Consider the following 1,147,495-nt stretch of genomic DNA (forward strand, 5'->3'; position numbering starts at 1 on the left):
TTCCCGGACTAGGGCTCAAACCACTGTCCCCTGCATTGGCAGGCAGATTCTTAACAACTGCACCACTAGGGAAGCCTGGAAGTACTGTAAGATGGTGCAGGTGCTATGGAAAACGGTTCCTCAAAAAATTAAAAGTTAAACTATAACATGATTCAGCAATCCCACTTCTGGATGTATATCCAAAAGAATTGAAATCAGGATCTCAAAAAGATGTATGTTCATTGTGGCATTATTCACAATGGCCAAGATATGGAAGCAACCCAAATGTCCATAAAGAAATAAACTGATAAAGAAAATGTGGTATGTACACACAATGGAATATTATTCTGCCTTAAAAAAAACAAAAACAGGGAAATTATACTATATGTGACAACATGGATGAACCTGGAGGACAGTATGCTAAGTTAAATAAGCCAGTCCCAAAGAGCAAATACTGCATGATTCTACTTATAGGAGGTATCTAAAATATACAAACTCAGAGAAATAAAGAGTGGAATGATGGTTGCCAGGGGCTGGGCATGGGAGAAATGGGGAATTTTTCACTTAAAAATTTGTGAAGAACATAAATCACATGTTAAGTTTTCTTTCTAGAAGAAAAAAATAGATAAAATTGGATGCCTCTGACTGCTTAACTGCTAAAGTCTGACTTTGTAACATATATTAATAATCAATCATAGAGAAAATTTTGGTAAACTGGAGATGTGGGGTACTAATCTAGTACCAAGAAACTTCACCTCTCACCATGTTTAAATAGTGTAAATATTCTTAAATACTGTTAATTACCATAGATTTATTCTCACAGTAGCTTCTTTACTTTTTTCTCCTTAGAAATTCATGGTGAATTACTATTTAATCTGTAAAGTATAGTATGTGGGGGATGTGACATATGAAAACTACCAAACTGACTGATTCAAGTAAATGTGCTTTACTGTGTGATGAAAAGTACAATGGTACCACAATGTCTGAGGTATGAGCCCAGTGTTCACTGTTTTTTAATAGTCAGGAAACACAAAAGTATTGTTTACTCAGAATGAAATTAAAAGAAAGATGGTAATATTTCTATCAATATGATCCTTGTAGATAGATCAGCTAGATATATCAGAGCCCAAAATGAGGTGTAATTTTAAATTAAAATTGCCTTGATCCAGTGTAATTTAAATTAGCAAAACAGTTTACAACTCTATCATTTAATGTGTAATGTGCAGCCCTGATCCTAGATACCTACTTTTACATGTTACTGAAATAATAGAATATTTTGCTTTGGGGTAAAAGGCAAAATAGTAGCTTGAGTAGAAAAAGTATATCATTAATCCTACTAATTGGGGTACTTCTCTTGTCAACTGTAGTTTTCTCTTTGAACTAAGTTACTTAAATTCTTACAGTTAATATATTTCAAAAATAAATTTTCATTTAATAAATATGAATTTCCTAAGTATATGACAAATAAAGATTTTTGCCTTTGAAGCAATGACAGTCTCTCTCAATATTTTATCATAATGAAAACTTTCAGGTGCTTAAGCTGGAAGAGTTTTATTGTTCTCAATAGTTTCAAATCAGTCTATGATGTCATACTTTTATGCTGATTTTTTAAACTTTTTACTTCATATTGGAGCATAGCTGATTAATAATGTTGTGATAGTTTCAAATGCACAGCAAAGTGACTCAGCCATACATATACATGTATCAATTCTCCCTCAAACTTCCCTCCCATCCAGGCTGCCACATAACATTGAGCAGAGTTCCCTGTGCTATACAGTAGGTCCTTGTTAGTTATCCATTTTAAATATAGCAGTGTGTACATGTCGATCCCAAACTGCCTGACTATACCTTCCTCCCATCCTTCCCCCTAGTAACCATAAGTTTGTTCTCTAAGTCTGTGAGTCTGTTTATGTTTTGTAAATAAGTTAATTTGTATCATTTCTTTTTAGATTCCGCATATATGTGATATCATACAATATCTCTCTTTCTCTGTCTGACTTACTTCACTCAGTATGACAATCTCGAGGTCCATCCATGTGGCTGCAAATGGTATTATTCATTCTTTTCAATGGCTGAGTAATATTCCATTGTATGTATGTACCACATCTTCTTTATCCATTCCTCTGTTAATGGACATTTAGGTTGCTTCCATGTCTTGGTTATTGTAAACAGTGCTGCAATGAATATTGGGGTGCATGTATATTTTAGGATCATATTTTTCTAAAGATATATGCCCAGGAGTGGGATTGCAGAGTTATATGGTAGCTCCAATTTTAGTTTTTTAAGGAAACTCCATACTGTTCTCCATAGTGGCTGTACCAATTTACATTCCCACCAACAGTGTAGGAGGGTTCCCTTCTCTCCACACCCTCTCCAGCATTTATTGTTTGTGGACTTTTTGATGAGAGCCATATTGACTGGTGTGAGGTGATATCTCATTGTAGTTTTGATTTGCATTTCCCTAATAATTAGTGATGTTGAACACCTTTTCATGTGCCTATTGGCCATCTGCATGTCTTTGGAGAAATGTCTATTTAGGTCTTCTGCCCATTTTTTGATTGGGTTATTTGTTTTGATGATATTAAGCTGCATGAGCTGTTTATAAATTTTGGAGACTAATCCCTTGCCAGTCATATCATTTGCAAATATTTTCTCCCAATCTGTGGGATGTCTTTTTGTTTTGTCTGTGGTTTCCTTTGCCATGCAAAAGCTTTTGAGTTTAATTAGGTCTCATTTGTGTGTGTGTTTTTTTATTTCCATTACTCTGGGAGATGGATCGAAAAAGATATTGCTACGATTTATGTCAGAAAATGTTCTGCCTGTTTTCCTCTAGGAGTTTTATAGTGTCCAGTCTCACATTTATGTCTTTAATCCATTTTGAGGTTATTTTTGTGTACGGTGTTAAAGAATGATCTAATTTCATTTTTTTTACATGCAGCTGTCCAGTTTTCCCAACACAATTCGTTGAAGACATGGTCTTTCCACCATTCTATAGTCTTGCCTCCTTTGTCATAGATTAATTGAACATAGGTGAGTGGGTTTATTTCTGGGCTTTCAATCCTGTTCCATCGATCTATATTTCTATTTTTGTGCCAGTACCATACTCTTTTGATGACTATAGCTTTGTAGTATAGTCTGAAGTCAGGGAGCCTAATTCTTCCAGCTCCATTTTTCTTTCTCAAGATCGCTTTGGCTATTCAGGGTTTTCTGGGTTACCTTACAAATTTTAAGATTTTTGTTCTGGTTCTGTGAAAAATGCCATTGGTACTTTAATAGGGATTGCATAGAATCTGTAGATTGCCTTGGGTAGTATAGTCATTTTGACAATATTGATTCTTCCAATCCCAGAACATGGTATATCTTTCCATCTGTTTGTGTCATCTTTGATTTCTTTCATCAGCGTCTTATAGTTTTCAGAGTACAGGTCTTTTGTCTCCTTAGATATGTTTATTCCTAGGTATTTTACTCTTTTTGAAGTGATGGTAAATGGGATTGTTCTTGAATTTCTCTTTCTGACCTTTCATTGTTAGTGTATAGAAATGCAACAGATTTCTGTGCACTAATTTCGTAACCTGCAACTTTACCAAATTCATTGATGAGCTGTAGTAGTTTTCTGGTAGTGTCTTCAGGATTTTTCTATGTACAGTATCATGTCTGCTCCCAACAGTGACAGTTAAACTTCTTCTTTTCCAATTTGGATTCCTTTTATTTCTTTTCCTTCTCTGATTATCTCAGCTAGGACTTCCAATACTATGTTGAATAAAAGTGGCGAGAGTGGACATCCTTGTCTTGTTCCTGATCTTAGAGGAAATGCTTTCAGCTTTTCACCATTGAGTATGATGTTAGCTATAGGTTTGTCATATACAGCTTTTATTATGTGAGGTATCTTGCCTCTATGCCCACTTTCTGGAGAGTTTTATCATAAATGGGTGCTGAATTGTCAAAACTTTCCTGCATCTATTGAGATTGTTGTATGGTTTTTATTCTTCAGTTGGTTGATGTGGCGTATCACACTGATTGATCTGTGGATATTGAAAAGTCCTTGGATCCCTGGGATAAATCCCACTTGATCATGGTGTATGATCCTTTTAAAGTATTGTTGGATTCAAACTGCTAGTATTTTGTTGAGGATTTTTACATCTATGTTCATAAGTGATATTGGTGTGTAATTTTCTTTTTTTGTGGTACCTCTGTCAGGTTTTGGTATCAGGGTGATGGTGGCATAATAGAATGATTTTGGGAGTTTTCCTTCCTCTGATATTTCTTGGAATAGTTTCAGAAGTATAGGTGTTAGCTCACCTCTAAATCTTTGATAGAATTCACCTGTGAAGCCATGAGGTCCTGGACTTTTGTTTGTTGGGAGATTTTTAATCACAGTTTCAATTTCAGTGCTTGTAATTGGTCTGTTTATATTTTCTATTTCTTCCTGGTTCAGTCTTGGGAGATTGGACCTTTCTAAGAATTTGTCCATTTCTTCCAGGTCATCCACTTTATTGGCATATAATTGTTTGTAGTAGTCTCTTAGGATCCTTTGTACTTCTGTGGTGTCTGCTGTGACTTCTCTTTTTTCATTTCCAATTTTATTAATTGGAGTCTTCTCCGTTTTTTTCTTGATGAGTCTGGTTCAAGGTTTTTCAATTTTGTTTACCTTTTCAAAGAACCAGGCTTTAGTTTCATTGATCTTTGCTACTGTTTGTCTGTATTTCATTTATTTCTGCTCTGATCTTTATTATTTCTTTCCTTCTACTAACTTCAGATTTTGTTTGCTCTTTTTTCTCTAGTTGCTTTAGGTGTAAGCTTAGCTTGTTTATTTGAGATCTTTCTTGTTTCCTGAGGCAAGATTGTATTGCTATAAACTTCCCTCTTAGAACTGCTTTTACTGCATCCCATAGGTTTTGGATCATTGTGCTTACATTTTCATTTGTCTCTAGGTATTTTTTATTTCCTCTTTGATTTCTTCAGTTGGTTGTTTAGTAGCATATTGTTTAGCCTCCATGTGTTTGTGTTTTTTATATGTTTTCCTTGTAAATTATTTCTAATCTCATAGCATTGTCATCAGAAAAAATGCTTAATGTAGTGTCAATTTTCTTAAATTTACTGAGGCTTGCTTTGTGGCCCAGCATGTGGTCAATCCTGGAGAATGTTCTGTGCGCACCTGAGATGAATGTATATTCTGTTTTTGGATAGAATGCTCTATAAATATCAATTAAGTCCATCTGATCTAATGTGTCATTCTAAGCCTGTGTTTCCTTATTGATTTTTCTGTCTGATCTGTCCATTAATGAAAGTGGGGTGTTAAAGTCCCCCACAATTATTGTGTTACTGTCGGTTTCTCCCTTTATGGCTGTTAGTATTTGCCTTATATATTGAGGTGCTCCTATATTGGGTGCATATATATTTACAATTGTTATATCTTCTTCTTGGATTGATCCCTTGATCATTATGTAGTATCCTTCTTTGTCTCGTAACAGTCTTTATTTTAAAGTCTATTTTGTCTGATATGAATATTGCTACTTCAGCTTTCTTTTGATTTCTATTTGTATGGTATACCTTCTTCCATCCCCTCACTTTCAGTCTGTATGTGTCCCTAGGTCTGAGGTGGGTCTCTCATAGACACCATATATATGGGTCTTGTTTTTGTATCCACTCAGCCAATCTATGTCTTTGGTTGGAACATTTAATCCATTTACATTTAAGGTAATTATCAATATGTGTGTTCCTGTTGCTATTTTCTTAATTGTTTTGCATTTGTTTTGGTATGTCTTTTTTCTTTTCTTCCTCTTTTTTTCTCTTGTGGTTTGATGACCATCTTTAGCGGTGTTTGCTTTTTCTTTTTTGTGTGTGCATCTATTCTAGTTTTGGGGCTTCTGTTCCCATGAGCTTTTGATATAGCAGTCTATATATGTACAAGGTTTTAAGCTGCTAGTCTCTTTCCTGCCTAGAGGAGTTCCTTTAGCATTTGTTGCAAAGTTGGTCTGGTGCTGTTGAATTCTCTTAGCTTTTGCTTGTCTGTAAAGCTTTTGATTTCTCCATCAAATCTAAATGAGAGCCTTACTGTGTAGAGTATTCTTGTGTGGAGTTTCTTCCCTTTCATCACTTTAAATATATTATGCCACTCCCTTCTGGCTTGCAGTTTCTGCTGAGAAATGAGCTGATAACCTTATGGGAGTTCCCTTGTATATTATTTGTCATTTTCCCCTTGTTGCTTTTAATATTTTTTCTTTGTCTTTAATTTTTGCCAATTTGATTACTATGTGTCTTGGCCTGTTCCTCCTTGGGTTTATCCTGCCTGGGATTCTCTGTGCTTTCTGAACTTGGGTGACTGTTTCCTTTCCCATGCTAGGGAAGTTTTCAGCTATTATCTCGTCAAATATTTTCTCAGGTCCTTTCTATCTCTCTTCTCCTTCTGGGAGCGCTAAAATGTGAATGTTGGTGTGTTTAATGTTGTCCCAGAGGTCTCTTAGACTGTATTCATTTCTTTTCCTTCTTTTTTCTTTATGCTGTTCTGTGGCAGTGCACTATTCTGTCTTCCAGGTCCCTTATCCATCCTCCTGCCTCAGTTATTCTGCTACTGATTCCTTCTAGTGTATCTTTTACTTCAGTTATTGTATTGTTCATCTCTGTTTGTTCATTAGTTCTTTTAGGTGTTTGTTAAACATTTCTTGCATCTTCTCGATCCTTGCCTCCATTTTTTTCTGAGATCCTGGATCATCATCACTATCATTATTCTGAATTCTTTTCCCAGAAGGTTGCCTATCTCTACTTCATTTAGTTGTTTTTCTGGGGATTTATCTTGTTCCTTCATCTGGGGCATAATCCTCTGCCTTTTCATTTTGTCTAACTTTCTGTGATTGTGGTTTTTGTTCCATAGGTTGCAGGATTGTACTTCGTCTTGCTTCTGCTATCTGCCCTCTGGTGGATGAGGCTATGTAAGAGGCTTGTGCATGTTTCCTGATGGGAGGGACTGGTGGTGGGTAGAGCTGGGTCTTGTCATTGCTCTGGTGGGCAGGGCCTGCTCAGTAAAACTTTAATCCATTTGCCTGCTGATGGTTGGGGTTTTGTTCCCTCCCTGTTGGTTGTTTGGCCTGAGGCGACCCAGCACTGGAGCCTACAGGCTGTTTGGTGGGGCTAATGGTGGTCTCTGGGAGGGTTCATGCCAATGAGTACTTCCAGAACTGCTGCTGCCAGTGTCCTTGTCCCCACAGTGAGCCACAGCTGCCCCCTGCCTTTGTTGGAGACCCTCCAACACTAGCAGGTAGGTCTGGTACAGTCTCCTATGGGGTCACTCTCCTTCCCCCTGGGTCCTGGTGCACACAAGCCTTTGTGTGTGCCCTCCAAGAGTGGAGCCTCTGTTTCCCCCAGTCCTGTGGAAGTCCTGCAATCAAATCCTGTTGTCCTACAAAGTCAGATTCTCTGGGGATTTCTCCCATTGCTGGAACCCCAGGCTGGGAAGCCTGACGTGGGGATCAGAACCTTCACTCCAGTGGGAGAACTTCTGTGGTATAATTCTTCTCCAGTTTGTGGGTTGCCCACCTGATGAGTATATGATTTGATTTTATCGTGATTGGAACCCTCCCACCATCTCATTGCGGCCCCTCCTTTGTCTTTGGATGTAGGGTATCTTTTTTGGTAGGTTCCAGCATCTTCCTGGGGATGGTTGTTTAGCAGTTACCTGTGATTCTGGTGCTCTTGCAAGAAGGGGTGTGCACACGTCCTTCTACTCCACCATCTTGAACCAATCTCCTCAGTGTCATACATTTTTAATTGACAATTTTGATCTTTATAGTTTCAACATATATTACATTTTAGTATGACTATAATTACTAAAATATTAGGCAGCCATTGTACAACAAGAATTAATATATTGATAAATTTTCCCACAGTTTTTCCAAGGCTGTGCTAAATGACATAATTCATTTAAATAATTTTTCCTGCCTTGATTAGTGTCTGTTCCCATATTACAAATATGTTGTAACCTGTCAGCATAAAACATGTCTAAAATAACATTTATAGACATTTATTAGATATCACACACTATGCTACATCTTGAATGCCCTCATGAAATCTTCATAACAACTCTGAGAGACGTCTATTGATAGTATTTTATCTTACAAATAAAAGAGTTTGTACACGGTTCTTGGTTGCAAACAACAGAAATCACTTTTGACTGACTTAAATTTAAAATTAACTTATTGGGAAAATGTAAGTCCATAAATAAACTTAAAAGGGGGAAGACAGAGAAAACCAAAACATACTCAAGAAACTACAAAAGGAAAAATCTGCTTAGGATTCTGTTAATAGAACCATTTCCACTGGATACTCACTCCTACCACTTACTTGACTGTCTTTGGAACCCCAGTGAGTTGCCAGTGGACTCTCCATTCAACCACAACCAATATGAATGATCTGTATATTTGTATCAAAATTCCACTCCCTATATATTCCTTAATATTTTTGTCTATTCCACCACATTTGCTTCAAAGCCCTACTTTCCATTAAGAGTGTAGTCTGACCTTATAAAAATTAAGCCATATAGGAGGAAATCAGAGTAAATGACCCCTATGAGAAATCTGATTGCAAAGTGGGTGTGGAGCATAGAAAACAGGAGTGGAAAGGGAGAAAGGAATTGAATCAAGCATGCTCAGCTTATTTTTAGCAAAAATTTCATTCATTTCCATATTAGCTCCTCTCCTGGGGAGGAGAAAGTGAATGTCCTGGAGTGTTATGATAATGGGCGGAATCCCCAGGATATATGGATGGAGCCATCAGGAATCTGGAAGAAGTTTCCCATCCCAGACAGCACATGTCTTTCTCTATCCCCTGAATTGAAAACTCTTTAAGAGCTGTATTAGTCAGTGTTCTCCATGATGAATTGTCTCACATGGTTATGGAAGCTGAGAAGTCCCATATAACCGCCATCAGCAAGCTGGAGACCCAAGAAAACCCACAGTGTAATTCATTTTGAATTTGAAGACATGTGCACCAGAGGAACTAATGGTGTAAAACCCAGTCTACAGACAGGAAAAGATGAGATGAGATGTCCAAGCTCAACAGTGGGACAGCAAAAAAGGCAAATTCTTTTTTCCTTTGCCTTTTGTTCTATTCAGGACTTTAATGGATTGAATGATGAGCACCCACATTGACAAAGGTAATCTACTTTACTGAGTCTACCAAATCAAATGCTTATCTCACCTGGAAATACACTCATAGAAACACCCAGAAGTAATGTTTAATATGGTGACCCTATGGCCAGTCAAGTTGACACATAAAAATAACCATCACAAGTCCACCCCTTTTCAACTTGGTACCTGTACATATCTCCTTAAACCATACTTAGTCCTCAAATAAAGACAATAACAAGGTCATAATCTAACTGAACATGATAAAACTATCCTGTGTACAACTGAAAATACACTGACCCCTTCCCCAGAAGAGAAGGTAAAGTCCTTAAGTAATGTTTACTCTTCTCCTTGATAGTCCATAACTTAAATACTATGAAATTAGTAATACATACTATGATATAAAATCATTACATCTTATGTTACATAATAATGGAATAAGATTAAAATATATGTAAATATAAGTAAATTAATAAAATGTACATACCTGCAAATACATTTATAACAAAATAAATAGGAAATACTCATGACAATTACAATCCTCATTTCTGTAACTGGTCACATGGGTGTAGCTGATGTTTATAACTACTTTCTTCCACGTCCCATTCTGTTCCCTTTGCCTTCAGCAAGCACCTCACCTCAGCTGGTTGTGGTTCTTTATATGGTGGGTGACTCAAACTAATTCTTGAAGGGTCTGGATCATTACTATACCTGCATAGATTGGGTTGTTGTAGTTTTCCACTAATCTTAACCACAGGACACAGTAATATTAAAAGACACCCTAAGGGATCCCCTTTATTCTGAACATACTCTTCCTTACCTCCATTGTGGAGTAGTAATCCAACTTCCCCTTGATACTCAGGATCGATCTCCCCAGGCAACAATGTAACATCCTTCTTTACCTGTTGATTCAGAGACACAAGGATGACAAAGTGGCTGAGTGGCAGTTTTAGCTGAACAAAAAGCCAACTAGTTCACCAGAGAAAACCAGGAAAGAGCCAGTTAGAAACAGTTTCCCTGGGGTTAGAACAAAGCTCAAAGACTGGTTTAAAAAGTTACCCATTCCTGAAGTTAATTGGATGAGACTGTAGAGCATCGTATGCCCTAGAGAATTATTGAAAAAAAAAAGGGTAAATCAATGAAGCCTAGCAGCTGGATTTGATATCAAATGAGTCAGATAGATTAACAGAGAGATAAAGGAAAAACACTGTCAAAAATAAGCTCTGCTCAGCCACTAGTAACCATAGAGTGTGCACATACCCAAGGCTGAGCCCCCTGAGGAGCAATACCAAGTATGTTCAATTAACTGAAGAAAACCATGGTTAAAAAGGTAAAGTTAGCTATAATGTCAATACCTTATCAAATGGATCATATCAATGAAGAAACAGAAATTATAACAAAGAACCAAATTGGAATTCTGAAGTTGAAAAGGACAATAACCAAACTGAAAAAAATTCACTGAGGGGGCTCAAGAGTTGACTTGAGCTAGCAGAAGAGACAGTAAACATTTAGATAAATCAGTAGAGATATGTAGTATGAGGAACAGTAAAAAAGAGAAAACATAAACAAAGTCTCAGAGAAATATAGTACACTTTTAAGTGAACCAACTTGTACATAATTGGGAGTGCCAAAATGAGAAGAGAGGAAGAATGGAGTAGGAAAAAAAATATTCAAAGAAATAATGGCTGAAAACTTGCCACATTTCCTGAAAAATATTTATCTATACATCCAAGAAGACAAATTAATTCTACCCTGGTTAAACCCAAAGAGATTGAGATCCACACTCAGACACCATCATAGAGAAAATACTGAAAGCCAAAGAGAAAAGGAGGAAAGGAGGAAAAGAAAATGATTTAATGTATACAAAAAAACCTCAATTAGAAATAAACAGATGCCAGATGACAGTGGGGTGACACAGTCAAAGGCAAGAAAAGGGAGAAAAAAACTGTCAACCAAGAAACTTTTATCCAGCAAAACCATCTTTCAAATAGTAAGGTGAGATATGACATTCCAAGATAAGCAAAAACAGTATTCTTTGCTAGTGGACATGCCTTAAAAGAAATCCTAATGGAAATTCTTCAGTCTGAAATCAAGTAATCCCAGATGGTAATTCAAATCCACATAACAAAATAAAGAGCATGAGCAAAATAATTATGTAATTAGAAATTATAGAATTAATGTATATGTATTCCCCTTTCTTCTCCTGACTGATTAAAAAGCAATTATATGAAACTGTGTGTGTGTGTGTCTGGGCCTATAACATATAGACTGTAATATATTTGACAATAACACAGAAGATGTGAGAGCTAAGTTGTACTGAAGTAAAGAAGTGACACCAAATGGTAACTTGAACCCATAGTAACCCATAATGTGAACTAAAATTGATAAGAGGTAAATATAACAAACTCTCTAAATACAAACTTGATTCCATTTATTCACTTAGCTTCTTTAATACATACAGAATTTTATAAAGTAATCATAAAAATGTAATTTGGGGTGTTACAAGTACATACATGCAATGTATATAATGATAACACAAGAGAGGGGGTAAAATACTATATGAGTAACATTTCTAAATCTCAATGAAATTAGGTTAGTATGAATCTGAAGTAGATTCTGATACATTAAGATGTATATGTGGTAAATCCTAGAGGAAACACTGAGAAATTATCTCTAAAAAAATTTAGTAAGATAATCATTGATTAAACAAAAGTATGACAAAATAAAACATTGCCTTGATGCAAGAAGAAGCACTAAAACAAGAGTAGAGGAACAAAAATGTATTAAAACATAAAAAAACAAAAGTTAAAATGACACATAAATCCAGCTACGTCAACAGATTAAACAAGAATTGATTAAAAATTCAATCCAATTACAGACATTATTGGTGGATTAAAAAAACATTCCAGGGCTTCCCTGGTGGCGCAGTGGTTGAGAGTGTGCCTGCGGATGCAGGGGATGCTGGTTCGTGCCCCAGTCTGGGAAGATCCCACATGCCGCGGAGCAGCTAGGCCTGTGAGCCATGGCCGCTGGGCCTGCGCGTCTGGAGCCTGTGCTCCGCAACGGGATAGGCCACAACAGTGAGAGGCCCACATACCACAAAAAAAAAAAAAAAAGAAGATTCCAAATGTATGCTATCTACAGGAGATACACTTTATCCTCAAATATACAAATACTTTAAAAGTAAAAAGGTAAAAAGTATATTATGCAAACGGCATCATAAGATAGTTGGAAGGGGCTATTATCAAAATAATAGTGTATGAAACATGTTACTAGACATAAAGATGGACATTATACAACAGTAAAAGTGTAAATATATTAGAAAGATATAAAAAATAAAAGCACAAATATACACTTAACAACAGTGCCTAAAAAGACATGAAATAAAAACTGACAGAATTAAAGGGAGAAAGAAATAATCCAACAATAACAGAGACTTGAATACACCAGTTTTAATAATGAATACAACAAATAGGCAAAAGATTGATGAGGAAATAAAAGATTTGAACAACATTGTACAATAACTAAACCAAATGAACATCTATAGGCTATTCAACCAAGGAACAACAAAGTACAAATTTTTCTCAAGTGCACATAAATTGCTGTCCAGGATAGACCTTATGCTAGGTCATAAAATAATTGTCAATAAATTTAAAATTATTAAAAACCATTACACACAGTATAATACATTCTCTGTTGAAAATGGAATAAAAAATTGGAAATTAAAATCTTAACAAAATTTGGAAAATTCAAAATTATGTGGAAATAAAACAAAGTTCCTAAATAATTAATTGGTGAAAGAAGAAGTAAGAGTAATTAGAAAATATATTGAGATGAATGAAAATAAAGACACAACATACCAGAATTGATGGGATGCAGCAGAAGCAGTTGTTAGAAGGAAATTTAAAGTTGTAACTGCCTTTCACTCATATGTGAAATATAATATTTATTATTGTCCTTCCTTCTACTAAATTTGGGCTTTGTTAGTTCTTCTTTCCCTAGCTTCTTTGATGTGTAAAGTTAGATTGCTTATTTGAGGTTTTTTCTTTTTTTTTTTTTTGAGGTAGGCCTGTTTTGCTATGAACTTCCCTCTTAAAACTGCTTTTTGTGCGTCCCATAAATATTGAGTGAAAATACATGAAAGATAGAATAAAAAACAATAGAAAAGATGAATACAACTTAGAGCTGGCTCTTAGCAAAGAGAAACAAAATCGACACACTTTTAGTAAGACTCACCAAGAGAAAGACAGAGGGATCAATAAATAAAATAAAAAATGAAAGAGGAGGGACTTCCCTCATGGCACAGTGGTTAAGAATCCACCATTTTAAAGCAATTATACTCCAATAAAGATGTTAAAAAAAATAATAAACTGGTTATCATACGGGAGAGAGAAGGGGGAGGGGCAATGGGATTAAGAGATACAAACTACTGTGTATGAAATAGATAAGCAACAAGGATATATTGTATAGCACAGGGAATTATAGCCATTATCTTGTAATAACTTTTAATGGAATACAGTCTGTAAAAATACTGAATCACTATGCTATACACCTGAAACTAATATAATATTGTAATTCAACTGCACTTCAATTAGAATAAATATCTTTACTAAAAAGAAATCATACACCATGACCAAGTGGGATTTATTTCAGGGATGCAAGGGTGGTGTAACTTCTGCAAATTGATCAATGTGATACACCACATTAAAATATAAAGGATAAAAATCATATAATCATATAATCATCTCAATAGCTGCAGAAAAAGTTTCTGACAAAATTCAAAATCCATTTATGATAAAAACTCACCAAAGTGGGGAAAAAAGGGAATGCACCTCAAGATAATAAAGGCTATATATTAAAAATTTCCACAGCTAAGATTATGCTCAATGGAGAAAAGCTTAAAGCTATCCCTCTAAGATGAGGAACAAAACAAAGATACCCACTCTCCCCAGTTTTATTCAATATAAGATTAGAAGTCTTAGCAAGAGCAATTAGGCAAGAAAAAGAAATGAAAGGCAGTCAAGTTGGAAAGGAAGAAGAAGTAATGTCACTATTTTCAGATGATATAATACCTTATGTTTTTTAATATAAGGTATTTTTAAGGGCTTTGAGCCCTAAAAACTCCACCAAAAATCTGTTAGAATCAATAAATGAATTCAGTAAAGTTGCAGAATACAAAATCAATATATAGAATTTCTTGAATTTCTATACACTAATAATGAACTATCAGAAAGAGAAATTAAGAAAGCAATCCCAATTAAATTGAATCAAAAAGAATAAAATAACTAGGAATAAATTTAACCAAGGAGGTGAAAAACATGTAGACTGAAAATTGTAAGACAATGATGAAAGAAATCAAAGAAGATACAAATAAATGAAAAGATATCTCTTGCTCATGGATTGGAATAATTAATATTGTTAAAATGTCCATACTAGTCAAAGCAATCTATAGATTCAATTCAATCCATATCAAAATTCCAATGGCATTTTTCACAGAAGAAGAACAAATAATCCTAAAATTTGTATGGACTCAAAAAAGGTCTCAAATTGTCAAAGCAATCTTGAGAAAGAAGAGGTATCACACTCTCTAATTTCAAACTAAAGTACAAAGCTATACTAGTCAAAACAGTATGGTAATGGCATTAAAAACAGACACACATCAATGGAAGTGAATACAGAGCCCAGAAATATACCCATGTATATATCGTCAACTAATTTCCAACAAAGGAGGAAAGAATATACAATGGGGAATGGACACTCTCTTCAATAAATTGTGTTGGGAATACTGGTCAGCCACATTCAGAAGAATGAAACTAGACCACTATCTTACACCATATGTAATCTTGAAGTCGTAAAACTCCTAGAAGAAAATATAGCTGGTAAAAGCTCCTTAACATTGATTTGACATTGAACTTTTGGGTTTGGCTCCAAAAGTAAAGGCAAGGAAAGCAAAAATATACAAGTGAAAGTATATCAAACTATAAAGCTTCTGCATAGCTAAGGAAACCACCAACAAAATGAAAAGGTAACCTACTTAATGGGAGAAAATATTTACAAATTATATATCCATTAAGGGTTTAATATCGGAAAAATATAAAGAACTCAAAAAACTCAAGAGGAAAAAAGACCCAAATAAAAAATGGACAGCAGCTCTTAATAGAGGGTTTTCCAAATAAGACATATAAGTGGCCAACATTCACATAAAAATATTTTCAACAAAGCTAATTATTAGGGTACTGCAAATCAAAATCACAATGAGAGATCACCTCAGACCTATTAGAATGGCTATTATCATATGGATATGTGAAAAGGGAACCTTCATACACTGTTAGTGGGAATGTAAATTGGTGCAGCCACTATGGAAACAATATGGAGATTCATCAAAAAATTAAAGTAAAACTACCATATGATCTAGCTATTCCACTTCTGCATATTTATTTTAAAAATAAAAAACCACTAATTCGAAAAGATGTATGCACCTCAACATTCACTGCAGCATTATTTACAATAGCCAACATATAGAAACAACCTAAGTCCATCAATAGATGAATGGATAAAAATGTTGTGATATATATATAACATATATACACATATATAATGGAATACTACATAGCTGTATAAAAGAAAGAAATCTTACCATTTGCAACAATATGGATGGACCTTGAGGGTATTATACTAAGTGAAATAAGTCAGATAGAGAAAGACAAATACCTTATGATTTCACTTACATGTGGAATCTAGAAAACAAAACAAATTAGCAAATAAAACATTACTCATCGATATACAGGACACATTGGTGATTACTAGAGGAGAAGAGAGTTGGGGGATTGCCAAAATGGGTGAGGAGAGTTAATTGTAAGATGACAGACTGTAGCTAGTTTTACTGTGATCACTTTGCCGCATATACAAATATCAAATGATTATGTTGTATACTTGAAACTAACACAATGTTATAAACCAGTTTCACTTCAACTAAAAAAAAGAGATACTGCCTGATACCTATAAGAATGGCAATAATTAAAAGACAGATAATAACAAATATTGGCAAGGATGTGGAGAAATTGCTGGCAGGAATATAATTAATGCAGCCACTTTGGAAACACATCTGGAAGTTTCCTAAAAAATTACACAGATTCCACATATACGTGTTAATATATGATATTTGTTACAGACGTAAAGAACAAATGTATGGCTATCAAGGGGGGAGGCGGGGTGGGTGGGATGGATTGGGAGGTTGGGGTTGACATATATACATTACTATGCATAAAATAGATAACTAATGAGAACAGACTGTATAGCACAGGGAACTCTACTCAGTGCTCTGTGGTGACCCAAATGGGAAGGAAATCCAAGGAAGAGGGGATATATGTATACGTGTGACTGATTCACTTTGCTGTACAGCAGAAACTAACACAACATTGTAAAGCAACTATACTCCAATTAAAAAAATTACACAAAACTTCCACGTGACCCAGCCATTCCATTCCTAAGTATATACCAAGAGAAATGAGACCATAAACTCACACAAAAACTTATTCAATGTATGTCCACTCAGCATTATTATTAATAGCCAAAAGGTGGAAATAATCCAAGTGTTTATTAACTGATAAATGGATAAAAGTTGTATATCCATACAATGGGGTATTATATATCCATTCAAAGGGATGAATTACTGATACATGCTACAACATGGATGAACCTCAAAATATGCTAAGTGAAATAAGTCAGTCACAAAAAAATCACATAGTGTATGGTTCCACATCTGAAATGATCAAAGCATGCAACTTTATAGAGAAAGAAAGTATGTAAGTATTTTCCTAGAGCTTGGGAGAATGGGTTCTTGGAGTTGACAGGTAAAGGTTGTAGGGTTTCTTCTTAGGGTGACAAAAATGTTCTAAAATCCATTTTGGTGATGGTTGATGGTAGCTCAACTCTGTGAATATACTAAAATCCATTGAATTGTATACTTTAAATGGATGGATTGTATGGTATATGAACTATATCTCAATGGTTTTTTTAAAAAAAAAATCTGTGCTCTAAAAATGTCTTATGGTTCTTGCCATCAACTTCTTATCCTAAGAGTGCTTTTCTCTTTCTCTACTACAAATCATCGGGGAGAAGCCAAGTTGATTATAGTGAATGAGAATAAATAGAGAATAAATAAATCAAGATTTGGCAGCTTTCTGAGTAATATGGATATTCACATTAACTTCCATGGAGCAAAACACAATACCATTTTTTTGTGAGGTCTGCAGCCAAGTCATTCTCCTACGAATCAAGCTTCTTATGTTTGTTGGCCTCAATTTTTTGGTTTTTGAAAAAGAATTTAACTACATCTCCATATTTTCATATCTTAATCATATGTGTTTTTAGCTGTGTGTCTCTTTCCCTTTCTCAATCTAACCAGCATAATGTCTTTCCTGAAGAATTAGTTATCGCTGAGTTATAATTTTTGTTACATTTTAATATGTTCAGTAGTTATGAATTCTGAATTCATCCTGAACTGACACACAGATTCCTATAAAGATCCCAGCACACCTTACTATTTTTAAAGCAAAATCGTAGGTGACAGTTGATTTTTTACGGGATTACTTTTAGATACGTCTGTGAAGGATCTTAAAACCAGAACTGTTACATTTGTTATTGATATGTAGGATACTAAGTAGATTCCATTTTCCTTGATTTTCAAAAAAAGGAAAAGTACAATGAAAAGGCATTTATAAATGACTTTCAGAATTGTAACTCTAATAAAAATCTTTTTAACCAATATCACATTGATGTTTTCTTGATCCATCTCCTATGGAGAATTTTCTCTATTATCAAATTATATTTACTACCTGGAGTTCTCTACGGATATAACACCAGACCCAAACCTTTATCTAACCCTATATCTTTAATGAATGAAACTGTTACATAAATCCTGCCAGTAAGTCACAAGCAAAGACTAATAAAGCTTTGTGTTTATCTGAACATAAAAGATAAAACACTTACTTCCATTTTAAAAATATTCTGCAAGAATAAAGGACACCAGGGATTCACATTAGAAGATGTTTGATGGTATAGTCACCAAAGTAATCAGAGTAGAAGAGTCGAGAAACATAATACACTTACAGAGCTTCTGCCTTCTATTCATGGTTACTATTCATAAGCAGAAAGTTTATTCTTATAAGGATAAATTCAACAACAAAAACAAAAAAACAACTTCAAAGAGTCCAATTCAAACCAAGCTACCCTGAAGGAATTACTCAGATGTGTTATTGTCCATCTTATGAAGATTTGTTGGCTTAGCTTCCAAAAATTTCAAAGTACCGCATAATATGATCACTAGCTATAATGGTATAAAGGCCTTGTAATCATGGAGTTAACATGATGCCAGTTCCCTAGACACTCCACCATACTGGTTGTTCAGGTAATGTTGAGGTCTTTGAATAAAGAAAGGGAGGGATATAGTGGAGGATTTAAGGCATAATGGGAAACAATTTCTGAACAACACTTGCAACATTCAGCAAATACATTATAAAATATTTTGTCAGAGTAGACTCTAACATCATGATGTATTTCTTACTGTAAAGATTATAGTCAGTAAAAAAATAAATAATCCTTTAACTGAATATAGATATGTTAGAATTTTTGACAGGAAAAGCTACTGAAACAATAGAAGCAAATAATAGCCTATTTTGTTTACACTGATTAATCTAGGTTTCTGAATTAGTTCCATGGGCCCATTATATTATATAGAAATCTCCTGCTGATAAGAAAATGACCAGATATAATCCTTTTGAAATACTGTGAGATTAATTTAGATATTAAGTTATATATGTGTGTTCCGCTAGTACATGTGGAATTATCCCAATCAATAAAATGAACAAATCTGTTTTAAAATTTTATTTGCACCTATTTGTATATTTTGTATCTAATGAATTTAATATGTGCTAATCATAATAATTTATTTTTAATTTAAAAAAATCTCTGTTTCAACTGTATTTTCTGACAATTTACACTTTTTTGTATTTTTTTGATCAATAGAGACTCTTGAGGGAGTTGACTGACATTAACAAAAATGATAAGACAAAAGAATAAAAAATATTAAAATGTATCTGTGATTTGTTTAATAGTTTGAAAGACATTATTAGTCAATATATTTTCAACTATACAAATTATTTACTTTTAAAGCCCCTTTTAACTAAATTTTATACATGGACAAAATTATAGATCCATGTGATAATGCTAAGTGAAATGTAGAACTCCTTACTCCTAATAAGTACAATAATATTAAAAGTAGTATAACATATTTTTTTCCTTTTGTCCCTTACAGCAAGACTATATATTTTTTTCTGAGAAGGAAAATACTAGATGAGTTTTCTCCTTTTTTCAAAAGCTTTCAAAATAGCTGATTTGTAAGCTGAAAACCAACCACATATAAAAAAATCAAAGTGCTATCCTAATGCATAAACATTCATGATATAATTGGCAAATGTTGGCATCAAACAAACCTCCTGGTGACTTATTAAGGAGCTTGCAATGTCCACAAATTGAAGGAACATTCGTTTGTATGTATAATGCCTTTAGGTACTGACATTAAAAAAATGGAAAAAAAAAAGATTTGTTTCTAGAATCTTAGAGGACAGGATTTACCAGGATTTGTGGTTTACAGACCCCTGCATTACCATCAAGGAAGAAGAATATTTGGGAAGGGAAAGAAAGTTAGACTTACCTACAGAAGTCAGAGGCAGGATGATAGTAGAGGGTAGTATAAAAGAATGAATAGGGTATAAGTTAGATTGAAAATTGGGTAAAGAGTTAAAAGATTAGATTTGGACTTTTTTTTCAGGATTCCCTTTCTATGATATCTTTTGTTAAATATATCTTTATTGGAGAATAATTGCTTTACAATGTTGTGTTAGTTTCTCTACCATATACCCATGCTGAGATCCTAATCAAGTGATTTAATTTTCACCTTCCTTTCTAGTCTGTAATATGTGATTAATAATGTTTCCCCTACTTGTCATCACAATATGATGATAGAAATTACTAACTGACGATTCTATTAAGGTATGTTTTCATCATCTAAAAATAATATGCCAGTTAAATGATTAAAATAGTCATGGAATTATTAAGATATTAATTTGTTGACATTCAGATAGTCAGTTACAAGTATTTATTGAGTGCCTAAAATGTGCCAGGTGCAATATTAGGTACTAGAGATACAAAGGTGAAGATGATGAATAAGCAGGGTCTTGATTTTCAAGGAACTTATCATTTAGTGAGGCATTTTAATCCTGAATAAAGAGTGAATGAAAAGAATGGTAACAACACATATAAAAGACCAGAGAGAGGAGAGAACATGGCAAATGTTAAGTAACAGAAATAATTTCTATATGGCTGGAGCTTATACAATGTAGATGAAAGGGAAAATTAAGTATTTTCACTATTCATGTCAGTTTTCAATTTCTGATATATTGATTGAATGACTTTAGTGTCTATGTTTAGCAATTGCGATTTACATTTTTTCTGCAAATGATATATTGTGAAGAGTTGAATTGGAGAATTAGGTAGACTATTCAGTAATATAATCAGTCCATCAAAGTGCATTATTTACAAAAACCTAGAAATGTTAGATTAGGTGAATAATGAAAGTATTCTTACCAAATGTACCAAGATTTTATATACATCAAGGTGACTTAAAAGTTAATACATCTTGCTATAATATCTTTCATCTTTGAAAAAAATATACTCTTTATCCCCTTTTGGCAACCCCTTTATTTCTCTATTTTTTCCAGCAAAAGTTTCAAAATATATGTTTAGAATCACTATCCACTTTGCCCATCTTCTCTGAATCCACTCCAAACAGGCTTGTCTGATAAGTAAGTTTTTATTAGTATAAATAATTTTTCCAAAAAGTTAATGCATCTTGATGCATATTAATACAGTTATTTATTTTTCCTGAAATTGAGTGTTTTTGTAATTTATCCCGAAATACTGTCTAAAAAGAATATTACACTGTTCAGTGGGCTTTCTAACCTGAAAAATCTTCACGAAACTGGTTTTGTAAACCATAGATAAATCTGAGGACTACTGCCATAAAAAGTGAAACCACGAGTATAATGCCATTACTTATTTGTTGTTAAAGTGTTTTTTAAGCAAAAAAGTCTTTGTACCTTTATCTATACTCACAGGATAACCATCCCATTGGAAACAAAGGAAATTGTATGCCAGTAACGTATTTTTAGAGTCAGAATGGATGACTGAAGATAACAAGTGTCTTTAAAAGACCTTTCAAACAACTGAACAAGATTGGTCTCTGCTTAAATGAAGAAAGTAGCCACCTAAATGAAAAACTGAAAGTTACATTTTCAGGTTTATTTTGCAATCTGAAACTGTCAGCATTAGAATTACATTTTTTAGACTCAGCTACTGCCTCCAGAAAGCACCTGCTAATGCATACAGCTACCAGGGATGTAAAGTTTATTAATTCTGAAAATTAGCAATCAGATTGTCTAACTTTCACTAGCAAACAGCAAGACAGGCCAATGCATTTCCTAAAAAAAAAAAAAAAAAACTCAAAGAATGTGATTAAATCCGGTATGGAAAGGGCAGAAGTGACACTATTTCACAAAAAAGACAATAATTGTAGTTAGAGCTTGGTCTAGCTTTTGAGCTGTGTAAATTTGCTTATTTTTCATAAACCTTTTCATCTATATGACGTTATGATCACAAAATTTCAGTCTCATCTAAACTTTATTGTCTTTTCTCCCACCGTGAACTTACAAATAAACTAACTTGTCCATTTAAAGTCTATGATTTATGTTCCTTGATTTGGTCAGGCGTAGTATTTGAAAACAAAAAATACAGCCAGATAGGGAGCTATTTGCTTGACCTTAAAAACAATTTAGAAGTAATTAGGAATCGTTTTGTGAAAAATGAATGGCATATAGCAAGTATATGCACAATTAGTTGTTTGTGGTTTCATTTCTTGTTCATAGAATGAATGACAGTTAGTCAAAGCCTGCTCCATACTTTCACCATTTAGTATGCCACATAGTACAAAAGAATAAAAACATTGTTTACTTTTTAGTGTAAAACCAATGAATAAACAAAGTTTTCCATAAATAGTATTTTTTAAGAATTCACATAAATTAGCCCTGTAGACCACAGGTCAAAAACTAAAAGTGGGAATTGAGAAGAACAGTCACTTATTTCCAAAGTGAAAATTACCTGGGTGCGCCTTCCAGTAAAAAATGGCAATGGTAATGTTTCCAGCTCTGAACTGTTTTATTTTTTGTTCTTTCTTCCATGTGAATAGAATTACACTGAGGTACCTATGACTAAGATTTCGAAGTGGCAAAGCTGTGTGTGTGTGTGTGTGTGTGTGTGTGTGTGTGTGTGTGTGTGTGTGTGTGTGTGTGTGTGTGTGTTTTATTATGTAGGCATCTGTTAAAGCTGATGGTAGAAGAGGCAAATGGATTTAAAAAAATCAGATAAACTGACAGCTATTGCCAGTAAGGATATCTATTGGGAATGTATTTTCATCTATAAAAGTTTAGGATATCAGGAACTCTCTTGAATTTTTGCAATAAAAAATGCCAGTTATTCTTGCATTAATCAACATGAATTATCTACATTTACTAAAAAGGAACATAAACGCTAAGGAAAAAGTTTTTAACACGATGTCTTGGAATACATTTGGACCATTTGGACAGCTTGAACAATCCAGTCTCTATGAACTTTTGAAACTGAACCACTAGGTTTCCCTTTTTAAACAGAGCCCCACATTGAGGGAAAATCCCTGGGGGTAAATTCAAAATCGAGGATGCTAGAGATAAGAAAAATGGAAGAGAGAGTCCAGATAAAAGTGGGTTGGATGGAATAAAATCAGTCAATCTCACTTTATTTGAGAATTATCAAGGACAAAGGAGGAAAGTTTGTCTTAAGTTAAAAATCAAAAATACTTTGATCTTTCTCCTTCTAAAAGTTCAAGAAATTAAATTTCACAAATATCTGAGCTACTAAAACTATCAAAATCAAATCCCTAGAAAAGGTTGTTATCAGAAACAAAAAGGGGAATCAGAATAAAATTCTTACAAGCAATAAAACATATCAAAAAGGCATGCCCACAGAAGAGATAGTCATTTTAACCATCAATTTAAAGATGACCTAAAACTCATTAGGGTAATGATATAAGACATGAAAGAAAAACATAACTTAGAAGTATAAAACCTGAGTTATGAGATGATAAAAATCAAAAAGCCAATTATAAATAAATGAAAAAAAAACTATTTCCGAAGTGAAATCTATATGAGAAGGATCAAAAGCATTTTATTTTAAATGCTTTAATGTAAAAGAAAGGCAAAAGAGGAATATTTACAAAATTTTTACAATAGCAAAAGATAAAAATAGTTCAAGAGAAAGTGAAAAATAATGATTTTTGGTACAGAAGATCCAACATGTATAAGATTCCCTGAAGCAGGAGGTAGAACAAATTTTAAGACCCTAATTTAAAAAAAAATCAGATTTGGAGTTACATATTGAAAGAGAACACACACTTGAGAAAATTCAAATCAATGATGAACAACACCACAACATATTCTATTGAAATTACTGGACTCTAAGTAAAGAAAAATAAAATAATTGAGTTCCTAGGTAAAAAAACAAGTTATTTATAATGAAAGAAAATTAGGTTGTCCTCAGACTTTTCAAAAGGATTTTTTATGGCAGCTGTAAATGGAGTGGTATATTTAATATAATCAAAGGAATAAAATATTAGTCAAGGATTTAAAATCTAGTAAAATTATTTTTCAAGTATAAAGGAAACAAATAACATTCAACATGAGAGAATGCAGGCAATGTTAGTCCCTTAAGTAAAATATAAGAATAAGCTTTAGATAACCAAAATATCTAGAGATACTGACATAAGACATACTGGTGAGCATTAAACATATAAATTACTTATAGAACTAAGACTAAATGAGGTTTAAAAGAGAGAGAATGGTATGTAATGAATATATGTGCAGATGGTGTAAATATAAATACAAAAAATGTTGTGGGTAGGGAGTATATACATAAAATATTTTAAATATTCTTAATATTATATTGATGGTTATAGCATATTTGTTTAAAGACTGTTGTTTATATAATATGGGATAGATATTTGAATGTGGAGGTTAGGGGTACTGACACCTGTGCAGTCCAAAATTCACCTATAACTTTACAGTTGGTCCTCCATGTCTGCAGTTCCACCTCTGCAGATTCAGCCAACTGCAGAGCATGAGATCGTGTAGTACTGCAGTATATATGCATTGAAAAAACCCATGTATAAGTGGACCCATGGAGTTCAAACCCATGTTGGGCAAGTGTCACTGTACCAGCACTACAAAAACAGTGATAATTGTAACTTTATCACTACAATTATTACCTTAGCACTATGGGTATATTTTACTATAACTATAGCACAACATTGTAGCCTTAGTGCAGTAAGAATAAAATAAGTATAGCTCTATAACTCTAATTCAGTAAGAATCACTATAACACTATAACAATAACTAGCGGTATAACTGTAATTATGAACTATAACTGACACCATGACACTTTAACTCTTAACGTTGGTTCTATAACTGTAACTATGTCTCTATATCTATAGTTATAACAGTATTACTATGTGCAAAACACTAAAGCTACACCATTACTTCTATCAGTATAGCATAATACTACTGCTAATATAATAACACTATCACTCTCACTATGTTGTTAATAACAAAACTATAATAGTGTAACTAGTATGCCTCCATTATAACTACAGCAATATAATAAATACTATAATACAATATCTATGACTATCAGTATACCATAATTACAACTATAACACTGAACTTTATTACACTAACACTGTGTATCATTAGCACCATATCCATATCTATATCTGTATGACTATTACCATATCACTATAACTAGCATTATAGAATTATCACTGCTAGTATAAAATATACCTATAACTTTATAAATGTAATTATTACTCTGATCCAAAATATAACATTATCAGTATAACACTATCATTATTTGAATAATATTCTATCACTTTAACATTAACACATAGTTTTAGTGTTATTGTTAGAATTATAGTTCTCTACTTATAGTGCTAAATTTACAGTATACTGCTATACTTAAAGCTAACATGATAACTATAACACTATCACTATAACTATAGTATAACCGTAACAACAGCTCTATATCAATAACTATAAAATGGCCCTATAACATGAACAATTATACTTTTAACATGGCAAAAATAACCAGAGTACTATAAATATAATGCTATCACTATAATAATAATTATAGCATTATAAAATTATAGCATTACAACTATAACAGCATATATTTATATCTATATCATGGTATCTATATGATAGCACTATAGCTGTGATTTAGTACTCTAAATGTAACTATAGCCCTATAACTATTTATAACACAATAACTAACACCATAATTTTGTAATTATAACTAAATTTTTATAACATTCTTACTACAACCCTATAAGACTAAAACATAACACTAATAGTATAACTATAACAATATAAATATAACCATATCAAAACTATAACAAAACCACAATCACTACATTGTTAAGACTATAACTGAATACATATAATTATAACTGTAACAGTATTACTATATCATTATAATTATAATCATGTACCATTATAACTAAAACATTACAAATAAAACCATGACTGTATAATTAAATTTTATAATAATGAAACTATAACTATAGCCCTATGGCTATAATATTAAAGTATACAACACTAACAAAATGACTATAACCATATAACTATAGCCATAACGTTGTAACTATAATCAAACTACCATTACAACAATCCAAATACCACTATAACCATAAAATATAATTATAACTATAGCATTATAATGACAACTATAACACTCTACCGACAATACTATCACTATAACACTAACATTATGACTATATGAATAACACTGTAACTACATCTATAGCATTATAACTATAACACTAGTACTACTCTTAGAACTATATAATGCTAACTATGAATATAAGCATATGCTTATAACTGTAATATTAAACTTTGTAACTATAACAATAAATCTTAAATAATAACCACTATTCTAAAACTAAAAGTACAAACTTTTACCAAAAACTGACTCTGTAACTTTTACTATATAAGTGTAACTAGATTCTATAACTATATCACAAAAGGTATGAGTACAACAATAACTACAATAATTTAATTCTGACCGTAACACCATATCTATAGCATAATAACACTACAATTGTAACTGTAACACTACCACTATAACAGGTCCATGAAAACTATAAGAATAACACTATTAATGCTAATACTATAGCTATAACCTTGACACAATATCTATATTATTAGCACAATAACTATAATTATAAGTTTATATCTATAACACTATCACTGTAATTACTAATAACATAAATATAAGACTAACATTGTAATCATAATTTTATCACTGTAAATATAATTTTAGCACTATACTGTAATCTTAGTACCATAATAGTGCTATAACTTTTTACCTATAAAACTAAAATTATTATTATCAATATAATTAAAGGCAGTAATTACAAAATATAATAGTAAACTGGTAACTCTACAATTATAAAACTATGACTATTATTGTAACACTGTAACTAAAATATAACACTATAACTACAACAGTATAACTATTACTGTAACACTATAACAGTATTACCATAATACTGTAAATGTAACTCCATAATCCACCTATATTGTAACAATGTAACTCAGTGCTATAACTATATAACTATAACATTATCACTATGACTCTATAAATATAACTTTATTACTGTATTATTCTAATACTATATACATACATATAATAGTTACAGTGCACATATAACACACAGTATTTATTATATATAGGTACACACACATATATATATACACACACATACATATATACACTCACACATTGAGCATCCTTGGCTCACAAATAATTATAACTTTAAAATATATTTTTCTACTAAAATAAACAAGGGCCAGGGACTCTTAGAAAAATGGCTTATTCTAGTTTTAGAGCAAGTAATATTCAACATAAGCCTGGAAGGTATTTTCATACCAAATATGATAATATCAAACGCTATTTGAATCTAATCAAGCCTTAGCACATATACATAATTTATAGAAAACATGAAGCATAGGTCCACAAGTTAAATAACATGATAAAAAAGTAAACAGATTTCCAAAATGTTGAGCAATCTACAGAATAACTGCTCTTTCTTTAACTAGGCAATGGTATTAAAGCAAAAATAAGCGGAGCTTGCTTTAGATTAAGCGAGACATAAAACACGCCATTATGGAGCTAATTTGAATATAATTTAAACACGACAAATTCAAAGGTACTATTTTAAGAATATTGTGGATATTTGATTATGACCAGGGTGTTAGATAAAACCAAGGAAAATTTTTTAATTGTTAGCTGTTATGATGGACACAAAAGGCCATAAAAATAAAATTCTACATTTTTAGAGATGTTCAGCAAAATACGTAGGGATGAAATGATGTCAGAAATTTTTCTTGAAATTCGTCATCAATGAAAAAAAGAAAAGAAAAATATGGTCAGTGAGTTGGCAAAAATCCTGCTAATCTTAGAACATGGGTAATGGCAGTATGGGGTTCATCATATTGTTTTACACATTTGTATAAGTTTGATATGCTTTATTTTTAATTTTTTGAAAGCAACATGAAGGTATTATGAATAACAATGAGAATATATCTGAAATTTTCATGGAATGAGTAATGTCTAAAAAATAAACTTAGAGGCTGGGTAACAAGTCAAGGATGCCTGCTGTGACCAATTGTCTTCAACATTGTACATGAGGTCCTAAATAGTGACAGTGCACTAAAGCAAGGAAAGCAGAAAAAGTATAAGCATTAGAAAGGGAGAAATAAATCTACATTTAAAAGTAAATAAATTTTTTCATAGGAAAATCCAAAATGATATATATAACACTCTCAGAAATAACAAGAAAAATTAGAAAATTTGTTAGATATAAAATCAATATAAAAAGAAACTACATATTAACATATCATCGGTAAGCAATTAAAACATTCTCCAATAATACAATTTTAATATTATCATAATATATCAATACCAATTTTAAAGTTATCATTATTAGGACAAAGAGGTATTTTATCAGAGGTAAGCAATTTAACCAAAAAATTCTAAATAACATGCAGTAAAAATTTTCAGATTTGAATAATGTTTAGAAAGTATCTCTGATACAGTCAAAATTTTAAAAAAATACATTTCTGTATGAACAAATAGTTGTAAATGCAACTTTACACAGATATGTTATAATAGCATTAAAAATATTAAATACTATTGTGGCCTGAATCTTTTAAATCCATTGATGCCCTAACCCCCAATGTAATGTTATTTAGAGGTGGGATTTTAGATGGTAATTAGAATTAAATTAGACCATGAAGGTAGGGCCCTCATTATGGGGATTAGTGGCTGTATGAGAAGATCTTTCTCTCTCTGTACCATGTGAGGACACAGCAAGAAAACAGCCATCTGCAAGCCAGGAAGAGAGTTCTTACCAGAACCCAAATATGCTGGCACCTTGACCACAGGTTTCGAGCATCCAAAACTGTGAGAGAATAAATTTCTGTTGCTTAAGCCACCCAGAATATGGTACATTTGTATGGCAGCCCAAACATACTAATACAAATAGCTAGGCTAAAATTACAATTTTTTAAAGACACTAGAGATAATCTAAATAAGTGGAGAAATGTACTATGTTCATGGAAGATTAGGTATCGTAAAGTTGTCAATTTTCCCAAAATTAATCTTCAGACAATGCATTCCTAACTGAACTCCAACATGAGTTTTCATTCAATTTTTCATAGAAAAATTGAAAAATCAATTATAATGCCTGTATGAAAAGCAAGAGTCAGTGATAAACAAAAGGCACAAGAAAAAAAAAAACACAAGGAGAATTTGCTTCTGATACGTTTTGTAACATTATACCAATTGAGACACTATGATACCATTTAAGGGATATTCATTCATCATGAAAATGTAGTGGAGAGCCAAAACCAGACTTATTCATATAAAAGATTAATGTGTGACAAGGCCAACATTGCAGATGATTTTTTTGAAGCTTGACTGTATCAGTGGCAGACACAATTAGCTTATCAAGAAAGCCATTTATCCTTTTCAATTGGCACACAGTAGATTATATTTCTCAGGATCCTCTGAAGTTAGAAGTAGCAATATGATTGAATTATAACCAATAAAAAATAAATGTAACTCAGTTGTGCCACTTCTAAGCCTAATCCACAACACTTTCTTTGCCTCAATGTTGTTTCTCTCCTATCAAGCACATCAAATTGGAAGACACGTGCTAAAGATCATATTGATGAAACTGAGAACAACAATGCTGTTCTGCATATGAAAAATACATTTTACTATATAAAGTGTGATAAATGGAATATTGCCTGCCATGTCAGTAAACAAAGGATGTCACAGTCATCAGTGATTTGAGCCCTCCAACGAGCCAGTGAGCCCTGAGAAAACTCAGGAAGGAATGGCTGCCATTTGGCAGCCATCTGACTGCAGCCATTCCCTATGGTGAGCCCTGAGGAAACTAAGGATGTGAAAACACAGGATACTGGCCCCAGATAGCTGAGGTGCATAACGAAGGAATGATTTCAGTGAGCCTAGACTCTTGCATCTTCCCATACATAGAAAAGCACTAAATTCCTTAACTTGGGATATCTGGTTTTCTTTAATTAACAATAATCTTTTCACGTTCAGACTACCTGCCCTTTGTTGCTAAACTTCCGTATATACTGGCTCCCCACCCTTGCCTCCTCGGAGCAGTTCTCTCAGGGTTACTTAAGATGCTGCCTCCCGGGCCTTAAGTCCTAAAATTCCTGCCAAATAAAATACAACTCTCGACTTTTAGGTTCTGAATATTTTTTTTAGTCGACAAGTCAATGATCATTTTTGGTTTGTTTGTTAAAGCAATTTGTGTAAGAAATAAAAGCATACCCATACCTAGTATCATTCATAAAATGTAATTTCAGATAGACTAAAGAAATAAAGGCAAATAGTAAAACTATAAAATATTCATGAATAAATATGAGAACAACACTATGGAATCAAGAAAAGAATGAAAAAAATTTTCAACAGGATATTTAAAGGACAAATTGTAAATGAAAATAAATAAAAAAAACAAGAACTTCTGTCCATCAAAAAACACCATAGGTAATTCCATTCTAGACAAGATGGTCATAGACCCACTTTTACCTGTCCTTCCCTACAGAGCACAACTATAAACCCTGGATATGGTACAAGAGACAACCAAAATAAACTCTAAAAAATGTTAATTAAAAGGCAATATTGCTTAGAATCCCATGACTAAAGAAACAGCACAGAAGTGGGAGAATCAAAGAAAGGGACCAAGCCACAGCAATTGGCCAAGACTGAGAAGACTTTTTTCCTGAAGGAAATCAAGACTCTTCTCCCAGATGTTGGAAACCACAGTATACAGGTAAAAATGGAAAAATTATACAGCCACAGAAAAATGCCCGGTCTTGGAAGCCTCTTTGTTTCCATAGGTTTGAGACTCTTCTTTCCCTCTCAGATATACCTGGATGGCAGTCAGAACATGAATATGAGACCCATCCACAGCAAGGAGCCCATCTGAAGAAGCCTGTTTGTCCCAAAGGACCCAAGTCTCTCCTCTCCCACCCAGAAGAACCAGGCCAACAGGAGGGCACTGACAGGGGGATTTCACCATACCCCATACCCAATGAGAGACACTGAGCAACAGGTCTAGGGAAACCCACCTCTAGTCCTTTCAGGCACACCAGGAGGCCTAGAAGAACCAGATAAACCAAGCAGACAAAAATAACACCGCAAAGGCTCTGAAAATTAAACTGCTATACGAGCCCGTAAAAGTAGAAAAAGACCTGTATGCTGTACCCAATCAGGGTGACTATCTACTGAAGTAAAAGATTTAAATAGGACTTAGAGTTTCCAAATATGATTGGCATAGGTCTATGATATAATTAAAAATAATTTATCATATTAAGAACCAGGAAAATCACAATTTTAATGAGAATGGATAATCGACTGATGCTAATAGGAGGAAGAATCGGATGTTATAATTTTCTGACAAGAATTTAAAAGCAAACCTCATAAAATTCTTCAACAATTACAAATTATCTTACAATAATGAAAAAGTAGAACATCTAAGCAAATAAATTATAACAAAAGATACAAAAGGAAATTAGAGAACTGAAAAATGCAGTAACTGAAATAAAAGATCTGTCAGGTGGGGTCAATAGTAGAGTGGAAATAGAATAGAATCATTGAATTTGAAGACAAAAACTGAATTGACCCTATCTAAAAAACAGAGAGAATATTGACTGGAAAAAAATAAACAGAGCCCTAGACTTGAGGAACAATAACAAAAGATATAATATTCATTCCATCAGAGTTCCAGATGTGTAGGAGAAAGAGAATGAAGTTTAAAGACTATGTAAAGAAAAAATGAATGAAAACTTCCCAAACATGGAGAATGAACTTACCTATTGATCCAAAAGAAGAGTAAATTCCAACTAGGATGAGTCCAAAAAAATCTACAATAAAAAAAAATCACAACTAAACTTTAGAAAAGACAAAAAAATCTTGAAAGCAGCCAGAGAGAAATGAGGCATTAATAATATGGAGACACCAATTTGAATGACTGCACATGTCTCCCCTGTAACCATGGAGGCCAGAGGAAGTGGCACAACGATTACCAACGGCTGAAAGTAAAGGATTGTCAACTGTGAGTTTGACATCTGGTTAAATCATCCTTTAGGAATGAGAGAAAATAAAGACATTCTGAAACTAAGTAAAACTAAAAATGCGTAGCTAGCAAGGCTATCCTTAAATATTGGCTAAAGGAAATTCTTCAAAACTAAAGAATTCTTCAAAACTATTTCTTATAAAAGAAATCTGGGAGAATCAGGAAGGAAGAAACAAGGGAAGGATCTGAAATATGGGTACAAACATAAACTTTTAATTTCCTCCTTAATTTTCTCAATAACATTTGATGATTGAAGCACACATTACAAGATTAACCAATACTCATGACAATGATATTTAAAAGTGAGGACAGTACAGAGACTTAAATGGAAGTAAGGTTTCCAAATTTTATTCTAAGTGGTAAAACATTATTATGAATAGACGGCGATGAATAACATAAGTATATGGCAATACCTACAGCAGCCACTAACAAAAATGTACAGAAAGCTCCAAAAATAATTCAAGTTAGAATCCTAAAAAAATATTCAAATGATCCCCAGGAAGGCAAGAATTAAGAAACAGAAGAATGAGAACCTAAGGGAACAAAGAAAGGAAAACAATGAACAATAGTAATTTAAAAAAAATTACTTCAAAATAAAATCTAGCCAGATTGAAAGTAAAATGATTGAAAAACATACAGCATGCAGAAATTAATCAATCAAAGATGAGTGGCCATATCAATATTAGATAAAGTAAACATCAGAACAAAGAAAACTAGTAGAGACAAAAAGGGACATTACATAATGATAAAAGAATCAATTGACCAGGAAGATATAATAATCCTAAATGTGTGCAAATCAAACAACAGAGCCTCAAATAATTGATACAAAAACAGGTGGAGCTGAAAAAAGAAATAGACAAATTCACAGCTTATAGTTGGGGATTAAAAAACTCCGATCAGCAACTGATAGAACTGTCAGACAGAAAATGCAAAATGTTATAGAAAATCTGAACTAAATCATCAATCAACAGGATCTAATTGACATACATAGAGCACACCAGAAAGCAACAATAGATGTGTATTTCTCTAACTACCAAAGGAACATTCACACAGATAGACCATATTCTGGTCCATGAAGTCAATTTCAACAGAATTTAAAATACTGAAACCACTCATAGCATGTTAACCAATTATAACATAATCAAGCTAGAAATCAATAACAGAAAAACAAGGAAATATCAAAGAAACTAAATAAAACAACACAAATCTAAATACTCCATGAGTCTAAGAGGAAGTCTCAAAGTAAATTTTAAAAATGCATACAACTGAATGAAAAGGAAAATAACTAATATCTAAATATTTGGGAGGCATATAAAGTAGTGCTGAGTGGGAAATTTAGAGAACTAAAAATATATATGACAAAACAGGAAAGGGACAAGAAAAGAAGGACCAATATCAAGACTAGAAAAAGGAATATAACTACAAAGCCTGCAGCCATTAAAAAAATAAGCGGATATTAAAAATTTATGCTCATATTGTGAAAAACTTAAAGGTAATGAACAAATTCCTTAAAAACCACAAACTATCAAAACTCAACCAAGATTTAATACATAATTTTAATAGCACTATAACCAATAAATAAACATATTTCTTAATTTAAAAGGTCATAATGGTATTAGTACCCTTATAATAAGAGATACCACAGGGCTTCCTCCCTCTGACACAATGCATGTACAAAGAAGAGGTCATGTGAACTCAGAGAGAGAAGGTGGCCATCTCCAAACCAGGAAGAGAGCTCTCACCAAAACCAGACTATTCTGGCATCCTGAATTTGGATTTCCAGCCACCAGAACTGTGAGAAGATAAATTTATATTGTTTAAGCCACCCAGTCTATGGTATTTTATTATGACAGTCCAAGTTGAACATGACAGGAGGGAACACTTCCTAACTGCTTCCAAAAGGCCAGCAGTACTATCATACCAAAGCCAGATATAAACATCACAAGAAAATAAAACAATAGACAAATATACCTTATAACCTCAGATACAAAGATCCTCCACAAAATAGCAGCAAACTGAAACTAGCATAATATTAAGAGGATTATATGTCAGAACCAAAAGGGATTTATCCCAAGAATTTAAGGAAGTATCAACATATAAGAATCAATCAATATAATAAATCACATTAATAGAAAGAAGAAAATATATAATTTTCATTTCATGCATATGCATAAAAAACATTTGACAAAATCCAATACTATTTCATGATAAAATGATTTCATAAAAAAGGAATAAAAAGGAACTTCTTCAACTTGATGTAGGGAGTTCATGTAAAGTCCACAGCTAACATTAACATCTATGGTGAAAGACTGATAGCTACCTTCTAAGATCAGGAAGAACACAAGGATGCCCACTATCAGCACTTATATTTAACTGTTATACTGGAAGTTCTAGTCAGAGCAATTAGGCAAGAAATATAAATAAAAGGAATTCAAATTGGAAAGGAAGCATGAAAACTATTTCTTTTGCTGATGGCATAATTTTATATATAGAAAATCCTAAAAAATCCATGAAAAAACTATTATAGCTAGTAAAAATAATTCAGCAAACTTGCAGAGCAAAGGTCAACACACATATTAAGCTATATTTCTATACACTAATAATGAACAGTATAAAAATAAAATTAAGCAAAAATGTCATATACAGTAACAAAAATAAAATACTTAGGAACACATTTAACTAAGAAAGTACAGGACTTTTACATTGAAAACTAAAAACATTGCTAAAAGAAATTAAAGAGGAGCTGAATAAATGGAAAGTCATCCCATGTTCATGAACTAGATGATTTTAATATTGCTATCCAAAGCAATCCATAGATTTAATGCAATTCCCTACCAAAATGATAGTGGCCAATTTTGCAGAAGTGAAAAAGTTGATCCTAAATTTCATATAAAATAGCCAAACAATCTAGCATTAAAAGAAAAGTTGTAGGACTCATACTTTCTGATTTCAAAACGACTTACAAAGTTATAGTAATCAAAATAGTGTGCTACTGGAATAAGGACAGATATATAACTGGATGGAATATAACTGAGAGTCCAGAAATAAACCCATACATCTGCCATCAATTGATTTTTGACAAAGGTACCAAGACCATTCAATGGAAAGAACAGTCTCGTGGTACAACTTGATATCCACATGTTAAATAATGAAGCTGGGCTGCCATCTCACACCGTAACAAAACAATTAACTGAAAATGGATCAAAGACCTAAATATAAGAGCTAAAAGTATAAAACTCTTAAAAGACACACAGGGGTAAATCTGCATGACCACAGATTAGCAATGGATTTCTAGATATGACATCAAAAGCAAAAAGAAAGAAAAAATCAATACTAAAAAATTTTAAGCATCAAAGGAAACTATCAGTAAAATGAATATATCTCACAGAAGGGAGAAAATGTTTTCAAATCATACATCTGACAAAGGTCTAGTTTCCAAAATATATAAATCTCTCACGATTCAATAACAAACAGCCCAAGTAAACATGGGCAAAGGTTTTGAATAGTCATTTCTCCAAAGAAGATATACAAATAGTGAACATATGAAAAGATGCTCAACATTATCAGTCATTATGGAAATACAAATCAAAACCACAAAGAGGTACCACTTCACACCCTATAGGATGGCTCTAATTAAAAAAGAAAAAATGTATCAACTGTTGGTAAGAATGTGAAGGAACTAAAATCCCTGTACTTTGTCCATGAGAATGGACAACTGTTGAGCTGCTATAGAAAACAGTTTGGTGGTTCTTGAAAAAGTTAAACATAAATATATTATTCAACAACTCCACCTCTAAAGAGATAATATGTTATAACATGGATGAACCTCAAAAATATCATGACAAGCAAAAGATGCCAAACACAAAAGATCAGATATTGTATGATTCCACTGGTATGAAGCCTTTGAAATATGCATATCTATAGAGACAGAAAGTTGATTAGTAGTTGTTAAGGGTTAGTGGGAGAGGGGAATTTGGAGTGATTGCTTAATGAGTATGGGGTTTTATTTTTGGGGAGATGAAAATGTTTTGGGACTAGGTAGAGGGAGTGGCTGCATTGTTAATGTACTAAATGGCACTATATTGCACACTTCAAAATAGTTAATTTTATGTTACGTGAATTTTAGCTCAATAAATTTTACCACCGAAACAGTTACAAACATTAACAATCCAATTTGAAATGGGCAAAAGACATGGACAGACATTTTACTGAAGAGGATAAACAGATGGAAAATAAGCACATGACAAGATGTTCAACATCATTAACCATCAGGAGAATTAAAAATAGAACAATTAGCAATCAATACACACTTATAATGCCTTAAAATATAATGACAGTATAAATGCTGGAGAGGATAAAGAAAAAGTGGATTGCTCATACGTTGTCGGTGGGAATGTAATGTGGTACAGCACAGACTGGAAAATAATTTTGTATTCAATAGTTTCTCAGAAAAGAAACATATAACTGTCATCCAACCCAGTAACTGAACTCCTGAGAATTTATCCCAGAAAAATGAAGCCTTATATTCACAAAAGAATCTGTACAGAAATGTTCATAGGAATTCTATCTTTAATATCCAAAACCTGAAATCAGTCCAAATGTCCTTCAAAAAGTGAATGGTTAAACAAACTGTAGTACATTCATACCACAGACTACTGCTCACTAATGAAAAAGGAACACACTACCTAAACACACAATATCTTGGATTAATTCCCCAGGAAATTACACTTAGTGAAATAAGTCAATCTCAAAATGTTATACATTATATGATTCCATCTATATTGCATCTTTTGAGTAAAATTACAAAAATACCCACCATTGTGGGAAAATCTTACTGACAGTGTGATGGTGTGTCTTCGTGTAGGAAAGATAGCTGTAGGCAATATGGAAAAACTCCCCTTGAAGGTTAAGTACAGCTCTGAGAAACTATGACATTCCTTTCTGGGTACTGGTTTCTGGGGACCATTAGTAAGTAAACTAGAAATTTGCAAGAAATGATTGAACTGATGGTTGGAATTGTGCTTGGAAAAATTATCACTTTTTTTCAGCTCTCTTCTCAAATGTAATGTTACTAGCAAGGGCTTCCCTGACCAATGTATACTCAAAAACAAATCCTCAACTGTCACTTTCTGTCCTCTTTATTCTATGTTTTCTGCATAGCACATTTCACCATCTGGCATACTATATGTTTACTTTGTTTTGTTTTTGTCTCTCTCCATTGCACTTGGATATAAACTCCACGAGAGAAGCTTTCTTCTTCCACTGTTATAATCCTAGCATCTAGAAAGTTATCGGAACAGTGTACATGCTCAATAATTATTTGTTAAATGAATATATGAATGAAACTTTTGATTATAAGAGAACTCTATATCTTTTGGATGATTATAACTGCCTCTTGAGCTTTTATCCAAAGCGTTTGCTGACAAGAATGATTCAGATGCTAGAAATATTTAAATCATACTAGTTTTATAACCATGTATCTGAAATATGTTTAATTCCCTTTTTAACCCAAAGTTGATTATATCGCATTCAGCAATAAGTTGTCTGGTTAACACCTGTAATCAGTATTAGTGAAAGATCTCAACTCATTGAGGTATATATATTGATATAAGGTGGTTTTATTTTTTCCAAGAACTATCAACTGTCTTCAATTCTACTCTTGCTTTCTTCCTAGGCATTAGTGTTCCTTAACATCTCAGTTAATATCCATAATTTCCATAATGTTTAGATGTTTAGATTCCATAATGTTTAGATCTCCATAATGTTTAGATGAAAGCAGTCTCATTTGTGTTAGCTGTTGTACTATTCATATTAAATTTTAATCCCTTATTAATTTCCAAGCTCTCCTCCTTCCTGCCCACTACCACCCTCCTCTCACTCAGAGATAATTGATAATGCCAGATGACTTCTTATCTCTTCTGAACACACTTCTTTTCCTAAGAATGCACTTCTGTTATTGGGGTGGAGAATAGGGAGAGGATTTCAAAAATGTAGTCCCCTGAGGTGCCTGCTCTGAAAGGTTGCAGTCATATCCTTAATCAAAATGCCACTCTGGCTTGTTGCCTAGAGTTTAGGGTTTGATGTGGCCAGGAATTGGCATCTGGCACTGAGAATTATTCTCTTGTGAGATTTAGCTACATCTAGGAGCATTTGTGGTATGTTTCTATGGTATATGTGCCTTTGCTTCATACTGCAATAGTTGCGCCAAGCCTACAGTCTCCAAACTCACCTTACCCTGTGTGACACTTAACACAGAGATAGCATCAAGTTTAAATTTCTCCTTCCATAGTTTTCAGGAATGAGGAATTTGAGGGTGGTGTCCTCTGATATTTTCCCACATGACTTTCCCCCGTGCCATATCTCTAATCAAGCCTAGAAGCTGTGGACACATTCAACTAGGGGTTTAAATGCTGGTATTCACTTCTAATAAACACTTGCATTTTATAAGTGATTTTCTCTCCCCTAGCTTCTGGGGGAAAAAAAGACAAGGGCTGACTCCGTATTGGCTACTATGCATTCTTTTGCCTCAACAAGTGTTATTTTATGGATTTTCATGGTAGGTGTAACAGGTGACTAAGTTGGAGTCAAACAAAACACTTTTCTATAAATTTAAACTTTAGTTCAGCAAAGCCAACAGTTAAAATGGTCTAGTCAGAAGATAGATACACAAACAAGGGGACCCCCGTCAAGTGCTTAGAAAGCTGTTACCAAATTTGACAGAACACAACAATCTTCTCTTAGAAAGACATTTTTTTAAACATTTTAGAATTCAACATGTTTTAAAGGTCCTCTATCTCACTCCATTACATATCTTGCTTACTGTTTAGCGGTCTCTCTTCCATGGCAAACTCTAAACTCCTTAAAGGAAAAGAATGTGATTTCTATTTCTGTATATTCATCTACAAGCTCAGGGTTAAAATACATGTAGTTTTTAGGAAACAACTGTTAAATAAATATTTTTGAATTCCATACTAAAGCCTCAATAATAGGGGTAATCTTTATGATTTTCTTTTTCTCTTTAGTCATGATGTTCTATGTATATAGGGATTGACTCTTAGGCTAGGAGTTAGGATATTTGAAACATAAAATGCTTCTTCATATAAAAATGAAAGCATAACTTAATGTTATAATTAGTATTTATAGATAGTTATTAAGTAGTGAGCACTGTTAACCAGTAATTCCAGGAAGACCAGCAGATTAAAGTTGCAGTCAGATAGTACTGGAACAGCTACCTTAGTTACAAAATTATTTTTGTAAGTATGTTTTTCATCCTACAAAAATAAGCAATACAGAGCAAGTACTTAAACAAATTTTACTATTTTATTTAGTTAAGACTTCAGCATAATGTAGCATCTATTTTTGGATTTTAGTCTAATAAACCTTTAATTGTATTACCGCAGCAGTTTTTTCCTAAGCCCCTATACATTCTCCTGGTTTATTTTTAAATATGAATATTGATTTAAATTTTTTATCATGCATATTTATTTATAAACAACCTGGCATATCAGTCTTTCAATTATCCTGATTCCCAGAGGACTATAGTTTCCAAAATGGCTGAGAAGGTACATGTCTCAATGAGTAATGAACCACGGTTACATATGAAGTTAAGTAACTTTCCCTGAAGTGGTGTCATAAGATCCCTTCCAAACATACTGTAAGCAATATTAACAATACCTTAGGTTAACTCAAATAGAAGAGGTCAGATAAGATCACTAATGGAACCATTATGATGCTGGCTTCTGTCATATGAGACAGCGGTCCTTTCCAATTATCAATGGCCCAATATTAAAAAATATTAAGGCATCAAATTACATAAAGAGAAAATATAAAGAATAACCTTTTCTTTTCTTTAACATTCTACCAGGAGTATTATTAATGTAATGATACTTGTCATTGAGTTGTACTTATACCTTTTACAAAGTGCTTTGACCTATTCCCAGCTTCCTTATAACAACCTCAAGCAGTCTAATGCAGACTTATCCCATAATCAATCACTAAGAACTTAACGAGTTTGTGCTGTGCACCCCACATTGTGTTAGGTGCTCTGGGTGTTATAAAAAAGTATAAATATAATACTAAAATCCATACTTATAGGAGACAGTCGTTTAAGTGATGTAATCCATACTAATAAGAGACAATCATTTAAGTGATGTTTTGTAACCAACAGACCATTTTCTATTATACCTTGTTTTAATTATGACTCAATCAGGCCCACTTTTGATTCTGGACTAACAAGAGAAAAACCATCTTTCATGGAAGTTTATTACCTGTATATTTTTCAGGATAAAACTATAATTACACTTTTAGAGTAACTCAATATATTTCTACAAATATACACACACACCTAGTAGACAGAAAAATAGCATATAAAAATAAGAGATTATAATGGTTCAATGCCAGCTTATTATATTTTTGTAATAAATATCTAGACAATAAAGTTATCTTTTTTCTGGAATTAAATAAACTTACCTAAAAGGACATTAAAAGGTACATAATTAAAGTACAAAATTTGTTAGATTCTGTAGTTAATATACTCAAGTTTCAATATTTTAGAAATTTACTATATATCATTTCTCAAAAAACTACCACCAAAACTTAATGATTTCTAAAAGATCTTAAATTTTTAAAAAACCTTAGAGGAAAAAACAGATTCCTTTAACAACTAATGCTTCCTTCACAAACTCATTTAAAATGAGCATAGCTTTACCCAGTTAAATATTACTAATTACAGAAGAAGAGTATCTTCCAGGTCTATCATTATAATGATGTGTCAGAGTGGACAATATTTTACTATAGACTACAACAAACCATCCATGAAATACAGAGTTAATATACACATTGCAGCAGAATTGTAACTACAGTCAAGAAAAAGACATAATTTTACCTTAAAATTTTGCAAACACTAATTTTTTTGTATTGTGATGACTGCTGACAAGATATGTATCTTCATTTGCTCCATAAATTCCCATTAGTGCTTCTACCATCTTCAAGAGTATGCATTAGTCAAAGAATTAATTGTTGCAATTCAATGCCAACATTCCTTTTTGTGCAAATGGCAACTTAAGTAATTATGCAATAGGCCATAACTAACTGAAATATGAATATTGCCTGTTTGTACCACTGCTCTTCAGGTCTGCTACATGATTGTTAATGTTCACAACAGTGCAGTAATTGAATTACAGAACATTAGCTACATGATTATTATGACCATAAACTGCCGTGTAATGGAAGTTCATGAAATAAAATCGCAAACTCAGAGTTTATAAAGCAAAATTATACCACTTATCTTGTTCTCTTATCCATGCCCTTTACTTCAAAAAGCCTACAACAATGATGTCCACATTGTACCAAAAAAATGCTCATAAAACTATTTTTTTAATTTCATGGAGGTTTTCAAATATTGCTGTTAATGAAATCATTCCTAGACCCATTTCCCTCTACCTCTTACCTATGTCACCTCCTCAAACCAAATCCTCTCATGTGCATATCCCTTACAACTCAAATCTTAGCCTTAATCATATCATAACTTGAAGTAACTCTGACTTCCTACTCCCTCCTGTGGTGGCTTAGTTTAGAGTACTGCGTGTCTATGCGTACGCTCTGCATCATTTTGCCATAGTATGGTTCATTGCTTCTCAAGTCACAAACTACCAACTCTTCAAAATGAGCCACCACATCTCAAATTACTAGAGGGAAGACAGGCTTTTCAACAAATAGTGCAGAGACAAGTGAGACCGTATCTTACAATACATACAAGAATAAATTCCAAATGTAGTAGGTATCTAAATGTAAAAATATTAAAACAAACAAGTGCTAGGAGAAAATATGGGTGAGCTGTCCTTTAACTTTTATGTGGGGAAAGACTTTCTAACTATGATGAAAAATCTATGAACTAATATGGAATGATTTTCAGGACATAATGTGAAGTGAAAAAATCCAAACTCAAAAGTGTATCTTACTCTTTGTAGAAGAAATAGGAAATATAAATATGAACATATATCTGCTCATTTGTGTAAAGGATATACAAGAAATGTACTAGAAACTGAATAGATTGGTTACCTACACATGGCAGGTGAGAAATAAATGGCAAGAAGGGAGGGACTGGAATTGTGTAGCAGAGATTTGGAGAAATGGCACTTTTTAGAAAGTCTAAATCTTGGAACCATATTAATGCTTCAAATACACCTCATATGCTAAGCATATAAAAATAATTAAAACCAACCAGGATTGAGAGGAGGGACTCAAATGGAATTCAAACACTCACAAATGAATCTAAATTATTATTTATAAATTATACAATCACACTTAAGGAACTGGGGTAGAAAGTAAGTGATGTAACTATAATACGCAAATAGATAGAGAGCATAGGTAATGGAATCCCTGTAACTATGAGTATAACTAGCACCCAGACCTTGGTCTATAAACACCATTCTCCAATACAAGACATCGGATCCAGGTCTAAGGCAGGAAATGCAAGGTGGGCATTAAATAACTTGTGTTTCCTAGAAAGTAAGAAAATGCTCAAAAGATGGGGCCTGTCAAATGAATACAGGAGAGACTTCTGGTCTTGCTACGTGGGATGGATTCATTTCTCTCTGTTCCCTCCACTAAGCACAACTATAAACCTTGTAAGTATCACTACAGTTAACCAAAGGATAATCCTGAAAAGTTGAAAGAAAAAGGTAGAATGTCTAAGGACGCAAGGACCGGAGAAAGAACAGAGCGGCAGTGAGTCTTAGGATGTCTGGTCCAAGAGCAGATGGTGGTCTAGACACAGAAACTCCTGATAGCCAACAAAGCAATAGAACATAGCAATGAGCTCGGGTATGATCATTCTTATCCAGGATGTAATGGAAGTTTTGCCAAGAACACCAGGGAAACCCAAGAACGCTGGTAAGAGAGATCCATCACTAGTCAACTGAAAATAAGTGGCCAGGAGAACTACTCTCCTTCCCTTGAAGATATGAAATCCCACTTTCCCCTACCTAAAGGCACTGGCCAGGCAGCTGGCAGTAGCAGCACTTTCAAGGGGGATCGTGCCACAACAAGTAACCAACTCCAGAAGCCTAATCATCTCCACAAGTCTGAGACTCCATTCCCCTATCTAAAGACACCAGGAGGCCAGATGGTTCAGGCAAGAGGGATACCACCATTACAAGTCTCCAGACCTAGACACATTCTGTGTCCTGACAGGTCTGAGAAGCCCTTTCATCAAATAGAGACACCAACCAAGGATTTCCTGACAAAACGTATGTCTGGGCCAAGAATTACTCTTCATTCCTACAGGCTGGAGAAACCCTTACCTGACCCAGAAAAACCAAATGCCAATGTAGCTGGGTGTTATTGGCAGAGGAATTCAGCCTAAGAAAGTTTCTGGCTTGGGAAAGCATTATTTATATCCATAGGGAAAGAGAATCCCTTAACCTACCTAGAGACAAAGCAGCAAAACAGCACTAAAAGAGGGTATTTGCTGCAACAAACACCTAGCCCTGGAAGTATTCTTTGTCCCCATGAGCTGAAGACTCCCTTCACTCACCTGGAGGCACTAGGTGGCTATACCTGAAGAAGCTCCTTCTACACTCTCAGGCTACACCAGCAGGGACCAGTGAGAGGCTCAAAAGAATCAGACAAATCAAAACAAACCAGAACTACAAAGACCCCAAAGATTAAACTGTCACTAGAACCACAGCTCACAAAATAGATCATAACCTATGTGCTAAACCTAAACTGCCTGGTAAAATAAAGATTTAAATAAGGCCCAGAAAGCCCCCTCATATAATCGATGAAAAGTCCAGAATACAATACAAAGAAAATTACTAGAGTTAGTTAGATACATTACGTAATGATAAAAGTTTTGATCCACCAGGAAGCTATAATTATCATGCTGTGTATGCACCAGGCAATAGAACCTCAAAATAAATGAAGCAAAAGCTAATAGAACTGAAAGAAATAGATAGATACACAATTGTAGTTGGGAACTTCAAAATACAGTCAAAGAAAGTGAAAGAACTACTAGTTAGAAAATCAGCAAAGTGTTATATAAATGGACCTGAGTTGTCGTCTGTGTACTGGCTCAAAATGGACACCATGCTGCTTACCTCTATACATCAGGCTAAGACAGTTAGCACAAAGCCCACCGATACCAGACTCAAATTTGTACACACCCAATTGCTTTAAATATATCTAAATAAACATATTTTTAGTCATTTAGAGCTTACCTACTTTATAATCCTGTGGAATTACACACAATATCTGCTAACCATAGATAAGACAAACACTACATCTGTAAAAGAACCCAAACCACTGCTGCCCTTTGGAGCTCTCTGGCGCAGAGATGCTCTGTCTTAACTGCTGAGTGACATCAACTAAAATAAGCCCCCATCCCAATCTTCTGTTCTCTCCTGAGAAATCTTTTGCACTATCCCCCTTCTGTGTGGTGGCCTTGCACCACTGTCTTTGTAGGGTTTCTTGTTCAACCTTGTCCAAGTATTGCCTAACACAGCTTGTTATGTGTTACTGCTGCTCGTGGTTCTGTCTCCTCCTTGATCTACTCTGAAATTCTCTAACTTACCATACAAGACTATAGAAGATATGAACAGTGGCATCAACCAACAGGATGTAACTGAAATACAGAGCACTCCACCCAATAAGAACAGAATACTAAAATTTTTCAAGTGCCCATGGAACATTCACAAAGATAGACCATATCATATTGTATGTGTGTGTGTATATATATATATATATATATACACACATACAATATATACACAAAATATACACATATATATACACAAAATATACACACAATATATACACAAAATATATATGTATATATTTAAATAATACAAAATATTCTCTGACATAATGAAATCCAATAGGAAATCAATACCAGAAAGGCAGTGGAAAATCACTAAACACTTGGAAATTAACACATTTATAAATAATTTATAGGTCAAAAAGGAGATATCAAATGAAATTAAAAATAAATATACAGAACTAAATGCATATGAAAATACAAATTCTTAAAATATGTGGGATACAGCTAAAGCAGTGGTGAGAGGGAATTTTTTTTAGCACTAAAGGCTTACAATAAAAGAGGAAGGTCCTCAAATCAGTAATCTTCCTCAAAACATTAGAAGAAAAAGGGCAAAATAAACCCAATACAATCAAAAGGAAGAAAATAAAGATTAGAGTAAAAATCAATGGCATTTAAATTAGAAAAATAATAGGGGAAATCAATAAAACAAAAAGAATGCTCCAAAAATTAATACAAGGAATAAACCTGCAGCAAAACTGGAAAAAATAATTTCACAAAAAAGACAAAAAACATCAATACCAAAAATTAAATAGAAGATATCACAATAGATCTTGCAGCCATTAAAAGGATAAGTGAATATTGTGAACAACAATGTGCTAATAAATTCAACAACTTAGAAGAAATAAACCAATTATCCCAACATTACAAACTGCCAAAATACAACCAAGATGAATTAGATAATATGAATAGTCCTATTATCATTCGTAAGTTTGAATTAATAACTAAAAACATCATATAAATGAAATCTAGAGACCCGGACAGTTTCTATGGAGAATTCTACTAAATATCTGAAAAAAAATTAGCAGCAATTTTACATAATCTCTCCCAGAACACAGAAGAGAAGAACACTTACCAGCTCATTTTATGAAACCAGTATTACTCTAATACCAAAATGAGACAGTACAAAAAATAAACTACAGACCAATATCAATCATAACCCTGATTCCAAAAATCTTCAAAAAATATTAGTAAATTGATTCTTCAATGGATAAAAGAATTATATACCATCACTACTTCCCTGGTGACGTAGTGGTTAAGAATCCACCTGCCAGTACAGGGGACATGGGTTCAAGCCCTGATCCAGGAAGATCCCACATGCCTTGGAGTAACTAAACCCATGCAACACAACTACTGAGCCTGTACTGTAGAGCCTGAGAGCCACAACTACTGAGCCCTTGTGCCACAACTACTGAAGCCCATGTGCCTAGAGCCTGTGCTCCACAACAAGAGAAGCCATTGCAATGAGAAGCACACACACTGCAAAGAAGAATAGCCCCTGCTCGCCGCAACTAGAGAAAGCCCACATGCAGCAACGAAGACCCAATACAGCCAAAAATAAATAAAAATAAATAAATAAATATATATTAAAAAAAGAATTATATACCATGATCAAGTGGTATTTATTCCAGGTATGCAAGGCTTCTTCAACAGTGAAAATGAATCAGCATGATAAAACATGTCCATTAGGCTAAATACTTGAAATTCTAATGCTCATCTCAATAGATACAGAAAAAGCATTTGAAAAAATCCAAGAAGCATTGACAATAAATTCTCAGAAATTTAAGAATAAACAGAACTACCTCAATTTGAAAAACTGTATCTATAAAAATATCTGTGGAACTAATTTTGTATCCTGCTACTTTACCAAATGCATTGATTAGCTCTAGTAGTTTTCTGGTAGCATCTTTAGGATTCTCTATGTATAGTATCAGGTCATCTGCAAACAGTGAGAGATTTACTTCTTCTCCGATTTGGATTCCTTTTATTTCTTTTTCTTCTCTGATTGCTGGGGCTAAAACTTTCAAAACTATGTTGAATAAGAGTGGTGAGAGTGGACAACCCTGTCTTGTTCCTGATCTTAGAGGAAACGGTTTCAGTTTTGCACCATTGAGAACGATGTTGGCTGTGGGTTTGTCATATATGGCCTTTATTATGTTGAGGAAAGTTCCCTCTATGCCGACTTTCTGGAGGGTTTTTATCATAAACGGGTGTTGAATTTTGTCAAAAGCTTTCTCTGCATCTTTTGAGATGATCATATGGTTTCCTCCTTCAATTTGTTAATATGGTTTATCACATTGATTGTTTTGTGTATACTGAAGGATCCTTGCATTCCTGGGATAAACCCCACTTGATCATGGTGTATGATCCTTTTAATGTGCTGTTGGATTCTGTTTGCTAGTATTTTGTTGAGGATTTTTGCATCTATGTTCATCAGTGATATTGGCCTGTAGTTTTCTTTCTTTGTGACATCGTTTTCCGGTTTGGTATCAGGGTGACGGTGGCCTCTTTGGGAGTGTTCCTCCCTCGGTTATATTTTGGAAAAGTTTGAGAAGGACAGGTGTTAGCTCTTCTCTAAATGTTTGATACAATTCGCCTGGGAAGCCATCTGGTCCTGGGCTTTTGTTTGTTGGAAGAGTTTTAATCACAGTCTCAATTTCAGTGCTTGTGATTGGTCTGCTTATATTTTCTATTTCTTCCTGGTTCAGTGTTGGAAAGTTGTGCTTTTCTAAGAATTTGTCCATTTCTTCCAGGTTGTCCATTTTATTGGCATAGAGTTGCTTATAGTAATCTCTCATGATCCTTTGTATTTCTGCAGTGTCAGTTGTTACTCTCCTTTTTCATTTCTAATTCTATTGATTTGAGTCTTCTCCCTTTTTTTCTTAATGAGACTGGCTAATGGTTTTCAATTTTGGTTATCTTCTCAAAGAACCAGCTTTTAGTTTTACTGATCTTTGCTACTGTTTCCTTCATTTCTTTTTCACTTATTTCTGATCTGATCTTTATGATTTCTTTCCTTCTGCTAAGTTTGGGGGTTTTTTGCTCTTCTTTCTCTAATTGCCTTAGGTGTAAGGTTAGGTTGTTTATTTGAGATGTTTCTTGTTTCTTGAGGTAGGATTGTATTGGCAGAACACTCTATGACATAAATCAAAGCAAGGTATTTTTTGACCCACCTCCTAGAGAAAGGGAAATAAAAACAAACAAATGGGACCTAATGAAACTTGAAAGGCTTCTGCACAGCAAAGGAAAACATAAACAAGACCAAAAGACAACCCTCAGAATGGGAGAAAATATTTGCAAATGAAGCAACTGACAAAGGATTAATCTCCAAAATTTATAAGCAGCTCATGCAGCTCAATAACAAAAAAACAAACAACCCAATCCAAAAATGGGCAGAAGACCTAAATAGACATTTCTCCAAAGAAGATATACAGACTGCCAACAAACACATGAAAGAATGCTCAACATCATTAATCATTAGAGAAATACAAATCAAAACTACAATGAGGTATCACCTCACACCAGTCAGAATGGCCATCATCAAAAACTCTACAAACAATAAATGCTGGAGAGGGTGTGGAGAAAACGGAACCCTCTTGCACTGTTGGCGGGAATGTAAATTGGTACAGCCACTATGGAGAACAGTATGGAGGTTCCTTAAAAAACTACAAATAGAACTACCATATGACCCAGCAATCCCACTACTGGGCATATACCCTGAGAAAACCATAATTCAAAAAGAGTCATGTACCACAATGTTCACTGCAGCTCTATTTACAATAGCCAGGACACGGGAGCAACCTAAGTGTCCATCATCAGATGAATGGATAAAGTAGATGTGGCACATATATACAATGGAATATTACTCAGCCATGAAAATAAACGAAATTGAGATATTTGTAGTGAGGTGGATGGACCTAGAGTCTGTCATACAGAGTGAAGTCAGAAAGAGAAAAACAAGAACCGTATGCTAACACATATATATGGAATCTAAAAAAAAAATGGTTTTGAAGAACCTAGGGGCAGGACAAGAATAAAGACGCAGACGTAGAGAATGGACTTGAGGACACGGGGAGGGGGAAGGGTAATCTGGGAAGAAGTGAGGGAGTGGCATGGACATATATACACTACCAAATGTAAAATAGATAGCTAGTGGGAAGCAGCCGCATAACACAGGAAGATCAGCTCAGTGCTTTGTGACCACCTAGAGGGGTGGGATAGGGAGGGTGGGAGGGAGATGCAAGAGGGAGGAGGTATGGGGATATATGTATATGTAGAGCTGATTCACTTTTTTATAAAGCAGAAACTAACACACCATTGTAAAGCAATTATACTCCAATAAAGATGTTAAAAAAAAATACCTATGGCAAACCTTGCACTTAATGGTAAAGGACTGATTGCTTTCTCCCTAAGGTCTAAAAGAAAGCAAGGATACCAATTTTTCTTTTTTTATTTTGTAAAGTTTAAAAATTTCACTTTTTGCTTTTCCTTTCTTTTTTCTAGGTTTATTGAAGTATAATTGACATATATCATTGTGTAAGTTTGAGGTATACAATGTGATGATTTTACATACATATATATGGTGAAATGATTACCACAATAAGGTTACTTAACATATCCATCACCTCACATACCTACCTTTTCTTTTTGGTGAGAACTTTCTTCTTTTGTAGCGACTTTCATTTATACAATAGAGTATTATTAAATATAGTCACCACGTTATATATTAGCTCCCCAAACTTATTCATCTTATAACTGTAAGCTTATTCCCTTTGACCATCACACCCATTTCCCCCCACCTCCCTCTTCCCCAGATACCACTGATCTACTCTGTTTCTAAGATTCAGCTTTTTTAGATTCCACGTATCAGTGAGATTATACAGTATTTGTCTCTGTCTTATTTTATTTCGCATAATGCCCTTAAAGTTCATCCATGCTGCTGTAAACGTCCGGATTTCCTTCTCTTTTATGGGTGAATACTATTCTATTGATAAATATACCACATTTTCTTTCACCACTGATCAGTATATGGACATTTACATTGTTTCCATGTCTTGATATTGTAAATATTGTTGCAGTGAACATGGAGATGTAGATATCTTTTCAAGATAGTGATTTCATTTTCTTTGTATATATACACAGAAGTGGAATTGCTGGATCATATAGTAGTTCTGTTTTTCATTTTTAAAGGAATCTGTATACTCTTTTCCATACTGGCTACACCAATTTACATTTCCACCAACAGTGCACAAGCCTTCCCTTTCCTCCACATCCTTGTCAGCAATTGTTACCTCTTGTCTTTTTGATAACAGCCATTCTAACATGTGCGAGGTGATATCTCATAGTGGTTTAGATACACATTTCCCTGATGATTAGTGATGTCGAACACCTTTTCATGTACCTGTTGGTCATTTCTTTGCCTTATTTGGGAAAATGTCTATTCAGGTCCTTTGCCCATTTTTAAATTGGATTATTTGTTTTTATACTATTGAGCTGCATGCCTTCCTTATATATTTTGAATATTAACCCCTTGTCAGATATATGATTTGTAAATACTTTCTCACATTTCATAGGTTGCCTTTTCATTTTGTTGATCTTTTTCTTCTGTGCAGAAGATTTTAGTTTGATGTAGTCCCTCTTGTTTATTTTTAATTTTATTCCTTATGCATTTGGAGTCATATCCAAAATATCATTGCCAAGACCAGTTTTAAGGAGGTTTTTCCCTATGTTGTCTTCTAGGAGTTTTATGGTTTTAAGTCTTATGTTTAAGTCTTTAATCCATTTTGAATTAATTTTTGTGAGTGGTGTATCTATAGAGGTCCAATTTTATGCTTTTGCATGTGAATGTCCTGTTTCTCAAACCCTGTTTATTAAAGATACTATTTTTCTCTACTGTGTATTCCTGGATCCCTTGCCAAATATTAACTGACCATATGTACATTAATTTATTACTGGGCTCTTGATTCTGTTCCATTGGTCTATGTATCCGTTTTTATATCACTACCATACTGTTTTGATTACTACAGCTTTATGCTGTAGTTTGAAATCAGAACCTGTGATGCCTTCAGATTTTTTTATCCTTTATCAAAATTGCTTTGTGTATTCAGGGTCTTTTGTGGTTCCATATGAATTTTAGGATTGTTGCTTCTCTTTCTGGAAAAAATTGCCATAGAAATTTTGATAGAGGTTGCCTTGAACATACAAATGGTCTGAGTTTTAAGGATATTTTAATAATATGAATTTTTGTGATCCATGAACACGTGATTTTTTCCATTTACTTGTGTCTTCAGTTTCTTTTATACAAGTCTTATAGTTCTCAGTGTATAAATCTTTCACCTCCTTGGTTAATTTTATTTCACATTATTTCTTTGTTTTGGATGTTATTATGAATGAATTATTTTTTCTTTTTCAGAAAGTTCATTGTTAGTGTATAGAAATGACACTGATTTTTATCCTGCAATTTTATTGAATTTGTTGATTAGTTTAAATAGTTTTTGGTGGTATCTTTAGAATTTTCTGCATATAGTATCACATCTTTTTTTTTCTTACTTTATAAAAAATTTATTCAAAATGGATAGTGTACTTAAATTATAAAATTATAACAGTTAAAGTGCTATTACCAAAAGACAGGATAATGATTGTTGAGGAACCTTAAAGAAAGTGTCCTCAGCTAGTGAGTGATTTGTAAGTATCTTTCCCAGTCAGAAGTATCAATGCTGTCTGGCATTCATGTGTTCATTCATTCATTTATGTCACTCTGCTTGGAGAAGTTCAAAACACCAGAAAATGAAGTGTTTGTTCTTCTCCAGCCACTGCATCTGCTGATCTGTCATCACGTTAATATTGCAGAGGAGGTTAACACAAAACCTCGGATGGGGTACCCTTGTGGTGCACTAAGCACACTGCATTGGTTGAATTATGGCAAGAAAGTAGGGAGACGGCTATGACTAGCTCCCCAGATACTTCTTTTGCACTGAGTTTCACAGCTAGGATTCCTTTGAATTTTTAAATTTTTATTTTCATTAAAATTCATTTTTTCATTTAAATTCATTTTTTTCATTAAGGTGTAGGGTTTTTTTGTTTTTAGAATTTTTGAATTTTATTTATTTATTTATACAACAGATTTTTTATTAGTTATCCATTTTATACATATTAGTGTATATGTGTCAATCCCAATTCATCACACCACCATCTTTAGAATTTTCTGCCTATGGTATCACATCATCTGCAAAGAGAGACAATTTTACTTCTTACTTTCCAATTTAGATGCCTTATATTGATATTTGTTTTTCTTGTCTGATTACTCTGGGTAGGAATTACAGTATATGTTAAATAGAAGTGGTAAGAGTGGGCACCCTTATCTTATTCCTGATCTTTGAGGAAAAGCTGTCGACCTTTTACCATTGAGTATGATGTTAGCTGTAGCCTTGTCATACATGGTCTTTATGATTTTGAGGTAGTTCATTCTATACCCATTTTTTAAAGAAATTTTATCATGAAAGGATGCTTAATTTTGTGCAATTTTTCTTCTGAACATATTGTGATGATCAAATGATTTTTATTTTTCATTCTATTAACGTAATGTATCATATTTTTGATCTGCATATGTTGAAACATGCATCCCAGGTTTGGATCCCAGTTGATCAAGGCATATGATCTTTTCAATATACTGTTGAACTTGGTTTGCTAGTATTTTGTTGAGGATTTTGCAACTATGTTCATTAGGGATATTAGTATATAGTAGTTTTTTTGTTTTTGTAGTGTCCTTATCTGGCTTCTGTATCAGGGTAATGCTGGCCTAATAAAATTAGTCTGAAGTGTTTCCTCCTGTGCAGTTTTTTGGAAGCGTTTGAGAAGCATTGGTATTAATTCTTTTTAAAGGCTTGGTAGAAATCACCAGTGAAACCTCTTGCTCCTGGACTTTTCATTGTTGGGAGATTTTTAACTTTTGATTCACTCTACTTACTCATTATTGATCTCTTCACATTTTCTGTTTCTTCATGGTTTAGTCTTGGTAGGCTGTATTTTTAGGAATTTATCAATTTCTTCTAGTTCATCCAATTTGTTTGTATATAGTTATTCATAGCAGGCTCTTATGGTCCCTCATATGTATGTGATATATGCTGTGTTAAAGTTTGTCAGTTTTGTTTATCTTTTCAAAGAACTAACTCTTTATTTTCTTAATCTTTCCTATCATTTTCCTATTCTATATTTCATTTATTTCTTTATTATTTCCTCATTCCTACTAACATTGGGCTTAGTTTGTTATTCTGTTTCTAGTTCTTTGAGCTGTATTGCTCGGTTATTTATTTGAGATTTTCCTTTTTTTGAAGTATGCATTTAGAGCTATAAATTTTCCTCTTAAAATTGCTTTTGAGTCATATCATTAGTTTTGGTATTTTGTGTTTCCATTTTCATTTGTCCCAAGATGTTACTTCTCTTTTGATTTCTTCTTTGACTCACTGGTTGTTTAGCAGTGTATTGCTTAATTCCACATATCTGTTTATTTTCCAGCTTTCCTCATGTTATTGTTTTCTATTTTCATAGTTTGTGGTCAGAAATGATATTTGATATAATTTCTACCTTTTTGAATTTGTTTAGACTTGTTTTGTAACCTAACACATAACCTATCCTAGAATGTTTTCTGTGTGTGCTTGAGAAAAATGTATATTTTGTTGCTGTTGGATGGAATGTTCTGTATATTTATATTATGGCTATTTGATCTATACTGTTGCTCAAATCTCCTGTTTCCTTACTGATTCTGTCTGGATGATCTAGCCATTATTGAGAATGGGATAATAAAGTTCCCCAACTATTATTATATTGTTTATTTTTCCTTTTTGTTCTCTTAGTATTGGCTTTATATATTTAGGTGCTTTGCTGTTGGGTGCATAAATATTTACAATGGTCATATCTTCTGGATGAATCAACCCCTACATTATTATATAATGGCCACCATGGTCTCTTGTGATGATTTTTAGCTTAAAGACTATTTTGTCTGATATAAGCATAGCAACCTCTCCTTTCTTTTAGCTACCATTTCCTTGGAATATCTTTTTTTCTTCCTTTCATTCTCAGCCTATGTGTGTCCTTAAAGCTAAAGTGAGTCTCCCCTGGGCACCGTATCACTGGAGCTTATGTTTTTATCCATTTATCCATTCTATGTGTTTTGATGTGAGAGTTTAATCTACTTACATTTAAGGTAATTAGTGATAGGTAAGGACTACTGTTGTCATTTGATTGTTTTCTAACTGTTCTGTAGATCCTATGTTCCTTTCTTCCTCTCTTCCTATATTCTTTTTGGAAAATTGATGACTTTTTTGGCAGAATGCTTTGACTCTTTATCATAACCTTTTGTGTATCTACTACAGGTTTTTCCTTTGTGGTTACCATGAGGCTTACGTAAAATATAATATCCTGTTTTAAGATAATAAGAACTTAACCTCAATAGCATACAGAAACTTTATACTTTTACTCCTACACTCCTCAGATTTTATGTTATTGATGTTATAATTTACATCTTATTTTATAGTGTGTCCAATAACAAATTATTGTAGTTATGGTTATTTCAAATACATTTGTTTGTAACTGTTATGCTATTGTTGTGATTTATGCACCACCACTACAATATTAGAGAATCTAACTTTGACTGTATATTTACCTTTACCAGTACATTTTACCCATTAATATATTCTTATGATATTCATTAGCATCCTTTCAATTCAGCTGTAAGAACTCCTGTTAATATTTCTTGTAAGGCAGGTCTAGTGTTAATGAACTCCCTCAGCTTTTCTTTCTTTGGGAAGGCCTTTATTTCTCCATTTCTGAAGGAGAGCTTTTCTGTGTATAGCGTTCTTGGTTGACAGTATTTTTTTCTTTCAATATTTTGAATAAATTTTCCCACTCTTTTCTGGCCTGCAAAGTTTCTGATGAGAAGTCTACATATAGTCTTATGGTAGCTCCTTTGTATGTGATAAGTTGCTTTTTTTCTGCTGTTTTCAAAATTCTCTTCATCTTGAATTTTGACAACTTAATTACAATGTGTCCTGTTGTAGCCCTTTTCAGATTCAACATATTTCAGATTCAACATATTTCAGATTCTTTGAGCTTCATGAATCTGGATGTCCATGTCGCTCACTAATTTTGGAAGATTTTTCAGTGATTATTCCCTTAAATATTCTTTCTTTTTCTCGTCTTCATCTGGAATTTTCAAAATGTTATTTCTTTTGATGATGTCCCATACATCCCATAGACCTTCTTAATTTCTTTCCTTCTTTTAAATGTTTTTCTCCTCTAATGGAATAATTTCAAAGGATCTTATTCAAGGTCATTGAGTCTTTCTTCTGCTTGTTTGAGTCTGCTCTTGAAGCTCTCTATTGAATTTTTCAGTTCAGTCATTGTATTTGTCAGCTGTAGGATTTTTGTTTGTTATTTGACTTTTTTTTTCTTTGTTGAACTTCTCATTTTGTTCATGCATGTTTTCCCACATTCATTTAGTTGTTTTTCTTTCTTCCTGTCATTCAATGAACTCCTTCAAGAGGATTATTCTGAACTGTTCTTCAGACATTTCACTGATCTCCACTTCTTTAGGTTCTGTAGTTGAAACTATTAGTTTCGTTTACTTACATCATGTTTACTTGATTACTTGTATCTTTACACTGGTATCTATACATTTAAGTAAGCATTCTTCTTTTCCAGAATTTACATGTTTGCAATGAACAGGACTGCTGGATGTGCTCCACAATCCAATCAGGTGTGGCCACTAGCAGGTCTCTGCAAGTACCTCTTATCAGGCGGGATTACAGTCTGTTTTCTGGCATGGTGGTGCCAGTGATTGGACTGTGTGATTGGGCAGGACTGTGGGCTGGGCTCCTCAATTGTTCCTGGTTGAGTGAGCACTCAGGCGGTTCTCCCTAAACGATGGTGCAACTGGCTGGACTCCACATTTAGGCAGGACTGCAGGCTGGGTTTTTTGTCATGTGGGGCCTTAGGCTGTGCTTTGTGATAAGGTGGGGACACAGGCTGTTCCCCAAATTTGGGTAGGGTCACAGGCTGTGCTTTAGGATTAGATAGGTCAGTGGCTATGCTCTGCTGAAGGATAAGGTCACTGGCCAGAATTTCTGGTCAGTCAGGGCCTCCAGCTGTATCCTGACGTTGGGTAGGGCTTGAGATTGAGTGCAGTGTTCAGGCATCATCTCTGTCCAGGGTATGTTTAATAATCAGGCAGGGCTGTAGTTTGGGTTTTGCTGATGGGCAAGGTTGTAGGTTGGGCTCTGTGGCTAAGTGGAACTGTAGGCTGAGCTCCAAAGTTGTTCAGGGTCACTGACTGTTCAGTGTAAAACTATGTTTAATAATTGGGTGGGGCTGCTGGCTTGCCTGCTTTCCCAAGTGAGGCAATAGAATGGACTCCACAGTTTTCCTGGTTCTCTGACTGGCTTTCTGGTCAGGACACACTGGAGGCTATGCTCTGCAGTTGAGAATGACTTCAAACTTGGTTCTCTGCTTGGGCAGGATCACAGAATGGGCTCCACAGACAGTACTCTCTGAAACTAGGGAACCAAACCAGGTACAATGGCTAACCGTGCTCCCTTGCCAGATGGGATCACCACCTCAGCTCTGAACATGGGCAGAGTCACTGGCTAGGATCTCTGATCGGCCACTGCTTCCACTGGGAATGCCATCCAGTGAGATCTGAGCCCTGCTTGCTGCAAATCTTTCTTCCTTCTCAGTTTCTCTCTGATTCCCCATTGTCAAACTCTACAGATTCCCTCAGTGATCCCCATAAGGGAAGACCTGCTTGAGCCTCCTAGGAAGCATTCAACAATGCTAGGGAAGCTGTATTTCCATCTTGGGACCTCTTTTCCTACTGGATATATCATAGCCCTAGATAGGCCCTTTTAATGAGCCTCTGTGCCAACCTAGGTGAAACGGCTCCTTTTACTTTCTAATGTGGTTCACCTTGGTCTCTGTTGTCCACAGGGGGTGTTTCAGCTTTACCTCCTGGTTCTGGGATTTTCACAATGGTGTGTTATCTATGGATAGTTGCTAGTTGGTATTCATGTGAGGAGGACTAATGTCAGGATTAATCTATATCACAATATTGATGACTTCAACTTAGTCAATGTTTTTATTATTTATTACAGACTTTTCAACCTATAAATGATGTACTTTCATCGAGTTGTCTAAGCTTAGCAGTTGTGTATCATTTGCAAATTTGTTTCAACTTTCTCAGTCTTCACTGTAGTCACTGATCAACAAGGATTGCTTGTTTCCTCTAGTCCATTGCTATTGCATGAAGAATGTATAAACCACTGATATGGAGTCTGTATCTTTATTTATTTTCTTAGCAGCAACTACAGGTTTAAATAGAACTCCTAATGTTCTTTTTCTTTTCCTCAAGACTTGATGTATATCTGGAGGAAACAGCTGTGCCACCACTGCCAGTGAGGCCCTTTCACCACTTTTATTCAACATAGTATTGGAAGTTGTAGCCACAATAATACAGCAAGAAAAATAAATAAAAGGCATACAGATTGCAAAGGAAGACACAAAACTGTTATTGTTTGTATATGACATGATTATCTATGTAGAAAATCTCAAATAAATTATGCAAAGTTCTTAGAACTAATAAGTGAATACAGCAAGGTAGCAAGATACAATATCAGCAAGCAAAAATCAACTGCATTTCTATGTACCCACAGTTAATGTATAGAAATAGAAGTTTAAAATACAATACTATTTACAACCCCTCCAGGGAAAATTAAATACTTACATATAAACAACACAAAACATGTGCAGAATATATATGGTAAAAATTGCAAATTGATAATAAAGAAACCAAAGAATATTTGAAACAATATGACTAACATACCACATTATTGGATTGGAACATGTGAATTCTCTCCAAATTGACCTATAGGTTTAATGAAGTAACTATCAAATTTTAGCAAGGCTTTTATAGATATGGAAAAACTAATCTTAAAATTTATATAGAAAACTAGAATAGCTGAAATAATCTTGACAGAGAAGAATAATATGGGAGGAATCACTCTACTCAATATTAAGGCTTACTGTATAGCTACAGTAATGAAAACAGTGTGATATTATAGAGGGATAAAACACAGATAAATGAAACATAGTAAATAAAACCCAGAAATTTACCCACCAAAGTATGTCCAACGCATTTTGGACAAAAAGGAAAATGCATTAAATGAATAAAGGATTAACTTTTTAACAAAATGATTATGGACATCCATTGGCAAACAAACAAACAAACAACAGAAAAAAACCCCAAAAAAACTCAACCTAAATTGAGACATCTTATACAAAAAGTAAACTAAAATAGATCATGAACTTTAATGATAAATATAAAACTATAAAACTTTTAGTAAAAAGCATAGGAGAAAAATTTTAGGGATCTAGAGTTTTGTGAAGAATTCTTAGACTTGACAACAAAAATATTATCTATAAAAGGGAAAAAATGATAGTTTTGAATTCATCAAGATGAAATATTTTTTCTCTGTGAAAGAATCTGTACAGAAGATGAAAAGACAAGCTGAATACTGGGAGAAATTACTTTCAAATCACATATTCAGTAAGGGAATTATACGCAGAATATATAAAGAACTGTCTAATATTAGCAGTAAGCAAACAATCTAATTAGAATATGGGCAAAGGGCACGAACGTATTTTCTACCAGACAAGATGGCATATAAGCACATGAAAAGATTTTCAGTATCACTGGTACCAGAAAATGCAAATTAAAACCAGAATTAGACCCCACTAAACAGTTATGAGAGGCTCAAATTAAAAGAATAGTAACAAAACCAAAAATGGTGGTGAGGACAGAGAGAAAGTAGATTGCTCATATGTTGCTCTTGGGAATGCAAAATGGTACAATGACTGTGGAAAATAGTTTTGTAGTTTCTTTTAAAACAAAACACGCAATTGCCAAACAACCCAGCGATTCAACTTCATTTCTCAGAAAAATGAAAACACAAATTTATTTAAAAAAACAAAACACCCGTACACAAATGTTCCTATAACTTTTAACAGTCAAAAACTGGAATCAGCCCAGATGTCTTTCAACAGGTTGAATGGTTAAACGACATGTGGTACGCCCACTCCATTTTTGATGGTTAATTTTTATGTGTCAAATTGACTAGGCCAGAGGGGGTCCAGACATTTGGTCAAACATTATTCTGAGTTTTAATGTGAAGATGGTTGTGAATGAGATTAACATTTGAATTAACAGATTAATTAATAGATTGATTAATAGATTAATTAATTAATCTAATGTGGGTGGACCCATCCAATCAGTTGAAAACCTGAATAAAACAAGAAGGCTAATTTTCCCACACGTAAGAGGCAATTCTCCCTGCCTGACTGTCTTTGAGCTGTGATACAGATTTTTCCCTGCCTTTGGAATTAAACAGAAACATTGACTCTTCCTGGGTCTCCAGCATATAGGCCTTTGGACTGGAACTACATCAGTGAGTTTATGGTCCTTCAAACTTGGAGTAGACCTACACCATCCAGCTTGTGGACTGCAGATTTTGGGACTTTTTAACTACTATACCTGCATTAGTCAATCCCTTATAATAAGTAAGTATGTAATAAGCAAGTATATCCTATTGTTTTTGTTTCTCTGGTGAACCTTGACTAATACAGATTTTGGTACAAAGACTGGTTCTAGAGGAACTGAAGCTCCAGAATGAGTTTTCTGAAGTAGTTCTGAGGTTTCTGGAATTGGCACTCTAATTTCATTAGATTTAAAGATGTTAATGACAATTTCCAGTAGTAAAGAAAATACTGACAGTGAAAGATGTAATCTGGCAATGGAGGCATGCAAAATATCATCATTGGATACTCCTAGTCAATCACTTATAAGTTACACAAGGATCTGTGTAACTGTGTATATGATACTTTTGGACATTTTTCTCAAACTAACGAATATGACGAGATTGGCTGTTTTCTCCTAATGCTGCTAGACAAAGTGGGGAAAGAAAAAGATGAGCTAGGGATTTAAATTCCTAGCTTAAGTGCTGTCAAACTATTTGAAATCTTCTGTATGTGCCCTAAAGAAGACACATATCTCCTACAGCTACAGGTCTGAGATTGCTGAAAAATCAAATGCAGAACTTGGTCCTGTGACGGGCTCAGTTAAAATGCAAATTGAACTCCCTGCCTCATAGGTTGTCTGCTGTTAAAGTGAAGACATTGGCTTGGGAGGAGTAGGATCCTTAAAGTTGGGATATGGATTTACGGAAAGTCTGTGATGAAGCTGGGGACATTGAACCTCTATATTCTAAGTCTTCTTTGCCAGTGGAAAAGGCCTCTCTTTCCCCAGTGGAAGCATCCTTTCCACCCCCTTCTGATAGGATTAACCCTGAATTGCCTGAAGAAACTTTAATGGCTTTCTGAAGGCAGTTAGCATGCAAGACACTGCTGTGTCTCCTTAGGACCTACCTCCAACATTCTTCTTTGCTTCTAGACTTATAACTAGACTCAAGTCCCAGCAGACCTCTAAAGGTGAGGTATAAAGTGTGACCCATGAGGAAGTGCACTACACTCCAAAAGAAATAGTTGAGTTTTCTAATTTCTACAGGCAGAAATCTGGGGAACATGCATAGGAATAGATACTAACAGTGTGAGATAACGGTGGAAAGAACATAAAGTTGAATCAGGCTGAATGTAACAATATAAGTTCACTGAGAACCCTGATTAATATACCATAGAACACTTCTCAGCAAAAAAGGGGCAGGAACTACTGATGCATATAACAACTTAGATGAATATCCATGAAATTACAGTGAGATAAATAAGTCAATCTTAAAAGTTCCCATACTGTTTGATTCCATTTATTTAACATCCTTGAAATGATAGAATTATAGAAATGGACAACAGAGTAGTGGTAGATCAGGGTTACAGAGAGAGGATGTTTGGATGTGGAGGAGAGATTTTAAAAGGGCAACAGTATGGAAACATGATTATGTAACTGTCCTGTATTCTGACTCTGAATACAAAAACCTGCACATGTGAGAAAATGTCACAGAATTAAGTACAAACATATAAACACATAATAATTGAAATGAGAACAAGTAAATCTAAATAAATATGAATAAATCTGAATAAAATCAATGTCAATATCCTGCTTGTAATATTGTAATATATTTTTCCAAGATGTTACCATTGGGGTTAACTGGGTAAAGGGTACATGGGATTCCTCTATATTATTTCATAAAATTGCATGTGAATGAACCTATAACTTTCCCAAAATAAACATTTTAATTTTAAAAAATGAAAAGGAGCACAAAACAAAACACAAACATCAACCAGAAGAAGTTAATGGCTAAAGCTAGAAAAATTTCAGGAACAAAATAATTACAGTACTGAATTTTAAACTATAGAATAAATTAAGTACCCATAAGTCCACACTAATATAAATACATATATACATGCTGGAGAAGAGAGTGCTCTTCCTTACAATAGATATCAAGTTAATAAATGTAAAGAAAAGAGGGAGATAGAGAATCAACATTAGGCAAACACCACAGTAATAGACTCTGCAGATGTGAACCTCCAATGGTTGCTAAAATTAGTGGGTACGAGTTTGAGGAGAAATAGAATTTTCAAAGTCTCAAAATATCACCCTCAAAATACTTATCAACTATAATGGAAAAGTTAGTCACTTTACATTGGAAAAACTTAAATAGATACCAACTTAATCAAGTGAGCACGGTAAACATCACCAGTAATAAGATATGTGGACATCATGAACCCCTTGATATAGTGCACTAAGAAAGATATAATGTCATTTATGTAGTACTCTTACCAAAAATAAATAACCTGTCTCCAATCATTAGAAAAATCTAAATTGAGAGATATTCTACAAAATAACAGACTGTTGTCCTTCAAAAGTGATAAAAGTCATGAAAGACATGGGTAAATCAAAGAACTGCTACAAGTTGAAGGAGACTAAGGAGAAATAACAACCAAAAGCAATCTGGGATCCTGGATAGAATCCTGGTACAAATATGAAGAATAGGAGGAAATTTGGTGAAACTAGCATGTCTACAGTTGAGAGTTGATAATGTTTCAGTTAATAATTAAATATATACATAGAATTAATAATAATAATAGTAATACCATTAATAATACTGTACTAGTGTCATTTATTTGTTCTTGGTAACTATACAATAATTGTGTAAGAGGTTAGCATTAGGGGAAGGAGGATAAAGGATAAAAGAACACTTTGTACTATTTTTTACTGTTCTATATGTATAAAATTAGTTAAAAATTTAAAAAATGAGCCACCACATTTTTACTTTTGCTCCAATTGAGAAATAATTATTTTATGGTTTTCTGTCAGAACATTAGGCTGAGGGATTGTAACATTTCTGTCTCCCTTTTCCTCATAAAGCAGCTATTCACATCCCTTTCTCTAACTCGATCCCCAAATATAAAGCTTCCCCTCCAAATAGTTCATATTCTTCAGGGATTGGTATCTAATTGATTTGAATCAATCAATACATTTAATCCCTTGACCTCAGTGGTCAATTCAGGGATGTATATCTAAGCCAATGTGAAAGAATAAGACACAAGAAGGTATTTCTGGAGGCTTCTTGGTCCCATTAATATGCTGGATGCTACAGTTTAAAGAGGTAATATGTGGTACTATTATAGCCATTTCTGATAACACGAAGGGAACTTCACTGAAAAAGAGGCTGACATACTGGGTAGGACAGATGCAAGATAATTGCAAAGAATCTGAAAAGGAGCCCTGATCATGTTGCAGTGCCTAAAACTAGATATAGCTTCAGAGCATAGAGCCATTCATTCACATAATCTGATGAATTTCCTTTTTTATTAAGCATAGTTTGGGATGGACTTTGTGACTCGTAATATAAAAGCTCCTAAATGACAGTTCACATTATACATTATTACTATTCCTTATGAACCCCTGCACAGTGTTAGAATCTTTATTCACCCAGTGCAACTATAAATTAATTAGAGTTGGCATATAAAATGCAACCTATTTCTTATCCCTGACCTTAGTATGTGTCAGACACTGTACCAGATGGTATTAAGGATACATAGATGAATGTGAGAGAGTTCCTGCTCTCCAGGAATAGCTGGTTAACCACAAAAGTTAACATATTTACACAAAAACTATAAGGTAGAAAATTTTACAGTCATAAGAAACTACAAATTAAATGCTATAAACTTTCAGAAAACTATAGGATTACTTATGGCTCAGTAGATCAGGAAAGACTAAATGGGAGAGGTAGCATTTGAGTGTGGCCTTGAGGAGTGAGGGAAGCTTAGACATATGGATATGGAGGAAGGCAGTCAAATAATAGAGAAAAACATTAGCAAAATCTTACAGGCTTCCTTCAACAAGAGTATTTCGAATATTTTTTTTCTTTTTTAATATGTATAATAGGTTTGTGTAAGATTTTAAATAAAGTTGGGGTTTCTACACAATTTTTAAAAAGTAGGATATCAGTGATGCAATTCAAACTTTTATTTTCACATAAGAAAATAAAGGCCTGGAAGTGGGAGAGTAACTTAGACAAGGTCACTGAGTTAATGGCAGAACCACTGTTAGTATGTGAGAATCAAAGGATAGAGTGAACAATGGCCAAGTTTTGTTTTGAATCCTACCAACGTCATTTACTAGATGTTTGGTCTTGAACTATTTGCTAAAATTGTGGAGAGCCTCATTTTTGTCTTATCTATAAAAAGGGAATAATATCTATCTTACAGGGTTATTGAAATAATGTTAATGTATACATAAATTCTTTAGTGTTCTATCTGGAATATATTCTCTTCGCAATAAATGTGAGTGCATCTCCATAAAAATTCTCAATTGTCCATAAAATACACTTCTCTATATTAAGAAAAAGTTGTTCCGGGCTTCCCTGGTGACGCAGTGGTTGAGAGTCCGCCTGCCGATGCAGGGGACACGGGTTCGTGCCCCGGTCTGGGAAGATCCCACATGCCACGGAGCGGCTGGGCCCGTGAGCCATGGCCGTTGAGCCTGCGCGTCCAGAGCCTGTGCTCCGCAATGGAAGAGGCCGCAACAGTGAGAGGCCCGGGTATCGCAAAAAGAAAAGAAAAGAAAAGAAAACGTTCCGACAGGATCCTTCCTGCATAATATGCTCTTACTCATACAATATACTACTTAAGAAAAGCTAAATTTGCAAAGCTGAATGCAGCTGATTGGTCTAGGTAATGGTCCACAAACAGAAAGCACCCATATATGATCTGGGCAAAAGGACAGCCAATCATTTCTGAGGTGGTTTGGCATTAAGTTTCCCACAGTAAGTGGTAATAAACCAACCCAATCAAAACATCTCTTGGGAAGTATAAATGCTAAAATGAATAAAAGGAAGGTGCACTACTCAGCTCAGGTTGCTGTTCCAAGTAATAATGAATAATGCTTCCTATTTTCTGTGAAGACCAGGACGCATCCCAATGTTAGAAATTCTGAGATCTGTGTTGACAGTGTGGCAAATGAAATTATTTCTTCCATGCCCTTGCATTAATAACTATCACTAAAGGTAATCTGTAATTTTACTTTCCTTAAAACGCAAAGAATTACAGCTTAACCCACGTGTTCTCCCTAAACGGCACAAACAGTAGTAGTAGTATGCAAGTAGGCAGCAGAAGGAATGCAGGAGACAGAAGAATCAAGGTAATGTAAAGTAAAATTACATACAAAGAATCATTATGTCCCAGAAAAATGCATATGCTATCATTAATCTTCACAGCTATCCAGTGAGATAGGACTCACTTTTCAGATGAAGAAACTGAAGTGTAGGTAGTAAACTTTCTTCAAATCATATAACTTAGAAGTAGAGTCATTTTCTTTCCACCATATCTTCAACATAAGACAAGTAAGTATTTATCTACTTTTAGCTTTGTATGAAATTCAACTACACCAAACCTGGTCTTTATCCTCCCTTGCTTTCAAGAGTATTGTCCTGTTACCCCAAACTAATGTTTACCCTTATCACTTGCTTTCAAAGGCTATCATCCTGTATTAAGCTTCAGATCATTTGTGGTGAACCAAAGCCTAACAGATTACTCATTGCTAATTAAATAGCCTGATTCTGTCCCCTGAAGCTAATGCATTAAAGTATTTAATGTTTGTTTGGTAAACTGCTTTACTAAATGCTCCTTTGACTTTTATTGGTAATAAACATTAAGCATTTATGGCCTGTGAAAGCAGCTTCTCATCCACTTTATGCTGTTACTATTTACAATTTGTTAATGAAATAACATTAACTTCCTTCAAGTCAAAAGTTGTTTTTGTTCTCCTCTTTAACTTTTATCGTATGGCATTAAGAATAACTCACTAATATTTGGATGAACTATGCTTTTACTAGTAGTTTTTCGATAAAGGAAATGATACTTTACTAAACTCAGCACACTTCAGGATTCAGTGACATTGCTCCAAACCAGACATAGGCCTAATTCCCTTTCTTTAGCTCACACTGTCTTCCAGCTGCATTGTGATCTCCTTTGGGTACCTATAGGTTTCAGCAATAATAACAAACCCAAAGAATTCTGACTTCCTCACTTTCACTGTGATTTGACTTCTTAATATGAATCTTTCATTTAAACTTTCTGATATGGATTTCTTAGAATCTGTTAACTTTTTTCAGGCAGAGCTCCTCCAGAAGAAAAGAACGTAAGAAGAGTTTGGGACATGTGAACAGTGTCTTGAGTCTCTCTGAAGACTAAATCTGAGTGTCGGAGCATACTCACTTAAAGGATGCATACTTTGTTCATTGATGAGTGCATTTAATGCAGTTTAAAAACTATAATATAGAAGAGAAACATTTAAGTCTAAGTTTCCCAACTTCTCATTTTGATTTCCTGACTCATTTTGATCTTTCTGCTTCTTGGTTAAAAAATGTTGATCCTCGGGGCTTCCCTGGTGGCGCAGCAGTTGGGAGTCTGCCTGCCGATGCGGGGGACGCGGGTTCGTGCCCGGTCCGGGAGGATCCCACATGCCGCATAGCGGCTGGGCTCGTGGGCCATGGCCGCTGGGCCTGCACGCCCGGAGCCAGTGCTCCGCGGCGGGAGAGGCCACAGCAGTGAGAGAGGCCTGTGTACCGCAAAAAAAAAAAAAAAAAAAAAAAAAAAAAAAAAGTTGATCCTCTAATTATTGCTGAGCATACTCAAAATGAGGAAAGAATGCTAATTGCCAAAATGGCTGATTAATTCATTCTCTGAGGTTAGCTGTGCTCCTAGTCACCCAATAGCAAGTAGCATCTGGGGATGTTCTGACCTTTCAAGGAAGCTACCTATAACATAAACTACAGATGAAAGGAAAGTACAGTCCCTAATGTGCCATGTCAATGCTCAAAGAGAATGTTAAAAAACCTATGAAACCTGAATTGTAGAGCAAGGCATTTGGTTAATTCAACAATTTTGCGTAGACAGTACACATTTGAAAAGCTCGTTTTACCTGTGTTTACATTATGTATCTCTGAAGGATAATTTATGTAATGGAAATATGTTAGTCCAAGTTTCACATGTGACCATAGGAAAGAACTGCAGTAAATGCAAACATTGATTGATACTGAGAAAGAATGATTTATACTGAAAACAGAGAAGGGACAATTTATCCTAAGAATATCAATTAAATGTCTGGGTATTTGCAAATTGTCTCTGTCATGTGCAGTCATTAGGTACTCAAAATGAAACAAAGACACTTAGGTGTGAAAAAGATATATTTTCTTTTTGAATGCAATTTTGTTTTGTGAGAAAGCTGTCCTTGCTTTGTGTTGGTCTTAAGGAAAAACTTCCTCTAGGCATCTGACAGAAATTATAGGTGTAGCGGGTGTTTTGTTTGTTCTTATTATTTTAAATGCAAGCTGGTAACTTAGAAAAATATTCATTTTCTATACCTAGAAATTTATATAATAAATTGTTTTTAGATAATCATTTATAGATTTTCATCATTCTAAAATGAAAGAGTTACACTTATCAATAATTACTTTAAATGTCAATGAACTAACCGGTCCAATCAAAAGACACAGGTTGGCTGACTGGATAAGAAAAATAAGACCCATCTAAATGTTAACTACAAGAGATTAATTTCAGACCTAAACACACTCACAGACTGAAAGTGAGGGGATGGTAAAAGATATTTCTCACGGAAACAGAAATGACAAGAAAGTGAGGGTAGACATACTCTTATGAGACAAAATAGACTTTAAAACAAAGGCTATAAAAAAGACAAAGAGGGCATTATATAATGAAAGGGATCAGTACAAGAAGAGGATATTACACTTGTTAAAGTATATGCACCCTAATACAGAACCACTCTCATCGAAGTTGATATAGAGGGAACATATCTCAACGTAATAAAGGCCATTTATGACAAACCCATAACTAACATCATACTCAACATCTAAAAGCTGAAAGCCTTTCCTCTAAATTCAGGAACAAGACAAGGATGCCCACTCTCACTACTTCTATTTAACATAGAATAGGGGGTCTTATCCACAGCAATCAGACAAGAAAAAGAAATAAAAAGCATCCAAATTGGAAGGAAAGAAGTAAAACTGTCACTGTTTGCAGATGACATGACACTATATATAAAAAATGCTAAAGTGTTCACTAAAGAAAATAATTTGAACTAATAAATGAACTCAGTAAAGTAGCAAGATATAAGATTAAGAGAAATCTGTTCCTTTTCTATACACTAATAATGAACTATCAGAAAGAGAGGGCAAAAAAATCCTGTTTAAAATTACATCAAATAAAATAAAATTATATCAAAGGAAAAAAATAACTAGGAATAAACTTAACCAAGGAGGTAAAAGACCTATATTCAGAAAACTATAAATAACTGATGAAGGAAATTGAAGATGATACAAAGAAATGGATAGACATCCCATTCTCTAGCAATGAAAGAATTAACATTGCTAAAGTAGCCATACTACCAAAAGCAATCTACAGATTTAATGTGATCCCCGAGCAAAATACCAATGACATTTTTCACAGAACCAGAACAAATAATCATAAAATTTATATGAAACCAAAGAAGACCCTGAATTGCAAAAGAAATCTTGAGAAAAAAGAACAAAGCTCAAGGTATCACCCTCCCTTACTTTGGGATATACTACAAAGCTACAGTAATCAAAATAGCATGGTACTGACACAAAAAACAGACAAATAGTTCAATAGAACAGAATAGAGAACACAGAAGGAAACCCACAAACCTAAAGTCAATTGATCTATAACAAAGGAGTCAAGAACATACAATGGAGAAAATACAGTTTCTTTTTTAAAAAAATTTTTTTGGCTGCACTGCACGGCATGTGGGATCTTCCCCGACCAGGGATCAAACCTGCACCCCCTGCATTGGAAGTGCAGAGTCTTAACCACTGGACTGCCAGGGAAGTCAAAAAAACAATCTCTTTAATAAGTTATGCTGGGAAAGCTGGGCAGCTACATGTAAAACAATGAGATTGAACACTTCCTCACATCATATACAAAAATAAAATCAAAATGGATTAAACACCTAAATGTAAGACCTGAAACCATACAAATTTTAGAAGAGGACATTGGCAGAGCACTCTTTGACATAAATAGTAAAAAATATTTTGGATCTATCTCTAATGCAAAAGAAATAAAAGTAAAAATAAACAAGTGGGACCTAATCAAACTTAAAAGCTTTTGCACAGCAAAGAAAGCCACTGACGAAATGAAAAGACCACTTGCAGAATGGGAGAAAATATTGGCAAACAATATGACTGACAAGAGATTAATACACAGAATATGTAAACAGTGCATATAACTCAATATTTTAAAAAAAAAACAGGGCTTCCCTGGTGGTGCAGTGGATAAGAATCTGCCTGCCAATGCAGGGGACACAGGTTCGAACCCTGGTCCAGGAAGATCCCACGTGCTGTGGAGCAACTAGGCCTGTGCACCACAACTACTGAGTCTGTGCTCTAGAGCCTGCATGCCACAACTACTGAAGCCCGAGCATCTAGAGCCTGTGCTCCGCAACAAGAGAAGCCACTGCAATGAGAAGCCTGCGCACCACAACAAAGAGTATCCCCCACTCGCCGCAACTAGAGAAACCCGTGCAAAGCAATGAAGACCCAATGCAGCTAAAAATAAATAAATAAATAGATGTAATCTCTCATCATTTATTAAAAAACAACAACAGACAACCCAATCAAAAAATAGAAGACCTAATTAGACAATTTTCCAAAGAGAACATACAGTTAGCTAACAGGCACATGAAAAGACTCTCAACATTGCTAATTATGAGAGAAATGCAAATCAAAACAACAATGAGATATCACCTCACACCTGTCAAAATGGCTAAAATTTGCAATGTTGGCAAGGATGTGGAAAAAAAAAGGAACACTTGCATTCTGTTGGTGGGACTGTAAATGGATGCAGTCACTATGGAGAACAGTATGGAGGTTCCTCAAAAAACGAGAAGTAGAACTAACTTGTGATCCAGCAATTCCACTCGTGGGTATATATCCAGAAAAAAAATGAAAACACTAATTCTAAAAGACACATGCTCCCCAATGTTCATAGCAGCACTATTTATAATAGCCAAGATATAGAAGCAACCCAATTGTCCATTAACAGAGGAATGGATAAAGAAGCAGTGAGCTATCTATATCTATCTATCTATCTATCTATCTATCTATCTATCTACCTACCTATATCTTTATATAATGGAATATCACTCATCCATAAAGAACAATGAAATTGCCACTTTGGCAATGTGTATGGACCTAGAGAATATTATGCTTAGTGAAATATGTCAGAGAAATACAAATATTGTTTAATATCACATTTATATGTTGAATCTAAAGAAAAAAACTAAATGAATGTATATAGGAAAACAGAAACAGACTCACAGACATAGAAAACAAACCAGTGGTTGTTACAAGTGGGAAGAGAGGGGTGAGGACAGGCAAGATAGGTGTACGGTATTAAAAATTACAGACAACTATGTATAAAATAGATACACAACAATGATATATTATAGAGCACAGGGAATTATAGCCATTGTTTTGTAACAACTTTTAATGGATACTGAATCACAATGCTGTACACCTGAAATTAATATAATATTGTAAATCAGCCATATTTCAATTAAAAAAAAGATATACAAAGCCATGTTTTATAAAATAAAACAAAACAAAGTATAATATTTATAGATGAATAGTAGACCGAACTGGATGAAGAGCCCAGAAATATACCACGTATAGATGGCAGTGTGAAATAATAGAAGTGGCAGCACCAATCTGTGAGGACATGATAGAAAAGTTAGTAAATTATTTAGTAGAGATATGGGAAAAATGAATCATTTCATGGAGGAATATATTATTTTCTCCATTGGAGAAATTTTTTTAACTTTTTCTTTTGAAATAATTTTATAATTACAGAAAGTTTCAAAAAGTGTACAGAGTTCTCTTATACCTTTCAGCCAGCTTCACATAATGATAACATCTGGTATAACCATTGTACAATGTTCAAAATCAAGAAATTAACATGTGATCCCTTTCAAATTACCCATGACATTTTTTACAGAACTACAACAAATAATCCTAAAATTTAGGTGGAACAATAAAAGACTTAGAATTGCCAAAGCAATCCTAAGGAAAAAGGCAAAGCTGGAGGCATAAGGCTCCCAGATTTCAGACTATGCTACAAAGCTACAAAGCTAAAGTAATCAAAACAGCATGATACTGGCAGAAAACCAGACATATGGATCAATGGAACAGAATAGAGAGACAAGAAATAAACCCACACATCTATGGTCAATTAATCTTCAACAAAGGAGTCAAGAATATACAATGGAGAAAAGACAGTCTCTTCAGCGAGTGGCACTGGGAAAGCTGGACAGCCACATGTAAGTCAAGGAAGTTAGAACACTCCCTCACAGCCTACACAAAAGTAAACTCAAAATGGCTTAAAGACTTAAATATGCCACCATAAAACTCCTAGAAGGGCTCACAGCCAAAGCATTCTCTTACATAAATTGTAGCAATGTTATCTTAGGTCAGTCACCCAAGGCAACAGAAATACAAGCAAAAATAAACAAATGGGAGCTAATCAAACTTATAAGCTATTGCACAGCAGAGAAAACCATAAACAAAACAAAAAGACAACCCTCAGAATGTGAGAAAAAAATTGCAAATGAAGCAAGCAACAAGAGATTAGTCTCCAAAATATATAAACAGCTCATATAACTCAATAACAAAAACACAAACAACCCAATCAAAAAACTGACAGAAGACCTAAATAGACATTTCTCCAAAGAAAACATACAGATGGCTAATAGGCACGTGAAAAGATGATCAACTTCGCTAATTGTCAGAGAAATGCAAATCAAAAATACAATGAGGTATCACCTCACACTGGTCAGAATGGCCATCATTTTAAAGTCTACAAATAATAAATGCTGGAGAGGGTGTGGAGAAAAGGGAACCCTCCCACACTGTTGGTGGAAATGTAAATTGGTCCAGCCACTATGGAAAACAGGATAGAGGTTCCTTAAAAAACTAAAAAAGAAATGCCATATGATCCAGCAACCCTACTTCTGGGCATATATCCAGAAAAAACTCTAATTTGAAAAGATATATGCACCCCAATTTTCACTGCAGCACTATTTACAATAACCAAGACATGGAAGCAACCTAAATGTCCATCAACAGATGAATGGATAAAGAAGATGTGGTACATATATATATATACAATGGAATATTACTCAACCATAAAAAAGTATGAAGTATTGCCATTTGCAGCAACAAGGATGGACCCAGAGATTACCAAACTAAGTGAAGTATGTCAGACAAAGACAAGCATACAAATCACTTATATGTGGAATCCAAAAAAAAATGATACAAATGAACCTATATACAAAAGAGAAACAGGGGCTTCCCTGGTGGTCTAGGAGTTAAGAATCCATGCTTCCAATGCAGGGGGCCCAGGTTCGATCCCTGGTCAGGGAAATGGATCCTGCATGGTGCAACAAAGATCCCACACATGGCAAGAAAGATCCTGCATGCTGCAGCTAAGACCTGGCGCAGCCAAATAAATAAATAAATATTTTTTTTTAAAAAAAGTGAAAACCTATATAATTCATTCTTTCAAAAAAAAATTTTTGAAAACCTCAAAAATATGGTAAATAACAAAAAAGAAGTTAAATAGTTCACTTGAAAATATTTAACACTATAGAAGATAGTAAAAAGTAACAGAGGAATAAGAAAGACATGAAACACAAATATATTTTATGTATTTATATACAAATAAGTATATACAAACAATAACAAAATGATGCAATTCCAATGATATCAAGAATTATAACAAATTTAAATTGGTTGAATATTATAATTAAAAGGCAGAAATTTTCATATGGGATAAAGAACAAGATTCATCTATATGATACCTGTAAGACATGTTAGATTCAAAGACATAAATAGGTTGAAAATCAAAGAACAGAAAAATATATTCCATACAAACAGAAACTAAAAGTGTGATTGTTTATGAACATCAGACAAAATAATACTAAAGACAAAGAGGGATATTTTATAATGAAAGTAGGTTTCATTTATAAGAAAAATATAAGTAATATAAACATATATGTAGCTAAAAATAGAGAAAATACATAAAGCAAAAACTGACATGAAGGGAGAGACAATTCAAAAATAAAAGTTGAGGGCTTCAAGACCTCAATCTCAGCAATAGATAGATAAAATGAATTCACAGAAAATTAGCACAGATATAAAAAACTTGACCAACACTGTCCAATTTTTATCTATAGAACATTTTGCCTAATAATAGGATAATACACAATTTTTACAAACATAAATGGATCATTCAATGGATAGAACACAAGGTGAGTCTTTTTTTAAATACTAAATTAATTTAAAATTATTGAAATAACACACAGTACATTCTCCAACAACACCACATTTAAATGATAAATCATCAGTAGAAAGAAATTTGGAATAGTCACAAGAGTTTGGACATTAAGCAGAATAGTTCTAAATAAACCAAGGGTGAAGAAGAAACTATAATGGAAATTAGAAAATAATTTAATTTTATGAAACATATCAAAAATTATGGGATGCATCTAAAGCAGTGTTTAGACAGAAATTTATAGATTTAAGTGTTTATATTTGAAAAGAAGATTTTGAATAAATTGGTGCAGTCACTATGGAAAACAGTATGGAGGGTCCTCAAAAAATTAAAAATAGAACTATCATTCCATCCAGCAATTCAACTCCTAGGTATTTATCTGAAGAAAACAGCAATACCAATTAGAAAGATATATGCACCCCTATGTTCACTGCAGCATTATTTACCCTAGCCAAGATGTGGAAGCAATGTAAGTGCCCACCAATAGATGAATTGATAAAGATGTGGTATATATATACAATGTAACGTTAGCCATAAAAAAGAATGAAATATGCCATTTGTGACATGAATGGACCTATAGGGTATTTTACGACATGAAATAAGTCACACAGAGAAAGACAAATACTGTATGATCACTTATATGTGGCATCTAAAAAAACAAATGAGCAAATGTAACAAAACAGAAACAGTTTCAGATACAGAGAAAAAACAGGTGGTTGCCAGAGGGGTGGTATGAAGAGAGTAATAGGTGAGGGAGATTAAGAGGTACAAACTTCTAGTTACACAATAGTCAAACATATGAAATGTACATCATGGGGAATATAGTCAATAACTATGTCATAACTTTGTATGATGACAGATGGTTACTAGACTTATCGTAGTGATCATTTGAAATGTATATATCAAATCACTCTGCTGTGCACCGAGACCTAACATAGTATATTAATTATACTTCAAAACAAACAAACTCATAGAAAAATAGATCAGGTTAATCGTTGCCAGAGGAGGGGTGTGGAAGGAGGGGGCATTGAATGAAGGAAGTCAAAAGTTACAAACTTCATTTATAAGATAAATTAAGTACTACAGATATAATGTACAACACGATAAATAAAATTAACACTGCTGTACACAATAGATGAAAGTTATAAAGAGAGTAAGTACTAAGAGTTCTCATTACAAGGAAAAATATTTTTTCTATTTCTTTAATTTTATATCTGTATGAGATGATGTATGTTCACTAAACTTATTGTGGTAATCTCTTCATGACACACGTAAGTCAAATCATTATGCTGTGCACCTAAAACTTATATACTGCTGTGTGTCAGTTATATCTCAATAAAACTGGAAGAAAATAAAGAAAAGGAAAAAAAGAAATAAATATGTTTGGTTTAAAACTCTTCTTTACTTATAGGTTACGTGGTTAACTCTAGAATAACCATCTCATAATTGAATATTGATATGTGACACGAAGGAAATGTACATAGCCACCGTGGAAATAAAGCATATTTCCTGTCCAGTTTATAAACTGTACCTTTCTTAAAGCAAACCATTATTTAAAAAATAAAATACAAAATAAAAGAAAAGAAACATCAAGTGAGACTGTTATACAATTTTCTTTGAAATTGTCCATCATAAAATACAAGAAGATGTTGTAATGGTGTTTGCAATTTAACTGCATTTCCATTTGGTTTCCTTGACTTGTTGAGTAATCTGCTCCATAACGTGTTTTTATAATTGAGGGAGATGAAAAGTGAAATTGATAAAGATGCATAATTAGTTTCTCTTTTTATTGAGTGCTTCTGTTCAGATTTTTATGTTGTCTTCCCGCAGAATGTTAAAATTCAAAGAAGATTTTGCAGATGGTATTTAAATTGTTTTTTTTCTCTAATCTGTTTCAGTCCACAGTATTATGTTCTATGTCTTACAAGAAATAACTAGTCTTAAGAAGCAAGATGATCTTGAGATATGTTGGAATTTTTTTTTCTAGCTTGAATAAATGGAACATAAATGGACATTATAGAAGTAATTTATATACCTCCAGTTATAACCAAATACTTTATTCATTCCTGAGAAATGTGGATGAAATCCCTCACAAGTATTTTTGAACCACAACAAAATGGTTCCTCAAATAGCAAACAGCTTGGTTTCAGGCATTTCCAAGAGGGAAATCTAGGCATTAAATATTAATTCAGGTTAGCTATATCACGCAATATTTTGACACCTAGCTTGAAGATATCTGGGCTGATATACTAAATCAAAGAAACACTTATAATTTGATTATGTTCTCTTCTATAATTATTGACTCATAAAATGTAAATAATTGCATAAATAGTCAGCCAAATTAAACAGGTAATTAAGTATAAATTAGAGATACATTAACCTGATCTTGTAACCCATACATCCTGGACCTGGAATATGTCAAAATACTCAAAAGAAGTAATTTCAACAGATGATAGATAGATAGATAGATAGATAGACAGATAGATGAAGGAAGGAAGGAAGGAAGGAAGGAAGGGAGAGCTAGATTGGATGGATGGATGCATGCATGCATACTTAGATATTAAGAGAAAATATTGCCATGAAAAATAAAAGCTATAGAGTACTATAGCTCTCTACAGAAGTCTTGTGAGGAACCTGACTAAATAATTCAGACTCAATTGCTTCAGACATGATTCAATTCAATTACGTGACAAGAATAACATTGTGGCTTCTGGATGTAATAGGAAAACTTCCTAGCACAGGTAAATCAAGATCATTCAGTGATTCCTTATGTCAACAATATATACTTAGTTCCTACTGTGAGCTCAGAGACAAAGTGAGTGCTTTGGTTGGAACATAATATAAGCAAAAGCCTTATTCTGTTCCCTAAAGCACTTTTATTAGTTAGAGAGACAACGCCAGACACACATATACACAAACACAAACATATACTTTAAACTCAGCTAGACCAAGTTTATTAACCAATCTATGTAGAAATGTGAGAAAACATGATGACCTTACAATATTCCCATCAACTGAAATATTTATTTTTCTTTTCAAAGGAAGTACAAGCAATATTTTGAAGTAAGTAGAAATAACAGACGTATGGAGGAAAATGTTGATTTTCTAGATTTTATAGTGTTGGAAATTGCATTTTTTGTATTATTCTTTTATTGTGCCCTTTTCTCCTGTAATGAACTTGTCACTATAAAATTGATTTCAAACATTAATATCTATTTACTTGGCCAAAGCTTATTATATATTCTTGGCTTTGATTTTAATTATTACAAAGTAGCACTTGATGATCTTTTGGTGGAAAAAAACCTACTCTGAGTATGACTGATTATTAGGTTATTATGCCGAGTAAGGTGGTTTAAAATATTTGCGGTGGTTTAAAATATTTGTAAGTGCTTTCTGATGAATAACTGGTAAATACAGTTTTGAGAATACTGATTTTTAAACCCAGTCATGCTGTTTAAAACAAAAAAGAGGAAGAAGCAAAGGAGTAAGCTAATTGTAAGACGTGGCTAAAAGAAGCTAATCTATTCTTAACCTTACTTCATAAGTGACAGTAAAATTAAATGGAGACAATCATGAATCACAGGAGGATGAGAGTTGGGTAACTAATTGGCCTATTTTCTGTGCTGTCAGAATCCTCTCAAGAAATTTTCTTCAATTATAACTGCAAATCAGCATGCTATTTCTTCCACGTGAACCATCCATTGCCTGAGGACTAACTAGGTATCCTGGGATAACTCATGATGAATTGTTAGAGACCATTTTCCACTAGTGAATCATTACAGGGAGTTCACAGTGAAATACCAGCATTAAAACTCTCTAAAAGTTCAGGGTGAAAAAATCCACAAAAAAAATGCATTATGTGCAAAAGGCTGACTGCCTTGGTCATCAACAAGAATTAGATCTTTCTATTATCAAACTCCGTGAAACAACAACAAACAGCCAAACAGAAGTCAAAATATTGCCCCCATATGCTGGCCTCTCTGCTTGATATGCTTGGTCCCCTAGTACCAAATAAACGCTATGCTAGCCAGAGACCACTGGTATCTTCAGTTTGGATTGTGCCTTTGTTCTGTAATTTTAATACAATCAACTCTGCTACTCAGAGTCACTTATACCCTCTCTTATTTTACCTGGTTATATGATTTCCTACGACATATAACCTCGTCTTCCACATATCAACATCCCTATCTTGTTCTGCTAGAAATTAAAAAAAGAAAGCACAATACTTTCAGGATGTCACTTAAAAAAAACACACACACATATTAATTAGCCAAATGCTCTTTTTCCAAAATTCACATTCCTTTTATGCCAATACAGTAGCTATCTGACAGGTAGACTTCAAGAACTACCAGGGAAGTGACCCTATCTTCTATGGACATATCCAGTTGTAAAACAAGAAAATAAAATATTCTGGGAGGGCTTCCTTGGTGGTGCAGTGGTTGAGAGTCCACCTGCCAATGTAGGGGACACGGGTTCGCACCCTGGTCCGGGAAGATCCCACATGCCGCGGAGCGGCTAGGCCTGTGAGCCATGGCCACTGAGCCTGTGCGTCCGGAGCCTGTGCTCCGCAACGGCAGGGACCACACAACAGTGAGAGGCCCGCGTACCGCAAAAAAAAAAAAAAAAAAAAAAAAAAGTTCTGGGAGAACTTCTAAAGTATAGGCTATTTTGTACTTTTATAATTGACTTTTTGGGTTTAGGAGTCTAAAGTGTCATCCAATATATTACAATCTATGTAATAAGGAGACATTACTATATCATATATATTTTAATATGCCATCATGAAATTTAATTGGAAATTGTTAACAGTTACTGTAATGGTATTTAAGTGTATTTTTAGCTCTTCACTGAAGCATATATTAGGGGATTTTGTACAGTGTTTATTTAGTAAATGTTGCAGAAAGAGATTTTTAAAGCACAGATCTATTAGGTATAATACAGAGATTTACAAATAAAGGGGGGAATGTACATGATGAATGTAAACCCTTGGCATTTATATGACTGCTCTTAGGAAATTACATTGACTTAAATGTCAATAGCTATTTAGACACCTGAGGCCAGGCTTTGAGAAGAAAAGAACACATCTTTAGCCTGTAAAGAATCTTGTAGATATCCAAAAATACAACTTGAAATACGTAAACACATCATATACTATTAAAATAAAGTAGATTGAACTCTCTTTAAAACTATACAAGACCTCAAACAAAGCCATATTTATTCCTTAGTTTATTTTGGTTTTGTTCTGAGATTGGTTTGATGGTTACCAAGGAAATCTGCACAACAAAGTATGTGTTTAATGGTGACAGATTTCATTTCCTTTTGGCTTTTTAGTGTTTTATATTAAGAATTCTTTCAGTGGTTGGACACCATGCTCAAAAGAACTTAATCTACCCGGAATAGCAAAAGCTGACATTTTTAAAACAATAAAGCAAAATTTTTTGTTGTGAGTCAGTGAAAATCAAACCACGTATACAATAACTGCTTCTAGGTGGGAGACTGAGAATACTGATTATTTCTGGAATTGCAGTTATACTAAAATTGTATGATCTAATACCAATGCATCCTTCCTGCATTTTAAACTTTGAGAAGGCAGAGTTCTTGCTTGATATTTTTTTCTCAAACACTAGTTCTAAGACAGTACCTACGAACATAATGGTTTCTCAATAATTATGTATTAAATGAATGCTTGATGGGTCATTAAAATCAAGACAAAATGCTAAGATAAAACTACTTCATGGGAGTGATGTCAGTATCATGGCAGAAGAAGATGCTCCCTTTCGCTCTCCTCTTCAGTCTACAAGTAGTAAAACATCCATAACTCAACAAAGGTTCCACTGTCCAACATACCAGGATGCCAGAGAGATCCACACATCTGTACATCTGAAGGTGGGTTGACTGGAAGACACAGTGGTGGTGGAACAAGGGAAACAGTGGAGGCAGTGCTCACAATTTAGAGCTACCACCTGCAGTGGCTGAGTGCACAGCCAGAGAACCTGGTAACAGCAGTAAAGATGGTGCATATGATTCCAGCTTCCCAGCCACAGCAGCACCCAAGATCATAGGGAACATGGCACCTACAGCAGCAGGGCCCATGATCTAGGTCCCTCCAGGTGTGGTGACACCTGCAACTTTGGCCCCCTGTCCACAGCAGTGGCACCTGTGACCTGACAACCCTGGATGCAAAGAAGTACGACCCAGAACCCCCTACCATTATTCTCCCCCTGCCACATCGGTGGTGCCCACAACTTAGGCAATCCTGGACACAGCAGAGGTGCCCACCATCATCCCAGTACCTCCAAGAATGATGGCAATGATAGCAGTAACATTGGCAGCAGCAAGTCGCCCACAACCCAGGAGGCATGAGCAGTGATGACAAGAGCATTGGTGACACCTCTGGCAGAGGCAGAAGAGGGTGGAAAGTGCCTATTCTCAAAACTGAAGGCAGTTCAGGTAAAAGAAACCAAAAATTTGTGCAACAGCACCACAAAATTTAAAAAAATAAAAAGGACTCTAATTACCAATTTATTGAATTGTTAGAATTAAAGTAAACAAAGATTTAACTAAATAAGAAACGTGTTTGCTACTTCAAATGTAGCAGCAGAGGAACAACATATAAAGCACCATCAAAAACCATAGTAACACAGGGATCAGAAAAAGAAAATGACAACTCTCCAGGAATCTAACTCAAAGTCCTGGAAGACTGTGATCTGACTGACAGAGAATTCAAAATAGCTATCATAAAGAAACTCAACAAGCTACAAGAAAACTCAAAAGGGCAGTTCAGTGATCTCAGGGATAAAATTAATGAACAGAAGGAATACTTTATCAAAGATATTAAAACTCTAAAAAACAAACAGAAATTATGCAGCTGAAACACTCAATAAATGAGATAAAGAATGCATCAGAAAGCATTAGAAATAGAGCAGGCCATATGAAAGAGAGAATTAGTGACTTTGAAGACAGAAATCCAGAAATGAATACAGCAGAAGAGGAGAGAGTAATAAGAGTTTTTTAAATGAATAAATACAACAAGAATTATCCAACTCCATTAGAAAGAGCTACACAAGGGATGGTAAAGATATCCCAGAAAGAAAAGAGAGGGAAATGGGAGCAGAGAGTTTATTTCAAGAAAACTAGCTGGGAACTCCCCAAACCTGGGGAAGGAAATGGATATAGACGTTTACGTCTTACCAAGGTAAGAAAATGCCTAATTAACTCAGCACAAAAGACCTTCTCCAAACACATTAGGGTAAAACCATCAAAAGTCAATGACAAATTTTTAAAGGCAGACAGGGAAAAAAGAAAGTGAACTACAAAGTCATCCCCATTAGGCTATCAGCAGATTTCTCAGTAGAAACTTTCCAATCCAAGAGAGAGTGGAATGACATGCTCAAAGTATTTAAAGATAAAAACTGTCAGCCAAGAAGACTCTATCCATAAAAGTTATCATTCAGTTATGAAGGAGAAATAAAGGCTTTCCAAGACAAACAAAAGCTGAGGGAATTCATCACCACTAGGCTTGTTTTACAAGAAATGTTGAAAGGAGCTCTTCTATCTGAAATGAAAAGTCAAAAAAGTACACAAAACATTGAGTAAGGTGACAAATAGAAGCAGAAAACTGCAACTCTGTATTAAAATAGGCAGTTAAATAATCACAGCATAAAGGCTAAGTGTAAAAAGCATTAAAGCTAACTATAGCTACTTCAATTCGGTAACAAACTCACAACATAAAAAGGAATAATTTGTGACAAAAAAAACACAAAAGGGGAAGAGAAAAGGGACAGAACCTGTATAGGCAATGGAAATAAGATGCTAGCAGTAGAAAAAAAGACTATTGTATCCATGAGATGTTTTATACAAACCTCACAGAGAACAAATAATGCAAATCTAGAGCAAAGACGAGGAACATAAAAAAACAAGAAGAAACAGAAAAACATCATAGAAAACCACCAAACGGAAGTGGCAAACAGAAACACAAGGAAAAAAAAGAAACACAAGGAAAAAGAAACAATGGAGATAACAGAGCAAGCAGAAAACAAAAGATAAAATCGCAATACTAAGTCTTCATTTATCACCAATCATCCTAAATGGAAATTGATTGAATTCACCAATCAAAAGACACAGAGTGGCTGGACTGACTTTTAAAAAGACCCAAGTACGCTGCCTCCAGGAAACACATCTCAGTTCAAAAGGAAAACATAGGCTCAAAATGAAAGGAAGACAGATGATACACCAAGCAAATGGCAAGCAAAAGAAAGCAGAGGTAGTCATACTCATAAAAGACAAAATAGACTTCAAGTCAAAAAAGGTAACGAGAAAAAGATGAATGTTATATGATAAAGAAGGCAAGTTACATCAAGAAGGCATAACTTTATATACATACACACACACACACACACACACACACACACACATACACACACATATACACACACAACCTACCACAAGAGCACCAAAATATATAAAGCAATTATTAACAGACCTAAAGGCAGAATTTGACAGCAACACTATAACACTAAGGAAGTATAACACCAAATGTACATCAATGGATAGATCATCCAAACAGAAAGTCAAAAAGGAAACAGCAATCTTGAAGGAAACTTAGATCAGAGAAACTTAATAGATACATACAAACACTTCACCTAGAAGGAGCGGAATATACATTCTGCCCAACTGCATATACAACATTCTCAAGAATAGACCATATACTGGGAGACAAAACAAGTCTCAATAAATTTAAGGAGACTGAAATAATTCCAAACATCTTTTCTTACCAAAATGCTATGAGACTAGAAATCAACTGCAAGAAGAAATCTGGAAAATCACAAATATGTGGAGAATAAACAGCATGCCACTGAAAAAATTACTGGGTCAAAAAGAAATCAAAGGAGAAATTCTGAAATATCTGATGGACAATGAAAATAAGACATGCCCAAATCTATGGGATTCAACAAAGCTGGTACTAAAAAGGAAGTTTACAGCAATACAGGCCTATCTCAAGAAGCAAGAAAAGTCTCAAATAACAATGTAATCTTACACCTGAAGGGATAAGAAGAACAAACAAATCCCGATATCAGTAGAAGAAAAAGAATAATAAAAATCTGAGAGAAATAAGTAAAACAGACACCTAAAAGGCAATAGAATAGATCAATGAAACTGAAAGCTCATTCTTTCAAAAGATAAACAAAAATGCCAAATCATTAGCTAGACTCACTAAGAAAAAAAAAAGAGAGAAAGCTCAAATAAAATCAGAAACAAAATAGAATAAGTTACAGCAAATACCACAGAAATATAAACGATTATGACACTACTATGAACAGCTATATTCAAACAAATTGGACAACCTAGAAAAAATAAATTCTTAGAATCATACAAACTTTCAAGATTGAATCATGAAGAAATAAAAAATTGGAATAGAATGATCACTAATAAGGAGACTGAAATAGTAATCAAAAACGTCCCAAAAAATAAAAGTCTGGGACCATATGGCATAACTGGTGAATGCTATCAAACATTCAAAGACTATTTAATGCATACTCTTTTCAAAAAAAAGTCAAGAAAAAGGAATGCCTCCAAGTTAATTTACAAGGCTAATATTACTGTGATAGCAAAAAAGGACAGAATCAAGACAAAAAAGAAAATTATAGGCCAATATCTATGGTGAATATAGATGGAAACATCCTCAAAAAGGTATTAGCAAAACAAATACAACAATACATTAAAATGGCCATACACCATAACCAAAAGGGATTTACTCTAGGGATGGCAAGGATGGTTCAACATCTGCACATCAATCAACATAATACACCACATTAGGAAAACAAAGGATAAAAATCATATGATCACCTCAACAGATGTGGAAAAAGCATTTCACAAGATTCAAAACCCATTATGATAAAAAAACTCTACATAAAATGAGCACAGGGCTTCCCTGGTGGTGCAGTGGTTGAGAGTCCGCCTGCCGATGCAGGGGACGTGGGTTCGTGCACCGGTCCGGGAAGATCCCGCATGCCGCGGAGCAGCTGGGCACGTGAGCCATGGCCGCTGAGCCTGCGCGTCTGGGGCTGGTGCTCCACAACGGGAGAGGCTACAACAGCGAGAGGCCTGCGTGCCACAAAAAAAAAAAGAAAAAAGAAAAAAGAGCATAGAAGGAACGTACCTCAACTTAATAAAGGCCATAAATGACAAAACCACATCAAAAATCACAGTGAACAGTGAACAACTGAAAGCTATCCTTCTAAGATAAGAAACAAAACAAGGATGCACATTCTCGCCACTCTTATTCAACACAGTATTGGAAGTCCTACCAAGGAAAAGAAATAAAAGGTATCCAAACTGGAAACGAAAAAGTAAAACTATCACTATTTGAAGATGATATGATTTTATATGTAGAACACCCTAAAGACTCCACCAAAAAACTACTGGAAATAAAAAATGAATAGAGTAAAGTTTCAAGGTACAAAATCAATATACAAAATCTGTTGTATTTCATACATTAAAAACAAACTAGCAAGAGGGCAGACAGCAGAAGCAAGAAGAACTACAATCTTGCAGCCTGTAAAACAAAAATCATATTCACAGAAAGATAGACAAGATGAAAAGGCAGAGGGCTATGTACCAGATGAAGAAACAAGATAAAAACACAAAAAAGCAACTAAATGAAGTGAAGATAGGCAACCTTCCAGAAAAAGAATTCAGAATAATGATAGTGAAGATGATCCAGGCCCTCGGAAAAAGAATAGAGGCAAAGATCGAGAAGATGCAAGAAATGTTTAACAAACACCTAGAAGAATTAAAGAACAAACAAACAGAGATGAACAATACAATAATTGAAATGAAAACTACACTAGAAGGAATCAATAGCAGAATAACTGAGGCAGAAGAACGGATAAGTGACCGGGAAGACAGAATGGTGGAATTCACTGCTGTGGAACAGAATAAAGAAAACTGAATGAAAAGAAATGAAGACAGCCTAAGAGACCTCTGGGACAACATTAAAATCAACAACATTCGCATTATACGGGTACCAGAAGGAGAAGAGAGAGAAAAAGGACCAGAGAAAATATTTGAAGAGATTATAGTCGAAAACTTCCCTAACATGGGAAAGGAAATACCCACCCAAGTCCAGGAAGCACAGTGAGTCCCATACAGGATAAACCCAAGGAGAAACACGCTGAGACACATAGTAATCAAATTGGCAAAACTTAAAGACAAAGAAAAATTATTGAAAGCAGCAAGGGAAAAACGACAAATAACATACAACGGAACTCCCATGAGGTTAACAGCTGATTTCTCAGCAGAAACTCTACAAGCCAGAAGGGAGTGGCATGATATATGTAAGTGATGAAAGGGAAGAACTTACAAACAAGATTACTCTACCTGGCAAGGATCTCATTCATATTCAATGGAGAAATCAAAAGCTTTACAGAGAAGCAAAAGCTAAGAGAATTCAGCACCACCAAACCAGCTCTACAACAAATGCTAAAGGAACTTCTGTAAGTGGAAAACACAAGAGAAGAAAAGGATCTACAAAAACAAACCCAAAACAATTAAGAAAATGGTCAGAGGAACATACATATCGTTAATTACCTTAAACGTGAATGGATTAAATGCTCCAACCAAAAGACACAGGCTTGCTGAATGGATACAAAAACAAGACCCCTATATATGCTGTCTACAAGAGACCCACTTCAGACCTAGGGACACATACAGACTGAAAGTGAGGGGATGGAAAAAGATATTCCATGTAAATGGATATCAGAAACCTGGAGTATCTATACACATTATCAGATAAAACACTTTAAAATAAAGAATGTTACAAGAGACAAGGAAGGATACTACATAATGATCAAGGAATCAATCCAAGAAGAAGATATAACAATTATAAATATATATGCACCCAGCACAGGAGCACCTCAATACATAAGGCAACTGCTAAGAGCTATAAAAGAGGAAATTGACAGTAACATAATAATAATGGGGGACTTGAACACCTCACGTACACCAATGGACAGACCATCCAAAATGAAAATAAATAAGGAAACAGAAGCTTTAAATGACACAAAAGACCAGACGGATTTAATTGATATTTATAGGACATTCCATCCAAAAACAGCAGATTACACTTTCTTCTCAAGTGCACATGGAACATTCTAGAGGATAGATCACATCTTGGGTAACAAATCATGCCTCAGTAAATTTAAGAAAACTGAAATCATATCAAGCATCTTTTCTGACCACAAAGCTATGTGATTAGAAATGAATTACAGGGAAAAAAACGTAAAAAACACAAACACATGGAGGCTAAACAATGCGTTACTAAACAACCAAGAGATCACTGAAGAAATCAAAGAGGAAACCAAAAAATATCTAGAGACAAATGACAATGAAAACACGACGATCCAAAACCTATCTGATGCAGCAAAAGCAGTTCTAAGACGGAAGTTTATAGTTATAGAAGCCTACCTCAAGAAATAAGAAAAATCTCAAGTAAACAAGCTAACCTTACACTTAAAGGAACTAGAGAAAGAAAAACAAACAAAACCCAAAGTTAGCAGAAGGAAAGAAATCATAAAGATCAGAGCAAAAATAAATGAAATAGAAACAAAGAAAACAATAGCAAAGATCAATAAAACTAAAAGCTGGTTCTTTGAGAAGATAAACAAAATTGACAAACCATTAGCCAGACTCATCAAGAAAAAGAGGGAGAGGACTCAAATCAATAAAATTAGAAATGAAAAAGGAGAAGTTACAACAGACACTGCAGAAATACAAAGCATCCTAAGAGACTACTACAAGCAACTCTATACCAATAAAATGGACACCTGGAAGAAATGGACAAATTCTTAGAAAGGTATAACCTTCCAAGACTGAACCAGGAAGAAACAGAAAATATGAACAGACCAATCACAAGTAATGAAATTGAAACTGTGATTAAAAATCTTCCAACAGGTCTTCCCTGGTGGCTCAGTGGTTGAGAGTCCGCCTGATGATGCAGGGGACATGGGTTCGTGCCCCGATCCAGGAAGATGCCACATGCCGTGGAGCGGCTAGGCCTGTGAGCCATGGCTGCTGAGCCTGCGCGTCCAGAGCCTGTGCTCCGCAACGGAAGAAGCCACAACAGTTAGAGGCCCACGTAACGCAGAAAAAGAAAAATCTTCCAACAAACAAGAGTCCAGGACCATATGGCTTCACAGGTGAATTCTATCAAACATTTAGAGAAGAGCTAACACCCACCCTTCTCAAACTCTTCCAAAAAACTGCAGAGGAAGGAATACTCCCAAATTCATTCTATGAGGCCACCATCACCCTGATACCAAAACGAGACAAAGATACTACAATAAAAGAAAATTACAGACCAACATCACTGATGAATACAGATGCAAAAATTCTCAACAAAACACTAGCAAACAGAATCCAACAACACATTAAAAGGATCATACACCATGATCAAGTGGGATTTCTCCCAGGGATCCAAGTTTCCTTCAGTACACGCAAATCAAACAATGTGATACACCATATTAACAAATTGAAGAAGAAAAACCATATGATCATCTCAATAGATGCAGAAAAAGCTTTTGACAAAATTCAACACCAATTTATGATAAAAACTCTCCAGAAAGTGGGCATAGAGGGCACTACCTCAACATAATAAAGGCCACATACGACAAACCCACAGCAAACATCATTCTCAATGGTGAAAAACTGAAAGCATTTCCTCTAAGATCAGGAACGAGACAAGGATGTCCACTCTCATCACTATTATTCAACATAGTTTTGGAAGTCCTAGCCACGGCAATCAGAGAAGAAAAAAAAAATAAAAGGAATACAAGTTGGAAAAGAAGAAGTAAAACTGTCACTGCTTGCAGATGACATGATACCATACATAGAGAATCCTAAAAATGCCACCAGAAAACGACTAGAGCTAATCAATGAATTTGGTAAAGTTGCAGGATACAAAATTAATGCACAGAAATCTCTTGCATTCCTATACACTAATGATGAAAAATCTGAAAGAGAAATTATGGAAACACTCTCATTTGCCATTGCAACAAAAAGAATAAAATACCTAGGAATAAACCTACCTAGGAAGACAAAAGACCTGTATGCAGAAAACTGTAAGACACTGATGAAAGAAATTAAAGATGATACCAACAGATGGAGAGATATACCATGTTCTTGGATTGGAAGAATCAATATTGTGAAAATGACTCTACTACCCAAAGCAATCTACAGATTCAATGCAATCCCTATCAAATTACCAATGGCATTTTTTACAGAACTAGAACAAATCATCTTAGAATTTGTATGGAGATGCAAAAGACCCCGAATAGCCAAAGCAGTATTGAGGGAAAAAAACGGAGCTGGAGGAATCAGACTCCCTGACTTCAGGCTATACTACAAAGCTACAGTAATCAAGACAATATGTTACTGGCACAAAACCAGAAACATAGATCAATGGCACAAGACAGAAAGCTCAGAGATAAACCCATGCACCTATGGTCAACTAATCTACGACAAAGGAGGCAGAGATATACAATACAGAAAAGACAGTCTCTTCAATAAGTGATGCTAGGAAAACTGGACAGCTACATGTAAAAGAAAGAAGTTAGAACACTTCCTAACACCATACACAAAAATAAACTCAAAATGGATTTGAGACCTAAATGTAAGCCCAGACACTATAAAACTCTTAAAGGAAAACATAGGAAGAACACTCTTTGACAAAAATCACAGCAAGATCTTTTTTGATCCACCTCCTAGAGTAATGGAAATAAAAACAAAAATAAACAAATGGGACCTAAGGAAACTTCAAAGCTTTTGCACAGCAAAGGAAACCATAAACAAGACGAAAAGACAACCCTCAGAATGGGAGAAAATATTTGCGGACGAACCAACGGACAAAGGATTAATCTCCAAAGTATATAAACAGCTCATGCAATTCAATATTAAAGAAACAAACAACCCAATCCAAAAATGGGCAGAAATAGACACACACCTAAATAGACACATCTCCAAAGAGGACATACAGATGGCCAAGAAGCACATGAAAAGCTGCTCAACATCACTAATTATTAGAGAAATGCAAATCAAAACTACAATGAGGTACCACCTCACACCAGTTAGAATGGGCATCATCAGAAAATCTACAAACAACAAATGCTGGAGAGGGTGTGGAGAAAAGGGAACACTCTTGCACTGTTGGTGGGAATGTAAATTGATACCGCCACTATGGAGAACAGTATGGAGGTTCCTTAAAAAGCTAAAAATAGAATTACCATATGATCCAGCAATCCCACTACTGGGCATATACCCAGAGAAAACCATAATTCAAAAAGACACATGCACCCCAGTGTTCATTGCAGCACTATTTACAATAGCCAGGTCTTGGAAGCAACCTAAATGACCATCGACAGACGAATGCATAAAGAAGTTGTGGTACATATATACAATGGAATATTACTCAGCCATAAAAAGGAAAGAAATCGAGTCATTTGTTGAGACGCGGATGGACCTAGGGACTGTCATACAGAGTGACGTAAGTGAGAAAGAGAAAAACAAATATCGTATATTAACGCATGTATGTGGAACCTAGAAAAATGATACAGATGAACCGGTTTGCAGGGCAGAAGTTGAGACACAGATGTAGAGAACAAACGTATGGACACCAAGGGGGGAAAACCGTGGTGGGGTGGGGATGGTGGTGTGCTGAACTGGGTAAATCGGATTGACATGTATACACTGATGAGTATAAAATTGATGACTAATAAGAATCTGCAGTAGAAAAAAACAAACAAAAACAACTAATACTAAACTTTCTTTGGGCTATTTGTATGGAAATATGTTTATAAATGTTTCAGACATTACATGAAATTTCTAAAAATCCTATATGTTCTGGTATAATGTTATAAGTCATAATTCTAGTTATTAGTTTAAAATGTATATCTCAGAAGTAACTAAATTTCCTTGTCAATTGCATTATTATGAACTTTCATCAAATCTTTAACCATGGTCATTTTTAAATGTTTTTTCATTTAGAGACAGTTCTGGGTGTACTCTGATGCTTTTGCAAAAATGTTCCTATAAAAGGGTTTCATCTTCAAGGAATTCATGGAAAAGACTCTGACAAGTACAGGTTTCTGGTAACTGACTATACTGCCGAACTGAATGAATAAGCATTTTCAGAACTCTAATGGACAACTGATGAATTCATAAAAGTGCTACCAAAGATCAAGATGAAAACAAAATTAATTACATGGGACTGAGTGAAGTGATGAGGATGATTATAGTTTTTGTGACTTTGTGTGAATAAAAAAAAATCCCACAAGGAGTCAGAGGCAAAAAATATAGAAATCAATTTTCACTGCAAAGTAAAGGAGCTGTTACAGTGGAGGATTACTGGACTGAATGTCAATATTATGACATAGTATGAATGTGTTTCCTGTTTGGTAACTGCAATCATTGTTGCTTTTGTTGTGGTCATCCACTTACAGTGCTTGGTGTCAGTTTATCTTTTGTAAAAATAAAATACAGTGTGTGTGTTTTGTGAAAAAAAAAGTCAGGGGCAGGGAGAAAAACAAACAAACAAAAAAACAAACTAGAAGAAAGAGAAATTAAGAAAACAATCCCATCTACAGTTGCAATGAGAAGAATAAAATGCCTCAGAATAAGGAGTTAAAAGACCTGTACACTAGATGAACCAGTTTGCAGGGCAGAAATTGAGACACGGATGTAGAGAGCAAACCTATGGACACCAAGTGGGGAAAGCCACGGGGGTGTGGGGGTGGTGGTGTGATGAATGGGGCGATTGGGATTGACATGTATACACTGATGTGTATAAAATTGATGACTAATAAGAACCTGCTGTATAAAACAATAAATAAAATAAAATTCAAAAATTAAAGAAAAAAGACCTGTACACTGAAAACTATGACATTGATGAAAGAACTGAAGAAGACACAGGAAATGGAAAGAAATTCCACGCTCATGGACTAGAAGAATTAACATTGTTTAAATGTCTATATTTCCTAAAGCTATCTACAGATTCAATAAAATCTCTATCCAAAATCCCAAAAATATTTTCCACAAAAATAGGACAAAAAATCCTAAAATTTGTATGGAACCACAAAAGACCAGGAACATACAAAGCAATCCTGAGAAAAGGAACAAAGCTGTAGGTATCACATGCCCTGATTTCAAATTATGCTACAAAACTACAGTATTCAAAACAGCGTATTATTTGTAGAAAAACAGAAACACAGATCAACAGAATAGAATTGAGGGTCCAGGAATAAACACATATACATATATATGCATATCTATGTGTGTGTGTGTGTGTGTATAATTTACAACAAAGAGGCCAAGAACATACATTAATAAATGGTGCTGGGAAAACACAACAGCCACATGCAAAATAATGAAACAGGACTACTTTCTTATATCATATATAAAGCGAAATCAAAATTGAATAAAGACTTAAATGTGAGACCTGATACTATAGAAATCCTAGAAGAAAACAGAGACATACACACTTTGATACTGGGCTTAGCAACATCTTTTCGGATATGTCTCCTCAGGCAAAGGAAACAAAAGCAAAAATAAACAAATACGAAGCTATCACAATAAAAAGCTTTTGCACAGCAATGGAAACTACCAACAAAGTGCAAAGACAATGTACTGACAGGGAGGACCTTCAAAATGGGGAAGGAGTAAGATGTGGAGATCAGCTTCCTCCCCACAAATACATCAAAAATACAACTACATATGGAACTCCTACAGAACAGCTACTGAATGCTGGCAGAAGAACTGAGACTTCCCAAAAGGCAAGAAGCACCCCACATACCTGGGTAGGGCAAAAGAAAAAAAGAAAAGACAGAGATAAACGAATAGGGACGGGACCTGCACCTCTGGGAGGGAGCTGTGAAGGAGAAAAAGTTTCCACACACTAGGAAGCCCCTTCGCAGGTGGAGACTATGGGTGGCAGAGGGGGGAAGCTTCGGAGCCATGGAGGAGAGCGCAGCAACAGGGGTGCAGAGGGCAAAGTGGAGAGGTTCCCGCACAGAGGATTGGTGCCGACCAGCATTCACCAGCCCCAGAGGCTTGTCTGCTCACATGCCGGGGCGGGCAGGGCTGGGAGCTGAGGCTCGGGCTTCGGAGGTAGGATCCCAGGGAGAGGACTGGGGTTGGCTGTGTGAAGACAGCCTGAAGGGGGCTAGTGCGCCACAGCTACCAGGAGGGAGTCCAGGAAAAAGTCTGGACCTGCCTAAGAGGCAAGACACCATTGTTCCAGGGTGCGCAAGGAGAGGAGATTCAGAGCACCGCCTAAACGAGCTTCAGAGATGGGCACGAGCCGTGGCTATCAGCACAGACACCAGAGACAGGAATGAAACACTAAGGCTGCTGCTGCCGCCACCAAGAAGCCTGTGTGCAAGCGCAGGTTACTATCCACACCTCCCCTCCTGGGAGCCTGTGCAGCCCACCACTGCCAGGGTCCCGTGATTCAGGGACAACTTCCCCGGGAGAACACATGGCATGCCTCAGGCTGGTGCAACATCACGCCGGCCTCTGCCGCCACAGGCTCGCCCCAAATTCCATACCATTCCCTCTCCCCAGTCCGAGTGAGCCAGAGCCCCCTAATCAGCTGCTCCTTTAACCCCGTCCTGTCTGAGCAAAAACCAAACGCCCTCCAGCAACCTACATGCAGAGGCGGGGCCAAATCCAAAGCAGAGCCCCAGGAGCTGTGAGAACAAAGAAGAGAAAGGGAAATCTCTCCCAGCAGCCTCATGAGCAGCAGATTAAATCTCCACATTCAACTTGATGTTCCCTGCACCTGTGGAATACCTGAATAGACAACGAATCATCCCAAAGTTGAGGCTGTGGACGCTGGGAGCAAATGTAGACCTTGGGTTTGCTGTCTGTGACAGACTAGTTTCTGATTTTTATGTTTACCTTAGTATAGTCTTTAGCACTAGTTATCACTGGTGGGTCTGTTTATTGATTTGGATGCTCTCTCTCTTTTTTTAATACTTTTTTGTATTTTATTTTAATAATTTTTTTCATTTTAGTAACATTTATTTATTTATGTTTCCTTTGTTTTCTCCCTTTTCTTCTGAGCCATGTGGCTCACAGGGTCTTGGTGCTCTGGCCAGGTGTCAGGCCTGAGCCTCTGAGATGGCAGAGCCAAACTGAGGACACTGGACCACCAGAGACCTCCTGGCCCCATGTAACATCAATCAGTAGAGCTGTCCCAGAGATCTCCACCTCAGTGCCGAGACCCAGCTCCACCCAATGGCCAGCAAGCTCAAGTGTTGGATGTCCCACACCAAACAACTAGGAAGACAGGAACACAACCCACCCATTAGCAGTGAAGCTGCCTAGAATCATACTAAGATCACAGACACCACAAAACACACCACCAGATGCGGCCCTGCCCACCGGAAAGACAAGATCCAGCCTCACCCACTAGAACACAGGCACCAGTCCCCTCCACCAGGAAGCCTACACAACCCACTGAACCAACCTAACCCACTGGGGGCAGACACCACAAACAATGCGAACTATGAACGTCTAGCCTGCAAAAAGGTGAACCCACACACAGTAAGTTAAGCAAAATGAGAAGACACAGAAACATGCAGCAGATGAAAGAGCAAGGTAAAAAACCCACCAGACCAAACAAATGAAGAGGAAATAGGCAGTCTACCAGAAAAAGAAAGAATTCACAGTAATGACAGTAAAGACAATCCAAAATCTTGGAAATAGAACGGAGAAGATACAAGAAGCATTTAACAAGGACCTAGAAGAACTAAAGAGAAAACAAACAGTGATGAACGAAACAACAAATGAAATTAAAACTTTTCTAGAAGGAATCAATAGCAGAATAACTGAGGCAGAAGAACGGATAAGTGACCTGGAAGATAAAACAGTGCTAATAACTACTGCAGAGCAAAATAAAGAAAAAACAATGAAAAGAATTCAGGACAATCTCAGAGACCTCTAGGACAATATTAAATGCACCAACATTCGAATTATAGGGATCCCAGAAGAAGAAGAGAAAAAGAAAGGGACTGAGAAAGAATTTGAAGAGATTATAGTCGAAAATTTCCCTAATATAGGAAAGGAAATAGTTAATCAAGACAAGGAAGCACAGAGAGTCCCATACGGGATAAATCCAAGGAGAAACACCCCAAGACACATACTAATCAAACTATCAAAAATTAAATGCAAACAAAAGATAGTAAAAGCAGCAAGGGAAAAGAAACAAATAACATATAAGGGAATCCCCATAAGCTCAACGGCTGATCTTTCAGGAGAAACTCTGCAAGCCAGAAGGGAGTGGCAGGACATATTTAAAGTGATGAAAGGGAAAAACCCACAATCAAGATTACTCTGTGAAGCAATGATCTCATTTAGATTTGACGGAGAAATTAAAACGTTTACAGACAAGCAAAAGCAAGATAATTCAGCAACACCAAATCAGCTTTACAACAAATGCTAAAGGAACTTCTCTGGGCAGGAAACACAAGAGAAGGAAAAGACTTACAATAACAAACCCAAAACAATTAAGAAAATGGGAATAGGAACAGACATATCGATAATTACCTTAAATGTATTAAATGCTCCAACCGGAAGGCATAGACTGGTTGAATGGACACAAAAACAGGACCATATATATGCTGTCTACAAGAGATGCACTTCAGACCTAGGGACACATACAGACTGAAAGTGAAGGGATGGAAAAAGATATTCCAGGCAAATGAAAATCAAAAGAAAGCTGGAGTAGCAATTCTCATGTCAGACAAAATGGACTTTAAAGACTAACACAAGAGACAAAGAAAGACACTACATAATGATCAAGGGATCAATCCAAGAAGAAGATACAACAATTGTAAATATTTATGCACCCAACATAGGAGCACCTCAATACATTAAGGCAAACGCTAACAGCAATAAAAGGGGAAATTGACAGTAACAATCATCGTAGGGGACTTTAACCCTAATTTCACCAATGGACAGATCATCCAAATTGAAAATAAATAAGGAAACAGAAGATTTAAATGACACCTTAGGCAAGTTGGACTTAACTGATATAGGACATTCCATCAAAAAAAAAAAGGATACACTTTCTTCTCAAGTGCTCATGGAACATTCTCCAGAATAGATCATATCTTGGGTCACGAATCATGCCTTGGTTAATTTAAGAAATTGAAATCATATCAAGTATCTTTTCCAACCACAATGCTATGAAACTAGATATCAATTACAGGAAAAAAAACTGTAAAAACTACAAACACACAGAGGCTAAACAATACACTACTAAATAATCAAGAGATCCCTGAAGAGATCAAAGAGGAAATCAGAAAATACCTAGAAACAAATGACAATGAAAACACAACGACCAAAAACCTATGGGATGCAGAAAAGCAGTTCTAAGAGGGAAGTTTATAGCAATACAATCCTACCTTAAGAAACAGAAACACCTCAAATAAACAACCTAACTTTACACCTAAAGCAATTAGAGAAAGAAGAAAAAAAACCCAAAGTTAGCACACGGAAAAGAAAATCATAAAAATCAGATCAGAAATAAATGAAAAAGAAATGAAGGGCACAATAACAAAGATCAATAAAACTAAAAGCTGGTTCTTTGAGAAGATAAACAAAATTGAAAAACCATTAGTCAGACTCATCAAGAAAATAAGTGGAAAGACTCAAATTAACAGAATTAGAAATGAAAAAGGAGAAGTAACAACTGACACTGCAGAAATACAAAGGATCATGAGAGATTACTACAAGCAACTATATGCCAATACAGTGGACAACCTGGAAGAAATGGACAAATTCTTAGAAAAGCACAACCTTCCAAGACTGAACCCGGAAGAAATAGAAAATATAAACAGACCAATCACAAGCACTGAAATTGAGACTCTGATTAAAAATCTTCCAACAAACAAAAGTCCAGGACCACATGGCTTCACAGGCAAAATCTATCAAACATTTAGAGAAGAGCGAACATCCTTCGCAAACTCTTCCAAAATACAGCAGAGGGAGGAACACTCCCAAACTCATTCTGCGAGGCCACCATCACCCTGATACCAAAACCAGACAAAGATGTCATAAAAAAAGAAAACGACAGGCCAATATCACTTATGAACGTAGATGCAAAAATCCTCAACAAAATCCTAGCAAACAGAATCCAGAAGCACGTTAAAAGGATCAGACACCATGATCAAGTGGGATTTATCCCAGGAATGCAAGGATTCTTCAATATATGCAAATCAATCAATGTGATAAACCATATTAACAAACTGAAGAATAAAAACCATATGATCATCTCAATAGATGCAGAAAAAGTTTTTGACAAAATTCAACAGCCATTTATGATAAAAACTCCCTAGAAAGTAGGCATAGAGGGAACTTATCTCAACATAATAAAGGCCATATATGACAAGCCAACATCGTTGTCAATGGTGAAACACTGAAACCATTTCCACTAAGGTCAGGAACAAGACAAGGTTGCCCACTCTCACTATTATTATTCAACACAGTTTTCAACACAGAGAAGAAAAAGAAATAAAAGGAATCCAAATTGGAAAAGAAGAGGTTAAACTGTCACTGTTTGCAGATCACATGATACTATACATAGAGAATCCTAAAAATGCCACCAGAAAACTACTAGAGCTAATCAATGAATTTGGTAAAGTAGCAGAATACAAAATTAAAGCACAGAAATCTCTTGCATTCCTATACACTTATGACGAAAAATCTGAAAGTGACATCAAGGAAACACTCCCATTTACCACTGCAACAAAAAGAATAAAATACCTAGGAATAAGCCTACCTAAGGAGACAAAAGACCTGTATGCAGAAAATGATAAGACACTGATGAAAGAAATTAAAGATGGTACAAACAGATGGAGAAATATACCATGTTTCTGGATTGGAAAAATCAACATTGTGAAAATGACTATACTACCCAGAGCAATCTTCAGATTCAATGCCATCCCTATCAAACTGCCAATGGCATTTTCCACAAAACTAAATTTCACAATTTGTGTGGAAACACAAAAGTCCCCGAATAGCCAAAGCAATCTTGAGAAGGAAAAATGGAGCTGGAGGCAACAGGCTCCCAGACGTCAGACTATACTAGCAAGTTACAGTAATCAAGACAGTATGGTACTGGCACAAAAACGGAAATATCGATCAATGGAGCAGGGTAGAAAGCCCAGAGATAAACCCACGGACATATGGTCACCTTATCTTTGATAAAGGAGGCAAGAATATACAACGGAGAATAGACAGCCTTTTCAGTAAATGGTGCTGGGAAAACTGGACAGCTACATGTAAAAGAATGAAATTAGAACACTCCCTAACACCATACACAAAAATGAAATCAAAATGGATTAAAGACCTAACTGTAAGGCCGGACACTATAAAACTCTCAGAGGAAAACATAGGCAGAACAGTCTATGACATAAATCACAGCAAGATCCTTTTTGACCCACCTCCTAGAGAAAGGGCAATATAAAGAAGAATAAACAAATGGGACCAAATGAAATTTCAAAGTTTTTGCACATCAAAGGAAACCATAAACAAGATGAAAAGACAACCCTCAGAATGGGAGAAAATATTTGCAAACGAGTCAACGGACAAAGGATCAATCTCCAAAATACAGAAGCAGCTCATGCAGCTCAATATCAAAAAAACAAACAACCTAATCCAAAAATGGGCAGAAGACCTAAACAGACATTTCTCCAAAGAAGATACACAGATGGCCAAGAGGCACATGAAAAGCTGCTCAACATCACTAATCATTAGAGAAATGCAAATCAAACCTTCAGTGAGGTATCACGTCACACCAGTCAGAATGGCCATCATCAAAAAATCTACAAACAATAAATGCTGGAGAGGGTGTGGAGAAAAGGGAACCCTCTTGCACTGTTGGTGGGAATGTAAATTGATACAGCCACTATGGAGAACGGTATGGAGGTTCCTTAAAAAATGAAAACTAGAACTAACATACGCCCAGAAATCCCACTACTGGGCCTATACCCTGAGAAAACCATAACTCAAAAAGAGTCATGTACCAAAATGTTCATTGCAGCTCTATTTACAATAGCCAGGATATGGAAGCAACCTAAGTGTCCATCGACAGATGAATGGATAAAGAAGATGTGGAATGCTACTCAGCCATAAAAAGAAACAAAATTGGGTTATTTGTGGTGAGGTGGGTGGACCTAGAGTCTGTCATACGGAGTGAGGCTAAGTCAGGAAGAGAAAAACAAATACCGTATGCTAACACACATATATAGAATCTAAAAAAAAAAAAAGGTTCTGAGGAACCTAGGGGCAGGACAAGGAAAAAGACACAGACCTACTAGATAATGGACTTGAGGATATGGGGAGGGGGAAGGGTAAGCTGGGACGAAGTGAGAGAGTGGCATGGACATATATACACTACTAAATGTAAAATAGATAGCTAGTGGGAAGCAGCTGCATAGCACAGGGAGATCAGCTCGGTGGTTTGTGACCACCTAGAGGTATGGGATAGGGAGGGTGGGTGGGAGATGCAAGAGAGAGGGCATATGGGGCTATATGTATACATATAGCTGGTTCACTTTGTTATACAGCAGAAACTAACACAACATTGTAAAGCAATTATATTCCAATAAAGATGTTAAAAATATATATATATAAAATTAAAATATATTAAAAAAGAAACACCAGTACAATCACTGAGTTCTGAGTAGAATAGGAAGTGAAATTCCTGTGGGTGTGAGGGCCCAGGAATCAGACTTGCCTGGGTGTAAATCTTGTTCACTCTCTCATTCACTCTGTGATCCTGAGGCAGGAGATAGATGGACCTGAAACTGAGCAGCTGGAGCTTGTCCCCTCTGGACAGATACTCCAAGATGAAGACAATAGCTGGAGGGAGGAGAAGCTGAGCCCTGCCCAGATAAAAGATAAAGAGACCACATATGCCTTATTCTCAAGGTCAAGGAGACCTTTCCAAGTACATATGTGCAGAAAGACTCCTTGGAGCTCAAAAGGGAAGGGGCGTCACCCCACAGTAGGTGATGTCAACCTACCCATAGGCCTCTTTGATAGAATCTATCTTGGCTAAGAGATGTGCACACACACAGGAGGACCCTGAGGTAAACCAAATATGGACTCAGAGCCAGACACAGCAATATGAGTGGCCAGAGGAAACTTGGAAGAAATGCCCCATATAAGTGATTCAAACTAGCATGAGGGCGAGACTCTTTCTCTGAGCCCGCCTGTGCGGGTCTATTTGCACGTACCATTTTTCCTCCTAATAAACATATTACTTGTTTCACTAAAAAAAAAAAAGAAAAACTAAAGACAATGTAGTGAGTGGGAAAACATATTTGCAAATCATATATTCAATAAGGGGTTAATATACAAAATGTATAAAGAACTCATGCAAGTCAACAACAACAAAAACTCAATCAGATTATAAAAAGGGCAGAGGACCCAAACAGGCATTTTTGCAAAGAAGACAGACAGATGGCCAGTAGGCACATGAAAAATTCTCAATATCACTAATTATTAGGGAAATGTAAATTAAAACCACAATGAGATATCACCAACCCCCTTAAAAATGGCTATTGTCAAAAAGACAAGAAATAACAAGTGGTGGTGAGAATGTGGAGAAAAATGAACCCTTATACACTGTTGATGGGAATGTAAATTGGTGCAGTCACTATGGAAAACAGTATGGAGATTCCTCAAAAAATTCAGAATAGAACTACCATATTATCCAGTTATATAACTTCTGGGTAATTATCCAAAGAATATGAAAATGCTAATTTCAAAAAGATATATGTACCCCTATGCTCTTCACAGCATTATTTACAATACCCAAGATATGGAAACAACTTAAGTGCCTGTTGATAGATGAATGGATAAATAAAATGTGGTGTGTGTATAAATATATATATATATATACACACACACACGTGTGTGTATATATACATATGTATGTATATATATAAACACACATACACGTACACAATGGACTACTACTCAGCCACAAAAAAGATGAAATCTCGCCACTTGCAAGAACATTGACGGAACTTGAGGATATTATGCTAAGTGAAATAAGTCAGGGAAAAACAAATACTGTATGATTTCATTCATGCGGAATATTTTTTAAAAACCCAAAACAATCAAAGAAATAAAACACCACCACATAGATACAGAGAACAGATTTGTGGTACCAGAAGGGCAGGGTGTAGGGGAGTGTAAAATAGGTAAAATGGGTCAATTTAAGGGTGGTGGATGGAAAGTATACTTTTGGTGGTGTAGTGTATACAGAATTCAAATTGTAATGCTGTACACGTGAAACGTACATAAACTTATAAACCAATGTTACCTCAATTAAAAAAACAGCTTCTTTAAAATGCAAAAAGTCATGTTAATTTTCTTTTTTTTAATATTTATTTATTCATTTAGTTGCGGCATGTGAACTCTTAGTTGTGGCATGTAGGATCTAGTTCCCTGATCAGGGATCGAACCCGGGCCCCCTGCATTGGGAGCACAGAGTCTTAGCCACTGGACCACCAGGGAAGTACCTCATGCTAGTTTTCAAACTTGAAACTTCTCTGTGAACCATAGTAGGATAACTTAAGAAATATTAATTGTGAGAAAAACTTGTTCCATTTGTAATAGTGATACAAGTAACTTGTATTTAATTTTACACATACAGACGTTCACACATACTTAATGTTACATTGTAGGAAATTTGCGTATTTTATTACCTCTATTTGGAAACGTGCATTATAAACACCCTTTATGGTTAGACTATTTCTTTGAATTTAACTAAATAAAAAAGACATAGTTACTGGCATATTCAGGTAATAACATTTAATTTTTCTTAACAGGACAAGGCAAGATTTTAAGGTTCAGGAATATAAAAACATTTTCCATGTGTAACTTGTTTGATTTTTGTGACTAATAAACTTCAAAATTTATATTGTTATTATTGTTTTTCTTGTTTTTGATCTTTTTCATGAAAGACTGTGTGTATATATCAATACCAAAATGTCACGACTAATAGTCCCACTTATTCTTCCACTATTACAACTAAAGTACATTTCATTAATCTCACAAGACTGACTGACATGTACACCTGGCACTTAATTTCGGTAACCACATAACATTTTAAAATATTTGAAGTTTGCATTTATAAGCCAAGGTGGATATGAATAACAAAGCTGCCAACTTGAAGGGGATTGTAAAAAATGTAACACTTAGCTCAGCCTAAGATGCATCTTGAAATATTTGTTATCACGTTAAGAAGCATGAGATAAGTGACAACTCTCCAAGAGATGATAATTCTTCTATTATTGCTAAAAAAAAACCCGTGTCAGATCTTCTACTCAAACTCTGTTTTTTCCAAGAGGACAGTTATTTTTACAAATCCCAGTTTGTTCTAGATTGACTTCTGGAAGTTCACTTACCAATTATCACTGACTGTGCCTCAATAAGTTAGCTATTAAGAAGCAGTTGGAGTGGTTAAATTCAAAGCATTAAGTCCAAGTCAAAATGTGTATCTAATATTGTGATTAATAATTCAATAAAATATAAACATAACAAAAGAAAATAGTAATCACTATTCATCATTAATGTATTTCTATTTCTAATAGCTTACCTTTTGCGTGTTTACTAGGTGCCAGGTTCCATGCACATTGCATGTGCAATCTCATGTTAAAATCATAATAATACCATTTTACAGATCAGGAGATTGTCTGACATTGCAGCATTCCAGTTGATATACAAAGAAATTATGAAAAAGCATACAGTTGAAGTAGTAACTAAACTTATTTTAAAAGAGGCATTTTTCTTTGGTGGGACAAAATTATAAAGCCTTCATTATAGTAATAGATTGCTAATAGATTATGCTTAAATATTCTTTAACTAATGGGTTAAAAAGATCAGCACAAACTATTTGTTTAAAGAGCATTTTAATTGGCAATATTTTATAATTATGAGCTATTAGATCATGTTAAATGTACCAGTTATCAGCTATTACTAGATTCAATGGAGATGCGAATCCATATTTATGGAGTGATGACCCAGAAAGGGAATGACTGAGAATTAGAGACTAGGAAATTAGAAGGTAATGTGGAACAACAGATTAAGGAAGTCTAGACAAATAGGAACATAGGAAATTTATATCTGAAAGGTCCAAGGGAGTCTAGAAACAAACACAACAAATTAGGGCATTTTTCCAAGGAGTTAAATGTTAAACATTTTTCAGGTATGTAGGTTCTTGTCCTAGAACTCTGACAATAGGTAGTGGCTCCACAAATATTAAGACCACGGTACAGAGTAAAAATTTGCAGAAAATTGGAAGGACCAAGAAGCAAGATAGAACCCAAGTTGCTGGAGAACATGGATATCAAGGCTAGAATTCAGGCATGAGGAACAAAACAGATGTACAATTAAGGGAACTAAAGAAGAAGGTGGTTGTTTGATCACAAGAAAGAATACAAGAGCCAAATTTGGGGAACAGAGCATCAGTTCAAAATTGGACAAGCAGGAAGTTGGCTTGGTGGTAAGTAAGCGGATGATCTAGGAATCACTGGACTTTTTATTTCTCCTACCCTAGGGTCAGATTGTTTCAGAACCTGTGAAGGTTAGAGTTTGGATATAATGGAAACCAGTCGTGACGTCTGGAGATTCCAGGAACGAGAATCAAACTCAACACTATAGCATGAACTATTGGAAACATAAAAATCAGGAAATGTTTGTTTGTTTGTTTGTTTACAATCACTTTTTCTCCTAAAAAATAAACATGAGTTTTCTGTGGTATAAGTTTATCTACACATTTTTTAAATGTGACTAAGAAGGCAGTACATTAATGCTATTTTTCTGAGCATTTTCCAATTGATGAAAGTGATACCAGATTTTTTTGAAACTCTATAATAATTTTTAGTCAGAGACTATATCTACAGGATAGCTCTAAAATGGTTTAAAATAAAAAGTTAATAATTTACGCTTTAAAAAATATAAAAGTTTAGGGCTTCCCTGGTGGCGCAGTGGTTGAGAGTCCGCCTGCCGATGCAGGGGACACGGGTTCGTGCCCCAGTCCGGGAAGATCCCACATGCCGCGGAGCAGCTGGGCGGGTGAGCCATGGTCGCTGAGCCTGCGCGTCCGGAGCCTGTGCTCCACAACGGGAGAGGCCACAACAGTGAGAGGCCCGCGTACCGCAAAAAAACAAAACAAAACAAAACAAAACAAAACAAAAAAATATATATATATATAAGTTTAAAACAAGATGATTTCACTAACCAACTTTTAAAAATAAACCTGAACTGAGCAAATCTAGACCTTTCAATCATGTTAATATGGGCAAACAAACTTTCTTTTACTGTTTTTAGTTTAGGCTCCCACACTAGGCACGGGATTATAAAGAGACTAGAACTGATGGGCAAGAGTGACAATTCCAATGTTAAACTAACCTGGCCAAGTCATTACAAAGAAAATTGATTTGTAAATATATTCTACCTACAAGAGATGCTGGACTGTAGCAAATATATTGCTACTATGGCACTGTAACCTCAATGTTTATGTCTATTTTGACTTCTACATTAATTTGTTTTGGGGGTGAATTTTGCATACTTTAGGAATATGGTTTATTTTAGAATATGGTTTATTGCATAATATAGTTCCTGGATATAATAATTTCTGTCCCGGAAATTTCAACCTGAATTAAACATATACATATATACAATAACTGAAATTATCTATCTCCAGACTATACAACATATTCAGAATCCAGGAAGGGATCATTAAACAAGATATGCTCAGAGTATAACAAGATCTACCCCTGCAAATGTTTACCCCGGAAATATTTTGTTTTTATTATCACCATGTAAATTTAAAAAATAATTTTGTGCCAAAATATTTGCTTCTGTGGCTCAAGAACTCACAGAGGGCCAACATTGATTGAGCACTGATTCATCATTAGGAACTTCTAAGATTCAGAGAAATATAATATTTAAAGTTGGAGGACTCCCCTGTGACATTGAGGTTGGGATGCTATTTCTATCAGATCAAGGATACACTATACATGTGCATAATGGTAGCTACACACAGTAGCAATTCCATTTTTTTTAAAATCTATAAATGGGATCACCTTTACTACTCTTTTGACTTGAAGTGAACGTGAAGTAGACTTGACATTTATATCTATTCAGGTCAGACAGACTTAACTCTACATGGTGCAATTCCAAGAGTCCCTCAGGAAAGACTGCTCAGTCTTAATGAATGCATAGGCTTGCTTTATGTTTTCCCAAAGCCAAGCAAGGCTCAGTTTGAGCTTGGCTAATATCCAGGTTCGGAGAGCAGAGAAACATGAGATGACTGTGAATATATTAATAAAAAATGCAGAGCACTGGTAGTTTTAAGAAAAGAAGAAAAGAGATAGTAGGTTGCCACTTCAAAAAGTGTCATGGGCATCGAATATGTAGCATATAGACCTAGCTAATGCTTAGGTCCTGATAGTTCGTAAGGACCCATAAATGAAGGCTCAAATGTGAGAAAACTTCTGGGAATACAATTTACCCAGGGATCAGGAATATAAATGTACCTCACTTACATCCTACTTTATTAAGTCAAGACCTGGATTTTGAGTAATTTGAGAAATCAAATTTGAAGAAGGCACAGTAGACTCAGTTAAGTAGCAATGACAAAATTTACAAAATACAGTGATTTGCTATTATTTAGATCAAGCCTTTTATTCTAATCCTGTGAAGCTTAACTGACATGTAGAAGTTTAGGCAAGGCACAGTAGGCAAAACTGCTAGAGATGCCATATAGCTTGAGAGGAACTGGCATAGTGACAACTAATGAGGATTTTTTAGTCTGGAAAACTTCCTTCAAATTGTATCAGATCACCAGCAGTGGTTTGGTAACAATGTGAGATCATATTGAGTTTGTTATTAAGATAGCAGTAGTTAAATTAATCAATTTTAATTAAAAAAATCTTTAACCCAATATTTAATCTCTCACAAAAGCAAGGAGCATGTATTATAGAATTAAATAAAATGTACTATATATACAGGGTGCTGTAGGAAATACAAAATAAATAAAGCATAATATTTTATCTCAAGAAGTTTAAAGTTATTAAAGAAGGTAAACATGTTCACCAGTGCACTACTAACTAATGAAGAAAAGAGTTAGTGCTAAGTCGAAATATATGCTATGATAAAACAGCCTACTATCCAATTTGTTGATTATTTATAAAGAAAACCTTCCTTAAAGGAAGTTCAGAGGTTTTGGTTCTTGTAGGGTTTTCTTCTTCATTTCCCATAATAGTTTTTCCAAACATTGAGGAAAAAAAGTTTATTTTATAGTCAGAGAAATATTGCTATTTTTTTGGCTTCACAGTGGGGAATCTCGCTACAATCCTAAAAGAGAAACAGAAGATATCAAAAAGAGAGAAGCACACAACATCCCTAGCATTTCTGCAGTTAGACTTGTTACTTATGTAGTGTATTGGCTGAGGCTTTTTTGTTTGTTTTTTGTTTTCTAATTTAGTTGTTAAATGCTTACATAGTTCTTACTCTGTTTCAGGCACTACTGCTATAGCACTGATCTCTTTCTTTGCCTTTCAAATGAACAGTGCTTTCAAGTTGCTTACCTGCTTACTGGTATATTACTTTGTCCCACCCTTCCCTGTTCAACCACTCTAAGAACTCTAGGCCTTTTCTCTGCTTCCCTTAATAAAATACATCTATTTAAAGGATTTGCCAGGTGATGGTATGCAAATACGTGATAACCTAATGATGAGGTAGCAAATGTGTTTAATGGTGTATTTACTAACTCTGATCTACTGGCTGCCCTTCTTAGAGGCACTAGGTTAGAGTTCAGGCATTTTGTTAGTTACTCTCTCTCTCTGTTATCCCATTTAATACCCACTACAACACTCAGAGAGACATTGTATTCTCATTTTACATATGTGGAAACTGAGACTCAAAGGTTCGGATAACATGACTAAGGATTGGTATTTGAACCAAGGCATCTCGGACTCCAAAGCCTGTGCTTTTTCCACTCTTGAAGACATTCTGTCCTAATCCTGAGATGGAGAATACCTGGTATGTATGCTTTCACACTTCTGTTCCACGTTCTTAGTGGTCAATGGTGAATAGTCACAATCTATTTCAGCCCAGTACTCTAGCCGCCACTACAAAGCTGACTGAAACTGACATGAGAAATGAGATAGTTTCATCACCCTGGCCATAATCCAAATGTGAAACTTTTCTCATTTTGTATGTTTAATGCCTTTAAATACTTATTTTAAATGATATGAAATCTATCCACAGTTGTCTGCAGGTAACACTCGACTCAGACTGACGAAAGACAAAAAGAAGACAGAAAAGGGATCAAAGTTCAGTTTTAGCACCATGGCAGTTTTCCAAAAAAGGAAATTTATAGGGTTAAAAATAAGCTAAAACAAGTGTTTTTCCTACATCTAGATCAGCAATATTCTTTGCTGAACCAAGTTGAAAGACAATTTTAATCTTAGGGTGATGACGCATAATTAAACACATAAATGTCAAATTCAGAAACAACCTTGAATTCAACCATGAAATGTATATTTTATTTATTTATTTTTTTGTGGTACAAGGGCCTCTCACCGTTGTGGCCTCTCCCATTGCGGAGCACAGGCTCCGGACGCGCAGGCTCAGCGGCCATGGCTCAGGGGCCCAGCCGCTCCGCGGCACGTGGGATCTTCCCGGACCGGGGCACGAACCCGCGTCCCCCGCATTGGCAGGCGGACTCTCAACCACTGCGCCACCAGGGAAGCCCATGTATGTTTTAGAATAATTATCTCAGTGCTAAGACATATAAGGATATAAGGAAGATGTGAGAGCTACCTGTTCATTTCTTTCCCAAGCTAAACAGCAAATGCCTTTCAGTCAAATCCATGTATTCATTTAAATGAACCCAGAAGCTCTTGTGCACTATGGGTAGCTGGTTTGCTGCTTTTTTGCATTAAATGCATTTCTAGGACTCTATTTCATAAAACAGGCATATATGTGGAATTATTTTTTATTATTTATTTATATTATATTTTTACTAGTTAAGTTTTAATTTGTAACAATTAAATCAGTGGGGAATATAGCAATTTAAGGTTATTGGGGATTAGTATATATTATACTGAAAAATATACATATTTTTTCCATTGTAAGATGTAGCAATAGGGTGATAGCATATGCATTTTTTCTTTGCCGTATCCTTGCTAAAACTGCCACAAGAATATTCCAGTAATTTAATTTAGAACATTTTATTGCAGACGTGTATTAGTAAAAACAGCCTTCTCAACCAACATTTATGTCGGAGTGGTATAGAAACCAAACTGACATCACTGACAAGCAATAAAAATGGTAACAATTACAAAAATAACAGTGACTTCTAATACCTATATACTACTTTTTTGTTTATAAAGCACTCCACATACACTTTGCTCATTTAATCTTCATAATAACCACTAGATTGCTTATAGTGTAGGTCAGTGGTTTTTCACTTCCAGAAATATGATTCAGCAGATCTGGGTGGACCTGAATCTTACGTATTCATCTGCAGGTAATTCTAAAGGAATATTGGTACCCAGAATTCTGATTCACTCAGACCAGCAAAGTAAGCAGCACCTGGGAGCTTGTAAGAAATGCAGAAACTCAGGCCCCACTCCAGACCTACTGAATAGGAATTTGCCTCTTGTCAAGATTCCCCAGGTGATTCATATGTCCGTTAAAGTTTGAGAAGCAGTGCTCTAACCACACTTTGTAGGCAGGTATGGTTATCCTCACTTTGAAGCTTAGTGACCTCATCTGCAGATGAGCAAGCTTTCAGTCAAAGGTCTCTGCTAGCAGTCATTCATTTATAGGATGGTGAATAAGACATATACAGTTCCTGTCTTTATGGAGTTCATAGTCTACTGCAGGGTTTACAGTCATCATCATCATCATCATGGTCATCATCATTGTTATTGGTAGTCTTATTAAAGCCAGATACTACAAGGATAATAGAAGTAGACTGAGAAGAGGAGGATCGAATGCTTTTAATCGGCAGTGTAGTACAAGAAAAGGCAAGGAAAAGTTAGCATATTAGTTGGGCTTCATAGAGAGAGCAGTCATGGCAAAAGGTACCTATGGCTGAAGAAGGGTATAGGAGGGAAATAGGAGAAGGACGAGAAAACAATACTTGTCCCGAAGTGTATAAGTCATTTTCACAAAGTCATAGTGAGTTCATTTTGATAGGTAAAACATTTTGTGTTAGATATAATAGACAATAGGGAAAACAACACATGTGAATGCTCTCTAGCTCCTGCCTCAACATTTTCGTAGTTCTGGCCTCCCTGGGGTTGTGTGCCCAGGGCTTACTCACCTCTTCTGAAGGTTTTAGAAACAAGCTCTATCCTGCTGTTGTTATAAGAGGACTGATTCCACATGAATCACCCATCACTTCTCAGGACCTAAGTCTCTCTCACGTGAATGTACGAATGGCAGACACACGCAGACACACACACACACACACAACTGCTTGACCTAATGCTTCAGGGGTGAAAAGTAAGGCATTCTTAGATTGAATTTCTGCTTGTCCCAGAGTACACACCAGGAACCCATTGCTTGTATTGATAAATCTCTTAATTAGATGATGGGATTCACTCTCAATTAGAGAGACAGACTGAGGTGTTTCCTTTAAAGATAAAGCTATTGCAAAGTGTGTGGAGCAGTTTGGTAGTGAAAAGGGCAACTAGGCACATCACCTGGAGCCTCCTTGCATTTGCAGGTGTGAATACACAAACAAAACAATTACTCCAGTCAAGAGGTACTTCACCAAAGCTCAGAGAGAGAAGGGGAAGAATCAGTGCTGATGAGTATTTAACAAGTGTCCTCTGAAATTAATTCCCACCAAAAAAGATAATCACCCCCAGCTACACTGCTTTAGTATACTTTTCCTGAAAGCCCACTGAATTTCTGGAAAAGAAGATGAAGATCATACTTAGAATGCAAGCAGAAACAAGCACTTTTCTATGAATTTACTGCATCTAAAAGTATCTACTGTTTTACTCAGGTAGTCAGCTGTATTTTGTGCCATTTCTTTCATCCATCCATCCATCCATTCATTCAATGAGTAGCACCTATATTGTACCCAACTCTATACTAACCACATAATCACATTCAAATGTGTGAAAGAATAAGTCACTGTCCTCCAGAAGTTCATTAGAAAGACATTTGGCAAGACATTCCATCAGATAGTTAGAGAAAAAATTAAGTCCATGTGTTAGAAAATGTGTAATGGAGAGCTGTGTGTGTGTGTGTGTGTGTGTGTGTGTGCGCGCGCGCGCGCACGCGCACACATGTGAGCATATGCAGGAAGAAGTCTAAGAAAAATTAGAACATGCAGGATGCTTACTAGTATGTTGGAGATGAATCATAATTTAGGTCTTGAAAAGAGTGCAGACTTCGCATTAGGCTGCTTTTAAAAGATAACGAAAGAACCTGTCAAAAAGCTGAGAATCCAATTACTAATTAGACCTTTTTTGGCTATAGGATGTCAATTGTACAGCTTGATATTTTCATTAAATTTGATTGGTTATCCTAGTGTATAGACCATCCCACTTTTTTTTTTTTACTTCATCCAATAGGTTACTAATACATATTTTCATCCATAAGTTACTCATTATATAGGAAATACTTGTATGTAGGCAAAATATGCCCTCAAGAGCTCTACAAAGATCTGCTGTCCAGAATAAATAATTCTTCAACTGTTTTTTTGCTGATATTACAAGAGAAAAAGATCTTTTACTGCAAAGGAAGAAATAAGGCTTAAAATTGAAATCCAAAAGGAAAGAGAATGCAGAAATTTAAATACATTTTTATGTGCAAATGAGGCCAACCCTAGAACCAGGAGATTTACCAATGACCCATCTCAATGGTGATGATTTCCACAGTGAGTGGCCTGGGGCTTCTTTTGACTTAGTAAACCTAAGGAAAGTGATACAAATTCCAGGGGCCAGCAACAAACCACAAGATTTTCCTCTGTTCATCAGGCATAACTAAAATATTTTCAAGGGAGTTTCAATTAAACAATAGGTCAAATATATGTTTGAATTTAAATGTTTATTGTTTAGGCATTATATTGATAGATAGGCACCTATGAGAGAATGAATCAATGTCCTAGATATTTAAGCATATTGCAGACATGAAGAGAGAGTCAACTCATTTGACAGTTTGTTGACTTTTTGGGATACATACTAGAATTTTAAAATAAAATATAAATGTCAGAGAAGTTTCTGCACATATTTTACTATGATCAACAAACAGCTGTCAAAAAGTACCAGACAACCAAGAAAGTTTACTTTTACTTTGCACTTCCTTTTAATGTAGGCAACACAACTAATACTTTTGTGTTGAAAATATACCCTGTTGATACTTACAAGATGCCTTGCTATTAAAAAATCAGTTCTCCCTATTTCATGATTGCAATCTCAGAACTCAAGAGATTCCCTCGGTAGATACTTATTAACATCAGATTTACAACTTACTCTCCAATCAAAAGAAAAAGTTCAACATTTTTTCCTCCCAGGGAAACCACTAACTAACAGTTTTGTGAACTCATGCCATCAATATGTATTCCTTCTTTTGCAACTTTGATTCAGCTGAAGATGTATAAGACATCAATTTCAATAGCACAGAAACAATATTTACACTGCTTTAGGCTTTATTTTCCTCAGATGATTTGAGCTGTTATAATCTGAACTCTAAGCATAGCAATCTGACTCTGAGGCTCTAGATTTTGCACAATGTGCTCACCCCAGAGGTACTGTTGTCACAAAACATGTTGGTAATAAATTATGGGGAGTTCAACGCAAGCCCATCCTCATTATAGGAAGACCAATACAAAGAGTTTCTTTCTGATAATGTGTCCAGGACAAAATCTTGGGCCCAAGCAAGAGAAAATAATTGTCTACTTTTTCAGTCTCATTTTTTATTCTTTATACTTTCTGCTCCAACACTACCAATTCCCCTGTGTCTCCTCTGTTTGGTAGTTATTCCTTTTTTAAATTTATTGAAGTATAGTTGATTTGCAATGTTGTGTTGGTTTCTGGTGTACAGCAAAGTGACTCAGCTATTTCCCTGTGTCTCCTTGTACACACCACAATGATGCTTGAGTTGAACTCTGCTTAGCACTGTCCTCTCTGAAAATTCGTTCTTCAAACTCTCCACCCACTCAGCCATTAACACACAACTCTTACCTTAGCTCTTTCAGAAAAGCCTTTTTTTCCGCCTTCAATCACTTCCTCACCTCCACCCAGGCTGATTTAATTCTCATCTCTCTGGTTCTCTTAGCTCTAGCTATGCATATATCATTTTTATAGTGTTTCACCTTAGGTATATAAGGCTAAAATAATGGAGAGTCAAGAAGAACATTTGAAAAACACCCTCCTTAGAAGGATGTTCCATTGAAAACAGACATACAACATCCCAGAGGCCACCCACAAACTACCAGATTTTTCTTTGTTCATCAAGCATGACTAAAATATTTCTCAAGGGCTATTTCAGTAATACAACTTGCCAAATGCATGATTTGCTTGAATTGAAATTTTCATTCTATTGTTTAGTAATAGAGACAGGCATTTAGAAACCAAGGTGTACTTAACTCTCTGAGATTACTCATCGCTAAGGTTGAGTGAAGAGAAGAAAGGGCTGATGCTTACAATGGCTTCCATAAGTAGATCTGGGGGGAAAGGAGGGGTGAGTGATATCAGACAGCAAAACAACTGTGTTGTTGTCTTCTGGGAGCCTAACAAACCACACTGGTAGTTGGGAGAAGGGTGATAGTGACAGTAAATGGTATAGAAATCTCTGGAAAGGAGACAGTTCTCACTGATATCCCAACCCAAAGCCCCCCTCACATAGCCAAGCCAGTGTTCTTATCTCCAGGTACCTAGAGGTCTAGGTGGTATTCATACATAAGTTCCTGTGTCTCAACCCCTCTGGAGATCCTGAAGTCCTCATGGTCTCAGTCTTCTGCCTTTGCTACTAGTGATGACATTTATGAAGCGACTAGGATGGAGAATGCGGTAAAGAAATATTTGCTTTTTCATCCTCTTCTCTCTCTCAATGTATTTTAGGGTATACTTTGTCTTCAAGGACCAATCACACTTCGGCGTGGCTTGCCCCATACGGTAGAGGATAATAATTCACAACAGAGTGAAACCACAGATTTCTGAAGGATGTTTCCCTCTCCTCCCCTCACCTCTCTTTTCCTCCTGTGGTCTTTTGGAGACCTGAACTTTTCTACTGCATTGACTTTATAGAAAAACAAAGTATTTCATGGGTGCTCCAAATCTAAAACCTCTCATTTTATTCCATATAGCCATAAGACAGTAAGGATGTTGGTGTGGAACTCCATTTAATCATTTTTACTTCAAAGTAGATTTTAAATGTAAACAGTATTTTATATGACTCACAAGAAGAAGATGGAATTTTTTAAAGTGCATCTCAGTATATTATACATAGTTGTCATTCCTTTTTTGTTTTGTTTTGTAACAGTTTCAATGAAAAAGTACAAAATAAAGGCCCATTTTCTTGGGTAAATAATGCTGTTTTGAGACCTCTTTAAGTACTGGCAAAGAGTAATGCTACTTTATATTAACCTTTTTTTTTTTTTTTTTTGTGGTACCCGGGCCCCTCACTGTCGCGGCCCCTCCCGTTGCGGAGCACAGGCTCCGGACGCGCAGGCCCAGCGGCCATGGCCCACGGGCCCAGCCACTCCGCGGCATGCGGGATCCTCCCGGACCGGAGAACGAACCCGCGTCCCCTGCATCGGCAGGCGGACTCCCAACAACTGCGCCACCAGGGAAGCCCTATATGAACCTTTGACAATGTTTTGACTCACTCTAACTGATATATACGAATTTAACACTTGATGTTAATTGTTAATTGTCAATACTAAATGACAACCCCCACCCCCCAATTCCCAGCATATACCTTCTATCCTTATTAACACCATAGAAAATGTATTTATTGAAAGTTCACTGACTGGTAGCCTTGCCTTTGTGCAAGGTGGTAAATTTAGGATATCATTATGCATATTCAGATGAGGCAAATGAAGCACAGAATGTTTAAAAATCTCGGAGGAAAGAACAAAACTAACTGGCATTTCAAGCCCTGCAGAAGGCCTGATATCAGTTGGGAAATAGTACCAGAGCTACCCAAGAAGCAAAGTCATCTAAACCTGATGATGTATTGTTTCTGCTTTTCCAGGACTGAATTAGCAGCTTCCATTGGGATCTTTAAATCACTATCCCTTAAAATTAGATAATAAGGGTTTAGGGTGCAAGCTGGCACCTGGCATTTGTATCCATACTATGCAAAAGTCGGCATTCAAAAAATACACTAAACATGTGAGATATTTGCACGCTTGTTATCCAGCAAGCAATATCACAGAACTCTATTCATGTAGAGCATCACTGTTAAGGCAGCACTGAAATTCTGCCAAAGAACATGGCATGCTCTTCCTTGTATAAGTTGCATGTCTGATATCAGCCAAAACCTACTAGGCAAATCAGTCATATGGCCCACCTGTATTCATCACCCTTCTTGGAAAGGCACTGGAAACCTTAAGATAAGATTTGACATTGTAAAAAAAAATTAACAAACAGAAGCCTTAATTAAATAAAGTTGGGAGACCAGAAGGAGGAGCTCTCGTGCCCCGTGATGATAGCAGAGCCCAACAAGAAGAGGAAAGACGCTTCTTTTTAACCGGCAAGGACTCAGTCAGTGAAAAGCCATGGACTCTTGGTTTACTCTAGCCCTCCCAACTTCCCTTTCCTCTCTGTAAAAGAGTCCTTCTCTTGCCATTTAGGGAACTTGCACGTGGTTCGCCATGGTTTTAGACCCCAAATTGCAATTCTCTGCTGATCTCAAATAAACCCATCTTTGCGGGAGAAATAGCCGGCAGTCTGTTTGTTTCAGGTCAACATTTTAGTGGCCAGAGAAGATTCCTGATGGCTCCAGGGCTGGCGAGCAAACACATGCAGTACCCACGGTGGAGCCCACTGCTACTCATTGCTTTTCATTCCAACCCTGGAGTTTGAAAGCACGTCTTTCTCCTGGATTCAAGCTCACACACTCTTTGTGTTTGATGCTCTCCAGGCTTACTGAGTATCTATGTAAAGGTTTTGCCTTTCTGGTTAAGGCCTTATTCTGTATGCAAGTACTTGTTTGGCACTCCGGCCTGACTTTGAGAAGCTGAAGCTATTTCACTGAAGCTGGCTAGTCTTCAACCTATTCCCTTTGGAACAGAGGCTGCTTCTCCTGGAGCTGGCTAGCCTTCAGCCCATTCCTGTGGGAACAGTGATTATTTCTCTGAAATGGTGCCGGGTTTTTCAGTCTTTGGCCTATTTCTTTGGAAAGGCTATCTTCTGGAGATTGGCTGTAAAAAAAAAAAGCCTGCAGCCTGGCTCCTCCAGGACAGAGCTGTCTCCTTAAGACTGGCTGGGATTGGCTTGCGAAATGTTTGAACTGAGCCGTTTGTGCTGTACGCTGTTTGAAAACTGTTCTTTAGATGAAAAACCTCTAGGAAATGGAATCCCAGTTATCTAAGTGTTTTAAGTGTGCCCCCCGCCACCAGGGACTACAGCCAATTTTATGTTTAAAAACTGTGGTCTTTCCCATATGCATTTCTAACTAAAAGGATTGACCTGACCCAAGGCAATTTAGAAATATCAATGGCCATTATGGGGAACTTCTGAAATCCCCAAACTTAATTTCCTTAAAACCAAATTAGATTACAATAGCTCAAAAGACTTCCAGAACTGAGTGGTATGCCCTATTTTGATTGGCATGTTGAGAGTCCCCAATGTTATCAGGAGTCTAAAATTGCCTCTCTGCAAAATAAGATGTTAAGATTAACTGCAGCAAACCAACAAGTAAAGAAAGACAAAGTGGCTCCTCCTCTGGCGCCATCTTGTCTCTCCTCCTGCACCATCTTCTTCCTTCCCTTCTGTGCTGCTTATGCCCTCGATTCCTCCATACGGATTCTCCCGCCAACCTTCTCCCTTTCTCTGAAACTCTTCCCACTGCTATTTCCTCTGAACTGGTTAGAACACATCACTTTAAAGACGAAGCCTTCTGAGGATCCAAAGGCTAAACCCTTAATTTCTTATACTCCCTGGAATAAAGCTGAACTGTGAGCCTGAGTCAAAGATTTTCCCAAAGTAACCAAAGGTCCTCACAGACTTGCTGAAGAATTTTATACTGTCATCCAAACTTATCAACCTTGTTTCTCTGACTTACATCAGCTAGTTCATATGCTTATCTGTAAAGGCCAGGCCTGGCATTGGATGAAAACCACTAATTGGGAAAATCCTGACTCTCAGATTACAACTCAGATTACAACTGGGAGTCCAGCTCACTGATTTATTATGATTAGGTTCCAGCCATCACTAGGTGACTTCATCAAGCAACTCCTAGAGCTTTTCCAAAGGCTGTTGATTAGAACAAAATTCAGCCTTGAACACAAAAATCTGAAGAACTGGTTCATGAATATTATAATCCACTTCAGATTGTTTTTATAGAAAATTCTGGTCTTCCTTCAGGTGTTGATTCTACCCAGGTACGTTTTAACTCCACATTTATTAATGGGCTGTACTGGGACCTTTCCCTTCTAGTAAAAAGGACCAGGGAGTAATAGGAAACTATGTCCACTCCAGATTTACTTACTCTGGCAAACTTGTTCTCTTGTCCTCTAGATGACTCATTCACAAGGAGGACCGCAAAAATTCTTCAACTCCAGCAAAGGAAGGCTCCTAAGCGATAGCAAAATCCTCCTAGTTTCTGCTATTATTGCAAAAAGCCAAGCCATTGGAAAAGAGATTGTTACAAATTTAAGCATCTTATGTGCCTTCAGCCTTCTACCCAGCCTTTACAATGTCCTCCCAATTCTCAATGGCAGGGCTCTTCCTAACAATCCTCCCTCTTAATCAGCTTGGAGAAACATTTCTCCAAACTGGAGATGAATCTCTCCAGTCCTACCTGACTCCAGGTAGGCTGAGACTTCTTAGAGAAGTATCATGCCAGAATTTCTTTCTCCAAAAAGGGAAGAAATAATTCTAAAATATGATAGTAGTCATCAAGGTAACCAACCAGGTGAATTAAATGACGCTTTGACAACTTTATTTGTTCCACCTCTGCTGGTACCAGAGCAGATTCTGGAAACATCAATCATTTGTCCAAATTGAATCAGCTACCACTTTCCTTATGGGCAAAATCTCCAACTGATGTTGGCAAAAGTCACAGCACACCTCCCATCAGGATTCAAGTAGACACATAAAAACCTCTTCCCAGAATTAATCAATACCCTATAAGTAAAGAAGCCCTTCAAGTCATAAAGCCCACAATAGAAGATTACAGGCTCAGGGTCTCATTATCCCTTGGGCTAGCCCCTGTAACTCTCCCATCTTACTGGTGAGAAAACCTAAGGGCTGAGGATGGAGGTTTACCTAGGATCTCCAAGCAAATAAACAACGTTGCTATCCCTCAACACTCTGTTGTTTTTAACCCTCATACATTAAGAACATCCATTCCCACCAGAAATAAATTCTTTACTGTAATTGATTTATCTAGCACATTCTTCGGTATTCCAGTTGATGAAGCTAGCCAGTATCTTTTGCCTTTACTTGGGAAGAAAAACAATTCACCTGGACATTGATGCCTCAGAGTTATACTGAGAGTTCTTATTTCTTGCAAATCCTGAAGGCTGATCTGGATGACATAAAGTTCCCTAGAGGTTCTACTTTGTTGCAATATGTAGATGATTTGCTTCTTTGCTCTCCTCAAGCCTCTTCACAGGAATACAGTATCCATTTGTTAAAGCTTTTAGCCTTAAAGGGACATAAGGTCACAAAAGAAAAATTGCAGTTTGCCCAAGTCTAGGCTCGATATTTTGGGCATGTGATATCACAACAAGGGATACACCTAAATCCAGGTAGACTTCATTGTGTTCTAAATTTCCCAAAATCTAAAACTAAGCACGAGCTGTGAGGTTTTCTCAGCCCAACTGGTTATCGCCAAAATTGGATTCCAAATTTCTCTCTTATAGCCAAACCGCTATATGTTCTACTCAACAATAATAACCCCAACTCCTTACAGGAAGAATCAGAAAACAAAGCCTCTAAGGCTTTAGAGGAGAGTTGGATGAAGCCACCTGCCTTTGGGTGGTTATTATTATCAGATCTCCCTTTTCTTTTCTGCATACGAAAAGCAAGGGAATGCCGTTGCATTATTCAAGCAAAATCAACAGAGACCACCATCTATCCATGATGTGTTATAGCTAGCAACTGGACCCTGTGGCATGGGGATACCACACTTGTCTTACAGCCACTACAGCCACTGCTTTTTTGATGAAGGCCACCAATAACTCATTGTAGGATCCCCTCTAACCATTTTTTGTACCCAGTGCAGTAGAAGTTCTCCTGAATCCTCATCACACTGGACATTTCTCAGCCTCACCTCCTATGAAGTTCTTTTGTTACCTACATCTCACCTAACTCTTTTACATTGTAACCTTAACCTGGCTAATCTCCTCCACTCCGTCAACAATGAAGTCCCTCACAATGGCTTAACACTGAAGGATCACTTCCTGATTCCTCATAACAATCTATAGGAAATTTCACTGGGTAATGCTGACTTCTCATTGTTCACAATGATTCTTATTTAAAAGGTGACAATGGCAAATATTGTGCTGAGTGCACTATTACAACTCCTTTTGATGTTATTGAGGCAGCATCTTTATGTATGGCTACTTCAGTCCAACTGGTTGAATGATACACCCTTACATGGGGATGTATTTTAGCCAAGGACAAAACTATCAATACTTAGACTGATAGTAGATATGCTTTGGGAGTAGCTCATGATTTTGGAATGTTGTGGAAGCAATGTAGCCTCCTTGCTCCTGATGGAAATAAAATTTTAAATGGCCTCTATGTTCAGGAATTATTTAATGCAATATATTTATCTGCCACTTTAGCTATTATTAACATTCTGGTGCATTCTAAACTTGACTCTCTGGAAGCTAAAGGAAATCACCTTGCTGATATTTCTGCAAGGAATGCTGCCCTTAAAGCAACCAACAGCAGCCAAGCCTGTGTCATGGTCCAAAGGGATATTTTCCTAAATGATAATTCAGAAAAACTGGCTACAGAGGCCCAACAATTGGCCTCAGAAAAGGAAAAACAAGGTTAGAAATTCAACAATTGCTGGTTTTATTTAAAAAGGGAAGCTCTATTTTGGACCAAATTAAGAACCCAGTCCTACCGGAGACTCTAAAAGTCCCACACTTCACCACTGTACATACATTAAACCATTGATCTACTGACAAAAACAATAGCCTTCATGAATCAATATTGGTGGGGAAAGATTAACAAGGCCACAAAAAGTGCCTGCCTCACTAGTCCCACTTGTCCAAAGTACAACCCAGGGAAGCCTGTTTGTATTGCTCCCAGACATTTTTAAACTACCTAATGGACCATTCAAGGTCTGGCAAATGGATTTCATATAACTTTCTCCATTTCATAGATATAAATATGTTTTAGTCATAGTCTGTATGTTTTCACACTGGACTGAAGCCTTCCCTTACAGACAGGCTACTGCCTCCTCTGTGGCTAAAGTCCTTTTGAAAATGATTATCCCTACCTGGGGAACTTCTCTCAAACTTCATAGTGATCAAGGAAGCCATTTACCTGGCCAGGCGCTTCGACAAATCTGTGCTGTTTGGCCAGTTTTACAACACTTTCACTGCACTCACCACCCTCAATCCTCTGGTTTAGTCAAACACACTAACAGCATTATTAAGACTCAATTGGCAAAATTTGTAAAGCCTCTCCAAATACCTTAGCCACAGGTATTGCCACGATCCTTCTAAACCTCACATCCACCCCTTTCGGAATTCATAAACTCTCTCCCTTTGAGATAGTCACAGGATGCCAAACGCACTAGGCTACTGCTTCTTTTGACCCACAACTGATAAAAGGAGAGATACTCCAATATTACAAAGGCCTAATTCTTTTCACTAAAAATAACCATAATTTGGTAGAGCAATCTTTTCACAGTGTGCCCTTGGGAGATAAACACCTTAAACATCATACCTTGCGACCTGGAAATTTCATCTATTGGAAAACAAATCCTCCAGAAGGACTCTATTCTGTTGGAAGTTTGTCACCAAACCTTTGATGATGACATACACTTCAGATGATCTCCAATGTCTATGATTTTACTAACATATGAACTTTAGATAAAAAGTACCTGAGGGTTCTCCCTCCTATTCCTCCTTGTTTCATAGGTTTCCAATCTGTGCACTTTCCCTCTTACACGAGACACTACATCCAGGAAAGGTCCTTCGAGACATTGAAGAAAAAAATGCCTCTGAAACTAGAAAACCTGACTCTTGATCAGCAATGCTTTCAGAGGAAGATCTTGATCAAAAGGCAGAAATGTAAAAAAATTAATAAACAGAAACCCCAATTAAACAGAATGGGGAACTCTCATATTCTGCAACAATACTGGTGCCCACAAGAAGAAGAAAGACTCCTCTTCTTTCTTGTCAAGGACTCAGCCAATGAAAAGCCATGGACTCTCTGTTTACTATAGCCTTCCCAACTTCCTTTTTACCTCTATAAAAGTGTTCTTCACGTGCCTTGCAGGGACTTGCACAAGGCTCGCCATGGTTGCAGACCCTGAATTGCAATTTTCCACTGATCCCAAACAAACCCATCTTGGCTGGAGAAATATCTGGCAGTCTATTTTTTTCTGGTCAACAACATAAATGTCACTACTTCTCCAGGGACGTTGGCAGATGATTTATGTACAGATGTCTCACAGTATCCGCAAGGGACTGGTTGCAGGACGCCCCACAGATAGCAAAACCTGTGGAGGCTCAAGTCCGTTATATAAAATGGTGTAGTATTTGCATATAACCTATGCACACCCTCCGGAATACTTTAAATCATCTCTAGATAACTTATAATACCTCATACAATGTAAATGCTATGTAAATAGTTGTACATACAATGTAAATGCTGTATAAATAGTTGCCAGCATTTGGAAATTTGAGTTTTGCTTTTGGGAACTTCCTGAATTAATTTTTTAATAGTTTCAAGCTGCAGATGGTTGAATCTGCAGATGTTGAACCCGTGGAAACAGAGGACTGATTGTACTGACTCTGACAGTGACAGAGACTAAGTGCTTGCCAAATCAAAACAGACTCCTTCCATGACATCTTTACCAGTTTACTCCATACTACTAAAATTTCAGAAATATCATAGAAATTTCAACCTATTTTTTACGAGTCCAATTAGGAGTTTTGTGAATAAACACTGACAAAAGATGCTACCAGTAGGCTACTCCCAAAGAATAAGAGAATTAAAAGGGATATACACTATACCTCTCCAACAATTGGCTAAAAATTAAATAATTCAGGTAGGAAATTCGATGATTTACAGATAAGTAACTTGACTAATTATTTTTACACTTCCAAGTCAGCAAAATTTTATTTAGCCAAAGCCAATAACCTGTGGCCATGCAAGTGGCAAGAACTGGGATGAAAGATAAGAAGGAAGCATAATATGTCACCCTTGATCTAGAAGAGTTTCTAATCTCATTTGGGAGATAACACTGAGACATATGAAAAAATTAGAAAACAAAAGACGATAGTATGGACGCAAGTGCCAGATTGAGTGGTACAAGTAACTGACTATTTGACACTACCAGGCCCCATAAAATCATTTATCTATAGTTGATCTTTAAATTGTCCAAGCCAAAGATTTCTCCTTAAATAATCTAGCTAGATCTTTATTGGTTTCTCATATCGAATAAGGATGCTAAATTAACACTGTCCCCCAAATCATACTTGGAGTAACTCATCAAAAGACACTTTAAAACAATCAAACCAAAATTATACCAAGGAAGGAATTTGTCTTACATATAAAACAATGTCAGATACATTAATGGAGAGTAGGCAGTGGCATAATCTAGTTACACCCAAGTCTCCAGATGTCTATCACCATGTCAACAAAGCCTGGTTCCTATTTTCTTTGCCACTCAGAAAACATTTCTAAATCTTAACCATAAATAACTCTACTAGTTTGGTGTGATCAGTAATTGACACCTTTCTTTCCCCACTAATGAGCTGGAAACCAACTGAGGCCTAAACAAGGAGTAAGGCAGCTTTAGAACTAAATGTCAGCATTATTACTGATGGAGCTATTGAAGAACTTGCATTAGGTGTGTGTCAAAGGTGGAATTCTTAATGCTGAACCCCAGTAACAGACGCTGTGGGGTAAAACGCTAGCCTCTCCCTGCAGGGAAATAGCTAGGCCTTGAAAGACTTAAGGCACAAAGTAGCTGAGTAAAATGAATGTTCTCTGCAGAGAGACTGAGATTAAAGAGAAAGGGAGAGAGTGCTGAGTTCTGCATGCCCAGTTCTCTCTCTTGAGTCCACCAATTGGATAATTAAGTCTTCTTCCTCTGAGAGAGGGATTCAATAAGGGAAAGCACAGAGAAGCCTAACTGATGTTCCTATACAGAGACATTCAGGACAAAAGAGATGTTTTAGATGTTTCCTGCTCTTCTGCACCCCTCGTAACATATACTTTCAAGCACACCTTATTCCATGAAAAGGTAATAGTGATACAATATATAGGCAGTATGAGTAGTGCTAAAGAACTCAGGCTCTGGAATGAGACACAGGAAGATACGAGTTCCAGCTCTATGACTTACTAGCTGTATGACATGAGGCAAGTTAATCTTAGAGTTTCCATTTCCACATCTGTAAATAACAGTACAATCATAATACCTAATCTATAGAGTTATTTTGTGAGGATTATATTAGTTAATCCATGTAACGTGCCTAGTAGACAGACATGTGATGAAATACTCAGCGATTTTAGCTTCAAAGACTAAAATGATTTTAGTTTACAAATGAGTCTGTGTAGTAGGATTAGAAAGATGCTTGAAAGCTTCACCTGTCTAAGTAATCTGTCCCGATATTCTTCCATATTTCCCTAAAATTATTACTATAAAAAAGTAACTTTTTGTTACTAAATTTAGGTTGTGGGTCTCCAGAAGAGAGATCATTTTCAAATGATTAACGCTTCAGAAAGATAACCCAGAAGTACATGGCATCACACGATCACAGTAGTTTGGTTTCATTGATTAGTTTGCTAGTAGAGAGTAGGGTTCTAATAGGGTAGGGCATGAATACATCAGATTTTTACAAGAAAGAGGCTTAGGAAAGTTTGGATGGCAAGCTTGGTTGTAAATAGTCTAAGAGCAGGGATCAGGAAGATGTAAAATACACAATTTTACTTTTTTCATCATTATGTCTTGGGCAATTCTAAAATACATGAGAGACACATTTGTATCTAATACAACTGGCTCTCCGTGGAGTACTATAATTTGGGAAGGTAATGGTATCTGTGCCACTAGAAGTATTTCTTAACAACCTATTGGAGACCAGGCACTAACTATGCCTTCAGATACAATTTACCATGGTTTTCTTACATTATCTTGTATATGACTACCAAATTCTCAAAAATTTATAAAATCCCTTTCCTGTAACATAACTGCACTCAGCTAACTGTGATTCTAAACACATTTACCTGACTTCCACTGATACTCTTCCACTTGGCTTAGCTGTTTAGGAACAGACTGAGTTTGATTATATAGAAGTAAAAAAAAGAGCTCACGTAAAAGACAAGCGAATCCATCCTAGAAGTTTCCTATTCCCTAATGTACATTCTTTTCTTATTTAATTACTAGCTCCTGGCTGTTCACTTTTTCATCTAGTTTCCATTAGCTCCAACTTGTCCAAATAGCTCGTAGAAAAGAAATGCACTGTTATTGTTAAATACAGATTTGAGAAAGCACGTATTTAATAGTCATTTTTAATTATAGTTTCTTCAATTTACTAGCCAATCCATTTTGTTTCTGATCTCTCTGTGATATAATCATAAAGGCTTCCCATTATCTGTGCCCCTTTATAATCTCTGACTGCTTTTGTGGGCATGAATTCATTTCACTTTCCTGCTGCCTTTATCTCTTTCCTAAAATTCTTGACTGATGCAACAGACTTTTATTTTATTCCATTTTCCTTTTCTCCTCCTGCTTCCAGAACAGATTTTTCTTTACCTAGAGATCTTTGAACAGTCCTTTGGGAGGCTGCACTGAATTCGTCTTGCTCTTTACGATTCCTCCAAAAAAGAAAAATACAATCTGTTGTGCTTTAATTATAATTTCCCTTAGGATATGCTATTCTTCCATAGTCAGGAAGTTTAACACTTCTTCCTAGCAAACCATATTCACTAGATTGCTTAGTTCCTCCAAATCTTAAAGCATGTTGTAGTCTGAAATTCCATTTCTAACCCAATTTAAGTGGTCCTGGTCACTGGTTTCCTGCCAACTGAGTTTCCCCCATTTCCAATCGATTTCCCAGGTTAAAATTGGTTTTCTTCACAGCCAAGAATTGACTAAGATCCATTAGGTTGGGTGCATTTGTTACTCATATATCTAGATATATTCTGCTTCTTCAAATTCAAATGACTTGGATGGAGGTAAGTCTATATTAGTAAAGTCTGGATAAAAGAACAGCTTAAACACAGTGGTTTCACTTTAACTTATGTTAAAGGGAACACATCTGTAAAATAATTCTTAAGAAATTTACTAAAGATATTTTGTCAAACAAAAGCCATTTGAACTGCTTTAAAGGAATAGAGTAAGAATGATAAACACTTTTTATGTTAAATAAACAAAAATAAATAATACAAAAGTGCTAAAAATTTATATTTTCTTAAAGCAGATAGATGTTATCTCTCCAAAATATATAGCATGTATTTTATATAATACTCAATACACATATATTTGATATATAGATATAGACACATACACATAAGACCTTTAAACCTTAAAACCCTGGTTGAATTTTAAAATTCCTATTTATTCTTCAGGTCTCAGAAAAAAAATTACCTCTTTTATTTCAACCTCACTATGCAAGCAGTTAGTCGTTCTCTCCTCTGCGTTCCCTTGGCACTAATAAATACCTGTGAAATAGCACTTATGATATTATAGTGGAATTATTTAGTCACAGTTGGCTGTAATCTCCTTAAGGGCAAAGAATAGATCACGTACATTTCTGTGACCATTACATCTCTAGCGTCTGGCAATAGTAACTGACATTTAGTAGATGTTTAGTATAAATCAAAACAAAATCTCCACATTCATTGCTTGAATTATAAGTGTAAATTGGTAACGTCAGAAAGGAATAAGTAACTTTAGATGTCCAAAAAGAGCAAAACCACAGCAGCTATCCCAGACAAAGTACTTGATCCAACACAGGCTGTCTATTGTTGTGGGAAACGACGAAAAGTAGATTTGAGCGCTTTCATTGTCCTTGCCATGACTCTCATGATGCATCTTTATGAACCTATCAACTTAAAGTTTGGGGTCAATACAGTATAACAGATGAAAAGGAAGACATTGCAGGAGAAACTGTAAGGTTTTGTGGAAAACATTTGCCCAGGTTTCCTTATATCATAGGTATTTTCTATCCTATATCCTAGTATTTGGAGACTGTTAATGGCACAGGCGCAGATACTTCCTAGACTGATCTTATGAACAACAGACTGAGTCTCTGGGTTACGCATTTCCTTCAGTAAGGCAGGAACAAAGAAACGGTTTCACAGAAACTTAGGTAAAATCTCTCATCGCGACCCCCAATCTGGGTTTTTAGTTAAACATAGGCTGAGTATGAGCCAGGAACTTAATGAAGCTTCAGAAAATTAGGTTGTTTCAATAAACGTAAAGCATTCTATCTAAGGAGGTCTAATTCCCACACGTAACTGGTAATCAGGCTAGACTGACACAGTATTAGAAAATCACTGACAAACTAAAGTATAATCAAAGGAGGACATCCAGGATGTTGAGGGCTCTGGGCAAAAAAATGTCAAATGAAGAACATTTGAGAAAAGCCATGACAGGAAAAGACAAAAAGTGGAAGTGGGGTTTATGTTACCTGTTTAACTATAAAATCTTACAGGCAACCAAGTGAAAGAAAGATTTAATTTTCCATTGATACTCAAAGAGCAAACAGGAACAATGACTCAAATCATAACAAGCAACTTTTTGAGTGCCTATTATGTGCCAGGCATATCACATATATCATCTCATTTAATACTCATAGCAAATCTATGAGTTATGTACTAAGATTATCCCCATTTTCTTTATATATATATAAAATATGTTTTAATTAATTAATTAATTTTTGGCTGCTTTGGGTCTGCGCTGTTGCACGCAGGCTTTCTCTAGTTGCAGTGAGCGGGGGCTACTCTTTGTTGCAGTGTGGGGGCTTCTCATTGCGGTGGCTTCTCTTGTTGCAGAGCATGGGCTCTAGGTGCGTGGGCTTCAGTAGTTCCAGCATGTGGGCTCAGTAGTTGTGGCTCACAGGCCCTAGAGCACAGGCTCAGTAGTTGTGGCGCACAGGCCCAGTTACCCTGCCGCATGTGGGATCTTCCCAGACCAGGGCTCGAACCTGTGTCCCCTGCACTGGCAGGTGGATTCCCAACCACTGCACCACCAGGGAAGCCCCTATCCCCATTTTCAACATGAGTAAATGAAGAATCAGAAAAGTTAAGTCACCTACCTGCAGGCATACATCTAAGAGGTAATAGAGATAGGATTCTAGATATGTCAGAGTCAAGGACACCTTCTCCTCCTATTACATCCTGTTTTCTCTTGGATCAATGGTACTTAGAACTGTATGATAACTTTCTAAAGTAATGAACTCACCGCTGCTGAACGTGTTAAGGTCAAATGTCTGTAGCTGACATAGATACTCTAGAAGGGGCTCTTGGAATGGATGGGGGTTATATTGGGGTAAAGCATTTAAATGTATGCTCTGGAAAACCATAAGAATTCTATGAATCCTCATGGAGGCTGCCATGCTCTAAGCTAAGTGAGAGAAGGACTCTGAAATGTCCATACCCTCCCTTCTCTCAATCAGAGCCATTACACTTTCATCTGAAGCCTAGGATTACTGAGTAATGACTATACACTAGGCACTGTTTTTAAAACTTTACATGTATTAATCCCTTTAATATTTACAATTACACTTTAAGATAGGTACCATTATTTTCCCCATTTTACAGATGGTAAAAAAAAAAAAAAAACATAAAAACAAACAAACCAAAAACTGAAGTCATGGAGAAGTGAAGGTACTTAAACAAGTTGAGTATGTGGTAGAGCTAGGATTTGAGCCCAGGCTGTCTGGTATGAGAGTCTTCACTCCTTACAAAATATGCCAATCAGTCTCCCAATTTCATTATAAATATTACATTTCCTTGAAAGAACTTAATGAACAAAAAGTGATATAAATTAAAAATCTGTTGAAAATTACTATAATTACATCCTCTGGAGTTTTCCTTAGAATTCTAAAAGTCTGTGATTTCAAATTTCATTGGTTCAATAACACTCCTCTAGGATGGGCTAGGAACACCCTATGACTTTTTGTACCCAGCTAAGACCTTGGCCACAATCTTTGACTGCAGACTTGAATGGTGCCCTTGGCTTTGCTAAGCCATGACTTTCTGGGTTTGACCCTGGTTGTACCTGCACACTTGCAAGTTACCACAGCCTGACTTGGTCTCCTGGTTCCAGAATTTACTCCCTGGCAGGTGTCTTCTTTACCTAAGTTCTGAGCCATTTGAGGAAAGAAGGCCAACCACTGAAAACCAAAGACATCTTTGTAACTAAAAAGTTTAAGTGGGAAGATATAACTTCGGGTGAAAGCCAAAATGAGCTTGAAAAATCTTTCCCCTGCTCCAGTCTAAAACTTGTAACAATCTACCTGAGGGGACATTTGAGTTTATTATATACATAATTGTATGTATAGGCTGCTGCCTCCTACTGGTCTTGGAGAAGAACACATCTCCCACCCTCAAAATTTTGTGTTCACCAGCTCATTATTCTGTTGCAAAGTGGAATATAACATAAAAAAAAAGGACCAGGCTTCCCTGGTGGCGCAGTGGTTGAGAGTCCGCCTGCCGATGCAGGGGACACGGGTTTGTGCCCCGGTCCGGGAAGATCCCACATGCTGCAGAGCGGCTGGGCCCATGAGCCATGGCCACTGAGCCTGTGTGTCTGGAGCCTGTGCTCCGCAACGGGAGAGGCCACAACAGTGAGAGGTCCGTGTACCGCAAAAAAAAAAAAAAAAAAAAAAAGGACAAACAGGTTTTTTACAGCATACTGTGGCACCTAGTGCCTCAATTTTGCTAGAACATGAATTACCCAACCTCGGGAGTCCACTGAAGTAACAAAGCACCTAAAATTGTATTTCCTCGCTCAGAGAGCCATGTAAGTGACTGACATAAAAAAAAAAGCAAGGGTAAGTAAAATTTGATTAGCATTGCTTCTTCTTTCCAGAGGCTATAGAGATTTGGGGAAATGCAGGTAACTAAGTGTGCCTAATACTTAAATTATTAACTATATTATCAAAGCTGATGTTTCAATTTACACTAAGCGTCACCAGTTAGACTCATTTGTTTGTACCTGCAGATTTATGAAAAGGTATGCATCTTAAGGACAGAGAATATGCCATGTCTTTCAAACTTGAGATACTAGGACAACTTCTAGTCACACATAAGTAATAAGATCTTAAAAAGAATGAATAAAAAACATTGCTAACAGTGGTAGCATTTGTTATAATGTTCCAACCAATGAACTACTCAGTGACAGACTAGTCATTTCCTCTCAACCATATTGAAACAAACAATAATTTATTTTAAACTGGTTAAGTTCAGTCTTGCAGTCATATCCTCTATGTCCTCCCTTCAAATGTTGAACTTATCACTGGTATTACTATGCATACTGATTCTTTAACCTCCTGCAATTTTACACTTATAAAATAAAACAAGAAGATCCAAGAAAGAAAAACACAGACTTGCCAGTTTAAACAAGCAGCCAAATGAAAGACATGTAACTCTGGGGAGCATAGGATAATTACTGCCTAAGATCAGAGATTCTTGATAAATTGACTTTTTGAATGTGCAGCAGCATAAACTGAATGAACATTGCCTTGAAAATTGAAGACTAAAATTGGACTAAAAGTTTTTCCTAGGAGCTTACACCCAGAGAAGATGCAATCATCAAGAAGTAGTAAATACCTGTCTCTCATACTTTCAGGGACTTCAATAACTTTCCTCCAATAGCTGCAATACCGTCAGGGGTATCTTTACTCGTGAATGCAAAATTTGTTTAAACAGAATATAAAATCATCATTAAAAATGAAATGGAAATGTTGAAACTATACAGTAAACTGAAGAGACAAATTATTATGTAACAATTGAGAAATTATTATTTGTACTTGACTAAATAGTGTATGGGGGTATACAATTTATCCCAGTAAATTTAGATTTTTCAAGAAACACAGTATAATATTCAGAAAAAAGTTTACTTATGTTAATGCAAGAAAGATTATTTTTTAAATTTATTTATTTTTGGCTGTCTTGGGTCTTCATTGCTGCGTGCGGGCTTTCTCTAGTTGCGGCGAGCGGGGGCTACTCTTTGCGGTGGCTTCTCTTGTTGCGGAGCATGGGCTCTAGGCACACGGGCTTCAGTAGTTGTGGCGCACGGGCTCAGCTGTTGTGGCTCGTGGGCTCTAGAGTGCAGTCTCAGTAGTTGTGGCGCATGGGCTTAGTTGCTCTGTGGAATGTGGGATCTTCCCAGACCAGGGCTCGAACCCGTGTCCCCTGCATTGGCAGGAGGATTCTTAACTGCTGCACCACCAGGGAAGCCCGAGAAAGATTTTAAACACATGGAAGAGTTTCTTCTATCAGATTTTAGAAAATCTCAAGGCAAAAATAGCTTTTAAAAATCAAGTCCAAGGGGCAATTAGACAAGATAGATCAAGAGCATCAAATGTATTGATACTCTTAACCAAGCTGTACAGAAAACCCTTCCTATGAATTAATTCTAATCATATAAATTTGTAAACAATGGTTTATGTAAAATACTGTTCAAAGACATGGAGGACACAATTTCTAGAGGAATAGGAAAGATTTTGTGTATATTTGAAGTTTTACATTAAGTTTATAAGGAAGCGACTTCCCTGTTGGCCCAGTGGTTAAGAATCCACCTTCAATGCAGGGGATGTGGGTTTGATCCCTGGTCAGGGAACTAAGATCCCACATGCCGCAGGGCAACTAAGCCCACACACCTCAACTACTGAGCTTGCGCACTCTACAGCCCATGTGCCACAACTATAGAGCCCATGCGCCGCAACTACTGAGCCCACGTGCCACAACTAGAGAGAAGCCTGTGTGCCACAACTAGAGAAGCCTGCGCACTGCAATGAAGAGCCCACCCACTGCAAGAAAGATCCCGCATGCTGCAATTAAGATCCTGTGTGCCATAACTAAGACTCGATGCAGACAAATAAATAAATAAATAGTTTTAAAAAGTTTATAAGGAAAATAACCAGTAAAATCTGAGTCACAGTGGTTTAGGTGAACCCATTAGTACCCATGGGCTACTGAGGCCTAGGAAACCTTGGAACTGGAAAGAGAATACTGTGAAAACTTAAATTCCCATATTTTCGAAGGATATTTAAGGATATGGGAAAGTTTTCATAATATATTTTTATGCAACAAGGTAAGTATCAACATGTTAATAATGATCACCTCTGAATAGTAAGAATATCTATATGTGTGTGTGTGTGTGTGTGTGTGTGTGTGTGTGTGTATATATATATATATATATATATATATATATATATATATATATATATATATCTCCAGCATTTCAGTACTCAAAATTAACCGAAGGCTTGCAGGAATCTGGGGAGTTTTTAATCAAGAAAAATGACTGAATAGCAGCTAGAACAGCAAGATTTATAGTGTTTTAAATTGCCTTATTCCTATAACCCCCTCCCAATCTCATGGTAGCATTGAAAGCAGGCACAATCATGGTGAAAAGCAACAGTCTGGTAACAACCAGAGGAACTAGAAAGGCTAGATTCTCCTTCAAAGATAAATTCTGCTGATTCACTTTGTTATAAAGCAGAAACTAACACACCATTGTAAAGCAATTATACTCCAATAAAGATGTTTAAAAAAAGGGAGGTAGAAAAAAAAGATAAATTCCCAGATAATTGTCATTATTTGATTTGGAGGGTGGTTCCCTAGAAGACACCACTCACAAGTCAGCCTTTATTTGACCAGATTTGGAGCTTGCCCAGTGTGAACAGCCTTTTTCCTGGGGGAGTTTAATAGAGTAAATCGTCAGAGGCAATTCTTGAATATCTCAGCTGTCTGAGGTAGTAAATAAGAGATGGAGCAAACACTAGGCTAATCCAAAACTTAAAAGGAATGAGATGTGCATAGGCGTTTTTTAAAGCTCATACATATTCCTGGGCACCTAGAAAGCTGCACACATGCCTAGGGCTGTGCATATGTGTAAGGCTGTGTACATTTCCAAGAAAGACTTAAGAAGGTTGTAAGCTTTCACTTCTGACCTTGAGACTCTCCGCAATCAGGAAGTGAAGGCTAAGGCAGAGTTATAAACTGCCTGGCTAACAGTTTTAAGAGTATGTTCCAACATACACAGAGATGCTTGGCAAAGACTGGGAGCCTTCCTGGTTCGGGGCTTTTAGGGAAATCTCAGTCCAGTTATCAGCTGACCACTAAGCAAACTGTGTAGAGACTTCAGTGGCCACAGACAACAAACAATAAATACTTTACAGCATTAGTTTAGAAAAGACTCTAAATGAAAATATTCCTCAAAGTAATATGAGGATCAATTCAGGTTTCCCTCTTCACAATATATCTTTCTTGAATCATGAAAAAAATCAGTTTAACTTCTTGATGTCTATATGAAGTAGGGGTGCTAGGGTTGAAAGAAGAATGTATAATTTCTTCCCCCAAGCACTGATCCCAGTGGCTAAATTGTGCATGAATAGAAATGATAGCTAATTCTCCCAGCAACACACACCCAGAACAATTTGCACTCGATATATCATCCTGTACACATTTGCATAAATTATCTTTATTCACAGCATAACAATTATAAGCACACATAGTTTATAATGAAAAAAACATGCATATAGTATTACTATAAATTTATCTGTGATATGGAATTTCATTTGAGATATCTAAAATAAAATATTGGCAAATGCCATTCACTCTTTTTATTTTTATTTTTTGGCTGCGTTGGGTCTTTGTTGCTGTGCATGGGCTTTCTCTAGTTGCAGCACGTGGGCTTCTCATTGCGGTGGCTTCTCTTGCTGTAGAGCATGGACTCTAGGCATGCGGGCTTCACTATTTGCAGCATGTGAGCTCAGTAGTTGCGGCACGCGGGCTCAGTAGTTGTGGCTTGTGGGCTCTAGAGCGCAGGCTCAGTAGTTGTGGTGCATGGGCTTAGTTGCTCTGTGGCATGTGGATCTTCCTGGACCAGGGATCGAACCCGTTTCTGCTGCATTGGCAGGCAGATCCTTAACCACTGTGCCACCAGGGAAGTCCCACTGCTTTTTAAGTGTTAGTTTTTCCACCCATTTCTAAGATTCTATTTAAAAGGACCACGGCTTGAACTTCATTTTTAATTTTGCTTCTCCCATAGCACTTAGTACATTACTAATGTGTAACATTAAATAAAAATTAGTTGGTAATTAATTATATAATCTTACTCAAAGATCAGAATTACAATCACAGTAGAATAAGTCAAGACAGGTTTATTTTATGGATATAACAGATAATCTTATAGATATCCAAGGACTGAACCCAAGATAGTATTGGGCCACGTGGGACAGAACCTAGAAAGTCAGAAGCTGAAACTACTTTTCCTATCTCTCGTGGGTCATAAGTTCTCCAGTCTCTATCTGTGTATATACTTAATTCTCCTATTCTTCTTTGCAGGTTTACTTTTTCTCTGTATTCATGGATCTTTGATCCTCTATACTTCCAGTCTCAACTTGGCTTAGACTTGTTCTGGAGTTAACTCTGGCCAAAATTTCACATGGTCATTTCCTTTAAGAACCCTTTGCTTAACTGTCCTATTCTCTCAGTGCCTTAACTCCAATGCCAAGGGAAAGTACTCATTATCTGATAGGTCTACTTTGGGCCAGGTGTCTATCTCTAATCCAACCAGCTAATGGTCATTTAAAGGTAGATCAAGTACTTGCAGAAAGGTTTTGTTTAATATATTAATAGATTTGTTATATCTAAAATATTATATACACACAAATCCTGGCGAAGTCAGGTAAGTGTCACAGAATCATTGCATTTTAGCATCAAAAGATATCTTCCTAATTTTTTAAATTAGAAAAACAAGGACTAGTGATGTTATATGACTTGCTGAAGTTCATGTAATTGTCAATGGGCAAAGGTATGACTAGAACCCAGGTTACCTGACTCTTGATCAAGTATATTTTTTAATGTAGCTCACTGTAGCAAAATAAACTTGAATGGCTGTCTGAATTAATAAAATATTTTGAGAGAAAGGCAGCACCATTATTTCAAATAAACACAATAATACTAATAAGCCTATATGAGTACCATATAGCCAGTTCCTAGGGAACCCACTTCAATGTACAGATAAAAATTTTATCATGAAAAGTACACCAAATTTTGATTGCAAGTAAGTACTTCAAATTTTTTTTAGAGAAACATTTTAGTAAGCAGTACAAATAGTTCCTTTCTGATCTTTTTTACTATATTCATTTGCCTAGAAAACACTTTTATTTCCCCAATTACGAAGAGAAGGTAACACAATCTCTGCACAATCTCTGTATAAAGGGTTGCAAATGCTAGGATCCAAGTTAATGAATTTTAACTGTTTATCTGATAAGATATTGTGGCACAATGCAGTTCTAAAAATGTGAAAAGCAAACGGATTGATATGCTGCAAACACAGGCTGTTAGCTGTGTAGAAGCAATAAAATAATAATGTACCAGGGAGCAACATGCAGTTAAAGTAAGCATAAAACAGATGTGCAATAAGTACGTATCAATGGCATTAAGACTATAATATTGATATATTTACATTTCCAATAAATTATGCCCACAAACACCCAGTTGTTTTGCATGTGACCAGCATGCTTTGCAAATAGAAAATAGGACTTTCTTTTGTTTTGATACCTTCTTTCCTTCTGCAGCGATCATGCTAATAGTGTCAGGAATCTTCCTAATAACATAGCTTGACTGTAAAGTTTATTTCCAGACAATTGACTACTTTATTCATACCAAGATTCTGACCTGTGACCTAACAATATAACCACAATGAAATGACAAGGAATTTCTCATAAAGCCTATTGCCATTTCCCTTGCTTCATCATTGGAAGCAATGTTTGAGGAACAGAACTCAAAGTCAGCTTAATGAGGAGCCTATAGGAGTCTTTTTCTTCTATAATCAATCATCTCACACCACAGTAGGTCAAGTAGCTCTTTTGTCATCAAGAATAAAATGACAGAAAACAAGATGCTCCCCCATCCACCACCCCATGGCACCATAAGATGACCCCATCTTGAATTTATTAACATTATGAAAATACTGTTTATGAATGAGGATTATTGTGTATGAAAATTATAAAATGGGATATTCTTGAAGTAAGGACATAGGCATTTGTTAACAACTAACATGAGAAGAAAGGACATTAGATTTATCAATGTTATGAAGCTGAAACATAAGTTGGAGGGTGGTTGGAGATAGTACCCAGAGGAAAGTTATTTGAACTGTAAAATAGAGCTAGCATCTATAAAGGCTGGAGACCCAGACATCACAGGACGTGGATAGGGAATATAGGATCCTCCTTTATATTACAGATTCCCAACTGAGAGAAAGAGTGGAAGTATCAATAACCTATTTCATTGCTTTATACATAATAATGCCTTTGAACAAGCTATTCCAAAATGAGAGAGTTCCATGGACTACCATTCTACAAGAATTATACCTAGTTTTTACTTTTCTGCCAATAGTGCCAAGAGTTGTCCAGAAATGTTCTGCACAGGACACCACCAGTGCCAAGCAACCCAGCAACAATAATTAATTTATCTCTCTCTGGACCTCCCCATCTCTGTTTTTACTCTCCTTCATGGTTCTTTTGTTTTATTTTGTTTTGTTTTGTTTTTGACATGGACCTAGGGCAGGGGAACAAAAAAGCCACTTGGAGATTAGAGAAATTCAACTCAAAGTCCGTGACTACTCTTTAATCTTGGTTTTGTTCCTTACTACTCTCAGAGTAAAATAATCTATCCCAGGCTACTTAAGAAATCTTAATATTCTGATATTCTACTCCAAAGCAATAAATTTAGAGACTGTTACAGATTCTTTGATAGTAGAATAGAAACAACATAGTACTTAGAGCTGACAGTTCACAGTCTAATATGGGGATAAAAATTGAACAATATTTGAAAAGCCTAAGGAGTACTAACAAATGCAAACAAATACAGCTGAAAGGAAATACAAATAGAAGGGCTTGAGTGTCCAGAATACAAAGAATGGAAGCTGGTGGCAGTGGGGAATAAAGAGTAGAGCAGCAAGAGTTCAGTGTTAATCTGGTGATATTCAGAGAGGAGTTGAGTCCAGATCTGGACTTGCAAGGGAGAGTTTGTCATTATTCAGAGACAGAGATGAGCAAACCTGGAGGATTTTATTTGTTTTACTTTTGATTGAATTAACCAGGTTATTCAGGATATATAAGCTTTTTGCTAAAATTCTCTGGCCACCTGCCTCTCTCCAGTTTTTCTCTGAAGCTTTGGTCTGGGTATATTACAATTAACTGAGTCTAACAGTCCCTGTGTCCCTTTCTTACTGATGAGAGCTGTTTTTCAATCTGACCCCTAAAGAATTCCAGAAGGATGGAGTCAAATGAGAATGCCATCTTCTTCTTGATGCCATTTTCCTGTACTTTACTTACAGTAATGGCCCTGCAGTAGGTCAATGAACAGTACAATTCTCACTCCTTGGGCTTTTCTTTGTTTAGCCTTCCCTCCAATCCTCACCCACCCCCTTCCTTGACATACACACTTTTCTCCTAGAAACCAAGGCAGATCACTGATTTCTAACTCTTTAAAATAAATATTCTCTTCCTGTTTTAAATCAGAGAGAGAGAGAGAAAGAGAAAGAGAGAGAGAACAAAGCACTAAAAGATCTGTGATATTTAGCACATTCTTGGACAAAGAAAAAAACAAAAAACCCTCTATCTAATCCTTACGTTCAGCTTTCTCAAAGGCTTTAATTAAGGATACGAAAGGCAAAGCAGAATTTTTTTTCTTACTTCCTGTAAGAACCTGAGCTTTGATCTTCCTCTGACAGGCCAGCCCTGAAGGCATTAACTCGACAAATGTCAGAAAAGAGACTAGGGTCAGAAATAAAACACCTACTGGGACTCATCTCTCCTTTCTGTGTAAGCTTTTTGCTTCACAGAGTTATTACTCAGCTCAGCTACAGAGAAAGTTTTTGTTGCAAACTGACCTAAGCCAATTTGATCATGCACAGCTCTTAGGTTCTTTTTTGTAGATAAGGGCTGTCACTACAGAAGTTTGAGATGAGTGAGGTTTAGCTACTTTCCCCAAGCCTCACTTCCAAGTTATAATGAAAGCAAATATAAGACCAAATTCTGCCACACATACATTAATCAAAAGCTCCTTAGCAAGCAGGCAGAAACTGTTTATAAATCTGTTCTGTAAGCTCTATAAAGACTTAGCTCTCTGTCATTTTAGGGGTTCCTACCACTACGTTGCATGAAAGAGAACTCAAGGCAGGTACAACACTATTCTAGAGGCATAATTTTTTGTCTATAGTTGATATCAGGCAGCTAAAAATCCTCTAGAACCTAGACAGTGGCTGCTCAAACCGTTTCAGACCAACTTTACACTAATGCCTCACTGGATTCTAAAACGCTTTCATCGAATATAGAGAGAAACTCTAAAATACTTAAGCCAATACTCATAAGTGTATCTTGAATAACTTTCATTTCTCCAGCAAGAGCCCATTTCTAACAATCCATCATATTAATTAACAAGTAATGAATTTCACCAACAAAAGCCTACTTCGGACTTTCTGGATGATAATTAGCAAAAGCCTCAGGTGTTGACAGAAGTAGAATAACAGAAGCACGTGGAAAAATCTGGCTCTGGAGTCTAGACTTTCTGAGAGAAGCTAGTTGACAACCTATGGAATGTGGATTAGCCCTGTCCTAATCTGATCATTGTGGAGTTTTAATTTGAACAACCAGCTGCCCCCCCCAAAATTGATGTTTAAGCTGAGTAATATATACGTAACATCTATCTATGTTGAGGTATTTTAATACATACTATCTACGTTGAGGTGTTTTAATATGAGTTATGAAAATCATGGCATTTAGCTGTCACAGGAATAGCAGACTAGGTTAAAAAGTGGCATGTTACCCCTTTGATAAAGGAAAAGAAATTCTTGATTGCTCAGAGGATGATCTGAGGATTCAACATGAGTGGGGTTTGGGCTAGTGAACCTTGGAATCCGTTCAACCCTACAATTCAAGCGTAAAATCACTGCCCTGTAACTTCATTTAGAATTATGTTGTCAGAAAACTTTCAGTGTCTCTGAAGGGATATGCTCACAAATATTTTCTCAGAGATAGCCCTCCAGCTCCACTTTCAGTAAGGTGAGTTTGAGTTTTCATTCTAGTGGCAGGCACAGGTATGCATTCATTGTGCAAAAGATTTTGGGTTCTGGCTGTTGTTGCTGTTTTGTCGTCTTCGGCATTTGAGAGGTCTCCATGTTATCAGTGAGTTTAGAACTACAAATTCAGCCACAATTTGTCTTACGAACAATGCCCAGGATTTCGCTGGTGGCGCAGTGGTTAAGAATCCGCCTGCCAACGCAGGGGACAAGGGTTTGATCCCTGGTCAGGGAACTAAGATCCTACATGCCACAGAGTAACTAAGCCCGTGTGCCACAACTACTGAGCCTGTGCTCTAGAGCCCGCAAGCCACAACGACTGAGCCTACGCGCTGCAACTACTGAACGCACGCGCCACAACCACTAAAGCCCATGCACCTAGAGCCTGTGCTCCACGACAAGAGAAGCCACCGCAATGAGAAGCCCATGCACCGCAACGAAGAGTAGCCCCTGCTCACTGCAATTAGAGAAAGCCCGCACGCAGCAACAAAGACCCAATGCAGCCAAAAAAAAAAAAAAATTAAAACAAACAAACAAAAAACAATGCCCAAAAGCCATTGGAGACACCATATGCCTCTTCCTCATTCACCCTGCAGGTCAGTGGTAAGTGTAGTCCTTATTGTGTTCATAGAACATTACTTAGTGTTTCTTTCAGGATCTAGTACATACATTACAGTGACAGCACAACTCCTTACCAGGTTCCTCCCTTTGTTGTCCCTTTCCCCCCTGACCACTACCACCATCACCAACAGAACACACTTATGCAATTTGATTTGGTACCGCACTGCAGTTAAGGCTCAAAAACCTAATCAAGGTTTCTTAGCTGAAGTTTATGGCAGACAACTTCACCTTTAAGCTAGTAATAGTAATACGCCACAAAAGTGGAAGTGTGTGACTCAACTAGACAAGTGCTTTATTGTCGTCCCTCCCTCTTTTCCATCTATCTAACCCAGAGAATCACAGACAGATAGAAAGAGAGACCCCTATGATTATTTGATCAACTCTCTACTGGCTCACTTAATGTGGGTGATAAAAGGTGTCATCTACAGAGAGCAGATGTCCAAGCAGCTCTCGAGATATGGAGGCAAGTAGAACACCACAGCAAAAGCCGTCCTTGAAGCTATTCCACCTAAGTGGTTTCCTGGAAATTTGCATCTACTCAATTAGTTACACACATAGGCAGGATCTGGACTATTTCCCAACTGTCACACTCTCTGTCCAGGGAAAGGCCCTTACTTCCCTATTTGACCCTGGAGATAACCTACCCAGCTTCTCGATATTCTGAGTCCCTGCCTTGGCATATGTTTCTTAGTATCTCTGATAAGTTCCCTTAGGAACTGTCTCAGTCCTTAATACAAATGTAGCATTTTTTTGCTAACATCTTTTATTAGCAAATTAGTTATCTATATATGATTTTATATATATATTTATATATATACATATATATTACATATATATAATAGAAATAACTTTCTAATTTGTAGTCCTCTCATACAGCAATACACACCTAGTAAGAGTATTTTTACATCATTCTTAAATGAAGGTGGAGTCTTTTTTTTTTTTTTTTTTTTTGCGGTACGCGGGCCTCTCACTGTCGTGGCCTCTCCCGTTGCGGAGTACAGTCTCCGGACGCGCAGGCTCAGCGGCCATGGCTCACGGGCCTAGCCGCTCCGTGGCATGTGGGATCTTCCAGGACCGGGGCACGTACCCGTGTCCCTGGCATCGGCAGGCAGACTCTCAACCACTGCGCCACCAGGGAAGCCCAAGGTAGAGTCTTTTTAATGTTAAACATGATAAAGAATGACGTCTTCAATGAATAAGGTTGTCCCTCAAATCTCTTTCTAATTAATAAAGTATGTCCCAGAGTCAGTAATTATTTTAAAAGTCTTTAAAATAATTACTGACTCTGGGACATACTTTATTCTTAGGGAAGAAAATAAAATTTAAGATACTTTCGCTTGCCCTACTGTTAGGGCAAGTTAACACTCACTGTTCTATTCACCTCAGGTATTTTTCACTTATTTCTTTCCCTATCATTCCTTTCCTCCTATCTTCCCCTGGAATGAGAGTGTCAGACTGCCAGTTCTTCATTATAATTATGATCTTATGAGAGAAATGGTAGCAGAAAACTGGGGCTACAGTAATTCCTCGGAAAATTCCCCAAAATTCAGGACTTGTTTTGCTTTTGAGGCATATTTTGAAAGGAATGAAAATTCTAAATCAGTAACTCCTTTTATAATCACTTGTAACCCTCATTTAAAAAAAAACTGTCATGTAGGATTTATTATCTCCATTATATACATGGGTAGACTAAGGACTCAAAGAGGTTATATAATATAGGTCTGTCTCATTTCAAAACCAGTTGTGTTCTTTCTGCTGTACTGCTTCTAACCCCCTTTCATAGCACTCCGTGTTTCCCTTTTTTCGTAAGACAAGCTGCCAGAAGCTCAGCCTGCTGCCTCTGAGCTCCCATAGCAATGCCTTACGCACCTTCTACAAGAGAAGTCACCACTCTCTATTTCATTGTTTTTCTTACCTCACAATGTCCGCAATTATACTGTGAACTCCTCAAGACCAGCAACCATGAGTCATCTCTTTGTATCTAGATTTCACATAGTTGCCAGCACATACCATGAGGTACTTAATAAATGCTTTTTCGAATTAATGAATAAGCACTGGGGAAATTCAAGAGAAAGAAATTCTTAGAGAACTAGAAATCAATTTACTTAGCCATTAATGGCTGCATAACTCAACAATTTTTATTTAAATAAATGAGGACTTCCAAATATAGTTGGCCAAAGGTAATGTCCAACAGAAAAATAAATCATCTTGTCAATGTCTATTTTGTGGGTAAAAAGAGAAAATCATGAAAATAACCACAGTAATCAGTACTATTTAACAGTGTTATGGAAGGAAAGCTCCTTTTCCTTTTTTTGAATTTTATTTTATTTTTTTATACAGCAGGTTATTATTAATTATCTATTTTATACATATTAGTGTATACATGTCAATCCCAATCTCCCAATTCATCCCACCACCACCACCACTACTCCTCCTTTCTCCCCTTGCTGTCCATACGTGTGTCCTCTACATCTGTGTCTCTATTTCTGCCTTGCAAACTGGTTCATCTATAACATTTTTCTAGATTCCACATGTATGCGTTATTATACGATATTTGTTTTTCTCTTTCTGACTGACTTCACTCTGTATGACAGACTCTAGGTCATTTGTAGAGATACGGAAGGAAAGCTCTTAAGAAGACTTTCTCCTGAACTTCTCAGCTTCTTGACTGCTTCATGGAATTGCGCCGAGCTAAGTCAGTCTTATATGTAGGTAAATTAGGCAATGTCTAGATGGCGTGATCTGAAGAATGCCAGTAAAGACATCCCTGATTAAAAACCTCTCACCATCTCACTTCTCCTAGTACTTGAAATCTGAAATGTTCACAGTAATCATTACCTTGAGTTAAGACTCTGAAAGCCCCAGCTCAAATGCACACGTGCTATGTAGGAAAGTAAACACACAAAGCCTGGTCAGGCATTGACATTTGGACCACCTTTAGTTTCTCAGGAAGCTATCACTCAGTAAATCAGAGGCAAGACCCAGGTGAACGGGGCTCTGATGAATATAGTGGAGTTGGACTGAGGATAAGTGAAGGGAAAGGCAGATTCTACAGTGGTGACATCAGTGTGAACTCTGAGTATCATTAGAGGGGGGTGCGTCAAAGGAGAGAAAGGGAAACAAAAAGAAGAAATAGGGGTTCATCTAACTTGGCAACTTGAACATTTTACCAAGAAGCAGTCTTGTGGCTAAGAACACAATATGTGTTACCCACTGGAGGATAATTAAGTCTGTATAATGCATGAGGCTTGGTCCTTTTTAACATTTGCAATAAAAGCTTCCTGATGGTTAAGATAGTAGAGAGTATGCAGAAAGCCTGGAAAAAACTGGAACTGCTGTTCTCTTTCTTTTTCAATGTGAACAGACTACTAATTAAGGTGTCCATGCTAATTACAGACTCAATTCTCTGTGAATGTTATTTCTTTAGAGTGACCATAAGATGTGAAATAAGCTTTGGTATAGAATTTATGTTTAAAATCTCCATGCATCTTCCTAATGTGTCAGCTGACATTTGTTATTACTTGTCTGTTAGACTGGCTTTGAATATCTTATGAAATATTTATGACAGCAAGGGATGTGGGAATCATATGAACAAAGCATACACAAGCAACTAAAGATTAGTGATAATAACTGACAGGGCAAAATCAGTAATCAGCCTTCATTTTCCATTTGTTCATTTTTAAGTGTGCTTGATTCATGTCTTTCACTCCCCAGTTACACTCTGTTTAATGACATTTGCTTACTATTCATGGAATGGCAAGTTCAAATAAACTCTGGAGTTTATTAGAAATTTTGTAAATTAACTATCTTGAACCAGAGAAGCCTATGCAATTTGGTCCCAAGAAATAATTTGGTGTTTCCCCTTTGTGATTGACAGCAGATGTCAAAATGTGGGAGAAATGAATCTCAGGCTGGAAACTGGCACACAGGCCTGACGAGAGGTAAAATGCAATATGGAATATAACTAAGACTCCAGAATCAGGATATGGGCATTCTGCCTTGAAAACACTAAATGTAGGGTGCACCCCAAGGCACCAGCAGGGCTAAGCACTATTTCAAACCTCCAAAATCACCTTGACGGTGATGTAAGATTACATGCCAGCATGTGGCAAAACTGGGAGTTAACCCTAGTTCCTCAGATGCTAGGATCTGTGCATCTGGGCTTTTTTTAAAAAAATTATTATGCTATGGCTGTTAGGTCATATGATGACTACTTTCACCAAGGTGATGATAGAAGATCCTAGGTAAAAATGGTAAAGCCTTCCTTTGTGCCCCTTTTTCATGCCTTAAAGCCTTCTACGATAGCACCTACAATACTTTCTTGGTCTGCTGGCTCTAAGTTTGTGTCATCTGTAAGTAAAAGAAACTGAACTCACCTGCTTAAAAAAAGGGGGCTTTTTTTTTTTTCATAAAACAAAAGGTCTGGGGGTATGCTGTTACAAGTACAAGTGACTGACACTAGTTCAATAGTTCGGTGATGTCAAGGACACTGTTCCTGAAATTTTATTGGTGTTTCTCTCAGGACCACAGGATGGTTGCTTTATTGATAAAGGTTCTCTAGAGGCAAACCCACTTCCCGGTTCACCAGACAATCCAGAGTCATAATAAGGGCATGGGGAACTAAAAGCAGTTGGAGAAAACTGTTATACAGGGCAACTCAAGGGTCCTGGAGCCAAACCTCATCTTTCTGCAATTTTACAAAGATTCAGGTTTGCTACTAAAGTACTGATGGAATTAGAAATCTAAAGCTAGTGTAAGTACCTTGATTTGCCTTTCAGGGGTACATTAAAAAGTAGAGTCTAGAAAAGATTTCATGTTGCCCTGGAGAGGCACTAGAAAGGTGCAAGAAGCAGGGCTATTTACTTGCTGAATTTGAGTGATAAAAATCACATACTGTTTAAAAAAAATTTTTATGATAAGAACACTTAACAGAAAATCTACCCTCTTAGCAAACTGTTTACATACAGTATTATTACCTGTAGGCTCTCTGCTGTACAGGAGAGCTCTAGGACATACTCACCTTGTACAACTGAAACTCTGTGCCCTTTCACTAATACCTCCTCGTTTTCCCTTCCCCCAACCCCTCCCATGCTACTCATGCTTCCATGAGTTTGACTATTTTTTTTAACATCTTTATTGGAGTATAATTGCTGTACAGTGGTGTGTTAGTTTCTGCTGTATAAGAAAGTGAATCAGCCATACATGCACATATATCCCCATATCTCCTCCCTCTTGCGTCTCCCTCCCACCCTCCCTATACCACCCCCCCATACCACCCCTTTAGGTAGACACAAAGCACCCAGCTGATCTCCCTCTGCTATGCGGCTGCTTCCACTAGCTATCTATTTTACATTTGGTAGTGTATGTATGTCCATGCCACTCTCTCACTTCGTCCCAGCTTACCCTCCCCCCTCCCCGTGTCCTGAAGTCCATGCTCTACGTCTGCGTCTTTATTCCCGTCCTGCCCCTAGGTTCTTCAGAACCATTTTTTTTTTTAGATTCCATATATATGTGTTAGCATACGGTATTTGTTTCACTCTTTCTGACTTACTTCACCCTGCATGACAGACTGTAGGTCCATCCACCTCACTACAAATAACTCAATTTCGTTTCTTTTTATGGCTCAGTAATATTCCATTGATATATGTGCCACATCTTCTATATCCATTCATCTGTCAATGGACACTTAGGTTGCTTCCATAAATCACATACTTTTGACAGACAAATGGCCAAAAGCTTCTCTCAAATCTCAACAGCAACTCTCATCGATTCTGAGAAAGTGTACTTTCTGCCTTTAAATACACTGGTAAGGCAAGAAAGCTGAATTTCACAAATTTCCACTAGGCTCGTTTAGAAATAAGGACTTGTCAAATGTACTTTACCACATCGGGTGTGGTATTAACTAAAAAACAGTTAAACAGAGCAGAGAGCAGCAGGTGAATGTAGGAATGGGATCTTAAAAATTAACATCCACATCCACACACACAAACACACACACACAATCATATTCAGGAGATGCCTTGTCACCAGTGGATTATAGAGTCATACAGTGCAAGTATACACAGGATGATTTCTAGATTTAATAATTAAGATCTAGCAAAACAGGGAACTTCATTAATCAGAACTGTCTTTATGTTGAGGAAAACAAATAAGATAGAATGATTGGAATCAAACCAATCATTGCCACCTTCTATATGTTTTTGTATATTAACAGGATATACTGAGTATGCTGCTAGGTGCTGAGGATTCAGACATGAAAGACAGGGTCTGCCTTCAGGCAGCTCACAGCCTAGTGGACTGGGGATCTCCCTCTTTTCATTTCCTTCATCAACTCTGACAAATGTGTCTGTAGCCCCTAGATGCTTCTTGTCATTGAAATAGGTTTGAAAGTATAGGACACAGTCTGATATTCTTGTCATTAGTTTTTACAAGGCACTTATTGTCCCCAGAGTTGTCAGCTAGCTCAAACTTCTACACCTGAGTATAACTTTTATTGTTTAAAACAATAGAGCTCTTGATTGAAGAAAGCCATAGCTTTGGTTATTTTTATCTATGACAGAGCAAGTTATCCTCTAGTTAAAAAATTTTTAAATTCTGTAATGGCCTATATGGGAAAAGAATCTAAAAAGAGTGGATATATGTATATGTATAACTGATTCACTTTGGTGTATACCTGAAACGAACAGAACATTGAAAATCAACTATACTGCAATAAAAATGTTTTAAAAATTTTAGAGACCTTATCTAATTGTCCCCCATTATTTACAAAATAAAGTCCAATCTCCTTAGTATGTCATTAAACACCTTCCACAGTGTTTTTTTGCGGTACGAGGGCCTCTCACTGTTGTGGCCTCTCCCGTTGTGGAGACGCGCAGGCTCAGCGGCCATGGCTCACGGGCCCAGCCGCTCCGCGGCATGTGGGATCTTCCCGGACCGGGGCACGAACCCGTGTCCCCTGCATCGGCAGGCGGACTCTCAACCACTGAGCCACCAGGGAAGCCCTCCACAATGTATTTTCACTCTTACTTTACTAATTATTCTCTCAAGGACCTTATGCTCCAACCAAACTGAATAAATGCAAAACCCTGTGATAATATGCCCTGTAATAAAGCAAGCGTGGGTCTAACTTGACTGACCACTGGTTCCCATCTTCTGTGAAAGCCCAGTTGCAAATGCAGTGAGGTTAAAGTTTTTACCTTGGGCCAGGGAGCTAAGTGGCAAGATGTGAAAGAGACCAGGAGCCTCGTTGGAGAATAAGTAATCAATCCAATTTGGGGAAGCAGAGAGACTCAGGTCATTTTCCACGTCACTAGCTTTATCCAATCTCCCTGGCTCTGTCCAGTGAAATGTGTGCCAAGTATTGGGATATTCTTATCGTGACTACTCCTGTCCTAGAAGAACTTTGACAGTCACCAGTCAGGTGTTGCCAAACTGTAGCCAGGACCTAGACAAATCTGAATAGTTCAACCGGGTCCCTGGCAGGTTAGCTGAATAGGCCAGTCCTGGTCCTTCTATTAATCTGTCAAAAATGTAACCCCAGAATTTATAAAATTAAGGTTTTTTGGGACACCACTCATTGTGCATTACAAATTTTACTGTAATTTCCTTTCCATGAACAAACACACCCAGAGTTTTCTCACATCACTGCCTTTACTCAGACTATCTCCTACTTATAATGCCCTTGTTAGAATTCTTTCAGGCCAGTCTCAAATGTCTTTCTTCTTTTGGAAAAGGCCAGATATTAAATCTCAGGCTTTGTGGGCCATATGGTCTCTGTCATAACTACTCAACTCTGCTGTCATAGCATGAAAGTTACCACAGACAATCCCTAAGTGAATGAGCACGGCTGTGTTCCAATAAAAGCTTATTTACCAAAAGAAAAAAGCACTGGGCCATATTTGGCCCCCAGTACCACAGTTTGTGCACCCTTAGTCTTAGCTGTTTCCTTCCCTAATGCTCTAGCCAGAATTAATATGTCTCCTTTGGAATGCACAGAACTTTACTTAGGCCTTTCTGACAATGTTTATCGCATTCTGCCTTGTAGTTTTGTTTTATTTTGTTTTTTCTGTTTTTCCTCCCCTCTGGATCGAAAATTGCTTTATCCATTTTAGGTGCTAAGTAAGCTATTAGTGAATCCAACAAAGAAATAATGAAGAATACTCTCATTTGTATTTTATAATTTGTAGTAGAAATGAAAAAACTTCTCTCAACCCAGTGTATTAGTGTTAGAGACAGTGGCTACTCCTAGTTTGTTGAGTTTTTGTTTTATTACTGTTATATAACTACTGATTTTTAGCTGGAAATGTGGCTGCCTGGAATGATGACTATAATTTTCAGTTTCCCTTTAAGTTAGATGTGGCTATGTGACCATGTTCCCGCTACAAGGATACAAAAGCAAATGTCATGCGCAACTTCTAAGAAGTGTCCATAAAGGAAGTGGGCTTATCTTTCTTATCCCATTGAGTTAGACAGCCATCTTGGATCAGGTGTTATAAAACTCACATTAAGGACAGCAGAACAAAAGACAGAATGAGCCCGTCTTTCATAAACATGGAGCTGATATACCAACCCTGGACCTTCAGATTTCTCTACAAAGAAAAGAAGTGAATTCTATTTTATTTAAGCCACTTAACATTTGGAATATCCATAGCTAAACCCAGTCCTTACTGGCATGACTAATAGCTCTCTACTCAGTGAAATCAAAGTTATGGCCTGATTTTGAGTCTCTTTCCAGGGTCAGAGGCCTTGCTGGGCTGGTCTCATTGATTGCGCAATTCTTTACAATGACAGGACAGCAAGAACAAGGAACCCTACCACTTTGACATACTTCTTCCTCACTTCAGTTATATCCAGCATTGACATTGCCCTGCTGATGAAAGGCCATGCTGTGCTTTCCTCTCTAGCTTTGCACCAGCACAAAGCTTGGTGTCACTCAATGCAGCCTGGCTCCAATTGAGCCATTGTTGACTTGCTATTTCCTGTTCATCTCTCACTAAACAGTTCCACCAGGTAAGTATAAGGCATCTAGCTGCTAGTTTTCTATACTCCTATTCTTTGAGCGTTCCTCCCCCAAGTCATAAACTATATATATATGTGTAATATGGAAAAAGATTAGGCTACCCCTCCACACCTCCCTCTCTTCTTTAACGACCACAGTCCCTGACAGCTACCTTGTTTTCAGAAGGGGTATGGTTACCTGGATGACTAAATTACCAGCTTGGTTAGCTTCTATTCTCCCTCTGCCTTCCCACTCCTCTCAACTCTCTTTCCTCCCTCTTTTCTAATGAATAACTAATTAACTCTGAAAGGATTAAGCTAACTGCATTTCCCAACCGCTTTCCTTCCCAGAATTTTCTAAGCTACTTCTTGCCTGAGATTAGGGGCCTGAACTCTTCTGTTTCTTCAGAACAACACTTAGCACGTTTTCAAACATAAGAAAGCTGAAGGGCTTTAACACGGTGTTTCTTCACAGAATGTGTGAGAAAGTCACTCCCCCTCATGTATTTTTTTTGTATTTTTTTTCCTTCTCCTTCCCTGAGCACTTAAAACACTTAGAACACATTTGGGAGGTCCCCTAAATAGAGAAACCCAATTTTTAAAAAAATAAACTGAAGCATCTTTTCAGTATTGTGATCAACACAAGTTTCTCCATTTCATCAGCTGGATTTCATCTTATTGGTTCTAAATTTCCACGTACATTGTTCTTGGTTTCTTTTCTTTGTCTCTTTCTTTCCGTGTTTTCAGTTATAGGAAGCAAAATATGCAGCTTCAGAGTTCCATGTTTCAAAATTCCTCTCCATCGATCTGAGTTTTTTGTAGGAAATCCAGAAAAGATTAGCAACCCAAGAAATAAACAAGGATTTTATGTGGCTAATGATACCAAGTAGACAAAGGGCTCATGAATTCAAAGGGTATGCATATGTGCACATAAAATCTAATCAAACTTTAACTATCTGGAGGTGATTAATTATATATGTATTATAGCTGAAATCATCCAAAAACAGAAAACTATCTACCTGCTTTGGATTCTAACTGAATATTCAATACTGTTTACTGGAAGGGAAAGATAATCATTAACAGACTGATGTGTCTTCAACAGGTAAATGGCCACTTAAAGAAGCCAGTTTCCTTACCGGATAAGGACAATGTTTTAGAAAGTTGAAGGTTTCATTTGCAACAGTGTCTAAAAACAACAATCACTGCTTCCTACAGTATGCCCATACTAATTTGGATAAAACCAGAGAATCTAATAATCCCTAGAATGTCAGGAAATTTTATAGTCCTATAGTATAACATGTTCAATAATGGTTATTTGGTATTATTATTATCATTAGCATTACAATTATTATTTATGGTCGTAATAGTATTTTTCTAGCTTCTGGATGAAATTGAGAACATGAGTATGTTTGGAAAATAAACAACAATTTGCAAAGGCCTTTCACAATCACTGCCTCAAACAAAAATCCTACAACCTAACTCAGGCAAATACCTTCATCCCACTTTGAGTCTTATGTCTACTTTCTGCTTCCTGGTTGACCAGTGACTCCAGATAGGACATTTCACCCACAATTCTACCATCAGTTTATGTGATAATCTTGGCCCAGACACAGATCTTTTTAAAAATCTCCTCAGGTGATTTTAATGTGCAGCCTGTATTGAAAATCACTAAATCCATGTCAATTTGTTGATGATTATGCAACTCAAATAACAACTGAGTACCAACACGTGCTTTTGGAAAAATGCTTCCCTCACATCCTCCAATGCATAAGAATCACCTAGAGAGCATGTCAAAAGACAGTTTCTTAGACTCCATTTTCAGTGATTCTAACATAGTGAGTCAGAGTGAAGTCCCTGAAGCTGCATTTCTAACAAGCTCATAGATGATATCAAAGAACCACACTTAGAGAACCACGGATTTGTACCAAAGGGCTGAGCCTTGTGGTATGAGATTTTAGATTTTCTATCTAGTCAACAGTGGATATTTGGTAGAGAGGGTTAAATTAGAACCTACAGAGGTCTCTTAATTAATTCTATGACAGGAAATATGTGTTCTGCATTTTCATCTAGATTAGGTTTAGCTGCCTCTACAGAAAACCTGAAACAACAGTAATTTAAATATACAAGGGTTAATTCTTTCACATAAAAAAGCCCAATAGGCAGTCTAAAGCTAGTGTGGCGGTGGTACCATGAGGCAATCAATGACCTAGGATCCTTGTATATTTCTGCTTCACCAATCTTCATGCATTATCTCTGAATCCACTTTATGTTCTAATATGGCTGTTGGAGGTCCAGACGTTACATCCGCATTCAAAGGGGTAGGAAGTATTTTTTAAATCAAGGGGAGCAGTACTTTACCTACCTATTTGACCCTTGTTTCAGGAGCCGTCCCAGAAATTTCCCCCAATAAATTTTATGTCCATATCACTTTTCCAAACTTTATCACATGGCTATGTCAATCCACAAAAATGTCTGAATAGATCAAGCTATTGCATTAAACAGATGCAAAAGGAAGGACTCAAACATCAATAGAAGTGTACGCTCACCACCTAACTGTCTAAGGCAGAGGTTGCTGATTTGCGGGCACCTCTCTTCCACATGGGAATTCTAGAATCCAGGCTCCTTCCATCTTGTAGCACGGTCATTCCCAAAAGCCTCATTGCTAATCTTGCATCTGGCATGTGGAAAGGGATAAAGAATGTGGGTGGAGACATCATTTGATTAAAAGCCTTGACCCAGGGCTTCCCTGGTGGCACAGTGGTGGAGAATCTGCCTGCCAATGCAGGGGACACGGGTTCAAGCCCTGGTCTGGGAAGATCTCACATGCCGCGGAGCAACTAGGTCCATGAGCCACAACTACTGAGCCTGCGCGTCTGGAGCCTGTGCTCCGCCACAAGAGAGGCCGCGATAGTGAGAGGCCTGTGCACCGCGATGAAGAGTGGCTCCCGCTCGCTGCAACTAGAGAAAGCCCTCGCACAGAAACGAAGACCCAGCACAGCCAAAAATAAATAAATTAATTTAAAAAAAAAACCTTCAATGTTTAAAAAAAACAAAACAAAAACCTTGACCCAGAACTGGCAGGCATTCTCTACTCACACTCCCTCGGCTATCACTCAGTCAACATGATCAAAGCTAGTAACACGGGAAGCTGGAACATTAGTCCAGCTGTGTGCCTAGGAACAGAAGGAAGTAGAGTTTTGATGAACCATCTTTTACACACTAGGAATTATAATCTTATAGCTGAATATATGATCACACCTAATAATTTAAGAGTTTTATTGGTAAAGAAGATGGGAAGAATGGATATAGGCTAGGTCTCTACCATCTTACCTTATATATTGTTTTTATTTCCAGAATATAGACTTGCTAGTTCATCTTAAAATTGTAAGAAAAGATGTGAACCAGAAGTGAGATGACCCAGATTCTCATCTAGAGTATTTTAGTATTGAAGTGTGTGATCAGGAAAACATCACTTAAACATTGTACTTTCCTTATCTGTAAACTAGGAGTAGCTGCCTCTACTTGACCTATATCTGAGAAGTGTTGTGGTAATCCAATGAGAATATGGATGTCCAAATGTCTAAAAAGACAAAGCGAGCATATGACTACCAGAAAATATGTTTTCCTTTTTAGACTCTTTAATATAAAGTGGAACATATCTCAGAGTCTGTAAGTCAAGATAGAATTCAGGGAAGGAGAATAAAAAACTATGAAAACTGACCCAAGCTTCGAGCCAGAAAAAAGGCCAACAAGGTAGCTTGTCATTGGAGAGCTGTGACTTAGAATAAAAGAACCAATCTGCCTCTTAATTTCACGACAACATATTGGTTTCTGACAGTCATGGTTGTCTTTGTAGCATAAAATGGATGGCCATGAACACCGGTAAAAGATGGCAAAATGCAGAGTGGCAACTAACGTGACAAGACAAAATTACCCCAAAAGGCTAAAATGCCTTAGCCTCAGGCCACAGTTGAAAGGGCATAGACATTATATTTGGGCAAGATAAGCAAGAGAACCAGTGTTCATCGCCCCCTGCAAAGTGCAATTACACTTTTGGAGCGACAAGGAGTTGTGTTTCTTGGCCTGATAAGGAATCAGTATCCTAGGGAGAGCAATTTACACCTCTTTGGGGGAAGGTAAGAGGCAGTATCTTTACTAGAGTGAAACAAATGACAGGGAGAGGAGGGAAAGAAATGAGGTTGCCTAACTTGAAAAGTCAACCCATTCCTCTCAGAGTAAATTATTTACAGAGTTTTGATGGTGTCCACTGCCCAGAGTGCCAGCTGTATATTGAGGAGATAGATGGAGAAGTATTTGGCATAAGGAGAATTAGCTAAGGGAGCTATGGAAAGGGTCATATTGAGCTTCCATCCCTTGGTCCACCAGGCTCACCACCCACCTCCCCAAACCCAAGATCCAGCTCTATGAAAAGGACAGTTTATCTTCTTGGTCTCTGCAGGCAAAATATATCTTCTCAGGAGCAGAGAAAAGATTCTCTTATACAAGACCTATGTTTTATGCTTCTTTTCCATACCTACTCCCAAGTGCAGAGAATTCTAGCTCAGTGATATGTAAAAGACAGGTATTTACTGAATGCCTTTTTATTTAACTCTGAAATGCACCAGGCTCTTCTAGGGATCAAAGGCCTCATTACAATCATGCTCTAATCCATGACTTCCCCAAAACTAGTAGTCTGATGGGCACCTGGCTGTGCAGACTCCCGTGACCACCATGAGATCTACTAAACAAGAATCGGAGGGTGGGGAAAGGACTTGATTTCTATATTTTCCGTCCCTTTGGTAATCCCGATGTATCCTAAAGTTCATAAGACAGTGGTTGTTAATCTGGGGTGCAGAGAAGAACCATCTGAAGAGCTTTAAATTTTTTTAATAAAAATATTCTTGCCATAGTCATTCTTATTCAGCAGGTCTCAGATAAAATTTGGTGATTGTAACATCTCCTGAAGTAATTCTGTTACCCATCCCTGGTTAAGGAAAGTTGCTCTAGAGAACACTTACTGGCCCTTGAAACAGAAACTTATTCTCAACACCCCTGTGGTCGCTCTCCCGCTGCATTCTCTACTTCCTTCAGATAGAATCCAAAATCTTCCCTTCATAATTTTATCACTAACCAGCCTCCACAAGGCCTCAGGTTCCCCAGGCATCATCCCTACATCTGCAACCCCCGGGGAAAAAAATCAGGCTCACTGATGCATGATTTGATGATCTACATTGTTTAAAATTTACAACTGTTTTGGTCATCCCACAAGGAGGTGGGAGGAGGGGGTTTGCTTCGGGCTCCTTGTAATATATTTGTTGATCAAACAACAGCCCAGGCATATTCACTCTGACAGTTTGCTTGAAGTTTATGCATCTCCTGATGCAAATATGTAATTTGTGCCACAGGTGATGGGAACTGCAGCCTTCCAAAGAGGGGGGGCAAGATCCCCAAGATTCTTGTAATGATGGCTCAGGAGAGTATATTGACAACATAAGTGTTAGCACAATTATGTATAGTCTCCATCTGCTTCCTAGCCTGATGTGTTTAGGTATGCCATTTATATAACAAGTGCATCTGTATTCACATACTTGGGGAGGCTGTTACAGAAGTGGACGTTCTATCAGGTCTCTTTAACTGGGAGCACAGCAAGTTTGGCCTTTATTAGATAGTAGAGCACTGTACTCAAAGCTCTGTTTTCCTGTTAATGTTTCTAAGGCTGGTCACGGGTGACACAAGGACGCAAAGTTCGTAATGTGCCATCAGCATAGAATTTCTACTTTTCTCCCCCACTCCACTCCACTGAAATTGGTCATGTGGACACAAACTAGATAGTTAATAATAGAAGGCACTGAGCACTTACCACATACCATGCATTTTGAGGTGTTTTATGTACACTTTCGTTTTCACTTCATACTCACAATGTTATAAAATAGTTATAATATTACCATTATCTTCACCATTCACATTTTACAGGTGAGGAAACTGAAGCACAGAGTTTCATTTTCTCACACTCAGCCAATCAATGACACACTAGACTTCAACCCAGGCAGTCTAGATTCAGAGCCAGAGCTCTTGAAACCTGTTATAGTGGAAATAGAATGTGCTCTGGAATCAGGCTGGAACCAACTCTCATCACTTCAAAGTTGGGTGATCTTGGGCAAGTTTACCTAACCTCTTGGAGTCTCAATTTTCTCATCTATAAAATAAGGGTAATAAGATTATAGTAGAGTTACATTATATTTGTGCATTTAACTTAGAAGCTAACTTTAATAACTTAACATCTCAATCACCCCGAGGTACAATTATACTATCTCGTGTAATCCTCATACCAAACAAATTTGATAATACATATTAAAGTCGTGGAGACCTAATATTAAACTAGTGTAAAATAAAATATGCATACAGTCAGCCACACTCGAGAATTCTCTACTCATCTTCCATCCTTTTCTAGGGATTTGGTAGCTATTTCAAAGGCAGTATGGCTTGAATATTTTTGGTACCAGCATGTAATGTTTCCTTTTGTTTTTGTTTCCTTCCCTGAGTTTAGCTCAGGGACTCTCAAATTAGCTTGCATAAGAATTATCGTACAGTGGTACACACACAAAACCATGAATACTTTTCTTTATGAGCAATTTAAGAGGTTTTGATAATTTTAACTCTGTACAATCTTTATATATTTGTGCAACGTATAAATACCCAAGTACCCAATTCCTCTGTCCCTATTTCAGAGATGTTTTGGAGACTAACTGATTAAAAACATTAACGGGTAAATAACATAGTACCTGGAATATAGCAGACTTTAAAAATATCTAAAATGTATGTGAGTATGAGTAGAGCACAGAATAAATTCATCATAGATAGCATCATGGTATACTGGTTAAAGACAAGAGGTTTTTGGACAAACTCCCTGGGTTTACTTAGTCTCCCTGTGACTAGTTACCTTCTGCATAAAAACTAAGAATAACAACAGTCATAAGATTATTGAAGGATTAAGTGAGCTAATATATGGAAATATTTAGAATAGGACTTAGCACAGAGTTAATGCTAATTACTATCACTATTTATACAAGAAGGTAACTTCTACACTAGCTATTGAAGAAAGTTATGGCAAGAGATTGTTGGAAGAAAAGAGGAAGAGGCCATTTTCGTGTCATGGTAGGCACAGAGGCCAGAGGAATTAAGGTGGGGATAACCTGAATGGCTAGAGTCAGGGACACCTTTCAGTGTAAGGATGGGAAGTCATTCACTGCATTTTCAGGTTGTTTAGAGACAAATCCCTTTGGATGTGTCAGAATTGCTTGTAGCTCAGAGCAGACCTATTTGTAGCAGCTTGCTAGGTACTCAAGATTTCCGGTTTCAATTAGCTTAGTGATATTGCATCTTGCAGTCAATAGCTCTAATAGCACCTGTTTTCTTTCTAACTAGGATATAAAAAAAATAATTTTCTATCTTGCATGTTTATTGGAACCTCTCTGGTGTGCGACACATAACTGTCATAAAGCCTCTGAGATTGAAGATTGCCTTCCTTTTTCTTATGCACCCTTAAATGGGAAAAAAAAACCCAGATGTTCCAAGTTTAGCTTTAGATATAATATGCAATATAGCTATTTAATAGTCTGAATTTAAATATATTTACAGGAGCTATTTTTGTTGCTTGAATAATCTTTGTTAAGTTCAAAATATGAAGTACTAACACTAAACACTGTTAGTGTTCTAGGTATCTCCTTTCTGAAGCCCGTTTTAAGCACTAAAAACTCAGGGTCATTTCTATGATGACAAAAGGAGCAAAACACAATGTCTTCACATTTTGCCATGGAAAAGTAGGAACATCAGACCATATACAAATTAAGAGGAAAACAGGTGCTATTAGAGTCACTGACTGCAAGATGCAATATCACTAAGCTATTTGGGCCCAGAGTGTCAACTGCATGGCCAGCTTTTACATCAAAAGTATAAATTATCTGACAGCTCCACCATCTAAGAGTTCACTGTCTGCTTGATGAGATATCACATTTAAGCACTAAAATCACAATGTGGGATAGTATATATTCAAGTACCAGGTGGTGTAGTAGGGATGCAGCAGTGCTATGGAAATTCAGAGAAGTGAAAGATCGTTTAGAGTTGGGATAGTTAAGGAAAGGCCCATGGCACAGGGTACTGAAGGGTTAGTATTTTGTGTGATAATTTATTAATTTTATAGTTTAATGAGCAAATCTCTTGGTGCATTTTATCACCGCTGAATAAAGAAAAGAGTTTTAGAGAGCTAGGGTCTCTTTAATTCCAGAGGAGGAATAAATGAGATTTTATATTTTAGAGCAAGTGAGAAATTGACTTCCTGAAGATAAACTTGTTTGGGTGAGGAAGCCCCATAGAGGGAATGACAAGTTATTGACTGTTATGGGCTAACTTGTGCTCCCCCTGCAAAAAAAAATTCATATGCTAAAATCCTAATGGCCAGTACCTCAGCATATGACTGTACTTGGAGATAAGGTCTTTAAAAAGGTAATTAAGTTAAAATGAGGTCTTTAGGATGTACCCTAATCCAATATGACTGGTGTCCTTATAAGAAGAGGAGATTAGGACACAGACATGTACAGAATGAAAACCATGTGAAGACACTGGGAGAAGACAGACATGTATAAGCCAAGGAGAGAAGCCTCAGAAGAAACAACCCTCCTGACACCTTGATTGCAGACTTCTAGGCTCAAGAACTGTGAGAAAACAAATTTCTGTGGTTTAAGCCACTCGTTCTGTGGTACTTTGTTAAGGCAGCCCCAGCAAATAATACAGCGAATAAAAACAAGAGCTATTACGTAGCTCACGTTTCTTCAAGGCACTTCTTTTGTGCTCGCTTGGCTCAGCTAGTCTTGATCGTCCTTGCTCGTATGTCTGCGGTTGCTCATCAGGAGGAAGCTGGATGAATTAAGAGGACCTCACTCACTTCTCTGGAGGTCTACAGTCTTTTGGCTATGATACCTTACTTCCCCTCCATGTGGCCTCCTAATTCTCCAGAAGGCTTACCTGGGCTTACTTTACGTGGTGAAGTGCTTGGTGCCAAGAGCAGCAAGAAAGAGCAAGCGCCAAAGTTCAAGTACTTTTCAGGCCTCTTGCTTCTGTCACATTTGCTAAGATCACATTAACTGATGCAGATTACATGACCAAGCCCAGATTTAAGCGGCAGAGACAATTACAACCTCTTGATGAAAACAACATCAAAGTTACTGTGCCAGGGGGAATGGGTAGAAAGATGAAAATAATTTGTGGCCAATTTTGTGATTTACCACAGAGAGAACAGTAGTTTGGTGGCTCAAAGGTTTAAGGGAAACAGGTTTATCACCTTATCCACACAGATCACTAGAGACTGGTATAAGGACTGTGCCAAAAGTAGGGGCGATCTGGGCCTTCCAGTTAATTGAATGTGACAATAACTTGAATTTGAGAATGACTGAATGAGTACCTGCAAAAAGCACTAAACACCTATACCTTGTGAATCTTGATGGTTTCTTATTGACTAAGTTTGGCAGAACTGAGTAAAATTACCATCAGAGTTTCTAGCCTTCAAGGCATCGAGAGCAAGGTTGAACAAGGCATGAAGCCTGGAAATTAAGAAATATTTTAGGGACGGGACTTCCCTGGTGGTCCAGTGGGTAAGACTCTGTGCTCCCAATGCAGGGGGCCTGGGTTCGATCCCTGGTCGGAGAACTAGATCCTGCATACGTGCCGTAACTAAGAGTCTGCATGCTTCAGCGAAGATCCCGCGTGCCGCAACTAAGACCTGGAGCAGCCTAAATAAATAAATAAATTTTTTTTTTTTTTTTAAAAAAAAAGAAATACTTTAGGGAGCCAGAGCATAGGCTAGACAGGGGAGAACCAGAGTCGAAGCAGCATCAGGTGACTATAAGGGGAAACAATAGGCAATGACGATTCTTAGGGGATATTCAAAAGCCCCTTAAATGCTACTACAACCACAGTAAGGGAGAAGGCACTCCCGTAAAAACTCCCAGATGACTGACTTTGAACTTTTCATTGGTTGATGAGTGGTTGCTCAAACTGGATTTAATTTTACTTCAACAATGTAAATAAATAAATGTGGATTTTATTGCATCCCAACTGTTGTGGCTTAAAAAAATTGATACCTACAAGTAGAATTCCATATGAAAGAGAAAGGCATTCCAAGCAGAGTTAATGGCATATGACTATGAGGAAAGTGAACTGTGTGTGCGAGTGCGTGTATCGGGAAGAGGCAATAGTTGTAGTAAGAGAGCGCCGAAGTTCTGGAGCAGAAGAGATGGTGCTGGCATACTACCGATCACCTTCAATAGAGGACCAAGAGGTTTAGATTTGATCTGGTAAGCCAATGGGCAACTAACAAGAGAAATGTAGAATAAAATAAAGCATTATTTTAGGAAGATGGAAAATCCCCAAGAATCTGGGTATTCTCAGGAGTGTCATAAAATTCTCATTAAAAGATCAAAAAGAAAATTTATTTTAATTCTCCTTCACTTAAAACAATAACACCTGCCATTTGGCACCCTCAGGCAGGTGTGGGAGACATGGCATGAATTCAGATGCAGGATAATAGAGCTTTGCTCGCTCAGAATTCTTCCCCAGCAGCAATGCATTCAGTCTCAGTTGTAATCATTACTTGAGGGTCATTTATTCAGTGCCCACTCCGTGCCTAGGAGTGTGTTATTCAATCATGCAGCATAATTTAGAGGAAAAGGGTGAGCTCGAAGTCACACAGGAGTGGTCTCTACTCCTGTCTCTGAGGCTTACTAGTTATGACACTTGTTTACTGTTTTTGATCTTTTTATGCTTCAGATTCCTCATATGAAAAGTGAAGGCGAGATTATAACTGTATATATATCAGAGGCTGTTGTAATTAATAAGTAAGAATGTGTATATTAAGCACTTAGCATGGGCACTCCTGGTAGGTACTTATTAAGTGTTAAAGTTAGACACAGAGTAGGACAGTGTCCCTCCCTGCACTTATCACTCTCCTTACCTGGGCCCAGGCTTACATGAGTCCTCACATTACCGATAATTGCAGGAATTCAGACCAAGCAAAGTGCTCAAATGGAAAGTGACAACTTAGATTTTATTTTTGTTCATTTTCCACAGAGAAAGCAGACAGTTAAGAAAGCAGTTGCTTGCGAATATGTTTCTTCTCCAAAAGATGAGGTTTCTGAGACCCTTTTTCAAAAACAGTTCAGTCTGTGTCCTTGAGACAGTTAATGAGATATACTAATTTGGGATAAATAGGGCTGCTATGAATTCTTGATAAGAAAACATCTGCTTGGCTCATTTTCCTTGCTTTCTAGGGAGGAAGTCAAGGTTTGAAAACAATAAGATATGATACGGTATGAGACACTGCCTCGAGAAAACAATTTAAAATAACTAATTGTTTTTCAAGGCAAGCTCTAGGAGAAATAATGATTAGATCACACCAAGCAAAGAAAGATGACTTCCTGATATCCAGTGAATGAGACCCAGGAAATGTAGTAGACAAAGACGCTAAAATGCTATGACAACAAATAGTTAATTGGAGTCGGAAAACATTCTGCTTGCCTGAACTGAACCACTGTATTCCAAGGGAGGGGGCCTGTTTGTAACCATGGCTCATGGCCCCAAATTAATCTCATCCTTGGGAAATATGTCAAAGAACCATGAGATGAGGTTTTAGTTTTCTCTTTCTTCCTCTCTCTCTCTCTCCCTCTCTCTCTTTCTCTCCTTCTCTCCTTCTCCCCACCCTCCACTTACACACACACACACACACACACACACACACACACACACACACGTTCTTTTTCTCTGGAGAACCCTGATTAATACACTACCTTACTTTCTTTTAGCTCTTATTTGTTTAGCATGTATTTTCCATAATTTTATTTTCAACTTTATTATTTTATGTGTGTCTCTTGTAGACAATATATTATTGGCTTTTTAAAAATCAGGTGAAGAATGTGTCTTTGCATTGGTGAGTTTCTACGTTTAGCATACTTATATTTATTGTAAATACTATTATAGTAGAACTTTTTCTCCATTTATTTCCTGTTTTCCTTTTACAGTGTTATATTTTCCTTTATTTCTACTGTGTTCTTTCTTTTAACTATTAATATTTTGATTCCACATATTTGTTTAATGATTTTCATGTTTCTGCTTCATAATATTAACATTATCATTTATTGCTTTGAGGATAATTTATTATTCTTATTTTAAACTCTTGGTCCCTTTATTGCAATAATTCTTTGTGTGATATGTTTTGTTCACTCATTTGTCTTCCTTTTATGGTTCTTTTACTCCTCAGGTGTCTAGTTATATTGGCCTTTGAGTTCTTGGTCCCATTGAGATATAATCTACCCTGTCTTGTTATATGTATTGGGGAAGGGCCAAATTCCAAGTCAGTTTGTATCCCATCTATTGCATTGGATGGCAGGGGATATGGCCCAAGAGATAGTGCCTGCCCTAGGTACCACAGAACCACTATTAAACATATCTATTTGCTGTCAGTCACTTCATTGCACAACCACACTGGTTTGGGGAAGAAGCAGCGCTAAAAGTGGCAGTTTCCTTAGTCTATGAACCATGAGCTCTGAAGTTTGATGGGGAATAGGGTGAAGGAATGAATGCCCAAGACTGGCTGGCCAAGTCTGCACCTGTCCATACCAGCTTCTTAAATACGAATCGGTCTTTACAGTATCCTGACATTCATCCATCAGCACCAGAAGAATCTGGGCTGTTACTGCCAATTTCTTTGGCAACAGATAGGCAGTGTAGAGAAGAGGTAAGAGGATACAAAAGTTCTCACTCAAACCATTCCCCTACTGTTGTACCTGGCTGAACCATAAACCAGGCTGAAATAATTTACACACACACACACACACACACACACACACACACACACACAGAGTTCTTGACAACCACCTTTGGCTTCCCCAAGTTTCCTATATCTTTTGTGTTAATAGCTCCAATCCATGCTTCCTTCTGTTTCTGTGGTTTCTCTAAAAAGGAATTAATTTGTGTTATTCTCTTTTATTATTTTTCATAGATGTTAAAATACCACACGTACAAAGTACTATATAACATGACTTTGTACGCTATAAATAATAATGATAAAATACATGTATATTTATCTATTACCCAGATTAAGAAATAAAATATTACCAATGCTTTAGAAGGGCACCATGTGTCCCTTTCTATTTTAGCACGATAGTTAGGAATGAAGGCTCATACCTCAGACTGCCTGGGTTCAATTTCCAAGGTCTACTACTTGGCTACCTTCATGAACACAGGAATATTACAAATCTGTCCTGTGCTTCATTTTCAAACATACAAAATGGGGATAATAATAATAGCACTTGCCACATAGGTTTTATTCACTACTAAATGTTAGTACATAGAAAGTATCTAGACAACTACCTGGCACATAGTGTTAGTGGCTATTATTATTACGAATATTACTATTCCCAATCTTATTCTTATTCTTCTGCAATGGTAACCAATATTCTGATATTTGTGTTAATAATATGTTCTTTTTTTAGAGTTTACCACCTATATGTATGTCCCTAAATAATACTGTTTTGCATGTTATTGAACTTCTAAAAATGGAGTCATACTATTTATATTCTTCTGCGTCTTGCTTTGTTTCCTAAATGTTGTGCATTTTCAGATTCGTGCATTTTCATGTAGATAATGATTCCTTTAGTTTTATTTCTGTCTAGTTTCTTACTCAACTGCTCATAGATACCTGACTTATTTTCTGTTTCCTTCTATTATGGGCAATGTTGTTATTCTTATACAATATTCTTCTGCAATACTCTTGTACATGTTTCCTGGTGAACAGTTCAAGAGTTTCTCTGGAGTATCTATATAAGAGTGGAATTTCTGAGTCATAGGGTATAGGATAGTCAGAGGAGTCTAGATTCTGTTGTAATAAAGATAGATCAAAATCTTAGTGGCTCAAGTGCTTATTTTTCACTCTCACAGTCAGAACTTTTCTGCAAGTCAGAAACATCCCTCTATTTATAGAATCAACGACCAAAATTGCTTCCATTTTGTGGTGTCACCACTGCAACACACAGTTTCCCAGTCACTGAAGCAGGCAACAAGCAACAGGAAAAGGTATACATATGTTTAAATGCCTCAACCCAGAAGTGACCTGTCGCTTCTACTCACATCCCGTTATTCAAAACTAGTTTCATGGTACCATGTAACAGAAAGTTATCTGGGGACTGTGGGAGAACACTTGTTTGTCTGAACAACAACAAATGTCTCAGGTGTGTTTTACTAGTTTACTAGGAAATGAAAAACTGTTTTCCAAATTTGCTCTACCATTTTACCCCACAAGCAGTAAATTAGTGTTTCCATTGTCCTTCTCCTGGTTAACACTTAGAACTGCCTGCCTTTTAAATTGTTGTCAATATAGAGGGTGTGAAATGGTATCTCAGGTTTAATTTGCAGTTTTATGATGACCAAAGAAGTTGACAGTCTTTTCGTATGTTTAGGGGTCATGTGTGCTTCCTTTTCTGAAATGCCTATGCATTTTACTCAATTAAGAAGGACTTGTCTTTTTTTTTTTTTTTTTACAGTTTACTGAGAAATAATCGATATACATCACTATATAAGTTTAAGGCATACAGAATGATGCTTTCATTTACATGTATTGTAAAATGCTTACCACAATAGGTTCAGTTAACATTGATCATCTCATATAGATATAAAAAAATAAAATGAAGAAATAAAAAATTTTTTCTCCTTCTGATGAGAACTCAGGATTTACTCTCTTACCAAGTTTCCTATATACACATTTCCTTAATAATTTTTGGAATTTACTGTCTACTCCCAGATATCAATCATTTTTCATTTGTATCTATTAAAAATTTATCTCCCCAGATTCTTTTTTTTTTAACATTATCAGTGCTTTATTTTTTTTAATTTTTTTTTTTTTTTTTTTTTTGCGGTACGCGGGCCTCTCACTGTTGTGGCCTCTCCCATTGCGGAGCACAGGCTCCGGACGCGCAGGCTCAGCGGCCATGGCTCACGGGCCCAGCCGCTCCGCAGCATGTGGGATCTTCCCGGACCGGGGCACGAACCCGTGTCCCCTGCATCGGCAGGCGGACTCTCAACCACTGCGCCACCAGGGAAGCCCTGTGCTTTATTTTGATAAAAACAGGTTCCTCTTGATTTTATTGTAGTCAAATTTATCTGTGTTTTTCTCTATGGACTGAGCTTTTTATGTCTTAAGAAGTTCCTTTAATGAGGTCTTCAAATTATTCTCCTCTCTTCAAAATATTTTTAGTTTTGCCTTTCATATTTAATTTGTGTGTGCAGTGTAATCCTAGAGGTTAATATTGGTTTTCATATTTTCCCACCACATGGATAATCAAAACTCTTTCATTTATCCACTGATCTGCAGCGTCACCTTTATCTTAAATCATATGTATTCTGTTCCACTGGTTTGTCTATCAGAGAAAATACCACCTTGTTTGTATGATGATGTTTTATAATATGTTTCGATATTTTATGGTTTAAGTCCCTTCCATGTTTTTCTTCTTTAGGAATGTCTTGGTTATTCTTGGCCTCTTGTTCTTACATATATGTTTTAGAATCTGTTTGTCAGTATGTTGACTGGGATGTCATTGAATCTATAAATGTTGGGAACCTGACATGTTTACAATATGGAGTCTTCCTGTCCAAGAATGTGGTATATTTATCCATTTATTTTCACCATCAAGGTGACTGAATATTTTGGTATGAACACATCGATCACCCTTTTAATTATTTAGTCTATGATTTTACCCAGATTTCATATCAAACTACTGGTCTTTAGTGTACAGAATTTACCTTCATTTAATTTTGAAACTTAAAGTTCTGTTTGTACGCCTTACACCTCTACCCTAAAAAAAATTAATCAAAGACAATTAGTAAAAGATGAACATTAATATATGCCAATGCTTTATATTTTAATGGAATTATTTAAAGCAGTCAGGTGCTTTCTTTAAACTCACCTGAAATTGAATTATCTCTTAACCTGTGCCTACTACTCATGCTGGTATGAGGCCCACTCTCAGAGACAGAGAAGGCAGAAGCACAATAGGAACAAAGCAGTCATTTCTACTTTTTTTTTTTTCCTGTCAACTTCAAGCATCAGACCCTTCTTGCTCCTCTCTTATTGGAAATACACCTTTTAAAGCCCTTTCATGAATCTTAGCCCTTTGTGTAAGCCCACATTCACTCTGAATCTTGGTCTTTCGGCTCCTATTCTTATATCTCATGCCACTCATATGATAATTATCAGTTATTTATCCTTTTCTTCTTCCTTTGAATAATTTCTTATCTTCATAATTACACCTTTGAGTGTTTCTTCTATTAAGTCTCTCCCTTCTTTGGTTGCAGGAAATGGAGTCAGCTATATTTTTTCCTTGAACTTTTTGACTGTACTTTTCTATATTTAGGGTTCATATCAAACCATCCTGCATAGGTAGCACATGTTCAGCATGGAATTTGAGTGGAGCGTTCTGAAGGATTGTCTCAAGGAGAGAGTAGTCAGAATCGGAGTTGCAGGCCAGAGACTGTGGACCCAGGACAGTGATGTACCTGGGATTGAAAGAAGTTGATCACATAGAAAAAGCTACCTTTATTCTCAATTTTGCTTCAGGCTGACCTGATGGGAAAATCTCCTACTAAAACTGAGCCCTAACTAAATAGTGCATCCAGTTACCTGGGTTTAAACTATATCATGGGAAACTGTCATGTCAGACTATTTTCCTAAGTAGAGCTACATGCTTCAATTCAAATTGTTGAGGAAGCTCTGTAGTCTAATGCTGTCAGACATTAGCCTCTGGCTATGCTGACAATCTGGAGAGTAGACTCATATCCACATTCAGAAAAGAAGTTCAAAAATGCATTCTAATTCTCTTAGCTATCTAAAGTGCTATTTCAGGTAGATGAGAAGCTGTGCTTGCCATATTCTAGTGTTGGTTCCTCAGTATCCTTTTTTTCCCTCTTCAAACATAAGTGCTGCTTATTTTTACCTAATCTGATTTGCTGTATTCCAGAAATATTTCTATTAGTAAGATTCATCCATGGAAAGAGATGCCAGAAAATAAAAGGGAATTGCACTATTTTTCTTTTCATGAGGACTCATCTCATTTCACTTTCTCCGAGTGTGAAACTCAATTCACTATAACTTCTACCCTTCTTTCTACATTTTGCCTTATCTTGTCTCCTTCATTAGCTTTCCCGTGATTGTAGACTGGAGATAGAATATAAGCAAGTAGGATAGTGGAGGCAAAAAAAACAGTAGAAGCAAGAAGATGCTGTAAGATTCAGAGTAACTGAGGAAGACTAGAACTGTCCAGTGGCTAACTGTTACATCTCAGTTTTTATAGTGACCTGCAGCAGTGATTTTCAAGCTTTGTTCCAAATATATCCTAACCCCTAGGGAGAGTCTCAGACTTCCAAGTAATACCTAAAAAAATACCTGAGTTACAAGTAATAGCTCTGTGGGGTTTTTTAAACTGGAGTATAATTGCTTTATGATGTTATGTTGGTTTCTGCTGTACAATGAAGTGAATCAGCTATACGTATACATATATCCTCTCCCTCTTGGACCTCCCTCCCACCCCACCCCCATCCCACCCATCTAGGTAATCGCAGAGCACCGAGCTGAGCTTCCTGTGCTTTACAGCAGGTTCCCACTAGCTATCTATTTTATTCATGGTAGTATATTCATGTCAATCCTAATCTCCCAATTCATTCCACCCTCCCCTTAATTTTTAAAATAACATAACATTTGTTTATTTGTTCAATAACAATATATTGCATACCTATTATGCACCAGGCATAATTGTGGAGACAATGTTAAGACCAACAAGGACCTGGTTCATTGATCCATGGTAATTATTCCAACCTGATTAAAATACTGCTAATGTATGCTGAGTCCTGAAAAAAGGATACCCTCTTTCACCCAAATCATATATAAACTGAGGGCACATTCCTGCTATGAGGATTGGATAACTAAATGTCTGCTTCACAGGCCTGGAAGTAGGCCAACTATCTCCCTATACCTTGGGCTAGAACTCACATATATTTGCTTTCAGGTCAAACAGACTCTGGTTCTCTAATTTCTACTTAACCCTAATTGATGCTACTGAAATTTTCATCTTCATAGTGCAAGACCAATATAGTTGGGCCCCTTTATCAGGCTGGCATCTGGAAACAGTGTGAAAATCTGCCTTACAAGCTATTCGCATTCATAATTTTACCTTTGGACAGATATGATTTAACCTACTTAAGTATTAGTGAGTGATTTTTTTTTACTAATGGCATTCTAAATGTTAAAAGACCAATTTTGGAAATTAAATAATCCTCTTTTTTTTTTTTGCGGTACGCGGGCCTCTCACTGTTGTGGCCTCTCCCGTTGCGGAGCACAGGCTCCGGACGCACAGGCTCAGCGGCCATGGCTCACGGGCCCAGCCGCTCCGCAGCATGTGGGATCTTCCCGGACCGGGGCGATCCCGGACCGGGGCGATCCCGGACCGGGGCACGAACCTACGAACCTGCGTCCCCTGCATCGGCAGGCGGACTCTCAACCACTGCGCCACCAGGGAAGCCCAATAATCCTCTTTTTTATTGAAGTACAGTTGATTTACAATACTATACTAGTTTCAGGTGTATAACATAGTGATTCAATATTTTTATAGATCATACTTCATTTAAAATTATTATAAAATATTGGCTATATTTCCTGTGCTGTAGCCCCATTTTAAATATCTAAATATATATTCGAAAACTTGATGGGATGTTTGGCACCAAGAAATTTAGTGAATAATTCAAAGCATCTATCATGTCATGATATCGGTGACATGGAGAGATGATCTTTCACTTCTACTTTTAAAAAGTAACCTGAGGATATATATTTGTCCCCTCTGCTATATCAGTCAATCAGAGAACTGGTATCTTTCCATATGCAGAAATAATACATTGCCATTGTTGTAGCTGAAAATATTAAAATTTAAATTACATTCCACCCTGCTGTCAAGATTGTATTAACCAAACTTAAATGTACAAAAAATGACAGTACAATAAAATATGGAGTATGATAAATCACTAAGCTTCTCTATTTCATATATGTGGAGAAAGGGTTGAATTAAATGCTTGAATCTCCCTGCTCAAACTTGTCTGAATGTCCCAACATTTGTAGAGAAGTGGGGGAAAAGAATTTAAATTAGCACCCAATTCTACCCTTAGAATACATTTCTGGCTGAGAAAGAAGTTATCTTCACAGTAGCACTAAAATCAATTTAAAATTTACACTCACCATAGGCCAAGTGGTGGTGGGAATGGGATGTGTACTGAAGAATTTAATTGAACAGCTATTCTAAGAGCAGAATATCTAAGAGTCACACTGATTAAGGGACTCGAATTAGATCTAGATGTTAAGATGTGTCACTTTTTAAAAAATTAATTAATAAATTTATTTTTGGCTGCTTTGGGTCTTCATTGTTGCACGCAAGCTTTCTCTAGTTGCGGTGAGCGGGGGCTACTCTCCGTTGCGGTGTGCGGGCTTCTCATTGCAGTGGCTTCTCTTGTTGCAGAGCACGGGCTCTTGCACGCGGGCTTCAGTAGTTGTGGCACATGGGCTCAGTAGTTGTGGCTCGTGGGCTCTAGAGCGCAGGCTCAGTAGTTGTGACACATGGGCTTAGCTGCTCCGTTGCATGTGGGATCTTCCCGGACCAGGGATCGAACCTGTGTCCCCTGCATTGGCAGGCAGATTCTTAACCACTGAGCCACCAGGGAAGTCCTAAGACGTGTCACTCTTTTATCCAATATCAGAAATACAGCAGCAAAGGCTAACTTACTTCCCTTCTACTCATAATCATAATGGGGAATTTCATAGTACGTCATGGCAGATAAGTAACTTCTATGAAACTTGGTAAACTGGTACTGTCCCTCAACAGCCAAATAAAATATCACTTTCATGGCTAATAAGGTATAACACTTTCTGTAATATATTCAAAATATATTTATGGAACACCTACTAAGTTAGTGGTACTGATCTATTTGCCACGAAAACAGATATGAATAATACTGTTAGTAAGTACCAACATCACAACAGTTAGCAACTCATGTAATGCCTACTATGGGCAGTCTGATAGGTGGTTTATATATAATCTTTCAGTTAATCCTCACAGCAGGCTTATGAAATAGGGACAATTATTACTACAATTTTAACAATGAGGCATGGGAGCTGGCTTCAGTGAGTGACTTTCTCACAAGCACAAATGCAGTAAGCAGTAAAGCTGAGATTTAAACCCAAGGCAGTCAGCTTCAGCCTGCAGTCTCACAGAATTGATAGTTTAGTTGGAGGAGACAGACAATAAAACATAAATAAATACATTAATCAACAAGAGAGTTTCAGCTAACAATAATTGTTACAAAGAAAATAAAACAGGACAATGAATTAAAGAGTGGCTGGGGGAAGTAATATTAGATAGGCTGGGGAGAGAAGGTACACACTGCATTCAACAAATATTCACTGAGCATGCACAATGTACCAAATGCTACCCCAAGCCTTAGGCAACCATGGTGAAGAAACAGACATAGCTCCTGTGCCCATGGAGTTTAGATCATGGTAGAAGAGACCATTAAAAAATAATCCCCGAAATAACCATACACTTATAAATCATATTCACAATTTTATGTTGTGTTACAAAGGCAATATAAAGGAGTAGAATGAGGGATGATAACAAGAAGAGTTGATTTAGATTGAGAGGAAGTGGTCAGGCACAGCTTCTCTGAAGAAGTTCCACTTAAGAGAATGTCCTAAAGAATTAATGGAAGTTAACCAGATCAGGAGGCAAAGACTGCTCCACAGTACGGGAAAAGTATATGTGAAGTCACTAAGGTATGATAGAACTTGATGCTTTCAAGGAACTTAAAGAAAGCCATTATGATTAGATCACAGAAATTAAGGAAGGAATGGTGAGAGGTATCAAAAAATCACGAGGCTGCTGTGTGGATAAACAATTAGAAAGAGCAAGTTTAGAAGAAGGAGACCCAGTTAGGAAAATGTGCCTGGAATTTCCAGCTTGGAATTTCTCTTGCTCTCATTTAAATCCAGTTGTAGGTTGGGCCTTAGTCACCCCATATCACAGAATTTGGAAGAGGTTCAGAAATGGGGAACTCTAGTAATTCTGAGCATAGAAGAGAAAGACAAAGGTTAAAGGTCACAGAATATTTTATTAACTACTATAATCCCAGTGCTTGGAACACAGTAGATACTCAGTGATAGTTTGGAGAAGTGAACTAAAGCGAACACGCCTAGAGAATGTGAATACACAATTATTCACCAGACTAAAATATAAGGCCTGGAGAGATTCCCCACCCTACACTGAATCTTCAAAGAAGTTGGTCCAGCTACATGATTCCCAACCTTTCAGTGCATAAAGAATTGCCTGGGGAATCTTGTTATAAATGCATATTTCCATTTAATAGTTTGGAGAAGAGGACCTTTGATTTTGCATTTCTAACAAGTTCCCAAGCGATGTTGATGTTGTTAATCCCCTGACCCCTGACCGACTACACTTTGAGTAGCATTTAACTACTACCCAAGTGATTCGTATGCACATTAAAGTTTGAGAATCGCTGGCCTCAAAGACCTCTAATTAGGTTCCTTTTCAACCCTTGGATTTGATAATTCTAGCAAGTACTTTTAGGACAAGTGAAAAAGATTGGGATTATTAAATTATTTTTCCCAAAAGAAAAGTGGCCGAAAACATAAATTAATCCAAGATGAATTTGGAAAATTCAAAGACTGACAGATTCACACATAATGGGCTGTTAAGAGAAGCTGGAGACACTCTACAGCTACCTTACCTCTCTGTTTTGGGTAGAAATAATTGCCTATGGCATGGACATAGCACAGCTCTAAGTCAACGGTGAAATAATTGTTCTGTATACTGTTCACCTACATTGATTCTCTTAAGTGCACGACACGGCTTTCTGTCCTCTGCCTATCAGGTGCTTAGCCAGACTTCCCTGTGGACCCAATTCTGTTGCAGTCACTGGTTGCTGGCTTATGACCCAAGGGGGCAGCCAGACAAGGACAGAGATGCCTTTTCCGGCTGTCACTCATCTGCATAAAATCAGGCATAGGTGTCTGGGACCAAGGCAGACATTTATCTTCCACCTCTGGGAATAAGCAAAGTCTACCATCTTCTGCTCTACAGCATGGCCTTCTCTAGAGGAGCTTGTCCTTTGGCTCCCTTTATTTCCCTTCAACACTGCCTTAATGTTAACCTAAAATTGGTCTCTCCATCAATAAAGCTGATATTAGAAAATACTCTTCCTAGCTTAAAATAGCACTTTTCTGTGCTTATTTGTGTCAAGTGGGAGGTGCAGGCAGGGAGTTGGAGTGCTTTCCAGAATATATAGTGTGGTCCAAAGTAGTCTCTACCTATGACCCAACCTGATCTGTTACCGACATTAGCTATTAGTCAGTTCATATCTACCACTGCCCTTCCAGGGAAAGTCCACAGTCCAGTACATAAGCCAGCTTCTCCTGACTGGCCTGTTTTGCAAGCACTTAACATAACCAGCTTTTTAACGACCATTTCTTAGAGGGAAATCTCCAGAACAGTGATTCTCCAACTTTGTAGTACATTAGAATCACAGCAAGAGTTTTTCAACATCCCAATACCCCAGATCACACTCCAAACATCATCATCTCTGGGAGCAGTAGCACCCAGACAACAGTATATTGTAAAGATCTCCTAGTGACCCCAGTGTGTATGCTGACAAGGCTGAGGATCATTGGTGTGTGTAGTATTCCTTTCCTAAGAAATGCCTGTACTTTTTAACTGTGGATATTTAGAAACAAAGCTCTCAGATGAATTTTTAAAAATGGTATCTTTGGTAATTGTAACGGGAAAGAAACAGGGGAAAGGAGATAGCCTTAGACCAGTGGTTCTCAACTGGGGTTCATTTTGTGCTCCAGGTATACATGGCAACATCTGGAGATACTTTTGTTTGCTAAAACTGGGGAGGTGAGTGGTGCTACTGGCATCTAATGGATTGAGTTCAGGACACTGCTAAATATCAACCCAAAATGTCAATAGTGTCGGAGTTTAGAAACCCTGCCTTAGACGGACACAGCCTAGTGGCATCCCACACATCCCACCTCATGGACATTTTCCAACGTGATATAAAATTAGTGTCTGTCATGATCAAAATGAACAAATCCCATCCAAATGCACCCCACTGGCTTGACTTTAGGGGTATCTCTAATGTTCATTATATATTTATCACAATCCATCTCGTGTGTGTGTGTGTGTGTGTGTGTGTGTGTGTGTGTGTGTGAGAGAGAGAGAGAGAGAGAGAGAGAGAGAGAGAGAGAGGGAGAGAGAGAGAGAGGGAGAGAGAGAGAGGGAGAGAGGGAGAGAGGGAGAGAGGGAGAGAGAGGGAGAGAGAGGGAGAGAGAGAATGAGATTATTAGTGATTTAGATAAAACAGCATAACAGTGTACTTGGAACGGGCAGGAGAATCTGCCAGTGATTTGGGATCTCATTTCTATTAACAAAATAGAATTTGTGGGAAGATGAGTGGTGCACCTCTCTGTTAATTCCATCTCGTTTCTTTGTTGAAATTTTAGTGGCAGCTTATATAACTCCCACCAGGCTGCAAATAAGCTACACTCAAAAAAGTGATGGATATGAGCACGTGAGCTGTCAGGTAATAAAGACAAAGATTTCTTCCTCTGAAAATATATAGCTTCATGGAGAGACACAGTCTGCCTGAACTCGTGCAATTATAATGAACATTCTGTAAGTGATGAAAAAAAAAACAGGCCTGTAATCAGCTTTATAAATGAGTGCCAGGCAGTTCCTAATAACTGATGCACACTGCATGCAGGAAAAGTCTCCTGAGGCATGGTTCCTGGAATCAGATATTCAGTATTAATTACTAGGGAAATTTTCTTAAGTGGGAAATGGAAAATTACAGATTCAAAGATCAAAAAATACGAGCACTGTATATACATGGCTAGCTTCGATGGAGCCATGGTCACTGCAGTATTGTGCGGCCATTGAGCTCCCAGCAAAAACCCTCTGTCCTCACGTCAGTACCTCCCACCTGGATGTGGCCGGTGAAGAGGGAGTAGCCATAGCGAAAAATAACAAGATGGAGGAGCACAGAAAGAGGAAAAGGGAAGTGCCAAACTCTAACTTTTCTTATCACAGTTTTGCCAAGGGCTGGCCCTGAATATAGCTTACAGTTTACAGTTAACATTAATTGACTTATTTCTATGTGCTATTAACTGTGTGAAGCACTTGGCACGCACTATCTCACAATGACTTCGTGAGAAATGTATTATTAGGCCCGTTTTACCAACAAAGAAAACAGAAGTTTAGGGAGGCCAAAGGACGTGCCCAAAATTATATACCTATAGAACGAGAGAAGTGTTCCTTTAACCTAAGTCTACCTGACTCCAAACTCCATGTGCATAAGAACTGTGCTATACTGGTACTATAAAATCATTAACAAATGTTTGGGAATCACAGACTTCTAAAACTGGAAGGAACCTTAGAGATAAAATATTTTAGTCTCCTTTATTTAATAGTAAGGAATAGTGTCCAGAGGGAGATGCTGATTTGACTAATGACAAACAACTCCTACACAATTATTTCTTCTACTATACTACCCTCAATTAAGTGTATATTCCTTAGAATGATTCAGTATCTGGCCCCCACCGCAGATAATCCTGCAGCCTGAACTAGGTACTCAAAGAGACAGAGAAAACAAAGATCATATCATTTCCAGCGTCAAGGAGCTTTCAATAGAATCTGAACAAAGAAATCCCTCCTCATGTTTTGGTCGTTTTATAATAGTCCTAAATAAGGCAAGTCCATATAACATAGCTGTGTTTATAAGCACAGAAAGAAAATGGAGGAATACTGTGATGGGAACCAAGGGAGAGGAAAGAATGCTTCCTGGAAGAGGCAGATGTATTTTCTTCACTTGAAGCCTCTAGGTAATAACAGGAAAGAATTCATCACGTTCAAAATCACCTCCAGCTATGTGAGGTTAGGCATAAAGAGGTTGGTGAGACATGGAGGGTCACACTTATCCATTAACAGGCTATACATTCTAGGACAAATCATTTTACATCCAGGTCTTGGTTTCTTTGTAGCGCATATCAAGTTTATCATACTTAAGGGACCTTACAAGGGCACTGCCAGGATTACAAGTAAACGTGTGCAAGGTACTTGGAACAGCACAAAGCAAAGTTGCATTCAACATACAAAACACTATAATTACATAGGGGTAACTGCTTTTTGAAAAATTTTTATTAAACCACTTTTTAAATTCTAAACTATCACTGCAGGACATTGATGCTATACTTTTCTCAACTGAAAAGTTTAATAAAATGTATTTATTGATTTTCTAGTACAAAGAGTTTACATAGTTCTCACTAAAAATAAACCTTATACGTGACAGAGCTTTGGATTAACCACAGAGTTTTGATGAATTTATAACTCCAGATTCTATGCATGAATTTTTCCATGTTATCCTGCTTTCACCATGCAAACTACAATTGTTCCTCAGTAGCCCCAAGTTCCAGGACCTGTGCAGACACCAAAATCCATGCATACTTAAGTCCCATAGTCAGCCCTCCATATTCATGAATTTTGCATTTGCAAATTCGACCAACCACAGATCATAAACATAATAGTATATATATATTTTAAAATCTTCATATAAATGGACCCACTCAGTTCAAACCCATGTTATTCAAGGGTCAAATGTGTGTGTGTATATAAATATATATATATAGTGGAGTTGAAAGGAAATAAAAGATTTGAAAATGACTTTGTTAGGAAAGCAGATATTTGAGTACAGGTCACAGATTGTGTATTTTAGACACAACCATTTTGAGCCTTTCCCTGAAGTTTTAAAGACAGTAATTTTTAGCCTGAAAACATGAAAGGAATTCAGAAGAATCTATTATTTTCCAGGGTTGTAGGGTTTATCTTCCTAGTGGTATTCTATGTGGAAGCCATTCCTTCTTTTCTCAAACCATGGGAAAAGGACATCCCACCCCTTAGTATACTTCTATCAGGTTGAGAGCAGAGGACAGAGTGACAACTGACATGAGACGGTCTAGGGAGACCAGGAGGTTCCGCTATGATTATACTGTCAGAAAAGACCACAGAGGTGAAATGGTCAAGTTGAATCTACTACTATATTGGGAGTATGTGATTACGGTCAGTGAAATTAGAAAAAGAATGGTCAGTTACTCCAATTAGTAGTCCAGAGTAGGGTTCCTTGGGAGTCCAGGAAGCCTAAAGTCATCCTTACAATCAGGTAATAAAAAGAAAAGATAGCTTTTATGCACAGATAAAAAGAAAAGTATGAGAAGGGGGCATAGTATAGTGTAGATAAGTAGTTCCATCACAGCATGAGGAGACTAAGAAGAGTGAACCAAGGCTAAATTACAACAGGAAGAGGAGTCATGGTTTCCCTGCCTCTATAAGAAACGCATGTCTCCACTGAGCAATACAAGACTACACAAATGCAGACAGAGATACAGGAAAAATAAAAGTATAAGCACAGCAGCAGCTACAATAATAGCAATAGCTATAGTTAAGGCAGAATTCTCCATACATTTCAAACTGGATTAAAGTAAACACAAAGGGAGCCTGAGAGGCCGCCTACAGTGAACAGACTTCTAGAGCCATTATTTTTCAGAAGCTAGACTCACCTTTAAGATCAATAGAGACACATCCGGTTTAGTAGAGAATTAACTTTAAAAGAAGCCCCACTGAGCAAAGGTTTATTCAATAAAAGGTGCTGACACCATTGGTTGACTATTTGTTGGAAATTATGAAGTCACTTCTCTACCACAAATCTCACAGTAAAATTGTTTCCAGATGGACTTAAAAGTGAATCATAAATCATAAATATTAATCCATAAAAGGACTAGAAGAAAACATGAGTAAATAATTATCTGTGCTTTGTTTGTTTGTTTTTTTTTTTGGTGGAGAAAATCTTGCTAAGCATAAAAGCAAAGGCAAAAAAGAAAAGGAAAATTATAATATATTGAAATGCATAAAGCTTTAGAACAGGCTGGGAGGCATTTCCAAAATAGATTACAAAATAGATAACAAGGGGCTTCCAACTAAAAACTGCCACTTGCCATCTGCCTCTACAAGGATTAAGTCACTAGCCCTGCAGTCACTGACCTTCGACATATCTGGAAAGTTCAGGGTGGAGATCAGGAATGAGGCACTCTGTGCTCTGGCAAAAACTGGATAGATATTCTCAGGAGATTTTATGAGCCCCAATTTTTCCATGTTCTCATATCTAGAAAGGCACTAAAATCGTTAATAGAGACATCTGCTCCTCATGACTAGTAGTAACCTTCATGAGACTAGCAGCAACCCTCTGCCAAAATGTATGCATGACCGCAGGTACCCCCTGCACTAAAATCACATATAACACTGAGCTTCCCCCCCATCTTCAGAGCAGTTCCTCAGAGCTACCTGAGATACCGTCTCCCGGGCTATAGTTCTCATTTTGCCCTAAATAAAACACACAACCATCACGTTGTGCATTTGTTTTGCAGTCAACAGGCCTAACTATTCTTAATATATGCAAAACTTTAAAAAAAATCAGTAAGAAAGTAATAAATACCTCCAGTAGCACAATGAACTAAATCAGGAATTGGCAAACTATGGCCCATGAGCCAAATCTGGCCCACTGCCTATTTTTGTAAGTAAAATTTTACTGGAACCCAGTCATACCTATTCATTTATGCATTGTGTAATGGCTACTTTTGCATTACAATGGCAGAGTTAAGTATTTCTGACAAAGACCCAGAGACCATAAGGCCACAAAGAATAAAACGTTAACTATCCGGCCCTTTGCAACAAAAGTTTGCAAATTCCCGGGAGAAGAAAGGCAAGTGGCCAATGTATTTATAAATATACAATATTTGATCTACTAGTCATCAAAAAAATGCAGCTCACCTATTAAACTGGTAGTATTGGTAAGGTTCAGGGAAAGGTGTGCTATCAACTACGCTTGGCTGGAATATAAATAGGTAAATTCTTTCTTGGGGATATTGTGACAATATGTAACAAAGGCTTTGCAAATGATCATAACCCTTGGACGCTGTAATTCCACTGCTAGGATTTTGTCTTGAGGAAATAAAAGAGATCCACAAATATCGATGCATAAGGATATTCCTGTAAACATTAATAACAGTACAAAAGTGAAAACAATTATACTTTAGAAGAATAGTTTAATGACATGGGATAATAATCACAATATAATTTTAAGTGGAAGAAAAAAAGTCTGGGGTGGGGGAACCCAGTTTGATCTCAAACCTGTGATCTGCTGCAATTCACACATATCTAGTCTCATCTGACAACTAGTGGGGTAAAGCCACCAGAAGTACATTACATGGGAGAATGAAGAACCTCCTTAAACAGAACTCATCTGAAGGGAAGAGGAGCTTACACAGAACAAATTCGGTCAAGAATGACAACATGATCTAAAACAAGACCTTTGTCATGGGGAGTCTGCATCCCTCTGTGAGTCTCTATCCCTCCAACATAAAATGGGAACAATGACACCCTCCTTGCCTCACTCACCAGTTTATGAGTTTCAGTTAATATGGTATATACTGAAATGCTTTGAAAACTGCCAACTATTATCTAAATATGTTGGTCTTATTAGTTTAGGTGATCAGAGGCAATTCCTCAGAAACTTTGCTCATGAGATGGATTTGTTTATCATTAACTCCTGGTGTTTTCTTCAACCGTGGCAAATACTAGTGCAATTAATTTGACTGAGATGAAGGCTTTTGATACTGTTTCAGGTGGAATAGGTTTTCCTCACAAGGGGCTTAGTTTTTAATTTCCAGTAAGGTTGAAAAGCAAGCATCTAAGAGAAGTAGGGCTTCTGATGTAGCCCAGTTAATGCTGCAATGTTTTATTACCTCCATTTGCTATAATACTGCTTTTATTAATATACTCATCTCCTTGACTCATGCTATCATACCAGCCACATGTGCATGTGTTTAAAATTAACTTCTACAATCCTTTTGTTTTCACAGGAGCCTTGAATCTTTTTTTCTTTAATGTTTAATTGGACTACACACATCCCACTGCCACCACCCCCTCCCGCTTACCTCAATGCAGAAAGCAAATATCTTGATGCTTTGCTTTAACTATTAGGATAGAGGGGAGGCAGTAATTAAAATAACTGAGCACTCACTGTTAAGTTATTTTTGTGTATCCAGAATGTGCCTGTCAAAAGTTATCTAACTTCACATTGATACAAAAAACATAAAGATGATTCCTTCTCTCCTTTTTTCTATGTCACCACTATTCTTTCTCTAAGCAATGCTTCAAACATGGGGAATATATTCAACTCTAAAATTCTCTATTATCCTCTCCAAGTCATATTATTTTTCTCCTTGCCTCTCATCTTCCATTGCTATCACTTTAGTCCAGTGGTTCTAAAAATTTTAGCAGGCATCAGAATCCCCTGGAGGGATGGTTAAAATACATATAACTAGGCCCCATGTCCAGAGTTTCTGATTCCGTAGGTCTGGGATGAGGCCCAATAATATGCATGTTAAAGAAATTCCAGATGGTGTTGATGTTGCAGTCTGGGGACCACACTTTGAGAACATTGTTCTAATCTACTCCTAAATTACTATAATAGTCTTCTAACATTTATTCCCCCTTCATCTGCTGTGCATGACTACTCCATACAGAAGAGACTAGTGGTCACAAAACAAGCTCTGGAGTCAGACTGAACTTGGGTGGAACCTTTATTTACTATGTCACCTTGGACAAATTACCTAATATCCCTGAAGCTTAATTTCCTTATCTAACATGTTGGCTAATGATAGTATATATTTCATAATATCATTGTGAAGATGAACTGAGATAATTAATTCAAAGCACTCAGCACAATTCTTGCTACATTGTAAGGGCTCAGTAAATCATAGCTATTATCATTATCTACCAAAGAAGTAGTCTTAAAACATCTCTATATTAATAATAGCTCTACAATAGTCAAGAGCTGAAGCTGGTTTTGATCAAGTAAAGCTATGGAACACATATGCTAATGAAATAATAAAAGACATGAACAAAGACGTTTCTGTAAAGATGTGTATTGTGGAGTTTGGTATAATAGTATAGACTGGAAATACGTGACAAATAATATTCAACTTGTCAAATAAATTATGGAACATTAGTAACAGAGAAATGCTATGCAGCCATTAACAAAGAGAAGTAGTGTAGCAGAGTGGCTAAGTGTGCAAGCAAGTTTCTGAAGCAAAGCTGTCTGGACTCAAAATGCCAGCTGCCTACTTATAAGTTCTGTGACCCTGGATAAGTTCAAGTGTACTCAAGTTCATTGGCTGGTCGTTTCGTCTTGACTTCACACTCTCTTGGAGTACTTGGTATTCAATTTTGTTCCTGAGACCAAATCAAATAGACATTTTTTTTCTGAAGAAGACATACAGAAGGCCAAGAGGCACAAAAAAGATGCTCAACATCGCTAATCACCAGAGAAATGTAAATCAAAACTACAATGAGATATCACCTCACACCAGTCAGAATGGCCATCATCAAAAAGTCTACAAATAATAAATACTAGAGAGGGTGTGGAGAAAAGGGAACCCTCCTACACTGTTAGGGGAAATGTAAACTGGTGCAGCCACTGTGGAGAACAGGATGTAGGCTCCTTCAAAAACTAAAAATAGAGCTAACATATGATCCAGCAATCCCACTACCGGGCATACATCCAAAGAAAACCATACTTTGAAAAGATACACGTACTCCAATGTCTATTGCAGCACTGTTTACAATAGCCAGGACATGGAAGCAACCTAAATGTACACTGACAGATGAATGGACAATGGAATATTATTCAGACATAAAAAAGAATGGAATAATGCCATTTGCAGCAACATGGGTGGACCTAGAGATTATCATGCTAAGTGAAGTAAGTCAGACAGAGAAAGACAAATATCATATGATATCACTCATATGTGAAATCTAAAAACTGATACAAATGGACTCATTTACAAAACAGAAATAGATTCAGAGACATAGGAAACAAATTTATGGTTACCAAGAGGAGAAGGAGGGCGGGATAAATTAGGAGTTTGGGATTAACATATACACATTACTACATATAAAATAAACAACAAGGACCTACTGTATAGCACAGGGAACTCTACTCAGTACTCTGTAATAACCTAAATGGGAAAAGAATCTGAAAAACAGATTCTCACTGTTGTGGCCTCTCCCATTGTGGAGCACAGGCTCCGGACACACAGGCTCAGTAGTCATGGCTCACGGGCCCAGCCACTCCGTGGCATGTGGGATCTTCCCGGACCAGGGCACGAACCTGTGTCCCCTGCATCGGCAGGCGGACTCTCAATCACTGCGCCACGAGGGAAGCCCAATAGATATATTTTTATGTATAACTGAATCACTTTGCTGTACAGCAGAAACTGAAACAACATTGTAAATCAACCATACTCCAATAAAAATTTAAAAAATAAAATAAATATTTTAAAAAACAAACTAACAACAATGTAAATTTGACATCATTCTCTGACTTAGAATTCTCCAGTAGTTTTCATTCACATTACAATAAAAGACAGACTGCTTCCCTTGGCCTACATGGCTGTACATGACATTATCTTCCTTCTTACCTTCTTATTTAGCATAATACAGCCACACTGATTTCTTTGATTCCTTAAGTATGCCTATTTCTTTCCCATATCAGAGTGTCTTGCTGTTTGCTCTAAGTCCCACTTTCCAGCAGGGCTGGCTTATTCTTACCACACATCACCTTATCAGAGAGGCCTTGACCATCCAGTATAAACGGGGACCTTCCATTCTGTCTCACCAGCCTGTTTACTTTCATCAAAGCTCTTTTCACAATCTGTAATAATCTTATTTGTTTAACTTTTTACTGTATGATTCCCCCCACGACAATGTAAGGTCCATGAGAATAGAGTCTTCATTCACCTTGTTCTCTGTCCTACCCTCAACAATTAAAAGTGCCTCATACAATTTTTAAAGGTGTCAACTAAAATATGTTGAATAAATATATGAAAAAACTAAATGAAAATAAATATGAGAGGGCTGAGATGGAGTTAAGAACATCAGCTGGGTACATCTTCTGTAAATTGCATTGTCAGCACAGATATCCAAAATTGCTCAGTTATTCCTTTTTATTTTTTCAAATTCATGGATGTTGTGCAATTTCTACACTACTATGGAAGAAAGAACACTATAACATGTGTCACAATTTACATACTTGGTACCATGCAATATGTTCATGACAGGTAAAAACATATTCTTCACCTCTTTGGGAAGTTGGGGAAGCTTCCACTCTCTTGTGTTTTTCATCACCTTAACAGGTGTATGGTAAGTGAAAGGGGCAGGTGGCAGGGGCTATTATGGTGAAGACCATTAGGGTCAGTTGGGCCTTTTGCAAATTGTTTTTAAACTGCATCATGTAGGTGCTTATGACTATAATCTAGTATGCAGTACAGTCCTACGCTATAATCATGGGGCCCCATCCTCCTCTTGAGAGCTATTAATTTTATAACTAATAATTAGCCAACCTGCTTGGGAAAAGAGTCCCTTGCGACTATTCTTTCAATCAAATTCATTCAGCACGTGTAGGAACACCTTCCTAAATAAATTTACCCCAGTGAAAATTAAGGAACAGGAGACAACAAGGAGGAAGAGATTGACAACACATTTCTTATATTTTAAGACCCATCATTCACATTTGAAGATAAATAAAACCATCACCAGAAGAAATGTAGGTAGCAGGGATTTCAGCATTTATTATATTGATATAGATTTATTTCTCATTTACATATTTATAACTCATTTTTTTCTGAACAATCCCACAGGATGAACAATATTATTTACTATTTGCAGAGGAGGAAACAGAGTCAGAACTGTTAATTGTTTTTCCAAGACTTCACTCAAAGCTACAAATTTTCATGGTCATGTTTCTAATCTGTCTGTTTTGCTTCAGAGTCTGTGCTCCTTCAACCTTATTATATAAACCTCAACAAGGGGTAGCATAACATCTCTTAAGGCAGAAGAATACATGATTAAAAGGAAAAAAGGGCTTCCGGGAAGATGGCGGAAGAGTAAGACGCGGAGATCACCTTCCGCCCCACTGATACACCAGAAATACCTCTACACGTGGAACAACTCCTACAGAACACCGACTGAACACTGGCAGAAGACCTCAGACCTCCCAAAAGGCAAGAAACCCCCCACGTACCTGGGTAGGGCAAAAGAATAAACAGAGACAAAACGATAGGGACGGGACCCGCACCAGTGGGAGGGAGCTGTGAAGGAGGAAAGGTTTCCACACACTAGGAAGCCCCTTCGCGGGCGGAGACTGCGGATGGCGGAGGGGGGAAGCTTCGGAGCCGCGGAGGAGAGCACAGCAACAGGGGTGCAGAGAGCAAAGCAGAGAGATTCCCGCACAGAGGATCACGGCCGACCAGCACTCACCAGTCCGAGAGGCTTCTCTGCTCACCCACCGGGGCGGGCAGGGCCTGGAGGTGAGGCTCAGGCTTCGGTCAGAGCGCTGGGACAGGACTGGGGTTGGCGGCGTGAACACAGCCTGCAGGGGGTTAGTGCGCCACGGCTAGGCGGGAGGGAGTCCGGGGAAAAGTCTGGACCTGCCGAAGAGGCAAGAGACTTTTTCTTCCCTCTTTGTTTCCTGGTGCACAAGGAGAGGGGATTAAGAGCGCTGCTTAAAGGAGCTCCAGAGACGGGTACGAGCCGCAGGTATCAGTGTGGACCCCAGAGACAGGCATGAGACGCTAAGGCTGCTGCTGCCACCACGAAGAAGCCTGTGTGCGACCACAGGTCACTATCCACACCTGCCCTCCCGGGAGCCTGTGCAGCCCGCCACTGCCAGGTTCCCGGGATCCAGGGACAACTTCCCCGGGAGAACGCACAGCGCTCCTCACGCTGGTGCAACATCACGCCGGCCTCTGCCGCCGCAGGCCCGCCCCTCACTCCGTGCCCCTCCCTTCCCCCCGGGCTGAGTAAGCCAGAGCCCCCCAATCAGCGGTTCCTTTAACTCCGTCCTGTCTAAGCCAAGAACAGACGCCCTCCAGCGACCTACATGCAGAGGCGGGACCAAATCCAAAGCTGAGCCCCTGGAGCTGTGCGAACAAAGAAGAGAACGTGAAATCTCTCCCAGCAGCCTCAGGAGCAGCGGATTAAAGCTCCACAATCAACTTAATGTACCCTGCATCTGTGGAATACATGAATAGACAATGAATCATCCCAAATTAAGGAGGTGGACTTTGAGAGCAAGATTTATGATTTTTCCCATTTTCCTCTTTTTGTGAGTGTGTATGTGTATGGTTCTGTGTGAGATTTTGTCTGTATAGCTTTGCTTCCACCATTTGTCCTAGGGTTCTATCTGTCCGTTTTGTTTTGTTTTGTTTTTAATTTTTTCTTAATAATTATTTTTTATTTTAATAACTTTATTTTATTTTACTTTATCTTCTTTCTCTCTTTTTGTCCTTCCTTCCCTCCTTCCTCCCGCCCTCCCTCCCTCCATTCTTTCTTTCTTTCTACTTCTACTAATTCTTTCTTTCTACTCTTTCTCCCTTTTATTCTGAGCCGTGTGGATGAAAGGCTCTTGGTGCTGCAGCCAGGAGTCAGTGCTGTGCCTCTGAGGTGGGAGAGCAAACTTCAGTACACTGGTCCAAAAGAGACCTCCCAGCTCCACATAATATCAAATGGCGAAAATCTCCCAGAGATCTCCATCTCAACACCAGCACCCAGCTTCACTCAACGACTAGCAAGCTACAGTGCTGGAAAGCCTATGCCAAACAACTAGCAAGACAGGAACACAACCCCACCCATTAGCAGAGAGGCTGCCTAAAATCATAATAAGGCCACAGACACCCCAAAACACACCACCAGACGTGGACCTGCCCACCACAAAGACAAGATCCAGTCTCATCCACCAGAACACAGTCACTAGTCCCCTCCACCAGGAAGCCTACACAAACCACTGAACCAATCTTAGCCACTGGGGACAGACACCAAAAACAACGGGAACTACGAACCTGCAGCCTGCAAAAAGGAGAACCCAAACACAGTAAGATAAGCAAAATGAGAAGACAGAAAAACACACGGCAGATGAAGGAGCAAGATAAAAACCCACCAGACCTAACAAATGAAGAGGAAATAGGCAGTCTACCTTAAAAAGAATTCAGAATAATGATAGTAAAGATGATCCAAAATCTTGGAAACAGAATAGACAAAATGGAAGAAACGTTTAACAAGGACTTAGAAGAACTAAAGATGAAACAAGCAACGATGAACAACACAATAAATGAAATGAAAAAGACTCTAGATGGGATCAATAGCAGAATAACTGAGGCAGAAGAATGGATAAGTGACCTGGAAGATAAAATAGTGGAAATAACTACTGCAGAGCAGAAGAAAGAAAAAAGAAAGAAAAAAACTGAGGACAGTGTCAGAGACATATGGGACAACATTAAACACACAGACATTCGAATTATAGGGGTTCCAGAAGAAGAAGAGAAAAAGAAAGGGACTGGGAAAATATTTGAAGAGATTATAGTTGAAAACTTCCCTAATATGGGAAAGGAAATAGTTAATCAAGTCCAGGAAGCACAGAGAGTCCCATACAGGATAAATCCAAGGAGAAATACGCCAAGACACCGATTAATCAAACTGTCAAAAATTAAATACAAAGAAAGCATATTAAAAGCAGCAAGGGAAAAACAACAAATAACACACAAGGGAATCCCCATAAGGTTAACAGCTGATCTTTCAGCAGAAACTCTGCAAGCCAGAAGGGAGTGGCAGGACATATTTAAAGTGATGAAGGAGAAAAACCTGCAACCAAGATTATTCTACCCAGCAAGGTTCTCATTCAGATTGGATGGAGAAATTAAAACCTTTACAGACAAGCAAAAGCTGAGAGAGTTCAGCACCACCAAACCAGCTTTACAACAAATGCTAAAGGAACTTCTCTAGGCAAGAAACACAAGAGGACGAAAAGACCTACAATAACAAACCCAAAACAATTAAGAAAATGGGAATAGGAACATACATATCGATACTTATCTTAAATGTAAATGGACTGAATGCTCCCACCAAAAGATACAGATTGGCTGAATGGATAGAAAAAGAAGACCCATATATTTGCTGTCTGCAAGAGACCCACTTCGGGCCTAGAGACACATACAGACTGAAAGTAAGGGGAAGGAAAAAGATATTTCATGCAAATGGCAACCAAAAGAAAGCTGGAGTAGCAATTCTCATATGAGACGACACAGACTTAAAAATAAAGACTACTAGAAGAGACAAAGAAGGACATTACATAATGATCAAGCGATCGATCCAAGAAGAAGATATAACAATTGTAAATATTTATGTACCCAACATAGGAGCACCTCAATAAATAAGCAAAATACTAACAGCCATAAAAGGGAAAATCGACAGTAACACATTCATAGTAGGGGACTTTAACACCCCACTTTCACCAATGGACAGATCATCCAAAATGAAAATAAATAAGGTAACACAAGCTTTAAATGATACATTAAACAAGATGGACTTAATTGATATTTATAGGACATTCCATCCAAAAACAACAGAATACACATTTTTCTCAAGTGCTCATGGCACATTCTGCAGGATAGATCATATCTTGGGTCACAAATCAAGCCTTGGTAAATTTACAAAAATTGAAATTGTATCAAGTATCTTTTCCGACCACACTGCTATGAGACTAGATATCAATTACAGGAAAAGATCTGTAAAAATTACAAACACATGGAGGCTAAACAATACACTACTTAATAACGAAGTGATCACTGAAGAAATCAAAAACGAAACCAAAAAATACCTAGAAACAAATGCCAATGGAGGGCTTCCCTGGTGGTGCAGTGGTTGAGAGTCCGCCTGCCGATGCAGGGGACACGGGTTCGTGCCCCGGTCCGGGAAGATCCCACATGCGGAGCAGCTGGGCCCCTGAGCCATGGCCACTGAGCCTGTGCGTCCGGAGCCTGTGCTCCGTAACGGGAGAGGCCACAACAGTGAGAGGCCCGCGTACCTCAGCAAAAAAAAAAAAAAAAAAAAAAAAAAATGCCAATGGAGACACGACAACCCAAAATCTATGGGATGCAGCAAAAGCAGTTCTAAGAGGGAAGTTTATAGCAATACAATCCTACCTTAAGAAACAGGAAACATCTCGAATAAACAACCTAGCCTTGCACCTAAAGCAATTAGAGAAAGAAGAAAAAAAAACCCGAAGTTAGCAGGAGGAAAGAAATCATAAAAATCAGATCAGAAATAAATGAAAAAGAAATGAAGGAAATGATAGCAAAGATCAATAAAACTAAAACCAAGTTCTTTGAGAAGATAAACAAAATTGATAAACCATTAGCCAGACTTATCAAGAAAAAAAGGGAGAAGACTCAAATCAACAGAATTAGAAATGAAAAGGAGAAGTAACAACTGACACTGCAGAAATACAAAAGATCATGAGAGATTACTACAAGCAACTGTATGCCAATAAAATGGACAACCTGGAAGAAATGGACAAATTCTTAGAAATGCACCACATGCCAAGACTGAATCAGGAAGAAATAGAAAATATGAACAGACCAATCACAAGCACTGTAATTGAGACTGTGATTAAAAATCTTCCAACAAACCAAAGCCCAGGACCAGATGGCTTCACAGGTGAATTCTATCAAACATTTAGAGAAGAGCTAACACCTATCCTTCTCAAACTCTTCCAAAATATAGCAGAGGGAGGAACACTCACAAACTCATTCTACGAGGCCACCATCAACCTGATACCAAAACCAGACAAGGATGTCACAGAGAAAGAAAACTACAGGCCAATATCACTGATGAACATAGATGCAAAAATCCTCAACAAAATACTAGCAAACAGAGTCCAAAAGCACATTAAACAGATCATACACCATGATCAAGTGGGGTTTATTCCAGGAATGCAAGGATTCTTCAATATATGCAAATCAATCAATGTGATACACCATATTAACAAACTGAAGGAGAAAAACCATACGATCATCTCAATAGATGCAGAGAAAGCTTCTGACAAAATTCAACACCCATTTATGATAAAAACCCTACAGAAAGTAGGCATAGAGGGAACTTTCCTCAACATAATAAAGGCCATATATGACAAACCCACAGGCAACATCGTCCTCAATGGTGAAGAACTGAAAGCATTTCCACTAAGATCAGGAACAAGACAAGGTTGCCCACTCTCACCACTCTTATTCAACATAGTTTTGGAAGTTTTAGCCACAGCAATCAGAGAAGAAAAGGAAATAAAACGAATCCAAATTGGAAAAGAAGAAGTAAAGCTGTCACTGTTTGCAGATGACATGATACTGTACATAAGAGAATCCTAAAGATGCTACCAGAAAACTGCTAGAGCTAATCAATGAATTTGGTAAAGTAGCAGGATACAAAATTAATGCACAGAAATCTCTTGCATTCCTATACACTAATGATGAAAAACCTGAAAGTGAAATCAAGAAAACACTCCCATTTATCACTGCAACAACAACAAAAAATATCTAGGAATAAACCTACCTAAGGAGACAAAAGACCTGTATGCAGAAAATTATAAGACACTGATGAAAGAAATTAAAGACGATACAAATAGATGGAGAGATATACCATGTCTTTGGATTGGAAGAATCAACATTGTGAAAATGACTCTACTACCCAAAGCAATCTACTGATTCAAGGCAATCCCTATCAAACTACCACTGGCACTTTTCACAGAACTGGAACAAAAAATTTCACAATTTCTATGGAAACACAAAAGACCCCGAATAGCCAAAGCAATCTTGAGAATGAAAAACGGAGCTGGAGGAATCAGACTGCCTGACTTCAGACTATACTACAAAGCTATAGTAATCAAGACAGTACGGTACTGGCACAAAAACAGAAAGATAGATCAATGGAACAGGATAGAAAGCCCAGAGATAAACCCACGCACATATGGTCACCTTATCTTTGATAAAGGAGGCAGGAATGCACAGTGGAGAAAGGACAGCCTCTTCAATAAGTGGTGCTGGGAAAACTGGACAGGTACATGTAAAAGTATGAGATTAGATCACTCTCTAACACCATACACAAAAATAAGCTCAAAATGGATTAAAGACCTAAGTGTAAGGCCAGAAACTAGCAAACTCTTAGAGGAAAACATAGGCAGAACACTCTATGACATAAATCACAGCAAGATCCTTTTTGACCCACCTCCTAGAGAAATGGAAATAAAAACAAAAATAAACAAATGGGACCTAATGAAACTTCAAAGCTTTTGCACAGCAATGGAAACCATAAACAAGATCAAAAGACAACCCTAAGAATGGGAGAAAATAATTCCAAATGAAGGAACTGACAAAGGATTAATCTCCAAAATTTACAAGCAGCTCAGGCAGCTCAATAACAAAAAAACAAACAATCCAATCTAAAAATGGGCAGAAGATCTAAATAGACACTTCTCCAAAGAAGATATACAGACTGCCAACAAACACGTGAACGAATGCTCAACATCAGTAATCATTAGAGAAGTGCAAATCAAAACTACAATGAGATATCATCTCATACCAGTCAGAATGGCCATCATCAAAAAATCTAGAAACAGTAAATGCTGGAGAGGGTGTGGAGAAAAGGGAACACTCTTGCACTGCTGGTAGGAATGTGAATTGGTACAGCCACTATGGAGAACAGTATGGCAGTTCCTTGAAAAACTACAAATAGAACTACCATATGACCCAGCAATCCCACTACTGGGCATATACGCTGAGAAAACCATAATTCAAAAAGAGTCATGTCCAAAATGTTCATTGCAGCTCTATTTACGATAGCCCAGAGATGGAAACAACCTAAGTGTCCATCATCGGATCAATGGATAAAGAAGTTGTGGCACATATATACAATGGAATATTACTCATCCATAAAAAGAAATGAAACTGAGCTATTTGTAATGAGGTGGATGGACCTAGAGTGTGTCATACAGAGTGAAGTAAGTCAGAAGGAAAGAGAAAGACAAATACCGTATGCTAACACATATATATAGAATTTAAGGGAAAAAAAATGTCATGAAGAACCTAATACAGGAATAAAGACACAGACCTACTAGAGAATGGACTTGAGTATATGGGGAGGGGGAAGGGTAAGCTGTGCCAAAGCGAGAGAGAGGCATGGACATGTATACACTACCAAATATAAGGTAGATAGCTAGTGGGAAGCAGCCGCATAGCACAGCGAGATCAGCTCGGTGCTTTGTGACAACCTGGAGGGGTGGGATAGGGAGGGTGGGAGTGAGGGAGACGCAAGAGGGAAAAAAAAGAAAGGAAAAAAGGATTTTAACTTTCTAAGACAAATCCTGCCTTTCTTCAGGATTTCCCAGAAAAGAGACATAGGCCATCACGTGTATATCCTGACACAGTTCTCCCATTGATTGGCTCCAAACTTGTCAAACCTCCTCCACAAAATATGTTTACCATAACTAGTTTTTTTCCTGATCCCACTTTGAATGTCCAGGGTTTAGGACAGTCAAGTAAGTCAGACGTCTTTCTAATGCAGTGTGAGAACAATACAGAACTCCACATAAAAATAGACTGTTTCAGACCCATCCAGAAGAATTTAGTTGCTGAAGTAGCACAAAGACCTTGCTTTGGTTTTCTTTCCTATAAGAATAGCATTTCCCCAAGGACTAGGTTTGAGTGAGATTCTGGAGGGTACTGTAATTTCATTAAAAAAAAATGTTTTATAGTCATACCTTTCCAACATTCACAAAGAAAAGTTCATTTCTAGCTGAAACTTGATGTCATTCTTTTCTGGCTGGGATGTGAAGATTTGGGGAATGGGTGAAAGAAATTTATTGAGTTGTTAAAAATATATGATGCAGGTCTTGTCTAGTTTTCACCTCCCTGGCACATAAACACAGTTGCTCTCTTTCATGCTTCACTTCTGTCAATCACTGTGACAGGCAGAGTGGAATTCCCTTCCTCTGCCTTCTCAAACAAAAGCAAAAATAAACAACATAATATTTTGATGCAGAACCTCAGCATTTCAGTGAAGGTGAAACTACTTTCCACTTCCAATCCACCTTGAGATCTGTTCTCGGGTTGGGGGGAGCGTGGACCGCAACGGTATTCAGCAGGGTCAGTGGTGAGGGTCGGCATTAGTCTGAGCCCACCCTCAGTGAGCCAGTGGCAAAGGGGAAAGAGCAAAGACATCACGCAGTATGCAGGGTAGAATTGCGTCCAGTCAGCGTGCTTGGCTCTTCATTCCACATGTGAATTCAGAAAACTATTTGAGAAGCAACTTGGCAGAAATGTTTATGCTTGGAGTATAGGTTCTCGAAAACTGAAGGAGTCGAAGGTGACCCATCTTAAAGACCTATCAGGCATAGCGTTATGATTCAGTACTATCAAGTCTTATCTATCAAGTACTATTGGTTTGAATTTTGGAGGGCAAAAAGTAAGAAACTCTTATTACTCATGAATATAAACCTTGCTGGAAAGACCCCATGAGCAAACAAAAGGGAAGATAGAGGCTGGTAGAAAAGTATTTGTACCTCTGCAGAATGTGTGCTCACTGTAGGAGATCTACCTTGGACAGTCTGCTATAAAATCCTGCCCTGTCCAGATCAAAGTGTATAAATTATACCTTGTTGGCATATATTCAGCTGGTAGATTACTATACTCCTCGACTCATTGGTACGTAAGAGCCTAATCAAAGCAGTCAGCTGAGTATTCAATAATTCCTATCATAATTTCATAGACAGTGAAAAAGTCCTATTTTCATAAATACATAAGCTCTTCCCTGATCCTGGGATCAACACTCCCAGCGGATTTCCTCAGAACTTACATAATATATAACAAAAATAAACTAGAGGTCAAAGGAAACAAAAGAAAGAGGCATCAAGGACACAAGTTTAACCACATATAGATACACCTGGAAGTCAACTGAGGGTCTGCAAATAAACAAGTGTAAACCAAGGCACAATGAATAGTGTTTAAAAACTGGCAACAAGTTGTCTGGGTTCAGATCTTGGTTCTGCTATGTACTAGTTATATGACCTTGAACAAGTTACTTTACCTCTCTGTGTCTTGATTTCCTCATCTGTAAAGCCTTATAGAGTTATAAATTAATAGTTGCTAAATGGCTAGAACAGTTCCTGACATATAGCAAGTGTTACATGTATGTATGTATGTGTGTGTGTGTGTGTGTGTGTGTTTGCTCTTATTTGAAGCTACAGTTCTAAATCTAATGGGCACAGAGAGAATATGGGTAGATGAGCGTATACTTTAACATAGATTATTGCCGTAATTTGCATTCAAACAAAAAAAAATGACAGGCCAGCCCCTTTATCCAGCTGGTCTCCTCTCTCTCAGAGAATATTATATGTCTTCCCCTCTTCTCTGTTCATCTCCTTTCCTTCTAGTAATTTAAAAGATTTAACTGAAAGTGCATTTCTTAAGGAAATGAAAAGTGTCCACTCAACCTCTAACACATGAAAGCATAGTACAGTCTCTCAAGGCCCAGCTAGGACACCCCATCGTCTGGAGAATCTTTTCTTGATTTTCCTGGTGGCCTCAGCCCACACTGATCTCTACTTTTCTTGAGCCTACGTAAACAGTGCATTTTGTACCACATCCCTAGCACTCAAACTTGGGAAAATTATCTCAGGATTTTGACTGTGAGGCTTGCTTTGTTCCCCAATAGGATCGTAAGGTTTTGTCAGGTCTTAGAATATAGTTCTATTTTGTCATGCCTTTAATGACTGACTGATTGATCAATCATTAGATTTTCCCCAATTCACTCAATAAACAATCTAACCTTAGCCTATTTCATCCTATTTGAGGCCAAAATTTGAAATTCAGGAGAAAAAAAAATATCAGCACATTCTCACCGTTGCAGAAAAACCTAATGTGTCAACCATCTCAAGTTTTCTTCCCTTCCTTTCATAGCCAAACCATTAGATTATTGAAACAAAATTCCCAGAGAACTGTACTATTTCCTTCATCAGCAATAGGCATAAAGGTTTTGACAGAAATATTACAAACCACAGAGATGCTGTTTTGTACATGGGAAAATACTGGAATCAGGCATTATTTTAGCCAAACTAGGGATTCGAGGAAAGCTGAGTATTATGAGTAAAAAGAAAGCAGAGGCTGCCTCTTTAATGCAGTCAGATAACCAAATAAAGATCCATTCATTTTGCCCCCTGCTCCTTCCTGGTACCTTGTCACCTGCCTGGCCTGCTTGATTCCTCCTTTTCATCATTTCCATCATTTTCATCATTTTCATCATTTCATCATTTCTATTCAAGGGCTATGGTTAGAATCTCAAATAGCCAGAGACAGATACGGGCAGCTAACAGCAAATGGAAAGGTAATAGTATTTCTTTTCAAACACCATATCCAACATTTTGAATAAATAACACCTTCATAAGGGGGGAGGGTAAGGCTTTTAAGTGCATGTATCTGAAAAATGCATTTTAAAATAACTAATGTAAATAAATCATATTCTAGATATTTTCATTCCTACTGTGCAAAACTGCTGGACGTTTTCAAATGATTTCTTTTCATCTCTTTAAAGATCAACAAATAGATTCTTGGTTTTTGTTTTCTTTATGGAATTAAGGTTGAACACTTGCCAGAATTTCGAATGACAGCGATAGAATCACAAAGAAAAGATGTAATTTGTAAGGATACTATCAAAAGCAAATTAGAAGTGTTCTTGGTCTTTTAGTTTGAGACACAATGGCATCTACTCACCTTTCTACCTTGTCAGACTGTCTTCTGTTCAGAATTTCCAAGCTGCTATAATTCTGAGTCATTCTCATCTCTGCTCTTCTGCAATCATTCTGAAAATCTAGAACAAGAATCACAGCAAAAATCGCAGTAAACATACAGGAAAATAATAAATTATCATATTTATTCATTCAACAAATATTTATTGAGAACCTACTACCTGCTAAGCACTGTTATAAATAAAATGATGAACAAGAAAGACATATTCCTTATTCAAAGAGAGCTCAAACTTCGGTAAGAGAGACGAGACACTTTTTACTTTTTAATTCTTTTCAATTAAAACAATTTTTAAAAAATTTTTTTTCTTTTTCTTTTTTTTTTTTTGGCTGCATTGGTTCTTCGTTGCTGTGCATGGGCTTCCTCTAGTTTTGGCGAGCAGGGGCTACTCTTCATTGTGGTGCACGGGCTTCTCATTGCAGTGGCCTCTCTTGTTGCGGAGCATAGGCCCCAGAGCGCGCAGGCTTCAGTAGTTGTGGTGTGGGGGCTCAGTAGTTGCGGCACGTGGGCTCAGTAGCTGTGGCTCGCAGGCGCTAGAACACAGGCTCAGTAGTTGTCGCGCGCGGGCTTAGTTGCTCTGCGGCACGTGGGATCCTCCCGGAGCAGGGATCAAACCCATGTCCCCTGCATTGGCAGGCGGATTCTTAACCACTGCACCACCAGGGAAATCCTGAGACAAGACACTTAACAGATATTTTCTATACAGTAGTGTGAATGTAGGGATGGGAAAAATGCAGGGTGCTCTGAGATCACACAGGAGAGACGTCCAACACACAACCTAAATGAGGGAAAGTGCATGGGCAGGGATCAAGAACGCCTTCCTCCAAAAATAACATCTGTAGAGAAGAACTGAGGCATGTGTAGTCATTTATCAAATTAGAGTGGGAGTAGGTTCAAGGGGGAATGTTCCAGACAGAGGAAATAGAATGTGAAAGGGACCAAAGGGAAGAGAGAGTAATCCATTCAGGAATCTGAAATACGTTTAATAAATTTGTCCAGTACAAGGCTGGTGAAACAGTGAGGTTAAGGGATGAAACTGGAGAGTTAAACATTGAACTCTCAAATCCTACCATGGCTAGTTTGTTTCCAGGGTCTGAGGGCCTTAGCACCAATTCTTTCCATTGTCTTGCAGCATCAGTACTTGGACCACAAAAGTCTAGTGCACCCTTCAACAGCATCTTGCCTAGGTTTATTAATTTCTTATCTTGCAGAATTCCTCCATGCAATGGGCAAAATCTCACAATGCACCATCTAGGAATACCCTTGGACATCTTGATTAATTGAAAGGAGAGAGCTTCACAGCCTTTACCAGTTAGAATTATCCCCCTCAGTTCATGTATCTGACCCGAAATAGATGCCCCTTTCTCAAGAGGTTGGACACAAGGACGACTTCATATTTCAAGAAAGGCTTTGCCACGAAACACATGGGTGTGTGGCTTTATTCTGGTTAGGCACATCAATATATGCACCATTCAAGGCAACCCAATCCACCAAAATAGTTATACACAGAAAGCAACAAAGAAATCATGACCTCACAACCAGTATTTGATTAAGCTAAAGAGTTGAATAAGAGCAATGGAGAGATACCATGAAAATGACCCCTGTTAATAAAATCATAGGAAATATAAAAATACCAATTGTTCCAGCCCTCAGCTCTTAGAAAGATGTCTAAATGTCTCTGAATAGGTACTTGTTTTCCTTAAAAAATCGAGAAATATTTTATTCTTCTCACGGATAAAAACGCTCAGAGCAGATTTATATGTCAGGTCAGTTGGATGGAAATGTTACTATAATATACTGAGCAACTGTGATATGTGAAGCTCTTTAGGAAAAACAGGTCGTGGTCTCTATAGTTTCCACTCTAATGATACTGTGACTACAGCCATATTCAGCATCAATTTATCTTGGATTCTTTTAGTTTTCTCCTGAAGTGTAATTATGGAAGAAAAAGGATTGATGTGGTTAGTAGGAGAAATGGGACGATTACTTTCCATTTTCCAAATTAGTGTTCCAGGAGAGGTTTAATAGGTGTTAGATTTAAAAAGAAAGAAAAGCCAAGTGTAACAAACTTGAACAAATTTCCTTTTCACAGAATTTCTCAAAACATTTTATCTCCTAATACACACTGTGAGTATCCAAAAAAGGGATATCATATTCAATTTTCCCCAAAGGTATTTGTCCTTGTTTTTTATGGAACTCCCTCCAAATAGAGTCTATAAAACACCATGCTAATAAAATACCAGAAGTTATTTATTTTCAGAAACTATGGGTTTCAGGAGGTTAAAAATAAGGTAAAGTACCATGTTCTTAGTGTTCTCTATTATAAATAAACGCCATACTTCAAGCATCCCACCTCAGAAATGAAATCTTCTTTCCTTGAGGCCTTTGGCCCAAATTAATCTTTCGAATCTCTTAGGTGTCATAGCTTTGTTTAGCTATAAGACAACTTAGTATACGCAGCATTCGGTGGTGGAGAGATCACTATCAGTGGATACAGAATGCCGGAGTTTAGTCGGAACTTGGAAATATTGGCAAGTAACAATCAACCTGAACTTCAATGTCTTCAACTATTAAATATAGAGAATAATAGTAGCTAAAATGAATTGACTTATATGTGAATTGTAAAATGTTACATAGTTATACTCTTAGTATAAATTATGCTATTTATATATATATATATACACATATGGGAATCACAGTTTGACTCAACATAATTCTGGTTATACTTCTGTTGTTTAAAATATTTTTGATGATAACACCAATATGTTTTTAAAGTATTTAAAGTAGCACAATTATACCCAGAAGAGTTATTACACAACATTAATATTTTTGTATGCCTTACAGTGATTTTGTACGTAAGATTTCTTCTCTTCCTCCCTTCCTACTCTACCATGCTCAATCAATCTGCTGGAACCATGCTGGAAACAAGAGCACTTAAGTGTTTCAACTTTGTTTTTTAGTTTGCTGGCTATACAAATGAAAAGTAGTATATATCAAGTCCATCCCAATGTTTCATTTCAACAATTTGAAGAATCCTGCATCTATAGCAATTCTTTGCATATACGTACCCTGAAAGAGTCATACACAGCAAGTCGGTAATCCAAATTTCTTCCTCAGGATTACAGCAAGTAAGATTTGATTTTTAGAAGCCAAGACTCAGACATGATGCAAGTCACTCAAGGTGACCCAGCAGGCTAGAACTGGGGACAAAACTCAGAACACTAATTTCCTATCCTGGTTCTCTCCAATTGTCCAGGCACCCTCCTTAACACAATCAGGTTTAACCTACAAGAATACTGGTTAATATCTCCTGGTGCTAAAATGGAATTGGAGGCTTGAAAATGGAAATTGGTTACTTAATTCACTCTAAATCAATGTCTCTGTTGATAATGCATCTGTCAATGTAAGTAGCAGGGATCCAGCTGGGTACTGGTGCATAGCTCCTCAGTCATTGTCTCAGAATGTCTTTGTGACATTAGGGAAAAGATGAGATTTTCAATCAGGGTTCAGCTGTGCTGCCCTTTTTTCAGCACACATTAAAATGCACTTACAGAGACCTCCCTCGAAGGGACAAAGAGGCAAAAGCATTCTTGAAAGAGTAGTGAGAGAGGTTCAGGGACCATTCAGAAGAATAAATTTGAATAGTAAGTACTGAATGCTTATAATAGGCTCACAGAATGTTTAGACATTCAGTATGGGCTTTGAAAAACATCTTGAAACATATGGGTGGTGTGTATACATTGTTGAGTATGTACGTTTGCTGAGAAGGAAAAATCTGTGCATGAAAATACTCCATAGGTTCCTAAAATGAATCATGGACTACATGCAATTAGGCTGTGAGAGAATTCTGTGAGGAGAGGAGCCATGTCTTACATCTCTGAATCACTATCATTTAGCATGGTACCTGGCAGAGAGTAAGTACTTGTTAGCTGTTCACTGGATGAATGAATAATGAATGAATGCACAAATGAACGAATCACAAACATACATATACATATAACACACCATTGTTAATAAGACAGAACACTGAAGACCCTTCACAATTTATCCTCCTCCTCCCTTTATTTCAACTTGCCATGCATACTCTGCTTTGGCCACAGCAAATTACTGAATGTCTAAACATTCTGTGAGCCTATTATAAGCATTCAGTACTTACTATTCAAATTTATTCTTCTGAATGGTCCCTGAACCTCTCAATACTTTGGCCACAGCAAATTACATACCATGTATTTGGATACATCTTTCTGACCTTTTGTTCATAATATTCCCCCTGGATGGAACTTCCTTCTTACTGTTCCTTGCTTAGCATCATTCCTGGCATCATCAGGTTCAATTTGAGTATCACTACCAGTCAGTGCTCTGAAATCTCTCTGTCCAAACTGACAGTATGGTCCTTATCACAATGTAGTATAAATATAACGTATACTATTTATTTTTATATCTCTAGGAAATAATATTACACATAGAATACATATTGCTAAGCTGGAAAACCCAGAAATCTTTCTTTGATGACTCAAAAGGCACTTTAGTATCTTTCAGTGTTTCATAATTACAGGGCAATGTAAAAACTCATATTCTGGGACAGGACCATCGTTGTTAAAACCTCATGTTCTAAAGCCACAGAAAGCTGAGCTGAAAATCCCAGCTCCATCAATTAGTAGCAAATATCTTGGGAAATTCACTCTAGTTTACCACCTTGCCATCCGTAAAATGGGGATTCAATAAAAGTTCCACTATAAATGGCTGTTGTGAAGATCCAAGAAAATAATCTCTGTAGTGTTTGGCACGTAATGGGTGCCGAATAGATATTAGTGAGTATTATTATTAAGCTCCAAATGCTGACAAGTGCTCATCAGTTGAGAAGCTGTGTTATCAAATATCTGATCAATGAAAGTTTACACTGCAGATTTAGCTACGCTGGGAAAAAAACACAGGTCAAGGGCACACGCTCTCATTTTGAGTCTGAGCTAAAATTCTGTCCATATGCAGAGGCCTGTAAGAGGTCACCAGGAGCTGGTACTGAGGGAATGCCAGTAGGAGTTCAGAAAAATTCCTATCAGGAACTCAGTCTCTCCATGACGGTCATAAATTCAGATGAGATTACTATTGGAATGAATATCAGCTAGGTCACCATTAGAAATAAGTAACAGTCTGCAGTCTTGACTTCTAACTCAGCCCAATGGGGCTGGAAGGCACAAGCTCCCACGTACTGTTTGGACCACACATATAGGAAATTAAAGAGCAATTTTATAAGCTGCTTCAATAAATTCATGGCTGAGAAATTTTGGGTTGAGCCAGCTGCTTGAGAGCTTACCAGAAAGAGTTAACTGGACTGTCATCAAATTAGTAAGTCAGTGAGCTATTTACAGAAAGCAATCCATTTGTAAATGGGCCAGTTGACCAGAAAATGTAAAAGTAATACTAATTTTGGGAGGATGTTGAGAAAAGGGAACTCTTGTACTCTATTGGTGGGAATGTAAATTGGTACAACCCCTATGGAAAACAGAAAACGGTAGAGAGTTTCCTTGAAAAACTAAAAATAGAACTACCATAAGATCCAGCAATTCCACTCCTGGTTATTCTGGAAAAAATGAAAACCCTAATTTGAAAAGATACATACAACTCAATGTTCACAGTAGCATTATTTACAATAGCCAAGATATGGAAGCAACCCAAGTGTCCATCAACAGAAACATATATAAAGAAGATGTGGTATGTACACACACATACACACACACACACGCACACACGATGGAATACTACTCGGCCATGAAAAAGAAGAAAATTTTGCCATTTGCAGCAACATGGATGGACTTAGAGAATATTGTGCTTAGTGAAATAAGTCACACAGAGAAAGACAAATACTGTATGGCATCACTTATATGTGGAATCTAAAAAACAAAACAAATGAATGTATATGCAAAGCAGAGACAGATTCAGATATAGAAAACATTTCTATTTTCTACCTTCTTCCAGAGTCATAAATCAACGTTACAATTTTTCATTTATGCGAGTAACTTGTTAATTTTCTGTTTCTTCCACCACACTGTAAGCTCCAAGAGGGCCAATGACCATGTATATTTTGTTTACTGCTCTATCCTTAGAACTTATCTCAAATTCTGGCACACAGTAGGTAGTCATAAATATTTGGTGAATGCAATGATCCATTAATATCCCAGCTGGCAGATTTAGACATGACTTTACGGCCTCTTGCTAATCTTGATGTTCACACTGAGGTTCACTTGCACAAACTTTACATCAGCTTAGGAATCACAATCTTAAATGTTTGCAAGCAAGTTGTAGAAATGAGTGAAGTGGCCCTGGTGTAAAATCAACTGAGAGTAGTTGGGATTATAGACAAATAGTGAATGCAGTGTCTAAAGACATTAAAAAATACTGTACTGGTCAAATGAAACATAATCAGTAGGTTAACAGTTTGTCAGCACTCTTCTGCCTCAATGAGGACATGCTGTCACCCAATACTAGAAAATTTCTATCATCTCCTGAAATCAACTGTCACGTGGAAATAGACAATTAGCCAAGGAGAACTATTTGCTACAAGGAATTCTTAGCTATATCTGTCAAAGTGTACTCATTTATACCATCACCAGAGAACGAATGTAAGTGATGATCTTTGAGTGGGGTCTAATAACCGGGGAGAATAAACTTGAACGAAATAGCAACAGGATGTCTGCCAAAAGTTGATCAATTTTTACCCGAGTAATTTTCCTCTAGAATTGTAATGATCTATGAAATTGAGTCACTTAACAGTAAAAAAACCAGAAACAAACAAATAAAAACAGGAGAAAATGTTAGAAAAATCTGTAACATATAATTGTGTATTTTCAATGAGAATATATAGTATATTGTATTTGTAAAATATATTTTAACTGGCAGGGAGTGACGAAAAGGCAACAAAATAAAATCAGAGAAGATTTCATGGAGATGAAAAACATACTCACTTAATGTAAAACTGTGATGAAGGAAAATAATTAAAAGTATCTAATTTCATTGAGTGCTTGTTATATGCCAGAAGCTGTTCGAAATATGTAACATGTTATATAGCTCATTTACTCCTCTCAGGGCTGTGAAGTAGATATTATTATTACTTTATTGTTTAAAAAATGGGGGAATAGTAAATTTGTATAATTTTTCCAAAGTCACATAGCTAGTAAAGAGAAGAGCTGGGGGCTTCCCTGGTGGCGCAGCGGTTGAGAGTCCTCCTGCTGATGCAGGGGACACGGGTTCGTGCCCCGGTCTGGGAAGATCCCACATGCCGCGGAGTGGAGCGGCTGGGCTCATGAGCCATGGCTGCTGAACCTGCGTATATGGAGCCTGTGCTCCACAACGGGAGAGGCCACAGCAGTGAGAGGCCCGCGTACCACAAAAAAAAAAAAAAGAAAAGAGCTGGGACTCAAAGACAGGTTTTCTTGACTCAAAGCCCTAAAGCTAAATCAAGTAATTCTACTATATTTTAATAACCAACCTAATATGTTCATATACATACATACTTCATAAATATGTATACACATACATGCACACATATATATGGAATTCCACAAAAATATATAGCAGATTTAGGAGAAATAATGAAAAAAAAACAAACTTTGTAGAAAAGAAGGATTTTACAGAGTACATCTATATCTATGCATGACTTTTTACTGTCAAGGAGAGAGGAAAACTCCTATTAGTATCCATAGCAACAAACCAACAAGAAAACAAGCAAATTGAAAACAGCTTACCTGAAAAGAAAACCAAATATAACTTTTATTTGTCATATCTTCCATAACATTAAAGCTGGGAAAAAACTGAACAATGACTACGGAGTTTTGAGAAAAAATAAAATAGCAACAAAATTCTATACCCAGCCAAGCTATTATACACCTATGAAGGCAGCAGAAATACACATATTCAGATATTCAAGGATGAGAAAATATATACCCTAATTATTCTACATATAAAAGAATAACTTTAATAAATCGATATATCAGATAAAACAATTAATTTGAGAATTGGGGGAATGCTATAAAATAAATAATAATGATTAAAGAACTGAGGAAATGTGGAGCATAAGTAACTGTTAAGAAAGCTATGAAATGTTTAATTTTTTTAACATCTTTATTAGAGTATAATTGCTTTACAATGGTGTGTCAGTTTCTGCTTTATAACAAAGTGAATCAGTTATACATATACATATGTCCCCATATCTCTTTCCTCTTGCATCTCCCTCCCTCCCACCCTCCCTATCCCATACCTCTAGGTAGTTACAAACCACCGAGCTGATCTCCCTGTGCTATGTGGCTGCTTCCCACTAGCTATCTATTTTACGTTTGGTAGTGTAGATATGTCCATGCCACTCTCTCCCTTTGTCCCAGCTTACCCCTCCCCCTCCCTGTATCCTCAAGTCCATTCTCTAGTAGGTCTTCATCTTTATTCCCGTCTTGCCCCCTAGGTTCTTCTGACCATTTTTGAGGCAGATTTACACTGAAGCTCATGAAACTAGAGCTTTAAGTCCCCAAGTCCCCTCATACACTCAGACCCCTCCCAGGACCCTGGAAGGAAGGGCCCTAGCAAGGTGTTTACAAAGTCCAATGTTTAAAAAAAAAAAGCAAAAATAAACTATTTTACCTATGATTAGTTTCTACTTAAATATCATTTTTGTTAAACTTCCCCTTGGTCAAAGAGTATCTGGCTAAAACATAACATAAAAAAGTAGATTATAGACATATGCAAGGCAAAGGGTATGCACATTTATACTGTCGGATATTGTTAAATCTTCTTTCAAAGATTATACACGCCTACCAATTGTGAATGACACACTATTTACATTTTTTAATCTTCACCAAACTTATAAACCAAAATATCTAATTTTAAATATTCATATTAAGACTATATTATAATATATACATTAGCCATTTATTGCTTTCACCTGTGAATTATTGGTTCACCTATCCATTTTTATTTTGTTCCATTAAGCTATCACAATGAAGGTAGAATATATAAATTTAAATCCTTAAATGTAAAGCAACCAAGGAAAAGATCAGATTATCAAATAAAAGAATAACAAAGAAACAAAAAATCAGATGGTATTAAAAGAGAGAAGTCAAATATAACAGTAAAATAATCCCTTATTAAAATATATTGACTTTTATATGTTATAAAAATAAAATCAAAACTTTTTTCTTTATAGAAAACATTTACAACAAAATTTCATAAAGTCATATCAATGAAAAGATGGAATCTGACAAAGTTATTCAGGAATAATTTGACAAAGTTATTCAGGAAGGAATATTTGAGGAAGATAGCCATGGGATTTTAGACAAAGGAAGAATAATGCAATGAAATAACAATTTAATACGATGGAACTAAGATCATTTAAAATCCAGTGGCAAAAAATTGTTCTGACGAACCTAGGGGCAAGACAGGAATAAAGACGCAGACAACATAGAGAATGGACTTGAGGACACGGGGAGGGGAAGGGTAAGCTGGGATGAAGTGAGACAGTGGCATGGACATATATATACTACCAAATGTAAAACAGATAGCTAGTGGGAAGCAGCTACATAGCACAGGGAGATCAGCTCCGTGCTTTGTGACCACCTAGAGGGGTGGGATACGGAAGGTGGGAGGGATATGCAAGAGGGAGGGGATATGGGGATATATGTATATGTATAGCTGATTCACTTTGTTATACAGCAGAAACTAACACAACATTGCAAAGCAATTATACTCTAATAAAGATATTAAAAAAAAGACCCAATGCTGCCAAAAATAAGTAAATTTTAAAATCCAGGGGCAGTAGATGGAACAAAACACAGAGTGTGTATCTATACATATATATATATATATATATATAAATTTGGAAATTTCTCTATGATAAAGGTGGCAATTATAATCAGTGGGACAAGAAGATATCTGCATTTCTCAATGGGGCTTTTTTTAATATTTTGGACAGGACATTTATTCTTTATGCAGCATTATACCACATACTGAGGGACATTTAGCATCCTTGGTCTCTATATTCTAAATGTCGGTAATACCTCCTAGTCACTGTGACATACATAAAAGTCTATACACACTTAAAAATTCATCTTAGAGGGGAGATATTGCTTATAATTAAGTAGCCGTGGTATAAGTGGTATGGGAAAAACTGGCCACCCATCTGTAAAAACAATACTAAAAATAAAATTAGATCATATATCAAAAATAATTTTTTATGGATTAAAGATTTAAAAAGTGAAACCTTACTAAGAAAGTATTGGTAATAATTATGGACCTTAAGCTTTGGGATCATGACCACAAAGAGTCTAATTATAAAGAAAACAACTGGTAGATCTTTATTTGATGTTAACACTAAAAAATATCCTAAACAAATGTCATAGGTAAACAACAAACTGGGGAAGAATTTTCAAGATGACCCAAAATGAACACCTGATATCTTTAAATTACAAAAAGTTTTCTTTAAATGACTTAAAAGTATGATAGTATTTTTTTAAAAAAATGGTTCGAGACTGCAAACAGTGAGCATAAGAAAACTATTCATGTGAAAATGACTCTACTACCCAAAGCAATCTACTGATTCAAGGCAATCCCTATCAAACTACCACTGGCAGTTTTCACAGAACTAGAACAAAAATTTTCACAATTTCTATGGAAACACAAAAGGCCCCAAATAGCCAAAGCAATATTGAGAACGAAAATTGGAGCAGGAGGAATCAGGCTCCCTGACTTCAGACTATACTACAAGGCTACGGTAATCAAGACAGTATGGTACTGGCACAAAAACAGAAATATAGATCAACGGAACAGGATAGAAACCCCAGAGATAAACCCACGCACCTATGGTCACCTTATCTTGCATAAAGGAGGCAAGAATATACAGTGGAGAAAACACAGCCTCTTCAATAAGTGGAGCTGGGAAAACTGGACAGATACAAGTAAAACTATGAGATTAGAACACTCCCTAACACCATATACAAAAATAAGCTCAAAATGGATTAAAGACCTAAAAGTAAGGCCAGAAACTATCAAACTCTTAGAGGAAAACACAGGCAGAACACTCTATGACATAAATCACAGCAAGATCCTTTCTGACCCACCTCCTAGAGAAATGGAAATAAAAACAAAAATAAACAAATGGGCCCTAATGAAACTTCAAAGCTTTTGCACAGCAATGGAAACCATAAACGTGACCAAAAGAAAACCCTCAGAATGGGAGAAAATATTTGCAAATGAAGCAACTGACAAAGGATTAATCTCCAAAATTTACAAGCAGCTCATGCAGTTCAATAACAAAAAAACAAATAACCCAATCCAAAAATGGGCAGAAGACCTAAATAGACATTTCTCCAAAGAAGATATACAGATTGCCAACGAACACATGAAAGAATGCTCAGCATCATTAATCATTAGAGAAATGCAAATCAAAACTACAATGAGATATCATCTCACACCGGTCAGAATGGCCATCATCATAAAATCTAGAAACAATAAATGCTGGAGAGGGTGTGGAGAAAAGGGAATACTCTTGCACTGCTGGTGAGAATGTGAATTCATATAGCCACTACGGAGAACAGTATGGAGGTTCCTTAAAAAACTACAAATAGAACTACCATACGACCCAGCAATCCCACTACTGGACATATACCCTGAGAAAACCATAATTCAAAAAGAGTCATGTACCAAAATGTTCATTGCAGCTCTATTTACAATAGCCAGGACATGGAAGCAAGCTAAGTGTCCATCATCGGATGAATGGATAAAGAAGATGTGGCACATATATACAATGGAACATTACTCAGCCATAAAAAGAAATGAAATTGAGTTATTTGTAGTAAGGTGGATGGACCTAGAGTCTGTCATACAGAGTGAAGTTAAGTCAGAAAGAGAAAAACAAATACCGTATGCTAACGCATATATATGGAATCTAAGAAAAGAAAAAAAAAAGGTCAGGAAGACCCTAGGGGTAAGATGGGAATAAAGACACAGACCTACTAGAGAATGGACTTGAGGATATGGGGAAGGGGAAGGGTAAACTGTGACAAAGTGAGAGAGTGGCATGGACATATATACACTACCAAATGTAAAACAGATAGCTAGTGGGAAGCAGCCGCATAGCGCAGGGAGATCAGCTCGGTACTTTGTGACCACTTAGAGAGGTGGGATAGGGAGGGTGGGAGGGAGGGAGACGCAAGAGGGAAGAGATATGGGAACATATGTATAACTGATTCACTTTGTTATAAAGCAGAAACTAACACACCATTGTAAAGCAATTATACTCCAATAAAGATGTTAAAAAAAAAAGTATTCCACCAGTCAAGTAAATGCAAATTAAAATATCAATTGACAAAGATAAAAACAAAAATAACAATACCAAGAGCCAGTGTGGGCACAGGAAAATTAGCAGTCTCATGCACTGTTGATGAATTATTTAGAAATATGTTACTAATACCTCAAATACGTATGATACTTAAGTAAGAATTTTTACGCCTAGGAACTTATCCACAGAAATAATCAGAATTTCACAGATACAATGTGATCCTCATAGCATTGCCTATACAGGGATTTAGGTTATAACTTATAAAACAAAGAGACCCCTGCATATATGGCATGAATAAAACAGACATTTGAGACATTTGGGTTTTTCTTATGGAAGCAGTTCAGGGCTGGTTAAGCAGCACTTCTAATCTCACAGTTTTGATCTCTGGAACTAGGGCTACTGCTCCAGTTCTCATCATCTTCTCGTGAAGAGCAAACTAGGAAAGGCCAGGGCATTAATTCATTTTTAGGGACAGACCTAGGAAGTGGGACATAGTACTGCTACTCATATAGCACTGGCCAGAATATAATTACATGCCCAAAGTTGCAAAGGAGTGTAGGAAATGTAGCTGTAAGTTGCACAGCCATAGATCCAGCTAAATTTTTGAGCTCAGTTAAAAAGTAAGAGGAGAACAGAGATTGATGTACAAGTATCAGTCTCTGCCAGGGTGAAACATTACAAACAGCCAAATTGTCCAAGATTTTGATTAAACAGACAGATAGATGTGCATTAATATGATGGAATAGTCTATAACCATTAAAATGAACGCTGTGGAAGAATACTTAATTACCTAGGTAAAAGGTCCTTGCTAAATTCCTGTGCTAGTTGCCTTATAACACTGCAGACAAGGAATCTGACAACAAGAGCCAAGTGCCATTAATATTCCATGTCCACATTTGACAGTTGTGTTGAGGACTTAAAGTGGAGTCAGGCTTCAGCAGACACATGGGCTTTATTTATCTGAATGACTTGTCTAACCTCTGCTACATTTTTACGTACTCCTGTTTGTGGATAATCCAAATCAGTGCCTCCATCACAGTGCTCGATACAACAATTACTACTTTTGATTACTTACAGAGGACCATTCACGATGCTAAGCATTTTCCCTTCATTAAGTCCTTTGTTCCTCAAACACACCCGAGTGGTAAGTACTAGAATTATCCACACTTTTGCTCACAGATTAGAAAACTGAAGCTCAGGAAAGTAAAACTTACCCAAAGGCAAGAGCTAATAAGTGGCAAACCAAGGTGAAAACATAGACCTCCCTCCTAAGCCTCTTCTCTACACCACTGTAGTATTTTGTGCCTGAGTGGATCCTCCTCCACCAAGAATTTTTATATAATCATACAATATAAAGTCAATTTATTATCTACACAGTTAGGTGTTTTTAGGAAGAAAAATACATTGGAGACAAGGAAGAAAACCTCACATGATGCATTTCAAAGCCAAACAAAGTGATCTAGGTTTTCCCCAGATGGCTGCTCCCTTCCACTAATGCTGATGATTGAAGTTTGGCACTAATTATTTAACAAGGAGAGGGCAAAGGGAATTTCTACCTCTTATTTCATTTGCACAGAGTATTATACCCCAGCAAAAAGATAATTACTTAGCATAAGAAAAGGGAAAACATGTCTTTAAGAAAAATTATAACTGGAAATACTTCAAAATACAAATGCCTCATGTATCATCACCGTCTCACTATCTTGACTATAATAGAATGAAAGAAAGTTACATAAAGACTCCAACATCACATGGCAGCACTGCCCAAGTCTGGAGAAAAGAAAATTGTACTTGTCTTATACACATTGCCCTCCCCACCCTCACCACAATCGCCAATCCAAAGCAACGTATAAGAAAAGAAGTTAACCACCAACACAGTTCCATATTTTATCTATTGTGATAAGTGTGATTCTATCTGAGTGGAATGATTTCTCCATCTCTGACTGACTGAAAAATCAATGCAATCTGTAAGAATGAAAAATGAAATGTGACTATATAATGGAACATCCATGGAAGAAAATTTTGTTTTAAGACCCATAAATACAGGCTAACTTCACAATGAAATATGAACATAAGGTAAGAATCCAGCTTGCCCTGTGAAGCTCTAACGTTGGCAAACTTCAGCAACCACCTGTCCTCATGGGGCTCGATTACCCCCAAACAAACCCTCCTTGGACGATAAATGAACCCACCATCATCACCACCAACTATTTTTTTGTACTTCTGTGTCCCATTTGTCCAGGACTGTGTTTTCTGTGAGTGAATGTTAATGAGTTCATGGGTTATTGCATCCCAAATAACCTATTTGCCTTTAAGCAGTGGACTCCCGGAGAGGGTGATTTATCCCACTGCAAGAGAATCTCATAGGAATTTCAGGCCTCATGGCAGACTGGTGAACTCCATCATGTCAAATACAAAAGCTGAAGAAAGGTTCAGCCTGTTCTCCCCTTCTCTTTCTTCTTTTACATAGCATGCATCGGTTTATATGAATAAAAATTCAATTTGTGTTCAGTGTAGAAAACTTGGAAAATTGTAAAAAAGCTAAAGAAGAAATTAAAACTAATACAATCATCTTATTATTTGCTATATGGAATATATACCTGGCCTTTTGTTCCAAACATGTGTGTATACTTAAATATGTTTATATAAAATGACAACTATTAACTACATATTGTTTTATAAACTGATTTTTTTTTCAATTAACAGTATACAGGGATGTTTTTCTAGATGATTAAAAGTTTTCCTAAGTGACTGGAAAAGGGAAAAGTCATTTGGATTAATGTATTCATTAATTCAATAAACATTCGTTTTTGAGAAAAAAAAAGTTTTCCTACAGAATAAATTTTAATAGCTTTACTCTTTATTTTTCCCCCCTCTCCAAATCAATCAGCTTAATTGAACATGTGAGCTACCACACCTAAAAGGTGCATTGGTATGTCTCCATCCTGTTTATATTGTTTGACCTTGTGGCTTTTCTTTTTTTTTAATATTTATTTATTTATTTGGCTGTATTGGGTCTTAGTTGCCGCACGCAGGATCTTTGTTGCCACATGTGGGATCTAGTTCCCTGACCAGGGATCGAACCCGGGCCCCTTGTATTGGGAGCACGGAATCTTAGCCACTGGCCCACCAGGGAAGTCCCGACCTTGTGGCTTTTCAACTGTCACTTTTTAGAGATTTTCTTACTGTGTTTATTCTTAGAATTCCCATATGGCACAGTAGTAAAGAGGCTTGTGCTGTCATCAAACCTTTACAGAACCATAATACAGACCAACTGAAAACTAATTTTTTATCTTTAAATTCAGCTCTAGCATGCTCCTCATTTTCTACATTCATAAGAACAGAGACACAGAGTATCAGTGCTATAGTTATATAGCACTTATATATTTTACAATACAACTTGGAAAATTTTACATGTCTGAATTGGATTGTAAACCAATCAAACCTCCATAAAGTATACTATCTTTCCCAAAATCATACAGCATGTTAGGATCAGAGCTGACACTTGAACCCAGTATTTCTGACTCCCTAAAATTTAGTGCTCTTCCAACATATTCCATATGATATATTGTAACCATAGGCTCTGGGTTTTAGTTTAAAGAAAAAGGAGCACTGAACTGTCTTTCCATTGGTCTAGTCTATGAGGATGCAGAAAAAAATGACCTACTTCAATGTCCTACCTCTCTCATGGGCAATGAGAACCAAACCCATTCACCCTCACATCAGCCTGGCACTGTGTACATTAAAATGGCTTTGTGACATTACAACTGATATCACAGAGACACAAAGTATCATACTAGACTACTATGAACAATTATACACCCACGAATTTGACAACCTAGAAGAAATGGATAAATTCCTAGAAACATACAACCTAGCAAGACTAAATCTTGAAGAAACAAAAAACCTGAATAGACCAATTACTAGTAAGGAGAGTGAATCAGTAATCAAAAACCTCACAACAAAGGGAAGTCCAGGAACAGATGGCTTCACTGGTAAATTCTATAAAACATTTAAAGAAGAATTGATGCCAATTCTTCCCAAACTCCTCCCTAAAATAGAAGAGGAAGGAGTACTTCTAAACTCATTTTATGAGGGAGGCCAAAATTACCCTGATACCAAACCATACAAGGACACTACAATAAAAGAAAATGATAGGTTAATGTCCCTGATGGTCAAAGATGCAAACATCCTTAACAAAATATTAGCAAAACTAATTCAACAACATTAAAAGGATCATATACCATGATCAAGTTGGATTTATTCCAGGGATGCAAGAATGATTCAACATCTGCAAATCTATCAATGTGATACTCCATATAAACCAAATGAAGGATAAAAAATCATATGGTCATCTTAATAGATGCAGAAAAAGCATTTTACAACATTCAATATCCATTTATGATAAAAACTCTCAGTAAAATGGGCCTAGAAGGAACATACCTCACCATAATAAAGGCCATATAGGATAAACCCACAGCTAACATTATGCTCAACTATCTAAAAACTGAAAGCTATCACTCTAAGATAAGGAAGAAGCTTTTCCTCTAAGATCAGGAACAAGACAAGGATGCCCACTCTTGCCAGTCTTACTGAACACATTATTGGAAGTCTTAGAGCACTTAGGCAAGAAAAAGAAATAAAAGTCATCCAAATCAGAGAGGAAGAAGTAAAACTGTATTTGCAGATGATATGATATTTTATACAGAAAACCCTAAAGACTCCACCAAAAAACTGGTAGAATAAATGAAATCAGTAAGGTTGCAAATATAAAATTTACATACAAAAATTGTGTTTCTATATACTAATAACAAACTATCAGAAAGAGAAACTAAAAAAAAAAACCATTTATAATGGAATAAAAAATACCTAGGAATAACTTTAACCAGGGAGGTGAAAGACCTGTACATTGAAAATTATAAGATACATATGAAAGACATTTTAAAAGACACAAATAAATGGAAAGATTCTGTGTTGATGGGTTGGAAAAGTTAATATGGTCAAAATGTCCATACTACCCAAAGCAATGTACAGAATCAATGCAATCCCTATCACAATTCCAATGACATTTTTCACAGAAATAAAACAAACCATCCTAAAATTTATATGGAACCATGAAAGACCCCAAATAGCCAGAGCATTCTTGATAAAGAACAAAGGTGGAAGCATCACATTTCCCGATTTCAAACTATAATACAAAGCTTTAGTAATCAAAACAGTATGGTACTGGCATAAAAGCAAACATAGAGGTCAATGGAACAGAAGAGAGAGCCCAGAAATAAACCCATGCATATACAACAAATTAAATCATGATGAAGGAGCCAAGAAGGTATAATGGAGAAAAGACAGTCTCTTCGACAAATGGTGTTGGAAAAATTGGACAGGCACATGCAAAAGAGTGAAACTGGACCACTATCTTACACCATACACAAAAATTGACTCAAAATGGAGTAGACCTGCATGTAAAACCTGAAACCATAAAATTCATAGAAGAAAATATAGGGGATAAGCTACATGACATCAGTCTTGACCATCATTTTTTTTATTTGACACCAAAAGCAAAGGCAACAACAGGAGTAAAAAATAAACAAGTGCAAGTATATAAAACTAAAAAGCTTCCACACAAGAAAGGAAATAATCAACAAAATGTAAAGGTAAACAGTGCTGCAATGAACATTTCAGTGCATTTGTCTTTTTTTTTTAACATCTTTATTGGAGTATAATTGCTGTACAATGGTGTGTTAGTTTCTGCTTTATAACAAAGTGAATCAGCCATACATATACGTATATCCCCATATCCCCTCCCTCTTGCACCTCCCTCCCACCCTCCCTATCCTACCCCTCTAGGTGGTCACAAAGCACCGAGCTGATCTCCCTGTGCTATGTGGCTGCTTCCCACCAGCTATACATTTTACACTTGGTAGTATATATAAGTCCATGCCACTCTCTCACTTCGTCCCAGCTTAACCTTCCCCCTCCCCATGTCCTCAAGTCCATTCTCTACGTCTGCGTCTTCACTCCTGCCCTGCCCCTAGGTTCCTCATAATCACTTTTTTTTTTTTTTTAGATTCCATATATATGTGTTAGCATACGTTATACGTTTTTCTCTTTCTGACTTACTTCACTCTGTATGACAGACTCTAGGTCCATCCACCTCACTACAAATAATTCAATTTCATTTCTTTTTATGGCTGAGTAATATTCCATTGTATATATGTGCCACATCTTCTGTATCCATTCATCCATTTCTGATCTGATCTTTATGATTTCTTTCCTTCTGCTAACTTTGAGGGTGTTTTGTTCTTCCTTCTCTAACTGCTTTAGGTGTAAGGTTAGGTTGTTTATTTGAGATGTTTCTTGAGGTAGGATTGTATTGCTATAAACTTCCCTCTTAGAACTGCTTTTGCTGCATCCCATAGGTTTTGCGTTGTTGTGTTTTCATTGTCATTTGTTTCTAGGTGTTTTTTGATTTCCTCTTTGATTTCTTCAGTGATCTCTTGGTTAGTAAGTAGTGTATTGTTCAGCCTCCATGTGTTTGTATTTTTTACTCCACACCCTCTCCAGCATTTATTGTTTGTAGATTTTCTGATGATGCCCATTCTAACAGGTGTGAGGTGATACCTCATTGTTGTTTTGATTTGCATTTCTCTAATAATTAGTGATGTTGAGCATCATTTCATGTGCCTCTTGGCCATCTGTATGTCTTCTTTGCAGAAATGTCTATTTAGGTCTTCCACCCACTTTTTGATTGGGTTGTTTGTTTTTTTGATATTTAGCTGCATATATGTGGAATCTAGAAAAATGGCATACATTAACCGGTTTGCAAGGCATAAACAGAGACACAGATGTAGAAAACAAACATATGGACACCAAGGGGGAAAAGTCGGGGGGTGGGATGAATTGGGAGATTGCGATTGACATATATACACTAAGATGTGTAAAACAGATAACTAATGAGAACCTGCTGTACAGCCCAGGGAACTCTACTTCACTTTGCTGTACAGTAGAAACTAACACAACATTGTAAAACAACTATATCCCAATAAAAATAATAAAATTAAAAAATAATAATAAAATAAAATACAAATAAACTATAAAGAAAATAGCCATTAAAAAAATGAAAATGGGGTTTCCCTGGTGGCACAGTGGTTGAGAGTCCACCTGCCGATTCAGGGGACACGGGTTCGTGCCCCAGTCCGGGAAGATCCCACATGCCGTGGAGCAGCTAGGCCCGTGAGCCATGGCCACTGAGCCTGTGCGTCCGGAGCCTGTGCTCCGCAACAGGAGAGGCCACAATAGTGAGAGGCCCGCGTACCGCAAAAAAAAAAAAAAAAAAAAATGAAAATATAACCTACAGAATGGGAGAAGGTATTTGCAAATTATATGTCTGATATAGGGTTAATCCAAAATATATAAAGAACTCCTACAACACGATAGCAAAACAAACAAATAATCTGATTTTTAAAAAAGGCAGAGAAACTGAATAGACATTTTTTCAAAGAAGACATACGAATGGCTAACAGATAAATGAAAAGGTTCCCAACAACACTAATCATCAGGGAAATGTAAATCAAAATCACAACGAGTTATCACCTCACACCTGTTAGTATGACTATTATCTAAAAGAGAAGAAATAACAAGTATTGGTGAAGATGTAAAGAAAAGGGAACCCTTGTGCACTGTTGGTGGGAATGTAAATTGGTGCAGCCACCATGGAAAACAATATTGAGGTTCCTGAACAAATAACAAAGAATACTAGCATATGATCCAACAATCCCACTTCTGGGTATTTTCTGAAGGAAACAAAAATCACTATCTTGAAAAGATATGTGTACCCCCATGTTCCTTGCAGCACTATTTACAACAGCTCAAAGGATGAGTGGATAATGAAAATGTGGTGTGTGTGTGTGTGTGTACACACACACACACACACACACACATATACACACAATGGAACATTATTCATCCATAAAAATGAAGAAAATCCTGGCATTTCCAACAATATGGATGGACCTTTAAGACATTATGATAAGTGAAATAAGTCAGACAGAGGAAGACATACTGTATGATATCACTTAGATGTGGAATCTGAAAAAAATCAAACTCATAGATACAGACTTCAGACTGCTATTTGCCAGAGGTTGGGGTGGGGGGTATAAATGGGTGAAGGTAGTCAAAGGGTACAAACTTCCAGTTACAAGACAACTCTATAGCTACGATAGACTGACATTAAACTAAAAACAAAACAAAGAGAAAAACCTTAGGCATCTAAAGGAACAAAAAAGAAATAACTATGTAACATACAAAATAAATAGCAAAGTAAGTTCCCATAGTCTTTCTGAAGTCACTAAAAAAAATTATTTTGGTATTCCACTGTCTTCATTAACATTTCCTTACACTTCTGGGAATGTCCTGCCCAAGCAAATGGTTATATTGTTTACTACAGGAACTTCCTAAAAGATCTATCAACTCTTCAGTGGAAAACACCCTAAGATTGTTTGAATTCCTCATCTTAAAATCCTCAACTTTCTGTTTCCACCCATCTTGGACAGTTGTATCATGATGCTTACCCACTAATCAAGTTCCCCCATTGAAAGACCCAGCTTCAGTCAAACTTCTCAATAAATTCTGACCTTTCCTTCAGGACATCTGAGACACTGCTGAAGTGTTGTGGAGGTGGTGCTCACCCTTGATGTGGGAAGTGACAAAATCAGCTATGTCTTCTCAACAGGTTAGGTTGGTGATTTGGGGGAGCCAGCTCTGGATAGCAACTTTAGAGCTACAGAGAGGACGTGAGGACATCTTTTCGAGAAGGGTCATTTCTGTAAAGCTCTTACTGTCACCGCAAAGCCTTTGCGTGGGAATTTGGGGGAAGTACGCTAATGCAGCAGCATTGCCTTAAGGATTTCAGGGAACACTTCCTGAACAGAGCTCTTGTTCTGGCTTCTATGGAATGGGACATCTTCTAAAGGATGAAGAATTGTACTTCAACTTGCCCAGAATGGCAATGCCAGGGGAAAATGCCAATCTTGTACTGAGCAATAGACTTAAAGCTATAAAGAACTGGAAAAGGACCAAATAAACGCTTATCTCTGTGGCAGCCAGTGCCAGGGAATGTTCATTCTCAGCACCTCCCATCTGTGGGACCACACCTGAGGCAAAGCATTGAGGCCATTTTATAGTCCTTGAGTCTTCCGGAGACACAGGAAGCAGATGCACTATTCTGGTCTGGGCTGCTGTTACCTGTATACTGAGTTATTACCTGTCCCCAGGATATTGGGCATATTTTAGCATATTCTAAAACCAGAAATTTTGCTCTTGATTGAACAGCAAAACCCATGAAAGCACTGATAGGCTGCAAAAGTAGGGATAAGGGTGAATGAGTTGAGTCTTAATGGTGAAGACGGATAAGGAAGAATTTTGGGGGCAAAACAATCAGCTATCCTGGAACCTGCTGTGGAAAAAAGTTGCTGAAAACAATCTATTCAGGTAGTATTTTTTCCTTCTTTCTCCATCCACCCCCCAATGAAGGAATTCCTACGGAGGTAGGGGGAATGAGACGGTGTGAATGAATGAATCTGAATTAGTGGTCCCTAGGTGGTAGATAGCTGTTAGCTCCCAAGCTTCATCACCTAGAGGATAACCTAAGTTGGTATTTCATTCCCCTTATCCTCGCCCAACACACACACACACACATACATACACACAAACACACAGAAACACACAAACTGAAAATAAAGACTAGATGGCTTTACCAATCTTATACACACATTTTCTATCACCAGTCTTAGAAGACAATTTGAGGATCTGAACATCTTATTGGGCCCAAATGCTGCTGCCTCCGTTTCTTCAACTGGAAATTGGTGCAATATGTTTGGGGTGAAGATTACATAAGACAACATATGCAAGTCCCATAACACACAGACACAAAATGGGTGCTTTACAAATAGTAGTCCTATCTCATTTACCCACTGTCAGGACTGGGGGCATTAAACTATTTTCACAAAATGATTAAAAGCACTATTTATGCATTCTAGCTTGAGCATAATCATACTTTTCACCAGAGTATAGAAACTGTTGTTTGGAACAAATACACCTACTCCTGGCAAAATAGATGGAATCCTGAAAGAATTTGCAACTCGAGTCATTCCAATGACATCTGACTCTATCCCATGGGGATGAGCATTGAATTTGTCATTTTGGAAAGAAGTGGAGCTCACCCATAATATTCCCTGAATCATGAGGAGAAAAAAATTCTCTCCACAGTATCAAGAATAAAATCTTAAAAAAGCTACTCAAATCTCACCATACTTTTCCCTTACTAACTTCTTTCTCTATTGCATGACAAATTGTGGCTAGGCATCACCAAGGACTCTTACCTCCCTTCCTCCAAAAAAAAAAAAAATCCCTAATATTATTATTATTATTTTACTTTTTTAACATCTTTATTGGAGTATAATTGCTTTACAATGGTGTGTTAGTTTCTGCTTTATAACAAAGTGAATCAGTTATACATATATATATATATCCCCGTATCTCCTCCCTCTTGTGTCTCCCTCCCACCTCCCTATGCCACCCCTCTAGGGGGTCACAAACCACCTAGCTGATCTCCCTGTGCTATGCGGCTACTTCCCACTAGTTATCTATTTTACGTTTGGTGGCATGGACATATATATACTACCTAATATTATTTTTAAAACAGATGTCTTTAAACCAAAAATAACTCTGAATCAGAAGTAAGGACATATATTCTCACCTCTAAATTAACAACACTTTGACAGATTTTGATTACCTGGGTTTAGAGAAAGCAGCAACATTTTCAAAAGCATCTGTCCTCTGATGTTTGGTGCCAAGCTTAAGCCTTATGGGATTTGAAACAGCTGAACTAGTAAACCTAGGGTAAACACTGTTGATGATGGAAACAATGGCAGACCCTTTTACCCTAACACTACCCACAGGACTGAGCTCTAGGAGTGTGAAAATAGCAGGAGGTACAGGAAGGGCTAAGACATCTAAGTCTGTGCCTTGTTGAGGGATGGGGGTGGGGAGGTGTGCACAGTGTTTTCAATTGCATTAATCCCGTGAGGGAATGTTTTTGAAATGAGAAAGCTGCTGGGAAACGTTTTTTTTCAAGTGTTACAGGAGGAGTGGGTGCCACACACCACCATTCTCTATCTTCCTTCTCTCTCATTCTAATTTCCTAAGCATCTCTTTTGCCTTCCCTACTCCTCATCTCCTGCAGTCCTCTGAGAGAATCCAGCAAGCCAGGGGTCTAATATATTTTTATTTTTAAAATTTTTTTTATTTTATACTGGAGCATATTTGACAAATAGTGTTGTGTTACAGTGAGTACCATTACATACCTATTATAATAAGTGAAGAACTCTGAGCATACCAGGTTTTCATGAGGATGTCAAGGAACTAGAACTCAAACTACTGCTGGAAATGAAAAATGCTACAACTACTTTGGTAAACCATTTGGAAGGTCTTAAAAATTAAACACACTCTTATCATATGACCCAAGCTTTCCACTCCTAGGAATTTACCCAAGAGAAATGAAAACATACGTTCATGACAAGACTTGGATGTAAATGTTCATAGTAACTATACTTTTAATAGCCCCAAACTGTAAACAACCCAAATGTCCATCAACAAGTGGATGGATAAACAAATTGTGGCATACTCATACAAAGCAACACTACTCAGAAATGCAAAGGAAAGCTCTGTCAGTGCATGCAACAACATGGATGAATCTCAGTCTTACTGAGTGAAAGAAGCCTGACCAAAAGAAAAGCCCATATTGTATGATTCAGTTTATAAAATTCTAGAAAAAGAAAGCTAAACTATAAAGACAGAAGGATCAGTGGTGCCTGGGGATGAAGGCAGGGGTAGGGAAAGGCAAGAGGGTGGTATCAAATTGAAGGCTTTAAGTATGTGCAATTTATTGCATGTAATTTTTATACCTCAAGCTATTTTAGAAAATACTGCAAAGATAAAATAATGAAAAGTTGGGCACCAGCGAAAAACAATAAAGCATAGCTCAACATTCTAAAAATAAACAAAAAACAAATAAAACCACCAATGTGTTAGTTTCAGGTGTACAGTGAAGTGATTCAGTTATACATAAACATGTAACTTTACGTTTTCAAATTCTTTTCCCATTTAGATTATTACAGAATACTGAGCAGAGTTCCTAAGGGTGCGATGATAAGCATGATTAAGTCCCTTGGTTTCCCCTTCCTCCTCTCTGCTTCCTCATTTTATATAGTCTTCCTAATAATAATTAGATCATTTGAGAATTGAATCGTCCAATTCCTACCCAAGGTCTTTTCTCATAGCAAATCCCCAAGAGAAAGGAAAGGTTTTTCTCTTCTGTGTGATTTTTGAACAATCCCTGATTAGTCAGCCTTGACAGCTATTAGAAAATCTTGGTGTAGCCTGAACATTCCTATTGATTAGCTGATACATGGCCTGAGAGTTGGCTGGGCTGATTGCTTTCTCACTAAAGCATTCAAGAAGTTCAGATTAGTTAGGCATCCTTGATAAATGTTAGGCATTTATCCAGAACTCAAACCCCCAGAAAGTTCAAAGCGTCAGAATTATTTCCAGGTGTTGTGCAAAAGAAGTATCAGCAAGGCAGGAGTGAAGAGTGCCTTGTGGATCACCTATACCTCCCTCCCGTTTCTTCCTCATTTTCTTACAACAGGCGTTTACTGCGTGTTTACTCTGTCTCTGAACACTGGACTGGGTTCTGGGGATAGAAAGATCCATAAGACATGGTCCCTGTCCTTGAGGACCCTGCAGTCTAATGAGGAGGCTGACATGCAAAAAGGCAACTATAATACAATGAATTAAGTGCAGTGATAAAAAGGTGGCATTACAAAGGAGATGGCATCCTTTTGCCCAAGTGAACTCTTAAAGATGTTTGACTGAATTCCAATCCTTGGCAAATAGGTGATCAACGTATCCTAGGAGAATGAACACTGGTGTGGGAGCCGACTGTCTGGATTCACAGTCTCATTCTAATATGGATGAGCCGCATAAACCTGGCTGTCACTCACCATTTCTAAAAGTCACTCACTGGTTCTGAGCTTTGCTTTCTTTTTCTTTAAAATGAAACTTGGAGTACTTACCACATATGCATTGTCTGTTTGGTTTCTCATAAAGGCAGTGGTAGTTACGTCTATTTTACAAAAGAAGAAATCACAGTCCAAAAAAATTGAGCAACTAGCCTAAGGACATCCAGCTTGTTCATGGCAGGTTCGCTGACGCCAACTCCACTGCTCTTTCCCTGCCTTTTTTCATCTAACACATAAAGGTCACTAAACTACACTTATTATGAAGGAAACAGGCATCGTTTTTAGTAAGACTTTCAATCCGGAGAGGTGAATCAAATGAGATTTGTCAGTTTTTGAGAGGATCTCATTAAATAGAATCCCTTCATCAATCAAACCCTTTCCCACCACACACACAATCCCAGATTCTTTCCGTTAATTGAAGTGGTGATATATTTAGCATGATCTTTATGATTTTGAAGCAGAACTTTCAGTTCTATCTCGGGTCTGTAAGTCCAGACAGTGCACAAAGCCTGTTAGCCAGTGGTTTTGGCAGGCAATTGCTCCAGCCATGCATTGTTCTCTTTCTCTATGCTGGCAGGAAGTGAAATGGGAGACACCCGGGGTTTCTTTGATCCCCTTGTCTCCTAATGTCTACTTCACACATATGCACGCCCTGGCTAAAGTTAGCAGCTGAGTGTCTACTTGTAAAGTCAACAGTCAGGGGGGAAAAAAAAAAACTACCCTAATAATTTTTCTGAACTGTACTTCCTAAACTTAAAAAAAAAAAGTAAAAAAAAAAAAAAAAACTGTTGAAAATGTGCTTATATCAGAAGCCAGGCAGTATCTTCATACTGGTAAAATGATGGCAATAATTTTAGGTTAGTGAACTGGAGTGAGGAACACCTGCCTTGCCTCTGATGCTCCTGGTATTTGGGAGTACTGATAAATGACTGGAGGTTATTAGACGTGTCCTGCAAAATGGGGCTGGTGAGTTGGAACCTGAAGTTTGTCATTTGCGAAAGGGAACTGACTTCCCCAATTGGACCTAATTATGACAGCCGTGATAAATAACCTTTCCGTGTTGGCATGTTTATTTCTCAGGAACCTGAACAGGGAAATTGGTTTTACGCATTTATGTGGGTGGTAAGAATTACAATTTTTATCATTCCTTATAACAAATATGTCACCTGATAATCTGGAGGTATGATCAAATTGCAAAAGCAGATGACTTCCACAGTCTCCAAAGCATTTGGTGTCTGCTCAGCAAGAAGAATACTAATCAGAAAGTGAAAGGGAAGTTTCTCTTTCTTTATATTCAGAATCATCCTTTGCTACGCAAACCTCTCTCCAGCAGTGAAATCTCTGCCTTATACTTGACAACTACATATTTGCCAATAGGGTTCTTCAGGACACATAGGGAAGGAAGAACGAGTGGAAAAGTGTTGTTTTTTAATCACTTTTTCTCCATTTGGTTAAAGAAATATGCTAGCTCATTTCTCAGTGCATTCAGGCTTTCCATTCCTACTCACTGAGGGGGAAAATGAAATTCTTGGAGATCTCTGCTAAACACAGCAACAAATTGTCTTACACTCTAGTCTTTGCTAGGGTGCACAGCATGACGATAATAGTTACATAGATGGATAAATACCATTTAATCCTTATTAGACAGACCAAATACTATGCTAAGACCTTGGCTCAAGGTCTACTCCTGTGGGGTAGGTCTAATCTCCATTTGAAAGAGTAGAAAAGAGAGGCTAGGAAGGGTTACTGTTTCGGCAACACATATTTTAGTTTCATCAGATTTTCAATATTCTGTACATGTATTACTTTGATTTTTTGAAATTATTTTTTAAATACCCGGGATCAGGTCTGAAGACTGATTTTAGTATACCCTCACTGACATAAGGATATTTGAGGTTGGGCCGAGTTTTATGGTTTTGCTGTTTTACAGTATTTGGTCTATAATTATCCAAGTCCCAAGGTTATACACACCAAGAATAACATGACTAGTGAATCTTAGTTGTTTAAACAGTATATTCTGACATATCTGGGATGGAAATCTCTGTGTCACAGAAATGTTCCTACACCAAGATCCAGCAGGAGGTTGGATCCACAAAGGATAGGATCTGGCACTGTACCTGCCCACGAGGATAAGACAGGTATATGGAGAAGGCCAAGATGACAGTAGAAATTTAGACTGTGAATCAAAACATGTTACTTCAAAGGTAAGGGATTTTCAATTATGATACAAAAAAAGAGAACTATGTGGCGTTCCAAAAAGAGTGAAATTTCCAGGTGGTCTTCTTTGCTGATGGTGAGTAAACAGGCATTGGGTACCTTGGTGTCCTTGTTAGAGACGCAGATTCTAGATGGCAGTTTTCATGTGCAATGTTTTCATCAAGTCTCATTTAGTGTAAAGGAACAGGAAGCCATGAAAACTAACCTAAGTATAAACCAGACTTTGGAAGTCGAATAAAGGAATTGCCTTATAAGAACAAGGGTATGGGGCTTCCCTGGTGGCACAGTGGTTGAGAATCTGCCTGCCAATGCAGGGGACACGGGTTCGAGCCCTGGTCTGGGAAGATCCCACATGCCGCGGAGCAGCTGGGCCCGTGAGCCACAACTACTGAGCCTGCGCGTCTGGAGCCTGTGCTCCACAACAACAGAGGCCGCGATAGTGAGAGGCCCGCGCACCGCGATGAAGAGCGGCCCCCGCTTGCCACAACTAGAGAAAGCCCTCGCACAGAAACGAAGACCCAACACAGCCAAAAATAAATAAATAAATAAATAAATTTAAAAAACAAACAAACAAAAACAATGAAAAACACTGGACTGTCACATAGTAGGCACTACATATATATATATATATATATATATATATATATATATAAAAAAGACAAGGGTATGTAGTGAGGGTAGGTGGTGAGAGAAGCAGTAAGAATTAACTCAGGGAACTACATGAGGACCCACTGGTCGAAACTAGGAGGAAGCCTGTGAAAGTCTGTAAGTATGTATTACCGACATAGACGTACACTTAACTCTCCTCTCATCAGGAGTGGAGTTTGGGATTGCTAAAGTTAGGGATAGCAAATATATAGCACATGTGTTCTCTCCTCCCACGCCCATTACAGCCAACAGTAATTGATCACAGCACCTGTTCCTGGATACCACCACATAAGCCTTCTCAAAAGTGTTCCAAGAAGTTACTGCCCATAGTTCAGTGTTGGAATGGGATGAAAATAATTTCCCATTACTGGCTTTAGTCCTTCCTATATTGGATCTTGGAAGTGGGTCAGAGACAATACTATAGGTGGAGAGATTAGTGAACCCAGCTCTTCCTGACAAGCTGATGCATGAAAAGGGCAGTGCAAAGGAAGTGAGCAGGTTAAGACAGAGAAGAAAACATCATATATACGTTAGGCTATGTCTCTCTGTGCTCTTTTGACTCATACCCACCACAGAAATCAACATGGCATGTAATGGAACCCGCACACATTTTGGAATCAAGCAAATGTAGATATAAATCCAGATACCACAATTCACAAGCCTTAGGCAAGTTATTTAAATGTCCAAGTGTCAGAAATTCATCTGTAAAATGAGTATATTCAGAACCACAGCACGGCATTGACATGATGATTAAATTATGCAATATATGTGAAAGCATGGTACCTGGCACATGGTAGGTTCTTGATAAATGCTACATAAGAAAGAAGTGCAGAGTAAAATGATTTGAAAACTGTCAGGCAAAACCAAAATGTTAATGATCATCATTCTTTCTCTGAATTCTTATGAGTGTCAAGGAGATGATTTAAAAACAAACAAAAAGCAGCATGAAGCCCAGAAAAGGCATATCACAGGGCGATTTGATCTTGCCCCAAGTCCAGTTCTAAATCTAGGCAAAAGCCAGGCGGTCTGAATTCCACTTCACATTTACAGGTGGTGCCTGTTATCCCTGGGTTTAACTCTGGCCTGACCTGGAAACGGACTCGCCCTTGCCTCTGGGATTTCCTGGAAAGAGATTATTTTAGAATGTCAGGGTTCTCCAACTGATCCTGGGGTCATACTACTGATAGTAGCAGCCTTCACTAATGGAGCAGAGAAAGAAATGCTGCAGGTCTCCACCCTGCTTCCACTGGAAGAAACAAAACTCAGATCAAATTCCACACTTTGCTTCAACTAGGTGGCACCCAGAGGCTCACTGTTGTACAATCACTTTCATACCTTGAATATAACATAAAACTGTGCTTTCCCAGACAGGTTTCTCAGGCCTCTCACAGAACCACAAGGTCAAAACTACTTTTTTTTCCCCTAAAGATACCGAGGAAGTCTTATTTTGCTGTGTGTCCAAGAGGAAAAATAAAGAGCCTCCTAGTATACAGCTGTAATAATTGGGAACCCTTCAGTGCTCTTCAGAGGCTAATCTGAGAGCATACCTTGTTTGCATCAAAAGCATCACATTAGTCAAAGCCTCAGCGATTTGCAGCACAATGCTTTCTTCTTTATCTGAATAGGCCCATCTTGCATGGCAAACAACCCTTGATTTTTCCTGGTATTGGAGGAGAGTCACAAAAACTCTAAAAGAGGAAATTATATAAATTCATTCATATCTGGCTTTGGGATGTAGGATGTTTGTACAGATATTTGTTTTCTTTGCTGCAGCTTTACCTTCCGGGATTCTGTTTGGATTAATAATAAAATTAGTACATTTGCTAATGAGAATCATGGGGCTCTGAGACTCAGAATGCTGGACTTGGGGCATTCTAAATTGGCAGCAGCTAATCCATAAAGTGAACAATACACATGGAAGCAGTTGAGAGGTAACATTATTCACAAGAGGAGGTGTGGAAGATAATAAATAAGCCTTCCATCTACTGCAAGTAATTTTCTATCCCTCACTTTGGGGTTCTCGGAAAGACTCTTCATTTGGATACCATTAATTTTTCAGAATGATTCTTGCCCTCTTTCTGGCCCTGCCCTATGGGGAACCAGGGAGCATTTACTAAGGCTTTCTGCTCTTTTCTGAAAGCTTCTGCCTGCCTTACTCTATCCTCTTAACAGCTCAGTTCAACTGGCTCTTCCAAGTGAGACAAATGACCTCAGAAAATGTTCTGTGCTTCGTTGAGAGAGCTGCCGAATAATATAGGACACTGAAGACCTGAAGCCATATGAAGTGAGGACTTACTGGCTAAGCTTCATACAATGGCTGCACTCCAGCCAGCCAGAGAAACAGCCTCTTGGTTGAGACTTCTACAAAGAGCAGGTTTTAATCCCTTTCTCATTCTAATCTGCTACAAGAATGCCTTCCAAATCCACTCACCACATCCCTAAGCACCTCCCTCACAGTACCCAGAGCAAAGACAGAACATCTGATCTTACCCAGGCCATTGCTTTTCACCCCAGGAACTCCTTCAACTAAGTACAATTCAACTTCACCAAATGCTTGCCTTAAAGCACAGCTTAAATGGACCATGCAATTTCCTTCCTTAGGTACCATATCCCACCTCTCTAGCCCCCAGCCCCCAGCCCCTTTTTCTTCTCAAACCATATGGGCTGCTGGGGTTCTCTCTCTCTCTCTCTCTCTAAAAACAAAACAAAACAAAAGCAAACAAAAACCCCCACATAAATAGCCTAATAAAAGGTCTATTCTTCCAACATGAATGTGAGGAGTGTGGGGAGAGTGCCTCTGTAGTGTATGTCATTGGCGCTAAGGATGGGCCCTCACTTTGACCAACTGTTGGGCAACTCCTCACCCAACCTCAACGGAAAATGTTAAATTAGAAACAGGCTTTTCTCTTTTATAAACTGCCTCCATTTTAGTCCCATAGATTAGACACAGGAATTTTTCATGTTTCATATACTATTTGTATCTCATCACTAGCTTATTAACAAGACTTGAAATTTGTATTTAGGTTAGAGCAGAAGAAATTGGAGCTCACAGCTTGAAAACACAAGTAGTGAAGGAATACACAGAGCCAGACTGGGCAGGTATGAGGAGGAAATTGTGCTAGGTTCCTTTCCATTGTCCTTTTCTCATCCTCTTCTGACTTTCCTCACGCTACTGCCTGCTGCTTCTATCTGTTTTCCTCACACAGATGCAGGGTTTCCTGCAGTGCTGCCCTTGTGCCCTTGGTTGCATCTCCTTATTTTCCATGCTGCTGCTTAGCGCCCTTTCCCAGCTACTTTCAAGTTTGGGGACAGCTTTAATTTCAGAGCTGTGCAGGCCTAGATCACAGGTCAACAACTGGGAAACTGGTTAAAGTTCATCGACTCACAGATAATCGTAGTCCATCAGGGTCACACTTGGCCACTTCCTATTTTTTTAACCTGTATACGTGTTAAGTGTACGCATGTTGGTATGTCTGAGTCTATCCTATATCCTCAACTGGGAGAAGCTTAGTACAGTTAGTGGTTAAAAACATGAGCTTTGGAATCAGAGAGACATGGATTTGTGTTCTGGATCTAGAATTTTCTAGCCATATAACAATGGGCAAGTACCTTAAACTCCCCTCTGAAAATGGAGAAAATAATAGTGTCAGTCTTATACAGCTGTTTTGAGGATTAAATTCGATAGTGCGTGTAAGGGGTCTAAGAATCATACTTTATATATAGTAGTAGCTGAGCTAAGCTATTCAAAGGTAAAAATCTGATTGATTATAGCAGATTTCTTCCCAAGCTCAATTCCACATATGCTGTAATAAAGAATAGTCATGATAGGTTCCAGAAGATTGAACTGGAAAGGGCCTTAGAGATCGTATGGTCTGATCCTCTCATTTTCTTCTTAGGAACCTGAGATGCAGAGATAGAAACAGACTTGCCTGAGGTCATTTTTGAAGAATGTGGCATATCCAGAGCGAAAACTTATGACTCATTATTTCCCTCTTTCTTTTATTCCATTTTGTCCCTGTGATTAATTTCATGAATGGCTTTTCTGTATTATCCAACACAGTCTGGTGGGAAAAGGGAGTTATATAGAAAGCTCTGTGTTACAGAGACCAAAAGCACAGGGGGACTTCAAAAAAAAGGAAAACAGCCAGATGCTCTGCCATGTTAGAAGCCTGCACTTTAAATGGAGAGCAAAGACATACATATATGTGCACATCACACACATGCCATCACAGACATGCACACTCAACAGAAGAACAATGGCAAGGCAAAGGAACAGAAGATGCAAAGTTGTAGCACAATGAGTTCATGAGGACTGAGTGGACTGATTAAAAAACAAAACAAAAAACACTTTAGAGCTAAGAAGTCTTAACAGAGGATGACCTCCTGGAAAGAAATGGAGACTAAACTGTCACATTAACTCTGCTAAAATATCTTTCCAAACATTTAAGAACAAGAAGAGCAGCAGAGGACAACTACCTTTTGTATCCCACTGGAATCTGTTTTAGCTCCCAGAGAGCCATTTACAGGGAAGTCCAAACATGGATCTAAATCTTGGTGGCCGTGTTCCAGGAAGACAAGCTTTCCACATCTGTTTGGATTTCATGCCGCTTCCTCAGCCATCGTCCCACACATTTTCCGTTACCACAGAAGGTTTTGACAGAAGCCATTTAGTTAAAGTGCACTTTCAGCTGCCAAAAATACAATGCAAACTACCCTGGCCAACTTCACACTCCTGAGGATGAGCCCCCTCCCCCTGGCTTTCCCATAGTGAGGTGTCAGACTGACCCTTGCTTCAGCGGGCTGAATGGAGAACAGACAGCAGATTTCAGTAATGGATCAGTTCCTCTCCTCACCATGCCCGATCTATAATGAAAATGAATTACTGTGTTTTAGTTCACTCAGAATAACCAAGTATGGATTAGTCTTTGATTCTGACTTTGCAGATGCACGAATCCTACTGTCTAAGGCCTTAGCAGGACACTGTAATGTTTCAGGTCTGGATGTGTGAAAGGAAGGTGTGTATAGATTAGCCAAATGTCCATTTATTCACCGACACGGCAGCATTCAAATAATAGATCTTCAAAAACAATGTGCCCTAGTCACTCTCCTTCTCGGACACGGATGGCGCTTCACGGGTACTAGAAAAGCGTTCTTAGCAATGCAGAGCTGCAAAATAAGCAAAGTTTCTCTGCAAGTTCCCTGCAGGTTCCCTGCATCCCTCTTGTTAGTGCCCTGCCACCATGCCACAGCACTCAACGTGCTTCTGATGTCCTGCTGCTGTGTTCCACTTAGACACCAGGGAATGCCTGGAGCCCCGCACTCCTCCCATCTCATGCCACAGCCCAATATCTTTTACTTTTTAATTAATTCAACCAACATGTATTGAGTGGCTACTCTGGGGAAACTCAAGTGTTACCCATTATTTGCCCTTCTAGGGAGAAAGCATATTTTAGCATCGTAGACAAGATCTGCAACTAGAAAGACAGGCGGAGTCCAGACTGTGAAGAGTCTTGTATACTACTATGCGAAGGTGCTTAGACTTTTAGTGGGTATCTATTGGAGGTTCTAATATAGGAAACTCACTGTCAGGTTTAAAATAATTGCACTCAAGACAATGTAGAGGACAAGACTGACATTAAGTATAATCATTGCAAAGGGTGTAGTCAAGGACCAAAGCCAGAGTTCCTGGAGAAGTTGAGTCAATGTTCAAACTCAAGCCAAATCAAAGGTCAAGAACATGGGTTGGAAAATGTAGAAACTATCATAAAATCAAGCCCAAAATATGTCACTCACTGACCTAAAGTGAGCTTCTCTGACCCTACATTCTAGGGAGGGCAGTTCTAGCCAACAGGTCAGCCCTTTGGGTGTGGGTGGGTCATGCATCCTGAACGACCTGATGAAGGCTTCCTGCCTACTCATGAGATGAAGAAACAAGAAAAAAAAAGAAATGAGAAGAAAAAATGAGAAAGCTGGAAGCAGTTTGACAGAGACTAAAATATTTGAGGACACCTTTACTCATGTAAGCATCCCAACCACTCTTGCAGCCTTGACCGACAAAGAGGCACTTTGGTGGTATTGTCCAGTGGGCCACGCCTGGAAAAGTGACTTCAGATTCTAGAACTGTCCCATTTCAGTTCTTTCCCAATCACTCTAACTTTCTTTCTATGAAAGTGACAGAGGGCAATAGGCCTGAGTAAGGCTATCATAAGCAAATCTCTATACCTACTCACTTCCACAAATAAGGAACATATGAAACTACTCAAAATTCACCATCATGATTTATGATGTATTCCAGAGGACAGAGTTTTAGTCATAGATCTTTGCACTGATCTTGTATTACTCTCTTTATGTGTATATGTCAGAGCCAGTCATGAATGTGAGAAGTTTAGGTAACTATTATTTTGCTGAGCTTCCATGACAGAATATCACAAACTGGGTGGCTTCAACAACAGAAATTTTTAATCTTCCAGTTCTGGAGGTTAGAAGTCTGAGATCAAGGTGTCGGCAGAGCTGTTTCCTTCTGAGGGATGTAAGGAAGTATCTGTTCCATTCCTTCCTCCTAGTTTCTGATGGTTTTATGGCCATATTTGGTGTTTCTTGGCTTGTTCATGAGTTACCCCAATCTTTCTTCATGGTCACATGGCATTCTCCCTGTGTACACGTCTGTCTCTGTATCCAAATATTCTTTTTCTTTTTTCATGTAAACACAGTTGCATTGGATTAGGGTGCACTCTAATGATGTCATATTAACTCGATCATCTGCAAAGACCCTATTTCCAAGGTCACATCTACAGGTACTGAGAGTTAGAGCTTCAGCATTTTTAGGGGGACACAATTCAACCCATAACAGTAACTGTCCACATATTTTCATTAATTTAATCCTTCGAAGGTGCTACTTACTATGTTACATGCTCTGCATATATTCTCACATTTAATCCCCACCGCAACCCTAAGAAGTTGAAGGGTAGGCCTGAGTGTTGGTTGACCCACTGGGTCAGATGAGGGAATGGCAACTACACACAAGAACAAGGCAAGTGTTGTTTATTCTACAATCAAGCATATAATGATTTTCAGAATGAATGAAAAATATGAAATAGGTCCACAATTTGAAAACTGATCCATGTAGGAAAGACAAGGGCAATCCAAGTGCCATTAGTAAGAAATTCAAAAACATTCTCACTCCAAGATCCAAATGTGTCTTCATGCTTGGGACCAGTGGAAGTACAAGCAGCAATGAGTCAGAAGTGAAATGCAGAAGCACAGATAAGAGATTATAGGAAAACTGGCATTTGGAGAGCAACAGCCTCAGCAAATGGAGAGACGTGGATCTAACCTATTAAACTTGATGTGATCCTGAAATGGAGGCTGTCTTGGATATTCATTTCAGATTCACTCTACACACACACACACACACACACACACACACACACACACACACACACACACGTCAATCAATAGATCAATCAGTAGGTAAATAGACAGACGATACATGTATATTACATACGTATTGGGGATAGAATTGCGTAGAGGTTTACTGCAAGGGCTCTGGAACCAGACTGTCTGGGTTTCTATCCAGGCTATAACACATCCTTGTGGTGTGACATTAGACAAGTCACTTAACATCCCTGTGCCTTGTTTTCCTTATCTGTAAAGTGGGGACCTTTCTCACTGAGTTTTAATGAGGATTAAGAGACTTAATACATGTAAAGTACTTATAAAATTCACAATACATAGAAAGCATTCAGTAAGTACTATTATTGCACATAAATATGTAAAATATGAAGATTCAAGTCAATACACATATAGTGGATAGGAGAGCCCTGATATTCCCAAGATATATATATCCAGAGACTCTCACATATTCCAACTTTGTGAACTTACATTATATAACTTTCCTTTTAAAATGTTACAAATTAAAATGTCAGACACTTTATGATTCCATAACGCCAGGGCAACAATCATTTATAAAGCTGTGAAAGTAAATCTGGTCGCTGACATAAGCTCTATTATTTTGTAGTGTTAAATGAGAACTGAACTGAACCTGCAAGTCCGAACCAAAAGTGGTGAGGAAGATCAGCATATACAGTCATCTGACACTCCTGAGCAGTACAGGAAACGCAAATACATGCCCATCTTTCCCATCCCACCGGAAGCAGATCTCTCACTTGAAACTAAGGAGCAAAACACACTTCATTCTTCCATCACAGTCTTTTCCATGATTCAGCAAAGCAAGGGCTAACCACCCAGTACATACATATACCTTTTGGAAGCAACCAGAGTGATTTTCTCTCCATCCTCATACCCTTACTATTTTGCTGTCTATATCCAGAGACATAAACTCCCAGAAAACACTTGGTCAGTACCCACAAGTAAATGTTATAGGCAAGCATGAAAACAAGACAAGAGAAAAATTACAGATACAGAGAATAGAAATCCAACTCAAGAATTATGGAGGTTACTGAGGAAGATATCAGAAGCAATAATCAAAGACATGATTGAAGAACTTTTTCTGGGTTTTTAAAAAAAGGCAATGAAAAGAGACCTGCACTTAGACACATCGTGACCAAAACAAATTAAAAGAAAAATTCTTACAAATATTCACGGAGAAAAATAAACAGGTTATCTATAAAGCTACAAAATTTAAGATAGCTATAAACATCTCAGACATAGAGTATGTTCCAAAAGGCAATGAATGAAGCAAAATCAACATGATTTTGATGGGAAATATTGTGAACTAAGAATTATATACTAAGCCTAATTGTCTTTCATGTACAGAGGAACACACAGCCTTAGGTAGTCAAAGGCTCATAGGACAGTACAAAGACTTAATTATACTATCATATATAAATACTTATAACAAATATGTGGACTATACGACCATTGCCCAAACCATGAATGAATATTTATGATTCACAAACAGGGAAGTAATGATATAAGAAGACTCATGCCTTGGCTACCACAGTCAAAGACCCAGGAGCCTAACATTAACATTAGCAATGCAGCAAAGTGTGGTAAGAACATAGGACTAGTTGGAAAAAGACCTGTGTTGGAATTGAACCTATATCAACTATTATTTGGCTGCAAGGGTCAGTAATCTGGTTCAAACAATATTCACTTTCATAAACATATCCATATTTATATTACACTAGCTTAAGCTAGTTTGAGCTGGATTACTGTTCCTGCAATTTCTCTGAGCCTTCGTTTCTCCTTTTATAAAGTAAAGATAACAACAATGACATCTATATCATAGGTTTTCAGGGAGGAAACTAAATAAAGTAAGCATATGGGCACCATACAATTCTAAGAAAGTGCCGTAATTCAACTAGAGCACTTGATCTCAAATTCTCTAGCAAAAGCAACACCATACTTTGCGTTGTATCCTTTTGGAAGGGTCTTACTAATGTCATTTGGTTTCCTCTTTATCCACAATTCTTAGTTAAAACGTGACATATAAGATGACATAGTCCTCTTTATGCCTCTTAAACCAATCAGTCCTAGATTAATCCAGATGTTTACATGCACCTCATTACTCTACAGAAATAGAAACCTTTTTTCTGATTTACAAGATCTTCCAAAATCAAACACTTTATATATCGACTCTCTTTTTTAAATATTTATTTATTTATTTGGCTGCACGAGGTCTTAGTTGCAGCACACGGGATCTTCGTTGTGGCATGCTAGATCTTTAGTTGCGGCATGTGGACTTCTTAGTTGTAGAATGCGAACTCTTAGTTGCGGCATGTGGGATCTAGTTCCCTGACCAGGGATCAAACCTGGGTCCCCTGCATTGGGAGCACAGAGTCTTAGCCACTGGACCGCCAGGGAAGTCCCTATACTATATATCTACACTTATTTCTGACCACCCTTTAAAAAATCTTCATCCTAGTCCTTGTTCCTTATACATAGATCATGCCTCAACTGGATCAGCATACATATTAAATGCAATTCTCTTGGTCTAGACTGTCTAATCCCTTCCTTGCTCCTAAGCTATACTCTATTCTCCTATAAGTTCTACCTTTGCTATGACAAATTTCCTGATTTTCTAAACTTTCAGAAAATCAGATTTGATTTTAAATTGGTATTTTTAATTGATATTTTAAATAAAGCAATCATATTAGTTTCAGCATAGTCATAGTCTCAAGTTAATTGTATTACCTAAGTTTTTTTTTTTTACTATACTATTCATTGTTTCATGTGTATTTGTATTACATCCCCAAATAAAGTGTCATTTCCTTGGGAAGAAAAACATGTTCTTCATGAAAAGTTGTTAATGAGGTGGGAAAATGCCTATTATTTGGTGTTGAATGAAAAAAAGGATAAAAATCGTATATACAGCGTGATCTCTACTACATAAAAATTGATAGAAAGAAGAATAAAAGCAAATGTGCTAAAAAAATGATAATGTTTTCCTCTGGGTGGTGGAATTATAGGTGACTGTTGTTTTTTGTCTTGAACTTGCCTATTTTAATTTTTTCATGTGAGTGTGTACTTTTATACTTGGGAAAAATGCTTAATGGAACACACATTTTAATTATTCATCCAAATTTTACTCATGGTGAAAAACTGTTCACGCAGACACTTTAGTGTTTCCTCTAACAGTTGCATCCTAAACACTTCTGAACGATTCCCTGGCTTTCTCTCAAATCACGTTTGTATGGAGAATCACATGTTTCTTATGCCTATACTCAAACCTCAAAGTAACCACATATTATTGGGTAGGATGCTTGTGATTTCTGGTGAGAAATAAAACTGAATAAAAGTTTCTCAACAAAATAGGATATTGATTGGCTCAGAGAATAGAAATATCCAAAGTATGGCTGACTTTAGGCATAGTTTGATCCAGAAATTCAAGACATCATCAGAGTTCCAGTTCTGTTGTCATATAAATCTCTGTCTTCCTCTGCCCTCAAAATTTGTCCTCAGGCTGTCTCTCCTCATGGTATCAAAGACAGCTGCAGTAATTCCAAACCATGCATTCTCAGAGTATTAGACCCAGTAGAAAAGAGAAAATCCTTGACCTGGCATTCTCAACAAACCTCCTGAGGTTCATTATGATTGGACTGGATCACATCATGCACTTACTCAAGACCCACTTATTAGGTGAATGCCATACACTGATTAGTTTAGGCCGATCCACACCCACTTGAAGCTGGATGTAGAATCAATTCCATGTAAATCACTTAGCTGAGAAGATGGGAGAGCTAAGGAGAGGGTGAATTCTAGACGAAGTTCAGAGTACAGTTGATCCTTGAACAATGTGGGGGTCAGGGGCACCAACCCTCAGCACAGTCAAAATTTCATGCAAAGCTTGTAGTTGGCCTTCCATATACGCGGTTCCCCCATATTGGCGTTTCTGCATCCAACCACGGTGTAGTACCGTAGTATTTACTATTGAAAAAATCAACATATAAGTGGACCTATGAGGTTCAAAACCTTATTGTTCAAGGGTCAACTGTACTGTTATATGAAAGAGGAGAGAATCAATGCTGAAGAGCAAAACCAAGCTAGCAACACTAAGCCAATTAATTTTTTTTAAGCACTCATTAATTTATCTCTCTCTCTTGATGAACATTTTTGCACTTGTTTTAGCACTGGCGGAAACAATTTCAGGAGTGAAATCTTCTTAGTTCCACATAGTGCATATAGAGTGAATTATTCAAACCATATACTGAACTATCATAGATCTGATGCTTTATTCTTTACCAACTAAATCTATTGCCCAACTAAGAACCATCACTTACTTCACTTTTTTCCATATACCTCTAGCAATAGCTCGAAGAAATGTGGGGGTTTTTTCACTTAAAACAATTTTTTTAATAAAGATAATTAAAACTGGGGACTATGCAATTCATTAGTTAAGGACTCCCTCACATATACTTGCCTTGTAGTACATGCAATTTAAATTTTGCCTTAGTAAGATTTTAAAAATCACTAAAAGTAATGATTTTTTGGATTACTCATGAGTAATATCCAAAACTGTGAATGTCTTAATCATCTACAGTATGTTGGATTAAACCATATGGAATTGCCAATATTTGACTACTTTTGACCTACAACGTAGGTAATTTCATATGGCTCAGCATAAAATACACACACATTTACACATGCATCCTGGTAATTAAGAGCAAAGTAATATAGTCTAGAAAACTATAAATGCCTATTTGATCATTTGATTACTTCATATTTTATGCTATGACTGATGAGAAAGGCAAAAAGAATATGTGTTTATGGGTATACAGATGAATGATACAATACAATCCTTTTTATGAAAAAGCACTTGATACACAAACTTTACTGTTTTTCTGCTTGGTGTTATCTTCCTCTAAATTCAAATCTGTCAAAGCACTTCTCGTGGTTTCTTTTCAATACACTCACTGAGTGATCCTAAATAACTTCTACTAACACCCTCAATTTCCTTCCCTGTCAAAGCAGATAGGCAGTCAGCAGCTGATGACTGGGTGACTCTATGACCCCAACAGCAGAATGACAAATCTGGTTTTCTGAGAATGGGTAAGCTGACAGAAACGAATCATTCACATCTGTCCACTAGAAACAAACAGAAACTACCAACACATATCTGAAAATGATTCAGCTACTAATGAGCTAAACGGAATTTGACCTGAATGAGAAAGACGTATCCCACCAGCTATTTTTTAATATATTTTGTCTGAGAAAATATTACAGCAGAAATCTTTATTGACTCTTTATCTGGTTTTTCGTCATGGTGATCTAGTTTCTCCCAGCCCTTATTTTCCTTTAAAATAGAGGCTAAGTAGCAGTAAACAGGGACAAAAGAATTACCTTGCAAAACTGTTTCACAAGTACAGCAATCAAATGATGTAGGCAAAAACTAGGGTTTCCCTTACTTTTTGAAGATCTCAAACAGCCACAAACTTTAGTTAGCTGCCTTCTTTCACAGCAGTCCAAAAGAACAAGACCTTCTCCAAATTGTTACCGTGATGAGGCCTCCTCTCAGAGTAGCTGTGATTTCAGAGTAGTATTGTAGTGAGGACAGATTCCAACTAGGATATATTGTCCTGGGAAACATTACTGACCACATGATGCCTGCTAGCATTGTAGGAATAGGTAGTGGAGAATTTCACATCCTATTCAAAGAATAAATGTCCACAGGTGATTATGTAGGCTGTTCCCCTTTGCCACACTGAAAGTATTTCATACGCCTCTTCCAGTTCCTCATCCTCCCTGCTATTACCCAAATAATCTAAATAGCATATTTAGCAGCCTAGACATTATCTAGAGAGATGAGAGTAGACACCATGAATGCAACACTCATTCAATTTAAGTGATATTTGAACCAAGGCAGAGCTGAGTCTGATATGCTGATATAACCATCATGAAATATTCACAGGGAGAGTGTAAAGAGCTGATTACTATTCTCTTCTGTTTTCCTGGTGTAAAACCACAGAAAATTTATGACCAAAATTATGTTTAATTATAATTAAGGGATGTTTGAAAATTACTTCCTCTGATTAGAGACTTTTTAAGAAACTGTTTATTGTCTAAATTAGATTTTTACAACTCCAAGTATTATATGCAGGTTTAAAAGTTGATTGATGCAAAGACCATTATGTGATTTTCAACATCCATAAGATACAAGTAAAGATGTAAACGCATGAAGAAAATTTGACAGGAAGGATTTTATTCTATTTCACCAAAACAAACAGGAAAACTTCTGATTGAGAAGACAGTAAGTATCCCAGCTGTAACGGGATAGTAAAGCTAAATCACAGAATCTCTCTCCCTAAATGAACAAATAAATGAGGAAAAGAAATTCCATAGCTGCACCATATAAATAACATAATAGAAACTTATATTATTAACTTTGAAAAGTGGTAGCCAAAGAAAGAAACAAAATATTATGGTGTGGTTCTGTGGGGTTCCTATAAATTCCATTCTGAGTAAAGGCAGTAAGTAGATCAACAGATCTCGAGTATTTTCATGAGTAAACTCCAAATCTGGACAAAAGTAGATGGACAGATTCCAGAGAAAAGTTGTAAAATCTTCAAGAGTAGGAGTCCATACTTAACATCAGCAAGAATTCAACAGAGGCAAGAAAACCCTGACATTTTTCAGGGTTCCATAACAAACTGTAGGATTGATCTAAAGTTCAAGCGCATTCTGATAGAGGAATATGATATATTCTCCAAGTTGGTGGACTGAGTCCAGATATAGGACCTCTTATACAATCTTTGAAGGAACAGCAGAATCCACGTCATCCACACAGTTATACCCGTGAGCAGTGCAGCTCTTCCCTTCCACCTACCCCAACTTTCTGTACTCCATTTCTCAAAATATACCTGGGAGATAAAGAACAAGAGGACTCAAATACAATATGAAGGAAATAAAGGAAATTTCATCTACCTTAGATAAGAATAAATGAAATATCTGAACAGCAGTTACACATGGTAAGCATGACCAATAGGCGATATGAGAAGGAGTTGCATGGCAACTATAAAACCTATTCAAATAATCCATGAAAGTAATACAGCGAGTATAGGAGACAGTGTTCCCACTTCTCCTAGATCACCACAAATCCTTTCATACACGTTTGTGTGTGTGTGTGTTTCCTTTGCTTTGATGTGAATTTGTTTCTAACAACCTGCATCTAAGGCACTTTTTCAGAGGTCTGCCCTTCAGGCTACTAGAGTCTACTTTGCCTATAGTCTGGCAGAAATGGAAGCTCCCAAAAATGTACTGATCTCTCTCCCTCTACCCCAATCAATTTGGCGTTAGCCAATGGCAGATGGGTGAAAAGAGTATGAAAGTTCTTCTTGAGTTGGTTTGAGGGAACTCTGAGTTGTAACGTACATTCTAGAATCTCTCTACATAAACAAGCTGAATCTACCATTTATAAGGCTTTGCCTAGGACACATCTTTGCATGGCTTTTCACTGTCCCTCTCTCGGTTCTCCTGGGATTTCCCTGGGCAGTACTTCCTGCTTCAATAAATTACTCACCCAGGAATCTTCCCTCTCAGGGGCTGCTTCTGGAGAACCCAATTTAAGACATGGAAAGAGGATTGAATAATCCAATATGAAAACAAAAGGCATATGCCAATGAAAGGAAGAAAATACCCTGTGTGTACTTCATGCTATGGAAGAGTTTAATAAGAATGTGATTTCGGTAAAATAAGGTCCCAGAGATGAGAAAATTAAAACACCACATTGAGATGACAAGTGAGATTACTGAGATGATAAAGCAAACCAAGGATCAAAACAATACCATTACAGAACTAATAAACATTGATACTCACAAAACAGATGAAATATGGAGCAAAACCTAATTACTGAAAAAGAGAAAGTACCTGAAATAATCACACGGAATCCAGGGGAAAAAAAGATAAATAATAAAGCAGTTAGAGATAAGATTTGGGGTATGTGTATGTGTGTGTGCATTAGGCAAAGACAATCCAATCAGGGATCCTAATGTGTGTGTTTAATAATATATTATATATATATATTCATAATATATATGTGAAACCTTACAAGAATATTTCTCTGAAGAAAGAACTGACTCTGCAGAAGAAGATAGCACATCATGCTCCACAAAAAAAATCGATACAGAAATTGATAGACTCAAATCAACGCACAGTCTGGTTGAGTCACTGAGTTTCAATGTTAATAAAAGAAATATTAATGCATTTAGGCATTAAACAGACTATGTATAAGAGGGAAGATTTGGTTGATATCAGAAGTCTCCACAGCAACATTCAATACCAGAAGACAGTAAAACAATATCTACCAAGTTCTATGTGAAGTAAAGAGTGACCCAAATATATGATACCTAGGCAGGTGGTCCTGCAGAACAAAGGCTACAGGATATCTGAAGCAAGCAAGAACCTCAGAGAGTACAGCAACTATAGTTATTCTTGAAAAAATTACCTGATGATAAAATCTGGTTAAATAAAGATGAATAAGATAAATTATCTCAGGAATGTAGACATTGTGGTAAAAGGACTGATGATGAAAATTAAATAAAGTAAAACATAGAACTGAGACAAAAACACTAAGGGAATTATAGTAAATAAATTAAAATTTTAAGGATATTTGAGTTTAGAAAACTTGGTTGAATCATATAGTCACAAAAATCAAGGTACCAAACTTCTCTGAGAGCAGGGTATGGACAAAATTCCTTTCATAACGACTGATGTTGAAAACTTTAAAATCACAACAGTAATATTACGGTGCCCTCACTTTTATATAGTCAGCAAGGAATCATTTTGCAAATATTTACTCCTTCTTTAATTCATTGAACGCCACAGGTGAGTTTTTTGTCTAGTACAGGGAATGGATAGGAATTCAAAAAAAGAAACCTACATAATTTATGCTACCTGGGCCCTTATTTCCAACTGATCATGTGGAATTTCAATAAATATTGGTTTATTCTCCCTCCATCACTTCCTCCCCCACTTCCTCAAATAATTTTAATAGTTATATTTTGCAGGACTCTTTTTTATATATCACCTCCTTTAATATTCACAGTAATCCTACAATTTACAGATAAAATAGAGGCTCAGAGAGTTTAAGTGAGGAAGAGCCAGGAAGCTAGATTTAAATCCAATTCTTTCTATGATGAAACATTCCGTCCTCTGAAGCTCTTGGTATTAAGCTCTGAAAATGAAGAACCTATTGCAAGTACTTTAACTACGTGTCTTCTATCAATTCCCCAGTGCCCCCAACAATTAAACTCTCTAAATTCAGAGTATTTTGTCCACATTAAGTGACCTTGCGCACTGCCCAAGTGTACCAGAGATGTCAACGGAGCTATGCGGAAGCACAAAAATGGAGGCAGACAGAGAAGGCCACAGAAACTCCAGAGTTGTTATACGAAGTCAACTAAACACCTTTGCCCTCTCCTTCTGACTCCAACTTTAGATTCTGTGATGGGAAAATTGACAAAATAGGAAAGTCAGGTCCTATGCGTGTGCTTGTGGAGTTTGTGTGTGTGTGTGTGTGTGTGTGTGTGTGTGTGTGTGTGTGTGTGTGTGTGTGTGTGATGTATGTGTTTTGCAGGCAGAGAATGATTTAATGTATTTTTCCATATGGCTGTATTTTTTTTTTATTCAAGTTGCCTTAATAATCACTGAGTGGGCGGTGTTCTGATTAAATGGGCTATTCTTGTCAAGTATATGTCACAAATACCAAAACCCAGGTAATTTCTCAGGATTACTGCTAATGTGGCCATGAAACCTATCATACAGGAAGCAGCCATGACCTGTTTTTTTCTCGCCCTGAAAGTTCAGAATTGAGAAAAGGTGATACTGAAAGAGAAATGGAGATGTACTTAAGCTGAAGCCAGGGAAGAGAAAAAGTCATTCTGCTCTAATTAACTCTTCCTCACCCCATCAGGACTGAGAATAGTATTGTCTCAGCCTTTATGTCTAACTGAGGTGTGAGAAGGTGACACAAGACTTTTCACTGCCTCTGGAGAAGAAAGAGCCAAGATGAGAATATTACAGCCCAATATCGTAACCCAGGAAACAGACCATAGCCTGCAGTTAAGAGCCCAGAGGAGACTCGTGTTTGAAATTCAATCTGTTGAGTCAGAAACATTTCCTGTCATATTGTCTCCACCTTCCAATTTGTCACAAGCATGGTGTAAGTCAGCAGAAAACCCCTCAACCTCACTTTTGCAAAGTCTCATGGCAGAGTAAGTGAGTATCTATATAGTGTTCCATTCTGGGGAACAACACTGATTTGCTCTAAAATCTCTCTTCTGCCACACCCCTGCCCCAACGTGCCTTGATTCTTGCAATGAACACCATCCAAAGCAATAATAGCCTTTAGAGTCAAGCCCATGTCATCCAGGTTAAGACATTCCGTTACCTGAGATGAGTGACAACCTATTTAGCTAACTTAGCTGTAGAAAATAACTTATCACATGGCAGAGAGTAGAATCCCAGGAGACTATCTGGTCTGTGAGAAAATTAGCCTAAGCGAATGTCCAAATTATGGAACCCTGTCTAGGCCTAGTGGGACACCACAAGGAGATCCCTGGAGTTCAGGAATCAGTATGAGAGCCTTGAGCTCCTAGTAGGATTAAGGGGTAGAAGGAAAAGCCCTGCTAGCAATTAAGAGGGCACTGAAGAGAAGGGTATCTGTATGCCTCATCTGTGAGAAGTACAGTAAGAAAGGGACACAAGGATTGGAAACATGTAGAACTTGTTCGTGTATGGTAAGTGTGGAGAAGATAAAGAAGTCAGAAGGTGCTAGGACAATTTTAACAGTTTTTTTCAGATTTAACCTACAGTGAGTACGTTAAACGAATATGCTCCCCAGGAGCTCTATGCTCCTGGAGTCATTGTAAATCCATCTAAAAAGGCATAACTTACAAGTGAATCCCATATGAATATGCACATATTGGGAGGAGATTAAATCCTAAGTAAGATCTAGAGCCTATAATGAGCAGCAGTAGGTTGATATAAATGACTCTGATTAATTCAATTGTGAAGGATAGAATATGTATTTATAATTGCTAAACTACTCTTATTATCCTTTGAGAAATGGTCAGCAATGAGGAAGTTATCTGAAGACTAAATATGAGTAAGTGGCTTAATTTTCAAAACCAGAAAATTGTTGGATTCTGGAACAAAAATTGAGAGAGAGAGATGTTTATTTCCAGAAAACGTCAAGAATGGGTTAATAAGCAGATGACTGCTAGGCATTTCTGAAAGCAGCCAGTGTGGGTTTTCTAAAATTTCATGTTCATTTCTTTTTTTTTCTGTAGTGTTACTTAGCTGGCAGATTTGCTAGCAGATTTGCTGAACATTACAATTAGAGCCCATGTAGATTTCAGAAAAGAACGTAATAACGCTGGCAACTACACAGAACGATGCTGAGTGGACTCAGTTAAGTAGATACTTATGAAGCTGGATGACCACAGCCAGAGTATGCACCCCGAAGAATAAATCAGGGGCAATCTGGATGAACAGGTTCCTGTCACAGGCCTTATTCACATTCTCAATAACTCAGAGTAATCCCTCAAAGTTCACTGATTGACCACAGTTATAAATTAATCAAAGCAGAAACAGATAGTTAATATAAAAGAATCATGATTCAAAGACATTTCAATAGACTGGAATGATAAATCAAATAACATAATTTAATAAAGAATAGTTCTGTACTTAGGAAGAAGAACACCTTCCCCAATGAGGGGACGAGTTTAATAGGCTCTCTCCTCTATTCTGGGTCAAGCCAACCCAGAATAAGATATCCCTCACATTTTCAGAGGGATACCAGCAGTCAGGAGAAAATCCAAAGGATAGGGCTAAGTAGTTCTAAAACCATAACATACAGAGAATATGTGAAACCCTGACAACGTCTAGATGGCAAAAACAAAGAAATGGAGGCACAAGTTGAGCAAGGACGGCACTTACCTATCTCAAGAGCTATCATGTGGAAGAAGGTACAGCCTTATTCCGTGTAGCTCCCCGAGGAGAATTAGAAGCATGAGAAGTTAAAAGGAGGTATGTTTCAATTCAGTGTAAGGAGGTCAATAGAACAGAATGGATTGCCTTGTACAATACCAAGCACCTTTCTTGAAATGTTTAACCAGACTAAATGCCTTCCAAGGATATAATAGTGTAGGTTTCTATATTCAGTGGAAACGAGAAATTTGGACCAGATGACCTCTAAGGTCCCTTCCTACTCCAAGATGCTACAACTCTGTGATCCTATTTTTAGAAAATATTTTACCACAAAATTTCTTTAAATAGCAGATTCCCTTGGGGGTTAGGGATCTGCTTACTGTGAAATTGCTAGTATTAGTTTCCAACTGAATAGTTCACAGATATTTAAATCAAGCACCTTTAGAATAATGATGATAATTGGTAGTTGGTAAGCAAGTCATGGACATATACACACTAACAAACGTAAGGTAGATAGCTAGTGGGAAGCAGCCACATAGCACAGGGAGATCGGCTTGGTGCTTTGTGACCGCCTGGAGGGGTGGGATAGGGAGGGTGGGAGGGAGGGAGACGCCAGAGATATGGGAACATATGTATATCTATAACTGATTCACTTTGTTATAAAGCAGAAACTAACACACATTGTAAAGCAATTATACCCCAATAAAGATGCTAAAAAAATAGAATATGAACTATAGATATTTGATTTAAAGATGTTAGGATGTATGAAGAGTACTCATGTGGAAAATTGTTCACTTCTGGTTGTTACAGAGAGGAAACGTGGGCGGGGTGGCCCTGCTTATTATTTAACTCCTCTTCATTCAGAGAGTTAGCAAGCATATACAGATGACTTGTCCCACAGTCCTTTGCGATATGCTGGTTATTATTCAGATGGTACCTGTTTCCTCAAGGAGCACACAGTCCAATGCGAGTGGTGGACATAGGAGTTAGGAGAGTGTTTTGCTTCAGGACCGCATGCACCGCCTCCTGGGCTCGCAGCTTTAGGTCTGAGTAGATGCAGCACTTGGAAGACACTGATGAGCTCCAGACAGGAGCACTATTGCCTCAGTGCCTATCAGTACTAGTACTAAAATCACCCCTTAATTCCGTAACACCTGAGCATGTGGGGTTTTTTTGTTTTGGTTTGTTTTACTTCTGAGATCCTGACAACTCATTACCACCTAGATGACAATCCAACCATGATAGAGAGAGATACCAAAGGAAAGTTTTGAAGGGGAGGGTATGCATTACACACTGTGGAAGAAGGTAAAAGCACTGCAGACCAGAGGCGAGAATGGCTACTGAAGAATAAGGACATGACCAGTGTCTAACTCACGTCTCAGTACATGACTGGCACTCAATATACATAAGATGGAGGAATGAGCGAGTGAATAAATGAATGGGCAGAGAAAACGGAAGACTGTGTGCCTCTGTTTCTAACATGATGTCTACGTGTAATGACACTCCCATTCATCAATACCCCAACAGGTGTTTAAGTCGTCAAAAAGATATAAATTTTCAAATGTTAGTTTTAGTATTAACTGAAATTCATTATCAGTGATTTTCAGTATTCAATTCAGTTAATTTCAGTATTAGCTGTTCCTGCAAATTTAACCAAGAAAGTTTTTCCTGATTTTTTTCTTCATTTCCATTTTCTTCAGTTAGAATACTTTTCCAAAGCTCTTTCTCCACCCTGAGGCAAGGTGTCTTGCTAGCTGCACCTCATGAGCACTACTAGACAGAAAATATCAAAATAGCAGAATCAGAATAGCATTTGATCCACTTCACTTTCTATGTAGGTTCCTAGTTTCCATCAAGTAACTTTTTGTCATCATGCATTTATGTGCTACGGGTGATTATCTCTAATTGTCTATTGACTGTAAACACATGTAATCATACAATTACAATGTGCCGTTACGTAATTATGATGTATTATAATTAAGTAAAGATCACCAGAATGGTGTTGTAAAGATCTCAGAGAACTGTTGGAAGGAGGCATGATTTAGTCTCTGGCAGCTCTGAATACTCAGTTCCAAGGTGCATGTTTATACGCATGTACCCATGTGTGTGGGCACACACACACTCGTGTGTATATGTGCTAATTTGGGGTGGGGATTGCAGAGGATCATAAAGTTCAGTATTATCAGTCTAGACTGGAGAATAGAATAAGGGCAAACAGTAATGGCTGTTTCTGAGGGGTTTTCCACTCTGGTTCCAAATCTGCATCTTCTTAGATCATTTCAAATATGTAGATGGCTAGCACAAAGCCGGTCTTAACATATAGGAAGGATTGTATCCCTGGCATGTATATGGGCGATTCAGAAAATAATTAAACCCTTTTCAAAATTAATTACTCAGTAATTGTGCCTATATGAGCACACAGCCAAACTAATTTATAAAAACATCTATCCCAATTATTTTTATAATCTTACAAATGCTCAATATTTATTCTTTACCACACAGACCCACGTTCAGTCCTATAGTAATTTATCCCAGACTCTCATGGTAGGAACAGCAGCCAGATTGTGTTCTTTGATTTTCTCAAGCCTTCAAGAAAGAAGTGGTACAAACCACGGAGTTCTGAACATACCTCTACAAGGGAAAAGATTTGCACAGTGTAATAAGATTTGCACTGGGGATCTGGGTGGCAAACAGTTTCCAGGTACGTCAAAGTTTGTACACTATACCCAGTCTAATGTCATGTTAGATGTTTATTAGGGGACCTCCAGACTTGTTATGGAAATAAAACAGAGACTCATCCTTCTGGAAGTGAAGTTGAAGGAGATACCCTTTTAACAGAGGAGAAAAATCACACTCCATCCGATATGGGATTACTGTCAATGTCTGTACACAAAAAAAGTCGACCAAAGTCCCATGTGCAAGAGATAGAACAAAAGATGTTAACTTTTGACAGCATTTTTACATGTGTCACGTTGGTTTCCATCGTCTCATTAAGTGGAAATTATGGTGCTTCACTTTTTCACTTCAGTAAAATGTAGCCTCTTCACTGAATATGAAGTAACATGTGAAATTCATTTCCATTTGACTGAAAACTGCAGAAGTTATATCATTTTGCATGATGTGCCTCCATTAAGGTCTTCATCAGGTGCAAGGGGCCTAATTTCATCTTCAGCAGTTTATAGAAAATGTACCAGACCAATGGCTAACAGATGCCTGGTTAACTGCTAACTTTTCCTGGGACTTTGCTGATGGTGACACCAATGTGACTGACGACTACCTTAGACACACTAGACCACTCGGTGCTAATGCCCTTTACAGGTGCATGTTTTTTTTACCCCATCTCTTTGGAGCACCAGTAAACATCGTTAGGACCTATAGAGGTTTGTTGTATAGTCCAAAAAACGACCTTTGCACTACACTCACAAAATCAACTTCAGCAAGCTCTAACCCACATAATTGGCAAATGTAAGTATATCTCTATAATTTGGTACATACATGTTAATATATAATCTAGTGACTAAGAAATGAGTCTGTGAAGTTGTCAACTCTTTATGAATCACCCTGTATTTTTTTAAAGTTCCACAGATTATTCTGTTGAGTAGACTAGGCTTTAGACGCAGCCTTATAAGCAGCTCTGTCCATACATCTAAAGTTTGTAAGTGAATTCAGTTTTCACAGAAAATTCACTTTATTTGCTCTCATCTGCCAGGATATTTCCACAGATATTCACTTGGTAAGAGCCTTTCTGGAGATTTATATATTGTAGGTAGATTAAGCAGTCTTTTATTCAAGAGAGGTAACACATAAACTAGTTTATATACCCTTTCACCCAATTACCCTATCAATAGTCATTTTCTCCTAAGGACCACTGAACCCTGAGGGGATAACATGAAGCTTAGATGGGTTTGATTGTCCTTAACCATTATTTATGGAGGAACTCCACATGTTCTGTGTCAAATGCTGGGCTTGTGGAGGAAAAAACCTAAGTTTAATCAACATGGCCTTTGCTCACAAAGGAGCTCACAATCTAATGTGGGACGCCTACTTGCCCGAAAAACTGTTTTGATGGGTAGAGAGAGAAAGGAGAATTTCTGGAACCAGAAGCACAGCTGGCAGGTTCATTGCCAATTTCCCTCAATGAACCATGAGAGAAGATTGTCCTAGGGGTCTAATAGAGACCCCTGCTAGACCCAACAAAAATGAAGCATCTGTTTCTGAGTTGAAGACACATTATTTTCAAAGCACTTCAGCATGCTCTCCCCCAGATTACCTAACAGAGACAGGTATATTTCATCCCTTACCCACGTTCCTTGAAAAATATTCAACTGAAGAAGACAGATACGACAACTTCATGACACTGATAGGAACTGAAGGTTCTTAGCATGGAAGAAAACTTGACATGACCATTTGTGGTGCTCTAGTCACTTCTCTAATTGTTCATGGCTCACATAATTAGACACAGCAATTTGCTGATTTCATAGCTGCACTAGATCCAACTAAAGTTTCTTCTTGTCACTGCTCTGTTAATAAGATATTTGCTGAACAATCAAAGGCTCAAAGAAGAAAACAACAAGGAATTTTTAAAGTATCTTGAGAAAAGAGTGACATCATCAAGATGGCAGAGTAGGAGACCTCAGACTCTGTTCCCCCACAAAGATGAACAATTAGGTAGCTATCCATGAACAAAAATAGTTCTGGGAGAGCTCTGGAGCCTACTTAAGAAACTTCAGCAACACAGTGGAACAAACAACCTGAGAATAACTGCACAAAACAGGTAGGAAAAACACCTTCATTGTGCCTGCATCATCCCATCCCCAAAGCCACCACTGATCAGCTCTAAGCGGGACCTCCTCAGCTATAGAGTTCCCCTCACCAGGAAAGGGAGAACGGGGTGAGAGACCAGCTTCCCCAGACTTTTGGGGCAACACAAGAGGGACCTGCTTTGGTTCACTCCACCCAGAGACCAGCAAAGCTGAGATGTAAGAGACATTTAGCAATGAGGAAGGAAAGCGGGGCTACAAGTATCAGCTACACAGTGGGAGCAAACACGGTAGCCAGTGACCTGCCCTGCAGAAAGCCTCAGGAGTTTTCACCAGTGGCCCACAAAGCCACCACAGGCCCCCTGCAGATTTCACTAGGTTTTGCCCCACATGTTTTCACGTTTGCTGACGCCAGCTGCCTGAGTCCCTCACTGCTCCTTACCTCCACGTCACCCCCACCAGAGCCCAGGCATCTGCAGCTATGTGACCCCAAGATGCCAGAATTCCATAGCTGACTCCCACCATCATATACACACTTGGGGGTAGCCCCACCCCTGTGCACTTCCATGCTGCTGGCCTAACACCTGTCACCGGCCTCTACTGCCTTGTGTGCACCCATGGCAAGATCCTACAGCTACAGAAGTGCATGTCAGTAGCCAAGGCCCCCAAGCAGCTTGTGGGCCCAGATTTGGCCCCATCTCCTGTTACTGGCCTGCGCCTCTAGGCTCATCTGCAACTACCCCTGAGATGTCCACCTACATGCAGCAAATCCAACCCGCATCACAGGCTTCCACTGCTGTATGAACACACATACGGATACCCTGTAGCCACAGGAGTGAACTGACAGCCAGGCCTCCCACAGCTGCTTGTGGGCCTGGATCTGGACCTGTCTTCTGTCACTGGCCTGCACCACTGGGCTCATCTGTTGCTAGCCCCTCCATCTGTGCACCTGCACACTCCTGGCCTGACCCTTATTACCAGCCTCCACTGCCGTGTGTGTGCCCATGGAGAGACTGTGCAGCCACAGGAGTGTGTGCAAACAGCCAGGGCCCCTGCAGCCATGTGTGGGCCCAGATCCAGCCCTATCTCCTGTCACTGGTCTACATCGCTGGGTTCACCTGCTGCTAGCCTTTCCAACTGGGTACCTGCATTTCCCCAATCTGACTCCCAACACTGGCTTCCACTACCATGTGCCCATAGTGAGAACTAGAAGCCCCTGTATCTACCAGTATCTGCAGTTGGCCCTGACCCCTGTTGCTTTCCTGGGACCCCACCACTGTATGCGTGTTTGCAACTATCACTGACACTACACAGGGACCAGCAGCTGGCCCTCACAGCCAAGCATGTGCACACCACTCAATCGAGCTACCACCAATGCATGCCCTGGTCCCTAGCAACTGGACCTGAAGTCACTGCTGAAGAACTACACTGCCCCTGTAGCCTCTGTGGGCCCTCTGCAGTGCTTGCCAAGGACCACACAACTGTAGATGTTATGCAACTCAGTAGCATAAGCCAACAAGTAACCATGCCCCCTGTACCTCGAGCCACCATACGCCACCCATAGTTGGTGCCCTGTATCACTAGACACATGGTCCCAGCTTGCTCAAGCATGCCCCCATTCACAGGTGAAGGTCTTTTCTCACCAACTTTAATCCACAATGTCTGGAAGAGTTGATGCCTTCTTCAAATGCTCAGTCACCTACATAAGCCTACAGGGATCATAAAGAACCAGGAAAATATGGCTGCAACAAAGGAATACAATAAACCTCTAGTTACTGACCCCAAATAAATGAAAATACAGGAACTTCCAGACAAAGAATTCGAAACAATTGTTCTAGGGATACTCAGAGAGATACAAAAGAATGCAGATGAACAATTTAATGAAATCAGGAAAAGAACATAAGAACAAAATGAGAAGTTCAATAAAGATGGAGAAAACATTTTTTAAAAAACCCACACAAACAGAAATTTTGGTGATGAAGAATACAATTACTGATCTGAAGAATTCAATAGAGAGCTTCCAGAGCAGACTGGACCAGGCAGAAGAAAGAATCTGTGATCTCAAAGACAAGTCATTTGAAATTATTCCCCAGTCTAAGGAGAAAAAAAAAGAAAGAATGAAAAAGGAATAAAAGAACTGTATGGGATTTAAGGGGCACTATAAAGAGAAACATTCTATTCATAATTCATAAGTCCCAGAAGGAAAGAGAGAGAGAAAGGGGCAGAAAGCTTGTTTAAAGAAATAATGGCTGAACAATTCCCAAACCTGGGGAGAGATTTGGACATCCAAGTTCATAAAGCTGACAGACTATCTGAAAATTTCAATCTAAAACAATCTTCTCAAGACATATTATAATAAAACTGATTAAAATCAGAAACAAACAGAGAATTTTAAAAGCAGCAAGAGAAAAAAAGTTCTCATACAAGAGAACCCCCATGAGTTTATAAGTGAATTTCTCAGCAGAAACTTTGCAGGCGATTATGGAGGGGGATGATACATTCAAAGTGCTGAAAGAAAAAAACTGCCAAGAATACTTTACCCAGAAAAATTTTCCTGCAGAAATGAAGGTGAAATAAAGATTTTTCTGTAATAAACAAATGCTGAGGGAGTTCATCAACACCAGATCTGCCTTACAGGAAATTTTAAAAGTTCTTCAAGATGAAACAAAAAGATACTAACTAGCAACAAGAAATACATGAAAATATGAAACACACAGGTAAAAGTAATGGTCAGATTCAGAATACTCTAATACTATTGAGCTGCATGAGCTGCTTATAAATTTTGGAGATTAATCCTTTGTCAGTTGCTTCATTTGCAAGTGTTTTCTCCCATTCTCAGGGTTGTCTTTTGGTCTTGTTTATGGTTTCCTTTGCTGTGCAAAAGCTTTGAAGTTTCCAATCCAAAAATGGGCAGAAGATCTAAATAGACATTTCTCCAAAGAAGATATACAGACTGCCAACAAACACATGAAAGAATGCTCAACATCTTTAATCATTAGAGAAATGCAAGTCAAAACTACAATGAGATATCATCTCACACTAGTCAGAATGGCCACCATCAAAAAATCTAGAAACAATAAATGCTGGAGAGGGTGTGGAGAAAAGGGAACCCTCTTGCACTGCTGGTGGGAATGTGAATTGGTACACCCACTATGGAGAACAGTATGGAGGTTCCTTAAAAAACTACAAATAGAACTACCAGAACATACAAAATAAAAAGAAGAGAATCAAAGTATACCACTATGTAAAACCATCAGTTCACAAAGGAAGACAGCAAGAGATGAAGAAAGGATCAAAGGAATTACAAAACAGCCACCAAAAAATTGACAACATGTCCATAGTAAGACTTTACCTATCAATAATTCCTTTAGATTTATTGGATTAATTATCTGATCAAAACTCACAGAGTGGTTGAATGGGTAAAGAAACAAGACCTAACTACATTCTGCCTATAGGACACAGCTGCAAGGACACACATAGGCTCAAAGTAAAGGGATGGAAAAGACGTTCTACACAAATGGAAACCAAAAGAGAGCAGAGGTATCTACACTTACATCAGACAAGATAGACATTAAGTCAAAAACAATGACAAGAGACAAAGGAGGTCGTTATATAGTTGACTTTTGAACAATGTGGGAGTTAGTTTACATATAACTTACAGTCATCCCTCCATATCCACGGTTCCTTCACATCCAGGGATTCGACCAACCACAGACTATGCAGTATGCTGTATTTACTACTGAAAAATATCCATATGTAAATAGACCTATGCAGTTAAAACCCACGTTGCTCAAGGGTCATCTGTATAATGATAAAGGGATCAATTCCTCAAGAGTTTATAACAATTTTATTATATGCACCCAGCATCAGAGCACATAAATGTATTAAGCAAATATCAACAGATCTGAAGCAAGAAATAGACAACAATACAATAATAGTATTGGACTTCAATAGCTCACTTTCAACGATGGATAGATCATCAGGAAAGAAAATCAATAAGGAAACATTAGATTTAAATTATACTTTAGACAAAATAAGCCTAACAGACATACACAGCACATTCCATCCAAGAGCCTCACAATACACATTCTTCTCAGGTACACATGGGACGTTCTCCAGGATGGATCAATACTTAGGCCATGAAACAAATGTCTGCAAATTTTAAAAGATTTAAATCAAACCATGTAACTTTTCCAACCACGATGGTATGAAACTAGAAATCAGTAACAGAAGGAACACTGAAAAGTTCACAGATATTTGGAAATTAAAAACACAATCTTGAAACCAATGTGTCAAAGGTGAAATCAAAAGGGAAAGCAAAAAATATCTTGAAACAAAAATGGAAACACAACATACCAAAACTTACAGAATGCAGCAAAAGCAGTGCACAGAAGGAATATTATAGCAGTAAATGCCTACATTAAGAAAGATATCAAATAAACTGCTTACCATACGATCCAGCAATCCTACCTATGGGTATATATTCAAAGGAAATGAAATCAGGATCTTAAGAGATATCTACACTCCATGTTCATTACAAATTAATCACTTAAGTTAATTAACATATCTATCACCTCATTTAGTTACCATTTCCTTTATTTCTTTTTTTCTTTGCTTGGGATGAGGACAGTTAAAAGCTACCATCTCAGCAAATATCAAGAGTACAATACAGTATTGTTAACTAGAGTCACTTTGCTATACATTAGATCTCTAGAACTTATGCATCCTGAAACTTTGTACCCCTTGAGCAACATCTCCACATTTCTCATTCCCCCCAACAGCTGGAAACCACTATTCTATTCTCTGTTTCTATGAGTTTGACCATTTTAGATACCATATATAAGTGAGATTTTGCAGTATTTGTCTTTCTACGTTTGGCTAATTGCACATATAATATCTCCCAGGTCCATCCAGGTCGTCTAAATGGCAGGCTTTCCTCATTTTAAGGCTGAATAATATTTCATTATATATATAGATATATATAAGATGTAGATATGATACAGTCTTTATCCATTGATCTGTAGATGGATATTTGGGTTGTTTCCATATTTTGATTACTGTGAATAATGCTGCAATAAACATGGGGGTGCAGATATCTCTTGGAGATCATGATTTCACTTCCTTTAGATATATATCCAGTGGGAATGGTGGATCATATGGTATCTCAATTTTTTGAGCTATCTTGATACTGTTTCCCATAATTGCTTTGCAAGTTTACATTCCCATCAACAATGCACCAGGATTTCCTTTTCTCCACATCATTGCCAATGCTACTTACGTTTCATCTTTTTGATAAAAGCCATTATAAAAGGTGTGAAGTGATATCTCATTGAGGTTTTGATTTGCATTTCCCCAATGATTAATTAGTTATGCTGGCCATTTGTCAGCCTTCTTTGGAAAAATTGCTAATCAGGTCCTTTGTCCAATTTTAATCCAGTTATAGGTTTTCTTGTTATTGAGTTTGATGAGGTATTTGTATATTTTGGATATTAGCTCCTTATCAGATATCTGTTTAGCAAATGTTTTCTCCCATTTCATAGGCTGCCTTTTCACTCTGTTGATTGTTTCCTTTCCTTTGATGTGCAAAAGTTCTTGCTCCACGGTACACTTCCACACTGGGGTGAGGGCTGCAGTGGCAGAGGGGAGTTCCTGGCTGGGAGGGATAGAGCCAGTTTAAACCATGAATGGTATCTAAATGGGGAGAGGGTGGCCATTTCTGACGCCTATGGAGGAGGTGCATCCGGAGTAGCCCAGGAGTGACTGGAACTGGGACCTCCACATACTGCTCCCTAAACCACACCAAGTGCCTGGTCTAGCCCCTCTTAATCCAGCACTGTTCTCCTCTGGGCCAAAAATTCAAGATCTGAGAGAGGGGAGAGAAGACACTTAGAGGGAAGGGAGCCAGCTTGGACCCAAACCTCAGGGCTTCTGCTCCAGCAACTTGGGACTTGCCCACACACACATTAGGAGGGTGCTGGCCACTGAGCAGAGGAGAAGCTATAGCTCACACATGGCTCTGATCTAGCATCTCCATCTACAGTGCCACCTTCTACCAAGGTGATAGCTGTCAACACACCATGGAGGAAGACATGAATGATGATCACATCAGATCTACCACCCCCACCAAAGCCAATGGGTACAAACAGGCTGTACAGGGATTCTCTCACACAAGGACACCCGCTCTAAACTGGAATAGGTAACTGTTTCACCTAATTTCAAAGAGACAGAGAAAGTTAAGCAAAATGAGAAAAGAGGGCAATTTATTTCAAATGAAAGAACAAGAGAACAACAAATGAAACAAAGCTAAATCGTTTACCAGAGAGAGAGTTCAAAGCACAGGTAATAAAAATGCCAACTAAATTAGGATGAAAATAAATGAACATGGTGAAAATTTTAACAAGCAACTAGAAAATAAAAGAAAAACCAATCAGAATTGAAGAATACAATACCTAAACTGAAAAGCACACCAGAAGAAATTAACAGCACACTAGGTGATACAGAAGAATGCATACGTGATCTGGAAAATGGACTAATTAGAAACTATCCATTCAGAAGAGCAAAAAGAAAAACAGAGTTTTTACAATTAGAACAGTTTAAGGGACATCTGGGAAAACATAAAGTACAACATCATTTGCATTATAGGGGTCCCAGAAGAAGAGGAGAGAGAGAAAGGGTCAAAAATGTATGTGATGAAATTATGGCTGAAAACTTCTTAACCTGAAAAAGGAAATAAATATCTGGGTAAAGAAGCACAGAGAGTCCCAAACAAGATGAAGCAAAAGAGACCCACGTTAATTTTGGTATTTTGACATTTCAAAATTAAAATAGCAAAAGTTAAATATAAAGAGAGAATTCAAAGGCAGAAAGAGAAAAAACAAAAAGTCACATACAAAGAAAGCCCCATGAGGTTATCACCTGATATTCCTCCAGAAACTTTGCAGGGTGAAAGAGAGTGGCATGATATATTTAAACTGCTGAAAGGAAAAAACACCTACGACACAGGATACTATACCCAGCAAGATTACCATTTAGAATTGAGGGAGAGAGAAAGAACTTCTCAGACAAGCAAAAACTAAAAGAGTTCATTAACACTTAACCAACCTTAAAAGAAATGTTAAAGGTTCTTCTTTAAGGGAAGGGAAAAACAAACAAACAAAAACACCTACAACAAGAAGTAGGAATCTATAGAAAAGGAAAATTCCCACAAATAAAGGCAAATATATGATAAAGGCAGTGGATTAACCATTAAAATAAGCTACTAGGAAAATAAAAGGACAAAAAAAACAACAGTAAGTATTAGAAACAGTGAAGGGATAAACATGGAGACAGAAAATATGACTTGGAAACACAAACTGTGGGAGAGGGAAGTAAAAAAGTGTAGATCTTTCAGAAAGTGTTTGAGCTTAAATGACTACCATTTTAAACAAGTAGATATAGGTCAACATATTGAATATGTGAACCCTATGGTAACCACAAATCGAAAACCTACAATAGTTACACGAAAAAGAGAAAGGAACACAAGCATACACTAATAAAAACCATCAAACCACAAGCGAAGAAACGAACACAAGAAGAAAAGCACGAGAACTAAAAGAAAAAAAAGCAAAAACAAACAAGAAAAACCCCATAAAACAAGTAACAAAATGGCAATAAGTATGTACCTATCAATAATCACTTTAAATGTCAATGAACTAAATGTTCCAATTAAAAGACATAGGGTTGCTGATTGGATGAAAAAAATCAAGACTCATCTATATGCTGCTTTCAAGAGACACTTCATACCAAAAGACACAAACAGACTGAAACTGAGGATATGGAAAAATATTTTATGGAAATGGAAATGATAAGAAAATGGAGGTAGCAATACTCAGGCATAAAAGACTGTAAAACAAAGTCTATAACAAAAGACAAAGAAGAGCATTATATAATGTAAAGCGATCAATACAAGAAGAGAATACACCACTTGTTAATATACATGCACCTAATACAGGCATACCTAAATATATAAAGCAAATATTAACTGACATAAAGGGGAAAATTGACAGTAACACAATACGATTAGGGGACTTTAACATCCCGTTTACATCAATGGACAGGTCATCCAGAGAGAAAATCAATAAGAAAACAGTGGACTTAAAGGACACATTAGACCAGTGAACTGAAAATATATCTATAGGATATTCCATACAAAAATAGAAGAATATACATTCTTTTCAAGTGCACATGTATGTTCTCCAGGATACATCACATGCTAGGTCCCAAAACATGTCTTAACAAATTTAAGAGGATAAAAATTGTATCAATACTTATTCTAACCACAATGATATGAAACTAGAAATCACTTAAAGAAAAAAACAGGAAAAACACAAACACATGGAGACTAAACAAGATGCTACAAAAAAACCAATGGATCAATGAATACATCAAACATAAGATAAAAAAATACCTCGAAACAAATGAAAATCTATGGGATTCAGCAAAAGCAATTCTATGAGGTAAGTTTAGAGTGACACAGGTCCTCCTTAAGAAACAAGAAAACCCCCAAATATTCAACCAAACTTACCACCTGAAAGAATTAGAAAAAGAACGACAAGAAAAGCCCAAAGTCAGCAGAAGGAAAGGAATAATAAAAATCAGAGAGGAAATAAGTAAAATAGACACACACAAAAAGAAAATCTAAATTAGAGGTACCGTATAATCCAGCAATTCCACTCCTGGGTAAATACTAAAGAAAATGAAAACAATAATTCCAAAAGATACACACACTCCAATGTTCATAGTAGCATTATTTATAATAGCCAAGATATGGAAGCCACCTAAGTGTCTATCAACAGATGAATGGATAAAGAAGTTGTGGTATATTTATTGGAATACTACTCAGCCATAAAAAGAATGAAATTTAGCCATATGGAACAACATGGATGGCCTTAGAAGATATTATGCATAATGATATGTCAGACAGAGAAAGACAAATATTCCGTGTTATCACTTATATGTGCTACTAAAAAATAAAGCAAACAAATGAATATAACAAAACAGAAACAGGCTTGCAGATATAGAGAATATACTAGTGGTTATGAGTCAGGTGTAGGAAGGGGAGAGGGGCAAGATGGGGCTAGGGGATTAAGAGGTAAAAACTACTAAGTATAAAATACATAATCTACAAGGATATATTGTACAGCACACAGAACACAGCCAATACTTTATAATATTAAATGGAACATAATCTATAAAAATTTTAATCACTAAGTTGTACACCTGAAAATAAAAATATTATAAATCAACCATACTTCAATAATGAAATTATAATAAATGGCCTAACTATTTTTCAAAGTGATTGTACCATTTTATATTATCACCAGCAAAGTATGAGAGTTCTAGTTGCTATTTATCCTCTGGAAAGTTGAACTGGCCAGGACTTGTTTGTTTATTTTGGCCATTTAAATAGTCTGTTAGTTTTTTTGTGGTTTAATTTGCTATTTCTCTAATGAGTAGTAATCGTAAGCACCTTTTTGTGTGTTCATTGCCATCTCTACATGTTCGTTTTTCCCCCAAATAAACTGCCTGACAGCCCTTTTCCGAGATTTTGTTTTTCCAAATACCTTTCTATTTGTTTCTAATTCATCTAGGCTCAGATAATGTACTTTGCGTGATTTGAAAATATTTATTGGGCTGGCCAAAAAGTTTGTTCACGTTTTTCGTAACACCTTATGGAAAAACCCAAACGAACTTTTGGCCCAATCCAATACATTTGTTTAGATATGTTTTATAGGCCAGAATATGATTTATGTTAATGTTTCCTGTGCACTAGAAAAGAACTATATTCCACTGCTGCTTTGTCAATTTTTTGAAATCTAAATGTCAATTAACACAAGTTGGTTGATACCATTGCAACAGTATTCTACATTTTGCTGATTTTAAGCCTAAAAGTTCTATCAAATGTGGATTTTTCTATTTACATGGTATATCTTTTTCTACCCTTTTCCTTTATAACTATTTATGTCTTTATATTTAAGGTAGATTTCTTATAAACAACATAATCTAATCATCTATGCCTTTTAATTTGTGTATGCTTAGACCATCTGTATTTGATATAACTATTTATATGGTTGGAGTATGATCTACTATCTCTTCCTTCTGTTCTTTGTTTTTTTCTATTTTTCTCTCATTTTTTGGATTTACTGAGTATTTTCTATAAATCCTTTTTTTTCCCCAACACCACTGAGGGAGGCCTTTTCATATTACCAACTCTGTTTCTCATGAGAACTCATGGAATAAAGCTTACGAGGTTATGCAAACTGTGTTTGTGTTCAGGATCCTAAGGTTTCTATACTTTCACAGTACCCCATATCAGCTCTTAGAATTCTCTTAAACATTTTACCTGATATTTTATTTACTTGTATGGCACCTGGCCTCTTTGTCCAGTGGTCTTTCACATGTGATCCAATATTTGCATCTTATCTCCCCTTGGAAGATTCTATATTTCCTCAAATTTCAGGCTATTTGGTTGTCCTTCAACCTCAATTCTCAGATGGATTCAAGCAAATTTATGATTTTGTAACTACTTTAACTTTATTTTGTGTTTACGTTGGGACCAAAGCTCTTTCTAGCTTTCTACATCCTGAACATAAGCAACATTATTCATAGTCCATACTTTAAGTAACACAGTTCTAGAAAACTTCTCACTCCTTGAAGTAAAATATTCCTAAAAAAAAAAACCAAACATGAGAATATCTTCATTGCTAGTAAGAGCTCTTAACAACTCCCTTTGCTTTACTTCTATATTCATTAAGCAAGATGTCTTTTCCTAACAAGATTCTACCCAGATATATGATTTTTATGCCATATCAGTATTTCTCTTAGTTTCCTGCTACAAATCAATGTAAAATAAATTTTGAAGGCATGCTTACTCTTTTGATAAAAAATACGGTAATTATGAGAAATGAAGGATATGTTAATTAGTTTGATTGTGGTAATTATTTCACAATGTATGCATATATCAAAACATCACATTGTATATTTTAAATATAAGCAAATTCATTTCTCAAATATATATATTATATATATAATATATAATTTTTTTTTCAAGAAGCTAGCAGAACTAGCTATTCACCATGGGTAATTGTGACTCTTGCTTGTATGAATGGATATAAAACATAGCCCAGAACACACAGTAACCTAACCAAAATGAACTCCCATCCTTAGTTCAGGCTAACCTATCCCATTACTACATAACACCTTAACACTACACTTGTCTGAGTTACCAGGACAGAGGCAATGTATATGGCTTCGATGATGAACTGTATGTACTGTACTGGAGACTGACGAGTGCAGCTCAGACATGGCTACTCTGAATTTTTAAGATTGATTATAGCTCTGAACTGGCCCGATACAAGGAAATCCTTTTAAATGCCCCTCCATCTAACATTCGTGGTAGACATTCCATAAAAATAAAACAGTTAAATGTTCCTCAGTCCTTTGAAGGTTAAAAATAAAAGAAGCTCTGCTATTGAAACTTTTTTGAGCTTCACTAACATTCAGCGCTTTGTTCATGCTCTTTCAGTTAGAACAACACAGTAAGGCTCCACTTCTGAATTTATAACTGGGCCTAGGGATGAAAGTACAGAGAGAATGACCTACTTTGTACATTAAAAAAGAAAATTAGTGACCTCTTCATGTGCTGTAGAATACCTCTTCCTCCCAAAACTCCCTTTACGTTTCTCCAAATCGGAGAGCATTTCAAAAGAAAGATTAAATGACTGTCTTAATTGCTTAGGAAGTAAAACTTCAGTACAAATAATAATAGGAACTCCCGGACTGCAATAGAGAAAGTTATCATTTGGTCAACCTGCCAATTTCATGCAAACTAACCAAATTCAAGAATTATTCACGGGAGACTTCTGGAAAGATGGCGGAAGAATAAGACGCGGAGATCACCTTCCTCCCCACAGATACACCAGAAATACATCTACACGTGAAACAACTCCTACAGAACACCTACTGAACGCTGGAAGAAGACCTCAGACCTCTCAAAAGGCAAGAAACCCCCCACGTACCTGGGTAGGGAAAAAGAAAAAACAGAGACAAAAGAATATGGACGGGACCTGCACCAGTGGGAGGGAGCTGTGAAGGAGCAAATGTTTCCACACACTAAGAAGCCCCTTCGCGGGCAGAGACTGCGGGTGGCAGAGGGGGAAAGCTTTGGAGCTGCAGAGGAGAGCACAGCAACAGGGGTGCGGGGCGGGGAGCAAAGCGGGGTGACTCCCGCACAGAGTATCAGGGCCGACCGGCACTCACCAGTCCGAGAGGCTTGTCTGCTCACCCGCCGGGGCCGGCGGGGCTGGGAGCTGAGGCTCGGGCTTCAGTCGGAGGCAGGAAGAGGACTGCAGTTGGCGGCGTGAACACAGCTTGCAGGGGGTTAGTGCACCAGGGCTAGCCGAGAAGGAGTCCGGGGAAAAGTCTGGAGCTGCCGAACAGGCAAGAGACTTTTTCTTCCCTCTTTTGTTGCCTGGTGCACTAAGAGAGGGGATTAAGGGCGCTGCTTAAAGGAGCTCCAGGAGACGGGCGCGAGCCGCGGCTAAAAGCGCGGACCCCAGAGACAGGCAGGGGACGCTAAGGCTGCTGCTGCCGCCACCAAGCAGCCTGTGTGCGAGCACAGGTCACTATCCACACCCCCCTTCCGGGGAGGCTGTGCAGCCCGCCACTGCCAGGTTCCCGGGATCCAGGGACAACTTCCCCGGGAGGACGCACGGCGCGCCTCACGCTGGTGCAACGTCACTCCGGCTTCTGCCGCCTCAGGCCCGCCCCGCACTCCATGCCCCTCCCTCCCCCCCCCCCCCCGCCGCACTCCATGCCCCTCCCTCCCCCCCCTCCCCCGGCCTGAGTGAGCCAGAGCACCCGAATCAGCGGCTCCTTTAACCCCGTCCTGTCTGAGCAAAAACCAAACGCCCTCCAGCAACCTACATGCAGAGGCGGGGCCAAATCCAAAGCAGAGCCCCAGGAGCTGTGAGAACAAAGAAGAGAAAGGGAAATCTCTCCCAGCAGCCTCAGGAGCAGCGGATTAAAGCTCCACAATCAACTTGATATACCCTGCATCTGTGGAATACATGAATAGACAACACATCATCCCAAATTAAGGAGGTGGACTTTGAGAGCAAGATTTATGATTTTTTCCCCTTTTCCTCTTTTTGTGAGTGTGCATGTGTATGCTTCTGTGTGAGATTTTGTCTGTATAGCTTTACTTCCACCATTTGTCCCAGGTCTCTATCCGTCCGTTTTTTTTTCTGTTAATAATTATTTTTTAATAACTTTATTATATTTTATCTCACTTTATGTTACTTTATCTTCTTTCTTTCTTTGTTTCCTTCCTTCCCTCCCGCCCTCCCTCCTTTCTTTCTTTCTTTCCTTCTTTCTACTTCTACTAATTCTTTCTTTCTACTTTTTCTCCCTTTTCTTCTGAGCCGTGTGGATGAAAGGCTCTTGGTGCTCCAGCCAGGAGTTAGTGCTGTGCCTCTGAGGTGGGAGAGCCAACTTCAGGACACTGGTCCACAAGAGACCTCACAGCTCCACATAATATCTAACGGCGAAAATCTCCCAGAGATCTCCATCTCAACACCAGCACCCAGATTCACTCAACGAGCAGCAAGCTACGGTGCTGGACACCCTATGCCAAACAACTAGCAAGACAGGAACACAACCCCACCCATTAGCAGAGAGGCTGCCCAAAATCATAATAAGGCCACAGACACCCCAAAACACACCACCAGACGTGGACCTGCCCACCAGAAAGACAAGATCCAGCCTCATCCACCAGAACACAGGCACTAGTCCCCTCCACCAGGAAGCCTACACAACCCATTGAACCAACCTTAGCCACTAGGGACAGACACCGAAAACAACAGGAACTACGAACCTGCAGCCTGCAAAAAGGAGACCCCAAACACAGTAAGATAAGCAAAATGAGAAGACAGAAAAACACACAGCAGATGAAGGAGCAAGATAAAAACCCACCAGACCTAACAAATGAAGAGGAAATAGGCAGTCTACCTTAAAAAGAATTCAGAATAATGATAGTAAAGATGCTCCAAAATCTTGGAAATAGAATAGACAAAATGCAAGAAACAGTTAACAAGGACCTAGAAGAACTAAATATGAAACAAGCAATGATGAACAACACAATAAATGAAATGAAAAATACTCTAGATGGGATCAATAGCAGAATAACTGAGGCAGAAGATGGATAAGTGACCTGGAAGATAAAATAGTGGAAATAACTACTGCAGAGCAGAATAAAGAAAAAAGAATGAAAAGAACTGAGGACAGTCTCAGAGACCTCTGGGACAACATTAAACGCACCAACATTCGAATTATAGGGGTTCCAGAAGAAGAAGAGAAAAAGAAAGGGACTGAGAAAATATATGAAGAGATTATAGTTGAAAACTTCCCTAATATGGGAAAGGAAATAGTTAATCAAGTCCAGTAAGCACAGAGAGTCCCATACAGGATAAATCCAAGGAGAAATACGCCAAGACACATATTAATCAAACTGTCAAAAATTAAATACAAAGAAAACATATTAAAAGCAGCAAGGGAAAAACAACAAATAACACACAAGGGAATCCCCATAAGGTTAACAGCTGATCTTTCAGCAGGAACCCTGCAAGCCAGAAGGGACTGGCAGGACATATTTAAAGTGATGAAGGAGAAAAGCCTGCAACCAACATTACTCCACCCAGCAAGGATCCCATTCAGATTGGATGGAGAAATTAAAAGCTTTACAGACAAGCAAAAGCTGAGAGAGTTCAGCACCACCAAACCAGCTTTACAACAAATGCTAAAGGAACTTCTCTAGGCAAGAAACACAAGAGAAGGAAAGACCTAAAATAACAAACCCAAAACAATTAAGAAAATGGGAATAGGAACATACATATCGATAATTACCTTAAATGTAAAAGGACTAAATGCTCCCACCAAAAGACACAGATTGGCTGAATGGATACAAAAACAAGACCCTTATATTTTCTGTCTACAAGACACCCACTTCAGACCTAGAGACACATACAGACTGAAAGTAAGGGGAAGGAAAAAGATATTTCATGCAAATGGCAACCAAAAGAAAGCTGGAGTAGCAATTCTCATATCAGACAAAATAGACTTTAAAATAAAGACTATTAGAAGGAACAAAGAAGGACACTACATAACGATCAAGGGATCGATCCAAGAAGAAGATATAACAATTGTAAATATTTATGCACCCAACACAGGAGCACCTCAATACATAAGGCAAATATTAAGAGCCATAAAAGGGGAAATCGACAGTAACACATTCATAGTAGGGGACCTTAACACCCCACTTTCACCAATGGACAGATCATCCAAAATGAAAATAAGTAAGGAAACACAAGCTTTAAATGATACATTAAACAAGATGGACTTAATTGATATTTATAGGACACTCCATCCAAAAACAACAGAATACACATTTTTCTCTAGTGCTCATGGAACATTCTCCAGGATAGATCATATCTTGGGTCACAAATCAAGCCTTCGTAAATTTAAGAAAACTGAAATTGTATCAAGTATCTTTTGTGACAACAATGCTATGAGACTAGATATCAATTACAGGAAAAGATCTGTAAAAAATACAAACACATGGAGGCTACACAATACAATACTTAATAACGAAGGGATCACTGAAGAAATCAAAGAGGAAATAAAAAAATACCTAGAAACAAATGACAATGGAGACATGACGACCCAAAATTTATGGGATGCAGCAAAAGCAGTTCTAAGAGGGAAGTTTATAGCAATACAATCCTACCTTAAGAAACAGGAAATATCTCAAATAAAAAACCTAACCTTGCACCTAAAGCAGTTAGAGAAAGAAAAACAAAAAAAGGTAGCAGAAGGAAAGAAATCATAAAAAAGGTAGCAGAAAAAAGGTAGCAGAAGGAAAGAAATCATAAAAATAAGATCAGAAATAAATGAAAAAGAAATGAAGGAAATGATAGCAAAGATCAATAAAACTAAAAGCTGGCTCTTTGAGAAGATAAACAAAGTTGATAAACCATTAGCCAGACTCATCAAGAAAAAAAGGGAGAAGACTCAAATCAATAGAATTAGAAATGAAAAAGGAGAAGTAACAAGTGACACTGCAGAAATAAAAAGGATCATGAGAGAATACTACAAGCAACTGTATGCCAATAAAATGGACAACCTGGAAGAAATGGACAAATTCTTAGAAAGGCACAACCTCCCAAGAGTGAATCAGGAAGAAATAGAAAATATGAACAGACCAATCACAAGCACTGAAATTGAAACTGTGATTAAAAATCTTATAACAAACAAAACCCCAGGACCAGATGGCTTCACAGGCGAATTCTATCAAACATTTAGAGAAGAGCTAACACCTATCCTTCTCAAACTCTTCCAAAATATAGCAGAGGGAGGAACACTCACAAACTCATTCCACGAGGCCACCAGCACCCTGATACCAAAACCAGACAAAGATGTCACAAAGAAAGAAAATTTCAGCCCAATATCACTGATGAACATAGATGCAAAAATCCTCAACAAAATGCTAGCAAACAGAATCCAACAGCACATTAAAAGGATCATACACCATGATCAAGTGGGGTTTATTCCAGGAATGCAAGGATTCTTCAATATACGCAAATCAATCAACGTGATACACCATATTAAGAAGTTGAAGGAGAAAAACCATATGATCATCTCGATAGATGCAGAGAAAGCTTTTGACAAAATTCCACACCCATTTATGATAAAAACCCTGCAGAAAGTAGGCATAGAGGGAACTTTCCTCAACATAATAAAGGCCATAGATGAAAAACCCACAGCCAACATCGTCCTCAATGGAGAAAAACTAAAAGCATTATTAAAAAATGCTTATTTAAAAAATGCTCATTAAAAAAAAGAATTATTCACTAACCTCTTTGTGCTCAAAACTTTCCTAATTGCTAAGATCAGGAACAAGACAAGGCTGCCCACTCTCCCCACTCTTATTCAATATAGTTTTGGAAGTTTAGCCACAGCAATCAGAGAAGAAAAGGAATCCAAATTGGAAAAGAAGTAAAGCTGTCACTATTTGCAGATGACATGATACTATACATAGAGAATCCTAAAGATGCTACCAGAAAACTACTAGAGCTATTCAGTGAATTTGGTAAAGTAGCAGGATACAAAATTAATGCACAAAAATCTCTGGCATTCCTATACACTAATGATGAAAAATCTGAAAGTGAAATCAAGAAAACACTCCCATTTACCACTGCAACAAAAAGATAAAAATATCTAGGAATAAACCTACCTAAGGAGACAAAAGACCTGTATGCAGAAAATTATAAGACACTGATGAAAGAAATTAAAGATGATACAAATAGATGGAGAGATATACCATGTTCTTGGATTGGAAGAATCAACATTGTGAAAATGACTCTACTACCCAAAGCAATCTACAGATTCAATGCAATCCCTATCAAACTCCACTGGCATTTTTCACAGAACTAGAACAAAAAATTTCACAATTTGTATGGAAACACAAAAGACCCCGAATAGCCAAAGCAGTCTTGAGAATGAAAAACGGAGCTGGAGGAATCAAGCTCCCTGACTTCAGACTATACTCCAAAGCTACAGTAATCAAGACAGTATGGTACTGGCACAAAAACAGAAAGACAGATCAGTGGAACAGGATAGAAAGCCCAGAGATAAACCCATGCACATATGGTCACCTTATCTTTGATAAAGGAGGCAGGAATGTACAGTGGAGAAAGGACATCCTCTTCAATAAGTGGTGCTGGGAAAACTGGACACGTATATGTATAAGTATGAGATTACATCACTCCCTAACACCATACACAAATATAAGCTCAAAATGGATTAAAGACCTAAATGTAAGGCCAGAAACTATCAAACTCTTAGAGCAAAACATAGGCAGGACATTCTGTGACATAAATCACAGCAAGATCCTTTTTGACCCACCTCCTAGAGAAATGGAAATTTAAAAACAAAAATAAACAAATGGGACCTAATGAAACTTCAAAGCTTTTGCACAGCAAAGGAAACCATAAACAAGACCAAAAGACAACCCTAAGAATGGGAGAAAATATATGCAAATGAAGCAACTGACAAAGGATTAATCTCCAAAATTTATAAGCAGCTCATGCAGCTTAATAACAAAAAAACAAACAACCCAATCTAAAAATGGGCAGAAGACCTAAATAGACATTTCTCCAAAGAAGATATACAGACTGCCAACAAACATATGAAAGAATGCTCAACATCACTAATCATTAGAGAAATGCAAATCAAAAGTACAATGAGATATCATCTCACACCAGTCAGAATGGCCATCATCAAAAAATCTAGAAACAATAAATGCTGGAGAGGGTGTGGAGAAAAGGGAACCCTCTTGCACTGCTGGTGGGAATGTGAATTGGTACAGCCACTTGGAGAACAGTATGGCGGTTCCTTAAAAAACTACAAATAGAACTACCATATGACCCAGCAATCCCACTACTGGGCATATACCCTGAGAAAACCATAATTCAAAAAGAGTCATGTCCAAAATGTTCATTGCAGCTCTATTTACAATAGCCCGGAGATGGAAACAACCTAAGTGTCCATCATCGGATGAATGGATAAAGAAGATGTGGCACATATATACAATGGAATATTACTCAGCCATAAAAAGAAACAAAATTGAGCTATTTGTAATGAGGTGGATAGACCTAGAGTCTGTCATACAGAGTGAAGTGAGTCAGAAAGAGAAAGACAAATGCCGTATGCTAACACATATATATGGAATTTAAGAAAAATAATGTCATGAAGAACCTAGGGGTAAAACAGGAATAAAAACACAGACCTACTAGAGAATGGACTTGAGGATATGGGGAGGGGGAAGGGTAAGCTGTCACAAAGTGAGAGAGAGGCATGGACATATATACACTACCAAACTCATGGTAGATAGCTAGTGGGAAGCAGCCGCATAGCACAGGGAGATCAGCTCGGTGCTTTTTGACCGCCTGGAGGGGTGGGATAGGGAGGGTGGGAGGGAGGGAGACGCAAGCGGGAAGAGATATGGGAACATATGTATATATATAACTGATTCATTTTGTTGTAAAGCAGAAGCTAACACACCATTGTAAAGCAATTATACTCCAGTAAAGATGTTAAAAAAAAAAAGAATTATTCACTAACCTCTTTGTGCTCAAAACTTTCCTAATTGCTAAGGGAATATATAAATAAGACAGAGACTAGAACATACCCTGTAGTAGCTTACCCAACTGTGAAAAAACAAGACACACACAGAGGAAAACAAGAGAAAATATACTCTAATGAAGGTTGTTTTTTAGAGATAGTGGATACTATGAGGATTCAAAAAGAAAGAGAACATTCTAAGGACTAATCAGATACTATAGCAGCTGACTGGCAATTTGAAAGTTAGATCTATTTTGTTTAGGCAGAAGAGTGTCATTTTTGTTTTAGTTTTAGTTTTGTTTTGTTTGGTTGTTTTCAACCTTTTTTATATTTAAAACAAGTTCTAAGACATAAAAATTTTAATGGTACTAAAGTTAATTCCGACAAATGTTCATCTAGATTCACCAAATGGTAAAATTTCATCTCACTGGCCTATGCTCACATGTATTTACTCTTTCCCACTAGAGCATCTATCTCCCAAGGAAAAGGATATTCTTTTACCCCAAAATATGAAATTATCAAATTTAGACAATTTAACTTGATACATTATTATCATTTAATATAATCCATATACTCAAGTATTTCCAATATTTTCCTTTATGTCAATTTTTTAAAATCAAGTATCCAATCTAAAATGATGGATTAGATTTAGTTGTCATGCCTCTTTGGTCTACTTTAAACTGGAATAGTTCCTCAGTTTTTCATTGCCTTTCATGACACTTAAACATTTAAAGTGTTCACACCATTTTGTTTTTAATGGATTTGGGTGTCTTTAGTTTCAGTTTGCCACAGATCTCCATAATGACTGGAGTCTATATGAATGGTACCGCATGAATTAAGCTTGGAGAATCCGACTTTTGAAGTACCTTTCTGGCCAATAGAAATATTCAAGTTTAAGACACAGATATGGAAGTCTCCTTAGTTGAAATGTGAAGATTAGGAGAAATGAGTGAGTATATCCAAGGTATGGAAAGATGTGTCACTGTACATGAACAGAGCATACACATGAGGTACTCAGAAGAACTGTGCATCTGTGCTAGATTAGTCCAAAGGAATAAGTTTCCTATAGTTATGATTTGGAAATTTTATTTTCGTTGTTCAAATCAATACTGTAATAGCATTATCTTTACAGTTAACCTGACGAAACCTCAGAAGGAGAATTGCTGGTAATTATACCAATTAATTCAGATACAAACACAACAGTATGCAGCAAACTACTGATATTAAGTGACTTCTACTTTGGCTATATTGTAGTAAAAACGACCACGCTTACCTTTCCAACATAAATAATTAGAAAACTGGACCAAGTATATCCACACATTGGGCAATGACTAGCACTGAAGTGGGATCCGTGAGTGAAGGGAAACAGAAAAGGTAAGCCCCACAAGAGCTACAGCTTTCAATCTGTAGGCAATTTCCACAATGAGTGTGTAAATACAGAGAATACAAACAGTGCTCAGTGGCCTTGTTGAGTTGAAGAGATGAAGTTGAGTTCAGAGATACTGGACAGGTTGGAAATAGTAAGGCAGATTCTGGATAAGCAAGAGCTATGCAGAAGAAAAGCTCCAGTTATCTATATAGCCATCATTTTCAAATGCATATGCAAAACCCTATATGGCTGCACTCGAAACCACTAGACAGATGCAAGCTAAGCACTACCTAGAGCTCATATAAGTGATGAAAAATTTAAGTTCCAACCAGCTAGATCAGAGACACATTGCTGATACCAGACACATTCAGTGGAAACCCCAGAGGAATCTCTCCTGTGTGGGAGAGTTGAACTATTCCATGGAGTAAATTTTCACTTAGAATTCCCTTAGACAATATTAAAAACCGGCTTTGAGGCATCAAATTGATCTGCAACTTATTTATCTTTTCTGAAAACAAAATCCAATATCATTCAAAGAGGATGAAAAAAATTCAGACATTCAACAATGTAACACTTACAAAACCCAGTAACCCAATAATAAAACAACTTGATATGTCAAGACGTAAGAAAACATGACCCATATAGTCAAGATGTCAAATTTCCACAAATTGACCTATATACTTAATGCATTTTTTAATAATATTTTTTAAATTTATTTATTTATTTTTGGCTGCATTGGGTCTTTGTTGCTGTGCATGGGCTTTCTCTAGTTGCAGTGAGTGGAAGCTACTCTTCGTTGCACTGTGCAGGGTTCTCATGGCAGTGGCTTCTCCTGTTATGGAGCACAGGCTCTAGGTGCATGGGCTTCAGTAGTTGTGGCATGTGGGCTCAGTAGTTATGGCTCATGGGCTCTAGAGCGCAGGCTGAGTAGTTGTGGTCTACGGGCTTAGCTGCTCCGCGGCATGTGGGATCTTCCTGGACCAGGGCTTGAACCTGTGTCCCCTGCAATGGCAGGCGGATTCCCAACCACTGTGCCAGCAGGAAAGCCCACATAATGCATTTTTAATGAAAATCCTAGAAAGATTTCTGGAGATGAAGAAAAGCTAACTTGAAAAGTTATTTGTAAAACAGAGGAATATGAATAGCAAAAGAAATTTTGAAAAAGACGAATATAGTTGGAGGACTCACCCTATTCTGATATTAAGATGTAAAAAAATGCATTATAATAATCAAGACAGTATGGCCCTGGCGAGGAATATACACACTGATAAATGGAATAGAACAGAGACCCACAGAAATATAGCCAACTGATTTCTTTACTGAGGTAAAACTGGCTTATCACATATAAAATTCACGTATAGAGTATTATATTTCTACTTCTGCATACACTAAAGTGTGCTACCCTATAAAAATTTACTTTCCATTCATCAACATATACTTGAGTCCCTTTACCCATTTCACTCTCCTCCCACATTCCTTCCCCTATGGTAACCACTATATTATCCTCTGTATCTAAGTATTCACTATGGTCTTGTTTGATTTTTATATTCCACATATGAGTGAAATTATACAGTATTTGTCTTTCTTCACCTAACTTTTTTCACTTAGTGTAATACCATCAAGGTCCATACATGTTGTCACAAATGGCAAAATTTTATTTTATTTTTCATTTCTGAGTAGTATTCCTGTGTGTGTGTGTATGTGTGTGTGTGTCCCTATCTGTTTGTCGGTCTGGTTCTGTGTGTACAACATCTTATTCGTTCATCCATTCACTGGGCACTTAGGTTGCTCCCATATCTTGGCTATTCTAAATACTACTGCAATTCACATAAGGGTGTATGTGTCTATTTGAATTCGTGTTTTGGTATTCTTCAGATAAATATCCAGAAGTGGAAAAGCTAAATAATATGATAGTTCCATTCTTAATTTTTTGAGGACTCTTCATACTGTTTACCATAGTGGCTGTACCAATTTACATACCCAACAACAGTGTACAAGGATTCCCTTTTCTCCACATCCTCACCAACACTTGTTTTTCGTGGACTTTTTGATAACAGGCATTCTGACAGGTATGAGATATCTCACTGTGGCCTTGGTTTTGATTTGCATTTCACTAAAAATTACTGATGTTGAATATCTTTTCATGTACCTGTTGGTCATCTGTATTTCTTCTTTAGCAAAATCTCTCTTCAGGTCCTCTGCCGTTTTTTAAACAGGTTTTCTAGTTTTCTGATGTAGAGTTGTATGAGTTCTTTATATATTTCAGATATTAATGCCTTATTGGGTATATGATTACAAATATATTCTCCTATTTGGATGGTTATTTTTTATTTTATTGATGATTTCCTTTGCTGTGCAGAAGCTTTTGAGTTTGATGTAGTCCCATTGATTTATTTCTGGTTTTTGTTCCACTTATCTCAGGAGACATATCCAGAAAAACACTGCTAAGACAAGAGGGCAAAAATTCTACTGTCAGTGATTTCTTCTAGGAGTTTTATGGTTTTAGATCTTACATTCAAGTCTTTAATCCATTTTGATTTAATTTTTGTGTATGGTGTAAGAGTGGTTTAGTTTCATTCTTGTTCATGTGACTTTCCAGTTTTCCCAACACCATTTATTGAAGAGACTACCCTTTCTCCATTGAATATTCTTTGCTGATTTGTTATAAATTAATTTTTCATATATATGTGAGTTTATTTCTGGGCTCTCAGTTGTGCTCCATTGATCTGTATGTCTTTTTCTGCCAGTACCATGCTGCTTAATTACTATAGCCATGTGTTATAATTTGAAATCAAGGGGTGTGATAACTCCAGCTTTGTTGTTGTTGTTCTTGTTGTTGTGGTTTGACTCACTACTTCTATGGCTACTCAGGATCTTCTGTGGTTCTACATATATTTTAGAGTTTTTTGTTCTCTTTCTGTGAAAAATGTCACTGGGATTTTGATAGGGATTTGATCGAATGTGCAGACTGCTTTACGAAATATCAACATTTTAACAATGTTAATTCATGCTATCCATGAGCAAGAAATGTCTTTCAATTTCTTTGTGTTATCTTTAATTACTTACAAAAATGTCTTATAGTTTGGGGGAGGAGTAAGATGGTGAAAGAGGAGGATGCGGAATTCGTCACTCTGCACAAGTACATCAAAAATACAGCAACAGGGAAAACTGGACAGCTACGTGTAAAAGGATGAAATTAGAACAGTCCCGAACACCACAAACAAAAATAAAATCAAAATGGATTAAAGACCTAAATGTAAGATCAGACACTATAAAACTCTTAGAGAACAACATAGGCAGAACACTCCATGACATAAATCACAGCAAGATCCTTTCTGACCCACCTCCTAGATAAATGGAAAGAAAAACAAAAATAAACAAATGGGACCTAATGAAACTTCAAAGCTTTTGCACAGCAAAGGAAACCATAAACAAGACGAAAACACAACCCTCTAAATGGGAGAAAATATTTGCAAACGAAACAACTGACAAAGGATTAATCTCCAAAATATACAAGCAGCTCATGCAGCTCCGTATCAAAAAACAAACAACGCAATGCAAAAATGGGCAGAAGACCTAAATAGGCGTTTCTCCAAAGAAGATATACAGATTGCCAGGAAACACATGAAAGGATGCTCAACATCACTAATCATTAGAGAAATGCAAATCAAAACTACAATGAGGTATCACCTCACACCAGTCAGAATGGCCATCATCAAAAAACCTACAAACAATCAATGCTGGAGAGGGTGTGGAGAAAAGGGAACCCTCTTGCACTGTTGATGGGAATGTGAATTGATACAGCCACTGTGGAGAACAGTATGGAGGTTCCTTAAAAAACTACAAATAGAACTACCATATGACCCAGCAATCCCACTACTGGGCATATACCCTGAGAAAACCATAATTCAAAAAGAGTCGTGTACCACAATGTTCATGGCAGCTCTATTTACAATAGCCAGGACACAGAATCAACCTAAGTGTCCATCGACAGATGAATGGATAACGAAGATGTGGCACATATATACAATGGAATATTACTCAGCTATAAAAAGAAACGAAATTGAGTTATTTGTAGTGAGGTGGATGGACTAAGAGACTGTCATACAGAGTGAAGTAAGTCAGAAAGAGAAAAACAAATACCGTATGCTAACACATATATATGGAATCTTAAAAAAAAAAAAGGTTCTGAAGAACCTAGGGGCAGGACAGGAATTAAGATGCACACAAAGAGAATGGACTTGAGGACATGTGGAAGGGGAACAGTAAGCTGGGGCGAAGTGAGAGAGTGGCATGGACATATATACACTACCAAATGTAAAATAGATAGTGAGTGGGAAGCAGCCACATAGCACAGGGAGATCAGCTCGGTGCTTTGTGTCCACCTAAAGGGGTGGGATAGGGAGGGTGGGATAGGGAGGGTGGGAGGGAGAGGCAAGAGGGAGGGGATATGGGGATATATGTTTATGTATAGCTGATTTACTTTGTTATACAGCAGAATCTAACACACCATTGCAAAGCATTTATACTCCAATAAAGATGTTAAAAAAAAGAAGAATACGGCCACATATGAAAGAATTCTCACAGAGCACATGCTGAACATCAGCAGAAGACTTCGGACACCTAAAAGGACAAGAAAAATCCCCACACAACCGGGTAGGATGAAAGAAAGAAGAAAAAAAGAAAAGAGGAATCAAAAAAGGGACCAGCAACCCTGGTGGGAAGCTGAAGTTGAGAGGAAGTCCCCACACTCAGAAAAACTCTCTCACGGTGGGGAAAACAGCTGGGACACAAAGAGACCTTCAGAAGATCAATGGATAATGCCACAGGTGGTCTGTGGAGGGTAGGACAAATTATCCAACTCAACACCAAGACCCCGATCCACCCAACTGCCTTCAGGCTCCAGTGCTGGACACCGTGCACCAAACAACAAGCAAGACAGGAAAACAACCCCACTCATCAGCAGACAGGATGCCTAAAGTTGTACTAAGCTCACAGACACCCCAAAACTCACCACCTGACACAGCCATGCCCATCAGAGAGCAGGCAGCAATCAGTCCAAACAGAAAGCCTACATAAGCACCTGGACCAAACTCACTCACCAGGGGGCAAAAAACAGAAGCAAGAGGAACTACAGCCCTACAGCCTGCGGAAAGTAGACCATAAACCCAGTAGTTAGAAAAAATGAGACGACAGAGATATATGTTGCAGAAGAGGGAACATGGTAAAATCCCACAAGACCAAGTAAATGAAGACAAAACAGGCAATCTACCTGAAAAAGAATTCAGAGTAATGATAGTAAAGTTGATCCAAGATCTCAGAAACTGAATGGAGGCACAGATCGAGAAGACACAAAACTGATTAACAAGGACCTACAAGAAATAAAGAACAAACAATAAGTAATAAACAAAACAATAACTGAAATGAAAAATACACTAGGAGGAATCAATAGCACAATAACTGAGGCAGAAGAACGGATAAGTGACCTGGAAGATAAAATAGTGGAAATAACTGCCAAGGAACAGAAGAAAGAAAAAAGAATGAAAAGAATCGAGGACAGTCTCAGAGACCTCTGGGACAACATTAAATGCACCAACATATGAATTATAGGGGTCCCAAAATAAGAAGAGAAAGAGAAAGGGTCTGAGAAAATATTTGAAGAGATTATAGTTGAAAATTTCCCTAGCATGGGAAAGGAAATAGTCAAGTCCAGGAAATGCAGAGAGTCCCACACAGGATAAACCCAAGGAGAAACACACCGATACACATATTAATCAAACTAACAAGAATTAAATACAAAGAAAAAATATTAAAAGCATCAAGGGAAAAGCAACAAATAACCTACAAGAGAATCCCCAAAAGGTTATCAGCTGATTTTTCAGCAGAAACTCTGCAGGCCAAAAGTGAGTGGCAGGACATATTTAAAATGATGAAAGGGAAAAACCTACAACCAAGATTACACAGCGAAGATCACATTCAGATTTGATAGAGAAATCAAAAGCTTTGCAGACAAGCAAAAGCTAACAGAATTTAGTACCACCAAACCAGCTTTACAACAAATGCTAAAGGAACTTCTCTAGGTGGGTAACACAACAGAAGAAAAAGACCTACAAAAACAAACCCCAAACAATTAAGAATGTGGTAATAGGAACACACATATCAATAATTACCTTAAATGTAAATGGATTACATTCTCCAACCAAACGACAGACTGACTGAATGGATATAAGACCCATATATATGCTGTCTACAATAGACCCACTTCAGACCTAGGGACACATATAGACTCAAAGTGAGGGGATGGAAAATGAAATTCCACGCAAATGGAAATCAAAAGAAAGCTGGAATAGCAATTCTCAGACAAAATAGAATTTAAAATATAGACTGTCATAAGAGACAAGGAAGGTCACTACATAAAGATCAAGGGATCGATCCAAGAAGAAGATATAACAATTGTAAATGTTTATGCACCCACTATAGGAGCACATCAGTACATAAGGAAAATGGTAATGGACATAAAGGTGAAATCGACAGTAACACAATAATCTGGGGGACTTTAATACTCCACTTACCCCAATGGATAGCTCATCGAGACAGAAAATTAATAAGGAAACACAGCCTTAAATGACACATTAGACCAGACAGACTTAATTAATATTTATAGGACATTCCATCCGAAAGCACAAGAATACCCTTTCTTCTCTAGTGCACACGGAAAATTTTCCAGGACAGATCACACCTTGGCTAACAAATCAAGTCTAGGTAAATTTAAGAGAACTGAAATCATATCAAGCATCTGTTCTGATCACAACACTATGAGATTAGAAATCAATTACAGGAAAAATACTGTAAGAAACAGAAACACATGGAGGCTAAACAATACGCTACTAAATAATCAAGAGATCACTGAAGAAATCAAAGAGGAAATTAAAAAATACCAAGAAACAAATGACAATAAAAACACAATGCCCCAAAACCTATGGGACGCAGCAAAAGCAGTTCTAAGAGTGAAGTTTATAACAATATAATCCTACCTAACAAAATACGAAAAATCTCAAATAAACAACCTAAACTTACCCATAAACCAACCAGAGAAAGAAGAACAAACAAAAGCCAAATCTAGTAGAAGGAAAGAAATCACAAAAATCACAGCAGAAGTAAATGAAAGTGAAACGAAGAAAACAATAGCAAAGATCAATAAAACTAAAAGCTGGTTCTTTGAGAAGATAAACAAAATTGATAAACCTTTAGCCACACTGATCAAGAAAGAAAGGGAGAGGACTCAAATCAGTAAAAGTAGAAATGAAAACAGAGAAGTTACAACTGACACTGCAGAAATACAACGGATCATAGGAGACTACTACAAGCAACTCTATGCCAGTAAAACGAACAACCTGGAAGAAATGGACAAATTCTTAGAAAAGTACAACCATCCAAGACTGAACCAGTAAGAAATAGAAAACATGAACAGACCAATCACAAGTAATGAACTTGAAACCATGATTAAAAATCTTCCAACAAACAAAAGTCCCAGACCTGATGCCTTCACAGGGGAATACTGTCAAACAATTAGAGAACAGCTAACATCTATCCTTATCAAATTCTTCAAAAAAACTGCAGAGGGGGCTTCCCTGGTGACGCAGTGGTTGAGAGTCCGCCTGCCGATGCAGGGGACACAGGTTCGTGCCTGGGTCTGGGAAGATCCCACATGCCGCGGAGCGGCTGGGCCCGTGAGCCATGGCTGCTGAGCCTGCGCGTCCGGAGCCTGTGCTCCGCAACAGGAGAGGCCACAACAGTGAGAGGCCCACATACCACCAAAAAACAAACAAACAAACAAAAAAAAACTGCAGAGGGAGGAGCACTCCAAACTCATTCTATGAGGCCACCATCACCCTGATACCAAAACCAGAAAAAGGTATCACAAAAAAATTATAGGGTGATATCACTGATGAACAAAGATGCAAAAATCCTCAAAAGAAACCACTAGCAAACCGAATCCATCAACATATTAAAACGATCATACACCATGATCAAGTGGGATTTATCCAAGGATGCATGGATTCTTCATTATACACAAATCAATCAATGTGATATACCATATTAACAAATTCAAGAATAAAAACCATATGATCATCTCAATAGATGCAGAAAAAGCTTTGGGCAAAATTCAACACCCATTTATGATAAAAACTCTCCAGAAAGTGGGCACAGAGGGAACCTACCTCAACATAATAAAGGCCATATATGACAAACCCACAGCAAAAATTATTTTCAGTGGTGAAAAACTGAAAGCATTTCCTCTAAGATCAGGAACAAGACAAGGGTGTCCACTCTTGCCACTATTATTCAACATAGTTTTGGAAGTCCTAGCCAAGGCATTCAGAGAAGAAAAAGAAAAAAAGGAATCCAAATTGGAAAAGAAGTAAAAACGTCACTGTTTGCAGATGACATGATCCTACACATAGAAAATCTTAAAGATGCCACAAGAAAACTACTAGAGCTAATCGATGAATTTAATAAAGTTGCAGGATACAAAATTAATACACAGAAATCCCTTTCATTGTTATACACTAATGATGAAAGACCAGAAAGAGAAATTAAGGAAACACTCCCATTTACCACTGCAACAAAGACAATAAAATACCTAGGAATAAACCTAGCTAAGGAGGCAAAAGACCTGTATGCAGAAAACTATAAGATACTGATGAAATAAATCAAAGATGACACAAACGGATGGAGAGATACACCATGTTATTAGATTGGAAGAGTCAACATTGGGAAAATGACTATACTACCCAAAGCAATCTACAGACTTAATACAATCCCTATCAAATTACCAGTGGTATTTTTCACAGAACTAGAACAAAAAATTTTACAATTTCTATGAAAACACAAAAGACCCCTAATAGCCAAAGCAATCTTGAGAAGGAAAAACGGTGCTGGAGGAATCAGGCTCCCTGACTTCAGACTATACTACAAAACTACAGTAATCAAGACAATATGGTACTGGCACAAAAACAGAAATATAGATCAATGGAACAGGATAGAAAGCCCAGAGATAAACCCACGTACCTATGGACACCTAATCTATGACAAAGGGGGCAAAAATATACAATGAAGAAAAGACAGTCTCTTCAATAAGTGGTACTGGGAAAACTGGCCAGCCACATGTAAAAGAATGAAATTAGAACACTTCTGAACACCATACCCAAAAATAAACTCAGAATTGATTAAAGACCTAAATGTAAGGTCAGACACTTTAAAACTCTTAGAGGAAAACATAGGCAGAACACTCTATGACATAAATCATAGCAAGATCTTTTTTGACCCACCTCCTAGAGTAATGAGAATAAAAACAAAAATAAACAAATGGGATGTAATTAAATTTAAAAGCATTTGCACAGCAAAGGAAACCATAAACAAGACAAAAAGACAACCCTCAGAATGGGAGAAAGTATTTGCAAGTGAAGCAACGGACAAAGGGTTAATCTCCAAAATATACAAACAACTCATGCAGCTCAATATCAAAAAAACAAAGAACCCAATCCAGAAATGGGCCAAAGACCTAAGTAGACATTTCTCCAAGGAAGACAGACAGACGGCCTACAAGCAGATGAAAAGGTACTCAACATCACTAATTTTTAGAGAAATGCAAATCAAAACTACAATGAGATATCACCTCACACCAGTCAGAATGGCCATCGTCACAAAATCTACAAACAATAAATGTTGGAGAGGGTGTGGGGAAAAGGGAACCCTCTTGTACTGTCTGTGGGAATGTAAACTGATACAGCCTCTATGGAGAACAGTATGGACTTTCTTCAGAGAGCTAAAAATAGAACTACCATATGACCCAGCAATCCCATTACTGGGCATATACCCAGAGAAAACCATAATTCAAAAAGACACATGCAACTGCAATGTGCATTGCAGCACTATTTACTATACCCAGGACTTGGAATCAACCTAAATGCCCATCAACAGAGGAATGGATAAAGAAGATGTGGTGTATATATACAATGGAATATTACTCAGCCATAAAAAGGAACAAAATTGGATCATTTGTAGAGACATGGATGGACATAGTGACTGTCATACAGAGTCAAGTAAGTCAGAAAAAGAAATATCATATATTAACACATATATGTGGAATCTAGAAAAATGGTATAGATGATTTTATTTGCAAAGCAGATTTAAAGACACAGATGTAGAGAACAAATGTATGGGTACCAAGGAGGAAGGGGGGATGGGAGGAACTGGGAGACTGGGATTGACATATATACACTATTGATACTATGTCCAAAATATATAACTAATGAGAACCTATTGTATAGCACAGGGAACTCTGCTCGATGCTCTGTGGTGACCCAAAAGGGGAGGAAATCCAAATAAGAAGATATATATATATATAGATAGATAGATAGATAGATAGATAGATAGATAGATAGATAGATAGATATAGATATATACACATGTAGCTGATTCATTTTGCTATACAGTAGAAACTAATACAACATGGTAAACTATACTCGAATAAAATTTAATTTTAAAAATGTCTTATAGTTTTCGGTATATAGGTCTTTCACCTCCTCAGTTAATTTTATTCATAGGTATTTTATTCTTTTTGTTGGAATTGTAAACAGGTTTAATTTCTTAATGCCCCCTTCTGTTAGTTTGTTGATAGTGCATAGAGTGCAACAGAATTTTGTACATTGATTTTGTAACCTGGAAATTCACTATATTAACTATGCCTAATAGTTTTTTGGTGGCATTCTTAGGGTTTTCTACGTATAAAATCACGTCATCCATAAATAGTGACAGTTTTACTTCCTTTCCAATTTGGATGCTTTCTATTTCTTTTTCTTGCATAATTTCTCTGGCTAGGACTTCCAATAGTATGTTGAATAAGAGTGGCAAGGGTGTATATCCTTGTTTGTTCCTGATCTCAGAGAAAGATCTTTCACTTTTTCACCACTGAGTATGATGTTAGCTGTGGGTTTCTCATTTAAGGCCTTTGTTATATTGAATTACATTCCTCCTAACACGTTTCATTGAGAGTGTTCGTCATAAGTAGGTGTTGAATTTTGCCAAATCTTTTCTGCATCATTTGAGATAGTCATATAATTTTTATCTTTCATTTTGTTAGTGTGGTATATAACATTTTTGATTTGTGAATGTTGAAGCATTCTTACACCTCTGGAATAAATTCCACATTATCATGGTGTCTGATCCTTATAATGTATTGTATTTGCACTGCTAGCATTTTGTTGAGAATTTTTACATCTATGTTTATCAGGGATATTGGCTTCTAATTCTTTTTCTTCTTACCTTGCCTCATTTTGGTATAAAGGTAACGTTGGCCTTGAAAAATGAGTTAGGAAATGTTTCCTCCTCTTCATTTTTTTTGAAAGAATTTGACAATAGGCATTAAATCTTCTGTGCTTGCTTCATAGAATACAACATTAATGCCATCCAGTCATGGACTTCTGTATTTTTGGAGGTTTTTGATTACTATTTCAACCTCCTTACTCATGATCTATCTATTCAGGTTTGATATTTCTTCATGATTCAGTCTTGGAAGACTGTATAATTATTAGAACTTATCAATTTATTATAGTTTGTCGAATTTGTTGGTGTATAGCTATTTATATTATTTTCTCATAATCCTTTGTATTTCCAGTATATCCATGGTAATTTCTATTTCATTTCTGATTTTATATATTTGAGCCTTTTTTTTGTTAGTGAGTTTAGCTAATTGTTTGACAACTTTATCTTTTCAAAAAACTAGCTTTTGGTTTTATTGATACTTTTTATTGTCTTTTATGTCTCTTTTGTTTATTTCCACTCTGATTTTTATTTTTTTCTTCTACTGACATTGGGCTTTGTTCTTCTTTCTCTCATTTCTTTAATGTTAGATTGAGATTTTTCTTGTTTCTCGAGGTAGACCTGTATTGCTATAAACATCCCTCTAGTAATCCTTTTGATGTATCCAATATTTTTGTATGTCACACTTTCATTTTCAATTGTACTCAGGTATTTTTTGATTTCTACTTTAATTTCTTCATTGACTCAATAGTTGTTCAATAGTGTGTTTTTGGCTTCCCACACACTTGTGGTTTTCCAGTTTCTTGTTATTGTTGATTTCTAGTTTCATATCATTGTGGTTAGAAAAGATGCTTCATATAATTTCATTCTTCTTAAATTCATAATGACCTGTGTTGTGTCCCAACATACAGTCTATGTTGAGAATATTCCATGTACACTTGAGAAGAATTTACATTATGCTACATTTGGATAGAATGTTCTGTATACATCTATTAAATCCATATGATCTAATATTCCTTCAAGTTTGCTGCTTCCTTGTTGACTTCCTAACTGGATGATCTATCCACTGATGTAAGCAGGGTGTTAAAGTTTCCTTCTATTGTTTTGTTGCTGTCATTTTATCCCTTTAGTTCTTGTGATAATTCCTTTATATATATTTTTGTGCTCCTATGTTAGGTGTGTATATATATGTATGTATATGTGTGTGTGTGTGTGTGTGTGTGTGTGTGTGTGTGTGTGTGTGTGTATAGCTTCTGTATTCTTGTTATTATGTAATGTTCATCATATAATGTCCACCTTTGTCTCTTGTTATATTTTTTGTCCTGAAGTCTATTTTGTCAGATATGAGTATGGCTAAAACTGCAGTTTTTGGTTGTCATTTGCTTGGAGTATCATATTCTATCCCTACTTTTGAGTCTATGTTTAATCTTTACAGCAGAGAGGAAGTTCCTGGAGGTAGCATATAGTTCAGTCTTATTTTTAAACCATTCAGCCACTCTGTGTCTTTTGATTGGTAAATTCAGTCCATTTATATTTAGGGTGATTACTAATAAGTAACGACTTTGTACTGCCATTTTATGTTTTGTTTTCTGGTTGCTCTATAACTCCATTCTTTTTTTTTTATTACTTGTGCTTTTGTTTGCCACTTTAATTTGCTGGTTTTCTATGATATTTTTCTCAGTTTCCTCATTTTTGTCTTTCATGTCTCTGCTCTAGATTTATGTGTTGTGGTTACCATGAGGTTTATATAAAACATCTCATAGATAAAATAGTCCTTTTTCTGCTGATAGCATCTTATCTTCTTTTGCCTATTTGGGTTCTGTCCTTTTTGCCTTTTATGTTTTTGTTGTCTCAAATGATCCTCTTTATGTTGTGAGTTCATTACCAAATTGAAGTAGCTATAGTTATTTTAATACTTTTTCCCTTTAACCTTTATACTATAATTGTTTAAGAACCTATTCTGGTATAGAATTGCAATTTTCTGACTCTATTTTTCACTTTACTCAAAGTTTTATGTATTTTCGCTATTTTGTTTCAAATATAACTTCTTCCAACATTTCTCGTAAGGCAGGTTGAGTGGTGATAAACTCCCTCAGTTTTGTTTGACTTGGAAAGTCTTTATTTCCCCTTCATATCTGAATGATCACTTTCCTGAATAGAGTCTTCTTGCCTGACAGTTTTTATCATTTAATACTTTGAATATGTCATTCCACTGTCTCCTGGCCTGTAGTTTCTGATGAGAAATCTGCTGATTGCCTAATGGGAGTTCCTTTGTAGGTTACTGTCTTTTTTTTTCCCCCTGGCTGCCTTTAAAATCCTCTGTCATTGAATTTTCACAGTTTTAAAATAATATGTCTTGGAGCAGGTCTTTTGCATTGAGATAATTAGGTATTCCTTTAGCTTCATGGACTTGTATATTATGTTCATTTCCCAGATTTTGGACATTCTAGGCTATTATTTCTTTAACTAAACTCTCTGCTCCCTTTTACCACTCTTCTCCTCTGGGATACCCATTATCCTTATGATGCCCTTCCTAATGGCATCAAATAATTCCTGTAAAGTTTGTTCATTTTTTAACATCTTAGTTTTCTCCCTTCCTCTACCTGTATTATTTCTGGATTTCTATTTTGAAGCTTGGTAATTCTCCATATGTTCTGTTCTGTTTCCAATGCTTTTTAATGCATTCTTCATCTCATTTTTGAGTTCTTCAGCTCCAGAATCTGTTTGGTTCTCTTTTAGAATTTTAATATCTCTTTGGTAAAAATATTCCTTCTGTTCATCAATTTCATTCCTGAGCTCATTGAACTGCCTTTCTGAGTTTTCTTGTAGCTTGTTGACTTTCTTCATGACAAAAGAAAGTCATGAATTCTCTTTTGAATTCTCCATCAGCTAGGTCATAATACTCCACGACTTTAAGTTTGGTTTCTGGAGAACTGTCACTTTCTTTTTGTGATATCATGTTACCATGGTTTTTCATGGTGCCTGATGAGTTGTTCCTCTGCCAATGCATTTCAAGTAGTGAACAACTTTCTTCTTTAGGTAAAGCTTTTAAAACTGGATTCTAGCAATTCAACAGGTTAGTAATTAGAGGACTTTCTTTGTTTTTCAATAGGTGGTGGTATATCACAAGTTTTCTGTTTCTCTTACCTGAGCTGCCTCTGGCTACACTGGACAATCAGCACTTTCCACCCTCTACCACCTCTTCCAGAGGTATTGCCTGGAGTCCTCCATGGTGCTGCATGTGCCTCCTGGATCACTTGTCCCTTGCCTCCTGTCTTGCTGCTATTGCTGGCATCACTGCCTGGGACACTGGGATAATGGGTGACTCTGCCACATCTGGGGTTGCCTTGCTTACAGGCTCAGCCAATTTGGGGTTGGAGCTGGAGTCATAGGTGCTTCTGCCATGTCCAGGATTGTCAGGATTGTGGGTTCCATCACTGTGGTTGGGACAGTCTGCTCTTATGGGTGTCTCTGCAGCTGGAGGGACAGGGTCACTGGCCCCACTGCTTTACTGTTGCCTGGTTCCCTGTGGCCACAGGCACCACTGAAGCCAGGAGGCTGGATTTGTGTGTGCCACCTCCTCTGCTACTCCCAGATTCTCTTGGGGCTGTGGGCTCAGCCACCATAGCCAGGGGGCAGGGATCATAGGCACTGCCTCCACTGTTCCTCTGGTTCCACCTCCTCTGTGTTCCAGTCCACCCAACTTTAGATGTACAGATATATGGAACTCTTCAGCATTCTGTTATGTTGGGCAGAAGAACATTTGTTGAGTAATGGATGTTTTACTGGTTGTAGATTGAAGGGGAGAGACAAAGGTACTGTCTCATCCCACTATGATGCTGATGCTAATCCTTGGTCAACTGATTTTTGACAAATGTGCAAAACCAAGTCAATGAAGAAGATACTGTATTTAAAAACAATGGTATTGGAAGAGTTTGACATTTCTTTGGCAAAAAAATGAACCTCAACATGTATACCTATATACATTTGAAGAACAATGATGTATTAGTATCTTAGTCATGCCCTTTCTTCAATCTATAACAAATAGTTTAGGCACAAATGCATTCATGCACACTTTGCAATCACCCTGAATAGCCTGAGATTTGCAGTCACTGAGCATAAAGCACATCAAATCCAACAGTAGCAAGTAAGTGTGAGACATGCTATTTCTTCAATCTACAGGCACTTCTGATAATACATATACTTCCTACTGAAAAATTCATGCTAATGTACTACCAGGGACCAAGACTAGTAGAAAGTAGATGGCTGACTCAGAGAAGACACACTCTCAATTCTAAAAAATAAAGAGCAAAAAGTTAATATAATTATTTTAATTTAAGCTTTAATACAAAAGGCAGAAAGCATTATTGAGTGTCTGCTATTTGCTAGTGTTTCATAGCATAATTATTAGAAAGTAGGCACAGATAACTGTCAAGTTTGCATGGGTCTCACACCAAATTTTTTCTAATTGGACCTCATTTAGGTCCTGTTTACCTGAACACTTCCTACATAACTTCTAAAATGAAGGAACACTGGTTGAATATAGCATTACTGTGAAGTAAGGCAAAGTTCATACTAAGTATAATGACGAGTTTTTATTTTATCACCATTACTCCCAGAGTTTTAAGTGGTTAATGACCATACAAAGCATCCCATTCCATTGTTAAACAATTCAGATACCTATCAAGTCTCTACCGTTACCTATGTTTGAAATTTTTCTTCCACTGTCTACTTGGGACGAAATTATGACCAACAGCTACCTATGAATTGAATGCTTCTCCAATTTCGCCAGGGTGTATGAGAACAATGCAGTCAGAAAATATAGTGGAATTAAAGAAGGAAAAAAAACAAGATAAAGTGGTACGTTAAATACTCGGTACAGAAGGGAATTAAGAAGTAAATATTTAGTCAAGTTAAATATTTGACATAATGAAAATTAAACTCCCAAGAATGGCATTTAGGATACTCAAAGATCTTAAATCCATCTCTGTCCCATTCTGTCCTCAAATTCTCTACTATACACATTTCACTCAAACTACTCTACTACCCATTCACATTCATCTTTCCACTCATGTGGTTTTGTTAACATGATTTCCTCTGCCTGATATGTCTTTCTCTCATTCTGCATATCTAAATTCAACTTACTCTCCAAGGCCTAATTTAAATGCTTCCTTCACCATGGAAGTTTTCAGATTAACCATCAAGAAGTATTCTCACATTTCTCTGAAATTTTCCTCACATTCCTTTGTATGTATCTCCTCCACGGTGTACAGAGCATTTTATGGCATATTACAGATGCATATGTACATGTTTTGTCTTTCCTGTCAGAAGTTTTTAGCATGAACACCATTTCTTTCCCCCTCTGGTTTGAACCACAACTAAAATGAAATCCTCATTTGAAGGCAAACTATCATTATCAGTTCGGGTTTCGTATCAAATTTACATTTTCACACCACACAGTGCCTTGTCTACGGTCTTGCCTACGATATATATTCAAAAATGTTCTTTGAATGAAAGAATAAAATAAGTGAGTGATTGAACTACATAGGCTTGATTACCCTAACCATGTAACTTTTGGGATTTATCACACATTTTCAAAACTTTTTTGTGACTTTTTCTTCAGAATGGAGCAGACTACATTCTGATAGACATATCTTCCTGTCAAGAGCAACTAGAAGAGAAAGAAAAGTAAAAAAATATATTTAAATGGAGTGGAAAATTACTATGACAATAAAAGTTTGAATAACTAAGATTCTGGGGATAAAGGAAGAACAAAGAGTTTCCCTCTGAGGTACTTGCCATTTTTTAAAAGCATCAGAGAAACTAGTAAATGAAAGAAAAATCAGTGATTCGTAGGTTGCAGAGATAAACACCTTTCAGCTATCTCACGTAATAAAAGAGCTAAAAATTAGTGTTCCTGCCCGGTCAAGGAAGAACTGCCCTAAAATCATGCCAGTCATAGAGTTGAGACCCCTGAAACACTATTCTCTGGTAATAAGGAGAAATCAGAAGAAGTCTACTGCTCACAAGGAATGAAACACAGTTTAAAAAGATGCTCAAGGACTTCCCTGGTGGCGCAGTGGTTGAGAGTCCGTCCACCTGCCGATGCAGGGGACATGGGTTCGTGCCCCAGTCTGGGAAGATCCCACATGCCACGGAGCGGCTGGGCCTGTGAGCCATGGCCACTGAGCCTGCACGTCCGGAACCTGTGCTCCGCAGTGGGAGAGGCCACAACAGTGAGAGGCCCGGATACCGAAAAAAAAAAAAAGATGCTCAATTCTACACTTGATTAAGGTGATCTTTCCCTTCCTTAATTGTCCATTACAAGTAAAAGTAAATGCTCTCTGAAGGAAGAAAGCATTCGCCATACTCTTAAATGATGACAATTTTAATACGAAAATTATTGCATTAAATACAAACTACTAGGCATACTGGGAAAATGATAAAATGAGCAAAAACAAGGGATAAAAAAAGACAATAGAAAGCAACAGAGAGATATAATTATTAGACTTATCAATGCATACTTTAAAATACAAATGTTAAAGTTTCTAAAAAGTTTAACAGAAAACTGTAGTCAATAAAGAATTAAAAGTAAAATATAAAACTGAGAAAATAAAAACAAAAATTAAGAATCCCATAAATGGGTCTGGTCTCACAGCAGATTAGAAACAACAAGAAGGATGAGTAGTGAGCTTAGAAATAACTCAGCAGATATGATCCCATATATTAGAATCATAGAAAAAGATTAAAAATATAGAAGAGAACATAATGTGTGTAAAAGGCACAGTGAAAAGAGCTAACAAGTATACTCAGAGTCCAGAAGTAGAGAGAGAGAACAGGGCACAATAAATAGTTCAAGATACACCAGTGTAGAACTGTGCCAGTTTTTTAAATAAATCATGAGTACAAAAAAAAATAATAAAAACAATACCTAGAGGCTTCCCTGGTGGTGCAGTGGTTGAGAGTCTGCCTACCAGTGCAGGAGACGCGGGTTCGAGCCCTGGTCTGGGAGGATCCCACATGCTGCGGAGTGACTGGGCCCGTGAGCCATGGCTACTGAGCCTGTGCCTCTGGAGCCTGTGCTCTGCAACAAGAGAGCCCGCGATGGTGAGGGGCCCGTGCACCTCAGTGAGGAGTGGCCCCTGCTCGCTGCAACTGGAGAGGGCCCTCGCGCAGAGATGGGGACCCGACACAGTCAAAAATAAATGAATAAATAAATAAATATTATTTTAAAAAGACTCCTTCCTTTATAAAAACAAATAACAATATCTAATTGACATATATACACTAATATGTGTAAAATAGATAACTAACAAGAACCTGCTGTATAGCACAGGGAACTCCACTTCGCTATACAGTAAAAACTAACACAACATTGTAAAACAACTATACCCCAATAAAAAAAATTTAAAAACCCATACATCATAGACTAAATAAGCACATCATAGACTAAATACAATGAGAACAATCTTAAAATAGAGATAAAATCCACATATCTTTTAAAGGAGCAACAATGAGACATAACTGGCTTCTCAAAGGAAATGAGGTAAAGGAGAAGATGATGCAATGAAACTTCAAATCTAGGGGTCTATACCTAGTCAAAATATTTTTTTGAAATGAAAGTAAAATAAAGAAAATTCCTGAATACAAAAACTGAGAGAATTTTTCAGATAATTTGTAGGCCATACTAAAAGAAATGTTGAAAATATAGACATTTTATCATCATAAAGAGCCCTAGGCATAAAAAAGATGCAACAATCCCCAAATTTTACCACTTATTTCTTTATGTAAACTAAAAAAGGTCAGATCAACAAAAAATAAAGAAATAAATTCCCAATCAGAGAGCAAAATTTTAACCTTTCTCAATGATTAATAAAACAAGCACACACAAAAGAGTAACGATGTAGGGACTTCCCTGGTGGCGCAGTGGTTGGGAATCCACCTGCTAATGCAGGGGACATGGGTTTGATCCCTGGTCCGGGAGGATCACACATGCTGCGGAGCAACTTAGCCCGTGTGCAATGGCTGCTGAGCCTGTGCTCTGGAGCCTGGGACCCACAAGTACTGAACCCCACATGCCTAGAGTCCGTGCTCTGCAACAGGAGAAGCCACCGCAATGGTGGGCCCATGCACTGTGGTGAGGAGTGGTCCCTGCTTACCGCAACTAGACAGGGCCTGCATGCAGAAACAAACACCCAATGCAGACAAAAATAAAAATAAATAAATTTAAGAAAAAAGAGTAATGATGTATAAGATGTTGAGACATATCAGAGAACCCTAAATACAAGGAGGAATATACCATAGTCATAGACTAGAAGCTTCAATATTTTAAACATGAAAATTCTCTACAAAGTTATAATTTAAATGAAATCCAAATCAAAGCCTACCGAGTGTTCAGTTGTACAAGTTGGCAAGTTGATTCTAACAGTTTGTATAAATGCAAAGGAACATATGTATATGTATAACTGATTCACTTTGTTATAAAGCAGAAACTGACACACCATTGTAAAGCAATTATACTCCAATAAAGATGTAAAAAAAAAGATGTTAAAAAAAAAGAATGAGATAATCTTTAAAAGATAAACAAAATTGGAAGACTTATAAGATATTAAGAACTACTAAACTACCATATTTATGAAAAATTATTTTCTATAAAGGTAAGCAAAAAGAAAAATCACAATAAGAGTCCCAGAAACAGATCCACATAAAGGAATTTGATTTATATCAAAGGCAAGATGAAACACATTAAACTGGATAAATGACAGTCTATGCAAACAAGTGGAAAGGATCAATTGGTCATATATATGAAAACAGGGAATACTGACATTTATCTCATACTATAAAAAATTAATTCTAGATAGATTATGCATATAGGTCTGAAAGGTAAAATAACAAAGCCTTGAGGGTATAACATAGTACAGTATCTACATGAGTTTAAGTATGAAATATATTCTCAACACAAAGCATAGGGAGAAGAGATCAAGACAGTGGAATAGAAGGAATGGAGCTCACCTCCTCCCACAAATACATGAAAAATTCATCTACAAACAGACCAATTCTTACAGAATATATACTGAATGTTGGCAAAAGATCTCATACAACCAAAGTTACAAGAAATATCACCATGTAACAGGATGGGATGAAAGTTAAAAAAAAAAAAAAGGAAGTGGCATAGGACCTGAGCCCTTGGGAGGGAGCTGTGAAAGAGGAAACGTTCCCTCACACTGGGAACACCCTTCACTAGCTGGGAGATCAGCCAGGCCAGAAAGGGAGCTTCAGAGACTCAGAGGAGAGTACAGCAGACAGATTGCAGCAGACAGAGATCAGTACAGATGGTCCTGGCCACCTCCCTACACTCCCCAGCCTGAGATGCTCATCTGTTGATGTGCATGGTGCTGGGTGCTTAAACACGGACTACAGGAGGCAGACCTGGGGAGAGACTGGGGTTGGCTGTGTGGCAACAGCCTGAAGGGGCTGGACTGTGCTCTGAGCCTCAACTGGGGGTGTAAACAGGAGAGAGCCTGGGTGCTCCACAGAAGCCCCCGTGAGCAAAGTGAGGGGCAGTGCCCTGCCTTAGCAGCCTCATTCTTGGTGGGCTCACAGTGGGCACAGCTCTGCCTCTGCAAACTCTGGGAGTTCATAAGAACCACTGGGTTGCTCACACGTGGAGCAGGGTTGAAATCTGAGCCGATCCCCAGGGGCCACAGGACTTCGTAACTTCAGAAGCAGAGCTGAAGTCTGAGCAGTATGCTAGTGGCTGTGAGAGCCACAGATCCACACCACCTCAGGCAACTGTGTAAATGCAGCGCCTACTGGACATCTGAGCTGATTAATGGCATTCCCGTGACTGGGGCAGGTCTGGAGTTAGCAGCTGTGGGATTTGCTGCATGAGCACATGTAGGCAGGCCCCAGGTCTGGGTTGATGCTGGAGCTCCCACAGTGGGTCCAGATGTGTGACTATGATGATCCCAGTGCTGCACTTCAGCAGATCTGCAATAACGAATCTGCACTGGTGGCTCTGTGAGCAACGCACCTGAGGGAAACAGAGACCAACCAAATGCCCGCATTCCCATGGTTGAGGCAGGTCCAAGGGCAGTGCCAACAACAGCGTACTCTGTGAACCTGCACAACGGGTGACAGGAAACAGCACAGAGCGTATTTCCTCGTGGAGAGCTCCAGCAGAGGAATATTAGTGGCTCCTCTGCCAGGGTGAGCACATCAGTCCCTCCTGTATCATACAAAAGCTCAGAAACAGATCTGGGGGTTTCTACTCCAAAACTAGCAAGAAGATCACATTACAGGCAGGGCTATGACAACCACAGAGCAAAGAGGAGACCCCACTCAACATCCAGTGCAGGCTGTGGTAACCACAACAATTACACCCCGTATCAAGGGGATAATGGCCAGCACACACTGAGGAAAGACATTTCAGGCATCCACGCTAAAAATGCCTTTCACAGCAAAAATATTAGACTCACGCAGGCAACACAGGGATGTTCTCACATAAAAGCAGCCCTCCGAGAGAACAGTACATAACTGTTTCTACTAAACGCATAGAGTCAGAGAAATCTAAGTAAAATGAAGAAGCAGAGGAACCACTCCAAATGAAAAGATCAAAAGAATTCCCCTGAAAGAACAAACAACGAAACAGATCTGACCAGTCTATTGCACCCTGAGTACAAAAAGGAGGTAATAAAAATACTGAAAGAATTAAGAAAGCCTATCGATAGAAATGCACATTCCTGTAAAAAGGAACTAGAAAGTATAAGGAGGAGCCAATTAAAGTTAGAAAACTCATTTGCTGAGATGAAAGCTGAGCTAAAGGCAACAAATAGCAAATTAAATAATGCAGAAGAACGAATAAGTGTTCTGGAAGACAGAATAATGGAAATCACCCAATCAGAACAACAGACAGAAACACATATCAAAAAAAAATGAAAGCAGCATACAACACCTACAGGATAATATAATGTGTGGCAATCTATGCATAATAGGGATCCCAGAAGAAGAAGGAAGAAAAAAGGGGATCAAACATGTATTTTAAGATATTATGGCTGAAAACTTCCCAATCCTAAAGAAGGAAACAGATATTCAAGTACAGGAAACACAGAGGGTTCCAAACAAGATGAACCTAGACCTACATTAAGACATGTTATAATTAAGATACCAAAAATTAAAGATGAAGAGAGGATTCTAAAGGCAGCAAGAGTAAAACAAAGAGTTAATTACAAGAGAACCCCCATAATGCTATCAGCTGATTTGTGTACAGAAATGTTGCAAGACAGAAGGGACTGGCAAGATGTATTTAAAGTACTGAAAGGGAAAAACAGCACTGAGGATACTCTATGCAGCAAGATTATCATTTAGAATAGAAAAAAAAAAAGACAAAGAATTTCTCAGACAAGCAAAAACCAAAACAATACAGCAATACTACACCTAACCTAAAAGAAATATTGACAGGTATTCTCTAAATAGAAAAGAAGCAAGAATCTGTAAAAGAGAGAAAACCACAATTGGAAAGTCAATCACTTAAATAAAGGCAGCCCATACATTTTTTAAAATTGAAAAAAAATTTTGTGAAAGCGATGATAACTACAATGAACAATAAAAGGATAAACAAGAAGATGCAAAGGAGGACATCAAACTCATAAAGCTTGAAGGAGAGAAGTAAAAAAAAAGTGAAGGGTTTTTTTAAAAAATGTGTTTGAGCCTATATGACTACCAGTCTAAAGCAAGGGGATATAGTAATGGGTTAAAAGGTTAAAAAATCAGGACAGCTACAAAACAAAAACATAAAATAGATTCTCAAAAACCAAAAAGAACCCAAGCAAAATAAAAAAGCAAATCATCAAACCACAAAAGGAAAAACAAAAAGAAAACGAAAGGAACAAAGAAAAAATCAACTGGAAGAAAAGGTCTAAAGTGGCAATAAATACATATCTATCAACAGTTACCTTAAATGTAAATGGACTAAATGCTCCAATCAAAAGACACAGAGTGGCAGATTGGAGGGGGAAAAAAAGAAAAACAAGAGCCTATAACATGCTGCCTACAAGACACCCACTTGAGAGCAAAGGACACATGCAGAATGAAAGTGAGGGGACGGAAAGCGATATTTCATGCAAATAGAAATAATAAGACAACCATGGTAGCAATACTCATATCAGACAAAATAACTTCAAAACAAATGCCGTAAGGAAAGATAAAGAACACTATAAAGGGGGAAACTTCAAGATCACGGAGGAGTAAGACGTGGAGATCCTCCCCACAAATACATCAAAAATACATCTACATGTGTAACACCTCCAAGAGAACACCTGCTGAACGCTGGCAGAAGACCTCAGACTTCTCAAAAGCCAAGAAAAAACCCACATACCTGGGTAGGGCAAAAGAAAAAGGAAAAACAGAGACAAAAGAATAGAGGTGGGACCTGCACTTCTGGGAGGGAGCTGCAAAGGAGGAAAAGTTTCCACACACTAGGAAGCCCCTTCACTGGTGAAGACAGGGGGTGGGCAGGGGGGAAGCTTCAGAGCAATGGAAGAGAATGCAGCAACAGGGATGTAGAGGGCAAAGTGGAGAGATTCCCACACAGAGGATCAGTGCTGACCAACACTCACCAGACTGAGAGGCTTGCCTGCTCACCCACCAGGGTAGGTGGGGGCTGAGAGCTGTGGCTCAAGCTTTGGAGATCAGACCTCAGGGATACGACTGGGGTTAGCTGCGTGAACACAGCCTGAAGCGGGCTACTGCACCACAGCTAGCTGAGAGGGAGTCCGGGAAAAAGTATGGACCTGCTGAAGAGGCAAGAGACCATTGTTTCGGGGTGTGCGAGGAGAGAGGATTCCTTCCCAGTGTGCCCACAGAAGGCAGAGCACCGCCTCAGCAAGCTCCAGAGGTGGGCGTGAGCTGCAGCTATCAGCTCGGACCCCAGAGACGAGCATGAAACGCTAACGCTGCTGCTGCTGCCACCAAGAATCCTGTGTGCACGAACAGGTCACTATCCACATACCACCCCTTGGGAGCCTATGCAGCCTGCCACAGCCAGGGTCACGTGATCCAGGACAACTTCCCCAGGAGAACACACGGTGCACCTCAGGCTGTTGCAACACCATGCCGGACTCTGCTGCCATAGGCTCAACCCGCTTTCCAATTATGACTACCATACCCCTCCCTCCCATGGCCTGAGTGAGCAAGAGCACCCTATTCAGCTGCTACTTTAACCCCCTCCTGTCCGGGTGGGAACAGATGCCTGAGGGTGACCTACATGCAGAGGTGAGGTCAAAACCAAAGCTGGACCCCAGGAGCTGTGCGAACAAAGAAGAGAAAGGGAAATTTCTCTGTACAGCCTCAGGAGCAGTGGATTAAATCCTCACAAGCAACCAGATGTACCCTGCATCTCTGGAATACCTGAATAGACAACAAATCATCCCCAAATTGAGGCGGTGGACTTTGGGAGGAAGTGTGGACTTGGGGTTTGCTGTATGTGACTGATTTGTTTCTGATGTTTATGTTTATCTTAGTTTAGAAAAAAGGGAAAATAATCAAATCAACAGAATTAGAAACGAAAAGGACAAGTAACAACTGACATTGCAGAAATACAAAGGATCATGAGAGGTTAATATAAGTAACAATATGCCAATAAAATGGACAACCTGGAAGAAATGGACAAATTCTTAGAGGAGCACAACATTCCGAGGCTGAACCAGGAGGAAATAGAAAATATAAACAGACCGATCACAAGCACTGAAATTGAAACTGTGATTAAAAATCTTCTAACAAACAAAAGCCCAGGACCAGATGGCTTCACAGGAGAACTCTATCAAACATTTACACAACAGCTAACACCGATCCTTTTCAAGCTCTTCCAAAATACAGCACAGAGACGAACACTCCCAAACTGATTCTACAAGGCCACCATCACCCTGATACCAAAACCAGACAAAGATGTCACAAAAAAGAAAATTTCAGCCCAATAGCACTGATGAACACAGATGCAAAAATCCTCAGCAAAATACTAGCAAACAGAATCCAACAGCGCATTAAAAGGATCACACACCATGATCAAGTGGGGTTTATCCCAGGAATGCAAGGATTCTTCAATATACGCAAATCAATCAATGTGGTACACCATATTAACAAACTGAAGGATAAAAACCATATAATAATCTCTATAGATGCAGAAAAAGCTTTTGACAAAATTGAACACCCACTTATGATAAAAACTCTCCAGAATGTAGCCATAGAGGGAACCTACCTCAAAATAATAAAACATTATAGGACAAGCTCACAGCCAACATCATTCTCAATGGTGAAAAACTGAAACCATTTCCCCTAATATAAGGAATAAGACAAGGTTGCCCACTGTCACCACTATTACTCAACACAGTTTTGGAACTTTTAGCCACAGCAATCAGAGAAGAAAAAGAAATAAAGGGAATCCAAATGGGAAAAGAAGAAGTAAAACTGTCACTGTTTGCAGATGACATGATACTATACATAGAGAATCCTATAAATGCCACCAGAAAACTACTAGAGCTAATCAATGAATCTGGCAAAGTAGCAGGATACAAAATTAATGCACAGAAATCTCTTGCATTCCTATGCACTAATGATGAAAAATCTAAAAGAGAAATTAAGGAAACACTCCCATTTATCATTGCAACAAAAAAGAATAAAATGCCTATGAATAAACCTACCTAAGGAGACAAAAGACCTGTATTCAGAAAACTATGAGACACTGAAGAAAGAAATTAAAGATGATACAAACAGATGGAGAGATATACCATGTTCTTGGATTGGAAGAAACAACATTATGAAAATGACTATACTACCCAAACCAAACTTCAGATACAATTCAATTCCTATCAAATGACCAATGGCATTTTTCACAGAACTAGAACAAAAATTTTCACAATTTGTATGGAAACACAAAAGACCCCGAATAGCCAAAGCAATCTTGAGAACGAAAAATGGAGCTGGAGGAATCAGGATCCCTGACTTCAGAATATACTACAAAGCTACAGTAATCAAGACAGTATGGTACTGGTACAGAAACAGGAATATAGATCAATGGAACAGGATAGAAAGCCCAGAGATAAACCCACGCACATATGGTCACCTTATCTTTGATAAAGGAGGCAAGAATATACAATGGAGAAAGGACAACATCTTCAATAAGTGGTGCTGGGAAAACTGGACAGCTACATGTAAAAGAATGAAATTAGAACACTTCCTAACACTGTACACAAAAATAAACTCAAAATGGATTAAAGATCTAAATGTAAGGCCATACACTATAAAAGTCTTAGAGGAAATTGAAACTTAAAGAACTAAAAGTAGAACTACCATATGACCCAGCAGTCCCACTACTGGTCATATACCCTGAGAAAACCATAATTCTCAAAGAGTCATGTACCACAATATTCATTGCAGCTCTATTTACAATATCCAGGATGTAGAAGCAACCTAACTGTCCATTGACAGATGAATGGATAAAGAAGATGTGGTACATATATACAATGGAATATTACTCAGCCATAAAAAGAAAAGAAATTGAACTATTTGTAGTGAGGTGGATGGACTTAGAGTCTATCAAATAGAGTGAAGTAAGTCAGAAAGATAAAAACAAATACCATATGCTAACACATATATATGGAATCTAAAAAAAAAGATGGTTCTGATGAACATAGAGGCAGGACAGGAATAAAGACACAGATGTAGAGAATGGACTTGAGGACACTGGGATGGGGAAGTGTAAGCTGAGACAAAGTGAGAGAGTAGCACTGACATATATACACTACCAAATGTAAAAAAGATAGCTAGTGGGAAGCTGGCACATAGCACATGGAGAGCAGCTTGGTGCTTTGTGACCACCTAGAGGGGTGGGATAGGAGGCTGAGAGGGAGATGCAAGAGGGAGGGAATATGGAGATATACGTATACATATAGCTGATTCACTTTGTTATACAGCAGAAACTAACACAATATTGTAAAGTAATTATACTCCAATAAAGATGTTAAAAAAAATTTTAATGAAAAATAATAATTTTAAAAGTAAAAATAAATTAAAAAATTTTTAGAAAGATAAACAATGAGGACCTACTGTGTAGCACAGGGAACTATATTTAATATCTTGTAATAAACCATAATGGAAAAAATATGTAAAAGAATATATACATATGCATGTATAAATGAATCACTTTGCTATACTCCAGAAACTAACACAACATTGTAAAGCAACTGTACATCAAAAAAATAAATAAATAATTAAAAGAAAGAAGACCAGTATATAATGATAAAAGGATCAATAAAAGAAGAGGATATTACACTCATTAATGTATATGCAACCAATATAGGAGTACCTAAATACAGAAAACTAATACTAAACTGACATAAAGGGAGAAATTGATGGGAATCTAGTAATAGTAGGAGACATTAACACCCAACTGACATCGATGGACAGGCCTTCCAGACAGAAAAACAATAAGGCAACAGAGATCTTAAATGATACAACAGAACCATTAGATTTAATTGATAAATTTTCAGAACAATTACATCCAAAAAAATAACCCCACAAAATACACATTCTTTTCAAGTGTACAAGAAACATTCTCTAGGACAGATCACATACTAGAGCACAAAACAATCCTCAACAAATTTAAGAAGATAAAAATTATTTCCAGCATCTTTTACGACCACAATGGCATGAGACTGGAAACCAACCACAGAAAGAGAAACGAGAAAAAAACGGAGACTAAATAACATGCTACAAAAACATCTATGAGTCAATGAAGAAATCAAAGTGAATATTTAAAAGAATACCTTGAGAAAAATGACAATGAAAACAAAACCATACAAAATCTATGGAATGCAGCAAAAGAAGTCCTCAGAGGGAAGTTCATAGCCATACAGGACTTCCTCAAACAACAAGAAAACTTTCAAACAACCTAACATACGACCTAAAATAATTAGGAAAAGAAGAACAAACAAAACCTAAAGTCAGCAAAAGGAAGGAAACAATAAAGTTCAGAGAGGAAATAGATAGAGATTAAAAAATAGAATAAGTTAATAAACCCAAGAGCTGCTATTTCAAAGGGTAAACAAAATTGACAAACCTCTGGCCAGACTCACCAAGAAGAAAAAGAGGACACAAATAAATGAAGTAAGAAATGAAAGAGGAGAAATAACACCCGATACTGCAGAAATGTAAAAACCCATAAGAGAATACAATGAATAATTATATGCTAACCAATTACACAACCTAGAAGAAATGCAAAGTTTCTAGAAATATTCAGCCCACCAAAACTGAATCAAGAAGATATAGATAATCTGAACAGACCCATCACTAGAAATGAAATGTAATATAAAAAGAAAAAAACTGCCTACAAACAAAATTCCAGGACCAGATGGCTTCACGGGAAAATTCTACCAAACATACAAAGAAGAAATTCTACTGATCCTTCTCAAAGTCTTCCAAAACACTGAAGAGGAGGGAACACTCCCAAAGTCATTCTATAAAGCCACCATCAACCTGATACCAAAACAAGAAACAAGACAAAGATAAGACCATACAAGAAAATTGCAGGCCAATATCTTTGATGAATATAGATACAAAAATTCTCAACAAAATATTAGCAAACTGAATCCAACAACACATTAAAAAAAGATTATACATCATGATCAAGTTGGATTCATCCCAAGGTCACAAGGATGGTTCAACATATGCAAATCAATCAATGTGACAGAGTACATCATAAACAGAAAAGAGAAAAAACACAAGATTATCTCAATAGATGCAGAAAAATCATGTGATAAAATTCAACATGAATTCATGATTTAAAAGTCTTACCAATGTGGGTATAGAAGGAACTTACCTCAACATAACCAAAGCTATTTATGACAAACCCACAGCAAACATAATACTCAACAAGGAAAAGCTGAAAGCCTCCCTGCTAAAATCTGGAACAACACAACGATGCTCACTCTCACCACTTCTATTCAAAATAGAATTGGAAATCCTAGCTACAGCAATCAGACAATAAAAAGAAATAACATGTATCCAAATTGTAAGGGAAGAGGTAAAATTGTCCTTATATGCAGATGACATGGTACTATATATAGAAAACCCTAGAGCCTCCACACAAAACCTACTAGAACGGATAAATGAATTCAGCAAGCTAGCAGGATAAAAAAATTTACAGAAATTTGTTGCATTTCTTTACACTAACAATGACATATCAGAAAGAGAAAGTTAAAAAAAACCCTTTTAAAATTGTATCAAAAAAATAAAACATTTAGGAATAAATCTGACCTAGGACATGAAAGACATATTCTGAGAGCTAAAAAAACACTGATAAAGGAAATTGAAGATGGTACAAAGAAATGGAAATAAATCCCATTTTCTTGCATTAGAAGAATTAATATTGTTAAAATGACCATATCACCCATAGCAATATATAGATTTAATGTGAGCCCTAACAAACCACCCATGACATTGTTCACAGAACTAGAACAAATAATCCTGAAATTTATATGGAACCATAAAAGACCCATAATTGCTAAAGCAATCCTGAAGAAAAAGAACAAAGCTGGAGGCATAACCCTCCCTGACTTCAGAAAATACTGCAAAGCTACAGTAATCAAAACATCATGGTATTGGCACAAAAACAGACATATGGAGCAACGGGACAGAATAAACCTACACACCTACGGCCAATTAATCTTTGACAAAGGAGGCAGGAATATACAATGGAGAAAAGCCAGTCTCTTCAGCAAGTGGTGCTGGGAAAGCTGGGACAGCCATATGTAAATCAATGACATTAGAACACTCCCTCACACACTACACAAAAATAAACTCAAAATGGCTTAAATACTTAAATATAAGACAGGACACCATAAAAGTCCTAAAAGAGAAGAGAGGCAAAACATTCTCTGACATAGATCATACCAGTATTTTCTTCGGTCAGTTTCCCAAGGCAACAGAAATAAAAGCAAAAGTAAACAAGTGGGACCTAATCAAACTTATAATCTTTTGCACAGCAAAGGAGACCATAAACAAAACAAAAAGACAACCTTCAGACTGGTAGAAAATTTTGCAAATGATGTGACAGAAAAAGGCTTAATTTTCAAAATATACAAATAGCTCATACAAATCAATAACAACAAAAAAAGATAACCCAATCAAAAAATAGGCAGAAGATCTAAATAGACATTTCTCCAAAGAAGATATATAGATGGCCAATAGGCAAAAGAAAAGATGCTCAACGTCACTAATTATTAGAGAAATACAAACCACAATGAGGTACAACATCACACCACTTAGAATGGCCATCATTAACTAGTCTACAAATAACAAATGCTGGAGAGGGTGTGGAGAAAAGGGAAGCCCCTCCTACACTGTTGATGGGAATGTGAATTGGTGCAGCCACTAGGGAAAACAGTATGGAGGTTCCTTTAAAAACTAAAAGTAGAGTTGCCATATGATCCACAATCACACTCCTGCGTATATTCCAGAAGAAACTATAATTCGAACACATACATGCATTCCAGTGTTCAAAGTAGCACTATTTACAATAGCCAAGACATGGAAGCAAGCTAAATTTCCATCGACAGATGAATGAAAAAGTTGTTGTGTGTGCGTATATATGTATGTGCGTATATATATATATATATATACACGCACACACACACAGAGAATATTACTCAGCCATAAAAAAGAATGAAATTATGCCATCTGCAGCAATATGGATGGACCTAGAGATTATCATAATAAGTGAAGTAAGTCAGAAAGAGAAAGACAAATACCATATGATATCACTTATATATGGAATCTACAATATGATACAAGTGAACTTATCAACAAAAGAGAAACAGACTCACAGACAGAAAACAAACTTACAGTTACCAAAGGGCAAAGGGGGTGAGTGAGGGATGAATTAGGTGTTTGGATTTAACATATACCACTTTAAAATGGTGTATACCACCATTTTATACACCACTGTATATAAAATAGACAACCAACAAAGACCTACTTTATAGCACAGGAAACTATACTCAAAATTTTGTAATAACCTATAAGGGAAAAGAATCTGAAAAAGAATACATATATATATTTATTTTTATATATATGTAAAAATAAATCACTTTGCTGTACAACAGAACTACCACAACATTGTAAATCAACTATACTTCAATATAAAAATTTAAAAAAAGACAGAAAGCATAAATTTTAGGGCCAGGCAAAAAGGAAATATTGATAATCTGGACTATATTAACACTAAAAACAATTTATTCATATAAAACACCATTAAGAGGGTGAAAATGCAACCCACCGTGTGTGAAGAGAGATTTGCAATTCTTTAATCATATTAAAGACTCATATGCAAAATATATAAAAAACTCCTATAAAGTAGTATGAAAAAGACAGACAACCCAATAGAAAAGTGAACATACATATGGCTAGTAAACAGATGAAAACACTCGAATTCATTAGTAAGGAATGAAATGCAAATTAGAACTCCAAAGGGATACCATTACACACATATACCATAGTGGCTGTAGCTAAAAAACTGTTATGGTGGTATCTCAAATAATATAAAACAGAATTACCATATGATCCAGCAATTCTACTTCTAGGTATATACCCAAAGAATTGAAGGCAGGAATTCAAATCCATGTTCATAGCAGCATTATTCACAAAGGCCATAAGATAGAAACAACCCAAATGTCCACTGATGGATGAATGGATAGACAAATTGTGGTATATACATACAATGGAATATTAAAAAGGAATGAACCCCTATAAAGGAATGAAATTCTGATAAATACTACAATATGGATGGATATTTAAATCATTATGCTTAGTGAATTAAGCCAGACACAAAAGGACAAATATTATATGATTCCACTTATCTGAAATATCTAGAACAATCAAATTTATACAGATAGAAAGTAGGATAGCAGTTACCCGAAGCTAGCACAAGAGGGAACTGTGGAGTTATAGTTTGACTGGTACAGAGTTTCAGTTTGGGATGATGAAAATATTCTGGATATAGATAGTACTGATGGTTGCAAAACAATGTGGATATACATAATGCCACTGATTTGTACATTTAAGTTTTTTAAATGGTGAAATTATGTTATATATATATATATATTATATCAAATTTAAAAAGTAATTGTGCTTGTGGAAATATAAATTGGCTGTTCAGAATGGCCATCATCAAAAAAATCTACAAATAAATGCTGGAGAGGGTGTGGAGAAAAGGGAACCCTCTTGCACTGTTGGTGGGAATGTAAATTGATACAGTCCCTATGGAGGTTCCTTAAAAAACGAAAAATAGAACTACCATACGACCCAGCAATCCCACTACTGGGCATATACCCTGAGAAAACCATAATTCAGAAAGAGTCGTGTACCACAGTGTTCACTGCAGCTCTATTTACAATAGCCAGGACATGGAAGCAACCTAAGTGTCCATCGACAGATGAATGGATAAAGAAGATGTGGTACATATATACAATGGAATATTACTCAGCCATAAAAAGAAATGAAATTGAACTATTTGTAGTGAGGTGGATGGACTTAGAGTCTGTCATACAGAGTGAAGTAAGTCAGAAAGAGAAAAACAAATACTGTATGCTAACACATATATATGGAGTCTAAAAAAAGAGTTTCTGATGAATCTAGGGGCAGGACAGGAATAAAGACACAGATGTAGAGAATGGACTTGAGGACAAGGGGAGGGGGAAGGGTAAGCTGGGATGAAGTGAGAGAATAACACTAACATACATATACTGCCAAATGTAAAATAGACAGCTGGTGGGAAGCAGCCGCATAGCACAGGGAGATCAGCTGGGTGCTTTGTGTCAACCTAGAGGGGTGGGATAGGGAGGGTGGGAGGGAGATGCAAGACGGAGGGGATATGGGGATATATGTATACATATAGCTGATTCACTTTCTTATACAGCAGAAACTAACGCAACATTGCAAAGCAATTATACTCCAATAAAGATGTTAAAAATAAATAAATAAATAAATAACCTAGACTATTCTCGCTAAAAGAAAAACAAAATTGGTACAATCACTTCGGAAAGTTTTTGGCAATATTTGTGAAAGCTGAACACAGGCATTCTCTACGACCCAGAAATTCTACAATTAGGTCCGTACACAACATTTAAAAAGTACTGCTATCCATTGGAAGATGGATGCATCTCACATACAGTGTTGAACAAAACAGTATATATTGCATTTGTTCCATTTATTTAAAGTTAAAAAATAAGCAAAAATTATCTATAGCATTAGAAGTCAAGAAGTCAAACTAGTGGCTAACTTGAGGTAGAGGGGGAGGAATGAGTGGGGGCATGAGTGGTCTTTTGTGGTGCTGGAAATACTCTTTCTTAATTTAAGTGCTGGTTACTTTCAGAAAATTCGTGGAGCTCTATACTTATGCCTTCTGTACATTTCTGTTTATATGCTGTACTTCAATAAAATTGTTTCTTAAAAATCAATCATCTGGCATTCTGAACATCCCAAAATGTAATCTGAACATTTCCTTTCATCTACCCAATCATGTAACAGAACAAAGGAGGGTTTCTAGAATTCTTTCCTCAATGGAAATGGTTGAAATAGGCCAAAGCAAAATCACTTGAAAACCAATCTATTTTCTAACTTTGGAAAGTAAGTAGCAGATTTTACATGCCTGTGCGCTTAGCCACGCAGACTTGACCCTAAGCAATATCACAAGGGCATCTTATCTCAGTTGGCAATAAACTATCAAATCTGTATGCGATCCATTTGTGATGGAACTTCAGTCTGTCAAAAGTAAATCTGATGCACACATATGTGTGTTTGTGTGTGTGTGTGCGCGTGCACGCATGCTGGAATATGGGGAATGATAATCAGGAACAAGGAAGCTAAACCACTTTAAGCCTCCAAGTTTACATAAAGGTTTATAAAACTTGTAAGGGTAAAAACTGTGGGCATTTATTTTGTAAACATCAAGTGACAGAAATTTTGTGTGATAGAAGTTATTCAACCCCAACCCAATTTAATAGTTTTTGCTTTTCTACAAATTTTTGTTCAGAAAATTACACAAGTATTTCTGTAAAATTCATGGCTATGTATTTCAGAGCTATCCTCATCTGAAATTAAATGATCACAGGGCCTTCTTCCTAACCTAAACTCTCTTAAGTAATCAAGAAATACTAAAGCAAAAATGGAGTGAAAAAAATTTTTAAAGGTGGGAAGGAGAATAATTGCGAAGAAAAGTGGGAAATGAAGACAACGAAAATGAACAAAGGGGTCAAGAGGAAGAGAAGAGAAATAAGGAGAACTGAGAGAAAAGATATAAGAGAGATGAAATAAAGAGTAACAATCAAAGAAGTGGGAAAAGAAAAAAATAGAGGAGAGACCAGTGGAAAGTAAATGGCCAGAAATCTGGATGTCAGATAAGGGAAACACAAAATAAACTGCAAGGTAAAACTCCAAATCACCAACAAAATTTTTCACACTTTATAAAAGAACTGTCCTAAAAAAATAAGCACTGCCAACACCTCCAGCCCCACCACAGAATACTATACTCACTGCACTTTTCAACCTACGGTAATGCTTTAAACTGAGGAAGGCTTCAGATCCCACAAATCAAGAAACTAGTAAGGCAATCAAGAGTCAGACACAGGTAACTCTCATAATCTGAGCTCACCATATATTCTTTGGGTACCAAGGATACAAAAACAATTCATAAACATTATCTGCCTTCTGAAACAAACACATCCACATATCTACATAAGAGTAATGGTAAAAGAGATAATCACAAAAAACACATTACAGGTAGGTTTCCTATAAAAGTGCTTCAACTTATGAAAGGAAAGAAAAAGAAAGCGCGAGTTGTAACTTTCTGCCTTTCATTGGAGCTAACTTCCACTATCTCATTTTGTATGAAGAAAATTCAATTTAGGATTCGAAGACTCAAACCCTGAACAAAGGTAAATAAACAAATCATTATTGGCTTTACGAAAGTGATCTTTTTCCTTTACAAAAGCATTCATATGAAACTTCTTTAAACTGTGCATTTAAGTGTTAGTTTACAGATTATTAACTCCTTTGGAGACAGGCTGAATGCTAAAACTTAACAGTCACTATCCTCTGAAGACCAATTTAAAAAGAGGATAAATAACTAGAAATAACAATGAAAATCAATAGAAAAAAAACAGAATTAAATTTATTGCTATATGGCAAATGTCCATTCAAAAACTTGGGAATGAAATAATGAGGGAAGTTGTTACGACTAATCACTAAGGAAGAATAGTAGAAAAGAGGGAAGGGAGAGCATGACAAGGCAAAGGAGAGAGAGACCAAGTTAGAGAGAAGTTTTAGAGAAACGGAATACTATAGATTGCTACAGACATCTATCAGCTTCTCATTTTTTCCCTCTCACGGTTTACCTTATTTGTAACTGCGTGAAAAGATCTTAACCAGTACTACAGATACACTTATTAGGTAGCTGAACTTCAGTGCTTGGGGAAATAATCCAGTAAAGTGAAACTGCAAAATAGAATTGGTCTGTACTAACATATTAGACATTTCATATACACCATTTCAGGAGTTTTAGCCATTTGTTACAGCCCAAGGTACCATCAGGACAAACTATTCCAGGTAGCGTCTGACCCACTCCATATGGGCAAACCTGATAGCACCTATCCTGTTTTTCTGGAGCTTCACGATTTTTGCCAGGGTACGAGAAACCAGGGAACTTTTCAGAACATAACTCCAAAGTGCAGGGGGAATTAAAACCCCATGGGCTTAACTTTGACCAGTGGAAAATCGGAGCCGGGGAATAAATTATTACCCTTTATGTCCCTATATCTACTGTCAAGAGAAGTAGCTGTTTATACAGCTTCTCAGAAGACAGTACCCCAAACTCGGGCAAACTCTTGATGCCAAGTGGTGACAAGTTCCATCACCGTACTGGCTCTCTGTGCTTCCTTGTCTCACCCTTTCCCTCACCCCTTCTCCCTGAAATTGTAACCCCCAATAAAGAATTTGCCGCAGGAGCTGCTTTCTGAAGAACACAGCCTAAGACAGCCCTCAAAAATGCTAAACTCTTTGGGATTCAATGTTTATATATTTAGAAAGCACAAAAAATGGTACAAAATGAGGAAAACAAAAAAGCCCCAGAATCCCTGTCAAACTACCAATGGCATTTTTCACCAAGCTAGAAAAAAAATTTCACAATTTGTATGGAAACACAAAAGACCCCGAATAGCCAAAGCAATCTTGAGAAAGAAAAACAGAGCAGGAGGAATCAGGCTCCCTGACTTCAGACTATACTACAAAGCTACAGTAATCAAGACAGTATGGTACTGGCACAAAAACAGAAATATAGATCAATGGAACAGGATAGAAAGCCCAGAGATAAACCCACGCACATATGGTCACCTTATCTTTGATAAAGGAGGCAAGAATATACAGTGGAGAAAAGACAGCCTCTTCAATAAGTGGTGCTGGGAAAACTGGACAGCTACATGTAAAAGTATGAAATTAGAACACTCCCTAACACCATACACAAAAAAAAAACTCAAAATGGATTAAAGCCCTAAATGTAAGGCCAGACACTATCAAACTCTTAGAGGAAAACATAGGCAGAACCCTCTATGACATAAATCACAGCAAGATCCTTTTGACACACCTCCTAGGGAAATGGAAAGAAAAACAAAAATAAACAAATGGGACCTAATGAAACTTAAAAGTTTTTGCACAGCAAAGGAAACCATAAATAAGACGAAAAGGCAACCCTCAGAATAGGAGAAAATATTTGCGAATGAATCAACGGACAAAGGACTAATCTCCAAAATGTATAAACAGCTCATGCAGCTCAATATCAAAAACTAAAATAACAACCTAATCCAGAAATGGGCAGAAGACCTAAATAGATATTTCTCCAAAGAAGATATACAGATTGCCAACAAACACATGAAAGGATGCTCAACATCACTAATCATTAGAGAAATGCAAATCAAAACTACAATTGAGGTATCACCTCACACTGGTCAGAATGGCCATCATCAAAATATCTACAAACAATCAATGCTGGAGAGGGTGTGGAGAAAAGGGAACCCTCTTGCACTGTTGGTGGGAATATAAATTGATACAGCCACTATGGGGAACAGTATGGAGGTTCCTTAAAAAATGAAAAATAGAACTACCATATGACCCAGAAATCCCACTACTGGGCACATACCCTGAGAAAACCATAATTCTAAAAGAGTCATGTACCACAATGTTCACTGAAGCTCTACTTACAATAGCCAGGACATGGAAGCAACCTAAGTGTCCATCAACAGATGAATGGATAAAGAAGATGTGGCATATATATATACAATGGAATATTACTCAGCCATAAAAAGAAATGAAATTGAGTTATCTGTAGTGAGGTGGATGGACCTAAAGACTGTCATACAGAGTGAAGTTAAGTCAGAAAGAGAAAAACAAATACCATATGAGAACACATATATATGGAATCTAAAAAAAAAAAAAAGGTTCTGAAGAACCTAGGGGCAGGACAGGAATAAAGACGCAGACATAGAGAATGGACTTGAGGACACGGGGAGGGGGAAGGGTAAGCTGGGATGAAGTGAGAGAGTGGCATGGACATATATACACTACCAAATGTAAAACAGATAGCTAGTGGGAAGCAGCCCCATAGCACAGGGAGATCAGCTCGGTGCTCTGTGTCTACCTAAAGGGGTGGGATAGGGAGGGTGGGAGGGAGACGCAAGAGGGAGGAGATACGGGGATATATGTATACATATAGCTGGTTCACTTTGTTATACAGCATCAACTAACACAACATTGTAAAGCATTTATACTCCAATAAAGATGTTAAAAAAAAAAAAACCCAGACCAGGCCAGCAATGAAGTCAACACAGGAGTCCCTTCTCCCCGATGTCAAATGCTGCTTTAAAAAAAGTTTGACTTGTACCACCCACTGAGGGAATTAATCCATAGTTTAATCCCCACTGTATAAAATAGCTACTGAACTAAGCGACTGAAAGTTGGTAATAAACCTGAAACATGCAAAGCATCTCCTTTCATTTTTTTCAGTTATGCTCTCCCACCCCCGCCACACTCCTACCTTATTCCTAGTGGCTTTATCTCCATTTTAGTAGTTTTAGCAACCTTAGCCTAGGCCCTTGCTTTACATTTGTCTGTCCTTAGAAAAGGAAAGTCTTTCTTGGAGCTCTAAACTATTGTCTGGGTCCCTGCTGCCAGATTTCCTGATGCCTTCTTGCCTGGGGAAATCTCTGAATATCAAGTACTTTGAGTTTCTTGGACATGATGCTTCACCCACTTTCCAGGATGTCTCCATTACTTCATGTTAGAGCTTACCTGTGATTGTGATCTGCTATCCACTCATCAGTAACATTTTTTGTCTGTCAGAGTGGCTAATTTCAGCTCAGCAGAGTATGTCGCCAAATTCCTGCTTCATCTCAGTGCATGGGCACTCACTTACTTTCTCACCCTCGTTGAATTGAGCCAGTCAGTCAGTTTTAGCTCTTCCTTCTCTGGTATACTTCCAGCTGGAATCATTGATATTGTATGTTTACATCTCATATCTGCCCATGTTTTAAACCAGTCCTGAACAATGTAAACAATATATGAGCTGTCAGAAACATGGAATCCAACGTGTAAGTAGTCAGCCCTGAATGCCCATCTATTCTCAAAATTTTGGTTTTCCCTCAGAGTTATTTCAGGCCGTACAACTAAATTTCTACCTAAGTTTTACTACCTAACTCTAAAGTCTTCATGAGTATAGGCTGTGTCACGCTACCTGGGATTGCTGGTAATGTACTGATTACTAGGAACCATGAAAGCATTACTGATCTCTCTCAGTGTATCACTTGCTTCCTGGATTCTATATGCAGTGTCCTAACCACCCGGTTGAAATACCTTGAAGACCAATATCTTTTAAAAACAAGCCCTTATTCTCCACACCTCTTTGAATACTGCATTATACTCCCCAGTTTCCCTTGCACTGATCAGCCTCTAGAGACATTTTTCCCCAGCCTCTTTTTCCTCCTAGTCACAGCTTACTCAGTCTTTAGTAGTGTATCCCAGCATGAATCTTCAATCTGCCTGAATTGTGACAGATGATGCTAAATCATACCTCAAATTATGGCACAAGCTACTATAGGTTCTCAAGAACTTGGTCTCTAGGAACTAAGGACAAATTTTGTGTTCACCTTCTCTACCACATTTGTGATATTATTTACTCGTAGCCTATAATTCCTCAGCTTTATGTTTTGAAAGTGAGGAAACTACTTCTTTTTAGGACGCCCATCTATAGAAGTCCCCAATTTCTGGTTTTTTTTTTACATCTTTATTGGAGTGTAATTGCTTTACAATTGTGTGTTAGTTTCTGCTTTATAACAAAGTGAATCAGTTATACATATACATATGTTCCCATATCTCTTCCCTCTTGCGTCTCCCTCCCTCCCACCCTCCCTATCCCACCCCTCTAGGTGGTCAGAAAGCACCGAGCTGATCTCCCTGTGCTATGCTGCTGCTTCCCACTAGCTATCTATTTTACGTTTGGTAGTGTATATACGGGGAGGGGGAAGGGTAAGCTGTGACAAAGTGAGAGAAGTCCCCAATTTTTTATCTTCACATTTCCTTTCTCTGGATATTATGTTTTCCTTAACTAACGAAAGCAAACAAACTGTGATAGATAATCAAGGGAGAGATTTGATGGAGTAAGCTATAGTATGAGGATGCTACTGTGAAGATAAATGAGATGCTAGTAGCTAGGACTCCAATAGAGACTAGTGGCATACTTCAATGATACATACTAGGAACAACTGTGTATAGCAGTCAGAGTTGAACTATAAGGGTAAAGAAATAAAAGCTTCGCAAATTCATAGATGAAGGCCAGTCTATGTGGGGCTAACATAGTTCCTTCTTTATTGTTTTGTATCCTTGTAGATTACATCAGTACAATGGATGTCAAACTGATTAGCCTGGATTAAGAGGTAACTCCAGTGTTACAGTCCCATACATCAGCAGCATGAAGCTGAACAGCAAGCTTCAAACAAGCTTTACCAGAAAGACTTCATGACGTTCTTCTTATATGACTCTTTACTGCAAATATCTGAAAATGATTTCATGTTGTTAAAGCAGAAAATGGCTTGATTTTGTGTGATTCTTCTACCCTGATTCTTCTGTATTCTTTTTGAAAACTGACAAACTAGACAAAACAGATATGGAAAGAGGAAGGTGAAGAAGAATCAGAAATGTTCTGAGGAAATATGGTGAAATAAAGAATGTTCCATAAAGTAAAAGGCAGACTTTTTAAAGAGATAAGCCCACATTTGCCCATACCAACAAAAGTCAATTTTGAGACAATTAAAAGCAATCTTGACTCAACAAAAATACAAGACATAGACTTGTAAAAGCAAATAACATGTACAATGAAAGCATGCCTGCTCATCAGCCAATAAGAGGAATAGAAACAATAACGATGACAGATGATGATGTACACTTTTGTAGGTTTGTTTCTATCGACATGCAGTGCAGCTCCACAGCAGTGTCTAACCACGCTCTCCAACCCTTGGTGATGAACTTTGCTCTGAATATCCCCAAAAGACCATCCACTAGCCCATCAAACAGGCCCATTTCACTTTGATTTCCTTTAAGATCTTTATTCCTGGTAAGGCTAATTAGAAAATACAGCCAATCCGCAATAGTTAAAGCAATAATGATCAGTAAACTTTCAAGTAACAGAATTTCATGTGCAATAGGCCATGAAATAAAGTGTAAATTTCTTAGCATGAAATTCAAAGCTATGGGTCCCATATATACTGCCCCTAACTAGCCACTCCAGTTTGATCTTCCAGTTGGTATCTTTGTTTGATCCTCATTCAGGGTATACTGCCTGCTTCTCCTCAAGCCGACCTCTCTCATTCCTACCTCTAGGATTTTGTTCATGATAATTCCACCTCTTATGTCCTCCTCCTACAGCTTCCTATCAAAATCATATCTGTCCTTCAAAGTTCAGTTCAAATGCTATCTCTTCCATAAAGAATTCCATAATCATTCTAGCTTGAAGAGTTCTTGACAATTTATGAACTCTGAGAGCACTTTGAATGTATCATTCATAAGTAGGCTGAGTATATCCTCATTTTCCTAGGTCAGTGATTCCTATTTTACCAGTATATTTATCAATAGTTCTCCTTTTATTCTCAAAAGCATTCCAGTTTAGACAATATATTACATGACCAACATACCTATATGACTATGGTATTCGTTACATCCTGTTTCATTTTTTTATATTTCTATATACATGTTTATTCCCTATACAGTAAGTCTCCTACATACGAACGAGTTCCTGTCTGAGAGCATGATCTTAAGTCCAATTTGTTCCTGAGTCCAAAGAAGTTACCTAGGTACCCAACTAACACCATCGGCTATATAGTACTGTACTGTAATAGGTTTATAATACTTTTCACACAAATAATACATAAAAAACAAACACAAAAAATAAAGAAAGCATTTTTAATCTTACAATACCTTAAAAAGTACAGTAGTACAGTACAACAGCTGGCATACAGGGGCTGGCATCAAGTGCACAGGCAAGAAGAGTTACTGACTGGATGAGGGAGACGAGGTGGGAGATGGTAGAGCTGAAGGATCGTCATCAGTAGGAGATACCAGCTACATTACCGGCTGCTACATCTTAGCAGTACCAGCTACATCACCACTGCTTTTATGCCTGCTTCTGGACATCCTGGGCTTGAAGTAAAGATACTGTACTACTTTACTCTATACAGTACTGTACAGTAAAGTACACAAAAGCACAGCCACTTGTAGAGGATGCACACATGTGACGATGTACGCCAGACACGCGAACTAACTTATGTGATTGGACATGCGAATGCACGTTCACGTCTTTGAAAGTTCACCACTTGAATGTCTGTATGTAGGTTACTTACTTTACTACACTGTAAACCTCTTTGTAAACAGAAACCATAGGCATTTAAGAACTGTGACTTTCATATGGTTCAATATGCATTTATTGAGTTAATTAATGGAAGAGTTGCTGATTTTTTCATTAACAGGATTCCAAGTTGTAAAATACTGAAAGACTTATCTCTTGAAGGCCAAAGACTATGCATTATTAAAATGATGCTAATAATGAAAGACTCAGACCCTAAATTACGGCCAACCAATCAGAGATCCAAGATAATCTATCCATTGCTTGAAGGTTGCATTAGAGTGTTAAGTGGGTCACTTTGAGTTCTTATACATGATGATCAAGGCAAGAAGATCTGGAATAATATATCTTCTTCAGGCTCTAATGTAGCATCACACCTTCAGCTAACTCAGATGATGAACCTGGAATAACCCTATGTATTTCTTCTAGAAACAGAATTATACCAGGAAGAAGCCCAGAACTCCTCCTGCCCAATACATGGTATATTTAGGAAGTAATGGAATGGTTTTCTTAAGAAATGAAAAGTTAACATCTAGTTTTTAATTTTCTTCCAAATCATATTCAATTCTCCCAATAAACCAATAAGTCAGATAAAGTTAATACGGTCTACCCTGTTAAAATGAATTAACCAGAATAAAAGCTTATTGGCGTAGACAGAAAAAATGTACCCAGACAAGTGTCACCACCCTTTCCAGTTTTGGAAAAGCAGATATTAACTCAGATTCCAGCAGTAATGCTCATAGAAGTCTAAATTACTGAGGAAATACTAAACACACCCAGTTCTTAAAGTGGAGCTTGGTAATAAACAGTCCAAATGAATCTTCAGATCTCTACTGCTGCCATTTTCAAGTTGTTATATGAAGACCAGAAGGGAAAAGGATAAAGGGCAAGTTGTCTTACATCATTTACCAAGCCCATGTTTGGTTTCCTTTCACCCCCTTTTTTTAAAATATAGCAATCTCTATAGCAAGTAGAGATCATGAAGCCCTACTTTTCTCTGCCCTCGTCCTTTATCTCGCTTTTCTTTTCAGGAATTCAGTGAGGCAGTGTTTGTTTGGTAATAGTGTCAAATTAGTAAAAAACCTGAGGTCTACCAATCTGACAATGATATGCCTGTCACAATGGGTCTACTTTCAGCATGTACCAGGCATAATTAGAATCAAATATCAACCTCTTAGCATTTCTCATGGGTTCATCCAACTTGGAAAGCTCTCAGGTCATTAAGGCATATCAATTAGTAATATGATTTTCTCCCAGCCCCCAGCAGCTAGTGAAGCATACATTAAAGATGACATCTGTAGTCAAAATTTGAATGTGCACAATTTGGAAATGTCTGAAAAACTCATTTGCTTAAAGTATTACGTTGCAGCCATTAAAAAATATTTTATCCTTTTGGATGAATGTCCTATGAACATTTTCATACCTATTAAATAATATTAATTATATGAAGGTTTGGAAAACATACGAATCATTAAAAGTAGAAATAGGATGCACAATAGCCTGCAAGAACTAATGTTATCACTTTTGTGGCCAGCTTAACACATTCTTATTATAATCATTTTTAACTGAGTCATCATGACCCACGGGGAAGATACTTCCTTTGGGAATACACAGGTGGGGGCAGAGGAGACAGGAAGGAGATATCACAGTCTCAACATACTTTAAATAGTCACATAAGATACTAGTCAAGATTTCATCAACTCAGTTAAATAGACTCTAATAGATACTGTTTGTAAAAGCAATTCTTTACAGATTTCACTGTGTGATACTCCTGTTGTTTCCTGGCTAAAGTACAGCATGAAAAATGAGTTGGTTTCTATTTAGACCAAAACAAAAATAAAAAAGAAAGAAAGAGAGAGAGAGGGAGGGAGGGATGGAGGGAAGAGAAAGAGAGAACTTTACTAATGCTGAGATTCTATGGTCTTAAGTACAGATTGTCTTAAACACAAAGATGCTATATGATATTATTCTGTGCCATAATTTAGAGGTATGTTCAATGTCTAAAAAAAATTGGTTAGTAGTATTAGTGGTCAACAGGGATAGCCCCACTCATACGAAAGCCTATTGGCAAGGTGTTAGGGCAAAAAAGAATCTTCCTCACTGTACTGCTTCAGTATCTGAAATTACCCATAAATTTAATGTCTCAAAATGATTAATTTAGAGGCCCAAATTATGGTATAAATATTGCATATGATGAGAGGTGTGCTTAGCTCAGGTAAACAATCTGATTAGTTGGGTAAAATCATTACCAAAGTTGGGTAAGAAAAAATGTGAATAAAGTCTGATAATGGGTATAGGTAAGGAAAGCTAGAGTACTGACTTTATTTAGTTTCTTATATTTTGCAAAAGCCTTAAACGAGGCTATGTTTGGGAAACTGGACTTGAGAAGTATGATGATGGGAGGCGACTTGTGATATTTCTCCCCAGGAGCCCCCTGTGTTAGTCAGGATTCCCAGAGAAACACAACCAATAGGCTGTATATATACGGAAAGAGATTTATTATAAGAAACTGGCTCACGTGATTGTGAAGGCTGGCAAGTCCCAAGGTCTACAGGGTGATTCCTGGCAAGCCAGTAAGAGATGACGGTTTAGTCCTGACCTTATTCTGTAGGTCTGAGAACCAGGAAAGCCAATGGTATAGTTCTAGTCTCAAAGCCGGCAGGCTCCAAACCCAGAAAAAACTGATGTTTCAGTTCCAGTACAAAGGCAGGAAAAAGCCAGTGTTACAGTTTGAGGTCCATCAGGCGGGAAGAGTTCTCACTTACTTAGGGGAAGGTCAGTCTTTTTGTTGTAGTCAGGCCTTCACCGGATGGGATGAGGACAATCTGTTTTACTCACTCTACCAATTTAAATGTTAATCTCATCTATAAATAGCCTCATAGAAATATCTAGAATAATGTTTAAGTATCTGGACACCCCGTAGCTGAATCTAGTTGACCCATAAAATTAACGTCACACGCCTCTTTTCCTATAGACTTAACTTATGTTAACAAAGCAAATAGTTACTGAGAAAATGGAAGGGCACTGATGCTGGGTGGCTACAAATGCATGGTTGAGAAATGATTTTTAAAAAAGCACTTTTATGTAAAAAAGTTTTTAACAGGGTTTCATGCCTGGGTAGGGGGAATAGGAAAGAGTAGACCATAAGCTCTAGGATAGCTGGAGTTTTATCTGTGTGATCACAATAGTGTCAGTGCCTAATAATATATACCACACCATTAAATAATTCTTCATTGACTTACTAAATAGATGAATGAAGGTTCAAAAGATATAGAGAAGCTAGAAAAATAAGACAAAACGTTAACATCAGAGAATGTGATGGGTTGAGGTCAGAAACTCAGATAAAGATAGAGATATAAAAATTCAGTCTGGTAAAAATTAAATGTCCAGAGAATTTGGGACAGTGCCTCTACTGAGGACAAACATTGCTGTACAAACAGTAGTACTCATAAATACTTAACTGAAAATTAATGAATTAATAATGACTCTAGGACAGAAACTATTTGCTCTCCATTTCTGTTGTTGATGTTGTTATTATTTTTTTTTATTTTTTCCCCCATCTAGATTACCTCCTCTAATACTGATGGTCTTCCTAGAGTGCTACTCACTACCTTTTATCATACTGTCAGAATACTCAGCTAAAGTTCATTCTGTTATAGAAAACTGGATTTATCCTTAAACACCTAGTCTAGCCATATGGAGATGTCTGGTTGCCAGACATAACTTTCCATTCTGGTGTATTTCACTGCCATCCAGACTCAAGCCATCCTTCTCTATGTATCTTGAGCTGCTGACTTGTAAGATTTTATGGAGGTTACAAGGTTCAGAAGGTGCTTTTTAAGGAATAAAGTAAGAGTCTCAGTGATAAAAGCTAAAAATATACATTTCTTTGTTATAAATAAGGATTGCATCCATCCATCCATCCATCCATTCATTCAAAAAATACTGAGAACCTATCATATGCCAGGTAGTCATTTGGGCACTAGGGTTACAGTAGTTAGTCACATACATGATACCTGCTCCAGTGAATCTTATATTCCAATAATAGTTCAATCTAGAAACAAAATGAAAGTTACTTCTAGGCCACAGGGCTGGATTGTGTTCATTCGCCAACTACAGAGAGCACAATGATCTAGCAGACCTAGTGAAAACAGTCAACAACACTTAATAGCTTTATTCCCATTCCAGTGTTCTAAATGCCTTTCCCATTTGTTCTTATAAATGATGGTTTATCATTTATCCTTTCTAATCTATATGTGACCACAACTACCAGCAAACAAAATGTGGGCTGCCCACGCCAATGCATAAATTCCTAACTGGAACAAAAATTGATTCCACCCTGTCCTTTTCAAATGCTCTTGACCCCAACCATTCTAAAGAGGCCATATTTCTATATTAAGTAACAAAATACAGAAGGAAAAAAATAGAGATAGATTTAAAAAGACAAAAGCCAAAGAAAATAAGTGGTTTAAAGAAAATATGTGATGATGGTGTGGGGTGCTATAAAGCTTTTATTGCCACTTACTTGGGAAGACCAGCATAACTTATGGCCAGTGCTGACACTTATAAGTAATGTGGTCACAACAAACTCACTGCGGTAAAAACTTCAAACATCTCCACCACCACATATTATACACTTACACATACACCCGTAATTTAGTAACTCTTCCAGCTGCCTTCCTCTGTGATACTTTATTTCTTGATGCCCCTTCTTAATGGCACAAATTCATTTTTAGCACAGCATGTGGCTCATTAAACACAGAGCTCTGATCATTTTTTTAAAAAGCCTGCAACAGTTAATGCACCACACCTGACACTGTGTCTGCCACAATAAATACTTTGGATCAATCTTCCCTGTGTCAGGCACTGCTAAATAAGTCGACGGTTTCTCTCATCCTGGTGAATAAAGATAAGGTTCACCTTTATTGAGTCATTTGGACCTATTGCCGCAACACTGCTAACTACACAAATCATGGAAGATCAGAGTGACGAGGGACCTTAGATCCTAACTAGTGAGTTTTAAACTATGTTCCAATGAGCCTAAGAGCTGATACCATGGTTGACACCATCAAACCATGGTTCAGAATGGTTTGATGAAACTGAGGTAGCTTCAAGCAGAATAGCTCTATCTTAATCTGTTCTATGTATGGGAGTTCTACACAAGATTTTATTTGAAGCAACATTTATGGTGAGAAAATGCACGCACAAATAAAAACTTATCAACAAACTACCAGAAAATCACTAACCTGGACAAATATTCCCACTCCCCACCTGAGAGATGAGAAAACAGATCTCTACAAAGGCCAAGTGATAAATATATATTCACACAGCCCCTTGGAGGCACAACTGAGACCAGCTCAGTTAGTTCCCCTAAATCCCAGTCTGTTGTTCACCCTATGAGACCACAATGAATTATATGCCTGTAATTAATACTATTTATGACCTAAACAGTGTTGGAGTGGGGCCCAGTACCATATGTGAGACAAACTATATTAGACATAATATAGTTTCAGACACAATATACTTTGCTAGTGCAAACACATTTTGTTTTTTCTTTTTCCTGGGTAAAGGGAAGGGTACATGCTAATAAAAAAATCTTCCAACTTATAACTTTCAGGAAATCATGGCATCGCTGAGAGTGAAAGAATGAATATAAAATACTGGCGGGAGTATGGCTGAGTAAGAGGACATGGAGCTCACCTACCCCCGTGAACACATGAAAAATACATCTACATGTAGAACAATTTTCATGGAAAACAAACTTGAAACTGGCAAAAGGACTCCTGTACAGCCAAGGCTGTGAGAAAGATATACATGTAATTGGGTAGGATGAGAGAAAAGCATCAGGGTGGGACCTGTGCCCCTGGGAGGGGACTCAGAGGAAAGGGGAGATCACAAAGGTAGACACTCACTCTGGGAAGTGGACAGGTTAAGCCACAGACCGGGCGTCCTGGAGAAGCCCCCTTGGCTGCTTAGAGAATTGCTGTGAAAGAAAAGCTGTAAAAGCCTAGACTCTACTCATGACGAGTGCACAGGTGCTGGCTTGCCCCCAGGCAGGGCAGAGAGAGGTCTGCCCTAGCAGCTGCTCCCTCACCGCACTCCCCAGTCCGAGCCAAGCAAACGCCCCCACCCCATTCACTCCATGTCCCAGCATAGCACTGGATCTAGGGTGGCCAGGACCTGGGAAAAGACTTCATCTAGGGACTCAGGGGTGACCTGGGGATCTGAGGCAAAGCCCAGGTAGGGTGGTGCTTACTCAACCCGCTGCCCAGAAATAGCCAACATTTCGGAGGGCAGCACAGCTGCTGGAATTCCTGCAACAACCTAGCTGCATGCCCCAGCTGAAGACAAGTGAACACTCCAGCCCCACTCACTCAGTACCACAGGCTAGCACTAGAACTGGAGCAGCCATGACAGGGGAAAAATGTGACTGTGGCTTGCATCTGAGCAGAGTCACAGACACCTACACAAGCAGAGCATTAGAACTCTGTAAGTGCCCAAGTCCCACTTATTTCAGCACTTCCCTCCTTCGGGGAAAAGGCCCCAGTGAGTTGAGAAGGAAAAACTCACACTTAAAGAGAACAGAGCTAGCTCAAGCCTGACCCTCAGGGTTTCTACTCCAGCAACTTGGGAGCAGACCCCACCCCTGACAGGACAGCAATGGTCACTGAGAAGAGAGGAAGTCCTGCTTTGTATCCTGCCTAGGCTCTAATTCCTCCATCACAACCACATTCCCTACCAAGGTGATATCTAACAGCACACCCTGAGGAAAGATGTGACTGGTGTCCACATCAAATCCAGCACTCCCACCAAAGGCACTGGGCACATGCAGTCTACACAGACACACTCCCACATAAGAATACCCCTTCAGAAACAAGATAGGCAACTATTTCACTTAAATTCACAGAGACAGAGAAAGTTAAACAAAATGGAAAGGCACAGGAACTGTTCTCAATTGAAAGAAAAAGAGAAAACTTCTGAAAATTAAATAATGAAACAGAAATGAATGATATGCTGGACAACGAATTCAAAACATTATTAATAAAAATGTTAACAGAATTACATCAATGCTAACTGATGTAAAAACAGATCATTTTAACAAGGAACTAGAAAATATAAAGAAGACCCAATCAAAGAAAGATAATTTAATATCTGAGATAAAAAGCACTCTAGAAACAATGAACAGCAGACTAAATGACACGGAAGAACGCATAAGTGATCTGGAAGATAGAATAATGGAAATCACCCAATCAGAAGAAGAGACAGAAAGACAAATTAAAAAAAAAAAACAAACAGTTCCACATGAAGAGATCTCAGAGATAACATCAAATGTGCCAACATGTGCATTATAGGGTTCCAGAAGAAGACAGAGAGAAGGGTATCAAAAATGTATTTGAGGGGCTTCCCTGGTGGCACAGTGGTTGGAATTCCGCCTGCCAATGCAGGGGATGCGGGTTCGTGCCCCGGTCTGGGAAGATCCCACATGCCGTGGAGCGGCTAGGCCCGTGAGCCATGGCCGCTGAGCCTGCACGTCTGGAGCCTGTGCTCTGCAACGGGAGAGGCCACAACAGAGTGAGAGGCCCATGTACTGCGAAAAAAAAAATGTATTTGAAGAAATTATGCCTGAAAACTTCCCAAACCTACAGAGGGAAACATATCCAACCACAGGATGCACAGAGGGTCCCAAACAAGATGAACCCACAAAAACCCCCACACCAAGACATATCATAATTAAAATATCAAGAGTTAAATATAAAGAAAGAATTCTACAGACAGAAAGATAAAACAGAGAGTCATATACAAGGGAATCCCAATAAGGCTATCAGCTGATTTCTCTGCAGAAACTTTGCAGGTCAGAAGGGAGTGGCATGATATACTCAAAGTGCTGAGAGGGAAAATCCTGCAACCTACGATACTCTAACCAGCAAGAATGTCACTTAGAATACAAGGAGAGATAAGAACTTCTCAGACAAGCAAAAACCATAAAAATTCAGCAATACTAAACCTACCCTAAAAGAAATGTTGTAGAGTCTTATCTAAATGGAAAAGAAGTAAGAATCTACAGGGAAGGGAAAATCCCAATAGAAAAGGCAAATATATAGTAAGGATTGAAGGTCACTTAAATAGGTTAGTACGAAGATTAAAAGACAAAAAAATTGTAAAAAAAATTGTACAATAAAAAGAAAAGGGATAAGCACAAATATGTAAAATATAACATCAAAAAACCAAAATGTGGGGGAGAGGAATTTAAAAAATGTAAATCTTTTAGAATGTGCTTGAGCTTAAGTGACTACCAGTTAAAATCAAGTTAATATAATTATGGGTCAATATATATGAAATCCATGGTAACCATAAATCAAAAACCAAAGATACCAAAAAACCAAAAGAAAAATAACCAAGCATACTACTAAAAAAACTCATCACATAACATTGGGAGAAACAAAAAGAAGAAATGAACAGGCAAGATCTACAAAAACAACTGGAAAACAAATAATAAAATCCCAATAGGTACGTATCTATCAATAATTACTTTAAATGTCAATGGAATAAATGCTCCAATCAAAAGAAACAGGGTAGCTGACTGGATAAGAAAACAAGTCCCTCTACTATGCTACCTGCAAGAGACTCACGTCAGAACTAAAGACACAAACAGACTGAAAGTGAGGAGAAGGAAAAAGACATTCTATGCAAATGGATATGACAAGAAAGCAGGGGTAGCAATACTAATATCAGACAAAATAGACTTTAAAAGAAAGGCTGAAACAAAAGACAAAGAAGGGCATTATATAATCATAAAGGGATCAATAAAAGAAGAGGATATTACACTTGTTAACATACACAAACCCAATACAGGAGCACCTAAATATATAAAGCAAATACTACCAGACATAAAAGAAAAAATAGACAATAATATAATAATAGTAGGGGACTTTAACAAACCACAGATATCATTGGACAAATTATCCAGATAGAAACTCAATAACGCACCAGTGATCTTAAATTACACAACAGAACAATTGGAGTTAATAGATTTTTACATGAAATTCCATCCAAAAACAGCAGATTACACATTCTTTTCAAGTGCACATGGAACATTCTCTAGGGTGGACAACATACTAGTTCAAAAAACAGGCCTCAACAAATGTTAAGAGGACAGAAATTATATCAAGCATGTTTTCCCACCACAACAGTATGAAATTAGAAATCAACTAGAAAAACAAGAAAAGAACAAAGATGTAGAGAGTAAAGAACATGCTACTAAAAAACCAAGGGGTCAATGATGAAATCAAAGAGGAAAGCAGAATATACCTCGAGACAAATGAAAATGGAAACACAACTTTCCAAAATCTATGGAATGCAGCAAAAGCAGTTCTAAGGGGGTAGTTTATAGCAATACAGCCCCTTCTCAAGAAACAGAAAAAGCTTCAAACATTTTAACTTACCATCTAAAAGAATTAGGCAAAAGAAATAAATGCAAAAATAAACAAATAGGACCTAATTAAACTTAAAAGCTTTTGCACAGAAAAGAAACCATCAGAAAAATGGAAAGACAACTTATGGATATGCAGAAAATGTTTCAAATAAGGCAACCAACAAGGGATTAATATCTAAAATATACATACAGGGCTTCTCTGGTGGCTCAGCGGTTGAGAGTCCGCCTGCCGATGCAGGGGACACGGGTTCGTGCCCCGGTCCGGGAAGATGCCACATGCCGCGGAGCAGCTGGACCCGTGAGCCATGGCCGCTGAGCCTGCGCATCTGGAGCCTATGCTCCGCAACGGGAGAGGCCACAGCAGTGAGAAGCCCGCGTACTGAAAAAAAAAAAAATATATATATATATATATATATACATACAGCTAATACAACTCAATACCAAATAAACAAACAACCCAATCAAAAAATGGGCAGAAGACCTAAATAGACATATTTCCAAAGAAGACATAACAGATGGCCAACAGGCACATGAAAAGATGCTCAATACCACTAATTATGAGAGAAATGCAAATCAAAATCACAGTAAGGTATTACCTCACACCTATTAGAATGGCTATCAACAAAAAGCCTACAAATAACAAATGTTGGAGAGGATACGGAGAAAAGAGAAGCCTTGTACACTGTCGTTGGAAATGTTAATTGGTGCAGCAACTATGGAAAACATTATAACGCTTCCTTAGAAAACTAAAAATATTACTACCGCAAGATTCAGCATTTCCAGTACTAGGTATATATCTGGGAGAAATGAAAACAATAATTCAAAAAGATACGTGCACCCCAGTGTTCATAACAGCACGGTTTACAATAGCCAAAACACAGAAACAACCAAGCATCCATCAACAGATGACTGGATTAAGACATGCTGTACACACACACTGTAAACATACACACACACACACACATACACGATGGAATATTTCTCAGCCATAAAAAAGACTGAAATACTGTTGTTTGCAGCAACATGGATGGACCTTGAGAATATTATGCTTAGTAAAATAAGTCAGACAGAGAAAGTCAAATACTGTATGAAGTCACTTATATGTGGAATCCAAAAAAATAATACAAATGAATGTACAAGCAAAAGAGAAACAAACTCAAAGATATAGAATACAAATTTGTGGTTACCAAAGCGGAGTGAAAAGGAGAGAGGGGCAAATTAGGTATATGCGATTAACAGATACAATCTATTATGTATAAAATACATAAGCAACATGGATACACAGTATAGCACAGGGAGTTACAGCCATGATCTTGTAATAACCTATAATGGAGTGTAATCTGCAAAAATACAGAATCACTAAGCTGTACACCTGAAACTACCATAATATTGTAAATCAACTAGACTTCAATAAAAAAAGAATAAATGTAAAGAATGATCTTATTTAAATATGTTATTGCCCAATCCCTCCAATTTCCTAACCACGCCCTGGCTTGGAGAAAAGCCCCTTCATAGATCCCTAAATCCAACATGTGCCACTTGTCAAGAGAAAAACCTATCTTTTGCACATTCACCTTTCTCTTTTATTGGATTGTTGAACCCCAAATTAATTAAGACTACAGAACCTGCTTCATCTCACTTGAACATGTATACTCAGAAAAATCATTGTATGTGGTCAGAGAAGAGATAATAGTTCTATACCTCACAGAAACCATTTCACTGCTAAAAGAGTCGACTATGAAGTGGAATTTTACTCTTAAAAATGCATTTTTATAAAAAGATACTTAGTTTGATATTAGCTATCAGGATTATACTATCTCATTGTGGGAAAACACCTACGTCTTTTTATATATAAAGTGAGATGCAGTATATGAAAGCGCCTTAATACGAGAATTTAGAAATATATCTGAACACAGCCTGTATTCAACGATGGTCACATTTTAGTTGGTTTCTCAAATAAACACCTAGTCATTTGTGTAAATAAGGTCAACAGATGCCAGAGCACAGAGCCCAGGCCGGGCCTTCTATAAGAATCTCCATGTTATTATTCAATAGCTTATGAGAATTATTTTCAACCTATATGATTTGCTACCCTAGCTTCATAGGTTGTATTCATTGTTGCTGTGTCTGACTTTGACACTTGATTACCCCTATCTCCCTGGTGATACTGCCCGAGTGCACAAACATCTGCCCCAACCAAAATGTGCACTCTGCCTGCATTCTTTTTCTCTTCATCTCTTTTACTTCTATCCCTAGGATGAACTGAGCCCTAGCCTATATGCTTCGTGAATAAAATTCCCCAATACCTTTTACTCAGTAACTGCAAAGGGTAATCTAGATTTTTTTTTTTTGATTTTTTTTTTTTTTTATGGTATGCGGGCCTCTCACTGTTGTGGCCTCTCCTATTGCGGAGCACAGGCTCTGGACGCGCAGGTTCAGCGGCCATGTCTCACGGGCCCAGCCGCTCTGCGGCATGTGGGATCTTCCCGGATCGGGGCACGAACCTGTATCCCCTGCATCGGCAGGTGGACTCTCAACCACTGCGCCACCAGGGAAGCCCAGGTAAACTAGATTTTGATTAACTATTTGGTTCAACTGTCCACACTGATCAAAATCATAGCTAACTGGCAGATTTCTACCTGAATTGAGTCTAAAAGTTCAAGAAGGAGCTGCTTAGAGGTCCTCCTTGTAAATAAAGCTACTTGTTCAGTCCCCAAAATAACTAGATGCTTTTTCTAAGTTTATACAAAAGGAAAAGAACATATGGTGCACATTAAAAACATAAAGGATTGAAGAAGCCTTTGAAAAACTCCTGAACAGTAGAACTATGGGTCGCTGAAGGGGGGTTGAGATGATTAGAGGGATAGCCAGCTGCGTGATAAAGGGGAACAACCATTCTGCTCGACTGTGAAGCCGTCCCTGCCTATTTCAATCAGAAGTATCAATATATCCTGAACTTAACAGGAAGGAGGGCACCTGGGCAGGTCTCATTTTGTTTGTTTGTTTGGGGTAGACAGAACCCTGAAAGGATTTCTACCTTAATATTTTGCTAAAACCACATCAACTGAAAGAACTTTTTTCTTTGAACATCTAAGACATCTAAGGGTTAGCAAGATTCACGAATGTAGTCACAATGCTAAAGACTATTCCAAATGGATCAAATGGACCAAAATTTTATTCTCATCAGTGTTCTGGGTTGGCAATATGAAATTCACCCAACTAACTGAAAACATTTGGCCTGTATCAGTGACTGCGTGAATGGAGACCTTGGCTCTGAAAGCCTATGGTTCAATCTACAAGTTGGAAAAAAGTGTGCACACAAGACACTTCATTACCCACACAATAGGCTGTAAATTATTTGCATGACGTTTTCTTTGCATTACAAGCCATGGGCCTGTAACAGGTTAGTGTAATATAGACCATTTAGGTGACAATAATCATAAGTTACAGATGGAAGCTCTATTTTGACCAGCCATTGTGCCTCCGTTTTGCCCAATTATCAATATGAAAAATCACTGCTGAATTTCAAAAATGGCTTCTTGGAACATCAGCTCTGATATACGGGATTTGTCATATTGGAGCTCATCGGTTTCAAAAGCACTTCATTCATTTGTCCCATATTACCAAGACTGAGATTTCACTGAATAATTGATAAAAGTGAAAACTATGAACTACCTTATACTCAGTCATTATGGTGTTGATACTACCTTTGTGAAAACTAACTACAGTATTAGCCAATAAGCACACAACCTAAATGATATGAGGCTATTTATCAAAAGTTTATATCTCCACTGATGTTTAAGGATCAAGGTATTGACCTTTCAGCTCTGGTCATTTCAGCAGCTTTTGTTTTTAACATCTTTATTGGAGTATAATTGCCTTACAATGTTGTGTTAGTTGCTGCTGTATAACAAAGTGAATCAGCTATATGTATACATATATCCCCATATGTCCTCCCTCTTGCGTCTCCCTCCCACCCTCCCTATCCCACCCCTTTAGGTAGACACAAAGCACCGAGCTGATCTCCCTGTGCTATGCAGCTGCTTCCCACTAGCTATCTATTTTACATTTGGTAGTGTATATATGTCCATGCCACTCTCTCACTTCGTCCCAGTTTACCCTTCCCCCTCCCCATGTCCTCAAGTCCATTCTCTACATCTGCATCACAGCTCTATTTACAACAGCCAGGACATGGAAGCAACCTAAGTGACCATAGACAGATGAATGGATAAAGAATATGTGGCACATATATACAATGGAATATTATTCAGCCATAAAAAGAAACGAAATTGAGTTATTTGTAGTGAGGTGGATGGACCTAGAGACTGTCAAACAGAGTGAAGTCAGTCAGAAAGAGAAAAACAAATACGGTATGCTACCACATATATACGCAATCTAAAAAAAAGAAAAAATGGTTCTTCAGAACCTGGGGGCAGGAGAGGAATAAAGACTCAGCAGCTTTTAGTTATACAAATGTGGGAAAGGGAATAGATCTTCAAAGTAGTACGTAAGTTCGTGTGTGTGTGTGTGTGTGTGTGTGTGTGTGTGTGTGTATGATTATCATCAGAGTAATTTACAATGTTTCTGATCTTAGGCAAGAACAGATAAAGGATTTAGAAAAAAATACAAAAACTAAAATAGCATTTATCATGTGCTTATTGTCATGTGGTAAGCCCTGTATATAGAGTTACTCTTAATAGTCTTACCAATTGTATAAAGTAAATATTATAATCACAGTAGCCGCCCCTCCACCAATCTACATTGGTAATTCCCAAACTGGTATTTAATCTTGCTGTACATGGATAAACTCAAGATGTGCAATTGACAATTTCAGCTTCTGTTACTTAAGGTATAGGTGACGAAAATATGTGGCTGGTCAGGAGGTACCAGCACTGTATTTTCCATCAAGTAAGTGGGAGATCCATAGATCTAGGGAGGCAAGGAATGGGTTATGGTCAGAGAGATTGACTGAGGTGGAGAGCATCAGGCAGGTCATAAATGGCTAGGGAATGAGACAAAATTCAGAGTCTAGAAAGTTAAAGGGGTCAAAAAATCAACATTAATAAGCAGATTTGAACTTTAACCGTAGCCAGAGATGATTTGTTCTCTGCCCTATCTTATACTTCCTAATGGATATTAAGAGCCTTGAGCCCATAACTGGTAATCATCTCCAGAAAGAAGCCAAATCGGTATAGTTGAACTCTGCCCCAGATAAAAAGTGAGGCAGATGTGGTAAAAATACCTCACAGCTTCAAGTAAATGTACTTTTTAACACCACCTCCCCGCCATCCCCAATCCTGCTTTGGCTGGCACATTGTGATTCAGCAGTAAATTCCTCCCTCTCTCTTCCTTTTTTAATCTTACTAAGGCATTCAGGAAAAGCAGAAAATGTTTCCTCTAAATTCAAGGACTTTAAAATCTAAATGAAGAGAAAAAGTATGGGCAAATAAAGCCAGTTAAAAAAATACTAAGAAACATACACATTGCCATGTACAATAAATGTACATAGGCACTGATGTACAAAAGGAGTGATCAGAGACAGCTGCTGAACACCTTATCATACTAAAGGACATGGTTTGAATATCATGAATTTCTGAATTGCTGAAACAAATTTAATAACTAGTTTTTTCTTTGTCAGCAGGTGTTAATATATGTAGTATTACTTACACACATTATACTGTTAAAACAAACAAATAATCCTTCTAACCATGAGCTCTTGGTGAGTCAATATTTTTCTGCAATAATCCGTGAGGTTCCCCAAAATATATCTGGGGCAGGGAAAAATATGTGGGGTATTAAGAGATAAGGATAAAGTACCTAAATGCAACTTATGGAATGAGAGAAAATATCTGCAAATCATATATCTGATAAAGTATTAATATCCAAAATATATTTAAAAACTTGTACAGCTCAAAGTAAAATAATAATAATAATCTAATTAAAAATGGGCAAAAGAGCTGAACAGACATTTTACCAAAGAAGATATTCAAACTGCCAAAGGTACATGAAAGATGCTCAACATCACCAATCAGTAGGAAAATGCAAATCAAAACCACAATGGGACATCACCTCATGCCTGTTAGAATGGCTATCATCACAAGAGATAACAAATACTGGCAACGACATGGAGAAAAGGGAGGCCTTGTGCACTGTCGATGGGAATGTAACTTGGCACAGTAACAATGTGAAGGTTTCATAAAAAATTAAAAGTAGAACTACCATATGATCCAGCAATTCTACTTCTGGGTATATATCTGAAGAAAACAAAATCACTCTCTCGAAGAGATATCTGCATGCCCATGTTCATTGTATCACCATTCACAGTAGCGAAGACATGGAAACTAACTGTCCATCGACAGATGAATGGATAAAGAAGTGTGAGATAGATACAGACGTAGATATATAGATATAGATACACACATACCTATACACAATGGAATACTATTCAGCCATAAAAAGAAGGAAATCCTGCCATTTGCAAAAATGGATGGACCTAGAGGGTATTATGCTAAGTGAAATAAGTCAGACAGAGAAAGACAAATACTGTATGATCTCAATTATATGTAGAATCTTTAAGAAACTCTCACAGATGAAGAGATTAGATTTATGGTTATCAGAGACGGAGGTAGGGGGTGGGGGAATTGGAGGAAGGTGGGCAAAATGTACAAACTTCTGATTATAAAGTAAGTAAAGGGATGCAATGTACATCATGATGACAATAGTTAACAACGCTACATGATATATTTGAAAGCTTCTAAGACACTAAATCCTAAAAGTTTTTAGCACAAGAAAAAAATTTGTAATTATATGAGGTGACAGATGTTACATAAGCTTATGGTAATCATTTCGCAATACATAGGTCAAGTCATTATGCTATACACCTTAAACTCAGACAGTGTTGTATGTCAATTATATCTCAATAGAACTTGAAAAAAATAAAATACATTGTCCTGCAGAAATGTTAAAGAAGAGATTGTGAGAACACCCACTTACTAGAAATAGTCTCTACACTTGGCAGTATACATGGTCAATATTATTTTTGCCCCATGGTATACTTGGTGGACTTCCATCTATCATCACAAAGTCATGACAGCCTAATTAATTCAATATAGGTTCACTTTCACTCTTGGTTGCCTGGTGGTTGAGGTCTGCTACTGTGATGATCCATACTGGATTGTCACCATCACTTTTTCAGTGACAGGGATGAGCTTCGCCTTGAGTTGATTGACCTGCAAATACTGAGGCCCTCCAACAGGAGAGGCACATCGCAGAACTACATCAGGCTGATAAACAGATACAAACGTTTTCACATTGATTTCAATAATCATACGTTTTGCCAAAGTTGAATTATACCCTATTTTTCCCACTGAAATCCAAATTAGCTACATGGTTCTATCAGATGAACTGAAGGCATTCATTTTTATTTTTAGGTGTTTTTTTTTCTCTCAGAGGCAATCAGACTTAGCTGCTTCAGAATACAATTATGAACATACTTGTCTAATTTTTAGTCACACTCAAAATTTTGCATCCAGTTATTATTTATAGACACTGAATTGAACAGGTTTAGCAATTTTATATATAGTACATGTTTCTGTGTTATACACATATATGCACATATATGTGTCTATTTATGTGTGCATATAATTTTTCCCAGCCATAATTACAAGTTTTTCACAATCTTACCTGTGCAAGAAAACAAGAATTTCTAAGCCACTGTTAAGGTACTCTTCTATGACAAATGAAAAATATGATTTTAGAAACGAGATGTACAAATACGTCTTCTAAGTGTTTCTATTACAAAAGTACAAAATAAAATTATATATGCTACTTAAAAGAGAAAATTATTTCCCTAGAAATTTTTATCTTTTGGAGTATATATCTAATATGTACACCCGAGGCAAGTTTTCATCCAATCAATTTTGACCTTCAGTTCAGGCCTAAACATTTCCATTCCTTTGATCTCATCTGAAAAATGCCGAGAAAAAAGGAAGTCCTCAGGGAAGAGGAAGACAATGTACCTGCAAAGAACTATCTCTTTGTAGGTGTGCAAGGAAAAGTGTCCATGTAACAAACTGCTACTGTTCAATCCCATCAATTCAAAACAAGGATTTTGAACTTGCCAAGATGACTCAAGTGACCCATATGGCTGGATACATGGAGAAAGAAAAAAAGGTAACTTCAAACACATTAGTGTTGCAGCCTGCTTGTATTGACATGGGCTCTGTCCTTTCCTAATGGTTGGAATTAAGCTACTTCTCTTTTTAAAAAATGCTTCTTTGCTCACAGTTTTATCGCCCCTTCCTGAGGGCTTCGGCAGAGGGAAGAAAGCAAGTCAGATTATTGTAGGGAAATTCACAAAACACTCCAGTTGCTTAGGAAGTAGATTTTATGTGACCGTTTTATCTTGACAAAAAATACACTTCTGAATCCTGAGACTGTTCTGCTTTCCTGAGGATCTTTAATTTGACCAAAACCAAAGTATGAACTCTTGGCTTGGCTAGTGTTGCCTTGACTAGTTGGGTCACTTAATAAATTAAGGCTCTGGAAAGTGATGTTATGCACCGGAGAGTTTGTAAAGGATTAACTGCTCTGAATCCCATAATGACCAACAATTCAATTTGTCACTGGGTGGGTAAAGGGTACGAAACTAGGGTAGCTATGTGACTACCCACTCTTCTTTGGAGATAGCACATTTCAGGTCAGAATAAAATAAAATAATAAATAGACTGGGAAAAATTGGTCACGCCTCTCTGTGATGTCACAGACAAGGAGCGAGGGCTGTGTACACAAGTAAGGTGGATGAATATGTTTAAACAGAACAATAATGAGCCATTGCTGGTGAAGCTGAAGTTGCCCAGGGTACATGTTGCATAGACCTAGTCGACAACTTCCTACCAATAAAAAATCTACATCTTGCATCCATCTATATTTGAAGTTGTTTGGAATGCTGCATCAAGCAATAAAACGATGCTTTCTTAGGATACTTGCATTTTCTCATGCACTGCATCGCCAACTAAGGAGCCAACCAGGAAAACTGTATTTTTCCAATGAAATTCAACCAAAGTAATTAAGTTAATCTTGCCTCACCGTAACTGTGTTTCCAATATTATGTAGGTGCTAACAGGAAGAAGTCATGGTTTCTGCCCCATAATATCTTAAAGAATGATTAAGACTGTAAGCTCCTTGAGAACAGAGACCAAGTTTTTCTCATATCTTTGTCCTCAGTGCCTAAATAGTGGACTGAAGCAAAGTAGGTGCTTAATAAATGGATGTTGAATAAACGAGGGAAGAAGATGTAGGTATGACCTAATATGAACAAGAGACCATTGATATTTAGGTACTAGAATGGACAAGATAGGAAAAAGGGTAAGCAATATGAACCTATTTATTAAGGTTAAAGATGGTTGTATCAACACATGGCTCGAAGTTTAGTCATCGGTACATTCCTAGAACTTATCAGACTGAGTTGCTAACTTCATCTGGAATCCCCACTGAACTCAAAAAACAGCCTCAGGCTATGATTTTCACTTTCTCGCTAAAGCAGTGTGAACTGATCAAATGTGCCCAGAAAAAGAAAAAACATTTCCTTTCTTTCCTCTCATTTCCTTCTTTCCTTTCAGTGTAGGATCAAGAAGGGACACAGGGACAGGAAAAGAGAGATCACTGACACTGACTCATCGCGAGAGCATGTCTGGAGTTTATTTGATTACCCCCAACCCCATAAAACCAACTCTGTTTCCACTGTACTTCAGAAAAAGAATAGAATTTGGGGACTTGGGTATTTTGTTTTTCCCTGGCCTCTTCCCAACACCTTTCTAAACAACTGTCAACCTCACAGCAAGTCATAAGCTTAGCCAGCACAGAGTACCTGATCTCCCATGACAAGCTTCCAAGAGTCACTGGCTTGGCCAGCCCGTTTAGCTTACCCACTTACTGGTAAGCTATACTATCTTCTGGAATTACTCATTTTGAATTTAAAGCGTCCTATAAAAAACTGAACAAATTTGTACAAAATCAGGTGTAGGAGAAAGTCATTCCTGGACACTCCTTCTTTCCTCTCTACTGTGGCCTCAGCAGCTCCCTCAAGGTTTCTATCCAGACCAGAGATGCAGCTCCTTTGTTTCTAGGCAGGCTTAAAAGAATCAGGCACTAGACAAGTGCTTGGCTACCGCCGTAAACAAATAGACTTAATTGCTTCCCGTCATCACTGTGATCACCCAAAGCACTGATATACAGCCTTTCCTCCATAGCAATAAAAAGGCGAGGAAAAAGCCAAGGTCATGGGTTGGTCTTCTACAGGCCAGACTGCGTTTTCTTCTAAATCTTAGCTGCAAGCTAAGCTCTTCCCAGACCCTGACTATATGTCTCACATTTATGTGATGCTAAGTTCAAATAGTCTTAGGCCCAGGGTGGCCCATTCTCACTACGACAGAAAAAGCACATCTCGATAAATGAAGAATGGTACACCTTTACCTCCAAAGGAGCTACCGACGAAAGGAGATAGAGACTAACATTAACTGAGTACGTGCTTTGTACCAGGCTGTCCTAGACGCTTTTGTCTCTTAATTCCTCCCCCAAAACCTGTATGTTACATATTTTGTTATCTCTATTTTACAAGAAAATTGAAGGTTAGAGAGGTTATAGGGAGTTATAAATGAGTAAGTTCCATTCAAGAAGGTACTGAAGAAGTCAGAAGAAATTTCCAAACTTTGAGTAAGACTGGGTCCTTATCATTTTTAACTGAAGGATTATGAATATTCAAGCGAAAATAGTAGCTATGCTTTGTGAGTACTACAAAAGAGAAGACACCTCTCATCCTGTGTCTTTATGGCATAGACATACACAGAAACCTATTTGAAGGGGAAGTGGGAGGTTGAATTCAGACAAACTGGTTACCGTCATTCAAAAAACTGTAACAGAACCTACTATGCACACCGCAAATAATAGAAAGGTATGGTTCCTGCCCTGTAAGGAATTAATAGTCTATTTCTTAATGATGAGGGACAATGAATCAAAATGCAAATAAATGCAGGAGGCCAATGAGTGGCAGCATTTGTAACTGTGGACCAAGGCTGCTTGAATAAAGAGACAGGATATAAACAGAAACTTGAATGCAGAGAAAATCTTGGTTGTGAGTTATAATGTAGGATGGAGGAAACAGGCTTTGGAACTAGACTGAGCAAAGTTTAAATTCCAATCATTATTACTTCCTAGTTGTATATATTTGAGAACATCTCTTACTTTCTTGCTGTGTGGGTTAAATGACATACTATATTTGTTCTCAACAAATATTACTCCTCTTCTCCTTGTTAGGCAATTGTTGGAATTTATCCAAGTGTTTTTTTTCTTGTTTTTTTCCAGAACTGGCCTATGGGTATGAACACAGCCATTGTATATGAAGAAGTCATAATCATAATAACAGGAAATCAACGACTATTACTAATTATTGAGCAATTACTGTGTGCCAGGCCATGTGCTAAATACTATTTCCATGAATCCTCATGGTAACCTTATGAGTAAGCAGTATTCTTATCCCCATTTTATAGATATGGAAACTGGAGCTCAGAATAGGAACGTGAGTTGTTCAAGGTCGCATAGCTGCTAAATGAGTCTGAGTCAAGTGTGCAGCCAGGCCTGACTTACTCCAAAGTCACTTACTCTTAATCCAATGTATATTCTGTTCTCCCCAAAGGTTCCTACTGAACCAGCTTTGGGTCAGGTAACCAAAAGAGCAGGTTTGACAGAAACGTTCTAGCTGCTGCTCTAATGCTTCAGCCATGGTTAATCCTGCTATTTTCAATCCACTGTTTAAAAAAGTGTCTCTGCCCTTCTCTCTACAAATTCTCTTCCTTTTCTAAGGCAGAGGGCATCTGGATCTGCCTCATTACCTGGGCTGTAACGATAAGCAAAAGTCAAGCCTGTGTCCATTTGTACCCATTTCTACTTGGCACTTTAGATAAATTTCTTTACTTTCGTCTCAGAAAGTAGAGTGACATTACTCGCTTTACTTCAGCTGCTGGAAAGGATGAAAACTCTCCCAGTAAAGATGTGCCTTTGAGCTAGTGAAAAGTGAATGATTGATCTAGGGTATAAATCTTCATTCTTCTGAGACAGATTTGTCTTTGAAACAGGGACAGAGACAGAAACAGAGAGAGAGGAGAAGAAGAAGGAGGAAAAAGGAAGGAAGGAGGGAGGGAGTGGGGAGGAAAGGAGAGAAAGAGGGCAAGAAGGGTTGAGGTCTCTTTCAGAAGTGAAAGCTATTTTATAAACACAAAAGAGATCCTTCTTGTCAAATTTCCTGCCAATGTGACCAGTAGGAAAAGGACAAGCCCCTAGGGATGATGGAGAGTTGGGTCTTTTCAGGCTACTCAGTACTAGTTTGTCAGCACAGCAACCTCTACAGGGTACCACATTTATCACACACATACACACACGCAAAGTATAAAAATATAAATTGCTACCGCACACACTGGGTTCATTCATTCACTCATTGAGTGACTACTATGTGCCAGGCATTTTAGGTGGGATAAACAGTCATTTCAACGTTTCATCAAATAGGAGACTTTTCTTGTGAATTTAACCGTATCTGACCAGCTTAAAATCCTTCAATGGCTTGGCTCTAAATATTGCTTCACAATAAATTGTGTCAAAATTATGCCAAATTTTTCTGGCTTAAAACAACAACCATCATGTCACATCTCGTGATATTGTGGGTCAGGAACTCAGGCAGGGCTAGGATGGGTGATTCCTCTGACCCAAATAAGTGGTGTCAACTAAGGTCATTCAGTGGTAGTCATCAGATGGATAGATTTTGCACGATGTGAAATAGCTTCCTCAACAGATCCGGTGCCTTGGTATGAATATTTGGAAGGTTGAAATCACCTGGGACTATTCACTGACGCACCTACACGTGGACTCTCCAGCATGGAACTCAAAGTAGTTAGACCTTAAGCATTGTGGCTCAAGGTCTCCAGAGAGTGTTCAAAGAGACAAGAAGTGGAAGCTGCCAGTGTTGCCTGGTCTAAGCTTGGAAACTGGCACACCATAATTTTTTCCATACTCTTCTCGTTAAGACAGTCATAGAACTGGTTGCGATTCAAGAGAAGAAGGCATTGACTTGACCTCTCAGTGGGAGGAGCGTCAAATAATTGGTGAATATCTTTAACCCATCATAGGTTCTTCATGGCTTTCAGGTTAAATGGATGCAATAGAGTGTATCGGTAAAGAGCAAGAGCTCTAGAATCAACTAATTGTATTTGAATCCCAGATCTGTTCACTTAATGATCTGGGGCAGTTATGTATTCTCTCTCTGAGCTTCAGTTTCTACATCTGTAAAATAGCTATAATAATATTGTGTTGTGTGGTTGTGAGGATTAAGTTACATAACACATATAAAGTGAATATGACTATATAAAGGTAACGTGTATGTAACCGTAACTTACTAGTCATACTAAGCTTAAATAAATACTATCATTGATAAAATCCAAACTTCTTGGCTTGGCAGATAAAACCATTCACTGTCTGGCTTCTGCTTTCCTCTCAAGCCTCATATTCTGTTATACTGCACAGGCAGCCTTAACCCCACCCAGCCATATTCAACTACTAGCTGTTCTGTGAACAGGTCAAGTTCTTATGCCTTCATGCCATTGCACGTGGAGCCATGTCTGTCTAGAAGAATAATTTCCTCTCCCCCCTCCTTGTTTACCTGGCTAACTCCTACTGCTCTTTTAAAACCCAGCTTGTAAATTACCACCTCCATGTAGCTCTCTCGGAACCTCCAGTCTAGATTAGCGCATTCCTCCTCTGTGTTCCCATACTACCCTGTGCATATCTTTTAAAAAGGATGGAACACCATACAATATGTGCCCATTTATTATTCCATGCACTAGACTAGACTGTATATTTCCTACAGGCAAACACTGTGTCTTACCTTTCTTTGCATCTTGGGCTTTTAGCAAAGTACTTATCACTTAGTAGGAAATCAGTAACTGTTTTTTTTGAAATACAGAAAGACGGTGAAAATAAGAATTGATTTATAAATAAGATAAAAGCCTTTTCCCATAACCCAGCATTTAGCAACACAACGGTTACAGAAAATCAAGTACACCTGAGAGGAGAATTAGACTTCACCGACTTTTGTCACCAGAATTCAACAGCCTTGAAGATACATTGAGTAGGTAACTGGATGCAGAATACTGACCTAAAGCCGAGCGGGGAAAGGCAGAACTGCATTTCTCAGAAATATCAGTCTACTTCATTTTAATTATTCTCCCAAGTGTAATGAAGAAGTGAATCTTCATTCTGGATTAACTACTTATCAAATTTCCATCAGGTCTAATGGTCCCCTCATTAAAGGTTCTGCCATCCGCAGTCCAAGAAGAGGAACAGACAAAAATAGAAAGCAACGCGGGTCTGGCAAAACATCATGTAAGCCAACGGGTATCTCTGTGTCTCTCTTACAATGAACATTTCCTGCTTTCTGGAAACAAATTCACCTTTTACATCAATGTGAGCAATATTCGTCATTTTGTGTGCATTATTTCCTGGTAGGGTTTTTTGTTTTTTTTTTTTTACTTTTTAGTGTCATAAGTACCCTGGTCAATTAAATGACCTCTCTCTCTGACACCCCACATCTAGTTCACTGACAAATCCTCTCCTCTTTGTCTTGGAAATAATAAAATATGACCTTGTATCACCTCCACCTCTACCATGCCAGCCAAGCCATCATAATCTCTCCCCTGGATTAGTGCAGCAGTCTTCTAACAGCTCTCCCTGCTTCCACCCTTGCCCTGTAACAGTCTACCTATCATTTTATTCCATCTTCAAACAATTTTGTTAGGCTAGGGATCATTTCCTTCCTTTACCAAAGAAAAGACAAACATACAGAGCTAAGAACGAGTCCTAGGCCACCCATACATTAGTACAGAGCCATAGCTGAAAGGCAGATCTGACAGCTAATTCTATCTTCTTTCCCTTCCAACATTAAATTGGCTAGTAAAGCCACAGCCAAATCATATTTTCCACTTTATAAAATATACTTTTTCATTTGGATAGGCCCACTAGGAAATTTGGAATTTAATCAGGGAATACTCACATAAGTATTCAAATATCCCAAAGATACCTACCTAAATATTTCATCACGGGAGGAAATTTCATTCTTATAAATTGCCCCAATTAAGGTCTTTACCTTGTGAAATACTTGAGATCAGTGTTTTAGTTTTTGTTTGTTTGCATTTTTAGAAACCAAACCCGATTATCTTTCTAATCAAATCTTATACAGGACCCCATTATAGTAAACATATATAAAGAGAGCATATTTTTTAAAAGAATGAAGGAGGTATTGTCTAGAGTTTCATGCCTTTGGTTATCCATTCAGCCCTCTGAGTTAGTCCCTGAGGCATCTACCTAGACTCTTAGACTCCGTGGGAATCCAGATTGTAAACACCTCCTATAGAAAGAAGACTTATGCAGCATCTGCATCGCTTGGGAGCTTGTTAGAAATGCAAAATCTCAGGACCCAGCCCAGAATGGGCCAAAATCTGCATTTTAACGAGATTCTCTCTGGTGATTCGAAGTGCGTTCAAGTTTGAGAAGAGCTGCTATCTAGATCGTTTTTTGCAAACGTCTTCTAGTTAAGATTTAAATGTGCTTGTACAAATATAAGGTCAACCTCAAGAAACTGAGCATAGTACAATACACATCCAGACACCTAACCAGATACTTAATGTTCCTTCTGTGTGTTTGCTATATGGTAAACATAGCCTATGCCTGGATTCATACTTACCCGAGGCAGGCTAGGCAGTCACCTCTGTGGGATGAGTTAATTGGGTACTGCAAAGACCTCCTGACCTCAAGTTTCTCTCCTGTTATTTATTTCACGATGACTAGAACTCACAGTGACCTGACTCACTCCCATGAGTGAAAGACACTGTAAATGTAGTTTTTAGAAAGTTTATCACATTAGTGATTGTAAGTCATCAACAACTTTAGCTCAAATACATTCAGGAAGAAGCAGGTCCTAGAGCGATGAGTTGCAAAGGCAGATGTCAAAACGGTCACAGTACGACCAAATGAAATACTGCTGGATATTCAGGAAGGGACTGGCAAGAGTAAAACAAGGGAAAGAGGAACACAGCACTCAGAGCACACCTGACCAACTTAATCACGCTGCCTGCAACAGGCTCTGCCTGTGTCTTATACTCCTACTTAAGTCAGTTCATTGCAACTTACAAAATGAGGAAAGAAGCAAATCATTCCATGCCTAGTGATAGTAAGTGAGAGTAAGGCTGGAAAAATCCGTGCCCTTCATTCCTACCCAGAGAAAAGAATGATTTTGCTTCCACTAGTCATTTTCTGTGAATCCATCATGATTATTAAATGTCTCTTTTTCATTTTCCAAGGAAATGGTAATGCATTTCACCAATTCCAACATGGCACTACAAGGAAGCTTGATAAAGCGACGTGTGCCAAGGCCCATGAGCACTTTCTCCATCATGCCTGTGAGAGGCACAATACTTGCTGGACTCAAAGCCTTAAGGGCTCCGTTGTCAGAGAGAAATGTTAAACTGAGGATATATCCAAATACTTCAAGCCAAAATAAGCTTTCACCTGAAAGGTTCAGGAAATGGAAGCAACTGAAATGTACTGACTTGGGTAGTCCAGATAATTAACCCAGTTCATCACCTTCAGTTTGCTAGTGTAGACCCGGTCTGATTAATCCAGCAGCCGTAAAAAGACAAATAATCCAGATTAAGTCTATAATCTTTCAATAGACTTTTGTAGTATTTGTATCAAAATGCCTCATGGAACACAGTCCAGGATGATTTAAGTGGACATATTCTTGACATCCGTGTCTAAGTATTCCAGAAATGCTTACCTAAATGTTTTACTGGAAGAGGAACTTTTATTCCTATAGACCGGTCCAACTGAATGACCTTCATCCTAAGAAATACTTGAGATAGTGGGTCTTGTAATTCAGGACAGACTTGGAAAAGAGGCAAATGCTTCTTAGCCTAATAACGGCAGACTCTTTTTTCTTTTTAAGAGCCAGGAAAAAGCTGTGCTAAGAAAAATATCATTTTTAGGTATGATAGATTAAATTGTCTATAATGCTTAATTCCCAGGGCATCTAGTGAGGAAATAAGCCCCAGTTCTCCCTGTTAAGAAGATTGAACTGGAGTCTGAGAGATAGGACTAGACTAGAAGCAGTGCCTCACACCCTCTGAAGCAGAAGAGAAACTCATTGATCATTTGGCCAAAATGTGAAAGTTTCAGGTTTGCAAAGTACAATAAGGAACTGTAGGATAAAACTCTGTCCTCCTGTGAAGAAGGTAGGGTCTTGTGAGGGAGAGGGGCAGGACACAAATCTAAGGGATGAGAAAGAAGGTACTGTGTGGTATGGAAAGGAAGGTGACTAGAGAGATCCTTCTCTTTGAAGACCCAAACCTAGGTAGAACTACCCTTGTTTGGCACAAGAAACTCCTATTAAGAGACTTTGACTATATTGTTTGTAACTCAACACATTTGGTCTCGGGGAGATTGGTAGAGCAAGAAGTACTCAGGGAGGGATATAACCATTGAGCAATAATCTTTCAGGGGCTCTTCAATGAGGGCTCAGGTAGCATCAAAGCCCATGTCGATTACCGAGCATGGTACCAATGTTTATTCACATCTATGGATAGGTCACTAGCCAGCAGTGGAGAGGAGCCCCCCACACTGCCCCACAGGAATGAAAGAATAAGACTGAACTTCTCATTAACAAAACAAACAAACAAACCAAACACCCTCTTCCAAAATAAAAAAGGACGGGTCCTGCTTCTTCTGGATATTCTGCCTATAATACAAAAATCACCAAGTTTTATTTACACAGGAAGTTAAGAGGAAGTTTCCTGTCACAGAAAGAGTAGTGACTTAGATGTCAGATCTGTATTCTAGTAACTAATTAGCTCTGTGACCTTGGGAAAGTCACTTTACCTGGGCTTCAGTAACCACATCTTTAAGTCCCATAGGTGATGATAATAATAACAGTCAAAATTTATTGAGCCCTTATTATGTGAAAGCATTGTTTGTTCTAATTGTTTTTAAACATTAATTCTTCTTATTATGGCGACAGTTCTACGACCATGCACCATTTATGATCTGTTCTGTAGAGATGAGAGGATAAGTGATTTACCCAAAATGTCACTCAGACAAAAAGTACTGGAGTTGAGATTTAAAGACAGATGTCTATGGTGCCAAAGGGTATTGGTGTTATACGCCAAGATGATGCGTGCTACTTCATCTTGGTCTAAGAATGGTGCTTCCATAATTCTTTCCCCTACTCTTCTTCTAGACCTCCTCTTCTACTGAACTTGCTCTTCAAACTCAGCATTATGTACGGTCTGATGCCAACTCACCTTCCTAACCATCATGTCAGGGCTTCTTTTTTCAAAGCCATCCATGTTACAAATGATAAAGCCAGGCCTCAAACCAGGGCATTATGGCTCCTAGGCCAGGGCTATTTAGTCTGTCGACTTTACTTTCTGAGCAGGTAAAACCACAGTATTTCCTTTTGATCAGGCTATGACATGACTTACGTAATCACAGAAAGAATAATAGGTGACACTTAAAGAGATCTTATTGTAAGTCTGGCACTATTCTAACTGCTTTACAAGTATTAACTCAATCTTCATGAAAATCTTATAAGGTAGGTACTATTATACCAATTTTTATTGTAGATACTGTTATACCAGTTTTATTGATATGGAAACAAAGTCATACACAGGTTAAAATAAACTCACACAGCTTACACTTAAGATTTGAACTAAGGCATTCTAGTTCCATAGTTCTCTGACCCTAACCACTAAACTAAGCTGCCTCACAAACCAGATATCAAATTTCTATCTTTTCACATGCATACCTACTTTCCATAGCTCAGCATCATGGGAATATACAGATGCACCCAGGAGAAATACCCTACATCAGGGGTCCCCAACCCCTGGGCCTCGGATGGGTACCGGTCCTTACAGCAGGAGGTGAGCGAGCGAAGCTTCATCTGCCACTCTCCATCACCCACATTACCGCCTGAACCATACCCCCCCACCCCACTGTCCATGGAAAAATTGTCTTCCACGAAACTGGTCCCTGGTGCCAAAAAGGTTGGGGACCGCTGCTCTACAAAATAACCAGCAAACCCAGAGGGTTCAAGTTCTGTACTGGACAATAGGAGAACCAACTACAAGCAATGACTCCTCTATATAAAGAAAGGCTCACCCTAACCCTACAACTCCACAATGGAGCTGGACATCTCTTTCCCAAGGGACCACTTCCGACTATCAGATGCTCACAAGCTGTGCCACAGAATCACAGAATTGACTATGACTGTGCCCTGGGAACAGTTCCAACCCTTAGAGCTCACACTGACAAGTATAGACCAATCTTCCACTAGGGAAGTCAGCTCTTTCATGAATCTGCATGCCCTAGGGTGATGTCTTCAGGTCTTCATAAGGCAACTGGATTTGGGATGAAAGAGAGGGATCAAATGAGAAAGAGGTTAGGATTAAATATAAAAATTTTTGCATCATTTGGTAGTATATATAAGTCCATGCCACTCTCTCACTTGGTCCCAGTTTACCCTTCCTCCCTCTGTGTCCTCAAGTCCATTCTCTACGTATGCGTCTTTATTCCTGTCCTTACCCTAGGTTCTTCAGAACCTTTTTTTTCTTTTAGATTCCATATATATGTGTTAGCATATGGTATTTGTTTTTCTCTTTCTGACTTACTTCACTCTGTATGACAGACTCTAGATCCATCCACCTCACGACAAATAACTCAATTTCGTTTCTTTTTATGGCTGAGTAATATTCCATTGGATATATGTGCCACATCTTATCTATTCACCTGTCTAGTGGAAAGCAGCCGCATAGCACAGGGAGATCAGCTGGGTGCTTTGTGACCACCTAGAGGGGTGGGATAGGGAGGGTGGGAGGGAGACGCAAGAGGGAGGAGATATGGGGATATATGTATATGTATAGCTGATTCGCTTTGTTATAAAGCAGAAATTAACACACCATTGTAAAGCAATTATACTCCAATAAAGATGTTAAAAAACAATTGTTGCACCAGCCAGACAAAGCTTATGCCTCTACACACCACACATGTGCGCACATGTGAGCATGCGTGCACACAGGGTCACAATTTAGAAGGGGATGGACTTTAACAACCAACTGAACACTGCTACCTATTACTCCAATTTTCTGTTCACTTTAAATTAGTCTATCTCCAAACCGCCTATATTTTGTATGTGCTTCTAGTAGTGGGACACTGCCCTGTACTGGACCTGACACAGTACTCCTGGGAGATATCAAGATCTCCAGGCAATACACAAGTTATTTGAATCACATTTCTACCAGATATCATCTGTGTGACCTTGGACAAGTCATTTAACCTCCATAAATTTCATTGTATTCACCTGAAAAACAGGGGATTGATACAAAAGACTCAAGGAGATCATATGTATCAAATGGTTCAATTAGTGCCTGGCACACTGTGGGTTCTCAAAAAATATTTATTGAATGAATAAGCAAATGAATGAACAAACAAGTTCTAAAAGATAATTTTAATCATAGAAGAAAATAACTTGATCCTATTTGTTTTCCTGTGTACCCACAAAAATACCTTGATCATAGCTCCTAACATGGGCATTCCATGCAAAACCAAATCTTCCACTAACAGAGAACTGAGCCTGCTTACCCAAGATCCACAATAATACAGTTTCAGCTGTCTACAGTGTTTTTTCTCAAAAGAAGAGCCTTCATACCCTGATCCATCAGCTCCAGTTGCAGGGCCTGTGATGGACATACTGCTGGAAAAGATATCCAGAACCCTGTAGCATCTGATTATCTAATTCATACCCGTTATTTTACCTGCTTCTATTATGAAAATGGTATTGCCAATGTCATCTCCTGAAATAAGACTTTGATTAGGTTATTTAGAAAGCACCTATACGTCATCCAATGATTTCCACCTTCACTTTGAGACGAGACGTGGTGGTTTTGGTTTCATTTTATGGGAAGGGGTAGAAGGCATGAGAGGTGAGAAGCGATGAAAAGATTACAGTAAAAATACATTTACTATATCCCAGGGGATTGCAAACCGTGACCCATGGGCCAAATTTGGCCTGCAATCTACGTATGGTCTGCAAGCTAAGAATGTTTTTTATATTATCAAATGGTTGAAAAAATAAATAATGGATATTTCATGACATGCAAAAATTACATGTGCTAGCTAGCACTGCTTTCATGCTGTAATGGCAGAATTGAGTAGTTATGGCAGAGGCCGTATGGCTCACAAAGCCTAATACTTAGTATCTGACCCTTTACAGAAAAAGTTTGCTGACCCTTGATCTATTCTCTCGAGAGGACTTTTTCAGAAGTTATTGTTTCAAAGTCCATTACCGACAGGAGTCTGTAAATTTGTTTCTGGTAGACCAGAAGCCTTCTATCAAAAGAGATGTTGTGCCTGCTATCTCTGAGTTGAAGAACAAGATCAAGCATGACAAAGAATGTACCAGGCTCCTCTCTTCCAATATGAAGTAGGCCGTGGGCAACTTTCAGTGCTCTTTTTCACTTTCTTCTAATTGCAGCAGAGCTTGGATCATTTCACATTTGACTCACAAACAACTATTACCAGCTTCAGAGAGGATCAGTACCCCTGAACATCCATGAAGAGCTCACGATCCGCAGTGTTGTGAAACATCCCACCTCTCTGCCTACCTGCTTCCTATCTGGCCTCAACGTCACTGACTAAAGCTCCCATCCACAGCAAAGCACTGCTCCCTAGAAAGGTAGAAGTAAGTATAAGGTGTGTAAGCCCTAGAGTTTGCCACAGTGGGTAACTATAGAGAATTTGAAAATTTCTCCCCCTTTGAAGTAGATATATGTACCAAAACTTGCCTGCAAGGCACAATTCTATATAGAGGATCTTGTTTTCTTCACTGATTTTCATTGTAAAATTAATTATGTGCTTCTTCGGAAGACAATTTGGTTTCAGACATAAGCAAATTACTCTTTTAAAAAACAACAGATTTTTGATGACACAATAATAGAAGGTAAAAATATTTCTAATGAACTATTAATAATAAAATTTACACAAAATGTCTAATACAAAGAAATACATAACAAACAGGTTGTTTATGGTTTTATTTCAATGGCTTAAAGTAAAAACCACAATGATTAAACAAAAATAACAAGTAGACTGAAAATTTTTTCAGCTTCAAGCATACTTTCCTAAACATTTACAACAAAATATATAGGACTTCCCTTTTCCCAAGGAGCAACTTGATAGAGGCTTCCAGAATTTAGGACTGATCAAGTTAATCTGAGCTGAAGACAAGACGACACACTAAATCCTCTACAGAAGCAATGATTCCAATAATAGCCTCAAGGAAGCAATGGTGGTAAATGAAATAATTGTATAGCTACTTATGAAACACATGGAAGAAAGCCTTCAGGTAGATTTTAGGTCTCTGAGGTAGAGAATTTGGAAAACCATAAACTTTGGCATGTTGGCATTCTATATAAAATTGTATCCATTTATTATTTCAAGGAAATTGTGTCTGAAACTTGATTGGGAAGCAGGTTAGAACAGTGTTAAGAGTCTGAAGCCAGACTACCTGTTTTTACATCCCAGCTCCTCCACATGCTATCTATGTGACCTTGGTCAACTTACAAAGCATATTTGTGCTTAAGTCTCCTCATCTGTAAAATGCTGATTATAAAAATTACCACCACCTCACAGGGCATTATATGCAAGACATATAACAGCACTGAACACATCACAGGCATTCCTCTTCCTCTCACTCTTCCTTCTACTACAATCCATCAGCATCACCATCGTTATCAACATAAAGTTCCTGCAATATCTGTGTCTTAGCGTGGATTGTTTTGGGTGCGTTGCCTAACAGACCTTTTTAATGTGGTATACCCGGGTTTGGATTTGCTATAAAACACATGATGGGGTTTCCCTGGTGGCGCAGTGGTTGCGAGTCCGCCTGCTGATGCAGGGGACATGGGTTCGTGCCCCGGTCCGGGAAGATCCCACATGCCGCGGAGCGACTAGGCCCGTGAGCCATGGCCGCTGAGCCTGCGCGTCCGGAGCCTGTGCTCCGCAACGGGAGAGGCCACAACAGTGAGAGGCCCGCGTACCACAAAACAAAACAAAACAAAACACATGATGCCCCAGAACACACGTAAAATCCAAGGGATTGGTTACTTAAGAGACAACAGTCATTCCATTTCTTATTCATACACGTAGTCTCATAAATCACTGGAGTTGTATACCTCTGAATTCAAAAAGCCCCCGTCCACAAGTCCAAATCCATAGCTCTCAACACGGCTTCTGAAACTACTGCACAGAGGACTACTATAACAGCTTGGTAGCCACTGAAGTTTCAGGAGCTCTAACATATGTCCCCTAAGGCATGATGACCAGTTGGCATAGCAACCTACTGCTACTAAATATCCTGCAATGACTTATTTTTTTTCATTATATATATAATTAATCCCATTACAAAGTTTCATTTTTCCCACAAATGAGATATAATCTTGTAAATAATTGTTTAAAATGTACTCAGTTGCGGGCTTCCCTGGTGGCGCAGTGGTTGAGAGTCCGCCTGCCGATGCAGGGGACACGGGTTTGTGCCGCGGTCCGGGAAGATCCCACATGCCGCGGAGCGGCCGGAGCCTGTGCTCCGCAACGGGAGAAGCCACAACAGTGAGAGGCCCACGTACCGCAAAAAAAATAAAATAAAAATAAAAAAATAAAAAAATAAATAAAATGTACTCAGTTGCTGATTTTCTTCAAACAGATTTGTACTTGATTCATTCTTCTATCGGGTACCATACACTATACTAAGTGTTGAGGGTACAGGAGTGAAAAGAAACAAGATATAATTTGCAATTATGCTATTGTTTCATTTTTATTTATTCATTCAGGAAGTATTTATTCACTCCTTCTAGGTATGCACTGGAGATAAAAATGCCCCAAATAATCACTACCCCTGTCATCTGGGATATTACAAGTTACTCCTTAATATTTTTTTATAAATGGTAAAACCAATGCCTTTGAGATCTTATTTTTGTGATTACTATGTAGTAACAACATAATACATTAGCAGTGGAACTGGATTTAGAACACTGACCTCAGAATGCCAAATTCCAGGCACATCTGACACAGACTAAAATCAGGCTAAACCCGAATTGAAAGTTCAGAACCTCATTCCTAATATCTGACAGTGACATTCTATCAAATCCATTTTTAATCTAGAATCAATTTAGATAGTCCATCTATAGCACAAAATTAATTTATTCTATTAGATAAATAGTTGTTTTTTTTAATTTAGATTAGACCACCAGGGAATTTTTTTCTATGTTCTATTATTAATGAGGCACATTTTAGATTACATACTCTTTATTTTTTTAAATAAAGTTATTTATTTTTATTTATTTATTTTTGGCTGCCTCGGGTCTCTGTTGCTGTGCGCAGGCTTTCTCTAGTTGCAGCGAGTGGGGGCTACCCTTCATTGTGGTGCGCGGACTTCTCATGGTGGTGGCTTCTCTTGTTGCAGAGTACGGGCTCTAGGTGCACGGGCTTCAGTAGTTGTGGCATGCGGGCTCAGTAGTTGAGGCTCGCGGGCTCTAGAGCACAGGCTTAGTAGTTGTGGCACAAGGGCTTAGTTGCTCTGTGGCATGTGGGGTCTTCCTGGACCAGGGTTTGAACCCATGTTCCCTGCATTGGCGGGCGGATTCTTAACCACTGCGTCACCAGGGAAGTCCCAGTTACAGTGTTTTGACACTCAGAAAGTCAGGAATTCAGGTAATTGTATGAGACAAAAAATATCTCAAACTTGAAACTGACAGGGATAAATAGTTGAACAGTGTAACAGGGGTAAGCATTTCTATCCAGTATTGAAAAATGTAAATTATACAGCCAACAGTGTTTTTAGCTAAATTTAATACTGTGTTTCAAATAGCCTCCCTGTGTTTACATCCCTTTATGTCCCAATCTATTATGTAAAGCATTACAAGATTATTCCCTAAAGTGGCACCTCTACCTCCTCACCTCAAGAAATTCTGGTGGCTTTCCAGTGCCTAAAAAACTAAATGCAAACTCCTGAGAGGGAAGGAGATCAAGATGGTAGAGCACGAGGATGCTGAGCTCACCTCCCCATCACGAACAAATCAAAATAAAACAATTCTCAGTGAAAACAAACTGGAGATTTGGAAAAGACTCTCACACAACCAAGGCTATAAAGAAAGACCCACACAGAATCAGGTATGAAGGGAAGAAACGTGATCAGCCTGGGACCTGCACCCCTAGGAGGAGACACAAGGAAGAGATCCACCCACCGTGGGGAGTGAGCAGTGTGAGCCACATGTTGGGAACCCTAGCCCTGGGATCTGACAACAGGCAGATGAGTCCCTTTGGCTGCTTTGAAGACCAGTGGGTCTAACAGGGGGCTGTGAGAAACCTAGACTCCACCTGTGAAGAGCACGCACACACTTGCCTGCACCCAAAACAAGGCAGAGGAAGCAGAATGAAACAGCCTAGAACTCTGGCTTGTTTACTACAACCAATGCAGCCCCCGCCCCAACGTGCAAAACTGCTCCAGCACCTCTGTCTCTGGCGCAGCTCCATACTAGGGTGAATGCTACCATTGACGAGGGGACTGTGCAATTGTGGGGGATGGAACTGGATCAGACACGGCACTATATCTGGAAGTAGCAAGGATGGCCATCGCTGGCTCTTGTTGAGGTAGCAGATCGGGAAAAGTCTGGAACTCTGACTGGCATGCAGGGACCATCCCATCACATGCCCTATCCCTCAATGGGTGTCCACTCTGGCACCGCCTGCTCAGTATGGGGCAAAGGCACCAATGCCTGGGAGGTGGGGGGAGAGCGCACACTGGGATGGAATGGAACCCGTTTGTACCTGACCCTCAAGGGTTCTGCTCCAGTACCACTGACCCACCTCAATCCCTAATAGAGCACTGTCAGCCACTGAGCAGAGGAAAAGTCCCAGTTCACACCTTCTCTGGCCCTAGTTTCTCTATCTCCAGTCCCATTTCCCATCACGGTGATAACTGCTAGCACACCCCAGGGAAGACGTGATCGATGCTCACTTCATATCCAGTTCAGGCACAAAAGCTATTGGGCACGTGTGGACTGCAAAGGGATGCTCTCACACAAGGACATCCTTTCAGGACTGAGACAGAGACACAGAAAGTTAAACAAAATAAGAAGACAGAGGAATTTGTTTCAAATAAAACAACAACAACAAAAAAGGGAAAAATAACTGATGAAACAGACAAATAACTGACCAAATAAAGTGTCTGAAGCATTAGTAATAAGAGGACTAACAGAACTTGGAGAAAAAACAGACGAACACAGTGAGAATTTTAATAAGGACTTAAGAAATATTAAAAAAAAAACAGTGAGAATTGAATAATACAATAACTGAAATGAAAAACACACTAGAAGGAACTAACAGAAGATTAGGTGATACAGAAGAATGCATAAGTGACCTGGAAGATAGAATAATGGAAACCACCCAATCAAAACAGCAAAAATGAATGAATGAACACATGAATGAATGAATGAATGAATGAGGATAGTTTAACAGACCTCAGAAACAACATCAAATGCACTAACGTTCACATTATAAAGATACCAGAAGGAGAAGAGAGACATAAAAGGGTAAAAAATGTGTTTGAGGAAATTGTGGCTGAACACTTCCTGAAAGAAACAGATCTCCAGGTACAGAAAGCACAGAGAGTTCCAAACAAGATGAACCCAAAGAGACCAATATGAAGACATATCACAATTAAAGGGCAAAATTAAAAATAAAGTGATAATTCCAAAGGCAGCAAAAGAAAAACAAAGACTCACATATGAGGGAACACCTATAAGACTATCAGCTGATCTTTCTTCAAAAACTTTGCAGGCTTGGGACTTCCCTGGTGGCACAGTGGTTAAGAATCCACCTGCCAATGCAGGGGACAAGGGTTCGAGCCCTGGTCCTGGAAGATCCCACAAGCCATGGAGCAACTAAGCCCATGCACCACAACTACTGAGCCTACATTCTAGAGCCCACGAGCTACAACTACTGAGCCCACGTGCCACAACTACTAAAGTCTGTGTGCCTAGAGCCGACGCTCTGCAACAAAAGAAGCCACTGTGATGAGAAGCCCACGCACTGCAACAAAGAGTAGCCTCCGCTCGCCACAACTAGAGAAAGCCCGCGCGCAGCAATGAAGACCCAACATGGCCAAAAATAAATAAATACATACATAAATAAATAAATTTAAGGAAAAACAAAACTTTGCAGGCCAAAAGGGAGAGGCATGGTATTTTTAAAGTTCTGAAAGGGAAAAACTTGCAACCTAGGATACTCTACCAAGAAAAGTTATCATTCAGAATTGAAGGACAGATGAAGAACTTCTAGGACAAGTAAAAACTAAAAGACTTCATCAATACTAAACCAACCCTAAAAGTAATGTTAAAGGGTCTTCTATCCATGCAAAAGAAAAGGCTACAACAAAGGAAGAATGTATAGGAAAGGAAAAATCCCACTAATAAAGGGAAATACATAGTAAAGGCTGTGGATCAACCACTTAAATAAGCTAGTATGAAGAGTAAAGAACAAAAATTGTAAAATCAACTATAACTACAATGAAAAGTGAAGGGAGAAATATGAAGATGTAAAATATGACATGAAAAACAAATCATGGGGAATGAGAGTAAAAAAAAAAATGTAGATCGTTTCAAATGTGTCTGGGCTTCAATGACTACCAGTACAAAACAAGAAGATACAGTTATACTTCAACATATATGAATCCCATGGTAACCACAAATCAAACACATACAATAGATACACAAAAACTAGAGAGGAAGGAACACAGGATATCACTAAAGAATAATATCAAACCAAAAGGGAAGTAACTAAAAGAATAGAAGAGTGAAGAAACACAAAAACAACCAGAAAATAAGTAACAAAATGGCATATACTTACCAGTAATCACTTTAAATGTCAATGGACTAAATGCTCCAGTCAAAAGACATAATGTGGTTTATTTGATAGAAAAACAAAACCAATCTATATGCTGCTAACAAGAGACTCACTTCCAAACTGGACACATACAGACTGAAAGTGAGAGGATGTAAAAATATATTTTATGCAAATGTAAATGACAAGAAAGTGGACTAGCAATACTCATATCAGACAAAATGGACTTTTAAACAAAGTCTATAAAAAAAATGAGGGACCTTATATAATGATAAAGGGGTCAACACAAGAAGGGGATATGACATGCATTAATCTGTATGCACCTAATATAGGAGCAGATAAATAAAGCAAATATTAACAGACATAAAGGGAGTAATTGATAATCATACAATAATACAATAATAGTCGGAGACTTTAATAACCCACTGACGTCTATGGACAGATAATGCAGACAGAAAATCAATTAGGAAAGAGTAGTCTTAAATGACATACTGGACCAGTTGGTATTAACAGGTATCTATAGGACACTCCATCCAGAAACAATATAATATCTATTTTTGTCAAGTGAACATATAATATCCTTCAGGATAGATCACATAACAGGCTGCAACACAAGCCTCAATAAATTTAAGAGGAGAGAAATTATATAAAGCATTTTCTGTGGTCACAACAAGATGAAACCAGAAATCAATGACAGGAAGGAAAATGAGAAAAGCATAAATATGTGAAGTATAAACAACATGCTACTAAAAAACTAACAAGTCAATGAGGAAATCAGAAAATACCTTGAGACAAAGGAAAATAAAATACAACTTTCCAAAATCTATAGGATTCAGCAAAAGTAGTTCTGACAGGGAAGTCTAGAGCAATAAAGGCCTATCTCAAGAAACAAGCAAAATCTCAAATAAACAATTTACCATCTATAGGAATTAGAAAAAGAACAACACACAAAGCCCAAAGTCAGCAGAAGGAAAGAAATAACAAAGATCAAAGGGAAAATAAATTAAAAATAGAGATAAAATAGGATCAATGAAACCAAGCACTGTTTTTTCAATAAAGTTAACAAAATTGGTAAGCCAGCAGCCAGTCTCATCAAAAATAAATGAAAGGACCCAAACAAACAAAATAAGAAATGAAATGGAAGAAATTACAAGAAATGTCAGAAAGATTAAAAAAGAATATACTATGAACAGCTATATGCTAATAAAATGGGACAACATAGAAGAAATGGATAAACTTCTAGAAGTAATCTTCTGACAATGAATCAATAAGAAATAGACAATTTAAACAGACCAATCACTCATAATGAAATTGAATTTTTAATTAAAAACCTCCCAGCAAACAAAAGTCTAGGACTGGATAGCTTCACATAAGAAAATATAAACACAAAAAGAAAAGCTAATACAATATGTATCCTTCTAAAACTATTCCAAAAAATTGAAGAGGGTGGAACACTCCCACACATTCTATGAGGCCAACATTACCGTGATACCAAAACCAGACAAAGAACTACAAAAAAAGAAAATTACAAGCCAATATCTTTGATGAACATAGATGCAAAAATCCTCAACAAAATACTAGCAAGCCAAATCCAACAATATATAAAAAGGATCATACACCATGTTCAAGTGGGATTTATTCCAGAGTCACAAGAATGGTTCAATATTTACAAATCAGTCAACGTGATACACCACATTAACAAAATAAAGGATAAAACTCACATGATCATCTCAATAAACACAGAAAAATCTATTTGACAAAACTGAATATCCAGTCATGATAAAAAAAAACTCTCATCAAAGTTGGTGTATAACGAACATATCTCAACATAATAAGGCTATTTCTAGTAAACCCAGAGCTAACATCATACTCAATGGTTAAAAGCTGAAAACTTTTCCTCTAAATCAGGAACAAGACAAGGATGCCCAGTCTCAGCACTTCTATTTAACATAGTTTTGGAAGTCCTAACCAGAGCAATTGGACAAGAAAAAGAAATAAAATGCATCCAAATGTGAACGGAAGAGGTAAAACAGTAACTGTTTGCAGATGACATGATACTGTATATACAAAACCCTAAGGTTTCCAACAAAAAATACTAGCATAAATTAACTCAGGGATATTGCAGGATACAAGATTAATATACAGAAATATATTGCTTTTCTATATACTAATAATAAACTATTAGAAAGAGAAAACAAGAAAACAGTCCCATTTAAAATAGCACCCAAAAAACAAAAATACCTAGGGATAAACTTAACCAAGGAAGTAAAAGACCTATACTCTGAAAACTATAAAATACTGATGAATGAAATTGAGGCTGATAGCAAGAAATGGAAAGATGCCCTATGTTCATAGATTGGGATAATTAATATTATTAAAATGACAATACCCAAGGCAATCTACAGATTTCATGCAATCTCTATCAAAATACCCATGACATTTTTCACAGAACTATAACAAATAATATTAAAATTTATATGGAACCATTAAAGACATCAAAGAGCCAAATAATTCTTGAGAAAAAAGAACAAAGCTGGAGGTTACCATGCTCCCTGTCTTCATATTACATTACAATGCTACAGTAGTCAAAATAGTATGGTACAGGCACAAAAAAAGTCATATAGATCAATGTACACAATAGAAAGCTCAGAAATAAACCCATTCACTTATGTTCAATTAATCTACACAAAGGAGGCAAGAATCTACAATGGAGAAAAGATAGTCTCTTTAATAAGTGGTGCTGAGAAAACTGGGCAGCTAAATGTCAAAAAATGAAATTAGAACATCTTCTAACACCATATACAAAAGTAAACACAAAGTGGATTTAAAACGTAAATGTAAGACCAGAAACCATAAAACTACTAGAAGGAAACATAGACAAAACATTCTTGGACATAAATTGAAGCCATATTTTTTTGTATTGGTCTCTTAAGACAAAGGAGAAAGAAGCAAAAATGAACAAATGGGATCTAATACAACTTAAAAGCTTTGGCATAGCAAAGAGAACCATCAACAAAATGAAAAGACAGCCTAAGGAATGGGAGAGAATATGTGCAAACGATATGACCAATAAAGGGTTAATATTCAAAGTGTATAAACAGCTCATACAACTAATATAAAAAAAGAACACAATTTAAAAGTGGGTAGAAGACATAAAGAGACATTTTTCCAAAGAAGATATACAGTTGGACAATATGCATATGAAAAGATGCTCACCGTTGATAATCATCAGAGAAATGCAAATCAAAACCTCAATCTCACCTTCAATCTGTTGAAATAGCTGTATCGAAAAATCTATAAATAACAAATGTTGGCAAGTATGTGAATAAAAAGGAAACTTAGGACACTGTTAGTAATGATGTAAATTGGTATAGCCACTATGGAAAACAGTACAGCATTTCCTCAAAAAAAATTATAACTGCATTTTCATCTTTTCGGGATACAGTATATGCCCAGAAGTGGTATTGCTGGATCATATGGTAACTCTATTTTTAGTTTTTTTTAAGGAACCTCCATACTGTTCCCCATAGTGACTGTACCAATTTACATTCCCACCAACAATATAGGAGGGTTCCCTTTTCTCCACACCCTTTCTAGCATTTATTATTTGTAGATTCTTTAATGATGGCCATTCTGACCTGTGTGAAGTATTACCCCATTGTAGTTTTGATTTGCATTTCTCTAATAATTAAAAATGTTGAATATCTTTTCATGTGCTTTTGGGCCATCTGTATGTGTTCTTTGAAGGAATGTCTATTTAGGTCTTCTGTCCTTTTTTTGATTGGATTTTTTTTTGATACTGAAATGTATAAGCTGTTTGTACATTTTGGAAATTAAGCCCTTGTAGGTCGCATCATCTGTAAATATTTTCTCTCATTCCATAGGTTGGCATTTTGTTTTGTCGATGGTTTCCTTTGCTGTGTAAAAGCGTCTAAGTTTAATTAGGCCCCGTTTGTTAATTTTTGCTTTTGTTTCAATTACTTTAGAAAGTGGATCCAAAAAATTATTGCTATGATTTATGTCTGACTGTTCTGCCTATTTTTCCTCTAGGAGTTTTATAGTATTCAGTTTTACATTTAGGTCTTTAATCTATTTTGAGCTTATTTTTATATATGGTATTATAAAATGTTCTAATTTCATTTTTTACAGGTAGCTGTCCAACTTTCCCAATACCACTTAATGAAGAGACTGTCTTTTCTCCATTGTATATTCTTGCCTCTTTGCCTTAAATTAATTGACCATAAGTGTGTGGGTTTATTTCTAGGCTTTCTATCCTGTTCCACTGATCTGTGTAGCTGTTTCTGTGCCAATACCACACTGTTTTGATTATTATAGTTTTATAGTATAGTCCTAAGTCACGATGCATGATTCCTCTAGCTCCATTCCTCTTTCTCAGGATTGTTTTGGCTACTCAGGGTCTTTTGTGTTTCCAGACAAATTTAAAAATTTTTTGTTTCAGTTCTGTGAAAAATGTCATTGGTAATTTGATAGAAATTGCACTGAATCTGTAGATTACCTTGAGTAGTACGGTCATTTTAACAACAGTGATTCTTCCAATCCAAGAACACAGTGTATCTTTCCATTTGTTTGTGTGGTCTTCAATTTCTTTCATCAGCATATTTTTTGGAGTACAGGTCTTTTGTCTCCTTAGATAGGTAGGTGTATTCACACTCCTGGGCATATATCCGGAAAAGATGAAAATGCTAATTTAAAAAGCCACATGCACCCAAATGTTCACAGCAGCACTATTTACAACAGCCAAGATATGAATGCAACCTAAATGTCCATTGACAGATGAATGGATAAAGAAGATGGGGTATATATATAATGGAATATTACTCAGCCATAAAAAAGAGTGAAATTTTCCCATTTACAGCAACATGGATGGACCTAGACATTATTATACTAAGTGAAGTAAGACAGAGAAAGACAAATATCACATATAACATCACTTATATGTGGAATTAAAAAAAATACAAATGAACTTATCTACAAAACAGAAATATACTCACAGACATAGAAAACAAAATTATAGTTACCATAGGGGAAAGTGGAGGGGGGGATAAATTGGGAATTTGGGATTAATAGATACACACTATTACATATAAAATAGATAAACAACAAGGACCTACTGTATAGCACAGGGAACTATATTCAATATCTAATAATAACCTATAATTGAAAACAATATGAAAAAGAATATATATATATAATATATATATAACTGAATCACTTTGCCGTACATCTGAAACATTCTAAGTCAAGTACACTTCAATAAATACATAAATAAAAAATAAGAACAGGTATCCCCCAAACCAAAATTTAAAAAAACTAAAAACAGAACTACCATAAGATTCAGCAATTCTACTCCTGGGTATATATCCAAAGAAAATGAAAACAATAATTTGAAAAGATGTATGCACCTGAATATTCAAAGCAGCATTATTTACAATAACCAAGATATGGAAGCAACCTAAGTGTTCCTCAAGAGTTGAATGGATAAAGAAGATTTGAGGGCTTCCCTGGTGGCACAGTGGTCGAGAATCTGCCTGTCAATGCAAGGGACATGGGTTTGACCCCTGGTTCGGGAAGATCCCACATGCCGAGGAGCAACTAAGTCCGTGCACCACAACTACTGAGCCTGCACTCTACAGCCAGCGAGTTACAACTACTGAAGACTGTGCACCTAGAACCTGTGCTCCGCAACAAGAGAAGCCACCACAATGAGAAGCCCGCGCACCACAACGAAGAGTAGCCCCTGCTCACTGCAACTAGAGAAAGCCCGCGTGCAGCAATGAAGACCCAACACAGCCAAAAATAAAATAAATTAATTTTTAAAAAAAGAAGATGTAAGATACACACACACACACACACACACACACACACGCACACTGGAATACGACTCAGTCATAAAAAAAGAATAAAATTTTGCCACTTTTAACAATATGGATGGACCTGGATGTTATTATCCTTAGTGAAATAAGTTAGACAGAGAAAGACAAATACTGTATGCTATCACTTATATGTGGAATCTATAAAATAAAACCATCAGATGAACATAACAAAACAGAAACAGACTCACAGATACAGAGAACAAATTAGTGGTTATCACTGGGGGGGGCAAGATAAGGGTGGGGGATTAAGAGGTAAAAACTATAATACTAAGTATAAAATAAATAAGTCGCCAGGATATATTGTACAGCACAGGGAATATAGCCAATATTTGATATTAACTTTAAATGGACTATCATCTGTAAAAATATCAAATCACTATGTATACACCTGAAACTAAAAAAAATATAATATTGAAAATCAACTGTACTTTAGAGAAAAACCAAAAAACACCTCCTGAGGGGGAATTCAAGGTCGTTCGTGATTTGAATATTTTTGTATTAATTTTGAACTAGTAACCAGACCACTCACTTTGGCTTCTGTTCTTATGTTTTGTTTTGTTTTTCCTGAATGAGTCTTTTATGATTGAATACGGGCAAAGAAGTAGGAAGGGGCATGGTCCTCTTCCAACCACCTTTTCTCTGATTTAGAGATGTGTTTGTATATATATGTGTGTATGTATATATATGTGTGTGTGTGTGCATGTGTGTGTATACATATATATGTATATATGTGTTTGTGCTATATATATATATACACACACACATATATATATATAAAATGCATGGTTTACCACTTACTACATGGTGTAGTGACAGAAATACAGACTCTCAAAGCCTTCAATTTGGGGTTTATTATGTGGAAGGCAAGTAGCAGTCAAAAAAATAAACTAGACTAGCTGTTAGATCTTTTCCTTAAAGCTTCCTATATCCATGTCATGAACTGGGCAATTTCCCCTAAGCTTAACTAGGTTTTCCAGGTGGCCAGTTTGCTATCTACACACACCACAAATTCTGCAGTATATAGTAAACATATAGTAAACAATCCTGTAAGTCATTGAGGAAAAGAACAGAGCATAAAACTCGCTTTATGGTCTCAGGGAATTTATGAATAAGTGTACCTTTAGATAGCAGTGTGTGATATAAAGTATAGCTCCGTCTTCGTTCAGGTCCAGATTTCTGTCATTCAATTCTCCACATAATCTAAATCAAAATAAATATTTAATGTACAAGCTTCAATCTCCTCAACACTGACCAATCTTTTACAAGTACTTTAATTTGTTAATTATGTCACACTAATAGGTGGTCAGCTAACAAAAATAAATGAAAATGCCGTCATGATTTTTCAAATGGGCCAGGAGTACTTTTTCTTCAGTAGCAGGATTTCATGTAACTATAATTAGTGTTATACTTGAATAAAAAATGAGCTAAGTGTAAATTAGGAAAATCAGAAGACTAATGAGAAAAATACTACCACTCATTGATTACTGGTTTGTATAGATGCATTTGTTATACATATGATTTTATTCCACAATATTTGGATTTAAGGAATTCATTACATTTCCCAATTATGTAATGTGCCCAAATGGTCCACTAAACTCAGTGTTAGTCATTTTGGGGACATGTCCCCCAGCCCTCACAGGATTATACCAGAATCCCAGGCTTAAGTGGTGACTGGAAATTGAGGGGTGATGTAAGTCCATAGTACCCAATAGTTGTTACCATTTAAGTTTTATTTTAGGCAACAGAATTCTGCTGTCAAGGAGACAATCCAAGTTAATTTAGTCATTTTGCTGTGATGGATTCAGATTGACTCCTATAATAGTCTGCTTAACTGAGCAAAGATTCACTCACAAGTAGCCTCACAATTGTTCTCAAGTCCAAGATACATATGGTCCAACTTCTAGGGTCATTATGTAGTAATCACTCATCTAGAGCCCTGTGAGCAAGTAAATTCCTTTGTCTCTGCTCCTGGAAACCTTAAAGATCCCTATCAGACTTAGGAAAGCTGTACACAAACGCTCTACCCTCTAGGTGGAACTTGCCCTGTTAAACAATCCTGCCAGGAAACTGTTTCTGAAAATCAAAGGGCCCGGATGGAGGTCACCTTCTGCATTTCTGGAAACTACTCCTTTCAGCGACTCAAAATTTAACAATCCTCCATTCTCACCTCTGCCATAGCAAAAACCAAAGAGTTTGGGCTATTTTTCAGGATAGGGAAGGAAAAAAACGTCCCCCTCAGTGAGAATGATACAGAAATCAATATCACAATAAATTATCCTGTCGCATATAAATCAGTAGAAGTCATGGACAAAAATACAACTCCAGTTAACTTCTAATGCGTAGAAGAAAAAATTTGCAAATGCATGTATGACGGCTTAGTTTATTTTTCTATTCCCAAAGTTGTTTGATTGCTGTTGTTGACGGTTTAAGGAAGAAAGCTCCTGACTTGATTGGAGTAATTGATTTTAAAAAGTGTTTGTTTTGCCAGAAATAGATTTGAATTTTATATTAAAGAGGCCAAACTCCACAACTATGTATATGTGCTAACACCTGATACCATCTGAAAGTATTACTTGCACAAATATACAATTAGTTTTAGGAATAGAAGTGTAATCGGGAGCTTTTTATTTGCTGTAAATTTCTTGCATGCACCAGGGCTTGATCTTTAAAGTTTAAAAAGCTCTGTACATATATGCATAGCTATGCACAGACTTGGGTCAGTAAATATGGCAAGATTATTCAGATTTGAAAGTCAGATTTCAAAAATGAAGTGCTAAATGTTTCAGTGTCACATACCCATTACTTAAAGATCTTTGAACATTAAAATTATATTCCCTTTAAAGTTTTCAACTATGACGAAGGCAGCTTTTTTAACAAATTGTATCCTACACAAAGCTCTTTTCAGTTAACTTATGCCAACACCACCATTACACAAATTATGACTCTGAGGTAAGATTTAAACCAAAGCAACTTTATAATTGAAAGCCTGTTTCACTGATGTGTCATACCGTCAGCCCGAGCATTTAGGGTAGCAAATTTTGCTTAGCACTACCCAAATGTTTTGGAAACTAACAGTGATCCATAATTGTGTTGGAGGTCATAAAACCTAACTCCTCAAAATCAAAGGAAATGGCCTAAAGGGTGAGGTGAACAGGTCAAACCAAAAATGCAAACAAGACCAACGCAGTCTATTCTCACCTGGGAAGATGTTAAGCCTAAAGGGTTGAGCTCTGCAAGCTACTTGTACATTTTAGCCAAACAATACAATGGGTCATCGAGGATTACTCAGTTGGGGCTTGAATTGTCTCAAGTTGAAAAAAATCTCTGAAGCCAGGCAGCCAGTTGCAGGATATCTGTAGAGAGAAAGATGAAGAGAGATCAAAGGAGTGGCTGAGTCCCAGTTTTAGATATTTCATTGTTAGGAAAGGGAAGAGAAGTAGGCCAATTACATAAGGGAGGCTCATACTCACTTTCAAGCTTTCTCTCCAACTCACGCTTACTCTTTTCCTCTTTGACAGAATACCTAAAGGAGCCCAGGCTGTTCAACTACAAAAGTCCAGGGCAAGATTCATTTATATTCTTTGACATTCCCCAGGGAACTCAGTCATGGTCAGAATGCCAAAGGCAGATAGTGGGCTAGAAAGCTACAGGTGAGGAGGAATAGCAAAGGGGAAGAACAGTTTGATTATTTTAAGATGTGAAAACACAGCAGATACTACTTCTTAGCATGGTCAGAGCCTAAAAGGATGGCATGTCTGCCCAATTTTAACTTTCACAACCTATCAAAGAAAGACAGAGTCTAAACGGGTTCAAAATGAAGAAAACAAAAGTTAATTAAAGAAGTGGATATGGGAGATGTAAGACAGAAAATTAATATACACAAAGGACTATCAACTCAACCTTTTGGATAGAATAAACAAATCAATAAAGCAGCTAGGTGACTAATTTTACTAAAGTAAATAATCAGTTGTTTTAGGCAGGTATATATTCCAGTTCATATAATCATAGCCAAAGTGAAGGCATCTCTCCTATAATGCTGTATTTTTCAAAGTGTGTTCCATAGGCCACTTTCTCAAAATCCTCTGCAGTGCTATTTAAAGTTACAAATTATTGGACCCCTTCCCAAACTCCTGAATTGGAATTTCTGGAAGTCTGGCAAAAAAAAAAAAAAAAAAAAAAAAAAAAAAATCAGCATTTTAAGACGGTCTATAGGTCAGGAGTTCTCAAAGTATGGTCTTCAGACCCCTGAAGTTCACTGGTTCGGGCAGTCTTCAAAACTATTCTTATGATAAGAATCATTATTTGCTTTTTTCATTGTGCTGACATTTGCTCTAATGATGCCTTGACTCCAGGTGGTGACACCACATAATACTAGTCATCATTGTATTCTTCATTGCCATTCATTTGTGATTTAACAAAAAAACCAGTTTCACTTTAAACTGCCCTTGGTAGAGCATTAAAATTATTAATTTTGTTAAATCTTGATCCTCGAGTATGTGCCTTTTTATTATTCTGTGTAACAAAATGCAAAATCTGCATAAAGCACTTCTGACATGCAGAGGTATGATGGTTGTCTACCTTTCTCACTGAACACTATTTTCACTTGAAAGCCTGACAAACTATGGTTATTCAGACTTGCTCATTTCTTGATATTTTCTTAAGAAATTAATAAAGTGAGCCTGTCACTTCAAGGAAAACCAGAGATGGTATTTGTTGCCAATGATAAAGTTCAAGCTTTCAAGGGAAAATTCAAATTTTGTAAAACTTGGGTCTGCAACTGTGAGCCTGACAGTTTCCTACCCTTAAAGATTTTTCTAAGATCAGTGTTGATATTAATAAATGTTATTGTTGATATTATATAAAAATTTGTCAACATTTAGAAGATCTGTATAACTCACTGAATTAAAAATTCCCAAATGACCAACAAATGATATTACAACATCATGATGAGTCAAAGATCCATTCAGAGTGCAAAATAAATCAATGGATGGTAATGAAACAGAGGAAGAAAAGTTCATTAATATGGTTTCTGAAGCAATATTGTAACAAACCTTTAAAAAACTACCACTTGTTGAATTTTGGGATAGTATCAAGAAGAATGTCCACAATCACCTATAAAGACTATTATTTAAAATACTCCCTCTCTTTCCAGCTACATATCTGAGTGAGGCTGCAGTTTTTCCTATACTTCAAACAAAACAACATATTGCAACAGATGGAATGCAGAAAAAGATATGATAGCATAGCTGCCTTCTGTTATGCCAGATATTAAAAGAGAATTAGAAAAAATGTAGAGCAACTTCATTATTTTACTATTTTTTTGGAAAATAAGTTTTCATGAAACTATGTTCTTTTGGTAATTATGGAATGGGTAAAAAATTAGGGGGTTCTCATAAATTTTAAGAGTATAATGGGATCATAAATGCAAAAAGTTTGAAAACTGCTGCTCTAGGTGATTGTGATTCTCGATTACATTTGAAAATTATTACCCTAATGATAAAGGTAGGAACATAGGGAAATGTTTTAATAAGAAGACTGGCATGATCCCTTTCCAACTAGTCTTAACCATCATGTAATTCCTCAGAGAGTTTTGTGAAGTTTTGGCACGTACCTCCTCAAAGTTAAGGTGTAGGGGGAGTCTACGTGAACTCTCAAGATTCCTTTCAGTTGTCTTTATCTAAAATCACTTCATCTAAAATAACCTAATATATATTTAGTTTCAATGTGATACACCTTATATTTCCTAAACATTTATCAACCAGAGATTTTTTTCAAGGTAAATTATATATCTTGGTCATGCTTCACAATTGATTAAATACAAATCCTCTTGTATACAGAAACTTTTAAGAAGTGCTTGGTAGACACAAACACTATATTTGAATCTCATTTTATGCTGGTTTCTGCAGAGTTGCTTAATCATACAGCTAGTCACAGTCAACAGGGGTTCAGGGTAGATAAAAGCTCTGCTGAGAAATAAGAGAAAAAAACCAGACACTCATTGGATACCAACTATGTGCCAGCCTCTCTGCCAGGAATGGGTGCCTTTCCTTCCAGAATTTTAAAGTCTAGTGAGCAAAAGTGGTTTCAAGAGTTTTCTCTCGGAGTATCTGTTCTGGACTTTGTTAAATCTACTCCTATGGTTGACACGGAAATCAGGGAAAAGGTAATTTCTAAAATGTAGGAACCATCACTCACTGCACTGTAGAGCTGCTGGCGCTCTTCTACCTCCTCCCCTGCACACAGTCAAAACTGGTACCCCAGTTAACTGAGACTGTTATGCTGCAATACAGTTGTAGGATAAATTGGCAAGTCAAAATGAAACAAGTTTATATCAAGATTATGAAGTCCAACCACACTGTGGCTAAGATCGTATTTTTTGGATCAGGCCCAAATTTAAATTCTCTCTTCCATTTAGTATCCGGGTGAACTGGAACAAGTCTCCTCATCTGTGAAATTCCCCTAATAATAATACCTAGCTCACTCTTGTGACCAGAAAATGAGATATTCATCGAAAGCATATAGAACAGTGTTTAACATTTAGTAAGTGCCCAATAAACGTTAGCTCTCCTGTTTTTGTTTTCAAAAAACTAACTTTCTGTAAGTATCTTTGCTTTAACACGTAAACTCTGCCAATCACCATACGTTATTCATTGTATCTTTCAGAGTATAGCAGTAAAAATTTTCACTTTTTTTCTCCCATACCTTCTAAGTATATGCCCTATTACAGATTACAAGTAACGGAGTTACATGTGTTAATGTCTGGAAATTGGAAAAATATTCTTTCCTGATTTGAAACCCACACCAAGACCAAGAAGAAAGCAGAATGTGTATGATTTTGCCTTTTTACAGATGAGGAAACAGGGAGCTCAGAAAAATTAAATGACGTAGCTAAGGTCACACAGCTAGTAAATGACAGAATCAGAAGTCAAACCCACCTTTGTCTGACCCTCCTGCCATGTTCTTTTAATCTTTAACTGACAATGATCAATACAGCTCAGAATAATGGCAGCAGTCTTGAAAAGACCATTCATCAAAGGAAACATCAAAGGTCAATTCAATTTGATTCACTAGCACAGGCACACTGGGCAACAACGGAGATTTAGACACTAAAAAGGATTGTAAGTAAAAACAAGAGAAACAAAGGAGTTTCCACTAGTTTTTAGACAGGTAAGGAGGAAATAATAGCAATCTGAACTCCTTCATTTCTCAGCATTTTGTTTACTCGAGGCTGTGCCCCATGTTGCTTCATGGACCGTGAAGGAAAGAAAAAGAAAGTATAGACCTTGATGCAGAGCAACGATCACAGAAGCACTTTAATCAGGAGGCATTTTAAACTTTTATCTTGAAAAGCTGAGAAAAAATGTTGAGTTGTGTGATTGGCGTAAACAACCCTTGATTTTGTAGGGCCCTAAGAAGCCATCTGAGATCCTTTCACGGAGGGTGAAGGAAGAGGTAGGCAGTAATCGCTTTGGCACCCCTCAGGAAAAATCAATAACGACTATGAGTGAAGGGTCAAGGAAAAACTAACAGATCCACTCCGGGGGTATCAGAGAATGCGAAAATCAGACTAAAGAGAATTTGATCAGTTGTAAAGTAGAGGATTGCTCCTTGTCTCCTTGGCAGTGATTAGGCAAACGTGATGCATTTTAAAAATAATGAAAGGGCCAAAGTGACAGTTATATCATAGATTATCCAACTCCAGGATAGATTTATCTTCTAAGAACTACAATAAAGCTTCAATAAGAGAGATGCTATGGGAATGGCGGTTTCTAGCTAATTAAATTGCTGTGCAACTGAAGCTTAATGTGAGATTTTCTTTAATCAATCTGGTCTAGTGAACATCCTTGAATCTCTCTTTACTAAATGAGGCTGGTACATGGCCTTAGGATTGGCGGACTTTATGCCACTGGCCAAAGTCCAAGTCCCTGGAAAATGTGATTTTCACCTCCAAGTATCTGTCATATACAAAAGTGAATTTATCAGTGTCCCTATGTCCTATCCTTCTAGTTCTCCTCTTTTCTGTATCTCAGTCTGTGTCAAATTCACCATGTCTTGTCCATTCAACCTCATAAATCTTTCTTGCTTTCTGATATCTGCCTCCATCCCTTCTAATCCAACTACCACCTCCTCATTTCTTACCTGGTCTAATACAATACCCAGCTATTCTTCTTTCTTCTTGTCTTAACTTCTCCAAACCAGCTCTACAATGCACCAGAGAAATCTCTAAACTGCAAATACAGCCATGACTCCTTGCATCTGGAAATTCTTCAGTAACTCCCCCATGTCATCAAGAGACGTTCTAAATGCCTTAACCTGACGTACACATGATCTGGCTTCTGCCTACTGGTCCAACTTCTTTTCTGCCACAGCCCATGTCTTCCTGTGCGCTGTAGCCATACTGAACTCCTTGCAGTTCTTACTATGTGCCTTCTTCCCTCATGTTTCTAGAGTGCCCTGTGCCCTTTTCCCACCACATTACTTGGCCTACTTCTGTTAATTCTTCAGAGTTAGCTTCATATATCACCACCTCAAGAACCCTTCCCTGATATCCCCATAGTTGTCTGTCCTATGCATTCCATACTATTCTGTGCTGAGGTCCACACTTAGAACATTTCATTGTAATCATTCATTTATCTATTTCTCTGTTTGTAATTTGAATGCAAGCACTGTGTCCTTTGTCAGTATACCCAGTGTCTACTGCTGAGCTAATGAATGAATAAATAACTCAGTCACTAGTTGCTTGATGTGGAATGGTTTCCAGCTATCCATCATTTTCTCCTAAACCCGAAGCATCACTTGAATATTCCAGTTAATTAAGGAGTGCACTTAATTGGACTCTCGTTGTTTGAGGTTCTAATGTGATTTTCCATGCAAATATCTTCATCTAGTGACAGAGACATTCTTTAACCTAGACTCCACCCTTGGACCAAGCGGTGACTAGTGTAACCACTGAAACAAAGAAATCTGCAAAAATATGTTAATTGCAGTCTCAATTACAAATGCCACCACACTTAAAGAAACATATTTAAGTAGAAAAAGTCCTACCTCTTATAGTCTCTTGTCATTTCCTTCAGCTCTGTCTGTCAATTTGGAGTTATGGTTCAAGAAAGCAGAAGTCATGTCTGGTTTTAAGGACCACTGAGATCAAGCATAGTCCACATTACAACAGGTATAAAACAATAAAATCCTAAACTGCTGTAACCAGGGGGAAATATTTAATAGTGTTAAATAGTAAATGCTAAAGGGACTTCCCTGGTGACGCAGTGGTTAAGAATCTGCCTACCAATGCAGGGGACAAGGGTTTGAGCCCTGGTCCTAGAAGATCCCACGTGCTGCAAAGCAACTAAGCCCGTACGCCACAACTACTGAGCCTACGCTCTAGAGCCCGTGAGCCACAACTACTGAGCCTGCGAGCCACAACTGCTGAGCCCACGTGCCACAACTACTGAGCTGGCGTGCCTGGAGCCCGTGCTCCACAACAAGAGAAGCCACCACAATGAAGCCCGCACACCGCAACGAAGAGTAGCCGCTGCTCACCACAACTAGGGAAAGCCTGCACGTAGCAACGAAGACCCAATGCAACCAAAAGATTAATTAATTAATTTTTAAAAATAGTAAATGCTATGGCATCTAAGCTTCAGCCATTACAACTTAGATACAGTCTGGAAGTTAGTTTCTCCACCACAATAAGTGGAGAATTTAAAACACTTGCCATCTTCACAGTGTGGACAGAGGCAGCTTCCCAGAAAACATGGAACATTCACAGGAGAGAAATAGAAAGCCAAAGAAACATGCAAGAAATCATTCCCAAGGTAATATATAACACACAGGAGACATTTCAGAGAGAATCCCTGGTGCTTTAGGAATAAAACTAAGTACTCTGAACTGAAAATGATTTTGGAGTGTTCCATCAGAGGCTAAAATAAAGGGCCCTGATATAGAACACCCCCAGGGCGGAGCAGCATAGGACAAGAACAGCTCCAGGCACTCTGACAAGCATCAGAATAACTTGGACAACTGCAAAATTAAAGAAATGTGGATCCAATAAGAACACAGAAATGTTCATACCTTCAAGAGGTTAAAGCCTTAAAAAAATTCCTTGTACAGAGAAATTAGATATTCATATCAGAGCACTACTTCTCATCATTTACAGAATATTGTATGTACAGATGCTTAACCATTTAAGAAACTGTCATCACATTGTGTTTCTTTAGTCCAGCTAAACTTTTTGTTGTCTCCTCAAGTTACGTGTTAAAGAAACCCTCTGGCATTTTGCTGAGAGTTACCTGGGACGGTCAGACCCACTTGACAATGGCAGTCAAGTTTCTGGTGCCCAGGGTGAGAGACAAGTTAAGCGACACCCCTGACACAAAAAGCCTTTAACAATGGCTTCCTGTCTGGGTCTGCTACACATTTCACTTTGTATGTTACCGACACTCAAGACACAGTGCAAACAGATAACAAGACTATTTTCATCTGAGAGGAAAACCAAGCTTTTCTAATACTTTCACTAGAGAAGATTTCTTTTTATTCACTTGCACTGCAACTATTTTTGGAGAGATTTTGAGAAGTCTCTAGGATAAAGAAGAAGAGAAAAGAGGGTAAACATCTTGAGACTCTAGCCGCTAAAAGAAAAAGGTTTTCATCTCTGCAACAATAATATGGACTTCTCAGAAAACACGTCTTTAATTCCAAATCATTTGAATGACTCCAGGCCTTTATACAATACCATAGTAATCATCTTATATAATCATGTTTTGCTTTCATACTCTGTTAGCACCATCCAAGGGAAGGAAATAAGATTCATCTAAAGGTGTTATACAATCTGTACACAATTGTGAGTTCCTTTCAGTATGTCATGACAGACAAGGTACAACACATCTCTGCTCTATCCAACCTCATTTTCAAGAAAATGGTTGTGGAATTAAACATGACAGGGGGAAAGGAAAAGAAGAAAGGCAGATAATTACTAAACAGACTCTTGGATTTCTGTGCATATAGAAAAATCAAGAAATCAAGAGAAGTAAAAAGTAGACTTTCCCACTGACCATGAAAGAGGATCTATCTTGAACTGAAAAGTATACAGAAATAAGACTGGGGGATCATAGGAAGTCCCTCCATTTGTACTTTGCTTCACAATTTCTAACCTTCAACATATCGACAACCCCTTTATATTTTATTTCCAGTCCACTCTTTCCCAACCAGTGTACACAATGTACATGTACATAATGAAAGGCATACCAAAGACCTCCAACATGGATCATGATGTTTTGAGTTTTCTCCATTTGTCCAGAGACAATATTGTATATCATGGAGAAGCAAATGTGTGGTGCATGTATATGTACACGTTTGCATATCCTTGATCCCACTGATTTTCTCTCAGATGACCTCATCTTCTGAACACCAAATACTTTCTTCTAAGCTCTTTTCAGTTTGCGATACTATGGGCATAGTTGCTCGCTCCCTTTTTCTATATATGTTCACATCCCAACAGAGTATCATACAATCTTGAATCTCTTCCCACTTCACTGACAGCTGACCCTCTTCACTCACATAGTTCTCTCTATTCCACCGTCTCTGTTGTCAACCTTATTTACCTAGTCATTCAAAACTGACACTTTGAAGACCGCTTAGACTCCTCCCCCAATCCATCTATTATACATATTCATTGAATCCAAACAATAATTCTCCAACTTGTTCTTTCTGCCTCATTTCCACTGCCACCATTATGTATCTAGTCTTCTCAGCATTATCAGATTATGTTAGTAACCTTGTACCTGCTTTCCTTATTTCATAGAAGGGATTATTTAGTCTGACCTCCACTTCCTCATTTTTTTTTAAGCAAATTAGAAGTCTGAAGCCCAAAGAGGATAACGGCTCAAGGTGTCAAAGCTAATCATTATCAGTGTCAGGGGTAGAAGTCAGGTTTTCCAACCCTCAGTCAAGGTTTTTATCATTACACCATGCTTCTCTGGCACTGCTACCACTGCAGAACATCCCGCATGACACTGCCTACCTAACATGCCTTAGACTTCCATTTTCATTAAATTACTCCACTTTTCAAAACCTTTGAATGATAGCCTATTTCTCATTAAACTAATCTATTTTGCTTAGCTTTGAAACCCTATCTCAAACCCACCTTCTCGAAAAACTATTTTCTGTGAATTCTTAGTTTCAATGCCTTGGCTTTAATCAGTGACCAATAGTAGGGAACCACACACTTATTGGCAAGATAAATGATGGGGATGTTGAGATAGAAGCAAACTCTCATAATAGTCCCTTCACTGTGCTTTCAAATAGTCTTGGCTTTCCTGGTCCACTTGCATTAGAAAGATCAGTCTTCTATAAGTTGCTGTTTTCCAAGCAGGTAATATGAATGTTCTTTAAGTTTTGAGTCTGTATTAAAGGAACTTTAATCAGCATTCCGAGGCAGAGAGGAAATAGAGTCGGGGTCTAGCATACCACTGGAAAGAATAGCTATGCCACATCCTTGCCAAATTATCATTACCTACTGAGCTAACAGAATAAATCGACCAAGAGAAGACACGAGTAATGTCTTAGGTAGCCATTCATGGAATATCCTAACAAGAACAGAACTATTCATGCTCTGAAACTCGTATTCCTAATCGAGCCAAAGAGGCCTTTGAGGAGGGGTCAGGGTCAGTGGGGGCAGTGAGTACAAGGAGGTATAAGGAATAAAGGAAGGTGAGAATTGGTGACCAGGCATAGTAATGAAGGAACAAGCAAGAGGGCTCTGAATCTAAATGGCCTAAGTATGCCTACTAACTTCCCAAGCAAATGAATATATGTAAAGAATAATACCGGCAGCACTAATACGTACACACTACTTCACACTTTACAGAACACTTCTCTATCAAATATCTCATTGTATTATCAGACAACTCTGTGAGGCGGTATTTGTTATTCCTTTATTTAAAATGAAAAAAATAAACCGAGGTTGTGAGAAGGTAACTTGTCTGAGGACACACAGCTGATAACGTATAGCTTGAGCATGGGTTCAAACCTCACCTTGAATTGCCCTTGGCAATGCTATGAACACTTGTGATTACTTGTTTTATGACTGTCTTCTTACTAGACATTAAATCCCATGAGGGCAGGAAACACATCTGTCTTGTTCACCATGATATCCCAGTGTTTAGTACAGTGTCTGCCCCAAAGCAGATTGTTTAAAAATATTTGCTGAATGAAAGAACAAACATGGGTTGGCTGTTTCTTCATACAAAATAAATTATGAAGTACAATTCCAGTTTGAAAACCCCAACTAAGGTGTGAGGTGACTTGATGTTAGCTATAGAAATACACTGGAAGATCCATTAATGTAGAGTTATTCATCATCCTGACTTACTAAAATATGAAAGGAAATTTAATTTAAAAAATAACTCAATTTAAAAACCACATTGTCTTCTGACTCAAAACAAATATCATCTGGGTTGTAAAACAATACTGGCATGAGATTCAGAGTTATTTCCTGTCCCTCAAATAAGTGACGTTGCTCAGATGATTGTTCCCATAACTAATATTTGCTGCGAACAAGTTCCATTTTCTTGGGTTATGAATATACTTTACTCCATAGTACCTTTCTCCACTGTGACTTAGATTAACTCTTTCATGCTATATAATAACACTGTTGGTTATTTTCTGATGATTGCAAAAATTTATAATGGAATTAAAAATTATAACAAATATCCGGCCCTAAGAAATGTAAGTTGTCTGACAATAATGAAATTAAACTAAATTAACTTTTATTAAGCAAAGGACTGGAGGAGTCATTTTTAAATTTACAAAGAAAATACTACATGGATTGTACATGCAAGTGATTTAAGAAAGAAATGAAGATGGGGCTTAAATTTATTTCCCCTTTACCCACAGCTCTTCTCTTGCATTTCTGGTGTTTCAAATCAGCCTTGGACTTAGTGTCACCAAGAAACTGAGCAGATTGGACCAAGACCTGGAGTACTAGTCTCACTCCACATGCCTGCGGCACTTGAAAGTGTGGGTTTTAAAGAAAAAGGAATTAGAGCTTCAGTGGAACTCATTACCGTGAAGGCCAAAATATAAATCAGTTACAAAGGGCTTAGATAAATTCATGAATGAAAGGGCCATAGAGGGGAAAGGGAAACTAAAGAGGAAAGACTACAATCTTAGACCTTGAAATGGGAAGGGCTCTCAGGAGAGTATGCTCTAGCTGCCTGCCTTCAGACAGGTAAAAAATAAATCTCCACTTTGCTGACGAGTCAACTGAAACTCAAAGAATCTCTTGCCCAAGCCACAGAGCCAGTCAAAATAAAAAGGACTTAGAAACCTGGATTCTTGAATCACACAGCAGCATATATTCCACTGCCCTTCCATACTGCTTCCCCCTCAGTGTGATCCAAACCTGGGTCCTGATGCCGGGCTGAGTCATCCAATGGTTTCATCCCTGGGGAAATTCATTTTGCTTTGGACCCTTTATCCAATGTTATCTGTATGCATGTACCATGGCAGCCTTAAAAGAGGAGGAGCTCTACTTCTCATAATTACCTTACTTTAACTCCATTTGATCTACACTCTAAATCTTATGTCTTCTGGCATCTATAATACCATCAAAAATTAAAACTGAATTCCTGGTATAATTAAAAGGCTTCCAAGATCCACACAATACTTAAAGATCTGCATCCCAGGCTCTAAATCCAATCTGAACAATTGTTTGGTGTTTGTTATAATGATGTATCATGAGCATTTCAGTTTCAATTAGTAAGGAGAAAAAATGCATTAGTAGTGCCTACACACAGAGTATTTCACTTTGTATGCGTTCTATATGAATGTAAATTGACATGTACAAAGAAGATACAACTTTGAGTCCTAAAGGCAGTGTGGCAGAAATAGTCAAGTCATGGAATTTGAGGATAATTTTTCCAGTGTAACCTAGATTGTGATTTGGGGCAAGTCATTTCATCTTTATAAAACTGTGTTCATTCATGTAAAAATATAAAGGGACTGTAATATTTTGCTCCTTCCCAGCATGCAAATATGCTTCATAAACTGGGAAGTACTGTACAAGTGTGAGGAAATACTATTATTAGGGCAATAAGCCATCAAACTCTCTCTCTCTCTCTCTCTCTCTCTTTCTCTCTCCATATATATATGTGTGTGTGTGTGTGTGTGTAAATAAAATAAGACTCCATTTACCAATTGAGAGTTTCCACAAAAGAAGTCCATGTAGGGTCTGTCCTTGAGACATAACAATGAATAACTCAATCTTGCTCTTTGCAAACTCATCCATAGATACCTGGTATTCTCAGATTGTTCCCAACTGCTAAGACTCACCTCTGTAGAACCCCACCTAGGGCTGTCTTTCTCAATTACCCTCTCTCCATCCCATGTTTGGGATCACTCTCTCCTCTCATTTATAAACCTTCCCACTTTACACCTCCTTCTTCCAGGGCCTTTCTCTCTGCTTTCCAAGGACAATGGAAAAGTATCTAAAAGGTATCTGCCGTGGGTTACCAATGGCTAATAATAGGTCCCCATCCCATTTGCAGCAGTTTCTTCATTGCTCCAGGCCTCCAACACAGAGGATACTTTATGCCAAAGCAAGGAGTTTCAGACACTAAAACAGAATGGCTGGAAGATATCTTGGAGCTAGGAACAGTTTTTTGGTATCCATACCACAGCCCCAAAGTATGTCTCGGGCAAAGTCTATTCCTGTAAAGACTTCTGGCTCCCATGCAACACTACAGGCATCAAAGAATGTCAACTGTTTGTTGGCCACAGAAGAGTCGTTTTAAAGTGAACATTGAGGGCACACCTGGATATCTCCTTTTCTTTCTCTTATATATGAAGGCGTTTTCTATTTAGCAGGTAACACTAAAACTACAGGTTTAAATTACTACTGCTGCATAACCAAGTATCCCCAAAGTTAATGGCATGAAATAGTGTGAATTTTATTATACCTCATGAATTCTGTAGGTCACGAATCAGTCAGGACTCAGCTGAGTTATTTGTTGCTCCATGTGGATCGACTGAGATCACTTAGTGGTACTCAGCTGGAATTACATAGTCTAAAAGAACCAAGATGACTTCACGTACGTATCTTGCATTTTGTCAGAGTCTAGAGGCTAAGCTTAGCTGGGACTGACAACTAGAGCACCTAACATGTGGCACCTCCAGCAATGTGGTCTCAGGGTGGTGGAACTTCTTACATGGCAGCAAACTTCCCCTAGACTGAGCCCCCCCCCCAAAAAAAAACCATAAGAAAGCTACATTGCCTCTTAAGATTTCACCTCAGAAGGCAGATATTTAAACTTATAAGCCAACCTGATTCAAGGGGAGGGGATACAGATTCTTCCTCTCCATTTGAGGAATGTCAAAGAATTTGGAACGATGTATTAAAAACAGCCACAATGTACTCTTTGGCGAAAAAATTATGTATATTTCTCACACATGCAAAATATACTCAATCCTTCCCAATACTCTCCAAGTGTATCCAATCTGGGCCACAAGCTCAGGGTTAAAGTCCAGGACTTTGTTATCTGAATCAGTCCAGGTGAAGATGAGGCTCCTTGGATTCAGTTCCTTAGACATGGGTCCTTTCAGTGTGAAAACCTATGAAATGAGACAAGTTATCTTCCACCCAACATACAACAGCAGGCGGGCATAACATAATTAGAATAGATATTTCCATTTAAACAGAGGGGTTAGGAAGCACATAGCAATTCTAGGTGCAAGACAATTCTGGATCCCAGAATTTTCATACAGTTTCTTTATTAGGGTCCAGTTTTACTCCCTGGCTCTTGACTCCACTCGCTGGTCTCTTGGTTCTTCCTTTTTCATAAAAAGTAACCTACGTTTGCAACTAAGTAGTTTTCTCAGCCTTTTTCCTGATCATAGATGCTTCGTATCCAAGGTTCCCTTTTAATTTTATATTTTCTCTGCCCCTTTCAGTCTAAACTGATATAATTGTTTTTAAAAATTACTAACTTTATACGCGTTAACCACCCATTCCATTAGATAAAAGCCATACCCCCAGCTTATTTCAAGATAAGCCTTTCAATGTGTTTTACTCTCGGTGAAGCTGGATCCCTGGAAAGCCTTCTGCCTTGTCTTAAAGAGACTGTGAGGCTGCATCTTACGTCTTTTTCAAGATTTAACAGTTTTATTGCCACACCCTTAGCTTCATTTTCTTCCCAAAGACCACATTTCTTAGATTTGATCTTTGTCTTGAGGTCCTTTCTTAGCTTGAGGATCTTCTACTCATATTGATAGGAGTTGAGAAACAGTTTTATTTTTGAATCTATTAAGTCCTGGCTCTATTATATGTCCTCTGAATTCTTCTTGAGAACTGAAGAACTCTTTCTTTAGTTTAGCTCCATTTATACTTTATGATATGAAACCAGAAGGAACCAGTTGATATCTTCAACATTCTGCATGGAAATCTCTTTAGCCACAAGCGTCAGTTCAGGTACATTTTGTATCTGTTTTGTTAAAGTTTCTGCTAGCGCGTACACAGTTTCTCCTTTCCTCTAGCTTCCAACAACATTTTCCTTGCTTTCTTTTAAGCCATCATTAACCGCTTCCTGGAGCTACAACAAAGTTTCCCCTAACAGTCTCCTCAATGTCCTTCTGGTTTCCATCTGCTGTCTGACCCCAAAGACATGCTAGGGGTTTTCTGTGCTATGGCATTACCCTAGTACTAGTAGTAAAATCTCTTCTGGTTACTACTGCTGCCTAACACACTGTTTAAATCTAAGTTACTTAAAACAACAACCATTTTATTCTATCTCATTGATGCTGTAGGTCAGGAATTTCGACAAGCCTGGCTGAACATTTCTTCTGCTCCCCATAACATCAACTGGGGTCGATCAGTGGTACTAAGCTGGTGCATGGGATGGGCTGCAGGGTCCAAGACAGCTTCCCCTCTTGCACTCACACACCTGTGCCTTGGTGGGGATGTCTGGAAGGCTGGATTCAATTGATACCAGAGTACCTATGTGGCATCCCTAGCATAGGAGTGTCCCAATAGTTGAATTCTTTACAAGGTTCTTAAAAGACTTGCCTCGGAGTGTTCCAAGAGACAGTGGTAGAGCTAGATGGCTTTTAAAACTCAGCCTCAAAGGCCATATAGCATAATGTTCACCATACTCTGTTGTTCAAAGCAGTCACAAGTCTACCCAGATTTAAGAAGAGGGAAGCTAGGTTCCATGTGTTGTGAAGAAGGTCAAAGAATTTGTGGCCACGCTTTAAAACTACCATATTATATAATCCATTAGACACCTTTTAGATTGGTAAAGATGATAATAATAATGGCTATGTATTGAAAATTCCTCAATTCTGGACAGCAGTCTAAATACATGTATTGTCTCATTTAAACTACACAAAAACCCTATGAGGTGAAAACTGTTGCTATCCCCATTTCAGATGAGAAAACTGAAGGACAAAGAGGATAAGTAACTTGTCCAAGATCCCAGAGTTTATAGGCAACAATACCAATTAGCAAGATACACCTAGTTATACTCAGATCAATCTACACAGCTTTATCCTTTGCTTCATGTAATTTCATGCCAGGAAGAGATCATTTATATACAATGTTCTTGCAAATTAAATCAAAATGTAAATGTATCAGGGGAGAAAATTTAATAACTTTCCCTCATAACCAAAGCAATATTCTTTTATTGTAACAAATGAGAAAATGAAGACAAAAAGAAAAATACTGTTCACAGTGATTGGAAAGATATATAAATAATTTATTATTTTGTATGATTCAGTATGAGGGGGTGAGGGAAGAATATAGGAGCACTGATATTATTAGCAAGCTTTTACTTCTTTTATTTATAAAAAGATGAAATAAAGTAACAGAATGATAATAATTGTAAATTCTAAAGAATTTATATAAGAATAGTTGATATAGTTTTTATTGCTCAGTCTCCAATAGCCCCAAAACCCAGAGTAAATCACTTCAAATATTTTGATGCATATCTATCTGATCATTACAAACTATATACACACACACACACACACTCATATTACATACTGTGTGCAACCTGTATTTTTCATTTAACAATATTCAGGAACATATTTTCCCATTTTCAATACTATTTTTAATGGTGTCATAGTATTTGTACATGATGCCCCATATTACCAGACATTTAGGGCTTTTCAATTATAAATAATGATTACGTGAACATTCTTTCAACTTGAATCTTCATTCACATATCCATGATTATTTCATTAGCATAAATTCCTCAAAGTAGAATCACATGGGCAAAGGATATGCACATTTCCAAAGTGTTACATCATATTAAAGCAAATTATGAGGTAAAAAGAAAGTGTGTGTATATATGCACATATGTGTATATGTATGTGTGTATTATATAGGTGTATGTCTGTGCATATATATATAGAGAGAGAGAGAAAGACAAAGACAGAGACAGAGACAGAGACAGAGAGAGAGGGAGAAAGGGAGAGAGAGAAGCAATCTCCCCCTTAAAGTTTCCAATTTTATCTTTTGGAGGACTCAGAACACTCACATATCACATTGCTTCAAGTTAGGTACCTGCAGTGCTGGCCTCTGACTCTCGTGAAGAGCTTCCCCACGGGAAAGGCAAGCCCTGAAGAAAAGAGGTCTTAATAAAATAAAACCCCAAAGCTACAGAGCTATGTGTCCAGATCTACTGGCTTGTCCTAAAATAATTGGCTCATTAACTAGCCAGCCTGGCTTAGTCCCATTATCAAAGACAAATAGGACAATAGGCCGTGGGCTTGCACACTCACCCAACATACCAATTATTCTTTGGCTACAGTGCTGTGAGGAGAGTGTACTTTGATATTGGGAGAACGTTAAGTGGACTTTAGGCCTTATTCTGTGATCTAGGCGCACACAGACAGTGGGACGAGATACGGGATATGATAAAGGGAGGTGGCACTGAGAGACACGGCATGGAAAAGAAAGAGGAACAAGAGCTTATTAAGGACAGGACAAAGGTTTGGGTCTTCTCTTTATATCTGTGTAACTTTTTAGTTCATTTGAGTGGGCTTTGTGAGAAGGTCATTGGTGATCTGGATGGACACAAATTCTATGCTTAGGGAGATAACTGCTACCAAGGAAACTACCTCTATCAGTATGCAGGATCCTCTACCCATCCCTGACGGCCCATCATCTCTTGTCACCCTGCACCCCAAGGCAGAACTGGGAAAATGTTGACAAAGAAACTATTCCAAGGCAATGGGCTTGCTGGGCTGCATAGCTAAAGAAACCTTCCTATGCCGGCCACAGAGCCTGCTGTCTGAGGGACATGTAAGGCAGCAGACAGAATCAGATTAAAGGAAAAGCCACCTGGGCAATTGCTTTGGCACTCATTGAGGAGAGATGCTCCAATATAAATCGAATACGTCGACTAATGCAAATTGTTCTTATTCCCAACAAGGTAGACAAGAACTTCAGGTGGAATTTACAAAACTACAAAGTAAACCAAAACCTTCATCCGTCCTTTTCTACAGACCTATCTCTGTTGAGCGACTGTGTCTATGGAGTCACACAATGAGTAACCAGCTCACTTACAAGAGGAATACTGGTCTTCAGAATCCTATTCCAGGGCTATTTTCACTGCATTGTGCGGGTTCTCTAAAGCAAGGTATATTTGTAATCACATTAGCTTTCAAACTACTGTGCTGAAAACTGATGGGAAAGTTGTTTTTTCAACTGTTGTCCCTTCTTTCTTAGTTTTAGACGTCATCCTTCATTTTCTAACATGCATACTTGACTTAAAATTTTAAAGTCAATCATTCTCTTTATACCACCCCCCGACCAATACAAGGAACCCTAGAATTCTTTATTTGCAGCCATACCCTTCTTGTGTTACATCTTAATCTGTACATTTTAAATTATGTCTTGTTTTATCATTTGTTGGGAAAAGCATAGGATTTGGAGTCACGTGTGAGTTCAAATTCTAGTTAAATAAAATGTGTTTCATCCATGCAATGGAATATTACGTGTTCATTACAAATCATGATGTAGATACCTCCTAGAACTGTATGAATTGACGTGGAAAAGCATATATAATATACTGAAGGAGGAAAGGCAGATATCAGATCAATATACATAGTATGCTATGATTTGCATTTTTAAATATATGCATAAATATTATATATACAGAGAAAAAATTCTGAAAGAACATGTGGCGAAATATGTCAGTTTTGGATGAGAGTAGGAGTGGTATCAATTTTTCTTTCACGTCTGTTTTGTATATTTGTCTGTGTGTCATTATCATGATTTACTTATATAATTTGTTTTACTTCTAAAACTGTTTTAAATTACACACCCTGTCCTCCCTGTTATAGAAGAAATACGACTTCTACTCAGAAGGTTCCTGGCAGAGGTTATCACTCTCAAGTTTCTTACCTGCAGACTGGATGGGACTATTAGGTCCACTCTTCTTCACTGAAGGTAGTCACTTTCAAAACAATTTACCAGATCTAAATCTCATAAATTGCTCATCCGTTGGAAGAACAATTGCCCATCAAGATATGTAGGTTGAGACCTCCTTTGCTTTCTTAGTCTTAATCTTAGGCTGTCTACTATTTTGTCATTTTTCTAAATTATTGCTAGGATATAAACCGAGTTATAACTATCTCATTTACACACACACACACACACACACACACACATTTTTTTTGGTCAAGCCGTATGGCTTGTGGGATCTTAGTTCCCTGACCAGGGATGGAACCCATGCCCCTTGCAGTGGAAGTGCAGAGTCCTAACCACTGGACCACCAGGAAGGTCCCATATCTCATATTTTTAGATCATTTCTATCCATGTTTTCTGTACAGCCTCCTTCCCCCTCACCCCATTTGGCTACACAGGTCTGCATCTGACACCTTTGAGCGTCACCAGTCAGTTATCTCCCCATCATTCCATTTTCTTGGGTAGAAAGCCCAATTTCTTTCTGGGTGTCCATAGGATTTCACTTGATAGGCTCTGGCCTCTGGCTTTCTAGATGCAGAGTGAGTCTTGGCCACTGGAGTCTGATCATTTTGGTGACTCTAGAGGTGTTGCACATTCCGTAGATATTTAGGAAGCCCCATCCCCATTTCTCATTATGGACCTTCCAGGTTATAGATTCCCCCACATGTCCCAGGTGGCTCTGGTGTCTCTCAGCAGAACACTGCTATTGTCCAGGACACATTGTGTGCCTGGTAATTTTTTTTTTTAAGATTTATTTATTTATTTATCTATTTATTTTTGGCTGCGTCGGGTCTTAGTTGTGGCACACCGGATCTTCGTTGCGGCATGCAGGATCTTTCACTGTGGCACGCGGGCTTCTCTCTAGTTGTGGCGCGTGGGGCTTCTCTCCAGTTGTGGCCTGCGGGTTTTCTCTCTAGTTGTGGCATGCAGGCTCCAGGGCGGGTGGGCTCTGTAGCTTGCGACACACGGGCTCTCTAGTTGAGGTGCGCGAGCTCAGTAGTTGTGGCTTTGGGGGGCTTAGTTGTCCTGTGGCCTGTGGGATCTTAGTTCCCTGACCAGGGATAGAACCCGGGTCCCCTGCATTGGAAGGTGGTTTCTTTACCACTGGACCACCAGGGAAGTCCCGTGTGCCTGGTTTTATATGCAGTCCCCATGGCAGGTTGTTTGTCTCACTCTGAACTCCGGCCACAGCAGACTTCTACATTAATATAGAGAATACTGGAGTTCTCCGTGGTCCATCTCTGCCTATGTTTTCCTCAATCTGTCTCTCTTAGTTTCACTCTTTTTTTGGTCTGTGACTGTGCGAGCATGGATTTTCTCTTTGATTCTGTCTTTCTCTCAAGCACACTGTCTTAGACTGTGTCTCAAAGAATGCAGAAAGTATTTCTGGGAGTCAAGTCCCTGAGAAACTGAGCTCTAAGAGTGTTCAGAGACATTGATTGATTCCATTTCTTCACCTTGGTGCTCAATGTGTCATTCATTTCTCCTGCCTGGAACTCTGCACACAGTGGGAAAGCTTGTGTCCTGATGGATACGACACAGCGAACATGTGTCTTTAGCTCTTTCCCAACATGTAAGCCTCCAGCACCCTTACATGAGCTGTAAGCCCAGCCTAGACAGTGCATGTGGACCCTCAATATCAACAACCCTCAATATCATCCAACTGGATAGTCACGGATGAGAAATCATCAACGTAAACAAACATTATCCTCCCTCTGGATAAAAGGTCTTAGCTTCTAAAAGGTCAGAGAAGTCCATCTCTAAAAGCCGAAACATAATAGTGCCCTTTAAAGAGCTCCTCTCAACAAATGTCCTGCATCTGTTTGCTACAAAGAAGAAATAAGTGGACACAGAAATAGACATTTAGAAAAATGTAGGTACTGGCCCTAGATTTTGAAACAGCATAGTACAGAGAATGATCCTGCATAGAAAAAGCAACCGGAAAAAATATGCTTTTTACATATAAGCTAGCAATTGCTTCTAAGTGATGACAATGGCAAGCAAGAGCCTTTCAAAAAATAAAATTAGTGACAAAACAAGCACCACCAAAATGCCATCTGCCTCACCAGGTTTATGTGAGGAACAAATAAGAATGAACATTATCAGGCCATATATTTGGTGAAGTATGATACAAATACAGGGTTCTGTTATACAGAATAAGATCTACATACAAGTTAGTGCCTACTATGAACCAGGTAGCATTTTAATTTCATTCAGTCATCACAGTCACCCTAAGAGATGGCTACAGTTACCATTTGTATTAAAAACAAGGATATCTAGGTTCAGAGAGGATAAGCAGCTTGCTCAATGTCACACATCTACTAAGTGTCAGAATTGTCTGGCATATAGATTTGATGATGAAAATATTACTGGGTATGTGTGTCACAAGCAGGTGGAAAGAAAAATGCGGACAAGGTAGAGAATGATGCTCAAATTCCTTCTTTTTTCTTGCTCTTCCAAAAATTAGGTCTGCCTCCCAATCTGCTAAGCCCATCCCCCTTCTAGCATCTATCTGGTCAGCCTGTGCCCACCTCAAATGCAAAACAACCCGTCAAATTCCTGCCTTCTCTCAGCACCCACAAACCACTAACCTCACTTTCACTTTGCGAAGACTTGACCATTTTCGTCTAGCTGAGGTTATCTGTTGCTGTAACCTTGATTTCCACAAAGAAACAGACAAAAAAAAAAAAGTAACCTGCTAATTCCTGCTTTACGATTTTGAGCAGTCTATTCCTCTTCCTCATCTATAATTTAAGCTTTTCCTCTTTCAGTTCAACCCTTTATCTGCCTCAAAAGTACGTCAAAATGCATCTCTTTCGAGAAGCATCTCAGATAAACCCACATGAATTCTGATCATTCTTCTTGTTCTCCCTTCAGGATCAAGGTTTTACAATGCTATTTTGATCTCACTACACTTAGTTTTAGAGTTGTTCTCATGTTGTTTTGTTTCTATCTGTTGAGTGTCCCTTAACTAGATGGTGCAGCAGCTCCCACATGGAGATAAGGATCACACATAATGAAAATGGCACTGAACTTGACATCTAGACTACAATCTGAAAACTCGGTGCGCTGCTAACAAATCATGGGACATTTTGCACCTTAATTTGCCCTTCTGTTAAATAAAGCATTATATGTTCTCTAAGGTCTTCAAGGCAGCTTACAGCTTAAGAATTCTATCGGGTTTTCTAACTGCTCTGTGATGCTCTTCCCACCAAGGTACCCACACTATTGTTTCTTTCCTAGTAGGTATTCCCTCACACTCTAGATCCTGGTGAGATACACAGATCTCCTTCTATTAACTATGACTGGGACTGGTAATACTTTCTGAAAATGCAAAAGAAAAGTCAAGATCATTAGGAAGTATATTGAGGCCTAAGGCATTTAGTATATAACTATTATAAGTACTATGAAATGTTTTCAGACAACATCCAGAGAATAGCTTAAACACTATTCAACATTTATTGAATACCTACATGGCCAAGTTCAGATCTACTATAGCGCTGGACGAAACATGGTACCTGACCTCAGAGAACATATATATTTACAGAAAAGGGTGGAGACAATTATATTCCAATAAATTAAGCCATACATTTTGCCTGGTGGTGTTCAGTGCAATGTAGAAAAATTCACGAAGCAGGGAGTGCTGGTTTTGGAGGGGCTACAATTTTAAACATACGTTCAGGAAAAGGTGCACTGAGCAAATGAGATTTGAGCAAAGACGTGAAGGAGGTGAGAAATAGTCTTGTGGATATCTGGAGGAAGAGTTTCCAGGCAGAGAAGAAAGCAAATGCGAAGTCCCTGAAGAGCATGCCTGACATGTTTGAGAAATAGTAAATGACAAGACAAGACGACAGGAATGGAGTGATTAAGAAGGAGATTGGGAGAGGAGGTCAGAGAGGTCACTGGGGCTTGAACATGAAGAGACTTGTAAGGCCATCTAGGGATTTTTCAAGGTTTGCTCTGAAATGAAGGTCATGAGAGGGTGTTCAACATTGGAAAGTCATAATCCAACTGAGGTTTAAGTAGTTACTCTGGTTGCTGTGTTGAGCACAACTGGTGGGAGTGGGGAGCAAGGCTGAAAGTAGAGAGTTATTTGAAGGCTAGTACAATAATTAAGAAGAGAGACAATAGTGATCTGGACCACTTCAGCAGAGGTGTAGGTGATGAGAAGTATTCAAATTCTGGGTATAGTTTGAAGGTAGAGCCAAGAGGATTTTCTAATGGTTTGAGATGTCAATTGGAGGTCTCATGTCTACTCACAGATCTGGAAAACCCAGGAGGAGAACAATACTAGAATTATAGTAATACCAGAATAAGGATCATAGCTCACACATAGCATTTACTACCTACCAGGTACTATTCTAAGTGCTATATGTGCATAAATTCATTGAATCCTTGTAACAACCATATGAGATAAGTACTACTTTAGCCCCAATTTTACAGATAAGGAAATTGAGGCATAAATGATCTCCATAAGGTCACACAGCTAGTAATATGGTACAGACAGAATTCGAATCCAAGCAGTCTGGTTTCAGAGTCCACGCTCTTCAACTCTACGATAAGAGCTAGAGGCCAGAGGAGTGAATGGTTTCCCAGCATGAGCCTAAGAAGGGATTCTGACCGACCTTGTCATGCCTGGGAAACTGGTGGACTACTTACTTGAGGGCCTGAGAAACTTTCTAGGAGAGAATTTTTCCTAAGGGAAGAAGTAGCCAGACACAACCAACTTAGCAGAGAAGCAAAGAGTAGATGAATCTGAGTACAGCAGGTGTATTTCTCGACCCAGTCTATATTTCATTCATGTTTGAGATTTATGGAGAACAAGTCAAAACTGAAATCTTTTGCCAAGATCTCTGTACGATGCTGGGGCATCAGCACCGGTACCAAAGTATGCCTGTAACACAGTGGAGCACAGAGGGGAGCGGGAGGATAGGTTTCACCTTGCCAATGAAACACAATGCATCAGACGTCTTGGGTGTTGTGGTTTATCCGTTGTGACAGAAGACAGTGCTACCTGGCAGACATAGCAATACCTGGCAGAGGGGACAGTGCTTTATAGACATGAGGATACACGATGCATATTTAGTGATAATTGGTGGTAGGTGGCAATGAGCAATGGCGAACTTATTCAAGACTACAGATAAAAACCCTGGGGAACTCCCAACAATATCTTAGGTGTGACTTTGGATGGGATATGGAGATTCTATGTCATTGACTTGCCAAGAATTAATGAAATCTGTGCTATTTTTGATGCAACTCAAATGTACCCATAGTCTATTGTTAGAAATAAAAATCAATAAAATGATTAAAATGTTCATAGAGAACAATGCTTACCAACCAGGGTGTATCAATATCATCTGGATGAGCTGAACTGTATATTCTCAAAACATCAGGTGAACTGCATATGAACTGTATATTTTCAAAACATCAAGTCTAAGAACCACCCATGAATATTCTTATTTAATAGGTATGTTCTAGCAAACTGTATTTTGAGAAACTCCTGCTATGATTCTGTGAAATGTCTCTAGATAAAAACCAGTGATATAGAACAGGTGTTATCAACCATTTTTTGGAAAGGGCTAGATAGTAAATATTTGGCTTTGTGGGCCACAATCTCTGTTGCAATTGCTCAACTACACTGTTGTAGTGGGAAAGCAGCCAAAGCCGATACATAAACAAAAGAATGACTGTATTCCAATAAAACTTTATTTACAAAAACAGGTGCCCACCCCATGGGCCGTAGTTTGTTTGCTGAGCTCTGCAATAGATGAATGATGATTAAATTAGTGGCAGGTCCTGCATGCCAAATTGACCAATGCTGCTTAGATACAACAGACAATTAGAATTCACTGGAAGTATTGGGCAGAGGAAAGTGACCGCACGAAGATAGCCCGAATGACATTGTTGATATTTTTTCTTGATCATGAGTCTGAAAGGAAAGACTCACATATTCCCAGAAGTTTAGAACGAAGCTTCCTGGCCACATTCCAAATGTGAAACTCTAGGAAAATAGCTTTGGGACCAATAAACTTGTAGTGAACCAAGTTGTAGTGAACACAGTGTTCCAAGACAGGAGGCCCGCAGATAATACAAACTGGTTCAAGAAGAGTTTCAATAATTCAGCAAGTGTCATCTCTCCAATGGGTTATAAAGGGAAATGTGGGTTGTCTTGGAGGTCCCTTAACTTTGAGGATGATGTTAGGAAGGGCAGGCAGGTCTACCCCCAAGACATCTTTTGCTTTGGGGTCCTAGTTTTTGTAATGCTAGACTGGATGAAACCCAAGTGGGACTTCTTTTCAGGCTCTTATACAGGAATTCTGATATGGATTGAAAAGCTTCGCTACTGACAGGGTCTGGCTAAATTTTCAGTTCTGAAACAATGATAAAATCCTCTAAGGCCCATTCCAGCTCTAAAATTCTATGATTCCATTATTCATTCTCCTTTCACATCCGTCTTAAGGGACCTCTTCATATATCAACAGAAAGCCATCAAGCTGCAGTACAATTGGGAAGCATAACTGAGGAAATGGCTCTCTGCAAACTCCTCTTTTCCTTAAGAAGAAAGAGCCAGGCGCATGGCTAGGCCTTCACTGGGCTGCTTCATTGTTGTTTTGGGGTTTTTTCCCCCCCTTCACATAAGCACTTAAAGAATGTAAGGGATTACATAAAGTTAAGATCCAAATTTATTATTAAGTCAATGACTAGGTCCCATATCAGAGGTCTGTGAGCTACTCACCTCTGGGGAAAACACCCCCCTTTGCATAATAAACCCCGCATCTCCCAATCCTATTTCCGAATGTGTCCCCTTGCTAATTGAAATAATCACAAATGCATCGTTTCTGACTATCATCTCCCGGTTCAGGCTGTTGAACAACTGTCAGTGGTTGGGGGAAGGGGCAACAAGCACTTTAATGACTTTCTTCAAAAGGAAACTTTGTTTGAAGAGTAATTGCGTTTCTCTCCCCTCCCAGCTACTACTTTTCTTCTTTTAAATCTTAATGTCTCATCTGGATGAGCACCTTATCACTAGCCAACAGGGGAAGGCGGTGTTTGTATTTGTATTTGCATTTATATGGCATTTTCATACAGTTTATGTCACACTGCTGACAGGGCACTGAATCACGGGCCTGTAGCACCCTCTACATGCATCAGGGGAGCAGTCATCTCCCACATGCTCTACAGCAGCACGCTAATTAATCTTCCTAAATTTTAATTCATAAGGAAGATGCTATGGCCAGGGAAGCATGGAAGAGCGTGTACGTTTAGTTGTCTGTTTCGCCCAACATTCAGGAAGTCAGAAATACTAGCAGAGCGTCACGCAAGGAACCACGTTTCCTTACAATCTGTCCTTTGCTGACATGGTTACTGGCTGAATCCCAGGCTGGATGGGTTATTGAAGCTTTTATATTACTTTAGACATTTGCCTTTTAGAAGTTGGTAGCAGAGGAGGGGGGAAGCATATGGATCTGGGATACAATTACTATAGACTCATCCAAAGAATTGAGTTTGGGTATCACATCTGTTCCTCTTTAGAAACGGCTCTCATTCAACAGATATTCATGCCCGTTTTTAAAAAAACAGGTTTAAGGCTCTGTGTCATCAGTAAGATGCTAATGGTAATGGAAGGTCATTGTGGAATTAGTTCTATGGAAAGTTGGGTCCATCTAAGAACTTTGAGGTGGGCATTAATAACTTGTTGCTCCACAGACATAGAGAATGGACTTGAGGACACAGGGAGGGGGAAGGGTAAACTGGGACGAAGTGAGAGAGTAACATTGACATATATACACTACAAAATGTAAAATAGATAGCTAGTGGGAAGCAGCCACATAGCACAGGGAGATCAGCTCGATGCTTTGTGTCCACCTAGAGGGGTGGGATAGGGAGGGTGGGAGGGAGACGCAAGAGGGAGGGGATATGGGGATATATGTATACGTATAGCTGATTCACTTCGTTATAAAGCAGAAACTAACACACCATTGTAAAGCAATTATACTCCAATAAAGATGTTTAAAAAAATAAAAATAAATAAATAACTTGTTGCTGAAGACAGAGGTACTTACAGTATGAGATCAACTTCCCTAATCTCAGAGGGCTGCATTCTGTCACAGACTATCCCAAGTGCCCTGCCAGGGGTTAAACACTGAGATGGCTTGCCCAGGCAAACTGTGATGCAACGTTTACTATGTACTTACATAGGCTAAATGGTCAGCAAGCCTGAAACACAAGAAATATGAACATACAGAAGCCCCATTCCCCACAACGTTGACTCGCTCCTGGCTTTCATAGGAGAGGTAGCCTGGGAATTCTTTTGAAATTGCCAACAAGATACAGCCTTGCAGTAATTAAGGAACAACTGAACTTGATCTTTACGGCAGGTCCCATAGGTTTTCACTATCCAGAAAGGACAGAATGTTACAGCATTTAGTGAAATGAAGAATTAGTTGCACATGGTGTAAACATAAAGCCCACTTGTGACCTCCATTACTCCCTCCACTGCCTTGCTGCAGATGTCCTGCCTAGAGGCTCTATTAAGGGTGCTGGAGTTAAACACAGCCTAGGTCTGGATCCTGTGGGGTGAGGCCAAGAAACTCCTCTGGCTGGTACACTTGTAACTCTCGGGACCAGGGCATAGATAAAAATGATCTGCAGAACCTGCAGATGTCATTTAAATTAGGGTCCATGATAGGAAAACAAATGGTTGGGTGAGATGATGGGGGCTTGCGTGGTATTCTGAATTCCTCAGTCTTTACTTTTAGCCAATTAAAATTAATTCCTTCGGCCTCACAGCCCGGAAATCCCAGGTTCCCAGACATGTCAAGTTGTGGTTCAATTTCAAGACAGAGGCAATTCCTCAAGAAACCCCAGCCCGACACAATCAAATAAGCCTTGTCAAAGTCCACCAGATCACAAACCTCGCACTTAATCACATCAGCTTCTTTAGGTCAAACTAGACAGACTCCCATCAGGGGATGCGAGCCCCCAGTCAGTGCAGCCCGTTACTCAACCATCTGAGCTGCAGCCCTCCAGATCCCAGGCCCTCCTCATGACCAGCCGAAGACCGGAATGCTCCTGCAACCACAGCACCGCGTCAGGAACCCGGACCAGACAGTCAATGAGATCGAGAAAGCCGGAGAGGCCACAAGTCAAAGCAAAGGTAAATTTTGTGACAGGGGAAGGGGAGCTCAGAGAAAGGTATGGCTCAGTGAGACCCCTTTAAAAACCATCTTCCAGAGTCGCACGCTAATTAGCACATTGGCAAACTTAACCTCAATAGCACTGGTCCTTCTTCACATCTCCAACATCTGCCACTCCCTCAAATCATTTGGTTTAGTGAACCAAGGCCTTCCTCTGTGACGGCATTATGTTACACAGCGGCTTATTATAACTCCAATTCAAATTGACAACTCAAGAGTCTTTTCCCATAGCTTGCTAAAATACAGAGGTAAAGAAGTTGAGGTCATGTTCAACACAGTGGTGTGACAGTATGTGCATGATGGGTTCTGGCAGTAAACAAGTGTTTAAACCCTGTCTCTTGAACAATTCTCCTATATCTCTGAGCCTGTTTCTCCATGTGCAAAATGGAGATAGTAATAGAAAGCAATTTATGTAAACTGCTTTCAAATTTATCTTGAAATAGTAAACGGGACATACATTTTAGGTAGGTAGATGACAGCGAGAACACAGCACAGTGCTTGGTACACAGAATGCATTCAACAAATGCTAGTTTTCCTTTTCTGCTGTATCAAATAACCATCCCCAGGTAGAACCTAACAAAATCTCACATCCTATTAATATTGGATAAACAATGATATCTCCTCTTAGAAGGTACGGAAGTATTATACTTGTGAATCCATAGTATATCTGTTCATCGTCTGTCTCTCCTAAAACTCTATACATTACGTGAGAGCAGGCACTTCGTTTTGTTCACTTCTGTGTCCCCTATTCCTAGAGCAGAGAGTGAAAGTCCAAAAATGCCCAATGTGTTTAGTAAATTATAAATCCAGTTGCTGTCATCCCTCTCTTTACACAAAACCTATCTTCATGAAAACCTGCGTGTAAATTAAAATATGTATTAAATGTTTCTTAATATGTTGGAAACTCACTATGGTAAAGCCTTTGCATTTATCCAATATTGACTGTGCACCTGTGACATGCCAGGCGCTGTGCTAGGCATAGGAAGTAGTAGTGAAAAAAGACATGTATTCCTTGCCCTCATGGAGTTTAAAATGTAGTGGAAAATCTACACTTTAAAAAATAATCCTGAGTAGTATGAGTGTCTATTTGGAATATTTTAATCACTGTATATTATGTTTACTTTAAATAAAGCCAATCCACATTAAAATGATCACAACCAATGATGGATAATGCCTGCCTTTGACATCTGGGTCTCAGTTAACTAGTCCTGATTCATTCAGTCCAACGTCCAGTATGTTTGAAAGAGCCTTCCTGATGCATATAAGCTCTCACTGCCCCTTTATACCTGGGAATCCCCGTGCTGCATTATTCACTCCCTGTGTTTTCTCCAGTCTCACAAAGAGATGTAGTCCTCCATTCAACGCACACAGCTCCACCCGTGCCTGTATTAGTTTCATATTACTGCAGCAACAAGTTATCAATATTACAAACTTAGTGGCTTAAACAATACAAAATTATTAGCTTACTATTCTGGAGGTCAGAAGTCCAGCACTGGCCTCTCCAGGCTAAAATCAAAGCGTTGGCAGGGCTATATTCCACTGTAAAGGCTCCAGAGGAAAAGCCATTTCCTTGTCTTTTCCAGCTTCGGGAGGCCACCTGCATGCCTTGGTTCCTTCCTCCATTTTCCTGACCCCCTTCCTCCATTTCCAAAGCCAACATGGTAGCATCTTCACGTCTTCTTCTGATCCTAACATTCTTCCTTCCTCATCAGGTCTCCTCCCTCTCACTCTTTTAAGGCACCTTGTGATTATACTGGGCCCACTCAGATAACAGGATAGTCTTCATCTCAGGCTCCTCCACTTAATCACACAGGGACAGTCTTTTTCACCAAGTAAGGTAACACATTCACAGGCTCCAGAGATTAGGATGTGGACCTCTTGTTTCTTACCTTTGATATTTGAATGTAAAAGTGCTCATATCAAAAAAAAAAAGTACTCATATCTTCACTCATTAAAAATAACCCTTCCTTGGGCCATTCTATCCCTTGAGTCCTATTTCTCATATACTTCAAATTACCAATCATCTTGGAAGAAAAAGCTATACTTGCTGTTTCTAATTCCTCAACCTCAATTCCCTTTTTTCTTCTCCCTAGTTCTCATGCTACTTCTTTTTCATTTCTTCTTCAGCTTTTCATTGATGTTTATCTTCTACAAACATGAGCAGAGACCGAGGCTGAGTCCTAGGTTCTCTCCTCTTCTCTCTATATATTGATACTTATTCCCAGACAGGCTATATTATATACCAAGGCTTCACCTAGCCACCTTGATTCACGCACTAAGCAAATATTAATTGAATACCTACTCTGTGCTACTTACTTTTGTTGACATTAGATGGAGATAGTCTCGAAGTGTTCACTTCAGCTCTAATATGTTATGAATCAACTCACTTCTCTCCATCCACACTGTCACTGCCATCACTTGGCCTATGAAAACATCCTTCCGTCTAGTTTCCCACCATTTTCCTTTGCCCTAATCAAGTCCATTCGGTATCCGTCACCCAAAGTGACTTTTCCAAAATGAAATGATGATTCAACTTTCCAGCTATACAATGGAATATTACTCAGCCATAAAAAGAAACGAAACTGAGTTATTTGTAATGAGGTGGATGGACCTAGAGTCTGTCATACAGAGTGAAGTAAGTCAGAAAGAGAAAGACGAATGCCGTATGCTAACACATATATATGGAATTTAAGAAGAAAAAAAAAATGTCATGAAGAACCTAGGGGTAAAACGGGAATAAAGACACAGATCTACTAGAGAATGGACTTGAGGATATGGGGAGGGGGAAGGGGAAGCTGGGACAAAGTGAGAGAGTGGCATGGACATGTATACACTACCAAACGTAAGGTAGATAGCTAGTGGGAAGCAGCCACATAGCACAGGGAGATCAGCTCGGTGCTTTGTGACTGCCTGGAGGGGTGGGATAGGGAGGGTGGGAGGGAGGGAGACGCAAGAGGGAAGAGATATGGGAACATATGTATATGTATAACTGATTCACTTTGTTATAAAGCAGAAACTAACACACCATTGTAACGCAATTATACTCCAATAAAGATGTTAAAAAAAAAAAACTTTTTAAAGGTTTCCCATCATCCTCAGGATAATCTTCAGACCCCTTAGTACGGGAAAAAAAAAAAAAAAAAAAAAAAAAAAGCCTTTCACATTCTGGGCCCTGCAATTCTTTTCAGCTTATTTTATCACCTTTCTCTACCCTTGTAGTCTATGCTCCAACCTTGCCAAATTAATTTCTATTCTCTAAAAGAGCTCAAAGCCTTTGCACATTCTCTTCCCCTTAACTCCAACATACCTTTCTTCTCTCTCTGTCTCTCTCTCTCTCACAGACACACCTAGCTAACTCCTCATCCTTTAGAGCTTCTCCTAGAGGTTACTTTGTTTAGAAGCCTTCCCTGAATACCCAAGTATAGGTTAGGTACCCCTCTTCTATTTTTTTCCTATTAACAGCAATAATAACACATGTTTAACATGAAAATGTGTGTATATTTTCTCTCTCCCTCCCTAGTTGCACGCTCCTTGAGAGCAGAGTGTGTGTTTTAACCATCATTATATGCCCAGCAGCTAGTACTATGCCTAGTAAAGGAGGGTGGATACTCAGTGAAGATCTGTTGAATGAATGAATGAGTGAATGAAATTATGACACAGAACAAAGACCTCACTAGAATGTCGGAATAGAACAAGAGAATATTTCCAACCGCCCCATCTCTTCTTCCTGCACCATTATGAGGTCATTTCTATCTTTGTCTCTCAGAGTCAACCCTAGGATTCAAGACAGACAGAGATTTCTATCAGTACTATGTCAAGTGGGAAATCCTATAGGAACCCACCTTGGCACACCTCATACCGCAGATCCCCAAATTTTCATTATCATTAGGTCATTACATGTTGTTGAGACAGGAGTTCCAATTCCAATTTCACTTTTAATTGCACCAGGGTAGAGAATCTGTCAAATCATCTGTAGTTGTGGACACTGTCATGAGAACTGATTTACCCCAGGATCACAGCAGATAAAACAGAGCTCCTGTAGGATGAAACTTCAGCCACTACAATTTTACATGAGGCTATGGGGTAGCAAGTGCTAAGTATTGAGACCTGGGAGGAGGACAGAGCTTAGGAAAGATAGCACCTACAGTAGCCAGGAGGATTCTGAAGGTATCAGGTTCTTGAGATGAGCCTGGGAAGTGAAATGCTGCTTCCAGGGAAAGAACTGAGCACCAAATCCAAATGCAGCTTTGGCCTTGGTTCGAAGGCGAGAGAGAAAAGGTGCTGATCAAAAATACTCTTTGGAGATTTCTAAAAATGCTATTTAATGGAGGGTGTATTTGAACAAAATAGAGTATTCTGAGTTCAATTCAGCCTTCAGAATTAATCTTTCCACAACTCTAGAGATTAAATAATTATTTGAATCCAGATTTATTAAATAATACAAATTCAGCTCATTGGTAATGAAAATAATCATAAGTCACCAGAGGAAGTTGAGAGATCTGACCTTTTAATTAAAGGTCAGCAGTGTCTAGCAACAGTGTGCGAAAATCATAAAGGCAACATGACCTTTAAATATCTTCACGAAGGATGTAAATGGGATAACTTGTGTGTGTGTGTGTGTGTGTGTGTGTGTGCGCGTGTGTGTGTGTATACATATAATGTACTATCCCATTAAAGATGCACTGATCCCCCCAAATGTGAAAAAATCAGCATGGTTCTCAATACTGTTAAAGTAAAAGAGGAAATTGAACATCTATTTTTTCTTAAGATTTTCTACAAAATGGCCTGTGCATAAAGGTCAGTTATTTATATCATCCTCGTAAACAGTAGGCAAATTTCCAACATAAAATATCCACCCAGTTTTAAATATATATGTTAAATAATGTTGCCCTTGTTTATTCCATGTAAATCAAGATGAAAATCAAGTGGCTATCTTATTTAGAATTCATGTGGGCACAAGGAGCAAAAAGACAAACCTGCCAAGTCAAAAAAGGGTTTTGGAATTTATTAGAAGAAAACAGGAGTATGTCAAAGACCCTAGGTTAGGGAGCATAGGTAGGTTTCATGAGCACCTAGAACCAGGAACCGCATAGCTGATCAGAACACAGATTCCTTTTATCTCTTATTCTTTGGAGACGAATGGTATCTTGTCTCTTTTAATCTCTCTCTCTCTCTCCCTACCTCTCTCTCTCTCTCTGTGTCTGAGTCAGCTCAGGCTGCTATTAGACTGGGCAGCTTAAGCAACACTTATTTCTCACAGTTCTGGAGGTAGTGAAGTCCAAGATCAAGGTACTGGCAGAAATGGTTCCTAGTGAGGGCCCTCTTCCTCACTTGCAGACGTCTGCCTTCTCACTGTGTCCTCACACAGTGGAGAGGGCAAGCGAGCTCTGGTCTTGTTCTCTTCTTATAAGGATACTAATCCCATCATAGGAGTCCACCCTCAGGACTTCACCTAAACTTAATTATCTCTCAAAGGTTCGACTTCCAAATTCCATAACATTGGAGATTAGGAGATCAACATATGAATTTGGGGGGCAACACAAACATTCAGTCCATAACACAAACTCTGTCTCTCTCCTTCTCTCCTATCTCCTTCTCTCCCTCTCTCTCTTCCTCCCGGCTTTCTCCCCTCCACGTGCACATAGCCAAAACAAGTCTACTCCAGCCTCAGCCTCATATGATGTCCCAGTTTGAGTGGTGTCCTAAAGAGATGAGTTAGAATCTTTGATCCTGATTCCAACTTCCCAAGAAAGAAAAATCAATTTAACTTAATCAGCCTGTACTCTAGACACGTTAGTAGGTCTCATGTAGGGTGTCAGCCAGGCCATATACCATTCTTTGAAAACTGTTCTCCTGGAGATGGGCACCTGCAGCTTGGTTTCTATTATCCCTTGGACTCAGCTGGCTGGAAAAGATCTGGCCATCTGAGCCAAAGGACACACTGTAACATTTAAAGTTATAGTTACCATCTATAAGCATATTGCCTAGAAGGAAATAATCAATCTTTCCCAAAAATGACATTAACCTGTTAATCTGGAGTCATGATCATTTAATTACAAAGCATTCGTTTCATTCCAGGATACAACAAAATAGAATGCCAGTCACAGAGCTGAGAAAAAGCAAACTTTGCAAGACACTAATTCAAAACTCTATATCCGACTGAAGCAAGAGATGGTCGACCTTAACTATAAGAGGAAAAGCATCTGCATCACTTAGACAAAAACGGTAAGATTTTTTTCCATGTTGACTAGGAGAAGTGACACCTGCTACACTTGGTGATATTACACTTATCTAGCACCCTTCTCTGAAAGGTCAGAGGTGTGATTCAGGCATCATTTAACTAATCCTTAAAATAACTCTCCCTGAAAGAAAAGAAACAGCATCCACTTGCCTAACATTAAACATAGAAATCATACCTGGCGTGCTACTGAAATTCTACACAATAATCCAATTACTATCATCATACCAGTTTAAAGAACTCTGTTTTCTGGCGTGGTCAAGGGACATGTTTAATCTAAGATTCTACTTGATAATTACCATTCTGCCTGCGACAACTTTCAAAGCATGAGAAGAGAAAATATATTCTATACTGAAACAAAACTGAAGAGGGTTAGAACTTTCTTTTGATGATTCAGGAGGCACTTCATGAAGTCACAGGGTCTCAGGGCTCATGTTATGAGCATCAGTTTCCTTTGAATAGCAATGGGGGAAAGGGAGCAGTTCATGGAGAGCTATCGGTGATGGGAGGCCAGGCAAATCGGCTTTTACTTACACAATGAAATACAGCCATTGAAATATTATGTACGTATTTTTAACCTGTTTTGCAGGACGCTGCACTCTTTGGGATTCTGTTCCAAACTAGATAGTATACAGCAATTCGGAAATCCCCAGAGGTTAAAGAATCAAGGGCTATAAAGAAAAATGTGTGCCTTGTAAGCAGTGTTCCCAGTAATTTGTTTAAGTTGTGAGCAGACAGCCATGCCAAATCAGCAACAAACTATGAAGACTGAGCAAACGTATAGAGAGATCACTGCTGTAATCCAATAAAACATGCAACGAAGTTGTCGTTTAATGCACATTAAATGACCTACATAATTATTACTATGCTATGTGCAAACTCATATGTTTTTTGAAACATATATGCATTGAATATTAACTCTGCAAATGCCACACTAAATGTTATGAGTACAAAGATAAATAAGATGCCATCCCCGTCCTCCAGGAGCGAAGTCCAGAGGGAGAAGACAAAGTGATAAAATGATTTAGAAGTACTGTGGTACAAATGCACCACGTGTCTTGAAAGCGCAATGTGCTCTGGGGAATGAGGAGTCAATTCTCTCTGGAGGAAGTGATACACGACTTGATTCTTAACGCAGAAGGAGGAGTGCACTAGTAAACGGATGGGAGGGGAGTCAACAGACTCTACAAGGAAAGACAGTGGCAGCGAAAGCACTGTTGAATGGATGTGAGGAAAAGGCAAGCAGCTCATCACTGCTGGTGTATTAAGTGCGAAGTAGGAATAAGGCCTGAAAATTAGGAAGAGCCAGATGAAGAAAGCACGAACAAACAGAGCGAGGACAATGCCTTCATCAATTTTCTTTGTAATTTTAGTTCTTTAGCCTCATTGTGGACATTTTATACTGACCCCATTTAATCACCATCCTCGCTACACAAACTAAAGAAAACCCAAGTCTCAGATTTTAGCCCTTAACTTCTGAGCTTACCCTGCAACCAACTGGTCTTCCCTGCTTTGCTTCAGAACCAATTCTCCAATTCTCCGTGCTTCACCCACTAACAGACAAAGTGCCTGGCTTCTCTCATGCCCTAGGCCCAAACCTTAGGGGACCCAGTCAAATAACCTGGATGCAGGATGTCCCGAGGCACCTGGTACTCTGGACCATAAGATTTTGAATTGCTTTCTAGGCCTCGGGGATTGGAAATGAAGATGACCACAGTTGTGGAAGGAATTTTCCCCAACATCTAAGAATCCTAGGGCAGAGCAATGAGAGAGGATACGGCCAGTGTTAATAAAGTCATAAAATATAACAGTAATGATGACAGACAGCTTGGCATGATAATAGCATTTACTGAGTTCATGAAACACTCTGCTAGGGGATAGATAGATACCATCTGGCTTAATTTGATGATGCAGTTATTGTCTCCATTACACGGAAGATGAAACTAAGGCCCTGAGAGGTTATATAAGTCACTCAAGGTTTCACAATTAGTATACTCTGGCAACATTCAAATCCAGGACATTCTAACTTCAAAGGTGAAGCATTCTAAAACATAGCAGTCCAGCAAGTCGAGGGAAAAAGACAAGTGTAGGAACTGATTCATTCTTTAACCTGGGCCCCTACATATAAAGGAGCCACCTCCAGGGACAGCAAGAGAGGTGTTTAAATCTTTCGGGGACAAAGGAAAAAGAAAAGCCTCCCTAGCTCCCAAATACCCTTAATTCCTTACCTCCCTCCCACCCTTTAACTGTAACGAAGACAAAAGATTTGCTCTACTGCTAAAGACTTAAAATTTACGGTATTTGGAGACAGAAAGGGTTTGCATCCCAGCTCCCCTTCAAACTAGCTGTGAAACTGTAGGCAAACTTTCTGCGCCATGGTTTTATTATCTGTAAACTGGACGCTCTAATAACCACCTCATCTTCCAGGTATATGGTGAGATTCAAATTACACCATGCAAGGAAAGCATCTATTACAATGAGTTTGGCTTAGAAGATCCTCAACAATTCGGAAAAATATATTCAGTCAGGTTCTCCCTCAGTCTCAAAACCCTCACTCCTTTGTCTTTCACACATGTGTTTCAACCAAACTGCAAAATTAAATTGTTTATAAAGGGGATTCAAACCTTATTTAGTCTTTTCCTACTCCTGGGGAACTAAGCAGTGCTGGGGAAAGCTATGCATATCATGATGGGGTATTTTACATGAACCCCCGCTGTCCAAACCTGACTGGCTTTTCAGAGCCTATGAACAATGCTTTTATTTTCACCAGTCCAGCCTACTTGGAGAACTTTTCAATGTACCTAGATCAAAGATATTCCACGTTTCTCAACTCCCGCAAGTCTTAAACTTCCAACAGATGATCTCTTCCATCCACTTTTCTGAGGGGAAAAAACCATTTCATATGAATTCTTTCAGCTCTCAGTGATCCAACCACAAAAGTTGTGTATACTTTTATCTTAATTTCCTTTCATTCTTACTTGTTGTTTCAAAGGAAAAAGTGTCCACTTCTTTGGAGACTAATCTCTGAATCTATCCCTTTCAGCTCTCTGGCTTCCTCTAATACCTTAGTCTGTGAGTTCACCCCTTCCGCCTCTTTCATTTTCAGTCTTTTTTCTTTGCATGGATTCCTTCTCTTTGGCCTGCAAACCTATTCAAATCTTCCTTTAATTGGAATATTCCAGCATCCAGTAAAATGTCTAGGAAACAGACAATCAATGGATATATACTAAAGGCATCAAACCTCTTGTGAAAAATCCTTTCCATGAAAAAACTACCCTATAGCTCTCATTTTCTGCACTCCAAAACTTAGTTAAAAGAGTAGTTTATACCCATTTCTGCTTCCTTATTAGCCAATTCCAATTCACTACTCAAATTGCTCTAATCTGATTTCTGCCCTCACCTCTCCAGATACTGCTCTCACCAAATTACCAATAAATGATCTTTTTATCACTATGTCTAGTGCCATTCCCAGGTTCAATTCTATTCAACTTCAGACCATATCTGTCGGCTTTTTTTTTTTCATCTTTATTGGAGTATAATTCCTTTACAATGGTGTGTTAGTTTCTGCTTTATAACAAAGTGAATTAGTTATACATATACATATGTTCCCATATCTCCTCCCTCTTGCATCTCCCTCCCACCCTCCCTATCCCACCCCTCTACGTGGTCACAAAGCACCGAGCTGATCTCCCTGTGCTATGCGGCTGCTTTCCACTAGCTATCTATTTTACATTTGGTAGTGTATATATGTCCATGCCACTCTCTCACTTCATCCCAGCTTACCCTTCCCCCTCCCCGTGTCCTCAAGTCCATTCTCTAGTAGGTCTGTGTCTTCATTTCCGTATTACCCTAGATTCTTCATGACATGTTTTTTCCTTAGATTCCATATATATGTGTTAGCATACGGTATTCTCTTTCTCTTTCTGACTTACTTCACTCTGTATGACAGACTCTAGGTCCATCCACCTCACTACAAATAACTCAATTTCAGTTCTTTTTATGGTTGAGTAATATTCCATTGTATATATGTGCCACATCTTCTTTATCCATTCATCCGATGATGGACACCCAGGTTGTTTCCATGTCCTGGCTATTGTAAATAGAGCTTCAATTAACATTTTGGTACATGACTCTTTTTGAATTTTGGTTTTCTCAGGGTATATATCCAGTAGTGGGATTGCTGGGTCATATGGTAGTTCAATTTGTAGTTTTTTAAGGAACCTCCATACTGTTCTCCATAGTGGCTGAACCAATTCACATTCCCACCAGCACTGCAAAGGTGTTCTCTTTTCTGCACACCTTCTCCAGCACTTACTGTTTCTAGATTTCTTGATGATAGCCATTCTGACTGGTGTGAGATGATATCTCATTGTACTTTTGATTTGCATTTCTCTAATGCTTAATGATGTTGAGCATTCTTTCATGTGTTTCCTGACAATCTGTATATCTCCTTTGGAGAAATGTTTATTTAGGTCTTCTGCCCATTTTTGGATTGGGTTGTTTGTTTTTCTGTTATTGTGCTGCATGAGCTGCTTATAAATTTTGGAGATTAATCCTTTGTCAGTTGCTTCATTTGCAAATATTTTCTCCCATTCTGAGGGTTGTCTTTTCAGCTTGTTTATAGTTTCCTTTGCTGTGCAAAAGCTTTGAAGTTTCATTAGGGCCCATTTGTTTATTTTTGTTTTTATTTCCATTTCTCTAGGAGGTGGGTCAAAAAGGATCTTGCTGTGATTTATATCAAAGAGTGTTCTGCCTATGTTTTCCTCTAAGATTTTGATAGTTTCTGGCCTTTCATTTAGGTCTTTAATCCATTTTGAGCTTATTTTTCTGTATGGTGTTAGGGAGTGTTCTAATCTCATACTTTTACATGTACCTGTCCAGTTTTCCCAGCACCACTTATTAAAGAGGCTGTCCTTTCTCCACTGTACATTCCTGCCACCTTTATCAAAGATAAGGTGACCATATGTGCTTGGGTTTATCTCTGGGGTTTCTATCCTGTTCCATTGATCTATCTTTCTGTTTTTCTGCCAGTACCATACTGTCTTGATTACTGTAGCTTTGTAGTATACTCTGAAGTCAGGCAGCCTGATTCCTCCAGCTCTGTTTTTCGTTCTCAAGATTGCTTTGGCTATTCGGGGTCTTTTGTGTTTCCATACAAATTGTGAAATTTTTTGTTCTAGTTCTGTGAAAAATGCCAGTGGTAGTTTGATAGGGATTGCACTGAATCTGTAGATTGCTTTGGGTAGTAGAGTCATTTTCACAATGTTGATTCTTCCAATCCAAGAACATGGTATATCTCTCCATCTATTTGTATCATCTTTAATTTCTTTCATCAGTGTCTTATAATTTTCTGCATACAGGTCTTTTGTCTCCTTAGGTAGGTTTATTCCTAGATATTTTATTCTTTCTGTTGCAATGGTAAATGGGAGTGTTTTCTTGATTTCACTTTCAGATTTTTCATCATTAGTGTATAGGAATGCAAGAGATTTCTGTGCATTAATTTTGTATCCTGCTACTTTACCAAATTCATTGATTAGCTCTAGTAGTTTTCTGGTAGCATCTTTAGGATTCTCTATGTATAGTATCATGTCATCTGCAAACAGTGACAGCTTTACTTCTTCTTTTCCGATTTAAATTCCTTCTATTTCCTTTTTTTCTCTGATTGCTGTGGCTAAAACTTCCACAACTATGTTGAATAAGAGGGGGGAGAGTGGGCAACCTTGTCTTGTTCCGGATCTTAGTGGAAATGCTTTTAATTTTTCACCATTGAGGACGATGTTGGCTGTGGGTTTGTCATATATGGCCTTTATTATGTTGAGGAAAGTGCCCTCTATGCCTACTTTCTGCAGGGTTTTTATCATAAATGGGTGTGGAATTTTGTCAAAAGCTTTCTCTGCATCTATTGAGATGATCATATGGTTTTTCTCCTTCAAATTGTTAATGTGGTGTATCATGTTGATTGATTTCCATATACTGAAGAATCCTTGCATTTCTGGAATAAACCCCACTTGATCATGGTGTATGATCTTTTTAATGTGCTGTTGGATTCTGTTTGCTAGAATTTTGTTGAGGATTTTTGCATCTATGTTCATCAGTGATATTGGCCTGTAGTTCTCTTTCTTTGTGACATCCTTGTCTGGTTTTCATATCAGGGTGATGGTGGCCTTGTAGAATGAGTTTGGGAGTGTTTCTCCCTCTGTTATATTTTAGAAGAGTTTGAGAAGGACAGGTGTTAGCTCTTCTCTAAATGTTTGATAGAATTCACCTGTGAAGCCATCTGGTCCTGGGCTTTTGTTTGTTGGAAGATTTTTAATCACAGTCTCAATTTCAGTGCTTGTGATTGGTCTGTTCATATTTTCTATTTCTTCCTGATTCAGTCTTGGCAGGTGTGCATTTCTAAGAATTTGTCCATTTCTTCCAGGTTGTCCATTTTATTGGCATAGAGGTGCCTGTAGTAATCTCTCATGATCTTTTGTATTTCTGCAGTGTCAGTTGTTACTTCTCCTTTTTCATTTCTAATTCTATTGATTTGAGTCTTCTCCCTTTTTTTCTTGATGAGTCTGGCTAATGGTTTATCGATTTTGTTTACCTTCTCAAAGAACCAGCTTTTAGTTTTATTGATCTTTGCTATCGTTTCCTTCATTTCTTTTTCACTTATTTCTGATCTGATTTTTATGATTTCTTTCCTTCTGCTAACTTTGGGTTTTTTTTGTTCTTCTTTCTCTAATCGCTTTAGGTGCAAGGTTAGGTTGTTTATTCGAGATGTTTCCTGTTTCTTAAGGTAGGATTGTATTGCTATAAACTTCCCTCTTAGAATTGCTTTTGCCGCATCCCATAGGTTTTGGGTCGTCGCGTCTCCACTGTCATTTGTTTCTAGGTATTTTTTTATTTCCTCTTTGATTTCTTCAGTGATCACTTCATTATTAAGTAGTGTATTGTTCAGCCTCCATGTGTTTGTATTTTTTACAGATCTTTTCCTGTAATTGATATCTAGTCTCATGGCGTTGTGGTCGGAAAAGATACTTGATACAATTTCAATTTTCTTAAATTTACCAAGGCTTCATTTGTGACCCAAGATATGATCTATCCTGGAGAACGATCCATGAGCATTTGAGGAAAATGTGTATTCTGTTGGTTCTGGATGGAATGTCCTATAAATATCAGTTAAGTCCATCTTGTTTAATGTATCATTTAAAGCTTGTGTTTCCTTATTTATTTTCATTTTGGATGATCTGTCCATTGGTGAAAGTGGGGTTTGAAAGTCCCCTACTATGAATGTGTTACTGTCGATTTCCCCTTTTATGGCTGTTAGTATTTGCCTTATGTATTGAGGTGCTCCTACGTTGGGTGCATAAATATTTACAATTGTTATATCTTCTTGGATTGATCCCTTGATCATTATGTAATGTCCTTCTTTGTCTCTTCTAATAGTCTTTATTTTAAAGTCTATTTTGTCTGATATGAGAATTGCTACTCCAGCTTTCTTTTGGTTGCCATTTGCATGGAATATCTTTTTCCATCCCCTTACTTTCAGTCTGTATGTGTCTCTAGGTCTGAAGTGGGTCTCTTGTAGACAGCATATATATGGGTCTTCTTTTTGTATTCATTGAGGCAGTCTGTGTCTTTTGGTGGGAGCATTTAGTCAATTTACATTTAAGGTAATTATCGATATGTATGTTCCTATTCCCATTTTCTTAATTGTTTTGGGTTCGTTATTGTAGGTCTTTTCGTTCTCTTGTGTTTCTTGTCTAGAGAAGTTCCTTTAGCATTTGTTGTAAAGCTGGTTTGGTGGTGCTGAACTCTCTCAGCTTTTGCTTGTCTGTAAAGCTTTTAATTTCTCCATCAAATCTGAATGAGATCCTTGCTGGGTAGAATAATCTTGGTTGTACGTTTTTCTCCTTCATCACTTTAAATATGTCCTACCAGTTCCTACTGGCTTGCAGAGTTTCTGCTGAAAGATCAGCTGTTAACCTTATGGAGATTCCCTTGTGTGTTGTTTGGTTTTTTTTCTTGCTGATTTTAGTATGTTTTCCTTGTATTCAATTTTTGACAGTTTGATTAATCGTTGTCTTGGGGTGTTTCTCCTTGGATTTATCCTGTATGGGACTCTCTGTGCTTCCTGGACTTGATTAACTATTTCCTTTCCCATATTAGGGAAGTTTTCAACTATAATCTCTTCAAATGTTTTCTCAGTCCCTTTCTTTTTCTCTTCTTCTTCTGGAACCCCTATAATTCGAATGTTGGTGCATTTAATGTTGTCCCAGAGGTCTCTGAGACTGTCCTCAATTCTTTTCATTCTTTTTTCTTTCTTCTGCTCTGCAGTAGTTATTTCTACTATTTTATCTTCCAGGTCACTTATCCATCTTCTGCCTCAGTTATTCTGCTATTGATCCCATCTAGAGTATTTTTAATTTCATTTATTGTGTTGTTCATCATTGTTAGTTTCATCTTTAGTTCTTCTAGGTCCTTGTTAATTGTTTCTTGCATTTTCTCTATTCTATTTCCAAGATTTTGGATCATCTTTACTATCATTATTCTGAATTCTTTTTCAGGTAGACTGCCTATTTCCTCTTCATTTGTTAGGTCTGGTGGGTTTTTATCTTGCTCCTTCATCTGCCGTGTGGTTTTCTGTCTTCTCATTTTGCTTATCTTACTGTGTTTGGGGTCTCCTTTTTGCAGGCTGCAGGTTCGTAGTTCCCGTTTTTTTGTGTGTCTGTCCCCAGTGGCTAAAGTAGGTTCAGTGGGTTGTGTAGGCTTTGTGGTGGAGGGGACTAGTGCCTGTGTCCTGGTGGATGAGGCTGGATCTTGTCTTTCTGGTGGGCAGGTCCATGTCTGGTGGTGTGTTTTGGGGTGTCTGTGGACTTATTATGATTTTAGGCAGCCTCTCTGCTAATGGGTGGGGTTGTGTTCCTGTCTTGCTAGTTGTTTGGCATAGGGCGTCCAGCACTGTAGCCTGCTGTTCGTTGAGTGAAGCTGGGTGCTGGTGTTGAGATGGAGATCTCTGGGAGATTTTCGCCATTTGATATTACGTGGAGCTAGGAGGTCTCTTGTGGACCAGTGTCCTGAAGTTGGCTCTCTCCCCTCAGCGGCACAGCACTGACTCCTGGCTGCAGCACCAAGAGCCTTTCATCCACACGGCTCAGAATAAAAGGGAGAAAAAAGAATAGGAAAGAAAAGAAAGGAAAGAAAGAAAGAGGATAAAATAAAGTAAGATAAAATAAAATAAAGTTATTAAAATAGAAAATATTTATTAAGGAAAGAAATTTTTTAAAGGAAGAAAAACGGACAGATAGAACCCGAGGCCAAATGGTGAAAGCAAAGCTAAACAGACAAAATCTCACACGAGGCATACACATACACACTCACAAAAAGAGGAAAAGGGGAAAAAATCCTAAATCTTGCTCTCAAAGTCCACCTCCTCAATTTGGGATGATTCTTTGTCTATTCAGGTATTCCACAGATGCAGGTACAGCAAGTTGATTGTGGAGCTTTAATCCGCTGCTCCTGAGGCTGCTGGGAGAGATTTCCCTTTCTCTTCTTTGTTCTCACAGTTCCCGGGGCTCAGCTTTGGATTTGGCCCCGCCTCTGCATGTAGGTCGCTGGAGGGCGTTTGGTTTTTGCTCAGACAGGACGGGGTTAAACGAGCCGCTGATTTGGGGGCTGTGGCTCACTCAGGCCGGGAGCGGGGGGCACGATGCGGGGCGGGCCTGCAGCGGCAGAGGCCAGCGTGATGCTGCACCAGCCTGAGGCGCGCCGTCCATTCTCCCAGAGGAGTTGTCCCTGGATCCCGGGAGCCTGGCAGTGGCGGGCTGCACAGGCTCCCCGGAAGGGGGGTGTGGAGAGTGACCTGTGCTCGCACACAGGCTTCTTGGTGGCGGCAGCAGCAGCCTTAGCGTCTCATGCCCGTCTCCGTGGTCCGCGCTTTTAGCCGCGGCTCGCGCCCGTCTCTGGAGCTCCTTTAAGCAGCGCTCTTAATCCCCTCTCCTCGCGCACCAGGAAACAAAGAGGGAAGAAAAAGTCTCTTGCCTCTTCGGCAGGTCCAGACTTTTCCCCGGACTCCCTCCCGGCTAGCCGTGGTGCAGTAACCCGCTGCAGGCTTTGTTCACAAGCTCTTCTTAAGTAGTCATATATTTTGTGTTTTTTCCTTTTAACTTCAATTTCAATTTCACTTTTCCAAAGAATTCTGTTATTGCACAGGGAACTCTACTCAGTGCTCTGTGGTGACCTGCTAGTTTTGGAGAGTCTCCTGCAGAGGCAGAGGTGGCTGTCGCTCACCATGGGGACAAGGACACTGGCAGCAGAAGTTCTGGGAAGTGCTCCCTGGCATGAGCCCTCCCAGAGTCTCATCTGTCTGCTTTTATCCTGTGAAAAGTAGTCTTCCCCATTGGCTTCTGTGATATTCATTCATTCGGCAAGCATTTCCTGAGCAATTATTATGTTGAGACAGAATAATGAATACAACAAAACTCCTGTCCTCAAGGGACAGATGGCCCAGTAAGTACACACTTATCTCATTATCACGTATCTTTGACTATCCTTGCTCTAATATCCATCGTGAGCTCTCCTCCCTCCTATTTCCTGAATACAGCAGTTCCACAAGGAAATGTCCTCAGTCTTCTCTTCTCACACTAGACCCTTGTTTTTAGTGATGCCACCAGTCCTGTAATTGGTCACATCTATGATAATGTTTCCAAAATCCGTATTTTTTACTCTGAATTTTCTCCTGCGAATCATACTACATGCATTTCCAGCTGCCTCCTGAATACCTCCATCTGAAAATACAAGTAACAACTAAGCCCAACATTCCCGATCTGATCTCATCACCTATCTCCTCCAACAGACTGCTCCAGTGCTTCCAAATCTGGTTTATAACTTACTTTTCTCCCAGATGATCGGGATTGACATTATGGTATCATCTTTAAATGCTCCCTCCCCTTCATGTACCAATTCTAGTTAGTCCCTAAGATTTTGTAGATCTCCTTCCTTCTGTCTTTTTATCTCTTCCACCTTTTCATCTTCTCTGCCAGTAGACTGGTTTAGGGCATCATCACATATCACCTAAACAATTACAGTCACTTCTTAACTGTTTCCCATCCTTCAGTCTCCCTGACTTCAACCTGAAATTCATAGTCCCATGAGACTGACCTTCCTAAATTAGAGCTCCTCTCTTCAAAAATGACTGATCAATCACTGTTCTGTAAAGAAAGAAATCATTAAACTATTCTCCCTAATAATCAAATGTCTGGTATCACTTCAAATAACATGTTTTTCGTGTACTCTACATTCCGGCTGCAGGAAACTCATCATCGTTCTTGGAACATGTCCTACATTTTGCTTTTAGTGGACCTTTCCCTTGCAGTTCCTTCTGCTCATAATGCCCATCTCCAATATCCACATTTGTTCGGTAATATACTTTCAAGTCCCAATTAAAAACCTAAGAATAACCCACTTCTCACATATTCTTGTTATATTTTGAATTTTGTTTATAGCATATTTTATAGTCTTGTCTGTGAGTTGTCTTAGAGCCTGCCTTTCATCTCTTCTATTTCAATATGAAGTCGTTAATTTCTTGAGGCTGGGACCATGACGCACTAGCCTTTATATCCGCCACATCTAGCCCAGTTGGCACCTCGTGGGCAGTAGATGCTCAATAGCCATTGATTGGAAAGGAAGTGAACTACAAACAACACCTGGCAGAAAAGTCATCATCACACGAATGCAGTGAAAGTAAAGTGATCAAATTACTTCCTGGTTAATTAAGGGAGGAAGGTAGAAAGCTGCAGGGTACTGAGAACCTGAAGGAGAAGAGTACTTCAAGGGGCAAAGGGAGCAAAACAGGAAGGCTGAAGCTTCCAAGAAAAACTTGACTGACTGCAGAGTTTTGACCCCTGCCCTGGCTCTCCTTATCTTCCCTTCACCCGAGAAAAAAAGAATTAGTGTACCAAGTTCGCCTGCTGTCCTGAACAGGAAAGCACATGCATATCTTAAACTGATCATTTAGACCCAACTTGAATCCATATCCCTCGGTTCTTCCAAATCATAATTTATGCTACTAACCACCAGGGTGAATTATGAAGGTTTGCTCATGATTATAAAGTGACTTCAGTTCCTTGGAAACATTAGCCATAATATTGTGTCCAAATGTATGTAATGTTTTAGAATACAGCCATATTCCTGAACTGTCCTGGGCAAATCAAACTTACATAAATTGGATCATACTTTAACTCTACTAGCCGCCACCACAGCACCCTGTCTGCCATCCTCAAAGCTACTCTATGCTATAGGATTTAGAGACAGTACAACTCCGCACTCTGCCCGAGAGAGAAGGCTCCTCTCTCTGCCCAGATAAAATACACATCATTCCCATCTTCTAACTTACAACTTAGAGAACCCTGAGTGGTCTCCCCTGCCCTCTTATCACATTAGCAAAACATCAGAAAAGATCAAGCACATGGTATAGTATTGTTAAAGAGGAGCAAACTTCTGCCTCAGCGCATGAGATCCAACTGGAACCTTTATACATATTTGCATTTATCCATTTAACAAATATTCATCTAGTACCTAAAGTGAGCCTAGCTCTCTGCTAAGCAGTGGGGGTACTGGCTAGACATGGTCCTTGCCTCATGGATTTAATTACTTGTAAATAAAATAACTCTTGTATTTAAAGCAGATGAACTTATTCTTATGTCTTTGTATTATTCATAGAATAACGATTTATTTATTTAACATTAAACAAATGCCCACTATGTACCAAGCACTGGACAAAGGGACATTTTACTTTTTGGAAGGGAGACAAAATAGATAACTCAAGCTCTCAAGAACTACCTATCACTCCAGTTTTTCATTCCCCACTCCAGCTAGCAGCTTTCAATTATTCTACCTCAATACCTAGACTTAGAAAATAGGCTCTCCCTTCATAGAAAATATATCAAAGGTCACAGGCTGCCTCAAGGCTCTGTGTCATATCTCTGGTGGTTTGAATTTTGTCTTTTACCTGACTCACTTGTTTGAATGTCTCTGATCCCTGGCTCCTAACTGATTGGCTAACCTTCCACCATCTGCTTTCCTCTGTTCTTCTAACTCCTGAAGATCACCTAATATCCAAATATTTTCCCAGGCTATGACCCCGCCCCCTTGATTTATCTCTCTGACGGTTTCCATTAACTTGGCTCTTGTGTGATTGGCCTCCTATCCAGAAATTGTCCAGTTCTTCTCTTCTCCAGCCCTGGCTTTTTCACCTAGTGCTGACCTATAGTTTTCCTTGAATTCTGATACCAACTTGACCCTGATCCCCTTAAGAAAGGACCCTGGCTCCTTTCTTGGTGCACCCAATCTGCCACTACTCTTTCACTTGTTTCATCCTTTTTTGTCTAGGTTCAGGTGGCTCCATAGGCAGGTGGCCACCTACTTAAAGCAGTTCAAGGAACTCTGAAGGCTTTCTAAGGGCTCTCAGTGCTATTCTTCTCTGTATAACGCACCCACCCATCCAGCCATTTGAAAGCTATGATTCAAAAGCAAGGAGCTATCCCTGAAAGTTTACTTATAAGGCACTCTGCAGTAGCAAGGTTCTCTATCATTAACACGTTTATCGGTTTAAGCCTAGATCCTTGTTATGGTCAAATTTGTATATTTTCCTAGAACTATAAAATACTAGCTCGATTTACATAAGGATCCTAGGATTTATTAGAGGCTTGTAGATGGTAACCTTGTCACATCCCCTACATAAAATTTAAGATAAACCTCTAGAAGGAGGTGACCAAAAGAATACTACAACTCCCAAGGCCAAATAAGAACTCATCCAAAGCAAAGGGAGATTTGAGTATTCGCGAGTGCTGTCTCAAGGCACTGTCACACTCTCTTGAGAATCAAGCAGAGTCCTGAGTTGTGGCTCTTACAAGACTTCTCAGGACAGCTCTAAAGTATGGCAGTTGGACAGCCTTCAAGTTCTAGCAATTAACGAATACAGTCCACTGAAGAACAGACATGCAGCAGCGTGCAACACAAAGTTAACTATTTCAGTCACATCACCATCCACAGTGACAGCAGGCCCAGGAACACAGCAGGGCGCTCCCAAGAGAGACTAGAGTAGCCTCTAGACAGGTCTGGAATGAAAGCATGGACTGAACTTCCCAGAGACGCTCCTGAAGACTTGGATTCGGGCGTTCGAGGACCAGAGCTTTCTCCCCAATAAAGAGGACATTCTGCTACAGGGAAGCGACATTCTGTCATTAGGTATCCTGTAGGGGAGGTGAATCAGGCCACAGACACTTGGTATGGATATAACGGGCATGACATGATGTCCCTAAACTCCAGAGGGAAGACACAGGATAATGGGAAATGCCAGTAAAGTAGGAGGAGGAGAACCCATATATAATCTCCAATTGGGAGGTAGACTTCCCCATGATGATCAGATTGGTAGGACCGTTAATACACTCGGTCCTCAGAGAGAAATAGAGGTAACTCACTTTCCCATCTAACACAAACATCTTGTAACATAACCACCAAATCTCTGAAAATTACAAAGCAATAAGCCGTTTAGTCAGTGAAGTTAAAATAATGTGAAAATCTTTCCAATGGCGGTCATCAACAAGCCTTTTGCCTCCCTTTAGCAAGTCAAGATTCTGTAATATTGACAAGGGGAGCTAAGGGAGGGAGACTGCAGTAAGGGAAAGGAAGAAAACGATTTCTGCTCTCAAGTCTCTGCCTGCCAACTTGATCCACCTAACCCTGAAGTCAAAGAAAGCATTTCTACACACTTTCCCACTTTTGTTTCCCCTCCCCAGTCTCCCAGAGGCTCTCCAGTCTCAAACGGGAGATAATCTTCAGATCAATGAGGGCTGATGTCAAACTCTTAATAAGCCATGTTTTCCCAGCTGGGGGTAAATTCCACTTGCCTGGAAGTAAAACTTCCTAATTAGAAATGTCAAGTCTCAGTTTAACTAGCAAGGAAGGAACTAGGAGTGGGAAGTACTAGGCTATAAAAATTTTTAAATTAACTCTTCCTTCACTCTGAATTTCAAAACTTTGAGCAGTGAAACCTGTAGAGTTAAACTCTGGGTTGATTTTCATTCATTTTCTGCTTGATGGAAATGGGGGCTACAGGAACGGGGGATGACAGAAGAATGGTAGTTAGGAAAACTCCTAAATAATTGATTCTTGAGTAGCTTGAGAAGTCAGTGAAAAGTCCTCTGTCCCAGAATAATGCTAATCCAAGTCCTTACTGCATTGACTTTAAATCTCTAAATTTCTTATTTCCCTGCGTAAAGGCATGGAAGTCCCATCAAAAAGGTAGAAAAATATCTGGGAATAGCAATGAGCTGTCATTATCTGACATTAAAACCTTGCTCCAAATGAATTTTCATAGTAGCCAAGGAGGGTGTGGAGGAAATGAATGACATTTTTCCAAAGAAGACATACAGGTGGCCAATAGGCACATGAAGATGCTCAACATCATTAATCATCAAAGAAATGCAAATTCAAGCCACAATGAGATATCACCTCACACCTGTCAGAATGGCTATTGTCGAAAAGAACACAAATAACAAATGTTGACAAGGATGTGGAGAAAAGGGAACCCTCATACACCGTTGGTGGGAATGTAAAGTGGTACAGCCACTGTAGAAAACAGTATGGAGGTTTCTCAAAAAGCCAGAAATAGAACTACCATATGACCCAGGAATTCCACTCCTGGCTATATATCCAAAAAAAACAAAAACACTAAGTCGAAAAAGTACATGCACCTCAATGTTCATAGCAGCATTATTTACAATAGCCAAGTTATGGAAGCAACCTAAGCGTCCTTCAACAGATGAGTGGATAAAGATGTGGGGTGTGTGTGTGTGTGTGTGTGTGTGTGTGTGTGTGTGTTGGAATACTACTCAGTCATAAAAAAGAAGGAAATTTGCAGTAACATGGATGGACTTGGAGGGCATTATGCTAAGTGAAATAAGTCAGAGAAAGACAAATACTATATGATGCCACTTTTATGTGGAATCTGAAAACTACAACAAACTAGTGACTGTAAAGAAAAAGAGGCAGACACAGATACAGAGAAAAAACTAGTGATTACCAGTGGGGCCAGTGGAGAGGAGCAGTATAGGGGTGGGAGAGTGGCAGGTACCGACCACTGGGTGTAAGATAGGCTCAAGGATGTATTGTACGACATGGGGAATAGAGCCAATATTTTGTAATAACTATAAATGGAATGTAACCTCTAAAAGTTGACTAAAATTTTTTGAAAAATAAATAAAAGAAAAAAATAATGTCACCTTCAAAAAATCTCATCTCATCTCATTCTTTGGGTGGGAGGAAATATTGGAAGTGAGTGACACAAGTTGATCCTATCACCCTATATCACGCCCAATTCAGAAAGGGTGTGTGGAGCTAGCAACTTGCCTGTTAGCTCGTATAGTTCCCAGGATGGCTAAGAAAGAGCTGGTGGCATTTCTCAAATTCAGCAAGTAGGGAACTTCTCTCGTCCCTGTGCATCTCACTTCTCCAAACGCTTTGGAGCCCATGTCAGAGTGTGATTTTTTTAATGAGTTCCATTACCAGCTGGTTTTTACCATCTCAGCTGTTTGCTCATGCGGCATTGGAAACAATAGGTCATTTTTCCCAAAAAGCTACAGAAAGTTTCTCTCTCATATTTTTGTTTTCCAGAAATAAAGGAGAGCTTGCCAGGTGGCATGTCCAGGTTCAAACTGGGAGCTGGGTAACATTTATCATAATTCGCCCTGCCCCCAGCGCCAGTCTAGAGCAGCTATCCTGTTGAGTTTCCGGCTGAGGTAGGCAAGCCAAGCAGAAGAGGAGGCCACCAGCCTCCTATGCCAGGTCCACCTCATCTGCTAAGAAATATGGAAACCTACAAGATGTTCAATGCATGACAGGAACCTCATTCACCACTGCTTTGGTTGAATGGGGCACCATGACCAGCTCCCTCAAATCAGAAAGAGGGAATGCTTCAGAAGCAAAATGGCTAGTTGCTTTCTTCCTTTAATGTGACTGTAGCAACACTGTCCCTGAATATGGCTTCTTCTTTTAAAAGGTGTTAAGGAAAATTAGGAGCTCAGGTGGAGGTGTTAGCACTACTGGTTCTTTTTTTTTTTTTTTTTTTTTTTGCGGTACGCGGGCCTCTCACTGCTGTGGCCTCTCCCATTGCGGAGCACAGGCTCCGGGCGTGCAGGCTCTGCGGCCACGGCTCACGGGCCCAGCCGCTCCACGGCATGTGGGATCATCCCGGACCGGGGCACGAACCCGCGTCCCCTGCATCGGCAGGCGGACTCCCAACCACTGCGCCACCAGGGAAGCCCCACTACTGGTTCTTTTTAAATGAGTGACACATGGATTTTGCTGGGTGGTGGGGGTGAGTGCGGAGGACATTCAGCACGGCAGGAGCTAGGTGACAATTATACCACGTGTTCAATGGTAGGGATTTGACTCTCTCCTGTTACGTATTTTTTCTTCAGTGTGTACACTGTTGTTGGCTCAGAGTTGCAAGCTTTGACTTGCCTGGCTGAACCATGAGAAGTCACGGAGAGAATCTGAAGTTGTTCTTCCCGAGTTACTGATAAAGTTCGGAGGATGGCCTCCCAAATATCAGAAAATGTTTCCAGAGATTGCATGTGTCAATGTGGGTCAGTAAGCCAGTGTTACACCTTCAGAACCATATCTGGCTGCTGCCTCAGGTGAGGTGTATGTTGACCTACACATCTGGCAGGAAGGCCGTGCGAACCCTAAGGACACTATGACGTGACCTCAAGAAATGGGAGTCTAGTATCTTATTCCAAGACCTAGGGATATTTTACATATAGACTAAAAGGAGGACATTATGAACTAGCTGATGCTGTTATGTGGCTTCCCATACTCACCTACGGAGGGCTTTTCAAATGCACAGAAGTCACGAAGGAAAAAAAAAAAGCCTGTAATCAATGGGCAGCAGAGGCCAGGAACTTAAGTGTGATTGAGGGCTCAGAATCTAGGCTTCATTGGACCCTAGGGCTGGACTCTGGATTTAGGCAACAACACTGAGTGCTGAGAATGAAATTCATTTCTCTTAGAGGAATTTAGTCCCCACTTGCGGTCAGCTGCAGGAAATAGCTTTGGAGAAAAATTTGAGGCAAGCCTCTCTACAACAGCTACCCTGGCCCATCTTCAACAAAGGAAAAGTGACTTTGCACGCTTGTAGGTGACAGAGCTCTGCAAATGACTCTGCCCAAGGCTGGGTTTGTGACAGCAGAAGTGCTATGGCTGGCTTGATTTATTCCAATATTTGGCTAGCTGCTGGCCAGGAGACAAATGTCCTACCTTCTATGTCCTTAACTTCACCTAAGCCCTCACAGAAGTAGAGGGCAAGGAAGGCAAAGCTCTTAGCCAGAGTCAGGTAGTCTATTTTTTTTAAACAAATACTGAATATTTGAGTTATTTGGGTTTTAGAAGAGGGCTTCTTCACTAGTTTTGCTATCTGACACCAAACATTGGTTGTTTTAGCATCCCCTCATGCTAGACTAAAAAGAAAATTTCCTAGAAGTGTCTTGCATTTTCCCACACTTATCAAAATAAACTAGCAATCAAATGGCTGCCACGTGCACATCCCTGTGCTTGGAGACAGCTGGTTTGCTATGCTAAGAATTACAAAGGCTTTTTGGCCTCAGACCCCTGTACGTGATTCAGATCAAAATCTCCACGGGGACCTTTCTATGATGAATGGTCCCAAATAGCCGAAATAAATGTTTTACTTATATTTAGATGTGTACTGATTGCTGAAAGTTGTGTGAAACTGTAAGTGGTAAATGTTGAAGCATTTGAGAGGGAAGTAAATACACACTGTGTGATTCTGTTCAATGATATGCTGTGCACCTGTACTGTCAAAATGATCGCGCTTGTCAGCTGGAAACACGTAACTGTAGGCTAAGGGGCATGTCAGCTGCATTTAGTCCCTGGAACTTTAAGAAATTTGTTTTAACTTTAATTTACTTTTTAATGATGATCTAGGGGCTGAATGAAGCACGTGGGCTGGGAATTGCTCAGCACAGGATGTGATAATTCAATTTCAAATGACTTTTTACCCATTTCTAAAAAACCTATACTAGACTCTCTCCCTATTCTCTAGAATATGATTTTTTATTATTGTAATATAAACATTTCTTTGTAATTTTATATTTTGTATCTATTAAAGGGTTACAAAGGGACTGGAAAGTTTATTTCAAAAATACTAGCAGGGGCTTCCCTGGTGGCAGTGGTTGAGAGTCCGCCTGCCGATGCAGGGGATGCAGGTTCGTGCCCCGGTCCGGGAGGATCCCACATGCCGCGGAGCAGCTGGTCCCGTGAGCCATGGCCGCTGAGCCTGCGCATCCGGAGCCTGTGCTCCGCAACGGGAGAGGCCACAACAGTGAGAGGGTTTGTGATAGCAGAAGTGCTGCTCTGTGTACCCAGAGATGGGACCACACTCTGCAGTTAGTAATGTTTGTCTTTGACTCTATCTCCTTTTTCCAGATATCCCACTGTAGCCAGTCCTATAGGGTACTGTTCTCAGCAAAGTATTGGTTGATACTGGTTGAAAGCATATTCCTCTAAACACTGTTAACATTTTCATAAGAAACTATGAAATGAATCTCTAATGGTCAAATGTCAAGGAATATGACAAACAGTAAATCTTGGTCTTCATCCTGTTCTAGTAGTTGTGAAATCATGTCCACCAGGCTGCAAAGTATTCTACTTACTCAAAGGTTAAGTGTATGCACAGTCATGCCTTGCCTTACACTCAGAATCTGACTAAGAATACAAGTTACACAGACAAATTCCTATCAACATAGTGATGATATTATGAGATAGATTGAGAAGTTTCCAAACACAGAATTATTACCCACAAAATTCATATATTGGGTTGGCCAAAAAGTTCGTTCTGGATGGTCCATAAGACGTTACGGAACATCCCAAACGAACTTTTTGGCCAACCCAATACTATATTGCATGAAGCTCTAAAACAATAAAAAAAAAAAAAGTCCAACTTCTACCTCAAGTTCTCAAACTTTACTGTATTCAGTATCACAGTATCATCTGGACGGCTTATTAAAACACAGATTTCGTTATTTAAAACTTTTTTAAAGATAGCTGGACTCTACTTCGATAATTTTTGATTCAGTAGGTCTGTGGTAGGGCCACAAAACTTGGATTTCTAGCAAGCTTTCCGATAATGCTGGTGCTATACAAGCCGGGCACTACGCTTTGAGAACAACGACCTTTACACAAGGTCTCTCGAAGAAAGGTAATGCATGCCTTCATTTCTTCCTTATTGTTACTGAATTTATCAACTGACTTTCATAACCAGAGGAGCTTAGGACAGCACACAAATATCTGGTAGAAAATGAATGTAGAGAGGGAGAGGATGATTTAGGGAATTGACAGGAGGGAGAGGAAAGGAGAGGCTGAAGTGTTACAAATTTCATTTATACCAAAATTCTTCCGAGGATCAACCTGGTCCAATACAGCCAGATTCCTTAGAATAGGATTGTCTCATAGTACATCAAGTTGAGCAAACATCCCTTGAATGTCTACTATGTGCCAGACATGGTAGGATTGCGTTGAAAAAAATTTGTCCTTCTACCTCACTTCGGAAAGAGAAGCACAGCAGAGAAATGTTTTCATTTAAGTGCAGGATGTAAGTAATGTACAATATTAAGATGACATTGTGTTAGCCATTCACAATTCATGCCATTTAGGGATTAAATAAGTGAATTAATGCAGACAAAAGAAAGAAATAACTCCTGTTTTTTTGGCTGCAAGTGTTCCCCGCCAGAGCAAAAACAATATTTCTTTGGTGCTTGTGGTAGGATAGGATAGTGTATGCTGCAATAACAAATAATCTTCGACTCTCATTGCTTTCAGTGACAAAGGTTTATTTATGTTTCACTCATGCAGAATGTGCTCTAAGTCCAGGTGACTCTCCAAGGTAGCTGTTTTCTACGTGATGGCTTATTATTAGACCTCTATATCAACACCTGCCTCTACAGTCTTGTCAACAGTGGAAGACGGGGTTGGAAAGCCAGCAACTAAATGCAACCATGCTGAAGTGCTACATGTCACATCTGCTCATATATCATTGCCTAAAGACAATCTTCCCGTGTGTCCAAGAGTGGAGGGAAACCAGAATCTCAGAAACTTCCCTATAGCAAAAAAGATGCAAAGGAACTTTGACACTGGTGTGTAAAACCTGCCCTTGAACCTAATAACAACACTCAAGCTTCTAGAGAGATGATGATTCAGGAACAGAATGATATTAAAAGTACTTAGGCTTTTGGCCCCAAGTGAAAAATTAAAGGATCACCACTTATTTGCCTCACATTAATTGGGAACTCTGATCCAGAATTCTTTCTTTTTCTTCCATAAACATCTACCCTCCCCCCTAAAATAAAGAATAAATATCAAATTTCAGAAAGAACAAAGGAACTTCTCTTACCCTCAAAGGTGATATCAAAGAAAATAATAAGGTGGAAGACAAGCTCCTGGGTGTGAATTTTATTAAAGATGCAAGAAATTCTTGCATAAAGAATGTACTTACTTTCTTTAGTAACGCTTCAAATGTACAAATACAAGCATATGCACATGCGTGCGTGCGCACAGACACAAACACTCACACAGCCCTACATACTTGGCATAGCTTACTGGCTTTAACAACTCTAAGAGGGAAAATGGGAAAATTACTATTACAGAGATAGATGATTTCTCCTTGCCAGGAAGCCTTTCATTAAAAGGGTCTAAATTCGTCATAAACTATTTAGGCCATGACTCAAGCCAGAATATCTGTAAGAGAGGCTGTTTTCATTCATTCCCTCTGTGTCATGCTCAATTTCCATTCCTGAAATTCTATGATTGCACATATACTCAGGACCCAACACTCCCCATTGCAACCAAGAGTAAAGTACTGGTTAAAGCCAGTCTGCTCCATTAAGCCGAATCAATTCAGTAAACATCTGCTGAGTGTGTACTATGTACAGGGCACTGTGCAAAGTGGTATGGGAAATTCAATGTAGGTAGGATTTCCCTCAACCTAGAATTCTCACTGTCTGAAATAAGCTGTTAAGAAGACCAGTCCCCTAATGCCTGGTAGGGCCAATCAGTGCTTTAGATCAGAGTTCAGAACAAGGGAGGACGCACATCTAGCAGCTTCAGTCAAGAAGGACTTTGGAAAGACATAAGGACTGCACCGTGTCTCCATCAATGGATCTGCCATGGTTAGGGACAAAGGAAGGAAGTGGACAGCCTATGGTCAGGGAAGAGTATGGAGAAAGTCACTGAAAGGGAAAACTCAAAGTTGGCCAAATGGGTAGAAGAGATTGGTGATGATTAAAGGAGACTGAGCTGCTTTTTTTTTTTTAAAAAAAAAAAAAACCTTCCTTAATCAAAATCTCTGGAGATATGGGCTTCCCTGGTGGCACAGTGGTTGAGTGTCCACCTGCCAATGCAGGGGACATGGGTTCGTGCCCCGGTCCGGGAAGATCCCACATGCCACGGAGCGGCTGGGCCCGTGAGCCATGGCCACTGAGCCTGCGCGTCCGGAGCCTGTGCTCCGCAACGGGAGAGGCCACAACAGTGAGAGGCCCGCGTACCGCAAAAAAATAAAAATAAAAATCTCTGGAGATAAAGAAGGGTGTCAGGAATTTGCCTTTTTGAAAACACCCTACACACACCAGTTAATCCCAATCCAAACCAAAGTTGGTGACCACTTCCCTGCACTATTTGTATATTTGGCCTTACTAATGTCTCTTTCTGGATTACCCTTTCCCTTCATCTCTGTCCATCCCTCAAGGTCCATCTTAATTGCAGCCTCTTTCAAAAAGCCTTCTTTGACGTTCCCCACCACGATAGGTAGACTAGTCCTCTCCCATTGCCTTGTGGTGGGAGATACAGGGAAACAAGAGAGCTGAGGTGTAAGGGAGTGTTGAGGGCGCTAGAAAGAGATAGATTTCCAGGGAAGGAACAAAGATTTGCACTTGGAGTATTATTCATTTGTGTTGAGGTTGCTACATGAGTGTAAAGTAGAGGCTTAATCAAAAACAAAGTAAAGCTGTCCAGGCCCAGAATGCGATAGAACATTCACATTACACGTGTTACATCTCTCCAAGCCAAAATTATTAAAAATCCCTGCCAGCTTCTTAATTCCTGGAACATAGAAGGTATCTGATATATATATATATTTTTAATTTGAAGACTGAAGTAATAATCAAGGGTCTATATATGCTGTTTGTGAAATCCCTGTGTTATCAAGAACTATGCTGGTTTGCAATAGACAGACCATTTAAAAAATGTCTTAAATCTCAATTCTAAAAACTTTTTTGGATACTTCTGCATATCAGACACTACTGATGGGGTTAAACACAATGATGGGTTTAATTCCTTGCCTCCCCCTTTTCAAGGAACTAATAATGCAATGGAGGAGACACATAGGTACTGTAATGCCAGGCCTAATGAGATTTCTGTTAAATAGAACTAAAAGCAAGTGCTGACGGAGGGTGAATTCTAATTAGTAGAATGAAAGAATTGAGGAGTAGCAGTTTTTGCAGGTTTGTCTGAGATGCATAGAAACCAGTGGTTATCTATCCTTGGTAGATCCTCACCTTTTAGAGCCCTGGTGGCTCGGGAGAAGCCTATGCTTTCTATTTCCCTCCACACCGGAATGAGCATGTGGAGAAACGCAAGTGGGATTCTTTGTTTGATCCAATTTGGGGAAATGCGGACTCGTGCCTGTGGGAAATAGAAGGCAGCGAGAGGGCAGCCATTACCCGTCAAATCCTGACAGGAAAGTCGGCATGTAATACGAACTCCGTGTTGCTGGTCGTGGGAGAAATGGCAAAAAGAAAGGCAAGGGTTAAAGAGGACACGGCATTCCGAAACTTAATTGAGTCTGAATTCCCCACCTCCAATCCCAAAGCCAGATATGAGCCTACGCAGGGGAGTGCCACAGCTGCAGATCTCATCTGCAGACGGAGGGGTTGGACAAGCTGACCGCTTTATTGCGCTCAAACTCTGGTATGTTCTGGTCCTTTTGTATATCCCAGAGTCCACCAGAAGGGTAAGGGACAAAGCTGATTGGTTCTGGGATTGTAAAGACAAAGCAAAGTACTATCCCAATCACCCAGCAACCTTAGCTATACTTCCTGGAGAAAGCCATAGGAAAGAAAAGGGTAATTAGGAGTTACAAAATATCTGCGAAATCTTAGTTCATATGCTTGGGAGCTGCCTAAGCCCTGGGGACCAACAGTACAGACAGGAAATCAATATTAAATACTCTTTGTACATTAGCTCCTGAAAGTTCACTATCAACTTCTGAAAATGATCCTCTATAAAAGGCGGCTAAACCTTGGGCAACCTTCATGTGGCTTGGTGACACAGAGGCTAAAGAGTCCCCAAGGGACCCATGGAAGTCAAAGAACAGGAGCTACAGATGATTTTTACAGCGTGTCATTGGGGCTCCAGGCAGGGTAATTCAACCCTGCATTTGCATACAATAAGCACTTCAACTGTGTCCTCAATGAGAAGTACTCGCTAAAAATTTGTGAGTCAGCTAAAAGTTGAAGATCTGGCCTACGGGGAAGAAAGTGGGAAAGGTAAGGGAGAGTAAGGAAGAGTCTGCATCAGGGAGACTGTTCGTAGCAGGGGCCTCCCTCAATTTCCTCTAGAGAAAAAAATTCTTCCCCTAAGCAGCTAGTACGCTGTAGGAGAGAGGAAACAGAATGATATCCCTCCCTGCTGGAGATGTGACGACGGCCTACACTCTCTTGTCACTAGATCCTGATCTCCCCATCAGGCTGAATTTGGTCGCCAGCTGTTACAAAGCGTGCATGTTTGTGCATCTGTATGCACACGTGTGTGTGAGCTCTTGTGCTTTTGAGAACATGTGTGAGTTATTATGTGTCCAAAATAACATAGGAAAAGAATTGAAGGGTAAAGGGTCTCCCTAAGATTAACTGGACTTCAAATGCCCCAAATCCTGAAGCCAAACATAAGCCTAAAATGGCCCATATACATTCTAACCTTATACATTCTAACCTTATGTTTTGTAATGGAGCCTCTTAGCGGGCGGTCTCAAACAGGGTAATATACATAACCTTTCACTTGTCTGTTATCAGCTAACAAACACTGTTGCCGTGGTGGATGAGTAATCCAGTCACCTGTCCTCATATTCCCAGTGTTCACATTAAACTAATAATAAAACAAAAAGTCTCAATATTCAGAAAAAGGGGAAAAACAGGCTGATTTTCTATTTATCTTCTCCCCAAATCTATTTCTGTTTCTGCATCCCAAAATACTGACTAGTATAGCTCCCTGAAATAGGGACGGAGACTGTATGTTTATCTTTCCCCTAGTTTAACGAAAATTTGGACTTCTGTCTGTGTTTCCACCACTAGACATTTTCAAGGCTACTAACTTCAAGTGAAAGCGAATGAAGGTTTTTAAATATACAAACCGCATTACATATTTGCAGGGCACCTCTACAGTTTGGAACCTCTCCCTTATGAGATTATTTTTTTTCCAGCATCGTTAGGCATGCTTTGTACATGACCTTGGGAGCCAGGGTGTGTTCCAAAATAACATTATCTTGCACCCCAGGAGTACACTGGCAACCTTTAGCTATTACACTTGGAAATTGAAATCAATTTCCCTTTCCCAACTCTGCCTTTATGGCCAGGTGTTTGTAAGGTTATTTTGTAGGCAAAAGTGTCTCCACAGTTCAATGGAGCTGATGAACTGGGATGTGGAAAGCACCCCACTGACAAACCCACGCACCTAAGGTTGAAATGAGAGACGTGCTGTTAGCGGACGGGTTATAGGCTGGCATTCAGATCTAGTTATAGGGCCAGCCTGTGCACACGGAGACGCTGTCCACACATTTTCTTCTTAACTGCCCTTACACTCCTCGGGGCATGGGTGATATACATTTGCTTTAATTACCTTGATGGCTTCAGAGTATTTCTCTTAAATGACGAGCAGTTAATTCCTGGGTACATAAAAGATCCTCTCAAGCATCTCCTAGGGACACCAAACTGATCTGGAAGTAGGAAACAATAAGATCAAAGACGACTGAGGTGTCTGTCTGGAATGGAGGAAGGAAAACAATTACAGCAAGGGTTCTTTAACTTATCAGTGTGATAAGAATGCAGATTCCAAGGCCCACCTTCTTAGAGATGCCAATTCCTTAAATTTAAGACAGGATGTAGAACCCTACACTGTAATAAGAATGATTGTGAGCAATTCTGAAGCAATGGCCTCAGGACCACTCTTTGAGAAAAACTACATTAGAGAAAGAGTTTTAATTCATAAAATTCATAAAAGGGAAGTGGTGACATCGTTTCAGACGAAGCGATACTAAGCTATCAGGAAAGGAAGGCTTCAGTGACCGTGATGGAGGAGAAACAGCCTAAGCAGCAGTGGTCCAAACTTGGCAGACCAACCAACCAAAGGAAGTTGGCAAAAGCCGCATAAACTTCATTAAATATCTATAAAAGCCTATTTGTATAGAGATTAATGCCCCATTCTAATCTCACCACCTGCAGTACAATAGCAAATGCAGCAATTACACAAAGTTCAGTGCACAGAACTAGTACACAGCAGATATTCAGTAATGGACAGACTAATGGGTAGGGAGCAAAATGGATTTTTTTCCAGAGCGCAACCTCAAGAAACATTTGGGGTGGGGAGAGGATATGATTCATAGCCTATGGCCACAAAGCTCTCTGCCAGCTTTGGATGGTGGGACCACAGTCAAAGAACAAGAAGTAAGTGCAGCACTTGCGCCTGTTCCCACAATGCCCGTTCCCCAAAGCTATGATGTTCGGCAACTGCACTGAAGACTTCACACTTTCTGGCCCCAGGCTCAAATCCTTGGCTTTCTCTCCCTTTCCTATTTATTACATAGGCAGTACACATACACAGGATGAACTGCATCAAACTCAGGGCTTTGCCTTGCATAGGGGGCTACATTGGCACACTGGCTACTCAGAAAGGAGGTCAGCTATGGTGCGTTTCCAAAGGAAATGACTGAGGATGGAACATGGGAAAAGAAGTCCCCTCCATGGGCTCTAAGAACACTTTGTTTTGTCTTATACGGTAGGGAGGCAACAATTCCCTCCCCAGATTATTCTGAAACATTATGAAGCAGAGGCAATAAACCTGGGAAAGCAGGGGTCAATGAAGCAAAACAGATGAGCATGTGATCTGAAGTCAAAAAGACCTGGATCTGAATCCAAGCACTGCCATGTGGAAACTGTTAGACCTTGGGAAGGAAATTCAACTCTTCCAAGCCTATTTTCAGATCTGTAACTTGAGAAGGACAATAATAAAACTTCTCTCTTTCATGGTATTATTTTGAGGATTGATTAAATGAGATTAATGCAATGAATTTAACACAATACTTGACAATAAGTACTCAACACAAGAAATTGTCTTTATAATGACATGCCATAAGCCATAGCAACATGAGGAGATCACGTTTGTAAGGACATAGAGAAGCATCCCTACTTCTGTCCTGTCTATGTTGCCTTGGAGATAGAGGAGAGTGGAGAGGGATTTGTGTACTGATGTTAATTATGTATAAATATCTCAGGTAGTTGTTTTTACTATTATTGCCATCTGCTAGAGGCTCTGATTGATACTTCCTTCCCTTGTCTCCATGTGCTGCCTCTTCAATCTTCTAGCCCCCATAGTAAGTCTGAGCCTCCTTAAATGACTGGGCCTCAATTTCTCTGTATCCTGTATCCAGATCAATTTGGCTAAAATTCAAAAGCGAACTAACATCATGCAAAATCTAGTTAATACCAGTAAGAAACTAGAATAACTAGCAAGTGATAAGATTATAACAAAGTTGACTCTCTCCAACACACTTTAAAACACACAGATTCACTACTTTTACTGGCATTAGCTGTCTCCACCCCATACTCCCATCAATCCAAAGGATGATTTGTAGAGCCTGTCAGGGGGACTGCTCTGGTATTTTCTTGTTTTCGTGAATAACAGTTGGGGTTTTGACATACTTTCAGAACTGGTAGCAATGGTACCACCTTACATTTGTATGATAATTGTTTTAAAGTACTTTCGAATAGGCAATGCTCATGATAACTCTGTGGTAGAGCCTTCGAAGAGAAGAGGCACGAAAAAGATAGTCAAAATATGACAAAGACTGAGAGACTGAGACAAAGAGACAGGCTGCAATAAAGAGAAAGACAGAGACAAGGAGGCAGACGCAGAGATACAGACACTGAGAGAGACACCAAATGTGAGGTAACAGAATTAAAAAGCAACCAGAAGAGTAAGCTAGACAGAAACAGTCAAAGCAGAAAACAGGTGAAAAGAAAAGGCAAGGGGGAAAAAAAATCAAAGACCTTATAAATGAATAAACCCTGAGCGTGGCCCTTCAGGAGGGCCAGGGGCTGTCAGCCAAGGTGCTCCTCCTGGATGTCCTATTCAGAACAGTGGTGAACTCAAAGGGCCATCAGTCAGGAAAGATGCATGAGCAAGGAAGGCCTGAAAGATAAAGCTTATTTTCTCAATTAGTTTTTAACCCTCACCTCCTTTTATAAACATGAAACATGACTTCTCCCTTTGTTGTGATAAATCCTCTCTGAGGGAGCTTGCCACCCAACTGTTCGAGAATCACTGACATAGGGCAACTAGAGTGTGTGCTACTGATTTCCATCAGTCAGGAAAAATTGATCAAACTTTGCTTTCTACCATTAAAAATGCTATAACATCAACGATTGTTTTCTAAGCCACACATGTCCCCTGCCCTCTTCTGACATCCTCTTGCCTTCACACGGTTCCCTTTCCCTCGCATCCTCCAAATGCAACAGGGAAGAACAAATCTGACTCCATATTAGATCTGTTTCTTTCACTTGAACCTTTGGGTTTTACTGCTTTTGCTTTGAATTAAGAATGTTGCCTATGGGACTCCCCTGGTGGCCCAGTGGTAAAGAATCTGCCTTTCAATGCAGGGGACGCGGGTTCGATCCCTGGTCAGGCAACTAAGCCTACACCACAACTACTGAGGTCGCATGCCTCAACAAGAGAGCCTGCATGCTGCAGACTACAGAGTCCACACACTCTGGAGCCTGTGTGACACAACTACAGAGCCCACGCGCCCTGAAACCCGCGTGCCACAACTAGAGAGAAAAAGCGCATGCCACAACTAGACAGAAGCTTGTGTGCCACAACAAAAGATCCCGTATGCCTCAACAAAGATCCCGCGTACTGCAACTAAGACCCGACGCAGCCAAATAAATAAATAAATATTAAAAAGAAAAAGAATGTTACCTATAACCTGAAATATACAGGATAGCCCATTCTCAAGGCTCTGACCTTTAAGGGTATAACACTTTTCCATTCATATAGAGATAAAAAGTTGCAGAACAGAGAATAACATTTGTCTTGTTGGAGGTTTATAGGAACGTTGTGACCTGACCTACGTGGACAGCCGCAAGAACAAAGGATTCCTACACCAAGAAGCCTGCAACGACCAACCACACCCCCTCCCTCACCTTGACTTTAAAAATGCTTTACTGAAACCCTTCAGGGAGTTCGGGTTTTGGGGGGGCATGGGCCACCCATCTCCTTGCATGGCCCTGCAATAAACCTTTCTTTGTTCCAAACTCCGACATTTCAGTATCATTTGGCCTTACTGTGCGCTGGGCACACAAACCTGTGTCCGGTAACACAAACGCACACATGGTGACAAACTTGCCCATCCCTTGAAACTCACTGGCCTGGACAAAGCTCCACGTGAGATGCAGGCTGTAGAGCAGGACAAAAACTTCAAGTGAGGAGGATGCTGTTTCTTTACAAATAGTCAAAGTTGGCAATTGTGCAGTTCCAGTAAGGGTAGATGTCATCTCTCCACCGATCTTCCCGGAATTGCCTTCTTCACAATGCCTTTCCTTCTGTCATCAATAGTCCTGGTCTGAGATCTTATGTACTGCTGGGGCAGAAGCTATAATAAGGAGATTTGATGCCCTTTTTAAGGCTTAAAAGACTGTATTTTCCCTCTGAAAATGCTTACAGTAACTGCAAGAAGATACTGCTGCTATTTCATAAAAGCAAGGCAGCATGCCCATCTCAGTCCATCCTCAGTGGGCGAAGGGGTCCACTGGCAGCGAAGTGAAGCTAATGCCAAAGGAAAGTCATTAGAAACAGAAGCAGGGGACACGCAAAGAGCAGCTTCCAACTGAGCTCAGCTGAGTTCCCCTCCTTACAGATTGGGCAATATTTCTGTGTTGGGGGTGGCGAAGGAAGTCAACCTCTGACTTTGATAAGTCTTCTTCAGGTGTTACCAGGTCACTTGAATAATGACCTGAGGTGGGATTTCAAAAAAATTTGTAAAAGCCATATCCCAGTAGGCAGGCAGCTAGGACGCCATACCCTTGCCTTGTCTCGCTGCATCAACAGGAAATCACTGACTGCTGTGCTTGAGGGAAATAAAACAGGTTCATTTTACTACACACTTCACAGAGAGGCAGAAGTAGCGGGGAACTCAAATGCATGGCAGAAGGTGGGAGCAGGAAAAACTGTACTGAACAATTTGAATTGCATTGCAAATGGCATCACGACCAGAAAATTGAAGTCCCTGCTGCATCGCTGGGAACTGGCTAAAGGGCAGTACCGTTAAGTATGGGCATCGTCCCCCTGTGAGACAATGAGTTTACTCTCATCATCATCACTGCCTCAAACCTTCCCTTGGACGAGACACGGACCCTAAACTCTGACCATAGCCTAAGCCTCTAATCTTGACCAGCTGCTTTAAAAATTACATCAGGGGCCAGACAAAATCGGAAGCATCAGTTTTCTCCATCCCTACAGCAAGAGAACCAATTCAAAGTAACATTTAGGGTCAGTAGGTGGGATGTATTATCTTTGTATATGAAGAACAGCAAAGAGAAAACTGGGGTTGTAGAAAGGAGAAGGAAGACTTGCCTCGGAAATCTTCTGACAGAAGTTCCTCTTACAGGACCCAAGGTTAGGCAGACTGCTACTTCTGACTAACCGGCTAAAAGTGTGCAGTGCAATGCGGATAACGTATACTCAGAGACTCCCCCTGTATAAGGCAGCATAGAGGGAGTCACTAATTTCTCCCACCTCGTCAGAAAGCCTCATTGTAAGTCAAAGGAAACCTCTACCTGTTGGCCTATAAGCTAACTGAAGCACAACCCTGTGGTTGGAGGATTTGATTTTTTGAGAAAATCAAATTGGAGAAACCTGGGTTCAACCACTGGCTGTCCCCCTTCCTAGGGACAAGACCTTGGACAAGAAAGTCTACAGTCTCTGAGTCTCACAGTCACCATCTACAACGCAAGATTTCTTATGATACTTAACTTTGTAGAACTAGTGTGAGGGTTAAAGGAGATAATATACGTAGAGTCCGTAGCACAGGTCACAGCGCAAAATAATGGCAGTTATAGTAATTGTTATTATTATTACTGCCACTACTATAACACAGTTCTCTTGAGAGTTTGGAAGCAAGACTTGAGTTTCAGTATGTGCTCCACCACTCCACAGCCTAGCACTTTTGCCCAGGTCACTAACCCCCTCTGTACCTCTGCTTCCTTGCCTGCCTCACAGGACTGTGAAGATTAAATAAACTAGCATATGTGAAACACTTTGAAACAGTGCCCAGCACAGAGTAAGTCCCATATAAATATTAGCTACTATTACTAGTATTTTGGTGACCATCTTGAGGGCTTCGCTTACAGGTCCCCACGGTACCTCCAGCTCCCAGCAGTTTCTCAGCCTGTGCTGCTAAACCTACTATCTCCACTAAAAGCCTAAATCTAACCACTAAAACTTCAGCCCACAAATGAAGGTTTGGAACCACACCTGCTTGTTAAGATTCTGTCCGCAAAGGCACGTGCCATCACACTTCTCCAGAATCCAACCCTCTGTCGTCTCCCATTTATGAGTCACTGAGATGCCATAGTTGCACCTGTCACAGTAGATTATGTTATGTCAGGAGGACGATGCAACAGCAGACACAACTGGTTGTGGCATGTAAGAAAATGACAAACAAGTCCCAGGAATTTGAAAAGACAGTTTTCGAAAGGGAGGGCAGGTGCTAAGCCTGGATGTGAAGTGAAAACTACTTACAAATTGAAGGATGGAGAAAGGGTTTCTTCATTCCAGATTTGGCCCTGGGCCAAGTTAGAAGTCCACATAATTTCCATTTACATCCTTCCTTCTATTCTCTCAGTGTACCCAATGTCTGGATCGACTACTGTGGTAACCCAATTAGGTCTATCTGCTGTAGATGGGACCTTTATTCCAGAATGTTCCCTCTCAGCTCCCTCCTGTCTTGCTCAAATCCCCAAATTCTACTCCTTCAGTATCTTACCTAGGATATACGAGGCTGATCAGGTCTTAACGTGTTACTCTTCTCAGGGGCATATTTCACTGTAAAAGCCTTTAACAGCTTTAGCCTAGGAAAATGTCTCTCCGAGAAAAAAAGGAAGGGACTTTTTGAAAGACAGAGATATGTGAAGAGATTAGACTAGTGGGGGGGGGGGGGACCTTCGGAAGTGCCTACTGAACTCACTCGTTTTTTTCAGCAAATAAATATTGACACTATGTGTTAATTCTTACCCAAGCACAAGAACTTCAGCAATTAAAAAAAAAAAAAAAACGAGGTCCCTGAGGTCATTTATGTTCTAGTAGGGAAGAAAATAACCAAGAAAAATATAATTTTGGATTATGTGAGAATATGAAGGGAATTATTTAGGACGATGATAGAAGAGAGGTTAACAGGAATGAGGGCGATTGAAAAATCATATAGTATGGTAAGGGATGATTTCCTATGTGGCATGGGGCAGGTCCGATACAAGCTTCAATAGTAAGGTGAATCAGAACACATTAGTCCACGAATCTTACTTCCTACAAGAGGAGAGTGGAGGAAAGTGTCTGGCATCTGTACACCCTAACTTTGAAAGCTTCATTTTTTTGTGGGCAAAGAACACCCACTGTCCCTAAAATACAGCTTCTTTTCTTACTTTTCTGCTTCAGTTACTCTCTCAAATGTCATAAATGACTTCCTTTCTACAAATCTTGTTTTCTTTTTTCAATACATGATATCTTGGTAACTTATGTAACAATGATCTTAGCGTTTGAAATCTTCTGAAATTATTTCATATGGGATAGTTGTTTTCTTTTTCTATTTCAACTAGTGTTTCACCCACTATGGTCCATAGACTACCTGTTTCTGAATTACTGTGTGAGCCTATAAAAGAAGCAGATGGCGATACTAAGGTTCAGGGGGCTGTTGGGTACACTGTGATGGGACAATGGCCACAGAGCCAGAGAAAAACCGCTGATCTGAAGTTTGACCTTACTCAGCACCATTTATTTGAGGACTATGGTCTCACAGACTTTTGCAGATTGCTTATGGATTCCCAAAGACTCTGGGCTAAAGAGAACCTTAAACAACATGGTCTATTTTCCTTGATACCCCATGCTATATGCAAGTTTAAGACAGTGTTTCTCAGGTTCTCTGCATGGACAATGTGTGGACCACCTAGGTCATACTCACCTTGTGGCTCTTACTTAAATGTAGATATGAGGTAAATGCGTACTTTCTGTACTATCTTACTTTTTCTGTAAATCTAAAACACTTTTAAAATTAAAGAAAATAATCATCAAAAGAAAAAAGATGGCAGAGTAAACATTTTAATAGTAATGATTTGAGAGAAATAATTACCGACACACAATAAAAGAGATGCAGTTAAGAGTGAGGAGCAAAGGAAAGATTCAATATATGGGCAAATCTAAATAAGTACTGACTATGCAAAACAATAATAATATCTTCTGGGGTTTACATAATACATGTTACTAAAATATGCAGTAATAATAACCCAAAGGTGGGGGTGGTAGATACAGTTAAAGAATCATCATGGCATTGCTTTGCCTAGAAAGTCAGAAAAATGTTAATAACTTTATTCTCTAATAAGTCAAGGATGCGTGTTATAACTTCTCTCATAACCACTAAAAGAATAATAAGAAAAAATATATAACCAATAAACTAATAGAAAGGAGGAAAGAAATGTTCAAAATATACTTAATCTAAAATAAGGAAATAAAGTATAAGGGAACATAGAATATGTGGGACAAATAAAAGATAAAAACAACTAGTTAGAAATTATGCTCAGCCCTCCATGTCCACGGATGCAGAACCCGTGGACATGGAGGGCCAACTATATACCACACCATTTTATATAACGGACATGAGTATCCACAGATTTTGGTAACAACAAGGGTCCTAGAACCAATCCCCTGCAGACACCGAGGGATGACTGTACACTTAAACCCAAATAGATAAACAGTTTCATTACATATGAATGGCATAAATACTCCAATAAAAATACACAGACCATCAAACTTGATTAAAAACAACAAATATATGCTGCTTTCAAGAGATACACCTTACACACAAGGACACAGAAAGGCTGAAAGTTACGGGACAGAATAACTTAAAGTAAAAGGATACAAAAGATATATTATGCTTCCACTAGAAATAAAGAGCTGGTATTCTTCTAGTAAAACAGAAAAAGTAGACTTTATTGTAAGATACATGACTGATGATAGAAAGAGACATATTTTGATGAAACATTCCATCAAGAAGATATAAAAAGGTTTAATTTGTATGCGCCTACAAATATGGCATCAAAATACTGTATGTGAAACAAAAATTGATAGAACAAAAAGAGAAATAGAAATCAAGTAGATTTATTCCAGGAATGTAAGGTTGGTTTGACTTTCAAAAACAAATCATAGCAATTCAATACATGAACAAAATCAAGAAAAAAAAAAGATATTCTCAATAATGTAGATAAAGCATTTGATAAAATTCAGAATCCATTCATGATTTTTAAAAATAACTCTTAGCAAACTAATACTAAAAGGAATATCTTTAGTATAGAAAAGGACTTAACATAGAACCTACAGCAAACATAATGCCTGAAAGTGAAATGCTGAAAGCTTTCTTCCCTGACATCAGGAATAAGACAAGAACGTCCCCCATCACTGCTAGTATTCAGCATTACACTCAAGATACTCACTGGAGCAAGAGGGCAAGGAAAAAGAACTATAATTTTAAGGACTGGAAAGGAAGAAATAAACCCCTCTATATTTTCAGATGACAGAATTGTATATATAGAAAATACAAAGGAATCAAAAAGTAAACTATGATAATACTTAGTACCATGACTAGAATCATAGTCCATATACCCAGAGCAGTTGTATTTCTATGTAATATCAACAAATAATAATAATATATATTTTTAAAGGTATCATTTATAATAGCAACCAATAAAAAAGAAAAACCAAATCCGTAGGAATAAATCTAATGAAAGATATATTCTATACAGAAAAACTGGGACTTCCTGGTGGCGCAGTGGATAAGACTCCGAGCTCCCAATTCAGGGGGCCCGGGTTCGATCCCTGGTCCAGGAACTAGGTCCCACATGCATGCCGCAACTAAGAGTTCACATGCCACAACTAAGGAGCCCACCTGCTGCAGCTAAGGAGACCATGTGCCTTAACTAAGGAGCTGGCAAGCCACAACTAAGGAGCCCTGGAGCTGCAACTAAGACCCAGAGGAACCAACCAACCAACCAAACAAATAAATAAATAAATCTTTAAAAAGGAAGAAGAAGAAAAACTATGCGGCATTATTGGTAGAAAGTAAAGAAGGCTGAAATAAACGGAGAAATACACCAAGTTCATAGATTGGGACACTCAATATTTTAAAGAGGTTGACTCTCCCAAATTGATCTACCTATAGATTTATTACTATTCCAATTAAAATCTTACAGTTTTGGTGGACATTAGCAACATAATTCTAACATTTAAATGGAAATGAAAAGAGCCAAGAATGGTCAAGTGCCACTCTTTAAAAGGAAAACAGTGTTGAAGCACTTATACTACCAGATAACCAGTATTATTATGAAGCTACAATAATTAAGACGATATGGCATGGTAGAAAGAGACCAATGGCACATAACATGAAGTCCAGATATAGACCAATACATATATAGATACCTGATGAATGACCAGTGTGGCACTGGAAAGCAGTGGGAAGATGAAGTATTGGATAACTTAGATATCAATAGGGAAAAAGTGAACCTTGACCCTTACTACACACCACACACAAAAATAATTTCAAGACGGATTACAGATCAATGTGTGAAAGACGAAACAACAAAAATTCCAAAAAATAACATAGGGCAATATCTTCAAGACCTTGAAATAGAGAAAGAATTCTAACCTGAAGGAAAATACAATGAATGGGTATTTATTGAATTGGTAAGTTCTATTTAAAGGAGATACCAGTAAGAAAAAGAACACGCAAGGCACCAAATGGCTTTTGCAACATATAACCGACAAAGGGTACATATCCAGAATAAAAAGAAATATTATCCATACAATGTTGAATGAAATAATCCATATTCCAAAGAGTACAAACTATATAATTCACATTTTATAAAATTCAAAATAGGCAGTTAATCTAATCAATCAGAATTAGAAATCAAGATAGCATTTACCTTTGGGGAGGTGGGTGGTGATAATGAATATAGGCAGTAAAGGAAGTTTCTGGGAGCTTGTAATGCTATTTATATTGACCTGTGTAGTGATTATAACAGATATTTTCACTCTGGGCTCATTCACTATCATTTTTATTGTCTGCGTCAGGGAATCACTTCATTTCACATTGGACCTCCTACTAGTTTCTTGGTTGACGGAGTGCCCTCACTAGCATGGCCATCTCTCTATTACGAGCTTCACATGATGACTAGCACAAACCTTAGCATTCAAAGGGGGAACTGACTTTTTATTGATGTGAGTGAGAGAAAGAAAGAAATAGAGCAAATAAGGAAAAAATGTAGGAATCTATGAAGGACAGAATGCATCCTTCAATACAAGACTACTTGGGAATACATTATTAAAAAGCACAGTAAACCAAAACATGGAAAAGCAGGAGCTCCGGCATAATGTCTACTCACCTATCACACAGGGTCAGATACAAAAGAAATGAGAAAGATGTACATAAGAACATTCTCCAGATTTTTCTTTCTATATTTTAAAACCTGTTTCTTTATACACGCAAACACAAACTAACGTATGATCACCACCTTCACCATCCCTGCTCGTAATATCCCCTCCTTTACAATCCCAATGTTAGTGTCTTTGTTTCCCCACTGACAAAACAGTTAAAACAGTTAAGGTCATGAGCTTTTCCTTAAAGCCAACGAAATACAAGCAGGAAAGATTCAGGCAGAAAATGAGTTAGTCTAATGGTTCTCAAAGCCATCAGTGTGAATTACAATCACCTGGAGGAGTTTGTGAAAGCACAGTCACAGGCCTTCCCCCTAGAGAGTTTACATTTGAAAATTACCATAGGAGATTCTGCTGCAGGTGGTTTATGGGGAGAGATACTGATCTCGCTCAACACCCTACATTTCCTTAGAATTATTGTGTTATCATGATATATATATATATATGCATACTCTGGGTCTAATTTTTAAAAATTTATTTTCAGGCTTCCCAGGTGGCACAGTGGTTGGGGGTCTGCCTGCCGATGCGGGGGACGCGGGTTCGTGCCCCGTTCCAGGAGGATCCCGCAAGCCGCGGAGCGGCTGGTCCCGTGAGCCATGGCTGCTGAGCCTGTGCGTCCGGAGCCTGTGCTCCGCAACGGGAGAGGCCGCAGCGGTGGGAGGCCCGCGTACCGCAAAAAAAAAAAAAAAAAAAAAGGAACCCCATTGTGAATCCTTCTGCAAAGCGAAAAATTATTCCTTGATTTATTTGTTGCATAAATTCAGATTTTCATATCTGAGTTCACCTGCTGGGAAGAAACGTTCTCCCCACTGTCTAGGTCCTCTTGGCTAGCTTGCTGTTCAATATGTGACCTCACAATTCTCTGATTTACATGGAACTATTTAGAAAAACAAACAAGTAGAGTTGCATGTTAACTAGAGTGATTGGATTGAAGGGCTTCCAGGAGCCAGTAGGACAAAAGACAAAAGGAGCATGGGCCTCTGTATGGAAGGAAAACAAAATAAAAGGGAAGAGGTTAAAACCAAGAGAAGCATTCCGTAGCTGTGAAGAGATGTAGCTATGAGGCTCAAGAGCCCTAGGCTTGAGATGTTTTTTCCAAGCTGTAGAAGGAATTAGGGGGCAAGACAGTCACTAGTTCCTTCAATAGCAAGGTAAGCTTAGGGAAATCTCTAACCTGATCTAGGGTATGACCACAGAGGAACTAGGAAGTGAAGACTAGTTAGAGAACCAAGAAGGGGAGGATGTAGGTCAGAAACGGGCTATATTTGGAGGATATATCAAGTCAATAGTACAAGGTTATGTCTTATTGTTTCTCTGTGCCCTGTGATAGCCTCAGACATACAGTAGATTTGTTAAACTTAATGAAAATAGCCAAAAAGGGTGGTGTCAAAACTAACCACTGGAGACTGAATGGATGTTATTATCTCTCAGGTCACAGCCCAAAAGGAAGCCATGATGATTAAGTCATAGCAGCAAAGATGGGACTTTTTGAATCATACAGTCTATATATTAGATCAAACAAGAAGCCAACATTTTAGCAAGGAAGTTCCAAATCTCTATCGTGAAACTCGTGAAGTTGCTGTGTAAGCACAATAAATAAGATGACATAGAAAAGATTCCAATGATAATGTGTAGCACATAGTAAATTTATAAAATTGTCTGTTCCCTTCCTCTTAATTCCCTACCAATCTCAACTTATTTCCAACAGACAGGACCCCTACCTCCCCTTTTTTTTTTTTGCCCATACCGCATGGCTTGTGGGATCTCAGTTCCCCAATCAGGGATCAAACCCATGCCCCCTGCAGTGGAAGCGCAAAGTCTTAACCACCAGACCACCAGGGAAGTCCCCAGAACCCCTTTTTGTAAACATGGAATAATACTGTGGCGGGCCATGGACTACTTTGGCGAAAGTTCAATTCAACAAATTATTTCTGCACACCTAATAACTGCCCAGTACTACAGAGGACACAAAGATAAATCAAACGCAACTCCTACCTTAAAGGAGATAATAATTCATAAGTGAAACAAGATGTGCATGAATGACCTCAATTCAAAGAACAAGCCAAAATGCCATAGATTTCTATTAAATCCCAGGGAACCCAGCGGTTATTTTTAATTACACACAAGAGTTAATCAGAAGAAGAAATGCATAATTAATAGAATTTTATTTTTCTTAATTGCTAGCAGTGCATCAAACCAATCCATCTGAGAGAGAGCTGGGGTCCTGTGTCACATGGTCAGGGGAGTATATGAAACAAAGAAAGAAGATTTTAGGATGGCATCAATGAGTCATCCTAAACAATGAGTCATCCTAAACAATGAGTCATCCTAAACAATGAGTCATCCTAAACAATCAGCGGCATCATCCTAAACTCAAGTGCCAAACTGTTTGTTATTCACATCTGAGGGAAAATAAAGGTAGGGAACTTAGAGCTGGGCTTCTCAAGTATAGCTCTAACAGCCCCTTTGGCGTGTCTTCCTGTCCCACGCTAACACAGGATACAACAAGACTCCAGAGTCTGCCATAAACAGAAAGGGCTTCTCTTCCCAGAAAAGCCATCATGTTTCCAGAGTCGGTTCTACCAAGAATTAAGCTTCTGGCTTCTTTGGGAACAAATTTATATATCTCCAATTCATACTCTCTTTGGGGGTTAATAAGTTTCAACTGCGAAAGTAGTGGTTTTCAAATTTTACTCTAGGAATGGAACTTTTTTTTGACCCTAAGTGGTCCAGAAATCAAATATGAAAAAGAGATCAAAGTGAAGAAGGTACAGTTGAAGCAGGGCTGTGGATGTGTGGAACCCTGCTGCCCGAGCCTCCATCTTCTCCCCAGTCCCCCCTGAGGGGGCTTTGCAGAACCCCCAAGAAAAAGGTAGCCTTTGAATTATTATTATATCAGAGTCAAAATGTGATTTTAATAACTAGGAAGAATCCCTCAGAAAAGGAATGATAATATTTTTAACAAAATATCTTGATGGTCAACTGGGTGTAAAAGGCTAGATCAGGAGAGCCTGGATCGGAAAGAAAAAGTTTAAAAATACAGCAAGTTAAACTTCCCCGCATAAGAATTAAATAAGAGTTTATGGTGGGGAGAAAGGAAAAAGAATATTTGTAAAACTTTGTGATACTGGTGATGCTGCGAAATTTCACCAAACACACAAGCTTATACTGATGGTCCCTGACTTACGATGGTTCACCTTGATTTTTCAACTTCACCTTCGTGCGAAAGCAATATACCTTCAATAGAAGCCATACTTCGAATTTTGAATTTTGATCTTTTCCCAGGCTAGCCCTGTGCTGTACGATCTGCTCTCCTGATGCTGGGCAGCACAGTGAGCCGCAGCTCCCAGTCAGCCCCGTGATCACGAGCGTAAACAACTGAAACAATTCTGTACCCATACGACCATTCTGTTTTTCACTTTCAGTACAGTATTCAGTGAATTCCATCAGATATTCCATGCTTTACTATAAAATAGGCTTGGTGTTAAATGATTTTGCTCAACTGTAGGCTACCGTAAATGTTCTGAGCATGTTGAAAGTAGGCTAGGCTAAGCTATGATGGTCCGTAGGTGTATTAGATGCATTTTCAACTTACGATAGTTTCAACTCCTGATGGGTTTATCAGGACGTAAAGGCCGTTGTAAGACAAGGAAGACCTGTATAAGTGAGTATTTGTTGTGGAAATCAAAGAACTGAGCTCCCAATTCTGGACTGGCATGGGACAAAGGAAAGAGAAAGAGACTAGAGGTAAAAAGAGACCAGTAACAATGACAATTCAGTGCAAGCAAAAATAAAATGTGAGCCGTTTTAATTTATAGAAAAAAAAAAACTGAGAGGGCAAGGAACTTCCAACAGAAAGTGGGATAGTGCCCTCACATAATTTTATCTAAATTTCAAAGAGCACAACTTAGATTTAGGTCCAAAAACCTATTTGGCACATGAGGGAACTCTGATTTTTCTCTGAGTATGGAATGAAAAATAAAAGATTACTCTCTTGCCCTAATTCTCCAAGTTGTCAGCCCTTCGAGAGAGAGACAGAGACAGACAAAGAAACAGACTATGGGCACTTCAAAGAGAGAGACTGACTACGGGTACTTCCTTAACGCTCCCAGAAAAAAGGTGGAGAAAAGGGAGGGAAGGGTGAAGTAGAAACAAGAGTAATGGAGGAGAAAAGGTAGGAATAAAAAAACAGAAAAGGAAGAGACATGGCATAAACGTAAGTAGAAGACTAGGAAAAGACAGAAAAGATAAGGTGAGGGTAAATTTTCTAGCCAAGTCAGGAAAGCTCCTTCCCAAACTCAAAACTCAAACATCCAGTGTGGACCACACATGCATGTACCTGCTTATGTGCCCTAGTTGTTTTTATCTCCAGAAGGAGACTATCATCTTGAGAAGAGGGTTCCACAGAAATATCTTCTATTTCTCATGGCTCCTACAAATCACGTTCCAGTGCCCCCAACCAATGATGCTCAGTAAATGATGGTTAAATGAAAAAAAATCACTCCTTGGTTCTCTCTATTTGTCCAGGTACATGTCCTTTCACCCTCCATGAGAAATGAACTACCTATAAATCCCTTACCACACTGTGCTATTTCAAATCTCTGGGACTTTGCACATTTTAGGTATTCCTGCCAGAAATGTCCTTCACTCTGCCTGCCTGCCAAATTCCTAAATCCTCATCTTATGCCCACTTCCATTATTTTATTTATCATCCAACACATTCATTATCTGTATATATGTTTGCTTCACCAACTGAACTGTGAGATTTAGAAAGATAGATCCTATGTCTTTCTCAGCCCTCATAGCATTCCCAACATTTCTTTCATTCAGTCAACAAGTATTTATTAATCATCTATGTCTATCTTGTTACCCAATCTGTGAACTCCTGGATAGCAATGACTGTATTACTGACACCATTAGATGACTAGAACACAGCACACCCCCTCGCACATACAGGGTGCTCAGAATGTGTTGGTTAAATTAACACAGCAATTATAAAACACTGCCAACCTCTGACTATAACCTGAATGTCTTATGTGTAAAAAGACCGGCCAGTATAAAGATCTTGGAATCGTCTTTAGGCAAAGATATTACTCCGTCCCGGAGCCCTTCTTCTTTCCTCAGAGAGATTATTTTCTGTTTCTGCAACTTAACATTTAAAAAGCTGTGTACTGTTTGTTGTTCACTGAAACACCAGGCTAGTGAAATGATTAAAAGAAAAGGTACTGGGGGCTTCCCTGGTGGCGTAGTGGTTAAGAATCCACCTGCCAATGCAGGGGACACGGGTTCGAGCTCTGGTCTGGGAAGATCCCACATGCCACGGAGCAACTAAGCCTGTGTGCCACAACTACTGAGCCCACGAGCCACAACTACTGAGCCTGCGCTCTAGAGCCCGTGAACCACAACTACTGAAGCTCACACGTCTAGAGCCTGTGCTCTGCAACAAGAGAAGCCACCACAATGAGAAGCCAGTGCACCACAACGAAGAGTAGTCACACCTTGCTGCAACTAGAGAAAGCCCACGCACAGCAACAAAGACCCAACACAGCCAAAAATAAATAAATAAATAAATAAATTTATTTTTAAAAAAAGAGGGGCTTCCCTGGTGGTGCAGTGGTTGGGAGTCTGCCTGCTAATGCAGGGGACATGGGTTCGAGCCCTGGTCTGGGAAGTTCCCACATGCCGTGGAGCAGCTAGACCCCGTGAGCCACAACTGCTGAGCCTGCGCATCTGGAGCCTGTGCTCCGCAACGAGAGAGGCCGCGATAGTGAGAGGCCCACGCACCGCGATGAAGAGTGGCCCCCGCTTGCCCCAACTAGAGAAAGCCCTCACACAGAAACGAAGATCCAACACAGTCAAAAATAAATAAATAAATAGCTGCTATTAAAAAACAAAACAAAAATAAAAACAAAAACCTTAAAAAAAAAGAAAAAGAAAAGGCACTGGAATAAGATAAATCTGGGTCTAAATTCTGACTGCTACTTATTACTTGTGTGATCTTGGGCAAGTTATCTGATCTGAGTCTCAATTTCCTCACCTATAAAAACGTGGAGAAAAAGAAATACCAATTCTCCACATTAAATATGTAATAAGGAAACTGACAGGTAGTAAGTGATCAATTAGCATTAGCCAACAATACTGAAAAGTATAATCAAGGTTCAGTATATATCCTTCCCCCTCCCAAAATGTCACAGGCCCTGAATGAAGCACAGTTATAGCTTAAGTGTAGCCCTTTAACTCCCCACTCACTCCTCTCCCAAAGCCCTTCCCTAGTCAGGAGCTGAGACTAGGCAACTGCCTGCAAATGGACAAGAATATTCCTTTAAGCTTTCAGAGGCTTTGGGACACTCTGATCTGATTCACCAGGCCTACCTCTACGTTCAATGCAAAATATCCCACAGGCCACAAGGCAAATGAGGCAGCTCACTATCTGGAGTTTGGCTCCCTGTGAAGCAGCAGCTTCTCTCCTCCATTAAAAAATACATATCTTGATATATTTTGAATATATGTGCTTTGTAAAATGTCTTCTGATAAAAAATGGATGTGGGGGTCTTTAAAAAATCAGAAGCTAGGCTGAGAATGAACAGAAATAGTGCTAGAGTTATTACTAGGGAGACCAATTGCATGCAGATGGCTTGGCAAATGGTGGGGGGAGGGGGAGGCGTTAGCAGCCTGCAGTGACTTGGAAGCTGGCTGGCAGGCAAGGAAAGGGCTAATTGGAAAGGGGCCGTTTCAAGGATTCACTCTGCTGGCATGAAGCCACAAAACATGTCATCTACCTCTTTTTTTTGTTTGTTTGGTTTTTTTTTTGTTCCTTCTGATTCCACTCACGGGGATGCTAGAGGCCAGAACACACTTTAGGCTCCAGGTCAGGGGTTGGCAAACTTTACCTGTAAAAATCCACACTGGAAATATTTTATGCTTTGCAGACCATATGCTCTCTGTATCAGCTAATCAACTTTGCTATTGAGGCACAAAAAGAGCCACAGACAATAGGAAAAGAATGGCTCTGACTGTTTTCCAATAAAACTTTACTTACAAACACTGCATGCAGGCTAGATTTGGACCAGGGGGTCATAGTTTGAACCACCTTTGCTCTAGATGAATTCATCTATGGGTGCCAAGAAGGGAAGCACAGAAAGAGTATTCCTGGGAAATGGGGACAACATACACAAAGCCAAGAGCATGAGGTTATGGCCATTGGCTAGCCATACGACCTTGGGTAAACTACAAAATCTGTTTATGGCTCAGTTTCCTTATCTGTGAAATGAAATGATCTCTAGGACCCTTTCCATTGCCAAAATTATGTGACTTTCCTGTCACAGTAGTGATCGTCAAACATTTTTCAGCATTCGGTTAAATCTTTTGTTTAACGAAGTCTTCTATAGAAGCCCTAAATGCATAAGAGATGAAAATGGAGTTAGGCTATTTGAAGCCGTTGAAGGCAACCTGAAGTCCTGCTTTTCCTATCATCAATCCAAATTACTGACCATTCCCAAACTCTTGATTCTCATCCATAGTTTTAAAAATCCCCTATCCCAATAAGGGGTTGAATGATGGATAATAGCTTCATGATAAAAATAATCCATCTCCTAATTCTTTACAGGTTATGAATCTCTTTCACATATATTTTCCCCTAAACCCAAATTTCCCAAGGTACCCTATCTTCACATTAAGGAAGAATTTAACCCAAAGGAATAACTGTAGACATTTCAGGAAACATGGCAAAGGAAAGAGGGATTTATTTCAACAAAGATACATGGATATACTTCGGCTTATTTTCCTAAAGATCTTAGAAGTAGAAGAGACTGGTAAACATTTTCTCAAATATTTGAGCTACTTTGGCAACATTAGTCAGAGTTTTTAATGAATGTGACACTTACATGACTAAGTAATCACTGTGTTGGCTTGCCCTAAATAACTTCTGTCACAGAGGCCCATCATGCATTTCTACAATCTGCAATTAATAGGTTGAAAATTGAGCTTTCCTGTTCACCAAGGATGGCTTGAGGACTGTTCACTACCTATATGACTATGTTTTAGCTTGTGTGCTTCTGTGTGTAAGAGAAAGACAAAGGAAGGGAGGGAAGGATGGAAGGAGGGAGAGAGGGAAAGAGAGAGAGGGAGAGGGAGAGATACCATTTGCTGAGAAAATGGAGGAAGAGGAGAAGAAAGGGGGATTCATTAAGGACAGAACTGAATAATAACTGCTTCTGCAAAGTCACTGGAGTTAAATGCAGCAAAATCGGATCTAAACTGGGATTTTAAAAACCTACTATTATTTCATCTGTTATTCTGAAGACCCTCAAAAAGCCAATAATATCATGGCTAGCTGGCATCTAGGGGGCAATTTTATTCAAGCCAGATGGTTTTTCCTAACAACAACTGCAAAATTAAACTAAATTAACTAGAAGACTATCTCAAATTATTAGCACTGCCTGAAGGGAGTCAAACAGTGGTGTAGGATGATTTCAGTGACCAAAATAAAGGGATAATATGATCAAACCATCTCACTTCAATTAACTTCACCATTCATAATGGTCACTAAAGGCCAAATGAAAGGTTCTATGATTTAGTGAGTATTTCCATCCCTTCTGAGATCTTACAATTAGAAGCAGATAATATTGCACCATACTGACTGTGTAATGAATGCAAAGAAAGAAGAATTCATATGCTGAGTTGGAGGACTGAGTTGAAACCAACAACAAAAAAGGAACTGCTTGGAACGGTGTATCATGAAATGGAAGGAACAGTCAACAGGAACCAAATGGGTGAGGAACTAAGTTAGTTTCAGGAATGAAGATAACAGAAGCTAACCAACAGTCTTTTCAGAGTGGACCAATGGATGCAATCAAAGAGCAGATTAGCTGCCCCCTCCATTTACATGGACAATTTATGTCATGTTGATCATATGTGAAATGAAATGTTATGCAAACACAGATTGAAGCTGTTGTCATCAAACCTGATGACCACTTATAACCCCCCCCCCCAGGACAGACAGTAGTCACTGGACAGCTCTTTGGAATGGATTCTCTGCCTCTATCCTGTGCTAATGGGGATAAGAAAGTCCCAAGACTGGGAATGTGGGGGGAAGGAAATCTGAAGGAAACTCATAGCTATTTTCCAAAGGGGAGGAAATGAATACAGAGGGGCAATAAAATAAAATTAAAATATACACATAAGCAGACACATGAAAAACCTACATTACTAAGAATCACTTCAGTGACTAAGAACTTCCTATTTCTTGAAGTAGTCACTGTAAGGCTCTTATGATTCTTAAAAATTTTTCCTTACCTTGTACTGAGTTTTCTCATTATACCTTTAGCCCACCAGCCTACTTCAACCCTTTTGTGGCTATCCAGAATAAACCTTCCTCTTCTACTCCAATGCATCAGATACTTGGGTCACGTTTCCTCTTTCTTTTCTCCAACACTTTTCTTTTCTGGGCTTCCTTAAGTCATTGCTCAGACTCCTTGGAATTGCTCTCTCTTTGCCTATAATGCATAAGTTTTCCTAGATCTTTGCCTGGTTTACTTCTTCACATTGTTCAGGTTTCAGTTCAAATGTCATCTTCTCATAGCGACTGTCTCTGACCACTACATCTAGAGTAGCACCTTCTGAGTTACATTTTGTGACTTAAAAAAAATTTTTTTAAATATGTATGCATACAAAATAACATATACAACCTATATGTAAGATATAAATATATGAAATAAAACAAAAATGCATGTCATCATCATTCGCTTTAAGATAAAAGATACTGCCAATAATTTTGAAGATCTCTCTGAGCCCATCTCCTCCTACATTAAGGTAAGTAACTACTATCCTAAATCATAATGATTATGTTTTTTCTCTCCTTTACAGCTTTACTAAATTTATATGGGGCCCTAAAATGTACATTTCTAGTCTTACCTGTTTTAATTTATATAAATGGAATCATAGCACATGCATTTTTATATGCCTTTCTTTTTTACTCTACATCATATCGGAGAGATTCGTGCACGCTGCTATGTGCAATCATAGTTGATTCTTTCTCAAAACTGTATAGTCTTTCCTTGAATGAATACAACATGTTTTCTTTACCATTCTACTGTCAGTGGATATTTGGGTTGTTTTCAGATGTCTGCTATTAAAAACAATGCTGTTGCACAGAGGATTTTTAAGGACATGAAAATATTCTGTACAATCCTATAATGATGGGTACATGTCATGATACATTTATCAAAACACATAGAATAAACAACACCAAGAGTGAACCCTAATGTAAATTATTGACTTTAGGTGATAATGACGTGTCAATGCAGGTTCATCGATTGTGACAAATGTACCACTATGGTAGGGGATGTTAATGGAGGAGGCTGTACTTGGGTGGAGACAGGGGGTTTATGGGAACTCTTGTACTTTCTGCTCAATTTTGCTGTGAGCCTAAACCTGCTCTGAAAAAGTCTATTTAAAAAGTAACGCTGTTATGAACATCTATGCATTTATTCAACGAAGAGTTATTGAGTACTTACTATGAACCAGGAACTAATCTAGGTCTGTGGATTTCAGTAGTAAAAAGCAGTCAAAAATGTCTGGCTTCATGGAGTTTATACTGCAGTGGAGGGAGACAGACAATAAACAGGCAAGTAAAATATTCGGCATATAAGATGATGCTAAGTTCTATGGATAAAAATCAGGGGAGGAAAATGGCTTAGGGAGTGTTGGCAGGGTGTAATTTTAAGGTTCACTGAGGAAGTGATATTTAAGTAAAGTTCTAAAGAAGGTGAGGCAGCAAGCCGTTCTCTTCTGGGTAAAGAGTGTCCTGAGATAGGGGCATTTTTGGAGTGTGAAGCAAACAGCAAGGAACTTCACGGGGTTGGAGGTAAGTGAGGAAGGAAGAGAGTAAAAAGACATAAAGTCAGATGGGTAACGAGATGTGGCAGCACAAATTCTATAGACTCTTCTAGGCAATTGTTAGACTTTGGGCTTTTATTCTAGGAGACATGAAAAACTACTCAACATGTATCCCTAGAGTATACAGTGGTACAATGTCTAGTCATAGGGTAGGCATATCTTCAACTTACTAATAAATGACAAATTATTTTCAAATACAACCACATCAATACACTCCCCCTAGCAGTATTCGAAGAATCCCCATAGCGCCACATTTAACCAACATTTGATACTAGGAGGATTTAAACATTTTTGCCACTGATGGACTTAAAATGATACCTCACTGGGGTTATAATTCTTATTTCCATGATGGGTGACGAGATTGAACCTCTATTTATTTTTTCCATAAAATAATTTTATTCTAACTCTTCACATCGATTGTTAACATAAGTGCGTGCTTTCTTTTTACCAAATCCAGAGCCACTTTTAAAATCACATTCTATTTTATTTAAGTTGTTTAAAATATAGTGTTTTTTTTTTAACGTGAGAATGAGGCTTTCGCTGCTAAATTTTATCCTAACACTAAAGTTACCTTTTGATTTTTTTTTATTTCCACAAAGCAATCACTTTCAGCATTTACAAGATATTTTAAAATGATGGAGTAATTTACCGGCAGTAAAAATGCACAGCCCTGAAGTCATTTTTTGGCAAACGCATATAGCTTGTGTAACCAGAACGCTATACAGTATAAAATATTCCACTGCCTCACAAAGCTTCCTTTTGTCCCTTTTTTGTTCCCACCACAATCCCCTCACCGCAGACCAGAAGTACTGATTTGAGCTCTATCACAGTAGAATAGTTGTGCCTATTATAGAATTTAATATAAATATGAGCATATAGTATGTATGCTCTTTTGACCCAGTGTGTTTTTGAGACTCTTCCATATTGTTGCATATTATCAGTAGCACCTTTTAAAATACTCATAAATATTCCATTGTAAGAATGAACAGTTTGCCCATTCTCCTATTGATGGACATCTGGATTATTTCTAATTTGATATTTTTAATAATTAATCTGCTATAAATATTCTTGAATAATGCCCATTTTATACAACGTTTTCACATCTCTTCGATAAATACCTAGGAGAATAATTACTGTGTCACAAAGAAGAATCTGTCTATTTTCTCAAGTGGTTTTATCATTTCACATTTCTACCAGCAATGGATGAGCTCCAGCTGCTCCGAAACTTTGAAAACATTTTATACTGTCAGACTTTTTCATTTTAGCCATTATACTGGGTGGTGTCTAATCATGAAGTAGTATCTCATTGTAGCCTATTCATATTTTTATTGGAAGGTTGTGTTTCCTTTTCTGTAAAATGTCCCTCCAAACCCATATTTCTATTGAGATGTTCGTCTTTTCAAATCAGGATATTTACATTTCCTGGCAACTGATCCCTTGTCGGTTATATGTGTTGCATATATCTAACTCCTATTTTGGGCATTTTACTTTCATGAAGATGTCTTTTAATGATCAAAACTTTATTTTACTGTGACCAAATTTTTTTAACATCTTTATTAGAGTATAATTGCTTTACAATGGTGTGTTAGTTTCTGCTTTAAAACAAAGTGAATCAGTTATACATACACATATGTCCCTATATCTCTTCCCTCTTGCATCTCCCTTACTCCCACCCTCCCTATCCCACCGCTCTAGGTGGTCACAAAGCACCAAGCTGATCTCCCTGTGCTATGCGGCTGCTTCCCACTAGCTATCTATTTTACATTTGGTAGTGTATATATGTCCATGCCACTCTCTCACTTTGGCCCAGCTTACCCTTCCCCCTCCCATATCCTCAAGTCCATTCTCTAGTAGGTCTGCATGTTTATTCCCATCTTGCCCCTAGGTTCTTCATGATAATTTTTTTTTCTTAGATTCCATATATATGTGTTAGCATACAGTATTTGTATTTCTCTTTCTGACTTACTTCACTCTATATGACAGGCTCTAGGTGCATGCACCTCACTACAAATAATTAACTCAGTTTCATTCCTTTCTTTGGCTGAGTAATATTCCATTGTATATATGTGCCACATCTGCTTTATCCATTCATCCTGTTGATGGACACTTTGGTTGCTTCCATGTCCTGGCTATTGTAAATCATGCTGCAATGAACATTATGGTACATGACTCTTTTTGAATTATGGTTTTCTCAGGGTATATGCCCAGTAGTGGGATTGCTGGGTCGTATGGTAGTTCTATTTTTAGTTTTTTAAGGAACCTCCATACTGTTCTCCATAGTGGCTGTATCCATTTATATTCCCACCAACAGTGCAAGAGGGTTCCCTTTTCTCCACACCCTCTCCAGCATTTATTATTTGTAGTTTTGATGATGGCCATTCTGACCAGTGTGAGATGATATCTCATTGCAATTTTGATTTGCATTTCTCTAATGATTAATGATGTTGAGCATTCTTTCATGTGTTTGTTGGCAATCTGTATATCTTCTTTGCAGAAGTGTCTATTTCGTTCTTCTGCCCACTTTTGGATCTCGTTGTTTATTTCATATTCAGCTGCATGAGTTGCTTGTATGTTTTAGAGATTAATCCTTTGTCAGTTGCTTCATTTGCAAATATTTTCTCCCATTCTGAGGGTTGTCTTTTCGTCTTGTTTATGGTTTCCTTTGCTGTGCAACAGCTTTTAAGTCTCATTACGTCCCATTTGTTTATTTTTGTTTTTCTTTCCATTTCTGTAGAAGGTGGGTCAAAAAGGATCTTGCTGTGATGTATGTCATAGAGTGTTCTGCCTAAGTTTTCCTCTAGGAGTTTGATGGTGTCTAGACTTACATTTAGGTCTTTAATCCATTTTGAGTTTATTTTTGTGTACGGTGTTAGGGAGTGTTCTAACTTCATTCTTTTACATGTAGCTGTCCAGTTTTCCCAGCACCACTTATTGAAGAGACTGTCTTTTCTCCACTGTATATTGTTGCCTCCTGTATCAAAGATAAGGTGACCACAGGTGCCTAGATTTATCCTAGGGATTTCTATCCTGTTCCATTGATCTATATTTCTGTTTTTGTTCCATTACCATACTGTCTTGATTACTGTAGCTTTGTAGCAGAGTCTGAAGTCAAGGAGTCTGATTCCTCCAGCTCCATTTTTCTTTCTCAAGATTGCTTTGGTTATTTAGGGTCTTTTGTATTTCCATACAAATTGTGAAATTTTCTGTTCTACTCTGGGAAAAATGTCAGTCAGTGGTAATTTGATAGGGATTGCATTGAATCTGTAGATTGCCTTGGGTAGTAGAGTCATTTCCACAATGTTGATGCTTCAAATCCAAGAACATGGTATATCTCTCCATCTATTTGTATCATCTTTAATTTCTTTCATCAGTGTCTTATAATTTTCTGCATACAGGTCTTTTGTCTCCTTACGTAGGTTTATTCCTAGATATTTTATTCTTTTTGTTGCAATGGTAAATGGGAGTGTTTTCTTAATTTCACTTTTAAATTTCTCATCATTAGTGTATAGGAATGCAAGAGACTTCTGTGCATCAATTTTGTATCCTGCTACTTTACCAAATTCATTGATTAGCTCTAGTAGTTTCCTGGTAGCATCTTTAGCATTCTCTATGTATAGTATCATGTCATCTGCGAACAGCGACAGCTTTACTTCCTCTTTTCCGGTTTGCATTCCTTTTATTTCTTTTTCTTCTCTGATTGCTGTGGCTAAAACTTCCAAAACTATGTTGAATAACAGTGGTGAGAGTGGGCAACCTTGTCTTGTTCCTAAACTCAGTGGAAATGGTTTCAGTTTTTCACCACTGAGGACGATGATGGCTGTGGGTTTGTCATACATGGCCTTTATCATGTTGAGGAAAGTTCCCTCTATGCCTACTTTCTGCAGGGGTTTTATCATAAATGGGTGCTGAATTTTGTCGAAAGCTTTCTCTGCATCTATTGAGATGATCATATGGTTTTACTCCTTCAATTTGTTCATATGGTGTATCATGTTGATTGATACGTGTATATTGAAGAATACTTGCATTCCTGGGATAAACCCCACTTGATCATGGTGTATGATCCTTTGAATGTGCTGTTGGATCCTGTTTGCTGGTATTTTGTTGAGAATTTTTCCATCTATGTTCATCACAGATATTGGCCTGTAGTTTTCTTTCTTTGTGACATCTTTGTCTGGTTTTGGTATCAGGGTGATGGTGGCCTCATAGAATGAGTTTGGGAGTGTTCCTCCCTCTGCTATATTTTGGAAGAGTTTGAGAAGGATAGGTGTTAGCTCTTCTCTAAATCTTTGATAGAATTCGCCTGTGAAGCCATCTGGTCCTGGGCTTTTGTTTGTTGGAAGATTTTTAATCACAGTTTCAATTTCAGTGCTTGTGATTGGTCTGTTCACATTTTCCATATCTTCCTGGTTCAGTCTCAGAAGGTTGTGCATTTCTAAAAATTTGTCCATTTCTTCCAGGTTGTCTATTTTATTGGCATAGAGGTGCTTGTAGTAATCTCTCGTGATCTTTTGTATTTCTGCAGTGTCAGTTGTTACCTCTCCTTTTTCATTTCTAATTCTATTGATTTGAGTCTTCTCCCTTTTTTTCTTGATGAGACTGGTTAACGGTTTCTCAATTTTGTTTACCTTCTCAAAGAACCAGCTTTTAGTTTTATTGATCTTTGCTATCGTTTCCTTCATTTCTTTTTCATTTGTTTCTGATCAGATCTTTATGATTTCTTTCCTTCGGCTAAGTTTGGGGGGGTTTTTTGTTCTTCTTTCTCTAATTGCTTTAGGTGTAAGGTTAGGTTGTTTATTTGAGATGTTTCTTGTTTCTTAAGTTAGGCTTGTATACCTATAAACTTCCCTCTTAGAACTTCTTTTGCTGCATCCTGTAGGTTTTGGGTCGTCATGTTTTCATTGTCATTTGTTTCTAGGTATTTTTTGATTTACTCTTTGATTTTTTTTTTTCGGTACACGGGTCTCTCACTGTTGGTGGCCTCTCCTGTTGTGGAGCACAGGCTCCAGATGCGCAGGCTCAGCGGCCATGGCTCACGGGACCAGCCGCTCTGTGGCATGTGGGATCTTCCTGGACCGGGGCACGAACCCGTGTACCCTGCATCAGCAGGCGGACTCTCAACCACTGCACCACCAGGGAAGCCCTCCACTTTGATTTTTTCAGTGATCTCTTGGTTATTATTTAGTGTGTTGTTTAGCCTCCATGTGTTTCTATTTCCTACAGATTTTTTCCTGTAACTGATACCTAGTCTCATAGCATTGTGGATGCAAAAGATATTTGATATGATTTCAATTTCCTTAAATTTACCACGCCTTGTTTTGTGACCCAGGATATGATCTATCCTGGAGAATGTTCCATGAGCACTTGAGAAGAATGTGTATTTGGTTGTTTTCAGATGGAATGTCCTATAAATATTAATTAAGTCCATCTTGTCTAATGTATCATTTAAAGCTTGTGTTTCCTTATTTATTTTCATTTTGGACGATCTGTCCATTGGTGAAAGTGAGGAGTTAAAGTCACCTACTATAACTGTGTTACCGTCGATTTCCCCATTTATGGCTCTCAGTATCTACCTTGGGTATTGAGGTGCTCCTATATTGGGTGCATAAATATTTACAATTGTTATATCTTCTTCTTGGATTGATCCCTTGATCATTGTTAGTGTCCTTCTGTGTCTCTTGTAATAGTCTTTGTTTTAAACTCTATTTTGTCTGATATGAGAATTGCTACTCCAGCTTTCTTTTGATTTCCATTTGCATGGAGTATCTTTTTCCATCCCCTCACTTTCAGTCCGTATGTGTCCCTAGGTCTGAAGTGGGTCTCTTGTAGACAGAATATATATGGGTCTTGTTTTTGTATCCATTTAGCCAGTCTATGTCTTTAGGTTGGAGCATTTAACCCATTTACATTTAAGGTAATTATCAATATGTATGTTCCTATTACCCTTGTCTTAATTGTTTTGGGTTTATTATTGTAGGTCCTTCCCTTCATTTGTGTTTCCTGCCTAGAGAAGTTCCTTTAGCATTTGTTGTAAAGCTGGTTTGGTGGTGCTGAATTCTCTTAGCTTTTGCTTGTCTGTAAAGCTTTTAATTTCTCCATCAAATCTGAATGAGATCCTTGCTGGGTAGAGTAATCTTGGTTGTAGGTTTTTCTCCATCATCACTGTAAATATGTCCTCCCACTCCCTTCTGGTTTGCAGAGTTTCTGCTGAAAGATCAGCTGTTAACCTTATGGGGATTCCCTTATGTGTTATTTGTTGTTTTTCCATTGCTGCTTTTAATATTTGTTCTTTGTATTTAATTCTTGATAGTTTGATTAATATGTGTCTTGGCGTGTTTCTCCTTGGATTTATCCTGTATGGCACTCTCCGTCCTTCCTGGCCTTTATCATTTCCTTTCCCATATTGGGGAAGTTTTCAACTATACACACTTCAAATATTTTCTTAGTCCCTTCCTTTTTCTCTTCTTCTTCTGGGACCCCTATAATTCGAATGTTGGTGCATTTAATATTGTCCCAGAGGTCCCTGAGACTGTCCTCAATTCTTTTCATTCTTTTTTCTTTATTCTGCTCTGCAGTAGTTATTTCCACTATTTTATCTTTCAGGTCACTTATCTGTTTTTCTGCCTCAGTTATTCTGCTATTGATCCCTTCTAGAGAATTTTTAACTTCATTTATTGTGTTGTTTATCTCTGTCTGTTTGCTCCTTAGTTCTTCTAGGTCCTTGTTAAACGTTTCTTGTATTTTCTCCATTCTATTTCCAAGATTTTGGATCATCTTTACTATCATTATTCTAAATTCTTTTTCAGGTAGACTGCCTATTTACTCTTCATTTGTTAGGTCTGGTGGGTTTTTGCCTTGCTCCTTCATCTGCTGTGTGTTTCTCTGTCTTCTCATTTTGCTAAACTTACTGTGTTTGGGGTCTCCTTTTTGCAGGCTACAGGTTCATAGTTCACGTTGTTTTTGGTGTCTGTCCCCAGTGGCTAAAGTAGTTTCAGTGGGTTGTGTAGGCTTCGTGGTGGAGGGGACTAGTGCCTGTGTTCTGGTGGATGAGCCTGGATCTTTTCTTTCTGGTGGGCAGGTCCATGTCTGGTGGTGTGTTTCGGGGTGTCTGTGGCCTTATTATAATATTAGGCAGCCTCTGTGCTAATGGATGGGGTTGTGTTCCTGTTTTGCTAGTTGTTTGGCATTGGGTGTCCAGCACTGTAGCTTGCTGGTCATTGAGTGGAGCTGGGTTTTGGCATTGAGATGGAGATCTCTGGGAGATTTTCGCTGTTTGATATTCTGTGGATCTGGGAGGTCTCTTGTGGACCAGTGTCCTGAACTAGGCTGTCCCACCTCAGTGGCACAGCCCTGACGCCTGGCTGGAGCACCAAGAGCCTGTCCTCCACATGGCTCAGAATAAAAGGGAGAAAAAAAAGAAAGAAGGAAAGAAGAAGATAAAATAAAATAAAGTTATTAAAATAAAAAATAATTATTAGGAAAAAAAAGTTTTTAATTAAAAGAAAAGAAAATCAGACAGACAGAACCCTAGGACAAATGGTAAAAGCAAAGCTATACAGACAAAATCACACCCAGAAGCATACACATACACACTCACAAAAATAGAAAAAGTGAAAAATATATATATATCATTGCTCCCAAAGTCCACCTCCTCAATTTGGAATGATTCTTTGTCTATTCAGGTATTCCACAGATGCAGGTACAGCAAGTTGATTGTGGAGCTTTAATCCGCTGCTCCTGAGGCTGCTGGGAGAGATTTCCCTTTCTCTTCTTTGTTCGCACAGCTCCTGCAGTTCAGCTTTGGATTGGCCCTGCCTCTGCGTGTAGGTCGTCTGAGGCCGTCTGTTCTTCACTCAGACAGGATGGGGTTAAAGGAGCAGCTGCTTCGGGGGCTTTGGCTCACTCAGGCCGGGGGGAAGGAGGGGTACGGATGCGGGGCGAGCCTGTAGCGGCAGAGGCCAGTGTGATGTTGCACAGCCTGAGGCACCGTGTGTTCTCCCAGGGAAGTTGTCCCTGGATCCCGGGACCCTGGCAGTGGCGGGCTGCACAGGCTGCCGGGAGGGCGGTTGTGGATAGTGACCTGTGCTTGCACACAGGCTTCTTGGTGGCGGCAGCAGCAGCCTTAGCGTCTCATGCCCATCTCTGGGGTCCGCGCTGATAGCTGCGGCTCGCGCCCGTCTCTGGAGCTCCTTTAAGCAGCGCTCTTAATACCCTCTCCTCGCCCACCAGCAAACAAAGAGGCAAGAAAAAGTCTCTTGCCTCTTTGGCAGCTCCAGACTTTTCCCGGACTCCCTCCCGCCTAGCCGTGGTGCACTAACCCCCTTCAGGCTGTGTTCACGCCGCCAACGCCAGTCCTCTCCCTGTGCTCCGACTGAAGCCGGAGCCTCAGCTCCCAGCCCCGCCCGCCCCGGTGGGTGCGCAGACAAGCCTCTCGGGCTGGTGAGTGCCGGTCAGCCCTGATCCTCTGTGCGGGAATCTCTCCGCTTTGCCCTCCGCACCCATTTCTGCACTCTCCTCCGCGACTCCGAAGCTTCCCCCCTCCGCCACCCGCAGTCTCCGCCCGCGAAGGGGCTTCCTAGTGTGTGGAAACTTTTCCTCCTTCACAGCTCCCTCCCACTGGTGCAGGTCCCGTCCCTATCCTTTTGTCTCTGTTTATTCTTTTTTCTTTTGCCCTACCCAGGTACGTGGGGAGTTTCTTGCCTTTTGGGAGGTCTGAGGTCTTCTGCCAGCGTTCAGTACTGGTGTTCTGTAGGAGTTGTTCCACATGTAGATGTATTTCTGATGTATTTGTGGGGAGGAAGGTGATCACCGCGTCTTACTCTTCCACCATCTTGAAGCTCCCCCCTACGTCGTGACCAAATTTATCAATCCTTTTCATTTATGGTTTGCACTTTTTAAATTGAGCTTTTTAGTTTCCATGAAAAATCTTGCTGGGATTTTTATTGGAATTGCTCAATTTGGAAAGAATTGACATATTTACAAAACTGAGTTTTCCCCTCCCTGAACAAGATAAATCTGTCAAATTAACGGTTTTGACAAGTTTTAAAATTTTCTCCATAAATATATTACACATTTAAATGGTAGCATTTTAAATAGTACTTTAATCCTTTTTAGAAAACCACTTTTGTCTCTGTGTATCACCTTTATTACTGGATCTCAATCCTTTCTACACATTACAATCAACTGAGGATCATCTTAAAATAATAGTATAATGTATAGTATAGTATAATAATAATGCCTGAGGGTACACACCCAGTGGTTCTGATTTAATTAATCTGGGGTGAGGTCTAACTGCCAAGTGAACATGCAATAAGTATTGAGAACTACTGCTTTATGTCGCACCTCAACTTTTACATTTTGCGCCTATATTTTTTTCTACATATAATACCTTTGCTCTTATCCTACTGCTTTTTTAATTCTTAAGTTGGATGTTTAACTCATTAATTTTCAGTCTTTTTCAACTTCTAATATAAGCATTTCAGACTCTATATTTCCTTTCACTACCACTTTATCTGTATTCCCCTACTGTACTTTGATATGTACTATTTTATTTAATATTAGGTTTTAGATGAATTCTATACCTATGTTTTCTTCTGTGATCCATGAGTAAAATACTAACATGCTTTTAAATTTCCAACTATAAGGGGATTGGTTACATTTTTGTTACACATTTCTTACCTAAATGCATTTTGGTTAGAGAATATAATCCGTATGATACTGATTCTTACAAATATTTACAAATGTGTTTTGTGGCAATTGTACATGGTCACTTTTTTATATGCTTGAAAAGAATTTCTATTCTCTAATTGTTGGAAACAGTATTCTAATTGTATATGTCCACTAGATCGAACTTGTCAATTTTGTTATTCATTTTTTATTCTTTTGTTAGTCTTCTATCTATATCTTTACTGAGTTTTATCTGCTTGATCTATCAATTACTTGGAGAGGTATACAAAATTCTCTTATGATGGTGGAGTGGTCAATTTATCCTGACTCCATGTTTACTTTCTCTTTCCCTATCAGCTCCCTTTCAAGTTGCTGTCCACTCAGGTGATCCAGAAACGGACCTCTAAAGCGCAGAATCCAGGACATTCACACCTGGGATCCATATCTGGAATGGCTCTTTGCCTAGTAACAGCATCATTTGAAATTTACACATGCACGTGGGATGTCAAAGCCCATATTGGAAGCAGGTGGTGAAACTGAGCAATCCAGGTATTTTAGCAGTTCCTTGCAAAGCATGGAAAGAACTACCTCTCAATCTTCATCCCTATCTCTGATTCAATTCAGGACCCAAAGGCAAAGTAAACACCACAGTATTTAGTCAGTGGTGTTTCAAATAAGGAAATTCTTCTCTTTTTCATATGCTATAAACAGTCCAAGAGATAAAAATAGAGGAAAACTAAACCAAAGAACCCAAGGTGACACCGATATAGAAATCTAAAAATAAATCAAGACCAAAATAACCAGGGTGATTGGTTATTTCCATAAAGTAAAGACAGAATGCCTTACGCACGTGTATCTCAAGACATCAGCTCAAACATCAGGCACCCCAGTTTTGAAGATACATTTAGCTACTGGCAGTCTCAAATTAATTACAAGCTGTTCATCCCTAAAAAAGACATTCAATTTTAAAGGGCAAGTTCTGAAATTCATGGAGGGACTAGGAAGATAGAGAAGGAACTCTGGCTGGTGTTGATGCTGGTATATATATTAGATTGACCCATACATCTTTGCTCCACCTTTCTCAACTTTAACTTTCCTTCCCCCTCTCTACATAAATCTCTCAGGATCCATGTGTCATTTTTTCTCCTACAAGACAAGTTTTAGTGTTTATTATTTCCACTAGATTTGATTTCACCTGAATTGACAGATTGAGATATACAGATAGATAGATAGATAGATATAGATATATTAAATGTAATATATATAATGTGTAATACATGACAGGTAAATATATATAAGCATAAATACATATATATATGCATAAATGACTTGATGGGTAGGAGTGGCAGAGATAGCCGTATGTCCCAGGCTTATTCTTCGATGACACCAAGTTTAAAGGCAATAAATTTAACATTAACTACATTTCCTGGGGGAAAAAATGACAGTCATTAAGCCCCTCCTAATATGGTTCAACCACTGTTATTAGAATTGGCTTTCTGACTCAACTTGATAAAAAGAGCCCATTGGTGAAGCATTTAGCACCTCCCAAAATGCATGTGATAGTCACAAGTTTCCTTTTACCCTTCTCAGAAGAAGAAGAAAAAAAAGCTTTGACAAATAACTATGAAGGACTAGGAGGCTGGACTGTCCAATATTGAAAAGACTTGACCTTGTCTCCCTCTGGAAAAAAAAGAGTAGAATGAGACAGCCAGGGAGTAAATGGTGCGGGTGAAGAGAAGGGAACAGCCCACACAGCCTGAGACGCATCACTCATAGACTATTAAGCTAATGTGTGTCATCCTAAGGCTGGAAGATTAATCAGTGCGTACCAGCTCCTGCTAATGTCCCTGGTTCTATAAATCACCAACAGTCCTAATTAGAATCATCTCTTAGGAGACCCGCCATATTACACTGCCTCAGAAATACAGAAGAGAAACCAAAAATAATGAGCCTGTGGTGGTTGAGGTCATCCCTGCCTCTCACTTCTGTAGATCTATTTATTTTTCACTCAACAAATATTTACTGAGTAACTACGACTTGCAGGCATTGTGTTTAGCATAGCAGTGAATGAACTCGGCACTCATGGAGTTTACTAAGAAAGACATGAGTCCTGCCATCAAGGAGATTGCCAAGAAAGGGACAGATAAAAGGGTGCAAGAATTCATACAAGAAGGATATCAGGGAATCTGTTTATAAAAGGGAAGAAGCAGAAGGCACGATAGTTTTCATACTAAGTACTTCCTTGCTATGATGGTTCCAGGTGAAAAACAGGGTACTTGGTCAAATTTGAGTTGCAGATAAATAAGAAATAATTATTTTAGTAGGCGCATACCACTCGTATTACTTGGGAAAACCTACACTAAAAAAGTATTCATTGTGTATGTGAAATTTGATTTCACACTATACTACAAAGCTACAGTAAGCAAGAAAGTATGGTACTGGCACAGAAACAGAAATATAGATCAATGGAACAGGATAGAAAGCCCAGAGATAAACCCACACACATATGGTCACCTTATCTTTGATAAAGGTGGCAAGAATATACAATGGAGAAAAGACAGCCTCTTCAGTAACTGGTGCTGGGAAAACTGGAAAGCTACATGAAAAAGAATGAAATTAGAACACTCCCTAACAGCATACACAAAAATAAACTCAAAATGGATTACAGACCTAAATGTTAAGGCCAGACACTATCAAACTCTTAGAGGAAAACACAGGCAGAACACTCTATGACATAAATCACAGCAAGATCCTTTTTGACCCACCTCCTAGAGAAATGGAAACAAAAATAAACAAACGGGACCTAATGAGACTTAAAAGCTTTTGCACAGCAAAGGAAACCATAAACAAGACAAAAAGACAACCCTCAGAATGGGAGAAAATATTTGCAAATGAAGCAACTGACAAAGGATTAATCTCCAAAATATAAAAGCAGCTCATGCAGCTCAGTATCAAAAAAACCCAAACAACCCAATCCAAAAATGGGCAGAAGACCTAAATAGACATTTCTCCAAAGAAGACATACAGATGGCCAACAAGCACATGAAAGGATGCTCAACATCGCTAACAATTAGAGAAATGCAAATCAAAACTACAGTGAAGGGGCTTCCCTGGTGGCGCAGTGGTTGAGAGTCCGCCTGCCGATGCAGGGGACACGGGTTCGTGCCCCGGTCCGGGAATATCTCACATGCCGCAGAGTGGCTGGGCCCGTGAGCCATGGCTGTTGAGCCTGTCCGTCCGGAGCCTGTGCTCCGCAACAGGAGAGGCCACAACAGTGAGAGGCCTACATACTGCAAAAAAAAAAAAAAAAAAAACTACAATGAGGTATCACCTCACACTGGTCAGAATGGCCATCGTCAAAAAATCTACAAACAATAAATGCTGGAGAGGGTGTGGAGAAAAGGGAACCCTCTTGCACTGTTAGTGGGAATATAAATTGATACAGCCACTATGGAGAACAGTATGGAGGTTCCTTAAAAAACTAAAAATAGAACTACTATACGACCAAGCAATCCCACTAGTGGGCATATAACCTGAGAAAACCATAATTCAAAAAGAGTCATGTACCACAATGTTCATTGCAGCACGATTTACAATAGCCAGGACATGGAAACAACCTAAGTGTCCATCGACAGATGAGTGGATAAAGAAGATGTGGCACATATATACAATGGAATACTACTCAGCCATAAAAAGAAATGAAATTGAGTTATTTGTAGTGAGGTAGATGGACCTAGAGTCTGGCATACAGAGTGAAGTAAGTCAGAAAGAGAAAAACAAACACTGTATGCTAACACATATATATGGAATCTAAAAAAAAAATGGTTCTGAAAAACCTAGGGGCAGGACAGGAATAAAGACGCAGACATAGAGAGTGGACTTGAGGACACGGGGAGGGGGAAGGGTAGGCTGGAATGAAGTGAGAGAGTGGCATGGGCATATATACACTACCAAATGTGAAGTAGATAGCTAGTGGGAAGCAGCCGCATAGCACAGGGAGATCAGCTTGGTGCTTTGTGACCACCTAGAGGGGTGGGATAGGGTGGATGGGAGGTAGACACAAGAGGGAGGAGATGTGGGGGTATATGTATATGTATAGCTGATTCACTTTGTTATAAAGTAGAAACTAACACTCCATTGTAAAGCAATTATACTCCAATAAAGATGTTAAAAAAAAAGAACACTCCCTAATATCATATACAAAAATAAACTCAAAATGGACTAAAGACCTAAATGTAAGGCCAGACACTATAAAACTCCTAGAGGAAAACATAGGAAGAACACTCTTTGACATAAATCACAACAAGATCTTTTTTGACCCACCTCCTAGAGTAATGAAACTAAAAACAAAAATAAACAAATGGGACCTAATGAAACTTAAAAGCTTTTGCACAGCAAAGGAATCCATAAACACGATGAGAAGATAACCCTCAGAATGGGAGAAAATATTTGCAAACGAAGCAACTGACAAAGGATTAATCTCCAAAATATACAAACAGCCATACAGAGAGCCAACAAACCCATGAAAAGACGCTCAACATCACTAATTATTAGCAAAATGCAAATCAAAACTACAATGAGGTACCACCTCACACTGGTTAGAATGGGCATCATCAGAAAATCTACAAACAACAAATGCTGGAGATGGTGTGGAGAAAAGGGAACCCTCTTGCAGTGTTGGTGGGAATGTAAACTGATACAGCCACTCTGGAGAACAGTATGGAGGTTCCTTAAAAAACTAAAAATAGAATTAATACATAACCCAGCAATCCCACTACTGGGCATATACCTAGAGAAAACCATAATTCAAAAAGACACATGCACCCCAACAATCACTGCAGCACTATTTGCAATAGCCAGGTTATGGAAGCAATCTAAACGCCCATCGACAGATGAATGGATAAAGAAGATGTGGTACATAAATACAATGGAATATTACTCAGCCATAAAAAGGAACAAAACTGGGTCATTTGTAGAGATGTGGATGGACCTAGAGACTGTCATACACGGTGAAGTATGTCAGAGAAAAACAAACATATAATATTGCTTATATGTCGAATCTAGAAAAATTATACACATGAACATATTTGCAAAGCAGAAGTAGAGAGACACAGACATAGAGAACAAACGTATGGATACCAAGGAGGGAGGGGGGTGGGATAAATTGGGAGATTGGGATTGACATATATACAGTACTATGTATAAAGTAAATAACTAATGAGAACCTACTATATAGCACAGAGAACTCTACTCAATGCTCTGTGGTGACCTAAATGGGAAGGAAATCCAAGAAAGAGGGGAGATATATATATATATATATATATATATACATATAGTTGATTCACTTTGCTGTACAACAGAAACTAACACATTTTAAAGGAACTATACTCCAATAAAAATTAAATAAGTAAATAAATTTAACCAGGCATCCTTTATTTTTATTCATTAAATCTCACAACTCTACTCCCTATTATCTCTCTTTGTGATAATCCCAGCAGAGATTTCTCTGGGAGGGAGGGGAGCAAACCAGTATGTGGGCCTCTTTTTAATTTTATCAGCGCCAATATTCTTAGCCAGAGTGATCTTTTAAAGCATATATCAAATCACATCACTCTCATGCTTAAAACCCTCTCCTTAATTTCTATCATATCCACAATAAAAATCCAAACTCCTTACCAAACTCTGTAAAGGTCGTACATGATCTGACCCCTGCGTATCCCTCTAAATTTCACAACAGCCCTATGCAGAGGACAGCATTATTAGCCCCATTCAACAGGTGAGAAAAAACGAAGCCTAGATAAGGAGAATGTAAACTACTATATATGAAAACTAGCTGTCTCGTATTAAAAGGATTATGGAATTAGTGCAAGGAGTATAAACACAAATTGGAAAAAATTAAAAATGATAACATCCAATGTTGGGAAGCATGCAGAAAAATGGGCACTTTATGCATCATAGTGTGAATTGGCCATGGCGTTTTGGAGAGAGATTTGGCTGTGTTTATGACCATTTGAAAATATGCGTCCTCTGCGTGACCGTTCATATTCTAGGTCTTATCCTAGTTACATGTCCACGTACACTCATCTATGTATGTAAATGTATAAAAGAAGATCAGAGATTTCGCAAAAAATTCTTTTTGGTGGTTACTTCTACGGAAGAGAGTGAGAGTGGGGCAGGAGGGGTCAATAGGGACTTTCACTTTTTACTGAATTCTTCATGAAAGATTTATGGCTAGGATGTATTTGTGATTTTCTTATGTTCTTTAAATTAGTATTTTTTAAAAATAAAGACAACAAGCTAGATAAACACACTCCAAAAGTCTTTGCTGATGGCAGGATTATGAACACCTTATTTATTTTGTCTCTTCAAACAGGGTACTCTTACCTTAACTGAAAATTGAGGGCTTCCCTGGTGGCACAGTGGTTGAGAGTCCGCCTGTTGGTGCAGGGGACACGGGTTCGTGCCCCGGTCCGGGAAGATCCCACGTGCCGCGGAGCGGCTGGGCCCGTGAGCCATGGCCGCTGAGCCTGCGCGTCCGGAGCCTGTGCTCCACAGCGGGAGAGGCCACAACAGTGAGAGGCCTGCATACCGCAAAAAAAAAAAAAAAAGAAAATTGACTCTTTAGAAATCTTGATGGACACTAGAGGGAAAAACTATCACGTAAAAACCGCAAGTCATTTTCTTTATCGGAAATAATAAGAACTCAAATCAACTTTGGGGCAGACTGCTCTTTCATTTTGGTGAAATTCCCCTGAACAGTCCCTGGTTATATAAATAAAACACGTCGATTTTTCTAGGAGAAAACTATAAAGTAATTTGAATGTAGAGGTTTTAGAGTCAAAAGTAGCTGTTCTCTTCCATAATGTAAATTCTTATATATGATGGAGTCAGGGCTGTTTCTGCAGATTTTATTGCTATGGGGTTGGTAGGGTGGTGGCTTTCGATGAATTTAGACCACTCTGTGCTTGGATGGTTGCTTGTGCACCTGGAGATGTGGAAATGTTTAGCAATTTCCCACTAGATAGCTTTAGTTGAGACCCAGAAAACTACAGGAGAGATGCACAGACATGAACCTGACCTACTGCATACACGTAATTCTAATGAAAGGGGAACCACAAGGTTTATGTGACTTAAATTAGACTAGATTGGTAGCATTCTATGTATTGTACTTTTAATTTGAAACCAAATGATCCGAAGTTGGGAAATGCACTGATGCTGAATACATCATCTTCTCATGTCACTGTCTTTATGCTTAAAGAGTAAGGGTACAATTCCACAAGGCCTCAAACAAGACAGTGGGAATTGTCCTTTCAGAGGAGTTGACATTCCCATTAGCACTCATTAAAATGACAGGACTTGGGGAAGGAAATTAGAGCATGGGAATTGGTCCTCATTTCGAGATAAGGGGAAACGTTTTCTCTCCCTGGGCATAGAAGGAGCTGGAGCTTGACCTAGAAGCTATCGTGTAAATACAATCACATTCACTGTTGCTTGGTGCAGGGAGTGGCAGTTAGCTAGCTGCTGGCCACAAAGAAGCAAGCCAAGACCTAGGCAGAGAGATGCCCTTTATGAAATCCTTATGGGCTGTGAGAGCAGCCATGTATACTACTAGTGGGCGTGGTGAAGTATCCTCTATGCTGCATTTCCCTTCTGGGACCTCCAATCTTTCAGCGAAATGTTCTGAAAAGAAGGGCTAACTTCATGCGTGTACCACGTGTGCAGGTGCACAGGGCAACACACTGAGATGGGTCCCACCATGCTTTTAACGCTGTACGGTTGCCATCTTGAAATTCATAATAAATTTTTGAACAAGCAGCTCACATTTTTTTGCCACTGAACCCCACAAATGGAAAAGCCAGTCTTGCTCAAAAGTTTCAGCCTTTTATCAGCTGTAAGGCACCTGGGACATGTCACAGGGTCTTCACTGCATGGTTGAGGTTGTGATAACCACAGTGGACATAAACGGAAAGTCCCTGTACCGAGCAAAGCCACTGACCCTGAGGCTGTTGGCAGCACGGGCAGAGCGCTTTGACCAAGTCACAAGCACCCTTGAAGATTCTCATAAAGTGCGAAGACGTGCAAGAGGACCTAGGCAGATGGAGATCTCAAAGTCTCTATAACTTAATTAAACAAAGAAGACATGACTTCACTGAAAGTCCGTTATCTGGAATTATTGGTTGTGGCCCTTTGGTTTGTTTGCATTTCTTTGCTTTTAATGACGGGCATACATTAATCATGTGAAAAGTTAAGAGAAGCAGCACCACCCTTTATTCAAGTCAGGAGGAATCTTCATGCGCACTTAGTCCAGCAATTCTCATTCTATGTGTTAAAGACCGCTGAAGGAAGGTGCTAGCACAGGAAACTATGTGCGCCAGGATCCTCTGTAGGCAGGATAAATAAAGGGACTAATTGTCCCCTCAGCCTGAGGGCTTTTACCTGCCCCTTCTCCTTACCTGTTGAACTCCTACAGACGCTTTGGGCCTTAGCTTAGACATGACCTTCACAGGAAAGCCTTCACAGGCTGCCTCAGGTGCTCCTTTTCTGAGCTGCCAGAGCACCTGTACCTGTTCCACGCTACCTATCTCCCAGTAATTTACCTGTCTCCCCTATGGAGAATGAGTCTTTGGAAGTAGAAAGCCTGGCTCATTCATCTTTGTTTTCCCTACCACTTAGCAAGGCTCCTGCCCTATCTTAGGTGCTAGTAAACTGTGGGTGAACAACCACCTGCATGAACAAAGTACTATATTCAAACTGCATATGATGCTGCAATTATTTAAAAAACACATTTGTTTTATAGTCTTACCGTCCTTAAGTATTCAACTCACAGATACACTAAGTACGCATTACTATCATGGCAGTCTGTGAAATTCTTTGCTAATAAAAAGGGTCCTTCAAAATTGAAAATATTGAGAATTGCATATGTAGTTTAACTCTTTTACTGTACAAATGAAGGTACAGAGGGATCACGTCCACTTGCGCAATGGCTCAAACTTTATCAAGGGCAATAGGGCCAACAGCCAGCACCTGGACCTCAGTCCTTGCCTGACTTTTCTAATTCCCTGTTGTTTCTCCCTCTCAACCCCTAAATTTCGCAGTGCCGCCTGTGAAAACAAGATTGATGTAAAATAGCTTTCCTGCATAGAGAACAGACATATGGTTGCCAAGGGGGAGTGGAGGGAGGTGGGGAAGGGTTGGATTGGGAGTTTGGGATTATCAGATGTAAACTATTATATACAGAATGGATAAACAACAGGTTCCTACTGTACAGCACAGGGAACTATAGTCAATCTCCTGTGATAAACCATAATGGAAAAGACTATAGAAAAGAATGTATACATATGTATAACTGAATCATTTTTCTGTACAACAGAAATTAACACAACATTGTGAGTCTAGTATACTTCAATTAAAAAAAAAAGAAAAAGAAAAAAATTGCTTTCTTGTACTGGCTCCTCCCTCAGGTCTACAAAGCAGCAGCAGCAAAGTGGCCCAGGTCTCAAGGCCCATGTCTGGGACCCAAGGGGCTAAATGCAAGAATCATGCAAGGCAGTGGGCAGGCAGGCTGAGTGTATCAGCGTCAGGTCACGACACAGGTCACGACACAGGGCACGACAAAGCCGTCAAGTGTTTTGTCCAACGTAGGGTCTGGCGACATCACATGCTGAGCCAAGGGGTGAGGGTATAAAAAATTTCTGCAGCCAAAATTCCCAATAGTATATGATTCCTAGAAAGGCAGGGCTTATCTCATTCACTGCTCTATCCCTAGTGCCTAGCACAGTGCCTGGAACATAGTTGCTACTTAAATATTTACTGACAGAATAAATACATTCAAAATGGGTGTTGAGCTTCTTCTCCACGTCTCAAAGGGACGTCTCTCAAAGCTACTTCCAGCAGTAAACCTTTTGCAGGTCCACCTGTCTGATGCTAAATGAATACCCCATGGTCTCAGTTTGGCTCCCTCAATATCCAAGTTATCATGCGAGGCAACAATTAAGGAAAGAGGGGAATACCCAAGGGGAACCCATCCTTAAGGTTGGAAATGACGGGAAAAGATGGATTCCACCTGAGGCTAAAATAAAAGACACCAGGTCAGAAGCTCACATGCATAAATGGGCCGTTCAAGCTTATGCCGCAAGTAGAGTGAAAGCACTGCTACCACTCCCTGGAGCGACACCCACAGGAAGGCCTTTTGTAAAGACTTTGTTTTGTTTTCCTTTTAGGTTTTCATTTTATGTTCCTTATAATGCGGTTCCTTCTGGATAAATAAGGGGAGGGAGATGAGTAGAATATGATAGGTAGAGAGGAGTGTGACTGTTTCTGGGTTCCACACACCCCAGGTATGGACCCTGAGCCATGCACACTCCTGAGAAGTTCTGATATAAATTTACCTTTTCTCCATAATGGGGTTGGGGACCTTGAGATTTTATAACAATTACTTCCACCTTCATTTGCCCTGCTTGTTTAGACACAGATTTTGTGGCCACTTCAAGATGGGAATTTTCTGATAATTTTCACCTGCCTGGATGCCATTTCATGACACCTCTTTATGCGAGTTTTCATGTCATTAATTTCCCCTCTTTACTCCTGTTAGGAGCCAGTGTCCTTTAATGTCGTCCACTGAATTTCCCAGGAGTGAACACCTTTTTTTCATCTTGCAAACATCTCCTAATTAATGGTCACCACCGCCTTCTCATTAATGCTCAATACAGGAGGTAATTAATGATCACTCACGCACCAGATGAGATTTTCAGGCGCGGCTCACTCCAGCAGCGCTGTGGCTTTTGCGACCTCAGCCTAAATTCTGTTTCTATGTCCTTTCTGTAAGGGGAAGGATGCCACAATCTCACGTTCTCAACTTCTCCCAAGCAACAGACAACAGACCCTTTCCATCAGTCAGTAAACATTTTCAAGTCTTCTCCATGTATATATACACATATATACCCACACACATATATATTTTTTAAGTTCAATGGCAATAAAAAGGCACCACGGTCCTTCAACTATCTCTCTCTAGCTATTACCTCCACTCTTCACATCCACAGCAAGCATCTTCCATGAGTAATCTACACTCACTGTCCCTACTTGCCTTTTAACCAAGTAAAATCTGGTTACTAAAATACACTTGCGGGCTTCGCTGGTGGCACAGTGGTTGAGAATCCGCCTGCCAATGCAGGGGACCCGGGTCTGGGAAGATCCCACATGCCGTGGAGCAACTAAGCCCGTGAGCCACAACTACTGAGCCCACGAGCCACAACTACCGAAGCCCACGCACCTAGAGTCCGTGCTCCGCAACAAGAGAAGCCACTGCAATGAGAAGCCCGTGCACTGCAATGAAGAGTAGCCCCCGCTCTCTGCGACCAGAGAAAGCCCAAACACAGCAACAAAGACCCAACACAGCTAGAAATAAAAAATAAAATAAACTTGCTACTGAAATTATTCACTAAGCTCAGCACTTACTCTAAATGCAAGAATCTTTGAATTCTATGTGCCATATATTTCTAATGACCATCACTTTTTTTTTTTTTTTTTTTTTTGTGGTACGCGGGCCTCTCACTGTTGTGGCCTCTCCCGTTGCGGAGCACAGGCTCCGGACGCATAGGCCCAGCAGTTGTGGCTCACAGGCCCAGCCGCTCCGCGGCATGTGGGATCCTCCCGGACCGGGACAAGAACCCACGTCCCCTGCATCGGCAGATGGACTCTCAACCACTGCGCCACCAGGGAAGCCCCATCACTTTTTTTTTAGTAATTATTCTGGTTATGTTGATAGTACCGCTTAGTTTGTCTTGGCTCTCATCAAATTTCTTATATGTTTAGCCTCATTTTCCTTCACTTTACTCTATCCATCACTTAAATATTGATATATTCCAAGCTTCCTCCTTGGCTCTCTTTCCTAAAATCATCTACTCTTCTGTTTTTCCTGATCATTTTCCAAACTGGTGTCTTCTACCCCATTATATTTCCTGAGTCCAGGTTCATTATTTGGCTTTCTACTGAAAACCTCCACTTAGATGACCCACAGATAACTCACAGGCAACATTTTCCAAGCTAGATTTATCATCGACCCCACTTCAAATCTCCTGCTCCTCTGGTGTTCTTAGTGAAGAGCATCACTACTCATCAGTTGTTCATGTCAGAACTGCAGAAGTCAATCCTGATTCCTCCATGTCTCTCAACCCATCAAACACAATCAAGTCTTGTCAACACTAATTATCACTTCAACTCTTATCTTTCTTTCTCCACTAATAGTTTATCCCCAACAGTATGAATTCCAAAATCTTTATCGCAACCATCCAATGCTCATCTATTTAGCTGATGTTTATTGTGTTGCCAACTCTGTTCTAAGCATGGTGCAACATGCTCTTCGGGTTTAAGTCCGCGGCTGCCTCTGTAGTGTCATCTCTTCTGCCAATCCAACCTCCTTGCCACTGTCCTTGCTTGAATCATAACAATTTACTTACGTCTAACTAAATACACACTGCTCTGTTGCTTCTCTACCTGTGTATAGACTATTTGTTGTAACTGAGGGATTTTTCAAAGATTCAGTTTAAGTATTAATTGAAAATAATTAAATACCGAGTTACTCTATACTATTTGTTCCAGATATGTTATTTGATTTTCTTCCTGGCAGTCCTTCTGCATTGTCATTGGTCAGACCCATTGCTACTACAAGGAAAGGAGTGAATTGGGCTGAGGAGGTCTTTCTGGAGCTAGGACATGTGGGCTAGATGGACCTGAGGTGAGGAAGAGAACCAAGGGTAACAGGCCTGCTTAGGAAGTCTTCCAGCCCAGTCAAGAAAAGCTGGACCAGATTGGGCTGAAGTTACCCAAATACTTTTGGAGTACACTTATTCAATACTTTAACCCAAAGAAATTCTTTGGTATAGAATCTAAATCCTGAGTTAAACCTGCGAGAGAAAAAATGCTGAGACTCAAAGATCTTTTACCCTCCTCTCAACAAGGGGATGAGCCCCATGTCTTTATGGGTATTCTGCTACCATTGAAATAGGGAAAGAGAACAGTGAGGAATGCTAACATCTCTTTGTCCTTTTTTTCTATTTCTTTAAGCTTCTCATTACCTAACACTACTCCTGGATCATCCCCTTTACTAAAATTCAACTTGTTTTCTCAATATATCCTTCAATGAGTGTTCCCACCTGCTGCAAATGCTATCTTTGCAGAGATGATTTTTCAATCTAATTTTCCAGCCTAATACTCCCCTCTGACCATTCTTGACTCTCTGTCTGGTTTGTTTGACTCTGACTCGAGAAACCTCCCTAGGATTTGAAACTCAGCATGGAAATAAAATACATCCATTTTCTCCTGCCCCTAAAACCAGACCCAGTCCCAACTATAAGAGATACAACCTAATTTGGGGGTCTTGACTATAAGAAATCACAGGTATTCAAACCATCATCAAATCTTTGTTTCTTAAATTATTTACTGGCAATGTTACAAATGCATTGCTGGTAAACAATTGCTCCAAAATCCAGTTTCCAAAACACTATCTCTCAATTTCATAACAAGAACAAGAACAACAAAAAACATGTCTATAGGATTTATTTTGTACTGAGCACTGTTCTAAACTGACTATGAGACAGGCACTACTATTACCCAAACTCTACTGATAGAGAAATAGGCAGAGAGAAACTAAGAGATTACCAAAGGTTACACAGCTAGTAAATGTTAGAGGCATACTATTAAACTAGGTCATCTGGCTCTCAAGTCCATACTCTTTAACTATTAATGTTATTCTTGTCCCCTTTTGATTATCAGGCCAGAGGTAAAATTCATCTGACATTTCGCATTCTCTCCCCAACAGACTTTCAAGATGCTATAATTAAAGACACATCTTACAATATCCTAATCTAAACCCCACATTTGAAATATCCAACACAGTAGCCACCAGCCACAGGTGGCTACTGAGCCCTTAAAATATGGCTAGTGCAACTGACCGACTGAATTTTTGATTTTATTTAATTACTTTAAATTTAAATTTAAATAGCCACATGTACCAATGACTACTATCTTGGACAGTGCAGTATCATTGGCTTTTTTTTTTCCTGGTGTGGTGATGCTGAAATTTCTTAGCTTTTGCTTGTCTGTAAAGCTTTTTTTTTTTTTACATCTTTATTGGAGTATAATTGCTTTACAATGGTGTGTTAGCTTCTGCTTTATAACAAAGTGAATCAGCCATACGTACACGTATATCCCCATATCCCCTCCCTCTTGCGTCTCCCTCCCTCCCACCCTCCCTATCCCACCCCTCTAGGTGGTCACAAAGCACCAAGCTGATCTCCCTGTGCTATGTGGCTGCTTCCCACTAGCTCTCTAGTTTACATTTGGTAGTGTATATATGTCCATGCCACTCTCTCACTTCGTCCCAGCTTACCCTTCCCCCTCCCCGTGTCCTCAAGTCCATTCTCTACGTCTGCATCTTTATTCCTGTCTTGCCCCTGGGTTCTTCATAACCATTTTTTTTTAGATTCCATATATATGTGTTAGCATATGGTATTTGTTTTTCTCTTTCTGACTTACTTCACTCTGTATGACAGACTCTAGGTCTATCCACCTCACTACAAATAACTCAATTTCATTTCTTTTTATGGCCGAGTAATATTCCATTGTATATATGTGCCACATCTTCTGGCTTTTCTTTAGTAAACAGAAAATGGATGTTGACTAAGCACATATTTGCCACTGAAAAGAAAACAAATGGATGAGCATGGCCTTTTCTTCCCAATATAATAGGGCATATTGGGGATCTAAGACACAGGGAAAAGTACATAGCAATGCAATGTTGATGTTGAATGAAGAGTGATACTAGGACAAGACAGGCCAAAAGAAGTCATGACTCAACCACTTCACACATAGGTCATGTTTGGTTCATGGCAAACAGGTACAAGGTTACAGCCAGAGAGCTAGGGGACAAGATCAAGAGGGGACAGATTGAACAAGAGAAAAAGCATACATCATACTTTTGGATGTTAACTTAAAACAACAAGGAGCAGATCAGCTGTGGTATAAAAGCTGAGGCAAGTCAGAAGTCTCGACAAGGCAAAGGGGCTCAGGTATAGTACAGCCTGAGTGTATATGCAGTAATTAACTCACACTAGGCATCACACAACAAAGAATGAAATTGAAATAGGAAGGCAGATGATACATTTTAAAAGAAAAGTGCAAGCAAGTGGGTTTACCTTCCAGATGCACCTACAGGTGGACCAGGTCCTTTCAGACCTTTGATCCGAATATTAACAGGTACTGCCTCGTGGGCACCTACTGTGAGCCTGACACCATTTCACATGCTTTATACATACATAATATATTTAACCTTATAAGGAAAGTATTATTATTATCTTCATTTTATACATGAGAAAACTGAACCTCAGGGAGCTTATCTTCCAAGAATCACACAGCTGTTTAGGGGTAAAACCAGGATTTGAATCAAAGTCTGTCCAATTTCAAAGTCCATCTAATTTGCACTACTCTATAACTATAAAGTAGATATCTTTAGGCATAGAGGGAAAGTTTCTTTGGGGGGAATTTGCCAGACCAAACAGGGAAAAGGAGTCCTCTTCAAAGAGAAGTTGAAAAGAGTCAGAGCCTGAAATGATATGTCTGATAAGGTGTTAACATCCAAAATATATAAAGAATTCATACATTAATATTAAAAAACCCAATCCGATTAGAAAATGGGCAGAGGACCTGAGGAGGCTTTTTCCAAAGAAGACATACAGATGGCCAACAGGCACATGAACAGATGTTCAACATCGTTAATCACCAGGGAAACGCAAATTAAAATCACAATAAGATATCACCTCACACCTGTCCTAATGGCCATCGTCAAAAAATCTACAAACAACAAATGCTGGAGAGGGTGTGGAGAAAAGGCAAGACTTGTGCACTGTTGGTGGGAATATAAATTGGTGCGGCCACTATGGGAAACAGTATGGAGGTTCCTCAAAATCTAAGACTAGAACTACCATATGATCCAGCAATTCCACTTTTGCATATTTATCCAAAGAAAATGAAAACACTAATTCAATAAGATATATGCATCCCTTTGTTCACAGCAACATTATTTACAATAGCCGAGATATGGAAGCAACCTAAATGTTCATTGACACATGAATGGATAAATAAGATGTAGTACATATATGCAATAGAATATTACTCAGCCATAAAAAAGAATGAATTTTTCCCATGTGAGACAACATGGATGGACCTGGAGGGTATTCTGCTTAGCGAAATGTCAGGTAGAGAAAGACAAATACTATATGTTTTCACTTATATGTGGAATCTAAAAAAGAAAACAAACAAATATAATAAACCAAAAACAGACTCACAGATACAAAGAACAAACTAATGGTTACCAGAGGGGAGTGGAGTAGGGGAAAGGTAAAATAGTTGAAGGGAATTTAAAAGTACAAACTACCAGTTATAAAATAAGCTAGAGGGATGCAATGTAGAGCACAGGGAATACATTCAATATTTTATAATAACTTTCTATGGTGTGTAATGTATAAAAATAGCTAATCACTGTGTTGTACACCTGAAACTAATATATTATTGGAATTCAACCATATTTTAATAATTTTTTTAAAAAAAAGAGAGTCAGAGGCTGCATGCTGGGCATACGTTGGTATATCAGAGAGGGATAGAGAGCTTCCATTGGGGGAGTGCCTGATAGTCTGAGCAAGGATAGAGACGTGTAAAAGTGGAGGGGCTATACTGGAGGCAATAGCAGAGGATGGAACATTGCTAATATTAGCTCCCATTTACCCATGTACAAGCCACTGAACTAGATGTTTCCCAGAGAATTAGAGGATTCATAGCTAACGTTTATAATTCTCACTTAAATTATTTATGGGAAATGGTATGAACTCCATTTTATAGACAAAGGCTTGAGCATATGAAAAGGCATGATTATAACCCAGGCCTAACTGGTTCCAAAGTCATGCTTCTTGCTTCCTGAACAAATGGCTTCCATGCAAAGCAAGATGGAAGGCTTGGATCTTCCCCTACCCTTCAAATGATCTCTTCTGAGACTTCTGCCTATTATTTAGATCTTCTTTTAGGTTGAGTACATGTTTCAATGGCCAAATGTCCAGACCATACAGGATCTCTTGGCCTATGAAGATTATACCTTCTCCTCAGCTATTAATTTCCATAGGAGTCAACCCAGTGGTAACTCCAGAACTTCTATATGGTGAGGAAATGTAGGTATGGTGATCTGCTTGGAGATCTACCCAGGGAATCTCTCTCAAAGATGCATCTTCATATCAAGCTTTTAAGCACATGCTTCTTGCTTTGATTTACGTGAAAGGTTCTACTTTCTAATTACTGGCCTACTTTTTACATTTTATTTTTATTGAAGTAAAATTTATGTATAGAGAAATCCACGTCTTAAGGGTACAAATGTAATGAGTTTTGACAAAAGTATACACTCCTGTAACAAAACCCAAGTCAGGATATGGAATATTTCTATCCTCCCCGAAGAAAGTTCCCTTGTTACCTCTTCCCAGTGAATCCCTCACGGCAACCCCTAGCCCAGGTAACCACTGTTCGGATTGTTTTGTCCATTCCTGAGATTCACTGAAATGGAATTATAAGCATATACTCTTTTTCCTCTGGTTTCTTTCATTCAACCTTGTGTATATAACACTGATCTATTAATTGATGAGTACATTCTTTCCCCATCATATTTTTTTGGCCAGCATTAACAAAATAAAGTAAATCCTGTCATTTGTGACAACATGGATCAATCTGTAGGACATTATGCTAGGTGAAACGAATGAAACACAAAGGAACAAATACTAAATTACACCTATATGAGGAATATAAGATAGTCAAACTCATAGAAGCAGAGCACAGAATGGTGGTGAAAAAGCACTGGGGGAGGGGGAAAGGAGAAGGCCTTGGTCAAAGGATGCAAAGTTTCAGTTATATAGGGTGATTAAGTCCTAGAGATCTATTGTACATCATATGGCATATAGTTAACAACACTGAATTTTACACTTAAAAATCTACTAAAAGAGTAGATTTTATGCTGTGCTTTTATCTAAACAAACAAGAAGTGGGAAGAAACTTCATAGGTAATGGATATGTTTATGGCATTGATTGTGGTGATGGTGTCATGGATGTATACTTATCTCTAAACTCATCACACTGTATACATTAACTATTTACAGTGTTTTGTATGTCAATCATACCTCAATGAAGTGGTTTTAAAAAAGGCGATCTGGACTTCCCTGGCAGTCCAGTGGTTAGGATTCCGCACTTCCACTGCAGGGGGCCTGGATTCGATCCCTGGTCGGGGAACTAAGATCCTGCATGCCGTGCGGTGTGGCCAATAAATAAATAAGTAAATATTTTAAAATTAACTTTAAAAAAAGACGGATCTATGTTTCACCATGCATCAGTAATTCATTCTTTTTGCTGAGTAGTATTCCGATGAACGCATACAGCATAATTTGTCCATCCATTCTCCTGTTGAGGGATATGTGGGTTGTTTCTATCTTGAGGGTATTTTTTAAAAAGCTGTTATAAATATTATGTACAAAGTCTCTTTTGTAGACATATATTTCTCCTGGAAAAAGTGCCTAGGAGTCAAAATGCTGGGTCACAGGGTAGATGTATGTTTAATCATAAGAAAGTGCGAAAGAGTTTTCCAAAGTGATTGTAACATTTTATACTCTTACCAGCAAAGTACAGGAGTCTTGGTTACTTCACATACTAATAAAGCTTTGCTCTTGTCAATCTATTTAATGTTAGCCACTCTAGTGGGTGTGTAGTTGTACCTCCCTATGGTTTCAATTCACATTTCCCTGATGACTAGTGAAACTGAACATCTTTTCAGATGCTTGATCGGGCTGGATTCTTTTTGTAGTGGTAGACTATACATATCCTCTGCCACTATTAGCCTGATGTATTTGTGGATTGAGAATGGCAGGGCTAATGGAGGTTATGAGATGGCACAATGCCCCTCCGTCAAGCAACCTCTTACCATGTCTACCCCAAGCAAAGACCCTGCTACTACTGCTGCCGCTGCCACTGCTGCCTTTGCAACTGTAAAGTAGTGGTCTTTTTGCTTGAGCAATTACTTTCTCAAGTATCAGAATTATAGTTCTATTTTTTTCAATTAGCTTATAAATCAAGCCAAAAGTTAGTGTTCTTCCATCCAGGACTTAAACTCTTAAGTTTCCAGAAAGGAAAAAAGGGGAATCAACTTTTGAAATTCACCGTTCATACACAGATTTATGTCCCCATAATCAGCCCAGGGCAATGGAGATGCTCTTAACACTGTATAACTGCGTTGCAATTTAGGTTTTACTGAGTTTGAACAATGGAATCTCCAAAAAGTAATTTAAAAATTAGGAGAGAAAGAAAAAGCAACAAAAGATATGGAGAAAAATCAGATAGACGAATATGAAGCAATGGTTACCTTTTCAGTGCAGAAATGCCTACATCTGGTGTGAATGAGTTTAGCTCAACTTGCCTTGGTATGAACTTGTTTTCTTCCAGCCAAATGAATTTTGCATAGTAAGGCTTAAGGCGAGGGGAGGATTAACAAATCAGCTGGATACATTTCAGAAGCCTGAATGTTGTAATGGGAAGGGATCTGCAAGGTCATCTAACACAACTCCCTGCAGAGTGCAGGAATCAAGTCATGGAACCTAGATGTGTTCCTACCTTTTAAAGTCCACTGGTCAGAGTGACAGCCTCTGGAGCCACACAAAATATCAATAAGTCTATTGTCTTCTACATGTCAGCACTTCCTAAGTTACAAAAGGGCTATATGCCCTCTACCTGCAACTCAGATTTGACCCCCTCAGTTTCTTCAGCCATTGCTTATAGAAACCATTAGCCATCAAGGGCATCTTTGTTTATCATACTCCAGTTTGTCAATATTCTCTCTCTATATCCCCCACAAACCCCATATTATGTAAGTCATCTGACCAGCACAGGTGATAGTGGGACCATAACCTTCTAGAAAAGATACAATGTACTCTCAGATTACATGAGCTTTTTGGTCAAAACACCAGCATTGACTGGTTTTGCCACTACAGTCAGCTAAGCCCATAGGTTTTTTCACAAGCAGTCACTTCAACCTTAGTCTTTTATTTTTTTTTCTTTTTTGGAGGAAGAGGGCGTTAAGTACAGAACTTTTCATTTGCTCTTATTATACTTCATCTTGTTAGTTTCAGTGCACTGTTCTATCCTGCCAAGATTCTGTCATACCCCGTGAAAATTCTTTGTAATTTCACTCTTCCTTTTTGCTGGAAAATCTTTCCATAGGATCTCAGCACACTTCTCTGCTTTAGAACCTAGCACCTAAAGGATACAACTGAATCAGTCCTTGCTGCCTCAGGTTCTTAAAGAGTCATCAGTGTGAACATCAGTATTCACTGCCCAGGACCTTAGGAATGAAGATGATGATACAGGAAATAAGAACATTGTTCTGCAATTTTATTGAGCACAGGACATCATACAGAGATATTTTTGTTTCACTAAATTCCTGATATGACATCATTTTATTTCTTTTTCTTCTTTTTTCGGAGAGGGAGAGGTAATGGCAATAAACCATAATTCTGTGTAACTAAGGGTCCGAGTTAATTGTATTGAATTTAATTGGGACTTCATTGGAATGTAACTTAACCAAGTTACTAACTAACTATGTAACATCTGAATTTTGACTGAGAATATTATCGACTCACTAACAAAAAAGATATCAGGTCGAAAAAGTTCCATCGGAAACCAATGTCTCCTACCCTTGGAAGCAGAAGAGTGGGGTAACTTTGCTCTTTGATCTCGCCTCCTTAGTCCCTCAATATCAGAGCTTTCTAAAAGGCTAACTTTGTAGTTTATGTTTGCAGCAATAACACAGGTGAGTGAGGGTTAACTAAAAAACATTCGTCTATTCAGAAAAGATTTAAACTGTTATAATGCAAGTATTCTTCATGGAGATTTGACATCTCCCACATTACCACTCAAGAGAGTGTATACCAAAGAATTCATGGTGAGTATGTCAACACTCTATAGCCACTTTTCACAAAAGCGCTAATGCACACCCCTCCCCCACTTCCCTTTAAATCTAAATTTTTACCGTTTTACTAAAACTCTCATTGCCTGAAACTAATCAGAAATTTCTCTGAATCTTAGTTCATATTTTATGGTCTCCCTTTACTCTTTTTTTTCCTTTAATTTATTTTTGGCTGTGTTGGGTCTTCTTTCCCGCATGCGGGCTTTCTCTAGTTGTGGCGAGCTGGGTCTACTCTTTGTTGCGGTGCACGGGCTTCTCATTGCAGTGGCTTCTCTTGTTGCAGAGCATGGGCTCTAGGCGCACGGGCTTCAGTAGTTGTGGCACGTGGGCTCAGTAGTTGTGGCTCACGGGCTCTAGCGCGCAGGCTCAGTAGTTGTGGCGCACGGGCTTAGCTGCTCCACGACATGTGGGATCTTCCTGGACCAGGGCTTGAACCCATGTCCCCTGCACTGGCAGGTGTATTCCTAACCACCATGCCACCAGGCAAGTCCCTTTATCCAAAATCTTGGTTTGGATAAAAGTCTAGTAAATTACACATACTCAACCAAAGGAGGTTTAAATCCTCCAAATAACTTCCCTCTGATGAATACCAATCAGGCAAAAGTTCCACTCTTTGATCAGAAACAACTAAAGACCTTGGATAAATTCATTAAAAGCAAATTCTGGTTTTGATTAAACATGTTGCTCTCTTCAAACTTTATTCATTACCTATAATATGTGTCATCTATCAAAATAGTTTTAAAAATAAATGTTTAGAATTTCTGCCCAAGGTTTTTAGAAAGCTCCACTTCTCCCACCATACTCCCAACTGTCAGAACCTAAATAGAATATTTCAAAGTGTCCATATACCGATGTATGGCAGGAGCATGAGGTTAAGTTAGAGAGATCTGCTTTCTAATCCCATCTCAGCCTCAGTCATCTCACTGTTAATATTAGGATAATACAGGTCTCACAAGGTTATTGTTAGGATAATTTCTATAAAGTGAACAGTATATAGTATAGTAGCTGCTCAATAAAGACCAGTTGCTTTACCACTTATACCTAGTCTCATCCCTGTGGCAAGGTCAAACACTAAATATTATCTATACAGAGGAAATTCAACAATAAGATTCAGATTTCACCCCTGCGGTCACATGAACCTTTCTTTCAAGTAAAATGATATGCCTTCATCAAAATTATCAGAGACTACATGAAATGAGAGGAATATCTGAATTTTAACACACTCTACATTATGTGGGAGAAACTCAAGTTCAGCTAGCCTCCGCACTTAACTAGGGTATAGGGGTTTGCTTAAACACATAATACTTTTCAAAGCAAAGATAAAGCTCCAATTCATGGATTTACTCGTTGCAGTTACTTGTTCTGGATATGTGACAACTTGCTGTGTGTGTGCATATGTGACTGCGACATATTTATACTTGTGTTTTTGTGTGTGTTTTATAAAGATGCTTATGTTTTCTCTTAAATCAAGCTAGAAACCTTTTGAAATCAGGGATGCTATCTCTGTTATGGGAAACCCACAACGTGAATAGCGTACATGTCTTCCCCATTAGACTGAGCTTTCCTGCCTAACAAGGGCCAAGTCTCCTGCAACCCAGCTCAAAAGTCTGACCCACAGATGTTGCTGACTGTCAATCCCTTGTTGATTAATTATGTGAGCATGGAGCAGAGCCTGGAGATTACTTATAGATCCTGAGAGCAGCTGAGTATGTATCTCAGAGACCTGTGTCACACAACACTGAGCCCTAGATTTAGGATGTCCATAATGACGTCATTCCTGGGTGAGGTGCTTAAATGGCTAAAGAAACTGCAGATGTTCACCTTGCATTAATAGAATCACAGTCAAATGGCTGATAAAATGCATCTACAGAGAAGCACACTAAGAACATGACTGGTGGGGAACTTTCTTGGAACATATACAACACTGGGCTGGAATTCAGAGACCACCTGGGTTTCTGTGCTGACACTACCACTGATATTTCTGTGACCACATCTAATTTACTTCATCTATCAGGGTCTCAGAATCTAGATCGTTAGGAAATGAGTAGATGAGACTCTAAGTGTCTTCCCAGGTCTACCAGTCTAAAGTTGAACATTAAATCAAAATAGATGTTTCTATCTCAGAACTCAGGCTAAAATCAGAATCTATATATCCAGGTTAGCACGTGATCAATTGCTGCTTTGGTCTTGAATTGTTTCTCATACGTTCAGCTGGCATCCCGGATACAGGAATCACAGCTCCCACATCTGTATTTTAGGCCAAAACCTAGGCCACGGCTGCTGAAAGTAGTCTGGGCTTTTAAAAATATCTGTGTTGATTGATTGATCTGGAAAATGAGAAATCTGACTACTGATGTGGCCTCACAGCTGTGATGTCGAGAGTAGCAAGGTGATGTATGTTAACATTGGCACTGCTCTGAGCTGCTAAATGAGGGATGGTGTAAGTTCAGAGTAAATGCACAGATCAGGATCAATTTTCCATTTCCTTCCAAACGTTTCCACCGCCCAGCAAACAGGGAATAACATGATGGGGTCTGCTGGCTCTTTTGAAAACCTATTCTTTTCAAGAAGCCTGGTAATTCTCTGTCTCACCATAAAATGGTAGTTAAAAAAAAGACTTTCTTGGAGACCTACCTCAGTAGTGGGCACCGAGATCAGTCACATATGGTTTGCTGTGAGGGATTCCAGAGACGTTCTCTGTCCCCAACTCTGCTCAACAGCCTCTCTCCTTACGGCTCTTTATAGTTCCTGAGATTCTCACCTGGGAGTCACCTCTGTGGAGAGAAAAGGCAAGACATTCATAGTTTGGATGATGGGAAGAAGGACAAGCAATATGTGCAGGGCACTCAAGGAGATAAGAGGTGTTACGCTACAGCATTTCTTTTCTTCTTTTCCCCACAATTGCATCAGGACTAGAACCAAAGTGGGGAGGGGTAGCCAGAACAGAAAATACAGCTTCTCTCCTTCAGATGAAGCAAAATGACAACTTAAATATGACTTATAAAGGTAACAGTTGTCATTTTATTAGACCCTGGGTATATCATGCAGCCACCCAGCCTCTGACTTCCTCAGTGGAATCCACACACTTTCACCATCTCTTCTGCTACAACGGTAATCCAAAGCAACATCACCCCTCACCTGGATTTTTTTTTATCGAAGTATAGTTGATTTACAATATTATATTATTTCAGGTGTACAACATAGTAACTCAATATTTTTATAGATTACTCTGCTCTTAAAGTTATTTAAAAATACTGGCTGTATTCCCTGTGCTGTACATTACATCCTTGTATCTTATTTATTTTACAGCTGATAGTTTGTAACTCTCAATCCCTTTCCCCAGTTGTGTGCTTCCCCCCAACCTTCTCCCCACTGGTAACCACTAGCCTGTTCTCTGTATCTGTGAATCTGTTCTGTCTTGTTATATTCATTCGTTTTATCATCAGCCTCTTTAACTGGTCTCATTGTTTCCACACGTGCCTCTTACACCTACCACACAGCGGCTAGAATGATTGTTCAGAAAATGTGACTCCCCGGGTTAAAACTCTCCAATGGATTCCCATTGAAAGTGGAATGAAATCCTAAGTCTTTTTCATGGTCTCTTGACTATCTCCGTGACCTTACATCCTATCTCTCTTTCTTTCCCTTTAAAGTCCACCTACACTGACTTTCATTCAGTCCTTTGAACACTCTGAGCCTGTTCTTATCTCAGGTCATCTTGCACTTACCCTTCTGCACAGAACTTGCTTTTATGAAATTGCTTTAAAAAACATATTTATTTTCCACACTTCTTCACTAAGTGATAAACTCCATGAGGGAAGGGTCCTTGTCAGTCTCGATATTTATTGCATCCTCAGTGCTTGGGCCATAGCTGAAATATAATAATCACCTAATAAAGCTTTGTCAAAAGAATGAATAAATGGCAAAAGGAGCCAGCGAGTCATGAAAAGAAGTGTAGATGAGTAGGCCAAGCAGGCACAGCTGAAACGAGCTAGTCTGGCCATAGTGAATCAAATCATCATGCTTTTGTGACTTTCCTTAGAAATCCTCAGCACGTCAGAAGCAAAAAAATCGGGCGGTGGAGGTTATCCAGGGTTTGGATTGGCAAGGCAAGAACTTTGACAGACTGTTGAGGGGCTAAGGAGTCCCAGGATGTTAGTGAGCACATCATCGAAGCAGCTGCCCACAGAGCCCAGGTGAGCACGCAGACAAACCCCAGTGGGAGGTACAGAGCTGGAAGAATTAAGGGCTTGAACTAATTAAGGGCTTGAAGGTGACGATGGGACTAAAAAGAGAACACTCAGTGGGAACTAAGTGGTAAAGAGCCATAGAAGCACAGGAGATTGTGGTTAGAGAGAAGGATCGGAATTCAGGATCATTGATCAGGGCTCTTCTCAGTGATGATGGAAGGTACTTGTGGCTGAAATGAAGGGAGTATGGAGTTGGGGAAGTAAGTTCAAGGCCAGGATGGAAAGACCTCCTCAATCATTTAGTACTGCCTTACTTAGCTATAACGTGTCTCCCCCGACAACACTGTGAAAATTAATAGACCATTCAAATTTACAGTAGACTCCCCACTCCTTCAGGTACAGTCTACCTCATCATTCAGGGCCTATCTAGAAAAGTTCCTGATACAAACTGACCCCTGACTTTGGAAAACCTGGGGTAGAATTAAGTATAAGGGGACTTCTCTCTAGCTTTCTTTCATCTGCATTTTCTCCACCTCTTTGGCCCTAGCCCTAGTTCTAAATCTTTCTTTTTCTATGTCAAAAAAGATCCAACCTTGGTCAGAGGACCCTAATGGAGCTGATATCTCATCTAATTGACGGTAAGACGAGAATGGCTTAGGACGACTTAAAGCCTTACCAATGCCAGGCTACATGAAAATTTTGACAGCATCCTTCCTGTCTTAACTCAAATCAATGAATAGTAAATAAGGTGGAAATTTAGAGCCATTGTCAGTGTCCACTTTTGCTAGACTTAAGGTCATCTCCAGCGGGCATTATCCCCAGGCTCCTCTGCTGTACTACTGAATATTCATGTGGAATTAGGATCTCTTGGCAGCACTGCCATCTATTTAGATTAAACCTGGATTACAGGCCCTCTGACTACACGGGATCAGGAAGGGCAATGAAATCTCAGAGCAAAGAAAATTACTCTAATCCCCACTCATCTATTTGGCTACTGACATGCCCCCCGAGGAGAAAGTATCCCTCCCTGGAGCATGAGATCCTTAGGGACAAATTTCTCAGTGCATCATTTTCAGATCCATTAGGACTAATGTGCATGATGGTTGCTAGGATACTATAAATCGGGAAAGAAAACATCATGTAACAGTAGGTGCAGGGAGGCAGGCGCTGGCCTGTTTTGCAGACTATGTACTGGGCCGTTACTTATTAGCATCATGATTAGGATCATTTCCAACAGCTCCTGTCTATTTTCCTTCGGGAAGCTAGGATGTGATTGCATTTCAATTGGTAAAGAGTGTTTATAATTCATATTTTTCGAGAAGTAATTGAATTTGTGAAAGTTGAGCCTCATAACTATTACTGAGGAATCTATTAATGAGTAAGAAGGAGGCTGGGGTGTGCAAGTGTATGTTTTTTCCCCTATTAAATGGCAACTTCAATTTGGGAATGAAATCACCCTCCATTGATTTGCAGTGTATTCTGCCATCGTCCAGATAGCACTTTCAAAGAGTTCTGTAAATGAGATTTGTAGCTGGGGTAATTGCTGCTGCAGAAGCATGCAGTAGAAGGCAAGCTTTCTAACTGCCACTTTCTTGATGTAACTTAACTACCTCCTTTCCAAATCAAAGCTGAGTGACAAAGAAGACGAAGTTCTGTTTGATTTTTGCCCTTGCTGTTTATCTCCTAGAGGCAGGAGACACTTCAGGCGACACTCTGATCTCCATCTCACTTTATGATATTAATTACCTAGCTAGAAAAATTTTTTAATGTTTTAGCAGGTAGCTCAGTCTTAATGATCACAGCCTAATTACTGTTTAGAGTTGGGGATCTTCTCTTAAAACTAACAAACAGTAACCAATCCTTTTGCAATGATTTTTCAATGCTGTGGCCCAAGAGAACATAAATAGCTCCTTCTTGGATAGGACTTCCTACTTGTAAGTGCGGTGCTTTAATGAGGGTTAGGGAAAGACTAAAATTCATCTCCAAAGACTGACTCAGACTACATCCAAATGCCTGCTATTCGTTGACAGTGGACACACACCACCTGGGTCAGCAGTTAAAAAGCAGACTCTTCATCAACTACCAGTCCCTGCGTCTGAATGCCTGGGGAGGGCTCATTTGGAGAACACCACACACCTGGGACAGCGCCCTCGCCCACCAGTATCATACATAGAACCAAGAGGTAGGCTGGTACCATACTGGGTCTGTATCATTTCTCCTTCTGCATTCACAAGTTTCTGTTATAAGGAATTGACACCTATCTGCCTCCCTCTCTATTTTCCACCTCTCACCACAGTTTGAGATTTTGGGGGGAGGGTGCACGTTATTATTTATTACTTTGGCTTCCCACAGTCCTTATAGATTTTTGCACCTAGCAAGTGCTTAATTAATAGTTAATTAAGCTGTCACTATAGTAAATATTAAGAATTAGGTAAAATAATTCTTAGTGCCTTTGCTATAATTGAACACGCCTGGATGAATCAAATTATCTTATCATCTAAAAATAAATTTCAGCCAGCTTTGAAATCTTTGCTGTTTCTTTTTTATAAAGAGAAAGGGGAAGACAAAAAGCTTTCAAAAATAAATTTTAAATTCTACGGACAAAAGATCCTAATGATGATGATGGTAAAAGAATGGCAGGGGTGAAGGTTATCATTTGCCCAGGTCAGAGTACCTTCCCACCTAGGCCCTTTGCTTGCTGTAACTTAAGGTCCTAGCATGCCCCCTAACGTTGTCAGAACTGGGTCAAATTGTCTACAAAATATAGTTCTTCAGTAATACATAATAGGGAACTGCTCTCAGGGAAATTGTGCAGACACAGTGAGGAGCCATAAGGAATGGAACAGAAATGTCAGCCTCGAATGTATCTGTCAAAGTAAGCTATCTACCATGAAACTTGCCTGGAGGAGGACGAAAGACTGGGCTCTCTCATTTGTTTTTTCCTATTATTGGTACAAGCTGCTAAGAATGACTAAACACTTCCAATCCCTAAAAGTCACAGGAGATGACCACTGGTGGCCAAGTATTTAGTAATGATTCAACTCAGCTTGACACAATCGTGGGAGAGCAGCCTGACTGAAGGATTTGCTTCCTTACAAAAGTGACGAAGGAGACTCCTTTTCTAGCCTCTATTTTATCAACCTTAATTCTTATTTCTTCCTACCAGCTGTCTCCCACCATTCAGACAATTTGCTTGGCAAACTTAAAGGGAAGAAGAGAGTAAAATAAGCAGATAACTAGATGCAGGGCCAGGCTGTCAGGAATTCAGGGTCCCTAGAAGCAATTCGTGTTGTAAGAAGTCAAGGGAGGAACTTAACCTTGAGTCAGCCAGTTCTTCTGGTCATTGCGCACACAGGTTTTTCTTTTTTTTCCTCCCAAGAAATGCAAACAGCATCTGCGTGTGAGCATGGGCAGCCTGTAAAACCAAATTTGTAAGCAACGGAGTGAAGTGTCTGCAAGCCAATCACGATCCTGAGACAGAAGTGAGAGCAAAGCTTTCAGAAAGAGTAACTGTCCCCCAAATAGGACCAAAATAAAGTAAATGGATTTTATTTGCAGTAATTTGAAAAGTATGGTCTGTGTATTCCTGGTGTCCTCCCAGAGATCTTTTCATAGGGTCTGCAAGGTCAACATTATTTTCCTAGTAATACTGAGATATTCCTTGCCTATTCCCGAGGGTTGGCATTTTCATGGAGGGTGCAAAAGCAATGGTGGTAAAATTACTAACCGCCTTAACATTAGTCAAAGCACTGACACCAAACTGTGATTAGTATCATACTGAGTAAGGGCTTTTCTACAATACTACTAATAAAAACTGCTTATACAAGTTCATCGATATACTTTCCTTTCAAAAAAAATCTTGAAAAATAAGACGTTCTGCCTTTATTACATTGTGATGCCCGTGAGAAAATGTTTCTGGCTTTGTCAAAAATGTTTAAATTCCGTATGTCTTTCATGTCACAACAGGAATCTAAGATATACTCTTCTCTATACTGATAGCTAGTGTATATTAAAATACATATAATACATAGTTATAGTTATGCTAAAAGAGCTAGTCTTCATAATTAGGCTTTTAACATGCATATATGATATGGACAACGACCAAAGAAAGTCCAATGTTTTTACAAGGGAACAGCCATTTTCAATTCCTTACATGGGATCTCAAAAATAACTTAATAATCCCAGAACGGACTCTGCTACCAGGCAGGCTGAATTTTGAGTCCCAGCTTTGCTACCCCTGTGCTCCAGTTTCTCCATTTTGCTTAAAGGGCTGAGAGGATGAAATGAGTTAGTATGTGCAAAATGCCTAGACCCATGCCTGGCACATAGTAAGTGCTATGAGTTAATTTGTGAATTGTTTGAAACTGAGACCATCGGTGAGTACCAAACACAGTATTGTTAGAAACACATGATGGGAGTTCATGGAGGCCAAGTGTATGTCTTGTACTTTAGCAGGTATCAGTAAAATCTAATTAGCTCAAGTCTCAGACTAAGAAAGTATTACTTTCTTGGGCCTATCTAACTTCTACTGGGGTTTTCCCAGTTTGAAACTGGGTCTTTGTTATTCCCTGAGGGTGTGGGCAAGTTCAGTACTCAATCACATATAATATTTTCCTCTGGTTTTATGCCACTTTTACCAGCATACTGATCTATTTTCTTCTGCCACAAGATTTAAGTTTCCAGGGTTAGATCCTGACTCCTACTTCTATGACACACTATTTTGTAAATCTGGTTTCACAACATCTCCCTTTCTTACCAAAATGTATTTATTTCTAAAATTGTCACAAAATCATTTAACAAAATCAAATGCAATGCACTCTTTAAAAAGAAAAGTCAAATACGACCTCTGGGGTATTGACAATGTTCTATTTTTCGAGCTGGGTAGTGGTGGAATGGGTGTGTCCTCTGTGATAGTTTATTAAGCTGTACATTCACGTTTTGTGCACTTCTCAGTATCAGATCTACTGCACAATAGATTTAAAGGTAAAATGAAAGAAACAGATAAAGGAAAAATGTCATGTATGTTCCTTTAGGAGGAGATACAACATTGCTACAGTTTAACTCTTAAATTATGAATTATGTTAGGACACTGATTTCAAAAATATTAGTATTCTTGCTTTAACCTTTGACACAGCCTTAAATCTGTTACACACAAGGCTCCACATCAATGCAGAGATCTGTTTCCATTGTTTTAAAATTCCACTCAAAGGAATAGCTCATTTCCAGAAGCTGATCTCAAAACAAGGCACAGAATTGTGGCATCATGTTATTTCAAACTGTTCCAGCAGGAGCTTAGGCTAGCACAGTATTTCTCCCCCAAGTATTGCCCATGGTCACTGAGAAAGGTGGCTCTGGTTTGAGACAGGTACCTAAGAGTAACACCATCTGCTTGAGGAGATTGTTGGTTTTGAATCTCCATGGCTTGCTAAAGCCACCTGCAATGCTGATTCTGAAATCCAGTAAGACGATATATATATAGCAAATGACAGCTGGCATTTGGCTGGTATCCTTCCTTGTAAATCTTTGTAAATCCTTCAACAATTTAACCATCCCCTTTGATCATGTTTTCCATTTCATCTTGTAATGTTCTAACTTCTGTATTCACTGATCTCTAGCTTTTTACAGTTATGAGAAACTATATATTTGAAATGAAGCTAGCTTTTATAGAAGTGGCTACATTTCTTTAAATTTTCTTTCTTCCTTATCCTTTATTCACTTGCCTTGGAATACTTGACTTTTCTTTCTGAGAAAGTCATTTGGGAAAATAATATATGAGACTTTTCCTTTCATAATTTGATGTGTACCTATCACGTTATATCTCCTGACACTTTACAACATGCAACTAACTTCCACTGATAATTAATGTTTGCAGTCATCCATTTTTATTAACATTTTGAATAGTGACCATGCTATAAGAACAAGAAACTGTATAGGCTGGACCATATAAGTGGAGTTTAGTGATGACTTTGTAAAAATGCTTACATCAGCAGGAATGGAGAAAAAAAAAAGCACCTTCAAAAAGCCTCTCCTCTACAAAAACAATGAGAACATTGGCAAAAATTATAAGAATCAACTTTTTCAAAACTCTGGAAATTAATGAAATGGCTGCAATAACCTTATGAATATTTATTTGAGAAAACTGTTTGAATATTGATAAAAGCAGTGACCTTTGTGCCATTTTAACATTGCCAAGTCCCATTCCCTTTCCCCACCTCCACAGCAGCCTTGAAAGCAGCAATTTTTAATCATAATGATAATCAGCAGCCTGACAGCCACTGCAGAGGGTAGGATGGGGTTGAACCTCCTTCACAGCCCCATTTCCAATGAAGTGTCATTATTTGACCTACCCAGTGATTCTCTGGAATATCCTATTGGAAGTCTTCTCTCTAACTGACCTAAGAGATCACTCAGTATGAAGAGCATTTTCCTAAGGGGGATTTGTTTAAAATCATTCTTAGCAACTGTTTAACATTAAGGATGCCTAATGCAATGGATGCCAGTTGGACAAATGGTAGGATAACCAAATATCTTAAAAGGAAAAGGTGGGAAATTAGATATCCCTAGGAGTCTTTGAAAAGCTCCTACATTTTCCCATAAATCTAGAAGACCATGCTCATGTATTAGTCTCTGCATATGCCCAAGGCTATACACATATTCAGGAAAGACCTAAGGCTCATGCAAAGTCCCTAAGTCATGACTTCTACCTGATTCAGAGGCTCTGCATAAAATAAACACCAAGGCAAATATTACCAAGCTGATAAGTATCAACTGGCTGAGTGTTGAAGATGTGTTCCAAAATGCACAAATAGCCACCCAGTAAAGAATGGGAGTCTCACAGGTTCCAGGAATGTAAGAAAATCTGTCTAATCATTAGCTCACTAAGATAACTGAGCAAAGACTTCAAGGGCCATACACAACAAAGAAAACAGAGTTTACAGAATTACTTCAGAAAAGTAACTATATCACCCCAAAACACTCAGAAACAAATCCTTGGGAAGGGGGAATATCTAATTTCCTGATTTTACACATTATTTAAAATGTACAGTTTTCAACAACAACAACAAAAGAACATGCAAACAAATAAGGAAGTATGGCAAATATATAGGACATAAAAAGTAAAAAGAATCTGTCCTTGAGAATATCTAGACATTAAATTTACTAGACAAAAACTTTAAACCAGCTGCTATCAATATGTTCAAAAACGAAAGGAAATTATGCATAAGAAATTTTTATAAAGGATGAGGACAACCTTTCACCAAATAGAAGATACTAACAAAGAAACAGAAATTACTAAAAAGTATATAAGAATTCTGGAGCTGAGATGTAAATAACTGAAATTAAAAAACCCACTAGTAAAGCTCAACAGATTTGAGAAGGCAGAGGAAAGAATAGGGAACTTGAAGATACATCCACAGAGATTGTTCAGTCTGAGAAACAGAAAGCAAAAAGAATGAGGAAAAATGTACTGAGTCTTGAAGACCTGTGGGATATCATCAAGCATACCAACATACACATAACTGAAGTCTCATAAGGAGACGAGAAAAAAGGCAGAAAGAATATTTTAAAGATATAATGACTGAGAACTTCCCAAATTTGATGTAAAATATTAACCAACACTTTCAAGAAGCTCAACATAAATGGGTGTTGAATTCTGTCAAAAGCTTTTTCCTGCATCTATTGAGATGATCAGATGTTTTTTCTCCTTCAATTTGTTAATATGATGGATCACATTGATTGATTTGCATATATTGAAGAATCCTTGCATTCCTGGGATAAACCCCACTTGATCATGGTGTATGATCCTTTTAATGTGCTGTTGGATTCTGTTTGCTAGTATTTTGTTGAGGATTTTTGCATCTATGTTCATCAGTGATATTGGCCTGTAGTTTTCTTTCTTTGTGACATCTTTGTCTGGTTTTCGTATCAAGGTGATGGTGGCCTCCTAGAATGAGTGGGAGTGTTCCCCCCTCTGCTATATTTTGGAAGAGTTTGAGAAGGATAGGTGTTAGCTCTTCTCTAAATGTTTGATAGAATTTGCCTGTGAAGCCATCTGGTCCTGGGCTTTTGTTTGTTGGAAGATTTTTAATCACAGTCTCAATTTCAGTGCTTCTGATTGGTCTGTTTCTATTTTCTATTTCTTCCTGGTTCAGTCTCGGAAGGTTGTGCTTTTCTAAGAATTTGTCCATTTCTTCCAGGTTGTCCATTTTATAGGCATATAGCTGCTTGTAGTAATCTCTCATGATCCTTGATGTGGCACATGGAATATTACTCAGCCATAAAAAGAAACGAAACTGAGTTATTTGTAGTGAGGTGGATGGACCCAGAGTCTGTCACACAGAGTGAAGTAAGTCAGAAAGAGAAAAACAAATACAGTATGCTAACACATATATATGGAATCTAAAAAAAAAAAAGGTTATGAAGAACCTACGGGCAGGACAGGAATAATGACACAGACCTACTAGAGAATGGACTTGAGGACATGGGGAGGGGGAAGGGTAAGCTGTGACAAAGTGAGAGAGTGGCATGGACATATATACACTACCAAATGTAAAATAGATAGCTAGTGGGAAGCAGCCACATAGCACAGGGAGATCAGCTGGGTGCTTTGTGACCACCTAGAGGGGTGGGATAGGGAGGGTGGGAGGGAGACACAAGAGCGAGGATATATAGGGATGTATGTATATGTATAGCTGATTCACTTTGTTATAAAGCAGAAACTGACACACCATTGTAAAGTAATTATACTCCAATAAAGATGCTAAAAAAAAGCACAACAAAATCTGTGTAGTAAAAATGCAAAGGGATCCTCACCTACACAAATCATAATCAAACTGATGAAAACCAAAGACAATGAGACAATCTTGAAAGGTACAAGAGAGATGCACTCCTCATATGCAAGAGATCCCGAATAAGATTAACAACTGATTTCTCATCAGACAACATAGAGTCCAACTGACTGAAATGAAAGGATACTGGACAGTAATTCAAATCCACATGAGGAAATAAAAAGCACTGATGAAAGTACATACATATATAAATGTAAAAGACAGTATAAATATATTTTGGTTATAACTCTTCAAGACTGAATCAAGAAGAAAAATTTGCACAAACTAATTACTAGTAGTGAAACTGAATTTCTAAAAACAAACAAACAAAAAGACTCCCAGCAAACAAAATTCCAGGACCGGAGAACTTGACATGGGAATTCTACCGAACATATAAAGAAGAGCTAATACCTATCCACCTCAATCTTTTCCTAAAAATTGAAGAGGATGGAACACTCCTAAATTCCTTCTACAAGGCCAACATTGCCCTAACATAAAACCAGAAAAAGACTCTACAAAAAAAAAAAAGAAAGAAAATTACAGACCTCTATCTTTCATGAATATAGATGCAAAACCCTCAGCAAAATGTTACCAAACCGAACCCAACAATATATAAAAAGAATCATACACGATGATCAAGTTGGATTTATTCCAAGGTCACAAAAAGGTAAAATATACACAAGTCAATCAATGTGATACACCACATTAAAGAAACAAAGGATAAAAATCACGTGATCAGATTCTTTCCCCATATAGGTTATTACAGAATATTGAGTAGAGTTCCCTGTGCTATACAATAGGTCCGTATTAGTTATCTATTTTATATATAGTAGGGTGTATACGTTAATCCCAATCTACTAATTTGTCACTTCCCCCCACATTTCCCCTTTGGTAACCATAGGTTTGATTTCGAGATCTGTTAGTCTGTTTCTATTTTGTAAATTAGTTCATTTGTATCAATTTTTTAGATTCCACGTATAAGTGATATCATATGGTATTTGTGTTTCTCTGTCTGACGTACTTCACTTAGTATGATAATCTCTATGTCCATCCATGTTGTTGCAAATGGCATTATTTTGGTTTTTTTAATTGCCGAGTAATATTCCATTGTATATATGTACCACATCTGGGATATATGTATTATAACTGATCCACTTTGCTCTACACCCGAAACTAACACATAATTGTAAATCAACTATACTCCAATAAAAATTTTCTTAAAAAGAACAGTTTTAGAAAAACAAAACCAATTCCCCAAAAATGTTACTCTGAGTATATTCCAGACTGACTTTTCAAAAAAATAACAAGCTTCAAAGTAAATAGATGTCCCTGGACTCCAAGGGGAAAAGGGTCATAGATTCTCAAGAGGAGAAATGAAAAATAGGGACTCTGCTCTCTCCATCACCAAAGAGTTAAAACTTGCTCAGGTAACTGAGGGAAGAGCCAATCTCAGGAATTTAGCAGGGAAGGCTTGAGAAATTATGTCTCAAGCCCCCCAGACACAACCGCTTCTATTGCCTTCTGAAGTCTGTCACAAATAATGGAATAAAGTATGCACAGAGTTAACAACAACAAAAACAATCACATGATCATCCTGAAGCGTAAAACAGCATTTGACAAAATTCAACTTCCATTAGTGATAAAAACTATAATCAAAGTTGGTATAGAGAAAATATATCTCAACATAATAAAGGCCATTTACTACAAACCCACAGCTAACATCATATGCGATGGTGAAAACTTCCAAATTAAAAAACTAGACAAGGATTCCCACTCTCACCACTTTTATTTAAAAGTCCCAGTAGTCAGACAAGAAAAAGAAATAAAAAGTATCCAGATTGGAAGGGAAGAGGTAAAACTGTCATTGTTTGCAGATGACATGATAGTATATATAGAAAACACTAAAATCTGTGCCAAAATCTATTAGAATTAATAAATTAATGCAGTATACTTGCAGGATACAAGATTAAAGTACAGAAATCTGTTGCTTTTCTACACATTAATAATGAACTATCATAAACAGAAAGCAAAAAGACAACCCCATTTTAAATTACATCAAAAACAATATAATACCTATGAATAAAATTAACCAAGGAGGTGAAAGACCTATACTCTGAAAACTATAAAACACTTATGAAGGAAATTGAAGATGATACAAAGAAACAGAAAGATATCCTAAGCTTTTAGATTGGGAATATTGTTTAAAATAGCCATATTACCCAAAACAATATACAGATTTATTGTAAGCCCTATCAAAATACCCATGACTAATTATTAGAGAAATGCAGATAAAACTACAGTAAGGTCTCACCTCACACCAGTTAGAATGCGCATCATCAGAAAATCTACAAACAACAAATGCTGGAGAGGGTGTGGAGAAAAGGGAACCCTCTTGCACTCTTGGTGGGAATGTAAATTGATACAGCCACTATGGAGAACACTATGGAGATTCCTGGAAAAACTAAAAATAGAATTACCATATGACCCAGCAACCCCACTCCTGGGCATATATTCAGAGAAAACCATAATTCAAAAAGACACATGCACCCCAATGTTCACTGCAGCACTATTTACAATAGCCAGGTCATGGAAGCAACCTAAGTGTCCATCGATAGACGAATGGTAATGAAGATGTGGTACATATATACAATGGAATATTACTCAGCCACAAAAAGGAACGAAATTGGGTCATTTGTAGAGACGTGGATGGATCTAGAGACTGTCATACAGAGTGAAGTAAGTCAGAAAAAGAAAAACAAATATCGTATATTAACGCATATATGTGGAACCTAGAAAACGGTACAGGTGAACCGGTTTGCCGAGCAGAAATTGAGACACAGAAGTAGAGAAAAAACATATGGACACCAAGGGGGGAAAGCGGCAGGGGGTGGGGGTTGTGGTGGGATGAATTGGGAGAGTGGGATTGACATGTATACACTGATGTGTATAAAATGGATGACTAATAAGAAAAAATAAATAAATAAAAAATAAACATTAAAAAAAGAAAAAAACAAAAATGAATTGCAAAAACAACCAGAAAATAATGAACAAATGGCCAAGAAAAAATACCCATGACATTTTTCACACAACTAGAAAAAATAATCCTAAAATTCATATGGAACTACAAAAGACCTCATTTTGCCAAAGCAATCTTGACAAAAAAGAACAAGCTGGAGGTATCACCCACCCTAACTTCAGACTATACTACAAATCTACAGTAATCAAAACAGCATGGTACTGGCAAAAAAACAGACTCATAGATCAATGGAACAAAACAGATGGCCCAGAAATAAACCCACTGCACCTATGGTCATTTAATCTCCAAAGGACATGACAAAGGAGGCAACTATAAAATGGAGAAAGACAGTCTCTTTAGTAAGCTGTCCTGGGAAACTGGACAGCTACATGTAAAAGAATGAGATTAAAACATTTCTTCACACCATATAACAACAAAAAAAAAATCCTCAAAAGGATTAAAGACATAAATATGAGACCTGAAGCCTTAAAACTCCTTGAAGAGAACATGGGCAGAACACTCTTTGACATAAATCATAGCAGTATTTTTCAGATATTTCTCCCAAGGCAAAAAAAATAAAAGGAAAACAAAACAAATGGGACCTCATTAAATTTAAAAGCTTTTGCACTGGAAAGGAAACCATGGATGAAAAATGACAACCTACTGAATAGAAGAAAATATTTGCAAAATGATATGCCCACAAGGGGTTAATATCCAAAATATATAGACAGCTCATACAACTTAATGTCAAAAAACAACCCAATCAAAAAAATGGGCAAAAAGACCTGAATAGACATTTTTCTAAATAAGACCTACAGATGGCTAATGGGCACATGAAAAGATGTTCAACTTGGCTAATTATTAGTAAATCAAAACAACAATTAGATATCACCTCAAACTCAGATCAAAAGTCTACAAATAACAAATGTTCAAGAGGGTATGGAGAAAAGGGAAAACTTATGTACTGTTGGGAGAAATGTAAATTGGTGTAGCCACTGTGGAAAACTGTATGGAGTTTCCTCAAAAAACTGAAAACAGAACTCCCTTATGATTCAGCAATTCTACTCCTCAGCATATATGTGGAAAATGAGAGAACACTAATTTGAAAAGATATATGCACCACAATGTTCATAGCAGAAACATTTATAATAGCCAAGATATAGAAGCAGCCCAAATGTCTACCAACAGACAAATTGATAAAGATGTGGCATATATATATTTATATATATATATAAAATACAGCAATATTACAAAGTCATAAGAAGAGTAAAATTCTGTGATTTGCAGTAATGTAGGTGGACCTAGAGAATATTATGCTTAGTGAAATAAGTTAAAGAAAAATTGTATATGATATGACATATATGTGGAATCTAAAAAAATAAAACAAACAAATGTATATAGCAAAACAGAAATAGACTCAGAGATACAGAAAACAAACTAGTGGTTACCAGTGAGGAGAGGGAAGGGGGGAGGGTAATCTTAGGTGAATGGGATTTTTTTATTAGTTATCTATTTTATACATATTAGTGTGTATATATATATATATATATATATATATATATATATATATATATATATATATATATCCCAAATTCCCAATTCATCTCACCACCACCCACTCCTCGCTTTCCCCCCTTGGTGCTCATATATTTGTTCTCTACACCTCTGTCTCTATTTCTGCCTTGCAAACCAGTTCATCTGTACCACTTGTCTAGATTCCACATATATGTGTTAATATACGATATTTGTTTTTCTCTTTCTGACTTACTTCACTCTGTATGAAAGTCTCTAGGTCCATCCACATCTCTACAAATGACCCAGTTTTGTTGCCTTTTATGGCTGAGTAATATTCTATTGTACATATGTTCCACATCTTCATTATCCATTCATCTGTCGATGGACATTTAGGTTACTTCCATAACCTGGCTATTGCAAATAGTGCTGCAATGATCTTTGGGGTGCATGTGTCTTTTTGAATTATGATTTTCTCTGGGAATATGCCCAGCTTAATAAATTTTAACTACTTAGTGTAAAAATCCCTAAACTTGTTGTAGCAAGATCTACTTCTAGTCCTAGTTTTGCCATTAATTTACTGTACTTCACTGGCCAAGTCACATTACCTCTATGTGCCCCAACTTCTGTACTTCTAAATGAAAGCTGAACTTGATCTCAAAAGTCACAAGTCCTGGGCTTCCCTGGTGGCGCAGTGGTTGAGAGTCCGCCTGTCGATGCAGGGGACGCGGGTTCGTGCCCCGGTCCGGGAAGATCCCACATGCCGCGGAGCGGCTGGGCCCGTGAGCCATGGCCATTGAGCCTGCGCGTCCGGAGCCTGTGCTCCGCAACAGGAGAGGCCACATCAGTGAGAGGCCTGCGTACCGCAAAAAAAAAAAAAAAAAAAAAAAAGTCACAAGTCCTTTCAGCTCTAATATTCTATTCATTAATTCACTTATTCAACAACAAATATTTACTGAACACAAGCTATGTGCCAGACACTGTGTTGCACTCTGGACGTGGTGTGGTAAGAGAAAGATCCTGCCCTCATAAAGTTTACATTCTAGTGATGGGAGATAGATAATGCTGTACTGTGGATGGAGAGTGAATGGGGGCTACTCTACATTTGTCTGAGATCTAAATGGTATGGAGGGATCAGCCACGTGAAACATTTGGAAGAAAAGCTAAGGTTGTTTCTGACAGAGGAAACAGCAGCTGTAAAGACCCTGAGGTAGGAGGAAGCTTGGAGCGTTACAGGGAGTCAAGCAGAAAAAGATGGTCAATGTGACTAGAGTGTGGTGTGCAAAGGGCAGAGTGGGACTGGAGGAGACTGGAGAGATTATTAGGAGCCATGATCACACAGAGTCTTGGAAGCTGTAGGTTACATGTTTGGATATTATGTAGGTTACAATGGGAAACGCTTAAGAAGTTATAAGGGGCATGATAAGGTCAGTTTTATATTTATAAAAACATTACTCAGGCTCCAGTATGAAAAATGGCTTGTGGGAAGGAAAGAATAGGACAGGGACACCCAATATAGACGCTAGAGCTTACAACACACTAACTTTAGGACATTATATGCTAACCTGATAATCAGAACTGGTTAATATAACTTTCTTGCCAAAGGGTATAACTCTTCAAGATCGCATATGTAATTGGTAAGAATCCAGTTGCTGTGACATAAATATTCATTTCATATGAAAAGAAAAAATGTCTGTATTATATAGTACCTTATAAAGGACTCTATATCAGTCCATTGAATTCCCTTTTAGAATTTTATACACAGTTAAACTCTAGTCAGAAATACAAAGACAGAACATTAGGATGATACACACTTTTCTGTTTCTAAATTAGGGTTAAATCTTAGACTTGGGAACAAAAGAATTAGCAGTGATACAATTTATTGTTAATTTAGTAATACGTTAACATCCCTGACTAAAGACTAAAGCCCTCATGGTATTTATTGCTTCAATAAACATGCAATTAGATTGGGGAGAAAAGATCAGCCCAGCTGGCGTCTACAGATATATACTGGTCCTCAACTGTCATTAGCCGGAATTTCACCTACTGTCAACAACATCTTCTAGGGGTAAATCTCAGTTGCCTGGAAGATCTACTTTTCTGGGATAACTCATAGCCCCAAAATGCTTTACATTCTTACTATGATAGCAAGAAAAAAGAAACTGCAATACCACTGGCAGCAAAAATATCTACTAACAGTATTAGGCATGATTTATCCTCACAGGAAAAAAAGATGATAATAGTTCTTATTTTATTTACCTCTCTCAATGTGGGATGAAAGTAAAAACCAGAAAACAACAGAACATAGCCTCTCAAGGCTTCCTAACCCACAGTGTTAAGTTTTACAATCGAAGAGAAAAGGTCTATACAGCATGTATATACTTAAGAAACACGAGCTGATGCTATTAGAGATTTGAAATTCTGAAATTCTCATAATTTTCCAATCATTCTGTATCTTTAAATGTAAGATTTTAGCTAAAAATCAAGATAATAAGGATATGATACTGAGACAAGTTACCATTTTGTGGCAACTGCGTAATATAGCTCAGTGGAAAAGTATTCCATAAAGGCTGCTGGGTACATAGCTAAACCTGACTTTCACCAGGAATCAAAAGGCCTGGTGAACTTCAATTGGGAATTCAAAGACTGAGGCAGCATGTTTGCATATATACAAAGGGCAACAAAACAGCATGCTGCCTTTGAGAACAGGGCCACTAAATGTATGTTTTAGCTGGAATGTTGCCAACAATTCTATTTGTGAGAATTAAGATGACTGTCAAGTGTGTCTGACAAAAAAAAAAATCAAGCAAGAGAATAGTTACTGAATTTCCTAATTTCATGCGAATTGCAACATGCTAAGGCTATTTATTTTTGTGAAGCTGTTCACAGGGAGAAGTTCGTGAACATTTCGTACGTGTCTTGGAAATTGTTGGTGATACTCTAAGGTTCCACAAAACAGGAATTTGTACCCATGTCTTTGCTTGTGTTCTTTTGTCAACCTGGCGACTGACTGCCTCTACCTCAAAGGCCCAGCTCAAGTGTACTCCCCTTTTTTCTGAATGTGATTGTCCTGTTTCACATTATCCTCCTCCTCCAGAAGCAAACTAATTGCTTTTTTTTTTAACATCTTTATTGGCGTATAATTGCTTTACAATGGTGTGTTAGCTTCTGCTTTATAACAAAGTGAATCAGTTATACATATACATATGTTCCCATATCTCTTCCCTCTTGCGTCTCCCTCCCTCCCACCCTCCCTATCCCACCCCTCTATGTGGTCACAAAGCACCAGGCTGATCTCCCTGTGCTATGTGGCTGCTTCCCACTAGCTATCTATTTTACGTTTGTTAGTGTATATATGTCCATGCCTCTCTCTCGCTTTGTCACAGCTTACCCTTCCCCCTCCCCATGTCCTCAAGTCCATTCTCTAGTAGGTCTGTGTCTTTATTCCTGTCTTACCCCTAGGTTCTTCATGACATTTTTTTTCTTAAATCCCATATATGGCCGTCATCAAAAAATCTAGAAACAATAAATGCTGGAGAGGGTGTGGAGAAAAGGGAACCCTCTTGCACTGCTGGTGGGAATGTGAATTGGTACAGCCACTATGGAGAACAGTATGGAGGTTCCTAATTGCCTTATATATATGTATATGTTTACACTGACTTTATGCTTACCTCACTTGCCAAACCTTTCAAAGTAGTAGTATGTCTTAGAGGTTAAGAACACTGATGTTGGGGACAGGTAGACCTGGATCCAAATGCTACCTCTTCCATTTACCACATGAGAGACATTGGGAAGATGCTCTCTAAGGCTCAGATCCCTTTGTTTGAAACATGGATATTTCCAACACCTACCTCATGCTGTTTTCTAAATGCTTTATGCTGTTTCCTACCACTAGACCATCCCATCTGCCAATTCTTTCCTCTTTCTATATCTTTATTTACTTATATGGTTCTATTTCTTTCTTTTTAATTTTGACTTTTATTTTATTTTAATTACATGTATGCTTTCTAATTGGAATATATTGTTGATATAACATTCTGTAAATTTAAAGTTTACATGTTGATTTGATACATTTATATATTGTAATATGATGACTATTGTAGTGATAGCTCCTCTGTCGTGTCACATAATTATCACTTATTTTTGTGCTGGGAATAATTAAGATATAGTCTCTTAGCAAGCCTGCTGATAATACAATATTGTCATCCATATTCCGTATACTGTGCATTTGATCTCCAGGACGCATTTATCTACTAGTTGCAAGTTTGTACCCTTAAACAGCATCTCTCCTGTTCCCCCAACTCCCTAGACCCTGGTAACCACCACTTTACTGTCTACTTTTATGAGTTTGGCTTTTTAAGATTCCACATAGAAGGGGTATACAGAATTTGTCGTTCTCTGACTGACTTATCTCACTTAGCATAATGTCCTCAAGGTCCATCTATGTTATGGCAAATGGCAACACTTCCTTTTTTCTCATGGCTGAATAACAGATATATCTCACACCTTCTTTCTCCGTTCATCCGTGGACGGGCACTTAGGTTGCTTACACATCTTGGCTATTGTGAATAACGCTGCAATGCACACAGGAGTGCAGGTATCTCTTCAATATACTGGTTTCATTTCCTTTGGGTATACACCCAGAAGTGGAACTGCTGGATCATATGGTAGCTGTTTCTTTTAATCAGGTTTTTTTTCTTAGCCATTCTGGTAGGTGGACTGCATTACAATAGATCGAAAGTAGAAAGATGTAGGATATGTCCAAGATGCCATAAAAACAGGAACAGAGATTTAACAGCACATGGTTGAAGGCAGTTATTGGGGAAAAGTAAAACTGTTTCATGTTTGTACCGCACTAAATTCACACTGTTTAGTAAATTGGTTACATTTCCTTAGGTATTAGTCCTCCTCCTATACTCCTGTACCAGAGAGCAGAAACCATACACTGCTCCCGGCGGCTTACACAGCGCCTGACTCATATTAGGCACTCACAATGTTTGGTGAATGAATAAATAAATGCTCACATACCTACTGGTATGTAAGACTTATTTACTACATCTCAAGGCTGGAGAAAGGAAGCAATGGAAGTACTTCTAATTATCAAAGGATTTAGGAAGAAGAAAAAAAATTGTGGTCACAAAGTTGACAAAAAGAAAATGAGACATATATAAAGGAGAAAGTATAGAGCTAGTTTTGAAAAAGTTGACCAAGGGCTCTATATTTAATAGCATGGCAAGGAGATCCCTGTTACCAGAGTGAGAGAGAGGTAAGTATCCTCAAGATACCGAAGACCTTCTTAGAAAAAGGGAGAAGAAAAGGGGGAGACCAAGAACAATATCACAACCCTAGACAAAGCCTGCAAGCCTAAATCCCACGGCATTCTCTACTTGAAATAGGCATGGCCTTAACCAGAGATGGTTTCCAATCTACCAAAAGAATTCCAACAGAAGAGTTTTCCATCTTGTTTGCTACAGAACCATTTGTCATTTTCCTTTTAAGTCAATAGCTCAGGGCTACAGTGTCACAGGCCCACCCAATTCCAAGCCAGTCTCCAGTCATATCAGCAAGCAGAGTTGGATGCTGACCTTTTCATATTCGGTATTTGACTGCCTGGCCCATCAGTGGGTCTCACGTCTCTCTGTTTACAACTTCACTAAACTGTAAAGAGGGGACCGTCAGTCAAAATACCAAGAGCTGAAAGGTCACAGCAGACAGCTTACTATTTGCCAATGATTTTTAATCATTCGCTCTGCAATACACCCGAGAATCTACAGTTAATTCCATTTGCTATTGACAGAAGGAATTTCACCCAGCCTTTATTTCTAGGGTTTAACAGAAACCAGAGACAAATACAATAGAATCTCACTATATTGTGGGGATTAGGGATGATTCCATTCAATTCAACAGGCTTTTCTTTAATACTTTTAACATGCCCAACAATGTGTTGATTACTATGGGAACATAAAAGAAGCAAAAATCATGTCCCTTACTCTACTGACTTTTGGAAAAGTATGTAGGGAGACAAGACATACCCATATAACCCACATCTTCTCAAGCCCTTCATAGCCTGTGGGTATTAAATGAAGTCACCAAAGCACATTGGATAGACTGGATAAAATCTAGTACTGTCTTAGAATGGAACTCTGTGTATCCCTCTAAAACAGGGTTTCTCGGGCTTCCCTGGTGGCGCAGTGGTTGAGAGTCCGCCTGCCGATGCAGGGGACACGGGTTCGTGCCCCGGTCCGGGAGGATCCCACATGCCGCGGAGCGGCTGGTCCCGTGAGCCATGGCCGCTGAGCCTGCGCGTCCGGAGCCTGTGCTCCGCAACAGGAGAGGCCACAGCAGTGAGAGGCCCGTGTACCACAAAAAACAAACAAACAAACAAACAAACATAAAACAGGGTTTCTCAGCCTCAGCGCTATTGGTGCTTGGGGCCAGATAATTCAGTGTTATGGAGAGGGGTGCTATACATTGTAGGATATTTAGCAGCACTTCCCAGCCCCTACCCACTTCATGCTAGTAGCACCACCACCCCTGCAGTCATCACAACTGATAAAGGCTCCAGGTATTGCCCAATGTTCCCTGGGGGGCAAAGTCATCCATGGCTGAGAAACACTGCTCCAATAAAAAACAGATTTATATTCATTGACATATTATTAGTAGAAACTGAAAGATACAGAAGACTCTCTCACATTCATACATAGATACATATATATATGTGTATATATATGTAAAATGCATGGATGAAAGAGCCTTCTGCATCTTGTGCTTGTAGAAGACATATATATATACATATATATACACACACACACATATATAAAATACATACGTGTATATACATATAAAAATCTATCTTGTACTTTTCACTAATAATATATATTATCTACTATATATATAATATCATGTATATGTAGTGTACAAAGTCTAGACAAATGACTCTCAACCATGTCTACACATTATAATTACTGGAGGAGTTTTAAATCAATCTCTTGGGGGTATGACCTGGACTCTGGTATTTTTTTTTCAAAGTTCCTCTAGTGATTCTATTGTTATTCAGCCATGGTTGATAACCATCCAGAGGGCTTGTCAGACACAAGTAGGACAGCCTTACCTCCAGAATTCCTGAATCAGTAAGGCTAGGATGAGGCCTGATAATTCGCAGTTCTAACAAGTTCACAAGTGATGCCCATGGTGCTGGTCCAGGGATCAAACTGAGAATCACTGCTCTAGAACGATGTATCCCAAATTATTAATGGTGCTGTTTTTCTCTCTTAAATGGAATTCTAGGGCAGAGGACAAGGGAAAGTTCTACTCCTAATCTTAAATTCTTCTCTGTTGTTTGAATGTTTATTATAGGTATGTATTGCTTTTATAATGCTTTTCAAATTTCCAAAACTAAAGAGCACACTGCCATTATTTGAAGTCCCCTTTATGTTCCTTCTAAATTTCCTCCCCATCCTTTCACCAAAGATAATTACTATCCTGAATATTTTGTTAATCCTTTTCTCACTGTATAAAAGTAGTTTTATCACCTATACCTGTATCCCCAAACAATGCATTAATTAATTTTGGCTATTTTCTAAAAACACTATAAAACTAAAATTACACTATCTGTATTTACCTATGGCATAGTATTTTCTGGTAAATGCCATGATTTTTAGATATACCTATGTTGATGTATATAGCTATGGCTTACTCATTTTCATTCATTGCATTATTTTCCCAAATATATTTATATACATAATATGTACATTATTATTTCCAGTTTTCCTCCTCACATGCTTCTCTGAACATTCATGTACATGCACATGTTTTTGTATTTACTGGGTAAAGAAGTTGTATAATACACATAACAACAAAATGAGAGTTCCATTACACCATACCTTCACCAATACTTGGTATTGACAGATTTTAATATTTTCCCATTTGATTGTTATGCAATGTTATTTCCCTGTGGTTTTAATTTGTAAATCCATGCTGCAAATCTGTCTGCAAAGGAACTAATTTCATGCCTCATTCAGACATATGTGATATCAGAGGCACAAATGTTTAACTCCCTGATAAACTCCTCAGGGCACTCTTCACAAACATCCACAGTGGGAAGGAATGAGTCCTGTATTTGCTGACCAAGGGCTAAATGAATTCAATTACATAATAATGATACTGACCCTATGTCTACATTTGGGTATTTTAAGCTATTTTCATATTCATTTTGATTTTCACAAAAGGAAGTACTTGAGGTGGGTCAAGCAAGTTTCCTTATCCCCAAATCAGAGAAAAGACCATGGAAACTCTGACTTAATAAATCTTTCCCCATCACATCACCAGATTTTGACAAAGCTGGGGCCACAAAATAATTAAAATGCAAAACTAAAAGCAACCTTGAAAGTTACCTCTTTCAACACTTCACTTTTGAGTAGAAAAACCAGAATATATCAGAGGAGAAGTGACTTACTCAAGGTCATATAGACAGTTTGAGGCTCAGCTGAGAAGAGAACGCAAATCCAGTCATCTTTTCAGTGCAGCCCCCTGACATTCTGAGAACAGGCCTGTGAAAGAGATTCAAGATCGAAATCTTTGATATGGGGAAGGCAAGGGAAATAAAACAATAGGCCTTTAAGAACAGGAGGTCATCCAGTATTACTCGGGCCAAGAAGACCATGCCCTGGGGAGCTTTTGGCATCACTGAGGGAAGATCTCAGTGGTCCCATCCACAACTGAGGCAATCAACCCCCAGGACTGTGCCAGGTTAGACTGGTCAGTGTAGGATCCTGATTTCTAAGGGGCAGTCCCCAGCGATAGACTAACCTGCCAGCCACCTTGAGGACGTGGGATTCCAGAAGTCATTGTTTGAAAGCAGGCACCATTGTACTGGCTGAAAGTACCTCCATCAGATTATCATGCTCTTAATTAGCCGTGGATGATGGCAATCAATTAAGGATGGCATAAAAGCCAATAGAAATAATGCAACTCTCATTAGGGATTTCTCATTTGTTATATGAGCGTGTCTACTGGGTGAGTTCCCATTAAAACAAACTGGGGCCTATTATTTAAGCTATTTCAGGAGAGTGCTGGGTTATCTTTCCATTTGACATTTATTGTACCTGGTATAAAGGTTAAAAACAATTATGTTCACTTGGAATATTTATTATCTTATGAGATTCAAGCAGGGCCATTATATTTGTTTTCTTCTCCTTATCAAAGCTGGTCAAAGGGAGACTTTTTAATGAACTTGTGCTAAGTATTAAGGAAATGTTTCCCTTCCCTTCAACCAGAGAGATAAACCTGGAAATAAACCTGGAAGTAGTGATACTGTATAAAAGTTCCGAGATGTGTCATTTATTATTTGCACACTGCTGCTGCTGCATGTGCTTCAGGCCTGCTTCCTTTGTCTGAAAGAGACATATCAGCATCCCCAGGGAGGCACAATCAAATTAGTGGAAAGAACACCAGATTGGGAGTTGGAGGGTGGGTTGGAAGATCTCGCTCTTCCACCAGCTTCCTGTATGACTTTGACAACTCCATCCTTCCAGTTGCTCAGACCAAAATTCCTGATTCATCTCTTTCTCTTATACCCTATGTTCAAATCCTTAGCAAATCTTATTTGGTTCTACCTTCAAAATAAATCTAGAATTTGATTACTTCTCATTTCTTCCACTGCTACCACGATGGCCCAAGCCAATGTCATCTCTAGCCTAGATTACTATCATAGCTTCCTAACTGGTTGAATTAGTCAGGGTTCTCCAGAGAAACAGAACCAATAGGAAATACATAAGATATACAGAAAGAGATGTATTATGGCTTACACAATTATGGAAGCTGAAAAGTGCCACTATTTGCTGTCTGTAAGCTGGAGGCCTGGGAAAGCTGGTGATGTAGTTCAAGTCCAAGCTTGAAGACCCAAAAATCAGGGGGCAAATGGCGTATGTCTCAGGCCAAATTTGAAGGCCTAAGAATCAGGAGTGTCAATGCTGAGGTCAGTAGAAGATGGATGTCTCAAGCAGAGAGTGAATTTGCCCTTCCTCTGCCTTTTTGTTCTGTTCTGGTCCTCAGTGGATTGGAGGATGATGCAAACCTGCACTGATGAGGGTGATTTTCTTTAGTCTACTGATTCAAATGCTAATCTCTTCCAGAGACACCTTCGTAGATACATCCAGAAATAATATTTTACCAGCCATCTGGGCATCCCTTAGGCCAGTCAAGTTGACACATGAAATAAACCAACACACTGATCTTTTCCTTTCACCCTCACCCTCTCACAGTCGATCTTCAACAGTAGAACTAAAATTTAAATCCAAGTCAGATCACATCACTTCTCTGCTCAAAATCTGCAGTGGTTTCTCCTTTCACTCATAAACTTCCCAGTGGCATTATAAACCCAATGGCAGCTGGTACCCCACCACCTTTCTTCCTTCATATCCTACTGTCCTCCCCATCACTAAGTTCTCTCCAGGTAAGGTGGCCTTCTTGCTGTTGCTGGAACATGTCTGATTCAGGGCCTTGGATGAAAAGTTCCTTCAGCCTGGAAAGATCTTCTCCTGGATGTCAGCAAGGCTCACCCACCCCCACCTTCTTCAAGTCTTTTCTAAAATCTTAACTTCTCAGTGAAGCCGACTCTCATCACCCTATTTAAAGTTTCAACTCTTACAACCCCACACTCCTGATTCCCCTTTAACCTGCTGTCCTTTTGTGAGATGTTTTCCATGGCATTATCAATTGGTAACACTAGTATAATGTTAGAAAAATGATTAGTATAATTAGCGTAACATTTTTCACCTGTTCTGTTCACTGATCTATCTCAAGTGCTTTCAACAGTGCCCGACACAGAGTAGGGACTCAGTAGTTATTCGCCTAATTTAATAATATTTCTCTAATTTGAACTTCAGTTTCTCCATGTATATAATGATATGGCTGAACGTGTCCAGAGGTCAGCAAACATTTTTTTTTTCTATAAAGATCCAGATACTTAAGTGGTTTTGCAACCATAGGGTCTCTGTCACAACTACTCAATTTTGCCACGGTAGTATGAAAGCAGCCACAGGCAATATATAAATCAAGGGGCATGGCTGTTCCAATCAAACTTTATTTACGAACACAGGCAAAGAGCCAGACTTGGGCTCAAGTCATACTTTGCCAACACCTGAACTAGATGATCTTTAAGAGGTCACTTGGTTCTGATGTTCTGTAGCTCCAGAGTATGAAGGAACAGGTTTGTTTTTAGGGGATTTTTTCTTTATCTTCCACATAAGAACTACCTGTTCTGCTTGTACTTAGACCCGGATGGCCTGCAGAGAAAACGGGGTAAGCCAAGCAAAGTGCCAGGATGCCAGAACAGTGAAAAGTGTTCTATGTGCTTAAGGCTCCCAACGACCTCCCTTGTAAAGGATAAAAATAGTATTAGTTTCCTCAGTGGTTTCCATCATAGCACACCACACACTGGTAGAGAATCACGAAGGGGAGGTCCCTGCTAAACAGAGTACCTATATAGTAAAGAATTTAAGCTTGCCCATAAAGAGGTCTGGTTTTTGCCCTTGGCTTCTGGAAGGTAATTTCTAAGCCTCTGGAAAATCATACCTCATAAAAGTGTCTCTGTTTACCCAGGGGCCTTGTTCACTGGACAGTCTAACAGTGTGATTTACAATAGGGACTTTGGGCCATGCAGTGTCCGCTTTACCTCAAGAGGGACTGGAGACTAAAGATGAGCCATGTCGCATCAGTTCTACCTCTGGAGTGCCTAGAAACTAAGGGTCAGTCATATAGGCAGTCAACCAGAGAGACTAAGAAAATCTTTGGACACCCAGGGTCAGATGAGCTTCCCTGCTTGAAAATACCCTGTGTGTACTGCCACAAACTGTTGCTGGTAAAATAATACTCCCCACGATGCCACGGGAAAGGACAACTGGAAACTCCGCTTCTGCAACTTTCCTGGGCTCTGCCCCGTACATCTCTTCCCTCAAATGATTTAATCTTCCTTTTTCTGTAATATATCTTAATCGTGAATATAACAGCTTTCAGTGAGTTCTAAGAGTCCTTTTAGCAAATCATTAACCGTGGGGGTGGTTTGGGGAACCCCCAAACTTGCATTTGGTATCAGAAGTGAGGGCAGTCCTGTCGACTGTGTGACCACAAACTCTACAGTAGACTCATCTAGCCAAAGAAAGGGAAAGATCTTTCTTTAGCTTCCCCTGCCCTCTTACCTTCATAGTAAACTTCCCAGACTTTTTTAATGACTTTGACCTTGTGGTCTTTCAGACCCCCCAAAGGCAAACTCCCAAATAACTATGAAGTCTCAGAACCACTTCCAAGGGGAAATACTATACCCCTGATGTCAGCCATCAATATCCATGAGTTTCTGAAGTTCAGGTCATGATATAGTAATGCAAGGTCTCTGACTGACAGGTGGTCATCAAAAGAGATCTTGAGGGCATGTACCCCAGTCATTATATCACAGAAGCTGGTTTAGCCAGATCTATGTGGTTTCACTGTCATGTCGTTCATTACACCCATCTCTCCCTCCCTCCCTCTGACACGCACACACTCTCACTTTTCACCGTCTCTCCCCTCCGCTCTCTCCTGCCTCCTTCCCCTTCTCCCTCTCAATTTTTCTTATGGTCAGTTAGGTCATTTAAAGCACAATAATGATATACCCAAACTCAGTGTTTTATCCAACACGACCATTTGAAAAATACGTACTATTTGAAATGTCAGAGAATAGCTGAGTACAATATGATATATCCACAATGTAATACTATTCAGCCTTTAATAAGATACTTACAGTGTTTTAATTGACATAGAGTATTAATTCTAACTTACTAGGAAAAGGCAGGATTGGAATTTTATATACAGTGCCTCAACTCTATGTTTACGTACGTCTCTATAATGCAAATAATAATGAAGGAAATACACAAAAATATTAACAGTGATTATCCCTGCTTTTAGGATTACGAATGATTTCCTTTGTTGCATTTTATATATTTTCAAAATTTTATCCTGTCTTACTTTTAGAGACAAAAAACTATTATTTTACGAAGTAGAAAGTTTATTGATGACCACAAGAGAGACACTAGCTGTCAGTGCCGCAAATCCTTTCCCCTTCAGGAGACACATCTCATAGTGTGATATGTGTGGTCAGTCATTTGCGTGTCTGCTTTTTGTGTGGCAGAGGCCATGTCTCCTTCCTTCACTGTTGAATCCCTATCACCTCACAGAGAGTGTAGTACCAGGTAAACACTTTCTCAGTAAATGTCTGCTGAACTGCAGTTACAATGGTAGGAAACATCAACTTAGTTTACGAAGGAAACAATGACAGTCCTCCAAGAACCTTGCCACTGCTCCAATGGCCTGAAAAGATCCATGATGACTACTTGCCAATCTATTCGGTGAGAAATACTGCATAACCCAGAAGAGAAACACACTGCTTTTTACCACACAACTTTGTGCAGGCCAAATTCTCTTCTCGTGTTAAAAGCACCATATCTCGGGAATTCCCTGGTGGTCCAGTAGTCAGGACTCTGGGCTTTCACTGCCCAGTTTGTTCTCTATGTCTATGAGACTGCTTCTGTTTTGTTTTATTCACTACTTTGTCCATGTTCCTGAGAGCCTGACAATCTAATTTTTGTCCAAGCACATAAATATAAGAAAAGGTCAACTGTCCCTCTTCAAGAACTAGAAAATGTATACTTAGAAAGTCAACTAAATTACATTTTTTGGGAAAAAGTACACCCAGTGGGGGAGGGGGGAAGAATAACTGTGTAACTAATCAAGACAGGTTTACTGAAGATGTCATGGGAAACAGAGCTTGGAGGAGGGAAGGGATATGATATGAAAGTGAGTAGCATGTGTCTTAATCCATAATGGCCAGGTGTAAGAAAATGTGAACTTCAGAATGTTCCTGTCCAGAGGGCTCCTGTGGAGTAGCATAAGAGGAGACACGGCCTAGCATCAAACAGCGGCAATTCTAGAGATTTTCTAGAACTTATAGCTCAACAGTAAGGCTTGAACAAGATTACATGGGAGGATCACAGCTCCTTCAAGGCTAAAAGAAACCCTACTACATATTGGTCAATGTTCTAAAGGTTTACAGATGACTACTGCCCCCCTGTAATTGCTAATTCTGAATGACGAGTTGCCAATCGAAACCAAAACCGATCTTAACTGTATCTACCTCTCATGCCTCTAACTCTCTTTTTTAAAATTTTCTCACATTGGCTTTTTTAATTTAATATTTATTGACTGAAAGATTCTTTAAATTCTATAACGCTTTACAATTTTCACAAATGTCACACACACGATTTCATATAATCACAAAAGAAACTTTTTTCTCCACTAGTCCTGTGTTGCCCCTCCCCACTTCCCTCTCCCCACTGGTAACCACAAGTTTGTTCTCTATATCTATGACTCTGCTTCTGTTTTCTTTTATTCAATAATTTGTTATATTTTTTAACAACGTCATTGGAGTATAATTGCTTTACAATGTTGTGTTAGTTTCTGCTGTATAACAAAGTGAAACAGCTATACGTATACATATATCCCCATATCCCCTCCCTCTTGTGTCTCCTTGCCACCCACCCTATCCCACCCCTTTAGGTGGTCAGAAAACACCGAGCTGATCTCCCTGTGCTATGTGGCTGCTTCCCACTAGCTATCTATTTTACATTTGGTAGTGTATATATGTCGATGCTGCTCTCACACTTCGTCACAGCTTCCCCTTACCCCTCCCCGTGTCCTCAAGTCCATTCTCTATGTCTGCGTCTTTATTTCTGTCCTGCTCCTACGTTCATCAGAACCATTTTTTTCTTTCAATTCCATATATATGTGTTAGCATATGGTATTTGTTTTTCTCTTTCTGACTTACTTCACTCTGTATGACAGACTCTAGGTCCATCCACCTCACTACAAATAACTCAATTTTGTTTATTTTCATGGCTGAGTGATATTCCATTGTATCTATGTGCCACATCTTCTTTATCCATTCTTCTGTTGATGGAAACCTAGGTTGCTTCCGTGTCCTAGCTATTGTAAACAGTGCTGCAATGAACACTGTGGTACATGACTGTTTTTAACTTAAGGTTTTCTCAGGGTATATGACCAATAGTGGGATTGCTGGGTCATATGACAGTACTATTTTTAGTTTTTTAAGGAGCCTCCATACTGTTCTCCACAGTGGCTGTATCAATTTACATTCCCACCAACAGTGCAAGAGGGTTCCCTTTTCTCCAGAGCCTCTCCAGGATTTACTGTTTCTAGATTTTTTGATGATGGTCATTCTGACCAGTGTGAGGTGATACCTCATTGTGGTTTTGACTTGCATTTTTCTAATGATTAGTGATGTTGAGCATCCTTTCATGTGTTTGATGGAAGTCTGTATATCTTCTTTGGAGAAATGTGAATTTAGATCTTCTGCCCAATTTTGGATTTCGCTGTTCGTTTTTTTGATATTGAGCTGCATGAGCTGCTTCTATATTTTGTAGGTTAATGCTTTGTCAGCTGCTTCATTTGCAAATATTTTCTCCCATCCTGAGTGTTGTCTTTTCATCTTGTTTATGGTTTCCTTTGCTGTGCAAAAGCTTTTAAGTTCCATTAGGTCCCATTTGTTTATTTTTGATTTTATTTCCATTTCTCTAGGAGATGGGTCAAAAAGGATCTTGCTGTGATTTATGTCATAGAGTGTTCTGCCTATGTTTTCCCCTAACAGTTTTATACTGTCTGGCCTTATATTTAGGTCTTTAATCCACTTTGAGTTTATTTTTGTGTATGGAATTAGGGACTGTTCTGATTTCATTCTTTTACATGTAGCTGTCCAGTTTTCCCAGCACCACTTATTGAGGAGGCTGTCTTTGCTCCACTGTATATTCTTGCCTCCTCTGTCAAAGACAAGGTGACCATATGTGAGTCGGTTTATCTCTGGACTTTCTATCCTGTTCCATTGATCTATGTCTCTGTTTTGGTGCCAGTACCATATTGTCTTGATTACTGTAGCTTTGTAGTATAGTCTGAAGTCAGGGAGCCTGATGCCTCCAGCTCAGGATTGCTTTGGCTATTCAGCGTTTTTTGTGTTTCCATACAAATTGTGAAATTTTTGTTCTAGCTCTGTGTAAAATGCCATTGGTAATTTGAAAGGGATTGCATTGAATCTGTAGATTGCTTTGGGCACTATAGTTATTTTCACAATGCTGACTCTTCCAGTCGAAGAACATGGTATATCTCTCCATCTGTTTGTATCATCTTTAATTTCTTTCATCAGTGTCAGTTTTTGGCATACAAGTATTTTGTCTCCATAGGTAGGTTTATTCTGAGGTAGTTTATTCTTTTTGTTGCAGTGGTAAATGGGAGTGCTTCCTTAATTTCTCTTTCGGATTTTTCATCATTGGTGTATAAGAATGCAAGAGATTTCTGTGCATTAATTTTGTACCCTGCTACTTTACCAACTTCATTGATTACCTCCAGGAGTTTTCTGGTAGCATCTTTAGGATTCTCTTTGTATCATATCATGTCATCTGTCAGTTTTACTTCTTTTCTGATTTGGATTCTTTTATTTCTTTTTCTTCTGATTGCTGTGGCTAAAACTTCCAAAACTGTGTTGAATCATAGTGGTGAGAGTGGGCAGCCTTGTCTTGTTCCTGATTTTAGAGGAAATGGTTTCAGTTTTTCACCACTGAGAATGATGTTGCCTGTGTGTGTGTCATATATGGCCGTTATTATGTTGAGGTAGGTGCCCTCTATGCCTACTTTCTGGACAGTGTTTATCATAAATGAGTGTTGAATTTTGTCAAAAGCTTTTTCTGCATCTACTGAGATGATCATATGGTTTTTATCCTTCAGTTTCTTAATATGGTGTACCACACTGATTGATTTGCATATATTGAAGAATCATTGCATCCGTCAGATAAATCCCACTTGATCATGGTGTATGATCCTTTTAATGTGCTGTTGGATTCTGTTTGCTAGTATTTTGTTGAGGATTTTTGCACCTATGTGCATCAGTGATACTGGCCTGTAGTTTTCTTTCTTTGTGACATCTTTGTCTGGTTTTCGTATCAGGGTGATGGTGGCCTTGTAGAATGAGTTTGGGAGAGTTCCTCCCTCTGCTATATTTTGGAAGAGTTTGAGAAGGATAGATGTTAGCTCTTCTCTAAATCTTTGATAGAATTTGCCTGTGAAGCCATCTGGTCCTGGGCTTTTGTTTGCTGGAAGATTTTTAATTACAGTCTCAATTTCAGCGCTTGTGATTGGTCGGTTTATATTTTCTCTTTCTTCCTGCTTCAGTCCCAGAAGATTGTGCTTTTCTAAGAATGTGTCCATTTCTTCCAGGTTGTTCATTTCACTGGCATATAGTTGCTTGTAGTAATCTCTCATGATCCTTCGTATTTCTGCAGTATCAGTTGTTACTTCTCCTTTTTCATTTCTAATTCTTGATTTAGAGTCTTCTCCCTTTTTTTCTTGATGAATCTGGCTAAGGCTTTATCAATTTTATTTCCTCAAAGAACCAGCTTTTAGTTTCAATGATTTTTCCTATCGTTTCCTTCATTTCTTTTTCATTTATTTCTGATCTGATCTTTATGATTTCTTTCCTTCTGCTAACTTTGGGGTTTTTTGTTCTTCTTTCTCTAATTGCTTTAGGTGTAAGCTTAGGTTGTTTATTTGAGATGTTTCTTGTTTCTGGAGGAAGGCTTGTATTGCTATAAACTTCCCTCTTACAACTGCTTCTGCTGCATCCATAGGTTTTGGGTCATGGTGTTTTCACTGTCATTTGTTTCTAGGTATTTTTTGATTTCCTCTTTGATTTTTTCAGTGACCTCTTGGTTATTTAGTAGTGTATTGTTTAGCATCCATGTGCTTGTATTTTTTACAGATTTTCCTGTAGTTGATATCTAGTCTCATAGCGTTGTTGTCAGAAAAGATACTTGATACGATTTCAATTTTCCTAAAGTTACCAAGGCTTGATTTGTGACCCAAGATATGATCTATCCTGTAGAATGTTCCATGAGTACTTGAGAAGAAAGTGTATTCTGTTGTTTTTGGATGGAATGTCCTATAAATATCAATTAAGTCCATCTTGTTTAATGTGTCACTTAAAGATTGTGTTTCCTTATTTATTTTCATTTTGGATGATCTGCCCATTGGTGAAAGTGGAATGTTAAGGTCCCCCACTAGTACTGTGGTACTGTCAATTTCCTCTTTTATAGCTGGTAGCATTTGCCTTATGTATTGAGATGCTACTATGTTGGGTGCATAAATATTAATAATTGTTATATCTTCTTCTTGGATGAATCCCTTGATCATTATGTAGTGTCCTTCGTTGTCTCCTGTAATAGTCTTTATTTTAAAGTTTATTTTGTCTGATGTGAGAATTTGTACTCCAGCTTTCTTTTGATTTCCATTTGCATGGAATATCGTTTTCCATCCCCTCACTTTCAGTCTGTATGAGTCCCTAGAAAGGACTTGTTTTTGTATCCATTCAGTCAGTCTATGTCTTTTGGTTGGAGCATTTAACCCATTTACATTTAAGGTAATTATCGATATATATAATCCTATTACCATTTTCTTAATTGTTTTACGTTTGTTATTGTAGGTCTTTTTCTTCTCTTGAGTTTCCTGCCTAGAGAAGTTCCTTTAGCATTTGTTGTAAAGCTGGTTTGGTGGTGCTGAATTCTCTTAGCTTTTGCTTGCCTATAAAGCTTTTAATTTCTCGTCGAATCTGAATGAGATCATTGCTGGGTAATCTTGGTTGTCGGTTTTTCCCTTTCGTCACTTTAAATATGTCCTGCCACTCCCTTCTGGCTTGCAGAGTTTCTGCTGAAAGATCAGCTGTTAACTTTAGGGGCATTCCCTTGTATGTTATTTGTTGTTTTTCCCTTGCTGCTTTTAATATTTTTTTCTTTGTATTTAATTGTTGATAGTTTGATTAATATATGTCTTGGGGTGTTTCTCCTTGGATTTATCCTGTACGGGACTCTCTGCACTTCCTGGACTTAACTATTTCCTTTCCCATATTAGAGAAGTTTTCAACTATAATCTCTTCAAATATTTTCTCAGTCCCTTTCTTTTTCTCTTCTTCTTCTGGGACCCCTATAATTCAAATGTTGGTGTGTTTAATGTTGTCTCAGAGGTCTCAGACTGTCCTCAATTCTTTTCATTCTTTTTTCTTTATTCTGCTCTGTGGTAGTTATTTCCACTATTTTATCTTCTAGGTCGCTTATCCAGTCTTCTGCCTCAATTATTCTGCTATTGATTCCCTCTAGAGAATTTTTAATTTCATTTATTGTTTGTTCATCATTGTTTGTTTGCTCTGTAGTTATTCTAGGTTCTTGTTTAATGTTTCTTGTATTTTCTCCATTCTATTTTCAAGATTCTGGATCATCTTTACTATCATTACTCTGAATTCTTTTTCAGGTAGACTGCCTATTTCCTCTGCATTTGTTTGGTCTGGTGGGTTTTTACTTTGCTCCTTCATCTGCTGCATATTTCTCTGTCTTCTCATTTTGCTTAACTTACTGTGTTTGGGGTCTCCTTTTTGCAGGCTGCAGGTTCATAGTTTCCGTTGTTTTTGCTATCTGCCCCCAGTGGGTAAGGTTGGTTCAGTGGGCAGTGTAGGTTTCCTGGCGGAGGGGACTGGTGCCTGTGTTCTGCTGAATGAGGCTGGACCTTGTCTTTCTGGTGGGCAAGGCCACGTCCAGTGGTGTGTTTTTGGGTGTCTGTGAACTTAGACATGATTTCAGGCAGCCTCTCTGCTAATAGGTGGGTTTGCGTTCCTGTCTTGCTAGTTGTTTGGCATGGGGTGTCCAGCACTGGAGCTTGCTGGCCATTGGCTGGATCTGCATCTCGGCGTTGAGACAGAGATCTCTGGGAGAGCTCCTGCCGATTGATATTACATGGGGCTGGGTTGTCTCTGGTGGTCCAATGTCCTGAACTCAGCTCTCCCACCTCAGAGGCTCAGACCTGACACCCGGCCGGAGCACCAAGGTCCTGACAGCCACACGGCTCAGAAGAAAAGGGAGAAAAAAAAGAAATAAAAAATAAAATAAAATAAAAAATTATTACAGTAAAACATTCTTTTAATGTATTATTAAAATTTTAAAATAAAAAGAGGAGAGCAACCAAACCAATAAACAAACCCACCAATTATAACAAGTGCTAAAATCTAAACTAAGATAAACATATAAATCAGAAACTAGTCAGCCACATACAGCAAACCCCAAGTCTATAGTTGCTCCCAAAGGCCACCTCCTCAATTTTGGGATGATTGTTTACTCAGGTATTCCACAGATGCACGGTGCATCAAGTTGATTGTGGAGAGTTAATCCGCTGCTCCTGAGGCTGCTGGGAGAGATTTCCCTTTCTCTTCTTTGTTCGCACAGCTCCCGGGGTTCAGCTTTGGATTTGGCCCCGCCTCTGCGTGTAGGTCACTTGAGGGTGTCTGTTCCTGCTCAGACAGGATGCTGTTAAAGGAGCAGCTGATTAGGGGGCTCTGGCTCACTCAGGCCGGGAGGGAGGGAGGGGTACGGATGTGGGGCGAGCCTGCGGCGGCAGAGGCCAACATGTCGTTTCAACAGCCTGAGGCGCACCGTGCGTTCTCCCGGGGAAGGTGTCTCTGGACCACGGGACCCTGGCAGTGGCAGCCGCACAGGCTCCCGGGAGGGGAGGTGTGGATAGTGACCTGTGCTTGCACACGGGCTTCTTGGTGGCTGCAGCAGCAGCCTTAGCGTCTCATGCCTGTGTCTGGGGTCCACGCTGATAGCCGCGGCTCGCGCCCGTCTCGAGCTCATTTAGGTGGTGCTTTGAATCTCCTCTCCTCGCACACACCGAAACAATGGTCTCTTGCCTCTTAGGCAGTTCCAGACTTTTTCTCGGACTCCCTCCCGGCTAGCTGTGGCGCACTAGCCCCTTCAGGCTGTGTTCACACAGCCAACCCCAGTCCTCTCCCTGGGTTCTGACCTCCGAAGCCCGAGCCTCAGCTCCCAGCTCCCGCCCGTCCCGGCAGGTGAGCAGACAAGCCTCTCGGGCTGCTGAGTGCTGGTCGGCACCGATCCTCTGTGCGCAAATCTCTCCACTTTGCCCTCTGCACCGCTGTTGCTGTGCTCTCCTCCATGGCTCCAAAGCTTCCCTCCTCTGCCCATCCCCGTCTCCGCCAGTGAAGGGGCTTCCTACTGTGTAGGAACTTTTTCTCCTTCACAGCTCCCTCGCAGAGGTGCAGGTCCCACCCCTATCCTTTTGTCTCTGTCTTTTCTTTTTTCTTTTGCCCTACCCAGGTACGTGGGGAGTTTCTTGCCTTTTGGGAAGTCTGAGGTCTTCTGCCAGCGTTCAGTAGGTGTTCTTTAGGAGTTGTTCTACATGTAGATGTATTTTTGATGTATTTGTGGGGAGGAAGGTGATCTCCATGTGTTACTCCGCCACCATCTTAAAGGTCCTCTAACCAGTAACATTTTTATGAGCTTCATGGGAGGCTGACAGATTTCCAGATGTTGGTCCACAAATTAGTAAGACCAGCCCTAATTGGGATGGATACAAATGAGGCTCAGGTGGTCCTCGGGTTCCAGTGTGACCTAACCAAACCCAGTAAACACTGCCTGTGCATGAAGTATGTGTGCTTTTCATAAACAAAACTCAATGTGTTACAGCATCCCAGTGAAGTATCTCCACGTGCATCTGTCTGTAACATACTTTTGATAGCTAAGTTGCCCAGGGATATAAATTTTAACAACAAGAAATACATAATTTTCCAGGAAGTATTCCAAGTTCAACTATAACCTGAGGGGGGAGAGTCATTTCCTGAAGAAAATATCACCAGACTATTTCTATGATCTACCATATTGGCCATGTTGGGATACCTTTTTAATATATGAAAAATGTGTAAAAAGTACTGGAGAACTGAGAACTTTTCCCACCTTTGCTCCCTGTTATTTATTTACTTAATTTCTGTTATTTTCTCCTCCCATAGCTAATAATTTCTCTGGCATCATGCATGGCACTAAACATTATCCCAATGAACACACACACACACACACACGCCTGAGTATGAGTGTAGGCACTAAGGACTGTACTAATACATCTCTTAATGTATACATGTTTAGGTATCTACAGAGAAAACATTTCATGCCACACTGTTTCATCTGGGCTGAGCCAGTTAGCTCATTTGGTTAGAAACCAAATGAAGAAAGCTAAGATAGAAGTTTGACATATACAGAGAAAAACTCTTCCAATAGCTACAGCGAGAGCTCTAACCCAGGCCACAGAAGGAATCCTAACCTCAGCTCAGTGAGTCACCTCAGGAAGATGGGCTTTGGCTTAAGTGAGATTATAAGGATGCCTCAGTGCAAATGCACCCTGACTACTGGAGAAAAACTAAAAGAAGATTGCTACTGGATCCAAAGTGTGCCATTGTTGTCTACAAGGGACAGACGACCCATTATTTTCTTTGTTCAGCAAAATGTCAACATCTCCAGAACCCTCCTTACTTCTGGCAGCCCAATCTGTGCTCTGTGTTTACAGCGACTTTGGCTCTTAGGATAAGCATAGCTTTGCAGCTACTGAGTTGGTTTATTTCTGTTTCATTTCCCCTGGAACAATGCAGAATGTGCACAGAGAACACAGTCCTGACCTGCGAGCTGCATAATCCTTTTGTAATCAATACCCCAGGAAATGCATGGCTTTAGCATTTCTCACATTTAAAAAAATGTATACACACCACTGGTCACATTGCTGTCAGCCTGCAGATAAAGGGACTGAGGCCACGGCTACTGAGTCTGTGATGATCCTCTGGTATTTTTCTGGAAAAAAAGCATCACTGGATGGTGCCAACAGAGCTTAAGTGCATAGGATGTGACCTCGGTACCCTGACAAAACCTTCTGTAATCCTAGTTTTCAGTGCCAGCTCATTCGATTCTCACGACCAGTCTTGAGGCATATACAGCAGAGTTTAATGTTCTTCATTTTTAGAGGCGAGAAAAAGAAAAAGAGAAGTGACTCACCCAAGCTCACGCAGCTACTTACTGATAGAGCAAAGACTGGCCTGGGTGTTGTGATTCCCTCACGTAGCTCATTTCAGCAAACACTGGCCTCACCTGTTTGGAGCACTTGCTCAAATGAGATGGGCTCTCATTCAAAATTAGTAGTTTATCTCTGTGAGTCAGTCATATTCTCCTTCCTCTTGGGGAAAATGCATCCTTAAGGTTGCCTGGGTTACTGTATGGGCCAAGATTCTTGGAGACAGTCTAAGTGAATTAGAAGAATTAACCCTGAAGCTACCTTTGAAATCAGGAGATTTGGTGGGCCTTTTCCACCCCTATATTTCCATTTTCTTATTTCCCATTTCTCCCCTTTTCTTGTTCCCTGGTTAGCAGATAAGCATGTCTATTTCCTTTTTTCTCATTTGGTCTCGCATCGCCTTTAGCTGTTTGCCTCAGTGCTCAGGCTTCCGGGGCCATTGTGTAATCTTCCCTGGATACATGGATAAGTCTTTTTCCCTGTTCCCAGCTCTTTTCTTCATTATTTCCTGCAGAAATGAATTCCAATTTAGCACCTTCCACTGACACCAGTGACAGCCACCGATCCCACATCTAGATTCTACTCTTTCTTTAGAATCCAGGGATCTCTATGTATATCAGCTATGAAATTCGTTGATCCAAAGGTTTGCAGATTTCTTTTTCTTAGGGTTGTTTCCTTAAGTCCTGATAGAGTGGAGATTCTATTTAATTTCCACCGGAAAATTGACTGCAAGCCTGCCAGGTAATGGTACAGATGTGAAAGCAAAAACCAAAGAGGGCAGCCCCTCAAATCTGGGAGGGCGGCCGCTGTGTGAGCAAAACTGGAAAACAAAACACTCTCCTTCATCCGTGCCGGCCTCTCAATCAGAAACACAGAACAAGATTCCTACTCTTTATCATACTATCAGAAAACTTGAGATAGAAAAGTAATCAAAAGAAAAATTGGTCAAAATTTTCAAGTGCTTACCAAGACTTACAAACTCTATGTCTTATTAAATAGGACCATAAGGCTGAACCAAGACTTGAAGGGTCATCCTTGTGTATCCTTTGCTCTTCACAGAGTACCGTCCTGTATAAACTAGAATTACTTGCCCATTTTCAAAGCTGTTCAGTAATGGCCATTATGCAACTTTTCTCTGGGGTGGTCTGCAACTGGGCAAATACATCAAAGCTGACAAATAATATAAGCTATGCGGACATAAATTCTAAACATAAATCTTATCCGGACTGGTGGAAGACTAGTTTTAGAAATAGGATATGTTTATTTGTTGAGTGGCAGGCTCAGTGATAGGGCTCAAAAATAACAAAGAGGAGTGAAACAGAGCATGGCTCCTAGGGGTTCACAGTCTATTTGGGAAGATCCATAATAAGACTGTGACAGGCACTGTAACTGTAACTTGCACAAAATTCTGTGGGAGGAAAAAGGAAACAAACATCAAATCTGGATAACGGAGTTGGGCAAGGATTTGTGCCTGTATCTCAATGGCTGCACAAGAGAGTTCCAGGTACAAGACTCAGAGAGCATGCACCGCGGTCCAGAAAAACCAGAGATAAAGTCTGATGATGATAGGAGACATACTGCGGAAGGTCTTGTATCCCAGGAGGAGAATTTAGGATTATATACTGTAGGAAGGTTTATGACAGAGAATTACACGGTCATATTTGCATTTTAGAAAAAATCACTCTGACTGCCAGATGGAGGCAGGGCTAGAGGAAAGAGAAGGAAGGATGTAGCAGAGAGTCCAAGTGTTCAAGTACCTGCTGCAGCTGTCCAGTGGCTGAGACAAACTAGCAGTGCTGAAGAGTGGAGTTCAATACTTATGAGAACGAGATGCAGGGAAAAATAACAAGAACATTTCAGGGAGAAATAAAACATGAAAGGAAAAAGGAAAGGAGAAAATAACAACACTAAAATAGATTGTTTACTATATACTAGACACGGACCTAAATGTGTTATACCTATTATCTCATTATCCTTAATCCTTTCAAAAACCAGATGAAGTAAGTATGACAGTGCAAGTTTACAGATGGAAAACCTATAGCAGAAAGAGACTGTCTCGCCCGGGGTCAGATACGAAGTGGGAGGTGAAAGCAGAATTCCAGTCTCCACTTTTAGTAACTTACCTAAAGAAAGCAAGTGTGACAGCACGAGCACAAAAAAGAGAGTGACACAATAGAGAAAAAGGAGAGAAATAAATGGGAAAGTAACGGAAAGAAAAAAATTTACGGAAGAAAATGGTGAAAGAGAGGCAGGTTATATAAATGGATAACGTTATGCACAAACACTAGAAAAGATTTCATTAAATCTTACCTTTAAATCTCTATCCATGATGCCAAAGACTAGTGACCAATGGCATGAATGTACATTTCCCTGACAATTAGCCAGTGGCATGTAACCGTGTCCAGGTCCAGCTGTTATTAGGTTAACCCACATGAAATTGTGATGTTTGACCATTTTTCACCTACAAAAACAGCATCCTAATAGCTTCCCACCATAATAACTTTAAGGTGAAATATGTTCTTAGCCAAAGGTCACTTCCTTACCTTCAAGCCTTGTTACTCTGAGCCCCACAACCTTGCACAGGAAACGTGGACCTATGCCAAGCTGCAGCGACTGTGGATCAACCTTTGTGAGCCCTGAGGAGATGGTTCACAAGTACATCAGCCTAGTTTAAACACCCAAGGGGCGGTAAACACTAGGGAAATGTACACCTCTTTTGACCTTATTTTTGTTGTGGGGAGTGGAGATGGTAGGAGAGGGCTGTCAGAGGACTAACTACATTGAAAACGGGACCTAGGAATCACTAAGATGTGCATGGCTCTCTCATCAGGACTGATCACAGGATGTTATTACATTTTGGTAAATGGCAGCTGCATTCAAGCTCACTTCAATCTTGTTTCACACATCTCAAAAAGACAGTTACTTTAAAACTTCATATCAGTTAACAGGTTAGTTAATAAAAGCTGTCTCTCCACAAAGGAGACTGCCAGCCCCCTGGATAAACTGCACTTTTAATTACATGAAATGATCTCCAAGTAAAGCTGCACTGAGCTGAATCTCTGCACCAGACCATCACCTCTGCTGTTTCGCAACCGGTGGCTTTTAAGGAGCCTTATTTTTGAGGGCTTTCATTTTCTTGAACGCTGGTGAAACAGTGATGGGAAGACAGACGGAAAAATCAAGATAGGAGACATCAAAGAGAACTGCTACGCACTTGATTGCTTTTCTGATTATCAAAAGCCAATGAAAGGAGGAGAGGAGGAATTTCTCTTGGAAGACATGAATTACATTCTTTACTTTTTTTTTTTTTTTTTTTTGCGGTACGCGGGCCTCTCACTGTTGTGGCCTCTCCCGTTGCGGAGCACAGGCTCCGGACGCGCAGGCTCAGCAGCCATGGCTCACGGGCCCAGCCGCTCTGCGGCACGTGGGATCTTCCCAGACCGGGGCACGAACCCGTGTCCCCTGCATCGGCAGGCGGACTCCCAACCACTGCGTCACCAGGGAAGCCCTTTTGTTCTTTTTTAATAAACCATCTTCTACCAGGAAAGACTCTTATATTCAATGCTGAACACTAGCATTATAGAGCTGGAAGGAACTGTAGGTATTGTTTAGTTCTACACTTCACTTCATAGTTACGAAACCAAGATTAGGAGAGGATATATATGTTGGCCAAGGTAAGTAAGTGGAAGTCAGGACAACAACACACATCTTGTGAGTTTCCGCCTTTGTTCATTACACCAGGCCACATTATCTTAGGTTGTGCTCTTATGTGATAATAATAACTAACATTTTAAGCACTTACTAATTGCTTTCTCTATATTAACTCATTTTACCCTTACAACAGCGCTTTCAGTTAACTGCTGTTATCATCCCCTTTTATGTACTAGCAATCTGAATCCCCGAAACGTAAAAGAGCTTTTCAGTATCACCCAGGTAGTAAGTAAGGCGCAGTCATGATTCGAAGCCTGACAGTCTGGCTCCAAAGTCTTTTATTCTTAACTCTTATGCTATGTATTTTGGTGTCTATCTCCTTAGGTGCATATTCTGTTTCCTCAGCTTGATATAAGGAACAGCACCACCTGTATCTGAAATATTGTACAGATGGAAAGCATGGAATATACGTTTGATCCTGAGGAAGGCAGTAATGAAAAGAAAAACAAAATGAAGTTTGGCAGGTGATGAGCTGAATTTATATCATAACAACCACACTGGCTCTATCTATCATCTGTGCTGGGCCTCTCCCTAGTTGAGACAGACCTGTACTTTGATTCAAGTTTTTCCCAAACTTCCCTCTTTCATACACCAGGCTGTTCTTATAATAACTTTATAATAAATACTGCCTGAAGGCTTCACGGAGAAATGTTAAGGATTCAACAACTTGGGTTTTCAGCCTGGTTGCTTCCATAAAGGAAGGGAGTAGCCTGACACTGCACCTCTGACCCCACTGGCAGAAATGTGTTTGGTGCCCACATGAAGCAAGCTACCATCATTTGTATCACAGGGGAAAACTGAGGACTCTATCAATTCAAGTCACCAAGCATTTATGACGTAACTCCTGTCACAGTGCCATGTCCTGTGGAAGACCCACTGATGAAAAAGACACAGCCCTAGTCATTGAGGGTCTCTCAGAGATTAGTGGTGACAGACTTGCAAATAACAAACCAATGCCTGAGGCAGAATAACATAAATGTCTAATATGGGTATCAGCAATGCACTATGGACATACAGAAATACTTCCTTTTACTTGAAGACAGGGAAACTTCAAAGATCAGGTAAACTTTGAGCTAAAACTTGAAAAATGAGTAGATTTCACAGGCAATGATTAGGGAGAGGGGCAAGGGAGAATATGATTCTAGACTAAGCAGTATAAGTAAGAAATGTGCAGGTACACTGAGCTTTGCCCACCAGAGCAATAGTCAGCTCTACCCACCACCAGTCTCTCCCATCAGGAAACTTACACAAGCCGCTTAGATAGCCTCATCCACCAGAGGGAAGACAGCAGAAGCAAGAAGAACTACAATCCTGCAGCCTGTGGAACAAAAACCACATTCACAGAAAGACAGACAAGATGAAAAGGCAGAGGACTACGTACCAGATGAAGGAACACGATAAAACCCTAGAAAAACAACTAAATGAAGTGGAGATACCTTCCAGAAAAAGAATTCAGAATAATGATAGTGACGATGATCCAGGACCTCGGAAAAAGAATGGAGGCAAAGATCGAGAAGATGCAAGAAATGTTTAAAAAAGACATAGAAGAATTAAAGAACAAGTAAAAAAGAGATGAACAATACAATAACTGACATGAAAAATACACTAGAAGGAATCAATAGCAGAATAACTGAGGCAGAAGAACGGATAACTGACCGGGAAGACAGAATGGTGGAATTCCCTGCTGCGAAACAGAATAAAGAAAAAAGAATGAAAAGAAATGAAGACAGCCTAAGAGACCTCTGGGACAACATTAAACGCAGCAACATTCGCATTACAGGGGTCCCAGAAGAAGAAGAGAGAGAGAAAGGACCCGAGAAAATATCTGAAGAGATTACAGTCGAAAACGTCCCTAACATGGGAAAGGAAATAGCCACCCAAGTCCAGGAAATGCAGTGAGTCCCATACAGGATAAACCCAAGGAGAAACACACCGAGACACATAGTAATCAAATTGGCAAAAATTAAAGACAAAGAAAAATTAGTCAAAGCAGCAAGGGAAAAACGACAAATAACATACAAGGGAACTCCCATAAGGTTAAAAGCTGATTTCTCAGCAGAAACGTTATAAGCCAGAAGGGAGTGGCATGATGTACTTAAAGTGACGAAGGGAAGAACCTACAACCAAGATTACTCTACCCGGCAAGGATCTCATTCAGATTCGATGGAGAAATCAAAAGCTTTACAGACAAGCAAAAGCTAAGAGAATTCAGCACCACCAAACCAGCTCCAAAACAAATGCTAAAGGAACTTCTCTAAGTGGGAAACACAAGAGAAGAAAAGGACCTACAAAAAAAAAACCCAGAACAATTAAGAAAATGGTCACAGGAGCATGCATATCAATAATTACCTTAAACGTGAATGGATTAAATCCTCCATCCAAAGACACAGGCTTGCTAAATGGATACGAAAACAAGACCCATATATATGCTGTCTACAAAAGACCCACTTCAGACCTAGGGAAACATACAGACTGAAAGTGAGGAGATGGAAAAAGATATTCCATGCAAATGGAAATCAAAAGGAAGCTGGAGTAGCAATACTCATATCGGATAAAATAGACTTTAAAATAAACAATGTTACAAGAGACAAGGAAGTACACTACATAATGATCAAGGGATCAATTCAAGAAGAAGATATAACAATTATAAATATATATGCACCCAACATAGGAGCACCTCAACACATAAGGCAACTCCTAACAGCTATAAAAGAGGAAATCGACAGTAACACAATAATAGTGGGCGACTTGAACACCTCACTTACACCAATGGACAGATCATCCAAAATGAAAATAAATAAGGAAACACAAGCTTTAAATGACACAACAGACCAGATAGATTTAATTGATATTTATAGGACATTCCATCCAAAAACAGCAGATTACACTTTCTTCTCAAGGGCGCATGGAACATTCTCCAGGATAGATCACATCTTAGGTCACAAATCAAGCCTCAGTAAACTTAAGAAAACTGAAATCATATCAAGCATCTTTTCTGACCGCAACGCTATGAGATGAGAAATGAATTATAGGGAAAAAAACGTAAAAAACACAAACACATGGAGGCTAAACAATACGTTACTAAATAACCAAGAGATCACTGAAGGAATCAAAGAGGAAATCAAAAAATACCTAGAGACAAATGACAATGAAAACACGATGATCGAACACCTATGGGATGCAGCAAAAGCAGTTCTAAGAGGGAAGTTCATAGCTATACAAGCCTACCTCAAAAAACAAGACATATCTCAAATAAACAATCTAACCTTACACCTAAAAGAACTAGAGAAAGAAGAATAAACAAAACACAAAGTTAGCAGAAGGAAAGAAATCATAAAGATCAGAGCAGAAATAAATGAAATAGAAACAAAGAAAACAATAGCAAAGATCAATAAAACTAAAAGCTGGTTCTTTGAGAAGATAAACACAATTGATAAACCATTAGCCAGACTCGTCAAGAAAAAGAGGGAGAGGACTCAAATCAATAAAATTAGAAATGAAAAAGGAGAAGTTACAACAGACACCGCAGAAATACAAAGCATCCTAAGAGACTACTACAAGCAACTCTATGCCCATAAGATGGAAAACCTGGAAGAAATGAACAAATTCTTAGAAAGGTATAACCTGCCAAGACTGAACCAGGAAGAAATAGAAAATATGAAGAGACCAATCACAAGCAATGAAATTGAAACTGTGATTAAAAGTCTTCCAACAAACAAAAGTCCAGGACCAGATGGCTTTACAGGTGAATTCTATCAAACATTTAGAGAAGAGCTGACACCCATCCTTCTCAAACTCTTCCAAAAAATTGCAGAGGAAGGAACACTCCCAAACTCATTCTATGAGACCACCATCACCCTGATACCACAACCAGACAAAGATACTGCAAAAAAAGATAATTACAGACCAACATCACTGATGAATATAGATGCAAAACTCCTCAACAAAATACTAGCAAACAGAATCCAACAGCATATTAAAAGGATCACACACCATGATCAAGTGGGAATTATCCCAGGGATGCAAGGATTCTTCAATATATGCAAATCAATCAATGTGATACACCATATTAACAAATTGAAGGAGAAAAACCATATAATCATCTCAATAGATGCAGAAAAAGCTTTTGATAAAATTCAACACCCATTTATGATAAAAACTCTCCAGAAAGTGGGCACAGAGGGAATGTACCTCAAAATAATAAAGGCCATATATGACAAACCCACAGCAAACATCATTCTAATGGTGAAAAACTGAAAGCATTTCCTCTAAGATCATGAACGAGACAAGGATGTCCACTCCCACCACTATTATTCAACATAGTTTTGGAAGTCCTAGCCATGGCAATCAGAGAAGAAAAAGAAATAAAAGGAATACAAATTGGAAAAGAAGTGAAACTGTCACTGTTTGCAGATGACATGATACTATACATAGAGAATCCTAAAAATGCCACCAGAAAACTACTAGAGCTGATCAATGAATTTGGTAAAGTTGCAGGATACAAAGTTAATGCACAGAAATCTCCTGCATTCCTATACACTAATGATGAAAAATCTGAAAGATAAATTAAGGAAACACTCCCATTTACCACTGCAACAAAAAGAATACTTAGGAATAAACCTACCTAGGGAGACAAAAGACCTGTATGCAGAAAACTATAAGACACTGATGAAAGAAATTAAAGATGATACCAACAGATGGAGAGATATACCATGTTCTTGGATTGGAAGAATCAATATTGTGAAAATGACTATACTACCTAAAGCAATCTACAGATTCAATGCAATCCCTATCAAATTCTGAATGGCATTTTTTACGGAACTAGAACAAAGAAATCTTAAAATTTGTATGGGGACACAAAAGACCCCGAATAACCAAAGCAGTCTTGAGGGAAAAAAATGGAGCTGGAGGAATCAAGCTCCCTGACTTCAGACTATACTACAAAGCTACAGTAATCAAGACAATATGGTACTGGCACAAAAACAGAAATATAGATCAATGGAACAGGATAGAAAGCCCAGAGATAAACCCATGCACCTATGGTCAACTAATCTATGACAAAGGAGGCAAGGATATACAATGGAGAAAAGACAGTCTCTTCAATAAGTGGTGCTGGGAAAACTGGACAGCTACATGTAAAAACTGAAATTAGAACACTCCCTAACACCATACACAAAAATACACTCAAAATGGATTGGAGATCTAAATGTAAGACCAGACCCTATAAAACTCTTAGAGGAAAACATAGGAAGAACACTCTTTGACATAAATCACAGCAAGATCTTTTCTGATCCACCTCCTAGAGTAATGGAAATAATAACAAAAATAAACAAATGGGACCTAATGAAACTTCAAAGCTTTTGCACAGCATAGGAAACCATAAACAAGACGAAAAGACAACCCTCAGAATGGGAGAAAATATTTGCAAACGAATCAATGGACAAAGGATTAATCTCCAAAATATATAAACAGCTCATGCAGCTCAATATTAAAGAAACAAACAACCCAATCCAAAAATGGGCAGAAGACCTACATAGAGATTTCTCCAAAGAAGACATACAGATGGCCAAGAAGCACATGAAAAGCTGCTCAACATCACTAATTATTAGCGAAATGCAAATCAAAACTACAATGAGGTATCACCTCACACCAGTCAGAATGGCCATCATCAAAAAATCTACAAACAATGAATGCTGGAGAGGGTGTGGAGAAAAGGGAACCCTCTTGCACTGTTGGTGGGAATGTAAATTGATACAGCCACTATGGAGAGCTGTATGGAGGTTCCTTAAAAAACTAAAAATAGAATGACCATATGATCCAGCAATCCCACTACTGGGCATATACCCAGAGAAAATCATAATTCAAAAAGACACATGCACCCCAATATTCACTGAAGCACTATATACAATAGCCAGGTCATGGAAGCAACCTAAATGCCCATCAACAGACGAATGGATAAAGAAGTTTTGGTACATATATACAATGGAATATTACTCAGCCATAAAAAGGAACGAAATTGAGTCATCTGTTGAGACGTGGATGGATCTAGACTGTCACACAGAGTGAAGTAAGTCAGAAAGAGAAAAACTAATATCGTATATTAATGCACGTGTGTGGAACCTAAAAGAATGGTACAGATGAACCGGTTTGCAGGGCAGAAGTTGAGACACCGATGTAGAGAACAAACGTATGGACACCAAGGCGGGAAAGCTGCGGGGGGTGGGGATGGTGATGTGCTGAATTGGGTGATTGGGACTGACATGTATACACTGATGCGTATAAAACTGATGACTAATAAGAACCTGCTGTATAAAAAAATAAATAAAATAAAATTTAAATATTTTAAAAAAAGAACCATTTACTCCTGTATATTTTATGCAAAATATTCCCTCATTAAGATACCTCACTAAGTATATTGCACAAAGCATGTAATCCCTAAATATTTATGCATATGCTTATTTTCATATTTGAAAAGCAAACCCCAATGATGATAGTGAATGGCATTTTGCATATTTACTTGAAAAACTCCATTATGTGATAACTATCTTTTCCCATGCTAGAATGAATAGGTTTCTTCTTCTTTATAATGACAAGTTGCCACACTCTTAAGTTTGTTTTTTACTGATCTTTTTCCCTAAAAATATCATCATCCTCATAATTGTTGCCACAATTATTCAGTTAATTAAAACAAAGCTGTGTAACTATGGAGGAAATGCATCTATGGAGGAATTCAGGATCAACAACATGGTTGGTTCAAGCAATGCTGGAAATTTGTATTTAGAAGAGAATTGCATTCATTCCTATAGGCCCAAGCTTAGAACTGCTTCTGTTGGCATAGAATTTTATTTATTAGACTGTATGTTTCTTTTATTAAGGAATGGGGGGTCAATACTATATTACCAATACGTCTACTTACTTTTAACACTCCAAGGGAAAGAATCTTGGATTTTGAACCTTGGATCTGAACTATATTAGTCCACAAAACCATTAAATATTCATTTTACAGGGATGATGCTACCTGCTCTGAAATAAAAATATCAGAAAAAAAGGAAAATAATAGAGATAATAAAAACATCCAGTGACTGCCAGAGGTCTGTGTTTGGTGTGTGTGGTGGTGGGGTGGCAGGGAATGAATAGCAGAGCACAGAGAATTTTTAGAGCAGTGAAAATACTCAGTATGATACCACCATAATGGACACAAATCATTATTCATTTGTCCAAACCCACAGACTACACAATACCAAGAGTAAACCCTAGTATAAACTATGGACTTTGGGTAATTACGATGTGTCCATGTAGGTTCATCAACTGTAACAAATGTATAAAGAACACTGGCTTCTGATCTTTTTCTGATTTGCTATGTGAATTTTTTTTTAAGTTCTGAGATGCCTTTATTCAAGCCAAATTGTTCAACCTTTATCACAGTGTAACAACCTATTTTAAAAACCTCAAATAAATAAGTTATCCATGTAACCTTGTCATTTAAAAAAAAAAAAGGAACTGTCCGGGTATATTATGATAGTTATTAGGAGTGGTAGGAAGGTAAAACTGAAAAAGCAATAAGAGGCCCAAATATGGAGAGCCTTACGTGTGGAACTAAGGAATCTGGCTTTATGATTTTGGAAATTAGGATCATTTAAGAATTTTGAGCAGAGGAATGGCAGGAGTAGAACTGTGCTTTAAGAAAGGTAATGGGGCCTCATTGTGTAGAATGGATTGAAAAGGAGAGGTTAAGGCCTTAAGACTACTTGGGAAGCTGTTATGATGGAAAATGAAATGAGGAGGCCTGGGCAGGGTTGTGATAGTCTATCTTTAGGGTACCTACACAGGTACCCACAGAGCACCTCACTACCTTTGCCTGCCCCCACCGACAGCTGTTCCAACATATGCCCTATTCCCCAAGAAGCCTGCTAAGTGAACAGGAAGCGAGGTGGAATGCATTTATCATAGAAGTCACAAATCTAAATATCCAAGGCAACAGCCTTCTTTACTACAACAGCCAGGAAGGAATTCTTGGTAGGAATCCCGTGGCTGGACAGGTACAGTTACCATGAACCAAAGTGAGACTTTGGTGCCTCGACTTCATCATAAGTGGTCATATACACCAACTGTGGCAGGCTTTACATGATCCCCCAGAGTACAGGCCAACTGGGAAGACAAAGAAAATGATTTGTGAGTTCTGCTTCTGTATTCTTTTGTTGTCCTAAGGTGAGGAATTATTCAACTGAAGTATTCCAATGGAATTAAAGCCGTTCTAAAGGGGAAAGTGTTTCTACAATTTGCATGTATGTTTGAACTTGCCCACGCTTGCCTTTCAGAGTGCGGATCCAGGCCAGAAACTATCCTCATCACCCCCAGAAAGTAAATCAAACTGATTTACAAATTTTCCTATGTTCTGCTCATAGCCTTCTATTATGGACATGATCAATTCTAGTTGCTCAGAGGCCAGAGTAAAGGTCAGAATTTCATAATATTAGGGGTGGAATTATTGCTGCGGGCCTTTCCTCCTTCGGAATAGGTGGGAAGGAAAACATTTGAGGGACAGCTGCGTTCAGGAAGCATGCTTCCTTTTGCATTGCTCATGTGGGGCATTAGAAGAATGAAGGCAGTTAAAATTTGTCTGCGAATCTGTTGCTTCCTGGTTTGCTTCTAAGAAAACACACCACCATCTGTCTCACTGGTCTTAAATCCAATCCTGCCACTGTAACACTAGCGTTCTCTGCCTCTTTGTATTCTGCTTTCTGGTTTCATCTTTGAAGAAGTTCAAGGATTGTGCGTTGAGAATCTATATTCCTGAAGAAAACCACCCAACCCCAAATCAGTTTTTAAAAACAAAGACATATGGTTGTACTCGTCAGAAGACGCCATTTATGTAGACGATAATGTCAGTGGTGCTGCCTGGAGTTGGATAACACAGAGGCCCTACAATTGCACATGCCCTCCTAGACCCTGATCTGAAAACAGAAAGAAACCATGTAATGGTTGCTATAGGCAGTCCTTTGTCACTTTCTTCATGCTGCCTACTCCCTGCGTTCTGTTTTCTTTGTGGCAGAGAAGATGGTGCGTGCCCATTCAAATCGACGCCCTCCTCTTCCTGAGTACACCGCTAGACTCTACTTTCCAAGCCCCCAGCATCTACATGGGACCATGGAACTAATTTTCAGCAACGAGCAGAAGCGATTTTGGTCACCTCTGGGCCAAAGAGCTGAAAAGTGGATGAGCCTTCTGTGGCCGCCCCCTTTAGATGTTAGAAGATACCCAGGCCCTACAAGACGGAAGAGCCGCTAGATGGAAAGAGGCTGAGACCCTGATGAGTGTGTGGAGCAGAGCTCTACTGCGGTCCTGCACTGGTCAATGACATGTAACAGACATATACTTTGAAGGTGTAATGCCAATGAGATGCGGGAACTTGGGGTTCTAGCAGTTACGGTAAGCTGATGTATACGCCTTCCCAATGTCTTCCAACTTAAACTTTGTCCTAATTGCACAGGGCATTCCACTACAGATCCCCAGCCAAGCCTGACCCCCTCATCTCCTAATTGAAGTATGTGTGCTCCAAGTTCCTTTCTAATGGGACTCTGTTCTCTGTGAGCTCAGAATTTTTAATCAAGTAACCCAGAATCTCAGATAATAGCCATTAATGAGTTACTGGATGAGAGCTTTCTTGGAGAAAAGCAAATCCAGATGAAGCCAGTGCTCAGGATGGCTGGTGTCCGTCACAGTGTCATCTGATATTCAGTGAGGACTCACGAGCCAGAAATGAGGAGAGGATCTAATGGCTTTGCCAGTTACGTGCACTAGGCTGAGAACGTGATGAAGCCAGGAACTTAAAGTCAGGGAGGACGGAGCCCAATCTCAACTGTGCCGTCTACTAGCTATGTGATCTTAGGTAAATTGCTTCTCCGGGTTGCTGCTTCATTTTTCAAACAGGGATGGCTATATTGGCTCCTTCTTTGGGTTGTTTAAGAATTAAATGAGATGAGGTATGCAAAGCCCTTAGCCTACTGCCTAACACAGAAAAATCATGCAGTGAAAGGCAGTTAGTAGAACAGGATGCATATCATGTTAGAACTAGTCAAAACCTCAGAATCACTACATTCCCCTCAGGTACAGACGGTGAGCTGGAGGCCCAGAGGGATGACAGGACTTTTCTCTTCCTTCTCTGAAAACTCGGCTGCACACAAACCAGTTCCATGAAACCTTCAGAGACTGTTTTTGCCTGAATCTCCTTGGCACTTGGTCATGGCATTTGCTTCCCCCCCACCCCCGCTGGACATGCCTCTTTGTGGAGATGTTTCTGTGACATTATCTCCTTGGGGGAGGGGAGTTACTGGAGGTGGATGGAAAGCAGACTTGAGAACCGTAAGTAGCTCAAGGGAACACAACTCCTCTCCCTGAAGCACCCTAGTGATCCAAACCGCACACAGTGGTCTCTCTACCCATGTTCTCTACTGGCTAGACCAGCGGTCTTAAGAGGACAGTCAAAAGTACCTGGTTCTACTTTGATTTCCAAAGAAAATTAATCATGGCATACTTCGTAAGTCAAACCTTAATGAATTTAGTTACCATCAGAGGATCCATTGGACACAACACATGAATCTGATCTTTTTTTTCCCATAAGTATCTCAATTTCTCGCTTCTGGATCAATTATTCAGCTTTGTATTCAGGCTCCAGATTAGTCATGGGAACTAGCTCATCTAACAGCAACACAAGAAGCTTTTCTCCCCCTCTCCTTCACAAAGCTTAATCAAATCAATAGCCACAAGGCTGACTTCCTGGCCTGAGGCTGAGCCAGCCACAGTCACTAAAAGAATGGCAATGCTGAGGGCTTTGTTATTTTTCATAGAAAGAGATCTCACTATTGATCACTAAGGTAAAGAAAAGCTGGTGGAAGAATGGGAGAGCTAATGGAAAAAGAGATAAAATCCAGCTGGGCATCCCTGAGGTCATTCTGTGGATAACTGAAGGAAATTTGAGGGAGAATCTGAAAAAGTAAATAAAAGGACCCCAATTCTGCAAGCACTGCACGAAGTATCTGACGGTGCTTGCTGTCTTGGTGTATGTTATTTTTTTCCAGCCGAACTACCTAATGATCAGACATGACACACCTCATGCCTACTAGCCTTTGTTCAGGAAATATTCTTAAATTTCCTTCCCAGCTGGAGGCTAAGACTGTGTACATTCTTTCCACTTTACTGGAAGACACTTTTCCAACAGAAGTGCTTCTGTGTGTTGTTACTGCTGCACAGATGTGCCTTGCTTTATGCAAGTAGGTTCCAGAAGTGTTCCCTGAATTGAATTTTCGTAAATCAAATTATATTTCTTCCTGGCGACACAATATAATCACAGAGAAGCTTTATTATCATTTGGGCTCTAGCCTCAACCGATAGAGGCTTGAAGATTTTTGCCTGCTTCTGACCCCCAGTCCAACATAAAAAAAAACAAAAAAAACAGAAAAAAAACTTCGAGCACAAGGGAACCTGCTATTTCCAAGGACTCCTTTAGAAATAACAATGTCAACAGCTGTCATGTGGTGGTCACTGCCTATGCATCACACCGGGCAGTTTACATGCATTATCACATTTCAACCCAGAAGTACTTTTTGAGGTAGGTATCCTTATCCTTATTTCACAAATGCAGAAACTGAGTCCCACAGAGATTAAGTAATTTAACCAAGTTCACACAACTACTTAGCAGTAGAGCAGAGCTTCTAAACCCATGCCTGTCGAACGTCAAAGCTTTGCTCTTTCGACTACTCTACTGCCTCCCTTATTTGGGGTAGCAATATGAAATTTACCATCAATCTATCTATAGTGTTTTGTTTTTTGTTTTTTTTTTTTGCGGTACGCGGGCCTCTCACTGTTGTGGCCTCTCCCGTTGTGGAGCACAGGCTCCGGACACGCAGGCTCAGCGCCCATGGCTCATGGGCCCAGTCGCTCCCCGGGACATGGGATCTTCCCGGACCGGGGCACGAACCCGCGTCCCCTGCATCGGCAGGCGGACTCTCAATCACTGCGCCACCAGGGAAGCCCTATCTATAGTTTTAAAATGAGGGAGGGGTGTCCCAAGACTCTAATCACCGCCTGGAATTTCATCTTCACTCTGCCGCTAACTTGCTGTGTGAATGTCAGCAAGCAATTTCCCTCTTGAATCCTCTCATTTCCATCATCTGGAAATTGAGGAGGTTGACCCAGGTGATCTATAATGTCCTTGTCACCTCTAGAAGTTTATGGCTATCTGCTTTTAAGTCCCTAAGAGAAACATATTAATCCTTCAAATCCACTTAGGTGCCACCTGATGCCACAAGTTTTTCACAAAGTCTTCTGAAATGTGTATTTTCCCGCTCTGATCAGCTAGGACGTGAAAGTGATCACTATGAAGTCTTTTTACTGATGTCTCTAGATGCAAACCCTTTTAGCCTGACGTTTCAAGCAAGTACATTTTGTTCTGGGCTCAGAATGAGACCAAATGAACAGTGTGACTGAACTTTTTCACTTTTCGGTGGATCATTTTGATTTCCTTATCTAAATGTCCTGCCTTTGCCAACAAAATGATATCCTACCTGGAAAGTGGCTTTTCGTTTCAAATTGGCCTTTCTGAAAGCAACAAAGAGGCTCTGGCAGGCCTGCCATTAACCCTGGGGTAGTTAAAGCAGGATGCCAGTCGCATCTCAAGCACCACAGACACACTGCACCTTGGGCTTGGTTTTCTCCCAGCTCTGCTGCACTTTCAGGAGATGATCTGGAACGCCAGCTTCTAAAAGGAGCTGATATCCTGCATACCCAAATGTGGTTCAAAAGCCCTATAAATAAATATACATACACTGAACGGGAACAGCTGGGGAGTTCTCAACAGGGAACTCTAATGACCTCTGAATTGCAAGGGACACAGCTGATCAAGGAATCATTACTAAGATTAAAGGCTTATACCAAAATCACTGTGAGACTTAAGCTACTGAATTTACAATGCTGATGGCATAAACTGGAAAGCACTAACTAGCCATATTAATGTGCTGCTTGAAAGGCAGAGGAAGCGGAGAAAGCTTGGTTATTTCTCTACCCTTTTTTCTTTTGCAAACAGCAAATAGGCAGTTGAGCTTTAGGAGAAAAATTGCTTTGTTTCATAGCCTTTCATTGTTGTTGATGCAGGGGGGCCTTCTTGTCCTTCGGGTAAGTTGTTCATAGCACAGGGCTAAGGGAGTGCGTGAATGAGTTCAAACAACAATATCCATTTCGGGAAAATTGGCCAGTGAGAAAGCAGACAAGGCTGCAACGGGATAAGTTTGGGGACAAAGGAAATGACGTGGCTATGTGGCTTAGCCTATAAACTGTGGTTGGAAAGTAGGAGGGTACTCACTATTCCAATAAATTTTCAAACTTCATTTGATTTGGGCTGGAGTTGCCATCTTAGAAAGGATGGGAGATGAGGTCTACGGGACGGGCCACGACAACAGGAAATCTCCAGACGATGGCAACACCCAAAGCCAAGCACACAGCACCAGGAATCATGGTTCCAGGCAGTTTGAAGAAAAGATTCCAAGAGAAATTGGGGTTGAGCGACAGGTTTCAGCTCCCAAGGGAAAGGGGTTAACACTTGGGCTAGGTAAGGGTCACAAAACGAGGTGGAATTCAGGGAATGCAAGTCTTAGCAGAAGAGCTAGGAAATTAATCGGGATTCATCAGGTCTGCAGTAAGTACACCCGGTGAGGGGAAGAGGCAGCTGAGATCGCTGGGCATGTGAACAGGGCATGCCACATACACAGCAAGAAACTGGGCAGGGCAGAGTCAGTAAGTTGAAGACATCAGCTGAGAAGGGCTTCGAAAACTCTCACCAGAGGGAACAGGTAAGAGTTTACAGATAGCTCATCGGAACCCCATCTCTGGCTTCTGGGTAATACAGTGCTCAAAGTCCCAGCCTCACTGCAAAACAACACCACATCCTGTTGCCAATAATTCAGTTTTCTAGCATGCTTTTCGTGAATCACAAGGTGAGAACCTTTAATATCTCCTTAGACACAATCCATAAACAAAACTATTCAATATGCCATCAATCCCACAACTACCTGTGTGTTCTCTGAGGGCCTACACATAAAAGTATAAGACCTTGGCCAGAGATACATCTGTCTCAAATGACTGTTTCCATGACTCAGTCTAATTACTCCTTATATCTGCTCCTACGTACAACCAGTCATCCTAGATCAGGGAGTCAAACTTCCTGTATGACCTGGGGAATGATCCTTAAATCCTCTGATTTCCTTAAAATTTAAAATAGAATATTAATAATCAAACCTATCTCAGAGGAATGTTGTGAGGATTAAGTTATATGATTCATGTAAAGCACTAGCACAGTACCTGGCACGCAGTAAATTATGCAAAAAGAGTATTAAAAATGGAACATCTTAGGCTGTTAGATGAAAACCTCTGCCCCTTGAAAATGGAGTTAATGAAAATTGACTGGGCTATGCAGCCATCTAACATCTAATGGGCAACCTACTGAGGCCAGCAATCTCCCATCAATCTTTCAGGAAACATTCATGTATTAGATAAGGGACTTCCCTGGTGGCGCAGTGGTTAAGAATCCGCCTGCCAATGCAGGGGACACGGGTTCGAGCCCTGGTCCGGGAAGATCCCACATGCCGCGGAGCAACTAAGCTCGTGTGCCACGACTACTAAGCCTGCACTCTCGAGCCCACAAGCCACAACTACTGAGCCCATGCACCACAACTACTGAAGCCTGTGCACCTAGAGCCTGTGCTCCACAACAAGAGAAGCCACCACAAGGAGAAGCCCACGCACTGCAACAAAGAGTAGCCCCAGCTCGCCGCAACTAGAGAAAGCCTGCATGCAGCAACGAAGACCCAACGCAGCCAAAAAAATAATTTAAAAAAATTAAAAAACAAATAATAAATTTTTAAAAACCTGACCTGGTCATTACAGGAATTCCAGTGTCTCCATTCTTTCCTTTCCTGGCAAATAACAGTCTACCAAGTTAAAACAAACAAACAAAAGGTAAAATGTAATCTTTAAAAAATAAAAAAATAGGGCTTCCGTGGTGGTGCAGTGGTTGAGAGTCTGCCTGCCGATGCAGGGGACACGGGTTCGTGCCCTGGTCCGGGAGGATCCCACATGCCGCGGAGCGGCTAGGCCCGTGAGCCGTGGCCTCTGAGCCTGCGCGTCCGGAGCCTGTGCTCCACAACGGGAGAGGCCACAACAGTGAGAGGCCCACGTACCGCAAAAAAAATAATAATAAATAAATAAATAAAATAAAATAAGAGATTACTAAAAAGGAAAGGACTTCCTTGTCAACAAAAGCAACCAACGGCAGAAATGGCAAAAAAGAAGCATAACATATATCCCTGGCAGAAATAAAGAAAGCAACAAATGGGAAATAAAACTGGTGCTGGAAAATATGTACAAATGAGAAAGTGGGTTAAATTTAGTGCCGTGGCAGGGAGCAAGGGGAGGGGTGCTCCGGCCGACTCTGTTGGGATAGAGTGGGCTCTGATCATGGAGCCAGTCAGTGCGAATGGATTCTTGACCGGACTCCTGGCCCCTGTCAGGACCAGGCCTCCAACAACCTCAGCAGAGTCAATATGGGCTTTTATTTTTGTAGGAGAGCAGTGTGCCAGGGGATGGGGCAGAGGGGTGCGCTACAGGTGGTCGATACATCAGGATCAATCACAGGTCATTCTTTCTGTCTCTCCTTTAACCTCAAAGGGTCTAAGATTTCCCTTAAGTTTCACAGGACTGTAGGCCTATTGAGACTTTAGGGGTTTTCTTGACCCCTCCCAAAATCTCCATATTTGCTTGCCGAGGCCGGAAATTCCTTTATAAAAGTTGAAACTCACTGTAGAATGAAAAGCTTAAACTATAAATGCCTACAGGCAAGAAAACTCTTTGGGATAGATAAATTTCTCAGTCAATCCAGTATCCGAAAGAATGGCATCATTCCTTTCTTGTTTGGATAAGGGGACACGTTGACTATTGCGCAAAATGGGAGAGGGACCCTATGGGATGGAGGGGTGGAGAGGGAGGCAAGTCTGCCTCTGAGTGAGGGAAAAAAAATGGTTTAGGAAGAGAACACATTCCCACCTGGCTATGTTGGAAACTGTCTTTCAGCTGCATGGGAGGATTGAAGTTGTAAGGGGGATGCAAAAAGAGAAGCTATGCACCAAGATATTTCTATCACAAGATTGAAAATCAAACCGTTTTACATGCTTTATGAAGCCTTTGGTGTTTTGCCTTTTAATCAGCAACATTCAAATAATGGAGCTTCTTTGCCAAGGGTTTTGTTGCTAGAAGTATCCCCAGGGATAAAAAGAGAAACTCACACTTTCCAGAGCTTCCAGAGCATTACTAATATGCAAACGTCTTGAGTCCCAGTAAAGCTTTCCTCTGCACATACAAAACTCGTGCTTTTCGGGGCTTTGTGACCACCTAGAGGGGTGGGATACGGAGGGGATGTGGGGATATATGTATACATATAGCTGATTCACTTTGTTATACAGCAGAAACTAACACAACATTGTAAAGCAATTATATTCCAATAAAGATGCTAAAAACTAAAGAAATAAAAATAAAGAAATAAAAGTCAAGCACTACTAATAACCCCTTACTTATCAACACTGAAGTGTACACACTGATTTTTTTTTAAGCGTAATTCTTTTGGCTTCCAGCTGCACCTAAACCATCACTATAATAATCTTGAGAAGACATTTAAAGATACTGTTGAACAGATTATTATACCTGTTTATCCATGTAAATAAATTTACTGAAATTGTTATTCAACAGATACATTGCTATACTCAAGACTTATAAGATTTAATTTATACACTAAGCATGAGAATCAATCATTATTCCTCTCCTGGTGATACCTATCGTTTAAAGCTTAATAGAAATGAGAAAATCCAAATATTTAAAAAGAAACCATTTTTAGTAGTTCAGTTAAATATTAGAATGATGAGAGAAGGATCATGCATTAACTTAGGAAATTTTTATTTCCTGTTTAATTATGTCCTGCTGAATCAAGTATTTCTTAAGGAATCAAATACTAAGAAAGAAAAGCTACAAATAATCCACAAAGATCAGGCTGTAAAGGCACCACCAATTACTCTTTTCACTTTCTGGCGTATCTTACAATGGAGCGCGCTGCTTCTCTAAAAGTCTAGCTTACTTGCACAAAAGTCAGTTCTCCCTGTTTTTCAGAATAATTTTATATGCATAGAAATTGTGATCTACACATATCAAATTCCAGGGACTTTAAAATAAGGTTTATTCACGCAGTAAAAAACAAAAACAAATCTCGTGCTGTTTACAACGTGATGTATGATCGTTTACAACGTAATGTATGATCGGGAGCAAGGCCTGGAAACCTGTGAAAACCTCGGCTGCGTGTAATGAGCCTGCTGTACATTCTACTCCTAACAAAAAGCAAAACACTGCCAGAATATTCTAGCATGGGGCAGTAGTGTAGAGAGGGAGGAGAAGCCCAGGGGCCAAGATACTAGAAGATAGAGCCCAAACAGTTAGTTCATCCTTGGTTTCAAATACTATCCCACTTGATGCCAAAAGAAAGAAAAGGCAGTGACCTATTTACTATCGTGCCAACCTTTTAGTCTTACCTTTTGGGTTTGCTCTCCCCCCTCAAAACTGCACATGACGGATGGACCTCTGAGATGGTATCTGAGTCCAGCAACATCATTTCTTTCGTGAGGGTCATACGCATTTTTATTCATGCTGCTTTAATATGAGTTTGCATGTATTTCCTATGCTTACAGAATGTTGTACCCACCCTTGAGCTTCTTGCCTGACTTGGTCAGGTTTTCTTTGTGGACCAGCTACTGCTTAAAAAGGAGCTCAGGACTCCAGCTGGATTTTGGAGGCAATATGGTTCCCGTATCCAGAACTGATCAGTGCTTGTTCAGATGAGGCCCCTTTGGATTGCAAGCCTTATATAGAACTGGTATAAGATAGTTTAAGCAGTGTTTTTTAAAACCATGGGTCAGAACTAACATTTGTTTAATGGAATGTGATGGAAAAGAATAGAGTATATATTATGGGAAATCTAAGAATGTGTCACATAGGGTAAGGTTAAGGTTTTCTTGGTAAAATGTTTGTTTCACTATAAAATACATTTTTTACTTAGGTCATAGTTGAAAGTTTGAAAACCACTGGGTAGAGTTTAACCAAAATTGATATCACAGCCATTTCCCTCCGAAGGCTTTCCTGAACCAAGTAAAATCAAATTCTTAAATTAGAAAGTTCCCCCTCAAAAGAAAGATAACAGTATGGAAAACAGTATGGAGGGTCCTCAAAAAAACTAGAGTTGTCATATGATCCAATAATCCCACTCCGGGGCATATATGCAGACAAAACTTTAATTCAAAAAGATACATGCATGCCTATGTTCATAGCAGCACTATTCACAATAGCCAAGACATGGAAACAACCTAAATGTCCATCAAGTGGTGAATGGATAAAGAAGATGTGGTACATATCTACAATGGAATACTACACTGCCATAAAAAATGAAATAATGCCATTTGCAGCAATATGGATGGACTCAGAGAGCATCATACTAAGTGAAGTAAGTCAGTCGGAAAGAGAAAGACAAATACCATATATCACTTATCTGTAGAAACTACAATATGATACAAATGAACTTATTAACAAAACAGAAAGAAACTCACAGACAGAGAGAACAGACCTGTGGTTGCCAAGGGGGCGGGTGGGGTGGGGTGGGGTTGGGGAGGGACAGAGTGGGAGGTTTGGGCTTAGCAGATGCAAACTATTATATATAGATGGATAAACAACAAGGCCCTACTGTATAGCACAGAGAACTATATTCAATATCCTGTGATAAATCATAATGGAAAAGAATACAAAAATTGTGTGTGTGTGTATATATATATATATATATAATGGAATCACTTTGCTGTACAGCAGAAATTAACACAACTTTATAAATCAACTGTACTTCAATTTAAAAAGTATATATCTAAAAAAGAAAGAAAGACAGACAGACAATAGTGCTTAGATCCAAAAACACCAATGGACACAGCCTGGCAAAGACATGTTCCTCCTTACGTGTTTTCTTTTCCTTTGTTACTACAGTTAACGTTTGTCTACTTATCTAGTTTCAGAAGTATTGATACTTTGAGCTCTGGCTCTCAGGTTTCCCATACACAAAATGGAAACAATAGTAGCATCTGTCTCCAACAGTTGTGATAAATATATGAGCCAACGTTATGACAACCATGATGATAATTAACATTTATTGAGCTTCTGCTGAGCACTAAGTACTGAAGATATATAGGAAATGAGGGAGGCACTGTTACCGGCACATAGGAAATGGTCACTGAATGTTAGTCTCTTCCTCTTACCCTTCCTCTAAGGTCCTTTCCAAACTCAGTAGTCTATGATGCCAGCAGAACCAAATCAATGGTGAATGCAGGCCAATCACACTAAGGATTCCAGGCTCATGTCAGGCCCCCAGGTGCTTGGTAGAGGTAGAAGCCGTTACAGAGAACGAGACATCAGTGATAGAAAACAACCTTGGTTGGGGGGTTCACGAAAGACTGCAGTAAACAAACCTAATCATGGCAGCTGTAGCTGAAGGTGGGCTTGATTAAGTCCTGCCCACCTATAGCAGCAACCTGACCACATCACTATCCTGATTAAAACATCTCTCAAGGACCTTGACATATCCTATAAGACCCTCCTTGTTATGGCTCCAGCTTGCCTCTCCAGCCCTGTCCCAACCACTCTCACTCAGGTAGCCCATAGGCTAGACACACCGTGCCACGGCCATGTCACCAAGGCCCAGGAATGTTTACTCCATGTGACTTTGTTCATGCTGATCTTTTAAACAGAATTGCCTTTCTCAGCTTCTGTCCAGTGAACTCAAAATATTTCTTCAAGACCCAGCTGCAAGAACCAAGTTTTCAGTGGCATCATCACCTCCAAAAGGGCTTGCACACTCATAATGTATGTTCCTATAGCACTCTGGACACACCTCCATTAAAGCTACCATCTAGCACTGCAACTGTTCATTCCCATGTCTGTCTCTCCCAGTAGACCGAGCTTCTGTAGGGCAGAGATCACATCTGGCTTAGGCATCATCACCTCCTCAACAAAATGTCTCACTTGGAGCAGGTATCCAGTGAACGTCTGTTGTACGAATTGGCATGGGGAATCAGGGCTGACAGGAGAAAGAAAGAAACCTATTATAACCTGCAATAAATAAAAGGAAGCTATTGCTACTTCTTTCTTTTCAGTCTTCCCCATTGCAAATTCCATGACAGCAGACAGCATGTTTGTCTTATTCATCACTGGATTCCCAGAACCTAGCACAGGGCCTAGAGTACAGTAGGTGCTCTGAAGGACTTAATGCGTGAATCACCTAAAGGCTTCTCAACGTCAGCATCACTGATATTTGGGGATGGATGATTCCTTGTTATAAAGCATCTGTCCTGTGCATTGTTGGATGTTCAGCAGCATCCTTAGCCTCTACCCAAAGGGTAAGAGGAACACACCCCACCCCAGCCCCAGCTGTGACAACCAAAAATGTCTCCAGACAATGCCAGATGTCCCCTGGGGAGCAATACTGACTCTGCCTGAGAACCACTGACGTGGAGAGACAGCTGTTAGAAGACAACAAAGATAAATTCTACCGGCTTCTCAGAGAGCGAGCCTTTCCAACATTTAAATTAGGCAATCTCTTCCTTCTCCTAAATTCCAGCAGCATACAGGAGAAGACAGAGGGAGGTGAGGAAATGAGCCTAAAACCATGCAGTTTTGCCGGGAGCTAGGTGTGCCTGTTTCCATTCTCTCTCTCCTCCTCCCAGCCAGCTGTAACTCTCACTGACCAGCCCAGGGTTTCTTCAGTTTACCTTTCACCTCACTCCACATTGTGCTTTCCTGGCTATAAAGACAATTCTGTGTTGGCTGTGAATATTGGTCGTTATTCTGGGGGGCTGCCTACCACACATTCAGTTCTCCACAGGACATCTGATTAGCACTGTGTTTGGTGAGCACCCACTGCATTCATTAAGACATGACCTGTTGGAGGCCAGCAACTATTCTGTGGGTGGATAAACAATGAATGAGCACAAGGGTTTCTCCCCATTGCTTTACGAACCCTCTGATTCCTGCGGCTTTAATTCAGGCCTTCCTGTGTTTCTCATTGCAAAGCTCTACATTCTCGAGACTTAAACCTTCGAAGGATACTCAGGAAATACAAGCCATAACAGGAACATCTTTTGCTCATGATCTTCACTTTATCTTCAATTTCCTCCCCTTTCAAATCTGATTATTGGTGAGTGAATGAATGAATGATGGCTAGAGAGTCATGTAACCAAAGATTAATCAAGCGTGAAAAAACCACCTTAATGATAACCTGGCCCAAACCCCTTATGCGTCAAGGAGGAAAATAAAATCAGAGAAGAGAGATGATTTACCCAAGATGATAACCAGTGAGTGGTATAGGTGAAACTAGAGCCTAGATCCCCTGTTCCTTGTCTAGTATTTTCTTTTTACTGAATCAGCCTCATAGTATATACAGAAAAAGAAATACAGGCACCCCAGCAGGGAATCAGTAAGACTTATCTGCTGAGATCAGGCTGATCCTCATTACAGGCCAGACAGGCAGGATGCTGGTGCCTAGCACAGTCTTTTTCTACATGGCAGGTGCTAGATACATGTTTGTGGAATAAATCGTTGAATGAGATAAGATGTAGTTATGGTGTTGAGGGATTTGCTAAAAAGCTCCATGTTGCCGTCCTTGTTTTCTCCACCCCTATAACTCAGCCTGCCTACTTCCCGAAGGCAATCCCATCCAAGGTAGTGTCACATTAGGACTGCCTACCTTATCAGGAAATAAGATCTGGAATTAATGCGACGACAAGAAGCCCAGTGTCTGGGGTACCTGGAATGAGATGCTGTCATATCCTGACAATTTGTGCACAAGTTATAAAACTTGTTTGTGCCTTGATTTATGTTTAAATCGCCTTCCTCTTTTGGGACCATCGTCCTGTCTGAACCTTAGGCCACTTGGCTGGGGCCCTGATTGACTTCCATCCCTTGCCAGCCCCTTCCCATGGAGGATAGACCGTCTTCATGTTCCGTGGTTCCAGTGACGGGCCTAGGTAGTATTCTAACATAGACTGATGTCTTAACTAAGACCACATCCTTGAGACTCCTGCAGCTCTGCACCCATCAGCTTCCCCTTGTGTCCCATTTAGATACTGATGCTGCTCCCCAGGTGAGTCTTGACTTATGTGTCAGCTTCCTTTCCTTCCCCCCACCTGACCTTACAACTAAAATCTCAACATGCTTTACAAACAGGCCTGATCATCTGAGTGCCAACACCTTGGCTCTCGTATACAGCATTAAATACTACCAAGATCCAAACTTTGGGCTAAATCACTGGATTTTCAGAAAACCTCCTTTGAAACAAAGATATTAAAAGGGGGAGGAGCTGTACGTTAAGTTAATATTTCTCAAAGACTCTTCAGAAGAAATGAGCTTCCCCAAAGTCTGGGCCCTGAAAGCAGAGATCCTCCAGAGACATAAAGGTTCTGGTACATGAGAAAGCAAGAAAGAAGTGACAGAGGCGGACCTGAGCAGGTCACGGAGGCATCCATCGTGGAAAGCCACAGGAAGCTATGAGAAAAGAAAACAAAAGGAAAGAAGCTTCCTTGAGTTAGCGGTCCAAGGAGATCAAATTTTGTTGGTGACCTGGGGACATAAATTTTGCCCCCTCACAGTTTAGCAGAACGTTAGTCCTACATCTGGTAAAGGAAGGAATTTTCACTTGGTCATGATCAGGTTACAGAGCATGAGCGTGAGGCAGGATAGGCCTGCGGTTCTACACGGGGCTCTACGTCTATTGCTTATATGCCTCTCCCTCCCTTTCATCAACATGTTTTCTGTCCCCTTCCGGCTCTCCTCTGGCACCCACAATTATCAGGTTTAAGATGATGCCTTAAAAAATCCCAAGGGCATTTCCTCTGCTTGACTTGTGGCCATCCCTTTATTGGGGGCCGTTCTATCTACTTTCTAGCATACATGTTTTTAAAGGAAGTAAGGCCCATAACAAAAGCGTATTAAGACGTAACACACAGAGGGCCAATACTAATTCAGTGAGTAAGCATCGTTATTACATCACTGTCGATAGATAACCTCATTAAGGTTTCATAAAGGATCTGTATTAATAAAGTCGACACCTTCCTCGAAGAGGAAATGGTCATGGTGGCATAGGCTGGGGTGATGTACCCGCCTAAGTCCCAGTTTGAAAGAGGGAGAAGAGTAATGAGGTAGGTGACCTGTTCATTTAAAAAAAAAAAAAAGACGCATGGAGCCAGAAATCAAGAAGGCAGCCATTAGACCTGATATCACCCCATGGCTCACATTAAGTTCTGTTCATCTTGTGTCTGGAGGGGTCTGTTGCCTGGTTGCCTCCCCTGTGAAACACTCTCTTGAAGATGATAGCCCAGGACTACATCAAATGCGGATAAAGATCTAGGCTTTGCTGTCTTCTGCCTTAACTCCAGACACTCAGCGGCCTCATGTTTCAAGGGCTTAAAGCTCCAGACTATGGTGCCCTATTTAGATTTGCTCAGTACCCTGGTGTCTAGAATCTAAACTTTTCCCTTAGGCCCACCAAAAAATTTCTGTCTTGTGTCACATTATCTCTGGCCCAGATTTCGGCTAGGGTTCTCCTTATAAGACTGGTGTTATCAAAAGTTTTCAGGTGGTGGAATAGCTGAGAGTCACAGCTCTCTTTATGAAACACTATGAAATGCTGATGCATTAAACCTAAATGTTAGATTTTGTGCAAAATATAATATTTTAATATAAGTTGTAGGTAACCACACAATTATACCATTTTCTGCATATTGTACCAATATATGGTTAGCCTTGGTTCAGAGGACTGTTTCTAGGCAGTCTAGTAAAAGGGAGAGGATGTACCCTGGAGTAATGACAATTGCCCAGAAGAGAAAGATCTTCAGAAGAGAGTATCCCTTTCTCTGGTTCTCATTCTACTTGAGCTTCAGCTAAGGAATCCTTTCTTTCCTCGACATGGGCAAAAGCAGAGAGGCTGAACTTCTGAATATCCTTTCTCTAGTAGATAATGACTTGGGACTGTTACCAAGTCATTACTTTGGAGGACGAAGGACAAAAGCCAAAGGAGGTGCTAACCAATGGGTGAAAAGCCAAAAGAATATATACAGGACATACACAGTAGAGTAGGAGTAGGTGATGAAGCGTCAGAGAGATATGTTGAAAAATTAGACCCCAAAGTCCATGATGGGCAAGGGCTAGTCAAAGTCTGGGTCATTCCAGTATCAAAGCCAAAGGGAGTGAAAAGGACAAGCCCCAAGAGCTAAACTGAGGGAGGCAATGGAGTAAGTCATCCTGAGAGAGAGCTGCGTGTTCACTTGTTTGTGTTTGTGTTCATTTTATAAAGAACAACACAAGAGAAGCAAAGAGAAAGTGTTATTTATCCAAAGCACAAGCAATGGCTAATGTTCACAGAGTGGAAGACCAATCAACTAAATGCCAATTTACATATCTATATTTCATACTAATTATGATGCCTTAAAGCTGTTTAGCCTTGGGAAAGTTATTTAACAGCTAAATTTTCTTACCTGTAAAAAGGGAATTATAAGTATACCCAGTTTCTACAATGGTTGTGAGGATTAAATAAGTATCTAGCACAGTCTAATACATAATGACAATATATAGCTAGCTATTATTACTATATTTGTAACTAATGAATTTAAATAGGATGATGAACTCTGATTATAAGTCTCAGTACAAAAATCATTTGCCCAGCCTAGGACACCATTAATAACATAGGTGAAAATGAAATATACCTTTAAGGAGTCAAGTATTACATGGATAATTATGGATTTAAGAAAAGGAGACGAACTTATTAAAAAAATAACTAGTCTCAGCAATAGAAGTTTGGGTAAGACCCTAAAGTTATCTAAAAATATTTATTTTATATGTGTAAACATTCACAGTACTCTCTGTTATTCACACACCACCCAATACTCCCCCCCCAGAAAAAAGACCCAAAAACTTGGCTCAAAACTGAGTCTAATTGACAACTTGGAATCAGGAGGTGAACTTAAAAAAAGAAGAAAAAAAGAGTTTCACTGACTTGATCAAATTCAAGCATTTAGGATTGGTTTGTTGCATTAAGTTTACTCAAATTGTGTGCAGAGCCACAATTCTCGCAAACCTTAGAGTCTAAAAGGAAGGCTGTTAAAAGTCCAAATTAGGAAAAAGCTGAACTAACTTGGCAATCACTGAAGTGCCGAAAGTGTTGAGAAGCAGCAGTACTAAGTGCCTGTTAAAAAATCAGAAATCAGACAGCGAACCATGTGGAGGACAAGGTTAAATACCATCAAAGAGAAGGAATGAAAGAAGGTCAATAATTGCCTGGACAGGAAAAGAAGATGAATAGAACTTTTTTTCTTAGCCCACACCACCACAGAACTCTGCCAGATGGAGCAGTATTGATGGAATTTGAAGTGACCAGGAAAAATGCAGGAGGTGTGCCCTCAGTTTCACAACTTGAACCATGAAATGTAAAAAGAACTGGTAGGGGGTGGGGGATATCGCTCTTAGCTCCCAAGTCGGAACATAGCCAACTGAAAATATAGAGTTCCAACACACAAGACATGTTTGCCGTACATGAGATTTTCAATCATTATAAAAAGGTTTTGCTAATACATAAGGGACGGGGATTGAGCTTAATTAAAGTGCTGGATAAATGATACTTAAACCAAAAACTACTGTTGCTGAAAATGTTTCAAGAGTTCATTTGTCAGTTTTCTGTACGCCTGTGCCTACTTCTTCTGAGACACTGTGCTAGGTTGCTAGGTGTCACAATGACTATAAACATTCATAAGTCACTGCTCCTGCCTTCCGTGAACTCAGGATCTCTTAGGTGCATCATTACAACCCAATATACTGACTAAAAACAAAGAGCTAATAGGGTGATAGTGACAATCAGTAACTTTTCTTGGGTACTTATATGTTGAGTTTAAGTGATTAATCTTCCCAATAATTCTACCGCATGGATGTGACTACTATCCCTATTTTACAGGAGAGGAAACTGATACACAGAGTAGTTGAAGTGCCCCAAGTTCACCCAGTAAATGGTGGAACTGGGAATTGAATACAGCCTGATCCCAAAGCCCATGCTTTTCAACTTTGCACTCTACTGTCTCCCAGAGGGAGAATGTGTTTTGATTCAGACAAGGTAGAAATCCATTAGGTCTAGAAGTTCAGGTAAGGTGATCTAGAGACATAAAAGGCTGCTGAGTAGCATTCAGAGCAGCATCCCACCTGTGAGGATTCTTCTGGGCCATCTCAACTATCTAAACTTTAGATGCTTCAAGTAACCTTCCTTCGTTGATTTCCAAATATTTTACTTTTCTTCTTTGACACTGGAATCTATAATTACTCTTCACAATTAGGCAACGTGGCCAAAAGGATTTCATCAAAGCAAAAGAAGGAAAAAATAGATCCAGGTCTTCACAAAATGATACTTAAAGGAACTTTAATATCTTTGTAGGACTAAATCCTTGGCCTACCAAGACAAAGACTGAAATTATGAAACTTCACAACATGTCCTTTGTATTGATATGTCACATTTATTCAGTCCCTTTGTGCTAAATTAGGACTGGGATCTTGAACCCATTTCTATTAATGTCTACTGTCAATCTCAGTTTCCCCATGACCACATATCATCCGGTACTTATTATGTTGCCCTTTCTTTGTGTAAGGATATTTCATAAGAGTCCGGGGTTTCTGGCAGCCACAAATAGCTACCACCAATACTGTGGGAACAATTTTATAGAAACCACACGGCTAATTAATAGGATGCTCATAAAACAGGAGAGTCCTAAAATACTGAAATAGAACATTGGCTGCTAAACTAAGAAACATGGGGCAGGGGTGGGGGAAGGAAGAGATTCCTATATGGTTACTGCTCCTCTGGCTGCATTATCTCAGAGTTTATCACTTCTATTTTAGTTTTTTTTTTTTTTTTTTTTTGCGGTACGCGGGCCTCTCACTGCTGTGGCCTCTCCCGTTGCGGAGCACAGGCTCCGGACGCGCAGGCTCAGTGGCCATGCCTCACAGGCCCAGCCGCCCCACGCCACGTGGGATCTTCCCGGGCCGGGGCACGAACCCGCGTCCCCTGCATCGGCAGGCCGACTCCCAACCACTGCGCCACCAGGGAAGCCTATCACTTCTATTTTAGCAAAATACTTTTAATGTTTTAAAATCACTTTGGCTGTAATTAAACTGCCACTACTCTCCTCTGGCTTCTTTCTATGATGGAGATCCTCTAACATGGGCCTCTGATGTCTAAATTTTAAAAGATCTGTAATCTCTGTTAAGTTGTGAGCAACATTCTGTGTGTCTGTGTGTGAGGAGAAGGTTTAAGGCTGGCTTTCTTAGCTTTTCAGTGTGGTCGTGCTCCAAACCACTGCTCTGAGAGAGGTTGTGAAGCCTAATAAGTGAGCATATATCCTAGATGATATTCGAGACCACAGCCAAGCTAGCAATCCAAACTTCTTCTGTTGATATCATTACTGCTCATATTTGCTGGAATAAAATTTCAGAGTCAGATCAAACATGGGAAGATTGAATATATTTCACTATAGTGGAATTTCACTTCTAGTATTGCAGTCATTGTGGCCAAGGAGAAACTATCAACAAACCATCAAAACTGCATCTAAATTATCACAGAAAAATGGAACTCCTGGAATGAACACTGGGTCCAGTGGACCATTATCCTCTTTGATTGGAGTCTTCCTCCTTCCATGGCTTTCCATACACGCTTTTGTGCTCTATCCTAGAACCTACTAAAGGACACTCAGAGAAAAGGTCAACTTAAGATATTTGCAAAGATTAAAGAAGCTCAGAATTTGTTTACAGGGCATTATTTGTACCACACTGTATATTCACTGCCACGAAAGCAGAAAATAGTTGAATTAATCATCACAAAGCAAATTAGGACAATATTGTGCTGGGTCACGTTTATGGATTATCAGATTTCCAGCCATCAATCTTGAGCTATCGCTCTGCAAATACTCAAAACCTAATTTGATACTCTACATAAAACTGGGACAAACCCAACTGCATTCCCTCTCATTTGTCAGGATTTCATTCTTCTTAACAACAACAAAAAGAACTAAAGAGTTTGAAACAGTTCCAAGATATAATGCTTTTCACTGGGCATCAGTGGATGACTTTCTTTTTAGGTACCATCTTTCCTGGTTAATTCATGTGTAAAGAAGCACTTGAGGGAAAAATACCATAGTTCAGTGGCTTTCCCTGCATTCACTTTTCCCTGGAACACAGCATGGTTGTCATCAATTTTATCTCAGGAGGAGGGTACACCATCAGTTCACACATTGATTGCAGCCACTATTCCAGAGAGAATCAAACCCATTGTAGCTGGTTACAATAGAAGCTCAGATCACAGAACTGCCTTCTGGTGAAATTGACCAGGCAGTCAGCAATCAATATCAAGCACCCACTGTGTGCAGAACATTAGGCCAAGAGAATAATACAGGTAGGGCCTTCTGTGAGGGTATGGTCACTGACATTGGCAACCGACTCAAATTCCAGACAGGTGAAAGCAGGCCACATGATTTAAGTCATCTTTCTCTTCTCATTTAAGAGTACTACCTATTACTGTACTCCCTCAACTCAATCCCTCACCTGAATTTCCCAAACCTGCTTATTTGAACATCACCACTTCCCTCGCATTAGAAATAATGGTACTCTAATAAGATGAGTGCGATTTTCTCACATGCACGTTCATCAACAGAGTGCCTACCATCTAGGCTCTGGATGAAGTGTGAGCCCGGAGAAAAAGAAAGGGACTCGGAGGACAGCTCATCTATTCGTGCGAGGCACTGTGGTGAGGCTCCTTGAGCTTCACTGGCCTTGTCACTTTTCTACCCCCTTCTCACGTAATTCCTCCCTCCTGGCCTCCAAGCATCACCATCATCAACACGGCCTCTGAGCCTAGAGAGTGAGAATGCTCTCCAATCATGTCATGGGGTGATCTCCACCCCTTCCCCATTATACACAGCTGGGGCAGGGGCAAGGAGGAGGGCACTTACTTTAACATCCTCTCTCGCCGTTTCAGAAAATGCTCAGGAAACAGGCCAGGATTTGCGCACTTCTCTGGAGAGTTAAGTCAGACCATCCTGAAGAGGAAAAAAGCATAGGGACCTCAGATTATCTAAAATATTCAACTAAATATGCAATTATTTTCTATTTTGTGTTAGTTATTTCTATCATGTGAACAAACATGATAAGAATGAAAAACTTCTAAGAAATCTGAAGCATGTTAACAGGACAGGGGATATATATATGTATACATACAGCTGATTCACTCACTTTGTTGTACAGCAGAAACTAACACAACGTTGTAAAGCATTTATACCCCAATAAAGATGTAGGAAAAAAAAGAGTAGAACACAGTAGTATTAACTGGCCTGGGGACCAGATTCTCAACCAATGCTAGCTCAGTAAGAATTATTAAAGAGTTGTCTGAATGCCTTTACAATATGATTTTTTTCACATACAAAAAGCCACGGTCTTTCCCCATTCTTTTGCAACCATGCTGGGAATATATGTCTAATTTCATTGCATACAATGCCATTATCACACATACTGAAAAGGAGGGGTGACGGCCTCCTCCTTTAAAGTATCCTTCAATCCAGGGGAGACCAAGATGACAGAGTAGGAGGATGCAGAGTTCACCCCCACCCCCCGAACACTTCAAAAAGACATCTATATGTAGAATAATTCTCCCTGAAGACTAACTGGAGACTGGCAGAAAGACTTTTGTACACAACCAAAGCTATAAGAAAGACCCACAGGGAATCAAGCAGATGACAAGGGGAGAGAAGCAATCAGCTCTGGACCTGTGCCCCTGGGAGGGGACCCAGAATGGGGGCGGTGGGGATGACAAGGGCAGCAATCCTCCCTAGAGAGTGAGTAGTTCAAGCCACATACTGGGCACTCAGGCCCGGGAAGAGGCTCTCCCTTAGCTACTTTGAAAACTAGTGGGGCTAACAGGAGGGCTGTAAGAAACCTAGACTCCTCTCATGCAGAGCACACACTTGCTTATTCCTGAAACAAGGCAGAGGAAGGAGACTGCGCAGGACCCTGGCCAGTTTCCCAGGACCACCCCACACCTTTGGCAAACATTTACTGAATGCCTGCCACGCAGGCGCTTCACACAGAAATACCACATAGTTCCCCAACCCCAAGGAGTCCTTAAGGAGGGAACACATGAAAAAATATTTACAAACCAGTATGAGATAAATCCCCCGAGAGTGGTACACAGCTCTTTCAAAATTCAGAGGGGTGGGCTTCCCTGGTGGCGCAGTGGTTGAGAGTCCGCCTGCCGATGCAGGGGACGCGGGTTCGTGCCCCGGTCCGGGAAGATCCCACATGCCGCGGAGCGGCTGGGCCCGTGAGCCATGGCCGCTGAGCCTGCGTGTCCGGAGCCTGTGCTCCGCAGCGGGAGAGGCCACAGCGGTGAGAGGCCCTCGTACCGCAAAAAAGAAAAAAAAAAAAAGAAAAAAATTCAGAGGGGGGTTCCCTCTTCTCTGTTAGAGGTAATCACAGTGAAAACAGCTACCTTATGTTAGGCGATTACTATATGCCAGGCATGTGGTAAGTCTTTCATGCGTTACAGCTTATTTCCTCCTCACAGGAATAATAGTACCTACAGCACAGAGCTGTCACCATTTTCCAGGTTAGGAAACTGAGGTCCTAAGAGGATAGATAACATGGCCAAGGTCACAGAACACATGAGAGAACTCATCCTGGAGTGGTAAAGCCATGATCTGAGCCTGGGACATAAGCCTCCAAGCTTCATACATGAGGACATGTTTATCAAGCTGCACCATGAAAGAACGGGGTATTGCTGGGGAGGGATAAGAGAAAGGAAGATGCTTCCCAAGGCAAGGGAATTTCTGAATAAAGCCACAGTGGGTGGCTTCGAAAGCATGAGAAAAAGACTGACTCAAGTCCACAGGAAGGTCTGGGACAGATTGCGGCCTTGATAAGTGGTTTAGGCAGATTCATCTGGAGGGGGGCCAGCTGCACTGAGGTGACAGAGGCTGGAGGCATATAGACAATGAGGGTATGAAGCGGTGACTACTGAAAGGAGGAAATCTACATACAAGACATTGGCAAATGACAGTCACCAGACTCGGTGACTAGGGAAGACGAGAAAGACAGAATCAAAATGCACCTGGCAGACTGCTGGATACAGTCATGAGAAAACCAAGAAAAGGAGCTGGTTTGGGATAGAAGATGGTGAGTTTGTTTTCCAATAGGGTGCATGTGGGCAATCCGGCACAATGGAAAAATTCAACACAAATACATTTCTACTGGCACTTGGACTTGACTGTTGTGGATTTTCACACATGTAAGGAAGTTAGATATATCACAGCCAAACTCCTTCAGAGCTTTTCAGACAAAGCCGTCATATTTCAGAAAGTGATACCTAAGTGGAAAATGGGTCATCCTCCCAGAAATGCACATTCAATCAGCTCACCACAGAGCCATTTCAAGCAATGCCCCTAACCGCGAATTTAAAAAAGAGATGTCTGCCTTACAGAAACATTCCCTTTTGTAAGCCTGGTAACAATGAGTCATTACTTATTTCCAAATTTTTCTTTGTCAGAACACAATGGAATGTTGGCTGGTCATCTTTGTAGCAGTACCTCTCTGACTGGAGTTATACGGTTTCCTTGGCAATGTAGCTGTTACTGAACATTCTTTCATCTTATCTAAAACATCAAATAATAACAAAATCCCCAAATAGCATTTGAATAGTACATTATAGTTCACAAAGAAAATCCACATGTATATTTTCTCAATTGCTTTTCACAGCAACCCTATGGATGCCTATATTATTATCCTTATCTTATCAATGTACAAATTGGGGTTCAGAATGTTATATACTTTCCCTAAGGTCAGAATGTTTAATAAATGCAGAGCAGGGATTTGAACCTAACTTCTCTGATCTACGGTTCTTTCTAGACCACAAATCACCCTTCTTAGGTAACCAAATGTAATTACTTTTTATCAAAAGAATGACTTTTAACCACCACCACCAGGATCCCTGGAAGCTACTGCAAAATCAGTAGAGCTCTAGTTTACCCTCAGCGAGGTTAACTACAATGGTTCATTTGAATTATCCTTAGTGTGTCATTAAAATAAAGGATTGATTTTGAGCAGCCATTGGGAATCATTAATTACCAGCAATTTAATACCAATTCTTTCATAACTCAATGCTAATATTAGTTACTATTTATTCTTCTACCTATTTATTCATTTCTCCATTGGACAAACATGGAGTGAGCAATGGCTATGTCCACATACTGTGCTGGGGATAACACGGTGACTATGGATAAGTAGAGAACACTGAAGAAAAGTCAGGAACTACAACTTCTAGTCTGGCTCAACCATTAATTATCTACGTTGCCTTGGGAAAGCCATTAAATGTCTTCTGTGCCTAGTTTATTTACATGACTATGTACAATTCAAATAGAAAAATGTGTATGAAAGAATTCTGGAAACACTAACATCTGGAAACATATGAGGTTTGATAAGGAAAAAAGAGGACCACAAACTTACAGAGTAAGATAAATAGAGATGGGTGACAATGAATTAATTAGTAATTTAAACAATAAATGAGCTTATTTACAAAACAGAAACAGACTCACAGACTTAGAGAACGAACTTATGGTACCAGGGGGGAAGGGAGGGGAGGGATAGATTAGGAGTTTAGGATTGACATATACACACTGCTATATTTAAAATAAAATACCTTCTCATGAACAAAATAGTTTTTAAAATAATTTATGTCTCATTACTGTTGGATACACACAGTAAGTAATAATAGTGGCTGACTACACTGGCTACACACACACACACACACACACACACACACACACACACACACACACAGAGGCTGAATGAAGTCACATAATAGCCAATTTCTTCCTAGTACTTTCAAAACAACCTCTCAACTGAATGACTTCAACAGGTGCTTTTTTTCTAAATGCTTTCTGTGCAAAAATAAGTATCACCAAAGGTTCATAACACAGTCCTACCAGAACTGCTTTAATGAATTTCTGGATATTTTGAAAGAACATTAATTCTTTCTTCCTACATAATCTCAAATTTCACCCCTCTTCTCTGGCCCCACTACCAATGCCTGAAGTCCATGTCACCTTTAGCCAGAGCTGCAAGACAGCATGGGCTTTGGAGTCAGACAGACTTGAGTACTGGCTCTGCCACCTACTAGCCTTGTGACCACTGATGAGTTATTTAACTTCTCTGAGCCTCAATTTCCTCCTCTTTCAAATGGGGAGATAACAATAGCGTCATCTTCATGGGATTGTTGAATAATTAAAACGGGAAAATGTACATAAAGTATAGAAGAATGCAATGCGTGGCATGTAGTAAACACTTTTTCGATACTGAGATACATGGAGACATAAACACAGAGCAGAGGTAACTTCAGAATTTCTATTTTGGAGGGATGTGGGGACAATAATCTGGTTGGAAAGTGGCTTGAAACTATTGATATTTGCATAGTCTGTTTCATTAGGTGGCGGAAATGGCCATCAGGGGAAGGACTGAAGGAAGCTGCAGGGTTATTAAGCATCTCTCCAACCATTCCTTAATGCAGGTTCTGATATAGACATAAAGACAGAAATATGATCTCAAGGAGGACACATCACTCCCCTGCTTAAAAGCCTTTGATAACTCACCATTGTATGTTGGTTGAAATTCATACTTTTTATAATGACTTCCAAAGTCTCATACAATTTAATCACAACTTTCTGGTTTCTTCCACTGGTATCTCATCCCCTAGCTATGTTAGGGGTTATATATACCTGTACCCTATTTACATTAGACTGCTCACTCTTCTCTAAACAAGATATACATTTCCATTCTTCTGTGTTGTTGATCATGTTATCCCTTCTACCTGTATTGCCTATCGTCTTCCATGTGTGGCAAATTTCTAACCATCACACAAATCCCAGATACAAATGCCACTTTCTTAATAAAGTCTTTCTCAATAAAAAGAAAATACCATAATTACTGAAAATGGTAAACTGAACAATCAAGAAGCAGTATAGATTTGGTGTATGCAGTTTAATAAAGTAGGGTAACATTAATCTAATTTCTAAATTGGGAAAATTATCTCCCCAAAGTGGTCACGTTAAAACCAGTTTCAGGGGCTTCCCTGGTGGTGCAGTGGTTGAGAATCCACCTGCCAATGCAGGGGACACGGGTTCGAGCCCTGGTTCAGGAAGATCCCACATGCTGCAGAGCAACTAAGCCCGCGAGCCACAACTACTGAGCCCGTGTGCCACAACTACTGAAGCTTGCGTGCCTAGAGCCCGTGCTCCACAACAAGAGAAGCCACCGCAATGAGGAGCCCGCGCACTACAACGAAGAGCAGCCCCCGCTCGCCACAACTAGAGAAGAGCCTCTGCGCAGCAACGAAGACCCAATGCAGCCAAAAATAAATAAATTTATTTTAAAAAATAAAAAAAAATTTTAATAAAAAAAATAAAACCAGTTTCACATTTCAAATGAGTACAGTTTCAGTTATCTGGAAATTCATTTGTGTGTAGCACCTGATTCTCTGATTATTGAAAATAAAAGGGACATTAATATACCTGCCTTTCTTAAGATTCAAAGAGAAAACACACACACACACATGCACACACACTATATATATATAAAAAGTCATTAATATATAATATTAATATTCTAGAAATATGTAATATCCCAGAGCTTTATTCATTCATTCATCTAATCAACATACAAATTGTGGCCACTCATTCCACATCTGTGGCTCCCAAAGGACCTCAAAGAGTTAATGTGTTTATTTCACACTCCAGTTTGGAACGCTACTGCTCCTTCCACTACTGGAATTCTGTTTCAGCATTATATGACAGAGCTTCCCTAATGCTTGCCTATGGGGATGCTGGTAATGATGCCATCTGACACTTATCATAATTTCATTCAAGCTCATATTGCTTTTACATTGTATTTCCCTTTGCCATTCTGGCTCCTAACTGCCAGCAGCAGGCTCAAATTTTACCTAAAAGGGAGCATTTTGACTTGGGGAGAGAACATTGCTCTCAGTGCCATTTGTTTAATAGTATACATTACCGCAGGGGGAGGGTTCTGACCCAGGGCCAAGTCCCCTGCATCCAGAGTATGGGAAATTTCAAGGGCAAGACAGCAGCCCCTGCAGAGATATGAAAATCCTTGCTGAACAGCGAAAAGTGAGAGCGGAAGAGAATCTCAATGGAACCTGTCACCCCACATCAAGGCTGAGCCTGAGGCATTTGGTCAGAATGAAGGCAGGAAGGAAAACAAGGGGCCCCTCAGTTGCCACACAAGTGAATCATAACCATCCTTCCTCCCAAATGTCCTCTGCACAGGTAATGCTAAGTAGGTTCTAAGTGCTAATCAGAGACGCCACAAAATAAGGTTTTAAAGAAGGCAGGTGACACATGCAGGATAACAAGGGCCAAGGGACAGATAAATGGTTTTAATTCACCCGAAGATATGTTCCCAATAGAGCCTGGAAACAGAGATGTCTACATAATGAGGGAAACAATAAAGCAGCCCTATGAGGAAGGGTAATTGAAGATGGAGAAGTAATAACGATACAACCCGAGGTAAAGAGGGAAGGGTATTAAACTGTGAATTTTCAGGAAGCACTCAGGCTTCCTGCTGTCAAAGAAGTTGAGGATATTTTCAGGGTTGGGGTAAAGAGGTGAGAAATGAAGTCAGCAGAAAAAAAATTTAGTGGATTGGGCGATGGTTGGGGGCGGGCAGGCAGGGTACAGGATGAAGATGGAACATAACGAAACAGAAGCTTCTGAGCTATGGGGAAATTGTAACGTCAGGTCCCACAGTGGCCCCTGACACCTTCAGCACTTGTACCAGACCCTCATCAATCGTTACCTCCTCTCCCATCCACTCCGCCGGGTGTGGGTAGCTCCCTGCTGCCTCTGATTTCTCAGGGTTCACACTGACTCTCCCATCACGGTTGACCCTATCCTACTAGACCAAAATTCCAAAACTTTCCCTCTCACTCGACATCATATTCCTTCCCAGTGACCTTCCCAGGTGTCCGGAAGGCGTCTGTTTTCCTCAGAACTCTGGTTTCACAGAGTGGCTCATATGAGTAGGTGGGCTGAGCACTCCCCTGCTTCAACTGAAAAAGCCCCACTTTTGTCCATTTGATATATATTCAGGTGCAGAGTAATTTTGTTCAGAAGGGTGTCACTGTTAATAAAGATCTGAAAACTACTGCGACAGAAGCATGAGTTACTCCCACTGGGAACTTGCCCTTGAATGGAGCACGTGACTAGCTGACTAGCCTCTTTCTGACCAGGATGCACACGGAGAATGATAGGTTTTGTAAAGTTGGCCTTTCAGGGCCTCCCCCATTACATTCTATGGGCAACTGTACAAGGTTCATACTAGCTCCTGATACAGGACTGCCAAGATCAGGCTCAGTCAGCCCTGGTAAAAACAAAACAAGACAAAACTTGTTCAGAGCCCTCACGAGGACGCACTGGCTAAAGACCATCACACAATTTTTTTTTTTTTTTTTTTGCGGTACGCGGGCCTCTCCCTGCTGTGGCCTCTCCCGTTGCGGAGCACAGGCTCCGGACACGCAGGCTCAGCGGCCATGGCTCACGGACCCAGCCGCTCTGCAACATGTGGGATCCTCCCGGACCGGGGCACGAACCCGTGTCCCCTGCGTCGGCAGGCGGACTCTCAACCAGTGCGCCACCAGGGAAGCCCCATCACACAAAATTTTATCAGGAGCTCCCACCAGGATGGCCAGGCATTCCAACATAATGTACAGTCTTCTTTATTTCTCTGGGGTTGTACATTTCTACTTTCACCACAGCCTCTTACAATCCTTCCTGGCTCTTCTATACACGTGTGTATTATCTTTAAATCTCCAACGCTATAGGCTGAAGGCATCCAAACGTACGGTGTGTATTTCCAAACCCCTTGCACTCTAAATCTAGGCCCCGTCCTGCAAACCAGCACTTCGTCACAACTGCTAAGTACTTAGTTGCCCCAAGTTTCAGGAGATTTGAATCTCTCCTTTTGTGGCTTTTGTATTTTATTCTCTCACTCAGCTAACACCAAAACAGCAACCCGATAAAGATACTGATAATGGATTAGACTGACATGATATCTATAGGGAGGCCCCATATTTCTTAAATGGCCATTATTTATTTCTTTATTAAGAGTATTTATTATTTCCTCTCAAAATCCAAACTCCCTAGCACCACATTCAAGGTCCTCAGTTATTCTGATCCATCAAAATCGGCACCCTTTATATCCCATGGCATCCTTCCCTCAGTCTCTATTCTAAAAACCCTGGACTACCCGACAGTGCTTAAACTTTTATACCTTCCTTCCTTTGTTCTTGCTGTTCCCTGTACTCCTAATGCCCTTCCCCACATGCTATGTTTACCAAAATGAAATCATTTTCCAAGGTCCAGGTCAAATGCTACCTCTTCATAAAATTTACCTGATCCATCCAGTGAGCCTTAACATTTCCTTGCTCTGTGCCACTACTGTAGCTTTTTGCTTACAGCTCTCCTGAGTACTTACCATACTCTACTTTCTGGGTGTCTACTTCTCTGGATTTTGCCCCCCACTAAGTGGCAAGTCCCACAGGGTAGAAGCCAGGTCTACTTTGTTTCAGTTTACCCACTACAGCCTCACAAAAATACTTCTTTTAAATGTGAATCCCTGGTCATAACCATGCTCATTTTAGCTTATGACTGAAGAGAACCTTTAAAAACTGTGATTTGTACACCTGATTGTATATCTGTTTTGAAGGACACTTTTGCTACGCATATTTTAATGATTCAAGAGGACTGGGCGAATCCTTTATCCAGGACTTGATTGTAACGAGTGTACCATTGGCAGAAGCATAGAAATCACTTATGTAGAAAATGTCGTAATGGGACTAGACCTTATAGTGTGAAATTATTCTTTTGTCTGTGGTTCTCTTCCAGGGATTGCCTCAAGAGTTGACAGCGTACATGAAGAAACAGCTTTTCTCTGTTCTCTACTGCTTTAAAAACAGAAGTTCTTAACTTTGGAAATTCCATTTTATCAGCTGATTTAGCTATGCACCTGCTAGTTCAAGAAAAAAAAATCCCCCTAAATTGAGTCCATTCACTTAAAAATTCACTTAAAAGATGAAGTATTGGGCTTCCCTGGTGGCGCAGTGGTTGGGAGTCCGCCTGCCGATGCAGGGGACACGGGTTCATGCCCCGGTCCGGGAGGATCCCACGTGCCGCAGAGCAGCTGGGCCCGTGAGCCATGGCCACTGGGCCTGCACGTCCGGAGCCTGTGCTCCGCGACGGGAGAGGCCACAACAGTGAGAGGCCCGCGTACCGCAAAAAATAAAAAAAAAAAATGAAGTATTTTCCCAATGCAACATTTTAATGTTATTTATTTATACATTTATTTATGCTCTATCTAATTCCACAAAGGAGTTTACAATAAGAACACACTTAGTAAGTTAATGATAAATATAAAAAGGGAATCGGGGACTTCCCTGGTGGAGCAGTGGTTAAGAATCCGCCTGCCAATGCAGGGGACATGGGTTCGAGCCCTGGTCCGGGAAGATCCCACAGGCCATGGAGCAACTAAGCCCGTGCGCCGCAACTACTGAGCCTGCGCTCTAGAGCACGCGAGCCACAACTACTGAGCCCGCATGCCACAACTACTGAAGCCCGTGCATCTAGAGCCCGTGCTCCACAACAAGAGAAGCCACTGCACTGAGAAGCCCGCACACCGCAATGAAGAGTAGCCCCCACTCGCCGCAACTAGAGACAGCCCGCGCACAGCAACAAAGACCCAATGCAACCAAAAATAAATAAATGAATGAATAATTTTTTTAAAAAAAGGGAATCGGGACCAAAACAAATACAAATTACACATATTAATTTGTTGATTTACCTATTTATTGTCTGACTCTCCCACTTGACTATAAGCTCCTTGAGGGCAGGGTTTATATCTGTTTCATTCACCACTGTATACTTAGCACTGGGCATACAGTAGGTACTCAATAAACATGTGTTGAATTAATGAATTTTAAAATAACATTCTATGTAGACCATAAAGCAAAATATACTTGCTGTAATTAAACCTCAAGTTTAGATACGAACTTTCTGGCAGTCAAAACAAAAAAGGAAGGTGGATTTAATTCTCAAAACAAATAACTCACACAAGTTTTTCAGGTGAAACAAATTTTTCTCTAGAATTCAGTTCCAAATAAATTGCTCTTATGGGGTTCATAAGAGGCAGCGAGTTGTATACAGAATGATATACTTGTCAGTACTTCTCCAGCTTTCCTTTAGCTGTTTCTTATCACATACTTTGAAAACAGCAGAGGCCAGAACATTAAAACGCAAATTGGGTAGAAGGGGTGGCTCCAGTGAGACACTAAGAAAACAGAGATCTCTTGATATACAGCCTTCTGGAGACCTGGCTTGATTCAAGCATAGAATTTTATATCCCTTTAGATCTTCTATACTGTGAATACAATATTTCCCGTATATCACGTGCTTACCGCCAACTAATCAATCATTTAAAAATATCCAGTTGCATTTAGCGAATCTCACTCTTCTTTCCCACTTGTGTGTCTTTGTGTTTGCTGCTCCCTTTGTCTCTAGAGAAACTTTTCTCTACCTTACCAGCATCTGGCAAATTATAACCTATCTTTCAAGATTAACCAGAAATGCTATATATTTTTTTCAAACATTTCTCAACTAGCTGTGATTCTTTGAAATCCCAAGTTATGGTTTACCTCCTTTACTTTGTATTATTCGATTCTGCTTTCTAGTAAAATCATCTAGAAACTTTGCTTTTATGTCAGGAATCCTATCTTGCTCAGCTCTAAATTCTCCAAAGGACTACCATCCTATGTTGCACTAATTAGGCAATTACAAAATATTCAGTTGAATAACAATGGGTTGGTAATTGTGAGATTTGGTTACTCTGATTCAATTAACCTCATTCAGATGATCACACTGGCAATTAGGATCAATCCAGAAATCACAGAAATTTTTTAAAAGGTATTTTGAAAGTAGTACTAGTTGGCCTGTTGGGAGTAAACAGGAAAGAACATTTATGAATATGGGAACTACAATATGTAAAGGACAAAACCCAGGGGTCCACCAACTTCTGACTTTAATCACTGCATAAAACAATCTTACTCAGTTTTGTGGTCACAAATTATAATCCTGATCCTACACTGACGATCTGTCATATTTGGGAATTTACAGTCCATCTATATAACATAAGCAAGTTATGCAATGAGAGTTGCTATTCATTTTCCTCAATCCACTGTCTGGCATTTGCTGTAGTGAACCTAATGGCCAGATACACTGCTCCTCACACAATGACTTTGAGTTTTTTTGGAAGAACCCCTCTGCAACTTCCCCACAGGAAGACTTGTTGGATATCATCAGTGATCCCAGTTTCTTGACTTTGTGCACAGAGACTTCCAGAAGCCTCAGGGCAGCCTATGCTCAGTTTTCATGTTGGTTCTATACCCAGTGCTGGACGTCCAGATCTGACCATTGCATCTCAAACTCATCCTACTACCCATGCCTCTCAATTTCTTCCAGTTAGGCTTAACTTTGACAGAAGTTGTAGACTGTTATCAGCTGAATGTATTGTATCTCTTTTTGGCCATCTTAGGTTTTATGTGGGGTCTGAGAGTGCCCATGAGGCCAGTCAGAAGATGCTGCTACTTCTGGAGGCTGTGCTGAGCAACAGAGAGGGGAACAAGGATTGCAGGGGTGGGGGGACCCAACTGCTCTAAGAAAAAAAAAAAGATAACAGCATTACTGAGATAGAGTTCACATAGCATAAAATTCTCCCTTTTAAAGTATACAGTTCAGTGGTTTTTAGTATATTCACAGAGCTGTGCAACCATCACCACAATCTAATTTTAAAACATTCCCAATTGGGAGATTGGGACTGACATGTATACACTGATGTGTATAAAATGGATGACTGACAAGAAAATAAATAAATAAATAAATAAATAAATAAACATTAAAAAAACCCCATTACCCACTGCCTTTTTTGGGGGGGGGCATACCTTGCAGCTTGTGGGATCTTAGTTCCCTGACCAGGGATTGAACCCAGGACCTCGGCAGTGAAAGCACAGAGTCCTAACCACTGGACCGCCAAGGAATTTCCCCAACTGCCTTTTGATGACTGTTTTTGATCACAAATGAGACTGAGAAACGGAGCAGCCGATGTGAGTCTAGGCTCACTGTAGAGGGCAAAGTGATGAAATACCACGAATATCACCGTATATGAAGGCAGCAACATATACACTAGTCCTAAATTCTGTTCTTCTGATTTGTATTAAAGTGACATGCCATCCATCCTTTTTTATACCTGAAAAATTGTAATTATGAACTGCAGGTACATTCAGATATCTCAATATGAGTAATTAAAACCACAAAGAAGATAAGCTGAGTGTGGACACTAAATATATCAGCTGAAAATTGGATTTCTGCTGGGTTCTACCCATTTAGTCATCTATCAATCCGAAAAATAAAGATATATCAATGGGATCATTTTTTTTTCTGGTCATCTTTCAAAATTACTATATGCACTATTTTTACTCATAAGCATCTTCTTTTACTTCTATGTTAAGGATTCTAGTTTTGATCACCAGCTGAAAAACCCAGAGTTCCTATGGTTGCTAGGAAACCAAAAAACATGATTCTTCGAGCTCTTATAATATAAAGGTATAATTATATACTTGCTTACAGGAAAAGAAAAAAAGAAAGACATCCAAGACTATTTTTCCCTAAAATGACATTAACTAATGCAATCATTTCTATATGGGAAAAAAATAATATTTCACAGGGAAACAGCAGTAAATATGATAAAAGGAGAATCATCTGAACTTCCTATTGTTCTCTCCCACCCTCCACCTCTTCAAATCTATTCTTCATGATGAAATAATCTTGATTTGGCCCCCAATGCAAAACACATTCTTCTGTTACTGCCTTCAGTAATATGTCATTTAGCTCCCCTCCAAAATTAGAAACGAGAAGCTCATTAGAGTGGGTTATGAAATTTACTCCTGATAGGTTCTCAAATTTGCTATTAATATTTCATTATTGTGATTGCTGATGGTCTCAGGTTCAGGAGGAAGCTTTCCTGGAATAATCAATCTCCTGTCTTTATGAGAAACATTATTCATAAACTTATGTAAAAGGTCTGCTCCTTCATTACAGTATAACCAGCTAACAATCTATCTGTGTGTGCCCATCTGACCTTGCAATTACTGGCTTATCTCTATGATCCATTGCAATGGAGTTATTAACTCCACTTCCTTAAGACTTTTATTCTTTTGCTCTGTAGGTCAGCCAGGGAGAATGATCAAGATCCCATTAATAACAATTATCAGCAACTCAGGAGGCATGTGGAAAACAGTCTTTCAAAACGTGAGAATTTGCTCCTGAGGAGAAGTAAAGGTAGGTAACACCAATTCCAGGAAAACCCCTTTCTCTAACTCAGGAACATCAACTCCAAGGTAGCAGTCTGAAATGAGAACAAGAAAATTCAACAGCATCATGGCTCCCAGCTGGAAATGGACCGATATGTTTCTCATGAGCCTTCTGGCAAAATCCCCAACTGCTCCCTTTAGCCTGTCCACAAGGGTCCCGTTTGCTGCACGGTTTACCACCTCTCGTCAGCTAGTAAGAGAGAGGAAGGAGGCATGTCTCCAAACTACTGCCCCCAAGTGTCAGCTGTACAAACACTAATGCCCAGTCTTCCAACTGCGCTACAAGCACACTCATCCAACTTTATTTATACCCTACTTGTCTCAGTCAGTACCGCTCTTAGAATCCCTTCTACTTCAGGGAAGCACGCATTCCTTGGAAGCTGGAGATGGTGAAAGCACAGCATTAGATTTTCAGTCCTGAAAAGACTCACAAAAGAACACCTTGCTCAGCATACTGCCAGTAGGCAGGTTGTGGAAACCATTCTGAGCTAGTTCTGCCCACCTTCTCTTGTATCCCCCTGTGCAGGAAGGACACTGAAAGTTGGAGTAATTCTGCAGAAAACAAGGGGGGGATCACACCATGGATTCTAGATTCTCCTTTTTCTCACCATTTATTCTTGCTACCATCCTGGACCAGGCTCTTCTCACCTCATAAAAGGACAGAATTACTTCAAGAACCCCCTTAAAAGCTTCACCTGCTCTAGCCACCATCACTGCTATTACTACCTTCAGATTATTTTATTTTGTGACGACACAATAATCTAGAGCAATTCCCTTCCTGGTTCCTAGTACAGTCATTTATTCAAGAACAAGTATTTATTAGACATCTACTATTACCCAGAGCCATTCTAGACACTGAGGATAGCATAGAGAACAAAACAGACCAAAATACTGACTCTAATGTAACTCACATCCTAATTAGGAGAGTGAGATAAAAAAACAAACAAGCTGGGGACTTCCCTGGTGGCGCAGTGGTTAAGAATCCGCCTGCCAACGCAGGGGAGATGGGTTCGAGCCCTGGTCTGGGAAGATCCCACAGGCCACGGAGCAACTAAGCCTGTGTGCCACAACTACTGAGCCTGCGCTCTACAGCCTGTGAGCCACAACTACTGAGCCCACATGCTGCAGCTACTGAAGCCCACACGCCTAGAGCCCGTGCTCCGCAACGAGAAGCCACCGCAATGAGAAACCTGCGCACCGCAGTGAAGAGTGGCCCCCGCTCACCGCAACTAGAGAAAGCCCATGCGCATCAACTAAGACCCAATGCAGCCATAAATAAATAAACAGATAAATAAATAGATAAATAAATAAAATAAGTAAACATATAATATGTCCGATGGGATGGTGGTCCAGGCTATAGATGGCAATAACACAGAGGTGCAAGACAACAACTGCTAAGGAAAGGGTTACAGCAGAAGGGAGAAGCAGTTCTGACTATCTCTTGATCTCTCTTCCAAAATTTATTTTTACTGCCCTGTTATGTGTGTTTACCTATATTCTTATGGGAAAGGATTGGGCAGGATATATAGTAGAAATAAATAAATACATTTATCCTATCGTATTATTTCTAAATTCCCCTGCCTGGTTTTTAGGGTCCTCTGTATTCTGATCAAAATATACCTTTCAATATTTCAGTCTCAAATCACAGATTGAAAAGATTATTTAAACCTGTTACATCACTCTTGCTGACGGGCCTTGGCTGGCTGGGCATAAACTCTCTCTAAGTCCCCTAACGCATTTCCTATACAGTAATGTCATAGAAGGGGTCTAGTGCATTCCTACCAGTTTATGTGAAAATGCTCAAGATAAGACTTGCCCATGAGTCTCTGGATGCTGGAGGTGGGGTGGATAAGAGTCCATTTCCATTAAAAGAAGAGTCTGACAGGATAAGACTTAAATTCGAAGGAAGAGGCTGGGGAAAGTACATGAACGACAATTACCCATAAACACATGTGCCTCCATTCCCAGCCCTGGAGGTCAGCACACACCGGCTATAAGGGAACAGTGGGAAGAATACTCGGGAGGGAACCTTTCACTTCATGCCACATGTCAGCAATATGTACCGAAATTTGGACTCAAATGGTCATTCCCTAGAACCGATTCTTGCGCTCTGTTGAACTGAGAGTATGCTAAGTTAAGGTGAGAAGCAAAAGACAGACATCTGAGACCTTCTGGCAATGAAGCCAGACTTGGCTGGGAAACACATAAATAAGAAAGGCCATGACAAAGAGAAAAGGTACACTCATAACTATAAACGATTTTTCTCTCTCTAATCTGTGCCCCAGAAAAGGAGAGGTCATCAAAGGGCCCCGAGAGAAAGAACTTCTTACAACAAAAAATCAAAGCCCGTATGAGAAAGAAGATTTAGATCTTGACTTACCAATTCCAAGACCAGTGAGTCAGCTAGAAGGAAGGATTTCTAGACTAATATCTGAAGTCTAGAAAAATATATTTAAAAAAAAAGGAGCTCCTGGTAAAACTGCAAGGAAAACACCTGTCTACAGATGGCATATATGGATGAGGAGAGGCAGTTGAGATGGGTGATATCGTACCCAGAATGTATGGTACTCTAGGTTTCTGAAATTTAAAAAGAGCAGTTACGAGGGAACAAAAATCATTGTGATACACTTGTATCCAATAAAAACTGTATAACGATCAGGTTGCCAGTAGAGGTTAGAGTGTAAGAAAATGGCATCAGATTTCTTCAGCACAGGAGAAAACTAATAAGAGTCAACTGACCGAGGGCAATAAACCATCTCTACTTATAGCCAATACATTCCAGGGGAACGCTGCATAGAATAAAGAGTGGGAGTCTGTATTCGTTTCCTAGGGCTGGCATAACACATTACCACAGATTGATGGTTTAAAATGACAGCAATTTATTCTCTCATAGTTCACAGACCAAGGTGTTAGCATGGTTGGTTCCTTCTGGAGGCTCTGAAAGAGTATCTATTCCTTGCCTCTCTCCTAGCTTCTGGTTGCTGTCAACATTCCTTTGCGCTCCTTGGTCTGTAGTTACATCATGTTCCCCACCTTCACATGGCCTCTTCCTCCATATCTCAAATTTTTCTCTTATAAGAATACCAGTTATTAGACTTAGGGCTAACCCTAAATCCGGGATGCTCTCATCCCAAACTCCTTAATTACAGCCACAGAGACCTTATTTTCAAATAAGGTCACATTCACAGGTACTGGAGGGAAGGACTTGGAAGTATCTCTTTGAGGGACACAATTCCACCCACTACAGATCCGATCAGAGAGAGGTAAACCTCCAAGAGCTGCTCAGGAGAGGCAGTTCAACAACTAACTTTACTTCTTTGTTTTCTAATTAATTTTTATTGGGGTATAGTTGCTTTACAATGTTGTGTTGGTTTCTACTGCACAACAAAATGAATCAGCTATACATATACTCCTTTTTTTTCAATTTCCTTCCTATTTAGGTCACCACAGTGCCTTAAGTAGAGTTCCTTGTGCTACACGGTATGTTCCCATCAGCTGTCTATTTTATACATAGTATCAATAGTGTATACATGTCAATCCCAATCTTCCAATTCATCCCATCACCACCATCGCCCCCGCCACTTTCCCCCCTTGGTGTCCATAAGTTTGTTCTCTACATCTGTGTCTCTATTTCTGCCCTGCAAACCGGTTCATCTGTACCATTTTTCTAGGTTCCACATATATGCGTTAATATACGATATTTGTTTTTCTCTTTCTTAGTGCACTCTCTTTGACACTCTCTAGGTCCATCCACATCTCTACAAATGACCCAATTTCGTTCCTTTTTATAAATTTACTTCTTATCAAAGAGCTAGGTATCTACTGGTCCAGGGGAATTATTTTTTTAGGGGCTTGGCTCTTCCAAGGGTTTCTTTGAAGGAGAGAGCTACTGACTCCAAATTTATCAAGAGCTCTGTCCCTGAGGATGTTACATCTGCAAACTGCCCCAACCCTCTGGTGTTAATGGGTGCAGGCACTTGTGGTTTTTTTCTTTTGTTTTTTTTACCGAGGCTATTTTCTTTCACAAAACCTAAAACAATAAAACCCTAATGGGTGCATACATCGTGGAACTCTGGAAAAAAGGAAATGTGTGATGGTGACATCAGCACCTTAAATAAGACTAAAAGTGGCTGAGTCCAATCATGTGTCACTGTCTGTCAGTGTCTAGCTGTCTGCCACATACTAGGTGCTCAATAAACACATATTAAGCCTGAATGAACAACAGATTTTTGTATTTAAGCCCACATTCACGGTACAGTTGTGAGAGTAGGGCGCCAACAAGGACAGAGCTGTAAATCAGAATGCCGGGCAGACTGGGTCGCTGTGCTCAGAAAACTTATACTCCACAAGCAAACAACTTCTCTCCTGTGCCCCTAATGCAAAAACAGACAGACAACAACAAAAAAAACCGTGGTCAAAGATATCAATGATTGCACACAGGAACCAATAAAATTGAAGGTGCTTCTGGCTGCCAAGTTTGGAATTTCAGGAATATAGCAGATAGAAAAGTGTATTCCAAAATATGGCAGAATGCCAGGTGTAGACAGGCATCGTATCTGCAAACAGGTTCCCTTCGTGTCACATTTCATGTCAGTGCCAACGACATGTGGAATCTATTTTATTTATATATTTTTGGCCGTGTTAGGTCTTTGTTGTGGTGCGCGGGCTTTCTCCAGTTGCGGCTACTCTTCGTTGTGGTGCACGAGCTTCTCATTGCGGTGGCTTCTCTTGCTGTGGAGCACGGGTTCTAGGTGCGCGGGCTCAGTAGTTGCGGTGCACAGGCTTAGTTGCTTCATGGCCTGTGGGATCTTCCCGGACCAGGGCTCAAACCCGTGTCCCCTGCATTGGCAGGCAGATACTTAACCACTGCGCCACCAGGGAAGCCCTACACATGGAATCTATGATCCGAGTACAGACACATACACTTCATTCTAGGGTGAAAGTATTAAAGGGAAATAGCCAACAGTCCTCGTACTTCCTATTATAATAAAGCCTCAAAAGATGTATTAACTTTTCAAACAGGATGGCTATAATAGAACACAAATCTAAACAGCCCACTAGCCCTTTCTATAACATTATATGACATAAACCAAAACATTCTCTAGCCTACATGCTGCAAGTTTTAAACGGAGGAGAAACTCCTTAGAGTCCCTTATCAAACACTTGTCATGTTCCTCTGGGTATAAATACCAACAATGAAGAAGACCTAATCTCCCCTTCATAACTATATGGTTTCTGACATTGTTCCTCTTATGGCTTCTGTGTCAGTAAAAATGTGTAAAAATTAAAGAAGTCCAAGCTGCCCTGGTAGAGAAAATTAGTAGCCTGATATTCAAAAATACCCTTCAGTACTACCCAGGCTGCACTACACTGTAAAAATCTGGGCTTTTTCCTCGGAATGCTTGGAAATTAGAATAGGCCTGGCTAGAAAAGTCATTGATCCATAACTAGAAGGCAACAAAATGTAATCAAATGTTCCTTTGCCCATGAAAAGTGTGTGTGTGCATGGGGGAAGGGGATTTCATTGAACCCTATAGATCCTGCAGTGAAAGCCCTATAATGAAACACAAATTATGTTGCCTTTGAGCAATAAACTGGAGGGCTGACACCTTAACTTGCCTTTTCTGGGTGTGTGCCTCTTTCTAGCAATTAACCATGATAGTTTTATTATGGTCCGTGGAACAGCTAATCAATAGGGTGGGACGCTGGTTCCATTCCACAGCCGGTCCTGTGTGCCTGCGTAATGCCCATGATTTTGCTCCCAGCTGTTCAGTCTAATCCATTTATGGCTGTTTATGGCTCACGGTCAGAGAAATCTTCTATTTACAGCTCATTCATCATTCTTAACATTTTCACAAATCCAGGCCGAATGCTCTCAGGGTAGGAAATAAACCCAGACTTCCCCAAGCCCCTTTGCCATCTCAGCACACCAAACTTCCTTCTTCCTCTGAAAGGCTCACAAATCATATTTTGTTACATTCCAAATTTACCTCAAACTGGTTTCACATGACCCATGAGATTATGCTACTCAGAATTTAGAAAGCAAATGTGTAATTCTAATTTCTCTTCTACTTTACAGGAAGCTAGTTGATTCTACACTGGTTGTCCCAGTTCTTTGGAAGTGAGGTAAGGATGGGTATGGATGAAAGTCAATAACCAGTGTGAATACTGCTGTGATGCTAACAGGAAATCAGACTAAAGAATCAATATCACTTCAGAATGTCACCAACAGAGTATCATTAAATCCTACTGAAATATTCAGTCCAAGTCTAACTTTTTTTTTTTTGCAGATAGAGTACTGCCACAGTCTCATACCTCTGTACATCATCTGTGAATACAATGGAAAGGAATGTCCCTTGAATGTCCCCTTTTGAAACCACTATTCTGAAAGCCTGCTGAGACGTTTTAATAAAACTTACAAAATCTGTCTGAATTGGGGGAAAAATTCAATACTATGTAACCTAGGAGTCAATACCTTGCAGCCAAAGACTACCAGAAACACAACTGTCATGGAACGAACTTAGATGTATTGGTTTATTGCAAGGAGGGCACAGAACATCATGGGGGACAATGGGGGTGTTTCAGTGAAAGGAACACGTTACAGAATTTGGGCTTGTGTTGGGTGACTCTGGAGACGGTTTAAGTACTCAGGGTCATGCTCTGGATTAAGTTCTCTCAGGAAACAGCAGTGATTTTATGAGTGGAACTCAGTAATTTTTATGTAGGAGGCACAAGGAATGCAGTGGGCCTAAAAATGAATTGGTGAAGAAGTAGCAGTCACTCCTATTCACCAGGGTAGGGAGACATTTGATCGTTTCTGTGGTTCGGAAAAGGTTCTTATTTTTGCCTGTGGTCAGACATGCTTACAAAGTAGTCTTGTTTTGTTTTCCTCTCTCATGATCACAGAGTGACCTGGTTTGATGCTGGTGTTCTGAGAAATTATTTGACGTTGAACAGAACACCTAGATCTACATAAGAGTGCCAGGACAGTAACAGGTACTAACCATTCAGAGGCCATGCTTTTCTTACTCACGGGTTTTGTGGAGGGAAGAGAGCTGTCATGAAATCTCACAAGCAATGATAGAGTTTTTCAATGCCAAACAAACAAACGACAACAACAAAATATATATATATATATATATATATATATATATGCACATCACAGTACCTGATACCATATAGCTTTCTGAAAGAATAGAGCTTTCTGAAAGAATCCTGGCCTGTTTTCATAGTCTCTGAAATACTGACACAGATGTTTCTAGTTATCATAGTTTGGGTTTCTCAGGACTTGTTTATGGTTGCTGATATGAGCTTCCTTTTATGTAGTCTCTTTTCTTACAGAACTAAGACAAAAAGTAAAACTATAAAGAATAAAAAGATACATAATAAAAAGAAGCCATATTTTGAAATTAGGAAAAATACGTTTTTTCCCCATACTTGTTCTACTCCAAAGAAGTCCATACTCTGATAAGTATTTTCAAATGTATACAATATTCCTTATTAACCTAGACCAATGAGAAAGACACAGACACACAAAAGCAAGCATTCCAGGGAGAAATACTGAAGAAAACAAATTTCCACCCTGGGTACTTCCATCCCAGGTCTAGTACAGAGCTCTAAGGGCCATTTCAGAAGAAAATTTCTCATCTTCCAAAACATGCTTTCTCTTTTTAAAATAGTTTTAATTAGCATTGGTTTATAACATTATGTATCATGTAAACATTATATTTCTACTTGAATACACTACAGCATTCTCTACATCAAAAATTTAGTTTCCATCCATCACCATACAGTTGACCTCCTTTATCCATTTCACCCTCCACACCCTTCCCCTCTGGTAAATACTACTCTATTCTTTTTATCCACATGTTTGTTTTTGTTTGGTTCTATTGGTTCATTTATTATTTTTATATTCCATATGAGTGAAATCAGACAGTATTTGTCTTTCTCCATCTGACTTAGTTCACTCAGCATAGCACCATCAAGATTCATCCATGTTGCTAATGGCAAGATTTCATATATTTTTATGCATGAGGATTCCATTGTATGTATATGTAGCACATCTTCTTTATCCATTAATCCACTGATGGGCACTTAGGTTGTTTCTACATTGTGGCTATTGTAAATATTACTGTGATGAACACAGGAGTACATATATCTTTTTGAATTAGTATTTTCATATTCTTCGGATTAATACCCAGAAGTAGAATTATTGGACCCTATGGTAGTTCTATTCTTAATTTTTTCAGGGACCTCCATACTGTTTTCCATAGTGGCTGCACCAATTTACATTCCCACCAACAGTGTAGAAGGGTCCCTTTTTCTCCATATCCACACCAACACTTATTATTTGCTGTCTTTTTGATAACAGCCATTATAACAGGCTTGAGGTGATATCTCAGTGTGGTTTTGATTTGCATTTCCCTGATAATTAGCGAGGTTGAGCAACTTTTCATGTGCCTATTGGCCATCTGCATGTCTTCTTTGGAAAAATGTCTATTCAGCTGCTCTGCCAATTTTTAAAAATTGGATTGTATGGGGTTTTTTTGTTAAGTTATATGAGTTCCTTATATATTTCGGATATCAATCCCTTATCGAATATATGATTTGCAAATACTTTCTCCAGATTGGCAGGCTGTCTATTTTGTTGATGTTTTCATTTGCTGTAAAGAATCGTTTTAGTTTGATATAGTCCCATTTGTTTATTTTTGCTTTTGTTTCCCTTTTCTGAGGAGACACTTTAAAAAAAATCTTTCCAGGCTTCCCTGGTGGCGCAGTGGTTGAGAGTCCGCCTGCCGATACAGGGGACGCGGGTTCGTGCCCTGGTCCAGGAAGATCCCACATGCCGCGGAGCGGCTAGGCCCGTGAGCCATGGCTGCTGAGCCTGCGCGTCTGGAGCCTGTGCTCCACAACGGGAGAGGCCACAACAGTGAGAGGCCCACGTACTGCAACAACAACAACAACAACAAAAAATCTGCCTGATGGCAATGGTAACCCAGGAGAAAAACTGCCTCATTCTGCTATAGCTCAAGGTATTACTAAATTATCTCTACTAGGATTAGTAACAATAGAACTTCCCTCAATTATGTCTGGGGTTTATATATATACCAGCCTCAGGATACCCCAAACTAAGAAATTAAGTTAAAAAGATCTCAGGTTGGTAACAACTCTTTACACCTAGAAAAAGCAAACCTTCTCTTCTCAGGAGGAAAGCATCCTTAACCAGGCCCCTCAAAATTCACACAAAATAAATTCAGCCTGAGCAAAACCATGCCCAGAATTAGAAGAAACAAGAAAATACTTACTGACTCAAAGACTTAAGAAGATATCAAAATCTTACGATACAAGATAAAAACAGGCAGATTTGGAAAGAAACAAAATATAACATCTAGAACTAAAAATGTGACTGAAATTACAACTCAGTGGATGAGTTAAACCAATTAGATACAGTTGAAGAGAATAAGTAAACTAGAAAATTAAACAGAAATAAATATCCAAAATAAAATACAGAGAGACAAAACAGGAAAATAGGAAACAAAGTCAGAGATATAGAGGATATAATGGGAAGACTTTCTATACCTAACTAAAGTTCTCAAAAGAGAGAATTATGAAAATGGTGGAAGCAATATTCAAAAAGATAATGGCTGAGAAGATGATAGAATTGATGAAAAGTGTGCATCCTCTGCTTTGGGAAGTATGATGCATACCAAGGAAACTTGGACACATTGTGATAAAACTATGAAACACAAAAGATAGAGAAAAGATCTTAAATGCAGCCACACAGAAAAGATAGGTAACTTACAAAGACATTTGGACTGAGAATAGGATTCTCCACAGCAACAATGAACTACAGAGGACAGTGGAACAATATCTTTAAAGTGCTGAAGCAAAGAAATCAATCTAGAATTGTGTAGGTATCAAAACTATCTTTTAAGAATGACAACAAAATGTCAAACAAAAATTGTGTTTACCACTTTTTCAGGGAGAAAGCAAATTATCCCAGGTATGTGACTAAGTTACAAGAAAGAATGGTGAATAAAGAAATTGGTAAACAAGTGGGACAATCTAAATAAGCAGAGACAGTAAAAATTATAATTACCAATTATGAGGATTTGAAAACTAACACAAATAGTAACAACAGTACCTAAGTCTAGAGGAGATGATTGGAGTTCAAGCGTTCTAAGATCTTTATATTGTTTGTTGGGGTTTAAAGACGCTAATTAAGTTTAGAATTTGATATATATGCACGATAAACTTTTAAGGCAGATAATATAGAAGTAGAACGTATAATTTCCAAACAAGTAGAAGGAAAAAATGGATTTGTTTTTAAAAACACAGTGGCTCGGGCTTCCCTGGTGGCGCAGTGGTTAAGAATCTGCCTGCCAATGCAGGGGATACAGGTTCAAGCCCTGGTCCGGGAAGATCCCACATGCCATGGAGCAACTAAGCCCATGCGCCACAACTATTGAGCCCGCGTGCCACAACTACTGAAGCCCATGCGCTTAGAGCCTGTGCTCCACAACAAGAGAAGCCACTGCAATGACAAGCCTGCACACCACAACAGAAGAATAGCCCCCGCTCGCCGCAACTAGAGGAAGCCCGCACGCAGCAACAAAGACCCAACACAGCCCAAAGTAAATAAATAAATAAATTCATTAAAAAAAACACACACACACAGTAGCTCTAAAAGAAGGCAAAAAAAGTAGGAGAAAACAAGAAGCATAGAGAATGTGAGACAAATAGAAGACTTAAAATAAGATGGAAAGGGCTTCCGTGGTGGTGCAGTGGTTGAGAATCTGCCTGCTAATGCAGGGGACACGGGTTCGAGCCCTGGTCTGGGAGGATCCCACATGCTGCGGAGCAACTAGGCCTGTGAGCCACAACTACTGAGCCTGCGCGTCTGGAGCCTGTGCTCCGCAACAAGAGAGGCCGCGATAGTGAGAGGCCCGTGCACCGCAATGAAGAGTGGCCCCCTCTTGCCACAACTAAAGAAAGCCCTCGCACAGAAACGAAGACCCAACACAGCAAAAATAAATTAATTAATAAAATCCTACCCCCAATATCTTCTTAAAAAAAAAGATGGAAAATTTTATCTAAATTCATCAGTAGTTACAATAAATGTAAGTGGCCTAATACACACAATGCAATTAAAGTATTTTCTGAATTAATATAAACTACTGGTGAGAAACACTGTTTTCCTCAGTTATTTATTCTAAATCTATCATTGACGTGTAGATCTGAGTCATTTTGAGATTATGTTTCCTGACTTACTCACCTGTCTGGGTAATGAGGTCCATAAGTTTGTACCCTGCTGTGTGAAGAAGATTGCCTTCCATTCATCCTAAAATGACCTTTCAAGACTCAAGAGGGGCCCACTGAGGTCTAATATTCTGGGAGTCTCAAAACATTGCTTCATTGCCCTTTCAAACTATTTCATGATTCTGCAGACATCAATCCTATCACCTCCCAATCTCAGAGTTGAAAGGTCTCATTTGTGTGTTTTATCCAGAGAGTTAGCTGCTCTCCATACCATTTCCCCTTGGAAGCAGGAAATAATCCAGGTGTTGATTCCTTGATATTAAATTCTAATTCAGAAAATGCAGCCTGATGGATCTTATAACAAATACTATTTTAATTACAAAAAAGATTCCATCCACCAAAAATGAATAAAATGAGCCAGACTAATTTCTTACATGATTTCTTCTAGAAAATTATTTTCCACATTTTAACCTAAGAAGTCACTCAGGAAGTACTTTTAAATATTTTTGTTGCTTCTGAGAAGTATTAAGGAAAATATTTTAGGTAAAAAAAAAAGTCAATGTTGTTCAGTATATTAGTACATAAGTTACCATATACTAATATTAAATATTCTAACATAATATTTAATTATAATTTAAAAAGTAAGGAAGGATAATTAATTTACTTTATGTCGTATTAGCATAACGTCAACCTGTAAGTTCCTAAATGATACATTGCTTTTGATTTGGGAACCAAATGTTTACACAAAGTTGAAATTCTGCTTAACGTTATAACACCACAAAGAGGAAACAACTGATTTTTTTGAGCTCTTGCATTTTGTATTTAAAGAAAGAACTGGTTTATTTTTACAATTTTGTTGCTTTTTAAATAAATGACAATCTAAAAAACAAGGTTCTGGCATTTTATTCACCAGCTTTTCCCTCCCACATAATTTACTATGCATGTAGTCTTCATTCCCAATGAAGGAGCAAAAGTAGATATAATTAATACACTGTTTCCTTTTGTAACATTAATCTGCTTTTCAAAAAACTTAATATACTGAACAGGAATTTGATCAGATGACGGTAAATTATGTGTCCAGTAAAAGTGCCTCTTAGGACATATACATAATTATTTGTCATTTTCTTTACTGACATGCTAAATTCTAACACCATTGTTTTTGATGTTTCGTGTTTAAACTAACGTTTTTATTAAGAGTATAAATTTTTTTTTTTTTTTTTTTTTTTGCAGTAAGCGGGCTTCTCACCTTTGTGGCCTCTCCGGTTGCGGAGCACAGGCTCCGGACGCGCAGGCTCAGTGGCCATGGCTCACGGGCCCAGCCGCTCCACGGCATGTGGGATCCCCCCAGACCGGGGCACGAACCCACGTCCCCAGCATCAGCAGGCGGACTCTCAACCACTGCGCCACCAGGGAAGCCCAAGAGTATAAATTTTAAGAATAGAAAAAATCAAAACAGTAAAATTGTCATAACCATCTTGGAAATCTGCAATGTTTGGGCTGAATTATTACCAACACATAGACTAGGACTTGAGCATGCCCATTTGACTGCTTCTTATCACCAGACATGATCATTTAGTGTATGGTAGATGCCTCTCAAACTGATGTATGCTAAGGGTAAATACTTAAGATAATATTATTGTTAATTACATATTTAGACAGCTGCCAGTTGTTATTTCCATTTTTAAAGTTGAAGTATAGCTGGTTTACAATGTTACATAAGTTTCAGGTGTACAACACAGTGATTCAATATTTTTATATTACACTCCATTAAATGTTATAAAATACTGGTTATATTTGCTGTACTATACATCATTTCCTTGTATCTTATTTTATACCTAGTAGTTTATACCCCTTACTCCCCTTCCCCTATCTTACCCCTCCACCCTCCTCTCCCCACTGGTAACTACTATTTCATTCTCTGTATCTCTGTGTCTGTTTCTATTTTGTCATATTCATTCGTTTTATTTTTTAGATTCCACATATAAATGATAATACAGACTGTCTTTCTCAGTCTGAATTATTTCACTAACCTTAGTATTCTCTAGGTCCATCCACACTGCTGCAAATGACAAAATTCCATTATTTTTAATGATTGAGTAATATTCCACACCTTTAACAATTCATCTGTTGGTGGGCTTTTTCCATGTCTTGGTATGAACACTGAGGTGCATGTTTCTTTTTGACCTAGTGTTTTAGTAGTTTTGTTCTTTCCAGATATATATGCAGGAGTAGAATTTCTAGACCATATGGTAGTTCTATTTTTAGTTTTTTGAAGAGCCTTCATACTTTTTTCCATAGTGGCTGCACCAATTTACATTCCTACCAACAGTGCACGAGGTTCCTCATTTTTCCACACCCTCTTGAACGTTTATTATTTGTAGGTATTTTAATGATAGCCATTCTGACAGGTGTGAGGTGATAACTCATTATTGTTCTCATTTGCATTTCTCTAATATTAGCAATGTTGAGCATTTTTTCATTTGCCTTTTAGCCATCTCCATGTCTTCCTTTGAAAAATGTCTATTCAGATCTTGTGTGCATTTCTTGATTGGGTTTACTGTTCATTTGATATTGAGTTGTATGACCTATTTATATATTTTGGAGATTAACCCCTTGTTGGTCACATCATTTGCAAATATCTTCTCCCATTCTGCAGGTTGCCTTTTCATTTTGTCGATGGCTTCCTTGGCTGCGCAAAAGCTTTTAACTTTAATTAGGTCTCATTTGGGTTTTTTTGCTTTTATTTACTTTACCTTAGGAGACATCAAAAATATATTGCTATGATTTATGTCAAAGTGTGTTCTGCCTATGTTGTCTTCCAGGAGTTTTATGGTTTCTGGTCTTACATTTATGTCTTTAAACCATTTTGAGTTTATTTTTGTATATGGTATGAATGAATATTCTAATCTCATTGATTTCCATGTGGCTTTCCAGTTTTCCCAGCACCAGTTTTTGAAAAGACTGTCCTTTCTGAACTGTATATTCTTGCCTCTTTATCATAGATTAATTGGCCACAGGTGCACAGGTTTACTTCTGGGTTATTTTGTTCCATTGATCTATGTGTCTGTTTTAATGCAGGTCCCATGATGTTTAATTAGCATAGCTTTGTAGTGTCGTCTGAAGGAAGGTTATACCTCCAGCTTTCTTCTTTTTTTCTCAAGATTGATTTGGCAAATTTGTGGTCTTCTGTGGTTCCATTTGGGAGAGTTGGGTTTCTCCCAGGTGAGACGGACATCTTCTCCTTGGTTTGGTACATGGCCAGGGCCTGACGGCTTGGGGTTGCACTTCTGTGCTGGTTTCACTTTTTCCCAGTGTGTGTTCCACTGGGTTATAGGCCAGGTTGGGGCCAAAGGGGTTGGTGCCACACCACAGAGCTGGCCCTGCCACCTCCCAAGTGTGCACAGGGACGAGTACTGGGAAATGGTGGTCTCTCCCTGAGGCAACTTTCTCTCCCTTCCAAGTGTGCTCAGGGATGCACACTCTGGCACTGATGGTCTCCACCTTGGATCTAGCCTAGCTCCTCCTGAGTGTGTGCAAGGACACGCACTCTGATGGTGGCAGTCTCCACCCTGGAGCTAGTCTCGCTCCCTCCAGAGTGTGTGCACCAAAGCACAGGCTGGCAATGGCTGCCACCGCCCTGGTCAGACGCAGGGCCAGGGTCTGAGCTGCCTCTGTTCCCTCCAAGTGTGAGCTTTCAAGTTGGCAGTGGCAGGCTCTGCCTTAGTGGGGAGAAGCGCCAGAGCAAGAGGGCTGAAACAGCAGCTGGGTGCGGGCTGGCAGGCACGCTGAGGCAGGCCTGGCAAGCTGGCCAGAGAGACCCAGGCAGTTTTCAATCTGCTGCCTTCACACTGTCACTGGGCCTAAGTAAGTCTGTGCACATGGTTTTTGAGAGAGGAGTCTCGGTTTCTTACAGCCCCTCCAGTAAGCCCCACTGGTCTTCAAAGCAGCTAAGGCGCCTCATCATCCCAGTGTCCGACCCCAGTGTCGGGGTGCCTGACATGAGGCTCAAAAACCCTTGCTCCCCATGGAGGATCCCCAAGCCTGTGATATCCCCCTCCTGTTCTGTGGCCCCTACTAGGGGTGCGGGTCCCAACCAGATCACTTCTTCTCCCTTCCTACCAAACTTTGAGAGCATCTTTCTACACAGCCCTGGTTGTAGAAGGGCTGTTCCGCTAGTCCCCAGGTCGATTTCAGTGAGAGTTGCTCTCTGTAGTTGTGGTTTTGATGTGTTCGTGGTGGGGGGTTGTTATTGCCTTTAACAAAATGGATATTTACTGGGAACACTGGGAGACATGCAATTCTTGACTAGCAGTTGGAAAATACTGCCCTAGCCATATTAATTTGATTATCCTTTCAGTTAAGCTTCACTTAGATGAATCCGTAGCTGAAAATGCATGCTTATTATATGAAAGAAAGAAATGAGAAATGGGCTAAAGCCAAACAGGATTATAAAGACAATTTACAACGTAAGGTTTTGGAGGGAGCTAAGCAAGCTTGCTGCCATGATAATACTAAGACTAATTTTCAGCAAACCGGAATGGTATCCTTTTTAAAGTGGTCAGATTGGGAGGCTATAGCTCATTCCAAGAATGCCATTCAAAATGCTGTGTTAAAAATATCCCTAGTTTGGGGCTTCCCTGGTGGCGCACTGGTTGAGAATCTGCCTGCCGATGCAGGGGACATGGGTTCGTGCCCCAGTCCGGGAAGATCCCACACGCCGCAGAGCAACTAGGCCCGTGAGCCATGGCCGCTGCGCCTGCGCGTCTGGAGCCTGTGCTCCGCCAACAAGAGAGGCCGCAACAGTGAGAGGCCCACGCACCGCGATGAAGAGTGGCCCCCGCTCGCCGCAACCAGAGAAAGCCCTCGCGCAGAAACGAAGACCCAACACAGCCAAAAATAACTAAATTAATTAATTAAAATATATATATCCCTAGTGAGGAGCACTTAGCACCATTTTATAAGCATACAAGGAAGGTCTTTTCTGACTCACAAGTGGTATATTTCAGTTTAATCAGACATATTATACATAAACTTTACATTTAAATTGCTTTATTTAAAAAAATTAAATATAAGCTCAAAGAAGAAAGCTTTGTCACAAGGGTAGACATTTAAAAGATTGAGTCACAGTGTTAGAAGGCAATACCGAAGGCTGAGTTTCAGCAACGTTGAGAGTTCCGGCAGCCTCATTAAAACAAGAGTTAGTACTGCAAAGGATTCATGAAAATAACCATATACCAGCTGTAGTATTTTTAATTAACTCAAACTAATTATTCACTTATGGTCACATCTCATACAAAGTAGGGCCATCACTTTTATGCTGTCTCATCTTTTCAGATTCTAAGCATATACTGTACTTCTAGTGATTAGGAAAGGAACTCTAACTCCCCCACATTTGAAAATTATCTTCACACCTTCTCTAGTTAAGGCTGTCCAGTTCCTCTATTTAAGGCTGACTCTCTAAAAAGTTATATGGAAGCAAAATATGTCTTCCCTGCCTTCCTATCTCCCTTTCGCTGCTCCTCTCTGCTATAACTAGACCTGTCAAATACTCAGGATCTTCATTCTGTCCTGATTTTCCAAGGAGTTTTGCCAGCCGTATGTGCCATTCGGCCTGGCATTAATTACTCAAGGGGAAAAAAAATGAAGGAATCAAGTTCCATATCTTTAGCAACTACATAATACATTTTCTCCTGCAATTGAAAAGGAAACCGTCCTCAGGCTTCATGAAATGGGACAGACCTACCGAGGCCCAGCCCCTTGGGTAGTAATGGTTTCAGACAACAAGCAAGCAGGTAGATACAACTGAAGAAAAACCTCGATTTCCCAGTTGCATACGATGTCCCTCATACATAGATTATGAATGAAAGGAATATAACCTATTTTTCAGAGAAGTTACCTATGGGTCAGAATAAAACTAGGATGAATACTGGCCCTTGCAACTAGGATATCACACTGTCCTTTATATATAAAGACCTGACACAGCATGTGACACACAGTAGGCAGTTAAAATACGGTACCTACTAATTTTTAAGCTACCTCTCATAGAGATAGAACCCAAGATATCTCCGAATCACCTCATGCAATAAGTCAGACTTTCTCGTTCTCCATCTCCCTCTGTCTCTTCTTCATACACATACCACAGCAAGGAGAAGGGAAGACGGAGGAGAGTCTACGAGATCAGGAGTCCCAAATGTGGATATGAATGCATGTGAGTAGTGCAATTTTCCATCCTATCTAGCCATAAATTCAGTTCTGAACTTTAACAACCTCACCTCACAAGGGATTCCCATGCTTTTTTAAAAGAAAATTCTCTAATACGGCTTTGCTTTTTGTCTTAGCAACAGGGAAAAGAGAAAAAGGATGAGAGGGAAGAAATGTAATAAATTAAGAATCAAAGCAGCAAGAACTTTAAAAATGAAAGCTTGGTGTGGCAGGAAGAGCGTTAAGACTAGACGTCAGGAGACATGGGGTACAGTCCAAACGCTGCCACTCACTAGTCATACAGCTTTGCGTAAGTCATTGAACCTTTTTTTTCTGAGCCTACGTTTAAACAAAGAAACAAACCTCCATCAAACATACTTCTCTGGATTATGCTGAAGATCAAATGAGATAAGGGCTTGGAAAGTGGTTGCCCAAATATAAAATGCTATAAAATGAAGTTGGTTAATACAATTATGTTTTTTCAAGAGGCCCATTAACATTGTTGACTAACTTTTGATTGATAAGGACACAAAAGGTGAGGAGAAACTGATAGCTCACGAAACAGGACATAGATAGTCACAGTATGGGGAAATAAGGCTTTAGTAACCAACTAGACTGTAACCACCACCATTACCAAATACCTTTTTTTTTTTTTTAACAATACACCTGCAGGATTCACGATCCCCACAGAAACCCCAAAATTCTAGCAGCTTGAAGCTTAAGAACGCAATTTAGTTGATGCTATATTGGCACACAGCATCTTTGACTTCTCGTCTATGTTCAAGAACTTTATAATCTGCCTTTAAAAAAAATCTGTATCTGCTTTTATTGCAGTAAATATAAAATTCTACCATACGTTTAGAGGAGCTGTTATGTACCTAGCATTGCTTATCTTTGATAAATTAGAACCTCTCCTCAGAAGAGAGAAGGTTTTAGTCACAACCTATGTAATGAAAAGAATCAGAGACACGACAGGACACTGATAGTGTCATGGGAAAGTCACTGTTCCTCCTGAGGGCCACAGTGAGCCAAGGCACAGCAGTATAATGCTTGAGGGACCCTGGCTGATCCCATCACAGTCAGGTAGTAGTTTACCCCTCAGTTTGTCGTTTCTTGTTTTCCTACACTTTTACTTGGTGCTTTGTTGATGCCATATTGCCACTTTCTTCCTTTTCAATTCCCCTAGCCAATTTCATATGCCATTATCCTCTTTTATGAGAAACTCCTTTTGTGAGAAGCTGGCCTATAATCACCTCGCCATTTCTTTGCCTCCTTTTTGACATGTGAAATGCCTACTATCAATTCACCTTCGTTCATTTTTGCAGTTTCTCCTTTTTGCCTTCAGCTGCTCATTTTCTATGCCATCTCTCATTCTCATTTATATGGGACTAACCTTTCCCTTTCACTAAATGTTGCCTCCATTTATTTCAGTGACCTCAGGAAGCCTTGATCCTGATGCTCATGTGATTGTGAGCTGTTTATTCCTTTTTTAATACAAATAATTTGGAAATTTTAACAGGGGACCTGTTTTCCTCAGGTTAACTCCTTTAAAAGGGGCTGAAGTTTTAAAGGGCCTAATGTTACATGAATGTTTTGAAAATAATCATCCCAAATAATACAGGACAAGGTCCTAGTTCAAGAATTAGATAATGTAAGAGTCAGCCAAAAGAGAATTGTCATGTATACATTCAAAACAGAATATACTGGCTTTCCAAAAATACTGAATACTTTACAGTTATCAGAAGTACCAATTGTAGCCATAACATTATTATTACTGAATGCACTTAAATTTGACTACATATTGCTCCCAAAATGGCTCCTGAAAATAAAGAACAACTGTGGTGCTATGCACAGATGTAACAAAAAAAAACACTGCTACTTAAAAACCATGTATTTTCTGCTTTTACTTCCAGCTCTCTGAAAATTCTGTGCGTTGTTTTTCAAATATCGAGATCTCATTTTGGTCATGTGAGATGAACTTTGGCCACTGACCCCTTGGCTAATGATACATGTTAACTAAAGACCTAAGGAATCTTTGTATCACTTAGCAAAGTGTCCAATAAGCTATTGAGCCCCACAAAGTTAGCAATTGAGAATTATCATCCTCTACTCACAATTGGACTCACTTAGAGAAACTGTACTAATACCTGGGTGGACCTGCTTTCATTCATATAATAGCTGTTTGAACAATAATTTTTTACCTCAAAATTATTGTGACATTTTTATGGTAACTACATCTAAATCACATGATAGCATAACCCAGAAAAATGCCAATCGACAGCCACTTCACAAAACTGTCAAGGTCATGAAAGCAAGGAAAGTCTGAGAAACTGTCATAGCCAAGAGGAGTCTTAGGATAAGTGACAACTAAACGCAATAAGGTACCCTGGATAGGGTTCTGGAACAGAAAAAAAGAAATTAGGTAAAAATGAAGGAAATTGGAATGAAGTATGGAAATTAGTTAATAATAATGTACTGATATTGGTTTATTTATTGTGAAAGATGTATTAACTTAAGATGTTAATAATAGGGGATAGTAGATGTAGGGTATAAAGGAAGTCTCTGTAGTGTCTTTGTAATTCTTCTGTAAATCTAAAAACTATTCTAGAAATGTTTGAAAAACATTTACTAAAAGAAAGACAACATCCAGCAAGCCATCAAAGATAACCAGACACCAGGGAATACCCTGGCGGTCCAGTGGTTAGGACTCGGCACTTTCACTGCTGTGGCCTGGGTTCAATCCCTGGGAGGGGAACTAAGATCCAGAAAGCTGCATGGCACAGCCAAAAAAAAGATAACCAGACACAAAAGAGAAATACAACATAAGAGAGAAACAGCACAAACAACACATGGAAAAAGAGACACACAAAACTCACAGAAAGTAAAATTAAAAGGTGTAACACACTATGCTTAATAGTTGCATGTAAGTTAACACTCAACTTGAAAACTTTAGCAAGGAATTCGACACTATAAAAAGAATACAACATTATTGTTAACTATAGTCAACATGCCCTACATTAGGTTTCCAGAACTTATTCATCTTATAAATGGAAGTCTGTACTCTTTAATCAATATCTTCCATTTTCCCTCACCCAACGGTCTCTGTGAACCACTACTCTACCTTCTGTTACTATGAAATTTTCTAAGAGAGTACATTCCAAGTATAATCATCTCACTCTCTCTCTCTCTCACACACACACACACACACACACACACACGACAACTATGGGAGGTGATGGATTTGTTCATTAGTTTGATTCTGGTAATCATTTCACAATGACATGTATCAAAACATCACACTGTACACAAAATACATGGAAGTTTTATTTATCAAAAGTAAATTACTTTAAAAACATGAAAGGTTGAAAAAGAATCCAATAGAAATTCTAGAACTGAAAAGTTCATTAGCCAAATTGAGGAATGCAATTGCCAAGCTTAACATCACAAAATAAACTGCTATGGAAAACATATCACAAAAAATCCTACCCAAGATGAGACAAATTGAAAGAAAGAATAGAAAGTAGATAAGAGAATTAAGAGATATAAAGGACACAGCAAGAAAAGTTAACATATGTGAAAGCTGAATCCCAGAAGGAAAGGCCAAAAAGATGGATCAAGCAGAAGAAAGAATCTATGAAGTACAAGACAGGACATTTGAAATTTTGCAGTAAGAAGAGAACAAAGAATGAAAAAGAGTGAAGAAAGCCTACATGAATTATGAGATACAATTAAAATAAACAGTCTATGCTTTATTGGAGTGCCAGAAGAAAAAGAGAAAAGGAGAAAGGGAGAAAAGCGGAAATTAGAAATAATGGCTGAGAACTTCCAAAATCTGGGGAGAGATTTGCACATCTAAGTTCATGAAGCCCATAGGTCACCCACAAGTTTTAAACTAAAAAGATCTTCTCCAAGACAAATTATAATAAAACTATATAGGGACTTCCCTGGTGGCACAGTGGTGAAGACTCCATGCTCCCAATGCAGGGGGCCTGGGTTCGATCCCTGGTCAGGGAACTAGATCCCACATGCATGCTACAACTAAGAGTTCACATGCCACAACTAAGAAGCCCGCCTGCTGCAACTAGGACCTGGCACAACCAAATAAATAAATATTAAAAAATAAAATAAAACTGTATAAAGACAAGCAGAATATTTAAAGCAGTAAGAGAAAAAAAATTTCTCGCATACAAGGGGCCCTCCATAAAACTACTGGTAGATTTCTAAGCAGAAATCTTACAGGCTAAGGAAGAGTTCAATCATATATTCAAACTGCTGAAACTGCCAACCAAGAATACTTTGCCTGGAAAAGTTTTCCTTCAGAAATAAAGGCAAGATAAAGAATTTTCCAGACAAACAAAAGCTGAGGTAGTTTATCACACTAGACCTGCCTTACAAGAAATGTTGAAAAGAGTTCTTCAAGCTGAAATAAAAGGATACTAATTAGTAACATGAAAAAACACAGACCTATAAAACAGACTGGTAAAAGTATACAATCAAATTCAGAACATGCCAATACTGTAATATGGTGGTGTGTTAATCACTTAACACTATTATAAAAGTAAAAGGACAAGAGAATTAAAAACAACTATAGCTAAAATAATGTGTTAATGGATATACAGTATAAAAAGTTGTAAATTGTGACATCAAAAACACAAAATGTTGGGGGTGGGTACAAGTTTATAGTTTTTGTATGCAAGTGAAGTTAAGCTGTTATCACCTTAAATTGGCTATTATATATATAAAATGCCTTATGTAAGCCTAACGGTAACCACAAAGCAAAAGCCTACAGTAGATACAAAAAAATAAAAAGAAGAGAATCAAAGAACATCACTATGGAAAATCATCAGTTCACAAAGGAAGAAAGCAAGAGAGGAAGAAAGGAACAATGAAACTACAAAGTAGCCAGAAAACAATTAATAAAATGGCATTGGTAAGTCCTTAGGTATCACTAATTACTTTAAATGTAAATGGATTAAATTCTCCAGTCAAAAGGCACTGGGTGGCTGAATGGATTCAAAGAAACCACACTCAACTATATGCTGCCTACAAGACACTCACTTCAACTTTAAGGACACGCACAGTATCCAGGTGAAGGGATGGAGAAGATCATCCATGTAAATGGAAACCACAAGAGAACAAGGACAACTATTCTTATATGAGGCAAAATAAAATTTAAGTAAAAAACTGTAACAAGAGAAAAAGTAGGTCATTAAATTATGATAAAAGAGTCAGGGTTTCCCTGGTGGCGCAGTGGCTGAGAGTCCGCCTGCCGATGCAGGGGACACGGGTTCGTGCCCTGGTCTGGGAAGATCCCACATGCCGCGGAGCGGCTAGGCCCGTGACCCATGGCCACTGAGCCTGCACGTCCGGAGCCTGTGCTCCGCAATGGGAGAGGCCACAACAGTGAGAGGCCCGCGTACCGCCAAAAAAAAAAAAACAAAGAGCCAATAAATCAAGAGAATGTAACAATTGTAAATATACAGGCACACAAAATTGGAGCGCCTAAAAATATTAAGTAAATTCTAACAGATATGAAGAGTGAAATAGACAAAAATAAAATAATAGTATGGGACCTCAACACCCCACATTCAACACTGGACATATCATCCAGACAGAAAAATCAATAAAGAAACAGGTATATCACGTTTTATTGTGCTTCACTTCATTGCACTTTGCAGATACTGTGTTTTTAACAAATTGTTAATGAAAAACACAAAACATAACAAGTGCTGGCTAGGATGTAGAGAAAAGGGAACCCTGGTGTACTGTTGTTAGGAATGTAAATTGTTACAGTCACTATGGGAAGCAGTATGGATGTTCCTCAAAAAATTAAAAATAGAAATACCATATGGTTCATCAATCCTACTTCTCAGTATATATCCAAAGGAAATGAAATCACTATCTCAAAGAGATATCTGCATTCCAATATTCATTGCAGCATTATTCCCAAGAGTCAAGACATGGAAACGCCCTAATTTTCCACTGACAGATTGACATTTTCTTTATCCATCCACTACAGTCTCAGGTTTTACATTCATATATGAGTTCACATATATCTATATGAATATTTAGCTAGGCAAAATAAGAAAACCCTGACATTTGTGACAACACAGATGCACCCTGAGGACATTATGCTCTATGAAATAAGTCAGACAGATAAAGACAAATGCTGTATGCTCTCACTTATAGGTGGAATCTTAAAAAGCCACACTCACAGAAACAAAGATCAGTTTTGTTCTTACCAGGCCTAGGGTGGGGGGCGGGAATGAGGAGATATTGGGCAAAAGGTACAGATGTCTGGTTATAAGATGAATAAATTTGGGGGATCTAATGTACAGCATGGTGGCTATAGTTAACAATACCCTACTGTATAGTTGTAAGTCAGTAAGAGAGTATATCTTAAAGGTTCCCACCACCAAATATAAAAAGGTAATTAAATTATGTGAAGTGATGGAGGTGTTAACTAACCTTGTTGTAGGAATATTTTTGCAATATATACATCTGTCAAATTGTCAAGTTGCATTTCACACCCTAAACTTACCAAAAATTGTATGTCAATTATATCTCAATAAAGTGGGGAAAGAGGGGAAATAGTCAGTATTTGAGTGTACCTAGAAAAATTGATTGTACAAAATATATATATATATAATTGAGTTTTGTGTATATATATTTACATACATAATTTAAATTAAAATTAAATACATGGCAATCATAGCCTGTAAGTCAGGAACAGGGAAAAACTGCATTTACCTATTCTGAGACTGTTGAGATTTCTTGGAGGAAGGAAATACTGCCAATTAATTTAGACTTTAATAAGTCAAGGAGGGCTTCCCTGGTGGTGCAGTGGTTGGGAGTCCGCCTGCCGATGCAGGGGACGCGGGTTCGTGCCCCAGTCCTGGAAGATCCCACATGCCGCGGAGCGGCTGGGCCCGTGAGCCATGGCCGCTGAGCCTGCGCATCCGGAGCCCTGCTCCACAATGGGAGAGGCCACAACAGTGAGAGGCCCATGTACCGCAAAAAAAAAAATAAGTCAAGGATATGCCAAAAAGAATAAAATGCCTAGGAATAAGCTTAACTAAAGAGGTGAAATACTTATATTTGAATACTACAAATCATTGACGAAAGCACTAAATAAGACACAAACAGAATGATATGCCATGTCCACAGATTACAAGAATTAATAATGTTAAAATGTCAACTCTACCCAAAGTGATGTACAGATTCAATGTGATCACTATCAAAATACCAATGGCATTTTTTACGAAAATAGAAAAAAGCATTCTAAATTCATATGCAATCACAAAAGATCAAAAGTAGCCAAATAAATCTTGAAAAAGAAGAAAAAAGCTGGTGGCATAAGAGCTCCTGATTTCAAAATATATTTTAAAGCTACAATACTCAAAACAATATGGTACTTGCAAGAAAACAGACATATAGAGCAATGGAATGGAACTGAGAGCCCAGAAATAAATCCACGCATATATGGCCATCTGATCTTCGACAACGGTGTGAAGAATATACAACAGGGAAAGGATAGCCTCTTCAACAAATGGTGTTGAGAAAACTGGATATCCACAAAAGATATAGTATTCAAACAATAATGAATAGGAAGTGGATGTAGCTTTATTAACATCAGACACAATAAATGTCCATGCAAAAAGGATCATTAGAGGTAGTAACCACATGAGTGATATAATAAGTCTAAATGTATCACCTTATAATACAGCCTTTAATATAAAAAGAAAAGTGACAGAGCTCAAGCAATTCTCACAAACAAGCATTTATCCACAAACAGAAAGCAGAAATCCAAATGGCCAATAAATTCTTGAAAAGGTGTTCAATCTCAATAGTAATCAAGGAAATAATTAAAATTATAATGACATACTGCTACATACCCACCAGAAGAGCTAAAATTAAAAAGACTGAAAATAACACATATTCATGAAGATAAGGAGCAACAGAAAATCTCATGTTGCTGGTAATGTACTTAAATTTTATTTAAATTGGTACAACCGCATTGAAAAACCACTTGGAATTATCTGACATTTGAGCCTAAAAATATATCCCATGGTTATGATGTCCTATGCTATCATTCAAAGAAAGATATTTTTGAGAGTGAAATGGAGCACTATGAATAATTACACCAGGACAATAGATATTAACCAGAACTGAATTAAGCAAACCAGGATATAGTCTCCCTATACGTGACCCCACAATTTTCTCTTAAGTATATATCCAACAGAAATGCACGTGCTTACACAAAAAACCATTATTCAGAATAGCTAAAAACTGGAACAAACCCGATGCCTACTCACTGGAGAAGAATGTGGCATCTTTACCCCAAAACAACATAAAGAACAAAATATACCAACAAACAAGAATATTGTTGAATCTCAGAAACATAACATTGAGCCAAAAAAAAAAAAAAAGACACAGAAGAATACATATGGTATAATTCCATTCATACAGAGTTCCAAAAAGAAAAAGGAACACTATAGAGTTTAGGAATACAAATTTAGGTGGGAAAACTATAGAGAAAACTAAGGAAGTAATGACTATAAGTTTGAGGATAGAGGTTATCTGTAAGGACCAATGAGGAATAAGTACTTGGAAGAGGGCATGGGGCGGCTTCTGGAGAACATGGTGGTCATCTCTTCAAGTGAGCTGTATGATAGTTACATGTGAATATTTACACTGTGAAAATTCATAAGCTATATATTTTGTGCACTCTTCTGCATGTCTATCTATTATACTTTGCAACAAAAAGTTTAAAGCAAAAAATACCAGGTGCTGAGCAAAGAAGTACAAAGTAGCCATGAATAGAGGGAGACAAGAATTGGTACAGAAATACAGTCTTCAATCTGAACAAAGAAGGGTTCTTGAACAAAAGTGATGTCTTAGCTCCAATTTTGCCTTAAAAAGCAATTATAAAATGAATAGCATTTGTAAGACAAGAATCCCACTGGAAAGATGTACCTTGCAAGGCTGTTCAATAGTACACTGGAGCACTGAGAACTCCCCCGCCCCATGCCAAGGTTTTTTACCCGACAAATATATCAAAGGAACCTGCTTATAGTACAATCTAGCCCCTCAGACTGGAACCCCAAAACAATGCTAGAATGAGACATGGGTGTGCTTTGCCCATCTTTCTGAATAACAGTTCTAGACAAATCTTTCTTCTTGGGATATTGGCCAAACAAGATAAACCAAAAGAATTCAAAACAGGGATCTTTTCTCTTACACATCCCCACCTCCATCAGCCTCAGACAAACCTCTGAAAGTGTTCCAAGAGATGGTCCTATCAATCTGTCATTTGCTAAGTAAAAAGGATAGATTTGATCGAAGTCCTGATTTTATGAGTTTTATTTGTGTTTCAGCAGGAGGTAAAATGTGCCAAATTATTACTTCATTTTCACTCTAAGGTTTAAATATGAATAACCATTCATCTAAGTGTTGCACCACACTGTGTAGAACGACTTAAAGCACAGGAACATGTCACTTGTGCTAATGGTTTCCGCTAGTCTATGAGGAAGTGTTATGTGTATCTTGCTGACCACTTTGGACTGATGAGAGGAAAGAAAAAAAAAAAAAGAAGAAGATATCTCCAAGGAAATTCACCTCTGTCCTTAAAATGCAGGGATCAGCATGTTGAGAAGTTTAGAAATATATTTCATTAGGGAATCTTCAAAAAACCTACAAGGGAAATGCTCCCCCATTAAAAATGAAATTTGTACTCTCACGGATCCAATCAAGAAATGCTTTCACTATAAAGGACATTAGTTGACAACTGGCAACATTTGAATAAAGATTGTGGATGAAATAATACTTTTTTAAAAATTCTGATAACTGTACTATGGTTATGTAAAGTGATTCTCCTTGATTTTAGGAAAAACATACTGAAGTTTTGGGGTAAATGGACATCATATTTGCAACTTGTTCTCAAACAGTTCAGGAAAAAAAATTTATATCTATAACAATCTACAGAAGAGAGAGGGAGTGAGACAGGGAGAACAAATGTGGTAATATCAACATTTGGGAAATCTGAGTGAAGCGTATATGGAAATTCTTTGTACTATTTTTTTGTAACTTTTCTAGAAGACTAAGTTTATTTCACAATAAAAATTTAAAAATAAATGAGCTCATGAACCAGGGTCTAGGGTTAAGAATCACGATGTGACTCTTTGATAAAAGAAAAGTTTACAGACTCAGCCAACAACAAACTCTGTAACTGTGGATAAGTCACTTGGCTTCCCTGAGTCTGTTACAGCACCTCTAATCAAAATGAGCTGATTAGATGGGGGGGTCCCATTCCAATTCTAAAATATCACGGTTCAAGGTTCTCTTATTTGCCCTCCATAATCTCCTCCTTTTCAACTGGCTGATTACCTGTTGCATGGAAATATACAAATAATGACAACAGTTAGCATTTATTAAGAATTCTATGGCAGGACTTTCCTAATTCTTTTTTTTTTTTTTACATCTTTATTGGAGTATAAGTGCTTTACAATGGTGTGTTAGTTTCTGCTTCATAACAAAGTGAATCAGTTATACATATACGTATGTTCCCATATCTCTTCCCTCTCACGTCTCCCTCCCTCCCACCCTCCCTATCCCACCCCTCTAGGTGGTCACAAAGCACTGAGCTGATCTCCCTGTGCTAATTCTTTAAAAATATAAACACATTTAATCTTCACGACAACCATATTTGTACGTACTATTATTGTATTCATTTTGTAGTAGAAGAAACTGGGGCATGGAAAATGACAAAATATACCTTAGGTGATGGAAGGGGTAAGAAGATAGAGCTGGGACCAGAGGCTATGCTCACAGCCCTTATATAAGAGGTCAGCAAACATTTTCTGTACGTGGCCAGATGGCAAATATGTTAGGCTTTGTGTACTACATAAGTGTCTGTTGCATATTCTTTTTTTTATGTCTATATAATCCATTAAAAATGAAAAAAAAAAACTCTTCGATCGCAGGCAGTACAAAAACAGATTTGGCACCAGTTTTAGCCTTCATATTGACTGCTGGCTTATACTAGCCTGCTTCTACAAGAGAACTGACTAGTCATCAAATGACTTAACTGGAAAGTCGCCAGAGTGATCACCTTTTCTAATGCTTTCCTTTTATAGATGAGGCACTAAGATATCAACTCGTTTGCCTAAGGCCATGCTACCCATCAGATTAAGACCCTGGTCATCTGGCTCCTCATCCAGTGCTCATGGAATCACAGACCACTATGTTTTAGTTGCATCCTGGGGAAATCCAAACTACGCTATTAACTTATATTTGCATTTATGACCACTGAAAACCAATAATCGACTTTCAATCAAGCTAGAAAACAAGACCTATACAAAAGTTTTCAATGATAACAAATGTTATACATTTATGTACTTAGCTATTTAAATTAATTCAAATCAATTCAATTTTTTCTGTGTAGCACTGTAGAAGAGTAAAAAGAATCAAGTGGACTCTGCCTCCAGAAGAAAATCTTGTGGAGAAACATGAAATTGTGAGCAAAGGACAGGAAATCGAGATGCGGAGGGATCAATGAGGGTTGCAGTGACCCCAGGAGTTTCCAAAAGACATAGAAGTGCAAGACAGAGCTAGAAGGAATAGGACAGGCCCTTTGGGGAAGCCTTCTGCATTGCAGTTGCAAGGATTTCAACTCAACTAACATCAAACCAAGACTAACCGAAAGCATATGTTTTGGGATAACAGTGAGTAAGAAAGTGTTGTCTCTGCTCTCAAGGACCTTAATATCTGGTGAAGACCACATTTTCACTTGTGGAATCTGTAGCAATTTGAACACATGCCTCACAGTACTCCCAAAAACTAGTACTTGACATCTAACACAGAAGAGAGAGAGAGCTAAAAGATGAATGAAATTTGCTGGTTGCATAGGAAATGGTGACTTCAAATGACATTTATGACACAGGTTCTCAAATAGCTCCCTCCAGGGTTACATCTCCCTGACTTTACAGGGCTGTTTTCTCTGGGGCAGGAAGAAGTGTGTAGATATCAGAGAAGTCAACTATCCAGTCCAATTGACCCGAATCTGCTGTCACTGTGCAAAATTCAATGTGATATATATTTGCTGTCTTGTTATTTCTTTCCAGTATAAACATCAGTTGAACATATTAATATGTACCAAAGCAATCTATACCCATCAAAGTCCATGAGCTTTCTTCAGCCCTACTTTGTTCAAAATTTTATCCCCAAATTATAATATCTTAATGCTGACTATAAAATTGATGTAATATCAAGCACACTTAAATATTCATCAATTGTTCATATCTGCATGATACTGTCATGCTTCTGTAGCCTTATAGCAGTCCTTGTAAGCTACAGAGATGACACCAATATTTAGTAGTCACACTGGGAAGCAAAGTAAAGGAGCTGATCTGGTGGGTAAAAGAGGGAGAGGATGGGAAAGTGTTAAGCGCTCTGAAATGAGTGCTGTTGAGGTATGAGAGTATAATACAAAAACGACTAGATAAAAATTAGCAGATCCAGGTTTTGGTTTTGGTTCTGCCACTAACAAGATATGAGACGGTGACAAAGCAAATTTTCTAGCCCTCAACTTTCTCATCTGAAAATGAAGGGCTGGATGAAATGACCTCTAACAGCCGTTTTAACTCTTATAGCCTATTATTCAATGGATTACACACATTTTGGGGTAAATATGAAAGTTGAAAGGGAAATAAAATAAGTGTGTCCATTAAAACTATCACAAATCAACCAAGGACTAGAATTGTAGACTGTCAACACTGAAAACAACCAGCTGGTCATCTAGTCCAGGGATTGGCAAACTTTGTAAAGAGCTAGACAGTAAATATTTTAGGCTTCAAGGACCACCTAGCTCTCTCTCACATATTCTTGTGTTTTTTAAACAACCCTTTGAAAAACGTTCTTATATTGCAAGTTGTTCAAAAAGGCCAGATCTGAGCTGTGAGACATATTTAACAACTCCTGGTCTAGTCTAACGCTTATTTTACAGATGAAGAGATTGAGGTCCATAGATGTTATGTGACTTGTGTAAACTCAGAAAGCTTGTGAATAACAGAGTCAGACTAGGTGTCAGAGTTCATAAATCCCAATCTAGTATTCTTTTCTGCCTCCCTAAAAGATGACTTATTATAGACTTTAAAAGCCCCTTAGGGACTTCCCTGGTGGTCCAGTGGTTAAGACTCCACACTTCCAACGCAGGGGGCGTGGGTTCAATCCCTGGTCGGGGAACTAGGATCACACATACTGCATGGTGCGGCCAAAAATCAAAAATTAATAATAAAAAAAAAGCCCTTTAGCATCGTAGAATTTGTTGGGTCTCTTCTATACTCATCTCCCTTTTGGCATAAATCTTCATGACATGTGACCTCATGATTTCTGACTACCTAGGGTCCCCACGTGGTACTATATCCAAACCTGCCCTTTTCTAGACAGTATCTTTTGAATCAGACTTGGATTATTTATTCATTACATCTTAATTAACTAATCCATCCAGCATCTCTTTCCCTCAATGTCCTACTTTCTATAACAGGATAAACAAGATTACCATTATGAGAATGTGGGTTACGAAGACAAGGTTGTTCAGTTTTAGTTTGATCTGACTCTACAGTCATAATGGTAATTTTAACACCACACACTTAAAAACGGCATCTCATTTGATACCCCAGAAAGCCCTGTTAGGTAAATACTATGATTTTTCTCATATTTTATAGCTGAGAAAACAAGAGTTTCGGTCAATTGCCTCAAGTTACACAGCTAGTCAATGGTGGAACAAGGATTTGCAACCAAGTCTGTCTGACTCTAAGCCTCTGCAGCAGTAAAGTTTGTAGATTCACAGCGATTCGCTGACGGAAGGGTAACAGGGTATGTCACGAGGGGTAGCTTCTCTAGAACCCCCAGGGAACATCACAAGTAGTTCCAGTTTCCTTTCCTTAAAAAAACATCAATCATGAGGCTGAAACTCAGGCCTGAGCAGTTACCATGTCATCCATGCCTCCATTCTGGATTTCCCAATCAATATGGCAGCTCCAGCAACCGTGAATAGCCCTGTCTAACCCAAAGCCGTGACGGAGAGTGATGGCCTTTGGAAATGGAGTGCACTGGGCCACCGAGAAATAGAATATCCATCAATTAAAACAGACGGATTTTAGCCAAGGCAGCATTTGGAAATTAAAGTAAACCACTGAGCAGGTGGTGAGAGGTACTTGATCATTCCTATCTAATGTCTAAATTTAATCATCTCCCCAGCTGGGCCACCCGCAGCAGATACAGTATAGAAGGTCTTGTTTGCAGAGGACTATAGTGCCCTGCGTTACAGCTCTTTATCAAACCAGACGTTTGTTACCCCCACAGCCCTCAGGAGTTGCTCCTGAACATCTGTTAGCAAGGAATTCATTCTAATGGATTACCTGCCTGTTTAAATAAGCATGTAATACCTAAAATTCCAAGTACCATTCTAACTTCATCCCTTTCATGATTTAGTGGAAAATATACCAGGCTAGTAAGTAGAAAGTTTCAGTTCTGTCTCCAGCTATGCTGTAAAACTGGCTGGGTAAACCTGGGCAAGGTATTTCTTGTCTCTGGGTCTCAACATCCTCTTCCCCCCCACCCCCCAAAAATGGGCATTAGACTTCACGTCATCCAGAATCCTTAGCCAGGCTCCCAGATGTACAACCTTCCCTTACTCCAGACTCCTACTCTCTATGGATAAAACTCCAACCTGATCCAGTATTCAAGCCTCTCTATGATTCAAGCTAACTTCGCTTGCTCTGTTCCATCTCCCCACCTTTCTTGCAAACATACTGTCTGTTCATATTAAGCTGGCTGTTCCACTTCTTTGACATACATCCTATGTTTTCGTTGCTGTTGCTGTTGTTTTCTTCTGGCCACACCACGCGGCTTGCGGGATCTTAGTTCCCTGACCAGGGATTGAACTTGGGCCCGGACAGTGAAAGCACCGAGTCCTAACCACTGGACCGCCAGGGAATTCCCCGTCCTATGTTCATTGGCCACGCCTTAATTCAGGCTCTTCCCCCAGCCTAAAATGTCTGCGATAATCCAAAGTCTGCCCCTCCCTTCAAGGCCGAGCTCATTCTAATGTTCTCAAGAAGGCTTTCCTTCAGGAGAAAGTAAAGAAAGAATATAATGGTTAGAGGACCGCATGCACAGAGTTTATTCGGAATCCTATACCCCATATTGCAGTTGTTCCAATTTAACTCTCTGACAGCCCAAAGTTAGCAAAAAGTAAACAAATCGTAACTGTGGGCACGTTCTAGTATGTCTTGTGTGGTGATACCCTGATCTTACAAAGTCTTCCACAAACATAACGGTATACCTTTTAAAATATGGTATGACTTACCTTGAAATCCTCTTGAATTTAATCTTTAAGAATACTAGGTTGCAGATATTAGAATGCAGTATTCTCACAAGATCTCAGACATCACAAAATATCCAAGTTCAAAGGATTCCTAGAGGTCATCAAGTCAACACTACCAGCTAATGTAGGATCTCGTGGATAGACGGTCATCCTACCTCTACGTGACCTCTAGCTCAACACTTACAGAGATGAGAAACCCATTACTTTACAAGATACGCCACAAAACACCTGTGAAATTATTAAATTTATTCATTCCGTCAATATACAGTTACTGAGAACCTACTATGTACCAGGTACCAGTTTAGGTATGATGGAGATACAGCAGAAAACAAGACAAACAAGATCTTTGCTCTCAGGGAGCTTCCATGCAATTTGTAAGGAAATAAATAACAAGCAAGTAAATACATTAATAAGACCACAAAAAGTTATGCAATAAATAATAACAAAAAAAGGGATGCATAGGGGCTAGTATCAGATTCGTTGGTCAGGGAAGACCTCTCTGAGGAGGTGATATTTGAGCTAAGACCTGAATCACCAGAAGGAGAGAGCTACGCAAATATTCTGGGGAGGAGAATTACATGGAGGAAGAAGAGACAGCAAGTAACAAGGCCCTGGGGTAGAGGTGCAGCTACTGTGCACGAGGAACAGCAAGGGGCCAATGTGGCTGGACTGCAGTGAGCGAGAAGGAACTGTAGGCAATGAGGTGAGAAATAGGCAGAAGCAAATCATGCGGGGCCTTGTAGGTCACAGTTAAGAACTTGGTATTCACTCTAAAGGCAACGGGTTGTTCTGCCTTTTAGAATAATATACACCAGTGTTATCCCTCTTCCACGTGACAACTATTTAAATACCTTAATATGTTGCTTATATCCCCACTAAGTCCTCTCTGTTATAGGCCAAAAGTCACCAAATTCTTCAAGCATTCCCTCCTAGACTGTTTTCAGATTCCTCACTATTCCCTTTGTCCCCTTCCAGTCATGCTCCAGTTTGCACATGTCCTTCCTAAACTGTATAGTGGCACATATTAGGTGAGAAATAAATCCTACCTGAAGTCATAAACAAACAACATACCATGCTCAATGCAAAGTACAGTAGGATAATTTCTTTCCTTGTACTAGACATTATGGTTCTATTATTTTAACCCAAGGAGTATTCATTTGGAAAGTGTCACACTTCATTTCTCAAAGCATCAGCAACCTGTTTCATGTGTATCAAAGATGACATGGAAACTGATTTTCATTCGTATATGAACCAGCAGCCTCTTCCATGGACCCTCATCAATTTTGCTTCAAAAGATGATACCATTTTATACTAAAAGAACATGGTAAACGGATTGCAAAAAAAATGGTTCAAAAACTTCACCCATCAATGGATCCATACACTTTGCTATGGGGCTTTGCAGTATTTGCCCACTCTAGGTGATGTGTTCTTCCCCATCCCTTCATTGTGGGTTTGGAACTGTAACTTCCTTTCCCAACTGAATATTAGCAAACACAAGAGGAACATTTACTCATTTACATTTGCTCTAACAGACCCTCATCATCTTATGAATGCACCAATGCAAGAGAATGTGGAAAAGAGCCAAGTCATCCAAACTGAAGCCATCCTAAACAAGCCAGCCCCCAGGCAACTCACAGGTGATTGAAGATGCATGAGTGAGACCAGACGAACTGCTCCACCAACTCATTGACTCACAAGCCATAATATACAGCTGTCGTTTAAAGCCACTAATTTGAAAGGTTGTTTGTTACGCAGCAGTGACTTCCTGATAAAGACCTTTCAGTCTGTGGTGTTCAATCATAAATCCCCTTCTCCTAACAGATGTATGCACATACATACGTGTTCCAGAAGAAGAGTTCAAACTTTGGTACATTCACTTTAGACTTTTGGTCTAAAACATCATAGATAAAATGGGATTTTGTGTCTGTGTAATATAGGTCATATTCATTCAGCTACCTAAATACCACTACCTCTCTTGGACTCAACTGAATCCTCATTCTGTGTAGCACAGAGCCTTGTATGGTATGTAAAATGCTAAATCAACCAAAACTAAAAACAAATATTACATACATTAAGCCTACACCTGCTAAAAATATACTTTTTCTCTATTTTCCTTCAGATCTATATGAAATTATGGACCAACTGCAGAGAAAAAATGATTTCTTGGAAGAGCAGGGTTTCCCATTGTGTCTAAGGTAATAGAAAGGATATTACCACTCTGCTAAATCTTCCCGCAGTTGACTTGCTGTGAACTGCTACAGTAAAGTAAAAGAAAATTATTATTAGGGTTCAAAAAAACAAGTTGTTTTAAATAAAGTTTACATTAATCTGCAGACATTGAATACCACAAAACTCATTTACAATTCCCAATAATTGGTCAGGGCTTATTAAATGTTTTTAGATTTACACAGTTTAAGACATTTTTTTTCTTTTTGTCATTTATTTTGTCTCATTGGGAAAGAGATTTAAGACAAATTAAATTCAATCTTGTTGCCAGTGATCTGTCTGACTGCAAAAACGCACTTTTTAAAAAACTACATGCTACAAGAAAACAAAATAAAATAGCTCCATCTTGAAGGTTCTCAGAAACAAGGACATGTGTTCTCAAACTCTGCTTGTGAAAAGTACATACATTTTATGTACTTTTTATGTGGAGAGAGGCCGTCGAGAAGGGGTTAGAAGTAGAAAAATCATTAGAGTAAAAACATAGAGGGTGGAAGGGGATACCTAGGCTCATTCTATGCTCTCCTACCTGAGAATGGTGAATCCTGGGAAAACAAACTTCAGACAAGAGGAAATAGTCAAGATGAGGACATATTTCTATTTAGAATTCTACCACGTATGACTAGCCTGGTTCCCTAAGCCATACTCTAACTCCTCTTGCAAGCTCAGTTCTGGGACCCAAGTTCTTCCTAATCAGGAAGGACTTTTATGAAACCTAGTTTAGTATTCAAGCAGCTCATCATTAAACCACCTTTACTAGTCATATTCTGATCACACAGCCCCAGTCTAGGAACTGAACTTCTTGCTAAACTTCTCTGTGCCTCAGTTTCCTCACCCAAAAATATGCGATGGTGTGAGACTTAAATGAGATAATGCACATGCCTGACACACAGTAAGAATTCAATAAAAGTCACCTGCTTCTAGCTTACTCCTGTTACTAGGGTTGTGGTGGTAAACTGCCTCACTAAAAACAAAAAAAACATTTTAAAGCCTTAATTTATATTGTTTGCTCATCCTCATGGTGCAAATACTCCCATCATAGCTGATGTCAAACGACTAATATGAAGCCACTGGATGAGGAGTCCTCAAGAAAAGTACACACAGTTAGCTCTAGTGAGCCACGATAAGCCAGCACCACACCATTACGTGACGAAGACTCCAACTGCACTTTGTAATCCACTTCAGGTAATTGCTCCTATTATTTTCCCCTGCATCTTAATCCTGATCAAAAACTGTGACCCTATGTTGCTCTCAAACTAAAGTCCCTTTCTTGAATCTTAAAGTGACCCCAGAACATGTTTTCTATCAGAAGTCCCTGATCAGACAGTGTCCCTGCTCATCTGGGTCTCAGCATACCTCCTGCTTCCAAAGTTTCTGTCGTCATGTCACAATGCTTGTCAAGCTACTCTGTCCTTGAGGGGTGTGTCTATATTCATCTGCGTGGACTGCCACCATCCTCTAGTTATGGCTGTGGTTAGGGCTCTATCTGGGGCCAAAGACAGGGCCTACTGAAAAAGGGGTACAGTTCATGACTGGGAATAATGAGTTCAATCATCTGTAGAACTAAAATCTATTCCCTTAGTTTAATTAGCACTTTATTTTCACTATCTGAGTACCAAGCACAACTTCTAGGTACAAGTAGTTGAGCAGACTGCCATAAACACACCGGGAGTTTCAGGATGCTATAGACACAGCCCATTCATAAATAAGAGAGGCAACATCTATTTAATGAACAATTCACAGCATATAATCACATGCGAACCATGAACTCATATGGCTGTCAAGTATCTTACTCGTTAACTGGCAAAGCTGAAGGCATACTGACACAATTATCTGTGCAAGTGAGTAAGTGATCTAATTATGCATATAATTACGGCACAGCATTAATGCTGATAATGATGAGAAAGATGATCCCATAATGACTAAGCCAGAAAAGAGAACAAAGTAATTTGATTTGGAAAACATGAAACCACTGAGAGCATCAGTAGGCAACGGATAGTTCTTAGATATTCACATGAAAGGGGTCAAGAGGCAGAGGAAAGGACTCAACTAGCCCAGTGAATTTGATATTTCAATAAATAGAAAGTTTATACCTTACAGATTACACAATAACAAATATTTATAACATGTTGAAATGCATGCGGCAGAGCATCTGATTCTGATCATACCGTCTTGTTTTAACATCTTGAACTATCTTAGCATTACCACATGCTCATGAGTTTCCCCCGAACTATAACTGTGCAGAAATGCTGAGTGATTAAGAAGCTCCTGGATTTCCATCTCTCCTGAAAATATATGCATATATCCAGCCTGTTGCATCTCTTAAGACACTACACTAAAGTGATGAAGCTCACTGAAGTCTGCATAAAAAGAAGGCTCCTATAGAAACACAACTAAGTCTCACCCACAAAATACATCTCGCTTCTCCTATTTACACTACAATTTACTGTTTCCACATGGCCAATCTCCCTCTTCATTTATCTGGCTAGCCACCTTAGCCCTGAGAACGGATCACTCGCTTGCTGATGCTTCCACCTATTTTATTGTTTATTACATAATCATTATTGAACATCTACTATGTGGTAGACACTAAAATGTTTGGGATTAAATACATACATACACACAAATATACGTATCAGGGTCAATGTCCTCAAAGCACCAACAAATCTAATGCAAGAGACAGACAGGTAAACTGGCAATCACAAAAGAATGTGAAAAGTTTCATTTCTGTATCATCATAGGGCCAAAAAAGGAGCCCAGAAGAGAAATACCAATTTAGACCAGGGGAGTCAGAGAAGGTTTTCTGGAGGAAATAACATCTGAGACAAAGGACCAGTAGGAGGGAGCTAAACAACAATACGGCAGTGGAGAAAGCAAAGCCCTTGCCTCCATGGATATTCAGTCTAGGGAAAAACAAACAATACAAACAGTATGTATATAATAACGCATCAGTTAGGGACTTCCCTGGTGGTTCAGTAAAGAATCCACCTTCCAATGCAGCGGATGCAGGTCTGATCCCTGGTCGGGGAACTAAGATCCCACATGCCGAGGGACGACTAAGCCCACATACCACAACTACTGAGACCACGCGCCTCAACGAGAGAGCCCTCGTGCCACAAACTACAGAGCCCACACGCTCTGGAGCCCGCACACCACAACTAGAGAGAAACCCAAGCAGACCGCGTGCCATAACAAAAAGATCCCGCACACCTCAACAAGGATCCCATGTGCCGCAATTAAGACCCGGTGCAGCCAAAAAAAATAAGGAAACTAAATAAATATTTTTAAAAATATTTTTAAAAAATAATGTAGTTAGTATCTGGTATGAAGAAAAATAGAGCAAGGTGTGGAGGTAGCGCAACAGGGGTGCACTTCAGATAAAATGTTCAGAGAAGGTCTTGCTGAGGTATTTGCGTAGACATGAATGACAGGAGGGAGCAAGACATGTGCATACCTGAGAGAGGAATATTCTGGGCCCTGAAGCAGGAGCATGTTTAAAGAGTTTCAAGGATCAACAGAAAAAGCAATGTAGCTGAAACTGAGCAAGAGAGGAAAGAAATTAAATCAGAAGGCAAGCCAAAAGCCAGGTCACATAGGACCTTATAGGCTACGGCAAGGTATTAATTGTTTGGGATTTTTCTTGAACTGCAGGTGTGCAGAATTTAATTAATCATAATTCCTGGTTCAGGTTACCCTATCACTGCTTTATGAATTATTCTTTTCATCTATTTTAGTCTCTTAATAAACATCCATGAACCAACTGCCCAGCCCCCAAACTGGAATCTTACCTGTATTTCTCCACTATCCCATCCCGCCCATAGCCCCTTGAAGGTAACCACTAATCTGAATTTTATGTTTATTATCCTTTTTCCTCTTTATTAATTTGATCAAGTATATGTGCATTCCTTTAAAATGTTTTATCTCACTTGTTTTTTCATTTTACAAAAACTTTGTCATATTCTATGCTGTCTTCTGGATCTTGCTTTTTTCACTCAGTATCATATCACTAAGGTTTATTCATGTTGTTGGTTTTCACTGACATATCACATTATGTGAACGTTCCACAGACCATCCATTACTCATTTTCTTGTTAATGGACATTTGGGAAATTCCCCAAATTTTGCTATTACAAACACTGCTACCACAAACATTCTAGCACATGTCTCCTGGGTACGTGTGTTAAAATTTCTCTTGGAATATACCTAGTATTGAGGCTAGGTTGTAGGATGTGCAAGTGCTCAACTTTACAAAATAATACCACATTGTTTTCCAAAGCAGCTGTAGCAAATTATATTCCCACTAGCAATACAAAAGAGAGCTCACAAATGCATCCTCTCCAGCACTTTGCATTTGCAGGCTACCTACATTTTATCATTCAAATAGATGTAAAATGGTATCTCATTGTGGTCCTGATCTGTATTTCCCTAAGTAAAAGGGGGGATTGTTTATCTCTTCCTGTTTATTAGCCATGTTTCCTTTTCTCTGAAATCTCTAGTCCTCTTTTTTTGCTTGTTTCTCCATTCACTTCTTTTATAGTTATTTTTTATTGAGGTAACGTGGGTGTATAACATTACATAAGTTTCATGTGTACAACGTTATATTTCTGCTTCTGTATACCTTTCAGCATGCATGCTCACCACCAAAAAAATTATTTTCCATCCTTATGTAACCTGTCTTTCAATTTTGCCTATTGTGTTTATTGATAATCAAAAGATCTTTAATTTATCAACCCTTTATACTATGGCTAGGGTCTATTTTCTCACTCCAAAGTGAGACAAACAATCACCCACATTTTCTTTTGAAAGTCTTAAAATTTTGCTTTTGACATTCAAGTTCTTAATCCTTCTAAGTTGATTTTTTTTAAATATGGTATAAGGTAGGCATCAATTTTCATTTTTCCCCATATGTGCAGTTTCCCCAGATTCATTTGTTGAATAGTTCCTCTATTTCCCTGCGATCTGCCATATCACCTCTGTTATATGTCAAAGTTCACTGCATATCATTCAATCTGTTTCTCGAAGGTTCTATTCCACTGTCAATGTGTCTGCCTATGTCCTGATTCCATACTATCTTCCTAACTCGTTTGAGATTGTTCCTTCTTGCCAAACATCACCCACAATCATCTACTACTAGTGATCTTTTGTTTGGCAGGCCACAGAACCCCCTTCTTTCTATATACTTCTTTATAAAGTAAATATGTTATATACCTCATTGGCTGTATATAGCCAGGTCTTGGCAAAACTCCCAATGTCAGACTCATATGGCATGTGTATGTGCACGCAGGCGCACGCACCATTAAAAGAAGGGACCATTCCCTTCCCTTCCTTGCCCCTTTCTTCCCTCCTGCAGCCTGGAATGAGGGTGCACTGTCTAGAGCTAAAGCAACCATCCAGGAATATGTAGTGACCTTGGGAACGAATACTGCATACAACTGAGCAACAAGATAGAAGGATCCTGGGTCTTGAGACTGTGGAGCACCCGAATGGCTCCGTAAGACCTAACTCCAGTGTCTTAGATGAGTGACATTATTTCTTGTGGTTGTAAGTTGCTGTCTTGTAGTTTGGATTTTCTGCTACTGGCAGCCAGACCTAATCCTAAATAAAACAATTCCCATTAACTAAAACTCATGCATCTTGCTTCAATCAGCAATACAAAATCTCTGCCTTTGAAACACTTGCCAGATAGCTCAAGCTTAAATCAATAGCTATCCAATTCCTGCCAAAAGCCAGGCTAAAGCAACTAATAGTCAAGAACTGAATAAAAGACATGCTATTCATCCATTCCTCAAGCTCTTCTACACTACCTACATCCATGTAGATCACCAGAAAGCAGTACAATGTGGCTGCGGTTTTACTTCTGACAAAATGTTATAACTGAAGTATGAGCTAATAATATGGTCTCTCATCTGGGTGGGCAGGGATCAAAAGGAACGGTATATAAAAAACTTCATGACAAAGCAGGAGAGTTAGTTGAGTTTCCTACAGATTTTTTTCTATGTTGGCTGGATCAGGATTACCTGTGATACTGATATTTAGGGCAAACACAATGTATTTTCCCAGTCAGGACACTTTTAGGGGTGAAAACAGGCGGAAGCCAGGACTGTCCTGGGCAAAAAGAGATGTCTGCTCATCCTGGCATGGAGAGTTAGCTCTTTTGGTCAAACTTAGACGAAGTGAGTGTACATTTTTATTTTTTACTAAAATACCAGTGACACTAAGCTTAGACACTACTTTAAATTCGTATATTGTCGCCAAACCACTGGAAACCAAAACTACCAGGAAAAGTGATGTGGTCAGTCAGCACAGCCCAAATTAGACAGGTTTCATTGCAACTGCTACATAAGGGAATTGTTGCGAGGCTAAGAAAAGAGGCTTATCATATGTATGACTGATGCCATATAAAGATTTAAATATTTATCATCGCCAACAAGCTATGTAAATTCATTGAAATATTATTACATTCATTCAGTTGTTATTCTTGAACTCACTCAGAAGCTACTTACTACGTGCCTGAGTGCATTGGTGGTCCATTCCACGCAGGGTAAAGTGAAGGGAGGTTCCACAGCTCTGGGCAGCTACACATGTTTATGAAGTAATCATTTCTTCTTTCTTCTTCCCTTTTTTTATCCTTCTCCTCCTCTTCTTTCTTCATTTTTGTTCCTTCTTCAGACAGCTCCAGTTTGAGCGTTTTTTTTTTCTTTTTTAACGCTATCTAGCATTAATCTGGTTATGAGCGCTTATCAACTCTGTCTTCGGAGAATAAAAGCAAACTTATCAAACATGCTATAGGGGTTATCTGACTTTGGCCTTATGCCCCAGTGGGTTGGTGTCCACCTGCATTTTCATCTTATCCTACAGTATGGCAGAAGCTCATCCACACACACTGATGTGCATCTTTCTGCTGAGGACCTCGTCAATAACAAATATATTGATAGTTTTTTTGGATTTTATTCCCTAATATCAGCAACCCTCGATTCTATCCATACATATTTGGTAACCATATCGTCTTATGTACACATACACAGTCTTCTAAGTATCCCATGTACAATGTCTTTGATTGACTCCATATTTTAAATAGTCTTTACATAGAGACCTATGAAACGTACTAAGATGAACTCACAATTCAAAGCACCACTAGTTTATTTAGCATCATTTAGCCAATATTGATAATGGGTGCTAACCCATTTGATAGTTTATAATTCACTGTTTGGAAACAGAGGCCTTTATAGAGCTCAGGCTCCAGGCCCACAGAAAGAGAATTTCATGGGAAATATTTTCTGATGCTTTAACTTTAAAATGCTCTCCTCTCAACCCCAGCCTGTCAAGCAGTTAATGATCATAAACAAATGCTTGAATGCACTCAAAAGATTGCTATTTAAAGCAAAATTACAGTCAATCTTCTGGTAGAGCAAAAATTTTCTTCAAGTAGGAATAATCATCCCCTAATTCATGTTTTGAAAAAGTTTTATATCTATGGTTTCTGAAAGCTTCACTCTTCCTTCAATTCAGGTCAACAGGCATTTACTACATGTTTAGAATAATCTTTTCTCCCTTTCTCATGTAAGTGAGCAGAGGAAATCTTCCCCCCTTGGGTCAGATGCCCATCCGTCAAACAATCCACTGTGTCCAAGAGGTGGGATCACACTGTAGCAGCATGGTGATTTCTGTGGAAACCATGTAGATGTGGGTGGGGTCAGGAGAGGAACAGATTCTATAAAAGGGGGTGTTTTAGGCATAAAACAATAGTTGCCCACTGCGGCATAATGTACAAAAACTTATAGAGCACAGTTTGTCTTTAAGAAACTTACATCATTTTCCCGTTCCAGAGATTTTTTAAAAGTAAAACATCAGAGTAGCAAGAGGCAAGAATCTTGACTCTTCCATTAGGAGAATCAAGTTTTGGCTCTCCCACAATTCAGCAAGGTGACGATTTTCTCAGGGCTTCAGTTTCTCATCAACCAAAACAAGGAGGTTGGACTAGATGATTTTTAAAGTCTGTCGTCCTTCCTACCTAATAATATTGCACCACCGTCCACCCAGTGGCTCAAGCCAGAAATCTAGGGGTCACCCTGAATTCTTTCTTTTCTCACCTTCTAAATCTAACAACCCTCTTCACCAAAACCACTGCCCCCATTCTCCCTCATCTTAGCATGTAACAATTCTAATTCCTTCCAGTTGCTCAGACTGTATCATCTTTGACTCCTTCCCTTCTCTCATAACCCACATGAAATTGATCCGTAAACTCTGTGGACTTTACCTTCAAAGTTTATACAGAATCTAACCACTTCACAATACCTTCACTACCTTCACTACTGCCACCCAAATCCAAACCACCATAATCTCTAGCCTAATTACTGAAATATCCTCCTAAATGGTTTCAATGCTCCCTCTCTTGCCCCCTTATTATCATCAACAGAGCAGCCAGAATGATTCTGTTGAGATGCAAACTGTTACATCATTTTTGCTCAAAACCCTCCAAGGGCTTCGCATCTTATTAAAAACCAAGGTCCTTACAATGGTCCAGCATAAGCGTCCCCACTGCAGAACACTCGAATCTCATTTATTAACACTCTCCCCCTCACCCACTCTAACCTAGGCACACTGGCTTCTCCACCGTTCCTCAAATGGCCAAGTACCTTCCTGCCTCCTGATGTTTTATTTGCCTAGAATACTTCCCCAAGATAACCACACAGATTGCTGCTTTATTTTCTTCAAGTATCTGCTCAAATATGACTTCTTTAGAGAGCTTTTCTCTAAACTACTCTCTGTAAAACAGGAACCCCCAAACCATCCTAGTATTCTCTTTACGTCTTGCCCTGCTTTATTACCATCACTCTTATCACCATTGGGCATATTATAATTTACTTACGTGCTTACTGTCTGTATCTTCCCACTAGACTATAGACTCCATGAAGGCAGGGATTATATTTTGTTCATTTCTCTACCCCCAGTACCGACAACAATGCTTGACACAGAGGCGGCACTCAAATATTTGGTGGATGAATAAGTGAACGAATCCAGTTCATCAGCAATTCCTGTCAATTCTATCTCCAAAACAGATATCAAATTGGTGTATTTCTCACCAACCCATTGTTGCTACCTAGGTTTAAGCTCATATCATTCTCATCTGGACCAATGCAGTAGTCCTCTACCTGGTCTTCCTACCTCCACTCTCACTCACTCCTTACATTTTTCAGAGCAGTCTTCTAACAATGTATATGAGATCACATTCTCTCCTACATAAAACTCTCCAGTGGCTTCCCACTGCTTTCAGGATCAAACTCCTTCAAAGCCCTGCATGATCAAATTTCTGCCAAACTTTCCAACTTCCTTTTATATCACCCTTGTCAACACTTACAGTTTTCCATTCCTCGAATGGAAATAGCTTTGCATATGCTACTTGTTCTATCAGGATATCTCTTCTTCAGACTTTTCATGTTTCAGTTTGTCACTTCCTCAAGAAATATCTTCACTTCCTCTACCAATAGGACTGTTTACATCACTGTCTCACAAAGAACCTTGCTTTTCTTCTTCTTAGAATGTATCAAAATTTATAACAATAATTATATGTGCATGTTCACTTGTCTAATGCCTGTCTGCTCAGCTTCTCTAAGCTCTGTGAGGTCCTTGTTTGGACCTTATTTGTTTTGTTCACCACAAAATAGCCAATGCTTAACAAAGTATTGGGAACACATTGAATGAATAAGCATGAAATGATTTTGTCTGAGGCAATGAACTTAAGTCTGTATTATTTGTTAACCTATGTAACTAAGTTTCTCATTAAGTTTCCAGTTTTGAGGTTGAGCTCCAGATAACATCTCATAAATCCAAAGGACCTACAGCGTTCTTATTCGACCCCACTCTTTTCAGATAAACACCCTTCTGGGAAATAAAGTGCAGTACTCAAGGTAACAAGCAGTTCAAGCTCTTAACTCTAGTCAGGGCCATTCTTGGAGTGGGAAAAAGCCTGAGAATTTTTTTTTTATGGGGCTTCTGTCCATATAAACAATTTGATTTAAAAATGGATCACATGGGCTTCCCTGGTGGCGCAGTGGTTTAGAGTCCGCCTGCCGATGCAGGGGACATGGGTACGTGCCCCGGTCTGGGAAGATCCCACATGCCGCGGAGCGCCTAGGCCCATGAGCCATGGCCGCTGAGCCTGCGCGTCCGGAGCCTGTGCTCCGCGACGGGAGAGGCCACAACAGTGAGAGGCCCGTGTACCGCAAAAAATAATAAATAAAAATAAAATTTAAAAAATGGATCACAAAATTAATAGGCCAATGTGAACTACAGTGACTTATCAATGAAGATTTAGAATGATGGGTAGAAAAGAGGCGCTTGTGTTATTTGTTTCTTGTCTAATCTATGCACATGAAGATTCTTCTTAGTGTTTGGGCTCCATCTCCTCATGTACTTTATTGTCAAATATGCCATTCTTGGCTAATTTCATATTGGCCCCTGTGAGAAAAACACAGTGATACAGTCATAATGCCATGGCTCTTCAAAACCCATTTGTATGGAAATGATGTAGATCTTCTTGCCTCTGCAGCTCCTTTAACGTTCATTACATCATTACTTATGACGCTGCACTATCCATGCCCCACTCCCATTGATGCTAGCTTCCAATTACTCTCTCAGAAATTGTCATTGTGTTTCATTCATGATGACCACAAATGCAAACCTCGCCAAGAGTTTGCAGTAAAATGTGAATGATGATTTCTTCTCTGGTCATGTCAATTTTTTACCATTTGGGGTTTCATAGCATAAACATAGAGCAGCATATCCTCCAATAGTGTCTTCTTTTGAATGCTTTAGGCCACAATTACTGCATTCCTAGATTATGATTGCTATCAGTGCTGACTGAACCCCTGACTTTCATACACACCCCACCAGCTGGGAGGACAGGCAAGGGGCCCACAGACAGAGTGAGAGTGAGAAAAGTTCTTCTACTCATGCAAGGAATGTCTGTCCCTCATCTGGCACAGCTTAAAGCCAGCCTCTGAGAACGTGACATCACCACATCCATCAGAGCCAAGGGACAACATGCATAGGAAGAACCCGTCGGCAGTACACAGCAATGGTCTCAAAAGCCCTGAGAGATAGGCACGACCATCCACAGAGGACTGCGTAACAGATGACACACAGCCTGTGGAAAGGGATGAGGTGGTGACTGTCTCAGGTGCCAGCAGTAATGGAGGGGGGTAAAATATACCTGAAGCTACCACCCTCACTGCCCTCTGGTGATAGAGGCAGAAGGCTTATTCACGGTTGGAACGTAGCTGGTAAAGAGCCAACACTTACGTCAATGGAACCCTAAGTTCATCCTGCGTTCAAATGCTAACCGAGAGTCATCCCAAATCAACATCGCAGCACCACTCTGGCAGCGTCATCTCGCGCAATCCTGGAAAATAAATAATTTACCAGCCAAAGGGAACTATTGGCTTACTAGACCATCCTCTTAGGATAGGATACCGTTCACAGGGCTGTCATTTATAGGAATGAGTCCTGGAGCTCCTGGAGGCATCTGATCGACCCCATGCCCAGGACAGGGGGGCGGGGAGTGCCGTAACATAGAGAAACAGGGACTGAGATTTCAGTTACCAGCCTACACTGAGGGAAGCTCACCTGGACAGCATTAGAGGTGCCTCAGAAAAGTCTGAGGAAGTGCAGGGCTCCCTGAGGTGTGGGCTGTAGCAAGGACCCACCTGCCCGGGTCTAAGGGGGGACTGTGTTACACACATACATGAAACACACGTATACACACACACACACAAACACAATAGCTTAATTTTCTCTATTCCTTGACTCTCCTTATTTCCCAATGGCAATGGTATTCTTCAGGGTGGTCCATTTCTTCAGCTAGTCCTTTGCCTAGTAGCCTGAAGCAAAGCCCAAACACTTTCACTGTCCCAGTTAATCAATAAATAACAGCAACTTCCTGACTTTATATACATTAAGTACTCTGCCCAAGACACGTTAGGGTTCAACTGTAGGTATGTATTATAGTTCTTTTATATTGCCTTTTAGGAAATATGCCAAAGGTGCTAATGCAATGACTGGCAATCACCAGTGTCTTCTTCATTTCTAATTCCCATGCCTTCTTTTTAGTCCTCAATAGTCAGAGCAGCAAAGCTGCTCCTTTGTTCACAGAGGGCCAAGTACATGGGGATGGCTTGGTGAGAGACATCTACCAGTTTTTTAAAAAATACAAAAGCAAAGCAAAGGAACTGAAAAGCTTGGGCATCCCAATCAGATTGCTTTCTCTCCAAGATCACCTCCTTCACGGTAACCTTATTTTTATAAAATGTTAAGATTAGCAGAAAATCAAGCTGTCCCTTTGACTGCATTCTCCTCTTTTGTCTAAAGCCTGTGAATTAAAATCACTATTTTGGGCAGATTTGAAAATAGGATGTGGGTATTAGAAAAGATGCCATGGGTTTTCTTCTTGAACCGTTTGAAAGGAAGTGCTGGGGAAGGCATCATTTTCAGTGTGCTCTTTTAGCGACTTGGGAAGAATTCGACTGCTTTACTGCTTGTGAACACACAGGCCCCGGGGCCCTATATTCTTAGGGTAAAATGAGCTTCGGGACCTGAAGAGCCTCCACAGAGGCCTCTCCTACTGCTTACAAGCTTCCTCTGTGATTAAGATCCATCCTGGACCTCAGCAGTTAGGTAGCACAGACCCCCTCATCTGCATATCTAATAGCCAATTTCCTCTCCGCTTAGGGGTTCCCAGACAAGTGCTAAAATTGGGTGGTTTTATTCCTTTCGGAAATGAACTGGAAGGCTGATATCCGGAATCTATTATAATGAACACCTTAGGTCTGCCACACCATGGTCTTTTGCAAAGTGGTTTTCTCTTTTAGGCAAAGGCAGTTGTGGCTTTAGAAAGTGCTTTTTTTCTTCTGTATATATATTTTTAATATACCATGAGGACAGGAGAAAAGTAGAAATCTTGTTTTAATGCAAATGAAGGAAGTGTAGCAGGGTAGTGGGGGAGGGGGATGGAGTCTACACTTTCTTCTACCAGTATCTGGATGCTGTGAAAATCCTACATGGTTAAAAAAAAAAAAAAAAAAGAAATTTTGTATTCCACATGAATTTCTACGCCTCACATGTGAGTCAAAGATAATAAGAGGGAACTTAGCTTTCCTCAGGAAGGCAAATGTAGCAGCGAGTTTCTTTAAAGGACTATTCAGCGATGAAAATGCTAACTGCATTTCATTAAAGGCAAGTACAATTCACTAGTCTATGATTAAATTTTAATAAGGATAACCAAAGGGTGTGTGATCTGATTGAATTATAAATTAAAAAGATCAACTCTCTTCTCTCAAAACCCTTAAAATTTTGTTTTCTTAGAATGTGTCTACACAGGTACTGAGTCACTGTTTGCAAGGTCATCCAAATAAGCCACAGACCTTCCTGCCTGTAACACAGCTTCGGGACAAGAGGAGTGGAGCACCGGGCTGCCTGTGTATGCAAGATCAAGTCTTATTCCTTCTTCCAAACTGATGGTGACCTCATCCCCCTTGGCCAGTTTTAGAACAGGGTGGGTAGAGAGGTCAAGAGCACGCCTCGATCCAGGCAATGTGGCTTCTGTCCTCACCTCTCCAGCAAAGCAGCTCTGATGAAGGTCCTCAGTGTTCTCCCAGTTTCTAATCCAACTGGAATTCAGCTGCATTTGAGGTTAGTTCCCACTCCTTCACCCTTGAAACTCTTACCCCTTAGCTCTGGTAACACTCGCCACTCATTCTTTTGCCGTCTTAACTTGACTGCTCTTTCTGAGTTTTGTTTTCCTTTGTTCCTCCTCCTTTGCCGACCCTTTTAATGTTGGTGCCCTCGGGATCCCATTCTCAGTCCTCTTTTCTTACAGCTTTACATGCTCTTTTTAGATAATTTCATCTAATACTATCTCTTTGAGAGAGAGAGAGAGAGAGACGGAGGGAGGGAGGGAGGGAGGGAGGGAGAGAAAAATCACACAGGCATATAAACTGGACAAAACTTCCCAAAATGGACTCAGCACCCCTCAAAAAGATCCCACACCTAACGTCTTGTAATCCATATTTCAGTTAAAGGAATCACCACTCCTTCCAGCCACTCAGAATCATCCGTGATTTCATCTTTGACCGTAATTGTCTGTTCTTACCCCTATGAATCAAGAGCTAAGAGGACAGTCCTCTAAGTTTCATTGAGCTCATCCCCTCATAACCTCCTTGTTAAAGAAAATGATTCTGCCACTTGTTCATACAGTAAGGAACACTTTATTCAAGACTATTGCAAAAGGGGTGTTGTGATAGGGGACAGAGATCAGGCTCAACTGTAAGTGCACCAAAGACAGTGGGGGATTTTTAGCTCATGAGCTAAGAGGAGACATCAAGGGTGGAGAGATTCTTGCTAAATGGACTTGACAGGATTCTGGCTGAAGGCAGGCCAGGGCGACCAGATATCAAGGGTGAGGGACTCTCTGTAAACTGGCTTAGCAGGATTCTTACTAAAACTGGACTTCACAAGGATGGACATGGAAGTCCAAGATCAGAGCCCAGTTGAGAACAGAGAGCAGAGGAGCGTAACTGAAGTTTGGTCAGGGCAGAGAGCCTTTGTCACTCTGCTCCCATTCTGTCCAGGCCCGTGTTATCTCTTTCCTTATTTGTTGTACTAGTCTCCTAACTACGAACCCTGCCTCTAGTTTCCAACCCGTCAGATCTTTCCTCCTCTTTCTAGCCAGAATGGTCTTTCTAAAATACACATCGAGTCAAGTCACTCGCCTTCTCAAGAAGCCAAATTCAACAGATCCCCACTGGCTACGTACGTAATTCAATCTCCTTTACATTAAAAACAACAGTTTCAACTTACTGAACACTTAGTATGTCACGGGCCTGACACTAAGCACTTGGTAAACATCATACTTTACATAAATTAATCCTCACTAGAATCCCATGAAGTTGTTACAATAATTATTCCCATCCTATAGGTGAGGAACCCAAGACACAGAGAGATTAAGTAATTTACCCAAAGTCACACAGCAGTCACATAGCAGTAAGTGGCAGTGCCCAAATTTGACCCTGCTCCATCTGATCCAGTACCATATGGTTATATAGCTGCTCTCCTTCACCATCTGGCCTAATCTGTCTTTCCAGCCTCATCGCTAGAATGCTTCCTGACGTACCATCAGCACTCCAGACACCCCAAACTATTCACCATTTCTCAAGGACATCGTAAGTCCATCTTTCATGTTTCTCTGTCTTTATACATAATATCCTTTCTGCCTGGAATGTGTTCTTTCATCTCCTGGACTTTATGAATTTCTACTCTTCCTCCCAGATCCAGCTCAAAAGCCATGACCACCATGTAGCCCTGCCTAACCCTCCCAGCTAACTCATTCCTTCTTGGGTCGGACAATACTTCCTGTACACACAGAAGAATGGAAGGTCAATGAGCGCAGAGACTGTCTTCTTTACTCATCGCTATTTCTCTCGTATCTAGTCACAGGGCTTGACACATGGTAGGCAGTCAATAAATATGTATGGGCCAAATTAATCAAAAATACATTTTTCATAGCACTTATAATACTGCACTGAAATTTTTTCACACGGCCATCTCCCATACTATACTGTAAGCTCCTAGGGTGGAACCACATTTTATTGTCATATCCATTGTTCCTAATGCAATGTCTGACTCATAGTAGGCATGTATTAAAAATTTATTAAAAGAATGCCTGATATTCACACCATAGAGAGCCATCCCCTGGAATAAGGTTTGGTGCTGCTAAAAATTTCCTTTTGAAATGCAAATATGCCTGAGGGGAAGGACAGAAGCCACGCTTTGGCAATTATCGGGTCTTAGGACTGTAGCAGAGATTGATTTGCCAGATTGATTTCCAACATGACAACGGCCAGCAGGTGGGTACTTGGATAGGACGGAACATCGTGCAGTATAACAGGTCTACAACAAGGGACACAGTTAGAGGTCCCTGAGCTGTCTGAGGTTTGCCTAAAAGCACTCGATGTCTTGAGGAAGAAGAAAGGCCAGTGTACTTGTAAATGTCTCGATGTATAAGGTGTCTGAAAGTGGAGAGTGAAGCAGATGGTCAAATAAATTGGTTGCTAGTTGGATAAGGAAGATATTAGTCTGGAAAATTCACAGATGGATAAATATTCTCCTAAGGGTTTACCATTCTGAACAGATAATTCTTACATGGAAACACAGGCAGCACACGCTTCAGAACAGATACTGAGTGGGTATTCTGAATAGAGGGTAAAGTGTCTCCACCTTGCTTAGTGCCGGCTCTGGATGGGACTTTGTGCCACTTTAGGCTCCGCATATGGTGAGCACGCAGGCCTGGGATTGCTGGCAAGGGCCCCAGACACTGCCTAAAACCAACAGGACCACTGACACAGCCGCCACCTCCTCGAAGGTGTATATCAAAAAAGTCCCCCTTGACATTTACATTCCTTAGTGAGCACCTGGGGTTCTTCGGCTGGAAGAAGGAAAATGCATGGAAAAAACTCAGGTTTCAGCCTATTCAAGAATTAGATTTGTCTGATTATACAGTTTTTCTATCAGAGTTAAAAACCACTGAATGGGTCTATTTTCAAAGCTTCTTTTCACTGATTTGAAGGAGAAGTACCCTTCTAAGTCTCTTTGCAAGATTTAACTAATTTATGCCTCAAGCAGGCTAGAGGATAAAGTTTCTGAAGAGAAGAAAAAGAAAATAACCACACAATTCACAGAGGCCAAAATAGATGGGCCAGAGAGTGAAAATTCAAGGGTTGCAAGTTGTTGTACCAAAGAACTTGGGGTGTCGTTACTTCTAGGCTACAGGGAACCAGGTCTAACCCCAAGTGCTCTGGAAAAACAGAATCAGTCTCACAGCTCAGTGAAACCAGCGGCAATTGAATGCCTTGCTGGTTTAGTTTGAAGTCCAGGAAGCCCTTCCTTACTTTCCTTCCCCTACTCTAGAGCTTTCAATTCCCATGATTACAGTTTGGTATTTTTCTTTGGGGGAACGCACTCAAGTGAAATGGAAAAACTCCTGGAAGCCTGAAGACATTAACTTTTGATTAGATTTAACTACCTTAGCACTGATTCACTTAATGGCTGCCATGGGAACAGCCTGGGAAGAGAGCAGGGCCTCGATGCCACAGAATCAGGTGTCGGAATAAAGGGGAAAGTTTAGAGCAGAGCCTGGCCAGGATTTGGAGCAGCGCTGGTGAAAAAGGAAATGGTTCCAGGGCCCTAAGCACCTTGTGGGCAGGCAGCCCCGTGCTAGGGCCACCTAGAGAAAAGGCCAGGAAATACCAAGTACCATGAAACAATTCCCCAGTGTCCCAGTGTTTCAAATCTAGCTCAAAAGGAAACCTTACAAAATGAGACTGGGTCCTTTTCCTCACTCCTGTAACTCCCCAATACGTCTTTCAAAATGCCCCTTGATTTATGTTTATACAAAGGCACTGCCAATCCACAGGAATAGGAAATCCAGGCATCACCAGAAATAGGCTCGTGAGGACGCTTTGTGCTTCCCCTTGAATGAAGGTCTTTGATGTGGGATGTCGCAACTCACAAAAGCCGTGCTGGGGGTTTCCTTGGTGGCGCAGTGGTTGAGAGTTTGCCTGCCAATGCAGGGGACGCGGGTTCAAGCCCTGGTCTGGGAGGATCCCACATGCCGCGGAGCAACTGGGCCCGTGAGCCACAACTACTGAGCCTGCGCATCTGGAGCCTGTGCTCCGCAACAAGAGAGGCCGCGACGGTGAGAGGCCCACGCACCGCGATGAAGAGTGGCCCCCGCTCGCCGCAACTAGAGAAAGCCCTCGCACAGAAACGAAGACCCAACACAGCCAAAAATAAAATAAACAAATGTGGGGTTTAAAAAACAATAGTTTAAAAAAGCTGTGCTGTCATCATCAGTCAGGAGCCCACACAGCCACGTTGGTGCAGCTCTGAACTCCGGCACAGCCCTCAGTCTCGCCAAGGTCTCACGGGAAGTCTAGCAAGCTCTAGTCAATGACGCCACTTTCAGTCCTCCTGGGGCCGTTCCTGGATCCCAGTTTGAAGCCTTAGGACCTTGTGTCTTTCATCCCCATTACTCACCATCGCTCTTGCTCACAGAACTGGTCTGTCCCCTCTTGTGCCACAATCCTCTGCTTTCTGTGCTCCCTCTGGTCCCTTGCACTGTGCTCTCTCCTTGTCCTACTGTCAACAGCGGGTACTGTTTTCTACCTTCCCCCCAGACTGTTCCCTCTGCCCTGTGATTTGCCTACTGCCTTCCCTCATGACCAGTTCAGGAGGATGTTCGTCTCCCTCTCGGGGCCAAGAGAGTAGCTCTACCAACTCCTCACTCATCTCAGCTGTTTGCCTTCCATTGTTCCATCACCTTCCTTCAGCTACCACCCTTTTGAAGCTCACACCGTAATCCAAGTACCCTTTTGTCTTCTCATCCTTCACAGTAGCATCGCCCAACCCAGGCCCCTCCTCTACACTGTTTTCTAATGGTATTTTCTGTCACGCCTGGACTCCTGTCCAGGGCGACATCAATTTGTAGATGCATAATCTATATCACGCCCTGGCCTAGCAAGTCCTTAATTCATTCCACTCTGAAGACGTTCACTTCCACTCTTTCTGAACCTCATTCTCTTTTGACCAAAATTTGTAACTTAGCCACACCTGGAACTCTAAGACCCCGCCCCTCCCCCTTCTAGGCACAACCTACTTTGCCCCCTCACTCCCGCTGAGTCAGTCTTTAAGCTCATCATGACCCCCACTCTCAGCTGCTCTCCATCTTCCCAGCTTGTGAGGGCCCTAACCCTCCAGCTCCCAGGGACCACAACTCAAAAAAACAGCGTAAGACAAATCCATCCTACCTTTCCTCAACTGGACTCTCCCGACCCTCCCAACTTAGATCCCACTATCCTCAAGCCCCCAGGTTCACCCGGTCTTCACACCTATAAACAAAATAATGACTTTTTTGAAAAGACCTTATTTGGACACTGCATTCTTCAAGTAATTCCCCATTTCTCATTCCTTTTACTAACAAAAATCAATGAGTACATTTCGTTTTGTTCACCGCTTCGGCCACACACTCCCTTATTACCTCTAACCACTATACTTAAACTGTTCACTCATAAGTAACTAATGATCTCCTAATTGCCGAATCCATCAGTCTCTTCCCTAGCTTGATCCCACTCAGTCTCTCAGCAGCATTTGATAGTTTATCACACCCTATTTGTTAAGAAAAAAAAAAAACCTCTTCTCCCCATCACCTCCTATTCTTCCCCTCTCCCCTTCCCTCTTTCCCACTAGAAATAGGCTTTGACGTCATTAAGACGAGGCCCTCAACTTCTCCAACCTCGCCCAGTTATTTTGCCCTTCTGCTTCCCCAGCCTGCCCCCACCCCCTCACCAAGCACATCAATACAGCACTCCCACCAGATCTTCAACGATTTTACTCGCTTTGCCTTCTGCTGTGTTTGCCTTGCCAAAACCCAAGCTGGGACAGACACAACTCTCCATTTTCTCCGTGCCAGCTTCGAGGCCACAAGTCAAGCCCCAGCACTAAGTACCTCCACTACACGTGTGTTTTATGAAACGGCACTTGAGTTCTCAATGTACTTGCCCAATTCTTTGATTTATCTCGGGCCAACCTCCTCTATCAGCATTCCCTGAGTATGTTCCTTGGAACCCTAATGATGTGGAATATTTTTTTTTAATTTTTTAACATCTTTATTGGAGTATAATTGCTTTACAATTGTGTGTTAGTTTCTGCTTTATAACAAAGTGAATCAGTTATACATATACACATGTTCCCATATCTCTTCCCTCTTGCGTCTCCCTCCCTCCCACCCTCCCTATCCCACCCCTCTAGGTGGTCACAAAGCACTGAGCTGATCTCCCTGTGCTATGCGGCTGCTTCCCACTAGCTATCTATTTTACATTTGGTAGAGTATATATGTCCATGTGACGTGGAATATTAATAGCTGATATGTGAAGAACTGACTATGGATTAAAAGGTTGCAAGATGCAGGATAAATAAAAGTAGGTAATTTCTCTGTTCCAGAAATCCAGAGAGTCTTCAATACTCTCATATATAATGTCAAAAGGTCTAGTGCGATTAATTTCCCAATGTGTGTGCCTTAGAAACATTTTTCTCATTGTCTCCTGGAATAATATTCTAAGGGATGTCATTTACTAAAATACTGCAATTTCACCAATTCACCCATTTCCATTTTCTCTTCTCAAATTTTCTCCCTCAACCCATTCTCAAATTACCAGAGGCATTCTGAGTTTCTTTGCTCTTAGCTAATGATTTTTGCATCCTGAGTCACTAAGAAAAATATATCCAATGTACGTGAAATCCCCAACTTTTTAATTTACAATTCTTTTCTCTCCAAGATTAACGTGGCTCTCCTCAGCTACAAAGCTAAATCTCGCTTTGTGCTTCTGAGCTCTCATCATCTCCATACAACTTGCTGTCCCCACCACTATCACTTTTCTTCTTCATCCTTCCAGAATTTACACCCTGTGACCCAGACATGGGCTCACCAAGTTCGCCTACCCCTAAAATAAACAAGCCTACACGCCCTTCAAGCTAGCATTTTCTTTCAGTCCCTTCCTGCCAACTCCTTGAAACAGCAGTCTCAGGGAGCTGCCTTCTTTTCATTACCTGCTCTCTGCTTTACCCCTGCAGTCTGCCTTCTGCCCTCACCATGACCACTGTGCTCATAAAGGTCAACAGCGTCTTCATAATCGTGGATCCCAAGGCCTCCTCTCAATACTCATCCCATACACTGCTATATTTAAAATGGATAACCAACAAGGACCTACTGTGTAGCACAGGGAGCTCTTATGTAACAATCTAAATGGGAAAAGAATTTGAAAAAGAACAGATACATGTATGTGTATAACTGAATCACTTTGCTGTACACCTGAAACTATCACAACATTGTTAATCAACTCTGCTCCAATATAAAATAAAAAGTTTTTAAAAAAATGAGGTTGAATCAAGAAGGAAAAAAAAATACTCATCCCAGTGGGCACTGTAGAGCATCTAACAGCGTTCATCATTTACTCCACCAAGGCTTAGACAGTCCTGCCTTCTCTCAGATCTCCCCTTAAATACTTGTCTGCTCTGTTTCAATCTCCTTCCCTGCCTTCTCTTACTGTGCTCACTGCCTCAGTGTAGTGCTTTCCCAGAGTTCTCTCTGTCACTCTTCTATCTTCTCACTCTACCCCCCCTCCAAGTGAGCTCATTCCCTCATGCTTCTAGTTTTGACCCTTCTTCTGAGCTTCAGACATGACTTCCAAATAGCCACTAGTCACCTCAGTTAATTTAGACAGCATTTTCCTGGTCACAGGTGCTAACAACTTCCACGTCATTTTTGATTCCTCCTTCCCTCGGCCACCCTCCAGACACGTTCCCACCCACATGCAATCCAGAGAGCCACTGAGCTCCAGTTCTAGCTCCAAAATGTCATTTGTATCTGGCCCTCAATTCCAAACCGATTTCCAGGACCCTAGGTTAAGGCTCCATCATCTCTTGCATTATGTGAAGGCATCCTAATTCAGGTATGAGCAGTATGCTACGCACATTACAGACACTAAGTACGTGTTTCTTAATTTAAATGCATTGCACAATGTGATGAAACCACCCTGCAAAGAAAGCCTGTCTAGTTAAGAGAAAAGGCTTTGGAGCCAGACTTGCTTGGATTCATATTCTGGCTAAATACAAAGGGGTAATTTATTAGCTTTTCAATTCGAGCAATTTAAATAACTATTTCTTTGTACTTCCGTTTCCTCATCTGTAAAATGAAGATAATGGCGTCTACCTCATAAAGTTATATGGATTAAATAAGTTAACACGCAAAACATACTATAAAAACTGCATGGCGAACAAACAGTAAGCAACCCAGAAGTGTTCACGGTTGTTATCATAATTACCTCCTTACACATTCATTGCCAATACAAGCTGATTCACAAAACATTCCCAGAGAGCTGCCATTTCCTACTTTCCCTGCCACAGGCTGGTATCTGCTTTAACAGAGAAGTCCCCTAGACCAAGCTAATCAAAGATACTGTTTCTGTCAACAAATCACTTCAAGTGACAACATCAATACAGACTTGAAAGCAAGATTTGGCCCAGATAATTTCTAATCCACTCAAACTACCTCTAGAGGATCCAGTGTTGAATGCCATTAAGGATTGGATATTCTTTGTGTGATGTTGTTTGATCACAGAAAAGAGTAGGAGTTGCCCAGAAAGCCCTCTGTGTGAGTGTTAAAGGCATTGAGGATGGAAATTAAGGACAAGAAGCCCATTGGTGTGGCTCGTAGTCTGTCCAAGGCCAGAGGCAGAGCCTGAGGGCAGGCTCAGAAGCCTAGAAGCAGGGAAGAAGTAGAGGATACTAGTCAGAATTGGACTCTGGACTCAGACTGCCTAGTTTCAAATTCTTACTCTTTGACTTGGTGAAGTGTGACACTGAAGACATGGCTTCACCTGAGTGTCAATGGCCTTGTCTACGTCACGGGATTACAATATAACGGCACCTCCTTCATAAGGTAGCTGTGAGGATGAAATGACAAAATCTAGGTACACAGCTTGGCACAGTGCCTGGCTTGACGATTGCTTTTAGCATCATCATCATTATTTTATTAACAGAGCGTTAAGTCCAAAATGCCAGCTCACAGTAAGAGACCCAAACCAGAGTCAAGGGCAAAAAGCAGCTGTAGGGTTCTTACGACAGAACATCCTACATAAGACTGTACTGTACTTCCTTCATCCTGCTATGTTCACACTCCCAGTTCTTTCTTTTGGAAGTTAGGCTCTTGTCCCCATGAATTTGCCCTCCCCAGTGGAACTTCAGAGAGTTCAACTGCCTTAACAAGGGCCTCCCACGACCTGTCCACTCCCTTCCTCTTCAGCCCCATCTGCCGTCACTTTCATTCTTTTTTTAAAATACTTATTTATTTATACTTTATTTACTTTCCTTTTTTCTTTTTTTTGGCAGTGTCAGGTCTTAGTTGCAGCACACAGGATCTTTCGTTAAGGTGCGCGGGCTTCTCTCTCGTGGTGTGCCGGCTCCAGGGCGTGTGTGCTCAGTAGTTGCGGCGCGTGGGATCTTAGTTCCCCGACCAGGGATCAAACCTGCGTCCCCTGCACTGGAAGGCAGATTCTTTACCACTGGACCACCCGGGAAGCCCCATGCCATCACTTTCATTCTGAACACGTTATCCTCTCGGCACTGAGTTGCTCATAGTGTCCCCATACGCTCATGCCTCTGTGCTTGAGTTCAAGCTATTCCATCTGCTTAGGAAGCCCTCATTCATTCAGCAAATAATTGAGAACTGAGAGTGTTCGCCAGCACTATTTCAGGTACTGGGGATACAGCAGTGGACACAACAGACAAAATTCACTTACCTTCATGGCACTCACATTCTAGTGAGGGGGCTGATAATAAATACGTGAATAAAACAAATAACACAATTACAGATTGTGACCAGTGCTATGAAAAATGGAGAAAGAGTCATATAGAAAATAGGATGTTATTTTCAACAGCAGGGCGGGGACAGTACAGGAACGGCTCTCTGGAAGGTGTCATGGACTTAGTAGTAGTATGATTATTCCTCTCGTCCTTTAGGTTTCCGCCTCAGTCTTCACCTCTCCAGGAAGCCTGCCCCAATCGCCAAGTCGGGATAGCTACTTTTTTTTCCGGCCTCTTACAGCACCCAGGGTATGCTGCACACAGTGACTGACTCATAACGAGCACCTAGTAGAGGAGGGGTTCCTAACCAGAGGACTCTGGACATTTAGAGAATCCACAGGAAGAGTAAACTGCACTACAAAGTCAGCATACATGTGCATTCGTGTAGTTCTCTGGCCTGAGTGTTCATAGGCTTTACCACATTCTGGAAGAGTAGGTGACCTTATCAAAGGGTAAGACCTGCTGCTGTGTTGATGGTCAGCGAACCATCGAATTTCACTCTCTCTTTGTGATCACTGCATTAGCTGTCCTTGGATGAGCTCCGTCCAGTGGTATGTGTGGCTTAATGCCAAATTAGTATCCATACTAATTCATTTCTTTAGTGTATTTAACAACCCTTTATTGAGGGGCAAACATACACCAGGCACTATGTTAAGCACGGTGGGGGCTGAAGACGTGAGATCCAAATAGAAAGCAAAGGCCTCACACCATTCCCTCACATAGCTCCATTCTCTCCTATTTGGTCATAAACTCCTGTAAAGACAGAACCCCTCACTGTGCTTTCTTCTATATCTCCCTTTAGCTCTTAATGTGAACTCCTCATGTAGATGGTACTCAGTGAAAGGCTGTTCATGTCTTGGTCATTTTTGTCAGAAGACAGGGCAGTGAGCTGAATTCTGTCGTATCCAGTTAACAGTCGGTCTCAGCGTGCTTTCAGAAATGTGATTATATATGATTTATAAAAGATAACAGCTCAGAAAATGCAAATCCTTCTGAATTAACGGCGTGACCCGCTCCTGAACTGGAATGGTGGGACCCATGTTACGTTCTATGGGAAATGTGTGAGGCTACTGGGAGGGAACTAAAATAGCCATAAAAATATGTCTTCGGGCTAAATTTGTTGCCATCAGAGGCGCAACACACCATAAGGGCGTAATTCAGAAAGCAGCAGGATTAGTCAAACCAACAAGCACAGCTTGCTGGGGGAGAGCTCAACCTCCAGAAAAAGGAAGGATGTGAGGAAGGGAGGAAGGAAGGGGAGGGAAAAGTTAAACGTGTGTTGCTGGTGACCATCCAATATCATTTTGGTCCTTTGTCAAATGTGAAATAGTTTCATTACAGTCAGTTGAAACTGCCTCTGGAGTGATAATTCTAAATTCTTCTCTCTCTGCTTAATTCCTTTCTAACACTCTGGCTCATGCCTGGCTGAAAAAACAGATTGCATTCCTTCAGCCACAAGTAGCCTTCCTTAGAAGAATAATTAAGACCATGTCTCAAAATATTTACCTTTATTTCTTAGACCCCACTAAAACACCATTTTTGTCCTCTCTATTCTGTTAAAAGGTCAATTGGAAGAATCCAAGAAAAGGGATATTCAGAGATGCCTTTTACAAGAATAAAGCTTCGCCAAATTAGGTTATTTAGGAAGAGGGTTAATCTGAATTTGTGTAAAGTCTACCTTCTGCGAAAAACATTAAAGAAAAAGAATACTATCAAGTATTATGCACAAATGTAAACTAACTGCTAATAAACTGCTTGAGTAAGACTCCCTTTTGCAAGCTTTAATTAAGAGATATGACTCATTCGTCATTAGAATATTATTTGTAGGAAGGCAAGTGTAAAAAGGCAATTTGAGAACTGTTTTTTAAAAAATTTAATTGCTTAAGTACGCTTGGCATACCTCCTACAATCTTGCTTTACTGTTTATTTGTGCATGCAAAAATAATCAAAGCCCAGCGTTTGCCAAATGATCATAAGTTCTAAACTTTAGAGGGGAGGCTTATAAAAGTGAGTGCTACGGTATATATCTGAAAGGGAACCTGGAACCCTAAATGGTCAAGAAAGTTATGAGCATCTGTGGAAAACCGACCTTCACGTGGATGGCAACATTCCACACCAGCTCCTACAGGTAGCTGTCCAAGCTTAAGATCCATATACAGGGGATGGGATGGCAAATGTTTCAAACTGACGAACGTGTCACTACATATCCAGATAGATTTCTGTAATTAATCTCCAATCTAGAACAATTCTTTAAACATATGAATCATAGTTAAAGTCTGTATCTTATAAATCCATCTGGGGCCCTTGTAGGTCTTTTTCTATTATCTATTGCTTTACCTTAGTTTTTGGTCATGTGGTCTTATTCTATGCCTGATTATTTTTGACTGAATGCCCAAGACATCATGGGCGAAAAACTGTAAAACTAATATGAGACTTTAGATAATATTATCTTCCTCCAGAGACAACTTACATTTGTTTTTTGGCAGGCACTGACAGTCTAAGGGCACCAGCTACCCCAGATCACTTTTAATCCACTCAGATGTTGGAATGACTAGATGCTAGGCTTGAGTCCCTATAAGGGCTATAAGGGTTTGCCCTTACACCTAGGACATTGTTCTTCAGGGTACCAACCCCAAACTGGAGGCCTTACCAGAAACCCTCCTCTTTGATGGGCCCTGACATTCAATTGTGTCTCCCAGCCCCTGGAGTTGTAAGCTCTGCTCAGTTTCTCAGCCTCTCAGTCACATTTTTGGAATCAAGAAATATGTTGAGGAGAAATGTAGCACCAAATGTTGGATTCACCTCTTTGGAGGAAAGAGTTCATGAAGGCAAAAGTGCCTACAGCCCACAAAAGTCATAATGTGGCCCTAAAAACTAGTAGCCTGCCATTGCTAAAAGCAAAACTTCTCTAGAAGTATTTCAAAGGCATTAATACTACTGTATAAAATGTCATGCAGATGAGATTATTTTACTAAGGACTTTCTTACCCACCATCTTGTTTGTAACTCCCAAGAATCTGGTAAACTAGGTGAGGTAGGTGTTGGTTCTTCTGTTGAGGGAAATGGAATACAAAGAGTTTGAGTGAATTGCCCAAGGTCACACAATAAGTCAGTAATGGACTCAGGATTAGAGCTCACATCTGGAACTGAAGAATGTTCCAGAAATGCACTGTGCAATATAACCACAAGAACCCTTGACTATTTTGAGAATAATATGTCATGATAACCTGTTATCAAAAAAGTTATGAAAATACTTTCTTACTTCAATAAGTATACTGTTCTAAAAGTCAAAAGATCTGAGTTCTAATGCTGGCTCAGCACTAACATATCGTGTGACCTTGAACGAGTCATGTCTTGGTCCTGGACCTCTTCTCTAAAATGAAGCACTTGGAGGGCTCAATCTGAAATTCTCTACCAGCCAGCTCTATTCCTTTTTTTTTTTTTTTTTTTGATTCAATGAGCCTAACAAGCCGAAACACTCATCCTGGAAATGTTTTAAAGGATGCTGGGAATAAAAAGACCAACTGTGATTCTTCAAGTCAACGTAAATAACTTACTATATAATCGCTAAAAGTATCCAGTCTTCTTTGATGGAATAAATTAAAGCATACAGGGGAAAAAAAGAGCCCCAACAATGAAAAAGACCATGGCAAATAAATACCATTTCCCCTATTATCTGCAGGGTCTCAGAGACAAATCAATAAGTGTCCACATTGCCACTGCCTTTATTAATATCGCTTTATTCGATTCCATTAATATTGCAAATACCAGCAAAAAATTTGTGCTTAAACCTTCCCCCCTCCCTTTTACTAAGAGATGACAGTTTAAAAACAGAGAGTTATGTTTGAATCCTGTATGCTTAGATCCTAGAAAAATCCTCAACAGCAAAGTCATTTTCTAGCTACATCTCACTGGGTTACTTAGATCACATTTTGACCTAAGGAGAACAGAGAGTATACAAGTAGAAAGAAAAATCAGGGGAATGTGCTTTAATGGCTGCTGCCTACGGTGATAGTTACATTCAATTCCTTTCAGAACCGCATACAGCCTATGTTTTGGAGGTAAGGAAATAACACCCCTCCAGGAGTTAGGACACCAGGGCTTAGGGCCTACTCTGACACAGACATCAGTTGTGTAAGTTTAGTAAACCTCTTCCCTTCCTGCACCTCTGTCTTCTGTTTGTTACAGAGAGGGGATTAGATTAATGATGTCTAAGAGTCCTTTTAGTTCTAAATGTTTATGAGTCTGTTCTCTGTAAGTGTTGCAACGTATGCAGGGCTCGCTACACTCTTTCCCACTTCCGTGCCACCAGAACCACTCGGTCTCCCTGTCGCCCGGCTTTATTCAGTGCGGCTGTGTGACACCAGGATGCTACCAGGGCTAACACAGACTGCCTGACATTTTGCCAGCCGTGCTGCCCACGTGGGTGGCTAAAAGGATTTTAAGAGCATCATCTACTGACAAGTCCAGATCTCTGGGGGGATGGCAGTGAGAGTGGAGGAAGGAAAGAAAAACCTCAAGACGCAGGGCTTCATTTCAAGCAACATATAAGCCACGCATTTTCCTTTCACACCATCAAAGCCTTGCTTTGTGAGGAACAGAACGCTGCTGGGGCACCTGGTGGCCCCTTTGCTGAGAATACGTTTTCTTTGCACGCTGACGGCCCTTTCTCATCTGTAAGACTCAGACAGCATAGGCTGTCCACTGCCACGGCAGGGAACTGCGCCAGTTCCCGGAATGTAGACGCCCAGCGTAATATACATAAAGAATTAAGTAGGGTCCACAACTACTCATGGGGCTGCAGTGCTGAGGCACGCTGCAGTGGAGATACAATGGAAGGGGCGGGGGACGGGGGAGGAAAGGTTGGAAGGGGCTGGGAGAGAAGGAGGAAGACAGACAGCAGAAGGGAAGAAGAAAATAGTATCCTGAAACATGAAAACCCACTTAACTGATTCTCTATTAGTAAAAGTAATACCTCTTTCTGTTCACATTAAGGGAGTTATTAAATGCAATTTGGGGAACTAGAACATTTATTGTGAGGCCTGTGAAAAGTGTTTAAAATTTAGACAGGAAAATAACTTATTCATTCCTGGCACACAGCACTAGACCACTGCTTATTCGCTTTGGGATTTTCAACTGACTGCTTTGTCGCTTTGGGCAACTGCCTGTTCTGAGGATTGGCGGCAAGGCAAAGTGCTTCATGCAACCTGTAGGTATATCGCAAAATTATTCAATGGATATATGTTCAATCTGGCAAGGGGTCATTTGGTTTTTTGGCAAAGCCTCTGTCTGCTCTGGACAGGGTGGAGCAATGATAGATGGGTTCAAATCTGGAAACCTGAGTTAAACGGCTCCACGCTTCCAAATTTTTCAGTGCTCCACTAAAATTAAAAACGTCTGCTCTGTGAAAGACAATATAAAGAGAATAAGAGGATAAGCCACAGACCGGCAGAAAATATTTGCAAAAGACACATCTGATAAAGGTGTGTTATCCAAAATCTACAAAGATCTCTTAAAGTTCAACAATAAGAAAACAAACAACTCCATTCTATACGTGTGTAACTGAATCACTTTGCTGTACAGCAGAAACTGACACAACACTGTACATAAACTAGACTGGAATAAAATAAATTAAGAAAAAATAGTTTTCAGGGCTATAGGAATACCCCATAAGGCCTGATGCCTTGGGCAGCCACTTGCCTGGCCTGCCCCTCAAACCAATTCTGCTTCCAGTGAATTCCAAGCACATTACCTCCACGGCATGACCCTTTTCCAAGTGGGCGGTATAGTCTAGTTAAAAGTAGGGAACTCCCTGGCAGTCCAGTGGTTAGGACGCCGCACTTTCACTGCCGTGGCCCGGGTTTGATCCCTGGTCTGGGAACTAAGATCCTGTAAAGCCACATGGCGCAAGTGCTAAAAGTAAACTAGCAATAGCTTTGGACAGTAATAGACTTGAGGTTGAATCTGGGCTCTACAACGATTCAGCTGTGTAGCACCAGACCAATGAGGGCTGTGATTCATACCGTGTATACCGTTCATTCAGATCTTGCAACCATTAAATGAAAGGATGAGTGTAAAGCCCCTAGCACAGAGTAGGTGTTCAGGCAATGCTAGCTGTCATGATAATCATTCTAACACTAACAATAATGATAACTGCTACACTGTTACTCTACTTGTTATGGCTATCTCCCACCAGCCTGGTTCAGCTTGTTCCTACAGCCTACACTTAGGTCAGCCCCAAAGCCTCTGCCTCACCAAGTGGGTACTGCTAGCTCCCGCCGCGTGGCTTGCAGGATCTTAGTTCCCCACCCCTCCTGCTTGTCCTGTCCTACTACCCACGATGTGCTCGAGGCTTCTGTTCTGACAAACAAGCGGGCCGCAAGCCAGAACTCACCAGCAGGGACAAGGGGCTAATGGCCCTACCAGCTGCAGCACCTAACCCCAGGGAGGAAAGAAAAATGAGGGAGCCAAATATATAAATGGCCCCTGTCTGGACAGCTCATGAGAATTATCAATTAAGCACCGAGGATGCTTTGTGTGCTCATGTCTTCTCGGTTATGGGAATGATGGTTGTGATGTAGCATATCACCCTTAATCGCTTCAGCCCATCAATTACCTGCAAGGGAGGGGAGGGAGCATGGCCTGCTGCCAGGGGGACCTGTAACTGATGGTCACCTGAACAGCAGGGATCAGGTCTTGCATTCAGTATGAGCAATTAAAATGAAAGTTACACTGGAAACGGGCAGGTACTACATCGGGTTGGGCTCTCTCTCACATTTCAGAACTTGACCCTAGCCCTGCAACCTGGCAAGGTATTATTTGATATACTCATGGGCAAAGCCATACTCGCTTAGGAGGGGTTGAGCAGCCATGCTTAGGCCTCAAGTTTAAAGGCTCCTGCCCCTTAGAAAATCTTAAGCCCTGAGTTTTCATCTCAAAGCATGCCTCTGGAAGGAGCTGCTGAGAAACAGGAGATGCTACATCTTAAATGACCCCTCACAAAGCTAACATGTCAGACCGCCCAACAGATGCTTATCTGCCCAGTAGACCCTTACCTGTCACAGCCTGTCACATGTCAGGCTGCCCAATAGACCCTTATCTGTCCTGATATTGTATTAGGGCATCAAAGGCTCAGAACCAGAACCCCAGAGCAAGCAGCGTCCTCTTACATTCCAATCCCCGAACTGGCTAACATTATGTCCCATAAAATGTTATCCCTTAATAGCTCTCGGTCCACTGGACCAACATGCCACCCCTTCCTTATCTCTGTCTTTTCCATCGCTGCCACCTCTTCTCTCCTTGGTCCCGGGTCTTTTGCCGCTCAGTTATACACCCGTTTGTGGCAAGAGACAGAACAAGGTCTGGGCCCAGGCAGCAGTGGCAGCTAAAGTGTACACATTTTCCTTGTCGAGTTCTAGCGTCTGTCACAGAGAATGGATGTTTTCCCTCCTGGGCTATGAGCTACTTGAGGGCAGGAAACATGACTGAAGGTTGCTGTAAGCATTACCAGTCAATACGTGTTTCACCTAAGCGCTTCGTAGTGTCCAGCGTGGGGCAAGTACTGAGATCATTAGCCGCTGCGTCCTCCTCCAAATCCCTCGTCACATTCCCAGCTCCTAGCATGGTGCCTGGCGTTCTGAAGGCACGAAATTATGTATTTACAGGTCCAGAGTCACTTATCTAAAACCTTTGGGTCCATAAGTACGTCCGAATTTGAAATGCTTTTCAGATTTGAGAAAGATAATAGGGGGAACGTGCGGTACATTGCACCCCAGCAAGATGAATCTATCCACAGTGAAACAAAGAAGTGGTCACCCTAAGTTGTATTAATAAAGAAGATAAAAATCCTCATGTATCAGAAGAAATTCTGTCGTCAGATGAGTTTGCATGCCAAATTTACAAAAACAAACAAAAGCACAACTCAATTTTCAGACCTCCATTTTGGGAATTACGGATAGGAGTTTATGGATCTGTATGAAATAAAGAAATGGGTGGAAGAGACGTTACTATCGACCTCTAACTCCTGGGGCAACTTTGCCTTCCGTGTCTTATGACACAGGGCAGATCCTGTACAACAGAACTTCTAAGGAAGCCAGTTCTCCTCCCTCACCCCATTCACTTAGCTTCCAACAGTACACAGGCAAAGGACAACAGTGCATTTTTAGAGCTAGTAATTCTGTCACTCACAGGGCTGTGGCCTTAAGCAAAGCCTTTATCTCTCTTAGTTACAATCTCCTCTCCTGTAAAACTAGGAAAGGGTAAATTGAGGAGGTAAATGCTAATATTACAGAGAACCTTCCAGGGTGTGATTATTACCCATATTTTACAGATGAGGTAAATGAGGATCAAAGAGTTCGGTAACCGCGGCCCCTTCCTCTTCGGTTGGGAGGGAGACAGTTGAGAGAATGGAGGGGAAAAATACAGGAACAAACCAACGTGCTAAGTACACACATGTAAAATCCTCTAAAGATGATACTATTGTAACCAATGCTAACCTGATGCCTCTGCCCACCTCCCTGCCAGCTTTTTGTGCCACAACAACTGCAGCAAGGACAGAGTGTAAAATTAAAAACCAAAAGGAGGGGCTTTCCTGGTGGCGCAGTGGTTAAGAATCCACCTGCCAATGCAGGGGACACAGGTTCAATCCCCAGTCCGGGAAGATCCCACGTGCCATGGAGCAACTAAGCCCGTGCACCACAACTACTGAGCCTGCGCTCTAGAGCCCGCGAGCCACAGCTACTGAGCCCGTGTGCCACAACTACTGAAGCCCACGTGCCTAGAGCCCGTGCTCTGCAACAAGAGAAGCCACCGCAATGAGAAGCCCACGCACCGCAACAAAGAGTAGCCCCCGCTCGCCGCAACTGGAGAAAGCGCGTGTGCAGCAACAAAGACCGAACACAGCCTAAAATAAATAAAATAAGAATAAAAATAAATTCAAAAAAAAACGAAAAGGAAAAATCAGTGAGATGGAAACAACCCCGTGTGAGACAGAGGCAAGGGCCACTTAATCGCAGAGACCAATGCTATATTTTACTCCTAGTTGAGAATGCAAATGATGCCATCGTCAACTATCCTTTGGCAGTATTTCTTAGTATTCAGAGCGCAGTTGTGTGGTATGAAAACAATTTAAACTGAACAAAAACTACTGCTGCTTTGACTGATTTTGATATTGGATTCTTCCCTTTCCCTTCCCCCCCCCAAACAGAATCTCTTCTATGAATACACAGTGAGTCAATCTGGTATATCTTGATGGTTGAATAAGCTCTTTGATTTTTGAATTATTTTGAGATTAACTGAATTTGAAATGTGGGCTGCCTGCAGTGTCCTGCTGACACAAAAAGATGAGCTTTGTTATTGACAGAGAGACCTGCACATGACATTTTTTATCATTATTTGCCTGCGCAGAACTCGTGTTCGCTTTAGCCAGGCCCAGCTGCCTGGATGGGCACTGCGAGGCCAGGTTCAAAAGTGCAATTTACAATCTTCTCTCTCAACTCCTGTGAACTGCCGCGTGGTACGGGACGACTTCTGCCTGGGAGACCAGACACATATTTCTGGCTGCAGTCAAAGAACACTGTCCATTATATTAGGGTTTTTGAGGACTTGCCTGATGTCCCGAATGAATAAAAGCTGTCATCCAAGAATCATATTATGGGTAAGCTGAATCAGAATGTCACTGGAGCTGTTCAAGGGTTTGTGTGTGTGAGCCCTCCAATCCTGTCCTTGGTCCCAAAGGAAACCTAGCAATTTCACATCAGCCTCAGGGCCTCAGCCTGTGGACTCCAAGGTAATCAAGCATCCTCTATCTTCTCGATTCCCATAGTAACTCCTGCTTTTTCCCCCTCTCTCCTCCCTCTATTTTCTTGACCCAAGACTCTGCTATCTACTTAAAACGATTACTTTTCCATCCACTCTGCCACCTCTACCACCCTACTCTCCCTTCTCCCTTGCCACTCACTCCTTTTTTGGATATCTTTTCTTTTTCTTATTCCTTCTGGGCCAGCCTGTCCTATCCTATCCTTTCTTCCTTCAGTTATTCTTCAACTTATTTCCCTAGCCTTTTCATCTTCTGCCTACCCCCTAGCAAAAAGCTGACTTGGCCAGTCCTACAGACAATGGCTATAGCACAACACATATGAAAGCACCCATGAGGCAGGCACAGCCACCTATTAGGAATTCTCCTTTAAGGCACAGATAACAATGATTTTTTAAAATTAATTAATTAATTTTTTGGCTACGTTGGGGCTTCATTGCTGCGCATGAGCTGTCTCTAGTTGTGGTGAGCGGGGGCTACTCTTCGTCGTGTGGCAGTGTGTGGGCTTCTCATTGCGGTGGCTTCTCTTGTTGCGGAGCACAGGCTCTAGCGCCCGGGCTTCAGTAGTTGTGGCACGCAGGCTCAGTAGTTGTGGCTCACGGGCTCCAGAGTGCAGGCTCAGTAGTTGTGGTGCAAGGGCTTAGTTGCTCCACGGCATGTGGGATCTTCCCGGACCAGGGCTCAAACCCATGTCCCCTGCCTTGGCAGGCAGATTCTTAACCACTGCACCACCAGGTAAGTCGCCAGATAACAATGATTTTTAATGACCATGCAGTAATTTGCAGAGGCTGGTGTTTCTGAAGTGTTCCTAGTTTTGCATTCCTGTTATAAAGGGTAAACCTTACATACCAAGTGTTTATAGAAACACCAGCACAGGGATACAATAGTGTTTAAAAAAAAAAAGTGAAAGCCAAGAGGCCTCACAAAGTCCCCTTGGGAGACAAACCAGCAATCAGTCAGGCAGTCCATGGGCGTAATGACAAGCAAAAGGGTGGCCTAATTACAAATGCAACAATCCCAAGACCTACTGAAACCCCAGCCCCTCCAGGTCTCTCCCTCTGTCTCAAATCCGGGGTCAGGAAGAGTCGCGATGGTCCTGGGCAAGTGACAAACAGCAACCATCCTGCACATTCCCACAGGACCTCTGGGCCATCACTGCTGCCCCGTCAATCTGCACACCTCTGTGAAACGCTTCCTCATCATCATCTTCCCTGGCAGCCCCAACAGGCGCCAAACTGAAATCAGTGGGGAGGAACCTTTTTCTCTACCAGTTCTACCCTGCCTTTAGCTCACACAGCAGCAACAACCTGCCCTCCCAGGGTCACACATAAACTCTCCCGATACAACGATTTTGCCTATGATCCCTACCATTAGTAAAACTGCAAGCTGCTTGAGGCAAGAGCTGTGACATTTCTCTGTCCCCTGGTGCCTCTAAACATGACGCCTATCATACACTAGATGCCCAATAAATATGTATTGGATTGAGTCATACTAGTCAGTACCATTATCAATATTAAATTATTCCGTTTTCCACTTTATTCACTACAGACATCTGCAGCCCTCTCCTTCTACTCGGTCTGTGCTTCATGGCAAGACAAAGAATGAAACTGTCACTTTAAATTCAGTGGCCTCCCCTTTATTGAAAGCTAATCATCCACTAGGTTTTTCTCTCCCACTGATACAAGGAAACAATTAGCAATATTTTTTCTGATGTCAGTAAATGACCTCAATATTAATCTTCTAAGGCTTGCCTCTTTGGGGAGTTTACTCAGAAATCAATTCAGGTTGCACTATAAATCAAAAAGAAGAAAAAAGCAATTCCTAGCTTTCTCTTCTACTAATGTGAGGACATCAGTTAGGTAATACCCTGATTAAAATCTCAGGATTGTGTCACAAATGATCCATTCAATTTTTTTTCTTTTTCAGCCAGATACTTAACTTGCTAACCTGCTGAAATCATTTGTTCCAATAACAGCTGCTATATTTCCTGTCTGTTCACTCACTTATGCTCCAACATGTTCTTTTCTCCCCCAGGATACTGGACACACAGACCCTGATCTCCGTTTCTGCCTATGTGCTTGCCACCCAATAATGGGCACGTCTTCTAAATCCAAACTCAATTCTCAAATTAGGCAGTTCATTAAACACTTCCATTGGAAATTACATTTCTTTCATCTTCCTTTCAGCATCAGCCAATAATCAAGGCGACTCTGATGACCTGCATAACTAATCTCTAACCCTGTTACTTTCTTCTACACATGCAAACTCAGAATATAAAAGCCCCAACTGGCTTTTGTCAGTGTACTAAATTTAGCAAATTTTCAGCCAGGTTTCTTCTAGTTATTCATCTGGATGTCCATGACCTCTGTGACTCTTTCCATAGCAACATGTTCTATTTCAAGATTGAAATGAGCCCAGGGTATACAAAGACACAAAGTCTGCATTCTCCGAATCATCTAATTAGTTGGTAATGATCCTGTTTATACCATTTCCATAACCTCCCCTTCCTCCGAGGTCCCTTTTTCTTCAACTTCTTGACCTGTGACACATAATACATTTCACTTCCCCAAGTCATATCAGAGGAAGTCTATTTTTGATTGCTTTGTATATTCTTTCCCTTCTCTGATCAATGTCACAAAGAGATCAGCCTTCCTGGAGCCTAGTCCATTTGTCAAGAACTGTTGTCCATTTGCTAAGCAATAGATTTGGTAAACAGCAAGTATTCTATACAATAACTCGGTTAAAGACTTCCCGGTCAGTGTTGCATGAGAATCCTGGATCAAAGAGCTCAGCCACTGAAAGATTTTGACTGTAAGAGTTTTATGACTTGCTTTATGTTCTAACAAGATCACATTGGCTGCTTTAAGGAGAATAGATCACGCAGAAGGGTGGAAACAGAGAGAGCAGTTAATAGGCTCTTGCAATAATCCAGGTGAGAATAGACTGTGCTTTGCATGAAAATAGTAGCAGTAGAGGTGGTAAGAAGTGGTCAGATCTGGGATATAGTTCAAATATAAGGACAAGGTTTCTAATGGAATCTTCAGTTACTAGAATGTGAAAGAGGAAAAAGTTTGGAGCAAGAGCTGGATTTGGAATATTTTAAATTTGAGATCCTTTTTGGAAATCCAAGTGAAAAATAATATTAAGTAGTTAGCTATTTGATTCTGAGTTTCAGGGAAGAGTCTGAGCTAAAGATAAAAATGTCTGGGTAGTCAGCATATAGATGGCAGTTAAAACCATGGGGTTGGATGAGATCATCACAGAGTGAGAAGAGATGGAGAAGAGGTCAAAGGAATAAGGCCTAGGACACTCCAGCAATTAGAAGTCACAGAGATAAAGAAGAACCAGTAAGGAAGATTGCTAATGCGTGACTAAAAGAGAAAATAGCATAGACTTGTATCTTGGAAGTCAGGTGAATAAATTGCCCCATGGAGGAAGGAATGATTAACTGTGACAAATACTGCTAAAAAGACAAATAAGATGAAGACTGAGAATTAACCACTGGGTTTGGAAGTTTATTGATTATTGGTGACCATGGTAAATCATTTCAGGGAAAAGGTGAGTATAAAAGCCTAATTAGAGTGGGTTCAGGAAAGAAGCTTTCCAGAATCTATCTCCTTTCCTACCAGTATCCCAATTTGGGAGAAAATACTTCTCCCCTATTGTGGGGAGGCTTAGCAGAAGAGTAATTCTTTTTTTTTTTTTAATTTATTTATTTTTGGCTGCATTGGGTCTTTGCTGCTGTGTGCAGACTTTCTCTAGTTGCGGTGAGCAGGGGCTATTCTTTTTTTTTTTTTTTGCGGTACGCAGGCCTCTCACTGTTGTGGCCTCTCCCATTGCGGAGCACAGGCTCCGGACGCGCAGGCTCAGTGGCCATGTCTCATGGGCCCAGCCGCTCTGCAGCATGTGGGATCTTCCCGGACCAGGACACGAACCCATGTCCCCTGGATCGGCAGGCGGACTCTCAACCACTGCACCACCAGGAAAGCCCTCCTGCATCCTTTTTTAGATGCTAGAGATGGTGTTGGATGCTGGGGATAGAGCTGTGAGCAAGACAAACATGGCCCCTAACCTTAAGGAGCACACAGTCTAATGGAAGAGCAGAGATAAAAACAAGGAACTACAATCAAATGAGAGATGTGTGCACAAATTATTATGGGACCACAAAAAGGACGTATCAACCTACCCTGGGAGTGGGAAGGGCAGGCTGGGACTATTTCCTAAAGAAGACAAATACAAGGTGAGCTTAAAGATATGTCCAATTATACAGGCCAGGAAGGTATAGGGAGAGAAAGGGATTTTAGACAAAATGAATAGTATATACAAAGTATAAAAGCAAAAAATGGCAGAGTATAGGGAAGGAATGAAGAACATTTCCAAGGTAAGCCTAGAAAAGTAGGCAGGATAAGATCCTGGAGGGCCTTAAATGCCATATTAGGTAGGTTGAGCTTTATCCAGTAGGTAATGAGGAGGCTTTGCAGAGTTTTAACCACAGAAGTGACAAGGTCAGATTTTCTTATAGAAAGATCTTGCTGGTGGCAGTGTGGAAAATGCACTGGACAGGAGAAGATCAGAGGTCATTTGGAAAACTATTATCATAGTCCAGAAGTTAAACGAGAAGAAAGGACAAATGCAAGGAATATTTAAGAGAGAAAGTCAACTGGACATAGTGATTTATTAGAGGTATGGTGAAATAAAGGAATGAGATATGACTTCAACTGGGTGACAAAATAGAGACATCAAAGGAAGGAATGGGTTTGAGGTGGGAAATGATGAATTCCATTTTGGACATAAAGAGTTTGAATTGCCTATGAGACACCCAGCTGGAGTTGGTGGCAGGCCATTGAATATATAATCCTGACATTTCAGGGAGACGTTGGGGCTAAAAACATCATCTGGGAATCATCAGCAAATAGGTGATGAGTGGATGGCATTGCCCAGTGAGAGTGTTGACCTTGGCAAGAGTAGTTTTTGTGGATAATGGCAGCAGAAGCCAGTTTACAGTGGAATGAAGAGGGAATAGAGGTGCGAAAGCAGAGACAATATGATCTACTTATAAAAGGATGTGAAGAAAAAATAAGAAGGAATGGGACTGTGGGAATCAAGGAAGAAATTTTGTTTGCTTTCAGAATAAGAAAGACCGAAACATGGTAATTGTTGCTTGTAATCTCTTTCAAGGTCACCGTTGAGATGGCAGCTCTATTGGAAATGGGCAAGTTAGATCCCTAGTAGTGGATGATAGGAAAGAAGCCTAGCTCCCCAAATATTCTGAGAAATTCAGGAATGATGATTCTGAAAGATGAAGTTGACAGAGAAGGATTATTTTAGAATAAGACAAATAAACTGTTGATCCACTTACTGGTATTTTTGGATTGTTAATAAATGTTTAACAAAAGGGGGTTCAATAATTCAACATCACATTAAGCCAGAAAAATATTTTAAAGCTGTCTGTAGCTGCCCATAAATTGAATTGTGCAGCATGTGATCGACTTCCTGCCAAGAACATTTGCTTGTTCCAACATAGTCTGCTTTATCTAGATACAGTAATTATTTCATTTTGGCAAAGATGCTTGTTTGAAATTAACACTCACTGACCCCTCCATTTTCCTCCTTCTGAGTTCTCTGCATCTCCCATTGTCCGCCTAATGACTCTGTTTACGACAAGGCCTCTATAATACAGGCCTCCCAGAAAACATCTGTCTCTGGATAAAGACTAACTAGAGAGGAGCCACGGTATTGGCCACCCTAGGTTTGGCACCCAATGAGCAAAGGGCCCACGCAGCCAAGGGTGTGACCTATGTGCACGCAGCCTCTGAGCAGATGATGACTGCTGCCCTTCCTAAGCCCACCCAAGATTCTGGGCCTAATCACATCAGGTCATGCAAATAGAGCAGGCAGTGGCAGAGGGAGCCTGGCAAGCCACAGCAACTTGATTCAGTCCTGATAATTTGTTGTCACAAGTGAGCAGTCACTTCCACCTCCATCTCCTGGTCTCATGGGGGCATGTTCCAAATAAGAGTACAGCTTGCCCGCGCAGGGGACTCTTTCTTAGTGTTCGCAAAGCTGCAAAACCCCTACGATACCAAACGGCAGCTGCCGGCACCAAGACCCTCTTCCCAGCTGTGTGTTGTATTTTGTCACCTGAGCCCAAAACAGTGCTACGGCTACGCAGTCTCACAAACACCCTTCTAAAAGCAATTCTTTCCACTTCAGTCTGTAGTCTTTAGGTCCACAGGGACAAAGAAAGCTAGTCCATGGGGTAAGGGTAATAGACACCATACCAGTATTAGTTAACATGTTTTGAGATACTATATATGTGTCAGGTACTATTTTAAGTGCTTTACACATATTGGCCCTTTTAATCCTTTCTATAACTCAGTGATGCTAGTACTTCTTATCCCCATTGTACATGTAAGGCAACAGAGGCACAGAAAGGTTACGCAATTTGCCCGAGGTGATTCTGCAAGTAAGTGGCGGAGCCAGCATTTGAATCCAGGAAGCCTCAGGCCAGAGTCCATGCTCTCGGCCACATGCTCTATTGCCTTTCTGGGTATAATGTCCTCACCATTAATCTCTGACTTAGTCACCTAAGCACAGAAGCTGACTTCTGTTAGATCTCCCCTCTGCTATGCACTTCAGTTAATGCAGTCTGATACCATGTGGGCCACTGATGCAACATACAACCAGATTATGAATCCAAGATCAGGCTGAGCTAAGACACCCGGCGATACTGAGATCATGTAAATAAAACTGCCCAAAGCAATCTTTGGTGCATAGCAAGCACTCAAAAATATCTGTTTGCTAAATCGTTAAAAATCAACAAAAAGAACCTTCCTGGGACCAAGCAAATCCAAACAAAAGATAGCTGATCAGGGCTTCCAAAGTGGCGCAGTGCTTACGGGTCCGCCTGCCAGTGCAGGGGAGACAGGTTCGAGCCCTGGTACAGGAGGATCCCACATGCTGTGGAGCAAGTGAGCCCACACTCTGGAACCCATGTGCCACAACCGCTGAAGCCCACGTGCCTAGAGCCCGTGCTCTGCAAAAAGAAGCCACTGGAATGAGAAGCCCACACACCGCAGCGAAGAGTGGCCCCCCCACTCGCCGCAACTAGAGAAAGCCCATATGCAGCCACGAAGACCCAACACAGACAAAGATAAATAAATAACAAATTTATTTAAAAAGATAGCTGCTCAGTGTGAAATAAAGGCTTTAAGGAGTTAGGAGGGGAAGACCTTCAAGATGGCGGAAGACTAAGACGTGCAGATCACCTTCCTCCCCACAAATACATCAGAAATACATCTACACGTGGAACAACTCCTACAGAACACCTACTGAGCGCTGGCAGAAGACCTCAGACCTCCCAAAAGGCAAGAAACTCCCCACATACGTGTGTAGGGCAAAAGAAAAAAGAAAAGACAAAAGGATAGGGACGGGACCTGCACCAGTGGGAGGGAGCTGTGAAGGAGGAAAGGTTTCCACACACTAGGAAGACCCTACGTGGGCGGCGACTGCGGGTGGCGTAGTGGGGAAGCTTCGGAGCCGCGGAGGAGAGCACAGCAACAGGGGAGCGGAGGGCAAAGCGGAGAAGTTCCCGCACAAAGGATCGGTGCTGACCGGCACTCACCAGCCCGAGAGGCTTGTCTGCTCACCCACCGGGGCGGGCGGGGCTGCGAGCTGAGGCTCGGGCTTCCATTGGAGCACTGGGAGAGGACTGGGGTTGGCGGACTGAACACAGCATGAAGGGGCTAGTGCACCACAGCTAACCGGGAGGTAGTCCGGGAAAAAGTCTGCACCTGACTAAGAGGCAAAAGACCGTTGCTTCAGGGTGCACAAGGAGACGGGATTCAGAGCACCGCCTAAATGAGCACCAGAGATGGGCGCGAGCCGCAGGTATCAGTGCGCACCCCAGAGACGGGCATGAGACGCTAAGGCTGCTGCTGCCGCCCCCAAGAAGCCTGTGTGTGAGCACAGGTCACCATCCACACCTCGCCGCCCAGGAGCCTGTGCAGTCCGCCACTGTCAGGGTCCCGAGATCCAGGGACAACTTCCCCGGGAGAACGTACAGCACGCCTCAGGCTGCTGCAACGTCACGCCGGCCTCTGCCGCCACAGGCTCGCCCCGCACTCCATACACATAACTCCCCAGGCCTGAGTGAGCCAGAGCCCCTGAATCAGTTGCTCCTTTAACCCCATCCTGTCTGAGCGGAAAGAGACGCCCTCAGGCGACCTACACACAGGCGGGTCCAAATCCAAAGTTGAGCCCCAGGAGCTGTGCGAACAAAGGAGAGAAAGGGAAATCGCTCCCAGCAGCCACAGGAGCAGCGGATTAAATCTCCACAATGAACTTGATGTACCCTGCATCTGTGAAATACCTGAATAGACAACGAATCATCCCAAATTGAGGCGGTGGACTTTGGGAACAATGATATCTATATTGTTTTTCCTTTTTCTCTTTTTGTGAGTGTGTTTGTGTATGCTTCTCTGTGTGATTTTGTCTGTATAGCTTTGCTTTTACCATTTGTCCTAGGGTTCTCCCTGTCCGTTTTTGTGTGTGTGTGTGTGTGTGTGTGTGTGTGTGTGTGTTTTCTTAGTACAGTTTTTAGTGCTTGTTGTCACTGGTGGATTTGTTTTTTGGTTTGGTTGATCTTTCTTCTATTTATTACTTTTTAATTTTTTATTTTAAATAATTATTTTTTATTTTAATAACTTTATTTTATTTATTTTTTCTTTCTTTCTTTCTTTCTCCCTTTTATTCTGAGCCATGTAGAAGAGAGGGTCTTGGTGCTCCGGGCGGGTGTCAGGCCTGTGCCTCTCAGGTGGGAGAGCCAAGTTAAGGACACTGGTCCATGAGAGACTTCCCAGCTCCATGTAATATAAAATGATGAAAATCTCCCAGAGATCTCAATCTCAATGACAAGACCCAGCTCCACTCAATGACCAGCAAGCTACAGTGCTGGACCCCTATGCCAAACAACTAGCAAGTCAGGAAGACAACCCCAACCTCTAGCAGAAAGGCTGCCTGAAATCATAATAAGGTCACAGACACCCCAAAACACACCACTGGACACGGTCCTGCCCACCAGAAAGACAAGATCCAACCTCATTCACCAGAACACAGGCACTAGTCCCTTCCACCAGGAAGCCTACACAACTCACTGAACCGACTTTAGCCACTGGGGACAGACACCAAAAACAACGGGAACTACAAACCTGCAGCCTGCAAAAAGGAGATCCCCAAACACAGTAAGATAAGCAAAATGAGAAGACAGAAAAACACACAGCAGATGAAGGGGCAAGATAAAAATCCACCAGACCTAACAAATGAAGAGGAAATAGGCAGTCTACCTGAAAAAGAATTCACAGTAATGAGAGTAAAGATGATCCAAAATCTTGGAAATAGAATAGAGAAAATGCAAGAAACATGTAACAATGACCTAGAAGAACTAAAGATGAAACAAACAATGATGAACAACACAATAAATGAAATGAAAAATACTCTAGATGGGATCAATAGCAGAATAACTGAGGCAGAAGAATGGATAAGTGACCTGGAAGATAAAATAGTGGAAATAACTACTGCAGAGCAGAATAAAGAAAAAAGAATGAAAAGAATTGAGGACAGTCTCAGAGACCTCTGGGACAACATTAAACACACCAACATTCGAATTATAGGGGTTCCAGAAGAAGAAGAGAAAAAGAAAGGGACTGAGAAAATACTTGAAGAGGTTACAGTTGAAAACTTCCCTAATATGGGAAAGGAAATAGTTAATCAAGTCCAGGAAGCACAGAGAGTCCCATACAGGGTAAATCCAAGGAGAAACACGCCAGTACACATATTAATCAAACTGTCAAAAATTAAATACACAGAAAATATATTAAATGCAGCAAGGGAAAAACAATAAATAACACACAAGGGAATCCCCATAAGGTTAACAGCTGATCTTTCAGCAGAAACTCTGCAAGCCAGAAGGGACTGGCAGGACATATTTAAAGTGATGAAGGAGAAAAACCTACAACCAAGATTACACTACCCAGCAAGGATCTCATTCAGATGTGATGGAGAAATTAAAAGCTTTACAGGCAAGCAAAAGCTGAGAGAGTTCAGCACCACCAAACCAGCTTTCCAACAAATGCTAAAGGAACTTCTCTAGGCAAGAAACACAAGAGAAGGAAAATACCTACAATAACAAACAACAATTAAGAAAATGGGAATAGGAACATACATATCGATAATTACCTTAAATGTAAATGGATTAAATGCTCCCACCAAAAGACACAGACTGGCTGAATGGATACAAAAACAAGACCCATATATATGCTGTCTACAAGAGACCCACTTGATACCTAGAGACACATACAGACTGAAAATAAGGGGATGGAAAAAGATATTCCATGCAAATGGAAACTAAAATAAAGCTGGAGTAGCAATTCTCATATAAGACAAAATAGACTTTAAAGACTATTAGAAGAGACAAAGAAGAACACTACATAATGATCAAGGGATCAATCCAAGAAGAAGATGAAACAATTGTAAATATTTATGTATGCAACATAGGAGCACCTCAATACATAAGGGAAATACTAACAGCCATAAAAGGGGAAATCAACAGTAACACATTCATAGTAGGGGACTTTAACACCCCACTTTCACCAATGGACAGATCATCCAAAATGAAAATAAATACGGAAACACAAGCTTTAAATAATACATTAAACAAGATGAACTTAATTGATATTTATAGGACATTCCATCCAAAAAACAACAGAATACACATTTTTCTCAAGTGCTAATGGAACATTTTCCAGGATAGATCATATCTTGGGTCACGAATCAAGCCTTGGTAAATTTAAGAAAATTGAAATTGTATCAACTATCTTTTCCGACCACAACGCCATGAGACTAGATATCAATTACAGGAAAAGATCTGTAAAAAATTGATACAGCCACTATGGAGAACAGTATGGAGGTTCCTTAAAAAACTAAAAATAGAACTACCATATGACCCAGCAATCCCACTAGTGGGCATATAACCGGAGAAAACCATAATTCAAAAAGAGTCATGTACCAAAATGTTCGTTGCAGCTCTATTTACAATAGCCCGGAGATGGAAACAACCTAAGTGTCCATCATCAGATGAATGGATAAAGAAGATGTGGCACATATATACAATGGAATATTACTCAACCATAAAAAGAAACGAAATTGAGCTATTTGTAATGAGGTGGATGGACCTAGAGTCTGTCGTACAGAGTGAAGTAAGTCAGAAAGAGAAAGACAAATACCGTATGCTAACACATATATATGGAATTTAAGGGGGAAAATGTCATGAAGAACCTAGGGGTAAGACGGGAATAAAGACACAGACCTACTAGAGCATGGACTTGAGGATACGGGGAGGGGGAAGGGTAAGCTGTGACAAAGCGAGACAGTGGCACGGACATATATACACTACCAAATGTAAAACAGGTAGCTAGTGGGAAGCAGCCGCATAGCAGAGGGAGATCAGTTCCGTGCTTTGTGACCACCTAGAGGGGTGGGATAGGGAGGGTGAGAGGGAGGGAGACGGAAGAGGAAAGAAATATGGGGATATAAGTATAGGTGTAGCTGATTCACTTTGTTATAAAGCAGAAACTAACACACCATTTTAAAGCAATTCCACTCCAATAAAGATGTTAAAAAAAAAAAAGGAGTTAAGAGGAAGGGGACAACTAGGTCACTTTAAGTAGCCCTCACTCCCTTACTTGTCTTTCTATGCCTCCCTGCCCCACCCACACACAGCTAGCTTATGGATAAGGGCCATCTGGGCCTCTTCCAGGCTGGATGTCCAATTTACATGCCCTTAAGAAGCTTTAACAATAGCAAATGTGGACGTGGAAAGAAGGTGCGGAGTGGAGAGGAAATGACACGATCAGAAACAACAACTGTTCTGTCATACAAAGCAAGCCTCCAGCGCCACCCTCTTAATAGAGTGAAAATAATTAAACCTCGGCTATATTCATCATTCCCATCTTACTGCAATACAAGTGATCCTTTCCAAAAGGAGGGCTAGCTGTCAGCTCGTTTCCCTGGCAAGTGGGAGACAGCTCTGGAACCTGACGATCTAAGGTTAGAAGAGAGAGCAACAGAAGCCATCTTCCCAGGCTTCGCCACGTGTATCGTGCTCGACACACAAGCGCTCCTGTCACGGCAGGGCCACCTCCTCCATTTGTCACAGAAGGCCCACAAAATGTTTTGCTTTCTTTTAAATTCAGAAGAAAACGTGAACTTTTAGGTAGAGGTTTTAAGTTTTAACTTTTAGGTACAAGTTTTAATATAGTATTAACATATTCATCTTTATACAAATACAGTCAGAGGGTAAAACGCTGAATATTTTTAATGGAAGAAGAGACCCATGGAGGCCAAAGTGTGGAGGGTCCACAAAAGTCCTAATGTGGCACCGGTTCCAGGTTGTGTTCCCAGGGAAGCCGACATCGAGAAAGAGTTTAGTGTCCAGGATGTTTCTAAAGACGTGCTTGTGGTAGCAACACTTGTAGAAGGGAAAGAAAGGAAGCAGAAAGGAACAAAGGGGAAAACGGAGCTGTAAGGCAAGTTCAAGGACAGACTGGGCCAGCTCCACACGGAGCGCTGAAGCTAGAACGGCCCTTCGGAGTTGTTCTAAGTGGGCCAAGATGACAGGCCTTTTTATTCCCACATCTGTCGTTGGCTTTGGGATGCCCCTGGAAGGGGTGTGACTTGAGGTGACGTGACCATCTGCAGCTGAAGCAAACCTTGAAGGGGCCAACAGCTGGAGACTGTATGCTAACTTCACCCCAGTGGCTGAGCAGCGAGTCCTTACTGGAAGGAGGGTCTGGGCAGCACCTCTTATACGCACACTGGTCGGGGAAGAGCCTTCCATGGTAAAGAATCAACACCATGTCACTGGCTGAAAGCGAGGCCTAGTGGCATCATAGCCGCACTTCCTTCCAGTCTGTTAAGAACAGCCACAGGAAAGACATCATAAATTAAATCAAACACATTATGTTGCGCATTTATTTTTAACTCAGTCTACAGCCCTTGGGTTATTTTTATCACCTTTTAAAAAAGAAAATTCAGCTCTCCCTGGCCATCCCATCAATTTGTCAAGTTGGAATTCTGAAATCTATATATCCATATAAAATTTACACCCCCTCCAAGCATATTTTTAGCCCCACATAAAATTTATGTCAGCAGTGTTTTGCCAATATGGCTACCATAAAAGTTTTGTTTGGACAGTGTGCTCTATACATTGAAGATAACGATCTCCTTGGTGCAGGAGAGCCAATGATATAAGTGATACGATAGAGTGCTTGGCTGTCTTGTCTGCACACTTCTTAGCATAAATGTGTTCATCTTCCGATTAGATAAGAAACGGTCTACATCCCATCTTATCCACAGGCCTATCTCAAGTCTGTGTTGCACAGGTAGCAAAACCCAAAGAAGGGAAGAAAATCAACACCAACCCCCCAAAAAAGAGCCAGTTGAATGAAACCTGTTTGAGGAACGGGGAAGAAAAAAGAGAGGAAGGGTTGCATTTGGAAGTTTGGACAAAGGTGGAGGCTTCAGGAAAAATCACCTACTCATTTCTCATTTGCAAGTGGTAGCGGGGAGATCTCCCGGCTAGATTTTTTTTTAATATTATTATTATCAGCACCATTTCAGGGAAGAAACAATGAGGTGGAAATGCCTATTTTCTTCTTTAGCGAAATACCTGCCACTTCCTTCTTGGCTCCGCTCCTCCCTACATTTGATTATTTGGAGATAACTTATGAAAAGCAATTTCAAGGTCTGTACAGTACCAGGCTCATTTTCCCAAGTATTCCTTTTAATGGGTTTTGCACGTCCTGAGTTTCAGATTATGTAATCGTAGGCAAACTCCATGATCTGACTCTAGCAATTGACAGACACAGATTTGATTATAAGATCCTGAACAGCTAGGGAAGGCTTTTATTCTTCCTGCAAAGCCATAATTGCCTGCGCTTGCCTCTGCAGCTGCCTGCCTCTCGGCAACCCAGTTGGGTTTCAGTTTGCAGACTACTAACTTCTAATCACAAACTCCAGTTTTTGTGATGGGGAAAACATCCATTCGGCACTAAAACAAAATGCTAGGACCACCCTTTCCTGCCATAAAAATGGTCCAAACACTGAGTCCTATGTCCCTATCTGGGCTTTGCATGGCCCACTTATTCCGTCTTTTTAAAAATCCACTATAAGGAAATCCAAGTTTATAAAGCACTGGGGGTAGATGATACGAGTGAAGATAAGTGAGAAGGTAATACAGACAGGAAATGTAAAATCATGTATTTCCTTTAAATCAAGGCTTACGTAAGAGTCCTCTTGAACACCAACACTCCCCAACACTCATACCTGGTACATTTAAATGACCCACACTTCTTGATAAGTTACCTTGTAACCTTGTGCTTGAGCCTTTCATTCATTTTATACATCTTTAGTTTCACCAACACAATCCCCATCCTAGGGCATGGTACGGTAGCCTGTATGTATAGCTGGTTCTCAATATGAGTACATTACTTATTGAAAGAATGAATGACTAAGTGTATATTGAACATCCACCATAAAATGGAGCATAAATGGAGTCACTGATAACTAAAAGTGAGATAATGTATGTGACAATACATAACAGAGGACAAGGCACTTAGTACATGCCGTTTTTACTTTTTACTGCAAAATATATTGCAAACATACTTGATGGAAGAGAAGATACAATCAGAGCCTCAAATGTGATTCCTAAGATGCTGAATATTTTCTCCAAAAGAATTCCAAACTAATCAGTAAAACCAGGGAGCTTGCTATATGAGCATGAGTAATCTATTCATCCAGTACTTCAATTTAACTGTGGAAGATGAAATAGTCAAATTAAGAACAATTTAGTGACTGAGAACAATACTTGTATATAGACACATGCACACACACACACACACACACACAAATGAACAAAAGGGATAGAATTACCGCCATAAATTTGGACTCAGTATGCAGTAAATTCTGTGTTCCATCTTAAACAAGGAAAATAAAGATCATAATCCAAATTTTACACCTATGGTCAATTACCCGAATTCTTTTAGGAAAACACTCTGATTACACAGGGCAAGCAGTTCCCAGCGACTGCCTAATAGGAGAAAATCTACATGAAAACTCTAAGTGGAATGGCTAGCGTTCTCCTTTGTCCAATTACTAGTGGTTGCTGGGAAGAATAGAGATTACAGACAAAGTGGACCAAGGTGCAGCCAGGCCACTGTCCAATTTATGAGTTATCACTGATGTCTGGTTAAGAAGAGTCCTTTTCTGATATTTGGGTTTTCTTAGACTATAGAAATAATACTCATGTCCCCCCCCCCCAAAACTCTGGACTTCCTACACTATTAAAATTTCAACAGACTGTAACATATTTGGATATCATAGCCTATGTTCAGGTGCTAAAATAAAATACCAAAACAAGAGACAGATTTTCATGTCTGCTGATTCACTGAACTAATATTTTCATGACCCTAAGATAATGTCAGCTAGTTCCTTCCCTAGCTGTAAAGCCACAAAGATTGATGAGATAAACCTGATGCTTGACTTTGACATTTGTGAGAGTAAGTTTGAAGCTTGTCAAAAGATTGACAGTTTCTCTTTAAAAATAAATTGCCCAGAATATTAAATGATGTTTTATGTACAGGCGCATTCAATTTGATTTTTTTTCTTTCTTTTGGGCTGCATTCGGTTTTTGTTGCTGGGCGCAGGCTTTCTCTAGTTGCAGCGAGCGGGGGCTACTCTTCGTTGCGGTGCACAGTCTTCTCTTTGCGGTGCGCAGGCTTCTCCTTGCCGTGGCTTCTCTTGTCGCAGAGCAGGGGCTTTAGGCACGCAGGCTCAGTAGTTTTGGCTCGCGGGTTCTAGAGCGCAGGCTTAGTAGTTGTGGCACAAGGGCTTAGCTGCTCCGTGGCATGTGGGATCTGCCTGGACCAGAGCTCGAACCCGTGTCCCCTGCATTGACAGGCGGATTCTTAACCCCTGTGTCACGAGGGAAGTCCCTCAATTTGATTTTTGCAATATCATAGGAATTACCAAGCATGGTGTTGGAGGTTTTTGGGGGGACGGGAAACATTTCCATTTTTATTCTGAAATTGGATTCTGAACCCCTGACAGAGACTCCTTTTGATAAATTTTTCAGGTTATAAAGGTCTTAAAGGCTTCATTAATAACTCTGCTTTGAAAGCATAAAACAGCATCCTGTGGCCTTGAATCTAGTAGGCTCTCAAGAAAAAGTGTTGAAGTGACTTTGTCTCATTTTGAAGATTCATTATATGGGAGAACAGGGAGGAGGACCTCTTGGCTCCAAAAATTAAAGATCCATTGAGAAGCTTTGACACAGAGAACAGACTTGTGGTTGCCAAGGGGGAGGCTTGGTGGAGGAGGGATGCACTGGGAGTTTGGGATTAGCAGATGCAAACTATCAATATATAGGATGGATAAACAACGAGGTCCTACTGTATAGCCCAGGGAACCATATTCAATATCTTGTGATAAACCATAATGGAAAAGAATATGAAAAAGAATGTATATATATATATATATATAATTGAATAACTTTGCCGTACAGTAGAAATTAACAGAACATTGTAAATCAATTATACTTCAATAAAATAATTTTTTTAAAAAAGAAACTTTGACATAGCTTTCCTATTGTACAGTCCCATGGAAGAAACAAGCTCACCATGGAAGAAACAATACTGGCAATTTGTAGCATCAGTGCCAGTGCTGGTGAACCAGATGATTCTCAACAGCGGTGCTCCAGAGCTGAGACCTAAAGTCAGATGCAAGTAAGGAGCGTAGGCCTCTGGGCTGTGGATGGGAGAGCTCTGAACCAAACTAATGTTTACCTTATTATGACCCTTGGACCACTGCATCAGAATCACCTGGGGAGTTGTCACACAAGCAGATTCCTGAGCCACATCCCCAATCTACTGAATCAGATTCTTAATCAGGGAAATACGTTGGAACTGCAGTTTTACTGATCACCCCCAGGGGACTGTCATGAATAATACAGTTTGAGAACCATTAAACTGATGCTTCTGAAAGTGGGCTAACATCCCAAGGTATAGATCTTCCAAGGACTCGACGTTTGAAAAGGACCTGACTCTTCTTCATAAAGTAAAACCTGAAAACAGAAGCCAAGTCTATAGAAATATATTTGAGTAGATGCATGGGAGTTTGGGAAGAAGTTTGAAGTTTGGGAAGAAGTTTCAGCACCACATGTTTTCAGGCTTTCTTCTCTCCATCAACACAGCTTACATATTTACCTAGTGTGGTTTTTGTTTTTGTTTTGTTTTTTTTGCGGTACGTGGGCCTCTCGCTGTTGCGACTCCTCCCGTTGCGGAGCACAGGCTCCGGACGCGCAGGCCCAGCGGCCATGGCTCACGGGCCCAGCCGCTCGGCGGCATGTGGGATCTTCCCGGACTGGGGCACGAACCTGCATCGGCAGGAGGACTCTCAACCACTGCGCCACCAGGGAAGCCCCTTAGTGTGTTTTTTTAAATGTTTCCCGGAATTCCGTGGCAGCCCAGTGGTTAAGGCTCGGAGCTTTGACTGCTGTGCGCCCAGGTTCAATCCCTGGTCAGGAACTAAGATTTCTCAAGCTGTGCGGCATGGCCAAAAGAGAAAAAGCTTCCGCCCATTTCAGCAGAGAAGCTCAGGACTACGACTGAAAGTATCCACCACCATGACCCATTCACTTAGTGGTTGTTTCTGAAAGCTTCGTGGAATAGATAATGGAAAGTGAGGGCTTGGGTCATTTGTAATTTCTGGGTAACTACAGATTAAGCAGAATTTAGATTCAACCTCCAATGTGGAAAATCTTTCTCAAATGTGATTTCTTCTTCGTATCTGGAATAAGTCTAGACTGGTGAATATTTAACCGAATGACACCTTGAGTACTCACAACTCTGCTGGGCCTCAGGGTCTCCTGAACATATCAATGGTCGGTAGCACAAGACGACATCTGTATCAGAGACAGGAGCCAGGGCTAAATTATTCTAGCCCCGAGAATTCCACAACATAGCTGTTGGTTTTATTTTAATTAAAACAATTCTGAATGTTTTTATATCCCCTATCTTTATTAAAAAATAAAAATGTTTTCTTACAATTTCTCTCTCTTTCCTCAAAGTGGGTTGGGGGCAAGGTAGTCAGAAGGGGAAGATCCAGCACAGACATTCCTGTAAGTGCAGGCTCTAAGTAACTGGGCTTCAGTTAAAAAAGGACTGGGCTGCATCTGAGACCTAACGTGGCTGCCCTATCACATGTTGTCCACTGTTTCCCAAAATTTACGCCTCCTTCCCTGGGATATGTATTACACATGAAAGTCGTCAAATAAATTTCAAAAACACTGAGCTGTACAAAGTTAGCTGATTTCTTTCCTGTAGGACTTCCAAGAGTTTTTCTTATGCTAATCTGCACTGAGAATCTCCTGGAGAAAAATACAGCATGCAGCTTTTCACAGACTTACGTAACTGTCGATTCCTTTTTCCTAGACCATCTTCTATGAGGATTTTCCCACCCCTTCCTCACATACCACCACAGCCACCCAAACAAGTCCTGCTCACAGAAACTGACCTAACCATTTTCTCTAAGGGAGTCCCAATCTGACTCCGCTCTATCCCTCGAGTTGCCTTTATTTTCTCCCTGGCACTAATCACTACCTGATAAAAATATGGGTTTTTCTCGTTTACTCATCTGATTTCCTCTATCTCCCCTACCGGATCGAAGCTCCAGAAGAGCAGGGGTTGTGTCTCTTTGACACAATTGCTTGATTTCTAGTGTCTAACATATAATGGGCACCTAATCAATATTTGTTGAAAGAAACAGCAGACTAAATAACCGATTAACTGCCTTTTGGTCACCAGATACCAAGAAACATTAATGTTGAAACCAAATGACCAAGCCAGTATTACTGCCCAATATTGTACAGAACAGATAATATGTCTTCAAATTCTTTCAAAGGAGGGAGGTGGCCTTTCCTAACTGCCTTCTGGGCAGCTCTGAACTACACTGCTCTGTGTCTTATGTCCTGGTACTGAATCATTTAGACAATAGGACAATAAGATATTTCGATGTTCAGTAACAGAAGAACAAATTGAACTGCCTATACAGTTAACTGCATTTCTAGCAGCTAATCCTCACAATCAAGGCCATCCTAGTATTGGGGTAAATACCCTAAACCAAATCACAGGTTAGATAACGTAGGCTTTTGGCTACCCTGGACCAAGGGAAAGGGTGAAGATAAAGAACCAAAAATTACAGCACTTCATAATTAGAAATGAAGCTACATTAAAAAAATAAGACAATATAAATGAACTCTAAGGGTAAGATGGTGGAGTGAGGCTTGTTCACACAAAATCTGTTCCCAAAATTTCATGAAAAGAACAAGAATAAACATAAACTCTGAAAAACTAAGCAGCAAAGAAAGGCTCATATTCATGCCACAATCTCTGAAAAATTGCAGACAAGAGAAATGAGATATAGAAGATTCTGCGAATTAATACAGCTCTCATCAAGACCCTCTCTCCCATGAATTAGTACAGTGGAAAGAACTGTGGGTGGATAAAAATCCTGAAAGCAGACTGAAAGGAAAAGATCCGGAAAATCTCTCAAGAAGAGAAGTCACTCCTTACCACCTCAATATCTTGCCAGGAGACCGAGGAAAGAACAGGAAAGTCAGTGAGGCTTCATTCTGGTTTTTGCAGGCTAGGAGAGATGCTGGAGGGAGAAGCCAAAACAATCATAATCACTCACAGATCCTTTTTTCTGGCAACAAATGAGAGTGGACAGAATAGAAAACAAATAAGAAATTAAATACGATAAAACTGTTTGGAGGAGTTAGGGGCTCAGAAAGAAGAGGCAGATGGACATGCCCTGGTGAATTTCCCCCTACAACTATGCAGGATAATAGTGCTTCGTGGCCAAAACCCCAAGGTTCGCATATTTTATCTCTATGGTCTAAGATGGAAGGATGAAGTAGGAAAAGTTGATTTCTGGCATTCAGTACTTGTTGGACGGGAAGGTTCTAGGCTTCATCTTGAGTTAGAGGACAACCTGAAGCTGGCATCTACATGGAATAAATGGTTCTGCCACTTGGGTCAGTGGTTCCCAGTCCTTACTATGCATGAGAGTCCCCACCTGGGGAGCTGCTGAAATGTACCAATTCCTGGCCTTCAAGGTCAAACCATGTGAATCAAGATCTTTGGAGTCAAGGCCCAGGCACTGGTACTTGAAAGTTTCCCCCCAGATGACTGTGATGCCTAGTAAGGACAGATCATCACTGAACTAGGTAGGACAAATCCTGTTATAGGCATTTTAAGAAAATTACACACAAGGAAGTAGGGATCCACTAACTTCACCTGACCTTGGGCACCAAAATGTGACTAGAACACCCAATGCCTAGTCCTCAAACTGAAGTGCTCATAGAGGTACAAAGTGAGAAGGGAGTGAAGAGGAATTCACCACACTATATATAGAGAATGTCTCAGAGAAATCTTTAACTTAAATATGAATACAATGAAAAGGCGTAGAATAACAACTCTGCAAAAATACTATAGGTAAGAGATGGGGTAGGGGAAAGCAAGGGAAAGAAGGAAGGAGAGAAGGAAGTACAGATAATGAATCCATCCTTGGAGAAAACGTTCCCACTAAAGAAAAGAAAGATTTCAAGAGCACACAGAGTCACTGAAACAAGACATCAAAGATAAATGATAAAACAATGGAATGATAAGAATGAGAGGAAAAGGGAGACTACAGAGCTAAGAAAACGAATTGAAAACCAAAACAGCATTACTGAACTTTGAAACATATTACATATCATTAAAATGATGAAAGAAGAAAGCAGAGGTTATGATATTAATATCAGAGAAGACTTAATTCAAGGAAAAAAGTGTTTTGATAAAGGACACCATCCACAATGAGGATATATAAGTGCCATAAATATTCATACACCAAATAACAGAACCAGAGTACGCAGAACATAAACTACAGAAAATACAAGGAGAAATCTCTGAAAACCAGTAGTAGGAGTAGATCTTAACACATTTCTGTCATCTAAGACAAAACATAATCATGAGTAGCCAGGAGAATTCTGAAAGAGGAGCATAGGAGAACAAAATTAAGAGCACCGTGAGGCTGCAAAGATTAAAAGAGTTTAATAATGCAGAAGAAATAGGTAAATCAATGGAATACAGTAAAGTTCAGAATTAGACTAATATACATATGAAGGTTTAGCGTACAACAAAGGTGGCATTTCACATGAGCAAAGAAGATATGTATAATTCAATTAATGATGTTGGGAACACGCAACCGTTTCAGAAAAAGCCTGAATTTCTTCCGCGTTTATTATAACAAAATAAATCTTCAATGGATCAAATATTTCAACAATGAAGAAAACAAAACCATAAAATGGCTAGGTGAAAACAGAGGGAGATTAGTTCATAAACTTGAAGTTAGAAGCACTTTCTAAGGAGGATACAAACCTTAGACTCCAAAAAGAAAAAGACAAATAAAATTGACTCCAAAAGAATCTAAGGCTTTTATACTGAAAATGTCAAGAACAAAAGACAGATTAGAAGAGTGTTTGCAGCACATATGACAAACAAATGACTATGTCCCTTCATTTACAGTAAGACTGTACAAATCAATGACTAAAGGATGAACAACCCCCAAAGAAAAACAGACAAAGAAGAGTAACGGGCATTTCTCAGAAAAAGAAACACAAATGGCCATTAAACATTTGAAAAGTTGCTCAACACTATTCATGATTAATAAAACGCAAATAAAGACAGCGATGAAGGAGCCTTTTTCACCCATCAGATTCTCAATAATTCAAAAGCTCACCAAGATGAGAAGTAACAGGCACTCTCATACACTCTCTCACGCTGCCGGTGTAAATGCAAATTGGTCTCACCTCTGGGGAGGATAACTGAGCAAAAGAGGCACTCTACGTATCCAACAATAACCACTACTGGAAAAGGGACCACTTAGAGGAAATCTACTTAAAATGAGAACCAGAATATCATAGACCTTCTTTAAGTTTAATTGGAATTTTATTTTTAAATAATAAATAAAAACTACAAAGTCTGCTCTATCTTCTTTTTTTTTAATATTTATTTATTACTTACTTATTTATTTTGGCTGTGCCAGGTCTTAGTTGCAGTATGCAGGCTTCTTAGTTGCAGCATGTGGGCTTGTTAGCTGCAGCATGTGGGCTTGTTACCTGCAGCATGCATGCGGGATCTAGTTCCTCGACCAGGGATCAAACCTGGGCCCCCTGCATTGGGAGTGTGGAATCCTATCCACTGGACCACCAGGGAAGTCCCTCTATCTTCTATCTTTTTTTCTTAACATCGTTATTGGAGTATAACTGCTTTACAATGGTGTGTTACTTTCTGCTTTATAACGAAGTGAATCAGTTATACATATACATATGTTCCCATATCTCTTCCCTCTTGCATCTTCCTCCCTCCCACCCTCCCTATCCCACCCCTCTTCTATCTCTGTAAAAGAAAGTTTTAATGCAATTATACACGCATTCTTTGAACAATAAATCGAATGTTGGTTGCAGATTTCTCTGGTGTGACTTTTCTAACAAAACTGGCATGATATTATAATAGGCATCCTTCTTATTTTACAACACGATTATAAAGAATAAGTTTTACAAAATATTCAGTGGCTTTATTAGTTTTCCCAAGGACCTCTCATGATTCCTGATACTTCAATTATTCTCTTTATTCATATTCATCTTGTCACTCTCTGTGTGAATTTGTTCTTTTCCTCAAAAATTAACTTTACCGGGCTTCCCTGGTGGCGCAGTGGTTGAGAATCCGCCTGCCGATGCAGGGGACGCGGGTTCGTGCCCCGGTCCGGGAAGATCCCACATGCCGCGGAACGGCTGGGCCCGTGAGCCATGGCCGCTGGGCCTGCGCGTCCGGAGCCTGTGCTCCTCAACGGGAGAGGCCACAACAGTGAGAGGCCCGCGTAACGCAAATAAAAAAAAAAAATTAACTTTACCAAGTCCTCACCTGTCAATGGCTTTGTAGAAGTCAAGCAAATGGCCATCACTTTCAACACCTTCACTAAGTTTTGTGTCTTTTACAAAATTTGAAATTTCACTTTGCAATTTATTTGTACTCTCTTTCCATTGTAGAAACTGCTAAAGACTTTTATATGATGGGCAAGGATATTATCCAGTACGAAGTAGGGAGGAGTCTTAAGTGATCAATTCACTAAGGAATAAAACTGTCAATGTTTGCAGATGACATGTTACTATACATAGAAAATCCTAAAGACCACCAAAAAACTACTAGAGCTCATCAATGAATCCAGTAAAGTTATAGAATACAAACTTTACATGTAGAACTCCTTTGCATTTCTATATACTATCAACAAACTATCAAAAGCAAAAAAAAAGGAATGAAGGAAACAATCCCATATACAATCTCATGAAAAAGAATAAAATACCTAGGGATAAACTTACCTAAGGAGGTAAAATACCTCTACTCAAAAAACTATAAGACACTGATAAAAGAAACTGAAGATGACACAAACAGATGGAAAGATGTGTCGTGTTCCTGGATTGGAAGAATGAATATTGTTAAAATGACCATACTACCCAAGGCAATCTACAGATTCAATGCAATCCCTACAAAAATACTGGGTTGGCCAAAAGGTTCGTTTGGTTTTTTTTTTCTGTAAGATGGCTCTAGTAGCACTTAGTTGTCTTTAAGTCTTAACAATTTTGTTAGATTGTATGTGACAGCTGTCATATCAGCGTGCATTTTTAAAAAAACATCAAAATTGGTGAATTTTTGTGTAGCCATTTTAATACTGAAGATGGAAGAAAAAAGCAACTATTTTTCAGCATGTTATGCTTTATTATTTCAAGAAAGGTAAAAACGCAACTGAAACGCAAAAACATATTTCTGCAGTGTACGGAGAAGGCGCTGTGACTGATCAAACGTGTCAAAAGTGGTTTGTGAAATTTCATGTTGGAGATTTCTCGCTGTACGATGTTCCACGGTCGGGTAGACCAGTTGAAGTTGACAGCGATCAAATCAAGACATTAATTGAGAACAATCAACGTTATACCACGTGGGAGACAGCCGACATACTCAAAATATCCAAATCAAACACTGAAAATCTTTTGCACTAGGTTGGTTACGTGAATCGCTTTGATGTTTGGGTTCCACATAAGTTAAGTGAAAAAAACCTTCTTGACCATACGTATTTCCACAATGCAATTCTCTACTTAAATGTAATGAAAACGTTCTGCTTTTAAAACAAATTGTGATGGGCGATGAAAAGTGGATCCAGTGCAATAATGTGGAACAGAAGAGATCGTGGGGCAAGCGAAATGAACCACCACCCACCACACCAAAAGCCAGTCTTCTTGCAAAGAAGGTGATGTTGTGTATATGGTGGGATTGGAAGGAAGTCCTCTATTATGAACTCCTCCTGGAAAACCAAACAATTAATTCCAACAAGTACTGCTCCCAATTAGACCAACTGAAAGCAGCACTCGACTCGAAAAGCGTCCCGAGTTATTCAACAGAAAACATATAATCTTCCACTAGGATAACACAAGACCGCATGTTTCTTTGATGACCAAGCAAAAACTGTTACAGCTTGGCTGGGAAGATCCGACTCATCTGCCACATTCACCAGACACTGCACCTTCGGATTTCCATTTACTTCCGTCTTTACAAAATTCTCTTAAATGGAAAAAAATTCAATTCCCTGGAAGACTGTAAAAGGCACCTGGAACAACTGTTTGCTCAAAAAGATAAAAAGTTTTGGGAAGATGGAATTATGAAGTTGCCTGAAAATGGAAGAAGGATTAAAGACCTAAATGTTAAGGCCAGACACTATCAAACTCTTAGAGGAAAACATAGGCAGAACACTAGATGACATAAATCACAGCAAGATCCTTTTTGACCCACCTCCTAGAGAAATGGAAATAAAAACAAAAATAAACAAATGGGACCTAATGAAACTTCAAAGCTTTTCCACAGCAAAGGAAACCATAAACAAGATGAAAAGACAACCCTCAGAAGGGGAGAAAATATTTGCAAATGAAGCAACTGACAAAGGAGTAATCTCCAAAATTTACAAGCAGCTCATGCAGCTCAATATCAAATAAACAAACAACCCAATCCAAAAATGAGCAGAAGACCTAAATAGACATTTCTCCAAAGAGCATATACAGATTGCCAACAAACACATGAAAGAATGCTCAACATCATTAATCATTAGAGAAATGCAAATCAAAACTACAATGAGATATCATCTCACACCGGTCAGAATGGCCATCATCAAAAAATCTAGAAACAATAAATGCTGGAGAGGGTGTGGAGAAAAGGGAACCCTCTTGCACTGTTGGTGGGAATGTAAAGTGATACAGCCACAATGGAGAACAGTATGGAGGTTCCTTAAAAAACTAAAAATAGAACTACCATACGACCCAGCAATCCCACTACTGGGCATATACCCTGAGAAAACCATAATTCAAAAAGAGTCAGGTACCAAAATGTTCATTGCAGCTCTATTTACAATAGCCAGGACATGGAAGCAACCTAAGTGTCCACTGACAGATGAATGGATAAAGAAGATGTGGCACATATATACAATGGAATATTACTCAGCCATAAAGAGAAATGAAATTGAGTTATTTGGAGTGAGGTGGATGGACCTAGAGTCTGTCATACAGAGTGAAGTAAGTCAGAAAAAGAAAGACAAATACTGTATGCTAACACATATATATGGAATCTAAAAAAAAAAAAATGGTCATGAAGAACCTAGGGACAAGATGGGAATAAAGACACAGACCTACTAGAGAATGGACCTGAGGATATGGGGAGGGGGAAGGGTCAGCTGGGACAAAGTAAGAGAGTGGCATGGACACATATACACTACCAAACGTAAAATAGATAGCTAGTGGGAAGCAGCCACATAGCACAGGGAGATCAGCTCGGTGCTTTGTGACCACCTAGAGGGGTGAGACAGGGAGGGTGGGAAGGAGGGAGACGCAAGAGGGAAGAGATATGGGGACATATGTATATGTATAACGGATTCATTCTGTTATAAGGCAGAAACTAACACACCATTGTAAAGCAATTATACTCCAATAAAGATATTAAAAAAAATTTTTTTAAATAGTCCACTGGGGCTTAAAAAAATGGCAGAAGGTAGTGGAACAAAAGGGTGAATACGTTGTTCAATAAAGTTCTTGGTGAAAATGAAAAGTGTGTCTTTTATTTTTACTTCAAAACCAAAGGCACTTTTTAGCCAACCCAATACCAATGGCATTTTTAACAGAACTAGAACAAATAATTCTAAAATTTGTATGGAACCATAAAAGACCCGGAATAACCGAAACAATCTTGAGAAAGAAGAACAGCACTGGAGGAATCACACTCCCCTGGCTTCCGAGTATACTACAAAGTTACAGTAGTCTAAACAGCATGATACTGGCACAAAAACAGACACCTAGATCAGTGGAACAGAATAGAGAGCCCAGAAATAAACCCATGGATTAATGGTCAATTAATCTATGACAAAGGAGGCAAGAATATACAATGGAGAAAAGAGAGTCTCTTCAATAAGTAGTGCTAGGAAAATTGGACAGCTCCATGTAAAATAATGAAATTAGAACATTCTCTAACACCGTATAGAAAAATAAACTCAAAATGGATTAAAGACCTAAATGTAAGACCGGATACTGTAAAACTCCTAGAGGAAAACGTAGACAGAACACTCTTTGACATAAATCACAGCAATATTTTTCTGGATCCATCTCTTAGAGTAATGGAAACGAAAGCAAAAATAAACAAATGGACAAATGGGACCTAATTAAACTTAAAAGCTTTTGCACAGCAAAGGAAACCACAAATAAAATGGAAAGACAACCTACAGAATGGGAGAAAATATTTGTAAACAATGCAATTGACAAGGGCTTAATTTCCAAAATATACAAACAGCTTACACTGTTCAATATCAAAAAAACCCAAGCAACCCAATCAAAAACTGGGCAGAAGACCTAAATAAGCATTTCTCCAAAGAAGACATACAGATGGCCAACAGGCAGATGAAACGATGCTCAATATCGCTAATTATTAGAGAAATGCAAATCAAAAGTACAGTGAGGTGCTACCTCACACCAGTCAGAAGGGTCATCATCAAAAAGTCTACAAATAATAAATGGTGGAGAGGGTATGGAAAAAAGGGACCCTCCTACACTTTTGGTGGGAAGGTAAATTGGTACGGCCACTATGGAAAACACTATGGGGGTTCCTTGAAAAACTAAAAATAGAACTACCATATGATCCAGCGATCCCACTCCTGGGCATATATCCAGAAAAGATGAAAACTCTCATTCAATAAGATACATGCACCCCAGTGTTCATAGTGGCACTATTTACAATAGCGAAGACATGGAAGCAACCTAAATGTCCATCGACAGATGAATGGATAAAGATGTTGTATATCTAAGTGGGAAAAGAATTTGAAAAAGAATAGATACATGTATAATTGAATCACTTTGCTGTACACCTGAAATTAACACAACATTGTTAATCAATTATGCTTCAACATAAAATAAAATTTTTTAAAAAGAAAAAAGAATAAATAAATAAATAATGGAATAGTGGGGGGGGAGAAACCAAAAAAAAAAAAGATGTGGTGTATATACACAATGGAATATTATTCAGCCATAAAAAAGAATGAAATAATGCCATTTGCAGCAACATGGATACACCTAGAGATTATCATGCTAAGTGAAGTCATTCAGACAGAGAAATACAAATATCATATAATATCACTTATATGTAGAATCTAAAAAATACAACAAACAAGTGAATATAATAAAAAAGAAACAGACTCAGATATAGAGAACAAACTAGTGGTTACCAGTGGGGAGAGGAAAGGGGAGGGGGGCAAAATAGGGGTAGGGATTAAGAGGTACAAACTATTATGTACAAAATAAGCTACAAGGGTAGACTGTACAACACAGGGAATATAGTCAATGTTTTATAATAACTATAAATGGAGTATAACCTTTAAAACTTGTGAATCACTATGTTGTACATCTGGAACTCATATAGTATTGTATATCAACTATACTTCAATTTTTTAAAAAAATGACCAGTAAAAAAGACAAACAAAAAATAGATATTGTTGTGCTCTAATGACTTTTGCTTTTCCCTAAAATCTTGTAACTGTGGTGACTCAGATAATGAATATTTGGATAATAAGGATTTTCGGTTGCCTATCAAAATTTAAAATGCATCTACCCTTTGGACTCTGCCTAGAAGGTTCTTTTCCCTTCTTTACTTTGGTAACTGCCACTCATCTTTCAGTAGTCAGTTCAAGCATGAGTTTCTCAGGGGAGCCTTCCTTGGTCTCCGCGACTACGTCAAACGCCTATTGCAGCTTCTCAAAGCACCTTTGGAACATGTGTAATAGTTGCAATTCTGCATTTCTATAATTAATGATCATCTTTCCCACTGGACCGTTTACTTCACAGAAGCAGAGATTACATCTGGTACATAGTAGTCCCTCAATAAGTATCAATTTAAAGGATGAATAACAACGAAGAACTAGAATCTACACAAATGTCCATATAATGAAACAATGTATTAAAGAGTCATTAAAAAGAATGAAGTATGTTCTGATATAGAATGATTTCCAACATGTATTACCATGAAAAACAGCAAGGAGGGCTTCCCTGGTGGCGGAGTGGATAAGAATCTGCCTGCCAATGCAGGAGACACTGGTTCAATCCCTGGTCCGGGAAGATCCCATATGCCATGGAGCAACTAAGCCCATGTGCCACAACTACTGAGCCTGCGCTCTAGAGCATGCGAGCCACAGCTACTGAAGCCCATGCGCCTAGAGCCCGTGCTCCGCAACAAGAGAAGCCACTGCAATGAGAAGCCTGCACACCGCAAGGAAGAGAAGCCCCCGCTCGCCGCAACTAGAGAAAGCCCGCGTGCAGCAACGAAGACCCAACCCAGCCAAGAATAAATAAATTAAATAAAAAGAAAGAAAAACAGCAAGGTGCGTAACAGTCTGTGAGATTCGATTTGTGCAAATTTTACAAAGACTATGGAGGTATGCTTGTAGGTGCGTACAATATTTTTCTGGAAGAAATTACTAACAGAGATTACCTTTGGGGAGATGGACTAGGAGTTATGAGGAGGGGGATTTTAAGTTTCCTTTTATACACATATGTACTCTTTGAATTGTTTTACTACATTCATGTGCTATTTTTAATTTAATAAAAATGCATTTTTTTTAATAGAGTGCACAAGTGCTGACCAGCAGAGTGAGACAAGAAGTTCAAAGTCCATGTAGGCAGTCAGCAGCTGGAAGTCATGCCAGAGTTGAAACAAGTTACTGTACTCCCTACCTTGGTTGGTGACCCCCATCTCCCAGTAACCAAGCAGAAAACCAAGTCATCCTCTACTGCTTTCTTTTTCTTAGCCCTCGGATCAAATCGTTATTAAGTCCTATTGACCCTATCACCCAAAGAGCTTTCCATTCCATTCTCTCACCACTACCACTGCCATTGTCCTAAATCAGCTCATCACATCTCCCGTGGACTATTGCAGACTCTCTTTTTCTTCCTGCTTCCAGTTTCCACTGTCACAGCCCACCCTCTAGTCTGCCGCTACAATAATCTCCCAGTCTAATTAAACCAAAACCAACAAAGACTATCAAACCAACCCAAGCCCTCATCTGCTACTCTTTCCCAAGGCCCTTCACATTTCAGCCATCCTGGTGTACTGTCATGTGCCTCAATCGACCGTGTTAGTTTCTCCCTTGGGGACTTTGCATCTATCCCTCCTTCTGTCTTTGATACCCTCCTTTCCCCGTTTGCTTAGTTAACTCATATTTTATTACTTCTTCTCCGATCCCCACCCCTCCAGACTAGATTAGCTCCCATAGCATTTTGCCCTTATCCTTCAGAGCGCTCATCACATTCATATTTGGTTTTCCCTTATCCGTCCTCCCCACTTCCATCAACAGAAAGACTATACCCACAGAGCCTGACAGAGAACTTGGCACATAGTAATGACTCAATAAATTCTTATTAACTAGCTGACAGCCTGAATGAATAAATGAATGCAAATTGGTTTACTTAACTCTCTTGTTTAAATCCCATCACTGGCTCCTTACCATGTGAAAAACAAAGCGTATGACAGACTTCATGACTGGGCTCCTGCCTGCCTCTCAGGCTCACCTTCCCTAACCCAAGCCTTTGCATCTTACGCTCCAGCAATCTGAATTATGTAGAGTTCCTGTAGCAAACCTTGCTGCTTCCCTTGCCTTTGTACCTGCTGATCCTGCCCCATCAATTACCTCCTGCTCCTTTCTCCTTATGTATATCCAGTGAATACCTATTCATTCCTAAAAAGCCAGCCAGAAGTTCTCCAGAGAAGTCTTCCCTGGTCTCCTTAATAAAGCTCATTCGTGCTTCCTCTGTACCTTGTACGTTTTCTCTTTTTATTGCATTTATCATTCTGTGAATATTCTCCAGGTAAGGATTTTTGCTTACTTATCGTTTTTCCCTAATGTCTAACACATAACTAGCACATCGTAAACACTAAATATCTGAAGTTAATTGAACATGGGTTGTGTTTGTGAGTATAAACTATTAATAGTATATTTATAATACATGCATGCTTATGTATAATTTCTCCTGGGCAATAGAAAACATTATCAAGGTTTTATATGCAGTAACTCCATTTTTCTGTAGTAACCTGAAAGAATAGCAAATGCATAATTATTTTTTTTAACAGCTAATAAACCTTCATGCTGCTGGGTGAACAGCTGCATAAAGCTTTGTCTCCCTGGGACACCGCCAAATCTAGGGCAAAAAGATCTTTTTTCTCAGATCTAAGGTTTCAAATCCATGTGGCAAGGAAGGCAAAGCAAATGGCCTTTACAGACTATACAATTTAACAGCAGTGAATAAACTAGCCATTTGGTGCCCATGCAAGCATTCCATGCCATCTTCTCAGGTCACGTGAAGGAACTGGGCCTAGCATATCTAATGACAGAAAAGAAAAAAAAAAGAAGAGAAGAGACAGCTTTTCCTTCTGCACAGGAACTTTCAAAATCACAGATACCAATTCAGAGTTAGCAAAGCCTAGCTAGCTGCTATCATTTAGTCCCAGCGTTTAGATTAAGAATCACTAGGGTCATCCTCCAGGTGCACAAAGTGGTTAACAAAATAACTACAGCTTATTTTTCAGCTTCCTAGGGCCCCTCCAAGGTGTACCACATCATTCATCACTGTTAGGCCCAGTCAGCACTGGATAATTTCTGTCCAGAGACCCTTTTGGCACAGTCAAGATATAGCCCGTTGGAGGGTCCCCTATCTTTACCCTAGCGATTCTGAAGTTGATTGGATCATTGCCAGGATCATAATCATCTAGGCTCATCTAGGGCATTTCTGAGGTCTGCAAGGGGTCCTCCTGGAACCTTTCTTTTGGAACACCATGGGTCAAAGGCAAACTCTACCCATCCTTCAAAGCCAAGCCAAGCTCTATTACCTTCAGGAAGCTTTTCCTGGCTAACGCTACTCCTGCCTGAACAAACCTTTGTCAGCATTCCTGTAATGCTAATAGCCTACATCCCAAGACTGGAGGCTTGATGATAGGGTGTATTGTTATCCAATTGTTTCATGTAGGTTATTTTTTTTCTACCTAGAGTGGTAGGAAGCTCCCTTAGGGCAAAAATCAAGATTTCCCACTGGAGCCCAGTTCAACAAATGTCATCTAGCACTTACTGTACCCTAGACTGTATCGGTTAGGACTCTTTGAGTTGCAAACTACAGAAAACCAGTTGAGTGGCTGAAGCGTAAATGGTGACTTAACTATAAGATATAGAAATGAAAGAAATATAGCTGGGCCTGAGGATGGACTGCTTTAATCCTATTGTTCTTTGAAAATCGGTTTCCTCCCTTTGGGGGGACAACATGTTAGAAAACATAGCTTCAGGCAACTCCTGTGCCTACATTACTGATCCAACCATACAAAGGCAGGATCTTACTCAAAGTCCCAATTCAAATTTATGTAGCATGGACGCTGGCCCAGGTTAGGTCAGATAATCACCCCTGAGACTGTCTACTCTGCTGAGAATATAGGTGGGGAGACAGACATATAATAAAATAATATGAATATAATATGGTTAAGTGTTTTTAAAAGAGCTAAATGTATGGTGCTATCAGAACAGAAGGAAAATGGGGGTTCAGAGAATCTTATTGAAAAAAGAGGGTTAGGTAGGAAGGCATTTCAAGCAGAGGGAACATCTGGAACAAAGACAGACATGGACACATGAAACAGAACTATATGTCTGAGGATCTACAATCAGCATAAAATAAGAGATATAACATGTTTAAAAAGAGGCTGGAGACGTAGGCAGGGGCAAGATCAAAGTCCTTGAATAAGAGATTAGGAAAATCAGTTCTATGTCGAATGCCGTATCATCTGATTTATATTCTAGATCGCTGACAGCTGTGTGGAGAACGGATTGGAAAAGGAGGAACATGCCCCAGCAACACAGAATGAGGTACATTTTGGTCACACTGTATTAAGCTCTTGTTGAATGAACGCAATTCATGTCATCTTGTTTCTGGCGAACAATTCCCCAACAGGCGATCATTTACTTGATCACTGCTACTCCCACATTCCCTACCTCCCAAATTCCAGGTGGGTTTGTTTATGTATTCCAGTGACTAAGTCACCAGTTTCAGAGTCCAGGCTGTTCTAGCGACCTCTATGGGGCAGGACAAAGCTGTAATTAGGACTCAGCGACCTATGGCTTGAGAAACGATCTGTAGCCTTGGGCAATGTGAACTCAAATTGAGACCAGTTAGCCTGAGGCTTAAAAGAAGCTTGCCAGGTCACCTGGTAGGATTGGGTAAAAAAAAACTACGTGATTCCCAAGACCTGCCTTCTCCCCGCATTTCAGAGGTACACTCCCAGCCATCCCTCTCTCTCTCTCCTTTCCAGTCCACTACCCACCACATCTACCGCAGCCACCTGCAAATAGTCCCAACATTCCTTTGGTAATAATGTAATCTCTGACGGTCAGTGGGTAACAAGAAAAGAAGGGGGCAACCCAACTGCCCAGATCGTGCCTATACAACTGGTTTTGAGTGCACAACATTCTCCTGTCATTCTCTCAATCCTGTCAGCTAACTTATTCAGTGACAGTCACCTTGGGGGTATTTTTTGGTTTTTGGCCGCGCCAGATGGCTTGCGGGATCTTAGTTCCCTGAGCAGGGGTTGAACCCGGGCCCCGGCAGTGAAAGCGCCAAGTCCTAACCACTGGACCGCCAGGGAATTCCTGACAGCTACCATTTGAGAAATTGGTTTAGTAAAGCAAACCTGGCCCTCTAGCTCTCCCTGACTGAAAAGTTTTCAAGATCTTACTCTGTCTCTTTCTCTCACTCTCTCAACAGAATAATGTCTTATTTGAGGGGGGAAAAAAAAATCAACTCAGACTTCCACTAAAGTTTACTACTCAAGAGACATACGCAAAGGTCAACAAAGTTACTGCCTGGCATTTGCTCTCACAGAGTGGCTTTCAGGTGGAACCACAGAGTTTTAGGGTTTGCACTGTCTGCGGTCTCTCAAATTCCCGTTTCCTGGAAAAGAGTCCTGAGGACGCATGTCAGAGTCCAATTTTCTGCCCGCTTGCCCTTTTGCTATCCGGCCTTCCCTTCTCTCCCAGTGTCATCTACCCAGTGCTGATGGAGGCATCCAAGGACCTTCCTTCCACACTATCCATCCCAACTCCCACCCTCAGTCGCTCCTTTCCTTCCTGCCTACTGTCTCCAGGCTAGAATGGAGCCTGCTCAGCAGAGGAGCTGTTTCCTCTCAAAGGACAATGGGGAGAAATCCTCAGCTAACTCAGCACCAACGTTGGAAGCTAAATAATTAGACGCCTGCAACGCTCTCCCCTCCAAGAATATAAATACATACGGCCATAAAAATACAGCCACAGAAATGCTGATTATATGTGTGTATACTCATGCAAACACGTAATCATTATTTCTATGGCTATTTCACAGCAAATAAATTAAGAACTGATTCAGAGAGAGACTAAGACTAGGCCAATCTAGGGATGGCGATTCTCACAGTGGGTAGTGACTTATTCTCAAGGGAAACCCTTGTGCACACAGAAAAACACAATTCTAAGTCTACTCCTCTTCTAAGTACAGGCAATTCATTGGTTAATAATTCCAATGTCTTGAGCCGAGAGCTGGCTCAAATTCAAAGCCAGAAGCAGGGAGAGCCTCCATGGCAAGAGCATCCCCTCTTACTTCTCCTTCCTACTCAGGTACTCTGTGCTCTTGGCAGGGCCTCTACTATGAAGGATGAAGGAACTAATGAACACCTTCATATTGGAAGCTTAATGACAACATGTTACTCTTCCAAGGGTGTTTGCATTTCAAAAGAGAACAGAGAGTATAACCCCAAGGAATGAATCCCTAATAGTGGCATTTCAGAAATATGATACTTGGAGAAGGAAGTTATAAGTGGTGAGGAAATAGGCTGGAGGAGGCTTTCCAGCACCCCTCAAATTACAGATATACTTTTTCTTCCTTGACAGTACGTAAAAACAACATGGTGTTGACACCTTCTCAAAGTACTTCGTTTCTCCCCACTGTCTACAGGGTCAAGTCCATGCTCCTTAGTGTCTAACTTTCAAATCTTCTCAATTTTTCCAGCCTCATCTTCCAAGGCTCCCCTGTATAACTTCTTCACTCCACTCATTATCTCCCAAACACACCTTCACTTACAAATTTGCCTCATGAGGCTTCTCCCTGGAATTCCCTGCAACACCAACTTCTTCCAACTTCAACCCTATTCATTCTTCAAGGGGCAGCTCAAATCCCACCTCCTCTATCAAATCTTCCCTAAGCATCCCAACCAAAAGGAATCTCTTGCCAAATATTTATTTGCATTCCTGCGTTATAACTAAAATGCAGAAAAATACACCACCACACAGTGACTGGAACTGGATGGGTCTGGTTTCATAACTATCTTCTATCATTTTCTACAAACTGTGTGAACCTGGGTAAGCAGCCTATCTCTTTGGACCTTATTTTCCTCATGTTTAACAGGGGGATAGTAACTATCTCAGAAAGTTATAATCATTAAATGGGATACTTCATAAATAGCACTAACCCAGTGCCTGAATGAATAATCGTTATTGTGGTACGCACACCCTCACAACTCCAGGAGGACCCTGGAGTATTTCATCAAGGCCTCTTTCTCCTTGCTTTATGTACTGCCTCCCTGTGTCTTCCATCTTGCCTTCCTAATGTGACCTGCCAGAGTATGTTAGATATTATTAGCTGTGCACCAAAATCTGTTCGTCTCTTTTTTCTGGAAACATGGAGAGAGACTAAATTATCTCAACTTTCTTGCAGTTAGGTGTGGCTTTGTGACTACACATGCACTAGACTTGTGTTCTAGTTTCATCTTTCTCAGTAAATTTCTTTAAAACCCGGCAAAAGCCACTTTACCTCCCTTGATTGTAATACTCTCATTTGGGAGATGGGGGTATAATAAATTATAATGACTACAGTAAAAATAATCTTTCCACATTACTCTGCCCCCAAATTCAGGGACTGAGTCTCTTATTTCCTAAATGTTCCCAAATATACAGAAATATTTCATAACCATTAGGGGCTCTGTAAATGTAGCCAAATAACCAATGAGGCCCTAGATGACACACATGGCCTTGGGTAATCAGGAAAGAAAGGCAAGAATACATTTGTCTTCACCTCTGAAAGCCCACATAAACCCTGGAATATTGTATCACAATGAATATCCACAAAGGCCAACCCTAATTATAACTAAAATAAATATTATAACTGAATCATCCTTCTTTACTGACTCAATAAAATATCCAAGTTCCATTATTCTAAAAGCACTCTTGAAGAAAAGAGAGAAGAATTAAATTATTAAAAGAATAAAAGAGTGGACATCACCACTGAATTTACAGAAACAAAATGGATTATAAAGGAATACTATGAACAACTGTAGGCCAACATATTAGATAACCTACCTACATGAGTTTGAAAAATTCCTAAAACGACACCAACCAGTGAAAGTGACTCGACAGTAAACAGAAAATCTAAATAGACCTATAATAAGTACGAGATTGAAATAATAATGTTAAATTTCCACAGAAAAAAAGCCTAGGCCTAGATGGCTTCACTGGCACAACTATCAAACATCCAAAGAAGAATTAACACCAATCCTTCAGAGACTTTTCCAAAAATAGAAGAGAATTTTTTCTCAACTAATTCTATGGAGCCAATGTTATCCTGACACCAAAACCATCCAAAGACATCACAAAATTAGAGACGTACAGACCCTTATGTACATACACAGAAATATCCTCAACAAAACACTAGCAAAGCAAATACAGTAACATATAAAAAGGATTCTACGTCATGATGAAATGAGGTACATCCCAGGAATGAAGTTTTGTTTAACATATGAAAATCAAATTTACCTACCATATTAATAAAGAACAAAACCCACAGGATGACCTCAATAGATGAAGAAAAACATTTGACAAATCCAACACCCATTCATGAGAAAATACTCAAACAAGAATAGGAGGAACTGCCCAATCTGATAAAGGGGTATCTATATAAAATGCAAAGCTAAGGAAATAATTAATGATGAAAGACTGAATACATTTCCCCTAAGATCAGGAAAAATGCAACAATGTCTGCTCTTGCCACTTCTATCCAACACATTACTAGAGGTTCAAGCCAAAATAATTAGGTAAGAAAAAGAAATAAAAAGAATCCAAATCAGAAAAGAAGTAAAATTATCTGTTTGCAGATAACATGATCCTATTTATACAAAACCCTAAAGACTCTTCAAAAAACCTGTTAGAATACAGTAAAGTTGCAGTATACAAAAAAAAACCCACATGTAAAAATTAGTTGGGTTCCCATACATTAGGAACAAACCGTTCAAAAAGGAAATTAAGAAAACAATCCCACTTATAATAGCACTAAAAAGAATAAAATAATTAAGAACAGACTTGACCAAACAGGTGAAAGACTTCTATGCTAAAAACTACAAAATACTGGGCTTCCCTGGTGGCGCAGTGGTTGAGAGTCCGCCTGCCGATGCAGGGGACACGGGTTCGTGCCCCGGTCCGGGAAGATCCCACGTGCCGCAGAGCGGCTGGGCCCATGAGCCATGGCCACAGAGCCTGCGCATCTGGAGCCTGTGCTCCGCAACGGGAGAGGCCACAACAGTAAGAGGCCCGCATACCACAAAAGAATATATATATATATATAGATGAATGAAAGTAAAGGAGACACAAATAAATGGAAAAACATCTCATGTTCATAAAATGGAAAATTAAATATATTTAAAATGTCCATACTACCCAAAGCATCTATAGATTCAATACTATCTCCATCAAAATCCCAGTGGTATTTTTTTTATAGAATATGTTTTAATCCTAAAATACACACAGAACCATAAAAGACCCAGAATAGCCAAAATGATCTTGAGAAAGAAAAACAAAGCTAGAGGCATCACACTTACTAATTTCAAAATATATTATAAAATTAGAGTAAATTAAAACAGTATCTCAAACATAGAGAGAAGCTAACACTCATCCTTCTCAAACTCTTACAAAAAATTGCAGAGGAAGGAACACTCTCAAACTCATTCTATGAGGCCACCATCACCCTGATACCAAAACCAGACAAAGATACTACAAAAAAAGAAAATTACAGACCAATATCACCAACAAATATAGATGCAAAAATCCTCAACAAAATACTAGCAAACAGAATCCAACAACACATTAAAAGGATCAGACACCATGATCAAGTGGGACTTATCCCAGGGATGCAAGGATTCTTCAATATATGCAAATCAATCAATGTGATACACCATACTAACAAACTGAAGAATAAAGACCATGATCATCTCAATAGATGCAGGAAAAGCTTTTGACAAAATTCAACACCCATTTATGATAAAAACTCTCCAGAAAGTGGGCATACAGGGAACCTACCTCAACATAATAAAGGCCATGTACGACAAACCCACAGCAAACATTATTCTCAATGGTGAAAAACTGAAAGCATTTCCTCTAAGATCAGGAACGAGACAAGGATGTCCACTCTCACCACTATTATTTAACATAGTTTTGGAAGTCCTAGCCATGGCAATCAGAGAAGAAAAAGAAATAAAAGGAATACAAATTGGAAAAGAAGTAAAACTGTCACTGTTTGCAGATGACATGATACTATACATAGAGAATCCTAAAAATGCCACCAGAAATCTACTAGAGCTAATCAATGAATTTGATAAAGCTGCAGGATACAAAATTAATGCACAGAAATCTCTTGCATTCCTATATACTAATGATGAAAAATCTGAAAGAGAAATTATGGAAACACTCCCATTTACCATTGCAGCAAAAAGAATAAAATATCTAGGAATAAACCTACCTAGGGAGACAAAAGACCTGTATGCAGAAAACTATAAGACACTGATGAAAGAAATTAAAGATGATACAAACAGATGGAGAGATACACCATGTTCTTGGATTGGAAGAATCAATATTGTGAAAATAACTATACTACCCAAAGCAATCTACAGATTCAATGCAATTCCTATCAAATTACCAATGGCATTTTTTTATGGAACTAGAACAAATCATCTTAAAATTTGTATGGAGACACAAAAGACTCCGAATAGCCAAAGCAGTCTTGAAGGGAAAAAACGGAGCTGGAGGAATCAGACTCTCTGACTTCAGACTATACTATAAAGCTACAGTAATCAAGACAATATGGTACTGGCACAAAAACAGAAACAGATCAATGGAACAAGATAGAAAGCCCAGAGATAAACCCACGCACCTATGGTCAACTAACCTATGACAAAGGAGGCAAAGATATACAGTGGAGAAAAGACAGTCTCTTCAGTAAGTGGTGCTGGGAAAACTGGACAGCTACATGTGAAAGAATGAAATTAGAACACTCCCTAACACCATACACAAAAATACACTCAAAATGGATTCGAGACCTAAATGTAAGACCGGACACTATCAAACTCCTAGAGGAAAACATAGGAAGAACACTCTTTGACATAAATCACAGCAAAATCTTTTTTGATCCACCTCCTAGAGTAATGGAAATAAAAACAAAAATAAACAAATGGGACCTAATGAAACTTCAAAGCTTTTGCACAGTAAAGGAAACCATAAACAAGACGAAAAGACAACCCTCAGAATGGGAGAAAATATTTGCAAACGATTCAATGGACAAAGGATTAATCTCCAAAATATATAAACAGCTCATGCAGCTCAATATTAAAGAAACAAACAACCCAATCCAAAAATGGGCAGAAGACCTAAATAGACATCTCTCCAAAGAAGACATACAGATGGCCAAGAGACACATGAAAAGCTGCTCAACATCACTAATTATTAGAGAAATGCAAATCAAAACTACAATGAGGTATCACCTCACACCAGTTAGAATGGGCAGCATCAGAAAATCTATGAACAACAAATGCTGGAGAGGGTGTGGAGAAAAGGGAACCCTCTTGCACTGTTGGTGGGAATGTAAACTGATACAGCCACTATGGAGAACAGTATGGAGGTTCCTTAAAAAACTAAAAATAGACTTACCATATGATCCAGCAATCCCACTACTGGGCATATACCCAGAGCATACCATAATTCAAAAAGACACAACCTAAATGCCCATCGACAGACGAATGGATAAAGAAGTTTTCGTACATATATACAATGGAATATTACTCAGCCATAAAAAGGAACTAAACTGAGTCATTTGTTGAGACATGGATGGATCTAAAGACTGTCATACAGAGTGAAGTAAGTCATAAAGAGAAAAACAAATATCATATATTAACGCATGTATGTGGAACCTAGAAAAATGGTACAGATGAACTGGTTTGCAGGACAGAAGTTGAGACACAGATGTAGAGAACAAACGTATGGACACCAAGGGGGAAAACCGCAGTGGGGTGGGGATGGTGGTGTGCTGAATTGAGCGATTGGGATTGACATGTATAAACTGATGTGTATAAAATTGATGACTAATAAGAACCTGCAGTATAAAAAACCAAATGAACAAAACAAAAACAACTAATACTAAACTTTCTTTGGGTTATTTGTATGGAAATATGTTAATATAAATGTTTCAGACATTACATGAAATTTCTACAAATCTTATATGTTGTGGTATAATGTTATAAGTCATAATTCTAGTTATTACTTTAAAATGTATTTCTCAGAAATAACTAAATTTCCTTGTCAATTGCATTGTGAACTTTCATCAAATCTTTAACCGTGGTCATTTTTAAGTCCTTTGTCATTTACAGATAGTTCTGGGTGTACTCTGATGCTTTTGCAAAAATGTTCCTATAAAAGGGTTTCATCTCCAAGGAATTCATGGAAAAGACTCTGACAAGGGCTTCCCTGGTGGCGCAGTGGTTGAGAGTCCACCTGCCGATGCAGGGGAAACGGGTTCGTGCCCTGGTCTGGGAAGATCCCACATGCCGCGAAGTGGCTAGGCCCGTGAGGCATGGCTGCTGAGCCTGTGCGTCCAGAGCCTGTGCTCCGCAACGGGAGAGACCACAACAGTGAGAGGCCCGCGTACTGCAAAAAAAAAAAAAAAAAAAAAAAAAAAAAGACTGACAAGTACAGGTTTCTGGTAACTGACTATACTGTTGAACTGAATGAATAAGCATTTTCAGAACTCTAATGGAAAACTGATGAATTCATAAAAGTGCTAACAAAAGATCAACATGAAAAAAAATTAATTACATGGGACTGAGTGAACTGATGAGGATGATTATAATTTTTGTGACTTTCTGTTTGAATAAAAAAAAAATCCCACAAGGACTCAGAGGCAAAAAATATATAAATCAATTTTCACTGCCAAGTAAAGGAGCTGTTACAGTGGAGGATTACTGGACTGAATGTCAATATTATGAAATAGTATGAGTGTGTTTCGTGTTTGGTAATTGCAATCATTGTTGCTTTTGTTGTGGTCATCCACTTACAATGCTTGGTGTCCATTTATTTATCTCTTGTAAAAATAAAATACAGTGTGTGGGGGGGAGGAAAAGTTAGAAAAAAAAACTGTACGGTACTGGCAAAAGGATACACAAAGATCAATGGAACACAATAGAGAACCCAGAAATAAACCAGCACATATAGGATCGACTGATCTTTAACAAGGGTCCCAATAACACACAATGGGGAAAGGCTAGTCTCTTAAATAGTGTTGGGAAAAGTGGATATCCACATGCAAAAAAAAATTATATTGGATCCCTACCTTACACCATACACAAAAACCAACTCAACTCAAAATGGATTAAAGACTTCAATGTAACATCAGAAACTAAAACTCCTCTAAGAAAACATAGTAGAAAAGCTTCTTGACACTGGTCTTACCATGATTTCTTGGATATGATACCAAAAGCATGGAAACGAAAGCAAAAACAGACAAAAGGAACAACATCAAAACTAAACAGCTTCTGCACAGCAAAGAAAACAATCAACAGAATGAATAGATAATTCACAGAATGGGAGAAAATATTTGCAAGTCATCTATCTGGTAAGTGGCTAATTTCCAAAATATATAAGGAACACCTACAAAATAGCAAAAAAAAAAAAAAAAAAAAAAGGGTGGGGGGGCTTCCCTGGTGGCACAGTGGTTAAGAATCCGCCTGTCAATGCAGGGTACATGGGTTCGAGCCCTGGTCCGGGAAGACCCCACATGCCACGGAGCAACTAAGCCCGTGCGCCACAACTACTGAGCCTGCGTGCCACAGCTACTGGAGCCTGCGTGCCTAGAGCCCATGCTCTGCAACAAGAGAAGCCACTGCAATGAGAAGCCTACGCACCGCAACGAAGAGTAGCCCCCGCTCGCCGCAACTAGAGAAAGCCTGCACGCAGCAACGAAGACCCAATGCAGCCAAAAATAAATAAATAAATAAAATAATATTTTTTTAAAAAAAGGGAAAGGACATGAACAGACATTTCTCTACAGAAGACATACAAATGGCCAACAGTTATATGAAAAAGATACTCAACATCATTAGTTATCAGGGATATGCAAATAAAACTATAATGAGATATCACCATTACACACCTGTTAGAATGGCTATTATTTAAAAAGCAAAAGAAGGGTTGGTAAGGTTATGGAGAAATTGGAATCCTTGTATACTGCTGTTGAGAATGTAAAATGGTGCAGCAGCTATGGACAACAGTATGGAGATTCCTCAAAAATTAAAAATAGAACTACCATATGATCCAGCAATCCCACTTGTGGGTATATATCCAGAAGAGTTGAAATCAGGATCACGAAGAGATGTCTGCACTCCCATGCTCATTGCAGTGCTATTTATAATAGCCAAGACGTAGACACAACCCAAGTGTTCATCAACCGAAATGGACAAAGAAAATGTCTATACATGAAATGGAATGTTATTTAGTTGTAAAAGGAAATCTTGCCATTTGCAATAACATGGACGAACTTTGAGGACAATATGCTAAGTTAAGCCAGTCAGGGAAGGACAAATACTGCATGATTCCACTTATATAAAGTACCTAAGGTAGTCAAACTCATAGAATCAGAGAATACAACAGTGATCGCCACGGGCTGGTGGGTGGGGCGGGGATGCGGAGTTGTTATTCAATGGGTATAAAGTTTCAGCTATGATAAATGAATAAGTTCTAGAGATCTACTGTATAACCTAGTTCCCAAAATTAACAATATGGTATCGTGCACTAAAAATTTGTTAAGAGAGTAGATCTAATGTTAACTGCTCTTCCTACACACACACACCAAAAAAGGACACAAGAGAACTCTGGGAAGATTTGGATATGTCTGTTACTTTGATTCTGGTGATGGTATCACTGGTGTGTACCTACGTCAAAGCTCATCAAATTGTAGACGTTAAATATGTGCAGTTATTTTATATTAATTATACCCCAATAAAGCTGTGGGGAAGCAAAAGACTGGCAAGGATAGACACATAGATCAATGGAATAGAATTGATAGTCCAGACACAAATACATTTATGGTTAATTTTACCCATGAGTACCAAGATAATACAACTGGTAAAAGATAATCTCTTCAACAACAGTAACTGGACAGGTAGACATCCACATGCAAATAAATAAAACTGGACCACTACTTCTAACTATAGACAAAAAATAATTCAAAATGGATCAATGATGTGAATATAAAAGCAAATCCCATAAAACTCTCAGAAAAAAACGTAGGGATAAATCATTACCTTGGATTTGGCAGTGGAACCTTAAATATGATACCAAAAGCATAAGCAACAAAAGAGAAAACAAATAAACAGTACGTTGCCAAAATTAAAAATTTTTGTGCTTCAAAGGATAACATCGGAAAGTTAAAAGACAGAATGGGAAAAAGTATCTGAAAATCATATCTGATGATGGACCTGTGTACAAAATAAATAAAGAACCATAATAACTCAACAATTAAAAGAAATAACCCAATTTTAAAACAAAGCATTTGAGAAGGCATTTCTCCAAAGATACACTGAATACAAATGATCTAAAATCACATGAAAATATGCTCAACATTTGTCTTAGTTAGCTCAGACTGCCACAACAAACTACCATACACTGGGTGGTTTAAACAAAAGAACTCTATTTCTCATAGTAGTAGAGGCTAGAAAGTCCAAGGTCAAGATGCCAGGATGGTCAGATTCTGGTGGAAGTTCTTCTCCTGGCTTGCAGATGGCCACCCTCTTGCTTTGTGCTCACATGTCCTTTCCTTCATGCACAGGCATGTGTGGGGAGAGAGACAGAGGTGTTCAATCACAAGAGAAGGGAATATAGGAGGGGTCAAAAGGCAACTGAGTCAATGGCAAAGGAATGGTCCAGATAAAAAGTCAAGAGGAAAGGAAGAAGTAAGACAGGGCAGGAGATAAAGAGTTGTATTGAAATGGAGACTGTAAATGTCTCTGCAAAAAGAAAGAAAAATGTCTAACTACAAACAACACTAACATGGGAGTACTTCTATTTGTATTAAATAATACAAAACAATATTTGAACTAGACTACCATAATCAGGCTTCTGAGTTGATATTTAAGAAGCAAATAAGGGTCTGAGTTAAAGGTTCAGGGTTCATCTGCTATGTTTCTTTCACCTGCTGTGACTTTTAAACCATGACTTTAAGGAAGGAGAACTGAATTTTTCACTATGCTGACTACTCTCAGGCCCCACACGGACATCTACTGGGCTTATGTGACAATACTATAAGCAACTCAAATGAAAAGGTGGTCAATCAACTGGCAGGTCTGTCTACATGCCATGCAAACAATCGGATTTTTCCCAGATTTACTGAGATATAATTGATGTATAACATATGTAAGTTTAAGGTGTACAACAATAGACGCATATACTGCAAAATGATTAATACAATAAGGTTAGCTAACAGCTCCATCACCACACATACATACCTTTTCTTTTTTGTGTGTGTGTGATGAGAACATTTACGATCTACTCTCTTAGCAACTTTCAAGTATATAATACGGTACTGTCAACTATAGTCACCATACTGTACATTAGATCCCCAAAACTTATTCATCTTATAACAGGAAGTTTGTTCACTCTGACCAACGTCTCCTCATTTCTCCCCCTCCACAGCTCTGGCAACCACCATGAGTTCAGCTTTCTTAGATTCCACATAAGTGAGAACATGAAGTATTTGTCTTTCTCTGACATATTTCACTTAGCATAGTGCCCTCAAGGTACATCCAGGTTGCCACAAATGTGTGGTGTGTGCACGTGTGCGTCTGTGTATGTATGTATCACTTTCTTTCTCCATTCATCCACAGATGGACACTTAGGTTGTTTCCATGTCTTGGTTACTGTGAATAATGCTACAATGAACGTGGGGATACAGATACCTCTTCAAAATAGTGACTTCATTTCCTTCAGATACATACCCAGAAATCGGACTGCTGGATCATGTGCTAGTCCTACTTTTAATTTTTTGAGGACCCTCCATACTGTTTTCCATAGTAGCTTCACCAATTTACATTCCCACTAACAGTGCACAAGGGTTCACTTTTCTCCACATCCTCACCAGCACTTGTTATCTCGTTTTTTTGTTTTTTTTTTTTGCAGTACGCGGGCCTCTCACTGCTGTGGCCTCTCCCATTGCGGAGCACAGGCTCTACATTTTTACATTTTTGCTCCCATTGCGGACCACAGGCTCTACATTTTTACTCTCCAATGTTTTATGTTTTTCATGTCACATTTACATCTTTTTATCTTGTGTACAGTAAGTTCCCTACAGACGAACAAGGAATCGAACCCGGTCCCCCGGCAGTAGAAGCGCGGAGTCCTAACCACTGCATGGCCAGGGAATTCCCGGAAAGAAAGATTTTTAAAAGGGCTTTATTAGAGAGAATTCCAAATGTATACAAAGTAAACAGAAGAGTGTAATAAACCGCCATGTACTCATCATCCTATCTCAATAACTTTCAACATCCTGCCATTCTTTCTTTTTTTTTTTTTTTTTTTTTTTTTTTTTGCGGTACACGGGCCTCTCACTGTTGTGGCCTCTCCGGTTGTGGAGCACAGGTTCCAGACGCGCAGGCTCAGCAGCCATGGCTCACGGGCCCAGCCACTCCGTGGCACGCGGGATCTTCCCGGACCGGGGCACGAACCCGTGTCCCCTGCATCGGCAGGCGGACTCTCAACCACTGCGCCACCAGAGAAGCCCAACAGCTTGATTTCAGATATCAAATTACCTACCTCTTTACCCTTGAGGCATCTTTCCATATTTTCAGTTAATAAATATTTAATGAACACCCACTAAATTCAAGCTCTCTGTAAGTACTATTGATAAAGCGCTCAGGGTGGAGCGTGAAGGAGCTGGAGTGGGGACCACTGCTTGAGGAAGGCAAGCCCAAGCAGGACAGCATAACTGGGGCAAGAATAACCTCTAAGTTAACCAGGTGCTGAGGATTCTGTAGTAAGGTGTCATCAGTTATTACTCTACAGACCAGTGTTCTACCCAACTAAGTCCACTGAACAGATCCAAAGTTCCATTAGACCACTATGATGGCAAAGACATAGGGCCCGGCATAGTACCCGACACAGAGTAGGTACTCTAAAGAACCTGGTGGTGTTATACTTTCCAATAGGTAAATGTATCTGAACTTTGTGGATAACGTGAGAACTTGCACTCGTGGAAGAGGTAGGGAGATATCTTTTAAGAGAAAACCACAATATATATACAGTAGAAAAACTGTAGCCATTTTCCAAAAGAGCTGTTATTAGAGGTTACACAAGATGCACAGAAAGGGCTAATAAATTTTAAATATAAATGTAAATACATATTTAAATATACATATATATGATCAGCCAATTTGGGGGAGAGACATAAATCATGTCTCAAGCCCAACGTCTTGTTTGTTTTTTCCAATGTAAACTGTGCAAAAAGGGAAACTTCAGTGAATCAAGCCTTCAATTTTACTCCTACTGGGAGTTTCAACAATTTACTGGTAATATACCAAGCCAGAGCTAACAGAGAGAGCCAGGGACAGATATTTTTGTAAGGGCAAATGTGAGGGAGCCAAATTTATGAGCCAACTTGCTCTTTAAAAGGGGAATGAACTTCGGTCTTAACTATCATATCCCCCCAACTAGCAAACACCTTCCCGTGGTGTTAATCGTGCGCATTGTCAAAATAAGGATCCTGCCACATTTCCAGCCAGCAATGGACTCTGGTATCAATGTCGGATGAATATCACACGGCCACCACATTTAGAAAAGAATTGTGGTTCGTTCTTCAACTGCTTCTAATCAATACCTCCAGAATTTATATTCTATAAACATTCACACTTTGCTTCTAAACAAATAATTTCATCATACGCTAGTTCTCAGTAAAAACTACAATAAGTTTTCACGATATATTATGGGAGCTCTGGCTATTCAGTTCTAAATAATGGCTCCTTTTGCTGGACAAGTAAATTGAAATTGATTTGTTTCAGCCGACTGTGCCAGAACACACAATGCCTGCTTACAACAAGCCTATTGACTTCTGCAAACAGTACTCCTAGCCTGTTTCCTCAAGGACTCCTGGCAGGATTTTTAAATCATCCCAACTTCTCTCCCCTAACCCCAAGAACAAAGCACCGATTTAAACAGGGACTCTGCACAATGTGAGGGACCTTCCGTTGAGATCAAAGTTGAGATCAACCAAACTGAGCCCAAGGTGAGGAGTGAGCCCTCGGATGAGGGACACACAAAGAGGAGAGTGATTAGAAGTCAAATCAACGGCTCATTGTGAATCACAAGGTGAGGGGAGAGAGGGACAGAGTGAGACAAAGAAAGAGAGAGAGAGACAGAGAGAGACCCACTCTTTCCCCCTTGGGACAGTGCCATCACGGAGACAGTTGAGGATACAGAAAAAAAAAAAATCTACTGAGATAACTCACTTCTGGAGGATGACCGTGACTGGCTGAGGAACAGTGTAGCCTGCTGGTAAAAGATCTCCAAAGATGTTGCACACAAACTCCACGATGCTTCCTGTGCTCCTGTCATTGAGGAAGGAAGGCCCGCCAGGCAGCACGGGAATCTGATTTTTACAATGATTGCACAGAAGTCTGGGGCTGGATTTTGGACAGAGGTTTCTTTGTAGAAGGATCCATGCGAGGCAGAGGCCAGCTGTAGTGATCCTCCATTAATGAGCTCCAAGACTCTATTATCTTCGTAAACGCCAAAATGGTTGTCCTTGGTCAACCCGGGACTTCTCTATGCATTTTAGAGTTTCCAAATGGATGTTTCTTCTTATCCACCGTTTTTCCCACAGTTGTGTGAGGGTGGCAGGGCAAGTATCTTTATTCTCATCTTAACTATTAAGAAAATGAGGCGGAGAGAGAGAGAGAGAGAGAGAGAGAGAGAGAGAGAGAGAGAGAGAGAGAGAGAGAGAGAGAAATCAACAAAGGTCCAAGAGCCTGTAAATTTCAGTCCAGAAATTTGAACCCAGACCTTGTGGCTTTAGATTAATGCTCTCCTCACAATATCTGCATTTTGTTCATTCAATCAATCCATTCATTCATGCAACAAACCTATATCAAGTGCTGACTCTGTGCCAGGTAAGGGGAGCTCCCACGTTGTTCACTCTCTAGGATTTCCTTCCAGGACTACCTCTTGATGCTACAAAGGGACCTAGGGGAGGGGTGTTCCTCTGCCAATATTAATCTCAGCATCAGTAAATTTCTTCCATTAACACCAAGCAGGTTATTTTTTATCCCAGCAGAAACATCTAGTTACGATACGAATCAATGCTCTTTTCACGAAAGCCTAATGCCTGGCAAGAAGCCTCTCAAACAGCAAACACCACCAGCCTTCCCTCAATGGAAAACTGTCACTCACCAGACCTTCAAAAGTGAGACTCTCTAGGGCTTCCCTGGTGGTGCAGTGGTTAAGAATCCGCCTGCCAATACAGGGGACACGGGTTCGAGCCCTGGTCTGGGAAGATCCCACCTGCCACAGAGCAACGAAGCCCGTGCGCCACAACTACTGAGCCTGCGCTCTAGTGTGCGCCACAACTACTGAGCCTGCGTGCCGCAGCTACTGAAACCCATGTTCCGCAACAAGAGAAGCCACCGCAATGAGAAGCTCGCGCACCGCAACGAAGAGCAGCCCCCGCTCGCCGCAACTAGAGAAAGCCCACGCAATGAAGACCCGATGCAGCCAAAAATAAATAAATAAATTTATTTTTTTTTAAAGAGACTTTCTAAAAGATTTTTTTGCCCCTCAGCTGTGGGGCTGCTGTGACCTGACACCCCGCAGTGGCCCTTAGGTCCCTAGTCCCACCCACATGCATATTGAAGAGCCTTTTCCCAACACTGTCATCTAGAACTTTCCTGCTTCACCTCACCACAACTTACCTGCCCCTACATCCCCACTCCGTTGAAGCTCTTTCTATGCTAAGGAGGTAGTAAAAGTCATCTCCACCGAAGCTACTCCTCTAGATATAACATACCTGCTTTCTCACAGGAAAAGCTACTCCTCTAGATATAACATACCTGCTTTCTCACAGGACCCTGTGCCTTCACAGATTCATTTGCATAGTGAGTGTTCCAGGCTCCATGGCAGACTACAGTTGGGAGAGACTTGTCAACAGGGGAAGGGGCTTTTGGGTGCCACGTTCAATTCACAGCCCAGGAATAGGGCATGTGTCGCTTACTTTTCGGAAAAATGAAATGAACACGGGGTGATTGCCATGCTGTGGGGAGGTATGAGAAAGTGCAAGGACATCGGACCAATCAGGTGTGGGCCTCACAAATCCTGAAAGGATAAAACCGACGGTTACCTCTTCCTCTTAACCCTTCATTCCCACACCACGTCAGGCGCTGTTCTCAAAGAGCTTCTGGATGAAATCTATATTTATAGCTGAGCTCTTGTCAATATGGTCTCCAGTTACACATCCCTTGTAAACAAAATCCAGCCTAAATTGCTTGCTTCAATTCTAGCTTCTCCAAGGTCTGTCTATGACCTTGTGTTTCAGCAGTGGTTACTATCTCACAAGACTTAATGGCAACCATTTGTCCCATCCTTCCGGAATTTTATATATACCATTTAGAACGTCACCTTTCCACCCCTCTGGCAACATAAGAGAGGGTTGGTTCTCCCACAAGGTCACAACAGCCATCTCACTTCATAGTCTGATTTTCAGGAGTCTAACAAGAGCTTCAAAAATGCACTAGCGAGAGAAACACTATACACCAAAATGGGTGAATTTTACTATATTTAAGAGACTGTCATACAGAGTGAAGTGAGTCAGAAACAGAAAAACAAATACCATATGCTAACACATATATATGGAATCTAAAAAAAAAGGTCATGAAGAACCTAGTGATTTGAAGGAGAAGCAGAAGAACATGGAGGGACCTTCAGTCAGTCACAGAGTCCTGCTGTCTCCCAGTCTGACGACTTGCTTTCCAAACTCTGCTGCCGCCCTGATCCAGGGCCCCATCTCCTCACACACCAATCTCACTGCAATTGACATTCACCTTCCTCCAAGGTTCTCCTCCTTTTTTATTTTATTTTTTTTATTGAAGTAGGGTTGATTTACAATGCTGTGCCAATCTCTGCTGTACAGCAAACTGACTCAGTTATACACAGACATTTTTTTATATTCTTTTCCATTACGGTTTATCCCAGGAGATTGGATATAGTTTGATCCATCTTGTGTACTGCTGTTAAGATTAGTTCTTTCGAAAACACATCTTTCGATGCGTTATTCCTCTGCTCAAAATCCTTCACTGACTGTTTACAGGACAAATTCCAAACTCCTCAGGTCAGCGTTCAAGACCTTCCATGCCATGCCTCCACCCTCCACCCTACTGACCCAACCCTATCTTCACGTCTTCCCTCAAATGAGACTTCTGCCCTGCCAAGATTAGCTTTTCATTGTCCTGAGCAGATATTCTGCTTACCACACCCTCAGTGCCTCTATTGCCGACTGCCTCTCCTACCCGCTGCACTACCGAATGCCCCCTCACTCTCTTCTGTCTATCCAAGCCTAAACTTAGTGTTTAATGCCCCACTCAAGACATACCTCTTCCTTCGAGCCTTCCCCAATTGCCCCTACCCTGCCATGAGCGGTGTCAGGAATGCCAAATATCAGACCTCTTCCCAGACCTACAGAATCAGAATCTGTATTTTAACAAGATCCCACATATATCACAGTTTGAGAAGCGCTGTCCTAAACAACACTATGATTTGTAACAGTAAAAGGAAAGAGACCAAGATACCTACAACTGTCAATTGTGCCAAACAACCAAACTCCCCTTTGCTTTTTTTCCCAACTCCATCTGTCTTCCATCTTTGCTACGTACTCCTTCTAGCTTGTGGAGACACAAGGTGTGAAATAAAGTTCATATTTAATGGCAAGACAAGAAAAATTGAGGCCTAAACATTTGCCTCTGCCCTTTGGCCTCCTCTCTCCCCCGTCCTGTGCATCGTGAATCTACATTATGCGTCTACCAAACCTCCCCCATCACCTCCCCCACCTGCAGAAATACCTGCTTGACCATAAAGAACAATATTCTCCTAACGTCAGCAAGACAACTCCTTAAAGATAACATTCCTTCTTGATCTTGTAAGGGGCCACGATGACACTTAGATCTGGACTGTGTGAACTGTCAATACGTCATTTGACGTACAGCCCTGTCTCAAAAAACCTGTATAACTGTGCCTTGACTTCTAACGGGCCGAACAGTTCCCGGAGCTTTCTGAGATGCTCTTCTCAGGTCATAATCCTCAAATTTGGCTCGAATAAAATTTTCCATTTCTTTCTTAGACGGACTGATTAATTTTTTATCGATAAAAGGAATCAGGAAATTTGTGCCTTCCCAACCATCTACAACCCACAACCTGTCCCTTACACCTCACTGGTATCATTTCAGGACCCAAATTCCCTAGTTTTGATTTAATCAGGCTTCCCTCTTCTCAGATCACAATTCCATCGAGTTAATCTGGCTGCCAGCTAATTATAGGTACACTTGTCTACGCTGTACCCCTCCCCCAAAGGCAGGGCACACTGCTGATTGGGTCTGTGCACCTCGGCTTGGGCACAGGAAGTAGTCAGCAAGGCAGGTTCACGTACTCTGTGTGAGGAGCGCTACACTTGGGGTGATGCGAGGACAGTGTTGGGATGTGCTGGAGAGTGATAGGTGGAGGATTTGCTGGGATCAGGCTGGCTGCTCCTCTGTTTCCAAATCTTCCTATATACCCCACCCTGTGTCTACACTCTAAGAGGACATCGGTGCTGGAGAAAGTTGACAAAGTCCCTAAGACGTCACCAAAGCCACAGAAAACCAAACACTCAGAAGCCTGTTCAGGCTCTCTATATACCTCTTTGACTATCTTTCTGTTTCTTACTTTCTCACTCCCAGCCCTTCTCTCCCTTTTCCTCTTTTCTGGCTTTTAACACTTTGAGCTTGATGAAAATGGAATTCTCCAGGCACAGGGGGTAGGGGTAGGACTGTAGGGATCTCTATATCAAGAAGCACAAAAGTCCTTTACTTGAAGTCCACCCTTCTTTACAATTCACCTACTGTTCTCCCATGTATACCCGCTGCTTCATGATCTGTCATTCTACTAGGCAAAAATTTGGCATTTCAAGAAGCTGTAAGGTAGTCAGTCTAGTCAATCTAAACTGTGGACTGTTTTTTAAAACCAGAAGAGGCTCTTTATTCTGCCATTCAATATTAACCTAAACTTGGAAAAGCAAGCATCGTATATTGAGAGGCTCTTATGGAATTTACAACAAAGAAAGGAAAAGACATCAGAAACGTACGCGGAGTACTAATTTTTAGTACACAAAGCAGTAGTCTAACAGTTCTTACACATGCCTGGTTCTCCTAGAATCCGAGTGTTCTCCGGTACAGGTAAACCATTCTCCTGGTCTTGAACTTGTTTGCAAGGCTCCACTGCTAAAGCGACCGTCTCATCACAGACCCCAACAGAAATCACAGCTCAAGCCACATCAAAACAAGTCCAATTCAAAGAATCTAAAATAATGAATTGTTCCTGCAGTAGTTTCCAGCACCAGTAGCATCAGAACTACCCGAAGCTCTTGTTAAAATGCCCACATTCCCTGGCCGCACCCTACACGGCATGCATGAAAATCTCCACATTGAAGGCTGCCATCCACAAGTTTGACAAGCTCTCTGGGTGGCTTGGGGAACCTGTCTTAGTGCTCTCCTAAGCCCTAGTCCTTCACCAGAGCCTCGTTAAGCTGGCTGCCACCACCACTGCTCTCTAGCAGATGTCCCCTGGCCCAGACCAAGGACATTTCCTATCTTCTTTACGAAGCAGCACTAAGCATCTGTGGTGACACTGAAGTTGAATGCCTTTAACAGGGTTTTCCTCTGAGACCTTCTACCTTCTCTGATTAGCACAGCCAGCAGCACAGCCAGCAGCCAGTGCAAGACTGGTCCTCTCCCAGGCGAGAGACCCGGCAGCAGACTCGGACCTCCAGGTTAAACAGCATGCTACGTGACCAGACTGAAGTCCCCACATGCAAAGGGCCCGACCACCAAGGGGACCAGGATATCGCTCAAGGTGGTGAACACTTCTGAGGTAGCCCATGGTTTCAAGGATGGAGAGAACAAACATCACAGCTGTCACTGCACATGTGATATTCCAAAATGCCTCTTTCTAAAATCCTTCCAGGCAGAAGTGTGGATTCTATAGAAGATGCGAAAGAAAAAGGTGTGAAGTAGGTGAGGCTTCTTTCTGGTGTTCCTCCACCTCCACGTTCTGTTCCTGCACAGTCCATCTGGCGGAGCCTGATGCCCTTGGGCCTCCCAGAGTGGCAGCTGACTCATGTGTTGCACTTGCCCACACTTGCTTCTGACCTTCCCTTCCTTCTGCCTTTGCCCTCTACCTTCCAGCTCTGGCTTGCTTCCCTCAAGGCTGTGCTCTGAGTAGAATGTGGTAGGTGCTGGATTATATAAGTAAATGTCCTTTTGGGTTTAAGGACAAGTTCAATTGGGCACTAATCTGAACTAACCGTTCCACCAAAGGTAACTGATCCAAGGTTATTTTCACTGTGTCCCCTGGTACCTAGCGAACTCTGGCCCCAGACTGAGACCAACCCTGGCCATCTGACAGCTACGTATGGTTGGATACTAAGAGGACCAAAAAAAAAAAAAAGTATGATTGATTCAGAGAAACCCCGTGCCCCACCAGTAGAGACACAATTCAAAGGACACATCGTGTCTAACTGACTATAAATCAGCAGTTATCAACTGTAATTTATAATCCACCAGTAAAAGTCAAGGGATGGGGGTAGAGAGAGCTAGCAAGAGTCTATCAGGCAGGTGAACCAAGTGAATTAAGCTGAGCCTACTCACCGAGACCTCGGAGCCTCCCAGTCAACATGAAGACGTGTTTTTTAGTGTGTTTACTGACATAACCCTGACTCTGCTCATATCGGAAAAACTAGGAACTGAGCCATGGTGCCAGCATATGCATGGAAGTAAATACCTATAAGCAGAACAGACGATAAATGTCTGAGAGCAACAACCTTAGAGGTACCCAAAGGTGAAACATCCAACATCGCTGCCTTTTGTTGTAGCTTTGAGCTACATATAACAGCCCTTAAAATAAATTTCAGTCTTCTAATGGCATCATATTCGAAATATGGGAAAAAATATCTGAATGACCTCAAGGAGGTTCACTCTGAAAAAACTGTTAAGTTCTGCCTGCTATTAATTGTTGGAGATTCATTCACGTGTCTTTTTCTAACTGTCTCAAAATCCAAAAATTTCTCAATGGTTCCCCAGATACTAATCACTTCCCCCAGCTCACTCCTCTCATGCAACCTGCTGCTGGGAAGCCCTGCCTCCGCCAGCCCTGTATGTTGACAACAGATGAACTCGGAAGTAGAGTAATCAATGGTGAAGGAAACTATATCATGCTCTAGGATGAGTGGCAATTGCAGCCCTCAGCAAAATCGGGAGGTGAAGGCTGCCTTGGCTGGCTTCACTGGCCTCCTCCCCAGCCTCTTCTCTGCCCCCATCTCCTAGGCCAGCAAAGCAAAGTCTTCCCACCCACCACCTCTACCTGCTCCTGCACCAGAGCAGGGTACTAAAGTATAACCACAAACATGAACAAGGAAACAGGAGACTTGTATTCTACTCGGGATTCTATCTATCTCTGTGACCTTGGGGAAGTCACTTCTTGGTCTCGGTATCTTCATTAATAAAATGAAAGGAAGGAGGATCCAGGGCAGTAAAATTTATAGAGCTCTTACCATGTGCTAGACACTATGTTCAAGGCTGTTCATAGCAATCATTCCCCTAATCTTCCCAAGCAGTTATTATAATGCTTACTTTACAGGTAAAGCAGGTTAGGTTCTGAAGGGTTCTGTGACTCGCTGAAATCTGCAAAGCTTGTGAGTGGTCGAAGAGAGAACTGCATCCAGGTTTGTATGTCTGACTGCACTGCTCGCAGGGGGCTTGGCACAGATGATTCCGATGAGTCCGTGAAATCCTATTATGTACTCAGCTGTCCCCTCCACCTTTTTAAGATGCCAGTTCCATAAACATTTGTTTTTTTAAAAAAATCAAACAAAAACCAAAAAAACGAAAAACACAATAAAATAAATAAATAAGAGAGATACTGAGCAAAGGGCATTTGGTGCCCAAGTGTAACAGTGAGTAAACCAGAGAGAGGAGACCTAAATAGGTCTTCAAAAGATAATGTGTCTATATATGGAATCTAAAAGAAAAATGGTTCTGAAGAACCTAGGGGCAGGACAGCAATAAAGATGCAGACAACATAGAGAATGGACTTGAGGACACGGGGAGGGGTAAGGGGAAGCTGGGACGAAGTGAGAGAGTGGCATGGACATATATACACCACCAAATGTAAAACAGATAGCTAGTGGGAAGCAGCTGCATAGCACAGGGAGATCAGCTCGGTGCTTTGTGACCACCTAGAGGGGTGGGATAGGGAGGGTGGGAGGGAGACGCAAAAGGCAGGAGATATGGGGATATATGTATAGCTGATTCACTTTGTTATACAGCAGAAACTAACACAACATTGTAAAGCAATTATACTCCAATAAAGATGTTAAAAAAAAGATAATGTGTCAGCTAAATTTAAACATAGGTGAGACATGCCCACCTCTGCCCTATAAGAGAAAGGGAAATAAGCCACAGGAAGCTAGGATTCTGTAAATCACAACCCTAACCCCCTTCAATAGAGGAAAGGAACTGGTGCGTCTGCAGGCAGCTTAATGAACCAAGAGTGGATGCTATGTTTTCCCAGCAAGTGAAACAAGATTGAACACCAAGGGTTTGGAAGGGGTACTTTTCTGACTCATACAAATAGAAGGATGGGAGAACCATTCTCTGAAACTGGGAATGCTGGAGAGTCAGAGTTGGAGGGAAATTCATGAGTTGTCACAGGAGAGGAGTCTGTCTAAAAACCTCCTCCCACCATGAGCATCTCTACAGAAATGACTGCCAAGTCACCACTCATGTAGGGTTTAAACCTGTAATTCAGGTCCACACCATCTCTCCCTAAAACTATTCTAACAACCTTCTAACTGGTCTTCCTGCCTCTAGCCCTGCCCCCTTCCAGTTGACGCTCCACACAGCTGTCAGAGTTCTAACTCAAAGGCAAATCTCTTCATACCACACCCTTGCTTAAAGACCACCAGTGGCTCCCGCTGCCCTCAGCTCGAAGATCCAGCACCTAAAAGCGATACACAAAGCACTTCATGAAGCAGCTCCACATTCTTCTCCAGATTTACCTCTCCAGACACACCAAACTACTTGGACTTCCCGGAGCACACGAAAACATTCCCTAATTTTGTGCCTCTGCTTATACTGCTCCCTCTACCTAAAATGCTCTCTCCTGCACCCCCATTTGCCTGGTAAACACCTACCTAAAATTCACAGATCATAACACGTTGACCTTCTCGTTCAAGCCTTTCCTGACATCTTCACCATGACCTAATCTGTGCCCCACAAGCAGTATATGATTCATCATAACACCTATACACTTAAGGGCCATAAAGTGGTATCAGTATTGTGACAGAATCACGTACTGGTTGTGGGGCACAGATTAGGTCATGATATCTCTGGAACATTGGTTCCAGGACCCACCACAGATACCAAAATCCCCAGATACTCGAGTCCCATAGTCAGTCCTCTGTACCCATGGTTCCACATCCTCAGATTCAACCAACCACGGATCATGTATTATTGTACTTATTAAGTGAAAAAAATTCACACGTATGTGGACCCATGCAGTTTAAACCCATGTTGTTCAAGACGACTGTATAGGCTTATTCCCTCACAAAGACTATGCACAGAGCTCGGCATAATTCACTCTTAGTAACAGTCCGCTGAGTTAATGGATGGATGGATGATAAGATGGGTAAGCAAATGAATGGACTGATGAACAAATGTAGGCAATACTAGCGAAAATAAGATACAACACATTACACGTTCACAGCACATCACAGTTTACAAAGCACTTTACAACTTTCTATCTTATTTGTTCCTGATAATATTGTGAGGCAGAAACGGCAACCAGATGGCATCACCCCATCATTCTATAGATGAGAGATCTGGGTGACTTCTGAAGGTCACAGATCTAGTACGTGTCAGAGTCAGGACTAGAACTCAGGTCATCTGAGTTATTCCAGAATCCTCTCTCCAGTGGCTACGCACATGCTATGAGAAAGAAAATTATTAGGTAACAGGAGTTGCTTTTTCTTTTAGGAGCTTTTTTCCTCCCTACATAACGTTCTCCGCACCCTGAGCTGCCACCTCCCTCCCAGAGCACAACAGCACAGGGCTCGGGAGGAACCTCCAATGTTAAAAGGCCCATTGCAAGTCTCATCAGAAAATCAAATACATAACTCTGAAAATATCCTCCATGATCTATGCGTGTAGCCAGTGTCTGACAAATTCAATTAAATCTGTCATACATCATTCTCCACAGTGTTATTGAGAGAGACATAGTAGTATTGAATTTTAATTATTCAGCTCCTATTGATCCTACCATAATCTTGTGAGAATCATTTGCAAACTGACAGTCCCCTCAGGAGACAGCCACTATTATCTAATTATAAATCTACAGTGTCATTTGATAAAGTGTTTGGATTTTTCTTTTCCACAAGAAAAGCCCCAGTTTTTGCCAACAAATTCCCATAGGGAAACCACAACAATGTACACCAGTCTTAAGCTATAGAGATAAGTGGAGATAAGTGGAGCCTGGCTTGTGGCACTGTTACTTCCTGGGCACTTCCCTGACACCCTCCCCAGAGTTGATGCGGCAGGATTTCTCTACCAAGTTCCTTCCTCCCCTACCATCATACTTGACTGGCCTAATATTCATCCCAAAGGGCCCTGTGATCTAGGCTAAAGCCTCTTTGGTGGTAAAAATCAATGGCCACTATTTTTGCATTTTCACAGGTGTCCTCAAAGCCTCAACACAGAGGAGTATGGAATGGTGGGAATTTCAGGTCCCTGACCAACGGCTGGGGAGACATTGGGAAAAGAACTACCTCACGGCACAACTTAATCCCCACTGCCAGAGTACCCTGAAGGACTAGCCCAGGAATAAACAGTCAACCAGTCAGTCAACAAATATGTTTTGAACACTGATTCTGTGCCAGGAACACTGGTAGGCCCTGAGGGATACAGGTGTGAACACAATATAAATGTACCATAACAGAACTCGAATAAGTAGTTGCAATTAATTCATTAAGTGATTAAAACATGTACTAGGCTGTGAAGGAAAAATAAAAGGCAAATGAAATGGGGTTCTGACCTGGCCTGAGACGCCCATGATTAAGCTGAGAAACAGTGAATTGGCATTATCTGGGTGAAGAGTGAGGCTGAGAGACAAGAGGGTAGAGGCACACTAGTCAGAGAAATGAGTAGACCAAAGCAGCCCAGAAGGTGAAAGGGGCATGGCAGGGGGAAGGTGGTAGCAAGGAAGGGTGCTGAATAGGGTTCGTACCGGGTGGAACCAATGGTATGGCCGCCGCTAATGGATTCCTGCAAAGCTGCTTGCGCTAAAGATGGCTAGTAGCTATGGCTGCTGGTGATGGGAACGGCCGACAGCTGTTGGTGACACGCATGGAGTGTGGGATTAGAGCTGAACAGCGGTGTTGGCTGCTGGCTGGCATAGCAGTTACTGGTAGGTGTGGTAGGGGTATCATGGCTCCGGTGGTGGACATCAATTACGGCAGCAGGCATCACTGTTGATAACTTACGATGGGGGCTGGGTTCCGTTGGCATAGAAAGCAGTAGGACTCCAACCCTACTTTTCCCAGATGTCTACCCACTTTACCCATTTACATCATTTATTGAATAAAACATCTTTTCACCTCTGACTTGAAAAACCCTATTTATTATGTGCTAATGTGTTTTGGGGTCTACTTCTGGATTATCTATACTCTTCCACTGATTTTTGTGTCTATTCACGTGCTAGTATCTTACAGTTTTGATTACTGAAGCTTTTATAATAGATCCTAATAACTGATAAAGCCAGCTCTCTCCTTTTTTTGGTCAGGTTTTTCCATGCTATTCTTGCATATTTATTTTTCTATATAAATGTCACATTCCTACAGGTATCTTTATTTAGATCATGTTAAAGTTGTCAAAATCCTCACCTTAGGATGATGAGTTGTGTGTTCCAACCCAAGAATATGGTATGGGTTTTCCATTGGTTCAAGTCTCCAATGAGATCATTCCTCTTAGTGTTTTTAAGTTTTCTTCAAAAAGATCTTGCATGTTCCTGATCAATTTATCCCTAGGTCTATTATCATTTTTGTTATAATTAAAATGCGATTCCTCCGTTATATATCATAACTGGCTATTTGTACATAAAGGAAGTTTGTCAGTTTTCTATATTAATGTTGTTCTGAGAAGTCTTTCTGAATTATGTTTACCATATTTAAGTTGATTCTCTTGTGTTTTCTATGTATTCAATTACATCACAGAAAAATATCAATAATTTTGCCTCCTCCTTTACAGTTTTTTTGAATTATTATGTTTATTTATTTATTTTAGATTGGGGTACAGTTGTTTTACAATGTTGTTAGTTCCTCCTTTACAATTTTTATACTTCCTATTTCTTTCTCTTCTCTAATTGCACTGACTAAAATTTGGAAAAAAAGTTAATTCTTACCTTCTTCCTGAATGGAAAATTCTTCTAGTGTTTCACCTTTTAGCGTGATATTGTCTTTTAGAGACTATAGGTAGGTAGGTAGGTAGGTAGGTAGATATGTTATTTTAAGGACTATTCAACTATTTTATTGAGTTATTTTTTAATTAGGAACAATGGTGAATACCATATCTTTTCAGCATTTCTCATGATTGTATGATTTTTTTCTCCTTTTTTCTGAATATGATGGAAAAATAGGCAAGGAAGAGAGTAATAACAGTTGGGGATGATTTCATGGAGAAAGTTGCTGTTGAGCTGAGATCTGAAGATGGCTAAGATTTCTGACTTCAAAATGGCAGACTAAATATACATGGTAGTTTCGCTACCTCCGGACTCCCAACCTCTACCCCTTTACCCCTCTTAAGGATTTTTTTACACCAAAACTAAGAAATGGGTGCAATACATGGGCTGAAAATCAGGTGATATTGTTAGATAACTGAAATTTGAGGAACCATTGAGAAACTGACAGCCAACCAACCCAACTAAAGAGGAAAACGGCAGCCTAGAAGGTGTACAAATTAGGCACCAGGAGCTGTTTTCACAAAATGTAGAAGCAATGCAGAAAGAGGGTACATCACACTTGAAGTCAATGAAACCTGGGAAGGGGTATGGAAAAGGAGGAACCAACAAAAGGATTAGAAGGGGGGATAATGAGGTGATTATAGCAGGTAAGCTGTCCAACCTCTGTGCATTCCCCTGCCCTATCACCACTGTGAGTCAGCCAACAGCATTTACGCAGGAGCAGATGCTTGAGTCGGGGAAATACAATAGTGTCCCTAGAGGCTGGCAACCTCTGGGAGGAAAAGGGAGTGGCCACGTCCTGACTGACAACTGTTACAATGTCCTGCCCATCAACAACAGAGCCCAATGGGCACCTCCTGGGGAACTGCATAAACAGGTGCAGTAAAGAGTCTAGCAAGGAATCACATCAATAAAAATAATTTCATAATCAGTAATCACACAACAAGCTGAAGGGTAGGAAGGATTTTACCAGGCATAGAGTGAAATGCATTCCCTTCTGCCTGCACTGTGTCAACAAAGACATAGGAGCAAGGAAGAACAGGATATGTTTCAAATATAGAACACTGGAGGCAAGAGGGAGATAAGCCTGGAAAGGTAGGCTGGGGCCAGATTGGGGAGGGCCTCAGATGCCCAGTGGTGTTGTTTGGAGTTTTTTCTGTAAGTAGTGAGGATGAAGACAAAGGCATTTATGAGGAGGAGAGTGACAGGATGACAGCTGTGCTTTAGAAAGATGACTCTAATGGGCGTTTGGAGTGCAGATAGGAGACAGTGATTTAGGGGGTCCTGCAACAGACTAGAGATGACTACAGCCTAACTGAGGACACTGGCAGGAGGAGATGCAAGGAAAGAAGTGAGATGTTGTAAAGCATCTGTAACTCATTACACTTAAGGGTTGGGGGGAACGAACTGAAGGAGACACAGGTGATGTTAAGTAGCACTTCTTGTACCATGCCCTGAATTAGGGAACAAGAAGAGGCCTACATTTGGTTTCTGTTTCTTTCATCATTGTTAGTGTTTCTTGGGGGAATGAGGAGGTCACTTTGGGACAGTTTGAGTTTGAGGTACCTGCAGGATGTCCAAGTGAAAATGTCCCATAAGCAGTTGGAAGATCCATATTTCAGGAGAAAGGCCAAAACTAAAATATGTAGACTTGAGAAGTCTTCTGCAAGAGTGGATTAGATCATCCACCAGAGTGGATGAAGGGAAGAAGTAATGAGGAGACTGGAACAAAGGTCACTACAAATGGGGAACAGTTATCCTGGGGACTGACTTGAGTCATTTTCAATAAAGCACAATGTGGAATTTGTTTTTGTTTTGTTTCATTTCTGCTAATCAGAACCAAATATGTTGACCAAGTGATCATGAGAGTAACTCAGTAGAAATAAATTGGTATAAGAAAGAATATGTTCTCTCAACAAATAAAGATTTGTTTGAGTAATGTTGACATAAATAAAGCAGTGCATAACGTTAGAGTTAAATCTTTATTTTGCAATTGGGGAAACTCAAGTACAAAAAAAGTGTAGTGATGCCTCCAGAATCACAGTCAGCAAGAGTCACAGCAAGACTAGAATCCAGGGATTCATATTCTCCTGCAACCCCCATCCCACTAACTCACACTGCCCTCTCCTGCCACAACTAACGATTGGCATGGTCGTTTACTGCACCTGATCCTAAGAATGGCAACCATAATTGAAGGTGTTTGGTGGGGACAAGGCATCATGTACCAGGCTGACAGTTGTCTATTTAACATAGTTAACTATCAATAATTTCTGCCAGAAAGGAAGCCCCGTCAAGAAAAGTCCAAAACAATGGATGCATTTCAAAATCATCTGCGTGTAACACATATTTCAAATTTACATCACTTAAAGTAAGCCATGTGCTCCTGAAAGGTTGTCTGCAAAACAGATGTTTGTAAAGTGAATTATCCTTTCTCCCTTGACTTACAGTACAATTTCTAAGATACAGTCTCAGAGAAAAACAAAATATACTGTGTTTTTAAGACAACCTGATCCTTCCAAGTCATTAAGACGTCTTTAACATATGATAAAGATCTGCAAAACACTCCTTGGAGCCTGTGGGAAAAAATTCCACACACCATAGCATGCCATCCAAAGTTTCCAACCTCTAACTTTCTAGATTCACTTATTACACACCCCTATACCAGCCCCTTCTTCTAATGACACTAAACCATTAACTCTTCCCCAAACATTCCATGCATAATTGGGTTTTTCTCTATGCCTTTGCTTGCACTGTCCCCTGGTTTTGAAAATGACCTCCGTAATGACCTGTCAAAAGTCCTATCTGTTTTTCTAAATCTAGTTTGAATTTCACTTCCCCATGAAGCCTCCCCGATGACTCCACAGAGAAGTACTCTCTCCCTTCTCCATACCTCCCACAGGAACAGAGAACAGAATCGGAGGGCAACCTAGTTCTGGGACCCATTTAAGGTATTACCTACTCTTAAAATGTAGGTCAAATTTACCATTCATTCCTCTGTCCTTAAAATGTGCTATGAGCTTGATAGGGATAGACTAGGATAGTTATACAGGTAGTTGTAGAAGTCCCGGTAGAGGACTACAGATAGAGAGGGAAACCTAGGAAACTCTGGGAGACCACCGTAAGTTAATGATCGCTCAAGAAAGCTATTGGAACGTCATGGAACACAGCAGGCTTGCTTAACTATAAAGCCATAAATAAAAGCACGAGATATGCCCCAGGCCATTAGGTGGAAGAAAAATGTCACCACCCTTCTACTGATTGGAATAAGCACTATGATAATCCTAGTTCGAACTCATAGGGTCAGACACTCTCCTGCCTGATACGAAGGAGGAACTAGTGATGTAAGCCTCACGTCGACTTGAAGGTGGTCTTTTCCCCTCCCCATTTCCTTTGACTATAAAATTGTAGCTCACTTAATCCTCTGGGCAGAGGTCCCTCACCTGCCTGCTTCCATCTCTTACAAGCATCCTATATTAACAAATTTACTTCTTGCGTATCACTTTGCCTCTCACTGAATTCCTTCTGCAGTGAGACACAGAGAACCTGAGCCTCAGTAAGTCCAGACATCAGGTGAGTGATTCTAATTAAAAGACCATGGGTTCAAGTCCCAAGCAGGGTTTTGGCCGGGTTCAAGTCCCAGCCACGTGGGTTGAAGTCCCAATATGAGTTACACGGTTTCAAACCAGAGATCATGCTCACTGTTGAGAATATAATGATGAGCAAGAAAGAGTCCATGCTTTCAAGGAGTTCACAGTCAAACCACTAAAATAGGTAAACCACTAAATAGGTAATTGTAATTAAAGTATGAGGAGCGCTGTGATAGGGGTGAGTGTTGGACTCGCTCAGAACCTGTCACTTCTCTCTTATTTCTCCCTTTTGGAATGGAAACTTACATCCTACGACTGTCCTACCATTGTACTTTGGAAGCACGTAACTTGTTTGATTTCACAGAGTCACATCTGGAGGGCAACTTGCCTCAGGATGAATGTATCCTGAATCCCGTTCATATCTAATTTAGATGATATTTAGGTGAGACTCTGGACTTTAGTCTTTTAAGTTGATGCTGGAATAAGTTATGACTGTCGGAGCTATTGAGATGGAATGAGAAGAACATGAATTGGGGGAGCAGGAAGCAGAATGCTATAGACTGAATACTTAAGTGCCCCCAAAACTTGTATTTTGAAACCTAATCCCCAATGTGATATTTGGAGGTGGGGCTTTTAGGAGCCCTCGTGAATGGGATTAGTGCTCTTACAAAAGAAACCCCATTATCTTTTACAACGCCCTTATAAAAGAAACTCCTTCCCTTCTTCCACCATGTGAAGTTACAGTGAAAATACGGCCGTCTGTGAACAAGGAAGTGGGTTCTCACCGGACACCGAATCTGCCAGCACCCTGACCTTGGACTCCTCAGTCTTCAGAACTGTGAGAAATCAATTTCTGTTGTCTATAAGCCACCCAGTTTGTGGTATTTTGTTATAGCAGCCTGAACAAAGAAAAATGGTGAAGGAGAGGAGAAAACCAAGGATTATTCTTAGGTCTCCAGCTGGGACCACTGGAAGTCATTTACTCAGATAAGAAACAGAAAAGAAGTAAGTTATGAGTCACAGTGAGAAGTGAGAGAAGATGATTTTGGTTTAAGGTATGTTGAGTTTGAGTTCCTTGTATCACTTGACACTGCCTCTGGCATCCAGGAAAGGTTCAGTTCATATTTGTTTTTATTTTTCTAAATACGGATAGTAAAGAGACAAGTAGAAGAAGATGAGCTCATGAAATAGACTGAGAAGGGATGCCAGCAAGGATGGAGAAAAACCGCCACAGTGTGTCATTTCACAGAAGTCAAAGGCAGAGTGTATTTCAAGGTGAAAGTCCCGGTCTAACAGTCAAATGCTGCCGAGAGGTCAAATTAAAGGATTAGAAATCATCCCTTGAATTTGTCAATAAAATGTTGTTGGTTTCTCCCAGAAAGGCAGTTTCAGTGTCATGAGTGTAGAAGCCAAAGTAAGTGTTGCTCCTAAGTGTGCATCGACAGATGAATGGATAAAGAAGATGTGGCACATATATACAATGGAATATTACTCAGCCATAAAAGAAACGAAATTGAGCTATTTGTAGTGAGGTGGATGGACCTAGAGTCTGTCATACAGAGTGAAGTAAGTCAGAAAGAGAAAGACAAATACCATATGCTAACACATATATATGGAGTCTAAGGAAAAAAAAAAGAGGTCATGATGTACCTAGGGGTAAGACGGGAATGAAGACACAGACCTATTAGAGCATGGACTTGGGGATATGGGGAGGGGGAAGGGTAAGCTGGGACAAAGTGAGAGAGTGCCATGGACATATATACACTACCAAATGTAAAACTGATAGCTAGTGGGAAGCAGCCGCATAGCACAGGGAGATCAGCTGGGTGCTTTGTGTCCACCTAGAGGGGTGGGATATGGAGGGTGGGAGGGAGGGAGATGCAAGAGGGAAGAGATATGGGGACATATGTATATGTATAACTGATTCACTTTGTTGTAAAGCAGAAACTAACACACCATTGTAAAGCAATTATAGTCCAATAAAGATGTTAAAAAAATAATAATAATCCTCTGCCCAGAGATGGAAAAAAAATCTAAAACGTAAGTGTTGCTGAGACTTTCTCTTCTGGCTAAGGTGGAATAACAGGGACTGAACAATCCTCCTGCCTGAAACAATCAACCAAAATAAAAGGAACAAAATATATGAACCAACAGTTTTCAGACACTGGGCAACCCAAGCAACAAATGACAGTGACCCTTGAGGGATGGGAAACAAATGAGGTGAGTGAGCCCTGCTCCTACCACTGCCCCAGCTTACTACCTGAAAAGAGTTTCTTAGCCATGGCACAGGGAGGGGAAATCCAGACCTAACGTAACAGAATTTTTGAGTTGATAAAATGGGACTAGAAGTCTAGAGGTTAGGAGGTTAGAGTTTGTTGGGAAAGTTTCCGATAGCAGAGAACTCCACAGAGAGCACTCTGGAGACCTATGCGGAGTCCTCCCTGAATATTCAAGTGAGTATTGATTAGCACATTCACGTGAGGAAAATTCCCAATCCTGGAAGAAAAAAACACACTAATAAAGGATTAGAGGGAACAATACTCAGAGCTCACGCAGAGCATCAAATACAGTCTGTTGACAAAGAAGGGGAAAAGAAAGTCATTTCATAATGATAAATAGGCCAATTTAAGAGGGTGTAACAGTCTTAAACACCTATGCACTTAGCAACAGAGCTGCAAAACACGTGAAGCAAAAACTGACAGAGCTAAAGGAGAAATTTTAAAAACCCTCAATTATAGTTGAGAACTGTGACATCTCCCTCTCAGCACCTGATAGAACTACCAGACAGCATATCAGTAAGGATAGATAAGAACTGAATGACACGATCAGTATTGATACAACACCCTACCCAATATCAGAAGAATATTTTTTTCAAGGGCACATGGAACATTTACTAAGACGATACTCTAGGCCATAACACAAGTCTCAAATTTAAAATGATTCTAAAGTCACACAAGACATGTTTATTTTTTCTACCAGAATGGAATTAAGTTAAAATTCATTGACAGAAGGATCTCTGGGAAATCACAACTATTTTTAAACTAAACAACACCTACTTATAAATGACCAATGGGTTAAACAAGGAAGCAAAAGGGAAATTAAAAACTACTTTGAATTGAATGAAAATGAAAACACAGCATATGAAAATTTGTAGGGTGTAGCTAATACAGTGGTTAGGAGGAGTTTTATAGCATTAAATGCATATATTTGAGAGGAAAAAAGGTCTTCTACTTAGGAAACTGGAAAAAGGGCAAATGTAACCCAAAATAAGGAGAATAAAGGAAATAATAAAGATCAGAATGTAAATCTAAGAAAGAGGAAACAGAAAAAGAGAAAAACCAATGAAACCAAGAATTGTTTCTCTGAAAGACCAATAAAAATGATAAACCTAAAGCCAAGCTGATCAGGAAAAAAGAAACAAATTAACCATATAAGGAATGAGAGTAGTGACATCACTACAGATTCTACAAATATTAAAAGGCTATTAAGAGAATATTATGGAAAACTTTTGTTAATAAAGGGCAACAACTTAGGTGAAATTGACAAGTTACTTCCAAGACAGCAACTACCAAAGCTCACTCAAGGATAGATAACCTGAATAGACTCATATCTATTAAAAGAACTGAATATGTAGTTTAAAACCTTCCCAGTAAGAAAACTCCAGGCCCAGATGGTTTCACTGGAGAATTCTAGCAAACATTCAAAGAATAAATAATACCAATTTAATACAAACTCTTCTACAAAGTTGAACAGGAAGGAATACGTCCCAACTCATTCTATGAGGTCAACATTCCTATTACCAGAGCACAGCAAAGATATTATAGGAAAAGAACTACAGGCCAGTACCCCTTATGAAAAGTTACATTCTTAACCAAATTTAACCACCCAAATCCAACCACATTTAAAGGAGATAATACATCATCACCAAGTGGGTTTATCCTAGTATTGTAAGGTTGATTCGATATTTGGGGAAAAAAAGTCACCATTGACTAAAAACGTAAAAACATATGATCATGTCAAAAGGTGCAGAAAACACATCTGACAAAATGATTTAAAAAAAATTTTTTTTAGCCAAGTTGGTAAATAAGGAAACTTCCTCAACCTGAAAAGACATCTATTAAGATAAAAAAAAAAGAAAAACTTACAGCTAACGATACATGCCATAACATGATGAATTTCAAAAATATTATACTTAGCCAAATATTATACTAAGTCAATATAAAATATTATACTAAGTATAATATTATACTTAGCCAAAGTCACATGTAAAAATGTACGTGCTACACTCCACTGACTCCATTGGTATGAAACTCAAGAATAGACTAATCTATAGTGACAAAAAGCAGGTAAGTCATTGCCTGGGGCTGGGAGGTGTAGGACTGACTGGGAAGGGGCAACTGACTTTTGAGGTGGTAAAAATGTTCTGTATCAATGATGGTGGTAATGGTTACACAAGTTGTGCATACATTTGTAAAAACTCATTAATGCACGCTTAAAAGGTATGCATCTCATTGTATGTAAATTATACTCAATAAAGTTGAAATTTAAAAGTAAATGTAGGTGAGGAAGTAGACATAGAGTTTACCCTATTCTCTGAGACATTTTGGCTGGGAAGGGGAATATGGGATTCAAGGACAGTTTTTGTTTTGTTTATATGTTTAGGAGTCAACTTACTTGAGACTGATTAAAAACTGACAAAAGGGAAAGATTAGAGATACAGAAGACAGCCTTTTGTAGTCCCACCATCTTTTCCACAATCCAAATCTCATGCTTCCCTACTAGACAGGAGTCTCCTTGTAATCAGACGTGCTAAGATTTGAAAATCTGTGCTATGATACCTGGACTTCCAAGGAGACATCTCAAGCAGGCCAAGGGCTTGTCTCTGGGCAGCATATGTGAAATCCCCTACCTTCTAGCGAGCCTCAGTTAATTACCTAGGCCTCGACTATTGGTTACAAGCAGAGACTCACTTCTCCCACTTCCCTGCTTTTGACATGACTGCCCTTTGAATATCTAAAGTTAGCTTCTCCCTATGCTTGTAACAAATGTTAGAAGTTAGGAGTCTGAACTTGCAATAAATATTTTTTAACTATCAAGGGAGATTTACTCCATTTTAAGTCTTGTTTGTCCAGTTTCTACTTAAACCTCTCATTTACTTTACCCACCAACTGTTGGACTGCTTTGAATTCTGGAAACAGTTTATTTGGCTTACTTGAGATGGAACTCCTTTCCCAAATGCATTTTAATTTCTCAACATCTATATACTTGGGAAGTTTCCCAAGTAATATCTGCAATTAAGCTGGGGCTACCGATGTCAAAACCCAAAGGAATGGTCGCAGGTCTCGTTGCTTTGGCATACCAGTGGGCTAGATACATAATTCAAGAACGAAAGAAGCTTTTAGTACCGGGTGTCATTTTCACAAGTGGCTCTCACGACCACTGGCCTTGGAGTCTTAAACATAAGAAACTGGAGCAAGACAAACTAGACAAAATTTGGTGTTTTGTCTCTTTAACAAATAAAAAGAATGCCAGATACACTTGCAGAGAGACCTTACACTTTTAACCTAGCTTCTATTCTCAGAACTAGGGACAAGTTCTCATACTGTCACGTCAGCCCTGCAGAGTCTAGGATAAAAGCGTGTATATAGCATTTGTTATCATATGAAAACAGGTCACTCCTGTCCTATTAGCAAAGTAAGCACTTTTTTTTTTTTTTAGTAGAAGTGATGGAGATACACTACAACATCCAACTTCTTTCCCAGTCCCTTTTGTGATGCATAACACATGTATCTGAGGTAGCTGGCCTGGGTTAGAGGCTCAACCTATTGCCGGGGTTAGGGACTCAACCTGTGACAAGGGTTAGAGTTCGGCCCACAGTCAAGGTTAGGGCCTCAGCCTGAGGCTAGGACTGAGACTACGATTAGGGTTAAAATGTATGGCCTGGGTTCAGTCTGTAGCCAGGAGCAGAGTAAAGCGACCTGGCCCAAATTAGAAGAAACTTACAAGCTTGGTCTCATTAGCACAAGACTCTGACCAGCCGCGTTAAGCAGCCAGCGTCTGCTTTGTAGGAGCACGTGTGAGAGCACCCTGGGAGCCACCGCTTGCGGGTCCTTCAACCTCTGCTGACAATTAGCTGAGAAAGTCACTTCCTCTCACCATGCTTCCCATTACCCAATCTTCCAAGTGCGGAACATGATCATTATTTCTCACCATGGGACGAGGAGGTAGGGTGGGAGGAGGGCGAGGAGGGGGCAATGAGCTCGAATTAACATTTGCAGCTTCTTTTCTCCCCTGTCCGGCAAACCTCTGTCTCATTGAAAATAAAGGCAAGCTTCCTATTTTTATTTTTATTTTTTGCGGTACGCGGGTCTCTCACTGTTGTGGCCTCTCCCGTTGCAGAGCACAGGCTCCGGACGCGCAGGCTCAGCGGCCATGGCTCACGGGCCCAGCCGCTCCGCGGCATGTGGGATCTTCCCGGACCGGGGCACGAACCCGTGTCCCCTGCATCGGCAGGCGGACTCTCAACCACTGCGCCACCAGGGAAGCCCAAGCTTCCTATTTTAACCCTCCAATCATTGGCTCCTTCTTTGCTCCTGCCCTTAATTTGAGTACTTACTGGTTTTCTGAAATCTGAGTATCTTTTTATTACCCCCTATACCACCCTAATTGGTTCTTTTCTCTCTGTCTGTGTTCCTTCAGGACCTACCACACATTTTGCCATTAGAAGTGTCGAGGTTTGAAAAGATTTGCAAGGATATCTGGATTTCCAACTAGAAATCTTAAGCAAGCCAAGAAGTACACACGCTGATTCTACAGGATAGTTAAAGGGTAGCTTAGTCCTTCCAGAAAGGAATTCACTAAACAACATCTCTATGCAGGGCAATGACTGCATTAGATACTAAAGTGGGAGGAGAAGCGAGGAAGATCTGGCATCATTCGATCACCCTGTGGGCTGCTTTGCCTAGTGCCCAGGCCACCACTGACTGCCCCTGATGCCATACCCTGGAATCCCAGCAGCTCTTGGGAGTAGGGATGGTATGGCCAGCTCTAAAAAAGTTTCATCATGGTCCTTGAGAAGTAAAACTCAAAGTGCACATAATAGGCCAAGAGGAGCATTTAGGTAACAAAGAATAAATACCGCTGCTGCTGCTGATCACAATATTTTAGATCATTTAGGTTTTAGATCAGGATAATACTATTGGAAATCGGTTTTCTCTTGGTAGTGCAATCTCTACCCCAAGGACCAGCAGTCTTTCCTCAACTCCATCAGTTTAGCAGTTCTATGTTCATTTCGTCAGGGAGGGGTAACGTCAAACAAAAGCAGGGGAAAAGTCTTTCAGCTTTGGTGTCCAAAAGCTTAGGTTCTGAGGGCACTAGAGAGGACAGAGGGTAAAGTCAATATGTTTACTGAAGAGAGAAGTATTTCATATTTCCTCAGACTAGAAAAGACCCTTCGCTGTGACAAGGGAAGAGACAGGGAAATACTGAGATTATAGGTGTGCCTGGAACCCAGTGAGAGGGTCTTTGCAACCTGCTTCCTGACCAGAAGCTTGGGGAATGGAGAGGAAAAGAAATTTCTGAGCCCGATCATGGCCTGGAAGGAGCAGAATGATTTCCAACTCCTCAAATGAAGCATGAAAGTATCAGAGAAAGCCATTAGAGCTGAAGGGGACAGGTGGAAGGATGTCAAAGGTGCAGCCTGCCTGGCAGACGACATGGAGGACCAGGGGGCTCCCCAGTGTTCATGACCCTGGGAAAAGAGGGAGGTATCCTTGAATTAAACGATATTGAGTTTCGCCATCTAAGGGGTAGAAGGAGTCAAAAAGAAATTAAGCTGCACTATAGAAACCTAAATTTGTGGGCTGAGATTTGAACATACCACCCCAATATGTAAAAATTGACAGTCCCTGAATTAATCCACCCTATGGGTTCCTTAAATCTAGCTGAAAGTTGATCCTTTGGTGGGGGTGGGGGGTGTTATTGAATGGTGTCAACTCCCAAAATTATATCACACAGTTGGTTAGGAAAACAGAGGTCCTGAAATGGAACCTCACAGGTGCGCAGAATACCAACTTCTCACTGCATGTAAAAATTAGACAGCAATTAAATGCGGACCATGATGCCTGCGGATGGAAGAATTTTCCACAGGAGAAGCTGTCACATTTTAGCTATATATATGGAGGTGACGTCAGCTACTTGTATAGTGTAGCTCATTTTCTTGTCAGTCAAATATCTGATCTTAGGCATACGGCAGTATGTAACTTCCAGTTCTAGATGCACAGAAGCCTGTGTGTGCGCATGCCCACACACACATGTGCATGTGTGCACATCACATTGCTCAAAATCAAAGCCTCCAACCAACAAGGACCTACTGTACATGGGGAACTCTGCTCAATATTCTGTAATAACCTAAATGGGAAAACAATTTGAAAAAGAATAGATACAGGACTTCCCTGGCGGTCCAGTGGTTAAGACTCTGCACTTCCACTGCAGGGGCACGGGTGCAGGTTCGATCCCTGGTCCAGGATCTCAGATCCCGCGTGCCACCCGGCACAGCCAAAAATATTTTAAGAATTTAAAAAATAATAATAGGACTTCCCTGGTGGCGCAGTGGTTAAGAATCCACCTGCCAGTGCAGGGGACACGGTTCGATCCCTGGTGCGGGAAGATCCCACATGCCATGGAGCAACTAAGCCTGTGAGCCACAACTACTGAGCCTGCGCTCTAGAGCCTGTGAGCCACAACTACTGAGCCCACATGCCTAGAGCCCGAGCTCTGCACAAAGAGAATCCACCACAATGAGAAGCCCGCACACCACAACAAAGAGTAGCCCCCGCTCGCGGCAACTAGTGAAAGTCCACGTGCAGCAACGAAGACCCAACGCAGCCAAAAATAAATAAATAAATAAATTTAATTTTTTTAGAAAACAAAAAATCATAAAAAATAATAATAAAAGGATGAAATTTTTAAAAAAGAAAAAGAATAGATACATGTATATGTATAACTAAATCACTTTGCTGGACACCTGAAACTAACACAACATTGTTAATCAATGATATGCCAATACAAAATAAAAGTTTAAAAACAATATCAAAGCTGTCAGATGAATGCGAATATCCTCTCCTCCAGATCTTAGCTTACGTATTTCTACCTATTTTTTTTTTTTACATCTTTATTGGAGTATAATTGCTTTACAATGGTGTGTTAGTTTCTGCTTTACAACAAAGTGAATCAGTTATACATATACACATGTTCCCATATCTCTTCCCTCTTGCATCTCCCTCCCACCCCTCCAGGTGGACACAAAGCACCGAGCTGATCTCCCTGTGCTATGCGGCTGCTTCCCACTAGCTATCTATTTTACGTTTGGTAGTGTAGATATGTCCATGCCTCTCTCTCGCTTTGTCACAGCTTACCCTTCCCCCTCCCCGTATCTTCAAGTCCATTCTCTAGTAGGTCTGTGTCTTTATTCCCGTCTTACCCCTAGGTTCTTCACGACATTTTTTTTCTTAAATTCCATATATATGTGTTAGCATACATTATTTGTCTTTCTCTTTCGGACTTACTTCACTCTGTATGACAGACTCTACGTCTATCCACCTCATTACAAATAGCTCAGTTTCGTTTCTTTTTATGGCTGAGGTATGCTTTTAAAGTGCTAACTCCAATAGCAATCATAGGTGACTGTCCATTAACCGTTCGTCTCAGACCTCCTCCTGGAACCCTTGCGAGGGGTGCCTGCTGCCATCGCTCTCCCTCTTCATGTCTTATTCTCAATGCTCTCTTGAATTCTGTCATCTTCAGTCCGGAAGTGACTCAAGGCCCAACTTCTCTGGACCACCCCCAGCTTCTGATGAGTTTGCCCTGTTTTTCATTTCCTCGATTCTGACACCCAGGCCACTCTTCCATACACTCCTCCTCTGGCAATCTGTCAGTCTTCTCCCCACAAAACGACCAGCACTGGCCGTTGTGATGATTCATTAGATTTCCTCCATGCCTTTCAGATGTCAGCTTCTTATTTTTCTGATTGATAAGGTTTGACCTAAGGAGGCAGCAGAGTGTAATGACAAAAAGCACCAGACGTGAAGTTCTTACACTCAAAAAGCTTCAAGGTCAAGTCTCTTTCTGCCACTGACTAGCTGGGGACCTCTTAACCAGTCACTTCACAGTTCTCAGGCCTTTGTTTCCTCATTGATAAATTTCAGGGGTAAACTAGACCAAGATTCAGTAAGCGGGAGACCTGTGTGGTAAACTGGGCCCATGGATGTATTCTGTTTGGCCTGCACAGTGTTTAATGTTCTTTTTAATGATGGATAATACACACTCTACTTTCCCAAAGCGCCCACCACTCTTTAATGCCTTCTACCCAGCGACTTCACTCATGGGCATTTGCATTCAGGACGCTGGGTCAGGCGCTTTGTACCTAACGTTTGTTCCACTGATGGCTCCTCGTGCCTTATATTCTTTCACTCTTCCAGCAGACACCTGCCCCTCCACAGCAAGCCAGGACCGGAACTAGGTTCTCACGGGTGATAGCTGGGACTTCAGATGTCTCTCTGGCCATAATTCACAAAGAACCTACCCCATCCACACTGATCCACAACTCCAGTCAGTCTCCCGCCTCCTCCAGATCACCAGGCAGTCACTCTGCATGGGACAGGCCATCCCAGGACACTCTACTATTCCAGAACCCTCTGGCATTCTGAGGCCAGAAGCAACAGGGAGCACCACCCAGGTTTCAATCCCTTCAAAGAAAAAGGCTTTCAAATGTTCATAAAAGCAGCTCAGCAGGCTTTTTGGATATCAAATCTCTCTCACAAAACAACATTTTGATGTGTTAAATGTGAATCAATTGGAAGCACATGGATTCCATAGGTCCTAAAATGTGCCCAGGCTTGAAAACGAAGGCAAACTTCTTAGTGCAGTGTCTGGGGACATTTGCTAGCTGCAAAATATCGGTGGGTAAAGTGGGTGTTGATATTCCATAGGATCTCAACTACAGTGAGGTTTCTGGACCCTATCTCTTCCCATCCCCTTGCTGCCTTCTCACTCCAGTGCAGCCCAGCAGTAATACCAAGTCACTAACCAGTAATAAAAGGAAGACGCTAATGCAATCTATGTCCTCGAGGAGACCTAAAGTCCAGGGGGCAGAGACTTATAGGCGGCTTTCATGTAGCCCCATGTCTGACGGTAGACTCTCCTGTAGAGCTGGGAAGACATTCTCTTCAACAGCAAGTTTCAAATCTGATGGAAAGCAACTGCTACTCTCAGGGAACTCCCTATCCAGCTAGTACGACAAAAACAACACCCAGAGCATACTCAGTAAGAAGATCACATACATTAAGCTCCTAAAGCTGGTATTGACAAAGAAAACATAACTGTGACTCAGACTGTCTTTACATTCATATTCTTTGCTACTTAGAACAATACAATTTATGGGTGCTAATAATAACAATAACGATACTAATAATAATAATAAGTAAGGTCTTCCGTTTATCAGTGCCCCTATGTGATAGGCACTGAACTAGGCATCTTATATCCATGTGTATACGTTCTATCATTTAATCTACCCAACAATGCTGCAAGGTAGACATTAACAGCCGTATTCAGAAGATACAGAAACAATCTCTGACAACAGGGTTATAAGTAGTTCACGAACATTTAGGTGCTTTCTGGTCACACATACTCTACTGAGTACTGTATTTGTACTCCCTTTCTTCACTGACAATGCCAGATAAACACCATGTTCGTCCCCTATTCTATATTCCCTTTCCAACAAGCACTGGACTCTAAATGCCCTGGGTGTTCAATCCATAGTGGTAACTAAATGACTGACTTTGTCATATTTAAGCTGCACTTGCTGGTGCCCAGGGTGTCATATGGAGTTTTGCATCAACCAGTGCTCTTGATTTTTTACGTACCTCCCTCCTAGTCTCCACAGCACTGAGGCATGAGTTCATGGTTGTCTTGGCCAGGAGACAAATTTGAGATAAAGAAAACCGTGCTGGAGGGAGGGAGGGAGACGCAGGAGGGAGGAGATATGGGAACATATGTATATGTATGGCTGATTCACTTTGTTATAAAGCAGAAACTAACACACCATTGTAAAGCAATTATACTCCAATAAAGATGTAAAACCGTGTGGGGAAACGGTGGGGGGGGATAAATTGGGAGACTGGGATTGACATATCCACACTACTATATATAAAATAATTAACTAATAAGGACCTACCGTATAGCACACGGAACTCTACTCGACACTGTAATAGCCTATATGGAAAAAGAATCTAAAAAAGAGAGGATATATGTATAAGTATAACAGATTCACTTTGCTCTACAGCAGAAACATTGTAAATCAACTATACTCCAATAAAAATTTTAAAAAATTAGGGGCTTCCCTGGTGGCGCAGTGGTTGGGAGTCCGCCTGCCGATGCAGGGGACGCGGGTTCGTGCCCCGGTCTGGGAGGATCCCACATGCCGCGGAGCGGCTGGGCCCGTGAGCCATGGCCGCTGAGCCTGCGTGTCCGGAGCCTGTGCTCCGCAGCGGGAGAGGCCGCAGTGGTGAGAGACCCGCGTACCGCAAAAAAAAAAAATTAAAAAATTAGAAAGACAACCGTGCTGCACAATGATCGTTCCTCTCCCACCTGGTGAGCACGGCTTTCTCACTGGTCAGGCCCATCACTCCTGCGTGGCTTCTGCTTCCCTGGGGAAGAGTCCAGGAGCTTCCTGAGGCTCATGGGCCCCACCGGTTCACCAGCTGCGTCCAACGAACCCTAATCCCAGTTGATGCTCAAACTGGGTGGGACCAGGGGACCAGCTGGCTTCAGTGAGTAGAAATGTGGTGGGCTAGAGAGTCAAGGGCCAAGGACTTAACTAGGTAGGGAAAGTCACAGGAATTTCTTGACTAACCCAACCTGGAGGACAATTATTGAACCAATGAAACTTGAAACCTCCAGAGGACATAATTACAGTAATTTTCAAAAATTTTTATCCATATCACTCCTCATTTATAGGAATTCTTACAAAGAGACTCATTATTTCTCACAAACTGGGAAGCTAGTTGGCATCCTGCATAGGAACTACATGCCAGACAGCCTGGGTACAAATCCCAGCTCTACCACTTACCCTACCTGCGTGACCTTGGACAAGTGTCTTCACTTCTTCATGCCTCTGTTTTTTTTTTTTTACCACCTGTAAAATGGGGCTAATAACAGTACCTACCTCAGAGCACTGCTGTGATGATTAAATGAATAAATACATAGGAAGCCTGTGAAACAGCGCCTGGTAAATGCTTAATAAATGTTCCCTTTTTTTTTTTACCATAATAGATGGACACTGAGTGGCTCTGATTGAAGGCGGGGTAGGTGTGGGCATCCCAGAGCCCACCCCCTCACTTGGCACACTTTGAAAATCATTGCTTTACTACAAGCTCCCACCCAGTTCCAGAGCCCCCTCTATAGCATCTGATCTCTTCTTAACGCTTGCAGGGATGAGGGCCTCATTACCTTAAAAATATGTTACCATCTCTAATTATCCCAGACATCAACATCTTCTCACAGTGACTCAGAATTTACCACCCAGTGGTGTGGGAGGTGCCACTAATGCAAGAGGCAACGGGGTAGAGCAGAAAGCAGTTGTCCTTTTGTCCGAAAGACCTAGAATCCCGTCTCAGCAACTTCTTAGCTGTGTAACTTAGGGAAAGTCACTTAACCTCTCTGAGCCTCAGTTTCCTCATCTGGAAAATGAGGATAACAACATTATCCAAGGCACAGGCTTGTGCTATGAACTGAATTGTGCCCCACTCCCCCAAATTCATATCTTGAAGCCCTAATCCTCAATGTGACTGCATGGGAGATAGGATCTTGAGGAGGTAATTAAGATTAAATGAGGTCATAAAGGTGGGGCCCTAATCTGATAGGACTGTGGCCTTTAGGAAGAGAAAGAGAGAAAGTTCCGCTCTCTCCCTCCTTCCTTCCCTCCTTGAGCACACAGTAAGGAAAGGCGAAGTAAACGCATAGTGAGAAGGCCACTGTCTACAAGCCAAGAAGAGAGCTCTCGGGGACTTCCCTGGTGGCACAGTGGTTAAGACTCCACAGTCCCAATGCAGAGGGCCCAGGTTCGATCCCTGGTCAGGGAACTAGATCCCACATACATGCTGCAACTAAGAGTTCGCATGCCACAACTAAGGAGCCCACAAGCCGCAACTAAGGAGAGCGCCTGCCACAACTAAAGGAGCCCGCCTGCTGCAACTAAGACTCGGCACAACCAAATAAATAAATAAGAAAATAATTTTTAAAAAAAAAGAAAGAAAGAGAGAGCCAGCTCTCACCAGGAACTGAATTGGCCAGCACTTTTCATCTTAGACTTCCCAGCCTCCAGAACCTGAAAAAATAAAATACTGTTGTTTAAGCTACCCAGTCATGGCAGCCCTAGCTGACTAATACCGTTGCTATGAGGATGAAATAAGGTAATATGTGTAAAGTGCCTGGCACAAAGGCAGCACTCAAGAAGTGGAATTATTCTTATTTTTAGTTCTTAGTTCTGCCCTGGCCAGATAATTAAAGGCAGATGGCAGGGAGAACCCACCACAGCAGTTTGACAGACTCAGTCAGTACTTGCCTCTTAATTTGGACTCATCTCCATGACTACTGTAAGCTCCCTGAGGGCAGAGAACAGGTTTTAGTCTCTTCTGTAGTTCCATCGCCTAGAACAGGGTGGACGCTAGGGGTAAACGCTGGGGTAATGAATGAATGAACACACAACCGTACCTATTAGTGGGCATTTGGAAGCCTCCTGGCCACAGAGAACTCGATCCTTGCACACAGAAGCCTGAGGATGATTTGTTCTTATCTGGGGCTCTTTAACTGACAGCAAGCTTGCTGACCCCCTCAGCCACAGAGAACGCTGTGGCACTGAGCAGAAAAAACAGCCCGCCACAGTACCAGGCTCCTTCAGCAGTGGAGCTCACGAGGTTCCTGCACATCTCGACCCCACATTTGCAAGTTTTCTCACTTACTGGGAGACATAACATGCTCCTACTCAGGACATGTGCCCCCTGTCAAAAGAGGCAATTCCAAACGATGTTTCAAAAGGACCAAGTTAGTTCAACGCTAACTTTACTAGGCGGCTCTCGTCAGATTTATCATCTTAACCCATTACTTTGAGTGAAAATAACTACAGCTGTTTTTCGCAGAACTGTCTCAGAGCTGACGGGCAGCATACTAAGAATAATTGTACTGAATGATTTTCTAAGTCTTTTGGAAGAACGGGAGTCAACCAGGACCCTTATTATTGTTTGTGCATGTGTGTGTAGTTAAATTATTCTTCTTTGTGTGAAGTGAAGTTCGGTTTGGAACCGTAGGTAATAAAGTTTGGGACAACAGGGCTTAGTAATATAACACAAATCCTTTAATAATAGAATGTGGTACTATAAAGCAGACACTGCACCACACCTCAGAAAAATTTTCCCAGAACACAAGAGGCAGAAGGGAAGGAAAGAGACAGAAAACATTAGAATGGTAACAGCAGTTTGATATGGGAAAAGCCACCTAGCGGCTAGAAGGAGAGAGACGATATATGACCTGGACATGAATATTTTTCTCCAATAGTAAGGAGCGGATTTTCCGAGAGCCATTCAAATTCTTCTGCCCAATTGCCCATGGGATCTATGGCAAATCTTGGAGTAGAATAATAATATAAACAACAACAGCTAGCATTCATCGAACGCTTGTACTAGGCCAATCACATTGCAAAAGTTAGTTCATTTAATCCTCACAACATCCTTGTGAGTCAGGTATTATCCCTGAGTTACGGACAGGGAAACTGAGGCTCGGATGGGGTTATGTGAAGGGTCCAACGTCAAACAGCTTAGAGCAGAGCCCTGATTTGAACCCATATTTGACAGACTAAAGAGAAGAACTCTATTAAACTGCCTCTCACCTCATCTACTGATCAAGCTGAGGCCAGTATAGTTCTTGCCTTTCTCCAATCCTACCAGTGACTGTATAAACTCTGATCATGTTCTTTCTTTCTTTGCCTTTAAAAAGATGCAGCTTCTTTGGTCTGAAATCTGTTTTCATTAGGCTGGGCCCATCCCTTTGGCCATTTCCATTAAGTGTGCGGCTCCGTGGGTGTGGATTGGTGGGTGCTGTGTGGGCGACAGGCAGCGGTGGGGGGGAGCGGGGGGGAGGCGGGTGAGGGAGGGAAGACTGGGGGTAAAACAAGGCTGTTCAGAGGCCGCCTTGGACGCATAGCTCTGTGGCTAGATGCTGCATCGCATTTCTTTTTCTGTTAAACAGCCTTCACCCTACAGACTCCAAAAGCCCCCAGAGCCTGCAATCAGGAAAAGCAGAGGCTGAAATGGCCTGGAAGCACCTGATGCCTACTCCACCTGATGGGAGATTGGGATTCTTGGTGGATCTGAGGCTTCTTGAAGCCCTCCCAGGGAAGGGGCTCCCTTTGGAAGAGAGCTTGTTCCACTGTAGGGCGCTGGCTCCCCCTGCAGGCCTGCCCTGGGAATGACCTCTTTCAAGCTCTGCCTGTGTGTTCTTCCCCTTGGAGATGAAAAGATCCACCCCGGGCAATCACCCTCCCCCTCCCACTTCTGGCCCCCTCCAAGGTGGGTGGAAGAAGAAAGAATCATGGAGGAAATGGCCGGCCCCCCCTCCCCCGTTCCACTCCTGGCCAATTACTCTGAGCCTAAGCTGCAACCCTTTTAGAGGGAGGTTTGATGAACTATTCATCACACTCCTAAATAATTCATTTCCCTTTGAGAGCCAGCAGCCCACAGGAGCTGTAAGGTTTTCTTAAGTTGACACCTTTTGAGAGATGAAAAATAAAGCAAAAGCCTCCTTTTAGAGAAACCATAGTTGCTTTATATGCCGTTTCCTGCGTCTTTCTTCCAATGTTACAGGGGTCCTTCTGCTCTGCCCCATTCCTTGTGATTGGTCTCCTATTACGTGTTCTTTGTTATTCAAACAACTCTACTTTGTAGGATCCCCTGTGCAGAGGCTTCTAGCATTTTCTCTTTCTCCCCTGGCCCCTTGGGCTTCCAGTGTCTAACAACCCAACGGCCTTTAAACTGTGGATACAGGAGCGAGAGGTAGGCACAAGATGGGGGGTGGGGGTAGGGATTGGTTGCCTCAAATGAAGATGTGGCCAGAACATTTCAGGGAGTTCAGGATCTCTCCTTTGTTCTGACTTTGGCTGCCCTGACACAGCTCCACTACTTGTCATTCTGCGAAAATCTTCCCTCCCCTTCCTTGCTTTTTAGCAAAAGAAGAGCTCCAGCGAGCTCTCCTCTGGGCCAGCCAGGGCAAACGCCACCCACGTACCCCAGAGACCCATTTTCTATACAGGAAGCAGGCTACAGGGATTGTGAGGGCGGAAGATGGCAGGCTGAGACTAATAATCTTCTCTGGCACTGACCCCGCCTCCTCCTGCTGGCCTTACCGCTCTGGGGCTCTTAGGGCGCCACCCTCATAACAATGGCACCCATCCCCATCTGCCACGCTCCAGAGGAGACTGAGCATAGCAGTCCTGGGCAGGAGCCCCCATTCGCCCACCCACACTGACCTGTGCCTAGTATCTTTCTCTTACCTGCACTTCTTAGAGAAAACATAACAGATTTGGAGCCAGAGTAAATAAAAGGATTTAGGATGAAAAATGAAATGGACACATGCACCAGAATAGTTTAGTCTTCAAACTCACCCTGCTTCAACCAAACATCACCCAAGAAAATTAATACAATTAGAGATGCTGCTTCCTGTACAAGCAGAAATCCTCATTGATTAGGTGAGCAAAGAGCTTGAGGTATGCCTCCCTTTAAGCAAATACAATGAGGAAATCCAGCTTTCTCAAACGTTTCCCTCTTAGCGTCCGCTGCTCTAGTTTACGTCCAAAACGTTTCAAATGTGCTTCTATTTGTCATCAATGCTTCTGTTTTTTTTTTAAGACCAGGATTGCTTTAACAAGAAAAGTGGGTTGATATAAAAGAAGGTTCATAAGACTGAAACTCTAAAAGCACTTAACAGTATGAAGTACAGTGAGGTAGCCCAGAATATAGAGTGTGGATTGGGGCATGCTATGAGCAGATCCAGAAAGTTGCAAACATTGGACGTCCACCATCACCTCAGTGCTACAATTACGTTTCACCTTCCAGGTAAGAATATAATTTCACAACAGCACAGAGGAATAAACAGATTTAACTAATAAGAGATATTCCCTGTGATGGTTAATTTTATGCATCAACTTGACTGGGCCACAGGGTGCCCAGATATTTGGTCAAACATTATTCTGGGTGTGTCTATGAGGGTGTATTTGGATGAGATTAACATGAGACTGAATAAAGCAGATGGCAATCCCTAATATAGGTGGGCCTCATCTAATCAAGTGAAGGTCTGAATAGAACAAAAAGGTTGACCCTCATGCTAAGAAGGGAAAACTCCTGCCTGACCACTTAAGCTGGGGTATTGGTCTATTCCTACCTTCAGACTTGAGCTAAAATTACTGGCCACTCTTGGATCTTAAACCTGCCAGGTTTTAGATTAGAACTTACACCTCCGGCTCTCCTGGTGCTCAGACCTTCAGACTTGGACCATAAGTACACCATCGGCTCTCTGGGGTGTCCACCTAGCTACAGAATTTGGGCTTCTCAGCCTCTACAATCACGTAAGCCAACACCTTACAACAAATCTTTCTTTTTCTCTCTATTATATATACATCCTATTGGTTCTCTTTCTCTGGAGAACCTTAACATAGTCCCTATGTTGTAGATCAGGGCTCTCCAAACTGTGATCCTGTCCCCATAGGTAAATATTTTCAGTATGTTCCCCAATAGGTGGGTATTTGACACTAAACTGCCTGGAATCCAATCTTGACTCTGCTAGTCATGAGCTGTATGATCTTGGACAAGTTACTCAACCTCTCTTTACCTCAGTTACCTAATCCAAGACATGAAAATATTAATAATGTTATTATTAACACCAGGAGTTTTATGAGCATTAAATGATTTAATATATGTAAAGTGCTTCCACCTGGAAAGAGCTACATAAGTGTCACTGTACATGATTACATTACTGAGATTACAAAACTAGAAAAGCTTAGTAAAGATTAAGTAAATATAAATACAGACTTTAACATTATATTCCCACATGTCTCTTGACAGACCACTGATCTAGATCACGTAGAGTATAAGCAAACTACCAACCACAGGCCAAACCTAGCCCACTGCCTGTTTTTATACAGCCTATAAGCTAAGAATGGTTTTCATATTTTAAAATGGTTGGAAAACAATCACAAGGAAAATAATATTTTAGAGGATTGTTTCAAGATGGCAGAGTAGAGAGACCCCGAGCCCACCTGCTCTCACGGGCACACCAAAATTACAACTATTTACGGAAAAACTTTTGACAAGAATGATCGGAGTCTACCAGAGAAGATCTACAACTAAAGATATAAAGAAGGAACCACAAGGAGACAGGTAAGAGGGCCAGGGTCACAGTATAGTCAAGACCCATAACCCTCAATGGGCAAACCACAGATGAGAGAATGATTACAGTTTCAGAGGTTCTGCCGAAGGAGCAAGGGGTCTGAGCCCCTTCTCAAGCCCCTCAGCCCAGGAGTCCTGCACTGGGAAGACAAGCCCCCAGGACATATGGCTTCGAAGGCCAGCAGGACTTACTTTCTGGAGACCCAGGGGCTGTGGGAAACAGACTCCACTCTTAAAGGGTGAAGACAAAATCTCACATGCTCCAAGACCCAGGGCAGAAGGAGTAATGTGAAAGGAGCCTGGGTCAGACCCACCTGCTGATCTTGGAGAGTCTCCCAGAGAGGCAAGAGGCAACTGGGACTCCCACTGGGGACACAGACCCTGGAAGCAGCCATTTCTGGGAGGTCCTTCTACCACGTGGACACTGGTGCTGGCATATGCCATTCTGGAATCCTCCCCCTGGCTCGTTAGCCTCAAGACCCAGCCCCGCCCACCCCCACCAACCTGTAGACACCAGTACTACTGGGATGCCTCAGGCCAAGCATCGAGCTGGGGGGGGGGGGGGACACAGCTCCACCCACCAGCAAGGAAGCTGAGACCACAGCCACCCCTGGACATGGCCCTATCCACCAGAGGACCCAGGACTCAGCCTCACACACCATTGCACAAGCACTCGACCGAGGACCCTCCAACCGCCAGAGACAGTGGGTGGGTGCTAGCCCCACGACTACCAGAACCCTGCAGCCTGCCATGGCAGGACCCAGCCAAACCACCAGCAGGCCAATACCAGCTCTGACCCCAGGATCTGGCCCCACTCACCAGGTGGCCAACACAAGCTTTGTGACATCCTGGGTCCCACAGCCATCTGTCCAGACCCAACTCCACCTACCAGTGATCTGACACCAGATCTGGGACTCCTGGGCCCTGCATCCAGAGACCCCAGGACCTGGCTCTGCCCACCAGTAGCCTGGCAACATCCCCAGGATGCAGCCTGACCCACCAATGAGCGGGCACCAACCCCAAGATCTTCTGGACCCAGACCCCACTTACTAGCAGAAGGACACTGACCCAAGCAACATCATAGCCCAGTAACCTGCCTTGCCAGTACCCAGCCAACACACCAGAGAGCTGGCACCAGTCAACCAAGTGGGTATAGGGACAACATATCTCAACAAAATAAAGGCAATATATAAGCCCACAGCTAACATCACACTCAACAGGGAAAAGCTGAATGCATTTCCTCTAAGATCAGGAACAAGACAGGGATGTCCACTCTCATCACTTTGATTCAACATAGAACTGGAGGTCCTAGCCACAGCAATCAGACAAAAAAAAAGGAATAGCAGAAATTCAAATTGGAAAGGAAGAAGTAAAACTGTCACTGTTTGCAGACAGCACGAAATTATACATAAAAATTCCTAAAGACACCACCAAAAAACCACTAGAGCTCATCGATGAATTCAGCATAAGTTGCAGGACACACAATTAATATACAGAAATCTTTTGCATTTCTATACACTAACAACAAACTATCAGAAACAGAAATTAAGGAAACAATTCCATTTAAAAATTGCATCAAAAAGAAAAAATACCTAGAAATAAACCTACCTAAGCAGGTAAAAGAGCTATGCTTGAAAAATTATAAAACTGATGAAAGAAACTGAAGATGACACAAACATATGGAAAGATACACAGTGTTCACGGATTGGAAGAATATTGTTAAAATGATCATAGTACCCAAGGCAATCTAGAGAGTCAATGTAATCCCTATTAAAATGCCAATAGCATTTTTCACAGAACTAGAATAATTTTAAAATTTGTATGGAAACATAAAAGACCCCAAATTGTTAAAACAATCTTGAGAAAGAAGAACAGAGCTGGAGGAATTACAGTCCCTGACTTCAGACTATGCTACAAAGCTACAGTAACTGAAACAGTAAGGCACCGGCAGAAAAACAGACACATAGATCAATGGAACAGAACTGAGAGCTCTGAAATAAACCCATGCACTTATGGTCAATTAATCTATGACAGAGAGGCAAGAATACACAATGCGGAAAGGACATTCTCTTCAAAAAGTGGTGCTGGGGCTTCCCTGGTGGTGCACAGTGGTTGGGAGTCCACCTGCCGATGCAGGGGACGCGGGTTCGTGCCCCGGTCTAGGAGGATCCCACGTGCCGCGGAGCGGCTGGGCCCGTGAGCCATGGCTGCTGGGCCTGAGCCTCCGGAGTCTGTGCTCCGCAACGGGAGAGGCCACGGCAGTGAGAGGCCCGTGTACTGCAAAACAAAAACACAAAAAAAGTGGTGCTGGCTGGGGCTTCCCTGGTGGCACAGTGGTTGGGGGTCCGCCTGCCGATTCAGGGGATGCGGGTTCGTGCCCCAGTCCAGGAGGATCCCGCGTGCCGTGGAGTGGCTGGGCCCGTGAGCCGTGGCCACTGGGCCTGCGCATCCAGAGCCTGTGCTCTGCGGTGGGAGAGGCCACAGCGGTGTGAGGCCCGCGTACCGCAAAAAAAAAAAAAAAAAAAAAAAAAAAGTGGTGCTGGGAAAATGGGACAGCTACATATAAAAGAATGAAGTTAGAACATTTTCTCACACCATATACAAAAATAAACTCAACATGGATTAAAGACCTAAATGTAAGACCAGAAACTGTAAATCTGCTGGAAGAAAACATAGGCGGAACACTCTTTAACATAAATTGTAGCAATATTTCTTTGGATCTGTCTCCTAAGGCAAAGGAAACAAAAGCAAAAATAAACAAATTGGACCTAATTCAACTTAAAAAGCTTTTGCAAAGCAAAGGAAACCACTGACAAAATGAAAAGACAAACTATGGAACAGGAGAAAAGATTTGTAAATAATATGACAGATAAGGGCTTAATATCCAAAATATATAAACAGCTCATACAACTCAATGTCAAAACAATAACAACCCGATTAAAAAATAGACACAAGACCTGAATATACATTTTTTCCAAAGAAGACATACAGATGGCCAACAGGCATATGAAAAGATGCTCAACATTACTCATCACCAGAGAAATGCAAATCAGTATTCTGTAATAACCTAAATGGGAAAATAATTTGAAAAAGAAGAGATACATGTATATGTATAACTGAATCACTTTGCTGTACACCAGAAACTAACACAACATTGTTAATCGACTATGGTCCAATGTAAAAGTTTAAAAAGCAAAAACAAACAAAAAACTACAGTGGGATATCACCTCACACCTGTTAGAATGGCTAACATCAAAAAGACCACAAATAAGAAATGTTGGTGATGATATGGAGAAAAAGGAACCCTTGTACACTGTTGGTGGGGATGTAAATTCGTGCAGCCACTATGAAGAACAGTATGGAGGTTCCACAAAAAAACTAAACATAGAACTACCATATGATCCAGCAATTCCACTCTTGGGTGTATATCCAAAGAAAATGAAAACAGTAATTCAAAAAGATACATGCACCCCAATGTTCATAGTAGCATTATTTACAACAGGTGAGATACAGAAGCAACCTAGGTGTCCATCAACAGATGAAGGGATGAAGAAGATGTGTGTGTGTGTGTGTGTGTGTACACAATGGAGTGCTACTCAGCCATAAAAAAATATTTCCCTTTGTAACAACATGGATGGATCTGAAGCGTATTAGGCTGAGTGAAATAAGTCAGACAAAGACAAATACTGTGCATTACCACTTATATGTGGAATCTTAATAAAAATGAATATTTAAAAAAGAAAATATTTTATGACACATGAAAATTATATAAAACTCAAATTTCAGGTTTATAAATGTTAGTGGAATATAGCTGTGGTCAGGCATTTATATGTTGTCTCTGGCTGCTTTCCTGCTACAGTGGCAGAGCTGGGATAGTCTGTATAGCCTGGAAAGCCTAAAACATTTACTATCTGCGCCTTAACAGAGAAAATTTTGCCAAACTTTCTCTAGAGCTCTGTTTCTCAGTGTCAAAAATCACCTGGATCATGTGGTAGAACTGGAGAGCTCCAGACCATGCCTTAAACGTTCTGAATATGTAATGGAGCCTAATAATATCCATTTTTCTAAATCTCCTGAAGAACGCCAGCTCCATCCAGGCCCAGGCTTTAAACGTCACTTAAGTTCTAATGACACCCAAGTCCTTATCTCTAGTCCAGAATTTTCTCTTAGGCTCTTGGATTTACGAGTCTAGAACCTATTTCACATTTCCACATAGATGACTAATTGACACCTTTGACCTGGCATATCTAAAGCTGGACTTTTGATTTTCCACCTCACATGCTCTGCCAATCTTTTCCACCTCCAATCTTCCCCACTTCAGTTAATGGCACTAGCAGTTACTTAGGCAAAAATCCTAGGAATCTTTCTTGATTACTCTTTGCTTGATCACTCTTTGCTTGATCCTGGGTGTTCCATCGATCGGAAATCCTGTTGCCTCTGCCTCCAATGCATAAGGAATCCAATGACTTTCAACCATGTTCACCACCAGGACCCTAGCCCAAGACATTGTCAAGACTCACCTAGATTACTGCAATTGCCCCCTAACTATTCTGCCTGCTCCCACTTGTTAAAATGTAATATTCAATAAGATAAACTCGTGATTCAAATAAACACATGTCAAAGATTTGGGCCAATGCATTAACGCGGGAACCAGTAAGATCTTAAATCTAGTCCAAAGACCATTTGAGAAGCTAAATATTTCTAGTAATGTTAGGACATTAGTTATGGGTTAGATACAAAACTAGTTAATATCCAACGAAGCCATAACTATAAACTTTGGGCAACAATCTACAAATTATCCTCTGACTCAAAAGGTTATACAATAGCCTAGACGATAGAAAGTCAAGTCCAACACTGTCCTGAAGAAAGGGCTCAGTAACGTATTTTACCGAGTTCCAAGTTTTCAATAATTTTTCTGACACGCACGCCCTTGTCCTTCTCTGCATAGAATATTATTCCACATAACAGCCTAAATGATCATTTTAAAGCATAAACAGGATCATAAAACTAAAATACAAACTCCTTACTACAGCCTACAGAACTCTATGTGACTAGACCCCCTCCTAGCTTTCTGACCTCAAATCCTACCACTTTCTCACTCGTGCACTATGCTTTGGTTTCACCAGCCTCAGTTCCAATTCCTGGAACACATTAGGCTTATTCCTACCACAGGGCCTTTGCAGTTACTCTTCCTCGTACCTGAAACTAACTTTGCCCAGATCTTCCCTTGGTTGTCTCCTTCTCATCACACAGGACTCAGCTTAACTATCACCTCAGAAGCCCTAAAATACCTACCTATTCACCCTGTTGGTCCTTAAATCACCCTATTTCCTTCATAGCAATTATCTCTTTAGTTTTGTTTGACTATGTCTCGCCCCAACATTAAAAAGCAAACGGCATGGAAGGATGGGCCTCTGTCCTGGTCATAGATGTCCCCAATAGCTAGCATAGTACTTGACACATGATAGGTGTGCAATAAATATTTGTTCAGTTCACTGCTCTGGAATGCATTCCGAGTTTTGGCCCTGTGTCTGTCACTAACTGGCAACTCTGGATTTGGGCAAGTCCTTTCTCTCCCTTGAACCTCAGTTTCACCATCTAGAAGATGATGGTGTGGAATTAAATGATCTGTGAGGTACGTACCCGCTTTATAATGCAATCAAAGATTTTGCAAACTGATATAATGAAGCCACTTTCCAAAAGCAGCCAAGAATAGAGGAGCAGGCATCACCATCACCACCATCACTGACTACACAGTAAGCATTTATTCAGGCGTCTTCTCTGCCAGATGCTATGCTAAAAGTTGAAAACATAGCAATTGATTGAAAAAAAAAAACCATACCCTTCCCACACAGGGATGGTAATCTAATTTAATTAGGGAAATATTCCATATACAATCAAAACAAAGTAACAATACAAAGTACTATACTAATTGTCAAATGAGTTGTAAACATAATAATAAATAATAATTTTGATAGCTAAAATGTACTGAGAGCTTACTACGTACCAGGCATTAGTCTTAAAAATTTATATGTATTAAGTTATATAAACCTTACAACAAACCTGTAAGAGTATCATTTTTTAAAGCCCTAAGAAATAGACACTAGTTATACTACGCCTATTCATCGATAGCAAGTGTTACTAGAATGTATGAGATCTCACCAAAGACTGAGTAATAGGCAGTCTTGGAAAACAAAACAAAACAGGAACTGAGCTGAGCCTCAAGTGAAGAATGGCACTTAGACAGCTGAAGTGGAAGAGTGAGGCCATTCCAAGAAGAAGGAACAACTTGAGGCAACACACTGAAGAGGAAATCCATTTAACAGTTTCAGGGCATGAGGAGCTGAGTGCTTTCACTGGAGTAGAATTGTCTGGTAAAACTACTGAGAGACAAGTTTGGAAAGAAAGGTGGCCCTGTTCCTGGAGATATTGAGGATTCGCTGGTGTTTTTTGACAGTAGAGGTTCATGTTCAAAATAACTAACTAGGAAGATTAATGGGGCCATTAAGAAGCTATCCCTAAAATCCAGGTGTGAAGCGATAACGGTTTGTATTAGGGTGGTTACAACAGAAGAGAGAGAAATTGGGGTTGTAAAAAAATTAGAGGAAAAATTAACTGTAACTGGTGACTAGCGTGATGTTAGATGACAAGATAGATATGACAAAGATGACCCCAGTTTTCCAGTTGGGGTATTTTTGACAGGAATGACAAAGTCTTGAGGAGTGGGAGATAAAAATGAAAAATTAGAGAAAACCTTTAGGCACATTTATAAATGACTGATGACTCTGAGAAGACACAGTAATGTAAATAAATGCCAAGTTACTTGACAAATTCAACAGAAGAAAGAAAATAGTGACTGCATTATCAGGTGCTCATGAGACATTCAATGATGACTTTGTCATAACCATCTACAAAGGCATAAAGCCCTACTTGAGGCAGAGTTCATGGTTCCTGCTTAGCTGAAAGTTGTGAAAAGCTATCTGAACCTAAGCAGAGCACAGTGGTAGATACGGACATTCTATTCATACCTGGAATTACGGTATGTTCCACTTGCCCCTCCTGATCTACTCTCCAGTCTTCATCCTGTTCTCTGCCTTCAGAAGGTGACCTATATGGACCTTATCAACTGGCGCCCTTCCCTCTGGCTTCTGGATGGACTTGGCCAATATGATCTCCAGTTGGAGATCCAAAGGAGAAGAAAGTAAGGTCAGGGTGTTTGATCCTCTGGCTCCCTTCTTGCGAAATTGCTCTAGCCTGGCTGTGTCCCTTATCCAAAGGCCACTGCTCCTCTCAAGATAGTCTCCCTTTACACAAGTCTTCCCTTCCAAGATCTGGTAACTGTTCCCTCTCGTCATTCATTCCACGGGTCTAGGACTGGTAATGTCGTCACTGCCACCATCCTTGAATTACCACACAATCCCTTGCAGTTTCTCCACACCTACACCTCTATAAATAATCCTTTCATAAATAAATCTTCCGCAAATTATGCTAAGTTTCCACTTTATTTCAGTTGGGAGCTTACTGATGCAGTAATTACTCCTTAAAAGTGGCCGCATGAAACAGACTTTGAAAGTGAGATTCTGAGACTGACTTGGTCATACTGAAGAGTATTGGAATAACTTTCTTGCTGAGGAAAAAAATAGGAGTCGGTAAACTGCGGCACGCAGTGGCATCATAATCACTCAAATTATTACCTATCACAGACAGCATGGAATAAAGTTCAGGTAAAGGGCGATGTCTTGGGAAATCAAATGGCCATAGCAATTAGTCCCTGAAGTCCTGGACAACATTTCCTTCATCAAGGCATTATGACAGACATCGGGAGCCCCCTCAACCTCAAAGAGTTCTGTGATGGCTGTCTTCTCTAGGTCATAGGTTACGGTAGGGGATGCTATCGTGGAACTGTGTGTCCTGTTCTCAGTGGGAATATGGGATCCTGAAGTGCTAATGGCAGGATGACTTAACAATCAGTCAGGGACATGGTAGGTGCAATATACACAGTAAGAGCCAGGGACAAAATGGTAATCAGAGTACTGACCTGCCGGAATCTCTGGTGATGGCTAACTGATCACAGAGGTCTCAAAATGAAACACATAACGCCTACCAATGTGCTGCTTGGCATACAGAGGCAGAAAAAATCTTGGTCTACTAAGCAGAAACCTAACTCAACTAACTGAAGTGACAATTCATGGCCTCTCATACAATTCCCAAACTTAAGTCAATTCACAGGCGTGAAGCCCTTGAGGCTGCAGGGGGAAACTATAAATCTTCTTGAAGCCTTCTCCAGAGGTACTGCGGCCATATACTAGGAAAAGAAAAATACTCAGTTCTTTGGGAGATTATTAGATATAGACTCTAAATTTACACTGATTCCCAGAAACCAAAATGCCACAGTGGTTCGCCTGTCAGGATAGGGGCTTTTGGAAGTCAGGTGGTAGAGGGAGTCTTGGCCTGAGTCTAGCAATCAGTTCAATGGGACAGAAGTGTCATCCTGTAGCTATTTTCTCGGTCTCAGGTTAGCTGCACTGGGAATAGTGTAGTTAGTAACTGAAAGGTTCTCCTCTTTTGTTCCCTGGCCCACGCAGCAAGGGCTATTATAGTGGGATGAGTCAGATGCCAGCTCCTGGAACTGCCTCTTCCCCAACACGATAGTAAACCAAACCACATGCTGCATCCCTGGGGAAATTACAAAGACTGGCGCCGCCATCAAAGACTTGAAAGAGGCCAGGATGATGACTTTTACCACGTCCCCACTTAACTTGCCTGTCTGGCTGGTGTAAAAGCGCCAGTGGGTCTTGGTGAATGACAGCAAATATCACAAACTTAATCACGGGGTGCTGCCAATCACAGCTGTGGTTCTGGATATGGTATCTTTACTAGATGAATTCAGAATATCCCTTGGCTCCTGGTAGACAGCGACTGACCTGGAAAATGCTTTCTTCTCCATCTCCATCAGTAAGGAAAATTACGAGCAGTCTGAATTCACATGGTAGGAACAACAGTATATCTTCACTAGCACGCCCCAGGGCTGTGTCGATTCTCCTCCTCTCTGTCATAACAGGGTCCAGAGGCCCCTTAACATCATGCTGCTCCATTACATGATAACATATGGCTAATGACTCGATGAGAAGGAAGAAGCAAGAATCCTAGATGCCTCCCTTAAGATATATGTACACCAGAGGGTGGAAGATAAATTTTGCAAAAGTTCAGGGACTTGCCACACGTGTGATGTTTTTAGGTTTAGTGATCTGCGATACATCTGGATATCCTTCTAAACCAAGGAACAAGTTGCTATACCTTACACTTCCCACTCTGAAGAAAGAGGCACAATGCTTGGCAGGCCTCTTTGGATTCCAGAATCAAATATATTCTGCATTTGGCTGTACTGTTCCAACACATTTCCCAGGTAACCCGTAAGACTATACTCTCTGGCTTCTGGTTAGGTCTGGCCAATGGGGAGCCCAGAAAGGAGACTGGAAGGAGGCAGGAAGGTGAGGGGAAGTTATTTATTCCCCCTGGCTTCTTCCCTGCAAGGTTGTCTTGGTCTGATTGTGCCTCTAGACTAAGATAACTGGCCCCCCTCCTATCAGCCTCCTGTGTATGAGTCTATCCTGCCGGGTGCCTGTAATTGCTCCCTCCTCGTGTCCCTTCAACCTAGAGATAGTAACAGCTCCCTCTGACATGACTATGCTACTCTTTGTGGATCCTTTATACCTACAGCTCTGCCAACAGTCCATTTATCAATAGTTCCTCTTCAAATTTTCTTAATCTGATGTACCATGTGCTTCCTATTAGCATGTACTGACAAACCCCCGTGGAAAGTAGGTTTTACATACGTGCTAACAGACTATATAATCTAGGTGCCACAGTTAAGAGCTTGGGTTCTAGAGCCAAACTAACCAATGTTTAAATCACACGTCCACCATTTCCTAAGCAGTGTGACTTTGGGAAAGGTGTTTTACCTCTGAGGCACAGTTTCATCTGCAAAACGGGAATAGTACTAGTATTTACCTCCCAGAGGATTAAATAAGACACCTTATGTAAAGGGCTTGGTACAGCGCCCAGCATGACGTATAAGTAGTCAATAATATGAGTTATTCTTCTCATTCTTTTTATAGCTCCTAGCATTCGCAGAGGAGGGAAGTACAGTTTGAAAATTCATTAACTAGGGTCCTGTTTACAGTTATATTGTTAACTCTAATTGCTTGTTTGAAATAGTCTCCCGACTTCATTAAAGTAATTATTGCCTGTCAGTAAATGATGGGTTTAAATTCTGCACATATGCTAGAATTTCACACATCGTGCACTTCACAGCGGGAACCCAGTCTTAGTCAACACTTTCTTGCTCTGACATCTGCACTCAATGCGTAGGGTCTTACTTAAACACAGACATAATTATCCTTCAAAATAAAAGTGTAAACAGCATCATGGGTCTCGTATTTGTTAACGTGCTCCCTTATTGTGAATATTCTAGTTACATTATCTGTATTCGACTGTCAGCATCACAGCCAGTCAGCAAGCTGTGGTGCAAAATAAGGAACTGGAACTCCAGTAAACTGAGGCAAGGCTGAGGGTGAAGGGAAGGATCCAGGCAGGAGAGCTTGCAGCCCCAGGAAATCAACCAGGAGCATGGGGCTTCCCTGGTGGCGCAGTGGTTGAGAGTCCGCCTGCCAATGCAGGGGACACGGGTTCGTGACCTGGTCCAGGAAGATCCCACATGCCGTGGAGCAGCTGGGCCCGTGAGCCATGGCCGCTCAGCCTGCGCGTCCGGAGCCTGTGCTCCACAATGGGAGAGACCACAGCCGTGAGAGGCCCGCGTACCGCAAGAAACAAAAGCAAAAACAAAAACCAGGAGCATGAGTCCAGGGCAAAGTTTGGAATCACGAGACAAGGGTTCAGGTCTTAGATGCCATATAAGCCTTAGAAAGCTCATGCAAGCAGGAGTCAGGAAACATACCTGATATTTAAGAAATACCTATCCAATTCCTACTAACTGCAAGAATTCATAACAAGTAGTGAGTTAGGCCAATAGATCGGACATAGAAAATAAAGACAAGACAGGGGCCCAAAGTCCAAATTCTAAGCAAACATCCTGAACCAAGACATCTGTAGGAAAAGGCAAGAGTTCAAGTACCCAGACAAGCAACTGAGGCCAGGCAACATGGAGAGCTGACAACAAAGGCTTTAGTAACCAAAGCTGAATGCTCCTTCCTAATCAGGGAGCTTCTCCTCTGCTTCCTTACCCAGGAATGGCCATGTTCAAGCTCACAAATGAATCTTAAGAGTTGCAGGGGACTGGAGGGAAGAATGAAGTTAAAATGAGAGCAGTACATAAATCCTAGGACACATACATAAAATGTACATGTATTAAAAAGTTCATGTTATAAGTCTTCAGTCCTGCCCAGAAGCCCAACCGTTTTTTGCTTGTCTGTTTTCATTTCCCACATTATATTATTCATAGACTGGAATACTTTAAGTCTGATAAAAATCAGGTGACTTTCTCACCGCCAATAAAGGGAAGAGAGAAATATACGCAGTGAGTTTATGGGGCCGCAAAGGAAAATTCTGGACACCGTGTCTATAAAACTACGGGTTCGATTCCATTCAAGATAGAGGAAAACAGCCATAGGCTGTGGCTGAGAGAAAACAGCAATGGAAGACAACAGAAAATGAAACAAACAAGAGGAGGTGAGCTTTGGGTTATGTTGTAACCACCCAGGCCAACACTCTATCCCAGGAAGACCTGGGTTATAGTGGGAGAAAAGGTGGGAAAGTATGAAAAGAGGTAGCCGTATCCTAAAAACAAGGTTTCCTAATCCTAGAAGGTACCAACTGGCTTTCTAAAAATTCTAATACACAAAACTGTGAAACTGCCCAACCAAAAGTGGGGTTCTATTATCCAAATCACAAAATAATTTTACTTTTTCTCAGATAGACTTCCCCAAGTACACTTAATTAGCTAATCGTGTGTATCTAAATGGTTTGACAAAAATAAACATTGTAATTAGATTTGTCTATGAATAATATAGCCATGTATTTTACATTATACATGATTTTCAAAATAAATCTGCCTGTGAATATATAATTCTATCATGTATTCTTGGAGAGCCATGGGTTGATACATGACCTAGGTTGGGTTCCCCCAGAAGCTGACCCTGAGACAAGAATGTGATACAAGTGGTATATTTGGGTGGGGGGAGGTGACCCCAGGAAGCACGAGTAGGAAAATAGAGAAGCGTTGCATAGAGAAGCGTTGCAGGGAGAAAAGGAAGCCGATATGGAGCAATTACTGAGCAGGCCAGCACTGTGGGTAACTGGGGCTCAATCCCATTAGGGACCTCAGAAAGATAGTACAGAACACTCCTCAGAGTCATCTCAACAGAGTGGGAGGGAGTTGGGGTATTTACGCACCAACTGTTGAGGGCCGCTTCGTTGGTTGGAAGAGATGTGTTCACTCCCCAGCATAGGTCACATGGGCAGCAGACACCAGAAAAAGCACACAGACAAGTACTTGGTACTTGCAGTTCAAAGATGTCAGGTGGGTATACGCAGAAATGATGAATGCCCAGGAGATATGAATGGGGTTCATCTCTCAGTGTAGCTGCAACACACCTACAACTTCTTCCAGCTACCTGAAGGATGCAAGAATACGTTGAATGGCATTTCAAGGCATCTTCCAACTGTGTCATTCTTTAATTGTATAAAGAAAATATCTAAGATTGTTATAATTTTTAATACATGAATATACATTGCTAGAGACTGAATGTTTGTGCCCCCGCCACCAAAATTCTTATGTTGAAACCCAACCCCCAAGGTGATGGTATTAGTAGGTGGGGCATTTGAGAGGTGATAAGGTCATGAGGGGTGAGTGCCCTTATGAAAGACACCTCAGAGAGCTCCCTCTCCCCTTCTGCCATGTGAAGTTACAGCAAGAACAGCTGTCTAAGGACCAGGAAGAGAGCACTCATCAGATGGTGAATCTGCCAGCACCTTGAGCTTGGACTTCCCAGCCTCCAAAATTGTGAGAAATGTTTCTTATTTAAGCTGCTGAGTCTATCATATTTTCATTACAGCAGCCCAAAAGGCCTAATACACACATATACACACTGATGAAAGAACTTGGATCAATATAAGTTTCAAGAAGGCAAGGACCACGGATGTCTTGTTTTCTACTGTAACCTCTTGTTCACCCTGTACCCATTACTGTGTCTGTCACATAGGAGGCTTTCTGATCAATCGACAGTAGTTGAACAAATGAAAAAGTAGGGAATCAAAGTACTCAATTCAGTTCATGTTTACACTTCTCTGGTTGACTAGTCATCTACAGCCTTTTGCTATTTGAACAGAAGTCTCCTTTCTAGCAGAGGTCAGCTAATACTCTACAGAATCACAATTTTCAGTGAGGGAAAGAGTTCCTCTTCAAGCAAACAAATGACTGTGTTTTACAATAGCACGACAGACAGGTTCTTAATTGATTTGCTAATAGTTCTTCCCTGTATATGGTCATTAACTCCCGTTGAATCTTTGGCCATAGTACAATGTGTGTATATCTACGCCACATACAGATACATTTGCATACATATAAATAAACAGGAGTTATGCAAATGGGTTGACTTTACCTGTATCAATTTTCTTTTATGGTACACTCCCAAGTTTTGACAATTGGTTTAGTACAATTTAGCTGCAAGTACTCAAAATATTCTTCAATGTGGGGAACTAACAAAATGCCTTTTCACAAGCTGCAGAAGAAAGTTCACAAGAAAATTAGGGCAATTTTGCATAGCAACTTGTATATTTACATATCAACAATCCATTTAATGAAGAGCACCAAATATAGCAGATCCAGTAAGTCCAGAAGCTTCAAACACAACACATCCTGCTAAATTCAAAACAATAGCAGTTGAACAAGCCTGGTCTGTGTTCTAATATTGGAAAAATCCAATGCTTCTTAAAAAAAAAAATCCTGGCTTGCCTTCTTCGAACTAGGAGTATCTGTATGCTGATCACATAGGATGTGGTCCTTATCTCCAAATCTCAGCCATCCTAGTGAACTCACTTCGTTTCTTAAGTACTATCCTGGTCCTGACAGTGAGTCAATTACCCATCAGTGACCGAGTGCCCACTGTGAGCTGAACACTGAACTAAACGTTATTGAGGACAGACCAAAGAAACAAGGCTCAGTTCCTGCCCTTGAAGAGTCACAACCCTGTTGCTTATATAGGACATACAATTCAAATAATAACCCTTAAAAATGCTTACAAAGCAACATCAAGCAGTGCCAATTAAGAGAGGGGAGAGGAAGAGTGAAAGGGATTGTGGCGGAAATCTAAACACCCATGAAGTGGGGAGATGGGAAAATAAATACGTACTGACAAATCTTAAAATAGTTGTACTAGCAGAGGGGTTGCAAATCAGTTGCCCCCAATGGAAGCAGGTTGTAGCGTATTTGGCCAGCCCAGTGTGTTTTAAAAATGTGTAACTGAATGCCTGCAGGCTCTATCATGCCCTATTCATGTTACCTCTGGTAGTTGCATGCATTCACAGTTACTTACTGGCCTGGCCAGTGAAGACACCTAAATTTGCTCTCCCTGAATCAGAGGCACACCTCTAAACTTGGCAAAATGGTTTAGGATCTTGCTACTCAAAGTTGTGCTCCATGGACCAGCAACAGCATCACCTGGGAGCTTGTTAGAAATGCAGAACCTCACGCTCCACCCCAGGCCTGCTGAATCAGAATCTGCATTTTAACAAGATCCAGACTAAAGTTTGAGAACGACTGGTTTAGGATACATAAAAGAAAGGCCTACCTCAGCCAAGAATAATTATAAATGGAGACTGTGCTACCCATCAAATGATAACACATGGTGAAAATAAAACCAGCTTCAAAATCGCTGAGATCATATAAACTACATATAACATACCTCCAATGATTCTTAAATATCGGTGTTCATCAGAATCACCTGAGGTGCTTACAGATTCTCTGGCTCTACTCCGGTAGAGATCTTCACAGAGGATATGCAGGGTGGAGCCTTTCAAACGTACCCACACAGGCGATGCTGAGTGCTATAGATCCAAGTGGGTCTAAGGCAAATTCCTGTGTCGAAGCCCTAACCCCAGTGTGACTATATGTAGAGATGGAGCCTTTAGGAGGCCATTACCGTTGAATGAGGATATAATGTGGAGCTCTAATCCAAGAGGATTAGTGGCCTTATAAAAAGAGGGCGAACTCTCCCTCTAGAGTGCTCAGAAGAAAGGCCACAGGAAGACACAGAGGATGTGTACAAGAGACTCCTCGCCAGAGCCCGACCATGCTAACACCCTGAGGTCAGACTCCAGCCTCCAGAACCGTGAGAAAAGAAATGCTTAAGCCACCCAGCCCACGGCGTTTTGTTACAGCAGTCTGAGCTGATGCAAGTGGTCCTCAGACCTCACTTTGCCCTGGACAGGCCTTCTCATAGTTCGAGTCTCGCAGGGAACGCGGACTGCTTCTCGGTATTTTCTACCCCAGGTATTTTCTACCCTGAGGATTTCAGCGAAAGATCCCAGGAAAGTGCACCCCTATACTCCTAAAAACAAGAGAGGGGTGGGAGAGCATCAAGGGGCAGCTGTTCCGGTAAGAGCGGGGCAGCCCAGGTAGCCTGGGCAAGGCACTGTGCTGCTGAGGATGGGATGGGGTTCCCACAGGCAACCACAGCGGGAAAGGGGAAGCCAGGCTGGCCCGTCCCCCTCCCTCCACGTGCACTTGTCAGCTGAGCTGGCATTTGGTCTCACTTTCCCCTCAGAGCCCTGCCCTGCCTTGACCTCCAAGCCTCATCGCCAAACACGATTGCTGTGGGGATTGAATTCATGCCTGAGTGCAGATATCTGGCCTGGGGAATTCTGTGGTTGGTTTGCCCCGGGCTTCCTGCCTTTTTGCAACCTCAACTCAAGTGCACAAATTCTCTAAGTCCAAACCCTGGGTCCCTCTCTCCACCTCCCGTTTAGCTGCTGCCTCTCAGTGCTCCCCAGCTCTCCCCTGCACCCTGACCATGGTGTCTCCCCACATTTCTCATCTCCACAGCAGCAGTCAGGGTTGTATCTGTCGGGGTAAGTAGGTCAGGGATTTCCATTGGCAGAAATGGAGGCAAAGAATTCCCCAGGAAGTGTAAAGACACAAACACTGGAGAACACTGCTTTTCAAACTTTATTGTACATCGGTGTCACCTGGACAGCTGGTTATAATGCATATTTGGGGGCTCCTAGTCTGATTCAGTAGGTCCGAGATGAGGCCCAGGAATCTGCATTTTAACAAGTATTTCAGCTGCTTCCAATGCAGGTGATCAGGGGACCACACTTCGAGAACCACTATTTGGATCCACAGCTACAGAATCACAATCCTTCACAGAGGTGAAACATTATACCTCTGAACTCTGGTTTAAACAGGAGAGGTGAGCTCTTTCCCTGTGAAGGACATGGGTCAATGAACCGCCCTATTAAATATCTTGACACGAAGGATAGAAACTTCTATCCTAGGAGAGACCTGAGGTGGCGTTTCAGAACGGAAGCCACTTATTCCACACTTGCAACGTCTTTCCTAACATCTAAGAGCAGAACCTTCTCTTGGCCTCCCACAGGTGACCTGTTATTTTGCCCCCAACCCCGACAGCAGCTTTTGAAGTGGCTTTTCCTACTTGAAGTTTTACTTTGCCCCAGGCCAGGAAATCTCCACATTGTCACCAGATTTTTCTTCAAAAAAAAAAAGGTCTGATCATGGTTCTTCCCTGCTTACAAACCTTATGACAGTAGTTCTCAAATTGCTGTGTGCTCTGTCTAGGAGGTTATATATATTTTTTTAAGATTCTTTTGATGTGGACCATTTTTAAAGTCTTTATTGAATTTGTTACAATATTGCTTCTGTTCTGTGTTTTGGTTTTTTGGCTGCGAGGCATGTGGGATCTTACCTCCCCAACCAGGGATCGAACCCACACGCCCTGCATTGGACAGCAAAATCTTAACCACTGGACCGTCAGGGAAGTCCCAAGGAGGTTATTTCTTTACATGCAGGTCCTTGAGCCCGCTTCCGGACGCCTCCTGCGCACAAGCTAGCACACACAGGCACATGCAGTTTTAATTCTGGAGATTCATGGCAGGGCCCAGGAATATGCATTGTAACAAGCTCCCCAAGTAATTCCGATGCAAACTGTGGATAGACCAATGCTAATAAATTCATGCAGAAACTATCCCAGGAACCATTAGCATTGTTCACTTGGGGCCTTCAGGAGACACCACTGAGTTCTTAGGACCTCAAGCTCTGTGGGGTTGTACTGGGGAGATGTTTGGGGCCTGAGAAGCTTCCTGAGTTTAGTAGGAGATCCCACACGCTGGCTGGTTCCTGAGCAGGGGAACAGTGAGATAAAAACACTGAAAGTGATTATTTAAGCAACCACATCTGAGCACAACCCGAGAGCAGATGGGGTTCGAGACTCAGAAGAACTTAGAAGGTGAGGAGCTATAGAAAGCAAACCAATGGGTCTCCGAATTGACTACCTCAGTGCCGGGATTTTTGCCTGTTTTTTGTTTGTTGCCTTCAAGAACTCTGATGAGAGTGGAATCCTGAAAAATACAGCAGGAGAGAAATAACCAGAAGCCTTCCTCGGAAAGGGAATGGCCAGACCCCAGAGATCAGCTGCTTTGGGAGAATCCAGGCCCAGGGCACGCAACTGTGCTCCCTTCTCCTGCTGCGCTTTTAAGTCAGAGGAGAAAAGCTTTAGAAAAAGAAAAGCAGAAAAGTAAGGACAGGCAAGGAGCAAAGCAAAAAATACACTCTGCGCCTAGGGGATTGGCAGGGGGGCTTGTGGGGAGAAACAGATGAGGATTCAGAGCGGGGCATTTTTTTTTAATTGAGTAAGGAAATAATTCCACAGCATTAAATGCCACATCACACCAGAGACTGAGCAGAGCAGCCCGGCCCAGTGCCGCATGCCATATGGTGAGTTAGAAGCCAAGCGCGCCTGGTGTCCCCAGCTCAGAGAAAAGGCTACCTTTCAGAAGCTGATCATTTTGCAGACCACCTGGGGTTCTTTCACAGTAGCATCCCTTGGGACCCAAGGCTGCTTTATTCCTCCCTCCCCACGCCCGCAAGGACTGGCGACTGTGTCAAGCAAAGGTGTATTTTTCAAACTACATGTTTCAGTGCAGCCAACAATGAGGCAGTCAGCACGGTTCCAGGGAAGAGTTTGCACTGATTTCAGTCTCTGAGCCAGTAAAGTTACTTGATGAGAAATCGCCAGTAATAAAACCTAATTTCAGAGATATTCATGATGCCCCCCGTGGCGTCCCTCATTGCAACTATTGAGGATTTTCTAGTGTTACACTTCAATAGATGAGGTGTGGATCCTTGCTCTGGACTTATCCTTCTACACACACACACACACACACGCCCCATTCTTAAACTCCCCTGTCCCATTAAACCAGACACACAGATGAGTGGCTGCTAATCTGATAGCTGAGTCCAGCTTAGTGTATTAATGGGCACCAATGGCCAAACGATCACACTCAAATATGTCAGATAAGTAACACTGCGGTTAGGAGTCAGAGCCGGGTTCCGACGCCAGCTCTCTCACCTGTTAGCAGCCTGACCTTGAGTGAGTCACTGAACCACTGTGTGCCTCCCGTTTCTCATCTGCAAACCAGGGAAATGGTAGTTTAAATCTCAAAGGGGAGTTAGCAGCATTCACTGAGGTAACGTATGCATGGTATCTAGCACAGATCCCATCACAGAGCAAATGTCCAATAATCTCTAGCCATTTTAATGTTGCCAATGTCACTCCTCTCTAGCACTGTGGGCATTTCCGCAAGAAAGTTCTAGAGACACATTAACAGTGGTGATTCCGGGTATTAGAGAAGTTGGTCAAGCGCAGTTGAGTTCGGGACCTTGTTGATTCCAGCACACCCGGAACAGAAGTCATCAGAAATCCTGGATCTTGCCTTACTGCTGGCTTGTCCCAAGCCTCTCGGTGTTTCTGTCTCCTGACCACAAAATGGGATTACACTGGGGCCAAATGGTCTCCTCCACATGAAAGTCAATAAAGGGGGCCTAAAGAAAACACGAGGCAGGGCTGCTCTGATCCTTGGTACTGTTCAGTGGGCTAGTTTTGGCACTCTGTCCCCACAGTATGTCTCTGTTTTTCATTCCGCGCCAAAACCAAATTCCAATTAGGGGTTCATCGACAGTAGGAATTCTGCCGCAGAGAATAAAATAATTGTGACATGTTTGTTCTAAAGCGGATTTTTCTTACTCAATAAACCATCTGTTGGGGATAAACTGGTACCTTACGAAAAGTTCTTTTTTTACAGATCAGAAAGTTTAAAGGTCCACAGTAATATCTGTGCTTAGGCAACCCTTATACTAGTGGCAGAGTATACATTTTTAACATGTCAGACTACACGTACAACTGCCGATTAGGTGTCTAATTAAATTTCCACTCTGGGCAGTCAGGAAATGCCCTAAACCTGGTCTATCAAAGTGATTCGCTGGGGACAACTAGGATAAGATACCCACATGGGCAACGTGAATAAGCAAGCAAACGGTAAACATACAGGGCCCCAAATTAATGAGGGAATCAGAAGGGATCTATCTTCTAGAGAGAAGACATTGCACCCTCCAGGTGAAGTGATCAATGGCCCTTTCAAGGCAAAGCCTGGGTGTCACAAGGTGGGGCACAAGGCCTAAGCAGCCTACTAATAATTCCTCAGTAATTATAATAACACTTCAGCCTACTAATAACCCTCCAAAGCTTGCAGTTATCCCACCACTGTCGCTCTAACCTTGGGTTAAGTTGATCATAATTAAATTAATCGGATCAATCAAATAGCAGTAACGGGAGAGGAGGCAATGATCCAGATTCAATTAGCTTTACCATAACCAGGAGCCATTGTCCCCACAGCCACAGCATCTAGGATCCTGGGGTAATAAATGCAAATAAAACCCAAGAACAGAGACTGGCCTGGAAGAATCTATGAAGGTATTGACACACGGCCAACCCCACATCATAAGGGTCAACCTCTGCACTTCAAGCCTGTTTCGAGCAGAGAGGCTTTCACAAAGTTTTTATAAGCCCCACTTCCCCTGTCCACTTCCACTAAATATGACCCCTTCCCAGTTATAATAGGCATATGACCCAGGGGCGGTGGTAGAGGAACTATCACAAGCGATAGTATACATTAGTTGGCGTTACAACTTTCAATTTTTGTCCTTGGTTGTCTCTGATACCACCTTTTCCAGTGTCTTGTCTCATCCATTGATTTACAAACTCGGCCATGACAGGACTCCTCGTCGGCACGCCAAACCTCAAAAATCCTAAATTCTAGACGCTTATGTACCATATAGGAGAAACGTCAATTTTTGTCTTTTTCCACCTTTACCCTATTTACAGGGAGGTGATAGCTGGGTCCAAGCCATGGGTGTATGGCACACGTACTTCGCTCAGTTAGACGAGGAAGAAAGGAACCAAGGGAAGCCATAGATGGATGGTCATCCAAAGCCTTTCTGAAGCAAAGTTTCAAAGGTTTCTGCACCTCCCCCGCTCCAAGTTCACTGTTAACTCTCTTAATATTAGACTTTATTATTCATAACAATAGAATTATTCATTATTATGATGGATGTGTAGTGGTGGCCTTTGGAAAGATCACACTTGGGCTTCTGCTTTCTAATTTCTCAGTAAAGGAATGGTGGGTATTCTAGGGAAAGGAAGAAAGGACACTAGCGCGAGCCTTCTACTGGCCATCAAAGAGGTCCCAGTGGGGCACCTGACCAAAGATAAAAAGGGGTGCCCTGATCTCTATGCATCTCATCAGGCATCTTGTAGGCCATACTTGCTACCTTGCCTCAAAAGCAAATGCCAACCAAAAATCTGAACCAATGTTTCTTTTGCCCAATTTTGTTATTTTATGATGTCAGCAGCCAGGTCCACCTTGTGCCTCTCGCTCTCCCTGCGTTTTAGACTCTCATTAAAATACCTCTAAGCACCATGGCTGATCGGTCTCAGTCATCATGCTGTGAACCGGCTGAGGGTTGTTTCGTGAGCTGCAATTCTCACTATATGGTCTTCCCTCCTGGGCTTGCAGCACAGAGACAAACAAAAGCAAGACCCACCTGCAGCTGTACCACCTGCTAGTCCCCCAACAACTGAAAACGAACGCACAGTTGGCAGAGGTTTTGGCAACCCTCTGTGTGCCCCCCCTGCGATTACCACAACCCCAAATTATTCAGAGGCTCAGCTACCCAGGAAAGAGAAGCACGCTAAGACGGCTCCTCTTGGAGGCTTTCCCTGCGTTGCGATCTGTGAGTCCATGATCACAGATGAATCCAGGCACTGTTTTAATCCCCGCGCCCCCAGGCCCAAGAAGAGACAGTGGAATCCATCAACAATCTAGAAGCTATTAAATCTCAGGACTTTCCTTTCAGCCTGAAGAATGCCCCTTCACTGGTTCCTGTTACTAATGTAAAGAGCTGACTCAAAGCACACTGCTTCCGTGCCAAGATTTCACTTTTGGATTTCTTTATCTTTTCCAGCCTGCTCTGTGCCTCACATCAGATGGTCTTGGACGGGGAGGGGAGAAGCAAGGAGCCAGAGAGGCGGAAGGATGAAGAAGGAAAGAAGAATCAGTTTTTATTTTTTATTTTTTTTGTAGCTAGAGCCTGCCTTATGACACATTCGGATCTCCCTCCAGCCTGTGCCAGAATCTGAAGTTTCAAACGGCATCCAACCTTCTGACTTCATTTCAGTTCGACAAAGATGTATGGGGCACTCACTTTAAGTAAGGTCCTGTGCTAAACTGCAGGGGATGTGGTCCCCAGGCTTTAAGAAGATTCCGGTTTGGAGGGGAACTGAGAAAGAGACAAAACTAACTAGGAAGTACAGGGAATGGTGTGGCTAGTAGACACAGGGGAATCAAAGATATGGGATGTCAGGGAGTCAGCCCTAGGATTTCACAGCACCACTAAGGGCAGAGCGCTACAAGGCGGGAGAGGAAGCATGGGCACAGGGCTCCTATACCCGTTCCTGAGCTCCCTCTCCAAATTGTAAGGCTTCAAAACATGTCGAATACGGTTCCCAGCCTAGTCTTACACGTGATAGAATAGGCACTCACCTCACCACGTGATTTAGGAGCAAAGAATACCTCCTCACCTCAAGTCTATCCCTGCACAGGGAACTATATAAACTGAAGGAGCCCACCTGCAGATTTCTCCCCCCAATGCCCTTTCCCAGCTCCTGCATTCCTCCAGAAGTGGGGAAATAGGTAAAAGTCCCCGTCCACAGCGCCAAGAGGGTCCTGATGAAACCCGAGGGCGCCAGGCACCTGTGCAGGGGTTGAGAGGAAAGAGCAGGAGAAAGAGAAAGGATGGGAACACCGCTCGGGCCAGACTCGGCCAAATCAGCTCCACAGAGAGCTGGTAAGAGGCGGCCTTCGCTGGGACTCCTAACTCCGTCACCTCACCCTGGACAGGTGACTTAACCTTTGTGGGTGTCCATGTCCTTGCCCGTACCACAGTGATAATGGTGCCATCGCTTGTGCAGGGCTGGAGGATAGTGCAGGCTCGGCAAAAGGTTCACAGTTCTGTGGACAGCTGGCCCTGACGGTGAAGAGATACGTAAATGAGGGAAAAACCGATGGCTGTGCACCTCGCAGGGACTCCATGATAAGGGGGAGAAATACAAGCTTGTCTGTCAGAGCACAGAAGTTGCTTTTAAAAACTTCCAGCAGGGAATTCCAGCAGGAGGTTGGGCCTGTGAGGTAGAGTGAAGCCTGGATGGGAGCAGTTAAGCGGGTCTGACAGGAAGAGGCCTCGTGGGTGGGAGTCATCGGGGCCAATTTAGGGGCCAGTGAGGTGTACTCCCTTCCCCTGGGTATTTGTCATGGAGGGGGGCTGAGGATGGAACTTTCAGGAATGAGGTCCTATACTGAACAGGAATCGAAGGGAGGTTGTTCTGGGGGTGAGGTTACAGGGATAAAGCCTGTGGTTAGGGGCTCTAGTGATCATTAAAAGACTTGTAGCCAGACGGAGAAAATAGAAAGTCTGGAGAGGGTGAGAGGGGTGGAATGTTCTATCTGCCCACATGAGAAGCCAGACACTGGCTTCCCTAATGTCTCCTTACCTACCCCTTCGAATTTCCTTTTCACTTTTTTTTTTTTTTTTTTTGGTAACACAGTCTTTTGGTTAGTTGGGACAGGACCGCGGTGTTAACGTCTTTATATGGAGGGATTCATGCAACCTCACGCCCTTGAATTCCCAAATGAGATGACTTGGGCGGCAGAATCTGTGTGATGGGCACCATGAAACTCAAAAGCAGAAACTTTAAGCAACGGAGAGTCTTTTGAAGCAAGCAAACAAAACCCCACAGGGTCAGTACAGAAAGCGAGTGGATCTGGAACAGTCAGGAAAAATAGAACAGCTCCTCTGGGGTGGAGCCCGCGTGTGCAGGCTCACTGGGGTGCGTCCACGGCCGATGCCTGACGCGCTGCAGCTTCTCCCCGATCAAGTCCCTCACTCATCTAGCAACTTCCTTCCTCTTTCTTCCTTGGATAGCCAGTGTTGCTGTGTTAGATCATGAAGCTTCACGCCCCAAACTTACCAACCAGGTGACCTTTTCTGGTGGACGCCAAGGGCAATGCCTAAGCCACAGCTGTGCACAGGGTAACTCTGCCAGCCTCTAACCAAGAATGGGGCACAAGGGCCACACGGGACGAGGTGCTCTGGGGAAGAACGATTCCAATCTAAAGGAAGGAGGCAAGACTGGAATTTCTGGCAACAAGGTATAATAATGCCCCTAGACGAAACCTGAATTTGCTGGCTCTGGAGAGAACCCTTTGGTCTCAGAAGGAGAGCGTCTAGGGAATACAGGCCTCATTTGAATTATAGAAACATCTCTCCTGTTTTCCGAGGGAGCAGAACAGAATGCATCTGCTCTGCTACCTGGCTTCTCTTCCTTCTGTACTTATCACTTCGTGTTCATAGTGTTGCTCACAGCTGAAGGTTAAGCTTTACAATATGTACAGAACACAAGCCCACAGCTCTTCAATTTCTAGAATATTCTCTGGCCATGCATGCTACAAAAGTGAAAGATCCCATGTCTTTTTGCTCAACTATTTTGCGATTCGTTTCATCAAGATAAAACCGCAATCATTTAGTCTTGCCATAGCCTGATTTTCACTTCTTTTGTGGCTCTTGCAAGATAGTCAAATGATCACAAGTTGCAACGTGGCAAGAGAGACATCACAGTCCAATCGCCCCGAAAGAAGTGGGGGAGAGAGAGACAAGACAAAAAGCAGCAGAAGGAGTAGGGGCACAATGTGGTGGGAGGGATGAAAGGGGGAGAGAAGAGATCTATTCACGGAGATAAGCTTTAGCAGATCCGTGCACAGAGTTCCCTACGCCAGCAGGGTCAATTTAGAATTGATCTGGGAGACAGAAAGTTTGAATGCATTCTGTACTTGTTTCTACTCCCCACCAGCACAGTATATTTTTATGACTGGTCTTTTTGCACAAGCCTAAAAGGTGCATAACTGAAGATCTGCATTCGCTCCATTTCCACCCACCGGACTGCTACATAATGGGAACTGGAGTCTGAGTGTCTAGGCTGGGGCAGAATACACCCCCTGGATTTTTTTTTCTGAATCTCTATTTATCAAGCTCCCTGACTGATGTGAAAATCCATACAGCAGAGATGACATCAACTCTTTTTTTCTTCTTCTTCTTCCAAAGAATACTCTTTTTGCAGGTAGTTCATCCTCTAGGCTGCGGACTGAACACAATTTTTTTTTTTTAAGTCTAAGCATTAATTAGAGAGATAAAGAAATGTATCTCCCTTTGTTCAGAAGGAGAATTCTATTGAGCCTTTGATAATGAAGCTGCTTAAGGGGCAGCCTGAGTTGCTCTTTCTGCACAGAGCTTCTGTAGACGGAAGATAAAGAGCTCGCTCGTGGAGGACTCTGGCTGTGTGCCACCCTCTTGCTGCTTCCTCTGGCCTCTAATGGGAAGTAGAGGGCTAAACGTGAATAAAAGGTCCGCAAAGGCCAAGATGAAGCCTGTGACTTGCAGCCACAGACCAGAATGCTCCATCGGGGCACCTAATTGCCTCAGAAAGCCTTTGTGAGCTTGTGTTCTCATTTTAGGCCCTGCTGCTCTCCCCTAGCATCGGCTGACACACTATGGTGAGCTCACAAAAAGGCCACTCAGGAACCCAGCGAAGATGAGTTTCTCATCAGCACAGAAGGCTCCCTGAAGCCATACCACTAGTCTATCGGGGACGTCTAGGGGTGGGGTGTCCACTTTGCTCACCCACAGACAGTTTCCTTTTAAAAGTGTCCTTGGTAACAGGGGAGTACAGTACACACCAGCACCCTCAAGGCCACTTCCATTGGGGACTGAATACAGGGCTTGGGGAACAGTGGTTATCTCCTGCCGACGTGCCCACTGCCCACCCCAGGCAGCTCCCTGACTGTCATCCCGTGTCCTTTTCCTGAGCAGATTGGCCACTTCCCTCTACTACAGTCCCCTGCTGCCCTTAGGCCATTCTCACACCTCTCACTGGATTCCACGTGTCAAAAGCTTTTCTTTGTTCTTCTTTTTGTGGGGGGATTTAAGAGAAGCTTTTAGTTGTGGTATAATATATAAAGAGGATAATGTACAAGTCCTAAGTGTCCGGCAGGATGAATTTTCACAAACTAAACACATCCATGTAACTGACACACAGATCAAAAACAAAAACATTGGGCTTCCCTGGTGGCGCAGTGGTTGAGAGTCCACCTGCCGATGCAGGGGACACGGGTTCGTGCCCCGGTCTGGGAAGATCCCACATGCCGCGGAACAGTTAGGCCCGTGAGCCATAGCCGCTGAGCCTGCACGTCCAGAGCCTGTGCTCCGCAACGGGAGAGACCACAACAGTGAGAGGCCCGCGTACAAAAAAAAAAAAAAAAAAAAACATTGCTAGCAACTCAAAAACTTTCCAGCTCCCCTCCAGTCACTATCACTCGAGTTCATGACTATGCTGACTTCTACCAACACAGATTAATTTCATCTGTTTTGGTATTTGATCGAAATTGAACCCTACTCTATGCACTCTTGGGTCTAGTTTCTTTTGCTCACAATTACGTCATAGAGGTTCATTCAAATGCTTGAATATAGTTTTAGAATCTTCCTTTTTTCATTTCTGTTAACTGTATATTCATCCAAAGTAATACTAATTTTTTGATCCATTCTACTACTGAGAGGAATTTGGGTAGGTTCCCAATTTTCAGCTGTCAAAGAGAGTTGCTATGAACATTCTAGCACAAGTATTTTGAGGAACATATCTATGTTCTCACAGATTTTAGCTTTTCCCACTTTTGCCAAGCTCAAAACGTCTGCCTGATTCTAAATCTCACTGAACAGCAGCCGAAAAGGACTAATGAATTATTATGATTTTTTTTAACATCAAATGTGGCAAACAGACCTTAGCGTGGACTCCATGCTCACACCTTGTATAATCCCCTCCCACCGAGTGTGGGCGAGACCCATGATTTGCTTCTAAGTAGTACAATACGGCAAAGGTTGTCAAATTTAGCATTAAGCTACATTATAGTTATAGAGCAGTGGGGATGGGATGTCACTCCTGGGATTATACATACACACACATGTAAAAAGGCCTACAGAGAGGGCCACGTGACAAGAAACTACAGATAGGCTCCTCTGGTCCACAGCCAGCAAGAAAATGGAAACCCCAAGTTCCACAGCTGCAAGATTAGGTCTACTGACAAACGGAATGGTCTTCGAAATGGAATATCTCCCAGTCAGGATTTGAGATGAGAACACAATTAGCCTTTATTGCAGCCTTGTGAGATGCTGGGCAGAAGACCTACTTAAGCCATGCCCAAACTTCTGACCTGTAGAAACTGTGAGATAATAAATGGGTGCTGTTATAAGTCACGAACTCTGTGGTAATTTGTCACACAGTGTAGCCGTTTCCTATCGCTGCTGTAACGCATCACCACAAACAGTGACTTAAAACAACACACATTATCCTGACAAGTCTGACGGTCAGAAATCCTAAGTCAAGGCGCTGGCAGGGCTGCATTCCTCATGGAAGCTCTAGGGGAGAAGCAGTGTCCTTGCTTTTTCTAGCTTCCAGAGGCCACCTGCATTCCCTGCCTCATGGCCCCTTTCTCCACCTTCAAGTCTCCGCGTGTCTCTCTGACCTTTGCTTCTTTCATCACACCTCTTTCTCTGACTCTGACCCTCCCACCTTCCTCTTATCAGGATCCTTGTGATTCCCATGGGCCTACTAAGATAAGCCAGAATGATCTCGCCAAGATCCCTAATTTAATCACATCTTCAAAGTCCCTTTCACCATGAAAGGTAACATGTTCGTAGGTTCTTGGTATCAGGATGTGGACATCTTTGGGGCCATTATTCTGCCAGCTACTTGCTGCAATAGAAAACTAATACACTAAGTACTAGGGCACTCAGTCTTCTCCAGCGATGTTCATCCCATTACATCAAATGGTAGGGTTATAGGAATTGTCCAGGCAGCACAAAGTTCTCCCCTGTAGCCCCCGTTATCTCTCAAAGTTTATATATTATTTCAACAAATCATTTAACACCTTCTGTGAGTTCACTCTAGAGGATCACTGATAATTAAAAACACATACTAAAGAAAAAGTCTCTCTAGAAGTCTCTGTTTTCCCAGTTTTCATGAAGTGGAGATGAGTATTTACATGGGAACATGACTGAGAAAGCTTTTCTTTTCACAGGCCAATGCTTTTTTTATTTAGACAAGATAGAAAGGTGTGCTGAGTGCTCTGCATATACAGCAACCTAGATCTATCAACTAAGTTTGGCTGTAATTCAGACCCCAAATATCTGTGATTCAAACAAGATAGTTTATTTCTCTGCTCACCTCCAGATTTTCATGTAACGATCTAAAGCTCATTGTGGCTGTGGTCCATCAAGTCCTCAGGGACCTCACATTCATCCAGGAATTGAACAAGGACAGGAAGAAGAAGAAAGACAAAAGGGAATGTGCTGATTTTCTTTTAAGAAACGTTCCCTAGGATAAAGAAGATGGGGTACATATATACAATGGAATACTACTCAGCCATAAAAAAGAACGAAATAATGCCATTTGCAGCAACATGGATGGACCTAGAGATTGTCATACGGAGTGAAGTCAGAGAAAAATATCATACAATATCGCTTGAATGCGAAATCTAAAAAAAGGGTACAAATGAACTTATCTATAAAACAGAAATAGAGTTACAGAGGTAGAAACAAACTTATGGTTACCAGGGGGTAATGGGCAGGGAGGGATAAATTAGGAGACTGGGACTGACATATACATACTACTATATATAAAATAAATAATAAGGACCTACTGTATAGCACAGGGAACTCTACTCAATACTCTGTAACAACCTATACAGGAAGAGAATCTAAAAAAGAGTGGATGCACTTCCCTGGTGGCACAGTGGTCAAGACTCCGTGCTCCCAATGCAGGGGACCCGGGTTCAATCCCCAGCCAGGGAACTAGACCCCACATGCATGCCGCAGCTAAGAGTTCACATGACGCAACTAAGGAGCCCGCCTGCTGCAACTAAGACCCAGCACAACCAAATAAATAAATGAATATTGTTTTAAAAAGATCCATTAAAGAAAATAAAAAATAAAAGCGTGGATATATGTATAACTGATTCACTTTGCTGTACACCTGAAACTAACACAACACTGTAAATCAACTATACTAATAAAAATTTTTAAAAAAAGAAAAGCATTGAATGAAAAAATTTTTAAATTAAATAAAAATTATTTAGGTTAAAAAAAAAAAGGTTCCCCAAAGTTGCCATACAGTTCTACTGTCATCCCATTGGCCTCATATGGCCACATTCAAGAACAACGAAGTAGTTCTTTTTGTGAATGGTCATAAGTCTAACAAGAAGCTGATGATTCTATTACTTTGGAAGAAGGATAGAATGGAAATTGGGGATAACTCTGCCTCCATGGAAAGGCCAAAGATATGGTTTCAACCTGATGACTTCAAGTAACCACACTGGAAGCTGATGGCTTTCTGAAGACCATTATTGCTATAAAAGACTTACTAAATTGGAATGAGATCCTTGAAATCAGAGCATACTCATATACTTCTTGAATGTTTGAGAAACATCCTAAAGTCTTCTGTTCCCTTCCTTCACATCACATTAATCTCCAAGTGTTTTTTCGTTTGTTTTTTTTCTGCCATACGCGGGCCTCTCACTGTTGTGGCCTCTCCCGTTGCGGAGCACAGGCTCCGGACATGCAGGCTCAGCGGCCATGGCTCACGGGCCCAGCCGCTCCGCGGCACGTGGGATGTTCCCGGACCGGGGCACGAACCCGTGTCCCCTGCATCGGCAGGCGGACTCTCAACCACTGCGCCACCAGGGCAGCCCTCCAAGTTCTTTTGATTCTACCTTCCTTATATTAATTTCATTGTCACTCCACTGCCAGTACCATAGTAAAACCTCATCGGCTCCAATGTGGATTATTACAACAACCTGTAGAAGATTAGCAGAGACCCTGCTTTTGACTTCTCTTGTCTTCTTCCACACCATACCATACACCCAAAATATTATCCATACTGGTCACCTCATTGAATTTACACGAACCTGTCCATTACACTGCTCAGAATTATTTTGCCATGTTTGAATCCAATGAACACATCCCAAATGGGTCATGTCAGATAGTCTTACAGACCAAGACTTCTTATTTCTTTTCTCATAGCTATCCATTGCTCTTTCCTTTGTTTCATTAAGGTAATCACACCTGGACTCCTCTGAACAGAGTTCAGACTTTTCCATGCCTGCTGAGTGAAGGTTATGACCACATCACTAAAGGTCATTAACCCTGAAACCAAACCTAGATTTTTATATGTGCAACAACCATTATTTATTCCTCATCCCCAGAAGCCTTCTTTGGGGACTGACAGAACCTTACTACCAGTTAGTGTCAGGAAAATGGAAAATAATGCCAGATGGAAATCTGGATCTATACCAAGGAATAAAGAACACTGGATATGGTAACTATATGGGTATATATACGGAATATTTTTTTATTTTAAAACAATCTTTAAGTTAGGCTTAAAAAATGTCTTTAAAATATAATGGACTATTAAAATAAAAATAATAAGGCAGTATGAGGTTTACACCATACGTGAAAGTAAAATGTATGACAATGAAAGCACAAAGGTCGGGATGGGAGAAATGGAAGTAAGCTATTATGAAGTCCTCATACAACACATGAAGTGGTATAGTATAACCTGAAGGTAGACTGTGGTTAAAGATATTTACTGTAAACCCTAAAGCAACCTCAAAAATAAAACAAAGACTTATAGCTAATAAGCTAACAAAGGAAATGAACAGAATTGTAAAAATATTCAATTAATCCAAAATAATGCAGAAAAAGAGGAAATGGGAACAGAGAACAGATGGGACAAATAGAAAAACAGCAAGATGATAGATTTGAACCTAACCATATCAATATTCACATTATGTGTAAATGGTCTAAATGCCTGAATTAAAAGGGAGAGAATGCCAGATTGAACACAAAAGCAAGACCCAACTATATGCTGCTTATCAGAAACACATTTCACATCTAAATATATAAATAGGTTAAAAGTAAAAGGATGGAAATATATATCATGTTAACATTAATCAAAAAAAGCTGTGTCTATATTAATATCCAAAAAATTAGATAGGAGACTATTACCAGGAATAAAGAAAGTCATTTAATAAGGATAAGGGAGTAAATTCATCAAGATTACGTAACAATCCTAAACATTTATGCACCTAACAACAGAGCTTTAACATACAGATGGCCCCCAACATATGACTCAACTTATGATTTTCTGACTTTCCAGTGGTGCAAAAGTGATACGTACTCAATAGAAACCGTAGCTCACATTTTGAATTTTGATCTTTTCTCAGGCTAGTGATATGTGGTATGATACCCTCTTGTGATGCTGGGCAGCGGCAGCCAGCCACAGCTCCCAGTTGGCCACACAATCATGATGGTAGACAACTGATAAGCTCACAACCGTTCTGTACCCATACAACCATTCTGTTTCTTACTTCCAGTATTCAATAAATTACATGACATATTCAACACTTTATTATAAAACAGGGTTTGTGTTAGATTGTTTTGCCCAACTGTAGGCTAATGTAAGTGTCTTAAGCATTTTTTAAGGTAGGTTAGACTAAGCTATAATGTTCAGTAGGTTAGGTGTATTAAATGCATTGTCAACTTAATGCTATTTTCAACTTCGAGTGGGTTTATCAGGATGTAACCCCATAGTAAGTTGAGGAACATCTGTACGTGAAACAGACTGAAAGAACTGCAGAGAGACACAGACAAACCCACAACTGCAGCTGAAGATTCCAACACCTCTCTCTCAACAACTGGTCAAACAAGTAGGCCGAAAATCAAGATATAAAATATTTTAACACTGCCAACCAACTTCACCAAATTGCTATTTACAGAGCACTCCACTCAACAGAGGAATACAAATTCTCTTCATATGCACAGAGAACATTTGCCAAGACAGACTATATTATGGGCCATAAAACAAGTCTTGATAACTTTCAAAGACTTCAAGTCATAAAAATTCTATCCCTTGTCCACATGGCATTAAGTTACAAATAAGTGACAGAAAAACACCTGGAAATTCTCTACTATCTGGAAAGTAAATAGCATGCTGTTTGACTATTTGACATCCATGGGTCAAAGAAGAATTCAAAAGGGAAATTAGAAAAAATTTTGAACCAACTGAAAATGAAAACACAACCAATCCGAGTTTGGGGTTACGAACAAAGCAGTACTCCGGGAAATTTACAGCACGAAAGTGACTAAGTTAGAAAAGAAAGTTCTCAAATCAATGACCTCAGCTTCTACCTTAAACTGGGGAATTCCCTGGCAGTCCAGTGGTTAGGACTTGGTGCTTTCACTACCAGGGCCTGGGTTCAATCCCTGCTCGGGGAACTAGGATCCCACAAGCCACATGGTGCACCTCCACCCCCAGAAAAATAAAAAAGAGGCAAAGCATATAAAACCCAAATTAAAAAGAAAAAAAAAATCAGGAGGGACTTCCCTGGTGGCACAGTGGTTAAGAATCTGCCTGCCAATGCAGGGGACACAGGTTCGAGCCCTGGTCCGGGAAGATCCCACATGCCGCGGAGCAACTAAGCCCGTGCGCCACAACTACTGAGCCTGCACTCTAGAACCCATGAGCCACAACTACTGAGCCCGCGTGCCACAACTACTGAAGCCCTCATGCCTAGAGCCTGTGCTCCGCAACAAGAGAAGCCACTGCAGTGAGAAGCCCGTGCACCGCAACAAAGAGTAGCCCCCGCTTGGCGCAACTAGAGACAGCCGGCGTGCAGTAACGAAGACCCAATGTAGCCAAAAAATAAATAAATAAATTTATTTTGGAAAAAAAAAAGTCAGGGGAAGAAAGATAGGGAGTGATGAATTACAAAGGGGCATGAGGACACTTTTATAAATATTAGATATGCTCATCATCTTGACTGTGGTGATGTTTTCATAGGTATATACATATACTGAAACTTATCAAATATATAATTTAAATATGTGCAGTCATATTTCATTTCAACATACCCCTTTTTAAACTGCAATCCAGGGCCAAGATGGTGGAGTAGGAAGACCTGGAACTTATCCCCTCCCACAGGTACACCAAAATTACAGCTATGTACAAAGCAGCTATCAATGAGAATGCTCTGAAGACCAACAGAAGATTTTGCACAACTGAAGATACAAAGAGAAAATCACAATGAGACAGGTAGGAGGAGTAGAGACATGGTATAGTCAAGACCCAACAACCAAGGAGGTGACCCACAAATGGGAGGATAATCACAGTTACAGAGGTTCTCCCCAAGCAGTGAGGGGTCCAAGTCCCACGTAAGGTTCCCCAGCCCAGGGGGGTCCAGCACTGTGAAAACAAGTACCCAGAACATCTGGCTTTGAAGACCAGTGGTGACTGTGTATGGGAGAGCCAGAAGGCTTTAGGAAATAAAGATTCTGCTCTAAAATGTCACATACAAAATCTCACATGCTCCGAGACCCAGGACAGAGGCAGTAATTCGAAAGGAGCCTGGGTCAGACCTACCTGCTGATCTTGGAGAGCCTCCTGGAGAGGCAGAAGACTACTGAGACGTGTCCCTGGGGACACAGATGCTTAGCAGCCAAGAACCATTCTGGAGTCCTCTCTCTAACCTATTAGCACCCACCCACCAGCCAGGCGGCACCAGTCCAGGGATGACCCACACCAAGCAGCCAACCATGCAGGAACCCAGCCCCACTGAACAGTGGGCAGGCATCAGTTCCAGGACCCTCCAGGCTCTGCAGCCAGCATTCCAGGACCCATCTCCACCCACCAGTGGGCCAGCATCCTAAACACAAGGCAGGGCTTGGCAGCCAACCGGGCCAGGGTCCAGCCCCACCTACTAATGCACCCACAGCAGTTGGCCCCTTCACAACAGAGGGGCCCATGAAGCCAACATAGGCTGCACCCCTAGAGCATACAGCTCTGGTGACCAGAGGGGACTGTGCTCTGGGCCCCATAGAAGGTGTCCTATATAAGGCCACTTCTCCCAGATCGTGCAACATAAGCAACCTATCTAATACATACAAATAGACACTGAGAATTAGACAAAATTAGGCAACAGAGGAATACGTTCCAAATGAAGGAACAAGATAAAACCCCAGAAGAACTAAGAGAAGGGAAGATAAGCAATCTACCCGATAAAGAATTCAAGGTAATGATCATAAAGATGCTGAGTGAACTCAGGCAAAGAATGAACACAGTAAAGAAGTTTAGGAGTTAGAAAACGTAAAGAAGAACCAACAGTGCTGAAGAATACAATAACTGAAATAAAAAATACACTAGAAGGAATCAACAGATTATACAGAGGAACAGCTCAGCAAATTAGAAGACGGTGCAGTGAAAAATCACCCAAGTGAACAGAAAAAAAGGATTTTAAAAATTGAGGATAATGTAAGAAAATTCTGGAAGAACATCAAGCATACTAACATTTGCATTATAGGGGTCCTAGAAGGAAGAGAGAAAAAGGGGAGCAGAGAGTTAGTTGAAGAAATAATAGCTGAAAACTTCCCTCAAACAGGAAAGAAAACAGACATCCAGGTCCAAGAAGCACAAAGTTCCAAACAAGATGAACCCAAAGAGATCCACACCAAGACACATTGTAATTAAAAAGGCCAAACATAAAGAAAAAGAGAAAATCTTAAAAGCAGCAAGGGGAAAGCAACTAATTACATATAAGGGAACTCTCATAAGACTCTCAGCTGACCTTTCAGCAGAAAGTCTGCAGGTCAGAAGGAAGTGATGGAAAGAAAAAACCTACAGTGAAGAATACTTTAACCAGCAAGGTTATCACTCAGATTTGAAAAAGAGATCAAAACTTTTACAGAGAAGCAGAAGCAAAAATTCAGCATCACAAAACCAGCTTTACAAGAAATGTTAAAGGGACTTCTCTAAGCAGAAAAGGCCACAACTAGAAATAGAAAACTTATGAAAGGAAAAAGTCTCATTGGTAAAGGCAAATATACAGTAAAGGTAGTAAGTCAACTAATAAAGCTAGTAGGAAGGTTAAAAGACAAAAGTAGTAAAATCATTTATATTCACAATAAGCAGTTAAGGAATACACAGAAAGAGGTAATATGATGTCAAAAACATTAAAATGTGTGGTGAGGGGAGTAAAAACGCAAGGCTGTTAAGATGCATTCAACTGAAGAGATCAACTTAATCATATATATATATATAAAATATATATGTATTTATATATAGTTTTATTTATAAAGCCCATGGAAACCACAAACCAAAAATCTATAATAGGTACACACACACACACACACAAGAGAAAAAAATCGAAATATAACACTAAAGATAGTCATCAAACCACAAAGGAAGAGAACAAAAGAAGAGAGGAACAAAAGAAAACTATAAAAACAACAAGGAAACAATAAACAAAATGGCAATAACAATACAAAACTAATCAATAATTACTTTAAATGTAAATGAACTAAATGCTCCAGTCAAAAGACAGACTGGCTACATGGATTAAAAAAACAAAACCCATAATTCTGCTGCCTTTAAGAGATTCACTTCAGAGCCAAAGACACACACAGAATGAAAGTGAAGGAATGGAAAAAGGTATTCCATGCAAATGGAAACAAAAAGAAATCTGGGGTAGCAATACCTGTAAAAGAAGGACTGTAACAAGAGACAAAGAAGGACATTACATAATGATAAAAGGATCAATCCAACAAGAAGATATAACAGTTGTAAATATATATGGACTCGATACAAGCACCTAACTACGTAAAGCACATGTTAACAAACAAAAAGGGAGAAATTGATAGTAACACAATAATAGTAGGGGACTTTAACATCCACTTACATCAATGGACAGATCATCCAGAAAGAAAAATCAATAAGGAAACACTGGCCTTAAACGACACTTTGGATCAGATTGGCATTTATTTATATTTTTATAAATGTCAATCTGATCTAATGTGTGTTTATATATATATATATACACACATATATATACACATATATATATACATATATATATATACACACACAGGTATATAAATATATATAAATAAATGACAACATTCCATTCAAAAAACAGAACACACATTATTTTCAAGTGCACATGGAACATTCTCCAGAAAAGATCACATTCTATGTGACAAAACAAGTCTCAATAAATTTAATAAGACTAAAACTTTATCAAGCATCTTTTCTGGTCACTACGCTATGAGACTAGAAATCAACTATAAGGAAAAAAACTGCAACAAACACAAACATGTGGAGACTAAACAACATGCTACAAAACAACCAATGGATCAGTGAAGAAAGCAAAGAGGATATTTAAAAATACCTGGAGAGAAATGAAAACAAAAACACAGTGATCCAAAAATCTATGGGATGTAACAAAGGCAGTTCTAAAGAAGTTTATAGGGATACAAGCCTACCCCAGGAAACAAGAAAAATCTCAAATAAACAACCTAACCTTACACTGAAAGGAATTAGAAAAAGAGAACAAAACCCAAATTTAGTAGAAGGAAAGAATAAAGATCAGAGTAGAAATAAATGAAATAGAGAGCAAAAAAAGATAAAAAAGAAAGCTGGTTCTTTAAAAACATAAAATCAATAAATCTTTAGGAAGACTCAAAGTAGCAGGACACAAAACTGATATACAGAAATCTGTTGCGTTTCTAAACGATAATATACCAGAATGAGAAATTAAGAAAATCTCATTTACAACTGCATCAAAAGAATAAAATACCTGGGAATAAATCTAACCAAGGAGGTAAAACACCTGCACTTGGAAAACTATAACACTGATGAAAGAAAGTGAATATGACACAAACAAATTGAAAGATATACCATGCTCAATAAATTGAAGAATAAGTATTGTTAGAATGAAAATACTACCCAAGACAATCTACAGGTTCAGTGCAATCCCTATCAAGATACCAATGCCATTTTTCACAGAACTAGAATAATGCTAAAATTTGTATGGAAATACAGAAGACCCTGAGTAACCAAAACAAACTTGAGAAGGAAGAACAAAGCTGAAGATATCACACCCACTGATTTCAAACTATACTACAAAGCTATGGTAATCAACACAGTATGGAACTGGCCCAGAAACAGACACATAGATCAATGGAACAAAATAGAGAGCCCAGAAATGAACCCACACTTACATGGCAATTAATCAATGGCAAAGGAGGCAATAATATACAATAAGAAAAAGACAGCCTTTTAGATAAATGGTGCTGGAAAACTGGACAGCTACATGCAAAAGAATTAAAATGGACTACTTTCTCACACTATATACAAAAATAAACTCAAAATGAATTAAAGACTTAAGACCTGAAACCATAAAACTCCTAGAGAAACACAGGCACTGTGCACTTTGACATCAGGCAGGCAGCCTACTGAATGGGAGAAGGTATTTGCAAACAATATATGTGTTAAAGGGTAATATCCAAAATATACAAAGAACTCACACAACTCAGCATGAAAAACAAAAACAACCCAATTAAAAATGGGCAGAGAACCTGAATAGACATTTTTCCAAAGACGACATACAGGTGGCCAACAGACACATGATAAGATGCTCAACATCACTAACCAACAGGGAAATACAAATCAAACCCACGATGATATATCACCTCACCTGTCAGAATGGCTACTATCGAAAAGACAAGAAATAACAAGTGTTGGGGAGGATGTGGATAAGAGGGAACCCTCAATGCTCTGTTGCTGCGGATGTAAGTTGGTGCAGCCACTATGGAAAATGGTATGGATTACTGAAAACCATATGGATTACCTCAAAAAATTAAAAATAGAGCTACCACATGATCCAGCAATTCCACTTCTGGGTATTTTTCCAAAGAAAACAAAAGCACTAATTCAAAATTATATATGCACCCCTATGTTCACTGAAGCATTATTTACAATAGTCAAGATATGAAGCAACCTACGTGTCCATCAACAGACGAATGGATAAAGATGTGGTGTAACACACACACACACACGTGATGGATTACTCAGCCATAAAAAAGAATGAAATCTTGCCATATGCGAAAACGTGGATGGACCTAGAAGGTATTATGATAAGTGAAATAAGTCAGACAGAGAAAGACAAATACCATACGATTTCACTTATATGTGGAATCTAAGTAATAAAACAAATGAAGAAACAAAACAGGAACAGACTCATAGATACAGAGAACAAACAGGTGGTTTCCAGCAGGGAGAGGTGAAAAAAGAAATAGGTGAGGAAGCTTAAGAGGTACAAATTCCCAGTTGCAAAATAAACGTGTCACAGGGATGAAATCTACAGCATGGGGAATATAGTCAATAACGCTACGCTATCTTTGTACGGTGACAGATGGTAACTAGATTTATCATGGTGATCATTTTGCAATGTACAGAAATATTGAATCACTATGTTGTGCACCTGGAACTAACAGTGTAGTAGGTCAGTTATACTTCCAGACAATGCTATCCAGATATAAGAGTAAATGCTGTTCCCAGTTGGCACTGTATTTCTTTAAGTACCTACCCAATTCCTTGAGCTTCTTCCCTGCTCAAGAATGAGCCAGCACGAAAATGGAAGAGGATGAAAATGCACGTGGCTCTTTGCCAAATGTACAGAAACTCAATTCTGAGAATTTCACAGGGTTCTGTGAAGATCAAAAGTGATAACAGAGCTCATTACAAAGTTAGAAAGTGTTATAAAAATGCGAAGGACTTCTCTCTCTAGTTTCAGGTTTCCTGGTAAAGTAAATAATAGGATTTACTAGAGCCAGGCTTGGAAGTGGATAAAGTTTGCTGTTGGTCCTCTGTGCCCTGGCCTTGAGGCCCTCATACTGTGACTCCCAAGGCCAGGGAAAGCCGAAACAGGGCCTCATCTGCAAGTCTTTCCTCCTCTCCTCTCTCTCTGCTAAACCCCTAGCAATCTTCCGGTCTCTCCTAGAGAGCCTGCTCTCAACTAAATGACAGGGAATGCTAAATAAGAAACTCAGATAGGGCTTCCCTGGTGGCGCAGTGGTTGACAGTCCACCTGCCGATGCAGGGGACACGGGTTCGTGCCCCGGTCCGGAAGGATCCCACATGCCGCGGAGCAGCGAAACCCGTGAGTCATGGCCACTGAGCCTGCGCGTCCGGAGCCTGTGCTCCGCAGTGGGAGAGGCCGCAACAGTGAGAGGCCCGTGTACCGCAAAAAAAAAAAAAAAAAAAGAAATTCAGATAAACGACTTTCTTAAAAACTATTTACCCATATGTTATCTTTGACCCTTAATGGCTTACTATGCCTTCACACTGGTTAAACACTAATTTCAACAAAATCCTTCACTGACTGGCTCTTACGAGGGGGTGGCATTTGGAGATAGATGGCCCCTTACTCAGTCTATCCCTTCAGAAGCTAAACGTTTCTTGGAAACCCCTTCTGTTGAGTTTACAATGCTGCAGTTTCTCTGCTCTAGTTATTTTATTATAAGCCGGGGATCTATTACATGAGCATTCCTAGAACTCCTATAAATTTCCGTCCTCCTCCCCGACCCATGTGTGTACACCTTTAAAAATAAGAGAGCAAACACAGCAGCTCCAATTACTAAAAGCATTGCAATGTAAAATTTCATCCCTTGTATATCACTTCAGGATTATAATTAAATCATTAAAATGCATTGCTAACCTGTAAATCTGGTCTCATTAGCATAAGCCGGCTCCATAATTGCTAAACACACAGTGAATGCTTGTGACTTTGACTTCTGGACTAGTAAGCCTGCGTGAATGCCACTCCCCACACGGTGGCCCAAGAGCTTCTGGACAAGCTTCCTCCAATTTTGTTCTGTATGTCAGGCCAGTGGTATTGGTTTTACTCCTTCTTTTGAATAGGTAAAAGTTTCATACAGGTCACTATCAGACCTCCAACAAGCTTTTAACCAGTTTTTTTTTTTTTAATGTATCTAGTCTGAGATAGTCTCTCCCCATCTTTTGGAATAAAGCATAAAATATAGGCTTATTGATAGGCTCAGTCTGCTGGAGTCTTTGAGAAAAGTACAAGACAACCCAGTCAGTTGGCAACTTTACTTGCATTGATGTCCTTGAATCTTTTCCTTACCCAAATATTTTTTGGAAGTGGCAGTCACTGCCTCATTGCATTGAGAGTGGCTTTTAATTTTCATCGACTAGTTTTCAGCTTATCACCGCTATCCTAGGCTGTGGCCATACCTGGGCATCCCAGGATTTTTTTTTTCTTTTTTAAGAGACATATATACAATGTACTATGTACTGCTCAGCTCCGTGGTCAAATACGTGTCCACGTTCTCCCCAGGCTAGCCTTGGCTCACTCTTCCCCTGTATTACTCTGCACTGCACATTCGTTTCTGGGATATCATAGCTCTTCCCAGGTCATGGGATTTGGATACACATGCCTACTCCCCTCCACAACAGGGCCACAGTCCACCAGCCTCCCCAGCCCTGATCATAAAGCTGAAAGAAAAGGTTTTCAGTGGGAAGAAAACTTTCTCTGCCTACCTTTTGTCAACTCCCGGAGTGCTACTTTTCTGTCTTCTTTCTGGGCACATATAATCTGCCAGTGCACGTTGGGGGCAACAGTAGTGGAGGGGAGAGGTCCCCACAAGTTGAAATAGCTTATTCTCCCTCTCCCCAAGGTCACTGGATGGGTGGGGTAAGATTTGAAAACTTGGTTTCTTTTTTTTTTTCAAATATTCCCCAGTAGCTGGAGAATCCTCTTTCTCTTTCTCCAGCAACTTCCTCAGAAAAAAAAGTAATAATCCAATAGGAGATAAACAGTCTTTTGGAGTAATAAGATGTTAAATACAACTTCTAAACCTAGTAGCAAGGAATCTTCCTGAATTCTCCCTAAAATGGCCAACTGATGTGCTTCCTGCTTTTTTAAAACTTATTTACATCTAAAGCACTCCTCCTAACACTGTTCTTATAAAATCTTTGGCGCCCATAAGCACCGTAGTTTTGCACTGTTCTCAGAAGATGTGATCCCTTCTGTAGGCCTTCATTTCCTAAGGGCCTGGGCTTGGATGTGTGACTCTGATATCAGGATTTTTTTTTTTTTAACTATTATTCATCTAGGAGATGAGATAGATTCCCCCTGGCATTTTTCTCCTTCCTTTCCCTTTATTCAAGCAAGTAGTTGCTCTGTGCTTCTTGTCTCAAAAGAGGCATGTAGCAGAGTAGAAAACAGAGCTAAAAGACAGAATGATTGGCTAGTTAAGTTCCCAAAGCTGAAATACTTAGGAGAAGGGGATTCTCTGGTCAAGACAAAATGTAGCCCAACTGTGAAGGGAGACAGGTTTCCCCACTGCTGGGGAAAATAAGGCTAGGAGAGAGGGGTGCTCTCCATCTCACCTCCTGACCCTGTCTGCAGGGCAGCAGCAAGATGCCAGAGGATGAGATCTGCAGGTCTTCAAAATGCAGTCCAGAGACCCCAGCTTTCAGATTGCAGGCCAAGAAGATAGCCAAGACCCCACAGAAGAAAAGGCAACACAGACCCACCATGAAAGGTGGGGATGAATGAGTGGATACAGAGAAAGTACGTACCTAGTAAGGGCTTATTCTTCCTCACCTCCCCTCTGCTACCTGGAAATCTTTACGATACCTGAGTCCTTTTCAGTTCAGAAAGCTTTGCCATTTCAAGTAGGAATCCAGTCTTCCAGTGTCATTTTGTTGTGAATATTCCCCATTAGGACCTCAAAGACTTGAGGTGGACTTTGTGTCTAGACTAGACTAGATGGACTTCCTATGGCTGGTCCTCAGGAAGAGATAAATGCCCCAACTTCCTGACAGGAAGTACCAAAAAAAAGGCAGAGATGGTCTACAGAACGTGGACAAAAATCTTATGAGTTGGTCATCTTAAATCTTTTCTGGCATAAAATACTCACTTTGAATCTTGGTTGCTTTTTTTTTTTTACATGTATAATTTATGTGGAAATTTAGTATTGAATACCTTTTAAATTCCAAAAGACGACTGAAAGTCACATGGTATAATTAAAATAGGAGGTTTTTTGTTTACTTTAATAAGAAACAATGCAATTTTGTGCAGCCGGTACAGAAAGCAAAATCAGGAATGGGAGCATGGCATAACTGATCCCATGCAAAGATCAGGATTTCTGCACTGAAATTAAAATATCTAGAGCTTTGTGTAAATATAAGACTTGTGATCTCAGTGGAAAGTGTTATAATTCTAAACTGGTTTTAATTTCTAGCAGACACAGAAAATCTGGAAATGTTTCAAATCTACACACACCAAAAAAACTAATTGAACCTTCTGTATAAATTTAAAGATGTTTTCCAGTATTTTTATATACTAGTTATATTTTCTAACATTTTCAACTGACTTTTAGAAGTTTGAGTTTATATAGCATTAAGACACTTATCCAAAATCCTGTAAGAAATGAAAATTCTAGGAATTTTCATAGGAATATATACAATTAAAAAAGGATACTGGTAATATAAAGTAAAAAATCTGAATTGTGAATCATGAATCAAAGGAGTTTGGGGCAAAACCTTCAGAACTTCTATTTACTGGTATTGGTTATGTTTTGTTTTTTTAGTCACATGGAATTCTACTAGGTATCATCTTGATTCTCAGTAGGAAAATTAAAGATAATGTTACCTCAGTAAAATAATAGTAATTGGCCACAGAACTAGAACAATTAATCCTAAAATTCATATGGAACCATAAAAGATCCAGAACTGCCAAAGCAATCCTGAAGAAAAAGAACAAAGTAGGAGACATAACCCTCCCAGACTTCAAACAATACTACAAAGCTACAGTAATTAAAACAGTGTGGTACTGGTACAAAAATAGATATATGGATCAATGGAATAGAACAAAGAGCCCAGAAATAAACCCACACACCTACAGTCAATTAATCTTCGACAAAGAAGGCAAGAATATACAATGGAGAAAAAACAATCTCTTCAGCAAGTGCTATTGGGAAAGCTGGACAGCCGCATGTAAATCACTGAAGTTAAAACACACCCTCTCACCATACACAAAAATAAACTCAAAATGGCTTAAAGACTTAAACATAAGACATGACACCATAAAACTCCTAGAAGAAAACAAAGGCAAAATATTCTCTGACATCAAAGGTACCAATGTTTTCTTAGGTCAGTCTCCCAAGGCAATAGATATGAAAACAAAAGTAAACAAACGGGACCTAATCAAATGTACAAGCTTTTGCACAGCAAACGAAACCATAAACAAAACCAAAAGACAAGCTACAGAATGAGAGAAAATATTTGCAAACAATGCAACTGACAAGGGCTTAATTTCCAAACTATACAAACAACTCATACAACTCAACAACAAACAAACAAACAAACAAACAAATCCAAAAATGGGCAGAAGACCTAAATAGACATTTCTCCAAAGAAGAAATACAGATGACCAATAGGCACATGAAAAGGTTCTCAACATCACTAATTATTAGAAAAATGCAAATCAAAACTACAATGAGGTACCACCTCACACCAGGCAGAATGGCCATCATTAAAAAGTCCACAAATAGGGCTTTCCCTGGTGGCGCAGTGGTTGAGAGTCTGCCTGCCAAAGCAGGGGACACGGGTTCGTGCCCCAGTCCGGGTAGATCCCACATGCCACGGAGTGGGCATCATTTGTGGGCATCCCACAAATGAACCTATCTATGAAACAATCACAGACAAAGAAAACAGACTGGTGGGTGCCAAGGGGGAGGGGTTGGGGGAAGCATGGAGTGGGAGGTTGGAATTAGCAGAGGTAAGCTTTTATACAGAATGGATAAACAACAAGGTCCTACTGTATAGCTCAGAGAACTGCATTCAACACCCTATGATAGGGACTTCCCTGGGAGTGCAGTCATTGGGAATCCACCTGCCAATGCAGGGGACATGGGTTCAAGCCCTGGTCTGGGAAGATCCCACATGCCACGGAGCAACTAAGCCCATGCACCACAACTACTGAGCCTGTGCTCCAGAGCTCGCAAGCCACAACTACCGAGCCTGTGTGCCACAACTACAGAAGCCCGCGCGCCTAGAGCCCGCGCTCCCCAAGAGAAGCCACCACGATGAGAAGCCCACGCACTGCAACGAAGAGTAGCCCCCACTCACCACAATTAGAGAACTAGAGAAAGCCCGTGCACTGCAACGAAGAGTAGCCCCCACTTGTGGCAACTAGAGAAAGCCCACACACGGCAACAAAGACCCAATGCAGCCAAATAAATAAGTTAAAAAAAAAAAGGTACATATATCTTTTTAAAAAATCCTATGATAAACCATAATGGAAAAGAATATTTTTTAAAAAGAACGTATATGTATGTATAAATCACTTTGCTGTACAGCAGTAATTAACACAACATTGTAAGTCAACTATACTTCAATAAAAAATAAAAAATAAAATAGTAATTAGAAAAACCATTTTATAAACTACAAACTTTGGTTAACATTACAGAGCATAATATATGTAACTGTTAAGGGAATGTTGCAATGTAATAAAAAGAAGTGTGTGTAGCTCAGAAAAGAACGAGAAATTAAGTAGTATTAAGATAAGGCCAGGGCTTCCCTGGGGGCGCAGTGGTTAAGAATCCACCTGCCAATGCAGGGGACACGGGTTCAAGCCCTAGTCTGGGAAGATCCCACGTGCCGCGGAGCAACTAAGCCTGTGCGCCACAACTACTGAGTCTGCACTCTAGAGCCCACGAGCCACAACTACTGAGCCCATGTGCCACAACTACTGAAGCCCACGCGCCTAGAGCCTGTGCTCCGCAACAAGAGAAGCCACCGCAATGAGAAGCCCGCACACCACAGTGAAGAGTAGCTCCCCCACCCCGCTCACCGCAACTAGAGAAAGCCCGCGCACAGCAACGAAGACCCAACACAGCCAAAAAAAAAATAAACAAGAGGGCTAACATAAATTTTTTAAAAAAGGACAGAATTCAGTAGAGTTAAAACATATTTGAAAATATGAATTTCTAACATTGCTGGAAATTAAATAGAAGTCAGAATTGGTTTATTCAGCCAGAAATCATATACGTGAATGTTATACCATCATATATAAAACAGAACCTTGTGAACTGCATCTGAAATTTTCCATCATCTTCAGGTAGACAGGTAAGTGCACTCTCCCCTTCAATTCCTATCTCCACGAGGAAAAAAGAATAGTAGAAACTTTCACTTAAAGAACTGTCAAGTGCTAAAAGTCAAGGCCTTCAAATCGAAGGCAAACAAACAACTGAACAAAACCATCAGACAAATTCTTATTTAACCACACAGAATGAGGAGCTGAGTGATTTTAGAATAAAGAAATCTGCACGTACTTAGTGGTACACAGCTAAGAACAAAAGGAACTGTACTGAAAATCGTGAACTTTATTCAATAGCTTTATCGTTTGTTTTAATACTGTATTGTTATTTTGGAACTCTTGTTTTCCCAGATTAAGCAACGAAGTAATTCTATTTATTGTGTCAGGAATCAAAAATTTATGAAGGAATTCTATACCATTAGAAGAGAACTGGAAATATCTATATGAAATAAGAAAAAGCACAAGTCTTTTTCTGGCTCTGTTCATTGAAATGACCCAAGAGCAATGAAATCCCCACAGTGCCCCCTAGTGCTCAGATTCTGGTCTCTGATACTATTTTTACACTAAAAGGAACCATGGCTCCTTGGAGAAATGAATGATTCTGTGTCTGGGGCAGAAAGGCACAAGACGAGCCTAGAAAATCTTGTTGTGCCAGAAAGCAACAAAGGTCTCAACAATTAGTGGGTCATGTGAGAAGGACACAGGAACAAATTTTAAAGAGACTCCACTGGCCAAAGTTGTGACAATTTTATATGTCAATCATACCTCAATAAAGTGATTTTTAAAAAGGAGAATAATGACTATATTTAATATATGAGAAGCCATATGTCCATAATGATTGACACAAAGAGAAACGATAACAAATGATTATAAAAGGTTAACAGAATAGTATGCATTTCTCATTCACGAGGCATTATCGATTAATTTATTGTATCAGTGGAAAATACAGAAATTAGAATGATAAATACATCAGTTGGAGGGCATTTTCTGACTCCAGCGGAATATCAGAATGACGCATAAACCGCAGTCCCCAATTAGACAAAGCTGAGTGAATTATCTAGAACTCAATCGGCATAAATTTAAGTATTCTTAAGATTTATATGGTTCTAAGAATATCAATGAATGTGGAAAGTATTAACATCCCTCAGGATCTCATCAATTTACAAGTTTTTTAGACTGAGGAAAAATACATTAATATATCATAAGGTTTTATCAACCAGATGGAAGCTGCAGACTAATAACGTAATGTATAAAACTTTACTCCAGGGGAGTGGGCTAATTAGCCGAACGCTCACAGCTTAAGGTTATAGAATCACTCACAGAACCACCACAAATAGGGCCCAAGATGCCCTTCTGGGTCATGAATGAGAATCTAGTCAGCCACCAGGGCTAAACCTCTGGTGGTAAATATCCTAACTTATCTGGTATGGTAATTCTTTGTGTGGGATGATTCAGAATTAGGTATAGAGATATTAAAGTGAAGTAACCCATTATGTTTTTATTTTTGTGTTAAGAGAGCTGTGCATATTTGATATTTTGCATATTTGTGATACATGAAAGAATTTACTGTTAGTGAGAGCCTTATAAGTCTAATTTGAAATGGGTAATTAATTTGGAGTTATGATTTCAAGGTGAAATCTTCTTTTCAGTATTAACACATCTAAGACCCTTAGGTCTGTCATTTTTATAAATGTAATTTTTAAGAAATTTTTAGTTCCCAGGCGGATTTGTCTGGTAGATCAGACAGCTAAAATCCTAAAAAGGGACATGCTTGAGGCGACACAGCTGTTAATACTGCTTCCCCCTCGGACTGTCAGCCCACAACAGATGCTGCTCTGCTCTATCCCCAGGTCCTACCTGTCCCATCCACATGATGGGCCTAAGAGAAAGTCGGCTTGGACAGCAACCTGCGTCCTCTAAACCCTGACCGGAATGCTATGGCCTCTGTGTCCTTCCCCCTTGTCCTAGCCCAGTATCCCATTTAAAGCACACATGGGTGAAGTGGGGGTGGGCGGGAATAATTGAATAAATTTTAAATGCTGAAATTATACTGAGATTTTCCAATATAGCATTTTCTCAGTGTGTATGTGCTACCGTCTCTGTGCTGCTTATAATGTGGTGAAGCTGCTAGAAATGTGATATAGAACTTTCACCTACCTGCAAATTGATTTTACCGTTTCCAGGAAATGGGATACTCCCACATCTTAGCTGCATGACTTTTTTATTTTTATTTATTTTTTGGGGGGGACTTTTTTTTTTTTAACAGATGGCACAAGGCTTTCCTCTGCACTAAGGATGAATGCTATTACCACTGTTTTTTAAAAGTGCTCCAGGAATTTCTTCTCTGTGGAATTCCCTTTAACATGAACTCAGACCTACGTTTTTGTTTTATGGGATAAAATTTTCAACATGTAGTTAAAGCTGTAAAAACACACAAAAAAATCACATTTCAAACACATTTTCTTTACCACTCTCAAAACTCCAGCAAAACAGAAGCAGAACAGGGACTTCCCTGGTGGCGCAGTGGTTAAGAATCTGCCTGCCAATGCAGGGGACACGGGTTTGAGCCCTGGTCCGGGAAGACCCCACATGCCATGGAGCAACTGAGCCCGTGCACCACAACTACTGAGCCTGTGCTCTAGAGCCCGTGAGCCACAACTACTGAAGCCCGTGTGCCACAACTACTGAGCCTGCGAGCCACAATTACTGAAGCCCACGCACTGCAACAAAGGGTAGCCCCCGCTCGCTGCAACTAGAAAAGGCCATGTGCAGCAACGAAGACCCAACGCAGCCAGAAATAAATAATTTTTTTTAAAACATAGAAGCAAAACAAATTGTGACATTGAGGACTAAGTACATTTTGCAGTGAAACAGGCCTTAAGTGACCTAAGGCCTTTCAAATTACGATGAACCTGTGAGCTGCAAGTCACAACTCAGCCTACACATAATTGTCCTCCAGCTAACAGCCCAGCACTTCCCCTCAAATGCCGAAGGATATACACTGCAATCTTCTAGTCAAGGGCAAATGTCTACATTACCTTTCAGAATGTGTGCAGGCTGCCAGACCAACACTGGAGTCCACAGCAAGTTATCCACGTCAGCCAGGAAACTAGGTCTAGGCAAAGAAATATCAGAAAAGAAACCAGCTCAAACTCAGAGGTGGCAGGTACTATGAAATTCCCTAGTTCAGACTGCTGTAACAGAGTACCATACCCTGGGTGACGTAAACAACAAACATTCATTTCTTATAGTTCTGGAGGCTGGGAAGTTCAAGATCAAGGCTCCAGCAGATTCAGTGTCTGATGAGGACCTGCTTTCTGATTCATAAATGGCTACCTTCTTTTTTTTTTTTTTTTTTTTTGCGGTACGCGGGCCTCTCACTGTTGGGGCCTCTCCCGTTGCGGAGCACAGGCTCCGGACACGCAGGCTCAGCGGCCATGGCTCACGGGCCCAGCCGCTCCGCGGCACGTGGGATCTTCTCGGACCGGGGCACGAACCCGTGTCCCCTGCATCGGCAGGTGGACCCTCAACCACTGCGCCACCAGGGAAGCCCAATGGCTATCTTCTTGCTTGTCCTCACATGGTGGAAGGAGGCAAGGGAGCTCTCTGGAGTCTCTTTTATGAAGACAGTAACCCCACTCATGGGGGCTCCACCTTCGTGACTTCATTACCTTCCAAAGAGCCAAACATATATAAAACAGATCCTTGTGGTTCGGCTTCAACATAAGAATTTTGGGGAAGACACAAACACTCAGTCCATAGCACACACACATTGCTGTGTGGACTCCAGGCCACCCAACAGAAACACATCTAACTGCAAGCCTGCCCCACCTGTGAACCAGAGAGCCAAGGACTCAAGCCAGAAACCCATAAAAGAAAGCAAACCTGGGTTTCCCCGGCGGCGCAGTGGTTGAGAGTCCGCCTGCCGATGCAGGGGACACGGGTTCGTGCCCCGGTCCAGGAGGATCCCACATGCCGCGGAGCAGCTGGGCCCCTGAGCCATGGCCGCTGAGCCTGCGTGTCCGGAGCCTGTGCTCCGCAACGGGAGAGGCCCCAACAGTGAGAGGCCCGCGTACCGCAAAAAAAAAAAAAAGAGAGAGAGAGAGCAAACCTAACTCCTCTGCAGAACCCAGATACAACTGAAGATCTCAGGGCCTATATGGGAACCTCTAGGCTTCCAAAGCCCATGGCATTTTTAGCCCAGAAGGGAGAAGGGAGTCATTATTGGCATCCACAAGTCACTGCGGTGAAGACCACAAAGAAGTCTCATAAATGCATGGGCGGATAACCTCAGGGGTAACTGCATAAAATGGGAAACATCTGAGCTAATTAATACCAACCGTAGTCAAGCACATTCACCTAGCTTACCACCATCGTTTGCCATCATACACCAGGAAGAGCTTCCTTCTCTACCTCCACTTTGTCCATCTCCCCTGAATGTCTGTTACGGTGATGGTGAACAAGTGTTATACTTGGCGCAGCATATTCATAGCCAAGTTCACGTACAGGTAAAAATGTGTGGGCTCCCAATCCACAGGGGATAGACTATGAGGAAGAAATTAGCTCCTCCATTAAAAGGCACTGTCCCATGTCAGTAATTAGAAGAGAGAAAGTGTCAGCAGAACGATCTCTAATGTTTCATTAGACAAACAATGATCCCCCTTTCAAATGGAGGTTAACGGCCCCTGTTTTAAATAGCCTTTTGGAAGTTTGCTTTTTTTTTTTTTTTTTTGGCCACGCATGCGGAATGTGGGATCTTAGTTCCCCGACCAGGGATGGAACCCGCAACCCGTGCACTGGAAGTACAGAGTCTTAAACCCCTGGACCGCCAGGAAAGTCCCATGTCTTCTCATACCCTGCTGAATGTCACAAGGTCTCGCCATCTCCATCCAAAGATCACAAGAACTTTCATCCCCTGCTACCAAAAGACAATTCTTGGGAAGGGCTCTTAGGTCGTACTCATATAGAAGACAGCCTGTGATTTGGATGTAAGGATCAGGGGTACGGTGGGCTTCAGCCTCTGTGGCTAGTGAGTACTTAACTTCCTTCTTATAGTACACTTCTTACAAACGACAAAGACTTAATTAAAAATTCTGAGTCTGCACTCTTTTTTCCCACAACAGCTTAAATTAAGAAAGCTACGTTTTATGCACACCTGAGTTTGGGACTGAGATCCATTGCTGCTGCAGGTACACGCGAACGGAATTTCTGATGGTGGGAGAGTGGGGCAATTCCTACTGGCAGCTTCTGTGGGAACCAGGCTACCAATTCTAAAGTAAGGTGAGAAGGGAGAGCCAAGACAGGAACCCAAGGGTGTCTTAAAACACAGGCACGCACAGAGCAAGGCACGGCACAGGCAGTGAGAAGGTAGAAGGGGGCTGAAAGGCTTAATTCCCTGAGCCAATTAATGCAGTGCATTTTTAGATGCTTTCCTGCAGACCTGGGAAGGGAAGGCTTGAGACTTGGGGACGCTTTGGGCACACTTTAAATATTTAACATTAATTTGGGGGGGGTAAAACTGATTTGCTATTAATAAAAGTCACTGATTAATTTACACCTGGGAGCCAAGGCTATTTTAGCAGCATGTTTTCTACTTCTCTTCATTCTTGCTCTCCATTTTTTCTTTTGCAAATTTTTGATCCAAATAAATTTTTAAGAGTTATCTTAAAGGGAATAAAGTTTGGTGAGTAGATCTCGTGTTGCTGTTATCCACACTGTGCTGTACGTGATTAGGCGGTCAGCATTTCAGCTGACTAACTGTAAAGTGAGTTTGCTGGTGGTGGCGGTTTGTTTGGGTTTTCTTTTTCATTCTTGCACGAGGATGTTGTCTACTTTGAAAGGAGCAGAACCAATCTGCATGTCACTAGTTATGTGAAGCCGCATATGAAAACCTGAAGAAACTAGCAATACATTGCTGGTTTATCCCAGTCACGTTTTAGGGCCCGGCCACATTGGCACCATGGATGGGGGGGGAAATGGCCTGCGTGGGGGGAAAATGCCCTGTGGGCTTGCAGGTACTGCTCAGGAGTGGACACTCCATCTCCCAGGTTGCACTTCGGAAAAAAGCGAAGTGTTATGGCCCACTTCTGCGGTGGGAGGCCTCCAGATGCTGGAGGTGACAGTGGCATTACCATACACCCCGCGCCTCCTTCAGTCTGCATTCTGGTCCTCTCTATACGAACAGCTGTGCTCCCCCAGGAGTGGAAATGGAGTCATTCGGCTCATGGGAGTGAAGGGCAGGCTTGCCATGGAGCTGGTATGGAAGACGGCAAGATATATACAGAGGAAGCAGCTTGCAGTAGGAAGACTTGTGTCCAGAGGCAAATTCATTCAGCCTAATCCATTTACTCCAGGCACAGATAACAAGTCTCATCTGTCCTCTTCACAGTGGCACTTGGGTATTTGGGTGCTCTGAGCAGGGAGAGGGGCAGTAGCAGAAGCTGCTGCATACCCCCTCCCACCACTCCCCTCCTTAGTGATGACACTAAATCCCCTACCCACTCACTCCCTTCACAGCCTGGAAATGCTCTCAAGTCTCGGGGCAGGGGGCAGGAGTGGAGACAGGAAAACTCAGATCACTCCTTTGGAAAAATGAAGGAGTTTTGTACAAAGGCCAGGAGATAGGGCATTGATCCTACGCGGTTAAATGAACTGTTAAAACAAATCAGGCATTGAGCTTATTATCTGCCTAGCCCAAGACAGAATAGTTGGGGATGGGAATTATATACATATGAAACAAAACGAGGCAGTATGCTAGAGGCCATGAGGTACGCACTTACTCTTAGTTACTTTTATGAGATGTGTAAACCCCCAAGTGAAATAAAGAGACAGTTCTAGAGAGGGAAAGGAGAGCAATTTGAACCCTTAGTTCAGTGGCCCTCAAGGGGCAATGATTCATCTCCCCGGTGACATGTGGCAATGTCTGGAGACATTTTTGGTTGTCGCAACTGGAGGATGCCACCGGCATCCATGAGCAGAGGCCAGTGGGCTACAGAACAGTACACAGTGCAGAAGACAGCCCCACAAAGAATCATTTGGCACAAAACGTTAGTGCCGCGGTTGAGAAACCCTGCCCTAGAGCAGTGGTTCTCAATTTCTAGCAGGCGTCAGAATCCCCTAAAGGACTTGTTAAAACGCAGATTGCTGGGCCCCACCCGCAGTTTCCAATTCAGTAGTTCTGAAATGGTGTCTGAGAATCTGCTTTTCTAACAAGTTCCTAGGTGATTCTGAGGCTCCTGGTGTGGAGACCACACTTTCAAGAGCCCCTGCCCTAGTTCTCCACCCTAATGACCCTTTCAACTATCCACCTGCTCGAGAATGTGCTTAGACCCACCTTAGCCCAGAGTCTTCAGATGCTATTAGTCCTCACAAAAGGAGGAAGCAAGAGGCTCCCCTTTAAGCAAAGAGACTTCCCAGAGACTTAATTAAAGTTTGGGAAAGTATCCCGGGAGGGGGGGGGTGTCAATAAAATTGATCCAAATAAATTCTTTGCACATACAAAATAAAACTCACATGCACAAAAAGAAATTTGATCAATAAATTAGTAAATTCAGAGTGATGAGGGAGTAATTAACAGGCCCATTTAAAGTGCGGAATACATTAAATACACAGTAAGTGACTCCACCGGGACCAGTGAAGCAGGAAACACGGATGTGTTTGAGAGGCCTGCAAGATTAGAAACATATTTCAACAAGGAGAAAAGAGGAGAGAAAAGGGAGAGCGCCCAGAATGATGAAGATGCCAAGGGGGTGTGTATATCAGAGCCTTTGGAACCTCCGATTTTGAAATCCTACAAAAAGTTTAACAACATTGCAGCTGCACGCTCGTGCGCCTCCCAGGCACAGGAAACTTAAGTAACCTGCTGCTGAGAGCTAGCAAGGCCACACCTGGTCCTGAGCAGTAACTCTGTCAAGTCCCTTTATATTGGAGTAAACAAAAGGCTTATCCCAAGTCAGCTGGAGCACAGGCAGACCTCAATGATCCAGAACAATCCCAGAATGATCTTGGATGCCCTGGCAATCTATAAGATCCCCTGCTGGAGAAACTGAGGCCAAAGCAGACTCCATCGATAGTTCAAGCCAGAGCCACGGGCCATAATAAGGTACTCGGTTGTTGGAAGTCAAGTTCTGGGCAGTTTACTATTGAGGGCAAATACTAGGCCGTTCCTACTTCAGACAGACACGCACATACTGAACACGTTCTCCCCAAGAGGTGGGGCATGAAGGAAACCAAACTGTGTGATGAATGGCAGAGCCAGAAAGGTATAAATTATTGCTAAGATGAGCCAGGATATACCTAACTTTTCAGTTAGATGTATAGCAGGGTCTTGATAAATATCAGATCCCTTGCTTTCAGGTTGATTTCGGAGTCCAGTTCCCCACTTCACCCCTTGAGTCCCCCATGGGGTTTCTGTAGGCAATGGAAATTTAAATTGGACCAGCCATGGATAGGAGTCCCTGTGATCATTCCTTTAGACCTGGTGGAGAACCAGACCTTGGCTAAAAACTGCATCAGCGAGCAGCAGACCTTTCTGGCTTCCCGGCCTCTTTATCATGCCCCTGGAGACCTCTATGAAACTTGAGTACTAGCTTATCTTCCTCTAAGGGAGCTCAGTCAGCCTAGCGCCATGAATTTCACTGCACATCAGTGAAGGGCTGGGAAGTGCTTTTTGCTTTCGAGCCCTAGTCCCCGGAGATCATTAAAACAGAATCTTTCCAAGCTTGGGGAACCTAACCATGGGAGGCACCCAGAATTCAGCTCCAAAGACTCAATCCAGTTCTCTGAGCCCCCTTTTCCTCAGGAGTATGGGGTCCAGGCCTTAGCTTTCAGCAGAGTGGGTGGGAGGTTGCTACGATCAACGCTGCTGCCTCTGTGTTTTAATTTCCCTCCGCCGCTTTCCATCAGGCCTTCCTCATTAGCTGGATGAGAGGGTTTGCAGAGCCAAACCGGCAGCTGAATCCCTCAGGCTATGCTTTAGTTCTAGTGCTTCCTGGGCTTTGGGCATAAAAGCACCTCCCAGGGTGAGAGGATGCGCCACACATTTGGCTGCCACCTGCCTATGAAGGAAGGAGGCTGAAACCACTTTCCCAGAGCAGCCCTGGAGCATTCCAGTCAGCGCCGCCCTTGGCAGCCTTCCTTCCCAGCCAGGCACCGGGACGGCTTCATCTGGTGTGCCCTTCCAAACTGCTGCTCGAGCCTTGGCTGTCACCGCAGGTGGCTTACATGGTCCTCCAAGTGTGAGGTCAGTTAAAAGGCATGAAGCCGCGAACTCCCAGACTCGAGGAGGGAGGCGGGGGCTTGCGGACACACCGGACACACCGACTAGACTCTCTGGATTGCAACATCCCAGGCAGAGAAGCAGCCCACCTTTGAACACCTCTACCGGGAGGAAGCTCGGCACGCCATGAGGCAGCAGCCCTTCTGCTGATAAACAGCTCTAATGGTTAAAAGGCTTGTGACCATCCCCTTCCCCACAGCCCCTTCCCCTCCTCAAGCCTGAATTATGTTCATTCCAAACTCCACCCCTCTACTCAGCCCAGGCCCTCCTGGGATGTCCTTTGGTATTTGCTCTCTACAAAGCCAACTCCTACCACCCTTCAAACCTCTTCTCCAACCGGACAGCTTCCAGGAAGTGCCCTCTTCTTTGCTGAACTCTTAGTGCACTTGTTTATGCCAACACCCAGCACTTGAAGGAATATTTGACTCTTCTCGGTTACATATATTTATGCTTTGTCTCCTCACGTAGACTACAGCCTCCTCCAAGGCAGGGACTGTGATAATGATACTTCTGCATTTATCACAAGGCCTGGTACAGGGAGGGGCACACAGCTGAGGCTTAATTAAATGAGTGGTTTAGAGACTTCCCTGGCTGTCCAGTGGTTAAGACTCGGCACTTCCAGTGCCAGGGGTGTGGGTTCGATTCCTGGTCAGGGAACCACGATCCCACAAGCCGCGCAGCACGGCCAAAAAACAAAGTTTTTTTAAAAAAAGAAGTGGTTTAGAAATGTCTGGAAAGGAAGGCTACCAGTGAATGAGTGAGTCGGGTAGACAGGTTAACCTAATATTCTTGCACTGCCAAGATATTGAGCACCTCTGAGGTGTAAGGTGTCCAATTCATCTTAGTGGAATAGAACCCCATTGGCAAAAGATGCCCAAGTCCTCACTTCTTACAAACCCAAAACCCACAATCTGTTCTTCACTATGCTGTTTTTCATACACAAAGTTCCAGCTGGTCACATCCCTGTGGCCCCCTGTCAGTGCAGACTTTATGAGCTAGCTGTGTCTCCAGCAGTGGGGCTGGGTTTGCCTGAGCCATCCACAATCTCACACTTGGGACACAGTATTTGTAAAAATGACAGGTGAGGCTAAAGGTGCAGCTTGGAGAAAATGCTCAAATTCAACAGCAAACCTTGTGAAGTTCTGGTGAGAAGAAAAAGAAAATCAGCCTCGTTTCTAAGGTCCTTCTTAAAGTAAGCAAGAAAATGAGCCCAGTGTGTAAGGGAACTGGTGTATATGGTTGGCATGATAGTGTAACAATTCCTTGAGACTTTATAAAGCTCTAAAAGCATCTGCATGTACAGAATGTGGTTCCTGAGGACATGGAGGGGTTCGGCAGGCAACTATTTGTGTACTATGAATATGCCTCGAGGCCTTTTTACACAACCTCCTCCTGGATTCCACCCCTCCTTACTAGCTACTTCTTGGTCCTCAGGCCTCAGCCTAAATGTCACCCGACTCCAAGAGGCCTATCTAGGGAAGCTCCTCCAGCAATATGCCTTACCTCTGCTTTCTTTCATAGCACTTCTCACGATCTGTAACTTTAAAAATATATTCACCCATATTTTGTCTATGTTTCCATATACTTATGTATCAACACTTGAATATAATAAGCTCCAAGCTCAATAAGTTATGGCTATGTCTGTTTCACTCACTGTATCCCCACAGGGCCATGCAAAGTTAGTTCTCAAAAAATTGAGATAAATGATTATGAGACAGTGTGGCAAAGCCAAAAACACAGGGCATTTCACATCAAGTGATCTGGGTTCCAGCTTTAGCGTAGCCATTTACTAGCTGCATAACGTCAGACAAACTGCCTAATTTCCGAGCCTCGGGTTCTTCATTTTTTATATGACATAAGATCACCTACCTCACAATACTGTTTGGAAGAAAAAAATAAAATGAATGTGAAAATAATTTGTAAACTGTACAGTCCTGTACAAATATGAATTATTATGTGAGGCACCTAAAACAGTATCTCTGCTTTCTCTAGGACACCCACCACAGGCACCTGAAAATCAAACCAGTCACACCTTTGGTTGAATGCTATCTCAAAGACAAAATCCATTGAAAACTGTTATGAACCTTTATTGCAGGCATTTGACCTCATTGTTACCTGGCAGAGAGCAGGATCCTTAAAAGGGTGGGCCCGGGATAGGTGATCTCAGGAAGAGGGGAGATGGGAGGAGAATCTTCAAATGTCTTGAAACGCTTTAAGCTCAGAAGACACTTAGAGAGTGAGTGCAGGCCAAGGAGAGGGAGTCCTGGTGGAGCCACTACATGAAGCTGTTAGGCAGAGGCAAGACAGAAAGGGAGGTAGAAGCGCCAGCTACGAACTTTCTCTCCTTGGCCTGTATTCATCTGAGGGACGTTTGACTTTACAGAAGCCATGTGTGTGCATTGGAGAGAAGGGAGGGAAGGCAGAAAGCAGCAAACGGATGCCAAGGGAGCTGTACTTAATCATAATAACCATTAGTATTGACTTTGGTGCCATCTTAAAGGAGCCATTTGTTATAAGAACCAATAGTCAAAACCCCAAGTCAGCCAAGCTTTGTCTTAAGAGCTCTAAAAATAATGGTATTTTGCTGTCCATCTGTTTTAATTTTCCAAATTCAAATGCAATTTGAAATCAATTCAAAAATCGATTTCTTTCTTCTAAACAAAGAGATGTTAAAAGGAGAAAGAAAGGAAGAAGAAAGGACAGACAGACCCGGCTTTTCAATGAATCACGTAATAATACCCAAAAAGCAGGAACCCAAGGCAGTAATTATTCCCCTGAGAGGTATGAAAGGAAAATGGGTGAGAATTATGACCACATGAACAATATATAAAACCTCTCCAGGGCTGAGGCCAGCAAATCACTTACCTACAGCTTCAGCAATGACATAAAAGCTGGCAGAAACACAGTTAAGGTCAATTGGTTCCTGATTTTGAAGCCACCACCTCATTTTAATCAGCTCCCCATGCCATGCGGCATCCCCAGCTGGCAAACGGCTAAGTGAAGTTAAGAGCTGTTTGCTCTTTTTCAAGCAGCTTGAAAACAAAGTGGAAACAGTTGAGTGATCTTGCAGTTAAGAGTTCGGGAAAGGTCAGCAGATTATTTTCTAGCCAGGCCTTGTGAGGGTGTCTGCACCTCGGTATGGTCACTATCCAAGGTCTGGCACTCTACTTTACAGGACCTTTGTTTTGTCAACTTCCCCAACCTCCAGGGCCTGATTCACAGTAGCCAAACTCAAATAAACAGACTGATAACCTGGAACACCAAGTTACGAACAGATGGTGGGATGGACCTAACAGCCAGAATACTTGGGCCCACTACCTGGTCTCCAGGAGAGAAACTGAACGCATTAAACAGCTCAAAAGAAGAGAAAATAAACGACATCCATTTACATTTACGTCCATTGCTTCATGTAACTTAATCCTTTGGGCCTGGATTTTCTGATCTGTATAAAAACGAACAGTGTTTACCACTTAGCATTGGTTTTTTTTAGGCTATCTGAAAAACATTTTGTGAACTGGAGAACATGATACAATTGGAGTGGTTATGTTCGGCGATAAGATGACAGTTTGGTGTACACAGAATCTGAAAAGGAGCTAAAGTGTTCTACAGGCAGTTTTACCCTCACTCCAGTGGAACCAAAAAAAAAAAAATCCTTACTGCACTACAGAGATGGCTTTTCTAAGGGCTCAAAGCCACCACACGTAGTCTCTGTGCCCTGGACACGTGGAGAAATCTCAGTCTCTAACGCCTTTTTCAAAATTCCTTATTAGACACCCAAAGCACACACTGAAATGACTGATACTGCAGGGTCTCTGCCATGAATTCCCTCCAAGATAGATACCTTCCAGGCTGCGCTGCCCTGTCTGGCATCAGACACGCCCCCACCCACGGCTGCACCTTCACTCCTCTGTCTTGAGGTTCGGCTGCAAGAAATGGCAAAGATCTACTCCAGGAAGATTCATGTTGCCTTCCATCTCGGAGGTGGGGGGTCTTTTTCTGACCTGGTCCCCCAGGTCCGGCTGTGCCCCTCTGTTGAGAACAATGAGGGGTTCCCACTCAGAGCCAGGGCAGGGGTGAAACTGGGGAGGGGCAGTGACAGCATAGAATAGATGGTTCTAGAATACCGGAGATCCGAGCATTCCTCTGGGACAGTAAAAACCAGGCGTCATTCACTATAGAAAGAAGCAGAATGAGGGGCACAAGGGGGCCCAAAGGCAAATCTCAGAAGCCAGACTGGTAAACCCAACATGGACTCCCCACTGTCCTTGGAATCAAACTCAAACTGCATAGCCCTTGAGACCCCAAGTGACCCAGACTCCACCTGCTTCTCCAACGTCACCTCATATACTCACTCCCCCCACCCCATCACTAGCTCTGTCCACACTGACCTTCTCTAGACCTGCCAACTCATTCCCAGCCTGGAGTCTGTGCACCAGCTTTTCCTCCCATCTGCGACCCTCTTCTATATCTTCTATATCTTTGCCTGGCCACCACTCAGGTTTCAGCCCAAATGTCACCTCCTTCTCTGATGACCTTTCTACTAACGTTTCCCAATCCCTCAGCCACTCTCTCTCCTGTTACCATGTTTTATTTTCTTCTTGACACTTACTAGACATTACTTTCTTATTGTCTGGTTCTTCCTCCACAAGAGACAGGACAGAGAACCAAAACAGGCGAAACTGAAGCATTGCAAATCAGAGCAGTTAACAAGCTGTGGGGAGAGAGAAATTCTGGAAGCCAGGGGAGGAATGCCTTGTCTCGTGCATGTGTATGAGCAGACTGCATCTATTTAAATGGGCCACGGTCAACATGTACGGGGTATCTACTGTGTAGCAGCCCCTTTGCATAGACTATTCCCTGCCTCATGTCTCCATGGGGGAGGGCCTATTGCTACAGTGCTTAGGAGGGAACAGTATTAGAATGCCACATTTGCTCCTGTTTAAAGTGGGAAGAGCAAACATTAATTGGGCAACATTAACCAGAAGGTTTAGGGTCACTTCATTGAAAGGATAATGTGGGCCTGTCTTCTTTTCTCTCTAGCACTTTCCCAGCTTCTGGACTCCATTCTGTAAGCCCATCTGGCTGGGGGCTCTCAGTTGCAAAAATGTCCTCTATTCTTCTGCCTCGAAACCTATAGCTCAGCAGTCCCCAACATTTTTGGCACCAGAGACCAGCTTTGTGGAAGACAGTTTTTCCACAGATGGGGAGCGATGGGGGAGCCGCAGATGAAGCTTCGCTCGCTCACCTCCGGCTGTGCGGCCCGGTTCCTAACAGGCCGAGGACCGGTAGCGGTCCAGGCCCTGGGGGTTGGGGACCCCTGCTATAGCTAATTTTAATTTGGAATATTCGGAAGCCCCATTCTATCTCATGCCTAAACCATATCCCCTGGTTCATCTTCAACAGAGAATCTTGTGTTTTTAGATACAGGCAGGGGAATGAGAGAATGTGTGGACTTAGGTCACTGAGGTTTTCCTCTGTCACCTCCTGAGTGACCTTGGATAAGCTATTTAATATTTCTGTCCCTTAATCTTCTCTATAAAATAGGAACGTTAATATCTACTTCATAGAGTTGATATAAGGAACAATATGATACAAAATATCTAGCAATTAATAATTTTTTGTTATTGTCACTAATAAAAAGTTGTAAAGGTGCGACAATGTTCCACATCTACTTCCTCGTGTTTGTTGTCAGTCGGTTAGAGCCAAGCAGGGTAGACAGATTAGCCTCAAAAATCTCCAACGTGGCCCGGAAAACTGAGGGGATAAACACACGGGGACTGAAGTACTACACTGAGAAACCAACGTTTTTGGTGGGCTTTACCAGCACTGGTGTTAGCAGCCTTACATGTGGCTTCGTCTGGGATCCTCAGGTTTGGGTCTAGGGCCATGATTTACACCGACAAAGCTTTATTTTCGGTGTCTGGGGCCTTACAGGGATTAGCCTTATGAAAGAGCAAAGTGAGCTCCAGAGTCAGGAGAAGCACCCTGGGGCACTTGGACTGCAAAGGTGGCAGAATTCCACGTGCTTCAGAACTCCTCAGGAAAAGGGCAAGGTCCTTACTAGACTCAGGAATGGCTCACCTCAAAACGAGCTACTGTGAGCATTAATTGATCAACAGTGTGTGACAGTAGTTAATAGGTTCAGCTTTTTTGTGTGTTTAGGAGGATTCCTCCACTGTTGTATGTCTCAGCTAGGACGGCAGTCCAAGGCTTTAAACCACAACAGCGGCTAGATTCTTTGTGAGTCAAGGTGCAATAATGTGAAATTCAGGGCTTTTAAATTTTTAGTGTTGGACAATGTTAGATAGAATTTGGGGCAGCTGACATAGTGCTGTCTCCCTTGATCTTGTCTGAAACTGCATGCAGGACCAAGGGGGAAGCCTTAAAAGGGACCAACCTTGGGTCTGTCTGGAAGGTCCACGGGCTCCCTGGAGCCTCTTTTCCCCCTCCACTCAATCTATTCGGGAGGAGGAGAGCTTTTTGTTTCGTAGTGAACTGGGAGTAAGCTGTCTTTTTCTGATACGTCTGTCACGGGGCCTAGCATCATAGGAAGCGAGGGATGGCCACTTACTGACACTGTCTCTTCCCCATTCTTCTGCTACTTTTCCCACCTTTCTTCCAAGCCTCTGCGGCCTTCTAATTCTATAGACCTTAAACTGTGAATATTCCAAGTATTTTGACTTGTTTACTTTGCTCTTTTCCAGCCCACGCTCAGTGGGTGCACTGCCAAAACTTCAGCTCTCTCCGCCAAGCAGATGACTTGCTCACCGGGTCCTACCTGCAAATGTATCGCAGATTCACCCTTCACACCTCCTACATGTAGGGCTGTGCTGGTAAGGGCGGAGAATCTGGTTTCTAGCTTTTGCCAATTTCACCTCAGGCTCCACATCTCCAAAGGCAAGGATCTCTCCACAAACACGCTCTTCCAAGTTACCTTCAATTCTGTCAACGGTCCCCGTCAGAAGGAAGTAGCACTTCCCAAGTTTCAGGTTTTCCCTGTAGAAGTTTCCACTAGGGTAACACACATGGCCTCTCTGCAACCCCTGGTTCCCTTATTCCTCAAGGCACGGCTTTGCTTATTGGTGAGACTGATGAAGAAACTGCTCGACTCAGTTCCTTCTGTGCCGGGGGTTGGCAAACTCTAGCCTGTGAACCAAATCCAGCCCGCCACCTGGTTCTGTAACTTAAGTTTTATGGGAACGTGACCACACTGGTTGCTTCACCTACTGTCTATGGCTGCTTTCGCACCTCAACAGCGGAGGCGAGGTGTTATCACAGAGACCAACCACAACAGCCTGCAAAGTATTAGCCATGGGCCCTTGCGAGATCAACCCTCCTGTAACACCACTGTCATCCTGCTGCTTAAGGACTTATAATGGGTACCCACTGTCTGCTAAAGCAGTGGTCCCCAACCGTTTTGGCACCAGGGACCAGTTTTGTGGAAGACTGCCCACTGCTCACCTCCTGCTGTGTGGCCCGGTTCCTAACAGGCCGCCCGCCGACCACTACCAGTCCTTGGCCCAGGGGTTGGAGACCCCCGTGCTGAATAAAGCCTATTTCTGTGCAAACAAGGGAAGGGAGATTGTTTTGGGGAGGGGGGGATTTTGTTGCTATTTCTTAGAACTTGAAATTCTCTTTGAGAACAGGGATACACTTGAGAATAGAAGGGTTTCGGTGTTGACCTTTTCTGGGTGGAGGCCAATTGGGGGCAATGCAAACATTGTTAAATCCTCGCTGGCAAGGATGTTCTAACAGAGCTGTGTGTAAAAGAAGTGAGAGAGAGGAAATACCAGGCAGCTTTCTGCTGTAGTCTGGTAAATTGAATAGAAGTTAACTCCCTGTGTGGACCAATTCCGGAATCTTTAGGAGAGGGGGCACACATGAAAGAGACATTCACAGAAGCTCTAAGGGCCTCAACTCCCATCTCACTGGGCCCAGGTGGCAAGAATTAGAAAGGCAGACACATGGAGATGCAGAGGTAGGACTGGGAATCTCCACTGAGTTCTTTCATTAAACAAAAGAACAACACTCCCGGGTGACCACAGACTGGACTGTTAACCCTCCTGGGTAAACAAAGCAACAAACTGTGGTGTAGCGGTGGCTTCGCCCTATGGCCAAAGGAGAATGCAAGCCTTTCTCTCCATCTTCTCTAAGTCTACAGTATAGAAGTTCTTGTTAAGGCCAAGAGTCAAAATGGCCTCCAAGAACCCAACCTACCCACCATGTTAGAAGGTACAAATTTTGGTGGAGAAAAGGGATATTGGGGTGGCCAAAAAGTTCGTTTGGGTTTTACTGTATGATGTTATGGAAAAACCAGAATGAACTTTTTGGCCAGAGAAAACTGCTCTTTCCATTGCTTCCTTCTCTTAGAATTAAGTCTTCCTCTTCCAAGCATTTAACGGGAAGGGCTCTTACCACTCGTAAGGCCCAACAGGATCAGGGTTGAGCCCAAGGTAAAGAAACCTAGCAAGGACAAAGAAGGCCAGATCTGCTCTAGACTTTAGGAGGGAGGACCCTACTTCCTTCGGTTTTTTCTGTGCTGCATTTCGAAAGAGTGGGGATGACATTGAGAGCTAAAAACCAAGGTTTGGCCCTAGGGGGAAGAAAATTCAAAGAGCCTACTTGGTCTGCTTCTGATCTAGGTCATAGGCTGAAGGACAAAATTATTCCTCTCAAATACAAGGTCTGGCTTAACAAACCAGGGGAGAAGCTTACCAAGGGGTTACAAGAGCCTAGCCAGGAGTACAGCCCAAACATAAGAAGTATAGCCTTATGGTGAAGATCAAATTCTCTGGAGCCAGACTCCCTGGTTCATCTTGCAGCCCTGCTTCTTACTAGCTATGTGACCTTGGGCAAGTTTCTTAGCATCCCAGAACCTCTGTTTCCTCAACTAAACAGGGGAGACTAGGGGCTTCCCTGGTGGCGCAGTGGTTAAGAATCCACCTGCCAATGCAGGGGACACGGGTTTGAGCCTGGTCTGGGAAGATCCCACATGCCACGGAGCAACTAAGCCCGTGTGCCACAACTACTGAAGCCCGAGCACCTAGGGCCCGTGCTCCACAACAAGAGAAGCCACCACAATAAGAAGCCAGCACACTGCAACGAAAAGTAGCTCCCGCTCGCCGCAACTAGAGGAAGCCCGTGTGCAACAACGAAGACCCAATGCAGCCAAAAATAAATTAATTAAAAAAAGAGGGGAGACTAACAGTTCCAGTTTCATAATGTTGTTCTGATATGCCTTCTCTGCTAGAGATATTCCTTGGTAGACACAGCAGGAAGAGCTACGGCCACAGGGTCTGGGAGGTTCTAACCCTAGTTACATAGAGACATGAGAACCACTGTGCTAGCCAAGTACATCTCCTTATTGCTCCCTTCTCACCTTCTTCTCAATTCTATTCTTGCTGTGTTAGTCCCCCCTGCCGAAAATGCCTTCCCCCTACTTTATCTATACCTATCCAACCCTAGTACAGTTCCACCTCCTAAAATACCAGTGTACTTACAATCAATACTACGCAATTTAACACTTAATTGTCCTTTAATCCTTTCATGATGCCTACATTAATCACTCCTAAGAATTAAGAAATTGTCACTGTTAAGATAAAAATGTCATCTAGCTCATAGTAGGTACTCAATAAATGTATGGGCACTGTGGGAAAGGATTCGGAAAGTATACAAACATGTCTCAGTAGGAGGTCATTATCAGACATTAGTAAGACACACTGGGCATTACAACTTGGTGATCTGTAGCGCATGGGCTCCGGTGTCAGACAACCTAGATTCAAATCCCAGCTCTACTGCTGGCTAGCTGTGGGATCTTAGACAAGTCACTTAACCTCTCTGGGACTTGATTTCTTCATCTGAATAATGGCTAGAATAAGAACAATCAACCTCAGCATTGTCGGGTGGATTTAATGAACTCGCATAAAGCATTTGGCAGAATGCCTGTAAGTGCTGGGTTACACTGTGTTAATTGTTAACGCTACTGTAAATTGCTTTATCAGATTAAGTGAACAAGGCCTCCTAGAAATGAAACATAAAGCCTACATATTCTGATAGAAAGAACTACTAAAAAAGGGTCAAAGCGTAGGGTCAGGCATGGAAAGGGCTAGCCCCAGGGAGGAGCTGTAGGGAGGGGCCCTGGGGGCCTATGAGACACCGTACTATGAAAGAGGACTCCTAAGTCTGGAACACAGCAACACAACTTCTCCCAGCTTCACACGTTTGTCTTAGGCTGGTTTTCATAGTGACTAGAGTACGCTAGCCTGGCCCAAGTTGTGTGCTCCAAGAAAGAAAAGGGCTAACATTGCATTTTTGAAAGACTCCCATTTGGTTTATTAAGTAATTAACTTCCTGATGCACAGAGGACAAAGCACTGAGGGGACCTCTGAAGCCAATTAAAGCCCAAATGGCTGGATTGCTGCAAAGAATAGGTTCACGGGGAAAAGCCCTCCCTTTCTGAGGCTACCTCCCACCAATCCACTAATTAGACTGGGGAGAGAGAGAGCGGATGGCGAGGAAGCAAGGAAATGGCAACTTGAAAGGGGGGCGGATCTAGGAGCCAAAAGGAAATTAGAGAAAGCTCAGGCTACCCCCCGGTGAGTGTGAAGCAGAAGCAAGGCAAGCACAAAGCACCACATCTGGCCCTCTGCTGGACTGGGAGCACCGACCCTCTACAGAGGCCCAGAGCCAACTTGTAATGGTCAATAACATGGGTGATGCACAGCTACTTTGGAACCCCAGGCTGGCCTCCGAGTCTCAGAATATTTCCAAGAGGCCCAGGTCATTCGCACTCAGTCATTCTAATGTCAAGATGAATCAAGCAGGGCACAGAAGAGAAAGCTCCCAAAATGAGCAGGTTGGGCTTGTAATAAACCAGATTGATTGATTTATGTATGTATGGCTGCGCTGGGGCTTCGTTGCTGTGCGTGGGCTTTCTCTAGTTGTGGCGAACGGGGGCTACTCTTCGTTGCGGTGCATGGGCTTCTCATTGTGGTGGCTTCTCGTTGTGGAGCATGGGCTCTAGGGCATGCGGGTTTTAGTAGTTGTGGCACGCAGGCTCGGTAGTTGTGGCGCATGGGCTTAGTTGATCTGTGGCATGTGGGATCTTCCTGGACCAGGGCTTGAAGCCATGTCCCCTGCACTGGCAGGCGGATTCTTAACCACTGCGCCACCAGGGAAGTGCCCCTCCTAGGATTTTGAGGTTTAATCCAGTTAACACTTCTAATACACTTAGAAAATGCCTGACAATAGTAAGCACTTAGTAAATTTTAGGAACTATTTGTATGAGGAGTAAGTGAAGTTAAATGAGATGAAGCATGTAGAACAAGGGTCACAGCTTGTACCTACTTAGGACTCAAACATGTTTGGGTACATCTGGTACAATCTGTAAAGAACCCTAAAGAAAGCTATTTCTGCCTAAGGTGAGGAAGCTCCTGGAGAAGAACTGTAGTACAGGAAGGAATAAGACACATTGACCTTGATCAGGAAATAGAGCAGGAGGGGTAAAATAGCTTAGCCATCAGGATTAGTACAGTGTGATGTCTGCCACTTGGATCTGTTTCCTAGCCCAATCCCACATGTCTAATGTCTGAATAGGGAGGAATTAAATAAGTAAGGATGTTAGAAAGAGTATTACTAAAAGGTGTAAGGGAAGGAAAAGTGTTGAGCTAAGTTAGCTTTGGAGGTGAGCTAAGTACCTCTGGAGGTGAGTGGAGATTGTAAGACTAAAGACAAAAGGAAACATACATAAGCATACTCTAATTGAGAAAGTTGCTTCCCACAAGGCTATAGGTTAACAATTCTGATACCACTATACTTGTGAACTAGAAGTGAACAATTCAGTAAATGGATGGCAGAGGATGGGAGCCAGGTTTCTTGCTGTTGGAATGGGACGTTACAGACAATCAAGGGAAGAGGCTAGAATGATCCACGTGGTAAGAGTTGAAGACATCAGTTTGAACTCATACTTAGCTTAATATAGATTATGGTTATATACAGAAATATTTATAGATATATATGTCTTATTAACTCATGTATGTACACATATCTCCTTACTCTGTCAGGTAAGAGGGCCTAGAAGCACTGTCACCTCAATAGCAACAAGCACACTTAGCACCCAGATCTTGGTTTCTAATACCATTCACCAAGGAAAGGAACCAGGGCTCCTTGAAGAAATGACTGACTCTATGAATGGGACAAGAAATTAAGAAACTACCAAGAAATTCAAGAATCGCTTTGAAAAAAAGTGTGTGTGTGTGTGTGTGTGTGTGTGTGTGAGAGAGAGAGAGAGGGAGGGAGGGAGGGAGGGAGGGAGGGGGGAGAGGGAGGGGAGAGGGAGGGGAGAGGGAGGGGAGAGGGAGGGGAGAGGGAGGGAGAGGGAGGGAGAGGGAGGGAGGGGAGAGGGAGGGGAGAGGGAGGGGAGAGGGAGGGGAGAGGGAGGGGAGAGGGAGGGGAGAGGGAGGGAGAGGGAGGGAGAGGGAGGGAGAGGGAGGGAGAGGGAGGGAGAGGGAGGGAGAGGGAGGGAGAGGGAGAGAGAGGGAGAGAGATGCTGATGAGGGTATATCAAGAGGGACAAAGAGATGCAGGAGTCAAATGAAAGAGTTTCCAAAGGCCAAAGTGGGAACTGTTTAAGCAAGAAGTTAATAAAGTAGTAGAACAGTGTATTACTCATTAATCATGGTAGTTATGTTCTATAAAGTCTCCACAAACACTGAACTGGTGAATACTGAACCATTACTCCTAGGGGAAATACAGGCTTAGGTTCCTGCAAGCCTCTGGTCACAGCGTTTTCTTTAACTGACCAATAACATAACCTTGTTTTATGTGGGTTTCCGTTTAAGGACAACTTATTTAATATATATTGTTGAGTCATTAACATTAAACTCATGGCCTATAATTCACACCCGAACAAAGCTTATCTAATGTATGTATGTTCTCTCCATCACAGCCTTATTGTACTTAGGAACACACTAGAGAGTACTTCAGCACTAAGCTTGGAAGGCATTTTAAACACTGAAGTTAACAACAACAACAACAAAAGAAACAAAGATAGGGAAAGTGTGACACTAAATAGACCGTAGAAAGGATACTTCGTTTACCATATGAGAGGTAAAATAAGAAGGCAGAGCACCGCCTTGTTCAACCTCAGCTGGAGACACGCATGTCAGGCTACTCAAGTTTTTTGTTGCTCTGCATGTCTGCAAGTGAACATAAATGTGCCAGAAGTATTGCTTTGGGAGTTACACATAAATTTTAGCAAGCAGGCAAATTCAAAACTACCGAACCCATGAATACTGAGGACTATACTAGGTTGCAACCCAAAGTTTAAAATAAATATCCACGAGTCCACACTAACATAAATAATTATATAAGTAAACAAATGAGGGAGGACAAGACAAGTCTCCTGTGGAGAAGATTCCAAATAATTTATGTTGATACGCTGCCCTCAAGATACTCCCCACTCCTTAAACGTTGGCTGTGCATAGTGACTTCCTTCCAAAGGGTAGGATATAGAAAGGTGTTTAAAAAAAGAGAAACTTTATAGTGGAGAAACCTGATAAACGTTACCTCAGCCAGGTGATCAAGTTCAATGTCAACTACGATAAGCCATGTTGACAGCAGGTACCGTTGTATGTGATGAGAAGGGCACTTTACCTCCGTGGTCTTCCTCCCATAAAACTACAAACCCAAGTCTAAACGTGAGATACATTAGACAAATCTCAACTGAGGGATACTCCACAAAAAGCCTGAGCAGTAGTACTCCTCTGAACTGTCAAGGTCATCATAAACAAGTAAAGTCTTAGAGACTGTCACAGCCAAGAAGAATCCAAAGAGATATGACTATTAAATGTAACACGGTATCCTGGATGGAATCCTTTAACAGAAAAGGAACATTAGGAAAAAGAGAGGAAATCTGAATAAAGTATGTAGTTTAGTTAATAACAATGCATTAATATTGATGTATTAATTGTGAAAAATGTACCACAATAATGTAAGATATTAACAATAGGGGAAACTCCGTGTGCTATCGTCTCAACTTTCCTGTAAATTTTAAAACTATTCTGAAATTTTTAAAAAGTTGTAAGGTTATCAGCAGTCCTCAAGACCCCTTACAAAAAAAGTAATACAAGTGAGAGAGGCACATTCTCCCCTCTTTTGGGACAAACTATTCAGGTGCTCCGGCACCATGAACACTTCTGTGTTCTGTTGTCAGTGCCCAGAAGAAGAGCAAACAGGGTCAGGAGAAGCCTTGACAGTTCAGGAGAATAGTGGCAGCAAGAAACAGCAGAGCCTTAATGAGAGATAGTAAGAACAGGTAGATACCCAGTTAACATCCAGCAAAGCAACAACAGCACACGGCAAGAGCAGACTTGTTCATAATCACATGAGAGATGACCACTAGGGACTTCCCAAAGGATTTAGGGGACACGAACAGGGGACTGGCACCCTGCGAGAAGCAGGCAGCACAAGAGCCAGTGGTACTGAATTATATACTGTTATTGTTAAGACTGTTGAGGGAATTCCCTGGTGGTCCAGTGGTTGGGAATCCGCATTCCCATTGCAGGGGTCGCTGGTTCGATCCCTGGTGGGGGAACTAAGATCCCGCATGCCTCACGGTACAGCCACCAAAAAAAAAAAAAAAAAAAAAAAAACGACTTTGAGAAGTGATACATGCAGTGTCCAGCCCGTGTGTCTATGTTGGAGTTGGCCTGCCGCAGCTCGCAAGAACCAATTATTAAAATGTTCAGATATTTTGCGAGCCAGTTATTAAATACAGCCATTATTCAAAATTCAATGATGCGTATCTTCAATACACAAATATTAAAACTAAAAGTAATACTCCAAACCCATTTCCTAATTCTTGCACTCCATCTTACTATTATCTATGCCGTCAAGGTTATTTGTGTCTATAATACCTGTGTGGTGGAAATACCCTGTAATAGCGTGCTCCTGCCCATCTCTTCCGACTCCTTGTTCAGTTATTTTACAACTATAGCCTCACGAGTCAGTCCAGTTTGTCCCCAGTTGTTGTGGGGAGTGCTTACAACATGGGAATTTGAGAATGCTAGAAATCGACTTGATTTATCATATTGTTGACTGTCTAGACTTTTAAAAAGCGATGGCAAAAGTGTAAATAACAGCATTTTGTGCTGGATCTGTAGCTGTTACACTGTGCCTAACACAAAGTGGAAGGATATTTTCTTCCAGTATTTGAAAACTGTCATCCAACTCAACAAGAGGGTTTCTTACATCACATAAATAAATGAAGTCCTGCCCTGCATCTCTGTTAGCTTCACTTTCATCTTCCTTATTAAGAGATTTGAAAATATCGACCAACACTATGTCTGGACTACATTTGTTCAATCACAACCATAGGCTGGATATGATACAATTCTGCAGGAAGAAAGCATTCTGTGAGAATAAACTGGCTACATGAAACTCAAAGTAAGGAGTAATACATATTTATTTTTATACGGTGTGCTACCCATCCTTTGTATCAGTAAAATGTAGGAAAACACCTATACACCCATGTTATTTTTCTAGAGAGTCTGCTGTTAAACCTTTACCAGCACAACACAGGTTCCTTGAGCCTTTGCTCTGACTATACACATAAATATATCTATCGATAGTCACTACAATCCTAGTCTCTGTTTCCAACCTGGGAAAACAGGTATGAAAGAAGGAACTGTGTGACGCAGCTGGGCAGAGGCTGAAGAATGAGCAGGGAGACATTTCAGAGATACCTCTGAATACTGAAGCAATTAGGACCAAACCTCGCACGTGTTAAGCGGTTCTGGCCACCTGAACCAGCTGCGAGCAATCACAGCTCTCTTCATTCACCCCTGTCTTCCAAGCTAGAGTAAACCCATTTAATATGCAGAAGCTTCTACTGGCAGCAGAAATTGCTATATTAAAAGAGGGGGAAGTCTTTTTAAGATGGATGTTGGGAGGGCATGGGAAAAAGTTGAAATACAAGAGTGAATAATGTAGTACTTGTGTGTATGTTGTTAATGCTGCTCCCTGTGGGCTTTACCATAGCTAGCGGACAGACAAGTCCATCATAAAAGGTGGCTCAGGGGACCTACCATCAGCCTACCTGAAGCTTGACTTTGAGAGGCTCTTGTCAATTCACAGAGACTATTCCAGAACCACAAAGCCCTAGTCTTTCCTGCTGCTTTGGCCCTACCTACTACTAAAAGTTAGCAGCCAGCACCCATCCTCGACACAGTCTTGATATCATAATATGTATCTAAGTCTGCAAGAAATATTTTCCTTTTTCGCCTTGTCTTTGAGTATGAGAAGGAGATTTATACTTTAGTTTTGATATTGTAGCTATTGCAAGTGGATTGTATAGGGAAATGGAGAGAGAGAGGGTCAAGAGCATAGTCATGTCAGAGTTCAAGGAGATAGGATGCTGGAGCCAGCAGTTTCACAAGAGCCAGTTACGCACATCTCCTCCCAAGACTACACTCAGTGACTACAAGTAGATAGTTTAAGTCCACCCTGATGGGAATATTTACACACAGAAATCAGCGAACGTTACACATCAGGGCTTTTCCCCCTAGAGATCCAGTTTATTAGCACATCACGAACTCAAAGGGACCTTAGTCATCATCAAAGGTAATCCCCCGGAAAATACTAAAGAGGACTGGGACACTGGAAGAAGGAGGGGCAAAGCCAAAAGGAGTAAACTTGTGAGGGAAAGGATTGTTGAAGAAACCCTGCCCTCTGACCATCCCCTAGGTCTTGGCTCTCGTTCCCTTTTCTCAGTCCTGCACTAGATAGTGTGTGTGGGAAGGGCCAAGATAGCAGTTGCCATGAATATTCCAAGTGGAGAGCCACTCAGAGCTCAGCCTACTTCCTCTGCCTTTAGCGTCAGACCCCTGAGGGCAAAGGGGTCATAGATGCCCACCTGGTCGCCAGGAAAGCAAAACTCCAGTACAGCTCAACACAACGGTCCCTAGTTACAGATTAGCTGCACATAATTCCCCAGCTGCTCAAATTGCTAGGCTGGACTTAAGTGGCAATTCCCCAAAAATAGAGGAATTAAATGACCATGTTTCTCCACTCCCCCCTCCTTGGACCCTCTCATTTTCCCTGGGCCCTTCAAATGCGCACTCCACAGGGGCACACAGCACTCCCGAAAAGCTCCTTCATTGCCCCTGTCCCTCCTCTTTAGTTGTTAGATTCTGAAACTGCTCAGGAAAGAGGCTGTTAATGTTGTATTGTCATCATCTAGCACTCGCTGCGTGCTCTGCATTCACCAATCAGGCCTGGCTCTGCACACTTACTGAAATTTTCCTTTTCAGGCAAACCTTCCAACCACAAATATTTAGAGTGTTTACCATGTGCCAGTGATATATAGATGTATTTATCTAAAATGATATATGGATAAATAAGGCATGGACTTTGCCCCGTCAGAGTTTACAACTAAACAAAGAAGACATACATGTGTTACTCTAGTACAGGATAAAATGAAATTTAGTGCTGATGGAGGCCGAAGTCCAGAGATATGTAAGTCCCTGGCATCTGGAAAGATGAAGGCCAAAGGGAGTTAAAATGAAAAAGATTAGCTGATGTTTACTTAGCATGTGCCAGATTCCATGATAAGTTCTTCACATAAACCACCTCACTTAATCCTCACAACCACCAAGTGTTCGCGGTGAATTTAAGGTTCTTTCTTCGTTGCGAAAGAATTCGGAGACAAAGCGATAGGTAAGAAGTGGATTTATTTAGAGAGAAACACACTCCACAGACAGTGTGTGGGCCATCTAAGATGGCGAGAGGCCTCGAAATATTGCGTGGTTAATTTTTATGGGCTGGTAATTTCATAGGCTAATGAGCAGGAGGATTATTCCAATTATTTGGGGGAAGGGGGGGATTTCCAGGAATTGGGCCACTGCCCACTTTTTGGCCTTTTATGGTTAGCCTCAGAACTCTCATGGCACTGGTGGGTGTGTCATTTAGTATGCTAATGTATTACAATGAGTGTATAATGAGGCTCAAAGTCTACTGGAAGTCAAATCTTCCGCCATCTTGGACCTAGTTGGTTCTCACTAGTTTTCATCATGTACTGTCTATGTCATTCTTCTAAAGGTTGTGCCCTGCCCCCTTCCCTCCTGTTTCACAAGTAAGATAGATAGCATCATCCTCACTGTCCAGCTGGAAAAAAAAATCAAGGAGTAAAGAGATTAAATAATTCATCCCAAATCATGCAGCTAGTTAAATGTTGGAATAGGGGTCTGCTATAGACTAAATGTTTGTATCTCCCTCAAAATACCTATGTTGAAATCCTAGCCCCCAAAGTATTAGAAGGTGGGGCATTTGGGAGGTGATTAGGTCACGAGGCAGGAACCCTCATGAATGAGATTATTGCCCTTGTAAAAGAGACCTCAATGAACTCCCTTGCCCCTTCTGCCATGTGAGAATACAAGTCATGGTCTGCAAGCCAGAAGTGGGCCTTCACCAGAACCCAACCATGCTGGCACCCTGATCTTAGGCTTCCCAGCCTCCAGAACTATAAACAATGTATTTCTGCTGTTTATAAGCCACCCAGTCTATGGTATTTTGTTATAGTAGCCTAAACAGACTAAGACATGGTCTAGCCCAGGTCTTTCTGATTCCAGAACTCCAGGCAGACTTCTGGCGAAGATAAAATGAGGTATCATACTCTTTTATAAAATGATCTCCACATTCTTTAAGGGCTAGTAACAGAATTCATTCATTCTCTCAACATGTCCCAAGCACTATTCTATCGGAGTTTTTTTTAAAAAAAGACAAAATTCTCTGCCTTTGTGGAAGTTTTAATACAATGAAAGATAAGCCCTCTTAGGGAGAAAACTGCATGTATTGGAACAAATACTTTAATAAAGTGCTTGGAGCAGTGGAGAAGGTGACAAAGCCCATTTGATAAAGATCACCGCCGACTCCCCTGTAGTGAGACTGCACACCAGAGAAAGAAACCATGGCGTAACCTCAGCAAACAAAGGAAGGGACAGCATTATTTTGCATCAGGCAGGCAGGCAGGCAGGCAGGGTGTGGGGGAGAAGGGTGTAGGTACAATGTAAATGAAGCCATGGTTTGATGGTTTCAAAATAGAGCAGGGCTGTGTGTATAAAGGGGTGAACCTTAGCCCTGAGCTGAGAAGTGGACCCAGGGTCCTGTCTCCTTGGAAACTACAGAAGTAAGATAAATGTGGAATGGTGTGTCCTAAAATCCCCTGATCTGAAGCTCTGCAACTGAACTGGAAATCAAGGCTGTTTCCAGGCAAGAATGGGATATTCCATTATTACTGGTACGATTTCAAACAGCAAAGTTCTGACAGCCTAAGATTTTAAGATTTTTCAGCCCTAGACACTTCTATTAATTAACAAGAAGAATTTGTTTTTGTAGGTTCACAAAGATGACCTGAGTGTTAACTGGCAACAAGGCCACAGAGGAGTGAGGCGGCTGCTCAGTCAGTGCAGAGGAGAAATTTAGAACTTTAGTATTGCCAGGACAACATGGGAGGGAGAGAGGCGAGGAGCTGAGATGAAAGCGTAACAGGGAGAATGAGACGGAGCAAGTCTGTGGGAGTGGGTGATGGTGTGACATGCTGGGGAAAGTCTACTGACTGCGGGCAGAGAGAGGCAGGGCCTGAGAGGGAGAGAGGTGGGCCCTGTGTTTCATACCAAGTAAAGATAGTGTGGGACAGGGACAGCATGAGTGACCAGGAAGCCTATGAGGCTCCCACGAAGTTCTCCAAAATCATTGGGATGTGTCTGAACTTCAACAGGCCATGAAGTAATTTCACAACTTAGATCATAAGGGCAGGCCAGGCTGATGTAAAACATATAGGCCTCAAGGCAATTCAAAGACATGTTACTTCAACCCAACAAGGCATAAATTTAGACAACACATTCCCTCAAGAATGTAGCCACCTGGATTCAATCTCCACCTCTATCAGTCAACACCTGACAAACTCAGAAATAAGCCAGGAAGATTCAAAAGGGCCAAGAAGCAAGCAGTTGAGACAAGCAATGTATGAAGAATTTTAAGAAAGCCAAGCTGGTTAAGACAGCACTATTTCCATGAGATGCTTCCGCAGGAAGCAGGACGTTCCATGGGGTTCTTGTGGCCTTCCTCTAAAGGTAAAGGCAGGACAGTTAGTTGCTTGTGGTAATGGCAGTCAGGTGTCTACAGTTGTGTTATGCCAGGAGAAGGAGCTAAGTGAGTGCTGTGAGACAAAGATCATCGTAAACCTGGCTGTTGAAAATAAAATCTTAACATCTTGGCATCTTAAGAGTATACAACCTAATCATGACTGGCCAAGCCATTAAGAGTCATCAAGTGGGGGCTTCCCTGGTGGTCCAGTGGTAAAGAATCTGCCTTCTAATGCAGGGGACGCGGGTTTAATCCCTGGTTGGGGAACTAAGATCTCACATGCTGCAGGGCAACTAAGCCTACGTGCCACAACTAGTGAGCCAGCATACCATAACTACTGAGCCAGCGTGCCACAAACTACAGAGCCCACGCGCTCTGGAGCCCACACACCACAACTAGAGAGAAAACTCGCACGCCGCAACTAGAGAGAAGCCCAGGTGCCACAATGAAAGACCCCGCATGCCTCAACGAAAACCCGACACAGCCAAAAATAAAAAATATATAAATTTAAAAAAAACAATAACATTATATATTTTTTAAATAACATTATATATTTTTTAAAAAGTCATCAAGTGAATCAAGAGTCGTGGTCCTGAGCAGGGAACCACACAAATGGGCTGGAGATAGACTTCAAGACTTAGTGAGACAAATCCGTCCTTCAGGGATATTTTGTCCCTCATAGTAACTTGAAAATTTTCTTTAACTTTCAAACATTTAAAAAAATAGAAGTATCACGTTAGGAAAAAAAATAATCATATACCTGCTCTTGAAGAATCAGAAGATCTAACAAGATTTGGCCCACGTTCCCATGTGGTAAAAGGAGGCTGGAATGGATGGGAAGTGTATCCTCTGCTTCCCTGAAGTCTCTACCGCTACAGAATGCCTCATCCTCAGCCAGTTTTGCTTATTTATACTACCTGGCAGACTCCTGGAGGAGTTTGTAACTCCTGAAGTACCAAAGTTCATAGTATCAATATTTTGCTTAAAATAAAGTGAACACACCCCGTCTGTTTACTCACATACTCCACGCTGCTTTGGGGGGCTTTTCTCCAGAATATTGTGCCTTGTAGGGCTGTTTTTTCCTGGACTGTGCGAAGGGAATCACTTCCCCTCACCCCAGGTACCCTGCTTTGTTCACTGCATGGTCAGCTTGGGGTTTTCTGTTTGGTTACCAGCGTTTGTGGAGAAGGACAGTGTGACCTCTGGGGTAGGAGGACACTTGAAGTGAAGAAAGCCGTTAGGAAATCAATCCTAAAGTGATTTATTTCCAAGCAGTAGATAGCAAGGAGGCAGTGTATATTTATCATTTGGACAAGGCCTTAATAAAGATAAATTCAGAGTTTGAGTTCCCCTAAGGAAGTGGCTTTGACTTCCGACATATGCCAAAATGCACATCGCACCTAATTAGGTGGTGTTCGAATATGCCTTGCAAGTGGCTACAGTTAGGAAGTGGAGAGGAATGATGTGTTTGTCTGCACTGAGATGTGCCACTGATGGTCTGAAAATTCCTGGGGCTTTGAGACCAATGTCAAGAGTTAAATCCAAGGATATCCCCAAAGCCAATAATGAATGTGTCTTGTTATAAAAATCTAGTCAAGACTTTGTTTAGCTGCAGCATAGAGGGCAAATGAACAGACTGACCGTTACATTCATGTGATGAATAAAATCATGCATGATTGCTGGATCTCATTTTTATTGTCTCCCGTGTGCAGGTGGAGGATCTCTGCATTTACCAAAAACAAAGGGGGTGGGAGAGTTTAAAGAGCGGACTGTCCTCCAAATGATCTCAGAAAAACTGGTATTTCAGGTTCTCTGCCATGAGAATCAGGACCTGAAGGACTTGGATAAGACCAGCCTGGCCTCTAGGGCACAAGATTTCAGGAGGCGCTCACTCTCAGGGTCCAGCAAGAAGAGGGTTACACTTGTCAAGTGAGCACCTCCTTACATTTTGCTCCCTAGGGACCTAACTTGGCTCGCCCTAGTCCCAAGCCTGTTAGGAACTTTTTTTCTTAAGTTGTGATGCTATAAGATCTCACCAAGGAAGTGGGAAGGCCAAAAAATGTACAATAGTTACAAAATCATGTACAATAATGTGCACCTGCAGGTGACAAGCGAGGACCCCACGCTGAAGTTCTGTGCTGTGACTGATGCCTTAGTCAACGGTACCAGCGGGGCTAACAGTGACTAAGACTCATTTCTTCAACTAGGCTAAGAATCTCTAAGATCTTGGCAACATGATTCATTTGCCCATGAGATCCTTTTTCATACGGAGCCCCAAAGGGAAACTTCAGCCCTGTCTCATGTAGGACAGTTTCCAAGTAGAAAATAGTTCCAGGTAGGGGTTTCATCCTGCCGGCAAGAGAAGAGAGACGGGAGACCTCAGGTCTTATTTTGCTTCCTGTGGCTCAAGTTAGATTACCAAGTATCCTCGGTTTTAAAACCCCTACTTCATGCCCTCTCCCTTCTCCTACTCCCAGCCGAGGCCCAGAACGTGACTGCCTACGTCAGGACTGAGAAAAAGAACAGGCTAACATGGTGCCAGGCTGAGAAGAGTCATCCTTATCCAGCCTTAATTGGAACCCAATTTGAGACTCTCCAAACGGAAGATCATTGAGTGCTTCCAGGTGGAAAAAACCACCACCTCTTCAAAATCTATCAAACTGGCTCATGAGGCTCTGTGGGCACTCCCCCAAAAACAAACAAAGAAACAAAAAACAACCACTCTTGTTGAACAGAGAGGCTCTCTGGAAATGAATTCCAAACACAGGGATTAGCATTTCCTTTCAAATGGTCACAGCACACGGAGGGGAAAGGGCCTTCGTAAGACGCGGTTTCCATTTGCTAAATCCCACTTAGCTCAGCTCTCTGGCGGCTTCTCCCTCAGTTTGGCTGGGCCACGTGGGAGCCGGGCTTCCAACAGATCATTTCCAAACAAGAGACTGCACTAAGCATAGTCCAGAACTTGGCACAAGCTGTGATGCCTTTCGAAAGTTTATGCTCAACATTCTGAATTAGTTGACAGTGCTCAATTATTCAAATATTGATACTTATTAAGTACCTCTAAATGTACAAGACCCTATTCTTGGTGCTGGAGGGAGGCAGGGTGAGAAAGATGCCAACGAGATTCCAAGTCTGCTATGAGAGTTAACTGTCTAGTAAGGAGGTTAAGATACGCACAGGAATAGCTAGTATGAAGTAGAAAAAGTTACCAAGTTGTGTTAGTTTCAAGTGTACAGCAAAATGGTACAGTTATACCCATTCTTTCAGACGCTTTTCCATTATAGATTATTACAAGATATTGAGTAGAGTTCCCTGTGCTATACAGTAGGTCCTTGTTTACCTATTTTATATATAGCCGTGCGTATCTGTTAATCCCAAGACTCTAGTTTAACAAGAGCCACAGGGGATTCTGATACACTTGACAGAGAAGCCCTAGGCTAGAATTGTTCGGAGGAAGGAGAAATGGTTTTCAGCTGAGGGGCGCAGGAAACACCTGCAGAAGGAGACAGCATGAGTCAGATTTCAACAATGTGACAAACTGCCAGCTGGCTGCCGAACTTTGCCCTCCGTTTCAGACTACACTGCCTAGCCTCTCTCAGGTATGTGCGAGCGTGTGGCTAATTTATTTCTGAGGGAATGTGAGAAGGGGCACGTGCCACTCCCAGGCCTCGACCTTGAAAGAGTGGACCTGTCTTATTCACTCTTTCCTCTTCTTCCAGCTGGAACCTGGATGAGATGGGCCAGCCCTGACCACTCAGATGAGAATCACATCCTAGGAGACAGTACAGCAATAACTCTTTGAATTGACAACTTATAAAGGAACCTAAGTTCTGGAATGAAGACACAAAGCAGAGCCACTGTCATTCTGAAACACAACAGAACCGTCACATGAGAGAAAAAGGAACTTCTGAATTTTTAAAGCCATTCTCTATGGTCGCTTAAAACACACACACACACACACACACACACACACAACCCAACAAGGGCCCTACATTTACCCTAACAAATGCAGACAGAAAGGTGGTGAAAAGGGTATTATGGCAGGTTGAAGGAGCAGCCTAAGTAGACACAGGGGTCTGTGTGAGTGTGCATGGAGTGTTCGAGGAATCACGATAGTTTGGCTGGCCGGAGCATATGGTATGTGAAGTCATAATAGCAAACAGAGCTGGAAAGAGAAATTCAAAATTCAGATTATGGGATCTGGCATTCCAGGCCAGTGGTAACAGGGAGCCACAGCAGATCTAACAAGGGAACGCGTAATGCTTGGGGAAATTATCCTGGCAACAGTGTGTGTAATAAGGCGAAGTGGGGAGAGAAGAGAGGAAGTCCAGTTAAGCTTTTGCAATAGTCCGGCTGAAGAATGGCAATGAGAACCTCAATAAGGTTAATTCTAGTACAAATACAGTGATGAAACTGGCTATCCTCAATTTAGGTATTCCTCCCAAAAACTCTGATAAGAAGCTTTGAGCTCTTAGAGGTGGAACTAATGATAGAATATCTAGTGTAGGGTAAAATTTGTTGCTCCAAATTCCATAGAGAAACAGTACGTCACCATAGATCTTTGAATATGGACCTGAGAAAAAAGAGGAAAGAGATTAAAATAGGGGAAAAATCGCAAAACTTGAAAAAGCTCACTATTATATGGAAATGTATCCGAATATTATTTGGATTATTTATTTTATACCTAAAATTGTCTAGAATTTAAACTACAGCTGAATTTTTGTAAATGAAGTATTAGCTTCCCAATGAGCTCCTCTCATTTCTGAGTTATTTTCTCTAATTGTCCACAGTAAACACCTAACATCTTACCTTTAGTTTCTTCGTCCCAGACTCTATTATACAGCTAAAGACACGGGAAACATGTCAATACACTCTTCACTAAAGCCAAGTAGTTTGTTTATAGTTTAAATTTAAAAGTGCTCTTGTACTTTGGCTTTTCAGAAAATTCAGATGTTGCACATGAGTTATGCCTTAAAGCATGTCTCAGCCATACAAAAAAAATAAATGAGTTTAATGATAAATATACTCCAAGTTGGTGACTGGTTAGAATTCCAGGATTATAACAGGATCTAACTGAAGCACTCCTGAGGGTGCGAGCACACAAATATTGAACTTGAAAATTACAGGCTTCAAGAGTGTAGAGAGTGCTCTAAGAAAGTTGATTGAAATCAATTACCCTCCTGAAAACTGGGAGGTATTCAGAGAACAATTAGGAGTCGTCCAATCCATATTCATTAATACAGACTGGGTCCCCAAATGACAGAGATACCTGCTGTGATTAACAAAGTTAAAAAAAAAAGACAGCCTCATAGAAACAGATGTGGGGAAGGCTTACAGAGCACAATAGACAGTAACATTCTTAAATTACATTAGAAAGAAGCTGCAGTCTAATTCATGATGAGATGTATTTATTTTTAATAGGAGCTAAAGTGAGGGGGCTCTGATTCAGGCATGTTACCCAACACAGCGAGGAAGTGACAAAGCCTCGTTTGCCCCTGCCCATCCATGGCTTAACTGGTAACTTGATAATAATCCATATGGTAGGTCAGGCCCCAAACATAGGCAGAGGAGGGAGGCTTCTGCCTGGGAGGAGGTCCCTGGCCAGAAAGCTCTCCCCTGCTGGGCTGCCATCATCTGGAGAGTCTCAGAATTCACTTCAGCCTTAAGAAGTAAGGAATCCAGGGCTTCCCTGGTGGCGCAGTGGTTGAGAGTCCGCCTGCCGATGCAGGGGACACGGGTTCGTGCCCCGGTCCGGGAGGATCCCACATGCCACAGAGCGGCTGGGCCAGGGAGCCCTGGCCGCTGAGCCTGTGCTCCGCAACGGGAGAGGCCACAACAGTGAGAGGCCCGCGTACCACCAAAAAAAAAAAAAAAAAAAAAAAAAAGAAGTAAGGAATCCAGAGCTCTGGGTTCTAATCAAAGGCCTACCATCTATTTGCTGAGGGTCCTTGAGGGTATCATCAACCTCTCTGTAAAATGGTGATATTGGATTGGCCAAAAAGTTCGTTCGCGGTTTCCCATTAGATGTGGGAAATAACATCTTACGGAAAAACCCGAACGAACTTTTTGGCCAAGACACTACTTGTTCTGCCAACCACACAAAAAAAAGGTGTTTAATAATCAGGTGTGACTGTATGTATGAAAGTTGATCACTGCTGCACAGTGCAAGGAATTTTTACTACTTTGTAATAGCAGCTGACTATGTGCTAGGTTCTGTGCTAAGCACTTAGTATTCATTAATAACTTACTCTTCATAACTACCCTATGGAAATGGGTTCCATTATTATCCCATCTTACAGATAGGGAAACTGAGCCTCAGACTTTAACATACAAGATCACACAGCTAGTAAATGGTAGCACCATGATGTGAGGCCAAGGTGTTTGATTCCAGAGCCTATTCTCTAAAACATTGCATTCCAATACCTCTTGACATCTATACTGGATATTTTCATATTACTTTGCCTCCACCAGGCTGTTATTCCTCTGATGAGCTCCTTCTGCACTTCACAGCTTACCATGTACTTTCATACACTTTCTCATTTAATCAACACCACAGTCTTCTGAAGTAGGGAAATCATTCCCTGTATCATGGAAGACTCGGGGGAAGTGACTTGACCAAGGTCACACAGCTAGTAAGTGTTAAGTATTCTTGACAATACACTGAATCTGCCTTACCAATTTGGTTTCCTGGGTACATGGAGATCAGGAAATGTTTCCTGGGCCATCCAATGTGGGTATTCTATTCTCTGGAAATATTTTTTTAATCTAAACTCCATAATATTTAGAAATAGCAAGGCTCATAAGGTGTCAGAGCACAAAACAAGCACAGCTAAAAATTAGGGTCCGGGCCAAGCTCTAGTGAGGCACCATAATGGGGAATCTGAGGATCCAAATACATTCACCAATGATAATCCTACAAGCAGGTTGAAGATCTAAGCCATTTTTGAGAGACTGCACCTCCTAAGCCCTTCAAGGGTAAATCCATAGACAAGCATGATTCATGAGCATTTTTTATTTATTTATTTATTTATTTTTGCGGTATGCGGGCCTCTCACTGTTTTGGCCTCTCCCGTTGCGGAGCACAGGCTCCAGACACGCAGGCCCAGCGGCCATGGCTCACGGGCCCAGCCGCTCCGCGGCACGTGGGATCCTCCCGGACCAGGGCACGAACCTGTGTCCCCTGTGTCGGCAGGCGGACTCTCAACCACTGCACCACCAGGGAAACCCGATTCATGAGCATTTTAAGCACAGCTTACAAAAGGACTCATTTGTGGAGATTTTTAACTGCGAAGAGTGACTTGTTTGAATGCGGAATTCAGCGTCGGTCAGTGACTGAAGCTCAGAATTAGGTGACCCCCCTTCAGCAGATTTCAAGTCAACCCTGAATCTCAGCCATCAATATATCCCCCCTCCCCACAGCCGCCCCCAAGGCAAATGAAGTTCACCGGAAAGGCAGGGAAATCTTCCTTGGGGCATTTCCCTTCTGGCTCAAAGCTCTCCAGCTCCCCAGTGCCCTCCTGCTGCGTCCCACTGCCAGCACCATCTGGTATCGCCCTCCCTGCAGAATCTCCTGTCTCTCACCTACACTTACCTGTCTAAGTGACTCCTTTCCTTAGGGTAGCACATGGGATTGCAAACAGCTCTGAGAAATTAATTACAACTAATCTGGTTTTTTGTGGGTTTTTTGGCCACACCACATGGCATGCAGAACTTCCCTGACGGGGGATCGAACCCATGCCCCCTGCAGGGGAAGCGCTGAGTCTCAACCACTGGACCGCCAGGGAAGTCCTAATTTGTTAATGGCTGAAAATGAGTTTCGTTATTCAGCCCCACATCTATCCCACTCGAGAAAACAGGAGACAGCATGATACAGTAAAGGAAAGCTGGCCTTAAAATCCACCAGATTGAAAGTCAGGACAACAGGGTCCTAGTTCAAGGTCTCGGTGTTTGAGCTGTGTGATTTATTCTTTCTGGCATCAGTTTCTCAATTGTGACCAGAACCTGCTACCCATTCAGGGATTACCAGCACTGCCCTGCACGCCTCCTGCGATCTATCTGGGCCTAGCCCGAAGTGCAGAGGACGTATATCGGATTTTTGTATGTTTTTCTACAGAATAGGACTGGCTTTACCTATGCTTATACACATTTCACTGCTCTCTAGGAGAAGCCCTCTCCTTCAGTTGAGTCTGACTCTGTAGTTCAAAGAATTGATGGAAAGAGAATGTCTGAACCATTCTTCAAGTATTTTAACTCTAACTTTTGGTCCAATCTTACAGAGTTGTAAATGCCAAGATAAGAGTTTAGGACTTGATTCTCTAGGACAGGAGGAAACCATGGAACCTTTCTGAGCAGAGGAGTGACAGAAATAGGGTGGTCTTTGGAATACCAAATACTTAAATGATCACTCTACGGGCTAACACCCATGCCGAGAGCCTTACCACATCACCTAATCCATAAAACAACACTGTGAGCCAGGTATTTTCACCCAAATTTTTACAGAGGAGGAAACTGAGGCACAGATAGGTTACAGAACAGAACTTGTTTAAGGCCATACAACTATTAAACCATGAATCTGGGATATAATCCAGGTCGGTCTGATTTTAAAGCTCTTTACCACTGTAATGAGCAAGGCAGTCCACTTGCCTGTTGAGATTCAAACCCAGGGAGCATCAGGAAGGAAACAAAACGCTTCCATCCCATCTCACCTGTCTCCACTCGCCTCCAATTGCCAGGTGCCAAACGTTTCATACAGAGATTTAGCCCGTTAACTGAGCCAGTCCCCTTCTATGCAGTGGCTCTTGGAGCTGCCATCAGTCATTCCCCCTTTATGAAGGAGCAGTTTTCCACGCTCGCATAGACTAGGATTTAACAGAGGTCAGGCAGAAGAAAGGCTGCAGGCTCTGGGAATCTAGGAGGAGAGGAAAAAGGAAGGGACAGACCATCAAGGGGATAAAAGGGAGGAAGTAGGCTAGGAAGACAGTGAAGATGAGGGACTACCAAAGACCAAATTTCCTGACTTCGTCATTTTGCCAGCGGTTGGTTTGCATATTAGAGAAAGCAAGCTGAGCAACGTTCCTTCTGACCTGGAATGAAAAGAGAAGGAACGTTCCTCAATAGTCTAACCCGTCAAACTCGTTCAAAGATTCCGTTTTACTACTAAAAAAAAAACACTGGCTCAGCTGGCCAAGAAGATGGATTTCTCAAAACTGTTGCCTCGGTTAACAGCATCTCGAATTCTGTTGTCATTTCTTCCCTCATACCTCATTCCCGACTCACATATACCACCTTCAATTTCTGAGCAGATTAGGGCCAAGTGTAGCTGCTCTCCTGATTTTGTGCGTTTCTTGAGGAAGGCGGTGAGCACTTCTAGACCTAAGTAACAGTGGCAGCCACGGGGATATAAGGGTCCTAGAGCTGCCTCACCTGTTTAGTGCATCCAGGCTCTAATAGCCTATGAGATGGCTGTTCAGAGACCTCAGCTGAACACAGACCCTCACAAGGTAGGGAAATGACGATGGGGGGGAGCTCATACATCAGAGGTGAGACCTTGATGAAGAAAAGACTCTATGGCTGCTATAACTTGCTTCAGTGGCTGGACTTTACACACACTCTGGACTCCAGCAGAGTTGTGTAAAATTTCCCTCTTACTATTGTAAATTCAAAAAAATATCTTTACCTCTTACTATTTGTCAAGCAGGCACCAGGAGACACATGAGACCACAGAGATGAAGAAAACACAATCCCCAATAACCCCACCTTAGTAGCCATACGCTACCTCATACATCTGTTATTGGACTCACCATTTCCTCGCAAACCGGAGGGGAAGATCCTTGAGGACAGCGAATATCCTTGTTTCTCTAGTGCCTATTACAATGCCTGGTCCATCGCAGAAACTCGATGTGTAATCGGGATGAACAAATCTGACTCCATACTGCTGAATCGGTTTCTTTTACTTTAACCTTCGTATTCGATCGCACGAGCTCAAGCAGGCATGAAACCAAGCAAGCCCCTGTGGGGCCCTCTCAAGTACAAATCCTTCCTGTGTCCCTCATTTCTTGTTTGTAGTAAACAGGCTTCATTCAGCCTCCTAGACCTTCCCTGATTTCCAAAGGGCAGATTCAAACAGTTGCTAATCAGGGAAGGGAGGGAATGCAAAACAAAGGAGGAGCCGTCCAGAAACAATAGTGCAGGGCTTCCCTGGTGGCACAGTGGATAAAAATCTGCCTGCCAATGCACGGGACACAGGTTCGACCCCTGGTCTGGGAAGATCCCACATGCCGCGGAGTAACTAAGCCTGTGAGCCACAACTACTGAGCCTGCGCTCTAGAGCCCGTGCTCCGCTACAAGAGAAGCCACCGCAATGAGAAGCCCACGCACTGCAATGAAGAGTAGCCTCCGCTCTCCACTACTAGACAAACCCTGCACGTAACCCAACGCAGCCAAAAATAAATAAGTGAAAATTTTTAAAAGAAAAACTTAAGAAACAATAGTGCAGCAGTGGAGCAAGTTCCTGGTTCCTCCGGAAAGATTATACCAAACAATATCTTTGAGCTCTTCCGCAGTAATTAAAGGCGCCCACCCAGGTGGGGGATGGTAACTTCACGCTGAGCACGAGATTCCTGGAGCACCGCCCTGCCACCTCACCACCAACCAATCAGAAGAAAGCCCCCCCACCCCCCCCACCCCCACACACACAGACACACACACACGTTGCAGCCCTCACCCCAAATTTTGCCCATTAAAAACTTCTCCCCCTAAACCACCACGGAGTTTGGGGGTTTTTGCGCACAAGCCACCTATTCTCCTGGCTCAGCCCTGCAATAAACCTTTCTCTGCTCCAAATTCCAACATTTCAGTTAGGCCTCACTGTGCATGGGCCACAGGAACTTGTGTTTGGGAACAGGCAGGCAAATGAATCGCTAAGGGCGTGTGGCCTATAGCTTAAAATATACATAATGGCCCCTTTCCGTGAACCCTGCCTCCCACGCTTCAGCCTTCAATTAAAATAAATTTGTTTGTAGCTCAAGGCAACATCTCAACCAGGCCGACATTTGAAAGGCCGCAGGAACAAAGAATGTAACTAATCCCCTCCGGGTCTGGCTGGCACCAAGAAATTTGCCAGACCCATTGCCTTTTGACCTTTCCTCCCGCCAGCACCTCCCCCTCTTTGTAGCGCGAAAGAAACTAGCATCCAAACCCCGGCAAGATGGTGCTTTAGGATGGTTAGCCCGCCATCTTCTCGGTTTGCTGGCTTTTCCAAACAAAGTCTCTATTCCTTGTCCCAACACCTCATCTCTCGATTTATCAGCCTTTCGTGGGGTGAGCAGTACCAGCTTGCACGCGGCAACACATACAGGTGGCAACCAAACAGGATATAAGTAAAGAGAATCCTACTTTTTCACTAACTCGAGAGACTTGCATTTTCCTAATGGATCTTCAATAAGTCATAGCTGCAAACGCTTTCGTTTTGACTCCTCTCCGTCAACGGTCTATGATATGTTAACAAAGCACAAACACACTCAGGAAGCACCTTCAATTTTTAGTAACCCTTTTGTACCCTAAAAAATAATCCCCGCAATAACGTAGTTGATCTTTTAAGTAAGTTTGACAAACCTGGTCTTCCTAAAGCCGGGCCGCCTGCAGCAGCAACTTCTTCCAGGCCCTCTTCCATAAAGCAACCTCCCAGATTTAAATATATCCCGAGGAAAACACGTTCCCTCCCAGCAACTGTTGCGTGAACCCACAGCTGCTGCCTATTGTCAGGCACCAGCGCAAAGCAATCAGACTTTCTTTGTATCAGCTGAAAAAACAAGAAAATCACACATCCACGCCTAAATGCCTCACACCTGTGCTCGCAAAGGTGGCAGCAGCTCTGAGCATCTTGTGACTGAATCCGGAAAATTGTCTACTGCAAGCAAAGTGACTCTCAGTAAGCTCCAAACCTCTCTGCCTGCTACATATGATTTGGAATACACATATTTGTTCCTTTTTCCTGGTAATCTTTCAAGTCTAAGCTCTACCCAGTACAGGACTTCCAGATCATAGCTATAAGCAGACATCCCGGACCTAGAACTTCAGTGGTCAGTTGGGAAATTGGCCAATAGGACCTCCTTAAGTGCAGAGAGACTTCAGGAGAGAAACTGAAACTCAACCCATAAGCAGACTCTGTTTCCAAAAAGTAATGGCACCAATTTATTGTGTGCTTACTATACGCCAGGCGCTGTTTTAACCATTGTCTCAGTTCTTACAGGTAAGGGAAGTGAGGCATAGATCTGCTAAGTAACCTGCCGAAGATTGCACAGCTAACAGATGTGAACCCAATTAACTCCATGTGTTTTTTTAAATTAATTTATTCAACTCACTACTCTTAACACAATTAAAAATACTTATCTTAAACCAATTATAATTTACTGATTTTAAATCAACAGAGCCTTTAAATTAGTAGAATTTTTATTCATTTATCTTTGCCATAGACTCCAAATTCTCTAGGCGTGGCCAATCATCAGGAATCATTCCAACTCTCTGCTCCCTTCATCCCTACCTATCAAAATCCTATACACCTTCAAGATCTAACTCAAATACTCCTTCCTCTCTGAACCTTTTTCTAGTCACGTAGCTAGATACAATTTCTTCTTCTTCATATTTCTCCTTTGGGAAACTAGCTTTTAGTAGATATTTTTTGGTCTAGCTTTTAGTAGATATTGGGCTGATTATTTTATCCTCACCGTCTACTCAACCGTAAATTCCTTAGAGGCAGAAATGAAGCCACACTCACCTCTGAGTTCTCCACAGTCTAACACAATGCCTTGCAACAGTGGATCCAAATATATCTTTATTGAATTGAATTTTCAGTTGAGAACTACATTTACATCTTGCTGTGAAACAAAGAAGTGAGAACAGTGAGAGATATGGGAAAAAAATGTAAAGTGGAAGAGATACCGGAATAGTCCCAGCATAAGAAATAAGCCAGAAGGAAATATGTATAACTACCACAAATCTACATGGTAAAGGAAGCTGGGAAGAGTGTGAACCATTTGGCATGAGAATGTGCCAGGATGAAAATCACAAGGTCATAAAGAGGACAACTATTCATTGCTAATATCCTGATCACAGGGTCAAGCGAACAATGGGAATCCAGCATAAGAGTCAAAATGATCAAATAATTTAAATTGGTAAATGTCAGAACATAAAGTCAAAAAGAGTCAATAATGGAAAGAGAATAGTCAAAACCATACAGAAAGTTTAATTACTTAATGCAGTATAACAAGTGGTCAGCTGGTTTAATGTCAAATTATTTCAGTAGAATTTGGGGCCAAAAGTATAATTTTGGAAGACTTACCATTATTGACTGGCTCTTCCAAGGTAGGAGAGGAGTAGCTTCATTGTGTAACACGCTAACAAATTTTTGGATCCATCAGGTTTTCACATTCTATTAAACATCCTGTTGATTTTTTGTACAATCCCTCACTTGGTAGTCAACAGACTAGAGAATCCAAGCTGTACCTAGATCTTTTTGTTTTTAATGCTTGGAAACCTTGTCAAAATCCTATAGTGAGAGGACATGGTCTAGTCAGAGAGAAGGTCCACATTTGGAACAAAGCTTTGTGAAGGGACCTGATTCAGAGTTCTAGTCCCTAGCCCATTTCTTATAGTTGGGATCTGCCCAAACTCTCAATCAGTGGTTCCCATACGCCAGCTCATGGAACTGTGTCAGTCTGTGATAGAGTTTACCCCTGCTGGGGATGAGATGAAAACAAAAACAAAGATAACAAAGACTAAATTTAATTATGCTTTTGTTCTTAATTTGTGATTTGTCTATTTTTTTAATTTTGTTTTTTATAGCAACTAAGTTAGTCATATAATTTAATGTAGTCAACTAAAATGGTTGTTTTTATTTTAATACTCCAGCCTTCCTGCTTGCTTGTTTTTAAACTGCCTTTTCTTTCATCAAATAATAATAATAGTAGTTGGTATGTGTGTGTGTGTGTGTGTGTGTGTGTTCTTACATGGCAAAATAAATTCCTGGCAATTTAATATTAGTTCTCCAAGTATATATCTACATTTACCTATACACACACAGACACACACAATTTTTTTTCAACTGGCCTGGGAACCTCTGCTCAGAAAGATGCTGATAAATTTAACAGGGGTATGGAAGGATTAGCGCAAACCAATTCCAATTAACAGCTAAACTCAGCAGTCTTATCCTGCTGGTGGTAGGAGGCCATTTTCTTCAAGTACAAAGGACAGTACATTTTATTTAGTTTAGTTCCTCAATAATATAAATTTCCTACAAGAGTCCATCATAGGGAAATCTATGAATTAATATTGTTAAGCTAAGGTATTAAGACACATTACTTATAATCACTTGCATTTAATGCAGAGAGCATGTAAATAGTGCTTCTGAACCTTCTAAAGAGAGATGCATCCATATATTTACCCTTGAATCAGGCACTCCCATAATGCAGCATATTTGTGTTTATAGATTTTTTTCTTTGGAACTCAGCCTCACAGACACTTCAGCGCAGTCTCTCGCCATCCTTTTGCAGCTTCCTGGTGGAGATGACATTTGCTCAGCTAGAGAATAGACACTTTCTGGTTGACTTGCTCATCACACTGATACCCCAAGGCCTGGCTGATTTGCTGTCAGAGGACTCCAGCTGTTTAGCTGCCGTGATGTGTCTTTCATAGGAAAAGACATTTCCTGGAACATCAACAGCTTGTTAAGGACTGGGGAGTGCAGGGGAGAAAACCTGAAACTTTGGAGGAACAGAGTGGTTTGAACTTGGAGGAGGCATGAAGACGCCCCCCCCATCTGTGTTTGAAAGACTCATTTTCAGAGGTAATCTTACCATTTGTGATGAGCAACCCTCCACAGCTTAGAAGGTTGAGTGTTGGTAGGAGAAGCAGTTCTATTACCCACCCTAGGGGTGAGCAGATCAGATGAGGATATAAAACTCATTAAAAAAGCTAGAAAATTCCTCATGAAATGGTCAGCAATATCACTTCAATCTGATTTTCTTTATGCCTTGATTTCTGAAAATCAAGGATGAAGAATACTCTTGGGCACACTTATAAGACCCAGAGGGCAAAAAACTGACCAAAGATCCCTGGATTCTAAAGGCCCCTTTGGGAAACAGAGTTGGAAGCCAGAGCAGGCAGGAGGGAGGAGCAAACAGAGGGCTAAGGAAGCTGTGCTCGCCAGTCTGAAGCCCAGGTGGGCCAATTAGCTCTGCTTTCTTCCACAGCCATCGACTGACCCCTGAACTCTGGCCAGTCATCTCAGGTCTGTGCCATTGGTCACAGGGGTCACCAAGAGAAGGCGGTTGGCTCCAAGTGTCACCTCTATGTATGAGGGGCAGCACAGCAACACTTCAGGGCACCGAGTTCTATTTATTGGTCTGCTGGAGTCCTTCTGCCCCCGTCCTTTCCACCGTCACAGCTCTTCTCATTCTATATTGTCATTGTCGCATTTCCTATTTGTTTTTCCCACTAAACTGGGCTCTTGGAGAACAGAAACTGTGTCTTACTCAACTCTGTAACCATGGCGCCTCACACAGTGTTGGCACACAGTAAGTGCTGAATAAATCTTTGCTGAATGAGTGATGAAGGGCTTCAGGGTTCCCAGCCATTGTCTTATAATAACTCACTGGAAAAAAATTCATTTTTTCTGAAAAAAAATACCGAAAGGAAATTCATGTAATTCACTCTGAAAATTTGAATGGATAAAAGTCTTTGCAAGCTGTGACAAAGCGAGAGAGAGGCATGGACATATATACACTACCAAACGTAAGGTAGATAGCTAGTGAGAAGCAGCCGCATAGCAAAGGGATATCAGCTCGGTGCTTTGTGACCCCCTGGAGGGGTGGGATAGGGAGGGTGGGAGGGAGGGAGACGCAAGAGTGAAGAGATATGGGAACATATGTATAACTGATTCACTTTGTTATAAAGCAGAAACTAACACACCATTGTAAAGCAATTATACCCCAATAAAGATGTTAAAAAAATAAAACAACAACAACAAAAAAACAAAAACAAAAATATTACCTATGTGCAAGGGACAGATGTGGATAGTAACAAATTAAGTAGTCTGCCAGGGTAACATCAGCCTCAAAAGGTTGCTGATCAGTGGCCTAACCATGGCTTGTGCAACTCCATATACAACAAAACTTTTTGAATAAAAAAAAAATCATAATCTGCATTCACAATGTTGATATTTTGGCCCCAAATGTCAGTTGGGAAAATGTCAGGAGGAGGAATACCCAATGAGTTAGCTACTATTAGCATGTCCATTTTACAGAGAGAGAAACTGAAAGTCAGAGTGTTTATGTGATTTTCCCAGTCACTTTAAGTGCCAGAGAGCCAGGATTCAAACCCAGGTCTTAGTTTTTTTCCAAAATTTTATTTGGAAAATTTTTTAAAGTACAGAAAAGTTGAAGGAGATTGAAAATCATAAACTCACCACCTAAATTCTCTAATTAGCATTTTTCTATATTTGTTTTATCCATCTATCTATCCCTCTATTCATTGATAAATCTATCTTAATTTTGGTGCATTTCAGAGTAATTGCAGACATCAACATAATTCAGCCTACACGCTGTATGATTATAGCATGCATATCATTAACTAGCATTTAATATTTGTTTGTAGAGCTTTTTACATAAAATTTACTTATAATGAAATGCACAAATCTTACATGTACATTTGCTGGGTTTTAACAAATGCATACACCTTAGCTACCCAAACTGCTATAAAGATTTAGAACATTGACGTCCCCCCTAGAACGTTCCCTCATGCCACTTCCCAGTCAATCTTACCTCCATCCCCAGAGGCAACTACTATTCTTACATTATTCCACCATATTTAGTTTTTCCTGTCCTACAGTGTATATAAATGGAATCATAAGGTACGTACTCTTTGGGGTAATAATTCATCTATGCCCTTTTTTAAATCAGTATTTTGTTCCATTTTATTATCGAGGGGTTATGAATATACCCCACTTTATTTATCTATTCTCCTGTTAATGGATACTGTTTCCACTTTCTGGCTATGAGAAATACTGCTGCTATGAACATTCACATACAACTCTTTGTGTGGACATATATTTTCACGTCTCTTAGGTATATACCCAGAATGGAATTGAATGGTCATAGGGTAGGTATATTTTTAGTTTTATAAGAAGTCGCCAGACCCTTCTCCCAAAGTGGCTGTACCATTTTAACACTCCCACCAGCAATGCGTGCCAGTTTTAATTCCTCCACATCGTCACTAACACTTGGCTTTATCACTCTTGCAAATTTTAGTCATAGCGGTAGGTATGTGGTAATATCTAATAGTCTGACTCAGATATTTTTTTATTTCAAAATGAATGCTTTTCCAGCCTTACTACACAGATGTATGTAGGTATATAAAAAATAACCAGATATTCACAGTACAAGGCACAATGTGAGAAGTGCAATATAAATGAAGTACCAAAACATCACAGAGGAGGGAGCTAAGACTTTCAACTGAGATGTTCAGTAGGTTTTCATGATAAATGATATTTATGTATTTATTCAAAAATATTAAGAACCTATTAGGTACTGGTATATTATATATATATATATATATATATATATATATATATACACACATACATACACACACACACCAGTAACCAATATAACAATATAACAGTAACTAAAACTACAAAGGTCCCTGTCATCATGGAATATAAATTCTAGTGGGGTGAAGGGATACAATAAACAAACAAGTAAAATGCATTTCAGATGGTGATATGATACAGGGCAAAATAATTTGGGGTGGGAAGGTAGGAAGAGCTGACAGCAGGTGGTTATTTTGTATAAGATGGTCAGGGCATTTGAGATGGACCCTGAAGAATTACTGGGATTCAATGTGAAGGAGATAAGTGCAGGAACTTCAAGTGGGGAAGGGTACACACACAGAAAGCATTGTGTAGTAGGAAAGGACAAAGGCTAAGGTGAGTGTGCTAGGAAGCTCAGGTCCATCTTGGAGCGTAGTGGGAGAAGAAGCCAGAAAGACTGGGGAGGGCCACTTAGGGATCCTGTACCTATTTCAGCAGGCAACAGAGAGATAAAGAATGGATTTGAGCAAGAATGAATCTAATCATCATCTGAAACTAATTATGTATGTCAATTCTAGCTCAGTAAAAAAAAAGAACCCAATCACAACCACACTACAGGAAAATTGAATTTGTGGCATTCTATTCAGTTGAGTAAACATTTTGCAGTATCTATTATGTGCTTCACAGAGAGGACTGTAGGAGGGAGAAACTAAAGACTATGGCAGGGAGTAGGGGAACTCATGAGTCATCTGCTATCATCTTCCAGGCTTAAGGCAATGAACATCTTAACAAAGGCCGTGGAAATGGTAATTGAATGATGGAAGACTTATTGAGGAGGCAGAATTGAGAGCCCTGGTGACTGGATGTGGTGATGGGAAGGGTGCTAATCTCTCTTCTGCTTATAGCATATAGCTACCCTCCAGTAGCAGCAAATTTGAATACCGGCAGTAGTTCCCATATAGAATGGGGCCTACCTCTTGTAGAATTGGGCCTTTTTCCATTGCCTTTGCTAGAGTGTGGCCCTCTACCCACCACTCTAGAGTAACTGTGTCTATTTGAACATTTGTGCTTCTAGGCAGTATCATAGGAATCGCAACCACGTAGGCCACGGCATCCAAGAGAATGAAAAATGCTTACTGGGATTTTTGCACATGGCTAAAAAGGTGGTTATTTCCAAGGAATATCAAAAGGAAATACCAAGGAACATCATCACCACCACCAAAATTCCTTCTTCCACTAGCTTGTCAAATGCCTGACAGTTTCACCATTCAGTGAGAGAATTCAGAGACAGGCATTCAACATTTAGGCCCTTCTGGAATTGTGTGCATTGAAATTATATGGAAACATTTTTGCTTGACAAAAGCAAGAGATTGCAATGGGTTCATGTATCTGGTGCCTCAATTACCCTTTTTCACTGAGTAGAATAAGGCCCTCAGAGAACAGGACTCTTGAGGTAAAGTGAAGATGGGTGGTGGAGATATTAAGAGAGTCTACAACAGGAAACAAGCCCAGATAGAGCTCCAACTTGTGGGTGTCTGGGTGCCTATGTCAGTCAGTCAAGGCTATGAATGAACGAGAGAATGGGCCACTAGAAGGCAATCTTAGCAAGATATCTTCTTCAAAGATTTTCCCGTCATCAAAGTGCTGGGTGTGGAAAGTCCAAAAAGGTAAGAATCACTGACCTAACTAATAAAGCTTTATCTGCAATAAATCAAAGCTCTGAAACTTAAAAATGCCAGTGTCGGACTTCCCTGGTGGCACAGTGGTTAAGAATCCGCCTGCCAATGCAGGGGACACAGGTTCGAGCCCTGGTCCAGGAAGATCCCACATGCCGCGAAGCAACAAAGCCTGTGCGCCACAACTACTGAGCCTGCGCTCTAGAGCTCGCAAGCCACAACTACTGAGCCCACGTGCCACAACTACTGAAGCCTACACGCCTAAAGCCCGTGCTCTGCAACAAGAGAAGCCACCACAGTGAGAAGCCCGCGCACCCCAATGAAGAGTAGCCCCTGCTTGCCGCAACTAGAGAAAGCCCGCGTGCAGCAACAAAGACCCAACGCAACCATAAATAAATAAATAAACTTATTTTAAAAAAAAAATGCCAGTGTCATATAACTTAGGTTCCTGGCCCAAGATACCTGACCATCTTCTGCATGCCTCTCAAATATTTCCTCCTTCAGCGCCCTCCACTCTCTCAAAATGTGGTACTTACAGAATCACTGAGGAGAGCCTCCTTGCTCACCTCTTGTTCAGCACCTGCTACATCCATGTCTGCATACTCAGTGAACACCCGCTACTTGGTTAAAGAGGCTGCAGCCTTTCAGAGCAGTGCGGGGAGGGTGGATCTCAACTCACCAAGTGTCAGAGTAATGAATAGGGGAAACGAAGCGAAGTGAAGCCAATGATTGGCAGCACCAGGAGCTACAAGGAAACCTCCAACCAACCTTCACACTGCTCGCTTTAACTAAAAAGCCGCTGAAAAAAAGGGACCTGTGAGTTATAGGAAAAAAGGCAGTGCCTGGGCAGAGTACATATTGGATCGATGTGTGTTGAGTGAGAAAGCCAGAAAAGTAGCATGAGGCCAGGTAGAGATGCCCAGTGACCAGAGGTAGATATCTGCTTTTTGGAGAAAAAAAAATCCTGCACCTCCCACTCCATTCTGTAGCATCTGGTTTTTCTTCTAAATGCATGAAACTGTCTCTCTTTTGTTCCTTTATTAATACTTAAGAGATGCATCCGTTTCCATGGGATCTGACTGTGGGTGTACCTGCTGGTGACTGTAGCATCACTTCTTGTAATCCAAAGAATGAGCCTGGTTTACATGGGAGACCCACTGATTTGGACCCTACACACATGTAATTGGTGATGACTTAACCAGTGGCTACTATAAACAAGCTCATCAGGCATCTACTTAATCTATTCAAAGAAATATTCAGCTAAGCATTTATGGAAAACCCAAGAATAAATCGTGTTAAGATGTTTAAGTGGCTCTTCTAAGAACCCATATCCCAGGCAATAGAATATTAAAATGCTTCACTAATTCAGACTCGTCTCCACTCAGCATCTCCATCATTTGTTCCCAGTCACTGATCACATATCTTAGTCTATGAAATACGGAGAGTGATATGACTGCACAGGTATAGCTAATGCTAGGTAGTCCCTGAAAAGCTTGGAAATTGAGCTGAGAGACAAAAGCCCCAAGAGACTGCCTTAAAATGTGGAGAGTTCTCTGAATTCAAACAAGGATATTCTCATGAGTTTAAAAAAAGAATAAGAATCTTTATCCACTTCAGTAAAACTCTATCACTCTGTACACGGTTTCCACTTGTTATATACCACTAGGATCTGCTCTACCTTGGGAAAAACAAAACACTTCTTTTAGGTCTGTAGAGCTGTGAAAGAATGAACCAAGTAGCTTCTAAAATGAAGTGAACACTCCAGGTGGTTTATCTTCCCATGTATGGAGACAGAAGCCTTTCCTAAGTACTTTAACAGAAGTCTTTAAAACATATTCCTCAGGTGGGGGAGAAGACAGAGAGAGAGAGAGAGAGAGAGAGAGAGAGAGAGAGAGAGATCACGGAAGATCCGGGAGTCGAGACCAAAATATGAAGGCTAGAAATCAGAGCCCCTGCTTGCCAAAGTATACCTAGGTTGAGATTAGCAGAACCAGTGGGTTCTCTATCTTAACAAAGGTAATCCAACTTATTATATCCTAGATGAGATTGGAAATGATGAAATATTTGGGAAGAGAAAAAGAACAGAGTCTGTCTCTAAATAACCAACAATAGCTTTAGTTCTGAAAATAAACAATAAGAAGAGCAGTCATGGCAATCCAGGGACAATAAGGCAAGTAAGAATAAAAGAATAAAACTGAATGGAATATTTTCCCTTACTGTGGACTATGGAGAGAGAAACTGGTAACATGGAAAGGCCCAATCTGAACGCTAAGGAAGAGAGAACAAGCTAGAATGCCAGTCTCTGCCTTTACATTTCCTTTCCAACCCAGCTTGCTTTTAGCACCTCAGAGAAAAGAGGAGACCATACATAGCAGGGAAAGTGCTATATTTCTTGATAATGAAACGGCAGTCAGGAGACCTATCCTCTAGTCCAGCTCTGTGCCTTCCTGGCTGTGTGACTGTGGGCATTTCACTAAACTTCTCATGACTCCAGTTATCTGGTGTGTAAAATAAGACTCTTGGTTTAATTGTGTAACTATGTATACAATGCAATTGTGTAAAATATCTCAAAGCTCCTTAAATATTATAAAAATATTATATATTATAACTGCTCTAATATTCTATGTTCAGTGATCCCATGTACCCAAGAAATAATTTCCAGACCGCAGAGATTCAGCTGAGGAGACCATGTACACGTGTGTGAGTGCACAGAGAGAGGAGGGTAAGAGCGAAAGAAAGAATTCTTCATGAGCGCACAAGAAAACCAACCAGAAGAAAATAGATGGTTTAAAAATAAATTGAGGGCTTCCCTGTGGCGCAGTGGTTGAGTCCGCCTGCCGATGCAGGGGACACGGGTTCGTGCCCTGGTCCGGGAGGATCCCACATGCTGTGGAGCGGCTGGGCCCGTGAGCCATGGCCGCTGAGCCTGCGCGTCCGGAGCCTGTGCTCCGCAACGGGAGAGGCCACAACAGTGAGAGGCCCGCGTACCGCAAATAAATAAATAAATTGATGTCTAGTTATTTTGATTTACTCTAAACAAGTCTGCAACCTGGATAGGTCGCAGCCCAAAAAGTCTTCCTTGGACACGCACTCAGATTGTCAACACGAATCCTGCCTCAAAGTCATGCAAAGGAAATTCTCTTGTGAGCTTTTAAATCTCCATCAGCTGCTACATTGAAAATGAAGGTTAGATGAGCTACATGGTGGGGAATAAACCAACAAGACCCTATTTCTATACCGTATTTACATGGTGTTCGAGTGTAATAGAAATCTTGCTTTCTTATCGGCAAGATGAATATGATTTTTAGAAGACAAAGAACCAATCCATACTCAGTACAGGGGTTGGCAAACATTTTCTGCAAAAAAACAGATAGTAAACATTTTAGGCTTTGCAGGTCATATACTGCCTCTGTCACATCTTCTTCGGGTCCGTTTTTTTGTTTTTTATAATTGTTTAAAAACCTGGGTAGAAAAACAGGCCGTAGGCTGGATTTGACCTGCTGGCAGTCGTTTGCCAAGCCCTGCCTTAGAAGAATTCTAAGCAATCGAGCAACAGTAGTAGTGAGACCACAAATCCACCAAGTGTTTAAGTGACCAGAGTTAACTGGACTTAGAGCAGATGAATCTATCAAGCTACGTTCCAAAAGAACTGTGGAAGAATGTATAAGCTAGGCAGTATGTTGAGGCCCTTAGAGAACAGCCACAGCATTTCTTCAAAGTATTAGTACTGATATTATTTATAGCTAGGATTTGAACCCATACAGACTGACTCCAGAGCACTGTCATATTCTGGAATAGCACTTTGTGAGTGACTTCATGGAGGCATCTCACATGTTAGATTAACAGGGGATCCCTTACTCCTTCTGTAAATCAACTGCTATTTTCTCACTGATTTACATGAAAATTTCAGATGTACTAGCTCTTAACAAATTAGTCTTAAGCTTCACTGCCTCCTTCCCACTTTCCCCCAATCTTCTCTGCCAAGTACTTAATGAGGTAGAAACAAACACTTACAAATACAAAAGGCAGCCCAATATTTAGAGGACTCCTTTGGGAATCTTTTAATAAGCTGAAGAGTCCTTTCAAAGAATGAGGGATCCCTCAGCAGAACAGACTAGAAAGTCCAGAAGTAAACACAAACACATACAGGAATTTAGGACCTGCTGAAAGTGGTATTTGAATCCAATAGGAACAGATAGTTGAATAAATGGTGTTGACAGAACTAGGGAGAAATCCAGAAAAATGTAGTTGACTCCACAACTCACACCTGAGCCAAATAAATTCCAAATAGATGAGAGTGTTAACATGGAAAATAAAACCATGAAAAAGACTAGAAAAGTGAAATAACTTTAAAAATAATCTTTGAGTGGGGAGAAGTCCTTTCTAAGTATGACACAAAACCCAGAAGCCAAAAAAGAAAAGTTCAATACAATTGACTGCGTAAAAATAAAAATTCCTTCACGGCAAAAACTTCCATAAGGTTAAAAAAAATGGCAAACAGAGAAAATGTTTGCAATTTATATCACTGAAAATGGGCTTTTTTAATATAAAAAAAGATATCCTGTAAATCAATTTTGAAAGACCAACAACCAAATATAAAATGATCAAAGGATAATAGATTGTTTATAGAAAATGAAATACCAATTAAACATGATAGTTGCTCAACTTCATCCATAAGAGAAATACAAATTAAAACCTCACTGAGTTACTATTTTCCACCCATCAGACTGGTAATGATGAAAAAGTTTGCTAACACACTGTGCTAGTGAGGATGTAGGGAAATAGTCACTCTCTCAAGTTGTTGAAGGGAAACTAATCTCCATACAACCTGTATGGAGATCAATTTGCCCACATCTATCAAATTTAAAATGCACTTACCTTTGGACCTAGAAATTCCACTTTTAGGAATTTATCCTACAGGTATGTTCATGTATAATAAATGACAAATGTATAAAGATATTAATTGGAGTATTTTTGTGGTAGCTACAGATTACAAATACTTCAAATGTTTATCAATAGGAAACTTGTTTATCAATTTTGGTAGAACCAAACATTGGACATCTATTTGTTACTGGTAGAAAATGCCCTGCAAAATATATACTTAAGTGTAAAAGAACATAACAACGTTTTTAGTATGCTACAATTTGTCTAAAATCTGGGGGGAAATATATGTCTATGAAAGTAAGCAGAGCATAATGGTTAAGAGCATGGCTTCTGAAGTCAACTAGCTTGGATTTAAATCTTGGCTGTACCACTTAATACCAATGTGCCTCAATCTCCTCATCTGTGAAATGGGGATAAGTATATTACCTACCTTGTTGGGCTTTTGCTGTTAACTTTTTTTTTTCTCACCATACCACGCAACGTGCAGGATCTTAGTTCCCCGACCAGGGATCAAACCGGCGCCCCCTGCAGTGGAAGCGCAGAGTCTTAACCACTGGACCACCAGGAAAATCCTCTTTGTTGGGCTTTCTTTGAGGATTGAATTACTGAATTAATGTTTGTAAAAGTCTGAGAACAGTGCCTGACACATAGTAAGTACTATTTAAGAATATGTTAAATAAATAAATATGCAGATAATATACTTCGGAGGTTACATAGGAAGTTATATCTGGCTAAAGGACAAGAATAAAAGATATATTTATACCTTTTTAATATTGTATCAAAAGCTTAAATAATACCTATTTTTAAAATTTAAATAATTTTAAGTATAAATGATTTCTGTTCCCTAGCATCTTAATACTTGGCCTCATCTCCTCCCACTTATCCTCTTCTTTGGTACGTAATTTCCACTTTCCATGCCTTTCACTGTTGCTTCTTACTAATTTTAGTATCCCTTTCCTTTCCATCATCTCAGTCTCCTCACTTGTCTCAAACTTTCTACACTCATTCATGATTTCACTACCTTTCTGCTGCTGACTCCCCAGGGCACCTTTCACCAAAATGGCAGCCTCACATCCTCAGAGCTTCAAATCTAGATATCTCATCAACTCAAACTCAGCGTGTCAAAGTGAGCATGTCATCCCCCTCTCATCTCAACCTCCCTTTTATCTCCCAAGCTAGAAACTGGATTCTTTACTTTGACTCATCCCTCCACTTCACCCCCTAGATCCACTAAATGCCTCAATTTACCCTTTCACATATGTCTTCCTCCCATTTGCTAGGGCAGGCATATTGCTCTAGACCAAAGTGAATAATGTGCATACTTATTACCTGGAGAGCTTGTTAAAATGCAGATACTGCATCAGTAGGTATGGTAGCTAGCCTACAAAATGGCCTCTAATGAGCCCCATCTCCCAGTATTCACTTCCTGTATTGTTTCCTCCTATATTGCATGGAGACCTATATTGGTTTCCATGAACAAAAAATAGGAAAGAAGTAATGGTATGTCGTGTCTCAGATTAGATTATAAGACAATGTAGCTTTTGTCTTGGTTGTTCTCTCTCTCTCTTAGATCACTCACTCTGGGGAAAGCCAGCTACCATGTGGAGAAGTCACTTAGACAGCCTATGGAGAGGCCAACATAGTGACATATTGAGATGTCCAGCAACAGCTAGTGAAAACTGAAGCCTGCCAACACCACATGAGTGAGCTTGGAAACAGGCCCTTCAGTTCCAGTCAAACCTTCAGATAACTATAGCTCCAGCCAAAATCTTGACTACAACCTCAGGAGAGACCCTGAACTAGAATCATCTAGCTAAGCCACTCCTAGATTCTTGACCACAAAAATGTGAGATAAATATTTGTTGTTTTAAACTGCTGAATTCTGAGGTAATTTGTCATATAGCAGTAGACAACATACAGTAGGTCTGGTGTAAGGCCTGAAAAATTCTGCATTTCTAACAAGCCCCCGGGGACACTAACGTTGATGCTGTTGGATCTTGCTTTAGTAGCAGGCCACATACCACTGCAGCAGCTTCTCACCTAATCTCTACCTCAATTATCTCTCTGCTCCAATCCTGTTACATCCCTGTTTCCCAATGTAGGTTGGTTCCCTATTACCTACCATGTAAAGTCAAAGTGCACAGCCTATTATCAAAATGACAAGTGGAGAGGGTGTGGAGAAAATGGAACCCTTGTGTACTGTTGGTGGGAATGTAAATTGATACAGCCACTATGGAGAAAAGTATGGAGGTTCCTTAAAAAGCTAAAAATAGAGCTACCATATGACCCAGCAATCCCACTACTGGGCATATACCCAAAGGAACTGAAATCAGTATCTCCAAGAGATAGCTACAACCTCATGTTCATTGCAGCATTATTCACAATAGCCAACATAAGGAAACAACCTGAATGTCCTTCATCAGGTGAATGGATAAACAAAACGTCACATTTTCTTATCCGTTCATTGGATATTCATTGAAATGGAATATCATTTAGCCATAAAAAGAAGGAAATCCTGCCATTTTCAACAACATGGATGAATCTGGAGGGCATTATGCTAAGTGAAATAAGCCAGACAGAGAAAGACAAGTATTACAGGGTATCACTTACATATGGAATCTTTTTTAAAAATCTGATTTCAAAGAAACAGAGAAGAGAATGGTGGTTGCCAAAGCCTTACAGGAAGGGAAAATGGGATGATACAAGTCAAATGGTACATATTTTCAGTTATAAGAAGACACGTTCTGAGGATCTAACATAGAGCATGGTAACTATAGTTAATAATACAGTATTGTATACTTGAAAGATGCTAAGAGCATTCTGACCACACACACAAAAAGGTAGCTGTGTTAACTATGTAAAGTGAAGGAACGTGTTAATTATCTTGATCTTGGTATCATTCCACAATGATATATATATATATATATATATATATATATATATCTCAAATCAACACGTTAAGTTTTTTTTATAAATTTATTTATTTATTTTTGGCTATGTTGGGTCTTCATTGCTCCATGCGGGCTTTCTCTAGTTGCGGTGAGCAGGGGCTACTCTTCGTTGCGGTGTGCGGGCTTCTCATTGTGGTGGCTTCTCTTGTTGCGGAGCACGGGCTCTAGGCATGCAGGCTTCAGTAGTTGTGGCACGTGGGCTCAGTAGTTGTGGCGCATGGGCTTAGTTGCTCCGCGGCACGTGGGATCTTCCCAGACCAGGGGTTGAACCCGTGTCCCCTGCGTTGGCAGGCGGATTCTTAACCACTGCACTACCAGGAAAAGTCCCAACACTTTAAATATATACAATTATGTTTGTCAATTATTCCTCAATAAATTTTTTAAAAGGTCCACAGCCTGCCTTTCAAGATCCCTTAGGAGTTGGCTATATATATGTGCTTTCTAGTCATTTTCCCCACAGCTCTCCACCAGGCACTTTCTGCTCCTGTTCACCTGATCTCCTCATCGTCTTCTTCATACACCACATTTATTCCTGGTCCTAAGCTTTCTATTAGCAGTATCTCTCCTTGTTCCCTACCATCACCAATATGTATAAATGGAAGGTCTTCCTTCCTCCTCTGCTATCCAAACTCAAGCTCCAAGGCCTAGCTCAGGTCCCATTTCCTCCACAAAACTTTCCCCACTTCATTTTTATCCAATAGTTTTATGAACTATTATTTAACTATTTATTAAATAAAGACTCTCAACTTCTAGGCTAGATTTTCAGCAACTTCAGGTCAGGAATAGTACCTCATAAGTCTTTTTTTAAAATTTTGGCCACGCCACGTGGCTTGCAGGATCTCAGTTCCCCAACCAGGGATTGAACCCGGGCCATGGCAATGAAGGCACCAAATCTTAACCCCTAGACCACCAGGGAACTCCCCTCTCATAAGTCTTAATAGCTCCAGGGTACCTGGCATCGGGCTGGACACAGAAAAAGTAAGGTGTCAGTTGACTGAATCTTCCTGTCACGTTCAATGTGGCTGCATGCCTACAAGCACTGCCAAAATGTACTCCTGGCTATTAGAGCCACAGAGAGAATCTCTACAAAATCCACTCTCGTCTTCCCTACCTCCTCCCTCTATACCAAATTATTGTCTCATTTATTTGTTACACATCACTGACAGGTAAAAAGGTAACATTTTGAGAGAACAATTTTTATTATAGGCAGCAATGAAAGAGAAAATAATGTCACAGTTAATCCAAAAGCCATTTCATTTTGGACTTGAAATCCCTTCTATGATGTACAGTGAACTCATTAGGGTTTCCCTGAATAGTGTTGAGATCATCCATAAGAATACAATGGGAGGGACTTCCCTGGTGGTCTAGTGGCTAAGACTCCACGCTCCCAATGCAGGGGGCCCAGATTCGATCCCTGGTCAGGGAACTAGATCCTACATGCATGCCGCAACTAGGAGTTCGCATGCCATAACTAAAGATCCCGCAAGCAGCAATGAAGATCCTGCATGCCGCAACTAAGACCCAGCGCAGCAAAATAAATATGTAAATAAATAAATATTGAAAAAAATAAAGAACACAATGAGAAAGGAGCCAGGTGAGACCTGAGCACACAGTGGCTGATGAAGGAAGACTATCTGAGGGAGATACATATTGCATAGATCACCCACGACAAAGGCAATGAAAAAAACAAGTAACACAGAGATGGAGACCGAGGGAGGAAGAGAGAGAGAGAGAGAGCCTCGAGGCCTTGTATATTCCACACATCAGATGATAAAGACCATTTTACAAAAGGATAACATCCACTAGTTTTTGAGTGTTTATTGTCAGCCATTGTGCTAAACTCTTGCACAAATCAACTGATGTTAGTCCATACATACAATCATTGTATGTGATCATTGTATGTGTATGATCTCACATACAATCCCTGTGAGATCAATGCTGCTATGGGTAGTCCTATGTCTCTGATGACGAAGCTGAGGCTCAGAAAAGTTAAGGGATTTCCCCAAGATTGCCCAGTTAGGAGTTGTTTGAGCCGGGATTTGAACCTAGTACTACCTGAAGCCAAAAGCCATATTCTTAATCTCTACACTCTAGATACAGCCCCTATCCTCATTTTGGTAGACCTTCGATGGAAATATCTCTAGCAGATTCAGGAAATTTGGAAAGCAGGAAAAAGTTTCTATTTGGTGCCCATCCACACTCAGACACCTGGTAACCTCCTGCTACATGACTTCCCTCTGGCTACCCAGAGCACCTCATCAGGATGGGAAGAAACCCCAGCCTTATTCTTCCAACAAAGTACATGTACTCATTCTGTATTTTAGGTCCCTAATTCCACAGCCTGCGGGATAGCAATGAATGTAATGAAATAATCAAATCCTGTTACCAGGTAACTAATGGGTTACTCCTCCCAGGTAATATAAAGCATTAGCTCCATTAAAAGAGAAAACCCCTAAAGAGGAAATCTAATGACAGGAATTTGGACACCGTGGCAGGCCCATAGGGAGGAAGATTTGGAGGCAAAAGACATTTTCCTGCCCCTCCTCTCATGCCTATTCTTCCTTCTGGGTTTGACGTGTGCCTTAAACACATCATGGCTTGCACTTATTCAACAACCAGCAGTAGAGCAAAATGTGACTTCAAAAAAAAAAGCCTAATGAATTTTCCAATTCTCAATTAAAAGAAACATCTCTCCATCCATCTATTTATCCCTGCCAAGCGTTTGTGTTTTGAAGCTGGAAGTTTCATTATCTGAAATTTGCAGGCAATTACTAGGTCTAGTAACTCCCAAGATGTGAGCATTTTTCCAACAGTCTAAAGTGAAAAGTGGTTTTCAGTAAACCTGTGTGTCTGTGTGTGCACGCATGCTTTAAGGAGTCTCTTTAGAAAAGAAAGGTGTGATGAAGGCAAGTAGGGGAAGGGCCAGTGGGAATCATATCAGGCCATTTATTTGTCTTATTTGACATTGGGAGCTCCAGAAGTATTAATAAGCAGCCCTCCACGTCCCAGGGGAAGCTTTTGGATTTACAGCTTTAAACAACGACTCATCCTCATTTTGGCACAAAGTCAAACCAAAATTTGTCGTAGTTTATAATGCTTGTTAACAAAGAACATCAAAAATTAATGCTCATTAGGGCGCTCATTAATATGCACGGTGCTCGCCAGTTTGACTTAATTAAGTGAAGCACCACTTGAAGACAATATTGTGGTCCAGCAGAGAGAGGAGGCTGTTCAGGTCTGAAGGGTGTTCCCTTAGGACAGCATTAGCAGCAATGCAGGGCGGGGCGCCTGCCCGCCTCTTCCTGAAACTCTTCCTGTTAGAAAACAGGAAGCTCTCAGAGAGCAAGCGGCTGTAGCCCCTGCTGTGATGTCTGATTCCACACTCCAGTTTTCCTGTTCCAAGACATTATTTGCTGAGATGAATGGAATTGAGGTCAACTGGTACAATCAGATCTTGGCCAAGAAAAAGACCCCTGAAGAGAGAAGGAAGCTCAGGAGCTTAGGCTCAAGACACAAGATTGGGGGTGGGGGGTGGGGGTGGGGGATGGAGGATGGAGAATAATAGAAGGCGACAAAAAAAGAGACAGCAAAGTGAAAAAAAAAAAAAAAGTAGCGAGCAAGGGAGAAACAGAGTGAGACAGATATCCAGATACTGTCATATTCCAAGGCAGAGGACACATAGGTGGGGCATTACTATTTGTGTGAGGCTTTGCTCATTTTTTGTCTTGGTCAGTTTGAGGTTTCTGGGTCTGTTCTTTAAATGTACAGGGTCGTTTCAAAATCATTAATTCCAGTGGGCCACTATAGATAAAAACAAATGCTTGAGCTCTGGAACGTGTAGCCAGTGCCTTTTCAGAGAATCTTGAATTTGAAACAGAGGTAGGAAGCAATGGAGCAAACGAGTGCGACAGGGGAATTTGAATCCCAGCTCTACTACTTAGTGTGTAAATGTGTGACCTGGGAGAAGCCACTTCATGTCTCTAAGCCTCAGTTTCCTCATCTGTAAACTGTGAGGGTGAACTGTATGAAATTGCCATTTCATTTTTGAAGATCCAAATGTTCAAATATCAGCAATTTCATATTCAACGCAATCAAAAGATTAAACCGAATAGCATATTTTAAGACAATTTTTAAACTGTAAAATGCCAAAGATCGTTTATGACCAGTCATAACTGTTGCCACTTCAGAAAGTATGCATATGGATTACATTATGCTCCACTTAATAAAAGCAGCGAAATCAAATCAAACCTCTTTCCCAAATTTTGCCAAAGGCCTTCCTGACTCAAGAGTCAAGGTTAGGATAGCCACAGCCAAGTCTATCACTGTGAATCAATATTACTGACACTGTTTAAGATCATTTAAAAATGTCCTGTCCATATATAACTTATAAGGACCTACTGTATAGTACAGGGAATTCTACTCAATACTCTGTAATGACCTATTTGGGAGAAGAATCTAAAAAAGAGTGGATATATATGCACCTATCAAAGGAGGCAGCATTATCTCTCTGAGAGATGTGTGCCCAGTACAACATGCCATTCACTTCTTATCTGGGTTGAATGGTAAATCATTCTAATACAGTATCATATTCTGTATATGTATAACTGACTCACTTTGCTGTACAGCAGAATCTAACACAACACTGTAAATCAACTATACTCCAATAAAAATTTTTAATTAAAAATAAAAAAAATTTAAAAATAAAAATAAATAAATAAAAAATACATTAAAATGTCCTGCCTTACTGCAATAGGTATTTAACAGAAAGTGACCCAAGTAATTTCCAAATGGGCTCCTAGATGTGTATATATGCATGCGCACACGCACACACACACACCACACACACAGGCACACACACACACCCTCAGCCATCCTCCTATCTCTCCTCAAATTGACCCAAAGCTGTATTGGAAAAAAAATAAAAGTACAGAGTTGTACAGGAAGTATCCATAATGAGGCTTCCCTGGTGGCGCAGTGGTTAAGAATCCGACTGCCAATGCAGGGGACACAGGTTCGAGCCCCGGTCTGGGAAGATCCAACATGCCGCGGAGCAACTAAGCCCGTGTGCCACAACTACTGAAGCCCGTGTTCCTATAGCCCGTGCTCTGCAACAAGAGAAGCCACCGCAATGAGAAGCCCGTGCACCGAAACGAAGAGTAGCCCCCGCTCGCCGCAACTAGAGAAAGCCCGCGTGCAGCAACAGACCCAACACTGCCAAAAATAAACAAATAAAATAAATAAATTTATAAAAAAAAAGAAGTATCCATAATGGCACACTTCGAAGTATCAATTATAGCAAGTCCAAGTACTACATAGGAGAAGAGGCGGGCCAGTGAAGCAAGGAATTTTACTAGCAGTTATTCAAGTTCTAGAAATCACAGCTGGCAATGGGTCTGGGTCAAGCAGGCTAGGCAAGGTAGAGTCAGAACAAAAGGCAACAGGGAGGGTGAGGGCAAGTAGTGGGTCAGAAGCCTGATAAACAAATAGTAATCAAGAGGCCACAGATGATTGAAGCCAGAATAAGACAGAAACTGGGAGCTCTGTATAATATCCAGAAACTGAGAGATATAATAGAGAACAAAATTACGATTCAAACAAAATAGAAATGTCAGTCTGGGGGGAGGATCTAATTTAATTGGGCAAAATGTCGCTTCGTCTCTCATCTGAGGAGATAGTTGGGCTTGCTGTGGAGGCAGGGATAAATGCTGTGGCGTTGCCACACTGGGGCTTACCAGAGAAACAGAATACGGGGCTGGAGTGCAGACAGAGAGGGTTAAACAAAAGACCACGTCTCATAAAGGGAGGGAGGTTATTGATGGGAAAGAGGGCTCTCTGTGCAGCGAAAGGAAAGCATCTAGCATTAGAGGAAGTACACAGAAAGCCTGCACACACACACACACACACACACACACACACACACACACACACACCTCTGCCAATCAAGCTGTGAAGATTTGGAATCTCTCTGAGGAGCAGAATATGATATTGTATTAGGATAATTTACCGTTCAACCCAGATAAGAAGCGAATGGCATATTGTACTGGGCACACATCTCTCAGAGAGATAAGGCTGCCCCCTTTGATAGGTGCATTGTATTTTGTCTGTCCAGCAGGCAATCTCGGTCTTTTTCTTCCTTCCTAAGTCTGAACTTCATTCTCAAACAAACTGACTGTAGGGAATTTCAGTAATGACTTGACACCCTGCTCTAGGCTTTTCCTGCTCTGAAACGATTCCCTCTTTGGGGCTCTTTGTTCAGAGACATGTTAGTGGGAATTACATTTGTTGGATTGCATTGTTTCTTCATTCGTTGTAGCATTCTCCAAACTTGGGATTTTTGTTCACTGCGTCGTCTTCCGGCTCATTAATGTAAATAATAAAGAACCTGGTTTCCGATGCCATACCCTTTCAGAGCCATATTAATAATTCATTTCCAGCTTGACAGAGTCCTTTCGGCAGCTGCTTTGTTCAAGGCTTGGCTCCTCACAGGAGCGATAGGTCAATTGTCTTCTGGTGAAATTGAACCGGAGGGCCAGAGAAGGGCATTTGTATTCCCCACGTGTGACCGTGGGGGATTAATGGTGTGGGGAAAATGCACCGAATCCACTTCTAAGGCTCCCTCTGGAGACTTAGCCTCTTGTTCCCGTGTTCTTGCCGAGAATCTGTTCTTTTTAGCATTAATTATGAAGACAATGAGCTCAGCGCCCAAGTGTAGGAGCTGAATTCCGAGTTACACACAGGGAACGAAAGGTCTGTTTGTCGGTCAAGATATCTTCTCTTTCTCTTGGAGCAGAGAATGTAACGGTCTAGTGAGGTCAGCTCAGAGTGCCTGGGGCATGCGATGGTTTATGCAGCGTCCTGTGCGTAGTAGGTGCTTGGATTTCTGTGGGCTGATTGACTTAATTATAGTATCTGGTTGGGGCAACTGTTCCAGGGACCATCAGATAGTCCTCTGGAATACTGAGTGAAACATGTAAGTCTACAGAAAATTGAAGTTTTGAAAAACCATAGACAGGGGCATGTAGAAGAGCCAGTTTTAGACTGAAAATAATGGGCTATGTGACAACAGGTGAAAACATTCTAGAGAGACAGCAGTGACCCTTTGCCACGTGCTGCCGACAGAGGAGGCAGTCAGTCACCTATAGAGAGTGAGGAAGAAACAGGATGGGGAAAAGCTAATGGGGACTTTGAGTGATCAGAGAGCAGTGTCCAGTAGTAAAGTATTCAGGGAAGAGGAAGTAATCCTGTCAAGGCAGCCTCCAGGGGCTGTCCCAGGAAAGCAAGGTGCACCGACTCCGAGTACAGAACTGGGAACTGGTTTTAAGACGGTCGCCCATGGCCTTCCAGTCAGCCCAAACCATTCTTTGTTCCCTGGGTGAATGGGAGTCCACCTCTGAGTATATAAAATAAAGTAAAATAACAAAATAAGATGGGACTGAAAGTGCTTATCACTGGAATCAAATTCATACAGACTAGAAGAAAGAGGTGAAATCATGGTCCCGTGAATGATACATGTTTAGGGAGAACAGGTGCTGGGGGATCTAGCCCTTTAACAAGACACTCATCTTGACACCCTCATTTCCCCAACAGTGTCATCAGGCGCTTTTATATCCCTTCCCTTCAAAGCATTCAGAGTCCTGCTCTCTACTAGGTGGAAGGGATGATAGTATAATTAGGTTAAAAAAATTGCTAGAACGGGTCACACATCCCCCAAATAAACGTAATATCCTATGGTATGAGAGGCAGCATAGTTTAATGGTTGAGAGCACAGACTCTACAGCCAGCCTGCCTGGGTTTGCAGTCCTGGCTCTGCCATTCACTGGCTGTGTGTTCTCGGATCTCTCTCTCTCTCTCTCTCTCTGTTTCCTCATCTCTAAAATGGGGATACTAAAATTAATACCTACCTCAAAGTGTTGTAACAGGGAATAACTATATATAGTTAACATCTCTAAGGTCCTTAGTGCCTAGCATACAGTAAGTGCTACATAAGTGTTTATTAAATGAAGTTAGTTTATTAAAAATTGCTTTTGAAAGTTCTTAAAGGATGATCTTTAATGATGGGGTTTAAGTCACTATAAGAAAAGCATATTTTGGAGCACTCCTCACATCACATTGCAGGGACAACCATCTACTACTAACAAGGCCTTAAAACCCTTATGAATCTATTCATCCAGGATGGACTGACTGCCCATTACTATCCACTTTCAATGATTCTTTTGCCATCCAGTGAACACATCCAGGACACAAGCTAAGAAGCAAAAGCTATGGTTTCTATGCCTCCGCATCTCCAGACCTTTGCCTCTCGTCTGCCTTTGCAAAGTGCTTTCAAGCTGAACACAAATCAGGTTCAGCCCTATTAACAGCACTGCAGACAACAGCTGAGGCTCATTTCTTGGCAACCTCCACCCTTCCACTCACTTCCCTGTTTCCTGCTGAATCAACTCATGCTCCAACCCAGGTGGTTAAGGATGTGTCGGTAGGTCACCAGCATGGATCAATCTTTCACAGTCTGTAGGGCTGTGAAAGAAGGGAGGATATAAATGAACTAGACATCAGTCCTTGTTTGTATAAAGTGACCAGTACAACAGGAAACAAAACCTAATCCTATATGAAAAGATTTTGCCTCATACATAATAAGGCTCCCAGTGGGCAGCCTGACACCAAATGGATAGCTATAAAAAAGTTATTGCTAGGGCTTCCCTGGTGGCGCAGTGGTTGAGAGTCTGCCTGCCGATGCAGGGGACACGGGTTCGTGCCCCAGTCCGGGAGGATCCCACATGCCGCGGAGCGGCTGGGCCCGTGAGCCATGGCCGCTGAGCCTGCGCATCCGGAGCCTGTGCTCTGCAACGGGAGAGGCCACAACAGTGAGAGGCCCGTGTACCGCAAAAAACAAACAAACAAACGAAAAAAGTTATTGCTTCACTGTGACCTGAGCAAAGATCAAAGAATGATGATATTGATGGAATTTTAATTCTTCTGGTTTGGTACCAAATTAAAAATCTTATGAGAAGAGGGAACCTAGTAGAGCACACTGAGAACCAGGGCTTTGTAAGTATTTTGCTCCCACTCCTTGACAAAGACAGATGACTGGTAGAAATAGGCAGAAAACTAGATTACTCACGTTTTGAAGACCCTCATTTGGCAAGCATTTTGGATATAGATATTGAATCAGGTTTAACCTGAAACAAAATCGAGACATCCTTTTCGTCTTTACTTTGTCTCCATCCCTTTGTCTCTTATATTTCCGGTACTCTTGTATTGATCCCTGGCTTTCCTGTCCCCCTAAATTTGTCACCTCAGAGAAACCTGACTTTTTCCATCACTGACCCATGTATTGGCAACTCCCCCCTATTTTGCTCCCCTAATCTAGCCTATATCCTATTCTTTTGTAATCTGTTTCCTAAAGTATTAGTAATTTAATGAACAAAACTGTTGAGGTATCAAAGACTGAAAATGAATTAGTGTTATCCTATTTGGTATGGCAGAGACTGTTAGCTGTCCTCCAAAATCTATTCTGCCATTTTTTCCTGGTAACATGACTAGACTACATTTCCTAGCCTTCCTTCCAATTAGATGTGACCATGTGGTTGAATCTGACCAATGACATGTGAGAATCACTTCTAGGTACCACCTCCAGGCCAAAGCTTTTAAGAAAAGGGTTTGACTCTTCGGGCTCACTCTTCTCTTCTACCAGCTAGGTGTAGATGCCAATGAGGCCTTGGGGGGTTGAGGGGCCACAAGATGGGGAAAATTCAAATCTCTAAACAACTGTGGGGAGGAGAACCATTTTGCCAGCCTGAAAACTCATACAGAGTGTGAGCAAGAAATAAACTATTGTGTTGAGACATTACATATTTGGTTTTACTTACTACCACAAATGAGCCTAGCCTACCCTTACTAAGACACCTGGAATATATGCATTTTTACAGATGTCTGCTATACACACAATCCCCTAACTCAAAGAGCTGAATCTCTAACAGCAATAGATTTCAGGTGTCACTGATAGAGATTTTGGGGATAGAGCTTTCGGCAGTACCCATCATATCATGTACAAAGACAAATCATAGATGCATTCAACCACAGAGGATGATGGAAGGGGAAGCTGGACCAAAGCAAAGACCCATTAACTAGGCTAGGTACTGAGGAAACGGAGCAGAATATAGAGATTGGCCTCAGCCAGGACAGTTGGGATTTCCAGAGCAGTGTCCACAGCTTCAAACAATGGTCAGAAGGAGGAGATCCAACCCAGCAACAAGAAATTCTAGAAAGGTTCCAACCCAGGAGTCAAGCATAGTGTCTGTCAGCATCATGACTTGTCCATATCTTGCCAGTTGACAGGATACCAAGGAGTAGGCTGGGGCAAGGTCTAGGGAGAGAAGATTGGCAGGAGGTAGGCAATGTTCAGGGTGGGGACACAGTCCTAGGGGGAGACAAGGCAGAATTACTGGATCAACTGTATAGTGGGAGATTAAAGCAAAAGTCACCTAGAGGGCTTCCCTGGTGGTGCAGTGGTTGAGAGTCCGCCTGCCGATGCAGGGGACACGGGTTCGTGCCCCGGTCCGGGAAGATCCCACATGCCACGGAGCGGCTGGGCCCGTGAGCCATGGCCGCTGAGCCTGCGCGTCCGGAGCCTGTGCTCCGCAACGGGAGAGGCCGCAACAGTGAGAGGCCCGCGTACCGCAAAAAAAAAAAAAAAAAAAAAGAAAAGAAAAGAAAAGAAAAAAAAAGTCACCTAGAAAGGGGAATGAGGAGTACTGCAATTCGGGGGTGGAATGAATACATAAAGCTCACTCCTGGCTCAGTGCTTCCAGCTCCATTAAATAGGTCTGAGGTTGGTAGTATATTTTCTGTCATTTTAAAAATTGATTTAGGAATAGGGTTGGGAGTGGTCTGGGCTGCAAGTGGGGCCTGTCAATAGAGGACCAAGGCACCATGGAAGGCAAAGGCAAGGGGAATGTGGGAGGAACTAGCAAGTTAAAGATCCAGGTTTGGTTTCAGCTAATGTCAGTGCTGGCCAACAAACCTTCATATTCGTCGGAAAGGCATGGCTAATGTCAAATCATAGGCAAACAATTAAAAATGCATAACATCGTCTTCGTTAAATCGGTACCGTTAAAGACCAGAGCTATCAGCACATTTAAGCATGCATGACTAGTACCTCTCTTACCGGTGAGTGAGCAAATCCTCTTTATCCTTGCAAGATTCCATATTAGCCAGATTCAGAGAATTATCCAGCTAATATTGGCCATAGCCAGAGTTGGGACTTCTTCTGTAGAAACTGCTGGAAAATAGGCTTTCGGTCTCAGTTTGCAATAGTGATCATTTCTGACACTGGATTGTTTGTTGTACATTTATTATCTGTCTCCCTCTGAGTCTTCACAGCAGCTAAAGTACTCCCTCTCATGGTCTCTAGGATTCACTCACAGCTAACAACAGGGCATTGTTCTGTTGGAGTTTTCCTCAGCAACACTTCTAACAACCCTCGAAGCCAGAACCCTGACAGCACTTAGCTCAAGCTTTGATTTAGCTCTTTGGGTCCTATTTTTGCAAAAGAAAAAAAAAAAAGAAACTGGTATGATCTGTATGGGAAGTTTTCCAACACATACACATACAAATATACGATGTACATATAACATGCATAACAGCAACTTCGCTCTCCCTGATTCTGAAAGACTTTGCTTACAGAACACCTTGCAAAATTCAAATCAATTTTAAAATGCTGTCTTGCCGATTTGGAGCGGGGTAATATCAGTGGTGCCTTACAGAGGAAGGGGAATTGCAGTATCCAATCACCATAATAAGGAAGCTGATTGCACAGGGTGATGTGGACAGCAAAGGCCAGCCCCACTATACAAAGCCCTACAATTCCAATCATTCATGCCAAAGAGGTTGTGAGCGCCAGGAAAAGAACTTATAGGCATTTGTTCTTGAGCAGCCAGATTTGTAAAGCTTCTGTGACCGCCCCCCTCCACCCCCCTTCCCCACTGATCAGGCCTTATTTGTCTTTCCTGTACTCTATGCATTCTTTCTACTTTACCCCAGAGCTTGTGGTTACTATCCCGTCCCTAAGATGAGCCCCATAGCCTCTTCCTGCTTTGTTTCCATAACCATACTTCACTCCACCACAGAAAATCAGTAACAAGAACCAAAGCCCTCCCCCTGAACACCACAGCATTGCTATCAGTTTAAAACAGCGGTTTTCACACACCAGTCTATGAAATCGTGCTGGGCTGGGCTGAAGTCTCACAGATTTTTTACAAAATTAGAAAAATAAGGTCAATGTAATGAGAGTTTGTCATAAAGCTAAATGTATGCAAATAAAAGGACTGTCCTTTATTCCGGGGTCCATCCTTCTTACTTTCACTGTGGGGCGAGGGGGGCATTAAAGTGCCCTTTCTTTTATTTTCCTAAGTACTATGGTGATAGTAATTGGTGCTTGAAATTCAGCTCGGTACTTGGTTTTTTTCGGTTGTTGGTTTTTGTTGTTGTTGTTTTTACTTTGCAAAAATAAAATAAAATATCTGGGAGAGAGAGATAAGAGAGAAAGACAAAGACATTAACTAGTTTATCAAATTAGCTCCTTTAAACATTTCAGGAATGAGATTAGAAGGTGGCGTGGGAGGGAGGTAGGACGGATCTGTTTCAGTGGGAGGAGGAAACAGAGAGGGCCAAGGATGGCAGACTCAGCTTAAACTCTGCAGGTGAGGTGTTTTTTTAAAAACTGGGCCCTGGGAGGCAGTGAAAGGAGGATGTGGATAGTCGCAGAAGAGCACTTTTTTCTGATTTTATATTGAAGTCCAGCTGCCCCTATAGCCCTCTCATTTGCCCAATTACAGTGACTCTCAAAACTGCAAATTGGGATACATTGCACTGACATCATTTGGAAATAAGACTCAAATTCTTTTCTGATAGCAATTAAATTCCCAATTACCTGGAAGGCAAACACAGTTATACAAATTACCGATGCGGGCTGACTAATATTAGAACTCAAATGGTGATCACTTCAGAGCTAGGCGTTTTGCACCCCCTTTCCTTTTTTAAAGGCAGCAGTGAAATTTAGCTGAACTGGACTTTGTGAGTCAGCGGACTAAACTCCATTAATATTCTGAATATAAAATGTTAGTTTCGCTTATCTGAAAATTGATCTTCTCCCAAGGCTATCCCCCTTAATCTTTCTCTCCCTCTACTTCTTCATAAATGTATTATCTAATTCCGTCACTATATTATTTATCATCTATTATTATTTATTAATTCACTAGCACTATCACATAATTCAGCAATGGAATTTTTGCCATAATGTTTTTTGGTACATTTGCACACTGAATAAAACCATATTGATTCTTAAGGATTTTTATGCTCTAGAAATGCTTGCCGCAGACAAATTTGCAAACAAATTTTTATTTGGTTTCCAAAGACATTATTTTGACATGATTTCAACTGATGCCAACAAATCAAAGCAAGCTCTGAACAAATGCCTTCTTAATGGGTTTTGCGTTATTTGTTTTCGTTGACACCATTTATTATAATTTAACAGCATTTCCCTTCCTAGGAAAGTCCAAAATCAATAAAAAATGGTGACATATGTTTGTATTTATTTGGAAATACAAATGCAACCAAAGGGCTCTGTCAGTGTACGATTAATAGAGTACAAGATGTTGTGGTTTGGGGGCATCTGACTGTCTGTCTTGTAATGTGAATTTTGAAACGGCTTGGGATTCCTGCCCCTCGACTTCCAGGTTAGGATAGAATTTCACATTAACAATAAACCACCTTGGATATGTGGTTTTCTGTTTCAATTTGCTGCAATGTAGCTTTATCAGTTCACAAGGTGGGGGAGGGGCCACAGGTGGGATGAGGAGAACAAGAAGCCGATAATAAAATATTAAGACAAAGAAATAACACATTTGAAAGGTTATTACTGTAAGAGATGCTGAAACTGACATATCTGTCTTTTCTGCCAACTATCATGGCACACAGTCTGGCAATGGAAATCCCAAAGCCCAAGATGGGGCACAGAGGTTCAACATCAAGTTCTCTTCACAACAACCCTTTGGCCTTCATATTGACAGTAGGGAAATATGATTAAGAATTCCAAGGAGAAAAGGTATCCTGCTCCGGGTCTGACTGCCAACCACTTCACAAACACATTTTCAGGATCTGCCTGTCCCTTGACCCAGGTTCAGTCCCTTGGTTCTCTTCTGCAGACCAGGTACAAATGAAATTCTATCATAGAATTACAACATCTCATGGTTAGAAGGCTCTTAAAAGTCATCTAGTTCAGTGGCTCCCAAAGGCTAGTCCAGGGACCAGTGCCAAATCCTAATGAAATTTTGCAGGTCTATGAAAAATCGGGCCAATGTAGTAGAAAGCTACATTTATTAATGGACTTCGTTTCATTCTGTTTTTGAGGTATGAAATGATGATGTTCAAAATGGTAGGCTTTTCTTTTTCCTTAGTGTCCTCATTAGAGTGTGAACCTTCATTTCTTGTCTCAGATCTCCATAGGGAAAGAGCTCCACTAAAATACTATTCCTCCCTCTCTCACCCCTCATTTACTTGTCTCCGTAGGAGAAGGAATGAATTATTTGATTTAATAAGTTTGAAAGAAGGAGCTGAGCATCTTCAACTTGGCCCCTTCTGAGTTTCTCACTTTCTGGAGCCATCTTGTCCATGGATGTTCACGTTCTGCGCCAAACCATTGTCCAACTAGAATAATGGCCAGGTGGATAAGTTGAGCAGGGCTGAAGTACTACCACAGCCACTTGGCTGCAGATCGAAAGCCCCAATCTCCATTTCTGCTTTATCTGTGCTAGCAGTTATATTTTATCTTCCAGCTAACTCCTGTATCTATACCTCAATTAAGAGCTAATTGCTAAAACTTACAGAACACTTATTATGAACAAGGAACTGTTCACATGCTTTACACTTGAGTGAAGTATTATTATCCCATTTTACAGATGAGGAAACTGACACACAGAAAGTTTAAGGAATTTTACTAAGGTTATTCAGCAAGTAAGTGCCACAAGTCTATATTCAGACTCAAGCAGCCTGGCTCCAATTTCCAATGGGTGTCAGACTCAGGAAGAGAAGAAAAGTGCTATCCATTGCCAGAACAGTGTTATTCCAAAAATCTTATCAGGCCTTACTTGGTTAAAAAAAATTAAAAGCTGGAAACCTATATCAGTACTTTCAATTTTTTGTTTAATCTTCACTAACTAGTCATAGAGATCCAGTACTGTACAAACAAGTGACTGGCTCCAAGCATTCATGCACTTCAGGGATCACTTCTCCCTCTTCCTGCCCATTGTTCAGCCTGCATCTATGTACCTGAAGACCTAGAATAAGAGGAAACACCATCAAGGCTGCCTTTTTCTTGCTAGAGCAGCTCCAACTGATAGAAGATGTTTCCCTGTGTTCAGCTATAATCTGTTCCTAGATTTGTCATAAGTAGCCACACCACAAATCTAATCCCTTGTGGATAAAGCAGCCCTCTCTAAACTTTTTTTCACTCCTAATTAAACATCCTGGGTTCCATACGTCATGCTTGGAGTCCGTTCATCGCACTAGCAATCCTCTTCTGAAAGGACTCCAGTCTGATTATATCTCTTTTTTTTTAAGTGTTTTTTTTAAAATCTATTTATTTATTTATTTATGGCTGGGTTGGGTCTTCATTGATGTGCGCGGGCTTTCTCTAGCTGTGGTGAGCGGGAGCTACTCTTCTTTTCGGTGCGCAGGCTTCTCACTGCAGTGGCTTCTCTTGCTGCAGAGCATGGGCTCTAGGCACGCAGGCTTCAGTAGTTGTGGCTCTCAGGCTCTAGAGCACAGGCTCAGTAGTTGTGGCGCACGGGTGTGTGCCCTGCATTGGCAGGCAGATTCTCAACCACTGCGCCACCAGGGAAGCCCCTGATTATATCTCTTTAAAGGATGGTGTCCAAAAAGGATTCTAATACACCAGGTGAAGCCTGGTCAGTAAGGATTAGAGCAGGCCCATTTCCTTGCTAGTTTGGGATTCTATACTTCTATAAATATCCCCTCCTTCTCTTGTCCTCCAAATTAAATAAGTGATTCTGTCAGTAACTGAATCATCTGGAAGCCCATGGCCCTGGCCAGAGGAGTTTCCAATTTTAACTATTATCTTGATATCAATGACCAACCAGTTCACACGTGACAAGAAGGTCAGAGGTCATTTATACCCACATATATGTCTGATACCACCTGACACTTGGCTCCTGACCCAGGTCTGCCACCAGTCCCTCCATTTTTCCATGGTTGCTAATGTTTGATGCTGACCTGATCTGACAATTGTTCTTGTCATGCCCTTTGGTTTCCCTGAAAAGAGATCTTGTCGAATACCAGGGGAGCCTGGCAGTGCCCTCAGGCCTAACTGTCAACAAGCATTTTCTATATTCAGTTTTCTTATTTGGTCTGCGCCTTTGACTGCTTCCGTAAAATACCAAAACATCCAACTTATTCTGTCAGTAAATCAGGCAATTCAATGGATGAAGATTAGTAAAGCCAGTTGTTTATCAGCACATAGAAAAGCAGAGTAGTCCAACTGAAAAATACTTAATAATGATGTTAAGGTAAATTTATGGAAGACAGATCCTTAATGAATTGGGGAACAGTTAAGATTAGTAGGACTTGCTCCTAAACTTTGAAGGCTGATGTCATGAAAAGCAAATATATCCATCTTCCCACAAAATTTCTCTTACTGCCACAGTTGAAAGTACAGTCTTAGGTTATAGAGAATACTGATATGACCCAACCTGGCAGGTCTTAAATTCTTATAAATGTATGAGAAGGGGACAAAATAATTCAGAGAAAGGATATGAAAATTCAGAATTCATAAACTAGTTATATCATTGAATGCCTGTGAGGCACCTTTAAAAAGCCAGATTCATCCATGAATCTCAAAGCATTTTCTAATCATCAATTCATAAATTCACATAATGCCATAAGGAAACAGGGCAATGATAAATTATTATTTTAAATATAACAACCCAAAGGTTATGTAGCTTGTCTACAGATAAAAAATATGACATTTAGAAACTGAAACACATGAAAGAAATTCTCAGTCCTGCCTTTTATCAATTTATAAAGACTGCATGGCCTCGGTTGCCTCAATAATAAATCAGTAGCTATTTAGGACTAAGTATTTGGCTTTTTTTTTCTAATTAGTTTATAAATTAAACCATAAGCCACATGAAAGCATTTTGACAATGTTGTTAAGAAGGAGGCGATAGAAACCTGAACTTTAACTAAAATGATTCCTTGTTTCAAACAAATTCACTTTGCCTGAGTTCTAATTTAGATAACTGATTTAAAAAGTTTATTTAATTTACTTTTTGAAGATCTAAGGGATTTCCATGCTGGAGTACCTTGTGTTAAAAAATAGTACTTAGTGGTGAGATATAGCATCACACTATACTTTCTAGATACTATTTTGACCCATAGAAAGAGTGAAGATGTAGGCTCAGGAAGTCCCCCAGGCTTAGGATAAATCCGTTTCTTGAAGAAGGCTGAGAGGATCAGTGGACCTATGGCAGAAGGGAGACTCCAAACAAAATACCCCCCACCCTGCCCTCAAATAATCATGGCATCAGTGCCATCTAAGAAATGTCTTCTTGGTACCTACCTCTCTCAGTATTTGTAACACGTTCTATTTGGCAATGGGGTGATACACATGAGAACACATCTTCAGTGTTCTAATGTGACGCAACAGTAAAACAGGATTTGTCTTATAGTCAACAGCGTTGGAATACATCACTTTGGTCAAGTAACAGATACCAATAGAATGTTGAGATTAAAGAAATTTGCTGTCCCAATGCCTTTCATGTACTGAATATGAGTTTATTCCTAAAAGGAATGCTTAGTTTAAAACCTGAAGTTAAAAAAAAATGATTAAAGAAATTTGGGGAGGAGAAGATAAAAATGACAGCAATGAAAAGATGCTTAACCAAACTGAGTTTGCAAAAATATTTTAAGAATAATTATTTTACTCTCTCAATTTGCTTATAATTTTCGTGGCTGAGCTTTCTATGAAAATTGGACCTTTTGGCTTCTGTTCCAAACTAATTGCCATTGATTATATCCTGCAGCTACTCATCCTGTTTACCAGTCCTGCGGATCAGTCAGTCCTGTGGTTCAGTCAGTAGGCCCTTTTAATTTCAGTACAAGTTATAGGGGAATCAAAGGTTGGGATTACCAAAAGCTTTTCCCTTCCCCACCTGGAAACCACTTACCTACAGGTATGACTGAAACTCAGTGAGGTCAATTGTCTCGCCCCAAGACCCTACGGAAGACAACTTTGGCCTGAAGCCCTTCCCGTCCTGCTGCCCAGGCTCTACTCCCTTGTTCCCTCTATGACCTTTTGCTCTCTACCCTCCTTGAGTTCGTGCTTCTCCCAGGCTGCTCGGGGGCTTCACCTTCCCTTTTAACCTAATCACCTCAATAACCCTTTCCTGTTTTTTAAAAAAATTGAAGTATAACTAATTTACAATGTTGTATTAGTTTCAAGTATACAGCAAAGTGATTCAGTTATACATATATATATATTCTTTTCCATTATAGGTTATTACAAGACATTGAGTATAGTTCCCTGTGCTACACAGTAAGTCCTTGTAACCCTTTCCCCTTGAGCGTTCTCTTCCTTCAGGGTCTTGCCCTCTGATTTTCAGGATGAAGACAAAATATCCTATAATAGAATCCCCTAGTAAGGGGAATTTAACACAGTCAAGAGTTTCAGCTCCAGAGTCATCCTGAAATGCATTAGAATCTGCCATGTGGTCACTGAGGGCTTGGTGGGCACACCACTTAACCGTCTTAAGCCTCAGTTTTCACATATCTAAATGGGAATAATATTATACTTACATGACATGGTTGTTAAAAGGAATCGCTATAGAAAGTTAAGAAAGTACCTGATTCTCAGATTTTTGGCTTGAGTGTCTGAGTTGGAACGGAAGGTGCTGAGTCTTGAGGATATATGGTTTATGGTGCCTATGAGTCACCAAGGTAATGCTGCCCCTGTGTCAGCTGAAAATATTGGTTTGGAGCTTAAAACAGAGAAGTAAGAGTCAGAGATACAGACACAAAAGTCATCAGACTACGCTGATACTGTGGAAATGGATGGGATTGCCTAGGGGAAAGGTAGAAAGTGAGGAGTACAGAGGATTTTGGTCAGGGCTCTGAAGAACAGCAACAATTAAAAGGTGGTTAGAGGACTTCCCTGGTGGTGCAGTGGTTAAGAATCCGCCTGCCAGTGCAGGGGACACGGGTTCGATCCCTGGTCCGGGAAGATCCCACATGCCGCGGAGCAACTAAGCCTGTGTGCCATAACTACTGAACCTGTGCTCTAGAGCCCGCGAGCCACAACTACTGAGCCTGTGTGCCACAACTACTGAAGCCCACGGCCTAGAGCCCGTGCTCCGCAAAAAGAGAAGCCACCGCAATGAGAAGCCTGCGCACCGCAGCGAAGAGTAGCCTACACTCTCTGCAACTAGAGAAAGCCTGGGCGCAGCAACGAAGACCCAACGCAGCCAAAAAAAAGAAAAAAAAAGAAAAGAAAAAGGTGATTAGAGGAAGAGGACCTAATAGGGGAGACTGAGGAACAGCCATAGAGAAGAAGAACCAGTAGGGATGTGGTGTCAGCAACCAAGGGAGGAACTAATTTTCTAACTGGATTAGTCATCAGTGTCAAATACCACAGAGACGTGTCAGCTGAGAGGAAACATGCTAGTTTACTGAATTTGACAGGTAGAGTCAGGGACTTTTGTCAGTGTTGTTCTAGTGGAGTGATAGGGGGAGAAGCATAACTCTTAGACACACATTTTGAAAGACTAAAGTTCTTTTAATGCATATGCAAAGTGGTTTCTCAGTAGACTACTAGAGTATGTTTCCGTTAGAAGTGATTGACAGGTGCTAAGCGGACAGTCCGGGAGATAAGTGCCCGACCGCCTGGATGGGCTACCTCTACAGAAAACATGTAGGAAGGGAGCTTTGTTTAAGCAGATAAGGCAACAGCTAATGACTCTGGGAATGTTGCCTCTTACTATGTAAAAGGAGAAGCTAGTTTGTGTACAGTGTGGTTAATAATGAATTAAAACTTTACGTCTCTTGCTGCACACACTGATTATAATATAGTAGAGGATTAAATGATCATGTTTGTTTTAACCCAGATTTTAGCCCACCCGAAATAGTGAGGTCCATTATGTAAACTGAAGCATGTTCATTTGGCATAGAGCGAGTCAAAAGTATCTTTTCTTTAATTCAATGGAATCTGTTAAATAAATAGGGCTGCAGGCAACACAGCTAAATTTTATAGCCTGGAGCACTTTCCCTTAAGTGTTTGTTGAGCGAACTTACACAGGAAGCTAGCCTAAGCTTGTTGAAATGAAGAAGCCATGTCTTAGGAGGAGGAGTTGAGAGAACAAGGGACATTTAGCCTCGATGAGCCACCTCAAAGGAACAGGAACACATCTTCAAACACGTGACACATGGAAAAAGGATGAGAAGGTTGTGAACCCCAAAATCATTCTAGGACCTATGGGAGAACTCTACATAAACAGAAATTTGCACTCCATAAATTTCTCATTATTAATAGCTGTCCCATGATAGATAGGCTACCTCAAGGGTTAGTCAATTCCCCACCACCGAAGTATCCAAGCCATAGTTAAATGGCCATTTGTCCCAGATGCAATAGAGACAATATAGCTGGATCAGTTCAGATTCTATTCAGTTGCACATAACACAAAGAAAGCAAAAACTATATATCAGAAAATAAGATAATGGCTTAAATAATATAGAGAGGTATATTTCTCTTTTATATGAAAGAGGTTTGGAGGAAGGCAGTGCAAAGCTTCAGGGTGACTCCATGGTGTCCTCACACACCTAGGTTCCTATCCTTCCATTGCATCATCCTATCACTTGTCTTCCACCCTTAAGGATTCCTCCTGGTTCCTTGGAGTTCCAACCACCACATCCTCCGTGTCAGCCTGAAGAAGGAGGAAATGCAGAAGAACAAAAAGGGGCCCCTCTTAAATGTGCCAACTCCCTTTTAGAAACATGCCTAGAAGTCCCAGATGAAACCACTGCTTCCGTATCACTGCCTAAAAGTTAGTCTCATGGCCTTGGCTAGATGCAAAGAAGGCAGGAGAGTAGGATCTTTCATTCCAGGTAGAAAGGTATCCATCTGAAAATTAGCATTTTGGATCTAAAGAGAAAGAGGAGAAGGGATATTGGGGCAGGCAGTTGACATCTGTAACCTAAAAGCTGTCTGATGAGCCTGAGTTGAATGAAGTTTAAGATTCTTCCCATCCCTTAGATCGTGCGAGCATATATAGAATTATGTTTTAGGAGAGCTGCTTTCCACATACTCTTCATCTGGGAGATAAAACTGTCCTTATATGTACCTCATCATCTGTGTAACCAGTTCCCTGCATATCATCACCTCTGTTTTAACCGCTCAGAGCGGTTGTCTTTTGTCTGGTTGGACCCGGATTAATGCTGTGCCTGAAACAACTAATCTTACTGGTTAAAATCGTCTGTCTTTTGAAAGTCCCTGAGGGAATAAAATATAGAATAAGGATGTTTTCGTGAAAATAATTAGGCAAGGAGAGATGCAGACAGCCTAGGGGTATTTCCTCAGTAAGAGAGGAGAGCCATGAGCACCAACTATTCATTCAAATACCAAATATTTATCTAGCATGCAACCATGTGACAGGCACAGTTAGACACTAGAAATACGGTGGTGAGCAGAACAGAGTCATGGTTTCTGGCCCCACAGAGCCTAGCGTTGGTAGAAGAATGAGCCATTAAAGAAGTATAAGTAAGAAATCAGAATTGAGGTTGGGGACCTCAGTCCAAAAGCCAACTTCAGTAACCTGATAATTTGGCCTTGGCCTTTGCCTTGATTCATGAAAGTTGGAGCACAAGGGCTATTTAGAAATGTCCGAGGAGCACTGACCTTGAAACTCTTCCTCTCTGGGCCTTCCTTTGTGATTCCTTAAAAGGCAGTGTTCTGTGCTCACAATTTTCCAGTCCTGCTTTCCATAATCCTTGCCTTGCCTCGTCCTGGGTTATGCGGCACTGTGTCAACCCATTGTAAATATTGCTGCATTTGCACGTATAATAACAAATTCCATGCAACTTCGCCTTTCCATATTGTCTGACAAGAGGCTATTATTGTTTTAAGTTTGTACTTACGTACTGTAATATTTGCATTCTGCATTTAATCACTGTCACATTTTAGTGATGGGAAGTGGAGCTGGGGACAACAATTGGTATCCTGTATTTTGACCTGAAACAGTACCCACAGCTGGGATGTTGCCCAGACCCATAGAGCCTTCAGTGATTCATAACTCAATGATCTTAATGGGTCTGTTGACCTTCTAGAGAGTTCAGTCATCACTGTTTTGTGTCTAACTCTTCCCAGTCACCCTTTCTAAGTATCTTGACTCCTCCCATTGATGCTCCTTGTTTATCTTCTTCAGGAATAATACACCAGTTTGGACTTTATCAGTGTTGCTTATTATATTCTCCTGTCCCTTCTCAAGAGTTCTCCATCTTTATTCAGCTGAATTGTAAGCAATTCAAAGACAGGACCAGGTCTTTTAATTTATCTTCGGTCAGTGACACTATATCCCTTCTCCCTTCTTTCTGCTTCTGTTACTCTTTTGGCGAGCCTGAGATTTGACCCAATCTCCCTACAACACCTCAACCTTCCTACCCCTAGGCTAGGCCAACAACTAACCTTGTGACCTTGGTCAGGCTGCTTAGCCTCTCAGAACCTGTTTTCCCATCCTTGTAATGGATTTGATACCTATCTCTTAGTGTTGCAATGAGAACGAAAAGAGAATAACCTTTCAAACACTAGCGTCTGGTCCAGAGCCTCGCACATAGAAGGAATTTCAGTTACTTTACTTTTCCTCTCCCTGACCCACACACCACCCAGAGAAACTGTTCTGAGACCCACACCCTCAGAGTCTTATCCTCTGTTAATATGATCACGCTAGTGAGTTTAGTGCATTACTCCTGCTACATAATGTATTTATATTTTAAACCGAGTTCCCTCTACGGGAATGGCTTCAGTCTCAATTGAACTGACACCTGAGCACACTAATTAGTTCCCTTCCTGGTATTTTCTATCATTGTTCCCTGCTGCATTCAGAGTCATCATAGCACTTGGCGCAATTTGAAGTCAATTACTTCCTTCCCTTACTGTTTATCTCTCCCAATAGGCTGGACACCAAGGGCAGAAACCACATCTGCTTTAATCACCAAACAATTTCCAGAACCCAGCAGAGTGCCTAGCACAGAGCAGACAATAAACATTTGGGGGATAGATTGACGGATGGAGGGATGGAGGGATGGAGGGATGAATAGATGGATAGACAGATATAAGTGGAAAAATTAATCGAATAAATAGAACACTATGGTAGAAATTTCAGGCTCACTGGAAGGATAAGAGTAACATTTGGGGGCAGACAGGTTATTTGTCACCTCAAATTGTATGGAGATAGACTTCCTTGAAGAGGAAGGGTTAAGAAAAGGATTGACTGACTGGAGCAAATGGATTTGTACAGAGAGCAAGCAAGATACATTTTGAGAATTTGCAAAGAGGATATTGTGTTTAAAGGCACAGGAACTCCTAAACCATAATGCTTATCATCAAATACTTTTCATACAAAACACCAGAAGAGGCCTGACATATAATTTATTCTGCTCTTTCCTTTGTCTCTCCTGCCCAGAATTTAACATGAAGGCCAGCTGCTTGGACCCCCAGATTCTAGCAAGAGTCCTTCGCTTCCGAAGTGAAAAACACACCACCAGCAACATATCACGGCGGAGGCATCAGAAAACAAGTTAGGTTTTTGAGCTGTCAGATTGAAAAGGATTTGCAAGCTCCTTCCCACCTACTCTACGCTACGAAGATGGATTTCCAGAGGCTTGAGAGAGATTTGTACTGTGGCTTCGAGGTTTACAAAATGCCACCATCCGAGGAGTTTGAATTATTCCTCCCCTGTATTTCATTTGTAATGTACCTTTGCCAGCATAAAAAGTATTAAGAAAAGGGCATTTGAACAGTAATAAGGCCCTTAACACTTACGAGCAGCTCTTTCCCTTGCAATGCAGTTGTGCCGAAGGGAAATAACCAGTAACAAACTGGGTTAACGCCTTGTCTTCCAAAATCGAATACCACTTAGTTTTAGTTAGGAACCAGTGCCCAGAGTGATTAATTCCTGAAAGACAAAAAAATGTGGATTTTCAGGTAAATATTTTTGATATAGTCCTTCTCTCCCCTACTCCCCTACCTACTCCTTACTCCAAGGGAGGAATTATTCACTCAAGAACACCCCAAACTGGAGGACCCATCACATTTAGGGTAAAATGCCTATGACTCAAAACATCTGGATGAGTCTGTTCACAGTTAAGAAAATAGCTGAACTGAATAATACTTTTTCCTGGTCCTTTTTAAAAAATTGAAGTATAGTTGATTTACGATGTTGTGTTAGTTTCAGGCGTACAGCAAAGTGATTCAGTTATACATAAGTATATATCTATCTTTTAGCATAATATTTTAACTTAAAGGTTTTTGCTTTCAAGCAAGGGGCAGTAGAGTGAAACAGTTAAGAACACAGACTCTGGAGTCAGGAATGTATTAGCTTGAGACCTCTGGCAAGTCACTGAGCCTCTCTGAATCTGTTTTCTCAAATGTAAAAAGAGAATATACCAATACCTACTTAATAGACCTGTTCTAAAGGTTTTAAAAATCATCAGTGAAAGTATGTAGCATAATCCTGGCCTATTCTAAGTGCTTCCTATATGTTAGCTAAGTTACTGCTAATCTAACCGAGTACGTCTAAGTAAATTTACTTAGCCACCTTTGAATGGTTATTCTTAGACTACTTGCTTTAACATCCTGCCTTATTAAGTGGAGACTTCTAATTGGCACACTAATATTTATTTATAAATGAGTATTTCTAAAGTGCTTGAAATTTTGTCTTAACATTATTCTTCATTTGTTTTCTTTACAAATAGTATATTTAAAAAACTTCATTCAGCCAACAATCTTAGTATCATCACAAACACCCGTTAACAAGATTTTACCATATTTTGATTTTTCGAAGCACTTCTGGGCATTTAAACTAAAAAAAAAAATTCTTTTCATACTTTTTGCTCAAATGCAAACAAAAATTGTCCTGAAAGGGGTCTACAGGCTTCAGGTGAAAACTTGACATCCAGCCAAGACTTAATTCAGAGTCGATAAAGTAATACTCCTATGCCTAGGTAGATGTGTAAATTTTCTCCACATGATAAATAAGCAGGCTGTGATTTCTATCAAATCAATCTTGGCTTGAGTCAGTCCTTCTCTAATCAATAAATCTGGATGTGCACTGAAATATGAAGTCAATATATGCAGTGTTACATTTACTTCAAACTCCTTCATCAAAAATACCTAGCAATTTTTCTATTATTGCCATAAATTCAAAATACCAGGCTTATTTCTTTTTCTCTTAACTACCATTTTAAAGTTTCTGGGTCCTGAAAAAGCTCTTACTCGGATCTGGTTAGAAATCCACATAGATTCTCTGAGCCAATCAATGCAGTAGCTACAATTACACTGGAATGCACTATAAAGCAGAATTGCATATGAGGCAGCATTAGTGAAAATGAAGGTGTTTGAAAGTTATTGCTGCGATATTTGGAGTTTTTATTAGCAATTCTAAGAAACTGGAGGCTTTTGGGTAACGTGTGAATCACAGAAAAGATATCAACCATTTTCTGGCCAAGGTTACGGGCCTTCCACTGCTTCTCTGACCAATATTCCTTTTCATTGTGTATATGTGTACAACACAGCCAGCCTCATTGAAGCCTTCCAATCTTGGCAATGCAATAAGTTTGTGCAACTTTCTCAGAATTTTAAGATTGCTGGAAGATCCCAGGCGTCTCATTCCTTTTCTGTTCTCAAAAGAATTGTGGTCAGCCCTCTTTGCGTCCTTCTAGACTTGTTTCCTTTTAGTAGCTGCTCCTAACACTCTTTACTAGGGGCTGTGGGATATTCTGGAGATCAGTTCTTGCCATCACCCTCACATCACCACCTCAAAGCTCTGTGTGACCAGGATCTGTGTCTATTCCAAGCTTACGCAACTCAGAAGGCGTTGTCCTTCACCTCCAGTTGTTTATTCCATTGTTAACAGGTGCATTTTGACTGTTGCTCAACACTCCTAGCTCAGGGGTTCTTATACTGGGGTCCATGAAGAGAATTAAGAAGTCCTGTGAATTTGGATGGGAGAAAATTAAATTGCACTTTCACTAACGTCTAACTATAATATAGCATTTCCTTCAACTATGAATGTACAAATCTCAGTTAATATTAGCAGTAACTGTGAGTTTGTCACCAATAAAAAAAATCACAGATATTTTCATATCACATTACAGGTGTTACAGATATCTCAAAATACCATTTATGCTTGTTGCTACTTCAAAATTATGATAATTATTAGACCCATCAGTAGATCTTATAATTTGGCAAACTATGCCTACTCTCTGCTTTTGTCAATAAAATATTAACTGGAAGACAGCCACGTTAATTCATATACATATTGTCTGTGGATGCTTTCCCACTACAGATGGCAGAGTTGAGGTGTTTCAACAGATTATATGGTCCACAAAGTCTAAAGTGTCTATTACCTAGCCCTTTAGAGAAAAAGCTTACCAACCCCTGATGGAATACCTTAATATGGAGGCATATATACTATTACTATATTACAATTTTAAAATAATTATTCTAATTGTATTTCAGAATAAATGGTCTTCTTTTACATTCTATGGGTCTTATTGTATTCATTTAAAAACATTATTTTGAGAAAAGTTCCAGAAGCTTTACCAGACTGACAAAAAGGTTCATGAATGAGAAAAGCTTAGGAATGCCTGGTTAACTTGAGAAAGAAGCTTAACTTCATTTTATTGTGCGTTGTTTTATTAAAGAATCAATTTGTTCGACAATTTATTTATTGAATGCCTACTATGCACCAGGCACTGAGGATACAGCAGTAAACAAAACAGATCAGAATCACTGCCCTTACAGAGCTTACATTCTAGCTGAGGGAGATATGCAATAAATAAAACAGTGTTATGTAAGATGATGACAAGTGCTATAGATAGAATATAAAGCAGAATACATGGATGTGTTTTATCAGTAAATGGAAGACCAGAGAAGGCCTCACTGAGAAGATAGCACTTGAGCAAAGACCTAAAGAAGGTGAGGGAGTGAGCCATGCTGGGAACTAGGGACAGACACACTGGGCAGAGAAAACAGCTAGTGCAAAGACCCCAGGAAGAGTGCGCCTGGCTTCTTCCAGCAACGAGACCAATGAGACTGGAATAGAATAAGTCAGATAGTGAGGAGCGGAAGATAAGATCAAGAGGTAAGGAGGTTAGAGATTCTCAGCTCTCCCTGAGCCTCAGAATCACCTGGGGAACTTTTAAAAACTGCAGATACCTAGACCACACCACATACTATCCCCCCCTGGAAATATGGCTTCAATTTATTTAAGGGCAGGGTCCAGATATTGGGGCTTTATTTTTTTTAATTTTCCAGGTGATTCTAATGTGTAATAATGATTAAAAACCACTAGGGCAAGGCCACAGGCCATTGTACAGACATTCCTTTTAGCTTCAAGTGAGATGAGGAGCCATTGGAAGGTCTTGATAAGAAAAGTGACATGATCTGACTTAGGCTTTACCAGGACCTTTCAGGCTGCTGTGGGTCAGAGGGTTAAGGGTGGAATCAGGAGACTAGTTAAGAGGCCATTGCAACTATCCAAGCAGTTGTGATTGCAGTAAAGATAGTAAAAAGTGGTTAGACTGTAACTATATTTTGAAGGATAAACTACTAAGATGGCTTTTAGACTGAGGTGGCGGGATGACAAAAAGGAAAGAGTCAAAGATGATGCCAAGGTTTTGGGCCTGAGCAACCGGAAGAATGAATAGCCATCCGCTAAAATGGGCCACATAATGGGAGGATCAGATTGTGAGGAAAATATCAGCAGTTCAGCTCTGTTACATTTCAGATTCTTATTAGATATACAAGAGGAGGTACAAAGAGGCAGTTGGATATACAGATCTGGAGTTGAGAAGATAAATCTGGACTGTAGATATAAATTTCGGATTCAACCGCACGTTCATGGTATTTGAAGCCACAAGACAGGACGCTAACACTGAGGGAGTGACTGTGGACAGAAGTGAGAAGCAGTGGAGGATTCGGACATTAAGAAGTTGGGGAGAAAATTCATCCTACAAAGCCACCATCACCCTGATACCAAAACCAGAAAAAGAGATCACAATAAAAGAAAATTATAGACCATATCACTGATGAACATAGATGCAAAAATCCTGAACAAAATACTTGCAAACAGAATCCAAGAGCACATTAAAAGGATCATACACCACGATCAAGTGGGATTTATCCCAGGGATGCAAGGATTCTTCAACATACACAAGTCAATCAATATGATACACCACATTAACAAATTAAGGAATAAAAACCATATGATCATCTCAATAGATGTAGAAAAAGCTTTTGACAAAATTCAACACCTATTTATGATAAAAAAAAAAACTCTCCAGAAACTGGGCATAGAGGGAAGCTACATCAACATAATAAAGGCCATATATGACAAACCCACAGCAAGCATCATACTCAATGGTGAAAAACTGAAAGCATTTCCACTAAGATCAAGGACAAGACAAGAATGCCCACTCTCACCACTCTTATTCAACATAGTTTTGGAAGTCCTAGCCACAGCAATCAGAGAAGAAAAAGAAATAAAAGGAATACAAATTAGAAAAGAAGAAGTAAAACTTTCACTGTTTGCCGATGACCTGATACTATACATAGAAAATCCTAAAGATGCCACCAGAAAACTACTAGAACTAATCAATGAATTTGGTAAGGTTGCAGGATACAAAATTAATGCACAGAAATCTCTTGCATTCCTATACACTAATGATGAAAAATCAGAAGGAGAAATTAAGGAAACACTCCCATTTACCATTGAAAAAAAAGAATAAAATACCTCGGAAAAAACCTGCCTAAGGAGGCAAAAGACTTGTACTCAGAAAACTATAAAACACGGATGAAAGAAATAAAACAAGACATAAACAGATGGAGAAATATACCATGTTCTTGGACTGGAAGAATCACTATTGTGAAAATGACTATACTACCCAAAGCAATCTACAGATTCAATGCAATCCCTATCAAACCACCAATGGCATTCTTCACAGAATTAGAACAAAAAATTTTACAGTTTGTATCGAAACACAAAAGACCCTGAATAGCCAAAGCAATCTTGAGAAAGAAAAATGGAGTTGGAGGAATCAGGCTCCCAGACTTCAAACTATACCACGAAGCTACAGTCATCAAGACAGTATGGTACTGACACAAAAACAGAAATATAGATCAATGGTACAAGATAGAATGCCCAGAGATAAACCCACGCACATATGTGCACCTAATTTATGACAAAGGAGGCAAGAACATACGATGGAGTAAAGACAGCCTCTTCAATAAGTGGTGCTGGGAAAACTGGACAGCTACATGTAAAAGAATGAAATTAGAACACCATCTAACACCATACACAAAAATAAACTCCAAATGGATTAAAGACTTAAATTTAAATCAGACACTATAAAACACTTAGAGGAAAACATAGGAAAAACACTCTTTGACATAAACCACAGCAAGATCTTTTTTGACCCACCTCCTAGAGTAACAGATCTAAAAACAAATATAAACAAATGGGACTTAATTAAACTTAAAAGCTTTTGCACAGCAAAGGAAACCATAAACAAGATGAAAAGACAACCCTCAGAATGGGAGAAAATATTTGCAAATGAAACAACAGACAAAGGATTAATCTCCAAAATATACGAATAGCTCATGGAGCTCAATATCAAAAAAATGGGTGGAAGACCTAAATAGACATTTCACCAAGGAAGACATACAGCTGGCCAAGAGGCACATGAAAAGATGCTCAACATCACTAATTATTAGAGAGATTCAAATCAAAACTACAATGAGGTATCACCTCATGCCAGTCAGAATGGTCACTATCAAAAAATCTAGAAACAATAAATGCTGGAAAGGGTGTGGAGAAAAGGGAACCCTCTTGCACTGTTGGTGGGAATGTAAATTGATACAGCCACTATGGAGAACAGTATGGAGGTTCCTTAAAAAACTAAAACTACCATAGAACTACTAGAACTACCATATGACCCAGCAATCCCACTACTGGGCATATACCCTGAGAAAACCATGATTCAAAAAGAGTCATGTACCACAATGTTCATTGCAGCACTATTTACAATAGCCAGGACATGGAACCAACTTAAATATCCATCGACAGATGAATGGATAAAGAAGATGTGGCACATATATACAATGGAATATTACTCAGCCATAAAAAGAAACGAAATTGAGTTATTTGTAGTGAGGTGGATGGACTTAGAGTCTGTCACACAGAGTGAAGTAAGTCAGAAAGAGAAAAACAAATACCATATGCTAATGCATATATATGGAATCTAAAAAAAAAATGGTACTGATGAACCTAGTTGCAGGGCAGGAATAAAGAGGAAGACATAGAAAATGCACTTGAGGACATGGGGTGGGAGGGCGAGCGAAGCTGGGGCGAAGTGAGAGTAGCATCGACATATATACACTACAGAATGTAAAATAGTTGGCTGGTGGGAAGAAGCAGCATAGCACAGGGAGATCAGCTCAGTCCTTTGCAATGACCTAGAGGGGTGGGATAGGGAGGATGGAAGGGAAGCTCAAGAAGGAGGGGATATGGGGACATGTGTATGCACATGACTGATTCACTTTGTTGCGCAACAGAAACTAACACAGTATTATGAAGCAATTATACTCCGATAAAGATCTATTAAAAAAAAAAGAAGAAGCTGGGGAGAGAAGGAAGAACCAGCAGAAGGAACTGGAGCAGCCAGAGAGATAGGAAGAAAACCAGGTGCGATGCCTGGAAGCCAAGGGAATTGTCTGCTACATGAGATACAGTTGACCTTGAACAACATGGGAGTTGTGTGCCTCAACCCTCCACACAGTCGAAAATCCAGAATAATTTTACAGTCAGCTCTCCATATCTGCGGTTCATATAGTAGTGTAGAATGTATTTAGTGAAAAAAATCTGTGTATAAGTGGACCTGCACAGTTCAAACCCATGTGTTCAGGGGTCAACTGTGCATTCCTCTCTTAACAAAACACTACTTAAGATTTTCTATAAATCTTCCTGATCAAGTAACCCCCACTCCGTCCCAACCCCAGGTTCAGTAACTACTCATTCAACCAACCTCTTGGCACTTAGATATATGTTCATATGGTCATATGGACATTTGCTTCTTTTTTTAAAATTAATTAATTAATTAATTAATTAATTTTGGGGGCTGCGTTGGGTCTTCGTTGCTGTGTGTGTGCTTTCTCTACTTGCAGCGAGCAGGGGCTACTCTTCGTTGCAGTGTGCTGGCTTCTCATTGTGGTGGCTTCTCTTGTTGCAGAGCATGGGCTCTAGATGTGCGGGCATCAGTAGTTGCTGCACACGGGCTCAGTAGTTGTGGCTTGCGGGCTCTAGAGCGCAGGCTCAGTAGTTGTGGCGCATGGGCTTAGTTGCTCCGTGGCATGTGGGATCTTCCTGGACCAGGGCTCGACCCTGTGTTCCCTGCATTGGCAGGTAGATTCTTAACCACTGCGCCACCAGGGAAGTTCTGGACTTTTGCTTCTGTTTTCCCTTTTTATATGTCATTTCCATACATTCCCACAAGGTCCCTTTTTCCCCAAAGGGGCAGTACTTACTATAGAGAGAGATTAAGAGCACAGGCTTTCAAGTCAAACTGTCTTTACTCAGATTCCAGCTCTGTCATTTGCTGACTAACTTTAGACCATGTTATTTAACCTCTGTATCTTACTTTTCCTATCTCTAAAATAAAGATAATAGTATTACCTACCTCATGCATCACTGAAAAGATTAATGAGTTAATATACAAAAAGTGCTTAGAACAGTACCTAGCTCGTAATGAATTCACAACATATTGGGTTGGCCACAAAGTTCGTTTGGGATTTTGGTACCATCTTACAGAAAAGTCTGAACGAGGTTTTTGGGCAGCCCAATATTTTTTGCTGCGATTATTATTCCTATAAACCATAAACTATGTCTTCCAAACATTTGGCACCATCACCTACCCAGCATCATACCATGACCACAACACAGCCACCCTCTTCTCTAAGTCAGAGTTTATATTCAAGGGCACCTTCCGTATAGTATTTGTATGTTCCCTAACCACCAGCCGGCCCACTGGGCTCGTGTGCACAAAATGTAATAAAAGCCCTTTTTTTCTCCAAGTGACCTGAAAGAAGTCTATCAATGGACCATTTATTCTTATCACAGTAGTGCAACTATATCTAAAAATTTTTTTAAATAAACAAGAATGGCTATATTTATATGACCAAATTTGTTTTATTAATATTAATGTTTAAGTCAACTGAATTTATTAAAACAAGATTTCCTTTTTTATTCTTCTCCCCTTCTTTTCTGTGAAGGGTAAGAGAGACTCTACATAATTAACTTCTATTTACCCTTCAGATCTCATGTTAGACAGCACTTACTCCAGGGAGCCTTTATTCCCTGCTCTGTGATCCCTAAGTCCCTCTGTGTTTGTTCTCATCTTGACACCAATCACACTACATTAGAATCACCTAGTTACCTGTCAGTCTTCCCCTCTCCAGGAGCTTAAGTGTTGTGTCAATCTCCTTCCCTAGTGACTATAACAACACTTCATGCATCGTAGGTACACAAGAAATATTCGTTTATTTGTTATTATAGCTGAGTTATTCCCAGTAACCAGTCTGGTAGGATGTTTTCCTTTCCACCCAACACCTTTAGTGTTGTGTAGGTAGAATTACAGTCCAAAATAAAATGGGGGAACCTTATTATCAGATTAGAAACTATACCTACAGTGGGATTTGAAGGAAAATTAGACAGCTCCTATACAAATATCTCCTCTACCAGACCATCTCCTTCAAGACCATAGATGGCCACAGGTTCACAGATTATAGGATGATAGCCAAAAAAGAAAAAAACAAGCAACATTCATTGAATGCCGTATATGTGGCAAGCATATTACATATGCTACCTCCTTTAATCTTCACAATGACTCTGTGATATGTGCATGACTACTCACATTTTACAAATGAGGAAACAAAGTCATAGAGCTTGAATAATTCGCCCAAGGATACACAGAGAATAAATACAGAGCCAGGGTTTAAACATAGGTCTGCCTGACTCCACATTTATGTGTTTTCTATTATTCCACAGAGACAGATCCTAGACAATTAAGTCAGAATGAAAGCCAAATACAAAAAGTAGCCTGTGAGGTGGCTCTTTGCATGGGCAAAAATGGTTTTAGGGGTGAACAGTCTCATCCCTACTGTGGTTAGCAGAATAATGCCCCCCCAAAGGTGTCCATGTGCTAATCCCTAGAACCTGTGAGTATATTATCTTACCTGGAAAAAGGGATTTCGCAGATGTGATTAAGGTTAAGGAATTTGAGATGGGGAGGTGATCCTGGATGATCCTGGAGGACTCTGTGTAATGGGTCCTGTAGTAGTTTCCTGTGGCTTCTGTAACAAATTACCACAAACTGGGTGGCTTGAAACAACAGGGATTTATTCTCTTACAGCTCTGGAGGCTAGAAATCTGAAATCAAAGTGTCAGGTGGGAGGGCTTCCCTGGTGGCACAGTGGTTGAGAGTCCGCCTGCCAATGCAGGGGACACGGGTTCGTGCCCCGGTCCGGGAAGATCCCACATGCCACGGAGCGGCTGGGCACGTGAGCCATGGCCGCTGGGCCTGCGCTTCCGGAGCCTGTGCTCCACAACGGGAGAGGCCACGGCAGTGAGAGGCCCGTGTACTGCAAAAAAAAAAAAAAAAAAAAGTGTCAGGTGGGACACACTGCTTCTGGAGGCTCTGGGGAGCCTCCTTCCTTGCCTTGTCCAGCTTCTGGTGGGTCCAGGTGTCCCTCGACCTGTAGCTGCGTCACTCCAATCTCCGCCTCTGTAATCACACGGCCTCCTCCTCTTCTCTGTCTCTTCTCTCCGTCTATGTCAAATTTCCCTCCGCCTTTCTCTTCTAAAGACACTTGTCATTAGATTTAGAGCCCAGCCAGATAATCCAGGGTAAATTTTGTCTCAAGATCTGTAATTATATCTTCAAAGAACCTTTTTCCAAACAATGTAACATTCATAGGTTCTGGGAATTAGGATGTAGATATATATTTTGGGGGGCTAAAGTTCAATTCACAGGTCCTTAACAGTGGAGAACCTTTTCCAGCTATGGTCAGAGGGAGATGTGACTACAGAAGAATGGTCAAATAGATGCAATGTTGCTGGCTGTGAAGATAGTAGAACAGGGCCACAAGCCAAGGCATGAAAGTGGCCTCTAGAAGCTGAAAAAGGCAAGGAAACAGATTTTTCCCGAGAGTCTCCAGGAAGAAAAATGCAGGCTTACCCACATCTTGATTTTAGCCCAGTGAAACTCATTTTGGACTTTGGACCTCCAGAACTATAAGATATCAATTTGTATTGTTTTAAGCCACTAAATTTGGGGGAATTTGTTACAGCAGTGATAGAAAATTTATGCTGGTATTGAGGAAATTTAGAGTAAATGTTTGGATCAGAACAAGTGTGGAAGCTAGAATCAAAAGGGCAGGTGGTGGAATAGAAGATGTAAATGCCACAAGGCAGAGCAGGGCAGATGGCAAGAACGAGGAAAGCCACAGGAGGGAGATCAGGACAAAGAAAGTAGAAGAACTGATATGCATTACTAATACCTAGAGGCACTCTTGACAATGGAACATCAGGCCAGGGGACTGATGCTAAAGTAGGGAGCCCAGACCTTGTAGAGGGAACACAGTTGGAAGCATGCTGTCCAGTTAGAATATGTGTGGGCAGGAGAGTGGTGTCATCTGGCAAAAGCCTATCCACGCAGAATTGTCTGCAATTTTCACATTACTCACTATTTGAGTTAAGGCATTTAACGTCCTCCTTAAAGTTCAAGTTTCATACTAACATCACCTATTTAACTCAGAGAGAACTTGTTAAAAAGATTTCCTAGTCAGTCGCTTAACAAGGTCTGAGAGAAAGGCTCCAAGACTGATAAGCAAATTCAGATAAGATACAACTAGGAAATTGTTTACCATATAGAGCGTAAGTCAGGGAAAATTACTGAGCCTGGCATGTGGTATGAACAGAACAAATGGCTGTTGAATGGATGAATGAATACCCGAATGAATGAAAACACTGAAGACTTGGGAAGTTGGTAGGACATGATGACTTAAAGAAAGAAGGATGCACAAAAAAGGCAGTGGGACTCTAAAGGCAATCTTGGCCTATGTAACCATTTTCCTGAAAGCTGGTCGTGGATAATACTTCCCCGTGACTGGGGTGCTGTGTCTTTTTATAGCATTTATTTCTTTGCTTAAATAACTTTATTGTTTCTAATTCCTAATTTCAAAAGTAATACATCTCGAAAGAAAGGGAAGAAAAATGCATGTAATCTCATCACCCCAAGATAAAAAGAGTTATTTACTTGGAGGATTTACTTCTTTTTTGTTTTGTTTTTTTTGGTTTTGCTTTGTTTTGTTGGAAATGGCAATAAGCTTTTTAAGATTTATTTATTTTTTAACATCTTTATTGGAGTATAATTGCTTTACAATGTTCTGTTAGTTTCTGCTGTATTACAAAGTGAATCAGCTATATATGTACATCTATCCCCAAATCCCCTCCTTCTTGCGTCTCCCTCCCACCCTCCCTATCCCACTCCTCTAGGTGGTCACAAGGCACGGAGCTGATCTCCCTGTGCTAGGAGCATTTACTTCTTGTCTTAAGTCTTTCTCTATAACACCCTATGTCTGTGTCTCAATCTCTGTCTGTGTGTGTGTGTGTGTGTGTGTGTGTGTGTGTGTGTATGTGTAGTACTGTATTTACTGTTTTATAAATTGCTTTCATTTCTTTAAACACAGCACATATTGTGGTTGCTTTTCCAGGTCAGTAAATGTTCTATTACAACATGATTTTATACGACTTCATAATATCTCAAGCTATGAACGTACATAACTTATTTAACCAATCTCCTACTGTCTTTTTCCTATAATTTTCTGCCATTAAAAACAGTAAACATTTTTATAAGTATTGCTTTCCACACATCTCTAATTATTTCCTGAAGGTAAATTCCTACAAGTAGAATTGCATAATTTGTGGATTTAGATACACATTGTCACGTTGCCCCATAAAGATATTTACCTATTTACATTCTGACTTCAGTATATGCAAGTTCAATTTCCTCAAATCTTTGTCAACACAAGTTATTATCAACTTTTTGAATTTGCCAATGTGATGGATGGATTTAAGTTTGTAACTGTTTGATCACTAATGAAGGTCAATATTTCTTCATTTATTTATTGGCCTTTTTCTGTTTCTTCCTTTGTCAATTACCTTTTATGTCCTTTGTCCATTTCCCTATTTATGTTTTCATCTTTTTAAAATTAACTTATAAGAACTGTTTAAACAAACCAATTATACTTAATATCTGCTGCAAATATTTTCCCATTTTTTATTTTCCTTTCATTTTTGTTTATTATGGATTTTTAACCTATAAATGGCACTTAATATGTTTGTTTTTGTAGCATTAACTCAGTTTCTCGGTGTGTACCTTCCCGATTTTATGACTTTGCTGCTATGCTTAGAAAGATATGTTACTACAAGAATATATAAATACAATAAATACCTATATTTTCTTTTCGTTATTTTATAGTTTTATTTTCACATTTTAATTTTTAAACCATCTAGCAAGTTTTTATTGAATGGTATGAGGCAAGGGTCTGATTTTAGTTTATTGTTAGTATATAGCCATTTATGGGGTAATGATTTTTCACCAGAAATTCACCAAAATAAATCCAGGAAAGGGTGTACTGATTCTCAAACTAGTGAAAATTCTTTTCAAAACCTACATTTTCCATACTGCACCTTAGGTTTCAGCAAGTAATGAATTCTGATCTGCAAACAACCCAGCATGCCAGCATTTGCAGAGGTACCCATGAGCCAACGAAATAGCAAAGCTCCTTTGCAAGCAAAAGGTCAACTTCCCAGTGTGAAGTCTCCAATCACAGACTCACATTCATCCTCAAATCGCCCTAACACAAAGAAAACAGACATATTTACTTTTCACACGATTCAAGGGTGAATTTTGCTCTGAAACCAAGTCAACAACCAAATCTCTCTCTTCAACAAGCTGAAGCACATTCCACACGGGTCTCTGGTTGAAAGACCCTCTGGTAAACTCGGTGAGAGCAACAAGAAAAGAGGGATTTTTCGATTAGAAGAAAATGCTTCTATTTCACTACAGGCAGTGTTTTTGGACCTAAATACTGTTGGTTCTGAGTTATATTTTCTATAAGATGTTACCAAGGCAAATGCTCAGGGAAAAAGCAGCTAGAGCCCTTTGGGAGTTACTAATTACAGGGCATCACAGGTACAATTTATAATCCTCCTTGACAGATGTGACCCATTACATTAAGCATTGTTGGCAAGCTAGATGAAGGCTAGGAAGAGGTTGGTGTTTGAGTAACACAGCTTTCCAGAAAACTTCTCAATTACAAACAACTGTTGACATGATACAATAGGAAGATTTGGGGGGGGGGCACAGCCTGCCTCATGTGGGATCTTTGTTCCCCAACGAGGGATCGAACTCACGCCCCCTGCCACGGAAGCATGGAGACTTAATCACTGAACTGCCAGGGAAGTCCCAAGAAGATTTCTTTTAAGACCAACTGGTTTTTAAATATCTCACTCCACTCCATGCAGTACTGATGTTGCCGAACCCAAGTTCATGTGCCTGATGTACAGTGAGGCCAAACAAACTGAAGAGTTGGAGTTTGGAGCAGAGAAAGGTTTATTGCAGGGCCATACAAGGAGAATGGGCAGCTCATACTGAGAAAGCCTGAACTCCCTGATGGTTTTCAGGGAAGAGTTTTTATAGGCAAAATTTGGGGGGTGGGCTGCAGGATGTGCGACCTTCCCCTGATTGGTTGGTGGGGAGGTAACAGGGTGATGTTCCAGGAATCTCAACCATCAGCCTTCTAGTGCCAATCAGTCTGGGGTCCATGTGCCTGTGCTCAGCCTGAAGTTACCAGCCTCCAGCTGGGTCGGGATCTTAGCTCCTGTAGAAGAACTCAGAGATATATACCAGATTGTTATATATATCCCTTGAGGAGGAACCAGGACCCTGCCCCATTGCTGCAGTATTGTTTCTTCAGTGCTTTTCCTTTGTTTCTGCATTCCCTCACTCTAATTAGTAACTGCTTGAATCTGCCCTTTGGAACTCAGGGAAGGTCTAGGAGGCTGAAATCTTTTTCTTACAAATAAGAAATAAGGGACTTAGAAAGGCTTTTGTATTGGGGAGGGCCCCACAGGGTCCTGCTTGGTTTCATTGATATGCAAAGGAATGCCCAGACAGTTCTGTTAGATTATTAACTCTGCCTATATTATACATTACCACTGATTTCAACATTTATGTCAAAAAGATTTTTCTGGGTCTGAGTCACAATATTCCAATTAAAATATTTTTAAAATTAAAAAAATATTCCAATGATTTTCATCTGGCCCATGATGCAGCTATAACATCTATACTGTATAGAAATGAAAGCTTAGTTCAAAGCATTTCAGGAAGAAGAAAATGTTAAAACAATCATCATCTCTGTAGGCAAAACAGATAGGTGATTGATTGGCTTTTGGACTTTCCAGTCTTCCTGAGATGGCCTGGAAGTATGGCCAGAGGGTTCCTCAGCCACAAATACAGAGAACTATTGTCCCCTCCACACATGCAACAAAGACTCAAAGAAAAATCACATACACCTTCAATCATTATTTTTCTAAGCTCTCCTTTAAAGATAAAGAAAACAAAAATGTAATTTATGTTTACAGTTCTGTGACACATAAAAAATATAATTAAAGTACTAAATCTCTCCAAAGAAATGTGATGTATAGAATTAAATTCAGCATTTAGCTGGAAAAGAGTCCCCTTGGAGAGATGAGGTTGATATGTGAGGGATTAGTTTTGAGGTCCTATTGCTGATTTTTTTCAAGCGATGGTATTTTGGCCAGCCTTACTCTGATTTCTCCTCACAACTGTCAGTCAGAATGAATTACAGGGCATATTACCTGAATCCCAAGATCTAGCTACATTAATAGCCCCTGATTTTTGTTCTTTCGAATGCCATTTAGATATATGGAAGTCGTTCTTTCCCATCATATTTCCAGCACCCTCTGACAAAGCAGCATTTAACATTTCCCACACAAGAAGGATTTTTTTTTGTAATGGATTTCGGAATACAGAAAGTTACAGAGTTTATTTTTTAATCTTTATTAGTAGCATAAAACTGTCAACAGCTTATGCTAGTCTTGAGAATATCAAGCTGATTTAAGAGAAATTTTCCTCAACTGGGTGAAGAGTGGGGAGAGGAGATTAGAAAATGGAAGAATACAGAGAGAGGGGCCATACTTTTTTGCCTAAAAGACTTTGATCTAAATTTTTTTTTGTAAAAACATAGTTCATCTCTAACATATTATTAGCTCTAATAAGGATACCACAAACTCAAAAGGCTCAGAATGTAAGCTTGAAAAACTGGGTATGTTATTTACTGACTTGGGCACAGATCACATTTGCTTGTGTGAATCTTGAAGACAGAATTTTAGCTCATCTCAAGAAAAATCTATTGGGAGGCCATATATCTGAAAGTGCCATCTTCCTCCCTTGTAGGATGGGAGCGGCAATCAATCTTTTGTGTTATGACCAGGTGTAAGTCATAAAACAGCAGTTATTGCAGGTTTTATGGAGCTGAGAGCTGGGACACTCATGAGGAGGATAAGTTCATAATAGCCTTAAAGAGCAAACTATCCTTCATGGTCCTAGGTTTCCATAGAGAGGCTGCTCCAGTGATCAGCAGCCTTGCTTTTTTACCGACATTTCTTACCATTAGAAAACACTTCTACATTCACCAACTCAGCTACACAGCAAGTATTTATTGTACTCAGAGCCTGAGGATGTATAGTAGAAGAACCTGGAGGATGTATGGTAGAAGAACTTGGTTGTTTCCTTCAACCTGTAACCAGTTAACCTCACGGGTAGAGATGTGTGAGACTCTTCAAGTATTCAAATGTGCCTCATTAACTCAGCATGGGTCTCTATCCATGGCTTTGAGCCTTCCTAAAAACTATATTCTTAGCAGCCTGCACCACACCTTTTGAGGTAATAAGTCTTTTCTTTGTCTGAAATTTGCCTTTTGCAAACATTCAAAAAGGGATCCTTCACTATCACACAATTGAAGTGTCTTTACCATCACCTCCACCACCCTAGGAAGCCCAATTTTTCCCTTGGCCTGTGGTCTCTAGCCTAACACCTTAACACCCCACTACTCCAAGCCACTGAGCGGAAATGTGTAAAGACTAGAACTGTCTTCACTTCCTATAGTTCATACTGTCTGCTCTCCATGTATCAGCTAACTCAATTTTAATGCTAACCCATATTGGCATAGTAATGGAAAGGGACTAAAGGAGTCTACAAGAAACTAGCATAGATGCACTTCTTCTAGAGCCTTCTGGAAAAAGTGGTGTCCCCACTTCTGTTGTCTAATCTAATTTTACTCATGATAGAGAGGTCCAAGGCAGGTTGGAGGGATGGGCAATAGGGTAATAAGAGTAACACAGGGGAGGGCTTCCCTGACATCCAGTGGTTAATGCTCTGCGCTTCCACTGCAGGGGGCACGGGTTCAATCCCTGGTGGGGGAACTAAGATCCCGCATGCCGTGTGGCGTGGCCAAAAAAAAAAAAGACGGAAGGGATATTAAAAAAAAAAAAGAGTAATACAGGGGGTAAGATGTAGCATCTTAAGAGCTACAGCAAATTACACCACGTAAGGAGTCACCTACCCAGATGTCTTTTTTGTGAGCTCTCAGAAAGTGCACACCATCCCCTGAATCAATTATTTTTTTATTTAAACACACAGGTTTCCCTTTGTATAATGATCACGTTATTTCATGAGTGTTGCCTTAGTTTCTCACCCTGTGGGCCAGGCCCTGTGCTGGGTGCTGGGATTCAGCAATAAATCAGACACAGGCCCAGCTTCCAGGTACACCTTCTGGTGGGAAAGACAATCAACAAAGAGAGAAGCCCGAGATCTCAAGGGCACCATATCCTTGCTGAGAAGCGCCAGAAGGAAAGTTTTGCAGAAGGAATAAATTCCACATGGGATGACATTTAAGACTGAATAGCTCTGATTTGGGGAAATATATCACTTAAAACAAAAAATAAAATTATGCCACAAAATATGAAGGGAGCTGACCTTTTGTTTGGTTTTGCTGAAGCGAGTTTATATGTAAAGGAAATTTTTCATGGAACCCCTGACAAACCCATGACAAATGGCCCCAAACCAAAGTAGCTGAACTTTGAATTAGCCAGAACATCGGTGCTTCTCAGTGCTCTTGTGATCTGGAAATACTTCTTTTCTGCATTTTTCTGTTTTTGTAGAGACAGAATTCACATACAATAAAATACACAGATTTTAAGTTTTCAGTTCGATATTTTGACAAATGTATACACCCCTGTAACCATTACTCAAAACAAGATCTAGAATACCACATCACCCCAAAAAGTCCCCCTTGCCTCTTTCTAGTCATTTCCATGTACGTGGACACTCAGGGACAATCAGTGTTGTAAATTCTTCTATCAGTATAGATTAGTTTTGCCCGTCCTGGAACTTCACCTGCAGGGAATTGCACAGTATTTACTCTTTTGCATCTGGGCAGACATACTAGTACTGGGGACAGCACACTCGAAGGGATTAAAAGGCTCAAAACAACATTAAACAAGTGAGCAATAAATACAAAACAATCCCCGTGGCAGTGTTTCACTATCTCACTGTGTTTATAAAAATATCCAAAGTTATGTATTCATTTCACTGCCCTTCAGCCCTAAATCATTTAAGTCAAACTGTTTGCTCCACAAGAAAAATTCTCAGACGTTCCAGGACACACATGATCTTTCCTTGATGTGGCCTGACATACTATGTCTATTATGTCTTCCTCAAGCAGGTGGTCCTTGGCTCTACTCTCACACAGCACACATCACTCTCAAGGTCTGATTCCTCAGTTGTGACATACATGCAATTTACATGGTGATCACAATTTCCCTGGGCAACAGGGAAGGCTCCAAGGACACCACTGTCCTGTAGTACACGGATGAAAGCCACTGGGGAGAGACATTCATGCCAAATGAAACAAGTGTACTTGCCTCCCTGCGTCAGGTTTTGTTCTACCTTTATTGCCTTACTAGGTCATTGAATAACACTGCCCATCATAACTGGTTGCACCAGTTGGATTTTCCCTGCCCCATTCAGCACAGATGCTGCTGTTGTTTTCCACTCTTTAATCAGAACACAGAACGCCACATGCTGTGCGCATCAGAGAGAAAACAGAGCAGAAAAGACAGTTCAATATTGGAGTTAACTGGGTAGGGACAAAAAGGATGTCTTACATCCAGTGACTCAAGCCTTAAATATTTCCTTCTTCCAACACTGCGAAATAGTTACGATTATATGAAATTCTGGGTAGGTAGAAGATTGTAGAGCTGTCGTGTACAGATGCTTAAATATGCACATGCTAGCTAGAGGTCAAAACTGGTTCAAGATCACAAGAAAGGAGAATCATTCTCAGATATGTGACTGCTCTTTTCATTTATATTTTTGCCCTCAGTGGATTTTTAACAAGAGCCTTCTGCCTCAATTTCTACCACCCCCTTAATGGATTACTGAGTAACTTACTGTCCGTGGGGAAATGGGACTACTGACAGGCAAACACATTTTCAAACATTCTTTAGAAATCCAAACACACTTCCATTTCTGCTGTGGTTACAGTCCTCTGGGGGAGAAAGTTTCAACTTAACCCTAGTTTAGCGATTTGCTTTGTGGTCCTCTCTGCTAAATACCGGGCAGTGTGAGGTCTTCGGTCTCAGTGGACACGCAGGAAAGATGGGGACGTCTCAAGCTAGCCTGGTTAAGAGACACATTTCAAAGAGTCTGGAAAGGTAAAGCCAAGAGTGGCCTTTGCCTTGAAGACGACAAAAGACTACACTTAAAGGCAGAGTTGTCCTGGATCGTGAATTTGAGGCAAGATCTGAGAACAAAGGTTGTTTTTTTTTAAAATAGATCTGTATTGGAGTATAATTGCTTCACAATACTGTGTTAGTTTCTGTTGCACAACAAAGAGAATCAGCCATATGCATACACATGTCCCCATATCCCCTCCCTCTTGCGTCTCCCTCCCACCCTCCCTATCCCACCCCTCTAGGTCATCACAAAGCACCGAGCTGATCTCCCTGTGCTACGCTGCTGGTTCCCACCAGCCAACTATCTTACATTCGGTAGTGTATATATGTCGATGCTACTCTCACTTTGCCCCAGCTTCGCCCTCCCACCCTATGTCCTCAAGTCCATTTTCTATGTCTACCTCTTCACTCCTGCCCTACAACTAGGTTCATCAGTACCTTTTTTTTTCTAGATTCCATATATATGTGTTAGCATACAGTATTTGTTTTTCTCTTTCTGACTTACTTCACTCTGTATTACAGACTAGATCCATTCACCTCACTACAAATAGCTCAATTTCGTTTCTTTTTATGGCTGAGTAATATTCCATTGTATATATATGCCACAATGTCCATCGACAGATGAATGGATAAAGTTTTTGATATATACTTTGTGGAGTAGCAATTTCCTACAGATATGAGTTACAGTATTCAGTTGTAGAAGAAAGAAACTCATTTTATTTATTTATTTTTTGGCCACATGGCTTGTGGGATCTTAGTTCCCCAACCAGGGATCAAAACCAGGTCCCCAGCAATGGAAGCTCAGAGTCCTAACCACTGGACCACCAGGGAATTCCCAAAGAACCTCATGATAATCTTGACACCACCCCAGTCCCACCCTGGGTCTATGGGAACAAGCACACCATCCCTTAAGATATTCTGTTTGTGTACTGGAGGCCATTTAGCCCAGTTAGCTTGGGCTAGAAGCTAAGGCCAAGCTAGTTCTGAGGGTGTCCCTCCCCTGTCCCACCATCGGTACCCAAAGGGAACTTCAAACAAGGAGATCTGGGCTCAGAGAATAGACCTTCTCAGGGGTCCATCTCTGGCACAGAGTTTCTTAGTGATGCCCTCCTACTCACTACCCCTGAATCGAGTTTCTAGGAACAGAGCAAAGAGTGGCAGGTAGCTGGTGGCTGATTCCGGGGACTGTCACAAGGCAAGCAAAATTTCCCACTGCTCTAGGCCCAGGAAACCTTTTCCTGAATTTGGTCTCTAAGGGGAATGTAGCTGTTTGTACAAGGAGAAAGAAATCTGGGAGAAGGCAGCAGAGAAGAAACTCAGGTGCCATTTACCATTATCGTGATAAAATGGCAGTGACACACACTCCGCCTGCCACAATTAGGGTGATAAATGCCCGTTTCTTTGAGGCTTGTTTGAAAGTCAATTATGTAGATTATTTGGAGAATACTGACAGATGGCTTTCTTCCCCAGATGAGACAATCAAGCTGAACTTTGATATGTGCATAAAAAACACTGTCATTTCTCAAACACAGGAGGCCTCCCTAAGAGGTCGACCGGAGAATTGGATGAAATTTTGCCATGGGCCACTTCTGATGAGCCCGGCCCTTCGGTCTTTTTTGTCTCTCCCCAGATCTCCCTCTTCTCTGACCCTCAATGGAAGCTTTGCTTCTTTTCATCTTGTAGTCAAATATCGATCCTCCGACCTGTCGTCAAGGTTTTGATTAACACAGAGGATTGCCACGTAAGCAGCTTTTTGTTTGTTTTCAGCTAATTCGTTTTTTATTATTCACTTGCTGCAGTAAATCTTTCTTTTATTGTACAACCACCAAACAGAGAAAAATGGATTGATTTGAGCAACTAAATAATTCAAGCTGCAGTGTATAGTAGAGGGTGTGGGCAGAGAGGAAGCATTAGGGGGAGCAAGGGAAAGCTTGACGCAACATTGCCCTTCAGTTTTCTTAGTTCTTCCCTGATCCCCAAGCCAGGTTACAATGATTTTGATTAGATTGTGAGGGGGTTTATGGACATGGCATTGTGGTAATGCAGTAGTGATTTAAAGCAATAGAAGTTTAGAAAATGATTGTATAAAAAGTCTTCCTTTCCCTAAAAACAATAGAGATGCGCCAGATGAGATCTCTTGCTTGTTACTTTTCATCATATGAGGTAATTCATTCGGCACAATTATTTCAGTCACGAGGTGTACTTATTCATTTTTTATTCTTGAGCACAAAGCAATCTTCTCCACTGGCATTTACTGGTGGCACCAAGTAGATGGAAAAGTTTGAAGAAAGCAGCCCAGCAAAAAAGAGCCAAAGATACCTAGATACAAAAATGAACAAATCAAAGCAAAAAAGCTGCCTAACTTGTTTGTTAAAGGCATCGATTTCAGGGTAAGGAAAAATGGAGAAATAATAGAAGAAGAAAGGAGAGAAAAACAAGAATGAAGGCGATATCTGTTTCCACCCTCTATCATCTGCCCTTCTAGTCCTCTGTTCCCTCAGGTATTCAGTGTGCTCAGCCTTCTTTAAACAAAGCTCAAACATGCAAGCTATGAATAAAAGATGGATAGCCTTCACTACATGAAAATGTAAAACTTCTATATACAAAATACATCATAAACACATCAAAAAAACAAACCGCAGACTGGATTTACAAAGCATATAACTGGCAAAAGATAGAGATCCAGAATATATAATGAGTTTTTGAAAATCTGTAAGAAAAACAACACAATAGGAAAATGAGCAAAAGACTTGAACTGGCATTTTACAGAAGAGGGAATTCAAATGCCCAATACACATACGAAAATACATTCAACCTCAACAGTTATCAAGATAATACAAATTAAAACAGTAAGGTACCATTTCCACTACTAGAAAAAAGGCAAAGTCTGACAATACCAAATACTGTCAAGAAAATAGAGAAAAGAGGAATTTCATACACTGGTGGAATTTCATATACAAACATAGCTCATTTCACTGTGTTTCACTTTATTGTGCTTCACTGATACTGCATTTTCTACAAGTGGAAAGTCTGTGGTAGCCCTGTGTCAAGCAAATCTATCAGCACCGTTTTTCCAATAGCACTTGCTCACTTTGTGTCTGTGCCACATTTTGACAATTCTCACATTATTTCAAACGTTTTCATTATTATTATATTTGTTATGGTGATCTGTGACCAGTGATCTTCGATGTCACTATTGTAATTGTTTTGGGGCTCCATGAACCACATCCATATAAGATGGAAAATGTAATTGATAAATGTTGTGTGTGTTCTGACTGCTCCAGCAACCAGCCATTCCCCCATCTCAATCATCTCCTCGGGCCTCCCTATTCCCTGAGACACAACAATATTGAAGTTAGGCCGATTAATAACCTACAATGGCCTCTAAGTGTTCAAGTGAAAGGAAGACTCACACGTTTCTCACTTTAAATCAAAAACTAGAAATGCTTAAGCTTAGTGAGGGAGATGTTGAAAGCTGAGATAGGTCAAAAGCTAGGTGTCTTGAGCCAAACAGTTAGCCAAGGTATGAACGCAAAGGAGAAGTTCTTGAAGGAAAATAAGAGTGCTACTTCAGTGAACACACAGGTGATAAGGAAGCGAAACAGCCTTATTGCTGATATGGAGAAAGTTTTGATGGTCTGGATAGAAGACCAAACCAGCCACAACATTCCCTGAGCCAAAGCCTAATCCAAAGCAAGGCCTGAACTCTCTTCAGTTCTGTGAAGGCTGAGAGAAGTGAGGAAGCTTCAGAAGAAAAGTTTAAAGCCAGCAGAGGTTGGCTTATGAGGCTTAAGGAAAGAAGCCCTCTCCATCACATAAAAGTGCAAGGTGAAGCAGCGAGTGCTGGTACAGAAGCTGCAGCTAAGGTAATCCACGAAGATGGCTACACTAAACACAGATTTTCAGCATACACGAAACTGCCTTATATTCCAAGATGCCATCTAGGACTTTCCTAGCTGGAGAGAAGATGTCAATGCCTGGCTTCAAAGCTTCAAAGGACAGGCCAACTCTCTTGTTGGCTAATGCAGCTGGTGACTTGAAGTTGAAGCCAGTGCTCATTTACCATTCTGAAAATCCTAGGGCCCTTCAGAATTATGGTACATCTATTCTGTCTGTGCTCTATATTTGGAACAACAAAGCCTGGATGACAGCACATCTATTTACAACTGAATGTTTTAAGCCCATTGTTGAGACCTACTCCTCAGAAAAAAATTCCTTTCAAAATATTACTGCTCATTGACAATACACCTGGTCACCCAAGAGCTCTGATAGAGATAGACAATGAGATTCATGGGTTTCTTTTTTCATGCCTGCTAACACAACATCATTCTGCAGCCCATGGATCAAGGAGTAATTTTGACTTTCAAGTGTTATTACTTAAGAAATACATTTCATAAGGCTATATCTGCCATAGATAGTGATTCCTCTGATGGATCTGAGCAAATTAAACTGAAAACCTTCTGGAAAGGTTTCACCATTCTAGATGCCATTAAGAACATTTGTGATTCATGGGAGGAGGTCAAAATATCAACATTCACAGGAGTTTGGAAGAAGTTGATTCCAACCCTCATGGATGACTTTGAGGGACTCAAGACTTCAGTGGAGGAAGTCACTGCAGGTGTGGTAGAAATAGCAAGAGAACTAGAATTAGAAGTGGAGCCTGAAGATGTGACTGAATTCCTGAAATCTCATGATGAAACCTTAGTGGAAGAGGAGCAACACAAGTGGTTTTTTGAGATGGAATCTATTCTTGGTGAAGATACTGTGAAGAGTGTTGAAATGACAACAAAGAATTTAGAATATTACATAAACTTAGTTGATAAATCAGGGGCAGATTTTGAAAAGGTTGACTCCAATTCTGAAAGAATTCTACTGTGGGTAAAATGCTATCAAACAATATTGCATGCCACAGAGAAATTTGGGAAAGGACGAGTCAATTGACACGGCAAACTTCATTGTTGTCTTATTTTGAGAAATTGCCACATCTCCCCGAAACTTCAGCAGTACTACCCTGAGCAGTCAGCAGCGTCAACATCAAGACAAGACCCTCCACCAGCCAAAAGATTACGACTCACTGAAGGTTCAGGTGACGGTTAGCACATTTTAGCAATAATTAATTTTAAAAGTATTTTTAAGTTAAGGTTTGTACATTTCTTTTTTTTAAATTTATATTGGGGGATAGTTGATTTACAATGTTGTACTAGTTTCAGGTGTACAGCAAAGTGAATCTGTTATACATATACATGTATCCACTCTGTTTTAGATTCGTTTCCCATATAGGCCATTATCATTTCTTTAGACAATGCTATTGCATACTTAATAGACTACAGTATAGTGTACTAATAACTTTTATATGCACTGGGAAACCGAAAAATTCATGTGGCTCACCTTATTGCAGTGGTCTGGAACCGAACTGCATCATCTACAAGGTTTGCCTGTATTTTGGGATATCACATAGGAGAGTAATTTGGCAATATCTAGTCAATTGGAATATGCACATTCCCCAATGCCCAGTAGTTCCACTTCTAGTCATTTATCTTAGAAAAACTCTTGCACACATTAAGAAAGAGCATGTTCAAGGTGTTTGACACAGCACTGTATTAAGAAACAATCTAGGTATTCATCAAAAGAGAAATGAATCAATTGTGTTATAGTAATACCGTGTAATACAAGGTATGACTGATCTAGACATGCATGTTTCAAAGTGGATAAATATAATCATAACGTTAAATGAAAAATGCAATGTGCAGAATGACGTGTACCAGAAGTCATTTATACAAAGTTCAAAAAACAATAATATCGTATACTATCTGTGAACACACACACACACACACACACACACAATATACTAACATGCATGGGAAGCATAGACACAGACTACAGGCTACAGGGTACCTCTGAGGAGAGAGGGGAGAGCAATATAATCAGGGAGGCTGGAGTACAAAGGGGACAACAACTCCATCCAGAACACTTTATTTCTTACAAAAAGGCAAGACATTAGCATTTATTAACTTTGGGTTAGAGTCATGGGTGTTCAGTATATTGACCTTTATACTTTTCTGTTTGAAATATTTCATAATCTAAAAATAAATAAAACAAGATAAAAGAATTACATTGTATCCTACCCCCATCAAAATGCCTATTCCAATGCACTTCTCTTATAAGCAAATTCCTACTAAAATGTTTATCCATTCAGCAAATGTTTATTGAGTATGCACTGTATACCCATCCTTTGCATTTAAAAACAAATGATACCTGAATCCAGATGAATGAATCCCTAATTTAGAATTTCAGGTACCAACACAGACCAGTAGTTAAGATTTAGGAACCAGCAGGAGGAACGTTCATGGTATCTCTCGAATACTAACAGATCTGGGCAGAAAAGAGAAAGGAGAGAGTAAAAGAACGGAAAAAAGCAAGTTGGGGAGAGCAGGCAGTGAATTAAGAAAGGAATACCTGGGAGCACCTAGAGCTTACAAAGTTGTTACTATGCTTTAGAAGAACCACTTTCTCCCTGTGAGTGGTCCTCTTTCCTGCCTTTTGTAGATCCATTCCAGGGCTTCAACATTTCAGCAGTTCGAACGTAGGTGTTAAAACCCAAGCCTTTGGTTAGCCTCTGGTACTCCCCATGTCAACCTCAAAGCAGGAGTCAGAACTACACCACATCAAAAGAAAACCCCTCTATAAAGTAGTAGTGGATGGTGTAGGTTTTACTGGAGATTTTGTGGTGAGAAGGAGGTTTACATCAAAGAGAAAACAACTCATCAAAATCCTCAATTCCTTGTATGTAATGTTTTTGAAAGGACAAAATTTTAGAAATGGAGAACAGATTAGTGGTTGCCAGGGGTTAGGAAGGGTGGACAGGAAGGAGTTGCTGTGGTTATAAAAGGCAACACGAAGAATCCTTGTAGTGATGGAAATGTTTTGCATCTGCATGTGGTGGTAGACACACAAACCTACACGTGTGATAAAATTGCACAGACCTGAACACACACACACACACACACACACACACACACACACAGAGGTATAAGTAACACTGGAGAAATCTGAATAAGATGGCTGAATTGTATCAATATTCTGGTTGTGGTACTGTACTATAGTTTTATAAGATATTATCTATCACAGGAAGAAACTGGTAAAGAGTACATCAAATCACTCTGTATTATTTCTTATGACATTTGAATTTACAATTATCTCAATAAAAATTCAGTTAACATAAATAAATACTATTAGTAAAATGAAAAAAAATCCTCAAGAGGCGTTTCTCCCCTTCAACAACCGGCTGCCAGTTTGCCAGTTTCTTCCTCTTTATGGCTCCTGTCCTCATTCAACCTTCTTATTTCTTGTCCTATCAGTTTAGCTCCATCACACCTCTCAATCTTCGGCAGTAACTGAATGAATAAGCTTCCAGGTAACTTATCACAACTTTCAAAAGTGGATCTCTCCCTAGACTGGAACGGCATTAGCAAGCATTATCTTAAAGAGACCATAATGAAGTTACTTAAAGATACCTAAAATGCCTTGATAAAATTAACAGATTGACCAGAAGTCAATCGTCAGTCACATATTGCTAGTAAAAGAAAAAAAAATTAAACAAAAATCACCACAAACTCAACGGCTTTAAAGAACAACCATTTCTTCTCATTCATGAGCCTGTAGATTGACAGTGGTTGGCTGATCTAGACTGAGTTCAGATGAGCAGTTCTGTGTCAAGCTGCAGGTTCAGCTGGGCTTGGCTGCTTAAAGGGGACAGGTTCAGCTCCACTTACGACTATTTATTCTGGGACCCAGGCTGCAGGTACAGCTCTTATGTGATGGAAGAGGCACAAGAGACACATGTATATTTCATGTCTCTGTTTACATCATGTCTGCTAATATCCCACTGACCAAAGCAAGTCACATGATTGAGTTCAAAGTCAATGGGTGGGAAGGTGTACTCATCCCATGGATTTGGGAGAAGGAAGTAGATATTTTTGAACAGGAATCTAATCTATCACATCAATCAAAGTATATCATTTCTGTGCTAAAGACCTGACATTGGTCTGTTACCTTCCTGGCAAATGTTTCTACTAAGTCTCCCCCACTAAACTTCTAGAAATCATCAAATGCTCTCTTTAGGGAATATTGAATCACATCTTTACTGGAGTGAAGGAGATAAATGGTGTTATTTGACCTGAAGAGGTATGGGTCCATGGGTAGAATGCGCAGGGAAATCGTGTCACATTGATGGGTTAGGAATCCCACAAATTACCCAGCAGATCCTCCAATGAAAAAAATGTTCTAAAGAACCCAGAGCGTCAAGGAAGGTGGAGAGGCATTTTGATCATATGGTGGAAACTTAACAGAGACAGTTTTAGTTCCTTGTTTTATTCATTCATTCATTCAATAAATATTTATCGACTCTCTACTGTGGGCCAGGCTCTGTGCCGAGGGTACATGGAGAGCAAAACAGCTGACATACCTAAGACTGTGCAGTTCCATAAAGGAAAGACAGTGCTGCGATAGAGAATAATGACTGTGGGAGGGGAAAGGGCAACGTAGATTGAGTGGTTGGGGAGGCCTCACTAAAGAGGTAGTATTTAGGCTGAGACCTGAAGATAAAGATTAGTCATGTGAAGAACTAGAGAAATCACATACTCAAAAGGTATAGATCAGAGTTTATTGCCTAAAACATTGATGAGAAAAGTTAAAGGACCAAATGACATTATTGATGGATGTCATTGTAACTGTTTAGAGAAAGACACCATGAGAAAGAAGCCTATGGTATATAAAAAGGGAAACAAAAGGGATACAGTAGCTCTTTGTCCTGCCCTTACCCAGCATCATACCCTCCACTGAAAGGTGCCAAAGTATATTGTACTTAGCAACAAAAGATTGATTGATGTACTGCCCCAGCTCTCCTACTATGGAGCTAGCAACCCTGAGTAAGTCACTTTCCCTTGCACATCCTCAGTTTTCTAATCAGTAAATAAAATATTGCCTAAACCGTTTTTTTTTCCAAGTGTATACCTCAAGAATTTTGTTTGCTGAGATGTTAGCAGATGTTATGCACAAAAGACTGTAACACTGGCTAGAGTTAAGCAGGTTTCTTTACTGCACTGCTTCCCAGAAACTTAAAGTGTTCTCACATAGTGAGAACCTCTAAGAAGGAAACAGACTGGGCTGTGTGTTTCCAAAACTCAACTGATCAAGGAACCTCTTTCACTGGTCACATTCCAGAGGTAACATTCCAAGGAACACACTTTGACACTCGGAAATGCTGCACTGGATGCTGTCCAGGTCCAGTCCAGCTCCAAAGGGTTCTGTGATGAGCAAACTCACCTCAGAGGGAGACTCTGTCTTTCTTTTTTTTTTTTTCTTTTTCTTTTTTTTTTAACAACATCTTTATTGGAGTATAATTGCTTTACAATGGTGTGTTAGTTTCTGCTTTATAACAAAGTGAATCAGTTATACATATACATATATCCCCACATCTCTTCCCTCTTGCGTCTCCCTCCCTCCCACCCTCCCTATCCCACCCCTCTAGGTGGTCACAAAGCACGGAGAGGGAGACTTTGTTGGTAACCACATTTTCTCTTGAAGGATGTAATTTTACCACAATTAACCAAAAAGAATTAAAATAAGGTTCGATCCTAGTCCTTTTTATACCAAAAGCTACTCTTCAGTCAATACTGTAATAGCAAGATTGTAGAGTGCAGTATACATGTAGAACTTAGGCTACAATTAAAAAGGAAAATAATTATCAGCCAGATAGTAAAGACAAAATTACTTTTCTACTGAAGCTTGGGAGGGATGATGTACAAAAAGAAATGGATTGAAACAGACCTATGCTGAAAACCATAAGAATGGCCTACTTTCTTATTTAAGATACTTCCTTGTTCAATGTATCCTGAAATCATGCCAGAAGTTTAGGAAATAATCCATGATTAAGTGTGAAGCATGGAACTAGCTATCTAGCCTTTTGTCTTCTTCAGGAGATCATCACCACATCAGTAATTTCAGGATTATTTATTATCTTTCCTCATTTTGTGCCATTTGGTCCGAAAAATGGTTAGCAATTCCTTTAAGCCACTTATAATTTACCATGTCGATGAGTGTGTCAGCTTTGTCATTTTGCAGGTTATTTCCCAGGTAATAGACATGTATTCATTCTATTTTTCTATGCTTCTGCCTTTCTTAACAAATAAAATCCAGGGTACTAGAGCCATCCATGTGCATCCAGATAACTGAGAACATTCATTTTGTCCCCAGACTGTGTGACCTTGAGCAAGTCCTTACCCTCACTGGACCTCAGTTTCCTCATTTACAAAATAAGTGATTTGGACTAGATATTAGCTAAAGTTCCTCCGGCTCTAAAATTCTCTGATTCTACTTTGCATTTTAAGGCAAATTACTAGAAAATTATACATTTTATTAAAAAATCCCCCTTCCACCTACATACATTCTATTTTCTAAATATATTTTTAAATTCTTAAACTAGCAAATTTTAGATACATAAAAAGAGAAGTAATTAAACCTCCTAGAACATTGAGATTTACAATTCTTTCATTAATTAATGTAATTTCAGGTGGAGACAAAATGAAATAAACAAAAGCTGGAGTGATGACAACTTAATAGCTTATAATTTTAATTGGACAGTATAAATACCAGCTTCTCTGGCTTCTCATGTGCACTTCAATTTTCCCAGTATCTTAGTCTCTCACTAATAATATTTTAACCAATTGCTAGTACCTATTAAGCATCTACATATGGAATGCCCATTCCTGTACTGGTAGCTGCAGAGGATTCAAATAGACTTCACCGACTTCAAAAAGCTTCAGCTGGGGTTGGGGAAGCAAAACCTAACCCCAAGAAACAATCAGAGACTAATATCAGACAATATATAATTAGGTGCCAAATTGTGTGGTGTAAGCAAGCCGTTCTCAACCTTCTTCCCCTCTACAACATATATAATGAAAAATGTTCCCTATACTTGGAATAGAGTAGGGACTCAATAAATATTTACTGAATGAATGTATGAATGAATCTATACATGCTTAAGATAATCATATCCATTTGAATAAAAGTGATTGAAAGGGATGTCCATTATAGGACTAAGCCACTTGATACACACATATACAGATATACATATCTGTATACCCATATATATATAAAATCCATCCCCAAATAAGTTATTATTATTATTACCAAATTAAAACACGTTTCACCATTGGTATTGCAATAACATGGTTGAGAACACTCGGCAGAGACTGTAGGTCCCATAAGAGCTCAGAGAAGACAGAGATTACGATGGAATGAAGTAGTTCCCAAGTGCCTTCATGGAGGCAAAGGAAAAAAGGACTTCTTGAAAATGGGTAGAAAGGATAGACCATAGGGATTGAGGAGGGGAGAATAGACATGAGGTGAGCCGGAAGCAGTGAGGATGCAGACCTGAAGTGGAAGATCTTTGTTAGGGAGCAAAAGGAGACAGGTTTGGATCGCTAAGGTAGGACCAGTTTATGGCAGGCCATAAAAACCAGGCCGAGGCACTCAGAGTTGATCCCAATGGCAACAGGGAGCTATTGGAGAGACTCATACAAAGTCCTGCAGAAAAGAGGTTTGTGAACTCTGTGTGTATATCTATGTACGAATGTAAAAGATACAGGGTGAAAAAGATGAGCAAGGCAAGATTTACCTTTTTTATAGACCTTTTCTAAAGGGGTGGCAACTGAAGCCTGGCATTTTAATACCATTTTATGAGGCTTCATACATTTTAATTAATGTTAAACTGATTTATACCCCAAGGGGTTATACACAAATGGCACAATCAAATATAATAAGGGAAGACACATGTGCACAAGTTTGCATGTGTCTATACGTATTTATAGACAAATCCTTCAGCTACATTTCACTGTGCTTCTTTTAGGAGTGCCAGGTTCCACCCACACCCCAGTCTTCCTGGCTTCAGTCAGGAAGGCAGAATTAACCGCACACGACAACTTGGGGGGGTTTATTGCCCATTATGTGATCTAAAACAACTTGAACAGTGTAAAAACGTGCTGCTCTAAGAAGAAAAGGAAGGCGCTTCCCTGGTGGCGCAGTGGTTAAGAATCCGCCTGCCAATGCAGGGGACCCGGGTTTGAGCCCTGGTCTGGGAAGATCCCACATGCAGCGGAGCAGCTAAGCCCATGCGCCACAGCTACTGAGCCTGCGCCCTAGAGCCTGCGAGCCACAACTACTGAAGCCTGTGTGCCTAGAGCCGGCGCTCCACAACAAGAGAAGCCACCACAATGAGAAGCTCATGCACCGCAACCAAGAGTAGCCCCCGCTCGCCGCAACTAGAGAAAGCCCACATGCAGCAACGAAGACCCAACGCAGCCAAAAATAAATAAATAAAATAAATACATTTACTAAAAAAAGAAGAAAAGGGAGATTAGCCACGTAGCCCACTTTGCTGGTCACCCTGTTGTGCTTTCAACTGTAGACTGTGTTTATTTTTTTCCTCCTAAAATCAAGTTTCTTAAAAGCTGGCCATGTATCTTAATGCAATCGCTTGCATTCTCCCTCTGGGAAGGAAGGAAGGAAGGAAACAGGACTTTCTGTACCCCGTAAAGGAGAAACAGAGAGAATGTTATTCAGCTGGAACGTGTGTGTGTATGTTGAGGGCTGGGGAGCAGTGACATACAGGGGCTGATAAGAGAATGAAGTTTTGGCCTTTCTCACCTTATGACCCCAACCCTAACTACACTCAGACCACCTAGATTCTGCTGGGGTAGGTGGCAGAGACACTTGGCCATAAGTGTAGGAGAGGAATCAGAAGCATAAAAGAAATGAGACTTAGAATTTATAAAGCATTTTATGCTTTATATCTTTTATCCCATTTAATCTTCATCTTACTCACACATGATAGAAAGGTCAGGGATTCTTCTCTCCTTTCTTTGACAGAGGAAGAAACCAAGATGAAGAAAGCTTGAGTGACTTGCCTAAGATCTCACAGATAGGCCATATACATACTTTTAAAACAACTCTGTTGAGATACAATTCACTGTCATAAAAGTCACCATTTTAAAGTATACTCTTCAGTGTTTTTTAGTATATTCACAAAATTGTGCAAGCATCACTGCTAATTCAAAAACATTTTATCATCTTAAAAAGAAACTCATACCCATTAGCAGTGACTGTCCACCTCCTACCTCCTCCCAGGTCCTGAGAAATACTGCCCTACTTTCTGTCTCTGTAGATTTGTGTTTCCTAGACATTTCCTATGAATGGGATCACACAATGCATGGCCTTTTGTGTCAGGTGTCTTTCCTTAATATTCCAGGGTTCATCCAGGTAGTAGCATACATCATGCTTTTCTATGCTCAAATAATATTCATATATATATATATATATATATATAATACATTATTTTTTATCCATTCATCAGTTGATGGGAAACACACTTCTCAAAGATTTTGACCCTGCATAGAACCTAACTTCAGATTCTAGGTTCAGAGAATATACCTTTAAGACAGAGAGAAAAGAATCTGTGATGGTTAATTTTATGTGTCAACTTGACTGGGCCAAGGGGTACCCAGACTAAACATTTTTTCAGAGTGTCTCTGTGAGGGTGTTTCCAGGTGAGATTAGAATTTGAATTGCCCTCCTCAATGTGGGTGGACATCATCCAATCTGTTGAGGGCCTGAATAGAACAAAAATGTCTAGGAAGAAAGAATTTACCCTTTTTGCCTCCTGCCTGCCTGCTGAGCTGGGACACCAGTCTTCTTCTGCCCTTGGACTGGGATTTATACCATTGATGCCCCTGGCTCTCAGGCCTTCAGACTCAGACTGGAATTACACCACCAGCATTCCTGGGCGTCAAGCTTGCTGATGGCAGATCGTGGGACATCTCAGCCTCCATGATTGTGTGAGCCAATTCTTCATAGTAGTGAGGATACACCAGGTCCTATTAGTTCATTTCAAATATTGCATATATGAACCAACAGGATATATATATGATATGTATGTATCATATATATGATATATATTTCCTATAGGTTCACTGGAGAACCCTGACTAGTACAGTATCCAAAGGAGAATGATGGTCCTAGGCCCTCAGTGGAAACATCTCTTGAGTCAAGGTTCAGATTGTGATTCTGATCTGGGGGAAAGGAAAAGCAGACAGGACTATCAGACAGTGTAACCAGATCCTTGGGTATGAAGACTGACCTAATTCTAAGCTTCACAAAGCTGTTTAGGGGTATTCAGGAGGTGCAGAGGGACACTACTAAACACCTTGACTCTAATGAAATTGGCTCAGTACTGTGGCAGTCCTGATATAACCACATGACAAACTAAGAAGAGCTGGGAGAGACAGAGGCAAGTGGCTAATAACCTTTACCTATTTCAAAAGAACACATAAAAAAAAAACACATCACTGAGAAAATAGTTTCTACTGGGCTCCATGGCTTCAAATACATATTTCCATATACCCCAATATCTCTCTTTACCTTACCATGTACACTTCTCTTCTGCTCCTGTCCCTTGAGTACCTCCCACTCTCAGTTCTCAATCTGTATATGGTACACTTTACTACACCACCCATCTCACATCCATATACCCAACAGCTGTCAGAGTGGGAGGGAAAGAGTTTGAATCTTGGAGCTATTCAGTAAGTTGAAGCATTCTAGCAGCAGAGGGCTGAGAGGCCGTCTGAGTTTCTGTTGGTCCTTGGGCTCCACTTCAATGGAAATTTTACTGTTTAAAGTATCCTGTATTGACAGGGTAGTCACGTTATTTCTGAGGTTTGAGAAAGACCTCTAGGGGTGAAGAATACATTTTAAAGAAATTTTTTAAAAGATTAAGACCGTCAGCAGATCCAAAAATAGGACGAGCACCTACTTCAACAGAAGCGAGTATGGATCTCTATGGCCAAACACACCCTACAAAGACGCAAGTGGAATGACTGAAGTAAAGCATCTCCTGAGAGGCAAAGGACTGCAAGGAAGCTTCTAAAGGTCATTTTGTTGTCTAGGAAGCATTGAGAAAACAAAGGGAAAAATATGGTTTAAGAAAATCAAATCCCTATAGCATAAGGGTCATTTAATGCAATGAATTCCTGACTATGTCACAAGTAAACTAAACTCTTGAAAAGTAAACTCCACCTTCTTCACTTAACTCTCCAAAATGTTTTCTCCTCATTTTATTTTTTTTAATATTTATTTATGTATTTGGTTGTGCCGGGTCTTAGTTGCGACAGGTGGGCTCCTTAGTTGCGGCACATGGGCTCCTTAATTGCGGCACGTGGGCTCCTTAGTTGCGGCATGTGAACTCTTAGTTGCAGCATGCATGTGGGATCTAGTTCCCTGACCAGGGATCAAACCCGGGTCCCCTGCATTGGGAGCACAGAGTCTTAACCACTGTGCCACCAGGGAAGTCCCTCTCCTCATTTTAGATGAACTTCCATAGACATTTGGTCCTAACATTTTTGTCTAAAGTTTTGCTGTCCACTTTGGTCTTTTTCTCAAGTGCTTATGATCTAACAATGTACAATGAGTGAAAGAAGCTCTGTATGCAAAAGAGCCCAGCATTGAAACCCATGGTAAACAAAATCACCATTTATCATGTGAATAGTCTTCCCCTAATTTGTATGTTCCCTCGGGTTGGATTAGTATAGTATAGTTTCTTAAAGGAAGACCTATCTGGGTGAGTGTAAAACTGAGACAATAGCGTGAGGTCCTGAAAGCAAAGGGTCTCCTTTTGAGGCACCTACCCAAACATATAGGTAGACTAGAAATCCACGCTCATGACTTTTCCTTCCCCATCCCAGCAACAAGGACTTGCCGCTCCCGCGTCCCTCTTACTCAGGATCCTACTCTCTGTTGCAGTAAGAAATAATGGGTCTGATAAACAGATTAAACTAACCATTAATGATATATTGGTATATTTTTCTGTGACAAAGTTTTCACCCAGTTTAAATACATATTTCCTTGGCAAGAGCCTTAGGATGGGATGTTTAGGATGCAAACATGATGATGGGGATCTCCTCAGGCAGACTGATGAGGGAAAGCCCTTTAGATTGAGAAGGACTCCTGACGCCCCTTACGCCACCTATCAATTCTACCTGATGTATAAAGCCAATCTTTGCTCACAGATTGCAGCGTTCCCCAAATTCAGCCATTCATATCGAACTTCACAAGACTTTCCACACGTGAATTGCCAGTACTATGATTTTCTGTGCATTATGTATCAGCAGTACTATGATTTACTCAATATTTTCTTTAAATTAACCTTTATTCAAATATCTACCGTAGTCTCATTCTATGCTAGAATATCTATAAAATCGTGGGTCTTTGTGCTAGCCATATGAAATCGTTTAGGTAGTGCACCGATGAACATTTTTATTTCAATGTTTATGGATTTATTATAAAATAATCTACAATTACCCAGATAATCCAAAAATCCAGATAAAAATGTTCATCTGTGTACTGCCTAAAAGAATATATTACTAGTGGCACATATGCCACACTTGGGGAAACTTGAAATTAGTCCAGTCCAATCATTTGGAAAATCATGAGATTTCATCAAAGATAAATGTGCAAATGCCAAAAAATGTATACAGTTCAAAAAGATCTTAAAGGCTTTTCTCCATGCACAGCATCAGCAGGAGTGACCCTGCACAACCAGGTCCTTATATTCTACGGCAAAATGTCAGCAATGATTGACCAGGCTTCTCTGAAGATGCCAGAGCCCCCAACCGCTGAGGGTTAGTCAAGTGTGCCCTGTGTCAAACTCAAACTCCAGCTCATATAATAAAGTTTACATTAAAAGTCAAGGTTTTGATGAATATCACACTCGGAAGCCAATTAAATGGGCTGAAAGGAAGACACAATTTCCCATTGTCTAATTGACTTGTAGCACCTTCAAAGTAATAAATTTGTCACATTGAATTATTAATGAGAAACGAATATTTGATTTGCTGCCTTGAATGGAAAATAGTTCATTATCGGATAGCATTGTTCTTGCCAAATAATGTCTGGCATTAGGAGAGTTTAGGGACAATATGACTGAAAACTGTATTTTTCTTCGTTACTATATTTCCCGTACCATACACCTCTTTAAAACAAAACCTTATGATCATTTTAACGGGCAGAAATGGAACCTTCTACTTGGAGCTTAATTTTGCATTAATTTTCATTGTCATAGACTTAAGGTTTCTGCAATATTTTCAAATGCTCAAACGTAGGCTTGTAGTTAGGAAGAGGAGTTCTGCAGACCTTATTATTCTTTCCACATTTTCTTTAAATCAAGTCCTTTGTTTACTTTTTATACCTCTAAAGCTATAATATCCATGAAACCATGGGTTTTTTCCACTGTGTATCAAGCTACACACGTGCTATTAAAATATAAAATATTGACTTGTGTACCAAATATAATTATCAGTTACGCACTTTGGGTGACACTGCACGTACCACGTTTTTAGAAACACTGCATTAAAAAACACGTATTAAGGTGGGTTCTTGAGAAAATAAGGGAGGAAGAAAGTATGTAATATACAAAATAAAAATTTCATAACATAGTCTTTTGGGGGAGAGACTTGGGACCTATTGAATTTGTTACTCTTTTATTAAGAAATCCTCTACCCTGTATAGCACAGGGAACTCTACTCAATATTCTGTAATAACCTATATGGGAAAAGATCCTGAAAAAGAATGGATATACATATATGTACAACTGATTCACTTTGCTGTACACCTGAAACTAACACAACATTGTAAGTCAATTATACTCCAATAAAAATTTTTTTAAAAAAATTATAATTCTCCTGTACCCATTTCATCCTACCCAAAATATGGTTTATTCCTTTTCAGAAGTTTTTTAAAAAATAAATTTATAAAGATAAAATAAAAGAAATCCACCACCACCACCCCATCTCACTCCACCACCACCACCCCATCTCACTCCACCAAACCCCGTTTTCTGCTTTTTTTTTTTAAGCTGTGCATATTCTTCCCTCTTAGAGCCTTCCCTGACTCCCCCAATCAGTTCTGATCTTGTTTTCCTCTGAAATCCCATACTATTGTGTACTCCTTTCAAGGCCTTTATCCTATTCTGACATCAGCTGTAGTTATGTTTGCACTGGACCTATTCCTCTCATAGGTGCTCAATAAATATTCTTTGAGTTGAAATAGTAGAGCACAAACCAGGATACTTTGCCAAGTCTAGCTAACCTCACAAACTTTCGCTTATTGGGAATCTTGAATGGCAATTAACTGAACACCAAGACTGTGTCCAGAAACAGATAATGATGCTGAAGTTATAGGAGGGTTGGGTGAACATACAGAGATACTGTGTGTCCTGTGTTGGATGATAAGAGTCTCATTTCAGCTTCTGTTATAAGTGGCAGTGTGTAGCTTCTTGCAGTGCTCTTTCCATAAGCCTGCCTACTGGGACAACATGTCTTATTTGATGGGTTCAGCAAGTAGCAAGTAGGTTTTTTTACATAAGCCACATTTCTTGATCATGTCTGTACTGTATTCATTATGCTCACTCCCTCGACATCAATAAGTCAGTTTTGAAGAGCATCGGATGCTTTACAGGGTATTATGGAAAGCCCTCTTTCTGAATAATGCAGTTTTTCTCATTGTCTCTGATTATGTACAGCTCTTCAATGGAAAATAGGATATTATTTTTTTTTGAAGATTTGTTCCTCAACCCTGTTTCCTAAACCTAAGGTCCAAAAGCAGAAAAGAATAACATATATCTAGAATAATTAGGTCTAGGTATAATCTCAGTATTTTTAAATATGTGGAATCAGGAGAGCTATTTCATGCCCCTTTTCCTGCCTTGGCAAAGGACTAATGTAGGGTGATATATAATGAGTTTCATTCGCTGTACAAGCAGACACATCATACTCACTCTAGCAGACAGGCAATGCCAAGATGACATTTATTCTACCCCAAGGAAGGTAGAAGAGGAGTTCTGGAATTGGTGCCTGCATATGGGGTGCAGAAGTCCACTTACCCAAATGATCATATCCGCTGCTCCTCCTACCATTACCGGCACTAATGGGTTATTTGTCCCCCCACTGATTTATTTTTTATGTTTGGTAAAGGAGTCAAGATACCTTATAATTAAAGATATGACAGGAGAGAGAGAGAGAGAAAGAGAGAGAGAGAAACATGAACCATTAACTAGACTAATGGAACCAAATGTTTGTAATAAAGAGAAGAAAGAGATATTTGTGAAAGAAAATATAATTAATTAATATGACTATATGATTAATGATAGGCACAGTGGGTTGTATAAAAAAACTGTTCTGAGCTTCCTGGCAGCCAGTGCAAGAGTGGTGTGGAGTGATTATGCAACACTCATTATCTAATAACAAGGCAACTCAGATAAAGTAACGTTGTCCTAGCACTGAATTCTAAGAATTTTTTTGGATGAATCATTTTGTAGAAAAAATTAACAGCAAAATTTCATCTATCAAACCTTTATTCAACTAGAGGCCTGAAATTAAAAAGCAAATAAGACCCAATCACAGACCTTGAGACACCAACAGTAAAATTAGTGCAGTATAAATGTGTGAATATATGCATACATATTTATACGTAGATATAAATATGATTCAGTGTACTTGAAGTAGGTTCCTAAAGGGGAGGGTTCTGAAGAGAAATTCTCTTACTGCTTATTTTTCAGTAGAGCCAGCGAGGGATATAGAAATCTAGTGCAATGGTCCTCAAAGTGTGGACCCCAATACCAGCAGCATCTGAATCTCCTGGGAACTTGTTAGAAATGCAAAATGCTGGTACCCACTCTGGACCTACTGAATCTGAAACTCTGGGGCGGGGCCCAGCCATCTGCGTTTTAACAAACCCTCCAGGTGATTGTGGAGCACTCTAACATTAGGGGACCACAGACTTAGTAGTACCCACCCCTAATCTTTATCACCCTCCTTGGGATCCAGATATGAACTCTTTCTCCCCAGCTGGGGAACCAGATTGCCTCGGTGTTCTGACATGTTTGCACTTGCAATGCTTCCTAAAGCACAGGACAAAAACATATATATTCTAAAATCAATTTTCCCGAGCCCACTCAATGCTTTACACGTATCAAAACTTCAGAACTGGGCTTCCCTGGTTGAGAGTCCGCCTACCGATGCAGGGGACACGGGTTCGTGCCCCGGTCCGGGAGATCCCACATGCCGCGGAGCGGCTGGACCTGTGAGCCATGGCCGCTGAGCCTGCGCGTCCGGAGCCTGTGCTCCGCAACGGGAGGGGCCACAACAGTGAGAGGCCCGCGTACCGCAAAAAAAAGAAAAAGAAAAAGAAAAAGAAAAAAAAAACCTTCAGAACTACCTGGGATAATAAACTCAATTTCAAAAGTAAATTTGATCTCTTTTGTAGATAAAATGTAGCTAGAGATCAAACAATGTAAATGATTCTAACAGTAGTATAACAAATTTTGGGAATTTCTTTAGACTTTAAAATAAACTGCCAAACAAATTATTCTATAAGTGAGGACCACAGAAACACAGTTCTCTCTCATATTTCACTCAACTCGAGATCACTTTTCCAGAAACCTTATTTATCTGCAATAAGGTGTAAATAAAGGAAAATAAGCAAAAACAAAGCTAAATTAAATAATAAACAAAAAACAAGTTTCAAAGAAGCAAAAGTAGGTATCATGATGTCTATGCTCTAATGTGGTTTAATTTAATCAGAGGGTACTTTCTCAAGCTGATGTTCAGATACCATTTTTATTTTAGACATCGTTTTAATAATTATGATTTAGTGGCACTGTTTATTGATTGACAGCAGCAGGAAATTCACCTGGGGGACAGAGAAGACCAAGGAGAAGGTAATGAACTCCCCAACACCAGCACCAGAGGACATGCCATGTCTTCCAGCCATAAATACCATCCAACCCAAATAAGTCTAAGTCAAAACACCATAATTTGCCCGTCAGCTTTGTAGTCAGTTGCTGACTGGTCGATAGACTTAAGTTCCTTGCTTTTTCACCTTTTTAGTTTTAGTTTGTATTTTGCCTTCATAACAGCATTTTGAGGAATATTCAATTTATTTCTGCCTTAGCTCCCTCCAGCTATAGCTGGAGAATGAGAGGCAGAAAGAGAAAGTGAGACTGAGGGTGCAAGGAGAATGCATTCATGGGAATATGCTGTTGTAAAAAGGAAGTCTTGTTAACATTTTTTCAAGAGTATCTTAACATGGTTACATTCACAAGAATTCTTCATACTCAAGAGCATAGTCGGGGCCCTGAGGGGGAAGATGGCGGAAGAGTAAGACGCGGAGATCACCTTTCTCCCCACAGATACATCAGAAATACATCTACACGTGGAACAACTCCTACAGAACACGCACTGAACGCTGGCAGAAGACCTCAGACCGCCCAAAAGTCAAGAAACTCCCCACGTACCTGGGTAGGGCAAAAGAAAAAATAAACAGAGACAAAAGAATAGGGACAGCACCTGCACCAGTGGGAGGGAGCTGTGAAGGAGGAAAGGTGTCCACACACTAGGAAGCCCCTTCGTGGGCGGAGACTGCGGGTGGCAGAGGGGGGAAGCTTCGGAGCCGCGGAGGAGAGCACAGCAACAGGGGAGCGGAGGGCAAAGCGGAGAGATTCCCACACAGAGGATCAGGGCCGACCGGCAGTCACCAGCCCGAGAGGCTTGTCTGCGCACCCGCCGGGGCGGGCGGGGCTGGGAGCTGAGGCTCGGGCTTCCACTGGAGCACCGGGAGAGGACTGGGGTTGGCGGTGCGAACACAGCCTGCAGGGCGTTAGTGCACCACGGCTAGCCGGGAGGGAGTCCGGGAAAAAGTCTGCACCTGCCGAAGAGTCAAGAGACTTTTTCTTCCCTCTTTGTTTCCAGATGCGCGAGGAGAGGGTATTAAGAGCGCTGCTTAAACGAGCTCCAGAGACAGGCGAGAGCCGCGGCTATCAGCATGGAACCCAGAGACGGGCATGAGACGCTAAGGCTGCTGCTGCCGCCACGAAGAAGCCTGTGTGCAAGCACAGGTCCCCATCCACACCTCCTCTCCCAGGAGCCTGTGCAGCCCGCCACTGCCAGGGTCCCGGGATCCAGGGATAACTTCCCCTGGAGAACGCACGGCACAGCTCAGGCTGCTGCAATGTCACGCGGGCCTCTGTCACTGCAGGCTCGCCCCACATCCGAACCCCTCCCTCCCTGCGGCCTGAGTGAGCCAGAGCCCCCGAATCAGCGGATCCTTTAACCCCGTCCTGTCTGAGTGAAGAACAGACTTCCTCAGGCGACCTACACGCAGAGGCGGGGCCAAATCCAAAGCTGAACCCCAGGAGCTGTGCGAACAAAGAAGAGAAAGGGAAATCCCTCCCAGCAGCCTCGGGAACAGTGGATTAAATCTCCACAATCAACTGGATGTACCCTGCATCTGTGGAATACCTGAATAGACAATGAATCATCCCAAACTGAGGAGGTGGACTTTGAGAGCAAGATATATTTTCCCCTTTTCCTCTTTTTGTGAGTGTGTATGTGTATGCTTCTGTGTGAGATTTTGACTGTATAGCTTTGCTTTCACCATTTGTCCTGGGGTTCTGTCTGTCTGTTTTTTTTTTCTTTTTTTTATGTAAAAAATTTTTTTTCTTAATAATTATTTTTATGTTAATAACTTTATTTTATTTTATCCTCTTTCTTTCTTTCTTTCTACTTTTTCTCCCTTTTATTCTGAGCCGTGTGGATGAAAGGTTCTTGGTGCTGCAGCCAGGAGCCAGTGCTGTGCCTCTGAGGTGGGAGAGCCAACTTCAGGACACTGGTCCACAAGACACCTCCCAGCTCCACGTAATATCAAACGGCGAAAATCTCCCAGAGATCTCCATCTCAACAACAACACCCAGCTTCACTCAACGACCAGCAACCTACAGTGCTGGACACCCTATGCCAAACAACTAGCAAGACAGGAACACAATCCCACCCATTAGCAGAGAGGCTGCCTAAAATCATAAGTCCAAAGACACCCCAAAACACACCACCAGAGGTGGACCTGCCCACCAGAAAGACAAGATCCAGCCTCATCCACCAGAACACAGGCACTAGTCCCCTCCACCAGGAGGCCTACACAACCCACGGAACCAACTTTAGCCACTGGGGACAGACACCAAAAACAATGTGAACTACGAACCTGTAGCCTGCAAAAAGGAGACCCCAAACACAGTAAGGTAAGCAAAATGAGAAGACAGAAAAACACACAGCAGATGAAGGAGCAAGATAAAAACCCACCAGACCTAACAAATGAAGAGGAAATAGGCAGTCTACCTGAAAAAGAATTCAGAATAATGATAGTAAAGATGATCCAAAATCTTGGAAATAGAATAGAGAAAATGCAAGAAACATTTAACAAGGACCTAGAATAACTAAAGAGCAAATAAACAATGATGAACAACACAATAAATGAAATTAAAAATTCTCCAGAAGAAATCATAGCAGAATAACTGAGGCAGAAGAACAGATAAAATACTGGAATATAAAATAGTGGAAATAACTACTGCAGAGCAGAATAAAAAAAAAAGAATGAAAAGAACTGAGGACAGTCTCAGAGACCTCTGGAACAAGATTAAATGCACCAGCATTCGAATTATAGGGGTTCCAGAAGAAGAAGGGAAAAAAAAAGGGACTGAGAAAATATTTGAAGAGATTATAGTTGAAAACTTCCCTAATATGGGAAAGGAAATAGTTAATCAAGTCGAGGAAGCACAGAGAGTCCCATACAGGTTAAATCCAAGGACAAACACGCCAAGACACATATTAATCAAACTGTCAAAAATTAATACAAAGAAAACATATTAAAAGCAGCAAGGGAAAAACGACAAATAACATACAAGGGAATCCCCATAAGGTTAACAGCTGATCTTTCAGCAGAAACTCTGCAAGCCAGAAGGGAGTGGCAGGACATATTTAAAGTGATGAAGGAGAAAAACCTACAACCAAGATCACTCTACCCAGCAAGGATCTCATTCAGATTTGATGGAGAAATTAAAATCTTTACAGACAAGCAAAAGCTGAGAGAGTTCAGCACCACCAAACCAGCTTTACAACAAATGCTAAAGGAACTTCTCTAGGCAAGAAACACAAGAGAAGGAAAAGACCTACAATAACAAACACAAAACAATTAAGAAAATATGAATAGGAACATACATATCAATAATTACCTTAAATGTAAATGGATTAAATGCTCCCACCAAAAGACACAGACCGGCTGAATGGATACAAAAACAAGACCCATATATATGCTGTATACAAGAGACCCACTTCAGACCTAGAGACACATACAGACTGAAAGTAAGGGGATGGAAAAAGATATTCCATGCAAATGGAAACCAAAAGAAAGCTGGAGTCGCAATTCTCATATCAGACAAAACAGACTTTAAAATAAAGACTATTACAAGAGACAAAGAAACACACTAAATAATGATCAAGGGATCGATCCAAATAGAAGATATAACAATTGTAAATGTTTATACACCCAACGTAGGAGCACCTCAATACATAAGGCAAATACTAACAGCTATAAAAGGGGAAATCGACAGTAACACATCCATACTAGGGGACTTTAACACCCCACTTTCGCCAATGGACAGATCATCCAAAATGAAAATAAATAAGGAAACACAAGCTTTAAATGATACATTAAACAAGATGGACTTAATTGACATTTATAGGACATTCCATCCACAAACAACAGAATACACATTTTTCTCAAGTGCTCATGGAACATTCTCCAGGATAGATCATATCTTCGGTCACAAATCAAGCCCTGGTAAATTTAAGAAAATTGAAATTGTATCAAGTATCTTTTCTGACCACAATGCTATGAGACTAGATATCAATTACAGGAAAAGATCTGTAAAAAATACAAACACATGGAGGCTAAACAATACACTACTTAACAACGAAGTGATCAGTGAAGAAATGAAAGAGGAAATCAAAAAATACCTAGAAACAAATGACAACGGAGGCATGACGACCCACAACGTATGGGACGCAGCAAAAGCAGTTCTAAGAGGGAAGTTTATAGCGATATGCTCCTACTTTAAGAAACAGGAAACATCTCGAATAAACAACCTAACCTTGCACCTAAAGCAATTAGAGAAGGAAGAACAAAAAACCCCCGAAGTTAGCAGAATGAAAGAAATCATAAAGATCAGATCAGAAATAAATGAAAAAGAAATGAAAGAAACGATAGCAAAGATCAATAAAACTAAAAGCTGGTTCTTTGAGAAGATAAACAAAATAGATAAACCATTAGCCAGACTCATCAAGAAAAAAAGGGAGAAGACTCAAATCAATAGAATTAGAAATGAAAAAGGAGGAGTAACAACTGACACTGCAGAAATACAAAAGCTCATGAGAGATTACTACAAGCACCTCTATGCCAATAAAATGGACAACCTGGAAGAAATGGACAAATTCTTAGAAATGCACAACCTGCCGAGACTGAACCAGGCAGAAATAGAAAATATGAACAGACCAATCACAAGCACTGAAATTGAGACTGTGATTAAAGATCTTCCAACAAACAAAAGCCCAGGACCAGATGGCTTCACAGGCGAATTCTATCAAACATATAGAGAAGAGCTAACACCTATCCTTCTCAAACTCTTCCAAAATATAGCAGAGGGAGGAACACTCCCAAACTCATTCTACGAGGCCACCATCCCCCTGATACCAAAACCAGACAAAGATGTCACAAAGAAAGAAAACTACAGGCCAATATCACTGATGAACATAGATGCAAAAATCCTCAACAAAATACTAGCAGACAGAATCCAACAGCACATTAAAAGGATCATACACCATGATTAAGTGGGGTTTATTCCAGGAATGCAAGGAATCTTCAGTATACGCAAATCAATCAACGTGATGCACCATATTAACAAATTGAAGGAGAAAAAACATATGATCATCTCAATAGATGCAGAGAAAGCTTTTGACAAAATTCAACACCCATTTATGATAAAAACCCTGCAGAAAGTAGGCATAGAGGGAACTTTCCTCAACATAATAAAGGCCATATATTACAGACCCACAGCCAACATCGTCCTCAATGCTGAAAATCTGAAAGCATTTCCACTAAGATCAGGAACAAGACAAAGTTGCCCACGCTCACCACTCTTATTCAACGTAGTTTTGGAAGTTTTAGCCACAGCAATCAGAGAAGAAAAAGAAATAAAAGGAATCCAAATCAGAAAAGAAGAAGTAAAACTGTCACTGTTTGCAGATGACATGATACTCTACATAGAGAATCCCAAAGCTGCTACCAGAAAACTACTAGAGCTAATCAATGGATTTTGTAAAGTAGTAGGATACAAAATTAATGCACAGAAATCTCTGGCATTCCTATACACTAATGATGAAAAATCTGAAAATGAAATTAAGAAAATACTCCCATTTCCCATTGCAATAAAAAGAATAAAATATCTAGGAATAAACCTAGCTAAGGAGACAAAAGACCTGTATGCAGAAAATTATAAGACACTGATGAAAGAAATTAAAGATGATACAAATAGATGGAGAGATATACCATGTTCTTGGATTGGAAGAATCAACATTGTGAAAATGACTCTACTACCCAAAGAAATCTACAGATACAATGCAATCCCTATCAAAGTACCACTGGCATTTTTCACAGAACTAGAACAAAAAATTTCACAATTTGTATGGAAACACATAAGACGCCGAATAGCCAAAGCAATCTTGAGAACGAAAAATGGAGCTGGAGGAATCAGGCTCCTTGACTTCAGACTATACTACAAAGCTACAGTAATCAAGACAGTATGGTACTGGCACAAAAACAGGAATATAGATCAATGGAACAGGACAGAAAGCCCAGAGATAAACCTACGCACATATGGTCACCTTATCTTTGATAAAGGAGGCAAGAATATACAGTGGAGTAAAGACAGCCTCTTCAATAAGTGGTGCTGGGAAAACTGGACAGGTACATGTAAAAATATGAGATTAAAACACTCCCTAACAGCATACAAAAAAATAAGCTCAAAATGGATTAAGGATCTAAATGTAAGGCCAGAAACTATCAAACTCTTAGAGGAAAACATAGGCAGAACACTCTATGACATAAATCACAGCAAGATCCTTTCTGACCCACCTCCTAGAGAAATGGAAATAAAAGCAAAAATAAACAAATGGGACCTAATGAAACTTAAAAGCTTTTGCACAGCAAAGGAAACCATAACCAAGATGAAAAGACAACCCTCAGAATGGGAGAAAATATTTGCAAATGAAGCAACTGACAAAGGATTAATCTCCAAAATTTACAAGCAGCTCATGCAGCTCAATAACCAAAAAACAAATAACCCAATCCAAAAATGGGCAGAAGACCTAAATAGACATTTCTCCAAAGAAAATATACACATTGCCAACAAAAACTTGAAAGAATGCTCAACATCATTAATCATTAGAGAAATGCAAATCAAAACTACAATGCGATATCATCTCACACCGCTCAGAATGGCCATCATCCAAAAATCTACAAACAATAAATGCTGGAGAGGGTGTGGAGAAAAGGGAACACTCTTGCACTGCTGGTGGGAATGTACATTGATACAGCCACTACGGAAAACAGTATGGACGTTCCTTAAAAAACTACAAATAGAACTACCATACGACCCAGCAATCCCACTACTGGGTGGGATAAGGAGGGTGAGAGGGAGGGAGATGCAAGAGGGAAGAGATATGGTAACATATGTATATGTATAACTGATTCACTTTGTTATAAAGCAGAAACTAACACACCATTGTAAAGCAATTATACTCCAATGAAGATGTAAAAAAAATAAGTAACTAATAAGAACCTGCTGTATAAAAAATAAAAATTAAATTAAATTAAAAAAAAGAACAGATAAATGGATAAAGCAGGAGTGATACATGCATACAATGGAACAATTAGAAGCCATAAGAAAGAAGGAAATCCTGCCATTATGACATGGATGGACTATGAGGGCATTATGGTAAGTGAAATAAGTCAGACAGAGAGAGACAAATACTGTATGATATGCTTACACGGGGAATCTAAAAAAGCTGAACTCGTAGAAACAGAGAGTAGGTCAGGTGTTACCAGGGGCTGAGGGGTGGGGAAATGGGGAGATGCTGGTCAAGTGTACAAACTTCCAGTTGGAAGATGAATAAGTTCTAGGGATATAATACACAGCACTGTGAATGGAGTTAACAATACTGTATGATATACTTGAAAGTGTTAAGAAAGTAGATCTTAATGTGCTCACCACAAACAAGAAATGGTAATTATGTGTTGTGATAGAGGTGTTAGCTAGCACTATGGTGGTGATCATACTGCAATATATAAGTGTATCAAATCAACACGTTTTACACCTTAAACAATGTTATTTGTCAATTATATCTCAGTTAAGCTGGAAAACGACAGACACAGACAGACAGACACACACACACACAGTTGAAAGCCTCCAAATAATCATAAAGAGAGCATGTTTAGGTGCTAGGAGAAGTCTCTAGTGCGCCCTTGACTTACATACAGTCGTTTTCCTCACTCAGCTGAAAGCTCTAACATTATACAGTTTCAAAGTGTCCCCTTCTTAGACATATATTGCGTATTATTTACCCATACTAGACAATTATATTAAGAACCACTGGTTAAAATGAAAATATGCCTCATTATCTGTTTCATCAGATCCATATGTTTTTTTTTTGTGTGTGTGGTACGCGGGCCTCTCACTATTGTGGCCTCTCCCATTGCGGAGCACAGGCTCCAGACGCGCAGGCTCAGCAGCCATGGCTCACGGGCCCAGCTGCTCCGCAGCATGTGGGATCTTCCCAGACCGGGGCACGAACCCGTGTCCCCTGCATCGGCAGGTGGACTCTCAACCACTGCGCCACCAGAGAAGCCCCAGATCCATATTTTTAAAGTACTAGATGTATATCTAATTTTAACAGTTCTGTTAATATATCCTATTTTTTCTTACCCAATTAAACAGTGTGCATTATCTGTTAAATGAGAAAAGTCCACATTTGTCTTTTTATATAATTATTATTAAAGAGTATATCTAAAATCAACTTTCATGTAATCAAATATCTGATCAAAAATGTTTTTAAATATTCTAAATTATTTCTTCAGAGGAATTTAACTAGAATATTAATATTATACATTACAGTTAAAGTTGTTTATAACTGGAATAAATACTGGAAGCTAAACTGACGTAACATAGATTCCCGACTTTTGGATTCAGAAGCACTGAGTACAGCCTGCCACTTGCTAGCTGTGTAAAATGAGAAATACAATAATTGAGGCAGGCAAAGCAGGATCAACACCATAAAAAGAAAGAATTAACAAAAAGAAAGAAAGAAAGAGAGGGAGGGAGGGAGGGAATTAAAAAAAAAAAGAGTCATGTACCAAAATGTTCATTGCAGCTCCATTTACAATAGCCAGGAGATGGAAGCAACCTAAGTGTCCATCATCGGATGAATGGATAAAGAAGATGTGGCACATATATACAATGAAATATTACTCAGCCATAAAAAGAAACGAAATTGAGCTATTTGTAGTGAGTTGGATGGACCTAGAGTCTGTCATACAGAGTGAAGTAAGTCAGAAAGAGAAAAACAAATACCGTATGCTAACACATATATATGGAATCTAAGGAAAGAAAGAAAAAAAGGTCATGAAGAACCTAGGGGTAAGACGGGAATAAAGACACAGACCTACTAGAGAATGGACTTGAGGATACGGGGAGGGGGAAGGGTAAGCTGTGACAAAGGGAGAGAGTGGCATGGACATATATACACTACCAAATGTAAAATAGATAGCTAGTGGAAAGCAGCCGCATAGCACAGGGAGATCAGCTCGGTGCTTTGTGACCACCTAGAGGGCTGGGATAGGGAGGGTGGGAGGGAGGGAGATGCAAGAGGGAAGAGATATGGGAACATATGTATATGTATAACTGATTCACTTTGTTATAAAGCAGAAACTAACACACCATTGTAAAGCAATTATATTCCAATAAAGACGTTAAAGAAAAAAAAGGAGCATAGTCAAGAATGCATCCAAAGATATATTTAAGAACATATTTAAAATATAGTCACTATATTCAAGGAGCTATTGAAGACTATATTAAGAATTTATTCAAGAACATACTCAAAAGTATATTCAAGGATATGTTCAAAAATATATTAACTATACTTAAAATGTATAAAAGAATATATTCTTCATAAAGACATTTTCTTCAAAAATATTCTCTTTATATATGAGTTCTTTTTAATATATTCAATGAATTATCAAACAATTATACTTTCTTTGTTCATATACTCTTCCTATTTGTGACCCAGCATGTTCAAAAAGGAAAGTAAAACCAAATTAGGCTTAATATTTGTTTACTTTCCTTCTTTGGTATAGTCCAACTTGTATTGACTCAATTTAAACAAAGATAGATGCTCACAAGGCAACAGAAAGCTAAGCTTTCTTTACCTCCTATCAAGAGGAAACCACATGAGAAGATGCTCAACATGATTAATCAGGAAAATGCAAATCAAAATCACAATGGGATATTACCTCACACCTGTTAGAATGGCTATTACCAAAAGACAAGAGACAACGAGTATTAGTGAGGAAACCACCAAACATCACACTACATGTACAGCACAATATAAAGACATTATTTGACCATATACAGTAGAATTCCATGGCACTGCCACTAATACTACAAATCAATATCCTGATAATAAATATCAACATGAAAATGTTCATTTTTTTTGCTATTGAGTTGTGTGAGTGCCTTATATATTTTAGTTATTAACCACTTATCGGATTGCTGGTAAATATTTTCTCAGCTTTTTAGTATGATATGGGTAAGGAGATCTAGAAACCTTGTTGAATGAAAAGGAATTGAAAGTACTAGGAAAGTTTAACCTGGACAAGAAAAATCTTGGATGTACATGCAAACAGCCTTCAAATACATGAAAGGACTGGCAAGCAGTTGATGGATAGATTTACAATGTATCACTCAGGAAAGTTAATAAGGGGTTGAAGTTGCAGAACAGTAGGTTTTTGTCTCCACTGTGGAGAACTTTCTGTGAGAGCTATCCAGCAGTGGAGTCCGTGCCCTAGATGATAAAAAGCTGTCCCTGGAATGGGCAAACAGGACAACACAACATCGTAAGTCTCTCCCAACTCGGAGGTTCTGAGTCTAAGTTGTTCAACAAAGGTATGCGTAAAACCAAGTGGGAAGCTTCCTTAGCTTAAAAAAGCTTTCCTTAACCAGACAGGTGCCTATTTATTCAATAAACACAAACACAGAGGAGATATTCTGGGGCGGGGGGAAATCGATACTTTTAAAGATAAAACCCATCAATGTTACTTATGTCAAATGCCTAGAGTAAATTAAGTTTACAACTTCAGCAGACTGTCATGTGAAAGTGTGGCAGCGACTAACAAATTGCATTACCATAGTACTACATCACTCACAAAAGTATTGTTGATAGTGACAGAGGGATATTGAATTTAAATTATTCATTTTTATTGATCAAACGGCACATCTTAACTAGGAAACAAGACGAGCTGAGATGTTAGACTTGGATTTTACCTTCTACTGAGGATGACACCCCCCCAAAAGAATATGTTTATATGAAGTTGAGCTCTGTAATAAGCATTAATTAACTCAAGTTTCCTCTGGATACTCTTGTACCTCTGTGTTCTCTGTCCATGCCCACCTAGGCGGGGACCTAGGTACCCAGAGCCCTGTATTTCAATGCCCCCACTGCCTTGAGCTCCCACCTTACCCTAGCAGCAAGCGTCATTTCTGATTTCAAAACCATGTGTTGAATAATTTTTCTGTGCTAGACACCGTGCTGGGCATCAGGGATACACAGATGAGTATGACTTTCTCTCAAGGAAGACAAAAGATAATGGAGAGAAAGAGACACATAAAATTAAACAAAACAAAACAAACTGCAATAAAGTGTTGTACATTTCTCCCCCACCATTCAAAGTCCCCTATCCTAAGCTCCGTTATCCTCATACTTAACCTTTGGGGAAATCACAAAATCCACCTGAGAATTCTATATAAGCTATGGACTCTCTCCCTAGGGGAGAAAAATCACAAACAATACATATGTATGTACATAAATATTTCATTAAATTTGGGGGAATTCAGAGATCCCCTGAAGCCTAAATAAGGAGCCCTAGAGTTAAAAGCCTAGAAGTTCATGATGATTAAGTAGTTACTGTTTTCCTAATTCTGAAGCATTTCATTTGTCATGGGGAAACTTCTGGAATCTAAACACATTGAGGCAAAAGAATTAAGCGACAATGGAAATTTTAGGATTCTCGAAAGGCCACCGAACTATCCCACACAGATGGCCTCAATTAAGAGATGTACTGTTTCTAGGTCTTGTTCACTGTTATGAAGTAAATAAATGCCTGTGAACTCCCAAAATTCATATGTTGAAGCCCTTAGCCCTCCAGTGTGGCTATATTTGGAGATGGACCCTTCAAGGAAGTAATCAAGTTAAATGAGGCGTAAGAGTGGGGCCCTGATCAGATAGGATTAGTGTCTTTATAAGAAGAGACATAAGAGAGCTAGGACTCTCTCACAAACACACACACAAAGAAGTCATGTGAGCACACAGCAAGAAGGCTGCCATCTACAAGCCAAGAGAAGGGCCTCAGAATGAAGCCTACATTGCTGACACCTTAACCTTGGACTTCACAGCCTCCAGATCTGTGAGAAATAAATGTCTGTTGTCTAAGCCACCCAGTCTGTGGTAGAATAAAAGACTAATACATCCACCAAACAAAAATTATGTCATCCAAGTCCTTTATAGCACTTTCAGACATCTGTCTATCACCTCAAAAACCTCCCTTGTCTCACTTTTTAATTAAACAAAGACAGACACATTAGTCCATCCCCCTCAGAAAAACAGCAACACAATTTACATCCATGAATTTCATAGTTGCAGAGATGTCGATCTTAATTGATTTGGGGTCTTTTTTAATTAAAACATGTATAGTTGTTGGTAGAGCTTGAAAATTAAGCAGCTACCATTGGGCTCTAGACACGGAAGTTTCTCTGCAGCTGAGGAGCAAGTAGCCCCAAGTAAACAGCAATCGCCTGGCTAGCTCTGCCCACTACCCTGTTTCAGCTTAAGGCCTTGCTACTACGCAAAGTGTGGTTGATGGACAAGTAGTATCAGCGTCACCTGGGAGTTTGTAAGCAATGCAGAATCCCAGGCTCATCCCAAGCTCACTAAGTCAGAATTTGTCTTTTAACAAGATACCCAAGTGATCTGTGTGAGCATGAAACTGGAAAAGTGCTGCCTTAAAGAACAGCTTAGTCAACACTGTAACAGTGCTGAGTGGACTCTCAGGTCTCAGGAACTTGGACTGTTGGGTTCATAAATTTAAGGATTAAGGTGCTCCCACCGGATTAGTCTCAGCATCTAGCAGAGTGCCTGGCACCTAAGAAACTGCAATAAATATTTGTTCATTGATCCATTAAAAAATATTTGTTGAACACTTACTATGTGTGAGACACTCTGCAAGGCCTTATGGATACACTATTGAGAAAGTCCTCGTGGGGCTTACAATCCAGTGCAGTGTTTCTCTAAGAGGTGTCACCTTACCATGTGTACCAGAATTATAGGGGATGGGTATATGTGTCAAAAACCAAATTCCTGGGACCCACCACAGATCAGCTGAATCAAAATCCAAATGACTATGGCCCCTGGAGTCAGCATTTTAACAGGCACCTCAGGTGACTTAGTGGATGTTGGAAGATCAACGAATAAAGTCATTCATTCACCAATTTATTGAGCCCCTAGTATGTGCTAGGCATCGTTTTAGGCACTGGGGATATAGCCGTGACCAAAATTCCCTGCTTTCATGGAGTGCACATTCTAAATGGAGGAGACAGAAAATAAACAAACACATATGTCAACTGGTGAGCAGTGCTATGAAGAAAACTAAAGCCAGGGCTAGGCGATGGGGGTGCTATCTCAGAGCGGGTGGTCCAGAAAGCCCTCTCTAGAAAGGTGATGCGTGAGACAAGATTTTAATGAAGTGAGGGAATGAGCCAGGCAGATATCTGGGGAAGAGTTTTCCAGGCAGAAGGGACATTATGGGCAAAGACCCTGTGGTGGGAGAGTGGCTGACCTGTTCAAAAATAGAAAAGAGGCCAGTGAATGGGATGGTGGGAAAATGACTGGATAAGAGTCAGAGAGGTAATACAGGTGTGGGAGTATGGACAAGTCCTGTTGGGCTTTGCAGCCCATTCTAAGTATGTTGGCTTTTACACTCTGAGAAATAGGGATCCACTGGAGAGTTTTACTCAGAGAAGCACAATGGTATGATTTATGTTACTATACAGTTTACTCTGGGTGCTGTGTAGAGGACAGACTGTAGGGGTGTATTACCTAGGGTAACGCTAGGCTGCTGTATCAAAAAGACTCAACCTTATGGTAGCTTAAAGAACAAAGGAATTTGTTTCTCTCAGAATAGCTTTAATGTGAATACTTCAGATCCATAGGACAAGTCTATTGCTCATGGTAATTCATAGGCCCAGATCCTTTCCAAGTTGTTGCTCTGCCATCAACTAGGGCCTTGTCATAGCCTGCAAGGTCAAAGCCAGATTGTCAGATATCCAGCTTCCAGCAGACAGAAAAAGAGGATGAGGGTTTAGAGGAGGTAAGCCCAAATGTCACAAGCCCCTGACTCAGAAACGGCACATGTCACTTCTGCCAACATTCCATTGATAAGAACTTTGTCACATACCCACAGCTAACTGCAAGCAACATTGGGTTATGCGGTCCAGCAGGACAGCTGTGCATTCAGCTGTACTTCTTTGGCTATATAGGAAGAGTCAAATGGGTTTTAACGAAAAGCTAGTAGTGTCTGCCATAAAGGGCGAAGGCAAAAGAAGGGAGATGTTGCAGTCGTCCAAATGAAAGATGATGGTGGCCTGGACTAAGGTGGTGGCAGTGGAGGTGGGGAGGAGTGGTTGGCTTATGGATATACAGTCCACCCTTGAACAACATGAGAGTTAGGGCTGTCGACCCTCTGTGCTGACAAAAATCTGAGTATAACTTATAGTCCACCTTCTGAACCCACAGTTCCTCTGAATCCAAGGTTCTGCATCTGTGGCTTCAACCAACCATGGACCGTGTAGTACTGTCGTATTTACTATTGAAACATATTTGCATGTAAGTGGACCCACGCAGTTCAAACACACACTGTTCAAAGGTCAGGTGTACTATATTTTGAAGGATTGGCCAATAGAATGGATATGGTTGCAAACGTCAAGGATGCCTCCAAAAATTTTGACCTGAATGACTTGAAAAAACGAGTTGAATGAATGATCAGATGAAAAATATTCCACCCGAACCAGACATTTCTCTCTCCTCCCCATCTTCCTAAACCCAACACTGCATCCTAGTGTGAATAGGACTCAAGATTTTCCTTGAAAGCCAGATTTTAAATTTCAGTTCTACTAATTTCTGTGTGTATGTTCTTTAGCAAATAATTTCATTCCATTGGGTCTTAGTTTCCTCTTCTATAAAAGAGAAATAACAGTAGTATCTACCTGATAAGTTTACTGTGGAGATTAAATAAGGTAAAGTACAGGAAGTATACAGTATAGAGCAGGACACATAGGAAACCCTGTAAAAAAAAAACAGCCCAAAACATGTGACAAGGGTTAAATGTGATTAGATAAAGCCTTTGTCAAGCATTTAACACAATTCTCGGCACATGGTAAGTGCTCAATAAATGACATATGTTATTATTAAAAGGCTAGAGTTGCCAAAGACAAACTCAATGACTTCCCAAATTTTCCCAGAGACAGCACTGAGAATAGAATGTTCTCGGAACACAATGCAGAAACTAAACAAACATACTCTATAGAGTTGTTGGACTGTTGGAAACATTTCTCTTCGACCCCCCAGCTTAAAAGCATCAGCCATACTTTCTCCCCATCTCTGGTACCCAGGACCCTGAAATCCTCCATCTTCTAGTGTCAGAGAGTAATATAAACGATCTTCATTCAAACCATAATGTTGTTACAGTTTCATTAACCACTCATAATACCTGCATGTTCCAGAGGAACAAAGCATCCATCAGAAACTAAACTCAAGTCTGTCGACATGAGTGAGTGCCAGCACTTGACAGGCCAAAGAGGCTTGCAGAAACCAAACAGAGCAAGGAGAGCTGTGAGAGCCACTAGTCTCCCTTTCCTCCTTGGTCCTCATTGTCACTCACAACCAACTATATCTCTGATGAGGAAATGAGGTTTCTATTATGATCCATGTGTTGTCATCTCTGTATCTGTGCATCATCCCACACAAAACACTTTGCAAAACACTTTCTCACACGTTGATAGTTTCAACAATTCTACAGGGGCTTATTCATTCCATTTTACAGATGAAAAACCTAAGAGTTAAGAGGTAAAGTGGCTTGCCCCTAATTGTGCACGACTAGCAAGCAATCTACATTCATTTATTACAAATAGGGAACTGCTACAGCTTGGATTTAAGACCTTTACAGTGAAATTCTGAATTTGCATCATCATACTTGCGTTTTCCCACAATTGATAAGGTTTCCTAGTATAGGTGCCCAACCCAAGTTGGGATCTGTTAATCCTGAGCCCACCGTCCCCTCGTGAAAAATTAGTGAAGCTCATAGCATATGAGTTCTTCAGCTTGTTCGTGTTCTTCCCACCCATGACTAGAAGCTGAGTCATACCTGAGCAAAATGTTCCAGATTGTCTCCCATGGCAGTACTTGCCTCCTGCTTGACTTGAGTTAAAACCCTGAATTCACACCTTCTATCTGAGAAGCACCGTGCAAATTACTTTGAGTTTATCTGAGCCTCAGTTTCCTCTACTGAAAAATTGAAATCATAGTGGCATCCACTTCACTGGGCTGTTGTAGGAGACAAAGTAATGTCCGTAAAACACCAGGCACAGCCTAGTCATCCAATAAATGATGATGGTGTGGTGGGGGAAGTAGTACTAATTATAGTTTCCAGATCATTCCCTTGTCGCTGCTTCTCAAAACACAACACTTACTTTCTCCTCAAGACCTTGTCTGCTTGATCTGTCAAATCACCTCCCAACCTGCTAATGATAACATATATGCATTTTAATGAGATATTTGAAATACTTGTCCCAAAGAACAACAAAAACAAAAGTGCTGTACTCCAAAGAAAGAGATTTGGGGGTCAGTTTTATTCTGCGTACACCCACATTCTGTAGGCAGCCCTTTATTCTATCTGGTATAAATGCAGACCTGACTGGGGTGTTTGTTTGCCTCCAAATCTAAGAGAAAAAGAGCGAAGAATGGGTTTCGGTTTCGCTAGGTATTCCAGAAATTGACTTTCAAGCCAAGCTGTTTGAAATGTTATTTTGAAAAAAAACAAGCGAACAAAACCAAACAAGCCTTTGTTATTCCAACCTCCCTAGCTCCCTGACTCCCTACATCCTAGTGCTCTACCCCCAAGGCAAACACATACATAAAGCAAATATTTTTAAACACCAAGTAAGCTGTGTAAAAGATCATAATGTTCTGTCACATGGGGCCAAGGGTAAGTGTTGTGTTGTGTTGTAGTCAAACGCATTTGTTAAGAAATAATGCATGAGAAGGGGAGCACAGGTGTCATCAGAAATGTGCAAAAATACTTCTATGCTTCTCAGAATTGATAAACATAAAAAGGCTGAACACAACAAAATCAGTCAGAACCTTCTCTTCCTGAGAATATTTGATCTGCCATGGTTATTTCTGAACACCCTGGTGGCCCATAAGGTGTGATCAAATCTTTTAGATGTAAGTTGATCTTTTCCAGAGGGGCGGAAGATCCTGGCTAGGGTAGCTGGCTGCTGTGGGTTTTTACGTTTCACTCAGACATTGGCAAAGACAAAAGGGCTGTGTCATATGTTCATCCAAGTGAAATTAACAATGCAGAATGCCACCCTATTCCTCAATTTATAATCTCTTCCAGGAGGGTTTGTCATCCTTGGTAATTTCGCAAAGAACCCAAATCTGAATCCTCTTGGCTGTGCGGTAGTATAAGCCTTTCAAACAAGAAATGGTTTTCCCAAGAAGATTGGATTTCCCATGGATCCTGCCTGAGGTCTGCGTTAGAAGTCAAAGGTACTACATCAGGCAATAGGACAATTAATTCAGAAAATTTTAAGTACAAACCAGGGCCAGCCTCATTAGGAGGTAGCTATGTTTATAATTCCTCATCAGCTGGCCATATAGCATCAAAATTCATTCCTTTGGAGTAAAACACAGAGGTGCTGCTTCAAAGTTATTGCCCCCAAAGAGGAGTATGCGTATATTAGTTTATCAGGAAGGGGGCCTTATCTTGGTAGAGCCAGAGCATTTGGGTATGACCAGTGGCATGTAGGTCTGAAGGAGGTCCTGGCTTCTGGTGTTTAGGGGTTGAGCAGGTTCTGAAAGGACTTGTGGACATAAAATTACATAATCAACTAAACAATTTTGCCAAGAGCCAACCCTCTTGGCTTTCCCCATCTCTAAGAATCACATAATTCCTTCTTACTTTACACTAGCCCCTGAAAAACCCTGAACAACCCTGAAAGATAATCACTCATTATCACTATGGTAGGGATTTAATCAGCCTTATTTGACAACTAGGATATGCAGAGAACACATTTCCTCAGTCGCAATGTTTCTTTCCATGACTCTAGCTCCTCATTTCTTTCCAGGAAGAGGGACTCACCTAAGTGGTCAGAAAAAGCCTGTCCTGTTTGTCGCATCCCCTTTACCTACTCTCGTTCTCGGAATTCAAGCTCTCAACAGAGAGTGTGTGTCCTGCTCTGCTCCTCTAAGCAGAAAGTTTTACATGAACGTAAATAGCCACAGCGAGGGGAAGGGCAGTGCAATGGTCTCGTGCTGCCTCTGGGTGGATACCTCTGGGATGCAGTGTTAGGAAGCTCACTTATCCACAGATCTAAGCTACATTTTCTAATATCAGCTTACTTGGGAATAAAGGGGCAAATTTCATTTCCCATCTGCCTCGCTCCTTTTCTCAAATATCTGTGGGTTCAGAATTCAAGGTGCTATTCATTGGACTTCCTCAAAGCCAAACACCTGATGCATTGGACCAAGACCATGGAGAAACAGACAAGAGCTAGAATTAGCAGACTACAATAACACGAGAATCTCTGGGTAGAGCCAGGGCACGTGGTTGTAGGTCTTGGACTTCAGTATTTAGACAAGATATTTTGAACTTGGCAGTCTATTGAGGTTTATATCGGGCCAAGAGTCTGGTTTCTATAATTACACAATTGGCTATTAAATACACAAAGCCAAAATTATCCCCTTGGTGAGAAACTTCTCCAAATTGAGTTGAAGTTCACAGACCATGGACTCCAGATATTTGGATAGGCTGGTCTCTCTGGCAAGGCTAAAACCAAGATTTCTTCCATCTACCATTTTTCCTTCAGATAATATTGAGTTTCGGCCACAAACTTTGGCAATTCTGAGTACTGGATATGGACAATATAATTTTGCCTGGGATAACTTCCCGAGGGACTGTGGATTGGCCTACGTATCAGTTGTCTGTCACTACCTAACAAACTATCCCCAAACTTAGTTGCTTAAAATGAGAACATGTATTATCTCAGTTTCTGTAGGTCAGGAATTGGGTGCAGCTTACCTGGACCTTCCATGTCAAGGCCCTTCAAGGGCTGCAGTCAAAGTGTTATGCGTGGCTGCGGTCACCTCAAGGTTCAGGTAGCGGAGGATCCACTTCCAAGTTCTCTCGCAGGGCTGTTCCAGAATTCAGTTCCTCAAAGACTGAGGGCCTCATCCTTGCCGGCAAGTTCCTTGCCACATGGCTTCTTCCAAGGGCAGCTCACAGCAGGACAGCTGACTTCTTCAACTCACGCAGGTGAAGAGAGCCAGAGAGGGAGAGACTGCTGCAAAGATGGAAGTCACAGCCCTTTGTGACCTAATTACTGAAGTGACGCCCCACCACTCTGACATATTCTATTTGTTAGAAGCAAAGTCCAGCACACACACAAGGGAAAAGGACTCCACAAGGGGTGAATTCTAGGAAGCAGGGATCAATGTGCGCCATGAGGTGACTATCACAGACTGTTTACTGTGTGCTTGTTTGCCAACTGGGAATTATGGGGCCAGTGATATGACTGGCTCGTCAGTTCTATGAATTCTTTGAACTAAGTGAAACATCAGAGACTTGGCATTGAACTAATACAGACGCTAGGGCCTTGAGAACTTTCCTAGTTACGACTGAGCAGATTAAGAAGCTAAGGAGATAGCTTTTGGTCTTTAATTTCTTTGCGCTTTCCCTCATGAGGACAAGAAAACTTTATCTTGAACTTTGGATTTTAAGAAATGTGTACTTTTATTTCTCTGGACTTTAACTGAAAAGTACAAGGGAGTTTAATTTTTGGACTTTAACACCCCCCTGGAAATGTGATAACGGCAGATCATATTCAAATGAGTGGCATCTTATTGTTGCACATGAGTATAGCACGCTGCTATTATTAATGCTGTCCTTTGATCTTATTGGATATGCTCCCTTAGGCAACTTAATGTAGCTGGACATCATTTGAAAAGGGAAATAGAATAGGGACTAAATTTTCATCCTTGAGCATGGCATGATCTTGGTATTGATTTAGTTAATGTAGTCTTCGAACACATTTCAGAGCCTTCTGAAATGTGCACTACCATCTATACTGCCCATCAGTGGTCCCAGTAATTGCTATTGGGGAAGTAGCCTCCTCAAGGTGGGAGAGGACTGTCCTCATAAACTGCTGACTTCCCCCTTCCATGGAGATGGCTTGATGGCTAAACGCAGTGAGTTAAGAGAAAAATAAATGGAGGATTACTAGGGGAGACACTTCTTCTCACTCTGGATGTTTCTTTCAATACCTGTAGAGAAGAGCTTGTAGTTGAAAAGCTTGGGACAAGGCACTGTGCATGCACAGCTCTGCCCGGGATATGGCAGACTACAGGGGAGCTGTGTTCTGCTCCGGTTTCTGCCAAACAGTGAGAGGGGCCTGACCCTGTAATAGCTATTGTGCACTGCTATGGCACAATCTGTGACCAAGGGGGTAAGTCTCTCTAACACAGGAGCACAGTACTGGAAAGCCCGCTTGCTCATAGCTATAAGCTGCATCTTCCATTCTAACCTCTTATCCATATTAAAGCTAATGTTTTAGACTCTGTCTCCAGATTCCTTTAAATTTCTCAATTGTTCAGAAGTCAAGGCGAGTAAAAGCGCTGTGCTACTGATGGGCTTCCTACTTGCTCACAAAGAGTAGTGGTCTGGGTATGAAGGGCATTTTGCTTCTCACGGTGACAGGGGATAGAGAATTCCAATGGGGGAGAGGTAGGGGTGGGGGGGACCCTGCACAGACAACATGAACATCTTGGAAGGCTGTCACCCAAAGCAGGGAGTAGGACCCTCAAAAGGGAGACGAGTCTTAACCACTCGGCTGAGGGCCAGCTGGTAGCTTCCAGTATCATAGGACTATTCTCAGAACTTTACTTTCAAACTCAAAAACCCCTTTAAGCCCACAGACACTCACTTTTTAAAATTCTCCTGATTCAACAAGGTCTGAAGGCTGAAGCAAGAATTGAGCAACTGTGATAAACAGCGATGTGATCGGTGGCTTATTTGCTCACAAATGCTTATTGCCTCTGGGAATGTTCCTGACCCTGGGGGACATGAATTTGAAAATAATGTCTTTCTCTGGGTCTAGAAGAGTTTTCTGTCATTTTCTTCATTTTTGTTGACACTTCCCCAATAATTTATGAGCTTCCCTTGATATGTGGAAGGATCAATAGCTATGTGTGTCTTTGGGAACTAAGTGACAAAACAATACTAACACGCTCCAGTAAAAAAATCACCACATTTCTCTTGTCATGGTCAATATTTGACGCTGGTAAAACATAGACGTGAGTCTTTCTCTGTGAATATCTGTGTCTCCTCAGACACTTAAAAGCATGGATCTCTTTCTAAATGCCAATGGGCAGTAGTTTTCCCAAAGAGCTAAAAAGCAGCGTTAGGGGTATCAAGGAGCCCCCTCAGGAGCTGCCATGGAAAGAAAGAGTGAAGAGGTAGGCTCCATCTCTTCCCCAACTATCCGGGGCACCTTTGCTTTAATCTGTTTTATGCATTGAGATTTCCTGAAATACTTCATTGGAACGCAGAGTCCCACAATTTTTAAAAGTTTAATAATCCAGGGCTTCCCTGGTGGCGCAGTGGTTAAGAATCCGCCTGCCGATGCAGGGGACACGGGTTTGAGCCCTGGCCTGGGAAGATCCCACGTGCCGCGGAACAACTAAGCCCATGTGCCCCAACTACTGAGCCTGCGCTCTAGAGCCCACAAGCCACAACTACCGAAGCCCGTGCACCTAGAGCCGGCGCTCCACAACAAGAGAAGCCACCACAATGAGAAGTCCATGCACCGCAACCAAGAATAGACCCCGCTTGCCCCAACTAGAGAAAGCCCGCATGCAGCAACGAAGACCCAACGCAGCCAAAACTAACTAAATAAATTTATATTTTAAAAAATCCAACAGTAAAAATATAAACAATCCAATTAAAAATGGGAAAAGGACTTGAAGAAAATGACAGAAAACTCTTCCAGTCCCAGAGAAAGACGTTATTTTCAAATTCATGTCCCCAAGTATCAGGAAAATCCCCAGAGGCTATAGGAATTTGTGAGAGCAAATAAGCCACTGATCATAGCACATTCCCCCAGAGAAAATATCTAAATGGCCAATAACCACAGGGAAAAGCTGCTCAACACCACTAATCATTAGGGAAATGCAAGTCAAAACCACAATGAGATATTACTTCACACCCATTACGATGACTATTACAAAAAAATAGAAATAGAAAATAACAAGTGATGTGGAGAAACTGGAACACTTGTGCACTGTTGGTGGGGATATAAAATGGTGCAGCTGCTGTGAAAATGGCATGGTTGTTCCTCAAAAAATTAAACATAGAATTACCATATGATCCAATAATTCCACTTCTGGGTATATACCCAAAAGAACTGAAAGCAGGAACCCAAACAGATATTGGTACATCCATGTTTGTAGCAACATTATTCAAAATGGCTAATGATAAATGGATAAATAAAATGTGATATATACAAACAATGGAATATTACTCAGCCTGTAAAAGGAAGAAGATTCTGACACATGCTTCAACATGGAGGAACCTTGAAGACATTATGCTAAGTAAAATAAGCCAGTCATAAAAGGACAAATACCATATGATTTCACTTATATGAGGGACCTAGAGTAGTCAAATTCATAAAGACAGAAAGTAAAATGGTGGTTGCCAGGGGCTGGTGGGAAGGAGGAATTGGGAGATACTGTTTAACGGATGCAGAGTTTCAGTTTGGGAAGATTAAAAAGTTCTGCAAATGGATGGTGGTGATGGTTTAACAACAGTGTGAATGTACTTAACGTCACTCACTAAATGGTACACTTAAAAATTGCTCAAATGGGGCTTCCCTGGTGGCGCAGTGGTTAAGAATCCGCCTGCCAATGCAGGGGACACGGGTTCGAGCCCTGGTCTGGGAAGATCCCACATGTTACGGAGCAACTGACTAAGCCCGTGTGCCGCAACTACTGAGCCTGCACTCTAGAGCCTGTGAGCCACAACTACTGAAGCCTGTGTGCCTAGAGCCCGGGCTCCACAACAAGAGAAGCCACTGCAATGAGAAGCCCGCGCACCACAATGAAGAGTAGCCCCCGCACACCGCAACGAAGAGTAGCCCCCGCTCGCCGCAACTAGAGAAAGCCCTGTGCAGCAACAAAGACCCAATGCAGCCAAAAATAAAATAAATAATTTTTTAAATGGTTCAAATGGAAAATTTTAACAATTTTTAAAAGTTTAAAAATCAATGTTTCTATTAGACCTTACAGCTTTGTTGATAGTGAGAAATCTTTCGCAATGTACAAGATAGCCCACCTTTCATCAGATGGTATCAATGTGTCCTTTAGGATGAAGAATTTATGGATATTCTATTTTCTAAATGTAAGCACTGCTTGAGATGAACCAAACAAAAACACATTGAGACCTCAGCACAGATTCAAGGATCAAATCCACTCTTGGGGAGAGTTCAGGAAATGGGACGCAGAATGTATGTAAGTACAGAGAAAGGCCTAGAGCTTTCAAAATTGTTGACCTGTGTTACCAGTAGTTTCCACAATGGTTTACTACAACTACACATCAATAGACAAGGTTCTGAGACCAAGCTAGGGGAGAAGAAAAGTTGAAAACTAGGAGGTGAAGTGGATTTGATTGGATGCAGTTAAACCCAGAAGCCGAAGTTGAAGCCTGGACTAAAAAGACCCTGACACTGAAGAACAATGCAGGGGGCAGAGAAGGACTGAGACACAGGCATAAGCATAGTGTGACAAAGTGGGGGTGGTAGGAACAGTAGTCCTTAACCATCATGAATATCAGGACACAGGTAGCACTCCTCACACTGTGGCACTGGGGAAGCTCACCCAACCTCGCCCCAAAATTCTGAACCAGGTGAGGTGAGATATTGGTGCCCTTGGTTAGATTATGGTCTCATTTAACATTTCACTTAATATACTGGTGGGTCAGCCTAAAACATGTCTCTGTTGTTAGAGTTGTATAACCTAAACATTCAATCTTCACCCAAAGTTATATAGAAGCATCTTTACCTTAAGAGCCTTGGCCCTAAGGGTAAGAGCAGTAGTTAATGAAAGAAATGGGTCAATGCTTATAAGCTTCATAAATAGAAACTGTAATTACAATTGCACCTTTTTTATGCCATAGCTGAGTCCCGAAGAATTGTGGATAAATGCAACTACTTTTCCCCACTGACAGAATGTAATAGCTCAGAATCACTTTATTTTTTATCTCCACTTGATCCTAAATGGATATAGGTGCCTCAGACTTTAGGTATTGATTAAGAACATGTGTGTAAAGCAACTAGCCCAGTTCTAAGTGCTTTTCATGAATTATCTCATTCATTCATTCATCACAACAAGCCTCTGAGTTAGGTGTCATTATAATCTCAGTTTTAAAGATGAGGGAATGGAGGTGCAGAGCGGTTAAGTGGCCTAAAGTCACACAACCATTAAGTGATGTGGACCCAGAGTCCAAATCCTCAATCGCTACATGGCTCAATGAAGATGAAAAAGAAAGAATGATGAAGAAAAGAAAGAAAAAGAGGAATAAATAATTAAGCTTACCCCTGCTTCCTCCCATGGAGTTGAATATGGTCCCAGTAGCAAGAGAAAGAGGTTCCATATTGCGAATGCCCCAGACCACTCTGGAACTTGACTATGACCACCTTAGCAGCAGATGTCATAGATCCAAAGTCAAACGTCTCTGGCAGGTCTTTTTTTAAATTAATTAATTTTTTATTGGAGTATAGTTGCTTTACAATGTTGTGTTAGTTTCTGCTGTACAGCAAAATGTATCAGCCACACATATACATATATCCCCTCTTCCTTGGATTTCCTTCCCATTTAGGTCATCACAGAGCACTGAGTAGAGCTCCCTGTGCTATACAGCAGGTTCTCATTAGTTATCTCTTTTATACATAGTAGTGTATATATGTCAATCCCAGTTTCCCAATCCATCCCACCCCCACTTCCCCCCTTGGTATCTGTACATCTGTGTCTCTTTATGCTTTGCAAATAAGTTCATCTATACCATTTTCCTAGATTCCACATATATGCATTAAAACACGATATTTGTCTTTCTCTTTCTAACTTACTTCACTCTGTATGACAGTCTCTAGGTCTATCCACATCTCTGCAAATGACCCAATTTCATTCCTTTTTATGGCTGGGTAATATTCCATTGTATATATGTGCCACATCTTCTTCATCCATTCTTCTGTTGATAGACATTTAGGTTGCTTCCATGTCCTGGCTATTGTAAATAGTGCTGCAATGAACATTGGGTGCATGTGTCTTTTTGAATTATGGTTTTCTTCAGGTATAAGCTCAGGATTGGGATTGTTGGGTCATACGGTAATTCTATTTTTAGTTTTTTAAGGAACCTCTATACTGTTCTCCATAGTGGCTGTATCAATTTACATTCCCACCAACAGTGTAAGAGGGTTCCCTTTTCTCCACACCCTCTCCAGCATTTATTGCTTGTAGGCTTTTTGATGATGGCCATTCTCACTGGTGTGAGGTGATACCTCACTGTAGTTTTGATTTGCATTTCTCTAATGATTAGTGATGATGAACATCTTTTCATGTGTCTTCTTTGGATAAATGGCTATTTAGGCCTTCTGCCCATGTTTTGATTGGGTTGTTTGTTTTTCTGTTATTGAGCTGCATGAGCTGTTTGTATATTTTGGAGATTAATCCCTTGTCAGTTGCTTCGTTTGCCAATATTTTCTCTGGCAGGTCTTAAAAGTGTGTTCTCAGAGGGGATACAAAATCGGCAGGAACCACTAGCCTTGCTCAAGGTCAGAGAAACAAGAGAATAAAGCCCAAATTCTTTGACAATGTCTCACTACCCATTCACTGCCCTATAGTCTACAGAAACAGACCCACTTGCCGTGGATGAGGATACTCAAGGTCAGAAGAGCAGGAGACCTAGAAGCCAGAATACCAAATAGCTGTTAGTGAGAAAATCCACCAAAGGAATCTTTAGACAGAGGTTCTGCATGGTCCTCCAACAAAGATAAGCATCTCCACTGTACTTGCATGTTCCTCTTCCTTGTTCTTTTTTGCCTCTACAACACAGAATCTTCACTGACCTGATTTTCATTGCTTGCCAAGTCCACTCAAATTCACTGCCCGAGGTTAATAAAAAACAAAAAAACCCCAAGCATATAGAGTCAGTTCTGCTATAACACTACATATGCATTTTAAAAAATCACTGCACTATGCAAAATTGAGCAACAAAACCCACAGGGTTTATGGGGAAAAGGGGATTAGAAGAACAACAATAAAGACATCAGTGACACGTTAAACGAGATAGGAAAGGCAGCACAATTTTACACATGTTAATGGTTAAGAAATACACAACTACTAAAATAAACGTGGCACTTTACCTTGAAAAGACCTGAAGTTTGCTTGTGAGCGTAGCAGGTTCTGAGCTATTGTGAAGTGGTGGAAGGAGCGTTATCTGAAATCAGATGGAAAGGTGTAACACTAGATGTGGACGGGTGTGCCCGGTAGGTGCTTGAGGTGTGTGTTTGATGTTTTACCACACAGCTCAGTTAAGCTTGGTGCTGTTTTCTGCATCCACCTAGCATTTCTTGCTGATGGAATCATTCTCAAGCACACACGAAGTTCATGTCATGCTCAAATTGTTCCTTAACATATCAATTGGAACAAACTCGAGTTTTCAAAACAGACATTATAGCAGAACTGACTTCGTGATTTAGCTAGTGAGAAGATGGAAAACAGTGGCAGAATGGAGTATTATCGAGGACAGTCAGGCTCCAATTAAAACTCCAGGGTACCTTCCCATCTACTGTAAAGACCTGCACATACAACTAAAGAAAACATCTTGGTATACTTCCTCTTTTGTTTCAAGATCCTAAAACAAAATTCTATGGGAGCTGCAGGTTCTACTCATGCCCTAGTGTGAGGCGCTGACCTGGACCTGCTGTCTCCCCCCACCAAAATCGATAGGACAGTTAAGTAGGAGTCTTTGGAGGGTTATTTGACACTTAGAGAAGCTTCACATCAACCGGTGCTTAATAATAAGCCCAACTGAACTCAATAAAGACAGAAACAGTCCCGAGCGTCCATTTTAAATTCTTTCCCTTGATTTTGTGCCTTTGCATATCTGATTCCCTCCATCTGGAATCATCTCCCCCTTTGTGGTGATTTTTAACGTATGTCTACATATTCTTTAATATTTTCCCATGTCAAGATGTGGAGTTTAACTCCCCTTCCCTTGAGTATGGGCTGGACTTACTGACTCACTTCTAACAAACAGAATTATAATAGAAGTGATGGTATATCACCTCTGAGATGAGGTTATAAAAAAGATTATGGCTTCCATCTTGGTTTTCTCTTTCTCCCATTTGGATCATTTGCTCTGAGGGATGCCCGCTGCCATGCTGTAAGGTTCCTTAGAGAGAGGGTCAAGTGACAACAGCCCACAAGAAAGGGAGAGCTGCTGACAATCACCTGAGTGAGCTTGGAGGCGTATTCTCCAATCCCAGCAGGGCTTTGAGATGACTACACCCTGCTGACAGTTAAACTGCAACTTCGGGAGAGATTGAGCCAGGCCCATTCAGTGAAGCCACTCCCAGACTCTTGACCTTCAAATACTGTGTGAGATAATAATGTTTGCTGGTTTAAACGGCTAGGTTTGGCGGTAACAAGCTAATAGCGGTTATCTATCTATTAGCAGTTAGAGAACTAATACAACTCTTCCCCATCTGCTTCACTTCCATTTGTTCTTTAGAAGCAGCTGAAGGGTATCCTAGTTCATGAAATCATCCTGACCACATTCTGCTACTGAGCCCATCCAGCGTTTTGTTTTGTTTTGTTTTACTTTTGGTTATTGTACCTTTTTAGCTCTTAAACTTTCATTTGTTGATAGTTTATATTTTTTTATTTCTTTGTTGAGGCTTTCTCTTTTTCCATCTCTTTCAAGGATTTTGCCCTTACTTGTTAGTGTATTTTTATAAACAATAGTGATTTAAAATCTTTTCAGATAATTCCAACATCTGTCATCTAGGACGACATCTGTTGATTGTCTTTCCTCATGTGAACTGAGATTTTCCTGATTCTTCATATGCCTAGTAATTTGGGATTGTATGCTGGATACTTTGGACATTGCCTTATGAGTCCTTGGAACTTGTTTAAATCCTATGGGGAACGTTGATGTTGACATTTCTGTTTTAGCAGGAAGGCAGTCTGGTTAGGTTCAGGCATAAGTTCTGATCCACCTTCTATATGTTGTGGTTCCCAAGTCTGTTTCATTTTCAAAGCCTTTACAGCACCATCCAAGTATGTCTCATGTATCCACCACTCAGTAAATAGTCTGGGACCTGGGCGGTGGTCTATCTGTTTAGTTCTCAAAGTTTTCATTCCGCTATATAGGGTCTAATCCATACATGTTCACACAAAGTTGAGCTCCAGAGTTTATAAGCAACTTTATAGGGTCCTTTTCCCAAGCTTCTCTGCCCCCATGAGACAGCTTTTCAGTCCTCTGGCCTGAAATCTGAGGCTTTAGTTACTCTGCACTTTTACAACCGTGTCCTTGTTTAGGTCAAAGCAGTTGGGGGGAGAGGAAGAAAACCAAGGGGAGTTGACCCACCCCTCTTTGAATCACAGACCCACCGAAGACAGAGGAAGATTCCTTGTCCTTCAAACTTTAACTCCTACAGGCTCCAATTATCAGCTTCTGCCACTATTGCCACACGATTTCTTGGGAGCTGGAGCATTAAGAAAACAGAAAAGAAAGAGGGAAGAGAATGGAAGATTTCCACACTAAGTGTTAGGAGTTTCCTTTTCCATTCTTGAGCCAGAATTAGATTACTTCTCCTAGAGCTGTCTCTTTCTGCTTCCTGATGGCCACTTCTAGAATTCTGATGTACTAAGTTCAGGCCAGGGTACATCATAAGGGAAAAAATAGCATACTCACCACCAGTTCAGAGGCACTTTGAATTCTGGTTTTCTTTCCCAGTTTGCTACTATTTACTTTCTTTCTTAAAATTAATTTTTATTGGAGTATAGTTGATTTACAATGTTGTGTTAATTTCTGCTGTACAGCAAAGTGAATCAGTTATACATATATCCACTTTTAGATTCTTTTCCCATATAGGTCATTACAGAGTATTGAATAGAGTTCCCTTTGCTATATAATAGGCTCCTGTTAGTTATCTATTTTATATATAGTAGTGTGTATATGTCAATCCCAATCTCCCAGTTTATCCCACCCCTGCAGCTACTATTTACTTTCAGACTGCTCACTGCTCCATTCATTCTGTTCAGGTTTTATCTCTGTATACAACTGGGGAGACAGATGCTGACTCCATCTCCCCCAGAACTGGAACTCCACGATGCTGTATTATAATTATCTAGTTTTGCTTTTCCATTTCTCCCCAGAAGTGCCTTAGGACAGGGACTCTATGTATCTCCCACATCTAGAACAGAACTTGGTATAACATTGGTGATGAATAAATTATTCTGTAATAAGGGAATGAGTGAAGGCTCTAATGAAGGAAACCTACCCATTTCTAGAGTCCACAAGCAAGGAAACCAGCTTGTCAGCAGAATCATGGGGCAGAGCTTATACAAGCAGGAAAAGGTTACAATGCCCTCTTCATGTAGTGTTACTTTTTTCCACAGAGGCCTTCTGATGGCAATGCTCCCATCTTTGCCATCTAATCCATTATTACTTGCATGGCAGACTTCAGACATAGTAGTAAAGGGATGAGTATATATAAAAATGACTGTCAATCAATAAATTTCAGTGAACAAGCCCATAAAATCTCTTCCACTCTATGCTAGGCACAGGGAGAATAGAAAAGGAGGAGGCATTGTCCCTGTTCTCAAAACACAGTTACAATACAGTTACAATTTGTAAGACTAACTCATACTGAAAATAGAAAGAATTCAACACATGACGTCAGGAAATGTGTAATTGTGAAGAGTACTGTAGCAGTTCAAAGGAGGTGCAGATCAGCGCGGCTGGCACAGCTACGACAGAGGAAGAAGCAGGCCTTAAGATGCGTCTTTAACGATGGGTTAGAATGTAGTCAGTGGAGGTTTTTTTAGAAAGATTAAGCAGTACAAGCAAAGGTGTGAAGATGGGGAAGGACATGAAGAACAGATGGACCCGACCAGAGAAAAATTATATTTGATGAGCCATAGAGAAGCCTTAGTGTTCTGTACTTATCGCTGCATCCTGGCCACACTGTCAAATAATATTAAAATCTCAGGGCTGGGAGGGATCTTTACTTATTCAATCTTATCCAATGCCCAAGGCCTCTATTGTTTTGTGCATCCAGTTCTCCCACCCTCCTCCCAACACACACACACACACACACACACACACACCACCCTCCACCCTCTTTCTGGCCACATTGGTCCATTTAGAATCAGTGTTTCTCCCAGGACTATCTTGAGAAGTATCAGAAAAAAATTTTCTCTCTCTCCTAGTGTTGCTAGGACACCACATGGAGAGAGCCTGAATGCAGAATAAAGGAAAGCAAAGAGAAACAGGGCCCCCCCCAAAAAAAAATGGTGAGACAGAGCCTGATGACATTACCCGATCCCTCTAATCAGAGCCCCTGAAGTCACTTCCTTGTTATATGATACAATCGAGTCCATTTTTAAGCTTTCTGAACTGGTTTTCTGACATATACCACCAAGAGTCTTGAATAACATAAGCCTTTTCCACTCTCCTCATGAATTGGTTAAGCAGCTTTGTCTTGGAGTCCCCCAATTATAAGGCAATCGTTTCCTTCTGAGGCAGCCCATTATATCTTTAGAAAGCCCTGAGAGAATATTATTCCTTTTACTAGTTAAAATTTGCCTCCATCTTCTTGATTCTAGCTCTCGTCTCTGGAGCCAAACAGAGCAAAGGTAATGCCTCTGGCACATTCATTTGAGGGCAGCTTTGATGTCTTCCCTGAGACAGCTCATGCTCAGTTCCTCATGGCATAGTCAGCATAACTTCAAGTCCCCTTACCATCTTGGTCACACTGCTCTGAATTGGTTCCATTTTGTAAAAGGTGTTGTCTAAGACTAAATGAAAAATTCTAGGGGTAGTTTGACCAATACACATTACAATGGAATTATAAATTCTCTCACATTCTGTTAGCACAGTGATTATCAACTTAAGGTTTCCCATTGGAATAGCTTGGGGAGCTTTAAACATACTGAGTTCTAGGCTCTACCCTCAGAGATTCTTATTCAGTTGAGCTGGGTCGAAGTCTGGGAAGCCAAAGGTGTGACCCACCATATTAATGGAGCTTTAAAAACGCATAGACACAACTCATAGCTAACTTACATTTGAGCTCACTGTATATTAAAACCCCTAAACTTATTTTTACATGAGCTCTGTTAAGCCACACTCTGTATTTAGGGAATCAGTTTCTTGCCCTCCCCCCATAGTATTTTATGCTTATGTCTATTACATTTCATTTTGCGGATTCACCCCGTCTACCAAACCTGTCATATTTGCAGAATCTTAATTCTGGCTTCCATTGTGTTTACCATCCCTCTGGTAAATCTGATGAGCCTGTTTTTTTTATAACTTCAACCAAGTCGTTAATAAAAATGTTTAAACAAGTTGAGGACAGAATCCTATACCTTGTTACTAGAAATCATCATATTAACACTGTCCAGATCTGCACCCATACCTTTTGGGTAAATTACCTCAACAAGATTGACATCAAGTTTGCCAGTCTGTGTTTCATACAAATCAATCCATCATTACTTCCTTTCTAAAAACTAGCATTTCCTTTGGTCATCTCATGACTTCCTGAAAATGGGTAGAATTCAGAGTTCAACTTCCTCTTCAACTTTTATAGCCTGCAAAAGAACCTAGAAATTAATGTCTGTGATTGTATCTGATGTGTGACTTTCACTTTTAAGATAGCTGTGGCCTTTTGAGAATTAAGACACTGGAGTAACTAGCCTCTCCTTCCACTCCAACTTTCTGCTGCAAAACTGAGTACTACAGACATTGGTAATCATCAAAACACTCCAGCGGGAACGGAAGAAAGGCTCCTTTTCCCATCTTAGCTCAACAGTGTTTTCCCTTTGTTCATTACATTTGCTATCATTGTGCTTCTCCAGTAGGGGCTGCTAAAGTGTGTGTGCTGGTGAGTGGTATGATTTCCATGTCATCAGCTTTTATCTGTGGCTGTACCGTAACTTTGAGTGTTGTGCTGTTTTAGCATTCTCTTTGAGCTGGGAGCAAAGAGAGAGGCCACATTATTATTTAGTAGAAGCTGCAATTGAAGAATCTGGGCAGCAAACATAATAAGGGAGGAGCAGAAGATTCTTTTGTTCTCACACAGCTGCTTGCTTTTTACCTCTATATTTTATATGTTCAAATTTTGCCTGTGAAATGCTTTCATGTCTCTCTCCCTCCCTCTCTCATGTTCTCTCTTTCCTTACCCCCACCTTCTTTTTCTCAGATACATTGCTATATTATGTTCTCATGGTGGAGCTGAGCCTCTCAGTTTGACTTGAATTCATTATTTTTGTCAGTTTTATTCCAATTAGATGGCATTTCTTGAGCACACATGGAGAGGGAGCTGAGATGAGGTGAGGTACTCTCATGAGCATGGCTGGTCCTAACAGAATTGGTTGATAAGCAAAGTTTCTCTTCGGTGCCCCTGCCCTCAGCATCTTGTTCCAGGCATCCTCCGCTTACACACAACAGCTCCCCTTCTTCCCTGAATCTGGTCTTGCAGGTCAAGTGCTGACCTGCTGTGCGTTTAGGACCTGTACCTACTGTACTACTTCTTCTGCAGCTCTTGGGAAGGAGGCTCTGGTGTACGAGCATGAATACTGGCCTTGGTCAGCTCAGCTCCATCACTGATTTGCTATGTGTCTTGGTCCAGTCATTCAATTTTTCTAAGCCTATTATTTCATCTGTGCATTGGGGTAACAACAACAACAAGAATGCTGACCCCGTGAGATTGTTCTGAGGATTTAAGGGATATGAGAGAAATCCATAAGCTTTGATCAATAAACTAAGAAGAGTGAGCTACTGAGTCTTTAGACCCTCATTTGAGCTATGTGTATATAAAATATTATCAGTTGTAATAATGATAGCTAAAATGTATGAGGGTATCTGCCAGCCACTGTTCTAAGCACTGTACACACATGTACACCCACACATCATGTGTGTACATGTATACCCACAGAAATAAAAACCAGGAATCTTCTGGAAACCATGCCAGCTACCTGTGCTATCTTAACTCACACAGCAGAGACACTGTAGTACACAAGAAAGAGGACAAAGTAGGGCATCAGGAGCCCTGAGCTATAGGCCTCACTAAGCTATAGGCCTAAGCTATAGGCCTCACTAAGCTACAGGCCTGAGCTATAGGCCTCACTAAGCTACAGGCCTGAGCTAGAGGCCTCACTAAGCTACAGGCCTGAGCTAGAGGCCTAAGCTATAGGCCTCACTAAGCTATAGGCCTGAGCTATAGGCCTCACTAAGCTATAGGCCTGAGCTATAGGCCTCACTAAGCTATAGGCCTGAGCTATAGGCCTCACTAAGCTATAGGCCTGAGCTATAGGCCTCACTAAGCTATAGGCCTGAGCTATAGGCCTCACTAAGCTATAGGCCTGAGCTATAGGCCTCACTAAGCTATAGGCCTGAGCTATAGGCCTCACTAAGCTATAGGCCTGAGCTATAGGCCTCACTAAGCTATAGGCCTGAGCTATAGGCCTCACTAAGCTATAGGCCTCACTAAGCCATGAGTTCACTCTGCAACTTTTGGCAAGTCACCCCCAGCAGTGGTGAACTAGACAATGCCCACAAACCCTTGCTCCAATACACTGAGACTAATAAAAGAAGAGACAGAGCACTAATGGCAACACAGTAAGAGTCCCTATTTCAGTCCCTCGCTGGACATACTGGTGGGGAAGAATTGGTTCCCACGCCAATTACCAGGGCTGGCCCAGCCTTCAGGTTCAGCCAGTATAGTACACTGGGGTCTCTCCTGATGAGGCTGGAGAGGATGATGAAGATGAGCGCCACCTTTCTTGTGACCTGTGGAAACCTGCTGCCTTCAAAGGAATGACAAGAAATGCCCCAGCCTTGATTGTAACAGGATTCCTGTTGCTGGGTTTATCCAGATTCAAACACATCTCACTCCTCATTCCGTTAAATACTCTATAAAAGGTCTCAAATATCAACCTTCAACCCCAAAACCCAAGCAGTCCAGGCCCCATCACCAACAGCTGAGGCAACTTCTTCTTCTGCTCACCTACTGATACAAAAGGCTAACAAGGGAAAGTCACACCCAACTGTCACCCTAAGAAGATTCCCTACCTTCCTCAAAGGACACTCCAAAACATAGATATTTTACAAGTGGCCACTCAGGTGGTATGAGAAGAAAGCCACCTACTCAGATTGTTCTCTTCCATAGCCTAATGTCTTCATGCATGAAATTCCACTGTATATCATTTCTTTGAGGGACACATCCTGCTAATATGTGGGAAAGGTAATACATTAGATCATTAACACATTAACCTATAATTTACTTTATCAGGTAAGTTTGACAGACAAAAGGTCCTAAAGGCAGTGGGACACAGGACAAGAAAATTTTGACAGTGATGATGGTGAAGAGGGTAAGATATATCCAGAGCTGGAAGACACGCCTTGGGTTGCAAGCCTGGCCTGGGAAACATGAGGGTATGTGGAGTATGGAAATGGGGAGGGATACTATAGGAAATATATGCTTTTCTAATCATAAATACCTAAAATCTCATTTTTCCTTATAAATCTCAGCCTTGGTAAATAGAAGGGGAGGGATCCTTGCCAGTTTTCAAACAGATAAAGCAAGGCCAAGAAACATGACTTTGCCCAAGGTCACTGACTTTATCAGGAGGTGCAACTGGGAGCAGTGGAAGATAACACAAATTCAAGTCACTCCCCTTCTCTGAACCTCAGTTTCACCATATTCAAAATGAGGAGCTTGGACTAACCAATCCCAAGACCCCCTCTAGCTCTAACCTCCTATAACAAAATTCTCAAAAACCTGCTGATGTCTTGTAAGAGCCAACAGAAAAGATCGGGGCTCCAATGATATTTCTACTATGAGACAGATTACTTTTTCAGTCAATATATATTGAATGCTTAATATGTGCCGGGCACTATGTGAGGCACTACACAAGGCCCTTCATATGTATCATCTCATTTAATCTTCCCAAAACCCTATGAGAGAAACACTTTTATTGGTCCTATAAGGAAACTGAGACTCAGAGAGGTTAAATAAATTTTCCAGGATCACACAGTTGATAAATGATAGGGCCAGAGTTCAAAGCCAGGGCTGTCTGATTCCATATCCTGGCTCTAACCACTGTTTATCAAAATGATGGCAGAGCACATATTATCATACTCCCAGAATGACCAAAAACAAGGAAAAAGTAAACAATGGCTGTGTGATGTCACGGAAAATACAAGCTTTGGATTCAGACAGATATGGGTGTAAACTCTGACTCTGTTCATTTACTTACTGTAAGCCTAAGTTTTTTGATCTGTAAAATGGGGATGAAAGGGCTGACGTCAGAACTAAATCAGAATAAATGACATAAAGAATATAAAGCACCTGACATATGGTAAATAATGAGTTCTCTTCCACCATAAAGTCCTACCAATTAAGCTTATGAACCAAAGGGTAAATGCCATCATAATCATACTCTTTTCCAGGCTCCACCTGTTGTGTGGCTCTAAAAGACCACCAAGAATGAGGTAGAAGAACTGCCTTATTTTTTGCAAAACAACACTGGGTCCCACACATCCGGTAGAAAGCAGCTGGCCTAGACATTTTTTCTTTAGCCTCTAGGCCACACGCTCTGCCTTTGAGCAACTAGTGAGGAGAGCTCTAAGAAGCCAAAAGCAATGTCAAGCCAAGGGCAGCCTGCCACTGCTTCAGTTCCTCAAAGCAGACTCTCTCTGACACTGGCATTTCTGTCATTGAGGAAAAAGGATTCTCTGAGTCCTAAGCAGATGGTGTGTGTGGTTAGGATCCTCCTACCCAGGTGGTGGAAGAAGGGTGCAGAGGCAAGAGTGAGATTGCTGAGCCCAGGCTGTGTCAAAAGCCAGAGAGAGTGAAATGGCATTACCTTGCCCCAGCTCCATGAAGACTCCCTCTCTGAAGGAATATAAAGAAGAGGACGCTGGTGGTGACTGCTACTAGCTACTAGTTTGCTGAACATACTCAGGGGAAATAACAAGAAACATAAGATGCCTTTAACCTTTACTGAGCTCCTGAAGTTCACGACACTGCTGTGAGGGAGGCTAGCCAGAGATGATCACCCCACCTCACATTTGAGGAAACAGGTTTAGAGACGGTATCTTACCCTAGTCCTGCAAATATTAAAGGATAGAAATAGTATCCAAGTTCAAGTCTGTCTAGATTCTTTTCTAAAGTTCACCACGTGGGAAAAAAACAGTCATGGGGAATGCACCAGCACACAACCGTGTGACCTGTGGCTTCCTGTCAGCAGAATCCCTACCAAGAGACCTATAGACGCTGATGCTGCATTTGCAAAGGGGACCAAGAATAACAAATTTAGCTGAGGGAAGTAGGAACTTTGATGCCTCATACAATAAGCCCCCACCAGGCTCTGAAGCCCCAAATAAAACTAGCAAAATTTGGCAGAACTAGCAGAGCTGGAAATAAAAAAGAAGAAAATCCCATTCCTTAGCAAGAACTATCTTCTAGGAGAAGAGGCCTGGAAATAGAATAAGCAGTGCAGAGAGTAGAGATTTAAAAGGTATCCCTAGGCTTTAGAATTTAAATCAAAATCATACGTTCATTTAAATTTCATGTGAAAACACAAGTCCTCAACCAAATATTTATATGGTCATAATCTGTCTATCAGTTGCAATAATGTTGCATAGCAAACCATCCCTAAACTAAAAAGCTTGAAACAACAATCTTTTTAGGGACTTCCCTGGTGGCGCAGTGGTTGAGACTCTGCACTCCCAATGCAGGGGACCTGGGTTTGATCCCTGGTCGAGGAACTAGATCCCACATGCGTGCCATAGCCGAGAGTTCACATGCCACAACTAAGGAGCCCATGAGCTGCAACTAAGGAGCCTGCCTTCCACAACTAGGGAGCTCACGTGCCACAACTAAGGAGCCAGCAAGCTGCAAATAAGGAGCCTGCCGGCTGCAACTAAGGAGCACACGTGTCACAACTAAAGGAGCCAGTGAGCCACAACTAGGGAGCCCACCTGCTTTGCCACTAGGCCAAAGAAAATCACATGGCCAAACTCGACATTAATGGGATAAGGAAATATACCCCTCTTACAGAGATTAGGGAGGAAGGCCAAGCAAGTGAACAGTAAATATACCACAGCCAGTAAAATTTGCAGGTATGTGGCAGTATTTCCTTAACTTAAGAAGACAGCAGTGTATGGTGGCAAAAAGCTTAGGCCATGACATTAGGCATACTTGAGTTAAAATCCCACTTTTCCACTTAGTGTACTAGCCTTTTGCATTCAATCACCATCTTTTACATGTCAACTGGGGAAGAGGGAGAGAGAAAGTAGTCAAAATTAGCAGAATAGTTGTTGTACTTAAGGCATCACCCCAATAAAATCTTAAAATTGCTATAATCAAGAAGAAACATTTTTAGGTACTCAAGAGTTCCAGTTAATTAAATTTTAACTTTTTTTTTTTCGGCTCCGTCCCCTACCCAGTTTTAACTTTTTTTAAACTTTGATTTCAAAAAGAAAAAGAATCATTTCTGGCAACAAAGCAAAATGACTCTAAAAAATGGAATTGAGATTTGACCCAGGTAAGTTGGAGTAAGACTTTTCTCTCACTGAAATTAACCACAAAACCTGGGCTGACTACATTGAGCATCTATTTAAAAGGTAAATAGCAGCAGGGGTTGCAAGGAAGGATACCAGAATTTGAGGCATCACCAACCGAGCAGTGAGTTTAGCATTTTATCCCCTCCTATAGCCCCTGGCCAGAAATCAAGGCAGACAGAAACCCAAATAAGCACTATGGTACAGACAGAGAAATAGAAAGTCCAAAAAGAAGCTCTCTAATTCTGGCTGGAGGTACAGGAAAGGAAACTACTAATGTTCATGAAGTGGAGGAAAACCCTGGTGATCAGCCTGTAGGTGATCATGCAGCTATAGCAGTGGCAGTGGCAGCAGCACTTGGCTCAGCAGTTTGCAAGAGCCAAAACTCTGAAGGAGGCAACTTTTCTCTCCATTCAGCTGAGGTGTAGCTCCAAGAGAGCAGAGCTAAGCCCATTACTTTTTTATACTCTTTCTGTCCCCTTGCTGCTTGGCCCTGACAGTAGTATAATTATGAAAGTAGGGGGTTTCTGGCTAAAAGACAAAAAAGGAGAGCCCCAGGGAATGAGAAAATACTGGGGAGATTGAAGTGGGAGGAACTCATGCATGCAACCCCATAAAGTTGCTTATGAACTCCTAGTCTCACTCTCAACCTGGGCACGTGTGGATCTGGTCTGAATCAGCATACCAACGATTTCAAGAACTGAACTAAAAGATAGACCACAACCCAGGCCCAAGTCTGGCCACTGGGTGGCACACATGCAGACAGATTCAAATAGCACAGCAAGTGTTTTGAAAACTAAACTGACCTAAGAATCTCAGCCCACAGAAAGAGTGCTGGCACTTGGTTTGACCTGAACCAGATGGATTACCTGATTAAAAACAAAAATATCAACATGCTCAATAAGATTTAAAGACCCAGAATCTCATAATGTAATATTCAAAATGTCCATGATAAAGTCCAAAATTACTAGGCATATGAAAGACAACAAAAATCTCCACTCACCTAGGAAAAGACAATCAAGAGGTCAGTCATGGGATGATACAGATGTCAGAATTATCTGATAAAGACTTTAAAACAGATATTTAAAAAATGCTCAAATGAGCAAATATGAACAAACAGTAAAACACAAAGGTATTTGTAAAGAAATAAAAGATATATAAAAGAACCAAGTAAAATGTTAACATTGAAAAATATAAAAATAAATTAAAAATTCACTAGATGGACTCATTAGCAGAATGGAGAGGGCAGAGGAAAGATTCTGTGAATTTGAAGATAAATCAACAGAAATTACCCACTTTGAAATGTAGAGACCAAAAAAAGAGAAAGGTTTAAAAAAAGTGAACAGAGTTTCAGAGACCTGTGGGACAATAAAAAAAAGTTTTAACAGGAGTGTCCTCAGAGTCTAGAAGAAGAAAAATAGTGGAGTGCTGAAAAAATATTTGAAGAAATAATGGCTGCAAACTTCTCAAGCTTAGCACAAGAAAAAAAAAATACAAATTCAAGAAACTGAGGAAAACTCAAATTGGATAAACCCAATGAAACACGTGCCAATGTACATTATAGTCAAACTTCTGAAAAATAAAGACAAAAAGTCCTGAACACAATCAGAAAGATATGATGCAATACCTATGGGGGACAATGTTACAAAGGACTGTATATTTCTCATTAAAAACCATGGAGGAGAGAAGGAGGTGGCATGGTATTTTTAACATGCTGAAAAAAAAAAATTGTCATCCCAGAATTCTATATCTAGTGGAAATATCCTTCAGTAGTACAGGTAAAATAAAAACATTCTCAAACAAAGGAACCTAAATTCATAAACAGCTGACCTGTTCTTAACTGCTGAAGTAATTTCTTCAGATACGAGGAAAATAATACTGGGAGGAAATTTGGAACCTTAGGAATAAAGGAAGAGCAAAAAACCTGTAAATATCTAGATAAGTATAACAGAAAAGAGCAGAAGAAATATTTGAAGTAATAATGGCTGATATTTTACCAAAATTAATGACAGACCCCAAACCACAGATCCAATAAGCTCAGAAAATATCAAGTAGGAAAAATACCATAAAATCTATAACTCAGCATACCATATTCAAAGTGAAGAAAACCAAAGACAGGGGAAAGTCTTGAAGGAAATCAGAGCGGAAAGTCCACTTTACCTACAGAGGAACAAGGATTGGAATTACACTGGACTTTTCAGAAACCATGCAAGCAAGAAGAGAGTGGAGTGAAATATTTATTCCACTCTTCAACAGTGAAAATGTTGAAAGAAAAAAAAAGTCCACCTAGAATTTTATATTTAGCAAATTCATCCTTCAAAAGATCCTCAGACAAAAACTGAGGAAATATGTTGCCAGTAGACCTGCCTTGCAAGAAATGTTAAAGAAGTTCTTCAGAGAGAAGGTAAGTGATATTGGTCAGAAACTCAGGTCTACATAAAAAAGGAACAGCATCAGAGAAGGAATAAATGAAAGTAAAACAGAATATATACCTTTTTATTGTTCTTGATTGACCTAATAGATAATTCTTCAAAGTAATAATAGCAACAATATACTGGGAGATTGTAGCATATGAATAAGTGAAATAAATGACAACAATGTTATAAGGGACAGGAGGAAAGAACTGGGAATACTCTGTTATACTCTGTTAAGAGGTACCTGTACTACCCATGAAAAGACATAGATAGATTAAAAGTAAAGAATGGAGAAAGATATGCCATGCTAATACAAATCAAAAGAAAGCTGGAGTAGCTATATTAATTTCAGACAAAGCAGACTTCAGAAAAAAAGGAAATTATTAGAGATAAGGTAGGATACATAATGATAACATGGTCAATTCTCCAAGAAAATATAACAGTCCTTGACACGTATGCACCTAACAAAAGAGCACCAAAATACATGATGCAAAAACTGGTAGACAAATCCACTTCTCTATCAGTAATTGACAGATCTAGCAGCCAGAAAATCAGTAAAGACATAGATGACCTGAACAGCATCATCAATCGTGTCTAATTAACATTATAGAATAATTCATCCAACAACAGCAGAATACACATTCTTCTGAAGCTCACAAGGACATTTACTAACGTAGACCACATCACACCACACCTTAACGAATTTAAAACATTAGAAATCATACAGAGTATACTCTCAGACCATAATGGAGTTGAACAAGAAATCAATAACAGAAAGATAGCTGGAAAAATGCCAAAATATTTGGAGATTAAACAGAAGAGTTCTAAATAACACATGGGTCAAAGAAGAAATCTCAAGAGGAATCTTAAAATATTATGAACTATGGATTTCCCTGGTGGTGCAGTGGTTAAGAATCCACCTGCCAATACAGGGGACACAGGTTCGAGCCCTGATCCAGGAAGATCCCACATGCCACAGAGCAACTAAGCCTGTGTGCCACAACTACTGAGCCTGCGCTCTAGAGCCCGTGAGCCACAACTACTGAAGCCCACGTGCCACAACTACTGAAGCCCGCGTGCCTAGAGCCCATGCTCTGCAACGAGAAGCCACTGAAATGAGAAGCCCATGCACCACAATGAAGAGTAGCCCCCTCTCGCCACAACTAGAGAAAGCCCGCACTCAGCAACAAAGACCCAATGCAGCCAAAAATAAATGAATAAATAAATTAATTAATTAAAAAAACAAACATATCTTCTTAGATAATTACCATTTTAAACAAAAAAATAAATTAAATAAAATATTATGAATTCAACATGAAAATACAACTTAGCAAAATCTGTAGATTGCAGGAAAAGCAGTGTTTAGAGGAAATTCATAGCATCAAAATGCACGTTAGAAAAGAAGAAAGATGTAAAGTCAACAATCTAAGCTTACATATTAGGAAAGCGCAGAAAGAAGAGCAATGTAGGCATAATGAAGGCAGAACAAAATAAATAATAAAAATTACGGAAGATATCAATGAAATTAAAAACAGGAAATCAATAAAGAAAATCAATGGACCAAAAGCTGATTCTTTGAAAAAAACAATAAAATGGATAATCATCTGTAAGGCTAACCAAGAAAAAAGGGAAGACACAAATTACTCATATCAGAAATGAAAAAGGGATCATCACTACTTTTCCCATGGTCATTAAAAGAAAAATTAAGAGTATTATGAATAATTCCATTCCCACAAATTTGATAACTTAGATGAAACAGACCAATTCCTTAAAAGACACAACTACCAAAGGTCACATAAGGAGAAATAGATAATCTGAATAGGCCTATATCTACTGAAAGTATTGAGTCAAAAATTAATAATATTCTAAAAAAGAAAACACAAGGCCCAGATGGTTTCACTGGTGAATTCTACCAAACATTTAAGGAAGAAATTATACCAATTATCTACAGTCTCTTCCAGAAAATAGAAGCAGAGTACATTGCCTAACTCTTTCTATGAGGCCAGCATTAGCCCAAAACAAAAACAGAAAAAAATATCATAAGAAAGGAAAACTATAGATCAACATAGCTCAGGTACATACATGCAAAAATCCTCCACAAAATATTACCAAATTGAATCCAGCAATGTATAAAATAAATTATGCACCACCAACAACTGGAATTTATTCCAGTTGTGTTCAACATTCAAAAATCAATTAATGTGGGGCTTCCCTGGTGGCACAGTGGTTGAGAGTCCTCCTGCCAATGCAGGGAACATGGGTTCGTGCCCTGGTCCGGAAAGATCCCACATGCCGCGGAGTGGCTAGGCCCGTGAGCCATGGCCGCTGGGCCTGCACGTCTGGAGCCTGTGCTCTGTAACGGGAGAGGCCACAACAATGAGAGGCCCGCGTACCACAAAAAAAAAAAAAAATCAATTAATGTGATCAATCACATCAATAGGCTAAAGAAGAAAAATTATACAATCAATCAATAGATTTTGAAAAATTTCACAAAATCCAACCTTTACTCATGATTAAAAAAAAAAATCTCGGCAAACTAGGAATACAGGAAAATTTAACTTGGTAAAAAAAGTTTAAAAAAACCCTGTGACTAACATCATACTTAATACTTAGAAACTAGATGCTTTATCCCTAAGATTGAGAACAAGGCAAGGATGTGCCCTTTTACTACTGCTACACTGTACTGGAACATACTGGCAGTCTTAGCTAACGCAATAAGACAAGAAAGGAAATAAAAGGCATAAAGATTGGGAAGGAAGAAATAACACTGTCTTCATTCACAGATGACATGATTGCCTCTATAGAAAATCCTAAAGAATAGACCAAGAAAACCCAAACAAACAAACAAACAAACAAAAACCCTCCTGGAACTAATAAGTGATTATAGCAAGGTTGCAAGATATGAGGATAATATACAAGAGTCAACTGCTTTCCTATATACTACCAATGACAATTTGGGATTTGAAATAAAAAACACAATACTAAGGTATTACATAATGATAAAGGGATCAATCCAACAAGAAGCTATAACATTTGTAAATATATATGCACCCAACATAGGAGCACCTAAATACATAAAGCAAACATTAACAGACATAAATGGAGAAATTGTCAGTAACACAATAATAGTGGGGGACTTTAACACCCTACTTACATAAATGGAGTAATTGTCAGTAACACAATAATACTGGGGGACTTTAACATCCTACTTACATCAATGGAGAGATCATCCAGACAGAAAATCAATGAGGAAACATTGGCATTAAATGACACATAAGACCAGAAAAAAAAAAGATATATACAGGACAGTCCATGCAAAAACAGCAAAATACACATTCTTTCAAGTGCACATGGAATTTTCTCTAGTACAGATCACATTAGGCCATAACACCAGTATCGATAAATGTAAAGAAGACTGAAATCATATCAAGCATCTTTTCTGACCACAACGATATGAAACTAGAAATCCACAACAAGAAAAAAACACAAACACATGGAGTCTAAATAACATGCTACTACGTAACCAATGGGTCAACAAAGAAATCAAAAAACACCCTGAGACAAATGAAAATGGAAACAACAATTTCCAAAATCTATGAGACACAGCAAAGGCAATTCTAAGAGGGAAGTTTATGTCAATACGGGCCTACCTCAGGAAACAAGAAAAATCTCAGATAAATAATCTTACATTTAGGTCTTTAATCAAGTTTGAGTTTATTTTTTATATGGTGTTAGAGAATGTTCTGATTTCATTCTTTTACATGTAAGACCAGATACTATAAAACTCTTAGAGGAAAACATAGGCAGAACACTCTCTGACATAAATTGCAGCAAGACCTTTTTTGATCCACCCCTGAGAGTAATGAAAATAAAAACAAAAATAAACAAATGGGACCTAATTAAACTTCAAAGCTTTTGCACAGCAAAGAAAACCATAAACAAAACAAAAAGACAACCCACAGAATGGGAGAAAATATTTACAAGCAAAGCGACAGACAAGGGATTAATCTCCAAAATATACAAACAGCTCATGCAGCTCAATATCAAAAAACAAACAAGCCAATCAAAAAAATGGATGGAAGATCTAAATAGACATTTCTCCAAAGAAGACATACAGATGGCCAAGAGGCACATGAAAAGATGCTCAGCATCACTAATTACCAGAGAAATGCAAATCAAAACTATAATGATGTATCACCTCACACCAGTCAGAATGGCCATCATCAAAAAATCTGCAAACAATAAATGCTGGAGAGGGTGTGGAGAAAAGGGAACCCATTTACACTGTCGGTGGGAATGTAAATTGGTACAGCCGCTATGGCAAACAGTATGGAGGTCACTTTTAAAACTAAAAATTGAGCTACCATGTGATCCAGCAATTCCACTCCTGGGCATGTATCTGGAGAAAACCATAATTCAAAAAGATACATGTACTTCAGTGTTCACTGCAGCACTATTTACAATAGCCAGGATATGGAAGCAACCTAAATGTCCATCAATGGAGGAACTGATAAAGAAGATGTGATACACACACACACACACACACACACACACACACAATGGAATATTCCTCAGTCATAAAAAAGAACAAAATAATGCCATTTGCAGCAACATGGATGGACCTAGAGATTGTCATACAGAGTGAAGTAAGTCAGACAGAGAAAGACAAATATCATATGATATCACTTATGTATAGAATCTAAAAAGATGGTACAAATGAACCTATTTACAAAACAGAAATAGAGTCACAGATGCAGGAAAAAAACTTATGGTCACCAAGGGGGAAAGGTGGGGGAGGAATAAATTGGGAGATTGGAATTGACATATACACACTACTATATATAAAATAGATAACTAATAAGAACCTACTGTATAGCACAGGGAACTCTACTCAATACTCTGTAATGACCTATATGGAAATAGAATCCAGAAAAAGAATGGATATATGTATATGCATAACTGATTCACTATGCTACACAGCAGAAATTAACATAACATTGTAAATCAACTATACTCCAATAAAAACTAATTTGAAAAAAACAAAACAAAGAAAAAAATAGGAAAGATCAATAAAACGAGGAACTGATTTTTTAAAAAGTTAAACAAGAGGAAGGCGGAAGATGGCGGAAGAGTAAGACGCGGAGATCACCTTCCTCCCGACAGATACACCAGAAATACATCTACACGTGGAACAACTCCTACAGAACACCTACTGAAGGCTGGCAGAAGACCTCAGACCTCCCAAAAGGCAAGAAACTCCCCACGTACCTGGGTAGGGCAAAAGAAAAAACAGAGACAAAAGAATAGGGACGGCACCTGCACCAGTGGGAGGGAGCTGTGAAGGAGGAAAAGTTTCCACACTCTAGGAAGCCCCTTCGCGGGCGGAGACTGCGGGGGGCTGAGGGGGGAGCTTCGAAGCTGCGGAGTGCACAGCAACGGGTGCGGAGGGCAAAGCGGGGAGATTCCCGCACAGAGGATCGGTGCCGACCGGCACTCACCAGCCCGAGAGGCTTGTCTGCTCACCCGCCGGGGCGGGCGGGGCTGAGAGCTGAGGCCGGAGCGCAGGGAGAGGACTGGGGTTGGCGGCTTGAACATAGCCTGAAGGGGTTAGTGCACCACAGCTAGCCGGGAGGGAGTCCGGGGAAAAGCCTGCACCAGCAGAAGAGGCAGGAGACTTTTCCTTCCCTCTTTGTTTCCTGGGGCGTGAGGAGAGGGGTTTAAGAACGCTGCTTAAAGGAACTCCAGAGACGGGCGCGAGCCGCGACTAAAAGCGCGAACCCCAGAGACGGGCGCGAGCCGCGGCTGAAAGCGCGGAATCCAGAGACGGGCGCGAGCCGCGGCTGAAAGCGCGGAATCCAGAGACGGGCGCGAGCCGCGGCTGAAAGCGCGGAAACCAGAGACGGGCGCGAGCCGCGGCTGAAAGCGCGGAATCCAGAGACGGGCGCGAGCCGCGGCTGAGGGCGCGGACTCCAGAGACGGGCGCAAGCCGCGGCTAAAAGCGCGGACCCCAGAGGCGGGCGGGAGACGTTAAGGCTGCTGCTGCTGCCACCAAGGGGCCTGTGTGCGAGCACAGGTCACTCTCCACACCCCTCTTCCGCGGAGCCTGTGCAACCCGCCACTGCCGGGTTCCCGGGATCCAGGGACAACTTCCCCGGGAGAGCGCACAGCGCGCCTCAGGCTGGTGCAAAGTCACGCCGGCCTTTGCCACCGCAGGCCCGCCCCGCACTCTGTGCCCCTCCGTCCCCGCCGGCCTGAGTGCGCCAGAGCCCCCAATCAGCGGCTCTTTTAACCTTATCCTGTCTGAGCAAAAAACAGATGCCCTCCAGCGATCTACACGCAGTGGCAGGGCCAAATCCAAAGCTTAGCCCTGGGAGCTGTGAGAACAAAGAAGAGAAAGGGAAATCCCTCCCAGCAGCCTCAGAAACAGCGGATTAAAGCTCCACAATCAACTTGATGTACCCTGCATCTGTGGAATACCTGAATAGACAACCAATCATCCCAAATTAAGGAAGTGGACTTTAGGAGCAAGATCTATGATTTTTTCCCCTTTCCTCTTTTTGTGAATGTGTATGTGTATGCTTCTGTGTGAGATCTTGTCTGTATAGTCTTGCTTCCACCATTTGTCCTAGGGTTCTATCCGTCCATGGTTTTTTTTAAATTTTTTTTCTTAATAATTAATTTTAATAACCTTATTATACTTTACCTTCGTTCTTTCTTTCTTTCTTTCCGTCCTTCCTTCCCTCCTTTAGACAACGAATCATCCCAAATTGAGGAGGTGGTATCTGACAGCAAGATTTAGGATTTTTCCCCATTTACCTCTTTTAGTGAGGGTGTATGTGTATGCTTCTGTGTAAGATTTTGTCTGTATAGCTTTGCTTCCAACATTTGTCCTAGGTTCTTTCCGTCCCTTTTTTTTTTTTCTAAATAAGAAGTTTTTAATTCAATAACTTTATTATACTGTATTTTATTTTTACTGTATCTTCTTTCTTTCTGTCTTTTTTCCTTCTTTCCCTCCTTCCTTCCTTCCTCCCTCCCTCCCTCCCTCCTTTCTTTCCTTCTTGCCTTCTTTCCTTCTTTGCTTCTTTCTTTCTTTCTTCCTTCCTTCCTACCCTCCTTTCCTTCTTTCTTTCCTCATACTTCTACTAATTCCCTCTACTTTTTCTCCCTTTTATCCTGAGCCTGTGGATGAAAAGCTTTTGGTGCTCCAGCCAGGAGGCAGGGCTCTGCCTCTGAGGTAGGACAGCCAACTGCAGGACACTGATCAACAAGAGACCTCCCAGCTCCACATAATATCAAACGGCGAAAATCTCCCAGAGACCTCCATCTTAACACCAGCACCCAGCTTCACTCAACGACCAGCAAGCCACAGTGCTGGAAAACCTATGCCAAACAACTAGCAAAACAGGAACACAACCCCACCCATTAGCAGAGAGGCTGCCTAAAATCATAATAAGGCCACAGACACCCCCAAACACACCACCAGACGTGAACCTGCCCACTAGAGAGACAAGATCCAGCCTCATCCACCACAACACAGGCACTAGCCCCCTCCACCAGGAAGCCTACACAACCCACTGAACCAACCTTAGCCACTAGAGACAGACATCAAAAACAGGAGGAACCACAAACCTGCAGCCTGCAAAAAGGAGACCCCAAACACAGTAAGATAAGCAAAATGAGAAGACAGAAAAACACACAGCAGATAAAGGAGCAAGATAAAAATGCACCAGACCTAACAAATGAAGAGGAAATAGGCAGTCTACCTGAAAGAGAATTCAGAATAATGATAGTAAGGTTGATCCAAAATCTTGGAGATAGAATGGACAATAGATTGGACAAAATGCAAGAATCAGTTAACAAGGACCTAGAAGAACTAAAGATGAAACAAGCAACGATGAACAACACAATAAATGAAATTAAAAGTACTCTAGATGGGATCAATAGCAGAATAACTGAGGCAGAAGAACGGATAAGTGACCTGGAAGATAAAATAGTGGAAATAACTACTGCAGAGCAGAATAAAGAAAAAAGAATGAAAAGAACTGAGGACAGTCTCAGAGACCTCTGGGACAACATTAAACGCACCAACATTCGAATTATAGGGGTTCCAGAAGAAGAAGAGAAAAAGAAAGGGACTGAGAAAATATTTGAAGAGATTATAGTTGAAAACTTCCCTAATATGGGAAAGGAAATAGTTAATCAAGTCCAGGAAGCACAGAGAGTCCCATACAAGATAAATACAAGGAGAAATACGCCAAGACACATATTAATCAAACTGTCAAAAATTAAATACAAAGAAAGCATATTAAAAGCAGCAAGGGAAAAACAACAAATAACACATAAGGGAATCCCCATAAGGTTAACAGCTGATCTCTCAGCAGAAACCCTACAAGCCAGAAGGGAGTGGCAGGACATACTGAAAGTGATGAAGGAGAAAGACATGCAGCCAAGACTACTCTACCCAGCAAGGATCTCATTCAGATTTGATGGAGAAATTAAAACCTTTACAGACAAGCAAAAGCTGAGAGAGTTCAGCACCACCAAACCAGCTTTACAACAAATGCTAAAGGATCTTCTCTAGGCAAGAAACACAAGAGAAGGAAAAGACCTATAATAACGAACCCAAAACAATTTAGAAAATGGGAATAGGAACATACATATCGATAATTACCTTAAATGTAAATGGACTAAATGCTCCCACCAAAAGACACAGATTAGCTGAATGGATACAAAAACAAAACCCTTATATATGCTGTCTACAAGAGACCCACTTCAGACCTAGAGACACATACAGACTGAAAGTAAGGGGATGGAAAAAGATATTCCATGCAAATGGAAGCCAAAAGAAAGCTGGAGTAGCAATTCTCATATCAGACAAAATAGACTTTAAAATAAGGACTATTAAAAGAGACAAAGAAGGACACTACATAATGATCAAGGGATCGATCCAAGAATAAGATATAACAATTGTAAATATTTATGCACCCAACATAGGAGCACCTCAATACATAAGGCAAATACTAACAGCCATAAAAGGGGAAATCGACAGTAACACATTCATAGTAGGGGACTTAAACACCCCACTTTCACCCATGGACAGATCATCCAAAATGAAAATAAATAAGGAAACACAAGCTTTAAATGATACATTAAACAAGATGGACTTAATTGATATTTATAGGACACTCCATCCAAAAACAACAGAATACACATTTTTCTCAAGTGCTCATGGAACATTCTCCAGGATAGATCATATCTTAGGTCACAAATCAAGCCTTGGTAAATTTAAGAAAATTGAAATTGTATCAAGTATCTTTTCTGACCACAACGCCATGAGACTAGATATCAATTACAGGAAAAGATCTGTAAAAAATACAAACACATGGAGGCTAAACAATACACTACTTAGTAATGAAGAGATCACTGAAGAAATCAAAGAGGAAATCAAAAAATACCTAGAAACAAATGACAATGGAGACACAACGACCCAAAACCTGTGGGATGCAGCAAAAGCAGTTCTAAGGGGGAAGTTTATAGCAATACAAGCCCACCTTAAGAAGCAGGAAACATCTCGAATAAACAACCTAACCTTGCACCTCAAGCAGTTAGAGAAAGAAGAACAAAAAAACCCCAAAGCTAGCAGAAGGAAAGAAATCATAAAAATCAGATCAGAAATAAATGAAAAAGAAATGAAGGAAACAATAGCAAAGATCAATAAAACTAAAAGCTGGTTCTTTGAGAAGATAAACAAAATAGATAAACCACTAGCCAGACTCATCAAGAAAAAAAGGGAGAAGACTCAAATCAATAGAATTAGAAATGAAAAAGGAGAGGTAACAACTGACACTGCAGAGATAAAAGAGATCATGAGAGATTACTACAAGCAACTCTATGCCAATAAAATGGACAATCTGGAAGAAATGGACAAATTCTTAGAAATGCACAACCTGCCAAGACCGAATCAGGAAGAAATAGAAAATATGAACAGACCAATCACAAGCACTGAAATTGAAACTGTGATTAAAAATCTTCCAACAAACAAAAGTCCAGGACCAGATGGCTTCACAGGCGAATTCTATCAAACATTTAGAGAAGAGCTAACACCTATCCTTCTCAAACTCTTCCAAAATATAGCAGAGGGAGGACCACTCCCTAACTCCTTCTACGAGGCCACCATCACCTTGATACCAAAACCAGACAAGGATGTCACAAAGAAAGAAAACTACAGGCCAATATCACTGATGAACATAGATGCAAAAATCCTCAACAAAATACTAGCAAACAGAATCCAACAGCACATTAAAAGGATCATACACCATGATCAAGTGGGGTTTATTCCAGGAATGCAAGGATTCTTCAATATACGCAAATCTATCAATGTGATAAACCATATTAACAAATTGAAGGAGAAAAACCATATGATCATCTCAATAGATGCAGAGAAAGCTTTTGACAAAATTCAACACCCATTTATGATAAAAACCCTGCAGAAAGTAGGCATAGAGGGAACTTTCCTCAACATAATAAAGGCCATATATGACAAGCCCACAGCAAACATCATCCTCAATGGTGAAAAACTGAAAGCATTTCCACTAAGATCAGGAACAAGACAAGGTTGCCCACTCTCACCACTATTATTCAATATTGTTTTGGAAGTTTTAGCCACAGCAATCAGAGAAGAAAAGGAAATAAAAGGAATCCAAATTGGAAAAGAAGAAGTAAAGCTGTCACTGTTTGCAGATGACATGATCCTATACATAGAGAACCCTAAAGATGCTACCAGAAAACTACTAGAGCTAATCAATGAATTTGGTAAAGTGGCAGGATACAAAATTAATGCACAGAAATCTCTGGCATTCCTATATACTAATGATGAAAAATCTGAAAGTGAAATCAAGAAAACACTCCCATTTACCATTGCAACAAAAAGAATAAAATATCTAGGAATAAACCTACCTAAGGAGACAAAAGACCTGTATGCAGAAAATTATAAGACACTGATGAAAGAAATTAAAGATGATATAAATAGATGGAGAGATATACCATGTTCTTGGATTGGAAGAATCAACATTGTGAAAATGACTCTACTACCCAAAGCAATCTATAGATTCAATGCAATCCCTATCAAACTACCACTGGCATTTTTCACAGAACTAGAACAAAAACTTTCACAATTTGTATGGAAACACAAAAGACCCCGAATAGCCAAAGCAATCTTGAGAACGAAAGAAGGAACTGGAGGAATCAGGCTCCCTGACTTCAGACTATACTACAAAGCTACAGTCATCAAGACGGTATGGTACTGGCACAAAAACAGAAAGATAGATCAATGGAACAGGATAGAAAGCCCAGAGATAAACCCATGCACATATGGACACCTTATCTTTGATAAAGGTGGCAGTAATGTACAATGGAGAAAGGACACCCTCTTCAATAAGTGGTGCTGGGAAAACTGGACAGGTACATGTAAAAGTATGAGATTAGATCACTCCCTAACACCATACACAAAAATAAGCTCAAAATGGATTAAAGACCTAAATGTAAGGCCAGAAACTATCAAACTCTTAGAGGAAAACATAGGCAGAACACTCTATGACATAAATCAAAGTAAGATCTTTTCTGACCCACCTCCTAGAGTAATGGAAATAAAAACAAAAATAAACAAATGGGACCTAATGAAACTTCAAAGCTTTTGCACAGCAAAGGAAACCGTAAACAAGACCAAAAGACAACCCTCAGAATGGGAGAAAATATTTGCAAATGAAGCAACCGACAAAGGATTAATCTCCAAAATTTACAAGCAGCTCATGCAGCTCAATAACAAGAAAACAAACAACCCAATCCAAAAATGGGCAGAAGACCTAAATAGACATTTCTCCAAAGAAGATATACAGACTGCCAACAAACACATGAAAGAATGCTCAACATCATTAATCATTAGAGAAATGCAAATCAAAACTACAATGAGATATCATCTCACACCAGTCAGAATGGCCATCATCAAAAAATCTAGAAACAATAAATGCTGGAGAGGGTGTGGACAAAAGGGAACACTCTTGCACTGCTGGTGGGAATGTGAATTGGTTCAGCCACTATGGAGAACAGTATGGAGGTTCCTTAAAAAACTACAAATAGAACTACCATATGACCCAGCAATCCCACTACTGGGCATATACCCTGAGAAAACCAAAATTCAAAAAGAGTCATGTACCAAAATGTTCATTGCAGCTCTATTTACAATAGCCCGGAGATGGAAACAACCTAAGTGCCCGTCATCGGATGAATGGATAAAGAAGATGTGGCACATATATACAATGGAATATTACTCAGCCATAAAAAGAAACGAAATTGAGCTATTTGTAATGAGGTGGATAGACCTAGAGTCTGTCATACAGAGTGAAGTAAGTCAGAAAGAAAAAGACAAATACCGTATGCTAACACATATATATGGAATTTAAGAAAAAAATGTCATGAAGAACCTAGGGGTAAAGCAGGAATAAAGACGCAGACCTCTTAGAGAACGGACTTGAGGTTATGGGGAAGGGGAAGGGTGAGCTGTGACAGGGCGAGAGAGAGTCATGGGCATATACACACTAACAAACGCAGTAAGGTAGATAGCTAGTGGGAAGCAGCCGCATGGCACAGGGATATTGGCTCGGTGCTTTGTGACAGCCTGGAGGGGTGGGATGGGGAGGGTGGGAGGGAGGGAGACGCAACAGGGAAGACATATGGGAACATATGTTTATGTATGACTGATTCACTTTGTTATAAAGCAGAAACTGACACACCATTGTAAAGCAATTATACCCCAATAAAGATGTTAAAAAAAAAATAAAAAAAAACAGAAAAAAAAAAAAAAAAAGTTAAACAAAATTCATAAACTTTTAACCAGAGTCATCAAGGAAAAAAGGGAGGGCCCAAACAAAAAAAGTCAGAAGTGAAAGAGAATAAGTTAAAACCAACACAGCAGAAATGCAAAATATTATGAGATTACTACAAAAATTTATATGCCAACAAATTGGACAACCTAGAAAAAATAGATGTTCCTATAAACATATGAACTTCCAAAGCTGAATCAGGAAGAAATAGAAAATCTGAACAGACAGATTACTAGTAGCAAATTTAGTCAGTAATCAAAAAACTTCCAGGACTTCCCTGGTAGCACAGTGGTTAAGAATCTGCCTGCCAATTCAGGGGACATGGGTTTGATCCCTGGTCCAGGAAGATCCCACATGCCACGGAGCAATTAAGCCCATGTGCCACAACTAGTGAACCTACACTCTTGAGCCTGCAAGCTGCAACTACTGAAGCCCACGAGCCTAGAGCCTGTGCTCCACAACAAGAGAAGCCACTGCAATGAGAAACTTGCATACCGCAATGAAGAGTAGCCCCCACTTGCCACAACTAGAGAAAGCCTGTGCTTAAATAAATAAATAAATAAATAAATAACTCCCAGTAAACAAAAGTTCAGGATCAGATGGTTTCACTGGGGTATTCTACCAAGCATTTAAAGAAGAGTTAATACCTATTCTTCTCAAAATATTGAAAAGGAAAGAATACTTCCAAACGTATTCTACGAGGCCAGCATCACACCAATACCAAAACCAGACAAAGACACCACACAAAAAAAGGAAATCATAGGCCAATATCCCAGATGAATGTAGGTGCAAAATTCCTCAACAACGTATTAGCAAACAGAATTCAGCAATATATTAAAAGGATCATAAATCATGATCAAGTCGGATTCATCCCAGAGGTGCAAGGATGATTCAATATCTGAAAATCAATCGACATGATACATCACATTAACAAAATGAAGAATAAAAATCTTATAATCAACTCAATAGATGCAGAAAAAGCTTTTGACAAAGTTCAACATTCATTTATAATAAACACTCTCAACAAAGTGTGTATAGAGTGAATATACCTCAACATGATAAAGACCATATATGAAAATCTCACAGCTAATATCATACTCAATGGTGAAAAGCTGACAGTATTTCTTCTAATGTCAGGAACAAGACAAGGATGCCCACTCTGACCACTTTTATTCAACATAGTATTAGAAGTCCTAGCCACAGCAATCAGAAAAGAAAAAGAAATAAAAGGCATCCAAATTTGAAAAGAAGTAAAACTGTCACTGTTTGGAGATGACATGGTACTACACATACAAAATCCTAAAGACACCACCAAAAAACTCTTGGAGCTCATCAGTGAATTTGGTAAAGTTACAGGATACAAAATTAATATACAGAAATCTGTTGCATTTCTATACACTAACAATGAACTAGCAGAAAGAGAAATTAAGAAAACAATCCCATTCACAATGAAATTAAAATGAATAAAATATCTGGGAATAATTCTAACTAAGGAGGTAAAAGACCTGTACTCTGAAAACTATAAGACATTAATAAAAGAAATTGAATATAACACATAGAAATGGAAAGATATACCATGCTCATGGATTGAAAGAATTAATATTGTTAAAATGTCATTACTACCCAAAGCAATCTACAGATACAAGGCAATCCCTATCAAAATACCAATGGAATTTTTCACAGAACTAGAACAAATAATCCTAAAATTTGTATGGAACCACAGAAGACCCTGATTAGCCAAAGGAATCTTGAGAAAGAACAAAATTGGAAGTATCACACTCCATGATTTCAAACTATATGGCAAAGCTATAGTAAACAAAACAGTATGGTATTGGCACAAAAAACAGACACATAGATCAATGGAACAGAATAGAAAGCCCAGGGAAAAGAAACCACACTTATATGGTCAATTAATCTTTGACAAAGGAGGAGAATATACAATAGGGGAAAGACAGCCTCTTTTTAAATAAATGGTGTTGGTAAAACTGGACAGCTACATGCAAAAGAATGAAATGGACCATTTTCTTACACCATATACAAAAATAATCTCAAAATGGATTAAAGACAAATCTAAGACGTGAAACTATAAAATTCCTAGAAGAAAACAGGCAATAAGCTCTTTGACAAAAATATTTTTTTGATCTTGTTTCCTCAGGCAAGGGCAACAAAAGCAAAAATAAACAAATGTGACTACGTCAAACTAAAAATCTTTTGTACAGCAAAAACCAAACAAAAAACAAAATCTTCAACAAGACAATATATTGAATAGGAGAAATATTTACAAATTATATATCTGATAATCTGTTAATATCCAAATTATATAAAGCAATCACACAACTCAATATTTAAAAAGCAAACAATTTAATTTAAAAATGAGCAGAAAACATTAGTAGACATTCTCCAAAGAAGACATACAGATCACCAACAGACACATGCAAAGATGCTCAACATCATTAACCATCAGGAAAATGTAAATCAAAACCACAATGAGATATCGCCTCACACCTGTCAGATGACTATAATCAAAAAGACAACAAATAACAAGTGTTGGCAAAAATGTGAAGAGAACCCTCATGCACTGTTGGTGGGAATGTAAACTGGCACAGGCACTATGGAAAACTGTGGAGGTTCCTCAAAAATTAAAAATAGAACTACCATACAATCCAGAAGTTCCACTTCTGGGTATTTACCTGAAGAAAACAAAAACACTAATTCAAAAAGATATATGCACTCCTATGTTCATTGCAGCATTATTTACAATAGTCAAGATATGGAAGCAACTTATACGTCCATTGATGGATGAATGGATAAAGAATATGTGAGACATATATATATATGTGTGTGTGTGTCTGTCTGTGTGTCTATATATATATATATATGCCATCACTATATACCATTCTAGACCATGTCAATTTCACATCTTTAATGCAGATTAAAGATGTAAGCATAGCTTAACAGCATGGTCCCAATTGGGCCACATCAAAGATTCAATTACATCTGTCAGGTGGAGTTAAATGATTCCTTTTTTACCACTCCACTCACAAGCCAATTACATCAATTGATTTCTACTGGTACAAAATCTTCCTCATAAAGGACACCAGCCATATCTCTTCTTGGATTTCTGTTGAATGGGTGGAGAACCCAGCTAAAGATATGCTTCTGAACAGATTGTAGGGCCCCTAAGAGCTAATCTACCAAGGAGCATGGCAGGCATAGTGAGTCAGATTTAGCAAGAAGGGCTGAGAATGAGGGGCAGGTGGAGTTTCCAATTACAGGATAGTTGTTGTTGCCTAAACCCATCTCAGCCCAACTACTCTGACTGGGCAAATGTGTACTCTGGGATATAAGGACTGAGTAAAAGCCAAATGAGCTGACTAAACTTTGTAACACCTCAGGACTCAAATAACTATGCCATGAGATTCCCCTAAGGGAGCATAATGCAGGAAGGAGAAAGCTATGCCCCTTCTGACTTTGCAATTGATTGCCAAGGTCTTATTGCTCTGTGAGGCCTGAGAGCATCGATAGCCAGGCCAATCAGCAGGATGTAGCAGGCTGGCAAGGCAGCAGCCACAGCACTGAGGGTCTGGGGCACAGTATCAGCAGCACCGGTGGTGGTCTGGCTAATTCAGAGCTCATGTGAGATAACCCCCAGGGACTCCCATAAATACTTTGGCAGGGTCTTTTTTGAGAGTGACAGGCTTAAAATGACTGTCTGATCAGATAGGGGCCAGAGCCAGGGTCGGTTGGTTACAGCCATAAATCAGACAGGCTAGCACAATGAAACGTGATGCAAAAATAACCTTCACAGTAGAACGACTATACCATTATTTACTCTCTGACAACAGCAGTTGTTTCCTTGGCACCATTAACTGATTTGCTAGTATTAAAAAGCTAATAATTAAAATGACAAACTCACATGGACAAGTCGATTAAAGTCTTTGGTTAATCAATTCCTTCTCAATGCGTGTAACTGTACTTCCACAAAACCTGCTTCCATTTGGACATAATTAGTGAACATGTTCTTCATGAGTACCAGGACAGAAATGACACATTAAAATAGGGCCCTAGAACCACATACAAACCCAGAGAAAGAAACATTAAAAAGTGGGATATAGGGAGGGTGGGAGGGAGGGAGACGCAAGAGGGAAGAGATATGGGAACATATGTATATATATAACTGATTCATTTTGTTGTAAAGCAGAAACTAACACACCATTGTAAAGCAATTATACTCCAATAAAGATGTGAAAAAAAAGTGGGATAAATATAGGAAATCAACGATATCACAGGAAATGTCAGTCATCTTGTTGGCTGGGTTCTTGGTGACAGGCAAACATTTCCCCAAATGCTTTTATTTTTCCCAAAGTGCTTTTTATATGATTAAAGTCACTTTTCTAGAGAACCATATTTCCACTTTGGGACAGCTCTTGAACTGGAATAATGGCCAACACAACACTTATTGGTCTTACTATGAGCCAGATACCATTCTAAATATTTGCATGTAATAATGCATCCAATCCTCCCCAAATCCCTATTAGGTAAGCACTTATTATCCCTATTGTGCAAGTGAGCAAAATAAGGCTCAGAAAGTCTACGTAGTTAGTGAGTGGCAGTGCCAGTATTCCAATCTAGGAAGTCTGATGTCAGAGATGAAGCTCTTAACTTTGAATGCTTTCTGTGTGCATGTACTGCTTGCATCCAGCTCCTGGCTTCCCAGAGTCCTCCAGAGTGGTACTCCATCACAGCCTACCCTTTCAGGCAATCCCCATACAACATGGAAAAGAAGCAAAACAAAAATGCACTTGTTCATGAACTTGTCTGTCCAGCCTGCTCTCTCTATGGACAAGTAAGTGTGCTGTTTGATTGGAAACTATCTTCACTCTTTCACTCCAAGCAAATAGACGAGCAGCATAATAATTCTCTCAGCACCAGTTTAAGATACTTAATCCGGCTAATAAGACAGAACTGTTCTACCCTGCAAGTGGATATGATCCCCGTGACCAGCTGTTAGTAGGACATGCATTTTAAGTCGGTTCTCCAGCATAGAGATGGCTTTTACCAAGTCATCCTCATTCTCTACTCTGGCCCAAGGCTCAGTCTCACAAGGAAATCAGCCATCAAGGGTAAATAAATCTTGAAGATAAATTTTAACCAATTTATCAAAACTGTTTCTTCTATTTCCCCTGCTTTATATCATTGTATATCACACACTTGATGATCTAACCATTTTTCATTTTTTGTTTCTGTACAGATAAACCTAACTTAGAATCCCAGCTCTGCCATTTCCTAGCTCCATGTGCGACCTTGGGCAATTTACTTAACCTTTCTGTGACTTAGTTTTCTCACTCTAAAATGGGTACACAGATGTCTCTCCACAAGGGATTTAGTGAGGGAAAAATGAGCATACATGCGAAAACATTTGGCAAGAAGGATATAAAATAATATATTATCATTTTGTTTTAAATTGTGTAAATTCCCAGAAGGACAAATAGTTGAAATCAGAAATGACAATAGTCTTTTAAATCCAAGGAGACAGGAGTTTTGAATGGATTACAGTTTACAGTTGTCTATCTTTGACCCTTCACTGCTCAGTATTAATGATCTGTATAGGCTGTTATTTTCTTGGCATTCAAAAAAGACCAGAGCTCAACCAATCTGTGAGCACAGTCTCTAGTAACTGCACAGGTAATTTCAACCCTCATAAATTCAATTCCAAGTATCCACCATTTTAACCAATGCCTAAACTAAACACTCGGGTTTTCTAAGAACAGTGTCTAAAGCTAAGTTATTGGCCCAAATTTCCATAGAGTGGGTTCAAATGCCAATTAAAATAGACTCTAGGGAATCATGAATGGGCCATTTAGCTGCTCCAGAATACCTCAAAGTATATTATTATTCTTTCTCTCACCCTCAGGCATTCTGGAATACCAGAGTCCCGACCCACCTAAAGAAGTGTGCTTCCAAAAAAAGGAAAATTCAAAATGGCAAATTACAGAAAGAAATTGAATCCACCGGACAAATTTTCAGCAAGAAATTAACATGTGCCACATTTGCAAAAAGTATAAAACAACCCACTCCCCCAAATGTCCATATTTTAAATTATACCTTTATTAAATATTGAGATCAGTTGAGTTCCCATCAATATTACACACGTCCTGCATAATCATACATATTTCATTAGCTACATATCCACAGCTTTCTAATAACATTTCCATTTGGACTTCCTGTCATTGAGGCTTATATTAGCATATAGGCACTTGGAGTCCATGAGGAAGGGAAGGAAAAACATAATAACCAAAATGTGCTTTCATTCTCACTGTCAGCAGGAACTGTAGCTTGAGACACATAACTGAAAAGCAATACTGGCTCGAAATACTGCATTAGGCAAGAAAAAACACAGTGTCAGATTCAGAACAGAGAAAAGAAAGCATAACGTATTGTTTATCAAAGGTAATTACAGGTTTTCAATATTTTTTTATTCCATTAGTTATCATTTCACCAAATTTCCTGTCTTCATTTGCATGAAAGAGCTTTGACATTCGCTTCTGCAAAATACTCATTATCTGGTAGAATTTTGAAAGCTAGAGCACAGACACAGTAAGAGACACAGACAGGCAGCCATCAAGTTACAAACCAATGACTCAGTGTTCGGTTATTTACTGGCTTCATTTCTGACACTTGCCTTTCAAGCCATCTCTTTGATTTGAATGGACGCTGCATGCACTTAACCTTCACCTTTATTTTTTTCTCAACCATTTTTCAGGTCATGCTTGTCTTAACTTGGCCAAGTAGAGCAGGGCAGGGTCATTGTGAAATGTCAGTGCCAAAACAGATTTCCAAAAGCAAAACCAAGGATAGGATGGGGTGTTTTTGCCTGGAGAACATGGGCAAGGTATCATAATCTGGCCTTTGAGCCAAAGAGAATTGGGAGCAGAGATAGGATCAAATATAGGGTCATTCCAGCAGAGGATGACAGATCCAAGTGAATGAATGTGAAAGAGTCAACATTCATGGGCAAAACTGAGGCCAAAGCTATAGAAGACCTGAGAGTAGGGTGGATACAAATTCTATGGACAGCATTTCCTTGGCATCAGGCATCTCTTGAAGGCACAGGACCCCAAGCTTTTAGATATGCCTCTATCAGTATGAAGAGCACAAATCTATGCATGTTAAACTCCCATGATGCCTAGCAGGTGTACTTAGAATAAGTGCTTAGAAATCGTCTAAATAGCGTGCTAAAATGTAAGTTCATGATCCTTTATATGCAATTCCAAAATACAAAGGGCTCTGGGATGGAAAGATATTTATAACTCACTTAGTATCAAAATCGGACAGGAACAATTGTGAGGTTATTTATGGTCTATATTCTTCATAGAGTGAATACTTACACATATTGCTGCAGAGATACTATGTGTTTGATTATAAAGCACAGCCCCACACTCCACTGAGGATACTGTAAAATCTTTGAGAAACACACTGATTCTGCCCATTCTTCTTCAACTATTGTTGAAGAGGAATCAGATGCATCTTGTGAACCGTACACTCAGCAAAGAAGGGTCTTTCACTGAACCATGACAATAGACTGGAGCGTGGACCGTGCTCTTGACAACACAGTATCCCATGCTCTTGGCAGCATAATGCTCTTCGGTGCGGAGCCACTGCACTTTATGTGCAGGCTCTAGCTCGTAAGTAGGCAAAGCTACTACTGTGAGGTAAGGAGGTCTGGGAAAGACCTTCCTGCCCATCCACTCATTCAAAAAATTAACTGAGGGGCTACCATTGCCCAGGCCCTGCCCTGGGAGATACAAAACTGAGCATAGTGAGAGAAGAGCAAAGAAAATTACCACTCACTTGTTATGATTTGATCTCAGAATATAACAGGAAGCAACTAAAATGTCCTACCCTATCCCTGTCCCCAACCTCACCTCCAGCTAACAGTTGCCTAAATGTCTAATGGTAGTACTTCATCTCGTTAGCTAAAGGTCAAGTTCCCTGCCACAGTGGCCCTTTGGGTGGCATCAGTCATTTCCCCCTCATGTTGCAGAAGTTCCTCACCCTCTCCTAGAGCAGGATTTCACAGGGGTGGGATAGAAGAAAGTCAAAGGGGTCTGGGAACCTGTCAGGTAGGGTAGGGGAGTAGGAAAAGGGAGAAAAGGCTGGCTCACCAAGAGAAAACAAAAAGAATGAAGGCATGCAAGAGGGAGGAACTATGGGGATATATGTATATGTATAGAGCTGATTCACTTTGTTATAAAGCAGAAACTAACACACCATTGTAAAGCAATTATACTCCAATAAAGATGTTTTTTAAAAAAAAAGAATGAAGGCAGCAGGTGGGAGTGAAGAACACCAAGAACAAACTGCTAGTGTTAACAGTTTTACCAAGGATTGACTTTGCAAGTTGGGGCAGAGTGGAGACAGACAAGTATGTGGAGGATACTGCAAGCCAGACTCATCTGTTCAAGGTTCACATGGTTGCTCCTGCTTTTCTTTACAATAACTGTAATTCAAACCATTGAGAAATATGTCTTTCCCACATTTCCCACTCCCTTACACTCCTGGACAGGCTCCCAGATCCACCAAGATCTCTTTTCTAGTCTGAACACCACTTGGGACTGTGTGATTATAAAACAAAAAGGCACATGGGGTATGGCTCTTGCCTTCTAATGAAATCAAGGCCACAGATAATGTCTATGAAAGGCTTCATGCACAAAATTAGGGAAAGACATAAAGTTTCACTTATGGGCATAAATGTATGTATTAAAGAAGAGATTAATGCACATTTGATGTTGATAGATCAAACTCTCAATCTCTCTCTCTCTCCTATACACACATGTACACACACACACACACACACACCCCTCTCATACATTCTCCACTGTCATTTTCATAAAAATATACCTAAAAACCAACATGTCCCTATCCAATCTACGTCTTCAAGACTCTTGCATCCTAAAGCATCCAAAACATACTTTGAAAAATAATTTGAAAATATCTCCACCAAAGGCCAATTATTTTTAAATCAAGAATAATTCTACATCTCAGATCTAGTCTGCACCCTGACTCCGGGCACAAACTCAGCATCTAGTTTTAATTAGGCATCTTACAAATGTGTGATGAAACTTGTAAGGGGATATCAGTGTGAGCGTGTGGGTGACACAGAACAGACACATCCCCAATGATGGAAACGCTCCAGAAAGCTCCCCTTCTTCCCAGAAGGTCATCTTCACAAAACAGATGACAGCACGTTTTGCTTTCTTCAGGGAAAGGAGCACACCTGACAGGCTCGTTTGAGAGCGTGCCAGCGGCTTCAATGAGGGCCTCCTCCCTAGAAGACTCATTATCCGGCTTTCCATGCCCCTCAGCCCCAGCAAGAGGGAGTAAGGCAAAAATCCAACAAGTTCAATCAGTTTCAGCTTCACAAAGGCAGAAAAATACCCAGCTAGACTTGCCTTCATGAGATAGCACCTTTAAATATGACTTGGGTGTCTTTTCTGTGCTTTTTTTTTTTTTTTACAAGATCCCTTTGTTTGATTGTGATCTGCTCACTGCAATATAACACATGAATAAAACAGTGCAACTGTGTTTGTTTTAATAAGGCCATTCTGAACAGCTGTTTAACGATCCATGGTGTTAAATGAAAACTACAGGTGTTCCAAATGCAAACCTTATGGCCCAGGGCCCCCCTTATTACTGCTCCACAATTAGCAGCCAACTGCTCTTAGGTTGCGCAGAGAATTGCCGCCATCATCATTACATTATTTCTTAATTTCATTCTCTGCCTTAGTGTCTTTCCCCAAAGGAAAAACCTGCTTGGCATGGGAAAGCATAAGAGTGACAAAACTAAAAGGGAGGGAGAAGACAAACCGCTCCCTATCTGACCACAGGCAGGCCTCAGTTAAGGGGGAAAGAAAGGCTCAGCCCTTGAGAAATCTTCCAGAGTGGCTTGATGGCCAAACTGAGCAAAGTCTTGCTGAAACCACTGGTGTTCATGAGGATTCCATCGACTCTTTCTTCTTTGTGGTTCTCCAAGCTTCATTACTCTGCTAAGCCGAATTATCAGAAAGCTATCTAACCGGACCCTATCACCCCAGCTTCTGCTTCCACACAACTATAATTTTAACCTCACGACTTCAGCTTTCATGGAGGGTCCGTAAAATAAGCAGCAAAGGAGGGAAGTTTCTGTCTCTCGTGTGAAATTGCTATCCATAGCATCATTCGTTACGTAGCTCAGTACCCCGTTCACAAAGATGCCTGAGCCACATTTAATTAGAGCTCGGGAACAAGTTTATCTTTTCATATCAGTGCGTATTCTTTCTTCTCCAAAACCAGTAGTTCTCAATTCTGACTCCGCGTTAGAATCATCTAAGGGTAAACACATTCGCCTGCCAGCTCCATTCTAGCCCAGTTAAATTCAGAGTTCTCGGAGTGGGTGCTGCGCAGGGGTGTTGAGCTGTGCAACTCCGGGGGGTCACCATTTACAACGTGCTTGGCCAACCTCCAGGATTATACTCTGCAGCCGAGACTGAGAACCACTGCCCCAGAAAATGAGTTTTATAACTCATTGCTTTTGCCTCTTCATTTTGGTTACTAAGAAGCTCAAAACTAATTGTATTAACTTGCAGTAGTTTTCCTCTGCCAGAATTTTTCAATATAATTTTCCCTCTGGATCCCCTTGCATTAATGGCTTTACCAGTATTTTATTTTTTTTAATTTATTCATTTATTTATTTATTTTTGGCTGCGTTGGGTCTTCATTGCTGCGCGCGGGCTTTCTCTAGTTGCAGCAAGTGGGCTTCTCATTGCGGTGGCTTCTCTTGTTGCGGAGATCAGGCTCTAGGCACGTGGGCTTCAGTAGCTGTGGCTCGCAGGCTCTAGAGCGCAGGCTCAGTAGTTGTGGCACACAACTTAGTTGAGGGCTTAGTTGCTCCATGACATGTGGGATCTTCCCGGACCAGGGCTCGAACCCGTGTCCCCTGCATTGGCAGGCGGATTCTTAACCACTGCGCCACCAGGGAAGGCCCCTTACCAGTACTTTAATGTCAGCTACCAAATATTCTTTTTGGAGACAAAGTGAAATAAAACAAGGAAATAAAATAAGGCTTTGGGGGGAGGCACAAGTAGGTCAATATACAGATCTCTAATAATCACCTCAGACTTAACATGGTCAAAAATGAACTCCTGGTTCCCCTCATACTAGCTCTTCCCCACGTCTTCCCCATGGCAGTAAAGGATGCCCCATTCACCTAGCTGCTCAAAAGTCATCTTGACTCTTTTATCTCACATCTTGCAAACATAAATAGGTCTTGGTACTTCAGTCTTCAAAATACATGTGAAATCTAACCACTTCTCACCATTTGCGCTGCTACTGGTTTGCTTGATTTGGGGTTTTGTTTTTGGTTTTGCTTTTGTTTGTTAGCCTCAAACAATCCTAGAACCTCTGGGGCTTCCAAAAATAAATATTTATTTCTTGCTCAAGTTGCATAAAGGGCTGCAGCTCGACTGAACTCAGCTGAGCTCTCTGGGATGAGCTTAGTTCCACACGTCAACAAAGGACCCAGGCTGAAGGCCATGCTATCCTCATGGTGGAGAGCAGAAGCTCGGGGGTGGCAGGGCCAAACCACTACAAGTGCAATTGAAGCTCTGCTCTGATGGGATATAGGTTACATCTTCTCATATTTAATTGGCCAAATCAAGTCACATGGTTAAACCCAAAGTTAAGGGGGAAGGAAAATATACTCAGCGTACAGGAAATCTTGGCAAGGAAGAAACAAATACTTTTGAACAAATATATAATTACCATAGCCTCCCAATGGCTATCACAGTTTCCACTCTTATTCCCTGTATTTTTTTTCTCAACACAGCAGCCAGAAGATTCTTCTTAAAATTCAAAACTGATCATGTAACTCCCTTGCTTAAAACCCTCCAATGGCGTCCCAGCACATCTAGAATCAAATACAAATGCTTTGTTTGTTTGTTCAAAATACCCTCCATCATCTGGTCCCTGCGTACGTCTCATAGCACTCTCCTCTTCACAGATCTGCTCTAGCCACGTTGATCCTCCAACTTACCTCCCCCCACCCCCAGGGCCTTCTCACTGGCTATCTCCTCCACCTGAAATGTGCTTCCACTTGCTTTTCGCAGTCTGGCTCCTTTTCGACATTCAGAGCTAAGTTTAAGTGTCACTTCCTCAGAGAAACCTTCCCGGACAACATAATCTAATGTCGCTTCTCCCCACCCTGTCACTCGCTATCACAAAACCCTGTTTTAATTACCTGCATACCATGTATCACCATGAGAAATGATCTATATGATTTTTTTTACATATGATATGGCTCAAGTTTAAGTTATTTGAGGGTAGAGGCCTTGTCTGTTTCATTCACTGTTTTATCTAACAGCATCTGAAAAATCATAGGTACTCAATGAATATCTGTTGACTCACTCAACCACTCCCCAAGTAATGCTTCTCTTTGTAAATCTTCAAGTAAATAAAACAATAGTGGATTCTTCACGCATATGTTAGGGCATTGGACTTGATGACCTTTCACGTCTCATCAAATCTGAAGATTCTGTGCTTTTCCAGCCAAGTCCCCACATTTGTGCAGCAGTTTTCTGTTTGCAAAGACTTTCACAATGATTACCACTTTCGATCCTCACACGAACCCTGTGGAGTTTCCAGGTATTGATACAGATGAGGAAGCAACTTTATACTTCGGGCCAGGGTAAAGCAGAGGTAACAAGTGAGAAGAACACCTTTGCAGAATGACCCTTTAGCACACAGGGAGATCTAAGCAGTCTGAGCTAAGCTCTTCAGGTTCCAAACTTCCCCCCACCCGTCAATCCCTTTAAGACACTCAGGCACTGATATTGATGTTGTGCACCAGCCCCAGCCGGGCCCTACGGCCCAGCCATCACTTTTTCCTCCTAATCCAGACTTCCCTATCCTATACGTCTCCACTCAGCTGGGTCTGGTCAGAAGAACCCCTGTGAGTAGACTGTGACCTTTCCCAAAGCGGTTTTTTTTTTAAAACAAATTTATTTATTTATATTTGTTTTTGGCTGTGTTGGGTCTTCATTGCTATGTGCAGGCTTTCTCTAGTTGTGGTGAGTGGGAGCTACTCTTCATTGTGGTATGTGGGCTTCTCATTTTGGTGGCTTCTCTTGTTGTGGAGCACGGATTCTAGGTGCACGGGCTTCAGTAGCTGTGGCACGCGGGCTCAGTAGTTGTGGCTCGCAGGCTCTAGAGCTCAGGTTCAGTAGTTGTGGCACATGGGCTTAGTTGCTCTGCGGCCTGTGGGATCTTCCTGGACCAGGGCTCGAACCCATGTCCCCTGCATTGGCAGGTGGATCCTTAACCACTGTGCCACCAGCGAAGTCTCCCCAAAGCAGTTTATTTTCCTTTTTGTGAAAGGAAACAATCTCCAGAAATAAATGAGGTGAGATTCTCTGGCTGGCGTAGCGCATTGGTATGAGTGGTAACATGGCGAGGGGCGTATCTGACCATGTCCCTGTCTACAGGTAAGCAGAAAGAGAAACAGATGGGCCAATTTCACCATCTTACAAAAAACAGTGTTTTCAATATGGTCTCCAATATGGAATTCTGTTTGGGGACTGGATGGCCAATGAAATCATTTCAGGAAGACAACAATAAACTCAGTTATGGGCAAGCAGCATGCATTTTGATTGATAGCATTCATTAAAGTGTGGACCAGCAAATGAGCCAGACTTCTGCAGTATGTAACTGTCCTTGGAACAATCTTCAGGGAGGGGCTGAGTCTGTTGAAGCATGTCCAAACGCTCCCCCTCCCACCTGCCAGTGCTCAGAGAGCTTCACAGAGAGCCTTCCCTCTGCTGGTTCTGCTAAAATATTTGGGGCTTGCCTCTGGCCCCCAAAGATCCCTGCCTCACTCTAGGGAAGACCACCCACCCTGGCCTTATCTGTCCTCACTAATAAGGGAGCTAAAGTCAGAGCAGAAGAAAGCAACCCTGCTCAATGAGACAGCAAGACTATCAGAGAGGCTGTGAAAACACGTTTAATCTTAAGTTTGGGGAACACTATTCTCAATGAAAGGTAAAGGGTAATGCAGATGACCACCACATGGCCAAGTTTAGAAAACAGGAAATGGAGACTTCCCTGGTGGTGCAGTGGTTAAAAATCCGCCTGCTAATGCAGGGGACACGGGTTCGAGCCCTGGGACGGGAAGATCCCACATGCCGCGGAGCAACTAAGCCCGTGCGCCACAACTACTGAGCCTGTGCTCTAGAGCCTGCAAGCCACAACTAGTGAGCCCACGTGCCTAGAGCCTGGGCTCCGCAACAAGAGAAGCCACCACAACGAAGAGTAGCCCTCACTTGCCGCAATTAGAAAAAGCCCGCACACAGCAACGAAGACCCAACGCAGCCAAAAACTAAATAAACTTTTTTTAAAATTTATTTTTTAAAAATAGGAAATAAATACTGATGGAGAACAGTGCTTGACTCCCGAATCTCCTACGCCCAACTACTGCCACCCCTTTGGTAAATTCCAGTATAATTCCCTCAGTTCCAAGTGTGAATTCCCATTTCAGGTTCCCTTAGCAAGTATAATATGTTAGGGTGCAGGTATAAAACAAGCATAAGTAGAACACAGAATTGTGTATGGGTGCAGAGGAATTGAAGTTTGGAGAAATAGAGGGGTCTGAGAAGGCAAGATGTTACATGGAAGGCTGAGGAGTTTGGACATTCATTTAATGGTAATTCCTGTCTGGGGCAGAGAAAGTTGGTGGACAGTGGTGACAACAACAAAGAAAGGCTACTTGTTAACCCTAGCTCTGACATCACTCACAGGCACAATAGGTTGTTTAAATATAGGAATTGAGCAGCAGGTACAAGTCCCTGTGACTTACCAATATCCTCCTCCCACTGACCCAGCCACTACCATGCTGAAATGCCAATAATAATACAACAACAATAACAGTATTAGTCACTAACCTTTACTGAGCACCTATTATATTCCAGGAGCTTTTCTAAATACATCATAGAGATTATGACTCTCTTCTCTAGTTCAAGACAGTAAAAGTTCCTGATAAAATGCATAAGTTATTTGGGCATAGTACATTAATCCACTAACAACCTCTCACATCTAAATATTCACCAGATCACCATATTAACGAAGAGTGGTGTGCAGAGAAATAACACGAAAAAAGTTTCTAGAAGATTCATTTGACAGCTGTGTAGAGAATCAATTAGGGCTAGAAAGAAGCTACAGCCCTGCACATGAGTTAGGAGGCTGTTCTATAGGAAATCCAATTGCCAAATAAAAGATTAAGTTGTAATTGATATAGCATATATATTTTATAAATTTGGAGAGATGTGTGTTTATGTATTTATGTATACACACATTTCTTTATGTGTATGCTATAAAACAAACCCAATCACGTGGGCCCTTTTAAGCAGTAAACACACAGCTGGGTATGGAAAGGGAGGCACAGAGTTAAGTTTTGGAGTTAGTTTTGACCCTAGACACAGCCAAATTACTCTGCACAAGAAAATCTGTAATACCTTTATATTCCTCCTGAGAGGACAGAAGAAAAAGTAAAGAAAAGGGAAGAGGCCACGAAGAGAGAGCAAGGAAGCTAACCAACATGGTGGGAGACTGGAGCTCAGGTTGCAGAAATGGCTGAGGGACTCTGAAGGATAAGGATGGCTGCCACTCCTTCTGAAGTTGTTTGCAACTGTGGTAAAAATCTCTCCATATCCCCCAAGCTTCAGTAACACCTGCCACGTCTACTTTCCTTGTGTGAGTGGTTTGTGGGGGGAAATGAAGAACAGGCGCTTTGTTCTGAATTTGAGTCAACATAGTAGAGAAGAGAAACAGCATGTACAGCACAGTAAGAAGACCCTGAAATAAAACAGCCTGCGAAATGGCCAGCGCTCAGAGCTACGGGGGACTGTACAGCGTCAGCACGCTGGAAATTCACAGCTTGCGGTGGGCTTCGGACTTCCCACAGTCTCTGGGATAGAGGTTCCAGCCAATCTTATTTCGATTTTAAGGATAATGAGGGTGACCCTAGCTGATGTCTGGAAATGTACAGGATTTTCTTAAAGTGAAATGCAAAAGCAAAAGGAACTAGGAAGTTTTTCAACACAATTCAGTTGCCGTAGGGCTCTGATCCATTTTTCTCTTTTTCTTCTTTACCTTCTTTTTCTCTCTCTCCTTCCTTCTCCCTCCCTCCCCCTCTCCCTCCCCCCTCCCCTCCCCTCCTTTCCCTCTCCCTCCCTCCCTCCCTCCTTCTCTTCCTCACTCCCTCCCTCTCTGTCTCAGCATTTTCCCCTCTCACTCAAAGCAGGAAATGGTAAATTGCAAAAAAGATTCAGCAATTCCAATCCCAGATTGCACCTAAAATCTGCAATCGGTAAGTGAGCTTTATGAAGAAAGAAAACTGATCAAGGTAGAGTATTGCAAGCCACATGCCAGTGTCAGGCAGGGAGGCTGCAGCTGCACTATCAGAGCATTCTAATACCTGGTTATGAAGACTGACACTTTGGAAGTAATTACGTATTAGATATTTTTAGGTAATTGCAGCTGCAGGAACACACAACCTGTGCATTTGGGAGATCGAAGGCTTGATAGTGGCTTTTTCCTTGGAGGTTGCACTATCTTGATTGTCCCTAATCATTTTTAACACCTATGGTGTTTTGTGATTGCCTCAAGCATAGCAATTGGTCAAATGTGAACCAAGAGGGGACCGCTGCCTCTTCTTTTTTGCTAAGTATCATGAAAAGCAGCAGGGGCATATTGGAATATCAGACTAAACCACAATGACAGAAATAGCCCATTGACATGCTAGATTCCCATTAAGAGCATACACTGCTGCAGCTAATTTCCTATGGCTACTAGGGGATTCTAGGAGGCAATAATCGTTCTGTCAGGATGCTGAGATTGTCAAAGATGTCTCTTTCTAGCTAGAGAAAAGAAAGAGAGGAAAATCTTAGCTGATCAGTGTTTTAGTTAACATACTGGTATTGTGTTTTTATACCATGTGATCAAGCCCTAGGCTATACATTATGGGGGCGACAGAAGGGGCCTCAATACCAACAACAAAGAATTCACAGCAGCACTTTTGCATAGAATCATAGACTTGTAAAGCTAGAAGCCACCTTGAGAATCAGCTGCCTCAGTGGTTCTCAGCCTGTGAATTTTAATCCACACATTAAAATCACCCACAGCTTTTTTTTTAATAACCCGCAAGCTTTTAAAAACTATCATACCTCAGACTCACCCCTGACCAATCAAATCAGATTTAAAAATATATATTTTTATGTATATTTTAGAGCTTCCCAGGCGATTCTAATGTCAGCCAGGGTGGAAAACCACTTATTCATCCAACACCCTTATTTTACAGGTGAGAGAACTGACACCCACAAGGTCACGCCCCTGTGATGACATATGTCCACCTAGAATCCAGCCTCTGGACTCCCAGTGAGTGTTCTTTTCCCCCCTCTTGTAATGCTGCTTCCTGTCAAAGGAATAAGACTTAGAGAAGGTAAGGAACGTGCTCAAGGTCACACAGATTTTAAGTGGCAGAAATGAGACTTGAACTCAGATAGTATGATTCCACAGTCTGTGTTTTAGCCACTATGCTGTTTGCATCCCCAAACAAAGCCAATCAACAGGATCAGGCTTAGTGCCAAATGATGCTGAGACCAGTAGGGCTAGAGGGATGCAGAAGAGGAAGTGGTGCAGAGAAGGATGCCAGATTGGAGCTGGACATGGAGATCCAGGTAGGATTTGGAGAAGCTGACTTGCCAGGTTCAGGGGAATGGTAGTGGGAGTGATGTCAGTGAGGGGATAGAGATGGGAATCCACGGTGTATAAGGGAATTAGTACTATCATTCTTTTTTTAAAAATTAATGAATTAATTATATTTTTGGCTGTGTTGGGTCTTCGTTGCTGTGTGCAGGCTTTCGCTAGTTGTGGCGGGGGGGGGGCTACTCTTCATTGCGGTGTGCGGGTTTTTCATTGTGGTGCCTTCTCTTTGTTGCAAAGCATGGGTTCTAGACATGCGGGCTTCAGTAGTTGTGGCACGCCAGCTCAGTAGCTGTGGCTTGCGTGCTCTAGAGCTCAGGCTCAGTAGTTGTGGCACACGGGCTTAGCTGCTCCGTGGCATGTGGGATCTTCCCGGACCAGGGCTCGAACCCGTGTCCCCTGCATTGGCAGGCAGATTCTTAACCACTGCGCCACCAGAGAAGTTCCAAGTGCCATCATTCTTGAAAAATAATTCCAAATTTAAAAGTTGCAAAAATAAAGAAGCAACCTAAATATCCCTCAACAGAGGAATGGATAAAGATGTGGCACATATATACAATGGAATATTAGCCATATATCAGCCATAAAAGGAATGAAATTGGGTCATTTGTAGAGATGTGGATGGACCTAGAGACTGTCATACAGAGTGAAATAAGTCAGAAAGAGAAAAGCAAATATCATATAATAATGCGTATATGTGGAATCTAGAAAATGGTATAGATGATCTTATTTGCAAAGCAGAAATAGTGACACAGATGTAGAGAACAAATGTATGGATACCAAGGGAAGATGAACTGGGAGACTGGGATTGACATATATACACTACTATGTATAAAAGAGATAACTAATGAGAACCTACTATATAGCACAGGGAACTCAACTGGGTGCTCTGTGGTGACCTAAATGGGAAGGAAATCCAAAAAAGAGGGGATATGTGTATATGTGTGGCTGATTCACTTTGCTGTTCAGCAGAAACTGACACAGCAGTGTAAAGCAACTATACTTCAATTAAAAAAAATACAGATACTGAACAAAGAAGGGGGAATAGAAGGATGTGCTCTCACTCCCTCTTGCGAGAACACCAGAATCACAACTAGCTGCTGGAAAATCATCGACAGGAGAACAGTGGAACTCACCAAAAAAGATACCCCGCATCCAAAGACAAGGGAGAAGCCACAGTGAGATGGTAGGAAGGGAGCAATCACAGTAGAATCAAATCCCATAACTGCTGGATGGGTGAGTCACAGACTGGAGAACACTTATACCACAGAAGTCCACCCACTGGAGTGAAGGTTCTGAGCCCCACGTCAGGCTTCCCAACCTGGGGGTCCGGCAACGGGAGGAGGAATTCCTAGAGAATCAGACTTTGAAGCCTAGTGGGATTTGATTGCAGGACTTCCACAGGACTGGGGGAAACAGAGACTCCACTCTTGGAGGGCACACACAAAGTAGTGTGCGCATCGGGACCCAGGGGAAGGAGCAGTGACCCCGGGGGGGACTGAACCAGACCTACCTGCTAGTGTTGGAGGGTCTCCTGCAGAGGCAGGGGGTGGCTGTCGCTCACCACGGGGACAAGGACACTGGCAGCAGAAGTTCCTGGAAGTATTCCATGGCGTGAGCCCTCCCAGAGTACACCATTAGCCCCACCAAAGAGCCCAGGTAGGATCCAGTGTTGGGTTGCCTCGGGCCAAACAACCAACAGGGAGGAAACCCAGCCCCACCCATGAGCAGTCAAGCAGATAAACGTTTTACTGAGCTCTTCCCACCAGAGCAACAGTCAGCTCTACCCACCACCAGTCCCTCCAATCAGGAAACTTGCACAAGCCTCTTAGATACCCACATCCACCAGAGGGCAGAAAGGAGAAGCAAGAAGAACTACAATCCTGGAGCCTGTGGAACAATAACTACATTCACAGAAAGATAGACAAGCTGAAAAAGCAGAGGGCTATGCACCAGATGAAGGAACAAGATAAAACCCCAGAAAAACAACTAAATGAAGTGGAGACAGGCAACCTTCCAGAAAAAGAATTCAGAATAATGACAGTGAAGATGATCCAGGACCTCGGAAAAAGAATGGAGGCAAAGATCGATAAGATGCAAGAAATGTTTAACAAAGACATAGAAGAATTAAAGAAAAAACAAACAGAGATGAACAATACAATAACAGAAATGAAAACTACACTAGAAGGAATCAATAGCAGAATAACTGAGGCAGAAGAATGGATAAGTGACCTGGAGGACAGAATGGTGGAATTCAATGCTGCAGAACAGACGAAAGAAAAAAGAATGAAAAGAAATGAAGACAACCTAAGAGACTTCTGGGACAATATTAAGCGCAACAACATTTGCATTACAGGGGTCCCAGAAGGAGAAGAGAGAGAGAGGACCAGAGAAAATATCTGTAAAGATTATAGTCGAAAACTTCCCTAACATGGGAAAGGAAGTAGCCACCCAAGTCCAGGAAGCGCAGAGAGTCCCATACAGGATAAACTCAAGGAGAAACACACTGAGATGCATAGTAATCAAATTGGCAAAAATTAAAGACAAAGAAAAATTAGTCAAAGCAACAAGGGAAAAATGACAAATAACATACAAGGGAACTCCCATAAGGATAACAGCTGATTTCTCAGCAGAAACTCTACAAGGCAGAAGGGAGGGGCATGATATACTTAAAGTGATGAAAGGGAAGAACCTACAACCAAGATTACTCTACTCAGCAAGGATCTCATTCAGATTCGATGGAGAAATCAAAAGCTTTACAGACAAGCAAAACCGAAGAGAATTCAGCACCACCAAATCAGCTCTACAACAAATGCTAAGGAACTTCTCTAAGTGGGAAACACAAGAAAAGAAAAGGACCTACAAAAACAAACGCAAAACAATTAAGGAAATGGTCACAGGAACATACATAATTACCTTAAACATGAATGGATTAAATGCTGCAACCCAAAGACACAGGCTTGCTGAATGGATACAAAAACAAGACCCATATATATGCTGTCTACAAGAGACCCACTTCAGACCTAGGGACACATACAGACTGAAAGTGAGGGGATGGAAAAAGATATTCCATGCAAATGGAAATCAAAAGAAAGCTGGAGTAGCAGTACTCACATCAGATAAAATAGACTTTAAAATAAAGAATGTTATAAGAGACAAGGAAGGACACTACATAATGATCAAGGGATCAATCCAAGAAGAAGATATAACAATTATAAATATATATGCACCCAACATAGGAGCACCTCAATACATAAGGCAACTGCTAACATCTATAAAAGAGGAACTCGACAGTAACACAATAATACTGGGGGACTTAAACACCTCACACCAATGGACAGATCATCCAAACAGAAAATTAATAACGAAACACAAGCTTTAAATGACACAATAGACCAGATATATTTAATTGATATTTATAGGACATTCCATCCAAAAACAGCAGATTACATTTTCTTCTCAAGTGGGCACGGATCATTCTTCAGGATAGATCACATCTTGGGTCACAAATCAAGCCTCAATAAATTTAAGAAAATTGAAATCATATCAGCATCTTTTCTGACCACAACGCTATGAGATTAGAAACGAGTTACAGAGAAAAAAACGTAAAAAACACAAACACATGGAGGCTAAACAATACGTTACTAAATAACCAAGAGATCACTGAAGAAATCAAAGAGGAAATAAAAAAATACCTTGAGACAAATGACAATGAAAACTCGACGATCCAAAACCTATGGGATGCAGCAAAAGCAGTTCTAAGAGAGAAGTTTATAGCTATACAAGCCTACCTCAAGAAACAAGAAAAATCTCAAATAAACAATCTAACCTAACACCTGAAGGAATGAGAGAAAGAAGAACAAACAAAACACAAAGAAAACAATAGCATAGATCAATAAAACTAAAAGCTGGTTCTTTGGGAAGATAAACAAACTTGATAGACCATTAGCCAGACTCATCAAGAAAAAGAGGGAGAGGATTCAAATCAATAAAATTAGAAATGAAAAAGGAGAAGTTACAACAGACACCGCAGAAGTACAAAGCATCCTAAGAGACTACTACAAGCAACTCTATGCCAATAAAATGGACAACCTGGAAGAAATGGACAAATTCTTAGAAAGGTATAACCTTCCAAGACTGAACCAGGAAGAAACAGAAAATATGAGCAGACCAATCACAAGTAATGAAAGTGAAACTGTGATTAAGAATCTTCCAACAAACAAAAGTCCAAGACCGGATGGCATCACAGGTGAACTCTATCAAACATTTTGAGAAGAGCTAACACCGATTCTTCTCAAACTCTTCCAAAAAATTGCAGAGGAAGGAACACTCCCAAACCCATTCTACGAGGCCACCATCACCCTGATACCAAAACTAGACAAAGATACTAAAAAAAAGAAAATTACAGACCAATATCACTGATGAATATAGATGCAAAAATCCTCAACAAAATACTAGCAAACAGAATCCAACAACACATTAAAAGGATCATACACCATGATCAAGTGGGATTTATCCTAAGGATGCAAGGATTCTTCAATACACGCAAATCAATCAAAGTGATACACCATATTAACAAATTGAAAAAGAACCATATGATCATCTCAATAGATGCAGAAAAAGCTTTTGACAAAGTTCAACACCCACTTATGATTAAAACTCTCCAGAAAGTGGGCATAGAGGGAACCTACCTCAACATAATAAAGGCCATATATGACAAACCCACGGCAAACACCATTCTCAGTGGTGAAAAAACTGAAAGCATTTCCTCTAAGATCAGGAACAAGACAAGGATGTCCACTCTCACCACTATTATTCAACATAGTTTTGGAAGTCCTAATCATGGCAATCAGAGAAAAAAAAAGAAATAAAAGGAATCCAAATCAGAAATGAAGAAGTAAAACTGTCACTGTTTGCAGATGACATGATAGATAATCCTAAAGATGTTACAAGAAAACTACTAGAGCTAATAAATGAATTTGGTAAAGCTGCAGGATACAAAATTAATGCACAGAAATCTCTTGTATTCCTATACACTAATGATGAAAAATCTGAAATAGAAATTAAGGAAACACTCCCATTTATCACTGCAGCATAAAGAATAAAATATCTAGGAATAAACCTACCTAAGGAGACAAAAGACCTGTATGCAGAAAATTATAAGACACTGATGAAAGAAACTGAAGATGATACAAATAGATGGAGAGATATACCATGTTCTTGCATTGGAAGAATCAACATTGGGAAAATGACTCTACTACCCAAAGCAATCTACAGATTCAATGCAATCCCTATCAAACTACCAATGGCATTTTTCACAGAACTAGAGCAAAAAATCTCACAATTTGTATGGAAACACAAAAGACCCCAAATAGCCAGAGCAATCTTGAGACAGAAAAAGAGAGCTGGAGGAATCAGGCTCCCTGACTTCAGACTATACTACAAAGCTACATTAATCAAGACAGTATGGTACTGGTACAAAAACAGAAATATAGATCAATGGAGCAGGATAGAAAGCACAGTGATAAACCCACGCACATATGGTCACCTTATCTTTGATAAACGAGGCAAGAATATACAATGGAGAAAAGACAGCTTCTTCAATAAGTGGTGCTGGAAAAACTGGACAGCTACATGTAGAAGAATGAAATCAGAACACTCCCTAATACCATACACAAAAAAAAAACTCAAAATGGATTAAAGACCTAAATGTAAGGGCAGACACCATCAAACTCTTAGAGGAAAACATAGGCAGAACACTCTATGACATAAATCACAGCAAGATCCTTTTTGACCCACCTCCTAGAGAAATGGAAATAAAAACAAAAATAAACAAATGGGACCTAATGAAACTTCAAAGCTTTTTCACAGCAAAGGAAACCATAAATAAGACGAAAAGACAACCCTCAGATTGGGAGAAAATATTTGCAAATAAAGCAACTGATAAAGGATTAATCTCCAAAACATACAAGCAGCTCATGCAGCTCAATATCAAAAAAACAAACAATCCAATCCAAAAATGGGCAGAAGACCTAAACAGACATTTCTCCAAAGAAGATACACAGATTGCCAACAAACACATGAAAGGATGCTCAACATCATTCATCATTAGAGAAATGCAAATCAAAACTACAGTGAGATACCATCTCACAGTGGTCAGAATGGCCATCATCCAAAAATCTACAAACAATAAATGCTGGAGAGGGTGTGGAGAAAAGAGAACCCTCTTGCACTGTTGGTGGAATGTAAAGTGATACAGCCACTATGGAGAACAGTATGGAGGTTCCTTAAAAAACTAAATATAGAACTACCATATGACCCAGCAATCCCACTAATGGGCATATACCCTGAGAAAACCATAATTCAAAAAGAGTCATGTATCAGAATGTTAATTGCAGTTCTATTTACAATAGCCAAGACATGGAAGCAACCTAAGTGTCCATCAACAAATAAATGGATAAAGAAGATGTGGCACATACATACAATGGAATATTACTCAGCCATAAAAAGGAATGAAACTGAGTTATTTGTAGTGAGGTGGATGGACCTAGAGTCTGTCATACAGAGTGAAGTAAGTCAGAAAGAGAAAAACAAATACCGTATGCTAACACATATACATGGAATCTAAAAAAAAAAAAAAAGAAAATGGTCAGAAGAACCTAGGGGCACAATGGGAATAAAGATGCAGACCTACTAGAGAATGGACTTGAGGATACGGGGAGTGGGAAGGGTAAGCTGGGACAAAGTGAGAGAGTGGCATGGACATATATACACTATCAAACGTAAAATAGATAGCTAGTGGGAAGCAGCCACATAGCACAGGGAGATCAGCTCGGTGCTTTGTGACCACCTAGAGGGGTGGGATACGGAGGGTGGGAGGGAGGGAGATGCAAGAGGGAAGAGATATGGGGACATATGTATATGTATAACTGATTCATTTTGTTATAAAGCAGAAACTGACACACCATTGTAAAGCAGTTATACTCTAATAAAGGTGTTAAAAAAAATAAGATAAAATAAAAAATAAAATATGAAAATGTGCAATCCATTTGAGAGAGAAAAAATAAAATAAAATTGATGGCTAATAAGAACCTGCTGTTTAAAAAAATAAATAAAATAAAATTCAAAAAGATATATAAATTTTTGTAAAATACTGTACATAAGTAAAATCAAAAGAAATAAAATCGTCAGCAAGCTTTAGTTAAGTAGAAATAGTTAGAAAAGTCATCTTTTGCTAATATTTTAAGGTCGTGTTGTTTTATAATCTATATCTCCACCTTTTCCAAAAAGATTTGCAATCACTAACTTTGAAGAGATGTTATTAACTGCTATTAAATTTATCAACATTTATTTACCAACAAAGAGAAATAACTAAAAAGTGAAATCAAAAAAATTACAGAGTATACTCTATCCAGGTTCATCTCATTCTCTCTCTCTCTCTCTCTCTCTCTCTCTATATATATATATATATCTCACATATATATTGATCACCTTTGTTTTGGAATGCAGATAGAGTAGTGACTAAACGCACAGAGTGTATGTATACATACATATATGTGTATGTATATAATTTGTTGCATATAATTAATTTCTATATAGGATAGAAATTAATATACTCATATATAATTTATTTTCTGAGCCATTTTAAGGTAGATTACATACATCAATTCCCTTTACTCCCTAATACTTCAGTTTGTATCTCCTAAGGACAAAGATATTCGTTTAGATAACCACAGCACAGTTATTAAATTCACAAAATTTAACATTGTTACAATATTTTTATCTACTGCCCATATTATTTCATCAATTGTCCCAATAATGTCCTTTATGGCATTTTGGTTCCTTTAGTACAGGAAGCAACCTAGCATCATGATTGCATTTAGTTGTCATGTCCCTTTAGTTTCCTTTAATCTCAAATAGTTCTTCAGCTTTTGTCTTTTATGACACTGACATTTTTGAAGAGTAGAAGCCCATTGTTTTATTTACTGCTCCTCAATTTTCATTTGTTTGACTTTTGCTTATGATTAGATTCAGTTTATTCATTCCCAGCCAGAAAACCACATAAGCAATGTATTCCACTCAGAGCATCATGTTTGAAGGACACAGTGTCTATCTGTGGGATTGGAAACTGGTCAAGGCATTGTTCAGTTTTCCTGCTGTATACACTTTTTCACTTCATAACCAAAAAGCAATCTATGAGGAGACACTTTGAGACCATGTGTACCTCTAGTTCCTCACTGAAATCACCTCTGCCAAAGTTAGCATCTATGAATGATTCTTTCCTGAACCCTTCTGTACTACGATAGCAGCAAAATGATGCTTTCTCTACTCCACCACTCCTTCCACATCCATCAGTTGGCATTTTACTGTTAGGAATCCCTTCTCCCCTATCTCTTTGTTTGCTTATTTATTTATTATTGGTGTGCACTTTAATGGTTCCTACACCTGGCTCTGCTATTCACAATAGGGACTGGCTAGAATATTATGGGAGAAGCCTGCGGAGGTTCCAAGTATATACCGAAGGGTTTTCACATTTTAAGAGAGAAACAAGGCATGATTATCTGGTAAAAAAAAAACCCTAGTAAACCTATAGGAAATCCCGGTGGGGGAGTTAAACCAGACATAATGCCCACTAAATGCAGCAATTCTTAGTAATAAACCTGAAATTCAAACAAAAGTACTCTGCTGTTAGCTTGAAAGCACTGTACCTATTTAAATATAGCGTCTCAAATTTCAACCACCAGCACAGCAAGGATTATTCCAGGAACCTAGTTTTGTCCAAAAAACGTTACATTCAACTAAATGCATCATGACAGTTAGATTTCTCACAGCTCCAGAAATAGATCTATGTTCTTTGGGTGGATTGGCAGAGAGTGAGGGATTGGACTACAGGAGGTGGTAATTAATCTGATAAAAGTCGCTCAAACTGTGAAAAAATTAATCCTGCTGATATTTCAGGGTGTGTTAGCAGTTCAGTTAGGGTTTGTGCAAACCACACCACCAACACTGAGACGCTTTAACAATCAAGAGGTGATGAGGCCGAGGGGAGACTTTATTATCAGTAAATTGAAAAATCAGGACGGCAAATCGAAAGAGCACTTTACAGACCAGTGCCTTTGGGTTCAGGTTGAAACAAGTCATGTGAGGGATATGCAGCAGATTTCTTCACTAAGTCACACAGCAAAGGTCATATCTTTTCCCAAGTGTCTTTATTTTTCTCTCCTATTTTACCCTCTTCCCAAAAGCAGACTCAAATGTGAGTTCCTTTGGTCACAGCTAGGTCTGGGCAGGCCAGGTAAGTTTGGGATTGCCTTCTGTCTGTGTTCCCCCAGCACAGAGAGGCTGCAAAGCAATGATTTCCTTATATTTTCTGAAACTGAAAATCCCAGTCATGGTAATCAAAGCTCATACCAACTTTGGTTCATGCCGTCTTATGAAAGATGTTTGTACTGCCTCAGAATGTAAAAAGTTGTCAGGGAGGTATGGTCTGCATGAGAAAATGCTGGAATGTTTTAGAAATGTCAAAAGTTAATGAGTCTTTATCCCTGTCTTTCTCTTTCTGACTTACTTCACTCTGTATGACAGACTCTAGGTCCATCCACCTCATAACACATAGCTCAATTTCGTTTCTTTTTATGGCTGAGTAATATTCCATTGTATATATGTGCCACATCTTCCTAGAACGGACTTGAGGATATGGGGAGGGGGAAGGGTGAGCTGTGACAAAGCGAGAGAGAGGCATGGACATATATACACTACCAAATGTAAAACCGATAGCTAGTGGGAAGCAGCCGCATAGCACAGGGAGATCAGCTCGGTGCTTTGTGACCGCCTGGAGGGGTGGGATAGGGAGGGTGGGAGGGAGGGAGACGCAAGAGGGAAGAGATATGGGAACATATGTATATGTATAACTGATTCACTTTGTTATAAAGCAGAAACTAACACACCATTGTAAAGCAATTATACCCCAATAAAGATGTTAAAAAAAAAAGTTAATGAGCCTAAGAGGGCAGTTTTTAAAACGATCTCACTCCAGAAAATTTAGAACATAGGGCTGCTGTGCACATATAAAACAGCAGGAATTTCAGGTACTTCTTTTATTAAGCTTTGGTTGTATTTTTTAACTTTTGGAAGTAATCATTGCTATTAAGGCAATAATTGTTACTGGTTTACATGAAGGATTCAGGTTCTAAAAGCCAGAAGTGAGTTCCCTAATTTCAAACTGTATGATGGGTCCATTGGTCCATCAAAAGGATTTTTCGTGCTAACGAAGCCTCACTTCCTGAGTTCAGCCACCAGGAGAACCTTGAACATTTTGCTGAGAACCAACTAGTGAGTTGATTCTCTTCTTGAAAGATTTTAAGTTTCGGTTCCTGGAAGGTCCAAAGCAGAGGAATGCTGGCTGTTATGCATAAACCACACACAGGATGCTTTAAAGGATCCCTGACATGTTGGAGACACAAGATTCAAATTTGCTATTAAGCTACTGTAATATTGTTCCATTTCTACAATGATTTTGTGATCTTTAGAATGATGAGATTTCTCATAGAGCTCTTTGGCCTTGAAACGTACTTATTCACAACATTTGTCACATGCAGCGACATTCAGCTACAGCAAATAGGCTTAAAACCGTGAGTTCTCCCTGCTGGAATACTTTATCATTATGCCTTGGCATCCTCAAATGCAATAAATGTGGAAATTCGGAATTGAAGGGTTTGATTTCCAGTCTCATTGGCCCTTCTCCCTTTGAATCAATGTGGTACCACTGAGTTCAGCAATAAAGCATCGCACGCTAACAGAGAGAAAATATCAACTTTCTTTCTGTGCATATGTGAATTTGGCAAAATATCGGTAAGAAAGCCACATAAAAGCAAAAATGATTTAGCCATCATGAATATGAGAAGGTGAACTTAATGCATAACTAACGCCCTGCAGAATTTGTGGTTCTGGCATATTGGGGAAGGTGAGACATTAATTGAGTTAAGTGTTGGAAGAAAACCATTTTTCTAGTGATAAAAGCAAAGCAGTATTCTGGATGCTTTTCTCTAAGTAATGTTACATTTAAATCACCTTATCATCCTCCTCATCAACAACAACAAAAGCGTGCTATTTAAAATGTTCTGTTTCTAGGCATGCACAGCATAGAGAAGGCCGTATCCATTCTCTCGCATTACTAGATCTAGTGTCTTGCCTGGTTCCTCTCCTCTCCCAGGGCACCACTTCCTGCAGCTGAAGCCATTCTCAGAGTGATCCGCAGGCTCTGGGACCAATATGTTCCTCGTCAAGGAGGAAATGGAAGGAACAATACTTCAGGGCTTCAGCGGTTGTTCTTCCCTGCTCCAACCGTGCGGGACAGAAAATGCTAATGATCCCTAACTTTCATTCCCCCCTTTTTCTTTCAATTTCAAAACCACCCAACCCATTTGTCGACAGGCTTCCAGCTCACCCAATGTCGTCTTGTATCTGTGCTTTCTTTCTGCTTCTAACCTGTCCAGGGCTGTTCGCCTCCTCCTTTCGAGGACAATTGTGCCCTTGATGGTTCTCCCTGATGCCAGCCACCTACCTGAACTGCTTCCCGTTGCCTGTGCTAGCTTTTCTGGACCTGGAGCTGCATCTGTTATGGAGTCTGCTACTATTACTAAACACTAACATGCTGGTTAATCTCCAGTTCTAGATCTCTCTTGCCCTGGTCCATCCTGCTGCTTCTAACACTTCTTTTTTTAAATAAATTTATTTATTTTATTTTATTTTTGGCTGCGTTGGGTCTTTGTTGCTGCGCGCAGGCTTTTCTCTGGTTGCAGTGAGCGGGGGCTACTCTTTGTTGTGGTGTGTGGGCTTTTCATTGTGGTGGCTTCTCTTGTTGTGGAGCACGGGCTCTAGGCACGTGGGCTTCAGTAGTTGCGGCACGCGGGCTTCAGTTGTTATGGCTCACGGGCTCAGCAGTTGTGGCGCACGGGCTTAGCGGCTCCGCCGCATGTGGGATCTTCCCAGACCAGGGCTCGAACCCGTATCCCCTGCATTGGCAGGCGGATTCCCAACCACTGCACCACCAGGGAAGCGCTGCTTCTGACACTTCTAACACTGTTTCATGTATTTACCTCTTTAACCATACCCTGACGTGTATGACCAGTTACTTATCTCATGTGTTCTGGATCAAAGTCAATTCCTGACTTTTCCTCCTCCACCACCTATTAAACACAACCCTCTCTTTGTCCTTTCCCCCCAGGGCCTTTTTCTTGCCACCTATCAAAACTGTGACTTTCTTCCCCTGTAAGAATGTCAGCTCCATAGGGCCAGAAGCCATATATCCCTAACACTTAGCATAGTAAGTGCTTAGTATCTATTGGTTAAAAAAGAATGGTTTTTTGCATATTTATTTGCTTCCTCTCTGTCTCATCCACTGAAAAGATCTTGTTCACCACTGTAAGCCCAGATCATCACAGTGCCTGGTATACAATAGGAGCTCAAAGAATGTTTGTCCAATGAGTAAAAATGAATTCTTCCATTGCACTATAATTCTGGTGGATAGAAAGAAGCGTGCATATGCAAAACGTCAGACTGAGTGGCCCAAGAAAACCTCTATTTCAGGAAAGTTATCCTCATATAAAGCACAAAAAGTTTATTTCTAAAATTCCTACAAGTTATCAAAGACCGGAGCAAGTGAGGTACTCCCCTTGGACACAAAAGGTAAGGGGCAGCAGAAGATTCAGGATTAAGATAAATAATATTTTAGTGCAAGATGTTTTTAAGTCAAAAATAATGTAAAAATACATGCTGAACAAAATCTCAAAATTTTAAATAAAGACAGGATCAGTAACAGGGCAGTATCTAGCCATACTGGAACCTGAGGCAAAAGAAAAATACCAGTAATACTGCTTGTTATTTATCATGTCCCCTGCCTTCTACAGATGATGATTCCCAAGCAAGATGGAAGTGTGGGATGCCATATGAGGCTGCGAATTAAAGAAACCCAGAAAAAAGTTAAAGTGCTCTCTGTAAGAAAGAGGATAGACATGAAATAGACTCTAGGAGGAGGCAGGAGACCAGAGGAGTCGAGGAGACAGGATCTGGAGAGGAAGGAAGAGGGGCTGACCAGGAGAGACTCAGATAGGAAAGAGACTTTGGGAGAGAGCTGTCCAATGAGAGACTTTTAGGTTCAGTGTCACCCTGTGGTGTGCAATGTAACCAGATCGTCCATGCCCCCGTGACATGTTCAGCAAAATGCTCATTCCCCATCAGTGTTTTGGGAAGCGGATTTATTTTGCAGGGGATGACTGACAGAGCACTGAATCTTGTCCCAGGAAAAGCAGAGGCTACCCAAGGGGAATACAGTCGAATCACTCACCAAGCTCGAGTGATGCTACCTCAACTGTTTCTAGAATCTGTCTGCTTCCTTCCATCTCTACTGCCTGCCCCCTTCACCTTAGGTTCTCATTGTCACTTTTCACCTTAACCATAGCACTAAACTACTAACTGCTCAAGGTTTCATCTTCCCTGGTCTCCAAATCTTTCCTCACACTGCAGCGCCTAAGCTTTCTCAAAATCTCATGTCACTCCCACTGCTCCTAAGACAAAGTCTAAATATTTCAAAATGGCTTCAAAGCCCTTCACGATCATGCCCCAGCACTGTCTTTTACCATACCCCATTATCCTCAATCCACCTGATACACTAGACTCCTTCAAGTTTTTTAGCACATAGGGCCACAATCGCAAATTCAAGAGCTGCACCTCAAAATTATAATCATTAAATGACAGTGGGATAAATGAAAGACAATCAAGTCTAAGATCCGCTTCATTACCCAAACTATACCCACAGAAATTAATTTCGTTTATGGGATATCATTTTTTCTTGTTTCATTCTGTAGTCCAAGTCACCCGTAGTATGACACCGAAATAGCTATTTTTTTCTTTGACTGGATTATAAATGGCCCACATAAAGATAGAACTCAGATTATTATATCCAGAGCAGAGAAGAAACATTACTGAATTCTTTCATCAAAACCTTATTTACATTTCTTCTGTGAACTATTCATTTCTCTGCTCCAAACAAGATAGATTACTTCCATTAAAGTCATAATGCCCATTAGTAAAAAGTAATGTACTTGAACTTTCCATATTCTCAGACTGACCACAGGGAGACATGCTCCACCAAGACTGGCAGGCCCTCATCTAAAATCAAGGTGCAGCGCCTATCTACAGCTAACAAAGGCCTCTTCTCAACAGAGATATAAACTGCACACAGACATATGGATTTGCCGCTGGTTCTGTCTTTTCCTTAGGCTCTTGCTACTCTTGAATCCGGATACTGACCTAAATTCGAGTGCTCCGCTGTGCAATACGGTAGCCTCTAGCCACCTGTGGCTATGTAATTTTTAATTAATTACAATTTTAAAAATTAAAAATTTAAATCATCTGTAACACTATCCACATGTCAAGTGCCCAACGGCCATAGGTGGCCACTGGCTACCGTACTGGGCAGTGCAGATACAGCATATTTGCAACATTGCAGAAAGCTCTATTGGACAGAGCTGCTCTCACACATTCCAAAGCTCCCACCTCCCCACCCCACCCAGTGCAGGGATTCAGATGGAGTTCTAACTCCTGAGCTTCTGCCCTCCACATCCTGAAAAGATTTAGATGTTTTTAAAAATCCCCTATTACACTTCAGCTTCAGTCAAAGCAGAGACTCTGACAGCTTTATTACTACCTTATCAAGTCACTACATGATTTTTTTAAAAAAATTATTATTCTAAAAAACCATTTATCCAGACCGGATTTGGTAGCTGTATGAAGTGTATTCATTTAATAGAAACTGATTTCCAACACATGATTCCTGGCTTCCTTGCCCCCTAATGTGCTCTGTACCCAGCAGTGTTCACTGTAGACGTCCTTTCCAAGAAAGCTTCCTTCCATCAGCCACATTCACAGATCCATTTAAAATCATGTTCAGGCATTTGCCTTATGTTTTCACAGTCACAGGAAATTACTTCTTTCACTTGAGTTTCATTTCTTTCTTTCCTTTTTCTTTTTTTTTTCTTTTTCAGGAAAAGACTGTCTACCACAGCAATAAAGCATTTGTGTTCTCTGCAGCTAGATAATTGAAGAAGAAACACTGACAGGCATATTGCTATATCAATAATGCACTGTCCTTCACAAACAAAAGGCACAGCTACTGTAAAGCACAGGCCTTGAACTGTGTCTCCAGTGCTGAGAATGGGTTTGTCTTAACCCTTTTGATAATGATCATTGGGTCATACCTGCCTGGCGTTAGGGTGCCATCTGTGGCCAGATTGGGGCTCAATCTGTGACCAGGGCCAGGACTCATCTTTACCTACAGTTAGGAGACAGTGCTGTGGCTAGAATCAATGCTCAACTTATATTTGATGCTGATGGTCAGAAAAGACATGAGGGTTAGGGATCAGTAGTTGTGTGTTCTAACCTCTTAGCCTAGTACGGTGCAGATAATAATAGTTTGGGGCAGAAATATACAACTTTCTCCTCCACCCCAAGGGTAGTACATTTTGAGGCATGCATGAAGTCCATCTCCCACGCCAGACCTACGCACCATGAATCGGTCATGGCTTTCTTTCCTGCTGTGCTCAGATGAGACCTCAAATGACTTCTCACCACAGTGCGTTATGCAGCCACTACCATTCAATCAGAATTGGCCCAAAAGATTAAACCTATTTATTATCTTTGCTCCAGAGAGGTCCATAAACAAAGCAGCAGATTGCTCCTGGAAAGAATTTCTTCATGGTTCTGACCATTTTTTGAGGTCAGAGGAAGGGAACAATCAACTTAAGGGTAGGACCTGAGGCAAAAAAAAATAAGTGTCAAACACTCCCCTGATTCAAAGGTGAAGAGCTGACACACGCAGCCTGAGGAGGGATGGGGAAAAGGCAGGAAAGTGTTATTTCCAGGCCACCTGCTCTAGTCCTGAATCTGCATGCTGTTGGAAGTAACATGGTTTTGTGCCAAGTGGATATAGTTGCACCTCTTTCTACCTTTTGCTGCATGAGTGACTGAATAGTTTCAGCCTCCTGGTTTCTACGAGCAGCCACTGAGAAATCCCCTCAAAAAAATCCAAAAGATTCAACACTTTACCATCCCCTAGAAATGACTCACCAACAGTGGAGACTGAGCCCACAGTGGCGCCTTCTTTTCTGGGTATGCCCTCCAGTCACTGGAAAGCATCTTCCTAGTTGTCTCTCTTCAATTTTAGAACCACACATACTAGATGTACTGCCTTTCCGAAGGCAACTGGTCCTCAATTCTACTGAAAGCTTTAATTTCATCATACTTGAGAACCAAGTGCCCCTACAGTTTTAAGCTCTCAGACTTTCTCCAACCACAATTCCAAAGGACCTCAGTGTTGTAGTGACTCTTAAAATTCATCTAGTCCAGCTACCCATCTATTACTTGGATCTCCTTTACAGCACCCTCAATAAGTTGCCATTCAGTAATTCTTGGACCATTACAGAGCCAGGGCCAGGCTAATCACTATTTCCCAAGGCATTCATTCCACCAACATCTTGCACTCTGCCTTTCCATATTGGCACGGTTCCCATTTCTATATATTTCTTCCTTATACTGTGCCAAAAATCCCTCTCCTTGTTCCTCCTACCCATTGGCCCTGGTTCTGCTTCATGATACCTTACCAAAAGAAAAACATAAGAAGAAGGAATCTGTTCTTCCTTCCACATCACAGCCTTTGCGATGTCTGAGGACAGTTATCATGACCACTTCTGGGCCTTCTCTTCTCGAAGCTAATCAGGCCCTATTCCTATGGTTGTTAGCCATCAAGTCCCTTCACCATCCTAGTCATCTTTTACTGAACATGCTTTGGCTTGTCAATCTCACTCTTCAAGTCTCAGAACTGAATTTTTTTTTTTTTTTTTTTTTTTTTGTGGTACGCGGGCCTCTCACTGTTGTGGCCTCTCCCATTGCAGAGCACAGGCTCCGGACGCGCAGGCTCAGCGGCCATGGCTCACGGCCCCAGCCGCTCCGCGGCATGTGGGATCTTCCCAGACCGGGGCACGAACCCGTGTCCCCTGCATCGGCAGGCGGACTCTCAAACACTGCGCCACCAGGGAAGCCCAGAACTGAATATTTTAAGCTTGACTTGATCATAACTGATTAAGGCAAGGCTGTTATTTTTCTTTTTCTAGGTATTACTTTTGTATTGACGGTTTTTAAACTGGCATTCCCTTTCTTTGGAGATCATCTCATACTCTTGACTCATTGAGCTTCCTAATCCCTTTTATTCCTTCTCCTCATCACTGCAACCAATCTATCAGGTCTTCTTTTAAAACAGTTCTTGGGTCTCCCCCTCTCTTCTATTCAAATAACTCCCACCCGTGATTTGGTCCTAGTTACCTCTTACCTGGATTATTACAATGGTCTCCTAACTGATCTTCCTTTCCCCTAACTGATCTATTCTTTCTCTTATTCCAGTTCATCCCCTGGCCTACTACCACTTCCTAGTACATCACGTTGGTGGTAGTTTAGTGTAGTCATTCAGGGCTTGGACTTTGGAGCCAGACTACTGGGTTCAAATCTCAGCTATACTATTTATGAGCTCTGTGAACTTGGGAAAGTCATCTAATCTCAAAGAGCCTTATTTCATTCATTCTTCAAATATGGCTAATAATGGTATCTATCGCACAGAGTACAGTAAATGAAGTACCGCATATAAATTAGCCCCAGGCTTGGTGCATAGGAAATGTGCAATACCTGTGAGCTATTATCATTATATCTGCTGTTGTCACTCTGCTGATCAAAAACCCCCAGTGTTCTTCATTGCCTATCAAATGAACTGAAATATCTTTTACCCAGTATCTGAAGCTCTGTATAATCAAACCCCAAACTACTACAAATCAGCTTGATTACTTTGAAAAATGTACCTGTTTCCTTACCTATAAAATGACATTAAATTATCTCAAATGCCTCTTCAGGGCCAGACAGTCTACGATTCAACCTTTCTAGTCATTTGGTCCCTCATATCCATATGTACTATGCATAGTTTCCTGAAAAAAAACCTTGTTATCTCTACCCTTTGCTCATGCCATTTCCTCTCCTGGGACTGCCTCTCCATCTTGTCCTTCAAGATATTCAAATGCTATCTCCTGTATGAATCCTTCAATCAGAATAAATCACTCTCTCCGCTGAAACTCCTAGAACAACTAGTTTCCTTGGCTCTGTGATTCTGATCACATCCTATACACATCTCATATCCCCTACCAGACTATATGGAGACATAGAGCTCATTGTGTCTAACACTGTGCCTCCTACATTGTAGGATATTACAATGCTTATTGAATAAATGAAGAATAAAGCTTTACTCATAAGTAACACAAAATTTTCACTGTGTTAGTGTATGTACCTTCAATTGATCTTTCCCTGACATATATTCTTAACAAATATTCAGAAAATTGGCAAATACCCACCATACAACTCTGAGCACTAACTGGGCATTCCTTATTCCTTTGGGAACTTCTAATTACAGATGGTTAGACAAAAGCATTGTTTTTTAATAAAATAATTTGTTCCCTAAAAATGAATATGTCAGAATAGTTAAAGTCTAGAAACTGTAACTATAAAGTCTAGGAACAACTAAAGTCTAGAAAATTGAGTAAGAAGAGAACTCGGCCAAATCAAGAATGCTGAGGAAACAAAGTGCCGTCCTTCCACTCATGGGAACCGGCTGCCTGCTCAAGATGGCCTGAGGGCTCCATGAAGACCTCTTGTGACAAACCTCTTTAGCTATGATAACACCTTCAAATGTCAGAATAGTTGAAGTTGATTATGTCTCCCTCACCCACAGCCCGAAGTTTCCCTTATACAAAGTTCTTTATCCCACCTGCCAACTTGTGTGACACAAATTGTCAGAAATCCCCACCACAACTCACTTCGTCCTGTGATGATACTGAAGGCCCTAGTTTCTGATTGGACACTGCAAAAAAGGGAAGGCATCTGAGAGATGGCACAAAAGAAACTACTCAAGCCATAATTTTGTCAAAAATGAGAGATGTAACACTCTGAGTTTTGAGAAAACTCCTGTAACTTCCTGTGGGTAGCAATGCCCTTGCTCTACTCCCTTATTACGAGGGAAGTCCTCCCAGTCTTATGTGGCATATCATGGGGATGGAACATCTCAGAATTTAGGAGACCTTTCTCCCAAACTCAAAATTATCAGTACAAAGCCATAATACATTTCAATATTTATCAATCACCTCTCACTTTCTGCTCTTCAATGCACTTTCAGATACGTTTTAATTTAACTTTCAAATACAGTTTCCCCTTGACCAGCTCAGGGGTTAGAGGTGCTGACCCTTCATGCAGTCAAAAATTCACGTATAACTTAGAGTCAGCCCTCTGTAACCCCAGTTCCACATCTGCAGATTCAACCAACTACGGATCAAATCATGTCGTACTGTAGTATTTGCTATTGAAAAAAATCCTTGTATGGTGAACCTGAACAGTTCAAACCTGCATTGTTCAAGAGTCAGCTGTACTGGAAATAATGGCCAGTCGCTGTCCTGAGCACTTAACGTGAATTACATCATTTAATCCTCACATAAATCCTATGAGGTAGGTGCTATTATCATCCTCATTTTACAAATGTGCAAATCAAGACATGGGGAAGTTAATAATTTTCCCAGTCAGACAGCTAATAAATGATGGAGTCAATATTCACGATGAAATCTGCCTGACTGGACTCAGCAGTGTTTAACAAATATACTATATATAAAATATATAATCATAATATATTGACACTTTGTAACCTGCCTGTGAAAAATTTTGTAGAAGCTTTCAATGTTAATAAATATAGCTCTACATTGTTATTTCAAATGCACTTTTAGTGGTTCATTATAAGGCTGTACCAAAATTTATTTAATCACTTTCTGATAGAAATTTTGGTTGTACCTAGGTTTTCACAATGTCAACAGTATCGTGCTGCAAACCTCGTATGTCTATATATTTCATGCACATGCGTTACGTTTTTTTCAGAATAAATTCTCAGAAGCTTTATGCCACTTTTAGGATGTGACAGGAGAGACCTGAAAAATAATATTTCAAGGAAAGTCCCCAAGGGAAAGAGCCAAGCCAATGGCTTTACAGAGTCAAACACAAATTCCAAAATGCAGATGCGCATAATGGGGAGCAAAGAGGGAAAGAACAAAAGCAAAATAGCAAAAATCAAAGAACAAAAGAATAGTTTGTATACAGAGTCAAGGAGATAAGTGAAAAAGAAAAAGCTAAAGCTAAACTGAAGTTGGGACCTATGAACACTTGAGAACGGGTGAGTAAGAAAGAAGAATATTGGCTGGTGGTGGCCTTAGTGGACAAATTGGACAGATTGACAGTGCAAAAAGAGAAATTTGGATCATAGAGTTCTCTTCAGAATTATTTTTGGAGCAGAGAGAAGGGAGGGACCGTGGTCTTATGTTGAGGCACCAATCAAAGGAGAAAGAGACAGCTGGTAGAAGAACTGACATGACCGCTCCAGAAGTGAGCAGTAGGATCCTGTTGTTGAAAAAGAGAAATGCTCCCAGCCCTGCCGGCCTCACTGCTGAGTTCAACATGCCTTTGAAGGATAGAAGCTTCAGCAAAGCTTTGAAGGCTACTGTTTCCAGTGGCAATGAGAGGAAGGGGAAATGGTCATCAAGGTGACATAAGGAATCTAGCTGCAGAAGATGCTAAAATTGGCAGAATGCATACCCCTCAAAGTGCTGGAAACATCAATAAAGGATAAGCAATATATATTTTTTTTTTTTGCGGTACGCGGGCCTCTCACCGTTGTGGCCTCTCCCGTTGCGGAGCACAGGCTCCGGACGCGCAGGCTCAGCGGCCATGGCTCACGGGTCCAGCCGCTCCGCGGCATGTGGGATCTTCCCGGACCGGGGCACGAACCCGTGTCCCCTGCATCGGCAGGCGGACTCTCAACCACTGCACCACCAGGGAAGCCCAGGATAGGCAATATTTGACTGACAAGTACTTGGATTTCTCTGGAATTCTTTAAATGTCAAAGGCTGTGAAATGTGTCTGGATCAAGAAAAGGCTTTGGTATATGATTTTCTTCTCAAACTCTTGCAGAGAAATGAAATGCCAGATGTATCGATAAAATTGAAGAAGATAGGACATAGCAATGGGTGGGTAAGGGAAGAAATTGATGTAATAGTGGAGCAAGGAAAAGCTACCATTATATGTGGTCTGCTACACCTCTCTTATGGAAAATGATGTCATGTGTGAGAGAAGCAGAATGTAAAGATGAAATTGGATGGTTTCTATATAGCTAGTTACATGTTTTTCAGATGAAATCATCCTGGCAATATGCACAGAAGGCCAGAGAAGCTGGAGTCAGACAAAGTGAAAAGTTATAAATATAAAAGCCAAAGGGAAATATGCTTGTAGCAAAATTCTGTAAGTGGTGAAAGTTCTTGGCATCTCCTCTGTAGCAAAAAAAGACACAGGAAGAATTTGGGAAATCAAACTAAATCTCAGAAGAAAATAAAATAAATGTGGAGCATTCAGAAGTTATTAGAATAGAGACTAAGATTGAGTACATAGTTTTGCTGGTATAGAGTCATCCTGATGGGAACCACTGAGGTAGCTATCTTGAACAATAAATTCAACATTCTGGAAGCTCATATTTCAGCACCTAAAAAAGAAAAGCTAAGCTTGATCAAGGTGGGGTTGTTAGAAGAATTAATTTAGTGAAAGACAAAATACTTGAGTTTAGACATCAGAGAGACCTCAGCTTACATCTCAGCTTTGAAACTTACTAGCTATATGGCCTTATGTAAGTTATCTCTCTAAGTTTTGGTTTCTTCATTTGTAAATTGGGATGATAATGGTGTTGACCACTGAGAGCTGTTGTGAGGGACTGATGAGATAATACACTTAAGGTTCTTAGAAGAACTCCTGGCATACAAGAAGTGCTCAATAAGTAAAGTGATATAAGAAAGAATACTCACCAAAATTTTAACAGTAATTGTCTCTTGATGGTGAGATTTGAGGAGTTCTTTACTTTCTTTTTTAATTGTTTTGCCTCTTGAATGGACTTTTTCAATAATCTTATTTTCAAATAGTTTAAGACTCACAAGAAGTTGCACAAATAGTACAGAGTTCCTGGGTACCCTTCAACCAGTCTTTACCAATTTTAATATCTTATAAAACCATAATATGCTGTCAAAACCAGGAAATTAACATTACTAAAATACTATTAACTGAGGTAGAGACTTTCATCAAAGTTCACCAGTTTTTGTATGTACTTTTTTTGCATATAGTTCTATAAAATTTTATCACATTGCAGATTTAAGTGATCATCACCACAGTCAGAGTACAAAACTGTTGATTATTTTTATGAGTAGCAGCTTTTCTTTTAAAGAAAAATATAAAATTATAATTATAAAGTTATGTTTACCTCTCCTTTAAAAAATTCCTACCAAAACTTATGGGATGCAGCGAAAGCATTTCTAAGAGGGAAGTTTATAGCTAAAAATGCCTACATTAAGAAAAAAGAAAGATCTCAAATAAACAACCTAGCATTACACTTCAAGGAACTAGGAAAAGGACAAAGTCCAAAGTTAGCAGAAGGAAGGAAATAATAAAGATTAGAGCAAAAATAAAGGAAATTGAAAAGAAAACAATAGAAAAGATTATGAAAACTTAGACTTGATTCATTGAAAATATAAACAAAATTAACAACCTCTTAGCTAGACTAACCAAGAAAAAGAGAGGACTCAAATAAATAAAATCAGAAATGAAAGAGAAGACATTACAACTGATACTACAGAAATACATAAGGATCATAAGAGATTACTATGAACAATTATACACCAATAAATTGAACAATCCAAAAGAAATGGATAAATTCCTAGAAATATACAACCTACCAAGATTGAATCATAAAGAAATAGAAATTCTGAACATGCCAATAATGACTAAAAAGACTGAAACAGTAATCAAAAACCTCCCAATAAAGAAAAGCTCAGAACCAAATGGTTTCACTAGTGAATTCTACCAAACCTCTAAAGGAGAATTAATGATCATCCTTCTCAAACTCTTCCAAAAATTTGAAGAGATGGACTTCCCTGGTGGCTCAGTGGTTAAGAATCTGCCTGCCAATGCAAGGGACACAGGTTTGAGCCCTGGTCTGGGAAGATCCCACATGCCACAGAGCGACTAAGCCTGTGTGCCACAACTACTCAGCCTGCGCTCTAGAGCACACGAGCCACAACTACTGAGCCCGTGTGCCACAACTACTGAAGCCCGTGTGCCTAGAGCCTGTGCTCTGCAACAAGAGAAGCCACCTCAATGAGAAGCCTGTGCGCCACAACGAAGAGTAGCCCCCACTCGCCGCAACTAGAGAAAGCCCACATGCAGCAATGAAGACGCAATGCAGCCAAAAATAAATAAAATTTTAAAAAAATTTTGAAGAGGAGGGAACACCTTCAAACATATTACATGAGGCCACCAGCAGTACCCTAATACCAAAACCAGATAAGAACGCTATGAGAAAAGAATACTACAGGCTAATGTTCCTGATGAATATACATGCAAAAATTCTCAACAAAATATTAGCAAACCAAATTCAATGGCACATTAAAAGAATCATGCACAATGATCAAGTAAGATTTATTCCCGGCATACAAAAATGGCTCAACATACACAAATCAATAAATGTGATACATCACATTAATAGAATGAAAGATTAAAATCTTACAATCCTCTCAACAGATGCAGACAAAACATATGACAAAATTCAACATCCTTTCATGATACAAACACTCAATAGAAGGTGAGAAAACAAAATAACAGAAAATTTCCAAAAGGTAGAACAAAAATGACAAGGAGTTAGAAAATACAAAATATTAGTGTCTTATAGAATCAATTCAGGAAATCTAATATCCAACTAAATTAATCCTGGGTCCTGAAATAGAAAGAAGAGAAAGTGAAGGAGAGGAAATTATCAAATGAATACCATAGGAGAATTTTCCAGGCCTGAAAAAATATGAGTCTCAGATTAAAAGTACTCACAAAAGTCCAACATAATGAGTGTTAATAGGCCCTAAATCAGGGCACAGCATTGAAACTTCAGAACATCTGGGAAAAGAAAGTTTTCTAAAATGAAACTCACGAAAGATTCACATAGGAGGGGTAGGGGGACTTACATCCAAAGGAATAAGAATCAAAATGGCATGGGACTCTTTTCCTCAAAACATTTTGTTTTGAAAATATTCAACTTACAGACTAGAGGAAATACAGGTAGAAGGAATTCCCATGAACCATTCACCTAGATTCAACAACTGCTAGCATTCTTCTAAATTTGCTTAATTTCAATAGGTAAGTAGGTACGTGTAAAATTAGGTAGGTTGGTGGATACAATCCAGGAAAATGAAAAAGAAAATTGCATCATGAGACCTGTACAGCAGCTAAGGGAGTAACCAGTCCACATAGGAGGAAGAGAGCAAAGGATCTTAAAGGAGGGAAATCTTCAGTAAAGGGGGTCTTATGAGAGATGGGTTAATATGATGGAATGTTTGAGAGAGGAGAAAAGAACAGGTGGGAAGTATATTTGATGGAGCAACTTGGAAAAAATTAAATACTGTTTGCATTATTGTAATGATATAATCACTAATACCATTTGATAAAATATAGTGACATAGGGGCTTCCCTGGTGGCACAGTGGTTAAGAATCCACCTGCCAATGCAGGGGACACAGGTTCGAGCCCTGGTCTGGGAAGACCCCACATGCCACAGAGCAACAAAGCCCGTGTGCCACAACTACTGAGCCTGCGCTCTGGAACCTGTAAGCCACATCTACTGAGCCCACGTGCCACAAGTACTGAAGCCCGTGCGCCTAGAGCCCATGCTCTGGAACAAGAGAAGCCACCGTAAAGAGAAGCCCAAGCACCGCAATGAAGAGTAGCTCCCACTCGCAGCAACTAGAGAAAACCCGTGCGCAGCAATGAAGATCCAACGCAGCCAAAAATAAATAAATAAAGTTTAAAAAATAGTGACATAACTATATTGAAAGGATGACGAAAATGATGTAAAATATACGAGAAAGCTAAATCATTATCTACCACCACAAAAAAATCATTAGTTATTAAATTTTTTAAGTCAGTAAGTAGCAGAGTGAGCATATTGTCTAGAAACATGGAAGTAAATAACAGAAAAAAGAGCTGAAAATGTTTGCTTCCAAAATGCGAAACCCAGGAGTGCATAAGGAAGGGGGAACGGACTGAGGATTTTTGTCAGAAGTCCCTTAACTTTTTAAACTATGCGAATAAATTACTTTTATTTTAAAAAAATAACACGTGACTTCTGCTTCTTGGAAGATGGAATAAATAGATTTCCCCTTATTCCCTACACTAATTACAACTAAAATTCCTGGAAAGCACATATAAAACAAACATAGGAAGATTCTTGGAGGTGGAGAGAAGAATGTAGACTAGCTAGGGACCTTAGGAGCTGAGGAACAACACAATGGTGAATTCCTTGATTTTTCTTTTGCTTCATATATCTCAGACTTGGAGATGAAGAAGCTGGCAACCCAGAAACATAAATAAGTGTAGACAAAAAGAAAGCACAAACTGAAGCCTGCTTTCATTAGCCCAAGGACCAGGAAAGCCTAGCAAGACAGAAAACTTTTAGTCAATTACCACTCTACTAGAGTCAAACACCACAGAAAAAACTGTAGCCCCTCCCCTACCTCTGCCAGCAAAGGCTGAGTGAGAAGCCTAGACTTCTTATAAGGCCGTAAGGTGCTGCCCCAAAACCTCCTCTCTGTTGGCACCAAAGAAGACCATGTAGGAAGTTGGGATTTCGTCCCTGCTCAGTGGTAATGAGGTCCCCATTAGTGAGGATCACTTGGAAAGCCTGAACTTCCACACACTCTCAGCAGTAATAAGGTGTCCCTCTCCTTCCCAATGGGGTGGTGTTAGAGGAAGCCTAGAGGAGAGGCAGTGGTAAAGGTAAGATGGGGAGCAGTAGCAAGGCACCCCTACTCTTCCCATCCAGGGAGTTATCAGTGGAGGCCTAGTGGGGAGATAGAAACCCCACCCCTGCCCAGCAAAAGTGAAGATCCCTCCCTTGGGTGTCAACAGAAGTTAAGTAGGAAACATATACTTCTACCCCCACTTGGAAATAATGAGTTGGCCCCCCTCTTCTCCTGCCAGATCAGTGTCAATAAGGGCTGGCTAAAACAGGTTTAAAAAAGTTTCAGAGTTTCACAATATAATAGCCAAAATGTCCAAATTTCAATAGAAAATTACTTGCCATACCAGGAAACAGGAAGACCTGTAACTGAATGAGAAAAGACAATTAATAGGTAGTAACACCAAGATGGCACAGATGTTAGAATTATCTGACAAGTATTTTAAGCAGTCATCACAATCATGCTTCACTGGGTAATTAGAGATTTGGGGGGAAAGAGATTTTCCCCCAATAGAGATTTGGGGAAAAAATTAAAAAGCTCAGAAGAGACGTAGAAAATATAGAGCTTCCCCAGTGGCACAGTGGTTGAGGATCCACCTGCCAATGCAGGGGACACGGGTTCGAGCCCTGGTCTGGGAAGATCCCACATGCCGCGGAGCAACTAAGCCTGTGCGCCACAACTACTGAGCCTGTGCTCTAGAGCCCATGAGCCACAACTACTGAAGCCCACGGACCTAGAGCCCATGCTCCACAGCAAGAGAAGCCACTGCAATGAGAAACCTGTGCACCACAACAAAGAGTAGATCCCACTCTCCACAACTAGAGAATGCCCGCATGCAGCAACCAAGACCCAACACAGCCAAAAATAAATAAATAAATAAATAAATAAATTTATTTTAAAAGAGAAAAGAAAATATAGAGAACAAAATGTAAATTTTAGAACTAAAAATATAAAATAACCAAAATATAAAACTCAAGTGATGGTCCCAACAGCAGAATAGAGGGGATAGAGGAAAGAATCAGTGAACTAAAAGTTGGAACAATAGAAATTATCCTATCTGCACTAATAGTGAGAAAATAGACTAAAAAATAATAAACAAAGCTGCATGGACCTGTGGGACTATCACAAAATATCAAATATTTGTGTCATTGGAGTCCTTGAAAGAGAGGAGAGAGAGGGTGGGGCTGAAAAAGTATTCAAAGAAAAATGGCTGAAAACTTCCCAAATGTCATAAAACATATAAATCTACAGATTCAAGAAACTAAGTGAATCCCCAAAAGGGTAAATTTAAAGAAATTCACATTTCACATCATAATCAAACTTAGTCAAAGAAAAAATATTGAAAGCAGTGAAAGAGAAATGTTCCTTACCTATAGGGGAAAAACAATTTGAATGATAGCAGACTTTTCATCAGAAACAGTGAATGCCAAAATAAAGTGGCACAACATTTTTCAAATGCTGAAACATAAAACTGTCAACCCAGAATTCTTCATCCAGCAAAATTATGCTTCAGGAATGAAGGGAAAATCAAGACATTCTCAGATGCAGAAAAACTAAGATAATTTATTACCAGCAGACCTACCTATAAAAATGGCTAAAGGGGGCTTCCCTGATGGCACAGTGGTTAAGAATCTGCCTGCCAATGCAGGGGACACGGGTTTGAGCCCTGCTCAGGGAAGATCCCACATGCTGCGGAGCAATGAAGCCCGTGTGCCACAACTACTGAGCCGCATGCTACAACTACTGAAGTCCATGTGCCTAGAGCCCGTGCTCCACAACAAGAGAAGCCACCACAATGAGAAGCCCAAAGAGTAGCCCCCGCTCACCACAACTAGAGAAAGCCTGTGCGCAGCAACGAAGACCCAATGCAGCCAAAAATAAATAAATTTATAAAAAAAAAAAAGGCTAAAGGAAGTCCTCTAAACGAAAAGGAAATGATAAAAGAAGGAACCTTGGAACATCATAAAGGAATAAAGAACACAGTAACCAAAAGTATTGGCATATACAATAGACATTCCTTCTCTTGAGTTCTCTGAACTGTGTTTTATGGTTGAAGCAAAAATTATAACATGCAGTTCTAAACATATTTAGAGGAAATCTTTTAAATAATTATATTACAAATGGGGAGGGTAAAGGGACATAAAGTGTGGTAAGGTTTCTATACTTCATTCAAACTGGTAAAATAATGACACCAAGTAAACTGTGATAAGTAATGTATATGTATGTAAAATGTAATACCAAGAGCAATTACTAAACATGTTATACAATGAGATACACTCAAAAATGTTATAGATACATCAAAATGGAATTCTAAAAAATCTTCACGTAACCCACAGAAAAGCAAATTAATTAATTACTTAAACATAAAAATAAAAAAACAGAAAACAAAAGGTAATATGGCAGACTTATACCCTAACATATCAATAGCACATCAAGTGTAAATGGTCTAAATACACCAGTTAAAAGACAGAGATGAGCAGAGTGGATGTAAAAACATGACTCAACTTTATGCTGTCTACAAGAAACTCACTTCAAACATAATGATATAGACAGGTTAAAAGTAAAAGGAGAAAAAAGATATATCATGCAAACATTAATCAAAGGAGACTAGGAATAGCTATACTAATATCAGATAAAGTAAACTTCAGAGTAAAGAAAATTACCAGAGACAGAGAGAGGCATTACATAATGACAAAAGGATTAATCCACCAGAAATACATAGCAATACCAAGTGTGTATTCACCAAACAACAGGTTTGAAAAACATGAAGCAAAAACTGATAGAACTGGTTTTAAACTTGTACAGACAGAACTCTTTCTCTAGAGAAATAGACAAATCTACAATTATAGTAGCAAAATTCAACAGCCTACTCTCAACAATTGATAGAAAAACTAGACGGAAAATCTGCAAGGATGTAGAACTGAACAGCACAACCAACTAACAGGATCTAATGTAATATACAGAGCACTTCACCCAATAACAGAAGATACACATACTTTTCAAGTCCCCATGGAGCATATAACAAGATAGGTCATATCATGGGCCATAAAACAAGCCTCAACAAATTTAAAAGAATCTAAATCATACCAAGGGACTCAAACAAGAAATCAACAATAGAAAAATAACAAGAAAAATTTTAAACACTTGTAAACTAAATAACACATTCCTAAATAATCCATGAGTCAAAGAGGAAATCTCAGGGGCTATTTGAAAATACTTTAAAATAAATGAAAATGAAAACAGAACATATTCAAATTTGTGGGATATAGCTAAAGCAGTGCTTACAGGAAAATTTATAGCACTAAAATGCATACATTACAAAAGAGAAAAAGTCTCAAACCAATAATCTAAGCTCCTGGCTCAAGAATCTAGAAAAAGAGAAAGAAAATAAAATCAAAGCAATCAGAAGGAAGGAAATAATAAAGAACAGAAGTCAATGAAATTGAAAACAGAGACACAATGGAGAAAATCAACTAAACAAAGAGCTGGTTCTTTGGAAAGACAAGTAAAGTTGACAAACTTCTAGAAAAACTGACAAAGATAAAAGAGAAAACACAAATTAGCAATATAAGGAATCAAACAAGAGATATCACTGCAAACCTTGCAGACATAAGGGAACACTACAAACAACTCTATACACATAAATTCAACAACATAGGTGATATGGGCTGATTCTTCAAAAAATACAACTGCCACACAACTTCACCCAATAGTAAATAAATTGAATAGCACTATAACAAAATTGAATTAGTAATTTCAAAACTCCCCCACAACAAATCTCTAAGCCCAGATAGTTTCACTGAATAATTATACCGAACATTTAAATAACAATTAACACCAATCTCATACAATTTCTTCCAGATAATAGAAGATAATATAATTCTTCCAATTGTAAAATCAATATAATTAATTTTCTAAGGCTAGTATTACCCTGATACCAAAACCAGACAAGGACAGTACAAAAAACTGTACAGACCAATTTTCATCATGAATACAGATGCAAAAACCCCTATCAAAATATTAGGAAAAATAATTCAACAACACATTAAAATAATTCTACACCATGATCAACTACAGTTTATACCAGGATGCAAGGCTGGTACAATATTAGAAAAATCAATCAATGTAATATTAACAAGCTAAAGAAGAAAAATCACATGATCATATCAATTGATTCAGAAAAAGCATTTGACAAAATTCAACACACATCATGATAAAAAAATTCTCAGAAAAACAGGAATGGAGACAAACTTTTCTCAACTTGATCTAGAGCATCTACATTAAAATCTATAGCTAACATCATACTTCACAGTGAAAGACTAAATGGTATCCCCCTAAGATCAAGAACAAGGCAGGGACTTTATCAAACTCTATCAAAATTTAAAACTTTTGCTCTGCAAAAGACCCTATTAAGAAGATGAAAAGACTAGCTACAGAGTGGAAGAAAATATTTGCAGAGTACAATATCCAACAAAGGACTTACATCTAGAATATATTAAGAACTATTAAAAACTCAAAAGTAAAAAAAAATTCAATTAGAAAGTGGGCTGAAGACATGAAGACACACTTAACCTAAGAGGATGTACAGATGGTAAATAAGCACATGGAAAGGTGTTCAACATAATTAGCCATTAGAGAACTGCAAATTAAAACTACAATGAGATATTACTACACAACTGTCAGAATGGCTAAAAAAAAATAGTGACCCCAATGCTGGTGAGGATGCAGAGAAACTGAATTGCTTATATGTTGCTGGTGAGAATGCAAAATGGTACAGCCATTGTGGAAAAGAGCACTTTCCAATAGCATGAAACATGCTATTGTCATACAACCCAGAAATTGCACTCCTGGGCACTTTTTCCAGAGAAATGAAGTCTTAGGTTCACACAAAAAACTGTACACAAATATTTATAGTAGCCTTATTCATAATAGGCAAAAACTAGAAACAATCCAGGTGTCCTTTAACAAGTGAATGGTTAAACAAACTGTGATATATCCATATCATAAAATACTACTCAGCAATAAAAAGGCTTAAACTATTGACACATGCAGCAACCTAGCTGAATCTCCAGGGAATTATGCTTAGTGAAAAGAAAAAAATCAGTCTCAAAACCCTACATACTATATTATACCATTTATTTAAGATTCTTGAAATGACAAAATTTTAGAAATAGGGAACAGATTAGTGGTTGCCAGAGGTTACGAAGTAGGTGGAGGCACGAGGGGTCCTTGTGGTGATGGAAATGTTCTGTATCTTGACGGTATCAATGTCAAAATCCTGGTTTTGGTTGTGCACTATAGTTCTGCAAGATGTTACCATTGGGGGAAACTGGATAAAGGTTACATGGGATCTCTCTGTATTATTTCTTACAACTTTCATGTACATTTATCTCAATAATGAATTTTAATTAAAATCGTAACTATTGGTCTTAATTGAGAAAAACCGAAGCAGTTATTAACTCCAGGATAAACAATAAGTTGCACACAGAAAGACATAATCATCATAGTATGCTATTTGACTCAGCAGTGAAACCACATTTACATAGTTATCATAAGGCAAAATACTGATTTGAACTGAATCAGTATTTCAGCTGAATACTGATTTGAACAAAGACGATGATTTAACTATAGTGAGAGTATATAGGGAAGAGAAGATGAGCAGGGAGTGATGTAAAGTGCTAAATCTTCATAATCCATAATAGAATGTCAGTAGATGTTGTCTGAAGTCCATATACCAAGAAATAGCAGGAAAAGTCTATTTACAAAAATGGAAATACCACAAGGAATAGTCAAGAGGGTGTTAGTCTTCTAGCAGGTTGGATGTGAAGGGAGGGAGGGAATGGGCAGGGGCCTGCTGTCTGGAAAGCCTTCTGGTACTATTTTATGTTTACCATTGTGCACGTATTACTCTGATAACATTGGGTAACATTTTTAAGGAAACTTGACAAAATTTTTAAGAAAGGGGAAGCATTCCTGATGGGAGCAATGTTGCTTCCACTCCTTGTGCCTGTATTAACTGCTTTCACTGTCAGCAGCGACCTCCTAAATAACAAAGCCAGCGTCCCCTTCTCTAGCAACAGCTTGCTAGACCTCTCTGCAGCATTTGACATTGTTGATTATCGACTCCTCCCCTGTCTGTCATGACACTATATCTCTCCTCACTCTCCTGTCCTTTCCATTCCCACTGCTGCAATGCTAGTTCAGATCTCTATTAACTCTCACCTGAACCAATGCAATGGCCTCCACCCTCCTACTCACCTCCAGGGTGCTGTCAAATAAATTTTTCTTATGAAGCAGCTCTCATCCTGTGAATGCCCTGCTACAGCAGTTGGCTACCTGGGGCCCACAGTCCGAATCCAGACCTCCACCCGTTTTGGTAACTAAAGTCTTATTGGAACACAGCCATGCCCGTTCATTTACCTGTCCTCTATGGCTGCTTTGGAGCTACAACAGATTTGAGTAGTCAGTTATTACAGACGCTTTCCAGTCTGCAAAGCCGGTAATATTTACTGTCTGGTCCTTTACAGAAAAAGCTTGTGGATCCCTCCTCTACTGCAAGACAAGTATGGATCTTGTTGCTCAGAAGTCCCTTTGTTTGTTCCTAGACTCCTCTTTCATGTGACCCACAGTAGTTATTTCAAAACTTCTCCAGTATCTTCTAAACCTCCTACCCTAATATCTCTTCCTTCAATCACAGAGAAAATAGAGGTCAGTAAATAAGAACGTTTCAACTACATTCCCAAAGCCCCATCCCTGCTAATATGTATTCGCTCTTGTACATACTCAATCTTTCTGGAATGTAAGTTCCACAGGGGCAGGAATTTCTGTGCTACTTCTTTAAACTGTTACACTTCAGCACCCAGAACAGTGTCTAATAGGGTGGAAAAGCTCCATGAATCTTGGTTAAACGAAATTATTTTCAATTTCAGTAGAATAGGCGCCGCTCTTCCTACCTCAAGGCTAATCCTTCTACCTGTGCTCTGGATCTCCTCTGTTCCCACCTCTCCAGGGACCTCAGCTCATCGACATATCCTTTCCTTTCCTACATTTTCAACACCCTCTCCCTCTAGCATACAATGTGCTCATGTCTCTCCTGGCATGCCTACAAATATAAATAACCAACTACCAGCCAACTGCTCACCTCCCATTCACGACCAAATTTCTTGAAAGAATTGTCTACACAGTTTCCACTTCCTCTCCTCCGAGAAATTCTTGACCCACTACATTCTGGCTTTAGCCCTCACCGCATCACTGAACAGGCTTCAGTTAAAGTTAGCAGTCCCTTCTATGATGTAAAGTCCTACAGAAAGTTCACACTCTTTATCTCACTCTGTAGCATTTAACACGGTTCTCTGCCAACTTCCCTCCCCCTCCCCTCCCCCACATATCCGCCTCTTCTTTATATTGCTCCTCTGGAGTTTTGTCTCTGGCTTTTTCCTGTACTCTGCATACTTTGTCTGCATGTAAACTCTACACTCACTCTAATGGACAATTACTCTATATATCAAAGGTGGAAAGCTGGCTGCTTGAAGCTTGATATGGTCTGCAGATAGGTTTTATCTGGCTGCCTTACCAGACTCTTTTAAAATGTGAACGCCTTTGGGCAGGGCCTATGCACATCTTTTCTCTTAACCCCATATCAGCCCCAGCCAGAATCATCCATTTATGTTACCTGCCTGGATCCTGCAGACATTTGGATTTGCAACTTCTGATACTGTGACTCTCAAAACTATACCTGCAGCCCAAATTACATTTCTGTACTCCAGACAATATAGTCAACTTTGGGCCATTATCTCCATTTGTATATCTGACAGGTCCCTCACACTCAGCATGGGTAAAACAAAGCTTATAAGTTCTCCCTGAAATCTTCTCATCCACTTGAGCTCCTCTCCGGAGTGAATGGCACTCCCCGACACCCAAGTTCATCCTTGCACTCTATCATCCACCTTATCACTTGCATTCCATTGGTTAGCAAGTCCGTCAATCCTACCCCCTAAATATCTCTCAAATGTATGCCCCCTTCTTCCTCCCCACTGCTGTATTTGTAACTCAGGGTCACATCAGCTCCACATGGATGACTGTAATAGCCTCTATAAGGCTTTTCATGATGAGGTCCCTATCGAGCCCTCCAGTGTTCTCTCTTTACCACTCAGTTCACACCCTACGTTCAAGCCCAGCCCTCCTGGAAACTCTCCAGGTTCTCTACACCTGGGTGACTTTGCATGCCCTCTGTGCTCGAAATATCCTTCCATTTTCTCTCCTTGAAACGCCCTTCTTATATCCCACAGCTCAGGAAAACCCATACTCTCATATTTCAACTCAAACATTACCACCTCTAAAATGTCTCTCCTGACACCTCACATCCTGTCTAGGACAGGTGCCCTCAGCACTTCTCACCCACTGCCCCCATTAATTTCCTTGTGGGCAGAAAACGTATTTATCACTGTACTCCACATGGCTTTTTTTCTCTTTTTTCTTTTTTATTCCACACGCCTTTTAAAGTGCCTGGCACACAACACAGTATCAATAAGATTTTTTAAGTAAGTGATTCTCTGAGTAAGTCTATCTCCATTAGATTGGTGCCCAAGAGTCGTTGCAATTCAATTCCATATGTCCATTTTCATCTGTATCTCACACTATACCCCTACATATATATTTAATGCTCCAAACAATGTAAACAGTCAAGAATATCACATTATACGTTTTGACTAGGGAGAAAGTCTGTAAAACCCAACCCTTATTATTCATAAATTGAGATAAATTGCCACTATGGCTGTTGAATAAGTAACCAAATTGGTCTGCTTCATTCCCTGAAGCCCTTGTGCTGGTTTCCCACATCTATCATTGCTCATGGTTTCCTCAATATCTCTTCTTATAATAAGTCTATCCCTCATATACCAGATTATACACTGTCTTCCTTAAACCTGACCAGCTCAGCGTAGCCAGAAACAGAAGTGACTGCTCCTTCCCCTGAGCAGCTCTACACCTTGGAGTCTCTGATAACTATCCAATTTTGCCTTGCTTCGTAGTTATTTGTGTGCATGGTTTTTATCCACTTCCTGACTATAATCTCCCACAAAGCAGGGACCATGTCTTTTTTGACCTTTGAATGCCCTATGGCATCTTGAACGTAGCAGGGACTCAGTGAATATTTTAAAATACATATTAAACAAAATCAGATCACAGGAGCATTTCACCTAATTACAAATGCACTTGGCATTTGATTATCATCCCCAAAGCCAACTGCTTTGTGAATTTGAAAAAATAAAACTCATCCATGGTAACTATTAAGTATTAATTTTCATGGTGGTTTCCTATTTACAAATGTTAACATAGGGGAAAACGTTTTCAAAGTCACTGAGAGGAATAGACACGTTGGTTTCCATTTCTAAAACCAAAGCTACAGAATGCATTTCCATATGGTCTGCTTGGACAGCAAAGGGATGGCCTCAGTCTGCAACTGAAACTATATTGGCAACTCAGAGGTATCTCTTCAAACCCTGAGTAGGTCCCCTGGAGCCTTCCTGAGATAAAGAGCTGTAAATTTGCCATTGTATAACCCAGTCACGGAAAGCACGAAGGAGCTCACGTTTTCCTTCCCTTCATAGTAGACATTTAATTATACGATAATTACTTACAGCTTGCTGCTCAGCTTCTACTTGTATGAAATGTAAATTACACCTCACTCAAAAGTGCAAGATGAGCATTTAAAATACTTTACTAGATAGATTTAAAGAATTTTCTGACATTTTTTCCCAGGCCAAGAATTAGAAAGGTGATATACCTTTAAAGGAAACTTTCGTTTGGATACCAAGAAAGTTGAGTTCTTAACGAATACCTGAAAGAGAGGAAAAACTTCCAAGGGAATAAAATGTATATTGGGTTTTGAACAAGCTCAGTGGCCTCAGTAAAGCCAAAGCCTTCTCTGAGAGTAAGTCAGCCACTCTATTAACTGTGCTTACTGGTAGATTCATTAACTGAGTTTTACTGGCAAGGCTGAGGGAAAGAAAAGTGATGGCAATGATAAAATAATACGATTTGAATGACTACTTTTGGAAATGAATGTCAAATGTGTCTTATTATTCTTCTAGCATTATTTTCACCTGACATTAGAATTATTAACTCCTAACAGAGGTCAAGTGATTGGGAAAATCATTATTATTTCCACTGCTACATTATGTATGTAAGTAGAAAACCTAGTCTGAGCAATACAAAGCCACAGCTGACTCAAAGAATCGTGAGTCAGGCTTCCCTGGTGGCGCAGTGGTTGGGAGTCCGCCTGCCGATGCGGGGGACACGGGTTCGTGCCCCGGTCCGGGAAGATCCCACATGCCGCGGAGCGGCTGGGCCCGTGAGCCATGGCCGCTGGGCCTGCGCGTCCGGAGCCTGTGCTCCGCAACGGGAGAGGCCACAACAGTGAGAGGCCCGCATACGGCCAAAAAAAAAAAAAAAAAAAATCACGAACCATTCTCCTTAAACCTTTCAAGGCTTTGCCATTGTTTATTGCCAGCTCAAAATTTAAGAGGGTTCAAGATTACTCTCCATGGTATTTGTCTCCGGTTTCTCATCCAGGGTCTTGACAGAAAAGTTCAAAGGAATTAGGAAATGAACAATAGCCAGAAAAGCAGAGAGGTGACACATTTTTAAGTGGGAAATAAATATATAGAAATTTAAAGCAAATTATTTACCACTGTTTGATCAAGAAATCACTAGGAGTTCAAGGTCAACTACTACTACTAATAATAAAAGACCTTATACTTGTAGAGGATTTTATTATTTTCAAAGCATTTTCACACAAAATCATAGCATGTTAGAACTGTAAGGAACATGAAAAATCATGCAGTGTAACCCTCTCTAATATATTCATTCTTATTTTATTTTTATAAACTTTTAATTAAAGTATAACACACACAATAAAGGTAAATCCTAATTGTACAGATTGATTAATTTTTATAAACAGCACACGTTACCACCGCCTAGATCAGGACTTAGAACATTAATCAGTGTCCCAAACATCTCTCTAACGTCCCTCCTGGTCTACCATTATTCTGATTTCTCTATCATCATTGATTAATTTTGCCTGCATATGAACTTGATATAAATGGACTCTCCTTTGCATCTAGCTTCTTTCTCAACCTTATATCTGTGAGATTAATTCAGTTATTTGGTGTAGTAGTAGTTTTTTTTAACATCTTTATTGGAGTATAATTGCTTTACAATGGTGTGCTAGTTTCTGCTTCATAACAAAGTGAATCAGCTATACATATACATATGTCCCCATATCTCTTCCCTCTTGCGTCTCCCTCCCAACCACCCTCCCTACCCCACCCCTCTAGGTGGTCACAAAGCACCAAGCTGATCTCCCTGTGCTATGCAGCTGCTTCCCACTAGCTATTTTACATTTGGTAGTGTAGATATGTCCATGCCACTCTCTCTTAATTGCTCTATGACATTCCATTGTGTGAATATACCACAATTTATCTAGTCCAATGTTGATGAACATTTGGTTTTATTTCAATTTGGTGCTATTACAAATAATGCTGTTATGAACATTTTGCACATGTCTTTTGGTGCACACACATATGCATTTCTGTTGGAGAGATGATAGATAGATGATAGATAGATGATAGACAGATAGATAAATAGATAGATAGATAGGAAGAAAGATAGATTTGTAAGGTCACTTGGTACACACACATATGTTCAACTTGAGTAGATGCTGTCAGTTTTCCAAAGTGGTTGTACCAATTTAGATTCCAATAACGTAGGAGAGTTCTAGCAGCTCCCCATCCTTGACAATACTTGGTATTGTTGGTCTTTTTAATGTTAGCTATCCTGATAGATGTGTAGTGGTTTCTCATTGTGGTTTTAATTTGCATTTCCCTGATGAGTAACAATGCTTGCTGACCATTTCAATATCCTATTTTGGGCTTCCCTGGTGGCGCAGTGGTTGAGAGTCCGCCTGCCTATGCAGAGGACACAGGTTCGTGCCCCGGTCCGGGAAGAGCCCACAAGCCGCGGAGCGGCTGGGCCCATGAGCCATGGCCGCTGAGCCTGCGCGTCCGGAGCCTGTGCTCCGTAACAGGAGAGGCCACAACAGTGAGAGGCCCACGTACCGAAAAAAAAAATATATATATATATATATATCCTATTTTGTCAAATATCTGTTCAAGTCTTTACAATTTTTAAATTGGGTTATCTGTAGTTTTTAATAGACTTATAGAGTTGTTTATATATATTCTGAATACAAGCCCTTTGCCCATTATGTATATTGCAAACATTGTCTCCCACACTGGTTTTGCCTTTCACTCTCTTAATGGTATTTCTTAGATGAATAGGAATTTTTTATTTCATAAAGTCCAAGAGAGAGGACTCAAATTACCAATACAAGGAATGAAAAAAAAGATATCACCACAGATACTATATATGTTGAAAAGGATAATATCAACAACTCTATGCCAACTCGTTTGGCATAACAATAGTCAATTCATTGTCGATTTTCATCCTATAAGCTAACACCACTATATAAATGTAAAGAAAGATTAGAAAATAACCTCTGCATTGTTATTTCAAAACTATGGAGATTTCTCTTCATGTATTCACTTATTCCATTCTTTTACAACTTCTAAACATCAGATATTGGAAGGTGATGGGGGTATAACAATGAACAAAAAAGATTAGTCCCTATACTTATGGAACCCACAAACCAGTGGGAGAAACTAATATTAACAATCACCTTACTAACTCATTACCATTATGGCGTGTGCTAAGTAGGATAGCTACAGGGTGCTATACATGCATAAAATGGGAGTCTAATTAGAGTAAGGGACCATGGAAAACTTATCTAAAAGAGTGACATATAAGCTGAGTCTTGAAGGATGGCTAGGAGTTTGCCAGGTGAAGCAGGGTGGAGGGGCAGGGAGGATGAGAAAGGGGAAATTCAGAAAGGAGAGTCCCTCCGCCCTTCCAATATCCACCCACGCATGCGCACGCACACACACCCACCCCACCCCACCCCCCCCCACACACATACACAGCCTACCTAGAGTGGCCTTGTGACTTGGAAACCTGGGGATTCAACAGCTTCAGGTCAAAGTTAAAAGAATGCTGTGTTCTAAAGCCAAGGCAAAAGGAAGCAAAGAGTTAAACTGCTGTTCTAAAATGGAAGTGTCTCTGAGGTTTGGTACCTCAGATAAAGAGGTACCTAGAGCTTTAAGACGGTGTCCTCAAAACTGGCAGGGCTACTGGAGTTTTATAGATTCTACAAGTAGAGAATACAGGTACCCTGTTTCCTGACAGTGCATAGGGAAGTGACAAGGCCTCAGAGGAAAATGGCAAAGTGGTATCCAAGGAAGGCTAGACTGCAGGCCCCTCTAGGGCTCCCAGCCTAGATGGAAACCCCTCTGCCTCGGCTTGAGGCAGAATCAGCAGAGCTGTTAGCCTTGAAGAGACCATCCAGTATGTAGACTGAAGACCTGAGGACTCCCTGTGATTGGTGTCCAAGACGCCCAGCACTTAACGTGACCCTGGAGGCCTCAATAGTCACTGACATTGAATTTTCTATCAAATTTGGGCAGGGCTATGTGGTCTCTAAACAGACAAAATCATGTTTAGAGAACAAAAGAAATACAATATTTCTTTCCATCCACATTTTGGGGTAAAATGCTGGGAAGAAGTAGTGGAATCTGCAAGGTCTCAAAGCAGTTTGAGCTGAGCTACAGGTGTCTTTTATAGGATTCCCCTGGCCATAAGTGGGGAAGGAGCAATTAAAGGTGCAGGGCCAGTGCGGACAAACGCTCGATAAACGAAAGAAGGAATGGTCCTGGCCCTTTCAGGGACCCATGCCAATCTCCAGAAAGTCACCCCTTCTATCTGACCTCCATCTCTCCCACAGGAGTGATACATAGAAAGAAAGTTGGGCTGCCTTACCTTAATCTATTGCTTCCCAGCAGTGAAAGTAGGCCTCCCACGTGGCTGCCAAGGTTGTAGGGGCAAAAATGTGCTTCACGCTTAACTGGGAAAGAAGCACCTCCTTGAGTTATGTGTCATTAGCGGATCCTAATGTCATTAGGTACAAGAATCAAAATTTGCACAGAAATCATTGCAGGGAATTGTTTCTTCCCCATGCTGGTATTGATTTCCCAGCACCGTTAGCTGCTTAATGCTACTGCTTTTAATTGATTACTCCAGGGGAGTCCCTCAATAGCAAGATTCTTCAACTGAGACGCTAGGACATTCATTGAATGTGATTCGACCACCCCAATCGACTCTGGAGACCTCTGCCTTTCTATAGCACAATCAGAGCAGTCCCACACAGCTTAATAAATACTGTGGCCCTTCCAAATGCAATACTCAGGCTGCAGCCCACTTAAAAAGATGAACCTGTCCAGTTGTGTTTACCTGCTAAAAATCAGTGATCAAGTCATACGTCTGTAACTACACCCAAATTTGGGTATCTGGGGCTTATGTTAAAACCTCTTCTTGTTTCCACCTCTGTGTATGAAAACTCTAAAATGCCTGAATTCACCCTCGTGCCCATTAGTAAGTAGTTGAGTGACCCTAGCTAGACTCTCCCTTGGTTAACCAGGGGTATTGCAGTATTCAGTATTTGCTACTGAGGACTGAAGAAGCTGAGACTTCATGGTCACTACTGAGGACTAACGAAGCTGAGAAGTGTGGGAGTGAAAGCATTCTAAGGCAAGGACAGCTCAGGGAGCGCTTCAATACCTACTAACGTACCCAACCCCCAGCGGAGGCTTCTTGTCTTCTGATTCACTTTTCTCTTAAATATTGGCCTCAAGAAAAAGGCTTTGGTTCATCAAGTCAATCCAACTGACCAAATATAGAGTGCCTTGGTGGGGTTGCTATAAATGTCAACTCACAAATTCAGGTGCACGAGAATTTTTTTCTTATAACTTAGTCTATTTTGAGCTCCCATTCCTCCAGGTAATATAAAACTTAATCTCAGTCCATTCAAGCTATCCCCACAATCTCTGAGGCTGTGGCTAAGACAAGGAGAAAGTATTTGATCTTTAGTTTTCTGCTGTCCACGCTGGAACCCACTGACAGGTACACTGTCATGTATGGCCTTAACTGTCTCTGCACATGTGTTGCAGGGCTATTCAAATTCCACCCAGGCCTCAATTACAGTTGGACTCACATCACTGCCATGCCTCCTTAACCTTGAGTTGAAGTTTTCTCAGGTCTTGAGGACCCTCGTGGCCATCCAGAAAACACTTGGTTCTCCCCATACCTCACCTGAGTCCAGGGAATGATAAGGCTGCCTCAAGCCCTGTCCCTGCGATAACACCTGCAGCCAGCTCTACTCCACTGCTCTGGAGCCAGGCCGGGCTCAGGGGAACACTTCAGGCTTGTTGCGTCTAAGTGGAGAGAGGCCAGCAGTCCAATCTGCTCAGTTTTCTCCATCCCTCTCCCCTTCGTCTTCAACTTGGGTCTTGCCCCACAGGGCAGGTTACAGCACCTCTGTTAACAAGGACTTTTGTTCTAACTCACTCCTCTCACATCCCATGAAATTTTCATCTAGTCTGGGGAGAAAGAAAAACTTGCTCAGATTGATCCTGTATCCTTTCAAATCTAGTACGTATGTCATGAAGTGTATGACCTGGGTTCTTTAGGGCTTAGGATTTTGAAGCTCAAAAGTCCTGGTTCCTGAAACTCTAAATAGGCTTTTAAAACTCCAAGGGTGAGAATTAACTTTTTAGTTTTCTGCTTTTCTACTATAATAACCTTTCTCTTAGGTGATGAAATTTCTTTGCTGAATATGGGAAGGGCTAGGTGTAAAGACACACACACACGCGCGCGCACACACACACACACACACACACACACACACTTGGGGATAATCTATTAAAATATTATCCCAACATGCTACTGTATACTTAAGGCCGTGGTAGAAACTAGGGGAGACAAGAAAAGACACAGTCTATGTGCTAAAGAGAATAAAGTTTCATTACAGAGACAATGATTTATATAACTGAGATACTCAAAAGATGCATTGTCACATATAATCCAGGGATAGCTTGAATGATACTCAAAATGCTATAAAGAAGCCAAACAAGAGAGCTATCGAGATGAACCACAGGGGTCAGAGACAGTTCCATGGAAATGACTGACCCGAAAGGAAGAAGGTAGGAGGAGGTAACAAATGAATAATTTAATCTCGAAAACTTCTCCAAGCAAGTGTCATGGCCCTTATGTTAGGCTTTTTATGGTGTTTTTTCACTGCTCTCCCACAGGTGTGATGAAAAAGCCTATTTCTGCCTTTCAAAAACTAATGTGCCCTAGAGCTTAATTCACTTATTATTCAACACGTACTTATTAAACACCTACAGTATGCTGAGCCCCATGCTAGGTACCATTAGGGATATTTGCATAGAAGGGAATCACCTGGATCTCCTACCAAGAGGGAACCACATAATGGGCAGTGCAGGGCAGAGCAGCGGTTCTCACACTGGAGCGTGCCTCAGAGTCACCTGGAGGACTTGGTAAAAGATTGCTAGGCCGCACCTTCAGACTTTCTGATTCAGTAAGCCTTTCACAGTGCCTGAGAAGTTGCATTTTCAATGAGATGATCTGGCAGAAACGACTGGCATGATGGTTAAGAACCCAGAGGACTTATAGTCAACCAGAACTGGGTTTGAATCCCAGCTCTGGCACTAAGGAGCTGTGCAACTCTGAGTACGTTATTTAGCTGCTCTGAGCCTCAAGTTTTTTACCTGCAACACTTGATTCAACAAGATTCAGCAAACAGATTTTGAGATTTGTGTCTTAAGGTACAGGAGAAATAGCAGTAAGCAAGACAGACATAGACCCTGTGGGGTGACAACCATTCAACACAATCACAAAATGTACTATGTAATTACCATTGTGATTAGGACTGTAAGGCAGGAGGGTGGTATGCTATGGAAAACAGGGAAAGCTAATCCAGGCTGAAGGGTCAGGGGAGACATCACTGAAGCTGGCTGATACTTGAACTATAAGTAAAAGAGCCCTTGTCCATTAGTAGGGTCAGTAGGGTAGGGCTGCTACAATTTGTAGCTGCTGGATGGACAAGGGACGATAGGGAGATGGGGCAAAGAGGAGCATGGGTTATAAAAGGGGTGGACGAAGCTGGTGGTAGTTGGTGTGGCTAGAGGGTGTAGGCAGTGGAGGAGGGTATGGTGGTGGACATGACAATGGGGAATTGTGGTGGGGTGATGAGGATATTGGGGTGTAAAGCCTGGTGGAAGTGGTGCATGGAAGGCTGTGGACTTGCTCACAGTAAGCAAAGTTGGTGGCTATGCCTTGTAAGTGATGGTGGTGAGTAGCATCGTTATGAAGACTAAGGGGGCATTCCTTTAGGTAAATGACTCAGAGAAGGTAGTGACTTTTAAGTTGAGACTGGAAGGTTGAAGAGAGAGGTGAGGTATACTCCAAGCGGAAGCAATTGCACATGCAACAGCTCAGACAGTAGGGAGCTGAGGGGCCTATAGAGACTCAGTGCAGCTAGAGGGGCACAAGTGAAAGAGAAAACGGTGGAAGAGGGGCTAAAGACGTGGGTAGGAGCCAAACCATGAGAGCCTTGTAGAGGTTGGTGAAGAGTCTAGTCTTCTTCCTAAGAGTGATTACAAGCGATAAGGTCAGTTTGACATGTTCAAATGCTCACTCTGGCTATATTGTGGATAGCAGGCTGGGGGTGGACGGCTCCAGTCAGGAGTTTGGAGAAGACGGAAATAATCTAGCAACTCAGCACCAAGTCACAGTTTTCTACTGACAGAATACAGGTACCTCCATAAGGAGAGCTCTTCCATGTCTTCCTCCTCTGTGATTCCTTGCCTGGTATCCCAGCTGTGGGACTACATCTCCTACACAAAAACCTGTTTCCCAGTCTGAATCTCGATCTGAATCCCTAATACCCACTACCATACTCCCTTGATAGTTACCCACCAGCTAATCTGGACTCTGCCAATCGCCAGCTACTTGGATGACCACTGTCAACTCCTCACTTCTGCTTAGCCAACAACTGGTTCTTGGTTTGTCATTGTAGACACTTACACTCACATCTTACCTGCTCTTAGCCCTCCATGGTATCATTTGATTCTGAACCTACCCTGATTGGATTCCAACTATCATGTACTCAAGCCTATAATAACTAAATTATGAAACCCCGAAATTACATTCTTGTCCCAGTCCCAGCCTTCCCCTGACCCACTAAACCCTCATGAATTCCCAAGTCTTATCTATTCCAATCTGGCCTGTTCCACCACCACTCAAGCTCTGGTTCTACTAGCAGGTATTGTTGAAGTGTTAGCCATTCAAGAATTATGTTAATAGCCTGGGATTCAGACCACATCAGGTCTTGCTGTCTGAGAACTGGATGTGGGCTGTTTGAGATTCTTGGACTCTTGTGATTATACAACTTAAGCCTGGTAAACAAGTCAGCAAACAAGTCATGCTCCTTTACAATACCTCAGCTCCCTAGTCCAGTTCCTGGGAAGTCAGCATTCATATGTGAATGGATTTTCCTGAGGCCTCTTGCAAGTTTCACAAGGAAATCTCTTATATATCCTAGACTACAGGCATCACTTGGGTGACACTGTGGCATTCACTCTCAGGCAATCACCCTGGGAAACAAGAAATCTCTCTATCCTGGGTTGCTAGAAGAGCATATTAACTGTATAGGTCAGATATGCATCTCTGAATGTGTGTGTTAAGGCCCAACTGACTGGGTCCATACTCCTCACATTCAAGTCATCAAACTGCAAGTGAAGATGGCGGGGAGGTGGGGGGATGGAGAGGTGAAGCTACTAATGGGTTCAAAGTCCCTCAGTTTTCTGGACTTGCATTAGAGTTCTCTGGGAATGAGATCAGAGGAAGGGAAGGCAGGTGACCATGTGTGATGGTTGCAGACAGAGAAAGTAGGTTTTTGGATTCAAGATCCTTCATCTGTAAACCTACTACCTCTTATTGTAAACACCAAAATACTTTGGTGGTTGGGGGGTGCAGTGGCGGGGAGAATTCTCCCTCAGAAAGAGTCATCTCACAAGGAATCTGGGAGGTCTCCTGATCAGGGCCCGATGGTGGGTTTGGTGCCAGGGGGGCTGGTGGCAAAGGGTTTCTAGGTTAGAGCAAAGAATTCCTGGGAGCCGGAAACTCAAGGCTCTAAGAATAGAAAAGTATCTGGCAGGCACAGACCAAAGAGTTGAAGTCAGAGGACGCTAGGAGTCCACAATAGGGAGTAGAAGTGGCAGGATGTCAGAGTACCAGAAAGAGAACCAACCCAACAGGGGCAGACCAAAAAGCAGTCAGTCCCAAAGTCAGGGAGTTTGTAGGACTCAGCAAGCACAGGAAGTTCTTTATTTCTTTAAGCTTATGGGGAGCTCTATGGAACAGGCTTGAAGCTGGATTAGTCACAAAGATGATGCTCACGGGGACTTCCCTGGCAGTCCCATGGTTAAGGCTCCATGCTTCCAGGGGGCGCGGGTTTGATCCCTGGTTGGGGAAATAAGATCCCACATGCCACGTGGCAATAAATAAAGTAAGTAAGTAAGTAAGTAAGATGCTGCTCACAACCAGTGAGTTCTTCACTGGTTGGCCCCAGGACATAATACATTCCATAATAAATGGAATTTAGTTTTTAGGTTCTCTCTCTTCTCTTTTGGCACCCTCTCATCCCAGGCATCACTTGCTGTATCTGGCTACACAGATCCCACTTGTCAAGTCTATCCTCACGACGCCCCAGGACCCAGAAATCCCTGCATCCTGGGTCCCCTTCCGTGCTCTCTGCCAGCCAGCCAGAAGAAGGCATAACAGAATACTGGATGTTGCCTAACACATTTTTCCTTTGTATTTTAGTGGAAACTTCTAGCAATTGTGTCCTTCAGTGATAGCTCCCAAAAGAATAGTTCTAATATTGTGAATTTCTGGCTCTCTGGCATATCTGGGAGAATTTGGAGGGCTGGCTCAAAACAACACAAATTTATTCTCTCATGGTTCTGGAGGTCAGAAGTCTGAAGTGGGTCTCAATGAGCTAAAGTCACAGTGCAGACAGGGTTTCCAGGTTCCTTCTGGAGGCTCTGAAGGGGAAATCCATTTATTTGCCTTAGTCAGCTTCTAGTAGTTAACTGCCTGTATTCCTTGGCTTTTGGTCCATTCCTCCATCTTCAAAGTACATCACTCCAGTCTCAGCTTCTATCATCACACCGCCTTTTCCTCTGCCTCTGGTCTCCTCCTGAGTCCCTCTTATTATAATCCATGTGATTACATTGGACCCACCCAGATAATCCAGAATAATCTTCCCATATCAAGCTCCTTAACTCAATTGCATCTCCAAAGGCCCTTTTGCATATAAGGTTGCATATTCACAGTTTCCAGGGATTAGGATGTGGAAACATTTAGGGTACCATTACTCACCCTACCACAGGGAACATTTCAAATTGTACCATGGTTCAAAGTTTTTCTATGTCTGCACATAGTTTATAGATTAGAGATTTTAAAGAAATGTGAAATAACTCAGTGTTACCTTTACTCAATGATCATCATCTTCCAAAGGCTGTATGTGGATGGAAGGAGGTGATTGGGAGGGAGGGGGTGCATATTACAAAAGTTCTTCAATGAGATATTTGAAATTGGCCTCTTACCTGAGTAAGTCCACTGCCAATTAGGACCAGCCTCGGCCTTGTGCTTTCATTTGAAGCCTCAATTCATGACAATTCATTTCAGTGCTTCTGCTGCTTTTCCAATACAATTTGTTCTTGAGCCCAAATGGTGCTCTCAGACTGGTTGGAGATTGAAGGCCAGCTTCCTTCAACTCTGGCCTTGATCGAGGAAATAGAAAGTGGACATTTGGAAAATTTATCTGGGAAGGGAGGGAAATTAAAGCTGAAGGGAATCCAATTGTTTTTCACAAATGTCTAAAGAAATTAGAGCAACGGTGACTCAAAATGACATCCTACTTAGTTTACAAGCTCCCACTTGTTCAGCATTCTGTGGGACAGGAGGGAGCCTGTCTGGAGAGTCTGCACAAGCCTCAGAAGCTGAGGGCAAGGACACAGTGGTGAACAAGATGGGACACTATCCAGGGCCATCACTTCCAAAAGTTTGCATTCTAGGAAGAAATACATATAATAGCTACCAGTGAGTGTGTGCTTCTTATATACTGAGCACTGTGTTAATCACATTACATGTGTCTTATCATTTACTTTAACCTTCATAACAACCATGTAAGGTAGTTAATATTACCCCATTTTATAGGTTAGGAACCCAAGGTACAGAGACATTAAGTGACTTGCCTAATGACAAAAACCTCCTACAAGGCAGAGGTAAAATTTGAGCCCATGTATGTCTGGCTCCAAAGCCCATGCTGTTATCCACTATGCTATTATACCACTCCATATGGACCCTTGGTTGGGGAATTCTGTGTTAGAGATGTAGAAGTTTATGGTGCCAAATAAGTCATCATACCTGCTCACTAAAACTATTGTCCTCAAGGACTTAACTTCCACCATAGGGGCAGCATCAGGGATGATCTCACCAGATTTTTATGAGTTATAATATTTGGGTAACAGGTGAGATGGAGCATCTGTAGCTTTAAAAACCAATTATGTGAGCCGATGCTGGCCAGGGCCAAAGATAACATGGTACACGTATTATCATGCAGGGATAAACCCCCTTCTGGAGAAGAACTGTGTCTGAACAGGCTCTTAATTCCAACAAACATCCTACTTGGAATGATCCTCAGTTTTCTCTTCATATACATTTTTAAAAGCCTATCTAGCCACTCCCTACACACCTTATGAATGGAAGAAGCTCTAGGTCTCGCGTCCTCCAAGCTAAAGCTTCCATATAGGGACTTCCCTGGTGGCGCAGTGGTTAAGATTCTCTGCTCCCAATGCAGGGGGCCCAGGTTTGATCCCTGGTCTGGGAACTAGATCCCACATGCATGCCACACCTAAGAGTTCACATGCCACAACTAAGAGCCTATGTGCCACAACTAAGACCCGGCACACCAAATAAATAAATAAATAAAATTTAAAAATATATTTATTAAAAAAAAAAAGCTTCCGTATGTCTCGGAGTGGGGGAGTGGGAGGCACAAACTATTGGGTGTAAAATAGGCTCAAGGATGTATTGTACAACACGGGGAATACAGCCTACATCTGGTAATAACCGTAAATGGAAAGTAACCCTTAAAAGAGTATAAAAGGGACTTCCCTGGTGGTACAGTGGTTAAGAATCCGCCTGCCAATGCAGGGGACACGGGTTCGACCCCTGGTCTGGGAAGATCCCACGTGCCACGGAGCAACTAAGCCCGTGCGCCACGACTACTGAAGGCCACACGTCTAGAGCCCGTGCTCTGCAACAAGAGAAGCCACTGCAATGAGAAGCTTGTGCACTGCAGGAGGAGTAGCCCCCGTTCACCACAACTAGAGAAAGCCTGCATGCAGCAATGAAGACCCAATGCAGCCAAAAATAAATAAAATAAAATAAATTTATTTTAAAAAGTATAAAAAATAAAAATTAAATTAAATTCAAGAGCTTCTATATGTCATATGTCATACTTTTCCAACCACCCAGACTGGTTCAGAGGTATGAAGGACTTCAAGGGCCTTGGATCTGAGATTTTAAAAAAGAAAAAGAAGGTATGTAGCTACCTAACTCAGAAGAGTTAGAAAAGGTTATACTTTGGAAGACTGATCATAGGAGCCATCTAAGGTTGTGTGGGGCCCTCAGCTTAATGACAGAGGCAGAACATTGTCAAGACTTGCTCATTGGGAGCTGCTCCTATGCCTCAAGCCAGCAGCTACCTCCTCCATTACGTATCATCTCAACTCCAGCAGGTTTGGGTCATTCATTCAACAGATCTTTATTAAGGACCAATTATGTGCCCAGCACGGTGCTAGGCACTGTGGGGGAATACAAAGATGTACAAGACACAATCCTGCTCAAGACACTGTATCTATCTTGCTAGTCAGACTCCCCAGCAAGTACAGGAACCATAGAAAAGTGCAGAAACAGTGATCGAGGTCACTTAACTCTGGGTCATTTTCGTTTCCATCCTTTGTCTTCCCTGTACCCTTCACTCCACAAGTCCTCTGTCCCTGCTTTCATTCCTTGAACCTCAAACTGCCTTTCCTCTCCCCTCCTCAAATAATGACCCATTTTTTGTACTTCAGTATCTTCCTGTTGCTTCATGAAGATTTACCCCCAACTACCTCTGATACTTGATACCCTCACCTATTTGCAGGTGTCACATTACCCAAACCTTAACACATGCACCACTAACACCACCAACAAAAACAATGCAGCCCCTATTTTGAATTTTGAGATCACGCTAATCAAAGAAGCAGCAACCACTTGGTGACGGCATACCCTAACTCAAATAGCAGGAACTATTTCTAGGTGAGAAGGAACAGCCTGAACTTACACAACTAAAGTTAGAAAATGCCAGATACGCAAAGTTAAAGTTAGAAAAAGATAACCATGTCACATCTATAAAGTAGTATCAGTTGTACTCAGGAAGACAATTGAGAGTGTTGCAGTCCTGATAACTGCAAGAGAGAGAGAGAGAATGCAAAATGTATTATGGGAGTCGAGAGTACATCCTCCAGGCTACAGCCACAAAAAGAGCCCTGAGTCCTAATGTTTTAGTTCTAAATGCACAAAGCCTGTTATATCTCCATATTCCCTTAGAGAAAACTGCAGTTAGACTAATTGAATAATCCAGACTTTTGGAAACAATGGTAAGCCGAATGAAAATGCATATATAGCATTTTTCTTTCTGGTATAATGGGTCATTAATAATAAGATACTTAAAATAACACAAGCAGCAAGTGTATGGCTTTGGGGACTGCACTCACTGGAAGTCAAATCCTCCTCCGGGATTTGCATCAAATGTCAAATGAGCTCCCACTGATGTTGAAGGCAATGGGCTGGCATAGATATCCTCCCGAGGCTCTTGAATTCTACAAAAACACAGAGACTATATTCTAGTTCTTAAGTAGCCAGAACACGATAATTATTAGCAGCCCAGCACAACAAACTTTCCCTGATATCTTTAGAAATGTGGGACTCAGAATAGCTTTGCAGTTGGCCCCTTAGTCAAATGATCTCCAGTTGATTAAGAAATGCCTACGCCTTGCATCCGACATGCCTGAAAAACAAACAGCTTTTCCCTTTCTCATTAGAGCTTTTCTAGTTTTAGAGGAGTCGGTCTATAGTTTTCATCCATAATAAGACACCCAAGCCAAGAAGTTCAATGGTAAAAAGCATGGAGTATTTTAGCTCAGCTGGCATGCATATGGCCAAAGTCAATCAAAAAAACACATTGAGCCCCTACTATGAACCCATCCCCATGCCAGCTGCTATAGAGTAGACAGAAAAAGTATTGGCAGAGTGCCTGGACTCATGTGCTTACCATCTAGTTGGGAGATGAGATTAACATAAAAAACAATCAGCTAAAAGACACAATGTGTTTTCAGTTGGATTGTTCAGAGACTAGGTGCCATGGCATTAAGAAAAGTGGAACGTGAATGTGGACTAGGCTGTTATCAGGAACTGTGAAGGGTCTGAGATTTTACTCTAATTACAAGCTAGCAAATTCGCCTGCCACACCTTCGTGGATACTGGTAGAAAGTATGAGACTCCTGGATTAGAGATGGAGAGTTTATTGCTCATAGCAATAGCAGTAGCAGGCATAGAAGCATTTTTGCATTGGTTCCAAAGTCCCAATTCCCACAGGGCAATGTGAAGAGGGCCAAATGACACCTGCCTATGAAGGAGGCTGCATTACAGGAGAAGCACCCTGAGTTTAGGGAACTCGAGCTTATAGAATCTTTTTATAATGGGTAATGGGCAATAAGCATGCCTGCCCTTTGCTCCAGAGGGAGACGCTACCTCTATCGCAAGGATTCTCCCTCTACAAACATCCTTGAAAAAAATAGTCCAGAACGATGGGCAGTCAGCACCTCACTTGTAAGACATTCAGATACACAAGAGACTCAGTAGTTAGGTGAAGGATTGCAGTGCCATGGATTTGGTAAGAGGTGCAGCTCACAGCACAGGTGGCTCGTGGAAATCCATGTCCATTACAGAGCACACGTCCTAAAGATGAGGAATATCCTACATTGCTAATCAAATCCTAAGAGGTCCCGAGCTGCAAAGGTCTTTGTCCAACATGCTTGTTTTCAGACATGGAGACTGAGTCCCAGAGAAGTCAAGTGGTCCTAACACCATTGTGATGTACAACTAGCACGTGTCCTAGGTCTGATTAGACTGGTATATTCTGTGCCCACTGAACACTGTCCTACTCTTCATAGTAGGATGCTGGTTGAACACCTCATTAGAAATAAAATTACCACTTGCACCAGGTTTACACTAATGTATTGACATCTACAGCACTCGTTAAATGAACCGTAAATCCAATACACTGAAGTCATTTTCCACTGAATCAAGTCCAGCTTCAGTCAAAAGAATTATCGTTGTGATATACTTAATGCCTGGCATTTGCAGGGGGTCCCTGACTAGATCATTTTAGACGAAGAGAAAAAAAAATGGTGGAGTCATAAAATAGTGCTGACTAAATACGTCACACTGCAAGCATATACTAACCCAGAGCTGGGAGTTTAAGGACAATCATCAACTCACATTGACTACTTGGTGAAGCCATCTAAGGAGTCACAGTTCTTTGTTTACTAATCTGTCTGTACTTCACCACTGACTCCAGATCACAAGGGTCAAAAATACTACTGCTTGCTTTTTCTAAGAACCTTTGGCCCTTTTCAGTTTGCATAGCAACAGAGCTGCGGGAAAGGGTGGGGGTGAATATAAGAACTATCTGCTACTAAAATGGAACCCAAAGTATAGATAGACCTTCTTGTATTTGCGGGGAATAATAATCCCAGGGCAAGAAAGTTAATCAAACTGAAATATATTTTCTGGTTGGGTTTCATTAAACCTGACCCAGAAAGTCAGGAGCTAGTATTGAATAAATGAAAAATCTACTTGAGTTTCTGATTTTGTATGCAAATCATGCCACAGAGTTAGAAAATATAGCTCTTTCCAAAATCAGGAGTATACTGGCATATAAAAGCCAAACGCGGAATGCAGTTAAGTGTGTCCCTCAGCCCCCAACATCATCTCCCACCTCTAGGCTTCCAATGGCCTAAGGCTGACTAAAAACTCATTGCCACATGTTACTGGCTTAAGATGAATCGACTTGTTCTGGCTTCATGAATTACTTGAACAGGAGACTAGTATTGAGATCAAGGGAGATGATAATCTCATTGCACCTGGCAGTCCACACCTGAAGTATTCAGTTGTGGGCACCATATGTAACAAGAAACTTTGAACATTATAATGTGTCCAGAAAGTATCAACCAATATGATTTGGAGACTGGGATTCTTAGCCTTTGAGGACTAGTTGAGGAACCTAAAGATGTTTAGCCAGGAGACGACTTAGTGGGAAACCATTAGTAGTGTCTTCAGATCTTTGCAGGGTTATTATTTTTAATAAATCACTTGGTCTGGGTGACTCCAGAGAACAGAATGGGGCTATTGACATTGTTGAAATAGAAAACAGAAGTCAACCCAGTAAAAGAAAGAACTTTCAAACAGTTGACGCTATTTAAAAATGGAATGGGAACCAAATAGGGCAGGATGAATCTTTTAAATAGGAGATTCCATTTGCAGTGTTACCTTCCCCCATAGGGCTTATTACACTCACAGGGTCTGGGAGTTAGGACCTTAAAGGAGCATGCTTCCAGTAGACACCAGGACCCTCAACCCTCCAGCTGCAAAGCCTCTGGTGCTTTGAACCAATTAGAATAAGAACAATATATCTCTGAGCAGAAAGTCCAGATCCTGCAAATAAAACCTTTAGGTTTTTTTCCTTAGAAACTTCATATCACAGGACCATAGGCTGTTGGAGGAAAAGGACTTCTAAAACCATCTAAGCTTCCGATTAAGTCCACATTACAGACCCTGTGAACAAAGGATATCCGAGAAAGTTGCAGAAGAAATACCTGTGGACAACTTGACATGTTACATCAACTTATGTTATTTTTCTATCAAAAAATGGGCAGAAAATCTAAATAGACAGTTCTCCAAAGAAGACATACAGATGGCCAAAAAGCACAAGAAAAGATGCTCAACATCACTAATTATCAGAGAAATGCAAATCAAAGCTACAATGAGGTATCACCTCACACCGGTCAAAATGGCCATCATCAAAAAGTCTACAAACAATAAATGCTGGACAGGGCTGGAGAAAAGGGAACCCTCCTACACTGTTGATGGGAATGTAAATTGGTACAGCCACTATGCAGAACAGTATGGAGGTTCCTTAAAAAACTAAAAAATAGAGCTACCATATGATCCAGCAATCCCACTCCTGAGCATATATCTGGAGAAAACCGTAATTCAAAAAGATACATGCACCCCAATGTTCACTGCAGCACTACAATAGCCAAGACATGGAAGCAACCTAAATGTCCATCAACAGAGGATTGAATAAAGAAGTTGTGGTACATATATACAATGGGATATTACTCAGCCATAAAAAAAGAATGAAATAATGCCATTTGCAGCAACATGGATGGACCTAGAGATTATCATACAAAGTCAGACAAAGACAAATATCATATGATATCACTCATATGTGGAATCGAACTTTTAAAAAAGATACAAATGGGGACTTCCCTGGTGGCGCAGTGGTTAAGAATCCACCTGCCAATGCAGGGGACATGGGTTCGAGCCCTGGTCCGGGAAATTACTACATTTTCCACCCACATAAGTATGCTGAGGTGCGCCTTATTGGCTCAGGACCCATTGCACAGTGAAGAGAGAAATTAGGACACGCATATAGCTTCTCTGGCTTTCTCACAGTGCAGAGCTAGAGGAGAAGAACGTTCTTCCTTACACTTTCTATCTGTTCAAGCCTGGCTGTTGATATACTAAAGGAGGAGATTTAGGGAACTTAGAAAAATCCTCTCCCAACAATGTCTATCTTTCAAGCCGTATTCCCTGACATAGAATTCTATTCTGAATGTCAAAAGCTGAAGGTTAATGTTTTCTTTCATATTTTATTCTCAATCCTTTTTCCTTAGCAGTCAATGGATGTCTTGGGCTGAGAAAAATATCACGTACCCCAAAATGCAAATAAGAAAAACACATTTATATTTTTTCAAACTATTTCCTCCATTACATGTATGATCATTTATTCAGCACTATTCATGGCATATGCATTTTATATACACTATAACACTGTATAAGTCAGGATCTTTTCAGAAGCATGTGAGAGAAATCCCATTCAAACTGCTTAAACAACCAACAAGCACCTACTGTATAGCACAGGGAACTCTGTTCAATATTATGTAGCAAGCTAAATGGGAAAAGAATTTGAAAAAGAATAGATATATGTGTATGTATAACTGAGCCACTTTGCTATACACCTGAAACTATCACAACATTGTTAATCACCTATACTCCAATACAAAATAAAAAGTTTTAAAAAATAAATAATTTTAAAATGATTAAAAAAAATAAGGGACTTATAAATTGGGAAGTTCAAAAGGTAACCTGCTTCAGGCACAGGTGGATTGAAGAGCTCGCGTACTCTATCTTCTCAACTCTCTTCTATGTGTTGGGTTCACCCTGTAGACAACTCTCTCTGTGCAAGGGAAGATGACTGCCCATAGCACCAGGTTTAAATGCTCCCAATTTAGAAATCCAAATAGAAAAAAAAAGTTTATATCCATCCCAGCACCCAAAAGACAATCCAGAGAAGGCATATGGTTGATCCCTCTTAGATCTGTTGCCCATCTCTAGACCATTGTTGCCAAGGGATAAGATATCAATACTATAAATGGCCCATCCTAGATTATACCATCACCACTATAGGCAGGGTTAGAGGGGCATCATGATTAACGACCCCACCAGGATCACAGGGAATGGCAGGACAGTCCTTCAAAGGACATAGAGGGCTGGACATAACATCAGATGATGACCCCACAAGTATCACCTCAATCCTTAAAACTCTTCAACTTATTCTCATTTAATTGAAATAAGCTAAATATCTTCCCCAAAGTCCCATAGCTGTGTAATAGAGCTATCTTGACTGATTCCCGATGTCCCTTCTCTTTCCCCTCCATCTTCTATTTTTAATGCCACCCCACCCTCCTTGAATGGTATCCAGTGCCCTCTGCTTCCATCTTTTAACCCCAGTCAAACATGCTCTGAGAAAAGGAGTTGACAAACTCATTGACACTTAGCTCTCTGCCACTGAGTAACTGAGATTGAGTTATTCCTCTAGGGAAAATTACAATTTAGCATATATCAACTTCAGGAATCAGAATGGCTTCATAATTAAGGGAATGAATTTAAGACTCAGATAGATAGACCTACATTTTGGTCTTGTCTCCAACACTTGCTAGGTATGTGATCTTGGGAAAGTTATCGCTTTGAGCTTCAGGCTAACTCATCTGTAAAATGGGAATAATAGCACAATGGTGTTATAAGGATTAACTGAGTTAGATCTGTTAAAATTCCCAGGCCCAAACCTGTCACACAGTTCATGTTAAATATTTATTTCCCCTATTACAAAGGAATTATTCAAGTTTTAGTTTTTAACCCATAGGTGAGAGGAGTTTGGGAAAGGCCAGAGGCCCCTTTCTGTTCCTCTGAAATCATATCATAGAAACGCCTTATATGTATATAGCCTTAGCATCTTAGAATTTTTCACATATCTTGCTCTTTTGATCATTTTAACAACCCATAGGGGAGGCAGGGCAAACCTTGTTAAGTGCTATTTCACTGATTAGGAAATGCAGGTCTCAGAAAGTTGAGTCACTTTGCCAGAACCAAGGTGTTTTGCTTTCTAATCTAGAATTATCTTCTGATGGGTAAGATCATATCTCTCGGTAGTCATGGTGGGAGAGAAAGCAGTTTCCTCTCTCTAGTTTCCCACATGGAATTTTTTCTCCTCCTTCCCCTTTCCCCACCACTAGGCTGTTCAGATTGGGCTGTTTTCAAGGGTTTGTCAGAGATGCCACGAAAAACTTCCTTTACATATGAACTCACTTCTGTGAAACAAACAAAAGGGTTTCTCCTTTCATAATTGATAACATAATTTTTATTGTTTTAAGTGATATATTTTGCAAAGTTAAAATGATTCAGTCTTAAATGTCACCCCATGTGGAATACATTCCTTCCAGAAACCTTTGCTTCTGGTGCTTCTTAGCAGGGATACGGTGCCCTCCTGTGAGTCTCTGCTTCGTTGATTGTCTCACCCACCAGAAGGTCTACCTGAGACCAGGCATGTGTCTGATTTATCGCTGTAATCCCCAGCTCCCAGCACACGGCCTGGCCCACAAGGTGAGTAACTAAGCCAATACTTGTTAAATAAAGTGATCATTATACAAGGAGAAAACTGTTTTATTGATTCAACAACCATTAGAGAATAGTCCCTGCCCTCCAGGAGCTCAATGTCTACTTCGGAATGTTTCATAGCCCCCTTTCTAAGATCCTGGAAATCAGTGGCTAGGTTTTAGCCATCTCTGTATCCCCATCACCTAGCATAATTCTTGGCACACCCAGTGCTTCTTAAACTTGCCCATTTAACTATCCGTAATGGTAGAGTAGAGTAGATACCTATTCCTGAAGGAATACAGGAGCCTAGCTTGAAGTACCCTTCACAAGCAGAATTTTCTTTGAAGTCTTGTGCTCTACCTTAAAAATTCATATAAATATTATACTATATTCCACGACACAGCCATTTATATTTTTTAAATGTTTTAAATTACTTAATAGGGAGTAAAAATATGCTCCAGAAAGATGTCGATACAATGCTAACTCAAAACCCATCCAAGTAGGTAAGACGCTCTAAATTCAACTTATCAGGCCCAGTGGAGGGCATGATGGCAGTTCTCATGAAGGATCTGGTCTTCCCTGAGGCTGACTGGCACAAGTAGGAGTGAGGATGAATTGTGCTTGGATTTTTGTCTAAAATGATTTCCCAGAATGTCCCCAAATGTCAAGCTTCATTTGATAAACTAGGCTACATTCCAGAAGCGGGGGAACATAGCTTTCCATGGGGGAGGAAGAGCAGGGAGTGGGGATGGTGTAGGAAGGACTGGCCTAACTGGGGGCATTTTGCTTTGCATCAGTTGGGGAACTCCAGTGGTTCAGTCGCTGGCCACATCCGAAAGTATCTGCTCTGACAACAGTGGGCCTGAGTGTGTCGCAGGACCATACTTAGGCCAAGGGTGAGGGGACATGGCAAATGAGAAAAGAGCAAAAACAACCTAAAAAGAAAGGGGCATGGGATGGTACTACTTAAAATCATTGTTCTACAGAAAAAAAACAAACAAAAAAATAGCAGTTGGGATGAATTAGAGAAAAATAAAACGGTTTTCAGGAAGCCAGTACCTATGATTCCAAGGCCAGTTTTGTTATTATTGTTGTTCTATTTTATGGCCCTAGATTGAGCCCTGATCCAGTCCTTCCCAAGTTCCCAACCCAGGCTGTAGTTAGAGACCTAACCCCAAAAGTCATGTCACAAAGTGAATGGTTGACCACAAATGGGACAGCTAAAATAAGGTGAAAGATGCGGACTAGAACAGCACTTCTCAACTTTAATGTGCATACCAGTCACCTAAGAATCTTGTTAAAATGCAGATTTTGATTCAGTAGGTCTGGGATGGGGCCCAAGATTCAGCATTTTTAACAAGCACCATGCCTGCTGATCCAAAGGCTACATACTGACTGAGTAGCAAGGGTGTAGATCTAGACCTCTTCCCACTAATGCTCACCTCCTGGGTTCACTCTCAATTTTGATAGTCCCTAGGTGAGCCCTTGAGATTTCAGAGAAGAGGTGCAATTTGAATTTACAGCAATCAAGTTTTACTCCATGCTATCCTTACACATAAGTGCTTTTTATTGAGCACTATGTACCATAAATAATCCTGTCTCCCAGGGCTAAGAAAAATACATCTGGAGCAAAAGAAAGCAGGTGATGGGCAATAAAAACAATAACAATTTGGGCAAAAAATGATCTCTTACTTACTAATGCTCTGTGACCCAAGACACTATTGCAAATCTAATACAAGTATGGGATAAAAGGAATAAAATGTATGTTATCTACTATTTTGTAAGTACTCTCACACAAACATTGACAGAGACAGCTCAGGTAATACAACAACCAAGGCTGGTAAGGGGAAAGACTAAGCAGGCTGCTGAGCACATGGTAACTCTTCAATAAATAGTAACCTCTCAATAAATCTTTAAACTGACAAAGACAGATTTCAGAAAGGCAAGACTGGTTTTGACAGGAGCAGGGATACATAATGGAAACTAGAAAACCTTAGAAATGCAGAGGAAGACAGCCAGGGTTCTTCAGAGAAACTGAACTGATATATACAATATTATATGTAAAAGATATTTACTTAAAGCAATTGACTCACATGATTCTAAGGGCTGTCAAGTCCAATATCTGTAGGCCAGTCTGGAAACTACAATATCTGTATAGTTTCCAGACTGGAAACTCAGGCAGGAGGTGATGCTGCAGTCTCGAGGCAGAATTGCTTCTTCTCCAGGAAACTTTGGTGTTTGCTCTTAAGGCCTTCAACTAATTAGAAGGCTCCCACACACATTATCAAGCATAGTCTCTTTTACTTAAAGCCAATTGATAACAGATGTTAACCACACCTACCAAATACTTCACAGCAACATCTACATTAGTGTGTGATTAAATAATTAGGTAATACAGTCTAGCCAAGTTGGCACATAAAATTAACTATCACAGAGACTATTTTAGGTCATTGTTTCTTAGCCCTGGCTTCACATTAGAATCACCTGAGGGTTTTTTCTTTTAAATACTAAAGCCAGACCTTACCCTCAAGAGGTTCCATAATTTTTCATAGCTCACCAGGTGATTCCAATGATCAGTGCAGTCAGGATGGAGAACCACTAATTTAGAGACCAATTCTCCACATTTCAATGAAGATGCTAAGGCCAAGATGAGAAAGGAAAAGATTTTCCCCAGCATCTCTTAATAATCAGGGTCCAGGTCTGGAATTCCTAACTTATAACCCAGAATGTTCACAACACCTACCTCTGTCACCTTCATCCCCTGACCAGGTGAACTTACAAAAGGATTTTCCATAATAGTATACCTTGAATTTTGCTTGAAAATAATTTGGTATTAAGATTGGAAAGAGTAGGTAGGATGGTATAGATAAAACAAGAGTGACCATGAGGTGATTATTGTTGGAGGCAGGTAATGTGTACCTGAGGGTCTGGTACTGTTTCCTTTACTTTTGTGTTACTCTGAAATTGTTATTAATACTTTTTAAAATCAAAACCAAAAAGAGAATCCCATACCACTGTCTAACTCTACATTAAGGTATCAGCTGTAATTAACTGGCTTCCACTAGATTTGAAGAAGCCTTCCCTACTTTTCAAGTCTATAGCTGGAAGCATAGGAGAATAGGCTGTCAGTCATGGTCCGTTCCTTGTAGCTGTAATGAGTATTCATTCCTGGAATATAACCTGTCTTTAAAGTATTAAATAAACAAACCAAACAAAAATTTATTTCACGTTACTAACAGATGGGAAGAAGGTGCCTATTAAATAGCCATAAATGTTGGAAAGAAAGCTGTATAAAACAGGCTTGACCTTAGTGAGTTGCAAAGCACTAGACTGAGGTGCCCATATTAACCATGGAAAGATTATTCTGCTGTTGTTGCATGAATTATTCTATAGATGTCACTTAGGCCAAGTTGGTTGATAGTGTTGTTCAAGTCTTATGTAAACTTGCTGATTTTCTGCGTAGTCCTTCTATTCATTATTAAAAGTAGAGTATTGAAGTCTCCAAAAATTACCATCAAATTGTCTATTTCTCACTTTAATTCTGTCAGTTTCTGCTAGATGTATTTTGGAACTCTATTGTTAGGTACATATATGTTTATAATTGTTTGTCTTCCTGATGGATTGACCCTACTATCATTGTAACATGCCCCTCCATCTCTAGTAATTTTTTTTGTTTTAAATTCTATTTGTCTAATATTAGTAAAGCCATCCCAGCTCTGTTATGATTGCTGTTTGAGTGGTATTATTTTTCCCATTATTTTACTTTGAACTTATTTGTATAACTGAATCTAAAGTGTACCTCTTGAAGACACCATATGGTTGGATCTTGTTTATTCTTAGTCCAATTTAACAATCTCTGCATTTTTGTTGAAGTGTTTAATCCATTTACATTTATTGTAATCATTTATAGGGTAGGATTCATGTCTGTCATTTTGCTATTTATTTTCTATATATCATATCTCTTTTGTTCTTCTGTTACTCCTTTATTGTCCTCTGTCTTAAGTGAATATTTTCTTTTTTTTATCAGAAAACTGATATCGATTTGTTAGAATTTTATTTAGACTTTTTGGATACTTTTTTAAAAAGCATCTTTATTGGAGTATAATTGCTTTACAATGGTGTGTTAGTTTCTGCTTTATAACAAAGTGAATCAGCTATACATATACATATATCCCCATATCTCCTCCCTCTTGCGTCTCCCTCCCACCCTCCCTATCCCACCCCTCTAGGTGGTCACAAAGCACCCAGCTGATCTCCCTGTGCTATGCGGCTGCTTCCCACTAGCTATCTATTTTACATTTTGTAGTATATATAAGTTCATGCCACTGTCTCACTTTGTCCCAGCTTACCCTTCCCCCTCCCCATGTCCTCAAGTTAAGTGAATATTTTCTAATATACCAGTTTGATTTCCTTTAATGATTTGATTTTTAACTATATTTTTGAGTTATTTTATTAGTGGTTGTTCTAGGATTTACAACATACATCTTAACATAGTAAAATCTACTTACAGATTTTTACTAAGTTAATTCTAGTAAAATATAGAAACTTTGCTCCAATATAGCTCCCTTCTTCTCCACTTTTATGCCATTACTGTTATATATTGTACATTTATACATGTCATGAACACAAAATAATATAGTGTAATAATTATTGCTGTATAAATCTTTGGTTTTTTAAGAATCTAAGAGAATAAAGAAGAAAAATACAGAGCCTTTTATATTAACCTTCATATTTACCATTTCTGGCACTCTTCATTTCTTCCTATAGAATTGAGTTATACTCTGGTGTCATTCTCCTGCCTCAAAATAGATCTGTTCCCTCTCCCCTGCTTTGTGCTATTATTGTCATATATGCTGCATCTTTATATGTTATAATTCAAACAATACTATTTTATAATTAGTATTTTATGCAATTATCTTTTAAATCAGTTAAGAGAAAAAAGAGAATATATATTTTTTATACTTACATACTTTGTTTCTTTGCATGTATTTGAGTTAACTTTTGGTGTCACTTCCTTTCAACCTGAAGAATTTCCTTTAATATTTCTTGTAAAGCAGGTTATCTAGCAACAAAGTCTTTTGGGTTTGTTTATGGGAATTTCTTTATTCTTCCTGCATTTATGAAGGACATGAATTTTTCTCCTCTTATGAGGAGAGCAGCACTGCTAGAGAGGACAGACTCCAACAAAGCATTGCAGGAAGAAAGGAGGAGGGAATATAAGGCTCTTGGATACGCAGTTAGCACTTGATAATAATGGAGAAAGGGGGAGGAGAGGAAGGAGCAAGAGAAGCAAGACCTAAAGGGAAACATAGAGTTACTGATTATAAATTATATTCCAAAATTAAAGTAGTAATAATATTCCCTATGTGTACAACCTTTCCCAATTTTCAAAATTCTTTCATTTCCATTTTCTGTTTCTTCTTCTCAAACATCCTGTGAGTTAGCCATGACAAGAATTCTTATCCCTGGTCTCTTACACTACTCACAATTTTGTTGTCAGTTCTCTCTATATATTTATGGAGCCAGACTTCCTGGGTTTAAATCTCTCCTCAGCCACTTACTAGCTGTGTGGCCTTGGGCAAGTTACTTAGCTTCTCTGTGCCTTAGTTTCTTTATCTGAAAAAATGATATGATAGTAGTACCTACTATATAAGGTTTCTCTGAGTATGAAATGAGCTAATATTTTTAGAGTGTTTGGAAGAGGGCCTGGCACCTAGTATCTACTATATATGTTTGTTAAACACATAAATTTCCAGCTGGGAAACTTCCTAGCTGTGTGACCTTAGGCGTCAATGTCTTCATCTGGAATATAGGGATGACAGTACCTGCAAAATTGTGGTTAAGTTTACTCTTATACATTCGCGGTGGGAGTGTTAGCCTTTTGGAAAACAATTTGTCTCTATGTATAAAAATCTTTAATTTTTAAAATCAAACAACTAAAATTAAATAAATTTCTACAGCTGTAGAAGTAATCCGAAATATGGTGGTAGAGGGGTATTTTTCCCATGATTAGTCATTGTGAAAGAATTTATAATAACAGAAATATGGAAGCAACAACAGAGGAACTGTTAAATAAATTATCGTACATTCACTTGACAGAATATTTCGCAACCATTAAAAATGATAGTAATAAAGTGCTATTATAACATGGAAAAAATGCTTACACTGTAGCCAGATAATAAGTTATATGCATAGTATTATTCTAATTATGTTAGAAAATATTCCTGTTTTTTAAAATATTACCAAAATTGTAAAAGTGATTGTTTGAGACGACCAAACTAAATTTTTCTTCTATTCTAATTTCCAAACTGTCTTTTATTTATTTATTTTAAAAGCTTCTTTTTTTTTTTGGCTACATTGGGTCTTCGTTGCTGCTTTCTCTAGTTGCGGCGAGTGGGGGCTATTCTTCATTGCGGTGCGCGGGCTTCTCATTGTGGTGGCTTCTCTTGTAGCGGAGCACGGGCTCTAAGCGCACGGGCTTCAGTAGTTGTGGCACGTGGGCTCAGTAGCTGTGGCACACAGGATTAGTTGCTCCGCGGCATGTGGGATCTTCCCGGACCAGGGATTGAGCCCGTGTCTCCTGCATTGGCAGGTGGATTCTTAACCACTGTGCCACCAGGGAAGTCCCTCTTTTATTTTTTTTTAATGTAGGTTTAAATCATACTAATCTCTGTCCTGTCTACATAACAGGCTTAATGTGAGGACTGAATGAGACACTGACATGTATGAAACTGCTTTGTAAACTCTCACATAACAATCTTATGTAAGGTGTTATTGTTTCATAGAGAGTTATGTGCAATCTGAACAGGTCCACAGCTGCACTAAATGGCGCTTCTGGGCAGTGCTTCCCACATTTTCACACCAGGACACACACAGGAAATGAAAATGTTTGTCAGCACACTGAGGAAAATGGACCAGGCTCCTTGCAGCCGGAGCAAGTGGTCAGGCTTCTGACCACTCCAGGCCTTGCCCCACCTGAGGGTGAGAGCACTAGTATCTCTGTATACCAAGTGGAAATCTCTGTGCTATTGGCCTTACACTTTCTTTAAAAGAGGCCAAGAAATGTAGAGCCCAAAGACCCAACACTTTGTGATCTTGGACATTTCACTTCACCTCTCATTTACAAATGGTGATAGCAATATTCCTTTCCTTCCCAGCCTAAGAGGTTAGTGAGTTATCAAGGGAGATGATGGATGTGAAAGTACTTTGTTTGGAAATTAAAAAGATGAGGGCACGCAGTGGACACTATTATTCTTTCACATTTAAACCCCAGGGAGGGGGACTGCCCTGGTGGTCCAGTGGGTAAGACTCCACACTCCCAATGCAGGGTGGGCCAGGCTCGATCCCTGGTCAGGGAACTAGATCCCACGTGCCGCAACTAAGACCTGGCGCATCCAAATAAATAAATAAATTTTTAAAAAATAAATAAAATAAACCCCAGGGAGGGGATTCAACACTAGGGAGACTAGAAGCCAGTGTATTTTTAAATGATACACATATGCTGCTCATTTATTCTGCGAGTGCTAGGTGCTGAGAATCAAAATTGCCCATTCTCCTAAGAAAAAACTGATTTGTTCTTTGGCCATAGCAACAAGTAACCCTTAGAGCCAGTTTTACACCCATTTCTTTTGTCAGTGACATTTGGTGCTAGTAGTCATGCTTCTGAAAGCCAACCGATCAGTGGTAAACCCATGCCTGGGCAAGTCAGCCAGTCCACAGCAGATACACTCCAACCACCATGTTGCTATAGCTAAAGATGGTAAGTTCCTAAGCACTTCTGCTTCTGAAGCTCACCAATCCCCAAATTCCGTGCTTTCCAAAACCCTACATAAGGTAAACTCTCTGCTTTTCTTAGAGCATCTACCCCTTACAAGTGAAGCTCTCCCTTACTTAAGCAAGCGATAAACTTAGCTTTTGTTTTCAGCCATTGAGTAGTAGCCTTCAACAGTACTAAAAGAACTAAAAGATGTTGTATAAGTGAGCCAAAGATGTTCTCTATATATTAGCCCTATGGTGTTGACTTGTTCATAGCAGGCTGGGATCTGTTGGTTCAAAAGCCAATAGGTGCAGGGGAGGGGGGATAAATTAGGAGTTTGGGATTAACACATACACACTACTATATATAAAACAGACAACCAACAAGGACCTACTGTAGAGCACAGGGAACTATAGTCAATATTCTGTAATAACCTATAAGGGAAAAGAATCTGAAAAGACAAAAAATATGTATATATGTATAACTGAGTCACTTTGCTATACACAATATTGTAAATCAACTATACTTCAATTTTAAAAAAGCCAATAGGCAACAAACTCAAATTTTTACACATCCAACTGTTTCAAATATAGCCCAAATAGACAGGTATTTGGCCATTTGGAGCCTCCCTGCTTTGCATAGCATACCTTGCAAAACCACAACTAACATCTGCTAGCCACAGGTGAAACAAACTCTATGGCTATAAAAGACGGCAAGCCACTGCTGCCCTTCAGAGCGCTCTGACTCAGAGGCTTCCCATCATGCTGCTGAGCAACATCACCTAGATGTGTAAACTCCCTCTCCAATTCCCCTCTTCCCTGGAAGTTCCTTGCCCTCCTGCCTTTCTGGGTGGTGGCCCTTGTACCGTAGCCTAGGGAAGGTCTAGTGCTGTGAGGGACACTCCCCCATCTCCACCATGCAAACCTGTCAAACTGGCACCCAAATCAATCTTATTGTGTATTACTGCCACCTTGTGGTCATATTGTTTTCCTTAATCAGCCCAGACATGCCCTCAAGCTCACTACAAGGAGAAATTAGGCTGGCCTGGCTTTCTGCACTCCAGGAGTTCTCAGGTTGATGGGGGAGTTACGACAAATCCATTTAGATCAGTGGCTAGTTGATGGATAGAAACTATTTGTGATCAGATTTGGGAGGGGGGAAGAGGTCATCAAGGGCAGGAGTGTGTCGGGACTAGCTTCCTGAAAGAGGTGGAAATGGAATTGGGTAGTGAGACGACTAGGCAGAGAAAGGGTTCTAGAAACCAAAAGATGAAACCAAGAGAAAACAGGTCAAACCACTCATCAGTGGGGTGATGTTTTCAAATTCTAAATCTTGTTGAAAGACCTAATAGAACTAGATTCCCTGACATAGGTCAAATACTAAAAGCTAGCTTCTACCAAGTGGATCTGCATCTAAATAGTGTGTCGAAGGCTATATTTCCCCTCCAATGGTGCTAGAGTAAAAATGCTGCACATGAAAATGTTCACAGGCTAAGTAATGCGTGGATCACGATACAGAACAGCTTTATGATCCACCTGTCTTCCTGGGTTTAAGTAACCCCGGAGAGAAATAAACTTTATAAACACAGAGGAAAGATTACATCCCACCATGGCTTTTCAAACACAAAAGAAATGCTCATAAATATTCTTTGATTTCACTGGTAACAGCAGGTGCTCGCAGGAAAATAAAACTGTCCTTCCCCTGATGTCCCCAAGCTTCCAAAGGCATCCCACTGCCCTGATCAGGTTATCCTCCTTGAAACAAAGTAACTTTTAATAAAGTGGGTCGCTGGCAGGGAGCACCTGATATGATCACACACCTGTTATAATAGGGTTTAATTCTGCTTCAGATGTGCTAGTTTTAATAAAAAAGGATTGAGCAAATCAAAAATAAATTACATTGAAAGGTCAGGCTTATTGCTTGTACAGTTATGTTAACTTCCCCACCAATACTTTTAGAGACTGTATTTATGAGACCTTTTGATTTGGGAAAGAGAGGTATAAAATACATCTACAATTTCCCCCTTATTTGCAGCAGTATTTAATTTTCAAGTGTCAATTCCAAGCACTTAAGTATGGCATTCTTTAACAGGAGTAAATCTAAAAAGTATGAATTGTTTACAGAATGCTATTATTCAATATATTAATAAAACAAGCTTTCCTATCCAGTGGAAAGCTACAAAAATCCTTCCAGAGTTTATGCAGCATGCTAATTCACTTGAGTGCATGTGCAGCATTTATTAAGAATGTGTTGGCTCTTAATATGAACGAATATATTCCTCTGACATAGCATCTCCTCTGCCAGAGGGAAGCCTGTTTGATTTACTAACTAGGGATGATGGAGCAATGATCCACCCAAGATTATTTTCCTGATCTTTCTAATGGGACATTCAAGTAGATATAGTGAGTTTGTTTCTTTGCTTAGCTTCGCTTTAGCTAGAAGTATTTCCAAATGCAATTCCAAATGTCCTTCCCTGTTCCTAGGTTGGTTTTATGATCCATCCATCAAACATAACAGAATGTTGAAGGGGACTTTTATTGCCCCAGAATTGGTGACTATGGTCCAAAACTGAAGATAAGTAATAAATAATAATAATAACAACAAACTTGCATGACATTTATTATGTACCAGGCACTGTACTAAGCAGTTTACAAACCTTAATCCAATTAGTCCTTGCAATAACTCTATGATATATATGATATATATATTATTATTAATCTTACTATTATTCCCATTTTAGAGATGAGGAAACTGAGGCACAGAAAATATAAGTGAACTGCCCAGGATGATATATATGATATATATATTATTATTATCTTACTATTATCCCCATTTTAGAGATGAGGAAACTGAGGCATAGAAAATGTAAGTGAACTGCCCAGGAACACACAGTTTGTAAGTAGAAAATTCAGGATTTGAACTCAGGCGCTCTCGCTCCAGACTCGAAGTGTCTTGTAGCCTAGATTCTCTCATAGTCTAAAGAGAGCCACCAACAGATGAGACCAGATATTTTCCCCAGGGCTTACTGGACATACTGTCAACTACTATCCTCTACGACCCTCCCCCTCCAGTCTAGTCCCCTGAGAACTGGAGGAAGGGAGCGAGCAACTTATTAGAGTTTTCAGCCTGGTGGAAAAGAAGAAAAGGTTTTCCTCTTCCCACCACCAAAGGCAAGTGAAGTAGGGGATGGACCCCAAGAGAAGCTTTCATAGATTTGAGGAGAACCTGTAAGAAGAGGAGACTGGTATCTTCAGACTGGGATCGTCCAGTAGACCCTGCATACTTACTCTCATACCTTTGGGTGCAACAGTATGGGAATACTTAAGAGAGTGTGATATAGATTCTCTCAAGGCAGAGGGTGTGTGTGAACATTGAGGCTGGCCCTGCTCCTCACCTGGAGATTTCTGAAGGCAGGTGACTTGCTGGAATAGTTCATCCCAGTAGGATATGAAAGGATTGTAGTGTAATGTAACTTGGAGGAGAACAGGATGATACTCCCACCCCCAGATTGCTGCTGCCCTTGAAAGTCATAGAAAAGGACCACAGCAGTTGTGTGACTCCACATGAAGGATCGTGGAATAGAAGAGGAGGAGCCTGAGCACTACCCAGACAGCTCCAGGGCCAACAGTCATGGCGACCCAACTAGTGACAAGGTTGGGTGCATGGACTTCTGGGAATGACTGTGAGAGCCCAGCTGTCCCTCTCTGAGCGAGTTCGCAGTCACAGAGGATGCATTAGTGGAGCTAGCCACCACTCCCATGAAAGCCACATATGCTGCCTGTGTTCACAGGTGGTAGCCCAGCAAGCAGAAGCTACCGGCAAAAGCTAGAAGCATATCTAACCAGGGTGAGGCCAGGGGCATCTCCCTACCCCAACAGACAACTAAAGTAGAGAGCAAAAGCAAAGGAGCCCAAGGACAAGCAGGAAGGGGAAGAAGAATGGGAGTGAATACCACACCCCTGTACCTACTCCCAGTTCTCCTATCCATCCATCTACACAGAAACGGGGTAAGGCGCAACCTCTGAATCAGATATGAGATTGGAATTTTTAATAGACTAAATTTTACTCACTGATAAGGACCAGAAGGTTATGAATTTAAAAAGGGAACTCAACAAATCAAGCTTAGAATCAACGTTCAGAAAACATGAAACCTTTACACGTTAATACCCTACTAACTTAATATTCCTCAGTTCCTCTGATGAAGCAGTTACATCAGAATTTCATGGTGGGGGGTTGTTGGAGAGCAGATGCCTCTTTAGCAGGCTACTGCAGGAGTGTGGAAATTACTCTTCAAGCCCTTCATTTCAAAGATTACAGGTCTATGTAAACATTCTGACCTTCCATGGTTCAGTTTCAGTCTGTCATTCCCGGATTTATGAGCAACAGGTGCTGTCCAGGCCACCAGCCTAGGGGAGGATACAATCACACACAAAGAAACAGGAACAAAATCATCCTTCTCTGGCTCAGTTCCTACTTGCATAATTGGAGGAACTCTAGCCTCATCCACATACTTCCCTTTGGCTCAAGTTAGCTATGGTGAATAGAAGAGGAAGGATCCTTGGGGTGTTTCGCAACTTCTGCCTTAGGCCATATTTCCACATAGTTCCTGGAGACCAGGTCCTGACCACTCTTTCCCGAGCCTACCATATGGTTGCTGCCCAAAGAGTCTACTGCCGTTTGCTGTTTCAGCACTCCACCTGCTAGTGTCATCATCAGCACTGTGGCAGGCCTCTTCTGTACTGCCACTCTTAATCTCACACAGAAATACTACACCAGAATGTGCTGGTACATTCCAGATGCTCCATGGGAGCCCTCTCTCCCTCAGACTCTGACATTTGTCCCAAAGGAATGTGCCAGCAACCTATATGAGTGTCAACCCGCCACAATGCCCGTGTTAAGCCCTCACTCCCCACACTAAGTTGGTGGACCCTAACTCTCTCTGTTACCGAGGTTAGCTCCTAATAATATTAGATATGTATTGTGCAAGCACCCTGTGCTCAAGCACTGTATCAATACTGTGATAACTGTATTATCACACTCAAAACCACCCAATTAGGCAATTCCTGGTTGGGATTAGTTCTGCCTGGAAAAAATGGAAATAAAAAGGAAGTAATAATGGCTTAAACAGCATGGCAGTTCATTTCCACTCATGCTCAGGGAGGACTGGTATAATACCCCACTGTGTCAGAGACCTAGATTCCTGTTCCATTGCTCCATCTCGTGTGTTGCTTCCATTTCCATTGTCATTTCACAGTACTGGTTGGCTGCTGGGGCTTTAGCCATAATGACCCCATTCCCTCCAACAGAAAGTGGAACAGGAATGGGAAGGGTTTGCCCTTCCCTTTAAGGACACTTCCTACATGTTGCACATACTGCTTACAATTCATTGGCTAGAACCTAGTCACATGTTCACACCTAACTGCAAGACTGCTTGGGAAATGTAGTCCTCATTCTTGATGACTTCATGACCAGCTAAAGAACTGGAGCTCTACTGTTGATGAAGAAAGGGGAATATATTTGGGGGACAATTAACAATCTCTACCACAGGTAGGTACAAGGCTCCCACATATGATTGTGCATTTTGTGGATTTAGAAAAGCTGAAAGATGAGAGATGAAATTTAGCCAGTGCCCACTAACGAAACTAGCGTGCCATAGCTCAAGGTTCAGCGATCCCAGAAGGAGTGCCTTTTGTATTGGGTTAAACCATATGGAATTATCATTTTCGTACATCAAAAATGATGGAGTATCAGCAATTTCATATGGTTCAACCTAATAATATGACCATACCACTGCTCTGCCTAATGGGGAGGGAGCCCTAATGGCTAAACGTTTAGCAACCAGCTCTCCGGGGACAAAAGCCCTTATTTGTAGTATTTGCTGATTTCCATGATTTAAATATACTCCCACTGTGACCAATCTCAAACCTCCAACTTGACATCACTGAACACAGAGCTGGGAATATATATGCAATAATACAAAATTACATAGTATTTCCACATACAAATATAAGTATATAATCTCAAGAGCATATAGAAGTAAAATGTAGTAAGAGAATTAGGAAGTGATGAGTTTTGCATATTTGTTTTCAATATAGTTTTTAATTATAAGTTTATACAATTTAATTTTTAACAATGGCTATGTTTAAAAATTGGCTTGCAAAATCTCCTGAGAAGTTAACAATTGGCTCTCGTGAGCCAGAATGAGGCGGCTCTAGCACATCCTTGGCTAAAGGTCATAGTCCAATCATCCAGTCATTTGACCCACGTGGAAATTCCTTGCTGCCTTCTGTAAACCAATACCGACCACCCACCCCTCCAGCCTCCCAGATGTGTATGAGTTAAGTGAGTATTTATTGCTTGGCCTACACCCTGAGATCTCTGTCCATATAGCAGCACTTCTTTAACCTATTCTATTTATCTTTTCAGCCTATACTACCCCTTGGGATAATAAAATCTATATGTACTCTCTACTGGGTCAAGTCTACATTTCCTTAGTTTACTTATACTAAAGTAATCTTGTTAGTCCTCTAGCTTCAGAAAGTGCCCCCTACTGATCTTTCTAGGATCCAACAGCTCCATTTTCTCCTTCTCCCCATTCCCCTGACCCCCACCTTCCCGATAACAAAAATCTCTGTCCTGTCATCCATTGCTGCTCTACGTCGAAGAGGCCTAATATTTTGTCCTTGTGGTCAAATTTATCCACCTACCCATCCATCTAGGAAATTTATTCCCATATTCCCCTTGGTTAGTCTCACCACCTCATCACAGGACATAGATTAAACTTAAAACTCCATATAAGGCCCTTCATGAGTCTGTATAAATCCCTTTCCAGGGACTTCAAATATTGTCACTCCTTACCTCACATTTCACATTCCAGCAACACTGAAAAGCCTGGAGTTGTTTACGCTTTCCCAGGAGTTTCTTGCCTTGTGCTTCTGGTCTTCCCTCCGCCTGAAATGCCCTCCCCTCCTCTCCTCACCCCACACAATAATGTTCACTTGTCAAATGCTTGGTCACGTCTCTTCACCTCCTCCATGAAGCATTCCCTGATACCTCGAGCCACAATTCGTTCATTTCTCTACTGCACAGCCTCTCTACTCTGTACATAACTCTACTGTTGTGTGACACAGAGGGTTGCCAGATTTCACAAATAAAAATACAGGACACCCAGTTAAATTTGAATTTCAGGCAAAAAATGAATAATTTTTAGTATGTCTCGTGTGATATCTGGGACAAATTTATGTTAACAATTATATATTTTTATCTCAAATTCAAGCTTAACTGGGCATCCTATATTTTCTCTGGCGACTCCAGTGACACCACACTAGCGATCCTCTCTGGTAGCTTGTCTATGAGTTCCTTGAGGGCAAGGATCTCAGCTTGCTCATCTGTGTATCCTTAGCGCCGTGCAGTCCTCAGCACACGGTAAGAGCTTTACTAAATGTATCAGGAACTACATTTGGGCGCTGCTTTATACCATTAGAACTAGTTTACGTGCATCATTTTATGGAGTCTCACAAAAACCCAGTAAGGTTTTAAAAAACAGATATTATTATCTTCATTATACCAATGATAAAACCGAGGGCCAGAGAGAAGTGACGTACCCAAGACCATGCAGCGCAACCACAACAGAGGCAGAACTGAGACCAGGTCCTCCTGAGTCCCTAGCTCTTTCCACTAAGCCACACCGCTGTTTTTCTGCGTGTGGCCACAGATTTTATGCAACTTTGCAATTTTCAGAACTATCTCTAAGCTTTAAAGAAATGATTATACTTGTTTTGGTTTTAAATGATATTATGCCTCTATTGGTATAGCAGTGACTTTCATATAGTTTGAGATGCTTGAAATTGAGCCTAGTGAATTTTTAATTAGGTATCAATCAAATCAAGAGACTGGTTATAAAGCATCATTTTCCAGTAAAGTCAGCAACATGGTAAATGATTTTATTGGTAAACCATGAGCTTTCTTTACATATTTATTATTATTATGTCAATACAGTTTTCCTCTATCTGCGTATGTATAGCAGTTGACAATATCAGTCACATTATTAGCTTGGTTTCCTCTGCTTGGCTGGCTTTTCAGCTGTGGTAAGTGAAGTCTGCATTCCCTGTCTCAGCACTTCCGAAGAAGTGGCAGTTACAGTAAAACTTATATTAACTTGCACCCAAGTAATGAACCCTCTGTTAATTGAAAAATTTCTGCACTTAGCTGTTATGGAAAAAAAAAAAGCAATTACATGAGGATGGACTGACAAAGTTTTTTTTCCCCGGAAACGTTTGACAGTAGTCCATTCAGTCCAATTTCCTGTACTATTTCCATCTAGAGTTCCAGATAGTAATGGGCAATACGCACCTGGGCCCTTACGAAGGGCCCAGCTCTCTAGGTGCCGTAGGGTTCAAAAGAGGCAGGAAGAAACTAATGTTTATTAGATGACTACTACGAGCATCTCTGGAAAGACTCTCAAGAAACCGGTGACCGTGGTTGTCTCCCGGGAGGGAAACTGAGTGACAGGGGGGACAGTGGTAACAAGGAGGCTTATTTTGCACTACAGTCCCTTGTGTACATTTTGAAATTTTGATCGTGCACCTATATTACCTAATCAAGGAAATTAATTAAACGTTGTTTTAAATGCCCACCATGTTCTTAGCATGATTGAATAAATTCTCACAATGACCCTTTGAGATAAGAACTGTTATCTCTATCTTTAGAGAGAGAAAACTAGAGCTCAGAGAATTTAGGTCACTTGCCTCAGCTCACACTAGTTAACTGAGGGAACAAGAATCTGAACAAGGGTCTGCCTCACTCCAAAGCTGTGCTGACTATGCTGTTCCCCAAAGAAGATGAAAACCCAGTACTTATACTTAAGGACAATCTTGTTGGAGAACAAAGACATAAAACTCTGAAGAGTTAATTACTGTATTTCATTGATTCTAAGAAACACATTTTAAATGTTCTGAAATTATTAGGATGTGTCTTCCAATGGATGGCATGTTGTCCTATATTTGGTGGTGGTTTATTTTTCTCAGTGGTTCATTAGATAATGGCGTGTTTTTCCACCAATGGTATCTAGGAGTCCATGAAATATGGTTCCAATAGAACGCAGAGAGAATCGAAAAATCCAAATACCCAACACAAGCAGTAAGTGCTGTAGTCCTGAGGAAGGAGCATCCTCTTCTGTAAGAGTTGCTAGGGAAGGCTCTGTATTGATCTGAGCTAAGCCTCAGTGAAGTGGGTGGTGTATCTGTTATCCATTGCCACAATAATGCTGTGCAATAAACCACCCCAAAACTCAGTGGCTCAAAATGACAGCCATTTATTTATTATTTCTCTCAAGTCTACAGTTTAGCTGGGCAGTTCTGATCATCGAGGCTGCATTTGTTCGTATGTCTGTATATGGTGGGCTCTCGGCTAGGGTGACTCATGTGTAGAGATGAGCTGGCTGTTGGCTGATCTGGTTTGGCCTCTGCTTGAGTGAGGGGTGGTGTGGCTCTCCTGTGTTTCTGGTATGTGTTTCTCACATACCTCCAACAGGCTAGCCTGAGCATGTGCTCAGGGATATGGCAAGAGAGAAAGAGCAGATGTACAAGAGCGAGCAGGAGGAAATGTGCAAGCATTTTCCAAGCCTCCCCTCGTACATGTTGGCTAACATCCTGTTGGGCAAAGAATGACATGGTTGAGACCAGAGTCCAGAGATGGGGCAGAACACACTGCCTACAATGGGAGAATGGAATAATTATGTCCATCAACGCAATCAATCCATCACAGGCAGGCTTCAGATATACAGGCTGAGGAAAGGAAGGCTTTGCTTGATGGCTAGGAAAGAGGAGAGTCAGCCAAATAGACTGTATGTGTGTGTTTGAGGGGGTGGTTACATCAGCAAAGACAGAACCAGGCTAGGCTATATCTGAGTTCATTTAGGAACAATGTTCACAATGACGACACAGAATCATTGTTTGAAATAAGGATAGAGCCAACACGGGGGGAAGGGATAAATCAGGAGCTTGGGATGAACATACACACACTATTATATATAAGATAACCATCAAGGACCTACTGTATAGCACAGGGAACTCTACTCAATATTCTGTAATAACCTAAATGGGAAAAGAATCTGAAAAAGAATGAATCTATGTATATGTATAACTGAATCACTTTGCTGTACACCTGAAACTAACACAAATTGTAAATCAACTATAAGCCAATACAATTTTTTAGAAAGTAATTTAAAATTTTAAAAAAGGATAAAGCCAATAGTTCAATCAACTTAGCCTCCCCACCTCTGCACCCAGAAGCTCCCGAGGCTCACCCATGGAACCCTAAGTCTCTACCAAATACAGCTGGAAAACTACTGCATGGCACTCTTGGTCCCAGCAGCAGGCCCCGCCTGTCTTTGTTCACCGTCCTAGGACAAGCATAATGAATTCGGCTTGGAGTGCGGGCACTCTGGCCCTGGGGAGGTCACCCTCCAGCTCAGCCATCTTGTGAAGCCAAAGTGCTTTCCTCACTAACCAGGGCACCATTCCTCATGTTCGACTCCAGAAAGAGGTCCCCACCTCAGCAGATGAACTTTAGAAAGGACACGTGAACAACCTCCTCTCTAGGATTCCAATTTGCACCCTAATAATGTTTGCAGAGATTTCTTCCCCGTGATACTGGTGGCTAATCAACCACCTTTCAGTTCTGAATCACACTGAGGATATCCACAGCACTGAGAATTTTTCTTTTGAAAACAAAAGGGAAATCAATTTCAGCCAATTCAGTTATTGCCATTTTATGAAATTAAGGTGCTCAATGTAAATTAATGTTTTGAATGTATGCCTTTGATCAATAGGTGTAATTGTTGTTTGGAATCACACAAAGCCAAAAGCAAACCAATCATTCCTGACACTGTAGGCTTTATACGATGCAGATAAATCCCAAACACAACTGCACTGAGTTCAAAGCTTAAGTGCCTCCCTCCCAATTTTACAAGTCAGCTCTTAAAAAGAATGTAAGCATGTGCAAAAACAAACAAGCAAACAAAAAAAGAATGTAAACATGTTCACTCTTTGCCTTCCTTTCTGTGCAAACTCCTCTGGCTTTTTAATTAAAAGGATCCATAGACCAGAGTAGGGGCAGTTGTTCCTGATTGGTCACTTGTCCAGAAAGTGACTAATATAGTTCCTTATGCTTAGTAATGATGTAACTACTAGGAAGTATATATTAAACAGAATATACCGATGCAGAGCCCTCAGGCAAAGCTAGCCTGATTTTATTATTATTAGAGGACCACTGCAGCCCCTGCCCCCAATCAAAAGGATTACCCCATACGCTTGTCATAGCATACAAAATTCTTATTATTTGTCATTGTCAGGGTACACAGAGGCCTTTTCCCTCTTAAGCCCCAGGATCCATTCTGTCTCAGTCCAGTTTCCCATGCTCTCATGGACAGTGTCTAACACCCACTGAATACTTACCAATGGGCCAGGCACTCAGCTAGCACTTCACATGCATTACCTCACTGAATCTTTACAAAACTCTGTTAAATAGGTAACAGTACCCTGATTTCAAGATGCCAGTAATTTTAAGATTCACTTGATTTTTTTAATATTTATTTATTTATTCACTTGACTGGGCCAGGTCTTAGTTGTGGCACGTGGGATCTTCATTGCTGCCTGCGGGATCTTTTAGTTGTGGCATGCGGCATCTAGTTTCCTGGCCAGGGATTGAACCCAGGCCCCCTGCATTGGGAGTGCCGAGTGCTATCCACTGGACCACAAGGGAAATCCCAAGATTCATTTTAATTTAATAAATCCTATATGAATCCTATACACTGATTATGTAAGATACATATTGAATATGGAGGTGTGAAAATGTTAGAATCAGGAAAATAGGTAATATCCCCATTTACAGATGAGGAAACTGAAGTCCAGAGGAGATAAATAACCACTCCAAGGTCACAAAGCTAGTAAGTGGTGACCAGCATTCAAACCCACATCACTGATTCCATTGCCTGTAGAGGCACAATCTCTTTACTTCCTTTGCCACAGATCTTAGATGTCTTGCTCCTCTCCTCCCCAAATGTCACCTTGCATTGTCTTTCATGGAGTTCTGCTAACCCCTAGAGCCCAGCTGCTAGGGTGACACAAATACCTAGTTTCTTCCTTCCAGAAGACCTCAAACAACCAGAAACAAATGATCATGCCAGGAAATAGAAACAGTATCATCTGGTAATAAAGGTGCAGGATCAGTGATTTCAAGATGTAAGACCTAATACATGCAGCAATCTCTCTATCCAGCACCAAAACCATTGAAATATAGAGGAATCCTTGAAAGAGATAAAGCAGGTGGGATGGTGTTAAAGAGAGAAACTAGAGCACAACACAGGCAGTAAAACTCTGCTGTGGTAGATGAGAGCAGTACAAAGGATGCTTCATGCCCTCAGGTGGTGGAAACAGGAAGAGCCCTCCCACCTCCTCCCTCCACAGGCCAGGAAGTAGCAACAAACAACAGTAGTGTCTGCATCCAGGTGGGAGCCATGAGTATAGGAGCTTGAATCCAACAGACATCAATGCTTTAGGTATAAGATTGTCAGACAAATTACAGGACACCCAGTTAAATTTGAATTTCAGGTAAGCAATGAACTTTTTCCCCCATAACTATGCCCCATATATTGCATGGGACATACTTAAACTAAAAAAGAATTTATTGTTTGTCTGAAATTCAAATTTAAATTCAAAAATTCTAACACTATAAGACTTTAACATGCAATATATGGGACATACTTATATTTTAAAACGTCATTACTTAGCCAAGACATGGAGGCAAACTAAATGTCCACTGAGAGATGAATGGATAAAGAAGATGTAGTGTATATATATGCAATGGAATATTACTCAGCCTTTAAAAAGAATGAAATAATGCCATTTGCGGTAACATGGATGGACCTAGAGATTATCGTACTAAGTGAAGTAACTCAAGGAATGACAAATATCATGTGATATCACTTATATGTGGAATCTAAAAGCATGATACAAATGAACTTATTTAAAAAACAGAAACAGACTCACAGACATAGAAAACAAACTTATGGTTACCAAAGGGGAAAGGGGGGGATAAATTAGGAGTATGGGATTAATGGATACACACTACTATACATAAAACAGATAAACAACAAGCACCTACTGTAGAGCACACAGAACTATACTCAATATCTTGTAATAGCCTATAATGGAAAAGAATCTGAAAAAGAATATATATGTACATATATATATTTACAACTGAATCACTTTGCTGTACAGCTGGAACTAACACAATATTGTAAATCAACTATACTTCAATTTAGAAAAAAACAAAAAGAGTAACTGATGTGAGATTTAACTGGGAATTCTTTTATTTACTCAGTCTGCCAACCATATTCATGAGACTAGCAAACCTGAGAGTAATAGAGAGCACCCACAGCCAAAAGAATAGCTAGCCATGTCCTCCAGCCAGCAACATCTACTCTCCTCTAAAATAGTCGCAGCAAACAGTAGCAACTTCCACCTAGTACGTAAGCCAGATTGTGCAAACAGAGGCAAGAACTGTCAAACATTTAAGGAAAACTCACACCATTAAAGAGAAGGTGGGATGGGGGGAGGTGGGAGGGAGGTCCAAGAGGGAGGGGATATGGTATACATATAGCTGATTCACTTCATTGTACAGCAGAAACTAACACAACATTGTAAAGCAATTTTACTCCAATTATAAAAAAGAGAGAGAAACCCACAGCCAACATCGTTCTCAATGATGAAAAACTGAAACCATTTCCACTAAGATCAGGAACAAGACAAGGTTGCCCACTATCACCACTCTTATTCAACATAGTTTTGGAAGTTTTAGCCACAGCAATCAGAGAAGAAAAAGAAATAAAAGGAATACAAATTGGAAAAGAAGAAGTAAAGCTCTCACTGTTTGCAGATGACATGATATTATACATAGAGAATCCTAAAGATGCTACCAGAAAAATACTAGAGCTAATCAATGAACCTGGTAAAGTAGCAGGATACAAAATTAATGCACAGAAATCTCTGGCATTCTTATATGCTAATGATGAAAAATCTGAAAGAGAAATTAAGGAAACACTCCCATTTACCATTGCAACAAAAAGAATAAAATACCTAGGAATAAACCTACCTAAGGAGAAAAAAGACCTGTATGCAGAAAACTAGAAGACACTGATGAAAGAAATTAAAGATGATACAAACAGATGGAGAGATATACCATGTTCTTGGATTGGAAGAATCAACATTGAAAATGACTATACTACCCAAAGCAATCTACAGATTCAATGCAATCCCTATCAAACTACCAATGGCATTTTTCACAGAACTAGAACAAAAAATTTCACAATTTGTATGGAAACACAAAAGACCCCGAATAGCCAAAGCAATCTTGAGAACGAAAAACAGAGCTGGAGGAATCAGGCTCCCGGATTTCAGACTATACTACAAAGCTACAGTAATCAAGACAGTATGGTACTGGCACAAAAACAGAAATATAGATCAATGGAACAGGATAGAAAGCCCAGAGATAAAACCATGCACATATGGTCACCTTATTTTTGATAAAGGAGGCAAGAATATACAATGGAGAAAAGACAGCCTCTTCAATAAGTAGTTCTGGGAAAACTGGACAGCTACATGTAAAAGAATGAAATTAGAACACTCCCTAACAATATACATAAAAATAAACTCAAAATAGATTAATGACCTAAATGCAAGGCCAGACACTATAAAACTCTTAGAGGAAAACGTAGGCAGAACACTCTGGCATAAATCACAGCAAGATCATTTTTGACCCACCTCCTAGAGAAATGGAAATAAAAACAAAATAAACAAATGGGACCTAATGAAATTTAAAAGCTTTTGCACAGCAAAGGAAACCATAAACAGAACGAAAAGACAACCCTCAGAAGGGGAGAAAATATTTGCAAATGAAGCAACTGACAAAGGATTAATCTCCAAAATATACAAGAAGCTCATTGCAGCTCAATATCAAAAAAACAAACAACCCAATCCAAAAATGGGCAGAAGACCTTAACAGACATTTCTCCCAAGAAGATATACAGATTGCCAACAAACTCATGAAAGGATGCTCAACATCACTAATTATTAGAGAAATGCAAATCAAAACTACAATGAGGTACCACCTCACATCGGTCAGAATGACCATCATCAAAAAATCTAGAAACACTCAATGCTGGAGAGGGTCTGGAGAAAAGGGAACCCTCTTGCACTGTTGGTGGGAATGTAAATTGATACAGCCACTATGGAGAACAGTATGGAGGTTCCTTAAAAAACTAAAAATAGAACTACCATATGACCCAGCAATCCCACTACTGGGCATACACCCTGAAAATACCATAATTCAAAAAGAGTCATGTACCACAATGTTCATTGAAGCACTGTTTACAATAGCCAGGACATGGAAGCAACCTAAGTGTCCATCGACAGATGAATGGATAAAGAAGATGTGGCACATATATACAATGGAATATTACTCAGCCATAAAAAGAAATGAAATTGAGTTATTTGTAGTGAGGTGGATGGACTTAGAGTCTCTCATACAGAGTGAAGTAAGTCAGAAAGAGAAAAACAAATACCGTATGCTAACACACATATATGGAATCTTAAAAGAAAATGGTTCTGAAGAACCTAGGGGCAGGACAGGGAGTAGAGAATGGACTTGAGGACACGGGGAGGGGGAAGGGTAAGCTGAGATGAAGTGAGAGAGTTGCACAGACATATATACACCACCAAATGTAAAATAGATAGCTAGTGGGAAGAAGCCTCATAGCACAGGGAGACCAGCTCGGTGCTTTGTGACCACCTAGAGGAGTGGGATGGGGAGGGTGGGAGGGAGACACAAGAGGGAAGCGATATGGGGATATATGTATATGTATAGCTGATTCATTTTGTTATACAGCAGAAACTAACACAACAAAGTAAAGCAATTATACTCCAATAAAGATGTTATAAAAAAAGAGAGAGAAAGAACAAACTCAATAAGTGAAAGAATTTAAGTTAGAGGAAGCAAAATTAATAAGAAAATCACAATAAGAGCTTCACATAAGTTTGGTTTGTTCTCTCAGAGAGATATAGAAGGATATTACATCCAGAAACCAGGAGTAAATGGTTTTGAATAAGAACTGAAGATTATTTTTAAAGCTAATTAGAGATCTTGAAAATTAAAATAAAACTATTGAAATAAATATCTCAACAGATGGGCTAAACAGCAGATTAGATTTACATGAAAAGCAAATAAGCTGCAAAATTGAACTGGGAAATTATCCAGTAGAAGACAAAGAGTTAAGAAGACAGAAAGTACAAAACTACAAAGACATAGAAGTCAGACTCAGAAGTTTTTTTTTTTTTTAGACTCAGAAGTTTTAATATCAGTCTAATAGATGTTCCAAAAGAATAGAACAAAATAGAGAGGAAGCAATATTTGAATAAATAATAGCCAAAATTTTCCCAGAATTGAAGAATGATAATGAATCTTTGATTGAAAAGTCCCAACAAGTGCCAAGCAGAATAAACACACACACACACACACACACACACACACACACCCTTAGACACATTGTAACACAATTTCAGAAACCAAGGATAAAGTGCTAAAAGTTACCAACAAGCAGAAAGAGAAGTCAGATTACCAGAAAGGAATGAGAAATCAAGTTGACATCAGACTTCCATCTGCAACATGGGATGCAAGAAAACAAGGAGCACTTCATATTGTTAAGGGTAAATAATTCTGAACCTAGAACTCTATCAAGAAGAGGGGTAAAATAAAGACATTTTCAGCCACACAAAGACTCAGAAATGTTACCTACCACAAACCCACACTGAATGGTGGATATATTACAGAAAGAAGAAAATTGAATCCAAGAGGAAGTAGTGAGATTCAAATCCAAAACTATCAATATGAGAATTGGGAATGGAGAGAAGAGGGTAGTAGAAACATGCTAAAGTTATTATCTTCTCAGGAAGATGAATTAGATACTTACTAAGTCTAGTGTTAGAAAAAATATAACTTTATGTGTCTGTTAAAAATTTAAGGGTGATTAATAAAACATAGAAATAAAATGTATAATTTTCCACCTTGAAAGAGGGGGGAATAAAAAAGTCTCAATCCATTCAACAGGAAGCAGAAAGGGAAAAAAAAATAAGAAAGTGAAAGCATGATAGCTTCATAACAGAAAATAAGAAAACAGGAATAACCCTATACACATCAGTGATCACACTAAATGTGAATGAATTAAACTTATATATTAAAAGACAGTAAAAATGATCCAACTAGATGTTATGTGCAAGAGAGACACTTAAAACAAAATGACTCATGCATTGAAAATAAAGAGTTAGAAAAAGCTAACACCAGACAAATGATAACAAAAAGAAAACCGGTGTTGCAATATTAAGAGCAGATAAAATATAAATTCAAGGTAAAAAGAATTCAGAATCAAAGCGAGAAACATCATTTTGATAAAAAGAGAGAACACTCCACTAAAAAGATATAACAGTTATGAACCTTTCTGCACTTATGAACAGAGGTTGAAAATATAGACACATAAACTGATAAATGTATAAGAAATCATGCTTTATGTAAGTCACATCACAATAGGAGAATTTAACATATTTCTCTAAGAAATTGAGAGATCAAGTAGAGAAAAAGTAAGAATAAAGAAAAATTGGAATATTACTCAGTGATAAAACAAAATGAAATCCTTCCATTTGCAGCAACATGGGTGGACCTAGAGGATATTATGCTAAGTGAAATAAGTCAGAGAGAAACAAATACTGTATTATCTCACTTATATGTGAAATCTAAAAAACAACACAAATAAACAACCAAACACAAGCGGACTCATAGATACAGAGAACAAACTGGTGGTTGCCAGAGGGAAGGGAGGTGCAGGGATGAGTGAAATAGTTGGAGATTAAGAGGTACAAACTTCCAGTTATAAATAAATAAGTCACAGGGATATAATGTAAAGCATAGGGAATATAGTCAATAACTTTTTATGGTGACAGGTGGTAATTAGATTGATCATGGTGATCATTTTGTAATGTATAAAAATCACAAATCACTACATTGTACACCTGAAACTAATATAATATTGTAAGTCAACTAAACTTCAATTTAAAAAAGAAAAAAATCATTTGGGGAAAAAAAGAAAAATTGAATAACACAATTAATATATAGAAATTCGCATTCAACAAATAGAGAATATATCTTCTTTTTAAACATACACAAATATTCACCAAGAAATGACCATTCATTAGACCATAAGGAAATATCAAATTCCAAAAACATAATGTCCTGTAGGCCATGTCCATTGTTCTTAATGCAATAAAATTGGAAATCAACTACAAAAAGATAGTTCCCTAAAATCTTTACACCTGGGACTTCCCTGGTGGTGCAGTGGTTAAGAATCCGCCTGCCAATGCAGGGGACACCAGTTTGATCCCTGGTCCAGGAAGATTCCCACATGCCACAGAGCAACTAAGCCCATGTGCCACAACTACTGAGCCTGTGCTCTAGAGCCCATGAGCCACAACTACTGAGCCCAAGTGCCACAACTACTGAAGTCTGCGTGCCTAGAGTCCATGCTCCACAACAAGAGAAGCCACCGCAATGAGAAGCCACCACAACGAGAAGCCCGCGCACCACAATGAAGAGTAGCCCCCACTCACCACAACTAGAGAAAGCCTGCATGCAGCAACGAAGACTCAATGCAACCAAAAATAAATAAATAAATAAAATTGATTCTTTAAAAAGAAAAAAAACCACTTTATACCTGGAAATTATTAAAGAACACAATTCTAAATAACTCTTAAAGTATAAGTAAATAACACAGTATTGTGAAGCCATTATACTCCAATAAAGATCTATTTAAAAAATTAAAAAAATAAAGTATAAGTAAAATGGGAATTATATTTAGAACAGAACTAATCTCAAAGCATTAGGAATGGGTGCTCCACTTCATGAATCATCATGGAAACACAAATCACAGCTACCACCATTACATAACCATCGCATATTCACCAGAATGGCTAAAAATAGCAAGTGAGGTATGCAGAGCAAATGGAAATCTCATACACTGCTAAAAAGAGTGTAAATACTTAGGAAAACTGGGATGAAACAGCTGAACACATACATACCCTATGATCCAGCAATTCCACTCCTATGTATATACCCAACAGAAATGCATGCATATGTTTACCTAAATAGATGTACAAGAAGGTTCAAATCAGCTTTATTTGTTATTGCTAAAAACTGGATGGAAAAAATCCAAATATAATCAATAATAGAATGGATAAATAAATTAACTGTAGTATATTTACACAATGAAATACTATGCAGCAAGGATAATGAACCATTACTCACATCAATGAATCTTACAGACATAAGGTTAAGTGAAAAAATCCAGGTTCAAACGAGGCTATACTGTATCATTCCATTCACATAAAGTTCAAAAACAGGCAACACTAATCTATACAGCGTTATAAATTAGGATAGAGGTTACTCTTGGAGGGGAGTCGTTGGTGATGGGGCACCAACCACTGGAAGGGGCACAAGAGGGGGCTCCTGAGATGCTGGTCATTTTGTTTCTTGACCAGGGTGCTGATTACACAGGTGTGTTCAGTTTGTGAAAATTAATTGAGATGTACACTTTTGATTTGTACAGTTTGCTATATGTATGTTATACTTCAATAAAAATTACCAAAAAAACTTAGATATGTGGCCAAATAGTACTCAAAAATAAATTTAGTCTTAAATGCATGCATTAGAAGTAAATATTGAAAATAAATGAACTAAGCTTTCAACTCAAGAAGGTAGAAAGAAAACAATAAAATAAATCCAATGAAGGTAAAATGAAAAAATTATATATGTAGATAAAAACATACATTTGTAAAATATAGAATAAAATTCAATAAGCTAGATAATAAAAAACCCAAAAGTGAGTAATCTGAAAAAATTAATAATGTAAACAAATATGGATAATGTATTTTAAATATATTTATTTAAATAGTATTATTAAATATAATATATATTATTTTCAGATTCTTTTCCATTATAGGTTACTACAAGATATTGAATATAGTTCCCTGTGCTATACAGTAAATCCTTGTCATTTATCCATTTTATATATAGTGGTGTGTATATGTTAATCCCATTCTCCTAATTTATGCCCCCACTTTCCCCTTTGGTAACCATAAGTTTGTTTTCTATGTCTCTGAATCTGTTTATGTTTTGTAAATACATTCCTTGTATCATTTTTTTAGATTCCACATATGTGATACCATATGATATTTGTCTTTGTCTGAATTACTTCACTTAATATGATAATCTCTAGATCCACACATGTTGCTGCAAATGGCATTATTTCATTATTTTTATAGCTAATATTCATATATATATATCATACCTTGTATAATATTGTAAATCAACTATAGTTCAAAACTGAACTATAAAAAAGAATATTTTAAGACAGCCACATTGTTCAACTTCAAGGGTTCCTCCTGGAGTTGTGCAGTGGACACCCTGCAAGACCTTACTGCCTTGATTTTAAATAAAATGTACACTGTTATTTAAAAAAACTAAATTTTAAAAATTAATAATGTAAACAAAACTTTGGCAAATATGACTATTTTTTTAAAAAGAGAGAAAGCAAAAGAAGCAATATCATGAACATAAGGGTATAACTAGAGATAAATTGGGGACTAAAAATTACAAGAGAATACATATTATGTACAACCTAATACCAATTAATTTGAAACCTTAAAAAAATGGACACATTCAGGGAAAATACAAATTACCAAAATTGGCCCAGGAATAAACAGAGAATCTTGAATAGACCAAAAACCATTAAAGAAATTTTAATAGCATCCAAAATTTTCTAATACCCCCAAAAAGTCCCAGTGGTTTTATTGACGCATTCTATCAAAGCTTCAAGAAAGCAATATTTAAATGTAATGAATAGAAAAAGTTCTGGAAGTATACAACCAAACGGATAGTAGTGGTTACTTCTGGGAAAAGGAGGTGGAAATTATGATCAACAAAGAGATAATAAATAATATTTTCATTACTATAAGAAGAATATACTCATGTATTTCTTGTGTAATTTATAATTCCTTTAAAAACTGCCCTACAATTTAAACGCCAAAAAAAGTCTTGATCTGTACCTAAATTGAAGACCTAAATAAAATGGACAATTTCCTATATAAATTACCAACACGGACTCCAAATCCACCACTTCCCAGCTGTGTGATCTCTGGTAAATTATTTAACATCTCTGAGATTCAATTTCTCTGTAAATGGTGAGTAATAATAGTACCTTCCTTACAGGTGTTATAAAAATCAAAATTAAATGAATTAGACAAGTGCTTAGCACAGTGCCTGGCACTTAGTAAGTGTTCAACAATTGTTAGTTATTACCATTACTATTCACTAATAAAATAAATAATATTAAGGTATTACAGAGGCCACAGAACCTTACAGCAATCTCACAGTCACCATCCTTAGTGTGTAATTCCTGACTCCCCTCTGAGTCAGTGGTGACTGAGATCCCCCTTGGGATTCTGTATTCTACTCTCATTCCTGACTGTGGGCCTCACTCTCCCTCCCCACCCACAATTCCAAACCACTTCAGGGAAAGTCACATGGAGTTTCCTTTTTTGTTTCTTTCCTTTTTAAAAATTATTGTGGCAAAATATACATAACAGAAAATTTACCACTGGAATCATTTTTAGGTGTACAGATCAGTGGCATTAAGTACATTCACATTGTTGTTCAACCATCACCACCATCCAATTTCAGAATTCTTTTCATCACACCAAACAAACTCTGCACCCATTAAACAATAATTCCCCATTGTATATTCTTTTTCCTGGAATTTCCCTCTTCTCTGCCTAAAGATACTAAGCCTTTGTCTCCAAGGACACTTAGCATCTCTGAAGCTCTCCAGACTGGGTGGCTTCCAGTTCTCCAAGCTTCTAGAATGATGGTTTCCAGGCCTTTCCTCACAGTCAGTACTTTCAGTGAAAGTAGGGAAGGTGTCTTTTGAAATATAAATATATTTACAGGGATAATGAGCCATTTTAAGTCATTAAAATCTTACTGAGCTACAAAGAACCTGTTATGGGTTGAACTATATCCTTCAAAAACTCTTATGTTGAAGCCCTAACCCCCAGCACCTCAGAATGTGACCTTATTTGGAATTAGCATTGTTGCAGATGTTATTACTTAGGGTAAGATGAGGTCATACAGGAGTAGGATGGGCCCCTGATCCAACATGACTGGCATCCTTATAAAAAGAAAACCATGTGAAGAGACAGACATGAACACAGGAAGAACACCATCTGGAGTTTTGCTGCCACAAGCCAAGGAACCACCAAAAGCTAAAGAGAAGGCTGGAAGAGGATCCTTCACTAGCACCTTCAGAGGGAGCAGGGCCCTGCTGACCCCTCATTTTTGGACTTCTGGCCTCCAGAACTGAGGTAATAAATTTCTGTTGGGCCAACCCACCCCATTTGTGGAACTTTGTTACAACAGCCCGAGGAAACTAATACAGTCACCTACCAAAGAAAATAGGATAGAGAAATTTTGAAGAGCAATGGAGGGTTGGTGGAGTGTACTGGTTTTCTATTGACCTGGGTAACAAATTACTCAGAGTATAGGGCACTTCTGGGGAGAGTCAGCTTAGGTTAGAGGCCATAGTTGGGGGCTATGGACAGTAAGGGGCATTATAAGGGTCCTGGGTTCCTGGAAGACTCAGAATGTCTATAAAAACTAGGCCTGCTTACTGACATTCTCCTTGTGTTTCCAAGGTTACTTTTTTCTGGGTCTACCTGATGACACCCTGATGCCACATGATATATAACTTCTTCCTTTTATGTGCAATTTTTTTGTTCATCTAAAGAGAAGATCTCTTGGGAGCAGACAGGCGACTGAGGAGAACGGTCAGAGGAAGGCAGGCTCTCTTTCTAAGCTGTCCAGTTTGGCGTCATGAAGCACTACCTAGTGTTCAGCTCACATGTTGTTTAACTGGAGGCTGACTTTTGTCTTCTAAAGGGCAGTAGGCTACCCTGGATATTAGGGAGGAGGTTTGAGACATGGCATTTGGAATGAGTTGGCATATTCAATCGGCCTTTCCCAGAAGAGCTGGAGGCAGGGCCCCCTTCTCTGTCAACCATGATGTGACTTCCTTACTATAGACCACAGGCTCAGGAATCCAAGATCTTCTTCCAGCCAGCAGCTGTTGTCTAAGAGCTGGAACTGAGGCCAAAGAGGCCTGACTGGAAAGCTACCCTGTAACCCTCCTGATCTGCCTGGTGGTTGAAAAGGCAGGACTCTTTCTCCAGAGCTTGAAATTGGCCCCCCCTTTTCATTAAAAATGAAACTCACAAGGGCTTCCGTGGTGGCGCAGTCATTGAGAGTCCGCCTGCCGATGCAGGGGACGCAGGTTCGTGCCCCGGTCTGGGGGGATCCCACGTGCCGCGGAGCGGCTGGGCCCGTGAGCCATGGCTGCTGAGCCTGCGCGTCCGGAGCCTGTGCTCCGCAACGGGAGAGGCCACAACAGTGAGAGGCCCACGTACCGCAAAAAAAAAAAAAAAAAAAAGAAAAAGAAACTCACGGAATTTAGAAGTTCTTGAGGTTAGAATGTGCACTTGCTGAAATTGGCTCTTAATGGTCTCTCACTTCTCATCTGTGTCTTCCTGTGTTCCAGCCTCCTGCCAGTGCGCCCATCATACAAAGAAAACAGCCTCTTCTCAGCAAAATATCTTGAGGTTCATGAATGACAAATAGCTGAGAAGGGAGAGAGCCCGTGCCTTAGTTGACTATATAAGTTTAAAATGTGTCATCTCTTATTTTTAAGTGTCTTTTGTTTTTTAATTTCCCTCGTGGATCTTTGCAGAAGTTAGGTAACCATAATTACAAATCAAAAGGAAGGTCCTCCCTACGGAATAATTGGCAAGATTTTCAGCCATAATCATCTTGACCAAATATCTAATATATAATCATGCCCTTGGCATTTGCAAATATTTTCCAAGATCAGACATGGAAGCAACCTAAGTGTCCATAGACAGATAAATGGATAAAGAAGATGTGGCACATATATACAATGGAATATTACTCAGCCATAAAAAGAAATGAAACTGAGTTATTTGTAGTGAGGTGGATGGACTTAGAGTCTCTCATACAGAGAGAAGTAAGTCAGAAAGAGAAAAATACCGTATGCTAACACATATATATGGAATCTTAAAACAAAATGGTTCTGAAGAACCTAGGGGCAGGACAGGAATAAAGACGCAGACATAGAGAATGGACTTGAGGATATGGGGAGGGGGAAGGGTAAGCTGGGACAAAGTGAGAGAGTGGCATGGACATATATACACTACCAAATGTAAACTAGATAGCTAGTGGGAAGCAGCCACATAGCACAGGGAGATCAGCTCGATGCTTTGTGACCACCTAGAAGGGTGGGATAGGGACGGTGGGAGGGAGACGCAAGAGGGAGGGGATATGGGGATATATGTATAGCTGATTCACTTTGTTATACAGCAGATACTAACACAACATTGTAAAGCAATTATACTCCAATAAAGATGTTAAAAATAGTGTATCCCTTTAAGAAGACATAAAATAAAAAAGTAAAATGAAGGAATTATGGCAAAGTTTTGCATCGTCACTATATTTTGTCAAGCTTTTTGAAAGGTAGTATAAGCTCTGATGTATGGTGTGATTCATTCACTCTCACTCAGCAGATATTTTTTAAAAACTTACTATATTTTAGGCAGCAGGCTACACACGAGGATACAGTGGTAGGCAAGATGGACCCTGCCTGCACTGAGCTTATGGGCTAATATAGGAAGATTCACAACTAAAGCAGCAATTGCAATAATGTGTGATGCATTCTGTAAAGAGTTAACCTGTCAAGGAGCTGTGAGACTATGATGGAAGAACATTTCTCCTGGACTTGGGAGTGGGGGTGGAGTTGGGAAGACTTCCCAGGGGAGGGGAAATTTCCGCTGAGACTAGAAGGATGAGTTAGTCTGGCAGTATGTGGGTAGATGGGCGTTCCAGACAGTAGAAACCCATACAGTAGGCTAAAGCTATGAGGCTTTGAGTAGGGTACATACAGGGAACTGAACCAAGTCCATTATGGTTGGAGTATTAGTGTAAAAGAGAGAGAGGTCTGGTTTAAAAAAAATGAGGTTGGGCAAGTGGACAGATGCCAGGTCGTAAAAGATTTTCTAAAATTTGTTAAGAAATTTAGTTTCTTTAGGCAATGGGAAGCCACTGAAGGCTTTTGGGCAGGGAAGTGACATGATCAGATTTATGCTTTAAAAAGCACACTCCGGCTGCAATGTAGAGAACTGACTGGAGGAGGGGACAAGAGTAGCGGCAGGGAGACCAGTGAGGTAATCGCAGTAGTGCAACACAGAAATGACAGGGGTGAGTGGTAGTCTATGGTGCAGCGATGGAAATGGAGAATAGTGGAGAGATTCAAGAGATACTTAGAAGATAAGATGAACAGGACTTGGTTATTGACTGAATATGAGAGAGGGAAAAAAGTTGTCAAGGATGAGTCCTTGATTTAGGGCACAGAACTCTGGGTGGTTGGCAAAGTCATTCACTGAGATACAGAACACAGGAGAAGAAACTTGAAAGGCTATGGGGAGAGGAAGGAGATGAGTTTAGTACTGGAAATTTTGAGTTTGCAGCACGTGTACCCCAATCTAGACTTACCCTATTTTACTAATGTTTTCTCCAAATGGTTCCTGGTATAGACCTTCGACCCAATTAGTCAGTCTCCTTATACTGTCAACCTCATGTTAGTTTCTTTGCATCCCTCTCTCTCCTCTGTCCACCGAAAGCCTTTGAAGTCAAACTTAAGAGTTCACCTTCTCTCAAAGGCCTTCCTTGACTCCAAGTCATACTGATGGTATGCTCCCCTGCCCTAGTTTTAGCAGTTATCACAAACTACTTCTAACTTATTAGCTTTCTGTTTGAGATATGTTAGTCTTGCCACCCTAGCGAGACTGTAAATTCTTCTAGAGCAGCAACTATGTATTTACTTGCCTATCCACTCCCACATGCCAGACACAGGCTATGTGCTCAGCAAGTACCTAATAAAAACATTTTTCTACTGAAGCTGGTATGCAGCCTTCCTTTTCAGCTGTTAAGGCAGCAAGACCAAGCCCCACTCTCTGTTATCTGTGGTATGCTTATTGCAAAGGATCTTCATTCCATGGCATTTGCCATAGTTAATTGGGGGGTGAGGCAGGAAGATGTCAATATTTTAGTTGCAGTAAAGTACAAAAAACAGGCAAATGCACCAGGAAAGAAAACAACAGCAGGCACTGTGCTCAGGAATCTGGGACCTTTATTAGACATCCTCAAACCCCAGCATGGGCCTGGCCTCAAGAATGAACATTTCACACTGAGAGGCACTCATTTTTAAAGAAGGTCATGTTTGAGGTCATAGCTAGTGGACTGTATCGCTTTAATGGGGACAAGATAAAAATCATACATTTTTTAAACAAGGGCTGTTGGAATGACTTTGCCTTGGCTTATGATGCATTTACCCTGGAAGGAAAGCAGGTAAACATGGTTGAGACTTTCATTAAGCTATAAAAATTGATGGAGCCAATTACCTCCCTCTGAAAATCAGCCAGTATAAGGAAGAGGAGAGGAGATAAATGGCTTGAAAGTGGAAATGGGGCACTAACAGAGCTATGAGTTGCATCAGGCAGTCTCTGATTTTCATAGAGGTGCGCAAAGAAGAGGGGTTCCTTCTGAGAGAACAAAATTTGACTGAAGTCATCTTTTGCCAAGCACCTTTGGCTCCTATAAGCCTCTGTGTCTACCCCTTTTGTGGATGATATTAAAGTACAGAGTTCTTGGTCTTTCCTCTGTAGAACCCTATAGTGTAGTCGGTGGAGTCAAGATAAAGATAACTGAAATAACAAAAGAACATTTACAAAGTGGTATGAGTGGAAACATAATGTAAATTAGCTTCAAGCACTTAGGAAATGGGGACTCTGGGAACTACAATGATGTGTGTGTGTGCACACATGTATGTGTGTCCACTTCTGTCTGTTGGGGGAGGTGATGGTGCAATAATCTGGGAAATGGAGCTTCATCTTGAGGAAGTGTATGAGCTATAATATTGGAGGAAATGGAGCATTCTCTGTAACTGTATGAGCAGTGGGTGCAGAGGCAAAAATAAAATAGGGCATGTAAAGAAAAGGATTTTAAAAATCAGGCTATTTAGACCAATGGGTCTTTGTGAGCAAGGCTGGGATTGGGGAGTTGGGCAAACAGGCATGCAAAGGTTGGTAGTGAGGAAAAAGTTGGATTGATCAGTTGAGACTAGTTTAAGGAGAGATCCAAAACCTACGGTTAACATCATACTTAATACTGAAAGACTAAAAGCTTTCCCTCTCAGGTCAGGAATGAGACGAGGATGCTTGCTTTCACCAATTCGATTCAACATCATACTCGTGGCTCTAGTCCAGTCAATCAGGCAAGAAATAAAAGGCACCCAGATTGGAAAGGAAGAAGTAAAACTATCTCTACTTTCAGATGACATGATCTTGTATATAGAACACTAAAGAATCCACTAAAAAAATTATTATAACTAATAAACAAGTTCAGCAAGGTTGCAGGGTACAAGATGAATATACAAAAATCAACTGCATCTTGATGAACAATCAAAGAATGAAATTAAGAAAGCAATTATATTTACAATAGCATCAAAAAGAATAAAATATTTAGGAATAAATTTTAAAAGAAGTGAAAAACTTATACTCTGAAGACTACACATCATTGTTGAAGGATACTGGAGATCTAAATAAATGGAAAAACATTCACCCCATGTTCATGGATTGGAAGAATTCATATTGTTAAGATGACAATATTCCCCAAATTAATCTACATATTCAACAGAATCCCTATCAGAATCCCAGCTGATTTCTATGTAGAAATTTAGAAACTGATTCTAACATTAATATGGAATTGCAAGTTTCCCAGAACAGCCAAAACAACATTGAAAAGGAAGAACAAAGTAGGAGGAGTCACATTTCCTGATTTCAAAACTTACTAAAAAGTAACAGCAATCAGGACAGTCTGGTAGTGGTGCAGGATAGACATATAGATCAGAGGAATGGAACCGCGAGACCAGAAATAAAACCATATGTCTAGGATCAAGGGTGCCAAGACCGTTCAGTTAGGAAAAATACCCTTTTCAATAAATGGTACTGGGATGGCTGGATAGCCTTATGCAAAAGAATAAAGTTGGACCCTTACCTCACATCCTACACAAAAACTAACTCAAAATGGATCAACGGGGACTTCCCTGGTGGGCCAGTGGTTAAGATTCCTTACTCCCTAGGCAGGGAGCCTGGGTTCAATCCCTGGTCAGGGAACTAGATCCCACATGCCACAACTAAGACCCAGCGCAGCCAAATAAATAAATAAATAAATATTTTTTTAAAAAAGGATCAACGACCTAAATGTTAGAACTAAAACTACAAAACTCTTTAGAAGGGAACATTGAGGCAAATCTTCACGACCTCAGATTTTGCAAAAGATTCTTAGATATGACACCAAAAGCATGGGCAACAACAACAAAAGTAGATAATTTGGACTTCATCAAAATTTAAAACATGTGTGCTTCAAAGGATGCTGTGAAAAAAGTGAAAAGAGAATCAACAGAATGGGAGAAAATATTTGCAAATCATATATCTGATAAGGGATTTGTATCTATTTAAAAAATCTATAACTATAAAAAATCCAGACTATTTAAAAAATCTTATAACTCAACAATAAAAAGTCAAATAACTCAATTTAAAATATGGTCAAATGACCTGAATAGACATTTCTCCACAGAAGATATACAAAGGGCTTTTCATTAACACATGAAAAGACACTCAACATCATTAGTCATTAGGGAAATGCAAATTAAAACCACAATAAAATACCATTTCATACCCACTAGGCTACAATATAAAAGATAAATAATAACAAGTGTTGGGGAATCTATGGAGAAATTGGAACCCTCATACATTTCTGGTGGAAATGTAAAATGGTACAGCCACTATGAAAAACCATCTGGCAATACCTCAAAAGGTTAAATATAGTTGTCATATGACCCAGCAATTCCACTCCTAGTTATATACCTAAGAGAAACCAAAACATATGTCCACACAAAAGTTTGCAGACAACTGTTCACAGTAGCATTATCCATATAGCCCAAAAGTGGAAACTCAAATGTCCATCAACGGATGAATGGATAGACAAAATATATATATATATATCCATCATACAAGGGAACATTATCCAGCTATAAAAAAAAAGGAATGAAGTACTGATACATGCTTCAACACGGATAAGCCTTGAAAACATTTTTCTAAGTGAAAGAACAGTCACATCAGACCACATACTTTATGATTCCATTTATACAAAATGTCCAGAGGAGGCATATTTATAGAGACAAAAAGCAGATTAGTGATTGCTTAGGGATGGGACAGGAGAGAGGAAATAGGGAGTGGTTACTAATGGGTATGGAGTTTCTTTTAGGGGGAATGGAAATTCTAAAATTAGATTGTGGTGACAGTTACACAATTCTGAATATACTAACAACCATAGATTGTACACTTTAAATGGGTGAATTATATGGTATGTGAGTGATATCTCAATAAAACTGGTATTATGAGTTGAATTGTGTCTCCCAAAAAGACATGCTAAAATCCTAAGTGCTGGCACCTGTGAATATGACCTTATTTATAAATACGGTCCTTGTAGATTTAATCAAGTTAAGATGAGGTCATTAGATTGGTCCCTAATTCAACATGACTGGTATCCTTATAAGAAGAGGGAAACCTGGACAAAGATACATAGGGAAAATGCCATGTATGACAAAGGTACAGATCGGAGTGATGCAGCTGCTAGCCAAGGAACACCAAGGGTCGATGGCCATCACCAGAAGCTAAGAAGAGACAAGGGGTGATTCTACCCACAATCTCAAAGGAAGCGTGGCCTTGCTGACACCTTGATTTCAGGCTTCTAGCCTCCATAACTGTGAGACAATAAATTTCTGTCATTTTAAGCCACCTAGTTTGTGGTACTTTGTTATAATAGCCCTAGCAAAATAATAAAGCTATTTAGAACATAAATATATAAAACAACACAAAGAGTTTCAACTTGTATGAGATATCAGAGATAACACTGGGGGAGTTCCCTAGCAGTCCAGTGGTTAGGTCTTGGCACTTTCACTGCTGTGGCCCGGGTTCAATCCCTGGTCTAGGAACTAAGATCCTGCAAGTCGCGAGGCATGACACACATACATACATACATACATAAATACTAGAAAAAAAGAAATAACACTGGACTAAGAGTTAAAAGACCTAAATTTTTGTCCCAATTCTCTCCTGACTCCCTCTATGACATTAAGCAAGTCACTAACTCTGAGCATAAGTTTTCCCATTTACAAAATGCAGGGATTGGGTTGCATAATTATTAAGGTCCCCTTAAGGATGACATTCCCTACCATTAATAGAACTTATTCCTTTTTCAATTCTGAAAATGTTAGCATAGGGCCCCAAATTCATATGACACCAATAAAAAGAAGTGAAATATTTTATAATCAAATTAACTCCTTCCATCTTGAAGCTCTTTTGCTCATCTTGAAATCTCACTGGAACTAAAACCACTGTTGTTTATAAGACAAGGATGCCCACTCTTGCCACTTTTATTCAACATAGTATTGGAAGTCCTAGCCACAGCAATCATACAAGAAAAAGAAATAAAAGCATCCAACATGGAAAGGAAGAAGCAAAACTATCACTGTTTGCAGATGACATGATACTATACATAGAAAAACCTAAAGACTCCACCAAACAGCTATTAGAATAAATGAATTCAGTAAAGTTGCAGTACGCAAAATTAGTATATAGAAATCTGTCGCATTTCTATATACTAATAACCATCTATCAGAAAGAGAAATAAGAAAATAATCCCATTTACAATTGCATCAAAAGAATAAAATACCTAGAAATAAATTTAACCAGGGAAGTGAAAGATCTGTATTCTGAAAACTATAAGACATTGATGAAAGAGACTGAAGACAACACAAATAAATGGAAAGATATACCATGTTCTTGGATTGGAAAAATGGAAAGATACCATGCTCATGGATTGGAAAACTTAATATTGTTAAACTGTCCATACTACCCAAAGCAATCTATAGAGTCAATACAACCCCTATCAAAATATCAATGACATTTTTCATAGAACTAAAAGAAATAATCCTAAAATTTGTATGGAACCACAAAATAGCCAAAGCAATCTTGAGAGAGAAGAACAAGGCTGGAAATATCATGCTTTCAAACTATATTACACAACTCAATATTAAAAAAAAAACTATTAAAAATGGGCAGAGGGGCTTCCCTGGTGGCACAGTGGTTGAGAGTCCACCTGCCGATGCAGGGGACACGGGTTCGTGCCCCGGTCCGGGAAGATCCCACATGCCGCGGAGCAGCTGGGCCTGTGAGCCATGGCCGCTGAGCCTGCGCATCCGGAGCCTCTGCTCCGCAACGGGAGAGGCCACAACAGTGAGAGGCCCACGTACCACAAAAAAAAAAAAAAATGGGCAGAGGACCTGAATGGACATTTGTCCGAAGAAGACATACAGATGGCCAACAGACATATGAAAAATGTTCAGCATCATTAAGCATCAGGGAAATGCAAATCAAAACTACGATGAGATATCACCTCACTGGTCAGAATGGCCATCATCAAAAAGTCTACAAGTGGGCTTCCCTCGTGGCGCAGTAGTTGAGAATCTGCCTGCTAATGCAGGGGACACGGTTTCGAGCCCTGGTCTGGGAGGATCCCACATGCCACAGAGCAACTAGGCCCGTGAGCCACAACTACTGAGCCTGCGTGTCTGGAGCCTGTGCTCCGCAACAAGCGAGGCCGCGATAGTGAGAGGCCCGCGCACCGCGATGAAGAGTGGCCCCCGCTTGCCACAACTAGAGAAAGCCCTCACAAAGAAACAAAGACCCAACGCAGCAAAAATAAATTAATTAATAAAAAAAAAGTCTACAAGTAATAAATGCTAGAGAGGATGTGGAGAAAAGGGAACCCTCCTACACTGTTGGTGGGAATGTAAATTGATACAGCCACTATGGAGAACAGTATGGAGGTTCCTTAAAAAACTAAAAATAGAGTTACCATATGATCCAGCAATCCCACTTCTGGGCATATACCCAGAAAAGAGGAAAACTCTAACTCAAAAAGATACATGCACCCTTATGTTCATCGCAGAATTATTTATAATAGCCAAGACATGGAAGCAACCTAAGTTTCCAACAATAGATGAGTGGATAAAGAAGATGTGATGTGTGTGTATGTATGTGATGTGTGTATGCCTGTGTATATATATGTATATATAATGTGTATGTTTATATATATAATGGAATATTACTCAGCCATAAAAAACAGAATGAAATCTTGCCATTTGCCACAACATGGATGGACCTAGAGGGTATTATGCTAAGTGAAATAAGCCAGACAGAGAAAGACAACAACTGTATGATTTCACTTATATGTGGAAACTAAAAAACAACACAAATTAACAAACAAAACAGAACAGAAACAGACCCATACATACAAAAAACAAATTTGTGGTTGCCAGAGGGGTGGAGGGTGGGGAAATGGAGAAACAGGTGAAGGGGATTAAGAGGTACAAACTTTCAGTCCTAAAATAAATAATTCATGGGGATGTGATGTACAGCATAAGGAATATAGTCAACAATATTATAATAACTTTGGTGACAGATGGTTACTAGACTTACTGTGGAGATTGTTTCATAATATACATACATAAATGTTGAACCACTATGTTGTATACCTGAAGCCAATATTGTATGTCAACTATACTTCAATTAAAATAAAATAAAGTAAAACAAAATAAAATTAGGATCCTAAAAAATCTACCCATTCTGTGTAAAAGAGACTAGAATGATTTTACCCATATCTCAGGGAAACATCAAGGACACTTATAGGCTCCTGACAGCTATGGATTGAAAATAAAGTCTTCCATAAGAAGTCATATTCTAAGTCTGTGACATATTTTTGGATGGGGGTGTTCACTCATATATTACATGGAATAGGACAATAAATTAACATAAAACTTGGCCCAGAATTGGTAAAAACTCCCATGGTTCCTGCAGAATCAAAACCAATTTTTAGAGACACCTCCACATCCTACGGTGTATGGAATACCCATAGAAAAGACAACCTTGAATTTATAATAAAAAGGTAGAAACCACTTGAGGAAATTAACCACCATGAGGAAGAGTCAGCTGTCACAATAAACAGCAGGATTACCATCCAAGAAGCACACAAAGTAAATAGTTGAAGGAGATTATAAAATAGGCATGTTTAAAATAATTAAAAAGATAAAAAGAAGAGCATAGGACTTTGAGGAAAAAAGATGAATTTAAAAGAGAAACAAAAAGAACTTCTCAAAATAAAACATAGTCACTGAAATTAAAAACAATAGAAAAGAACTGAAGACTAAACACAGCTGAAGAGAGACTTTGTAAAGAGCAGAAGTTAGCTGAGAAATTAACTTAGATAAAAATGGATGGAGAACGTGAGGATTAAAATACCTAAAGATATAACAAGCAGAATAGTATTAAAGAAATACTATTATTTTAAAGGTCTTGTTTACAATAGATAGAAAATGAGTTACAGAAGAAATGAAGAAAGAGAATGGGGAAGAGGCAATATTTGAGGAGATAGTGGCTGGAAATTTTATAGAACTGAAGAAAGACGTGAGTTCTCAGATTAAAGAAGCACAATGAGTCTTAAGCAGGATTAATAAAAACATGGGTAGGCGGGATAAGCACCAACCTCTAGATAATGCTCACGTCTGAAGAGGAAAGGAGGGAAGGGTATGACACAACGGATAGAAGGGGAATGAGTCTTCAATGGTATGATGTGCCATTTTGTTTCTTTTTAAAAATTATCTGCAAAGGCAAATTTATAGAAAAAGAAAGTTGATTAGTGGTTGCCTGAGGCTGACGTCGGGAATGGGGAGTGACTACCATGGACATGAGGGATCTTTTGGGGGTGTTGGAAGTCTTCAAAAATTGAATTGTGGCGATGGTTACACAGTTCTGTAAATCACTGAATTCTACTCTTAAAATGGTAAATGTTATGGTGTTTAAATTATACGTCAGTAAAGCTGTACTTTTAAAACTATCTGTAATATATTTAGCAAAACATTATAATGTATGACTATTAACATAAAAAACAAATACGTTTGTATATGCTATTAAAAGCTTTTTTTAAATGACGGGGCATAGTAGTTGGTTTCTGCCTATAGGTCTGATGGCTCAAGTCAATTGCTTTTTGGAAAGAAAAGAAAGAATGTGGGACTTAAAGATAGTGTTGCTGAAATAATAACAGTGATAATAATAGCTACTTTATATTATTTGATTTATTAATTTAGATACATGCATACTTAAATTTTAAGTTAGGGATGTTGATTATATTCTCTCATTCTGTGAAGCCAAATCAATGTTTGCATCTTCCTGGATCACTTTCTGCATCATCTAACACAATTTTCCAAAGCACATCATTTTTACTTCTGAATAGTAGCAGAAGATACAGCATTTCAAATATACATATATGATGCTCTCTCTAGTAAAAAAAATGTTCCCAGGCAATAAGTTATACCTATAGGCATAACATGCATAACAACTAGTCCACTTTTTCTCACTAATAATTTAACACAGTGATTAAAAGAATAAGCTCTGGAGTTTGACCAGCTAACATCTATTGAGGACTTGCTAAGTGTCAAGCCTATCAATCTTCACAATAACCCTTGAAGTAAATATTGTTATTTAGCACCATTTTTCAGAGGAAAAAAAGAAGTCTCGTAGAAGTTGAGTAATTTACAGCTAGTGAGGATCTGAAGGCAAGTGTCTCTACTCTAGCTGCTCCTATCAAAAGTCTAACTACCCAGAGCCATGTTATAAAATTAACCACAGGGTCTGATGGAAGGAATGTTGTCCTAAACTCTTGTCAGTGCTGTCAGATTAAAACTTTGTTTCCAGTTCAACCAATGATTTTAGGTAATTTTGACACCAAGGGTTCCAAAGAATTCAGATATCTTTGCCAGAGTTTTTCAGATTGTCTTTTCTAGGAAGGTTCCAAGTCCACCAAATCATGGATAATCTCCCTGTTGCTTTAGCTCTATAGAGGAGCTGGGAGTGTTGGCTGACTCGTTGGCCAGGTAGCAGATCAGAGATGGCTGACTTTCGCTGGCAGCAATGGAATTTTTTTAAATGTATAAACCCTAAAACAAAGGCAAAAGTAAAGAGACTATCGCTGGACAAGAAATATCAATAAGTTTCTGAACACAGAAAGCAGATGTAGAAGTGGTAATTGATGAAGTGAGGCAGAAGAAGCAATAGCTAGAAAATGCATAGACGAATACAGCCAAGAAAGGAATCAGTATGCCGTCTATCGTCCCACAAAAGCTTATTGTTCAGAAGCACCAGAGACAACAAAAAGTAAGAGTGAGGTGTGGAACTGACAACACAGGAATTAATTAAAAGTCTGTATGTGGAACAGTTGACTCTCCCCAACATCCAAATGCCCATGCGCAGAAATATTAACCACCAGACTTTTTTCCCAGGTGAGGAAAAGGGGGCTTCTTCTCTGGAGAAATTAAACAGTCCTACAGCAAAGGCCTCTGCTTTCTGATCTTTGGGAGTTCCCTATCAGATGACTCTAATGTGAAACATACCAGTTGACCAGCTTTATCCAAGCACAGAGTTCCCAAGCAGTTGTTTATATTTTATTTCATTATTCTTATACATGAACCCAAGGATCATCAGGCATTTGAAGAAAGTTTTCAATGGAGAAAAGATCAATAATAAACAGGAAAATGGCCCCAAGGGAAACAGCAATAGTTCAGGGAATAAAGAAAAGTAAAAAAGCAATAAAAATAAAATAATTTTTTTATTGTGTTAAGAGCACTTAACATGAGATCTACTCTTTTAACAAAATTTTGAGTGCACAATACAGTATTGTTAAATATAGGCCTTATGTTGTACAGCAGATCTCTAGAATTCACTCATCTCGCATAACTGAAACTTCATACCTGCTGAACAACTCCTCATTTTCTCCCTCCCCCTAGTCCTTGGCAACCACCTTTAAACTCTCTGCTGTTTTAAGTTTGACTATTTTAGGTGCCTTAGAGAAGTCAAATCTTGCAGCATTTATCCTTACGTAACTGGCTTATTTCACTTAGTATAATGTCCTCCAGGTTCATCCATGTTTTAGGATATGAAAGGATTTCCTTTTTTTTTAAAGTTGAATAATATTCCATTGTACTTATATACCACATATTCTTTATTCATTCATCCATCAATGGACATTTATGTTGCTTCTGTGTCTTGGCTATTGTGAATAATGCTCCAGTGAACATGGGTGTGCACATATCTCGTCAGGATCCTAATTTCAATTCTTTTGGATATACACTGAGAAGTGGCATTGCTGGATCATGTGGTAGTTCTTTTTGGGGTTTTTTGTTTTTTTTTAAGGAAACTCCATACTGTTTTCTATAGCATCTGCACCATTTTACATTCTCAACAACAGTGTACAAGGGTTCAGATTTCTCTAAATCCTGGCCAACATTTCTTGTCTTTTGTTTTTTGATAAAAAAGGTTGTGAAGAGATAACTCATTATGGTTTTTGGGGGGTTTTTTCTACTTCTGCACTCTGTGTGCTACAATGCTCCCTAGATATTAAAAAACAGTGAATCAAATTCATTATGGTTTTGATTTGTATTTCCCTGATGATTAGTGATGTTGAACACCTTTTCATACACCTCTTGGCCATCTGTATGTGTTCTTTGGAGAAATGTCTGTTCAAGTCCTTTGCCCATTTTTTAATCAGGTTGTGTTTTCCTGCTAATTGAGTTGTAGGAGTTCCTTGCATATTTTGAATATTAACCCCTTATCAGATATATGGTTTGCAAATACTTTCTCTACTCTGTAGGTTGCCTTTTCACTCTGTTGATTGTTTGCTTTACTGTGCAGAAGCTTTTTAGTTTGATGTAGTCCCACTTGTCTGTGTTTGCTTTTATTGCTTGTGCTTTTGGTGTCATGTCCAAGAAATTATTACCTATACCAAGGTCATGATGCTTTTTCCCTATGTTTTCTTCTAGGAGTTTTATAGTTTCAGGTCTTACATTTAAATCTTTAATCCATTTTGAGTTGATTTTTATGTATGGTGTAAGATGTAAGATGTCCAGTTTCATTCTTTTGGATCCCATTTATTTAAAATAGCATCAAAAAGAATAAAATACTTAGGAATAACTTTAACCAAGGAGGTGAAAGACTTTTACACTGAAAACTACAAAACATTGATGAAAGAAATTAAAGAAGTCACAAATAAATGGAAAGACATCCAGTGTTCATGGATTGGAAGACTTAATATTGTTAAAATGTGCAACCTACCCAAAGCAATCTACAGATTCAGTGTGATTCCTATCAAAATCTCAATGGCATTTCTTTTACCAAAATAGAAAAAAAATTCCTAAAATTCATATGGAACCACAAAAGACCCTAGTAGCCAAAGCAATTTTGAGAAAGAAAAACAATTTTAAATAACATCCTCATAGAGATTCAAGATATTATATTCCTAAAACAAGGACAAAATGCTAAGACAAGGGACCAATGAGAAAAAAAGAAAGAGATTGTGTACATTTAAAATGTAATTTCCAAAATAAAATTTAGTGACAAGGTTGAGCATAAAGCTGAGGAAATTTCCCAGAAAACAGAATGAAGGCACAAAGAGGTGGGAAATCTGAGCAAAAAATATAATACACAGAGGATCAACTCAGAAATTCTAAATCTGATGAACAGGAGTTTCAGAAAAGAGAATTTAGAGAGGAAAGATAAAGAAATTATCATAACAAAGAATATAAGAGCATTTTATAGAGCTCTGTGAAGAATAGAGTTTCTATACCAAAGAGGCCTCCTCAGTGTCCAGTGCAATGAATCAAAAACACTCCACAACAAGCCACATCACTGTGAAACTCCAGAACACCAAATATCAAGACAAGGTGCTAAAAGCTTCCAAAGAGAACAAAAGTGGTCATCTACAAAGGTACAGGAATCAGACTGGCATCATATTTTTCATCAGCAACACCAGATGCTAGAAGACAACTGAGCCACACCTTCAAATTCTGCAAGAAAATACTTTCCAATGAGAATCATCCAACTACAAACTTATCAATCAAGTGTGAGAATAGAATCAAAACATTTAAAACTCAAAAAGTTTATTTCTCACACATTCTTTCCTGGGAAGTTACTTGAGGATCTATTCCTGGAAGAAAAAGTAGTTAACCAAAAAAAAAAAAAAGACATTGAGACCCAAGAACCAGTGGCTCTATCCAAGAACTGCAGTGAAGAGAAGTCCTAGGATGATTGCTGCTCCTTAGAACTGGGGAACAATCTGGGCAGAATGGAGCGACTTCTTGATGCTTTTTTTCATTAATTATTTTCCTCAAACTTAGAGGGATTTACTACAAACTGATTTACCTTTCAGTGAATAAATATTTTTCCAAAGTATATAGTTTCTTCAGTTTGACCTCATTTTCTCCTTACTCCATTAAATTCTAGCAAAAGTAAATTGAATAATTTTGATTAAAAATATATATTATATGATCCAAATTTTATCAAAAATTGGTTTGTACATAGCAGCCTACGTGCCCATCAAGAGATGTATGGATAAAGTAGATGTGGTACGTATACAATGGAATACTACTCAGCCATAAAAAATGAATGAAATAATGCCATTTGCAGCAACATGGATAGACCTAAAGATTATCATACTAACTGAAGTAAGTCAGAAAGAGAAAGACAAATACCATATGACATCACTTATGTGTGGAATCTAAAATATGACACAAAATGAACTTATTTACAAAACAGAAACAGACTCACAGACATAGAAAATAAACTTATGGTTACCAAATGGGAAGTAGGGGAGGGATAAATTGGGAGTATGGGATTAACAGATGCACACCACTATATATAAAATAGATAAACGACAAGGATTTACTGTATAGCACAGGGAACTATATTCAGTATCTTGTAATAGACTATAATGGATAAGACTCAAAAAAAGAATATAGATATATACATGTATATGTATAACCAAATCACTTTGCTGTACACCTGAAATTAACACAATATTGTAAATCAACTATACTTCAATAAGAATAAATAAATAAAATTGGCTCTGTACATCTATCACTGGTCTGTCTATATGTGTGCAATCAGATATTCTAGAATGCTGTTAATCTCATGTTAAGGGTGATTGTACCAGGGTGATGGGAATTGGGGTGGTTTTAGTTCTCAACTTTTTACTTTGAATTGTTTGAACTATTTATAATGAGCATGTATCATTTTTAGAAGAACAATAAAGTCATGTTGAAATGAGAGGATTAGACTCAAAGGTCTCCAAAAATCTCTAAGCTCTAAAAGTCTATGATTTAATATTCTATGAAGCAAGCACAGATTCATAATTCAGTAATGTCTCCACATTCTTTTTTTTAAATAATATTTCACTGAAACTTCTAGCCTCTTTGATCACTGATCTTTGTCTAGGCTCAAGGCCTATTGGAAAAATACTAAATGACCTCAAATAATTAACCTTAGAGGACAGTGTGTTCTCATCAATCAAAAGCAATTTTTAAGATACAAACAAAAATTTTAAAACAGGAAGCAAACTATCTGGTCTAAGAACAATAAAGAAACATCAACTTACACATAAAGTAGTTTTAATATTTAATTGTAATGACTGTAAACTGTCTACTTAGAGAGGTTGTAAATATATCTTACATTGGCATACTTTTCTTCAAAACAAGCAGTCCAAATATATAATCCAGTAGGAACACCCCCTATTCCCCTAACCTCCCAGGTCTTTCAGACCTGTGTATCTTTGGACACATCCGAATGCTTTCTCCCTCATCTATAATTTGGACAAATGCCATTCACCTGGCGAAACTCAGTCCCTCCTACAACTACAGGCCCATAGCACTTGGCATATACCTCTGTTATAACAGTTCTCAGGGCCACTGTGTGTAATTGTGCAGGTTGTGCACTGCACAAAGGCACCCACATGAGGGAGTAAGTAGGCGTGCAAATCTATCCTGAGCTTAACGGCCAAGCCAGGTTGTACCTGCCTAGAGGAAGTCTCTTTATTAAATTTGAACAAAGGTATCTTATAGATTCATACTGACTCTTAGAGTTGTTTGGGTTGAAATCAGAGTTTACTCATCTATTGCCCCTCCTAGAGTGTGCACTCCTCCAGGGCCTAGCACAGAGTAGGGACTTAATGTTTGTTTAATGGATGCTGAATAAAGATAAGATATAAACAGTTGCCTTAATCTCTCAACATCAGAGCGAAAACAAGTGTCAGGCATCTTTCTCTCCCCTTATTTAGGTTGAAAAACATTTCTCATAAAGTTGTACAGAAGAAAAGGAAGAAAATAAAATTAATATTTCATGAGTAGCAACTCAATGTCAGGAACTTCACATATGTTATCTCATTTTATGTTCCAAATAACCCTACCTATTAAGTTTTACTAGGAGGGATAGTCAAAATACTTAACAACCAGTACAGCATGGGTACCTACCAGTCAGAGTGGACACTGGCCCAATCAGAACAGAGCCCAGCGGCAAACAACTGATCCACCCATGCTGGTAACGTTCAGCTGAAAGTCAGCCCTGAGTATCTCATCCCCACATTACAGATGGGCAAATGAATGCTCAGAGAGGTTAGGTAATGTGTCAAGCTCACATAGCTAGTAAGTGGAGAAGCTAGGACTAGACCCTGATAAGTCTGAGTCCCAAAACCGGTGCTCTTTCCCCCATACCATGATGCCTCTCCCTGGTCTCTAAAGCCCAGCAGAAGCGTGACAAGTTGGGCTTAAGTTTCCTGATGTCTAGTCCAATGTCTATTCACTAGACTACTTCATTTCCCCAAAGAGGGATAACATTGTTTATGACTCTAAAATAATGACCCTCATTCCATAAGTCACACACAACAAATAGTCCTGTTGCTTTAGAGTCACACCTCATATCTTAGTAAATCTGAACGAGACATTTCTATCACTTTATACATTGAAGAGGTTAGCAAAAGGAGACAATCCTTGAATAATGCTCCTAGCTCCCTATGCAGTTTTTAAAGTCCGTATTCTTTAAATCTGAACTACATAATGCAGTTCCTTTCAGCAAATACACTTCAACTGTTGAAGAATATACCAAATGTAATTTTGTTCTGTGAAAGTTCAGGGCAATACTTTGCATCCTAGACATTTTACTATCAGTTGATGAATACTAGCTTTTTTCAAGACCTCATACGTTCTCTGAACATAGTTTCATTTTGGGATCCTGTTATTTACTCAGTCCTTGCATCAGCTACTGCACAGCACTATGGCCAGACACTATACATCATGGCACATCCCTACTGGGAATGAAAACATTCAACAATGTTTGGTTTCTTCCAAGGCTGTTTTCCATTACAGTCCTGTAGGAGACTCTAACAAATTTGTTTCTCCTATGAAATCAGTTCTTTTCTGTAAAGAAAAGGGGATTTTTTTCCTTAGGTCAGTTTTACTACAATATAATACTAACCTACAGGTAATTGACTCATTCTGATTTGTGACCAAAATTTATTTTTCTTGCAATAAAAGAGTGAACCTAAGGAAAGATTATCACTTAAAAATGCTTTTTTAAAGACCCGATTTCTCCTCTTTTTACAGAAATAAATGGTGAACGTTTTTAAAATGCAAAATTTGTAGAGACATGTTGAAATTGCTTTAAAAGAAATCAACAAAAGTATGAAATACATAATTTACAACTACACTAATACAAGTATGCATAGAAAATATTGCACATATGCATTTTGTAATACAGGTTTTGGATCTTCTTTCCATGCAAGTCATGGGAATGGCATTCAAAATATTTAAGAAACAGTGTAGCACGGACATCAGCCAATCAAAACAGAGGCCATCCTAGCTCTGAAATAGAAGCCCAAACTCCTCTGCTAGACTACAGATTAACTTTTTAATTTCTGGGCAGTAAGAAGATCTTGGGGTTCCCTGGGAGGGGTCAGGTCATCTGGGATTGGGGGGCACTTGAGGGGCTCAGGGAAGGAACTATTTACCAATCACTAAGAGGTATTCAATATTTTAATAACCAGTACAGCTGGTTATTAAACAATTACAAGTAGTATATTTTGATTTATATTTTAATATTATATTAGATATTACCATATTAATCAAAATAACCAATATGGTGGGTACCATCTGAAAATCAACTTTGCCAGTCAATACACTATACTCAAAATGTTCATCAGTGCCTGCCAGGCCCCAGGCCCTTTGTCCAACTCCCCTACCCTTAGCCCTACTGCCCAGGCAGCCATGTTCTATGCCATATTACTCTGCCCTTCACTGGCCACAGCCAACAGGACTCAGGGACTCACAACCCAAAGGCTGAAAATCCCTAGGCCAGCCTTTTTGGCCTGACACAAAAAAATAACCTGGTCAACCAATCCGATTCCTAGTCTTAGAAATTTGAGTTAGGAAATACAAGTAGCAGTTAGTACTTTCCTGGCAGGAAATGAGAATGGGAAAGGTGATAACAAAGATATCACAAAGGATGGGAGGAGCTTGGGTTGGACACAGTGGCAGCAGTTAATCATGGAACTGTGTGGACATCCCAACCGACACCCGAGGAAGGGTGACAAGCCAGGTGCCAGGAGGGATGGGACACAGGAAAAACTCTGTTTGGGGTTTACAAATATAGGGGCTCCCAGGCACACAAGTGACAGAAGACCTAGAGAAATTCTCCTGGATTGAAACTACCAACAAAACCCCACTTCAACTTGATCACCAGAGGCCTGATTCAAGTACCCTAAAACGGCAGTTTTTAAAGTGTGATTCCTGATTTGGATATACACACTACTATGTATAACACAGATAACTAATGAGAACCTACTGTATAGCACAGGGAACTGTACTCAATACTCTGTAATGGCCTATATGGGAAAAGAATCTAAAAAAGAGTGGATATATGTATATGTATAACTGATTTACTTGGCTGTACAGCAGAAACTAACACTACATTGTAAAGAACTATACTCCAATAAAAATTAATTCTTAAAAATTTAAAAATAAAAAATTTAGAGATTGGGTCAAGATGGCAGAATAAAAGGATGTGTGCTCACTCCCTCTTGCAAGAGCACCAGAATCACAACTAAATGCTGAACAATCATCCACAGGAAGACACTGGAACTCACAAAAAAAGATACCCCACATCCAAAGACAAAGGAGAAGCTTCAATGAGACGGTAGGAGGGGCACAATCACAATACAATCAAATCCCATAAACACTGGGTGGGTGACTCACAAACTGGAGAACAATTATACCACAGAAGTCCACCCACTGGAGTGAAGGTTCTGAGCACCACATCAGGCTTCCCAACCAGGGGGTCTGGCAATGGGAGGAGGAATGTCCAGAGAACGAGACTTTGAAGGCTAGCAAGATTTGACAGCAGGACTTCAACAGGACTGGGGGAAACAGAGACTCCACTCCTGGAGGGCACACACAAAGTAGTGTGCACATCGGGACCCAGGGGAAGGAGCAGTGACCCCACAGGAGACTGAACCAGACCTAACTGCTAGTGCTGGAGGGTCTCCTGCAGAGGCGGGGGGTGGCTGTGTCTCACCGTGAGGACAAGGACACTGGCAGCAGAAGTTCTGGGAAGTACTCCTTGGCATGAGCCCACCCTGAGTCCACCATTACCCCACCAAAGAGCCTGTAGCGTCCAGTGCTGGGTCACCTGAGGCCAAACAACCAACAGGGAGGGAACCCAGCCCCACCCATCAGCAGACAATCAGATTAAAATTTTACTGAGCTCTGGTCACAAGAGCAACAACCAGCTCTACCCACCACCAGTCCCTCCCATCAGGAAGCTTGCAGAAGGCTCTTAGATAGCCTCATCCACCAGAGGGCAGATAGCAGAAGCAAAAAGAACTACAATCCTGCAGCCTATGGAATGAAAACCACATTCACAAACAGACAGACAAAATGAAAAGGCAGAGGACTATGTACCAGATGAAGGAACAAGATAAAACCCCAGAAAAACAATTAAATGAAGCGGAAATAGGCAACCTTCCAGAAAAAGAATTCAGAATAATGATACTGAAGATGATTCAGGACCACAGGAAAAGAATGGAGGCAAAGATCAAGAAGATGCAAGAAATGTTTAACAAAGACCCAGAAGAATTAAAGAACAAACACCTAGAAGAATTAAAGAACAAACAAACAGAGATGAACAATACAATAGCAGAAATGAAAAATACACTAGAAGGAATCAACAGCAGAATAACTGGGGCAGAAGAACGGATAAATGACCTGGAAGACAGAATGGTGGAATTCACTGCCACAGAACAGAATAAATGAATGAAAAGAAATGAAGACAGCCCAAGAGACCTCTGGGACAACATTAAACGCAACAACATTAGCAGTATAGGGGTCCCAGAAGGAGAAGAGAGAGAGAAAGGACCCGAGAAAATACGTGAAAAGATAAGAGTTGAAAACTTCCCTAACATGGGAAAGGAAATAGCCACCCAAGTCCAGGAAGCACAGAGAGTGCCAGGCAAGAAAAACCCAAGGCGAAACATGCCGAGACACATAGTAATCAAATTGACAAAAATTAAAGAGAAAGAAAAATTATTAAAAGCAACAAGGGAAAAATGATAAATAACATACAAGGGAACTCCCATAAGGATAACAGCTGATTTCTCAGCAGAAACTCTACAAGCCAGAAGGGAATGTCATGATATATTTAAAGTGATGAAAAGGAAGAACCTACAACCAAGATTACGCTATCCAGCAAGGATCTCATTCAGATTCAAAGGAGAAATCAAAAGCTTTACAGACAAGCAAAAGCTAAGAGAACTCAGCACCACCAAGCCAGCTACACAACAAATGCTAAAGGAACTTCTCTAAGTGGGAAAACACAAGAGAAGAAAAGGACCTACAAAAGCAAACCCAAAACAATTAAGAAAATGGTAATAGGAACATATATATTGATAATTACCTTAAATGTGAATGGATTAAATGCTCCAACCAAAAGACACAGGCTCAATGAATGGATACAAAAACAAGACCCACATATATGCTGTCTACAAGAGACCCACTTCAGACCTAGGGACACATACAGACTGAAAGTGAGGGGATAGAAAAAGATATTCCATGCAAATGGAAATCAAAAGGAAGCTGGAGTAGCAATCTTCATATCAGATAAAATAGATTTTAAAATAAAGAATGTTACAAGAGACAAGGAAGGACACTATGTAATGATCAAGGGATCTACCCAAGAAGAAGATATAATTATAAATATACATGCACCCAACATACGAGCACCTCAATACATAGGGCAAATGTTAACAGCTATAAAAGAGGAAATCAACAGTAAAACAATAATAGTGAGGGAATTTAACACCTCACTTACACCAATGGACAGATCATCCAGACAGAAAATTAATAAGAAAACACAAGCTTTAAGTGACACAATAGATCAGATAGATTTAATTGATATTTATAGGACATTCCTTCCAAAAACAGCAGATTACACTTTCTTCTCAGGTGCACACGGAACATTCTCCAGGACAGATCACATCCTGGGTCACAAACCAAGCCTCGGTAAATTTAAGAAAACTGAAATCATATCAAGCATCTTTTCCGACCACAAAACTATGAGATTAGAAATAAATTACAGGGTAAAAAACATAAAAAATACAAACACATGGAGGCTAAACAATATGTTACTAAATAACCAAGAAATCACTGAAGAAATCAAAGAGGAAATCAAAAAATACCTAGAGACAAATGACAACGAAAACACGACGATCCAAAACCTATGGGATGCAGCAAAAGCCGTTCTAAGAGAGAAGTTTAAAGCAATACAATCCTACCTCAAGAAAAAAAAAATCTCAGATAAAAAAATCTACCCTTACACCTAAAGGAGCTAGAGAAAAAAGAACAAACAAAACACAAAGTTAGTAGAAGGAAAGAAATTATAAAGATCAGAGCAGAAATAAATGAAATGGAAACAAAGAAAACAACAGCAAAGATCAATAAAACTAAAAGCTGGTTCTTTGAGAAGATAAACAAAATTGATAAACCATTAGCCAGATTCATCAAGAAAGAGAGGGAGAGGACTCAAATCAATAAAATTAGAAATAAAAAAGGAGGCGTTACAATGGACACCGCAGAAATACACAGCAACGTAAGAAACTACTATAAGCAACTCTATGCCAATAAAATGGACAACCTGGAAGAAATGGACAAATCTTAGAAAGGTATAACCTTCCAAGACCGAAGCAGGAAGAAACAGAAAATATGAACAGGCCAATCACAAGTAATGAAACTGAAACTGTGATTAAAAATCTTCTAACAAACAAAAGTCCAGGACCAGATGGCTTCACAAGTGAATTCTATCAAGCATTTAGAGAAGAGCTAAAACACATCCTTCTCAAACTCTTCCAAAAATTGCAGAGGAATGAACACTCCCAAACTCATTCTATGAATCCACCATCACCCTGATACCAAAACCAGACAAAGATACTCCAAAAAAAGAAAATTACAGACCAATATCACTGCTGAATATAGATGCAAAAATCCTCAACAAAATACTAGCAAACAGAATCCAACAACACATTAAAAGGATCATACACCATGATCAAGTGGGATTTATCCCAGGGATGCAAGGATTCTACAATATACGCAAATCAATCAATGTGATAAACCATATTAGCGAACTGAAGAATAAAAACCATATGATCATCTCATTAGATGCAGAAAAAGCTTTTGACAAAATTCAACACCCATTTATGATAAAAACTCTCCAGAAAGTGGGCATAGAGGGAACCTTCCTCAACATAATAAAGGCCATATATCACAGACCCACAACAAATATCATTCTCAATGGTGAAAAACTGAAAGCATTTCCTCTAAGATCAGGAACAAGACAAGGATGTTCACTCTCACCACTATTATTCAACATAGTTTTGGAAGTCCTAGCCATGGCAATGAGAGAAGAAAAAGAAATAAAAGGAATACAAATTGGAAAAGAAATAAAACTGTCACTGTTTGCAGATGACATGATACTGTACATAGAAAATCGTAGAGCTGCCACCAGAAAACTACTACAGCTAATCAATGAATTTGGTAAACTTGCAGGATACAAAATTAATGCACAGAAATCTCTGGCATTCCTATACACTAAAAATGAAAAATCAGAAAGAGAAATTAAGGAAACAATCTCATTCACCATTGCAACAAAAAAATAAAATACCTAGGAATAAACCTACTTAAGGAGGTAAAAGACCTGTACTCAGAAAACTATAAGACACTGAGAAAGAAATCAAAGATGACACAAACAGATCGAGAGATATACCATGTTCTTGGACTGGAAGAATCAAGATTGTGAAAATGACTCTACTACCCAAAGCAATCTACAGATTCAATGCAATCCCTGTCAAACTACCAATGGCATTTTTCACGGAACTAGAACAAAAAAATCTTCAAATTTGTATGGAGACACAAAAGACCCCGAATAGCCAAAGCAGTCTTGAGGGGAAAAAAAGAAGCTGGATGAATCAGACTCCCTGACTTCAGACTATACTACAAAGCTCCAGTAATCAAGACAATATGGTACTGGCACAAAAACAGAAATATAGATCAATGGAACAGGACAGAAAGCCCAGAGATAAATCCACACACCTATGGTCAACTAATCTATGACAAAGGAGGCAAGGATATACAATGGAGAAAACACAGCCTCTTCAATAAGTGGTGCTGGGAAAACTGGACAGCTACATGTAAAAGAATGAAATTAGAACACTCCCTATCACCATACACAGAAATAAACTCAAAATGGATTGAAGACCTAAATGTAAGACCGGACAGTATAAAACTCTTAGAGGAAAACATAGGAAGAACATTCTTTGGCATAAATCACAGCAAGATCTTTTTGGACCCACCTCCTGGAGTAATGGAAATACAAACAAAAATACACAAATGGGACCTAATGAAACTTCAAGGCTTTTGCACAGCAAAGGAAACTATAAAGAAGATGAAAAGGCAACTCTCAAAAGGGGAGAAAATATTTGCAAACAAATCAACAAAGGATTAATCTCCAAAATATATAAATAGCTCATGCAGCTCAATATTAAAAAAACAAACAATTCAATCTGAAAGTGGGCAGACCTAAATAGACATTTCCCCAAAGAAGATACACAGATGGCCAAGAGGCACATGAAAAGCTGCTCAACATCACTAATTATTAGAGAAGTGCAAATCAAAACTACAATGAGGTATTACCTCACACCAGTTAGAATGGGCATCATCAGAAAATCCACAAACAACAAATGTTGGAGAGGGTGCGGAGAAAAGGGAATCCTCTTGCACTGTTGGTGGGAATGTAAATTGATACAGCCACTATGGAGAACAGTATGGAGGTTCTTTAAAAAACTAAAAATAGAATTACCATATGACCCGGCAATCCCACTATTGGGCATATACCCAGAGAAAACCATAATTCAAAAAGACACATGCACCCCAATGTTCATTGTAGCACTGTTTACAATAGCCGAGACATGGAAGCAACCTAAATGTCCATCGACAGACAAATGGATAAAGAAGATGTGGTACATATACAGTGGATTATTAGCCATAAAAAGGAACGAAACTGAGTCATTTGTAGAGACGTGGATGGACCTAGAGACTGTCATACAGAGTGAAGCAAGTCAGAAAGAACAAAACAAATATCGTATATTAATGCATATATGTGTAATCTAGAAAAATGGTACAGATGAACCGGTTTGCAAGGCAGAAATAGAGACACAGATGTAGAGAACAAACATACGGACACCAAGGGGGGAAAGCGGGGCGGGGGTGGGGGGTGGGATGAATTGGGAGATTGCGATTGACATATATACTCTAATATGTATATGTATAAAAGAGATAACTAATAAGAACCTGCTGCATAAAGAAAAGTAAAAAAAATTCAAAAATAAATGTAAAAATAAGTAAATAAAACTATGTAAGGAAATTCTTGCTGCAAAAAAAAAAAAAAAGAAAAAAGTGTGATCCTGGACCAGCAGCATCGATATCACCTGTGAACGAGTTAGAACGCACATTCCCACAGAAGCAGAAACTCTGAGGGTGGAGCTCAGCAGTCTCTGGTTTAATAAGCCTTCCAGGTAATTCCAATCCAAGCTCCAGTTTGAGAACCAACCCCCTCAAGCTGGCTTTGCCAAGACTGCCAGCATTACCTGGAAATGTACTGCTGCTGCCCTTAGGGCATCTCAGGGGTGGTCCCCCCAGAGGCAGATTCTCCAGTTGGTCGGATTTGCTGACCAAGGAACTCACTTCTCTGCAGTGTGTGTACGCCTACCAGTTCCAGTATAAAATCCACCATCCCCAAGCAGCTGCAGGATGCAGTATACACTCTGAACCAGGAATCATAGACAGGCCCAGGAATTGAAGATTTGAAGATGCCACCTAAAAGTTATAGGCACTGAGTCTGATGAGCAGCTTTTTTTTTTTTTTTTTTTGCGGTATGCGGGCCTCTCACTGTTGTGGCCTCTCCCGTTGCGGAGCACAGGCTCCGGACGCGCAGGCTCAGCGGCCATGGCTCACGGGCCCAGCCGCTCCGCGGCATGTGGGATCCTCTCGGACGGGGCACGAACCCGTGTCCCCTGCATCGGCAGGCGGACTCTCAACCACTGCGCCACCAGGGAAGCCCTGATGAGCAGCTTTTAATGTGCTCTTTTCATATTACTTCTAGATAAAATCGCATTGCCTTCCTGCTGGAAGTGGGGGTAGCAGGTGTTTGTGGCTGAGGTGTAATAGACCGTTTTAGGCAGAGGCAACTTTGGTCCTGCATGGAGGAGAAAGGTTGGTGTACCAACGGGCAAGAAACAGACTATAGGGACATGTCAATTACTGCCTGTTAGTCCACTTCCTGCCTGCACCCTCTGCTGCTCACGCTGCCAACTTTCATATCACATGACCTTGTCCTCTAGCCATAGGGTGTACCCCCGACCCAGGCACAATCAAGTCAATCAAACCACTTACCTACGATGTCACCTGATGTAGAAGATGATCTGTACCCCTGTGAGTCTCCCAGCAGAAAAGGTGAAGGCTGAAGCAGTTAGAAATGACAGCTGAAGCTTACCAAAATTGCCCTGAGGAGGAGAAGGATCTATGAAGGGTCATGGCAAGGCAAAGTAACAACAAAAACAGAATGCATTGCACAGCATGGGCTTCCAGGAAATGAAATCAGCAGGCCATCCATCCATTAAGGCTAATCACAGAGAGAAGCAGAGATACTGAGAGAGAATGACAGGGACAGTGAGAGAGGCATCATGGAATCCTGGAGAGAGACGGAAAGCATAACTACCTGGATTGCTGTTGGCTGGTGTCCTTAGGAGAGTCGCCTTTCCGTGTTTAGATGGTCAGAGTTACTGAAATGCCTGAGGAGGGGGCTATTTAAATTAGTTTGAGTGTAAGAGCACGTGAGGGCAATTAACAGGATGAGGGAGACCCAGAGTTCATTAGAAAGACAAAGACAATGAAAGAAACAGAGAAATACACACAGACCAACAGAGACAGAGAAAGACAATGCCTATGGACGCAAAGCTTGAATGGCATTCTGTCAGAGACAGGGTCATGGCCACAACCCCTTCTCCCAGGAGTTTAACCCGAAGTCCAATTAAATGAAGAATGAATGCACAAATGAATAAATTAGTAAATTTTAAAAGGAATATGTAAAGCTAATGACCTTTGTCGGGATGGACACAGGTGACGCTGGTCAAGGCCCAGTGGCAGAAAGAGCAACAAAGCTTCTGAGATCAAACCAGTATGAGAGCAGAAAGAGATGGCACTAGTGGACCAGACCTTGCCCAATGTAGTCAAAGAGGAACAGAAGGACTGGGTCTGCACGGTGGCAAACCCAGCAACCAATCTCAGCCCAGCTCTGCTGGTGGGTGTCCTGAAGAAAAGTTAGTTAATGTTTCTAAAGAGCTCAAGTGTTCGAATTTCAGACCAGTTTTGTAGGTTTTTTTTTGGTTTTTTTGGCCATGCCACACAGCATGTGGGATCTTAGTTCCCCGACCAGGGATTGAACCCGTGCCCCCTGTGGTGGAAGAGCGTAACCCTAACCACTGGACCACCAGGGAATTCCCCAAACCAGTTTTTGATAGAGCACCTTAACTCAGTGGTGGCCTGGGTGAGGATCTCACTCAGGGGCCTGGGGAGTGATGGGAGTGGGAGTGTTTTGCCCCAGACTTACCAGTTCAGTCATCACACGTGGCAATGCACAGTCCAGCACCAGTAATGGCCTCAGTGGCAATCAAGGAATCACAAACCTTGCCAACTACAGTGGCAGCAAAAGTGGCATGGAGGGACTTCCCTGGTGGTCCCACGGTTCAGACTTTGTGCTTCCACTTCAGGGGGCCAGGGTTTCATCCCTAGTCAGAGAACTAAGATCCCGCATACCTGCACGGTGTGGCCAAAAGAAAGAAAAAAAAAGTGACATGGGAAGCCTGTTCTGAAGTAAACGACTTAGGGTAGCAAAGGTGGAGGTTTCCAGCCTCAAAAGGGTTTATCTGAATTCTGGCCCAGTGCCAAGAGAGGAGTAGCAGGACCAGCCTTAGGCCTTGGTAAATTTGTGGGGCCTTAGGGCATTCCAAGACAACACAGGACATTTGCTCTTATGGCCTCTATTCTGACCCTGCCATTTTGACCCCCAGGACATTTTTGTTCTGAATTTTGCTCTTGCCTCCACCCAGAGTATGGACCATTCAGGTTAGAGGAATTTAATTTTACTAGCCGTTTAATACCTCTGTTTCAACTTATAAGACATTTCTTGGAATGTAACTAGGGATTTGACGCCTTGAAAGCAGCTGAGCCCAGGAGAGGAAAGACACCATGTGCTAATCTTCCCAGTTATAGAATCCTCCTGCTTTACCAGTTTATAGCAATGATAACCTCCAGCATGGTGCCTGAGAAAGAAAGAAAAAAAAAGGCAGCCTCTGAAATCTGAAAGCTGGTAGCCTGGTGCTCACAGCTAGGCCATGTTATTCTTCTATTGCACATTAATAAGTCTGCATAAAACTAACTTCAAACAAGGTTATCCTCAGAATATGAGACAAAACAAGGACACTTCATAATTGTAAGCAAAAGTCAAGGTCACTGTGTCCCAAACCAACTACCAAACACCGCCCCCTCTTGGCTAAAATGAGGAACTGCTATTTCTTCACCAGTTAACAGCTTTATTCTCTCTCCAGCTGACCCTCCCTATAAAAAAGATTTTATTGAGATACCCAGTCATAGAATTGTCCCTGATTTCTGACAGAATCAACCTAGAATGAACCCTCATTTCCTTAGACCCTCCCTCTACCTAACTAAAGCCCAAATCCTATAATAGGCTCTTTCTACTATCCTCTTACTGAGACACCCCATGGTTCCCCAAGGTGTGTACTCACCCTCCCTGTAACAAGAAATAAACCCAACTTGATCAACTCAGGTGTGTTCCCAGTGGGCTTTAGCTGAAGGGCATTGGCATGCCCCTATAATTCATTCTTTTAATTGATTTATTTTGTCTTTATTGTATGTTTGTGTGTATGTGTGCGTTTTGCATAGAAGGTGGAAAGACATAAACTTTCAGTGTCATATTTATGATTTTGGAGGGGTAATAGAGTTTTAAATGTTGAGTGTAAAATATCTACAAAAAGTTTAAGAAGAACAGGTAACTAGCCATAATTATATTAGGAGAAACTGCCTGTTTAAGTTGTACTATGGTAAGTAATGTTAATTATTAAACCACCTGAGTCTTTTAATGGAAATTTGGTGATATTTTAACAAAAGGGGTGTCAATTGGGGGGCTCAGGGATGCATAACATTTTTTTTCCCATTTAAAGTAATGGTAATGGTAATTGCAACTTTGATTCAGGAGGATTTGCACCAAGGGAAATTGCCAGGAACAAATCACAAGGGGAAAGATTATACTCATAAGCATTGGATGTGCAATAGCATAGATCCACCCTGAAGAATGGGAAATTTCTGGAACACCTGAGGGGAGGTGCTCACAATTTCCTCATGGAATCACTAAGAAATTAATATCAATTTCCAAGTCATAATAAATATAACTGGTAGACCTAATCAACACAAGATAAAATGGTCAATGTCTAAAACAGCACAGGGTAAAATTTATTAGAAACAAAAAACTGAAAAAAAGACATGTCATTTGTAACACTGGAAACTGAAAACTGACCTGAGAAAATTTAGACTTGGTGGAAATAACCACCATAGAAAAACATGGCAAGTTGTGAAATTGCACAAGATAAAATTTTTTACTGACTATAATTTTACAGAAAAATCACACGTTCTTAAAAAATTTAGACATGTAAAATTTGACCGAAGGAAACAGACTTTGATAAAAATAATGTTCACAATTTACAATGCAAAGTAAGTTTTACTATGAAAAATAGTTTATTGATAAAGCAAATCCTTACTGTAAACTTAAAATGAAACTAATGAATCCCAATGAAAATACTCTCAGTAAAATAAAAATACAAATGGAAAAAATCTGTACAGTTTAGAAAATCGATCAAGGACTTTAGTTGGCTTAAGGGAATTTGTTTCAGTAAAAATTTGCTCAATAAGAAAAATCACCAATGTTGGGGTATTAGTTAGGATATAGCTCCATATACCAATGACAACAAAAATCAAAAACAGTGGCTTAAACAGATGGAAAACTACTTCTCTCTCAAGATAAAGTCTGGAAGTGGGAGCACCCAAGGGCTGGTCAGGCAGTACCATGGTCCAGGGACCCAGGCTCCTTCTATCCAGCTGCTACACCATCCTTGACGTGCGTCCACATAACTCAAGATGGTTGCTCAAACTCCAGCCATAATAGCCACATTCCAACTAGCAGGAAAGAGGAAAGGAAGAAGACCTCTCCTTTTAAGGACACTGTCCAGAAGTTGCAATGTCACTTCTATTTACATCTCACCGGTCGAAATTTAGTATGCAGCCATACCTAGCCACAAAGTGAACTGGGTAATACAGTCTTTTAGCCAAGTGGCAATGTGAACATCTGAAAATAGATATTCTTATTACTAAGCAAGAAGTAAAAGATGTATATTGGGAGGCAATTGGCAGTCTCTGTCTCTTTTAGCATAATTGTGATATACATGCTTGTACTCAGAAACAGGGCATCCAAATGTTCTTGTAGCTAAATAGATGGGGGATCCAAATTGTTGGCTCAAAAACGCTACTAGTTCAAATGGTAGAGTCAAAAAGGCAGGTACCAAATATCTTTGTGCCCTTCACGGACACATCAGGAAGGAAGGTTCTAAGTGACTCACTCTAGACTTTCCATTGAGCTGTGTACAAGGGGACTCAATGTTATAATTTGGGGTACTACTAGAGGACTGTTATTTGCACACTGACTATAAAACAGGACACCTCAACAGCAGAAGCTCGTGGTAGATTCCCCTCCACCCCCATCTTGTATCCAGACCTTTTGCAATGTAACTTTGCAGCATCTCCCCTCGAGAAATGGAGTCAATTTCCCTATCCCTTGAATCTGGTCTGGCCTTGTGATTCGCTTTGACCAGTAGAATCTAGAATGAAATCCAAGCCTGGGCCTCAAGAAGGCCTTGCAAGATCTTGCTCTTTCTTTTGGATCCCTGCCAAGCTGCTGTGTGAACAAGCCCCAGCTAACCTGCTGGATGATAAAGAGACATGTGGTGAAGTTACCCCCATTGCCCAAGCCAACAACGAGTGACTCCCCACAACCGGGGTCACCTAACTGACCGTAGTAGACATGTGGGTGAGCCCGGTCAAGACCAAAAGAACCACCCACCTGAGCCCAACCTACAGAATTGTGAGTTAAATAAATGGCTGTTTTAAGCCACTAAGTTTTAGAGTGGCTTGTAGCAAAAGCTAACTGATGCAGAGCCTAACTAAAATAAAGCCAAACCAAGCTCAGTTATCATCAAAGCCTGAAGGTGACAATTCTGAATATTCTCCTTAGCATGTTAAGTCCAAAGCCCTGCACCCTGGGAGATACAACCACTAGTTAACAGTTCCGTGAGGCTTGGGCAGTGCACCTTGCCATGCTCCAGCACCTAGCATTGGGGAAGGTCTCCACATGAAGAAAATTATGGCACGTAAATTACTCACACATGGTTTATATTGCTTTTCTTAACTATAAAATAAAAGTGAATCTTTTAAAGACACAGTCCATCCACATTCAAATTTTAGCAGTAGATGTGCATTTATAATACAGCATATGAAAGAATCACTTTTTCTCCTACTATCATGACCAGCAACAGTTGCCACCTCCCAGAAGACTCAAAATACTGTGACACTGTCATACAATTAACCACTGTTCTCAAGGACTCATGTTCACTGACAAACTGTCTCACCAATAATCACAAAATATGGTAAATAAGAAACCCCACATAGGTGATACAATTCTCATGAGAAGTTATCAAGTTTGCATTCTTATTATAATGGTACTTCTTGTGATAGCTTTTACGCTCATCAGTGTTCCAGCCATATACCAACATGGAATCAACCACAGGCCATAGGAACTGACCTGGCTACAGAAGCTGAGCATCTGCACAGTGTAGCATAGTGTCCATATTGGCCTCCAGGGGAAGGGGTTCAGAGCTCCTCTCTGGTCCTCTTCCTATCTCTTACAGGAGTCGTGGAGGAATGCCGAAGTGATAAGTAAGATTCCCGAACACTTGCTGAATCACAGTTTCTTGTGGGTGGAGCCTTGAGAATATAAACAACCCCATATGGATGGAATGCCTCTTTCTGGATTCATTCCCTCTGGAGCTGGTAGCTGTGAGTTCTTTTCTCATAGCAGTGGCAAATTCTGAGATTTGATTTTGGCCTAAGGGAAATGCTACGCTATTCATCCTGCTTTGGTTCTGAGTTCCAGGCTGCCTCTACCCTAAGCTGCCTTGTGATCAAGCCCAGCTCAGTAGAGTCCTGAACTAGGGTTTGGAGCCAATGTGCAAGTTAATGTTACTTTGCATTCTTTTGACACTCTTTCATGCATATGCATCCCTTGTGGAACACCAAGAGTGGTAGGGCCAAGGCACAATTTAAGTATTCCTGAGTTCCCTGGCCTAATACCACCATAATTCCATCCCTTAGTAGTACCTGGACCTTATCTCCACTCCTAACACTGACATGGTCTCAGTAGACAGAGCAGAAACGGACATTTAGAGAGCAAAGTCCCACAAAAGAGATTGAGGTTCAGTTTCCAGACTTGAAGCACTATTCTGCAAGCACAGACTATAATCTCCCATGAGTAATAGGCGGGTGTTGGTATTGGTGCAAATAATCATTTTAGGAGCTAGCCTTGTTCCTAACTTCAAAGTACAGAAGCAGCAAGGTCTGCAACACGACCTAGGTCTCCCTAAAAGAAGCAGTGTGACATTTTTGGCCTATTGGATGGTTAGATCCAAACAGTCATATGGCCAACTAGATGGCAGGTCCAGATTCTGTTCCTCTTAATCTTGTTTTAACCTGCACCCAGGGATAAAGAGAAAATGATGATGAGATAAAATTCTGGGGTATCGTGTGTCTTCTCTGAAGTTTTCTGAGTCCCTTCTCCACCATATGTTCTCACGCTGACTCTGATTTCGGCATCATCTAAATCCTAATCTACGAATTTGTAGAAAGAAGATAAAGGGATAGAGTAACAAAAAATAACTGTTAGTGATTTGCAAGGTTTAATCAGGAGACAATACATTCCTTGCGATGGCTGTTATGATCACGTATCTTCAGTGAGCACTGGCCAAGCTCCAATCGTGGTTGTGGATTTCAGAGACTTCCACCGTGGGATGCAATCACTGCAGGGAGGTAGAGCTCACTAGTAACAAAGATTGAGGCCTTTACTGCCTGGGGAAGGTAGCCTCGTGGACTGAGTTGGAGAGGAAAATTTCAGGAAAGAAAAAACAAGTCCAAGAGTCAAAAAGACTTTAAATAATGCCTATACCTAGAATGCCCTGGCTGTGAGAATTGGATTGGCCCAGACACAGTGGAAGGCCTTTACCAGGTAACGTGATTACAGGATATTTTAAATGAACTAAAAACTCTTGTCCAGGAGATAATTTGAGCTCTAGGAGTGACGGAAGGCAAACTAGGAAAGAATTAGGAAATTAAGGAAAAGAAGAAACACTGAGGTCTCAGAAACCATGATGGACACATACGAAAGGAAAAAAGGGCATACAAAGATATAACCAGACCTAACTGTAATCAGCTACCACGAATGTAAGGGCGGCCATCTATCCAACACACACTGGGAAACAGCAGATGGAATACCATGCCAATCTTAGTAGAAAATGGGTAAATTACCATATTTTGGTAATGCTCTCATATGGCCAGTACAAAAACTAAGCGGCATTTGGAGACTTACAGTTGATTCTAGAACAGAGGTATCAATCCCAATTGAGATGATGGTCACATACCAAATACTCTAGCAAAGATGGGACCTTATTCAAAGATCTTTTCTGTCTTGGATATAGCAAATAGGCTTTAGTGTCTACCACTGAAGGAGATATGTTAGTTCAAAACTGTATTCATGATGAGAGGTAGACAGTTGGACATAAATAGTACTCACCATCAACCTCCCATAGATATATGGAGACCCTAAAAAACAGGCCACATAATTTGATAGTCCTACATATAGACAAATCTAGTATCATGTCACAGAAGGAAGATCAGAGATTAGCCAAGCATACCTTGGGGGCAATATGGAAGGCAAGGTTGAAAGTCAAGGGAAAGATATAGCTTGAATCTGACTACAGTGGCCTAGATGAACGTTTCCCCAGTGGGAAAGCAATGTATCAGGAAAGGGACAAATAATCAGGTCACTAGACCAACAGATGAAAAAGAAAGGCCTGCTATCACCAGGCTTCTGTAATGGTCACATGGCACAGTACAATGAGAAAGGCCAACACGTGGTCCAGTTACCTAAATGAACCAGTGCTACAGCAAAGGGGCACCAACCAGCATGGAGAACACTTAAAGAGACAATAGCCCGGGTACTAGCTTTGGTCATACCAAAACTTGGGAACCTTTAACTTCTGCTTGATAATAATTCCCAGTACCATAGCTATCAGTGATTCTTACAAGAAAGTCTAGTTTGTTAATGGAGAGAAATGAGAACCCAGTACTTTGTACCAGTGCAAAATATCCTGGGCCAGTCACATCACACACTGTCCACACAGGGGTAGATCTTCTAAGAACAGATCAATGATATACTATCCAGTCATTATTCTCCTTAAACACACCACACCTTTTTATGAAATAACTAAGGGCTAAGAAGAGCTATGCATGCAAGGTGAGTGTATTAATTTGGGTTTCCTCAGAAGCAGACCCTGAGACAAAGATTCTAATGCAAGTAGTTTATTTAGGAGTTGGCCCCAGAAAACACTCAAGACAGGAGTGAGGAAGTGAGACAGGGAAATGAAAACAGTCAATAAGGAGCATGTTATCAACACAGCCACTACTGCGGGAGACCGGAGCTTCATCCCACGAGTAAACTCTGGGGAACCATACAGATGACACACCTTAGAGTGACCTTGCTTAAGGGGCGCGAGAGCTGTTGCACTTACACACCAACTCCAATCCACTCTGAGGTGTTAACCCTCTTCCAGCCTGCTGTGCAAAGGGTAGAAAAGCCTTCAAGGCCTCTGATAAAGCCCTCAGATAAAAAGATACTGGCAGTTAGAAATCAGCTGGAGCACACAGAAATAATACGGCGGAGGGATAGGGAACGTGTACCTGAACCACAGGAAAATCTCACCGCTTGTCTATGGGGGAGGGTAGCTTAGGCAGACTAAATGAAGGAGACACGGGGTAGAATACTGATAGGAGTTTGAAATTTGACGGCAACTGGAGGATTTCAAAAAAACACCTGGAGAGAAAGCATGCGCACACCAGCATCATCATTGAAACTGGCCCGGGAATCTCTACTAGCTGCATTGGCTACTGCACCATAGAGAAACAACAGACCACACTGGGGACCTTTGCCAATAACTGGGAAAAATAGCATTTCATTTTGGTGACAGTAGATAGTTTCGCGAGTTAGGTAGAGGCTTTTCAAACCAAACACCCAGCAACTAAGATAGCTGCAAAGATTCTAGCCCAACAACTTCTCTTAACTAGGAGGTCTCATATAATGGACCAAATTTGGGGGCTTATTTCATGGGAGAACGTGTAATCTGATAAGAATCCGGGTTTTCCAGACAGCATAAGCACTGGTAGGCCAGGGAGCCAGAAGGAACTGTGTGATAAAGACTGAGAGACAAGCAGCTACGATGAAAATGAGAGATTTCTGAAGTCTCTGCCTTCTTTTGATTCTAAGGAAATTAGGGACCGAGTATCCAATGGATCAAAACAGATGCTTTACTAGGGCCTCTGTGGGAGCCTGAGGTTACTGGGACACCTATTCACCTCTTGTCTTCTACAGAGAGGCCCTGAGTAAAGGAAACCACTCAGAGTCCCTGTACTTCTGCTCACTTCCCTCCTTCACATTCTCCAAACAAAGAAGCAGGTTGGGTCAGATTCCAGTACAATCTGTAGACCGCTTTTACTGGTGGGCTGCATCACTGTGCATTTGTCAAATTGTACTCATAGATAACAGCACTCTCTTCTGCTGCTTCTGGTCTCTGAGCAGCTGACTCAGTAAACTGACTATCCTGCTCCCTCAATCCAACACGGCAGCCAGGTCTAGTGTTACTATCCTATCAGTCTAGGCCTCTTGTGTGAAGTGGGATTTATTTGTTGGGAGTTTTAAATCTTCTGTGACACTTTAATTTCTCTGTGGAAAACTGACAATAAGAGGGGTTTCAAATAGAGACTTGGGGCATTCTGCATCCCCAACACTGTATTGGTTGGACTGTGCTACCATCAGGTGTTCACTGTATGGACCTCCTTGGTAGGCTATGTTCAACAATGACGCTGTACATAATCTAGGAGACCTAGATTTCACATCTCTTTGGTCCAAGAAAGAGCCATGATATAGCCAGGGAAATGGCCCCATGAAAAGACTGACAGAACTTACCTGCAGATTTTCTCTCTTAAAGTAGATGGTCACATACAGCTTAGCCATTAACCCCTTTGGGTTAACAGAGAAAGAACAAGAAGTAGAGATTGTTAAGCTTCCGTGAAAGAAGTTCAAAGACCCTAATTGTACCTGCTCCCACCCTCCATCTTCATTTCTCCCCAAGAAATGCTGAACTGATTGATCGGAGGCCAGTACCCTCACTGGGCTATTTTTCAGTGCACAGAACTTGCGGGTATTAATAAGACCCTCTAAGGTATAATTTTCTCCATCTCAGATGACTGGAACTTTTAATCTCATTGGAGTGGAAAATTCCAAGATTTCATTTTGGGCTTAATAGTTCTGGATTGAAGTTTGGAGCCAAAGCACCAGCTAGTGAAGTATTACTTTGCTTACCTTTGCCTCTCTTGTGGACCTTATAGAAAGGGCAGTTAGGCCAAGGACAGATTTGGATATCTCTGGGTCCCTTGACCTAATATCATTGTAAACTCATCTCTTAATAGCACCCTAATTTCAACCAACCTCCAACAGAGTACAAGAGTCCAAGTCCTAATAGTGGAAAGAGTAAGAAGAATCCTATCAGGAGCATGGCAGTAAGAAATATGAAGTCTGGACAATGAAAAAAGACTTGGAAGAGTCCAGCAGACAGTGGGTTGTCATTCTAGAAGATCTATTCATATGTTGCAGAACCCCAATGAGAATGAGGATGTGAAAGACGCTGACTTGCACTCAGGGCTACCCAAGGTTTGCCAGTGGTACACTAAATAGAGTCCGATAGGAAATGCAAAAGATCTTGGGAGGGGGAGAGAGCAACTCTTTAGTGGCCCCAATTTTGTTTTGATAACAAACACCACTGTCCTGCATTCCCAGCTTTGCTTATTTGCCATGTGTTTCACACTAGGTTCTGATCCATTTTCCCTGTTCCCTTATAACCTGACCTTGACTCTGATTAATCACACACTAACGGTTTCGTGTGACAGCCCCTGTGGCAGGGGCAGTAACGTAAAAACATTCCATTTGTTCCCCTACATTTGCCAGTCCTCTTGCACATACACAGGACCATGTGACTAGTTTTGGACAATGAAATATAAATGGATGTGACATTTGTCACTTCTGGGCTGAGGCAATAAAGAGCCTATATGCGATTCTCCAGCCTCTTTTTCTCCTACAGCGGCAGCTGAATAGGCCACATGTTCCAGATGGTACAGCTGTAAAACAGCGGAGCCTCAGTCAGCCTGGAGCCTTGAGGGACTGTGTGGAGCAGATCTCCTCCCAGCGTGGGGTCTGTGGTGTGGGAAAGGTAGAAGCTCTTGGTGTGCAAAGCCTCTGACGCTCTGAGATTATCTGTTATCTGACCGTACTTGTATTCCTATGGAAGACCCTCCCCCTTTCTTCTGCATGCATAGCACTTACTTCATACTCTTAACTTAGTTGTTAATAAATCTACGTGTTATACCCAGACTCCCCTGGACTGGCTCTATGGGACAAAAGATCAGGCACAAGTCAGCAAGCAAAGCTTTAACTTTCAACCAAATACATAGTTGTGAGCAATTCAATTCAGTAAACACAACTATTTTCTACTGCACAAAAAACAGGAAATAATTAAATTTCTTATAGACGTTTCTTTATTATACTTTCCCACTTGAATATTTAGAGAATAATTTAAATGTAATGCATACTGACAGCAAGCACAGTATCAAATATTAGTTTTTTAAATTTTTTCTGTTCTCACCCTTTATTCCTTTAGGAAAAAAATATTTAGATGACCTCAAAGAAACAATTATTATGCTAATCACAGTATGCAGTAACACGTACAAGCCCATACTCAATAGAAAAGAAAGCAACAAAGAAGTGAAAAAGTCTTTCTCCTCAAATCATTTTAATTCAATTTTCCACAGCCATATAAATTTAAAGTATGAAACAACAATAATACAGCTATAGAATCTAGGTTCTCTTTCAAAGCAGCGGCATATAAAACATAGAAAAGCTAAAACCTCAGCACAAGCTTCAAAAGAACAAGGACTGAGAGGATTTTGATGAAGACATGAAATGCACAAAATACAGTACACAGAAATACTAGAATGCATAAAATATAAAGCTACATTTCATGTAGAAAGCATTGTAAAATATATAAAATATGCAAGAAATCAAAACCAAAGAGATTTTTCTTAGAGTACCATGAATACACTGGAACTGGCATTAGCATTTGAAGATGGGAACAAGAAAATAGCAGTTTCCCATTTAAAACTTTATTTCTAGGCTTTAGGATTTCACCTTCTTGACATCCTTCTTTCCAGAGCTCTCAGTAGCTGACTCTGCTTTTCTTTTCTGTGACTAAAATGGAAACAGATTTAATGTTCTGCTCCAATATGCACATTTTTAAATGGCCCAACAATGTTAAATCTAGGATGTAAATGCATTAAAAAAAAATTTTAACATGAATATTCACTTAAATGTTATACTCACATTTAATGTTCTATATAGCCCAACAAACTATGTAACCCAATGTAAAATAACCTCCAAACATGTTTCTTTTTAAGAAAAGACATAAAATACCCATCAAAAATAGTCATCAAGTTTCTACTTACACATGGCACTATAAATGTATGCTTATCTTAAAGGACTACTTAATACTTAAAGTTTTCCGGGAAAAATGTTATTTATGAGTGTATTATTTTTTAAATCTTATGACAGATGTTAACATACCATATTTCATATATTCTATGATGCACATTTGTTTCCCACTTTAGCATCTCTGAAATCGGGATGCATCCTATAATTGATGACAAATCATAGTTACTTGGAGCAGTTCTTCTTAGTGGCACATAAAATAATGCTGTCTTACAATGGAAGGCATCTTAGACTTGATGAAATATGGTAGTTTACTTAACCACACTCAAATAATATCATCTATTAAAGAGTATTTGAAATTGTAACTATACAAGGCAACCTGACTGAATTAAAATTAAGTCATCTTATTATTCAACAGTTAACTTATTACCAAGTAAACCAAGTAAAGCTTTGCTGTCTCCTCAAAGTTCTTATTTGCACTCATAGTTCCACAAAGATCAGAAAACTTATTTGATCAAATCAGAACTCCCAGTTTCAAACTCAGTCCCACCCCACCCCACCCCTCTCCTACTCCCCATGACAACTCTGGTCTCAATTCAAAGGATTTTACTTGCATTATACTTCTGCTTAAAAGTCATGAGGAATTTTTTAAAAATACTGAGCCCTGTTACTACGGGAGTTCCTAACCGTATGTTCTACAAACAAATAGGAAGCATGTGGTTGTAGTGTAACTCTTTTTCTGTCAAAAAACAAATCAGCATTTCATAAAACCAGTTTTTATAATAGGCATCACTATGGCATTAAACATAATATAGGCATTTTAATTATGTAAAAAAAATGGGATCTACCTAAAAGTTAGGAAAATGCTGAAAATTTTACCATTGGAGTTTTAGTTGCCCGTTTCTTCTTTTCTGCTCTCTCTCTTTCCTCAATTTCCATATTTTCTTTCTCAATCAATGAAATCAGAGTATTACAGCGTCTCTGGAATTCCTAAACCAATTAATACAAGACTTTTAATTTCTTCAACCCCGGCACAATCTTTAAAAAGTGGTAATTCTTTAACTGTATCATTTTTGTGACACAGAATTTCTAAGTTGGTATTCTTCAGAACAATAGTCATACAGAGTATATTCCACCAAAAATATGAGAAGTGGATAAATATCATTCAGTGGGTAAATGGGTAAACAAACTGTGGTACATCCATACTTTGAAATACTACTCAGCAATAAAAAGGAAAGAAATACTGGTATATGCAACAACCTGGATGAACCTCAATGGAATGACGCTGAGTGAAAAAAGCCAATCTCAAAAGGTTACATACCATATTGTTCCATTTATATAGCATCCTTAAATGGAAGTTTAGAGATGGAGAACATATCAATGGTTGCCAGGGGCTAGGGAAAGGGGGGAGAGTGGGTGTGACTATAAAGAGCTAGCACAAGGAAGTCTTGCGGTGGTGCTAGTTACACGTACCTACCTGTGATAAAATTGCACTGAACTACACACACGTGTGTGCGCACCCCCCCCCCCACACACACACACAAGTGCATCTATAACCAATGAAATCTGAATAAGCTCTGTGGATGGTACTAATGTCAATTTCCTGGTTGTGACACTACTGTATTTATGGAATATGTTACCATCTGGGAAAACTTGGTGAAGGGTGCATGGGCCCTCCCTGTACATTTCTTTACAACTTCCTGTGAACTGTAAGTATTTTGAAACAAAAAGTTAACAAAAATCACATAAACAAAAAAATAAGAGGATGTCCTATTGTCAAAGCACATTTTGGAAGTACTCAGTTTACAAAAGTCAAACAGATTTCTTTTCTACAGGGCTGCTCATAGCCTTTAAGTTCCTAATGAGCACTGTCAACCACTAGGGTAGGCGATGTAAGAAGCAAGCAATTCCCCAAGCTATTCAAACAGCAGAACTCCCTTCTCAAAGGACATCTTGTGGGATCAGAGTTCTGAGGAGGGCGTCTCAGGAAACACTGATGCATTTGTTAATTCAGAGCAAGCAATAGCTGGAAAGATTCCGCATTAACCTTGCCACTACCTATATTTCACTGCCAGCAAATCAATGCATCCAAACGATAAACAGTTTTTATGAACATATGATGAGCATTAAACATATGATTAGTATGGATGCTCATATATATTAACCCTGTACACTTTGCTGTATTTTAAAGGTAAATAAGTTTAATATCAAAGGATAAATAACATTTAAAAATGATTTCTTTTTTGTATAAGCAAAAATATCTGGGGGTTCCCTGGCGGCGCAGTGGTTGGGAGTCTGCCTGCCGATGCAGGGGACGCTGGTTCGTGCCCCGGTCCGGGAAGATCCCACATGCTGTGGAGCGGCTGGGCCCATGAGCCATGGCCGCTGACCCTGCACGTCCGGAGCCTGTGCTCCTCAACGGGAGAGGCCACAACAATGAGAGGCCCGCGTACCCCCCCCCCAAAAAAATGGATAAAATATAAAGCAGCTAAACCCTCAAATAAAAATGTAGATTTATTGGCAATTAAGAACTCCAACCAAAAAATGGTCCAAGTACAAGAATAGAAAACTCATAGGACTCCCCTGGTGGTCCAGTGGTAAAGAATCGCCTTCCAATGCAGGAGACGCGGGTTCCATCCCTGGTCGGGGAACTAAGATCCCACATGCCGCGGGGCAGCTAAGCCCATGTGCCACAACTACTGAGCTTGCGCGCCTCAACAAGAGAGCCTGTGTGCCGCAAACTACAGAGCCCACGCACCACAACAAGAGAGAGAAAACCTGCATGCTGCAACTAGATAGAAGCCCGAGCACCGCAACGAAGAGACTGCATGCCATAACAGAAGATCCTGCATGCCTCAACGAAGATCCTGTGTGCCGTGACTAAGACCCGATGCAGCCAAAAAAATTAATAAATAAAATAAATATTTTTTAAAACTCATAAAAAATTAAAATGTCCATATATTAAAATTTTTTCAAAGAAATGCAAAGTAAAACAATGATATATTTATTAAATTAGCAATGACACGTTCATGCAAGTGTGTGTGTGTGTGTGTGTGTGTGTGTGTGTGTATGTGTGGTGTGTGTATCTGGTGTTGGCAATAAGATGAAATGGGAGCTCTCATTCATTGATGATGGGATGCCAAAGTTAAAAATTGTGCCCTCCACAAAATCTGTAAGTTGAAGTCTTAACACCCCTGCAGTGTGACTGTGTTTGGAGAGAGGGCCTTTATGGAGGTAATTAAGGTTAAATGAAGTCATAAGGGTGGGGCCCTAATCCGATAGGTCTGGTATTACAAGAGGAAGAGACACCCAGAGATCCCTCTTCTCTCTCTCTCTCTCTCCACTCACACAGAAAGGGTCATGTGAGGACACAGCAAGACGACTCCATCTACAAGCTAGGGAGAAAGGCCTCACCAGAAACCAATCCTCCCGGCACCCTGATCTTGGACTTCCAGTCTCCAAAGCCATGAGAAATTTGTTTAAGCCACCCCATCTACAGTACTGTGTTATGGCAGCCCAAGCAGACTAAAATAATATCTTTCTAGAAAGCAATTTGGGAATATCAATGATACATCTTAAAAATTTCATACTCTTTGAACGAACAATTCCACTCCTAGATGCTTAATGTAAGGCAATAAGAGACGTATACAACGATTTACAGAAGAATATTTAGAGCAGTGCCATTTTTAGCAGAGAAATACTGGGAACTAAATTTTGGGTACTTTGTCAATTACCATATACATATATACACAACTTACTATATATGTATATACACAGCAGAAATATCTGAGCGAGTACTAACTACATACAGTGTTATAGTGGTTAACAGCAGCTATTTCTGGAAATAGGAGCAATGGTAACTTTTATTTTCTTCTTTATACTAGCATGTATTTTCTAAATTTTCTGCAATGAACATTTAGGCCTTAGGCAATCTAACATTTTTAAGAAATGGCAAATTTTTTAAATACAGTTTTATCTTTCCAAATAAAAGCTAGAAAAATGGCATACAGAAATATTATCAACTATTCAAGCATTTTCTACTCTGTAAAATTCAAGCCCAAAAGAAGGCAGAAAACCAAAGATAGTCTAGCCAGAAAAAAATTCATTAACAAATTATTGTTTGACTATTAAAAATAACCTTACAAAACACTGGTACATTCATGTTTCTTGTGCATCCTCAATTACCCAAGGTTAAATAATTTAGGAAAAATAACACTGGAATTTTCCTTACTTACCAAAACAATAGTGGTATCTTTAATATGCAGACCAAACACTCTTCACAGCTTCATTCAGTAACACACATACAAATTAAACAGCATGTTATTCAATTTATCTATTATAGAAAGGGCTAAGTTGACCCCGATGAGATTTGATTGTTGGTTTCTAGGGAGACTAGATAGAGTCTTTATGTGAAGCTGATTCTTGAATCATTAAGCTATACCCTCTGGCTATTATTATTCTCAGTAAGTAATAGTTGCCTGTGACTGCAGATATCTTTAGATACATATTCATGGTTCATAATGGGTGATTCAGAAAAAAACTAACACTTTTGAGACAGTCTCATATGCAGTGAAATAGAATATTTCAAAATGATTATAAATCGACTGTATAATAAGTTCTTACCTTCATTCCTTTTAACCTGTCACTAACTACAGACAGAAAAATAATCTAACTCTCTGGAGAAAGGCACCAAGGAATGAGTGAGTCTGGACGTTACCTTCCTAGCATAGGTAATGCCACTTTCTCTAAAGATACCAACCCCATCTTTTATTCACATGCTTGAAGACTGCCTAACTAAACAGATGGTATCATAAACAGAGCACGAGCTAACACCAGAAATTACAAGGAGGCCAGATTACCAATAAAATAGTGATTCATGTTTTGAATAACTAAGTGACTATGAAATGACTATGAGAAATTTCATGATGTCAAAAGCACTTTTATCTCATATAATTTCGCCTTTCACATACATATCCCCCTAGATTCTTGTACCTTTTTAATCTTCCTATTTTCCTCGGATTACAGGGAGTGGTTCATGTGCTCTCAAACTGTTTCCACAATTCTGTAGTCTAATTATCTCTTTCTCTCACGATTTCCCCATGCTGGATTTAGGAATGAAATTGGAGGGAGAAAAATAGCACACAAGAGGAAGAGAGGAGATACAAAAACAATAAAGACAACAGAAGAGAGTGGGAAAATGGCAAATGGGGAACTGTTCTGCAGTGTTAATAGCTGTGGCCAAAGGAAAAAAAAGTACTTTGTGTTCACACATGCGCAGGAAATGCTAGATTTTTAAAAGGTTAAACAAATTTCTTCATGGCAGGACTTCTCAGAGCTTTTAGCATTCTAATGTAGGTTGGAAGTGTCACAGGCAGGATTCAGTATCAGCCATTTCCCAAATTTATTTGAACACAGAACCCTGTTCTGCATATTGTATACAGTAAGGCCCCTACATACAAACCGAGAACTTTCAAAGATGCGAACTTGCGTTCCATCTTGCAGCTTGCCCTCCATCTCCAACTGCTGATGATCCTTCAGCTCTACCATCTCCCACCTCCTCTCCCTCCTACAGTCAGTAACTCTTCTTGCCTGTTCACTCGATGCCAGCCCCTATATGCCAGCTATTATACTGTACTACTGTACTTTTCAAGGTACTATACTGTAAGATTTAAAATGTTTGATTTTTTCTATTTTTTATGTATTATTTGTGTGAAAAGTATTACAAACCTATTACAGTAGTACTATATAGCCGATTGTGTTAGTTGGGTACCTAGGCTAACTTTGTTGGACTTAACAAAGAAATTGGACTTATGAACGCACTCTCGGAATGGAACTCGTTCGTATGTAAGGGACTTACCGTATTTGCAAATCCTGGAACAATGTTTGGTAGAAACCAACTTGGGAAATGCTGTGCAGGGTAAGAGTGATAGATAAGACTAAGTTTGAGTCAAAATACAAAGAACCTAGAAGCTAAAAACAAAGAACTAAGCAATTTTACTTAATTCAGTTGACAAAAGGATCTCACTGATGATTGTTGAGCAGGAGTCGTCATGTAATCAAAGGTGTATTTTGCACTCTGAAATCTTCCCTTGATACAGAGTCTCAATAGTGGGAGCTCATAAAATTACTGACTCTCAAGATTGGAAAGGACCTTTAAAAATTATTCAGGTTGATGCTGAATCCCTTCTACTAGGTCCTTACTAATTAGCTATTCAGCTTGTCTGAATTCTTCCAATGACGGGGTACTCACTACCTCCCAAAGCTGTCTATCCCACCTTCGGACAAGTTAAAAATGTTCCCTTATGCAAACTGAACAAGCTGATTTTTGTAGTCAAATTGAACAAGCTGATTTTGTAGTCAAATTGAACAAGCTGATTCCCTCTTCTGTATGACAATCTTTCAAATATTACAAGGCAGCTCTCATGGCTCCATCACAATCACTGCAATTACCACCAGACCTGCCAGACATCCCTCTTTTAGGCCAAATAGCCTCCCCCTTTACCCATCCTTCATTTAACACTTTTCTTGAAGGACTGTATAACACTTATGTCTACCCTTGGTTATATTATTTCTTTCCTTCCACCTTTCTTACACATTCTTTTAAACCACGGGTCAGCACATCCTTTCTGTGAAGAGCCAAACAGTAAATACTGTCAGCTTTGTAGACCACATGGTCTCTGTCACGACCACTCAGCTCTGCCATTGCAGCATGAAAGCAGCCATAAACGATGCATAAGTGAATGCGTGTGGCTGGGTTCCCATAAAACTTTACAGATGCTAAAATCTGAATTTTGTATAATTTTCACATGTCACAAGACAGTCTTCTTTTGATTTTCTTTCAACCATTTGAAAATGTAAAAATCATTCTTGGCTTGCAGGCCGTACAAAAACAGGTAAAAGGACTGCAGTTTGCCAAGCCCTGTTTTAAACTAGTCTTTAGATTGACTTTAAACAAACTGTCTGCCTTGGTTTTCCGTATCTTTTAATAGTTTATAATTCCATTCAATGCAAAGTCACCCAAGTTTCAACTTTTGAATACTAGGATATGTATCTCTACCTTTATTTAATAAATAATGGGATGTTTGCAGTAAGTGGCGCTGCCCTGTACTGTGTGGTGAATATCAATCACGCCAGGCACCAAGTTCAAACATCCTCTGCCCCAATACCCAGCTTCAAAGCATCAATTCAAAAGGCACAGAAAGCATCAGTAGACTTGAAGTGACTTATTGAAAGAGATTAAAGAGACTCCACATTACATTTCCTACGTACTAAAATCCTAGACACTAAGCCTGCCTAAGTCTGAATGACAGAAGGTCGCTGCCCGTTATGGTTGAAAGTTAAAAGCAGGTGAATGAGCAAAAGCAAAAAAAATAAATAAATAAATTGCACTCCACATCTGCACATCTAATTTGGTAGGTGGTTCTATAAAGTCAGAATCTTCTACAGTTCTTAGTAAAACAAAATGGGTGTTTGTTTCTCCTTTGCTCTTTCATAAACTCCCTATACTTTACCTTTGGGAACTGATACCTTCAACTATACATTCTGTGGTATATTTCCTAGGTTCTTTGTCACTTTGGAACCTCTATCATACTAACAAAAAGCAATGGCATTCTATACTAAAATCTCAGGGCCCAAGTACACTGGTAGTTAGATGGGAGTTATATATTCTAATAATAATAATTAAGAAATATATCCTACATTTCTTAAACAAGTATCAAATGTTATGATAGTCTTACCTAACTGCTGCTACTTAAACATCGCTATTTGTAAAATGTCACATCACCTCTTCACAATACATAAATACATAAAACAAACTCCTGTTAGTGCATGTATCGTATTTCAGATTGTTAGAACAACTCAGTCTTAAATCAAACACTATAGTTACTAATAAAACACATGATATTTACAACTGGCTACTCAAACAAAAGCTGCAGGGATTACAGCCAAGTAAAGTCTATCATTAGAAAAAGGTAGATGAAAATAAAAGAAAGGAAAGGAAAAGAAAAAAGAACTCAAACCCATTGCTACATTTCTTCACATTCTATCCAAATCTGATCCAACTGTAGGGGTCTATGAGATAGAAGCAAACTGAAGTACGAAAGTTCCATGCTCATTTATTCACTGAATGCCTACTTTGTGCAAGGGTTATGCTGGTACTTTTAGGTGTAACCATTTGCACCTGATAGTTAAGAGAGCAGCAGTAAAAAATGACTCTGGGGCAGATGGTGCTATAATAGCCAAGGGAAGTAAAAAAAGAGGAGGAACAGAGAAAAGACAGAGATATAAATTTGGGAATCGTCAGCCTATATGGTAGTTGAGGTAGACATTTGCCCATTTCCACAGAACAGTATTTCTAAAATGTAAATCTGACCATGTCACTGCCCTGTTAAAATCTTTCAATGACTCCCCATTTCCTATAGAATAATGACCAAAGTTCAATACCAAGGACAGGGCTCTTCGTAATTTCGCTGCCAGCTCCTTCCTCATCTTCCAGAACTTCCCTACTCACACTCCAGCACAACCTACTTGCAGTTTCTTAATGTGCTGTGCTTGTTTCTACCTTTGCACATGCTGTTTCCACAGTCCCAGGGCCAACTCCTTCCTGGTCATTCAAGACTCAGTTCCAAGAAGGACCTCTTCTATGAAGCCATTCCTCTGACCTAACCCTCAAGGTAAAGTTAAACACAACCCCTTCTGTACATACCTCTATACAGGACCTTTCTGAAAATTAAGGCTGAAAGGGACATTTTAGTCTTTCAAGCACATTAGGAAACAATATATCCCTATAAGCATAAATATATTTTAATATTTTCATAATTCTACAGTCAAGAAGAACCCATCATTAATTTTACATTTTACCAATTTTGTGAATAATGTACTAATTCATATCCTCACATTTCATTAAGAATGTAATGCTCTAAGAAATCAATATTAGCTGTTATCACACAATTAAGCACTAATACACAAAATTAAAAATCATGAGTGGCCTTCTTCATAAAATTTCCTAGGCTGTGCTGCATAAGCAACAAACAAAAGTGTTATTGTGACTATAAAACAGTTTGGAAAATTTTTAATTTGACTTTTGTTTTTCTAAAGTATCTAGAAAGAAAATCCTTCTCTGACTGGACAGATAATTTATCAAATATCCTGTGCTGAACTAATAATTTAGCTAACGTTTACTATCAATGATAAACCTATAAAAAGGGAGGCAAGCTAATAAAGAGCTATAGCAATATTTTCTAAATAGTATTTTTTCTCCTACAATTCTGATGAGGAATGTCATGTTCTTAATTTTAAATAAGGAACACTTTCATTAATAATAAAGCTGTGATTTGAAAACAAACAGCAATAACATGAAATTTTTATTACATTGTATACAACAGTGTGTGATTCTCTCTCTGAGATACTACCCCAAAAATTCATTTAAACTACTACAAAAGGCAGGGTAATTGTAATAACTAATTACTAATACTCTGATTCAACTCTAAAGTCCATGGCCACGGGCTATGTACACGGAGCTTCTTGCGAGGCCAGGAGAGGAAAGGAAAAAGCTTCCTAGAGGCTAAAAAGTAAGAATATTTTTAAACTAAAATTAAGAGTCAAAGCAACCCTGCGGAGGAAGCATAGTGGCTATATCAAGAAATGTTCTTTATTTCAGAGAGCCAAATTCTGCTTTTTCTCCTTTAAGTACTTAAAAGAACCTAAGCAGGTCCAAAGAATTACTGATTAAACTTTGGATACTTTCAATATGTCCTTTCCAGTAAACTAATGTGCTAGATATTTTAGAATTCTCAGATTCTTTTCAAATCTCCCAGTCACGTTAGTCTGTCACTAAATGAACAGAGATAATGCCCTGACATTCATTCCCTAAAAGGAATTAATGAGCTAATGTTGGTAAAGGGATTGGCAACCTTATATATAAAAGGTAGTATATAAATACAAAGTATTATCTTTTCCTCTTACAGTCATCTGGCAAAGGTCCTTTTAATTCTGATAGTTTTTTAATGTCCTAAGACTAAGACCTCATTATAATACACTTTTTTTCTTAGAAGGAAAATGGTAGGGCAATTCATGTACTCTGAGCTTAAAAATCTAAATTGATCATATCCTTCCTACTTGTTTATGTATTTCAATAGAGACTGATTACTTACTTAAAGACCACACAAGTTCTCAGAGAAAGAAATCACAGTCTTTTTAGCACAGAGAAACAGAACTAAAACTCATTTTTTCTTTTGTATAGCCAGCATTTTTGAATGGAGAAGAGCCTCAAAGAAATTTTCAACCTTTAGCTGAAGGCTTTCAAAATGCGGCATATTTAGAAGTGGAGGTTCATGCCTTTAAGTACTTTAAGACTGTTAAGTCAGAAGCCATGAATTCAGTACTTTGAGATCTCTGAATAAAATATAACTACCAAGGTTTCTTTTTTTTCCCCTAAGTATTTCACACTATTTATTGGTGTCACTGGGAAAGAGTCATCTTTAAGCAAGATTATGTTTTTAAAGATAGCTTCTTTAGTAATAAGCTAAGTTTAAAGTTTAATCATTAATAAAATTTTAATTTGAACACAGTGATACACTCATATAATGAATCAAATTACATCCCCTGTTATTTCTAAGACGGGGTTTTTCAATGAAGCAAATTATTTTAATTTTGGAAATCACAAATGCCTCTTTCAAGGGGGAAGTTTCACTTCCTAGATTGTGAATGTGATTCACTATACAAGATCAATTATTTAAAATGAGGGGAAAAGAGATCATCTAGAAATAATAGTAATCCATTTCTTTAATTCCCTAATGATTTTTATTAGCATGAAACATTCCAAAAAGATGATCTAAATATATTCATGCATATTTTAAAATATATTTCTTATATTCTAAATCCAGAAATATAAGCAAAAATTATCCATTAACTAGGAGGGAAATAATATAGTAGAAAAGTTAACAAAAACTCTGGACTAAAATATTTAATATGAAATAAACTACTATGTGTTTTTAAAGATTCTTTACAAATCATAAATTCCACCTTCCAGAACATAATTAAGGACAGAATTGTCTTCATTTTTAACAGACAAAATAAAAGTTTCATTTTTCAATCACGTATGTAGTTAATATCCACTCTTTGGAAAACATACATTAGATATTTAAACCTCTTGGTAAAGAAAGATAAATGTTTTGTTGAAAGATGGAAGAAAAGATTCTTTACAAGGGAGTTGAGAGACATCTAGTGGTTGTTAATAATACACTGGGTTTCTTCACGGAAAATGAAATAAGGTTATGTATGTAGTTCTACAGTCATGTTCATATTACAAATAATGTAAGATTTTCCTTGCTCTTTTGAATCTGTTTCATCCGACTGCTTTAATGTTTCCAGAAACTGAAAACAGCATTAAACTCAACCTTTTAAAAAATTAGTAAACTATCACTGAAATAATACTCAAAATTCAGCAAATGTTCCATCACATAAAAGGGCATGTATGATCGAAAACATGATTCATCAACAAATGCAGGTGGGCATTTGTCTTTTACAAGCTGCTGATGCCGCTCTAAATCAGATCATTACACACATAAAACCCCAAATGGCTAAAAGTTTTAAATGCATGGCTTTTGAAAGGAGTTCTCTGCTAAACATGGTCATAGATGCACCGAGCTAGAAGGCACCTTAAAAGGCCAACTAGCTCACTGCCAAAGTTTTCAGACTGTCAAAATAGAATCTCATTTTCAAAGCTAATAGAAAGCTATTTAACACTGTTCTTCAATAATCTATTTCAACCATCCAAAGAACCCTGTCAAACAACTCTTCCCTACATCCAACCTCAGCCCTTCATGCTACAGATTAATTCCTATCTTTTTTATTCTTTTCTCAATTCTTCCTACTGTATCTTATTAACATATACACCTCTTCCTATTCTTTTGTACAAGTAGAGCACTTTACATTCATCCCTACAGTTGTCATGCTGCAAGGGAGATTCAATCAATCCATCATTCCAATTTCTCTAGTTCCTTTTGGATTCTGGCTTGATCCAAAGTATTTGCTACCTCTCCCAGCATTATGTATTCCATAAACTTGACAGACACATTCTAGTAACAATCCAGGAACCCTCTAAATTTGTGTTAAAATTTTAAGAAATATCTGATCTTATAAAGCATCCACCAAAATTAGCATCTTCAGTATAGCAACTCAGATTTTTCTTTTCTTTTTTCAACTTGAACTGAAAATATAAAATGGGTCAAACAAAATGTTCAGCATTGCTTCACACCCCTATGAACTTTTGGCCGAGAAAACATTTACGATAGACAGAAACTAAAGAAAAATGCTCACTGTTTAGATTGTTAGTTTCCGGTTACTTTTAATGTTTAGGCTGTATGAATCTACTTTTGTCTTAATTACCTCGGCTAACAAAAGACTGACAATGCCAACATTAAAAACATGTGGCATTTATTTCAATATCAGCAAGAACACTGCTAAGCAGCACTAGGATTTAACAGGAACACAATTCATGTTAGAAAGTAACAGTAAATTGCATGAAGCTAAAAATAAAATCTCTTCTTAATTATTCTGTCTCATAATATTCTTATAAAAACTCTACTTAGGCAACAATTCCTTCTCATTAAAAATAAATCCTTAAGTTATTCACACAGTCTCAAGTATCACCTGCCTCATGACAAAGGGGAAACTACCTTTAAAGTGAAGAGCTCTGATGGTCACCATATTAACCAAGTAATCAAACTCAGCATCACCAAGAATGTGACAACCTGACATAATGAGCCTCCTGATGTGATGCAATGAGAAATACACATCACTTAGGCAGCATTCCTGCCGAAAATGCTTAACCTAAATCTAACAGTGAGCAAACAATGAGATACATGTTGGGCATTCTACAAAATGAGTCTGGGTACCTTCAAAAAGTCATTGTCACGAAAAACAAAAAGTTGTAGACTGAAGAGACTAAAGAGACTCAACCAAATGCAATATGTGAACCCTGACTGGCTCATCAATTTAAAAAAACAGCTATGAGAGACACTTTCGGGACAACTGGAAAATTCTGTACATGGACTGTATACTAGATGACATTACTGAAGCAACGTTAACATTTTCAGGTAGGATGATGGTACTGTGCTCATGTAGGAAAATATTATTTTTATATTTAGGAGATAAATGCTGAAGTATTTAGAGGTGAACACTCATGATGTCTATGACTTACTTTCAAATGGTTCAGAAATATAGATCTGTATATAGATTAATGAATATAAAGCACAGATCTGTATTTCTGAATACAATATATAGATTCTATATCTATAGATAGATGCCATGTATGTATGTATAAGTATATACACACATATACTAGTGAGAGGAGAAAGCCAGCGTGGCAAAATGTTAAGAATTAGAGAATCTAAGTAAAGGATGTATGATATTTGAAATTTTTCAAAAGAAAAAGTTGGAGGAAATAAGTAAGAAAGGAATACGTACCATGGCGGTTCTAGACTTGATAAACCAGTCAAATCTAAACTGAGGAGCATTCCGAACACACTGTCTTAATTCTTCATACACGTTTTCTCTATCAAAGCCCATTTTGTGTAACATACAAATCAAGAATCTATCTTCTTCCTCAGTATAGTTCTTTCCTTTGCTGGTTCCATACTGAATACGTAACTGATGAAATGGAGCCTTGTATCTTGCAATCTGTAGATTTAAACAAAATAGTGCTTTTGACTAAATGTGCAATAATAATAAGTCAAAGCTAATCACCATTTAATCAATTAAAACAATCTATTGGTAATTCGACAATTATGAAATATACTACTTTGGCATCCAGGGCTTTCTTGATACTGATCCTTCGTTGGATTCTTGCTTCTCCACGTTCAATTTGAGCCATAATTTTCTCAATGTCCTGTAATTCATTGCAACGTTCCCAAAATACAGCTGAAAAACAGAGTTATTACTTTACAATTCTATCATCTTAAGTAAGTGAATCCAAGGAACTGTAGAATGAAGAATTAGCAGGAAAGGATACAGTGAACTTACACTGTTTATAATTAAGATTCAAATTCATCTGTATATATACGTTCAATTATTAAATACTCCTAAGGTGTAATAAATGAGGGGTATTAAATACCTCCTTCCATTTAAAAGTAAGACCTCAACAAGGAGGTTTTAGGTTAGTGATTTTCCTTTCATGAAATATTACGAAGTTTTTAATTATCCATCCCAGATGACCAGAATTTCAAAAGATATTACTACAGATACTGATTTAAGCTATGCTTTTATTCAAACATTATATAGAAGGCACCAAACACATAAAGTGAAAAAGAAGACAGGGTGGTCATATAAACTTAGAGAACATAGTTTCCTAGCAAGCAAAAATAAAAACGAAACTATTATCAACAGGTCAATCAAACTTCTACTTCAATCAAACTTCAATTTCTACTGAAACTGTTACTTCGCTTTTGGAACCACTCACTATTCTTACAGTATTTCCAGTGACATACAGCTTGTTTTTTAAACTTACTTGGAATAGCCTTTTCTCTTTAAAAAAAAGGAAAGCCAAGTCACCCAAATTTTATAAATGAGCTAAATGATCTGGCTGCAGTAATGTCACATCTTATGACTTCAGTGAGAGGCCCTCTAATGACATAGTCTACATTCTCAAATTTTTTCATTTTTAGAGTCTATCAAGAAAGGAATGTCAGTACTCTGATTTTTATAAGCACCTGTATTCATTTATTCATTCTCTCACTTATTCATTCAACACAATTTAAACGCCTACTATGAATAAGATGCCACAAACAGCCAACTGTACCCATTTCATCTTTTATTGCAACCAACTACATAAATTCATTCAAATCTCCCCATCCTCTGACTTGGTCCCAATTAAGCTGCCCTGAGCTAGTCATGCTACCTGGCTTGCTGTCAATTTGAGGGAACATCTGACATGGTATTTTTTTTTAAATAAGCTCTTTTTAAAAATATTTATTTATTCATTTGGCTGCGCCAGGTCTTAGTTGCGGCACGTGGGATCTAGCTCCCTGACCAGGGATCGAACCCAGGCCCCCTGCATTGAGAGCACGGAGTCTTAGCCACTGGACCACCATGGAAGTCCCGACGTGATATCTTTTTAAATCATTTTTTTCTTGCAATTTCATACACACTGATGCTATCCCCCTTCCTAACTTTTGAAGAAAATTCTACTTCAGAAAATCTCTCTGCACATATCCTTTTATACTCCTTTCATTCAACTCTTGCTGCTAAAATTTCTCTCTCTCCTCTATTTTTCCCCTCTTTAAGCCCCCAAATGTCCTAAACTTATGTGATAAATTTTAAGGGTAGTAGTAATGTTATACTGTTATCAAAGTAAAGGACGTTCATAGACTTGATGTTATACTACACGAAATAAAAACTCAAATGTAATCCATCTCTCAAGTCCCTGGCAATCACCAGAAGACCCTTTCAGATTTCCAAAAGAAGAAAAAGTGTTCTCTAATTAAACATGGATTTATTCAAGCATTAGCACTATAAATAAATTAAAAATTGTGCCTAATCTATATTAATCTTTGGTCTATTTAGTAGTATTTCAATGTTTCCTCCCTACTATTTTTCATGGCAAAAATGCAGAATTTCAGTTGTTAGGCTAAATAGGCTTTGAGAGGCTAGCTCAGAAACCTAAACCTACTTTGTAACATTGTTTCTATGGGGAAAAAAAATGCCCTAGATTCTATACAGCTGATATTCAGACTAAATTTGAGAGCTCAATCTAATTGGATTTTAGAAACTTCCTATGTTCTTCTACATAAAGAAAATTTACTAGACATATTTACCTATTTTAATAAGATTTCTTTTCAGAAGCCTGAGGTTGGATGCACTGTGACATGGAAATCAATATTAACTCCATTATGCTTCAGCACCTAATCTAGTTCTGGTCAAGACCAAAGACACAGCTAAGTAAGAGAAGGAACTGATTCTAGGACCAATCAACAGGTTTATTCAAGCAGTCTTTTCAGATCCACTCCAGCTTGCCTGGAGTTAGCAGAATCCACACATAACTTGCCTGGAGCAAACTAGAACCCTGAGAGTGTTTGAGGATCTAAAAGGACCTTATAGGAATTCTCTACTTCAAGGACAACCTAGAAAGACACTAATTCCATCCACTGAAACTGAAGCCTTAGACTTGACTTGCCCAGAAGGTGATCAAATTCCAGACGTGGGAAAGTAGGCATTTTGCCAGTGCTCATCCAATAGCTACCCTTGTTTTATCAGTGCTATACTTGGCTCTATTAGCTAACTAGTAGGAACCACAGCAATTTGTTTTGATAAATCTTATAATCTTTTCATAGAAATACAATTATATTTTATACTTTCACTTACAGTTTATTCATAAAAGTCTAAAGGTCTCTGAACAAAGGTAAAATTAAATTGACACTAAAGAAATGCATAAGGTTACAATTAAACACCATTTTTGTAGTTGTATACAAACCTGAATATTCCATGACCTCCTCAGGAGATTTGCCCTCCACCTCTCGAGCTATATTATCAATGTCATCTCTTCCATACTTCTCATTAGCTTTAATAAACTGATTAAAATCTCGCTTAGTCCAGTTTGTGAATCCCTGTGAACAAAAAATTAAGCATCATCAATAGAGGTTAAATCAACCAATCCAAATATTGTTCTATTTAGTTCTATACAATGATACATTAAAAACAGTTCAAAAGGCTTAAAATTTTCCTTCTTATAAAATCCCAGGTGTTTTATGTTGGAATCAAAAGTTGAGTTAGTGTTACTAATAACTGCTTTTCTATCATGAAGAGAATATACTTCCCTCCAAGTACTAAAAACTGATTTATAGCTCCAAGATATTGTGTAGTTTTTAACTCCGTATTTTATAGATGCCTACTACATTAAAATACAAATGCATTAAAATTAAAATACTAATGTAAATGCTGAAGTCCTGGATATTCCAGTACTTCATTTTTTTCACAGACTTATTCCCATGTAAATTAAGAAAAAATGTGTATGCATTAAATCAAAGAAATACATGAAGGAAAAAAAAAGACTGAAGAAAAATTTTTGTAGCTCTTTACATCATTCCAAACTACTGTGAACAAATAATTTCTGTTCAAAATTATATTCATAAATAGGATTCGATAAACAGAATGTTATGGGGCCTGCTCAATTTCTTTCCTAAAAGATAGAACAGTTCGACCAATCAGTGTTTTAAGTCTCTTTGGTATTTATTTGAAGTCACAAGATCAAATTTTTGTCTTCCACTCCTCAAGTCCCCACCCACATAAACGTGATACCCTTGACAGAGCAAAACTCTATCCCTAGGCGTTAGTTGATAAAGATTTTAGATTACCCCATATTTTGTTCCTTTGTACTCCCATGATTTTTTAAAAGATTAATTATTTAGGGCAGTAGAGAAAGGTGATTAAAGATGACTTCAAGTACTAGGAGGGGCAAAAAATTGATTTTGTTTCTAATTACAAACTAAAGCAATTTCTCAGTTGAGACTGTATGTTCACAATATATTGTACGTTCACAATATACTGCAAGCCAAGTAACAGTCTAAGACCATAACTTTATTTTTGTGTTCAGGAAATAAATTTTGAAAAAAAATCATGAATATTTAAATGTTTTACTTTATTCTGTGGTAAGTCCTAATATTCAACCAGTTGCAATTACATTTTCAAACTAAACTTTATGACTTCCAGGCATGTGGCTCAAAAATTATGAATGTAATTTGTAAAACTTCATTCAATAAAATTACATGTTATAACAAAGAAAAGACCTATATAATAAATAGGATATAAATATAAAAACTATCTTTCAATAATTAATGTGGAAAATTTCCTAGCACTGTGCTTTGCATATTGTTCAAAAGAATTTGTTGAATAAATAAATCTTGCTGGCTACTTTCTATACTAAGGTGGTATCATACAGTACACGTTTCTTTATTATTTTCCAAGGATCTTTTGCACTGTAATTCTTTTTATCTTCTACAGATTATTTTGGAAGTATGACACTCGTAAAACTCATTAAAGCAACAATGACCAGAAAGCATTAATATGTTGTTCAAATCGAAATGTTCCCTACTTATTAACTATTAGCTTTTAACTATACAATGAGCACCTTTTATAGTTTCAGAAATTTCTCATCATTGTATTAAAGTTCTTTTCAAGAAAGAATATAAGGCATTTTGAGGATTATGAAATCATTCCATAAATAAAAGATTAGTAGAGTATAATTTCAGAGGACAGTTCACAATCAATAAAATAAATTTAAATTTTCAAGAATATGCTAGTAATTACTGTCTATCAGGATTCATATGTGGATTAACTGACTTTACTATAATTGATAAAATGCATGTCTTATTTCTTATAATTGACACCTATATTTTGCATTTATATATTTTTTAGTATTTCTAAAAGAGTGTATTCTATAAAAGGAATTTAAAAAATAGGGATATTTGGTCTAAATGTATGTTTACAAAATAGCCCTGAGTTGTGTTGGTGTGTCCAATCAGGGTACCAGGCCCATACAATAAAAAGTAAGTGTAATTTATAATATCTTTTTTTCTATTCGTTGACTAGAAGTATTTCAATCACTTAAAATATGTTACTTGTGTGAGAAGTTTTTCCTTTTCTTCAGTCTCTTCTGGTGTAAGAGGTTCAGCTCCATCAATCTTTTTTTGCTCCTCTCTTTGAGCCACAGCTGGATTTGGGATATCAGGATTCCTTGGGACCTAAGAATCAAGAGGTGTGTTATGAGTAAACTGTTGAGAAAAATTAATTAAGGGTATACATACTTGTATCAATATTTAGAGTTAGTTCAGCAGTAAACAAAATAAAGTCATACCAGAATGACACATGACCCTCTCCACATTTCTACTACCACGATATTACCAAAGTAGAACTGTCTTAAATGTGCCACGTGGTACTTTACAGTTAAAAACCAGTTACAGCTAAATGCTACATTGTATTCTAGACTTAATTACACTGTGGAACAAAATATCCTTATGATATGGTAATGCATGGTAATAATAATATCATTATCCCCAACACCAACATTATACAATAAAATCTCAAGCCCAGAAACAAAAAGTTGGGTAGTACAAAAAGAGCCCATATTCACCTGGCAATACAGACCAGGGTATAGAAGTGGCAATGCACCTGAAGATTGCATCCAATGCTCTAATCAGTTCAACATGCAAAAAGAAAGGAGTACTTTTATTGCCTTCCAGGATATGGAAAGAGACAGCATCTTCACATAAAATGCAAAGACTGAAAGAGTGACAGGATAATGAAGAAGCAAAAAAAAAAATAGAGACTATATATAAGAGGGAAGGGGTAAGCAAAACACACAAACAGCTGTGATGGGACCTGCAGTCAAGGGGAAAAAACTACAGTAGCAGTGAGCAACAGAAGGTATAGTGTATACTATACAGCGCTGCACAGTATATAGAGCTGCAATACACTGGCAACTGAGAAGAAGAGAGCTCAAGTTCAAAAGACTGAGGACAGAAGCTCAGCTCTACAAGGAAGCAAGCAGTCAGCCAGTCATTTGTATCTCAAAACTGTAGTCCCAGGGGCCTCAGTGTGTCACCATGAACTTAGACAACCCATACAGTTCAGCAGTATAAAGCAGCATTCATTGTATGGAGTGATAAACTAAGTCACTCAGCGCAAAGCCTCACATCATTTTTATGTGCATCTGCAGTGACAATGCAGCACATTGATTTACGAGGGCAGGTATATAACATGTATAGTACATTTTATAGCATCCATCAAACATGGCAAGAACAGGGTTGGCAGTAAGCCTTCCACTGTTTGGAAGGCACACCTATCATAAATGACTCATCCTCTAGACGTATCAAATAGTCACGGTTTTACTAAAACATGATTATAATACATACTAGAGTACATTTCTCTAATTGTCATACATATTTCATAGAGTTTCAATCATAGCATTGTAATTTAAAAATAAGTATTTTTAAAACTATTGTATCCAATAGTTGTTTAAATATAAAACCTACTAACTGGGCATTAAAAAGACATACTGAAAAACAGATTCATTTGTACATAATCATCAGTACGAGACAATCAAATTAGTAAGTAATGACTAAATGTCTATTTTGTCCATAGCACTATGATAGGTGTTCACTGGAATATAAAAAATAGTCGACATGGTCCTTGCCCACAAGGAGCTCACAACCTAGCTGTGGAATTCTGAGCTATACTCTAAGAACTATAAGAATTTGGGGAGATGGAGAAGAGAGAACGAATATTCTAGGCTGGAGCAGTAAAGCAAAAACGGTAAGGCAAGAACAGGAAGGAGCATATATAAGGTTTATGTTGAGACGGGATAAGAAACAAGGTCGGGGGAAACAGAATTAGAGGGCCTTCTGAAACTACACAGTAGGCAACAGCAAGCCATTGGAGATCTTTCACCAAAGGAGTACTGTTTTCACCTGCAAGCCTTGTGCTGGATGGATTGAAGTGAGGAAGCAACTAGAGGCAAGAGAACCAGCTAAACTGTTGTAATCTAGAAATGACGTATGATCACCTGGCCTAGGATGGTAGCAAATGGAAATTGAAAAGAAGGTGTAAATTAAAAATGAAATGTAGTCCAGTGATATGCATGATTTAAAATCACTTTTTTCAATAGCTAAATTCCACTTTTAAATCACAGGCACACCAGCAATTCCACTCCTAACATATCTATACAAAGACTTTTAGAATGTTTATAGCAGCTTTACTCACAAGAGCCAAAACCCAGAAAGCAGTCCAGATGTCCATCAACAAGAGACTGGATAAGCAAACTGTGGTATATCCTTACAACGGAATAGTACTCGGCAATAAAAAGGAATGCACCATTGATAATGGGACAACATAGATGAATCTCAAAAACACTATGCTAAGTGAAAGAAGCCTTACACATAATATATGATTCCATTTATGTGAAACTCTGGAACAAAAAAACTAATCTACAGATGAAAATAATATCAGAACAGTGGTTGTGTCTGGGGAATGAATATGAGGATTGACTGGGAAGGGGCACTTTCTATATCTTTATAGGGGCTTCAGTTATATAGGCGTATGCATTTGTCAAAATTCACCAAATGGCACACAAGATTTATATATTTCAATGTATATAACTTTTATCTTAAAAAGAATCAAATAAATATTGAACTCTGGCTAATGATATACATGTTGAAGTGTTTCCGGGTGAAATATACTTATGTCTGCAACTTTGAAATTCATAAAGAAATAAGAAGGATATCCATTTGATAGAAAGCTGGAGAAATGGACAAATAGGTGATAAAGCAAATACAGTAAAATGTAAATTGGAAAATATATGTGGTGTGTATATGGGTGTTTACTGTATAATTATTTTGACATTTTTCTGTTTGGAAATTTTTCATAATAAAATGTTGAAAAAAATTACAGACATAGCTTTAAAAGTTTAACAGACCCCTTCAGTTGCTGGTGAAATTACTTTGGCCATAAATTTTAACTTTCATTGAGGAAAACCTCTTTAATCTTAAGATATTTCTCTACCAAAATGCTTCAAACTTTCCATACCTGACAAACCATACTTTAACAAAATATTTCACAAACATCTAATTTTATGACAGAAAATGGATAATATACCCACACAAAATGAACTTTTTATTCTATGTAGATATCTTCAATACTAAAAATTTTCCACCTGAACTTTAATAAAGGCAAAATCAGAATATTATAACATACCATTAGATTTTAGGATCGACTGCCCATATTTTTAATACAGCAAAACTTTAGAATGACTTCATCAATGTTACATTTACAATTTTATTTTTCTTTTAATTTTTTAAAACTCTTCTGTGGTATGCGGGCCTGTCACTGTTGTGGCCTCTCCCGTTGCGGAGCACAGGCTCCGGACGCGCAGGCTCAGCGGCCATGGCTCATGGGCCCAGCCGCTCCGCGGCACATGGGATCTTCCCGGACCAGGGCACGAACCCGTGTCCCCTGCATCGGCAGGCGGACTCTCAACCACTGCACCACCAGGGAAGCCCACATTTACAATTTTAGTTCTAAAAATTACTCAAACAACTGCTAAAATTTTTAGAATTAGAAATGACTCGTAATTCCTAAATTCCTGTATCTCTTCCTACAAATAATCTCCTTCTTAATATTTATTATTTTTAAAAGGTATTCATTTTTTACCTCATGAGGTTTTATCGACATTTAGCTTCCTAGAGTGATTTCAAAGTGCTATAAAAGAATTAAGTAGACGAATTATAGGCCAATAGTACTAAACAGATACCTAGATGGTATCTCAAGTACTCATACTGTATATATTACTGATGACCCCCAGTAACACTTAATATACAAGAAGTTATCTTTCAAGGAAACAACTCAATTATTATTTGGATTTCTAGTCAGATAGTAAGGAATTTCTGATTAAGAGTTATGTTCCATGGAAAAGTGAAAAACTTTTTGGGGGGCCTTGCTTCTTAGGAGCTTCAGCAAACATTTCATAGAAATATGGAATACTGAATTAAATGTGACAACACACAAAATAAAAGTAGTAACCTGAAATCAGCTCACTGTATTTTAATTCTACCACAACAAAACAGGTGGCCCACAATGACACATTACGGAAACTCACAAAGATTATAGAACTTCCTGCATTTGTCAAATGTTTATATCCCCTCCCGAAGAATTTTTATTGAAGATATATATTAGAATGTCCTACAGCTTTCTTCAGCTTCTAATATGGCAAAACTCTTTCACTCCATGTCTTAGACTCAACGGGACTTTTGGATACTCCGGATTTTTAAACTTCTGCAATTGAAATATCAATTCAGTCACCTTCTTCCAATGGAAGGGTTTTAGTGAGCAAGTGATTAAAAGCATTAAGTAACTCCTTTAAGTCACAAGAGCAATGAAGCTTCTGAATACGTCTAACCTGCAACAAGGTCAGAGCTTAGACAGCAGGGAAAATTGGCACATAATGCACAGCTATCTACCAAGTGGTTAGGACAAAACAAACAACTACTTCTCTCAGCCTCAAATAAAACAGAACTCTTTAATTCCAGATCTTATTATCAGGAATACTGCTGTGACCTTGTTGTGCTGAGTATTGAGGGGAAAAAACAAAACAGAAAATAAAAATGCAAATAAGCAGGCCCTGAAGAAAAATGCTGTTTACCAACTGCTTCAAGCCTACTGAGCCCTTCACTAACCACACTCCAAGTCACTACAGAATGTGACAGTGGGGACTCAAAATGGACAAAATGGAACCATGCACCACAATGCCCCCAGCTTCAGACAAAACCTCCCTCCCCTGAGCTAACAATCATTTAAGCAGAAAGAGGGAAAGGAGTCCCTTTTTGAGAACCTAACTACGTAGAGAATATCAGGAAACTCCACTACAGCAGTCCTGTTCATCTGAGAACAAACTATTGTTCCATTCATATTGTGGCTTGGGTTAGTTTTCTGGCGGTTTAGTAGGGGGGAAAAAATCAATGCTAGGAATCCTTGAGAAGATATGCCCAACACTTATCAACATCATATCGTCCTTTATAGGAAGCTTTTGCAAGTGATTAACATGCCATGCTCATCTGTCTATACAGTCAGCCCTCCGTATCCGCGGGCTCTGCATCTGTGGATTCAAGCAACCTCAGATCAAAAACATTTGAGGAAAAAATTGCAGAAAGTTCCAAAAAGCAAAACTTAAATCTGCTGCATGCTGACAACTATTTACATAGGATTCACATTGTATTTATACCTATTTACATAGCAATCACATTGTATTAGGTATTATAAGTAATATAGAGATGATGTAAAATATATGGGCGAATTTGCATAGGTTACATGCAAATACTACGCCATCTTATATGAGACTTGAGCATTCACGGATCGTGGTATCTTTGTGGGCTTCTGGAACCAATGTCCCGCAGATACCAAGGGACAACTGTACTCAAACACAAGACCCACCCAATTAAAGCACCCACCTTAGCTCAGGTCTGTAGCCCCTGGTAAAGAATGGAAGAGACAAGGTTCAGAAAGAACCAACATCCAGAATGTATTCTTCTTTGTCTTGTAAATCCCCAGCTAAGTAGGCATACAGAGGATCAAGGCAAGTCTTAAGACAGTACAAAGGCAATCCAGGATGGGGCTGAGGAGAGCCTGGGGCTAGGAGTGGAGTGGTAGGGGTTCGATTCTTCTTCCACCCCCACTGCCACCACCACACTCCCAGCCACCACCATCTTTGCATCTTCACACTGCAGCAGCCTCCTGGCTGGTTTCCCTGGAGAAACTCACCATTCTCTGTGTTGCAACCAGAGTGATTTTTTTTTTTTTTTTTGCGGTACGCAGGCCTCTCACTGTTGCGGCCTCTCCCATTGCGGAGCACAGGCTCCGGACGCGCAGGCTCAGCAGCCATGGTTCACGGGCCCAGCCGCTCCGCGGCATGTGGGATCTTCCCGGACCAGGGCACGAACCCGCGTCCCCTGCATCGGCAGGCGGACTCTCAACCATTGCGCCACCAGGGAAGCCCAGCCAGAGTGATTTTTAAAAATGTAAGTCTGATCATATTCTACCTCTTATAAGTGGCTTGACCTTGAGCAAATTACTCAGGGCAAATTACTCAACCTCTGTATGCCTCAGTTTCCCCACCTGTAAAATGGGTATGTAGTTCCGGGGCTCTTCTGAGAATACTGAGCTAATCATTTCTCAACAACTAAGAAGAGTAAGCAACACAAGTAAGGACTAAATAACTATCTGCTGTTATTATTCCATCACCCACCTACCCCTTTGCCTTAAAAACATCTCAAAGGCTTTCTTTGCTCTGAAGTTCAACCTAATTAATATGACCTATAATTAATGTTCAATGCTCCACTTGATCCAACTCAACCAACTCACCAGTTTCATCTCAAGTCATTCTCCTTCTCACCACTCCCTAGCAACACTGGCCTTCTTTCAGTTTCTGAAGGGGCAATCCTCCTTCCTACCACAACACCTTTGTACCTGTGGCTCCCCCACCTGAACGCTTCTGTCCCACACTTCACTTGGCTAATTCCTGTGCATCTCTCTGATCTCAACTTAAATGGTGGTCCTTAGGGACCACCTCCCTGATCTCCCACTCCACACTAGATACCCACGTTATGATCCCTCGTAGCACCCTTTGTAAGTACTGAAAACAAGTAACGTCACTACGCTGTGCTTTCAGCTTAATGTCTGTCTCCTCCATTAGAACTGTGCACTGAGGAACCCCCACTGTCTTATTCGTCAGTTTATCCTCAGACCTTGACATAGGACCTGGCATAGGGGAGCACTCGATAAATACGTATTAAATGAAAAACAGTCCTCCTTTCACTCACACCCCCTCTCCAGTCACTTCTCTCCGGGAGGTGAGGAACAGAAAACAGTAAGGTGCCACAGCATGGATGCCGTGCCATCTCCCCTCTGCTCACTCATCCCTTTCCTCTCTTCTTGCACCTTCCTCCTTCCTATCACCCTTCGCAGCTGTCCCTTCATTCCTCCCTCTTCTAAGGTTTCCTCTCTCCTCCATCTCCTTCCAGCTGGCCACCACCCAACTGTCATGTAAGACCCTGACCCTTAACCACAAACCGCCTGTAATGAAAGGCACTATCTACATTAAAACCAGAGCTGTGGCGAGAATGTGGTGGGCACTGTATTATCACAGGGAACAGAATTTCAGTATCTCCAAAGAAGGAGCATAAACAGTTATATTAGCAGAGGTGATTTTTTTATTGCTGCTACTTGACTACCACTTGGCTCACCTCCCGAACAACATGTCAAACCACTGTAAACACAGTCCTTATTTAGGGCTGCAGAAAGAAGCAGAGTTATGTCAGATGCAGAAATAGCCCAGAATGTCTGAGTGGAAAGAGCATAGCATTTGAATGCTCAGAACCTGTGTTTGAGACCAGCACCCTTGGCAACTCTGTTAGCTACCTGACCTTGAACAAGTCATTTAACCTCACTGAACTTGTTTCCTCACCTATTATATAGAGGTGATAATAACACCTATCTCGCAGGGTTTCTAAGAAATCAAATGAAGTATGTGGTAAAACATTTATTCAATTATAAGATTCTCTACACAGATATTTGGTTGATTACTGGGGTCTAACATTTCAATCTAATTCTCCTTTAAGTCTCACTAATAATAGTCAATAAAAGTTAACAGAAAATAATGATCTAAACCTAAAATGTTTAATAATTCTTAGTGGGATCATGTATATATTTGTTTACCTCGTGAAATCTTATTCACTACTTTATTAATTTTACTATTTTTATTTTACATTTTAAACCTATAACTTGCCTGTTTCTTCTACCATATCGCTGTTTTCACTTTCTTTGAAACTGGTTTTATGCCTGATCCGATGTTCAACCATGATTCCTGTACTCTTCTACAACTTCCTAAGAAGGATTTTATCCAGTCCTGTTGGTTAAATACATTCAAATTTAATCATATTTCCCTAACCAGATTATAACTAACCACTTTATATATTTTTATACTTATATTCACCCTTTCTTGTTCCTATTTATATATATTTCCACTTATATTCACCTTAAGTTTCTTGTCCCTATTTATATATATCTAAACTTTGGTACATAAATAGCAAGCAAAACTTTTTTGCTCTATTTCAAATGACAGTGCTCCCACTTTGGACAAATAGTAGAAACACTCTAGAGATTCATTCAGTTCCAAAATATTTTTTTAACATCTTTATTAGAGTATAACTGCTTTACAATAGTGTGTCAGTTTCTGCTTTGTAACAAAGTGAGTTTGTTATACATATACATATGTCCCCATATCTCTTCCCTCAGTTCGAAAATATTAACTAACTAAATATCTTATATCTATATGGAGCTTTTCTAGGCATATTACAGTTACTAATCAAAATAACTGGTCACAGTTCCACTTGTGATAAAAGTTCACAAAATAAATTTTAAAACACAGCTTCCAATTCATAAAACATAAATCTTCATAAAATTATAACAGTGTTAATACTTTTATAATTTTGTTCATACTATTGACTATTATTTGGTCATCCCTTTCCACTCACTAGGAAGCCAATTTCAACATACAGAAATAACCTGGTATGCTTAATCTCCCAATGTGATAGCTGTAAGTATGACAGACATTATATTTCACTCACTACAAACGGGTTCTTATCTACCTATATAAGTAAGAAATTTGAATTCCAAAAGATCATTTTTAAGTTCCATAATTCATTATCGTGTTTATCATTATTTTAACACCTAAGTGATCACAATCTACTAACCACCAACAGGGCTTCTATCAATCTACGAGCAATAAACACAAAAATACTATTTCTTGGTCATTTTGAGGAAAATAATCAAACATTTCCTATCATCTATTATACATTCACTTCTATTTAAACACATACCTATTGTTTATTCTACATATTCTTCGAGCACCTGAATATGAGAATTATTAAAATGGTATTACTATTTTGAAATATTGGATAATTCTCCACTAATCTCATTTAGTGATGATCTTACTGGTGATTGGGTAGCTTGATGCTTTGCTTCTAGTTAAACCCCCTCTTTGGTTTTAAAAACACCACTATTTTGACTTACTCTTAAGTTCTCTCACATTAAAATGGAACACTTTCTAGTCTAGCTTGATACATTATATTAGCTTAAAAGATTGTATTATGCTAATCCAAAAAACTGAAAAATTACCTTATAGCCTATGGTCTTCCTATAATAAAGAATTTCCTTTTCGAGGAGCTCAAATAAGCGTGGTGGGAAAAACTGAAAATCCTGAATATTTGGCTGTTTTGGAGGTCGTGGAGCCTGCGGGGGAGAAAATGCATTACATATATATTTGTTTTCAGTACATGAAGTGAACACACTTATCTTTTATTATTTCTTTTATATATAGAAAAATAAATACAATGGAATCCATTTATATGGCTGGAGCATATCAAGTACTTTTCTGTATTGTTATATTTTAGGGACTAAGATTTAGCACTAATATAAGTAAATCTGAATCAGAGACCACGTTACGAGACAATTCTACTGTAGGACATAAAACCTGGCCTCATACTGCTTTACCTTTGGAATCTTTGGCTCACTAACACGTAAAGCCTCTCTGAAGTAGGCATCCACCGCATAGTTGGCTTTGCGTTCTCGTTTGGGAGGTTCAATCCATTCCACCATTCCAAGCTATACACGAAAACAAGAATGAGGAGTTTAATAATTCCAAATTTTTTTATAAATATCAAGCACATCAAGGTTGTAGAAGTGCGAGAAAACCAAAGCCATTAGGAAGAATCAAAACTTGCTTTGTAAAACTCTAATTGGAAAAGATACATGCACCCCAAAAGAATCTGAAAAAGAAGTAACTAAATCACTTTGCTGTACACTTGAAACTAACACAATATTGTAAATCAACTATACTTCAATTAAAAAAAAAACTTGCTTTATAAGTCAGTTATACATCCCAACTTCCAAAACCTCATACTGTATACCAAGTTTAGGTGCAAGTGCAAGGATGGTTTTCTTTTTTTTTTAAAGGAAGTTTGAAACTTAGCTCTTGCTTAGTGATTGAGAAGAATTTGCATAATCTGGTTAATATTTTATGTCAAAATAAATAAATAGCGTCTAATATAGGAGGAAGACTAATATTGATTCTGGTAACTGTGTTAAGTGTATGAATTAGAAAATAGCTGAAAGGCATAAATAATAAATATCAACATGACAGCCACATATCCCTTCAAATCAAGAGAAATTTTAAAATAAGACCTCTTGGTAAGGTAGCTGTGGGAAAAGCCAGTGGAATCAGAAAGACCTGAATTTGAAACCAGGTTCTGCCACTTTACCAACTGTATAACTCTGAAGAAATTATTTTCTCCATCTGTAAAATGGGAATAATAATAATACCTACTCTGAGGATTAAATGTGACCATATATGTGAAAGCATTAGGTAAACTGCCAAGAGTTAAATGTAAGTTATTATTAGATATCCAAAGTGGTGTGAACAATGATTTGGTAGCCTTACAAAACTTTACCCCAATATCAGCTGGAAAATGCAATTTAAAAGTCAATATACAAAAGTGACAATATAAAGTTCTGAGTCTGTAGGTATGCTTTTCTAGTTCAGATATTTTTCTTGATTTCACAGTGCCTAGCCTACTACTTTTACACAAAAGAGGCCATTAATCTATTGGGCTGGCTAAAAGTTTTGTTTGGTTTTTTCTGTAAGATGGCTCTAGTAGCACTTACTTGTCTTTAACTTCATTGGAAATAATTCTGTTAGATTGTATGTGACAGCTGTCATATCAGCATGCATTTAAAAAAAAAGACTTATCAAAATTGGTGAATTTTTGTGTAGCCATTTTAACATTGAAGATGGAAGAAAAAAAGCAACATTTCCAGCATATTATACGTTATTTTTCAAGAAAGGTAGAAACGCAAAAAAAAAAAAAGATTTGTGCAGTGTATGGAGAAGGTGCTGTGACTGATCGAACGTGTCAAAAGTGGTTTGCGAAGTTTCATGCTGGAGATTTCTCACTGGACGATGCTCCACAGTCAGGTAGACCAGTTGGAGTTGATAGCGATCAAATCGAGTTATTGAGAACAATCAACAGTATACCATGCGGGAGGTAGCCAACATACTCAAAATATCCAAATCAAGCACTGAAAATATTTGCACTAGGTTGGTTATGTGAATCGCTTTGATGTTTGAGTTCCACATAAGTTAAGCGAAAAAAACCTTCTTGACCATATTTCCGCTCTACTTAAACATAATGAAAATGTTCCATTTTAAAACAAATTGTGACGGGTGATGAAAAGTGGGTACTGTACAGTAATGTGGAATGGAAGAGATCGTGGGGCAAGTGAAATGAACCACCACCAACCACACCAAAGGTCAGTCTTCATCCAAAGAAGGTGATGTTGTGTATATGGTGGGATTGGAAGGGAGTCCTCTGTTATGAGCTCCTTCTGGAAATCCAAATGATTAATTCCAACAAGTACTGCTCCCAATTAGACCAACTGAAAGCAGCACTCGATGATTAGTCAACAGAAAATGCATAATCTTCCATCAGGGTAACACGAGACCGCATGTTTCTTTGAGGACCAGACAAAAACTGTTACAGCTTGGCTGGGAAGTTCTGATTCATCTGCCGTATTCAGCAGACATTGCACCTTCAGATTTCCAATTATTTTGGTCTTTACAAAATTCTCTTAATGGAAAAAAATTTCAATTCCCTGGAAGACTGTAGAAGGAACCTCGAACAGTTCTCTGCTCAAAAAGATAAAAAGTTTTGGGAAGATGGAATTATGAAGTTGCCTGAAAAATGCCAGAAGGTAGTGAAACAACAGGGTGAATACGTTGTTCAATGAAGTTCTTGGTGAAAATGAAAAATGTGTCTTTTATTTTTACTTAAAAACCGAAGGCACTTTTTGGCCAATCCAATACAATTAATGGTCCCACTCTATTTGACCTCATCTACAGGCTGAGTTCTAACCTTGTTATCACATTTTAAGAGTGGAAGATAAACTAAGATGACTAGAATGGTTAGAAATCATAAACTCTGTGTCTAGAGAACTAAAGACTAAAGACAAAATGGTGGCATCCACATATGGAAAAGTCTATCAGATAGAAAAAAATGTTCTTTGTTGATCTATAAGATTAAAACCAACATGGAAAGTCACAAGAAAGTAGATTGCTACTCAATATAATTTAACAAATATGTCTTAAGTACCTATTTGCAAGTGTCAAGGATACAAAAGTGAATAAAACAATCTCTTCCACCAAGGAGCTTATAAGCCAAATAAGAAGTATTTTGAGGTACTTCCCTGGTGGCACAGTGGATAAGACTCTGTGCTCCCAATGCAGGGGGCCCAGGTTCAATCCCTGGTCAGGGAACTATATCCCACATGCATGCTGCAACTAAGAGTTTGCATGCCACAACTAAGAGTTTTTTGCATGCTACAACTAAGAAGCCCACCTGCCTCAACTAAGGAGCCCACGTGCCACAACTAAGGTGCCCGCCTGCCTCATCTAAGGAGCCTGTGTGCCACAACTAAGACCCGGTGCAACCAAATAAATAAATATTTTTTAAAAAATAGAAGTATTCTGAGAACCAGAGAATATAACACAGTGAAATGAAATATCCTGAATAAGAATCCCAACAATACCGAGTTCAACCAGAGGTTGGATGGGGGGAAGAAAAAAAAACAGAGGCTAGATAACTGTCCTAGATGTTATCGATGGGATTTCTTAATCACAAACAAGGTTAGACTAAATGTCTCTTTTACCTCTAAAAGTTCACGAGATGGATAATGTGAGTTATGTAACATGATGAGTTTTGTTTTGTTTTTCCCCTCAGATGGGTTAATGTGAGATGACAGTAATAGAAAAGATTTTTTTTTTTTTTTTTGCGGTACGCGAGCCTCTCACTGTTGCGGCCTCTCCCATTGCAGAGCACAGGCTCCGGACGCACAAGCTCAGCAGCCATGGCTCACGGGCCTAGCCGCTCCGCGGCATGCGGGATCTTCCCAGACCAGGGCACGAACCCATGTCCCCTGCATCGGCAGGCGGACTCTCAACCACTGCGCCACCAGGGAAGCCCGAAAAGATATTTTTTAATAACCAATATTTATTTGTCTCGATTGGGATGAAAAATCAATAATAACTTAACTTTCTAAAAGTAATGTATTTGGCCATTTAACCTATACTTGTTTGAAGGTTTAGATATTCAAATGTGAAATAAGTATTAAAGGCCAATTCCTGGATTTTCAAAAACAGAATAAATCATGCTAAATTAGTTTGTTTTAGATAAGACTACATTAATACAAACTTATTCAGGTTAATTTATTCAGAATCAATTTCAGTCATTATGACTTAATTCACCAGGTATGGTTATAAACTAATGCAACTGGTTCGATAAATCTTATATAAAAATCTACCTCACTGTGCAATTTCCATATGTATGAACAACATTCTTGCAGGTTTTCAATTCTCTTCAAAGGACAGTATGAACTTATTTTATGAACCTATCTAGAAAATATGGAAAGACATAATAAAAATATAATTTCAACTCAGAATATTCAGAAAAAAATCTGATTTAGTCAGTCAATTATAAAAGTCATCATAATTGTTATCATCAAAATTTCTTTATATCTGTACATCATTATTTTGCTAGAATTAGAAACACAGGAAAACTTATTATATTAGAAATGGACAAATATTTTACTAAGCCTAATTTTCCTCTAAGAAAGTAGGTAGGAAGCACCACTGATATTTAGACTTTTCACTGTTACTTTATAAAACACTTATAATAACAATAAGCCCAAGGGAATAATTGTAAAATTAATAAAATTCATATCACATAATGAGATCTAAAAAGCATATTAGGAAGGCAGTTTGCTCTCTGTGTATGCAGGCTGTCACCTCCATCTCCTCAGAGTAAGCCATAAGTAGTCTGAATTAAGGTTATAGATAGAATAACCACATAGATTTTGGTCAAGATACTAAAAACTAACCAGAAATAATGACAGCAACAAAGCATTATCAACATACTAGTTGCAATGCAAATTAAAATGGCTCACCTCTGATTTTTCAGTAAAATCAATACCTAAGAATAAGCTTTTTTATTTTAAAAAATTCATTCTGTCAGTTAAAAAATTTAACAGCTTTATAGAACAATTTGAGTAACAAAATAAAAATGATAGAATTGTATTATAACTCAAAAAATAACTCTCCTTGAGTCCATGGTGATATAAATAAAAGAGTACATAAATAAATGGGGAGAAGGGACAGCTCTTCCTTACAGAAAAATCCCAATTAATAAATGTAGATGGAATGAAGGAAATACAAAATTACCGTTAAGTAAACACCGCAATAACTATTGCAGGCAAACTCCACCAAGAGATGCTAAAACCAGTGGGCAAAAATTTGAGGCGTATCTCCCCCCACCAAGATACTTATCAATTACAAAGGGAAAAATGGGAACTCTACAGTGGAAAAAGCCAGCAGACATCACCTCAACAACGTGACTAAGGTTACTGTCCCCAGTAACATGACATAGTGATGTCATATGTTCCCTGGTATGATGTACTGAGAAAGACGTAACATCCCTTCCAACACATTCTTGCTAAAAATGCATAATGTCAATCAAATCATGAAAAAAATGTCGAACAACCCCAAAGTGAGATTCAAACTACAAGACAACTGAACAATACTCTTCAAGAGTCATGAAAAACAAAGAAAGACTGAGAACTATCACAGATTAGAAGAGACCAAGGAGACACAGCAACAAAATGCAATGTGGGTCAAGAGAATGAGAAGACAAGCCACAGACTGGGAGAAATTGTTTGCAAAAGACATATCTGATAAGAGACTATTATCCAAAATATACAAAGAACTCTTAAAACTCAACAATAAGAAAACAACCATTCTGATTTTTAAATGGGCGAAAGATCTGAGGAGACACTTCCCCGATGAAATATACAGATGGCAAATAAGCAAATGAAAAGATGCTCCCCATCATATGTCATGAGTGAAATGCAAACTAAAACAAAGACATACTACTACACACCTACTAAAATGGCAAAAATCCAGAACACTGTCAACACCAAATGCTGGTGAGAATGTGGCGCAAACAGGAACTCTCATTCACTGCCCACGGGAATGTAAAATAGTATGGCCACTTTGGAACACAGGCTGGCAGTTTCTTACAAAATTAAACATACTCTTACCATACAATCCAACAATCGTGCTCCTTGGGATTTACCCAAAGGAGTTGAAAATCTATGTCCACACAAAAACCTGCACATAAATGTTTATGGCAGCTTTATTCATAATTATCAAAACTTGGAAGCAACCAAGATGTCCTTCAGTAGATAAATGCATAAATAAGCTGTAGTACCTCCAGAAAATGGAATATAACTCAACACTACAAAGAAATGAGCTATCAAGCCATGAAAAGACATGAAGGAACTTTAAATGCATATTACTAAGTGAAAGAAGCCAATTGGAAAAGGCTACATACTGTATGATTCCAACTATATAATATTCTGGAAAGGGCAAGACTATGGAGAAAGTGCAAAGATCAGTTGTTGCTAGGGGTTGACGGGAGGGTGGGATTAACAGGCAGCACACAGAGGGTTTTTAGGGCAGTGAAACTATTCTGGATATCATAATGGTGGATACCAGTCATTTATACATTTATCCAAACCCACAGACTGTACAACACCAAAAGTGAATCCTAATGTAAACGATGGATTTTGAATGATAATGATGTCAGTGTAGGTTCCACTGGTGTGGGATGTTGACAGTGGAGGAAGCTGTTGGAGGGAGGCAGATGGAATATGGGAAGTCTTTGTATTTTCCACTTGATTTTGCTGTGAACCTAAAACTGCTCTTAAAAATAAAACTCTGTTTTTAAAAACTGCAATGTGGGATCCTGGATTATAAACCCTGGAACAGGGAGAGGACATTAGGGGGAAAACATGTTAATTTCCTGGACTTGATCACTGTAATATGATTAAGTAAATTGTTAACATTAGGGGAAGCTGAGTGAAGGATATATGTGAACTCTTTACTAGTTTTTGCAATAAAGTCTGAAGTCATTTGAAAATTAAAAGTTTTTAAAATTACAGCCATAATTTCAGTTTAAACAGACAAAATAAATAAAATTCCCATTTCTTCAAGAGACCTTTGTTGTCCATGAAGTATATTACAAGGCATTCTTTTATAAATGAGACCACCTGTAACAAAGTCCTTCTGGCATTTAAGTAACTATATGTTAACAATAATATTATTACTAATATAATTAATACTAAGTGCTACATATTTTGTTCTAATTACTCTATAATGTAATTACTCCAATCTCCATTTGATAGGTGAAAAAACTGATTATCCAAAGTCACTTAATTATGGTTACCAAAGGGGAAAGGAGGGGAAGGATAAATTAGGAGTTTGGGATTAACATATACACACTACTACATATAAAATAGATAACCAACAAAGACTTACTGTACAGCACAGGGAACTATACTCAATATTTTGTAATAACCTATAAGGGAAAAGAATCTGAAAATAATACATATGTATGTATAACTGAATCGCTTTGCTGTATACCTAAAAGTAACACAACATTGTAAATCAACTATACTTCAATAAAAAAAAATTTAAGTCAATTAGTGATCGAGTTGTGATTTCAGCTTTAGAATCCAGGAACTCAACCACATCCTATACTGCTTCTCAAAAACAAAAGTGGTGGTAGTGGTAGTAGCAGCAACAGCAAAAATGATGTTGATGGTGGTGGTAATAATAATAATAATAAACCAGCCCTTAGATAAGATCATTTTGACATACATCACTTTCACGCTGTAGCACAGTATTGTGATAGGTAAGTGCCAGTGTTTTGTTAAATATATAATTGTTACGGGAAGAAATGCTAATTTGAGAATCTAATGGTTGAGGGTAAAAAGTTACCTTCTGTTTTTCTCTATAATCTTCTCCTTCAAACTTGTACAAACTTTGTTCAGTGTCCATTCTAAAATTTCTCAGAGAAGACTCTCCCATTTTCTGCAAGCGTTCATTCATCTCTGCAGTCTAAAGTTGAAGGCATTGAAATTAGAAAATTATCACTGAATTACTTATAAAAATCTGTGGATTTTCTATCTTTTTAAAAGTCAGGTTTTGATATGAAATATGCAGTCTGTTAATTTACAAGGTAATAATGCAATGTTAACATCAAACTTGAATATAAATTTAATTTGCCCCAAGTATTTTAAATACTTAAATGGCTCTTAAGTGTTCTCACTTAGGCTTTCTTTAAAATCTTTTGTCATTGAAAATGTAGCCATATTATAATTTCTGCTGCATAATTTTAATGGGACACATGGCTAATGCTAAAACAAAGGCAAACTTGGATTAAACAACACATTTGCACGCTAACATAAAACACAGGAACACAAGATTGTTCAAATTCCAACATATGGCTTCAGATACGTGAAAAGGTACTAAATATCACTAATCGTCAGGGAAATGCAAATCAAAGCTACAATGAGATATCACCTCACACTTGTTAGAATGGCCATCATCAAAAAGTCTACAAATAATAAATGCTGGAGAGGATGTGGAGAAAAGGGAACCCTCCTACACTGTTGGAGGGAATGTAAATTGGTTAAGGAAATGTAGAAAACAGTATGGAGGTTCCTCAAAAAATTAAAAATAGAGTTACCATATGATCCAGCAATTCCAAATTCCACTCCTGGGAATTTATTTGAAGGAAATGAAGACACTAACTTGAAAAGATACCTACCTGCACCCCCATGTTCGTTACAGCACTATTTACAATAGCCAAGACATGGAAACAACCTAAGCGTCCATCGATGGATGAATGGATAAAGAAAATGTGGTGTAAATGTATACAATGGAACATTACTCAGCCATTAAAGAGAAGGAAATCCTGCCATTTGAGACAATGTGGATGGACCTTGAGGCTATTATGCTAAATGAAATAAGTCAGACAGAGAAAGAAAAGTACCATATGATCTCACTGATATGTGGAATCTAAAAAAAAAGAAAACCTAACTCATAGACCCAGAGAACAGATTGGCTGGTTGCCAGAGGTGGGGGGTGGGAGGTCAGTTATAAAATAAATAAGTGCTGGGGCTATAATATAAATGTATGGAGATATAGCCTCAGAAACAAAAAATAGTCTGAAAAGTAAATTCGACCAATTTACAGGAAATACAGTACATAAGTGAACATGGTAAAATACTCCGTGGGGATGGAATCAGCAAAATCTAGACTGTGAGCAACTCAAAAGGCAAACAATCCAGTTTCTTCACCAAATAAATTACAAGGGAAATAATACATAAATGGGGGGAGAACCTACAGATTAAAAAGGATACATATGACATATCAACCAATGACAATGTATAGACCTTATATGCATTCTGATTTTTAAAAAAGTTTTAAAAAAGCTTAGCTACTTCTGAGATAATTGGAAATTTGAATTATAACTGGATTTTTGCTGTTAAAGAATTATTGGGGTTTTTCAGGTGGGACAATGCCATCATGGTTATGTTTTTAAAGAGTTCTTATATTTTAGAAATACATAGTGAAATATTTACAGCTGAAATGATATGGCTGAGATTGAACTGGGGCTGTGAATGGGGCAGGACTGGTTGATGAACTGGGGCTGTGAATGGGGCAGGAAGATGAACTGGGGCTGTGAATGGGGCAGGACTGGTTAATGGTTGTTGGAAACAGGTGATAAGTACATGGGGGTTCATTACACTATTCTGTCTACTTTTGCTTATGTTTGAAATTATCCATAATAATTTGTGAAAAAAGGTAAATTCAACACAAAATTGCAATATTCTGAAACAGCTTATTATACTTTAACAAATAATGCTTTAATATTTTACAAAATGTTCACAAAAGTTTCAGTTAACACAATGTATCAGTAGATAATTTCTAATCCCATGCAAAAAAGTCACAAAAATGCAGTCCTGATACAAGTGATTAAACACAACATTTTTGGGGCTTTTAAGTAGAGTAAATACCAATATTATAAGCATGAGATATAAGGTCACTCAATTTTAAACTCCGGTTCCTACTCTTCTCACCAAAAATTAAACTAAAAAAAAAACCCTAAATTATCCCTGGATATAAATCTACAAATTCTTAGAACATGAGTCATTTGAAACATGCATTTGAAACAACACACTACAATAATCATGCTGAAATAAACTGATGTTAAAGCAATCCATCATGAAAACAAAATGCCATTTTAACTAACCTTCTTTTCCCCTCTTTCCAGAAGAGTTGTAATGTCTTCATCTGTCAGCTCACTTTCTTTAGAAGCAAAAACATGGGTGGCTCCATGACGTATCATTTGTAACATTTCCTCTTTTGCCATCTTGTTAGACTGTTGGTCAATAAGTCTTCCTGATAATAAAAATAAAAGTTGTATATATGCAATATTCCAGAGAAAGCATAGCATATTAGTTCTAATCAGAAACTACTACATTTAAACATAAGTAAAACTTTAGTGAGCTTTAAAGTAATTTTTTAAAAGAACAACCCTGCAAGTTTTTCTTCTACCATACCTTCTATTTCAATATGAATTTCCTTCTATAAAATTCAGTTAAAACATAGGACAGAAACATTTTTTCATGTTCAAACTTCATTTCTCAGATCAAATTGTTCTGTATGAAAAGGCACCCTCTAATACATGTTCTAAAATTTTTAAACCAAACATTTTATCTGCTAAATAATACCAAGTACTTCAAAAGACATGCCACTGACATTCAGCTATAAGCTAGTGATGTTCAAGTACCTACTCCATATACTGAATGCCAGGTTTCAAAATAGGCAGATTTAAATTAGCATTTTTTTTAATTTGACTTTTTTCTTTTACTAAGTTTGCAGATTTTGGTCAACTTTCATTAAAAGTAATCTCCTCTGAAGAAAACTGCACGTGTTTTTCAAAAAGAACACCTAATTCAGTTTACACGTATAAATACCTTGTTGTATGACAATTGAGTCAAGTCTCAGTTTTATCTCAGCTCTTTCAACAATCCTTTCTTCAACGGTGTTGTCGGTGATGAGACGAAATACACGTACTGGCTTCTTCTGACCGATACGATGTGCCCGATCCTAGTAGAAAAAAATCCTAATATAAGACATTGGGCATTCTGGATAAAATGTATGGTATAGCAAGCTTATGCTATAAAATTCTGAAAATAAAAATTAGTTCCTGATCTCTCTAGACCTGCCATTTTTGAAACGAGGGTAAAGAATATTAAGAATATGTAGAGACCCCTGGGAACACAGAAATCTGCAAATATTCTGCCGTACCATTAATGGAAATTTCCAGAAGGACAACAGACAAAACCCCTTTAAGATGAGGACTAAAGAGAGCTGAAAGCTTCTGGATTAAGTTACTAAGTAACTTTAAGCCATTAAATACAAACATCTTCCACACTAGCAAGGAGTTTTTTAAGTGAGGGGCAAATTAGTTAATAAGGGCTGCTTTGGTGGCAAAAGTCAGCTTTCTCTCATCAGCAAGCAGTTCTTTCTGTTTACTGAGGCAATTCAGGGATCTGTAATAAAGGGTCATAAAAATTAATGGGTTATTAATACCCTTACTGTATGGTCTTGAACTGGTCCTATGGTTTACAGTTGGTAAAGGTGTGACAGGTGGCAAGTTCTGATAACATATAAACAGCTAGGGGGAGTGTTTTTGTTTTTGTTTTAAACATCTTTATTGGAGTATAATTGCTTTACAATGGTGTGTTAGTTTCTGCTTTATAACAAAGTGAATCAGTTATACATATGTCCCCATATCTCTTCCCTCTTGTGTCTCTCTCCCTCCCACCCTCCCTATCCCACCCCTCTAGATGGTCACAAAGCACCGAGCTGATCTCCCTGTGCTATGCGGCTGCTTCCCACTTAGCTATCTATTTTACGTTTGGTAGTGTATATATGTCCATGCCACTCTCTCACTTCGTCCCAGCTTCCCCTTCCCCTTCCCCGTATCTTCAAGTCCATTCTCTAGTAGGTCTGTGTCTTTATTCCCATCTTGCCCCTAGGTTCTTCATGACCTTTTTTTTTTTTTTTTTTTTTTTTAGCAGTCACTATGGAGAACAGTATGGAGGTTCCTTAAAAAACTAAAAAGAGAACTACCATACGACCCAGCAATCCCACTACTGGGCATATACCCTGAGAAAACCATAATTCAAAGAGTCATGTACCACAATGTTCATTGCAGGGGGAGTGTTTTTAAAACACAAGAAGCTGCCAGGGCAAATAGGTGAAGGGAGGAGGCTGGTCGAGAAAAAAAAAATCAAAGAAACAGGGTTCAAAACAGCCCTTGTACTAAATATAAAAACACTAGAGCCAGTAACAGTTTCAACACAGCACACTGAGAGAGAATGCAACACCCCTACACATATTTACATTTCAAACTCAAATCGGTAAATCGTGAAAGATCAGCTATCCTCTAACACTTTTAAGGAAATAAAGTGTCACCAGTAAGTTTTCCAGTTCAGTAACACTGTAACTTACTGGGGCTTACTCCAACTTAGTCACATCAAACATGCAGTTTGGTACCTAAAGCAGTAACAATTATGCCAAAGTATGTGGATTTTAAAATGTCCCGATGGTCAATATTTTCAATTCTCTATTATAAAAGAAAAGGGACGACTTCTAAGCTCTGCCTCATTGGCATATGACTTTAATCATTTCCAAAGACAGTCAGTTGTCCCATAAATTCCTGGGATTTTGAATGCATAGCTATGTTTTATCTTTTTACCTCTGAAATTATATATAATCTCAAAACTTGAGTCACAGTGACTCAAGTTGTAGCTCTAGTTCAATAAATGATACCATGATGAAAGGTAAGAAAAGCTCCCTGAATCTTTTTTAAACATAGAGTAGTTTCTGATGGTGTCCTTAGGTAGCAAATGTTTTCCTGGAATATATTCCTTTGTTACCTTTTTACCTTCTTGCCCCAATTGTTTTATAACAGAAATTAAAACCCTATCTCTCCCAATTTCAGTGCTAAGGATTTTAATATATTTAGTTGTTAAGGAAATTAATACTGAAAGACTAATTTTTAAACCCTTTTCATTAAAACATATGTATGTGCCCTCTTCAATATTTAAGAGTGGGAAAAAATGACATTTCTGTTTCATGATAAAAGCCAAAATCAACACACAAATGCTATAGTTGGGCTTGGGGTGTATTTGTTTTTGTTTTGTTTGTTTTTTGCAATTAGCACAGCAACTTTGTTTTCCAGAAAAATCTATTTTAACATCTACAAAATCCCCCAAAGATTGTTGTTACCATTTCATCATAAATTACCTTTGTGCTGTATAAATAACAATAGTTTTCCGAGCTAAGGTAAATTTCTGATACCATTAAAGATTACTAACCATAGCTTGTAGATCAACCTGTGGATTCCAGTCTGAGTCATATAGTATAACCACATCAGCACTTGCCAAGTTAATTCCAAGACCTCCAGCCCTGGTACTCAGCATAAAGATGAATTTGCTACTATTAGGAACATTAAAGGCCTCTATTGCTTCCTTTATTTAATTGACAGGAGATGGAAGAAAAAGAGAGAAAAATCAAATTATATTACCAGAGTCCTTAAGAAAGAAATAAACATTTTAACATGCATGCTCAAAACCCCACTTTGTAATATTCTTCCATCTTCAAAAATATTTAAGCATCTATCTATAAACTGTACTATGTGTACAGTAAAAAGTGTATTACATAACGTTCCTAACCTTTAGAAGCTTACCTCAATAAAAAGAACAATCACAAAGACAAATTTAACTAAGCAATTAATCAATCATTTAAATTATTTTAAAATAATAATAGTGAAAATGTTTTAATTGAGTGGGAGCTAAAATATATCTAGGGGGTAAAATGTCAGATATCTCAACTTCATTCCCATTAATTTATGAAGAATTAATAAAGAAGGTATAGAAGACCAACCAAGAGAGATAAAAGTTTAGAAATGGGAATGAGAGCAACAGATAGAGGGGAAGGTAAGTAGATTTATTTCCATATGGTGAAAAGGAGCAAACAGGGAAGTAATGAGGAAAATCAGGAAGGTAATCCAGGGATATTCAGTGAAGAGTCTTAAAAATTAATAGGATGTTAATATCCTTGCTATATAAAGATCTCATACAAATTAATTAGAAAGAAACACTAAGACCGCAATAGAAAAATGAGAAAAAAAAGGACAGTACACAAAAGAACAAGTACGAATGGCTAATAAACACAAGAATAATGTTCAATCTCACTAGTAATCAAATAAATGCAAATTAAAACAACATAATACCATTTTTTAAAGATTAAAAAAATGATATACTCAATGTTGACGAGGGGGCGGTGAGACGGGCACTCTCATACATTGCTGCTGGGAGTGTAAATTGGTACAACCTTTCTGGAAAGCAATTTGGCAATATGCATCAAGAGTCTTAAAAGTGTTCATACCCTTTGACCCAGTAATTCCACTTCTAGGAATTTATCCTAAGGAAATAATCAGAGATGGGCACAAAGATTTATGTATAAGGACTTTTACTTAAGCATTATTTATAATAGTGAAAAATTGGAAACAACCTGAATGATCAACAATAGGGGGATAAATTATTTATTGTATGTCCACAGGATGAAATATCACACTAAAATTATTTTTACAATGATATTTTTTACTGATATAGGAAAGTACAATATAATGTTGAGTAAAAAGTATCAGGATACTGAACTTCATATGTAGTGTATAGAGTATAATATTAATTATTTATATATTATATATGCATAAAAATATTGGCCAGAAATACTTTTCTTCTCAAGATTTCCTTGGCAATCATATATTACTTTCATAATCGCAAAATACAGGAAGTTCTATTTTTAAGGAATGGAATGGCATGGTCAAAAGTTGCAGACAGAGAAGGTGACTCTGCCGCAGTCCATACAGCATGTAGAGGGGGCAGTACAGAAAGCAGCATGGTGTAGTGAGAGGCAATTTGGTGTAGAGGAAATAGCAAAAACCTGGGCGTGAATCATAACTCTACCATTTATTACACATGTGGTTCTCAGCAAGCATTTAACCTCTCCGAGACACAGTTTCAAGTGGAGAAAATTATGCCAATACTTTACTGGGCTGCTGGGAGAATTCAGCTGGAACTCTAAGTTGCCTAGCTCATAGTCGTTGCTTGACAAATGTTAGTTCCTTTCCCCATAAAAGTGAGGAGCTAGCTGAATTTAGCTGTAGCAATGGAGAAAGGGCAAATCCAGCTGCTATTGAGAAAGAATTGCTTATTAACAGCTCGCAAACAAATCGAGTAAGGAATTAAAGGTAGTCTTCCCCTTCTTACTAGGAAAATAGATGAAATGCTTGTCTGAACAACAACATAATGGGAAGGCAGGACATTTCCAAAAGAAAACAAACAGCTCTCACTTTGCTATATCTTTTTTGTTTTAAAGATTTTTTTTTTGATGTGGACCGTTTTTAAAGTCTTCATTGAATTTGTTACAATATTGCTTCTATTTTATGTTTTGGATTTTTGGCTGCAAGGCATGTGGGATCTTAGCTCCCTAGCCAGGGATCGAACCCGCACCCCCTGCACTGGAAGGCAGAGTCTCAACCACTGGACCGCCAGAGAAGTCCCTCACTTTGCTATATCTAAAGTCAAAGCATGTGATTCAAAGTCTCTGAAAGGAGAACATTATTTAACATTTTAAGAAACCAGATAATTGGAGCATAATTAGGTAAAGTCCACATTATTCATGAGCAGAGAGATTAGACAGAAATGCAAATTGGCTATTTGAGATCAGAAAGCACCTACTCTTCTGCCTTAGTATCATCTTCATTCCGGGAAGAAGGGCCATCTTGAATGGTACTATGCTTAATGTGGATTTGGAGAAATCCATTCCCAGGAATAAATCAGCGAAAGCCCAATAAAGATTCAAGTTACCATTTCAGAGAGGGTAAAAGACTAAAGAGCAGGGAACAGCATAAGCTTTGAAACGTCCTCATTTATAAATATTACCACAACTGTTTTCCCACAGTGTGTAGCAGGGAAACCCTTAATGTGAAAAGGGCCTGTGCTCCTGCTGTGGACACTATCGTACACTATGCCAGGTTTCACTAAGGAGGCACACAAGGGACAGAGTGCCCACTGCAGCTATGGAAGGAGAGGGACACAGGCTGAGAGTCTTTGTGGCCTGAGAAGGGGTCCTAGAACTGAGAGGTGAAAAGGCCTGTGTGCACTTTCATGACCTGTGGGCTATACTGCACTACATAGTACAAAAACTCTGTTCATACATATTATATGCAGTGATCCTCACAACACTGTCAGGAAAACAGAAGCCTAAGCATTAATATTACCCTTATAATAAAGAGTCAAAGATACTGAGGCTCAGAGGATTAAATAGCTTGCACGCATAGTGGTGGAGTTGGTGTTAAGTTCAGGTCTTCTGAAACCAAGTTCAATGCATTTTCCACTATACCATGAAATCACGATCTCTGCCCAGAGCATGAGTATAGACTTAAAACAGAGGCCAAAGACAGAGCCCGGAAGGATCACAGAAAAGAGAAGATAAATTAGCAAAGCCCTCTCCCTCAAAAAAAAAAAGTGCTTTAAAGGGCTTAAAATACATTAGACCCCTGACATTCATGAGAAGTCATCTAAAAATCTTCAAGAATTTCCAAATTACAGAAAACTAGTGGGTGCTAGGCAGGCTTCCTCATTAGCTAAGTGACTCATTCCTGCACACCAACCTTTTAGTACTCCAAAATCCAAGTGCATGATAAGCTCCTACACCTATGTTGTCCCATTTCAGTTGTACAAAATTTCTGTAAGACTGAGATCATTCCCTTTACAAATTACTGTCTCATGAGTCTATGGTTGCTCATAAATTGAAACAATCTCAACTGTTAAGCTCCATGAATGGCGAGGCTCTAATGTAGGAGGCAAATCAAGAAAAGAAAATGACACAGAATCAGGGGTCAAAGAGTAAACTGAGAAACAAGTAGTCAAAAGGCCAGAGACAGCAGTGATTAGAGGAGGTAAGGATGTAATAGATAACTTAGGATGTCTTTGAAAACCTTGGAAAGAAAGATTTTTAAAGAGCCAGTGTAATGGAAGTCCAGCTAAAGATCTCAAAGAGAGAGAGATGGTAGTGAGAAATTCAATGCACCTAGCTAAAGAAAAGGCCAAAGTTCAAAACTACCTAATGATGAAAAACGTGGCTTAATTGAACTCTGATTTTTCAAGTCTTGTTTTATTTTCTCTTCCTCACCTCTCTTTCTTCATGTGGGGTTTGTCCATCCAGTCGACAATACTCGTAACCACGCCACATACAATAATCCTCCAAAATGTCCAGCAAGCGAGTCATCTGGCTAAAAATGAGAACCCTTGAACCTAAAACATTTCACCAAAAAAAGCAAGTGGTTCATCTTGTGTAAAACTAACTTGAAAGTTACAAAAATAAAAGTAAACATCATTTGCAATATAAATATATAGCACATGAACACTCCACTAACCACACACACACACACACACACACACACCTTCAAGGGATACTATACATAAGTATGCATTTGTTGAGTTACACATTTTTAAGGTCTTCAAAATCCTCCACACATATTGAGATGATTTAAAATCTTCCCTTACTAGAAATAGAGACACAGATGTAGAGAACAAATGTCCGGACACCAAGAGGGAGGAAGTGGTGGGTTGAATTGGGAGATTGAGATTGACATATATACACTAATATGTATAAAACAGATAACTAATAAGAACCTTCTGTATAAAAAATAAATAAAATAAAATTTAAATGATAAAAAAATAAATTTTAAAAATAATAAATAAATAAAATAAAATCTGCCTTTACTCCATCCTGAGGATGTTTCTAGTCTCTCATCCTCAGTAGATACACCCCCATGCTGCTTCCAAGCTTCTCTTCCTAACATACAAGTCTGATCACATCACTGTCCACAGCCAAATGTTCTATGACCACCCCCACCACCTTCAAAATAGTTCAAACTCCTTAAATCATAGTGTAAAAGGCCTTTTGTAATGGCCCCATCCATCTTCCCAGACTCATCCACTGCCACTCTACCCAAATACCACAAGCTCTACATTCCCTTCTTTCACACCTCTGCTTCACTGAAGATGTGGAACACCCTTCCCTTCCTTTTTCTCATGGTTTACTCCTACACATTCTCCCGTGCTCACCTCAAACATCATCTTTGTGAAGACTTCCCCAACTCCCAATCTCTCAGCATATCACAGCACTATCACAGTGACCTGCAACTATTCCTCCTCACTGTACTGTGAGCATCTACAAGGCAAGGACTGTTGTCTTGTGCATCTTTGTATACCCAGCCCATAGGACAATTCCTGACAAACAGTAAATACTCAACAATGTGTGCTGAACAAGTGAATGAATGAATGACAAATGATTATGCAAAATGTTATTCATATACAATATTAAGTTACTTCACATTAATTTGAAGATTTGTAACTCACCCTGTTCCTTGAGTTTGGCCAACAGTTTATCAAGAACTACCATTTTACCACTGTTGCTAACAATGTGCTCATCAGTGGTATACGGTGGACCAGGTTCAGCACCATCAAACAGGTAAGGGTGATTACAACACTTTCGAAGCTGCATCAGAATGTTTAAGAGCCGCATCTTGTCCATTTTGCCAGCAGAGTTTAGAACATCAATATCTTTCATCAGGATTTTTGTATACCTAAAATTTTAAACTATAATTAATCATCAACTATTATAAAGGCTTAATGCCATCAAGAAATGTCCCTTTGGAAAAAAAATAATGTCCCTTTGGTGATCTGCTTAGATTCCTATTTAAAGAAAAACAAAAAGATTTGATTTGAGACTAAATTTGATCAGTAAAACCAAAAAATAGTGACGATCTGAATATTTTAACTTGTATGTTGCCTATAAACCTATTTCCTCCTGCTTTATCCATTGCTAAAAATTACCATCAGCTGATAACAATTCAGACAACTACATCTGATAATTATTAATATTTAATAACTACAATATTTGCTGAAAGTTGGTATCTGGCTTTTACTTGTTTGAGTTAAAAACAATTGCAATTTCTTATACCTGTCTTCATAGGTCATTTTTTTCTGATCCTATAAACATTTTTATTGTCTTTTCTAGACCTTCACCCAGGAGAAAACAGACCTACATATCCACCTGGACAGTAATAATATTTAATTATAACGACGGCCAACTTGTACTGAGTGCAAGTGCCAGGTATATGAATCATCTTGTTAAATCTTTACAACTCCAAGGTAAGTACTAGGGTCACTGCCATTTTACAGATGGAAATTCAGGCAGCTAAAAGAAGTGAAACAATTTATTCAGAGCCACAGAAAGGGACAAAGCGAGGGTTTGATCTTAATGTCTGAGTCCAGAGAAATATACTCTTTACCACTCCTCTATACTGGCTTCAATAATAGAGAAGTCACTGTATATTATAAATTATCTAATTTTATTTATATAAGCAACACTTTGCTTCTCTTAGTAGCATTATTACATTACTAACATGTTTAATTTTATGTTTAAATTTATGATTCCTTGTGACTCCTCTTGTCAATTTCCTGCTCTGCTTGTATTTATCAATACAAGCTTGCTTTTTTCATTGATGGAAAAAGCAAGAATAACTAGCAAATGTGCCGGTGACATTATCCCCTTTAACCCTAACATCCTTATAAGCTAAGTATTATTACCCCCATTTTACAGAAGGGAAACTGAGATTACATAACTTGTCCAAGCTAAGTAGCTATTAAGAGGCAAAGCACTGACTCAAACACAGGTCTATAGACTCCAAGGCCCATGCTCTTTCCTAAAGGTTAAATAAAATACTCATCAATTTTCTATTAAAATATCTGAACTACTTAACTTGGCATTTAAACATAAAAATGTAATTTTTGAACTAAAGGCACAACTGAACCACTACAAAGCTTTTTTTTTTTTTTCCGGTACGCGGGCCTCTCACTGTTGTGGCCTCTCCCGTTGCGGAGCACAGGCTCCGGACGCGCAGGCTCAGCGGCCATGGCTCACGGACCCAGCCGCTCCGCGGCATGTGGGATCTTCCCGGACCGGGGCACGAACCCGTGTCCCCTGCATCGGCAGGCGGACTCTCAACCACTGTGCCACCAGGGAAGCCCACAAAGCTAATTTTTAATAAATAAATTCTAATGTAAATATAATAGCTCACCATTCTCGCTGCATTTTACTCAATCCCAAGTAAATCTTGATTTCCTTTTTAGGAGGCAGGCTCTTCTCTACATCAGTTTTTATACGCCGTAACAAAAATGGTTTTAAAACCTAAAAAGTGAGAGTTTTTATAAAAGTTTATAAAACATTCAATATTATAAACCATTTATTTCATTGACAACACCCTAATGTGAAATTTACTTCCCACTGTATAATCTGAAAAACACTACCAACACCAGTTGCCAACTTTCTTGGTAAAAAAGAACCAAGTAACGGCCCATTACAGGCTCAGAATAGGGGACCTAAATTAGACATTCATGATTTGATGGCAGAAAAGACATTAAAAATTAAGACAGTAAGATTATTGACTATTGAAAAAGTACAAAATATACTTTTTTAAAAAATCTGCTGTCATACAATATTTTTAAACCTGAGAGGAAATCTGAAGTCAGAGTATGGATCCAAGAGTCTCTAAAAGTGAAACAAAAATTCAAGCCATTTAAAAATGGTTAACTATATGAATGAGGAGAAAATGGTTCAATGTTAAGGAAGATACGAATGAAAAGAGAAAAAACATGAAACAATCAGTGTATACCTGCAAGGCAAATTCTATCACAAGAAAAAAAAATCTCTAGAGCACCTGCAATGTGCCAAATACTACACCATGAACTTGATAGAGTATTAAATCCTTACAATAAATCTTTGAGGGAAAGGCAATTATTTCAATGTTAGTAATGTCACCAAAGTCACCTTGCTAGTAAGTGGTAGAAGCAGAAATCAAACCCAGATCAGGCCGATTCTACATCCAGCTCAGTCCCTGATTAGCTGTTGTGAGCTGGGCAAGTTCTTTTAACTTTTCCAAGCCTGTTTCCTCATACATTCATCCAAAACATATAGATTTATGGTATTTGTGTATGCCAAGCATTTTTAAATGGGGATAAAGACACCTAGTTTCAAGGCTTCTGTGACAATTTGTGGTAGTACATGTGTAGAGCTTAACCACAGTAGACATCGGTAAACTGTGGCTATTATTACTAGAGATCCATGGGAGGTAAGGAAAAGGGAAGTGTAAACGAAGACTTCTGGTTTCCTGCTTGGGCCTCTTAAATTTGTCTAAGTGGCATTTTTAAGAGTTTCAACTGACTGTGAGACATTTAGGCAGAAGACTCAGAAGGCAGTGGGACATGTAAGTCTAGAGCTTAGGAGAGAGACAAGGAGAGAGAAATTTGGGAGTTATAAGTATAGAGGTGGTAGCTGAAACTATGGGAGTGAACCCCCAGGGAGAGCACATATGAAAAAGGAAGCCAAAGACAAAGCCCTATGAAACACTAAACTTTCAGGGACAGAGAAAGAAAAGACCATGGTTGGGACTGAAAAGAATAGCCAAAGAGGTAAGAGAAAATCCATCCCATACCCCAGACACTAAACAGAAAGCTCTTAAAGCAGGAGTGGTTAGCGGTACTAAATATTACAGAGACGCTAGGGCACTGACCAAAAGGTATACCCTGAACTAAGTAACTGAAATCACAAACACTTGTTAAGTAAGTTTCAATTGTATTTAATGGATAAACTCTAGTGGTCAATGGATTCAGGAGTGAATAGGACCCACCAGAGACAGAGTAAACATTCCCCAGAGTTGACCAAGTTCGTGCTATCAGAGGCCCAGCTGTACTACAACTTGTGTTACAAGATTCTTGGAAGATTTGTCTTCTACTCCTCTGCATTCTTGCAATAAATTCCCTATTACATAAGGTCATTTGTTTCTGGACTTGTTCTGTTTAACTCTAAATAAATATTTACATAAAGCATGATGACTGTTAGGGCTTCAAGTCAATAAATGTTTAATGAGCAGTTACTCTGGACCAGGCACACAGGGCACAATGTGGTGGAAAATAGACAGGGTCTCTGCCACACCAAGTTTACATTTTTCCAGGGTAGGGGGAGAGAGGGAGAAGTGGACAATACATGGGTTTTTTTTTTTTTTAGTATTATCTGTAAAGAAAGATTGAGACTCTCATTAAAAACAGCAGACAAAAAATAGCAAATGCATCTATACCCACTTCCTCACAAAACTCCACTAAGCCAATTAAAATTATAGGTGTACATTTTTAAAAAGAGTGAATAGGGACTTCCCTGGAGGTCCAGTGGTTGAGACACCACACTTCCAATGCAGGGGGCAGAGGTTTGATCACTGGTCGAGAACTAATATCCCACATGCCGCATGGTGCGGCCAAAAAAAAAAAAAAAAAAAGGAGCAAATAGGAGATTTGGTGGTGGAGATAGAGGGGATAAACTAAACTTTCAAATAGCTTAGCCATCAAGGTAATAAACCAGAATCACAGCTCGAGAAGGACAAAGCGTTGAGGGAGTACTGTTCTGTGTATGTGAGGTGGGGGCATCTAAGTGTGGGTTAGGATTTAATAAGGGAGATAATTGAGCATATTTACCTGTTGAAGGAAAAGAGCCAACATGGAAGGAGAGGTAGAAAATTCAGTCAATAAAAAGGATAAATCAAGGGGAAAAGTCCATAAGGAAACAAGAAAAGATGAGATCCAGGGTTCACGTTGGAACAATTAGCCATTGCTGGGAGAAAGACCTCTTCCACTCAAACAGAGGTAACTCAGATGCAGATATCCTTGGAAGATGGATATCCTTGAAGGAGTTCCTACCTAATGTCTTCTATTTTCTCTTTGAGAAAGGAATGATGGTACTTGCTGAGAAAGGAGGAGGGCAGGGAACACCTGGGTTAGAGGTCTTGGGGAGACTGGGGAAAGTCTGAAATAGCTGTTCTAGGAAATGAGAAAGAATGCTGAGGAAGGCCATGTTGAAGGATCACCAACATCATCAAATCCCAGCTTACGTTAGGGAACATGAAACTGTAGTGGCTCCAACCTGTACAGTGGGTGTAATCTCCTTTATCAGTGTTGAGCAGCCCCGGTACAGAGCAGGTCACTCTGCTAGTAAGTGGTAGAAGCAGAATTCAAACCCATAGGACAGTTACATAATTCCAGTTTAGGGCTTTTAGGGCAGAAATGGCAGATCAAGAGAGCAAGGGAGTTTGAGATATTGGCAAAAAAAAAAGTGGTTCAAGTGATAGAACATGGGCTCATTGCTGGATACAGAAAATGTAACAGAAATGGTCTGACAGATGGGGGTAAAGCAGGAGTCCAGGCACTGGATATCTCTGTGAGATAACAGGACAGATACAAATGGAGTAATATGAGTGAAAGAGAAGGATACAAGAAGCTGTTAACAAAGAAGGGGAAACTGGTGTTCAATGAATGTGAGGGGGTCACCTGGTAATGAGTAGATGACAGAGAAAAGAATGGACGGAGGATGGACTTGCAAGATAACTTGAGCCTCAAAGGAAGAGTTTTACACATGACAGTGGAGAAGCAGTGGTTTTGAAATGGCATTGGGGAACTAAGAGAATACTGATGCAATCTCAAGGACCTGTGGGGTACGGGAGAGTGAACAGCCTCTATGGGAGAGAACCACATTATCCTGGGGAGAGAGCCAAAGCAGAAGAGCTGTTCCATAGAGAAGCTGAGGATACAGTGGGAGTTTGCCTCCCAAAGAGGCTATTAGAAAAGTCGAGAGGGAAAAACACTAAGACTGAGCCCAGAAGCAAATCCACAAGTTCAAACAGATTCTATAGCAGCTTGTTTTCTAGCTCAGTTATATATATATAATTACTAAATTTTCCTGTCTGCTATTACTTACTGCGTGAAGTCTTTCCACAAGTTTTTGATCACCAAGACAATTTTTAGTGTCAAACCAAGAATCAAAGTCCTGTGGAGGGGTGAAAATTCTGCAGTAAGTGCACAGTTTTTTTTTTAATAAATGCAGTATTCTATAAATTCTTATACAACTCATATAGCAATAATTCATTTTAAAAGCACTGTAAAAATATGTTAACTGTGATGGCCAATATTATTTACTTCTGAAAACAGATAAAATACTGGAGCAGTTAACAAAATCTGAACTGCATTATAGAGGCACTCCATCAGCAGGTTTTCCTTAAAAAGCTTTTATTAGGCTTCCCCATACCATAGTAGCATTGTATCCAGTTAAAAGGAGTAGGAATAAGAATAAAAAATCGAAGACATGCTAATGAAAATGTTAATCAAACAGTAAAAATGAACAAAAGCAAGATAAGGTATACAAACCAATAGATAGCTGAACTTGGTACTTTTATTATCAATTAATATCAGTAATGAGGAAAATCAAGCTCCAAAGTCCTTAAATCATTCAATTCTGTTTGCTGCACTAGCATAACCTTATGTTAATGATAAAAACAGTATAAATCATACATTTACAAAATATGTTGCTTTTCACATCACATATTATAAGCTCTTTAGTACTCACCAAATGTTAATACCTGCAATAATTAAAGATTATTTCAATGACTCCACCTGCCAAACTAGTATGTAGAAAACCCTTCCAATTTAATTAAAAGAAAATTTAGAAAGCACTATTCTGAACTCAGTCTACCTTATGTCATAAGTTGTGGTAGCAATGTTATTATATAGGCAAAGTTTAACAGGCAGGATAATCTCAAAGAAAAGAAACATTATTTCTCTAAATATCCCCGTTTGAAAAAATTTCTACTTAAGAGCACCTTTCTGAGAAAATCAAAACACAAATAAAGAATTACAAATGAAAAAGAACTATCAATTTCAATCTACATTCTATGCTTTGAAAACAGATGTCTGTGAACATAAGAAAATTACACTTAAAACGTATGACAAACTTACATCTGCAGAATTAAAGACATCAGGCAATAAAAAGTTGAGTAGTGCCCAGAGTTCATGCAGGTTATTCTGCAAAGGTGTTCCAGTTAGGAGCAAGCGGTTAGTTGACTTGAACTCACGAACAATCTCTGAAAGCTAGAAAAATAATAGTTACGTCAACATTGTTTTATTTATTAGAATGTTCATCAGTTCTTCATCCAACCCAAGACATGTTTTGAATAAAATAAAACTTGAAAATTAATTTTCTGTGGCAAAATATCCTGGTTCAGGTGACATTGCCACAGTGAAGCACAACTGAACAAAATATTCTAGGCATTTCTACACTTACAAGAATGCAGATCATAGTCACACCTGAGACCGTTCCCCCACTTTAAAAAATTTATTTTTTCCATTTTGGGTCCACAGAAACAGTCAGAACTCTATGGAATTCAGGCTAGTCACTTTATACAACACTATCGCCTTCTCCCTGCCAATCATGTTCATCCGCCATGCCTAGCCAACTTCTAACTTGGCCTGGTCACAATTTTTAAGCACCACACTTGAGCCCATTTTCCCCGAATATCTTATATTAACTTTCTAAATATAAAACCACAAAAATTAAAGCACAAAAAGTATAAAAGAACAGTAATCTTATCAATAAAAATGCACATTTTTATAGTGCTCTTAAATTAACAATTATTCTCTAACATGCGTCCTCTTATCGGGTATTAACTCTAATTTGAAAAGCACCACCTGGTGATTTTGCTTCAGTTGTGTCCCTGGTTCTCCCAAAGCAGCCCAGTGATCCAAAGAGAGGTTCATCATAATAATTGACGCTTTTCCTACTGTTGATGGAGTTGAATGGCAAGAAATGTTGGTATTTTTCAATGTTAACACCACACTCTAATTCACACAAGTCAGATAATTCTAGGAAATGATTTTTTCTAATCCACATGAATACACGTAAGGTAGCTCCTCAAAAAATAAACCAATGCAAATGACATTTATACACCAAATATTGCCAAAATATTAAAATACTGTAGCATAACAGAGTTACTTAGGCTGCAACAGTTATAGCAAATGAACACCTAATTTTCTTTACATAAAAACTGGGCTCAATTTTCATTTGTCTTATATTCAATCATTTAAACTTCAAAATCATTTTAAAAACTGATTTTCTTTCACATTCTGTGAATAAAATCACAACCTTCTATCACTTTTTTAATTCTGAATACAGAGAAGTAAACAAACAGAAATTGTAGTTAAAAGAAAACTTTAATAAAGATGTTGAGAACTAGCTTACCTTAGATTTTTCATTCTTTATTCTGTGAGCCTCATCGATGACTAGGTATCGCCAGTGAAATTTTTTGAATACAGATTTTTCTTTAATTACCATCTCATAAGAAGTAACACAAACATCCCACTCTCCTGGCATCATTTCATCACGAATAAAAGCAGCCTGATGCAAAATAAAGTTCCTTATATTAGAATATGTTGACAAGATGTCACAGAATTAAAGCATCAACAGACTATTAAGAATTCTAAGAGACCCTTGGAATCATTCGGTCTCATCCATTTTACAGATAGGAAATCTGAGGCCCAAAGATACTTTTGTGGTCAATTATCTGTATGACATGCTAATATTTTTCATCAACAAAAGAGAAGCAAAGGCTTCCGTTAAACGAGTACAGCATATTCAATGAACCGGAGAAGTTCATATCACCAGAAGATGACAATTACTAGGCTCTCTCTTCATACCACAAAGGATCAAAAGGACATGGGCAAAGGAACTACTTTCTGAATACCATACTCTTACCAAAATCCAAGCATTACCAACATGATAGCACTTCGATAAATGGAAAAAGCTCAACATATATGAGTGATTCCAACCTTTTGAGATCTCTTGTATGTCTCCTTCACTTTCTAGCAGGGATGAGTCATAAATTTTGTTAAGGGGTCATGAAAGCCCATTAATGTTTTTGTGAAATTCCTGATGTTATGAGACTACAAATGTGATTTTATAAAGGGGACTTGCTCTCTCTCGATACATGAGTCTATTTAAAACAGTGAGACTATTTAAAACTATTTTTAAATCTTCATAGGCAGTGACCAATGTGGTAGCCAAGTTGATTGAAAGCATTTTTAACTTGTATTAACTGAATTCCAGATTATTTTTTATTACAGGTCAAAATAAAACCACAAAGGTTAACAGGGAGCAGCAAAATCTACATTGAGAAGGGACTGGTTAGTACTGTAAATCTGAAGTTACAGTGCATAAACAAAATTGACTGTTCACTGCAAAGTCATTATTTCATAAATTCAGTTATGCATCAAACACGCGAGGGACTCTTTCAACAAATATTCAATGAGTGCCCACTATGTATAAAAGAATTGCCTGGACTGAAGTAGAGGACAGATAAAAGGCCTTTGTAGATCTCAGCTGCTCCCTGGGAAGTGGTATTCAAAAAGTTAATTAAGACATTAGGGAGTTAGAGGCAAAATAAAAAGAACCAGGGTGCCAGACCCTATTTAGTCCTGCATATACCTTACCCTTATTTGATTTTGTGAAATACTCAGTTTAATGGTTCCTCGTACAGTTTCATAGAACATACACATATTTTAATTTAAATTAGCTCTTCTTTGAAATTTGTGTAACTACTTGATAGTTTCAGAGTTAAATATCTTGATAGAATATTAAATAAGGATCACATAATCCAAAAGTTCTCATATTATAGGTGACAAAAATTAAGGCCCTTTGAGATTCATTCAACACCACAGTCAGTAGCAAAGCCAGAATTAAGACCAGATCTCCTGTTTCCATGTCCATGACCTTTGATGCCTCTGGAGTGTGAAAGGAAGGGGTCAAAAACTATGTTTAGGAATCATACCTCTAAATACTTCAGGACTACATTAGCTTCAAACAGGATCAGGATTTTCTCTAATAATTTCCTACCTCAATTAAATACCTACTGTAGCTTACATCAAATACTTTATTACCAAAATACTCACCTCATAAAGTGTTTACAGAAGGCCAAGAAAATAGAAAGATCCAATATATCTATCCCATGTGGTACAAAGGCTCAAATCTGTCTATAAATAATGATCTGGATTTTCTCTACACATAATGACATCAATCTTTAAGTGCTGCATATGGCACATTAATTATTTATGTAATTAACAATTACTGGTTCTCAAACTCTTTGACCATGGCCCACAGTAAAATTGTATTTTAGGTCGCAATCCAGTATATACATACATGTTTGAGGGCGTGTATATAGAAAGAAGCAATACATATCCTCAATGCTACTTTCTACTCTGTTCTATCTCAATGTTTTAAAAAATTGTTGTCACCACCCACTAAACTGAACCCCAACCCATTAATGAGTGGCAATTTGCAAAACATTGACTTTGAAGGTTAGTTTTCATGATTAAGAAGTTTTCGAAGTGTCTAGAAGAATTTCAACCTCCCATGGGGTAGAGATAGGGCAGTCACCAATTAAATACATCCACCCTTTCTTGAAAACTCCCAGAGACACTTCATGAAACCCTTGGATTCCACATAATATAGTCGAAAACCACTGACATACATTTTTACTGAGACATGATGACAACACAAGCCTAGATATTTCTCAATATCTATGACCTTCAAGAATAATTTCAGGGACTTCCCTGGTGGTGCAGTGGTTAAGAATCTGCCTGCCAATGCCGGGGACATGGGTTCGAGCCCTGGTCCGGGAAGGTCCCACATGCCGCGGAGCAACTAAGCCCATGCGCTACAACTACTGAGCCTGCGCTCTAGAGCCCGCGAGCCACAGCTACTGAAGCCCGTGCGCCTAGAGTCCGTGCTCTGCAACAAGAGAAGCCACTGCAATGAGAAGCCCCCGCACTGCAATGAAGAGCAGCCCTGCTTGCTGCAACTAGAGAAAGCCTGCACACAGCAACGAAGACCCAACGCAGCCAAAAATACATACATACATACATACATACATAAAACGAATAATTTCAGCAAAACAAATCAATACTTTAGAAATACAAAATTTTATAAGAAATGGTATTACATAATAGCAGCAATCAGAAAGATTTCTAAGTGACTAATTTGCTACTGCGAAATATTAGGCATAGGGAAGAATCAAGCCTGTAATTCTATATTTATGAGCTCAGTATTTCAATATTTAAATTATTTATAAGTTAAATTTAAATAACTTTAAGTAATTTTTCTTCAAGCAAAATGATAAGAATAAAATCACATAATTCATTATGCTACCATTCTTTTGAGGATATCTTTTGATAACCTATCTAAATATGTAAAATAGAATAAATCTTTACTCTAAACTATGTTCTCTGGAGGCAAAATAAAGACCAAGTTTAATCATATGCTTTCTAAACTGACTATTCATTTTGGTATTTTTGCATAATTCATTATTTTTAGATTAATTCAACAGTCCTAAAATAATTGTAGCCTACTAGATTGACAAATAGCTACTTTAAACAAGAGCCCAGAATTTCTGATATTATCTAAGAATGTATGCACACATGTATTTTTCTATTCAAAGATCAAAACTGAAAGCTGTGTCTATGCATAAACACAAAACACAAGGCTCTCTGTACAAAGAGAAAAAGTTCCATTCATGTGTGTGTGCATGTGCATGTGTGCGTGTAAACAAGTCAAAGTCAAAAGTAAAAAATTTAAACAAAAAAATTGAAATGCAAATTGATACATTTTTGGCATCAAAACAGCACAAATGATAGAATCACTGAAAAGATAGACTGTCAATAAAGTAAGATTTTTAAAAATAAAACATCACTTAAAAGTGCAATTCAAAATGCTTAGGTTAATGAGCTAGTTAAAAGTAAATGCCAATAAGCATAATAATGGGTTTTCTGTTATGAATAGGTAACACATCTACCTCATAGGAGTGTTGTGAGAATTAGCTTAATTAATATATAAAACGCACTTACAAAAGAGCCTAACAAAGAGTAAGCACAATTTAAGTGCTATTTAGTAGTAGCAGTCAACTCGAATGTCTTTTATAGCAATAAAACTTAACCACAGAAATGATGTTATCCTCGATTGCCTTTTGAAACCTGTTTCTCACTTACTCTCGCATCCTTGTCTCCAACGAAACAAATAACACGAAGAGATGGGACCCATCGCTTAAATTCATTCATCCAGTTGTGTAAAGTCGACTTTGGAACTAAAACCATGTGAGGTCCAGGAATGTTTCGGTAATGTTTCAGGTAACCAAGCAAAGCAATTGTCTGTAAAGTCTTACCAAGGCCCTGCGTTATCATCACAAGGAAAAGAAAGCCATAAACATTTTTTATTTAATGAAACATTTGTTAGTAGCAACTTTACAAAAGATATTTGCCAACTATCTCACATAGGGAAAAGTTAAAAGACTTTTTTTTTAAATGAATAAACATTCCAATTCAATACTTACCCTGAGCACAAAAAGAAGCTAAGAACTTGCAGTTAGAAAGTTGCTCAACAAAGCAATTTTCTATTTAGGAGACTTTTACTCCTAAAGGAGCAAGCAACCTATATTATTTTTTCTACTAGTTTGCAAAATTAGGAATTTCGTGTATTTCACAAAGACACATTTCCTTTATCAGCCTGCTTAGATACCGGTCTTTCTTTCCCATTGACCCCAACATTATTACAGCCCAGACATGAAATATTCAGACTATGCATTTCAAGGGGCATGTAGCTCTATACTTGCATCTCACACCCTTGAAGACCTAATGAATCATAAAAGAACAGAACATAAATGAACTTTGCAGCCAGAAAGGACTGTAGAGATCACCTAGTCCAGTGGACTTTTTAAAAAATAATATACTGAACACCCATGAATCCACTACCTAACCTATGGGAAAGAGAACTATGTCCTATGCTGTATGACCTTTCAAAACAGTTTCTGGCTTTATCGCTATACAAGGTATACATTGCTTTTATAAACCTAAGCTTAAAGTTATTTTTATAGCATTTATCCTATCTGATATTTCACTTATGAGATGAGTTTTATGGATGTTATGCATTAAAATCTTAAAATGTTTATTCTCCTTAACCAAGTAAGTGCACTTCTAGAAATCCTATGGAAATAATTTGAGAGGTGCAGAAAAACTAAATTACAAGGGTTCTCATAACAGTATTATTATATATCAAATATATACATATATATCAGTCAACATATACGATATACATATATAGAATATATACTATCAACCAATCCATATGACCAGCAATAAGGGAGGAAATGAATAAAATTATGGAACCTCCCTAGGATTAATTATTATGCAGTAATTAACAATTATTCTTACCAAAATGTTTTAATTGTGTGGAAAATATGTATGAATGTGAAGAAATCAGAATACCAAATCATATATAACACGACCTCAACTATGCAAAATAAATACAACCAGAGGAAAAAGACTAAAAAGAAATATGCCAAAATGTTAACTATGGTTATTTCGAGGTAACAAAATTATAACTTACTTTTAATTTTTTCTCAACTTTTTTCCAAATTTTCTATACTCGAAGTATCTTTCCCCTTTTTAGTAATTAAAACATAGCTGGTGTCATCATAACTTCAATATGAAGGATCTTTAGACAGGCTGCAGCCAAGAGGAGCGTGAGGCAAACCCTGATCTTTCTCTTGTCCAATTAACTAAGCTCCTCCCTGTCTGAGCTGACTGTAGTTTCCAACCCAGAATACTAAATATAAGGAGCTACAGACCCTTGATTTAAAGGACTTGCCACACACCTAACAGTTGCTTAGCCAGGGATGAGTACCTATGGGACTGACTACTACACTACAAGCTATAGAGCATCGATAGTCATGTGGCCCATATGGATATGTGATTGTAAATATGGCTCCAGAGTCACATATATGAGTATCACTGCCCTCTCTTAAATCCCACCTTATTCATTTGGTCTTAAAATGCCAAACCAGGTCTTCATACACTCCTCTGACCTGATGAATTAGCATCTTAAATGGCCTTACTTTTTCTCTTCGGTCTTTTTTTTACACAGTCTGCCCTCAAAATCCACAGGTTTCACATCGGGCATTTAACCAACCACAGATCAAAATCTGTGGATGGCAAACCGCGGATACAGAGCGCCCAACTGTACTATGCCATTTCATATAAGGACTTGAGCTTCCATGGATTTTGGTATCCCTGGGAGTCACAGAACCAATCTCCCTCGGACATGGAGGGACAACTGCATGTCCATCATTCCTTAGCTCATTTCCTGACTCCCAGCTGGCACTCTACTGTCAAGACTCAACAATGCTCTTCACCTTTTTGTTCCTCACACTTTCTTTGATCACACATGGAGGCATTTACATTCACTCATGCATACATTCATTCATTTAGCGTTTGGTTTCTATCGCCACCTCATTCCCAAAAGGATTTCAGGTAGCCTACAATGAAAACATGGAACATAAATTAATGGTCAAAAAGAAATAAAGAGGGGCCAAGGAAAGTAAGACTAAAAGCTAAAGGATAGGAAAAGGCACAAAGGACACAATGGGCAGACCATTAAAAGTTACACTGATGCTCCATTTTGGTATTCACTAGGGCTCTGAGCTTCCTGGAGGCCATAGTGCAAACATGAACAAAAGTACAAGGAGGTTTTTTTTATACCATCTGAGAAAATCTCACTAAGAATTTTGTGGCCTGTGAAACTATATGTTCTAGAGGTTACTTAAAGAAACAATTCTAGACTTCACAAATGCCTTTTATGTTATAACTAAATAAAACAATTAGCCTCCAAACCCCAAGGGGGAAATTCAGCTCAGGTATTTCAAATTTACATAAAATTACTGATAACTAAGAATGTGTTTTAAGCTACCAACTCCTTACCATTTCATCAGCCAAAATACCATTGACTCCATTTTCATACAAAGAGATCAACCAGTTCAGTCCTCGAATCTGATAATCTCTCAGTGGTCCTCCTTTCACATCTGAAAAAAAAAAATCAAGGCTCTCATAATTTCATTAATACAACCAAGTAAAATTTTCTAAAACTAAACTGAAAACAAAAAAAAACCAACATGATGAAGTACTTACATGAAGGTGACACCTCAAATCTAACACACACGTTAGATGTTTTCCGACTCTCCGAGAGCAGCTCTTCATCTTCTTCTTGCTCTGTGCGCCTGTGACGGTAGCTGAAATGAAAAAAGAAATACCTTCGTATTCAACCCAAATGCTAAGGTGTCAATTAAGTCAGTATACACTGTTAATATCTTTTATGAAAAAAGAAGGGTTATCTAGAGTCTTGCTTAGAAGTTGGTAGAACCAGCCTACCTTTTTACTGATTGACTTCTACTGAGATAAGAAATATTGTTGCCTCCAAAACATACTTACACTGACAATAACCATATTTTTTGAATATAAAATCACACTGAATAAGTGAAGAAGGAAGGGAAGTATGAAGGGAGGTAGAAGGGGGGCAGGAGGAAGGGAGGGAAGGAGAGAGGGAAGAAAGTAGAGAGACAGATGCCAACATACTCTCCAACAGAAATTAAGCTCTGCTTGTCATCTTTCTTTATTCGAGGGCGTCCCAATTTCATGTTCAGAGGAGATGTTGGAGATTTCTGTGCTGAAGGTTGAATGAAATGTGCAAAAAGTTCTGTCTGCTTCAGTAAAAATTCAAATCTCTTTGCTCGATCTGCTTTCTAATTTACAAGACAAAAGAAAAAGTAATGATTTCTTTTTGTGTTCATTCAAAATTTAACAAGTACTTATATTGCACTTAATTTGTACTATGTTCTAAGCACTTTAAACATACTAACCCATTTAATTCTCTTAATAAACCTATGAGGTAGGTACTAGTATTATCCCCATTTTACTGATGATAAAACTGAGGCACAGAGAGGGTAAGTAACTTGCCCAAGTTCCCACAGCTAGTAAGTAGCAGAATTTGAAAATGGTATTTTCAGATGGTTTGAGTAGAAGCCAAGTGATCCGACAGACTTAATAAATGACTCAATAAGAAGTACTCTGCTTAAAGAATTGGGGTCAAAAGGCAAATCCTGAATGGTTTGGAAAGCCAACCAAGAATTTTCAAGCTTCATCTAGAAACAATTTAAATCTTAGAATACAGTGTCATCTTGTCTCAAAATACTTTCAATGTCATGGTACAATACATTTCTCTCTTCAAATATAGTGATCTGGAAAACTGTGTTTTATGCTATGAGTATATAAAGTTTCTCCCGAAAGTGAGGATTTGAAGAAAAAATATACACACACACATATATAAGTGAAATAGTTGATATATGTTAACAATTAAAAATCGACCAAAGGTAAAATAGAGAGCTAGTGGGAAGCAGCCACATAGCACAGGGAGATCAGCTCGGTGCTTTGTGACCACCTAGAGGGGTGGGATAGGGAGGGTGGGAGGGAGACGCAAGAGGGAGGAGATACGGGGATATATGTATATGTATAGCTGATTCACTTTGTTATACAGCAGAAACTAACACACCATTGTAAAGCAATTACACTCCAATAAAGATGTTAAAGAAAGAAAGAAAGATCGATATATAATTTCTCAATACATTTTAAAAGGTCATATAGCTTATACCAATAAATGCAATAAAACTTTTTTTCACTAAAAAAATCCTAAAAGATCAAGATAAAGAAAAAAACCAAGGTGATTTTTAAATTCCCAGTCACTTTCTGACCACAGGGTAGAGAACATTTGATTACCAATGAAGGATGCATAATTAATAACATCAGAATCTTACAAGAATTCATTAACATAAATATAAGAATTAGACAAATACATTCAGACCAGTAGCTGGAAGGAGGCCAAAACCTTTCCATTTTATGTTATCCTCACTGGAATGTTGTTTTTAGAGTTGTTAAAACATTAACTGTCTACGTTAGATGTGGCCTTAAACATTAAGGCATGGAGTTTTGTAAAATCACCATGAACAACCAAAAAATGTACTTCATCTCTACTAATTTTTGTAATATTACTTCAAAAACAGCCCCTTGACCAAAAAACAATCAGTTCTAACTGCCTATTAATTTCTCTTTTCAGTTAACCAAGTTCACTGGTTTTGAAAGATCCCAGGGCATAAAAGTCTAGTTAAAATTAAAGCTAAAATATGGGTTTTAGTGACTAAAAATTAAATAATTAAATGTAGAGCAAAGCCATAGGTGGGTGTAATTATGGTTATACTGCTTAAGCATGTAATATTTTCATACATTGGGCAAATAGCCTTCCCTCAGGAAAATGTATTACCATATTACATGTTTCATAATGTGCAGCATTCATTCACACATCCAGAGCAAGGAGAGAGGGAGAAGAAAATACCAGGCTGGTTTTGTGACCTGCTTTCTCTCAGCCATATTGATATTTTATCCACTTACATTTTCACTTCGTGGATAAAATATTTCTAGCATAAAACACCCTATTATGGGGTAAAGAGTGCTAAACAAAAGTGAAGAGATGTGCCTTCTAGTCCCAACTATTCCATATCATTTCTCTGATACTTTATTTCCTCATCCGAAAGTGAGGAGATTCATTTAACCATCAAAAATCTATTATGGTGGATGATATATTAAATTACTTTTCAATTCTAAAACCTATGATTCTGTATTCATTAAACACATATATTTTTTAATCTTTCACATGTCCTCTATACAAATCAACTACTGTATTCACTATCCTAGCCAAGAACATATTTACCATTTTCTCTTCATATTCTGGATCCATTTCCTTTTCAGATTTAGAAGCTTTAGCAGCAAGTTTGAGTTGAAATGGAGAAAGGATTTTCTAGAATTTCAAAGAAAATAAATCATCAAATTGCAAAGCAAGGTCAACATTCTCATTTGAAGAAAGTAAAAAGTAATTAAATACTAAATAAATAAATCAACATGGGCCATGCCTGGACCAGTGATGAGAGCATGCCATGAACAGGGCTTATGATTAATCCAGTTCTGTGCACCTGAGGTCCAATTAAAAAAAAATCCGAAGAATTGTGAAAGCCAGCGAAATAACATTAATTAAAATAAAAACCAAAAGGTGGGAAAATGAGCCTTTTCACCTACTGTCTAATTTAAAGTGCAAGAAAGTGTATAACCACCAAATAGGAGATTTAAAATCTAGACTATTATCAACCACAAACCAAAGAATTCAAGGAAAGTAAATATTAATTCTCAGAAACACTTCTTAATGTAACAAGCCAAACTTTCAGAAGAAAAGACTGTGGTTTGTTCCTGAAAAGATATGATTTTTTAATATTGTTTTATATTCTAATTAGAACATTCAAACTGTTTTATGTACTGCAGTGCAATCATTTATATTTAAAATAATGAAATAGTACAGTTTCAAACTTTTGGTTTATGTTAATTTTCTCCTACTGGAAAGAAAACCTTTTAAAACTATTTATAAACACGAATATTTTGTAGAAGCAGTTTCTCAGGGCTATTAACTATTAACCTTTGATATTTAAAAAAACTGTAATTTAGTGAAAAGTAATATAAATCAGCTACTTTAAAATACTGAAATTATCTAGGGGGTTATCTCATACATCCTATCCTTTATAAAGACAAAGCTGGTACTTGTAAATATAAATAGATATGTAGAATACACCTCCTTCCTTGTAAGAAATCAAGAAATAAAATAATAAAAACACAAATCTACCCATTAGTACCAAAGTGGAGAGTATTCCAGTTTTAACACAGACTGCAAAGTCAAAACACAAATCTGTTTGTGAAAACTAAAGAAATTATGTCCATTTGAGCACGGCTTTTGACAGCCTGTTCCTGAAAACTTAGGTCATAAATCAAGACAAGAATGTGATCTTAAACATAAGAAAAACATGGCTCCAGTAGTTAATAAATGTTTTCTAACATTTACTAAAATTTCTATTTTGAGGAAATCCAGACTAAGATTATGGAATCTGACTCTGGTCAGGGTTCTCCTTTGGAGCACTGATCAGATATTTTTCAGTTATTCTTAGCCCAAACAACAGCCATCTTGATTTACAGCATCTCATATGTATGTATGTGGGATGTTCTGAATGTAATTCTGGATGGATGAGAATAGAAACTACTAAAATGCCCTCAATACCACACTTTCAAACTGTCACATACACTAGAAACCCTATTTTATTTTCAAAGCAACAAGGAAAATTCGATAACAAAATCCACACCTTTATCATTCCCTGAAAAGCTAAATGAAATCTAGTTTTCAAGTTTCAAAATTACTTTCCCTCACATACACAAGTGTATATCTAATAATGTGGGATACAAATTTCACTTATAGAAAATTAAAGCTTTATTATTAGAAAAACATTTTACTCTTTACTTTTTTGCTTACCTTGTGGTAGAATACCATAAAATTTTAATTATATGCTAATTAAAATTCCTAACCTTGAGCATTGCCATTAAAAGCTGTAGGTAATTACTTAATTGGCACTATCTTCCACAACAAATTTTAAAATACCTACCTTCTAAACCTTTCCATTTGTGTCTGTGTATGTTTTCACAAATAAACCCTCTCATACAAGAAAAGATAAAAGGTGACTAAGATATTCTAATGAATTCCTTATGGATTTTATCATCTGGTAGTCTAGATGCCATGAGAATGCAGCACAAGGTCACCAAGATGCCCTGTCTTAAAGACCATGACCTTTTTCTTGACATTTTCATTACCAAAAATACCAACTCTAATTTTCACAGCGTTAGGTTATCCAACTGTCACTTAAACCAAGGAAGTTCAAGAACCAGAAGGTAAGCAAAAATACCCTTCTGTAGCTAAATGTCACAAGATAATCCACTCTCATCTACTTTATGCATCACGAAAATGCTCTCATTCAGAGCCTACTTTCTTTTATTTGATACGCAATTCCAGCAAGTTTGATAATCTGGCTTCCCATTCTACAGAGAATAAAAGCTGCAGCAAATGACTTGGGAACGACCACTAGAAGAAGGCATGCTGGCAACAGCAAGAAAGGATGGCAGAAGCCCAGGACTAAAACTTAAGTTCCATTGCGCTAACAGCCCTTCTGCTTGGTGTTCAGGTTATCTCCCTCTCCCCGCTGGATCCCTTGTATTTTTGTATTTTGCAATTGTTTTAAATGAAAGGTTTTGTTACATCTACGTTCTTTATCATAAACCCATTCTTTCTGATGAAAGTAGATGAAGTGTCTAAAAAGTGGTAGTTAGCCTGACAATTGAGGGAGGAGACTGAAAAATTATGAAAAAATCAACACAATACCAAAGTGTCTGGGAGGTGGTTATTTGAGGGGAAACAACCTCCTAGGTCTCAAATGCCTTTGTATCACTGTCAGAGTACAATAACTGGCGGACATGAGAAAAAGGTATTTAATCTGCACTTTTAGGACACCATTTAAGGCATCAAGGCAGTGTGTAAATATTTAGATTGGAGGGAGGTACCGATTTACTTTATTTGAAGCAATGGTACAAATGAAAGCACTCAAATAGATGTTTTGGTACTACTCAGAGTTTTAAGGAAAAATTAAAAAAGATGTAGTGACTAAATCAGTGAACTTCAGATATCCAGAAAGTTCCTTCCAGGCAGCACCTCATTTCCCTACGCTGAGCGGACAAATGAGATACTATTAGTGCAATTTCTGATCAGGCCACAGAGTTGTAGTAATATATATGCATCAACTCTCTGATTATACAGGATTTTTATTGATTCCCAGTCTCTTCACAATTCAAAAAATTTATACACCCTGGAAATTCGACAACCTTTACTGCCATACAAAAGACAGCGGAGCACTTACATTTACCCCATCTAGGGAATAAAAGGCACCTAGATGCACTCCTGAATTTCCCAACATTGATTTATACTGATGCTTGGTATTTGGCCCAGCTTTAATCATCAATATTGTCTTACCGATCCAAGTACCACACAGATCCTAATATGCGTATGTTTTCTATGGTTTTCACTTAGCACTACAATCGTCCTTCTGTTTAGTCAACCTTGTAACAGTAAAATATGTCACTGAAGCAACTGCTGAATTTAAAATTACTCTAATTCGCGGCGAAAGGTGTTAACTTCCCTCAATAGCTTTTCATTTGGTCATATAGTACCATATAATGATCCAGACAAAGCCACTGGAGATCTCTAAAGCATAATTTTAATTACCTACGGTTTTTTTTTAATTGCGATATGTCTACTCGTAAACGGAAAAAAATCCAGCCATGAAAGATCCGTTCCACAATTTTATTATACATCAAAAATCCTTATGCCCCATCCTATTTTTTTAATCTCAATTTTTTCAACGAGTTTCATAGTTTTATTTGCACGTCTCGGCCCATATGATATATGCCTTATGGAGATAATATATATTTTTCTGGATCTGGCTTTAATAGGTGTCATAGCCGTCCCCTTACGTACATTAGCAGCAGTTCATCCTGGCGACGCTGAGTTTAAAAAAAATTTTTTTTTTAAACCTGCGTGTGTCCAGGAGCCAGCAGCGCCCACTAGGAAAGGGAGGCGGAAGCCTGGAAGGCTTGGGGCCGGATTGGGGGACCATTTGGGTGGCCCTGGAGTGAAACACTATACCGTCGGGGGCGGGGCAGGAGAGGGTGAGGGTGCACACGTTGGAAATTTTCCTAAGCCAGCGTCCACCGTGCCTCAGTTTGGGGTTTGGATTGGGAGGGGGCGGGGGTACAACGCTGAGAGCTCATTTTCTCGGGGTGACACCCCCGCCTAACTCAGCAGGCGGGGACCAAACGAACAAGGGATGATTTTTTTTTTCCCCTGCCACCCAAGGGGCCGACATTGCCAATCAAAGAAATAAAAGTCTCTCCTATCGTCCTCCGCCTTCCAACCACCGGCACCTGGAAATTCAAATTTCAAAAAAAATAAGCCCCCAGCAAAACCCCTTTTGCGCGAGTGTGGGATTGAAGGGCCCAGATTTCCCAGGCAGAGGCCGACGGGAAGGGGGGGGAGAGGGAGCGAGCGAGAGGAGAGGGAGAGGCGGAGGCTTTTTCCTGCACGGCCCCATCCCCCACCCCGTTACCCCAGTTCCGGGAACGCGAGGCGGGCCGGGGGCTGTAGAGGGGCTCCCCAGCCCCCAAGTCCCGGGATAACGGGCACCCGCCGCCCCGCGCCGCGCCCGCGCCCCGCCCCCGGCCTCCAGGAGGCGTAAAGGGAAGGGGGAGGGGAGCGAATGCTAGACTGTTCCGCCGCCCCCACCCCGCGCGCCCGCCGCCCCCAGCCCAGCCGAGCTCCGCGGGTACCTGTCGGCGCCCAAAGGTCAGGGTTTGGGTCCCTCGGAGGGGCCCGGCGCAGAATTTGTCCACCGCACACACACCCCCTTCCTATTTACCTCCTTCTTCTTCTCGCCCTTCTCCTTGGCCACGGTGGCTTCGGTGGCCGCGGCGGCCGCTCCCTCCTCCTTAGAGGTGGACGGCCCCGGCTGCTCGTCCTCTATGACCACAATCGTGGCGGTCGCATCAGAGGCTGCCACGGTGGCTGCCACTGCGGCGGTGTCCGGCTCCATGGCGTTGGAGCGGGAACGAGGAGGGGGACGAGCAAGGGGACGAGGGCTCCTGGGCGGCGGCAGTGGCTGCACTGGAAAGAGCTAGATGGAGCAAGGGTGGGGAATCACTGGCTTCCAACCCCTTCACTCGGGCCCCCCTTCTTTAAATAACCCTCAACCCTGCCCCACTTCCGTCCACCCACCCTACGTCATGGCCTCCCCCCGTCACCCTCCCCCCTTCCTCCACCCCCCCCTCAACGATCGCGAGACTCCCCCTCCCCACCCGGAGCCCGGGCCGGCACCGCACGACCAACTGTTGCCTGAGCGTGGGGCGCGGACAGGGGTGGAGGCGGGAACCCACAGCCCGCGGCCCCCTAAAAATCTCCTTCCCCTCACGCCCCCAACAGTCAGCCTCAGCTCCCCTCGCAGATGTGTGCAGAAAGAATCCTCTTCCCCTTAAATCTGCTCTTTGTACCTCGGGGCGCTCTCCCCTTCTTGCACAAAGAACTTTTCCTCTGCTTATAACTGTACTGTAGAAGGTCTGTCTCACCATTTGCAAAGCCCAGAACCCCTCTGGGGACTTCCCTTTCCCAGGTCCCCAAAGGGGGACTGGTGGTGCTCTTCCCACCTTCGTAAATTCTGCAGAAGCACAAGCACTCCTTCAATCTCTAGATTGCAGCTGCAAACATTCACTTACAAGGCAAAGCGTGACCTGGGTTTTACGTATATTCGCTCTGTTTTCCAGTCTGATACCTCTCGGATGGCCAATGTGCAGGAGCCCTTCTTTTGCCTTCACCACTGAATTTTAAAAGTCCTGGGGATCAAGGTCAAGGTCCCCACAGAACCTCGGGCAACTCATGGTAGGTGCCTAATACTAATAATTGGGTTGAGTTATTGTGTTTTTTTGTGTATTTTATTCGTATCCCCGTTGTTATTTAGTAGTAATTCAACACCAATAATATGCATGACCACGGATATAAAAGCATTTTGTAAAGGGTATGCAAATGTCAGTTATTAAATATTATTGTTTCTATTTCTCCCCACCAGTTATTTTGATCAATAACGGGAAGATTAACATCTTAGTCTTAAAATTCCAGTCATTAGGGACAAAAGATAGGAAAACATATAAAACACAGTATACCAAACAACAATCACAAAACATACAATTTCCAAAATGAAGCAAGTATTTTCCAAAGTGGAAAGAAATCATGATTAATTTCCCTTAACACACCTTCCTAAATTCCCAATCTGAAATCAAGTGTGATTTCTGCAAAGAGCAGGAAGGCACACAATTGTCCCCCAAATATATCCCTTTTTCCTGGGGATAATACCCTAAATTCCCTTTTATTTTAAAGCTGTGACTCCTTAATGTGCAGAAACCTTGTGAGATTTTAGCTGGTTTTGATCATTTATACCTTAATGTGAATGAGTGTGAGATCCTGTCCAGGGACTGGTTTTGAACAGAGAAAAAGAGGCAAAGAGCAAGACAGGAGATTGAAGGAGTGTGCCACTGAGAGGAAAGGAGAGGCTGGTGGTTCTAGTTTTGCTCTGATTTTACTTTCATTATATTCTTCTCATTTACTTTAGATTTTTCCCCCAGTGCCCACGTTTCTCACCCTGAAGTACACATGTGTACTATCCAACAGGTATACGGAGTCTAAGTATTAAAAATACTTCATATTTCTGAAGCGTCAACTGTAGTCCAAAAGTGGAATGGAATTAAGTCACTTAACAGGTCATTTGAAACACGATTTTTTAAAAAAATTATTTATTTATTTTTGGCTGCATTGGGTCTTCGTTGCTGAGCACTGGCTTTCTCTGGTTGCAGCAAGCGGGGGGCCACTCTTCGCTGTGGTGCGCGGGCTTCTCATGGCGGTGGCTTCTCCCGCTGCGGAGCACGGGCTCTAGGTGCACAGGCTTCAGTAGCTGTGGCACGCAGGCTCAGCAGTTGAGGCGCACGGGCTTAGCTGCTCCGCGGCATGTGGGATCTTCCTGGACCAGGGTTCGAATCCACGTCCCCTGCATTGGCAGGCGGATTCTTAACCACTGCGCCACCAGGGAAGCCTAAAACACAATTTTTTTTAATTAAAATGTGTAGATGTATTAAGGAATGAACTGCAGAATTTGAAGTATCTCCAAATAAAAGCTTGAGACTTCCAGTTGGATATCCTACCCCTTCCCCACTAACTGTTCAGTCTCCTCAGTCATTCAGAGTTGTCTGGTGGGAAAGTTCAAGAAGCGCTGAGAGAGAAGGATGCTGCAATGCATGCATCCACCTGACTTGAGAAGGACCTTCCAGATGAGGGCAATGGAAGAGTTCTTTATTACCAAACTGCAGCTGTGGGAGGATAGAAGTCCCCTTTCATTGCCTGGGGCTTCAAAGGAGAAAGACTCAAGAAATATTCGTTGTGTATTGATGTGTTCCTGCTTGCAAGTGTACTTTATCCTATTGTATTTCTCACTGCCAATGTATGGTATTTCAGATACATCGTGGGCTAAATGCACTTTTGTGAGGAAATCTGGGAAACTCACATCCTTTCCTAACACCTTTTCTGTGGGAACATGTGTTCCAAGTTCCAAAAAAAGAAATTAATTTGGGGGATACATTGGCAATTTTTCTTGTATGTATAATGCATCTTCCTTTTCGAGATGATGCGGCTGAAAGTGCTACCAAGTATAAGTTTGGCTGGAAAGGTCAATGCTTGGTCCATAGACCTTGCCACTGGATTCATGTAAATATTGCCCTTTGGCTTGTGGCAACAACTGCTATTTACAGAGCATGTGCTATCCTTATTTGCAAATCTGCCTAAAATTCATGATCTGTAGACTTTGTTCTGCAAGAGTCACCTCATTTCTGATCCTACTCAACACCTTGCCCTGTCTGCTACTACTTTCCCGAATTATGTCTTTTCATTTGAAATGGTCTTGAATTGCTCTGCAACGTTGAGGTTGGAGAACAAAGCAAATTTTTTTTATAGAGAACCATGGGGTCATATTTGGGAACCTCAAAACAAATCCTAGTCTATAGGACAGGACAATACGTCCATTTGGCAGATTGTGAATATTGTAGAAGTTATCCAATAGTCATTTTCACATAGCCAAACTTGTTTAGTAGCTACCAGAATGCGTGTCCAGTGGTGGTATTAAATACTTTTATAAAGTTCATAAAGCAAGGTCAAGGGCATTCATAAAGGCAAGGTCAGGGGCGTTCCTTCTCTATCCAGTATCTGAAATTTATCACTGAAACTACAGTACGACAAAAAACCACATTGTGATCCCACTGATCAATGTTCTTCAGAAGCTGGTACAAAGGATTCTGGTGACAGTATCTTGCTTGCCACTCTAGTGACCATTCTGTTCATATCAGTGAGCTTCTTCACCATTCTTGTCAAAGACATTTATGATAGTGGCATTTTTAAACAAATTTTGTGATGCATGCACACTTTGGTTTTAGAATTATTTTTAATAAATTTATTTTATTTATTTATTTTTGGCTGCATTGGGTCTTCGTTGCTGCGCGCGGGCTTTCTCTAGTTGTGGTGAGCGGGGGCTACTCTTTGTTGTGGTGCGCGTACTTCTCATTGCGGTGGCTTCTCTTGTTGCAGAGCACTGGCTCTAGGCGCATGGGCTTCAGTAGTTGTGGCTCACGGGCTTAGTTGCTCCGTGACATGTGGGATCTTCCTGGACCAGGGCTCGAATCCATGTCCCCTGCATTGGCAGGCGGATTCTTAACCACTGCACCACCAGGGAAGTCCCAAGAGTGACATTTTTGAAAATGTGTTGTTTTCTCGGTGCTCTGTGTGTCAAGGAAAAGGTGATGGTAATAGCTAGTATACGTCTACCATTTCTTGAGTACCCACTATTGTATCAGGCACTGTGCTAGGTTCTTTACATATGATATTGCTAATCCTCCTGGTAATTTTATGAAATGAATATTATTATCCCTATTTTACAGATCAGAAAACAGAGGCTTAGAGAGGCTAAACAACTCATCTGAGGTCCAAGGCTGGTGAATGACAGAAGGCAGATTCAAATCCCAGACTGTCTGGCTCCAAACCTCACCTTTATTAAGTACTCTCTTCTTCACAAGGCTTCCTCCTTGACAGTAGAAATCATGTTGAGAAAATGACGGAAAAATATTTCTGCCGATTGTCTCCATGGTGTTCACTCTGGGTTTATTAGAAGAAACTGTCACTCTTAAGGCTCTGGTTTTATATACAGACAGATAATTTCTTTAGCTCCATGTAAAAGTTGTTGTAAAGTGGAAGTTGGAGAATAACTTGGGATTCTTGCATGTACCCAAAGTAAATTCTTGGAACAGGAATGAACTCAGGACAGTTAGAGGTCAGGGAGTGGGGAAAACCTAACAACTTAGATGTCCAAGAAGAAGTGTTTGGCAGAATATTGTATAGTACATTCATAAATGGGATACTAAGTGGTCATTATGAACAATTATGTAATATATATTTGATGACATGGAAATATGCTTCTAATATATTTCTCAGTAAAAAAAAGGCAAACAAGAAAACAGAGTGATCCCATTTTTGCAAAAAGATAGAAATTATTTACATAAGTAGATTTCCACAAAGGAAAAGTCTGGAAGGTTCCACTCTAAATGTTAACAGTAGTTACAGCAAGGTGGTGGGATTATGTGTGACTTTTTTCTTATTTTTGCTTTTCTAATCCTAATTTTCCTCCATGAAGGTATTCATGCTTATATAATAAATAACATATATATATATATATAACTGAATCACTTTGCTGTACACCTGAAACTAACACAATATTGTAAAACTTCAATTAAAAATACAGAGAAAAATAACATTTTCACAAGTGAATCAAAAAATATTGCTGAAAACTTGACAGGTTGAAATAATCCCTAACGGAAGGAGTAGGAGCTAGTAGACAGGGTAAGTCAAAAAGGGACTATTTCATACTGAAGAGACAATGCAGTTATTTCAGGTGTAATGTAAAAGAAGAAATATAAATTACTGTGCTGTTTACAGTAATGTTACCGGGTTAAGGAACTGTTTTTTTGGTGTTTTTTTTTGACTTTATCATTTTAAGTTGCGTGTAAAAGAATTTTTTTTTTACTTCTAAAAGTTATCACACAAAACCTAGCTCAGGAAAAAGTTATAGCCAGATTTTTTAAATACTTCCCACCCTGAAATTCTACACACACCATGCAAGCCCTAAAACATGAAACACATGCTAAGTAATCTGAATTGGATTTGCTAAAACCAAATGGTGAATATTATTAGAGGCAGAATAGCCAATTATTACCAGCTTGGGCTCTAGAGTTGGAAAGACTTGGAGTTCGAATTCTACCAAATTATTTAACCTCTCTAAGCCTCAGATTTGCATCTGTAAAATGGATATAATACCTAACTCAAAGTGGCTTTATGAGGACTTAATGTAAAAGTATACGTAAAACATTTAGCATGGTCTTGGCATGTAATATGCATTCAATGGATGGTAGTTAACAAAAAGAAAAGCAGGGTGATGCTTTGAGTTTCAGACTGAGCCAAGGAAAAAGCCAGGATATGAGAAAGTCCAGAACTAAAGTCCTAAACTAAATTGCGGATAAGGCAGAATTGTTGTTTGCCAAGTGATTTTCTCTGTTCGTTATCATTTATTAGGGTCAGCAATTTGGTGCAATCACACTTCCTCGAAGGTAAGTTATGAAAAAGGCAGTAAGTGAGGGAGAAGAGGGTCAGGACACCTCCCTGCTTAGAATATGACCTCCTTGAGGACAGGGACCGTATCTAATTCATCTTTGCTTAAAGGCTACATGAAATGAGGTGGAGGGAAGGGGGTCCAGGGGCTGGCTCCCCAGTGGCATTGTGTCTTCCACCCTCCACACATACCCTTCAGGTGTTATGTTGCCCTCTGTGGTTTCTCCCACTTTTCCTCTTTTAATTTTGCCCTAGGTGTCCATTTCGGACAGATTTCATATTCATAATAATATATTTATAAAACACTTTTCAAGGCTCTTTTACAGCTTACCCACTCTGTGTTAAACAGTATATCAAGGAGTATGATGACTTGCAGAGAAAATGGATTAGGCTCGTCTAGAGCCTCGACCAGTGGTCTCAAACATTAACACACCAACATCACCTGGAGGGCTTGTTAAACACAGATGGCTGGACCCACTCCAAGACTTTCAGAATCGATGGGTTTGGGGTGTGGCTAGGAATTTGCCTTTCTAACAAGTTCCCAGGTGATGCTGATGCTGCTGGTCCAGGGACCACACTTTAGAACCAGTGACTTAGAACAGAGCTCAGCAAACTTTTTCTGTAAAGGACCAGATAGTGCATATTTCAGGCTTTGTGGGCCAAAAGGTCTTTGTTATAACCATTAAACTCTGCCGCTATAGCATGAAAGCAGCCATAGACTATAGGTAAATTGTGAGCATGGCCGGGGTCCAATAAAACTTTATTTATGGACACTGAAATTTGAATTTCATGTGATGACATATTATTCCTTTTTTGACTTTTTCAACAATTAAAAAATATAAAAACAATTCTTAGGTCGAGGTCATACAAAAATGGGCATCAAGCTGTGTTTGCTGAACGCACCTGAAAGAGAACTCATTATCTAAGGAAGATAAAACAAACACAAGTGGAAAAAAGAGGCATAACAAAGCAATAAACATGTGAGTAGGTGTTTAACCTTGATAGTAATCAGGGAAATGCAAATTAAAACCACAATAAGATACCGCTACACATCCACTACAATGGCTACATTTTTTTAAAGATTAACAATACCAAGAGTTGGGATGAGAAGCAATGGGGACTCTCATGTAGTGCGGGTGAGAGTGTAAATTGTATAACCACTTTGGAAACCAGTTTGGCATTATTTACTAGTGCTGAACACACATGTACCCTATCATGGCAGAGAAATGGAGACGTGCCACCCAGATTCTCCTTCAATAAAGGACATTCTGTGCAGATATGGGGAATGCCATCAACAGATAGCTTCCAGCTGCCAGCTCCTTGAAGGTCTGCCTTAGCTGCAGAGAGTTGCTTTGCCCAGGGTCATGCTCTTCCTAAGATGAATGAGCAAGACAGGCGTGTCAATGAGCCAGGCCTGACACAGAGCACACTGATGGGCACTACTTGTTCTGAAGCTCCACACCAAGTTGGCTCAAGCTTTGTCAGACTTGGGTCACAGTTCACCTTCTCCCTCGGCCCAATCCTCCTTCCTCTGCCTTTCTTTCATGGAGGTTGGTCCTAATAAACATCTTGTACTCAATACCCCATCTCAGGTTTTGCTTCTGGAGAGCCCAACCTATGACACCTTTGACCCAGTAATTCCACTAGGATAATATACCCTAGAGAAAATCATTCTTATGTACACCAAAATCTATGTACAAGAATATTCATAGCAACTTTCGTTTATAATAGCCAAATGCTGGAAACCGGGCTTCCCTGGTGGTGCAGTGGTTGAGAGACCGCCTGCCGATGCAGGGGACACAGGTTCGTGCCCCAGTCCGGGAAGATCCCACATGCCGCGGAGCGGCTGGGCCCATGAGCCATGGCCGCTGAGCCTGCATGTCCGGAGCCTGTGTTCCACAACGGGAGAGGCCACAACAGTGAGAGGCCCGTGTACCGCAAAAAAAAAAAAATGCTGGAAACCACCCAAATGTCCATCAGCAGGAAAATGAATTTGATGTATTCACATGATGAAATATTATACATCAATGAAAATGGCAGCAATATATATCTACATGCATGACACAATATGGAGTGAAATAAGCAAGATATAAAAAGAGTGCCTACTATATGATGCCATCCATTAAAAGTTCAAAATTAGGCGAAAGTATTTATGGCTGCATTCATAATTGACAAAAATATAAACAAAAGCAAATAAATGATTACCACAGAAGTCAAGATAGTAATGTCCAGGTATGATCTTCAAAAATTTTAACTGGTATGACTCAAATCCAATTGGATAGAAGCTTTTATACCTCATGAGAGTATGCTGGCTCAATACCAACACTGGTTTAATTCTGGGTGGTGGAAGAAGGGGTGGTCAGAGAGAGAGGCACCTGGTTTGGAGGTGTCTTCCAAAATGCCAACAATGTTTGGTTTCTTGACCTGGCTAGAGGTTACATGGGCATCCACATGGTAGTAATTTGTTAAACTGTACGTACGTATTTTATGTACATTAAAAGCAGGAAAAAATAGACATGCTATAGGAAAATATAAATGCTTTATAAACATTTACTTTAAAAAGTATAACTGTAATGGAGAACAGTATGGAGGTTCCTTAAAAAACTACAAATAGAACTACCATATGACACAGCAATCCCACTACTGGGCATATACCCTGAGAAAACCATAATTCAAAAAGAGTCATGTACCAAAATGTTCATTGCAGCTCTATTTACAATAGCCCGGAGATGGAAACAACCTAAGTGTCCATCATCAGATGAATGGATAAAGAAGATGTGGCACATATATACAATGGAATATTACTCAACCATAAAAAGAAACGAAATTGAGTTATTTGTAATGAGGTGGATAGACCTAGAGTCTGTCGTACAGAGTGAAGTAAGTCAGAAAGAGAAAGACAAATACCATATGCTAACACATATATATGGAATTTAAGAAAAAAAAATGTCATGAAGAACCTAGGGGTAGGACAGGTATAAAGACACAGACCTACTAGAGAATGGACTTGAGGATATGGGGAGGGGGGAGGGTAAGAAAAAATAAAAAAATAAAAAGTATAACTGTAAAGCACTGAGGAGATGGTGGGGGAGTGAAGGTAAGAATGATCAGAGCTCATCGTGTGCTAGCTCACTGTGTGCTTATTTGTTCTGTAACAATATGTTATAAAACAGATCTTGAGAAATTCCAAGACATTCTATAAAGAGTTACAGAGAGAGAACCACTGTTGTTCAGAGGGAGCATTCTTTTCCAGCTGAGAGGTAACAGGAGGAAAGCTTCAAAGAAAAAGGACTATTTGAGGTGAGCATTGAAGAATAGGGACGATTCCAGCAGGTACCGCTGCAAAGGAGGTTTAGGGGAAAGACAGCTTTAATGAGATGTAAGGAAGAATGAATCACTTGTGATCAAGAAATTAGATAAATTGATGAGAGCAGCATTTCCCAACTTGTTTTGCTGCTTAACATCCTTCGATGTTAGAAAATTTAGGAAATTCTGAATCATACGTTATTTTCTGCAAGAGATACCTATATTGAATAACTACTGTGCTAGGTGCTAGGTATACAGCCATAGCAAAACAGACACTGTCATGGAGTTTACACCGACTATACTGGGACTTAATTTCTTTCTACAGGCACCATTCTCCCTGAGAGCAGAAAACAATCTAGACTCATCCATGTAAACTCAGTCAATTCGATGTTGTTTTTGTGTGTGTGTCATTTCATATTTAAACTCGGTCAGATTTAGGAGTACCCTCCCTCCCTCCTTCATGACCCTCACGTTGATTTTGAACTCCAGAGTTTATGTAAGACTGAAATAGCAGTGGTGGGGAGGAGGTGTCCACTTCTTAGGCTCTTGATATATTCTGCACTGGCCTTCCCTGAGATGTACGGTCACCCTGTCATCCATTCCTGCTGCCATCTGTGAAGGTGGCCAACTCTGCCTCAGGGCTCTAATCGCCCCGGTTCCTACTGCCGCCCAACGCCGCTTCCCCTTGTCATAACCACAAGACTCCAGCTTCTAAGTTTTCTTTTCCTATTTGCCTCCTTCTTCTCAGTTCTGAGGCTCTTAGGATGGAGGGATAGAGTGAGTAACATAACACATCTTGCCCAGCAAGTATTCTTCCGAAATCTTTCTCTCTTACACCCTGGACCGAGACATGAAACAATAACCTAAAAACAAAGAGTATGTTCTGCCCTTCTTTTGTGACATCTGCATTGGAATTGAGACCAGCCCCCTGTGTCACGTCCTGCCTCAAAAGGTCACAGGGTTGAGGTTAGAAGAGAGCTTGGGTAATCTTTATAGATCACCCCTTGGATCCATCAGGGTATAGATTAAATGCCGCAAATAGATAAAAACTGCATTCAAGACTTGGTTGGAATCCTTGAATTTTGTGCTTTAAAAAAAATATCAGCTTGCTTATTACTTTAATAATTTTTGTGTTTAACCTCCAGATGATGATATCAGAGAGATGGTTTTACTTTGCAGATGTGGCTAATTTTTATTCCTGATAAACAAAAAACTGAGTTGAATTCAACCATAACTCTATTTTCTCTTTTAGGGTTTTCAAATTACTAGAGAAATCTTTATGTGCTATGTAAGAATTTTGATCAGATAAATGCAGCTTATGGGCCTGATGAGTATCGCCTTGAGAATTTGTAGAATTTTAATCATTTTTACGGTCTGTATTTCAACATCAGCATCCCTTTGATTCTTTGCGGATATATGTCAAACAGCTCATGACCAGTAAAAAATAATTTAACACTCTATAAAGGTCAAAACTGAGATGGCAAGTTAGAAGTATTCAGCTGGATGATCAAAAGAGTACCTGAGTCATGAGCACACCCATCTGACTGCCACTAGCCACTGCACTTGTTCAATTCCTAAGGGAAATGCTGGGCAGAGCATAACGTTTGTGAAGAGTAGACTTGGGAGGTAAATCTGGAAAGATTTGTTCAGGACAGAATCCTTTTTAATAATTTTTAACTCCAATTTCTGAGGGAAAGTAGGCCTGGGTGCTGCCAGACCTGGCTATGGGATTTGTGAAGCAGAAAGGAGATCCTGGTCAAGCAGAATGAAATAGGGGAGGAGGGTGAAGGGAATTAAGAAACTAACCAGGGCATGGGAGTTCCCTGGTGGCCTAGTGGTTAGGATTCCGCACTTTCACTGCCGTGGCCCGGGTTCAGTCCCTGGTCAGGGAACTGAGATGCGTGGCCAAAAGAAAAAAGGAAAAAAAGAAACTAACCAGGGCAGGAATAAAGTAGCTAAGGGAAGGTGAGATGTAGAGGGGAGGAGGAGGGTCTTCAGGGCCTCCTCCGCCTGCTGTGCCTGTCCCCCCTTCACATGAGTCTTTCTCACCCCAAATTCCATAAGGAATGAAAAGTATAAATGGAAATATATAAATAAAAACGAGCTCTTCGTTATGCTGCTCTGCATGGAAAGCAATATCTATGTTGGATTTGTGTATATGAAAAGCAAGGCTTTTCAACTACTGGGGATTTAAAAATCAATGAATCATTTATGCCTCGGCTCGGCCTGCCTTCCAGCCTCTGGCTGCTGACTCACCTACTCGAATCTTCCTCCCCAGCCTCATCTGTGTTAGGCAGGCCTGTTTTTACCTTTGCAGGCCCTACACTCTCTTACTGGTGAAGGCTTCAGCCAACATCATATTAAAATGCATCCCCGTCCTGCATTAAAAATTTATATTTTTGCTATAAATTTTTGAAAGGGCTTTTGTAATTTCGCTCTTGAAATTATTTGTCCGTGCATAACTAATTTAATTTATAATGGGCATAACTAATTTAATTTATAATGGCTGTGATTTCTCCATAATCATTATGCATACTTGAAAATTGGAAGTGAGAAGATCCAACCTAAAAATTATTTGCAAAGGCAATAGATTTTTTAATAAATTTACAATTAATAAACTTGATAGAATGTTATATTTTGTGTCCATTTAATTGAATTATTATTTTTGAGTTTTTCTTTTTTTTTTTAGTATTTTATAGTCTGTCTTTAAGATCTCACTTTTTAATTTTGTCTCCAGAAAGCCTGTAAGTCCTAAGCACTTAGTTATAGTTGTTTAATGGATAAAAGACAGGCACCGAACACCCATTTACTCGTTTGTGTGTTTTGAGGGGGTGGTTGTGGTGATGGTGAGTGGTGAGACTTGGGCTTTCTCGAAGGTAGAGTTTCATTTATTTGAATTTTGTTCAATGACCATTTAACTCTTTGCATTGGATGCCTCTTATATGTCAATACAAGTATAGGACGTCAGATCTTTATTCAGTTAGGCAAAATGCCATCTGATGATGATAAGTGAGAATGATCAGAGCTAGACCTTAAGGAATTTACTATAAAATTGACAAAACTTGAGTTATTGGATATTAGAGATGAAGGAGAAGCAGGGTTCCCAAATAAACCTGAAGTTTATACAACAATTTGCTGCAGGAGCAGGCCTAGGGAAATGATGAAATTAGTCAAGCTTGCCTTCACCCCCCTCTGCTGGCCCTAGGCTGAGTAGATACAAATCTTTACTCAACTTTGACTCCAGGGTCAGCTATTTCAATATATCCTAAACACCACTTCAGACTCCCTCACCCCATGACCTTTTGCTCTGCCTGCTATGCTAATTCCCAAACTTAACGTACCATCTTGGGATATTTTCCCTACTCCTGCTTTCCATCTGCCGAGCATTGCCAGAGACAGTTACAGACTCATGCTGATTTGGACCACTATGGAAATCCACACCATCTGCCTCCAACTGGGCTCTTTCTGTCGCTCTAAAACCTTTGTTAACTTTTCTGGATTCGCTATCACTCTCCACCAGTAACTGTTCCCCCCTCCTGTGCCTTGTTCAAGTTCCTAAACCCTCTACTCTCAACTTCAATTTCATTGGAAATTTCATCAGATTAAATGTGGTCATTCAGGTAGAGCTGTTACCATAGTGCCTGGCACATAGAGGGTTCTAAATAAAACACGTACTGTTATGACTGTTAATATTGAATGAATGCCATAATGTGTTGGATTAAAAGCTCGGGCTTTGGAGTCAGACAAACCTAAGTTTGAATCTTGATACTGCCATCTACTAGCTAATGAGCAAGTTGCTAAACCTCTCTGAGTCTCGGTTTTCTTATCTTGAAAATGGAAACAATAATATTACTACTTTAAAGGGATTTAGTGATAATTAAGTAAAAGTACTTATGTGAAACCATGAGAAGAGTATGTCACATGAGTACAGTGTTAAGCCACCAGGATTATTATTGCTGTTATTACTGTTAATACGTCCACTTATTACTCTTTTTTTTCTTTTTTTTTTTTTTGAGAAAATCATCATCTCCCTTGTGAGAGACCACAGTTTTTAATGTCCTCACCTCCTCGGTATATTTCCATTTCTTCACAACTTCTTATTCTTTTTTTTTTTTTTAAGATTTTATTTATTTATTTATTTATTGGCTGCGTTGGGTCTTTGTTGCTGCGCACAGGCTTTCTCTAGTTGTGGCGAGCGGGGGCTACTCTTCGTTGCAGTGCGCGGTCTTCTCATTGTGGTGGCTTCTCTTGTTGCGGAGCACCGGCTCTAGGCACGCGGGCTCAGTAGTTGTGGCTCGTGGGCTCTAGAGCGCAGGCTCAGTAGTTGTGGCGCATGGGCTTAGTTGCTCCGCGGCATATGGGATCTTCCTGGCCCAGGGCTTGAACCCATGTCCCCTGCATTGGCAGGTGGATTCTTAACCACTGTGCCACCAGGGAAGTCTTTTTTTTTTTTTTTTTTGGCTGAGAGGTTTGTGGGATCCTATTTCCCCAACCAGGGATTGAACCCATGCCCTCGGCAGCAAAAGTGGGGAGTCCCAACCACGGACCACCAGGGAATTCCTGACAACCTCTTATTCTTTACAATAAATATTTGAGTACACCACTGTCTGCTGGGCATTGTTTTACGTGCTGGGATACTGGAGCCTTGGAGGAAGAAATCTCTCTTCTCTAAGGTCAATTCCTCTATCTGCACCTTGGATCCTTGTCCTTCCCAATCACCAAGGGATTTTTCTTGCAACCTTTCTGCCTCCCTCTTCTAGTATCTTAAACGTCCCCCTCTTCGTTAGCTCCTTCTCCTTTGCTTTAAAGAGGCTTCATGTTTTGTCAAGAATTTCTGTTCAACCCTTCTAACTAATTTAATTAAAATTGTATTTTTTTTATTTCCAAACTTCTTCAATATGTGGTCTCTCGTCTCCATTTACTCAGGATATCATCTCTCCTCAATTCCCTGTAACCTTGTTGCTACCCTCTTACTGACCACTTATCAAAACCACTTATTTTGTGGTCTCCAGTGAATTCCTTGACACATCCAAGAAAGTCTCTCAATCTTCATTTTCCATGTCCTGTTTTCAGCATTTGACACTGCTAACTCTCACCTCCATATTAATTCTTCATTTTTCATTTTCATTGATTGCAAACATTTTCAAATGTAGGAAAGTACATGGAATAACATAACCAGTATATGTACCCTCCACCCAGTTCTATCAAATCTGGCCAGATCCACTTTCAGATTGTGTTTAAAGAAATAAATATTTCAGATATAGTTATTTCTTCTATGCCCCTCCCCAGTCTCAATCCTCTCCCTCTCTTGAATTTGGTGATGATCCTGCCCTTTCACGTTTTATATATTATTACTATTGTATGTATGTAGCCATAAGCAACAGGTAATATTTTCAGACTATATACTGTACATGTTTTGTAATTTTCTCTTTATGCTCAACATTATATTTTTGAGATTTTACTCTGTTCATACATGTAGCTTGAGCTATTCATTTTAATTTCAAAATAGTATTCAACTTCATGAATACCATGATTTATTTATTCATTCACCTACTGATGGACATTTAATTTGCTTCCTTTTTTTTTTTTTTTGAGATTACCAATCATGCTGCAATGAGCATTCTTTTACATGTCTCCTTGTGCACAAAGGTTAGAATTTTGCCCAGGTCTGTACCTAGAAATGGAATTTCTGGGTTGAAGGGTATTACCTATACAACTTTATTATACAATGTCAAATGGCTCTTCATAGCAGTTCTACCAACCTATACTCCTTATAGCAGTGATCAGAGTTCTATCTGTTCTACATTCTCAACAGCAGTTGGTATTGTCTGAATTTTTACATTTTTGTCAAAGCAATGATTGTTTCATAGTATCTCGTGGCTTGAATTTTTTTAAATTTTTACTGGGGTATAATTGATTTACAATGTTGTGTTAGTTTCAGGTGTACAGCAAAGTGAATCTATTATACAAGTACATAAATCCACTCTTTTTTTAGATTCTTTTCCCACATAGGCCATTACAGGGTATTGAGTAGAGTGCCCTGTGCTATACAGTAGGTCCTTTTTAGTTATCTTTTTCATATATAGTAGTGTGTATGTGTCAATCCCAATCTTCCAATTTATCCCTCCTCCCTTTACCCACTGGTAACCACAAGTTTATTTTCTACATCTGTAACTCTATTTCGGTTTTGTAGATAAGTTCATTTGTAGCCTTTTTTTAGATTCCACATATAAGCGATATCATACGATATTTGTCTTTCTCTGTGTGACTTACTTCACTCAGTATGAGTATCTCTAGGTCCATCCATGTTGCTGCAATAGCTTGAATTTTTCATTTCC

At 39.5% G+C, this 1,147,495-nt stretch overlaps 1 protein-coding gene and 1 long non-coding RNA gene across 5 annotated transcripts; both read right to left on the bottom strand.

Moving 5' to 3' along the window:
- Positions 1-9,923: 9,923 nt before the first annotated feature.
- Positions 9,924-713,819, bottom strand: LOC132594575 (uncharacterized). The gene is made up of 10 exons (XR_009560781.1): positions 713,665-713,819; positions 536,419-536,505; positions 465,660-465,799; positions 448,370-448,566; positions 350,656-350,810; positions 348,576-348,657; positions 313,713-313,901; positions 188,751-188,847; positions 31,712-31,762; positions 9,924-10,000 (listed from the first exon to the last, which is right to left on the bottom strand). It is a non-coding gene; the product is annotated as an uncharacterized lncRNA (long non-coding RNA).
- A 349,409-nt stretch (positions 713,820-1,063,228) lies between these two features.
- On the bottom strand, positions 1,063,229-1,132,369 carry SMARCA1 (SNF2 related chromatin remodeling ATPase 1). 4 transcript variants are annotated; one of them, XM_030844869.2, is made up of 24 exons: positions 1,132,024-1,132,369; positions 1,127,403-1,127,489; positions 1,125,218-1,125,384; positions 1,124,774-1,124,874; positions 1,124,567-1,124,667; positions 1,121,804-1,121,983; positions 1,118,007-1,118,162; positions 1,116,728-1,116,859; positions 1,115,694-1,115,762; positions 1,111,972-1,112,081; positions 1,110,248-1,110,474; positions 1,109,016-1,109,137; positions 1,105,133-1,105,285; positions 1,102,721-1,102,853; positions 1,101,994-1,102,142; positions 1,099,674-1,099,793; positions 1,092,281-1,092,391; positions 1,091,906-1,092,019; positions 1,082,803-1,082,925; positions 1,080,660-1,080,792; positions 1,077,993-1,078,111; positions 1,077,659-1,077,871; positions 1,065,071-1,065,181; positions 1,063,229-1,063,954 (listed from the first exon to the last, which is right to left on the bottom strand). In XM_030844869.2, the coding sequence occupies exons 1-24, from the start codon at positions 1,132,195-1,132,197 to the stop codon at positions 1,063,883-1,063,885; spliced, it is 3,177 nt and encodes a 1,058-aa protein (XP_030700729.1). In that variant the 5' UTR covers positions 1,132,198-1,132,369; the 3' UTR covers positions 1,063,229-1,063,882. The 4 variants fall into 4 exon arrangements, with proteins under 4 accessions (XP_030700729.1, XP_060148473.1, XP_060148472.1 ...); XM_060292490.1 differs by having other exon boundaries at positions 1,063,229-1,064,023; XM_060292489.1 differs by having other exon boundaries at positions 1,065,040-1,065,181.
- Positions 1,132,370-1,147,495: the final 15,126 nt, after the last annotated feature.

Source organism: Globicephala melas, chromosome X, assembly GCF_963455315.2.
Source record: "Globicephala melas chromosome X, mGloMel1.2, whole genome shotgun sequence".
Classification (NCBI taxonomy): Eukaryota; Metazoa; Chordata; class Mammalia; order Artiodactyla; family Delphinidae; genus Globicephala; species Globicephala melas.

What these genes read in the sequence shown, in the direction of transcription:
- SMARCA1 (XM_030844869.2), bottom strand. Translation starts at nt 1,132,197, where the DNA reads ATGGAGCCGGACACCGCCGCAGTGGCAGCCACCGTGGCAGCCTCTGAT. An exon ending in AGGGCGAGAAGAAGAAGGAG is followed by an intron (nt 1,127,490 to 1,132,023) that starts GTAAATAGGAAG and finishes TTGAAATTCTAG; the next exon opens with AAAATCCTTTCTCCATTTCA. An exon ending in ATTATAGAGAAAAACAGAAG is followed by an intron (nt 1,092,392 to 1,099,673) that starts GTAACTTTTTAC and finishes TTTCGTGTATAG; the next exon opens with CTTGGAATGGTGGAATGGAT.